Source organism: Phaenicophaeus curvirostris, chromosome 9, assembly GCF_032191515.1.
Source record: "Phaenicophaeus curvirostris isolate KB17595 chromosome 9, BPBGC_Pcur_1.0, whole genome shotgun sequence".
Classification (NCBI taxonomy): domain Eukaryota; kingdom Metazoa; phylum Chordata; class Aves; order Cuculiformes; family Cuculidae; genus Phaenicophaeus; species Phaenicophaeus curvirostris.
Genome location: NC_091400.1, coordinates 36,367,040 through 37,514,837, shown reverse-complemented (window position 1 = coordinate 37,514,837; position 1,147,798 = coordinate 36,367,040). Strand labels below are relative to the sequence as shown.

General features: G+C 43.0%; 6 protein-coding genes, 1 long non-coding RNA gene and 1 other non-coding gene across 19 annotated transcripts; 2 read left to right on the top strand and 6 right to left on the bottom strand.

Annotated features, from left to right (window-relative positions):
- Window positions 1–66,305: 66,305 nt before the first annotated feature.
- Window positions 66,306–70,756, bottom strand: LOC138724170 (uncharacterized). The gene is made up of 3 exons (XR_011337985.1): window positions 70,655–70,756; window positions 70,519–70,581; window positions 66,306–66,345 (listed from the first exon to the last, which is right to left on the bottom strand). It is a non-coding gene; the product is annotated as an uncharacterized lncRNA (long non-coding RNA).
- A 40,506-nt stretch (window positions 70,757–111,262) lies between these two features.
- LOC138723823 (uncharacterized) lies at window positions 111,263–118,024 on the bottom strand. The gene is made up of 10 exons (XM_069863186.1): window positions 118,003–118,024; window positions 117,609–117,715; window positions 117,167–117,227; window positions 116,592–116,850; window positions 116,009–116,117; window positions 115,004–115,093; window positions 113,948–114,021; window positions 113,335–113,450; window positions 112,554–112,650; window positions 111,263–111,508 (listed from the first exon to the last, which is right to left on the bottom strand). The coding sequence occupies exons 1-9, from the start codon at window positions 118,022–118,024 to the stop codon at window positions 112,607–112,609; spliced, it is 882 nt and encodes a 293-aa protein (XP_069719287.1). The 3' UTR covers window positions 111,263–111,508; window positions 112,554–112,606.
- Window positions 118,025–122,666: 4,642 nt separating this feature from the next.
- On the bottom strand, window positions 122,667–160,584 carry ADAMTS14 (ADAM metallopeptidase with thrombospondin type 1 motif 14). Of its 7 annotated transcripts, none has more exons than XM_069863966.1 (22): window positions 160,472–160,584; window positions 159,836–160,218; window positions 152,482–152,638; window positions 151,030–151,226; window positions 142,988–143,071; window positions 140,885–141,041; window positions 136,015–136,120; window positions 135,449–135,592; window positions 134,652–134,784; window positions 134,406–134,519; window positions 132,538–132,686; window positions 132,165–132,340; window positions 131,211–131,344; window positions 130,893–131,016; window positions 130,671–130,754; window positions 130,351–130,514; window positions 129,522–129,687; window positions 128,119–128,251; window positions 127,777–127,984; window positions 127,289–127,415; window positions 126,709–126,823; window positions 122,667–126,031 (listed from the first exon to the last, which is right to left on the bottom strand). In XM_069863966.1, the coding sequence occupies exons 1-22, from the start codon at window positions 160,578–160,580 to the stop codon at window positions 125,572–125,574; spliced, it is 3,624 nt and encodes a 1,207-aa protein (XP_069720067.1). In that variant the 5' UTR covers window positions 160,581–160,584; the 3' UTR covers window positions 122,667–125,571. The 7 variants fall into 7 exon arrangements, with proteins under 7 accessions (XP_069720067.1, XP_069720068.1, XP_069720069.1 ...); XM_069863967.1 differs by having other exon boundaries at window positions 130,671–130,751; XM_069863968.1 differs by having other exon boundaries at window positions 140,894–141,041.
- A 12,837-nt stretch (window positions 160,585–173,421) lies between these two features.
- PALD1 (phosphatase domain containing paladin 1) lies at window positions 173,422–197,757 on the bottom strand. Of its 2 annotated transcripts, none has more exons than XM_069863963.1 (20): window positions 197,659–197,757; window positions 190,238–190,440; window positions 189,983–190,085; window positions 189,633–189,812; window positions 189,395–189,559; window positions 189,092–189,252; window positions 188,867–188,942; window positions 188,146–188,294; window positions 187,964–188,060; window positions 187,758–187,862; window positions 184,659–184,754; window positions 184,318–184,452; window positions 183,575–183,691; window positions 183,310–183,489; window positions 182,407–182,604; window positions 181,922–182,062; window positions 181,393–181,464; window positions 181,086–181,226; window positions 175,016–175,171; window positions 173,422–173,628 (listed from the first exon to the last, which is right to left on the bottom strand). In XM_069863963.1, exons 2-20 carry the CDS (start codon window positions 190,420–190,422, stop codon window positions 173,479–173,481), a joined length of 2,607 nt encoding a protein of 868 aa, XP_069720064.1. In that variant the 5' UTR covers window positions 190,423–190,440; window positions 197,659–197,757; the 3' UTR covers window positions 173,422–173,478. The 2 variants fall into 2 exon arrangements, with proteins under 2 accessions (XP_069720064.1, XP_069720065.1); XM_069863964.1 differs by having other exon boundaries at window positions 190,238–190,435; window positions 197,659–197,756.
- A 4,392-nt stretch (window positions 197,758–202,149) lies between these two features.
- EIF4EBP2 (eukaryotic translation initiation factor 4E binding protein 2) lies at window positions 202,150–205,427 on the bottom strand. Its single transcript, XM_069863961.1, has 3 exons — window positions 205,241–205,427; window positions 204,497–204,673; window positions 202,150–204,420 (listed from the first exon to the last, which is right to left on the bottom strand). Exons 1-3 carry the CDS (start codon window positions 205,377–205,379, stop codon window positions 204,389–204,391), a joined length of 348 nt encoding a protein of 115 aa, XP_069720062.1. The 5' UTR covers window positions 205,380–205,427; the 3' UTR covers window positions 202,150–204,388.
- A 227-nt stretch (window positions 205,428–205,654) lies between these two features.
- Window positions 205,655–205,726, top strand: TRNAE-UUC (transfer RNA glutamic acid (anticodon UUC)). Its single transcript has one exon. It is a non-coding gene; the product is annotated as a tRNA-Glu (tRNA).
- A 528-nt stretch (window positions 205,727–206,254) lies between these two features.
- Window positions 206,255–215,152, top strand: LOC138723911 (leucine-rich repeat-containing protein 20-like). Its single transcript, XM_069863410.1, has 4 exons — window positions 206,255–206,430; window positions 207,547–207,696; window positions 209,343–209,510; window positions 214,535–215,152. The coding sequence occupies exons 1-4, from the start codon at window positions 206,349–206,351 to the stop codon at window positions 214,684–214,686; spliced, it is 552 nt and encodes a 183-aa protein (XP_069719511.1). The 5' UTR covers window positions 206,255–206,348; the 3' UTR covers window positions 214,687–215,152.
- Window positions 215,153–220,107: 4,955 nt separating this feature from the next.
- On the bottom strand, window positions 220,108–819,967 carry PCDH15 (protocadherin related 15). Of its 5 annotated transcripts, none has more exons than XM_069863953.1 (39): window positions 819,890–819,967; window positions 694,404–694,451; window positions 672,684–672,743; window positions 569,330–569,448; window positions 540,270–540,284; window positions 539,525–539,590; window positions 486,811–486,971; window positions 483,140–483,295; window positions 471,543–471,662; window positions 466,687–466,797; window positions 463,104–463,274; window positions 434,466–434,574; window positions 427,953–428,065; window positions 405,703–405,909; window positions 395,742–395,876; window positions 394,828–394,977; window positions 384,666–384,859; window positions 377,499–377,631; window positions 373,211–373,290; window positions 366,759–366,852; window positions 353,488–353,616; window positions 342,206–342,511; window positions 340,818–341,042; window positions 323,602–323,718; window positions 310,001–310,141; window positions 307,628–307,740; window positions 294,711–294,820; window positions 293,800–293,940; window positions 284,218–284,345; window positions 265,498–265,713; window positions 261,483–261,571; window positions 250,764–250,940; window positions 244,873–245,091; window positions 241,390–241,500; window positions 230,597–230,618; window positions 228,953–228,991; window positions 227,641–227,714; window positions 226,690–226,822; window positions 220,108–221,143 (listed from the first exon to the last, which is right to left on the bottom strand). In XM_069863953.1, the coding sequence occupies exons 4-39, from the start codon at window positions 569,418–569,420 to the stop codon at window positions 220,589–220,591; spliced, it is 5,151 nt and encodes a 1,716-aa protein (XP_069720054.1). In that variant the 5' UTR covers window positions 569,421–569,448; window positions 672,684–672,743; window positions 694,404–694,451; window positions 819,890–819,967; the 3' UTR covers window positions 220,108–220,588. The 5 variants fall into 5 exon arrangements, with proteins under 5 accessions (XP_069720054.1, XP_069720059.1, XP_069720057.1 ...); XM_069863958.1 differs by lacking the exon at window positions 540,270–540,284 and adding an exon at window positions 224,457–225,908; XM_069863956.1 differs by lacking the exon at window positions 540,270–540,284.
- Window positions 819,968–1,147,798: the final 327,831 nt, after the last annotated feature.

Here is a 1,147,798-nt window from a genome sequence, read left to right as displayed (position 1 = left end):
TAACCCTAACCCTAACCCTAACCCTAACCCTAACCCTAACCCTAACCCTAACCCTAACCCTAACCCTAACCCTAACCCTAACCCTAACCCTAACCCTAACCCTAACCCTAACCCTAACCCTAACCCTAACCCTAACCCTAACCCTAACCCTAACCCTAACCCTAACCCTAACCCTAACCCTAACCCTAACCCTAACCCTAACCCTAACCCTAACCCTAACCCTAACCCTAACCCTAACCCTAACCCTAACCCTAACCCTAACCCTAACCCTAACCCTAACCCTAACCCTAACCCTAACCCTAACCCTAACCCTAACCCTAACCCTAACCCTAACCCTAACCCTAACCCTAACCCTAACCCTAACCCTAACCCTAACCCTAACCCTAACCCTAACCCTAACCCTAACCCTAACCCTAACCCTAACCCTAACCCTAACCCTAACCCTAACCCTAACCCTAACCCTAACCCTAACCCTAACCCTAACCCTAACCCTAACCCTAACCCTAACCCTAACCCTAACCCTAACCCTAACCCTAACCCTAACCCTAACCCTAACCCTAACCCTAACCCTAACCCTAACCCTAACCCTAACCCTAACCCTAACCCTAACCCTAACCCTAACCCTAACCCTAACCCTAACCCTAACCCTAACCCTAACCCTAACCCTAACCCTAACCCTAACCCTAACCCTAACCCTAACCCTAACCCTAACCCTAACCCTAACCCTAACCCTAACCCTAACCCTAACCCTAACCCTAACCCTAACCCTAACCCTAACCCTAACCCTAACCCTAACCCTAACCCTAACCCTAACCCTAACCCTAACCCTAACCCTAACCCTAACCCTAACCCTAACCCTAACCCTAACCCTAACCCTAACCCTAACCCTAACCCTAACCCTAACCCTAACCCTAACCCTAACCCTAACCCTAACCCTAACCCTAACCCTAACCCTAACCCTAACCCTAACCCTAACCCTAACCCTAACCCTAACCCTAACCCTAACCCTAACCCTAACCCTAACCCTAACCCTAACCCTAACCCTAACCCTAACCCTAACCCTAACCCTAACCCTAACCCTAACCCTAACCCTAACCCTAACCCTAACCCTAACCCTAACCCTAACCCTAACCCTAACCCTAACCCTAACCCTAACCCTAACCCTAACCCTAACCCTAACCCTAACCCTAACCCTAACCCTAACCCTAACCCTAACCCTAACCCTAACCCTAACCCTAACCCTAACCCTAACCCTAACCCTAACCCTAACCCTAACCCTAACCCTAACCCTAACCCTAACCCTAACCCTAACCCTAACCCTAACCCTAACCCTAACCCTAACCCTAACCCTAACCCTAACCCTAACCCTAACCCTAACCCTAACCCTAACCCTAACCCTAACCCTAACCCTAACCCTAACCCTAACCCTAACCCTAACCCTAACCCTAACCCTAACCCTAACCCTAACCCTAACCCTAACCCTAACCCTAACCCTAACCCTAACCCTAACCCTAACCCTAACCCTAACCCTAACCCTAACCCTAACCCTAACCCTAACCCTAACCCTAACCCAACCCTAACCCTAACCCAACCCTAACCCTAACCCTAACCCTAACCCTAACCCTAACCCTAACCCTAACCCTAACCCTAACCCTAACCCTAACCCTAACCCTAACCCTAACCCTAACCCTAACCCTAACCCTAACCCTAACCCTAACCCTAACCCTAACCCTAACCCTAACCCTAACCCTAACCCTAACCCTAACCCTAACCCTAACCCTAACCCTAACCCTAACCCTAACCCTAACCCTAACCCTAACCCTAACCCTAACCCTAACCCTAACCCTAACCCTAACCCTAACCCTAACCCTAACCCTAACCCTAACCCTAACCCTAACCCTAACCCTAACCCTAACCCTAACCCTAACCCTAACCCTAACCCTAACCCTAACCCTAACCCTAACCCTAACCCTAACCCTAACCCTAACCCTAACCCTAACCCTAACCCTAACCCTAACCCTAACCCTAACCCTAACCCTAACCCTAACCCTAACCCTAACCCTAACCCTAACCCTAACCCTAACCCTAACCCTAACCCTAACCCTAACCCTAACCCTAACCCTAACCCTAACCCTAACCCTAACCCTAACCCTAACCCTAACCCTAACCCTAACCCTAACCCTAACCCTAACCCTAACCCTAACCCTAACCCTAACCCTAACCCTAACCCTAACCCTAACCCTAACCCTAACCCTAACCCTAACCCTAACCCTAACCCTAACCCTAACCCTAACCCTAACCCTAACCCTAACCCTAACCCTAACCCTAACCCTAACCCTAACCCTAACCCTAACCCTAACCCTAACCCTAACCCTAACCCTAACCCTAACCCTAACCCTAACCCTAACCCTAACCCTAACCCTAACCCTAACCCTAACCCTAACCCTAACCCTAACCCTAACCCTAACCCTAACCCTAACCCTAACCCTAACCCTAACCCTAACCCTAACCCTAACCCTAACCCTAACCCTAACCCTAACCCTAACCCTAACCCTAACCCTAACCCTAACCCTAACCCTAACCCTAACCCTAACCCTAACCCTAACCCTAACCCTAACCCTAACCCTAACCCTAACCCTAACCCTAACCCTAACCCTAACCCTAACCCTAACCCTAACCCTAACCCTAACCCTAACCCTAACCCTAACCCTAACCCTAACCCTAACCCTAACCCTAACCCTAACCCTAACCCTAACCCTAACCCTAACCCTAACCCTAACCCTAACCCTAACCCTAACCCTAACCCTAACCCTAACCCTAACCCTAACCCTAACCCTAACCCTAACCCTAACCCTAACCCTAACCCTAACCCTAACCCTAACCCTAACCCTAACCCTAACCCTAACCCTAACCCTAACCCTAACCCTAACCCTAACCCTAACCCTAACCCTAACCCTAACCCTAACCCTAACCCTAACCCTAACCCTAACCCTAACCCTAACCCTAACCCTAACCCTAACCCTAACCCTAACCCTAACCCTAACCCTAACCCTAACCCTAACCCTAACCCTAACCCTAACCCTAACCCTAACCCTAACCCTAACCCTAACCCTAACCCTAACCCTAACCCTAACCCTAACCCTAACCCTAACCCTAACCCTAACCCTAACCCTAACCCTAACCCTAACCCTAACCCTAACCCTAACCCTAACCCTAACCCTAACCCTAACCCTAACCCCTAACCCTAACCCTAACCCTAACCCTAACCCTAACCCTAACCCTAACCCTAACCCTAACCCTAACCCTAACCCTAACCCTAACCCTAACCCTAACCCTAACCCTAACCCTAACCCTAACCCTAACCCTAACCCTAACCCTAACCCTAACCCTAACCCTAACCCTAACCCTAACCCTAACCCTAACCCTAACCCTAACCCTAACCCTAACCCTAACCCTAACCCTAACCCTAACCCTAACCCTAACCCTAACCCTAACCCTAACCCTAACCCTAACCCTAACCCTAACCCTAACCCTAACCCTAACCCTAACCCTAACCCTAACCCTAACCCTAACCCTAACCCTAACCCTAACCCTAACCCTAACCCTAACCCTAACCCTAACCCTAACCCTAACCCTAACCCTAACCCTAACCCTAACCCTAACCCTAACCCTAACCCTAACCCTAACCCTAACCCTAACCCTAACCCTAACCCTAACCCTAACCCTAACCCTAACCCTAACCCTAACCCTAACCCTAACCCTAACCCTAACCCTAACCCTAACCCTAACCCTAACCCTAACCCTAACCCTAACCCTAACCCTAACCCTAACCCTAACCCTAACCCTAACCCTAACCCTAACCCTAACCCTAACCCTAACCCTAACCCTAACCCTAACCCTAACCCTAACCCTAACCCTAACCCTAACCCTAACCCTAACCCTAACCCTAACCCTAACCCTAACCCTAACCCTAACCCTAACCCTAACCCTAACCCTAACCCTAACCCTAACCCTAACCCTAACCCTAACCCTAACCCTAACCCTAACCCTAACCCTAACCCTAACCCTAACCCTAACCCTAACCCTAACCCTAACCCTAACCCTAACCCTAACCCTAACCCTAACCCTAACCCTAACCCTAACCCTAACCCTAACCCTAACCCTAACCCTAACCCTAACCCTAACCCTAACCCTAACCCTAACCCTAACCCTAACCCTAACCCTAACCCTAACCCTAACCCTAACCCTAACCCTAACCCTAACCCTAACCCTAACCCTAACCCTAACCCTAACCCTAACCCTAACCCTAACCCTAACCCTAACCCTAACCCTAACCCTAACCCTAACCCTAACCCTAACCCTAACCCTAACCCTAACCCTAACCCTAACCCTAACCCTAACCCTAACCCTAACCCTAACCCTAACCCTAACCCTAACCCTAACCCTAACCCTAACCCTAACCCTAACCCTAACCCTAACCCTAACCCTAACCCTAACCCTAACCCTAACCCTAACCCTAACCCTAACCCTAACCCTAACCCTAACCCTAACCCTAACCCTAACCCTAACCCTAACCCTAACCCTAACCCTAACCCTAACCCTAACCCTAACCCTAACCCTAACCCTAACCCTAACCCTAACCCTAACCCTAACCCTAACCCTAACCCTAACCCTAACCCTAACCCTAACCCTAACCCTAACCCTAACCCTAACCCTAACCCTAACCCTAACCCTAACCCTAACCCTAACCCTAACCCTAACCCTAACCCTAACCCTAACCCTAACCCTAACCCTAACCCTAACCCTAACCCTAACCCTAACCCTAACCCTAACCCTAACCCTAACCCTAACCCTAACCCTAACCCTAACCCTAACCCTAACCCTAACCCTAACCCTAACCCTAACCCTAACCCTAACCCTAACCCTAACCCTAACCCTAACCCTAACCCTAACCCTAACCCTAACCCTAACCCTAACCCTAACCCTAACCCTAACCCTAACCCTAACCCTAACCCTAACCCTAACCCTAACCCTAACCCTAACCCTAACCCTAACCCTAACCCTAACCCTAACCCTAACCCTAACCCTAACCCTAACCCTAACCCTAACCCTAACCCTAACCCTAACCCTAACCCTAACCCTAACCCTAACCCTAACCCTAACCCTAACCCTAACCCTAACCCTAACCCTAACCCTAACCCTAACCCTAACCCTAACCCTAACCCTAACCCTAACCCTAACCCTAACCCTAACCCTAACCCTAACCCTAACCCTAACCCTAACCCTAACCCTAACCCTAACCCTAACCCTAACCCTAACCCTAACCCTAACCTAACCCTAACCCTAACCCTAACCCTAACCCTAACCCTAACCCTAACCCTAACCCTAACCCTAACCCTAACCCTAACCCTAACCCTAACCCTAACCCTAACCCTAACCCTAACCCTAACCCTAACCCTAACCCTAACCCTAACCCTAACCCTAACCCTAACCCTAACCCTAACCCTAACCCTAACCCTAACCCTAACCCTAACCCTAACCCTAACCCTAACCCTAACCCTAACCCTAACCCTAACCCTAACCCTAACCCTAACCCTAACCCTAACCCTAACCCTAACCCTAACCCTAACCCTAACCCTAACCCTAACCCTAACCCTAACCCTAACCCTAACCCTAACCCTAACCCTAACCCTAACCCTAACCCTAACCCTAACCCTAACCCTAACCCTAACCCTAACCCTAACCCTAACCCTAACCCTAACCCTAACCCTAACCCTAACCCTAACCCTAACCCTAACCCTAACCCTAACCCTAACCCTAACCCTAACCCTAACCCTAACCCTAACCCTAACCCTAACCCTAACCCTAACCCTAACCCTAACCCTAACCCTAACCCTAACCCTAACCCTAACCCTAACCCTAACCCTAACCCTAACCCTAACCCTAACCCTAACCCTAACCCTAACCCTAACCCTAACCCTAACCCTAACCCTAACCCTAACCCTAACCCTAACCCTAACCCTAACCCTAACCCTAACCCTAACCCTAACCCTAACCCTAACCCTAACCCTAACCCTAACCCTAACCCTAACCCTAACCCTAACCCTAACCCTAACCCTAACCCTAACCCTAACCCTAACCCTAACCCTAACCCTAACCCTAACCCTAACCCTAACCCTAACCCTAACCCTAACCCCAACCCCAACCCCAACCCCAACCCCAACCCCAACCCCAACCCCAACCCCAACCCCAACCCCAACCCCAACCCCAACCCCAACCCCAACCCCAACCCCAACCCTAACCCTAACCCTAACCCTAACCCTAACCCTAACCCTAACCCTAACCCTAACCCTAACCCTAACCCTAACCCTAACCCTAACCCTAACCCTAACCCTAACCCTAACCCTAACCCTAACCCTAACCCTAATGACCCTGACCCTGACCCTGACCCTGACCCTAATGACCCTAACCCTAATGACCCTAACCCTAATGACCCTAACCCTAATGACCCTAACCCTAACCCTAACCCTAACCCTAACCCTAACCCTAACGACCCTAACCCTAACGACCCTAACCCTAACCCTAACCCCTAACCCTAACCCCTAACCCTAACCCCTAACCCTAACCCTAACCCTAACCCTAACACTTAACACCTAACCCTAACCCTAAACCCTAAACCCTAACCCTAACGACCTAACCCCTAACGACCTAACCCCTAACGACCTAACCCTAACGACCTAACCCTAACGACCTAACCCCTAACCCCTAGCCCTAACCCCTAGCCTTAACCCCTAGCCCTAACCCTAACCCCTAGCATTAACCCTAACCCGTAACCCTAACCCGTAACTCGTAACCCTAACCCTAGCCCTAACCCTAGCCCTAACCTGTAACCCTAGCCCTAGCCGTAAGCCGTAACCCTAACCCGTAACCCCTAAGCCGTAACCCCTAACCCCTAACCCTAACACCTCACCCTCACCCTAACCCCTAACCCCTAACCCTCACCCCAACCCCTCACCCTAACCCCTAACCCTAACCCCTAACCCCTAACCCTAACCGGGTGTGGTCCTTAGGGGTGTGGTCAGGTAAGGGGGTGTGGCTATGTAGGGTGTGTGCTTTGTTTGGGGGTGTGGTGAGGGAGGGGGTGTGGTACTGTAAGGGGGTGGCGAGAGGGGGTGTGGTGATGCCAGGGGGTGGGGAGATGTTGGGGGTGTGACAATGCCAGGGGGTGGGGAAGGAGGGGGTGTGGTGATGCAAGGGGGTGGAGAGATGTTGTGGGGTGTGGTGATGCAAGGGGGTGGGGTAAGGAGGGGGTGTGTCCATGCAGGGGGTGGGGTGAGAAGGGGTGGGTGTGGTTTTTTGTTATGTGTTGGGGTATGGATTTTGTTCAGGTGTGGTGCGGAAAAAATTTTTTGTGACCTAATTTGCATAATTAGTGAGGGAATTGATTTCCTAATTATTTATGGTGTGGGGTATGGGTTTTGTTCAGGTGTGGTGGTGAAAAAATTTTTTTATCTAATTTGCATAATTAATTGAATAATTAGGTAATTGATTTTTTAATTAATTACTGGGTGTCATTTGGGATATGTAGGGGCGGAGTGAGTGGGTGGGGCGTGTGGGCGCGTCTGGGGGAGGGGTCAAGGGGGCGGGGCGAGCATGCGGGTCCGGGGGAGGGGTCAAGGGGGCGGGGCGAGCGGGTCCGGGGGAGGGGTCAGGGGGTGGGGCGAGGGGCGGGTCGGGGGCAGGGCTAGGGGCGGGTCAGGGGGAGGGGTCCGGGGGCGGGGTGAGTGGGCGGGTCCGGGGGAGGGGTCAGGGGGGGGCCGCGGTAGGGGTGAGTGGGCGGATCCGGGGGAGGGGTCAGTGGGTATGGGCGGGTCCCGGGGGAGGGGTCAGGGGCGAGGTAGGTGGGTGGGTCCGGGGGAGGGGTCAGGGGGCAGGTCCGGGGGCGGGGAGAGTGGGCGGGTCCGGGGGAGGGGTGAGTGGGCGGGTCCGGGGGAGGGGCGAGTGGGTCCGGGGGAGGGGTCCGGGGGCGGAGAGAGCGGGCGGGTCCGGGGGAGGGGTCGGGGCGAGCGGGCGGGTCTGGGGGAGGGGTCAGGGGCGAGGTAGGTGGGTGGGTCCGGGGGAGGGCTAAGTGGGAGTGGTCAGGGGGCGGGTCCGGGGGAGGGGTGAGTGGGTCTGGGGCAAGCAGGTCCGGGGGAGGGGTCCGGGGGTGGGGTGAGTCAGTAGGTGGGGAGAGTGGTGAGTTGGGTGGGTGGAGTGGTGGGGGAGTGCTGAGTGGCGGTATGATTAGGTGTATGTTGTGGGGGAGTGTTGGCTGTGTGGGTGGGGGGGTGTGATTGGGGCTATATGGTGGGTGGGTGTAGGGTGTACAGGTGGTAGGGGAGGGTAATTTCCCTCTATATACTAGTATATATAAAAAGAATAAAAATATAAAGTATATAGCCTGGTGCAGCCCTAGAACATGGGTTGGCCTCTGGGAGTAATTTTTTTTTTTTTTAATTTTTTTTTTAAAAATTTATTTTTTACTCCCAGAGACCAAGTGATGTTCTAGGGCTGCTCTGATTCAAAAAATTGAATCAGAAAACTAAAGTGAAAGTTAAAGTTAAAGGAAAGAAAAGGAATCACAACAACAGGCGCAATAAGAAAAACTCAGACACCACAACAAGAAAAAGTTAATTACAGTGTCTTAGAGTGAAATATGGGAGTTTTTCATTCTTTTATTAGTGAAAAAGTAGGACAGCATGTTTTGAATTACAAGACATGAATACAACATTAAAGAATTCAACACAACAATACAAAGTCACACACACAGTGCAATAAACAAAGTTGAGGCGCAATACAACCAAGTCACACACACAGTGCAATATACAAAGTTGAGGCGCAATACAACCAAGTCACACACACAGTGCAATATACAAAGTTGAGGCGCAATACAACCAAGTCACACACACAGTGCAATATACAAAGTTGAGGCGCAATACAACCAAGTCACACACAGTGCAATATACACAGTCAAACACAAAGCAATACAACGAAGTCAAACACAGAGCAATACAAAGTCAAACACAGTGCAATATACAGAGTCAAACACAAAGCAATACAATGAAGTCAAACACAGAGCAATACAAAGTCAAACACAGTGCAATATACAAAGTTGAGGCACAAGACAAAGTCAAACTGATCAATACAACAAAGTTGAGATACAATACCACAAAGTCAAACAGAGCAATACACAAAGTTGAGGCACAATACAACAAAGTCAAACACACTGCAATACACAAAGTTAAGGCACAATACAAAGTCAAACACTGCAATACACAAAGCTGAGGCACAATACAAAGTCAAACACAGTGCAATATACAAAGTTGAGGCGCAACACAACAAAGTCAAACACAGTGCAATATACAAAGTTGAGGCGCAACACAACAAAGTCAAACACAGTGCAATATACAAAGTTGAGGCGCAACACAACAAAGTCAAACAGTGCAATATACAAAGTCAAACACAGAGCAATATACAAAGTCAAACACAGAGCAATATACAAAGTTGGGGCGCAATACAACAAAGTCAAACAGAGCAATACAACAGAGTCAAACACAGAGCAATACAACAGAGTCAAACACAACACTATATACAAAGTTGGGGCGCAATACAACAAAGTCAAACCCAGTACAATACAAAGTTAGGGCGCAATACAAAGTCAAACACAGAGCAATACAACAAAGTCAAACACAGAGCAATACAACAAAGTCAAACACAGAGCAATACAACAAAGTCAAACACAGTACAATACAACAAAGTCAAACACAGTACAATACAAAGTTAGGGCGCAATACAAAGTCAAACAGAGCAATACAACAAAGTCAAACAGAGCAATACAACAAAGTTAGGGGGCAATACAACAAAGTCAAACACAGAGCAACACAACAAAGTCAAACACAGTGCAATATACAAAGTTGAGGCGCAACACAACAAAGTCAAACACAGTGCAATATACAAAGTTGAGGCGCAACACAACAAAGTCAAACAGTGCAATATACAAAGTCAAACACAGAGCAATATACAAAGTCAAACACAGAGCAATATACAAAGTTGGGGCGCAATACAACAAAGTCAAACAGAGCAATACAACAGAGTCAAACACAGAGCAATACAACAGAGTCAAACACAACACTATATACAAAGTTGGGGCGCAATACAACAAAGTCAAACCCAGTACAATACAAAGTTAGGGCGCAATACAAAGTCAAACACAGAGCAATACAACAAAGTCAAACACAGAGCAATACAACAAAGTCAAACACAGTACAATACAACAAAGTCAAACACAGTACAATACAACAAAGTCAAACACAGTACAATACAACAAAGTCAAACACAGTACAATACAAAGTTAGGGCGCAATACAAAGTCAAACACAGAGCAATACAACAAAGTCAAACACAGAGCAATACAACAAAGTCAAACACAGAGCAATACAACAAAGTCAAACAGAGCAATACAACAAAGTTAGGGGGCAATACAACAAAGTCAAACACAGAGCAATACAACCAAGTCAAACACAATGCAATATACAAAGTTGGGGCACAATACAACAAAGTCAAACACAATGCAATATACAAAGTTAGGGCGCATTACAACAAAGTCAAACAGAGCAATACAACAAAGTCAAACACAATGCAATATACAAAGTTGGGGCGCATTACAACAAAGTCAAACAAAGAGCAATATACAAAGTCAAACAGAGCAATACAAAGTTAGGGCGCAACACAACAAAGTCAAACAGAGCAATACAACAAAGTCAAACACAATGCAATATACAAAGTTGGGGCAGAGTACAACAAAGTCAAACAAAGAGCAATATACAAAGTCAAACAGAGCAATACAAAGTTAGGGCACAATACAACAAAGTCAAACAGAGCAATACAAGAAAGTTAGGGCGCAATACAACAAAGTCAAACAGAGCAATACAACGAAGTCAAACACAGAGCAATACAACAAATTCTGGGCACAATACAAAGTCAAACACAGAACAATATACAAAGTTATGGCACAATACAACAAATGCAAACAGAGCAATATACAAAGTTAGGGCGCAACACAACAAAGTCAAACACAGAGCAATGCAACAAAGTCAAACACAATGCAATATACAAAGTTGGGGCTCAATACAACAAAGTCAAACACCACAATATCCAAAGTTGAGGCACAATACAACAAAGTCAGACCCAAAGCAATACAAAGTCAAACAGTGCCATGTACAAAGTTGGGCACAATACAACAAAGTCATACACAGTGCCATACAACAAAATCAGGGCACAATACAACAAACTCAAACACAGTGCAATACAAAGTCAAACACAGAGCAATAAACAAAGTTGGGGCACAACACAACAAAGTCAGACACAGAGCAATATACAAAGTTGGGGCACAACACAACAAAGTCAAACACAGAGCAATATACAAAGTTAGGGCACAATACAACAAAGTCAAACACAGAGAAACACAAAGTTAGGGCAGAAAACAGACTCAAACAGTTCAATGCAACAAAGTCCAAGACAAACACACTGCAATATACAAAGTCAAACAATACAATACAACAAACAAAATCAGATCACAACAGCACTAAGTCAAGGACAATACCATACTACAAAGTTCAGACACAATACATGAGTACAAACTTAGGGAACAACACAACAGTACAAACTCAGACATAATGCAAGACAATAGTAGAAACTTAAACACAAAGCAATACTACAAAGTTACAGCATAACACAACAGTACTAATTTAAACACACTGAAAGACAACACAGTTAAAGGCGCAAGACCACAGTACAAAGCTAAAGGCGCAAGACCACAGTACAGAGTTAAGGCGCAAGACCACAGTACAGAGTTAAGGCGCAAGACCACAGTACAGAGTTAAGGCGCAAGACCACAGTACAGAGTTAAGGCGCAACACCACAGTACAGAGTTAAGGCGCAACACCACAGTACAGAGTTAAGGCGCAACACCACAGTACAGAGTTAAGGCGCAACACCACAGTACAGAGTTAAGGCGCAACACCACAGTACAGAGTTAAGGCGCAACACCACAGTACAGAGCTAAAGGCACAATGCAATACAACAGCACCATGTTAAACACGGCACAACACAACAGTACAGTGACACAATGTAACACAAGACTACAGAAGCAGACACAACATAACACTAAATATTTAGACACAAATATCACTGTGCATTAAACAACTCCTCTGGCCGTCCCGAGGCGCAGCTCCGCAGCGACTCCTCTGGCCGTCCCGAGGCGCAGCTCCGCAGCGACTCCTCTGGCCGTCCCGAGGCGCAGCTCCGCAGCGACTCCTCTGGCCGTCCCGAGGCGCAGCTCCGCAGCGACTCCTCTGGCCGTCCCGAGGCGCAGCTCCGCAGCGACTCCTCTGGCCGTCCCGAGGCGCAGCTCCGCAGCGACTCCTCTGGCCGTCCCGAGGCGCAGCTCCGCAGCGACTCCTCTGGCCATACTAAACACGTCTTACTTTTAGCTTTAAGCAGCCTGCAAAGCAAAAAATAACACACAGAACATTACAAACACAACCTCAAAAAGCAACCCCTCCACCCCCAAACCACACACACAAACCCTCCCCCACAAACCCCTCCTCAGGCTCCAGCCATGCATTCAATCTCCTGCCAGCCACAACAGGCCATCCTTCCTAGGCCCCTGGCTCCCCAGGAACACGGTTCCCGGGCACCTCAAAATTGAGCCCTGCCTCGAGAAAACCCGGCCCCAGGTCAGTCTGCACTCAAACCTTGGCGATGAACATCGCCTCGCAGACTGGCCGGGACCAGGGAAAAAAAACCCAGCTGGGGGAAAAAAAAAAAATCCCCCAGCTGGGAGTTTTTTATTCTAATATTTAAATTTTATTTTTAAAAAAAGCTAAGTACCTGCAAAGCAAAACATCACACACACACAACCTCAAAAAGCAACCCCTCCACCCCCAAACCACACACACAAACCCTCCCCCACAAACCCCTCCTCAGGCTCCAGCCATGCATTCAACCTCCTGCCAGCCACAACAGGCCATTCCTCCGAGGCCCCTGGCTCCCCAGGAACACCATTCCTGGGCGCCTCAAAATTTAGCCCTGCCTCGAGAAAACCCGGCCCCAGGTCAGTCTGCACCCAAACCTTGGCCATGAACATCGCCTCGCAGACTGGCCGGGACCAGGGAAAAAAAACCCAGCTGGGGGAAAAAAAAAAAAAATCCCCCAGCTGGGAGTTTTTTATTCTAATATATATGTTTTTTTTAAAAAAAAAAAAGCTAGGTACCTGCAAAGCAAAACATCACACACACACAACCTCAAAAAGCAACCCCTTCACCCCCAAACCACACACACAAACCCTCCCCCACAAACCCCTCATCAAGCTCCAGCCATGCATTCAACCTCCTGCCGGCCACAACCGGCCATCCCTCCTAGGCCCCTGACTCCCCAGGAACAGCGCTACTGGGCATCTCAAAATTTAGCCCTGACTCAAGAAAACCCGGCCCCAGGTGAGTCTGCACCCAAACCTTGGCAATGAACATCACCTCACAGACCAGCCAGGTCCAGGGAAAAAAAACACAGCTGGGGGAATAAATAGTACAAATCCCAGCAAGACTTTCGTAAATCTATTCTCAATTTTTGGTCCTAACTGCTTGCAAAGAAAAACATTCTATTCCACATACAAACACTAAAGAGACAACAAGAAATGACACCCACCCCCACACACCCACCCACTAACACACCTTCACAAACAAACCTCCATGCACCAAAACCCTCAACCCTAGACACAGTCTCACAGATCAAATCTTAAGTCCCACATAAATAACCATAACTACAGCATACACCATAAGTTACATACGGGACTATGAACTACTTTCCTCCTGCTTCAATAGTTCAGCCCCAGAGCCCTGATCATCACTCCTGCAGCTGTGTAGCCAAGAAAATCCTACTCTCCTCACCTGCTTCACCTATGGCTACTTGTTCAGCAGGGTATAACCCTAGACTGCAAGTACTCAGCATATCCACATTTTAACCATACAATTACTTCATTGCCTCGGGCACAGCAGCTCCAGCCAGACAAACACAGAGAGCAACACCAGGCATAATAGAGCAATTGCAATGCAGATAGAAAAGAAGACTCTAAGGAGGAAGACAGCCAGACCAGAGATGCCATGGGGCAGGAAGACCTAGAAACTGAAATGAGAACTCAATACCAGTTCTGCAAAAGTAGCCCCTCACAAAGGAAAAAGGCCACAAGTGGAAAGATGGACTTGCAGTAAGCTGTGCTTAAAGACTTAAAATGTAGGAAACAGATGCAAAAACTCCCAGAAGCGGGGGGGAGGGACGCAAAAACTCCCAGAAGCGGGGGGGGAGGGACGCAAAAAGTCCCAGAAGCGGGGGGGGAGGGACGCAAAAAGTCCCAGAAGCGGGGGGGGAGGGACGCAAAAAGTCCCAGAAGCGGGGGGGGAGGGACGCAAAAAGTCCCAGAAGCGGGGGGGGAGGGACGCAAAAAGTCCCAGAAGCGGGGGGGGAGGGACGCAAAAAGTCCCAGAAGCGGGGGGGGAGGGACGCAAAAAGTCCCAGAAGCGGGGGGGGGAGGGACGCAAAAAGTCCCAGAAGCGGGGGGGGAAGGGACGCAAAAAGTCCCAGAAGCGGGGGGGGAGGGACGCAAAAAGTCCCAGAAGCGGGGGGGGAGGGACGCAAAAAGTCCCAGAAGCGGGGGGGGAGGGACGCAAAAAGTCCCAGAAGCGGGGGGGGAGGGACGCAAAAAGTCCCAGAAGCGGGGGGGGAGGGACGCAAAAAGTCCCACAAGCGGGGGGGAGGGACGCAAAAAGTCCCAGAAGCGGGGGGGGAGGGACGCAAAAAGAGACCACAGAGATGAAGGCCAAGTGTGCCTTGAGAACAGACAGCATCAAGACCTGTGGAAGACCCAAGACACAGCACACATACTACACCACCAACACAACAGCTGGAACTGCCCTGCCCAGGACATGCTACATCAACAACATAACAGGTGGAACAACCCTGTCCAGCACATGCTACATCAACAACACAACAGCTTGAACAACCCTGTCCAGCACATACTACATCAACAACACAACGGCTAGAACTACCTTGCCCAGCACACACTACATCAACAACACAACAGCTAGAACTACCTTGCCCAGCACACACTACATCAACAACACAACAACACAACAGCTGGAACAACCCTGCCCAGCACATACTACATCAACAACACAACGGCTGGAACAACCCTGCCCAGCACATGCTACATCAACAACACAACGGCTGGAACAACCCTGCCCAGCACATGCTACATCAACAACACAACAGCTGGAACAACCCTGCCCAGCACATGCTACATCAACAACACAACGGCTGGAACAACCCTGCCCAGCACATGCTATCTTCAGCCTGAGAAGTAGGCCCCTCTACCTTTACCTGCCCAAACAGGACTGTCCCAACATAGTACTCTTCTCTATGCTACTGCTAAAACCCCTCCAGGCTAGGATAAACCATCTCCCTTCTTCCCAACATAACCTCAGCCCCAATCCCTCTACTTAACTGTCAGAGGTCCAAGAGCCTGAAGCCGTGCTCGGCAGAAGCAGCCCAAACCGCATCCGCTGTCAAGGATGATCCTGCAGTCACCAGGTTCCTCTGCATCTACAAGAATACAGAACAAAAAACACAATGTCAACAGTCAGCTCCACACTACACAGGGCCCTGCTTGTGGCAAATCCACAGGCCCATGCTCCACCTCCCCGCTACCCAACTGACCTCAAATACTCTTTCCGTTGCAAAGGCAGCCCACGTGGCACCTACAAAACAAAAGAGAAACGCTCAGCTGAGTTGGTCTGTCAAACTTGCCTCTCAGAGATCTGTTCAAATAACAGCCTCCTCACCTCTCAGACTATTTGTCTATGTGAAGCTTCACCCCCGCTAGGCTGCATGTGGCACCTGCAGAAGATAAAGCAAAAAACACACATGCTCAGATACTACCCTAAAACAAAGACAGCCCACTGTCCTTATTGCCCAGCTCCTGCTCCCTTACCTGGACTGCACCCCGCCTCAGGCACCACCATCTTCTCCTCTCAATGTCAGGCTTACATACCACCTGTAATACACAAACAGCAAGGAAGGCTTACAAATCCATAAACTAAAAAATGCGAGCAATAAGTGCTTCCTCATGTAACTCACCGTTGCTGTCCTTCACCGACATGGCTCCCAGACCAGTATTCCATTTTGCTCATTGCTCTGTATCTTGAAAGACCAAAAATATAACCAAAAACCAATTACTAGCTGTGTAGGTACAAATAATACCTAACTGCGGACTCAGCAGCCAACCCACCTGGCTATGGGAATCTACCCCCAATTCAATCGTCACCCCTTGCTGCCAAACCCGATGCCTCTGCACCCGTAAAACTCAACATTCAATAACTCACCCCCACACTCAAGAAGAACTAAACAATTCCACACACTGCTTTGAGTCAGGAATACCACCTCTTCGTCACAGAATCACAGAATCACAGAATCACAGAATCACAGAATCACCAGGTTGGAAGAGACCCACCGGATCACCGAGTCCAACCGTTCCTACCAAACACTAAACCATATCCCTCAGCACCTCGTCCACCCGTCCCTTAAACACCTCCAGGGAAGGTGACTCAACCACCTCCCTGGGCAGCCTGTTCCAGTGCCCAATGACCCTTTCTGTAAAGAATTTTTTCCTAACGTCTAGCCTAAACCTGCCCTGGCGGAGCTTGAGGCCATTCCCTCTCGTCCTGTCCCCTGTCACTTGGGAGAAGAGCCCAGCTCCCTCCTCTCCACAACCTCCTTTCAGGTAGTTGCAGAGAGCAATGAGGTCTCCCCTCAGCCTCCTCTTCTCCAGGCTAAACACCCCCAGCTTTCTCAGCCGCTCCTCATAAGGCCTGTTCTCCAGCCCCCTCACCAGCTTTGTTGCTCTTCTCTGGACTCGCTCCACAGCCTCAACATCACTCTTGTGGTGAGGGGCCCAGAACTGAACACAGGATTCGAGGAGCGGTCTCACCAGAGCCGAGTACAGGGGGAGAAGAACCTCCCTGGACCTGCTGGTCACGCCGTTTCTGATCCAAGCCAAGATGCCATTGGCCTTCTTGGCCACCTGGGCACACTGCTGGCTCATGTTCAGTCGGCTGTCAACCAACACCCCCAGGTCCCTCTCCTCCGGGCAGCTTTCTAGCCAGACTTCTCCTAGTCTGTAGCACTGCATAGGGTTGTTGTGCCCCAAGTGCAGGACCTGCCATTTGGCCTTGTTAAACCTCATGCCGTTGGTCTCAGCCCAGCGGTCCAGCCTGTTCAGATCCCTTTGCAGAGCCTCCCTGCCCTCCAGCAGATCGACACTTCCACCCAGCTTAGTGTCGTCCGCAAACTCGCTAAGGGTGCGCTCGATGCCTTCATCCAGGTCATTGATGAAGACATTGAACAGGGCTGGACCCAGCACTGAGCCCTGGGAAACCCCACTTGTCCCTGGCCTCCAGCTGGATTTTGCACCATTTCTCACCACTCTCTGAGCCCGGCCAGCCAACCGGTTTTCCACCCAGGAGAGTGTGCGCCTGTCCAGCCCAGAGGCTGACAGTTTCTCAAGCAGAACGCTGTGAGAAACTGTGTCAAAGGCTTTGCTGAAGTCCAGGAAGACCACATCCACAGCCTTTCCCTCATCCAGTAGCCGGGTCACTTCATCACACAACAGCCAGGCAGAAAAAAAAAATTAAAATCAAATCCTAACAACCATACACACCACATTGATTGCCCCAAGAATATAAACTGCCCTACGATGCTCCAGCAGCATACCTCAGATGGCTTTGGTCATTCCCTCTGTGGCTGCATAACCGACCAAAAATAATTCTCCTCACCCCACGTATCTATGGTTACTTGCTCTGTAATGCACCGTATGACCTCACCCTTCAAAGTCTAACTATATGGGCATATCTAAAGATAGAATTTCACTGCTATTCTTCTGCTACCTACCATTTCTTCAGCTCAGGCAGAGCAGCTCCAGCCAAATACAAACATGCACAGACTCGCTCTGCACAGAAAACCAAAGACAGGATGCAAAAACAAAAAGGAAAGTCAGTAAGAAGGACTCTCAAAAGAGAGCTGGCACTGGGCAAGAAGATGTAGGGAGCTGCAAGAAAGATTATGTGAGCCCTTGAAAAATGGAAGACTGTGGCCCCTTAAAGAGGCATAGCCACAACTACAAGGATGCAAGGATGAGCCCTGCTTAAAGACAACAAAACAGTATGTATGGAAGAAGTCCCACAACAGGGATTTAAGAAAATTGAACAATAACGGCTGAGGATGCTGACATGTCCTGCAATGCCTATCCAATAGGCAACTGACCGCAAAATGCCAAAAGGCAAGACCTATCTGCGCTTCAAGATCGCAATGCAAGAAAAGCAGTGCCCAATCAGCACCTTACTAAGAACAGACATCCAAGAGTCTGGAGATGACACGTGGCTCAAACGCAAAGATGACATCAAGACCTGCAGAAGATTTAAGACCCAGAAGAGTCTACATAGTCTAAACAACAAGACAGATATAGGCTGGAACTGCCCTGCCTGGCACACGCTAGCTTGAGGCAGAAGATTAAACCCATCTCCAACCCTGCAACAAAGCGTATTCTTCCTGCAGAACCCTCTACCCTATGCTAAATGCCCTCCCTGCAATTCTCAACATTCTGCCCTCTTCCCAGCCCAAAACCACAGCCCCCTTAACTTTCAGAGGACCGAGGGACCAAAGCCATCCTTGGTAGAAAAAACTCAAACTGCATCAACTAACTGGAAAAATCCTGCACGCTCACATTGTCCTGCACTATAATCTTCAAAAAAAAACCAGGCAGAAAACTCAATGCCAAACCAGCATCACACCACTCGCCTCAAACATCTTGTTCTACAGCCACTGTAAAAATCTCATTCTACACCCACTGCAAAACTGCTGAGGCATTCTGCTCACCTGTTCAGTGCCAATTCAAACATTGGATGCTGCAGTCATCACCACCTAGGGCACTTCAAGTAGACAGAAAATTCACTACTGCACTTCTGAGAAATCAGTCCCATGCTCCATCTCTCTACTGTCTATTTCACCTCAACTGCTCTTCGCGTGCTAAAAGTGGACCGCACAGCATCCACAAAACCAAAGGCCAACATTCAATGGAGTTGCTGTGTACTACGGGGTTCTAACACACCTATTTGAACAACCTCCTCACCTCTCAGACCACATGTCAGCATGAAGCTTCACCCCTCTGAGGCTGTATTTGGCACCTGCCACAGAAAAAACATGCTTATGTAGTATACTAAAGCACAGGCTGCCTCAAGGGACACCCATCTCCCACTGCATTACCTTGACTGCTCAGATGCCCAGCTTCCCTCATCCTCTGTGGTTGTGCTGAGCCTCGAGCTCCACCTGTAATATACAAACGGCAAGGATGATTATCGCTTCACAGACAAAGACCAGCACACAGTAACTGATCATACAGCCACCAGTTACATTTCCCTACCGACACAACAGCCAACACACCTCGCTATGACACTGAACCCACTACTCCATCAACAGTCTTTGGCACACAAGTCATGCCTCTGAATCTGAAAAAAAGAAAAAAAAAAAAAAAGAAGTTACCCCATCGCTCAGTGAAAACTCGCAGTTCCAGACCTCTTGCTTCACCTCAGCAGAACCATCTGTACTGCACGTTACAGCCAAGCAAAGCTAGTCCACAAACAAACCCAAACATGAATTGCCGCTCCCTTCCCGTACAAACCCCTTCGCCACCGCTCCCACTGCCTTCTCCCACGCAGTTTTGGTCGTCCCCTCCGCGGCTCCAGAGAGTAGCAGAAACTACCCTCCTCACCCGCCACACCAAGGGCCGCTACATCTGCAAAGTAATGGACGCCCCTAGACTGCAACACCTAGTCTCGTCAAAACCTTAAGCATGCAGTCAGGCCACTCTACCTCGGCTGACTCTTAGCAATTCCTCTACGCACCAGGCAGAGCAGCTCCAACCAGACACAAACACACACAGAACACCAGCACACAACAAGACCAACGTCGGGAACCGGGACAAAAGAAGACTCACAGCGACAAGGAGGACTCCGGGACCACCCCTGCCAATGGGCAAGGCAATGGACAGGGCTCCGTGGGAGAACCTACGGCAGCCCTGGAAAAGCCATGAACCGTGCAGGGTTCCAAAGAGATGTGGCCGCAACTGGCTAGATGGACGGGCAAGAAGCCCCTTTTAAAGGCCTAAAGATGCAGAGGATGCGCGAAACAAGTCCCACAACAGGGATCCAAGAAAGTTTAAGACACAGCACATGGACTACAAAACCTAGACAACAACAGATACAGGCTGGAACTGCCCTGCCCGGGCAAGGTTTGGGCTCAGAAGTAGGCCCCTCTGCCTTCACCTGCCCAAAGAAGACTCTCCCTGTATTGCCCTCTCCCCTGTGCTACTTTTAAAACCCCTCCCTGCCATTCCCAGCTCACCGGCACCCCAAAAGGCCATGCCATCTGCTTACCTCTCCTCTCCACCACACCCATTGTAGGAACATAGTAGTGCTGATACCCAGGACAAAAGAAAGATGAGCCGTGGAAATCTCAGCTCTAAGAAGTTACAAGACTTGAGTCACAGGAGTGAACAAAAAGAACTTGAAAAATTATAACCTCTACTACTTTTCAAAAATAACAAACACAGAAGGCCTAAAAACAGAGAACGCTCGCCACACAGCAAAGGAGACTGGAATTACAGAGGCTGTCAGCCAATGAAAAACTCACAGCAGTGAGATTTGACAAATTTTAGACCTAGATTGGAAACTCAATGAACGTTAAGAAACCCACAACAGATAACAGGGACAAAATAACAACCGCCGTGAGCAATAATAGAGCAAACCTCACCGGTAAGTTCAGGAAAAACCCAAAACTCTACTAAATAAGGGAGGCTTGTGTGCCCGCAGACCGGATGAAGACGAGTTGCTCAGCTGCTAACCGTTACAAGTCAAAACAACAACCGGCCTCTTCCCTGAGAAATACAGAAGACAGGGACAGAACCCTGCACTGTAGAGAGGCAGCGAGTCCATACCTTTAAGTAGCGAGGTCTTCGATGTTCGGATGTATGGAGACAGGACAGATGCAAAGAAAACAGTCGAGGAATGCAATAAGTAGAAGGTACGAGGGAGCAGACATCTTAGAGTCCTAGAGATTACATTTCCTAGGGCAACTAATGCTTCTCAAGATAAAACTCCTCTGATGGGCAAACCAGACAATTGCTGTACAAGGGTCCAGATGATCCATACCTTACGTCTCATCCTCATCGTGACCTCCCATCGACTACAGAGAGACTACAATGACAAAAACCTGAATGGCACTTACCTCTGACTGCCCAACGGACCCAAGTAAAACAGATGAACCCATGTCCCTTTCCCCAATTCCAAACCACTAAAGCCCTTTTCCACCCCTGAAGAATCAGGGAAGGAACTCCGCTCCTTCCTAACAAAACCTGCCCTATATTTTAACCCCTTGACCCTTCCACGTTGATGTTCTTTGGGAGCTGTGCTTCTGAGCTTTTCCCAGGGTTCCCCTGGTCCCTTCTGTCCTCCACCAGCTTACAGAATGAACTTACTCCCTCCTAGGCTAACGCAGCAAAACCTAAATTACTATCCCCCGTGAGGCGCCTACTACAAACTGCAGAGACTCTAGGATGAATACATCATCCCCCACAGAATGAGAAACAGCCATATGTTGCCCCATAACCAGAAATCCTAAACAAAGGCAAAACACACAGGAAAAAAAGCCAATAAACAAACAACCCCCCCACCCTCCAAAAAAAACCTGCTAAAACATCATACCCCCTCAAACACCCAATCAAAAAGTACTGACCTAAAACCAAACAGGCACCTACATACAAAAGAAAAAAAAACCATTCGCAGCAACGTGAACTGTAAAAAAAAAAAAAAAAAAAGCTTACCGCTCCAGCATACCCTCATCAAAAAGCACAATGAGCTAAAACAACAGCAAAGCTCTGATCTCAAGGAGAGCCAGAGGCTGAATGACTTCCCCAGGCCAGGCCTGCGGCTTATATACCCCCTGAGCCTTCACACACATCACCTGTGAATGAGGTGGGGCGAACCCCTGCAAATTATAAATAGGGCCTGGGGAGCAGCTGTGTTTTGTTAACTCTACCTTACATTTTTGGTAAGAATGATGCTGTTACTCTGCCCGAAAGCCTCCTTGTAAGGAACAAGGGTATGTGTGCTTTTACTGGAACGCTGCTTCTTGTGACAGCGATGGGACTAGGTAGCGAACGTTTTAGAGCTGGACGTCTTGGTTCCTATCCTGTATTGTGCCGCAAGACAATTTTTGTTCTTTGGCATTCCTTCACCCCTACTCTTTTATTTTTCTGTGGTGCTTTCTCTTTCTTCCCCCCCCACCCAATCTTTAGTATCTGTCTTGTGTCCGTAGTTCTTTTTTTCTTTTTCCATCTTTGTTCCAATCTGCATTTTTTTCTTTTTCCCCGCAATGTTATTGGCCTAGTCCCTGGAGTTCGTTTGTTCTTTCTCTGCACCTGCGACTGCCTTGTCTTCCTTTCTCTTTTCCCATTCTTCTATTTCTTTCTCAATCCCTTTGTTATGCTCGCCGTTGCTGTTCCAGTTTTTCCATTCCCTTTGTATCTTGATATTCCCCTTTACCGCTCCACTTGCTGGTTTAGAATCTTTGTGCTAGTCCCTGCCCTTTTTTTATAATCCTTTGTCTGTCTGTAGGACTCCTAGTTCCTCTCAAGCATGTCAGTTCTTCTTTATGTACACACGTGGCTCTATAAGAGGCCCAGGCTGAAATCGTCCTCTTAGCTTCTGCTCAGAGAACTGCTGCTAAAAAGATCCGTGCGTTGTTATCTTCAGGATGACTGAAGTGGCAGAGTTTTAGGGTATTTTGTTTCCCTCTCCTCCTCCCCACCCAAGTGCTCTGTAACTCAGAGGCACGGGACCCTAGCTGACTCGATTTTGGCACGTGCCAGGGATTCACAGACCCCTGCAACTGACTAATGATGTTGCAACAGTGATCGTATTGAGTTAGCTCTGTGAGAGGAAGGGCCGTAAGTCAGCTGATAAAAGCACAGGCTGTCTCTGCCCTTGCACAGCCTTTCCTGTTATGTCTGGAGTCTGCTATTGCAGTTAGCTTCTCTGTGACAGCTTTATTGTTCTTCTCAGCCTGGACATTTTGGCCTGATGACCGCCCAAAAGATGCGGCTGCGTGCAGTGGTAAGGCTGGTAGGAAAAAGGCCAGGGGAGAATCAATGACAGAGTTGAAAATGCCCTTTAGAGTTTGCTGCTTCATTGGCTGCTGACAAATAGCGACGCCTCTGTGATTTTGCTACCCTAGAGACAGATCAAAGGCATTTAAGCAGTACTCAGAATCACAAAATCACAGAATAACCAGGATGGAAGAGACCCACCGGATCACCGAGTCCAACCGTTCCTATCAAACACTAAACCATATCCCTCAGCACCTCGTCCACCCGTGCCTTAAACCCCTCCAGGGAAGGGGACTCAACCCCCTCCCTGGGCAGCCTGTTCCAGGGCCCAATGACCCTTTCTGTAAAGAATTTTTTCCTAACGTCTAGCCTAAACCTCCCCTGGCGGAGCTTGAGGCCATTCCCTCTTGTCCTGTCCCCTGTCACCTGGGAGAAGAGCCCAGCTCCCTCCTCTCCACAACCTCCTTTCAGGGAGTTGTAGAGAGCAATGAGGTCTCCCCTCAGCCTCCTCTTCTCCAGGCTAAACACCCCCAGCTCTCTCAGCCGTTCCTCCTAAGGCCTGTTCTCCAGCCCCTTCACCAGCTTCGTTGCCCTTCTCTGGACTCATTCTAGAGCCTCAACATCCTTGTTCTGGTGAGGGGCCCAGAACTGAACACAGTATTCGAGGAGGGGCCTCACCAGTGCCGAGTACAGAGGGAGGATGACCTGCTGGTCATGCCGTTTCTGATCCAAGCCAAGATGCCATTGGCCTTCTTGGCCACCTGGGCACACTGCTGGCTCATGTTCAGTCGGCTGTCAACCAACACCCCCAGGTCCCTCTCCTCCAGGCAGCTTTCTAGACAGACTTCTCCCAGTCTGTAACACTGCATAGGGTTGTTGTGCCCCAAGTGCAGGCCATTTGGCCTTGTTAAACCTCATGCCGTTGGACTCTGCCCAGCGGTCCAGCCTGTTCAGATCCCTTTGCAGAGCCTCCCTGCCCTCCAGCAGATCCACACTTCCACCCAGCTAAGTGTCATCCGCAAACTTGCTAAGGGTGCGCTCGATGCCTTCATCCAGATCATTGATGAAGACATTGAACAGGGCTGGACCCAGCACTGAGCCCTGGGGAACCCCATTTGTCCCTGGCCTCCAGCTGAATTTCACACCATTTCCCGCCACTGTCTGGGCCCGGCCAGCCAACCGGTTTTCCACCCAGGAGAGTGTGCGCCTCTCCGGGCCAGAGGCTGACAGTTTCTCAAGCAGAATGCTGTGAGAGACTGTGTCAAAGGCTTTACTGAAGTCCAGGAAGATACATCCACAGCCTTTCCCTCATCCAGCAGCCGAGTCGCTTTGTCATAGAAGGCGATCGGGTTAGTCTGGCAAGACCTGCCTTTTGTGAACCTGTCTGGACTGGGCCTGATCACCCGGTTCTCTTGCATGTGCTTCATGAGAGCACTCAAGATCACCTGCTCCATGACTTTCCCTGGCACTGAGGTCAGACTGACAGTCTAACTGAGACCCTACTCAGTTCTATCTAAATGATGTGTTAGAGTCTTATTATTGTACATGCAATTAAGTTATGTAATTTAAATAGAGCTTCGCCGTGCTACTTACGTAAAAACTTTCATTGAACCACCAACACATTTGATTTAAGTTGCCCAGTGACAGAAGAGAGCTTGGCTCTCTCGCTCCACTATGCATGCGGGTCACCCGGGCAGGGGTGCCACATTTCCGTCACCCGATGGCAAAAGAGAGCCGGGTTAATCTATTCAGGTTGCGACACCACGTATGTGTCGCTCCGTAGCGGCAGAGAGCTGGGTTGGACGACTCGGCCTGCAGTAGCACGAGTCGGTGACCGGGCAGCAGCAGAGAGTCAGGTTTGATAACTCGTGGTGCAGAACCGCATTTTTGTCACACGGTGGAAGCAGAGAGCAGGCCTGCACGGCTCGGGCTGCGGTACCGCTTTTCGGTGTCCCGGTGGCAATAGAGAACCGGGTTACGAGACTGGGGCGACGGAACCGACTCGCTTTCGCTCTGTGGCAGTAAAGCACCGTGTGTGACAACATGGGCTGCGGTAGTGTGATTCGGTCACCCGCTGGCAGCAGAGACTGACAACAGATTGGACGACTTGGACTACGGTACTGCGTTTTAATCGCTCGATGCCAACGGCGAGCCAGGTTAATAGACTCGGGCTACGGAACGACCTTTCTTTTACCCGGTGGCAGCAAAGAGCCGGGTTTGACGACTAGGGCTGCAGTAGCACCTTTCGGTCACCCGATGGCAGAGAGCCGTGTTAATAGATTTAGGCTGCAGCACCGCATTTTGGTCATTCGGTGGCAGCACAGAACGGTATCTGACAATTAGGGCTACGGAACCGCTTTTCGGTCACCCGGTGGCAGCAAAGAGACGGGTTAATGAGAAGAAGAGGCCGTCGGCCCTCCCGGACGGGAGGGCTTTCCTCTTTCGTCCATCGTCCCGTCTTTGTCCTTCCGGTTCCCGCCATCCTGGGCTGTTACGCATCTGAATAATGGTGAGAAGATAATCTCTTTCAAATTAGTAGCAAAAGCTTTTACTTGTGCCCCTGAAAGTAAAATGCGAGCTAAGTGAGGACGTGCGAGACTGTAAGCGGCATCGCTGGACTGAGTTTTATAAATCACCAGGAAGAATCTGATTTGTTTAAGTATTTATTCTGTTATACGTACATCAGTAACAATCATTACATTGCTAAATAAACAATCGTGTTATTAATGCATGATTAATAGTAGTTAAAGCAAACTCTATTGCCGGGATGGGAGGGACCAAGCGATCGAATCGATATGATTGATAAAGCAAGGCCGTCTTTATTGAAAAAAGAATCAGGTTATATCCTTTTCTTCTACTCGATTACATCATCGTTTTATAATTTCATTGGTTGATCAAAGACATAATTATACGTTCCATGGTTACAAGCATATTGAATATCCATCCCCCCTTATGCTAATATATCACTACCTGTCACACGCTATTTTACTCTTAACGTCTTGTGCGACCGCTATGATCGAGAACGCAGCATACTGTTACGGTTTCTGCATCCGTGAACACGCTACCTTATCTATAGCTAAACTTAATGTTCTACCAGGGAATTGCTTGTACGGCCAACCGCTCCCAGCTATTGTTCAGCTAGGAGCCTGTTTGTACAATTCCTCCAAAGGAAAATGTACTTGCTCGTTTAACCGTTTCTCGACACTCTATCTCACCAAATACGAATGCTATACGATAATGGGTTATCAATCTTGTTCCCGTGAAAGTTTGCTGCAGAAAAGCAGCCCGGACACCCTCTTAGTGTTGAAGCACGCTATTTCTAGCAATGTTTACAGAAAGGCGTAGTGAGAGGAATAACTCGTTCAGACCGTACCGCTCAATATGCTTCTACAGACAGACAGCGCTGTGCTGAACACACGTGCTCTGGGCTCGTTTGAGGGATAAAGGGGGCTCACGTTGGGGTCTCTGGGCCGATGCTGGGGACTGCTGTACTTGCTTTAGGGTGTCTTTACTCAACTGGGGGGGGCTCTAGTCCCATCTGGGGGATCCAGAGGCTTCTTTTTTAAGTCTGTTCCCATTTGAGGGACTCGGTTTGTTGGGTGTCTGAAGCATTTTGGGGTTGTCTGCGTGCATGTTGGAGTACCTGGGGTTTGGGTCTCCGTGCTTTGGTTCAACGTGTCTGTGCCCATTTTTGTCATCTCTGGCCTTGTTTTGTGGATGTCCGCGCTCGCTCTTTCTTTGTCTCTCTGCTCCTTGTTGTGCCCTCTGTGTGTGCGCCATCCCGGGATCTCTATTAATCGTAGCATCTTACTGTTATTTTTCTCTTGACTGGCATTTCTATGCTTTAGGAAGAGCAGCTCCGACCAGAGGCAAACATCCACAGGCGGGCCTGGCTGAGTAAATGACTCCGGCCGGAAGTCGGAAAAAGGAGGAAAATGTACAAGTTCTGGCACGAGGGGCAAGTAAGTAACGAGAAGTACAAAGGTGAAGTGGGATCGCGTAAAGAAAAGAATCGGAAGGGCTAAAGACGGATTAGAACTCAGATTGGCTCATTGGCTGAACGATAACGAAGAAATCCTTCTAAAATATATTGATAATGAAGGAAGGACTGAGGAGATTCTCCATCCTTTGCTGAATGTAGAGGGAAATATAGTGACAAAAGATGAGAATAAGGTGGAAAGGCCGCCTTTGCCTCAGTCTTTAATAGTAAAACAAGATGTTCCCTGGATGCTCCGCCTCACGAGGCTGCAGGCAGAACGGAACGTGACTCCCTAGAACTGAGAGGAAGCGGCCGTCGGTTCCAGATGAGAGAGGGCTTTCCTCTTTTACCCATTTCCCCCCATCCTGGGCTGGGACCCATTCACACGAAGATGAGAAGAAAAACATCCTTCGATTTAGCGTCAGAAGTTGTCGCTTGTGCCGCGAATGGAAAAGGCATGGAAATTTAGGAATTGCAAGACTCAAAATGGCATCGCTAGCCTAAGTTTCATAAATAATTGAAACAAAATAACTTACGCTTAGTAATTTTATTTAACTGTTAATGCAGGTATAGTTTATACAGCAGTAGAGAAGACCCAGAAATGGTCCTCAGAGTGCTTCTGCTGATGAGGCATTGCAGAGAACTTTACATACGCGGAACTGTTTTCGTATCCATATTTTTCCCCAAAATGACAGGTATGTTTAGCTCCTGGAACGTCATCTCATGTCGGGGGGGAAAGGGGGGATGAGTCATTAAGGTATGGCCGTGTCTAAGCGGTCGATCTCAACGATCCTGAGTGACAAGAAAATAAGAGTAGTTACCGTTATCTTAGTTGTTAATCTTGTCGTTTAACACGCTGCAGTTGACGTTCCATCCTACCATTTACAAATCACCGTTTCGTAATCAGAGAGAATCCGATTGAAGTATTTATTCTGTTATTTGTACGTGATTAACGATCGTTACGTTACGAAATAATGAATCGTGTTATAGTACACGATTAGATGTTATTTAAACCGTAGGATCTCACCAAATATAAATGCTGTACGCTGAGGTATTCTTAATCGTGTTCGTGTGAACGTTTGCCACGGAAAAGCAGCGCAGGCACCCTCTTAGTGTTGAAGCACACGATTTCTAGCGATGTTTACGGAAAGGTGTGGCAAGAGGCATAATTTGTTCAGACTGTACCGCTCAAAATGCTTCTACAGACAGACAGCGCTGCGGTGAACACACGCGCTCTGGGCTTGTTTTAGGGGTAAACGGGGCTTGTGTTTGGGTCTCTGGGCCAATTTCGGGGACCGCTGTACTTATTTTAGGGTGGGTTTGCTCATTTGGAGGGGGGCTCTTGTCCCATTTGGGAGGCCTGAGGCTTCTTTTTGGGGTCTCGGTGCCCATTTGAGGGACTCTGTGCCCCTTTGAGGGACTTGTTTTTCTTGGGATCTCTGAGCCCATTTTGGGGTTCTCTCTGCGCATTTTGGGGGGCCTTAGGTTTGGATCTCCAACTTGGTTTCAGCATTTCTGTGCCCATTGTTGGTGTGTCTGGCCTTGTTTTGTAGGTGTCTGTGCTCTTCCTGCGTGTCACTACTCCTATTTTTGTGCTCTCTGTGTGCGCCACCCCAGGTGCTCTATTAATCATAAGATCTTACTGTTATTCTGCACTTGACTAGCGTTTCTGCGTTTCAGGAAAAGCAGCTCTAGCCGGACACAAACATCCACAGATAGGCCTTGCTGAATAAGACTATGGAAAGCAGGAAAAGGAGGAAAATACGCAAGCTCTGGCAGAAGGGACAGGTAACTCGTGAGGACTACAAAGACAAAATGGGATAGTGTACAAAAAAGAAGCAGAAGAGCTGAAGAGGGATTCAATTCAGATTAGCCTGTGCTCTAAAAGATAAAATAAAAATCATTCTAAAAATATATTAATAAAGAACAAAGGACTGAGGAGAATCTCCATCCTTCCCTGGATGCAGGGAGAAGAATAAGGATGAGGCCACGCTTCCCTCAATCTTTTTTATAGTAAAACGAGATGTTCCCTGGATACTCCACCTCACGAGGCTGCAGGCAGGAAGAACAGAACGAGGCTCCTTTGAATAGAGAAGAAAGGACTAGATACCCTCTAGGCAAACTTGGTATTCATAAGTCTGTGGACCCAGAGGGGATTCACCCGAGGGTATTGAGAGTGAGAGTGGGTGGAGGTGCTTACCAAATCTTTTTGCGTGATCTCAGCAGTCGTGGCTGACCGGTGAAGTTCCGTTGGACTGGAGGCTGGCAAATATTGCACCCATTTTTAAGAAGTACGGGAGAGAGGAACTAGGAAACTACAGACCTGTCAGCCTGACCTCAGTGCCAGGGAAGGGTGTGGAGATGTTTTACAGGGAAGAAGGACTCGATGCTGTAGGCCTTGTTGATATTGAGCAACTCTGACAAGACCTTGAAACAGAGAGCTGGTAAGAGACAGCCTCCTGATAAACAAGAGGCAGCTGAGAGAAAAACAAGATCTAGGTCAGTGGGAACACGTACCGACTGAGAGAAAAACAAAAGAAGAAAAATATCAACATAGTTGATTTTAGTGTAGCTTGTCTTTTTAGCGTGCGCAGTTGTTTAGCCAATAATATGTTAGTAATAGCTTTATGGAAGGCTATATTCAGCCGATGATATTCTGTAGATAGCCTCACGGACGGACTGTTATGTAACCCAAAAGGGTATATAAAGAAACAGCTAACTCAATAAAGTGTCTTGGATCCATCACGTTGAAGTCTGTGCCTTAATCCCCTCGTCATATGGTGACCCCGACGTGATGCGACTGGCAGCCTGATTCTGGAAGACAACCGGAGATACTGAAGATAGCTGGAGATGCTGAAGATGACAGGAGATACTGCAGTACGCTGGGTCGATAAAGCACACCCCATCGACGTGTGTCCAGGGGGAGCGCTTGGCTGATCCATCATCTACTGGCTGGGCCAATTAGGCACACAGCTTGAAAAGGAGAAGAAATAGAAGAAGTTCCGGAACTGCCTGTTCTCTTCAGGATCAGGTGAGCAGCTGAGATGGTAATGGGGATGAATATGTGAGCAGAAGAAAAGTCTGTGCTGAAGATGTTTAAGCAGTTTTAAAGAAACAGGGGGTGAGTATAAAAGGAAAAACCTTCAAACTTTTATTGACCTGGTTAAAGAGTAAATGAATGCCCCCAGAGGGCTCTCAAGTGTTTAATTCAGAAAAACATGGAAGGACACTGGATGACAGTGATATTCCAAATTTGGAGTCGAGTGCAGGGGCATCGGCACCTCCCGATAATCCCTTGGATCTGTGGCCAGCAGCCCTGGAGAGAACTTTGATTTATTTTCATCCGTGGAGGTGTGGTGACCTTAAACAGCTACAAAGTCTTGCTGGGATTTGTTTGTGGGAGGCCGGAGACTCAAAATCATAGAATAACCAGGTTGGAAGAGACCCACCGGATCATCGAGTCTAACCGTTCCTATCAAACACTAAACCATGCCCCTCAGCACCTCGTCCACCCGTGCCTTAAACACCTCCAGGGAAGGTGACTCAACCACCTCCCTGGGCAGCCTCTTCCAGTGCCCAATGACCCTTTCTGTAAAGAATTTTTTCCTAATGTCCAGCCTGAACCTCCCCTAACAGGGCTTGAGGCCATTCCCTCCCGTCCTGTCCCTTTTCCCTTGGGAGAAGAGGCCAGCACCCTCCGCTCTACAACGTCCTTTCAGGTAGTTGTAGAGAGCAATGAGGTCTCCCCTCAGCCTCCTCTTCTCCAGGCTAAACAACCCCAGCTCTCTCAGCCGTTCCTCGTAAGGCCTGTTCTCCAGCCCCCTCACCAGCTTTGTTGCTCTTCTTTGGCCTCAGTCCAGAGCCTCAACATCCTTGTTCCGGTGAGGGGCCCAGAACTGAACACAGGATTCGAGGAGCGGTCTCACCAGTGCCGAGTACAGAGGGAGAAGAACCTCCCTGGACCTGCTGGTCACGCCGTTTCTGATACAAGCCAAGATGCCATTGGCCTTCTTGGCCACCTGGGCACACTGCTGGCTCATGTTCAGTCGGCTGTCAACCAACACCCCCAGGTCCCTCTCCTCCAGGCACCTTTCTAGACAGACTCTTCCTAGTCTGTAGCACTGCATAGGGTTGTTGTGCCTCAAGTGCAGGACGTGGCACTTGGCCTTGTTAAACCTCATGCCGTTGGACTCTGCCCAGCGGTCCAGCCTGTTCAGATCCCTTTGCAGAGCCTCCCTGCCCTCCAGCAGATCCACACTTCCACCCAGCTTAGTGTCGTCCGCAAACTCGCTAAGGGTGCGCTCGATGCCTTCATCCAGGTCATTGATGAAGACATTGAACAGGGCTGGACCCAGCACTGAGCCCTGGGGAACCCCACTTGTCCCTCGCCTCCAGCTGGATTTCACACCATTTCCCGCCACTCCCTGGGCCCGGCCAGCCAACTGGTTTTCCACCCAGGAGAGTGTGCGCCTCTCCGGGCCAGAGGTGACAGTTTCTCAAGCAGAATTCTGTGAAAACTGTGTCAAAGGCTTTACTGAAGTCCAGGAAGACCACATCCACAGCCTTTCCCTCATCCAGCAGCCGAGTCGCTTTGTCATAGAAGGCGATCGGGTTAGTCTGGCAAGACCTGCCTTTTGTGAACCTGTCTGGACTGGGCCTGATCACCCGGTTCTCTTGCATGTGCTTCATGAGAGCACTCAAGATCACCTATTCCATGACTTTTCCCAGCACTGAGGTCAGACTGACAGGCCTGTAGTTCCCTGGGTTCTCCCTGCGACCCTTCTTGTAGATGGGCACGACATCAGCCAGCCTCCAGTCCAGTGGGACTTCCCCAGTCTTCCAGGACTGCTGGAAGACAATGGAAAGGGGTTTGGCCAGCACATCTGTCAGCTCCTTCAATCCTCTTGGATCACGGGAGCCTCATTTTACTCCTCTGGCTCCTGGGTTTGTACACAGAGGGGACAACTTTCTTTACAATTAAAGACTGAGGCAAAGAAGGCATTAAGTACCTCAGCCTTTTCCTCATCCCCTGTCACTGTTGTTCCTTCTGCGTCCAATAGGGACTGTATAGTCTCCCTAGTCCTCGTTTTATTATTGATGTATTTGTAGAAAGATTTTTTGTTATCTTTCACAGACTTGGCCAATCTGATTTCTAGCTGAGCCTTAGCCCTTCTGATTTTTTCCCTACGCGATCTCACTTCCCTCCTCTAGTCCACCCAAGAGGCCTGTCCCCTCTTCCAGAGCTCATAAACGTTTCTCCTCTTCTTGATATCACTCACGATCTCTCTGTTCAACCAAGCTGGTTTTCTCCCCTGCCGGCTATTTTTTCTGGAACATAGGCATGGCCTTCTCCTGAGCTGCTAGGATTTGCTTTTTGAAGAGCTCCCAGCCCTCCTGGGCTCCCTTGCCCTTGAGTACTGTCTCCCATGAGACTTCGCCAAGCAGCCTTCTGAAGAGATCAAAGTCTGCCCTCTGGAAATTTAATACTTTCACCCTACTAACAACCCTCTTCACTTCTCCTAGAACAGAAAACCCCATCATCTCATGGTCACTTAGTCCTAAGCATCCACCTACGGCCACATCCCCCACAAGGCCTTCTCTGCTCACAAACAGCAGGTCCAGGAGGGCACCTTCCCTTGTTGATTCATTCCCCAGCTGTGCGAGGAAGTTGTCTTCCACGCACTCCAGGAACCTCCTAGACTGCTTCCTTTCTGCTCTACTGTACTCCCAGCAGATATCAGGCAGATTGAAGTATCCCACAAGAACGAGAGGCATTGATCTAGAGATTAACCCCAGCTGTTTATAGAAGAGCTCATCCGCTGCTTCTCCTTGGCTGGGTGATCTGTAACAGACTCCCATCACAAAATCTACCTTCTTATGGGCTCCTCTGATTTCAACCCGCAGGCACTCGACCTCCTGATCGCCACACTCCATCTCAACGGTGTCCAAGTCCTCCCTTACAAAGAGGGCTACCCCGCCTCCTCTCCTACCCTTCCTGTCCCGCCTGAAGAGCTTGTACACCACCATAGCTGCACTCCAGTTATATGAGTCGTCCCACCACGTTTCCGTGATGGCAACAACATCATAGGCCCCTTGCCCTACGACAGCTTCCAGCTCTTCCTTCTTATTCCCCGTGCTGCGTGCATTGGTGTAAATGCACTTCAGCTGAGCTGCCGAGCCTTCAGCCCTCTTAGAGAGAACAGAGTTCGTTCCCAATTGCCTGGTAACTGCAGTAGCTTGCTCCAGAGCACCCGTATCTCCCTTAGCACACCCAGGGCTGTTCTCCCCCACTTTCTGTATGGTGAGGTACTGGTGGTCCTCACCGGCACACCTTCTCCAAACCACCATTGCCCCACGTCCACGCTCGTTCCTGTCTAGCCTGGGCTCAACCCCCTCCCCCTTCTCATCTAGTTTAAAGCTCGATTTATGAGCTTAGCTAGGTTTTTAGCAAGGACTTTATCCCCCCTAGGAGACCCACGTGAGCCACCCCACGATCAAAGAAACCAAAGCCTCTCTCCTCAAACCAGGCTCGGAGCCAAGCATTAATTGAATTGTTCTTCCTGACTTTCAGCTCCTCTCTATTTAGCCTTGGGATGGAGCGGAACGCTACTTGTGCCCCAGAACCCTCCACCATTTTCCCAATGGCCCTGAAGTCTTTCTTGGTGATTTTGGTCCATCTGTTTACTAGATCATCGTTACCGGTTTCGACTACTATCAGAGGATAGTAGTCTGTCTCGTGGACGAGGGAAGGAAGTTTTCTAGCTACCTCCTTCACTGATGTCCCCGGTAATCAGCAGATCTCTCTGTGGAGAGGGTCCGGTCTGCAAATGGGTCCCTCTGTTCCTTTAAGGAGGGAGTCTCCTACAACAATCATCCTCTTCTTCTTCTTAATGGAGGATGTTTTTATCTTTTTCTGGGGATGCTGCGGCCTAGGGAAGGATTCTAGGCTGTGGGAGCCAAAAAGCTGTAGAGAAAGTACTAACTGCTCCGCTACTGCTGGGGGAGGCCGCTGCCCTGGGCCGACGGTTGGGAGGGGGGCACCCACCGCTGCTCATGCCACCGCTTTCTGTAACCCAGGCAGTTTTGGCATTACGGAAGGGACTGTTAGCGGATACGATACAAAATGACTCAATTAAACGATGTTGGTAGAAGTTCAAGAATCAAGACGGCTTAAATAATGCCATTTATTATAATAATGCCAACAGGTGCAGCTTTTAGGTTTATCAGACACTTTTAAAGATGCTGGATTTTGGAAAGTTGAAACAGGCGTGACCTGTACGTGTCGTTTGTAGACAGATTGAAGCGTGCGCTCGACAAACAGATAAACGACAGAGCAGTTCAAGAAGCCTTAATCTTGCAATTAGCAATAGAAAAGCCTAATGATGAATATAGAAAGACATGGGGTGGTCTGAAAACTCCTACAACAACAGCAGTGATCATTTACCTAGCAAGCACAGCTCATGGCTGCTGTCCTGACTGTAGACAGGGACAGAAAAACGTTTTGTTATAGATGCAAGCTTTACTGGAATAATTCAAGCAAGGGAAATCATATACGGGGAGATGGAGGCTTTGCCTTGACTGACCGGTCCACGATTCTACGAACCAGAAACTACAAAAATCATCAACCTACAGAGGACGACACTCGCAAAGCAAAGAAGAATAATATTTTATCAGACATGAAATATTTGTTAGAGAACCGATGTAAGCTTTATTAGATAATGTATATGCATATTTTAAGTATTGTATGTGCTCGGTACTGTGTGTAGTTTAAATATTAACAGCATCAAAAAATTGTGGATCCGAGAGTGATAACCAACACTGTATGAATGTATTTGGCTAGCTTGGAAATGAGTGGTAGAGTATGCATCTCTGTGTGTGTGTTTGAAGCACTTCAAACATTTGTAAAACTTACAGATTAGTTTTGATTACTCTTGGAAATACTTGTCTGGGACCTTTCACTCTCAAAGGTCCGCTAAACCAACAAACAGGTAGATTTACCTGGGGGGATCTTTGGAATGGAAGGCTTCAGAAGGAAAAATTTTAAAATGCCTAGCAAAACAAAAAAATACCAAAAAACCAATGGAAAAAGCCTTGCAGCTGTGTGTGTGAGTGCCCACCCACCCCCCACAATCCCCCACAGCCCCTTCAGCTTTGTTGAAGTATCGCTTTTTATCGGTATTATCGCTTTAGGGGAACGCCAATTTGTGAGAACATTCTGCGTTCCAGTGTCCCTGATCAGATCACCGGTTGCTGGGCCCTAGCGCAGACAGCCGTGAGGGATATTAAGCCAAGGAATAGATGAAAATTCAGAAGAGTCGTTACGAGTTATTGAGTGGGTATTTTACCACATCAACCTTAAAAACAAAGAAACCAACCAGAATCACGAATTTTGAAAGGACTGATGGCGGACGCTGCTTCAGCAGACCTTATGTGGTGGCAATCCCAAGGAACCTCATGAGAAGGGATTTGTTATCACATTTGAAATGTATCATCCGTACACCGGCGATGGCCCCTGTTCAATATTGGCCACCGGTCAGCGATGGACGCTCAAGCTGAAGTGGAAAACAGACTTGGGGTAGATCAATCGCCGCTATCGAAAGAAAAGGTCACAATCGTACAACAGTTAATTTTAGAGCAATTGGAACGTGGACGTATTGAAGAATCTGGTACTCCATGGAATACACCGGCGTTCATGACCGCAAAGAAATCAGGCAAGTGGAGACTGTTACATGACTTGCGAAAGATCGGGGAGCTAATGGGAGATATGGGAGCGTTAGAGCCAGGACTACAATCGCCGACCGTGACTCCGAGACATGGGAACATTTTGATCGTAGATCTCAAAGGTTGGTTTTTTACCATACCTATTTGTCCAGAGGATGGCGACAAGTTTACCCTTTCGGCGCCAGAAGTGATTAAGCAAGCACCTATGAAAAGATATCAATGGGTAGTATTGCCACAAGGCGTGAAATCTCACCGACGATGTGTCAACGATAGGTGGCTAAGGCGCTGGAACATTTCCAACAACAGTATCCGCATTTGATAGTCCTTCATCATATGGATGACAGGTTGATAATAGAACAAGATCAGCTTGAACAATGTCAAACAGAGCTTGTAAATGACTTAGACCGATTAGGGTTACCCATAGCCTCAGAGAAGGTACAGGCCCAACCGCCGTGAAAGTATTTGGGTTGGAAGGTACTGGACCAAACTGTTGTACTACAGAAGTTGACGCTACGGGTTGACATCAAAACACTAAACGACGTGCAAAAGATGTTGGGAAATATCAGTTGGGTGCGATAGACGATCGGATGATTAAACCTTTGTTTAATTTATTGAAGGGCAATACAGATTTGAACACCCCACGAAAATTGACAAAAGAGGCAGAAAGGGCATTAGAGCAAATTAAGAGAGCCGTTGAAGAGCGTCAAACGCGTCCAGTGATGATTGAACAGCCTGTGCATTTACAGTTAATTAACAATAAAGTTCAGTCTGTGGGAATTATAATGCACTAGCTGGAAGACAGAGTAGAAAGTGATAAATGGGGAATTATAGAACTGTTGTTTCTAAAACATCAGATGAATAAAACAATAGTAACCAGACCTGAAGCTTTTGCCATGCTGCTGATTAGACATAGAGAAAGAGTTTTCGAGTTAAGAGGGTATGAGCCAGACAGCGTTATAATTCCCATGAAAAAAGAATGTTTACAATGCTGTTTGCAAAAGAATTTAGCTTTGCAAGTGGCACGAGAAAATTATAAAGGACAATTAAAGACTCATTCTCCTAGTAGTAAGTCGACAACCTTATTACAGAATCAAGTTATTAAAGAGAAAACAAAGTTAAGTCTGGTGCGGGTGCAAGGCCAGACTCTTTGTCCAGATGGGAGTGGAAGAAAGGGAAAAGCGGTAAGTGTAGGGTTGGAGGAAGAAGAATGGAAAAAGGTAACATTTTTGATACAGTCATCTCCACAAATTGGAGAGCTAAAGGCCGTGGTCGAGGCTTTGAATAAGTGGCCCGACCAACCTTTGAACGTTATCGCTGATTCAATGTATGTAGCGGGAATCGTGCAAAGAATGGAAAGATCAATTCTGAAAGACATTTCAAATCAGCAATTGAGTTAATAAAACAGCTGTTACAGTTGTTGAATCAGCAAAGGGAGATGTAGTATGTATGCAATCATAGGAGTCACACGAGTTAGCCGAGGTTTTGCACAGAAGGAAATGGTAGAGCAGACAAGTTACAGTTATGGCAAGCTGATGTGACTCACGTTGCAGAGTTTGGAAGATGGAAATATGTACATCTTTCTATAGACACATACTCAATGTCAGTCGTATTGACGGCATTATCGGGGGAAACATCACACCGTGTACAAACACACTTTAGACAAGCTTTTGCCGCTTTAGGAATTCTGCAGGTAATCGAGATGGATAATGCAGCAGCAGACGTTTCACAGAGTATGCAACCCTTTCTAAGAAAGGGGGATATATCGCATAAAACAGGAATCCCAAATTCCCCCACCGGCCAAGCGGTTATTAAACATACCTATCAAATAGTAACACAATTGCTAGCAAAACAAAAAAGGGGGGAATCGGGAGAGACGCTGCAAACCAAATTGATGAAAGAGCAATATGTGATGAATATTTTGCAATTAGCAGGAGGTGATCAAATTGTGCCGGTGTAAAATCATATGCAAACCGTGTCGTCAAAACCAGACCAAGTACAAGACAATGTGAAAGTGCTATTGAACAACAGAAAAGGGCAAAAGACAGGTCCCTATAAGCTATTAACGTAGGGATGAGGTTATGCCTGTGTTTTAACAGATAAAGGACCGCTTTGGGCACCAGCGAGGTGGATCGAGCCTGCATTGCTGCGTGATAACTGTGAAGCCCCAGCTATGATAGCAGTCGACAAGAATGAGAAGGATGTTAACAGTATATATGCTCTTAATCCCACGCGTGATAGTTGACGGAGGTCCCTGGGCAATTGATACTCAAAAGAATGCATGGATAACATTTGCGAACGTGACAGTTCAAGATTTATTTTGTCTCTCTTCAGCCACTCCACGAGATCTGTTTAGAACATGTCTGATAGGATTGTCATTACTGCAAAGAAACTATTCGAGTTTTAAACCTTTCGTAAACCATAACTCGACCCTTACAGTACATAAGACCACAGATGTCAAAAACTTTATACTAAGTTTAAAATACAGTGGCTTGGAGCCTCAAGAGTTAGGGCTGTTCCATGCACTGAGAAATAGAAGCTGCCTATTTGGTTATGCACGGGAAGCCCCAGGATGTTGGGAATGATCTTCTAGCCACCAATTTGTTTATGCTGAAAGCAGGTGGGACAATGTATCATGACGGTGTAAAGGAGAAAAAGAACCACAGAAGAAACCATACTCGGCACTGGTGAGACCGCTCGTTGAATACTGTGTTCAGTTCTGGGCTCCTCACTGTCGGAAACGACGGGAGACATGCACATCAGATGAAGATCAACAAGTCTCAGTTTATTAGGAGTAAATCGATGATATATACACATTAGTTAATTAGCTCGTACATATTACAAAACAAAAGCTCATCATTGGTTCTAAATATAACACAATGGTACATTGTTCTGTTACCATGACTATTATAATTATCTAAACATCAGGTACCTAAAAAGAAGACAGCTACAAACATAATTATCTTAATCTAGCTACGTTCTGTTCTATGATCTTTGCATGCAAGCGGCTTTGTACTTGCCAAGCCTTGCATTTCGGCCATAAATTTTGTAAAACAATACTCAGCCTAAGAAGGCAAGCCTCAAGGGGCTTCATGACCTTTTTCTTGTAGCTAGGTGCTGACAAGGTCATCCACATTTCCCCCATTTTCTTTAAGTAAGAAAACATTGGCCTGTGACTTGTGGATTAAGTTGAGGACTGAGTTATGCAAACAAGTCAGCAAACAAGGTAACAGGATGATTATGAACAGTATCGCAATCCCTATACCTAATGCCTACATAATAAATGTTCTGAGCCACGGACCCGGTCCTAAAGAGGACAACCATTTGTCTAAGGGATTGGAGACCGCTTCAATGTTTTGTGTGTGATCTTGTAACCATTTTAGGTGCAGATGGATAGACTTAGAATTAGAGGACAAATTAAAACAACACATTCCCTCAAAATCTTCACAACCATGACCTTGAGCCAATAATAAAAAAATCAATGGCAGCTCTGTTTTGTAAGATTTGATGTCTCTGACTATCCATATCTTGTGCCATTTCAGACAAAATTTCAGTAGTGACATTAGATTGTTTTACAATCCAACATGCCAATTTCCCTAAAGTATTCAATGCATGTGCTGTACCTACACTAGGCACAAGGAAGGCAAAAATGCGGGCTGCTGGGCCCCAAAGCTCCACCTGATCATTACAATCAGGTGACAAAGCCGATATGTAGCGCTTGGAACAGTTATGAAGGAGAGAATGAACTGTCTCAAAAATGTTCGGAGCAAATAAGGCTAGTTTTCCCAAATAACAGGGACCCCCTTTTACATATCAGGGTATTCCTTGCCAAGCGCGATCTCCACATATTAAATAGATGTCAAGAGGTAATTTTAGTGCTGTACGGTTGGCCCAAATTCTGGTTTCATTGGTTCCCCACCCATATGGGGTTGTGCCACACATATAAGTGGCATTCCAAAAAGGCCATTCTTTAGGTGTTAACCTCATTATCTTATCAGCCTTTTTGTAAATGTAAAATCCCAAATTCAAACATCCATATTCATTGGCTGTTCTGTTTAACATTCTGCTACCTAATAATTTAATCTCTTGAGGATCCCAAGGCAAAGAGACATTTAAACCTGCCAACAAACGGGCTGCACGTTCATCCTGCCTCAAATTGACAGTGCAACTTCCTTCACTTAATCCTTTAAAGTCTGATTCTTTAAAACCAGGAACCCCGAGCGAGCAAGTTAGAAAGGGGTCTGTGGCAGATGCCAAAGAGAGACAAAAGGAAGTCACACCCGTCTTATTTGCCCAAGTTACCCATAAATTAGTCCTAGGACCGATGTAACCTTGGGTCGACAACACAATCATGAGAACTAGTATCTCAATCCACATCATTATCAGAATTCGGGAGCGTTGGTCAGTAGTTGCAACATTCGGTGCAGCCTTCGTCCACTTTGCTGGGACCCAGATAGGACCTGTAGGGGAAGATACACAAAGATATCCTCTACCCCAGTAAAGTACTTCTGCTGGGCCGTGCCATAGCCCATTTTTTGGATCTTTATATAAATCTACAACAGGTTTGCTTGGTTGCGTCTTTTCGTGATGGACATCATAATGCAGAACAACTGGAGGATCTTTAGAATCTTCAAACACACATAAATGATTTAACACAAATAGCGTCTTTACAAGTTTTGTTGAGATGTCAGCTTCCTGACAAATTTTTAAATAACGTTTCAATGTATTGTGAGCTCGCTCAATTATTGCTTGACCTGTGGGAGAATTTGGAATACCGGTTACAGGTCGTATTCCCCACTCCTTCAAATAACGTGAGAGATTCTGACTGCGGTAGGCAGGACCGTTATCTGTTTTGATTTGATGGGGCACCCCCATGACTAAGAAGCAGCTGGAGAGATGCTGACGAACACAGAGAGCTTTTTCTCCGACTTGGGCTGTAGCCCATATATATTTACTAAAAGTGTCAATAGTTACATGGAGATATTTTAATCGTCCAAATTCAGAGACATGAGTCACATCCATTTGCCAAATTTCATTAGCAGTAAGGCCACGAGGGTTGACGCCTAATCCAAGGCCTTGTCCGTAATTGTGATAACTGCAGATTGGACAAGCTCGTACTATAGCAGTTCCTTCAGAATGTGAGATTTGAAATTCTCTGACAAGGCCTTTTGCATTTTGATGAAAAATAGCATGTGCTTCTCTGGCTAATTTTTGACTATCGATTGGGGTTCTCGTAGTAAGTGAGACCAATTTATCTGCTCTATCATTACCTTCACCTAAACCAACATCCCATTTGTGACTACAAATTTGCAAAATGCAAAATGCATTTTCCCTTTGTTTAATTGCCCTTTGTAATTGGAGAAATAACTCATATAGTCTTTTGTTTTGAACCGCTTTGATAAAGGCATCTTCAATACGTTCCACAATTCCTGCAACATATAATGAGTCTGTGACAATGTTTAGAGGATCAGCCAAAGTCATCAATGCCCAAATTGCAGCAGATAGTTCCAAGGTTTGTAGAGTGTCTGTTTCTTCTGCTGGCAAGATATGATGTTGCCGTTTTCCGTCTTGCTGCCACGTTATGGCTGCAGTTCGAGATTTCCTTCCTGCGTCAGTATACGCGGTGATGGCTTAGGGGATTGGATGCCATTTTCTTTTTGGACAGGTAAACCGGTGCCATTTCCCCATCCATTGTAACAAAGGTGATTTAAATAAGTTAATGTTCACATCAGCAGGGTTACCTAAAGGGGCTTCTGGAAGATCTTCACTGTTATCAAGGTACCACTGAAGAGCGTCCTTAGAGTTCATCGGAATGTATATCATGGTAGGTTCACGTCCATGGAGTTGTAAAACTTTTTCACGACCTTTTTTAATAAGATGAGCTAATACTTCAACTTGTTGGACTAATGTCTTCGTTTGTTGTAGACTTGGGGACATCCATTCTAAAATATTTAGTTCTGTCCCTTGTGATGAAATCTGAGCGATGGCTCCTAGTAAATGACGCTGGCCCAGCCATATGAGTAGGCTGAGCTCCTGCGATGACATAAAACGAGAGGTACAGCCAGTTGTTATTCTATCTGCTATTTGCTGTATGACACATTTCTGCTCTGGAGTTACTGAAATTGCTTGAGCAGGGTCTGTGCCTTGTAGTAACGGTCGTAGAGGGTCTAAAAGTTCATTGGAAATGCCCACAATAGGTTTCAACCGTGGTAGGTCTCCCAAGAGACGTTGAGCATCGTTTAATGTTTGCAGATTCAAATTCAACTGAATCTTTTGTGGAGATACTGTACGTTCTTTTAAAGTCCAACCTAGATATTTCCATGGCGAAGAGCGCTGTATCTTTTCAGGAGCTATGATCAATTTTGAATGAGCAAGTGTCTGCCTGATTGTTTTTACTTGTTCATCTGTAAAAGGTGTTGCTTGTGCAAATAATATATCGTCCATGTAATGGTAGATAATCACTGATTTCCAATGTCTCCGGAGTGATTGAAGAGCAGCATCAACATATAACTGGCATAGAGTCAGGCTATTCCTCATTCCCTGAGGCAGCACTGTCCATTCAAAACGTTGATGTGGACCTTCTCTATTCAAAGAGGGTAATGTAAATGCAAATCGTCTCCTGTCTTTTGGGTGCAAATCGATAGTGAAAAAACAATCTTTCAGGTCAGTGATTAGTAGAGGCCAATCTTGAGGGAGCATAGATGGATTTGGGAGGCCTGGTTGCAAAGCTCCCATAGGTTCCATTTGCTCATTCACGGCTCTCAGGTCATGCAAGAGGCGATATTTTCCCGATTTTTTCTTTATGACAAAGATGGGAGTATTCCATGGGCTTGTAGATAATCTTAAATGTCCTTGTTGAAGTTGTTCCTGCACCAAATGATGTGCTTGCTGAAGGCTTTCCCATTTTAAAGGCCATTGCTTAACCCATACTGGTGTATCAGTTGTCCAGGTTATGAGAATTGGGAAAGACCAAGCAATGGCTACAAGGTTAAAGGGTGCTCATTTGTGAGAACCGGTCCCAATTGGGCGAGAATATCTCGGCCAACTAGACATTGAACAGTAGGTGGCAGCTGAAAGATTGAAAAGACAGCAGATACTTGTCGGCCATCGATTTTTACAGACACGGTAGGTGATTGTTGGGCTAATGTTAAACCCCCAACTCCAGAGACTGCTACCGTAGCTGGCCGAATTGGCCAATCAGAAGGCCAAAATTGTGGAGCGATTATACTAGGATCTGCCCCAGTGTCAAAGAGTCCAAATAACACCGTATGGGTTCCTTGGTAAGTCACTGTAACTTTACGTTTAGGACGCTCTGAGAGGTTCATTGTTAATAGCGTGACTCCTCCTGTGGAACCAAATCCTTTGCCTTCTCAGGGAGAATTAGAAATTGGAGTCAGCTTGTTGGTTAATTGTGGCATTGGTATCAATTGAGCGATTCGTTGTCCCTCGCGAATACAAACAGGTGGAAACGGCGTATGAGCCATAATCATGATCTCTCCGGTGTAGTCAGGATCAATGAGTCCAGGGAGTACGAAAAGTCCCAACATTGAATCTGAGGATCTCCCAATTAACAGTGCTCCTACTTGTTGTCCATCAATTTTTAGTGGTCCGATGATTCCAGTTGAGATCTTGTGTGGCTGGTTCATCAGCAAATTAGTATCTACTGAGGCTGCCAAGTCGAGCCCGAGGCTGCCTTGGGTTGCTGGTGAAAGTGTGGAGGCAGTGCTGGTTGAGCAGCGGCCACTTGTGTCATCGCGCGGAAGCTGCGAGTCGCGCTCCCATTGAAGTTTCCCGATCTGCGGCGACAAGCTCCAGTATTGTGTGTATCAGATTGGCACCGGGCACACCATATTCCTGTTGCTGCACATTCTTGTCGAGTGTGTCCGAGCACTGCACAACGATAACATTTCGGCCGGCCTCTGGGTTGTGCATTCCTTGTTTGCGCAGCTGACGCTTGGAGAGGTGCAAGAGCAGCTAACAAATGTGATTGAGACGCTTTTGCCTGTTCCTGTAATCCCTGTCCTAACTGTTTAATACCTTCAACTACAAAGGCTTGTGGACCCACTGGAATGTGAGACATTTTCTCTAATGCTTCCTCAATGGTCCAATTAGCTCCCGACGTATTTAACACATTACGTGTAGTGGTATTAGAATTTTGCAAGGCGCATTGTTTTAACAATGCCTCTTTCATATAATCTTGCACTCCGGCATGTTCAATAGCAGAAGCGACTTTGTCTATAAAGGTACCAAAATGTTCGTCATGACCTTGTTTAATTCCCATGTAAACTGTTACACCACCCGGATCCTTTACACGACCAATTGCCAACCGAACAAGGCGCATAGCTTGATGTATTTTATCTGGGCCAATAAGTGCCGGAGCCTCTGTTCACAAAAACGGTCCCAGACCCATCAACTCCTCCATAGTTATACCATGAAGGGGATCTGCTGGGTCCCGCTGCACAGCTATGCATTGATTTACCAAAGTTTGCCAATGAGCGTTAAAAAGCAGTTGTTGATGTGGTGAAAAAAAGGAGACGAACTACTCTGCTACAGTCGGAGGGCAATAATAACTGTGTATCCCATATATAGTCTAACATTTGTTTAACGGGTTCACTGCTCACTCCAAACTGACTAACAGTGGAGCGGAGCTGTGATAAAAGCTTCCAGTCTAGGGCTGTTAAAGTAGCATTCAATCCACCGCTGGGCAAGGGCTGATAAATTACTGGGCACGCCAATTGAGCAGCCGCGTGAAGCACATCAGCATCTCCTGTATCTATACCTTCCCTAGTTAGAGCTGCCCATGCTTCTCGATGCTCCCTTGCCATGGCTTCGGCCAAATCTGATTGAGCACCAGGCAAGGTATCATCTTCGGGACTAGGGGATGTGATAAAGGGATTATTAGCTGTAGTTACTTTGATAGTGGTCGGAACAGAGTCAGGCGGAGGCGGATCAGGCCTGGAGGCGCTGCCGGAGGAGCGGAGGGAACAACTCCATCAAGAGAAGGTGGAGATGGCGGAGGAGGTAAAACGACAGTATTTGTGCTGGGAGGAAAGATAGGAACCTGCAGCCAGTCAGAGATATATGATTTATTTTTATCTTGAGTGTCTGGGGCATGCTCGGCAGCTTTTTGTTCTGCCTGGTACTGTAACAGCTCATTATGTATAATTTTCCACGCTCTACCAAACTTCTTTGCAGTTTTGTCCCCATCTATCGCTGCCTCCCATAATTTATCTCCAAATTTGCACCATTCAGACAGCTCGTGTACAGTATGCGGGTTTTGAAAACAACCCTGTATTTGACCATACGCTAATAAATTTGGAAGTTCCTTTTTTAAATCTACATCTTTAACCTGTCTCTTAGTCAAAAAACAAGTAAATAAATCATATGCTGCTTGCCTCTCCATACCTTAAAAGGTCAGCGCTGTTGCGGCTCTCCAAGGTCTCGGCAGCACGTATTGACCAGGATCGTCTATACGGTCACCTGGGGCTCGGCGCGGTTCCTCCTGCGCTTGTAGCCGTCCTTGCTGCGTAAGGACTCGGCCACGCGTCGTTCCGTTGTGGCAACAAGGCTCATATGTACGGTCACCTTTATCATGTTGGGGTCACCATTTGTCGGAAACGACGGGAGATATGCACATCAGATGATGATCAACAAGTCTCAGTTTATTAGGAATAAATCGATGATATTGTACATTAGTTAATTAGCTCATACATATTACAAAACAAAAGCTCATCATTGGTTCTAAATACAACACAATGGTACATTGTTCTGTTACCATGACTATTATAATTATCTAAACATCAGGTACCTAAAAAGAAGACAGCTACAAACATAATTATCTTAATCTAGCTACGTTCTGTACTATGATCTTTGCATGCAAACAGCTTTGTACTTCTAAGCCTTGCGTTTCGGCCATAAATATTGTAAAACAATACTCAGCCTAAGAAGCCAAGCCTCAAGGGGCTTCATGACCTTTTTCTTGTAGCCAGGTGCTGACAAGGTCATCTACACCTCACCACAAGAAGGATGTTGAGGCTCTGGAGGGAGGCCAGAGAAGAACAACGAAGCTGTTGAAGGGGCTGGAGAACAGGCCTTACGAGGAGCGGCTGAGAGAGCTGGGGTTGTTTAGCCTGGAGGAGAGGAGGCTGAGGGGAGACCTCACTGCTCTCTACAACTACCTGAAAAGAGGTTGTGGAGAGGAGGGAGCTGGGCTCTTCTCCCAAGGGAAAAAGGACACGACGGGAGGGAATGGCCTCAAGCCCTGTCAGGGGAGGTTCAGGCTGGACATTAGGAAAAAATTCTTTACAAAAAGGGTCATTGGGCACGGGAACAGGCTGCCCAGGGAGGTGGTTGAGTCACCTTCCCTGGAGGGGTTTAAGGCACGCGTGGACGAGGTGCTGAGGGGCATGGTTTAGAGACTGGTAGGAATGGTTGGACTCGGTGATCCGGTGGCTCTCTTCCAACCTGGTTATTCTATGACTCTAAGTTAATGCAACCTATAGTGGGAAGAAATTAGCACCCGGCATCTTCCTGATATGTGGGAATTGAGCCTGGTCAGGAATGCCCTCCAGACCTAAGGTGGACCCTGAATTCTACGGTGGGTAACCATGTTTGTGCCACCTATGCAACAACTACTGTGGCAGCACAAAAGAAACAAAAGTCAAGCTAGAGGTAGAATCACTTATGATGAAAATTTTAATAGTCAGATACAGAACTGGGATCGTACTTCCCAAATTTTAACTGCCGTTTTGGCAGCACAACTAGGAGTAGCCAAAGCACTGAAGTTGGCCGTTTATAAAACAGGTGAATTTAACTTCAAGAGTATTGACAACACTTAGAGCAAATTTAGATTCTATAAGACATGCCACGCTTCAGAATCGAGCAATAGATAGATTATTAGCACAAGGCCACAGATGGGAGAAGTTAGAAGGAATGTGTTGTATGAATTGGTCAGATCATTCCAAATCCATATATAAAACCATAAAGAAGCTACAAGGTATGACAGAGCAATTAATGCATGAGCAAGGGTTTTTAGAGAATTGTCAAGCAAGGTTTGGGATAGCAAGATGGGTACAAGAACTGTTGATCAAAGAAGGAATGTTATTCTTAATGGTGTTAATTGCTTTTACAATTAGCAAGTGTATTACAGTGTATGCAACATCAAGTCAATCATATGTGTCACGTGAATGCTTTACTCTTAAAACAAAAACAGGGAATTGTGGAGACATAAAGGGAAGGACAACTCAATGCTGTAGGGCATGTTGATATCGAGCAACTCTAACAATACCTTGAAACAGAGAGCTGGAAAAACACAGCCTCCTGATAAACAAGAACCAGCTAATAGAAAAACAAGAGCTAATTCAGTGGGAACAAGTACCAATTGAGAGAAAAACAAAAGAAGAGAAACATCAACATAGTTATTTTTAGTGTAACTTGGTTTTTTTAGCATACGCAGTTGTTTACCCAATAATATGTTAGTAATACCTTTATGGACGGCTTCCTTTATAAAATAATATACTGTAGATAGATAGCCTCATGGACAGCCTGTTATGTAACCCAAAAGGGTATATAAAGAAACAGCTAAGAGTCTTGGATCCATCACACTGAAGTCCGTGCCTTAATCCACTCAAAATATTGTGGAAGAGTTTATCTTGGGTACGATCGCAAAACGCATACAGGGCAACTGGGCAACCAGGCCCACTCAACAGGAGTTTATGAAATGCAGTTCCTGTCAAACTAACCTAATGCCATTCTATAACAATGCAACCCACTGGCTGGATAAGTGAAAAGCTATGGATATGATCTACCTGGACTTCAGCAAAGCCTTTCACACAGTATGTCACAGTATCCTACTTGCAAAACTGGCATGGACGAGCATACCCTCAGCCTGCTTAACATTGGGGTCGAAGGCTAAGCCTCAAGAGTGGGGGCAAACATACTTGAATCCACTGGGAGAAGGGTAACAAAAGATGGTCCCAAGGGCACTGTGCTAAATCCAGAGCAGTTAAATATCTTCATCAAGAACCTGGATGATGGGATGAAATGTACCCTTAAAAACTTTATAGATGACATTACAGAATCAAAGAATCACAGAACAACCAGGTTGGAAGAGACCCACCGGATCATGAAGTCCAACCGTTCCCATCAAACACTAAACCATATCCCTCAGCACCTCGTCCACCCGTGCCTTAAACACCTCCAGGGAAGGTGACACAACCACCTCCCTGGGCAGCCTGTTCCAGTGCCCAATGACCCTTTCTGTAAAGAATTTTATCCTAACGTCAAGCCTAAACCTCCACTGGCGAAGCTTGAGACCATTCCCTCTTGTCCTGTCCCCGGTCACTTGGGAGAAGAGGCCAGCACCCTCCTCTTGACAACCTCCTTTCAGGTAGTTGAAGAGAGCAATGAGGTCTCCCCTCAACCTCCTCTTCTCCAGGCGAAACATCCCCAGCTCTCTCAGCCACTCTTCACAAGGCCTGTTCTCCAGCCCTTTCACCAGCTTTGTTGCAACCCAAACAGACAGGCAGCTCCCACCGAATCCCATCTCCCGCTACGTTACCTTCACTGCTCGGCCACCGAACCTCCATCACCTTGGGCTGACACGTCGAGGACGCGCTCCACCTGCAATACAAACATGAATTGCCGCTCCCTTCACGTACAAACCCCTTCGCCACCGCTCCCACTGCCTTCTCCCACGCAGTTTTGGTCGTCCCCTCCGCGGCTCCAGAGAAGAGCAGAAACTACGCTCCTCACCCGCCACACCAAGGGCTGCTACATCTGCAAAGTAATGGACGCCCCTAGACTGCAAAGTAATGGACGCCCCTAGACTGCAACGTCTAGTCTCGTCAAAACCTTAAGCATGCAATCAGGCCACTCTACCTCGGCTGACTCTTAGCAATTCCTCTACGCACCAGGCAGAGCAGCTCCAACCAGACACAAATACACACAGAACACCAGCACACAAGACCAACGTCGGGAACCGGGACAAAAGAAGACTCACAGCGACAAAGAGGACTCCGGGACCACCCCTGCCAATGGGCAAGGCAATGGACAGGGCTCCGTGGGAGAACCTACGGCAGCCCTGGAAAAGCCAGGAACCGTGCAGGGTTCCAAAGAGATGTGGCCGCAACTGCCTAGATGGACGGGCAAGAAGCCCCTTTTAAAGGCCTAAAGATGCAGAGGATGCGCGGAACGAGTCCCACAACAGGGATCCAAGAAAACGGAAGAGTAGCTCTTCCGGATGGCGAGGCGGGCTGCAAGGCCGCAGCAAAAGCCCGGCGTGCCTTGACCACAAAAGAGGACATCAACACCTGCAGAAAATTTCAGACGCGGCACGGTGACTAGACAGACTAGACCCCAACAGATACAGGCTGGAACTGCCCTGCCCATGCAGGGTTTGGGCTCAGAAGTACGCCCCTCTGCCTTCACCGGCCCAAAGACAACTCTCCCTGCACAGCCTAGGCTACCTTCAAAACCCCTCCCTGCTAGCCCCAACACGCCTCCCGCTTCCCACCTCTGCTCCCTACACTTAGCTTTCAGAGGGCCACGACTCAAGCTGTCCCGGGCCAAAGCAGCTCAAATCACAGCGCCTAACGGTAATAATCCTGCAGTCACGGGGTTCCTCTTCAGCATCTGCAAGAAAAAAACAAAGAGGAAAACACAGTGCCAGCTGTCGGCACCACACCACAAACATCTTGTACTACGCCCCGTCACCCATCGCAAAACCACCCGGGCATTCTGCTCACCTGCCCCTTGCTCGCTCAAACGTCAGAACCGGCAGCTGACACGGCCTGGGGCACCTGCAGTTCCAAGACCAAAATCCGCTTTTGTGACCATGAGAAATCTACACTCCCACGCTCCTCCTCACGATGACCCAGTCTCCCCTCAGGCGCTCACCCTCTTCCAGACGCTCCCCGAACAGCACCTGCCAAAACCAAAAACGCTCAGCTGAGTTGCTACATAGCACTTGGCTCTTAGACACCACCTCGGACAACCACCTCACCTTCTCACGCCGTTTGCTGACACCAAGCTGGGCCCCTCTGACGCCGCAGGCTGAACCTGCAAGAAGAGACCAGCTTAGACACAACCCAAATAGACAGGCAGCTCCCAGCGAATCCCATCTCCCGCTACGTTACCTTCATCGCTCGGCCACCGAACCCCCATTACCTTGGGCTGACACGTCGAGGACGCGCTCCACCTGCAATCCACAAGCACTCAAGGACGGCTGTACCTTCACGGACTCGAGGACACATGAACAACAACTGCTGCTTCACGCAACTCACCGTTACTCTCTTCACCCAAGCCAGCTCCTCTGCCACTCTACTGCTTTGCCCACGGCCCCGTACCTTCAAAGCAAAACCAAAACCCATTATCTAGTCGCACAGCCCCCGGCCACATCTTCCCACCGACACCGCAGCAGACCCACCTCGCTATGGCACTCGACCCGCACGCATCTCCGTCCGTGCCTCTCAGCTAACAGGTCCGGCCTCTACATCTGAAAAACACAACAGCAAAGACATCACCCTGACGCTCAGCAACGCCCAAAGAAATCCAAGCCTCTCGCTTGCTTTTACTGAGGCCACCTCTACTGGGCCTTACAGCCAAGCAAAGCTAGTCCACAAACAAACCCAAACATGAATTGCCGCTCCCTTCACGTACAAACCCCTTCGCCACCGCTCCCACTGCCTTCTCCCACGCAGTTTTGGTCGTCCCCTCCGCGGCTCCAGAGAGTAGCAGAAACTACCCTCCTCACCCGCCACACCAAGGGCTGCTACTTCTGCAAAGTAATGGACGCCCCTAGACTGCAAAGTAATGGACGCCCCTAGACTGCAAAGTAATGGACGCCCCTAGACTGCAACGTCTAGTCTCATCAAAACCTTAAGCATGCAATCAGGCCACTCTACCTCGGCTGACTCTTAGCAATTCCTCTACGCACCAGGCAGAGCAGCTCCAACCAGACACAAATACACACAGAACACCAGCACACAAGACCAACGTCGGGAACCGGGACAAAAGAAGACTCACAGCGACAAAGAGGACTCCGGGACCACCCCTGCCAATGGGCAAGGCAATGGACAGGGCTCCGTGGGAGAACCTACGGCAGCCCTGGAAAAGCCAGGAACCGTGCAGGGTTCCAAAGAGATGTGGCCGCAACTGGCTAGATGGACGGGCAAGAAGCCCCTTTTAAAGGCCTAAAGATGCAGAGGATGCGTGGAACGAGTCCCACAACAGGGATCCAAGAAAACGGAAGAGTAGCTCTTCCGGATGGCGAGGCGGGCTGCAAGGCCGCAGCAAAAGCCCGGCGTGCCTTGACCACAAAAGAGGACATCAAGACCTGCAGAAAATTTCAGACGCGGCAAGGTGACTAGACAGACTAGACCCCAACAGATACAGGCTGGAACTGCCCTGCCCATGCAGGGTTTGGGCTCAGAAGTACGCCCCTCTGCCTTCACCGGCCCAAAGACGACTCTCCCTGCACAGCCTAGGCTACCTTCAAAACCCCTCCCTGCTAGCCCCAACACGCCTCCCGCTTCCCACCTCTGCTCCCTACACTTAGCTTTCAGAGGGCCACGACTCAAGCTGTCCCGGGCCAAAGCAGCTCAAATCACAGCGCCTAACGGTAATAATCCTGCAGTCACGGGGTTCCTCTTCAGCATCTGCAAGAAAAAAACAAAGAGGAAAACACAGTGCCAGCTGTCGGCACCACACCACAAACATCTTGTACTACGCCCCGTCACCCATCGCAAAACCACCCGGGCATTCTGCTCACCTGCCCCTTGCTCGCTCAAACGTCAGAACCGGCAGCTGACACGGCCTGGGGCACCTGCAGTTCCAAGACCAAAATCCGCTTTTGTGACCATGAGAAATCTACACTCCCACGCTCCTCCTCACGATGACCCAGTCTCCCCTCAGGCGCTCACCCTCTTCCAGACGCTCCCCGAACAGCACCTGCCAAAACCAAAAACGCTCAGCTGAGTTGCTACATAGCACTTGGCTCTTAGACACCACCTCGGACAACCACCTCACCTTCTCACGCCGTTTGCTGACACCAAGCTGGGCCCCTCTGACGCCGCAGGCTGAACCTGCAAGAAGAGACCAGCTTAGACACAACCCAAATAGACAGGCAGCTCCCAGCGAATCCCATCTCCCGCTACGTTACCTTCATCGCTCGGCCACCGAACCCCCATTACCTTGGGCTGACACTTCGAGGACGCGCTCCACCTGCAATCCACAAGCACTCAAGGACGGCTGTACCTTCACGGACTCGAGGACACATGAACAACAACTGCTGCTTCACGCAACTCACCGTTACTCTCTTCACCCAAGCCAGCTCCTCTGCCACTCTACTGCTTTGCCCACGGCCCCGTACCTTCAAAGCAAAACCAAAACCCATTATCTAGTCGCACAGCCCCCGGCCACCTCTTCCCACCGACACCGCAGCAGACCCACCTCGCTATGGCACTCGACCCGCACGCATCTCCGTCCGTGCCTCTCAGCTAACAGGTCCGGCCTCTACATCTGAAAAACACAACAGCAAAGACATCACCCTGACGCTCAGCAACGCCCAAAGAAATCCAAGCCTCTCGCTTGCTTTTACTGAGGCCACCTCTACTGGGCCTTACAGCCAAGCAAAGCTAGTCCACAAACAAACCCAAACATGAATTGCCGCTCCCTTCCCGTACAAACCCCTTCGCCACCGCTCCCACTGCCTTCTCCCACGCAGTTTTGGTCGTCCCCTCCGCGGCTCCAGAGAGTAGCAGAAACTACCCTCCTCACCCGCCACACCAAGGGCCGCTACATCTGCAAAGTAATGGACGCCCCTAGACTGCAAAGTAATGGACGCCCCTAGACTGCAAAGTAATGGACGCCCCTAGACTGCAACGTCTAGTCTCGTCAAAACCTTAAGCATGCAATCAGGCCACTCTACCTCGGCTGACTCTTAGCAATTCCTCTACGCACCAGGCAGAGCAGCTCCAACCAGACACAAATACACACAGAACACCAGCACACAAGACCAACGTCGGGAACCGGGACAAAAGAAGACTCACAGCGACAAAGAGGACTCCGGGACCACCCCTGCCAATGGGCAAGGCAATGGACAGGGCTCCGTGGGAGAACCTACGGCAGCCCTGGAAAAGCCATGAACCGTGCAGGGTTCCAAAGAGATGTGGCCGCAACTGGCTAGATGGACGGGCAAGAAGCCCCTTTTAAAGCCCTAAAGATGCAGAGGATGCGCGGAACGAGTCCCACAACAGGGATCCAAGAAAACGGAAGAGTAGCTCTTCCGGATGGCGAGGCGGGCTGCAAGGCCGCAGCAAAAGCCCGGCGTGCCTTGACCACAAAAGAGGACATCAAGACCTGCAGAAAATTTCAGACGCGGCACGGTGACTAGACCCCAACAGATACAGGCTGGAACTGCCCTGCCCATGCAGGGTTTGGGCTCAGAAGTACGCCCCTCTGCCTTCACCGGCCCAAAGACGACTCTCCCTGCACAGCCTAGGCTACCTTCAAAACCCCTCCCTGCTAGCCCCAACACGCCTCCCGCTTCCCACCTCTGCTCCCTACACTTAGCTTTCAGAGGGCCACGACTCAAGCTGTCCCGGGCCAAAGCAGCTCAAATCACAGCGCCTAACGGTAATAATCCTGCAGTCACGGGGTTCCTCTTCAGCATCTGCAAGAAAAAAACAAAGAGGAAAACACAGTGCCAGCTGTCGGCACCACACCGCCAACATCTTGTACTACGCCCCGTCACCCATCGCAAAACCACCCGGGCATTCTGCTCACCTGCCCCTTGCTCGCTCAAACGTCAGAACCGGCAGCTGACACGGCCTGGGGCACCTGCAGTTCCAAGACCAAAATCCGCTTTTGTGACCATGAGAAATCTACACTCCCACGCTCCTCCTCACGACGACCCAGTCTCCCCTCAGGCGCTCACCCTCTTCCAGACGCTCCCCGAACAGCACCTGCCAAAACCAAAAACGCTCAGCTGAGTTGCTACATAGCACTTGGCTCTTAGACACCACCTCGGACAACCACCTCACCTTCTCACGCCGTTTGCTGACACCAAGCTGGGCCCCTCTGACGCCGCAGGCTGAACCTGCAAGAAGAGACCAGCTTAGACACAACCCAAATAGACAGGCAGCTCCCAGCGAATCCCATCTCCCGCTACGTTACCTTCATCGCTCGGCCACGAACCTCCATCACCTTGGGTTGACACGTCGAGGACGCGCTCCACCTGCAATCCACAAGCACTCAAGGACGGCTGTACCTTCACGGACTCGAGGACACATGAACAACAACTGCTGCTTCACGCAACTCACCGTTGCTCTCTTCACCCAAGCCAGCTCCTCTGCCACTCTACTGCTTTGCCCACGGCCCCGTACCTTCAAAGCAAAACCAAAACCCATTATCTAGTCGCACGGCCACATCTTCCCACCGACACCGCAGCAGACCCACCTCGCTATGGCACTCGACCCGCACGCATCTCCGTCCGTGCCTCTCAGCTAACAGGTCCGGCCTCTACATCTGAAAAACACAACAGCAAAGACATCACCCTGACGCTCAGCAACGCCCAAAGAAATCCAAGCCTCTCGCTTGCTTTTACTGAGGCCACCTCTACCGGGCCTTACAGCCAAGCAAAGCTAGTCCACAAACAAACCCAAACATGAATTGCCGCTCCCTTCACGTACAAACCCCTTCGCCACCGCTCCCACTGCCTTCTCCCACGCAGTTTTGGTCGTCCCCTCCGCGGCTCCAGAGAGTAGCAGAAACTACACTCCTCACCCGCCACACCAAGGGCCGCTACATCTGCAAAGTAATGGACGCCCCTAGACTGCAAAGTAATGGACGCCCCTAGACTGCAAAGTAATGGACGCCCCTAGACTGCAACGTCTAGTCTCGTCAAAACCTTAAGCATGCAATCAGGCCACTCTACCTCGGCTGACTCTTAGCAATTCCTCTACGCACCAGGCAGAGCAGCTCCAACCAGACACAAATACACACAGAACACCAGCACACAAGACCAACGTCGGGAACCGGGACAAAAGAAGACTCACAGCGACAAGGAGGACTCCGGGACCACCCCTGCCAATGGGCAAGGCAATGGACAGGGCTCCGTGGGAGAACCTACGGCAGCCCTGGAAAAGCCAGGAACCGTGCAGGGTTCCAAAGAGATGTGGCCGCAACTGGCTAGATGGACGGGCAAGAAGCCCCTTTTAAAGGCCTAAAGATGCAGAGGATGCGCGGAACGAGTCCCACAACAGGGATCCAAGAAAACGGAAGAGTAGCTCTTCCGGATGGCGAGGCGGGCTGCAAGGCCGCAGCAAAAGCCCGGCGTGCCTTGACCACAAAAGAGGACATCAAGACCTGCAGAAAATTTCAGACGCGGCACGGTGACTAGACCCCAACAGATACAGGCTGGAACTGCCCTGCCCATGCAGGGTTTGGGCTCAGAAGTACGCCCCTCTGCCTTCACCGGCCCAAAGACGACTCTCCCTGCACAGCCTAGGCTACCTTCAAAACCCCTCCCTGCTAGCCCCAACACGCCTCCCGCTTCCCACCTCTGCTCCCTACACTTAGCTTTCAGAGGGCCACGACTCAAGCTGTCCCGGGCCAAAGCAGCTCAAATCACAGCGCCTAACGGTAATAATCCTGCAGTCACGGGGTTCCTCTTCAGCATCTGCAAGAAAAAAACAAAGAGGAAAACACAGTGCCAGCTGTCGGCACCACACCGCCAACATCTTGTACTACGCCCCGTCACCCATCGCAAAACCACCCGGGCATTCTGCTCACCTGCCCCTTGCTCGCTCAAACGTCAGAACCGGCAGCTGACACGGCCTGGGGCACCTGCAGTTCCAAGACCAAAATCCGCTTTTGTGACCATGAGAAATCTACACTCCCACGCTCCTCCTCACGACGACCCAGTCTCCCCTCAGGCGCTCACCCTCTTCCAGACGCTCCCCGAACAGCACCTGCCAAAACCAAATACGCTCAGCTGAGTTGCTACATAGCACTTGGCTCTTAGACACCACCTCGGACAACCACCTCACCTTCTCACGCCGTTTGCTGACACCAAGCTGGGCCCCTCTGACGCCGCAGGCTGAACCTGCAAGAAGAGACCAGCTTAGACACAACCCAAATAGACAGGCAGCTCCCAGCGAATCCCATCTCCCGCTACGTTACCTTCATCGCTCGCCCACGAACCTCCATCACCTTGGGCTGACACGTCGAGGACGCGCTCCACCTGCAATCCACAAGCACTCAAGGACAGCTGTACCTTCACGGACTCGAGGACACATGAACAACAACTGCTGCTTCACGCAACTCACCGTTGCTCTCTTCACCCAAGCCAGCTCCTCTGCCACTCTACTGCTTTGCCCACGGCCCCGTACCTTCAAAGCAAAACCAAAACCCATTATCTAGTCGCACGGCCACATCTTCCCACCGACACCGCAGCAGACCCACCTCGCTATGGCACTCGACCCGCACGCATCTCCGTCCGTGCCTCTCAGCTAACAGGTCCGGCCTCTACATCTGAAAAACACAACAGCAAAGACATCACCCTGACGCTCAGCAACGCCCAAAGAAATCCAAGCCTCTCGCTTGCTTTTACTGAGGCCACCTCTACTGGGCCTTACAGCCAAGCAAAGCTAGTCCACAAACAAACCCAAACATGAATTGCCGCTCCCTTCACGTACAAACCCCTTCGCCACCGCTCCCACTGCCTTCTCCCACGCAGTTTTGGTCGTCCCCTCCGCGGCTCCAGAGAGTAGCAGAAACTACCCTCCTCACCCGCCACACCAAGGGCCGCTACATCTGCAAAGTAATGGACGCCCCTAGACTGCAAAGTAATGGACGCCCCTAGACTGCAAAGTAATGGACGTCCCTAGACTGCAAAGTAATGGACGCCCCTAGACTGCAACGTCTAGTCTCGTCAAAACCTTAAGCATGCAATCAGGCCACTCTACCTCGGCTGACTCTTAGCAATTCCTCTACGCACCAGGCAGAGCAGCTCCAACCAGACACAAATACACACAGAACACCAGCACACAAGACCAACGTCGGGAACCGGGACAAAAGAAGACTCACAGCGACAAAGAGGACTCCGGGACCACCCCTGCCAATGGGCAAGGCAATGGACAGGGCTCCGAGGGAGAACCTACGGCAGCCCTGGAAAAGCCATGAACCGTGCAGGGTTCCAAAGAGATGTGGCCGCAACTGGCTAGATGGACGGGCAAGAAGCCCCTTTTAAAGGCCTAAAGATGCAGAGGATGCGCGAAACGAGTCCCACAACAGGGATCCAAGAAAACGGAAGAGTAGCTCTTCCGGATGGCGAGGCGGGCTGCAAGGCCGCAGCAAAAGCCCGGCGTGCCTTGACCACAAAAGAGGACATCAAGACCTGCAGAAAATTTCAGACGCGGCACGGTGACTAGACAGACTAGACCCCAACAGATACAGGCTGGAACTGCCCTGCCCATGCAGGGTTTGGGCTCAGAAGTACGCCCCTCTGCCTTCACCGGCCCAAAGACGACTCTCCCTGCACAGCCTAGGCTACCTTCAAAACCCCTCCCTGCTAGCCCCAACACGCCTCCCGCTTCCCACCTCTGCTCCCTACACTTAGCTTTCAGAGGGCCACGACTCAAGCTGTCCCGGGCCAAAGCAGCTCAAATCACAGCGCCTAACGGTAATAATCCTGCAGTCACGGGGTTCCTCTTCAGCATCTGCAAGAAAAAAACAAAGAGGAAAACACAGTGCCAGCTGTCGGCACCACACCGCCAACATCTTGTACTACGCCCCGTCACCCATCGCAAAACCACCCGGGCATTCTGCTCACCTGCCCCTTGCTCGCTCAAACGTCAGAACCGGCAGCTGACACGGCCTGGGGCACCTGCAGTTCCAAGACCAAAATCCGCTTTTGTGACCATGAGAAATCTACACTCCCACGCTCCTCCTCACGACGACCCAGTCTCCCCTCAGGCGCTCACCCTCTTCCAGACGCTCCCCGAACAGCACCTGCCAAAACCAAATACGCTCAGCTGAGTTGCTACATAGCACTTGGCTCTTAGACACCACCTCGGACAACCACCTCACCTTCTCACGCCGTTTGCTGACACCAAGCTGGGCCCCTCTGACGCCGCAGGCTGAACCTGCAAGAAGAGACCAGCTTAGACACAACCCAAATAGACAGGCAGCTCCCAGCGAATCCCATCTCCCGCTACGTTACCTTCATCGCTCGGCCACGAACCTCCATCACCTTGGGCTGACACGTCGAGGACGCGCTCCACCTGCAATCCACAAGCACTCAAGGACGGCTGTACCTTCACGGACTCGAGGACACATGAACAACAACTGCTGCTTCACGCAACTCACCGTTGCTCTCTTTACCCAAGCCAGCTCCTCTGCCACTCTACTGCTTTGCCCACGGCCCCGTACCTTCAAAGCAAAACCAAAACCCATTATCTAGTCGCACAGCCCCCGGCCACATCTTCCCACCGACACCGCAGCAGACCCACCTCGCTATGGCACTCGACCCGCACGCATCTCCGTCCGTGCCTCTCAGCTAACAGGTCCGGCCTCTACATCTGAAAAACACAACAGCAAAGACATCACCCTGACGCTCAGCAACGCCCAAAGAAATCCAAGCCTCTCGCTTGCTTTTACTGAGGCCACCTCTACTGGGCCTTACAGCCAAGCAAAGCTAGTCCACAAACAAACCCAAACATGAATTGCCGCTCCCTTCACGTACAAACCCCTTCGCCACCGCTCCCACTGCCTTCTCCCACGCAGTTTTGGTCGTCCCCTCCGCGGCTCCAGAGAGTAGCAGAAACTACACTCCTCACCCGCCACACCAAGGGCCGCTACATCTGCAAAGTAATGGACGCCCCTAGACTGCAAAGTAATGGACGCCCCTAGACTGCAAAGTAATGGACGCCCCTAGACTGCAACGTCTAGTCTCGTCAAAACCTTAAGCATGCAATCAGGCCACTCTACCTCGGCTGACTCTTAGCAATTCCTCTACGCACCAGGCAGAGCAGCTCCAACCAGACACAAATACACACAGAACACCAGCACACAAGACCAACGTCGGGAACCGGGACAAAAGAAGACTCACAGCGACAAGGAGGACTCCGGGACCACCCCTGCCAATGGGCAAGGCAATGGACAGGGCTCCGTGGGAGAACCTACGGCAGCCCTGGAAAAGCCAGGAACCGTGCAGGGTTCCAAAGAGATGTGGCCGCAACTGGCTAGATGGACGGGCAAGAAGCCCCTTTTAAAGCCCTAAAGATGCAGAGGATGCGCGGAACGAGTCCCACAACAGGGATCCAAGAAAACGGAAGAGTAGCTCTTCCGGATGGCGAGGCGGGCTGCAAGGCCGCAGCAAAAGCCCGGCGTGCCTTGACCACAAAAGAGGACATCAAGACCTGCAGAAAATTTCAGACGCGGCACGGTGACTAGACCCCAACAGATACAGGCTGGAACTGCCCTGCCCATGCAGGGTTTGGGCTCAGAAGTACGCCCCTCTGCCTTCACCGGCCCAAAGACGACTCTCCCTGCACAGCCTAGGCTACCTTCAAAACCCCTCCCTGCTAGCCCCAACACGCCTCCCGCTTCCCACCTCTGCTCCCTACACTTAGCTTTCAGAGGGCCACGACTCAAGCTGTCCCGGGCCAAAGCAGCTCAAATCACAGCGCCTAACGGTAATAATCCTGCAGTCACGGGGTTCCTCTTCAGCATCTGCAAGAAAAAAACAAAGAGGAAAACACAGTGCCAGCTGTCGGCACCACACCGCCAACATCTTGTACTACGCCCCGTCACCCATCGCAAAACCACCCGGGCATTCTGCTCACCTGCCCCTTGCTCGCTCAAACGTCAGAACCGGCAGCTGACACGGCCTGGGGCACCTGCAGTTCCAAGACCAAAATCCGCTTTTGTGACCATGAGAAATCTACACTCCCACGCTCCTCCTCACGACGACCCAGTCTCCCCTCAGGCGCTCACCCTCTTCCAGACGCTCCCCGAACAGCACCTGCCAAAACCAAATACGCTCAGCTGAGTTGCTACATAGCACTTGGCTCTTAGACACCACCTCGGACAACCACCTCACCTTCTCACGCCGTTTGCTGACACCAAGCTGGGCCCCTCTGACGCCGCAGGCTGAACCTGCAAGAAGAGACCAGCTTAGACACAACCCAAATAGACAGGCAGCTCCCAGCGAATCCCATCTCCCGCTACGTTACCTTCATCGCTCGCCCACGAACCTCCATCACCTTGGGCTGACACATCGAGGACGCGCTCCACCTGCAATCCACAAGCACTCAAGGACAGCTGTACCTTCACGGACTCGAGGACACATGAACAACAACTGCTGCTTCACGCAACTCACCGTTGCTCTCTTCACCCAAGCCAGCTCCTCTGCCACTCTACTGCTTTGCCCACGGCCCCGTACCTTCAAAGCAAAACCAAAACCTAGTCGCACGGCCACATCTTCCCACCGACACCGCAGCAGACCCACCTCGCTATGGCACTCGACCCGCACGCATCTCCGTCCGTGCCTCTCAGCTAACAGGTCCGGCCTCTACATCTGAAAAACACAACAGCAAAGACATCACCCTGACGCTCAGCAACGCCCAAAGAAATCCAAGCCTCTCGCTTGCTTTTACTGAGGCCACCTCTACTGGGCCTTACAGCCAAGCAAAGCTAGTCCACAAACAAACCCAAACATGAATTGCCGCTCCCTTCACGTACAAACCCCTTCGCCACCGCTCCCACTGCCTTCTCCCACGCAGTTTTGGTCGTCCCCTCCGCGGCTCCAGAGAGTAGCAGAAACTACACTCCTCACCCGCCACACCAAGGGCCGCTACATCTGCAAAGTAATGGACGCCCCTAGACTGCAAAGTAATGGACGCCCCTAGACTGCAAAGTAATGGACGCCCCTAGACTGCAACGTCTAGTCTCGTCAAAACCTTAAGCATGCAATCAGGCCACTCTACCTCGGCTGACTCTTAGCAATTCCTCTACGCACCAGGCAGAGCAGCTCCAACCAGACACAAATACACACAGAACACCAGCACACAAGACCAACGTCGGGAACCGGGACAAAAGAAGACTCACAGCGACAAGGAGGACTCCGGGACCACCCCTGCCAATGGGCAAGGCAATGGACAGGGCTCCGTGGGAGAACCTACGGCAGCCCTGGAAAAGCCAGGAACCGTGCAGGGTTCCAAAGAGATGTGGCCGCAACTGGCTAGATGGACGGGCAAGAAGCCCCTTTTAAAGGCCTAAAGATGCAGAGGATGCGCGGAACGAGTCCCACAACAGGGATCCAAGAAAACGGAAGAGTAGCTCTTCCGGATGGCGAGGCGGGCTGCAAGGCCGCAGCAAAAGCCCGGCGTGCCTTGACCACAAAAGAGGACATCAAGACCTGCAGAAAATTTCAGACGCGGCACGGTGACTAGACCCCAACAGATACAGGCTGGAACTGCCCTGCCCATGCAGGGTTTGGGCTCAGAAGTACGCCCCTCTGCCTTCACCGGCCCAAAGACGACTCTCCCTGCACAGCCTAGGCTACCTTCAAAACCCCTCCCTGCTAGCCCCAACACGCCTCCCGCTTCCCACCTCTGCTCCCTACACTTAGCTTTCAGAGGGCCACGACTCAAGCTGTCCCGGGCCAAAGCAGCTCAAATCACAGCGCCTAACGGTAATAATCCTGCAGTCACGGGGTTCCTCTTCAGCATCTGCAAGAAAAAAACAAAGAGGAAAACACAGTGCCAGCTGTCGGCACCACACCGCCAACATCTTGTACTACGCCCCGTCACCCATCGCAAAACCACCCGGGCATTCTGCTCACCTGCCCCGTGCTCGCTCAAACGTCAGAACCGGCAGCTGACACGGCCTGGGGCACCTGCAGTTCCAAGAACAAAATCCGCTTTTGTGACCATGAGAAATCTACACTCCCACGCTCCTCCTCACGACGACCCAGTCTCCCCTCAGGCGCTCACCCTCTTCCAGACGCTCCCCGAACAGCACCTGCCAAAACCAAAAACGCTCAGCTGAGTTGCTACATAGCACTTGGCTCTTAGACACCACCTCGGACAACCACCTCACCTTCTCACGCCGTTTGCTGACACCAAGCTGGGCCCCTCTGACGCCGCAGGCTGAACCTGCAAGAAGAGACCAGCTTAGACACAACCCAAATAGACAGGCAGCTCCCAGCGAATCCCATCTCCCGCTACGTTACCTTCATCGCTCGGCCACGAACCTCCATCACCTTGGGTTGACACGTCGAGGACGCGCTCCACCTGCAATCCACAAGCACTCAAGGACGGCTGTACCTTCACGGACTCGAGGACACATGAACAACAACTGCTGCTTCACGCAACTCACCGTTGCTCTCTTCACCCAAGCCAGCTCCTCTGCCACTCTACTGCTTTGCCCACGGCCCCGTACCTTCAAAGCAAAACCAAAACCCATTATCTAGTCGCACGGCCACATCTTCCCACCGACACCGCAGCAGACCCACCTCGCTATGGCACTCGACCCGCACGCATCTCCGTCCGTGCCTCTCAGCTAACAGGTCCGGCCTCTACATCTGAAAAACACAACAGCAAAGACATCACCCTGACGCTCAGCAACGCCCAAAGAAATCCAAGCCTCTCGCTTGCTTTTACTGAGGCCACCTCTACTGGGCCTTACAGCCAAGCAAAGCTAGTCCACAAACAAACCCAAACATGAATTGCCGCTCCCTTCACGTACAAACCCCTTCGCCACCGCTCCCACTGCCTTCTCCCACGCAGTTTTGGTCGTCCCCTCCGCGGCTCCAGAGAGTAGCAGAAACTACACTCCTCACCCGCCACACCAAGGGCCGCTACATCTGCAAAGTAATGGACGCCCCTAGACTGCAAAGTAATGGACGCCCCTAGACTGCAAAGTAATGGACGCCCCTAGACTGCAACGTCTAGTCTCGTCAAAACCTTAAGCATGCAATCAGGCCACTCTACCTCGGCTGACTCTTAGCAATTCCTCTACGCACCAGGCAGAGCAGCTCCAACCAGACACAAATACACACAGAACACCAGCACACAAGACCAACGTCGGGAACCGGGACAAAAGAAGACTCACAGCGACAAGGAGGACTCCGGGACCACCCCTGCCAATGGGCAAGGCAATGGACAGGGCTCCGTGGGAGAACCTACGGCAGCCCTGGAAAAGCCAGGAACCGTGCAGGGTTCCAAAGAGATGTGGCCGCAACTGGCTAGATGGACGGGCAAGAAGCCCCTTTTAAAGCCCTAAAGATGCAGAGGATGCGCGGAACGAGTCCCACAACAGGGATCCAAGAAAACGGAAGAGTAGCTCTTCCGGATGGCGAGGCAGGCTGCAAGGCCGCAGCAAAAGCCCGGCGTGCCTTGACCACAAAAGAGGACATCAAGACCTGCAGAAAATTTCAGACGCGGCACGGTGACTAGACCCCAACAGATACAGGCTGGAACTGCCCTGCCCATGCAGGGTTTGGGCTCAGAAGTACGCCCCTCTGCCTTCACCGGCCCAAAGACGACTCTCCCTGCACAGCCTAGGCTACCTTCAAAACCCCTCCCTGCTAGCCCCAACACGCCTCCCGCTTCCCACCTCTGCTCCCTACACTTAGCTTTCAGAGGGCCACGACTCAAGCTGTCCCGGGCCAAAGCAGCTCAAATCACAGCGCCTAACGGTAATAATCCTGCAGTCACGGGGTTCCTCTTCAGCATCTGCAAGAAAAAAACAAAGAGGAAAACACAGTGCCAGCTGTCGGCACCACACCGCCAACATCTTGTACTACGCCCCGTCACCCATCGCAAAACCACCCGGGCATTCTGCTCACCTGCCCCGTGCTCGCTCAAACGTCAGAACCGGCAGCTGACACGGCCTGGGGCACCTGCAGTTCCAAGACCAAAATCCGCTTTTGTGACCATGAGAAATCTACACTCCCACGCTCCTCCTCACGACGACCCAGTCTCCCCTCAGGCGCTCACCCTCTTCCAGACGCTCCCCGAACAGCACCTGCCAAAACCAAAAACGCTCAGCTGAGTTGCTACATAGCACTTGGCTCTTAGACACCACCTCGGACAACCACCTCACCTTCTCACGCCGTTTGCTGACACCAAGCTGGGCCCCTCTGACGCCGCAGGCTGAACCTGCAAGAAGAGACCAGCTTAGACACAACCCAAATAGACAGGCAGCTCCCAGCGAATCCCATCTCCCGCTACGTTACCTTCATCGCTCGGCCACGAACCTCCATCACCTTGGGTTGACACGTCGAGGACGCGCTCCACCTGCAATCCACAAGCACTCAAGGACGGCTGTACCTTCACGGACTCGAGGACACATGAACAACAACTGCTGCTTCACGCAACTCACCGTTGCTCTCTTCACCCAAGCCAGCTCCTCTGCCACTCTACTGCTTTGCCCACGGCCCCGTACCTTCAAAGCAAAACCAAAACCCATTATCTAGTCGCACGGCCACATCTTCCCACCGACACCGCAGCAGACCCACCTCGCTATGGCACTCGACCCGCACGCATCTCCGTCCGTGCCTCTCAGCTAACAGGTCCGGCCTCTACATCTGAAAAACACAACAGCAAAGACATCACCCTGACGCTCAGCAACGCCCAAAGAAATCCAAGCCTCTCGCTTGCTTTTACTGAGGCCACCTCTACTGGGCCTTACAGCCAAGCAAAGCTAGTCCACAAACAAACCCAAACATGAATTGCCGCTCCCTTCACGTACAAACCCCTTCGCCACCGCTCCCACTGCCTTCTCCCACGCAGTTTTGGTCGTCCCCTCCGCGGCTCCAGAGAGTAGCAGAAACTACCCTCCTCACCCGCCACACCAAGGGCCGCTACATCTGCAAAGTCATGGACGCCCCTAGACTGCAAAGTAATGGACGCCCCTAGACTGCAAAGTAATGGACGCCCCTAGACTGCAAAGTAATGGACGCCCCTAGACTGCAACGTCTAGTCTCATCAAAACCTTAAGCATGCAATCAGGCCACTCTACCTCGGCTGACTCTTAGCAATTCCTCTACGCACCAGGCAGAGCAGCTCCAACCAGACACAAATACACACAGAACACCAGCACACAAGACCAACGTCGGGAACCGGGACAAAAGAAGACTCACAGCGACAAAGAGGACTCCGGGACCACCCCTGCCAATGGGCAAGGCAATGGACAGGGCTCCGAGGGAGAACCTACGGCAGCCCTGGAAAAGCCATGAACCGTGCAGGGTTCCAAAGAGATGTGGCCGCAACTGGCTAGATGGACGGGCAAGAAGCCCCTTTTAAAGCCCTAAAGATGCAGAGGATGCGCGGAACGAGTCCCACAACAGGGATCCAAGAAAACGGAAGAGTAGCTCTTCCGGATGGCGAGGCGGGCTGCAAGGCCGCAGCAAAAGCCCGGCGTGCCTTGACCACAAAAGAGGACATCAAGACCTGCAGAAAATTTCAGACGCGGCACGGTGACTAGACAGACTAGACCCCAACAGATACAGGCTGGAACTGCCCTGCCCATGCAGGGTTTGGGCTCAGAAGTACGCCCCTCTGCCTTCACCGGCCCAAAGACGACTCTCCCTGCACAGCCTAGGCTACCTTCAAAACCCCTCCCTGCTAGCCCCAACACACCTCCCGCTTCCCACCTCTGCTCCCTACACTTAGCTTTCAGAGGGCCACGACTCAAGCTGTCCCGGGCCAAAGCAGCTCAAATCACAGCGCCTAACGGTAATAATCCTGCAGTCACGGGGTCCTCTTCAGCATCTGCAAGAAAAAAACAAAGAGGAAAACACAGTGCCAGCTGTCGGCACCACACCGCCAACATCTTGTACTACGCCCCGTCACCCATCGCAAAACCACCCGGGCATTCTGCTCACCTGCCCCTTGCTCGCTCAAACGTCAGAACCGGCAGCTGACACGGCCTGGGGCACCTGCAGTTCCAAGACCAAAATCCGCTTTTGTGACCATGAGAAATCTACACTCCCACGCTCCTCCTCACGACGACCCAGTCTCCCCTCAGGCGCTCACCCTCTTCCAGACGCTCCCCGAACAGCACCTGCCAAAACCAAATACGCTCAGCTGAGTTGCTACATAGCACTTGGCTCTTAGACACCACCTCGGACAACCACCTCACCTTCTCACGCCGTTTGCTGACACCAAGCTGGGCCCCTCTGACGCCGCAGGCTGAACCTGCAAGAAGAGACCAGCTTAGACACAACCCAAATAGACAGGCAGCTCCCAGCGAATCCCATCTCCCGCTACGTTACCTTCATCGCTCGCCCACGAACCTCCATCACCTTGGGCTGACACGTCGAGGACGCGCTCCACCTGCAATCCACAAGCACTCAAGGACGGCTGTACCTTCACGGACTCGAGGACACATGAACAACAACTGCTGCTTCACGCAACTCACCGTTGCTCTCTTTACCCAAGCCAGCTCCTCTGCCACTCTACTGCTTTGCCCACGGCCCCGTACCTTCAAAGCAAAACCAAAACCCATTATCTAGTCGCACAGCCCCCGGCCACATCTTCCCACCGACACCGCAGCAGACCCACCTCGCTATGGCACTCGACCCGCACGCATCTCCGTCCGTGCCTCTCAGCTAACAGGTCCGGCCTCTACATCTGAAAAACACAACAGCAAAGACATCACCCTGACGCTCAGCAACGCCCAAAGAAATCCAAGCCTCTCGCTTGCTTTTACTGAGGCCACCTCTACTGGGCCTTACAGCCAAGCAAAGCTAGTCCACAAACAAACCCAAACATGAATTGCCGCTCCCTTCACGTACAAACCCCTTCGCCACCGCTCCCACTGCCTTCTCCCACGCAGTTTTGGTCGTCCCCTCCGCGGCTCCAGAGAGTAGCAGAAACTACCCTCCTCACCCGCCACACCAAGGGCTGCTACATCTGCAAAGTCATGGACGCCCCTAGACTGCAAAGTAATGGACGCCCCTAGACTGCAAAGTAATGGACGCCCCTAGACTGCAAAGTAATGGACGCCCCTAGACTGCAAAGTAATGGACGCCCCTAGACTGCAACGTCTAGTCTCGTCAAAACCTTAAGCATGCAATCAGGCCACTCTACCTCGGCTGACTCTTAGCAATTCCTCTACGCACCAGGCAGAGCAGCTCCAACCAGACACAAATACACACAGAACACCAGCACACAAGACCAACGTCGGGAACCGGGACAAAAGAAGACTCACAGCGACAAAGAGGACTCCGGGACCACCCCTGCCAATGGGCAAGGCAATGGACAGGGCTCCGAGGGAGAACCTACGGCAGCCCTGGAAAAGCCATGAACCGTGCAGGGTTCCAAAGAGATGTGGCCGCAACTGGCTAGATGGACGGGCAAGAAGCCCCTTTTAAAGCCCTAAAGATGCAGAGGATGCGCGGAACGAGTCCCACAACAGGGATCCAAGAAAACGGAAGAGTAGCTCTTCCGGATGGCGAGGCGGGCTGCAAGGCCGCAGCAAAAGCCCGGCGTGCCTTGACCACAAAAGAGGACATCAAGACCTGCAGAAAATTTCAGACGCGGCACGGTGACTAGACAGACTAGACCCCAACAGATACAGGCTGGAACTGCCCTGCCCATGCAGGGTTTGGGCTCAGAAGTACGCCCCTCTGCCTTCACCGGCCCAAAGACGACTCTCCCTGCACAGCCTAGGCTACCTTCAAAACCCCTCCCTGCTAGCCCCAACACACCTCCCGCTTCCCACCTCTGCTCCCTACACTTAGCTTTCAGAGGGCCACGACTCAAGCTGTCCCGGGCCAAAGCAGCTCAAATCACAGCGCCTAACGGTAATAATCCTGCAGTCACGGGGTTCCTCTTCAGCATCTGCAAGAAAAAAACAAAGAGGAAAACACAGTGCCAGCTGTCGGCACCACACCGCCAACATCTTGTACTACGCCCCGTCACCCATCGCAAAACCACCCGGGCATTCTGCTCACCTGCCCCTTGCTCGCTCAAACGTCAGAACCGGCAGCTGACACGGCCTGGGGCACCTGCAGTTCCAAGAACAAAATCTCCTTTTGTGACCATGAGAAATCTACACTCCCACGCTCCTCCTCACGATGACCCAGTCTCCCCTCAGGCGCTCACCCTCTTCCAGACGCTCCCCGAACAGCACCTGCCAAAACCAAAAACGCTCAGCTGAGTTGCTACATAGCACTTGGCTCTTAGACACCACCTCGGACAACCACCTCACCTTCTCACGCCGTTTGCTGACACCAAGCTGGGCCCCTCTGACGCCGCAGGCTGAACCTGCAAGAAGAGACCAGCTTAGACACAACCCAAATAGACAGGCAGCTCCCAGCGAATCCCATCTCCCGCTACGTTACCTTCATCGCTCGGCCACCGAACCCCCATTACCTTGGGCTGACACTTCGAGGACGCGCTCCACCTGCAATCCACAAGCACTCAAGGACGGCTGTACCTTCACGGACTCGAGGACACATGAACAACAACTGCTGCTTCACGCAACTCACCGTTGCTCTCTTCACCCAAGCCAGCTCCTCTGCCACTCTACTGCTTTGCCCACGGCCCCGTACCTTCAAAGCAAAACCAAAACCCATTATCTAGTCGCACAGCCCCCGGCCACATCTTCCCACCGACACCGCAGCAGACCCACCTCGCTATGGCACTCGACCCGCACGCATCTCCGTCCGTGCCTCTCAGCTAACAGGTCCGGCCTCTACATCTGAAAAACACAACAGCAAAGACATCACCCTGACCCTCAGCAACGCCCAAAGAAAACCAAGCCTCTCGCTTGCTTTTACTGAGGCCACCTCTACTGGGCCTTACAGCCAAGCAAAGCTAGTCCACAAACAAACCCAAACATGAATTGCCGCTCCCTTCACGTACAAACCCCTTCGCCACCGCTCCCACTGCCTTCTCCCACGCAGTTTTGGTCGTCCCCTCCGCGGCTCCAGAGAATAGCAGAAACTACCCTCCTCACCCGCCACACCAAGGGCCGCTACATCTGCAAAGTAATGGACGCCCCTAGACTGCAAAGTAATGGACGCCCCTAGACTGCAAAGTAATGGACGCCCCTAGACTGCAACGTCTAGTCTCATCAAAACCTTAAGCATGCAATCAGGCCACTCTACCTCGGCTGACTCTTAGCAATTCCTCTACGCACCAGGCAGAGCAGCTCCAACCAGACACAAATACACACAGAACACAAGCACACAAGACCAACGTCGGGAACCGGGACAAAAGAAGACTCACAGCGACAAGGAGGACTCCGGGACCACCCCTGCCAATGGGCAAGGCAATGGACAGGGCTCCGTGGGAGAACCTACGGCAGCCCTGGAAAAGCCATGAACCGTGCAGGGTTCCAAAGAGATGTGGCCGCAACTGGCTAGATGGACGGGCAAGAAGCCCCTTTTAAAGGCCTAAAGATGCAGAGGATGCACGGAATGAGTCCCACAACAGGGATCCAAGAAAACGGAAGAGTAGCTCTTCCGGATGGCGAGGCGGGCTGCAAGGCCGCAGCAAAAGCCCGGCGTGCCTTGACCACAAAAGAGGACATCAAGACCTGCAGAAAATTTCAGACGCGGCACGGTGACTAGACCCCAACAGATACAGGCTGGAACTGCCCTGCCCATGCAGGGTTTGGGCTCAGAAGTACGCCCCTCTGCCTTCACCGGCCCAAAGACGACTCTCCCTGCACAGCCTAGGCTACCTTCAAAACCCCTCCCTGCTAGCCCCAACACGCCTCCCGCTTCCCACCTCTGCTCCCTACACTTAGCTTTCAGAGGGCCACGACTCAAGCTGTCCCGGGCCAAAGCAGCTCAAATCACAGCGCCTAACGGTAATAATCCTGCAGTCACGGGGTTCCTCTTCAGCATCTGCAAGAAAAAAACAAAGAGGAAAACACAGTGCCAGCTGTCGGCACCACACCGCCAACATCTTGTACTACGCCCCGTCACCCATCGCAAAACCACCCGGGCATTCTGCTCACCTGCCCCTTGCTCGCTCAAACGTCAGAACCGGCAGCTGACACGGCCTGGGGCACCTGCAGTTCCAAGACCAAAATCCGCTTTTGTGACCATGAGAAATCTACACTCCCACGCTCCTCCTCACGACGACCCAGTCTCCCCTCAGGCACTCACCCTCTTCCAGACGCTCCCCGAACAGCACCTGCCAAAACCAAAAACGCTCAGCTGAGTTGCTACATAGCACTTGGCTCTTAGACACCACCTCGGACAACCACCTCACCTTCTCACGCCGTTTGCTGACACCAAGCTGGGCCCCTCTGACGCCGCAGGCTGAACCTGCAAGAAGAGACCAGCTTAGACACAACCCAAATAGACAGGCAGCTCCCAGAGAATCCCATCTCCCGCTACGTTACCTTCATCGCTCGGCGACGAACCTCCATCACCTTGGGTTGACACGTCGAGGACGCGCTCCACCTGCAATCCACAAGCACTCAAGGACGGCTGTACCTTCACGGACTCGAGGACACATGAACAACAACTGCTGCTTCACGCAACTCACCGTTGCTCTCTTCACCCAAGCCAGCTCCTCTGCCACGCTACTGCTTTGCCCACGGCCCCGTACCTTCAAAGCAAAACCAAAACCCATTATCTAGTCGCACGGCCACATCTTCCCACCGACACCGCAGCAGACCCACCTCGCTATGGCACTCGACCCGCACGCATCTCCGTCCGTGCCTCTCAGCTAACAGGTCCGGCCTCTACATCTGAAAAACACAACAGCAAAGACATCACCCTGACGCTCAGCAACGCCCAAAGAAATCCAAGCCTCTCGCTTGCTTTTACTGAGGCCACCTCTACTGGGCCTTACAGCCAAGCAAAGCTAGTCCACAAACAAACCCAAACATGAATTGCCGCTCCCTTCACGTACAAACCCCTTCGCCACCGCTCCCACTGCCTTCTCCCACGCAGTTTTGGTCGTCCCCTCCGCGGCTCCAGAGAGTAGCAGAAACTACCCTCCTCACCCGCCACACCAAGGGCCGCTACATCTGCAAAGTAATGGACGCCCCTAGACTGCAAAGTAATGGACGCCCCTAGACTGCAAAGTAATGGACGCCCCTAGACTGCAAAGTAATGGACGCCCCTAGACTGCAACGTCTAGTCTCATCAAAACCTTAAGCATGCAATCAGGCCACTCTACCTCGGCTGACTCTTAGCAATTCCTCTACGCACCAGGCAGAGCAGCTCCAACCAGACACAAATACACACAGAACACCAGCACACAAGACCAACGTCGGGAACCGGGACAAAAGAAGACTCACAGCGACAAAGAGGACTCCGGGACCACCCCTGCCAATGGGCAAGGCAATGGACAGGGCTCCGAGGGAGAACCTATGGCAGCCCTGGAAAAGCCAGGAACCGTGCAGGGTTCCAAAGAGATGTGGCCGCAACTGGCTAGATGGACGGGCAAGAAGCCCCTTTTAAAGGCCTAAAGATGCAGAGGATGCGCGAAACGAGTCCCACAACAGGGATCCAAGAAAACGGAAGAGTAGCTCTTCCGGATGGCGAGGCGGGCTGCAAGGCCGCAGCAAAAGCCCGGCGTGCCTTGACCACAAAAGAGGACATCAAGACCTGCAGAAAATTTCAGACGCGGCACGGTGACTAGACAGACTAGACCCCAACAGATACAGGCTGGAACTGCCCTGCCCATGCAGGGTTTGGGCTCAGAAGTACGCCCCTCTGCCTTCACCGGCCCAAAGACGACTCTCCCTGCACAGCCTAGGCTACCTTCAAAACCCCTCCCTGCTAGCCCCAACACGCCTCCCGCTTCCCACCTCTGCTCCCTACACTTAGCTTTCAGAGGGCCACGACTCAAGCTGTCCCGGGCCAAAGCAGCTCAAATCACAGCGCCTAACGGTAATAATCCTGCAGTCACGGGGTTCCTCTTCAGCATCTGCAAGAAAAAAACAAAGAGGAAAACACAGTGCCAGCTGTTGGCACCACACCGCCAACATCTTGTACTACGCCCCGTCACCCATCGCAAAACCACCCGGGCATTCTGCTCACCTGCCCCTTGCTCGCTCAAACGTCAGAACCGGCAGCTGACACGGCCTGGGGCACCTGCAGTTCCAAGACCAAAATCCGCTTTTGTGACCATGAGAAATCTACACTCCCACGCTCCTCCTCACGACGACCCAGTCTCCCCTCAGGCGCTCACCCTCTTCCAGACGCTCCCCGAACAGCACCTGCCAAAACCAAATACGCTCAGCTGAGTTGCTACATAGCACTTGGCTCTTAGACACCACCTCGGACAACCACCTCACCTTCTCACGCCGTTTGCTGACACCAAGCTGGGCCCCTCTGACGCCGCAGGCTGAACCTGCAAGAAGAGACCAGCTTAGACACAACCCAAATAGACAGGCAGCTCCCAGCGAATCCCATCTCCCGCTACGTTACCTTCATCGCTCGCCCACGAACCTCCATCACCTTGGGCTGACACGTCGAGGACGCGCTCCACCTGCAATCCACAAGCACTCAAGGACGGCTGTACCTTCACGGACTCGAGGACACATGAACAACAACTGCTGCTTCATGCAACTCACCGTTGCTCTCTTCACCCAAGCCAGCTCCTCTGCCACTCTACTGCTTTGCCCACGGCCCCGTACCTTCAAAGCAAAACCAAAACCCATTATCTAGTCGCACGGCCACATCTTCCCACCGACACCGCAGCAGACCCACCTCGCTATGGCACTCGACCCGCACGCATCTCCGTCCGTGCCTCTCAGCTAACAGGTCCGGCCTCTACATCTGAAAAACACAACAGCAAAGACATCACCCTGACGCTCAGCAACGCCCAAAGAAATCCAAGCCTCTCGCTTGCTTTTACTGAGGCCACCTCTACTGGGCCTTACAGCCAAGCAAAGCTAGTCCACAAACAAACCCAAACATGAATTGCCGCTCCCTTCACGTACAAACCCCTTCGCCACCGCTCCCACTGCCTTCTCCCACGCAGTTTTGGTCGTCCCCTCCGCGGCTCCAGAGAGTAGCAGAAACTACCCTCCTCACCCGCCACACCAAGGGCCGCTACATCTGCAAAGTAATGGACGCCCCTAGACTGCAAAGTAATGGACGCCCCTAGACTGCAAAGTAATGGACGCCCCTAGACTGCAACGTCTAGTCTCGTCAAAACCTTAAGCATGCAATCAGGCCACTCTACCTCGGCTGACTCTTAGCAATTCCTCTACGCACCAGGCAGAGCAGCTCCAACCAGACACAAATACACACAGAACACCAGCACACAAGACCAACGTCGGGAACCGGGACAAAAGAAGACTCACAGCGACAAGGAGGACTCCGGGACCACCCCTGCCAATGGGCAAGGCAATGGACAGGGCTCCGTGGGAGAACCTACGGCAGCCCTGGAAAAGCCAGGAACCGTGCAGGGTTCCAAAGAGATGTGGCCGCAACTGGCTAGATGGACGGGCAAGAAGCCCCTTTTAAAGGCCTAAAGATGCAGAGGATGCGCGGAACGAGTCCCACAACAGGGATCCAAGAAAACGGAAGAGTAGCTCTTCCGGATGGCGAGGCGGGCTGCAAGGCCGCAGCAAAAGCCCGGCGTGCCTTGACCACAAAAGAGGACATCAAGACCTGCAGAAAATTTCAGACGCGGCACGGTGACTAGACCCCAACAGATACAGGCTGGAACTGCCCTGCCCATGCAGGGTTTGGGCTCAGAAGTACGCCCCTCTGCCTTCACCGGCCCAAAGACGACTCTCCCTGCACAGCCTAGGCTACCTTCAAAACCCCTCCCTGCTAGCCCCAACACGCCTCCCGCTTCCCACCTCTGCTCCCTACACTTAGCTTTCAGAGGGCCACGACTCAAGCTGTCCCGGGCCAAAGCAGCTCAAATCACAGCGCCTAACGGTAATAATCCTGCAGTCACGGGGTTCCTCTTCAGCATCTGCAAGAAAAAAACAAAGAGGAAAACACAGTGCCAGCTGTCGGCACCACACCGCCAACATCTTGTACTACGCCCCGTCACCCATCGCAAAACCACCCGGGCATTCTGCTCACCTGCCCCGTGCTCGCTCAAACGTCAGAACCGGCAGCTGACACGGCCTGGGGCACCTGCAGTTCCAAGACCAAAATCCGCTTTTGTGACCATGAGAAATCTACACTCCCACGCTCCTCCTCACGACGACCCAGTCTCCCCTCAGGCGCTCACCCTCTTCCAGACGCTCCCCGAACAGCACCTGCCAAAACCAAAAACGCTCAGCTGAGTTGCTACATAGCACTTGGCTCTTAGACACCACCTCGGACAACCACCTCACCTTCTCACGCCGTTTGCTGACACCAAGCTGGGCCCCTCTGACGCCGCAGGCTGAACCTGCAAGAAGAGACCAGCTTAGACACAACCCAAATAGACAGGCAGCTCCCAGCGAATCCCATCTCCCGCTACGTTACCTTCATCGCTCGGCCACGAACCTCCATCACCTTGGGTTGACACGTCGAGGACGCGCTCCACCTGCAATCCACAAGCACTCAAGGACGGCTGTACCTTCACGGACTCGAGGACACATGAACAACAACTGCTGCTTCACGCAACACACCGTTGCTCTCTTCACCCAAGCCAGCTCCTCTGCCACTCTACTGCTTTGCCCACGGCCCCGTACCTTCAAAGCAAAACCAAAACCCATTATCTAGTCGCACGGCCACATCTTCCCACCGACACCGCAGCAGACCCACCTCGCTATGGCACTCGACCCGCACGCATCTCCGTCCGTGCCTCTCAGCTAACAGGTCCGGCCTCTACATCTGAAAAACACAACAGCAAAGACATCACCCTGACGCTCAGCAACGCCCAAAGAAATCCAAGCCTCTCGCTTGCTTTTACTGAGGCCACCTCTACCGGGCCTTACAGCCAAGCAAAGCTAGTCCACAAACAAACCCAAACATGAATTGCCGCTCCCTTCACGTACAAACCCCTTCGCCACCGCTCCCACTGCCTTCTCCCACGCAGTTTTGGTCGTCCCCTCCGCGGCTCCAGAGAGTAGCAGAAACTACCCTCCTCACCCGCCACACCAAGGGCCGCTACATCTGCAAAGTAATGGACGCCCCTAGACTGCAAAGTAATGGACGCCCCTAGACTGCAAAGTAATGGACGCCCCTAGACTGCAAAGTAATGGACGCCCCTAGACTGCAACGTCTAGTCTCATCAAAACCTTAAGCATGCAATCAGGCCACTCTACCTCGGCTGACTCTTAGCAATTCCTCTACGCACCAGGCAGAGCAGCTCCAACCAGACACAAATACACACAGAACACCAGCACACAAGACCAACGTCGGGAACCGGGACAAAAGAAGACTCACAGCGACAAAGAGGACTCCGGGACCACCCCTGCCAATGGGCAAGGCAATGGACAGGGCTCCGAGGGAGAACCTACGGCAGCCCTGGAAAAGCCATGAACCGTGCAGGGTTCCAAAGAGATGTGGCCGCAACTGGCTAGATGGACGGGCAAGAAGCCCCTTTTAAAGGCCTAAAGATGCAGAGGATGCGCGAAACGAGTCCCACAACAGGGATCCAAGAAAACGGAAGAGTAGCTCTTCCGGATGGCGAGGCGGGCTGCAAGGCCGCAGCAAAAGCCCGGCGTGCCTTGACCACAAAAGAGGACATCAAGACCTGCAGAAAATTTCAGACGCGGCACGGTGACTAGACAGACTAGACCCCAACAGATACAGGCTGGAACTGCCCTGCCCATGCAGGGTTTGGGCTCAGAAGTACGCCCCTCTGCCTTCACCGGCCCAAAGACGACTCTCCCTGCACAGCCTAGGCTACCTTCAAAACCCCTCCCTGCTAGCCCCAACACGCCTCCCGCTTCCCACCTCTGCTCCCTACACTTAGCTTTCAGAGGGCCACGACTCAAGCTGTCCCGGGCCAAAGCAGCTCAAATCACAGCGCCTAACGGTAATAATCCTGCAGTCACGGGGTTCCTCTTCAGCATCTGCAAGAAAAAAACAAAGAGGAAAACACAGTGCCAGCTGTCGGCACCACACCGCCAACATCTTGTACTACGCCCCGTCACCCATCGCAAAACCACCCGGGCATTCTGCTCACCTGCCCCTTGCTCGCTCAAACGTCAGAACCGGCAGCTGACACGGCCTGGGGCACCTGCAGTTCCAAGACCAAAATCCGCTTTTGTGACCATGAGAAATCTACACTCCCACGCTCCTCCTCACGACGACCCAGTCTCCCCTCAGGCGCTCACCCTCTTCCAGACGCTCCCCGAACAGCACCTGCCAAAACCAAAAACGCTCAGCTGAGTTGCTACATAGCACTTGGCTCTTAGACACCACCTCGGACAACCACCTCACCTTCTCACGCCGTTTGCTGACACCAAGCTGGGCCCCTCTGACGCCGCAGGCTGAACCTGCAAGAAGAGACCAGCTTAGACACAACCCAAATAGACAGGCAGCTCCCAGAGAATCCCATCTCCCGCTACGTTACCTTCATCGCTCGGCCACGAACCTCCATCACCTTGGGTTGACACGTCGAGGACGCGCTCCACCTGCAATCCACAAGCACTCAAGGACGGCTGTACCTTCACGGACTCGAGGACACATGAACAACAACTGCTGCTTCACGCAACTCACCGTTGCTCTCTTTACCCAAGCCAGCTCCTCTGCCACTCTACTGCTTTGCCCACGGCCCCGTACCTTCAAAGCAAAACCAAAACCCATTATCTAGTCGCACAGCCCCCGGCCACCTCTTCCCACCGACACCGCAGCAGACCCACCTCGCTATGGCACTCGACCCGCACGCATCTCCGTCCGTGCCTCTCAGCTAACAGGTCCGGCCTCTACATCTGAAAAACACAACAGCAAAGACATCACCCTGACGCTCAGCAACGCCCAAAGAAATCCAAGCCTCTCGCTTGCTTTTACTGAGGCCACCTCTACTGGGCCTTACAGCCAAGCAAAGCTAGTCCACAAACAAACCCAAACATGAATTGCCGCTCCCTTCACGTACAAACCCCTTCGCCACCGCTCCCACTGCCTTCTCCCACGCAGTTTTGGTCGTCCCCTCCGCGGCTCCAGAGAGTAGCAGAAACTACCCTCCTCACCCGCCACACCAAGGGCTGCTACTTCTGCAAAGTCATGGACGCCCCTAGACTGCAAAGTAATGGACGCCCCTAGACTGCAACGTCTAGTCTCGTCAAAACCTTAAGCATGCAATCAGGCCACTCTACCTCGGCTGACTCTTAGCAATTCCTCTACGCACCAGGCAGAGCAGCTCCAACCAGACACAAATACACACAGAACACAAGCACACAAGACCAACGTCGGGAACCGGGACAAAAGAAGACTCACAGCGACAAGGAGGACTCCGGGACCAAAACTGCCAATGGGCAAGGCAATGGACAGGGCTCCGTGGGAGAACCTACGGCAGCCCTGGAAAAGCCAGGAACCGTGCAGGGTTCCAAAGAGATGTGACCGCAACTGGCTAGATGGACGGGCAAGAAGCCCCTTTTAAAGGCCTAAAGATGCAGAGGATGCACGGAATGAGTCCCACAACTGGGATCCAAGAAAACGGAAGAGTAGCTCTTCCGGATGGCGAGGCGGGCTGCAAGGCCGCAGCAAAAGCCCGGCGTGCCTTGACCACAAAAGAGGACATCAAGACCTGCAGAAAATTTCAGACGCGGCACGGTGACTAGACCCCAACAGATACAGGCTGGAACTGCCCTGCCCATGCAGGGTTTGGGCTCAGAAGTACGCCCCTCTGCCTTCACCGGCCCAAAGACGACTCTCCCTGCACAGCCTAGGCTACCTTCAAAACCCCTCCCTGCTAGCCCCAACACGCCTCCCGCTTCCCACCTCTGCTCCCTACACTTAGCTTTCAGAGGGCCACGACTCAAGCTGTCCCGGGCCAAAGCAGCTCAAATCACAGCGCCTAACGGTAATAATCCTGCAGTCACGGGGTTCCTCTTCAGCATCTGCAAGAAAAAAACAAAGAGGAAAACACAGTGCCAGCTGTCGGCACCACACCGCCAACATCTTGTACTACGCCCCGTCACCCATCGCAAAACCACCCGGGCATTCTGCTCACCTGCCCCTTGCTCGCTCAAACGTCAGAACCGGCAGCTGACACGGCCTGGGGCACCTGCAGTTCCAAGACCAAAATCCGCTTTTGTGACCATGAGAAATCTACACTCCCACGCTCCTCCTCACGACGACCCAGTCTCCCCTCAGGCGCTCACCCTCTTCCAGACGCTCCCCGAACAGCACCTGCCAAAACCAAAAACGCTCAGCTGAGTTGCTACATAGCACTTGGCTCTTAGACACCACCTCGGACAACCACCTCACCTTCTCACGCCGTTTGCTGACACCAAGCTGGGCCCCTCTGACGCCGCAGGCTGAACCTGCAAGAAGAGACCAGCTTAGACACAACCCAAATAGACAGGCAGCTCCCAGCGAATCCCATCTCCCGCTACGTTACCTTCATCGCTCGGCCACGAACCTCCATCACCTTGGGTTGACACGTCGAGGACGCGCTCCACCTGCAATCCACAAGCACTCAAGGACGGCTGTACCTTCACGGACTCGAGGACACATGAACAACAACTGCTGCTTCACGCAACTCACCGTTGCTCTCTTCACCCAAGCCAGCTCCTCTGCCACTCTACTGCTTTGCCCACGGCCCCGTACCTTCAAAGCAAAACCAAAACCCATTATCTAGTCGCACAGCCCCCGGCCACCTCTTCCCACCGACACCGCAGCAGACCCACCTCGCTATGGCACTCGACCCGCACGCATCTCCGTCCGTGCCTCTCAGCTAACAGGTCCGGCCTCTACATCTGAAAAACACAACAGCAAAGACATCACCCTGACGCTCAGCAACGCCCAAAGAAATCCAAGCCTCTCGCTTGCTTTTACTGAGGCCACCTCTACTGGGCCTTACAGCCAAGCAAAGCTAGTCCACAAACAAACCCAAACATGAATTGCCGCTCCCTTCCCGTACAAACCCCTTCGCCACCGCTCCCACTGCCTTCTCCCACGCAGTTTTGGTCGTCCCCTCCGCGGCTCCAGAGAGTAGCAGAAACTACCCTCCTCACCCGCCACACCAAGGGCCGCTACATCTGCAAAGTAATGGACGCCCCTAGACTGCAAAGTAATGGACGCCCCTAGACTGCAAAGTAATGGACGCCCCTAGACTGCAACGTCTAGTCTCGTCAAAACCTTAAGCATGCAATCAGGCCACTCTACCTCGGCTGACTCTTAGCAATTCCTCTACGCACCAGGCAGAGCAGCTCCAACCAGACACAAATACACACAGAACACCAGCACACAAGACCAACGTCGGGAACCGGGACAAAAGAAGACTCACAGCGACAAAGAGGACTCCGGGACCACCCCTGCCAATGGGCAAGACAACGGACAGGGCTCCGAGGGAGAACCTACGGCAGCCCTGGAAAAGCCAGGAACCGTGCAGGGTTCCAAAGAGATGTGGCCGCAACTGGCTAGATGGACGGGCAAGAAGCCCCTTTTTAAAGCCCTAAAGATGCAGAGGATGCGCGGAACGAGTCCCACAACAGGGATCCAAGAAAACGGAAGAGTAGCTCTTCCGGATGGCGAGGCGGGCTGCAAGGCCGCAGCAAAAGCCCGGCGTGCCTTGACCACAAAAGAGGACATCAAGACCTGCAGAAAATTTCAGACGCGGCACGGTGACTAGACCCCAACAGATACAGGCTGGAACTGCCCTGCCCATGCAGGGTTTGGGCTCAGAAGTACGCCCCTCTGCCTTCACCGGCCCAAAGACGACTCTCCCTGCACAGCCTAGGCTACCTTCAAAACCCCTCCCTGCTAGCCCCAACACGCCTCCCGCTTCCCACCTCTGCTCCCTACACTTAGCTTTCAGAGGGCCACGACTCAAGCTGTCCCGGGCCAAAGCAGCTCAAATCACAGCGCCTAACGGTAATAATCCTGCAGTCACGGGGTTCCTCTTCAGCATCTGCAAGAAAAAAACAAAGAGGAAAACACAGTGCCAGCTGTCGGCACCACACCGCCAACATCTTGTACTACGCCCCGTCACCCATCGCAAAACCACCCGGGCATTCTGCTCACCTGCCCCTTGCTCGCTCAAACGTCAGAACCGGCAGCTGACACGGCCTGGGGCACCTGCAGTTCCAAGACCAAAATCCGCTTTTGTGACCATGAGAAATCTACACTCCCACGCTCCTCCTCACGACGACCCAGTCTCCCCTCAGGCGCTCACCCTCTTCCAGACGCTCCCCGAACAGCACCTGCCAAAACCAAAAACGCTCAGCTGAGTTGCTACATAGCACTTGGCTCTTAGACACCACCTCGGACAACCACCTCACCTTCTCACGCCGTTTGCTGACACCAAGCTGGGCCCCTCTGACGCCGCAGGCTGAACCTGCAAGAAGAGACCAGCTTAGACACAACCCAAATAGACAGGCAGCTCCCAGAGAATCCCATCTCCCGCTACGTTACCTTCATCGCTCGGCCACCGAACCTCCATCACCTTGGGTTGACACGTCGAGGACGCGCTCCACCTGCAATCCACAAGCACTCAAGGACGGCTGTACCTTCACGGACTCGAGGACACATGAACAACAACTGCTGCTTCACGCAACTCACCGTTGCTCTCTTCACCCAAGCCAGCTCCTCTGCCACTCTACTGCTTTGCCCACGGCCCCGTACCTTCAAAGCAAAACCAAAACCCATTATCTAGTCGCACGGCCACATCTTCCCACCGACACCGCAGCAGACCCACCTCGCTATGGCACTCGACCCGCACGCATCTCCGTCCGTGCCTCTCAGCTAACAGGTCCGGCCTCTACATCTGAAAAACACAACAGCAAAGACATCACCCTGACGCTCAGCAACGCCCAAAGAAATCCAAGCCTCTCGCTTGCTTTTACTGAGGCCACCTCTACTGGGCCTTACAGCCAAGCAAAGCTAGTCCACAAACAAACCCAAACATGAATTGCCGCTCCCTTCCCGTACAAACCCCTTCGCCACCGCTCCCACTGCCTTCTCCCACGCAGTTTTGGTCGTCCCCTCCGCGGCTCCAGAGAGTAGCAGAAACTACCCTCCTCACCCGCCACACCAAGGGCCGCTACTTCTGCAAAGTAATGGACGCCCCTAGACTGCAAAGTAATGGACGCCCCTAGACTGCAAAGTCTAGTCTCGTCAAAACCTTAAGCATGCAGTCAGGCCACTCTACCTCGGCTGACTCTTAGCAATTCCTCTACGCACCAGGCAGAGCAGCTCCAACCAGACACAAATACACACAGAACACCAGCACACAAGACCAACGTCGGGAACCGGGACAAAAGAAGACTCACAGCGACAAGGAGGACTCCGGGACCACCCCTGCCAATGGGCAAGGCAATGGACAGGGCTCCGAGGGAGAACCTACGGCAGCCCTGGAAAAGCCAGGAACCGTGCAGGGTTCCAAAGAGATGTGGCCGCAACTGGCTAGATGGACGGGCAAGAAGCCCCTTTTAAAGGCCTAAAGATGCAGAGGATGCGCGGAACGAGTCCCACAACAGGGATCCAAGAAAACGGAAGAGTAGCTCTTCCGGATGGCGAGGCGGGCTGCAAGGCCGCAGCAAAAGCCCGGCGTGCCTTGACCACAAAAGAGGACATCAAGACCTGCAGAAAATTTCAGACGCGGCACGGTGACTAGACCCCAACAGATACAGGCTGGAACTGCCCTGCCCATGCAGGGCTTGGGCTCAGAAGTACGCCCCTCTGCCTTCACCGGCCCAAAGACGACTCTCCCTGCACAGCCTAGGCTACCTTCAAAACCCCTCCCTGCTAGCCCCAACACGCCTCCCGCTTCCCACCTCTGCTCCCTACACTTAGCTTTCAGAGGGCCACGACTCAAGCTGTCCCGGGCCAAAGCAGCTCAAATCACAGCGCCTAACGGTAATAATCCTGCAGTCACGGGGTTCCTCTTCAGCATCTGCAAGAAAAAAACAAAGAGGAAAACACAGTGCCAGCTGTCGGCACCACACCGCCAACATCTTGTACTACGCCCCGTCACCCATCGCAAAACCACCCGGGCATTCTGCTCACCTGCCCCTTGCTCGCTCAAACGTCAGAACCGGCAGCTGACACGGCCTGGGGCACCTGCAGTTCCAAGACCAAAATCTCCTTTTGTGACCATGAGAAATCTACACTCCCACGCTCCTCCTCACGACGACCCAGTCTCCCCTCAGGCGCTCACCCGCTTCCAGACGCTCCCCGAACAGCACCTGCCAAAACCAAAAACGCTCAGCTGAGTTGCTACATAGCACTTGGCTCTTAGACACCACCTCGGACAACCACCTCACCTTCTCACGCCGTTTGCTGACACCAAGCTGGGCCCCTCTGATGCCGCAGGCTGAACCTGCAAGAAGAGACCAGCTTAGACACAACCCAAATAGACAGGCAGCTCCCAGCGAATCCCATCTCCCGCTACGTTACCTTCATCGCTCGGCCACCGAACCCCCATTACCTTGGGCTGACACTTCGAGGACGCGCTCCACCTGCAATCCACAAGCACTCAAGGACGGCTGTACCTTCACGGACTCGAGGACACATGAACAACAACTGCTGCTTCACGCAACTCACCGTTGCTCTCTTCACCCAAGCCAGCTCCTCTGCCACTCTACTGCTTTGCCCACGGCCCCGTACCTTCAAAGCAAAACCAAAACCCATTATCTAGTCGCACAGCCCCCGGCCACATCTTCCCACCGACACCGCAGCAGACCCACCTCGCTATGGCACTCAACCCGCACGCATCTCCATGCGTGCCTCTCGGCTCACAGGTCCGGCCTCTACATCTGAAAAACACAACAGCAAAGACATCACCCTGACGCTCAGCAACGCCCAAAGAAATCCAAGCCTCTCGCTTGCTTTTACTGAGGCCGCCTCTACTGGGCCTTACAGCCAAGCAAAGCTAGTCCACAAACAAACCCAAACATGAATTGCCGCTCCCTTCCCGTACAAACCCCTTCGCCACCGCTCCCACTGCCTTCTCCCACGCAGTTTTGGTCGTCCCCTCCGTGGCTCCATAGAGTAGCAGAAACTACCCTCCTCACCCGCCACACCAAGGGCTGCTACTTCTACAAAGTAATGGACGCCCCAAGACTGCAAAGTAATGGACGCCCCTAGACTGCAACGTCTAGTCTCGTCAAAACCTTAAGCATGCAATCAGGCCACTCTACCTCAGCTGACTCTTAGCAATTCCTCTATGCACCAGGCAGAGCAGCTCCAACCAGACACAAATACACACAGAACACCAGCACACAAGACCAACGTCAGGAACCGGGACAAAAGAAGACTCACAGCGACAAAGAGGACTCCGGGACCACCCCTGCCAATGGGCAAGACAACGTACAGGGCTCCGAGGGAGAACCTACGGCAGCCCTGGAAAAGCCAGGAACCGTGCAGGGTTCCAAAGAGATGTGGCCGCAACTGGCTAGATGGACGGGCAAGAAGCCCCTTTTAAAGGCCTAAAGATGCAGAGGATGCGCGGAACGAGTCCCACAACAGGGATCCAAGAAAACGGAAGAGTAGCTCTTCCGGATGGCGAGGCGGGCTGCAAGGCCGCAGCAAAAGCCCGGCGTGCCTTGACCACAAAAGAGGACATCAAGACCTGCAGAAAATTTCAGACGCGGCACGGTGACTAGACCCCAACAGATACAGGCTGGAACTGCCCTGCCCATGCAGGGTTTGGGCTCAGAAGTACGCCCCTCTGCCTTCACCGGCCCAAAGACGACTCTCCCTGCACAGCCTAGGCTACCTTCAAAACCCCTCCCTGCTAGCCCCAACCCGCCTCCCGCTTCCCGCCTCTGCTCCCTACACTTAGCTTTCAGAGGGCCACGACTCAAGCTGTCCTGGGCCAAAGCAGCTCAAATCACAGCGGCTAACAGAAATAATCCTGCAGTCACGGGGTTCCTCTTCAGCATCTGCAAGGGAAAACAAACAGGAAATCAGTGCTAAAACACAAGACCGTTCCTGGCTTTAGGATCACGATGCAAGGAAAGCAGTGCCTGATCAACACTGCATTTATGATTACAAGATTTCAGGACCGTAGATATGTCACTCAAGGCATGTCTGGCATGCTATAACGTATTCCTCATTACAATGGGATGTGGCCATAACTGGGACATTGTACATGAAGGAATCACCTTTTAAATGCCTAAAGACACAAGATGCATGGAAGAAGTCTCTGGTTAACTGGGATCCTTGAAAATTCACGACTAGCGATTGTGGCTTCCAACACATTCTGCAAGGGCACAGGAAATGATGGCTGACTAGAAGCTTTGAAAATGTGAAGCCAATCCACACTTAGGTTATGATGCAAGAAGAACGGTGCCTAATTGTTATTTTACCCATGAGTGCACACGTTCAAGGCCCTCGAGTTGCTGCTAAAGTCATATGCTACATTCCTTTAAAGGAAAGGGGATATCAAGGCTTAAGAAACACGTAAGAGAAACAGAATATAAAGTACACGGCACAGACAAGCTGGAACGGCCCTGCCTGGAACATGCTAGCTTTGGGCTGAGAAGTAACACCCTCCAGCTCTCCCTGCCCAAAGGGGACACTTCCCGCACAGCCCACTCCACTAAGCTACTTTTAAAACCCCTCCCTGCCATTCCCAGCCTTCTCCCCTCTGTCACACCCCACCCCTGCCCCCATCCCTCAACTTAACTTTCAGACCACCAGGAGACATCCTCAGCAGAAAAAGAACTCCAAGAGCATCAGCTCTCCAGGATGATCCTACAGTTGCCAGGTTCCGCTTTGCCATCTGCAAGAAAACCAAAGATAAAACTAAAATAGTGCCAACAGCCAGCATTGCACGGATCAATGTCAGCATCTTACATGACAACTTGCTCTGCCTAACTGGCATGTTCTTCCACTCACTTGCTCCACAGCAGTTCCAATGTCAGATGCTGCAGCTGTTATCACCCAGGGTAATTAAATTAAGAGAATTACTGTCACATCTGTGAGACATCTGTCCCATGCTCCTTCTCCCTACTACCCAGCTGATCTCAAATGCTCTTCCCATTCCCAAAGTGGCCCGTACAGTGCCTGCCAAACCAAAAGTAAATACTAAGTTGCCAAATAATACTTTGCTCTTCTAGACATACTTAACTTCCTCCTCACCTTCAGCCCCACAGTGATGAGAATAAGCCTGACTACCGCACTGGTGCCCCAAAATTCCATGCCGTCTGCTTTCCTCTCCTCCTCACCACTTAGGTTGTAGGACCGGTAGTGGTGATACCCAGGACAAAAGAAAGACGAGCCATGGAGGTCGAAATTCTAGGAAGTTACCAGACTTTAGTCACAGGAGTGAACAAAAAGAACTTGAAAAAATATTCTTATCGAAAACCAGTAAAGATAATTAACACAGAAGACCTAAAAACACAGGACACTCACCACACAGCAATGGAGACTGGAATTACAGAGGCGGTCAGCCAATGAAAAACTTGCAACAGTGGGATTTGACTCCTCTAAGACCTAAATTGGAAACTCAGTGACAGTAAAAAAAACACAGTGGATAACATGGGCAAGGTAACAACTGCTGTGAGCAATCATAGAGCAAACCTCATTGGTAAGTTCAGGAAAAATCCGAAACTACTAAATAAGGGAGGCTTGTCATACATACAGACCAGATGAAGAAGAGTTGCTCAGCTGCTAACTGTTACAAGCCAAAATAATATCTAATCTCTTCCCTGAGAAATTCAAGGGAAACGAAGGGCAGAATCCTGCACTGTAGATAGGCAGCAAGTCCATACCTTTAAGTAGCAAGGTCTCTGATATTCATAGATTCATCAGATTGGAAAAGACCCCCTGGATCATTAAGTCCCACCATTTCTATCAATCACTAAGCAATGCCCCTCAGCACCTTGCCCATCCATCCTTTAAACACCTCCAGGGAAGGTGACTCAACCACCTCCTTGGGCAGCCTTTGCCAGTCCCCAGTAACCCTTTCAGTGAAATACTTTTTCCTGATGTCCAGGCTGAACCTCTCCTGGCAGAGCTTGAGGCCATTCCCTCTCGTCCTGTCCTCTGTCCCTTGGGAGAAGACCCCAGCTCTCTCCTCTCCACAACCTCCTTTCAGGTAGTTGTAGAGAGCAATAAAGTCTCCCCTCAGCCTCCTCTTCTCCAGGCTAAACACCCCCAGCTCTCTCAGCCACTCCTCATAAGGCCTGTTCGCCAGCCCCCTCACCAGCTACATTACTCTTCTCTGGACATTCAGATGGATGGAGAAAGGATGGACGCAAAGAAGTTAGCTGAGGAACACAATAAGTGGAAGGTATAAGGGAGCAGAGATCTCAGAGCCCTAGAGATTACATTTTTTAGGGTAACTACAACTTTTCAACTTGTGTCTCAACCTCATCGTTACCTCCCATCTGCTGCAGAGAGACTAGAACAACAGAAACCTGAATGGCACTTGCATCTGACTGCAAAACTGACCCAAGAAAGACTAATGAACCTATCTGCCTTTCCCCAAATCATTCAAGCCCTTTTCCACCCCTGAAGTATCAAAGAAGGAACCCTACCCCTTCCTAACAGGACCTGCCCTCTATTTTAACCCTCCTGACCCTTCTGTGTTGCTGTTCCTTGAGAGCTGTGCTTCTGAGCCTTTCCCAAGGTTCCCCTGGCCCCTTCTGTCTTCCACCAGCCCACAAACTCAACTTCCTACCGTAAGCCGACAAACTTAACTCCAGATTATCATCACCCATAAGGTGCCTGTTACAAACTGCAAAGTCCCTAGGACCAATGCATCATCCCACACAGAATGAGCAACAAAAACAGATCATTCCATAACCAGAAACTCTAAGCAAAACACCCAGAAAAATAAAAACAAAGAAGGAAATCAAACTGTTAAAACATTTTGCTCCCTCCAACACCCAATCAAAAATTACTGACAAAAAAACCCCATAGTTGCAGCTGCATGTGCTGTTTAGCCCGGATTCTTCCAAAACTCATACTGCCAGCAGATGCCTCTGCTTCTTTACAAGGCAAAAAAAAAAAAAAAAGCTTATCAAGCTAGCTTAATCGGCTCAAAAGCTATAATGAATTGAAACAGCAGCAAAGCTCTAACCTCAGGGAAAACCAGACCCTAAGAGACCTCCTGAGGCAAGGCCTGTGGCGTATATACACCCTCTGCCTTCCCACGCACCACCTGTGAATGGGGTGTGGTAAACCCCCTCACAGGTATAAATAGGTCCTGGGGAGCAGCTGTGTCTTATTAACTCTGCTTTACATTCTCAGCCAGAACAACACTACTACATGCTTGAAAGTATTTTTACAAGAAATAATGGTATGCGCGCTTTCACTGTGACATTGCTTGTTGTGACAGCAATGGGACTAATTGGCAAACACTTTAGAGCTGGACTTTTTGGTTCCTTTTGTTTATTGTGCTACTATAATTTTTGTTCTCTGGTATCCCTGTACATCTACTCTTTTATCTTTCTGTGCTGTTTTCTCTTTCTTTTTTTTTCCCCAGTCTTCAGCATCTGTTCTGTGCCCATACATTTTTACTCCTTTTCCATCTTTGTCCTAATTTGCATTCCTCAGTCTTTTCCTCCACAATTTGACTGGCTTGATCCTTGCAGTTTGTTCTTTCTCTGCACCTACAAATGCCTTGCTTTTCTTTCTCTCTTTTTTTCTCTTTTCATCTCTCTCTTTCTTTCTCTATTCCTTTGTATTGTTCACTGTTGCTGTTCCAGCTTTGAAATTCACTCTGTATCTTGACACTCTCCTTTGCTCCTCTTGCTGTTTCTGAATCTTTGTGCTAGTCCCTGCCCTTTTTTATAATCCTCTGTCTGTAGGGCTCCTAGTTCCTCTCAAACACGTCAGCTCTTCTTTATGTACACACGTGGCTTTACAAGGCCCCTAGGCTGAAATGTTCCTCTAAGCTCCTGCTCAGAGAACTGCTGCTGAAAAGATCCGTGTGTTGATATCTTCAAGACGTCTGAAGTAGTAGAGCTGTAGGACATTTTCTTCCCCTCTCCCTCTCCCCACCCCAGCGCTCCGTAACTTAGAGGCATGGGACCCTAGCTGACTTGCTTTTTGTGCGTGCCTGGGATTCACAGACCCCTGCAACTGGAGCCTGACTAATGGTGTTGCAGCAGTGACCGTATTGACTTAGTTCTGTGAGAGGAAGGGCCACAACTCAGCTGATAAAAGCACAGGCTGTCTCTGTCCTTGATGTAAATACAGGAGTTTCACAGCCTTTCCTCTTATGTCTAGGGTCTGTTATTACAGTTAACATCTCTGTGACAGCTTTATTGTTCTTCTCGGCCTGGACATTTTAGCCTGATGACTACACAAAAGATGTGGCTGTATGCAATGGTAAGGCTGTTGGGAGAAGGGCAAGAAGAGGATCAATAACGAAGAGTTGAAAAGGCCCTTTAGAGTTTGTTGCTTCGTTGGCTGCTGAGAAATAGCACAGTCTCTGTGATTTTGCTACTGTATGAGACAGATCAAAGATGCTTAATCAATGCTCAATTCTATCTAAATGGTGCATGAGAATATGATTATGTAATGCATAGAATCACCAGGTTGGGAAAGACCCATTGGATCATTGAGTCCAACTATTCCTATCAAATACTAAACCATGTCCCTCAGCACCTCATCCACCCATCCTTTAAACACCTCCAGGGAATGTGACCCAACTACCTCCCTGGGCAGCCTCTGCCAGTGCCCAGTGACCCTTTCTGTGAAATATTTGTTTCTAATGTTCAGCCTAAACATTCCGTGGTGGACCTTGAGGCCATTCTCTCTTGTCCTGTCCCCTGTCACTTAGGAGAAGACCCCAGCTCCCTCCCCTCCACAACTTCCTTTCAGGTAGTTGTAGAGAGCAATAAGGTCTCCTCTCAGCCTTCTCTTCTCCAGGCTAAACAACCCCAGCTCTCTCAGCTGTTCCTTGTAAGGCCTGTTCTCCAGCCCCCTCACCAGCTTTGTTGCTCTTCTCTGGCCTCAGTCCAGAGCCTCAACATCCTTGTGGTGGGGGGCCCAGAACTGAACACAGGATTCGAGGAGTGGTCTCACCAGTGCTGACTACAGAGGGAGAATAACCTCCCTGGATCTGCTGGTCACGCCGTTTCTGATCCAAGCCAAGATGCCATCGGCCTTCTTGGCCACCTGGGCCACTGCTGGCTCATATTCAGTTGGCTGTCAACCAACACCCTCAGGACCCTCTCCTCCAGGCAGCTTTCTAGCCAGACTTCTCCTAGTCTGTAGCACTGCATAGGGTTGTTGTGCCCCAAGTGCAGGACCCACCATTTGGCCTTGATAAACCTCATGCCGTTGGACTCAGCCCAGCAGTCCAGCCTGTTCAGATCCCTTTGCAGAGCCTCCCTGCCCTCCAGCAGATCGACACTTCCACCCAGCTTAGTGTCGTCCGCAAACTTGCTAAGGGTGCACTCAATGCCTTCATCCAGGTCATTGATGAATACATTGAACAGGGCTGGACCCAGCACTGAGCCCTGGGGACACCACTTGTCCCTGGCCTCCAGCTGGATTTCACACCATTTCCCACCACTCCCTGGGCCCTCCATCCAACCAGTTTTCCACCTAGGAGAGCGTTCGCCTGTCCAGGCCAGAGGCTGACAGTTTCTCAAGCAGGATGCTGTTAGAAACTGTGTCAAAGGCTTTACCAAAGTCCAAGAAGATACATCCACGGCCTTTCCCTCGTCCAGTATGCAGGTCACTTTGTCATAGAAGGCGATCAGGTTTGTTTGGCAAGACGTGCTTTTCGTAAACCCATGTTGTATGGAACTTGTTGATATGCTTCTTAAAATCGTATCTCAGAGAGTAAAATATTCACTGTACTCTGGACAAGTTTTTAACAAGGATTATTGATACTTAATCAATAATGATGAGCTCTATGAGCTCAATAAGCTCTTCAAAAAGGAAGTCCTAGCAGCTCAGCAGAAAGCCATCCCTGTGTTCCGGAAAAAAATCCAGCAGGGGAGAAAGCCAGCTTGGTTGAATAGAGAGATCTTGAGGGATATCAAGAAGAAGAGAAATGTTTATGGGCTCTGGAAGAGGGGACAGGCCTCTTGGGTGGACTAGAGGAGGGAAGTGAGATTGTGTAGGGAAAAAATCAGAAGGGCTAAGGCTCAGCTAGAAATCAGATTGGCCAAGTCTGTGAAAGATAACAAAAAATCTTTCTACAAATACATAAATAATAAAAGGAGGACTAGGGAGACCATACAGTCCCTATTGGACGCAGAAGGAACAACAGTGACAGGGGATGAGGAAAAGGCTGAGGTACTTAGTGCCTTCTTTGCCTCAGTCTTTAGTTGTAAGGAGGGTCGTTCCATCTGTGTACAAACCCAGGAGCTAGAGGAGCATAATGAGGCTCCCGTGATCCAAGAGGAGGTGGTCAGAGCCTTGCTAGCCCGACCAGACACCCACAAGTCTCTGCGGCCGGATGGGATCCACCCAAGGATATTGAAAGAGCTGGCAGATGTGCTGGCCAAACCCTTTCCATAATCTTCCAACAGTCCTGGAAGACTGGGGAAGTCCCACTGGACTGGAGGCTGGCTGATGTTGTGCCCATCTACAAGAAGGGTCGCAGGGAGGACCCAGGGAACTACAGGCCTGTCAGTCTGACCTCAGTGCCAGGGAAAGTCATGGAACCATAGAATCATAGAATAACCAGGTTGGAAGAGACCCACCGGATCATCGAGTCCAGCCATTCCTATCAAACACTAAACCATGTCCCTTAGCACCTCGTCCACCCGTGCCTTAAACACCTCCAGGGAAGGTGAATCAACCACCTCCCTGGGCAGCCTGTTCCAGTGCCCAACTGGAACAGATGATCTTGAGTGCTATCATGAAGCACATGCAAGAGAACCAGGTGATCAGGCCCAGTCCAGACAGGTTCACAAAAGGCAGGTCTTGCCAGACTAATCTGATCGCCTTCTATGACAAAGTGACTCGGCTGCTGGATGAGGGAAAGGCTGTGGATGGATCTTCCTAGACTTCAGTAAAGCCTTTGACACAGTTTCTCACAGCATTCTGCCTGAGAAACTGTCACCTCTGGGCTGGACAGGCGCACACTCTCCTGGGTGGAAAACCGGTTGGCTGGCCGGGCCCAGGGAGTGGTGGGAAATGGTGTGAAATCCAGCTGGAGGCCAGGGACAAGTGGGGTTCCCCAGGGCTCAGTGCTGGGTCCAGCCCTGTTCAATGTCTTTATCAATGACCTGGATGAAGGCATTGAGTGCACCCTTAGCAAGTTTGCGGACGACACTAAGCTGGGTGGAAGTGTCGATCTGCTGGAGGGCAGGGAGGCTCTGCAAAGGGATCTGAACAGGCTGGACCGCTGGGCTGAGACCAACGGCATGAGGTTTAACAAGGCCAAATGGCAGGTCCTGCACTTGGGGCACAACAACCCTATGCAGTGCTACAGACTAGGAGAAGTCTGGCTAGAAAGCTGCCTGGAGGAGAGGGACCTGGGGGTGTTGGTTGACAGCCAACTGAATATGAGCCAGCAGTGGCCCAGGTGGCCAAGAAGGCCGATGGCATCTTGGCTTGGATCAGAAACGGCGTGACCAGCAGATCCAGGGAGGTTATTCTCCCTCTGTAGTCAGCACTGGTGAGACCACTCCTGGAATCCTGTGTTCAGTTCTGGGCCCCCCACCACAAGGATGTTGAGGCTCTGGAACGAGTCCAGAGAAGAGCAACATTCATAGAATCATAGAATAACCAGGTTGGAAGAGACCCACCGAATCATCGAGTCCAACCATTCCTATCAAACACTAAACCATGCCCCTTAGCACGTCGTCCACCCGTGCCTTAAACCCCTCCAGGGAAGGTGAATCAACCCCCTCCCTGGGCAGCCTGTTCCAGTGCCCAATGACCCTTTCTGTGAAAAATTTTTTCCTAATGTCCAGCCTAAACCTCCCCTGGTGGAGCTTGAGGCCATTCCCTCTCGTCCTGTCCCCTGTCCCTTGGGAGAAGAGGCCAGCTCCCTCCTCTCCACAACCTCCTTTCAGATAGTTGTAGAGAGCAATGAGGTCTCCCCTCAGCCTCCTCTTCTCCAGGCTAAACGCCCCCAGCTCTCTCAGCCGCTCCTCATAAGGCCTGTTCTCCAGCCCCCTCACCAGCTTCGTTGCTCTTCTCTGGACTCGCTCCAGAGCCTCAACATCCTTCTTGTGGTGAGGGGCCCAGAACTGAACAAAGCTGGTGAAGGGGCTGGGCACCCAGTTACGTAACTGAAAAAGGTTTATAAAGAAACAGCTAAGTTCAATAAACTGAACATTCACTGATCACATTGATCTCTGCATCTTGATTCCATGCTCCTGTCAACATCTTTGTGCATTTGGAGGGGCTGTGGTCCCATTTTTGGGATCCTGAGGCTTCTCTTGGGAGTCTCTGTGCCCATTGTTTGAGTCTGTGCCTATTTGGGGGACTTGTTTTTTGGATCTCTGAGCCCATTTTGGGGGGGTCTTAAGTTTGGGGTTTGGGTCTCCAGACTTGTTTTTGGCATTTCTGTGCCCATTTTTGTTGTCTCTGGCCTTGTTTTGTGGGTGTCTGCACTCTTTCTTTGTGTCTCTACTCCTATTTTTGTGCTCTCTGTGCAGGTGTCCCCCCACATGCTGTATTAATCGTAGGCCTGGCTGAGTAAAGAGCTCTGGCTGGAAATCAGGAAAAAAAAAAGAGAAAAATATACAAACTCTGGTAGAAGGGGCAGGTAACTCCTGAGGACTACAAAGACAAAGTGGGATCGTGTAGAGAAAAGAATCTGAAGGATTAAAGACCAATTAGAATTCAGATTGGCCCATTCTCTGAATGATAATAAAAAATCCTTAAAATATATTGATAATGAAGGAAGGAACCAAGGAGAATCTCCATCCTTCACCGGGTGCAAGGGTAAAAATAGTGACCAAGGATGAGGATGGGTAAGGTGCTTAAGACCACCTTTGCCTCAGTCTTTAGGATTCAGCCCAAGGGTAATGAGAGCTGGCGGAGGTGCTTGCCAAACCTCTTTGTATCATCTCCCAGCAATCTGGAGGAATTCTTACCCCAATATTACTAATATGTTGCCTGAACTTCCCCCTTCATGCAACTGCTTGGCTGTGAATCTAATGATTAGGTGATTTCTGAAGTCTAGCAACGGAGACGGAGCTGAAGTTGTCTCTGCTAAGAGTGAGAAAGAAATGGGCTTTAGCCCAAACTTAGAGTAAACCTTCCCTAGTTGACATCTGTAGCAGTAAACAAAATGGCTCCAGTAGTCGACTGGTACAGTCACACGTACCGCTGCTGAATCCACGTGGCTTCACAGAGTGGGTCCTTGCATCCAAGTTACTAGGACCCGTTCCAGAATCAGTTGAGCTCCAGAATTGCAACTGATAGGTCTTTGGGCCAAGAACCAAAGTACCAGTACCGAGGACTGGTCTAACGCTACAGCTATTTGCAATTGGCCAAGTGGAAAAGTACGGATCCCTCAGTACGTGGACTTAATACCATAATAACAAAATAGATTATTTATTTCAGAGTGCAGACTGAATCTTGATGCCACATACAAATAATTCAATAATACATCCACATTTTAGGGCTACGAGCAGCAAAAGATTGTTCAAGTAGTGCATCAGTTAACAGCTAAAGGGAAAAAAAAAAAAAAGAGAAGAAAAAGAGCAGCCAATGAGATCTTTCCTGCTGGGAAAACAGACTAAGAAGGAATTGAAAACTGCAAGCTGTGACTTGGTATGATTACCTTCACTGCTCCAGGCCTACAGCAGCTGCCTGAAATGTTCTAGAGATTTCAGAAAGCTTTGAGACTGATGGGAAACCAAGTGCCATATACTGCAAGGCTCGAGAGTGGATTTCTAGGCAGGATATCTACCATTACAAGAGAATTCAGAGCAGCTGGAGGGGTTTTGTTCATCTTTTTGTTTAGATCCAAATCTTTTTGCTTAGATCGAAATCATAAGCTTCGAAAGAAAAATCTTTTGGCATGAATTGACTGAAGAAAACATTTCTCTGTGTGTATTTGAGAGACTATGTTATTGCCCAATTAGTTACTTAGCTATTGCAGAAAAAGTTTTCCTCTGCTGTCAGAGGCTGCTTACAGCTTACAGCAAGATAAGGCTTTTTATTTTCTCTTCTGCTAAGCTATTGAGTCACTTCTTTCAGTTAATTCTGCTATATTCCCAAGGGATAAAAATCACATTACCTGAAAAGCATCCAGAAGTTAGTCTAAGTCTGAACAGTTGCACTAAAGCTTCATACAAGCGGTCAATCTGTCAAAGCTAACAAATAAGGGGGCATCCTACCCATATTGCGAGCATATGGAAATTATCTTTCTTGAGATACAAAAGCAATTGAAATCTTCATTGAATTTAAGTTCTCAAAGTGAAGAAACAGCATTTTTTTTTACTCCGTGAAAAAAAGGATTTAAAGGTAAGGAAATAAGTATATATATTAGCTGAACTGACAAAGCAGAAAGACAAGGTGAACTTAGGTAAAGCCATATTTGAAGAAATATGGATAAGCAGTTTTTTAAAACCTGTCCACACGCAGAGTAGAAAAGTTTTAGTAGCTAACAGAGGAAGATGGCGAGCCCAAGTATAATCTTTTGGAAAAAAACTACCAGTGTTCTCTTAAATATGGTAATACCTTTATCCTGGGATAATGGACTCCTTGACCTTTGGCATTTGAGCTCATTTATCTCAAGGTATAGTAATTATTTCATGAACCTAAAACACCCAACCATGTTGCAACTTACAATTATTAAAACATTTTTAGTCTTAACCAAGCAGACAGGGAAGAACGTGAGCTGCACTTGGGGAAGGAGTGAAACATCATACCAGCTCAGATGCACACACATATTGACATGTCAGCCATCTCAGGAAAGCTTCATTAACTACAGCAGAGCTACACAGATGACAACTGTTGTGGGTCTGCTGGCCCAATATCTTAAATATAGATGCATCTCGTCAGGTCCCATAGACTTAGATATGTTCAGGTTCCTCAGGTGGTCACAAATCTCATCATCCCCTACAGTGGGAGGGGTAGTTGTTGAGTACCTCAGCCTTCTCCTCATCTTTTGATATGAAGTCACAATTTTCATCCATCAGTCAGGGGGTTATGCTTCTTTTAACCTTCCTTTTCTGGTTGACATACCTGTAGAACCCCTTCCCTTGCCACGTTCTGCTCCGGCTGTGCCTTGTCCTTCCTGACCCCATCCCCACACAAACGGGCAGCATCCCTCTACTCTTCCCAAGTTCCCCGATCCTGCTTGCACTGCCAGTGCAGTTGCCTCTTGTTCTTCAGTTTGACCAGCAGGTCCCAACCCAGTGATGCTGGTCTCTTCCCTTCCCTGCCCCATTTCCTACAATGTGGAACGAGCACTCTTGCACTTTATGGAAAGCATCCTTAAATATTTGCCAGCTCTGTTCTTCTTTCTTGTTCCTGAGGGCAGTATCTCAGGGGGTCCTACTGACTAACTCCTTGAAGGGCTGGTAGTTTGCTTTCCCAGAATTTAGGGTCCTGACTATACTCATTACCTGCCCCATAACCCTCAGCACTTTGAACTGCACCAATGAGCGATCACCACAGTTCAGGCTGCCCCCGATCTCAGTGTCACTGATGAGCTCCTACCTCATCCATCTTACTATGTCCACACCTCTGAATTGCTAAGTAGTAGTGAGAAGGCGCTCTGTAATTTATAGAGCCTGCAGAAGTTTTTAAAGAAAAATAGAAGTTATACATTAAGTTTTTGTATCATATGGTTCCTGTTTAAGGTTCTTCAGCCCTCCTGGGCCCCAAAACTGAACAAAGTGTTTGAGGTGCAGCCTCACCAGTGCTGAGTAGAGGGGCATAATCGCTTCCCTGGTCCTGCTGGTCAAGCAGTTTCTGATAGAGGTCAGGAAGCCATTGGCCTTCTTGGGCACGCTTGGGCTTAGAGTCAGTGTTGGCCCTCTCGCTACAAGACAGGCATTGAGGAGCTGGAGCATGTCCAGAGCAGGGCAATGAGGCTGGTGAAGGGGCTGGAGAACCCGTCTTAGGAGAGGTGGCTAAGGGAACTTCTTTAGCTTAGAGAAAAGAGGGCTGAGGGGAGACCTCATCCTGCTCTGCAGTTCCCTGAAAGGAGGTTGGAGCAAGGCAGATGTACCTAGAGACAGGACAGGAGGAAATGGCCTCGAGTTGCACCAGGGGAGTTTCAGATTAGATATCGGGAAAACTTCTTTCATGGAAAGGGTTATCAGACACCAGAAGAAGTCACTCAGGGAAAATGAGGTGCTGAGGGATATGGTTTAGTGGTGGATGGGTACATTTGGACTCTGATCTCAAAGGTTTTTTTCCAACCAAATGATTCTATGATATGAATTCAATTATTTTATTTTCATTATGTCAGTAATGATGAGAAAAAAACAGTAATGAATTTTGAAGTTGGCAAGTCAGTTGAGACTTTCCTTTGAAATAAGATTTTTATTTGCTTTTCCTAAGTGCTTAAGTGTTTTTTTTCTGTGTATGTTGAAGTAAGTTAGAGTATAAAGTAAAAAGTAAAAATAAAGACATTGAAAATACAGACAGAAAATATTTATTTGATGGTGACATAATTGGTTTTTTTAAACAAGCAATACCATGACTGAAATTGCAAAGTCATATTCTTCACCGCACTTAGTCACACTAGAGTTAAGGCCACAGTATTTGTGAGTATTTTGTTTATAAAACATGCTATACAGCTAGAAGTGCACAACCATAAAGTCTGTCTTTCCACTGGAGTTACTAATACATTGCAAGTTGTGAACCTCGACCCCTGAGCGAGCACTGCTTCAGAAAACAGTTCATCAGGTCAGAAATAATCAGATGGACCTTTAATTCTCTGTGGAATAACATTAATTACATTCCTTAGAGAAGTACCGTCGCAGAAAGCACTGCAGAAAGGACTAATTCACAAAAATAGTTTTAATGGGTTCATGTTTCAGTGCTAGGGGTTTTGTGGATGTATTCTCCCTCCCCTCTTCTTTCTTTAAATCACATGAGCTATACCTTGCACCATTCAAAAGTCATTATAAGAGTAAGATCTACTGAACTGTACAGAATCATTAAATCCATAAAACAAGTTTCACAAATCTAAATACGCAATTAAAAAAAAGACATTTCCCAGTGGCTCCTACTACTTTTATACGTTCAAATATTTTAAGCTTCTGTAGTGACTGCTTAGAGTATTCAGGTATGCCTAACGCTCACGTGTGCCGCCTTTTCAGCATCATAAGCATTTCATAAACAACATCAATAGCAGTAGATGGTTTTTCCCCTCAAGATTAATTTTTTGATTCGTTTTCAAGACAGCACTTAGTGAGAAAGACAAAAGCAAGTCACGGTTGGGGCTTTGCTTACCTAAGCCAGAGGCGGATGGCATTTCAGGGACAGGGAAGCACCATCAGAAAAACTGCCTTGTACAGCATTCATCACTCAGATAACTATTACTTTGAGTTGCACTGCACTTACAGGACGAGGGGATGCCCTACACTAAGCTTCCAAAAGAGAACTTCTGGCCTAAGCCCTTTAATGCCTGCAATTTAAGCCAAATTGATGAATGCTCAAACAGTAAAAAGCTGTAGCCATAAAAGGAACATTGAGAAATGTTATGAAATGCACAGAGCCTTTATGCACTTTGGGTGGAAAAGGAGTTTGAAACATACCTAGATCATGCAGATACATATATTTGGTCAGACAGAGGGCTCCTTCCCCTCCCAACTGTTTGTATGGATTCCAGAAGCTTTGCCTTAAAATTCAATGAAGAAAAAAAGACGCACTTGATATTAATACAGCCACTGAATTCCACACTTCACAATTTGTCATCATTATAGAGAAAATATTCTTCTTCCTATGGACTGGCAAGTAGGAATTTTTGGATTGGCATTTCCTCAGTGACTAAAGATGCAAGACACGGGCAGATGATCAATATCAGGTCTTAATTATCATTCTTGCTTCTGCAGACAGTCACTTTCTGATCTTATGATAATCTCCGGCCTCACATCAATAAAGGAGTCAGGCACAGCAGCAAGCCCTCCCCACTATAGGGGGGAGGAAAACAGAGCCTGTTTAACAGAGGGAGTTCCCTAGCTCCATGGGAAGGCGCTTGCATTATCCATTCCCTCCAGTTATACAATTGTTTCAATTACTCCCTGTGTGAAATTTTATGTGAGGATGTACTGCAGAAGCCAGAACCAAACCGAGGGTGTTTTCCAAGCAACACACAGCAACACCAGCTGAGAGAGACACAGGATGTGGACAGGGCTGGCAGTGCCCTCTGCGCTAACTTGCATAAACCTCACTGCATCACAATGTGAAAACCAGTTCACCCTGCACAGTGACTCCATTAAGTACCTTTACAGAACAGAGATTGCCAATTGTATTTAACTGTGCCAAGCCACGTGATGGTTTTGGAACAACTTCTAGAAACGGCAGAGACCGAGTCAGGGCTGACCTATATTTACAGTAAAATTGTAGCAGTTTTGTTCAGCATTGCAGTCTGAAATGTCATGTAATAAAATACACAAAACATGAAAAAAAACCCTCGCAATTGTTATCCTGAGAGTACTATCAGAAAAGCAGCGCACCGAAGTATTTCAATCAAAGCGTAAACCAAATTAGCTGTTTTCCTAAACTGAAAACACACAACAGGAAATTCCATGATGGAACGCAAAGCCGCACACAGCTTGGCAAGGAAGAGCATCGTTCAGTTTCTATTTTACTCACTTGACCAAAAAGCAGTCTGGACCACAGAAGTTTCTGGACCACATTCATTTACCCTAACTCCCCTGCAAGAGCTCACTATTCATTGCTTTTTAAACAAGGCTTTCTACATAAAACTACTTGGAACAGTCACCACATAAATGAAAACATTTTCTAAAAACATGATAACAGTACAATTCTCGTATAAGTAGGCATTACATCTAAGACCTCTTAAATTCTCTCTACTCAAAACATTGTCAATTCTGAGCAGGAGTTAAACAACAACAGAAAAGCACAAAAGAGGACAGAAATTCAACCCCCACCCCCCCAATACTCTCATTCAGTAAGTCAACAGAACTCAGCAATTCTATCTGCCGGCAAAAAAAATCCATACGTAGTTTTAGCTAGTGTATAGGAATAGCTTTTTCTTCCTGCTCTTGAGAAAACATCATCTAAACAGTAGATAGAGCAGCATCAACCAAATCATTCTAATTTACATGACTGCAGTTTTTTCCTCAAAAAACTCCGACAGATGCATGCGGTAGGATAACCCCAAACACCACGCTTACCCATACCCTCTAATTTCGTTCTTAGTTACCATTTCCAATAACTTGCCTGGCACAGTTGTCACAGCCTTACCGGTGAACAGTTTACTAACTCTCCTCTAGAAACTGTTTTTAATACTGCTCTCGTATTTACCTCCTTTAAGTCCTCTGGTACTGATGTAGATTAAGAAAAAAAAAAAATCCTGGCAATATAGGCAAGCTAACAGTTTTCTTGGGCATTTCGTCAAAAAGTTCTGGGCAAACACAATTTTCACCTGCTTATGACACAAACCCCAAATTAAACAAACCACCTCTGGGAAAAACAGTAACAGCTATCGCTAAAACTACACTGGAAATCTTATTTAGGGCCCAAATAGATTAAAAAAAAAAAAGAGCTAAAAAAATAATCCCTACTTCTACTAATAAAACAAGAACAAAGAAAGACGACATTGACTGCAAACGCTCGTGGTAACATTTCTCTGAAGCTGCCACATTGCAAACCAATTTTACTCTAAGACTAAAAAGCAAACCCACAAGCAAAAGCATTACCTGAAACTCACAGAAGAAACGATGACTGTAGGCTCAAATGCACCACGAATAAAACCACACAACTGTTCAAAACCCAGCAAAGAAAGGAAGAAAAGCAGGCTTCTGTAGCCCCTTCCTTCACTGAATGCTCTAGCTGCAGGTGAGAGCCAGCTCTACATCAAGAGGCCTTTTAAGGGGCAAACTCTTCACCTGTACCTAATTGCTGACCACAGGTGTGGCACAGACTTAACCAACCCAACTATTACCTTTGGAGGTTTTTGTACAAGACCCACCCTTTTAACAGCATAACTATAGCATCCCACTTAGGATGGGTAATAAGAAATTACTCCTAAGTATAAAATGTTGGTGGTTTACTGAAAGTTCGATGTATGACAGCCACGCTTGATTGAAATTATATAAAATGATATATGTTATTAAGCCACCAAACGTCAATTATCATTGTTAAAAAACTGTACAGATTAAAAGATTCCTTCCATGTTCTGGCTGCTGAGATACAGTGCGTTGAAGCGTATTGGTAACAGTTACATACAATATGCTTTACATAAGCACAGTCCCATCTACCATTTAGATAGAACTGAACTTTTATTAAACTACTTTAACCTGTCTTACGCAGTAACAAATTCAGAGACACTCCCATTTCTCAGCAGCGGGATGAGCAGCAAACTCTAAAGGGCGTGTTCCACTGTTTGTCCATCCTCTTCTTGCCATTTTCCCAGCAGTCTTCCCATCACATTCAGCCATGTCTTATGCGTAATCGTGAGGCTAAAACTCAAGTCCAATAAAGCTGTCATAGAGAAACTAAAAAAGTGAGCAGACATAAAAGGAAAGGCTGTGTATCCCCGCCCTCCCCCCGGGCCAGGACAGGAGGGTTTCGGGGGGACGGGAGGGACACGGGGCACTGTCCCTCTCCCAGTCCCAGCCTGCATCCCATTGGCCGCAGCCAGCGGGAGGGCAGCGTGCTGCCGTGTCTGTGGTGCGTGTAAGCATGTACGAGGCATAAACATAACAAGCACATGGCATGTGTGGCATGTGACATGTTGCTTGTGTGTGCAAGGCGTGCGCGTGTCATGTGGATGGGGTGGTTGTGGCATGAGTCTGGCATGTACACAGTGTGTGCATGGGTGGAGTGGCGTATGCATGGCATGTGTGTGGTGTGTGCATGGCTGGTGCGTCATCTTGATGGTGTGTGCTAGCGTGTGCAAGGCATGTAGATGGTGTGTACACAGCATGTACATAACATGAACATGGTGTGGCATGTTGGTTCTGCGTCCAAGACATGTGTGTGGCATGTTGCTTCTGTGTGCAAGACTTGTCCATGGTGTATGCATGGTGTGTACATGGCATTGGCATAACATGGACATGATGTATGACACGTTGCTTGCATGTGCAAGGCATGTGCGTGGTGTGTGCATGGAGCGAGCATAGCATGAGCCTAGAACGCGTATGGCGTGTGCATGGGGCACTCACCTTTGCCTCGAAGCAGAGCCCTGCCTTCAGGTCTCATAGCCCTTTCTTCTCCTTCACCAAACCAGGATCGGGAATTGGGTTTCAGTCACCTCCCATGACAGAACCCTCCAGCCATGCGCAAGTTCTCCCCAGAGAAGCGGTCCTAGTTCCCTTGCCGGCCCCCAACAGAAGGACGCTCGCAACGTCTGTTCTCATCCGTTTCAGCAGTGGAAACTCCTTTGTTCACCAGGCATCAGCGTTTCTCCCCACTTTGAGTCTAGCTGGCCGCTTCCCTCGCTCTGGTTTTCTCGGCCTTGCAGCCCATCCTCGGCCCGCTCTAGAGAGGAAGAGAAAGCGGAGGTCGGCTTTCACACGGCTCCGAGGAGACACACTGCCCGCAGGACACTCTTTACGTAAGCGCGTCACCCATCTCCCATGTGCCCCCTCCCTGCATGAAGGGTGTCTTTGGCACAACAATCCACAGGCAGCAGCAGGGGTTACTGAAGTCGGGGAATCCCCAAACTTCCCTTTCTACGGGACCTGGGAGCACAGGGAGCCTTCTGCGTTCGCTTGAAGGATGAGATCTGCCCAATTCGGGCAGAGAGAGGCAAAAGAAGCCACTTCAGCTGCAGACACCCTCATGCTAAGGAGGCTCCCGGTGCTGCCGGCTCTCGTGTGGCGAGGACGGCCAACACCGTGTCACCTTTCCACCCCTAGAGCTGGTCCCTCTGGCTTAGCAAGCAGATGGGCGGTCCCAGCACACGGCCTCCGCACTGGAAAAATTCAGACCCACGGGACGACCCCACAGCAGCTTCCAGCTGCAGATCCCAACAGCGAAGCTACCCGCTTAGTTACACCACCATCCATCTCCACGCCAAGTGAACATGAACGTTCCACCCTTGCGGGACCCTGAGGTGCCTCTGCAGGCTCGTCAGGGATCCAACCGCCTTCTGAACAGCGTCGGACGGCCTGGGCACATTCTGCTCGGCCATCGCCTTCCCCAGGGCTTTCACCCAACAGCCGTGACGCAACATCAACTTCTGCGTAAGCGCACACATACACACGTGCAAAGGAACGCTAAAGGGCAACAACACGAGGCCTCGCTCGGCAACGATGCCATGAAGATGGTCCCACAGCCCTTTCGTTTAGCCGGCGGAGAGCAGGCTAAATCCTCCTCCTCCCCACGTGCCGTGCCAGCTCACTCACCGTTACTCCTCACGACGGGACGGAAGATGGAAGAATACCGGGCTTTGAAAAAGCAGGGCTGTTCTGTGAGACTTTTGCCAGGTTTTCTGCAGTAAGGACATTCTCCGGACTGGCTTTTTGGGCTGTGAGGAAAGAGAGACGTGCACGATACGTTAAGGAATTTTTAATGCCACCTTGGAATATCATCACGATGCTAACAGAGTCATTTGTCCAGTTACAGGTGACAATCGGAGCTTAAGTAAGAAAACAGAAAAAGCCCCCCACCCCCACGCACGATGAACGACTATGTGGTCAACAACAGGACCACGCCACTGGCGCAGAAGCCGGGCCGATACACCGAGCCCTCATCCACAGAGAAACAAACGGAGGAGCCAGAAGCTGCTTCCCAAACCAGGAGTCAGCATCACAAACACCACCCTCGCTCAGAGCTGCAAAGCGGACGTTTCTCCTCTCACCTGAATGGCAACCGTTTCCGTTTCACCCATGGGCACCCTCCTCTTCTTCCGCCACAAGCGTACGAGAGAGATGGGAAGGCTCCACAGCGCTCTGCAAAGATGAGGGACCTCTAAGAGGTGCGTCTGCATTTCCCCAAGGTGATTGAGGTACCTTAACTCCGTTAAAAACGCAACAACTCCCCTTCCGTACCACTGTTACGGGACATAGTTTAACACAAACACTAAAAAGAAATCTAAAAAGATGTTAAGCCTCAAAATAGATGAGAAGGCTAAACAGGTATTCTGTGTAACTGGAAACAGAGAAATGTCTGAACCAAGAGGATCTGCAGCAAGCGTAACGGATGTTGCACCGCTATAAACCCTGTGACACAGAAGGGTTTTAAATGCAAGGAAGCCTGGTTGTAGAAGAGAATCAAAGAAGCGACCTCCCTCCTGGCACTCCCTACACTAACAACATAAAAGCGCTTTCCAATGCTCCCCTTCTCCTCCTTTCCCTCTTTGCGTGTGTGCAGCGTGCTTGCAGTGTGGCTAGCATGTCATCTTCATGGTATGTGCTAGCATGTGCATGGCATGTGTATGGTATGTACATGGCCCGTACATAACATACGCATGGAGTGTGTGGCATGCATGGCATGCTGCCTGCATGTGGAAGGCGTGTGCGTGACATGTGCTTGACTGTTGTGGCATGAGCCTGGAATGTGCATGGAAGCAGTGGCGTGTGTGTGGAGTGTGTGGCATGTACACAACACATGCATGGCATGCATGGCATGTTGCTTGCGTGTGCAAGGTGTGTGCGTGGCATGTGCGTGGCTGGTGTGTCATCTTCATGGTGCATGCTAGCATATGCATTGCCTGCAGATGGCATGTACACAGCATGCACGTAACATGCACATGGCCTGTGCGACATGTTGCGATGTGTACAAGGGCTCTGTGGCGTGTGTGGCATGCCGCTTGCATGTTCGAAGCATGTGCATGGGGTGGTTGTGGCGCTAGCCTGGCATGTGCATGGGGGCAGCACAATGTGCATGGGGGGTGAATTGCATGTGTGTGGCGTGGGCCTGGCATGTGTGTGGCATGTTCATGCTGTGTGGCGTGCACAGGTTCGGCTGGCGAAGCCCCTGGCACCCTAGTATTGTTGTCTCGATCCAGCGTTCACTAAGCGCGATGCCGTCACATACTAACCCAAAGTGGAGAACACTCCAGCTAGTGCCATCAACTCAATCAACAGTGATTAACAAAGAGGAATGAGTCCCGAGAAAGCCACGTACCCGAAAGCTGCTGGCCTGGAGGGCACCGCCACGTCACTTCTCCCCCTCTCCCTGAGGAGGGGTCAGGGTCCCACAGTGTCTCTCTCATCGCCAACACTTCTATCAGACTGTCTCTGCTGACAAAGCAAAAAGAATCATAGAATCACTAAGTTGGAAAGGACCCACTGGGCCATCGAGTCCAACCATTCCCATCAAACACTAACCCATGTCCCTCAGCACCTCCTTCACCGGTCCCTTAAGCCCCTCCAGGGAAGGTGACTCAACCCCCTCCCTGGGCAGCCTCTGCCAGTGCCCAATGACCCTTTCTGTGAAAAATTTTTTCCAGAGGCCAGCACCCTGCTCTCTACAACTACCTGAAAGGTAGGTCTGAAATGAGGTCTCCCCTCAGCCTCCTCTTCTCCAGGCTAAACAATCCCAGCTCTCTCAGCCGCTCCTCATAAGACCTGCTCTCCAGCCCCCTCACCAGCTTTGTTGCTCTTCTCTGGACTCGTTCCAGAGCCTCAACATCCTTCTTGTGGTGAGGGGCCCAGAACTGAACACAGTATTCGAGGAGCGGTCTCACCAGTGCCGAGTACAGAGGGCACTTACTTCCTTACTATTAAAGACTGAGGCAAAGAAGGCACTAAGTACCTCAGCCTTGCCCTCGCCCCCTGTCACTGTTGTCCCTTCTGCATCCAATAGGAACTGAACACTCTCCCTAGTCCTCCTTTTATTGTTAATGTATTTATAGAAAGATTTTCTATTATCTTTCACAGACTTAGCCAATTTGATTTCTAGTTGGGCCTTAGCCCTCCTCATTTTTTCTCTGCATGATCTCACTTCCTCCCTGTAGTTCACCCAAGATGCCTGTCCCTTCTTCCAAAGCTCATAGACCCTCCTCTTCTTTTTGATGTCTCTCAAGATCTCCCTAGTCAACCAAGCTGTTTTTCTCCCCTGCCGGCTCCTTTTCCAGAGCATGGTGATGGCTTGCTGCTGAGCTCCTAGGATTTCCTTTTTGAAGAGCTCCCAGCCCTCGTGGGCTCCCTTGCCCTTAAGGACTGTCTCCCACAGGACTTTGCCAACCAGCCTTCTGAACAGTCCAAAGTCTGCCCTCTGGAAGTTTAATGTTACTGTTGTGCTAATCTCCCTCTTCACCTCACCTAGAACTGAAAACCCCATCATCTCGTGATCGCTTTGTCCCAGGCGTCCTCCTACCACATCCCCCACAAGGCCTTCTCTCTTCATGAACAGCAGGTCCACGAGGGCACCTTCCCCTGTCAGTTCACTCACCAGCCGTGTGAGGAAGCTGTCTCCCACGCACTCCAGGAACCTCCTAGACTGCTTCCTCTCCGCTGTATTGTACTTCCAGCAGATATCTGGAAGATTAAAGTTGCCCACGAGGACAAGCGGGAGCAATCTTGAGACTATTCCCAGTTGTTTATAGAAGAGCTCATCAGCTGCTTCTTCTCGGCTGGCTGGTCTGCAACAGACTCCATCACAATATCAGCCTTCTTGTGGGCTCCCCTGATTTCAACCCACGGGCACTCAGTCCCCTCCTCCCCATAACCCAGTATCAAAGCAAAAGGAACGAGCTGTTAGGGCAAAAGACGCCAAGTAACCGTGCTTGAAATGAACCCCCCCTGCCCCTGCAGCTCTCGCCACCGCGCACGACACCCCAAAAAAGCGACACCCCCCCCCGCTCTCTCTAGACCGACAACACAAAAGCGCTTTCCAAACCTCCCTTTCCGCTCCTTCTCCTCTTCCCCTCCTCCCCACCTCCTTCTTTCCCCCCTTCTCCTCCCATTTGGCCCCATCCTCCCCCCCTGCTTTCCCCCTCTCTCCCCTCCTTCCCTTCCCCCGCTCCCTCCTCCCCCTCCCGAGCGGGGATCTCCCCCGCGGGGCCGCACGCCGAGCGCAGACGCAGCCCCGAAGGCCCCGACCGCCCCTGAGCCCGAGCCGGCCCCGGGAGGGCCGCGGCTCACGGAGAGCGAGCCCGGAGCGGCGCCGCCGGCCACAGAGCGCTCCCCCGCGCCTCTCCGAGCGCCTCTGACTCACCCGAGCCCGGCCTCGTTCGAGCCGCTCCCGACCTGGGGGGGACACGGGGGCCCTTGGGGCGCTGTCCCTCTCCCAGCCCCAGCCCGCACCCCGTTGGCCGCAGCCGGCGGCGGGCGGGAGGGCAGCGAAGAGCAGAGCCGAGCCGTCCCGAACGGCGCCGCGCGGAGCCGACAGCAGCCGAGCGGATCCGAGCCGCTCTGCGAACCGACCCGCTCCCCGCCCGGCTCGCCCGCCCCTGGGGGCCGTCCCGTTCCCCCGCCCCGGGCTGCAGTACCGCTCCGCGGCCACGGCGCGGCAGCACTTGGCACACCCCATTCATTTCCCAGGGCATCGAAGGGGTGTGAGTTCCGCGCTCTGATTGGTTCTTTCTGGATTCCACTTTGCTTGTGCCGTGTTCTGATTGGCTGAGTGTTCCAAGCTCTGACTGGTCGCTTCTTGATACCACTTTGCTAGCGCTGTCTTCTGATTGGCTGTGCTTTCGCGCTCTGATTGGTCACTTCTCAATCTCAAGTCACCAGCGCTGTCTTCTGATTGGCTGTGCTTTCGCGCTCTGATTGGTCACTTCTCAATCTCAAGTCACCAGCGCTGTCTTCTGATTGGCTGCATGAACCGCGCTCTGATTGGTCACCTCTCCAGGCCGCTTAGACAGTGTTGTCTTCTGATTGGCTGTACCTTCCGTGCTCTGATTGGTCGCTTCTCGATCCTACTCTGTCTGTGCCGCGTTTGGATTGGTTTTGGCCCTTTTATGGTCAAATTGCCCTGTGACGGCAATTGTCCCGGTTTGCCCTTATAGTCTCAATTTCCTTTTTAACGGTCAATCTATCCTTTTATGGCAATTGGACAAGTTTGCCCTTGTATCATCAATTCGCCCTTTTATTTTCAATTTGCCCTTTTATTGCAATTTGCCCTTTTATGATTTATTTGTCCTTTTATGGCAATTTGCCCTGTTTGTCTTATATGGTAAATTTGCCATTTTATGAGCAATTTTCCCAATTTGCCTTATATGCTCAACTTGCCCTTATACTGTTAATTTCACCTTTTATGCCAATTGGCCCAGTTTTCCCTTATATGGTCAATTTGCTCTTTTATGGCAATTAAAGTAGTTTGCCCTTACACGGTCAATGACAGGGACCCTGTGCGCCCGCCCAATCCCCCCAGCTGCAGTACCGCTCCGCGGCCACGGCACGGCAGCACTGAGTCCCCCTGTTCTCCCCGAGCGCAGGGATCCTGCCCCCGGCCGCGCTGCCGCCGCTGATTGGCTGCATCTCTCCGAGTGACGAGCGGCTCAGCCAACGGGGGGAGGAAGCCGGGGGGAGGCGCGGCGTTTGAAAGCCTATGGGGCGTAGAGGCGGGGAGGATCTTGAACCCCTCGCTGTGTTTTGCGGAATCAAACTCTATAACTCAGGGTGCACGGGGGGGGGCTGGGGCACGAGTGTCATTCCGTGTTGTGTTGTTCCGTGCTTCCATGTCGTTCCGTGTCGCTCCTTATCGCTTTATATGGCGAATTTGCCCTTTACAGTCAAGTTGCCTTTTTATGGATATTGGCGTTTATACGGTCAATTTTTCCTTTATGGTCAATTTGCCCTTTTATGGTCAATTTTCCCTTCTATTGGCGGTTGCCTCACTCAAGATGGCGGCGACACCGACACACCATGCCCTCACATAGGATGGCGGCGAGGACCCCCCTTCCGCACCCGTGCCCTCACTAAATATGGCGGCGACACCTACACGCCGCTACCTCACTCATGATGGCGGCGAGGACCTCCCCTCCCACCCCCGTGCCCTCACTAAAGATGGCGGCGAAACCGACACGCCGTGCCCTCACTCAAGAAGGCGGCGACATCGACACACCGTGCCCTCACTCAAGATGGCGGCGAAACCCCGTGCCGTCACTAAAGATGGCGGAGAGAGTTCCCCTTGCCCTCACTAAAGATGGCAGCGAAGACAACTAGCCTTTGCCTCATTCAGATGGCGGCAGGAACCGTGCCCTACCTCATGAGGGCGGCGACACCGAAACGTCGTGGCCTCACTAAAGATAGAGGTGGGCCTGCCAGTCTCCCTCCCCCGTGCCCTCAAGATTGCGGAGAATACAACACGCCGTGCCGTCACTGAAGATGGTTGCGAGCCCACCTGTCTCTCTCCCCGTGCCCTCACTCAAGATGGCGGCGACACCTATACGCCATACCCACACTCAGGATGGCGGCGAGCCCGTGCATTCTCACTCGCCCGTGCCCTCACGCAAGATTGCGGCGACACCGACACTCCGTGCCCTCACTCAAAATGGCGGCGGACCCGCCAGAGTCCCTTGCCGTGCCCTCACTCAAGATGGCGGCGACACCGACATGCCCTGCCCTCCTCACTCAAGATGGCGGCGGGCCTGCCCCGAGTCTCTCACTGTCTCTTCACTCAAGAGTTTTCGGTAATTTGCCCAGTTTGCCCTTTTAAGGCGTTTTCCCAGTTTGCCTTATGTGGTCGATTTGCCCTTAGAGGGTCAGTTCGCGGGGGCCCTTGGGGGGAAAACGGGGTCTTCGGGGCGCTGTCCCTCTCCCAGCCCCAGCCCGCACTCCGTTGTCCGCTGTTCCGCCACGCGAAGCCGAGAAAAGCCGAGTGCCTCCCACCTGTTCTTCGAACTGCCCCGCCCCTCCCGGCTCGCCCGCCCCCTGAGTCGTCCTGCTCCCGCACCCCGGCCTGCAGTACCGCTTCGCGGCCACGTCTCGGCAGCACTGAGTCTCCGCCCTATTCCGCAGGGACCCCGGCCAATGGGAGTGCTCGCTGCAGGGCCCGCCCCCCCCATCGCTCTGCCGGAGCTGATTGGCTGTCAGTCGCTGAGCAATGCAGCCAGTGCGCATGTGTACAGTACAAAATGGCGACGTCCATCTGCACTCACTGCGCATGCGTACCGTACAACATGGCGGCGCCCAATATGGAAGCAATGCGCATGCGTGCAATACAACATGGCGGCACCCATCGGCAGTCACTGCGCATGCGTGTCCTGCAACATGGCGACGTCCATCTGCACTCATTGCGCATGCGTGTCATGCAACATGGCGGCGCCCACTGCAATCACTGCGCATGCGTATCGTACAAAATGGCGACGTTCACCTGCACTCACTGCGCATGCGTGCAGTACAACATGGCGGCGCCCATATGCAGTCACTAAGCATGCGTGTCATGCAATATGGCGACGTCCATCCAGCTGCCACTGCGCATGCGTACCATACAACATGGCGGCGCCCACTGGAGGCAATGCGCATGCGTGTCGTACAACATGGCGGCGCCCATCAGCACTCACTGCGCATGTGTGTCGTGCAACATGGCGACGTCCATCCAGCTGCCACTGCGCATGCGTGCCGTACAACATGGCGGCACGCTTGTTAGCTTCTGCGCATGGTCTCCCCCTCCTCCTCCCCCCCCACCCCCTCCCCGGGCAATGTGCCGGCGCTGATTGGCTGCCGCGGTTTGAGCGCCGCGCCGCTCAGTCAATGGCCGCGCGGCCCGCGAGACCCTTTTCTAAGGCAGCCTGCCGGCACCGAGCGGAGCCCAGCGCAGCCCGAGCGAGCCGCGCGGGGCCGAGCCGAGGGGACTCGTGCACCCCGGGCAGGGACGGGGGGGCTTCGGAGGGGGACACGCGGCGCTGTCCCTCTCCCAGCCCCAGCCCGCACCCCGTTGGCCGCAGCCGGCGGCGGGCGGAAGGGCAGCGAAGAGCAGAGCCGAGCCGTCCCGAACGGCGCCGCGCGGAGCCGACAGCAGCCGAGCGGATCCGAGCCGCTCTGCGAACCGACCCGCTCCCCGCCCGGCTCTCCGCTCCCAGCCCGGCTCTCCGCTCCCCGCCCCGCGCCGCCCGGCTCGCCCGCCCCTGTGGGCCGTCCAGTTCCCCCGCCCCGGGCTGCAGTACCGCTCCGCGGCCACGGCGCGGCAGCACTGAGTCCCCCCCATTCATTTCCCAGGGCCTCGAATGGCTCTGCGTTCCACGCTCTGATTTGTCTCTTCTCGATCCCCCTTTACCAGCGTTGCCTTCTGATTGGCTGAGGCCCTTTTACGGTCAATCTGCCTTTTTATGGCAATTGGCCAAGTCTGCCCTTATATGCGCAATTTGCCCTTTTACGGTTTATTTGCCCTGTTTGCCTTATATGGTAAATTTGCCATTTTATGAGCAATTTTTCCAGTTTGCCTTACATCGTCAATTTGCCCCTATACTGTTAATTTCACCTTTTATGTCAATTTGCCCAGTTTGACTTTATGTGGTAAAAGACAGGGACCCTGTGCGCCTGCCCCAGGCTGCAGTACCGTCCGCGGCCACGACGCGGCAGCACCGAGCCGGCCGAAGCTCTTTTTGCCGTCGTTCCCGTTTTCACCGTTTTCTCCCGTCGCGGGTTCGATCCCGACGGGCGCCGAACCGCCCAGAGCAGCAGCTCCCGCGGCGCTGCCCGCACACCCTCCCCCGCTGCCGGGCTCCGCAGCAGCGCAGACCGTGCCTGCCTTCCCCCGGGCCCCCCCCTTCGCTCCGGTCCCGCGGCGAGCAGGGCTGCGCTCACGGGCACCGCGGCGGCCGCGGGCTCCGCTCTCCCTGCCGAGGGTGCGCTCTCCGAGCCCTCTGCGGCCGGGAAACCTCCGAGCGGCGGCTGAAAGGGAGAGGTGGCGCCTCCAGGGGAAAGGCCGCGGCTTTCCCCGCTCCCACACGCCGTCTCCGGACGACGGACGCCGTTCCGACGGGAGGCCCTGCGGCTGTGCCATACGGGCAGGCTAGAAAGGAACAACTGACCCGCTGCGGGAAAGGACACGGAATTCCAGTCCGACACGAGGGGACTTTGGAAGCGGCAGACGCATCGACAGCGAGAACACTTCCCTGCCGAACACCCGCACGCCATCGCGATCCGGCACGTGCCCCCGGCCGCCAGCGAGCCCGTCCGAGCCCATCGGCTGCCCGTACAGTGTGCAGCGGGCTGCCAACTCGGAGCCTGCACAGCACAGCGCTCCCCGTGCCGGACTGTGGCTCGCGGCGCCATCGCCACGTGCCCCGAACTGCCTCCACCACCTTCTTTCTTCGTTTCCAACACTGAAAAAGCAAAACGCGTACGGCAGTCGGTGACCGATCAAAAGCTTTAATGTGAACAATACTGGTTTACACAGGGTTCCTCTGGCTTCCCCACACCTGGGCAGAAGAGGCCAAAGGATCCTTGGAGACAGACACGCTCTTCCCAGTCACGCAGCAAAGGTGGCGGCAGCGCGACCGGGACAGAGGGTCTGGACGAGGCCACGTCTTCCACCTGGGCGTGGGCAGGAGGAGAGGAATCCACTTCCTATGCCGCACAGAGGAGAGAGACCTGCGGGAGGGAACGCACAGAAAGGATCGTTAGCAGGGCGATGAGACGAGGCGGCCCTCGGCCCCAGGACAAAAATGCTTTCCTCCTTCACCCATGTTTCCTTCTCTGACCTTCCAACTCCCGCAGCCCCTGCTCTACAGCCCACCCAAAGCAAGCCGAGAAGAGAATCTCCTTCAAAAGAACGGCCAAGGGTTTCACTCATCCCCCCAAAAAGGAAACCACAAGGAACAGGAGGACTCGCCAGACAGAAAGCAGTGTCACCGGACCAAGTTTCAGAGAAGTCCATAGAGAACGTGATTCGTTTTAACAGTTATTCTGTTAGATGAACTTGGTCAAAAAGAGAAACAAAACCAAACCGAGCCTTACGCCGTGTAAACTCGTTACGCTAAGATGTTCTAAATCACGCCCGCGTGACAGCCCAGCGTAGCAAAGCAGCCCGGACACCCTGCTATTTATCCTCCTCCAGAGGCACAGAAGGCTCCCTCCGGCACGCCTCATCTCTTGCCGAGGTCAGACCTGCAACGCGCCGGCTGGCAGGAACCACGTCACTGCACGCAACTCGAGCTTGGCCCAGACTACAGGCCTGAGAAACACACGTGTAGAAGCGAGAGGTGCGACGGCGAGGCAGCTCTTTCAGACACACGCATCGGCGCCCGTTCAGCAAGCGCCTGTCACCAAAGCCTCTGCAGGAAAGGGACTTAGCCCGGCAGAGAGGGTCAGCGATCGGGTGAGAAATTTTGGTTTAGTTCAGGCACGCGATATTTGTAGGAAGGAACAAAGCCTGGTTTGGCCTCCAAAGAACAAGATGCCTGGAGGCGAAGCGAGGCCACGGAGACCACATGGCACTGCCCGTGTGCCGTGCCTCAGACGCAGGTCATCCCCACCCGCACATCAAGCATAACAAGAACGGAACCGAGTGTAGGTTTGAGGCTGAGCAGCCACACAAAAGCAACTGCTCCCACTCCTCTCCGCCTCTCAAGAGAGCGGAGAGCAATGAGACCTCCCTCCTATGATCACATGCAAGCCCATCCACGCCAGCATTTACCTGAGACATCGAGAGACTTTAGCACGGTCAGTGGCCGGTCGCCGGCTTCACTCCTACGCTGCGGTATTTATTCGCACACCAGGTTTGCCTCGTGAACCTGTGAAAACAGCAATCAAAGCCGAAAGGAAGCAAACGCTTGCAGTTTTGACAAGGGTGAAACTGGCAGCAGGGGAGTGGGGTTGGGGGGGATCATCGGTGCGAAGAAGGCACGAGGCGCCTGTCAGTAAGTGCGCTCGCTGCCTCGGGCACTGGAGCGAGCCACCAGGAAGACACGAGGCACGCTTCGAGGTTGTGGATTTTAGAGAGATCATTCCGCTTCCACAACCACACTTGTAGAGCTTGGCAACCCAGCCAGCTTGGCAGAGCTGCCTCTGTCGTTTGCGGGTCTGGCTTTGGGAGCCTTTTTTCAGAGCAGCTGTAAAGTTAACGAGGAGTCAGTTTGCAACAGGGAAACTGGAAAAGACAGTCTGAAGGCAGCTCAACAGTGACACTGGCTACTTTAGTATGCTCTTGCATAATCCCTCTTGGGGTTACTTCACAGCTCCCTTTTTGTTGCCGGCACAAGGAACAATTTTGTTCCTCACATTGAAAGCAACGCTTCCCTTCGCACAGGTTTGCCTGGCGAAGCACATCACACCCTAGTACTGTCATCTTGATCTGGCACAGACTCAAATGTGATGCCGTCACACGCTAACTTGACGTAGAGAACATTCCAGCTCGCGCCGTCAACTCGATCGACGGTGATTAGCAAAGAGGAGTGAGTCCCGAGAAAGCCACGTACCTGAACGCTGCTGGCCTGGAGGGCACCGCCGTGTCGCTTCCCCCCGTCTCCCTGGGGAGTGGTCAGGATCCCGCAGGGGCTCTCTCATCGCCAACACTTCTGCCAGGTTCTTTCTGCTGACAGAGCAAAAGGAAGGAGCTGTTACAGCAAAGTACTCCAAGTAAGCGTGCTTGAAATGAACCACCTCCTACCCCTGCAGCTCTTGCCACCACACACGACACCCCAGCACCCGGTATCCTCTGAGCTGTGCCAGATGGGCCCGAGCCCACCACACTCCTCTAGCTCTTCCTGCCACTCCGATGCAGTCGGAGGGAGGACAAGCGACCGAGTTTTCCAAACAGAGGCTCTCCTCAAAGGAGGCAGGCGTACTGCGGTTGACCCAGGTACAGCAGCCTCTGAAAGGCCGCGTTTCCATTTCATCGCCCCGAGCTCAGCGCCACGGGATACCTTAGCCCTTGAGCTAACAGGAAAAATATTTTAGCAGCCGCTCTTTCCCACTCGGCGACCCCCTGAGGCGCCGGTTCAGCGACACAAAGTAGAGGACAGATGCTGAGGAGGCAGCAATAAGCACGAGAAAATCACCGTTACTCCTCACGACGGGACAGAAGAATACCGGGCTTTGAAAAAGCAGGGCTGTTCTGCGAGACTTTTGCCAGGTTTTCTGCAACTCTGGACTGGCTTTTTGGGCTGTCAGGAAAGAGACAGAATCAGAGAATCATTAGGTTGTAAAAGACCCCCAGGATCATTAAGTCCGTACCTCTCAGCACCTCACCCACCCGTCCTTTAAACACCTTCAGGGAAGGTGACTCAACCACCTCCCTGGGCAGCCTGTTCCGTACGGACCCTTTCCGTAAAAAAAAAACCTCGCTCTAGAACCTCAACATCCTTCTTGTGACGAGGGGCCCAGAACTGAACACAGGATTCAAGGTGAGGTCTCACCAGTGCCGAGCACAGAGGGAGAAGAACCTCCCTGGACCTGCTGGTCACGCCGTTTCTGATCCAAGCCAAGATGCCATTGGCCTTCTTGGCCACCTGGGCCACTGCTGGCTCATGTTCAGTCGCTGTCAACCAACACCCCCAGGTCCTTCTCCTCCGGGCAGCTTTCTAGACAGACTTCTCCTAGTCTGTAGCACTGCACAGGGTTGTTGTGCCCCAAGTGCAAGACCCGGCATTTGGCCTTGTTAAACCTCATCGCATTGGACTCTGCCCAGCCGTCCAGCCTGTTCAGATCCCTTTGGAGCCTCCCTACCCCCCAGCAGATCCACACTTCCACCCAGCTTACCATCATCCGCAAAAGTTGCTAAGGGTGCACTCGATGCCTTCATCCAGGTCATTGATAAAGACACTGAACAGGGCTGGGCCCTGGGAAACCCCACTTGTCACTGGCCTCCAGCTGGAGTTAACTCCATTTCCCACCACTCTCTGGGCCCGGCCATCCAACCAGTTTTCCACCCAGGAGAGTGTGCGCCTGTCCAAGCCAGAGGTGACAGTTTCTCAGGTAGAATGCTGTGAGAAACCATGTCAAAGGCTTTACTGAAGTCCAAGAAGATACATCCACAGCCTTTCCCTCATCCAGTAAGCAAGTCACTTCGTCATAGAAGGCGATCAGGTTAGTTTGGCGAGACCTGCCTTTCATGAACCTGTGCTGACTGGATGTTTCTCCTCTCACCTGAATGGCAATCGCTTCTGTTTCACCATGGGCGCCCTCCTCTTCTTCCACCGCGAGCGTATGAGAGAGATGGGAAGGCTCCATAGTGCTCTGCAAGGACGAGGGACATCTAAGAGGTGCGTCTGCATTTCCCCAAGGCACTCGAGGTACCTTAACTCTACAGTTACCGTTAAGAATGCGACAACTCCCCTTACATGCTGCTGTTACCAGACATATTTTAACACAATTACTAAAAAGAAGTCTAAAAAGACGTTAAGCTTCAAAACAGACAAGAAGGCTAAACAGGTATTCAGTGTAACTGGAAACAGAGAAATGTCTGAACCGAGAGGATCTGCAGCAAGCGTAACGGATGTTGCACCGTTATAAACCCTGTGACACAGAAGAGTTTTAAATGCAAAGAAGCCTGGTTACAGAAGGGAATCAAAGAAGCGACCTCCCTCCTGGCTCTATCTACACTGACAACATAAAAGCGCTTTCCAAAGCTAACCCCTTCCCCTCCTTCCCCTCTTGGCACGCGTGCAGCATGCTTGCAGTGTGTCTGGTGTGTGCACGGCGTGTGTGGCATGTACATAACACGTGCATGGCATGCGTGGCATGTTGCTTGTGTGTTCAGGGCGTGTGCGTGGCTGATGTTTCATCTTCATGGTGTGTGCTAGCATATGCATTGCCTGTGGATGGCATGTACACTTCACGCACAAAACACGCACATGGTCTGTGTGACGTGTTGCTTGCATGTTCAAAGCACGTGCGTGGAGTGTGCATGGGGTGGTTGTGGCGCTAGCCTGGCACCTGCACGGCGTGTGCACGGGGACAATGGCTTGTGCGTGGTGTGCGCAGGTTCGGCTGGCAAAGCCCATGGCACCTTGGTATTGTCACCTCAGTCCGGCATTCACCAAACACGATGCCAGCGCTTGCTAATCCAAAGCGGAGAACACTCTGGCTCGCACCGTCAACTCGATCGACAGTGATTAGCAAAGAGGAGTGAGTCCCGAGAAAGCCACGTACCAGAACGCTGCTGGCCTGGACGGCACCGCCACGTCGCTTCCCTCTCTCCCTGGGGAGGGGTCGGGATCCCGCAGGGGCTCTCTCATCCTCAGTCGTCAGACTCTCTCTGCTGACAGAGCAATAGGAAGGAGCTGTTATAGCAAAATACTCCAAGTAACCGTGCTTGAAATGAACCCGCCCGCCCCTGCAGCTCTCGCCACCGCGCACGACACCCCAAAAAAGCGACACCCCCCGCTCTCTCTAGACCGACAACACAAAAGCGCTTTCCAAACCTCCCTTGCCGCTCCTTCCCCTCCTCCCCACCCACTTCTTTCCCCCCTTCTCCTCCCATTGTGCCCCATACTCCCCCCCTGCTTTCCCCCCTCTCTCCCCTCCTTCCCTTCCCCCGCTCCCTCCTCCCCGTCCCGAGCGGGGATCTCCCCCGCAGGGCCGCACGCCGAGCGCAGACGCAGCCCCGAAGGCCCCGACCGCCCCTGAGCCCGAGCCGGCCCCGGGAGGGCCGCGGCTCACGGACAGCGAGCCCGGAGCGGCGCCGCCGGCCACAGAGCGCTCCCCCGCGCCTCTCCGGGCGCCTCTGACTCACCCGACCCGGCCCCGTTCGAGCCGCTCCCGAGCGGTGCCGCTGCGGCCGCGGGCCCCGGCGGGCAGCGAGGGCGGGCGGCGCCCGGGCCCCGTGCGGAGCTCGAACCACCCGCCCGCGCTCCGCCTCGGCCCGCCCCCCGGGCGCTCTCCCGGCGCTGATTGGCCGCCGCTCGCTGAGTGACGCGCGGCGCAGCCAATGGGAGCGCTCTGTGCGGGGCCCTGCCCAGGGGCAGGCGAGCGCAGCCGCCCCGAGCCGAGCGCTGCAGAAACACGCGGAGCCGGGGGACGCGGGGCAGTCAGGGGACACAGGGGACGCGGGCACCTCGGGCAGGGACAGCGGGCACGCGGGGCTCGGGGAGGACGGGGTGGGGGCACGGAGGCCCTGGGGGCGCTGTCCCTCTCCCAGCCCCAGCCCGCACCCCGTTGGCCGCAGCCGGCGGCGGGCGGGAGGGCAGCGAAGAGCAGAGCCGAGCCGTCCCGAACGGCGCCGCGCGGAGCCGACAGCAGCCGAGCGGATCCGAGCCGCTCCCCGCCCCGCTCTTCAATGCGGACACTGCCTCGATGAGCATTCGGGACCCGAGACGAGGCGCCCAAGGCACGCCCGGCGAGCCTTGACCACAAAAGAGGACACCAAGACCTGCAGAAAATTTCAGACGCGGCACGGTGACTAGACAGACTAGACCCCAACAGATACAGGCTGGAACTGCCCTGCCCAGGCAGGGTTTGGGCTGAGAAGCAGGCCCCTCCGCCTTCACCGGCCCAAAGACGACTCTCCCTGCACTGCCCTCTCCCCTGTGCTACTTTTAAAACCCCTCCCTGCCATTCCCAGCTCCGCTCCCTCTGCCCCAGCCCACTCCAGCCCTGGTCCCTCAACTTAACTGTCAGACCACCAGGAGACAGCCGCAGCTCTAAAAAAGAATGCTCCGACAGCATCAGCTCCCTGGGATGATCCTACAGTTGCCAGGTTCTGCTTTGCCATGTGCAAGAAAACCAAAGGAAAAACTAAAGCAATGCCGACAGTCAGCACTGCGCTGATCAGTGTCAGCGCCTCCAGGACGTCTTGCTCTGCTTGACTGCCGTGTTGTTCCACTCGCTGTGCAGTGGTCCTCATGTCAGATGCTACACCTGTCATCACCCAGGGTAACAAAATTAAGCGAATTACTGTCACACTTGTGAGAAGTCTGTGCCATGCTCCTTCTCCCTACTATCCAGCTCATCTGAAGTGCTCTTCCCGTTGCCACCCTGGCCCACAGAGCACCTGCCAAACCAGAGGTTAAATACGTAACGGAGATGCCCAATGCTACTTTACTCTTTGAGACATACTTAACTTCCTCCTCACCTTCAGCCCCACAATGGTGAGAATAAGCCAGACTACCTCACCAGTGCCCCAAAATTCCATGCAGTCTGCTTACCTCTCCTCTCCACCGCTCCCATTGTAGGAACATAGAAGTGCTGATACCCAGGACGAAAGAAAGATGAGCCGTGGGGATCCAAATTCTAGGAAGTTACCAGACTTTAGTTGCAGGAGTGAACAAAAACAACTTGAAAAAGTATAACCTTTACTGTTTTCAAAAAGAATAAACACAAGAGACCTAAAAACACAGGACACTCGCCACACAGCAATGGAGACTGGAATTACAGAGGCAGCCAGCCAACGGAAAAACTCGCAACAGTGGGATTTGACAACTTTAAGACCTAAATTGGAAACTCAAAAACCGTTAAAAAACCCACAATGGATAACAGGGACAAGGTAACAACTGCTGTGATCAATAAGAGAGCAAACCTCACTGGCAAGTTTAGGAAAAATCCAAAACTCTACTAAATAAGGGAGGCTTGTGTGCGCACAGACCAGATGAAGAAATGTTGCTCAGCTGCTAACTGTTACAAGCCAAAATAATATCCATTCTCTTCCCTGAGAAATGCAGGAGAAGAGGGGGACAGAATCCTGCACTGCAGATAGGCAGCGAGTCTATACCTTTAAGTAGCGTGGTCTCTGATATTCGGATGGATGGAGACAGGATAGACGCAAAGAAGTCAGTCGAGAAACACAATAAGTAGAAGGTACAAGGGAGCAGAGATCTCAGAGTCCTAGAGATTACGTTTTTTAGGGTAAGTAATGCTTTTCAAGATAAAGCTCATCTGATGTTCAAACAAGACAATTGCTGTACAAGGGTCCAGATGGTCCACACCTCATCGTTACCTCCTATCGGCTGTAGAGAGACTAGAACAACGGAAACCTGAATGGCACTTGCATCCCACTGCCAAACCGACCCACGAAAGACTGATGAACCCATCTCCCTTTCCCCAGTCCCAAACCATTAAAGCCCTTCTCCACCCCTGAAGGGTCAGAGAAGGAACCCTGCTCCTTCCTAACAGAACCTGCCTTATATTTTAACCCCCTGCCCCTTCTGTGTTGCTGTTGCTTAGGAGCTGTGCTTTTGAGCCTTTCCCAGGGTTCTTCTGGCCCCTTCTATCTTCAACCAGCCCACAGACTCGACTTCCTACCCATAGGCTGACAAACTTAATTCCAGATTATTATCACCCAGGAGGTGCCTGCTACAAACTGCAGAGACTCAAAGACCAAAGCATCATCCCACACAGAATGAGGAACAGCAACAAATCATCCCATAAGCAGAAATCCTTGGCAAAGACAAAGCATCCTGAAAGAAACAAAAAAAAAAGAAAAGAAACTGTTAAAACATCTTGCCCCCTCCAACAACCAATCAAAAAGTACTGACCTAAAACCAAACATACACCTGTATACAAAAATAAAAAACATAGCTACAGCTGTACATGCTGTAAAAAAAAAAAGCTTACCATCCAGCATATCCTCATCAAAAGCTGCAACAAGTTGAAACAGCAGCAAAGCTCAGATCTCAAGGGAAACCAGAAGCTGAACAACTGCCTGAGGACATGCCTGTGGCTTATATACCTCCTGGGCCTTCACACCCACCACCTGTGAACAGGGCAGTACGGGGGGGGGGGGGGGGGGGGGGTGGGTTGGGGCAAACCCCCTCAAACGTATAAATACAGCCTGGGGAGCAGCTGTCTTTTATTAATTCTGACTTACGTTCTCAGTGAGAACAACACCACTGAATGCCTGAAAGGATCCTCACAAGAAATAAAGCGCTTTCACTACAACATTGCTTATTGTGCCATTGATGAAACTAGGGAGCGAACATTTTAGAGCTGGACTTTTTGGTTCCTTTCATTTACCATGCTGCCATACAATTTTTGTTCTCTGGCATCCCTGTACCCCTTTTATTTTTCTGTTCTGTTTTCTCACGCTTTTCTTTTCAGTCTTCAGCATCTGTCCTGTGTCCATAGTTCTTTTTTTCCCTTTTCCATCTTTATGCTAATCTGCATTTCTTTTTTTTTTCCCCCACAATTTTACTGGCTTGGTCCCTGGAGTTCATTCATTCTTTCTCTGCTCCTGCAAGTGCCTTGCCTTCCTTTCTCTCTTCCCATCCCTCTCTTTCTTTCTTTATCCCTTTGTATTGCTCACTGTTGCTTTTCCATTCACTCTGTATCTTGACACTCCCCTTTCCTGCTCCTCTTCCCGTTTCTGAATCTTTGTGCTAAACCCCATCCTTTTTTTATAATCCTCTGTCTGTCCAAAGGGCTCCTAATTCCTCTCAAACAAGTCAGGTCTTTATGTATACACATGGCTTTGTAAAGCTCCTAGGCTGAAATGTTCTTCTAAGTTTTTGCTCAGAGAAGTGCTGCTGAAAATATCTGTGTGTTGATATCTTCAGGATGTCTGAAGTGGCAGAGCTTTAGGGTATTTCCTTCCCCTTAACAGCCTGCAAGGGATTGGGATTTAATTATCACCAGGTGCCAGCCCCGAGCCCCCACCTTGCTGCTGCTTCTGCTCATGCTGCCAGCCCCTGCTCCTGTCCCTCAGCATGGCTTAATGTTCCCTGGGCAGGAGTAAGAAGGTGGTGGAGATGACCCTCGTGGGGCAGCCACAATGAGCATTGTGGTGCTCCTTGCTCTGATAGGTGCTGCAGCACGTTGGGACGGATACGCTGGTGACGCATGAGGTCACTGCTCGCAGCCCGGGCAACCTGGTGGGCCAGCGGGACTTTGTCAGCGTGCGGCACTGTAGGCGAAGGGGGACGGCCATCTACTTGGTGGGCACCGCCACCCACATGGAGCCACTGCCTTTGCAGGAAGGGTGCATCAGGTAAAGCCTCCCCATCATGGGGCATTACGTCCCCACAGGGGACCAGCCATAAATGTTTGCAGCGGGCATGGCCAGGGAGGCACACCAAGAGTGACCGCCCTGTGGTGTTCGCTCTCGGATCTCCTTACCCCAGTTTTTTCCCTCTGCCAGGGTGGACCCCAACTGCCTGCTGCTTTGCCCACCACACAGGCGAGTCCTGGCTTAGCTGCATCATCCTACAGCCGCTGGCAGGGGACCCCAGCTATACACACTTCACCTGGCTCCTCAGCATGGACTTGAAGGCAAGTGCCACTGTGGGACAGTGAGGGGTGTGCATCCCGGTGTGCAAACTCACCTTCCTCCCCAGGATGGGCACCCCAACTCTCTTTGACCCAGCAGGACCAAATTCAGGGTGTTTTCTCTCCCAAAGGGCTGGATCCCCACATCTGTCACTAACCGCATCCTGCCGCAGTCCCAAGCAGACTTCATCAAGCACCTCTGCCAGCACCGCTCAGCCACCGCATGCCCCTGAGCTGCAGAACAGGCTCTGCCCAAACTCAGGGAGTGCAGTATACACCGGAGACCACGTCCTGCCTCTGCTCATGGACGCTGTGCTTTGGGTGAAGCAGCACCCTCACTGAGCAACCCCAAGCACGGAAGACACCCTTTGCCAAGCACCGTGTTCCTGCTCTGGGGACAGAACAGAGCTTCTGCAGGCTGGGGTGACCAGAGCCTTGCATTAGGGGTTGCCGAAAAGCCTTTGCCCAGGAGCAGCAATGGTAGCCAGTTTGGCCTTGCTCCTTCCCACTGTGCGCAGGGGAAGCGGCTGCCGAAACCCACTCCGACGTTGGCATCGGTGCTCACGGTGCCTTTTGTTCTGCAGCTTCAGCCCTGCCCTGGTTTCAACACACTGTTTATTACCTGACCACAGAATCAGTCATCAGTGGAGGCTCAGGGGCTCTTTTTGGCCTGAACCAGTGACACATCTTTATTTCTTTTGGAATGGCTAAGCTATACATTATGTGTGTGTATAGATATACATTAGATTTTTCTCCTGCTGCGCCAACAGTAGGAGGCACAGCCACAGCAGGCGTACAGAATCATAGAATCGTTTTGGTTGGAAAAGACTTTTAAGATCATCAAGTCCAACCATTAAGCTTACACTGCCAAGTTCACTATTAAACCATGTCCCGGGGAGTCAGAAATGTGCTTTTCACCACCAGTTCAACTGACTGAGGGTACCGCAATGTGGAAGGTGATGAGGCAAAGGAGAAAACAGCTAATGAAGATGAGCAGCAGTGAAACTCTAGCAGGACTAGACTCAAGCCCATTATACAGCATCATGCCCTCGGGGATAATGCATCCTGTGGAATTTGTCACTGCAGACCTGCAGCATGATAAAACTTCCAGTTTTGTCCTAGGAGGATCCGTGGGTGATCAACCAGCATCTCACGCCCGCAGCCCTTGGCAGCAGGAGGAAGGGCTGGGCCACGGAACCCATTGCTATCCTAGGAACAAGCATGTTCTGCTCTAAAGCCACTGCACATCACAGCTAGAAAAGCCTTGCAAAAGTGAAACCAAGCAGGTGGGTGACATAAAATGTACTTGTAATTTATACCTCCATGGGCTTTGTTGTGTCTTTGTCTTATATAAGGGCGAAAAAAATCATCTCAAACCAGGTATGTGAAAGTAATAAAGTGGAGTTGCTGTGTTGAAATAAAATGAAGAGGTCATGGCTCACTCTGTGAAATACATTTCTATGACCACACTCATGTCACACTCACATTCTCCCCTCTCACCACACCCGTTCCCCAAATAAATCAACAGAAAAATTTTGATGTGGAACTTCTTTTTTACATTATGTTAGAGTTCAAAAAAAAAAAAAAAGAGTGAACCCAACAAAATTAATAAATATTAAAAGTTAAAAAGCTCTGAATCTCATATGTACAAAACTTTATACATCATCATAACACTGGACAAGGTTACATCACAGGAATGACTTGGTGCATCCACCTGGCCCAGGACACGGGGAACCAGATGCACCCTCTCCTCCTGGAGACAGGACCAAATCCCTGCAGGGAGCTGGGACATGGCATTGCTGCATCCCCACACCGCAGCTTTCCTTGCACCATGGCATCTGCACAGCAAGAAGCGACCCAACCTCAGCCTGCCCAGGCACTTCTTGCACTCGTCTGGAATAAATACCCCAGTGCTTTCTCCTGGCCCTGTGGAATCGCCACCCCAGTGGCAGAGGGCGTGTTCATTGCACCCTACTTGAAATAATCTCACCCACCTCCCTCAGCTGGAGGTGAGTGTTAGCACCTGCATCACAGCCCCCTTGCTCCGGAGCACCCCCGAGACCCTGGCTCTGGGGTGTGAAGGGAGACACAGCTCTCCTCCGAGGTATCGCAAGGAACCACTGCAAATATTCCTAATGCAATACAGCACTAATGCCCACGACAGCACTGAAAGGAGGGGTGCAACTGAGAATTTGGGAGGAAGGAGCAAGCAGGTACATGTACATACACATATGCTGTGCCCTGGAGATGTTATTTTTGAGCGGGGAAGGTTTGGCTTTTTATTCAGTGCCTCCAAGACTATGGGGCAGGGGGGTGAACGCTGGAGAAAAGATTTGCTTCAGGCAAGGTGAAGCAAGCTGAGTCCTGCCCCGAGCCAGCCCAGGGCCATAAAGCCAGGAGGACAGGGCTGTGGCACAGGCCGCACCTGCCCCAGCCCTCCTGCCAGGGAGAGGATGCTCCCTGAAGAGTAAATGAAGCATTATCTTTGGCATGATAAATAAATGCGGGTGCTCTCGCAGAGCACAGTGCTGGTGGACAGGCTGGCAAGGGGCACGGGGTGGAGTCAGCAGTGCAAGGGATGAATGATGAATCCCGCTCTGCTACACCCCCAGCACCTCATTCACACTCGGGATACTCCTGGGCATCTTGCTGCCGCGTTTTGTAGGCATCCCTCCATCTGTCCGCTCCCACGAGGTGCTCTGGTTTCTTGGCTCAGACAGACACACGCCTTAGTCCTCTCTTTCACAAAGCCCACCGAATGCCAAAAGGCAGTGCCCGGGAGGCAGAGGATCTCCAGCCTCGGGTGTTTTCAGGAGTAGTTATATAAGTGCTCATCCAGCACTGCCTCAGAGGCGACTGGAGGGCAGGCTCTTCAGCCCTTCTATCTCCAGGGCAACATTGCAAAGCGAGGGCTGCGTCTGTCAAACACTTACAACATCAGGAATGCACAGGGGCCTCCATTCATTTCGATTACCACACGGACCATCCTCAAACTCACCCCCGCCACAAGCCACACCAGGCTAGCAAAGGGTGATAGAAGATTGCACACTGATGCCATATGCTCTGAGATGGCCTGACCTCAAGTTTCTTGCAACCACACAAGCACTATCAATGCAGCACTCCGCCCCAGTATAAACAGGCTCGAACAGCACCAGGCCCTAAAAACTGCAGGCTCCTGCTGTGTGCCAAGCACTCCCAGCCACTTCACCAGCAAGCACCAGACAGCTGAAGAGCTTACCAAACACTGCCCCTAAGGTCATCCCATCCTCCTCCTGGGATGGCCAGGGAAGCAGCACCACCAAGGCCAGAGGATGCACCCATGCCAGGCACAAGCTCCCAGAGAGACCCCACTTTGCAATACCAAACTGGTCTATCCACCTCGCCTTGCCTTCTTCAGACTCCACCTCTCCAGCCCCAAAATCTCCATCCCTCACAGGAGCTCACCTCCCTGCCATCGTGTCCTCTGAGGTGCTGGATGCCCCCAGCTGGGAGGCTGCACACTCCTAAGCACCAAAACCCCAGCAGCTCCCTCAGCAATACACAGGCTGCCCAATCCTGCTCTGCGGAGGCTTCGAGGACTTTAACTCCTCCAGGCAAACTCTGTGCCAGGGGCTGGCCTGACACCAGGCAATCTGCACACAGCCCTAGGCTCCTAAAGTGTTGTGCATACATATAGTACTTGGCATAATATTTTTTAATGGTGTTAATCACCCCCCTTTAATCACCTCCATGTGACAAAAAGGATGCAGACGAATTCTTCCTCTCTCCTTTCTTAGTAATTGCCCCTAAAATCCACTCCTGACTTCCCAGTCATCCCCACTTCCCTCTGAAAGGTGCTGATACCCTGCAGCCACTAGGTACAAGAGTGTAGGGATCAGGCTCATGGTTCTGGGGAGGCTGGGCATCACTATCAGCCCACGGCTTAAAAGTCACCACAAGGCGACAGGCATTTTTTTAAAGGGATTTTTGGTCTTTGACCTTCTTATTGTTCATGTTAAAGTAGCCAGGACCAGCTCCTGCCTCTCCTGCAACACAAGACAGAAACTGATCTAAGGTTTTCACGCTGCCTAGACATGTTTTCTGAACTTTCTACCCCAACAGGGGCAGCCCAGGGCAGCAGCTTGAGATTTTTCCAACATTTCCCCCTGCACCTCACCACCTCCCTATGGCTGCTTGCCTGTCAGCTCCTCAGCATCCTCCCGTTGCTAACACCAAGCTCCAAGCCAGGACTCTCCTCTTCAGCACACCTTGTGTTGCTATTTGGGGCCAGGGAAAGGAAAAAGTATCATTAAAGCCTCCCCTCCAATCTTTATAGCACCTTGGAAGGAAGCAGCCCATCATGGGTGACCCGCAGCCCACCCGCTGTTGCTTTTTTTGGCATCTTTTCACCTTTTTTCCATGGCACCATCAAAAAGAACAAAAAAAAAGCCACAGCTGGGAGGGCAGGAGATCATGAGAAAAAAGCGGTTTTCCCAAAAATTTCTGGATGAGCCAGGTCATTTCAAAACCTGGCAGCGTCACCCCTGAAAACCATCACTTGAAGTGGAGGGAGAGTGAAAAGGAGGGGAAGGAGGAGAGGGAGGCAAAAGGTTTTCCCTGCCCCATGGCGAGGTCGTCCCGAGTGGGTTACCTGGCTGCCCGGCCCCTGTCCGGCTCGTTCGGGGCAGGGTGCACCCCAGGGAAAGCACCACTGCTGGGAACCCCTCCACCAGCAGGTGGGCCGGCCAGAGGAGCTGGGGTGGGCTCCCCATCGAGTTTCCCCTGGGCAGGGGCGGTGGGGCGCGGTGAGAGAGGCGGAGAGGGGCTGGGAGTGCTGGTTCCTGGAGGAGCACTGGGGGCCATGGCAGGGGTTGAGGCAGTGGTGGAGGCAGCTTTCTTGCCACAAGATTCACAGCAGAGCTTGTTGTAGCCAGGGATGGAGCAGTAGCGGGCCAGGACCTCCATCTGGCAGAAGATGGACTTGTCCCCAAGGCAAGGCTCCCCTGGAGAGGGACAGAGCAGAGAACAGCATCAGAGAACACGAAGAACAAGGGTGGCGTTAGGTTTCCACCCCTGCAGCTTTCCACTGGTCCCAGAGAACATGGGGTGCCCCTCTTGCAAGGTGCTGCCTTTGCCCTCTGCCCCAGGGCAGCAATTTTGGAAATGCTTCTATGGAAGGAGAGTGGAGGGAGTTGGAAAACAAAGCCAAAGTGCTCAAGATTTCTGTCCACAGGAGAAAAAGCAGAGAGCAAAGGAGGCTCCAAACCAGCATCTTAAATCCGATCATGATCGGAATCACCCTAGTTACAATGTGCTCTAAGCAATCCCTTGTAGCGAGGGCTAAAAACCAGAAGCCATCTCACTGCTTGGGTAAACGCAGGAGGCTGAAAAAATTCACAGTGAAAAGGAAACGGCATAAAATCCCAGAGATGAAGGGAGTACAAGCCAGTGCCCAGCCAAAGGCAGTGGAAGATCCCAGACTCCACAAGGTGGCGACCAAACGGCAGGCTTTGCAAGCAGAAGCAGCAGGGATGGAGCAATGGAGGGTAAAATTCCCCAAAATCCCTGCCAGGCATGCACCTTCCCTCCCAGCAGCCTGCGGGTCCCATCAGAAGCTGCAGAAGCTCTCGTGAGGATTATCCCAGGAAGCATCACCCTCATCCAAGCAGAGACACTTACTGGAGGAGATCTTGATAACGGGGGTTTTGGGTAAATCCTGAGACACCCGCTGCTCTTTGGGCGTGCTGTGGTCACCAGGGTCAGAGCCGGCAGTGATGCCGGGGAGCTTTCCTGCAGAGAGAGCACCAAGATGCCCAGCCGCCACAACAGGCTGGGGGCATTCAAAATATCTTAGGAGGGTGTTTTGGTGGGGATTTTTTTTGTTTTAAGGGATCACCTTAAAAATGAGGTTCTTTGGGGAGCACTCAGTTGGCCCAGAACATAAGCCACCCAAATCTCCCCTCAAGATGAATTCCAGGATGCTCATTTCCATTATACCCTCTTCTCATCACATTCCCAGTCTGCCAGAGACCTCAAAACCATTTACATCAAATATCAGGGCCATAGACAGAAAAGTGCAATATTTTGACTGGCATTTAATACTTTCTCTGCCAGCAGCATCAGGGATGTTCAACACAAGCCCCTTTGCTGGCATCACCCTGAAGTCAAATAAGGGCTGGAGGCATGCAGAAGGGTTGGTCCCCACCAGCGTGTCACCCCGCAAGTGCCACCACCACCACCTCCTCCTCCTCTCACCCGGGCAGATGGCCACGTGGCAGCCCTGGACAGCCTCCGGCTTGTCACCCTCACAGTGCCCGCCGCTCTCACTGCCTTTGCAAATCACCTGCCGCTGCTGGACGCCTTCCCCGCAGCTCGCCGAGCACTGCATCCAGACAGACAGATGGACAGCTGATGGTGATGGGGAGGGGGAGTCGGCATATGCCAACAGCCGCCTCGGAGGATTATTTGCAGAGGACAACTCTTTGAGTGGATATTGCATTCCAATAAAGCCTTCCCCCTTCCCACCCCAGCAAAGCCCCTGTGTTCTCTGCCAGGGTGCACAGGGATGCTGTTCTCCTCCTCGTTTTGAGGTTCCCCACAAACCTCAGTGAAAACATCACTTGACTCTTGTACCCTTATCTCCCAGCTCTATAAGCACCTGGTCCTTACACCCAGCCTCTCTATGTAACTCCTCCAGACCCCGCCATGCAGCCGGGGGGGCTTTCTCCCCCTCCCCAGCTCACCTCCGACCAGGCACCCGTCCTCCACTGTGCAGGGCAGGGCTGGCGGCTGCAGGGCCGGCGTGTCTCGGGCCGCTGCCCAGGGCAGTATTTGGTGTGCAGGGTGCGGTTAGTGCCATCGTGCAAGCGCTGCACGCACTGCACCGCCCGCGCCTGCACCCCCAGCTTGCCGCAGGACCTGCTGCAGGCACCCCACTCCTCGGCCACCCAGCTGTCGGGGAGGGGAAGACAGACATAGTGAAGGTGTTAGAGGAGATGCCTGCACTGGGAAGTGGCCAGTACACTCCCAGCACAGCCTCAAACAACCCCGTAGAAGGGAAAAGAGCACCTCAGGCCAGGACTTACGTAGGCTGGGAGCACTCCTGGAGGTTACAGCGCCGACGGATCGGCTTTGGCTTCTTGCTGTTGTCACAGAAGTTTCTATGAACCATCCGGTTGTCGCTTTTCCTCCGGCAGCCGTATTTGGTGTACTGGATGCCTGGGAAAGAAAACTATGGGTAGGGAGGCAATGGATGCACCCGCTCCCTGCCTGGTCTCTCTCCTGCGTCCCTCCTGTGACATGCACTCTCTCTGTCACCCATGTGGGATCCAAGCAGTGCTTCATCCAGGCTTGCAGAGGATGCTCATGTGGGTGACGGACCACCCCAGCCTCCTGGGGTCACCCAGGCTTCCATGGGGTGCACACACAGAGAGGGATGAAGCAAACTCAGCCTTCTGCCCCTCCCTATGCCAAGCTGCCCTCCTAAAAACCTAGGTCAAGACAGGAAAGTTTCCTGGTAGAGACACAGCCACCAGCACTTAGCAATTTGGATTTATTTCTCCACATGGGGGGAAAAAAAGCAGCACATCTCAAGCCCAGCCAAAGCACTGCTATAACTTGCCGAAGAAGCTGCAGTTCCTTGGGAGCAGACCAGACTTGGGTAAGCCAGCCTTGACCAGGAGCTGCTGCCATCCTGCCAGGAGCCCTGCAAGTTCCAGGGAGCCAGTGAGACCTCACTTTCCAGCTCTGCAAGTCCTAAAATCTTCCAGCCACGAGCTGGATAGCGCAAGGTGGAAGTGTGAAGAGGTCTTCTCTATCACTTGAGGGTTAGGTAGATTGAAGGCAACCTCTGGGACCTCGAAGCCAGCTTCAAAGTCAGATCCTACTGGTCATAGTGAGGCAAGGCTTTCATCAGCAAACCACTCCATGGTGCCAGCACGCAGGTACATGTTCTTCCTCCCAGTGGAAAAAATCCAGTAATTCTGACAGAAGCTTGTGTGTGCTATCTGCCATCCATCACAGCACCTCCTAATGTGTCCACATTAATTTCCATGCAAGCTTCAGGAGCAGTCATCTGCAAGATCATTACTCCTTGTACTCCGACAAATTTATTATAGCAGATACATGGGTAGACAGACACAGGTATGCACGTATGATTGTATAAGCCTGGTTTTGTAAGAAATCTGGCAAAAATGCTCATTTAAACTTCCCTGCAATAATGGTTTTTAACATTCATGTTTGAATATGGCAGATACCTGAAATTACAGGGATGCAAAGAACATGGGTATGGGAGTGGAGAAGAAAGCCGGGCCTCCAAGCAGTATGAAGTCTAGGTCTAAAGCCTTGCCATGTGTGACCTTGGGAAGAAACACTTTAAAACAGCATCTGCATGTTTCCAAGCTAGAAATGCCGCAAAAGGCTCCTCTGCTACCTAAAACACCCAAGCATCCTCCCAAGCTCTGTAAGGCTGCTATGATAGGAAAGCTACCTCCTCCGCATGCCTTGGAGCACTGAGACCAGCTCTTGAGGGCCCATTCATAGGAATCCATCTCCTCAAGCAGGACATTGTTGTTTCCAATCATGGGCAGCAGATCTTCGTGGATGATGTACCTGTACATCAGGCTGCTCCTTGCCTCCTCCTCCTGAGGGATGACCTGCACGTAGAGAAGGGACAGTGAGAGAGAGGGAATGAGAGGAAGGAGTGATGCCATGGGAGAGAGGAGAGGAGGCCATCAGAGAAAAAAGAAGTGAACAACGGTCATATGGTAGAGTACACACAAAGAGTAGGAGAGACAAACCCCATTACTATCTCCAACATGATGAGGTGAGCTCCGAACAGAGTTTACTCTTTGGGCAACATACATATCCATTCCACCTCCAGCCCTGGGTGGCATGCTTCTGGCCTCTGACCTGCAGGATCACAGTCTATTCCCAAAGCCAGCACCAGCCACACGGATGGATGGAAGTGCAACCCACCCTTCCCTAGGCGCCCAGGGAACCAACCTCTATCTCCCCTAAAAAACAGCAGAACTAAAATGAGACATGGAGTCACAAGCAAATGCTGCACAGAGCAAAATATAGATGGATTCAAAGGCAGACAACTAAGCCACATGCCTTTATGCTATTCTTCCACACAGCTCATCGCCCCTTCCATTTGGCTAGCTCATTTGCCTAGGTTTAATGCCATGCCCTATACTCTTTCTCCACCAAAATCCCTCCATTACCTCCTACATCCCATCTCAGACCATCTCTTGTTCCTCTACCTCTGGGTGACACTCACTGCCAAAGCCCCCCGAGGATGCATCAGCCAGGCTTACCAAAACGCTGATGGCCTCGTGCAGAGGACCACTGGTTTTCAGGCTCTCCTTCCCATGTTCAACAGTGTATTCCCACTCCAAGCCCATCTCAATAAACACTTGGCTTTTGGCTTCCTTGCCCTTGGTGTTAAGGATGAAGTTACCCGTGACTTGATTCTGAACAGCTGGAGGAGAAAGGAGGTATTTCAACATCATTTCCTCTGGTCACTGCCTTTGAAGGACTGGAATGATGCAAATGAGACCCTTTGTGTGGGAATTGTCACAACAGAGCCAAGAAAGAGGTAGCAGGTGAAGGGAGAGGTGAACTACGGCATACTCACCGATGCTGTGGGATGCTGCCTCCATCTCTTCAATCTGAAGGTGCCTTGCCCCAGCTGGGATTTCAAACATCTTCAAAACACCTGCTTGAAAAGGAGGGAGAAAGGACAGAAGGAAGAGAAAAAGCAGGTTTGCTCCACCCAGACAGGCACCCAGTCACATCCACATGTTAACCAAGCTCTCCCAGAACGAACCCGCTCCCAAGACCTGTGCAGCCCACTCACCTGGCTGCTTGGGGGTCTTGGCCAGCGTTCCCTTCACTGTCCGGCAGTGGGAGTTGTCCCCACCGCAGACCCCACACTTGTCATCCTGCTTCAGGGAGCCAACCTCCTTGTCACAGCCAACATGCTGGCACCATGGGGAAGAGAAGACAAGTACAGGGTTACATCCCTGCAGCCCAGCCCATCACACCACCATTGCTATAGCCCTTTGCTGCACACAGGGTCAGTCCCTGGGCTAAAACATGCATCCCCAAGAGGTAGAAGGTCAAGGGGATGCACAAACTCTCTCGTGGACAGGCAAAGCAACTGTCAGCTCCTCACCACGCATTCGCCCCGGACACAGACGCTGTAGGGGTCTCGATAGCTGCACCGGGTACCATCGTGAACAACCTGATTCATGAACACCACGTCCCCCGTTCCCTCAGACTGACAGATCAGCTCACACTTCTGAGCATCTGCAGCAAAATAAAGAGTAAAGGGGGAAAAGGGAGTGAAAAAGGGTTTGCGAAAGTAAATAAGGGTGAATGAAGATAGAAACCCATCTCAGCTTGTACCCCCACAGGGTCCACAGACTGCCAGATTTCTAAAGCCCAGACTATTCATGTGCCTTATTTTGCTGCTCAGGAAAAAAAGAAGGGGGGGGGGCGGGCTGAACTTTTGCCCAGCACTCTTGGGAAATTAAGAGAAGGCAACTGGATGGGACAAGCCACGTGACACTGCAATGCAAGACACTTGGCTGCGTGCATGCGGAATACCAAGCCAAGCAGGCAGACCTGGCTCCCAGCCCAGCCCAAAGCAGCACGCTCCCCGCTGTGGCTCCGGGAATGAGCAGGCAGCACCATCACCCCCACCACCTCCAAGGAAAACAAGTCCTCTGTGTGCCAAAGCACACAGAGAGCAGAGATAAAACTTTTAAAGTAGCACAAATGGATTTATCTCTGTCTGGCATTACGAGGGGCTCTCCTCATGCTAGTGCAGGAAGTGCAGGGAGAGGTTTCAACACAGGCTGATCTTCTCAGCCCACCTCTGCTGCTCTTCGAGACAGCAGGAACCAGAGTAACATCTGAGTTTCTCTACATGACACCCGAGGACAAGCACAAGAGATTGAGCTGCTTGATGCTGGCTTATCGCACTCATTTCCAGCTCAAGAGCTTTCCACAACCCAACGTCTGTGCAGCTGGCACCGTCTCCATCCCATGGTGATGGCCACCAGTGTGGCTTCTTCTCGGATAGAAGTAATTTGGCTACTGCTCCCTTTGGCCCACCGCTTCTCACCGTCATGATGCTCATACGGAAGCCAGGCATGCTTGCTGTTCTGGTGGGTGTAGTAGGAGTTACGCTTGGAGCACTGCTGGGCACGGAAATCCTGGTAGGGCCCCTGGCACTCCTCAGCGTTGCACACTTGGTACTCGTAGGTGGCTCCCAGGCAGTGGCGCCCACCATAAGCTGGGCTGGAAAATAAAGAGAGCATCGGGGGATGCTGTTCAAACACAAAACACCTCAGCACCAAATGCATGGCACAGTCCAGGCAGGAGCAGATGTCCTCATCCATGCTGACTGAGCGCAGAAGAAGGGCGAGGACCACGTAGCTCTCAGCCCCTTCTAGTTTTACCCCTCCTAAAAGCAGCGAGGCAGAGGCCAAACGTACGGCGGGTTGTCGCAGCTCCGGCTGCGAGAGCGCACACCTCCCCCACAGGTCCTGGAGCACGAGCCGAACTTGGACCAGGAGCTCCAGCTGCCATCCTGGCTATAAGGCTGCTCTGATGTCTTCCAGATGCAGTGACCCTTGAAGCACCACTGAAAGGGAGGACAAAAGAGGGGCAAGTTCCAAGCCTGCCTCTTGAAAGCACAAGCAAAGAGAGCCTTCCTGCACCTACACCACTACAAAAATGGCTTGCAGTTTGCTAAGCACGGGAGGAAGGTGCTCTTCATTGTGCCCCCAACTATGTCCCACTGGCAGCAGGGCCAGAGGTGATTCCTGGGCATGGAACAGCAGGGCTGCCCTCCAGGTTGGTGAAATAATCAAGCAGCACTGTTTTGTGACTGATCCAAGAGCAGAAGCAGCATACAGCTTTACTCTGAGAGACTGATATAGCCCCAGAGCCAGGACTTGCAGCATAAAATGCCATGGAAGAGCAGGGACAAGGAGGGCAGGCTCCCAACACACCCATGCTTTGCACCAGCTAAGAACAGCCTGCAGCTGCATAAACCTGCTAAAAAAACTTGAGCAAAAAGCTGCTGAAGGCACAAGGCTGGGCCATGCAAACATCCTTCTGCAAAACAAATCCTTTTGGTTTTCTTTCTCTAACAACAAATTTTGGGTTCCTGGGCTGCTTTTCTCTCTTTCTCAATCCATGCCGATCCTTGGGCAGGCACTGAATTACACCTCGGTTTGGGACTGGATCAGCTCTAGGGATGTCTCCCCACTGACACAGAGGAAATAAACTTCTGCACGCAGCAGAGCAGCAAGCTGTTGGACATTTTGGTAAACAAAATCTAGAGCTCCATATTTCTTCCCAGGCACGTATACAACGCATGAAGCTGCAGTGTCATCCCGTGAGCATCCAGACCAGGGGTTTAACTCCAGCCTTGAGGAAAAGCCAATGGTGCCTTCAGTGGCCACCATAACAGATGCAGGGAAGGTCCCTGAAGGGGCAAAACATTGACCAGTCTGTGGACCTCCCAGTCTAGATACTGCAGTCCCCCGGATTCAAATGCCAGCATGATGTGTAACATATCTATAAGTGTTTCAAAAGAGAAAGGGACAACTCTCCACAGAAACCCTCTGCAGCAACCAACTGTCCAAAGGGACAACTTTACACAGGGAGTTCTGAGCAGCAGGTGACTTTCTGTTCTCTTTTTTTTTGGGGAGGTGTTGCTGAGGGACTTACAGGCACAGCATCCCACCACTCTAGCACTCTCCTCAGCCCCAGGCAACCAGGAACACAGAGAACAAGCAGCCCTGCTGCTGAGAAGAGTTTTCCCAGTGGAGAGTTGGCCATGTAGACGTGTCCTCCAGAGAGTTGTCTCAGACCATTTCCAAAAGCCTTATTTTTAAAGCTTTTGGCAAATCATCATTCAAGCACTTGAGGAGACTGTGTTTTCAGTGAGATTGCTGAGATTCATACAGAAATTCATCAAAAGTTTTTGGGTACTTTACACCCAGCCATTCTCCAGAAAAGAAATATCCAACACCTATGTGGAGCAGCAGCTTTTCCAGTGTATCTACACTTTCATAGTGTGCTAAAAGGCATGCTAAAAGACCCTAAAGAAAAAGCCTGATGACATCATGAGGTTGGAGGTGCAATGATGTTATCGCTCTTTTGCCAGGTGACAAAGAGAGTCCTGCTTCTCTGCAGAAGCAGGCTGATCAGAAGAAAAACAAAGTCCTCATCTGAGCACAAATTGGGGAAAATAAGGAGTAAAGCCAGCTGAAAAGGAAGCAGTCACTGACTGCTGCCCTGGAGGGTGTCCCTGTACCCTCTCAAGAAGAGGGCAGGCAGAACCAGGCCTTACCTTGCCTGGAGAGCACTCGGTCCCGTCCAAAGGTGGTCCCTTCTTGGTCTTGCAGAAGTAGGGATTGTCTGGGTGGCTGCACCACAGCTGCTTGCAGGGGTCGAAGGTGCGGAACTGGGGAGCACAGAAGAGCTGGGCTGGGACGGCAGCAGGTGCCCCGGCAGGCTGGCAGCACCCGTCCTCACACCCACAACACTTGGCTGGGAGTTCCTGGGCAATCAAGGTAGCCACACAACCCATACTCACCGCTGTGCATGTTTTGTAACCCACACCAAAGTCGAAGCGGCACTGCTCATCCATGGAGTAGTTAATGCCCGGCAGCTCAGGTAACGTGGGCCACTGGTGCTCAAAGGGGTCATCCAGCAGGCAGTCATAGGAGCTGCAGGGCAGAGGTAAAGCAGAATCAGACACGGAGGACCTCCCTCCTTCACCCCTTCCCTCACCTTCAGCCCTCTCTCCAAATTCAGATATTGAGAAGTAATGAATTATCTTGGTGCTGATGCTTACATGTTTCCAGCAAAGACCAAGCCCCAAAGACAAGCACTCCTCCACTGCCTACCGCTCCCCAAAGGACAGAGGAGCATCCTGGCACTAACAGATACCTACACTGCTGCCTGTTTTCCTGCTACTCTTCTTAAACTCGATGCACAGAAAACTCCTGGCCTGCTTCTACTGCTTCTTATTATGCAGCGCGCATTTTATAGCCTAAAGAAGAAACCACACGGGCTGCCCAAAGCAAATGACAAAAGTATTTGAGACCTGGATCTGGGCTCCACCAGCACAGAGCTTCTGCAAACTATTGCTCTGTTGACATCTCCAGCTTTTATCAAGCTCCTATTTGCCTCCAGACTCAGTAGCCCAAAACCAGTTCAGACTCACGCAAGGAACCAAAGCTGTTAGTAGAAGAAAAAGGGAGAATAACCTCCTAGGGACCCATTTTTTTGTTATTCTGCCTAAAAGAAGCAATCCCAACAGGGATACAAAATGCAGGCAGTCACACCATCTGAAGGGAGAACATCCCCTCCTGGTTAACACTGACTTACTGAATGTAGCGGCTGAGCTCCTGCTTGCTGCAGCGGGACCAGTGGTAGCGGTGGAAGGCAGCCTGGACCAGAGGTGCCATGATGCTCCCCATGCTCGTCTCATCGGCGCAGCGGTTGCCCTGGCCGTCATGCTCCATGCCTAACCTGGTGGGAAGAGGTGGTGTAAGTCAGGTTCCCTTGGGGGATTTACACCAGCCTATTGTGTGACATGGTTGGTATGGAAAGGAACAACTCTCCATGGGACAACTCTCCTGAGGTGCTAAGGGGCATGGTTTAGTGTTTGATAGGAATGGTTGGACTCAATGATCCGGTGGGTCTCTTCCAACCTGGTTATTCTATGATTCTATTCTAAAGTTAGGGTTAGGCTTAGGCTTAAGGTTAGGACTAGAGTTGTCACCACAGAGAATTATCTCTGTGGAGAGTTGTCCTGTGAAGAGTTGTCCTAGACTTGTAGTGGTATGCACATCTGCACCAGCAGAAAGTGGCTTTTGCAAAGAAAGTGCCACCACCACACATGTCCTTGTGCCAAAGGAGGCAGCTGTGCCAGCTCTGTCCCTGTGACTTACACGTGGCCAGTCTCATGAGCGACAACAAATGCTGAGGAGAACCCATCTTCGTGGTTGAGGGTGCAGCTGCGGAGCGGGTGGCACATCCCTGTCACCGGTGCATAGCCTGGGGCAAGAGAGAAGGGAAGGACAGAAGAAAAGAAGAGAGAGAAAACTTTTGAGAGAGGGAGAAAAAATGAAAAAATTAAAAATTAAAAAAAAATAAAACAAAACAAGGCAGCCTGGCTTCACTGCAACAGGAGGAGAAAACAAAGAGGAAGGCACCAAAGAGAAGGAGCTGCCCAGGTCACTTGGATGGCAGGCCTAGGAGCTTTATCAGTGTTTGTGACCACCACCTCCCAGCCCAGAAATGGCATCCCCCACATTCTTCTTTATTAAAAAAAATAAAGAAGAGAGGAAGAGAAAGAACAGAATGCATGAGGTGTTCCCCAGAACCCCATCAAAAACACAGCCTTGCTCACCGGAAACCACAGGGGACCCGTGCAATTCACCCGCACATGCACCCACACCAGCCCCAGGCACAGGGGGCACCCGCCAGACAGAGCCAGGGAGGACCGTGCACCTCCCAGACCCCAGCCCTCGATCAAGTGCAGTGCAGTGGGGCAGCTGTGGGCAGGGAAGCCTTCCCCCCATCCATTCAGCAATGCGGCATCTCAATTTTGGTTTATTTTCCTTTCCTTTTCACTTTATTTCTGAACCAAACTAAATTAACCCCTTGGCACCTTCTGGAATTTACTTTCCCCTTTTTTTTAGTGTGGGTTTTTTTTGGTTTTTTTTTTACTGACCCTTTTTGGCATCAAGGGAAAGGAAGTTAGCAAAGGAAGGACTTACAGGTCTGAGAGGCAAAAGCAGGGCAGGACCATGCCGGATAACTGCCCTGGGAATAGGGATGCTCCAAGAGGAAAGCTCAGTGAGCTGTGAGGGAAGCTGAGCTGCAGCAGGAGAGGGTGCTGATGAGCTGAGGGTGGATTCACACCCACGTGCCTTTCCTCCTGCACACTCTGGCCAAAAACAGGGTACACGGAGCCCACCCAGCATCACTTTCATGGGTCACTTGCTCCACACCTAGCCAGTGACTCGTGACTAATTGCCCTGGAAAAGGGTGGCAAGGAAAGGATGCATTAGCACTCAGCTTAATTCTGAAGCTGAATGGGCAGGTGGGTCCCAGCATCACACAGCTGGCCGAGGACAAGAGATTAAAGGAAAAAATAAAACATTTCCTACAGCTCTGCCCTACAGTCAACAGCACTTGACTTCATGGGCACACTGAGCTGATCGGATGCCTGATGGGACAAGAGACATGTTGCTGCTGCACCACTGGACAACCAAAAGTTGCCATCACCCCAGGCATGAGGCAAAACCAAGGGAGTTTGGGGCAAGCATTTCCCTCAATATTTCTGTTCATCAGTTGAGTGGAGATTTTCCAGGGTTTCTACTTGCACTTGAACTTCTAAAGGAAATTTCTCTCGTCATAACAACTCAATTTTTCAAAACAAGCCTAAACACAAATCTTTGAAGGGCTCTCATGCAGTATTTTGTAGGAAGCGATGGATGCATGTTTGCCTGCACTCCAAGTGAAGAAGTTGGGTGAATCCAACTGGCTAAGCAAAAAATCCAAGATAAAAAATATCCGTTTCTCATTACATGTAGAGCAGTTTACTTCTGCTTGCAAAGCATCACATAACCCCAGAGAAACCTCTGCAATGACAACAATCTTCTCAAAACAGCTTCAATAAATACACTTGGGGTTTTATTTACTGGGACAAGTGTTTGTTTTAGATCTTCCCCACGTTCACGTGGGCAACGAGACTTACTTACTGAACAAATAAACTAATAAACTTCAAGAAAGAAAGTGGAGAAATGATGTGCTCAATGGGCACTGCAGTCAAAAGGAAAGTAAAAGTTATCATGCCAAACTGAGTGCTCGAGAGAATCAGATCACTGGGTTTAACCATATATTATTTAGTCAAATGCCAGATAAATCACTTTAAAAGATTCCACCACCACCAACCCCAACAAAACTTTCCACAAGAAAAAGCATAGATGTGGGAAGTTTTCTGCACAGGGGAAGAGCAAACGTATTTTGTCTAGGATGAAAATGACACACATTCCCACATTCCAGGCTCTGGATGTCTGGATAGGAGTGAGGACAAAGGAAATGAAAACGTGGATGCACAGGAAGGCACACCAGTGGGTCTCTCATAATTAACACCCCAGTGAGAACTGGAAGAAGAAAAGGGATCTCCACAGAGAACAATGGCAAGAAGCAACTAATTGGAAAATACTTAATCGGTAAAGACTAGATGAGCCTGCAAATGCTTACCAGAAATGCACATAGGAGCAGCAGCATGTCCTCACTGTACCAGTAAGACACCAGCCAGTCGCTTCCTCCAAATCCACTTAATTCTTTATGGACATTTCCTATTTGCTTTCAGCCTCTCTGACCTTCTGCATGGACCACTAGCCTGCACAAAGGCCAACTGTGGGTGACTGCAGCACAATAAATCAAATCTAAGCAAAAGCATCCTCCAGCCTGGCCCATAAAGCCCTTGGTGCCCGCCCAACACAGACGGACGTGGCACTCTTCTGGTTTACACAGGGCTTTAGCAGAAGCAGTTAATAACTCGCAATGCATCTGTCCACCACTGAGAGGCATTTCTTTTGAATGGCAGAGGTTTATTTGCAGCCCAAGTGCATGGGCAGCACAGCTCAGCTGTCACTCCTGGCCCTTCCCCTTCATGCCTTCCAGCTTCCCTTGATTCCCACAACAATAATTGCATCAGCATTCCTAAATTACTCTGCATTGGGCATGAGTACTTCCATCCCACCACAAGCAAGGCTGCTGCCAGCTCTGAGAAGTGTTTGTAAACCTACTCAGGGCTCAGCGTGGACCTGGAACAGAGAAGAGCTACAGTGCAAGACCACAACACTCTGCAAGGACTTGCATCCCACTTAACCAGTGCAGCGCTAGATCAGATGCCGGCCTGGTTTACTGGCCATAGGGAAGTAACACAACACAGAGGGAGGTATGAGCTGTGTCTGGTGGGGATGCGGTGACAAAACATGGTTGGCTTGCCAGCATGGAAATAGCCTAGGCTAAGAGGATCTCATGAGCTAGGCTCATGGAGTTCAGGCTCCATCCCCAAGTCCTTGTGACTTGGAGGACTTCATCCTCAAAGGCTTCCTTTCTCCTGGCTTGTCGATTTAGGCTGTAGGGTCTTTGGGGCAGGACTACCTCTGCCTTCAAGCTCAGCTTCAGGGCACATGAGCAGAGCAGATGCTTCTCAATGTACATTCTACAGCAGTGGCTAAAGAAGCTAGCAGGAATTTGCCATCACCTCAGCAAGCCGCTTAGATACCACCAGTGGAAACAGGCCATGAGCAAGTACTGGAGATGCCATAGTCTGGTCCTTCATTGCATGTAGCTCTGAGCTGAAAAAGGGGTGATATGGAGCTAAAAGGACATCATTTTGAGGAAAAAGGGCAAGAGTAAGCAAACTGTTACTATTCAAGCAAGAGGGCAGCTCCCAGTAGGTGAGCAGCACTGGCACCTTGGGCCATGCAATACAGCCAACTAAGGACACAGCAGCCATGGGGACTTCTGCAGAAAGCAAACATCCACCCCAGAGATGTGTGAAAAGCAGGAAGCCAGATCCACAGGGAAAAGGGGAAGGGGCTGGAAAGAGCATGCCCACAGCAGGGCTATTCCATATGTCTCACAACTCCTTTTCACCAAGGGGGAGTCCAGCAAGTCTCCCCTCTTTGCCAACATGCCAAAAAAGGTCCTCTCACCAATGCCTTTTGGACACAGTCATTTTGCCAGGAAGGGCCTAGAAAAATGAAACAAAACCTGGTATTTCATCCACACTGCTGTACAGCTCCAGACAAGGAGCCCAAGGCAGGTCAATGCTGTAAGGCTGCTGGCACAACTCAAGCTCTGCTCTTTGATAGCCAATAGCACATTCAAGAGGGCTTCCAGCTGGACATCTCCTGCTGTTGATCCCCTGCTGCGGGGAGATCCCTTTCAGGGAGGTAATCAAAGTGAGGGCAGGACAACTCCACCTCTCATTCCTCCCGTGCACACCACAAGGACTTGTGCTACAAATCAGTGTGAAACTACCAGCATGTTCATGGCATCAAAGGGAGCCTCCTCCTGATGGAAAATTCAGAACTTGCCAGCAGTATGGGAAAAAGGAGTTGGCAATTTGGAAGCAGCAGGCTCAGGAGAAGTGGGAGAAGTCACTTCTCGTGATGCCACCAAAGCATTTGTGTTTCTAAATGAGCCAGCAAATGCCAGAAGCTTTTCCTGCACTTGTTTTTCTTTTTTCCCAAGGTGTCTAACTTCTCAGTCCACATCAGTACAGCCTCTGCACCACGAGGGTGAGAGGATTTCTAGCATCACTCCTCTAGACTGCAAAAAGACCTCCTCTTCGGCCCAGGGTTTACTCAGTGCTTCCACGTCCAAGTCCTAAGAGGGCCAAGAAACCAATCAATGTAAAACTAGGTTTTAAAGGTCCTCTAGATGACAGAAAGGATTGACTGGAGTGGTGAAGCTCCCTGTGGTATTCTCTCTTTTGGTTTTTTTTTTTGTTATTTTTAAACTTTTTAAGGCACTTTGAGACAAGGGGAAGATTGGTGCATGAAAGCAAAGTAAGGGCAGAATGAATAAAGACGATCTTTTATCCATTTGGGTTGATGCCCTGGATTAATTCTCTCTTTCTTCTACTTCACATATAAAAAAATACCACTTTTTATAACCTTTTTCTGGACCTTGCTGGCCAAGAAACAGACCGTGTTTGCAAGAAATCCTCTCCCCTCGCTGCCTTTCCCCCAGCAAACTGCACATACCTGATCGAGATAAATACAGTACCTTGCATACCTGCGGGACCAAAATCTTGCCTGGTGAGGAATACAGCGTGGTCATGGTACTCGGCATGCTCCGGGTCAGAGCGCTGCTGTGAGTGAGCCCAGCGGCAGACCTGCTCCAAGCTCCGAGATGGATTCCCTCGCTCTATCAGGCTGACTGACTGGGTAAAGAATTGCGGGGGGAGGGGGGCGGGGGGTGGAAAGGGGAAAAATAAATTAAAAAGTTAGGAAAAAAAGTTAGTGGGGGAGAAGGAATCTGACAAGAGTTTTGGGGCTAAGTAGGGCTTCTCCATCATTAGAGGCAATATTATCCTGCTTTGCATCTGTGAAGCAGCTAGAACTTTGTTTTATTTAAAAACAGCAAAGAAGTAATTCCCATAAATGGATGTGGTCTCATACAGGAGGGTGAGTGCTTGGGGCAGCAGTATGTACAAGAGGAAAGTGGCTGGGAAGCAAAGAGGATTCAGATCCTCATCTCCTACACAAGCTCCTCGAGACATCACGAGACGCTGATGCTCAGCAAAGAGCTGAGCAACACTTCTCCACAAAAACCGACCCACAAAGTCTGAGACCCCAGTAGAAAAATTGATGGAGGTGTCCAGATAGCAGTCACCTTGTCCTTCATCTTTTTTGTTGTCGAGCATTTTGCAAAATTACGCTCTATAAAATAAATGATGCTCTCAGGCAGGTACCTGCTGAGCCACAGTGGTTGGCAGAAAGATAGGAAATATTATCTTTCTCCTTGCCCGTAAGTGGAAGCCAGGAAGGTTTTATCCTACAAAGTGCAAAGTGGGAGAACCACAGGAGGACTCGCTCAGGAAGTGTCAGAACTAAATAGTGGTCAGCTGAGATCTGTCCTGGAGTCAAACATTTGCTCATCACACCCCACATCATCCCCTGAACCTGAGCAGTGAGGTAGCTAGACAAAGCAGTTGCCTCTGGTGCAGGTTTTTGGGAGGATAAATCATCCTAAACAGAGCCCTTTGTTTCTCATCCCTTCACTTATTGGTTGTAACACCGCAGCTTTGAATCTCTTCCCCTCCGTATAGCACCTTCCAGCCCAGAGCATAAACACTGCTGGGAGGAAGCCAGACACATTACTGGATTTCTTGTGTGGAGATGACATTTCTGGTCTCCCAGAAGCTTCCAAAAATGAGCCAGCGTCCATCCTTGTAGCTGCTCCCAAGAACCATTCCCAGGTGCATTTAGTTTCTGCTGGCCAAACAGATTCCTGTAACAAGCAGGGGCTTTTCCAAGACCTAATGCGGCTTATTTGTGGACCACTCAAATAAACCTCACTGTGTTGACTCATTAATAACCTGACAGAACACTGCATGTAGGATAAGGCTTTGCTGCAAGAAGTATAACAAATCACATTATTTGAAAGAAAATCTTTCGCTGCCAGGCTCAAACAAGCCTTAGAAAATAAAAGCAACCTGAGAAACCACATGAAACCTTCCTGTGCTTTTCCTGCCTCTGCCCAAGGCATCCAAGAGCTGCAGGACAGCCTGTTGAAGCCTTCCAGGATTGCCGAGTCAAGGGTGAGACAAAGGAGATCCTGGCCTCAGCTTCTCCTCACGAATACCCAGCTCCTGCCAACTTGGGAAGCCACCTTTGACCCATCATCTACTGCCACTCTAGAGCTTCTGAGGAAGCCTCTCACGCTTTTTCCTCCACCGCACAGGAAGCAGATGAAGGCTGATCACAGCCACCCACCATCTCCCCTGGGACCTCTCTTTGCCCTGGGGCTGGGCAGCCACAGGGCTCACCAGACCCTTAGGCTCCAGAAACCAGCTGGATAAGGGTTCAGGTTCATCCCTGTTCAGCACAATTGTCAGTTGGGCTTCAACAGCTGACTTGAATAGCCATGTTTTTCCAAGTTGAGGCTTAAACAAGTGCTAAATATTATGATGATGAGACACTAAGCCACAGTGTCGCTGCATGCTTGTCAGCCTTGGGAGAAGCAGCAGCTGAATGGTGTGCCTACATGGCATTTCAGCCACTCTCCCTCCCCTACAGGGCAAGGCTCAAGCTAGGAAAGCAAGTGAAAAGCAGGAGCCAGCCTAAACAGCATCTCATCCTCACCATACCCGAGCGCTGTATTTACCTGGCGGTATCCCACCATGATCATCCTGACCAACACGATGTTGATGTGAACACCCAGGGACTCATCGTGATAAATTTCGTCCACCTGAAGAGGGGAGGGAAATAAAAAAAGTAAAGACCAGCTCTGTCCTTCATGGTCCCACGTTCAGCATCCTACACAACTTTCCAAGACTGCATAAGACCAGGTGCAAAGATTTAATCTCCCTTCTCCCACCCCCAGCTTTTTATTTATTTTTCCTTGTTTAAAAAACATAAAGCCAAAACGTCAAGCTGGAATAAGCCAGATTTCCCCAGGAGGGGTGGCTCAGATGGCCAATGACATCACCCATCCCATCAAGAGAGTGGAAGAGGAGTGTGTTTCCCACAGGGGCTGCCTCCACCACCAAGCAGCTCATAGAGAGCCACTGACCCCTCAAAGTACAAATTCCTCAGGTGGAAGAAAAAACTTCGGACTCCAGCATCCTTGCGCTTGGTGGAAGGAGAAATATCATTTTTTGCAGAAAGGTGAGCGATCGTATCAAAGCAAGGGCATTAGTCAGTTATACTGGTGAGTCAAAGTTGACCGAGCACTTCAGAAACCCCAGGGGAAGAGAATACAATGAAAAAAACAGGGAGGGCTCATGAGTCAATAAGATATCTATCAAAGTTGGCTATTAAAGATGACTGCAAGGGAAATAATGAGCCACAACCTTTTCCCTTTGTGTTTCTAGGATGTATAAACAAATTCTGCTTCTAAGTGCTACCAAGAGAAGACAACATCAAGATGAAAAAGGTCCCTATGAACTGAGCGTGGTGACAGCTGGCCACTGAGAGAGGCACTCAGTGGGCAGCCATAAGCCCACACAAGCACGGGAGATCCTGCACCAACCTCACCCACCTGCAAAGCATGTGTGAAAATACAGTTCAGAAAAAAATCCCACCCCGTTTCTTAGAGAACGGGACTTTCATATTCCCTAAAAGTCTCCGAAATGAACACTGCCACAAATGGGGTTTCACTGCGGAAGCTGAGGAAGTTAAATTAAAACCATTTTTAATAATGATTAGAATTAACGTTTAAATTAAAATACATTTTCTCCATTTTGTTCAAGAAAGAAATAATTTGCCCCATCCTTATCATAGCTTTCCAGACTAGATAAATATTAAAAGCCATATTTTCTCTTTTCTTCCCCTCCATTCCTCCTTTTTTTTAAGTTTACATTTGAACTTGAGGGTTGGGCAGCAACTGCCCCTTTACTACTCCCTGCACCCATGTCTGCCATTTTCCATACTGCACAAGTGATTTACAAGCCTTCCCCTTCCTTCCTGACTTTTAGGTTGTGCTTCTGTTTGAAATACCCACTGGGGCTATTTTTAAACCTAAAGACCCAGCATTAATGCTTCCCCATGACAATTCATACTTCCATGGAGCGGCTCCGAGCTTTGCAGAGCCTGATGCAGGTCCTGAGCCTGCCACATCCTGAATGTAGCAAAATTGCTTTTAAAAAAAAAAATCAATAAATAAATCACCAGTTTATCCCCATTAACGCATCCCTTTGGATGCAAAGGCTGTAAGCCCCGCGAGGTCATTGCTTCATCAGTATGGAAAGATAACACCACTCAACCCACCCTCATCTTACCCCTGCTTATTATGATTGGGATGCTCCTTCATGCTGCAAGAGTTCCTTTCAAAGGCATTTCGTAAGAAAAATGAGAGCATGATGAATTACTTCTGAAGCTAACTCTTTCTTGGGGAATGTGTGCAGATGGGAAGAAGGTCATGCAGCACTGCAGCTGGGCTGCTGCAAACATTACTCATACCTACAGTCCCACCAAAGCAGAAAGTATTCATGCCAGCAAGGAGCTGTAACGTCCCAGAGGAGTCACGCTCAGCCCTGGGATTTGGGCTGTTTTCGCATCCCAGAGAAAATATCAGTGGATCTGAGAATTCCCACATCAGAAGTTTGACCCTTTACAAAAATATTTCAGCTTTAATGTGTGTTGTATGACAGGTATTATAAAAGGGTGAGAAATGGGGAAAGAGGGAGAAATGAAAAATACGCAGAGAGATGGACCTAGGGGCCAGCTCAGGGGAACAAAGCAGAAAATGGCAATTTCCTTCACTTTCCCAAATCCTTACGCATTTTCCTTCACTATCAGCACCTGTCAGGAGCTGGAGCACTGTTAAGCCTCTGCTTCAGTCAGCACCTCAGCATCATCCACCAGCTGCTTGCTCCCTGCTCCCAAGGTCCCTTTGATCAATACAAACAGTATTCTTGCCTTAGGGACCACTCTGCCAGCCACAACTCCCAGTGAAGCTGATGCCTGACTTTGCCATGACTCAGAGCATCTGAGGGAGCAGCACAGACCTATCCCTTCCCGGCTGCTCAGGATATTTTGGCAGGATACTCAGCAGACCCTGCAGACAGTGGGAAAAGATGCTCCATGACAACCTGACGCAGACCACCCCAGCCAGTGGAAAAAGCGGAGGATCACACACAGGGGAGGAAAGAGCATGAGCACAGGAGCTGCCAAGGCAAGAGCATTGCTCCATGCCACCTGACCTACCCCACAGCCCTCTTTTCAGCAATGTCTCTTCCCAACAGTGGGACCTGCAAACAGACCCCAGGTCCGAGAAGAGTTCCCTGCCCCAAACCACGCACCCCAGACAACATTAGCCACCTTGGGAGAAAGGTAATTTGGGGACAGCAGTACTTTCACAGGCATTCATAGTTCACTAAATTCATTAACAGCCTCCCAACACGGCGCATCCTTCCTCAGCCTTGCTGGAGAAGCAACTGCAGACAGTAGCAGGACCACGAGCAGCTTAGGAACAACTCATTAAGGGACTAAGATGCAAGAAGTTGTATTACTCCAAAATGGTATTTAAGCCCCTAAATCTTCCTTTTAAAGCAGGGCTAAAATCCCAACGTCCCCCAGCTGGCAGTGACTAGGTGCCCCTCCAGCCTCTAAACCAAAGGGTTAACCTCAAACCCCAGTCCCTGTTTCATTCAGGGCAGACAGAGATCTGGACCTAACAGACAGCAGCTCAGCAGCAACCTTTACAGTTAATTCAGAAAGCAGATGTGGAACCAGACTGCCCAAGGCCATGGACTTCCCTTAATAGCCAAATATAAATAATTAATTGAGAAAAAGAAATCAAAAAGGTTCAGTGCTCGCTCCCCCACAGCCCCCATATTTCTAAGGGGAAGCATGAGCAGGGCCAGCACCTTCCCCAGTGACACAGCGCCTGCTGAAGGAGAGGCAGGGATGGAACTGGGGGGGCTCAGCATCACCTCTACACTGCCCGCCCTGGAGCTGGTTCATGCCAGCAGAGGGGATGGAAATGGGCCTGGAGAGCAGTCTGCAGGCTTCGCCCAACTCCTCCTGCCCTCTACGGATGCCATTAAATTCATCTTCAAAGAGAAAACCCTCCAGAAAACACCTGTTCAGTAAAGACTCTGCTTTAGGAACCCACCTCCCTGAAGACAGGTGCAATAAAGATCTTCTTATCCCTCTCACTCACGTGGTAAGATGCCCAACCTGTATAATATTATCACCTGGCAAGAAATGCTTTTCAATTTCATTTAAAAAAGGATTTATTTTCTCCTATACAAGACCAGCCCTTAAGGCTGTCTGTGAAGGGCAAAGCAGCAAGAACAAGGAGCCCACAGGACCCCCCACAGGCAACTCCAAAGCCCTCAACCCTGCGATGCCAAGGAGACCATGTTAAACTTTACACAGAACAAATTTAAAACCCTGTGCATTCTCTCTGAAATGCCCAAAGAATTTGCCAAGTGCATTTCCCCTCCCACCCCAGACCCTCGCTGGCACTGGAAGCAAGCAAGGCTGGCTACCTAAATCCCTGCAAGCCTCTGGCCAGCCCCGAGTCTGCAGCCCCAGACATGAGATCTCGACAGCAAACCACACTGGTAACGTCTAGACCTCGCCGTTCTTCAGGGAAGGAAAACAAAGAGAGAGACGCGAGAAGAATTTGCCAAACCAGCAGAATAGCTGACATTTCAAAAGCCCAAATCGCTTACTCAGAACAGCCAAGTCATCTTTAAGCTCCTTTCTTTTATTCCCTTGCTTAATTTTCATGCTGGTGGATTCACCTCAAGCCCATCTGCCTGGGCTGACGGGGTAGGAACAGAGGTAAAAGTCTTTGTGATCACATTATTGGGCTTGCTACACGCACTTTCTTCCCCTGCAAGGGCTGCCCATGTTACCCACATTTTCAGTACAAAGGAATGGAGGACAGGGGAGGTTTGCTCTGCATAGCAAGACTAGATTTTATCACAGCTCCCTGTGCAACAGGCTATGTTGTCCCAAAAACATAGCAACAAACATGTTGAGTCTATACAGGGGGTGGGACAAAGTGCATGCATGCGTAAGAGAGACATCAGAGGTATTTTTTATTATTATCAGTCAACAAGGAGATGGTTCATGAAACACCCAGAAAAAAAAACCCAAAAAACACATTCGCCAGACGGACTATAATTTGCCCATTATTTTAGACTAGCCTCCCTCCTGAAACAGCACCAAGCTCAGCAAATGAGTGTCTTGAGGAACCCACACTCTGGCTCAGCTCTCCAGATAATCCCAAGTTAAAAATAAAGCTGGAGGCTTGATTTTTTTACCCAATCCTCTCCCTCACAGGTTCTCAGTAGCACTTTGTCACTCAGCCCCTCGAAACAATAATTTGGCTAACGTGCCAGAGGTGAGCGGGCAAATCCAAATCCAGAGAGGGCTCTAACTCACAGGATTTCCTTAGTAACCCAAAACAATGGGAAAACATCAAGTAGCTTTACATCCTTAACCAAATCATGGGCAATATCCTTCAAAAACCCAGCAAACCATCTGACATCAGGGCCAGGCTGATCCAAGCACATGGCTCAGCTTGTCCCCTCCAAGCAGCACCAGCCCCAGCCCTGAGAGCATCAGAAGCAAGCGTTGAGAAGTTTGAAAGAGAAAATCATGCCTCGGTTTTTGAATAGCCAACTCAGCCCCAGGATTCATTGGGTAATTTCCTCCCAAGGAGCCCAACCGAGTGACAAAAGACCGAAAAGCAAAGCAGGACACAAAACATTTCCTCTCCTCTTCCCCTCACAGGGTGTTGAATTCCCTCCTGGTTCCCAGCCCTTCTCCCACCCTTCAACCCTCAAACACAGCCATTGCTGTGGCTGCAGGCTGCTAATTTCGCTTTGATAGTATTGCAAACCTTGCCATGGGCAGCAAGCAAGACAGGGAAACTGCTTCCCCCAGCTGCCACGTTGCCAAAAATTCACCTCAAGAACTCAGCATCAGGGAAGAGGCCAGGTTTTCTAGGGTGGACACCACGATGCTCAGCTCGGAATTGTGAGATATACTCAGATGCACCTTCTCCAGTGTGCACAGGAAGAGATGGCAAAGGCATTTTGGCAAGCCAAAACCCCAGTTTCTGGTGCAGAGGCAGGCAAGCAGCTCAAAGCAAAGAAGGTCAAGCTCACGTCAAGCTTACTATCAAAAGATGGCATGTGGAAAATGACAAAGTGAGAATATATTGAAGTTAGGATGTATTTCAGAAGCCTGTGACCTTTCTAGTGTCACTTACTTCAACCCAACTCAAAATCCTCGTGTAGGTTCCAAGACAAGAAGGGAATGACAGGCTGGGAATGCAGGCTGGGAGCATGGAGCTAGCGGGGACGGCAGCCTGCAGGGAGGTTTCTTAGGTGCACAAAAGGAGCAGTCATCCTCATGTCAGCATCCCAGGATGGACACAGTGCTGTTTAATGAAAAGCCTGGCATCCACATTTCTGGCAACAAAATAAGGGCTTTCTTTTTTTTTTTAAAAAAAAAAAGTTCTCCGTGACAAATCATTTATCACCGAGTTTCAGCCCACACCAAGTTCTTCATAAAAGGGTTTGTGTCTGGGGAAAAGACCCAGGACCCTACCTACAGCAGCGCTGTGTTAAGCAGAGCCTGCACGGCACTCTAGGAAGGGGTATGTGTCGCACCATTCCCTCGGCACCTAATGGGAACGCTAGAAAAGGCCAAGAAAGTTTATTCTCAACTTCCAAGCTCCCTGCACCCTTTCCCTGCGATAGATCTTGATAGGAAAACTCCTGGAAGCATTTCCAGCTGGTTATGCAGGATCTCCCTGGCATACTCCAGCCCAGCTTATTAAGTCCTTTCCTCGTCAGAGGGCTCGCCAAGCCTCTCCTCCTTACCCTTGCCTCCAACTAATGGGATTAGTGTTGAGCTGTGTGGTCCCAGAATGCTCCTCCCCACCAACCTCTGGCACCCTCCTCTCTTTCTCCCTCTGCCATCCAGGCCAGAAAGCATTTTTTTTTCTGCTGAATCGGGTATTTTAAGGCAATCTGAGCCGGTAAGGAAATGAGGCGGCGCCAAGGGAAGAGGAGGCAGACGGAGGTCACAGCAAGGCTGGAAAGAAAACACAGTAAACCCAGAAAGAAAGAAGGGGAAGGGGGTGGGGGAAAAATGTATAAAAGGAAATAATACTTGGGGAGGTATTTGATGCATGCATTATCCTGTTTTTTCACCCCTTTTATTGATGCTGCTTTTTACCCTCTTCATTTAATTCATTAAAGTCTCCAGTGCTGCCTTTATGTGAATAGACAGTAGTCCTCTCTTCTCCCAGCACAGCAACCTATGCATTCACTCCCTGAAAAGTCCTGCCCACAGGGTACAAACTATGAAACGCGCCTGAAAACCAACCTTTTGATTAGAGCTGACAATCCCCAGCCACTCAAACATCCATTCCTCCCCGCCACCCCCCGATCGGAAAGGAAAAATGACATCATCTCTGACCCCCGTAACATGGGAAGAGCCCTGGGTTAGAACAAGGAACCCTGTGGCTTTCCCCTTGCAGACGGATTTAATAAGCAAAGGGTTGAAACTTTCAGAGATTGAATTTAAGTGATACTGAGAGCATCCTACCACAAGCATCAGGATAACACACTGTAGAATAAAATGTTTCAATGAAGGCATTTGTGTTTTAAAACCAACACCTTCTCTATTTGGGACTGGCCACGTTATGCTTTGCCTCAAATCCTGCATATCCTTACTCCTAACATTGATAATTTTCCCTTTGTTACTGGCAATATGGCTCTGAGCTTGCCTGCTAGGGCAAAAATAACACCCAAACAAACAAAAAGCAAAAGCATCTTTATAGCCCAGTTATTTCTGAGCTGGTTGCACCTTTCCATCACTACGCAAAAGAGTACTCGAATAAAAATAAATAAATAAGAGTTGACGATAAAGCATGGAAAACAAAACAAAAATCAGAGAGCACATGAAAGAGGGATCTTTGTGAACGCTGACCCTACTTTCAGACATTCAGGTGCCGATAGAGCAAACCTCCTGCACGATGACTGGCTGAATAAATATTGATCCTTCCACATCCCTCAGGACTTGGGGAATATGTATATTTTTATCTTAAAACCAAAAAAAACCAAAAAAAAGATGTGTAGGGAAAGAGAAGAGCACAGGCTGCCCCACGTCACTGGGTAAGGAGCGGTGCAGAAGTGGGACTGCTGCAAGGCTGCTATAAACTCTTTTCTGAACACATCTGACTAATCCTCCAGGTCCACAAGTTTTCCAAGAAACATGAAAAATTTCTAAAAATCTGTAAAAATTTCCCCCCCGTCAACAGATATTATTTGAAATAAACGTGATAATTTCAAAATAAATACACAACATCATAATTTCAGACTAAATAATCAACAATCATCCTCTTTACGAGCATTTGCTGAGATTTCAGCCACAAGGAGATGATCTTGGCCCAGAGAAACAGAAGATGCTCTCAAACCCAGGTGACAGTGATGGCAACCTACACACCAGACCCTACTGATGGCCAGGGGAATGTGACTGAGCTGAACGTAAGAAGGTTCTGCTTTCGATCACTCCAGTTGTCATGGTTATTAAATGACAGGGCTGGCTCTGTGAAGAAACAGCACCTTCTCCCCATGCAAAACACACTTTTTCCAGGTAACAGATTTGCAGCATCAGAAGAGCAGTAAACCAAAAGAGAGGTGGGAGCCACATTCCCCCAAAGCCAAGCCTTACTATGTTCATGAGGGTGAGGACATAGTTCTGGACGTGCTCCTTCCCATGGAAGCGTACGACTGAGTCATCCACCGCCAGCAAGACCTCGATGTTGTAGTCATCCTTCCTGGCATGGCGCCTCTTGCGCTCTGCATCCCCCAGCTGCTCTGTCATCAGCTCCAGGGAGTTGGGAAGATCGCCCACCTGTCCACCGGGCACTGAGCATGTAGGGCATAAAAAGACACAGCTATTGAGGTGACCTGACACCATGGTGACATTCAAAAGAAATACAAATCAAGCAGGAAAAATAAATAGGATATTTAACTCCAACCAGGTCATTGATCCAGCTTATTGTCTGGAGAAAGGCTTCTGAACCAGGAGCAAGCAGCACCAAAAGACACTGCTATGTGATGATGGTCCTACACTGCCCATTGAGTGGTTGCGGGACACCTGGGTAGCTGGGGAGGACATGTGCAAAGCTGAGGGCTGCTCTTTGAGAGCGACTAGCTGAAGCCAAAGCATCCTTCATCCTTCACCTCATCCTTCATCGTTCCTTGCACCCTTCACACAATCACTCAGCAGTCCCTTCAAGGCTCTCAAATGCAATTCCATTAGCAATGCTACAAAAGCAACAGGCACACCCTGGAAAACTTCTAAACTTCTTTAAAAATCAGGGACTGGACTACAGTGCCTTGAGAGGTGAATAAACACCAGGGATGGCTAATGCCTCTCTGTAAATATGAATAGGTTTATAGAGTGCTTTTGCACAACATTGACGCCACGCTTGTAAACACTTCTAGTTGCAACCAGCTTTGTGTGGCTGAGAAGGGAAGTCAGCAGGTAATTTATGTACACAGAGTGCAGCATGCAGTTATGTGATGGTCTTAAGAAAAAAAGCCACTTCTGCTTCAAGGAAAGAAGGAAAAAAAAAAAAAAGACAAGGCACTTGAAAAGTGAAATTAAATATAAAAGCTAGGAAAAGGAATGGTTTCTACTCTGTGTTAAAAAGTTAAATCAATGCCACATTTCACAGTGCATAGGTGATTAAAACAAGATCACAGGAGCTGCATCTCCAAGCTGCAGCTGGCAGACAAACTGGACCAAGTCTGGCTCCTCCTGACTCCTTCACTCACAAATCCCGACTTTGCTTCCCATCCCAAGGCCAATGTGATCATCCATGGGTCTAACTATACCCACCTAGCAGATTCTTCCTCTTTGAAGAAGAGGAAAAATAGCTCATATATAATTCATCCAATTTTAACCAAATTTGGAGGAATTTCAAATTTCCAAACAAAAGCCCAGCATTTTCTTCCCTTTCTTCTCACTGAAGACCCAACTGGCAGTCAAAGCCACCTCAAGCCATAGGGTGAGACGTACCAGCCAGAGGGCAAGTGGAAGCAGAAATCCTCTCCCCAGCCCCAAGAAATAGTTATTATCAATTGCCGGTAAAGAAGAGATTCCAGCAGTCCCTACTTTTGGGGTGCAGGTCCTGGTGTGGCTCAGCGTTGTCCTGACGGATGGCCGACCGGCGGTACACCACATGGGCCCTCCCGTGCTCCTCCATCTCCTGCTGCCCCCTCTCCAGGGGCTCAATGAAGAACTCGTTGCTGTCTGTCCGAATCAGACCAGCCTGGACTCCACAAAGGAATAGAGAAGGGGAAAAAAGGTGTGTTTTCATATACACATGTGTACATACACACTCAATATACTCATTAAAGATCGATGCAGATCATGTATGAATGCAAGGGGAAAATGCATCTCAAATAAAGCAGGTGTCTTGTTGCTACCCCATGACACTGGGATGGATCCATTACCACTTTCATGTATTATGACCCATATTTTCTCCTCTAGATGGGAAAAAAATAAAAAATAAAAGGCGGGGGGGTGGGGGGGGAGGGAACCAAACAAAAAATAAACCATCTGTGATTCAAGTTACATCTTAATATGTCTAGGAAACTCCTCTGTTCCTTCTCATCAACAATGGGTTTTTCAGCTGAACTGTGCATCAGGGGATACCAGCTGCATAAAATCCTATGCCACTTTACCTCCCTGCATCATCCCTATCCTCATCCTCACCATCCTGGGGAGGAAATGAGCCATTTCACTGACATTACTAACTGCAGTCACTGCGAGATGGAAGAAAAAAGAAAGCAACATCTTTGCATCGTGAAGTGCTTGGGAATTTATCCAGGGGAATCCATCCAGAAAAGAAGCTGGGAAGTGTTACAACCCCACCTCCCAAACACAGGGAAGACAAATGAGAGGGCAAACATTGCTGGAAATGTCCTGGCTACCGACTTGCTCCTAATTAACAGCAAGTTCCCACCAACCCCCCCTTACACTCCACAGCGCCGGCTAACTCAGACCTTAAGCAAGCAAAAGGATCACCAGGATTTGGCTTCCATCCTGCAGCCAGCACCCCCCAGCCTGGCATTTTTCACAGCTCCCTCCACGGCGCACGCGCACGCTCCTTCCCCTGGCACTGCCTGCTACTGCCTGCTGTTGAATAGCTGCCTGGAAAACACAGGCAGAACATACGGATCTGTTCTTGGAGCACAGCTTTCAACAGCATGTGCCTACTGGAGTCCTCATCAGGGATGGAGTACTGGAACTGTTTTCATCAAATAAAATAAAATGAAAATTATATAGATACATATGTATTTGACAGAGCAGTACGAAGACGTAAGCTGGATGCTGTAAACAGCCAGGCAAAGCTGGGACTCTCCCAGGCCCGCTTGGGTCAGTGGATCCCCTTCACATTCATGTACCATTGCACCCAACGTGGCATCAGCCAACATGGCTCTGTCAGACTTCATCAAATTTCCTGCTCCACTTGGGTTTTATTAGCTGCTTACCTCCTCTGGAAAGTAGGGGTTTGGCTGGTTTTGCTTTACCTCCTTCCCGAAGAATCTAAGTATGGGCAGTTGTGCTAAGACCAACTTGTCTGACACACGTACCTCAGGTCCGTCCTGCGAGACACACTCAGGTCACCAGGACAGGATCTCTCCAGCCAAGGCTTGTCCCACCACCCCCAGCCAAGGAGATGAAAATCACAGAATTACAGAATGGTCAGGGTTGGAAGGGACCCTCTGCTAAAGCAATATCACCTACAGCAGGTTGCACAGGATTGCATCCAGACAGGGTTTGGATATCTCCAGAGAAGGAGACCAGGCAAGGTGGGGGTGAAGAGGCCGAGATCAAGCCAGGGAGCCAATCCACAGGTCAGGTCTAGTGATGGCTGGGCAAGTCCATGATGATGGGGCAGGCCCAAGCCAGTGCTCTTTATGAGATGTTAACAGAAGGCAGGCATCTATCGCTTAACTCAAAAACGAGCAGCTACAAAGGGCAGAGTTCTGGGCATTCAACACAGGCATCACAAACCGGCTTGGATTTTATATACCTGAATAACGCTGATGGTTTCTCACTAACTAACGTGCTTCCAGCTCGCACATCGCTACAAATTAGGGCTGGAGTGGCACTCCTGCCACCCAAAAGCACCCAGCATGATACCACTGCCAGCAACCTATTTTAGCCGAGCGGCACAAGCAGGAACCTCTACCCCACAAGGAGGTCTGCTCGCACAGCCCCTCACAGCCCTGTCACGGTCGTTTCACCCGGGACAAGGCACCCCAAAGCCGGTTTATGGGTTTATGGCCAAAGCCAGGACTTGCTGACTCAGGTGGCCGGAGGAAAGCCGGACTGCTGTGCCGGGGCAAAGCTGGATTAAAATATGAAAGAGCCTGGTCCCGAGCCACAGCCCACTTGGGTTTGTGCTGCTCTGTAGCTCATGACTAATTATATATGGCTCAAGTAATAAAGCAGTCCAGACTTTCTCGCCTGCGCTCTCTCCTGAAGGCGGGATGCAACACATCGCTGTCTCTAGCGATGACCAACAGGCAAAGCGGATACCGCAAGGACGTGTGCACCCATCTCATCAGAACAGCCTAATGAAACAGAAATAGCAGCAGTCACCCTGGCATTTGAAAAAATAAAGAACCAATCCAAAAACACCATTGCAAGAGGCATGCACAAACCTGCTCAGTCTTAAAAAGAAGCAGTTTGCGTTGCATTTCAGCGTTTTAGAAGGTTTATAACTGTAGGGAGACAGTACCCAAAAAGCCTCAATAAGCTTTCCTTGGGCTCCCGCCAAGAGATCCATCCCATCCTCAATGATCAATTTGCCATAAGCTTCCCATCCTCTTATTTTATTTAGTTTAATAACAAATCAAATTAAAACTGACAAGGGACTACCATTACTGATATTTCTAACATGAGATGTTGTCTGCAGCTCTTGGTGGAAGTAATTTTCTAAACTAGGAAGTGGTCCTTTGAAGACAATTCCAGCAGGGAGAGAGAAAATACACTTTTTTTCTTTTAAGGAAACACCAAACTCACTCCTACCAGCTCGCAAAGGGTGAAGTCCCTTTTCCATCTCTCCTGCACTGCCCCAAGCTGTGGGAAAGATGAACTGGCCCCGCTGGTCCAGTGCCAGCCTCGCCATGGGAGACCCTCCTCAGAACCCCGGGTAAGCGACATCACCACTGGGTAAAAAGCTCCAACCCCCACTGGAATTCAGGAAATTCTGACACTGCAACAGAGCTGAAATGTGGAAAAATTAATAAAGCTGCTCCACTCAGCCAGAGAAGTGAACAGCGTGGAGAAGGGGGAAATCCAGCTGCGTGCATAGTATCTGTTTTTCCTACCCAATTCACACTTAATTTGGACAGAAAGTCCCAGAGAGCCGAGCTGTGCGAACGCAGGCACCGTCATCAGCCACTGCTCCCCTTTCATCCAGAGATCCAGAGATCGCCCAGTGAGGACATCGGCAGGGATCTGCAGAGGGATGCATCTGCCACGCCACACGTAGACCTGGACCACACCTGGCAGCAGCATGGGGTGTGTGGCACCAAGGCACGGCCCAGAGATGCTTGGTCGCTATTTTGGTACCTCTATGTCTGCAGCACAGCCTTCACAACCGATTTAACACAACGCTTTGTGCTCCTTGGCTGCTTTCCCCTGCTCTTTGTGCCAAGGCAAAAGATTTTTGGATGTCTACAGGGAGCTGCTCCAAGAGGGCTTTGCCAGATGACCCAAGCCAAGGACTGAAATGGAGCTCCTGGTAGTGTGAGGACACGGAGATACACTCAGTGCTAACTAATTAATTAGCTTTTAAGCCCAAATAAGACCTGGTTTTCATCTCACTGCCAAAAAATTAGGATTATCACATGGGAGAAAAGCGCTCATACCCGCATAAAATCCTGGGATCTACGTAACCAAAGAAACATCTCACCCTCTGGGCATTCAACCTGGCATCTTTTTTCCTTCCAAAAATAACCTTACAGTTCAGGAGCTGCAAGGAAAATCCTGGAAGATAAATCCATACCTTTTGCACTGGGGCATCATTACGAGGACTGCTTCTCCCTTCATTCCCTGTTAATTACTGCTCCTGAGGGCTTTTGTGCTCTGCTTATCTGCTGCCACCCATCCGCAGCAGGCCAGGGTGACAGGGATGGAAAATGCTGGCTCTACAGTTTGCAGCACATTGGCGTTAGTGCAAATAACCCTGGAGAGCAGCGGGGGAAAGTCAGGCACAAAAATCAAATACGGTGCCTACAGATAATAACCTTTCACTCATCTCTGCAATTAGCAATTAGCAAAGCACAAAGGAAGCAAGGTCAACCACACGGTGCTGAAGTCCACGTGGAAAGATGGGACACCTTTGCTGCAGTGAGATGTGTCTACCATGGGAGTTTTCTGACTAATGCTACTTTATCAGTTAGGAATTTGGTGGATTGGATCAGCTTTGAAATTATGTTATGGATGACAGCATCTCCCCATCCTGGTATAAGACACCTTTGCCAGAAAAAAAAAAAAGCAAACTGGATTTTCATGTGTGGATGCCTGTAGCAATTAACAGCCATGGAAGGTGCCACGGGTTTGGCATTTGTGAAAAAAAAAAAAAATCAGCTCACTTACATGGCTAAATATGGATATAGGAAAGACTAAATGTGTATCCTCTTTTTCAAGAACTGCGGTGTGTTTCTTTTCTCATTATTTATAATCTCAGTCTCCGTTTATACACAGTGTAATCTCTTTGTGTACACAGCCTTCATCCGCAGCATCCCCGAATGATTCCTCTGCCCAGAAACGATGAGCCAAGTGTGGTCCTGTGCCTCCCACGCAGGCTATACTAGGACACAAAAGCCGCAATCCCCTCTTAAAGCTCATGGATAACTTGTAGAAAAAGTCCAGAGCAATTCTGGGGTACGTGCATATCAAAGAGGAACACAGCTCCCTACAGCCAGTGCTTCTCCCCACGTTAAGTTACTCCCCATCTAGCATGACATTAGCAACAGTCCTGAAGGGTACATCCCTCCTAGATGCTCTGCCGCTTCTCTGCCAGGTCATGCTGGAGCTACAGCATGGCCATAAATCCCATCCTCCCATCCCACCGACACCTACTGCTGCTTTCTGGTTCTGCTTCTTGTTCCATTTGCTACATCAAGCCCTTCTTACTGCTTTTGGGATCCTCTTGGTCTCACGGCTCCTCCAAAGGGGATACGTAAGCTGTCAAAGGACCATACAGATATCTACAACCAGCCAGAAAAACGCATGCAAGACAGAAACCAACTGTTGTGTTGGATGTATCATAAACCCCTCTTTACCGAGAGAAGAGCCGAGTCCCTGCTCGAGCACTGTCCTCCTGACCTCCTCCCCAGCCTCCAATCGCCACATGTGCTTTACCAGATGATGAAAAAGTACTTCTTGAGGCCAGGGCATTTATTTTTTGGCCACGGAACAATAAATAAATTGCAGGAAGAAAAAGAAACAATATTTTTTTCTCTCCCCTAGTGCTGCTACGTGAAGAAATAAAACATCTGCAACATGACACTAACATCAGCAACCACAACACTAACACTGTGTCCCAGGATAGCTTTGGAAATGGGGCGCCTGGAAACCACTCTGCAGAAGCCTCTGATGTTTGCAAACACCAAAGCTCTGAGCATCAGCACAACGCAGCTGGGCTAATCCCGCCCTGCACAGCAGCAGCAAAGCCCCCACAGAACCGCCTGCATCGAGGGTTAATGAAGGTAAAAAGGGATGGAGCAAGCACCCTGAGCTGCTAATCATAGGGGAAGAAACACTTCTTCCTTTAAACAAGATTAAAAGAGCAGGCTTGGGGATACCATGGATGGCAAGATAGATATGGCTACATGAATCCACATACAAAAGCATCCTGCAATGCCAGCTACATCCTAAACCGGCATCACTGCTCCCACCCACAGCCCAAGGATGGCAAAAATAATGACAACCAACCTCTGTCTGAGAAGGTGTGCAAGAGACCAAGACAGACTAAAGCCTAGAAAAACCTAGAAAAGCCTGGAGAAGCCTGGAAAAGTTAAACTAAAGCCGGTTTCAGATGGACCCGATCAGTAGAGTGGGCTCCAGGGAAGAGTAAACCCCTAACACCATCCTTGCTGCTTCCTGGACGTCGTGGGACATGGACAGCTTCTAGCATTCTTTCACTCATGATGTCAGCAGGAATTACAGCTGTAATGCAACCTGCACACTCGAAAAACAGGTTTTCATTCCAGAAGCAGCATTACTAGTTGCTTGCTAGAGTTACAGGAAATATCTTTAAAGCTTTCAAGCCTGCCCAAAATTTGCCAGCCCCACCGCAATCCATGTCACAGAGAAATTTCAGCAAACTCACAGCTTCAAGTGATTCCAAAAAGAGATGCTTGAAAAGTTGTGGATTATGTGCCAAAACTGCTGGCAAAAAAAACCCCCACCTACTATATGTAGACAAAATGTGTAACGCTAACTGTGCAGCTCTATCATTTCTGCTTGTATAGTACACCAGGCGCTGTATAAAAAGAAAGGAATGCCAAATTGTTTGTGCTGGAAGCCAAAATTGGCTTAAGCAAGTCCTAGAATAAAGCAATCAAAAAGATATATTTTTTTAAAAAAGGCAAAATGAAACGTTTATTCTAACACAGGAGTAATGTAAGTGGTACCAGGAGAGAACAGCAAACTCTGGCACCTAAAACAAGAACTGAATTGGCTCAAAGGAAATCTGAAGAGCAACGGGCGAAAGGTATAAAAAAAAAAGAAGCAATTCTTCAAGCGTATCAAAGGTAGGAAACCCACAGGCAGAGCTGACGCCAGGGCTAAGGAGGTAACAGAGCCACTTAAAGTAATTAAAGTGCTGCGTCAGTAAGTTACCAGAGCTGAAGTGTGCTCACCCTGCGCTCAGAAAGGCAAAAGACTGAGCACATCAGCTATTAGGAAAAAAAAAAGGCCCTCCCTGACAAAAAAAAGATGCTGAGCAAGAGGAAGACTTCATGCTAACAGTGATTTCAGGAGATGCTCAAGCTCACTCAGCCTCATTTAAGAGGTGGGAAACACAGAGCAAAAGTTCCTGAAGCAATCCCAAGGTAAAACACGGTGAGTGAGGACGAAGTAGCATCACTGGCAGCATGGGTACCAGTCCCAGAGGCGGCGCAGAGCTGGGGGTAACAACACCTGACACCTCAGCACAGGAGGCAGCTCAGGCACAGGCGGGCAGCTTTTTTAACTCCTTTAAATAAATATAGCTGCATATATAGTAGGGGGACAGAGCGCTTCACGCCTGTAGCGTCCGGCACCGAGCCACGCGGGGAAAGGGAACCTGCGGAGCCGAACAGTAAAGGGGAGAAGCACAGCGCTGCCAGCTAACCCATCACCAACCAGCCAGGATTCAGGACACCGCCGCCTCTCGAAAGAAAACCACCCCAAGACAGAGGAGCGTGACACAGGCCAACCTCCCGGCCGGCCTCAGGCTTACCAGCCCGTCGCAGTTGCTGATGGCCACGGCGGCGCCGGGCACGCCCGAGATGTCGCCCGTGAAGAGGCAGCGCGGCCGCAGCGGCTCCCGGAGGAGCACCTCGAAGTCCTCCTGCCACTCGGCCACGGCGCTCGGCGGCACCAGGCGCCGGTTGGGCCTCAGCCGGAGGTGCAGCTCCTTCCCGAACACCGTGACGTTGAAGTAGAGCGGGCGCCGGGGGGGCTGGTCCGGGGGGCTGCGGGGGGCGCGGCGGCGGGACGGGCGCGGGGCTTCGCCGCTCCCCGCGCCGCCCGACACCACGTGCGAGACGAAGCGGCCGCGGCGGTCGGCGCTGAAGGGGACGGTCACACCATACTCGCTGAGTTTGCCGGACAGGAGGAGCTCTGCGAGGACGAGAAGGAGGGAGAGGCTCGGCGCCGGGATGCTCAGGCGCCGGCGGCCGCCCGTCCCTCCCGCGGCGGCTCCGCTTTGTGCCGCTAACGGGGCGCGTCAGGCGCAGCGGAATAAACTCGGGCTGACGCGCCCCTCGCACGCCGACCGTTTCTCGCCCGGCCTCCGTGTCCCCCGGTTCCCCGGCGAAGCCCCCGCCGCCGGCAGCCCCTCTCCCCGCTCGCCGTCCTCCGGGGCGCGACCCACCTGTCAGAACCCCCGCGGGGCGCCCCGCGGCCGTCCCCGGGGCGCCGCCGGCGGCCAGGCAGCCGTGCAGGGGGACGAGGCAGGAGAGCACCAGCCGCAGATAATCCATTTGGGGCCGGCGGAGCGGCGCGGCGGGATGCGGGGCGGGATGCGGGGCGGGCGGCTCCGGCCCCCGCCTCCCCCGCGCCGCGCGGCCGGGGGCGCTCCCGCTGCGGGGCCCGGGGCGGCGCGGGGCGGGCCGGGGGAGGGTCCGCGCCGAGCGGAGGGAGACACGACTTTACTAGTTTGGTTTTTTTTTAGTTTAGTATTTTTCTTAAATTAAATTTTTTAACTTACTTTTTTTCTTGACTTCTTCTTGTTAAAAAATAATAATAATTTTTTTTTTTTAAAAAAAAGGCCTCGGGTTGCGTTTGGAGGGATCTTTTCTTAGAGTGTATAAAAAAAAAAAATAAAAAAGCCTTTTCGGGCAGCCGGCTCCGGCATCCAAACCTTCCGTCGCCTCCTCCCGCCCTCCCCCAGCCCTGCCCGAACAAAGGCGAGGCGCGCCGGGAGCCGCGGGGGGAGCCGGAGCCCCCGGCTCTGCCCCTTCCCTCTCCATCCCATCCCGCCCCATCCCTTCCCTTCCCTTCTCCCCAAAAGCCACCCTGGAGCCGGACCCCCCGAAGCTCCGTGGACAGAGACAAATCGGCTTAAACCGCTGCTGCCTCGTGGGCTGCAGGTAAACATCCTGTTTGGAAACCTCTGAGATGGGTTCTTGTTTCCACTCCTCTCTGGTTTTAGGAAGAGATAGGATAGGAGAAGGCACTTGTGGCTTGTTTCCGGATGCCGCGTTGCCGGCTTTCCAAGGATGGAAAGGATGGTCCTTTCCAAGGATGACCACCGCTTGCCTTTTCCAAAGGGCATTGCCAAAGCTGTGCAGCTGGGAGCTGCACGGCATCGTCCAGCTCCTCACAACCACCCTCGCTCACTGGGGCCAGTAAGTTAGGTAGTCCCCTAAAAAATAAACAGAATTTCAACACACCCAACGCCACAGTAAAGGGGCTTCTCTCATCGCTTATTTTCTTGGCAGAAGGCACCCACCACATGAATGCTTGAAGCACCAGACAGAGGAAGGGTGGCCACCAGGGCTCTCTAGAGTAGGACCTCTGGGCGTCTGGCCCAAACCTCCCCTCTATCAACACAGAGGAACATGCCTTCTGAACTGTTTGCATTCGCTGGGTCCAGCTAGCTCTTTTTTCTATATCTTGTTCTGGACAGAACTCTAAAGCCGGCTCTGGGGAGGGGGCTGTGCTGCTGCTGCACTGGTAATACCAGTTGTGCTGGTTGTGCAGTGGTTCTACTTACCAGGGGCCTCAAGGGCAGTTCAAGTTACTCTAAGCAACCCAAAGCCTGTCCTAAGAGGTAATCCTTGCTTTGAAGACGTCCTCATCATCTAAACCACCCAGAGCACAATGGGAAAGGCGAGCACAGAAAGCAATACATCAAGATGCAGAATTCACATCTGCTCTACCGTTATTTCAGATCTCCATGTAGGACCTCAGTTGGAGCTTTTCTCCAAGTACAGCAGCACAGTAATGCCAGAAGCAGCAGGAAAGTACCACCATCTGAGAAAGCTCTGCTTACCTCTGTTGTGGATGTGGGTGTGTGGCAGGGCTGATGGATGCTGGAAGAAAGATCCACATGTGGGCTGTGGCCGTTTCTGGTGAATCACCAAGGTGCTTCAGTGTTCTCAAGTCATGTTATGCAGAACGGATGCTGCTAAAGCATCACTCTGGAGCTGCAGATAGAGGCGAAGAGCCTTACGTTCCACCTGGGTGATTGGGTTGGGGTCTGGGGAAAGCAGGGAAGACTGAGGTCTCAGGGATCAAAATCCAAGTAGGTAAAGTCACAAAGATACCTCCAGAAGAGATATGAATAAGCTTGCTTCAACTACAGAATTTCAAATTGGAAAACCAGATTTTATTTCCTAATTTAAGTCTCTGCAGGCATCTGTTGCCTAGTGCCATATGTAATTAAACACAAGAAGTGATATGTGAGAGATTCTTTGCATGTAAGATAGAAAAAGAATTTGTGCTCCAAGCACTTTAGGCGATTTAAGCAGATATGCGCCCACTAGAACATTAAAGCTGGAACAAGCTCTTACTATGAGTAAACAGATCTATGACAAAACACGTAATAAAGAGCATACTTTACTCGTGAAGAACGGCTCCACAAAACATCATTTAATTACTTCTTTGCAGAGGCAGAAACTATTGCTTCATCCATGAACTCATCCAGTCCCTCTAGACCCTTAACACTTTATCAACGTTACCAAATCGCTGGCTTCACCAGCACAAGTCTGAGCTGGTGACCAGTTGCTGAACAACGATGGCCATAGACTGAAACAAAACTCCCCACGCATCTAAAGGTAATAAAGAAATAGTTTCAGTTACCAATCCTATAACCTGCTATGCATGGCGGGAACAAAACCCTTAAGTGGATCTCATGAGCTCCAAGATGTCGAGATGTTCATTTCTCACCCTAGCAGAGACATCAGTCCTACCCACTGGTCTCACTTGCTGGAAATATTAAGATGATCAACCACTGCGAATGGATGTTTGAGTTATCTCAGCCAATACGCAATCATTTAAAAAGAAAAAGTTGTTCTTTCTTTCTAGCCTTCTTCCTAATTCCCAACATAAGGAAGGGGTGGGAAAAGTGAAAAAGCAAGGCAAATATCTCTTGCTGGGAAAGCTAAACTGATAACCCTAAGAGTTTAAATTTTTGAATGTAAATTAATGATGGAGAAGAGAGGCAGCAGCTGCATCATAGCATCCCCCCAAGTAGGGCAGAAGCCACACAGAGGAGACCCCAGGCATCTCACACACCCCAGAGGGGACCTGGCCAAGACAGCAGGATGGACACCCAGACATCCCAGATTCTTTTCCCCATCAACACATTCACACTTGCCCCCCTAAAGCCCCATAACACTCCATTTGAGTTGCAGCTGAGGAGAACCCCTGCTGCAACCCCTAGCCCCCCTAGGGGCCCATTCCCTCCTGCCTCTTTCCCCTTTGCTTTGGCCCCTCTATTCTCTTCTTTGTCTTGTAGCTTCCCCTTTACCCTCCTGGCCTTTAACTCTGCCCTGACCCTTTTCCTTGACTTTAGGCTTAACCTTTTCCTTTCCGTTCTTGAGTTCAAATGGAGTCTTTTCCTGTTTTCCCCTCTTTAAATGCTCCAGTTTCCTCCATCAATAATACACTTTGTAATTTTGCTTTCTTATTCAACAGGCACTTCTCTCTTCAGCCTTGATATCTGCCAATGACATCTTTTTGGGGACTTTCCCATTTATTAGGTGACCTCTAGGTCCAGGGAGGAGCAGTTTTTCTTTTCAGCTTCTAGAGAATAAGGCTGCCAACAGCTGCTGCTTTTAAAACCCCAAACCAGACTGGTTTCCCTCCAGGAGATTCCAGAGTGTATTCCCAAAGCCTGTTTTTTATCCAGGCTTTACAAAGCCCTGCCCATCCCAGCTGGGTACCACTCGGAGCTGGAGCCCAGGCAATGCTCCCCAACCCTCAGCACTGGGTGGTCCCTCCCACTGGCAGTAGATGTGACTGTTGACCCCCAAGTGCAATTAATCCTGAATTTGAGCACTGGGAAAACCTTCAAACCAAGCTGGAAGGATCTCTTATTACAAAGAAATAGGTAACTTGGTCTATTTTTTTGGGTCTTTATGGGCACCCGTTGTTCTGCTCAGCCACGCAAGCTTCCTGGAGGGAATGGCATTAGGTATAATAAAATCATAGCAGTCTCCACCAATTACCTAAATTGAGGTTTATACCCATAATATCATGAGTTTAGAAGCCAGGAGCTTGGGATCGGCTAGAGCAAGAAGCAAGAGCTGTATATACAGCCATCATTCACTGCATTTCTTCCTCCCAGTTATTTAAAGCTTCTGTTTGTTAATCCAAAAGGCTAGAAAACCACCGCCCCTGCATTCGGATTGATGGGCTGATTTCTGGCAAGAAGGGGTAAAAGTGGCAAAAAAAAAAAAAAGTCAATAGAAAGAAGGAATAAAAGTGTTTCTCCAGTTGGTTGGTTTGGTTTGCACTTTTAAAAGCAGCTGCAAGAAGCAAGCTGGAACCGTGGTAGAGATGGAGGAGCATCCCAGGCACAGGGCACAGGTAGGGTAGGCAGGGGGGCATGGCCAGGAGTTTTACCCAATGCTTGTCCCCAAACCCCGTGCAACACACATCGACGCACAGAGAAGGGCAAAGGTCTGCAGTGGTGCTTGGTTGTTAGGGGGGCATCCCAAACCCCACCATGCAGGGACCCAGGGCCCCTGCAGGGATAGCAGTCCCACCCTCCCACCCCCCAGCTCTCCAAACTAGAGGGACTGAAGTGAAAGCGCCAGCAGGCTGTGGGTGAGTGAGCATGACCTCATCCCTCAGACACGCAGAGCCGCCATGAGATTAAACCTGAAAACAGTTACTGCTGCAGCACTGGTGGCAGAAGGGGAACCTCAATATTTGGAGAGAAAAGCCCCCTGAGCAGCTTCCCTCCCCTCCTTCAAGCAGTCCCTGGCTGAAGCTGGAAAAGCCATCCCTTTCCCAGCATCTCAGCTCTTTCCAGGTGGATTTTTAGGGACAGTGCTAGGAGACCACCAATGAGAGTCCCAAAGGTGGAGGGGAGAGCGGAGCACAAATCCTGCTCACAGAGGCTGAGAGGACATCATCTGGTCTCTGGCTGCCCCAAGGCAGGATCATTCCTGGCAGATCTCTCCCTAATCCATGCTTTAAGACCTCCAAAGATGGAGCGAGCCTCCGCAAGCCCCCAGGACATGTTTTTTGGCTCTTGCTTTCCTTATCTTGGAAAGTTTTTCCTCCTGTTTTATCTGAATGTTTCTTGCAGCTGCTCACACCCAGGATATTTTGTGCCATTTATTTGAATTTTCTTGCCTTTCCCCTGCATGAAGATAGCTGCTGTGCTTCTCTGCAGACTCCTCCGATCTCTTCTGACATCAACCTATTTAGGCCAGCACTTTTCCTAGCTGCAACACCAAGCTCCTCGTGGTGCACCCTGAGTAAAATCCAATTAGCTGCCGTCTGGGGATACAACTTAAAGGTTTCTGGACTTTTCCTCCAGAAGTGAAAAAGCAAAGCTGTGCCCATCTGCCTTGCACACCCCTTGGGTCCCTTGCATACAAGCACTCATGCACAAACTCAGAGCCATAGAGCTTTGCTCAGGAAAAATACTAATGCAAATATGCATATCTGATACATTCTGCCACCAAATTCCTCCTGCTAACATAACAAATAACACTGCATGCTGTTTTGAAGCCAAGTGACAATGGCAGCAACTGTCAATACTCTTCCACAAGGCCCCAAACACGCTGCATCATCACAATCTTTAAGGTAAGACTTGGCTGCAGCTGAAAAACCAAGTTCTTCATATTAGGATTTAGCACCTAGGATGCAAGTAGAACATGATGCTGTGGATTTGGAGGAGGACCAAGACCCAGAAGGGAAGAGTTGGGTCTCTGGAGCAGCTGGGCCAGCCAGGATGGGAAACTATAGTGAACTGCAATGTAAGGTCCTAAACTCTTCCCATCACTGGCCATTCTGCAACACTTATCTCCAAAAGCTGCCAGTCTCTCTGCCTCCTTGGTGAGGCTGGCATCCCATGAGCACATGGAATTTCCCTGCAGACAATAACCCTGGAAGCAGCTGCCCAGCAAATGTGACATCAAGTTATCACAGAAAGATAGGGATAATGCATGAAGGACTATAGCAAGAACCCCCGGAGAGTGACAAATTCCCATACGGCCACATGGCCTGCTCCAAGATGGGGATGGAGCACAGACCCTACCAGGAAACAGGGCCATGATGGACCTGGGCAGCCTTTGCTGGCATCAGAGCCCTGCACCCAGCTGATCAGAGGGGAAGAATCTACCACTCGTCCCACCTAACCACATCACTTCTCCTGTGAGCCACGCTCAGGCTCATCCCTAAAATGAGTCTGCTTGCAGAGCACTCAATTACGTCTGCATCTCCAAATTCCTGCAAGGTATTTGTCGTGGCACCCTCACTGGGAGGTTTATAGGGACTGGGAGTCTCCTCCTCAGCCCCCTGCCCACCCAGGGATCAACAGGCAAGCTTGGGAAATGAAACTGTAAAGCTGAAAAAGGAATAAATGAGCCAGAAAGTGGAAGTCTACACCGGCCTTGGCTGAAGGGAGATGCTGAACTGCAAGTTAAGGGATGGTGAAACAAGGTCAGCAAGATTTATACTGACAGCCTTGGATGGCTTCCAGCCCCTACTGTCAGCGGTGAAGGCTTGGAAAAGAGGAGGGAAAAACTTGCTCTCCTTCTAGGAACCACACTGCAAGGTTTGCAGAGAAATCTCCACTGGCACAGCTGGCTCCTGTTGATGGGAAAGCAAAAAATAAACCCCCCAAAATACTTGTTTTCCAATTGTAATGCAACACAAAGCCCGGCTGCAGCAGATGTCGAACTCCAGGTCAGCAGAATGACAGAGGAGTTCAGGCGTTCGGCACCGCCACAGTTTAAATAAATCAGCTGCCCAGCCAGCCCAGACACCTGGATGAGGGGCTCCCCATCATGATGGGTGGAAACCTAGTTAACCGCTCCTTCCCAAAACCACAGTGCATACATAGAGGCTTAAAGCCACCTGATCATGGCAGCATCCAAGAGAAATATATACATCCTATCCTTGGGACCCAGGCGGCTGTTAAAGCCTCTCAGTGCTGGTGAGCAGCAGCTACTCAGACCACCTATGGCTTGGGAGCAGGATGCTGACCACATCATCACCCGCATCCCACCAGCATTGCTTCATCTCTGGGAAGATGAGCTGTCCCTGCCGAAAGATGCACCCACACCATGGGGCTGGCTGGTAGGAGACATCCATTCCTCCACGCTCTCTTGGCATCCTGAGACCTTCCCTTTATTGACAGCAACCTTTCTGCTGTCAAGGCCCAACATGAACGAGGTTAGCCTGCCCCAACTCCCTCCAGGTGCTCCTTCCCCTCTCTATACATTGACCATCTTATTAATTTTTAATCATCCTCCTGCTAAAATTAAGCTTACTGATGTATAAATCTAAATCTATTTTCTTTTTTTGCCTTTCACGCTAGGCATTGAGCATTTCCCAGTCCCCCAAGGCCTCACTCATCCAATGGTTATCGTTCCAGCATGACTCCTGCCAGCCACCGAGCGCTTTTGAGCGAATCTCACTGAGCCTCATCTCTTCTTCCAGTGCTTTCAGCTCGAGCTGGATAAAATTAATTTTTCATTTGGACGGGGCCAGAAGCACCCTGAGGTGGTTGGAGGGCCAGGAAACTGCATTTTTTTTCTTCCCCCGTAACATTCAAAGGTCAGATGTGAGTAAAAGGGGGAAAGTCATTTCAAGCCTGGGTACCATGGGTTGTATACACTTTGCTGCAAGAAAAGGTCTAACTCTGATGCTTTCCATGATGCCCCAAATTTTTAAGGCTTCGGAAAACATCCCCTTGCTGCCCAGAGGGATGCATTCCCGTCTACACAGGATGATATTCACACTGCTCTCCTCTGGATTTAGCCAAAAATCCCCCTTCTCTGCACTGTCCGTGATTTATTCCTGCTGCTGCAGCACACCCCATACCTGCCACTCTGCTCCCTGAAACAGCAGGGATCTTGGCCCCAAAACAAGCCATGCTCAGGAGCCTGACAGGGCTGGGAAGGTGAAAACAAGGGTGAAATGAAAATTTATGGTGCTCAGAGGTCTGTTATTGTGCCTATATGTCTTTTATTTTTAGTTTTTTCAAGCCCTGGCTCTGCAAAAGCATCTTAATTACTATTCTTCAAGTATAAAATGAAACACAGATGCTCTCGCTTTGCAGGGGTCCAACGGTTTCATTGGGGGGTTCTGCTAGAGAGGTACATCATAGAAAGAAAAACATGGAAATTATTATGATTTTAAGAGCTGTTATGTCAGAGCTATTCGCAGTGGCCCCATGCCAGCACATGCCTCCCCAGCATCGCTTTCACCCCGGCCTGCTCACAGCTCCCCTGAGCTCAGCTTCTTCCCATGCACCCTCCCTACTTCAGTAAATAGAAATTATATCATCTCCCAGCCCTAAAACATGCTTTATTTTCACTTACAGTTAGGGAATACTCTCAAGCTGGTCCTTGGAAAGGTGATGTCCGTGGGGCTTGGGTATATCTGACATTTTATATTTAAGCAGATTTGCCACAGCAGGATGGAGAAAATAGGAAAAAACCAGGTTTTTTTTTAAAAAACCCCACACACAGCCCTGAAGCCTCTGATAGCTGTGGTGATTTAGCTGGGGCTGTGGCAGGTTTCCCCTTGCTGTCCCATGTGCCAGTGGAATATTGGCTCCTCGGCATATTTTCCCTTTTCGATGTACGAAAAAACATAAAGACATGTGAAGTTAAGCTTCCAAGGATTTCTACTAACCCAGAAGAGAAAGGTGAAAAAAAACCAAACCAAAACAAATCCAAACCCTGGCTGAGGTAAGAGCTTTCTTTTTACCCCTGTCAAGCCCAAAGAGAGGTCCCTTTTCCAGAGCCCCCATCTGATGCAAAGAGGCAGAAAGGAAGAATCTGGCTGAGAACAGCAATAATTTTGTCCACTTTTAAGACAACTAAATACGCCTTTCAATAATATAAAAATAATAGAGGGTGTCCCACAGGCTGACTTATTTGGGGAGAGTTTTATGAGGGGTGGGGGACCTGGGATGTGTCCCTGGCCACATTTCACCCTTCTGTGCAGTAAATTTATGTATTTACTGTACATGTTTATTCCATGTAGTATTATTCTGCCAGTAAATGGTTTAATAGGAATTTAAAAGACAGCCTTTATCCCCATACAGACATAGAATACCATCTAACACTGCCAGTGGTTACAGGTTCATCATGTCTCATTATATACAGGTGGGCTTTTTAATTACATCCTTATTTGTGACCTTTGCTATGAGAAAAGAACATGATGAGAAAAACCTGGAAAGGGTATATCAGCATGCACCAAAATCCTCAGGGACAGGAAGGCAGAGAAGCATTAGTAACTACAAGCTTATCCATTTAAAAAATAATCTCGTTAGCCACTAGCAAAGCACAGCTACAAAAGTCACCATTGCCACGTTACCCCCATGCTGTAGCCAGAAAGAAGGGGAAAAAAAAGTAATAAAATAACTCACTGTTTTTATGACAATGGAGCTGGATTTCCAAACTGGCTCGGCTACCACGGCACCTTTCAAATCCACTCCTACAGCAATATAGCTATAATTTATTATTTCCCCACCCCCAGGCACAGGCAAAAGCACTATGTATTGGTTAAGGCAGCTGTGGTCCCCTTTTCAAAATACTCCAGCTCCACATCTCATCTCTTTCAATGGCATTTTCAATGCCATGAGTAACTTTTTCCATAGGCAGAATAAGGGGTGGGTATTTTTTTTTTTTTTTAACACAGTGCTGAGAATTTCCATGACCCACCTCAACCCGCCTGTATAAACACAGGTGCAAGAGCGGGATGCAGGGAGATTTCAGGAGATGGTGGCTTCTCCCCTTTCCTCATTGTAATACACCATGGAGCCTGGCTCCACATCCTTAGGGAGCCTGGACATCACATCCCTAAAGCCAGCAAGGCTCCCACAGCTGCAGAGCTGGCTCTTTCCCATTTTCCCAGGACCCTGCAGGTTTGGGAAAAAGCACCTGTAAATAAAACAAAGCCCAAAAAAACATGGGCAATGATACCCAGAGCTGTAGGGACACCCTGTTTTCCTTCGGAAACAAGATGCAGACCCAGGATGAACACAGAGATGCTGTACCACCTGCTATATGAATGGATGTTATGCCATCGGGCCAGCACAGCAGCATTTCCTGCTCTGAAATCAACCCCCTAGAACTGCTGGCTGGGATTTAAATACTTCACAGAATCATTAGGTTGGAAAAGACCTTTGAGATCATCAATTCCAACCGTCCCTGTCCACTACTAAATCATTTTACTTATTTGCCTCAAAATAACTTCAGATCCCCATGGCTGTATTCCCATGCTCAAAGCCGTGAAGAGGACGATCAGGAGAGCAGAGAAACAGAAGTATAACACAGCTAACCGAGGGTCAAGAACTTGTAGAAGGCCAGGGTAAATAGGAGTCAAAAGTAATAAAAAGGTGAAAAAATAAAGCCTGAACCTCAGGCTAAGCAATTTCTAGCAAAAAGGCCAGCTAGCAGACCCAGCCAATGGAAAGCAGCACTTTTCAAAAAAGAAAAAAAATATAAAAGCATCCTTTGTTTTTCATTTTTATAAGCATTTTTCTCCTTCCCCCTTGATGCCTCCTCAAATGGAAATGCTGTTCCTGGTAGGGAATATACCCCAATGAGGCTGGAGGTCAGCTCATTAACTCCATCTTACTAACAGCTGCTTTTTATATTTCTATTTTGATTTCTATGTATATACTATATGTTATATGTAATGTATATTATATATGTGTTATTACATAGTTATTGCGTATCTTATACATTGTATTACAGAGTAATTATAGAGTGCATATTTTACATTATTGCATAACTGTTATATATAAAAACTATATAACAGATATACACAATATATAATATACAACATATGTATATATATACAATATAGTATATATATTATCTATAACAATACATAACATACATTCTACAATTGTTCTATATATATATAATATCTATATCTCCCTCCATTTCACTTTGTCTCTGGCTGAATGCTTTCCCAATTGCCAATCTGTTTGCTGGAGCCACGGTTTTAACAGGCATGGCACTAGCACCCCCATCACCCCATGAGCCTTTCAACACCGGCAAGTGGTAAACTCACAGGGGATGTGCTGAGCTCACAGAATATGCTGAGGGTAGGAACGTCCTCCAGGTCAGGATGGAAATAGGCAGGAAGCTATCTCAGCAGAGCTTAATGGTGCAGCCACAGCTGGTTAGAACAATGGGAAGAAGTGGAACTGTGATTCTATGAACTTAATTTGAAAAAAAAAAAAAAATCAATTTGCTATAGCAGTCAGGGTGGGATAATTGATGCAGACCAGGTCATCCAGCACCCCTGAGGATGCTCCGCCCCATCTCTCAGCCATTCCTCCCCTGCTGGGACCTCCTCAGATCCCTCCCTGCCTTGCACTGAGAGCTTCAGCTGGAGTAAATACCTCCAAAAACCCATTCAGAGCCAGGTTTAATTTATCATCTGGGAGAGGGAGCTAGGTTTCTGCATTCCCAGACTAGGGAAAAGGAGAATACAGCACAGTTGATTTTTCACATTCAAACACATTCCCACCTCCAAGGCTTTTATTCTTTCCAAGCAACTGCTTTTGCCCCACATTGGAAATTGCTTGTCAGGAAGGTGGGGAAGCAGAAAGAAGTCTTTGAGATCCCAGTTCAGGTGACGCAAAACTCCAGCCTTCATTACCAAGATGAAAGGGACTGAGATTTCCTAAGCAATTAAAAACCCTGCCTAATTAAGTCAGGGCTATTAGTCAAGACTTCCAGGGGCTGCTGCTAGGATGGGTCTGCAGCCTGGCTGAAAGCAAAGGACCCTGCAGGTAATTTATTTAGTGAATAAACAGAGATTTACTGTACTGCAAAGATGGAGAGTATATGCTGTATTAAAAAAAAGAAAAAAATAGCATCAACAGCCTCTTGCAAATCACTAAGTCAACTGTCCTATCACCTCGGCAGTGAATTATCCAAACACTGAAATATTTATCGAAGGACAAAATATTCAGGCAGGTATTTCTGCATTTAAAAAGTAAACCTAAAGTCAAAACGAATGAGGGACCCCATGGGAACTGGGGCTCTCGCGGCCACAGCAGGAACCACCCCGATGTTTAAGAAAAAGCATCACTTGCTATTTAAAAATATTTTTCTTTCCACCCTTCACATTTGAATTTCTGCTGCCTGCGGCTCCTGCCACTGGCAGCAGATGAAAGCAGCTGCTGGGAGAGACTGAGCATGTGCTCCTGCTTTTGTGCTCCCCATCCTATTTTATCATCCCTCATCCGGACTCCCGCCCGTACCAGCAACTTCCCCATCATCCCCTCAGATGCGAAGCTCCTCTCCTCCCACTGTGAGAGAAAGGGGGGCAGTGGAACCCTCCTTTGCATCTTGCTTTGATTAACTTTATTTTTCACTCTTCCCTCGTGCTCCTTTCCTTAAAACAAACAAAAAACAAAACCAAAAATACCAAACAAAACAAAAAAACCCAAACAAAACAATTCCTTCTATTAATTATGCTTTTAAGCCTAGTCTTTGCTGAGCAGCCACCCCCCACCCCCAGCATCACCTTGGCAATGAAAGGGCAGGTCTTGGGGGGGGGGGGGTGGACCCCCAAACCTGGTGCCATGACTCCTTCCCACCCCAGCCACAACCACAACAAAATAAGTTGAGAAGAACCAACAAAAATAAAGATGTCCAAACCTTAAAAACATCCCAGTCGACAGTGACAGAGATGTCGGCGAGTCTTAATCCAGGCAACAAGTGTTTATAGCTCCACACAGACATATAAGCACACAGAGCCACAAATATATGAACATTTATATACACACAGAGAGATAGATATCTATGCATAGATGTGTGTGTACACCTGTGTACTTATGCACATATATACACACACGTGTAAATAAATACACGTGTATTTGTGTGTGCATGCTGCACTGGTTTAGGGAGAAAGCGAGGATAGTCTTGAAAAATCTGGTACGATTCCGTGCACCAAGCTAATTCAAGCGATTGCATCCCAGCATTTCAGAGCTGCTTTTCAAATCACACCCTGCTCTCAATTAAGCACTTGCCCAAAAGGATTGATTTTTAATTTACAGTATTTTTATTGCATCCAAAAGAACCCCAGAAATTCTCACATTCTAAGGCAGTTCTGGGGCTTGGCCCTCCCTCCCCACACCCCCAGGTTTTGGGAAAACAGTCTTTTTCCTCTCCCTCCCCCCAGGAGAAAGCAGCAGGACCCCATCCCCGGTCCCTAACCCTACACAAATTCCCCACGGAAAGGGCGGGAGGTGCTTCCCTGTGCCTGCCAGCGGCTCCGAAGCGTGCACAGGGCTTTGCCCTCCAGGCTCTCCAGCTCGGGGAAGCCCAGTTGGTTCAGGACCTCATAGATCCCAGCAACTGCTGCCACCTGCAAACAGAGGGAGAAGAGACATTTAACTCCCCTTAGCATCTTCAGGATGCTTTAGCCACCTTCCGGATGAAGATGCAACCCAGCATCTCGCTGCACCCCCATATCAACCCCTCTTCTGCAGCCCCCAGCTTTCCTCCAGCCACGGTTTATCCATTTCATAAGCCACTTCCTTGCTGTTGGGGTCAGCCGACACAGGGTTTGTTGGCTTTGGCACCTTTCTGCCAAAAAGCTACAATGGTGCCTTGTTTTTGCTAAAAACGCGGGGATTATGCAGCAGGAAGGGGCGCTTTTGGGGTCAAAGGCTCCTTGTATCCACAAGGTGGGTGTATTTCCCCATGTAAAGCCAAGTATTAAAGATGTTGCATTAAAGATGAATTTAAACCCATACACCCAGCATCTGGCCAACAGTGAGCATCACACATCTCCACTAAATGATGGCCCAGCCCCAGCCTCCCCCTGCACCGATGGGCAATGCAAACACCAGCATAACCGAGATGCCACACCAGGGTGGGCATCAGCCACCCCCCCTTCCTCACCGCAGTCCCTTCCAGCGAGATGGAGCTGGGGAGGGATGGGGAACGGAGCTGGCAGCCGCCACTTTTATCTCCCGCCCAGTGGATCAAACATGCCAATATGAATTAGCAGCGCTGGCAGAGGCAAGCAAAGGGACGAGGGTTTTTCCCACAAAGGCAGGCAAGAAAGAAAAAACTAAGAAAGAAAAACTAATCTCTGCATAATAAAAAATGTAAAAGATATTAAAAGCAGGGAATACAGAAAATGTGGGGTCTCTTATCCACTCCCCATTCCATTTTTCCAGCTGGATCTCAATTTTCTTGCATTCCCATCATCCCTCCAGTGCATGCCACTGATCCCAGCTAGGCAAGGCAAAGCAGGCTGCTTTTAATAATCCTTTTCTTTCAAACCCCCAACCTGTTTGGCCAGGAAGTTATATTTTTCATATGCTGCAGAGACTAGAAGTGGGTTTGTGTGCAAAGAAAGCCCGGTAACCCAACCAAGCCAGGCAGGCTAACCAAATCAGGCAGAGGTCACCAGCGGGGTGGCTAGTGGCCTCCCACCCCAAGACGCTGCAATCCCAACTGGCAGATCAAAATAAAACCCTGGAAAACTCAGAAAAGGGACAAGTTTCGGGGAGCACCTCATCCATATGGTGGGTCACCCATCTCCAATGACCTGCCTGGCTTTCCTTGAGGAGAGCCACCAGCCGAGCAAGGTGGGAGCTTACCAGAGAAAAGGAACAGGATGAGATGTCCCTGACAACCATTCAAAAATCATACATAAAATAAAAATGGGGGCTGTTTCCCAGACCCATATAAAATGAGGTGGAGCAAAGTCCTGCTGGCAGCTCAGGCAGGCAAAGCCTCACCTCACGCATCCAGAGGCTGAAGGGCCGCTGCCAGGAGTCCTTCTTCTCAAGATGCAGGTAGGCATTGAAGAGGATCAAGTAGATGTAGCGCTCCAGATACTGCAGGCTCCTCAGCTGCAGTGTCCATCTCTCCTTTTCATCCTTGACTGACCTCCCCTGGAAGAAGTGAGAAACCGGCTGAGGTGATACCTGCTTCAGGAGAGCATCCAAGAGGCACCTCTTATACTCAGTCCTCATCTGTGGTCCTGCTCTCTATCCACATGAGAAGTTTGGTGGTGAGTGACCCACGAGGACCTCTTGTGCCAGGGAAAAACTACAAAATCACAGAACAGTTGGAGTTGGAAGGAAACTCTGGAGCTAATCCAGACCAACCTCCCCTGCTAAAGCAGGGTCACCTTGAGTGGGTTGCACAAGAATGTGTCCAGGTGGGTTTGAATATCTCCAGAGAAGGCGACCCCACAGCCTCCCTGGACAGTCTGTTCCAGTGCTCCGTCACCCTCACAGCAAGGAAGCTTTTCCTCATGCTGAGGTGGAACTTCCTGTGTTCCAGTTTGTGCCCATTGCCCCTTGTCCTGTTGCTGGACACCACTGAACTGAGCCTGGCCCCACCTTCCTGACACCCACCCTTCAGATGCTAAAGTCTGTGGATGGATCTTCCTGGACTTCAGTAAAGCCTTTGACACACTTTCTCACAGCATTCTGCTTCGGAAACTGTCACCTCTGGGCTGGACAGGCACACACTCTCCTGGGTGGAAAACTGGTTGGCTGGAGGGCCCAGAGAGTGGTGGGAAATGGAGTTAACTCCAGCTGGAGGCCAGTGACAAGTGGGGTTCCCCAGGGCTCGGTGTTGGGTCCAGCCCTGTTCAATGTCTTCATCAATGACCTGGATGAAGGCATCGAGTGCACCCTAAGTAAGTTTGTGGACAACACTAAACTGGGTGGAAGTGTCGATCATCTGGAGGGTAGGGAGGCTCTGCAAAGGGATCTGAACAGGCTGGACCGCTGGGCTGAGACCAATGGGATGAGGTTTAACAAGGCCAAGTGCCGGGTCCTGCACTTGGGGCACAACAACCCTGAGCAGCTACAGACTAGGAGAAGTCTGGCTGGAAACTGCCTGGAGGAGAGGGACCTGGGGGTGTTGGTTGACAGTGACTGAATGTGAGCCAGCAGGGGCCCAGGTGGCCAAGAAGGCCAATGGCATCTTGGCTTGGATCAGAAACGGCGTGACCAGCAGATCCAGGGAGGTTCTTCTCCCTCTGGACTCGGCTCTGGTGAGACCGCTCCTCGAATCCTGTGTTCAGTTCTGGGCCCCTCACCACAAGAAGGATGTTGAGGCTCTGGAGCGAGTCCAGAGAAGAGCAACGAAGCTGGGGAACGGTCTGGAGAACAAGTCTTCCGAGGAGCGGCTGAGAGAGCTGGGGGTGTCTAGCCTGGAGAAGAGGAGGCTGAGGGGAGACCTCACTGCTCTCTCCAACTACCTGAAAGGAGGTTGTAGAGAGGAGGGTGCTGGCCTCTCCTCTCAAGTGACAGGGGACAGGACAAGAGGGAATGGCCTCAAGCTCTGCCAGGGGAGGTTTAGTCTGGACATTAGGAAAAAATTTTTCATGGAAAGGGTCTCTGGGCACTGGAAGAGGCTGCCCAGGGAGGGGGTTGAGTCACCTTCCCTGGAGGGGTTTAAGGCACGGGTGGACAAGGTGCTGAGGGACATGGTTTAGTGTTTGATAGGAATGGTTGGACTCGATCTGGTGGGTCTCTTCCAACCTGGTTATTCTATGATTCTATGATCAGCATGGATGAGATCCCCTCTCAGTTTTCTCTTCTCCAGGCTGAACAGACTCAGGGCTCTCAGCTCTTCCTCAAAGAGAGATGCTCCATTCCCCTCATCACCTCTGTGGCCTCCACTGGACTCTTTCCAGTAGTTCCTTGTCTTTCACGAGCCGGGGAGTCCAGAACTGGAGTCCGGATGGAGCCTCACTAGGGCAGAGTAGAGGGGGAGGAGAACCTGGCCACCCTGTTCTTAATGCTTCCCAGGCTTTGTTGGCCACAAGGGCACGTTGCTGTCTCACTGTTGACTTGTTGTCCACCAGGACTCTCAGGCCCTTCTCCACACTGCTGCTTTCCAGCAGGCTAACCCCTCACCTGTGCCGGTGCATGGGTTTATTCCTTCCTTGATGCAAGATTCTGCACTTGCCTTTATTGAACTTCATTAGGTTCCCCTCCACTCAGCTTTCCAGCCTGCCCAGGTCTCGCTGGATGGCAGCACAGCCTTTTGGCGTGTCAGCCACTCCTCCCAGTTTTGTGTCATCAGCAAACTTGCTGAGGGTACACTCTGTCCCCTCATTCACATCACGATGTTTAACAAGACTGGGCCTAGTACTGACCCCTGAGGAACACTGCTAGCTACAGGCTTCCAGCTAGACTCTATGCTACTGATCACAACCTTCTGATCCATTTATACCTCTACCTATCATTCCTCTAACCCTGTTATTGCTCCAAAGGAGCCCAGGTCCAACCTGCAGCCCTTGCCTGGCCTCCAGCTGAAGAGGGAGGACCACTTTGGGAACAAAAATAAATGCATCCTTCCAGCCCGTTCCTACTATGGCTTGGCAGTCCAGGCTCTCATTACCTTGCGGTTTTCAGCATATAAAAACTTCCTCTTCACTGTACAGATCTCAAAAATAGATGAGGGACAGCTAAATGCAGGGGAGGGAGCGTGCCAGGAGGCAGAAATAGATGCACAGGTGCAAACTGTCCTTGAAACCTCAACTGCAAATCATTTCTCCAGAGAAAGACCTGTCCCTTTCCAGCATCCCCTGGTCAGATTCAACCTCCACCACGGTCACGGCAGCCATCCAACACCCTGCTCCAAGGCTGGTGCCCACAGTACCTCCTATTATTATGTTTTCACATATATACACATATAATTATATATTATTATTATTATGTGTTATTTTAAGAACAGATTAACCCTGCAATGATTCTCCTTCTAAGAATTAATAAACAATAAACAGCCAGCCGGCAACTCCCATACAAGGACAGGCTGAGAGACTTGGGTTTGTTCAGCCTGGAGAAGAGAAGGCTCTGACGAGACCTTACGGCAACCTTCCAGTACCTGAAAGGGGCTACAAGAAAGCTGGGGAGGGACTTTTTATAAAGGCTTTTTATAAGCGATAAGGGACTTTTTATAAGTGATAGGATAGGACTATAAATTGGAGAGGGGAAGATTTAGACTAGACAAAAAGAGTAATTTCTTCACAACGAGGGTGGAGAGGCACTAGAATGGGTTGATCAGAGAAGCTGGAGGTGTCCCATCCCTGGAGGTGTTCAAGGCCAGGTTGGATGAGGCTTTGAGCAGCCTGCTCTGGTGGGAGGTGTTCCTGCCCATGGCAGAGGGGTTGCAATTAGATGATCTTTAAGGTCCCTTCCAAGCCAAACCATTCTATGATTCTATGATAAAAGCCCTGGTCTCACAGTTAATCCCACTGCAAACCCTACAGACCACCCCAAAAAGCAGCAATTTCTTGCTCCAGTGTGAGCATCAACCCACTCTCAGGCACAAGCCTGCTCTGCTTTCTCCAGGTCCTTCCCTAGCTGATCATTGTCATGGCAGGCAAGCATTTCCACCCATGGGCTTTGAAAACTGGGGTTTGTTCAACCCATTTGCACCCCTGTTCCTGGCAGCACCAGGCAAGTTGTTCTGCCCTTGGGAAAAAAATGACTCCCCTGTGCCAATGTTTGCAGAGAGCAGATCCTGTTATCATATTATTTACTATTCTAATATATAATCCCATTTAATTTTTATTATATTGTCCTATTATTTATCATTTTATTCTATCATCTTATTTATTTATCATATAATCCTATCATTTACTATTTTATTATCCCATTATATATCTTCTATCTTATTATTTATTATTTTCTTATACTTTCATATTTTTTCCTCCCAGTTAGGGGTGAGAAAGGGTAGGAACAAGCCCAGGCAAATACCAGAGCACCTTTTCCATCCTGCTCTTCATCCAAACCTCATGTTTCTCCAAACACTAACCACACCTTAATTAAAAGTCCATTAGGGCAATGCTTAGACTACAGAATTCCCCTAATTCTCTTCTTCAAGCTTCCCGTTATTAGGGGAAAAGTAATAAATGAAAATTGAAGCATTTGTCCATGAATCCTTCTGGCTCAGCCAAATCCAGTGGAATCGCTGGAGCAGCAAAGAGAGAAATGCAAAATGCAGGCGGCAACAAAAGGCTCTTCCTATGGCAGTGGCTGCGGGGGTAGCGGATGCCCCCCTCTTTATCTCACTTTCCCACTGGACTGCCAAGGCAAGTTGGGTACGGCCAGCTCGGAAACAGGATATGGCCCAGGAACACCCACATACTGGTCCTGACTGCCAAGAACCAGGAAGAGGGGCAAGGAGGTCACGGGAATCGTCTTCCAGGAAAATAAAAAAAAGAACAAATCACACCGAGAGCAGCCGGGTGATGGTCTTCCTCTCGGGAGCCCCAAAGCTGAGCCTACAGACACGGTGAGCAGGAGGCAGCCGTGAGATGGGGCTCATTCGAGGTCACTGGAGAGCATAATTAAATCCATAAGAAGGCAGCCACTTATTTAGGACGGGAGTATTTTTGCTGTGCAGCAGCAAAGCACACAATAACGTAGGTGAGACTTCCAACCAGCCACATGGCCACCTCCCAAAGATGCAAAAGGAGAGGGAACAAATAAAACAAAATTGCTTATCACTAATAATTTCACAGAAGCTATTTTTCAGTGCCCACCAACTCATCCCACAGAGCTCAGATTTTCCCTCCCAATGCAAAAAAAAAAACCCATAAACCAAAAGGCAAATGCCCAGGCTGCTGTGAATGTTACGGGGTGATTAAACGCACTGGGTTTTCTTTCCCTCAGTCAATCATTTGCAGTCATTAATTGAAAAAAAAAGAAGTCAATGGCAGCTGCAGGCAAGACCATTGCTGGCAGGGACATAGGTCGATCCAGCCTGGCCAGGGACGATGCGACCCTCAAGCTCAGCCCTTCTAGGATCCATGAATTAGTTGCACAGCTTAAAAATAAAACCAAACAAACCAAATCTAAATAAATTATACATCCTTCCTTCTCTTCATCAGCTGCACAGAAGCTTCCACGCAAAGCAGGATGCATCCTGCGTGGGCACGGATGGGTCTTCTTTGGAGCTGAAAGGAGCCAGAGCATTTGGGGCTGGGATGGACCAGCCCTGCCCTCTGCCGGCTGTGCACTGCCAGGCGGGAGGGCAGGATGGTGCTGGGCAGACGGGATCTCGGATGGGATGGGCAGAGTGCAGAGTGGGATGCAGGATGGCACCAGGATGGGCAGGATGCTGGGTGGGATGTGGGATGGCATCAGACAGATACGGTGCTGGCCAGAGCACAGGACAGCACCAGAGAGTCAAGATGCTGGGTGGAAGGCAGGATGCCACCAGACAGGTGGGATGCTGGCTAGAATGCGGGATGGCACCAAACAGGCAGGATACCAGGCGGGATGTGGGATAGCACTGGACTGGTATGCAGGGTGAGGGGTGGGATGCTGAGTGGGATGCAGGACGGCACCGGGGTGGGCAGGATGCTAGGTGGGAGGCAGGATGGCACAAGACAGACAGGATGCTGGCCAGAGTACGGGACAGCACCAGTCAGTCAGGATGCTGGGTGGGATGCAGGATGGCATCAGATAGGCAGGATGCTGGCCAGGATGCAGGATGTTGGGTGGGATACAAGATGGCACCAGACAAGCAGGGTGCTGTCCAAGATGCGAGACAGCACCAGACAAGCAGATTGCAGGCTGGGGATGCAGGATGGTGTGGGATGTGGGACTGCACCAGATAGGTGGGATGCTGGCTAGGATGCAGGACAGCACCAGGTGTAAGATGGCACTAAGAGCCCTAGCACCTCTCTAGCGACATGCTAGAAAGCTTCAGCACAAGAAACCATCCAACTTCAGAAGGGCTGGTCCCAAAGGCTTGCTGCGCCCTCTGGGATCGGGTGCAATGGACTCGGGCAGCCCTGTGTCAATGGGAAGAGAGCATGTAGGTGCAGCTCACCTGCCGGTAAGTACAGATGATGATTTCTCGGAGGTGGTAGTGCATGGGTGTCATGGTCTCACTGACAGTGTCCAGGGCCATGTCCACTTCCTTCTTCATCCGGTGACCATCAGGTAGGAGCTGGATCACCTTCATCACCACCTGGAGCGTGGGCAGAAGTGGCAAAGGCTTCACTGGGTGCCTCCTCAATTTGACCCAACTGAGCCATTTTTGCCCAAGAGAGGACCCAGCCTCTCCAAACAAGTAGCTGTGGCTAAAGTAGCAAGGAGTGGGGGATCCTGAAACTGAGTCAGGCTCAAGGACTCACCTCAAACTCCCCTTTGGTGTACTTGGCATCAGGCACACTCACGATTTCCTCCTCGCTCATCTCAGGGATGCCCTGAGGCAGTCAGAGAGAGTCAGCACATCAGGGGCTGCACAGCCCTGTCTCTGCTGCCCAACAGCTGAGCAGAAATGCAAACCCCAAATGCAACCCTCCAGGACCCCTCCTCCACCTCCCCTTTCCCTGGGCAGCGAAGACAAAAATTTCACCCCCACCATCTGCTCTGCAAGGAGGAAGCCACAACTCTGCTGCCCTTAATCCTCTGTCCTAGTGTGGGAGCTCTTGGAAACAATGTAAAAGCTCACAAGGGATGGACCCACACTTCTGCTGGAGCAAGATGGGGGCTTGGCACAGCAAGAGGCCAACAAACAGCATCCGCCCCTAGCAGCCCGCCCTGGCCCTCCCGATGCTCCGTTTAACCCTGCTGCGTGTGTACTGCAGGCTGTGCTGAGCCTCCCCGGCAGCCCCTGCTCCAGCCTGATGCTCAGGGAGAGCTGCAGATTCCAGTACGCACGTTGAAGTGCCAGAGGGTGAGGGCAGCAATGACCATGGCTGTGGTGGTCCTGCCTCGGCCACTGGAGCAGTTGAACACAAAGGCTGCCTGCGAGTCCTCGGCCAGAGCACTCTTCATCGCCTCCAGTAGCCGGTCAAAGTCCTGCCAGGAGAAAAGCTATTTTCTTATGGGTGTAGCCCACCTCCCTTCCACATCATGGGATCCCCTTGTCCAGCAGCCTCCAGGCTGAGACCCTCACCTCCTCACTGCATGTGCCAGATCCAGCCCAGCAGCCTCCCCTCCATCCCCGGCTGGCTGATGGTACCCAGGATCTCCACACAGCATCTCCCAGTAGACTCTCTCTGCCCCAGCAAGCACCCCACACCAAGCCGGGGCACCACCACAGTCCTGGGGCTGGGTGACACTAAGCACCCAAGTAACATTCACCCGGCAGCAGCAGGGATGGCTTGGGAAGGAGGTGGCAGCATCTGTGGTACAAGTGGTACCTGTTCCTTGGGAGCACAGAAGTCAGGGAGGGGGATGCGACGGTAGGTCAGACCCTGGCAGGCACTCTTCTGCTGGCTGAATATCTCCTGCATGGTCAGGCAGCTCTTGAACATCTTCATCTGCTTCTCCGCCTCCAGGTACACTTCCAGCCACTTCTGGCACTTTAGCAGATCACCCTTCAGTGTAGCCTCTAGTTTCTGCAGAGGATGGAGAAACCCTCACCGTAAGACCTGCTCCTCTTAATTTTTCCAGGATTTTGTTTTAGATGCAGACACTCCTTTCAAACACCCTGTAGCCAACACAATACCTCACATCAGGTCCTGGCCACTGCTTCTGCCCAGGACAACAGTTCCCATTGATGGGAGCCTCAGGAGCATCATCTCCCATCACTCTGTGCAACTGCACCACAAGGCCATGCTGCTGCTGACAGCCAAGCTCCTCCACTGCCTATCTCCTCTGGAAATCCAGCTGGAAACATCTACTCTTCTCTCCCCAGGTGCCTTTTACCCTTACTTTCAAGCCATGCTACAAATTCTTCAAGGGAGGATCTCTGCTTTGCTCTGCCTTTGCAAACTCTTACACAGTGACACAGAAGTCAGGAGGTCTCCTCTGTTTTTACAGTATGATAAAGAGTGAGTCAACCGCTTCGTTTTCCATTAACTGGGCTGTTCCCAGCCTCCATCAGTCACAGAGGGCATCAGACAAGCACAGCACGCGAATACAACCACTGCTCTCCATTGACAAAAGGTAAAAAAACCAAACAAACCAAGGAGCTCCATGGGGTGAGGGACTATCCAAGTCTGCACATATTGGCCTCAAGGGCTCCTGGGAGGGGATCAGCTCTTGCTGGGTGAGCAGAAATCCTCACTGCCCCAGCATCCCCTCAGCAGGCAAGAGCTCACCTCCAGCTGCTGGGACGAGGCAGTGAGCACAGGAATCAGCTCCTCCAGGTGCCCAGGCTCCCGCAGTGTATAGATCTGCTCGTTCCCCTCCAGGACCACTTCTTCCCTGAGGTTCATCCAGGCGATGTGGGTGTGCTTCCTCTTGGCATCCATCAGGTACCGCAGGACACCCCCCAGGGTCTAGGAGAAAGGGCAGCAAGGGTGATGGGAGGGCTGGGAGCCAGTCGTGGGGAATCATGCCCACTGCAGGGCGCATGTCCCTCACCTTAGAGCTCGGCTGCGCCGTCCCATAGATGGGCATCTTGGGCACCCGTCGGAAGTTGGCCACGCTCATCTCCTTGGCGGTGCTCAGCACATCCGGGCAGAAGCGCTCATCCGCTACCTGCAGCGGAGCAAAGCCGGGGTAAGGCGTGCACCCCCTGGCATTGCAACTGCCCCTCCCACCCACAGGTTTGCACGGTGGTGGTTCCCAGCACACCACAACCTCTCACCCATGGTCCCTGATCAGGAGAAGTCCCCAAGCCCTTCCAACACCAGAAAGCCAGGGCTCAAAGCCACACAGCTGCTTTTCAAAGATAGGAGATGCTCTTGCAGCAAGACCATGCCAAAGCAGCAGCAATCCACCAGCAGCTCTGGCCTCCTTCACACCTCCACAGACAAGAAGCACCAAGAAACGTGAAGCTGCATCTTAGGTTCACATCATGGGGCGCTCCAGCATCCCAGTACTCTAGGTCTGCAGGGCTGAATACGTCTGTGTGCACAGGGGGTCCCTGGCCACATGCTCATCCTTGCTGAGGATGTAGGCAGGATATGGAGCTGAGACCCCAACATGGACCAGGAGACCTCAGCATCGACTTGGAGATCCCAAGACTTACCACTCGCTCTACAGCAGGGAAACCCCTTGCTTCTCACAGCCCAGCAAACCTCTCTGAGGGCAAGCATCCCAGCAAGGCGCCATTCCCAGGGAGAACCATCAGCCCCATCCCTACACCCAGGACAGGTACTCACGAGCACTCGCGTTCCCTTGATGATGATATCTCCAGTGACAGTGAGCTCTGACGAGTTCATCTCTGCCTGCAGCCGGTAAAGCTCGGGGTGCCGACACATCCACCTGCTGAAGCTGAGGGCAAAGCCCAGGGGGTACTGCCGGCGGGGGGCCGGGGGGAACGCGCCGTCAGCCTGGGCTCGCACCCCCTGCCCAGACACAACCCGTGACCCCACCAAAGAAACCTGCACTTGCTTGGGAAACTCAGAGGCAGACACCCCTTCCTTCCCACTATACAGGGAAACCAAAAAAAAAAAAGCCAAAAAGCAAAAGAGGGGGGTTGGGGATGGTGAGGTTCTTTTACCTGCTCGTGAAGGTAGTAGTTGAAAGCAATCAAGTAGAAATAGCATTCGAGGCTCTGCAAAGTCCTCTGGAGGAAATACTCTTTGGTGCTACTGCCCTGAAAGCAAAGGCAGGTGGGATTCATGATGCCCAACACCAGCTGCTCATGCAGCTCCAAGCAAAAAATATTTTTTTCCGGCTGCAGAAAAAAGCCCTACACATGCCTGTTTGTGGCAGGCTTAGAACAGAGACAAGCAAGTAGCAAACAGGCCTGAGGAATATTTTTTTTTTTTAATGTAGCAGATTTTAGGGGAAAGTGGGCAGAAATGCTGCTTAAGCTGCTCAGTTTTTTGCATATCGGTGCTAACTTCACCAAGCTGTTTGTTTGGAAAGAAAGCACTTCCAAATGAAAAGTGGAGGAAAAAAACCTACAAAACCCAATCCAGAACAGTTTCTTGATGCCTTTTTTTCCTTTTTTTTTTTTAATGAAAGATTTCAAGTTTTCCACATTAAACGATGCTTAAAGACATAAGTTTGCATTCCATCTCTAACAAACGCTTCCCTTTAGCCCAAGGACACACTGGGAGCGGCTCCAACCAGACCCGAGGGGCGTTGCTGTCCCAGGGAAATACACTGTCCAGATGCTAACAGGAGACTCAAACCCAAGAGGAGGGAGGCAGCTAACCCAAGATCCTGCTCCCACTCTGCCCACCTCCATGGTCAAAATGCTTAGATGGCAGCATCCTCAGGGAGAGAGGACCTGGTGCCAGTGATGCTGTAGGCAGGGATGCAGGGAGCCTGCCTGAGACATCACCTCCCAGCCCCTTGCTCCAGGTACCACAGGGAATGGTCAGGGACCTTTTGGGGACCCTCCCCATCTGCCTTCAGAGCCCAGTGGGACCCCAGGTCAGCACTGCATGGAGGGTGGTAGACCCCAAAATGAAGGGTGACACTAGACAAACTTATGGAAGAGCAAGGGAAGCTTATTAATTAGAGACATAAACCACATGTCCTGTAATATCCTCCATTTCCAAGTGTCTCCTCTTTCCCTTTGTCACCAGAAGCATCACAATGCCTATGTATCTGGCTTAAAGCAAGCTATCATCATCATCATCTTCTTCATCCTTAACTCCCCAAACCATGTGCTTGCCCCAGCACAACTACCACCTCCCCAGAACATAAAATCAAACCCTTCGGATTTTCCATAATTCAAAAAACACCTTCATGCTGCCTTGGGGCTGGGTTTGTACATCCGAGCACCCCATCCAACAAATTAACCTGCAATGCCAGCACCAGCAAAGAAGGACCCAGCACAAGGTCTACAAAAATCCCTGGAAAACCCTTCAGGACCCTTGTGCTCAAGTTATGATGGAAAATCCTGGAAGACAGGGCTCTACATGGCACAGAGGTCAGCTTGACAAGCAGGGTTTGCACATCTCTGACATTATGCAGCCGACTGATGAATATTTACTCATTCTCCGCAAGAGAAATCTGGCCTGCTGTCATTTATCAACAAGCAGGGCAGTGGGCTTTGCTCTGGAAACTCAAAACAAAGACTGGGTTTGCCAGCAGCACTGCCAACAGAGCAGCATTTCTCCCCACGCACTTCAGTTCCTGCAATAAAAAACAGCCCTGTGCTCTCATCCAAGGTAAATGTCTTAATAGTCATCTTAAATAGGTTTTTGATGAAAGGGGGGATGGTCCACTTGCATTCCAGCCATGGAGAGCTGGGTACCACAGGGTTCCAGCTATGGTTCAGCATCCTACGGTGGGATGCACCTGCACCACCATCACTTGAGGACTCATATCTCCAGTTTTACTCCTAACACAGGGCAAGAAACCCACAGTCCAGCATGAGATCATTCCTATGGTCCCCAAAAAGTGCTTCCTCTCCCCAAAAGCAAGAGGGGCTCCATCAGCTCACCCAGCAAAGACCCCAAGTACCAATTGCAGCCCCTTCAAATCCTACCAAGCCCAAGCTGTTTTTTTGATGGCTGAGCATCCGTCCCTCTCCCCTCCTCATCCCCCCATGCCCCCCCGGCACATTTTCCTGGTCCCTTGCCAGTGTTTAAACCTGCTCTCACTCCTTGCAGACTTCAAATAAACACTCCTCATCACTAATTTACAGCAGTCCCCATGCCATTTGTTTCCCCAGCATTGAGGATGACACAGAGCAGCCTTCCTTAGAGAGGAAGAGTTGGGAAAAGGCTTTGAGGCAGTGGGAAAATCCCTTGCCCCATACCCAAGCTTCCCCCACTACATGAGAACAACTGCCACTACACATGCAGCACCAAACATATCCAAATCCCCACTAAAAAGTGGGTAAAATTTGGAGTTTGCCACTAAAGGACAAAAGAAGTGTCAGTAAAGGCTTTCTTTCTCCCCTGCTTAATTATTTTCATGGTGCTTTTCTGCCTCAGCCTATTTGCTTTGGTCACACAGGGCCCATTTTTTAGATTGCCCTTTACAACAGGCCCAGGCACTTCCACTCTGTGTTCAGCATGTAAATGGGAAAATTAATCACCAGAAAGGCTGGGAGTGGGACAGTATTTACATCTGAGCATTATCCATCCGTCCATCCATCCTTCTACATGAGGAGCCCCACAGTTGGACAGAGGAGACCATAGCTTTCCAGCATGGAAAACTACCTTTATAAAAGCAAAGGTCGGGGGAGGAAAATCCCTACAGGTAGGAAAGCTCATTTTTGAATGACTATGTTTGTACAAAAACCTCTAAGCAATGATCCCTCCCAGCTCCCAAGGACTTTTACTAGCTAGGCTGGTATGGATTTTCCAATTTTCAGGCCGACAAAACCAGAGCATGGGATATTATTTGCCCCTGAGGTCATCTACCAGAAGCAATGGAGAAGCCCAAAATGGCCAGCTTTCCTCCAGATGCCAGCTTTGCTCCATTTTATGGGTCTTAAACAATTGGAAAAAAAAATTAAAAAAAAAATAAGAAGCTCCACAACCTTCCAGGTTTCATGGCCCTGGGAAATTTCCAGCTCACAGGAAGCATCAGATTTCCAGGATTTACATTCTTCTCATCCCCAGATGAAAATGGCTCCATAAATTATCCCGCACAGGCAGCTTGCATCCAAGCAATCCTCTAATTAATGTACCTGGATCTGATAGTCCTCCCCAATCCCTTCCAGCTTCTTCTTGTACTCGTAGATGGCTTCCTTCATGTCATGCATCTCTGAGCAGGAGGTGATGGCACCATCCACCTTGCAAGAAGCAAGCGGTAAATCACTTAGCAAACCCCAGACGAGATGGACTGACCTCGCCCCCATCCATCCCACTGGGAGTTTTGATGGCACCCCCTTACCTCCTCAACTATTTGCTGGCCTTTGGGGACCATCTCAATGAAGGTCTGGATGACCCGAAGTCTGTCCCTGGGAGATGTTTTAAGTGGGTGGGGGAGGCTGGTGTGGGAGAAGCGGGAGATCAAATCAGCCCTGGGGACACAGAAATCCCTCGCACCCCAGCCCTAGGGGCTGCCCCACTTACTCAGGCTTCTGGGAGGCTCCTCGGTGGTGGTAGAGGACAAGCGTGCCCATGGCCATGGCCAGGTTGGTCCTGCCCACACCAGTCTGGCAGCTGAAGAGCAGTGCTGGTGGGGGTCTGCCGGGGTCTCGCAGCAGCAGGCTGGGGCTCTCCTAGGAGAGAGGGAGAGAGAGATGGCAACCACTGGGGCACCTCCCCTTTGCTCAGGGGGCAGCGCCGATGGACCAGTACAACATAACAGGCAGTCCATCCACTGCACCCCCATGCCCTCCTCTGCTGCTGCCAGACACTAGCCCAGCCACCCCACCAGAGACATTCCCACCACCACCAGCTCCCAAGCTACTGAGATGAAAACTCCCAGGCTAAAAGAAAAGAGAAGACCTGCCATCAAAAGCCTCTGCACCAAGTCCAGATCATTTCTCCCAAACCTGTCTGGGGAAAAGCCACCTGCACAGGGATGCTGGGAGGTGGTGAGTGATGGTCATCTCCAGCCATGGGTAGAGACAAGCAGCTGGACAACACAGACTTCTCCAGTAGGGTCTACAGCAATAGGAATGGGATGCAACCACAAGCGCAGGCATCCCCTAATGGGCAGTGTTAAGCCACAAGCAGGACAAGATACTCCCAGGGAGGCACACTCTCCAACAAGGGATCCTTGGTAAGACACAGGAGCAAATCCCAACCCAACGTGGCCCTGCAGACTGGGCACTTCTGCTCAGCTCACCCTCAGGAAGCAGATGAAAGCATCGAATTGCTCCTCCAAAGGGGCTCCCTCGGCAGGCAGGGGCAGCCGGTGGTACCTGCCAGGCACAGTGACATCCCTCATTAGGAGGATACGGCCATGAGGGGACTTCATCCCCACTGTAGTGGAGGGCACATGGCTTTAAGAGGAAAGGCAGCCCAGCTTGCAAAAGCAAAGCGACCAGAGGAGGAGGATGAAGGGCAGCACCTGTAGGAGGGCAGGAGGAAGATGGGTCTGCGGTAGACCTCCTCTGTCACCTGGATGTCCTCCTCGCATTGCACCCGCACAGTGTGGGGCTCATCCCGCAAGCGCTCGATGTCATTGTAGATGTAGTAGATGTTCTCACTCAGCTGCGCGAAGTCGTGGATCTAGGAAAGATGAGGATCACCATCAAAACCTGCAAAGCACCCACCACCTTTGACAACACCTTTGCTCATCTCTGAGTAGGAGGGATGCATGTGCCCGTTATCACTTGGGTGACACCCTCTTCCTCCTCCCAACCCACCTCACCTCCTTACGGATGGCCAGCTCCAGGCTCTCTGCCCGCATCCCCCGCTGCAGGCGCTGGAGGTTCTCGTGCAAGTTCTCCTTGTCCCGGGGGGTGTAGGACACAAAGTCCCCCTCCAACCGCAGGAAGACCACGGGTTCCTCACGGACGCAGAAGAAGATGCACTCCTGCAAAGAAAAGGAGAAGCTGTCCGAAAGCTCTCCTGCATTTTCCCACCACAATTTCCACCATCCCACCAACCTTGTGGCCCTCTCTCTGCAACTTCTGCAGCACGAGCTTGAAGCCATTGAGGCTGGGTTGCCCCATGCCAAACACAGCATAACCTCCTTTCGCTTGTCGGAAATTGGGAGCACCGCAGCTGCCGGTAGTGTTCAAGACGTCTAATTTGCCATATACATCCCTGACCATGAAATATTTCCCCTGCAAAACAACATAGGCAGAAAGAAAATGGAGAATAAGTGGATTTGAGCAAAGAGGCTTGAACACAGTTAGGAAGAAAAGTGGCTTTTTCTTGGCGATCTTCAACATCAGCCCCCAAAGCCCCAAGGTCCTCAAACCCCAGGCTGAAATCGGGTAGAAGCAATGCTCACCTGCACAAGGTAGTGTTCCAGCGTGGCCTCAGAAATGCGTCCCACAGTGTAGTTGGCCTTCAGCAGGTCATCGTGGATCTGAAACTCCTCCCTGCAGTTGTACCTGCAAAAGCCAAGTGCCGGTGGGTAAAGATAAAAAAAATAATGGCATAGGTAAAGACTGGAAAAAAAAAAAAGCGCAATACTTAGGGAAGACAGTGCAGAAAAACAGGTGTGGAGACAGCAAAGAGATGCAAGAAGCAGCCAAGGACTTACGTGATGACAACAGGTGCCACTTTGTTGGTGATGATGGACTTGGCCTTGTTGTTGTGGAGACCCAGGGTCTGGAAGGAGTGGATGCTGAGGGAGCGCTGGTCCTCCATGCTGCTGTCGCCCAGTGCCCCGCTCTCCACGGGGGATGCAGAGACTGCTTGCTGCGCCGCGCTGGCGGTCGTACCCATAATCCACAGGTGACTGTGCTGGGACAGGGAAGCGGCAGCGACCACAGGGAAAACAAGGAGAGAGAGAGGAGGAAATTTTTCCCAGTCTCTCTCGTTTTAGGAAGGGAAAATCTTGGGCAGGCACAGGTCACACACACACACCCCCCACCAAGAGCCAGTGAGAAGAGGCCCATTTGGAAAGAAACGCTAATCCAGCCCTTTCTCTCCAGCTTCTGCAAAGGGTTTTCTTCCTCCCTGCCTGACATGCAGCTCCCTCCATCTGCGAGGGTCTGGATCCAGAACAGCCAAAAGTGGGGCTGAGGAAGTGTTGGTGGGGGAAGGCAAAGTACTGGATCTGGTCCCCAAAAATTTGCAAAGTCAGCAGATTGCACTGCAGACAGACACAGTGGCACAGACCTCAGCCTCATCCTCTGCTTTCCTAGCACCCCTAAACTGCTCCAGGGTCCCTTTGCAGGCAGAAAACACTTGTGCACCAAGTTACTATTACCAGATATTTAGCAATCTAGGATTTAGGAGCTGCTCAGCATGCCTGGAGCAGCAAGTGAGGCTCAGGAGGTTGCTCCCTGGTCCAAGCTGTGCATGCATGTGTGTGCACACCCGCCTCTCGATGCACGTGCAAGCAGAGGAGGAGCTGGGGGAGGGTTGTGAAGTGCCCACATGTGATTTTGCAGCCTCGGAAGTTGTGGGTGGCAGGAAGGAGGAAAGGTGCTCCCCAAGGAGCAATAAATAATCCTGCGGTGCTAAGAAACTCCTGACTGCATTGGAGGCATCAGGAGCCTCAAGGCAGAGGGGTGAGGGGGTCTCATCCAGCTATTAATGAGCAAATCTGTAACCCGCTTTTAAAGCGGTCCGTTATTGGCACATTGCAGGTTGTGTGGAACCCCTTCTACCCCAGACCAGGCAGGAGACCCCAAAAGCAGATACAAATGCACACACACATCCCCAGGGAGTTCATCCCTAAAGATGGATGAAAGCAGAAAGGCCAGCCCAGGGGTGGGGGTTGGTGGTGGCCAGGAGCATCCTGCCACACTCCACTGGCCCAGGACAATGCACTGACTGTCTGCACCAGCCAGGGCTGAAATGAAGCAAAAGATGGCAAGGGGGTAGCCTGGAAAAAAAAAAAAAACCAAAACCAAAACTCTGCCCATCCCTATGGAGACAGTCCCTAATAAAACCTGCTTTGCATGGTGAATAACCATGGCAGCATCCAAAGGGGGATGGTACCTGCTTGTTCGTGATGCCCAGTGCTGGAAAATCAGGGTTGGCTTTAGCCCAGCCTCACAAATGCTTCTGTAGCTGCTTCTGCTGCCTTGCAAGTAGTAAAGGATCAGCCCCTTACTGCACTCTCAGGGAATGCAATGCCCCCAGCAGCTGCAAATGCTTTAAGCGGGGCGGGGGGGAAAGGCTCCGGAAAATGTGCTATTTCGAGATGGCTGTGCCCCAGCACAGATTTTCCCCTCCTCCCCATCTTCCTTCCCTGCTCCACAGAAAACTTGTTGCTTTACAGTGAATTTTCTGCACCATTAGGCAGCTTGGTTTCTTTTACATGCAAAAGAAGGTGGTGGGAGGGGGGAAACAGCTGTTTCAGGCCAGTGCCATTTCTCCAAGTCCCCTTGCGCTTTTCTTTCACATAAACACTGCTGGGGCAAAAATAAAGAAAAAAATTATATAGGGAGGTTTTGAGTGTTTCAGAGCAGGCATTAGTGGCTTAGGAAAGCTCAGCCAGCAAACAGGAGGGGGGTGTTCAGCCAGGATGCTTTTTCTCCTTACGTTGATCAGAATTGGTGCATCTTTTCAAAAAGCAGCCAGCACAGCACCATGAGCTGCATTGATCCCTTTGAGTTTGCTCCAGCATCCCGATGTCAGGGGATGGAGACTCACCCCATAACTTGCAGGCAGGCACAGGCAGCTTCCATATTTCCTTCATCCTTCTCCTCCCACCACAATGACCCACCTTCACTGAAAATCCCCCCGGGATTATTTTTTGCCTAACAAACCACATCAGCAAACAGCAGACATGAAAGATGCCGGACAGATTTGGAATTGGGTCTTTCAAACCACAAAATGAATGGAGAGAGGAAATCACATTTCAGCTTCTTCCCATCCTCAGCTGGGAAGGAAGAAGCAAGCATCTTCTAGAAAAGCACCAAAATTACCCAAAATGGGTGCTCTGGGCAACCACAGGAACTGCTCTAAAAAGCCACGGGAAGAGGGAAGCACTGGTGTTATCCATATGGGTCAGCTCTTTAGTGGTATCACTGCATCCAATGGGAGCAGGAGGGCTTACACGCACCCAGTGCCCATCTGCAAGCTGGGACACAAAATGGAATGGCTGGGAATGCAAAACCCTATCCAAGGAAGCCAGATAAAATTACCTCACCTGAAAACCCTCCCAAATATCGCTGGTGGCTGACACAAGAAGAGATGCAACGAAGCCCCCATCACCAGCCCGGGAGGGACCAGCCCACCAAAGGGCTCTGGATTAGCCCACGTATCAGGGCTTTTTTCCCCAATAGTTGGACACAGTTAGCAAACACTAAGCAGTTGCTCAGGCAGGAAACTTACCCATCAAAAAAGTAGTTTGATTATTTTGCCTGTATTTTAAAGACCCTCACTGTATCCGATATCTCAACCCGTCGCGTATCTCAACCCGTCGCGTTAAGATCCAAGTTGTTCTCAAAAAAAGTCAGCCCAGCTGACTGGGCGAGGGGGAGCTTTGCTCTGTTTTCATGCACCTACGAGAAGCTAGGATGCTCAGAAGGGATCTGCATGGATTTTATGACGGCATTAGCCATCATCTGGGGTGAGACAGTTTTGTGCAATACTGTACTTCAGGATTTCTTTTCTAGGAAAGAGAGGGTGCTAAGACAAAACCCCCTGTACAGAATCCTTGCCTCCTACCTGCGTCTTCTCCCCAGGGTGAGGAGCACAGGGACAAACCCCAGGAACGTTCATCCAGCTAGCTCAACCCCTCAATGGCACTCACAGGCTAAGGGGACCTCAGGGACCTAAAAGCGCAGCCCGAGATAAATCGTGGCCACGGCTCCTTAACAAAGAGCGCGTTTCCTCCCCCCACCACACAAAGGACCAACACCCTGCAAGAGGGCACCCCATCCAAACAAACCAGCACTGTTCTTTTCCAGGTGTTTCGCCTACATTCAAAGCTCCGGCAGCCACCGGTTAATTATTCCTCCCGCCTAAGGAGAAAGTGGAGCCTTGGGGTAGGCAATGGATGGATGCTTCCCTTCCCCTGCAGACCCTCTCCCAGCAGGGCCAGCCCCGTGGATGGCGAATACCAGAGGAGCCACATGCAGTGCCAGGATGCTTGCTTGAGCATCTCACGAGACAAGACGCGAGCTCTACAGCCCCTCTCTCGCATAGTCACGACTTACAGTGCTCAGCCCCCCACCTCACAGAGCCGCCCCCCTCCCCCGCCGCCCAGCACCAGGGGTTATTCCAGCGCCCAGGGACCTGGCAAGGACTCAAAGCTGGAGCAAACAATGGACTAGATATAGCAGGGAACGGCCAGGCTGCAGCTGCAGGATGCATCTGCCCCAGCCACTGTGATGGGGAGGAAGCGTGCGTTTGCCTGGCCACCTTATTGTCAGCAGGAAATAAATCAAATCAATCTCCCTCCGCGCGTCCCCAGGTTATGTTATAGTTTTGTAAATAAAATGCGAAGCCCTTTGGGAAGCAGCAGCAATCGCAGCATCCTCCCAACGCCTCCGTCCCCCCCCGGGGCAGGGCAGAGCCAGCACGGCCCCGTCCACACGGGACCGAGGGGCGCCCGGCGCCGCTGCCCCGAGCGGGGATGCAGGAAACGCGCAGGAAGCCCCCGCGCTGCCGCAGGGGCATCATCCAACCCTGCAGGAAGCACCGCAGCCACGCCCCCAGCCCCAACGTGCTCTTTAACCCTCTTTTTTTTAAAAAAACTGTGAAAATAAAATGATGCACAAACAGCAAACCCTCTGCCGGTGAAGCCCACGCATGCCAGGAGATATCCCAGAGCTGAGGCTGCAGGGGAACCAGACTCCTGGTTTTCCAGGTTATGCTGGAAGGAAGCAGCTTGGCTTATTAAAAAGGCATAATAAAACAAAAAGGAAAGGTGAGAAATAACATATTAAGTGGTTTATTTGAAACACGCTGTTTGTCTGCCAAGCTGCAAAGGTGAAATAAGGAAAGGAAGCAACATGACCCAAGATGCATTAAACCTACCCAAAAGTACTTTGCAACAGGGAAGAAAAGGGTCTGGAAAGCCAGCTTTGCAGCAGACAGTTCTGATTTTACAAGCCTTGATTGGTTAATTATGATATTTAAATTAGGAGAAGCAACCACCCTCCATTCTCACAGGCTCCTCAGAGAGCCAGCATCAACAGCCAAAACTATAACTAAACAAGCAGTGTTTCCTAGAAAGTACAGAGGCATTTCTCAATCCATGCTGCCCAATCCCCACATGCCCTGTGCTCCATCGCCGGCATCTGCCAGGGAGGAGGGAGAAGCATCAGTGGGATGCCTTCCCCTAAATCCAAGAGGGAGAGGCAGGATAATGACGACCTGGCATTTCACACCCTCTCCGCAGTGTGCTCCTGCCTTTTGGCAGAAAACTGTGCACTACATCCCTGTCCTTCAAGTGACCAACCCACCTTTAGCTACTGGAGTTAACAGTCCTTACCCTACAGTCAGGGAAAGCTCTTTGAGACAGGGAGGGAGGGGAGAAAAAGCAGGCACCCAGGCATGTCACTTCAGAAATGTGGGTGCGCATCTGTGGCCCCTCACAGAGGCAGCCACTGATGAGGGGATGCTGGTACCTGGTGGGAGGTATCAGGAGTGGTAACTGGGCTGCAGCCCTTGTTTTCAAACCCAAGTTGCAGTGAAATATTAATCAGCAGTGTCAAACCTTCCTTGCTAAGCAAAACCTGGGAGGAATTAAGATATAAACGTGTCTTGGCAGCAGGATGCGGCTTTTTTTGGCTGAAATACTTCAACTTTGCACAAAGCCCACCTGTAACAGCTAACAACAGCCCAGGTGCAGGATATCCTTTGGATGAGCAGCTACCACACACACCCTCTCCCCTCAAAAAAACTCCTTTATGCCCTTTTTGAAGACCCCAGGCAAGTCCTCTCCCACACCACAGCGTCCTTGGGGTGCTGCTTCACAATGTTGAGAAGCGACTCAGGGACATGCAAGAGATGTTCAGGCTGCCTGATGTTTTAAGTGAGGAGTTTTATCAATGGAAAGAGGAACAAAGCCCTTATTCGCAGGCGCCGGCGCTGCCGGTTGTGTTGTCAGCTCACTGCCAGCGATTTCAAGGTCTGCGAACATGCTTACTGAAGAGTTTCCTTTCAACAGTGCAAAGAAAAAAAAAGGCCATAAAGGATGAAGATAAAGGCCGAGGGCATCTCCAAAGAGACGCCCGTCCTGCACAGAAGCTTTTCTCTTACACCAAACACTCTGTGGCTCACCAGGAAGCGTCATGGCCACATGCCCAAACCCTCTCCACCAAATTTTTCACCCCCTGCTATTTCCACCTCCTCCCCGCCAGAAGTTTTGCGGTGTGATGCCGCACCAGCCAGGACCCTGGGGTGGAGACCTCAGGGTGACACCCCCACCGCAGCACCCCGCTTCCAACCCCGGGAGGCTCAGCACCACGAGAAGCTCGGCCAGGGCGTTTCAAGAAGATGAGGGCTATGATTTTGTGCTATTCATAGCTAACCACCAGCTCCCCTCCCGACGGGGAAGGCTGGTGGAGCAACGGGACGGCTCCATTCACATTTCAAAGCTGGGTTGTTGCAGACCACACCTTTTCCAAGACAAGCAGCACCTTATGCGCGCCCGCAGCCGCCGTCGCACGCACCTTCAGTGGTTTGGCACGCAGTAGCACGCAGGGCTGGCTTTCCTGGACTCTCTTCTCCTCCACCTCACTTTCTTAAGTAAAGTAAAATCAAGCAAATCCCAGGGGGTATTTGCTCACAACAGAGACCTGCCGGTTATTTTTAGGCTCCATGTCATTCGTGCAAAGACATAATCACTTCCTGCCTTCCAGGAAGGAAATGTCCCACCACCGCTGCCTGCACGCCTGCCTGCCTGGTCCGTCCCCAGGCAATGCCTGCACGCTTCCAGCCCGACCACCCCAAAACCTGATGCCACCTCATCCCGGGGGTGTAACAACCTGGGCACGGCTTGGGATGTGGCGAGTGCCACGGTTCGGAGCACAGCAGGGAGAAGAGGTGGCGTTCACCCCCTTGGCACTAAGATGCACAGAGGAAAGGGCAGAGGAAGAAGTCCGGAAAAGTCCTGCAGCCATAGGAAACCCAGCCTGGAGGCAGTTTCTGAAAGTTTTCAGCTCTGACAGCTACAGATGCTCAGCAAGAGCAGGCAGCCTTTCCTCTTAGGACACGCTCTGTGTGTCCCAGCTCTGCACAGGCGACACTGCAGAGAGGGGGAGCCCATCCTACCGGGGGGCAGGAGCCCACCAGCCCCTCCAATGCACCCCGCACTAACAAACCCACCGCTGAGCAACCCCAGGGCTCCTGCTTCTCCTGCGCTCCCCAAACAGAAGGCTACGGAACCAAACCCACACCGAGATGTTCCCCGAGCAGGGAAGGCGCTGCGGTTACATCTCCCTCCTCCATCTCCATCCTCCAGCAAGGAGCCGGCGCACCGCTCCCCGTTCCAGATAAGGCTCCCTGGTCGGCTTCTGGGGGTGCACGGAGGCAGCCGAGGGACGCAGACCCCAAACCTCCCGTGGGGCACTCTGGCAGCTCCGGCAGAGAGCTGCGCGGCCTCCCCGCCGGGGTCCTGCGGGGCTGGCTTCCAAGCAGCGAGGGGGAGAGAGAAATCCCTTTTAAAATAGGAAACGGGGCTGCAAAGGGCTAGGAGGACGCCGTGGGGTGGATGCAGGGCCTCAAAACGAGTTATCCATCTTCAAACCAAGGGGTTTGAAGCACGGCACCGGCCGCAGAGAGGGCACCGCGTGCCCTCCCGGGGTGGGTTCAGTTCCTGGGGCAAAACAAAGGTTCCTCCCATCGCCCCCCACCTCCCCGCGCACCCGGCTGGGAAAGGACCCCCCCCCCCCTTCCCAGGGAGGGGACGAGCCGGCACCGGGGGGGATGGAGAGACGCCCCCGGTCCCAAAGCGCGGAGGCGAAGCGGGTCCCGGGGGTAACGGCCGGTGCCGGGTCCCGGGGGGAAGGGGGGATGGATGCCGGGCCCCGGGAGAAGGGGGAGATGCGGTACCTGGCGGCGGCTCCGGGCTCAGCTCCCACGCCGGGCTGCCCGCGCCGTCGGGCCCCCCATGGGGGAGGCGGCAGCGCACCCCGCGGCCGCCCGAGTGCCCGAGCCTCGCCGGGAGGAGGCGGGGGCGGAGCAGGAGCTGGAGCTGCAGCCCCGCCCCAGCCGCGCCCCCCCCGCCGAGCACGGCCCCCATCCCCCCGGGGTCACACAGCACCCCAGACACAGCCCCCATCCCCTTGGGGGGGACACACAGCACCCCAGACACAGCCCCCATCCCACCGGGGGGACACAGCACCCCCAGACACAGCCCCCATCCCCTTGGGGGGGACACACAGCACCCCAGACACAGCCCCCATCCCCTCGGGGTCACACAGCACCCCAGACACAGCCCCCATCCCCCCGGAGGGACACAGCACCCCAGACACAGCCCCCATCCCCCCGGGGGGACACACAGCACCCCAGACACAGCCCCCATCCCCCCGGGGTCACACAGCACCCCAGACACAGCCCCCATCCCCTTGGGGGGGACACACAGCACCCCCAGACACAGCCCCCATCCCCCCGGGGTCACACAGCACCCCAGACACAGCCCCCATCCCCTTGGGGGGGACACACAGCACCCCAGACACAGCCCCCATCCCACCGGGGGGACACAGCACCCCCAGACACAGCCCCCATCCCACCGGGGGGACACAGCACCCCCAGACACAGCCCCCATCCCCTTGGGGGGGACACACAGCACCCCAGACACAGCCCCCATCCCCTCGGGGTCACACAGCACCCCAGACACAGCCCCCATCCCCCCGGAGGGACACAGCACCCCAGACACAGCCCCCATCCCCCCGGGGTCACACAGCACCCCAGACACAGCCCCCATCCCCCCGGAGGGACACAGCACCCCAGACACAGCCCCCATCCCCCCGGGGGGACACACAGCACCCCAGACACAGCCCCCATCCCCCCGGGGTCACACAGCACCCCAGACACAGCCCCCATCCCCTTGGGGGGGACACACAGCACCCCAGACACAGCCCCCATCCCACCGGGGGGACACAGCACCCCCAGACACAGCCCCCATCCCCTTGGGGGGGACACACAGCACCCCAGACACAGCCCCCATCCCCTTGGGGGGGACACACAGCACCCCCAGACACAGCCCCCATCCCCCCGGGGGGACACAGCACCCCCAGACACAGCCCCCATCCCCCCGGGGTCACACAGCACCCCAGACACAGCCCCCATCCCCTTGGGGGGGACACACAGCACCCCAGACACAGCCCCCATCCCCCCGGGGTCACACAGCACCCCAGACACAGCCCCGATCCCCCCGGGGGGACACAGCACCCCCAGACACAGCCCCCATCCCCCCGGGGTCACACAGCACCCCAGACACAGCCCCCATCCCCTTGGGGGGTCACACAGCACCCCCAGACACAGCCCCCATCCCCCCGGGGTCACACAGCACCCCAGACACAGCCCCCATCCCCTTGGGGGGGACACACAGCACCCCAGACACAGCCCCCATCCCCCCGGGGTCACACAGCACCCCCAGACACAGCCCCCATCCCCTTGGGGGGGACACACAGCACCCCAGACACAGCCCCCATCCCCCCGGGGTCACACAGCACCCCAGACACAGCCCCCATCCCCTTGGGGGGGACACACAGCACCCCAGACACAGCCCCCATCCCCCCGGGGGGACACAGCACCCCCAGACACAGCCCCCATCCTCTTGGGGGGTCACACAGCACCCCAGACACAGCCCCCATCCCCTTGGGGGGTCACACAGCACCCCCAGACACAGCCCCCATCCCCCCGGGGTCACACAGCACCCCAGACACAGCCCCCATCCCCTTGGGGGGGACACACAGCACCCCAGACACAGCCCCCATCCTCTTGGGGGGTCACACAGCACCCCAGACACAGCTCCCATCCCCCCGGGGGGACACAGCACCCCCAGACACAGCCCCCATCCCCCCGTGGGGACACAGCACCCCCAGACACAGCCCCCATCCCCCCGGGGACACACAGCACCCCAGACACAGCCTCCAGCCCCCCGGGGTCACACAGCACCCCCAGACACAGCCCCCATCCTCTTGGGGGGTCACACAGCACCCCAGACACAGCCCCCATCCCCTTGGGGGGTCACACAGCACCCCAGACACAGCCTCCAGCCCCCCGGGGTCACACAGCACCCCCAGACACAGCCCCCATCCCCCCGGGGTCACACAGCACCCCCAGACACAGCCCCCATCCCCCCGGGGACACACAGCACCCTAGACACAGCCCCCATCCCTTTGGACGCCCCCAGCACAGAGTATCTGGTTCCAAGACCCTGGGACAGACAAAGGACCTGCAGATGCTCCCACCCCAGTCAAGTTCAGACGGGCAAGAGCAGTTTTGAGCGCCTCACGGCAGTGGCTGCACCTCTCAAAGCCAAAATGCTCTTTTCCTTCCCAGAAATAGGAGTTGAGGGAGAGATCGGTGTGATGGGTGCCAGGATGAAAGATGCTGCTGGATCCAGGCTGGGACGGCTGTGAAATGGCCTCCAGGGAACCCCTGCCCCCTGCTTTATCTAGCCAAGGGGGATCGCTCCAGTTGATTCTTCAACTCTCTAGCTCTCGACAGGACATTTCTACATGGTCAACTCTTCACAGGGATAAATCTACACCATGGCGGGCACTGCTGGTTCCCCACATTCCTGGTTGCCCGGAGATGAGGAGTATGCAATGGTCGTGAGACACTGTGTCTATCAGTCCCTCAATTTAAAAACCAGCAACATCCCCTAAAAAAAAAAAAAAAAAGAACAAAAAGCAAAAAAGCAACCTGTCACTCAGGGCTCCCCGCGGAGAGTCAGCTGTGCAGAGCTGTCCTATGAAGGGTTGTCCCATGGAGAGTTGGCTGGTATGGAGGGTAGTCCTGCTCCCCATCTCCTCTCCCTGACACTGTTGGGCAGGTAGGTCCCAGGGCTCTTAACCACAGGGAGGGTGGGAAGCAGCTGCCCTAAGCGGAGCTGTGTATGTAGCATCTTTTTCACAGATGCCAAAAGAGCTGGTTACAACAGCCTAGCCTAAGAGCAAGCCATCGCCAGAGCCTCCACACTTGGTCTTCCCACCTTGCAGGAGGCTTTTAGGGGTTGGGAGAGAGTACGCAGACCTGGACGCAATCTCTGAAACATCAAGGTGGCTCCAGGCCCCCAAACCTCAGAGCAATCCCCCCTTGCTTGAGCCACTCAAACACCTAATAAGCAAATAAGCAATTTGCTGCCCACCCAGCTCCTCCACAGCACATAGAGGTGCCGTGGTGGGTCCCTGCATTGGCTCTGCCACTGCCAGCAGGGCCAGCATCACGGTCTGCTCATCTTCTGCTGATTTCCATCACAGTGTAGAGTAGAGCCATGAGATGACTCCAGGCTTCCCTCATTCCCAACAGGCATTGCACTCGTTCTGCTGCCTCAGAAAGATGCTATTTCAGCTAACCCATAAAAAACCAATTCCTGCAGTTCCTAGCTAGGCTGTACTGCCTTCCTCCACACTGTTGGAGTTGAGCCCTCAGAGGGCTCCATCCAGGAGGCCACCAGCCACACCTCCCTCAGAGTCATTCAGTGCCACAGTGCTACAGCCTTGCTGGCACCCGGTACCGTCCGTGGCTGCTGCACAACTCTGGGAGCCACCGCCAAATAAATGTTTATAGGACACCAACAGGCTGAAAGAAAGAAGAGAAAAATGGTATTCACACATTCACCAGTGCTGGGAAGGAGGGCCAGGAATGTAAACGGAGCCCAGAGGCAGTCCGAAAATGGTAACAGCTGGAAAGCAGGGCTGGAAAGTTTGTTAATCAGGATCCTAGATATTAGCCAGGCTCCTGGCCTTCAGCTCAGCCAAAATACCCTCTGTTCTGCCCGATTTCATAGCCACAGGGCAGACCCCAGCACAGTCACACACACATAGACAGCAGCTACTTCAGTTTAAAACACAAATCAAGAACTATAAATCCAACCAATGTTTTACTGACTCTGCTGCATGCAGCAATACCCTGGTTTAGTTCATTTACAGCATCTAGGAATTGCCCCTGCCCTAAGGAGCGTAACAAAAGCCAGAGTTCCACATATACACACCTCACTGGAAACTAGGACTAGAAACAAAAATGGTGGTGGAGGATACATTATCAATTTGCAGGAATTTTGTATGTGGGAGACCTTTTTGTAGCAAAATCCAATCTTTCTGTACATGAAATTTTGCAGTCAAGTTCCTTCTTAACCCTTGGCTGTTGGTTCTGGGTTTGACAATCCCTGGTCTTTGTAACACCAACTTATGCCCGGTGAGAGATGGGGGCTCACTCCTGATTTACCATCCTTGGCCTGAACATCCTTTTTTCCAAATTAAAGATTTGGACGGCAACTCACCTAAGGAATTGGTGGGGGGAGGAGGAGGAATAAAATACAAAGGAAGGAGGACAATGAATCACAGTCAGAAGAAATTTCCACCACCTCAGTTTAATAGAACTGAGATCTTTATTGATCTCACTGTAACAGCAACCACTGTCGAGAGCTTTTCTCCTCCCAAACACCTGCTTGGAAACGGTAAAAAAATCCCAAATCTATACCCCAACAAGCAGAGGAGCTGCCCCGGCGAGCACTCCCTCCCTGCTCTTCAGCCCCAAGCCTGGTTCTAAAACAGGACCAGGAGAAATTCGCCGGGACTGGGAACGGAGACGAAAGGAAGTCAGGAAAGGGGGCATTTAGAAAAAAAAAAAAAAAAAAGTGGTTTCCCACTGGCTTCTGTCCGTAAGTTAAGTTGTCCTTGGATATCTTCTATTTTCTTTTTTGGCTTGGAAAGCAGGTTTCCCAAAAGGAGTCGCTGTGCCGAGGGCGCTGGGTCCCTGCATCCACATTGGCCATCCCTTCCCTGCAAAGCATGTCCTCAGCCCCTGCCCCTGCTGCTCCCTCGTTCCGAGGACCTAACAGACCCCCTAGGATCTTTGCTCTAAGGAAAATATATTTATTTATATATAATATATATATTTGTGTGTGTCTTTATCACCACCCACCCACACGCATATACATATTTCTACTTGCACTCACTCACTCGTGCGCCTACAAAGACCAGCTACAAGTTCATATTGCATCCCGCTGAGTGCTACCCATGCAAGGGTAAGGATGGGAAATACACTCCATTCCCTTGGGTCTTTTCTGTTTTTGCCTTTGCGCCCCAGAATGAGTGGCAGCCCCTGCCCCACGAGAAAAGCAGCTGGAAGATGGGAGCTGACCCAGCTGCCACGCCAACCTGCACCAAGCACACCTAGAAAAATAAATTACCAGACGGAAAGTGCACAAAGCCTGCAGCATGGATGCCACCGCCTCTGCAGACAACGGGTCCCCAGGGCTGGGGGGAGACCCTGGTGAGGGAGGAATGGAGCAGGCACTCAGGTGGGGGTTGATAAAATGGCACTTGAAAAGGTTACAAAGGTGTTCACAGCTCCCAATAGGCAGTAAAAAAAACAAAACAAAAAAAAAGGGAGGCTATAATGGGCTCGGGGGCAGAACACGGCACAGCTGCGGCATCCCCTGCCACACACACCCTCACCAAATGCTGCTCTTCAAGGTGAGAGTCGCATCAAGAGAGGAAGAAAAAAATCAATCCCATCTCCAGGGAGTTTCAAGATGCTGTGGGCAGGCAGGAGAGCCACGATGTGCCAGGATGGTGAAGCTGCCAGCAGCAGGGAGTTTAACATGGGAACACTTTATCCACGGCAGCACGATGCAGCCGGGGGAAGCCCTGGCACAAAAAGCAAGTGGAGGACAGCACCAACGCCAGCACCCGGAGAGCCCCAGCAGCAGCATCACATACCTGCAGCATCTCATCAGTGAGCCCCCGCATTCCCCCTGGGCACCCAGCTATTCCTGAGACATCCAACGGTGCCGAGGGATTTTGCTCTGGTATTATTCACATTTTAAAGGGGGAAGATTAAAAGAAAAAAAACAATAGCACTAGGAAGCACTTTCCCAGAGGCGCTCATTGCCAGCCCAAAAAAAGAAGCGCTGCCAGTAAAGTGCCCCTTTTTAGTACCAAAAATCTAAAAGCAAGGGAATTTTTGTAACATATGGCTACATCGCTGTGAGTCTTGGCAGGTCAGGGATGCAGCCCCCAGTCAAAGGACTAAGACAGAAGAAATCCAAGTAGGAGAGGGATGCGGGCACCCAGAGCACCAAAGGGAATGGGCTGTCAGTATTGTCCTGCCCTGAACGCCAGCAGGTCCTGGGGCACCAAAAATACCTCACCCCAGGGTGCAAGTGAGTGAATAGGAGCACCTTCTCCTTCCTCCCAAGAGCCTGCCCAAATTTTCTGGGAGAAGGGGGAAAGAGGGTGACACAGCTCCGGATCACCAAGCTGCCAGCAACAGCAGGTTTTTGGTAATGGGAGGGTTTTTTTGGCAGGGAGCAAGAGGCAAAGGGATGTTTTAAAAAGAAGGGTGGTGATCAGGCTGCCGGCGGGCAGAGGAGGAAGAATTAGGGCTGGATCAGGAAGGGATGCTCCGTCCAGCACATGCTGGGTTAAGTCGCCCACGAAAGGGAAGAAGCCAGAGCCGTGCTCCCCAGAAAAAGGGGAAGAGGCGGTCAGGGAAGGGGATGCTGGCCGGGACTGCGGCTGCCTCTGTCTTGCCAGGATGGATCCTGCTAAGTCGAATGGGTGTGCACAGGTCTGGGGAGTTGCTGCCTCTCCGTGGTTCCTGCTCAGATATCCATCTCGAACTGAGCGTCGTCCCCTGATAAGAGGCAAGGAGAGACACATTAGGGGAGTCGCCCCGCAGCCCAAATCCCCCCACCCCGGGGGTCTCTTACCCATGGATTGCTTCCCCTCCTGGTGATTCAGGCTGTTGGTGTCAGCTTTGGGCTCCTCGCTGCCCGAGCCAGGGCTGGTGACACCGGGAATATTGGGGAGGTGACAAGGTGGGGTCTGGGCCATGGGAGAGTTACGGCGGTCCAGCAGAAACTTGCGGTCGTAGATGATCCGGGTGCCTGGAGGTGGGGGACGAGAGGAGGGTGAGCGGGACCCGGCTCGGCAGGACTTGTTTGCAGAAGGAGTCTCCCGGCAGGACAGGAGCCCCGGGCAAGGACCTTGGCCGAGGATAAGCGGGGAGAGAAGGGGGGTGCACGCTGCTGCTCTGCCCGCTTTTATCAGGGCCAGGCGGGCGATAACTCCACGCTGGATAAACACCCGCGGGGGCACCCGGGTACCCGCAGCCCCAGCGCGGGGGCCTGGCCGCTCACGGCGGGGTGGGCACAGCGCCCCAGAGCACCCCCCGCGGCCCTCGCCCTGGCCTGGGGGTCGGGCGGCTTCCCGGGCAGCTCTTCTAGTGCCCGAGAGCCCTTCGGGTGAAGAGATTTTTTCGGAAGGTCCCGTGGTGCTGCTTGAGGCCGTTGCCTCTTGTCCTGTGTGGTGTCCCTGGGGAGAAGGGAGCGAGGGGGGCCTGGCTCGGGCCTCCTGCCTGTCGGGGAGCTGCAGTTCGGCCCCGGGGCGCAACGCGCTGGCGAGGCGGGCATCGCGGCCGCCGCCCCGGCCCCTCCCGGCCCCCCTCCCCGTACCTCCCGGCGTGGTGGAGAAGAGGGTCCCGCCAGGGGTGGTGCAGAAATCCGGGGGCAGCTGCGCCGCGTCGCTGAGCGCGACCGTGCGGGTGGGGATGGCCCGGCTCTCGCTGGGCTGGCGGCCGCCGCCGGACGACATGGCCCCGCGCTATTGTCCCCGCGGAGGCGGCGCCGGCACCGCCCCCCACACCGCCCCCGCTCCTCCCACACCTCCTGCGGCTCCCCCCGCACCGCCCATCACCGCCCCCGCACCGCCCATCGCTCCCCGTTCACCTCCCACCCCCCATCGCTCCTCCCACATCTCGTATGGCTCCTCCCGCCCCGCCCCTCGCTCCTCGCCCCCCTCGCACCGCCCCCCCCAACCTCTCCCCCGGCAGGGGGCAGGCGCGGGGTCGCGCGACGGAGCTCGCGCCCTCCCACGTGGTCTAGCGGTGAGGATTCCTGGTTTTCACCCAGGCGGCCCGGGTTCGACTCCCGGCGTGGGAAGTGCGGTTTGTTTTCTTTTTTTTTCCCTTTTTAGCGAGGGGCCGGGAGCGTCTAGTGTCCCAGCCCGAACAGTTGGGGATCCTGTGCCCCGAGGGCCACGCCAGCCCCAGAGCGCCAGGAAGGGCCAGCGTGCCCATATCCCAAAATGCGGAGCTGGAAAGTTGGGAATGCAGTGCCCCCCTGGAGGGCTAAACTGGCCCCAGATCGCTCACACAGAGAATGCGCCCCGTGTGCCAACGGCTACACCCAAAAGTTGGGAGTCCCGTCACCCGAGGGCTGCATCATCCCCAGATCACTGGGAAAGGGGCTGCGCTTCCATACCCAAACCAGGAAAAGGGATGTCTGTCCATACCCCAAACCAGGAAAAGGGGCGTATGTCCATACCCCAAACCAGGAAAAGGGGTGTATCCCCGTATCCCAACCACACTATCCTGGAAAGTTGGGAAACTCGTACCCCGAGGGCCACGCCAGCCCCAGCACGGCCTCCTTCCCGCCCCTAGGAATGCTGATCCCACTGGTTATTTTTAGGGTCCGTCTCCCAGGAGGCCAGAGCGGTTGTTTTCCGCCTGCAGCCGTGGATCCCCCCGGCCAAAGCTCGTTCCCAGCGGGACTGGGCGCCCGCATGCACAGGAGGATGGGCGAGGCCGTGGCCCGCGTGGCCAGGAAGGTGAACGAGACGGTGGAGAACAAAACGGATTCCCTGGGTAAGCCCGGTGCTCCACACCGCCTGGGGCCCAGAGAAGGATCGGGTAGCCAGGAGCAGGGATCTATTTTTTGCTGCCATGATCTATAAAAAGCTGCCGGTCCCCTCTCCGGGTGCTCCCACAGCCCTGGGGAAGGGAAAGGCTCTCAGCTCCCCTGGAGTTTGAGTGGGTTCCCAGCAATGGCACTTAATTCCACGGGACACGCCCCGGGGATAAAGTCCTTCCTTGTAAGCTCTGATGGGAGCCAGACTTCTGTCCAAACTTGTCTGTTTTTCTGTTATTCTGCCATTTCCACCATTTCTAGGTAATATCCAAGACCCCCGTGCAGAGGGATGAAAGAGAGATGAAAGCTACTCGTTTTTATTCATGCTGGATTCCCAGCCCTGGGATATAAACCAGCGTATGCAGAGAGCCAGAGCTTCATCGCTCAGCCTCTCCACGTCCTCCTGAGCAAGACAAAAGCGGGGAAGGAATGAGCTTTTGCAGCTTGTTTGTGGCTTTGGGGAGGGGGCAGGCAGCAGAGCCCGGGCTGAGCATCACAGCGCTGGGATACAGGATCTCCATCCTCTGGCATGGCCTGGGAGACAGAAACAATTCAGAGCAAAACAAAAAATACCAACAGATGGGGAGCGAAGCCAAATCTGTTTCCCCTCTTTGCTGCTTGCAAGCAGCCACCACCATGAGAAATCCAGCAAGGAGCGTGGCCAGGGGAAGCCCTGTTCCACCTCCATCAGCAGAAGAAGTGGTGTCCCTGTGATGCTCAACCTTCCCCAGGGAGTTCAGGCCATAGGATCAGGGGATTAGTGACGTTACTAAACATGGATAGACTGGCTGAGGGTTTTTAGCAGGAATTTTTTGCAGTGTGAAGGTAGATGCAACACGGTTTGGGGCTGACCAGCCTTAGCATTGCTGATGGCAACAAACTGTTGGTGCTCACAGAGGCGATTGTAAAGATTCTTGCAATGGAGAGGAGCATGACAGGGGACACTGCATTAGCTATGGGCAGCAGCACACAGATGGGGAAATTGAGCTTTAAGGAGGGGAAAACAGGATGGAAAATGTTGCTATATCCCAGCTTGGGTGCATTATAAGGTGGTTGGGTCTCTCTGGGAGCAGATCTCGCCAACTGCAAGCTGATGACCTTCCCTGTCGGCATCTACAAAGCCATGAGGAGCGTCACCGAGGGAATCCACTGCATCTCCCTAGCAAACAATGAGCTAAAGTCCCTCACCAGCCGATTTGTCACCACCTTCAACCAGCTGAGAGGTAACAAACAGCCCCACCACCTCATAAGAGCCTCTTCCAAACCCAGAGGACCCACCAAAGAGCCTCCGAGTTGCTGCAGGGACAGCACAGCACCAGAGAGTTTCCCCAATGCAGTTTTGGCTCTTCTGTCCTCATACCTCATTCCAAGCACTAGCTCAGACTCCCCAAAATCCATTTTTCTTTACCTTTTCTGGCCTTTGCAGGAAGAAGGCCCTGGTTTTGCTTTCACTCACCCTCGCAGACTCCTGCCCTGCCACCTTCAGGCACTTTTGGCAGTGGCCAGACTGCTGTAGTGTCCCTCATCCTCTTCAAGATCCCTTCAAGGGTGGGGCTGGGGATGAAAGAGGACGGGAAAGGCAGCCTGGGCATAGCAGAGATGGGGTGTTTCAGGCTACAGAAGGGGTGCTGGCTTGCTGCTGGCTAATTAGCCTCCATTGTGAGACATCAGTGATATTTGCTCGCCCTTCCACTCACTGCAGGAGACAGAAACAATGCGTGGCCAATGCCATGGGAACAAATCCCCGTAGAGTTCTATGACAGCAGCCAGAAGCTAATATGCTAAAACATGGTCATGCAAGCATCTAGAGCATTCAGCATTGTGGTTTTGAACCCTCAGGAGTGCACCAGGTCTTTGCCTGCCTGCAGTAGCGCCCAGGGCTCTGGTAGTGTTTAAAAGCAAATATTTAGCTCATACAATGCACTGCACGAGTGCTGCCACGATGGGTGTCTGGGGAGGCTTCCTGTGTTGTACTGGAGCTGGAGCATCATCCGTGAAAACTCCTCTCCACTGGAGAAAAGAAGCACATCAAGCAAACGAAATCAATTTTCATTTTCTAGACAGCACTGTGAGCCCTGTGGGGGAAAAAAAAAGTCTCATTTCCTTGTTTCACTCCACTAGTGAACAAGTCACTCCAATGATGAATGTGCAAGGCCTCAGCAGGGCTGTTGCAGGGGAGAGATGCCCCAGGGCTGGGGACAGCCTTGCCCCAGCCTGAATAAGGCAGGACCTATAAATACCAGGTATTAGCAGCAGTGGGGCAGCTTGCATGGGTATTTATAGAGCAGAAAGTCCTGTGTCACTGCAGAAGGGTGCTGGGATAGTGGGATTTGTGGTGCTTTTCATGAAGGAGTGCTGCTCTCAGCCACAAAGGAGCTCATTTCTGGTGAAAAAAAAACATCACAGAGGGTTAAACTTGGTAGAAGAGATATTTTTGCACATAAATACATGTCTTCCACTACTCTACCTTAGAAACGGTCCAGGCATGTGAAGATAGAAAGCTAGCCTTAAGCCATGACAAATGCCCGTCGGGGAGGGAATTGCTCTGACTTCAGAAAGAAATATTGCTCATTTCTACAGCTGCTGCTTGCAAAATGCTGCACGGGTTTCATTAGGAAAGCACAAGGAATCCAAGAAACATATCACATAAAGCAATATTCCCAGCAGGCCAAAGTATAATGGCAAACCATGAAGATGAGCAAAAAAAAAATCCCATTTTTGGAGTTGAAATCCCAACTGGATTTGGAGCTGGACCTGGCAGCCCATGGGGGAGAGACGTTATAAATGAAGCTAGACATGGATTTATTTTTCCCCATCTTTCCCACCCTCCCCATCCCACCATCTCTCATCTCTCTTCTCCAAATTGCAGAACTCAATCTGTCAGGAAACTACCTGCACCGCCTGCCCGAGGAGGTCACCTCCCTGCTGCATCTCCGGGCCATCAACCTCTCCCGCAACAGGTTTCGACACTTCCCTGAGCCGTTGGCTGCTGTCACCACCCTGGAGACCATTGACTTGGAAGAGAACGAGATCACAGGTGAGAAAGACCTTTTCCAGCTGGAGGTAAGGATAAGCATCACCCCAGAGCAACTGTACTTCCCAGTGGTGATGCCGATGGGTAGTAAGGGATGCTGGCTTGAAGCTTTGCTTATGGTCCACAATCTCCTGCAGGTGCAGTTGGGCCAAGGGACAGCTTAGTGATCCAGCAAAAGGAGCATGGATTTGGCAAGGGGAAGGGGGCACAAATGCAGAGGAGGTGCTGAAGAGACAGACCCTCACTAGCCACTTGCCTTTGCTAATCCTTCCTCTCCTGAGGTGAAGCTGTTGCAGGCGTAGGGGGAAATCAAGCCCCATTCAAGCCACCCTATAAACCGTGCTGGGATATGGCTCTCAATGACAGCTCCAGCTGTGACTCAAAATCACCAGATTTAATAAAAACCAGACTTGTCTGCAGGACCTGGGCACTCTACTTTCACCCAGCCCCGAGTATGCTGGGCTGGGATGTTTGCTGCTGATCGAAGTAAGGGCACAAGCCTACCCAAACATTTCAAATAGGAGTCATTGCACTACAAAGTCTCCTAAAAAAAGTGAAATTAGAGAGATGGTAAGAGCCGCTCATCCCCCCACTCTGCAGTCGGAGGAAAATCTTTCATGTGCAAGGCTGAAACCTTTGGAGTCCCCCAAGACCAGGCAAAAGGGGCAGCTGTGGCACATAGATAAAAGGGTGTCTATTTAGGAACGAGCTTTCAAAGAGCTGAGGCTGGAGTATCCCACAGCCCACACAGATCCCCAGGGAGAACAATATCAAGTCCACTCAATTTTGCTGTTTTATCTGGGATGTCTTCAGCTGCCACTGGGAAAGCTGCTCCTTGCAAAACGGGTTTTAACAGCACCAGCTGCTCCCTGGCCACACCTGTAGAAATGCAAGACATTACTGCTTCCTCGTTCTCCATGAGAGCAGCAAAAGATGTGGTTTTTCTTCGCCCCTTTTTTCTCCCACCTCCCAGAGAGAGCTGCCTCGCTCTTAGTTACCTCCACCACCACATGACCAACTTCAATCGACTTAATGATGGAGCCAAGGTCTTCAAACTTCCTATTTCCTACACATTTTGTGCAAGCAGGCTGCAGCAGGAAGGCAATACAGCTTTTTTGTTGCATTTTTTCCTTCTTAAATGCCAGGGGGATAGGCTACATCAAGGCTTGTACCCACCTGAATTAATCTCGGGGGAGAAGAAAGTTAGAAAATCCAGCTGCCAGGCTCAGGCTTGGTCACCTCCCACCAGGCTCCCCTCAGATGCTGTTGTCAGAATTAGGAAAAATAAGGACAGGACAGAAATTAAGAATTCCAAGATAAAATGTTTCAGAGGCATATCTTGGTAAAGAGTATGATACTCTCTGGCTACAAAAATAGGTAAGATTAACCTATTTTATGCCATTTTCCGGAAAGGGAAGAGGTAGAAATAAGAAAGTCAGGGGTGTTGCAGCCCATTTTCCCAAGGAAACAAAAGTTTGGGAATTTGCATCAGACCTAGGATCCTTCCCTAGTAGCCCCTAGGCTCTTTCACACAATGGCCTCGCAGGGACCAGCGCGTGCCCAGAGCCACAGTAGCTCCAATCCTTCACATCCAAGGAAAAGCATCGTATCCCTGGTTTCATGTTTTGGGAACATGGGGAAACCTCCAGGATTGCCCTCAAGCCTTCAAGGCTGAGCTTGCCCAAGGACCAAGCTCCCTGCTTCACACAGCGTGCAGCTGCACTGTGGGATGAGCCTTGGTGCTAGATGACTGTGCATGAGTTTTAAATATGAAGGTTTTATATTTATAAATATATATGCATTTTTATCTGCTGGTACAGTTTATATATTATTTATGAGCTTGTTTTTCTATGCAGTTTTTCCTCCCATGCTAGCCTGGCACAATAGGGAAAGAAGAGCTAGGGAGACCCCATCAGGCTGAATTTCACAGGCACAAATATTGATTTTCTTTAACAGCCAAGTAGGATTTGAGTCTTTGGCACACAGGAATATGGCAGCAGGACACTCTTTTAATCCCAGATGATCTTGGGCCAGGCTGTAGGAGATAGCATCTTCTGTTTTGCTCCTGCCTGTGTATACAACTCGCTCCAGCCAGCTGAGGACTGTGTCTTGGAGCAGCAGGGTCTCGTGAGGAGCAGCTGGCATGTTCTTGGAGAAGCTGTTGAGGCACCTGCAAGTTCACCCTGGTGCTGTTCTCCAGCCAGCTCAGCATGGGGAAGGGGGGCATTTCTCTGCCTTTTATAATTTGGGACTCAGGTTGCCCCACTTAGCCCAATAACAAGTTGAGGACCCTATTCTGGATAAAAGACCAGATGAAAGGCAAGGAAAAGATATTCCACAAACCATGCATAGGAGATGGAGGTTGGGGAAGGACTGCAGCTTTTTTCCATTAGCATGAAGGTTAAAAATGGTTTGGATTTTGGTGGTAATACATCCGTGTGCCATTCCTGGTCCTGCCCATCCTCCTCTGCCCTCTCAGTGATGCTGAAGGAGCTGATAGCTGGGCTACAAACCAGATTAAAAACACCAGCTTTAAAGAGCTGAATCACTTACTAAGACATATTGAACTGCAGCTCGAGATCGTAGGCAAAGTTTTCAAGCTAAAGAGGAGTAAACCGAGATTAATTAATGCCTGCCTGAAGCCTGTGGGCTCTGAAAGGAGACATTTAGTGCCATGAACTGCCCTTTTCATCTCAATGAGAATGAATCATAGAATCATCTAGGCTGGAAAAGACCCTTAAGATCATTAAGTCGAGCCCTTAACCTAGCTCTGCCAAGTTCACCACTAAACCATGTCCCTAAGCGCTGCACCTAGCTTTTATATACCTCCAGGGATGTTAACAACCAACTCCCTAGCCAGCCTGTTCCAGTGCTTGACGACCCTCTGGGGGAAGAAATTATTCCTAACATCCAATCTAAAGCAGCACTGGTGCGACTTGAGGCCTTTTCCTCTCATCCTATCACTTGTTACTTATGAGAAAAGACAAACACCTGCCTTGCTACAGCCTCCTTTCAGGGATTTGTAGAGTGATGAGGTTTCCCCTCAGCCTCCTCTTCTCCAGGCTAAACATTCCCAGTTCTCTCAGCCATTCCTCAAAGGATTTGTTCTCCAAACCTTGTTTGGAGACCAGCCTTGTTGCCTTTCTTTGCATGTTCTTCAGTACCAAAATGTCTTTCTTGTAGTGAAGGGCTCAAAACTGAACACAGGATTCAAGGTGCAGCCTCACCAGTGCCAAAGTACATGGGCACGATCACTGCCCTGCTCCTCCTGGCCCTGCTATTCCTGATAAAAGCCAAAATGCCATAGGCCTTCTTGGCCACCTGGGCCACTGCTGGCTCATGTTCAGTCGCTGTCGACCAACACCTCCAGGTCCTTCTCTGCCAGGCAGCTTTCCAGCCACTCTTCCCCAAGCCCGTAGCGCTGCATGGTTTCGTTGTGGCTCTAGTGCAGGACTCTGCACTTGGTCTTGTTGAACCCCATCCCGTACGTGGCTGTGAGACCTTCAGGGCTGTTAGTGTTCATTACTCAGCTTCTCGACTGCCTCAGCAGCCCTCTCATGTGCGTCTCCTCAGATGCCTCCAGATGCCTCAGCAGCCCTTTCATCCGAAGGAGTTGGTTTTGTCATTCACTTATTATCATATGCTGACCTGAGAGCATCACTGTGTGCTTCAATTATGAATAAGTGGGATATTTTTCCTTTTTTTTTAGTCTAACTGGTGAAGCCAGCATGAATCATTCAGGCTCAAACATGACTGCCTTATCCACTGGCGATCTGGCAAGTGATGCTTTGGGTTGCTGATAGAGGAGCCTGTGGCTCCCACCACACGGCTGTAGAGCTATAGACTGCACTGCATGCCCTGCCTGCTGCTTCATACCAGGCTGAGTCACTGCTCCTTACCTTAAATTAAGCCACAGAGCTGGGCTGTTCTACTGTAAGCAAGGCTTGCTCCTTAAAATGTTTCCATCAACTACCTGAATTTAAGCAAAGTGGGGCCTTACTACTGCTCAGCCTCAGAAGAGCATTAAGCAGGAATAGCTGTTCAAATAAAAAAAAAAAAAATTTGTGCATCACGGGTAAAAAAAATGCAGAATTATACAGGGGAACGGTAGTGAATAAATCCATTGTAAAGAAGAGTTATAAAAAATCCATGTGAAGCTCAGCCTCATGAGAGAGATGTGCTGCTAAGAAATACGTGTCTTACAGAAAATAACTGCTCTCTGGAGGAGAGAGGAAAAAAAAGCCATCAAGGTATTTGAGTCTTTTTGTGGTTTAAAAATCACCTGCCCTACTGTAATTACAACACCTTGATTCTACTCCAAGTATTGGCAGAAGAAAGCAGAGCTGGGGGTACGAAGGGCTGTTGTCATTTCTGTGGCTAAGTTTAAAAGAATCTGTTCTTGGTAAACTCAGGTAGGTGGGCTTTTCAAGCCCAAAATACTGTGATTTGTTACAAAAAGCTGACTATCATCTTTTAATGATCTTAATGGTTAGGGGTTTGTATCAATCTTGTTCTTCTGCTCTCAATGTATTCACATGGGGACCATCCATGAGATCTGCACCTTTTTTTTAACATCAAATCCTTTCTAAATGAAAACACTCAAATTCATGGAAATTGCAAAATAAGAGGGTGCCCAGTGATGGCCAAGAGCCATTTTGCAGCCTGTCCAACAAGGGCAAAGAGCGTGTGCTCTCCTGTTAGCCGGGTGAGGGCTCCTGGGCATTGCAACACTGAGGATAAAATAGGGGAATAAGACTTTGAACAACCCAGTGGGATTTTTTTTTAGGACTGGGAGAACTGGAAGGCAGTGTCCAGGTTGAATTTCATGATGCTTGCACCTTGCCAAGACATTTGCTTGGTAGTCGCATCATTTAATACTGTATCCCATTGCTAGTTTGATAAACGCCTGGAGACCAGCAGCAGCAGGGTTTGCTTTGGGATGCCCATCTTGCCAAGGATTTTGTCCCCCAGATTCCCCGGCAGCTGACAGTGGGGTGGGTGCTCACCCTCGGTGCCCTCTTTTGCAGAGGTGCCATCGGAGAAGCTGGCCGCCATGGCATCGCTGCGGAGCCTCAACCTGCGGGAGAACCCCGTCGGCCCCGAAGTGCGGCTGCTGGTCCGGCCCCTCGTCCCCTTCGACCTGCTGCTGTCACCGGAGAAGCCCATCCCTGAAGCCTGAGAGTGTTCCAGGGTGCCCGCGCAGAGCTGGGTGAGCTCTCCCAAGGGCATCGGCCTGCACGAGAGGTTTGGCTTAGGTCGGTCCCTACTACGCTGCTATTTCCATCCCAAACACACAGCGGGGCAGCCGGTCCCTCTTTTGTTTCCTTAATAAAAAGAAGCAGAAGGGTTCCTCCATGAAGGGATGGCTCTGCCATTTCTGGAGCCAGGGAATCTCCTGCTTTGTGTTTTGCCAAGCGCTTGAGGAGGAAGTGGAGCTGGGAAGCACAGGGTGCCAGTTTTGGATAAAACTGGGGGAGGTGGATGCTTGGCTGCATCCGTCCTGCCTGGCCAGCGATGGGAAGGGAGCATCTGCTGCCCTGGTCCAGGGCCAGGATGGCAGGGGACATCCCTGCAGCCGTGAAGGTTCTCCCTTGAATTACTGATGCGGGAATGTGCCAAATGACTGAATAAATATTTTCCTGTTATGTGTGGGAGGTTTTATTGTATTTGCCAAATATACGAGTTCTCGATTCTCCTTAAAGAAGTCTCCTTTGCAGATCCTCATGGTCACTCCCTGCAGCTCAAGCTCACACCTCCAGCTGGATTGTGAGCAGACCTGAATGGTATTTCTCTGGATTTTCCCAGGAAATTTTTATTTCCAAGGAAATTTTTCCCGCGTGTATTTTCACCATGGAAATCAAAGCAACCCTGTGTCAGCAGGTCCCTGCATGCTGCTTACTCCAGGGTTATCCCAGGAAGCGTGCACCCACCTCCTGGATGCCGTGGCTCTTCAACACATGCGGCTTTCTCTCCCAGGAAGAAATGGCCTGTGGGGCTCAGGATACAGCCCAGGGAGCACGGCTTCTCGGTGGCAGGGAGGCTGGGCTCACCGGTGTCTCTTGGCAGCTGGCTGCCTGCAAAAAACCACAAAAAACGCAACTCCTGGGAGAAATCACAGCCGTTATCTCACAACATCTTGTTGAAGCATCTCCTGTGTTTTAGCCTGGAGAAGAGGAGGCTGAGGGGAGACCTCATTGTTCTCTACAACTGCCTGAAAGGAGTTTGTAGAGAGGAGGGTGCTGGGCTCTTCTCCCAAGGGACAGGGGACAAGACGAGAGGGAATGGCCTCAAGCTCCACCAAGGGAGGTTCAGGCTGGACTCGATGATCCAGTGGGTCTCTTCCAACCTGGTGATTCTATGATTCTATGATTTGCTGCCTGAGCAGCTCTGTGTGGTTCCTCCAGCTCTTTGTGGAAGCTACTGCTCCTTGCCAGGTTGAGAGCATATTTTAAGCTCCTTCAGGCTAGAACCACTTACTATTTCCAAGGACCCCTTCTCCACACAACCAGGACAAGAAGCCTGTATCCCCTTCTGCTCAGCTCCAGCATGGGTGCCCCATGCCAGTTCATCCCATCCTGGCTCCTTTGACAGAGCCAAACAGGAGCAGTTCCTGACCACAACGATCATCTGTGTGGCCCTACAGCATCCATACAGGGTCCGGAAAATGCTTCTTGGAATGATGCAACTCACTCCAGGCACCGGGGCAGCATCACAGCCGGCTGGTGCTAGCAGTTTGCATGGTTGGCATTACTTGTGTTGGCTGGCTCACAAAATAAACAGCACAGTCTTATCCTGGATTGTTAAAGAGCAACAAACAGTGCTGTGAAGACCAACTGCATTTCAGCTGTGCAGGCTGGTGCCACTCTGAAAGCTTTGGGTTTGTTCCGCTACGAGTAAATTACCTGATTCTGCTCGTGTCGTTGTTGCGCTATTGATCCAGGCCTGCGCTACAGCTTTATCATTTGATCAGCTGGGCTTAGCACTCACAGTCCAAACAGCAAAATTGCTGAAACTCACTTCTTCCAGTAATAAAGAAAACACATGATATTCCTCAGTACTCATCTAATGGGCTTTAGAGAACCATCTGCCTTCAAAATGCCTTTGACAAACTGCACCATCCCTGGGTTTATCAAACCTTGTGCGTTACCAATACCTTATATTAAATGCAAACCCTTCTCAGACTATAAATGATGAGACAGTCAATGGTAACTTAGAGTCACCACTCCCGTCTGAAGCATCTGAAGGGCCAGCAAACAAGTGTGAAGTGAGCAGGAGAAACCTGCTGCCCTTTTCATCTCTCCCCAGCTGTGTGTCTTTGCACAGCCACAAGCCAGGGCTTGGTAAGAAAGCATTAACATTTACACACTCCTCTGCAGCACAATTATAAATCCTACAAGGTATGAAGATTTTAACACCATCCACTAGTTGCAAAATACACTTACATGTAAAGCTTTGAGTTAAAACTGACATTTGCTAGAGGCAAACAGTTGTAAAAATAAGAAGCCACTTCCCAGCCACTGAGATCATCACACAGAAGCAACCTGGGGATGACCACCAAGAGAAACCAGAACCACTGTGGCCTTGATTCGTTAGAGACGTTTTTAAAGACCAAGCTATACTCCCTTGGGAGTGTGTGATATTTTCTAGAAAGCACTTTCATGACCGAAATACCCAGTTCCTACTCTGTGCTTTTCCGCCACCTTAGCTGAAATTTGTTTAATAGATCAATGCTGTTCTCCATTGCTAAAAATTCAGATTTTTTTTTTTTGTAATCTCTTCCATTTTGCTGACTGTGCAAGTTTTCCAGCTACTTAACCAGGTTCTGGAAGGATTCAACCTGGAGGATGCTCAGAGCTGGCACTGTGACATCACCCACAGCACCCACCACAACCACCCTGTCCTTCCCCAACACCCGTTCAAGCAAATCGTGGCTGCAAGGACTACCTACTGTTAATGTAGAAATAGTGTAAGCTTCCTAACAGGTTCCCAGCAGATCCGTAGGGCGTTTTCTTGCAGTCTCGTTCACTGTAGTGTATGCTTAAAGGAAAAAAAAGTTTCTGATTTTCTCCTGACATTCCTTGTTCTGCCTCACGGTGCACATTGCCCTGCCCTTCTGCAGCCACAGAGCTGGTCATTCGACTCTTGCTCAGACTGGAAATGCACCAGATGCCATACTAAACCACTAAACTATTAGTGTCTGCTTGGAGGGGTGTACAAATTAAATCAATGTTAGGATCAATGACAATCACCTTGATTGCTCAGCCAGTGAGTTGTTCTGCCACCCAGCAGAAAATAATCATGCCTTGCATCAACGTTACCAATGTCACTGGTTAAATGGCTATAAATTATATCTCCAAGACCCAGATACTTAATTCTACTTACGGTATCCACCAAAACCATGCTAACACTTCATTTCCCAAAGGAAAAGGGTACATGACCGGTTCGTACTGTATCAGTCTGGACCATTTTTGCTGTTAGTTCCAGCACCCACTGCCTGCTCGCAGACTAAAATCTGTATTAATTTACAGTATGGCATCCCCAGGAAGTACAGATTTGAATTCCACATTGATTTACAGTATTACACACACAGAAATAAAAAAGGAAAAATCCCCCCTCCAAATCCTCTGCACCATGAAAGATTTCATGATGCCCGTCTCTCTCTGTCCACAGGATTCAAGCCTGGAAGGCACCACCAACTTAGCCAAAACTGAGTTAGGTTTTAGATAAAAGCCATGCACTGCTAAAAAAAAAAACAACAAAATGAAGCTCATGGGCTTTGCATTGTGGGAGAAGTTCTGAGTGCTCGGACAGCACACAAGAGATGATATTGGAGGTGTTGCCTTCAATAAACATGCCCAGCGTGGCTCAGCACTGGTGTCAGGTCCTTCACAGAGGCTGGTATAGCCATGAGATTCTAGAAAAATAAACAATGCTTTTTCCCCTCAGAAAACTGAGAGAAGTTAGGAGTTCTCTAAAAAGCATACAACCTTATAGAAGTATTCAGTAAGAACCAAACTGACAGATTTTACAATAAATATGATGTAGTGAAATAATAACAGTATCTTAAATAGGATTAAAATATAAGATTTTACTAGTTATTTCAAAGAATAGATTTTTTTTTTCCTTCTGTCGTTCTAATCTCTATGTTCAAGCTCTAGCTGAACTCCAAACAGCTATTTTTTGATAGGTACCAAGTGCAAATACACCAAGATAAAAGTGTTAGGAGAAATACTCAGTCATCTCGGTGTTTTTTTCCCACTTGCATGGTAGGCTACATTGCATTTCCCGTGCCTGAAACAAGCACCATCTCTCAAAATATTTGGTTGGAAATCTCAGCTTGAAAAGGAGGTATTTGACAGAAATGTCACATTTACATCAGCATTACATGCAAACAGCTGCTAAAGACAAACATGAGAAGGACTCTCATGGTGAAGAACCTGTGCAAGGGGAAAACAAACACAATCACAGTAGCAGAAGTCCATTCACTGCCAGAGCAGAACCAACAGCCATCATCATCCATCTGAAACTTCCAACTGTAGCAACAGAGAAAGAATGACAATGCCAATCACTTCATTTCTAATTGCACACATTTATCTGTTGACTCTTCCCATCTCCCAGGAGGGATCCATATTGCGCACAACTAGTTTGATCTTTTCCTGAAAAAAAGTTTGTGTAATACAACGTGACACTTTTGTCAGCGAAAACATATCTTCTTTTTTTTTCTTTTCTATATTACATTGGATAAAATTACTTTGCTCTGTATTGCCAGTATCTTTTAGGTATTGGTGACTACAAACAGTGGCATTTCTCAGCTGCCTATTCAAGTCACAACACACCGTACTCACGACTTTGAGGTTCAAATACAAAATATAAGCAGGTGCAAAAATTTATAGAGTGCATTTTACAAGTAATGCTTACTTAAAGTTTTTGAAAACAATTCTGTGTGTGTTCTCACACCCTTTGCCCTTCACAGATCCATTTATGCATATTAGCCTCATAAAATATTCACTTTTTATCCTCTTCACCATGATCCATTTGTCTTTTCAGCAGGTTTATGTTCAATGCTATTGCAGTGGAATGGTGATTGTACCATTTAACCCAACAGCTAGCTGGGCTTGAAAATGTATCTATCCCCTTCCTATTAATTACTCTTTAATGCCTATTTCTATCACACAGACTCGTGTATCATCCTGGTTTTTTGGAGGAATATAGCCATAGGATGACAATTATTGATGGAGCATAAAAACCAGAGCTAAAGACCATGTAAAGAAGAAAACAGAATTGATGGGAAAAGATGAAAAGGTGAAAAATTGACTAGAAAAGAAGACTGGAATGACCTAATTTACAAAAGAAAATGAACAAACCATGGCCCGGTAACTGAATAAGATTAATTGCTACACGTTTCCTTCCTCTTTGCAACTTTTATCTTATTTAACCCTCTATTCCATTTCTCTGCGTAACAGCACTATACTCTTATAAACTCCAATTCTACTCTTACCAGAGTTTGCTAGCTGCGTGCAGAGTGAGATCCTCTGTTTGCAGAAACTGGTATGTAAGTATTGACTTTGGTATCGTTACTCAGATTTAAGCCAGCCGAGGATTTGCTCCATTGACTTTCATGGATTTATTTTTAATTTATTACTCTGATTTCAGAATCAAGAGCTCTGGATATAAATCTTGAACATAAATAGACATTTCCCAAATCTAAACAGTATAGCCACAAGTACCATACAGAAAAACAAGCTAGGCATGTATAGAACTGTCTGAAAAGTTAACCAAATGTTGCTGTGCATTTATTAGTTGTTTACTGTTTATTAAACAATAAATCAAGATCCAAAATAACTAGTTAATTTAAATGAAATGTCGTTTAGTGAAATGGGAGGCTGTCAAAATAGTTCTTGGGGAGGACAGTTAATTGGTACAAATGTGAGTGCAAATTTTGTTTTTAAACTTTAAAGCGTGTCGTTTGTAGTATACAACATGTGTGCACAATACAAATTTCATACATTTTTCCTTGGTGACAATAAAAAGCGCAGTTTATTATAAACTGAAGTAAAAATTAAAATAAAAAAAAAATAAAATCACAGTTTTGTCATTGGTATGTGAAGGTTGTTCCAAGGGCCCATCCAGAGCTCCTCTTCATCTGACTGTGTATGTTCACTGTGCAACTCCAAGGGCTCTTTGACATCCTCATTATCAACAACTGACTCTTGCTCTTCTGTGCTTTTCATTTTGGAGACCCCTGGCTTTGTTACTATATTTTCAGCCCCTGCAGTAGTGGAAGCAAACGAGACACTGCAAGGTCTTGTGTTCATTTTATCACTAGAGGATGGTCCCTTCGACAATGTGTTCAGTGGGACATTCTCCTCATGTGTCACCGCAAGCTTGTCCAGTTTCTTGAATTGTTTCCCCAGCCTCACTGGAGATGTGACTTTTAGATTATTACCAAGGCAAACGCGACGGGTTCTGACAACAGAGCCATTCTGCGCAATGTAGATGTTACCATTGACGTTGTTTTGAATATTTGGGTTATTAAGACGATTCTTCTGGCTGGAATCAGGAGCACTGTCTTCTCCAGTGGAGCTGGTCTCATACTCTGGGTCAACGATAAGCTTGATCCTTTTCTTTCTGGCCCACTGTTTGACAATAAATAGAAACATCATTAAATCTCAGCACAATTACTTACAGCTTCCTGCCCTTTTTCTATCTGTTATTTATCTCGTCTATTATCTAGACATATATGAATTTTTATTAACTTGGTCCTTTGTGCCCTTCCTTTTAGGTTGTAAACAGATATTTCTTAATTGTTTTGATTAGCGCTGTGTGCCAATATTACATACACCTCATGCTTGGACATACAATTCTTTGTACAACAAAGTTAGAAGAATAAAATCATTTTAGTTCGTGAACTACATAAAGCAAGTCAGAGAGAGCGTAGGAAAACTATGATGTTTTTCTTCAGGTCTGGAAATTAGTGACAAATTGATGATGATGAGGGACTGTTCACAAAGGCGTGGGGTGACAGGACGAGGGGTGATGGGTATAAACTGGAGAGGGATAGGTCTAGACTGGACATGAGGAGGAATTTCTTCACCGTGAGGGTGGTGAGATGCTGGAACAGGTTTGTCCAGGGAAGCTGTGGCTGCCCCATCCCTGGAGGGGTTCAAGGCCAGGTTGGATGGGCCTTGGGCACCTGATCCAGTGGGAGGTGTCCCTGCCCATGGCAGGGGGGTTGGAACTGGATGGGCTTTAAGGTCTCCTCCAACCCAAACTATTCTATGATTCTATGATGAAGCCATCATGTAAGTAAGAATTCTGAGAAACTACTGTACTGATGGGCAAATGCTAGGAAGGCCTTAGAAATTTTCTTCCAGAGTACTACTACATTGTAAATTCTGTGCAGAAATGGTGTTAAGCAGGTCTGTTTTATATGCACAACTTGTCAAGCAGAGAAAAATCTCGTGACCTACGCAAAGGAAATTCTCAGGCACAACATTAGCAAAATTGCACAGTTACAAGCAGAAAAGCTTGATGTAGGGCTTCGTGCCAGTTTCAGTCTAATGGTGTCAGTGGAGATGCTTTGCTATTAAATGGAATATAGCAGGGAAATGAGGCTTTTGATTTCATACAGTTTATATAATTCATTTTTATCTCTATTTTTTATTTATTTAAAGTAAAATATTTATATGTTTCCTAAAGAGTTAATGCAAACAATTTTCATGTCGCCGAGACTTTGCACTAACCATGATTACATAAAAGTCATTATTTATTTTAGTTTATAATTGATCTTCTTATAATAAATACCTCCTTGCACTATCCTGAAACAAGCTACTGGCATTCTTGAATTAATAATGAAAAGAGGGTTATATCACTAAGGGCAGCAGAAACCATCACAGTTAATTCTCACTGCAAGACATACACATGCACACAGGAAAAGTCAGTTTTTAGAGGAAGAAAAACATGTGAGGTATAAACAGGTGATTTGCTTCAGGTAATTGCACTAGCTTTACAGTTTAACCCGATGACCTTGAAGGTTTTTTCTGACCTAAATGATTCTCTGCTTCTGTGGTGATTTACTCACAAGCTTTTGAGAAGTTGCACTTTGTACAAATTACTTAGAGGCTTATTCTTTTGTTCCTGATAAAGACACATCGTTTTCTTTGCACAGATATAGTCAGGTGGATGAAAAGACCAGATAGTTTAACTGGGTTTTACGTTAAAATCCCATATGCAGCTACGACTTTAGGCTATATGGGAATACAAATAAGTGGGTAAGTGCTTATAAATCTAGTTCCCATTTCAACTGGAATTAAAGACAGGAGTTGAAAAGTTAGTATCACGTTTTACACCACCACTTGTCCAGCCAGTGAAAATCCACGGCAGGCTCAAGCATCTCGAAAATTCAGATATTTCTCTCTCTTGTCTAACAGAGGCTTCCTGGCAGAGTGACGGTGCACGCATCAGAATTTGTTCTAGTTTTGAAATACTCCAATAGTGGCTCAAAGCTTTTATTTTATTATTGGCTTCGTATAGCTTATCTGGTTGAATCTAGTGGTTGCGAAACAGGTCTGTGGCTTTTGATACAAGGCAAACAGCACAGATAAGGTGTGGGTATACAAAGCTTGCATACTCCGTGCTGAGAGGACGGATGAGAGCTCCATAAGGAAGCACGTCATGCAGAAGTTGCTTTGACATGAAAAGCCAGTTGTGTGCATAGAAACATAAGTCCTTCCTACACAATCACGCTATTCATTAGCACAGTTCCACTTGGAAAGGGCTACAAGATTTCTCTCTTGAATGACAGCTGACATTCCAGGTTATTGAATTTGAAAAGGCAGATACCAAGCTATAGAACATAGCTTATGGTTACCTTCAGCAATACTTTGCTGTAACACATCTCAAACTTTTAAACATGTATAAAGAAAAAAAATCACTGTACTGTTAGGTGGGAAGGGCAGAAGTTGGAATCTGTAATCCATTTCCTTTCTTGACCAGGTCACTTTGTACTCCTGCCTCTATATTCTTGTCTTGTACATCTCTGATACCTGAAACCTGAATCTTATGATCCAGAAACAGTTTAATCCCTGCTGTCAGTAACACTCTGCAGTTTTCAGGAGTGCTGCTTTGCTGCTGTTTCAGTTGTCCTCCCTGCAAACAGAGCTAATGTTTGCAGCAGAGAACTCATTTGAAGACTAGCAAATGCCGTATGGTAGGGGAACATAAGGATAAGCCATGCATGATGTCTAAGTCTTTTCATCCTCATCACAGTCCCTGTTCTTCACAGATTTCCATCTTTTGCCCTTCTTGACAGATTTCCGTGTTTTGCCCCTTTTCCTTCCTGCAGTGCTCTGTTTTGTGACAGACTCAACCTGGAGGAACACAGGGCCTTTAACAGGCTTGCACCATCAGGTTCATCAAGCTGTCTATCATGGTCAAAGCAACGTGCAATGCTTCACAATGCGTTTAATGCAAGAAAGACTGAATCTAAGAATAAATCTAAGAATCAACACGATGCCTTTTTAACTACGTTACCGATGTTAGCAGCGAAAAAGAAGTACTCCTTCCCACCACTGCTTGAAGAAATTGAGTGTTTCCATATCAACCAGTAAGTACACCTGAGCAGTCTCTCAGAGGAACTCTATCAGTTTGGTTTTCTCTACTTCTGTCCTTAAGACAGCACACAGGGCTCAAATGCCAAAGCAGTAAGCTTTGACATTTTCTGTTTGGCTGTCTCTAGTCAAGTGAGTATTGCTTAGGAAAGACCACACAGAAGGCACAGCAAACAAGATCACTCCTCACTGCAAAGCGTCCACCTACTGTCACTCCTTTTCAAAAGGATGTAGAATCACCAGCAGTCTCCGACTCCGCAACAGCAGTGTCCAGCGTCTCATCTGACTGTGACTGACTGTTTACCACAGACACCTTTTTTCCTGTTTTTTTCCTTTTCACATTGGTGTCAGAACTTGGATTCTCAGTATCAGGGGAAGTAGTTTTACCAGAAGTGGCACTAGTCGTGCTTTTTGTCCCTTCTGTACCTTTGGAGGTAATGCTGATTTCACTTTCTAGGCAAGAAGATTCATTCTTACTGATAGTTTCCTCCCTGTCACTAGCATCCGTATCAACCTCTTCTGTGCTTTCATCCACGCTATCCTCACCACTAATAGCTGATTTTTCTCCCTTGTTTTCTCCAGTAGCAGCAGATTTTGCTTTGGCAGATGTTTCAGAAACTGCCTTATTTGATTTGTCTGCTGTCTTATCAGGGCTTGTGCTGACTTGCTCTCCATCTGCTTGTTCATCTTCTTCTGACACCTCTTCTATTGTGTCTTCTATTTCGAGGCTGGTGGTGGAGGTTTTGCTCTTATAGCTGGATCCTGAAGTTTTCCTACTGCTCATATCCCTGTCACTACCTGATGCATTAGAGCTAATGCTTGATTTCTGGCTGGACCGCCTTGCTTTGCCACGACAGCTACCCCCCCTACTTTCTCTACTGGAACTTTTACTGCTTCTTCTACTACCGGACTCACTGGTCCCTGATTTGCTGTACGAACTTTGTGTAGATGAGCTCCTTGATAAGCTACCATCTTCATCACTGTCAGAGTCTTCCTCATCATCGTCCTCTTCAGATGAATCCTCCTCTGAATCGGTGCTAGAGCTGGATGCAGAGTCATCATCAGAATCCCCAAAATCATGCCCAGTTTCTTCATCTGAGTCCACAGTACTTTCAGTGGCTTCATCTTGGTCCAGGGTTACTTTCAAGTAGTCTTTATCTTCCGACTCTGAGCCAGAGCTACTACTCTTCACAGACGATTCGTCTGAGGAGGTGTATTTTCTTCTCTTCTTTTTCTTCTTCTCATAATCACTATCATCATGTTCACTCTCTGCTGTGATACTTATTGAAACTCCTGGTTTCACTTCATCTCTTTCAGATTCTTCCTCACCTTTTCCTCTTGCATCTTTGCTAACAGGCTCTTGAAATTTTCTTGAGACACTAATGCGCTTTAACACATGATTTAGTTTTCTCATCGAAGGTCTGTCATCTGTTGACTTCTGGAAATAACTTCCCCTGATAATCATGCTTTTCTCACCATCCACTTGTCGAGCTGACATCAACTTGGCATAACTGGAATCTTTCCTTCCGCTTTTCACTTTCTGCAGAATCATTGGGAATATCTTTGCTTTCTTCCATGGAGAAAGAGGGGACTCAGTTCTTCCTACTGGTTTGTGAGTACTGACTGCTACACGACTTACATGCATCACTGCTTTTAGTTTCCTTTTTCCCCTATATGCTCTTCCAGAACCATGTCTTAGATCCATCCCACCACCTAAAGGTCTACCTTCTATTAGCGCCCCTGCTCTCTGGCTTACACCTCTGCTTGAAGGACCTCTGCCTTGACTCATCCCCTGCAAATTATCAAAATGGAACTTGATTACAATCTGAAAGAGAGTTATTGTGAAAACTCATACCCTGAAGTAAGTCAGTAGGAACAAATGCAACTTTTTTTTCCCCCAGCATCAAAACTAACTTACCCGTTTTAAAATAGATTTCTACCAAAGTTATGGGGAAGGTTTTACTTCTAGAATAGGCTGCAAGTGCACAACTACCTTACTCCAAAACAGGGAAAAATACTGGCTCAGAAATCTTATCTCTTCTCATTTAATGATTAGTCACGTGATGGATTAGGAGGCTAGTAGTTCTCAAAATTAAATTAAAAAAAGGAACACTTAGGTCAACTTTCTTCTGGCTGCCACTGACATTTTAAAATTTCTTTACATTCAGTTGTGAACTTTATGATAAATGAGTTTAGGTGACTGCTTTTCTCAGTAGAAAATCACCAGTTACAGCCTGAATATTAGTAATAACCCATTTTGTTAACAATTTAAAATGGAATTACCTCAGGCTATGTGGCTTTTTCTTTGAACTAGGAATCTACGTTGAGGGAAAAATAGATGTGGATATTAAAAGAAACTTAGCAATTCCTTTTTATTCCTAGAAAAAAGGAAAGAGGTGCCGACACAAACTATATCAGTCACCAGAAGGGCAAACAATGATTAGCATTGGAGGAGCCGCTTATTTGGTCTATACAGAACACAATATTCTAATCAATTACAAAATACATCTGAGAGAATTTAATGGTCATTCACCTTATTGTAGAGCTGGAGTCAACACATCAGAGATCCTTACCTCTTCTGCTGTTGATCCATGTGGACTATAGTAATAGCCACTGTCATTCTCCACCACGACTTCCCCGTACTCATCGTACATCCCCGAAGGAGGCAGTAATCGGCGGCGGCTCCCATACTGAGGCAGTTCATACCTGGTAAAAACACCATCATCCCTTCATAACGTGCACCCGTGTGCCAACATGTGTCTCTACACGCAGCAACAATGCACACCCTCGCATCCTGAAAGGACAAGAAGGTCTTTGCTCTCCTTTCTCTCTACCTTTGAAAAAAATTCTTTTACTTTTTTTTCCTTAGTGGTAACACAATCCAAAATCTCTTCCTATTGCAATTGGTGCTTCACAGCTGGAGGGTGATCAAATTGCCAGGTCTCTGGGATCAGTCAAGAATCCCCCAGATGCCCTTCCTAGTCATCTACTTTTTGGGGGAATCTTATTATAAATTGGGGGATGAAAGAGCAGGCTTCTCGAGATCCATTCTGGAGAATCCCTGCAAGCTGGTGAGAACAGCAACAATCCTTGAAGTCCTTGTAGTCAGATGGGCATTATCAGAACAAGGTAAGATAATGTTTTTCTAGGTAAATATGAAAGGCCAGATGCTGGCTGGAAATTGTGAGCAGAAAGTATCTGTCACTGAGCTATGGAAGGGGAGGAAATGATGGAAATTAATTTCCAAGACAGCAGATAAAAAAGTGAAAATCAAACCAGCATAATAAATGGGGTCTACGCTCTACAGCATAATAATTAGATTCCTTAAGAAGTAGGGTGTTATACATACAACGCCCCTTCAACTTTAAAGAGTTTTGTTGCCAGCACACGTCTTTGTGGACACAAAGATTAAAGTAATCCTGAGGTGAGGCAAAGTCTCCAGATCTGACATTGTAATAATGAACATCACCAATCTGGAAAAGCAGCACTTTCTTCTGAAATACACAGGAAAAATGAAAATATACCCATGCTCATAACTGTAGTAATCTTGCCCATAGTATTCCTGTCCTGGATCGATTCCAGACTCCATGCTTAACTCCTGCCAAAAGAGAAACACTAATTGAATGCAGACAGTTCCACGCAGTAATGACTGATGAAAAAGGCACAATGAACAGTATCTTAAAGTGCAAACAAACAAAAAATGATAATATTTTGAGGAACATTGATGACTGTCAAGAACCACAATGAGAAGCCAATAGGAGCTTTAAATGACCCCTTTCTTGGTCTGTTCCCCAGGAGCGATCATTGTAAATCAGCTGAATGTGGATGCTGCTGCTTTAGTGTGGGACCCCATCTCACTGACACTGTTCACAAACCTCATCCACTAATCCAGACTCACTGCAAACCCACTGTCCTTTCTCGTGCCTCCCTCAGTGGAAAAAGCTGCATTGATAGATTTGGGCTGTTTTATTTACACTGTTTACCAGGACTTTATTTAAGATGTTTTCTCAACCATCAACAATCATGAGCAGCACCGGACTAAGCTGAGTACTTCTCTGTATCCTGCAAAAGCACCCTCATGTCCTTAAGCTCCTTTCACCAACTGTTTGATATTAGGCTGCTCTGTAGAGTACCTGTGAACTGCACTATTGACATAGAGCACCGGGGCTTGGGTTTTGGCAAGGGACTACAAGTCACCTAGAGCACACAGCTTCCTAGAGCTTTTTCTCCTGCCCAATATTAAAGTTGTGTCAGAGCGTCTCACTGTAATTACTTATAGTGACCCCAGCAACGATCACCACCCCATACCACAACAATACCACTGGTAGCAACGGCTCACAAAAGCTGCCTTTGCCCTACAGATTAGTCTGGAAACGATATTGGGTTTAAAAGATTTGAAGTAGACAGTACTGGGTTTACAATCCGCTTCACAGCAGGGCACTAACGCTGCCATCACCTTGGCAGCCCAACTTCGTTCATCCCTAGGTACAATAATCAATTACCCGGCTGCCTGACATCTGCAAAAATAGATTGTGGTTGGACAGCGAGGAAACGATCCTGTCTGCGAATCTGGACACAAAAGCAGGAAAGCTTTCAGCCCGCATGATGAAGTCCATGGGAGCAAATGAAAGATGCTCAAGGGGAAAATACTAAGATGCAGTAAATTTAAGGTAGTAAATTAAAATAACATAAATGGAGTAACAATGTCAGGACATCCCTTTTCATCTAAGAGAGTCATGGGCAAAAATACCTAAGACAGACCAGTTTTTATTAGGAAATTATGTACAAGGCATTTTAAAAGTTATAGAACAATTAAGAAATGAAAAATAATGGTACCTCTGGTCTGAGAAGAGAAGGTCTCAACAACTGCTGCTGCTACAAAAGAAAATTAGAAGGGGGTTAATTAGGCAGCAACAATTAAAGTGCGAGTTACACATGTTTGAGTTAAGGTTGGAAAGAAATTCTGAAAACACAGGTCCTTCAGGGCCTTTTGTACGGCTGCCACAGGCAGGGAGAAGCAGAACACTGCTAAGCACCTTACATAGTACAATCACTTTGCAGTCTGCTATTTCTTTTGCCTAATATAAAATCAAATTCCATTTTTGTGGTGATTCTCTAAATGATTTACCTTACAAACTTGTCTCAGAGCCCAGAACGATGCTGTGGTGTATTCTGGAGACAGCAGGGAGACAACGGCAGACAAAAAATTACCCACAGTAGGTAGAAAGCAGAACTGTGGGCATCTGCACTAAAGTCTGCGATGCAGCTATGAAAAACCTGAAGTGATTTATTTCTAACCCAAGCTTCTATTGCAATACCATCACTTTAATTCTCTATCTTTATTTATATACTTCTCTGGCTTTTAACTGAGTAGCTTGTCACCACAAATAGGCTTTCACTCACAATACCAATAAGAAAGCGAAGCATTATCTCACTTGTTTTCTCAGAGAATCCCTAGGTGGGAAAAGAACTTTGAGGTCATCAACTCCAACTATACCCATCCACTACTAAATCATATCCCTAAGCAGGGGTACAGCTTATGTGCTATTTCTTTCTGCATGCAGCAAGCAGTGAGAAAATCGTGCTGATGGGAGGGGAAAGACCCTGCGAGGCTGCACGGAGAGGACCATCCAGATGCTATGGCTCCTCTCAGGTGTCTCACCTGGGTCATTTTTGGTAGTCACTTTGTTAATAACTCTGCAACTCCAGTTTTCTGCAAATGACAGGCTGATGAGCATCACTGTTTTGTTAATTAGAATCAGATTCACTTCGGAAAGTCAGTAGCCTTGTCCCCACACTCCTCCCAAAACTCAGTGACGCTCTCTCAGCCAAGGTTCTTGGCCAAAACCAAACCCTGAGAGATGGGGAAGTTCTGCTTCTAAATTAAGAGATGCAGCCTTGCAAAGGGAGGAGAGATCACAGCAGAACAAGAGAAAGCCTGCAATATGTGAAACACTACTGAGTAAGGAGAACTAGGGTCCAGAACACATCTTAAGATGAATAAAGCTGATCCAGCTCTTAGCAGTAAATATCAGCCTTTATGACAGAAATGTATTTTTGAGGGCTTTCAAATTACTAAATGAGTTTATTCAGATTTCTGAAGGCAACTCTCTCTGTTATTCATTGTTACAGAAAAAGATGCAACACTGAGTAGCAGAGAAGGTCTGTGTAGTCAGTACCAGGCCCGTGACAGTGGCCAGTCATAGATGATTAGGTGCAACAGAAGAAAACACAGCGAGCAGGGATGGAATTCCCTGAGCGATTGGTTTTGATAGCTTGTCAAGCAGCAATCTCCTAGCCTGGAGGTTATGTTTGTGCTTGATGGTTACTAGCTCCCGGTATATCTACGCCTCATGAACTTTTTGAGCCACTTTATATTCCCAGCCTCATCCAGCAACAATGAGTTTCACAACACAGGCTCTATGGGAAAAGTATGTTGGTGTAATTAAAATTTTAAATGTAATTGAGAGACAGCCTTACCTCTTGCTGTGCATATCCTCGCCTAGAAGTCAAAAAAATGAAAAAGAAACGTTAGTATGCTTCTGTGAGACTACATAAAGATGCATATTGCCATTCTTTCTGGAGAGAGGTGAAAAGATAATGTAATTAGAAATATTACTAGCAAGAAAAGAAATACATATCTACAACACAAAATATGTTTTTCTTTAGATTTGCTCTGGACATTTGAATTATTGCATGAGAGAGGCTAGTGAATATTTGGGATCTTTTCTTGCTTTCCATTGCAAATGAATGAGAAGAAATCCCCAATCCCCAAAAGCCAGAGAGCCAGTGCACCCGGTGGAACACAGCGATGGGAGAGGGGTGAAGGCTGCCTTTGGTTTGCTTTGTGTTCCCATGCAAGCAGTCCTGCCCAGTCACCTTCTCTGTTGGCTTGGAGACCCACAGAGACCAGCTACACAGAGACTCTCTTATTTCACGTATCAGCGTAAGCAGCCCAACAGTTCCCATTCTACTTCTGGACTTTCTCTATGCACTTGGGACTCACTAGAAATTGGCCTGAAGCTTCTATTACTAATTTATTGTAACAACATTATTATTAAAATTACACATTTGCTCAGCAGGGGGGGAAGTCAAATTATTTTTGCTATCTATTATTATTTTGCCACAGGCTTTGAGGTTTTGATCTTACTGTTGGTTTTTTTTGTTGCTGTTTTAATTCATTTTCTTGGAGCCATTCCTATGTATGACAAATGCAATTGTATCTACCAAGTTCTCTATTTTCACATTCTATGCCAGAAAATTAAAATGGTTTAGACAAAACTATGAAACAGCAATTTAGGTCTTAGCATCATAATTAAGAATAAACCTGATTTTTTTTTAAGATGGAAAGGGTAAATGCTCAAAATTGTGTTGCGCTTAATCTAGTGCACAGACAGCAGTCTAAGGGAATTCTTCAATTGCTCTTGAGTAAATAATAACGAACAGAGTAGAAGTCCTTTTAATTCTTTAATATCACCACCTATAAAGTTTTCTATTAATATTCGACACATGGAATTGATTATCAGCATGAAATTAATGCTATTGCCCATACAATATAAAGGTAATGAGCAAGTGAAATGAAGATTTATCATCAAAAAATGATCTGTGACTTTTCAAAGCCCACTTGAGGAGCACTATATTTAGTTTCCAGATTGCCTACAACAATCTTCAGATAAAGAATGTCTTGTGTTACACAGAGGAGAAGCAAGCCTATTACTCTTAATTGCACTTGAGTAGCCACTATATTGCAGATTAAAAGCATAATGTAAGTAATTCTAATTAAATTTCGAATCCAACTTTCTTACAAATAGCACCATGCTGTGTTTTGAGAACTGCTTGTACTTCTTCTAGTTTTGTGTGGCCATGATTAGAAGAAAAACGAAGCCCTCACAAGACAAAACAATACCCATTCACTCAATACAGCACAAGGATCTATTCTGACAAAAAGGCAAAAGGCTGAACAAACACCCTTTGTTTCCAGGAGGAATTAAAGCTCTCCACCACAGGAGGAATTGCTTCTGGATAGACATTATCAGCCAGACTTCACTGCAGTTGGTCAGAGAAAAACCTTCAATGCGAAATGGGAAGCAAGGACATGATGCCTGTGATGCTGTAGGATCCTACGGCAGCTAGCACACACTGCTGGTACTTACCAGGGAAGATAAAATGAGTGAATTTACACATACAAAATGTTCCAACCTTTCACAGGTCTGTATTGCTCACATAGGTTAGAGGAACGAGATTCACCTGAAGCAAAACCTTTCCCAGTTACTGGCATCCCAGCAGGCATTTGTTATTTCATACTTTCTATCTGGCTTCACATTAAAAGGAAACCCATCATAAACCGGGATACTACTGATGCTACTCAGAGGAGGCAACTGCTTGTCAATTTGCCCTGACTCTTAAAATGAAGGTTTCCTGCAGTTTGTAGCTGGAACCGAGGAGAAAGAATCTGGAAGGGAGACGAGTAATGATATGTTGCTGTGAAAAAGCTCTCTACTGATGCAATCTCTGCTCCTGCCTAGAACTCAACTCTGTCAAGCTATGATTAACGTACCAGAGAGATGTCCAGGCTCACATCTGACCCTAACTAACGAAACCAGAAAACCTGAAAAAAGGTCAATAAGCTTATACATGCTCAACTTCTTGCCAAGTTTAGAATACTTTGTAGAGATGCAGAATTCCTGTAGCATCCAAACATCTCGATGGGACAGAACTGCCTTGGGTTGGGTTAAAAATACACTCTTGCCAAAAATGCAGTTTCTTTCCAGGTCTAGTAGCATAATTTTGTTAACTAAAGGTATTAAAAAAATCAGCAGGAGAACAAAGGTTGCATTAATCCCAGACAAAATAAAACTACATTTCCCAAAGTTTCCAACAGAGTAAAGGTGTCCAGAATGGAAAAGTAAATGTTTCTCATTGCTGAAGAGCTGACTGCTGTGACCCTCAAAGGCTCTTCTAAAAGCTGATTTAAATATTTAATTTTTAAAAAGGAGCTCCTGGGTGATGTCCATTCATTCTGCTTAAGGAATGCCACAAATAATTGTAGCTAAATAAAACCTTTGGAATTTATGCTGCGAATTACTTAACACCTGCAGTATAGCTGCATGACACCAGATGCTGCAAAATTAGATCATTTTTGTCTAATATTTCACTATTATGTCATGAAATTCACAAAAGCATCTGGGTCTACAAGCTCTACAGGGAGATTTGGGTACTTCAATTCAAATCCACTCTGAACGTGCCTAGCTCAACAACTTCTTATGCTCACCTCAGAACAGTTTCCACCGTCCCACTGCCTCCACACCTGGACCACGGCAGACATACAGAAGCTAGTACACGTGTAAGTCATCTTCTGGTTCTGCCTCTTAAATCTCACACGTCTCTCTACCTAATAGCTGCTGAACTCTGACAATTTGCAGCTGGTGCTACAGTCGTGCCACTCCTGGAGAATTTACCATCATCGGCGGGTATTCTACATGCATGAACCTTGCAAATAACACAGATACGGTCACAGCAAAAATGCTGTGATCAACAATCCTTCCTCTCACACTCTGTATGTCTTGGAACTACAGTCTAGCCCAACAAGAGTTTCAAGCAAAGAAAATTTCTAATGTATCAGCAAAACTTGTGTGATGGAGCTCATGGAGTTTGGCTCTGGGACAAAGAAAGAGAAACTACCTTCCGCAGTTTCCGACTGAAGCATCCACACATGTTCTAACTGCAGATTTAAAAAGAAAAAAAGAGAAAAAAGCAAGGCACCATGGAAATGCTGAGTATTTCTAGACAGTCTGATAAATAATTACCTTTTTGCTCAGAATTGCAAAAACTGGGTTTTTCTTCATTAAGTAATATACACCTTTTTCACTTTGTTTTTAAAAAGTATCATTTTAAACACAAATATTTTCAATTTTGGCAAAAGACTAAAAGGGAATTCGCATGTTGAACCAAACTAGCATTCATTTCTATGCCATAACTGCTTTTACTTACCATTTTTTTTCAAAAGACAAGCTAATTTACTATAATAGACATATTTAATGTAAAAACCTGATTTAGATGACTATGAGCAAAAAAGCTAGTAAGTAAATCCATAGGACATGGATTTTTACAAGCATTTGAAAAATCTTCACTTGGTGACGCTAATCAGAGTGACTTTATTTCAATTTTCAGCTGTCAAGCTCATGGCAAACTAGAATGAAAATGAGACAGACACCACCAACATACACGTGCAAAATAAAAAAAGCAAAGAAATGCTTTGTACATTAAAGAAATATACAAAATAAAAAATGTTGACATGCAGTTACAATATAAAAAATGCAATGGAAGGCAGAACATAGATAACATGAGGGAAGACAGCCAGGTTTACTGGCAAATCAAGAGAAACCCCTTCTGGCTTAGAGACACAACCGTGAGCTGCAAGCGAGCATGCCAGCAGAGCAGAGCGCTGCGTCACCTCCCCTGAACACGCAGATGCGTCACTGCCATGACTCTGGCTCATTATTGCTATGCCGGCTGCCTACCAGGACTCGCTTTCTTTGACATCCAGCAAGATTCCTCCCAGGTTGCACGTTTCATGGGCAAAGCAAGAGATTCCAATTACAACTGCAGAAAAATCACTCTGCTTTCTGATATTACCTATGCCGAAGGCTGCTTAACATAAAGCTGTATCGAGCCCTCTGCTGTCTATGACTCATCTTTGGGTAAAAATGGACAGTTTTTCCCAAGAATTTCTGGTAAACAGACTAAGAATCAGCATCATAGAACAACAAGACGTAGCTTTGAACAACTTGTTGAATTATTATACATTACAAATGGCTGAGTGAACAGGAAAGACGACGTCTCTCAGTTTTGGGATTAGGACTGAATAAGAGGCGACACATAGGAGAGAAAGGGAAAAGGTCTGAATTTCTAGGGAGTCTGAGGCAGATACCATGTGCTGCATTAGAGTCATCTCACTCAAAATGTTACATGCAGAAAACATCCAACTGTAAATATTACAGGGCTGTTGACTGAGAAGGAAAGCATTTCTCAAGCTCCTCCACAACACAGCTCAAGTTGCCGTTCTGCTGGTTGTGCTCAGCCGCAGCTTCTGGCGTTGGCAGCTCAGGTGGCGCGACCGGTTTGAGCTTAGAAATGGGCTTGGGCAGAACGTGATTTTTGTCTATTTGGCTGTACATGTTGGCCACAGACTTTTCGATCGCTGCTAAATTCTGAATGTTTTTAAGAATCCCTTTCAACTCCCTGCGGGGAGGAGGCTCTGGCACTGCGGCCGGTGGTGGAACAGCTGGCTGTTTGGCAGGGGATTTTAAATGCTTGGCAGGGGAGAGGTGCTGGGTGCTAAGAGGAGATGAAGATGAAGGAGAAACGGTGGACGGAGGTGGGGGATGTGGAGGTAAGACAGGAGGGGATGGAGGTGGAGGGAGGGGTGGCAGCAGTGGAGGTGGGGGTGGGGGAATTTTAGGTGGGTCTGGGATGCTTTCTACAACTTCTTTGGTCTGAGGAGCTAAAAGACTTTGGCAAACTGGTTTCTTTATCCTAAAAGACGGAGGAGTTGGTTTGCGAGTCGGTGGAGGAGAAAGTTCTTCAGGATAGTCATGGTGAGTGATGATTACAGAGGGGACCACGGAGGCCTCTGGTTCAACTACTTCAGCACATGGTGTTGGAGAGGACAGAGGAGAAGAGCGAAGGCAAGGAGAAGTGGTCACACTTTTAGGAGACTGCTCTAGCACATTTTCTCCTTCTTGGAAACAGATGCTGTGTGTTGGTGATCGCATGGATTTCACATCAGGAGATTTCACTTGCTTCATTTCTTGCAAAGCCTGCTGCTCAAACTGTCTTGCTTTCTCTTTTACGGTTAAATTGGGGCCACTTATTTTTTGAAACAGTGGGCTGCTAATATCAACATCGTCATGTTGATTTTCAGTTCCTTCATTCTCTGCTTTGAGTCTTTCCTGTTGCCACTGAACAGGGTCCATAATAACTGGCCTACTCAGAGAACCAGGTGCGTGTCTTTTAGTAACGTGAGTTGGTACCGTCCAAGCACGGTGACTGCCTCCCAAAGAGGCATCTCTCAAGACTAGTCTTGAAGGAGAAAGAGTATCTAGAGTATCGTTTCTTTTCCGTAGAAACCCAGCAGCAGCAGGACTTGCAGTGACACCTTCCACATATAATGGGTTTTGAGTAGTTAATGGGTTCTCATCAGATAAAAAAGTAATGTTACTTGAAGATTTGGGGAGGTTATTGTTCAATGATCCATTGATATTAGATTGCTTGTGAGCCTCAATAGCACGGGAAGCAAAGCTGCTTATAACTCTCTGACGGTCTCCTTCTTCTAAGACTGACTTTTTTCCCCTGCTTTGTTGGAAATGGTAGAGAAGAAAAAGACTTGAAAGAAAAGAAGATAATCACATGTGAGGAAACATGCATGGACATATATACTTATGAAAGAGAAAAAAAGAACTTATGATATGAATCAGAGCCATTGAATTACTTCTAGTAAACTACTACTATTCAACAGAAACACCACATTTACTAGACTACTGGGCAAGACATTTACTTTCACATCTCCTTTAAGGGAGAAGGACTTGAGGAGGCAGAAAAATCAAAACAAGTTTTCAACCACTCAGCAAATTCAAAGATAAGTTAACGTCTTTAAAAACCCCTTTGATTTCAAAAGCACCAGTCAATACTGCACTCTACCTCCCCAGTGACATAAAACAGCAATGTAGTTATGTGATACAGTTTCTTTATGAGATAATAAGGAAAATATTACGTATAGGATGTATAATCGTGTCTCTGCTGTTCAAATGGCACTGAGACATACTGTGCACAGCCAACACAGGATATTCACTGGGATTTTAAAGTTAAAGCTGTTCCATAAGAAATGTGCATCAAAACTGCTGTTCTATAAAACACGTGTGCAGCGTTTAAGCATGCCTGCATTGCTCTTTAAGAATAGGCCATAGGTCACACCTAAACTGAGAATTGTGGTCCGAGGTGATGCTGAGCCTGAAATCATGGCCCCAGGAGCAGTCAGAGGTGCATCTGAGCACATCCAAAGCATAGACCTGTAGGGTCTCCCTGAGGCAGGTGACGTCAGTCAGCTGAGATGCACGTTGTCCTCTGAACATTCTTCTGAGACTGATTTGTATAGAATTACCAAGCAGGCCATTAGTTCTGGCAGTTCAATATACATATAGACACAGAAATATCAATATGTGCATGAATGTACTCTCTGCATAATATTAATCCAAGTGAAAAACCCCTGCAGCTGGATTACATCGAATTTATATCCCAAAAGAAGGATGTCTCGATGTTTTCCAGAACTCATCCAGCACCTCCAATTGCCTCATTAACTTACTTGCCTTAAATATTTTTAATACCTAAAAAATTTCTAAGCAGATTTTAAGATAAACAGTATTTTAAAATCAATATACTCAAACTGCCTGCTAGAAAAGTGTACCTTTACAGCCCTGTTTTTAGTAATCCTTAGCAACGAGACTGAATCAAAATGCATTTCCATCACTGCCATATACAAATTTATTGTAACTAGACAGGCAAGCAGTTTAGCACAGGGATGCAAAAACCCAAAACAAAAAACCCCAACAAATACAAAATCCCGTGAAACCCAAACCAAAAATACAGTCTTAAAAAGGGTACCTACTCTAAAAACCTCTCTGAAATATTAAATGTATCTGTAAGACAGGTTTATGCTGAGAATATAATGGCATAAGGGGACATTATGGTAGAAATGAAGATTTAATTCCACTTTCGTACGATTCACTTACGGCTTCACTACCTCTGCCTAATACCAATACTCCACATTTTGAAGGTCATACTTGAAACCTTCCTGTTTTCCGCAGTTAAACAACTGCAGCTAAAATATAGCAGGAGTAGCAATGACTTCTACACATGCACAAAAAAACCAAAACATACCATATAAAATTACTTTTAGCGACTTAAAGCTTCCAATATTTTTACAAAACCTATTAAGTTAAAAATTCTAATTTTTTTCCTAACAAAATGTCAGTTGTATTCTTTAGAATTTAGATAATAAAGAAAGGGTTAGGCTTTATTAACAAAAGGTATAGTGGAAAAAGTACACTTTTATATGATTACACAAATGCTGGAAGATGGACTTTTAGACCTATGGTCAGATTGTTCCCTCTATTTCTGTGTTTTTTTCATATCTAAGAAAATACTACTAATCTAAACGGGCAGAAATTTCACCTCTGGCCATTAAATATTCCCTAGCAAAACTGGAAGAGAATTTTAAATAGCCAGATACTGAATAGGAGTTAAACAATATTAAATCTTCTCTAAGTTATTTAATAGGCAAAAGTCCCTGAAGGGCTGTATTTAGTAATGAAACACATTTGCTTCTTGTTTTGACTGGAAGATCACCCATGCTGAGGACCTACAGCTTCCCAATGGGCACAGGGACACAAGAAGAATCTCTGCAGAGAGTAGAGGGATCACTCTCCCACTTGCAACAACACCTGGTATAGGCACCAAGGGTCACACTGGCAAGGACACTCTACCCAAGCACTGCAGTTCTCTAAAACTATCTGCCTAAGGCTTGCCTTTTGGGCAGAATATAACTGTCTGAAAAATAATTGATTTCACACTAATAACGAACTAGTTATTTGTTCTAAAGCAGCTACATTGAGGTTGGTCAAGCATCCTCCATCTTTTAGAGCTGAGAGAAATAAATGATTCTGAACTTGAAGGAAACCCTCCAGTAGAAAGCTCATGCAAGATGACAATAACCTTTATGCTACTAAAACAGATTATTTCAAAAGCTTCTCAGGTCCTCTCTCACTTCACATGATGCCTCTCAAGGATGAGGTTATCCTGCAATCTTTCTCTGTTTATTTACAGGTATTTTAATCAATACGATTAAAATCAATATAATGAGAAATATCAGCCCACCAGTTTGCAGCACATTTCTGTAAACTGAAAGAACTGTACCTGCCTTGCAAGGAATTGTAAGCAGCAGAGAAGAAAGATTTTGCTGGCATCCAATTGTGAGATCTTAATTCCATGAAAGCAAACCTCTGTGCATGCACTCAGTGTTGGCTTTCTTTGGTTTTTTTTAAGGTAGTAGGGCTACTTGGCTTTAGAAATAATACCCTTCAAGTTCAGCAACCATAACTCATCTCTACTTACAACAGTAAATGTCTTTCCTGTACTTGATCAATGGATATGAGTTGCAGATAGCAAGGTTTAATGGGAATTACTGAAAGGAATATTAACTAGCTCTTCTACTCGCTACAAATATTAAGACAATGAAATGAGCTTACTTACTGATGCCTACGTATCCAAAGACAGGGAAAAATGAAAATTATGAGACAAGGCAGTTTTAAAACTCAAGAGCTTAGTTCCATTTCATTTGCTATAAACACCAAATTAAGAAAACAAGACTCAAGACAGCATCACAAATGAAAGATGACTGTCTTAGGACAACTAAAGACAGGAAATATTGTACTAAAATCCATGAGAAATGTTAATAAAAGGTTATTTCCCAGATGAAAATTTCCCAAGGCATAGCACTGCCTTGTAAGTCAAATATTTGACAGAAAAAACCCCAGAAAATTTCTGATTATTTTTATTGGAGCACGTTATTTTCTTTAAAATCCTAAGGATTTGCATTTCTATTTTAAGGATTTTTAGTAGTTTTATATTTAATCGGTTCCTTACCATAATGGAATATTTTCTCTCAGGTGTCTTTGTGTACCACAATGGACATATCTTAGCTGTACAAAAAGACATCTGAGAGAAAATATTTCAAATATGGCATCTTTTTTGTAGTAATGAAAACTATTTTTAGTAAAAATGTTTATAAATCTAATCCTTCAAGTCAATACTGCAAATATGTAAACTTGCACCTATATGTTGCTGTAATAAAACATAAAAATATCTTTACAGGTAAAAACCCAGCACAACAAGGCTTGTTCTGGGTTTAGCATAAAGCACTCATCAATACAAAATGCAGATCCATCCATTAGGATATCCAGTTCCCAAAGATAATGAGCTTTATATCACTACCGTTAAAATTAGTAGAAGTCAGTTGTAAATTCAGTAGGAATTCAGTTAGATGCAAAAGAAAGTGGAATGTTTCCCAGCAGGGCTCCTCACTATACGTGCAAGAGTGCGCAGACGCCATCTCATGTGGATCACAAGCATAACTGATCACATTCAAAAATGCTGCTGTCAAACACACGCCTTTCCTGACTCCTGCTCAAGTTGTGTTCTACTTGAAGCTCTCCTCGCTTCAGGCAGAGCTCCTTTTTACCCAAAACAGCTCAAGCTCTGGAATTATTCCATAGGCAGAGACTGCACTCAGGTGGCAGAGTTGAAGCAGCAGTGACACACTCTGTAACGCCCCCTCAACATTTTACAAAGTCAACCGCAGCATCTGTAAAATTTCAGCTTTCTTAGCAAACCAAGGAATGGCTGAAACCAGAGAAGCAGGGCAATCCTCAACAAGACCAGCAGCTCTCTCTCTACCTGCCTCTAGATGTATTATTAATGCTATGTTCTTCAGCATTACTTGGGTTAAAAATATAAATGTAGATGGGTAATCGGGCCAAGCTTGTCAACAAAACCCTCTAGTATGATACATAAATTAATTGGCTACTCTCTGCCCTGATATTCTCATACTGAGACCTAAATTGTTGTTGGAGTCTATAAACACAGGTTTCCAGAAGCATGAAAAGGTAGACATCTTCGCACTTTTATTAGTTTATGAGTTATTAGTTCATTAGTTATTGAATTATCAGCGGGTTCTCTATTTTGATAGTTTCTTTAATTTCAATATTCAAACACTTCCAAATCCAGAACAGAAAAACCCCTACAGAATATTTCTTACTACAGCAAATGGCAACTTTGGGACAGCAATTTCATCGATGTGTTTAGTCAATGCCTTTGGAAATACGTGGCAGGCTTGCCCTGGTAGCAAAGGTCTGCCGTACGCTCTCGCTCCAGAAAAAATAACATCTGCTTATATCCTGATTTTTGCCAACTGAAAACCTGCTGAAGATTCCCCCATGCACTACAAGAAATCCCCATTAGCAGGTTAAAGTGTTTTTTCTCTCCTTACAGAGTCCTCCTACTTATTTTCTGGATATCTGAAAATCCCAAGCAGCTGTGGAAAGACCCCTTCATGTAGAAAAGACTTTTTAACCCAGACCGCATAAAGTGATATTCCCAGAAAGGGAATCACGGCTTTGGTCACTGAACAATTTTATTGAGGTATCACAAGGAATACTCACATGGTGCTGTCACCGAGCTCTTCATAGAGGTTATTGGCAGCGCTGCTTGCTGGTTTGCCTGCTGGTAAAGCCATCTGGATTCTTGCAGTCTTTGCACATTCAGCCTGTCGCCTTTGGTAGGGAAGGAGAAATACTCGTTAAAAACACTCCATACCCTAACAGAAGCCAAGATGCAAAGTTTTCCATGTTTTCCCCTGCAGTTTTCAAGGCATGCCTATGATTTTCCTTCTTCAAAGAAAAGTTATAACATGTTGAAGCTGCTTTTTATTTTCAGCTCTCCATTACTTGTTCTTTCCTGGTGGAATCCCAGAGCTGCCCCTGGACAGAAAGCTCCCAGCCAGCAGTCACAGCCACAGAAGGTATTTCCCAGGAAATAATGGATATGCCAGCTTTAATGCTGCTCTCAGTAGGAGGTTTATCTACCTGAGACCAACAGCGGAGAGAGTAAGCTCTTCGGTCAAGGGCTTCATTCAAGTGCCAAGAAACTAATTTTAAACAAAAGTAATCTCCGGCAAAGTTTGACTTATCACTTACAACTCCCTTCTTATTAGAGTTGGCTGGGGAATTCTGTTTCAACTAACAGTTTTCTTGAAATATCTATTTTCATTATGGAAAAATTTTGTATTTTCAATCTAGAAAACTTAGCCCCCCAGACATGTAGCAGCGGGAGCGCCACTGAGATGATCCACCTCGCTTTGCTTTGAGGGTGGACAGCACATGATCATTCTTAGAGAATACTCTCTCTACGCACAAAAGCTTGGCATGTACTCACCTGCTTGTGTAATGCCACATACAAGGAAATATTTACTTTTTTCTCTGCAGGAAACGAGATGTCCTGAACCAAGGCATCTTTAATGTCTGCTAGCATGCAATAACAACACACTCCGAGTAGCCGTAACCATATAAGTAACTTTTAACCTTGCCCTGCAGGGTGTTCAGGAACAAGTTGGAACAGAGTGAGTAACTCTTACTGAATGCCAGGTACCCCTCCTCCTTAAAAATAAAGACTGTCAGTATTCCTATGCAATCTGTTAGAAACAAAGCTGAAAATAAGTACTTACTCTTTGAATCTGTTTTGTTATGCAAGAAAAAGATAAAGAGATAAAAAGGAAGGTTAGGCAAATTCAGTTTAACAATTTTCCTGAAGAGAGAACCTAATAGGAGTAATAAACTAGATGCTACTTAATTATTCCATACACACACACACACAGAAGAGCAAGACGTGCGAACGTGAATAGGCCTCATGTTATTTCTTTACCAAGTTGACTCTTAGAGGACATTTTTTATAACTGTTTTCTTATTCTAACATGTTTCAAGAATACTATAGAAAAAACATTTCAGTAGTGAAGGAGTGTTAGTTTTGGCTTTATTTATTTGGCTATATATTTGTTTGTTTTATTTTATTTATTTGTTACTTATTGGCTTTATTGTTCTATGATTCTGTGATTTAGAAGACATCAATCTTTATGATAAACAAGTAATATATTATTTATATATATATAGCTACCTCACAGGGTTGTACCAGATAGTGTATTTCAAAGACACTACTTAATAGAAACAAATAATAATAGTTTCTGGCTTGTTTAAAAGTCATAAATGTAAGCAGCGAGCTGCACTTTGACAGTGATAATTTTTCAATTAAATGATTTTTCTTTTCAGTAACTACGATCTTTGTGAAATTCAGTCAGCTGATCACTGGTCTCACTGAAAAATGGACCTACTGCACATAAAAAGTTTTACCAGTGTGAAAAAAAATAACTTTTCCATTATATGTGCCATAAATATGACAGTGACATTTATCCTGCTACAATCTCGGAGCACCTGCTTTGCCAGAACTGTATCAGGAAAAATCCTGAAACTGCTTTTAAAAATGAGAAAAAAGGCTGTAATGCCAGAACAGTTAGGCTGAGGACAGCTTTTCATGTTGATATTAACAATAAAATTCCTTTTACTTTCTTCAGCACTCTTCACTGATAAATTTTCCCTAAAAGCATAGTTTATTCACATAAATCTGCTATAAATTCAGCTCCAAGAAATACTTCTAGAAAACAAAAATTGTATTTTTTATTTTTTTTTATGAAATGAAATTAGGCAGATTCCTCAGAGCTCTTAAGAGAGACTGATAATCTTTTGATAATCTAATAGATATAAAAGAAAAATAGTGCTTTGAGATTTCTTAGAGAAACAGGTAACCGCAGCAACATAAAATTAATTGTAAGTTTGGGAGAGTAAATCAGGTTCGAGACACTCTGTTGTCTCAATGTTGCGGAATTGGATAAAGCTCTTTCAACCTCCTTTGCACTCCTTTGGTACAAATTGTTTGGAGAAACAGGGATGTAAATATAATGCAAGAAACATCCGATAACCATCAAGAAATGGCTCTCCTTGGCTATTTTTCTGATATCACTAAGGAGAGTGGGCTTAGGCCAGCACTGTTCTTTCATATATTGGACTCGATGATCCAAGAGGTGTTTTCCAACCTGGTGATTCTGTGCTTCTATGATTCCTCCCACAGACTGATGCAGCACTGCAATAGGAGCCTGCGGAGGCACCTCATGGCCCTCAGCACAATGAAGGGAGTAGACACCAAAGCATTTTTTTGTAGAAACAAATAGGAAAAACAAACAACAATCCAGCAGGGCTCTGGGAAGTCCTTCCTGTATGGTCCTGTGGAGCACAGATTTTCCATAGGGCCATGAATATTATCAGAGGGCTGGAGCACTTCCCATTCAAAGACAAGCTGAGAGAGTTGGGCTCAATTAACCTGGAGGAGAGAAGGCTCCAGGGAGACCTTAGGCCTTCCACTAGTTAAAGGGGTCCTAGAGACAAGTTGGGGAGAGGATCTTTACAAGGCACTGTATTGATAGGATGAAGGGTAACAGAATTTGTTTGCAATGTTGAGCCTTTTATTAGTCTATTAGCCCAATTACTTAAACCTCTTAAGTCAATAAAAGGTGAATGAAAATATCAAGAATGTTCTCTCTGGTGTATGATAACTTAAAAGTCACTAAAATGGCACAAAATCAATTGTTCATGAAACATTTGCAATTAAGCACTACATAGCTAGGGAAAAAACCCCAAAAAACAAAAACCAAACCTGTGAGTATTTTAGGATTTAAACAAAAAAAGTTGAGTACACTTATTTTGCAACTTCACGGGGGGGAGTGAGCATGTAATTCAGCTCTGAATCTACATTTGCATTTCAAACAACTGGCTTTTGATCTTGTTTTTCAGCACATATTCTAAAAGAGTTACTGCAGCACAACTTGAGAGACTACAGCAGGATGCACTTCCCATGCGTCATCTCTTTTCACGCACAGCCCCATCAAGCATTGTCCAACCCTTATGGTGACAGGGAAAATATTTTCCTGTATAATAATTTCCTTTCAATAAAGAATGATTGTCAAAGCAGCTCTGCTAAGAAATGCAGCATCCCTACTACATCCTTTTGCTGCTAACACAAGAAGGAAGAGGAGTACTTACTGTTTGTAGCTGACCATAACTATTAAAATAGCCGGCATACAGCAAAGGATGATTATGACGGCCAGAGCGAGTAACGCGCCTTCCGTGTAGCCTACAGCTTGTGCCTGCTTCTTGACGTTTGCTACCACGTCCGGGGTGCGGATCTCCAGGATGCGTCCGCCCTGCCCCAGGTATGGCTGAAACTCCTTGTTGATATCCAGCAGTTTGCCATCCAGGAACCTTCAACATTACAAAAGAAAAGCATTACAGCCAAATTCATTAACTGCGTTTGAATTACTGCACGGTTGGGTTCATAACTACGCTCTTTTGATAAATCATATAACTCTTCTTTACGTGTTTAAGATTATTAATAATCCCCCTGTAATCTCCATGTCAGTCATAACTCCAATGTACTTGACACCAGAACACAGTCGACACACTAAAACAAGAGGTGCACTGAAGCTTATTCTCATTCGTAGGGGCAAAAAAGTTCTCCACGGCACTGGGAGCAGCATGGCCAACGGCTTGCTTTATTGGGATTTATTCTGTAGAACATTTTCTGGGTATTTGAACACCAGTCCCTTCCTGCAGTGTAAAGACCAGCAACGACAGCTCACAAGACACAAACCAAGTATAGACGGGGCTCTAATCTGTTTGCTGTACACTAGATGTCACTGGTGCACATTCTATGCCCTCTGAGTTGGCAAAAGCGTTCAGTGATGACAGCACTAAATCTCTGGGACATTTTAACAATCCCTCAGTTAAAATTCTGCTAGCATTTTCTTGACAAACCCTATTTTAACAGGTTCGTAACTCAACCGTGCACATTTACTCCATGATGAAACACGACACATTGTGCAAAAGCTTCGGACAGGGTAAGCATTTTATTTTTAATGGTAGACGTTTTCCACTTAATATATGCAGGAGACATTTTCTGGCTTCAACTGTTTTTTATGCTCCGATAAATCAAATCCTTTTTCATATGAAAGATAAAAAAGGAGGCTGATCATTTCAGTCTGTAAAGCTACCTAAGTGGCCTCAAAGTCTTTTAGGAGTTTGTGGCAGAGGGCGGAAATAACGAAGCACATTTCCTATTCAGATCCATATTTTGGTGCAACCAGACAGATTCCTGATTAGAGAAAAAAATGGCAGGTCATCAGTGCCAAGGAAAAGTATGAATCTCTCGTTGCATATCAGTCTTACAAAGCAGAGGACAGGGAAAAATCCACATATCTTGAGAGACACATGGGTTTTCCCCAGCTGGCAATGAGAACATAGTGCGGCTGTTATGTCCATGCCTTCTAAATCACGTCTTTGTTTTCCAGCCAAATATTTTGCTTGAATGCAAATACGTGGGCTTGTGGAGGTGAGGCAGCCCATTCCAAGTGGCTTGGTAGTGACCATGCATAACCTCTGCATGCGCTGTTGTTGCGCACTTTCGTTGTGCTACAAGAAGATGCTGCATTTCCTAGAATCACTTTTCTTTCACAGATGATTGGTGGACACATCCTGACGTATTGGAGTGACACCTCCCATAGATGATGATGGGAGCCTCAGATAGGAGCTTTGGTTTAGTGGGGTTCACTTCTTGCAGAAATGCAGCTCTGTGTCTGGTCACAAGCGTGACTTTGCTCAGCTGCTGATGGGCATTAGATGTCTTGACTACCCTTTCCTCCCAGCTCCAGTGTTAGGTCAAGCACCTTTGGGACCTCAACACCACTAAGACTCGTGCCTGGCTGCCAGTGCCAAACAGGAGGAGTCACCATTGATCCTTGCCTGTATCCCAGCAGTGTTCCACCTCTGAAAGGGAACAGGTCACTCTGCTCCACTCTGTCCCCAGTTTGCCCCTGCAAGTTCTTAAAAGACCTTCATAGAATAATCATAGAATCATAGAATAACCAGGTTGGAAGAGACCCACCGGATCATCGAATCCAACCATAATAGATAATTCATAGATAATTGTTTTCAAACAGTAACAGGTTTTAATTCTATTAAAGTCAGGGCCTCCAGTTCTGTTTTATAAGCAGAAACACAGCAGGGTGTTCACAAAAAGCCCACTTAAGAAAAGCCACAGGTATCTTCTAATACACAATAATTTTGTAAGCTGTGTTTAAATCACAACTGGCAGAATTCATGTGCTAAATCTGTGCTGTTCGTATGGTTCTCTCTTCTGTATATATTCTGAAAGTTTTGAACACTTGGCTGAATTTATATCTCTTACTCCTAATTAAATTTTTAAAACAGGGGTCTCCAGCTCTTTCTGACTTCTTGATATTTAACCCATCATATTCAGTTCATTAAATGATCCTTTCTCCTATCGATCTCTCTTCTACTAGGATCTGGAGCACATGCCTGGCTGGCAGGAGGATGCTTGTGACTCCTGGTTATGAAGGCATAACCATTGCTACTGGGTCTCGTGAATGGGGCGGGAAGAACATTGAGACATCCCTCTGAAGATCAAAACTCCAGGAAAGGTGGTCACAGAAGCAATTTAATTTTATATTTGGGTCACCACCCGAGCTAAGCCAAATCTTTTGAGGTTCACCCACTTGCTAGTGAGAACTTGTTACCTTGAGCTGCCAAGCTACAAAACTCTCACTTAATTTTTCTCCTTACTTTAATAAGCTGACACATACTCACCTCTACCCTAAAGCCACGAAAGCATTCCCCAGGATTTGGCTGATTTAAATATTTAAAAGCTTTTGAAGAGAGACAAGAGAAGAAGAAAAAAAATCGAAAGCAAAGCTGAGTATGCAGGCACATGGAGCATTTTAATGAGATTGCTTCTAAGCCCATACCCACACATTTTCTGACCAGGCAAATGAATAACCTTCCCTTCACATTCGAAGCTCTGCTTTGTAACTTTCTCCTGTGTACTTTGCCAGACACACAAACATCCCTAAAAAGACATTATTATATTTTCAAAGGGCAGAAAAATGAAGAGGGACACATTTTCTGCCCATAAAGAGGATCTGCATCAGAAACAGATCCTTTTTATGGTGCTGAAAGAGCTAACTGCCTCCATGCATGGATACCAGCTCAATTCCACATACTACTAATAACATATTTGGAGAGAGCTTTGCAAAGTGAAGAATAAAAGGGTGTCAGGATTTTCAAATGTCATCAAGGTCATATAAATTTTCCAAACTCGGAGAGCACTGAATAATGCCCTTTCGACCTTGAGTGTTTCTAACGGCATCCCACACTGGCCGTTCTCTAAACTGGCTATGACTGGAAGAAAATACTGACCTCAATGACTTTACCAACTGTAAAAGTGGAAAAGTACTGAGAAAGAGGTATTAAGATACTCTGGGTGTAAGGCAGTGCGATACATTTTAATGAGACTAGTTTGGGAGTGGGCTGGGGTACAACAATCATTTACAGGAGCACTGCAAGCAGAATTACTGGCACTTTTCCTTCAAGAGAAGGGAAAATGGTTATCTATCAGGGATTTCTGCTGGCTTCCTGCCAGGTTTTGTTTCCACCTCAAAAAAGTTTGGAACAAAATCATAGACACCCCATTTTAGGAACGATCAGCAGCTCTGGCAGTGGACAAATGAATAACAACTCCTGGTGTGCCACTAAGACCTGAAAAGAAGGACCATGGAGGCAACTACAAACAAAAAAGCTGGCCAGATGAAGAAGGGGGCTGCACTGCCCCTTTATCTGCCACTGCTCTGAAAACTACTGCTACTAAACTGCTTCTGATATATATCTTTCTTGTTCAGAAAGTGATGCTGGAAGACCACAGAGGGTTCACAGGAAATTTTAAAACATAGTCCACAGATCAAGGAACTTCCCTGCCCCTCCAAAAAAATTTAATAGGATGATGTGATCATAACCTTAGACCTTAGTGGGAATTAGAAATCAATCAATCTAGAACCCAAAGTTAGAATAAAAACCCCCATGACTGAATCTAGACAAATGAAAAAAAAATATTTGTCAGTAAAAATAATTACCCTGCAAAAACAATATAAAGAGAGCAGTTTATTGGATTTCCTTGAGCAGTTGCTTTGCTGAAAGACATGCTCAAAGCAAAACTAATTTCGGGAGTTCCTATGGTCTTTATAATAGGTCAGACTGATCACTGTGATCTTTCCCAGCCTACAGAGTCTGAATATATGCAGACCTTTAGCACACTATAATCCACCTGTACTAAATTACGAGCTCAGAAGAACAAGCCCCTTTTCAATTACGGTCCACTGAGATGGCTCACAGCATTTGCTTTTTAGGCTGCTGACTGACATGCTGCTTTATACCATTATGGAACAGTCTGGTCTAGTTATCATTGAGATAAAAAGCAAACACCAAGGTGAAAGACATGCAACCCCCCCAAAAGATAGTGGCAGCTTTAGAAGAAGAGGCCGATTTGCATTTTCATTGCTTTGAATCATATGGAGAATGATAAAACTCAAAAAATACCGTTTCTAACAAAATCACTGCATGGCCATATCGATATGTCGGCAGCTGAAAAAGTTGAGACAGTTGAAGTAGGTCTGTCTCAGAACCTACTTCCCACTAGTGCTAAATCGGAAAAAAAACATGTAAAGAGATTACCTTAATTTCATTTCCTTACCAACGTAATCTCTGCCTTCTGTTTCGCAGGGCAGGGAGTCACCACTGGCCCCAAAGAAGCAGCGTGTCAGAATGATATTCCAGCAGAGCTCTGTAAAGGTGCAGAAGCTCAGACCCCCAATCAACCTGCTCTGCTGCAGAGACCAGAGCTGGTCCACCACAAGAAGGATGTTGAGGATCTGGAGCGAGTCCAGGGAAGAGCAACGAAGCTGGTGAAGGGGCTGTAGAACAGGCCTTATGAGGAATGGCTGAGAGAGCTGGGGGTGTTTAGCCTGGAGAAGAGGAGGCTGAGGGGAGACCTCATTGCTCTCTACAACTACCTGAGAGGAGGTTGTGGAGAGGAGGGAGCTGGGCTCTTCTCCCAAGTGACAGGGGACAGGATGAGAGGGAATGGCCTCAAGCTCCACCAGGGAAGGTTTAGGCTGAACATTAGGAAAAAATATTTCACAGAAAGGGTGATTGGGCACTGGCAGAGGCTGCCCAGGGAGGGGGTTGATTCACCTTCCCTGGAGGGGTTTAAAAGACAGGTGGACGAGATGCTGAGGGACATGGTTTAGTGATTGATGGGAATGGTTGGACTCGATGATCCAGTAGGTCCTTTCCAACCTAGTGATTCTATGATTCTATGATTCACTGCAAACATTCTGTGCGTATGATCAGTCAATAAAAAGCTGTCGCTTATAGTTTATGTGACACTAGAATTTAACTGCTAAATTGGAAGTTGATTTACCGATCAGTTATGAATGTAAGAGGCCTGTCTGCTGCTCCTCCCGAGCTCCTCTAGCAGGTGGTGGTGTGCTGATCTGTCTGCTCAGCCCCGTGGGCACTTTAAGCTCTACCAATCACCTGCATCTAGACCTGGGTCATGCCCCGATGTCTACGCTTCAGACTAGGTGCACACCACCTCCGGTTTCCACAAAAAAAGAAAAGCGCAAGAGATGCACTGCAAATAGAAACTGCAGAAAGCTTGAAGGTCAAGGACTGGAGCACCAAAGCCCTAGCTTGGAGATCACAGAGAAGTTTTGATACATAGAAAGTAAATTCCTTCAGAGGAATTGGAACGAGAAGCTCCTCTACAGGGTGGACCAAGTGTACCGCAAGCTCTCATGGTGACGATGTCTAAATTGCATGTACTGGGGCTGTTCAGCTCAATGCAGTGTACCTAGCAGAGCTGTGAAGTCCCAAGTTGTGCCTAGGGTAGGTGCAGGGGCATACACCAACTGTTTCAACAGATTTTTCTCTTCCTGTTCCATTGAACCACTTGCTAAAAGGGACAGACCAACAGCTTTCCAAACAGTCCATAGAAAGAGAGGAAGAGGAAATAACAATATACTTACTTAAAAAGTTCGTTCCTCATTATAGCTCTATTTGTCTGTGGGTCGATTGCGTAGACCATGAGGTCAGACTTGGTATAATCTTCTTCAGAGTACCCATCCCCAAACCTCCGCGCCCCGATGGATTCCACCACAACCGTGGCACCAGGAATCTGATCTTGGACATAGCGTTCCAAAATCCTAGAGACGAGACAAGAGCCAGAAAAATGCAGTGATTTATTTGAGCTGATCAAGAATGACAACAGCCTAAACAAGATACTAATAGACAAGAACCACAGGCTTAGAAGGACAGTAACCTTCAGAGCACTTCTAAAAAATCTCTGCTCTGATATAACCTTCTAAATGCTGAACTCTTGGGAACAGCTTAGCAGTGGTAGGAGAGGTCACTAGAAATAGCATCCTTAAGTCTAGCTCTTTGTATTTATGACATCAATTGAGTTTTAAGTGGCTCATGGGAAACACCATCTATATTTCACAAAAAAACCCCTGTCATCCTTTTATTAAGCTCTACGATTTCAGAACTCTTCAATTGAAGCCTTACACAGGGTGCATACAATAAAATTTCGTCCACAGAAACAACTACTTCGACCATTTTTGGTGGGATATTTCATCTGGCCTTCCAATCCAGCACAACATATCAGCTGCCAGAGTACCTGCTACTCCAAAAGGCACGAGTACATTTTACAGCCATAAGAAAGTTGGAAGACTGAGGTGACAAACAGGAAAAATATAAAATAAACTGCAGAAGTTCTACAAGGAGAAGAAAGATGGGTTGATAGAATTCAGCACCACCTATGCCCAGATAACAGGGGCATAACAACAATAAACCAAACCAAATCTGTTCCTTCTCCAAAGAGGAGGATTCATCACAAGTTGCCAGAGCACAGAACAGCACACTCCGTGGTTGTGTATATGAATCACAATGTGCCAATACATGAGATAAATACAGTTCTGGGGAATTAAAATTTATTACAGAGGGTGATATCTACTGGTCATTTTATTAATTTTTGTCATGTGACCAATTTTCTTTATTACTGAGTATTCTTTCTTTTTTGACAATCGACTCTCCACAGATATCTTAGTTTGTGTTTTTGCAAGCCTTTGTTTTAAATTCAAAATCTCATTTTTGTACAGTTTTCCATGCAGAACCATTTATAGGAGAAGTCCTAGCATCTGACATTATTCCTGAAATATTCAAAAAGGCAAAGGGAGAAGGGCTTTTTGCAGAATGCCCCTTCAAACAAACAAAACATACTCATGCCAGGTTGAAATGTCTTCAGCGTGCTGACAGAAGCACCAAAACCATGGAGAAAGGACCTCACTAAGCAGTCAGAAAGTTTACAAATAAGCACACTTGCACCTCAGATACGGAGAATTTGTGGGAAGTTAGAAGCATCACTCACTACTGCTCTAACAAACTTCTTTGCAAAGGACAATACTTTAATAAAGACATAAAAAATGGGAAGAAAAGAGAAAAAGGGAAGAGCATCTTTGCATGCCAACTTGCTAACAGTGTGATGAGGTTTCCAAACTGGGACTGAGAAGGGTGCACTTCAGACAAAAAAACCCCAGAGTTGAATAAACAAGGACATGAGAGCAAATATCATCAGCACTTCAGACATGGGAAAAAAAGGATGGAGAAATAAACAAGAGAAGGTGGAATTCTAAACACTCCATCAGAACTCCGAGTTATGGGAAAACATAAGATTTTCTGGGCGAATTTGTGTGATTGGAATATCAAATCAGAAAGCGATAGCTGAGTTAGGAAACAAAAACAAGGGAACGAGTGGGAACATGCTGCCTGATATGTTAAGAAAGCACCAGGGTGTGAAGGAAGACAAATCTCTAAAAAGGACATCGATGACTTTAAGAAGTCACTTGTTTTAAACAAAATCTTTTGTAGTTGCTGAGGTTACACTTTGCTGTCGTTTTTCTCCTGACACAAGATTTCCAAACTACAGTAATGCTGTCAAAGCAGTATCACCATCTCATAATTTTTCAACACCATTGATTCACATTTATCCATCCAGCTTCTCTGCTCTTTCTGTGAAAGTTTAGCATGCCCATAAAACAGAAGCTCTTCTATAAGATTTTGAAAAATCGAAGTCTGTCAGATCCAGGTTCTAACCTAGCAGTGAATATATATTATTAATGCAGAGCCCTTTTTGTAGGAAGAACAAAACCAGGAGATCGTCTGACACATGGCTAGTCGACTGGTGTCCTCTAAATATGCACTCCTGTTGCTCACAAATATGGTAAACTACTCATCTCTGCTTTTGCCACAGGCAGCTACGGTGATAATCTGTCACAGGCACCTCAGTAATAATAATTCTCCAAGCTACAACTTGTCAGAGCAAATCTGGGATATGCAGATTACTACAGAAAAGCCCCAAACGTTATGTGAATGCGAGTGACTAAAAGAAACCATAACCACTTTCAGAACTCTGCTTTGCACAAGGATTCGAATAGAGTATGTAAAAGATTTACCTCCCTCATTAGCACACAAACAACTTCTGTTGCTGGGGGGTGTGTCTGTACTTTTGTTTCCTTGCAAAGAACTATTATTTCACCAAAGACAGAAGTGCCCTGTAAGGCTAGGAGGTTATTATGTAGGGTCATTTTCCACAGAACTGATAACAACCTTCCCTCTTCTCAGAAATTCCTGGCAAGGTTTCTGCTGGAACCCACTGTTTTTTGAGAACGTCTTTGCCTAAAACGTGATTAAAATTGAAAAACAAATAGCATAGTACTTCCTGACTATTGGAAATAGGTATATCGCAGCCTTTGGCTTTAACTGCAAGAAACTCCATGAAGCACAGTGGAGTGACTGCAACACTTAATCCAAAACACACAAATTGCATGTTTAGGTTGAAATACAAAATATAAGTGCACTGCAGACTCAAAACTAGCAATTAAAGAAAGCACTGAAAAACAGGGCAGTTCCCCACAGAGTTATTTGAAAAATCATTCAGCTGTACTGTTTCAGATAGCAGCCACCTGCTTGTAGTATGACTCACAACAATCAATGTTTAAAATGCATATTTTAAGTAACAATAGCATCTACACTTCTACTGTATCTATCAGCAAAAGTTAGCTTAGTACTAGTCTGTCACTTGTTAATGCAAAAAGGACAACTACCATCCTCCCAACAGTGGCCTAGTGAGGGGCAGAACCAGCAACTTTACAGGTGACGAGGCTTTCCTGCTGCTCCAACTCCATTTTTGCTCTGCAGACGGACTGTAATGAACAGAAATGCCTCACAGGGCATTGTTATTACCAAACCTTTCAAACTCCCATCAGTGGCAACAGTGAAATTAAATGAAGGACAAGATTTTTAATGTCATTGAGGACATAAAGTGGCCCTGAATATCCTGAAAACTCAGTGACTTCTTCATAGACTCATTAGGTTGGAAAAGACCTTTGAGATCATCAACTCCAACCGTACCTGTCCACTGCTAAATCACATCCCTAAGCACCTCATCTACCCACCTTTTAAGTACTCCCAGGGATGGTGACCCAACCACGTCCCTAGGCAACATCTGCCAGTGCTTGAGAACCCCTTCAGTGAAGAAGTTTCTCCCCATGTCCAATCTAAACTTCCCCTGATGCAGCTTAAGGCCATTTTTTTTTTTTAATCTTTAGATGCAAAGGAAATGGAAAGGCAAATAAATCCAGGTATGCTGGTTTGCTGAGCTGTGGCTTGGCTGGTGGCATTCTGCTTCCCAGAACACTCTGAAACCAGCTGAGCAAGTCCCCAGATCTGGGGTTAAGGCACCACATTTCTGGGTTTGATATCCATGAGCTGATTGTGCACCTGAGGCACCAGGGCAGGGCTGAGGCTGCAGCTTCCCGTCAGGAGCAGAGAAGACCCTGCTGAGCACAAGATGAAAATAAAGGCTCCACCCTGGCCTCACAGCAACACGCTGTTTTCTCCCCTCAGCTGCATGGATCTGGCATGCCAGATGGATGGGAGAGATCCTGCTCCTGGGAAGGATGCAAAGGACTGCTTGGAAGATTCTTTGGAAACCAATGTGGAAGCCTGCAGGAGATAGTTGATTCGCCTCAAAATAGGAGCTATGGGGTCATCTGCATGACAGCCCAGCAGCAACGGCAACTCAACGAGACTGACAGTCATCGCGTAAGACTTGGTAAGTCAGCAGCAAGGTTTAATGACCCTCTGTTGTCTCTGGAGATGATGTATGACATGGCCCGAAAGAGCACCACAATGTTCCAGCCGTTTTATATCCTCGAGTCGAATTGCTAAGTTGGATGCATATCCTCTGTATCAGCACACACAAAAAAGCAACAATTCAATTTGCAGAATATTTTAGACCCTCACAAGTACCTGAATTTAATTACTGCACAATTGTCTTTGCAGAGAACTCTATGGGAGAAAAACCTGTTTCAGTTCTCTAGTAATTTGATAGCCTGCTGTGTGTCTGGAGCACATAAAAATATTTTAAGAAATAGTAAAAAGAAAAATCCATTTTTTCTTCCAGGACTTTAAGAGCTACAAGTGCTGAAGACTAGGCATCCTATGTAAATTTTGGCCCCTCCACTGAAAATTCTAGCTCCTCAAAATAACTAAGTAATAATAATAAATTCATATTCTAGGTATTCGAAAACATAAGCAAGTTTGGCAACAAGGCACAGATATGAGCACTCAGTTGTGTCAGAACACATCAACACAGACTTCTTAAGAGTTCCAGCACACTCTCCCAGTTTTGGTCAACTTCAGCCAAATTCTGATTGCGTTGAGGTTTTGCAAGGTTTGACCACTTACATCTGAACTGCTGGACTTCCAGCTGTACTTTCACAAATAGATAAGGACCAATTCCAGCCCTTTCTGTGCAGTTCACGACAGCTTTGGGCGTGCCTGGGCCCCAGCTCTCAAATCACAGAATAGTTTGGGTCAGAAGGGACCTTAAAGGTCCATCCAACCCGCCATGGGCAGAGACACCTCCAGCTGGATCAGGTTGCTCAAAGCCCCATCCAAACTGACCTTGAACACCTCCAGGGATGGAGCAGCCACAGCTTCTCTGGGCGGCCTCTTCCAGTGCGTCACCACCCTCACAATAACAACTTTCTTCCTAATATGTAATCTAAATGTCCCCTGTGTCAGCATAAAATTGTTACCTTTCGTAACTCCTTAGTACTTAGTACTGGAAGGCTGCTATAAGGTCTCTATGGAGCCTTCACTTGTTTGGGTTTATCAACCCCAAATCTCTCAGCCTGTCCTCACATGGTAGGTGCTCCAGTCCTTGGATCATCTTTGTGGCCTCCTCTGGACTCACTCTAACAGAACCACATCCTTCTTGTACTGATCCGCTGTCCTTCTAGTTGCCCAACTACAACAGACATAGAGCACTGGGAAGGTTATACTCTTTCTGTGGCCTCAGAGCTGCTCTGGTGCTGCCAAGAGAACTCAAGAAGCCCTTACTAGTCAGCTGAGTCAGCCTGCTTTGTGCTGCAACGTAGAATGAAAAAGCCTAAATTGGGGTTTATTTCAAGTCTACAAGTACTCCTTGTTTATAAAACAGCCTTTTGACAAAGATTATTCCTACTTTTATATCACAAACAGGGCATGTAACTAGCAGGAAGGTGCACCACTGAGCCAATTTACTCTGGATATAACAACATCTGCATTATTTAGAAAACAATTCAGAGTTAATGTCTTTATACCTACTTACCCTAATCCTATAAAAACATATCGGACTGTCCAGCATAAAGGAAATTGCTTTTGTACACATTGCTGAAGTTCCTTTTTGTGCTCATCATGTATAATCCTGTCCTCCGAAAAACCTACATGCTCTCCAGCTGTTTATTTCAGTCTCGTTTTCTCAGCCGTAGAAGGAACATCACACTACGCTCACCCAAAAAGTAATGCACAGAGACAGCTTGACTGACTCTGCAGACATATCTTCAGATCTCAGCACAAAAGGGGTTTTACTGCAATAGTAAGCAATTTCAGAATAAAGCAATAGTCTACAGCTTTATTTTAGGGGCCACGCATCACATTATAGTGTCGCATAGAAAATACACTAACAGAGCAACATTCGGTATTATTGAGAGGAGGAGGGAGAAGATCGCTGAACCACTGCTTCCCCGTGGCAGTGGAAGTAACAAGTGGCAAAGCTGGAGTTGAATATGCTTTGGTCCCTATTACCTAGCTTTACAAAGGTAGCCTAGTGTTATTAATCAACCTGATTACAGCGGAGGGAGCCTAAGATAAGATGAGAAATGGAATGGGCTCAGTTAAACACTGTACAAAGCCAACAACTATGGGATGTGCATTCTCCAAGCAAAGCCAAACGGATGTTAGATATGAAATACGACACATCCGGCTGGTGGCAAATCTCATTATTTATTATTTGCTAATTCTGCAATTTAATTTTGAATAAAACAATACAAAGCAAGGAAGTGGAAAAGGCAGAGGGGAGGTGGACCAAAGGGCCCGGAGCAAAATGAACCCATATGCCAGAATCACTAGGTTGGAAAAGACCTCCAGGATCATCAAGTCCAGCTATTCCTATCAACCACTAAACCATGTCACAGCACAGTATAACAGCATCAGAGAGCACCAAGGCAAAGATCAAGGCAACTGCAGCTGTACATGTGGCTAAATAACATTTAATAATGCGGAGGAAAGTAAGTGCTAGCAGTGAAGTGCGCATAAGGGCAAGGTCACTGCCACTCCCCTCAATATACAAAAAGTCCTGCCACCTGTAATTACATTTAATTTGGTAATTATGTGGCAAAAATCATAACGCAAGCAATGGAATGGTACTTCTCCAGTGGGAAAATTAACGAGTCTTGAGTGATTTTTACACTGCAACTACATCCTGCAGGAAAGCGACCTTCATTTTCTACAAATTCATGAACTGCAGAGAAGAAAAAAACAGCGGTGCAGTAAGGTTGAATACTTCAATAGAGTCAAGAGTGCTTTTAGAGGCACGGCGTCCGCCAACAAGCACATCTAAGGTGGCCCATCTAAGGAGTGGTTGTGTCTAGCTTTACTAAACGTACTGAGAGAGCTGGAATCCCAGTGATGCCTCATATCATCTGATTTCATTATACACAGCCTCGTCTTGATAAATGCATTACAACTCAGAGGCATTCACTCATCCTCCCATTTATTGAATATACTGACCTTCTACTAAAAAAGGAAGCAGGAGCAAAATAAAAAAACCACAACAATATACACAGATGCCACGTAAAGCACTTCAGTCAGCTGCCCCTTTTAAATGCCACCAACTGGCTTCTGTAACTGACACAGGAAAACACCATTTGCTATATCGTCAACAGCAAAGCACAACTGAGGGGCAATCACCCACATTCTGAAACATTTCCCTAAAGAGAGGACTATACATTGCAGCTCCTATACATAAAATATAATATGTCATATACTATGACGATACATAAAATAAGATGTACTACACACACAATGTATATTGCTCTAGTATATATTATGATATTGCTTTCAAGAGGACCACAGTTTGTATGCAGTGAAGCAGAGCAGACACTACTTTGAGAAATGACAGTGGTCAACTTTATATAAGTAAACTGTTAAGTCAGCAAGCTGAATGTTCATCTTCCTAGACACTCACTTAGGCTCTCTCTGAGGATCAGGACTTGACTTTGCTTTTGGATTTTCTGGTTAAAAAACTGCCTGGTCACTTCTACATTGCATCAGAGGCTTGAGTGTGTATTTTCTTTAACTGCGGAACTGCTCCATTCTTTTATAAGCATGAAGGTATTAAAAGGATTGCAGCCTAGGACAAGCCAAAATACACACGAAGGAAAGTTCCCTTGAATTACCACATGTGCTATTTCCAGGAATTTTGTCTTGAAAAGTAGCAGGAAACTTTTATTAAGATACACATGAACATCCAGAAGACAGATGAAGATGCTACTCAAGACCAGCCACACTTTAATTCTACTTCCAGAAGCAGGTCTGGACTCTTTCTCTCTCCAAGTATTTTCAGTAAAGAACACGACGCTTTTAAAACAAGTAAACGCAATCTCTTCTGGCAAAGATTGTCCTTAAAAGTTCATCGTTAGAAACAAAATTCTTACACTGCACTCATTTGATGGCCTCGTGGTGTTCATGAGGGTAAAGACTCCCCAAGATAATTATGAGAACTCGATACTTGGCCATGTTGTTCTGCGTTTGTACATACTCAAAAGCTTCATTCACTGTGAAATATTTACACATCTGCCAGAGACTTCCATGCACAAGGGCCAAAATAGCTGAAACAAGTTTTAAAGGATTTCAACCTGGCAGAAGTGGTTTTTTGGAGCATGGGGACTGAAGAATACGGCTCTGGACTGTTTTCCGAGCCTATGGCAGGATGTGCCAACGAGTTCCTCTGGGCCCTGGAGGAGAGGAGTGAGGGTATGGTTATGGCACAATTTATTGTGAGGTACTGAATGCTGCTGAGACCTCCTCAGAGCTGGAAACAAGCTGCTCCAGTGTTTGCAGAAGAAGATTTTTGCAGGGGTGGTGAAAGGGCGAGATACTATCTGCTCTTGCCGTGCCACCCATAGCAGCATTCATGCTTTCAGTCCCATGACACGTGTCATGCAGTTGGCACTCTTCATTCAAGCCAGGCTTGTTCCACGCACTTTCTGTGAGTGCTCTCTGTATTTTGCTGGTGGCTCCTTTGGCTGCAGGGCAGTTCAAAACTAGGAGGATCTCAAACACAGTCTAAGTCTAATTCAGTGTGAGATCTATGCTATGTCATTTAGAAACTCATGGTACAGAATCACAGAATCATAGAATGGTTTGAGTTGGAAGGGACCTTAAAGATTATTAAATTCCACCCCCCCTGCCACGGGCAGGGACACCTCCCACTGGATCAGGCTGCTCAAGGCCCCATCCAACCTGGCCCTGAACGCTTCCAAGGATGGAGCATGCACAAATTCCCTGGGAAACCTGGGCCAGTGTCTCAACATCCTCTTTGTGAAGAATTTCCTCTTTATGTCTAGTCATTGCCCCTCTCCAATTTAAAGCTATTCCCCCTCGTCCTAGCACTCCAAGCCTTTGTTAAAAGTGCCTCTCCAGCTTTCTTGTAGCCCCTTCAGGTACTGGAAGGTTGCTATAAGGTCTCTTCAGAGCCTTCTCTTCTCCAGGCTGAACAACCCCAATTCTCTCAGCCTGGTCTCATATGGGAGATGCTCCAGCCCTTGGATCATCTTAACGGTCATCCTCTGGGCCTGTTCCAACAGCTCCATCTCCTTCTTCTGTTGAGGATTCCAGAACTGGACACAATACTCCCAGTGAGGTCTCGTGAGAGTGGAATCAGAGAGCAGAATCACCTCCCTTGACCTGCTGGCCACAGAACATGTGTTCATTCCCTCCATTCAAGAAAACAGAGCCACAAATCACTGTGTGAAGAAAAAATTGTACAGTGCAGCATGCTGAGGTGAACTTGAAGTTTTAGCAAAGCAGAAACAATTTTTTCGTATTACTATCACTAAAAGATACATTGTTCCTCGTCTCCACTGCCAACACCAACACCTGACATATCTGGAAAGCTGGATCTTAAATATTTAGCAAGCAGACTCCTTTATTATTTAGGAAATGGAGTCCCTGTGAGTACAGACTATTGCCTGAAGAATGTAGCATTTGTGATGTTTGATTCTATCAGAGCTAACTCACATCTGGCTCAAAACAGACTGAGAAAAGGGGAACAGGTCCTAAATGAGCAGAAGCAAATCTGTTGCTTTTTTTTGCTAACCCAATGAAGATACGAGCCATAGAGAGACTATGCACTTTTTCAGTGAGTGATTATATCATCACCCCTAAGATGTTTCAGTTCCTGCAGAGAAGTAAAGGTATGACAACAGTTGGGATGGAAAAGACCTGTTGAAATCTGAGAAATGCCATTCATCATTGATCAAAGTGACAGCAGAGTATAAAGACTGCTTTTTAACTAGTTTCTGTAGTATTTTCTTTCCCATATTGTCTAATTTATTTTTATATATCTAAGGACAAAAAGTACAGTAAATCCTCCTTGTCCTACGAAATGAAACTAAAAGTGATGATGATGCTGTGGTGTATAAGCACTATTAAAACATATTTTACCAAAAGGACTTCAGCTGGCTTACAGTATGATAAAATTCTTCGCTTTTATTGCAAAGCATTAATGTTTCTAATTATCCTTCCCTCCACCACAACATTTTATTCCTGCTAGGACTGAATAATGGCACCTTGTTACCAACTTTTTGGAATTAAAATTCTATGTAGTGATGTCAGCAGTATTAATTGTACTAGTATAAATTTTCTAAATTCTGCTTTCCCTTACAATTACGTCACCCCAATAAAACCATTGTAAAGCTATCCAGCTCCCTGAGACACCCTGCCTCAACCTTTTTGGAGAAGTGCTTCATTCATTTTACATCCTGCCTTTTGACAGGTGCAGGTTCTGTGCTCACGTTTTGGAGGCTTCCCTATGGTCTGTAGTAGGAGCAACTCTGAATTTCATTTCAGCCTGAAAAGTGGGCAAACGTGCAAGCAAAGAGGTGCTGTGTCTCTGCAGTCTCCAGAGGTGGGGGAAACGGGGGCTGGGGTTGCAGTGCCGGCACTCCAAACACTCACCTGCTCATTTTCAAGCCTTTTGGCAAAAAAGGAGATCACAGCATAAAGGGAGCACTCCTTGCTGAATCTAAACACAAACCCAGTGAATTGTCTGATACTTGTAGAGTAAATAAATTTATTACCCTATAAGTTGATCTTTGTTCTGTTCCACAAGGGTGGGAGGAACATTAGAGACGATGACTTGCATATCCAACTGATTGACCACAGAGACCTGGAAACAAAAGAGTGAAATTCAGTTGGCACTCCCATGCATAACATCCTGTCCATACACAGAGAATGGAATAATTACTTCCCTGCCTTCAGAGCCATGCACTGATGCACGGATTTCTCATTTTAATTCTGAATACAAGAGCTGGGAGATCTTGCTTTCCTTGGCAGCCAAAACTAATAAACAGCAGGCGACAATTTAACTAGAACTGTAATTGCAGGACTGCATCAGAATTACAGATTTTTAAAGGAGGGACTGCAAAACCCGTTCTTCATCATTTAGACTTTACTTACAGAATCATGGATCTCCCATATGCCATATTCAAAATCACTTACGAGCATTTTGGTACTTTTCATGACTTGACAGGAAAATCCAGCCCTGAAGATATACAGTTCACACCCATGTAAGCGCAAATAGCAGATTAATTCAACTAAATCAATGATGCTTTTTTTAGAAAATCAAAAAGGAAATTGTTCATCCATTTCGAAGTCATCAGTGTAAGCTATTTTAATCTCCAATTTCTTTTGAATTTCTCCCTCTACGTGGCATAAACCTGCATAACCAAGTGCATTTTAAAATTGCACTTTTATCTAAAAGGACAAGAAAAGTGCCTCTAACACACTCAATAATTGTCTGCTTTGTTTAACACAAACATACAAATAAAAATCCAGGAACACACAAAAGAACCAACTGACCTCTGAACAGATCTCTCACGTTAGTGTTTGAAATACAAATTCACTACAACCATTCTGTTCCTCAACCCACAGGTTCAGCGATCGGCGTGCAGAAGGGACTACATGCATGCATCAAATTCAGCAGATCTGGCAAACTCCGCTTCACATCTCCTGATCTAGTCTCCTCAAGCTATTTTTATCTCAAGAAAAGACTGCCTTCCAATAAAATGATCGCATGCTTTTTCCCCCTTTTTAAATATTTTTGCATTTTGTAATAGCTCCCTCCTCACTAGCACAGTGCCTTTAGGTCATGAAAGGAACGGTTACTGCCTGCACTGGTGGAGAAAATAAAACATTTCTTAAAACTTGGCTCCTGTCCACATGGGCATGACAGCAAACATTATAACCCAAACCACCTCTCCCTATAGAGGATTCTGAAGGTGAATTTGGAAAAGTAGGACAACGTTAAACCCGATAAACTTTAACATCAGAGTTAGCTGATTCGATACTGAAAGAAAAAAAAACAAGCCCTGATTTTCAAAGGAGAAGCCTGAGCCCTGCAAGCACCTCAGCAGACGAGCCATGGTATCCTTTCATATCACACGGTGATTCACCAGCTTTGAAGCTTAATTCAACTTTAAATATTTAAATGTTCTTGAAATGTCACCAGATACACAGATGAGCCTGTACAGACTTGAGTGTAAGAAAAACAATTATAATGAACTCAAAAGGAATTTTAGACTAAGATCCTTGAAAGGAATTCTGAACTAATGAGCAGTTTAACAGAATTAACTGCATTAACCAATTCAAGCATCCACCGTGCAACTACGCATCAAGTACTGCATAAATGCAACACTTAAAAAAAAGCAATAGTTCTTTTGATATTCTAGGATCACAATTATGACTACTTGTTCCTACACAAAAATCTTAAAAAACACACATTTGTGACAAGCTACAGTAAAACAAGGGTGTTGAACAAAAAACAAGAAAAAGTTAAGGTTTCCATAGTATCATTACCTTACTTGCTATCCACATTTATAAAGGCTTTCATTTCACAGTTATTATAAAGAGCATTAAGTTGAGGAACTATATCCAATTAAATTACATTGTAAGAAAAACTGTGTGGAGAAACCGTTCCTTTCCAATCAAGGAGAGAGAGAAATGTGCTGCTGAGTGCAGAGGTGGAAGGTGTGGAAAAGCAAAGGCTCTTCCTGAAGCACCACTGCTCTCTGGAAGCTTTTTGGGGCATAGTTGCAAGGGATCACCCAACCCACCGTTCCTCGGACACATTTTGCTATTTCCAGTCTACGGAGCCAAAATGCAGCCAGGTTCTGTGATGCTGAATAACAGACACCAGCCTAAATTTTAGGGCTCAAAGTCAGCATGCTCAGGTGTCTCATGACCCTGAGTATCGGCAGAATTCATTGCTGAGAACTAGGAAAACTTCAGGTTAAACTGAGTAAGTTTTAAATCAAGCAAGGCAGAGCCCAGAAGCAGACTTCATCATTAAACAGCTCCAGTGGACTTCTGGGAGCAGCTTGTGCTGAGAGATGAAAGAGGAAGGGGCCATGGGACCCCCCAGACTCTAACAAACATTTGATTATAGATGATATAGTGAATATTCACAGTATCCACACTTATTTCGTACCTTTAAGGGCTTACTTGCCGCAAGCTTATTTTAAATGTGATTGCCTATTTCTTTCATATCACAGAGGCTAAAAAGGAAAACACCATCACATGAAAGCAAACAGACAGATCTACAGATGTCCAGCTTGCGCCATCCTGCGAGTCCCAGTCAGAAGGAACAGACAGGTATCTTTCACCCTTACAGCAGGCAAACATTTTACCAGTGGGTTTGGCAGCTTGTGCTGCTGAGAGAGCTGTTGCTAGGGCTCTGAGGAAGGGTCATGGCCCCAGTTCTAGAGGATACCTTGCTATGCTCAGGTTCTTTATAGTACTGGCCCTCTTGTGTTGCTCCATCTCTTCTTCCTAGACGTCCTCCCTTCCTAGATCTACAATCCTATTTTCTTCCCCTACAGGCACGTGAGTAATTAACTTCCCTTAACTACATGCACTCCTTGAGCTTGTATTGAAAGGAATAACACCTCCCAGTCTGAGGACCGGACACTGCAGTGACAGCAGGATAAATTCTGTTCAAATCATGAAGCCCAGAAACAGCTTAGTCTGGTTAGAAAGTACCTTCATGTATGGATCATACTCGGTGCAACTCCAAACCTTCATGGTGGGGTGGTGTCAGTCTGTAACTCCATCTACAGCTACTCTAAGCTTTCACATCTTCCTCAAAAACACTATACTAGAGCGCTCATTACTCACTGAGACAACTTAGAGTTACCTCTATAAATTAATGAGACATACTTCATGTTCTAATTTTAATGTTGATAACTTCTGGCTATATTTTAATATACTATTACCACATAAATTGCATGAGAAGTCCCTATCATTTTGGGAGGTCAAGCATGAGGACATCATACATTATGTTTATTTGCTGAATTCCTGCATAACTCAATATACCAAGTATTATGGCTATCATCTGTATCATTTGACAGCGTTCCCATGAAATAGATAATGCACTCCATCCCTATGACATTATGCTAATATTAATCTAATCCATCAAGTTACATAGGCTCTAAAGAAATTTAGCTTTGATAGTTTCTGTGACTGGACTAAGTCATTGTCTTTTACTCAGCACAAAAATATGAGCTCAAGGCCTAAAGCTGGTGCCATTTGGCTTATTAACTGCAGTTTAGTGCTATGCTAACCCTGCTTCCCAGCTCTGACAGGGGAGCTGACTGCACCTCCTTGGCTCAGAGAATAGGTGGAGATGATCTGTAAATGCTTGTGCTGAGCACTCAGAAGTGACCTGCTTTACACTTAAACAAACCCAGGCTTTTTGCGCTGCCATCTGGGACCAGCACCTACCCTAGGTCCATTTTTAATGCAAGCAATTAGATGCAAACCATTGACAGTAGCTCACTGAATAAATAAAATATTTAACAGCATGTCTAGGGTGGTAACTGAGGGGCTCTGCCACGAAACATGAACACATGCTTTAGATGGTCATAAAGTTTCTGTTTCTTTTAAAAACTATCTTTATTTCAGTGACTTAAAAAGATTAAGTATGCACAGTTATAGAGTTTACAGCCTTCCTATAAGCCTGCAGGGAATTAAACTTTATGTAGTGTTTGAAATTCCTCAGGAATTATTCCATAAAGGCAATGTCTGGCTCATACTTACAAGTACTTCTGCCTTGCTGCTCAGCCCTTTTCCATAGTCATCAGTTGCAATGACCTGAAACTTGAAATAGGATCTTCTCATATTTTTGAACAGCATAGCAGTTTTTATTAGCCCTGTGTAAGCTTCAATCACAAAACCTTCTTTACCATCCTTGATTGGAGGAATGATGAGTCTGTATTGCATGGCACTGTAATTCCCAGTGTCTTTATCATCAGCCTAATAGGAAAAAGAAAACAAGTAGAGGCAAATAAAGTAAATATGCGTGCAAAGAATCATTAACTTTGTCCTTTAAATAAAGCTGCATATTGGTCCAGCAAATTCCTTCCACTCTGACTTTTAAAACATTATATCCCAGAGAGCAGATATCACTATTACTTTTAATGGTTCATTTAACTTTGCTGCATACGTTTTTGCTTTTCCAGCAATTTCTTTCTCCTGTGTTGGCACTAAACTACTGAAAAGAAAAAAAAAAAAAGAGGATTAAAAAAAAGGAACAAAAATATAAATGGACTACTCAAGTCTGCAACAAACTGAACAGGTAAGAACAGTTTAATTCTGAGAAACTTCCACTGCCAAATTCTTTTTGAGAAATATTAACTATCAACCCCTTCCCCACCTAGCAACACGCTCATAAAGTTACACAAGAACGTTCAAAGGGCAGTACCCGTATTCAGATGGGAGAGGGTTTTTTTGAGGACCGTTATAACGCTTCCATGTGCTCCTTCTAGAAAGCTGTCGACAAAACCACAGCTCATTACCACTCACGCTTTTGCCCACTGAGGAGGCTTGGGCATGACCTCAGCACGTGGGACACTTCAACATCTATTATCAAGCTTTCATCAAAATATTCGACACGGTATCTTGAGATGAGAAACTCGACATGAGCCAGCAAGGTGCACTCGCAGCCCAGAAGGCTGACTGTGTCCTGGGCTGCATCCAAACAGTGTGGCCAGCAGAGCGAGGGAGGGGATTCTGCCCCTCTGTTCCTCTCTTGTGAGACCTCATCTGGAGTATTGTGTCCAGTTCTGGAGTCCTCAGCATAAGAAGGAGATGGAACTGTTCGAACAGGTCCAGATGAGGCTACAAAGATGATCCTAGGGCTGGAGCACCTCTCATATGAGGACAGGCTGAGAGAGTTGGGGTTGTTCAGCCTAGAGGAGAGAAGGCTCTGAAGAAACCTTATAGTGACCTTCCAGTACCTGAAGGGGCTACAAGAAAGCTGGGGAGGGACTGTTCACAAAGGCTTGGAGAGATAGGATGAGGGGCAATAGCCTTAAACTGCAGAGGGGCAGATTTAGACTGGACATAAGGAGGAATTCCTTCAGAAGGAGAGTGGTGAGGCCCTGGCCCAGGTTGCCCAGGGAAGCTGTGGCTGCCCCATCCCTGGAGGTGTTCAAGGCCAGGTTGGATGGAGCTTGGAGCCCCTGATCCAGTGGGAGGTGTCCCTGCCCGTGGCAGGGGATTGGAACTGGATGATCTTTAAGGTCCCTTCCAGCCCAAACTATTCTATGATTCTATTGATGTAACTTCTTAAGCCTGTGGCCTAAGCTAATGTCGGACAAAAACACCCTTAACTTCAAAAGGGTCTTTGTGCAAAATCTGTGCTCACTACGACCTAAATCCAAAACCAATAACCATAATAGAGACATGGATCACGGCAACATTATTTACCATGACATGCTACTGTCGTCTAAAAAAGCATTATCACTAAGCCTTCAATAGATGGCTGCTAATTATCATTAATTATTTACTCACCACCAGTGAACAAGATTGATGAGGCAGAAGCTCTTACTAAATTCTACTTTGTCTTTATTGTCCAATAATTTTCTGGTATAACAGTGAGAAAATAAAACAATCAAACCCTATGCAGCACAGTGATTGCATTGTGCATCATCAGGAGATACTTGTGTGCCAGACAAATAATCCAGGTACTCAAAGCTGGATGTGCTTTCCATGCTACTCTGATTGCTATCAGACCAGATGGAATAGATAGAGCTGTGTGTGGACCTTAAGTGGTAATATCTGGGCTGGTTTAGCTAGAGGTAGCTGTTTCACATTGGTTTGTTATGTGCTGCAAAGCTGTGCAAGAGATAAACTCCCACAATGACACCGGCTGCCACTCATCACAGAGACAGAGCTGTTTAAAATGGTCCTTGCATCTTTTGTAAATGTTTTGTTTTCCTCTAAACTGACAAAGCTTTATCTAGCTTGGCTACAAAAAGCATAAATAGAAAATGTGTTTAAGTGCTTTTGTTCTCTAGTTCTATTGCTTTTTTAAAAGCTTTTAAAAATCAAGGCTTCTATCTCTTGGATGATCACAAATCCCTTTATTTGCCTTTTTAGGAAAGATGGAGAAGGCTAAAAGCTTTCTGAAATTTACTCTGTTCTGTCAGTCAAAAGGTAAAGATACTGGTAAGCGTTTCCAGAGCACTCCTGCCATCCAGCTGGCATGGGTAAATGCAGCCCCAAAACATCCTGCAGCCAGTACACGGGAGGTTGACAGGTGGATTTGCACAACCAGGCTCATTTTTGGCTTTCCTTTTGACAAGTAAATCGCTGAAGGAACAAATAAACGTGATGGCACGTTGTACGGCACAGGGAAGCGAGGAAGTGGCTGTCCCTACAAATCGGGTTGATACGCAAGTGCTACCAGTCCTCCCTGTTTGAGAGCTGAACATCAGTGCTCAGCACTGAGCTCAAGTCAGCTCTGGTAAGTACACAAATGCCTGAATCACACAAGAGGCTACCTTTGCTCCTCCAGCAACCGCACCAACCTCAGTGACCTTGTCGGACTCTCTACTCCCACCGGCTTCATCTGATGTATTCTTAACTTGGCATGTTGTGGTGGGCTGATGCTGGCCAGCTGCTACATAGCCCCCCCACACTTTCTCACTCCTGTCCTCAACAAGACAGGGGAGGAAAATAAGATTTCAGCGCTCATGGGTTGAAATAAGGACAGGGAGTTTACTTATCTATCACTGTCGCATATACAACAGACTCAACATGAAGAAAATTAATTTAATTTACTCCTATATAACATAGATTTCATTGATAAACAAAGAAAAAAATTAAAACACCCCCTCAGCTGTATCTGCTGTGGGGCTCTTGAAACCATTTGTCCCCAGCCCAGTGCAGCACTTGCCTCTACTCACAGAGATGCTTGAGCCTCTGCCTGGGCACAGGCAGCCCATACAAACTTAAAGATCAAATATTTCACTTCAAGTACTTGTTCTTACGTAAATGTGAAGGTAATCTTAACACTGCAACTCAAAGATTCCATGTTATTACTACTAAAATTACTCTTACAAAAGAAACATTTAAAACCAGCGTGATAACAGAAATAAAACATCCATGAAAACACGCAAGCTGTAGATCACAGAGACATTCAAATTAACTTCTCTTGGTGCTTTTTGGTTCAATTTTGCCTTTTTGTTCTAGGACAGCTTTGCATCTGCCATATACTCAAGAAAGTGATCAGGAAGTCTCTGCCTGTGGTGGCAAGGAATAACATTAGGTACAACCCATCCAGAAGACAACCTACGTGCTGCTGGAAAGACAAGAAGGAAACCTCTGCAGAAATGATATCATGCTGATACAAAGTGACTAACTTTTAAAATACTCACTTCCTTTCCTCATACCTAATGGGTCACTATGTGCATGCATCTAAGATCAGGTAAGCGCAGGCTGTGCAACATTGCTCAGTTCAAGGCCAAGAACAACACTGAAATCATCAGTCTGGCACGCTGGTAATGGTGCAGGGGGAAAAGAACCCACAACCACAATTCCTGTAAACCCACATGGCATGTCTTCTGGCACATGAGGCACAAGTAGTAGAGGTCTACCTGAGCTGGCTCCTTTGGGTCTTACCTGTAGCACGACAGGTTCTACAGCGACTGTCCGGCTAACTGCCAAAGGCTCTCTGGAGGTGCTCTGTGAGAAGAGCATCGTGGTTTTTTTCAGGGCCATGAGCCTATCATTTCTTTAATATTAGCAAATTCTATCTCAGGAGAAAAACATGATTTTAATAGTTTGTTTCAACAACAGCAATCAATTTCCCCTTCAGTGTTTCAGGCTTGTGCACGTAGGCAACTAGGGACAAACAAAATGTGGATCCAAATTAGGGCACCAGTATTGCAGGCACATTCAAATCAGTCTTTCTGAACAAACATCATGACACTAGTGTAGTTGCTTAAAAGTAATGGTATAATAAATCTGGCAACTGAGTTTAATGCATGAAATTTCAGTGTAAGATGCATTTTGAAATTTTAAGCATGCAGACCCTAAAATCCCCCAGTTTAGATGCCTAAAGCTGGTAGACAGGCTGCAAGTTGATTTTCAGAAGTTTGGAGAACTCAGTGGCACTTCAGAGAAATCAATGGTCTCAGTATCATTACAGTTAGGCTATTTCCATCCCAGAAACCACACACATGCAGATGAGCAAAGACAGGTGCAAAGCAGCCTGAGGAACTTGGAAAAATCATTAGATTTCCATTTCAAATATTTTAACTTCATTGTTTCCATTTCCCATTTCACTGCTATTTATACTTGGGTGAAACCTAATGACGCTCAATGCAACGTTGAGCTTTGCAGGACCACCAGAGAGAGCTTGTGAGCTGCTGACATCAATGTAGCAACTTCTTTATTACACAGTAAGGATGTTTGCTATTCTTGTAATTTGTCCTGAAGGTAAATATTTTTGACATTTCATTAGGGAGAGATATACGACATCTCAAGAGTTGCGTTATGAGTGTCAAAGAAGAGAAAGAGCTATACTTAATCTTAATATTACTGCAGTATATCTTCCTTTTGTTATGTGCAAGAAATACAGATGTCTCCTAAATTCTGCTGTGAGTACTGATAAATATGTATGATTTTAGGAATCACAGAATCATAGAATCACCAGGTTGGAAAAGACCCACCGGATCATCGAGTCCAACCATTCCTATCAAACACTAAACCATGTCCCTTAGCACCTCGTCCACCTGTGCCTTAAACACCTCCAGGGAAGGTGACTCAACCACCTCCCTGGGCAACTTCTGCCAGGGACCAATGACCCTTTCTGTGAAAATTTTTTTCCTAATGTCCAGCCTAAACATCCCCTGGTGGAGCTTGAGGCCATTCCCTCTCGTCCTGTCCCCTGTCACTTGGGAGAAGAGGCCATCACCCTCCTCTCTACAACCTCCTTTCAGGTAGTTGTAGAGAGCAATGAGGTCTCCCCTCAGCCTCCTCTTCTCCAGGCTAAACACCCCCAGCTCTCTCAGCCGTTCCTCGTAAGGCCTGTTCCCCAGCCCCTTCACCAGCTTCATCACCCTTCTCTGGACTCGCTCCAGAGCCAAATTCAAGCCTCCTGGCTACCAGGCCAAATTCAACCCTCCTGTAACCGAGAGTGAGCATTCCCACATGGATGGAGATCGGTTGGCATCACCACGTGCTGCCTCCAGTCCTTACCCTCCTCTCCCGCAGTGGAAGAGGTACCGCTGCTGGGGTGCTCTCTAACCCCACCACAGAAGCACAGCCACGTATCAGATGAAATATGCTGCTCGAGGCCCTAAGATTTACCACAAAGTCATTAACAGTTTCTTGGTTTGGTTAGGTTTTTTGATATCTTTCTTGGCAGCTACCTCTCTCTGAGCAAAAAGACCAATAAGCCAAGTGTCTCGGTGACATCTCCTACACACGGACTGCCAGCACAACTCACGGCAAGTCACTAGAAAAGTTGATGTTTCTGGCACTGCAGAGACAGCAAAGAGATGGATCCTGTTAGCACTGGGTTCACTCTCAGATAAGTGATGCCTAATTCAGCCCAGCGCTGCAGAGGCAATGGGATGAAGGTACAGCTGCTTTGCTGCCAACAAATAAAGTGCTTTTCACACATCAGCTGCCTTAAAACAGAGCAGGGTACTTTGTTTGGCTTGGATTTCTGCTTTAGGAGGACTGAGAAGGGATAAAAGCATTAGCTCAAGTATGGAAATATATAGAATTCTCTATTGCTGAGCCATGCTGCATGTCTGGAAAACAAGAGATGAAAATATGTGAGCTGAAGGCTAGGAATGACAGCGATCCCCGTAATCATAGAATCATAGAATCACCAGGTTGGAAAAGACCCACCGGATCATCGAGTCCAACCATTCCTATCAAACACTAAACCATGTCCCTCAGCACCTCGTCCACCCGTGCCTTAAACACCTCCAGGGAAGGTGACTCAACCACCTCCCTGGGCAGCCTCGGACAGGGACCAATGACCCTTTCTGTGAAGAATTTTTTCCTAATGTCCAGCCTAAACCTCCCCTGGTGGAGCTTGAGGCCATTCCCTCTCGTCCTGTCCCCTGTCACTTGGGAGAAGAGGCCAGCACCCTCCTCTCCACAACCTCCTTTCCAGTTCCAGTTTATCCTAGTATATATATTTTTTTCTGGTGTAACTCATTAACACAAAGCTTAGGCTGCATTTCAGTTCTTCGCAAGGCTGCTGTTCCTAAAGGGCATCCAAGTATCTTATAGGAAAGAATTTGGTGGAAAGAGGTATGTAAAGGACCACACCTTTGAGGAGAAGATGCAAAGCTAAGAGTTCTGAGGCAGCCTGTGGCAAAACCAAGCCGATGACCACGAGTTCAAAAGTGCTAGGGCCAGGTAACAGAGTAAAAGTGTACAGTAGTGAAGGAATACAGAAGACAAAAACCCAGAGGAAAACTGCAATAGCTACAACAAACTTACTGTGTCTGTATATCACAAAGTAAAACTGCCTATGAAACAGAACAACAGCAGATGTGGCTTCGGACCTGAAAACATTCCACAATCTGTAAATTCCTATCAGCAAAAATGGTCTTGTTCTAAAAGCTACTTTATGTGCCAGCAACTGATTGGAGACAGTTGAACCTGCCATCTGCTTAGTGGCACTGAGCTGGGAGGAAGAAAAAAAACCAAGAACCGAGTCCCATTCATTTTACATGCCCTGCTTGCATCCATGGGCTCATGATTAAGGGTTACCCTGCTAGGAGGTTGGAAAACATTTAAAATTAACAATTGCATTTAACTCTGAGAAGCTAGTTTGAATTTAGCTCACGCTGAGAAAGATAAAAACTGTAATTGTCTGATGATTATGTGGTACCTTCAGAAGCTATGGTTAATGAAGACTTTAATGCTCGTCCTAAACAAGCCACCAAACATACCAACCCACTGGCAATTTTGGTGACAGTACCAGAGCTTTACTGCCTCATGGCATTGCTTTTACAAGACTCTCCGAGTGAGGGGAGAAGTGCCCTACAATAATGCTGTGATAGTGCAGTTACGTAATTGTGTCTCAGGCTGCGATATTCCCTGCAGAAATGTGCGGATTTGAGAAATATCAAATAACCACCTTTCACGAGGATTGCATGAAGCCAAAGATAGATTAATTTACACTTTAAACACATCATTCGTTAGGCAGACTTACAAAGGTCCTACAACAAAGAGGAAAAGAACAGACTCTGCTAAGCATATTGCTGATCACTGCCCAGTCCACACTTAGTAAACCCCTGTTCCATGGAAACTTCTGGGAGATACATGTAGTAAGAAAAAAAATGAATGAATTGTTCACTTTTTCCACCAATGGTGTCAAAACCCTCAAGGTGTGGAAACATAGATCAATTTTGATAAGTCGTCTCATGGGTAAAAATGTAGAGTAAGAGGTGTTCCCAACCTTGTATTTTGAAGAAAAGACAGAAACACTTGGTTTATAGCATTTTCTTGCTATGCCAGTAGCAGTTGGTGCTCAACAAAGTAGGTTTAATGTGCGTGTGCTGCAAGGGAGCACAGAGCACGCAGCTGATCCTCCATGGAATGGGAATGATCCAGCACTGCAAACGCTGCAGGCATCCTCACCCCTTTCCAGGCCCTGGAGGATTACTTTACTCTGGAAGGCATGTGCAGACTAACAGTCTTAAAAACATTAGAAAATAACACAGAAATTGAAATAACCCAACATTACACTTGAAAAATCACAAAGAGTAGTAGTTTTATACTATTGTTTTTCATAGTAAAAAGTTTACCAAGCCAAAATATTATCTACAGCTAGGTTCTTTGGAAGAAATTGGAATTAGTGCAGTATTATTTCGAGGGGGCAAGCAGCTTCCTGTCAGAGGCCAGATGTTACAGCAGATGTGCCTGTCTGAGGGTGTGCTGTTGTCACTGCAAATAGGCTTCAAAGTTCATTTTTACTTCTACCAAGTATGCTTTCTCCCTACAGATTACTCTCTGTGATTCATAAATCATATTTAAACTAACATAAGCTTGTGACTGGCAAAGCAGTTAATTTTTACAAAGAAGACCATCTCTTGTGTACATGCAAAAGCAAAATTAGAGAAGAGAAAACTCTGTGTTTCCCAACAGAAAGCTGTCTCGACCTGAGGGCTGAATCTCATTCTTACAGAACGTGCCACTGTGGAGATTTAGCTGCCATCCCAAGGGAAACAAGAAATCCCCGAAGAAATCTAGAGGTTATAGGCATGATATATAGGCATGATATTATATGATATAATCTACATAGGCTGTAGATTTAACATGGATAAATGTAAAAAGTAGATCTACAGTTTCAATACAGGATAGCGGATGATGTGATTGAGAGTGGACGTGCAGAGAAGGACTAGGGGGTGTTCACTGATGAGAAGCTCAATATGAGCTGTCAGTGGGTGCTCACAGCCCAGAAGGCCAACAGTGTCCTGGGCTGCATCCAAAGCAGCGTGGCCAGCAGGGCGAGGGAGGGGATTCTGCCCCTCTGTTCCTCTCTTGTGAGACCTCATCTGGAGTATTGTGTCCAGTTCTGGAATCCTCAGCATAAGAAGGAGATGGAACTGTTGGAACAGGTCCAGAGGAGGCTACAAGGATGATCTGAGGGGCTGGAGCACCTCTCATAGGAGGACAGGCTGAGAGAGTTGGGGTTGCTCAGCCTGGAGAAGAGAAGGTTCTGAGGAGACTTGGTAGCGACCTTCCAGTACCTGAGGAAAGCTGGGGAGGGACATTTTACAAAGGCTTGTAGTGATAGGACAAGGGGCAATAGCCTTAAGTTGGAGAGGGGAAGATTTAGACTAGACATTAGGGAGAATTTCTTCACAGTGAGGGTAGTGAGGCATTGGCACAGGTTGCCCAGGGAAGCTGTGGCTGCCCCATCCCTGGAGGTGTTCAAGGCCAGGTTGGATGGGGCCTGATCCAGTAGGACATGCCCCTTCCCATGGCAGGGGGTTGGAACTGGATGATCCTAAAGTTCCCTTCCAACCCAAGCCATTCTATGATTCCATGATTCTATGAAATGCGTCTGGGCAAAAAACCCAATCCTAATATTCTCTCTCCATGTAACTCATAACTATATCCGGGAATTTTAAACATTTTCTCTATCAGTTGCTTTAGACCAGCACACAACTGCTACGACAAACTGTTTTCAAAGATTATGGTTAAACAAAGAGTAATTCCTTCTCCCCTGTGCGTGATCAGGGTAGGAGTCTGTAGCTTTAAATGGGTTTGGTTTATTTTGTTGTTCTGTATCTTAAGAAATTCAAACACTAATAAAGGATTAAGCGACATTATGATGCCTATCAGAAAGGGGCACAAAATACAGAAAAGGACTGAAATGAAAATTTGATCAACCATATTGCAAGAATTGAGCTTCTGTCAGGATGTAACTGCATTTCAGACTCTACTGGCTCCTATTATCATCATCAAATCTCTCTGCTAGGTTCATATTAGAGCCATTTCTATCAAACACAGGTCAGCCACTTCCAGAGTCTTTGATTCACTGGCATTTCTTTTGGCAAGCTTCCCTTTCTGCAAACATTTTCAGTGCAAAAAACCTACCTTTATAAACTGAGAAGTAATTCAGAAAAGAACCTCTCACTCTCTTCACTAAAATTAGCAATCTCTGATATTTCCTCATTTAAATGCACTGCAACAGACAAAACTAGAGAGATTAACACTGCAAAAGAACATGCTTGAAAAGAAAGGACTAATAATGCACCATTACAGTGAAAAGTCAATTCCCACCAGTAATTTCCCTAAAGATTTTGTTGATTTTTTGTTGTGTTTTTCTACAGCAGATTGAAAATATTGTGTATGTAGCTAAAGGAAGCCTGGTTCTAATTCTGAGGGGAAACCCAGGAGTTATATGAAAATACAAGTGGGAAAGAAAAATAACTAATTCTAATACAACTAAATGAAAAGCAAATCTCAAACCACAAAATTCATAAATTAGTAGCTATGAGTAGTACATCTGTTTTTAATTAACATATTCATAACAAAAAGCACAAAAAGGCCTTTAATCATGGAAATGGGCTCTTATATATGTTGAAAATTCAGTAAAAAAAAGTGCAGAAAATAGAAGCGCATGTAAAAGGTTCTTGTAACACCAGTCCCCATCAGGACCATCCAACACCTGGAACCTTTTTCTGAGCACCCCTAGCACTGTAATTAAAGCAATTATCCAGACGGCTGCCCAGCCTTCCCAGCACAGTAAGTCCAGTACAATGGTTGCAGAATGAATAGGAAACCCAAATAACCAGCAGCCAAGACGTCCTGCAGCTGCCCCACCACAGCCTCAGACCACCCTTTGGTCTTGCATCAAATCACCCTGGACTCAGAAGACCTCATCGGCGTGTGATCCTTGCTCCACCAAGATCTGCAGTGGCCTCTCTGCCTCTTCTATAATTTCAAGAGAAATGGTATTTAATACGACCTTGCAATTCCTGCTAAGCTATTTGTGATATAAACAAGGTCGTTAACATGCAAGGACTAAAGCCTCAGTTAAAAAGTGCCATTTGAATAAATACATTCCTTCTATTATTTTCTTAGAGACATTATCAGCTTTCAGAGGGCACTAGCCTTAATACATTCACATTAATATAAAATAATTCATATAGCATACCATTAACTTAATTAATTCTAATTAAAATGACTTTTTGACAATGACTTGTGGCATTCTTTTGAGCCTAAGCTTCCTTTTTATCTCCTCACAGTAATCTTTCCAAAAATCTAGAGCAAGTCAACTCATTACCCTATTTTAAAAGAATTTTACATTCAAATGAATGTATTTAAGAGAGCAGTTGCTGCTGCCAGCAAAATTGCTGCACCTTAGAGAGCTGTGAGAAGCCGTCTGTGGTACTCACCTTACATACGTAAGTGGTTGATGATGAGAAAAGTGTACATCCGATATTTCATTGGCCTATTTCAGGGCAATCTCTGTTTTCAGTACACGATGGGGGATGATGTGACTGAGAGCTGCCCTGCAGAGAAGGACTAGGGGTGCTGGTTGGTGAGAAGCTCGATGTGAGCTGCCAGTGGGCGCTAGCAGCCCAGAAGGCCAACTGGGTCCTGGGCTGCATCCAAAGCCGCGTGGCCAGCAGGGTGAGGGAGGGGATTCTGCCCTTCTATTCCCCTCTTGTGAAAACTCATCTGGAGTATTGTGTCCAGTTCTGGAATCCTCAATAAAAGAAGGATATGGAGCTGTTGGAACAAGTCCAGAGGAGGCTACAAAGATGATCAGAAGGCTGGAGCACCTCCCACACGAGGACAAGCTGAAAGAGTTGGGGTTGTTCAGCCAAGAGAAGAGAAGGCTACAAGGAGAACTTATAGCGACCTTCCAGTACCTGAAGGGCCTACAAGAAAGCTGGGGAGGGACTGTTCACAAAGGCTTGTGATGATAGGACAAGGGGCAATGGGTATAAACTAGAGAGGGGCAGATATAGAATAGACATAAAGAAGAATTCCTTCACTATGAGGGTGGTGAGGCCCTAGCCCAGGTTGCCCAGGGAAACTGTGGCTGCCCCATCCCTGGAGGGGTTCCAGGCCAGGTTGGATGGGCCTTGGGCAGCCTGATCCAGTGGGAGGTGTCCCTGCCCATGGTAGAGGGTTGAAACTGGATGATTTTCAGGTCCCTTCCAACCCAAGCCACTCTACGATTCTATGACAAATTGCTATATTAAAAATTAATGACAACTGCAAATCGTTAAGTGTTATTAAATAGGAACTAATTTTCTTGTTTCATTTTTTTTTTATTTGAAAGCTGCAGTTTTGGGACAATAAAGATTGTCACCTTAGTTTTGTATGAATTACACATCAAAAAAGAGTCATTCTTATGAGCCAATAACATTGTACAGAGGCAGAGAGCTAGCTGTGGATAACTTACTAAATGCTAAAACTGAGAGAGAAGTGGAGCTCTGCCCACAGCTTCAGAGAGCATCAGCAAGCCATCAACTACCCAGGGCAAAGCCTGAGCCAAAATGGCCTTGCATACCCTTGGTTTCTTCCAGGAAAATGTAGGGCATGGCTGGGAAGAGACCTGTGGGCACCTAAACACGTCCTTTGTCCTGGACAGCTACCCGAATAGGCCACTGCGGATCTTGCTGGGGTAGGAATCAGCTACAGGTGAGGATCTGGGCATAAACCAGCTGTTAATCCTACCCTATAACATTAGAGCCACTCAATATTAACATCAATGCTTTTCTGATATTTCAGACAATTTTTCTTTTTAAACTACTGCAAAATTGGATACATTTCTTTAAAACTTAGGATGTTGTTTACCTCTGGCTTAATGTAACCCATACACCGTGCACAATTAAGACGCAGTGAATTTCAACCCAGATCATAAAATAATTTTTGAAGCTCCTTAGTATCTACACAGGTAAACATCTATGATTTAGTACTTCCTAGCTCATGTCTCTCAGCTCATCTTTTCCATTTACTATTTGATAAGAAGGAAAAATTATATTAACTTAAACTGCCACTAAACGGTAACTGCTGGCGAATGCCCACCACTGTGATTATTATGCTTAACTAATCTAATTACAGTAATGGCAAATAAAAGCAGGCATACCCTGTAAATCACATCTAACTGCAGGAGCTGTATCAATATCTAAACACCAGCCATTCCCAATACTGCAATTAACACAGCCAGCCTTTGATCTTTTCCCACGGTTATTCCACCAACAGCAACTGAACAAAGCAAATCTCTTTGCACAGACCTGCTCCAGCCTCTCGGCAGGCAAGAGGCGCTGGGTTAAAGCAGCTCCATGCGCCCAGACAAACCTGTCCACTTGTAAACCTGCCACAGAGCTCCAGCAGACAGAGATCCCTTTCGATGTAGCCGTGCTAGTACTATCTGAGGGCTGGAGCAGCTCCCATGCAAGGACAGGCTGAGAGAGTTGGGGTTGTTCAGCCTGGAGAAGAGAAGACTCCGAGGAGAACTTATAGGGACTTTCCAGTGCTTGAAAGGGGCTACAAGAAAGCTGGGGAGGGACTTCTTACAAAACCATGTAGTGACAGGATGAGGGGCAATAGCCTCAAATTGGAGAGGGGAAGATTTAGAATAGACATTAGGGAGAATTTCTTCACAACGAGGGTGGTGAGACACTGGCTCAGGTTGCCCAGGGAAGCTGTGGCTGCCCCATCCCTGGAGGTGTTTGAGGCCAGGTTGGATGGGCCTTGGGCTGCTGGATCCAGTGGGAGGTGTCCCTGCCCATGGCAGGGGGGTTGGAACTGGATGACCTTTAAGGTCCCTTCCAACCCAAACTGTTCCATGATTCTATCTCCCTCCTGGACTCTGATGCTCAGCTCAGGAATGTGTTGCAAACTTCAGGAAGCTGAAACTGAAGATATCTGGGTATAAGTACGGTGTTAATTCAAATCCTCTGATTAAAGCCACAAACAGGTTTGGGCTTGAGTTTTTAGCAGAAGTTTCAAGATGAGCATCAGTTTTTTTGTCAAGATACTGCCCTCAAAAGCGAATGCATGGATAAACGATAAACCAAGGCACTGCTGGTGCTTGGGCTTCACAAGAAATTATAGACCTTGATCTTCAGATGTAAAAGGCTGAAGCAGGTATAGGCATTCAGATGTTGAGTTGTTTCCTCAAGTCAAGTATTATGTACTTAGCCTCCGCTTTCGCTTTCAATATAAATAAACTAGTAATGACCCATTTCTTGCAATAAATCTGACCCTTATCGCAGCATCCTCCACCAGCCTGCCAGAAGGCCCGTGTTGGGGAACTTTTATTGTACTCATTGAGGCAAATCATAGAATCACCAGGTTGGAAGAGACCCACCGGATCATCAAGTCCAACCATTCCCATCAATCACTTAACCATGCCCCTCAGCGCCTTGTCCACCCATGCCTTAAACACCTCCAGGGAAGGTGACTCAACTCTCTCCCTGGGCAGCCTCTGCCAGGGACCAACGACCCTTTCGGTGAATTTTTTTTTTCCTAATGTTCAGTCTAAATCTCCCCTGGTGGAGCTTGAGGCCATTCCCTCTCGTCCTGTCCCCTGTCACTTGGGAGAAGAGGCCAGCTCCCTCCTCTCAGGTAGTTGGAGAGAGCAACGAGGTCTAATTAAACACATGTTTGTGCTTAAAGTATAAAAATATAATGAATGTGATTGATTTTCTCTGAAAGCCTGCTAAAATATGGCTAACTAGTAAATTATGCTAGAAAAGTTGCGTTATATGAAACTTTTAGCTGCGATATGAAAGCAATCAAATAGTGTCAAACAATTACCTGCCCTTAATGCTTCCAATGCCTGGGCAAGTAGGTCACCTTGAAATAGGAGAACTATGCTGAATTTTATCACTTTCACATGAGAAAGTAAATGTAGGTGCTCACAATGCAAATTACCTTCATTTTTGACTTACATATCCCTTTCTGAGATCTATACCATATCTATGGTACATAACACTCACACAAGACACAAAAAAGTCACGAGGAATATATCGCCATTAACTTCAGTTGTATTTTCATGATATAAAAGCAGAAGACGGATCCTATCTTACCTCTGATCAAGTGCTGCTTTTTCCCCCCTCTTATCCTCTCTTCACTGAATAGGGTTGTCCTAACTTCTCTTCCAATATGCCTTCAGTTCTAATTTCTTAAGCAATTCACTTCACGTAGGGAACCAAACCTTGACAACTGCCTTTACGTATTGACAGCACAGTAATTGCCTGGTACAAACCAACGTTATGACTTGTGCTAGACCTGTCCACCAGTGGAGGAACCGACATCAGTCATCAGGAGCAGGGATGTTCACATGAAGGGTCACAAAGCAAGGACCTTGGAAAGCAATGAGTCAGAGTTGGTATTGAACATACACACACACTCATCTTGATTGACACCAAGAAGGTGGACTGGGAATTTTCAAACAACTGACTTGACTACCCAAATCATCCACTACTAATAGAAGTCTTCAACTTTCAGGTTTTCGAGCCAAATCTGTTACATAAAGATAAAAATAAAAGAGTAAAACCAAAGAAGCTTGGAGATAATCAACAGAGTCCCTGCTGTACCTCTAGAATGCCTGATTTTGTTTAATACAAGGAAAATACTTGCTCGATTCAGAGTCCTTTCTTTTTTTCAGTAGTAACAATCTTACATTTTAATTAAACACTTTCTCCTTCTCTCAGGATAATGGAATGTACATGAGAAACCAATTTAAAAGTTGATGTCACTGCTACACATTTAGTGCCTATTTATTGCTGGTATTTCCTTAAAGTACAGGGAAAAAAATGGCAAGTTTGGGTCTTACGTGCAGGCAGTGCTGCATAATTTTCTACAATGGTGACTGTATGGCTTCGCTGTAACAATTAACGTGGCACTATTCATAATCAGAAAATACTGGTTCGCTATGAGTCCCAGGAGTAATTCCAACCATCCATAACATGCAGTTTTTACATCTTTCAGTTGGAAAACCTTTCTGCTTATCAATACCCTGTTCAAGGATCACCAAAGTCGTTGCCAGTGACAGGAAGAATGAGAAACTGCTAGAATATCAGTTTCTTTTCAAAATTACCCAGATACCAGTAAAAAATTTAGCAGCTGTTAATGAATGCAGATGATGAAAACAAATTCATTAAAATCTCCTATTAAAGAGGAGGGTTTTTTTAGAATAAAAATTTGAATGATTTCTACAGTTCTTAATGTTCTTAAAAATTGCAACTCGGAAAACTATTCATTTCATTCTACTCACCGGAACTCTTCCAGAAAAGACATTAATTTGATTAATTCTTCTTAACACTAACTGGAATGGGTATGGTATTTAACTAACAGAGCAATTACTTTTTATTCTAAAGGACAGAAAACAAGCTAACTAGCACCAGCTGCTGAAACTGCTTGGTCTAGAACAATAAATTACAGCCTGATGTTCTGTGACAAGCAATTCTGAACTGCTTCTGATTTTACTTTAAGTAAGCACAGGCTATGCTTGATGCCATCCACTAGTAACAACTTCTGCCTTATACCTTGTTCTATTTTGCCTGTCAGCAAGGCCAAGGAGAAATGTGTCGTACATTTTAACAGAAGCAGGTTAGAGACATTAAACTGTAATTTGTTGTCTGCCTTCCTTGGTGGGGTCCTTTTCTGTCCTCTGATTGCCTTCCTTGAGTCAAACGTTTCTGAAGGGTAAAAATAGATTCCCCTCTTCATTCCTGAATATTGCTTAACTGCACGCCTGCTCTTTTTCACATGCTTCTTATGCCCCTGACTAACACTCGTAAATAGCTGTGGCCAAGAAATCAGGAATGCTTCTTTGAAAACCAGGTAGGCTTTCACAGCCTCTTCAAAATTTGTATGATCAACTTGAAATGTGATGTTACCTTTGCGTCTTATTTACCTTCACACATATAACACTCCTTTGCCTAAGTAACTTTTATGTTATGCTCTTCTCCATCTACTCCAGTATTTTTGTGCAGTTCCATATCTTCAGCACCTATAAAGTTCATAGATTTGACACAATGTCCTGTTTCCTATTTTTGAGTATGTCAGGGCTTCAGGTTAAGGTTCGCTGCTACAAGCAATGACTGGCAAAATGTCTCAAAAAAAGAGACATTAACAAAAATATTACCCCTACTGTCAAAACTCTGCTCAACGGCGGTCTCAGATCACCCTAACAGCAACACTATCACAATTCCTTTAATTCGTGCATCTAGAATTTTCTTTTCATTGAAGCAAGCAGATGCCTGGCTATTTGTCACTATTTATTTTGTAAAGAGTACAAGTCTGGTGCACCTTAAGACTTCAATACAGAGGATGGAGGGAAATAAATTTATAAAAGGAAATTTGGCAATTCACTTTCTGAACATATTATTTCCGACACACAATGCTGCTTTATTACTCATTTTGTAATTTCTTCATTCGCATGCAAGTATACCTTTAAAGTAAACACAGGCGTCGCGCATGCTAGATGACTTTCTTTAGCTTCATTTACAAATTCTGAACTGAGTCTTCACAGCTGATAAAGCAGCAGTAAGCAAACACGCCGTGTCAATAAGCATTCTGGGCTGATCGCTCTTTCCAGTTACCAGTGCACATCTTTAATCTCCTCTCATCGTAATTCCTCCCCACACCTTCCCTTTCACTCAGAATTGTCACTTCTTTTAACCATTCACTGGTTTTCTAATAAAGCTATGAGAAAAGTTGCCCTGACTTTGTCCTGCCTTCTGACTGGATCTGATCTGGTTCCTAAAGCATCTCTGCTGGGCACCTTTCCCTCAGGCAAACATAAGCTGCCTGCAGAGCAAGGGAAGCAAGGGAAGAATTGGCAGAGGGCAGGTTTCTACGCTATAATATTTCCTTTCTGAGTTACCTTCAGTCAATTCCCAGCTCTTCACTTGGACTGGTGTGTGTGTTTCTAGAAAAGACCAATACAGATACTCGGTGTTGCCCATGGTAAGCTTCTATCCAACAGTCAATTCTTAACAATTTCCACTTCTCTGCTATTTCTGGGCTTACTTTGCTGCTATGAAACAAGAAAACAACGGACACCTTTACTAAGCTGTATTATTCTCCATTTCATTCCCGGTGCTCTAAGCTCATCATGAGGTCAAAGTAAAATTCTTAGCAGGCCATATTTCAGTGTCCTTTCATGCATAAGCTAGAATCAGCAACTTCAAAGCTATTCCACTAACACTTAAGGTGAAAAAAGATGCAGGAGGCCTGCTGAGGTAACAAAATAAAGGCAGAGGAAACAAGCTGACTTGGAAAGTCCTGGCAACTCAAGCTGTCTCCAGCACAAAAGACCACATCACAAAGCATGTTATAGAAAACAAATAGCTTTCATTCTAAGCTATTTTTCTGTGTGACACTAATTACACTCTATATATTAGATTTTCTTATTTTTCTTTAACAGAGAAAGCACACACTACCCCCCAACATCACAACTGCAGATAGTCAATTTCACTCACAAATTGTGTCACAGTGCACAGACCTGAAATTGCTTTGCTGACCCGGAACAGAAAGTGTTCATTCCTTTTTAAAGCATAAACGTGCTGCTGCCAAAGAAGTAGTCAGAAGGATTTAAGGTGAAAACTAGTGTTGAGCATAACAGAATTTTCTAAATATTAACATACCTAAAACAACAGCTACAAACCCTCAAATGAAAAATGAGCACATAAGTTCAACGTAAATAAAGCCTGCAAAACTCTCCCAAGCTCAAAATCAGTAATTGTGTCAGTAACTGCTGGAATAGTGGGCTGATGCATGCCAGTCACACACAGACAAATGGAAGCCATCACACACAGTAATATTCAAACCCTGATTTCACAAGAAGAATTACCCATTCCATGATTAAAAAAAAATAAAATGGAAATCATTGCCAGCGTCTGAGGAGTTCAAGCACTCTTAGGAGAAACACATTTCCTAACCTCCTGTGAAAAATCAAAACCGTGAGCAAATATTTTCCCACTGCCAGTGAATGCTATTTAAAATAAATTTCAATCCTACCTTAACTTTAAGCACGGAAGAAAACATTTTGGCATCTTCAGACACTCCTCCGATGTACATTTTTTTGGTGAAGACAGGCGCGTGGTCATTTTCATCCTTCACTTCAATAAACACCTTGGCTGTGTTGCCTACAGGCAGAAGCAAAAAGTACATTTTGTAATATTTTGCAAAATTTGGCGATAAATCTTAAATACCTGCCGGAGTTTGAACATTTACAGCCCAAACAGATCATGTAAAATAAATGCACTGATAACACCGTAAAAATAAATGCATTAGAAATAACAGCTTATTTGGTACAAAAAGAATGAACTTGAAGGAAGTAAAGAAGTTTCAGGATTTTTTTTGTTTATTTTTATTGTTTCTGCATTTGCCATTTTCTTCTGAATGAATCTTGAGCTGAAGTCCGTACCTTTGTAGAAAATGATCCTCATTACCTGTACACTTGCACTTTGCTATTAGCGCTCTCTGAATTTGCCTGCAAGCTGCCATGGCTTTCTTTACAAAGCAAGCTATTAGGGGAAAATATAAGAAAAGAGCCGTAACTAATTTTTCAGATAAAAAGAACAGCACAAGTAAGAATACTGTGCTTGAGGCTAACACAGATTTTAATCACATTAAACTCTCACAGGTGTTCTAAAGAGGCAACAAACAGCTGATGTGTACTAGTAGTTATGTTGCAAACAGCAGCTTGTTTTTTCCACTTCACATGCAGCTTGCTGTATGTATTTTAATTATTACTAACTCCCATGCAAATGTCTAATGGGTGAATTGTGCCACGGTGTCTGTAAACTCACAACTGTTCCTACAACAGCGCTGGCAGAAACATCCTCTGGATTCAACATGACTTTATGTTGCAGGTCGATGCAGAGTTTTCTATACCCGCTTGAGCTATAATGCACAAATGTCTGATATGTTTGACGACGAGTGTGTTAAGCAGCCTCAACACTTAATGAATTTACTGTGTTAACTGAATGCATGCCCGAGCCTGTCTTCATCGCAAACCCAGCCTGGTCCACAGTTACCCAAGAAGCCTTACTTCCCCCCTAGAGGTTAAACACAAATACAGCTGTTAATTTGTGTTTTATTAAACAGCTACTGATCCACCCCAATGAACTATAAACAACTCTCTCTTCCTGCAAGGAAAAAAACATCTAACAGAAATTATGGACCGAGTGGAAAAAAGAATCAGCTGTGCAGTAATCTATCCCAGCATCTGTTTGCCTCTTTCAGAATTGTATAATCCAGAAAGATTGCTGGAAATATCATATCTAGTTCATTAAAACCACATTTTCAAGTGATAAATTGCCTCATTTCAGAGTTGGTTTTCCCAGCTTGTTTCGGTGCCAGGGTAATTTAAAAGTTGCACAGGTGCCATGCTGATCTGACTTAGTTTCAAAACGCAGAGTCATTTAGAAAGAGCTTAGGAGCTGTATCTTTAGGGGACAAAAAAAAATCAAACCTCAGACTATTTCTTAGACTGCCAAATTCACCAAAGATATTGTGTCTACCTGATGGTCCAACTAATGAGAAAACAAATGAGGACGTCATAAACGTAACCAAAATCTGAGAAAAGCATTTTAAATCACAGAATGCCTAGGTTGGACAAGACCTTTGAGATCATTGAGCCCAACTATACTTGTCTACTACTAAATCATATCCCTAAGCACTTCATCTACTTGTCTTTCAAACACTTCCAGGGATGGTGACAAAATGCCATCCAATGCATTAGAATGGAGAGAATAATAAAAAAAAAAAAAGAAAAAAGAAAGGAAAGAAATGACATTTCCTCAGAGGAATAATCAATTTTTCACCTCCACAGTGATCGGTGCAGATATGTTAAACAACTTGTAGCTGCTGTTACCTTATGGGAAAATTACTTCATGACAAGCTCTCATTTTATGGATGAACAACATGGTTACCAAACAGGCCATAATCCAACATGCAAATGTGTATAATATGGACATAATGGCGTATTTATAATCATCTCTAGTTTGCTTACGTTCATTTTAAGAGAGTGCTTCTTACCTTGACTACATTATCTATTACAGCGAAGAAAAATTTCAGTCAAAGAGGTACTGTGAAATCTTACGAACAGTCAAACCCCTCTCTTGTTAAACTGGGTCCTCAATGGCTCTTGCTGCAACACTAACTTATGGTTGGAAAGTGCAGCTTTGTTCAGAAAAAGGAGATTCCCAGGCAGGCTTTTTCACTGCAGCTACTGCTGCTAAGGAAGAAGGCAACTGAAGCAGGGTTACAGGCAATGCATGCGAGTGACCTTGCCTTGCTGAGCTAATAAACACTTCTATCAATGGCTGGCACCAGTTTACTGCTGTAGGGAAGATTAACTTCAGTGCTAGCAGGACTAGGCGCTTCATAGAATCATAGAATCACCAGGTTGGAAAGGACCCACTGGATCATTGAGTCCAACCATTCCCATCAATCCCTAACCCATGTCCCTCAGCACCTTGTCCACCCGTCCCTTAAACCCCTCCAGGGAAGGTGACTCAAGCCCCTCCCTGGGCAGCCTCTGCCAGTGCCCAATGACCCTTTCTGTGAAAAATTTTTTCCTAATGTTCAGCCTAAACCTCCCCTGGTGGAGCTTGAGGCCATTCCCTCTCGTCCTGTCCCCTGTCACTTGGGAGAAGAGCCCAGCTCTCTCCTCTCCACAACCTCCTTTCAGGGAGTTGTAGAGAGCAATGAGGTCTCCCCTCAGCCTCCTCTTCTCCAGGCTAAACACCCCCAGCTCTCTCAGCCGCTCCTCATCAGGCCTGTTCTACAGCCCCCTCACCAGCTTTGTTGCTCTTCTCTGGACTCGCTCCAGAGCCTCAACATGCTTCTTGTGGTGAGGGGCCCAGAACTGAACACAGGATTCAAGGAGTATTCACTTGCTAACCTGCGCTGTCTCTCTCTAAAGCAAATTAAACATCTTTCACATAGCACTCGCTGTCTTCACCATTTTAAAGCTGGTTTTGGTGAATTGGCTCAACCTCATGCAAACTTTGCTTTGCAATTTGCTCAAAAACATTTGTTTAATTTGCTGGTAGTTCTTCAAGCTGCCAAAATGTTGACTGTCTAGCGATGGTTGAATGCTTTGAAAATGAGAAATGAAAGTTACTGCATTAAGGACAAAGCAAATTAAATATCCTGCGTATATGCAGACTAACATTAACATGGCTAATGTTAAATTAAATGTACACCTTCATTTTATCGTACTGCCTGATTTTTATACACAGCTTATATTTCATTCTTTCTGTCAGACAGGGGGAATGCACCATCTGTGCACTCCTTACTACCACGTGTTTTCTACCTGATCCCACCCTTACAGCTGGTCAGAGTGAAAGGGTCCCAGTCAGTCAGAGAGGTTGCCTTATCCTCACATCAGATAAGCCTAGAAGTAGTTCACCTTCAAAACCCTCATCAGAAGCTGTGGCACGCGTGTGAAGGTCTTGCCCAGGCTTTTGTTGTGGGACTTTCCCCATCTACTCTGCTTGATTTAGTCAGATACCCTCTGGGCACAGGGCTCTGGTAACACAGACGTAACCTGGTAACACAGGTGCTCCTGCACCAGTCACCCTCCTCCTCCAGTGCTATCACATTTTTTTTTCTCATGGATTCCAGAAGCTGAAACCAGAATTTCATCCTCTGTGGTAGTCCTTGTGAGACCTCACACAATCAGAGTATAATCCTTTCTTATGTGATCAAGCTACCTAAATCACTGGCCAGGTGAAAGAAGAAAGGACCTTTCCCTGAACAAAGCAGCAAAGGGACTGCCAAGGTGGCCAAAACTAGAGGAAACCTGAGTACTCCAACTACCTTCCTTCAGCTGTGAGGGAAGTGCTTCTCTGCACACAAAGTATACAGACAATATTTAATAAGCAAAATACTTCTTTAGTTTTACTGCCCATTGTTATTGCCAAGACATTAATTGTCCAGATTTTTCACACCAATTAGTTCGACAGTCATGAAGGTCAGGGCAGACAACACATTGCAAAGGAAATTTCTGCACCACAACCTCCCACAAGCTCTCCTGTGTCCCATTTGCCTTTTCTCCTCTAGAACCCCTGGGGTGAGCTGCACTGTACAAATTTACAGAACTGCAGCTCCTCGTAAGTCAATGCAGTTTGTTGCTTCCTCACAAGGGAAGGAGGAGGAGCAGGTGCTGATCTCTTCCCTCTGGTGACCAACAACAGGACCCGAGAGAATGGCAGGAAGATGCGCCAGGGGAGGTTTATGTTGGATATTGAGAAAAGGTGCTTCATTCAGACGGCAGTGGAGCACTGAAACAGGCTCCTCAGAGAAGCAGTCATGGCACCAAGCCTGACAATACTCAAGAAGTATTTGGCCAACACCCTCAGACAGACAGGGTGAATGTTGGGGTTGTCCTATGCAGGGATAGGCACTGGACTCGGTCCTTGTGGGTCCCTTTCAACTCAGGTCATTCTGCGATTCTATGATCTTCAGCTTATAAGAACCAAACATGCACACTGCTCCAGATAAAAAAATTGCTCCAAGACTAGAAGATGAGGCATTTGGATCTTTCAGCCTATTTGCTTAAGGAGAGTGAAGACATCCTAAAAGCTGCTCTAAAGGAAACCTGTGGATCCCTCTGAGAGACACAGAAGTAGTAGTCAAGAATAACTAACACAGAAAACTAAAACAACAACAAAATCTCCACAAAGCTGGTTATCAGCACTTCCAGAACTTTTTTTCCGAACATACTCATTGAAAACTCTTTTCCAGTCTCACTACCTACGCGGTGCTAATGATGACCCTGATCCATGGGAGCCTGCCCTGTCTTGCCAGACTGCAGAAATGAAGCTGAAGTAAAGCAATGCTTTTTGAACCCTGGGATAGTGTCAACTATGCTTTGAGTGTCAGTAGATTTGCTTTACATTATGCTTTCACCAAAGATACTGCATTTATCTTCTACAATATGCCAAAGCAGCCATTAATAAAGCTGCTCCTCATGCACTAGTAGTTTAAACATAACCTGCACCCAGCTTAAGCCGTGTCTGCTTGTTCTGCAGTAGGTAACAGCAAATTCTTCTCTTTTAGAGGTTCTTTTTAATCAAACTTGGAATGAGAATTGTAACTCAACATGGTTCAACAGCACATTGCTTTACTAGAACCTTACAAGTCTATAGAGCAGACTTCGTGTTTTGGCAGGTAAGATAAAACAAACTCCAGCTGTGCTCAATCTCGCCTTATTCAATTTGGCAGAACCAAATAGGAAAAAAGCATGGAATATATTTCAATGGCATTTTGAACTAAACCAGCATGTGCTTAGAAAGCCTGAAGAATCTCATATGCTGCATCTGATCAAGAACAGTGCAAAAAGAAGCCTCAATGAGACATAAACAGCAAAGTATTTGGAATGGCACTGATGCGAGGTCTGATTTAAATAAATAAAACCCATCTCTTTTTACCAAATAATTAATTGGAAAGGATCTCACATTTTATGCAGTCTCTCTAAAATGCATTGCTTTGTTGCACGCAGAAGTTTGAAGTTCATCCCAGTGGCTTGCAGGGAAACAACCTCAGAGCTGTGTGGCAGAGGCGGCAGATTCACAGCTCTTCAGGCTCTGCAGCATATTTTGTCCATCTGCCGCGTTGCCTGGCTTCAGGGACTGGCACGGCAGCCAACTTATAAAACACCATGAACTTTTGCAACATGTTTGAAACTAAAAATGTAAAGCTACTTGAAAAGCCCATAATCCAGGGATATAGAATTAATTTTCATATTTAACTTTGTAAAACTATCATTCCCAATTAGTATGGAGCAGTTCCAGAATTGCGGTTACAAAGTGTTTTCTCCCTTTTTGCTTTATGATACCCAAAGGTTTATTTTGTCATTAGAAAACCAAAATCATCACAGGAGCAACAGAAGTGTTCTCCTTTGACCCTCAATCATCCACAGCAAAGCCCTGCTCCACAGCTGGGATCACAGCATCAATTTGACAAGAGAAATTACCCTCCTTGGGCAGTGGCTCTGCATGCCCTGGGGAGTCAGTACGCACCACTCATTCCTTGGGGCTGTGCCAAAGGTTGAATTAATTCTAGTTGAATTAAAAAAGCAAGAGATAATAAATTGAAAGGTGCGTTTTTGCTTAAAAAAATATCTTCCAATACCAAAATAAAACCCATCTCTACCAAGATCATATATTCACACCTGGTGGTGAATGTGATATTTAGCACACCTGATTGAAATGAAAAATATGGGGAAGGGCATTTCCACCTCACCTGGTCTACCACTCCTGAACTCTCACCACTTGCTTGTTGAATTCTACTCCTAAGCTGGTTTCTAATGACAATCCACACTATTCTGAATTCTGCAGTCCCCATAAGAGTTTGGAAGGGCTCTCACCTGTGCCCAGCTGCGTACAGACAGAAAGAGGGGACTTAAATTTTCTGCAAAGGAAATCTCTTTTCAAGACAGTTCAAATGCAACTGCAAAAGAGAGCAAATTAATTATTTGCTGTGCTTTTCTTTTTGATTTCTCTTAAAAGACAGCAAAACTACCGCATGATTCTGTCATAATTCTTGCACCACTAGGAACATGAGACACGTGCTCGCTGCTCTTCCTCCCTGTGCTCTTTTCATTAGAGCCAATCAAGTCAGAAAAAGTACAAGTGGAAAGAAAAAAGAAGATGTGGGATACATGACAGCGGGACTGCAATTGATGCTGGAAGATTCCTAACGAAGATGCAAGGTGACAGGATCAGGGATGTAAAGGAGAGTTCCACTGCATTTACAAGTCCATGACACAAGAAATGCTCCTTTCTCCCCCTGCCATGAGAACTTGACTGATTTTGCATGATTTAGCATCGTATTTTAAAAACCCAGTTTAAGTCACCAATTTTATGTTTGCATACTCCAAAGGACATCTCAATTTACTCTCTCCTCATTTATTTATTCAGTTATTACTACGCTATCAGTTGGCACTATCACTGAACGACAAGCTTGGTTACACTTAATGCAGTATCATCCACTTTTCCCCTGCACAGATGAAAACTCAAACTCCTACTTCTATATAATTATCTTCTATAATACCATACAGTGAAAACCACTTTGGTATCTAGCTTCTGAGTTTCATAAAATTCAGCACTGCTTTGTGGCACAACAGTTTGTCAGTGCCATATTATCTAACCCAGAAGGGCTCATCGTTGCAGCTCGAGAGTAGGTCATCAATTCACCGCTAACAAATTCCAGAATGGTTCACCGATTCGGTGGTATCTAACACCAGAACTAGCAGGCAATCATTGCCATTGAATGTCAGAGCAGTGTATTAATTCAATATCACCTAATTCTAGAGAAGTTCATTCAATTTCACCTATCTTCGAAGTGGTTCATCTTTTCAATGTCATCAAAGTCCACAGTGGTGCATTAATTCCGTCTCATCTCCTTCCACTGTGGTTCATCAATTCAGTGCCCTGAAACTCCGAAGTAGTATTTAACCTGATTAAAACTCATCAAGAAAGGAAAGGTGCTGAGAAAATGGAAAGACATACATCATATAAATGTAGGAATCAAACCTAGAGGTCAAGGAAACTCCACTGCAAAGACATAAGCGATGCAGTTGGCCAGATACTTGCAAAGTATTTTAAAGATATACATCTACCAAACTCTGTAGTTATCCATCCAGCACAGTGCATATTGAAAACCTAATATATGCTGTATACTAATGGGTTTCCAAACACATATGGCAAGTGCATGTCTTCCTTAAACTGCTGAATTCAAACTCCAGTCATTACCAATTATCCCTGAAGAAGATCATCCAGCCATCACCTTTTCAGAACTACTGTCCAGTTGGGAGAACTGCTTTTGTGGAGACTATGAGTCAGAAGAGAGATACAGGGGTCACTGCTTCCCTGACCCATGAGGACAGACCAGAAACCTCTGCTGGAACCTGCTAACTCCTTGTCTGTTAAGCCACGTCCCAGAAAGAGGGGAGAAAAAGCGGCAAGCTGTACAGAAACCTTCAAAACTTCAAAACATGGTAAGAAGGTTTTAGTACATACATACTTTGATAAGTGCCCGAATGTCACTGATGCTGAGGAACAGCCTGGAATCAGCATTTTGTGGACCGTATCTCACTCATCCATCTCCCCTGACTGACAAGGAACTAAACGCAGGCTATCTGCATAAAACTGAAGTCTGAAGTAAATGTGAACTCCATTTGTATTCCATGGCTTCAAAATACCCAGGTGACGTCCTTTCTGGAATGAATTTTACGCACACATCGACAAACAGCAAGACCCAAAGCCTGGGCTCCTGGGAGCTCCTGGGCTCACACAAGCACAGTGAGATGGTGCAGCAGCATCGCTTGGGAAGACATTCATCAACGACGGAGGCTAATGTTTTCCCCTCAACCTATAGTTCACGGGGCTGTTTATGGTTGGGATGAAACTACTTTTTCTCCAGTGTTAAAGATCTCCTCTTTGATTAACACTGGTGGAAATGCAGAGGAGAGAAAAGCTCCAACCACTGGCAGAAGATCCGGCCCACCGCTCGTACTGGAATAACTCTGACTGGCGAACAAATGCCTTGAAATAAACTTACACATCACTTGAAATGAAAGGAGGTAATATGATAGCCTTTAAAGAAATATTCTTTTCCTCACTGCCCTTTTTTCAGTGCAACAGTCCACTGCCCTGGGCTTATTTTCATTGCACCCATGTTGCTCCTTGGCTAAAGCAGGAAAAACTGATGCTCACAGACATCAAAAATACAAAAAAAAAAAAATTTGAGACACGAAACACAGTCTGTGTATTTTTTTTTCACTAGCGCGCAACTGTGGCTAAAATAGGATGGGATAGAACACTAAGTGAGCCAGATGATTGAAAGACAGATTTCTCAGAGCTTTTTCTTAGAGGAGGGATGATACAAATCATCAAAAGACCTTTCAATTTATTAGAAAAAGAAAATCATTGAAGGGAAAAAGAAAACCCTTACCATGAGACAGAGCCAAAGCTAATTAGTTTGTAGCTAAACTCCTTGCTGCCTAGAGATGCTACAAGGAATGTTCTTGTCTTTGCCCCAGCAGGTCCTTGTTTCCAGTTTGCACTCAATCTGGGTTGCAATAGACCAAACGCAGCCCCTCAAGGGTGGTGAAGGAGTCTTTTTCCTCTGCTCACCCTTGCTGTGTATCTGCTCCCCAGTCCTCTGGGCACTGTCTCAGCCTTTGCTGTGATGTTACCAGCCCAGCAGAGATTAAGTCCTGAGTTGTATAATGTATTTAGGAAAAAGTAACTGTGGCATTCCGCCCCAAACTGCTCTACTTACAATGAAAATGTTCAGTTTGTGCCATCAACTCTATTTTTATATTTAAACGTGACTTTTGTCTGTATGGCTGAGACCCACACCAGTGATCAACGTGATTTGTGAGTGTTTAGCTTGAGACTGATCAGGCTAGCACAGAGATGCACAAATGTACTCATTGTGTGTGCTGCTCACGTACCATCATCACTGTCATATTACAGACAACAAGGTCTCCAGCAAGAGTGCAGTTATCCATCTCCTCAACAAATAATAATACATACGTATATTAAAGAGAGATTTAAAAATAAGGTTTTTTAAACTTACTTTTGGAAGGGACACGCAGATTGGATCGCACCACTTGTAAGGAGTCTGCTTGAACGCGAAGCTCATAACTTTTCACCCTTTCATAATCCAGAGACTTTTTAACTGATATCACGCCTGTTCTGTTATTAATAGCAAACACATCTGAAATCCAACAAAAACAGAGGTAACTTTCTAAGATGCATGAACACTTTTTTTTTAATGCCTAAGTGCTTCTGTTTTGGTCATGATGTTATTGTCTGACATTACCTTCAGACGTGTGCTCCCAGCCCTCCCTCAGGCCTCTGAAAGCCACATAACTCCTCTTTGAAGCTCTCTGCAAAGGAGCCCAGTGGCTGAATCTGCCCTTGTACTGGTATTAGACACCTTGAGGACACGCAGGCAAAAGCAGACAAGACAAACAGCCTACGCACAAAACAGGATAATGGGATAGGGAATTCTTCTACATCCCTCAAAATAATTTCATGCAATTTCAAGGTGGATAATGGAGAGTACTCAACAAGGACACAAATGTAGCAATGGTGTTTTGTTTAAATATAAGGCTGTAATCTAATACTTTCTGCTATAGTATGGAGAAGCCAATAATGCCTCAGAACACATTTCTAAGCAAGAAGTTCTACATCATCAAAGCTATTTATATTTTTATTTCCATATGCCATGGATTCACACCACGTGGCACCGATATGAATTATCATGTCGGTGAAAGTTTTGCTGCATTTTGATTTTTCTTGTAATTTTGCCAGCTAACCTGTTCTTTAGCACATTTCTAAAGGCTTGGAAATGGCAGTTGCTCCTGCTTGTACAGATGAGGTGGGATTTCACCGCAGCAGCTTTATTTCTAATCACTATTTCTTGAATACTTTTGATGCATGCAATAGGCTCAGCATAACCAAGACCAAAATATTTGCACTCACCCTCTCTGTTTCCTGAGACAATCGAATACACAATGGTCTGGTTCAAGGCAGCCGCTGTAACAACTGTGACCACAGTTCCTTTTGGTGCATTTTCACTCACCGGTGGGGGTCTGCAGGATTGAACAAAAGTATTTGTGTTATCTTCCACCTGCCTTAACAGCAGATCACTTATTCCTCAGGTTAGCAGTTTCATCCATGTGACAAGCTGCCAAAGTGAGCTGATCTGTTATTATGAAAGCCATATTAAAATGCAAAAAAGCATAAATAAGTCTAACTGACAGGAGGCAATGATAAAAGGATATAATGGTTCTTTGATATAAGAAATGGAAAAGCAGGGAATAACGTGTACAAAATAATGGAAACACAAGAACCACTACAGACTGATAAACTGAAAGTAAAATTTAGATCATTAGAGATGAAAACTCAGTAATCTGTCAGAAATGATGGGGTAACCATCTACCCGCAGCAGTGGACACAGGTAAACCGATGCATGTGATCTATAGAGTTCTGTAAAGCCTTTGACATGGTCCCCCACAACATCCTTCTCTCTAAATTGGAGAGGGATGGATTTGATGGGTGGATGGTATGGTGGATAAGAAACTGGTTGGATGGTCGTATTCAGAGAGTAGTGGTCAATGGTTTAAAGTCCAGATGGAGATCCGTGACTCGTGGTGTCCTTCACTGGTCTGTACTGGGACCAGTGCTGTTTAATATCTTCACCAATGATGAAGGCAGTGAGGTGAAGGGCACCCTCAGCAAGCTTGCAGATGACACCAAGCTGAGTGGTGCAGTTGCCACACCAGAAGGATGGGATGTCACCAAGAGGGTCCTGGACAGGCTGGAGAAGTGGGGCTGTGAGTATCTCATGAGGTTCAACAAGGCCAAGTGCAAAGTCCTACACTTGGGTTGGGGCAACCCCCATTTTCAGGACACGATGGGGGATGATCTGATTGAGAGCAGCCCTGAGGAGAAGGACTTGGAGGTGCTGGTCGATGAGAACCTCGACATGAGCCGGCAAGGTGAGCTCACAGGCCGGAAGGCCGACTGTGTCCTGAGCTGCATCCAAAGCAGCGTGGCCAGCAGGGCGAGGGAGGGGATTCTGCCCTTCTATTCCTCTCTTGTGAGACCTCATCTGGAGTTTTGTGTCCAGTTCTGGAATTCTCAGCATAAGAAGGAGATGGAACTGTTGGAACAGGTCCAGATGAGGCTACGAAGATGATCCTAGGGCTGGAGCACCTCTCATATGAGGACAGGCTGAGAGAGTTGGGGTTGTTCAGCCTGGAGGAGAGAAGGCTCTGAAGAAACCTTATAGTGACCTTCCAGTACCTGAAGGGGCTACAAGAAAGCTGAGGAGGGACTGTTCACAAAGGCTTGTAGTGATAGGACGAGGGGCAATGGGTATAAACTGGAGAGGGACAGGTTTAGACTGGACATAAGGAGGGATTTCTTCACCATGAGAGCAGTGAGGCCCTGGCCCAGGTTGCCCAGGGAAGCTGTGGCTGCCCCATCCCTGGAGGTGTTCAAGGCCAGGTTGGACGGGCCTTGGACACCTGATCCAGTGGGAGGTGTCCCTGCCCATGGCGGGGTGGTTGGAACTAGATGATCTTTAATGTCCCTTTCAACCCTAACTATTCTATGATTCTATGAAATGGATGCAAGAAAATAAATTCATGAGTAAATCTCTGTCTTTTAAAGAGTGAGCACTTTAAAGCCACCTACACAGGACTTTTTACTCTTCAGAAAGACCCAAAAACTTTCAAGCCAACCCATTCCAGTTTTCAGTTAAAACCAAGATGCTTTTCAGGAAATCAGCTGCAACCCAAGTACATCTACACATCTTTTAAGCATTCAGTAAATTGTTTTGGATTCACTGAGCACTGATTTGTGTAAAGAAACAAAAAGAAAAAGCATCACACTACTAACACACCAGTATCTCATGTTCTTCATATTCACAAACACTGAAACCAGAGCATCTCATATTCAGCAGTTTCCATCTGAAATACAGCAAAGAATCGCTTCACTCTTTCTCTCCTATTGCTCAAATGCTCCTTGGCAAATGTGATAAGTAATATTTTTAAATGCTGTTTTTTCATGGAAACAATAACTATTTCAGAATGAACAAAGAGTATGTGCTAATGTATCTGAAACTGCAGCCTGAACAATTCCAACAAGGAATAACAAGACTCTTGAGCTAATCTCGAATCAAATATTCAGATTTTCATCACCACAAATAAAGGCTGAATTCATGCTTAAACCGTTCATGCTTGTGAACAAACATATTCTGCACTCATCCATAAATGCAGATGCATCTTTATTAAAACCAGCATTACGCATGTATTTTACATTTTTAAAAATAACACTCTTTCGGTATATAATGAAAGAAAATACAGATAAGGATATGTTGAGATAAGGATATGTTCTAAATAGGAGTAGACTTTAGGGAGTATTTCAGTTGTGCACTGATTTTTAAAACTATGGAAAGATTCACAACTGCTGTCATTTCAGACTATTTTATGACTTCCCTCTTTCATCCTCTAGGGATTTTTCAAATTCTCCACTATACACCACATTTTCCCATTCCAAGGGCAGAAGGCTGGAACTCCAAGTTGCAATCCTAAGTACTGAACTCAAACTGTCACCATCACACACCACGAAACAAACATTTCCTTTGGGATGCATAATGGTTTGACTATTCTAGAAAAAGCTCTAGATAACAACATTGAATATACAGAATTAAAAAATTACAGTTGGTAAATTAGTCGAGAAGAGAAGAGAAGAGAAGAGAAGAGAAGAGAAGAGAAGAGAAGAGAAGAGAAGAGAAGAGAAGAGAAGAGAAGAGAAGAGAAGAGAAGAGAAGAGCTAGACCATTTCCCTGCCTTCATGCTTTGTGTCTTTCTTCCACTGAGCTGCTATTCAGACTGCCTTCATTCTGCCCCTGGATGCTCTGGCTGCTACCTTACTTACCCTAGAGTGTTATTTCTCTTGCTCTTCCCGCGTTCTTGCTCCCAGCTTAATTCAATTAAGGGACCATATTGCTGCCTTGACCGCTCATGCTCTAGATCACACCACCTGTAAAAAAGATGCCAAAAGCAAACCCTACCCATGGCCCAGAGGGCCAAGATACACTCCTCCTTCCCTCTTATAAGGTCTTCCATTGATTTATTTACTTGTTTTATTTTGCTTACTGCAGAGGGCCCGGCCTCTCTTCAATTTAGACACTGTATCTCACTTAGCATAGCGAGGTGTCAGATCTTCTGAGCAACCCTAGGCTTTCCACTGCACAAATAATGGGGAGAAAACACTGTTTCAGGCTAAGCCACACTGAACCAACCGCACTGAAACGCTGACCTCCTGTTTTAGTCACAGAAAAAGATGACAGGGCTCACTTTTACTCAAATACATGTGCACAGAGCAGATTGCACTGGCTCCCACTCTTCTGCCTCATGTGTGCTATCAGCAGTAGAAATAAAATTCCTAATAGCTACCTGATTCATTAAGCTGCAAGACTAATGCTATAAAACGCTTATTAATGTGTGTTTACAGATGCAAAGGTTAATCTTAGAGATGGGGGGAAAAGGCTGTAAAATCCGAAAGCATTTCAAGCTGTAGCTCTTTGATGAGGTCAGAGATGCAGGCCAGCAAGAAAAATAAAGATCCTTTCTAGGCTGCATTATATATTACATTGTTTTCTTTTTCTTCTAAAGGCACATAATTTGAACAAAAAACCCTCATGACTGTGTATACAGAAACTCCAAATTTCATCGAAGTACGCTTCAGTATATTCTTTTCATGGAAATGGCCCTGTAACTTCCCCTCTGAGACAGCTGAATTCAATGAATTGACAAATCAATATCAATTAACAAGTGTCTTTTGTGTTTGCTGTGAGAGGCTACTGAGGGAGTGGGTGGACAGAAAACCACCCCAGTCATTGTATTGATTCCATTTCCCTGATTTAACTAAGGTGATGAGGTTCAATGGGAGTGATGCATCAGCTGAATTAAAACATTTTGCTGAATTGTAGGGAAGTGAACCGGCAAGAGATAAAGGTTTTCAGTGGCAATTCACTGTTCTTTATCCTGTACTACAAGCTCTAATAAGCTTTCTTTGGGCATAAGTTCATTATTTTCTCATTTTTGAATGACTAAGATGTACAGCAGTGCTTTTCTTTTTGTAAGTAGTAGACAGACTATTTGAACCAATTTGGGGGGACAGGCAAAGGCATTTTTATGCAATAATTTTTCGTTACGGGATGATAAAGGCTAGTTATTTTTGTGAGAAGATGTGACACTAGCAGAGTGGTGCAGCCCCAGCCAGCCAGAGAAGGCTTAGAAAACTGACAACATAGGGAAAGAGAAGGGCACTGTTGTGACTTCAACACACGATTGGGATTCAGTGTCTGAAGCTATTTTTGTCTTATAATCTTTGCTACACCTTATCAAGCCTCTGAGTGCAGCTGCCAATACACCTCCCTGCCTGCCCCAGGTCCTGACCGTGTCTGACCGTACATTTCTGCCTCCATCATCTGTGAGGGACCGGCACGCGACTGCCTTACAGCCCAGTGCCAACTTAGTGGAAATATTTCAAATGAAACCATTACTTTCTGAGCAAAACATCTCCTCAAATATATTATTTCTAATATTCCTCTCCAATACTTAACATGACAATCCACTTGCACCCCATAAATCTTAGGATGGAGTGGGAGAAACAGCAATTAACACACTTTAGCCACCTCAGATATAATCCAGTCTACTCTTAGGCTTTATCTTTCCTCCTGAAGACTTTTCTTTGCAGAACCATCTTTTGACCACGACAGTATAAATATAGTTCTTCTATACCAACGTTTCGTTCCTTCACTTGGTCTTTGTCTGCAACCATCACAGCGATGTGCAATTTGCATTGATCAATCTTTGCTTTAGAGTTTTCACAGACATAGTGAATGGTCTCTCGTTAGCGTTCAGGACGGGATGGATGCCAGGAGGAGCCCCCATCACCGTGGTGCCTCAAAGACCCTGTACGACCCCCAGAATCCATGTGAAGCCACTCAACCTGCCCAAACCCTTGCTGACAAGCTGTGGTGGGGAAAGAAGGCACAAAGGCAGCAAAGCGCAGAATGGAGCAGCTTTGATCACTTTGTGCCGTGCTGAGATAAGAGTGGTATCCGATGGCGTTGGATTTGGGAAGGACGAAGTAATTCAAAATTGATGAAGCAGATGTTCAATAATAACACTTCTGTTCCACTCTTCTGAATTAGTTAACCCTGAACAAGTTTGAGATTTGCCTGTATTACTCTGAGGCTTCTACTGCATCTCTTGCTGCTTCAGTAGGAAACCACGCCATAAAATGTGTTTGCCTCTCATAAAAAAAGCAACCTCAAACTAGAAGAACAACAGGATTCAAGTAAAGTCACTTAAACATCTAAAATTATACAAATTATAAAAGAATAATGTTTTCTAATTAGCCATACCTCACTTAGCTGTATTTTGATCCGAGGGGGAAATGGGGACCAAACACATACCGAATACATTGCAGGGCATAACTTTTTTTAATGCTCCAAGTGAAAATTTAAATTCTCCTCTTTTTTCTGCTGCTTCTTTCCCCGTGCTAAACGTGTCACAGTCACATCCGTTTTTCAATCTGCCTGTTTTCCAATATGCTTTAAATTCACCATGAACCTTTTCTATCTCTAAAAGCATTTTCCATGAGATTTAATCAAAAATTAAATTTAAAACCAGCAAACCCAGTAGTAAATTGGAAAATTGGTTTAGGACTAAAGTTCAATAGCACAATGTCTACTAGATAGACTGTTCAGTCAGCTCTATTTTGTAGACTATATTTTAGTTCGCAGAGGTGCAAAAGCACAACTCGGAACTTAAATATTTTATTGTTTTGTTTAACTACATTGCTATGAATTTTTGGTCAACTTGACTAGAATGTCATTTAGGCCTCTCCTGGTAAAATCCTCTCCCTATCTTCTCTCACACTAAAGCTTCTTAAAATGCTTTGTCCTTAGTAACTTTTAACTCTCAAGGGCATTTTACCAGAAGCCATTCCACCCTCGTCTACCCAAAACATGTTTCTGAGCAGCTTACCCCTTCCTGCAGGCTCTTCCCAGCTGACTGCTTGTGGGAAATGGTTTCACTTGCCTTTTGGTCTGTTTGATGCTTTACATTAAAATGCCTGTATGAGGCATTAAAAATATCCAAATCAATTTATTTCTCTGCACAAAAGTCAAGTGCAGACAGAGCACTTGTCTAAAATGAGGCGAGCTAACAGAGAAGTCACGTGGAAACTAAAATAGCAAATAAAATATCTACAAACAGAAACATGTAAACTGGTCTGGTTATGCAGATGAATTTTTAAAATTGAGGTTTAAAAAAGTACAAGTTTCTAAGTGGGGTAGCAAAATAAAAACTAAAGAAAGAAGCTAGCAAGGAATACACATCATGATGGCAGCTCTTTTAATTGTTTCACCAATGCATTCAGTCTTCCTCTCTTTGTTTTAAAAAAGAAGAACCTAGTCAAATTTTGGAGCAATAAATAAACTATTTCTCATATTTTCAGTTTCCAGTTATGCACAGCTCTAACAATCTGAACAGTTTGACAGAGACAGGGATTCCTTTTCCGGGAAAAGAATATTTTCTTCTTAATTACAAGTATTTTTCAAGCAGTTTACCTTCAAAGCATTCTGAAAGGATCACGTATTGCTTACTGCACTTAACATCCTCACTTAACGTTTCAATTCTCAAATTGGTTCAAGACATCCTGACCTTTTAATGGTATTTATCTCTAAAACAGATGACAAGGGAGTATGGACATTACTACAGTGAGTCCCTGTCACAACCTGTTATCTTTTAAAGCAGATGTCAAGCTTTGTTCCCGTGAACTCCCTGTCATCAGGCATAATGTATTTGTGTGATCCCACCAATCTTCCTAAATGAAAGCTAAGGACATGAAGACGTGGAAATTTCTGACAGGACTACTAAGGAATCAAAAACCAACCGAACAAAATCCCCTCAAGCACCATGCAGGACACGTGCACATGCTTGAATCAGTCAGACAGGGGGGTATCATCGACAGAATCAATTCTGAGACTAAGGATCACCCCATAGCTTTGCACTCTCATGATACACTGTTGAAAGCCGACAGGGTTTAAAACTACATTTGTGCATTATCTCTAGTCCATACTCACATTCCCAGAGTGATGTAGTTCCACACTTCATTAAACTGCAACATGGTGTTGAAAGCTCTGACCCAGCACGGCAAGACAACTTCCCTGCATGGCCTGGACCCTGAACCCCCTCCTGATATAAGCAGGGAGCATGCAGCTAGATTCATTTCAACATAATATTTCAGTGACAAAAAAAATGACTTAATTTACAGTTTCTTCTCACATGGTAAAAATAAGTAGAAGATTTTAATAAAATGCCATGTAGCATTACTAGAACAAGGAAAAACAGAAAAAAAACAGTGTTCCTTCTACTACACTGTAATCATTTGCTAACAAACTAATTTTTCAATGGCAAGCCATGCTTCAGTATCTGCACTAGAAAGATTAATTTCCTAACTGTTATAACCACAGGCTAAAGAGTGTTTTCTTATTTTTATTACAAAGCCAAAAGAAGTATCAGGGCAACAGCCCCATAAAACTTCAACTCCAAGGCAAAATCACACATTTTCCCCAAGCCAAGCTGCCACTGAAATTAAAAATGTGTGTTGGAACCTATGCATCATTCATCTAGCTTCAGTTTGAGGAAAACAATGATTGCCTCCTGCAGTCCCCCCATGAAATCCTCATAGAAAATGTTCCAAGGGGTATTTCACTGTTTTTCATGTCTTTCATTCATAAAATGCAAAACCAAATTCTGCTGCGGGAAAGGCAGGTCAAGCAGCAGCAGGACTTGGACATCTTGGGAAAGCATTACCCAAGTGGATGATCTAAATCTACCACCATTAAACAAAATAGTTCTGAGGGATAAAGTCAAACTCCTGTTGTTCTCTTAGAGAAATGACCCCCTAACTGAGAACTACGTAAAATGCCAGGAAGGAGAAAGAAGAAGCTAAGGAGAAAAAGGCTTAAGGAAATGCAGCTCACAAACAGCCTGATGAAAACCCAATAGCATCTACAGCAGAAGTTTATATCCTGCCATGGCAGAAGGTATGACTTCTCAAATTACTTCTGAAAGCAACATGTCAGTAAGAAAATACCTTTGGAGACCTCATTGTTGACTACAACTCCCAAATGCTCCCCACCAAATCCCTGGTATACAGGGTTTGGGTTTTCCTCTCCTGTCCTGCTCTGGTCTGAACAAAGGACACTCTCAGCTACTGTCCTAATTTTTGAAGAGAGCTTGTCTCTTCTGACTTCTTGACTCTGGAAAAATTCATTCCTCTTTAACACCTGTATTTTTCTCTCACACTTTGTAAAGGACGACTTGATTAGTAGGATATCCAGAGAAGTACAGTTGCTTTTATGAGACTTCACATGTTCACACTATTGTGGATCATAGAATAGTTTGGGTTGGAAGGGACCTTAAAGATCATCTAATTCCATCCCCCCTGCCATGGACAGGGACACCTCCCACTGGATCAGGCTGCCCAAGGCCCATCCAACCTGGCCTGGAACACCTCCAGCTTCCCTGGGCAACCTGGGCCAGGGCCTCTCCACTCTCATAGTGAAGAAATTCCTACTTATGTCTAGTCTAGATCTGCCCCTCTCCAGTTTATCCCCATCGCCCCTCGTCCTATCACCACAAGCCTTTGTGAACAGTCCCTCCCCAGCTTTCTTGCAGCCCCTTCACGTACTGGAAGGTCGCTATAAGGTCTCCTCAGAGCCTTCTCTCCTCCAGGCAGAACCACCCCATCACTCCCAACCTGTCCTCACATGGGAGGTGTTCCAGCCCTCGGATCATCTTTGGATGCTGTTCTGTGCCAGACAACACCTTTTGGAGGAGGCATTGAAAGAGAGTGATTTCAAACATGAAATGCCACCCATTTCCTCAGGGCCTCTGTGCAGGATTACCCATTTACTGTCTCACAATGAGAATAACCCTTTCACTGAACAGCAGTAAAACAGAGAACTAGGAAAAATCTCTTGGAATAACAATTTCAATCTGCTGCATAATTTTTTTTTGCCAAATCCTATGACACAGAGCTCTTTGCTTGGATGAGATCTGCCTACGCTATTGGCAACTATAATTAAGCGGAGAACATTACACCACATCTTCTGCTGAGCGAGCAAGAGGGTCTACACATCACGAAATCTCACTCCTTAACCAGAGCACATTTTCTCAGTGGACTGTTTTTGCTAGTAAAGAAGTGAAATGCCATACTACATTTACAATCAAGTAATATTCTCAAACTCACAACTTCACACATGTCCTCATAAACGGGAACTAAAATTCAGATTACTATACAACCAGACACTTCTTTTCAAACAGCCTGGGGACCTATAATGCAACACTAGCAGAAGCTAAAAGTTTCCAGTATGTTCGTTTTTCTGCTACGAAATGGCCGAACACCTGTTTAATGTGCCAACAGTCAATAATTAGGAACCAGTGACGCTGCTTTCATTTCCTGCTACAGCAGCACATTGCTATTAGCAATGACCTTCTAGTTGCAGAGGATGTGATGTTTATTAATTAACGAAACAATAAAAAGATTCCCAATCCCGTTGAACTTTTACTTTTTTTGAAATGAGAATGTACTCACAAAGAGGACTGGCTTGCTAAAAAATAAAATGTCTTTATATTCATCTGAGGTTCACTTCACATCTGGTCTTCACTGTTCCGTATCGCTAGTAATTATGATCTGTTAATTAAGAAATGAAAGTGCTGCCATTACCAGTTTGGGAGAAATGGAAAGTTCTGGATCAATTACTTGCTCTGGAGTTCAATCAAGAGGTGATCTGGGTGGAGCTGTGAGGACAAGAGAACTAATAGCTTGAGAAAGGAGCGCTCAAACCAGCTGATTTGATTTTCCCAAGGACGTGATTTATTGCACCAGCACTAAGCAGAATGAGATCAAAGTCAGCATTAGAAACCTTAATAAACTGTGTGAACAGCCCCAGCCTGTTGTGGGCAGCGATGCAGAAAGTCTGATGTGCCAGGTGCCCAGCACCCCCAGGCTCTTGCTCTTCAGGCTGTTCCTTTGGCTGGAGAGAGGCAGTGGAAGTGACACCCAGGCTGTCTCCACATGCTGCTGACAACCTCCCCACGCATCAAGTTCAGCGCCTGCACGTCCCTCTGCCCTCAGTGCTGTGGAAAACCAGCAAAATCCGACTGACTGCCAACCACCCCGCAGGGAGATGCAGTGAGAAGAGCATCAGCAGCAACGTCCTTCCCTGACAGTAAAAGGTCAAGTGGGCTCAGCGGTGGACTAGCCATCTACAATCAAACATCTGCGTGTTATTGGCCTTTGATTCATTTTGACTTTTGTCTCTTTGCACTTTGTGGAACAAGCAAACAACGCTTGGTTTGGAAAACACTTTCTTTAGCAGACACTGCTGCTGTCGGACTTCTCAAAGTCATGTTTAATATCCATGACAAGGACAGAAAAGGATCCAAGAAGAGGAGGTTCCATCTTGTTAATGCAGTTAAACTCTGCAGCTTCGGAATGAAGATCTAGGACAGGAGCACAGGAGCACCTGCAGCACCCACTGAGGCGTGGTGAGGGCAGTTGCATCGGTGTTCCCAGAAGACAGCCACATGCAAGGAGCACTAGGCATGGAACATCTAGTCCTTATTAATGATGCTAATGGCCTGAAAGCCCCTGGGGCAGCATCTTCACAAGCTGCTGGGCCAGGTCATGCAGAACTGCTGGCTGGTGCTGCTCTGCTTCCAACAGGGTGTGACTGCATGGAGGAGGAACATCCTAAAACACACAGCACCTGGGCTGCCAACATGCGCGGCCTTGGCTTGCTGGTTCCCACCAGAAGAGCAGCATTTAGAAGTCTCCAGCATAATTCACAATGCAAACAGAGAAGGTGAGGAAAAAGAGACTAATTAATTTGCCCCATATTATGGAGTGATGCAGAGGGAGAGGCAGTGAATAAAACGCAAATCTCTGATTCTCAGCTACTTGACTGCTCTCTCCTGTGGAATTCTCTCTAAGACATGGATAATAATCAAAGCTTTCCTTAGTATGAACAGGACTCCAAGCAGAGACCCAAATGTGGTGCTGTCCTTCTGGCAGAGCAGAGAGCTGCCAGACCAACAGCTCAAGGTAGAGTTCCACTTTTATCTGCCTATTTGCCTAGCACGGCTATACCTTTTTGATCATGCCATCTGGACCCCTCTTTCCTGTTTTTTGTATTTACTTCTGATTTGTAATACACACTGCAACTGCACAGGCAGCTTTATTCTGTAACACTGTTCAACTGTGACCTTTTGATAAATACACAGAAATGAAGTCTGTAAAACAGCTAGAAAGAAAAGGCTGGAACCATCCAGATGATGATAATTATGCAAGCAAAGATCACTATTAATCCACTCAAAAGCCACTAATTCTCAGTCCTTCAGAAATCCTAGTATCCACATTCAACAGTTTGTCATTTTGCAAGCAGCACCATTACTCTATGCTGATGTTTATCCTAAAGATACACTATGGCAACTGTAAAAATAAGGTTATATGAAAACTGCCAGTTTTGCTTGCATCAGTGTCAGGAGACCAAACATGAAGTGTGGTTTGCAGAGCGCGAAAATCCCTGAACACCTTGGGAATCAAAACTAGTCCTGCTTGTTTGAGTCTCAGAACTGATTAAAAAAAAAAACTTTGGGGGTTGTTTTCATTTAATTTATGATATTGAAGAATATGCTTCCAAAAGATTTGAAGGGTTTTTAATGATGGTATGCATCGAAGAACTGGCCAAGAATGGAGTGGCACCATTTATTTGGAAAGATAAACTAGGTAATTCAGCTCATCCTCACAAGTTCACAAGGAAGAGAAGATAACACGAGCTGTTCAGTTGACATCTAAAGGTATTAAGGGACAGAAGCCACTTTTTACTTTAAGTTTTCATCATTGCAGTGAAATGAAGTTCCCATCTCCTCGGATACAACTGGAGCTTGAGGTGGCCTGAGGAAATTTGAGCTCAGTTCATTTACCAGAAGGTGAGGCAATCTCTGCCTGCGCTCCTGAACCTTTTAGTCTCCTGCCTCAACCCCACAAAGATGCTGTGTTGGTTGACATGAGAGCTGCAAGATGCTCCTTCTGCACTGCAGAGGTGGAGCACATTGTGCTCCGAGTGCTCCTGAGGCTGGACTCGTGCTGGTCTCATGAATAGTGTACAGGAAAGTTAGGCTAGAGCCCCAGTGATCCTAGTTACACTTCTAATGCATTGGATTTTTTTGTTTATCCGCAGGACTGATTTTCAACAGCTTCTGAGAGGAAACAAATCTGCCCTCACTGTCATTGACACCTACAATCTATATATTTTCAGTTGGAGACAATCTGTTAAGACAGTACAATTGTACCTCTCTCTGATATTATTAGGGAATGGCTGGATGCCAAATAACTTGTGGCTAAGAGAAAGAAGCAACTCTAAAGTACCAGAAGTGCTGCAAAGAATCCTGCATGTAATTTCACACAGTCGTTTCTGGTGGACCCGAGCAATGATTGTTTGCTTCTCAGATGAGCAGCCAATTTTGTTTCCAAAAGAGGCGTTAACATCAGTAAATATTTTATTACAATTACACAAGGGTTTCAGTGCTTTGGTTTAAACCTTGTTTTTGAATCATATTTCCTTTTGTGAGCCAACGTGAAAAGCAGAAGACACAAGAGTTGAGGTATTTGAAGGGGAAGCACTTCCACACTGCGAGTAGGGTATTTTTGCAGCCCGCATTTCTCAAAGTAGCATTCAAACAGGAACTTATTTGCATGTTAAAAATAACAGTTGTAATGCAAATGAATAAATGCTTTACCTGTATTCATCCTGCGTAAACCGTGGAATTACTGAAGGCTGCAGTACAGCAATTTCTACGGTAGTGGTGTTGAACTTCACAGGATCCCCATCATCGTACGCAATGACCACCAGCTATAAACAATACAGAACACCACTCTCTTAGTATAGGCAAGAACATTTTTTATGTTGACTTGCAACGAAACTTCTTGTATTTTCAGAGTCTGACAAGTTGGATGAGATTTTGTTTCTCTCCAAATCATGCATTGTACAAGAACAAAATACAGACAAAAAAGGTGACAGCCATCCACAAGTTGAACCATCTGCTAGAAAATTTATAGAAACACAGTAAACTGGAATTCAAAGACAGTAATTTTATACATATACCTCTCCAAAATACATTGCCAGTTTCAAGCACTTTTCTCAGAAGGCTCCCTTCACACCTAATCATGGACTGGCTTTACTCAGAACTCCAGAATCAATTTCAACTTCTCTTCTTCTTAGAGTTCAGTTCTACACTTACTCATTTTTTATTGAGAAAACACCTATAACTCCCAATAAAACACAGAGGAAGTGTGAGGTAGAATTCTGTGTTACTGACATTAATAACTAAAACTAAGGTCTAGTACCAAAACAAAAAATTTAACAGTTTCCCCCTAGCCCAAATCCTCTTAAGAGATCCTCTGTACGCTAAAATGTGGACTAGACCAGAAGACCAAAGTCTTCTCCAAAGGCAGCCTGTTACAAATACTCTGTTTATCTGACCTTTAGTAATTTCTGTTTGTTTATTTCATCTGTGCTGCTCTGCTGGGACAAATGGTTTCTCCTGTTTTCACCTTTCACATGAAGGTAAGCTGACCAAGAGCAAAAATATGAGAGACTAGCCCACAGAAGATGGAGTAACAGACTGTTTTCCAGTTTCCTCTTTCTCTAAATTTGTCCTTTTTCAGAAGGTCACTATAAATGGAGCAGGTCAGCACCTCATTCTAGCAAGGGGTTTTCAAACCATTTCTATGACTTCGAGCTATTCTCAGAGCAGACCAGTGAAGAGACAGCTTAAAACAAAAGAAGGCGCTTTTTCAGCCAATATATGAGGGAATCAAGCTATCAGAATTGCAGAAAGTATGAATATGTTAAAAGTTGACTGGAAAAATTCACAGAAGATTCAGTGTCAGGTACAAGACAAATGGTCTAGTTGCAAATATCAACTCAAAGTCTCCACATCAAGGATTTCTGGAGTCTTTTCTATGCTTCTTCCCTAAGCACCCGACTTCTCTGAAAAGTAACGCTCTGCTAAATTCACCATAGATCTGGATCTGCCCTCAGTCAGAGAAGTCTTCACACAGGAAGGCAGCTCCATGTCTACATGCACGGCACTTTCAAGAGGTGCCACAGCTTCAGAAAACAGCCACACAAAATAATGACTGAGAAGTAAACATAAAAAGGGCAACAACTGAAGAAACACGCTCTGATGATGTTAATCTATAGCTAATTCTCTTCCTCTTCAAGTTTTACTATATTAGTTAAAATCTGAAAAGAAATCCAGTTAGCACTATCCTAAGTTCCTAAAACTGTGACAGTGTTACAATGCTACTCAAGCTGACGGTAACACCTAATGGGAGACTCAGAAGTGGAAAACAGTGGACACCTTTATTCCTTCTAATGGAAAACTATATGAATAAACCTCTCATTTCAAAACTAAATAAGTGAAGGAACAACAAAACACACCTTAATGACCATATTCGGCAGTTTGTAAGAAAGGAAATTACACACAAACCACCACATACTACAGATACATTTTTTTTGCTTGCTTTAATTTTCATTTTTAACTACACTCTCCACTAATGGATTTATTTAACAAGGGAGATACGTCCCATGGTTTTGATTTGATTAAATTCATAAGTTGCACCACACTAACTACACTTGAGGCTCTGCAGGAAGAGTAACAACACAACAGTAATTTAAGTGTCCTTAAAACCAAAGTTTTTACATCTCAGTGCTTGTGAACAGCAAGTCCCAACTATCCAGCTGCGCAGTAACTTTCTTTACAAGACACTTCACTATCTTTACAAAGTTCTCACAGAGTTGCTACGCTGACAGCCCTGTTGAAAGAGATCAGCAAAGTGACCTTCAAATACTGAGGTTTGCTTCCGCTACCTCCCTGTTTCTTCTGCCCTCCTAGCAGCAGCAATCATATCCATTCAAGAGGTTTCTGAAATCAAAAAGGCTCAAAATGTGTGCCAGGAAGAAATTAAGGCAGTAAAAAACCAAACCAAATAAAAATTTTGCATCTTTTTATGCAGTATAAAGCAACATAGAGAAACACAATGGTAAAAGGGATTTCATCAAAAGCAGGCAAAACTTACTGACTATATGCAGCTATATAAGTTCATACCTTAAATACTGTACTTGGCTCTTCATTCAGGTTCACTCGGGTTATCACACGTCCTGAGTTTTCTTCCACATCAAATATGCTGGCACTGTAAGGAAACTGGACTACATCGACTTTGTATCGGACTCGACTTGCTGGCGTGCCCTGTAAGGCAAAACCAAAGCAACTTGTGTATCTTTGCATTTTTACTGATCTCATGCAGCTAGTAAAGGATTAAAGTGCAACATGGCTAAACAGACCATTACAAACAAAACTTGCTGTTTGTCTTCCTTATAACTGGGCTTGTTACTGAGCATCCCCCTAAAACCTTACAGTGGCACCTCAGAGGTCCAGTAAGAAAAATGACCAGAGATTTGGGAAGAGGAGAACTAAAAAACCTGACTACTTCAACATGGACAAAAGCAGTGCTCTGTTTTATAACTACTAACATTTTTAAATAACATAAGATGTGCACAGCTTAAGGTGGGTTAATATATCTTTCAAAATTATTTTAACATGTTAAAAAAACTTCTTTGTTGTTAAAGAAAATTCTAAATACTCTACAAACTCCAGCATTTGTTCAACTTATCCTGAAAGTTACAGTTGCTGGAGACGGCAAGATGTGTGCTATAGTATTTTCTGAGAAGTCACACGCCAGTTCTGCACACAGTCCAGTCCAGCCCATAAGACAGACACACATTTCTTTTTTAGAGGAAATGAAATGAAACCAGCACCAGCTTGCCTGGGCAAAGCCACCATGCAGCATGCAGACAGAATGGGCTTTCTTAAACACAAATCAAACACCAGCGTCTCAAAGTTCTCCTTTCCAGCAAAGCCTAGTGATGAAGAAGTTAATACATTTCAAAATCCTTATCTCCGAGAGGTAAAACTCAGAGATTACAGGGCCTATAGTGCTTCCAAACGTTTTCCAGCTCATGCTTGTTCTCTGGTTGAACTGTAAAGATCTAGCAAATCTGGCATAGCCACCTAAAAGCTCTCCTCCAGGTCTTCCTCGGTGAAGAGGTGAGCTTGCAGGACTCAGACAGCCACAAGTGCTTGTGGCAAGTGGCCAGACACGTGTGGCTTCTGCCCCTCAGCACCAGGGTGAGTGTTACCGACACCCCTCACTGTCAGATATCAGAGCTGACTCTAAGCACCTCAGAAAACAACACAGAGAAAACATTTGTCGCACCAGCAGTAGCAGAAAACACGGTTTGGCAAATGGATTTTAAGTAGCCCCATAAGGAACCCTACCAGCTGTTCAAACCCTGTCCCAGCGACAAGGAACGAGCACAGACAGCCCGTGCTCATGTCACCAATTGCCTGTGTGCGTATGCACTCCAAATTCCTAAATTAGAAGAGGAATCAGAAGAGGCACTGCCAGAAGGTATAATAGATGAATTTTTCAGATCAGTAACTCAGCATTTTATAATAGAAGTCTGTTTACCTGATTTAACTACTTTAACACTAATTGCCTGAATAAATAACTATACTCGTGAAGAATTAAGTTTCTTAAAGTATCCATTATAATCCACTGATGCCATTCCAGCGGTCACCCTCCAGGGACCTTCAGACTGGTTACCCGCACAGGCTGAGAGGCAGCTGCTCCCAAGTCAAGAGACACGGGTGGGCCTGGGCAGGTTGTGCTGACCTGGGTGATCTATCAAGTCCCAAAAAGCAAAGCTGGCCGTGCTGGCTCTCTCAAATCACCTCCCTGTCCTCTGTAGCTTCTAGAAGGATCGATTCCATGATCTTCCCAGGCACAGAGGTGAAGCCAACAGGTTGGTAGTTCCCAGGGTCCTCCTTTCTACCCTTTTAAAAAAGAGGCTCAACGTTGCCCTTCTTCCAGTCACTGAGGACTTCTGACTGTCAAGCCTTTTGAAATACCACGGAGAGTGGCTTGGCATTCAGCCTCTTCTCAGATGAACTGTACCACTGACTTGGTGGGAAACACTGAATTCTAACAGGCTACTCCCACTCCAAGCAAGTGCCCTTTCATTAAGTACTGATAGTTCTAAATCCACTGCTTTCAGAGACTGAAAGGTGATGTAGCTGCAGTTTACTATTGCAGTGAAGCCAGCATGAATATAAGTGATGTATTAAACAGCTGTAAGAAAAAAACGGGCATCAAAGAAGGGTTTTAAGGCAAAGAAGGTGTTTTTTTCCCACATCGATGTCTGAATAACTCTTTTTCAGCCAATGAAAGTCTGCACTACTGGTTATGCAGACAATTGGGACATTTCACAACATTCCAACTCAGTTATTTGCTAAATATATTTGGGTGCAGATTCAGAGAAGCTCTTAGAAACTTGGGTCCTACCACTGGCATGGTTTCGGTTTCTCAGTGTCTGAGTCTGGACCTCAGACTAAGTTTTGACCTTTACAGTGTATTTATGCAGACAAACTATCGACCCACAGTTCAATCAATAGCAAATTGGTGATTTTCATCCACATTCAATAAAACAGCCTTTTTGTTATTGAGAAAACATTGTCGGTTCCTAACTTGGATGAAAGAGGAAATTTACTTTTGTAAACATCAACAGCGACAGCTACAAAGTGGTTTAAGCTCACTAAATCATATAAAAATTTTGTTGATAGAACAAAAATGCACCGCAAAGCTCAGTCAAAATACATAGTCTAAACTAAAAGCTTTACTGGAGTGGATTTAGCACAGGTATTTTGCATCACGCTAATGCACATCACAGAGCTGTGCAACAGGCTGTCAGCTTCTGCCACATTAACTTCTGATGAGCAGCAGGGCTACTCAATGAATAAACCACACTTCACTGTGAGAAAAGTGACCCTTCAGCAAAGAAGATTTACTTGAATTAAAAATTATAGGTAGCTTGTAAGAATCTAATTGGTGGAATCAACTTTACAGCTGTTAAAAGATCAAGAATACTTAAATCAAATATTAAAAGAGTAAGACAGTGGAGAAGGCAGCCAGGCCACTTCAGCTTTCCTCCCTTGCATGTAAAGGGATCTGAACGGGCTGGATCCATGGGCTGAGACCAATGGGATGAGGTTTAACAAGGCCAAGTGCCGGGTCCTGCACTTGGGGCACAACAACCCTGAGCAGCTACAGACTAGGAGAAGTCTGGCTGGAAACTGCCTGGAGGAGAGGGACCTGGGGGTGTTGGTTGACAGGGACTGACCATGAGCCAGCAGTGGCCCAGGTGGCCAAGAAGGCCAATGGCATCTTGGCTTGGATCAGACACGGCGTGACCAGCAGGGCCAGGGAGGTTCTTCTCCCTCTGGATTCGGCACTGGTGAGACCGCTCCTCCAATCCTGTGTTCAGTTCTGGGCCCCTCACCACAAGAAGGATGTTGAGGCTCTGGAGCGAGTCCAGAGAAGAGCAACGAAGCTGGTGAGGGGGCTGGAGAACAGGCCTTATGAGGAGCGGCTGAGAGAGCTGGGGGTGTTTAGCCTGGAGAAGAGGAGGCTGAGGGGAGACCTCATTGCTCTCTGCAACTACCTGAGAGGAGGTTGTGGAGAGGAGGGAGCTGGGCTCTTCTCCCAAGGGACAGGGGACAGGACGAGAGGGAATGGCCTCAAGCTCCACCAGGGGAGGTTTAGGCTGAACATTAGGAAAAAATTTTTCACAGAAAGGGTCATTGGGCCCTGGCAGAGGCTGCCCAGGTAGGGGGTTGAGTCACCTTCCCTGGAGGGGTTTAAGGCACGGGTGGACGAGGTGCTGAGGGACATGGTTTAGTCATTGATAGTGATGGTTGGACTCGATGATCCGGTGGGTCTTTTCCAACCTGGTGATTCTATGATACTAAAGAGAGCGAGATATCCACAGAGCTTCTGGGGAGGCCCCCACAGCTGCTGCTCCGTAACTGCTGAGCCCTCCCAGGAAATCCAGTCCAGGAAGGGTTTATCAGCCAGTACTGTGCCCCAGTGATTAGTGAAGGAATCTATGAGAGACCCCGTTAATAGTTAAAAGCACTTTACAAGACCACATACACTACAGAGTACAAATCCTTGATAACATGAGAAATTTCAGAGATCATCACATAACAGAGGTGATTATACAACTTTCCCCCTGGCACTCTCTGATTTAGTCATTTTTCCTTCAACATTATAATTAAGAGGAAATTACCTGCTGAAATCCACTCTATTTGTTCTCAGTGTAATGGTCCTCACATTTGCTCGGAAGACTAAAACCTATCATCATCATTAAACCTGCACACACTAGGTAATTTTCTATTAAATAAACAAAAGTCTCATCAGGTTATTGTTCCTGATATGACTATCAAGTACACTTTTCTCCTGTCATTTCTGAAAATAACAAAACAGGGATTTATTTTTTATTTACGACATTTTGGCACAGATGTAATTAGAAAAATCTCCAGAGATATTTCCCAGAGAAATCCATTTAGAAGCAAGTTTTAATTATCTCAAATATTAATCATCTTTCTCCTCTGTTCTAAATTAATTTAGAGGCATTCCTGTGTCCTAGAGCAAAACTCGAATACAGCAGATAATATTCTCAAATAAAGATCAGAGCAAGGATTGTACTTGTCAGGAACCATGTTCTTTCTCTCAAACCAAAGTTTTCCCGTGAGTTCAAAACTAACGTGAAACTTAGACCTAAGGCTCATACAGCTTCAACTATTTATATTATTGCTCCATAATTCCTTAAGCTTCCATTTGCTCTGGGGAAATGACATTCATTTGTGACACAGCTGATGGGTCTGAAGAAGTCCCCAATCCTTCTGTTGGAGGATGGGGCTGCAGACGGAGGCCTTGGGCAAGGAGGCTGTGCAGGGGCACGGCTGCGCTGCCAAGATAACTCTCAACCAGGCACAGACAGGCTGGGGGGGAATTGCAATGCAACAAAGCCAAGAAATGCACTGAGAAGGGAAAAACAACAACTTCTTCTGTGTGTTTCCATGTATATTCCTGAAAGCAATTCAGAAAGAAGCTAGGAATCACTGCTCTCTCTATTCAAATGTGAACCCAGAATGATCCAGCCTGGGAAAGAACAGGAAAAAACAACATTTCACTTTCATTTACAGTCTATTTGTGAAGATCCCAGATATGCAAAGGTCAATGACTTGGATTTTACCCCTAAGTACTGGTGTGGAACAGTGGAATCATGAACGCAGCCTTATTTACCAAGCCCCTTTGTACTCAATGCCACTCTGCCTGAAGTCAGAAAACTTCTGAGGAACTCTACAGAAAATGTGAAACCGGTAAGGTGTTTAATAAATTAATTATCTCCATCTATAGAGTTCAACCCAAATCTGAATTGATTTGCATTATGAAGAGTTCACTAAGGCAGGTTTTGTAAAGCCAATTCCGTGAAAAAATGGAAAGTAATGCTAAAAATAAAGCTTACAGATGGCTGCTCATGTTAATCCTCAGAGTTAAATAACCAATAAATATGGACCAGACCACAGAGTTGCAGAATGATTTTGGTGGGTCTTATACCAGCTATGGGTTGCAAATGGTGCACTAATACATACTCCCCCTGAATTAATTTATATAAACTCTAGAATATGATGTATTCTATTCTTTAGGATGCAATTCAACAAGAAGACCTGAAATTTTGGATTACCATATCTGGAAAATCTGAATTATTAACTATAACAAGCTAAACACAAAAAGAACAAACGTTGACAGCCATGAGATAAAATTACGTTAAGAACTCATTGAACCTGCAGTATGTTTCCCACACACAAATCTCCAGCAGACACTATGAAGTCCAACTGTAATAGTTTTTAAAAGAACAAGTCCAGGAGTGCATGCATTGCAGTTCATCTCCAATTAAATATCTGTTAGCATCTTAGTTTTAGCAGGTGCCTGTAAAACAATAAGGACAATTACTCTCAATTTGACAAAAGGGCTCTATTGAACAAAAACCTTACAAGGTGTTACGAGACTGGATAAACCATTAAAATGGATGCGCTAGAGCTGTGGAAGCTAGCTGCTCATTAAAATTAGCATTCTGCATCTGTTTCTATTGACATTTCAAATCAACAAAATCGGAATATGCAGGGGAATTGCCCACAGAACAAATATTTCAGCTCTCACAGTGATAAACAGTACAGAAAAAGGCACATGCAGGAAAAGCAAACACCTCAAGTTATATCAGTCCCAGGAATATTCGCCTCCTGATAAGCAAAGCAAACAAACTTAGCATCTATCAAATAGCTCGTATTGCTCTCCTTCTAAAATATTTGGAGGGTTAAGAGCTCTGAGAACACAATCGTAACCATCTGGCATCTTTCATCACCACACCACTTCAATAAAGTATAAACTGTTCACATGGAAGAAAACTCCTCTTCTGCTCTCTGAGGATGGTTTCAGGTGTCCCTGAATAACAGAGGTCTGTGTGCAGCCATCTGTGCAGACCTGCTGAACATAATCACATGTAGCTCCCGGCAAAAAAGTAACCGCCGCGCAAATCCCTCCACGTGCAACTGTCTCAATTAAACTACAGATCTCTAAACTTTGCTTCATAACAGGAAATAAACTAGGGTTAAAGCTCTTGTCACCCAAACCTGCCCAGTCTTGAGACTGATGGAGTTTCATAGAATCATAGATTCACCAGGTTGGAAGAGACCCACCGGATCATCTAAAGTTTCACTACAAACCACTGGTTTGCTGTGCATCTGGGTTGATCACACCACAGAGTCACAAGAATCCTTTTACCCCTAAAGTAACTGTCCCTGTCGTTCAAATTCAGACTACATATTAGTTTCTGTAGGAAACAAAGATACCATGCCGTTTTCTTTTTTTTAATCGCCACATACAATATGGGTTAGCAGTTACTTTAACTGAAATCGTAGAGTCATTTAGGTCAGAAAAGACCTTTAAGATCATGGAGTCCAACCCTTAACCTAACACTGCCAGGCTCACTACTAAACCACGTCCCCAGGCACCACATTTACACATCTTTTAAACACCTCCAGGGATGGTGACTCCACCACTTCCCTGGGCAGCCTGTTCCAGCATTTGACAACTCCACAGCTACAAAGAATCACCTGTTGACCTAAAGGATAGATGGCAATGGGTACTGGCTGGGGATACTACAGACTGTGCTGACAAAATCTGCAAGTGTTGGTGAGAAAGTCAGACACTGATTTCATCCAGGTTTTTGGGACTCCATGGAACCTCATCCTGTAAAGACTTGAAAATACTTCTGAGAGAAAAGCTTCTTATGGCTCATCTTCAGAGTGCTGGGTGTCACTACAGAGCTCGTAGCACATACAGAAGAGCAACCTTCAAATTTTGGCATCATCTACCAGGTGCAGATACTTGAGAGCAGGTTCCCACACACAACTTGTACACATACAGTGACTGCTGCACTTACCCTAATTCCTCCTGGTTCCCTTGGCCCGCGTTAGTTGCTTTCTGCTTAGTACTTTCTTACCCTTTACCTGTAGCATGTCTGGAATTAGACGCAACCTCTGCTGGGAAAGACAGGGTCAGCAACTACAGGATGTACTAAGTAATTTGAAAAGTCAGATACCACATATCTGTTTTAAAACTGCAGAAAAAAAATACCGTGGATTGTTCCAGTAGACCAAAGGACAATACGTTGATTTACAATATTCCTTAAAACACAGGTAAAAAAAAAATTCACCAGATTTCAGTTACCACAATGGAAATTCAAATTAGGGTGTTATTAACAAATGTAAAAGTAACTTTTGAAACACAATTTATATTCTCAATCGCAGCTAAAAAATGAATTAGGGCAGGCAAGGGTGGGGAGGGAAGGGGAAGCTGGTAAGAACCTAAAGTGGTATTTGCTCTAGACAGCCCTTTAAATTGTGCTCTCACCTTTAGGGAAAAACAGTGGTTTCAAATCCTAATTGACATTTCACTGAGGATCTGAAGGAATAACTAGCAGAGACCTCTTACACCTTCAGGCCAAGGTTCTTCTGACCTCTTTGAAATCCACAGGTCAAAACAAAACTGTAAAAAAATACTTACTTGGGAGCATTTGAATCATGCATAGATAGTTTTTTATTTGAATTAATAACTGTTAATAATAACCAGAAATCAATGGATTTTTTTTTTCCGTTGCAATCAAACCAATCCTCTTATTAACAGCTGTATTACCATGATGGATTAATATTTTAGGCAACAGGGTTGTATTGCTAAATTAAGAAAATGATACATCTTGCTCCTGACTCAGTCATTCTTCTGTTCACATGTATACACACTCATACAAGTAAGAAACATTGAGCTGCAGATGATTCACTGCATGGAGATTCCACGGGGGAAGCTTTTTCAAGGGAGGCAACAAGACAAGCTTTAATGTACATCTCCAATAAATTAATCAAATCCTACTTCTTTTAAGAGTAAACCTGAAAATCCTATGCCACAAGTCTCTTCAAGCCTCTCCTCTTTCACCTATGTCACTTTTTGTGTTCGAGCCAACCGCAGTGACCATTTAATCCTTTAATTTATACTTTGATTCGTCCTTCAGAAGTCAAAACCCACAGATGAGTGGTCTCTCAGAAACATCGGCGAGTGAACACTTTCACAGTCAAAAAGTAACAAAGTAGGTAAAATACCTGCAACCTTTGTTGTGGATGATGATTTATGAAGGTTGACTTCACCGACCTGAAATCTTTTGCTAGCACTTCTATACCTGCTGTCACCTTTGCTGTTGATGGACTAGGAGGAACGACAGGGCAACGCCACAATAGTCCCAGTCCAGCAGCAGAAAGGAAGAACTGAATAAGAATGCTGCCTATGGGGTGAAATGGAAAGCCAAACTCCACTGATGCTATTCAACACCTCCTTCCTATCCCAAATCTGCTCTTCTACTGTTGGAACATTCAAATTTGCCTTATCCGCAGAGAAATCATATGCAGGTGCCGAGCATTTCAATGTGGATTCTCATAGCACCCATGTTAATTTGACAATGCAGAGCAAAGTTGGGATTTGCTGAAGACAGAGGGCCATCTCTGAAGAGCTGATTAGCTTTCAAAAAGCTTTTATTGCAAATGATGAATGAAATCTAGCATGACTTCTACACTGGGCCAAGTTTAGTGCTGATGGGAACAACCAACATTACTAATAAAATGATAACAGAAAAATTCAAGCTTGGATATGTCAAATTAGTTACAGTCTTATTTAAGATCTGTCTTGATAATCAGCTGTATTTTAAGGTCACATTTATTTTCTTAATAGATATATATTTCTTCTCTCAAACTGATGAAATAGATGTATTAGAACTGTGTAAAATAATATTCCACCAGGCTACAAAACCCCAAGCAAATGACTAAAATATTGATGACAATAACTAATAATGTTCTTTTCTTTAAGGCAAGTTTAGAGGAAGATATTCTTGCTGAACAGAGAACACGTTGTGTGTTTTTAAAAACAATTTCTGGTGAACTCATATCAAATACTCTGTGACACCGCTTGATGTCAAAGTCAGCTCCAAATAAATACAATTTGCCAGCAGCACAAAACATCTAAACAGGCTGGCTCAGTCAGAAAAAGAAACAAAGCCATTTATGCCTGGTTTTCTCTATCATCTTTTTTATTGTAGAAGTAGAAACTATTGGCCATTAGGTTGAAATAAAATATAAACTTTCAAAAACGTTTTTAAAAGCTTTCCTCCATAGTTGGCTAACTTTTATGGCTATTGTATTCATTAAATGGCTAAGAGGAGCTTCACTTTTAAGTCTTCATAAAAATCAAAGAATGCAAGAGTTGATTTCAAAGAACATTATCTTAACACTACTGCCATATGCACTTATGACTGTTAATAAAGAGGATCCTACATTCAGTGATTTTGATCTCTCCCTCATGCACGTGCATCGATTTCTCCACAGAAGTAGAAGCAACCCCCACATCTCTCAAATATAAAACACTCAAAACCATATAAAAGGAATGCATATAAGTACATGAGGAAATCATAAGAAAGGAATCCGGGGGACACTTTAGCCAGGTTTTTATCCTGCCATTCTCATACCGCTGTTATTACCCACTGTACAAAACAGCACGCAAGCTTAACCACGTCTCTGCATTTATCTGTTCAAGTGATAGTGACAGAAACGTGAAAGGAGAGAGTTTCGATGAGTTTGGGTTTTTTTTTTTTTAAATGAAAACCTGAAATAACTTTGCATTAGGAAATGATCATGCCACAGGACTAAGGATTGTTACAAATATGCTTTAATTAGTTTCTGAAACCTTTTGTTTCCTCCAGTAGCTCAGTCATATCTAAATCACATTAAACCCAGGGATTATAAAATGGAGCTTATATTGCAATGGGCAAATGCTTTATTAAGACCAAAATATCACGTTGTAGGGCAGCAGATTTAAATAAATGCTGCACAAAAAAACCCCCACCAAGTTAAAAAGTGATTCGTTACCACCAACAAGTACATACTTTTTTCCTACCCTTACTAACCCATTTATGTCAAAATTTCCATGGAATAGAAATTCACCCTCTTGCCCAGCTTCATAGATCCTTAGCATCATTTTTTTCAGGCTTTTCTCAAAGATCAGTACAACAAACTTGCTAGGATCAAACATGTACTGGTGCAAGGTGCAGAGACAGCTTCATAGGACTGTGACTAATGAACTAAATATTTTAGATTTCTACTTCTGGCAATCAAAAAAAATCACAGTTTCAACAGTCCTGCATAGCCAGTTTTCCCCACTCTCCTTGGGCAGATCACTCTGAAGCAACTCTACTTGTGATATGGGTAGAGTGTTTTGGTTTGATTTACTTGCTGCTAACTGCTGACGATGAGAGCTTTTGGAAGGAAATGGTGTTCTCTCCCTCCCAGGTTCCCAAGTCATTCCTAGGCAGAGCAACAGAGAAACTTCTCCAGCTAAGCAGCATCTGTTGAACTCCCTGAAATGCTGAATACAATTCAGATTAATTTATGTGAAGGCAAAGTTTACTGATTTGGAGGAAGGACTCCAGTAGTGCTGTGTTGTACTCAGGAGGAAATGCTAGAAAAACAAGATAACACTTTTGTGCAAGAAGAGCGTAAACAACCTTTTCAGGCTTCTAATGCCACCCAGAAACTTCGCCCACTTTGACCTCTGTTTCCATTCTGTAGTTGCCATGTTATTGTGCCTAACACACTAAAGAGTGAGTTACTCAAGAAACGCAACAGCAGAAGTCATTCACAGAGTAGAATCAGATAGTCTTAACTCAATTTTAAAAATGTTTTCCAGGAAATAATCATGAGATCTGAGCAATCAAGGCTACTTGGCTTCACTATTTTGAACAGTGATGATCATGGAAACCTAGGCCTGGTGTGTCCCAGGGTACAGTAGAGGTGGTCAGACAAAAGCACTACACTGGCACAGAGCAAAACAAGGTAGTGGGAGCAAGAGTGTAGGTAAGTCACAAAAATATGAAGGCTTAGGAAGCCCTCTGAAGGCCTATAGCAGCAAATTCTTTATTTTAGACTTCTACAATGCTTTTAACGATACATTCCCTTGCCTAGGCCTAGTGGTTCAAGTCCAGAAAAGGACCAGATGATGCTGGTACAAGCCTGGTTAACCTTGCAAGTCCCCGATGTTCACAGGTGCTGCAGCTTGTAACCTTTATAGCAACTTATCACAGAATCATAGCATCATTAAGGTTGGAAAAGACATCCAAGATCATCAAGTCCAACTGTCAGCCCACCACCACCATGCCTACTGAACTATGTCCCCAAACGCAGTGCCATGTCTACACGTTTTTTGAACCCCTCCAGGGATGGTGACTCCACTGCTTCCCTAGGCAGCCTGTTTCAATGCTTTGCCATTCTTTCAGTGAAGAATTTTTTCCTAATATCCATTCTAAACCTTCCCTGACATAACTGGAGGCCACTTCCTCTCATCCTACCGCTAATGACTTGGGAGAAGAGATAGAATCATAAAGTTTTGAAAAAAACCTCTAGGTCATCAAAGTCCAGCCATCAAACTTCGTGGTTTGGGAGACTTCCACACACCTGCAGATAAGCCTCATGTTTGTCAGGAACTCTGGACAGGTTCTTTTAAGATATTTTACATGGAAACAGAGCCAAAGGATGAATCCTTCAGTCAGTGGAGGGAAGGCAGCCTACGCCTTTATCCCATGGAAAGGCTTAGCAAGATGAATAGAACAAGATGCAAAGAAAGGAGAGCAGGCACCACTACTACATCATCTTTCTCCTGCTGCACGCTAAAAGCTATAAGTGCACCCAGCTGTGTCTTTGAAGGACAGCGTAGGTGGCTGCCATGAAAATAATGGTCCTAGGGATACATTTTTAAAAGCAGCTCTAAAGCAAGATGCTAAAAAATCCCATGCATATGCTGATCAGTCTAATTCATACATGTGATGACTATTTTGCTTTTAATTAAGTAGATTTGTTTACTGGTTGGAAATCTATTCTAATGTTCCTGTGCTCTGTGGAAGGAGCTTAACACACACCTTGGGCCCCATTCTGCAAGTACAGCACTCAAAATCAGGCATAAACATTTCTTACTCTCACCTTCAAACTGTTCAAGATTAACCATTAAGGCACAATTCTCCATTTCTTTCATTTACTGCTCAAATAATATTTATGTCCTTGGCTGCTGCATTCTTTAAATACTCTGTAGCAATATCAATTGATAACTACTGCTATTCATTACCTACTGATGGTACTATTATCTTTCACATACTGTAAACAAACAGTAATCCAGATCTTCAACTGTTAGAATCTGTCTTAAATGCCTCCTTGTTCAGTAATACTCCACTGACATGTATCACCTGCAGGGAATTTCCTTACCTTTGTGTGTTAGGACTTTTTAAAAGGAGATGGCAAGACTTTCCCTACACAAGCATTGCTTTAGCATTTCTGTCCTTGGATAGTAAATAAATTACCGTGTAGCATATTTAGCTAAGCTGCAGTTCATTTGTGTCAAAGCACTGCCATCAGCTTTTAATGTGCATGGCACATTCTCTCTGAACTCTCCTCTCTGTGGATTATTCTCCTTAATATGCCAAACACTAACAATTAAAAATTAAACCTGGTCGGCAGAACATCTTTGGCTTTTATTGTCCTCAGTGTATCATCTGGTCACCAATGTTCATCAACCTCTGATTACAAAAATTGATATTACCCTTCAGAATAGCTAACAAGTCAGAAATATGTGCCCAGTTCTGCCAATCAAATACCTCACCAGGGAAGAGCACAGAAATAAATTCTATCCCTAACGAAGGTGGGCTCTGCTTAAACACTGCACATGCAGCAGGGTTGGCTGGGAATCTGTACCATTCCACGTGACCCTGGGATGTCTCAGCCTGAAGATGCACGATGACTGTGAAATCAAGAAAGTCACAACCTTACAAAGCTGTTTTGTTTCCTCTTTAAGCTGCAGAACTGTTCCAAAGACAGGCACTGCTTCCCTTCCCACCTATTCTTCATATTCATTGACACTGTGAAGTCGGATAAATAGCTTTCCAAAACCCTTCCTGACAGGAAGGAGCACTATCAGCTTTAGGAACAATCACTGTAAAGGCAGCCTCTGTCCAGAACGACAAAGGACAGGCTGATATAAAAAATGTATGAGTTACTGCTCTACAAAACTCATAATCACCTTTGTTGCTGAGAGAGTTAGGTCACTTATAAGGGTTAAAGATTTTTCCCTCCTGGTTGCAGAGTATTATTAGAACATTTTTGCTTACCGGAGGATCTTGATCCTCAGCTGAAACGGTAGTGATAACGGTGCCCTTGACTGCATCAGGAGCAACCATTCCCCTGTAGAGCTTTTTGCTAAATACTGGAGAGTAATCGTTCATATCCTGCAAAACATAATTAAGAGTTTAGTTCTGGAGTTTAAATGAAATTAGAGACACATTCACAATTGTTTTTTTCAAACTCCACCCGATCACTCCTTCCTCATCAGGAGGCCTATTTGCCATTCACAGTCTCTCCTGGCTCTCAATTCCATTACTGCTGTGCAAAACCAGCACACAAAGCAAAGGTGCCAGACTTTCAAAAATAATATCCACATGAGACAGATCAACAGAAGGAAAATACAGTCTCACAAGTAAACAATGCAGAGCTTTCCATGAGACCTGCTTCTCGAGCAGTGGGCCCCAACATGGCATTGTTCTTTTCCTAAAATGAAAGAGCTGCTGCTGCTTGACAGGGTTTGTTACCTCTAGTGTGCAAAAACTGAACAGAAAATATAACACCAGATTAGTATCAATACCTTGTGAGAGCTTCGGATGGTGTTCTTTAGGCTGATGTGTACATTATCAAGAAGAAGCTACAAAGGCTTGAGTTAAGCCCGAATTCACAGAATCACAGTATCACAGAATCCCTAGGTTGGAAAAGACCTTCAAGATCATCGAGTCCAACTGTACCTGTTACTAAATCACATTCCTAAGCATCTCATCTATCTGTCTTCTAAATACCTCCAGGGATGGTGACTCCATCACCTCCCTGGGCAGCCTCTACCAATGCCTGAGAACCCTTTCAGTGAAGAAGCTCTTCCTGATGTCCAATCTGAACCCCCCCGGTGCAGTTTGAGGCCATTCCCTCTTGTCCTATCACCTGTCACTAGGGCGAAGAGACCAACACCCACCTCTCCACAACCTCTTTTCAGGCAGTTGGTAGACAATGCTAAGGTCTTCCCTCAGCCTCCTCCTCTCAAGACTCATTCTCCAAGCTGGCACTAAGGTAGATGTAGCAGTTGGATGCACATGGCTCTCCATGACTTGGTGCCCCACGTATCAGGAGCCATGAAAATCAGAAGCCATTTAGACACTCAACCAGCATCACAGGTTATCACAGAGGCATTCATTCTGACTGTCGTGAGTAGCCAGAAAAATATCTTTTATCAAAATTCTCTCACACAGAGCTCCAGAAAATTGATCTGTACATTCCTTTAAAAACATTAAGTGCACATCTGTAAAACACAATATTTATTCTACTAATAGAAGTGATTTCTAGTTGATTTTTTTTTTCTGGAAAGCCACCTCCCTAGCTTGAATTCTATTGAGAACAGATTGATTAATTTTTATATGCTACTGTTCCCATTGTTTTGCACATATGGATAACACAGATTAAATTTGCTGGTTTCTTTTCAGAATAAATAAGAAGTGTCATCTACCTTCAGCACACAAAATCGTCTGTACTGATCCACAAATGCAGAGCAGATTTTTTTAGTCCTTAAAGAAGAAAATGTGTCTGAGCTGTGGAAGAATATGGGTATTACCTCTTAGGTAATTCACATAAACACAGCTGCTCAAAGCACATACAGCGATGCCTCTACCTGCTGTCACAGCTCTTCATGCTCCAAATGCAACGTGCTGGTACTGACTAGCACGTTGTATTACACAGTCACTTAAAGGATTCAACCATACCACATTAGAGAAAAATAAAGTATAAAATATATAAATGTGACTGTCACTAATCCCCTTAGTAAAAGCCTGAATAATTAATGCATTTTATTCTGTTGAAAGCTCCACAATTTGAGATTTCAAGGCACTGGAAATGCTTTTTCTCTGACTTCCAGATCTTCTAAGAGACAACTGGATCATCAAAAAGGGACTAGAAGGCAATTCAAACTAGGTGAGCATTACAATGAAAACATTTTGGAAAAGCATTCAAATGCAAACAGATTAGCATTTTTGCATGAAATTACAAGCATGGAATCTCATAATTTCAATTTCTTGACCTGTTTGCTAGAAAAAAATTTACATCATCTGAGAATTTAACACCCAGGACTGTTTTCTATCAACAACCTTGTTTCTCACTACTCTTTGAAGTGAGATTGTGCTTGTAAAACAAGCTACCCTTCCTTCCGTTTTGCTCCCAGAAGCTCCATTGTGGAGCAATAGATTGCTTTACCAAAGAAACCAACAACATGCAGCTATCGCGCATTGCGCATCCCTGGGGAGGGATTTTTTACAAGGGCATGGAGTGATAGAATGAGGGAAAGTGGCTTTAAATTGGAGTAGGGGAAGATTTAGGCTAGACATTAGGAAGAAATTCTTCACCATGGGGATGGTGAGACACTGGAACAGATTGCCCAGGGAAGTTGTGGTGCTTCTGCCTGGAAGGAGTTCAAAGTCACGCTGGATGGGGCCTTGAGCAGCCCGATCTAGTGGCAGGTGTCTTTGCCCATGGCAGGGGGTTGGAACTGGGTGGGCTTTAAGGTCCCTTCCAATCCAAAGCATTCTATGATTCTCAATCCACAGCCATACCTGGTCTTTTTTCCTTGGCAGAGCAACAAGAGATCACTCTGCTGTTTGCTCACTGCAGAGTGGGGAGAATCACCCTGTGATGTTTTTGTTATCTTTTCAATAGCTTTTTGTGACCTCAGTGCCTGAAAATCTGTGACTTAAGGTATTGGAAAGTGTAATCCTGTTTAAAGATAATACACTATATCCTCTGCTATGGAAAATGACTAAGTCATCCTACTTAATGCACTTATTTTTCAAGATACACGGATCAGTACAAAATACACAGGAATACAAAACAAAGCGTGAAGTAGGAGAGAAAACCTCTGCCTCTCTACCTTATCTTTTCTCCAAGACAAGCTTCATACAAGACTGTGTCTTATAAACCTTAGCCGAGCTGAGTGAACAGGTAGAAAATGCTTCAGTCATAGCGAGACAGAACATCTCCACGTGCTTTTCTTCCTGGCTCATCTCTCCATGAATCCTAAAGTAGCCACTAATTTTGTACAGTAGAGTTCACGCTTAAATGTTTCCACTTTCATGAAAACAGAAGTTCTCCATAAGAATCACCACAGATCATTTCATTATGCAGCTGCAGTAAGTGCACTTCAGAGACACCAAGACTGTCATTACTGGTGACCACGTCCCATGCACTCAGCACAAATGCCTACGATGAAGAACTGCTAGGAGAGTGGGGTTTTTTTCAGCCAGAAGGTTCACATGGAAAACATGCAGAAGGCATAGAAATGGGCTTTTTTTTTTTATTTGAAATTACTCCTCTGAGCAATTCCAAATAGAGTAAATAGAGATTTTGTTAGAGACGTGTTGGAGACATGAATATATTATCATCTCCTTCAACTGGTATAATTTTTCTTTACATATTATAGCACTTCAAAGTACTAAAAGAGTCACAAAAAGAAATATTGATTTTCTGGCAAAAAGCACCACTATGAAGGATGGAATATGGTCTAGATCTGATTTTCTTAGAGCACAGGAAAAAAAGCACACTCTGTATTTTCTGTGAATAGTTCAAGAGATCATGGCCATGATCCACTCTATCCCCTCCAAAATCGGTGCCCCTGTAGCCAAGGTCCCCAATTCCACTTTCTTCATCAAAGCGTACTTAACAGTGAGTAGTGTTCAGCATTCCCTGACAGAAGCAGAGAAAGTGTTTTAGGTTTTCATCACAGAGAGTGTTTGGGCAGGAAGATAACATTTAGAAAAAATACTGGAGATTGAAGACAGACAGACTTGGTTTTGCACAATGAAATAATTGAAGATGACTTATACCTGATGGTTTCTTCTTCAAGCACCACCAAACCTGACTTTGCATGGAAGTGGATGCAGCACGTGAGAGCAATCCCTAACCACAGGCTGGGGACAGAGTAGCAACCTTCCACCAAGTGGTAGTAAGAAGTAGCGTAAACACCTTTTATAACTGGGGCACAGTCCTACACATGCCCTTGTGCCCAAACAGCAGCATCTTACAACTGTTCGGAGTTCATTGCTCCCGTTGCATAAACCCAGGCTGCTATTACCTATCAGACACACACAAAAAAATGTAAATGGAAAATACGGGTAATAAATTTTCTGTGCAACTCACTTCAAAATACTTGGCCTGTGTATTTTGACTTAAGGTGATAGCAGCCACATATTTATATATAAATACAAACTGGCCTTTGTGTCACTGCTCTTCTAGCTACAGATTTGTTATATTTTTATACATCTTTATTCACAAAGCAGAGTAAGTGTCAAAGCATAAAGCCCACAAAGCCTTCTCCCTGTCATGGATGCCCTTTATCTACCACTTTTTGCCTGGCTTTGTCTCACATTGCTCACACTGGGCAGCACATAAAGGCAGAACAGGACACTTCCTTACATCTTCCCCTTGCACAAAGGTTAAGAATCAAGCACAAAGGAGGCACAATATGAGAGAGATGCTCAAATGTTATTGTTCTTGAGGATCCACATTAATACCTTCAAGAGTAAATCAAATATTCACCCGTCTACAAAGATTATGAAAATGCTGAAAAAAGCATCGGTGAACTAAGTCAACTTGGAATGCCAATGAGGGGAAACAAAGCATGGGGGAGGAAAGGCATTAAGGAGAAAATCAATATCTAATTTAAAAATCATTAAGATAGTCACTAGCTGCAATGCACTAATACTAAACTAGGTGCTCCTAGACAGGTGATGACCGCTGATGTGGGAGGGTAAAACACAACTAGAGCAGAAGAATACCTGCTATACAGCGTTCCCCACATAAAATTAACTTGTAAACTTAAATGGACTTCAGAGACGTTAATATATTTTTGATTAATGAGGACACCAAGAGATGTTTAATGCTTGTACTCCACTAAGTTAAGAATAGAGGGATTTAATATGTGAGTGAAGTAGTACTTTCTTCCTTTTTACTCATTAATCTGGGAAACACAGAAAGTGGATTCAAATGCCTGCCTGCTTCTGCACACCATCACTGCCCCTTAACTTCACCTGAAGTGCATGCAGCTCAGGGTGCCTCACGCGTGCAGCACAGCACGGACAGCACAGAGGCTACTTAGCTCGGCCAAGTTGATATCTCCTGGGTCCTGGAGTCACCAACCCAGCAGTCCCAGTGTTCCTCTCTGGCTTTGCAGTGGATCCTGCAGATCCACCTCCCACAGGATCGAGTTGTATGTATGAAAATAGAATCCCACACTTCCAAAACATAACCTCAGCAGCAAAGCCTGGGAAGGTCAACGCAGCAGGAGTTGCCCTGGCAGTTCCAGGATATTTGGAAAATCCTGCCTGAAGGAATGAGCTGGGTATACAGCACCTTCCTGCTGGTGTGACGAGCATAGGATGTGGCCCCTTCTCACTCTAGTGAAGTACAACTGCAGCCCAGGACTGTCACCATGTTCTAATTAATACAATACAACTTGGCAATGAGTGACAGATTTCTCTGATCTGAAGATTACCACTAACCTAAAGACTTTCTAAAGAAATATTTTTGAAAATGCGTTTTGGTAGAAAACTTTTTTGCACGAGAAAAATAAAGGGTAAAATCTTAAGTTAATTTTCCGTCAGCTATCTCCACAAAACCCAAAGCAACTCCAGAGGACACTCCAATATATGTGATACATAAGTTTATGTGTATGCACTTATATTTATGTATGCATATTTATATCTGTCTTGGACATAATAGTTTTTGCAGGTGCCCTTTTATCCTCTGCAGGGAACTCTGTTACTGCACTGGAAAAGCAGCTGCCTTCAGCCTGCAGCGCACTAGAGGGCAGCCCTGCCAAATCGGAGGGACAACTTGCCTTCCCCACCACCCATAACAAACAACAGGCTTCACCCCCTCCCAATTTCCTTCTCATGAAAATAAGGTTTCACTTTTTTACATTTAGTCATCTGGATTTTTGCAATTTTTGAGCTTATAAAATCTACCTGATTTTTTAATTCCTTTTTTTTTTTTGTAATATGTGATCTAATTATGATCAAGTATTGCCTATTTATTAAAACAGCTCTAATTCTATGGTACAAGAATGTAATTATTAATGTGCTGAACGGTTTCAGATGGACAAATTCCTGTCAAAGAATATCAAAATCATAGATCGTGTTGATTTATCTAGAGCACTGGGAGAATCACAACGCTCAGGAGATTTTTATCATTATCAGCACAGCATGTGCGTAGAGTGGCCTATCTGGGAAGGCTGCATTACAAATGTAGCTTGCACAAAGCTTCCCTTTCTTCTTGCTTCTGTCCCAAACTGCTAAGCAGAAAGCATCTTACTATAACAATTCTAAAAGTCTATGAGAAAATGGTTTACTTGCCTGTTTCTGATCGGCTGAAAAAAAATAAGTTTGTTAGCTTCCTGAACATTACATTTTCTTGGTTTGCAAATAGTTTCATAAAAGTGCATTCCTGTGTTTTTATGACCACTTCAGGACTGTGATTTTTTGATTATACCTGCTAATGCCAAGTTGTCTAGTTAACTATCTGAGTGGAAATCAACATTCCTTTGCTATAAAAAACAGCATGACTGAACAGCGTTAGAGTTAATAAAAGCATATTAGGCATTTAGAGTTCCTTTTGCAGCCTGCTGGCTTTTATCACAGGTGCAATAAATGGGAAAACAACAATGTAGTTTTGAAGTGATCCTTCCTTCTGCAACTGTAAAATGTGCATCATATAACCACAGAAAAGAAGAAAGTAAAAAGGTTTACTTCAAAGCATAACATATGTCACATACTGGAATTTTCAAACCTTCTCAAATCTTTTTCTACAACTGCAAAGACATATCCGTAATTTTCTGCTGTCATTTGTTTTGAACATCTGCCGCTGAAGTCTATGTGCACATTACCAGAGCTGGTGGCTTCCCATCTGAGCCGCCTCCAAGTGTTTAATAATCCCCTACTGTTTGGGGACTTCCAAGAGCACGTTTAACATTCCTCTACCAGATCTGTGAAACTCTCTTCTGCAGAAAGCTAAAGGGTGTTTTGGTATCACTGTACTTGAAAATCATTACTTCTCTTATGCATTCTTTAACCACAGAAAGATGTCAATCAATACCTTATTTAAAAAAAAAACAAAACAACAAACAACCCCAAGTTATTTTATCACTAAATAAGAAGAATAAAAAAAAAACCCTATAGGCCACAAGACAATATGTCCCTAAGAACATCCACAGCCCTTAACAGCCTGAACTCACCTGATGTAGCTCCCCCAGCAGCCTGCCCCCCTGCAGCCCAGCTGGAGCCCCCCGAGAACCTCGGCCCCTCTTGCCCCACGTCCTCGCTGTGCCCGGGGCTGCAGTGGAGCCTGCGGCTCTGCCCTCACAGGGACTGTGCCCAGTCCACCTCAGCTCAGCTGGATCACCTCAGCTCCCAGCTCACCCCGCCGCCTGCAGCAGCCTCACTCCACCGCTCTCTCGCCATAAATTCCCATCTCTTCATCCTTTGACTACCAGTTCATGAAAAAAAAAGAGAAGTGGCAAGTGAACCCTTTGTAACGAGCACTCGCAGGTCTTTGACCTCTGCCACAAGGCTATATCTTGCCCTCTATAAAAACATTTTCTGGGCCCAAGTAAGCAAATGCTTTCATTTCTATGCAACTATGCTTTGCGATGGGTTCCTGAAGCTTTGCTTTGCTTTACATGAAATGCCAAGCACAGGTTATCACTAAGCAGAAACTCCTCCAGCACGGTGCTCGCTGGTGTTCGCACAGGATGAGACCTTTTCTGTCACCATCACGTTTCAGCTATAGCATCTCTAAGTGCTGTACTTTCTCACATTCTCTTTGCCGGCCCTCAGTTCTTTCTGTAATTTCTCAATTGCTGCAAACCCTCATTTGATTGTATTTCTATTATTAAATTTAGTAAGCTTCCAAAGCCTTTCAATATAATGCTAATCAACCTTATTCAAAAAAGTATAGAAGTACAAATTCAGTATGAAATAGTAAAAAGCATATGCTTTCATGTCATGGTGATCTGAAATTACATCACAGTCTAAAAATAAGTTTTAAAGTTCTTCTGAAACAAATTTCCTGAATTTGGAGTCACAGACTCAGTACTGAAACAACTGAAGATTTAAGCTGTGTCTTCAGAAAACCATTCTTTCACAGGTGAATTTATTTTTCTGAAAGGAAATAAAAATGTTATTCAACTATAGTCCCTTCACTTCTTCCCTCAAATATCTACCACGCCATGTACAGCAACAGATCTCTACTTTGAGCCAAATGTTGAGATATAAATACACACACACATGTGCGTATGTATATATTTATATTTCACCCACGTGTGTCAACCTCTTTGTTAGAAAGAAAGATCTGTTCTTTCACTAAGCAGACACTCTTGCAAGCTGAGAGGACACGTTATTCTCCAGGCATTAACAACCACAAACAGTCCCCTGAAGAACTACTGTAGGCAGTTAAAATACTGTCTAGAACCAGGACAATAACCAGGATCTTAAGATTTCAAGCAAGATCCCATCCTTCAGCCAAAAGGCTGGTATAATTAACTAATATGATTGATTTCTTGTAATTTATCCAGATAATACTGCGGAGTGGTTCTCAGCAACAGGGTATTACACACCCAGGTATATCTCGCCTTTCAAATTGATTGGAAAGGGATTAGAAGCAAGTGACTGTACAGCGGCATAAAATCATTGCGGTAAAATTCTTTTTAAGATATTTCCAATTTTGTTTTCTCTGTAATTCACAGTGTCATTTCATCACTCAGTTTCTGTAATTTATAAGAAGGAGGTGATCACAGAACAATCTGTACTTCCTAATGTATGTGATAAAAGTAATGGGGAAAAAAGCTTTAAAACCATTTCTTTTACAAATGCAATAGCAAGTTAATTTTATTATCTTTAATCATATAGGTGATGGAAGACTGTTGTGATTATTTCCACTTCAAATTGCTTATTGAAAAGATTGCCTTCAAAGTTTTGACTTGTGAAAAATGCAGCCTGTAGGGCTTTGAGGGAAGTGAACTCATTATAAGGCATCATATAGAAATACCTCGTTTCACCAGCTACTGGGGCATCAGGAACTTGAAGTCCCTTCCCGTTCCCAATATAATCTCTTGGCCTTTTATATAAACACCCACCACCCTCAAAGGTATTCTCCTTTAAGGTTCATGCATCTCGCCAGTACACTCATCCCCTGAGATACCTCTCGAGATAAGTCTGCAAGGACAACTTTATTTGTGATCCTACATTTCGATTTCCTAAGGTATACTTTCAATTTTATATTTATATTATGTCCTCTGAAGTAAGCCTCTACCTGAAAACTATTCCTAGGTATGCCACAAGTATTTGAAATTTCTTTTAGATATTAGTCTATATAATAGGTATTACTTATTAGATATTAGTCTTTAGCAACTAATTGAGAAGGACTGAGGTTAGAGAATTACGCAATGTCGAGCAACTTTGAGCAAGTTCAAAACCTGTGTGATGATGTTGACAAGATAATATGAAAAACTCTAGGAAGTGGCACTTGGAATTTTGTCTTTAATTGGGTGCAGTGCTTCTTTATATAGGGTTGTTTCAAGCTATACAAAACAGAGGTTGTTAACGTGGTAATAATCGCCTCTTTTTCAGATTTAGTGCTCAGCAAGCCCTAAAGTAGCTCATAATATAAATGAAGGGACAATATTCATAGTGGAATATATGAGCTAATAAATGACTAGCAGATGATTGAACATATAAATTGAGGTTGAAAAGGAAAGATCTGTTTACTGGCATCCTAGTGAAGCACCATGCTTGTTATTTCATTAATGCCACTAGAAAAAGAGATAAATAAGCAGTTACATTTTGGAGGCGATACAGCTAATTTTCTCAACCCTCATGTACATTATGTGCTGCTGCCGTGCTGGACAACCCTTTATTCTTTAAATGGGAAACATTTTTCATTACATGCTAGAAAGGATTAACTTAATGGATGTAAATTTATTGGAAAACATAACATAGATTTTATTTTGGAAATACTAGAAACTGATGATGTGTTTCACCTTAACTGATTCACTGATGTCTTTCTTATTCCATGTATCCTTCATCGCCTGTATAATTTCTGGCAGAAAATCTTTGTTATTATTGTAATTAAATCTCACCACAACATGAAATCCCTACCATAATGAAGGAATGATGCATTTCTGCTCACTAGAAACGAGGCTTGAGCGTATTTTTAGTAAATACCTGCAGGAAGAAAGCAGCGGCAGCTACACATATGCACGGCTATTTAATCATCTGACAGAGGGAAATTTGAACCACAACGTTCTCTCCTCTCCCTAATGATAACCTGTGGATCTTTCTTCTCTCACTCTCCCCTAGTGATTATTTAGGCATTTAACAAAGTCTAAAGCCCAGCAGTCCCCAGCACTCTGCAGCAGTACAGTCAACATGCTCTGTGAGAGTAGAAGGTCCTGCTATAACATTTTATTCCAACTGTCTCAGACGCTGGGTTGCTGCATACTTTCTCCATCACATCTGTATTTGATAGAATCATAGAATCATAGAATAACCAGGTTGGAAGAGACCCATGGATCATGGAGTCCAACCATTCCTATCAAACACTAAACCATGACCCTTAGCACCTCGTCCACCCCCACCCGTGCCTTAAACACCTCCAGGGAAGGTGACGCAACTGCCTCCCTGGGCAGCCTGTTCCTTTGCTTTACTGTTGGCTCTGATTGTTTTGGTTGAGAGCGTGATCCATCTAACTACTTCTTCAAATCCTCTCACCCTAGGAAAGCAAGCAAGTTATAATTCTTCTTGTTCTGATTCAAGGTTTAGGTTGTTAGAGAAACAAAGGGAACCTTCTTGTCTAAGCAGACAAGAGCTCCTCACTGCTTTAGGACAAGCTCATGCAATTTGCTTCCAATTTGAATACGAAGGACTGCAAGAAAGGTCCTGTTGATGAAAGACCATTCAGAGCAGCCAGGCCAGAGATAAGGATTTGACTATTAGACATCTTTGGATGGTTGGTTTGTTTCTTTTACACAAAGTTCCCAAGGACGTAAAGACCTAGCATAGTAATTGTGAAGGATCCAAATCCAGTCCCCTCTGACCTTCCAGTACCAGAAGGAGCTACAAGAAAGCTGGGGAGGGACTGTTCACAAAGGCTTGGAGTGGTAGGACTAGGGACAATGGGTATAAACTGGAACCGGGCAGATCTAGACATAAGGAAGAATTTCCTTACTATAAGAGTAGTGGTGAGGCCCTGGCCCAGGTTGCCCAGGGAAGCTGTGGCTGCCCCATCTCTGGAGGTGTTCAAAGCCAGGTTGGATGGGCCTTGGGCACCTGATCCAGTGGGAGGTGTCCCTGCCCGTGGCAGGGGGGGTGGAACTGGATGATCTTTAAGGTTCCTCCCAACCCAAACTATTCTATAGTTCTATGATTCTAAATACCAAACAACACATATAATGCATAGTCTAAGGCTTATGATGTCTTCTAACTTCTCCATGGCATATTTCTCTTGAAAAATTAGTCTGACAGTTGCAATTTGTGGACTCTCTGATGATAGCAACAGGTTTATTGATGTTCATGGGTATAGTCGGTTTTACTAAACCTGAAAATTCATTGTATAATGTTGATTGGAGTCCACTGGAATTAAGGCGTGGTAGGAATCACATAAAATATTTGCTTGGTAGTCTTGTAATATGACATTGCTAGAAACATATAGATCCGGTTTTATTTATTTTTGTTGCTCTACCACTTTGAATCATCAGCCAGAGATAATGGCTTCATTACACTGCCTACTCTACTTGAAAAATTAGGAAGAAAAAAAATAATCCCAGAACATAGAAGGAGGAGGAAAAAAGCAATTATAACAAACTAGAAAGATACATGAGGTAATACAAAAATAATGCTGGCAATAACAATAGGAGGAGATCAGAGCATAAAATATACAAGTACTTTGCAGGCCCCACGATACAGAAATTCTTAAAATATTTATGTAGGAGCACATTACTCGTTCAACACCAATATAAACTAGAAAAAGGTTAGTCCTGTTTCTGTTAAGCAGCACAATTACTGTAGTAATTGTTTCCAAATGCTAAATCCTAATAAGCAGCACACTATTAGAACAGTAATGATTTCGCTTCTTCCAATACTAGGAAGCATTTATATTTTGAGGGGATGCTTGTGCATACTGCAATATGCACTACAGGCACTCTTAGCAAACAATTCAGCCCTCTAAGACACTGAGTGAATGCAAATCTTCGCTGTTCTTATGGCAATAGAAAGCATGCCTCGACGGTGCCATAGCACTGAAAAATTGCATGAAAATTGTTTCTTGGAGTTGCTAATGTTTTTACCACTTAAGCTACATTTTCAAGACTGATAAATTTTTATATGTCTAACCTGTATAATTATATATACATTAAAACAACCCAGACAAAACAGTAAGTTTTGTCTTCTTGAATACAGAACAGATTACAATCATCAATTATTTGGAATGAACATGTGTGCAATCTCCCATGCATCCCAAGACGAGAGGACTCATTACTACTTTCAGGTGAAAGTGAAAAGCTATTCAAGCAGTGAGAGGAATCCGAGAACTGGGGAAACAAGAAAAAAATTGCAGTCTGTTTGAGATGGTTTGCATCTTTGTGGCAAGAAGAAATCAATGCCCTTTATACTCCTCCTCCTTGGTAATACTAGAAAAGATGCAACAAATCATGAACTCACCTTTGGCTTTCTTTGAACAGTCATTAGATATCCAAACCACCTGAAGGGCCATTTGGCTGCAGCAGACCAATACTGTATTTCAATACCGACACGCAGGTAACAGATTAAGTTATTTTTTTCTGCAGTCAGTACTCTGCTATCTAATCTGTGTTTCTATCAAGTTCAGGGAAGGTTAATACAAACTATTTGTAACTTGTCATGCCGAAGGCTGAAAGTGAGAGTCTAAAGAACGTCACCGCATGGATCCACCCTTCTCCTAGCCACAACAATCAGTGTGATTATGGGTATATTACACTGCTGCTCACTCAGGTTTATGTCACCTAAACAATACATGACACCATCAGATGCTGTCCACAGATGTTTAACAGAATCCTACCACACAATAAAAATTGCAGCACTTTTGGTTTAAAGATGAACTGTGAAAAATGACAAATGCTAACAGAGCAGCATAAGCCCAAAAGAACATGGAGACCTCTGTAATACAAAGTATTCCGACGATTATAGGGACTGAATCCCTATTGGTTACATGATTTGCCTGTTTAGACACACTATTGCCTTAATGCTCGCTTCTGGTCGTCTCTAGCTTGATTCTGCATTATTAAAGACTGCGGTCTGCACAACTGTTATGTTAGGGCCTACAGTGTGTCTGCACGTAGTTTATCTCCTGTCAGGGGTCCCAAACACTGTATTAGAATAATTGTTCAACACCTTCTTCTAAAGAGACTGCCCAGGAAGTGGTGGAGTCACCATCCCTGGAGGTATTTAAAGATGTGAGGATGTGGTATTTAGTGACATGGTTTAGTGGTGGACTTGGCAGCATTAGGTTTATGGTCAGACTCAACTATCTTAAAGGCCTTTTCCAACCTAAAAGATTCACTGATTCTATAAATGAAGTGGAAGCACATTGCTTATCAAGAACGGACACGTGGAATTCCTGGTCCCAGAGCAGGAGGTTGAGTGGGAGAGAAGAATTCCTCCCACTCCACAGCAGAGAGATGTACATCCCCATGCAGGAGCACCCTGCCCCTGAACACAGGCTCTGATTTAGAATCATAGAATCACAAAATCATAGAATAACCAGGTTGAAAAAGACCCACCGGATCATCGAGTCCAACCATTCCCATCAAACACTACACCATGCCCCTTAGCACCTCACCCACCCGTGCCTTAAACCCCTCCAGGGAAAGTGACTCAACCACCTCCCTGGGCAGCCTCTGCCAGTGCCCAATGACCCTTTCTGTGAAAAGTTTTTTCCTAATGTCCAGCCTAAATCTCCCCTGGTAGAGCTTGAGGCCATTTCCTCTTCTCCTGTCCCCTGTCCCTTGGGAGAAGAGCCCAGCTCCCTCCTCTCCACAACCTCCTCTCAGGGAGTTGTAGAGAGCAATGAGGTCTCCCCTCAGCCTCCTCTTCTCCAGGCTAAACACCCCCAGCTCTCTCAGCCGTTCCTCATAAGGCCTGTTCTCCAGCCCCCTCACCAGCTTTGTTGCTCTTCTCTGGACTCACTCCAGAGCCTCAACATCCTTCTTGTGGTGAGGGGCCCAGAACTGAACACAGTATTCGAGGAGCGGTCTCACCAGTGCCGAGTCCACAGGGAGGAGAACCTCCCTGGCCCTGCTTGCTACGCCGTGTGTGATCCAAGCCAAGATGCCATTGGCCTTCTTGGCCACCTGGGCCACTGCTGGCTCACGTTCAGTCGCTGTCAACCAACACCCCCAGGTCCCTCTCCTCCAGGCAGCTTTCTAGACAGACTTCTCCTAGTCTGTAGCAATGACCAATGGTCTGAGAGAAATTGTGAGTTTTAGGACCCCTTCAATTCCCTGTGCAGATATCTTAATCGGTCAACAAAAAATTATAAATTAGTCCAATGAAACTGTGAACATGCTGTTCAGGAGTTACTGATGTTGCTATACCCTAAAGCAGCAGATCAGACCATGGCTGAGATTGCAGAGGAATAGAAGCCTGGATTAGACTCGATTGCGTATGGAACTCTGGACTGCTACACACCGCATGTCATTTATGCCATTGTGCACCTAGGGCTGGAATCAGTGCAATTGTAACCATCCTCAATGAGTTGCTGAACAGAAATCCCTCTGGTAGTTGAACAGGATGTGCTGCCGCTAGCCCTGTGCAAGGTGCGCGTTGCCGCTGTCCTGAAGGGAATTTTAGTGCCCTGCCCTCCTTGTGCTGTTCAGAACTTTCCACCTCCAGCAAAGGCAAGTCAGCTCTCCCCGTTCAGAACTAGGCAGAACACGAGTTTATTCCACTAAGAACAAACTCAATGCTTTTCTTACTCCCATATTTCTTTTCACAATTGAGGTCAGCTCTTTCCCTTGGTTTTACTTGGTTTCCAGCACTCTACACCTTGAATCAACCATTCAAGATGTCCTCTTGTGGCTCCTTCTCACCTCATACAAGGACAGCACAAGCCTCTGATTTCAACTTCTACCTTCTCCTCTCTGTCCCTCCTCTGTAAATTTTTATGTCTGGGAAGTTCATCTAAAAGCTCAAATTAAGCCATTCTTTCTATTACAGACATCCCTTGTGATCAAGTTTCTACATTTCTGCCACCTGACGTATAAGCCGTTACTGACATCTGCCCAATTAAATAAGATATTTAAAAATGTTATTTCCACAAACCTTTCCCCATTCCCACAAAACACTACCTGTCACAAAGCTAGAACCTAAGTATCATCATCATCTCAGCAATAGATATAGTACTTAATTACGTCCACCAAATAATGCAGAAAGAACTTGAGTGTGACAATACTCAATAAATTTCTTTGATTTATTTTCTTTCTCCTTTAAAATACAGGTTGATTGTCCTCACTTTCAGGCCCTGTTCTGCCCCCAGCCTAACACCTTTTACTGCTGCAATTGCTACTCCTCGCCCCAGCCTGGTAATCCAGCCTCTCAGAAACTGCCTTTCGAAACAAGTATCGTCATGCTCCCCTTTTGTTCGTTGTGTGTGGGAAGAGTTTCCAGGAAAATGAGAAATCTATATTTTTACTCTAGTAATCCTCTTCTTGAGTTCCCGATTCCCATCCCACCCGCTCTGACAGTGCACAGGCTGCTGGTACCCTAATGCCCCAGGCTGAGCTCCATTGTTTCCTGGTGCCCAGTCATTAATAAACACAACAGAAAGGCAAAATCATGCATGGGTCAGCCCTACAATACAGGTTACAGCTTTTCACTGAATACATTCCTATTTGAAAACAAATACCTCTAAAAAAGCAAACAAAATTGCCCAAACGAACCCCAAAACTTCATTTTTTCAAAAACTCTTCATACTAGGAAAATGTTTCTTCTAGAAAAAAAACCAGGTTTGAGCAACTGCCTCCTGAAAAGTATAACAGAAAAGGCTCAGGACATGACGTCAATTCCTTTGATTGACTTGGAAGCTGCCACGGAAGAGCGCGGACAGTTAGGCAGCAGGTGACCTGCATCTCAGTCTGAGAAATTTTGCAGAGATGAAGAGGTATTGTAGAAGCCTTCTTGTGTTGTCATCAAAGAGACCTTTACTGTCCCTAAAATAATTCTGAGCTCAGCAGAGACTGGCAAACAGAATTACTCAAAATCATGTGCCAATTCATAGCATCTGCAGATACACAGCAAGCTGGACTGATTCATATATGCTAAATACTTTCCCTTACATTTAAACAGAAGATGCCAGATACCAAGTTCACATTTGTGAGCTATGCTTTTGTTCCTGCTACAATTTTGCTTCATAGCTAAAATGAGTAACTAAACTCTCCTCTATCCCATGGCTCAGACTTCTTCACTGACAAAATCAACAAAACTAAAGCAACTGCTGACAAGGGCTCGACTGACTGGCTTCAGAACTGCACCTTTGTAAATGCAAGGAAGCATGAATTAAAGCATCTAAAGTATCCTCTCCTCTTGGACATGACCAAATTAAGATGGGTAAGTGCTAATATTTCAACTACAAATGCTTTTCATTTGTGGATCGTTAGCAAACAGAATACCATTATCCCCATACTACTGATGAGATAACTGAACCCAGAGGTGATGCTGTAACTCACTGCGTAAGACCATAAAATAAGCCTGTTTCTTTGTAGATCTGCATTTTAAAGCAGCAGAATCTGAAATACAGGATGTGGTATGCCCTATCAGCAATCAATACCCTGAAATCATTCATAAAATTAGAATTTATGAGAGCTTTAACTGAAATGTGACTGTGTCATTTTTGCAAAAAATTCCATTAGGTACTTATTTCACCCCTTCAGGGATTCTAAAGGACTAAACATTCATATATGTACCAGGTATTCTTGTACTTCATAAATCTGTGATCCAAGACATAACTACGTAATTGCATATAGCAAAGTAATTAGTTGTTATAAAGTGTATGTTTAACGTGTCACTGTCAGAAAAAGGCAGTAGCTCGATGCAAGTGGAAAAGTAGGAAAGCAGACATATGGCCACCAAGCTCCAGTGTTCCATCAGGACACATGGAAGGCTTGATGAAGTATTTTGTAACAAATAGGAGAGGACGTTATCAACCGAGAAGTTATTCCTCTTACCTTTACTCTCACCGTGACAGTGGCGAGACCAGGAGGCATAGTGCCCTTGCTGTCGAAGGCTTCCACGAGAAAGGTGAAGGTTGCTTCTGTGTCAGAGAATGATTCATAATCCAAGGACTTCAAAAGCGATAACTCGCCTGTATACTTGTTCAATGAAAAATACTCTAGTGCTTCCTGTGTCCGTATTCGGTAATTAACATCAGAACCAAGATCAACATCCTTTGCCTAGGAGATGCCATGAAAAAAATAAAAGTATGTAAATCCAAACAAAATCCATTTTGACAAAAAATCCCTCCTAGATTTAAAGAACATCAAAGAAGGAAAATACTGCAAACAACTTTCACTGCATTAAATTATTCCAATAATATTGAATGTACTTTATACTATTGTACAAACATGAGGAAGACAAATCCACTTAAGGTTATAAAATCCAGAGATATCTGCCACGGGAAACAAGCACAATATTTTGGGGAAGAGTCACAGGAAGGTCAGTTTGTTGTTCTTTGCTTCCTTGGGCTTCAGCTATCAGCCACTGCCAGGGAAGGGCTGGAGGGCTAAGCAGCTGCTTGGTCTCATCCACATATGGCAACATGGCTATTTTCACTTCATACCAGTATTTAGACAAAGAATATTCATTTTCATCAGGATAAGGAGTATTATGCACTTGTTTTAGCTGTAATTTTACTTTAAATTTATCTGTAGACATGTTCAGAGAAAACCATTCTTGTCAAGATTGTCTTGGGACAGATTCATTCAGGGATGCAGAGCAAAACATCAGGAGGATATACAGACTCCCCAGGGGAAGTGAATCGTCTGTCTTTAAAGATCTAGCTTGTTCCTGAAGAATTAACTCTCACCTGTCTGAATATCCATTACAGTCAAAGACAAAAGCTACCAGTCTTCAACTGCACTTCACTCCAGCTATGTTAGATGATGATCTCAGCACTGGATGAATTGCTTCTGGAAGCAACTATTTATCTCCATTAACTATAATGTGAGGTTAGACATCTAAGTTTGACCTAAATGTCTAAAGCTATCTTTTGCTACTAATGTAAACAGGTAGAGGCAACACGATGAGCTTTCAAAAACCAATCAAAAGCACTTTAAATATGTAAAACAATATTCCAAGAAATGACAACAGCGATGTAGGTTTTGTTGTTCCTTTGTTTGTTTTTTAATAATTGCTCTTATTTCCAAATGAACCTCAGCTTCAAAGTATTCTTATGTACCTGTCTAAAGGCCATGCATTTTTCAGTCCGTTAAGTGTCATAACTTCCCCCACTCCAGTTTGTGATCTTTTTCTGCAGACACTGACAATTAAATAAGATCATGCTTAGCATTGCAGAATATTCAGAAAATATTTTCTTCACTCCGTAACACTCTCTTACCTCTATTTGCAGGAAGACAGTGCCTGGTGGTAGATTTTCGGGCACACAGACAGTGTAGGAAGCATTAGTAAAAACAGGGCTGTTGTCATCAATATCCAGTACCTTGATCGCCAAAGTTAGTGTTGAACGACGGGGGTCCACAGCTCTATCTGTTGCTTCAACAATAAGTTCATAATAGTCCCTCACTTCTCTGTTCAGTTTAACTGCTGTATAAATGCTACCATTTGACGTAATTCGGAAAAGATTGTTGAAGTTTGCCAAACTGTAATGAACCTGACCGTTAACACCAGCATCTGCATCTGTAGCCTAAAGAAACAGAAAAAAGAACCATGTTTTAATGCACATTTTAAATACAAGAGACACAGGAGGTGGCTAGGATAATATTCTACAGAGTACTAATGTCTGTATGGCTCACCAGCACTTATTTGCATCAGCTTGCCTCCCTCTGTTATTGTGCCAAAGATAAAATACCTCCTAGAAACAAATCCCTTAATTTGCAGCGACAGAAGGTAGTTTTACTGCATCCTGACTGGACTTCAGGAGAAAACACAGATGCAGTTGCTCAGCCTCGCACATAAGCAGGAGAGAAACTAGGTCCCGGAAAAGCCAAGCTCTTGGATACTTCTATGGAATTCTAAGGAATTTTTACTTTACACTGTTTGATTTAGTGTTTCATTGTTGTCCAAATCCCTACGGAGTACATGCTTCAATCAAAGATGGATGCAGTCAGCAGATAGAAAGAATGGACACATTAGTTAGATATTTTCTTTTCACTTAACATATTTTTCACATTTAGTGATATTTTAATCGCTGCTCTCTGAAGAGCTACTTAACTTGCTACAGTTTATCATGTTTTTCAAAACCATAGGTTACCCATTTCATCCTTATTCTTCTCCACTCATAAAAGGCAGATGACTGCAATAGAAAATTTTATTTTTTTTTTTCAATTGATATCTTTGATCTAAGCCTGAACTAAGCCTGAAATTTCAGTACCAGCCAAATTATTCTTGCTATTACCTAAATGCCTGTGTAGGGATGGACAAAATTCACATGTTTTTTCTAGAGCTACCAGGCCCTCAACAGAGTCGGAATGTTGACCTATTATTTTATCTCCTCTTAATTGAATTATGGCACGATCATTAAGGTTATGTAAATTAAACAAAGGGTATCCTGTAAGCAAGGTATTTTCATTTATTTGACTTAATAAATGAGGCTGCAGGCATCTGGGAAGATTATAAGAGATTTTCACGTTTTGTTTCAGAACAATTGTCAGGAAGTTGCCATGAATGTTTAATTCTGGTGAAGGTGTTTGTTGTAAGACTTAGTAATGAAACCATTTATCTTCCCAGAAATCAATTAAAAGTCAATTAAAATTGTTAATACGAAAATAGCGCTTTCCCCTTGTGCTACATCAATGTGCTAAGTAGTAATAGCTACAACTTCATAATGACCAGTCTATGGATAACACATCCTTTTCACCGATCTCTTTCAATGTATGGTTGATTTGCTTGATTTAGAATCAATCCTACTTCCTCTGTAGAAAGAATTGATTGTGGGTAGAAGACCTCCTAGGTGATGTGCTGGAAAACCATTAGAAAGCTACCCAAGAAGAAAGGTTTATACTATACAGTAACAGACAAATAGCACCTCTGAATCAAAAGTAAAGCAAAGGAAATGCAGAGTAAGTTGAAGAACTTCTGCACAAGATACTAACAGCAAGAGTCACCGGTTGGAGATCTATGGTAAGAGTCTTGATGGTTTAGTTGGTAAAGGGCCACCAGACGACAGCAGAGGTTAAAAGGAGCTATAGATCTATCTACAGTCAGAAATCTCTCCACAGCCTTTCAAATGTTGCTCATACAGGAAATTCAGGCTACACAGAGGCAGCGTAAAAAGCAGGATGATTGCTGTAGGCAACACAGCTCTCAAAGGTCACGCAGGAGGCAGACACCACAGAAACTGAGAATAAAAAAAAACAACCAATCAAATATAACAAGAAGGGACCAGCAAAACGAGGGAAATTTCAGAAGTAATAGAAAAGGTCCCAAGATGGGACAACAGTGTCATCACATCACAAATGCTGGAGGCGCTGAGAATTTCCTCTAGCAACAGTAATGGCTGAGATGATCTGAGACACAGAGCTGCATACGCAGCCTCTGTCATCCCTACTACATGGTTCTACATGGAGGGAAGATTTGCAACAGACCCCTCGCTGGACGTAAAGATGAAAAAATACTCAACTACAAGAGCTGTGTGGAGGAAACCATCTGCATAGTGGATGAGCACTCAAAGGAGAACTGTTTGGGGCGTACGTGTTATCTCATTGCACCCCTTCATTTTGTTCCTTGGACTTGACCTGCTCCACAGCTAATATCTGAGCCATATGCCCTCAGCCATCGCATAAACCTACAGTAAGACTCAGGCTTGGTTCCACTCAGAACAAGTTTGATGGTCCTAGGAATATGACATTTCACATTCTGTTTAAGCTCCAGCAGAGACATTGTAATTGCAAATCCAGGCTTCGTGGGCAAAACCGGCTCTCCCGGCCTTTCCAGGTACAGACCCAGAGTACACGTTTAAAGGACTAAGCTCTGCAAGCTAAGTCACAGCACACCACAAATTCAGATCAAGAACCTCTCCCTGATGCTTTGACTCTGTCATCTACTCCTGTTGTTTCTAGTCAGTGTTTTCTCCAATTGCTCCCCAAAAATCTACCTGCTAGGAGGTATAAAAGGATGTCAGCTCTGAGGTCTCTGCAGCAACCAGTTCCCTTGTGTGTTTTCAGCTGTAACAATAAGATACAAATCACACATTTTCCCCTACACTACACCAACATTCTTAATAATTTCTTCTATTAGATAAGGTCCATTAGGAGTACAATAGCACAAAATTAGCCAGATTCCTTTCACTTCTTCATAGCACAGTCTCTGTCTCACCCCAGCTTCAACCCCCAGCACATATCATCATATGTGTATGTATAGGGTTTGTGCAGAACAATTTCCTCCCTCTATGATAAGCCAAAATTCTCAAAGTTGAGAGCAGCACAATTGAGAATCCACAAGTGCAAAACCAATCACTCTTCCCGCACCACAGTGGGATGTCAAGACCAGACAACTGAAGAAAGAACCTACTCATTTCTGCCTTGTTTTCCTGCTAGAAGGTTCTTTTGTTGCATTCAGCACTAAACCAAGTCCTCTTTCACTTCATCCCTGCAGTCACCAAAGGGAAGGAAAGTCTTAGTTCAGGCGCCTGTAGAGGCATAGCTGGGTAATACGGAGGAGAGCAAAGCAGCCTGAGGCACTCCCAGCCATCCCACAAGAACTACTGCAGCACCTGACCTCCCACCCATCATATTTCCCCATCAATAAGGAGACCTTATTGCTCTCTACAACTACCTAAAAGGAGGTTGTAGAGAGGTGGGTGTTGATGTGTTCTCCCAAGTGACAGGTGATAGGAAAAGAGGGAATGGCCTCAAGCTGCATCAGGGGAGGTTCAGATTGGACATGAGGAAAAAATTCTTCAGAGAAAGGGTTATTGAGCACTGGACCAGGCTGCCCAGGGAGGTGGTTGAGTCACCATCCCTGGAGGTGTTTAAAAGGCAGGTAGATGAGGTGCTTAGGGATATGATTTAGTAGTGGACAGGTATGGTTGGACTTGATGATCTCAAAGGTGTTTTCCAACCAAATGATTCTATGAACATCTACCAACACCTTCTGGTGCTCCATCATTTGCATACACATTCAACACACTTGGTAAGCCTGGATAGGAAACTAGGCTGGTTTTGCTGTTCTGAGTAAAAGAAAGACTCAGAACCATCCCCCTGCACACTCAGAGGTTTTCCACTGTTGTTACTGAATCTCAGTCAAGCAGCCTGTTAGGCAAATTTACTGCACCAGTGTTACACAAATGAAGAGCTTATAAATTCACTGAAGTCAATGTGGCCTAAGCAAAAGGGCTTTTGTCAGCACAGAGGACCTTGCTTTACATAGGTCTAAGATAATTTATTTTCTTTAAACTGAGAGCATCTGCAAGAGTATAAATTAGACTTTAGAAGAGAACCAAAACACTGCCATGCTGACTGGCTCCTCTTGCCAATGCTGCAAGAGATGCAAAGACGAGATGCTCATTTCTACCTCTCCCATCTCATTATTTAGAATTAGGAAAAGTGTGCTCCTCTGAAGAGGCTCCAGGAACTACTGGTGTTATTCTAGTAACTCCTCAGATCCACATGAGTACTCTTATTTCCATTCTCGTGGGGTCTACAAAGTACTGCATGACAAAATAAACCTGGAAAGCTAGGAATATAAATTAATCATGACTCTATTTCCTGGAAAATACATCCCGTATTTACTGGAGATACCACACAGTAATATCCTTTATCTGTTGTGGTAAGTTTAATTTTGCATTACCAGCTATGCTTCTACATTACTAAGAAACCCTCATGGATATAAACATTGGTTTTCCAGAGAAACAAATTATCTTCCTCTGTCTCAAACAGCTTGAAAATAAAATTCTCGGGGATCTGCATTACCAAAACATCTCTTGAAGGATCATTAACTCTGAAATATAATGAAAAGTGCTAAATGCCAACAATATTAATTATATCATTATCATTCTTTTCAAAAGAAACCTCCTACTAATATCCACAACTCTTGCTCACAATGGGTAACAACAGGATTTAAGCAGGTTAATTGAGGGTTTATGCTTGAACTGCTGGAGCCAGAAAATGGCAAAACAAGGCAGTGTGTTGTTACTCATACTTGTCTGTAAAGCAGAGGCAAACATGACAGGCTTCTCCTCACCAAAGTGGCAAGCTGAAAAGCTTCTCAGGGACCACTTTGCCACCAACCCAACCTCCTCCAGACTAAATTTTCCTTCAGGTCTTCTTCAGGGACAGACATTCCCAATGATCCATGGCCAACCTAACAAAAGCTCTGGGTGTCCAACAGCCTCTTCAGTATTCCAGCAAACACTGCAGCTTGAGGGAGGGGTACAAATTGTGCTGGAGGATACAAACGATGCTGTTGGTGGGAGTTGGGTTATTATTGTCAGGGATGATAATGGGATTTTTTTTTATTACTATGAGTTTAATTTTTTATTATTATGGGTTTAGAAGATTCGCAAGCCCCTCAATTGTCTCAACAGCAAATCAAGTGTGGGTGGGAGTGCTAAATTGGATTTTGCACTTGTTTTTCAAGGAGATTACTGTTTGTGCTCAAACGACAAATTTAACATTCTCCCACATGCAGGAGAAGACCACAGATATTTGGAACATTTCTGATCTCCTGGTATTTATTTAAAAATATTTTAAGGAGGGAAGATCAGTCAGCCATAGAAATTTGGAATTTTTCTTTGATGCTCTATTTCAGAAAGACTTTTTCTCCTTTCCATTTCTTTTTGCCTGCTTTTACACAGTCTTTCATTTCTCTGTTTCATTCCTTACCTGCTCTAAGCAAAGGAAAACATTTGAATATACTGACTGTTTTGAAAGATTTCTGTCACCTGGACTCAAAAATGTAAGGAAACAAGGAAATACTTTCATCTTCCCAGTGTTGTCAGCAGTTTTGCACATACTTCTCTCCTATTTCATACAGTTAGATTAATAAGTCAAGCTCCCAGACACATATGGTAATACTCCCTTGCAGCTCAAAAACCTACAAGAGTTCATTTCTGCAGAACTTCCTACAAAAGTGACATTTACATTACATTATTCATGTAAAGAAAAAAAAAAACAAACAAAAAACAAACCAAACCTCTTCTATGAGTTTGCATGATTAAAGGACTGCTGGTTTTGTATAAATTTCAAATTAAGAAATGATATAATACTTCTATTCTTCTTTCACGCTCAACTGAAAGTATCCAGAAGGCTTTTTAGCTTACTGACGTGCCACAAGACTTTACATTACATTGCAAGAAGAGGTAAGAGTTACAAAGTGATAGAAGTTAAATGTTCTGAATTATTGACCTGCAAAAAATGACTTGATGAAGAAAAATTGTATACGAACATACAATAAAAGTGGACACTGGAATATCCAAGGGCAAATTCAGTGATCTGCACTGATGGTGCAATTGGGTGTAGCTGGTCTAAGAAAATGGGACAGGCAAAAAAACCTCGGGGCACTATCTCAAATTTTGGCTATCTTGAAATCTCAAGGCAATTCCTACTCCTTCAAGGCCAAGAACAAAGTCTCAAGGCCAATTGCAAGATCTTACACCTGGGTCGGGGCAATCTGTGGTTTTAATACAGGCTGGGGGATGATGTGATTGAGAGCAGCTCTGAAGAGAAGGACTTGGGGGTGCTGGGGGATGAGAAGCTTGACATGAGCCAGCAATGTGTGCGCACAGCCCAGAAACCAACCGTGTCCTGGGCCGCATCAAAAGATGTATGGCCAGCAGGGCAAAGGAAGGAATTCTGCCCCTCTATTTCTCTCTTTTGGGACCTCATCTGGAGCATGTGTGTCCAGTTCTGGAATCCTCAACATAAGAAGGAGATGGAGCTGTTGGGATGGGTCCAGAAGAGGCTACAAAGATGATCAGAAGGCTGTAGCACCTCCCATGCGATGACAGGCTGAGAGAGCTGGGGTTGTTCAGCCTGGAGAAGAGAAGGCTCCAAGGAGAACTTATAGCAAAGGGGCTACAAGAAAGCTGGGGAGGGAATATTAACAAAGGTTTGTAGTGATAGGATTGTCTGGAACGGTAAACTAGACAGAGGCAGATTTAGACTAGACATAAGGAAGAATTTGTTCACCATGAGAGCGGGGAGGCCCTGGCCCAGGTTGCCCAGGGAAGCTGTGGCTGCCCCATCCCTGGAGGGGTTCAGGGCCAGGCTGGATGGGGCTTGGGCACCTGATCCCGTGGGAGGTGTCCCTGCCCATGGCAGGGGAGTTGGACCAGGATGATCTCTAGGGTCCCTTCCAACCTAAACTATTCTATGGTTCTATGATTCTTTAAGAGAACTATTGCTGCCCTCCCACCCCTCATGCTTTTGAAAAACACTACAGGTCTGGCGTCTATCCCTCAAGAAATATTCAAAAGAAAAAGCATCCTATTGAACTATCAAGTCAAACCAGTTCATAATTTTTCTGATAACTACACTTAGGAGTAATCTGTTAGGGTAAAGGTAGCATACTATAAATTTTCAATACTGACATATTTTAGCTACTATTCAAGACGGGAAAATGTTTGAGAATTACTTTTGCAGTCAAAGCTAATTCCAGTGCATCTGGAGGGTTAGTTCAGAAACCAATTAAATGTAATTCTAAATAAAACTACACAGTAAGAACAGTTAAATGCTACAAGCAAATATAAATTAAAATAAATGAAAATTGTAAAGCTCATGGCTGCAAAAACATGACTGAATGGACCCAGGAACCTCCTATAAAAGTTAATCACATTGTAAGACTTAAAATAGATAAGCTTTCTTTAGTCTGGCATGCAACCAAATCCTATATTTAGAGACTTGCACTGCCCGTTTTCACTTGACAGATGATTAGAGATTTTGCTTTTATGATGAGTATATTCTTTGGCAAGGACATGATCAAGTAATTCAGAGATTGAGCCAACGGATATACATACTAGCAGAAATAAAAGGCGAAGCTTTCTAAATCAGAGATGAAATATATTTATATTGTTTAAAATATCCATATTTAACTGGGCTCCAAAACATTTCTCTAATACATTAATCCATTTTAAAGCTATTTTTGTCATTTCTGTAGACTGCTGGCTCTCCTCATATGCCCGCCTAATTAGAGAACATTAGAACTGGAATCAGAGCTGGAATGTATCAGCCAACATTTCGGTTTGAAACTACTTATCTCACCAGTCAGGCTCTTAAAATGCTCTCAGTTTTGTTCTTGTTCACAGAAGAATGAATGCAGGAAGTTAGCATTCCATCAATTACAAATACTGAGGCCATAAGGTCTGACTATCAGAAAAAAGTTAGACACCTGACATTCATCACAAGAAAACTGTCCAACTACTTCTACCAAGGAGTCTTCAAAGAAGTGATCACTAATCTTGACAATTGTTCAATCTGACACTGAAAATACCAGAAAATAAACTCTCCAGTACTCTTTTTTGAGTTTTAGAAAGCAAACATCCATTATTACAGCGCTGGACGCAAAGGGAGATAATTCCACCAGTGACGCAAAGGGAGATAATTCCACCAGCTAATGAGACAAGAGCTGGTTACAGAATATACTTCCCATCTCCATGCATATGGATAACATTTCCCAGCTAACTTATGCATATTCTACTACTTTCAAAGAACTAATTTTAATGTTAGGAACTTCACAATAGCCAATCTGCACTAATTGGGACAGTTCCAGTTCTCTGTCTGACCTTGCACTCTTCAGGTAGGAGAGTGAGACAAAACCCAAAGATGATTACAGAAGGCACATCTGTTCAGCACATAGCATACTCAACACAAGATGTTATCGTTTCTCAAGAGAACAGCGTCTGGAAAAACACTGTTTGAAAAAAGATGCTATCAGATGGGCATTCTGCCTGTAACTTTCAAAAAACAGTTACTTAAATGAGGTTTAACTCATCTAAGTAGTTAGAAAACTACTTTAGCTTAAGCCAGAATATTCTGCTTTTTGCAGTAGTAACTACTCCTTGCATCAAAGTCACAGAAGAACATCTATAATGAGAGGCTGCAGCCAAAATTTAGCAGGCCAAATATAAACCAGTCTAAGTTGTAAGCTCAGGAAAACTATAATTTTTTATCCCAGTGACAGAAATGTGAACAGGCACCTCTAACAGAATCAGCCATCAAAATACTAAATGGACATATTAGAGACATGAAACCACTGATTCAGAAGAATTAGTCTGGCATAAGGCTAAAACAGATGAAAGGGCTTGAAAACACAGAGGGATGCAAGGTGTCAGGCAGACAAAACCAAGAGCTCCCTTCATACAAAAACTCTGGACTCTCAATAATCAACTGCTGTGAAAATGACCATGATTGAAAAGCTCCCCTGATAACAAGTATCAAAATTTCTGGAGGTGTATTACTCTGAAGATGAAAATTAATGCACAAACGTAATATTGGAAACAGGAAAGGTGAGTGAAGCTTTTGAAAGCCATTTAGTTTAAAAAGCCACCCCATTTTCCAAGCTGTGGATGGCAAGGAGCTTTTAAGACCTATTTGACCTGTGTCATCAGCTCACCTGAGGTCAAGGAACTGCTGTAAGGGTGTCAGCAGAAAGAGGCTAATCCTGCCTGGCATCGTGGTATGAGATGAGAATAAAAATTGCACAGATCCTCAACCGCATCTGTTTCTTCTCATGCCAAAGGTTTGGATTTGAAACTGTGAGATCTACCTTGTTTTAAGAAGTGGAAGGAATTTCCCTACTTTCCGACTCCAAACAAAGTGGAGCACACAAATCTCTTGTCTGTGGCAGGAGTTATTCATGGGAGTGTTTGATCGAATTGTTCTGTACCCAGAACTGCTTAAAACCTTCCCTCTATTATGGGAGAGGGAACAAAAGGTGGGTGTGAATGGGAATCATCACTTGATTAGAGAAACAAATGAGCAGGCAACTGAAATGAATTTTTGTGGTCTCGAGAGAGGGAAGAAAGATAAAGTCCATATAGAAAATGAAGAATAAGGAAAGAAATGTCAACAGCTTTTCGTAGCTTTTCAGGCTACTTCTAACATTTTAATACCAGTACTAATAATTTGTTACAGCTTTATCTTTTTACTAGTTGACACGGCATATAGGACTTGGTGGTAAACCTGACAATAAATGATATCACCAGTTTCTGTCATTCCACAACTAGGAACAAGCTATCACAAGGTTTCATTAAATATTTTCATTTCAACACAAGTTAGAAATTATACTGATTTATAAGATAGAGAAGTTCTGTTACAATATCTTGTTTTATTTTATAGTTCCATCTAAACTAAAGATAGATCCAATCTAGTGTTTAAGAAGATTATTGCACCTTGAAGGCACCCAGCAAAACACAAAATGGATTTTGAAGATATTTGGTACTTATTTGAAATATCATGTCCGTACCTTTTGGATGCAAAATGAAAAATGACCATATAAGATGAACACAGTGACAAAACCCAGAGAAATAACTTATTGATTCATGGAATCTGATTTAATCACAAGGATCCTAATTTCTGTACGTCCAAGGCTTCAAAACAGCCCTTGAAGTGGCTGATATTTAAGTCTAGCATAAAAAAATTGAGCTTCAGGAAAACTGTAGTCTTCATCAACGCTGACAGAAGTTATTTTCCTTGAAAACCACACTGAAGCTAGGACACTTTCAGAGCAGTACCCACCTTTAATGATACCAGGTTATACTCAAAAAGAACATAAAACTAACAAGAACGAGGATAAGCGAGAAACGCTGATGACTGTCTTACTGGATAACATAAATTTGGAAGCAATCATGGATATTATGGTTGTACGCTGCCTAGTATAGTTCTCATGCAACTCAAAAGCATCCTATGCAGCTCACCTTTTCTATTTATATTCACCTAAATTCCTGAAAAAAACCTGCTTCTAAATTCACCTTATCCCTACAGTTTATATTGCATCCAACCTTTGTGCTTATGAAATATAAACATTATATTAAACTACTCTTTAAAAAAAAAGCCCAACTTATACTTTTTTTTCTTTCACCCGTTGTTGGGGAAAATTGTCTCTGCCAAAAAGAAGTGACGCATGTTCCAGGTGACAGAATCTGCTTTCGGTAGTCCAGAAGACCCATATAAGTTCTAAAAATTTACACTGCTTTACATCATTCAAATTAACAATACCACAAGCACAGTGTAGTTTTATGACAGCTAATCAATTATTTCAATCAACAGTTTAACTGTTTTTCCCATCAATAGCCTTAAAACACTCTCTGTGTGTGACAGTTTTATACACATACACATCACTTTATCAGTACGTTAGAAAAATATTTTAAAAGAAATCAGCAGGAGTATAAAAATGTGGCAATAAAAGTTGTAACAATGAAAATTTCCCATAACCAAGCTTTTACAGTGGTGTGCATCTTCAAAAACATTTTTAACGTGCCCTGTTTATATGAGAAAGTCTTTTCAGCTATAAGCATTGAGAATAAAAGAATCAGTTCTGCATCTTAGCGTCCAAAAGATGACTTTGTTAACACAAATGTTTCTGACAATGGGCAGTTCACATTTAAATCTAAGATATTTTGATATAAGTTTGTCTACAGTACAATTATTTTGTGCTTTTTACTAATAGCCTGGACAGTTTTCTTAATAAAAGAAACAATTTCACTGTTCACAGTTGATAACTTACCCTTACTTGACCAACAAAAGCATTGGCTTCCTCTTCCTGTACAGACAGGTTTCTAGGTAGAAACATATCAAACACCGGTCCGTTGTCATTTACATCCGTCACCACTATATTAACGGTTGCGGTTGAGGTCTACGGAGAAAGAACTTTATGAACAAATTATCTTTATTTTACAGTTTCACATCTGAAAACTGATCAGCAACCTGCTGCTACTTCTGCCAGTTCAGAATCACAGGTAAAGTGATGATCCATTTTTGCATCTTTTTTGTGAAACAGGAAGCATTATTCAAAGAGTTTATTTTTACTTTTCTGATAAGACAAAACAGGCTGAAGACTGAATAATGCATTAGCATTGCAGAAAGGACATCAGATGTCTTTTTTTCTTAAATGGTATTTTAAAGGATTTACGCATCTTCCATTCTGAGAGCTATAAATCTGGAAAGAAATCACCAATTTCACTAAACAAGAGCTGACGTGCTATTAAGCATTAGCACATAAACTTTAACCTAGAGAGAGGTGCCTACTGGGAACAGCATAATTGACAGACGCAGAATTTCAACAAAATACGCCTGTGGTCCCCACTGAAATGTTCTATCTAAATCTAAGCTACTGGACAGCGACACCTTGTTTGCAGATCTTCACAGCTTGGGCTGAGTCCCTTTTTATTGGTCTGAATTATTGTTTCAGACACAAAATACCACATTATTGTATTTAATACATTATTATATTTCAAATCAGTTCAAAACATGCTATCACCTTTGCTGCCAGAGATACTATTTGTGAGAGAAGTACACAGAAACAGACAGATGCTAGAAAGATACACGCATGAAGTTTCACACTGATGCCTTATGGCTAATGCTGACCATCCAGACTGTTTTGTACCATTCTCCCTGTGACAGTAATATTTGTAATGATGCCTATGCCGCAGACATTGCTGCTGGGAAGTGCAGTCTAAATCTGAACAGTCTATTCACAAAATCACCAGGTTGGAAAAGACTTGAATCCTCGAGTCCAATCATTCCTATCAACCACTAAACCATGTCCCTCAGCACCTCATCCACCCATCTTTTAAACACCTCCAGGGAAGGTGACTCAACCACCTCCCTGGGCGGAGGGGATTTTCTTTCTTTCACCAGTGGGGATGAAAAAGGCCTTTGCATTAGGCACAAGGTTTTGTTAGAAAGTACCACTTCGCCAGTTTCATAAGGGAACCTGTAACCATCCTTCTTTAAAAAACAGTAACACAAAAAATCTGAATATAAACCTGCACCTTTGTATGCCTCTTCTGAAACACCTTCTGGTGTTCAGACTAACCAGAACTGGAAAAATAGAAGAATTTTTAGTTAGCTTAGTTTTGCAAGAAAAAAAAGAAAGTTTGTGGGGATTTTATGAAAAGGGAGAGAAAGGTAGGAGAAGACACATTTACAGTTCTTTCCTCACCCTTCTGTCATCTAAGAATTTTAGTAGTTTTCAAATTGATGGCAATACTTTTGCTGATCTTAAGCATCCTACCTTACCTGCCAGTCAACACGGCCACACAGGACAGTGCTCTGCTTGTTGTAGAACCTCAAAGCATGCTGAAACTTTTACTTAAGAATTAAAAAAAGTGATACTTTTTTTCTGCAAACGAATAATACTTTATTGAGATGCAAAATAGGAAAATATTTCATAAAAGTTTTCTGGCCTTCCTAAGCTTCCAGGGGAATAAAATAAGATCCTGTAATAAAAACAAAATACATCCTCATTTTTGTATTAGTCCAAATGTAACAAACTATCCAAAGTGGATTCTTTCAGTGGCACCGAAAGGTGCGTTCATCACAAGCTCTGTGTCTGCAGCAATGGCCCTGTGTTCTCTTCCATTGAATCAGTAACAAGCTCTGAAATTGAGAAGAAATGCCCCACTGATGGAGCAATGCTAGCCTTTTACATAAAGTGGGAGTCAGCTGGCCTCCTTTATTTCTTTGAGGTACATGGAGCAGTAGTTATGCCACTAATGTTAGCAACTCCTATATTCAAAGATTATTAAATAAAATCAACATTTTTATAGCCTCATTAAACGGCCCCAAAGATTTGCTTAAGCTCTCTGAAAGTCACAGCTTAAAAATGACGTGCTTTTCCAAAATCACCTTTATTTGGCAACTGGAATGAATTACAGTGGCTTATCCAGAACAACGGTGTGGAGCAGTATTGGTAACATCATGATCATCCATCCTGGAGATAATGTGAAAAGTCACCAGCAACACTAAAATCATATTGACTAAATAATCATTGCTTGGAAGTTATGCTCAGGGCTAGCCATAACGTCTTTTCAGTCTGTCACTGGAACAGAAAGTAAGAAAGCAGGTAGTCTACAGACCATACTCTTTCTTACAGCAGCCAAGTAACTACTTGGCATAGCAGTCGAGTCGAGAAGGACCGCAGGCAGTGAATGCACGCTTTGAGCATCAATAGTGTACTGCAGAGAGGATAAAAGTAAGCACACTGAGAAAGGGTTGCTATATTTTGTATGAGGCTCAGTATCTTGTACTGTTCAAGAAGCCTATCATTTCTTATTACCATTTTCAACTGCAGGTAGGGGCAGCTGCCCAAGATCACTCCCACTGTCACATAAACCGCATTTCATTTTCTATGTCGCTAGCTAAAATTCTTCTGCCAAGGAAACCTCCAGCACACAGACAGAGAGGTGACGATGCTTTTAACCTTGTCACAACTCATCACATCAAAATTTTTAAGTCAGAGATGAAGAGCACGAGGAGCTATGAGAGGAATTATGTTTAATAACAAGTTCCGATTGGATGCCCATTTACTTCCGCAAAGCCAACTTTCTTGACTTTCAGAGCTGGGGAAGGGGACATGGAAGGATAGCTGTATTGCACATTTTATAGCCTCAGGGGTGAAAAAAAAGATGTAATTTCTCTCCATTAATCGGTTCTCATACTTCAAATGCTCTAAGGCATATCTGGAATCTGGGCTCCCAGCTCCCTACATCCTTTCTCTCCTCTCTGCTTGGCTTTAATCTTGTACCACTGCAAGGAGACCCGAGCGTGGCAGACTACAATTAAGGCAGTGCTTAGGACTACCAACAGCATGCAGTAGATTTTTTTTCCCCTGTGCAGCTTAGGAAAAATGAACAGAGAAGAAGACGACATTTGAAGAAGAAATGTTTGAAGAAAATCATTTGCAGATAGAACTTTTTAATTCTCCTGCTTAATTGTATGCATGTTTGTTCATCACATACTTCAGAATGAAAGCAAATAGCGTCACATCTTTGTTAAGGAATTATAGAAAGTTGCAGCGTAGTGTAGGGGATCCTTAAAGAGGTAGTAAAACAGCATTCTCTCATGAAACAGAGCTGCTTTTTAGATAAAGCTCTTGACATATGTTTAATTACCTCTAAAAGTCTCTAAACAAATTCTAGTGGTTCCCCAAAGTAATGAGAGAGAGATTTAATTCACAACTGGTTTTGTGTATCAACTGAATTGATGCTCCTCATGCAAATACCACCATAATATAGCGAGGACAAAAAACTGCCACGACTGTTAAAACCAGGCTTTTCTACAAAAGATTGGTCAAGCATGGTTTTGAAAGGAATGTGGAAGCTTTAACTGGAAATTCACACAAGGGAAAAAAGTACAGCCTCGTCTCAGGCAATTCCTATTTATTGCTGAAGCAACCCATGCCTACTTCTCTTTTATAATAAACCCAAGTCAAACAAAATATCAATAGCTGCAATTTATAGCTTCTTAGGGCCACTAAAATAGTTCTTACATATATAATTCTTCCCTAAGCAATAAAGGTAACATTTACATCGCCTCTACAAAATCTTTTGTCCTAAGTATGTCAGACCTTGATAAATGTTATGGATGATAAACTTGAAGAAAATTTCACTTGCGACTTACTTTATTTGCAACCTGCCATTTAAACTGAAGATGGGAACGGATGAAAGCTTCCTGTGTCCCGGAGAGGAAACATTCTTAGCTCTGATGTCAAGCAAAATTATTAATTTAGACAAACTCCAAGACAAACACTTTCATTTCTATATATAACCAGTTTGCAAGTAATAAAATCTAGAGGCAAAGCCCAGGGCTTTATCTTACTTGATTGAACAAAAAAATGTAAATAATGCTTCTGATCTCCATACCAGGACTTATCAATATTGAATTCAAGAACACTACACAAATAATGATATCTAGAATAATAGCTACTCCTTACCAAACAGGGGAAACAGTTGCTCAGATCTTAAAATATTTGGAGCGATAAGGACCAGAATAAAATATAGATGAACTTTGTAACAGGTAAATTGTCATGCTGTTTAAGTTCAGTGCTCCAGGAGAGTGAGAGGCTGAAGAGTGACATTGCTAATGGGAATCTAATAATGATTGGTAATGGAGGATGACAACAAAATGTTTAAGTCAGAAGAAGTGACAGGTAAATAGGAACAACTCTTTATGGCCTTGGTCACTAACCTTTTTTCACTGCACAGAAGCTGCATAACCACAACAGACAACGTCCACCGGGCCATGGGAAAGGGGGAACATATTATTCTTTTCTGGTCTGTTCCTATCAGCAAGGCTGCAAGCCTCAGGTATTTTCAGACCTTCCAGTGGAGGGCATGAGAACTTGAAAAGCAGTATCTACCAACGCTCTACACCTCTCCAAGTTATAAAGAAGAAATGGCCAGCTGGACTGCAAAGAAATTTAGGAGAGAGAAGAGACTGAGGCTAAAGGGAGAGACAAGGCTGGAGCTTGTCATTAATTACACTAATGAAAAAAGATCAGAAAAAGCCTGGGGAGGAGGCCGAGAGAAAAGCTGTCAAACACACAAAAATAATAAATACCCAGAAAAACTCCTCTAAACTAAAACCTCACACATCCAAAAAGAAAATATAAAGGATGAGAGCGTCAGTGGGAAAAAAGAAAAATTATGCACACTCCAGACACGTCCTTGCCAAATGCACGAGACTGACGGGATAGGTCACAACTGTTGTGCCAGTCGTGGGCCAGGTAACCACCTGGGCTCCAATCCTGTGCATCCATTTGTGGAAGAGAAAAAGTATTGATCATCTGTCCAAGCAGCTGAAAAGCATCTCCACATCACAGCACTGAAACATTACTGTTTCTGTGGGATGAACCAGCAGCAGCTGGTAGCTTGTATCCAGAGCTGTACAGCTCAGGCTAAATAACCCAGATTTAGAGCGCACTGTGCGCTACGCATCACGTAATGTGGTTGGAGGCTAATGTACAAAATAAGCCATGTTTGTCACACAGTCCAGCAGAGACAAAGCTGTGGAAAAAATGGGCTTGCATCTAACCCAAATGCTCGGGATTCGGTGTCTTAATCACAAATGGATAAAGCTGTGGCATCTCTACCAATGCCTTTATATCATAAACCAAACTTGAGAACTTCCAACCAGGCGAGGAATGTGGACGGAAAGAGCTTTCAGCTGCAATTCCCCTAACCTTCTCACAGGGTCTGCACTTCATCGAGAACTAGAGCCTTCACTGTTGTTATAAAAGGAACAGAGATTACTGCTGACTGGCAAGATGTGTCTGAAAGGCACACTCAGCTACAGAGGGGTTCAAGGCAAGGAGTTCTGTGCCTCTGCTCTTGAGCTCTTAGGGTTGCTGAGGAACAGCCTGCCCAGCTTATGCTTTCTGGTCCAGATAGGATTCGTGACCATGGTATTTACTATCATGGACGGATGTGGTATTATTAAATATACACAATAACAGAATGTATACTCGATGTTACACTATATGTGACTGTTACCGTAAACCCCACCACGAGATCTGTTTTAACGAAGTTCTACTTCAGCTTATTTATTTTGGGACACAAAATGCTTCAATAACCTTTAGTGCAGAACTGTTCCTCACCTCAAAATAAAGTCATCTTTTCATAGAATCATAGAATCACCAGCTTGGAAAAGACCCACCGGATCATCAAGTCCAACCATTCCCAATCAATCACTAAACCATGTCCCTCAGCGCCTCGTCCACCCGTCCCTTAAACCCCTCCAGGGAAGGGGACTCAACCCCCTCCCTGGGCAGCCTCTGCCAGGGACCAATGCCCAATTCTGAAATGGAATTACAAACTTACTAAAATCTTCTGACTGAAACCTGTGAGCAATCTGTTCTTTGTAAGTGTTACTTAAATCACCCCTTCCCTGTTGGCATTTGGAATCAAAGCCTCTGCAGGGCATATTATCCACACAACGCAAGCAGACAAGCTGCACAAACACTGAATGTCTGGGAGTTTCCTAAAGCTCAGCATAGTAAAAGAGCTGCTCCAAAGAGAAAGGCATTCTCTCACGGAAGAGAAAATTGGGCTGGACGAATTCTTTAGTCAGCTTTTATTCTTGGAAAGAAATACATTTGAGGAGTTCTTTGGAGGAGGAAGCAGAAAATCCTTTATCTGTTTATATTGTTCCCTTTCATATATTTAAGACCTATTCCTTCCCACTGTGCTCATGGATCAAAATAAACGGGCTACATTAAAGCAATATTACAGTTCCAAAGTATAAAGAGATTCCACTAATTTTAAGGCTTTTGGCAGTCTTGTCTCACTGATTACAAAAAGCTCAGTTAAGTAGAAGCCTTTTTCAACACAAGCCTTTTTGTAAACAAAATCTATGTAGAGTGGCCCTTTGCTGAAAGAGGCATGCGTGCTCTGTTCTTGATAGATAACAGAACTGAAGTGGAGCAGATGCAAGTAACATTTACAGGAGTAACAGAAATTTACTGTAATTAATTAATTCTCTGTGTGGCATTAAAGCAGTGAATCTTTGTCTAAATTACCTTGATCTACTGCTACCTGTTTGCTCTAAGGAAGATAATTAATCTAAGTGTCACGGGAGACAGATGCTCTAAATTATTAAGGAGCTTCCAAGATGACTGAAATATCCAAGTCTGAATTACACAACAAAACACAATGCCCTGAAATAAGGCACTTGTCGTTCATTCGGTGAAGAGTAGCCTTTTGAATTGTTGGTCTGTTCCCATCGAGAGCAGACAGTAAGGAGGAAGACAGCTTAGTGACTACACAAAACACACCAGTGTGCCTCAAGGCTCATGGGCCAGAGAAACTATCAGGCTGTCCTGCTACGACACATCTTTGTCCAGGACAAAGAACACAGCAGTATTTATTTTCCTTTCATTTACAGCCTGCAGCAATTATTTAGCCAAATTATAAACTGAACAAGCATGAGTTTTCAGCTGTTGGTGATTCTGACAGCATTGTTGTGGCAGAGAGACTGCCACAACCTTCTACCATGCGTCTGCATACGGCAGCACAGAACATGGTTTTTAGAGTTTTGAAACTCTAAGCCCTACTGATTGAAGCTCCTGTACAGAGTACAGTGCAAACCCACGAACATCTTATCCACATTTAAAGGTTAAAGAATTGCAGTGTCTCACTGCTATGCATTAGACATCAGAGCAGAACTTGAAATCTGGTGCTGGGTACCCAGGACCACATATAGAAAACACAGAAAAAGACCTGAAAAGTCTTAAAAAACGCCAATTCAATTGCATTCAGCGTCCAGCTTCTCCGGGCCAGCCCAGCCCACTAGGAAAACAGTTCTCTCTCAGATGTTCTTCTAAATCTCACCCGATGGTGCCTCTGTCTCCTCAGGAAACACAGCCCCAAACCGGTTTCGGGGTCCACAATGCTAAAATTATCCTGGTTTTGTTTTTTTCGGTTGTTTGTTTTTTTTTTCTTTTTTTCCTGATGTGTTCACTGACAAAGAAATGGGCACATTGAGAACAACAGGAAAGATTCATGGCTTTCAGAGACCCTCTCCACCAGCCCTAGGCGGCCTATGATCTTTCCTATCCAGAGAATCTCAGCCTATACCCTGAACAGCACAACTTCAAAGGAGCAGATGGACCGCAGCTTCTGCTGGACTTCCAAAGTAGTTCAATGGCCTGGTAATTGAATCTTCTAAGACATACAAATGAATCTGGACCCTGTCAGTATTTTCTGAGTACTAAGAAGTGACCGTGACATGGGACGTCAGCTTTGTTGCTCTCGTCCAGGAAGGCTGTAGCTGCCTGGGAGGTTGGGACCACCCTCTGGATGACTGAATACCTAATTCCGTACTCCCAAACGGTTTTATAAACTAGGCACTGAGCTGCTCTGTTCTGCCAAAACTTAGGTGGAACCACAGTTCTGAAGTGCTGGGTGTCTATTTTCAGGACTAGACATTTATACTTGGCGGTTTGAATTCTGCTTAAATCACACAACACCTACTAAGACAACACAATGGGGCTTCCTGGTTCAGCTGTATAAATGAACTGACACATGCAAACTTGCACAAGCCAAAACCAAATAGCACAGAAGGCTTTTTCTTTCTTCTAACAGAAGCTGTACATTTTTATTTCTAACTCCTCCCTCCAAAATGCAGAGACATGAATTCTTGCCTTAAAATCCCATTCAAACACACCACAATTTGTGAAAACAACTGGAGCTCAATATAGTTTTTCATTCGCACGTCATTCTTCTGCCCATCTACAACTAAGTTTCGTTACTAGGGAAATAAAAATATTCTCCTCGCTACTCAATTAATGCACACTTAATTGTTTGCTGTGTTGTACTGTTACCAGTGAGGGGTAGTAGGTCTTGTTATTCCAAGGTCAGAGGAAAAACGTAAGCCCGTTAATTTTCCAGGTTATAACTCAGTACAACAATAACTTGGGAAGCACAGTTGAGTATTTTAAGCGATCGGGAGTGTTATAAGGCATGCAAAAGTGATGAAGCAGTGTCAGCCAGCCCACTCTACTAAATGGAAAGCTGTACTGCTCAGTGAAAGCATAAACAGATTTGTATTAATTTTGATGGAATAAGCAGTTTCCAAAAGTCAAAAGGTGTCAATATGACTGTCACTACACAACATTAGGCACTTAAACAAGCCCCATGGCTTAGAATACAAAAACCTCAACTACTTAGTGCCATAGCAACCACCGTTAAAAGTCTCTTACATTCTTTATCAACCACACAGAAAAAAGGAGCAGGAAAACAAAATACCATTAAACCTCCAAAAATTTAAGGTGTGCATAACCACCGACTTTTCAAATGCAAAAATGTGTTCAACAGACTTCATAGATGATGATGGGGAACAGTTACTTTTCTCTAGAGACTAGTGTGGATGAAAGAAAGGGCTGAAACCATATTGCATATGGTGTACCAGCCCAATATTCCACGGGGGTTTACAGCAGAGTGGAGCAGACAGGGCACAGTGCTGGCCTGGCTCAGTTGTGGCTGTGAGGAGAAGAGTTCCAGTCCCACGATCAGGAATCCGGTAATTTGTGGGTGATGAGTCTTACCCTCATGACTGCGGAAAAGTCACCTGGAGGAACCACTGCTCCCCTGGAGACTGGTGCTGGGGCTGCTGTTCCCCAAGCAGAAGTGTGATCCAGCATGGAAAGTGTCCTGCTGCCCCACGTGCTGACCTCCAAACTCCTGGAGATACCAGAAGTGGAAAGAAGGGTCCACTTTGGCATGTCTCTCATAGCCTGGGAAGACCCTGTTAAGGCTGGAGATGGCAATCAATGAGTGAACTGTAAGAGTGTTAGTGGTAGCAAAGACAGTGAATCTTGCTGGCCTTTTCTTTCTGTTTGCAAATCTCAGAGACTGCTGACTCAATGCTGAAAGACGGGCTTCACCCACCTATGGAGCTTTCCTTAACTCTATGGAGAAAAACATTCATAGTTTCATGAGAACAATGCTGAACAGACAAGAGAGCCATGAGCTTAAGCCTGACAAATTTAAGTCAGTATGAGGTGAATTTCTTTCTGAAAGCTTCAACAATTTCAAAGCGCAGCAACTTTTCCCATCTGATGTAGTCCCTGTAAAATGCAGTATTTTATACATTTACTTAAAAATTAAGCCGCAGTTATGCCCCCTTGGCACCTATGTGTTATAACACAGGCTAAAAATCTTTTCACAACAGAATTTTACTGAAAAATACTAAATAATAAAAAATATTAAATAATAAAAAAAAGTCTTTTCCCTTTAAATTCCTTTCAAATTTTAAAGAAGCAAGCAAACACAGAGAAGGCTGCACAGCCTAGAAAAGTCTTACTTGAGGTATATTTGACTCTAATAGCTAATTTCAAACAGCCCACTGTTGTTTAGAAAGAAATGAGTTTTTCTATGTTATTAGCTAAAATATGTTAATGTCACTTAAATTAAGTTGCACCTGCCTGTGGAATTAACTTTGTGATTTTAAGGAAACTGAAAAGAGTTCTTCAATCAAATAACTGCTTTTCTGCATGCACTAACAGAACTATTCATAAAAGCAAACCTTGATGTCAAGCAGCAGTTGAATTACTTTTGGTAGCAGTTCTGTTGTAATGATAGGATTTTTTTTTCCCTAAAGAGACACCATTTCTTTCTGATATAAAGTAGTTAAAAAGAAAAGGTCCTCCATGAAACTTCACTGACCTGTTGAAACAACCACCCATGTCCTTGCAGGCTGCCACACTATCAACTAGCAGTTTAACGGAGTCCCTGACTCAGGAGGAGCCTGCCAAGCAGCAGAGTAAGTCCAAAAGAGCTGCAAATCAAAGAAAGCGTGCAAAGATGCAAGAAAGCCTTGCAAATTAGTCAAAACCACTGTTTCCTGGCATGGAAAAGGCATGGAGACTTAATGGGCTGAGCTGCCCTGTTTCATCTATTTGTTTGTACCACAAAAGCCAAGAGACTCATACAGCCTTGTCTGTGATGCTGGCAAGCCCAGTCAACTCCTAATCTTCTTGTTTCATCTGCTGTTGGCAGAGGCTTAGGGTGCAGGAGCAGCCACGTCAGCTTGTCAAGAAAGCCGTACTGCTGGCCCATTGTAAGAAGAAAGATGTCCCACCACTGGCAAAAAGTAACATGACTGAAGAAAGCGACTACAGCCAGGGAAGAGATGGTGATGAAGACCCCAAACCAACCTGCAATAAGGAGAACACACATAAGCTACTAAGTGTGACCACATTTCACAGCAAGAACACGTGTGCCTGCAGGTACAAAAGTCCAGGAAAAGAACATATCGTATAGAGGGGAGAAAGCAGATAATGAGATAGCAGGGGAGTGGATTTCTTTTTTAATTGTTTGTTGTCGTTACAGCAATAGCAGCTCAACACCACCATCCATCGAGAGCATTCAGTATCAAAGGGACAAGCGACCTGCTGCTGTTCCGCTCACCTTCCTGCTCGCCAAGGGACTGCTACACCAGTAAGAGCTGGTATGCTGCTTAAGAACTTCTGAGTTTTATGCCAGCATTGGGAAATCACAAACACCTTTCACTGACGTTACAATAGTTCTCTGGGTGCTGATTATTTGATTTCCTTGTGGAATACTCTTGAAACTTTCTCTTAAAAAAAAAACCAAAAAAACTTCCACTAAAATAGTCCTTGAAATTTGCATATAATTGCAGTTACTTTGGAGAATGCTGCTGTTCTCATTTCTATTACCACACCTATAGGAAGCTTCCCTGTCTTCACTGGACTAGGCAACATATGAAGAACAAACGGACACTCCGTTCCCCCAGTAATGTGGCTGCTCCTTGCTCAAGCCTGGCTGCTGAACCGCTCACATAAGTATCAATGACTTCTGCTGCAGCAGGTCGTCCACCCTGCATCAGCACAGTTCAGAGACAACACTAGCGAAGGCCTCTACAGTTTATCATCAGTGGTTTTTCCACAGTTGATCTTCAAAAGCCATCTCTCACCTTACATACAACTATTATATGTTAAGCGGTATGCTACGATTAAATGGATTTCTGTTCAAAAAGTAACTATTATCTTCTGAGTTTTAAAATGGACCAGTTGTCCAGTTAAGTTCCAGGACAAAGAGAACAAATCTCTAGATGAAGGGAAGACGAAATATCTTTTCAAAAGCAATTCTATGCCCCAGATAGCATTACAGCAGGGCAACATACTCTGAAAAAGAACACAAGTCTTTTACTTAGATCTTCGCCTTTCACAGCTGGATGTTAGAAATGAAAACAATTGAACTCATAGCTATCAAGAATGGAGCATATTTTGTAAGTAACAGAATTACAGATATTAAGATGAATTACCAAGGATAATGGTAACCAGAATTTCAATGGAAAATGTCTAGGCTCTGTTATGTCAACTCAATGTTGACATAGAATTGTCTAAAGGCTCTAAAACTTTCTCAATACTTCAGGGAAAAAAGTTCTGAGCAAACACTGAGCAAGAGGGCAAACATTATAAGTTGAAGAAGCTAAAATACAGAAAAGAGCATGGGACAGAAATAATACACAGGATTTTCTCCTGCTCCAGTGAAGACAGGGTGAGCAAAGATCCAAACTACAGACCTGCCACGATGGCTCCTTAGCAAACTGTCAATGATTTCTCTGTTTCAAACTCAAAGCTGAACATCGCCTCCTAGAATAGCTCAGAAAATGTGAATCTATTATTTCAGATCTGCCCACTGTAATTTTAAGACCAGGTACATGGACTCTTCCCCTCCACCCATACCGTTATTCCATGGCACAAATCCACAGCAGAACTGTTGCACTCCCATGTACCTTGCACAATCCAACCGTGGTAAATCCCCCTTTCAGGACTGCTAAAAAATTGTAGAAAAAATAATTCCATTACCACTGCTGGACAAATAAATAAAAATCCTTAAATAGCCCTTCAGTATTTTAATATGACAAATGAAAATCACAATTTTTTTTCCTCTAAGCATAAACATGAGCAGTATTCTGTTGGTTTGATTGCCGGGGCACATCAATGCAAACACAGAAGGCTCTTGATAAAAAAAAGTTTATTTTTTAAGAGAAATAGCAGATTTCTAGATTTCTCCTGAGAACTTAAAAAAACCCTGAAGGTGGACAGTGCTTTCATCTGTCACTTCTGAAACGAATTCAATGCATCTGACTAGATAAAGTACAAATCTATAAAGTAGCTGCCCAGATAAGTGATTTGTTAGGAGAATGGAAGACTGATTCTTTAACAGCACAGACAAGAAACAGTACAAAGATCTGCATAACGCAAAACCTTGGCTGCATTGATTCTTCTTGAAGAATAAAACAAGGCAGAAGTAGCAGCAAAGTTGTTTTGTTTCCAGACCGAAGGACATCACCCCAGTGATAACACAGGCTTCATTTACACAGACCTTTTTCAGACAGAGGAAAATTTTTGCCGATTACAGATATATTTGTTCAAGACCCATATAAAAGCTACTACAATTAGGCTACTTCAAGTGCCTAAACTACATCCTGTAACAGTGCATTTTCTTAAAACTTTCACAAGAAACTCACCCCATCTGGTCTGCCATCCGAGGCTGTAACAATCAGAATATAGCGATCAGTGCTTTCTCTGTCCAAGGGCTTTCCTAAGGCTAGCAGTCCAGAACTAGTAATAAAACAAAAACATAAAATGTTATCACAACAGTTTTAAGATACCTACAAGCACTTTTGTTCCACTACTTTGCATTACACAAATGTTTCCCTTTAAGCGAGTTAATAAGCTTTTAGGCTTTATTACAACTGAAAGCATGTTTGCTGTAGGTGAAGGCTAATAAAAACGATGAGCCAATTTCTAATGCTTTCTGCTTCGATACATGTATAATTTAGGATTAAAATAAAACCCTAGTCATCTACAGGATTATAAAAGAGACAGACCTCTACTGAACACAGCACCCTCACTTGTTAGAAAGCTGCAGTGCTATAATAAATGAGAAGAGAGAATCACAAGCAGTCTATTAATCACAGAGAAGTCTTGACACCCTGGACAGGACTGCAGCAGTAAACTCTGTAATAATAACACACACGGTCTTGAGTATCGGTTTCCTCAGTTTTACAGGGAAATTCCTCAGTTTTACAGGAAAACACCAAGTTGCATGTTGTATAACTGCAGTAACAGTGCTACAATGATGCCCAGCCAGTGCAAGCCTGGATTCTCTAATAACAAACTACTAATGTAGGCACAAATGTGGAAAATGAATCAGGATATTGTGATTATTGATGCTCATTTAAAAAATTAATGCAGGGCTATTTGGAAGCCACATACACAAAAAAATAAAACAAATACAGTTTTACAAAAAAACCTATTTGAAAGTGTTGCAAATTGCAGTAACTGCTGACAAACAACCTAGATGTCTCTAGGATGAGCTAATTTCCTCATGCAGAAGTCTAGAAGCCACCTAGAGGTGAGCTGGAGCAACACAGAGACGGTCCCACCATGGACTCATTACTTCTCTAAATTCTGACTAAGCAAGCTGAACTCTGCTTAACTGAACTCCCGAAGTGGCACTTCTGTGACCAGCCCCGAAGCTCTCTGTTTTATTTATAGGTTTTTGGAGTCTACTGGAACACAGTCAAGTATGAAACAAATTGAGATCACAAATGCCACGCAGTTCACAGGCTGTTCAATAAATACGCACCAGTGACCACACATCCAAGATGATATTTCTCCTCTTGTATGGCTAAGGAGCTTCACCCATGAAACGCCTTCAAAAGCCACACGAGCAGCTTCTGATATTTTAGGAAAAGTGTAACAGCACATGATTTTGCAGTGCAAAATCCACACGGGCTGGGATTTTGGTACGCTGTGACTTCCCATGCGTTATTCCACTTTTAACAGGCACATCAGTCACAAGCATTTGTCAGGCACAAGAATAAACTTCACTGGCTGAGCTCTTTATGTTCATAACCAAATAACCTAAACATCTACTTGCTCAGAAAGAGGCCTTATTAAAACAAACCAACCATGCCAAACCAAACAAAATCAACAAGTTCCACCAAACTATAAGGTCTCACAAGTTGTACTTCCTCAGAACACTTGCGTGCATATAACCTGTGCCTAAAGATGTTTTTTTCCTGTGAGACTATAAATTACTACAGAGCTTCTACTCTATCTTCTTGCCCTCAGAGAAGACCTCAACAAACTGGCCAAGACTTTTCAGCAGAGACAAATACTAACATTTGCTAGCAAATCATTACTGCAAGAAGTTTCCTCAAAAAAACTCAAGTTTCCTATTTCCTACAGAATAGGTGGAGAGGGTGAGTGGGAGCATAAATCTTCCCTAGGACTGAAAGGTTGGTAGGTAAAATAATATAGAAACACAGATCAAAGAAAAGAAGATTTCAGGAGATGCTACATTCAATCTGCCTTACTGCTACACAACTAAAACAGGCACGTGTCGCGTTTTGCTTCCTGAAAAGTTAAAACCTAGAAACTTCATTATACCTAAAATACTTCCTAGATGTTAGTAAAAACCAAATGGGGCACATGGATATCACGTGCAGCTTTGCAACCCAGAAAATAAGGAGCCATGAGCATTGAGCCAGGCTGACACGAGGCCTCAGAACCTGCCCTGCTTGATTGCACAGCCTTGCCTTGGATTTTTCAGGGATTGGTTTTAGCTCTAAATAGCAATTAGCTAATGAGCAGGCACCTGATATCAATGTTGGTTTAGTTTTTGTTCACTTTTCTAGAATGTGACGCCTATTCTTAGATGTATTTTTTGTAACTAACAGGTAGCTATAATGTGGTTATTGTGTGAAGACTGAACTACAAATAGAGCAGGGCAGGCACGACTTCGAGCGCAAGGGAAGTTCGGGCACAGGATGACCTCAGAGTCCCGCCACCAATAAAGAAACAGAACCTTAACAGCTGCCTCAAACTAGCCTGGGGTCACAAGGAACAAGTATCCACATACATAAAAGACATCACCTGCAGTGAAAGTTCAGATGCAAGACAGACTTGCACACAAATGGGGGAAAGGAGAAAAAGTATGGAGCACGTTAACAGACACAAAAATGACTTGAAATCTTAGAAAGCTTGAGTATACATGTTTTTAATCAGAGAATCACAGAGTAGTTTGGGTTGCAAGGGTCCTTAAAGATCATTCAGTTCCAACTCCCCTCCAAGGCCCATCCAACCTGACCTTGAACCCCTCCACGGATGGGGCAGCCACATCTTCCCTGGGCAACCTGGGCCAGGGCCTCCTCACCCTCATAGTGAAAAATTCCTCCTTATGTCTAGTCTAAATCTGCCCCTCTCCAGTTTACAGTCATTGCCCTAATTCTAACACGACAGGCCTCCGTAAACAGTTGCATAATAATAGTTATATATTGTGGGAGGTGTCCCTGCCCATGGCAGGGGTTTGGAATTAGATGATCTTTCAGGTCCCTTCCAACGCAAACCATCCTATGACTCTATGATTTAGTAATATAAATATATGTCACTATAGCCATAATGATATATTGGTATACATAAAGATATATGACTACATATCATTAATACATGGGTATATATGCAATATATGATTATAAAAGCAGATTTTAAAATTACATATATATATACACAAAATAAAATACATTATACATATTGTTTATTTACATCTACACACATATTAAAACAAATATACATATACACAATTTTAGCTATTTCCATTAGTGTCATAACTGGAGTACTAATAATTTTTTGATTATTAAGACTTGAATTAGACTAACAGTAAATCCCTAGCTTTGCATAGATACATAGCCCACAAGATGGCACTGAGTGGGCTTTCCCAGAACCTATTCTATAATTTCTATGTGACAAATTAATAACACTGCATATCTCATCTATGCTTCCAGTTTCAAGTACTGTCTTCTACTAAGGAATAATCAGCTAAGCCAAATTAACCATTTTAAACCATAACTTTTCAATTAAACATTTTATAATTTATAAATAGCAGATGTTGAAACAGTAGTGACACTCCCGAGAAAGGCATTAACTTCCTTTGAGGGCTGTAGGAATGTTACAGGTGTTATTAACTGACATGAACTACTGAAGCACGCTCTGTATTTTAACAATTCTCTTATTTCCAGGTGTTTCTGCAAACCCATTAGCTATCATAGTAGATGATATATATTTTTCAGCACTTGTTCAAGACACTGCAATAAAATATGAATGGAAGAATTTCTCAGGAAAGGAACAGTGAAAAAGAACAGTGAAAAAATCATAAAACATTTATGTGGTAAACTATTAATTCACCACGAAAAAATTACAAAAACACAGCTAAGAATAAAATCTTGACAACAAGTACTGTTTTACTAACCCTGAGCTCAATTTGCATGTATCTATTTAAATTTCCTCAGTACTTTTACGCTATCACACTGCTTTTTTTATCTCCTCTTGAACAACTGCAGTCCCTGGTCTCCATTTTAATATATGAAAATTCAAGACATAGGCTAATATATAAATACTCCTGTGTTTTACTCACGGATTCAGACGTACTTGCACTCATTTAATACCCCAGCTTTTAATCTCCATGTTCCCTGGGGAACATAAGGAGGTAACAAATTACTACAGATCATGCTCAGCTTGTATTGCCAAAGAAGAAAGAACAAAACCATCTCACAATCCTTAGATTGAAGATAAAAGAGATGTAGTACATAGATGTAAAACTGGTAATAATCACTACTCACGCCACCAGTTATGGAATTACACAAGGATTAACTGACATGCTCCAGGACCCAGATGAGAAAAAGGAAGATGAAGAGAATCATGTTCATGGTCTCTGCCTTGGCCTTAAATTATCTAAAAGTGTATTTATGTAATATTGAGATAAATTCCCGTAGCCTTAATATGCCACCCACATTACCGATATGCTTTATTTAATACTAATCCTCCTTTAATCTCCTATCAAGGCATTTCAGTATGTAGAAAAAAATGTGCAAAAGGCTGAAGAAAACTTCACACAAACAATTTCCAGGAAAGCAGAGGCAAGGAGAACAGGAAGGAGAAAACGCTTCAAAGAGCTCTCCTTTTTACCAGGAGGCAACATATCAAAGACCAATGTGTGCCTGAGTTTGTGCTGAAAGCCTCCATGTGCTGTGATGCTCAGAGACGTGTGGTGGGAGTGCAAGGCTGTGGGATGTTGGGCTCCGTGCACCCCCAGTGTCCGGAGAGCACACCAGAGACTTCTTATGTATTTGAAGACTGAATTTATTGTCACACCGTTCACATGCAAAGCTGGACAACACAGCAGCTGCCCTGAATCCCACTTCTAGAACAATTCCACACCACAGGTTTGGCAGACCAGAAGTTGGCCTGAACTTGTATGTATTTCCTACATCTCTGTGATATGGAGAACTCCCAGGATTTTTATGGCGGGATGTGAACACTGCTGTGATAAGCACAAAGTACACAAAATAACTACCTTGAGTAGCATCTGTCACGTGGCCAGGCACACTCCTTGCTATTCAAGCTCTAAAGGTCACAGAGTAGGTCAGATCAACTTCCTTTACAGCAGGGAGAGGACTGCTAGCATTGCTCATGCAGAAAACTCTACAAACCTGCACTGTGCTGGAACTACAGAATCATGGAATCACTAGGTTGGAAAAGACCTTAGAGATCATCAAGCCCAACCGTACCTGTCCACTACTAAATCATATCCCTAAGCACCTCATCTCCCTGTCTTTTAAACACCTCCAGGGATGGGGACTCAACCACCTCCCTGGGCAGCCTGTTCCAGTGCTGGAGAACCCTTTCTGTGAAGAAATTTTTCCTGATGTCCAATCCAACCTTCTCCTGATGCAGCTTGAGGCCATTCCCTCTCATCCTATCACTTCAGAGTAGAGACCAACACCCACCACTCCATCACAACCTCCTTTCAGGGAGTCGTAGACAGTGACAAGGTCTCCCCTCAGCCTCCTCTTCTTCAGGCTAACCGAACCCAGTTCTCTCAAGCCACTCCTCAAAAGACTTGTAGCTGCAAATCCCAGTGCACCATCTGAGCTAATGGACACAGTGCACCTTCCCTGGCTTTCACTAAAAGCTCCAGCCCTGAGTAACGAATAAAAGCAGCAGCTCAACGTCCTTTCCTGCTCTTGCCACCCCAGTGAGACAGTCTCCTCTCTAACCTGTTCCTTCCCTTTCCTGACAAGCCTGTATTATTACAGGGCCCATCAATCTTGGTAGATAGTGGCATCAGCACATCTTGGGATCTTCAAGGCTTTTTTCACACTGTTGCATAAGTGACTTGATCCTTTGTATATGGGAGGTTTATCACAGCAAGTAACCTAGTGCTTCCTGGGAATATACAGACCTATTTCAGTACAATCTCTCCCTCACACCAAATTAAAATGGTTCCCTGCAGTTATACCCACACACCATGAACAAATAAGCCCCAGGTTACTTTTGTCTCATCATCTACCACGCCTTCCAGCTCACCAGCCTCCTCTCCTTCCTGCAAAGCAAAAGGATACTTCGGAGTGTAAACAACAGCTGCTTGGGTAAAATAAGAAGGGAGCGGTGGGACAGGCACAATCCTACCTGGTGCTTATAATTCCTACCATGCCCTCTCTTCCTCTACTTAAGCTGGTATTCAATTTAAGGAGAAGACATTTTAAAACAACGCTCAAAAGACTTTCCACTGCAGACTAAAAAACTTGAAGGCAGGAAACTAAAGCAAAAATTGTACCTGTCATTATTCAAGAGCTGACAAGTATAAGGTTTTTAATTAATCCCTGGCCACTCTTTTAAATAGAATGTTTCCACCTCAGTGAGTTTTACCTACTAAAGTGTTTAAAATAAATAAATAGTCCCCTGTGAAAAATTCGAGTGCGCAATATCATTCACTGAGTTGTCATTAACGTCTAAGAGCCCATCTGAGGAACAGCTGAGTATGTCTGATTTCAAGTCTTTGCTTTTGCTCTCAGCCCACATATTCACTTGACTCAAAAGTTACCAGTCTATTTTCTAAGGGTTTTCCACTTACCTTTGAGAGAGATTAAAAACTTGTTGAGGATCTCCATTCTGAATGAGGTATCTTATAGGGTCACCCTCTCTATCAAAAGCCTTTAAGAAAAAAGAGGATAAAATGAAGTCAGTTACAAGATTTTCTTGTCTTTCCTTCAATTTATTAACTAGAAAATTAACCCCTGAAGTTCTGTTAAAGTTTTTCTACAGGAATGATGCTAATCTCTTTATTTCTAAGGCAACAGTGGTAACTACAGATGGGCTACTTAAAATAAATCTGTAGCATACCACAATTCCTTTCCTACAGAGAAGCAACAATATCCTCAATACAGACTTCCAAATTACTACCAGACATGAACACACAGCATCGCAAGTATGAAGTTCAGGCTTTATTTAATTACTTTTATTTTCATGCAGCTACAGACTGATTAGACTGAACGTTTCATTTTTTTTATTTCCATTCTTTATTTCCACTTCTTATCCAGATTCTTCCTTCTGTTAGCTCACTGGAATCCTAGTCCTTTTGCTGATGATCCATGGAGCACTGGAGACATGGCAGCGCTCACCTTCCACCATCATTTGCTTTTGAGGGGACAAAGAGCCGGTTGAGACTTTCAAGAGGGGCTGTTAAAAGCTTTAAAACAAATATATTCCACCTACTAGGTGACAGAATACCTTTCAAGAACCCAAGGAAAATACTTTTGAAGTTAAGCTTTGGCTAATCTATGTCAAAAAATGGCCTTGTAATTGCTACTTTTCTTGTCAAGTGGACACATACTTCCAGTCCCCAAGAAGACTGCCAAGTTCTTTTCAGAGAAAAATATCATCTACTGAACTATCTCATGGTTACAACTATTTGGCATTCAAAATCTAAACGGATTAAAAGTGGTATCACAGGAAAAACAATAACACTGCTGTGAGTATTGCAAGAAGGCCAACCAACAAATTCAAAGAAGAGCAGATAGGATTTAATAGGAGACAGGTCAAAATGAAAAAGATGATAATGAGAGAGTATTTTGGTGTTTCTCATCTTACAAGAACTATCTAGGCATGGTTGGAGTCAATGATCTCAAAGGTCTTTTCCAACCTAGCAATTCTATGATTCTATTCTTTTCCTTAACACTTTTCCATAAGCATTTCCTGTAGGCCACAGTCAAGAGCTGTGTATCTTTGAGCTGTCCCAAAGAACTGCTGAAAAGAACTTAAGAACTAGCAGTTCTTAAGACAAAAAAAAGAAAAACAAGAATAAACCAACACCAAGAATGCCCTCCCCTTCATCACCAACAGGAAGAACAGAAGCACAAACTATTCCAGTGTGCAGGCAGGACAGGTAACCCAGTAAGAGACTAACTTGCCTTAACCAAAGGAAGGAAGCACGTAGAAAATAATGGCTAAATCAGATGAAGGGATCCAGCATAACGAAAAGCAAGCACAACTATATGGGGTCAAAGTCAGACAATGTCGAGGCAAAACTGTAATAGAAATAGAAGAGAATACAAAGGATAACAAAGAAATGTTTAATTACAGAGGAAACCTGAGAAGCGTGGTACCTCGCCACAGTACAAAAGCAGAAAGGATGATGTTGAGAAGGTCAAAGAGCTAACATTTCCTGAGTTTCAGCTGCAATCAAGCAGCTAACAGAATTAACTGGCAACAAAGGGGTAAAATCTCAGATGAGAATAGGGAAAGAATACGGCAAAGAATATGTACATAAGCAGAGAATCTCCAAATCATCTGCTGAAATTAAAGCCTGATGAAATTCATCCTAGTGTATAAAAACATGGGCTGAAGCAATCTCAAAGTCATTAGTGGTTTTCTTTGAAAACTCACAGAGGGCACACATGCTGAAGGGCAAACACAAGGTACATCTTTCACAGAGGAAAGAGCCAGGAAATCACAGACCACACAGATAGAGCTCAATTCCCAGGAAACCACAAATAGCCAAATCACTTGTGAGTATCTGCGATGACAATATGGAGATGGATAACACAAAGCTAAATTCGTCAAGAACGAAGTATGTCAAAGCAATCTAATCATCTTTTACAAAAGGACAACAGGTCTTGCAAATAGGGAAAAAAGCTGTGGATGTAATAACGCATCATTTTCACACTGCCGTATGTGACATCTTCACAAACAAGTTTAGACAACATGGTCTCCAAATGGGAAATGGGATTAAGTGAGAATGAATCTGATCATAAAAGTTAAGGTCAGGAAGCAGTGGCTAGCATTTAGTATTGACTAAATCCTGCAAAGGTGTGTATATTTATTCCAGTACTGATCAATATTTTCATTGACAACAACAGTGACAGCACAGAAAATTTGTTTATAAAATCCATGGCTGGCACTGAGTGACAGGAGGTACCAGCACATTAGAGCGTGCGAGGGGAGTTCGGGTGCTCTTACGCTGCAGTTGTGAGTGGTCAGTAAAGACTAGTGAAAAGTTGTTAGCCAAGAATAAGAAACCACAGAAACACTGGATGCAGAAAATCTGGCTAGCTGGCACCTCTGAGCAATGTCATGGAACCCAAATCCCCAGAATCGTGGGTTTTTTTCTGTCTTTAGTGGTCCTTTGTTTTCACTTTAACCTGCAGGGGATCTTGTCCTCACTTTACATTTAAGGGCATCTCAGAGGTTTGTTTATCATCTACATAGCCAGTCAGGAGACTTTCAAAAAGACAGAAAATAAAAGGTTGGTTCTAGTTAATGTCATTTTCTCATTATGTCCAAACAAAATGGACCTTTCAATCAACCTGCTTAAAATAACGGAGGGAAAAGCTTATTGTTGTTTTAGAAAAACTTCTGTTTTCTTTAAAATCAAAGAACAGCAAGTTAATATGTACATAAGGAAAATCATGAACGCTTGCACACACTTGCTCCCGTTACTCTCTGGGGTTTCCAAAACCAAGTGTCTCCCCACCAGTAAGGTGAAGGCTTCTGAGCAGCATAGCTCTTCTATTCTGAATTTCACTGCAGCTTTTAAAAACATGCCAGGAGTTAATTTTCAGCACTGAGCTAAATGAGTCATCCTCTCTCAGCACAGGTGACTCTATCAGCCTAATCATCCATAATAATCTTAATCTTTCATCAGCAAACAATTTTAATAGAAACTTACCCATTCACCCGCATCAGTGACTCAATTAGATTTCCTTTATTTCACACACTTTAGTCTGGATTATTTTCCTTCTTGTGCATTTACTGAATGTGCAAAACACACAGAGCCAAACACTTCAGCTGTTACGAACTGACCGCTAAGTTCAAGACTTGGACAGAACTACATGGACTTAGAATCACAGAATCATAGAATCACCAGGTTGGAAGAGACCCACTGGATCATCGAGTCCAACCATTCACTTAAAGCAGATAAGGCTCTCACTGTCTACAGATTCTGTTTAACTCGGGTACCTCCAGTCTTCTTTCTCCGAACGGACTTATACGATGTCTGAACGTTATAATATTTACAGGAACCATGCTCAGGAGAGCACCGTACTGAGTTTATTGCTTTAGACTTGAAGCCATAATTATTTCACAATAATATTAAGTTCCTGATCCCCCCAAAACCACGTAAAGTGTAATTTATCCATCTATTTTGCACAGCTGGCTTTCAAGACGTGGGCAAAACACAAAGCAGCAAAAGCTTAGGAAACAGTAAATAAGCGAGGAGCAAGCTGATATATTAACCATGCAGCGGCACACAGAGAAGCAGCCTGGGTCTGCAAACTACAGCAATGCAGCAAGTAAGCCATACTGGGCTAATGTGCTTTCACTCCTTCTACTTGCAGAGCTGTGCTGGGTGGTCAGTTAGCACAGGGACCTCTGCTTTGGGTTAGCACGTTGACAGAAGTTGCTGCATACACTAAGACAGTAAATATCTTTAGATGCTTTTCAACACCAACGGGCTACAGAAGGCTGAGTGCCAAAAATGTTGTTGAAATTCTCTGTGAATTGGGTGTGAAAGGTCCTAAGCTCCTCTGATTTACTGATAAACATACATAGAAAGATAATAAAATAATAAAAAAAAAACACATCCTTTTGAGTTCTGAGCCATTCATGGAACTTTTCTCATATACTTCAGTCCCATATGCAGCCCATAGTACCTTTTAGCATATCTAACATGAAAAAGAAGTCACAGAAATATCCAAGGTAAGCACCTTTCCTATATGGTCCATGTAGAAAGCACTGTTTATTACACTTAAATAATTTTTAATCCCTATCAACTGTCCTTTCCCCCTGCATGCAAGGACTGGGTTCTGTATGGCATGGACATAAACAGAAGGAATGTGGTAAAGCTTACAGGGAAGCATCTGTACCTGCAGGTTTAACAAAACAGCTCCAATTCGCATGGCCTCGCTGACTTCAAGGCTGTACATCAGCTGGGGGAAGCGGGGAGGGCTTTGATTGTTGGGTGGAAGGACCTCAATGTAAACAGTAGTAACTGAGCTCCTGCAATGCAAGGGAGGGAAAAAAAAAAGTCAAAGCCAGTCAAAACTCAATAAATTGACAAACACAAGGCAACCAACAATGTCTGTTTTATACACTGCGTGTTCTATAGCTCTAACAACCTCCCTTCGCTCCTTTAAAAGCTTCAGGACACATTTTTCATTCTGCATCAAAAATAAAGCAGGCTGCCACAATAACAGAAGAAAAGCTAAATAATTTCTTTGAAAGTAGCCCAGGTGCTCTTTGAAAAACAAAACAGGAAGATAATCAGCGAACACTCCACGTACAAAGACGACTCATAATCTTCCAGAAATACCGTGTCTGCTAGAAGAGCATGACAAACTCTGAGATAGTAACTGCTCCTGCCATGCACAATATCCACCTCTGGAGCATCCTTGTTGTGATTTGGTTTGCTACGTTTCTTTGGAAGACAGGCAACAAAAAATGTTGACTGAGATGATAATACTGGGAGAAGGTTGATGTACATAACTCTATAACAGGCTGCATCGATCTTGTGGTTCACACCAATAAACCCAAGCCCACCGCAGGCTAGCGAGTCACGGCAATACAGGAGACAAAACCCCCCTGTGGACACCTGGCAAACCCTTTGACTGCACTGAACTCCTAACCCAAATATCCCACAAACAGCATTCCAGTCTGCATGTCCAAGGCTCTTCTGGGAATGTGGACACCCACTTCAGACCCTGCAAAATCCATGTTGTAAACACACCTGCTATTCAACTGCTCCAGATTTAGAAAAAGAGGAAAAAGTGTCACTGAAGTTGAGACAGAGATTTAAAATCTGGCTTAAAGAGACCTTTCTCTTGAATCTTTGCTCAGTTATCCCATCCGCCTCTGTCCCGTATGTTAAAAAGAGTAGAGTACCCCTACCCCAGAACAAAATCACAGAGCGAATCATGGAACGGTTTGAGTTGGAAGGGTCCTTAAAGAGCACCTAATTCCAACCCCCCTGCCATGAGCATGGACATGTCCCACTGGATCAGGCTGCGCAAGGCCCATCCAACCTGACCTGGAACACTTCCAGGGATGGGGCAGCAATCCTGAGGAGAACAAGTGTTACACTGCGGGCACAGATTTTCTACACATAAGCCTATGTTAAAGTTAGTAAAACTCAGGCATTAGGGCTGTGGGAAAGAAACCACTTCAAGACAAAGTGATTTGTCCCAAATTTTGTTGCATTTCCCTTCCCGTCCTCCCTTGTTTTATCATCTAGAGCAGAGGGAGAGAAAAAAGAAAAAAAAGAACACATAATGAGGTTCTTCCTGCAGGACTAGCAATTCAGAGCATTCTGAGACTTCTGCCAGAAATCTTACAGTTGAAATAGCTTCTGTGTTAACTAACAGAGTTCATTAAATACCAAAATGCCACGACACTGATCGATATTTTGAATTAGCTGCCCAGAATGCTGACCGAGCACAGTCACCACTGTGTTAAAGATGCTTCCTACCACCCTTTGGCAGCAGGTCTCCTAACTCCATGCCACCGATCAGAGCTGGGCAGACCATTGCTGCAGCACCATGAAAAATTTCTTCCTAGTATCAAGTCTAAACTTCTCCTCTTTTAGTTTAAAGCCATTACTCCTCATCCTATTGCTGCAGGCACTGCTAAAAAGCTTTTCCCATCTTTCTTATAAGCCATCTTCAAGTATTGAAAAGCCATAATAAGATCTCTTCGGAATCTTCTATTCTCCAAACTGAACAACTCCCAACTCTCTCAGCCTCTCTTCACAGGGGAGGTGTTCCAGGCCTCTGATCATTTTTGTGGCTCTCCTCTGGACCCACTCCAGCAGGTCCATGTCCCTCCTGTGCTGAGGGCTCCAGACCTGGACACAGTATTTGAGGTGGGGTCTCACACCTCCTTCAACCTGCTGACCACTTTTCTTTTGATGCAGCCCAGGATATGGTTGGCCTTTTGTGCTCCAAGTTCATACTGCTGGCTCACGCCCAGTTTCTCATCCACCAGGATCCTCACACCCTTCTCCACAGGGCTGCTTCTCATTCCCTTCATCCCCCAGCCTGTATTGATACTGAAGGTTGCCCTGACCCAGGCGCAGGAGCTTGCACTTGGCCTTGTTGAACCTCATGAGGTTTTCACAAGCCCTCTTCTCTAGCTTGCACAGGTCCCTCAGAAGTGTCAACCTCACCACTCAGCTTGGTGTCATCCACTGAGGGTACACTCAATCCCACCATCTATGTCATTGATGAAGGTATTAAAAAACACTGGTTCCAGAACAGACCCCTGAGGGACACTGCTTGTCACTGAGCAAATCAAATCTCTTTTGCCTGTGATGGTTCTGCTGACCTCCATATCTTTACCTCGACCCATGAGCTTTCTCATCTTGTTTTCTCCCCATCCTGTTGAGGAGAGGGAGCGAGAGAGTGGCTGGGGGTGTTCCTAGCAGCTGACCACAGCCAGTCCACCACCTGTACATTAACAATACATACAAGTTGACTCTGATGAGCCTTCAATGTTAAACTATTGCACAACGAGCCATGTCATGACAGCCTAGCTAACAGCCGTCAGCGTCCCCAAACCCTGGCTACCAGCTAGTCCAGGACAATCCCGAGCCTCCCACAGACAGCGATGCTGCAAATACTGCCTAGCCACAGCCATGCCCCTCTGGAGCAAGTGCCGGACTCATTTCTGTCTACAAACAGGAGATAAGGATCCTCCTGTTTTGAACATAATAGCAAGGTCCTTTCTTCACTTAATCACCTTTTAAACAAGTACATAACTAGCACCAAAATACATCAGTGAATGATAAAGCCTTACCATCTATCATAACCTTGAGCATTTAGCAGTTGAATCTGCAGATTATCGGCTCAATGGATAGAAACAAAGCCCATGTAATCAGGGGAAGGTGGACAATTACAACTGAAGTCCATCATTCAGTGTACATTACCTCCTTATAATCTACAGTCACTTCCCTGACTTGCAGTCTGCTTTAAAATACGCCCTTCTATCCCACTAATTTTTCCGAACTGATGCTCCACTCTTACATCATTGTAATGAAAACCAAACAAAATGACACCAAATTCTCAATGATAAATACAACGAATTTGCAGACAAAACATCACTTGAGCACTGGGGCTGCGTATTTTCTTGGGATAGCTGCTGTCTGTGGATGATATACACATCCAAATAGCAGCAGTTTAGTGTGCATTTTTCTTCCACTGGTGAATATTTAATACAATACATTGTTCTGCATCGTTTTTTCCTGATCCTGCTATATTTTAATAATACCCAAGCTGATTTATTATCTATCAACCTCTAAAAAAATGGTTTCTGATCACCACAATAGTAAGCAAATTTTCTTCAGATCTTTACATTCAGATCACAAAACCAAAAGCACTAGTAGTCTGCAAATTAAAAGCACTATAATATTAAACAGTTCCTTTTTTTCATTTCCAGTCCATTTCTGATTAACACTTTTCAATTTTAACACACACACTCCCCCCATGGCGTGGGGAAGGAAAGGAGGCAGAGCTGAGCCTTCCAACAACTGCAGTCAGTGTCTTAATGCTGCGGGGATCGGTAAATATGCTGAGAACAAAACTGAGCTCAGGAACTGACCAGTGCTCAGGCAAGCATGCAAATACGGCTTTTATGCTATTCAGCTAAATGGAAGAGCAAGGAAAGTACGGTCAACAAATCACTGAGATTGTGCACCTGTCTCTGCTTTGACGCTGTGTGCTTTGCACAAACCATTTCATTATAAAACGCATGATGAGTATATTTCATGTGTGCTACAATATGTGGGATATTTTGAAACTTTGTGAATTGGAATATTTTGATTTAAGTAAAGTTTAATCTAATCAGCACTGTTTTTAGGAAGTTAGAAAGAACGTCCCTCTGATAACATGTTTTCTTTAAAATGGTTTTCTCCACACATCGTTTGTTCTTTGAAGATAATACCTTGTGTGAAGTATGATCTGCACTGGATGTCTGTTCCTCTGTCATCCCCTCTGTCTGCAGTATTTCCTATCCTAAAGCCAAGGTCAAACAGAGCTGAAGCCAGCTCTAAATGTGCAAGAGTTTTGACTGCTGTGAAGTTCCATAACATTGAAATGAGACCTTGGAAAGTAACAGAATATGCATAACATTTTTAGAAAAAGTTATACATATGCATCTAATTGGGAAATATATCCTGTAACAAGCTCTTGCCTCATTGCACACAATGGATGGAGAATGGAGATCACTCCTGCATGTTGCCCGCGCCCGAGAAAAGACGTTTGTTTTCTAAAACTCCAAAACGAGTCTTAGAGAGTTTGATTTGCCAACACTTTCAGTATCGTGTGCACCAATATATCTTTGTCCAAACAATCTCTGCACATGCAAGTCAAAGACAAAATGAAATTTTCCACTGTGCATTTCAATTATCTCATGTTCAAGCATTTTCTAGACTGAATTTGATCTGGCAAACCACTGTTGTCCCTAAGTGAAATGGTTGCACTGTGCAGGAATCTGAGGTCAAGGGAGAAAAGGCCAAAGTCTGAAATTAAATTATCTGATTTTATAAATGTTTTTCTCATTTTCCTTTTTTCAATAATGGAAACCGCTAGTCACTATATGCTTAACTAAAACTTCAGGTTTCAAGAGGTAAACTTTTTATACTTTGTAGAAAGTTAAACATACTTTACATAAACATCAGTAACTTAATTAATGACACTTGGTGTAGGTAGAAACTTTAATAATACTGAATAAAATATCTTGGTTTATGCACAGTCACCCAAGCACGGATTTGCCGCATCATCCTACTACACAAAACGCATCTCAATTTAAATGTGTGCTCAGAAAAGCTACACAGCTACTGTTCCTGAGCCACATTGAACAGTTTGGTGTTGCTTTGTGCAACCCAGCCAGTTTACATGTGACGACAGTTAGCCTGGCATGCCCTAGAGCAGAACCCAGATCGGGGAAAGAACACTTAGCATTTAAAATGACATCAAAATTATTTAGTTAGTTAGTTTAGAAGGCACACACCTTCCTGCCAGCACAGATACACAATGGCTGGTCAGGCCTAGCCCATTCCTAGGAGTCTCAAATACTTGTTACCACCTCCACCTAGGCAAAGTGAACCACCTGCCAAATGAGACGGCTTTGCATTAGAAGGAGCAAGAAGCTCATAGAACCCCAACTGCGAGGTACTAAGCACATCACAGCCAGAAGGAAAGAATTAAGATGCAAAAGGACTGTTTTAAAGTCTCGATAAAGGACTCGAAAAGGACAGTTTAAAGACTCCATGATCCTGTGGGTCTTTTCCAACCTAGTGATTCTGTGAAAGACCTCGGAGCTGTAGCTCAAACGAATTCTCCCTGGCTTTTCTCTGCATAAAATCATAGCAGGCTGCTTCAGGGACCACCAGCTCATTTCTGGTTTTGCAGCCTTACAGAAAGAACACCTGGAAGGCAGTGAAATCTTTTTATCCGCATGTCGCTTACCAGACAGCAAGAGTTATCCAAGATCTTTTTCCATGGCACCTTACCGAAGCTCCAGTGACCTTCCCCCCGTATTTTTTTTTTTTTTTTTACCTTCATAGACACATCAAAAACAGCTCTGGGCCCCAAATACCCCTCAGGTCAAGGCCAAGCTTGCCCTAGGGCCACCCATCCCAGCCGTGGGAACACTGCCTAGATGGCGTGATTTTTAGAATGCACATTAAAAGCCATGAAACAGATCACATGCTGTAATTCCATAAAAGGAGAGGCAAGCAGAAATGACAAGGAGAGCTTTTCCACTGGTGAAGATTATTGTAATAAAGACATTTTGAGAGAAGGAAGCACATGTTCCAAACATACATCATCAGAAGTATGTATTTTTAGACAATATAAAGATTTCTCAAACATAAAAGGAGCTGATAGCAATCAAAGCTGTATTGTAGGGGCTACTGTTGCTGGGGCCATGCGGCTGGATTGTGACTCTCTCTGAAGTGGGATAATTGATTTTTCTCCTCCACTTTCATACTAGGCTACTACTACACAAAAGCAAGCACATTATAGTCCACAATCTCCTCCTCAGCACTAGTAACAGCCTACTCCCAGCTACCCTAAGAGATGGCTTATCAAGAAAGCAAGCAGAGAGAAAGGAGAAGAAAATTCCACTGGAAGATTGTGTTACCAGGTATTAGTTTTATGAAGAATATAAAAATCTGAATACTTCTGTGACTGGAAAACACAATTATAAAATACGCGCAGAAGAGTATGAGATGCTTTATTAGAGACATGATAGAAGCAGCAGGTCCTTAAGAAAGCAAGTGACTGATATTTCACTTCTGTGTTATCCTTCCTTCTTACATTCCCCATCTGAGGAAAAGAGAAAAGGTTGTGGGAGATTTAAGTGCTGGAAACTACTGCTCTTCTCTGTCATTCCCTTTGGACTACGAGTTTGTCGCATTAACAATAACAGGCCCAGAACACAGGAGCCCCTTTTATGCACATCCCCCCACACCTTCGTGAAAGCAGGAGTGGATATCTTTTTTCTTTTTGAGAGTGTCTTATTCCATCCATGATAAACTTGCAGGCTGCTCTTCTCTATCAGCTAGCAGAAAATTTAGATTTTAGTGGGCACACAGCTTGCCAGGTACGTCCACTGTATGCTAAGTCTGGATGTCCTTGCGTACCCTACACCTGAAGAAAGGGTTTCCAGCTCAGCAAACAAATTATTTCTTATCCTTTCTGCATCACAGCAAGCTGCATTCTCAACTCTTCTCACTTGCTTTCTTCTTCACATCCCTTTACTTCAATTTCTCATAACAAATGTGCATGCACAATGACAGCACAACATGTTAACCTTGAAAATATAGACCATTACAAGTAAATGAAATGACAACTCTGTACTGTAAGGAAAATACAAATAAGAAACAAAAGGTGGAAGACTTCTAATATGACAGTTTTCCAAAATGTGATCCTTACACCAAACAGAACTCATTTCAGTGTAGAGTAACAGATGTAAGGGTGTGCCACACTTCTTAGGCGTCGCTAATCATTGATTAAAAAATTGATTATAAGATGCATTACCTTCTCTGCGCAGGAGGAGCACTATCAGATGCTTTGACAGTGAGAGCGTAGGATCGCCCCACTGACAGTACAACACCTGGAGCAATGGTGATAAGGCCTGTTCGGTCATTGATGATGAAGTCTCCCTGATCCCCAGCCAAAATTTCATATACTATCTGTCCATTAGGTCCCTCGTCCGCATCTACAGCGGTGAGCTGCAATTCAAAACCAGAATGTCAGCATGCATGGTTCAGGGTTGTAGTTTAATAGGTTTTATAAGGCAACTCGGTAGGGGTAGAGGAAGCAGAGACGAGGAAAAACTTGAACACCTGTAACATATGCTATAATTTCTAATTACTGTATAACAAGGGTACAATTTAAATGAAGGATAACAGGTGTAAAAACATCACGAGGCAGAGAAAAACTGCTTACCTAAGATTGCAAGCAAATTATTTTCAGATATGAATTAAGAAAACTTAATTACAATAAAGTTTATTCTCTGTGGACTGGAATTTGTAACACTTCCCATACAGGGGGGGTGGAGAGATACTCATGCTGCCAATCTAACGAGGGGATCACATTTAATTACTTAGAGTTCCCATCGCTCCTTACACTCTTCAGAGTGACAGCCTTGGTACTGTCGGAGATTCTAATATCCAGGTCTTGCATTGCAAGCCCTTCTTCTGTGGCGCTGGAGAACAACATTTGCTCTACTCGCTTGGGCACCTGCTCTCAAGGCAGCTGAGTGGAAGGGAAATGGCAGCTGTTCCCATATGGATCCACAACCATGCACATCGCCGGCACACAAGGCCAATTCCACGTGGTGCCATGATGTTACCTACCTGAAAGGCCACGCTTGTGCGGGAGGTTCAGGCTGGACATTAGGAAAAAATTTTTCACAGAAAGGGTGACTGGGCACTGGCAGAGGCTCCACACCGCCTCTCTGCTGGGACTGGGACTACTCTCACGTGTAGCATTTTGTGCACGTCATTGTACAATTTTGATTGTCAGCAAGAGAAAGATTTAAGGCCTAATATTTTAGACGCAAATTATAAAGATGAACGTGAGTGTGTTACTAGTGAAATGACAGGGTTCTTGTCTTGCCTGTGAGAAAGGCAATGGGATAGAGTCATAGAATCATCAGGTTGGAAAAGACCCATCAGATCATCGAGTCCAACCATTCCTATCAAACGCTAAACCATGTCCCCCAGCATCTCGTCCACCCGTCCCTTAAACCCCTCCAGGGAAGGTGACTCAACCCCCTTCCTGGGCAGCCTGGATCAACCCGCTTCTGTAGCATGTGATGCTAAATCAAACAATCACACACAGGGCCAGAAAATACAGCTCGGTAATCATATTTGTTTGCTTTTAGCCAAGTGTCAAGTAACAATGCCTCTGCCGTGCCATAAAGCAAATTAGCAGCAGTCTGAGATTGCAAATCAGACCCCTGTGGTAACACAGTCAGAAATAGGCACCCACACCTTGGGCTTGGCAGCTGACAACCCCACACCCTCACCAAGCCCTTTCACCTCTCCTTATTCCACATACGACATCACCCAGCAAACAGCTCACAGTGCCAATCGCTTGACCTGTATTACTATGATTGAAATTGCATTTTAATTATCTCCATATTCAGAAAACAAACAAACAAAAAGAACAGCACTCAGGTACATAGCGGCTAGAGTCACCAAAGTACCCCAAATCTACACCGGTACCTCTAGACTTCGTAAGGTGAATTTCTTCTTCCCACAGGGGCCAGTTTGCTCATATACATGCTGTTTTCTGAGCTGTCTCCTAATTTTGTATGACTATGTATCACCTTAAACAGCACATGGGATGATATGAAGTGGTACGAGCACATCTAGGAGGCACAGTCGCAGCAGGCAGTGGGAGCGCTGCCTGTGCATCCCGCTGACCGGTACCAACAGCAGTGGAGTGGAAATGACAGGGACTGATGGTACAGTGGGTTCCTGCTGCTCTCAGCTGCAGGCGAGCAGCTCAAGGTGGGAAATGGCAAGGGGCATCAGCAAGTACAGTTGCAGAGCACCCCCGGAAACCAATATGAAACCTCAGCCTCAGAAATGATTCCCTGCAGGACTCCAAAAGCACGGATGGAGAAAAGAGAACAGAAAATCTTCTTGAAAAGTCTCTGCTGGCCTGTCTGCTTTGGCTCTCTTGACACAAACGCTCCTGGGAGCGGGCAGCACCACACATAGGATTGCAAGTCCAGGGGTTAAGGGTAACACCTAATGACACAAAACGTTAGCAGCTGCAGTGAAGCCAATGGCAGGATCAACAGACACTGTCTCAGCCAGGGCCAGCTAACGCAGCAGGCTAAAGGTGCCTTCCAGACACCCTCTTCTTATCCCTGTGCCACTCTCAAAGTTGACAGCAGTGCAGACAGGCAGAGGAACTCTTTCAAGTCTCTTCTACATTAGGATATAAAGTAATGTATTAATCAACAGAGCATCACAGTCAACCTTCATCAGGTCACAGTCTTTCAGCACACTAACTACAACTTTCAAACCACCTTTGCCCAAGGATAGCTGAAGAACTGGAAGAACAGGAACCAAGTCTTGCAACTAGAATGAGGAGGGTGATGAAGAATAAAACCTAACACTGTAATGTTCAAGTTAATCATGTTTACATACAACATTAAACACCAAGGGGAGTATGTGAAAAACTGAGGGATCTGGCTGCTTTATAGGATAATCTTGATTCTTTATGCACAGAGGCTCAGTGAAATGTGAAATTTCATGTAACAAGTCAAATACTTGCTAAAAACTTAAGTCTACAATAGCTTAAAAAGCATAAATTAACTGAAAAACTAAAAGAGAAGCAATTGAGCTGTATTATCAAAAGCGGGGTTTACCTTCTTTGTTAGAAGTGGAAACTACAACTGCTGTTAGGGACAGACCTACTTTAAGGAGGACCAATCATTTTTAATATGGAACAGGTTTTACACAGCAGTCATCAGCTGAAAAGCATGCCAGTTAAGTTACTTTTCTCCTGACAATCAGTGTTCTGCTTCCTTCACACACAGCACAGTGATCCAAAGCAAATTTCCAAAACAGAAGTATTTACCTTTAATTTATCAAAACTGATTCGATTTCAATTTCTTTGTCATAGATGCTTCCCTTCAGCAATATAAAGTGATCACTGTTGCACTAGAACATGCAAATCTTCCTAAGTCATCCTCCTATAGTATTTCGAGACAGATGTAAAACAGGATAAATATTTGAAATGCTTCAAAAAAATCATCAAATGGAGATCACCTCTTAGAAGATTAAAAAACAAATTAATATCCATGTGTTAGTTTTTGAGAACATATCATCTCATGCAATATTTTCTCTTGAAATACTGATACAGTCATGGTGTGAAGGCTACACTTTTGGAACATGCTTTGCATTCCATCTATTTCAACGTATCAACTTGCAGTGGTCAGTCCCAACACAGCAAAACTCAGCATCTAAAACAAACTTTCTGCACCATCCTAGGCTTCAGAGCTTAAGCCCCTCTCAGATTCCATTTCTTTAATCACTTGTTCTATAGTTTCTATACACAACCGGATGTGTTCATTAATCTCACGAAAAGCAACTATCAAACTAAGTGACACAGTTAACAAAAGTACTGCAATAACCTTCTCTACTGAACTTCAAAAGTAACACACACAAAAAGATAAATAAAGGCTTTATGCAAAATACAAAGTATTTAACGACTGGATTTGGAACAAGGCCAGGTTTTACTAATACAACATGGAAAAGGAAATAATTGTCTACACAAGTACATAGATTAATAAGGTTAATTAAACTTACAAATACTGAATGCTTTTAAAGATAAGTCATTTGAATAAATTTTTGGGGGCAAAAACAGGTATCAAAACCGGAATTGAACAGAATTAAACTTTAACAGCTGTCATGATACACGATCCTATGAATTTCATCTCCAGCTGTTCCAGAACGCTAGAGCTTCATAGTTAACAGGATTCCAGAAACACAGTCTAAAATATACAGGAAGAACTAAAAAACACGATTTATTTTACTTTCCTACAAAACTTTTTGTATCCGGCAGCACCAGCTTCATTGCATTAACATCTGATGTATTGACAGTTCTGCAAAATAGGTGTGCATTCTGCTGCAGTGAGAAGTAGTTTCCTTGGAAGGAAATGGAGACTTACAATGACGGCCTTAGAGCTGACCAAGACACATTCATGGCCACCAGGTAAGCTCTGGTTAGATTCATTTTCTACTTGGGGGAAACTGGGCTTCAACCTTTCCACAGCAACACCCGTGTGACCTGAACAGATAAATTGATTTCCAGTCTCTTCAGCAGCCCTACACTCTTCAGCAAATGAAAGCAAGTGAGTGGAGAGGAGGGAGCTGGCCTCTTCTCCCAAGTGACAGGGGACAGGACAAGTGGAAATGGCCTCAAGCTCCACCAGGGGAGGTTTAGACTGGACATTAGGAAAAAAAAAATCACAGAAAGGGTCATTGGACACTGGAACAGGCTGCCCAGGGGAGGGAGTTGAGTCACCTTCCCTGAAGGTGTTTCAGGGATGGGTGGATGAGGCGCTGAGGGACATGGGTTAGTGTTTGATAGGAATGGTTGGACTCGGTGATCCGATGGGTGTCTTCCAACCTGGTGATTCTATGATTCTAAATGTTCAGCAAAGTTGGTCTGACTCATACTGACCTAAAGTGAATCCTGCAGAAACCAGTCACACCGGCTGGCCTCCCATCACTGTCCTTTAAATGAGGGCAAGTCATGGCTCCAGAGCCACACACAGCACACGTTTATGTTGTTTAAGTGTCAAGGCAACAGTAGAGTTGCTCTCCAGAGATGCACAACAGTAGAAAACACTGAGCTACCACAACTTACACGGGAACTACACGCCCTCTTCATCCTTCCAGGGCTCAGCCGTACAACTCAGCCACTAGTCTCATTAGGAAAAGCAGTAATGAGTTTCTATAAATCAGGCAAGAACAAGGTCGTGATGGAGACCTTCCTAACCCTGAGCTAACAAAATGTAACACTAACATACAGTAGGTAAAAATACTTTTCCAGTATCTTCCTTCAGATATGTCATAAAGTCTCTAACCATTAGATTTTTACTTGAGTATATAAATGCATTTACTGAGAAATGCAAGCATCATCCAGTTTTGTTTTCTGTTTCTGCTAATGTTGTTTACTTTGTAGTCAGAAATAAATACACCGATGGACTGAAGGCAAAGGTTTGCAAAAAACCCACATAAATAAAGCCTTAAGTGTGGTTTGGAGGAGACTTTTACAAAGATTTCTGCCAAATTGCTCTAGGGCTTGATACAAAGATGCGCGTTTAGGAGTTGTAAACCACAAGCATATGGCAGGCTGCAAACAGCCAAACACGCTGCTAATACCGAATGTAGCACGTGTCTGTACGCAAGGACGGCTCGAGTCACATGTGCGTATGTGCAGGGAAAGAAAAGAAAATGTTTGCAAGAGACAGAGTGATCTGGCACAGAGAAGCTGCTTTTGAGGCAACAGCAAAACGGTCCCAGGGGAGACATTTATTTAATGGCTCTAAATAAAATTTGTCCCCGTATACAATTGAAAGTACTGTTACCGCTCAAGACTAGTTCTACTGCAAGTAAGAGATAAGTGACAGAAAATTTACTGCCTGCAGTTGTACTGTCTTTAATCTGTTTGCTTTCGTTTCTGACCTTCAGTACAAGGGCTGTTTATGCCGTGATGTGTGAAGCGCTCTGTGTAACCAAGATCTGGGGCAGGACCCCCAAATTACCTTGCCTTGATGTTCTCAGGTGATACTTTCAGCTTGCACAAGGTGAATAGGTAATACACTAATTCACTGCATAGCTTATTTTCCATTTTCAGCCCTGGAGTTATTGAATTGTTCTTATAAAAGAGCCCTGGAACACAGGTCATACCTCTGCAACAGGAAATTACGTAGAAATTAAAAGATACACAGATAAATTAAAATAGTTATTTTGGTTTCATAAATTTAAAGCAGAGTAAGAACAGCTCATAATTCTTAAGGCCAGTTCAGGAGTTTTTCTGGAAAGAGAAGATACATAGCCCAAATCTCTTCACAGGCCAAGGAAGTCTTTGACCTTCATGCAAATTTATGCAAAGATTCAGGTGCATAATGTTTTTCGTCATCCTCTGTCCCTTCTCAGCTCTTTCAATATCTCCTCAATTTTCTCTGTGCCTTGCATAGTTTATGCTGTATTTAGAAATGAGAGATGTCTAAAGAAACAAAGTGGATTTAAATTACTTATGTGAAATATTATTGCATTCCAGCTGCATGCTCCAATCATCACTGCACAACCAGTTTAAACACCTGAGTCACAGGAAGAAGGTATTAACAGAAAAGTGAAAACCACTATGGCAGAATTATAACAACATAAAAAAGATGGAATTGAGTACTTTACTAGGCTTTCTTGTGCTAATTATTGTTTACCACATATTTAACTGTTTTAAAAGGCAGATTTCTCAATCAGCTTTTCTCTCCCTCAGGGAGCAAAATAAAAAAAAAAGCAGAGGGAAAATTCAGACTGGAAATTCCCAAACTGAAAGGGACAGAATACACGGACATTTAAACTTAACTGAGAAAATATTCTCCTCAATCAAGGCCTCAAACAATCTTACAAGTATGCAGAGTAGACAACTAAAATAAAACCTTCCCAAACCAACCCTGTTTTCTACATACAAACCTGTTCCCGCTGGTTTTGCTCACTTCTCTAAAAGGCAAGAAGGAAATGAGGGAAATGCCTTGCTCTAACCATCCAGATGGAAAAAAAAGAACAAGTCAAATTTCACTTATAATGAATTTTTTTCTCTGCTATTTGTGGTTATTTTCAAGCAGAGCCCAAGGAATTGTTTTTAAACATTTTCTTTGAAGAGTGCACCAGACAACAAACCTAATTGAAGCTATTAACTGATGTGTTTGAGGGTCTGTGGTTTTTTTCAGGAGTAAAATCAAAATCACTTCCCACAAAATGGGACAACAGGCAAGTACAAACTGGGCTTGTTGGTAGATTTTTATACAACCGCACTCAAAAAAGGCACGACTGCAAAAAAGAAAGAAAAAAAAATCTGAATCCCTTATTACTCTCAGGATAACAAAAGTGGCAACTACAAGAGAGCACTTACACTGCTGTACCAGAAATTCACATTTTTGGAGAAGGATGACATGAAACACTTTCTTGGTATCTCTCGAAATAGGTCTAAGTAGAGAAAAGTGTAAGCCAGCCCTTCCGTGTAAATGATTATGAGACCGTACAGATTCATGGAGGTCACGGTTCTTTTTCTAACCTACTTTCTTTGATTAGACAAAGTGGTTTTTACAGACGAATCATATCTGACCTGGGTCATTTTCCTCTGAGAACTACCACTACCACTGCTGATTGTCACCTCACAGTAGAGAATCTCAAAGGATACTTAAACTAATGATAAGACAAAGTTGCAAGATGAGTTTGTTCCTCATACAGAGAACAAGCGAAGTATATCATCAACATCATTGTATTACCCATTAAAAGAAATAACAGATGTCTGTTTTCCATTTCAGGAGGTATTTATGAAGCAGAAGCAAACCCTGATGGGCATTCTTGGCACCACAGCATCCACAGCTACTGAGAAGTCCCCAAGACAAATTCCTTCTCTCACACACCGGTAACGCTAAAGGAAAGATTCGGTGCCTGCAGCCTGGGCAATATAACAAGGTAAGCAGCTTCCCACATACCCCAGCAGCCTGGAATCATTATTCCAGGCATTATCACAGCGTGCAGAAATCTTAAGATGACCCTTAGCACTTTTTTTAATGTCAGTTTGTTCATAAACTTGGATCATCTGGCAATGTACGGCTAGCTGAAAAACAAGCCCTCTCCCAAAGCAGTGAAAATTATCTACCTGCCGCCTCTGATCTCATTATAAATGCACAGTCTGAAAGTTGCCACGAGTTAACCTCGCAGACAGAAGTGTGGAGGAGGGAAAAAACACACTCTCACAACTCTTTATGTTTCCCAAAATCATTTCAGTTTTTTGCAAAGGCAATTTTAAGGCCTGATTTCCTCACTACTCTTTCCCAACTTCACGCCATTCTAGAAGATACCTGTTGCGGATCTACTCCAGACATCAGCCAAGTTCAAAAGTTGTGCACAATATTTACATCTGAATTTATCTTCTTTTTATTGCTGCCCTTGTGGTTTTTCACCCTTGCCATGTTTCTAATCTGTATAATTTCACTGATTGATGCTCTTGGTACAAGCAGTTACATGGCATCAGTACGCGAAAGCAAAAGGTAACTGCTGTGATGGGCAGTGGAGAAGCAGGAACATAAAGAGTATCTCATGCCAAACCTGCTCACAAAGAAATAATTTGTATACTCACTAAGCTAATTCTCATGGCACAAGCTAATGCAGATGGCCTGGAAGAGCTGCTTCTTCCTAGATGGAACAATATATTAAGGAATTTGCATTCCAGCTCTTCACACACATCCTGGGTGTGAACGTATTTGCAACTGAAACAGTAGAAAGTATGAACCCTCAGAACAGCACATTCCTCTCCAACACAGCAATACTTCAGCATTGCAACAGTTTCAGAAAATCACAGTAGCTGCACTGCATCATCCCAAATATCACAAACACAACACTGGCAGCTCAGAGCATCCTTAAAGCCAGCCTTGAGTACCAAAAAACCCCTCTTTTCACACATGCTGCAAACCCCTTTAGCAATACCATCTACCTAACGTTTCCTGGCACATGCACCTTTAGGGAAAATCACTTGGATACTCGCATACTTTTAATCCATAGTACACCACTTTGCTGATGCCCTGCACAACAAAAGCTATGTCACAACCCTGTAGACTTCTTCTTGGACTAGAGTGCTTATCTTTAAGAGAAAACCCTCAATTTAATTTTTTTTCAGCGCTGTCTGTATCTCTGTACCCTAAATACCAACGTATTGTACTCACAAAATCCACATGTTTATATGTGGAGTTTAAGATGTGCAAACACAACTGCTGATGTCAAGCCCTAACTACACAGATCTCCCGAGCTCTGCCTGCCTTTTCCTCACTCAGGACAACAGTATTTGTTCTCATCCCACCCACACTCCCCCATAGCCTTGTACAGAGCTCCAAGGAACTTAATTATCTTTAAAACTTTTGTCTTTCCCTCAAACGCTGAAAATGTCCCCATGACTCTCATTGATGCTTTTAAGCACTTGTAGCCCAGACCAATGATGAAGTGCTTAGGGATATGACTCAGCAGTAAAAAGGTATGGTTGGAGTAGATGATCTCAAAGGTCTTTTCTGACCTAACAATTCTATGATTCTGTGACAAGAATAACGCTAAGGAAGATCCCAGGACAGCAAATGCAGCAAGTCAATACAGTCCAAGCAAGGGCATATACCAGAACAGATGCTGAACTCTCTCCTAGTACTGTTAAATCACTGCTACCTTCAAATGCTTAATTCCAGATTGTATTTCAGAAAAAATGGTATTCAATAGCTTAAGTCAGCAGATGATTTTTTCCCCCAATACTCCTACTGCCTTCTTCTATCCATAAATGCTGACCTGCGCTAACATCATCTTGTCTTCTCACACATCTAGATGGGAAGAACTCAAGAGCATGGCTGAGGTCCTTAGAAGAATTGCCACTAAAAAAGCCTTTTTCCATTAACGTCAGTGCAAACAGTGTTCACCTCCCGCCTGCACCGAAACATGAATCAGTGCTCGCAAGCTTTAATTAAAACTGCTTCTCTCTCTGGGCCTGTGTTAACACATTTTTTTATTGTTCATGTGTTCTAGAAACAGACGACTTGGGCTTATGTAAAAACCAGAAATTTTTACAACATGGTAAGGCATTTCTGGTTATGTTCTACTGAACTGTTTACCTCTTCGTTCAGATGTTTTATTTCAATATCACTCTAATACAGGAGAACATCTCTTTGGAGATTTTTTAGATGAAAAAGTTTTTGTAAAACTTCAAATGAAACAACTGAACATCATTTAAGATAGGCCTATTGTTCAGTATTAGCAACTTTTGAATAGCTACGTAACTAACAAAGTGGATGGAGACAAACTTCATTTCTAGCTGTTTTCAGTGCATTTCATTTGTATTAACAAGACCATCTACTGCGAACAAAAAGTGAGTTATCAAAGCTAATAAGAAGACCTGAAATTACCTTTATAACGCCTTCCCCAGGCCTCATATCTGTATAAATCTTGACACTGTATGATATATTGGAAAAGGCTGGGGAATTATCATTTGCATCAATCACCAGGATATTGACTGTCACCGGGATGCTCTCCTGTACGCCATCAGAAGCTGTCATCTTCAGGGGAAATAAAAACAGAAAAAGCAGAATGGGAACATATTTTAATGGTGTTTTCTTAATACAACTCCAACTATGAAAAAATACAGTATGGGAACTAAAAATCAGCATTTTGTTTTTATTTGCACTTAAAATTACAGAAGGCTTCAGCTGAACTGGTGCCTGCAGTGTGCAAGGCTCAGGACAAAAGGAAAATGAAACAATAGCTTTAAAACATACTGTACCAACTTAGCAGGATAAAGGAAAGGGAATAACTGTTTCCCAGGGCTGCGGTCAGCCCCAGGCTGGGATCTGAGCTGCAGTCCCCAGCTGCTTATTTTTTTGAAGTATTGCTGACTGTGGTTTACGTTAGCCTACTTTATTATTTTGCACTAAAATAAAGCAAAAGGCCACTATTGGTGTCATGTTGCTAGGTGAAGGACCAGAAGAAGGCAAAGGTGGCCTCAAAGGCCACGCCAAGTACAGAAGAGTAAACAGACCGTCACATGGAAGGGTGGTGAGGAGCAGGATACAAGCTAGGGATCATGGAGAAGATGCTGGTAGGAGGATCTAAAATGTTGCTATCAAACCAAACAAAGGCATTTTGGAAGAGCACACAACTCCAGTTATCAACTCCCCCTCATCCCTGGTATTGCTGCTGCTCATCCTTCACCATTTTCCTCCTTCTGTGCCATTTTAATGACCTACAACAAGGTTACAAGTAATAATTTTCCACCACCTGCTCTGAACAGTGCCTGACAAGGCTTCGAGTGCATTTAGCTTACCGAGAAGGTGTAAAGCTGCTGGACTTCTCTGTCAACAGGCTGCAGTAGGGTGAGGTAGCGGGTGATGCCACTCTGAGTCACAGTGAAAAACGTAGTGTAATCGTTCAGAAAGAGGTGGAGCTGGGGATCCTTGGTCTTCAAACAACATGAAAAAAAGAGAGCATTTTATTGTAAATTCATATATACTATTGAGTTTCCAGTTAACCAGTGCAAGTGCTTGTTTCAGTTGAAACTTAAATAAGCAGAAAGGAAAAATACTGTGACTAACTGCATCTACAGAATTTTTTGAAAAAAGTGGAAAATAACACTGCTGATGTAAAAATCTAGTATTCTTGAAGAAAGCGTATTTTTTACATATTTTTAGGTATAGAGTGAGTAAATCCAATAGTAAACAAATACTCGTATCTGCTAGTTTGAAACAATGCTTGTTTTCCGTTAAAACAGTAATTTTTAAGACAAATACAACTTACTAATCCAAGAAACTGGATTCAAGCATTTGTCTTCAACCACATCAAAAAACAAAACAAAACTGATCTTGAATAATGGAGCAATAAAACAGTTGGTTTGATGCAATGAAAAACGATAATCCTATGTGTTGAAGCATATCACTAAACAAATGCTGTTCAGAAATTCTCTTTTTGTCTCAAAACCACTCATAACATTGATGCAGAAGTATGAGTCTTGGTTGATCAGGTGAAAACCATAGTAAAGCTGCTGTGGGATAATTGTCAACAGGAAGTTACATTTTAAGGTTAAAAAAAAAAGTAATTCAAGGTGTTGTGAATTTGTTGATGAAGACCTCCCTAGGTAGCCTGCTGGGAATATTTTTGGGTCAGGATGTCTCCAGGTACAATCAGGTGAGCACCAAGTGTTGCAGTTATATGTATTCAAAGCCATGCAACAACATAAGATACGGCAACACCTCATGGATCACCCTGAGCAACCACTCTGGAACTCATCCTTCCATTTCTATCCTCCCACCTAGCACGGTTGGCAGATTGTCCCACTCTTAGTGCTTAATCTGCCATCTGATGGGTTCCAGCACAGAGCAGGCAAAAAGGGCGTGTAAGCTCCATGTGCCCTGGTGCTTCTGAATAGCCTCACAAATAAGGGCACTTTTCCAGGATATCCATGTCGTAGAAATGACAGAAATGTGAATTGTGATGAGGATGAACTATCTCACCATCTCCCCCCATCTCTTTAAAGATACTGCTGAGTTATTAAACTCATCAGACTACAAAGATCACACCACTACAGTTAAATTCTGAACCAAAGTGCATTACCTTTTATCGCCTACAGCATTCCAACAAACATTTGTCTCCCTGTAAGTAATCTGGTTAATTTAACCTGACTTAATGTGCTACTCTCAGTTATTAGTTCATTTCTGTTGTATGTGGTGAGGTTACAAAAGAGGAATGCAAACATGCTCAGGTAAAACATAAAAGGCTGGGAGAAGAGTCATGCAAAAACTGTGTGGAACTGACCCAAATAATCATAGAACAGTTTGGGTTGGAAGGGACCTTAAAGATCATCCAGTTCCACCTCCTGCCATGTGCAGGGACACCTCCCACTGGATCAGGGGCTCCAATCCCCATCCAGCCTGGCCTCGAACACCTCCAGGGATGGGGCAGCCACAGTTTATACCCATTGCCTCTAGTCCCATCACTATCACTCCAGGCCTTTGTGAACAGCCCCTCCCCAGCTTTCTTGTAGCCCCTTTCAGGTGCTGGAAGGTCGCTATAAGATCTCCTTGGAGCCTTCTTTTCTCCAGGCTGAACCAGAGGATATATCAGGAATAAAACATAACAGAAAATGCAGTGGCTGCACAAGGCATATCTTGAGTATTTTATCAGCTGCTTTCCAACAAAGTTCTACAGAACCTGCCCCACGTCAAGCACAAGGTGCAATGCAATTGGAAACAGCCGGATTCAAACAGTTATTGAAAAAGTAGTACTACATTCTTCTTCTCTGAACATTTTCTCAACTCAAATGCAAAACACTTCTAGAAGGTTTACTCCTACCCTGCCACGACTGTCATTCCTACACAATTAAAAAAGAAAACAGACCACCGGAAAATTCCTGAACCCCAACAGTATCACGGGCACCAACACTCTTGCTAACTCTAACGTGCACTGAGTGTCAAAAAGAATAACCACAAGGACAGATACAGTACAACAGAATAAGAAAGAGAAACTCATTTTAGCAACCCAAAATATTCTAACGCACATGCATTGGCAGTCTAAGATTATACTATTTAAATGAGAAACCGTTTCAGTTGCTGAAAGCTACGTGAAAGAAATATCAAAGTGTTCCAAATGAGTGGTTTCCTATCACCTACGGCTTTGCAGCAGCTATGCCAGCTTTCAGTAAAATTAAAATTCATTTTTCCAGCTAGCAATGCAAATGGCAATCTCTTTTTTTTCCATGAAAAATTACAGAAGGTAATTGCCAATAATTGTTCACTTTGTAGACACTACAAAGTCAGTAAAAAATTTAATTTACAAAACCCCTGGTTAGTCATCACAGCTCTTGCCTGGCACGTCATTTTGAACACTAATAAACAGTATTTTTTCCCTAATTCGTTCTGAGAAAACCCAGTGATGGAGATCCCATACACTCTTCCACTAATCCATCCTATTCCTTAACTACACTTGTGTTAGAAATTTCATCCTAATGTCTAAGTAAAAATTACCTTTACTGCAATCAACACCAATTTCTGCTGCCTTTCATGCGTGTCAGACCTATAAAGCCATTTATTTCTTTAATCTTGGCTTTGTTATGATTTTACATTTTTATCCCATTTCATGCTGAAAGAAAGTCTGCTCAAGTTAACTGTGAACATTTGCTGTGGCAGACACTGTGAGAGAGCACAGCCATGGGAAACAACCCATCTATGTTGCCAACACTATTCCCAATATTTAACATGTTTTTTACAATTGTTTTATTTTGGAGCCTGGACTTAAGCACTGTGATTCCTGACAATGTTGCTGGGCCACACAGACTACCTTGTCTCTGATAAATTTAGCATGTAATTTTAAGGAGAAAATGATCAGAATCCACACAAAAGAGTGTACATGCAACCTGTGAAGATCCTTTCAAGCACACAGTTCAAACTCAATGTCGTTTACAGATTTCAAACTGACTAGCAGATACTTTTTAAATTAAAAAAAAATACTTTCTGTAATACGTATTACATTATATTATTGCTTCCCTGGGCAACCTGGGCCAGGGCCTCCCCACCCTCATGGTGAAGAAATTCCTCCTTATGTCTAGTCTAAATCTGCCCCTCTCCCCCTGGGGTGAGTTTCCTGCATCTTTAACATCACCATTAGTTACCCAAAAAATAACCCAAAGGACAGCCTCCAGAGAGGTCTTCCTGATGGGTTTAGTCATAAAGCCACTTAGCTCAGCAGAAGCCAAGGAGGAGAACAGATCAATGCTATGGTAGTGATTCAATACTAAGATTTTTATTTTTTCTTCTTAAGTGAAGAGATGCAGAAAAGAAAAAGCCTATCTTTATACACCCTAAAGAAAGAGAAGGAGCCTTTTTGTCTTGCTTTTCCCTTTTGTTTGTCTTAATAATGATATTAATGGTCTGTTGCATTTGGGAAGAATATTTCCTGAATTATTATTTTGCAGCGCGACTGTTAGAGTGCCACAGAAGTGCTACAGAGGGAGAGCAGTATAATAAGAACTGTCCTCTCGAAAGAATACCATCTGCAAAACAAGTTCCAACAATAGCAGTGAAAGATATAAGCAATCAGGGAAATATTAGAGAAAAATGCTTCAGTAGTCCTGCATAAAAAATCCATTGTGGATGTATCATTGAAAATACATAACTCGCATTTGCAGTTATGTTTAAAGGTTATTTTATCCATTATTTGGCTCTGTCCACTCAGGTTGCTACCGGGATACCTTTCTGTCAAATAATCATTCTTTAAAATAGCCCAAATCTTCTCTGGAAACATGGATGTTGAGCAATCATCTACTTATTTTGACTTCAACTTCACAGACAATGGACGCATAAGCCAAGAAGCTGGTCTGGTAGAAAAAGATTTGGAGAGGAACCAGTGGTAATAGCTGATGTGTGCCATATGTGAGGGTGCTGGCCTCTTCTCCCAAGTGACAGGGGACAGGACAAGAGGGAATGGCCTCAAGCTCCGCCAGGGGAGGTTTAGGCTAGACGTTAGGAAAAAATTCTTTACAGAAAGGGTCATTGGGCACTGGAACAGGCTGCCCAGGGAGGTGGTTGAGTCACCTTCCCTGGAGGTGTTTAAGGCACGGGTGGACGAGGTGCTGAGGGATATGGTTTAGTGTTTGGTAGGAACGGTTGGACTCGGTGATCCGGTGGGTCTCTTCCAACCTGGTTATTCTGTGATTCTGTGATATTCCGCTGCCCACGGATGCTGCGCTGGGCTGCAGGCATCCCCAGAAGCATCGGGGTTCCTGCACGGGTGCATTTCTGAATGTATGCTGGGACACGTAAAATGCTTTTGAACACATGCTGGCACACCTTATAAACATGACATGAATTTTGTGTTTTAATGAGCAATGCACAAACTCCAAGTTTATTTATCGAGGCACTGCATGTGCAATCAGTAAACACCTCGGTAGCTGAGTAGTACATCGTGGAGATGAAGGCTGACGAGCTTCTTTAAACTTGGAAGTGAATTCCCAGGCTTGATTTCTCTGTCGTTTTTAAAGACAGACTCGACCAGATTCGGCAGGCAAGGCAGGAAGACAGTAACTGTGCAGCTTTTCCACCAACCCTAACTACCAGAGCAGAAAAAATTCGTACTCTCCCATGGAAGGAAAAGAGTGAGGAAGCAAGTGGCTCAGGAAGCCCTATGTAAACATACTGTTTAAATTCCTCGTCTTAGCTTTAGTTTACTCAGGCCTTAAGGTACTCATGTGGTTTAATTTAATTTATGCCATTTAAACAGACTGCTTAATTATATTGCCCCTTGCAGTGCTGCTCTAGTTAAAGGTCTGTTTGCAGTGTCACATCTATAAATTAATTTTTGGAAGGTTTACAGCAGGACCCTATTATCATTCCCGCAAGGTTTTATTTTAGAATGTGTTTTGTTTTTCTCTTAAGGTACATGGTTAAGATGACCACTTTGTTCATGCACTTATTTGAGGACAGGGAGTTATTTTAATATGAAATACAATCTCAACTGATTTGTCAATTAGAAGACTGAATACATTATATTTAGCCAGCATCAGTATTGGATACTAACATGCACAAACACGTAGAGGATCTATGTCAACTTCTTAGCAGCAATCCCTAATTACTAAATGCATTAATTTATGAAGATACAATGAAGCCATCAGAGCATTAAGACCTGCAGAAATTAAGAAGAGCTACCTGTGCTTACTAACCCACCCTGAGTGACCATCTAGTCCCACCAAGAAGGTACCTATCATTTCAGCTTGGTCGTTTGATGTACGAATCATCTGCCACTGCTGCACTCCCAGCCTTCCTCAGCTGGAGCCCTCATGCCCACAACAGGTTACAAGCTCTATGTCAATCAGTGCCACATGTATAAACTCACAAGCAGTTAAATTTCATAGAATCATAGAATCGCCAGGTTGGAAGAGACCCACCGGATCATCGAGTCCAACCATTCCTATCAAACACTAAACCATGCCCCTCAGCACCTCATCCACCCATCCCTTAAACCCCTCCAGGGAAGGTGACTCAACCCCCTCCCTGGGCAGCCTCTGCCAGGGACCAATCACCCTTTCCATGAAAAATTTTTTCCTAAAGTTCAGCCTGAACCTCCCCTGGCGGAGCTTGAGGCCATTCCCTCTCGTCCTGTCCCCTGTCCCTTGGGAGAAGAGCTCAGCTCCCTCCTCTCCACAACCTCCTTTCAGGGAGTTGTAGAGAGCAATGAGGTCTCCCCTCAGCCTCCTCTTCTCCAGGCTAAACACCCCCAGCTCTCTCAGCCGTTCCTCATCAGGCCTGTTCTCCAGCCCCCTCACCAGCTTCGTTGCTCTTCTCAGGACTCGCTCCAGAGCCTCAACATCCTTCTTGACTTGGTTCTCTCTTCCCTCACATCCCTGTTATACCCGCATCATTTCACAGCGCTATGACGACACAAGCCAGGTGATGCCAAAGGAACAGGAACATCTGAGGACAAGGCTGATCACCACCACTGTGGCTGTAGGCAGATCTCTGTACATCCTGAGATAAGTCTACAGCACTCTGGAAAGTGAGCGGATGCATCTCCTCTGCCAGATTAGACGGATCAGATCTGCTTGGCCTTAAGCATCAATAAAACACGCAAGAGAGGAGACTGATACAGAATCTGGCACCAAGTTCCTTGATTAATTCGTGTTGCTGAGACAGAGCGGCCCTCCCCAGCCCTGCATCTCCCAGGCTTGGTAATGACCACCCGTGGACCTGCTGCTGGCCCTTATCCCTCTGTACCTAAGGGAATTGGTCTGGAAGCTACAGAGCCATCCTCACAGCAAGGCAAAGGACAGAACTTGACGACTGCCAGCCAGATTGTACTGCAGCCCTTCTGCCTGTGCACACAGAATCACATCCCAGCAGGGCCAGAGATTTTCAGTATTTTGTCCTCACTTCAGATCAGGTGGCGCATCAAAATTAAGTCCTTATGCCACATAATTTCCCAGTCTAGAAATCCTCGACAATTATCAATCATGCAACACTGAAATATTACACTTTCTCAATAATAATAAAACTAGTTCACTGGAAACCTTTTGTCTATGTTTCATTTTGTGTTGTGTGACTTAACTACATTTTCAGAGGATGGTTCATTTTCACTAACTTCACCAAATTCCTCTGATTCATTAACCAAAGAAAATACAAACATCATGTAAATCAACCAGGTGTTCACGATGAAATAACTTCTGGACCCCTGAATTGTCATTGCCTGTGGACACCACATTTCAGGTCTATTTGACACAGGAATATTTAACAACTCCTAATCAGCTGCCTAAAGCAGCTTGTGTTCAAGAATGATAGACTTGTTTTTCATTACTGGATTATTTTCAGTTATAGTAGTGCTCCCAATTCAAATACTTGCTTCAGACTGGAGAGATTTTTTTATTGTTGTTATTAGTGATGCAAGTAGAACCAAAAATATTTGGGCCAAACCTCTGTTGAAATTTCTAGTGCAGGCAAAAATAAGCATATTAATGAACAATCCTACTCGATGTCCAGAAATGGAGAAGAGACAACAAGAAGATGTGGAGCCCTGTGGTCAAACTGCTTGTGAGGAATTTCAGAACGTTCCTCAAACCTGAGGTAATGAACTTGTACTGACAAAGTCAGCAACAGAAAGCACTTTCAGTGGGGAACTTAAATACTAAGATTCCACTACAACCTCATGAAGTAGCTTGTTAAAGGAACAAATTACTTTTTATATGCAGAAGTTTTTGAAATTAAGTGTTTGTATTTTGAGAGCATGCAAATATCATGTGCTATAACTCCTTGGTAGTTACATGATTCTTTCAAAGAGTCAGCCCAAATTCAGGATTGAACAGTTTAAAGTAATCTTAATTTTCAGTCTTGTATAAGACCTGATATATAGCTACATGAAAGAACCTTGTATTGTGCGATCTGCCTTTGACATCTTGCGGGTAGGGCTGTGCAACTGCTAAGGAAAGGTTAATCAGAGCACTATTAACAACCACATGAAAAACCTCTGGAGGTTAATGAAGCCCAAAGTCTTTCTGTCATTTCTTTAGCATTCCGATATCATCTACCGGGAATCGGGAGAGTGTCCCAAAAAACAACCAGCGTGGAAAACTGCTTTATAAATTTAAATGTGTGAAGTAGGACACTGAATTATCTTCAACCAAAACAGTTCTTTAGATTAATTTGAAGCCCAGCTGACTCAGCCCCTCCCTCACCAGCCATGCTACGCCAACATCACTTCCCACTGTGGACTCTTTATACATAGCAGGATTTTCCTAAGGTCACTGCAGCTACAAAGCCTTGAAGGCAAATACCTCAGTCCTTGCAACGCTGGCAGACTTGCAAGCAAAGAAACGCCACCAACACACTGCGGATTAACAGCAAGATTATTGTACTATTTTCTGCTGCCCATCGCCCAAACTGGCAGTGAAGCAATCCAGGCAGAAATGATTCACAAACAGATCTTCAGCTTGTCACAAACCCTCTCCTGAGTTTCAGACCGCACTTATGTAACGCACAAAGTCTATCAGTCTCCCAGGCAGACTTGCTCGGTTTCAGTCTTCCACTCTTCAGGTGATTAATAGCTTTTCTTTTTTGCAAATTTAATTTGCAGTCACACTTGTTGCAGGATGGGCATAAATAGAGCCCTGAAATTCCAGAATGCTTTAACAAACAGATATGCATCCACGTATATTTGAACCCAAGGGTTTCACTAGTACTTTCATGAAGGCGTGGAATAAACAAAATAGACAACAATTTGCTTAGGCTGAAAACATCCCCATATTCTTTGTTTCACACATATAAGGATCACAGAAGTGAGCCTTCTGAGAAAATCTCTCAGATTAGTAGCTTAAAAAGGACTTAGAACTGTGGACACTAACTCATATGATTTGATTTCTATGGTGTTCGGGTATATATTACGTGAAGAGAGTTTATACAGCATAATCAGACAATGTATTGTTAATATAAACACACACCTTATGCCTGCGCACCTTTCTTAATCCTATTTTAAGCAGCCTAAAAGACCCCATTAATTTGATCAAATAGGAAAACTGCTTCACTTGTAACAAAAGCAGTGCTGGACAAGGATATTTCACATGTTATACAATCCACCAGCAATGCCTGCTGATCACTACCACATGCACTTATCCCATACCTTTCATCCAGCCCCAAAGAAAGCCAGATCATAGAATCATACAATAATCTGGGTTGGAAGGGACCTTAAAGATCATCCAGATCCAACCCTTCATGGTGAAGAAATTCCTCCTTATGCCTAGTGTAAATCAGCCCCTCTCCAGTTTATACTGGCTCCAACAGCCATTTCCACCTCCTTCCTACTGATTTTTATGAATGCCCATAAATTGTCTGAGATATTTTAACGGATACAAAGGAGATATCTACACGAGTTTGGGCTTTAAAATAGACTTCTTAGGACAATAAATCACACTAAGGCAGACAGTGATGCAGAAAGCATCTTTTAGTTACAGTGGCCTGTCGTGTCTCAAAAATAATGAATTGGCCTGTGTTTCAAACATGGAAGATTGTTTTCAGACTATCAGGCTAAGAACTTTATTAAATAGTATTGGCATATACCATAACTATTACTACAAAACCTACGCCTACAACTCAGCTTCCCTTACATACCTGAAGATAATGAGAACTGAAGGAGAAATAAAACAAAATAAAGGGGACAACAGGAAGTAAAGGAATAAGAAATATTATTAAAAAAACCCCACATAACAGCAATAGCCTTGGTGAGAACAGAAGAAACATTAGCCCTAGAGGAGAGGTATTGTTTACTGCTTGGTTACTGATCTTTCGAAGATGCCCAGTTTCTACCATGTTAGTGTCAAAATCCAGGCAGAACAAATAATGGATTGAAATTTTAGCCTGCTGTCCTCCTATTCCTCTTCCTCCTGGTTTGTTCAAACTACTACTTCCTCCTCCTTTGAGCTGCTCTCTACCATTTCCCTGCGCCACGTGACAGATTCATCCTCACAAAATACATTTTTTTTCCTCTTTGCACTAAACATTCATCATCTCTAACAAAACACAACCTTAAGGACAGCCGAGTAAAATACAGATCAGTTTTTCAGTTAAGACGCACTTTCCAATCTATTTGAACTCAGATTCAAAAGAAAAAGGAAACCGTAACAATACTGAGATTTTTTGATTTATTGAACCAACTGGTTTTCTCTCAATAAAAATAAATACGAAAAAAGAACAAACTCTGAATATAATAAAAATGCAACCACCAGTACGACACTATAGTATAAAGAACAAGAGACATACCTCCTCCACATCGTTGTCCAACACTACGATTTGTAGTGGAGAAGTCAGGTTCTGGTTATCAGAGACGGTCGTTCCCACTGGGGAGGATTCAAGGATGAAGCCCTCATACGTAGCTCTTGTGAAATAAGGCTTCTGATTGTTCTCATCAAGGACTTCAATATGCAGATTGGCAAAGGCAGGAAGAGGATGCCCATTGTCTTGTTCAGCCTAAAAAAATACCTCATTTGTCAAAGGCTCTCAGCCAAGTAATGCTACAAACAGTTACTGTCTGGTGTTAGCTTATACATAACAACTATAGTCCAGTTATAAAAACAAATAACGATGTATAAATTGCCCTATTGTGAAACTTAGCATCATGGGAAAAAAAACCACAACAAAAAACCCAAACAAACATTAGCTAGGATAGAACAACAAAGATTTTCCATCACAATAACATTTTAAATAGCCACAACATAAACCTAAACCTATACAGCATGCATGGAAGAATCATTCCTTATACTATCCGTATGGATAGTATAAGTATGGATAGTATAAGGAATCTTCAAAGGATTAAAAGAAAATGGGTAACTTCTGATTGGACAACAAAACCTCCAGCAAGAGAGTTAAAACCAAAAGATGATGATTGTGCACACAGACTTATGGTAGTCGCTACAGGTCCTGCAGCACTGTATTTTGCTGGATACGATACCTTCTCCCTCTCACCCAAATCCTTTAAATATCTGGTCTTAGATGAGTGGGATTTTAGTTTGGTTTTGCCTATTTTTGAACATTAAGCAAAACTCTTTATCGTAACCTCCGCTTTTCAATGGCAATGCCTCATCCACCAAGAATTACTCACTGCTAACAGTTTCACATGATTTATTCTTATTTTCAAACTTTCTAAAGGTAGACACACTAATTGCCTATTCTGGAGTGTCAGTCCAAGATAAATCATAGAATAGTTTGTGTTGGGAAGGACCTTAAAGATCATTTAATTCCAACCCCTCTGCCATGGGCAGGGACACCTCCCACTGGATCAGGGGCTCCAAGCCCCATCCAACCTGGCCTTGAACCCCTCCAGGGATGGGAAAGCCACAAATCCCCTGGGCGCGCTGGGGCTCATCAGTCTCATAATAAAGAAACTCTTTGTGAAGAATTTCTTTCATTGCGAAGAAAATCAAATGTATGATGTTGCTTTTTTTTTTTTTTTTAATTTAGTACCTATGACTAATCAAATCAAATAAAAAAGGGACATAGAAGAATAGAAGACAAGTAATTTGTTCTTTAATTTGTGAAGAGCAAACCAGTTTTAATTATAGTCCGCAACAGGGTACGGCTTCGATTCTAAAAGCTGTAAGCACACAGACCCCGTGGCGGTGACAGCAGCGCACTATTATCTTTCTGCACATTTGTGAAGCGGCCTGTGCAATGAACTTCTCAGGGGTAAACGTATTTCAGAAGAGAGAGGAGTAACTAAATTATTGTTGTTAACAGTACTTCGTGTTTGCAGAGATTTTGTTTTCATTTTGGTATCTTCCCCATTTCAAGACAGATAATTCCTTGTTTTTCAAATCCAGTGTTCAAGAAGCCTTCTTTTGGAAACACATCATTTTGATTCCATTAACTAGTTATTTTTGCTTTCTTCTTTAGATGCTTTGGGTTTTTTGTTGCTGTTGGGTTGGTTTTTTTCTCTGCAAAATGTTAATTCTGTATAAAGCTTTGCTTTGTTTACCAAGCAACAATTGTAGCCTGTAGATGATTAAAACTTCCATTTCAAGTGAAGAGAATTATAAACATAAAACCTGTTATTTTGTTCCAAGTAGGTGATGACACCTTTAGTGATTCATAAGAAACTCATTCAAAATACTCAGTTATTAGGAAAAAAAACGTATTTTCTGTTGTAAAATACATCAGGATTACTCTTGACCAAAAGATGAGCAACAGCAATACTGGTGCAGATTTAAAAGCAGCTGCCAATCTGTGTGCTCGTACGTGGCTATTTTCTGACTCCTGAAGATAAAGTCAAGCCTGGCAAGTGGATTTAGGTAAAGCAAGTGCTAGTGTACGAAATTAATAAGGCTTTTCCTAGGAGATTAATTTTGTTAATGAGAAAAAGCTCTCTTAAAGACATTGGGGGTCCTGCTAGTTAATTTATTAGCATGTTAAACTTCCAAAAATCGTGGTGCAGGAGGCCAGATATTTATCTACTGCTCTTCTTACCTGCTTCCAGGATACAGGATACTACCAGTGACCGAACTTGCTACTGCCTTAAATAATTACTGCCATATTAAGAAATGATATATTTTTTTCAGCCAGCTTCAATTATTCACATACAAATAAAACATGTAATAGGAAAATAGTCCACGAGGTTCCCGTCCACCCAAGGAGACCAATTCTTCTGGGTGATCCCAACATATTTTAAAGAGAACTGCATTAGCTGAGAAAGTCTGCCTTCCTGAGAATCACACAGATTGGGTTATCAGTGTCTAGTTAGAAACCTTCCAACTGCATTGAATTTCATTCAGAAAAGCAGCACCCAAACCCTCCTGGGGAAATCCTGGTCCTATGGGAGTTAACAGTGATGTATTTCACATCCCGTATAGTAGCAGCTGGTGAAAGCACTGGAGACTGGATAAGTGATTTCCAAATGCCAAACGTAATTTACAGAAGCAAGATTTATTTTGAAGTTGATGTTCCACTGAATAAAAATAAAGTTAATGTGTAAAAACTAACTTCACCAGAAGTACTTTGAAATACTCTGGCTTATGACTCAGTCAAATGAAACTTCAAAAATGATGTAGAGAGTTTTTTGCTAAATTAATGCACTGAAGCTATGGAAAAAAAATCTCAGAAGGAAGTCTGCTTTATGGGCAACAAATACATATGAACCTGATTCTATTTTATAAGCAGATCTACGTCTGAGCATCATTAAATACTCTGATTCATTTCATGAAAAATATGCCTCTTGACATTAAAAGATTACACAAAATGGATGCATGTTTCTTTGCAGCAAACCTGCTATGAAGAGATGCTAACAAAGAGGAAAACAGAAGGAATGGAGGGTCCCAGTGTTCTTAACAGCCTGAACTACCACAATGAGGGCCTTGAGTGAGCACCAACCCCCTCCCAAGTTAAAAAGGGAAATATTCACCTATGCAGCGTGTTTACCACATCACCACCACAGTACATAGTCCTGTGGTGCTTTTCTGAAGGCAAAGACACTGCTCTAAATTACACACGGTTAAATATAAAGAAGGATGTGCACTCCTAAAATTGGATTTAAAATTTGAAACCTTGAAGATCAAAATGACAATGAACAGGGTTGCTTCCTTAGCAGGCCCTTCAACTCAAAAGCACTAAAGCTTAGCAGGTGTTTTCCTTTTTGTTTACCAGGCTGGGTACAGGGTCAAACTTAACTTCACTTCCCCGACTGAGAATTGGAAAGAATTAGGCAGCTAATCCCTCAGAAAGTCACAATCGCTTCTCAATCACTTGTTGCAAGTGCTGCACCAGGACACAATTCAACTTTGCTCTTCCATTTCATAGAATCATAGAATCATCTGGTTGGAAGAGACCCACCGGATCATCAAGTCCAACCGTTCCCATCAAACACTAACCCATGTCCCTCAGCACCTCGTCCACCCGTGCCTTAAACCCCTCCAGGGAAGGGGACTCAACCCCCTCCCTGGGCAGCCTCTGCCAGGGACCAATCACCCTTTCTGTGAAAAATCTTTTCCTAATGTCCAGCCTGAACCTCCCCTGGTGGAGCTTGAGGTCATTCCCTCTCGTCCTGTCCCCTGTCACTTGGGAGAAGAGCCCAGCTCCCTCCTCTCCACAACCTCCTCTCAGGTAGTTGCAGAGAGCAATGAGGTCTCCCCTCAGCCTCCTCTTCTCCAGGCTAAACACCCCCAGCTTTCTCAATCATTCCTCATAAGGCCTGTGGCAAGCGGTCAGCTGCAAGGCTCCCACGTGAAAACCACCACATCCAGATTGCCTCTTTTGCCATTTCATTATGTTTTGTTTCCAGAGACATATTTAGGGAATAAAAAGCAAGCTTCAGAAAGCAGCAACACGGTGGTTCCTTTCCAGAACTAATCCAGAAATTAATGTACCAGGGTAAGACTGGATATCCCCAAAGTGCCGGAGCTCGGCTCTCAGGGTTCGGTGCTCAGACACGAGGTGAGACAGTGATGAATGCACTTGCTCTACTGCCCTTCCCACCTAGCTCATCCCAGCACCAAAAAGCAAAAGCCAGTTCCAACCCTGGGACCTCAAATTCGTCTTCGAGGGCCAGGCAGGATTAGGTCCAGCAGTGTCTGAGCTCTTTGCATCTGACCTGTATTTCCTACTCGAAATTGTCCTTTGCGACAGCAGAAGAAAGTAAAGCAACACGCTTCTAGTACGAGAAAGTGCTTTAAAAATACAGAAGTGCTGAAATTCTAACCTGCTGTTGGTGTGCCTTTCTCTGCTGCTTTTTAAGATTTGTAAAACATCCACTTCTCTGATCCAATCTACCCCCCTGCGGGACTGCCATTAAAACTCACTTTTAATCAGTTGTACAGACCAGTGCTACCATTGTACATTGTAGCTGCTGTGACCAATAAACATGATAAAACACAGCCTCAATAGAGGAAAGTAGCTATTTTCTGATCCTTATGCTACGTTAATCCCGCCCTAATATTCATAAAAGCAAGAAAACAACTGAAAGTTCTTCCTCTCTTTGAAACATCCTAGCTGGAAGGGAGAATAAATTCCTTACAAGGCCTCTTCCACTGTAAAAATACAAATAACTGTTGTTTTTCTTCTAGCCTTTGCACAACAGTGGTGGGTCCAACAAAGCACATGAAGAGCTATATGAAGAAATTAGTAAGACAAGAGTTACAAATATTCACTTTCAAACTACATTTTTTTAAGAAATAATTTTCTCTAACAGCCACTACATTCTTCTTGTTTGATACAAAGTGTTTGATATAAAGTATGAGAAATTGATTTGTTTTCATATGTTACATAAATATATTCCCAGAAGCAATGCTTGGCTAGGAATGCTTCCTGCAGCTTTGATCCATACCCTTCATAATTCTCCAAAAACACACAAATACCTGTAAAATTGACAGTTTTTACTGCATTCCCCAATCCTTTAACTTTTTCTTGGTGGTTTTGGTTTGTGTGGTTTGTTTTGTTTTGTAAAAAGTTGTAATTATGCCTAAATTGTTCTCCCAGACCTTCAGTGCTGTCACTGAAAGCAGCTTTTCCTCACAGTGGGTTGTTAAAACCCTTGCTTGGGCTTGCTGGCCACAGGCTGAGCATCTCTGCTACGCAGCACATAACGTTGGAGCACAGAGAAGAGACAATTTACATTTCTTTCAGAAAGGATGTCGCCAATATTTCAGACACGAAGCGTTCTGGTTCTAGTCCCCAGAAGAACATACTTTGCTGTCAAAACTATGAGTGAACTTTCAAATACGCCCAAGGATATATATCAGCTTAAATGGACTCCACAGTTATTCAGCAAAAAGCGCACTCTGCAGTGAAGCTGGCGAGATGGCTCAGGTTGAAGATCACCAGTCATAAGGAGGCACTAAGACAGCAAAAAAGAACAAGCATGCAATGAAGCCTTCATCACGGCTGACACCAGTGGTCAGACTTGCACCCTGTTATGAACGGTCCTGATGGAAGAACAGCAGGTGCCTTCACGCTGCCCCCCGCCGGGATACATAAAGAAAGAAGCACAGAATTACTTTCTGCCAACTACTGCTTTAGTTAAGCAATTGAGCGCACCTAAGGGAAAAAAGAGACAAAAGGACAAAGTAACGTAAAATGTGTTAATTCTCAAATTAAAGATGTTTACCTACATTTACTAGGAAATCCGCTGTGAAAAAGTGCATGTAACCTGCTGCTGAGCAGTGTAAGTGCAGTGTTGAACACTCACATGCAGTTTGTGGAGTGCTTACATTATATTTGTAGCTGCCAACACATAATTTTATCCTTACAGAAGACTGGAGATGACATGAAGCCAGCCTCGCCAGAGATATTGTACAGGGAGTGAAGAACAACTGACTGGATTACCAACAGGAATAAACATTCTGTGCAGAAACAACATGAAGTTCACTTATTGAAAGCATTAGACGAGTTCCCCAAGAGAAATGAAAGCAATGCAATAAACTCCTTGAATCTTCAGAAAAATTAATGAAAATATGGAATTGTCTTTCCTGTTGAGCTAGCAGGGATCTGTTTGGCAAGATAAACTAAACTTTGATTACAGAACAACCTCCATATGAACACTTGATGCATAGGCAAGGCGCTCTGGTGCTCCTGCTGCACCATCTCTGCTCCCTGTGCTTATTGCCACTGGAGGAGTGAATCCCAGTGAATCTGAACAAAAAACCAAAACGAAATCTGGCCCCATCCCCCCACCCCCAAAAAAACCCCGAAACAAATCAACAACTTGAACAACCCTGGTGATTATGGCTCAAGTATCCTGCTGAGCAGCCAGACACACTGTGCACAACTTTATCTAACTTGCCACAAAGAAGATGGGTTTTCTTTTTCCAGCTTTGGTTGTTTTACCTTGAGTTGGGGTTTAACCACCCAGCCATTCACTCAATCCCCATGCAGTGAGATGGGGGAGAGAACTGGGGGTGGAAAAAAAGGTAAAACTCAGGGGTTGAGATGAGGACAGTTTAACAGGACAGAAAGGGAAGATCATAGAATCCCTAAGTTGGAAAAGACTTTTGAGATCATCAAGTCCAAACATATCTGTCCACATCATATGCCTAAGCACCTCATCTACCCGTATTTTAAACACCTGATGATGGTGCTAATAGATGATGATGATAATAATACTAATGCCAAAAGAATATACAATAAAATTGATGCACAACACAACTGCTCAGTGCTCACTGGCCAAGCCCATCCAGTTTCTATGCTGAGCATGATGTCACATAGTATGGAATATCTCTTTGGCGAGCCTGGGCCAGCTGTCCTGGCTGTGTCCCCTCCCAGCTTTCTCGCTGGCAGGAGGTGAGATGTTGATAAGTCCTTGGCTACAGTAAGCACTACTTAGCAACAACTAAAACATTGCTATCCTCATACTAAATCCAACCACAGCATCAACTACTAGGAAGGAAATTAACTTTGTCCCAGCCAAAACCAGGACACCTCACCAGCCCCTCGTTTCTACACCTGCATCCTCTTCAGCCGCTGGCCTAAAAAACCACAGCAGGTCCCTGCCTCTCCATTTCAGTTGTCATTTCTGAGCAGTGTTAATCCACAACCTTGACCTCCTGGGAAGACGGCTGCCACCTCTTCCAAGCCAGCTAAAACTTACTTCAGCATCACCCCCTCCATCACACATTCAAAACCTACCTACGAAGACAGAAGCAGCATTGTGTAAATACTACCCTGTCTCTGCCCATTACCCTTTTAAAGGTCTTGCTCGGCATCCTGTGAAGGTAATGGGGACATATGCCAAATTCTGATTATCTTAATTCAAAACATTCAGCTTAAGATTCTTTAAATTGGATTTCTGTCAGACTTCGCCACCCACGACTACCATAATGCTGGGGTCAACAAATACCTGGCATCCGATAACTGTCACACGTAGGCAACTGTTGCCTATAATGCAATAACAGACTTGATTGCATGAACAGATTCTCAAAAAACCTGTTTGCTACACGGATGGCAGTGTAATTTTACTTCCACATGCTTAAGGTCACAGTAAGATACTATTAAATTTGCTACCTAACAGTCCTACAAGGACATAGCCTGTCTTCCTTTTCTGTTTTTTTATGATTTCAATGGTCATACAGGCATCTTAAGGGGGGAAGGATATGAGACAGGTCCAAGACAATATCTTCAGAGTACAAAGCTGAGTTGGGTGAAATAGAGAGACCTAAATCCAAAGCTGTAGCTCTCAGTCTCCTCGCTTAGCTGCTGACTCTGAATTCCAGGATGTCCCATTTTCTTTTCTTCATATAATGCCTCTCCACATGCTTCTGCACATACACAGAAGTGCTCTTCTGGACAAAGCAACCTTCACCCCTCATCCAGGCTGGAGGCGAGTCCAGAGAAGGTGTGTGTCTTCCCTGTTCCTACCCTTCTTTGTGACATGCTGTTTTATGATAAAAAAGTGGCAAAGGTACATACCTGCATGATAAGCTGGTGCATCTGGGGCAACATCAGCTTTGGAAATGCACGTGTTTCACGCTTGCACTTCACAGGTAGTTTGAGTGTCAATAAAAAAGAAAACCAGGCTTCTTTCTCTCCACCCTCCAATCCCAATAAGAGAATGAGCAAGGGGAGCTGAGGGGAAAGTGGTACAGGGGGGATAAACGTGAACTTAACGCACCTTAACGGCAGTTTGGACGTAAGGATCACAGTGCTGATCAACAGTGCTGCAGGCAACTAAGGTGAGAAGAAACTGCAGAGATCTTTTAGTATTTCAACAGCATCCATGATGAGGACGAGTTCTTTGCTCACCCCTCCTCTAAAACACCTCATCTGGTCAACACGACAAGATAACACTGCCCATCACCCTAACACTGAGAACTGATACTGCTCAGAAGAGATGAGATTTTAGCAGGATGGAGAGGAAAAGTGAATGAATTTCACAAAAAATCCTGTTGGAATGAAATTTTGGATAGGTTACATTATAATATCTCCCCTAAAGACCATTCTATAGCAGACTGACTTACAAAAGCTTGCCTTTATCCTACTGGCTGAAACGATGCCTACATTAAATAACTATTTGAGAAAACACAGAAACGCTCCGGAGAGCAGACTGAGATCTCATCTTTACTGCTTTAAATATTTCCTCACAAGACTCTTTCCTTCCTCTGTGCAAAACTCAGGCTTTAAGAAATTCAGATTCTGAAATCTTTCTTCTTCCTTTTGCATGTCACCTTTATCAGACCTGAAAGTCTCAAAAATTCCCTGATGAAAATGCCCTCTCTAGCATGTTTACACACGTGCAATCTTCAGACTCAGGAAAAAAAAACCCACACAAAACACTGCACTGGCAAAAGGAACACAAGCATATTCTAAGAAGCAGCAGCACTAAGTACTCCCGTATTCCTTTGTTGTTCTATGTTTTTCTTGATCTGCAGGTAAATCTGGCATGTGCAACCACCCACATAACAGCATATTTCTGATATTTTTTTAAAAAATCAAATATTGTCTTTTTTTCATCAGTTAAAACAGGCATTTAGTGTTTGCCACTGTGGGAGCAACAACAAGTATATGGAAGATTAATTGGGATGAAGATCAAGCATGAAGCTGGTACCAAGCCTATTAGACATTATTAAAAAGACAAGGTGTTCTGAGCTGGACACACAGGATGATGAATTTGAATGTGTGAGGAGGCCCGGCTGGAAAAAAACACCTGGGAATAAATGGATTGGAGACATGACGGAAAACAGTCACAAGAGTGTGGAATAGACAAAACCAAAAGCATCTTGTTTGTCTGAAGTCCGGAAGCCAAAGAACTGTATAAAGATCTGCCAGTAGTAGTAGTACTTTCTTAATTTGACTCCCATGCGCCGTGCTGATTAAAAGAATATGTTCAGAGAAGATTTACAAAGTCTGTCTCTCCTTCATCACCGCAGCCATGATGATGGAAACACTGGAAATGGTCTCTAGAATAACACCGGAACTTATCACAGACCACCTGAGTCCAGAAAATGAAGGCAGGATAAAACCATCTAATAAATAAATGGGACAATAATGCCTGAAAATTAAAACAAATGCAAGATTAAAAGAATAAATACTACCAGTGAAAAGCATCTAGTTTACATCAATATCAACCCTAAGAATTTCTCTTGGAACCTATGAACAAATCAGTCCATTGAAATGAACTTTTCCATGCAATACTTGACCAAAGTGTTTGCGGAAATTAGTGCCACCAGTCTCCTCTTCTTCACAACCAGTCTTTCGAATCGCAGTTAGGTCCCAAAATCATTTACTCTGTGCTACCAGAGTAAATTCCCTCTTCATTCCCTGAGCACCTTAACTTAGTACTTGTACTCAACAAAATAGATTTTAGGTGATGTTCTTCATATGTTTCTGTAGCCTAAGCCTGCTAGACCTACAGCAACCAAGTTAACTCCTGGGTATTGTTTCTTTAAAATGGAATCATAGAATAATCAAATAGTTCGGGTTGGAAGGAACCCTAAAGGTGATTCAGCTCCAACCCCCCTGCCATGGACAGGGACACCTCCCACTGGATCAGGTGCCCAAGGCCCATCTAACCTGGCCGTGAACCCCTCCAGGGATGGGGCAGCCACAGCTTCCCTGGGCAACCTGTTCCAGTGCCTAACCACTATCATAATGAAGAAATTCTTCCTTATGTCTAGTCTAAATATGCCTCTCTCCAGTTTATCCCCATTGCCCCTTGTCCTATTACTACAAACCTTTGTGAACAGTCCCTCCCCAGCTTTCTTGTAGCCCCTTCAGGTACTGGAAAGTCTCTATAAGGTTTCCTCAGAGCCTTCTCTCCTCCAGGCTGAACAACCCCAACTCTCTCAGTCTGTCCTCGTATGGAAGGTGCTCCAGCCCTTTGATCATCTTTGTAGCCTCCTCTGGACCCGTTCCAACAGCTCCATCTCCTTCTTACATTGAGGATTCCAGAACTGGACACAACACTCCAGATGAGGTCTCACAAGAGAGGAATAGAGGGGCAGAATCCCCTCTCTTGCCCAGCTGCTTTTTAAACAGCCCAGGACACAGTTGGCCTTCTGAGCTGCAAGTGCCCATTTCCAGCTCATGTCGAGCTTCTCATCAATCAGCACCCAAAGTCCTTCTCCGCAGGGCTGCTCTCAACAAGTCATTGCTTTTTCCCTTGTGTGACACTGTATGGAAATGCATAAGTCACAACAGACTTGAACGAACTTCAAGTATCCCTAATGAAATACTCAGATGAAATATTTATTCATCAAAGAAATTTAAGTAATTTTTTTATTCTACGGCTAGACTGATTTTTTTTTTGTAATATTCAAAAAATCATGGCTTACTTGGAAAGAATTGCATAAAATAATATTATGTCTTAAATTTATTCCTTCCAGTTCGATGATAATGATACCTACATAGCCCAACAGACAACTGTTTAGCTTAAGACTGAGATAAAGCTTGCAAAATATCTGCACTATCCTGCATATAATCCCATGCAGGATATTTAACTGTTTGCCTGAAGCAAACAAAAACCAGAATGCTATTTAAAAAAGTTTCATAACATATCTAAAAATTGATGTTTGGCTTTTCTGAAATCTAAAGCAGCACGTTCTTTTGCTATTGGAAGTTACAGTGGGCTTAGAATTGATGCAGCCATTTAAGCAGGACATAAAATGAATTACACTGAACTTTACCACCAGAACATACCAATCTAGACAAGGCAGAGAGAACCTCTAGTAGGCCACTAGAGACTCAGACAGACCGCTGCCTGCCTGACAACCATCTCTGTGCAAACTGTAAGTTACATCTTTTTATTACAGTCTGTTTACCTTTTCACAAGAATGCCAGCAAAACCCACAAATGTCATAAATTCAGTTGCCATAATTGCTTCCAGTCTTGCACTCAGACCACCAAAATCCTCTGTGCTTCCCCTGCCATTGGTTATACCCCTTCATTTCAAAAGACACAGTGAAAGGAGTAAGGAAAAGCCTCTGGCAAACACATTTGATAGCTTGCTGGAGGAGATACAGTGCTGGAGAGTGGCTGGCAGGTCATTTCTTTTTCTATTTAATACGAGAATAAGGAAAGAGCCCAGGAACCTCAGACACTCAAACTTAAACTTGTCTTCAAACTGTGAAGATGAAAACATTCTGTGGTATTTAAACCAATATAATTTTAAAAAAAGAAAAAAGGAGCCGTCAGCATAGATACAGAGAAGGAAGGTCAGGGTGGACCAAGTCGCTTCTTTCGGGTGCCTAACTGAACTGGGAGATAAAGATGAAACCAGAGACATAATTTATCTAGATTTAGTGTAAGCTTTAGGATTGTATATCACAGACTGGATTAATTTACAAGGTCAAAAAGTACAGGCCAAGGAAAGAACTATTGAGATGGATTAAAAATTGGCTTCAGGCCAAGAAATACAGAGCATCTTTAGAAGAAATTCAACTTTACCATCAGTGAAGCTTGTGACGTGGCAGTGAAATGAAATTGGCACATAACGTGTCTAGACACTATGCTTTAAAAAAACCCCAAAACATACTTTTTTTTCTTCATCTGCCATGGTGACTTCAGTAAGGCTTATGAAAAAAGAAGTCTGTTTACTGCAGAAAGGAAACACAGCTATTTCTGTAAATAAAAGACATGACAGAAGTTACCATTTAAGGATATATTTTGGTTGCTCTATCAGTGATGAGACACAGTTTTGGGTCGATCTTAACTCACAATCACTACGCTTTCTAATGTGTACCTGTGACAATGCTTTATAATGGCAGGAAAAAACATTTACCATGTTGAGATGCTGCTAAACATGGGAAAACCGTGCAATTTTCAATGTGCATGTGATAACTTTGGAGAAAGACTCATATGAAGAAATAGTTCATCGATGCATAGGAAGGAGTCTAGTCTTCCTGCACCCTTTTTTTTTTTCCTTTCCTTATTCACAAACACGAGACCTGTTTCTGCACTCTGATTTTCAATTCCACATCAACTCTCATCACTGTATTACACACAAGATAGAAAAAAAGGCTGTCTCAAAGAGAATAGAAATTTCTAGCCTATTTTGACTAGGTACGCCTCTGTGACAGTGATAAGTCAAGAGAAGTAATTGAATACCGAGTTCACATAAGGGATGAACATTTGAGAAGCCAATTTAAAAAGCAGTTATTGTACTTAATACCTAGAAGAGATGCACAGCAGTTCAACCAAACTAATGATTTTCAAGATTTCATCATAGGAAGTGGATTGAACAATTATTTAATGAAAATACATTTCTTCCATTCTTTTTCTAATCTGCCACTATGAGTACAAAAACACTCCCATTTGTTCAGTTCATGTTCTATTTTGAGGGAGCAATCGCTCTGTTTCCCATTATAGCTAATACATCTCTACTGTTGTGCAAGAACATCAGAGGAAACTATCTTCAGCTGCATTTCAAAAGACACATACAAAAACAAAGCAGTTCCAGAACAAGGGTGATATATTTTCAGAAAATTGTCCTTGTCATATGGGCTATATTTTATTTCCCACTATGCACTCAGAGGAATTTGAGAGAAAGCATCAGAATATAGGAAGATGAGTTTTTTGACATATAGGTTACTTTCTAGAGCCTATTCAACAGCAATCACTGTGAAGTTTTTTTTAAAGGTTACAATACTCAATGTCTTCTCAGTCTCCACAGGTAAGACCTGACTTCAGAAATTTCCATCCTTGAGACCCACAGAAGAGTCTGGAACAATGATGACAGAGGAGGATCAGGTTGAGGATGTATTTAAACAAACTGGACACACATTAATCCAGGGGACCTGAAGGGATACACTCACACAGGAGCTGGCCAATGTCACTGCAAGACACCTATCCACCACATTTATATGTCCATGGCAATTAAGAGAGGTTCCCAAGATCTGGAAGAAAAGAAACGATACTTCTGTCTCCAAGAAGATGGATACAGGGGAACTACAGACCAGTCAATCTCACCTCAGTGCTAGGGCAGGTTGGAGTGGAGCAAATAATTCTGGCCATTTCTAAATACATAAAGGACAAGGAGGAGGTTTGGAGTCATCGCTGTGTGTTTATGCAGGGCAATTCACGCTTAACCATCCTGACAGGCCTTTACGATGAGATGAATGGTTTGGTGAGTATGGAGAGAGCAGTGGACATTATTTATCTTGATATTAGTAATGTTTTTGACGCCGTCTCCATATGATCCAGTACCTGAAGGGGGGCTACAAGAAAGCTGAGGAGGACTTTTTGCAGAGGCATGTAGTGTTAGGACCAAGGGGAATGGCTTTAAATTAGAGAGGGGCAGATTTAGACTAGACATAAGGAGGAAATTCTTCACTATGAGGGTGGTGAGACACTGGCACAGGTTGCCCTGGGAAGTTGTGGCTGCCCCATCCCTGGAGGAGTTCAAGGCCAGGCTGGATGAGCAGCAGCCTGATCCAGTGGGAGGTGTCTAGTGGAGGATGGAATGAGATGATCCTTAAGGTCCCTTCCAATTCAAACCATTCCATGATTCTACGATCTCATAGACAACTGGTGAACTACAGATAAGACAGAGAGACTGAGAACTATCAAATTGCTGGGTACACAGTGTTCTGATCCCACAGCATAAAACCCAGCTGGAGCCCAGTTAATACAGGTGCACCCAGGAGCCACTAGTGGTGCCACAACTGCTTAACGACTCCATTAATGACCCAGTTGATGGGACCAAGTGCACCCTTACTAAGTTTGCAGGTGATATAAAACTGAGAGAAGTGGCTGATTTGCCAGATGGGTGTTCTGCCTTTCAGAGGAACCTTGATAGGCTGCAGAAATGGGAGGATGGGAGTCTCGTGAAGTTAAAAAAAATGGAAATTCCAAGTCCTGCCCCTGGAGAGAGATTACATCAGGCAGCAGCACACATTAGGGGCCAACCAGCTTGAAAGCATCTTTGCAGAGCTGGCCATGAGGGTCCCGATGGACAAACTGAGAAAAAATGCCCTTGCAGTAAAGCTGTGCTGCATTAGGAAAAGCATTGCCAGTGGGCTGCGTGCTGCTTAGCACTGCTGGGACACATCTGGAGCGCAGGGGTCTGTTCTGAGCAAAAGAAAAAATCATTTTGAAATACCAGTTGCTGCATTTAAACACAAGAAGAAACTCTTACTCTGAGAGCAGTTAAACACAGGAACAGGTTGCCCAGAAAGGCTGTGGATTGTTCAACCTTGGAGATAACTCAATGCCCACTCCACCCCACAACCTGAGTACTGGACTTCAACTGGATAGTCTCCAGAGATGTCTCCAATCTCAGCAATTTTAAAATTCTATAATACCTCATGATCATAAAAAGCATTTTATTTCAGCATTTCAAACTTTGAGATCATTTCCAAGTTTCTTGAAAAGAAAAGGGCCCCAGTCTAGTGACCTACCTTTGTTTTCAAACTGAGCATTTGGCCTTGCTCTCTGCACCTGCTAGTGGCAAAGCATCCTCCCCAAGTCTCCTCATGCTTCCATTCTGAACAGAAAGTGTTTTTTTGTCCAAAGAACAGACCATACAGAACATGGCATCCGCACACTTTACATTCTGCCTTCCAAGTGCATGTTTGCCTGTAGTTTGGTCCTGAGACTGTTGCTGAAGCTCTGCCTTCTTTTTCAAATAATGCAGGAAGTTTTCAACAGCCTCAAGAGCAACAGACAGGAGAGATCAATGAAGTTCCCGAAGAGCAACAGAGAAACCAATTAACCTCCAGCGTGAGTAACAGGAGAGCATCACTTTCTGTCATTTTTGCTGAGATCCATATCAAGGAAAATCATGCACATTGCAAAGGGCTTAACAATACTAGAAGAGCTGATACACATACTGGGAGTACCTCTCTAATCCAAAACACCTCCACAAGGAAGGAAAAAGTGGCCTTTGCAGCTTCCAGGCAGTTTCTCAGGATGGGCAGGAGAACGGGCACACAAATTCATGCCACACCAGTATCATGGAGTCATTTAGGTTGGAAAAGACCTTTCCAATTGTAAACCTAGCAATGCGAAGCCCACCACTAAACCATGTCGCTAAGAGAAGAGCAATGAAGCTGGTGAAGGGGCTGGAGAACAAGAGGAGCGGCTGAGAGAGCTGGGGGTGTTTAGCCTGGAGGAGAGGAGGCTGAGGGGAGACCTCATTGCTCTCTACAACTACCTGAAAGGAGGTTGTGGAGAGGAGGGAGCTGGGCTTTTCTCCCAAGTGACAGGGGACAGGACGAGAGGGAATGGCCTCAAGCTCCACCAGGGGAGGGTCAGGCTGGACATTAGGAAAAAATTTTTCACAGAAAGGGTCATTGGGCACTGGAACTCAGTGAGGGGGTTAAGTCACCTTCCCTGGAGGGGTTTAAGGGACGGGTGGACGACGTGCTGAGGGACATGGGTTAGTGTTTGATAGGAATGGTTGGACTTGATGATCCGGTGGGTCTCTTCCAACCCGGTTATTCTACGATTCTATGATTCTAAGCACCACATCTACGTGTCTTTTAAGTACCCCCAGGGATGGTGACTCCACCACTGCCCTGGGCAGCCTCTACCAGGACTTGACAACCCTTTGGACATAAGGAAAAAATTCTCCACTGAATCTACCGCAACCAGTATTCAGGCAATCAAATGCTTGCACTAGTGCATGGTATTTGCTGTTTATAGCCAAACTTCAGACACATTCTGTCTTCGTTAACATGGAATTTGTCTGGCTACACAGGCTCAGTCTCTACACGCTCAAAGCAAGAACAGTTGATTTATTAAAGCTTCCTCTGCCCAGCCACAGCCTATAGAAATGCCACAGCAAACTTGGCAGGAGGAAGCCTTCTAAAAATGGGAAATCACACTCCATTCAAGTACGTCCACTATCTGAAGGGGGCCTACAAGAAAGCTGGAGAGGGACTCTTTACAAAGGCTTGTAGTGGTAGGACGAGGGGCAATGGGTATAAACTGGAGAGGGGCAGATTTAGACTGGACATAAGGAGGAATTTCTTCACAATGAGGGTGGGGAGGCCCTGCCCCAGGTTGCCCAGGGAAGCTGTGGCTGCCCCATCCCTGGAGGTGTCCAAGGCCAGGTTGGATGGGCCTGGGGCAGCCTGATCAGTGGGAGGTGTCCCTGCCCATGGAAGGGGGGGTGGAACTAGATGATCTTTAAGGTCCCTTACAACCTAAACTGTTCTATGAGTTCATGATTCAGAGACTCAGGCCAGAAGAGTAAACAGAGTAGATAGTACTGCTGGGAAGTTTCAAATCACTTCTTGCAGAATGGGACCCCAAGTGAATTTTCTTGTAACACCGGCATTTCAGACAGTCTGTTCAAGTCCAACACACAACGTTGACCTTCTGTTACGCTCTAAGCCACAAGGAAACACAATCCCACCCCAGAATTGTTTTTATTGTATTATCTGTCATGAGGTTAATGCCAGCCTGCCTGAAACACCATGTAGGGATAACATTTTTGAGACAGGTACGTAAGATACAGAAAATACTTTGTAAGGATATCTTCAAAATATTCTGCACGGCTGCGGCATGGCGTTGAAATACACTTTGTTACCAACACTGTCTGGAAGTCACCAAAAAAACCCAAGCAACTGTGACACAATCTAATTCTGTTTGTAAAGTCTATTCCCTATGAGCCATAAAACTTTCAGATTCAAGAAAAAGTCTTATTAAATAGCCAGGCTACAAGCGTTATTTGAAGCTGGGAAACTTACCCCCCCTGCCTATTTTTTTAAATCTAATTGAGATGTCCAATTTACATGAATCCTTCCCTATTTCCCAATGGCACAGATACAATCTAATACAACAGACAGTGGTTTAAGAATTAACTATACAGGCTGTCTGAAAACCCATTCTAAAACTACATTATAAATTTAATTTCCTCAACACACAGGTGTCCACATGAGACTAACAAAACATTCCTCTATTTTTCCACCTCATGATAAAATATTCAAAGTATTTTTAGTCATTAATACAATTATCCCTGCACCACTAACAATGAAAAATCAATTACTGCAAGAGAAATAAAATTCTTATGCTGATTTTGAATCTCACATGCATGCGTTTTCTTTACACTGGAGGAAATTCAAGGTATTGATTGTTCTCGGTAAATAACATAGACCAGAGAGATATAACCATAAGAGAAAAGGTATGCCTATATATTTGTATTCTCAAAATACTTCCAGTCTTATTTTTCTATTGCAACTCCTACAGGTTTTATAGCAAACCAGAATGAACAAAATTCTTCATTCTTCCCTACTTACTGGATACTAAACCCTTGCAATACTGAAGTATTGGAGAACCAGAGCTACCTTCTGGCATATCTTATCAACCAGTCATGCAACAGTTGCTAAGAAAACACTTTCCTCCTTTACTCTGTATTACTATTCATATTTTTAGTAGAACCACTTTGGATCTTTAACAGAGTTGACAAAAATTTTGTAATCATAGTAAATAACATGGATATTCATTTATTTATAGGAGGATCACTTTTTGCTTTGCAAGAGCAAGACACTGCCTGCTCCCAAAGCTCCAGGAGCCCCTATAGATTGCGTTACCAACCAGTAAGCATCATTTTATCAAAAAATGGTCTCCGTAGTGGGTCATTTCCATTAACCAGTATTTTACTACTGCATAAGCACATCTAGCCTTCAGTAGCCCATTTGCTTGCAAATTGATTTTAATAAAACTGTCAAGTTAGATTTTGTCTCACTGATAAACAACTGATATTCAAATAGGAAAAGGATCAAGCTGCATTGATTTGACTAATTCTCCTCTTTGTTTCATGACATGCACACTTCAAAAAAAATATAAAAAATGTAAAATGTGACACTTTTCAGAGCTGGTATCAAGAACGTAGTCTCATGTCTACAATGCAGTGGTCATGTTTTGTCTAGAAAAGTGATCAAAGCTGCTGCCACCTTCTTCAAGCAGCTGCACCTTCTTCCACAAGTAGAGGGGTACCAGAGGTAAAGTTAACTCTACCGAGGACTAAACTGATTACATCCCTTCCTGTTACGAGTCATTTTCCTCCAGAAGAAAGACAGCTATAGTAGTGACAATGTGAAGGAAATGCAGTAATAAGTTTATTATTTTACTGAGAATCTCAGCAAGGCTAGAGATCAAAGATGTAATTATTTTTTTTTTTAACTTTTGAGGTTGCTGAAAGTGTGTTCCCTACCAGCACAGCCTTGGTTTGATTTCTCTAGCAGCTGTCTTCTGTAAAGCAGCACCATCTGCTCCAGAGGAGAGTGTTCTCTCTCCAAACAGCTCTCCAGAGAGACCTCCAGTCCCAGCCTTTATGGATAGAAATCTTTAAACTACACACATACGTATTTATGAAATAAATGAAATAAAACTTATTCCAAAAGCAGTAAATGATTTCAAAGAAGGGGTGAGTTTAATGGGGTGTGGTTTTGCATTTCAGGAACAATCTCTTATAACAGAGGAAAAGTAAGTAAAGGGAAGAAAACACTTACAAAGCATTACGTTCACAGCCTCTCAAATTTTGGGTGTCATGTTTTTTATAGGGTTCTTTGGGGTGTCAAATTTTTAGTTACAGTATTATTAAGACTGGAAAGCCCTTTCCGTTTAAAGGCTCTAAATCCACATGTTTATTGTGACAGTCTTGCAGTTGCCACATGGAAATTTCAATGGGACACAACCCCCGCAGCCCCCCACCCATTCTTTAATAAAAAGCCCCTGTTTCTCTGCAGGGAATGGAAAGGACAGGAGCTTCCCTAGGAAGGACCAACACATTTGTCCCCTTGCTTATCATCAAATATCTTCTGGGGGTAGCAGGAAAGCTGAAAATCAGCATTTCTTTGTACAAAGTTTCCCTTTTTCTATTGTCTACCTATGTGAGAATTCAGTATTTATCAGCAGTGCAGTTTTTATACTACAGATGAGTGCACCAATTACCTATCCACCTTGCCTTACGCATTCTAATATTCATATATTGACTTAACGACCTTTCCTATTTCACTGTTTTCCATAATATTTTGGCAGGAAGAAAAAGTAAAAAAGGATCCCCTGATACCAGAGGGAATATGTTAAAGATTAAATTCAGCAAGTCCTGCAAAAATAACATTTTTTTTCTGTTTAAAGTGAACCTCACCCCTCCAGCTAATACAGAATCAGATTCAACACCTTCAACACTGAGAAGTGCAGACTTGAGAACGTGCAAAAGAAGAATCCTAAGATTTGATTTGGTACAAGTCTCAGACATTATAACAGTTCAAAAGGTCTCTGTACAACACAGCATTAAAACTTTTATTATTCTAGCGGGTGGAATATTATCATTCTTACGGACTGATAATCTTCCTTATTATCCCCTTGACTGCACATATAACACTGCAATATGAAGCTAATAATGCCTCTACACATTTGCATTATCAACAGACCTTGCTATTTAGCCTGCAGAATGTGGTACCAGACCAGTGTAACTGATGTTCTTTAATTGATGTATTATGCTGCTGTTTATGGCTGCTGAATTTTGACAACAACAACAAAATCAAACAAAGTGCTACATGGCTTTAACCTGTAACTTAGCATATTTATTCAGATATTAACCCACCTAAGTTTCTTCATCTGCCCACTGACAGCAGAATGCCGCAACGGAAGGTAAGCTCAAAACCAGGCTATTATAAAAGAATCCAATCACAAATTATTTCACTCAAAACATATACAAGGCTTGTACTTCAACACACATGCAGTCAACTAAGGTAGAGAATTAACACAAGTTTTTAAAAAGGTGCCGAGTTATTAAAATTTCCTATAAGCTGCAATTTTGTTTCATCTTCTGTCACATTAATACTCACAGTTATATTCCTCAGAAGACACCAAAAGGACCTGTGTATTAATAAATCTATTATCATTTTCCCAGAGGAAATGCTGCTCTCTTTGAGATGCACAGAGGGAGCCTGCAAATCTCTCACTACCTCTCTCTCAATAAGTGCTCAGAGTTAATATAAAAAAGAATAATTCCTACAGGTATTAACACAGAGTCATCTTTTGCATGGCCGGGCACAGGAACAGACACAATTTGGGACCCTGTCACACCATATTTTTATCTGTCCCTTTATCCCTTCTTATATCAAGAGCAGAAGTGTGTATCATTGCACCTCTCACTCCCCAGTGACTGGAAGATGAGTTTTGCTCTGAGAAATCCTTCTCAGATTTTCCTTGAGGAGTAGCAAGCGTTTTGATCTGACCACATGACAGGCTGGGAGCCAGCAAGCGTATGGCCCATGGTTAAAGAGGTTCATAGACCACTACAGAGGAAGGAGCTGCTCTTCTCAAGGAGCTTGCCTGCTGCCAGTGGCACCATTAATGCCCCCGCCGCCAAAGAAAAACAGAAGAGGAGGAGAGGCAAATAAATAATTGTCACCATCTGAGTACAAGCATTCTATTTAGAAATAGATTAAATAATATGACAACGAACAGCAAGAGCTTTCTTACATGCCTGCATTAAATCACACTGTGGTCTGCAAAGCCCGCTCTCTATTCTACACAAAAACACACCCATAAAGAAACAAGTGGTCTGCTACTTTAAAACAGACTACTGCAATTCCCTTTTCTTTTATTTGCTCGTCTGCTTACCAATAAATACAGCAAAACCTATACAATTTTCTGTTGCATTAAACAACAGCTTTAGGGACAACTCCAGACTCTTTCCAAGGAACCAAACGTAATTCTGCTCCATTCTCACTAGAGACCATCTCTACTGACCTGCCTTTAGCAGTCCCTTCACACCAACTTCATCTGCAGGAAACCTTACGGCTTTGCTCAATTTTCCTCAAAGTACAATTACTACCTTACTATATTTAACAAGTTTAGCAATTAAATATATATCATCATCTCCTTTTCCTCTTAATGCTCAAAATGGCAAAGCAAACAGCAAACACTGAAAGTACTTTATACTTGCAACACTGGGACTCCGAAACCAGATGAAGATACACTTGGAGATTTTCTCCGAGACACCCTCTTCACAACTAACTGGTATGTGCTTTGATCACCTGGCTCAGTTAAGAACTGCAGAATGTTATCAAGTCAGACTACAAAATTAAGGAGAGTGCGGTATGTACAAAAGTGGAAGGAATACAGCTTTCCTTGTCCATGGTAGGATTTGAAAAGACCAGCCCCACAGAAGTGGTTTATGCCTCTTCCCAGCAGTAGGAGCTGAAGGCGATCAGCCCTGGTTGTGTTTGAGAGCTTTCTTTTTATCCAGTAGCAGAGGTGGAATGAGGAAGACATAGAGACGATTTTTTGTTCTCTATATGTATGATTCTCTAGCACGAGTTGTGAATGGGAGAAAATATGAAATATAAACCTAAATGCATTCTCAATACAATTGAGTTTGTGAAGAGCAAACATACAAGTGGTACTTACAGTTTGTTCATCCAGTATCAACATAAACCAAACCAATACAACTCTATCATGATTCATTCCCTTTTTTGAAAACACTTCCCTTCCTTCCCCGTGCCTGTGCTAATTGATGCCCAACAGGTTAAAAAAGAAAAACGCAGAAAAGATAAGCAAGCCCACTTCGCATTTTCTCTATATCTTTTAGTTACTAAGCCGTATTCAAAAGCGTATGGAAGTAAGAATTCAGTCAAAATTACCTTAATAACCAAGTCGAACTTCTGGAATAAATCCCTGTTTATTGGCTTTAGGAGTGTGAGTTCAGCTGTTGTGAGATTCATATGGAAATACTGTGGATAATCCTCCGGAGTACCTGTAAGAAAAGCCATCAAGGTTTGAATAAATGCTGTTTCTCAAAGATTTAGTTAAACATTATGTTTATCTCACTTATTAGCCATCAAAGGGAAAAAAACTTAATCCTGCCATTATAAGGATAAAACATTGCATTAAGTGTAAACAGAGCTTAAGGACACTACTAACATTATGCATAATATCATTATCATTATTTCCTTACTCTCCCTAATCATGAAGGTGCTTCGCAGCTGGGAATCCCTAAGTGCCTGATATCAACAGGAACCCAAACACACCTGCATCTGCTGGAAATACTGCTTCCCAGCTTCCAGGAGATATGCATCAATCTAATCCGATAAGAGGACATACGCAGGAATAGCTTTCAGTACAAATTATCTTCCATTTCTACCCACCACATCCCGGAAAACCAGTTTGCAAAACAAACACCACTGAGATTTTCTTTCCCCTGCTTTGAAGTACGTTTCCCTGTGGGGTCGCTGGACATAAGCTGACATTATTCGGGGAGCAAAGAACACTAGGAACTGTTTTTTTGAGTGCACACATTTAAACAAAGAAAATACACAATGAGGTGATATGACAAAGATGTTATCACTACGTTCACGACAGCTGTGTTATTGCTTACAGACAATGCCTGGACATTTGCAATTTAAAGTGCACATTTTATACACCTAAGCTCTTACAGGCCTCCGTTACAAGTTCTTTAATGCATAATCAATAACATATACATAAGTTAGATAACATAGATATGTTATTTTATAAATCCGTCTAAGAAAAGAAGTTTCTCACTCGGGAGGAAGCACCAGATGAAGGCTCACCTAACAGCTTCCATTTTGTGTGGTATCTTCACAGCTGAGAGTTTCCAGGATACTCTCCAACCCAGATAAAAAAGAAGCAGTCAGAGCCTGAAAAGATTTGTGAACTCCTGGAGATTCAGCAAGGGCTACGCAAAGGATGGAGACAGCCATGACCTTGCTGTACCTGGACCCAGGGCTGGCCAGCCAGGCAGATCCTGTCCAAAACTGTATCCATGGTACCACACTCAAGCAAAAAGGCTCTAGCAGCTGAGCCTGACACAGGAGGAGGGAAAAATTAAAAGCTGCAGTCATTTCAAGCTACAAGACTCTTGAAGTACACAAAAAAAGCAGCAACTGTGCAGCATTAATAAGCAGAGGGGATACTGCAACAGTGCCTCTCACCTGTCAGAGAAGAGAGTCGACATCTTCTTCTTTTAACAAAAAGGAAAAAGAAGACAAATGGATGTCCTCCCCTCATCTGCATGGCAGAAAACTGTATGCCCCTTCCCTTGCCTCTGTCTCATCCTAGTTTGCTTTGTTGTAGCTGTCTGACTTTCCCTGTGCCAGCCTGACTTTCAGCTGGGGAGATGAGACCACAAATCTGAACAGAGCAGGGCTCAGAAAGCCAGAGTGTTCAGAAGTGGCATGAACCCTGGCATCTCACAGCTTATAAGTATCACAAACTGTCCAAAGACACCAAAATACTGATAACGAGTCTAAGATCTGTAATCATTTTGCGTCTAGGAATAGTCCTGTGTAACAGCTGAGAGGCAGAAGGCTTTGCAATGGATTACTGACCCAGCACATCCTCTGAGCCCAGGAGTTAGTGTATCTTCAAGCAGCCATGAGAGCAGCACAAATATTGCCGTGCCAAATCTTCACTCAGGTCTAACACAGAAGAAGATTCAACCAAAAAAAGGACCCCTTTCCTGACAAATGATGCTACTATTTTTTCACCTTTCAAGTGGAGTGATTAGAAACTGCTTTTGAAAGCCAGTAGCTGTCCCAGGAGTCGAACTGCCGTCCAATCTCATGTGCAGCAATTGAATTTGCAACTCATCAAATGACAACCATTTGCTTGATATACAAGGTCTGATACAGAAAAAGAGAGACTGTGACTGTTACTCTTTTCATTTAACAATTTAAGAAAATCAACTACTACCATCACCTTCCAAACAGTTCCCTTCTGAGCTGGCACACCCTGCATAGGATGCTGCCAACTTCCAGAGCAATTCTACAGATCCTTGTCTGAAAGGCTGTTGAAGATCTCTGTTTGTTCTGCTTTCACATCTTCAACTGACAAATAATGAGTTCCTTTGGGCACTGGCTTGATGTTTGAGATCTCTTCACCATCAGCCTCAGTCAATAATTTAAAAGTTTCTCACGTGGATTTCTTCAGTTTCATGAAAAACTTGATGTTCACTCTTGCACACAGACATATTCCAACTGAAGGCAAGAAAATGTCTCTATCTGAACACATGCTCACTCATGCTGAGTGAAGAGATCAAGTTGCACCTTGCCTCACTGTGACAGGTTAGAACATGTTCTATAAACATCTCTGTCTCTACCCTCTCAATCTTGGTTCCCGAGCTACAGGGTTAATCTCTTTTTCCTTTGTGTCGGACCTTGTGTATTGTGTGTGTCCATGGTCTGTGACTATCTTTGTAGACACGTATTCCATAGACCCAGAGAGGAATAACAGAAAGAACCACTACGGATTATTTTTTCTATCACAACAACAAAATAAATGCAGAGTTCCTAGCTCCAAGATATGTGCTCCCCCTGCCCCACCTTCTAGTTCCAAGACCTGTGTCCCTCCTTCCCCACTTTCTAGTTCCAAGACCTGTGTCCCCCCTGCCCCACCTTTTAACTTCAACTCTCCTAATTAACCAATCTAATTTTTTAAGAGTGCTAGGCATCCAGCCTAAGCTTCAAACTTTTGGCAGACAGCAGATTGCTGTACTCTTAGAAGGCTGCACATCACAAGGGCTGATGCTGAAACTAAGACAAATCAAGAGATTAAGGATTCAAACGCAAATGCACTGAGAAAGTAGAAAACAAGAGGATCCCTGAAGGAAAAAAAATACATAAGGGAGAATAAAGATGGCTGTAACAGGCACAAAATCATATACAGCAGGAAAGATGAAGCCAATATTGTGTAAGGATACCAGGAAAGAACCCAGAGCAAACAAACAATAATAATAAAAGAAATAATCAGAGAGCTCTGTGGATGAGCTCCGTGTCTCCTGCCTCCAGAAATTCGGCTGGTCTGGGTGTTTGGAGAGGTCTAGGGTATCAAAATACGGTGGGCCAACATGCACCAGTGGGTCCAAACGGTTCCTCAGGAAAGGAGGACATGAAGGGTGGCACGTGGTTTCTTTTCTGTGCTTTAACACTTGAAGATGAGATTGCACCATCCACACTAACAGCGAGCATTCAGCGTAGTTGAGGATTTAAAGGAAAAATCTATTTTTGACAAGGACTGGACCCAGAGAAAAGAAAGCCTTAAAATTACTAGTAAAAATACCAAAGGGAAAACCTTCAACAAGGTAAATACAGGAGTAGCACAGGGCTGTGACGCAGATTGCACTAAGGAAAAAAATAAGGACAGATTGCAGATGAGAGAAAGTGAGCTGGCTTCTACTCCGTTTTTACTGCACACACAGTATATGCAAAAGGGAGGTGGCTTGCTGACACATTTGCTTAAGCCAGATGCTATATGTGGGTCTATTGCAATGACTCACATAAATTAGCAGTCTTGAAAGGGTTGTAAAAATTAGTGCATAAAAAAAAAATTCCAAACAACACATTTCCAAATGTAAAGAAATTTTATAAGAAATGATATATTACAGTATGGCACCAGTTCAATCCTCCCCTCTGAAGTACTTCATTGCACTTTGGAAGGTGGCACTTTCATCATGCACTTCAGCCAACACTTTAAATAGCAGACAAGAATCCCAGTAGTACTATCCTGTAACCAGTTCTCTAATCTTAGGATGACCCTCAAGAATATTTAAGACCAAATCCTCAATCATTTTATCAGTATCAGTCCATAACTACTTAAACAAGAACATTCATACATCTCGATATATCCTTTGAGAGGACTATACTCAGAGGTCAGAATGTGAAAGTGAGCAGAAAAACATGGGCTATTAACACACTAGGGTTATTTCTTCATTTCTCAAGTGCCTTACTCTCAATTACTTTTGTTTTCAGCAGTGCTATGCTCACCTGAATGTGTAACAAGGCTTCCAAGGGCATTTATTGTTACCTCATTGAGGGACCCTGATTCTCTTACCATGAATAAGCTGTTGATGGAACTGGAGAGGTTCAGTCTTAGCCTCCCCACAGGGGAAAGGTCGCTAGATCTGGTGAAAGCAGCACTGAGGCATTTACCTGAATGCTTGAAAGGCTAGTGGCTTGAAAACATGACAGGCAGTGATCTTTATGGGCACTTAAGGGTGAGTTTAGTTAAGTCACATGAAGTTGAACTGAGTTATTGCTGCAGTGATGTGGGCTTCATTTAAAACAAACTTGGGTTTATAGAAGATACTAACGACCCTGTGAAAGACGTGCAGATTTCATAGGTAGCATGGACACTGCCCAAAGCGTATGCCAGGACTTGACCTGGACAGGTGTGCACTGGGAGGAAGAAAGCAGGGTAAAAGAAGAACCAAATTAAAACTCAGTCAAATCAAATAAAATTCAAAGTCACTCTCATTTTCAGTAAGTAGCTTATTCTCTCATTTTACAGGCACAACTCAGACCTTCCAGTGTATAAAAAAAAGACATATCCAAAGACTTAAAGAAGAAATATAATTAGATCTAAAGCAAGGGGAAAATCCATAGAACAAGAAATATCTGCAAGACCAATTTTCTGTGAAATCATTTAATATTTTCTGAGGTAAAGCTAAAATATAAATAGCGCTGCCTACTGGCAAAGACAAAGACAAACTTAAACTAAAAAGAAATACTTTTGAAGACCATGTGAAAAAAAGAGATTGTCTTTCCACTGAAAAATCCTCAAAATCAAACCAAATTGCTATAATACATCTTTCTGAATTATTTCTTTGAGGTCAAAGCAGACATTCAAGCATTAAAAATATCACAAGTTAGTGAAATACAATTTTTGATATGTGAACTATGAAGAATTTTGCCAGTTATGCAAAGAACTTCAAATAAATGGACTAAATATTGCACTAGGACATAGAATCATAGAATTCCTAGCGGGGGGAAAAGACATTTGAGATCATCAAGTCCAACTGCACCTGTCCACAACTAAATCATATCCTGAAGCACTTCATCAGGACTTCATGTTGACATAACTGTCAACAGCAAAATTTATTAATAAGTGAATTCAATTTATAAATAAACCACATCTAATTTCAAACAGAAAACCACCTGGTATATTTATTCGACAAGTTTCCTTACAGAACAGCTCTGCTTGAAGAGGGCTGGCTGACAGACAGCACTGTATCCCTTCATCTGCCAGCTTCAAATGCAGTTACAGCCTGAAGGAACAGAGCTCGCTTACCCAAACAAAATCTGACTTGCTTTTTTTAGAGGCTGCTGAAGCCTGCCATGCTGAGGCTGACAGCCATCGCCACGTCCCTTGCCATGTTCCTGGGAGCAGAGCCCAGGAAAAGCCAAATGCCTCGAGATCAGGCTGTTGGCATCAAGCGGGCTCTGGCTCCTGCGTTTTGCACACAGAGCTCAGGACTCGCACATTCAGTACAACCGTGCCTGGTGTGGTAGTGATTCATTCCCACCCTCCTAAAATAGCTCTTACAAAGACAGCCATATCAAACCTACTATTTTTCCCCTTCCACAACATAACTAAAACATACGTCAGCATTTTTTTTTATTAATGACAAGCAAAACCATGCAATTTGATCACTAGAATCCTTACTTCCACCTCTACGAGGGTGAGGAAGCCCTGTTGCTGCAGTTTAACACAGTAAACATGAAACCAGTGCGATTTCACCAAACATGCAGCTTTCAATTCCCACCTATTAAATGCAGGAAAGTAGCAGGAAAATAAAATACACAGCAGAATACAAGACAACCGACAGCTATGTGGCTACTCCCTGAACTCTTTCTGACACTGCATTCCTCTTGTGCCAGAAAACAGCATGGCCAGCTAAAATACCGCATTACAAGGGAAAACACAAGCTCACAGGCAGCAAAATTAAAGGTGGATGGAGTAAGACCCTTTAAGTTGCTCTGTGCCACAAGGTTTCTGGAATGAAACCTGCTCTAACTGCCTTTGTTTAGCATCTTTCATTGCTTCTTGTCACTCGTGAAAGGAAATGCCTTGTGGCGTAGCTATGAGCACAAACAACGCCTCTTGTTGTTTGCTGTGTTGCTCCATTCGCTAAACAAGACAATTCTAAAGCTAATCTGAATAAATAATAATAAATAATGCATCCATCTGAAATAAACTTCTAAATTGCAATTCAATGTAAATAGGCAGAGCGATGATTTCAAACCTCCCGCTAACCACAATATGAATTTTTATTAGGTTTTCACTCTCCCAGTGTGTCTCTTTCGGGCTGGTCATAACAAAGCAACCGATTGTAAGCGATAGGAAGAGTAGCAGACACCAACCAACTAGGATGGAATAGAGGATGCCTGGTCGATCAGAAGGAGGCTGGATATTTCGGTCCTGGTCTATGGCTTGTATGGGTGGAGTGACACTGATGGGATTCACATGTGCCTGAAAAGAAAAATCAGACAGATTTGAAACAGAAAAATTAGAAAGCCAGTAGGTAGATCTTTAGGTTTAACACAAACACATCCCACTGAAAAGGATGCCTGCTGAAATTGCAGGAGAAAAAAACCCTCATATTTAAGAGAATACTTAGAGCATGTGTCCCTTTTGAAATCAAAATTAATTAGGCAATGTATATTTCTACAGCTATCACTTTTCTTTCAGATACATCCGATACTACAATAGTATCTTCAAAGAAATGAAGCCTGCAAATGTTCAAGCAAATGCTTGACTGTGCTGCTATAAATAGTCTCTTGAATCAGACATTTCAGACAATCATAGCAGTGAAAACCAGCTAATGCTTTAAAAAAGGAAATAAAACCAAACTGAATATGAGAATCATTAGGAGGCAGAGTGGCTGTGATATATGAATACCTACTGCAAAAGAAATTCAAGCCAAGGTACGGACATTTCAAGGATAGGTACATTTGAAAAGTATGGATAGACATCGCAATAATTCACACTGTTACTCAGAAGCGGATTGATTTCACAGGCTGAACATGGAAATGGAAAGCCAGGAAAAGCCTTCACAGGCTTTCATCTTGTTCAGTATTTGTATGCTCATTTTTGCACATACCAACTTAATAGCATTCCTGCACCCACTAACAGAACTTAGACACCATTCTCACTCTGATTATTTTCTAAAGCGTTCCTATGCCAATACGGTCACCAGCAGTAATACCAGACCTGCCATTCCCAGCTCTAGAAGAACAGTTTCAATAGCCTTGGCTGCTTTAATCAACTAGAAACGTAGCTACTCCATGAATGTACGTGCACCAGTCTTTTCGATGCCCTTCTTGGAACTTTTAATTGTGTGGGAAAAATGTTTAGTAACCTCTGTGAAAAATCAGACACCTTTTTTTTCCACATACGACTAATCTTGGCAGCCTTTGCTTTGGAAAACTCTAGTGCTCCGTGTTCTGCAAGAGGAAACTTGAAATGTAGTGTAGGAACAGGAATTAGACAAGTCCCCATTTCAGCAGGTTTTGGCACAGCCTTTAGAAGTCCTTCTGCTGAGATTTGAAAGAACTCTGCAAGAGCTTTAGTAATGTCTATCAGTAAACCTGGAGGGAAAAGAGGTGAGCCAGGAGGAGGAAGCCAAGACAGGAATGGATGCAAGGCAGTCTGTAAGACATGAGAGTTAATAACTTCTCCTGTAATTTTGCATATGTCGCCATATGGTCAACTGCAATAACACAAGCTATTCTGCCCATGGTTTGCCCACCCAGGAGTTATCTCCTACATGTTACTGAGGTCTGATGAGGCATTTCCAGGCTCACGAGCCAGGGCTTGCAGCCAGATGTGGTTACACAGCTGTCAGCTTTGGGTGCAGAGCATCTGCCTCCCAACACGACACTGGTATTTCCTCGCTCTGCCTCTCTGCTCATGCCTCTTTTCCACAGTTCCCAATGAGCAGGCGAAGTCCTTTGTCACACGTCTGTTTCCACTTTTGACTCCTTTAAAAATTAAACTCTTAAACTTCTAATGAGGAAGATGAGCTCAAAATAGGCATAAGAGGGAAGAAGATATATTTGACATATGCTTGAATTTTTAACATTGCATAAAAGTTACATGCTGAGAAATAAGATTATGCATAAAACTGTCCAAGACTAAAATGCTATTTTTAAATTTACAGATCAATTGAAGGACTCTCAGACAAATCTACATTACAGTTAAAAATGCACCCACAACAAAACCAGTCTCATTTGCTAAGGCTGGCTAGGCTTTAAATTCACCATTACAATACTGGAGACCAAGCTGAAACGCGTGGGTCTGCACTAGAGTAAGAGCAAAGCACGTAGCCTTATCGCTAATGAGCTGTTAGCTGTACCTGACCAGCGAAACCAGAATAAAAGATATAACTCAGACAGCAAGGATGTGGGCTTTACTTTCAATTCAGAAAGAAATTCAAGAGCAGCATTTAGAAAAACTGCCTTTGAAATTAAACAGATTAGTGTTTGATAGGAATGGTTGGACTCGATGATCCGGTGGGTCTCTTCCAACCTGGTGATTCTATGACTCTACTTGAACAACTGATATTTTATCCCACGTTGCCACCACTACAGCGACTCCTCGGCACCAAAGAAATCAACGGAACAGATGCAATTTGTATAAGAAAATGAAGAAGTATAAGAAAACTAAGAATGGAATGTCAAATCCATTAAAGTTTTGTTCCATATAAGTTGTTTTTCGAAGCACTGTACACACCCTGAAACGTGTTGCTCATAAACCAGAAGATTTCCCACAACAAGATCAGTCGCTATCTGCTGAAATGTTTAGGGATAGTTTAAAGCTGTTCTGAATTAAACAGGCTGACCCACCTTGAAGCAAAGCTAAAGTTACTTTCATACTGTTTTAATGATCTATAGATAAGACAAGTTGTATCTTTCCCATTTAAACCTAAATTAGAACTATGACAATCAAACTGTAGAAAGAAGTGGCTATTAAGTATGTTAGTTAATTTGTAAAAGCACGTATAGGATCATTTCAGAAGGTGTAATATACTTTCTTAAAAAAAATAATTAAAAATTTGTGTTCAAAACATGCTTTGATTGACAGCAGTAAAAAATATGATTTTTACAGAAGGATTCTTCTTTCTTTCCTGAGCCATTCAACATGCAGAAGGTGCGACCAGGTGCTCACCTTGCCCACACCCTGCTGATGTGGGGCCGCTTGGCCCCAAAGCTGACGGGGTTCAGGGGACCTGAGGTAGCTCTGTCAAGTCCACCTTGCTGGGATGGGGTCCCAGTCCTGCCCCCAGAACTGGTCTGCACACCCCTGCTAGCAGCTGTGGCTAGAGATCACAAGATGACAATAACCACCACCATCCTCACCAGGAGGTTCAGAGAAAAGATGGTTCAGAGAGTGGTGAGAGGAAGGTGGCTCCCGACTTAGGCCTCCTTGTAGCTCTAATGAGCAGGTAAATGGTATAAATGGGGTCTGTGACAGCCACTGTGGTGACTGCCCAGGGAGGTGGTTGAGTCCCCTTCCTCGGAGGGGTTTAAGGCACGGGTGGACGAGGCACTGAGGGACATGGGTTAGTGATTGATGGGAATGGTTGGACTCAATGATCCAGTGGGTCTCTTCCAATCTGGTGATTCTATGATTAGATCCAATATCCTTGCAAAAGACCATCTCCCCATCACTGTTGTTCTCAGCCTCAAGAGAGCTGCATAAAAAGACTGAAGTTCGTTAATGAAAAGGAATGGAAAAAAGAATACTGAAAGAGCAAAATGTTAGCAGGATCCATGACTGCTTAAGGACGCTCAGTTTAAGGCAAAGAGAAAGCAAATGGGTTTTTTACTGAGACGGGTTTGAGACAGGTCAAGACAAGTCAGCAGGGCAGGAGAGTGGTGCAGGGAAGGCTCCTCAGAATAAACGGATGCCCTTCAAAAACTAGATGTTTACAAGTGAAGAGCATAAAAGTGTTCACAAGCTCTGGCAGAAGCAGGTGATTAGAAAACAAACACCAAGCAGATCCCGTCAGTTCTAGGGTAAAATAGGCAGTAATTTATTTACTTTTCCCCATCAGGGAATGGATCTCTCAGTATTACTACTTTTTAAAAAATAATTCCTTCTTCAAACAGAACTGTGAGAAGCAGCCTGCAAGGGAGTCTGCAGGGCCAAGAGATGATCAAGGCAGAAAAAAAGAAATAAAAAAAAAGCTCAGAGAGAATTAGGTAGTAGCATAAAACCTATTTTTTTCTCCTTCCTTTGTGTTCACCGTGAAAAGACTCTGATGGGTCCACATGCCAGCACCTTCTTCATATGGAATGCGTAGCAGGTCCCACAAAATATCATAGCAAACAGAGACATTATGGACTGAACAAGTGAAATGAAGAGTGACACGAGGCCAAAAGCAGATGGTGTCTAAAGGAAGGCAAAAGTGAATCGTATGAACTTGCTGTGCTGTGTCGTCGCCTGCTTAAAAGTTTTCTGGTACCCACGAAACAGCAGGTGGCAAATGGAATCTCAAAGTTAAAAGGGTCCCAGGGGGATACTACCATGAAGCTGGAGGCTTGTACCAGGAGCAATTAGAAGATGATGTAATAACAGTCTGAGTGAACACATAAATAAATACAACACACCTGGGAAAGTTTGATTTTCTGCAAAGGAAAATCCAGCCTCTCAAACTTACTGTGGTTCCCTGCAAGAATCGCTGGCACTCGGATACCACGGGAGCGTGGAGACTCTCAGCTAACTTTGACAAGCTCCCTGACAAAACTTTCTCAAGGAAATTCACCCTCAACAAGTGAAAACCTGTGTATTCACAAACAGTTTAGGTTAAGAGAGGTGGGGCAGAGCAAGAGTGAGCTTTCAACCCCTGCAGGGAGACAGGGGAGATCCACAGGGGTATGTGCTGGTACTGGAGCTGCTCGGTTCACTCCTACCTGACCTCAGAAATACAGGGGAGAGCACAGTGAGAAAAATTACAGATTATACTCTATTATTCAGAGTAGAGAGGGTGAGGGTTATCTGCAAAAGGCTGCAGTTTTAAGCACTGAGGTCTGCATATTAATGAAGTGCCTCATTTTTTTCGCATTTTCCTTGTGGACATTCAGTCCTTTTATGAAAAACCGCTAACCAATACTCTTAGTACTCTTAGACAGAGAAATCTTCTCAGTTATGTTTGGGAGAGTGATTAGTCAAGATGATCCTGCTTTTCAATGAAATCAAACAAACCTTGACTGCTCAGGAGCCGTGAGGAGAGAGCACTGGGGATCTTCACCTCAGCTCTTTTCAAGAGAATGATCGCTCATAATTCTCTGTGAATGATCAGTGATAATAAAAGGTTTATTCACAACAGTCATAAAACAACACCATTTGCCTACCCCAGTCACTTGGACACGCTTCAAAAAGCAGCATCACTGAGTTTCCGCCATGGGAAAGATGTGAAAGACGACTGGAAATTATCTGAAGTTACTTTTATAAAATGAAAGGGTCAGAAAAGAAGAAAAAAAATAACAACAGCAAATATTTGTTCTAATGCTTTGTCTTAACATATTTAGTGTAGGTGGAAAAGGCTTCTGTTTATTTGTCACACTCAATTTATGGTTTGCTCTGTGACCTGCGTGGTTAGCCAAAATTTGGCTGCAAGTCATTCCAGTTTAGAAGAGAAGCCGATGATGGAGCCAGGTCTCTTTTAAACCATTCTGTTTATTCAGCGGAAAGGAAAAGCCACGTTATCCCTGGAGAAGAGAGAAACTGAGCTTCCAGACACCAGTACTCTTGCTTACATCTTTGAACACACTTCAACCACAAAAATCCTTTTTACTTTTACTCAGGAACCGACTACCAGCACATCTGAGCCCCTCTCTGATGTTTCCTTCTCCACCTGCTCTTCTGTTTCAGCGCACACATCTTCCTGTTGCAGTTAAAACTCTTTTAGCTAATACCTCCATTACAAATGGTGACACGTGGCTAGAATATAAAAGTTCAGGTACAATAGTAACATGATAATAAATATGATAATAATAAAACAATAACAATTGACAGCAATTGCCCTATCCTTTCTTAACTGAAAAATATATTAAAAATCAAACTACGAAAAAGATATTTAAACTGTAAATCATAGACTAGTCCCAAAATGCAAAAAAGGAACTATAAACCTCTGCGTGCATTCGTGTGAAGGTGTTTTAAGCTCCTACAGAGGACAGTGAGGAAGAGGAGCAACTGATTTTTATTTTTTTTTATTTATTAACATGTAGCTTAATGAACTTATGATTGCAAATGAATTCAATAACCTAGTATGTATGATCACTGCGTAAAAACATGTGGTTTTTTTTACCCTCACATGGTGACTGAAGAACAATTTAGAACAATTCAAAGGAAATTTACCACTAAGACGCAGAATACGCTTTTTTGGGTTTGTAAGAATAATTAACTAAAAGTGACTACTTTTAAAGTTACATCATTTTCTAAAGATTTTGCATGTACGTTATTTTATTTAAAACATTTTAAGATATACACGTCTGCCAGACTTTCAGTAGAAAGGTGTATATATATAATGTCATAAGCATTAAATGTAATAACTCTATTATTCAATTAAACATCAAAACTGAGGGAGTTTGTCATCTTATACAGACACTGTTGACTGACTCTTCAAATGATCTGCCTCCTCGTTCCTTAGCTGTAAGTCCCCTCATCCTCCTCCTCCGCTGAGACGTTTCTCATCTGCTTTTGGGGTAAAACATGACTTCTCAGGACTGCACAAAGCCTTTGGATGGTATCAGGTTGGACTCTGCATCTCTGGGAAAACGCTGCTAATGATTTAAAGCCAGCACGTTGCCAGAAAACTCACAGAGGGTCATTTTTGTTAAATGATGATTAACAAACAAGATAAAGAAAAGCGAGGGGAGAGTAACTCAGAAAACTTATTTGCCTAAATGAAATACATTCATTTCTTTATATGTTCACCTGGAGCTCATCCTCCTCATTTTTAAAAGCCACGCAGGTCAGAAAAAGTCTACTTGAAGTCAATGAAACAAAAACCCGGTCAATCGCTTAGGAGTGAGAGCCAAACTTTACGCTGCATACCCACAGTTTTACCCAGATACATCCCCAGAACACAGGGACTTCCTGCATTGTTGAACAGTAGCTTTTAAAGGACTTAAATCCTCTCAGGTCAATAACTCATTTCTCCCTATATTTAAGACTGCTCTCCCCATACTGTCCAATTTTTATCAAATAATCACGTCGGAGTCATGAAATCCTAGAACCTAACTGCAAGACTGAACAATAATTAAGGATTTCAAATTAGCTACCCAGCGCTATGCTGAATTGAAGCTGCCATAGGCTCATTCACAGCACCAGTTCTATCAAGAACTATGCATTACACGAGAAAAGAAGAAAGCACTGATTGGTATTTGCTGAGAGTTACTAGTTTAGTGGGTTTTTTTTTAAAGATAAGGGACCAGAATGATTGTCACACAGTTGATACTGAGCATAGCTATGCAATAAAAAAAACAAAGGCTTCCTATCTTCTCCATGGTTCACCCGAGATGCAATGCTAAATTTGCCAACTGCATCTATTCATGGGGAAGTTCTTCCTCTAAGGAAGATAAGGATGAAAAGGGAGGAAATGACACAGTTTTAGAGTTACAACGACAACATGATTTTCTGCACAAGAGTTGTTTGTTTTTTCTTTCTTATTACCACAAAAAATCATCGCACGCTGAGAAACTGAAGCACGGTTAACCTTGCTGAACTAGGACACTGCCTGTTTTTGAGCAGGTAATTAGAAAGAACTGTCTTTTATGTGACTGACGACAACAGACCATGAACCAGCCATGGGTTCACACCTGGGGTGATGCTGCTTTGATGATTCACAACCATTTCAGCTCCCACCTGCCTGCCCTGAGATGCTCCTGGGAGTCAGTGGTCAGGGCTGCTGTGCAGGCAGAAGTAAACAGCACCAACTGCTGTGAATGATAAAATTATATGAAAAGCAAGAGTTCACAAACTGTTGTTTAGATTCACTGAGGCAAGCTTCCCACACGTAGTGCTCCTATGCCTATTAGCCTGAAAGACATTTTCCACCCACTAATTCAAATAGCAGACATGAACAAAGACTGCTGAAAAAAATAAAAAAAAGACGAACATAATGAATCATAGAATCATAGAATAACCAGGTTGGAAGAGACCCACCAGATCATCGAGTCCAACCATTCCCATCAATCACTAACCCATGTCCCTCAGCACCTCGTCCACCTGTGCCTTAAACACCTCCAGGGAAGGTGACTCAAGCCCCTCCCTGGGCAGCCTCTGCCAGGGACCAATGACCCTTTCTGTGAAAATTTTTTTCCTAATGTCCAGCCTAAACCTCCCCTGGTGGAGCTTGAGGCATTTGGCCTTGTTGAACCTCATGGCGTTGGTCTCAGCCCAGCGGTCCAGCCTGTTCAGATCCCTTTGTAGAGCCTCCCTGCCCTCCAGCAAATCAAAACTTCCACCCAGCTTAGTGTCACCCGCAAACTTACTTAGGATGCACTCAATGCCTTCATCCAAGTCATTGATAAAGACGTTGAACAGGGCTGGACCCAGCACTCAGCCCTGGGGACACCACTTGTCACTGGCCTCCAGCTGGAGTTAACTCCATTTCCCACCACTCTCTGGGCCCTCCAGCCAACCAGTTTTCCACCCAGGAGAGTGTGCACCTGTCCAGGCCAGAGGTGACAGTTTCCAAAGCAGAATGCTGTGAGAAACTGTGTCAAAGGCTTTACTGAAGTCCAAGAAGATACATCCACAGCCTTTCCCTCATCCATCAAGTGGGTCACCTGTCTGGCCCTGATCACCTGGTTGTCCTGCATGTGCTGTGTGACAGCACTCAAGATGACCTGTTCCATGACCTTCGGTGGTTCTTTCAATATTTGCACAGCAAATCAAAGACCGACAAATCTCCCAGTATATCTGCAGTCTATATTTTGGACACAGCCAAACTCACAAAGCAGATACTTCGGTGCACTCCGAGCAGCAACTTCTCAAAGTCGCAAAACCAGATCGCAATCTGTTCAGATCACCATCTGATACCCTGAACATGGCCAAGAGCACTAAACAAACTACAACACAACTCGGATTTGATCTGATACACCATAGTGCTAAGGAAAAGAGGTACAGTGAGATAAGTCAGAAAGAGAGAACAATTCTTCAGGAACACACAGTCCAGCAGTCCTTCTTCAAGACAGTTGAGTGGCACCGCTTCTTCAGGCCGGTTGCCTCCCCGGAAGGCACTACTCATTGGGCAAGTCCATGCCACACTAGTGGTGGGCAGAGATCCTCCTCTCTCTGTTAACCAGAAGCCACAGAAAAGCCCCTCAGGCTCACACAGCCCTCATACATTGTCTGGGATACAACAAATACAAGAGGTTGGTCTTTACACAGATTCAGATTAGAATATTCATTATTTTGGGGGGAGGTTAAGACAGACCTTTCATAGGATGGCAAGTATTTTGATCTGCATCAGCTCAACTGACAACTCTGCAACAGAGATTGCTTCCAGCACCAGAGGACTGATGGCATTGTGTCATCCAGCTTGTAACATATTATAAAAAGTCATCTTTTCCCCTACATTTCCAAGTGCTTCTCCCTTTTTCTTCTCCTCAGTCTTCACATTTACTAAACGTCACAGTGGCAACCGCCTCCCTGCCCCACATCCCCATCCACAGTGGCACCTCCATCAATAACTGCAAGCAGAACCACGGCCTTGCCCTCCTATTTTCCCAACTGCCAGCAATCCCCACTACTGTTCCTAGATGATCAATGACCCGATGACACCTTGTGCTGCCTTCCTGTCAAGTGGCACGTGCTGACATCCCCAAGAAACATCAGTATTTTTATTGACTGGTAACACCATGTGCAAGGCACGGGACTTGTATGCTTAAGAATTCCCCTCTTTCCCTAAGCTGTGGTCCTGAATACACATAATAATTGGGATTTCTAGCCAGGGGCACAAGGAACTGAACTCTGCACCAAATAAATTGCTCAACAATTTTCAAGGAAATAAGATCAGAGTTCCCTGCCCTCATGTTCTAGGGTTAAAATATATTAAAAGAGTTTGGCAAACTGGATTGAACCACTGCGACACACCAGCTGTTGCTTGCGTTTGGCTATTTATAGTCTCTACTGCTCTGAACAAAACTAAGGAAAATGCACACAATGCTTTGCATGTCCAAACTGTATGGACATAAGGATGCAGCATTCTTTTCTTTCCCCACATGTTTTTGTGCATATCGTGCTATTTTCTAGAAAGTGCTGAGAACTGCAGAGTATTTCAGAGTGATAACTTATATCAACAACACAAAATATTCCAACAGAAAACAATGTACTGCATTTAATCATCAGTTTTTCCTGTGTTTCTCTCTCAGTGTAAAGCAATACAAGTTTATTTTATCAGAACAGGATTAGCACTATTAGTTAATACAAAACATTCCATGCCAGTTAGGAAGCTGTAACTGTGCCCAGTGGACTCCAAATGAAGCCTTAGGGACCTTCAACGCACATCACACTCACATCTTAGCTGATGAATTTACCAATTAAGACAGCATAAATCTCATTTCTATGCAAACAGGGGTAAGAAGCTTTTTACTGGTTAGTAAATATTAGTAAAGCACCACACGTTACCCTGTGCGGGCATCCAGAACCCCTTCAAAGGGAGCCCCAAAATATTAAACCAACTAAGTTCTTAATGAATTGATGAATTACTGTGGTTACACTGGTTCTCCTTGTGCTTTTCTAAGAAACATGTGAGGTTAGAACACAAGTGGTAAATCAGAAATTAGCTAAGATATATCCATGCTGTGCAGAAATGTGTACGCTATTGCCAACACACAGTACTAAAACAGCAGGCAGAATTGCAAAACTGTTCCAACATCATTTCTTGCTGCTGCTTCAGATGCTTTGCCAGTACAGCAAGGTCTGTGACAAAACACAAACGAACATAAATCCATCATAAAGTACTTGCTTGCATGTCAGTGAAACGTAGAAAATATTTCAACGTGGTTATCCAAACGCAAGTGAAGCAAATCCAACAAGCAAGAAGCACACTAGAAAAGCACATTCAGCTGAAGATACCACCAAAACCATGTCATTAGTCAGTCTATGTTATGGCAAATCTCCTCTTTGCAGGATTTCACCATTCTTCCTCTCTTCTTGCCTCCCTATTTATAGCTACGAGTGCCTACAGATGTTCCCTTTGATCAGTGAGCAAGCACAGGGAGAGGCAGTGCCTCACATCAGGAGCTTTCAGGATTCCTAACGCAATGCCAAGATGTACAGGAATATGGGGTGAATAGGATTTTTTGACCCTCATCTTTGACACAATACAGAACACCAAGCTTTTGGGCTACGATCTCAACTGAAAGACAATAAAAAGAGAGGAAGAAAACCCCAGCCACAGATTGAAAGCACACTGTCAAGCTGAAGAGTAAATCCTCTGCAGAAAATTGTTCTGATTGAATTGTCACAGGGGCTGAAGTGATTTATACAGCAACAATTCAGTGCCTCAGAAACTGCTCTCCAAGAAAGGGCAAATCTATATGAGGAAACCAGCTCCTCCAAATCTACGTATGTTGCTCAGCCCTAGAGATTTGCAGGAATTCCCCTAATCTATACTTCTTACTTGTTTGTAACACTGCACATAGATCTGAAGGTTCATGCTGCGTTAAAATACTTCTTTCCACCAGTAATGTTGCAGAGTCCAACCGGACGGCTTGAAATCATAGAATGGCTTGAGTTGGAAGGGACCTTAAAGATCACCTAATTCCAATCCTCTGCCGTGGGCAGGGACACCTCCCGCTAGACCAGGCTACTCAAGGCCCATCCATTTCTTCACCACGAGGGTGGGGAGGCCCTGGCCCAGGTTGCCCAGGGAAGCTGTGGCTGCCCCATCCCTGGAGATGTTCCAAGCCGTGGTTGGATGAGCCTTGGGCAGCCTGATCCAGTGGGAGGTGTCCCTGTCTGTGGCAGGGCAGTTGGAATTAGATAATCTTTAAGGTCCCTTCCAATCCAAATAACTCTATTAATCTCTGATAATTTTTGTATTGATTTATTTTTAAGAAGTTTACTTTTATTTCTAGAAGACACTGATGGAAAGCAATAGCAGATAATTAATGCAGTTGACACATGAACTAACCTCTTGCGTCTTCACTGGGCTTACTAAGTGTGTTCTGTTAACTGATGGAAAACACTAAGACACAAGACTGAGTATTAAAAAGGGACATGCTTTCTAAATTCAGCATTGTGATTTTCAAATAGCCCTTAGCATCTGATTTGGTTGTTCAATATAATTGTTGTATCCAATTTTTATGCAGTTTACCAAAATGAAAACTGTAAAATTCGGATATCCTGACAGATCACATTGTTAACAGAGTAAGCTGTCAAAAACCACAATTCCTTTCATTTATTTGGAAGAACAAGCTACCTTTGAGGGGAAGAATGAATGAGCAGCAAGATAGCATAATGAATCAGAGCACAGAGGAAAATAAGCGACTATTTTTATCAGAGATGTCTTCCAGGAACAGCAGGTCCAAAAAAGAATTGAATTTCATCAGGATCTGATCGCAGTGTTTACTAAATTGCTTTTTCTGTATCTGACACGCTTTATAAGAAATGTCTCCAACAAAGAATCCGTGCTGGATACTAAACAAAATGCATTATGCAATGGGCCTCCTGCCTTAGCACATGGATATCATCTCCTGGGCAATTCCAGCAAGAATCTGGTCTGGAGGTTCTATTTGTTCCAAAGTGATGACTGTAATTAAAGAACAATAAACATCATCTTTTTGGCATTTCCCATTTTTCCATATAAACTCTGAGTCTATTTCCTGGATTCCTTTTCAAATTCTTGATCATCCGTTTATTGCTGTGATTTCTGTTCAGGATTCAGAATGAGGCAAGAGAATAGCCGCAGAAATGCAAATTGTAATACCCAAGACAAACACAAAACCACTTCTGCTTGACACAGACTCACAAAAAATAGCGTGAACAGGATCAGCCGCCTCTTCCAAACCAGCTGCTTGGGGATATCTAAACAAATGACCTGGTGCTAATCACCAGGCAGGAAAAGGCACTGAACAACAAAGATCCTCAGCCAAATACAGGCACGCTCCTTGCTACAGGCACCATAGGTGATAAAAGATTGCCTTGGCTTAAAAATCAGACAGGTTCACAGAACTGAAAAAAATATCCCTACTATCAGTTTTTAAGACAGTGTTTCTAACTGCAACATTAGAACCCAAAAGGGAAGTATGACCAGTGCTAAGGTGGGACCTGTCTTATGTTAATTTATATCAAACTAGACAAAAAATGAGTCCAGAGAAGAGCAATGAAGCTGGTGAGGGGGCTGGAGAACAGGCCTTATGAGGAGCGGCTGAGAGAGCTGGGGGTGTTTAGCCTGGAGAAGAGGAGGCTGAGGGGAGACCTCATTGCTCTCTACAACTACCTGAGAGGAGGTTGTGGAGAGGAGGGAGCTGGCCTCTTCTCCCAAGGGACAGGGGACAGGACAAGAGGGAATGGCCTCAAGCTCCGCCAGGGGAGGTTCAGGCTGGACATCAGGAAAAAAATATTTCACAGAAAGGGTGATTGGGCACTGTCAGAGGCTGCCCAGGGAGGTGGTTGAGTCACCTTCCCTGGAGGGGTTCAATGGACGGGTGGACGAGGTGCTGAGGGACATGGGTTAGTGTTTGATAGGAATGGTTGGACTCGATGATCCGGTGGGTCTCTTCCAACCTGGCTATTCTATGATTCTATTCTACGAAAAAAATCCATAACAAATTAGTAATGCATTTAGCATTCTAAAAAGTTAAAAATAGAAATCTCTTGGTCACTACTTCACTCCGACCCTTCGTCCCTTGACTAATTCATTTTACACACAGATTTTACTAAGATAATGCTATTGGCTTGGTTATCCATTTCCATGTTTGGTATCTTCCTTCAGAGAATTTTGGTTTGGCAGAGCCATTTTCTCACCTAGAGGAACAAGGACAGTCAAAGGTCTCAAAGAAGAGGGGGTTTCAGAAGTATTGAACCTGCAGTCAAGCGCAGTTCCCTTCAGTCAGGCTCACATAGAAGTTTAACATTTTGGGTTGCCAAAACACCACTGTGGTTCACCACTTTCAGCTTTGAGAAGAAACATTTCAGTTTTCTTTACCAATGGTTTGTTTGGTTTTCTTTTTTTTTTAACTGTAACTAAACAGGCACTTTTGTAGCTCAGGCATGGGAATGTCAGCTCTAACTACCTAACACCTGACTTCATGCAAACTATATCCATCACTGCCCTTCACTCATTTATGTTTGTCACCTTGTCAACAGATAATTTTAGGCAGAGATTTTGTGCCCAGATCCAGCCATAAATTCTAAATCACCATTATTATCAATCGCTTTATTATGCTGCTTTAACAGTCACATTAACAGTGGCACTAATGCCACTTGTAGATTGAAGGTTATAGGAAAAAAATTAATTTTCCTCAGCGTATTTCAGATGCTTTTATTTTCGACAAATCTGTGCAGTTGTGCAGATATATCATGTGTGTGTACGTGCAATGCTCACATACTTTATAAGCTCACCCTCACCTTTTTTACAGTATCGTCGAATTAAACATTTAAATGCTTCTTTTCTCAAATCCCAATTCTCTTAAAGAACAAAAAGCAGGAATGATTAACAAAGCAAACTCCTACCTATCCAGCCACACCAGCTGTTTTAAACTTGAGCATTGCTGTCCAGCTGCAGGTATTGATGCAGAGCTAAATGCAGACCAATCACATCTGCCTGTTTCTGGAAAGGGCTTTCTACCTTACCATGAGTTTACGCACGCTCTAGAGGAAAGACTGCTAGGATTCATGCAACATTTTCTACAGAAACATTATCAATCGCACGGAGCAGAGGCAAATGTAATCATACCAGAAATGTTAATGATGGATCTTACAAGGAACGGAACAAAGGCACATCTGTACCGCAGACTGCAGTGGACCTAGGAGGCTCCCAAGCTAGCCTTGAAAGACTAGGGACAACCAAAAACCTAGGCAGAACAGCTCAAGGTGAGCTTTGAGCTGCCGTACATACCTTGCCATCAAGAGCCTTCTGATGAACCCCAAGCCTGGCCGGGAATTCTGCACCAAATCATGGGCCCACAGGTGCGAAACAGTCACTGATACCAAGGAGACAGCAAATCCTGCTGCCCTGAAAGGGCCAGAAGACTTGGTGGAGATTAAAAGGGAAGCAGCGCTTCGAGTTCCTCCCACAGCCTCCAAACATTTAAAATTTTCACCCCAGAGAGGAAACTCCTAGAATCATAGAATAACCAGGTTGGAAAAGACCCACCAGATCATCGAGTCCAACCATTCCCATCAATCACTAACCCATGTCCCTCAGCACCTCGTCCACCCGTCCCTTAAAGCCCTCCAGGGAAGGGGACTCAACCACCTCCCTGGGCAGCCTCGGACAGGGACCAATGACCCTTTCCGTGAAAAATTTTTTCCTAATGTCCAGCCTGAACCTTCCCTGGTGGAGCTTGAAGCCATTCCCTCTCGTCCTGTCCCCTGTCCCTTGGGAGAAGAGCCCAGCTCCCTCCTCTCCACAACCTCCTTTCAGGGAGTTGCAGAGAGCAATGAGGTCTCCCCTCAGCCTCCTCTTCTCCAGGCTAAACACCCCCAGCTCTCTCAGCCGCTCCTCATAAGGCCTGTTCTCCAGCCCTTTCACCAGCTTCGTTGCTCTTCTCTGGACTCGCTCCAGAGCCTCAACATCCTTCTTGTGGTGAGGGGCCCAGAACTGAACACAGGATTCAAGGAATACTCTTCTGCTACTTTATCTCCCGTTACTGCAAGTCTACTTGTGTATATCTGCAAAACTTTAATTGATGAATCACTAATTGATTTATGGAAGAACTAATATAATCTGTGCCCTCTGCGCTGTGACAAAGAGCTGAAAAGAGGAATCTTTCTTCCTGACCCTTAATAAACAGCTAGTTTATTATTTAACAGGATAGCCTGGCTTTTGAAATGGTAATTATCTCTAAAAGGATCAGTGTTATGGCACAGATGAGAATTTTTCTGAAGTGAGGTTCACTGATAAAGCATCACTGCAAAAGTATTTTTTCTAAATGCCAACATTTAAAACCTTTAAATGTTGCTAAATGACATTTAAGGATCAAATAAATCAATACTTATGGTTCCTCTTTGACAACAGCTCCACTTCATGCTGTAACAAACATTTTATAAACTAGAAAGCAGACATGCATATCATGAAAGTGGCTTTTTTGGCATGGAAAACATCCAAGACAGCAATTAAATCACACAAGTAGTTGATTGTACATTCAAGATACAGACAGGAGCTTGGAACAAGACAGAAATTTTTCTCAGGTACTCTTTCCTCTGCTGAAGCACTAGTTTTTGAGGAGAGGAAAGATCAGTCACTTCATATCTGAAATGTCTTAATGGCATCAGAGAAAGCGAGACAGTTTGAAACCCCAGGTTGTGAAATGCCTTGCAGATAAGAGGAATCACCCTTTTCTACTCTCCTCACGTAAATATTTCTGTAAGCTGCGTGATCTTGCGCTTGTGCTGAAAAATTCTTTGTTACGAAGCAGGTGGGTTTTTGTCATCTCTCTAACAAACTTTAAAATGAAAACTGGAGAAGGAACACAGGATCCAAGTACGATGAAACAGCAAGATCTTTTCAACTAAGCCTGGGCTGTTCAGCTGTTTTTGTATTTTACTACCTGAGCAGATTGTTGGCCTTGGCTCTGCCACACAACAAGAAAGTGAATTACGCTAGTGAACCTGTACTACCTCACACATCAAACCCTCCCAGGAACCCTGGCCATCTCTCTCAAACACTCGATTATTTGGCTCATGCGGCTGATATGCCAGACCAAAGTTTGAACCAAAGCAGACCATCTGCATTTATGACAGGAAATGACTTCTAATTACAGCCCCATAATTACTTCTTCCAAGCAAAATCAGGACCCCGTTTCTTCTTAACTTCTGACTAAACTATAAGAATGTAATACTTTCCCATAGTGTTCCCAGTAAGTTACTAACCAAGATGATTTATAGACCTGGTAACTAATGTAATATTTTCATATTTGTAAAAAAAAAAGAATAAAAAAATAATAAAACAAGCCATTTTTACCAGTTTATTTTCCCCTTACTCTTGATAGGTAAAGGCATCAGATATGAGATTAACTCTAAAATTCCATTTCGCAGACTGATAAATACCTAGAAAATGTGTCTGTTTTTACCATCAGCCAAACAACCAGCCTGGACAGTGTTTCTGGGGAGCTACCAGAGTTCTCTCCTCGCCTGTGCCGGCAAGGGATCCCCACAGCCACTGTGTAGCATGGGGCATTCGACAACCCAGCTCTAACAATCAACAAAATGCGTTTCTCTCACCCCAAACACCACTTCAAAGATGATTAACAGTTATATTTTTCTTTTCCTATTTCATTTTTTAAATATATATATTGTCCAAAATGTCTCACTTTTCAGTCAAGGTTGATCCTTTCTCCTTTAAAACTTCCACATGTGCATTTTAATACATCCTAGTATTAGTGCAAACCTAAGGCATGTAAATCATGCTTAACCAATTATCTTTTCACATTACAGAAAAAGACCATGTGTCTTCCTGTTCTGTCATTCAAGGAAAATCTTTATTCTCTCCCACCTTTTGCAGTATCTTCCAATAGGAGGCAAGATTCACAACACAGTAATCCCATCTCTAAAGCAGTTTTCCCATGCTCACAGTAAACTATAACGTATCACTTTGGCCCTACCCATAGACAACAACTCTAATGCACCATCAGAAAAGCATCTTTCAGATTATATTCTCTTGTTCTGCAGCCTAGGTATTATTTTCTCTACCAGAAACAGTGTTTTCAATAATTGAAACACTCATTACATGAGTGAGTTTGTCATTGAAATGAAAAGCAGCCAAGTTAACTTCTCTACCTGAAATACACAGAATCATAGAATGGTTTGGATTGAAAGGGACCCAAAAGGCAATCTAGTTCCAACCCCCCTGCCATGCAGGGACACCTTCCACTGGACCAGGTTGCTAAAAGCTCCATCCAACCCAGCCTTGAACATCCCCAGGGATGGGGCATCCACAGCTTCTCTGGGCAACCTGTGCCAGTGTCTCACCATCCTCACAGTAACAAATTTCTTCCTAATATCTAATCTAAACCTCCCCTCTTTCAGCTTAAAACTGTTACACTTCATCCTGCTGCTTCACTCCCTGACAAAGAGCTCCTCCCCAGCTTTCCTCTAGGCCCCCTCTGAGTACCGGAAGGCTGCTAATAAGGCTCCCCTAGAGCCTTCTCTTCTCCAGGTTGAACAAGTCCAAGTCTTGTATTTAAAATCGTAAATTAATCTTAGATACAGAACAGTGGCTGTCCTGCCTGATCAATATATCAAGCAAGCGAAGTGCTTGCCTACCTGCTAACAGAGATTATAGAAAAGAATTCTCAGGTTCACATATTCACATATTAAAGTTCCTGACAATTTTACTGACAATTCTTTTTACTTAGCCATGCTGTCTCGGCGTACTCCCAAATATATAAAAATTAATTACCTGTAACATCATAATCTTTGTAATTTTAACCTTTTCATGCTTCACTACTTTTCGGTGACATTTCCTTTAAAAAAAAAAGGCTCTACTTGTCAAGAGACTGTATAGGGGAGACAATCAATCACAGAAAAAGAAAAGAAGACTTAAAACACCTCTTATGACTCATTATCATGCACTAGCAGATAATCAATAGCTTATCAAAGCTGTCCATTCTGACTTTGCTGAGTCATTTCCATACACTTAATTCAAAATGACCAATATCAAGTTATAAAATAAAAATCAGTGCTAGTAAATCTACTGTGAACGCAACTGCTTATTTAACATTGTCTGTTACCTTGAACTTAAAATCAAATGGAGTGACCTCTGTCTGGCTGCAATTAGAGCCAAAACACTGAAAAAATGCATGAAAAGTTTATCCATAAACTTCGAAGGGGAAACTGCACCCAAGAGAGGATTTTATCATTGCTTTTGAAATGCTTTCTGACTTGCAAAGCAAGATTGCCTATCTGTTCATTATGCATCTATGCTAAAATTTAATTAGAAAAATTGCTATCTGCTGCTCAACTATACAGCAAATAACTTGGCCATAACAACTTGCCTTTTTCAATCAAAAAAAAATACACCGACAACTGCATACGTGTCACAGAAATCAATCTTCATTTCCCCTTTCCTAATCTGAGTTTCAGGTTTTACCTAAATTGCTAATGCAATATTAATACCTGAAAAATGGGTCAATTTGCTCATCTTTCAACCAGTAGCAAAGGGTCTATTCAAAGCGTCAAACACTAAAAGTATTATTTTCTAATTTACTGAACAAGCAATAACTCAAGAACTTATAGATACAGTCCTGATTTTTTAAGCATTTCTCTGATTAGTTCTTGTAGTGTGGCTGAAGTAACATTGCTGCCCTGCCTCCCAAATAATTGTTGGTAAGTAAATACACAGGTGCTCATTCATCTTCCCGATCAAGAGTTGACAGCACATGCTATCTTTCACCAGAGATTTGTTTCATTAACTTCAGCCAGGCTTTTCTAAATAAATGTTCTGAGACATAATATACAGATAAGAAAGGGCATAAACCTTTTAGTAGCGAATAATGATTTGCCCATGCTATTTTGTCTAACATTTGCTCAGAAAAAGGAGTATTTGTGAAGAAAAGGCAAAATGGCTAAGGCATTAAAGATGAGAACTGAGATCCTACAGAAAGCTGGACAACACGTGTATACGGTAAAATCAAAAAGTTAACAGGCAAGTCTGTATAGGTTTGATGTTCTGTGCTCTGGAGCTACTATAACCATTAGATAACAGTTGCAGAAATGCTAAACAAAACAAACTTTTACCTTGAATCATTTGTTGTTCAGAGAAACTCTGAAAAAACAGCTGTTAGAAGTTGATCTTCTCAACTAAGCCTATATTGAAAAACCAAGCATGCTTATTTCCCTCTCCTATCAAGCCCCGAAACCAAGAGATACAAAGAACTCATAGGTTCATTATTGGTAAATGTTAAGAGAGATCCTCAGGCAGCATGAAAATAGTTGAAGTCAAAGATGAACACAGCACAGTTAGGAAATTTGCTGTGTTCCCCTGTATTGATTACTGAGAAAAACGTCTGAATTCAACGAGAATAGAATCATAGAATGAGCAGGTTGGAAAAGACCCACCGGATCATCGAGTCCAACCATTCCCATCAAACACTAACCCATGTCCCTCAGAACCTCGCCCACCCGTCCCTTAAACCCCTCCAGGGAAGGGGACTCAACCCCCTCCCTGGGCAGCCTCTGACAGGGACCAATGACCCTTTCCATGAAAAATTTTTTTCCTAATGTCCAGCCTAAATCTCCCCTGGTGGAGCTTGAGGCCATTCCCTCTCGTCCTGTCCCCTGTCCCTTGGGAGAAGAGGCCAGCTCCCTCCTCTCCACAACCTCCTCTCAGGTAGTTGTAGAGAGCAATGAGGTCTCCCCTCAGCCTCCTCTTCTCCAGGCTAAACACCCCCAGCTCTCTCAGCCGCTCCTCATAAGGCCTGTTCTCCAGCCCCCTCACCAGCTTTGTTGCTTTTCTCTGGACTCGCTCCAGAGCCTCAACATCCTTCTTGTGGTGAGGGTCCCAGAACTGACCCCAGGATTCGAGGAGCGGTCTCACCAGAGCCGAGTCCAGAGGGAGAAGAACCTCCCTGGATCTGCTGGTCACGCCGTTTCTGATCCAAGCCAAGATGCCATTGGCCTTCTTGGCCACCTGGGCCACTGCTGGCTCATGTTCAGTCGCTGTCAACCAACACCCCCAGGTCCCTCTCCTCCAGGCAGTTTCCAGCCAGACTTCTCCTAGTCTGTAGCTGCTCAGGGTTGTTGTGCCCCAAGGGCAGGACCCGGCACTTGACCTTGTTAAACCTCATCCCATTGGTCTCAGCCCAGCGGTCCAGCCTGTTCAGATCCCTTTGCAGAGCCTCCCTACCCTCCAGATGATCGACACTTCCACCCAGTTTAGTGTTGTCCACAAACTTACTTAGAGTGCACTCGATGCCTTCATCCAGGTCATTGATGAAGACATTGAACAGGGCTGGACCCAGCACCGAGCCCTGGGGAACCCCACTTGTCACTGGCCTCCAGCTGGAGTTAACTCCATTTCCCACCACTCTCTGGGCCCTCCAGCCAACCAGTTTTCCACCCAGCAGAGTGTGCGCCTGTCCAGGCCAGAGGTGACAGTTTCCTAAGCAGGATGCTGGGAGAAACTGCGTCAAAGGCTTTACTGAAGTCCGAGAAGATTCATCCACAAATCCAGGAAGAGTACATCCACAAGAAGACCAGTACCTAACACAGGAAGAGGTAAAGGAAGAGACAGAACGAAAAAAATAATAACAAACTTCTACACAAGAGCAAGACATCGCACAGCATCGGGGCTGGGCAGCAAGATGTGTCTCTACATAAACAGCTCACACCCTTTCCTAGAGCACCCTGGCACACCTTCACCTTCTACTTCAGCCTAAGCCTCAACGCCAGGTACCACTACAGAGCTGGATGCCACCCATGCAAAATGCAAAGTCACTTCTTTCCTTATCAAAAAACAAATTGTATAAAGAGAAACAAGCAGTTCTGCTAATGATTAAAGCTCTCTTTTCTCTGGAAGCCTCACTTAAAACATTCAGTTATGTCAGTGGACACAATTGTGCTCAAGCACAGACTAATTCCAGGATGAATTGTAAATACCTTCCCTTACAAGAGCATTTAGCAACAACTCACAAAACTGGCTAGCACCTATTTTCCTGAGAAAAGTATAATTATAAACAAATTAAATCTCAAATAAGTTCCTGATGCTTGATGCAATTAAATCACAAGCACACCTCACAAGACTATTTAGGCAGAGGCGAGCAACCCTCTTCTACCACATTCCAATAAAAGACTCCAATTCTTAGCAAAAATAAAGCAAAGGGGAAAAAGGTATATTGAGGTACAGTGCTTCAGAAACGCACAAATTCCTGAATTAGCCTCCAACATTTGCAGCTTTAAATGTACTGTAGTTAACCAATACAAAATGTGATTTGGCAAGAAAAGCTGGCAATCTAACCTGATTTTTGGTTTTTTTTCAGTTTGACTGTCAGTAGGGGTCCATTCACCCCCAAGCACATTTGACTTAAAGCAGTCAGGCTGACAAGAAAAGGCAAGGAAGAAACCACTTTCATCAGAGGTGATGCTTTCCTGCTTTCCTATGAGATTTTATCCTTCACACAGTTAAAAGGGGCAATTTCCATATAGGTTGGAAGACTTGATTCAAGTTTATTTAACCACACATATTCACTTCAAATTTTTTAATTATGAAGACAGTGTGTTTCAGAGCCATGAAAGTCTTACATAGCATCTCTACGGAAGTTCAGGCTTATTAGGGGGTTTCTCTCAAACCTCAGGGAAGGTTATTTGAGTGTAGTTTGCATGGTAGATACTGCATAAAATGTTTTCTCTGGGTAGGTATTTCTCACAGGGGAAAAAAAGCCCAAAAAATGAACCACAAAACCAGCCATAATTAAATAAATAATGACTTTAAAAAGCCCAGAGTATTTTGATGAGCTTCATTCTTTGACTTATACCTGCCTTTATAACTAAGATGGGGAGATGTTGTTCCCAGAAGTTTCAGGCATTACTCATTTTATAGCAAGTTTTATATTAATCTGTCTGTATGAGAAATTCTCCAGGAGGTTTTGTGTTTAGAAGGAATTGGGATTTGTACAGTTAGACGGCAAAGAACCGCAATGAAATTATGTTAGAAAGAATTGTTAAGTGGTTAGCATCCTCAAATCCAGAGGTACTGAGAAACCAGCATATCCTCTGCGATGTTAATTAGCATTATAACAAATTATAATAAACACTAAGCAGCAAAGAACTGATTCGCACAGAGCTGATTAGTCTGCAGGGCTGGGAAGTTTTATCAAATGACTTCAGTCCTCCACCAAACCTCTTTCTTCTCCTCCACTGCAATAAAACCAGCCTTTCCTGAACTGCTGCAACCTGGGTTTTTGGTACCTCTGGACTTGAGGATGCTAACCGCTTCCTATCAAGATCTAAGGGTTTGATGAGTCTAAATATTCTTAATATTATGATGGTTTATGCCTATATGGAAATCAATGAACTTCTTTATCCCTTGTATAAAGTATTCAAGATCCTTCTCCTTGGGAGAAGTGAACATAGAATTGAACAGAAAAGACTCTGCTCAGTTTTAAATATAGAATATATGACTTCAATTTGCAATAAAAAAGTATAGTAACTGTGTGACAGCAGAGGAAAACTGTTCACTTCACTTTAGCATCAAAAGCCTGCGCTTTGCACAGTTTCAAAATGATGCGTTACAGGATGCGCACGGTGCTCTTCAGGGAGGACTTGCTCCCAAGCTGATCAGCAAGGCTTTTACCCAGCAGGATTGTACTACTGCCTCTTAAAAGTTCTGTTTTCTTCCCCTGAATCCAAACTAATCTAACTCCACAACAGGGTAGTTGAGCCCACAGAGTTTGTTAAGGTTCCTGCTGACACAACTCCTTAAGGATACTGCAGATAATTAGTACAAAAATAAATATTTTCCATATAGAAAGATACATCAGTGGTTCATTAATAAGCAGTGTCTCCTAGTGCAGCTCAGTGCTTAAAATGTTGAATCTTGATTAGTACAAAGAAAGCCTTGTAGGTGTTATCGAGTATATTAGTGTTCCTAGGGAACGATAATTACCCTATGGAACCTGATAATGAATCAGTTTATTGCAAACCTAGCCCGGCAATAGATTAAAACCCCCTGATCTATATTTTACTGCTAATTAGCCTTCCATGTTTGCATGATGATGAAAAAATGTGAGTACAGAAGTGGACAAAGCCTTCACAAACTAAGTATGACAGGAATAGACTGAAGGCAAAAGCAGGAAATTATCTTGCCAATGTTACAAGATGTTCATGAAGTTATGTTTTTATTTCTATTTGATGTCTTGCATGCACTGTTGTCCTGTTTTCGGCTAGAATAGGGTTAATTTTGTTCCCAGTAGCTGCTGTGTCTTGGATTCACTATGAGAATAATGTTGATAACATATTGTTTTAGTTGTTGCCAGGTAATGCTTATACTCAGCTGGGACAGAGTTAACTTTGTTGCCAGTAGATGTTGGTTTTTATAGATCTAGTATGAGAATAGTGTTGATAATGCATTTATGCTTTCAGTTGTTGCTAAGAAATCCAGAATTCTTTCAGTTTCTCATGGTTTGCAAACATACAGGTGCACAAGAAGCTGAAAGGGAGCACAGCCTGACCCAAGCTGTCCAAAGAGAGATTCCGCACCATATAACCTCATACTCAGCATACAAGTAGGAAGCTGGTGGAGGTCCTAGCTCACTGCTCAGCCATCACTGCTTGTGGATATGTTGGGTATTGGTCATTGACTGGTGAGAAACTGCACTGAGCATCAGTTGTTTCATATATTGCTTATTATTATTATTATTTATTTGTTGTCCTATCGAAGTGTCTTTATCTCAACCCACGAGTTTTACCTTACTTGAAGATTCACCTCCTCACCCTACTAGAGGGCACGTGTGTATGAGAGAGGGAGGTATAAGAGATTCTAGTTGCTGGTTGGGGTTAAGCCATAACAGTTGCTAATAAATTAATAAAAACTTACAGAAGCCTTCCGGAGACAATCAAAATGAAAAAAAAAATTACCAGATTTGACCAGACACAGAAACACTAAGGCAAATATAAAATTATGTAGCAAAAAAATCCCCTAAAACTTAACCAACAATACAGATTTTCTTAGAAACAGAAGTTTAGCTGACAACAATAAATTCATTCCTAGAGAGACTGTAGGATGGTGACAGGCAGGGAAAACTACACGGAAGTATATGGACCAATTAGCAGACACAGGAGGTTCATACGTGCATCCTTCCATCTACCACAGAAACCTCTTCTTGTCATAATATATATATGGCAATATATTTGGCTTGTGGAACTTACCTTTGAAAGGTTTATGTTAGCTCATTGTAAAACATCACTGAAGTTGTACTTTACCTCCCCCACAGGGAAATGAGGTCAATGAAATTGCTCATGCATCATGAGACAGAACTTCAAACAATGACTTTGAATGCTATCTTACTTGGGCTTTGGTGTCTTTTCTGCAAGGATTACTAAAGGACTCAAAACGCAGTAGATTTATTTTCCCTTCTAGTCTGGGAACTTGTAAAGCAGCTTTACACTGTCACGGGCTTTGAATCAGACTCAACAGGTAGCACTTCACAAGCAAATTACTGCCCAGGGAAGCAACAGATAATCTAAGGTGTGGATTGCAGCAGTGACAGGCTGCTCACTTAACTCTGCGTCCGGGCATCAGCAGCAGTGAGGTGCTGCTGCCCTCACTTACCACTCTCCTACCTTAATCCTGGATTAAGCATTCAGAAGAGCTAATGCGCTATAAAAACACCCCAAGTTTGTTTACTCTGAACTAGGAGTTTCTGCCCCCTCTACAAAACTGTAAGGGTACCTCGCAAGCATTTGGTATCAGAGACATCATGTTTATGTGCCCTTAGATGTGATCGTAGACCTAATGAGGCCATCGTAGCAATTAAATCCCATATCTCATTGGTTGGCGCTGCAGAAGAGACGCTCGCTAAGCCAGGCAACCACCGATGAAGAATGTCGCAGCTTGTGGCAAAGCTCAGTCGGTTGGAGGCAGCACCTAGCTGACCGAGAAGGAACTTTTACCATAACATTTCATTGCAAATGCATGCCGAGAGGACCATCAGAAAACCTTTGGCTCTGCTCAGAAGATCTGCAGCTTCGGGGACATGTACATCGCCAGTGAAAACGGCGCAAATGCAATCCGGGTTTTTACCAGTCTACAAACAGTAATTTGACAGCAGCCTGCCCAGCCTGGAGAAGGTTTAATATTATTAATACTACCATGAGTCAAATCAGCTTTCAGAAAGCACAGCATAAACCCTGACATTGTTCTTCAGGAAAATAAATTGTTTCTCTGGTAACAAAAAGATCCATTGATTTTGCTGGCCTCTTCCATCTTTGCCAGCCAAAGATCATAAACAGAGCACACACTGTAAGGATTCTTAATTGCCAATATATCCAACCCCTTAAAAGCATCTAAGGGAAAGAAGCTTGGAAAGGAAACACAATTTTAAGCTCCTGGATGCAGGCCAATTAAAAATATGTAATCGTACAAAAATTGGACAAAAACATTATTCTTACTAGTTCAGTTACATTAAATTCTTCACTTTAGGGGTCAGTTGAGTTGGGATCTTGCCCTGTAAAGCCAGAGCTCTTTTTCAAGCTACTGCTTCTGAATAATTCACACTTCACTGTTCTTTGTTCTAGATTCACTGATATTCTTTCCCAAATTCACTAAAAAATTAAGAAAAAAAACGTGACAACATTGGACTAAGAGCAGTCCTTTAACCTATGCAGTGGCTACAACAGAAAATAAAAATCCCAAACTTTAGCAAACATCATCCTGTTTTATTTGCTGCATCCACTGGAAGATTCAGTGCTTACAGTGCAGTAAAGATTGATCTCTTAAAACAACAGCTGGTGCAAGCTCCAAATAAGTTGATCAGAGGAGTATATTGATCACTATCAGTTTTTACATATCCTGGCACTGTAGTTAAAGGCTTATAGCACGACAGACTCAGATGGCTCTTGTCTATGTGGTGCAATCAATGGTTTTGCATGATGCAGAAATCTCTAACTTATCTCTGGAATGAGTTCCTACGCCCACGCTGCTTTGCCAGATCAGAGCATCTCTCGAGTCCACTGCCAGCCCCTGGCTTGCCCAGACACCTCAGGCTTCTTTGCACTTTATCACACTGCTGTTCACAGGACGGACGTAGCACGTTTACCAGCTGAACCTTTTTAGGTACCATCTTCATCTTCCAAACGAATTACCACTTAGAAGTCAACTAAAGATGTGAGCTACCAAGGTGAAACTTTGAGTTCAAACATTCCTCTTCCACTTACGCTCACAACAGCTGCAGTGCTACAAATAGATAAACAGCAAATAGCTGCTAGTGTATCAACAAAACTTGTTTCTCACTTCATAGATCAGATTTCTCAAGGTGCCTTTTGATGCAAAAAAAAGCAAACAAAAAAAGGCTGTCACCTGAACAGATTGTAGCTTATGAACTTGAGTGAATACATTTTGCAACTCAGCACCTTATCGCTAATCAGATTTTTCCTACCCTAGGCACCCTCCTCAGCAGACGTCACTTTGTCTTCCAGTGTAGCCTGGGTGTCTGACCAAGGACAGGAATGAAGACAGAACTGGATTCCTTCAATCTACAAAAGCTGTATCAGGAAAATTATTTGACTTGCATTATACCTTAAGATAACCAGATAATAAACAAGGTAGTGACCAAAACCTACTTATTCATCATTTCTTCCTCTGTACTGGGAACTCTATCAGATCTGTGCGGATAAAATGGGGTCATACTCTGCCATCTTCCACAGCCTGGGTACCCCAGTAACCCTGACAAGGCCACATACTCAGCTGGGAATTAACTTGTTGTTGCCAAATTGACTTGAAATGACGCTGAGGCCAAGCCAAATTAATGTAAAATTTAAAATAAAAGGGTTTATTTACCAAGCCCAAAAAAGACAACAAAGTTACAAAGGGTTATAAAATACCAACCTATAGAAGTGTAAGGGAGAGTTCGGTAAAAGAGTTAGATCTAGAATGACTCCTCCCTTCTATTTCCCCAATTGACTTGCTGCTGTCAAAACCTCAATATCTCAAAGCTCGCCACACCTTACAAATCAGGCCTCAGTTGTTAGGAGGCGCTTCTCCGGTAGAGAGGAACACCACCTCCTTTGTAGGCACACATGCCCTGTAAGACCCAGAGTTCCTCCAGGAGTTTGCCAGCAGGTTCAGACTGACTGATACCACTCTCCCCGGAATATGTTCTAACCCCTCCTTATCCATAAGGCACATCTTGATTACAAAAAGCCTTATGTCACCTCCTTGAGGTTGCACTGGTTGTTAAACCAGAGCCGGTATCATTAACCTTCGGGACAAGAAGGACAGAGAATATGTCCCAAAACAAAGGAAGTCATGGTCTTAACATCAAATACTCAGTGTCACCTTAAAGGCATCTTAATATCAATGTGAATTGGCTGGGGTGATAGTTAGTGATTCAATTGGTTCTTCCTTTTTATATTCTTAAATACAGGAATCCAAGGTCACATACCAACACCAATTAAGAAATTCATATTTCTGTTTCAGCCACCATAGAGATGCCTGTCTCCATTATGCTAAACAGCAGTTGTCCTGTAAGGAAGAGAAGCAGGCACCACCTTGCATCAAGAAGTGATAAAGCTCTCAACTCTTTCTTCTGTGATTCATTACACACATTCCGGTGTGAAACCAGCTTTACATTGACCCTTATCCCTATCCCTACTGATCTATTAACTGACATACTGAGTACAAGCATCCAGATGGGGTAAACACACGCTGCCTTTAATGCCTCTTGATTGAAACCAGATAGCAGCAACAAATAATCTGTTCAGGGACCAGTGACTAATGGTCCCTTTTCCAAAATAAAAAATAAATAAAAAAATCTTTCTTCCAAGGCCTGTAACAATCCTGAATGAATAACAAGTCCCTTCTCAAATGTGGTTCTTTATGATAGTTTGAGAGTCACACACAGACAGATCAGGAAAAGCAATTCCACAATTTACTGAATTTCAGCAAGACTCAGCCTTCACAGTGAAAGAGCAGCTTGCCAGTGTATCAAAGCTAGAACCGCACCACGTATTCATACACGAATCTTACCTTGGTTTTCTTTTGTTTAGCACATAAAAAGTGGTATGAGGCATAGAGTTACAGTTCTCAATTGGGTCCACAGAAAAAGATAATAGTCCCTTACAAAACAAACACATAAAACTTGCAAAAAATCAAGAGGACTTACGGGATCAGTCAGTTCAGGCAAGCTTGCTTGGTAGGTGAGAGGTCTGCAGTCACGAGTGTTATTCACCAAGATACAGGGAAGAAACATTGGTCCCAAATCGTCCCCATCAAGCACGTCGACTGTCAGGGTGGTTGTACTTGTTCTTCGCTCATTAAGATTTTGGGCTCGGTCCTGTGAAGCAAAGGAGTTACATTTGGTAAGACTTTCTGAAGTCAGAATCTAAAGAAAAATGTAAAGTTGAAGCTAAGAGCAAAACTTATCACCCTAATTATCCAGGTTCTAGGAAACAGCTAGTCACAGAAACTTTAGCAGCCAAGCTACAGCCTTAAAGCTCAGAAATACAATTAAGAAGCAAAAGATTACCTCTTGAATTAAGAAATACTATGAGACGTCTCTCACTCAAAAATAACACAGTCTTGAGAAATTAGTTTTCAGGAAAGGTATGAAATGAAGGTACGGGTCTTGTTAAATCTATAAAAATGCCACATATTTGTGTAAGGTAACAAGTCTCTAGTGTCCTGCTTACAATCTGAGATACACTCTATGCTGTCTTGTGCAGCTCTGGCAAATCCCACCTATAAATAAAAGGTCTTTTTTAAAAAATCTTTGGGTACACAACTATTACAACTTCTTCTTTTTTTCTTTCAGATAGTACAGAATAAAGCTGGACTTTCCTGAGTCATGGGAACCGCGCAGATTATTTTTATACACTGAACAATGCACCCACTATCAACAGTTCATCTTTTTCTTCTTTTGTTATCACAGTGGAGAAACAGCATGGCTATCCAATGTTCAATATCCAATATGTAACCTTGGATCATACAAGCCTGGGGAGTGAGAGGATGGAGAGCAGCCTGGTGGAAAGGGATCTGGGGGTTCTGGTTGATGGCAAGTTGAACATAAGCCAACAGTGCCCAGGGGGGCATCAGGCCCTGCACTGCTAGCTGGTCAAGGGGGGTGACCATCCTCCTCTGCTCCACATCGGCACAGCCCCACCTCGAGTATTGTGTGCTGCTTTGGGCACCAAAAAGGACATAAAGCTACTGGAAAGTGTCCAGAAGAGGGTTACAAAGTTGCTGACGGGTTTACAGGGGAAGCTGTATGAGGAGCAGCTGAAGTCCCTCGGTCTGTGCCGCCTGGAGGAGACATGGGGAGACCTCACTGCAGTCTACAGATTCCTCCTAAGGGAAGGAGGAGGAGCAAGCACTCATCTCTTCTCTCTATTGACCAATGACAGGACATGAGGGAATGGCAGGAAGATGTGCCAGGGCAGTTTTAGGTTGGATATTAAGAAAAGGTTCTTCCCCTAAAGGGTGGTGGAGCACTGGAGCAGCTCCCCAGGGCAGCAGTCACAGTGCCGAGCCTGACAATACTCAAGAAGCATTCAGACAATGCCCTCAGACACATGGTGTGAATGTTGGGGGTGTCAGGTCTTCATATGATTCTATGATATTTTTTTAACAAGTGCACTGTTGTGATAACTTTTCTTTACAAAAATAAAACATTGTGGAGGACATAGAGGCCACTGTCTTGCCCTCCTATCCTATAATAACATTGACAGAAAAAGTGATGTTTTTAAAAGTATTTCTGCTGCTTACTATAATCATCTGTGTAAGAGGAAGAGGTCATTGCTCTAAATCAGACTGGTTGCATATTTTTCCCTACTTTGAAGCCCATTGAGTTCTTGGAACTGCTTTACATTTACAGCTCCTAAATATGAGAATTTCTGAATTCAGTTTTCTTCATGGCCCATAATGAAAAGCAGTACCACCTACAAGAACCAGCCTCCTTCATCGATTAATTTTTTTTTTTTTACGCTCCCCCAATACGTGCCTTTGCAAAAAATTGGATCAGAGCACAGACACAGAGTATCTAATTTCATGCGGTATCTTCAGGATGCAAGAACAACAAATCACAGAATAGTTTGGGTTGGAAGGGACCTTAAAGATCATGTAGTTCCAAAAAATGAACACTGCTTATATAATCAATGGAACAGAAGTATGATTGCATAGTACATAAAACACAGAACTAAACGTAGTCTGCAATATTTTGTAAAATAAAACAAAAATAAAAGGATGCATAAAACAAACTCCTAAAAAAGTTGGACTATAGAGCTTAATTAGAGGCTTTGTTTGAGTTCTAGTTTCTCATAAGCACTCAAATCTTTAATGAGCTCAGCTCCCATTTGGGTACGCTTCAGTAGACACATGGCCTAGCAAGACATTTTGATCATACAAGCTGCTCCATGGCGTGTAAACATGATACAGATGCTATCAGTGTCCACTCTAGTCCCAAAGCCAGAACCACAAAGGTGACAATTTACTTCATGGGGGTGGATTTTGAAAGGAGTGAACCAATTAATACAAGATTACTTTGTAGTACTGCCACCGTGCATCCCAAGATGTGCCTTCAGCAGTTGCTCCTGCAGCGACAGGCTCCCTTTATCACACGAGGTGCTGGCATTGCTGCACACCAAGCCTTTCTCTTGAAAAACATAAGCAGTTCAACTACCCCAGTCACTCTTCCAGGAGCACAGCGTCTCCTCAAACTCACAGCTCCGACATCAAAGGAAAAATGCTGTGAATACACAGCAGTGATCTGCACAATGAATTATTGATAAAACAAGCAGCCAAATCAGTTCTGAGCCTTCCTGTATTCCTGTTCAAGAGATCAGCGAGTTATGTCACCCAACTATATAGACTTGTTTTAACAGAAAAAATGTGTGGGCCAGGAAGCATCTTTAGATATATCTGAGAGCAAAAAGCATTGAGACGCATCCAGGCTTGATCGTCTGTTGTGGGAAGGCTGAACGTGCCACAAAATATGCAGGAAAGTGGATTGTAAAATGTATCTACAATCCTGTATCAGAAAGAAGACTTCCATATAAATGCGTGAATTCAGAAGCAAGCTATCTTAAAGTTGCTTCAGAGCATTCTCATTTTCCCACAAATGAAGTAGTATCACAACAGAGGTAAACAACAGAGGAAAAGTTTTCATTTCAGCTATTATCAGGACAGAAAGGAAAAAAAAAAGCTTTCATAGCCTTCAAGGACATGAAAAATCTCTGACAAAAATATTAAGACACAGTTTAAATATCACTTTTCTTCTCAGTATGCATTATCCACTGCCAGACACTTTGTAAGAACCTCTGCATACGCTTGCAATACGACTTGAAAGAAAAATCAGCTCTTTATAGAAAAACGCATTTCAAACCTGAAGGATAGAACTAAATTGTACCCATTAAACTCATCTGAGATCAAATTGGCATCCCCAGATTTGTTGGAAAATGAATACTTAGTGACACTAGAATGCCCTTTTCTGCAAGGGTTGTACTTCACATTTGCGACTTGTTCCTTATGCCAAAAAGGTTGTCTTGTTACACACACTGAGCAAGCTTTTATAAGCAGTAATAATACACCTAAGCTTTCAACGACCTCAACAGATCTTAAGTAAGATCTTCAGGAGATGAGTATTATCAGGCCGGGTTTTCAGCCAGGCTTTTTCTTTCCTTGGAAAAAAATCTGGAAATTAAAACCCCACCTAAAGCAGTGGCATAAATGGCCATTAAGAAATCTATACTTACGTTTGCTTGAACAATCACAAAATAACGAGTCTTTTCTTCATAGTTCAATCTTTCCCGTAGGACTACTGCTCCAGACAGAGTGAGAGGAATATCAAAGGTCCTGTTGGAAGTCTGAAAAAGTTAAAATAGGATTTAACCTTTCAAACAGGTGACAATGGGATGATCTACTGGATGGCACATCAAAATTGCATGTGCTTGCCAGATTAGAGATTTTACAGAGTTTTCTCCACGCTCAATTTACTGCAAAAGAACCCCACAATAAATAATCTGTATGTAACAAACAACTCTCTGATTATTTGCATATACATTATTACTTCCAATCACAACCTGAAGTCTGACTCTCCTGCTTCTGCCAGACTTGCCATGCTGATTTTGCAGTGGTACGTTCCTAAAAGCTCTCCCTATTCATCAGATGAGAGTCCAGGTCTTCTGTACTACGGCTTGCCTTCCTCTGTGTTTTCTCAGTATTGTAGAAAGTATCAAGTATGAGAGATCAGGAAACCCACACCACTGTACTTATTTATCTTCTCATCATCCAGGCCTTCATGAGGATAACGAAGTAGTAAATATAGGGAGAACATCAACTCTACCCGCTCATGTGCCGTTTCTTAGTGGCAGTTAATGCACATGCTCATACACTGGTAAATTCAGATCTCAGAGTAAATCAGGACGGGGAAGTCAGGTAAGACTCAACTTATCCTGCATACTTGCTTAGAGATTCAGATTATGAAGCTGTGGCATCAAATGGTAGGAGGGTACACACCTTTAAATGATTCATTTTAACTAATGACCCATTTTAGGAGGAGGGTTATAGGCACAGACACAGGTTTCAGATGGGAGATCTGGCTTCTTGTCAAATTAATCACATTAAAATAAATCTTTCCATGCTTCAATCTATGTTGAATCTATTCAAGTACTTTGAACAGGTAATGGCAATCCAATAATCCAAAATCTCTCCTCAGAAAACACTGCAAAGGTACAGAGTAACATTCTTTCCTCAAACAACATAACCAGACCTTTCTTCCTATAAGAATTGAAACATCTGCTTAAATTGTAGTTTGTTTTTCAGCAAATAAGTCATAGTGATTGATAAATTCACCATATTGCAGATACTTGTTGTGTTCAGGAAAACAGTATTGGAAAGTACATCACAAACTGTGCCAAATGACTAGAGACACTGTTTGCTTATGTCTGAATTTGGCACTCGACTCTTTGGATAAAAAATACATAGTTCCCACTGGAATGAAACCCACAACTGATTACAATATTTATACTGAGGAAACAGACTTGCTGTTGGAAGAAGGAAGAACCAAGTAGGGTTCACTGCTTTTGCCCCTTCTTCGTTTCCTTTAATGGTATTTGCACAAACAAGAAAGCAGGTTGTTTACTACACTACCAATGGGTAATATCTTAGACTGCAGTACAAGACGATGCCATGCATGCACATGCAAATACACATACACGCACTGCTTCTAATTCATAGGAAGATTCTCGTAACTGCTTTAGCCCATTTAGCTCTCATTTAAAAGGCCAGAACCAGCTGGAAAAGACTCAGCAGCTGAGAATCTGCCAGGGCACTCGCATAATAAATGCCTTTTCCGTGGCAGGTCTTGGTATGAAAATGTACTTAAGTGGAACCATACGATCTAAACTGCTAGGAAGGTTCAGCACAACTTCAGCAAAACACTTGAGCCTCTTTCCAAACTGTTTATGACTAGAGCCCCTTTTTGCTCCCATACAGGGCAGAAATGCAATCATTCAGTGGTGGCTTAAAGCTTAACTTCCAGACATCAATTTGTGCCACAGCTCTTTGCAGGTACCAGATCAATCAACTCTGTAATCCCTCTGCAAACTTCATTAATTTCTGCTGCAAGTCAAACTATAATGAGACAGTTAGAAGATGTGCATAACACCATCTCATCTTGGTTGCATTTCCATCCAACATGGGAATCAGGCAGCACATGCTGGAAGAAAGGAATATCAAGACAGTGATTTGACACATGCTTACTCCAAGAGAACAAAACTGGTCCTCCTTTCAGTTAGCTCTCCAAGTTTTGTCTCAACAGACACTTCTTGTCTCAAGAGAGACAAGAAAATGCTTTTGTACTGCAGTCTTCATAACTTAGAACATTTGTTGGCCCATACTCAAGAGTGGATTTAAAATGGGGGAAGTCAGCAGGATAACAATTCCATTTACTCCCCAGAGAGATGATACGTGAAAAATAAGTACAGCAAAAGCATTATGCATGTCCCCTAACTCCACATAAACTCAAAATGTTTCATTTTGAATATCCTCACCAATCACAACAGAATGGATCTCAGTAAAATTAGCTAGTAAGGAGAAAGTCTATAATTTGTTTTGAGGATGCAATTTTCTTAATAACTTTCAGGTAGAAATAGAGCCCTCAGAGATCTAAAAATCCACTCCAAATTAGGAGACAGAATCTTTTTGGCAGCTTAATTGACTTGAACCTCACCTTTTAAAAGCTAAGAATTTTTTTACCGCATTCCTTTACGTGGCAGGGAGAGCCCAGCCCCACGTCAGGCACGATTTGCACTTATTTTTCTACTTGGCTTTTACCTATCTTCCCAAATAAACAACAAAATAATTAAGTTAAATTGAATTTCCAGAATAACACCTCTTGTTTCTACAGGGTGTTTTCCAACGACTATATTAGTCTCCAATGAAACTTGTGAGCTATAATCAGCCGGATTTTGCTAAGGCTGGAGCCTAAGTCAGTGGTGCCACACAACACAACAGGCATCTTCATCACACAAGAGGTGGATCTTAGAAGCAGACAAGTAGCAATATTTTGCACTAAGCTGTACGCATCATTTTTGAGCACAGTGTAGCTGTTTCCCAGGTTAAGGGAGATAATCCACTTGTAGCAGATACTACGCAGTAACTTTCTGACGAGATGACAGCTGAGATGAAGCAGCTTACGACGATGAGAAGTCATCTCTGTCAAGCACATACATAAAGCGCATCGCTAGGTAAAGCAATATTATGCACATAAAGGCTATCTACAGATGAAAGAATCAGATTTATCTAATCTGGAATACAAAAGTAGTAAGGCAAAGATGCCAAAAAAGCAACTATTCCAAAGAAGTAGTTCCAGCCAGGGAAATTGCACAAGGAAGTTTCACTGAGTAAGAGAGGAAAAGAAAATTTCTAGGAAATGTTTTTTTGGTTTTTTTTTTTTTTTTTAAACTCTTCCTGTGGCAAATTACCAGATCAAATCACTTAGGGACGCTATAATACCCTTCAGTAGTGGCCAGGCAAACCTCTCTACTGAACTTGAGGCTACTATGGCTGTAGATTTTAGAATGATTTCCCAGGATGCCTTCGAACAATATAATACTATGACTTAATGGAAGAGCTGTTTTATATTCAACTTATTGTATCACCGGGCCCAACGTGTTTTAACAGAAATAATATTTTAAGGGGTCTGGATTTTTTTATTTGTTACTGTTTTCAGGATACCCACATATTCAATGTACGCTAAAACGTTTATTTTATTTAATATACTTTCAATTTTCCACAGATATCTGTAAGAAGTATTTTCTAGAAGAGGTATTTTCATAGTACCAACATTTTTCATATTCTTTACTGAAACAGAAGAAATTATTCCACCTGGGTAAAGTACTATAAATTAAAGGTAAGAAAAGGTGAGAAAAATTCAAAGCTTGGGGTTTTTTTTGTTTGGTTTTTTTTTTGGTGAATTTGAAGGTGCTTGTCCGTTCCTGTCACTCTTTCTTTCCTTTCTACTGAAATATTTGTGGTACTCTAATAGTATTAATTTCTAACACTTCCACTATGCAGACAGTTAAAAGATGACAGTAGCATATGTTAGTACTCACTATTTCCTTCAAAAACTCTTGCCTTTGTGTATGAAAATCATGAAACTCTTCAGTCATACCACCAGTACAAAGAACAGCTGAGAATGAACGCGATGAACCCACACATTGTGTGCTAATGATATTACTCATTTAAGTGGTCTTACTGAAGTGTCATAACTCAGGAGAACGCTTAAGTCTGCACAATCAATTTAATTTCCATGACTGCAAACATTTAAGAAAACTGAAACAATTTCAAATACACACAACACAAAGTCAGAAAATTCCCTGTCCTCCAAAATCCTAACAGCACAATTCCACTTTTGTCAAAGACATTGCCTCTTTGCAAAACAGTGCTCCCCAGAAAAGGTTTTGGCTTTAAGTGCTGAAATTTTCTTTAAAAAAAATATATATGGACACTTCACACAAACCACCCGTGTGCCAGACTTTGTTAGAATAGAGAAATCTATTCCACACATCTGACCCTACAGGTCATTTATTTTAACACTTAAAGCTTTCTGTCTCTAAAGGTATGTGTTTGCAAAGCAGGGATCACCTGTGTTTTCTTTTTAATTGTATATATCCCTCTTTTTTTTAAAAGACTGATCTTCATCTATGAATGGCTGCATGAGAAAAGTCAGAATGGCTCTTCTGAGCATCTCAGCCATGAATATTTCTTAGCTGTGAATCTATTAGGTATAAATGTGTAGGAGTACATACAATTATCCCTCACTGATTAAAAAGGCATGACAAAAGAAAGATGAAGTGTGGGAATAACACTGCAGAAGATGGGATTATTAACGATTGACATTGAAGTTATCCAACTGTTAACAGCATGGCAGGGAAAGGGAAGGTAAATTCAGCAGAGTTTACAGGGCAAGCAAGACTTGTATGCAGAGAGGATATTCTACACCAGAAAAAAAGAATTTCTTCATGACATTCAGTGGCAACCTCTTGTTCGCTTGCTGTACTAAGGGGTGTGAACACAAAAATAATAAAAACTAGCTAAATGCATTTACCTTGTCAATAGGATTGTACTGGATGACATATTCTATTTGGCCATTTGGCCCATCATCAATGTCAATAGCACCATTATTTCCAGAAAATCCTGTAAAGATCGTTGTTCCAACTGGAGTTAACTGCAAGAATAGAGACAGACAGATATCCATTAAAATCTTAAGGTGCACAAGAATATTCCATAGCTCTGGCCTATAATGCAACGATGATGTTCTCTCCTCCCCTTTGTTTGCCCTGGAACTTCATGTACGAGCCACTGTTTATATTCAATGTGCACAGACCCTGCTTTAACTGATGCCAAGCACCACACAGAGAGTGAAACCAATTTCCATTTTTATTCCACAGATTGGCTGCATCAGGACAAACCTCATTTGTTCAAAAAAAACCCCAGGAAGATGAAAAAAAAAAAAAAAGTCTTAGAAATGAAAGAATTCATTAAAATATATCAAAAGATTTTTTTAAAACCACTTCTTTTTTGGACTCAGGAAGGAAAATAAAGATTAGCTGCAAAAGTAGACAGAACTTATTTAACAGTGTCTTGATGAAATGTGAACAGTGCCAGACAAATATTATTTCACGCAGACACCCAGAGTGCTTCATGGCTTTAAACAAATGCAAGAATGATGCTCTTTTGCTAATATTTTGTTGGCAGCAATTGAATAGCCACAGAATTATATTTTTTAAATGAATCAATTCATAATTATCCCAGTGTAGATAAACAGTATGAAATCAAGACCCATTGAGTTCAAGGACAGAAGTCCAACTGACTTCTTGGGAGTCATCGTTTCCGAATTTTAACATTCAGAAAACTTTGTGATTAATCAATCCTAAAGAGAAAAATAAATGAACAAGCAGCTCAGGATTCAACATAGACATTGTTCCTAGCAATGATTCCTGCTACTACTATCATCACACCCAGATTTTGGCCCTTCAATTCACAAAGGCGTCTTTTCTTTCCTCCAAATTTTGCATTAAGTTGTTGCACATCTTTAAACCCATAGGGTCTAAAAAGGTTTGACACACCGTAAAAAGAGGGAAAAGGGACAAAGAGTCATTCAAATATTTGTTGCATGTGCTGACGCTATGTCATTTCCACATTTTTAGTTCCCAGCATCAAGTAAATAATTAAGTGCCCATTTCCTCCTCTAGGAAGTTTCTGCTCTTGTTTTTCTAAAAGAACTGCTAATTACTTTAAGAGTTTAACAGCTGACAGTTTTCTGAGAAAAATTTTTAAGGTTCAGAATACTGCCTCTTTGAAATAAATAACCCCAATTCATAACCTTTTATTTTCTGAATAAAACAGGAGGGGCTTAATTTACAATACTCATACACATTATCTACACTTACGCCAAAGTAACTATTAGTGCTTATGTTTTGCTGCACACTTGACTTGCTTACTGTTGGCACAGACAGTAGAAGTGTCACACGTGGGTGTAGGAAGCTGACTGTTCCCTCCTGCCTACTAATTTTGAGATAATTACCCTGTGAGAGTCTCTGCCTTGCACTGAAACATGAGCCTCACCTGGCAGTACAAAACCAGAGTCAACTCATGTAAACCAAGGAGCAGAACTCACTGGTTCATGGTAAAGCGGGTGTTTTCGGAAGGGGATAGAAGAATAAAGCAACCTGAGAAACAACCTGGAAAGTTCACAGGAGGGCTGGGAGTTCAACCCTCAGTAACGGTGGGCTGCCCTGGGCCAAGGCTCTCGTCCCGCTCTCAGCAGCACAGGGGAGGAAAACCAGACAAACGCGCATCACGAGGAGATGACTTACCTGCGACTCTTACTGGCAGAACAGACTCAACTTGCAGAAAATTAACATACTGCCAGTTAAGAACATATTTGGACAGTAACAAAGACAAAACAGCACCTTCCCATCTCCCACCCTTTTCTGAAGGCTCAGCTTTACTCTTTGAGTCACAACTCAAAGGCAGGGGACAAGACAAGAGGGAATGGCCTCAAGCTCCACCAGGGGAAGTTTAGGCTAAACATTAGGAAAAAAAAATTCCCAGAAAGGGTGATTGGTCCCTGGCAGAGGCTGCCCAGGGAGGGGGTTGAGTCACCTTCCCTGGAGGGGTTTAAGGGACGGGTGAACAAGGTGCTGAGGGACATGGTTTAGTGTTTGATAGGAATGGTTGGACTCGATGATCCGGTGGGTCTCTTCCAACCTGGTTATTCTATGCTTCTATGAACTCCTTTCCTTACAATTTCTTCCTCACAACTTGCTGCCGCTCAGCATTCTCCCCTTTCTGAAATCTGTTTCCTTGACGCACCACCAGCTGGGCTGAGGGGCTGGGCACTCGGAACAGCCCCAGCCTCCCCTCACAGAGACCCTCAGCCCCACCTCAGCACAGACATCCAGTACAACACTCAATAAAACAGTTTAACCGATTAATGACTGGTTCAATGATACAATCTCATTAGTGGGAAGAGCCAGGCACTGTGCTAGCTTGTCAGGGGTTGGGATGCGACAGAAGTCTCCTCTGCTTCTGCTGCCCGAAGAGAAAAACACTGCAGAGCACAGAAGAAACAACTTTGAAGACACCACACGTGTAGCGTCTGGCAAGTGGGCAGGGAATGTGTGCTGGCAAACTCCACATTTGTTAACTATGCCATTCGTTAGGCTGCTTACACCTTTGTCAGCCCTTGCTCTGAAGGAGTGTTAGCTCTCAGGAGAGGCTGGACCTGCACAAGTTCTCACAGCTGAAGGATGCTCACAGCTGTGCTGCTGTTGGGAAGCGCACCAATGCTCAGCTTCCACTGCATCCAGCCAGCAGCACCTTCACTCTTTTTCATCACAAGCAGGTCTATCAGGGCACAGATAAATTATGACTAACATAAAAAGGCTGAAGCACTGTAAAGCACATCCTGAAGTGGTAACAAAAACATTTGTAGAAAAGAAGTATCACTGAACACCAGAATTACAATTGCACACTCTTACAGTAGATGTCAAAAGCTAAAGTCTTGGGTTTCATGCATTACATCCAAAGTACCTGACTGAAGATACATAGACCTTTATGAACCTAATACACAAGTTTCTATGTTATCTACATATTCTTTCATGCAATACAAATAATATGAGAAAGGACACACCCTTTTCCTGAAAGTCAAGAAAAAAATAACTCTATCCACACAACTTCTCAGCCTTCCCAAGGTCTCACAGCAGAGATTACTGCAGCCTATGGAAAAATGCAGATGAGCTCTTACTTAAATGTCTCAGACTCCACTTCTAATCATTCGAGAGAGGCACTCCGTATTCAAAGCTTCACAATATTTTTACACCGAGATGTTCACTTTGTGATGATTTTCAATTACAGCAATATCACTTTTGACCACAGTTTGTGAGGGCTTTCTGACAGCCTGCTGTCAGCATTTAGTTTTTTATCCAAACAATAAGGAGGAACTCAGTTCACCTCATAAAACATGACTATATATAGATCAATATTTTCTCTATCAACATGAATAATCCTACTGTTCTTGTTTAAATAAGGATTAGTTATTATGTGAACAGCCCATGAGGAACTGGATTCTAAGAATGAAGACAGCTAACATGGTAACAAAGGGCATGTTTAGATACCTCCATATTATGGAGGTAACTAAACCACATATCCAAAAGCTAGAAGAGCAGGCTGAAGGACTAGAAAAAAACGTCAAATAGCAGAACATTGAGATGTTTTTGGTTTAGATGTACATAGAACATACATAATTTCAGAAACTAGTGATCAAATTCACACTCCCTAGACCAGTAAAGCCTTATCTAGAGCTCAAACTGTCCCCAGCCACTGCTATCATAATCTGTAGCAGAGAGATTCTGCACAGCATCCATTTTCCCACAGGTTCCAATTCAGTTAATTCTCAGAAAAATCTTACACCATCAAGCTTTCCAGGAGACGGCAAAGGTGGAAATATGTCTATGGAGGGGCTCCCAGCTCCTTTGCTTTACTGCCTCTCAGAAGGACCCAGAACTGGCTCCAGAAAGTGTGCTGGAGCAGTCCCTAGAGCCCCCCCTGTTTTCTCCCCGTGAGATACGCCTCCTTCAGAGAATACCTTGAGAGAGGAATGTTGTTTCTTCACATTGACCTTGAGCATCTCCTACAGAAAGGGACTAAAGTTCTGTAGGGCACTGTTTGGCCATGCTGAGTGCCTTACCTTACACAAGATAAAATGCTAGGAATTGTAAAGAAAAAAATAAATGTGAGTTTTACTGACAGTTTGAGGACAATAATCTCTGTGCTAATTCAAAGTTGTGAAAAAGAACCATGACGATGAGAAACAAGTGAAATTTCAAAAGAATGCCATTAAATAAATAGAGAGGAGACGCACACAATCAATCTTGTTGTTCCACTCTCAACAGCTGTAATGCTAAAAAATTCCTTCAACTTGATTTATATTTATTAGAAGTCTACATGCAGATAGGAACGTTCAACACTTCCATAAAACATTTTGAAAACAGATTTTCTTATTATTGCCTATTTACAAAGCTAAAAATGAATAATTTTCCATGGTGGCCCCAAACAGCAGAGGAAAGTAAGATTTACAGTTAATCATTCTGAGATAATATTCTTTTGATGATGTCTACCTGCAGAGATTAATTATTTCAATACCACAAGGAAAAAGACAGGAATAATTACACCAGAAGCAATGAAAATTCAGCACAATTTATAATTCTCAACAGCCCAAAGCCAAAGTTTTAAGATGACTGAAGCTCAAGGAACACACTCATTTTGCAAAGGATTCCCACCTCTGCCAACTCAAGGAGAGGTAGGAAGAGACAAACAAAACCCAAACCAAGTATAAATTTTGGTTTACAAGCAAAAAGTTCTCATCAGCTCTAAGGTAATGCATGGTTAACAAAGGAACACTGACTTCAACAAGTATTCCAGTAACTCTACTACAAATTCCACAAAACCCCATTATTAAATGCTTCTGAGCTTCCAAATCCCTTTGTAGCACTCAGGCAAAGCTTGTGTGAAAAAATGATACAAAAAAGTCAGGCAATGCAGAATTAAAGTTGTATTACCTGAGGAAAAGTATATTAAAATAAGTTTAACACAAACCCCCAAAATTCTGCTTTATATTTTAGTTTGTACTCCCTGCATTAGGTTATATGTATTTATTACCCTTGTGGTAATAATATAAATCTTCCTGTAGAGAGTTAACTGAACTGCATAATTCTTCTGAATTTCAACCTAACTGTAGAACTTTGGGTTTGTGTATTGCCATAACTCGTATCTTTAAGTCACTAATACGCATGGTCAAATTTAGCCCCAGGCTAATGCCATTTTGTCGAGATTTTTTTTCTAAATGAATAACGATGTGACGTTTTCACATGAATAAAAATATATAACACACATACCAAAGGAAATAACCTGGTAGAGTATGTCTTATTATCATAAAAATTTTAACATCAGCCTTAACTCTATTTTATTTTCATGAGGAGATTGATCATCTTGTGGATAGCAGTCCGATTTGCTTTAGGCTGAGACGCCTACATTGTTTGTCTTGAAAAAGCATGAGAAAAGTTCAAAAGGAAACACGTTCCTAAATGGCAGCACCCCTCTGAAGGTCTCTGCGTTTGTTCTGTGCCGAGCTCTCAGTGAGGTCAGAGCCTGCTATAATCCACACAAAAGCCCTGAAACCCCACAGAGCAGCGACCCTGGACCAGTTATGACACGAAGGAAGAGAGCCCAACTCCATCCTAGCGCTTGCTTGGACCCTCTGGTGTGGTACCCAGCAGCCCAAGAGGGAAGCTTAGCTCACAGCTAACCCACCAAGTCAAACAAACACTACAGGCTCCATCAACATTACCAAGGATGAGGACAATCATACTGCAGCTATATAGAAAATGCCCATACTTCTAACACAGTAATTTAGATGCTCCTGAAAAAAATATTTCCTCATAAAACATGTAATTATAGACGCAAAAGACACATTTTCCAGCCATGCATGCACTAGAGAATATTAATTTTAACTTCAGGTCACCTTACCCAGTGGTCCCCTATGTCTACAAGCGTGTGAAAGAAAGACAGAAGACAACATTTAAATCCCTAAAAATCATTTGACAATATGCAGAATAGATCCAAATTCTGCAGGCACTATCTGTATATAGGCATTCCGTAGTATTTTTAGGATTTGGATAAGGCAGTAGAATGAGAAATCATGGTATTTCTTATCTCAGTATCTGAGATATCCTATATATACATACACATACGTATATACATATAGTATATATACGTGTGTGTGTTTATATAGTGTGTATACCTGATATAGTGTAAATACCTTATATATAGTATATACCTATGATGAGACATGACATGATAAAAAAGAGGCTACACAACACCTTGAGTAAGGAAGGAAAGTAGAGACTGTGGCCTCTTCACAGGAGAGGCACATAGTTATCAGATTAATAAGTGCACATAGTTTGAAAGATTTGGGAATTTTGCCTTAAGGCATGGAATTTGCTTTCTTCGTGCTCGTGCACTTCGATGAACTCAGCAGTAGGAGAAGGGAGGCCAAGGGGAGTATTATCACACAGAAATACTAAAGCACCGGCAAATAGGAGTTAATGATAAAATTCTCTACTCCTGGAACTAAAGGATGGCTTTGAAAATCCAGTAAATACTACTACAGTATTTCTGAACTTAAATCCATGGAACTTCTGATGCTGTGAGAGATGCCTGTGATAACATGGAAAAGTTTGATACATATTAGGCAGTATTTCTTGTAATAAAGATTTTAATACATCAACATTAACAAACAACTGAGGAAGAAGAAAAAAATGGTTAAGAGCTACTACACACACTGCCTTTGGTCTAAGATATTTTACAGCTACAAGTGACTGGAGCTTGGTGAACTCATTAGAAATTCACTTTAAGCTTCCCAACATTTACACCCTTCCTTGAGCACCTGCAACGGCCACTGATAGAACTACAGTGGGCAGAGGAGCTTTAACTCAGTAAAACCATCCTCTTTATTAAGCAAATATAAAAATTTAGATACCTTTTCGTATAAACCAAAACAGACACTACCCTACCAATCCATCTCTTTCTAAGCCTTTGGGAAAATTACAGGCTCAATTTAAAACCAGGTCTTTTATGTGGAAATGGAAAAGATGCATGTGAAACTAGGATTTATATTACAATTACCCTCACCTTCTTTTACAAATCAGCATGTTGCGAACAGTTAAAAGATAAAGAATACTTAACATAAAAAATCATTTTATCTTTCCAAAACGTAATTTTACCCCTTGACATTCCTGAAACTGAAATGCTACCTAATAAATTAAAATCTAGCTACAGTTATTTGTCTCATATTACAGATGCTAATAATTATGTAACAGTTTTGACTACTTGGGAAAATCCTAGCTCTGGACTTTACTCCCTAAAAAAGAAAACATTGTGGGGTAATTGCAAGGCTGAGATGTATTTGCCCAGGATTTCTTCCTAGTGGGTGTACACAGAGAGCACGGGGCTTTGGGGAGATGTTATACCCACAACGCGCACGTGCTGTCCAGCTAGCAATTCCTGTGTGTGAGCAGGCGTATTAAACAGCACCTGGGGAAAGCCCACCTCATGTCTTGTTCAAGCTAACTGCAGGCTGGTTATAGAGCCACAGTGCACATGTCCTTCATCCCATGTAGAACAGCCAGAGGGGCACAGCAGCTGGCACCAGAAACTGCCCAGGGTGAACCTGTAAAGCCCCTGAACAAGGCAGTCCTCAAATGGACACAGATAAAATAATAAATAAGTAAGATAATAAATAACTGTCCTTTTATTTGCCTTATGTCGTTCATGTAAGAGAAATTTCTGTACTTTTTAGTTTACAAACAAACTGAAAACAGAAGACCAGAGGCAATCAGAAAAATAACCACAAACCCCTCACTCTTGTAGTTAAATTCACTGGAGGCAGTGCCAATTACTAGCAGAATAAACTGTGATTAAAAATTGTAATCACTCACTAAAAGCTTTGAGAAAGTCTGAGATGCTTTGTGAACTTTGTTTTGGTTAATTAATGAGAGCATTAACCCGCTGGGTAGTGCTGAAGGGCACAGTGGTGCCACGTCAGAAGCTATAAGCGTAACAGTGACAAAATGGAGCACAGAAGCTAATTAAATCAGGACTGCAACTGGTCGAAAGAGCAACATTGCACTTAGCCCAATAACAATGCAAACAAATGATTGCACAGACTCTGAACACTGCTAAATTTCTGAATATAAATAATTTTAAATGGTGCATTTTTCACTCCGTCTTTCGGACTCCTTTCTAATTACAGAAAATCCTTGCTTCCTCAGCATTACAGCACTGACGTACCACCTGCCTTCAGCTTTCCTGCAAAAATTATGCATGTCTTGCAGGTGTCTGGGACCTGCATCGCAGCCTGTGCAGGCGCTTCACACCGACGTTTATGTTGCCTTCAGTCAAGACAAAAAGCACTTTGGCAACAGGTCAGTAAAGCACGGAAATGGCAATCACTACATTGGGATGGGCACGCTCCACTACTTGACCAGGCTGGCACGGTTTGGTGCAGGCTCTGAAGAAGGAGAAGCTGTGGCCGGGCCACGAACTCCTCTAGTTTCAATCTGTTCTCTGAAAACCCACAAAGGAGCAGAGCGACGCTGTGAGCATCGAGGCATACGAGCCTGGAACACTGATCATGCGATTAACACATGAAGAGTGGATGGCATTACCAAAACTCACTCAGTTGTGGGCACAGGGAGTCTCATAGCTACCTTTCCATCACACGTGGTTTGACTACAAGCCAACCACTTTATTCCATAAAAGTAACAGTGTAAATGAGTCTTCTCTGAGCTCTCCCTGTTGGGCAGTGTGGCTGCATGGTGCTGATGTCCCCTCAGTCTGGGAAGCCTCTCAAGGTTTCCCCAAGGCAGAGAGACCAATGGGAAATCTTTCTAAGCTCCTGGTATCATGCATGACCTTGTAGTACATTAGCTTTGAGTTATGCCTTGGTATCTTTGATTACATGCGGAATTGGCATTAATGAAACACTAGTGATCCATGCAGCTACTCAAAATTCATCATTAAAGACTTTGCATATATAACTATTTAGAAAAACTGTTCACCAAGTCTGAGATGAAGTTTGGACCTAGCCACACCTAAGCTCCATTAGGGGTTTAGAAAGCAAGAAAGTCCACTCTGAGACTTGTGATAATAGGAGGGTTTTTCTTACCCCTTTGTCTCGCTGGTATCTCTGTGAAACTTGATTCTAATTCAATTGTCCTTTATGTGTTTCTTCCATGCATTAATTAATACAGCAAACCCTCTGTTGAACTTTGTTAAGTCATATTTTTACAATACCATGTTAAAATCATTTTTCCTAATACCTTCGACAGCAGTTCTTTAAGTGATCTAAGTCACCTAAGTTTTGTGACAAATTAGCATTGTTGGCAGGATCCTAAATCAGGATTTGTGACACATGTAAAGGCCAAATTGAACACAATTTAAAAGCATAAAGAAGGTTTTACTGGTACTTATACAGATGGCATTTTGTGACCTCCAAATTCTGCTGGTAAGAAACATGGGCAGATGGATAGCTGAAAATTTGCCTGAAGGTAAATAATCTCAGTTTTAAAGGTATCATCAATCCTGAGCCCAGTTAGCTAAGAAAACCAGTAAATCCTTATCTCAGCTTCAAGTCTCAAAAATAATGTGTCTGTTTGATTTTTTTCCTGGCATACTTAGGCCTAACAAACTTTCCCACTCCTTTTCTGAGGCCTTTGAGTGGCCCCGTGCTCGGTCACTCACAGCAATGTAGTGATCATAGCGATAGGCAGAGACATTGAAAAGTTAAATCTCCCAAACACATAAAACTATGAAAGTTGGGTTTTTTTTAAAGAGCAAACCAAATCTACTAAAAATTAAACAATATGAGAGCAGTCATGCTCTTTCACAGGAAAAAAACCATCCCAAACCAAACCGTACACACTACATACACTACATATTTAATAGCTTCATTTTCTTAAACGCAACTCTAATTCTTTCAGCCTTTACCGACAGAAGACTGACCCATGTGTCCAGTCTCCTCTTAGTTTCACTTTGGACATTACCACTTCTTCCACTTCTTATTACTAAAGCCCCAGGATACTAACTTACCAAAAATATAGATCCTTTGTCCTGGTTATTAGCAATTTATTCATAGAATCATAGAATAACCAGGTTGGAAGAGACCCACCGGATCATCAAGTCCAACCATCCCCATCAAACACTAAACCATGTCCCTCAGCACCTCGTCCACCCGTCCCTTAAACCCCTCCAGGGAAGGGGACTCAACCACCTCCCTGGGCAGCCTCTGCCAGGGACCAATGACCCTTTCTGGGAAATTTTTTTTTCCTGAAGTCCAGCCTAAACCTCCCCTGGCAGAGCTTGAGGCCATTCCCTCTCATCTTGTCCTCTGTCACTTGGGAGAAGAGCCCAGCTCCCTCCTCTCCACAACCTCCTTTCAGGGAGTTGTAGAGAGCAATGAGGTCTCCCCTCAGCCTCCTCTTCTCCAGGCTAAACACCCCCAGCTCTCTCAGCCGTTCCTCATAAGGCCTGCTCTCCAGCCCCCTCACCAGCTTCATTGCTCTTCTCTGGACTCGCTCCAGAGCCTCAACATCCTTCTTGTGGTGAGGGGCCCAGAACTGAACACAGGATTCGAGGAGCGGTCTCACCAGAGCCGAGTCCAGAGGGAGAAGAACCTCCCTGGCCCTGCTGGTCACGCCGTTTCTGATCCAAGCCAAGATGCCATTGGCCTTCTTGGCCACCTGGGCCACTGCTGGCTCACATTCAGTCGCTGTCAACCAACACCCCCAGGTCCCTCTCCTCCAGGCAGTTTCCAGCCAGACTTCTCCTAGTCTGTAGCACTGCATAGGGTTGTTGTGCCCCAAGGGCAGGACCCGGCATTTGGCCTTGTTAAACCTCATCCCATTGGTCTCAGCCCAGCAGTCCAGCCTGTTCAGATCCCTTTGGAGCCTCCCTACCCTCCAGAAGATCTACAGTTCAACCCCTAATAGAATAAAAAACTTAAGCATAAAGTGAAATGAACTTGACCAGCTCAAGAAATCAATATAATTTTTCCTTCAAATAATGCGTAGAAGTCCAATCCACAGCGCTCTCTTTCATAAAAAAATAAAAGCAAAATAATTCAATTCATAGACATTATTTAACAGAGAAAAATGCAAATAAACCCAAACTGCACTTTGCCAAGCTTCAATATTGTTAGTGAAACCTTTTCAATTGTTTACTTTGCATTTGTTTCACTTCCAGGTTGCTGATACAACTGCATAATGCAGTAAAACATTCTGTAAATCGAACAGAAACCAGTGATACATTCATTGAGATGTAGCTTCAGATTCTAGGGTGTTCTGCGATATTACAAGCATCTTGATGAAAAGTGTGCTTGTCTTCAAATTCATTAAGAAAAATGAAGAACAGCTTACATGCTAAAATCTGAGCTACGCTGTCTGTGCTGTGCTTTTTTTTAAGTGACACAAACGCAAGGGTGAATTTACCAGGTTTTCAAATGGAAAGAGAAAAAAACGAAAGCTGGCATTTCGCATGACACCACACAAAAGAGAAAGAGAAAACCAGGAAAGCGATTCTGACCTCATTTACTGCCACATAGTATTGCTGCTTCTGGAACTGAGGCGAGTTATCGTTCCTGTCTCTCACCACAATCCGCACTTCATGGTTGATAATGGTGCCGACCTTTTTGTTAACACACTGGACTTGCACCACAATGGACTGAATGGACATCGGCGGCTGCAAGTAAAAACACATTTTTACGATACGCAGACAAAACCTGAACTAATAGTTAATTCTGAGTGACGTGAATATTGCTTAGGTTCACCTACAGCCCATCAGCCTGCCTGAGTTATGTTTAATGTTCCATGTCTGGATTAAAAACCTTCTCTGAGAGTGTCCTGACTACAGCTCCTGCTGGCAATACTCCAAGAAGCCCTACATGTCTCCAAGCTGTATTTTGCAGCCTGAGCTTTGCCAACCGTAAGTGCTAACACAGAAATAAAACCCCCAGCTCGATTAGCCCTTCACACTTCCCTTGAGACCACCAACAAAAAAGCGTATCTTCTGAGCTTCTTCTGATCATTGAAAGACACCCAGAAAATGTCATGCATTTTAACCTTTGGTTTATTAATACTGAAATTGAAAGGTCAAGTCAGAAATAAATTCAATATACTACCACTTACATTTACGAAGTAATTTAGAAACAACTTGGTCACCTTTAAGCGTAGTCAATGCAAAGTCCTGTTGTTTTCACACCCGTGAACACAATAATGTTCAAATAAAAATAACTCCCAAACCTGATGAATGGGTAAAGAAATTTAAGCTGGAAAGGCTACTACTACATACCTGAGAATAAAGGAAAAGGCACCTTTGCTTGGCATGGAAATACAGCAATCCAGCCTGACTCCTGCTCACAACTTTCCCACCCTGGCAAGTGCCAATTCACATATCTGAAGCAACAGGCTGGCATGTGAAATAATATCAGCAAGTTCTTTTTTATTTTGTCCCTAACACTCAGCAGAGAGACAGCAAGCACTGGATGGGACAACATGAAAAAAAAAAATCTATCTTTATTAACCTCAGAGACTTCAAGAGAATAAACAACTCAAAAATGTAATTTAAAGATGCATATGCCATCCTGTTCTGTACAGTGAATGCAAGCAGGTTTTTGTACTGAGATTCCGAGACCTACAATTATACCATAATTATGTATCTACGTAATTATGCTTTCACTCATTCTAAATGCTACTATTTCGTTGATTGATTGATTTTTTTTCTAGCTTTGCTATAATGGATTTTGGAACCATATGGCTTTCTTTACCCTTCAGACCTTGGCACTAATCAGTTTCTGAAGAGTCAGAATGGCCTTTATGGTGGTGTTCAGATCTCACATGAAGTATCTGTTCTTCCCTCACCTTTCTCTACAACAACGTACAGCACAAGCTGAGTCAATGCTCAGATTTAAAATCAGGTCTTTAAACAAACATTCAGCGTAGGCATTTTTAGAGAACAGAAGTATATCTGTAATGGAACACACTGTTTATGATACCGGGAACAACGTATCCCATCACCTTTTAGCAGTTCCTTTCACCTTTAGTTCTGATTTACTGCTCTTTGTCTTTTCTAAGTACTTAAAATCTTGGAAGAAAAGTCTGGAATTTTATTCTTATCTGATTTTCTTTGCAAAATATATGATCATTCTTAGTACAATCAATCAATGGAATCTAATGAGATTTTCTTTCAAGTACAGTAAGAACAAAGCCTAGGATCAGGCTAACGGAATCAGTAGGGAGTTGACAAGTGGGCACATTGGGAAGAGTATCCAAATACACTGGATGCAATTGTATATGGACCATTTGTGAATTAGGAACTTCAATTTCTGCTCTGAAATAAAAAAATGAATTTTAAGGTTCACCTTAATAAACTCCAAGTTATATTCGTATTACCAAGTTTCACACGGTTTTAACTTGAAAGACGAGAAAAATTGCTTAGGGTTTAAAAAAAAAACAAAAAAGAAAAGGAACTGCTGGAAACAGCCTTTAGGTAAGAGTCAGATTAATCAAGTCCATGACATAAATTTCACATTTCAATTCAATTAGTGGTGGTTTTGTGGGTTGTTTTCATGCCCTTTGGCTTGTGACTTACAGCAATTCACAGAGGACAGATACAACGGGGCTCACACCCAAAATCTCAGTTACATAAACCTCAGATTTTATTTTCTTATCTCAGTAAACACAAATGAGTAATTTTACCCAGCATTACAGTACTAGGGCTACAAATCGTTATGGTTCACAGTAAAAAATTAGGAAATAATCCCTTAAATACCAATGTAGAAACCTCAATATTACCTATATATAATTAAGAAAATGTATGTCTTTCACTTTTTCCCTTGCCACATGAGTCTAATTCTCACAAAGAATATCACTGTAAATTATCTATATGTATTCATAATAATTTAAAGTATTTATGAATTTAGTGAGACTGACAACGGAAACCAAATAACTTGACACGGTTGTTTTGGTAAAGCATCTAGTTAGATTCAGGTAAAGCAGCTCAGATAAACGACTCTACGGAGAGAAAAGTGCCACTTCAAGGGGCATTGAAAAAAAAGAATTAGCACTGAATCTAACAGGAATTAATTTGGTTTCCTAACGCCGTATGGCTATGCAGACTCGTGTGGGCTACTGAAGGACTGACTCCATGTGGTTCTTCAGCCTCACCTCTCTTTAGGGGCTCATGGTTTTTTCTCTGATGTAAAAATAATAGTGAACTGCACAACTTGTATCCTTAAAGTCTTTGGCTATCACGTCTGTTCTGCCATGTTTTGTACTGCATAACTTGGCTTCAAATATGAAAACAGTTTGTGAATTAAAACTAAACTATGAGCAGATGAATTAAATTAGCTCTTTTAAACTAATAATGGAAATGAAGAAAAATCTGCATGTTGTTTTTGGTACTTATGAATACACCTCAAAATGTATGGAAAAGGTAAATTAATTCATCAAGCTAACACAAAACAAACTCTTATGCACCCAAGGACATCTCCTGTCTTTAAAGAGCACTTTCCATGTTGATTAGATTTGCTTTAGAGTCAATTTTCCTTTCAGATTCTGATAAACAGCAGCAATGCTGTGAGAAAATGTCTCTTTTTAAAAAGCATTTCTTCAATGAAATCAGCATTGATGAGAACACTCGTATTTATTTTCTGCTTTTAATCTTCCTTTTTCATAAAACGTCAAACTTAGCCCGCCTATATTCTTTAATATTGTTACAGATGAGCATAGTACACAAATTTTATGCTGCCTTAAAAAAAGAACTAAGCTAGCTCTTCCTCCATGGAATTTGACAAGCTTTGTAAGTTAATGTTAATATTCACAATTTCTTTGCTCTTACTTACATGGCCATAAACAGCTAGAGCAGATTTTCAGTGTCACACAACCCGAGGTGAGCAGCCCTTCTTCCAGACAACAGCAGCAAACCAGAACAAAAATGTTTTTAATTCAGTAAACAAGTCAAATTTGGTGTGACACATATTTCTGCCAACCCACACAAATCGTCAAATTTCTGCATGCTCCCACTAAGTCCTAATCAAGAATCAAATTAACTCTGTTCACGTTCAGCTGGGGACAAAAGATAGATGCAGCTATTATATTCCAGCAGGTCTTGTTTTTATGGTCTTCCTGTGAGCGTACAGAGATTCAGAAATTAATCTACGGAAAGAAAAGAAAATAAACTGCAACTCCTAGACTTACATCTCTGTCCAGGATTCGGCCAGTGCTATTCAGGTATAACCTCTGCCTGATAGGATCGAGGATCACCCAGTAATCGACGTTGTCCTTTAAGGAGAGTTCGATGGTGGGATCTGGCCCTCCTGCTGTCCCTTTGATCAGCATATTGTCAACCAGGATAGTGCCTGCAAAAAACCAATAAACATGCCAGGGAGAAATTTAGGTGAGCATCAACAATTTTATGAACTTTCATAACGACTTCAACAATAAAAACACTGCTTTCTAACTAGGGTTTCTGGCATTTTATGTTTTGAGGGACATTTAAAATGTCTGAACCTTATTATCTGTAATGGAAAACTACCTCAGACACTGAAGCTATTTCAGACAATACCAGAAGCAGCATTTGCAACGCACAATAATTTGAAGTGATGATGAGACCCGCGATATGCAGAGAGTGTTTTCTCCATTGAGTAATAGCCACTCAATCGCACCTCAAACAAATGAAAGCACTGAAATAACCACATAGACTAGAATACATTTCCTACACCAAATACCACACATCAAGGTGAGGGGGAAAAACAGGCATAATACACAAAGCTCTCCAGGAGAAAAGCTTTTTTACCTTGACTTGCTCTGCAACAGAGTACTACACGGCAGCATAAAGACATGAAAACTATATCTACCAGAACAAAGGCAGTACTTAATTAGGATCAGCCATCTATTCAACATATAGAACTTGTTCTTTTCTTTTCTTGTCCCATCCCATCAGTTGAAAGTCTCGCCTCACAGCTCTACCAGTCAGTTCTCAGAACCCACAAAGTACATAATTTACTGTGTTCCCATGCCAACTCAGTTTCCAAATGTCAAGCATTACTAACTGCTTTGCACACCGGGGCTTCGTATTTGCATGCACTGTATTTATAAACACTTCTCTAAGACTTCTGAAGAATTAACACTACCCCATTTTCTTCAAACTGAAATATTAAAATAAATGATCTTTAAGTTCATCAAGAGTTATGAAGAAAATCTGTGAACATTGCTAGCTGCAAAACATTGAAATTTATTAAAAATATCACGTAACCTCTTGTTGGCCCAAACAAGTTAGTCTAAAATGGAGAGTAAAATCTCTTTATCACTTTATAACAACAGCAACTCTGTTCAAATATATGGGGGAGGGAGTGGGTTTGAGTTAAGCTGATACTTCTTCTGGATAAAACAGTAAAAATAATTACTAGTCTTACCCAGAGCAAACTGTTTCACAATTTTATTGATGAAAACACCCGAGTAAGGTTTTCTCAGTTGCTTATTTGGAAACTTCTTTTTATAACACCATAGAGATTATGGGAAGAAATACTGCCAAACATACGCAACTTTGCATGAAACGCTGGTTTCAAGTCAGAGGAGCAATAAATACACTTCTAGCCACATGAGGAAGACAGTTGCTACCCGCGTGTTTGACGGCTGTCAGCACAATTTCTTACACAATACCATTTGTACCCCAAACCATTGGCTTCAACGGGCATATAACTTCTGAGGAATCATCACAAGTTTTAATGTAAAGAGGATTTCACCAGAAAAAACAAGCTGATTACCAACCCTGTGACAGTTCAAAGTGTTTAAGTCTAGCCAACAGTTCCTCTAAAACCCATAAAATCCACCAGCTCCTGCATATTGCCCTCATTTTCGCACCTCAATGAAGACACAATGAAAGGTCACTGATACAAATCTGAGGTCATCTGAATAAAAGATGCCCCAAGAAAAGCCTCCCTTGAAAAAAAGACCAAGACAGTAAACACCACCATCACCTTAACTGCTTCCGTTGTTTTGATTTTTCCATTTCTGGTCAGACCTGAAGGCAATGTCTAAGTAATGGCTGTATCTTCACCAACGGTAATGCCAAGAGAAAAAAGGAAAAATAATAATAAAAAAAAGAATAATGAAAACGATCCTCTGGTTTCTACAAAACTCTCAATTGCCAATATAATCTAACATCACAGGTTCTGACTGAAATGACAGAAGCAAAGGGAAATTACTTTCGGATGTCGGAGCCACACTGCCTGTAAAGAAATCTAGTGCAGGCAGGATTTCTAAAGAAATTAGATCGATAATCGTGGCAGAGCACTGACTGCTAACAGAATTGTCTATGGGGCCATGCCCCTGTGAAGGTAGCAATTACCCTTCCATGAACTACATACAAGTAAACAGAAAAAAACCACCTCCCTCAAAGGCTTGTATTAATCCCTCACAGCACAGCGTGCACTTGGAAGTGACAAGATACAACGGCTTTAGTACCAGGAGCACTTCCCATGTGTTGCAGAAGGAGCAGTATAATTTTAGACTGCAACACCGACATAAAGAGGAAAGTGCTGTAAAACAAGTCACAACAGTGGCTACAACAGTGCCCTTAAGGTGGCAGACAACAAATATTTGCAGGCAGCTTTGGTTCTGTATGGGCTACGTACGCCATGGTTTGTTGGTCTTTGACAAGAAGGCTTCATCCTCCCCTGGCTAGTTTCTAGAAGCTTGCCTTCTGCCAAACTCAGCCTTCTGCAAGGGCTAAAGAGCTCAAACAACTTTATTAAATGAAATCGAGAGTAAGTGATTGCAATTACATACTTTTAAAAAATCAACTTAAAATCCTGTTGCGATGACAAATTTTGTACAGTCTCCATTAAACCGCTGCTGCTTAACTGACCTCACTGCTTTGAATTCTGCACTTCATTTGATTTTCCTCTGTGGCATTCTATAATAGCTATTTGCTTGATTTAACAAAGAACTCCTATTTGGTCCGTTTTGATACAGTGATTCTTTTGTTCGGAAAAATGGTCTGTTTTTTCCTCTCTTCAAGAGACAGTAGTTTGCAAATAAGCCTTTTAATACCCATCCTTAATGTATTACTCTTCTAATTTTGACGTTGTGGGTAATTTTTATTTTCCCCTTTAGATATCTATCATTTTGTTCCTTCCATCCTGCCTCTGTCCTTGGCCTAAAATGTCAGGGAAGTAACCTACCAACAATAACTCTTGCGTACAGGCAGTTCAATGTGACTGCACCACCAGATCGTCCATTAACTCTCCATAAGTGCGAGCACAAATGAAAACACACTCCTTGCTATTTGCAACACAATAATGCAAGTACAGACAACTGGCCTCCTTATTTTTTGCACAAACAGAAGCTCAAACAATGCTCGAGCTGAAGTGAAAGCTTTTACCTTATTATAAAAGTTACATACCTTAACTTGTGATATAATTACAGGAGGAGTTTTGCACTACTGGGGGAAATGAGGGGGCAGTGAAGGTCTGTGGAGGGCACCTGAACAGGATGCTGCTGCTCATGGTGAGGAGATGGGTGGCCCAAACAGATGCTTGTTTCACTCATACACTCAAATGATCAAGTACTGTTCCCTGCACTTCTGTCCTGCGTGCGCAAGCCGCTGCAAAGGAGACTAGGGACTTTAATTAGTGACACTTTTCCTGGCTAATTAAAAAAAAAAAAAAAAGACTGGTGTGAAAGTTAGATTGCATATCAACAGAAGCTGATTTTAAGAACAGCTTTTCATCTTGTGCCAAGCCCACAATCTCTCTGCTTTTCCACTTTAAGCCTGACGACCACCCAGATGCCTTGTGGAAAGCCCACACAGCTTTTCAAGGCATTAGTACAGAGACTGTACAAGAGAGGGAAGTTCTATTCTTTTCAGGTGTAATATTATTTTTCTGAACGTAATGACATTTACTCAGAAATGTTACCCAAGCTTGATGGGAATTATTCAATAAGTAGCTACAAAACAAGACAACAAAAATAAAAATTATAGAGCATTGTAAATATTCTAACAATAATTCTACACTAGGCTATTCCTGTGAGAGGAATCCAGAAGCTGAAAAATCTTCATTAGAGTGAAGTGATAGGGGAAAGGATTGTTTTTACAGATCAGTCTCTGCAGAAAGTGATCTTTCTATGAGAAGGGCATTACAAGAGACTCGGGTGCAAAAGCCATTAAGTACAGAATTTGCAGCTTATGCTCTACCAAGGACAGAAGACGCGCAGTGCTCAGTGAGAACTCAATAAACGGGGTTATTTTAGTTGAATGTTTTGGCAGAGCCCTTTTTTAAGGAGTGAGTGAATTACGACTGCTCTGGGAATGACCCTTATGCTGGCACAAGACCTGGAGAACAAGACTCGAGTAGAATAAAATCTACAGCACTTTACCTTCAGGATTTAAAAGGCATTCATGATTTCTCTTTCTGCAGTTGCTAAGCCCACCTCCTCAGTTATATTGCTAAAGGGGGCACCAGGCAAAAGCTGGCCTGGAAATGGGATGACAGACTCCACACATGGACAGTCAGTCCCCAAAGCATCGAAGAGAGACACCTAACTGCACCCAAAAAAGCAAGCAGTATTCCTGCAGATACCAGCTGGACAGACCTCACCCTCACAAGGTTCTCACACATAACAGCAGCACGTAGCCTTCCGCGAGCTCAGCTCTAGATGGGCTGTGTCCAGTGCACTAAATTGTGAAAGATTCTGGTTTCCCATTTAAAGTGAGCTCTTTGGAATCACCAGCACAGCACCAGAGTGGCACAAATCACTCAGGAGGAGAGTCCAAACAATATTTTACTAAACAAGGTGCATGCCCTGAACCACTGGATACAATCAATGACCCATATGCGACAGAGCACTGACAAGAATCGCAAAGGCTGTGTTACCACAACAATCTGCAACTTGGAAACACTGATAACACTGGATAAAAATCTGCTTAGCGGATCCGAAAAATGTTGAAAAAAAAAAAGCCTGATGTTGCCAGAGTCAAAATTAAACACCAAAAATGCCTGCTACAGCCTGCTGCGGCCACACTCGTTACTAGGGAAAAAAAATGAAAAGAGAGTGAGGGAAGAGAGAGAGAAAAAGAGAAAGAGAAAAGAGGTTATATAAGAGAGAGAAGAGATGAAGGATAGTCACCACCTTCAAGGCACCGTGTGCTGTAGCATGTTTTTTCTTTCTCCTGTGCGTCCAAGAAGATCTGCATCCAGCCTGACCTGGTGGGAGGTGTCCCTGCCCATGGCAAGGGCGTTGGAATTAGATGATCTTTAAGGTCCCTTCCAACCCAAACCATTCTATGATTCTATAAAACTTGTTATCCCTACTCTCAAAGCTGATGAAAAACCACCTGCAATAGTTTTCATTGTAACAATGATTAACCTCCGATGCCAAATTTCATTAGCAGTTACTTCAGCTGTATGGTGTGCAAAAAGGCTAAATAAAACCTAAAAAAAAAAATCAGATTCTGCTATTCACACAGAACATAGTTTTTATTTCAGTATATTAATTCTACATAACAAGTCCAAATAACACGTCAGGGAATTTACATTAACCATAGTTGGTATTTCCTACCCTGGAACACCAGCTGTTGTATTTCTCAGTCGGTGGTATTTAGCCCGGGAGAATTAGGCACGGTACCCATCTGGAAGAAATGCCTTTAGGAAAGAATCAGGTATCCATGCATTGTACTCACAGAGGCACAGTACATGAAATGAGCAACGTGAAGTATTACTTATTCATTTGTCCAAAAGAGAAATGAAAAGAAACACTGGTACTTAATGGGCACATCTACGTATGCACACACGCACCAACTCTAAGCTGCAGTAAGGGCAAGTACTAATAGTTGTCAATAGGCGGAAGGAAACTCATCACTTGACACTCTAAATAAGTGGGTTTTTATTCGTGCCTGGTCTATTAAAACAATGAAAAACAGCCAAGCAAAGATAGCAACAACTGATAGCCTAAAGAAATGAGAAAATCCTGCTTTGTAAAGAAGCTGGTGCTTCTGGATGGCTGCAGGCTGGCAGCTCAGACTCAGTTGTGGTGCTAGTAAGAGGTAGCTGGGCTGACATCCAGGTGGGCATCTTCCCTGGCACTGGGAAACCCAATGTCAGACAGACCAGGTGGTTAGAAACCTTCTGCTAAAGGGTGAACAGCATTCCCACTGGTGCCCTTGCTCTTATGTCTTCTATTGGTAAGCTGAAGAAACCAAAGCAGACTGATGGAGGTAAGCAATTCGGGAATCTCTCCATGTGCCAGTCCCACCACTACCTGCTGAGGACCATTAAGGATGTACTGTAGAACCTGGCTTCCTCCTGCACATACCTGGTAGCTTCTCCTCTGCTCGGTGACTCCTGGGCAATGTTTACACAACATGCAATATGCCAAGTTTCTTTCGAACAGATGTGAATTAAAAAAAAATCCTGATTGTACTGCCTACTGCTGATTGTAAAGCAATTTGAAAATAGGGATTATTTTCTTACAGAAAGGCATTAGATGGATCAGTTGAAAAGGTAGTTGCTTTTTATTTTAAAATTCTACAGAGTTTTCATAGTTAAACCTGGATCACAAACTTAATTTTCTGCATTTGAAGGAGTATGTCTGTGAAATAGGATGGATTAAACAGCAATAAATTAGAAGTCAATGGGAAATGAAAACCTTATTGCAGAAGTACATTCTCAACATTATCATGAACCTACTTAGACCCACGCTCAGACAGAAAAACAGGGTAATTCTACAAAGGCAGCTCCTGCATTTCCTATTCTTGATCCTCACATCATCAGTAGGGATCTATGAGATGTTCCCAAGGTTGTTTCAAGATTGTTTTCCTGCTGCCCTGGCACATCTTCTCCCATCCTGCTCCATGTGCAGCCACAGCCTCCAAGCAACTACAGAGCATAACTGCACCCAACCCCGTATTTCAGTCAAACTAGGAGTTTGACAATTTCAGGTTTAAGGCTTCTATCCTGAGTTTTTCTGCATGGACTTCATGCCTTCCTACTCTGAGCCACTGCAAGAGTTGTACTGTGGGGCAAAAGCCTGTCCTTAAGGCATTGCACAGAACCAGTTTGGGTGTGACAGAAGGGAAGGGGACCCATTTTCCTGTTCTAGTGCTTCCTAGGCAGCATGAAGACAGAGATCTAGCACTGATGGCTCCTGCCCCAGGATGAAACACTGCAGAGAGGTGATGAAAGACATTTAGAGGCAGTTCTCAGTCAGGGAAAAGCAGCAGCCTGGGATCACCACCGGTTCAGAGCATGTGTATGCCTCTCTTGAGGGATCTCTCCACCCTCCCTCCACACTGACAAACAACAGGACCAGAGTCCCATAAAGACAGAGAAGTGCCTCAGTACTTCATATGTGACTGAAGGATTGGACCCTCGGGATTTACACTCTATACCAAAACACAAAAAATAAGGATGATAAGAAACCAGAAGAGGAAAGCAATGTGGTCAAATGCGAACTACTAAATCCACTAAATATTCAATATTTGCCTTCCTATGTGTATAAAGACATATTTTTTTGTTAATGCTCCCCCCTACCAAGAGCAAGAGGTGAACAGATGAAAAACAACTGTGAAAAGACAGAGATGGATGCCTGGGAGAAAGCAGAGGGGAAGAGGAAGCAGTGAAGCAGAGTTTGAATCACAAAGCAGCACTGAGAGGCACAGAGATTTAAAGAACCAGACGACAGCAGAGATACAGGAAAATGTAGAGACTACGCTGTCCCACACAAACACTGCTAAGGATTGGGGAGGCCAGGGGTCTGGCTGGGGACAAAGGTTACTCTAAGTCCCAGGTCATACACTATTCTGCACAAAGTCCCTTCCTGCAAAATAACTGACAGCAAAGGAGCATCACAGACAAACCCAAACACCCCATCCTTCCTCTTTTTCAAGAGAAAATACTGAAACCCATGAATTCTAAAGGCTTAAAACAGGAAAAACCTGAAAACAGTTTTTCAAAAAATCATTTTTCAAAACCAACTTCTATTTGTTTTCATGCTCGGGGTTTAAGCAGCAGGACCATCGCTTGGGTCACAGCAGGGTCCTCGTTCTTTTTCAACATTTCACTGGAGGAAGGTCACCACCAAGCCCCACGCTGAGGCCACTGATATTGCTCTTGTATTCGCTTTCTGCAAATGTTTTCAACGTAAAACCTCTTAGTACTGCAAAACTTAAATTAAGTAGGTAAAGCATGACAGTGTCCATGGACTAACTCGAGTTTGTTGATTTTTAACATGCTATTCTTTCTTTACGCTTCAACAGAACCCAGTACTTCTACCAAAAGATTAATTGTATCTGTTAATCTTTTTTTCTAGTTTCTCCACCATACTCCCACAGGCTACACAGAGCAAAATCCAGAGAACTACTCCCAATTCCACTTTTCCCATTTTGCCCTTCACTCAGCACTGGGGTCAGGAGCCAACAGTGTTGAACAGAGCATCTAAATGTCAACAAATGCTTTTCTTTAATTTAGCAGTACTTTTGCTACATGGGACCACATCAATGTTTTTAAGGGATCAGACTGTGGTCTGCAAAGTCATTTACAAGATATCCAACAATACTCCATATTCCAAGTGGCAAAGCAAAGCAAGTCCTACAGAAAGACTTGCATATTTTTCCATTTCAGTCTACCAAAACTTTTCCTTCTGGGAGAATTTTCTCTTCTCCTTAACGTTTGTGAAGTCTTTTGAACCCATTCTAACTACGAATGGTACAGAAGGCAAACGCAATTACTCTCTTCAAAACTTATCTAAAGGTTTACACTGACTTGCTCCTAAAAATTCAATCCCTGTAACACATTACTTATGCAGAATATTTTCAAGATTAAAAGAATTCAGTCACGCTTAATCAGAGTTTCGGGTTTTTTTAAAATGTGTAAATGCCTATGCAAATATCTGCACAAAAAGACCAAAGACCATATCAGACCAACTTCTAGCCTGGTATCCTGGTTGCAGCAGAGGCCAACGGGCAATGCTCAGGACACATCTAGATCTTAAAGTGACCTACAGCTCCCTCCCAGGCTCCGGGACCCCCTTGTCTGTGGGCTTACTGGCTTCACAGGTGAAAAAATAGCATGCGAGGCATTTACAAACCCCACAGGCTCTTCTTCAAAAGCTTTTAAAAGCTTACAATTGCACACACGGAAAAGGTATCAATTCTATTTTGCTCAAGGGACTATTTCTAAATAGCTAACTATGCATATGTTCAAAACATATTGAGCTGTTAACTGAAATAAAAGCCAATAATCTGACTTCTCTCCATGTCAGCAGCTGTGGCTATTGCAGAACAGTAGCAGCTTTCCCAAGGGCTGGAAGGAAGGTCAGGGTTGCTGGCTGTGTGGCAGCCAGGAGGAACCCCCCACCTCCAGTCTAGGAGCTTTAAGCAGACTCCTCAGCCCCAGACTTGCTGCTATCCAGCCAAAAGTCTCCTGTCTCTGCAAACTCCACAAGGGTAAAATACCTACAGAAATAGAGTTTTGAAAGACCTCGAATTGTGGGATTCCTCTTCTGTTTTTTAGTTTAGCAAATGGGGCAAGAAATGGATTGCTAAGGTTGACATAATATTCTGTATTATCTATACAAAATGCTGCCAGTTCTTGAAAAAAAAGTATCCCCAGATCAGTGTTCTCACACCAGACAACGTGTATGGGCACAAAGAAAATCACCACCATTAAGAATCTTATCTTATAGAGTATCTCCCACACAATGTAAAGGCTATTAAGACAAAAAAAAAAAAATACAACCAAAACATAAGTCAAACCTCTGGGAACTGTTTTTATAAAAAACCCCAAAACATTCTACTTCTTACAAGACAGCCCAGAAATAATAAAAATGCACATACTGCAGTCAGCGATGAGATAAAAAGTCTTAGGGCTATTCCAGCAAACACTGTTTCTCATCTCATTTCGCAGAAGACCATGGCAACAGCAACTCTTGAAGGTGATTTACATGTGCAAGACACAGCACATGGTGACAAGAATATGTATAAACAAGGAGAACGCGACCACTTTGAGTGAGGTTTTTCAGGGATTAACTTAGCTGGAATTAAAGACACTCCCTCAGGTCATGTGCTCTCTGATAAAGGGAGCACAACAGCACCATTATGTTTCCACCTAAGTTTTTACTGTATTTAGATAAACTTTTTTGTAAGAAATTAAAAAAAAATGGTGTGGGAATTATCCCTGAATTTTACTGGGGGAAAAAAAGGGAAAACCCTGTCAAAATGATTAAAGGTGATGTAAAGGAGGAAAACAATGCTGTACAGCAGAAAAAAGAGCCAACACAACATCCTCACCTAAATGCACAGAAAACTGGCAAGACACATCAGTGAAAACAGAGGGTGGATAGTTGGCGGCTCTGGATTCAGGAATTGGAATTAAAGTCAGACATACGGGCTCCTCACTTTAACCCAGGCAAGATCATGAGAGTTCTGAGGAGATCTTTAGCACTAGACGTCTTTTAAAAAAATTATCGAATGTCTTCCATTAGACTGTCCACTCCCAGCCTACTCTCGAAACCAGAGGAAGGGACCGAGTTCTGTATTTTTTGATCCTGTTATTTCAAGAGACCGATCAGATGCGAGGTTTTACTTCCATTCATGCATTGGACCTTGGCCTGAATTCATCCAAGACCATGAAAGTCAACTGGAAAGTTAATCTTTGCCTTACTAAACACTCAGAGATACAGGAGAACCAGTGCAGCGAAACCTTGGCGCACAAGGGAGAACTGGAAAGCAAAACTTTACTCAATGCCAGGTTATGGAACAGTGGTGTTCTACCACAACTCACAAGGTAGGAATTACCACAAAATAACAGGTATTTCTTACCACAGAACCCAATTCTGCAAACTAGCTTTTGCCCTGACAGTTGTGGTTTCTGAGAGTAAGCTTATTACCCCTTACCATGCTGAAAACTCCTGGCTACATTTCAGTACTTTGGGGAAAAAATATGTATGTTAAAAAGATTATGTTTATTCCCAGCCAGAACTGAGCTCTTGGGAACACAAATTCTCTGATTATATGCATAGATGTTTAAGTCAGGTACCTGCAAACAAAATTATTTGCATTTAAAAGGAGTCATGTTCCCCAGGATACCCAGGCTTTCCCATTTAAATATATTATCACAAAAACAATCTCATTTCTATTTCAGATGCATTTTATTTCACTAAGACCATATTAATCGATATTAATAAATGTTGAATTTACTCTTCACCTGCCAAGTGGGCACCAAGCAAAAACAAGTTTCAGCTATGAGACTACAGAGTCTTCAGTAGAAGCCCAGAACACGCACACCTGCTATCTCACAGCACAACACATTTCAAATTTAATTTACTACGTCTGTGCAGTATGGACAAGCTCTCCATAATTAAGACAGACAAACCTGCACATCCCAGACGGAGCAAAATCACAACGTGCCCACAACCAAGTCCCAGTTTTACACCATGTGCCTGGGAAGTCCCACCACCCAGGAGGCCAGTCACAGTTCGTACCCGCAAAACATTCCTGGGAGAAAATGAGTTTCATATCATGAAGAGGATGAGCAGCACCTGCTGTCAGCAGAACGACACAGTATTTTTTGAAGATCTTTGCCCAGGACTGCAAACATCACCTGCAAAACACTCCTCTCTGCTATCTTCCTTCTCCAAACCTTTCATAGAATAGTTTGGGTTGGAGGAGACATTAAAGCCCATCCAGTTCCACCCCTGCCATGGGCAGGGACACCTCCCACTGATCAGGTGCCCAAGGCCCATCCAACCTGGCCTTGAACACCTCCAGGGATGGGGCTGCCACAGCCTCCCTGAGCAACCTGGTCCAGGTTCTCACCACTCTTATTCGGAAGAAATTCCTCCTTATGTTCAGTCTAAATCTGCCCCTCTCCAGTTTATACCCACTGCCCCTAGTCCCATCACTACAAGCCTCTGCGAACAGTCCCTCCCCAGCTTTCTTGTCTTGAAAAGACATCCTCACCTGCAAGCACCACCACAGTTTTCATCCCCCATTCTTTTGTTCATCTGACTTGCCAAATCCATGACATTGCACTGAACCCAGAAGTCCAAACACTCTTTTTTCAATGTATGTTCAACTTCTTTAGCTTCAGCCTTTCTCTTCCCAAACCCTTCCTCAAGTTAACGGGTCCTACACTCATTCTGAATGCGACCTGTCACACTGAGCACGAATGCATCAGATTCTAAAATCAGAAATTGAAGCCAGCAGCACTTAAGTAGCATACGCTGACCAGTTCCTAAATGACACAGAAATGCGCACGTATAGGTTGGAAGAAACGCAACCTGAAAAAATATTTCTGTTGAAAACTGAAAGCGTTCCTGAATTAATTTAGTGCCAACTGTGGTGCCTTTTTTTTGAGGCACCTATAAACCACGCGTGATAGTGTTTGTTTTTACAGTCCTTCCTCTCTTCTCGAGAACGCTGGCTGATAATTTACTAATAACACAATATTTTTAAGTTCCTGGAAATGTTTTCTGTCAGGTTTGATAAAAGCTGCTGCAATACAAACAGATTTTCTTTTTACTTTCTTTGTTGCTGTGAACCCAAGATGTGGCTTTTAGTGCCTACATGGACCAAGAACACAGAATAGTCTGAGGTGACCTGTGGTGTCACTTTGGACCAGCTCAAAAACCAACTTTGACCAAAAAAATTCCCCTGATGAGCTTGGGGATCTCCAGGGTGAGTCTGGGGCTCCTGAGCTTGGGGGCAGGGGGAGCAGCAGGAAGGGCGGCTGCCAGGGCTCTTTAGGCTTTTAGATTCCTCCTGCCAAATGGGAGAACCTTCCAGTGCCCAAAAATGCAACACAGGGAAAAACAGCCAAGGTGGAACAACTATTTCCTGCCTCTTTCCCCACAGATAAGGGTCAGGATAGCGGAAGATGCACGTGAAGCAAAGGTCCCCCAATTCCTCCTCCTTGAACAATACTTGCTACCTGGGCATCTGCTGCTTCTTGCATGAGATGAGCGTGAATTGGAGAGACTGGCTGTTCCGTTTCATTTATATTTTTCTGAGAGGAACACCAGATTTCTATTTCCATTCCACAGAAAGTAGAACCCATATCTAATTTTCATTCTGATTCTAGAAAAAAAATATTTATTTGGAATTATAGAGTTCTGACATCCAAGAAATGCCAAGCTTTGACTACGTTTGCCTTTCAAAATAGAAACCCCTATTTCACAATTAACCTGAAATACATCTCTGGGATTGTGCACACAGGGTGGGACTTGAGCTCTAAACACAGGCAAGTAAAATTGATAATAAAGTGTGGGGTGTCTTTGACCAGTGAAATTCTAATGCCAACTGTTTTATCAAAATGAATGTCTTGGCACGCAGCCCACAGAGACGGAGTGCAGGGCAGCTATCCATTCGTCACATTCCCTTGGGAAAACCACATGTTTGGGTAATCTGTTTTAGAGTTCCTAGGCACGTTCCAGAATGTGTCAGATCACGAATACATATTAAAACCTGTTTTTGTAAATCGGGTTTGTTTTCCGATTCCTTTAGCCATTACTCAAGCAAATCAAAACCAGGGTTTAATGGCTTTCTGTTTAAAGAAGTCTAATTTACACTTTAAACACTCAAGAGCTTATAAATAATGAAACAGATCAAACATTTATTTGGGAACACTGTGATCGGGCAATGGCGATTGAAGGTGTGAATTAAATGACTTGAATGTTTTCACCTTAATTTGGAGCCATCCTAGGGCCTGTTTGCATACAGTTCTGAGAGGAGCAGCAGGAGCCTGTAATGCTCTGCTCTAAAGCAGAGTAATTAAAATTATAAAGGGTCTGCCTAAACATTGCTTATGGCCGTCTGCAGAAATTTTTAAGAAATATTCCCTAGACATTTGCTGTGCGCTGTAATAACTACACATATCTATTTCCTCCTTAGAAAGAAAGCAAAAGAGGATGACTTACTAACACTTATACATCACCTCTATCTGTTCAAGTGACTTTCTGCAGGGAAGTACCCTGAGAAAAACAATGACTATTACCAGCACACCCAGATTTTCTCCATGCTCCCTATTCAATAACAAATGAAGATCAATTAAAGCCAAGCTTTCCAATATCTTGCCTCAACATGACTGCTTAGTCTGAGTTTGGCTCTAGCGTCTCAGCTGAAGATGATAGTAAATCACAGACATTGCAACCTAAGCATCGAGAAAGAGGAATAAGAGTGTGTGGGAAGAGGCCAGGACAAGCCATCATCAAACACTACCCAGGCAGAAATACCACAGACTTGAATTTCCATCTTTATGTTTGGACACAAGTCGCCTTTAACAATAATGGGATCTTACCATACTCTTGCTACAATCTCTGGCAGCAGCAAAAAGAACTCATAAGGTACAGAACAGCACTTCAGACCACATGCATACTGGACTTCAATAACAGACAGAGGAAAACCTGTAGTTCCTTGGAAAATGTTTTGTCTCTTTAGTAATATAAAAAAATATAAAAAGATGTGATTTTGCAGAGAACCAAAGAAGAAACTTCTTATGATGCCTTAGCAGCAGCAACGAGCAGACAAACTACCCCAACTGGCAAAGGAGAGCCTGATACCAGGAGAGAAGAAAAGGATATTCTGCCTTCAAAATTTATTCTTTGCTGATCTGTAATAGGCTGAGTTTTGGAGGAAAAGTGCACTTTTTTCTCCAATAGCTTAAGCTTTTCATGCATTACTGCCTAGCATTCCCCTTCGTAAGGAGAGCAAAATCCATTCTTTCCACATGAACTGCTTTATTAGAGAAAGAAAAAGAATCAGAAAGGGACTTAATCATGGACCATTTGTAACCTGAAATTGTGCATAAACTTCAAAAAATCGAATTGATGTCAAGTAATCAGAATTTCAAAAAAAATGACAAGAAAGTGATTAAGAAAGAGAGTCACACCACCAGTTTTGGAACAGAATCAAGCAATTCAGAGAGGAAGCAGAAAGAGGGATGGATTACAATGGATAAATAAAAATATCTGTCTAACATCTAACATTCATACTATTTTATTATTGCACTAAACCACACAAAATCTATCTGATTTATGTCACTGTCACTGGTACCAACTCACAGGTGTTTTTGCAGGCACATCAATAGGAAACTAAGAAAATCAGAAATACTTGGCACTACATCCTGCCTAGAAGCACTTTCTTTTCCTCTTTATGGACATTCAAAAGCAAGTTCTAAGCCGTTTTGCTGCCTCTGCAACCAAGCATGAGATTTGAGTTATGAAGCAGCCAAATACTCTAACGCCACTAAAATTTTACATTTATGGGGGAGAAAAGCCAAACTGGTTAAAGCCACACTGCTCCCCAGAGACAGGCAATCCTTTCAGACTTAGGAGTGAGGATGTATCCTGCTTGCGAGTGTAACACGAGGATCAGGTTTTTAACTTTTGTCACTTACCTTGCAAATGACAATTGATTTTGTTTTGTCCCCGCAGACTGACCTGCCCTTTCCTCAAAGCAAAAGTATAAAGGAAAAGTCATTGAGTGAACTCAAGACAAACACATGGTAAAAACTCCTAGAGAGCTCATGGCAATTGATTTTGCTTGTAATCTGAAATCTCTCTTAAAAACAGAAAAGCTGAAGTAGAATAAAACATTAGTCTTGTGATTAAATAAGTTTTTGCTGTTCTATTGAATGCTCTATGGAAATTAAAACTTTAGGCATTTGCTTTATCAAGCAGTTGCAGCAAATCCTAAAAGGAAAAGAAAAAGCCTTGGCATGGAATGAAGTAAAAAAAAAAAAAAAAAAATAATCACATGACACTACATGCTAGTGATTCTACACATGCACAAACTCGAACCTCAGATGAACCCCTTGCTACAACACTGCTGAGAACATTGCAATGTTTAACCATCTCATTTTACTTTTCAGTAAGACAAGAGTATTGTCTTAAGACAGTAAGTTTTAATGACAAAATCAGCTCAAAAAATATTTGTTCCTAAATGATGACCTACTTAGACCTGCACAGAAGTGGTTTAAACATTCCCAGCTACTTCTGTTTCACTTGAGCCATGGCCACTTAGTTTAGAAGAACAAAGAATATCAAAAATCCCACTTTATGATGAAGTCTCTTCATCATACCTTGAGAGGCACAGTAGAGAAATACCCATAACCACACAGCAGAAGTTCCCTGCTTCTGGGTGGAAGATACACAGATACACCAATTAAAGGCTCTACTGTAACATTAACATAAAAAAATTACTCTAAGCTTTCATGTTCAAAGAGTTATCATCTGCCCAGCATTGAAGGAGACTGAGGGGACACCTCATTGCTCTCTGCAACTACCTGAAAGGAGGTTGTGGAGAGGAGGGAGCTGGGCTCTTCTCCCAAGTGACAGGGGACAGGGCGAGAGGGAATGGCCTCAAGCTCCGCCGGGGGAGGTTTAGGCTGGACATTAGGAAAAAAATTTTCACAGAAAGGGTCATTGGGCACTGGAACAGGCTGCCCAGGGAGGGGGTTGATTCACCTTCCCTGGAGGTGTTTAAGGGACGGGTGGACGAGGTGCTAAGGGGCATGGGTTAGCGTTTGACAGGAATGATTAGATCCTACGATCTGGTGGGTCATTTCCAACATAGTTACTCTATGATTCTATGAAGAATGCATTTCAATCACTAATTCTACAGTGATAAATGTAAAATTCTATTATCAAACCAAAAAAAAAAAAAAAAGGCTAACTACTCTGTTTTGTTTGGTCAGTGCAGCGGAAAGAAAAGTCAAAATCCATGGGTAAAAACGAAATACAAATGGACTAATGGATGGGCAATGACACACTTCTTTAGACATCATGGGTAAGGGCTAACACTGTGTTGCTACCACCAAACAGACAGTTAGCTTCTCAGGAAGCTTTGTAAAATGTTTGGCTGGAGAGACATACATAAAAAATAACCTCACACAAATTAAATGTATTACTAGAAAACAATTATATTGGCAATCCACATTTAGGAAATGTGGCAAGGAATATCCCTTTCAAAGGATGGGCTTCTGAGCATGACAATGAACACCAGACTCCTACATGAAAAGATACGCATGTGTATGTTTTTCAGGATAAATACATTGAAATAATAATTCTGCACTGGGCTGACTTTTACAGCCAGGAATTCTCGTAGGAGAAGGCTGTCATATATCTGGACTCCACATTGAGATGATATCTTGGTTTCTAACACATCTCCCTGAACGCAGGCTGCAGGACACCAAAAATGCTCTGTTGCCAAAAGGCTTAGTAGGAGGGACCCGGCGGGAAGCTGTGATGCTCTCTTATCACAACAGACCTATTCAACACATAGTTCCCTAGCGCTTTTTAAAGTCTACTGCAAAATTTCCTGTATTTCAGTAGGCCAGAATAAGAAGTAGTTCTACAGATTATGCAGTTAATGGACACGTTCCAAGGAAAATCACATTGATCTTTGTGAGCATAATTTCACTCATGATTCCAACAAGAACAAGATTTCATTACTGTCAACGCCGTATGTCTGAAACACTGAAAACAAGGTCTAATTCTACTCCTGAGAGATTCGTACTGCAGGAGTGAGATCACGGTTACACACAGAGCAGATTTGAATAATTTACTCGGTGTCCGTGCTCTGTATTTTCCCAGTCCTTACCGCTGCCTGTCCCTTCCCTAGGTTCCCCCTCAGACATGTATTTCCTATAGAATAAATAAATAAACACAGCAAAAGAGAAGCAGGGAGAAAAAGAACCATTTTCTGTTCCACAGATCACCAACCTTTTCTTCACACCAACTCACAGCTTCACTTTTTTTTTTTTCTACATGGAAACTGGCTGATGAAATTCATGTCATTCTCCAATTCCCTCATAATTTCAAAACGCCTTGGTCTGTTTCAACCAAACAGAAAACATGTCTGGAGGTCTCCAATAGTGTTCCTAGGGATGCGGTGAGAAGGAATGGTTGGATTCAATGATCTGGTGGGTCTCTTCCAACCTGGTTATTCTACGATTCTATGATTTGGGCTGAGGAGACCATCTCCCCCCCAAGAGGCACAGCCGTGGCCACGGCAGCTGCAGCCCACAGACTGGGATCCTGTCTCACTCAGTGCCTTCCCATGGCAGGGGACAAGAGGAGATAAAATGAATGAAGAAGGACAAATATGTACAGAACCACCTGTGCTTGTGGCAGACCTTATACCAAAAAATAACCGGTCAACGGAAGATACCTACACAATGCGTATTCCTACTAAGATCTGGACATTTGGGGCCACAGGGGTAGCACATTTAAAGTGACTTTTTTGCAGAAACCCAGCAAAAGGAGAGAGAGTGGGTACAAGAATGAACACTTCCTAAAAGGAGAACCAGCCTACATGTGGACGCATCCACCCAGGCCTTCCAGCGTGCACAACGCTAATTGACTGCTGCTACAGCTCTTACATAGAATCATAGAATCACCCGGTTAGAAAAGACCCATTGGATTATTGAGTCCAACCATTCCTATCAAATACTAAACCGTGCCCCTCAACACCTCGTCCATTGGTTTGCATCCAATCTAATTATGAACTTGCACAGCCTTTGGTCAGCATTTGCTGACAAAGGCTGGTTTGGCAGCCCTCAAAATCCGTTCATATTTTATATCTGAGAAAACTGGACTTAAAGTAAGATCTCCTTCACATGCTCATTTCTCCATGTTCTCACAATATTTGTTCTGAACCATGGGAACAAAAGCATCTGCATTTTCCAACTTTACTTTAAAAACAAACATCACAAGACAAAAAAAAAGCCTCCAATAGAAGAAGAAAAACAAATCTCAGAAACCTAATGATATTTTTTGACATTTTCTCAAACACAGCATGCTTTTATCTATACACCGAGAAATTCCAGCAACACACTGTAGGAGCCAATGATTTGCGTAGTTTAGTATTTCTTTCAGTGGTATTTCTCAGTTTTCATCTTTCCGGAACACATGCTGCAATCTCTTCCTTTCTTTAGACAAAAACACTAAACAGCAGAGCATGTAAGCAGATTTCAAAGCTAACCCAAAATAGGTACATAGAGCCTAACAATATTAAATCAAAAAACCTGTCAAGTTTAGCAACAGATCACTTGCATCTCCTTTATTTTGTTGTACAAATTCTTCATTTGCATGGGAAAAAGAAAACAAAACCGATATGAACTCGCTTTGTAAATGGCTGATAAGGATGAAAAAAAGTATTTCAAATGCTAACAAAGCATCAGCAACGTTTCTTTGCCAAGCAAATACCGGAAAGGCAAGTCACATCAACACTCACAAGAGGGAGAAAAGGCAGTAAGAACTGATCCACCTCTCAGCCTTCCCACACAGGCTTATAATGTTGTTTTACTGCAATCGAATAATGAATCCACTCGCCCATTACTAAGGCCTTCAACAACAACAGCCATTTGTTCCTCAGGTAAATCAAGAGATAAGAGATCAGAGGTTACAGCGGTGAATTCTGACAAACGCTGTGCTGGGGTCAAAGGCGTTATTCTGGATTAACATTCCTATATTTACTGGGACCAGGACCTGCAGAGCCATGAGGCAGCATTCACAAGAGTGAACAGTGAAGGGGAACTGGGGCCTGGCATAATTTATTTCCCATTTACAACTTAACCCCTTCATAAACTGCTAGCCAGGTGTAGAGATGCTAGCCATGAATGTAGAAAGATGTCTGGAGTAATGAAATTGCTGATGTAGCATCATTATTATGATATTCTGCTTTCCAAAATTCATTTTATAAACCAAGCACACATCCACTATTTTTGACATAAACTAAAAACTAGAGTTTTTTTTGTTTTTTTTTTTTTTTTAGAAAAGCATTGAAGTCAGTAGGTCATGAATATCTATCCAACATAACAAAGAACGTATTTCTCTCCACTGTCCTTTCTTACCTCTACTTGCCAATGACACCAGGGGAGGTTCAGGCTGGACATTAGGAAAAAATTTTTCACAGAAAGGGTGATTGGTCCCTGTCCGAGGCTGCCCAGGGAGGGGGTTGAGTCACTTTCCCTGGAGAGGTTTAAGGGACGGGTGGACAAGGTGCTGAGGGACATGGGTTAGCGTTTGATAGGAACGGTTGGACTCGATGACCCGGTGGGTCTCTTCTAACCCGGTTATTCTATGATTCTATCTTTGGGGTTCTAGTCTGGCTTGAAACAAACAACTGTGACCAATGCTGTTGAAGAGCAGCATTCACAGTGGCACTGGCTTCCCACACTGCCAATCAGCCCTCTCTCATTTTGGGGCACAGCGGGAGTTTTCAGAGGGCATTGGAAGAGGGAGGCAGAACCCACGGCAGCGATGCCTTGACAATACTGTGACCCCAGACCCAGCTGGAGGATCCACCAAAGAAAACCCAGGGGAAGGGGCTGATGCCAACCTAGGCTACTTTCTCAGTTAGAAGCGATGCACTGACTGAGCACTGCGGCGATGATGTTCACTACAAGAACGTACCATAAATCTGTAATCCTTTCTCTCAATAAAGTATGCTGTTGTATAGTACGTTAAACTATCTCTTAACATTTTCTTAGGCTGATAGTTTTGTATCTTTCATCTCCATGCTGAAGGTACAAAGACTTGTGGTTGCGTCACTCCTTGATTCACTGCATTTCACCCCAATGCTAGTACTTAGAATTTCCTTCTTTACATTTTCATTCACTTAGATAGACATCATGGAGCTCTCATGCCTTAATTTTAAGCTGTCACCTTCACTGTTACGGGCTATGGCCAAATCAGTGGGATTTGAGGGTTAAACACACACTAAATTTGAGAAAGCGGCAAGCATGAGGGAGCCTCCACAGAGAACCCCACTGACTCGCCAGCAGAGGTGTGCACGTCCCCGTCTGGGATTTGCAAGGAACCATCCAGCAGCTCCCTGATGTTCCTGACCTATTCATGGGCTCCCACCACATCCATCAACTGTGGACCTCTCGGCCAAAACCACCGCTAATGCTCTGCTCCGCTCCTCCTCATCTTCTCACACCACTGGCCATTCCACTTCACAATCCACACTAGCTACTCTATGTTTTAATGAAAACTGAATGCTACTGTTTTAGTAAGTGCAAATGAAACCAAACAAGAAAATTCAAACCGAGCATTTAACTCCTCCCAAACAATTCTGTCATATGCCTTTACAGAAGACTTAAAGACAGCATTTCCACTTCAGATCACAAGTGAACAACTGCATAGTATTAGCTGCAAATATAACAGTCTGCTTCAGTTTAAACATTCATAAGCCTTATGACAGATACCTACTATATGGGTCTAGGAACAAATTTTATTCCACGTAAGATAAATCAACCTCTTGACTCCAAAACAGAAGAGGTTTAGTGGAAACAGAAGGCAATCACACCTTCAGCTTGGAACGACACGTATAAGGACATCATTTAGAACAATACAGTCAACTTGATTTTCAGAAGAGAGAGTGATAGGATCCGATAAAAAATTGCCAAAAACACCCAAGCAGACTTCACAGAGCACTGGTTGCAACATTTAAAAAAAAAATAATAATAATAATTCAAAATAACATCGAATAATGAAAACATCTTGGTAATTGGGTAGTACTTGTATGGGCCATGAAAAGCTGTTTACCTAATGGACATTCAGGAACTTGTAGAGAAAATTGATGTCATTGCCACAAGGCTGCCAGAAAAGCTTTCGATAAGCTCCGCGTAGCTGCAAGAACTTGCTCCACTTAGAATCGATCCCAGAAGCAAGTTCAGGAATGCGATGAAAATAATCGACAGTTACACAAATAAATTTATGTGACCTTATTTGACAGACTGGCACCTCAAGGAAGTAAAAATAGAGTCCATTACTGAAAAACACATTACCTGAGAACTGTGTTAGAGTAAACTGAAGAAAGAAGTTTGCCTGAATATGTAAATTTAGATGAAGAACAGAATCACTGATACGATGTTACTTCACGGATGCGTATACCACAAAAATTACACACTTACAACGAAGGCTGAAGAAAACACACTCAAATTTCTCCAGACTATTTACTAGAAAGAAAAAAAAGGTAAAGGAGAGAGGAGATTTGACGGTGGTAAGACTCTGAAGCCTGCTGGAGTGGCCAGCTCGGCTGACTGGGAATTCCACCGGGCTTGGTGAGAGAGGGTATCTTTTAAGTGGCAATTTGGTTTTTGTCATCATTAAGAGAACCTGAAGAGCGAGAAATGTTAATGAAACTTTTTCAGCCTTTTATATATATCCAAAGGAATCAATGGCTATTGTCCAGAACAGACAAAGCAAACCATTATTTCCTGTTTATATGGAAAAAGACAGAATTATTAATCTTCACACAGGCACAGAAGAAATAGATTCAAATTCTATCCTAGATGACACAAATCAACCAAAAGCACTTATACCGAAGTCATTCTGCAAGCCAAGAAATGGCTCAATTCAAACTCTCATTAGGTGGTTTTAGTGACTGTAAAGGGGTGTTTTCCAGTTACTGCCACGTGTCACAGGTGCCAATTCATCAGTGTTAAAATACACAGGCAGAAATAAAACTGTGGAGTATGTTTGTTTTGTTGGTTTTATTTGCTCTGCTTTGTTTTTCAGGCAGTGGCAGCCAAACCAAAACCACCCAGCCTCTGCAGTAATCCCAGTCAGTCCGCAGACAGTATGTCTAAGGTGGAAGGGGAAGAAGGATGCCTTGCTTTTGAATCTGAAAATAAGAACATTTCATTCTGGCTGTTTAAAGTTTGCTTTGGTTTTCTAATTGAAGTTAATCTAATTCCACCCTATCCCTGTACAAGAAAGCTGAGTTGCAATGATTTCTTCCATAGAAGATTAATTCCCCCAAACTATTCATTTGTCAAAACCATTCATTCCTCAAGTTCCCTACGGACTTCTAACTTCAAACAGCATTTTGGCTTAAATGAAATCCATCTTAAATGGCAACTATTAAAAGAAGCAATGAAACTCCATGAAAACCTGGAGGCACTGCTAAGCACATTATTTACCTCCCGATTACTTACACTATTTTATTTATGAAACAGACTTAAATGAAAACATACCATGTTCAGTCTTTAAGTAATACCAACTGACCATGTAGCACAAGGCGGTCAATGAATATACACGGCGATTGTACAGGGCAGAACAAAAAAAGGCTGTTTTGCCCTACTCTCCAGAAGCTTAAAGTATCGGAAATGCATGACTTCATTGATTTTATCACCTCTTTTTCAGACATTTTCTACTAGAGCAATGGCAGAGAGACGCAGAGCCTAGAGCTGTTCCTGCTCTTCCAGGCCTCTCATTCTTTTTTATTAAGGCAGTACTTGGATCAAGTTACTCAGGCAGGGTGCACAAAGGAGTCTTACTCACAGCTTTTCCTTTGTTTTCTATTTCCATTACCTTTTCCTATGCCACAAAGCCCAAGTCTTATCACTGAACATACTTTGGGAATGTGGCTCTTCCCACAGCAGCCTTCTTACTGATTTTTTAAGAGTTCATTTAGGCAGCAGTTTTGAAGATCATGCAGGTAATGGCTCATTCCAGTGTGCTCTGCCCTCAACGATAATAACAGACCTCTCAATCTGCTGGAAGAATATTTACCAGACAAATCTTGGACAATGCATCATGGCTTCAAAGACAGTAATTCCCAGTCCTTTCTCTGCTGGTAACGATGGGTAGGTCACACAAGGGTAACGCTCTCAGCCTTAAGCCTAAATCCTTGGTGCCTCAACCAGCCCACTCCATTTTCTCTAACAACAGGGGGTTAGCAAGGAAGCTTGTAAATCAAAAACTAATCATGAAATAGAGCCAGCTTTCAGAACAACATTAAATGGTAGACATTCTTCCACACTGCATGAGGACCGAGCTTCGGGCGCCCTTTCACCTTGCAATCCCGTAATACTGCTGGCTAAGTACTAGCACTTATTGAGGAAGTTTGGTCACTGCCCTAAGCAGCACAGACAGCAGCTCTAGAGTTGTTATTCTCACAACCACAACTTTAAATGATATTTAAATACTGCTACAGAGAATATTCTCTCTCTTCTCTGCTCTTAACACTCCCGTACTCCTACCAGGAAAGAAATGTTTCATACCGGATGCAATTAAGATGCAATCAATTTTAACTGGATGTGCTCTGAGTAGGCATAAATATTTCTCATAAAGGAAGATGGTAAATTTGATTGATATAGACTAAGACAGAGAAAGTGAATTATATCACAAACAGCTGGAAATTAACTTTGTCCTTGCAAGCACAAGATGATACCTAGGGTCTCTTGGCCTTGAAGTGTAAACAATTCAAAGAGGTGGAGGAGTTTTTCAAACAGGCAAAAAGATCCAGCTGGCACAGCAGGGATTTAAATATCACATGCTAACAGCTTGCTACATTTCCATACTAATGACTAGTCCACTTTGAGTTTCGAAATACAGCTCTTGATTTAAGTTGGAAAATGTCCTGTTCTGTGCTCCTGCCTTTGCTTCATATTTCAGTCCAAGGCTTCTTTCTGGTTTATTTCCCCCATTATTATTATTTTTTTAATTTAGTATCAATTGTACCAGACACTTCCCCCCCCGCCACCTTCCAAGCAGTGGGACCCCCAGTGCTTATGAAATTTGATTCTTTTCTATGCTGGCAATTCAGTTGTTGCTCATTCGTCCAGTGAGTGAGATCACAGTCAAGAGTTCACTAAACCAAATAATGAGTTTTTACTTGTTTCCAGCTGGGAATTAGCTGAATGAACACCACAGGAGATGGACCAGTTACTTGCCATTACCCAGTACATGTTGTCCTCATGGACACCAGTACACCAAACATGCTTGTCTCTTCTCCCGTGACTGGGGAGCTCTCCCTTAGAAAAAACACAGAAGATGCACCCTCAAACCTCACCTCCCTCAGCGCAGCAGGAGGAAGAGTATGTCATCCACTCAAAGCAGTACTAATGACCTATTGCGGCCACTTGGAGAAAGGCACAAGACTTGATAAAGGGATGAGTCTACACTTACGCCATAAATGCTTGTACAGACCACAGTCAGGTGAGCTCCAGCAGAAAAATGCTCCAGCAACCACCAGCATCCATTTTGCTGTTTCCCCAAGAGGTTTTAGCATAGTTGGAAATCCACCTACACTAGAAACAAACTCCATAGAAGATTCCTAAAGAAGGTGGTTAACATCAGGACCACAACTACATTCAGTATTAGAAGATGAGACATTTTGAAGACTCCTGTCCTTGACAAGATAATCAACCAGTACCTTACCTTCAAAAGAAATCTAAATCTCCCCCATCGCGCTGGCTAATGATGTCCCAATGAGGAACATCACTTCCAAAGTAACAAATAAAAAGGGAGAAGAGCCTTCTGCAGGGTACACAGCACACATACTGGGATCATAGAATCACCAGGCTGGAAGAGACCCACTGGATCATCAACCATTCCTATCAAACACAAAACCGTGCCCCTCAGTGCCTCGTCTACCTGTCCCTTAAACCCCTCCAGGGAAGGTGACTCAACCCCCTCCCTGGGCAGCCTCTGCCAGTGTCCAATGACCCTTTCTGTGAAAAATCTTTTCCTAATGTTCAGCCTAAACCTCCCCTGGCGGAGCTTGAGGCCATTTTCCCTCATCCTGACCCCTGTCACTTGGGAGAAGAGCCCAGCTCCCTCCTCCCCACAACCTCCTCTTAGGTAGTTTTAAAGTGCAACGAGATCTCCCATCAGCCTCTTCATCTCCAGGCTAAACAACCTCAGTTCCCCCAGCCACTCCTCATAAGGCCTGTTCTCCAGCCCCTTCACCAGCTTCGTTGCTCTTCTCTGCACTCGCTCCAGAGCCTCAACATCCTTCTTGTGGGGAGGGGCCCAGAACTGAACACAATATTCAAGAAGCAGTCTCACCAGTGCCAAGTACAGAGGGATGGGGAACTCTATCTTAATCTAAACATGCCAGGGTCCAAGTAAGCCATTTCTGCTCAGGCATTAGACCTTGGAACTGCAATCTGATTGTATGAAAGCATCATTCCAGCATTTAACAGGGGTCAAAAACCCCAACCCCCCAAACAGACAAACAAAAACTAGTGGAAATCATTAGGAAACAGAAAAAATCCTTCAAATATTTTGTCATTATATATGCTTCAATGGGCCTTCACCTGTAATGCTGTCGTTCTACCCATCACTCAGCGACAGATGGTTCTGCATGCTTACTCCGTGCAGAACTAGGTTTGCAGAGTCCTGAAGCCAGGATACCCCAGCATCAGACACTATGGCTGTTGAGTTCTCTCTCCTTCCCACCCATGGTAACATCTCTGCAGATGACTACTTGGAATTAAGTGCTTTATGTTAGGAAGTGAGACAAAGCAAGGCCTTACCATACACGAATGATGGCAGCCCCAGTTATGTTTTCATCCTATCGACCAGGCAGCCTTAACAACCCCTTTTGTTGAGTTACACCTGCAGTTTCAAGTGAGAGGAGACATATCTCACTTTGATCCAGTCTGGCAGCAACAATCCTGGTCTCTGTAGCGGCGCGGGCTGCCCTAGGCTGTTTCTGCAGTCAGTAAAGGCCTCATTCACACGGGCAGTGGTGTCCACGGAACGCTACATCTATTTATTTACCTTTCCCATACCTTCGGCATATTATCTTCTCTCTGTACTTCAAGAATCTGAAGATTTTTAATATACACTGCCATTGATTTTTTTCTCCCACTTCTAACAATCCCCATTAGTCATTTCTAATTCAGCTGTATCTTTCACTGACAAGGAATGGCCAAAAAGAGGACAGGGCCGTCACACTTGGTTAAACACCTTTGTCTTCTTGGGCTTTGCATCCCTTTTGGTGTCAGATTTGTGTTTTCACCTCGCTTGAGAGGACAGCACAAACCTTCAAACCGTTTGTCAAACTGCTGCTAACCTTCTACCTTTGTCATGATCCTGTTGACAAAGAGGAGTTGTAAGGACATATTTAAGTTACTTAAGAAGACAAATAGGCATAAGACGCTTTGCATTGACTGCCAAGCAAATTTTTATGACCATGACATTAAAATGTACTTCACTTTAATCTTAAAATAGATACGTAGTAACATGTGGAGGTATGTCACTCATCTCAGCTATTGCTCAGAAAGGGAATGACTGGGAATTTGCAGAAACGTATCACGATGCTTTTGCTGGTGAGGGAAAACCATTCGATCCAAGCTAACTTTGATTTGTGAACTTGAGCCAATGCACAACAGCAAGCCTTTAACAACTCCTGGGAGCAAAGCGTGTGTGAGTCTTTCCTTGGGTCCCTGTAACCTGCAGCAGAGTAAGAGACCCCGCTCAGCAAAACAGCAAGGTGTATTTTCCACTTAAGAAGTAACACAGGCAAGTAATCCTTTAGCTCAATATCCTCAAGGTAGTCATCAGCTAAAAAAATCAAACGTGACTCCATCAGGCAAAGCAGACAGAGAGAAACACTCCAGCAAATGGAAGCCGATCAACTCTAAAGGAGGTGAAACAACTAATGTGAGACAGAGGGAACACTTCGGAACATCCACAGGAGAAATCAGTAAGTAACCCAGTTAAGCCCTTAACGCCACTGTGAGATCTTGCTTTGTTATGTTTTATAGAAAGCAAAAAAACTGAATGCTGGTGTTACTTAACATCTGTGTCCATAGGATGGAACAGTCAGGAGCACTTACTAAATATACCTGCAGTTTTTAGCAGAAAAAAGTGATTTAGTCACAAGGTGCTGACAAAACACTTAATATTTACATCACAGCAGAGGACAAAGTCAAACAAGTGTTGACATTTTTGTGCCTCTGGTCCCAGTAAGCAGACGTGGGGGTGCTTTGGAAGAGCTAGCGGAGTGCGCAAGTCACTTGGCAGTAGTCCTGAAACACAGGGAAAGCAAACACTGTGCCACCCTAAACCCAGTAAAGATACACGTCAGTTGAACAGAGATACCAGAAAAAAAAAATGCAAGGACACGTATGAGACTGAATGCTACAGGAATGTAATATGATTATGCCTATTAACATCAGTTTATGGAAAACACTAATATCCAACTCTATTATTTTTAACTAAATTGCAAGTCTGGACAACAAAGGGAGCATGACTTACTAAGTTCAAATTTCCACGGCCTCATACTGCCTAAACAGATAGCAAAACTATGAAAATCCATGTAATTCTCATCCAGACTGTTAAGAGTTAAGAAGTCTCAAAGTGCAACCAGGAGGAAAACACTGCAGTAGCCATGCACAGACACAGACAGGTCCAGATCCAGACACATTTTGGAAACGCAGAGTGTCCTGATCAGGAAGGGTCTGGTCACCACCAAGTTGCTGCAGAGCTCCTCAGGCATCTCTTTCCATCTGAGCTGAGAGCAGTTGCAGACTTTGAGCGTACTCAGGGCAAACATCACGTAGACTCATGCCATGCCCATTCTTCTTCCAGCATCTGCCTGCAATCACTGCTGGAGACAGGACATTTGTCCTCAAGGGCTGGCGCAATCTGTCGTTAGGTAACCAAGGGGATAACGAGGATGCCAGCAGGGTTCTGTTACCACCGTGTAAGGTATTAGCACAACCAAGCAGGAACACTGGGTCCATCATCCTGTGGTCCATACTGTGCAAAATAAAATTAATCAGAGTCCTTCAACAGGAGTCAGAGAAAAGACCACATCAGTGACCATATCTGAGAACCTTTCATAACATAAGACATGCTTTAAAACTCCCTGTTCTGATTTCATCAAGCAGAGATTGAGGAGTGACCTGATCGGACTTGCTCAGGCACCAGGCCAGAAACCTCTTTCACTGTGGAGAAAAACAGTCCAGTGAAACTGGATTCTCACCTCAGGAGCAAGGAAGGGGTATTTTTTCAGGAGTGGAATATTTAGGTTTTCAGGCAGTGTATCATTGATGTGAAAGGACTGCTCATTAACAGAAACAGCATTTGATGATGATAGGAAAATAAAATCTGCAGGGTGTGAGTATAGTCACATACCCTGAGAGAAAAGGAGGTTCCAGAAACTTTATCATCAATTCAGTCAACTATAGCACTTTTCAATTTTTCACTTCTCAGTCTCATCCTTGCATTCATGGAACAGTAAGGTTTATATTTTGACTTGAGCTGGAAGAGAGCTCTCCTTAGCTAACACCCTGACGTCTTTGATGGGATGAAGCAGGAAAGGGCAAGAGGCTTATCTCGACTCAGCTTTTTCTTTCTTCTACTTTCCTCTGGGTTTAACCTAAGCAGATAGCAGTCACATACGAAAAATTGGACCAACATCTAGAAGTCATAAAATACATGGAGCTGGTCCACAGCTGTCACATTGCTCATCCTGCTTAAATGATTATTATAGCTAATAAAAATGGTACAGAAAAAGATTCAAGGCTATACCCAACTGCAGAATGAAAAGGACAGTGAAAATCAGAACTGAAGTGAGAGTAAATAAGTGCTTTCAAAGTATTTTAATGTTTGCCAGTCCAGCACATGCAACATATAAGATACTTAACAGGGTAGAAGACAAAAGAAAAACAGGCAGCTAAAAGGAACATATCAAGTAACAGTCTGGACTGCTTTGACTTCAGCTTAAATTGGCTACATGGAGAGTATTCTTTACCAGGGGATGAACAGGTCTTTTGAACACCATTTCCAGGCCACAGAAACAGCTTCTATCTTTTAGATAACTTACTTCTATCTAACTTATTTCTATCTTTTTTCTTTTTTGACAGATGGAGACTTATTCTACAAAAAACATTTAGCCCTTGGTTATACGAAATTAAGTCTTAAACTGCACTTGACCCAGAACAACCAGGTTCCCCCCTTCCCACGTACACATTTCAGCCCCAGACACCAAACTCTTCTCAGCTCAGCACTTCCCTTGGCGTCAGGGGAAGCACAGTCACCACCAGCCAGGAGCTCAAGTGAGGATCAGTCTGCCAGTTGCGTAAAGATCTTATTCAGACTGTTTCACCCTTCTAACCTACAGCTGCCACACCAAGATTATCCTTTAATTTGAGATATTTACTATTGACGCCTACCAGGCGTGCTTGCAGACACACAGCTATCCAAGCTGAAAACTAAGATAGATCTTGCCACAGCTTATAAAGATAAAAACAAAACCAATGCAGTACGTTTTTCAAATTAAGATATCTCTTTCCTCCCACTCCCACTCAACAACCTATGCCACACCATATTCCAACAGTGAAAAACTCTTAACTTTTAATGTACTGCCTGTTGGGTGAAACTGCCCTGGCAAAAAAAAAGCAACAACCATTTCCCATTTGTCTACAGAATACAGGATTAATGAAAGAAAATCTCTTATTCAGTTTGAAAAAAATGAAGCATCAATATGTAGCTGCTTCAGCTCTACCAGACTGAATTAACAGTTTATGGGTACAAACGTATTTTTTTCCTCCCTCTCCTCCTTCTCTTTTTTTCCAATACAGTTGATACTAAAAATCAAACAACCTGCAACCGCAATCTCAGATCTGTTTATAAACAGCTAAAGTTTACTAACTTAAGTTGTACTTATCCATACTAAACCTATCCTACAACTTACTCGCTATCATTTTTGAAGTCTCAACTCCACACACATATTGACTGCACCCAAATACAAGGGGACCTCTGGCAGTTTGGAGCAGAAGCCAAGGCAGCACTGAGAGCTGTGACGCTGCAGCCCACAGTGACCTGTGCTGGGCATCGGCCGGCGGTGGGTCTCCTCCTGTAGGATCTGACCAGTCCCCCGCAGGCTGTGATCACTCCTGCAGCAGCACTGCTCCTCTCAACCAGAATGGATTCATAGAATCATAGAATCACAGAACCACCAGGTTGGAAAAGACCCACCGAATCATCGAGTCCAAACATTCCTATCCAACACTAAACCACATCCCTCAGCACCTCGTCCACCTGTGCCTTAAACACCTCCAGGGTAGGTGACTCAACCACCTCCCTGGGCAGCCTCTGCCAGTGCCCAGTGACCCTTTCTGTGAAAAATCTTTTCCTAATGTCCAGCCTGAACCTCCCCTGGCGGAGCTGGAGGCCATTCTTTCTTGTAACAAGATGCCCAGAACTGAACACAGGATTCGAGGAGCGGTCTCACCAGTGCTAAGTCCAGAGGGAGGATAACCTCCCTGGACCTGCTGGCCACACCGTTTCTGATCCAAGCCAAGATGCCCTTGGCCTTCTTGGCCACCTGGGCCACTGCTGGCTCATGTTCAGTCGCTGTCAACCAACACCCCCAGGTCCTTCTCCTCCAGGCAGTTTCCAGCCAGACTTCTCCTAGTCTGGAGCTGCTCAGGGTTGTTGTGCCCCAAGTGCAGGACCCGGCATTTGGCCTTGTTAACCCTCATCCCATTGGTCTCAGCCCATGGATCCAGCCTGTTCAGATCCCTTTGGAGCCTCCCGACCCTCCAGCAGACCCACACTTCCACCCAGCTTAGTGTCATCCTCAAACTTGCTAAGGGTGCACTCGATGCCTTCATCCAGTTGATTAACATGAGATAATTCCAGTTCTACCTAACAATAAAACTACTTCAAATCCCCAGGTGACACAGAAAAGCTGTTCCATAAAGATCCTGGATTTCAAGGACGCATGGCAGTCATACTGCAGAGCTGTAAAACCCACAGAAGGTAACTTAAATCTTATTACCTCACGCTCAAAGAGCTACAGTTCGTGTAGTTTGAACGAGTACTGTAAAACACAAGTAGACAAACCCCCATGCAATGCTATTGACACACCGTCTTATCTTTTCCCTTCCTACCCCTCCACGTTGACAGAGTGAGGCCCAATAAGCATATAAATTTAGAATTACCTACAAAAAACATGGCCTGATAATACACCTCCCATGCTGGCAATTTACTGGTGCTCAGGAACTGTTTGTAATCTTGTATTCTAACTGCTATCAATTATCATAAAAGGGTTGAAGTCTTTACCTACTGTTTGATAAATAATGCATGACGGTGCTTTCGACTACAGGCAAAAAAATACCATTTCCAGATCTTGAACACTTAATGTATAACCTGCTGTAGTCTGTGTTGAGTTGGGGTTGTTCTGCCTGGAGAAGAGAAGGCTCCAAGGAGACCTTAGAAGTACCTTCCAGTGCCTGAAGGGGCTACAAGAAAGCTGGGGAGGGACTGTTCACAAAGACTTGTGATGATAGGACAACGGGCAATGAGTATAAACTGGAGAGGGGCAGATTTAGACTAGACATTAGGAAGAATTTCTTCACCATGAGGATGATGAGGCACTAGCACAGATTGCCAAGGGAAGCTGTGGCTGCCCCATCCCTGGAGGTGTCCAAGGCCAGGTTGGATGGAGCCTTGAGCAGCCTGATCCAGTGGGAGGTGTCCCTGCCCATGGCAGGGGGGTTGGAATTAGATGATCTGTAAGGTCCCTTCCAACCCAAACTATTCTATGATAAAAAACCTGAACCAGACTCTACAGCAACAGATACCAGACACAGATGATGGTCAGAACAGTCTGAAACCTGTGCAACATAATTCACACAGCTCAATCGGGCAAGTACCACAGAGATAAGTTTCTTGTTTAGCATAAAATGTCACCCTGTGGCCAAGCAGCCCCATGTCCTTATTTTCACAGTACACAGAACAATAAGCTCCAGGAAAAGTTTGCTGCATATTGATCTGCCTCACAGAAGCAGTTCAGGTGTGGTGACACCATAGAATCGTTTAGGTTGGAAGGGACCTTAAAGGTCATCCAGTTCCAAAACCCCTGCCATGGGCAGGGACACCTCCCGCTGGGTCAGGCTTTGAGCAGCCTGATCAAACCTGGCCTTGTACCCCTCCAGGGATGGGGCTTCCACGACTTCTCTGGGCAACCTGTGACAGCATCTCACCACCCTCATTGTAACAAATTTCTTCCTTATATCTAATCTAAATCTACCATCTTTCAGCTTAAAACCATTACACCTTCTCATAAACAGCCCCTCCCCACCTTTCCTGTAGATCCCTCTTTAAGTACTGGAAGCCTGCTAAAAGGTCTCCCCAGACCTTCTCCAGGATGAACAAGCCCAACTCTCCCAGCCTGTCCTCACATGGCAGGTTCTCCATTATTATCTATCTTCACAGCCCTCCTCTGGACTCTACGTCCTTTCTGTGCTGTGGATTACAGAGCTGAACACAGGACTCCAGGTAAGGTCTCAAAAGATCAGAGTAGAAGAATGGAATTGCCTCCCTGGTCACATTTCTGCTAATACAGCCCAGGATACATTTGGGTTTCTGGGCTGCCAGCACACACTGTCAGCTCTTGATGATTTTCTCATCTACCAGCACCACAAGTCCTTCTCTTCAGGACTACTGTCAATCCATTCTCTGCCCATCCCATCTTCATGCTTGTGATTGCCCCGACCCAGGTATAGGACTTGGCATTGCTGAACTTGGCACTTGGCCTTGTTGAAGTCCATGAGGTTTAAACAGGCCAACCTCTCAAGCCTATCCAGGTCCCTCGACACCAGTCTCCTGTTGGACATCGAGTCGCTGACCACAACTCTTTTAGTGCGACCATACATATGATTCCTTATCCACTGAGCGGTCCGTTCACCTAATCCATGACTCTACAATTTATAGACAAGGGTGTCGCGCTGGACCATGTCGAATGCTTTACACAGGTCCAGGTAGATTATATCAGTTACATTTCCCTTACCCAGCAAGACTGTAGCCCCATAGTGGGCCATCAAATTTGTCAGGCATGACTTGCCCTTAATGAAGCCATGCTGGCTGTCACCAATCACCTCCTATAGACTCTAGAGATTGCACAGGACTTAGAGAAGACTTCTTTAATTGCATTTAACAAAAAGCAATATGCTAAATAGAGCAGTTTGCACTCATTGAAGATAAAAGGTTGATCTCCTCTGCAGAGCAGCCTTGCAGATAGCAGCCAGGCAGCCTAAGTTACAGTGGCCAGACTGGGACGATCAAAGTTTGCTAAATGCTGTCACAGCCAGATGATTTCCAACCACCAGAGCTGGAATTAGAATTTCTATATTAAACCAAAGCAGGATAAGTTCTGACACTTATGAAAATATCTTATTAACAAAGCTGTTTGAAATCTTAAGTCACAAGGTGGCAGAAGAGTGACTTGGCATCTGCCAAGACCCCCCCACCATGCACAGGTGATGTCAGCTGGATCTCTTTCAACCAGTATCTTCATGTTTCTTGCAGAAACCACCAGCTGAATTTGTGTCTCACGCTAAGCAAAAGAATAGATTCCATACACAGAAATTTCCTGCCACAGATAGCATCACTAAAAATGACTGGTCCCAAACCACAACTGTGAGGAACTGTTCTGAATGATCCTCCTCCCTTAAACAGCAACGGTGGCTGCTGGTTCAGCAACTATTTCATCATTTAACCACAAATACGCAAATAAACTGACTTTTTAAACAATCATATCTGTTCTAGAAAGTTGCAGACTGACATCACATCTGGTATGGAGAAGTATATTCCTTTTACCTAGACTGTATTTACCAGCGTGCTCTTACTTCTTCTCATGTACTACTGAAATCAGGTCCTGAATAGTTTCCATTCCTTAACACGGTATGTTCTAGTTGTTATTGTTCAGATGATACATAGGACAGAATATTATATATATTTGCCAAGCTGAAAGATTTATCGCCTCATCTGTTATTTCATGCATCATCTCCTTCACTATAGTGCAACAAAAATTACCTGCTTTCCTTCCCACTCTCCCAGTCCTCCTGTTTCGAGGACAGACAGCTTACTGTTTTTCATTCCACCTAAATGCAGTCACTTCCACTGCTTCCAAACTTTTCATCAACTGTCCTGTCCTTGCCCTCCATTTCAGCAGGTTCCTCCTTAATTAGAGCCAAGACAAAGTGTGCCTCTAGGTTTGAGGCAAGATCTCAGACCATCCTTAATCTTTTCTCTCTCTCTAAAGCACAGCCATCTCACTTTCTCCTTGCCTTGATGAAAAATATTTTTCTTTTTAATACATAGTTTGATGTCCGAGTCCACTGGAGTTTCATAGAATCATAGAATACTTTGGGCTGGAAGGGACCTTGAAGATCATCCAGTTCCAACCCCCCTGCCACGGGCAGGGACACCTCCCACTGGATCAGGCTGCCCAAGCCCCATCCAACCTGGCTTGAACCCCTCCAGGGATGGGGCAGCCACAGCTCACCTGGGCAACCTGGGCCAGTGCCTCCCCAGTCTCATGGTGAAGAAATTACTCCTTATGTCTAGTCTTAATCTGCCCTTCTCCAGTTTATACCCGTTCCCCCTCATCCTATCACACAGGATCACCAGGTTGGAAAAGACCCACAGGATCATCGAGTCCAACCAAAGCCACAAGTCTTTATGAATAGTCCCTCTCCAGCTTTCTTGTAGGCCCCTTTCAGGTACTGGAAGGTTGCTGCACATCTGACTATACATGACTGACTTCCTTACAGCTGTTGGTAAAAGAGGAAAGTAAGTAGCAATTGGACAAGAAACATACATCTCATTCATTTTTCTTATTCTTAATGATCAACATAGGAGACTATAGAAAATTACGACCCCAAAAGATGCAAACAATTCACATAAATTTGCATTACAAACAAGCCAGCCTGTCTGCTAACAAGGCAGATTTTAGTGTATGTCCAGAACCATAGAACACGTAAGTTCCAAAGGGATTGCCCGAGGCCATCCAGTACAAGCCCTGCTCAAAACAAGGCTGACTTCAGAAAGCAACAATAACATGAATTTCAGCTTCAGCAATTCATTGCTTTTTCCAAGTCTTTCCGATAGACTGAACGCTACAGCAATAATTTGCCTCTAGGTTACCAGAAGAAAAAAAAAATCTGGTCCAGAAAGTTAATTCCTCACAGCACGTATACAGGGCTCACAGTCTACCAAGAGCTGGTATCACCAAACAAGTTTGCAAATCTCATCCTTGAGAAAAGGTCCAACGGGGAAAGGATAATAAATATTTTTCATAAGGCCAAGTGTGAGAAAAGTGTTAATCTCTTAAAAAGATCCTGCAGAAAGTGAATTCTCTTGGTAAAGGGGCAAACACCTTTTTGGATATTTCCTCTCTCGTGGATAAGACTCTTCACATACTATAAAGTCTTTAGTGATAAATACAACTATATCAATTACACATGCACATCATCAAACACCTGCAAATGTTTTGGCTCCATAAATCAAAACATTTCTCTGAAAACCTACACAGCTCTGAACAGCCTTGGTTTGCACAAGCTTGTTACCTGTGCTTTTCACAGCCTCAAGGCGAGCTGGGAAACAGACTGACAACTGCCCATTTCACTTCTGTGCCTAATGCTCTCCAAGAGCTAATGAAAGCAGGCGCTCCCAGAGCCACAATTGCTGCTCTAGGAAATAAAAGCGAATATGTACATAAATACAGCATCAGCTGTGCTGAAGAACAACTCCATAAGAAAAGGATTTTTAAAGTAGGAAAAGCAGTGGAATGCAAAGAGAAATGGGAATACTAAGACCTGTTCAGTTGCTTTTTTCTTACCTGTTTTTTAAATTTAATAAACTAGATATATTTTTTGTAGAGCTCTGCATACGTACTTAGTAAAGAACAGCAAGGTGAGCTTCAAGAGAATTGCCATCTGTATGTCGCTCAACTGTGCACAAGCTACCAAAAAGTGTGTTTCACTGACATGACTTCAGCTGCACTTCTCCAAATTCCTCCTGCTTTCATGCACTCCAGTAGCATTTCTGAAGCTGAGAATAAAATTGTAAGGACGAGCACAGCGATACAAGTTGTCAGTGTACTTAGAGCATTTTGGGAAAAGAAAAAAGGAACGAAGCTGAATTAATGCATTAAAAGTAACAGCTCAGAATAAGGAAAAATAAAGCTGATGGGAGGATAAAAGGAAAATAGATCTCCATTGATTTAAGGTTTGTTTGATTTTTTTTTAAAGAACTGGCAAAGAATCAGTAAAGTCAGGTGAAACCTGCTAAACATTTCCTTAAGAATGGCAAATTTCATGTTTGAATTTCTTCTTTGAAATTTCCTTCACCTTGAAGCAACAGCATCAAACCACAGAATAATCAGAGGGATAGGGTTTTTTTTTTAAAAAAAGCTACATCAACATAATACAAAAAAAGAATCAAAGCAAGGGATAAATAATGATCCCTGGTAAACTGAATAAAGAGGAGATTAAGGCAAAGCCAAAGCTGTATTCCCCAGGGGTCTCTGCTCTGTGAGGTAAACAGAGTTAATTCTAGAAACAGAAATAGATAAAAAAATGACCCTTGACAGGGAGCAACCTACAGGCTCCAAAACTTAGGAAGAAATTAGTTATTTGCAGAGGAAAAGCATAAGTCACAAAAGAATCCCCAAAGGGACCTAATAAGATTTTTGCCTGTACAAAGAAAGAGATGAGACTTTAACAAGAGTGAGTGAATGGGTGAAACAGCCTTGACGTGAGAGGACGCCAAGCGACAAGGATGAGATGACACCGAGCGACAAGGATCAGCTACCAGATCATCGCGGAGGGGAAGGAGCAGAGCAACGGCCCTGGCTCAGGCTTCCCCATTCACCCATGCTGCATCCTCTCCATCCACCCCTTCACACACCAGCTGGGACCATGGAAAGACTGGGATGCACAAAACAGAGCAGGAGGAGCTGCATGGAAGGGCAATAGCACCAGTAATAAAATAAAAAAAAGGTAAAAAAGAAAAACTATCAAATCACAGAGACACGCTGGAAAAGTTAGGTGGTTCTCTCAAATACTGGTTTCCACAGGGAGGCCTTGCATAGAAGGCAATTTATCACAGAATTGCTCTCTTAAACTTCACCTTGTTGTGACAGTGACAAAATAATAGGTCCAACAAATGCTCAGTAGTGCATTTCAGAAGCAATATTTGCCAGGTTTTTCATAGGTCTCATAAACTATCCTGAAAAATAAAACTTAACGCCTGGCAGAAGCCACATATAATTATCTTTCTGAAAAGAACTACTACACATCTGGGCTGATATAGAACTTGGCAGCAAATAATTAAGCAAAGGAAAAAATATATAGAATCATAGAATAACCAGGTTGGAAGAGACCCACTGGATCATTGAGTCCAACCATTCCTATCAAACACTAAACCATGCCCCTCAGCACCTCGTCCACCCGTGCCTTAAACACCTCCAGGGAAGGGGACTCAACCCCCTCCCTGGGCAGCCTCTGCCAGTGCCCAATCACCCTTTCTGTGAAATATTTTTTCCTACTGTTCAGCCTAAACCTCCCCTGTCAGGGCTTGAGGCCATTCCCTCTTGTCCTCTCCCCTGTCCCTTGGGAGAAGAGCCCAGCTCCCTCCTCTCCACAACCTCCTCTCAGGTAGTTGCAGAGAGCAATGAGGTCTCCCCTCAGCCTCCTCTTCTCCAGGCTAAACACCCCCAGCTCTCTCAGCCGCTCCTCATCAGGCCTGTTCTCCAGCCCCCTCACCAGCTTTGTTGCTCTTCTCTGGACTCGCTCCAGAGCCTCAACATCCTTCTTGTGGTGAGGGGCCCAGAACTGAACACAGGATTCGAGGAGCAGTCTCACCAGTGCCGAGTCCAGAGGGAGAAGAACCTCCCTGGACCTGCTGGTCACGCCGTGTCTGATCCAAGCCAAGATGCCACTGGCCTTCTTGGCCACCTGGGCCACTGCTGGCTCATGTTCAGTCGCTGTCAACCAACACCCCCAGGTCCCTCTCCTCCAGGCAGTTTCCAGCCAGACTTCTCCTAGTCTGTAGCTGCTCAGGGTTGTTGTGCCCCAAGGGCAGGACCCGGCACTTGACCTTGTTAAACCTCATCCCATTGGACTCAGCCCAGCAGTCCAGCCTGTTCAGATCCCTTTGCAGAGCCCAAGAAGCCCTGTGTTCTGTAGAATGTTTGGTGCTATTTCTATTCTGAACACACTCACATGCAGCCGCAGCCCCTCCACCGCAGTACCACAAACCATAACAACCCACATGGTTTATACACAACAGAGCTGAGTCCCAAGGGGCTGGGAATCAGCTCGGGCCTGCGAACAGCACAGGCTGATGAGGAAAAACAGCATAAAAGCATCTCAGAGCTGGCAGCTGGCAGCAGCCTTATGCCCTCAGCAAACCCTTGGTGAAGCAAATCCTGCCCTATCAGAACATACAGTTTACCACAGCTCCTTAAGCAGCTACAGAGGGAAAGATGGGCTTACGAGAGGAACAAATTCATCTCTAGAAACATGCTAATGGCATAAATTATAGGCAAATAAACAGAAGGTTGAAACTTGGTGATTTATTTTAATCAGGCTGTATTTTCCTAAACAGTTGCATCAGCAGGAAAAAATGTAGAATAACACCGTAATGATGAAAAATTTAAGGGAACAAAGGAAAAAAAATATCGGAGCCGTGGAGGATAACATCTGGCTTGATTAACACGACTTTGAAAATCTAAAAGGGTACAAGGGTTTTCCACATGAGACAGTGTAAGAAAATAAACCAACAAATGTAATTTCTGTTATTTTACTGTTGCAAGCGCTCCACTGTTCAAAAGTGTTACTAGCTTTTCAAAGTTGGAATAAAGCAAAAATTACTGATGTTTCAGTATAACCTGCTTAAAAACACAGGGAATATGAGGGAGAAAAATATACCCAGAGTAGCTGTATTTGTCTTTTTGAGATCAAAGCAAAAATAAGTGTAATGAAAGAAAGAAAGCTGGAGCATAATCATTTAAAGGATTTTTTTTTTTCTCTTAAACGCTTATGAAAGCATTAAGAACAGCTCATTACTCACCTGGTCCAGCTTCATGCTATCCAAAGCCCTTCTAGGCGCGTGTTGGAGAACGAGATACAAAGCCATACCCCCTCATTCAGATGTGAAAAAGTATTGGGGGCCTTATCGTTACCTTAAATGAAAAGCTAGTTAAGGTTTCCTAGAAACCAGCAAATTTTTGAAATCATCCCCTGTCAGCAAAATAAAGGGCATTTGTTTTGGGGTACAGACTGTCAAAGGCCCTCAGGCACCTCCCAAGGGAGGCACCACGACTCTGTTTTCCACTTACTGTATTTTCTATGGATTCCGTCTGTTCTGTGGGGCTAAAGAGTAAATGAAGCAGGACGGGTAACTCTACCCGAACACTAGACTGCGTGGTGGTGTTTGGATATTAAGTGGAGAGGACAACGCGCACCTTGCTCAGAGCAATCAAGCATATTGAGCTTTCCACAGGGTGGGTGGTGAGAAGAAACCATGTGTATTGGGGTTCCTCAGAAGAAGCGAGAGGAGCAGCCCTGCAGACACTTGAACCTCAAGACTTACAGCCAATTAAAAGCTTTCCTGGATTGTTCAGGAAGGGCATAAGCACATTTCCCTTCCCTTCCCAAATGGGGGATGTCAGCCAAAAAATTGATTGCTGTTGGAAAGGACGCGTGCTCTAGTGACCTGCAAACCCTTCTCTTTCAGTAGCTCCATGATTCGTCAGCTTATCAAGCTGGCATTTTTAGTTGGTTTTTTTTTTTTGCATTTTAATACAACACCTTGTTTTTCAACAAAGGTAAAATGAGGAATTCTTTGGACAAAAAGAGAAAGGCAGGCAACCGATTTGGGATCCCACCACACTGTTAAATACATCACTGGGATTAACTGGACTTTGAAAAGAACCAAAGGGGCTCAAACACCCTGACTATCACTGAAACCAAGTAAGCTTGAAGCTCTAACATGTTTAGCCTTTCAAAAAAGCTAACCCTAACCCTATAATACATGCATAAAACCAGAGACAAACTCACCGCGTTCCTTCAAGGCGCATCATAGAATAATAGAATGGTTTGGGTTGGAAGGGACCTTAAAGATCATCCAGTTCCAACCCCCCTGCCATGGGCAGGGACACCTCCCACTGGATCAGGGGCTCCAAGGCTCCATCCAACCTGGCCTTGAACACCTCCAGGGATGGGGCAACCACAGCTTCCCTGGGCAACCTGGGCCAGTGTCTCACCACCCTCATTGTGTAGAAATTCCTCCTTATGTTTAGTCTAAATCTGCCCCTCTCCAGTTTATACCCATTGCTATAAATGAACAACACTAATGAAACTATGATGGCTGTTTTAAGAAACCTCAAAAAACAACAACTAAAGAAAGCCAAACCCTCAGCGACATGAGTTGTATAAAAAAAAAAAAAGGTGCATTTTTAGAAGTAAAAATTGGTAAAACAGACATTTTACCCAATTACTCTCTCTCCACAAGTATTCCTATATATACACTATCTCTACAGCTCTATATAATACTCAAACTGGCCAGCTATCAAGCTTGAAGACTGATATATACGCAAAAATGTAACAGCACCAAAATGTGTTGTAACCTTCTTAACAGCTCAACAAGAACCTACTAAGCCTCAGATTTTTTTCTTTTTAGCCATTTAAGGGAAGATGACAACTTCAGCATCATCACAGTTTAAGCGAGTGCAGTACTGCGTACACCCTCTAATGGATAGTCATTTCAAAGCATTATTGACTTTTTCCTAGCTGTACCATGGTACGGCCTACGTGTCCTACCATAGATTTCTACCATATTTTCTATGCCAGAAAGGTTTTCACCTCCAGCCACCCTTCCCATCTCTGCTGAACTCCAACAGTCGTAGGCACAGCAATGAGAAGGAGCAGGTCCAGGCACGGAGTTCTTTAACAAGGCCAAGTGCCAGGTCCTGCACTTGGGGCACAACGACCCTATGCAGTGCTACAGACTAGGAGAAGTCTAGCTGGAAACTGCCTGGAGGAGAAGGACCTGGGGGTGTTGGTTGACAGTGACTGAACATGAGCCAGGAGGGGCCCAGGTGGCCAAGAAGGCCAATGGCATCTTGGCTTGGATCAGACACGGCGTGACCAGCAGGGCCAGGGAGGTTCTTCTCCCTCTGGACTCGGCACTGGTGAGGCCGCTCCTCGAATCCTGTGTTCAGTTCTGGGCCCCTCACCACAAGAAGGATGTTGAGGCTCTGGAGCGAGTCCAGAGAAGAGCAACGAAGCTGGGGAAGGGGCTGGAGAACAGGCCTTATGAGGAACGGCTGAGAGAGCTGGGGGTGTTTAGCCTGGAGAAGAGGAGGCTGAGGGGAGACCTCATTGCTCTCTCCAACTCCCTGAAAGGAGGTTGTGGAGAGGAGGGAGCTGGGCTCTTCTCCCACGTGACAGGGGACAGGACAAGAGGGAATGGCCTCAAGCCCTGACAGGGAAGGTTTAGGCTGAACAGTAGGAAAAAATATTTCACAGAAAGGGTCATTGGGCACTGGAACAGGCTGCCCAGGGAGGGGGTTGAGTCCCCTTCCCTGGAGGGGTTTAAGGGACGGGTGGACGAGGCACTGAGGGGCACAGTTTAGTGTTTGATGGGAATGGTTGGACTCAATCATCCGGTGGGTCTTCTATGATCACCAGTTGATATGATGGTTTACCTCACTCAAAAGCAAGCCTCTACCTTCAGAACAGATGTCACTCCCTAGAGCTTCCCACTTTTAGCTATGACAAAAGGCAGCGAAACACAGAGCTGGACATACAGTTCGTGGAAAACACTATTCTTACTCAAAACCATACCATGGAAAGAAATTCTACTTGTGTTCTGAATAGACCCCAAACAAAGATTTCAAAACAAGGCCACCAGTGGTCTGTCTTTGCTTGCAAAGAATAGAAAAACAGAGCACGCTCTGCTAATGTCCTGTGGGTATAGATGTCATGTAACAATAACGGCAAGAATAAACCGATACTAAAACTTGTACAAAGCACAACATAACACTCGTGGCAATTACTACGAGAGGACTGATCACAACAGCCACCTCCAACCCCCTGAGGGAGACTGATTTTAAGTAGGATCAAAAGGTATTAAATGTCCTACCCTTGTACTGCTTTACTGGAAATGGAAAGGAGAAAATAGTCAAAGAATATTGCTAGTGAAATGGCATTTAAAGTTTCAAAGCTATATGAAAGAAATAAATTGTGGAAATGTGTAGTTCTTCATTTGCAAAGGTAAACTGACAAACTGGGCATACAAGTGGATCGATTAGTGTAATTTGAATAATTTATTCAAAATACTCAAACTGTCAAAGATGAGTTGTTCAGAAAACATTAATCACTCTGAGGAGAACATCCACTAAAAAAAGTATGTCTCAAACACATTTCTAAAAGGCCTCAGCACTACAGAGCATAAACAGTCTTCACAAAACGTAAACCTACTACAAAACAGAGCAAAATTCCAGGTTTTTGTCATCTTAAACATCACTACCAGAGGAGATCTATGGTCTTGTCCGATCTGCCATTTACTCCTACAGTCAATATTTAGTGAATAAATCTCTGTAGCTTGCAGGTGAATTAGCACCTGTGGGTTCACGGAGAGTTGCAAGTTGTCAGCATAAGGAAGGTTTCAGCAGATACACTGAGCTCAGATGTGGCACCTTAACCCGTACAAAGACAATTCAAGGGAAAACAAAACAGGTCTGATGACTGCAGACAGAACCTAAGAACCTACAGAGGTAGGTGAGATGGTTAACGATGACAGTAAGGGGAAAAAAAACCCTGACCCTGAAGTTAAAGACATCGATTTTCATCTCCTCCGAAAGCACCAGGACCAGGTTTGGATATTTTTCTAGACAGCTGACAGCACAGAAATATTTTAAATAACTTCAGCTGTCTCACTATTTTCTGTCCCAAAGAATACATGGATTAGTTTCTAAAAGGACTGCTTATTTTCTCTTCTGCTTTTTGGCACTTTTGTTTTCTTAAAAACGATAATGAACAAAATACAGAAAAGGAGAATTGTAGAGATCTTTAATAAAAGCTCTACTTAAATACTGGCCACTGCTGATGTTTATGCTCCTGAATGAAAGTGGAATAATAAGCTCATCCATTTTACAGCTTCTTTAGTATTTACACATTTGTCCTTCATGAAAAACACGAGTGTGAATTTAAATCCATGTTATAAAAGAGCATTAGACACCAAATAGATTCATGACTTTTCAATGAAAATTTTAATACCAAAATCCTAAGAATGTATAATTTCAGAATGGAAATTAAACAGGCTTCAGTGAAACAAAAATAATTTTCATAAATTTAGGCCTCTTATCCCATCTCATGAATTCATAAACTAAATCAAATTGTCAGCTAAGAAGTGATACTTTAATTTTGATTTAAACATCTTCAGATAGCGAGTTGAGCACCAACATGCATGAGCCGGCTGCTAGCATGGAGAACAGGAGGAAAACCACAAATACCAGTCACAAAAAAAAATATTCCATATTCCATCTTGTTGAAGACATTTATCTGCTGGGCGTAAGATAATTTTCAAACTTCTAGTTTTTACGCTTATCCTTCACCTGCTTGACTAAGTCCTCCTATCTGACTAGAACAGCAGCTGTACTCCTCCAGGCCATTTACCTTTTCTTGAAATATAGATTTGTTATGGTCTGATAATAATCCTATTGTTGCATTTAATAATGATTCTTGGGACAGCTGATTAAGACCAAATAGGCTTTACTCTTAATTGGCTGTATCTCTGAATACAAAAGAATGACATTTCCATCTCTGGCAACCAAGCGCACAACTAACGACAGAAAAAGAGGAATTGTCTACAAGTACATTATTAAGCTGTGGCATATTAGCCAATCTTCCTCCATTCGGGAGAAATTTAAGAACAGTGCTTGGACCGGAGCACTCAGAAAATTCTCAAGAGGGAAGTAAAGTTTTGCCGAAGGAATAAACCGTGGTAGCCACAACTGGGTCTTTCCAGATACTCTTGCACTTGCACCCAGCAACAGTCAGTACATCACTTGCTGATGGTTCTTCCCTGGCCTGTGGAATCTGGTGGATTTCATAGAGCACAGAATAGCTTGGGCTGGAAGGAACCTTAAAGATCATCTAGGTCCAACCCCCCTGCAATGGGCAGGAACACCTCCCACTAGATCAGGCTGCCCAAGGTCCATCCAACCTGGCCTTGAACAGCTCCATGGGGAAGCTTTCCCCCTTCCAGTTAAAAGTTACTCTCCCTCGTCCCATCACTCCAAGCCCTTATAAACAGTCCCTCCCCAGCTTTTTCATAGCCCCTTCAGGTACTGGAAGGTCACTCTAAGGTCTCCTTGGAGCCTTCTCTTCTCCAGGCTGAACAACCCCAACGCTCTCAGCCTGGCCTTGTATGGGAGATACTCCAGCCCTCTGATCATCTTTGTAGCCTCCTCTGGACCCGTCCCAACAGCTCCATATCCTTCTTCTGTTGAGGATTCCAGAACTGGACACAATACTCCAGATGAGGTCTCACAAGGAACCCCTCTCCAAGTCTATCCAACACACGCCTAAACCATAGAATCATAAAAGCACCAGGTTGGAAAAGACTTCCTGGATCATCAAGTCCAACCATTCCTATCAATCGCTAAACCATACCCCTCAGCACCTCATCCACCCGTCCCTTAAACCCCTCCAGGGAAGGGGACTCAACCACCTCCCTGGGCAGCCTCTGCCAGTGCCCAAGGACCCTTTCGGTGAATTTTTTTTCAAGTCTGAATCTCCCCTGGCGGAGCTTGAGGCCATTCCCTCTTGTCCTGTCCTCTGACACTTGGGAGAAGAGCCCAGCTCCCTCCTCTCCACAACCTCCTTTCAGGTAGTTGTAGAGAGTAATAAAGTCTCCCCTCAGCCTCCTCTTCTCCAGGCTAAACACCCCCAGCTCTCTCAGCCACACAGACACGCCCTGCATTATGCAGAACTAGGTCCAGTACTCGGCAGAGCCATCAACAATAAGCTGTGGGCTTCCTTTTTTGGGTAGCGTCAGGGTATCTCCATATCTGCAGCACCACCTGTAGACTCCAGCTAAAGCAGCCTGTACAACAAGTGTTCATCTGGATGACTTAGGGAAGTGGCGACAGGAAACACTCGGGCTTCTAAATCAGTCTGGGGGTAGGAACATGGGGCTGGACTATACAGTACTCTGCAACATCATACAGTCTGTCTTCAGCCCTCAGTAGCAGCCCTCACTGCCACATGGTATCCACAGATCAATACAAATCCACTCCTCTTGTTAAAATTTGTCAAAAACATTCTGAAAGGGTAACACTTTCTGATAAAAGTTACTTAGCCTGGCAGATATTAGATCTAGTGAATCACCTTTCATCCCATATAAAAACATAAAGCCAGAACAAACTCCATACTGCGTGCCCTAATTTGACAAAACATTATTAAGCGCCTGGGCCTGATCCAGATCAGATTTGTACTGCTGCCTAATCTAATGCCGCATGGCCCCAGCGTTAACGATCCCGGAATAGCATCAGCACACACAAATCCAGCAGAAGCCTGCTGATGCTCAGCACCGCGATCGTGTTAGCCACCCAGGTTGCATTGGAAGGTAACGGGTATCACTAGACTGGACTGCAGCCCTTGGCTGACAGACATCTAGACTTATTTAAGCATCCTCAGATGTGCACATGGGACCCGAGAAAGCAGCAGTACGTGTACAAGAGCAGCAATTAGTTTTACAATTAAAGAAAAGGTGGTTTAGAAGCAAAGTTGATTGAACGCCTCTCCCTTGTTCAGCAAGGTAGTATTTGATTCCAAGATTTATCTATCGCCTGTGATACCTTAACTTACACTCATACACAACATACCACATATCCATTGCTACAGAAAGCGGATTTCAGATTGGTGAAGGCTTATTTGAAAAGGAATACTTTCCACGGCTGGCGAAAAATGTGCACAAATACTTTAGGATGCTGGAAGATTGTCTCAAGACATGAAAAAAATCTATTTGTGGACACAGAGGCATAGAGACAATTGTATAACTTAGATTGGAAATCGACCGAAGGAGTTTCTCCCTGGAAACATTTCACAGGAATGATAACAACCTATAAGATAAAAAGTTGATTTTTTTTCCCCATTATAAAAATGTAATTGTTAACTGCTGCAAAAGAAATAGTGAACCAAGCAAAAGTTAAACACAAGAACTCTTCAAACTGCACATAGGGGGAAACTAATAAAAATCAATATAAAATTACAGTATTACAGTATTACAGTACATGACAGCTTGGTCTCTTTTCCCTTCCCACATCCACACAAACATCCCAGAGCTGAGACACATATTTCTCAGGATCCCTTGAAATAGTCAAACTAAGATGACTTTCCATAACACTACATAAAGGTGAATTTTGAGCGACAGGAGGTAATAGGTGCCAATACGTTGGTTTAAAATTAAAGAGTGAGCAGCTTATAAAGACAGTATAGTATAACTTACAAGAATATATAACATTATGAATTCTAACACCTCTGTGCAACATGCTAGCATGTGTACAGCTTAAACTAAACTCGAGTCCTCCCTCCTGCAGCAAGAACCCAGAGCTAAGGTTTAAATCTCTCCTTTGCTCTAGCCCTGTTAATTGCCATGGCACAGCTTTAAGTCTTGCTCAGGTGCTGAGAAGACAAGGCCATCCATCAGCTCATCTTAGAGCTTTTCCTCTCGCCGAGTGCTAACTGACTCGTGGCATTCCTGGTAAACGGAGGGCTATGGCAGACAGGGCAGCAAAGCCAAAACAGTGAGTCCTACAGGTGATATAAAGACTCAACAGGCCTAGGGAGACACGAACCTGTGAACTCCACATGGAAAATTTCTACAGCAACAGCAACTTCACCAAGCACAGGCCATTTCCTTCCTCTGCTAAGGCTTTACAGGGCCAAACGCCAAGATTAATTGCTGCAGACTTTAATTCCACTAATGAGAACTTAGCAACTCCTCGGAGGGTAAAAACCACAACACATCACACACTTAAATCTGAGTATTTCTTGAAAAAGCACACTGGGTTTCAATAACCCAAACACCTTGCGTGGGCTTCAAGGGGACATTAGAATGTTTAAAAAAACCTTTTAAATGGTAATTTACACCAGTTACATAGCCTTGGTGACCCATTCAAAATTCAACTGGGGAACAGAATAATTCTCAAAGAATTTCAACACAGCTATAATTTCAGAGAAGTAATTTCTGTAGGAAAAAAGTATTTGAAGAAATTAAGATGCTTAAATGCTTTCTCATCCTTCAAGTCATTAATTCATCCTTTTTCTGAAATAGAAGGGAAAGGCAGGAAAAGAACACATAACTACAACTCTTAAGAGATGCAAATCTCAATATACCTGTGCTCAATCACAGCAACTTTCCAAATCAGAAAACGGTATTTTACTAAATCCATTGTTTTCCCTCAGCCAAAATGTCTCAAGGCAGCCAGACAGGAAACAGCGTACGATCCATGCAGGAGATGGATAGCAGGACCCTTAAGCTTTAAGGCTCATTAGTTCAATTCCCGCCTAGTCCGGTAGTCACTGAAAATTTTATAAAGTAACGGCTGGTAGGAAGCCATCACACAGCCCACGGGAAATGTATTAGGACACTTAAACCCGTCTCAGAAGAGAGGTTCCACATTTTGTGCCTCTAGTGACATTTTCTTCAATCCCTGTCAATTGCCATTGAAAACCAAGTTAAAATAGTTTGGTATGGCAAGGCAATTCGCAGTCACATTGTCAATGTGCTTTAGTAATCAGATCCATTCCCCCAGCCTTACATACAATTAAACTGAAAAGAAATTCCTCCAGTAGCATTAAGGAAAAAAAAAAAACAAACCAAACCAAAAAGGTCAAACCACAGCCTGGGTTCCTACATATTTGTGCTTTATTTCCCATTTAATCCCCACTGCAGGGAGCTACTGATGGGGATTTGCAGCGACCACACATCCTCCACCACCCCAGGAAGCGAGGCTGACAAGGGATTGCTGCTAAGATAGCACAAAGATGAAAAGATATAAATATAATACCAAACCCACCTACAGCCAGGAAAGCTCATTCCCACACTTACCTGTGTTTCCACAAATAGCAAACATCCCCAATGCTGATTACAGAGACTTCCGTACGGAGAGGGGAGAGAGATAAAGTAATTTGTGGAGATGGCCCAACTATTCATTAGCACTTTACACCATTGTAAGGGACAGGGGATTGGAGAATCAATAAATAAAAACAACCGCCAAAAACAAACTTAAAAGCAGAACTATATTTACTGATCTACCTAGGATAAGCACTTGGTTCAGAATAAGTCTCATTCATTCATTCAATCTTCAAGTTAAAACCATGTCTCAAATTCCATAATGAAATAAAGTCCATTGGTGAAAACGATGATAAGAAAAAGTCCCACATATCTAGAAAAAATTAAATTTTGCTACTAATACTATCTCAAGTCAGTTAAACAATGGAAAATGAGAAAAAAATACATTTTTATCTTTAAAATTTTAAGTTCATCCCTTCTAGGATTCTTTACAGGAACACAACTGTAACAACTTACAATTTTTCCCAAATTACTTGATATAAAAACATATCAATTCAATGGCGCAAAACTGCCAAATCCTAACTTCTATGTTGATCTCTCAAGGAGATCTTTAAAGGTCAGACAGGTAACTGTGTGTATGACTATGAAAACAAAGCATAGTTATTTTCTTCAATATTTTTATTCCCTGAGATTTGCTGGTCTCTGGACTTTTTGTGAATTAGAAATGAGTGAACTCAGTATGCTGAGAAGCAATTTTCAGCACAGCGAAAACTAAACATAAACTTCTAAAGCAAGATTTTCTGTTTATTCAGTTGCCAGAACTTGATGAATATACGCACTGGATGAAATGAAATGTCACACTGAGATGTTAACTCAGTTACGGCTTTGAGATCTTCATTCTGAAGCTTTAGAAGAGACAGTCCAACATGAACAACAGACCTCTGAGCAGTGCAGTGCAAGGAATTAAAATAACCTGATTAGATTTCATGCTGTAAGTGATCTAGAGACATATTTCTATGTATTAGAACAAATGTAGGTGGGGTTGTTTCTTTGCATCTATTGGCAAAATATATTTGGTCACTAGAAATAACATAATCTGAGTATCATCCAAGTACTTACCACTACAGCTTCACTATCACTTCTAGCAGTGACATACCACATATTTTGAGAATGATTGGCAAATGATTTGAAATAATTTTTGACAGACTAGTCTAGGGAATTCACATGCACAGTAAATACACTCACCTCAGCGATCCTTGCGATGATATCCATTAATTTACTCTCAGACTGCAGGCTCTATAACACAGCAACATCCATTCCTTGTACCAAAGCTCCCAATGTACCAAAAACTGCTAGTAGAACATCTCCTATTCACAACATGTTGCTTCCACCGACCTTCCTCATTACCCTTTATAACCTCCATGTGTTCCCTTCTCAAGGATTTTTACAAAGATTTTTTGGTGGCTGAGCTGTTTTGACTTATTTATGACCTTTTACCATTATATGAATTTGTGTTTTAATGCACAGGAAGGATGAAAGGTTACAAAGAATGGCCTCTGCTCACAAATAATTTCTACTGAATATAATGGGGCCACTCTGTAAATCTGATTGAGGTCCATCATCTCCTCATGATGTAAGGACATCAGCCAAGGGCAGCGCTGTAGAGCACAAACCATCACAGGACCCAAAACATAGGGTGACACAAACTGAGCTGCACCCATCAGGATACAATCCTGGCTCTCCTGGAACCAAACCGTCAGCATATGATGAGCTTTAGTAACACGGGTGTAATTCTATTTTGCAACACAGAAAGCATAGCTAGACACTACCTACGTATCTTATATAAGTGTGTAAATATGACCACAAAAAGAAGCCAAAGCTACCCTAAACCAACACGGATCAGTGCAGTTGCGTGCAGGACTCATCAAAGTAACAAAGTGTTACCTGCTCAGTGAGTCTTCTAACTCCCCGACGTACGTGTGTGTGCACAGCCATGCTTGGGTGGGTACAACAATACCCACAGCCAGCATGGATCCAACCTCTCCTTTGGCAAGACGAAGCATCTGCCCTGAACCTGAACCCATCTGTAAGGACAAGCACATGGAGCTGGAAAACATTTGCTAGTAGCTGCTCTGCATCCTTAGTTGTGACTATTCCTCTGTTTTAAAATATCTGCAAGTTTAAGCAAGACTCATGGAAAAACAATTCAGTAGCATCAAGTACACTAGTAAAAGCATCAACTCAATGGCTGAGCCGCCTACACTGTACTGAGATCTCCTCTCCACTGATTCCAGCCACCCGGGGCTGCGGGCAGGGTACAATTGACCACTTCAACAATGCCACCAATAGGTTTGAGGACATTTTAGCCCTAGAACTGGACATCTGTTTTTTGTGACTTACAGATGAGGTGTGTCACTTCCATCAACACCACACAAGCTGAAGTTTCTACTTCCAATTTGACTTCTTTAATGGGGAGTTAATGGTTCATAAGAATTCAGAACAACATAGATAAATCACATCATAGCAGACCTACGCAAAGCTATTAGGAAATTCACACCTCTCCCCATCATACTCAATTTAACCATCTTTCTTGCAAGACCAGTTACATTTGAATACATATTTAAAGTCTCCAGTTTTTAGCAAAGACTGACTCAAGCTTTAACAAGCTGCGAAATAAAGTTTACTATGCTACTCAATTAGAGCTGCAAGCTTTTTATTTCTCTGTCCTTTTGTTTATATTTCAAATGACTCTCTGGTCAACACCTAGCCTCAGTTTTGGCTGTTGATCCCAACACTTACCCCAGATAAATAACTCCAGTGCTGCTAGCACCTAAGAATAAAGCGCTAGAAAAACATGCCCGTGCTACCTATATATGATCAAGAACACTTGACGCCTTCCCAACAAGGTGATACAGATGCAATTATTTCATAAGCATGAAATCCCAAGACTCCTTTATAGTACATACATTGAAAAAAGATAAACATAGTACTGATTCTGGACACTTGAATGGTAGATGAGATATTCGGGGACATGATTTAGTGGCAGATAGGAATGGTTGGACTCGATGATCCAAGAGGTCTTTTCCAATCTGCTGATTCTATGTTTCTATATAAAAATTTTTCCAACTAGCCAACTAGTACTGCAAAATTTATCTTGAAGAGTAAGATTACCATGGATGTTGTGAGCACATACCATTTAAACACTCTGAAAGAAAAATATTTGGGTTTTTCTTAGTTGATATAAGCATGATATAAGCTCATGACCACATAGGTCTATTAAGAATTGGTCTTTTCAGTTCTCTCACCAGTACAACCTGCATACATTTATCTGACTGACCTTGAGCAACTCCAACAGCAAGCAGTCCCCCAAGGAGAACGGCAGAGAGATTCTGCGAGTATGAGCTGGACTTTGTTCACCATTTCAAGCACCCATATATGATAAATCATAACCACCTGCAGCACACAACAGTGCCTAGTTTACGAGGTTAAAAAGACAACATCACAAAATAAAACTCGGGGAAGAGCAGTAACAGTATTGATTCTGTAATATCAGGACTAACAGCCATCTGTACAGAGCATTGACTCTAGTGGGGTAAAGCACTTCTTTGCATTCCCATGTGCCGCATCAAAGCAGTGCTGATATGACAGATCAGCAATTAGAGGACTGCGTGATTTGACAGGAGAATAAAAAAAGAGAGACATTAAATTTCTTTTGACACTTCCATGACTATGTGCAAGCAAGTTCTGCCGTTTCATGTGTTTGTCAACTCACGTTGTTAAACTTAGAGTGAAACACCAAATGACCTTCTAAACGCTGCATGTGAAACCCAGCAGACAGCAATGTTCACACCTGTACTGAACTTCAGAGACAGGTTTCAGTTTCACCTAATCACACCAAAACCAAAGACTAGCCAGAACACTGTCCTCTGGTAACTCAAATACTGACATAAGATGTTAGAGAGTCAAAATAAGCTCACATATAAGGAACACAGGAGGTAATCCACCTTCGTAATACAAATTATTGTGGTCTAAATACTTGTTAAAAGTAAAGGCCTTTTCATAAGGAGTATCTGGAGTCAAAGACCAAAGTCATAACGTATAATTTTTTAGGAAGAGACACCACCCTCTTGGCATTTTGGAACATTGTCCCCCTTCCACCCACGATCCCCAAGAGCTGTAGCAGAGAGTCCTTGCTGCGCGCCAGATGCAGCTCTTGGCCACACGCCTCACCCCAGGAATCTAACGGGGAGATGGAAGGGGTGCAGCGGGGAACTGGGTCACTCACCGTTCCGGCTCTCTTCATCGATAGGAACTATTGTGGCTGGAGGACCTGTTCTGGCCAATTTGCAATCTATAAAGATGAAAAGAAAAGTTATTTCCAGTTCCAGAAGAAAGATCTTCGAGGTTCTGTTACTTTTTTGTAAAACAAGTCAGCATAATCAGTGTACTGAAGTCAAGTATTCACTTAAACACAACGTATATGCGAGCTACAACTGTTAGCTAACTTACAGTCACAGAAAATCAGAGTTTGAGCTGTTTGCTTATCCCTTACTCAGATAATAAGGAAAGGGAGAATCCGATGACAAAGGATTCAGCATCTCAGATGCTGATCCACATTTAAAATAAACACTTAAACAGCAAAAACTAAATATGGTTTGTTCTGTTATGTCTTACATGAGCCTTCCTTTCCTTGTCGTGGACACAGACACGCTGAATGGTTGTCACATATGCCCTCAACACAGTTTGATGGCTATACTAATAAACCCATTCATGTCTTGCTCTAGAGATACCGCCAGGGATCTCGGGGAAGGAAATGTCCTTCAAGACAGGGATAATGCAATGGTAATTTAACCCAAAGAAATAACAGAGAAATGATTAAAAAATATAAACACAACAGAAACAAACATAATTTTAATTGTAACAAAAAGATCTACTTAAAGAGCGCTAACAGAATTTTCATAATATTCTAAGCAAAACAAAAACTGGAAACAGACAAGCAATGTTCAGGAAGTCACATTTTTCCATCTTACCCTCATATTGCCAGTCTGCAGTCAAAAGTTTAGAGCCATCAATGGAAGCAGAGCAGAATAATGAAAGAAAATAAGTAAGATTTTGTTGGTTTACTCAAAAGATAGGTTCAAAGACATAAAGCAATACATGCAGAGCTAGCAAACACATAGGTGTAGCCCTAAAACTCATAAAAGCATGTGTACTACATTTGACGACTATACTTTGTGAATTATTTGTTTTTCTACATTAAGTAGAAAAAAAATATCACCTCTTTAAAGCACACAGAAATAAAAATTAATTAAGCAGTGCTTTTCGTTTTCCAGGAGCCTTGCCGTACCACTGACAGCGTAATAAGAGATAAGTAGTCTCCTTCCCATTTTCCCACGGAGAACTGCACACGAGGTTGCAGTCCATATTTTCAAAGACATTTAGAGGCCCCCCAGCTGCTCGGTACAGCCCCGGCCACGTGGAGGGCTGCACCCTGTTGGTAAGAAATGACAGCGCTAACTGAGAGGACTCAATGCTTTATACAGAAATCCCAACAAGAAATCATCCGTAAATGAATTGCAAGTGCAAGCTGAAGTGAAATGCTGCTTCCTACCTTATGACAAGAGCTGCGAACCGACTGACTTCAACAGCAGCTAATTTCAGACTATAATCACCCAGCACAGCTAAGGTCTATGAAGGAAGATCAAACTAGGGAAGCGATCCCTCAGGCCTCTGAGGTGCTCAGGGATATGGTTTAGAGGCAGGTAGGAATGGTTGGACTCGATAACCTAAGAGGTCTTTTCCAACCTAGTGATTCTGTAATTCTCTGTTCAGACGGAGCCTAGAAAGGCCGTCTCCATGGCACAGGAATTCCCTCTAGCAACACTGATGGGTTCAACTGAGAGACACAACTTGCTCCCTCTCCTTCCTCACAGCAGCGATAGCGCTTGCGGAGTCTCATAGACTCACTCAGTTTGCTGTCCCCAAGCAGTCTAAATAAAAGTCTTGAATGAACAAATACTCTACTTATTCCTCTTATTCATATAAGCTCTACTTTGATAAATAAAAATTGAATATTTGCTGTTAAGAATTTTAAAGCTTTTTCTTTTGAAGGCATTCACAGAGCAAATAAATGGTCTAAAAAGCTAAACTTTTTGTTTTGTTGTGATTTCCTATGAGCATTTCCTGGGGGAAGATAAGCAAGCTTGCATAGCTACATGAAATAAAATACTTTTTTTCCCCACTCTTACGTTTTTTCAATGGATGCTATAAGAATAACTGAACCGTAAGAGACAACTCTACCCTTTACACTTTTCTAGAAGTTTAGAATGTGGGTAACTGTATGACCTTTCAACAAACTCTTTGTTAGGGCAATGAAGCTCAAGGATACAAACATCTGCTGAGTCTGTTTTCACAAAGGGTGCCGCTATTCACCATTGAACAGTCATTTGGATGCAAACCGACAAAGAAATCCAGAGCAGGGACAACTTTTTTAATTCAAAAATTGCATGTGCCTCACCAAAAGGATAATTTTTTTTTTTTTTAAGAAAAACTAAATGAGCTTTTTCCCATCATCTCTATTTCCACGATGATGTTTTCTCTTTGCTGGGTGTCTCAATGAAAAGCTCACCCAAGTCATGCCAATCTCCAGTGCTATTCTTCGATATACAAATTATCAAAATTAATAGTCAATCGTATGTTAGCAGCCTATTCACAGGATTGGTTATTTTCATCAAACACATCAGGATTTCCAGAATTATACTCAAGTCGGTTATATAGTAAGTTTAAAATGGAGAGCATTGAAATCTAGATATAAGGTCTCAGAGAAAATGCAGACTGTATAGTTAAGTTCAGCAATTTGCACAGGATTTATTGCAAGTGTGAACAGTTGAAGCAATAAAATTTACCATGAGATAAATTTTAATGAAAAGAGCAGCAACATCCAAATCTATTTCCATAGCTAGGGGAGAAAAAAAATAAACAGGATGTGTCATAGAAATCTTGCTGTGGATTACCCTCATGGCACCAATAAAAAATTTCTCAAGAAATGTGTATTTTTATTGCACAGATAAGAGTTTGCAGATTATTTCATATAATTTCAACAATGTCAGTACGAGCCAAATATGAGAATGCTTTTTAAGATGCTTGTCACCCCTCATTCCCTTCTCAAAGACTGAGCCTCATAACGCCCCAGCCTTATTTAGCTTCACATCCATCACCATACACTGAACAGATAAATTTAAAATTGCACTCTTACACAAATTTCCCATCCAAAGGCAGACAATAATTTTAATTAAAAATCTTAAAGATAAATTACACGCCTTAAACACATGGGTGGTGCCTTTCCTTTTTCTGTGCCAAACCACAATCAATAAGCAGTAGCAGCAATAAGACCAAGCGGCTCCAGCACCGCGCTTAACTCGCAAGCACCAGCCAGACCTGGTGGGAAATATCCGATACGTGAAAAAACATCATAACACTGAGCCAGCTGCACAGAAAGGTTATTCCTGTCACAAAGAGGATAGACACACACCCCCCTATGAAGATGACAGAGGCTTGAATTATTTAGTCTAGGAAAATGAAACCTCTCTAAAAATACACTAGGTAAATATCAAGGAGGAAATCCGAGTTCCTTACCTAAAGAGCAATACTAGTGCAAAGCACAATATGGTGCAAAGGAGAAATGGCTGCATGCTGCCCACAGATTTAAAAAGTACGTTTCCAGCTTGAACAGTGTTTTTTTTTCATTCTGGGACTTGCAGAGAAGTTAGATCCTGGAACACTCTTCCACAGCAGGAATAGCACGAAAAAGCAGTATCGGCATTTGGAGACATACTTAATTTGTTTATCAAAAGAATTACATGAAACACTCCTCTGCAATAGGATTAGATGTTATTATATCAATTCTATTTAAACGTTCCTCAACAGAAAATATTTCAGTAGCAAGAGATTCTTCTATTCAACATAAACAAGCATAGATAATTGCTACATCAGAGGTGATGTACAAAGGACATATTTAATCACGTTTTTCTGCTCTCTTGTTTTACAGCACCCTACGTCTGATTGTGGGCCTCCCTATAACCCTACTGGATATTTTAACCATTCAGATTTCACGCTGCAGATTATCACCAGAAAACAACTCAAAATTTTAATAAGACTATTGACAGGCTGAGAGAGTTGGGGTTGTTCAGCCTGGAGAAGAGAGGGCTCCGAGGAGACCTTAGAGCGACCTTCCAGTACCTGAAGGGGCTACAAGAAAGCTGGGGAGGGACTGTTCACAAAGGCTTGGAGTGATAGGATGAGGGGGAACGGGTATAAACTGGAGAGGGGCAGATTTAGACTAGACATAAGGAGGAATTTCTTCACCGTGAGGGTGGTGAGACACTGCCCCAGGTTGCCCAGGGAAGCTGTGGCTGCCCCATCCCTGGAGGTGTTCAGGGCCAGGTTGGATGGGCCTTGGAGCCCCTGATCCAGTGGGAGGCGTCCCTGCCTGTGGCAGAGGGGGTGGAACTGGATGATCTTCAGGATTCCTTCCAATCCAAGCTATTCTATGATTCTACTGCAACTGCCATGAGAGAAGATGGTTTCTTTACATCAGGCAGTTCCTTTGAGAAGAAGTTCCTGTGGTGGGACCCCTGCACAGCCAGAGGCTGCTGTCCTCCTTGTCTTCCCCAGGCAAGGATCCACCACTCTGCTGGGATCGCAGGGAGAAGTGACACGCTGAACCATAGCCTGTGTGTTCTACAGTAACTTGTTTTACCTTTCTCAACAAGAAACAAGTTGTTCTTGCAGTTCCTGGGCATAATGGAGGAGGCACAGAAGTCAAATCATACTGAACTGAACACACTTTCAGGAAGGCAGAAAAGGCTCTACATCAATGAGCTTCCCAAGCTGCAGTTTTCATCTGTCTACGCGGCAGCGTGGTAAATGTAATCATGATGTAGCCGTGCCCTCCCGCCAGGCTCCTTACAGAAAAGGCAGCAGGCAAACCTAACTCGGTACATAGAACAACAAACTACGAAGACTTCCTTTTTAGCTTTCCTAAAAGCTTCCAGAAAAGCGTTTCTGTTCCTGTCATTAACTTCACTGTTTTAGCTCACCAGCGCATTTGCTTTACAATTACATGATCAAGGCAAAGGCAGATAAATAAAGAGGCTGACTCCTCAGGAGCACAGGGAAAATCTATGTGACAAACTGGTCATGGAACAGTTACATGGCTCAGATGCATTTGGTTTCTGACAGCTAAGTTTCATTATTTTAATTTCTAATTATTTTTAATGAGATGGCTCCAAGGAAACCCTCAATCATTGTTCTAGGTAACATGTTCAGCAAGGTCCAACAGCCTGAGCCAAAACAAACGTAACAACCAGATTAATCCTGTACCCTGCCGAGGGAGAGCTGCTGTACCACCTTCCTTTCACCTCCTCTGCGTCTTCTCAAAGCCACCTCCAACTGCTACACTTCAGAGAGGTTTTCTCTCTACTTCAACTTTATAGCTAAAGCAAACAGAAACATCTATAAAACCAAACCCAAATGTTACCGAATCAGCTAATAAGAAGGTATGAGTGGGGAAAACAGGCAGGCAACGTGGAAAGCTGTAAAAACACCTAAGTGGGGACAGTCCCAAGACGAGCCAGGATCAGACGCCTGGGTAGCCAAGGTCCCTTTTGACCATCCCTCCCCCTAGCCAGGGGGTTATGGCTAATGGCAGTGCATTTTCCACTCCTCATTTCCACCATCCCAAAGGCCAGCTGTATCCTCCCAGATCCTCTCTGCCAGGGGCTCTTTCTCCTGCCATCTCCTAGTCTGATCTCAGTGCCAGGGAAAGTCATGGAGCAGGTGATCTTGAGTGCTCTCATGAAGCACATGCAGGAGAACTGGGTGATCAGGCCCAGTCAATATGGGTTCACAAAAGGCAGGTCTTGCCAAACTAACCTGATCGCCTTCTATGACAAAGGGACTCGGCTGCTGGACGAGGGGAAGGCTGTGGATGGATATTCCTGGACTTCAGTAAAGCCTTTGACACAGTTTCTCACAGCATTCTGCTTGAGAAACTGTCACCTCTGGGCTGGACAGGCGCACACTCTCCTGGGTGGAAAACTGGTTGGCTGGAGGGCCCAGAGAGGGGTGGGAAATGGAGTTAACTCCAGCTGGAGGCCAGTGACAAGTGGGGTTCCCCAGGGCTGAGTGCTGGGTCCAGCCCTGTTCAATGTCTTTATCAATGACCTGGATGAAGGCATCGAGTGCACCCTTAGCAAGTTTGCGGATGACACTAAGCTGGGTGGGAGTGTCGACCTGCTGGAGGGCAGGGAGGCTCTGCAAAGGGATCTGAACAGGCTGGACCGCTGGGCAGAGTCCAATGGCATGAGGTTTAACAAGGCCAAATGCCGGGTCCTGCACTTGGGGCACAACAACCCTGAGCAGCTACAGACTAGGAGAAGTCTGTCTAGAAAGCTGCCTGGAGGAGAGGGACCTGGGGGTGTTGGTTGACAGCGACTGAACATGAGCCAGCAGTGGCCCAGGTGGCCAAGAAGGCCAATGGCATCTTGGCTTGGATCAGAAACGGCGTGACCAGCAGGTCCAGGGAGGTTCTTCTCCCTCTGGACTCAGCACTGGGGAGACCGCTCCTCGAATCCTGTGTTCAGTTCTGGGCCCCTCACCACAAGAAGGATGTTGAGGCTCTGGAGAGAGTCCAGAGAAAAGCAACGAAGCTGGTGAAGGGGCTGGAGAACAGGCCTGATGAGGAACGGCTGAGAGAGCTGGGGGTGTTTAGCCTGGAGAAGAGGAGGCTGAGGGGAGACCTCATTGCTCTCCACAACTACCTGAAAGGAGGTTGTGGAGAGGAGGGAGCTGGGCTCTTCTCCCAGGTGACAGGGGACAGGACAAGAGGGAATGGCCTCAAGCTCCACCAGGGGAGATTTAGGCTGGACATTAGGAAAAAATTTTTCACGGAAAGGGTCATTGGGCACTGGCAGAGGCTGCCCAGGGAGGTGGTTGATTCACTTTCCCTGGAGGGGTTTAAGGCACGGGTGGACGAGGTGCTGAGGGACATGGTTTAGTGTTTGATAGGAATGGTTGGACTCGATGATCCAGTGGGTCTCTTCCAACCTGGTTATTCTATGATTCTATGATTCTCCTGAGAGAGCAGTCCCTCTCCAAAGAGGTTTTGAAAGACCTCAGGAATGCTCTCCTGCTCCAAATACCCTGAGGGATGCACTTCTTCCCCATTAACTGCAGAAGGAGCTTATGGTGCTACAGCAGCTTTTGCAAACCTCTCCTTTAAAACAGTTCCAGTGAGCCCCATATTCATACATTTGCAGTGATGGCTGTAAACACGTCTGTAAAGACACATTTGGAGGCTGTTCGACAACGAAAACGTAGTCACAGCGATAAAGTACTGCCTATAACATACCTCTACTAAACACGGTTACTAGGAAACCCAAAATACCCATTCATACTTCATATATCCCTAAATTCCAGTTAACTAAAATGCGAGTTAGCTAGGAGCTGTGTCTGAAGTTGGCTGTTCTGATCATTAAATGATATCACTATTAGGCATGCAATTATACTGACTGCTCATAAGTTTTAATAATTAAAAGTAACTTGCCCCGTGAAGCCTTACAAATTTAAGTGACAATAACCAAAAAAAGGTCTCCTACAACTTTCAAGAGGGGATCTGTATTCCCATAACAGAGCACAGCTTTCAGAAAAGTTCAGTAATTTAGTCCTACCACATCAAAGACAGAACGAGTTTTATCCTGACAAAAGAAGCGAGCTGCCTTGCAGGGGGTGCAGCACACTCATCTGGAAAACAAAAAGCCATCCGGAACCTCTCTGGGGACATTTTTCTGTGAAATATCTGTCATCTCCTCCTAAGTGCTCCTGAAATTAAAACTGAAAAAAAATTCCACTTCACTGTGCTAATCACCACCTCTTCTTCCAGCTGCTTCAGAAACACCCAGTTATTACTCTAACTTATTTTACATTTTATCTTAGACTCAATTTTGCTTTCAAATATCCAGATAAGCAGTCTTGTTTGGTTTTATTTAAACAAACTGTCATAGTGAGTACAACAAGCAATCTCAAAAAAACTGACTCAGCTCTGAGCAGATACACAGCCTGATTTAAAAGACACTTTTCTGCTCACTAACTGCTCAGAAAAATTATTTGTTGGCAGACCCTAAACTATCTCAGTGGCTGCTGAAGGCTCTATTACTCCTCTGCATCAATCCCTTACCCACCTCAGGCTTCTCCGCAAGTGAGAAAATCACACTGTGCAATTGCTCTGTATTTATGTTTCACCCCCCCTTTTGTTTTATTAATGAAGTGTAGCACGTTAAACTTCACAAACACTCGGTATTTGTCTGCACGTTTAATCCAAGCTGAAAACATATTGCAAGGTGAGGCACATCACGGTGACAACAGCTTTCCTGCAACACTGTGAACTCAGGGGACACGAGGCCCAATAACTGAGGCACTGAACAACACTGTATTTGTTAAACAGAAAAACTTCCAACCCATCTTCAAGCCCAGCCTACAAAAGCAATATTCCAAGGAAATAGTCTTAACTCCTATTTTTTTTTTTTTTTATTTCTGTTAATTTATCCAATCTCTTCCTGAATTCATGAAAGCGTGTAGCAGCTACAACATCTTAGAGCAAGCTGATTTTGAACCTAGTCACTACCTCACATGGTACCATCTCAACAGGGTACAGGAAGGAACAGCATCCAACCATTCCCTACTGACTCTCTACGCCCCCTGTGTCTTCAATAAACCATTTTATTATGCCTAAACATTGCAGCAAAGAACAATTTAAAAAGAGTTTAGGATTCTGATCCGCTTCAGTGACTATGTGCTATGAATAACAAAAATGGTATTATGGAAAATTTTGTATTAAAATTGGTTGCCATCTTTAATCTAAGACACTGCAACTGTGAAGCCTCTAAACAAAGAGCTCTGCTAATGCCTCAGAATCATCACCCATTGCACTCAGATAATTTTTAAGTCAAATGTGCAAAAATTACAGGAAGGTAAGCGGTTGAGTCACCTTCCCTGGAGAGGTTTAAGGGACAAGTGGACGAGGTGCTGAGGGACATGGGTTAGTGTTTGATAGGAATGGTTGGACTCAATGATCCGGTGGGTCTCTTCCAACCTGGTGATTCTATGATTCTATAACCAGCCAGCCTAACCCCTTTTTAAAACAAGCATAGATGCACACAAGCCAGAGCTTTCAGGCTAACTTCCCCCCAGCCAGGTATATCCTCCAGAAATGCCGGAGCAGTTTGGCACGCTGCTGCCTCTCGCCTGGAGGGAAGGTCATCCCACTGCTGACCTGGCGAAGCAGAACACAGCAGCATTTTTGTTTGAATAGCAGCAGCTGACACCAAAGCAGTAACAAACACCAGACAAGCAAGACTGGAGGCTTTGGCACCTTGGTCCACCCCTGCAGTTCCTGAAGCCCCTATCCAACCCCAGGCTAACGCACAAACTTCTTTCTCTAAACACTGGATTAACAAGCCCAGCTCTCTGCTTGTGCTCTGCACCAACTGAGATACTCGAGCCACTTGATTTGCTACTCATGCAATTATAGAGAACTCCGATAGTGCAACACCAAATGCTGGGAAGACAACGTCTCCAAGACTGAAGCACTGACCAGTCATTTGGTACTAGGACAAGCCTGACACCGCAAGCAAGCCAATACTCTTTTCCAGAGCCAGAAGATTGGGAGCAGAGTTAAAGAAAAGCCTAAATGAACAGAGGGGAGTTTTCTAGTACCTCAAAAGTTGACCTAGAAGTCTATGTTTATAAAGTTTTGTTCCTTCCCCTCTGCATTTATATGCATTTTAATTTTGTTCTAATGGGACAATTACCAATTTTGCCCTAACGTGTTTAATTTTGCTCTCTAGTGACAATTAAACAAAGCAAACACCCAACAGTCAGCAGCGCTCCTTAGTTCAGTGAGAGTAGTAAGCATTAAGCAGCAGGCTAAATTTCAAGCATACACTTTTCAACTCTGACCCTTTCCCTCCACGTTAACAGAAAGAGAAGAAGAGCTTCTGAAAGATGGTTTAGGAAGTCAAAGTATTTTAAGCTTCTGCCCCCCACCCCATTTCTTCTGCCTTGTTAAACACATGAAACACTTGCATAAAAGTCTTAAGAGATATACAGTAAGAACCAGTAAGTCCGGTCTTCAAGCCTGAGCCACTGATAACGCTGTGGCCATTTGAAGTAGGAAATTAATGGGAAGTCATTAATGAAAACAAAGGCACATGATTTCTGCCTGATCACTACCTGAGAATTAAAGAGAGTTTGTCCGATGTACAATGGAACAAAGCCAAAACACATGCACCGGGTGATTTACTAAGACATTGCCAGAACACCCAGTGCCAGGAGGGAAGGTTCTGAGCCACCAGGGCGGCTGGAGATGGTACAAGCTACTGAGGAAGCTTGTTTCAAGAGAATGAATTGCTTCACAAAACAGAATATCAATGAATACAGTAAAACCTCAAGGCTTTATAGACTGACATTTCCAAACTCCTGGGAGCTTACAATGGTGCAGGGAAAGGGATAGTGTGTTTTCCGCCTCATTTTAACTGGAGATGCAAGAACTGGAATTCTAACAGACCATGGCAAGGGCTGAGGTTAATGCACCTCACATTTCAATCTGCTGGAAACTTTATTTGTTTTCAGACGCAATTTATTCTCATAAATGCCGCAATGATTAAGTATTCAGTCATAATTCATTAAGTAAACAGCCCATTGAAAGACCTTATCCTTACCTCCACATTTCACACTTTCACCAGTCATTCAGTGGGGAACACTCGTCAAAAAAACCCATGAAAGCCTCTTCTCTAAACATTTTTATTAGGAACCTTGTTGTGTAAATCAAGAGCTACATAGAACATACATTTAAATTGAGTAACTAAGCAACCTAATTTCAGGGGAAAATGTCCTGGCTTGTTTCCTGTGTGACCGAATTCAGAACTACAGCTGTGCAATTTAGGATAAGCTTGGCATAAGCTTTACATTAGCAGGCTTGTACTACAATTGCTCTGTATTGAAAATAACATAAGAAGGGCTTTCACAGACTATTTCAAGGTCTTCCTGACAGACATCTCTAATTGTAGAAACTGGGAAGGAATGACAGTGAATTTGAGTTTGTTTCAAACACATTTGTGATACTTCCTACACTGATCTTCTGTGCTTTATTTCAGACTGGCTCCGTTAAGCACTACTCCAAATTTCATTGCTCAGAAATTCAAACAATCCGGTGAAAGATAATCTAAATGTTAAAATCTGCCTGAAGCTGAACTAGGCTTAGGTTTTTTTTTAATTAACCGGACAAAAAGTGAGGCTGACTGATAAAGTACAAAAAGGACAAAAAACAAAGAAAGAGTATCACTGTAAGCTCCTCTTCCCATAGCCACAGAAAACATACTTTAATACAGAATAAGCAACCTGAACAGCTGACTTATTTTGTAGCTTTATTTCTCCATTCTTCCAACTCTTTTTGTACAGTTATAATATCTGAAAAGGATCTGGTATGTGCAAATTGCCCTGCAAGTGCCATGAATTGCTACTTTACTTTTACAGCTTTAGAAAAATGAAGTACCATCCATCTTTTGGGCAATGTTCTTTTAGACTGGAACAACTTTCCATTCTACAAGCGGTTTTGGAGTTGACAGAGTCTTTAAAAAAATCATACTTGTGCCTGAAAACACCATATAACACAAAAGCATGATACTATGCCAAGTGGCACCTAAAATTGCTATTATCAAAAGTAATTTTTAAGACCATTAAAATGTGCTGGAGGAGTCAAGAATAGCTGCAATATCTTCATAAGTGCTTAAACTTCAGAACTTGACTAAAGCTGCTTTTAACCATTAACATTCACTGAGCATTAAAATTTCATGCTGTTTTCAATTTTTCAAAATTCTATTTTCCCTATTACTTGTGTAATGCATTTAAGACAAAAATTTCATACAGATGGATGAGAAAATATTTACTATTTGGAATTAAACTGAATCCAGGTACTATAAGCAAATTTTGAAGTCACAGCAATTTTAACTGCTGTATAAAAGCAGACGTTCAACTACTAGTACAGAGCAACTTGGAAAAAAAGATTGGAAATACGTTTAAACTTTTATATTGTCAAACCTTCTTTACATGCGAATAAAAACAGATTAACATATATTCAATGGAACTTAAGAGAGGAGACAATTAAATGCCTATAGATAAGCTGATAATATTTAGCCTTTTCTTATTCCTAAAGGGTGAACTTTTAGACTTTAGAAAGGGTGACTTTTAGACTTGAGGCTCAATATTAATGTTCACTGACATTGAAATCACATTTAATTATCAGGCTTCCTGTCTCCCCTTGAAGAGTTTCTCCAAATTCAGTTCAAGATTCTTTTTGCAACCAACAAACACAGAAAACACAAATTTGCCTTGTACAGAACTGTTTTGAGATTAGCTGAGACAAAAAAAAAAGAAGCATTAAGAGGAATTTTAAAGATAAAAGAATCAGAAAAGAAACCTTCAGGAAATTTTGCTATATACACAAGAATATTTTCATTTTTTAAATAGATGTAAAATCTTAGAATATTACATTACCATACGTGCATAGCACTAAACTGTATTCTTGAAACTATGTTGTCAGCAACTTTCTTTAAAAAGCAGTGCTTTATAGACTAGAAAAATATTATATTGACATGAAATCTCAAACTCCCTTTGGATTTTTAAGATTATGCTCCTCTCCCCCATTCTAGACATCAAACACATTTACATCTTATCAAGCAAAATCCAAGAGTCAAGAGTCTACCTTCCAACTAGGGTGGCAGAACAACAAAGAGCTGGTTTGCTCCTCCAGCACTGAACACCAGCTGCTGTAAATCTTGAGAATTCAAGAAGATCCCCTTTGTCCCAGCTGTGCCAAATCCAGCATGGGTAACCCTAATTAACCTGGCAGCTCTGGCATTGTTTGTGCCTCAGATAATTAACTAGTAATTTTGTGAACATTTACAGACTGTGTCTATACATATATATATATATATATATACACACACACACATATCTTTCTCATGACATCTCTAACAAAGTCAACGTTGATCAACACCTTCCTGTAACTTAATCAAAACATTCAAGCAGCGGTGCCAGGAGGAGAGTAAGCCACAAAAAGGTTTAAATATTCCAAGTAGAGGACATTGTATCCGACATTAGTGGCCAAAAAGCCCCGGAGTCCACAAAAAGGGCCAAAATCTGGTTTTTAAGTATATTTCCAAGCAGACGTGTTGTAGCGAAATATAGGAAGTAGCACATAGAATCATAAAATAGTTTGGGTTGGAAGGGACCATAAAGATCATCGAGTTCCAACTCCCCTGCCATGGGCAGGGACATAATGAGCTTCTACTTACAAGCAGTTCCTGTGGCTTCATAAAGTTAGCTTATTCTGCACAGAGAAGGTTGACTCATATTCACAAGTCAAAAATTAATTAGCCAAGGATATAGAAAATGCTGCCCCACAACCTGGATGAAAAGGTAGAGAGCTGTGTGTGGAAAACAGGCTCTAAAGTCAGAGATACAAGGTCCTTTACCAAAGAAAAGAAAAAAAGGTTGAGACATCTAAGACATTGTGCAACTCTTACATGCCACCTGATTGAGTTTCATCTATTTGCACGTTCCTTATCCATGAAAAATGCAAAGTAATAAGACTTCACAGAAAGTGTCATCCTTTGAAGTATCTTTTTAATAAATTATGGTCCAATGGATTCAATAATTGAAGTCTGAAATGCTTTCTGCCCATCGCAGATCTAGCCTGTGTCTAAACAGCCTGAACTCAAGTTAATTATAAAAGCAATAAGGACTTTAATGTTGAACAGCTACAAAAAGTTATTTGTTTTTATTCTGGTTAGATGCACACTTTTGACACCTATTTTGTAGAAAAAAAAAATGATACATTTAATTTTATAATTAAAATCATTCCCATCTACAACAATAATACTACCTGTTCTTACGTAACTGGTAATTTGCCTTCCTGGTCCCACATTTTATGATTTCTTTTTTCAGGTAAATTCACAAATCATCTCCCAGTTCTAAACACAATTTACCTAAGTAGCGCAGAATGCTTATGTGCAAAGTTAGCACATCCTTCAAGACGTATTTTGGAAAAAAAAAAACTAATTGAGAAAAGCATGAAGATGTAACTTAAGCCTCTTTTTTTGAAGCATCCATTTAATAAGGCATCTACAATCTAATGTAAAAGAACATCTCTATGGCATCATGTTAATCCTGCCAGAATTTCCTTATACATGTATTGGGAAAGTCTGAGCACTATTAACTCAAAAATTATGTAGTAAATGCAAAATCGTTACAGCCTTTGTGGTCTTTGAACCAACTAAAGACCCATTTTAAAAAATCTAAGGGTTCAGGAATCTCCCCGTAAAAGCAAATAGTTGAGGGAAGAAGCACAGGATGAGACAAAGGACTCTGCCCCCTTCGGCAGATGGAAGCTGCTAGCACCCATCTGGAGAGGATTCCCCAAACGTGCTGAGCACCCCAAAAATACCATGTTAAAGCCAAGCAAGGCAGCTGGTGCGTGGGCTCTCCAAGCTCTATGAGCTAAAACACTTCTTCCTCTAGAAACTTACACACTTTAGACACAATGAGTTTGGTTTTTTCCTGTTTTTTAATAACCCTACTGAAAATTAAGTCAAAGCATGGTACATCTGCTGTCTGAAACCTTTATCATCAAACAACAGATAAACTGCAAGAAGAGACTTATGCATTTCTGCTACATTGAAAAAGACATCTCATATCCCTTGCAATATGACTCCAAACCCTCAAAATATTTACTTCTCAATTTTTACCTACTTGGAAAATAGTTTCAAAACCAAAGACCTTACAGTACATACCAATTACCATCAAAATCTCTATCTCATATATCTGGGAGAGTTTAAGACATGGAAAAAAAACAACTTTTCCTGAAACAGATGGAGTGTTGCACTTCTCAAGATACCAAATAACAAAAAAAATCCTAAAAAGAGCTAACAAACCTAGCGCTCCTGGTGCTATCAATGGGTATAGGTAAATTCACATAAAATGCAAGTTCAGCTTCTTATTGCAAAGGATATAAGAATTTCAGTAAAAGAGGATAGTTGATGGCAAAAATTAAGACTGATTATCACTTCTTGTAGAAATACAGCTCTCCCCAGTGCTGCAGCTCCTGCGAAAAACTAAAAGTGCCAAAGGAGCATCAGCTTCTGCCCATCAGTTACTCCTTTCCCTCTCCAAACACACAAGTGAACACGAGCACTTCCCCACCAGCATTTGACTAGAAAGGGCAAGTATTAGTAGGTGAACTTGTTACATCAGTCTTATCATAGAATCATAGGAATCATAGGATAACCAGGTTGGAAAAGACCCACCGGATCATCGAGTCCAACCCTTCCTATCAAACACTAGCAGAATGAATAGCAGAAGAGCTTACATCTGGAAACTAACAATGATTACAGAATTAATAATTGATTAATCACTGATCATTTAGCATAATTACCATGACACAAACATTTTTTAAAACAATTATCCATGTGCTTATTCAGGGAAGTTTTAAATCAGAAAGAATAGGAAACAAAGAAAATACATGTTGGTTTTTTTTCTTAAATTACAAAATCACAGTGATTATTCGGACCCTGCATCAGTGGGGTGGAGGGGGGCAGGTGGGGTGGGGGCAGAAGCAATGCCTCCAAGCTGCACTCATCTCTGTGGCTGGAAATAGAAGGATACAGAGGACGTTTCCACCTGCAAGATAGGATTAAAAATAATCCTGCAGATGAGACAGCAACTGCACAGGTATTTCTGTAGGTTGTAAACGTATCCTTAGCACTCAGCAGTGCCAAAGACTGTTCCCCTCCTAATCCCACTCAACACTGTTCCTTTATTCTATCTAGCACGCAGGCATTGATAAAGTAGCCCCCCTGACACAAACACACTCAGCTTCCACTCTGTGTCCAGGCTGGCTGTAATGGAGAGGTTGATTAATTTTGCCTTAGCCACATGCACAACCGAAAATAAATCCCAAGCCATTGATTACACTGGAAGAACAAGCAGATAAGGAGTTCCTTTTCATACCTCTAGTACTTAATTATACAAGGGTTCTACCCACAAGGACTGTACGAAAACAGCAGAGCATAGCTACACGATTTCTTTACTATTATATTTCATGTATGAGTGTTTACATTCTTTAAGTATGAATTTTGTTGTTTATGGGTTTATTTCTGGACAATGAAGAAAAGTCATTTATCTGAAGCCATTCCCTCACTTGTGTCAGTATGTTCATAGCTATTTTAATTACCAGACAACAACAGGCTCACTGATTATACGGAGCCCTGTGAAGACCATGCCTGTAAACGTCTGGCGTTACCTGCATTTCACATACTGAGGAACTCAGACATTTACAGTAGTCTCCATCCTGTCTTTTTTGAGCACCCAGAATGTTATTAGCCAAGCAGAGATTTTCATCACCTGTTAATCAGCACCTTCTCAGCAGAATCAAAAGACTAAGGCTTGAAGACAAACAAAACTAAGTCGCAAAGACCCTGGAGCTGTGAAACCACCGGCCCGTGCCACTGTACCCATTGGTGTTATTAACTAAACAGATAAAACTGCAGATCTGAGGAGTGATTGACTTGAGCAGCATCCCAGAGGCAAGCTGCTGTGTCTTCCTGATTAGCTTCATTCAATTATGTCTTCTTAATTGCTCACGTGGTAAAGCTCATTAAACGAAAAATAATATTGCTTCCCGCAGGTTGTGCACTTGAGATTTGAAAAACGGACCTCACTGGTGTACCTTTCAGGCACTACCAGATATTTCAAAGAGCAGCCACAATCCATCAAGAGCAAAGCAGACTTTTGTGGCTATAGAACCTTCAGCTCCATTGTGATCTCAATGACAACAGTATTTCCCATTTTCTTCTAAATTACTGGTAAATTTTCACTTTACAATTCTGCTTCCCCCCAGTAATCAAAATTTTAGAGTTAAGGTTAATGCAGCAGCTCATAATCTAAACAACATGAGGAAACAAACCAAATCTTTGGGTTTGTCTTTAGCTTTCTGGTGTTAACCACTAACCAATGCAACCCAGGAAGATTAAATACCACAGCTTCATAGAGCTACACTTAAGACTTTTTCTGTTCACTTTGGTGAATTCAAGTTTCACCATCACCATCTGTTCGTCAAGAAATGATTACAGAGCATTTCTCAATAAAAACTCTCCAATATTCCCAGACCACACTGCACACGCTGAAGCAGCATTATTTTTGAAGAGAACTATCTTCTTAGGCAGACAAGCAAGGAAGAGCCAGATTATTCCAAAGGGCTTTGGGTGTCTTCATGTTTTGGTTGAATGTTTTTCCATAGGAAACATAAACCAACTCCACATTGGTGCTCCTAACCCTACCTCGATCAAGTAAAAGCATCTTCACATACTGAACTGAGATAGATTTCCTACTGGGACAACCATACTTCATGACAATCTCTGAAGAAGCACATAGGATGTGCAATGTCAGGCCATGTCAGATGCTTTGGTTTAGGCTTGGACCATCCAGAGGTTCAAATTAAATTTTTAAATGAGGGAAGCCCCTAGCTGCTTACAGTTGTGTGTTTCTCTTTAGGACTCACCAGTTAAGTCTGTTCAAACAACCTTGTTTAGAAATAAGCTGTGAAATGAGTTTCATTCCAGACTTGCAGAACAGGTCCAATGATTAACTCCTATCTCATTATATACCCTTAAAGTCAGAGAACCACCCAGCAGTAACGGAATTACACAGAGCTGCTCAAGCCTGTGACATTCCGAAAAGACGATTCTATTACAGAAAACCCTTCTTGTTAGTAGAAATTAGGAAATACAAGCAGCTCATTCTAGCAAATGAAGAGGAAAAAAAAAAGTTACTTTAGCAATAACTTCTTTTTCTCAACAGACAATACCACAGAGCAGGATTTGACCCATCATAAGGGACAAATAAACCAAGTAGTCAATGTTGCGTCAATATTGCAGGCAAAATAATCAGTAGCTTAAAGATCAGAGACTAAAACTATGGTATTACAGTACAGGATCAAGCAAAGCAAACAGTGCAAGTAAACAATTTACTGTTCTGCAGGAGCACACTTAAAAATGCCCAAGATTTTACAATACCTTGAATAGAAACCCCATTTAGCAGTTTCTAAAATGAGAAGCGATAATGTTTATCACCACTGAATTCAAAAAAGAGAACTGAAAGAGCACTGTAGGGAAGCATACTCAAACTTGTAGTGCAATGTTCATCCTGTGAACATCAGCTTTCTAGGAGAATTTGGACTATAAGTTGGAATTTGTTCAGCTGTCAATTGCAGAGAACTCCCATCTGTCTCTAAACCCAATTTGAAAACAGTTTCTCTTCCTTGCTTCCTCTTTCACCTCCTCAGCCCTTCACTTTGCAATCAGGCTTAATTGAGTGCATCACAATAATTTGACATTATTTAAATACTTGATTTCTGCTTATTGTAGCCTACACAGATAAACTCTTCATTTTCACACCAATTTAAGTCTTGCTGTGCCTCAATATACTGTCTAATAAATGCTACAGTAAAGGACAGGTTTTTTTTTCCTTGCTGTTTTTTTAAACCTAAGTCAATGAGGCCTTTGGACTTTTTTTTTTTTTTTAAATCCATCTATTGCTTTCTTCTGTTTACACTAAAGTTTTCCTTTCACCATGAAAAAAACCCATTTCTTATATTTCAACAGACATCGCATAAAATGGGTGGGTATTTTAGGGAGGACAAACCTGGAAGCAAATCGAGCCTGTGTATAGTGGCAAAAGTCTTCAAGACAAAGACCTTTCCGAGTCTGCCCTATTTGCTCAAGTTCACATGAAATATTAACATCAGTTTTACCTGTTGCAAAAGTCAAAGGCATTTATTCATGCAACGCTACTGGCCAACCGCTCGAGATTGTATTTGCTTCAAAAGCCACAGCGCTGTCTGTGGGAAACGTGGGGAGGGTGTTCAGATTAGGGGTTTTCAGTGGCTGGTTTTAGTTTTAGGTTCAAACCCCTTACATTTCCTGGCCACAGGCATTCCAAATCAATCCTTAGCAAGTGGCTGAGTTTACGTCAGCTTTAGTTAGGAAAAACACTGTCTATATTTACTGATAGACAACAGCTGAACAGTAATGATCCTCTAATCTGAAAATTATTACTGTAAAATGAATGCATTTAAATGAGCTGTGAGAGCTCATCCTTTACAATTATTGCCCAAACACAAGGCTCTGCTCCCACCACACTCTGCAGCACAGATCCTTCTCTCTGGGCACGCACTCCAGTCCTGCAGAAGCTCAGAGCACCTGGAAGCACTGAAAACCCCAGACCCCTACAGAAAGCCTTCATAAGTTGGAGTCTCTATCTACCAAGTAATCAACAAAGAAGTCAACATGTCCTGCAAAAAAAATTTCATGCTGCACTTTTTTCAGAAAAACTGGGTTACAGCACTACTGATCTTCTCCTGTACTAATTATTTAAATCTTCACATTTATTGCTATTGTAATTGGAGTTATCTTTGTGATAACCCACTATTAAATCATGTTTCCCATACAATAAAACAGAAAATTTATGCTTGCTATTGATGCAGTGAAGAATGCCGCTCCCAATAAATAAATTCATTGAACTGAAGCAAAACTATCCATTTAAAGTGATTCCAAACCAAATGTGTAGTTGGTAATCCACAGAACCTGTGCTCTAAGGACACAGCTATGGGTCAGTTCTTGTTATGTGAAGATCAAATAATAATAAAATCAAGTTTTGATCAAGTTGAACTTTTTGTGCTTCTGTTGAACAGATACTTCTCATAAAAAATGGATTAAATTGAAGCATAGTAGCAACAGGGAGGTAGTTCCTATCACAGTTTATTTGTCACCATATGACAGTCTCATATAAGCATTCAGAAAATAATTCTTACTGCTGAAATGAGACGAGGAAAAATGAGATGAGAGTTTGAAAAGTAATATGACAGGGGAGGGACAGTGATGCATAGCAGCAGGAGGAATACACAGCCTGCCAAGCTACTAACAAAGTTCAGTGGCAGAACAGGACCCCCCCACCGTAAGGGAGGGGTGGTTATACACACAAAAAAGGGGTATTTACAGGAGAGTGAGCAGGAAAGGAGACATGCCCCAGGACTCCCAGCAATCAGAAAGAAGTGAAAGTCTGGAGAAAAAAGAAGAAAGTGGGTGTTTCTCCCCATCTCCTGACTTTAAAGAGGCTTTAAAAGGGTCACTTTAGGGATTCTAGAAACTTCTGTTTCTACTCAGAAAACATCTGTTTCAACTCATACCTCATCCCATTCCTCACACAGTCAGTGGCTGCAAGAAAGGCTACAGAAGAGAACACAGCAGCTTGAGGTTTCCAGCAGCTCAGCCTCTTTTTTCCACAGCTGCTTCACCTTAAGAAAAGGCTTTTAGAAGGGGTTAACCTGAAAATCAGCTTCAGCAAAGAAAAAAAGAAAACAAAACCCTTATGCTATTAATACTCTATTTCTAACCCACAAATTAAGTACATAACGCAACTAACTATGCAGTGAGAAATTTACTGGAACTCGTCTACATTTGCAGGCTACCTACAACCTGCCTCAACCCTGAGCAGCTCAAAGCTTCTGTGCTGACAGAAATAGTTGGCTGCACTCACACTGCTTCCTAGAGCCTCCTGCATCACCATGACACAGCCAGCAATTTTCAGTTTCCAGACTATTGCTACATCTACAATATGTGAATACAAACAAGTTCGCACGATATTTTCAGTAAAAATAAATTAAAGAAAACCAAACCCAACTGAGTAGGCAATGTAAATAAATGGTGGAAAAGGGTATGAAGGTCACGTCGCTAAGGGACAGAGTCGTGGTTCCCTCCAAGAATCCACAAACTGACCCTTTTAAAGTCTCTTTAAAGTCAGGGGATGGAGAGAAACATCCATTTTCTTCCTTCTCCTCCAGACTTTCCCTTCTTCCTGATTGCTAGGAGTTCTGGTTCATGTCCCCTTTCCTGCTCAGTCTTCTGTAAATGCCCATTTCTGTGTGTATAAGCACCTCTCCCTTATCTTGGGGGGAGGAGGGTGTGTGTGTGCTGTTTTCCTATCATAACTTTCCTCCAAAGTTATTTCAATAAACAGCCAAGTTAAAATACTTACATTTTTTCTTATTAAGGGCCTCCTACTAGAGAAATGCTGTCAGCTGGTTTGAGCTGTCTTACTAGTGGATCTAGTGGCCAACTGGTCTGCAAACGTGTTTATGCTGAAAACTGGAATAAAAGGAAACGAGCAGGTTCTGCTGATCCAGCTGGAGATGTCACAGTAATTCAGCAGGTAATTGAGAGTTGGATTTATTGGATTAGTGCAGATGGAGTTTATCTTGTGCACAACAATGTCAGAACACGTGGAACTTCACAAAAAATACGAAAGCAACGATTGCTTAGAACAGTATTTTGGATAAGTGAATTGGCAGTGCCCCATCTACCACAAGTGGATTCTGTTTAGACTGAAATTAAGAAGACGCATCTGTGCGGAAAGAGGGACCCTGGCAGCTGATTCAAGCCTGGAGGGAAAGACGACAGCAGAGCTAAACTGAGCTCTGTATGGGAAGGGTTGGTGCCTTCAGTGTCTTTATGCCCCTCGGAGCAGACATGAAAAACACACTTTAATGAATGCATGTTTGCAATTAGATTCAGGATATTCATGACCAAAGAGCTTTGCGGCAGAGTAAACACACAGAGCAGCTACAGTATAATCCTCTGCACCCAGCAGCACACGCAAACCTCCTCATCCCCCCACAGATTCAGAGAGAAATCTGCCCTGTCTGAGAAAGCCCTGCCCTGTTCACACTGTGCCAGCCTCTCGTGGCTAAAAGGAATTCAATGCAAGAAGTAAATTTGTTCTGTGAAATCTGGGCTTGAGGTGGAGATCACAGACACCATATTCTAGAAAACTTGACTAGCTTACTCTAATTCTTTGTCAAAACACTGACTAAATAATCAAATGAATTTATACAGATAATCTCTCCACTCAGGGCTCTTTCAAGTGTTGCCACTAAAGCATCAGGGCGAGCAGCCCAGGGGTCAGCTCTGCTCAGTGCACACACCATCACACAGACATAACTGTCACTGATTTTTAGGAGTTCAGCCATAACCATCAGAGTTCCAGTTTATGTCAGTCACAAAGTCCAAGCCACTTCCAGAGGGGACAAAAGCAGTGCCACTGCACTTTCACAAGGGTTCCTGCTTTCCTTGCAGCAGGCTTTCTCTTCCCAGATGTGAATAGTACAGTATGAAAAGGCACCTGTCCCTTGGAAGGAAAGCACCAGCTCAGTACTTGCAGCTATCCCACACCAAGGGATGGCTCAGATCAATCAAGTCCCGGGAAACTCAAAGAGCATCAACTCTTGAAACCATATGATTGAGGCAACCCAACACACAATAATTCGTGAACTGATGAAGAAAGCTGAGCAGGACAGTAGTCTAGAAGAGGCTCATTCCCAGCTAGATTCCATGGTCTAGTTGTTCCAAGGATGTGGGATCTGGGATTTGTTTCTTCTCAAAAAGCAGTTTCCTGCCTTCTCCACGCTAGCGCTATCACAGAGGCACTCGGTCACCTCTGCCAGGAGATTGAAGGCTGAAAGGTGCACATTAACAAAGATGAACTTTGTTTCTGATGACTGTATTTCATGGACTTATCTCGCCTCTTGCCAAAGGGAAAATGTACTCCTGCAGACTCAAAGCACTGCAAAGGGCACTTCTACATGTCCCATCAGTTATACTTTGAAGAGTTAAACCCTTGAGAGGAATCAATGGCTGAACTACAACTCAAAGACATCAAGGGCAGCTTTTTTTCCCTTTTAGGATCACTGCAGAACCAAGTGCCAGAGCTCCCAACCAAAAGCAGCAAGTTCTCATAAAGCCAACAAATTACTTCTGTTCTGAAGAACGGAGCCTTTCCCACGCAGCCCTCAGGCAAGCACCTCTTTGCATTTCTCCTCCTTCCCTGGATACGCACAGTATAGGGCTCAGGGAATGATAAATGGGCTACATGTATTCAAATATGCATTCTCTTGAGCTCATTTCCTGTCCAAGAGTAATATATAAAGATCTGAAACTATTCTATTTTAAAAGTAGCCTCTTAAAGTGATTTGTGAAGCCCTTTAGTTATTCAATTTTTGTGGCATAAGATTCTGGTAGACTGAATAAAAGACATTAACAAAGGGGACCCTGTGGCAAACTCCAATTCAGTGTAAAAAACATTTAAATGGCTATTTCTTACATTGTGATTAGAAAAAAAAATCATCTTCTTAATCCTTAGGATGTGAAATACATATTTAGATAAACAAACCTTCTGATTATCCTCAATTTTGTTTCATTTCAGATGCCAGCACTAATGATAGATGGGCTTAATCTCAATTAGTTCAATACCCTCTAAGTGCTGAAGTTGGCATGAGAGTTGTTTCTCATGCCTGGTCCACATGCCTTGTGAAGCCTGAGCTTCAACACGGGAATCCAGTGAGGATACTGTTTTATATTATGCCTGACCTGGAAGCTGCTATTAAGCACTTCCAGACTTGGTGTTGCCCTCCCCTCCTGCAGATCTAGCAGTTCTGCAGCAGTAGGGTGAGTTGGCTCAGCTTATTGAGGAATGGAAAGCAAACTCAGCAATCTCTAGTTGCGCTCAAGTGACTGTTGCTCTTTTTCGTGGTTTTTTTTTTTTTAATATGCAAGAGGAGGCAGGAGTACAAGTTTCTGTTCTTTTGATACAGAGGCTAAAAACCTTACAGTTGCTATAAATGAAGCCTGCCATTAGTCTACTTTCAAGCCAGCCATCCAAGGTGGGGAAAAAAAAAAAAAAAAGTCATTCAACACAATCCAACTGTGTATATAAGGTCAGATATTTTCAATCCCTAGTGGCAACAGTTTGCCATCAATTCCCTCTGAAGTCAATTATTTCCTCAATTTCTTCCTACCATGTATTTTATCCTAAGCAAGACTCCCAACAAGAAAACCAAACAAACCTCCATGTTGATCCAGCCCTCCATTAGCTTGAGGACAAAACTCAGTATCTACTGTCTTATATTTCAACTAAAATGAGATTTTTCATTTTTTTCCCCTCCACCTACAGGGTAAGGTAGCACGCAGTGAAAATGCTCACAGGTATTCCTTCAAGCTTCCTGCAGAGGCACTTCTGCTAGCAAGTCCTGTACTCTGAGAGAAGATCCAGCCAGCAGGTTAGGATTAAACAAAACCCACCAAGCCATCAGTGCAGGTGTCAATGGCACATCGCCTGCTCAACAGGCTAGAACCATCAAAAGGAATAGAACGAGTCTGAAATAGGAGATAACATCACACTATCTTGGTGCCAAGGCCAAAGTCGGCCACATGTATGAAAAAAGAAAAAAGGTAGTAAAAATAATCAAATAATCAACATAGATCATTCCTGCTTTAGCAAATATTAGAATCACAGAATCACCAGGTTGGAAGAGACCCACCAGATCGAGTCCAACCATTCCCATCAATCACTAACCCATGTCCCTCAGCACCTCGTCCACCCGTCCCTCAAACCCCTCCAGGGAAGGTGACTCAACCCCCTCCCTGGGCAGCCTCTGCCAGGGACCAATCACCCTTTCTGGGAAAAATTTTTTCCTAATGTCCAGCCTAAACCTCCCCTGGTGGAGCTTGAGGCCATTCCCTCTCGTCCTGTCCCCTGTCACTTGGGAGAAGAGCCCAGCTCCCTCCTCTCCACAACCTCCTTTCAGGTAGTTGTAGAGAGCAATGAGGTCTCCCCTCAGCCTCCTCTTCTCCAGGCTAAACACCCCCAGCTCTCTCAGCCGCTCCTCACAAGGCCTGTTCTACAGCCCCCTCACCAGCTTCGTTGCTCTTCTCTGGCTTCGGTCCAGAGCCTCAACATCCTTCTTGTGGTGAGGGGCCCAGAACTGAACACAGGATTTGAGCAGCCACAAGCTGCTCGAATATTACACCACAAGCACCGGTTCCATACCAAATGGGAGCAGAACTCAAGCACTGGCATTTTTGGACATTATGCCTTAGGGTAGTATAACAATTCCCTGGGTCAGCTGAACTGGAGGGAGGCAGGGGACGGCCAGGGTCAAGTTGCAGGGAATACAGGAGCCTTTGCAAGCCCAGGGGCTCCTTCCCCTTCTCTCCCCAAACCACAATCCCAATTCACTGACTTTTGTCAGTGTTCTTGTTTTACAGTTAAAAATTTTCAAGTGAAACATAAGGGACTTCTCAAAACTTTTTCTTCATTTGCATTTTAAAAAAGCAAAATGCGTCAACTTTGGGTTAAAAAAACCACAGCAGATGACTACCTTCAAAAATGCCCTTACATTACATGGATACCACAACCCCATTAAGAGCTTCTGGAAATCCTAATAACGGAATCATTGCAACTTTTACAGGTGAATTTTCAGGTTTGCTTTGGTTCCTCGTCTGTTTCTAAACAGCGATCAGAATTATTTTTGCCTTTCTTTCACCTTTTACGAGTGAAGAATACATTACTGCTACCCCCAGCTATATCCTTCATACCAAGTCTAAACGCTGAAGACTATTACGTATGTTAATTGTCAAATGAACATTTTTGCTACAGGATCAAAGTGCACACGAAGCTTTTAAGTTCAGCAGCCCTCTCTACTGACCAAAAGATCACTGCTACAGCGTTTCTCTAGTCATATACCCTGCATATAAAATAAAATAAAAAAAAAACCAAAAAAAAACAAGGAAAGCAATCTCATCCTAGGTTTCCACCTTCTTCCTCACTGCCTCTTTTAGCTGGAGAGTTTGCCTCGAAATTTAAGAGTAGCACTCTAGAAAGAAGAGAGATTGTAGCTGACCTGATTTCACATACTGCAATGCTATAACTGACATTTCTACTTGTACTTAAACTAAAACATTGCTAGAGAAAATAATAATATTTGCAGCATTTCTCCTGCTTGGAAAAGAGCCAACTAGGGGCAGCAGAAGTCATAAAAGCAGATTTCTTTCTTTTTTAAACAGCAAAAAACCCCAAAGCAACAACAAAACCTGCATTAGCCACCCGCCCACAGTCTCAGTTTTATTCTGGCATATACCCTATGGCTGAAGGAGAGAACAGCACAAAGAAATCACTGGAAGAAAACACTGAGTGGGTACATCAACAGCATATTGAGACTAATGTGATAACTAACAAAAGAATAGGGTCGTTAATTTGTGGGGGCGGGTGTTTTTTAATACAAAGGGCTCACAGTAGATGTCAAGTATTTGCATTTCATCAGTACATTTTACATACTCCCCGTGGGAAACGATTAAGCTAGGAAGGCTGATTAGGATGAACATTTTAAGTACCACCTGAAGAGAGTGAGCTAAAACGGGATGACAAGGAGCTGTAGTTCAGATGGATGCTTCGTCCTGAAAGGTGATCGAGCTCTTTAAAAAGGAGAAGTAACATATGACTGCAATTTCAGCTTGCTGAAACCTCCGAACAAGAAATGGAGGACACTAATACATTTGAGGTACAAATGGAAACAAAACTTGAACACCATTTTGACATTGTTTTGCACGTCACTTAGACTTCACTGACAAAAATGTTGCTATGAAAAAAAACAAACCAAAACAAAGCAATCCCTGAAGGCTTGTGCTTAGCAGTCGAGGATGATGACGGAGAAAGACAGAGCTGTATTGCACTACAGAACAACGTTGTATTGCTCAACGTACACTTTGGCTGGGAAATCCGAGACTGGACGTCAAGCACAAACACCAGCAACTACACTTAAGAGAGGAATTGAGTGAAAAGAGGGACATGGCAGGGCTACGGGGATCACAAAGGGAAGGACAATCTGCTTTGCAAGAGTAGCTTACAGAAACATGCTTGTTGAGCTCAGCAAGCGAAAACCAAGAGGGGGAATTAGTGCTCTATAAACGTTTCTTTGGCTGGAGAGCAGAAACACCAGTGATGGAAACACATCAACTGAAGGGAGTGATTACCCAGAGACTATCAGCTAGTCATGAATAAATTGTCTCGTTTCAGTGAAACAATGGCATTGAGCCAAAGGAACAAATGAGATTCTAGAGAAGCTTTCTAATACATATAAGAAGAAAGCTGCCTTAAGGATTTCCAAGGCAGTACTTGATCCAGTTTTTAAGGCTACTTTATAACGTCATTAATTGCTGTGGCTGGGGAAGATCTGATGACTCAGAAGGTCAAGCAAAAGCATCCGAAATAGAGAAAGTATGAGCTAATAGAGGAAAATGCTGCAAGAGGCATGCACAGCTACAACCATGAAAACAGATTATTCGCATGCTAGATGTAAAGAAAAAAGGTTGTAGTTTCTGCCATAATTGATTTCGCCTGATTGTATTCATGATTGTTATGCTGTAAAAGTAAGTAAACTGTTTTTAAATTGCAAATAGCAAAAATAATGCATCTTTTAATGCATCTATGTTGGATTACAAATCTTGTTACTGCAAATTAGAACAGCTCTACCAGTCCCAGGCACGCCAAAGTAATTCTCTGCAATGATCTAAGTACAGAACATAAGTCTTCTATTTAGCTGCAATAAATGTATTTCAAAGTAACTGTACAAACAATGCTTCATTAACTGGGTGGCACTAGCTGAGTAACCAGCACCCCACCCTGGCTTAAACTAATTTCCATATACTTTTTTCTCTATTGTAGCATTATGGAATTTATATGAAGTGCCTTGAAGATATTAGCAGTACTGATGACTAAAATTACCTTTTCCTGAACATGGGCAAGGGGGAAAGGAAGGGACAAATCCGTTCATTCTTGAGTTTGTATCAGGTGCTGCACGTTCCTCAGGCAACAACTTCCCTGAGCTTTTCTCCCCACTGCAGTAACAACCCTCTTGACTACGTGCATTAAACTTATTTTCATTGAAGAGCAAAGCTCCTCTGTTCAGACTATATAAAAGAAGACTGTTAATAAGGACAAAAAAACGTTTGGGTTGTGTGCTAAACAAAATAGCATAAACCAGGATCTTAAAAAAACCAAAGCAGCCCAACACCAATGCGTCCTAGCAGGAATACCATGGTGCAGTCACGCCAGCAGGGATCCTTGTGAACTCGTCTGAAACACCAGCTCAGACAGAAAACACATGATTTGAAGAATCTAAGCTAATATATTGAACGAAAGTCTGTGAAACCTCGATACTGTCCAAATACCATCTCCAAAGTTGTAGTTGTGTGGAGTAGGCACATGGCTAAGTCATCCATAAGATTCAGATTTGACTTCAAAATACTCTGTATTTTCAGGTCTTCTCCATTTCCTAGTGACTCAAGTGAAAGTTTTATTGACAAGACTTCATAGAATTATCGCACACATTCAATATAGAAGTAAATAAAAAGTCAAACTGCTGCAAAGCAATTTAAAAGACCAAAAAGAAATCTAATTAGCTGGGAGTCTGATCCCACTGCTGTCTGCCAGTGATGCAGTTTTCACCCCCTGATAATAACTCAGACTCGCTCCCCCCTCGCGACCCCACCAGCCAACAAGCAGTTATGTGAGCAACAGATCTCCAACTGCTGCTACGTGTTTACATCCTTTTCAAGCAAGGAAGGTGCTATACATTTTGCATCACGCTGTCATTAATGACTGATAGCCTTACATGTAACTATGGACAAGTATTTTTCCCTTCCTCCAAATGGTGTGTAACAAAAAGGTATGACCTGCGTCCCTTTTGAGGGAGGGATGTTAATTAAAATGGAAGTTCGTCATGTGAGAAGTAGAAAAGAACACAAACTGACACCTGAGGAATCTGTTTTCCTATTTTGAAACAGCGAACTGTCTACTCCTGTACTTTCTGGGGCACCTCTGTCAAATGTTTTGCTCACTTCATATCATTCAAGCGTAACTAGAAACCAGCATTCAGCTGAAATTCATAATGTTATCGTGATCAAAGATGTCTTTGTGGATGAACGTTGCAACGTTGCCTGCTTGAGTGCAAACAAGATCACGGCAAAGGTACTGATGTATATTTTCAGCTAATCAGGAACCCTGTTTTTCCCTGACCCCAGGGTGGATACAACCCAGTGCAGTCCCACCAGCCCGCAGCTCTCCTCTCTCTTTCAATTCTTCCCGTTGCTCTCCAGCACCTGGTCCCCCTCGTGCTGCTGAGCGTGCCAGGGGACATCCCGCTGCCACACAGCCCCTCCTCCCTCAAACCTAGCATTTTGCTGCTCAAAAGGCACTTGACAGCCATCACTAAATCCAACGTCGCAAAACGTAACAGCCCCACTCCTCCACTACAATAAACAATTAAAAAGCAAGCTAATTGTAGCCAAGCGTAGATCAAGTATCTGAAATATGAGCAGCTCGTACGTTTCAGTGTCAACAATGACAACTAAAATGACAGTGTAAAAAATGGGTAGAATTAAATTAGTTTTCTTGTACATTATGGATATCAAATCCAGCGTAGGGTTGGGACAGAGAACGTAAGGGAACAAAAGGACATTTGAAGAACTATTAGCAGAGAAAGAAAAATACACTTTCTTGCTGACACCAAAAAACTATGCAAAATTCAAGTAGGATTGAACACCTCTCACGAAAGCAAAACTATTCTACTTTGTAGCTTTTTTCATAGTTTTGTTCTACTTTCTTTCTAAAAGAAAGTGTAGGATTGTGGATCTCCTCTCAAGTTTTGGTCAGATACACACACAGCCCATTAACAATTCTCTCTCGAGCTCCTTTTCTGAGCGCTGTTAAACATCCATTTATAAATAACACAAGGTAAAGTATTTGTTCAATGAATGAGGGGAAACAAATTTTAATGCGAGTCCAATACTGAGTAGTCGTAACTTTAGATTTTATTTTGCCTGGTAAATAAAAAGCTTTGTAGAATATGATCATCTTCAGACACTTGAAATAATGAAATATATCTAGATCTTTCTTTACTGTAACATGTCTTTCCTAATAAGCACCGAACCACTTTTTTCAAGTAATAATTCCGGAGGTGAAAATTAAAATGAAATCCCAGAATCATCCCAACCTCCCCGTTGCTACGCCCCCGCGGGAAACACCTTACCTTCATCGTTCTGGGCCAAACAGGCTGCTAAGACAGCAGCAACTGCAATCCCTACAGCTAACCATCTCCAGAGACAAAACCGCTGGAGCATTTTTTGTCAAACTTCACTCAAGGCAGATCTGCAAAAGAAAGATTTGATATGTGCATTAGTCAACCAATCTGCACAACAATGAGTGATTACAGACTATCCATGGGTCACTATGGATGTGTAACTACACAGGGAATACATAGCCCATAAGAGCACACCACTTTCTGTTAAAACAAGCAAGGTTAATCCTATTAGCATCGATACACACGTATGGACATGTCACACTTGCTAATCATGTACACACAGGCCTCCAAGTAAAGAAAATGCAGGTTTCTTACTTAACTCGTGTCTAATTTCCATACAATACATATTTACGTTATTCTTCCTGCCTGGGGAAATGGCCACAACAGAAATTCCACTTATTAAAAAAAAGCATTCTACTGCAAAAGTCAGCAGGGACCCAGTATTCAAAGGCCTCGCCCAGCAGAACCTCAAGTGAACCCTGCAGATGGTTGCTTTCAATGAGACAGACGGTTGGTTCAAAGGAGGAAAACTGAACAAAAAACCCCCACAAGTACCAAAAAAACAGGAGAATAAACTGGCTGAGATAGGTCTGGGTGAGCTCCAGCACATATTTAGAGTGAGTAACATTTGAAAGTTATCTAAAGCTCTGTGTTATTGCTCCAATAAAGAGACTTAGCATATTTCTGTAGCCCAGAACTGAATTATTTAAAAATATTCCTTCACATTTAAAAACATTGTGACAAATACAATGGACTTCCTAGAAACAGAAGCATGAAATGAAGGCTTACAGCAGAATAAAAACAAGCTATTGTATAAAAAGTGTTTAAGTGCTGTCAATTTTCCCAAGCAAAGCACTTGACTCAGATTTCATTGCCATTTTCTGCTTATAACTTCCTACAGTGGTTATAAAACTGCTGTATTTCATTCCAAGTCAAACAAACAGACTATTAGCCCCACTTAACATTAACGCCATCTGATCCTCTGTCAGTGAGACATTATTGAAGACACGCTAGCGTTTTCCATCCACAAAACGCAAATGAACGGATAGGATCTAATTCACGCAACACCAAAAAATATATCCAACTTGGGGCATAAAAACCATCCCTTCAGATCACTCTCAAGAGTTATCCAAGTGACCAGGAAGCACTAACAGAAATAGGTGAATATTACATTAAGCACTAGACAAGCCAAGGCTTCCTCCAAGATCTGAATTTATTCATCGAGAGTCTGGGGAGGGGGAAGCTTTTTTATTTTCAAATGGATAAGGAAAGCAAGCAGTGACACATTTAATCAACCAGATTCAGTGGTACACGTTAACCCAAATATTTTAAGTTCCTAGGTGGCTGACACTGGATGTATTTAGCCTGCTTCCCACAGAGGTGGGATCAATTCAGCTTCCTTACACAGCACACAGTTCTTTTTAATTTGCAAAGACATGGATCACGATGGACTTTTTGCCTTCCAGGCAATTTTAACACTAACATTCACTATTTCAATCAATGCAGCAAAAACTAAGAGGGGGTACAGCAAAACTGTTTAAAATCCTATACCACACACGCAGCTCTGCTTCTCATTGGGGTATTAAAGATGAAGGGAGGCATTTCCAATCTCCATCTTCATTCAGGTAGGACTCTGCTCACCCTGTTCAGCAGCAGTAGGTCCCTGCAAGCAGTTAGCTGCAACAGGCAGCAATTTCAGAAAGAACTTAAATCCTATATGTCAAACAAAGAGGCGCTCTGTATCTAATTGAAGCCACAGTGTCAATCTCACGGGACTGTTCATTTTCATTTTGGCCAGACAAACATCAGCCTTGACAAAACAGCTCAAGGTTACAGGAATTAAGGGATTCAAGCCACACAATGGTAGCTATGAACAACACAAAAGCACCCACCTTCCTCCTCTCTCCTCCTCCTCTTCTCTGGCCCTTCTACAACAGTTCCTGCCCCTAACTCCAGTACAGACAGCTCAAAAAAAGAACTGCAGACCGTCCTTAAAGGGCCAATTATTCCTATACACAAGAGGAAGCCAGAATTGTTAACAAACATCCCACTATCCATAAGAAAATACAATTTAAAAGCTTGCTATGAAAACGAAGCTTCAAGCTCACCGAGTGCGTTACCAGGAACTTGACAAGTCTGTTATCTGTAGAGAAAAAGAGCAGCCAGCTCATTCCTGAGGAAAAAAATAAATCTTTTTCTTGAGGAACTCGCTCATGAAAGTTGCCAGTGTTGCTCAAAAGTGGCTTTTTTCTACCCTTCTACGTATCAAAATGCTCACTTGATTACTGTCACCTAAATTTCCACTTTGCCAATTCAGAACTCATTCTGGATTTTGCGATGGTGCCTTCAAAGAACAGAAATGACTTCCACCATAAGATATTCTACTTGACTACTTTTAAATAGAGGCTGAGCATCCCACATAGTCCAAATGGGTTCAAACGAATCCAATGTCACTGTCAGAGTTCCTGGGAACTTTTGAGGATGTGAACACCTGAATATTTCACCTTTTTTTCCTCCCATATTAAGAGGATCCTAGAAGAACTGGGCTCTGCTGCTCTTTCAGTTGAAGCAGACAGTTATTACATTAGATGCCATTTGCTGTCAAGTGTTTCCAATGTTTTACACCTCAAGAACCTGAAACAAGTGGTTCAGGACACAGCCTTAGTTTCTTTAGGTCAGTCTAAGAAAAATCACATCCATACGCAGATTACATTATTTTTATATCTCACAAGGAAATGCACATAACGCACTGCAGAGGTGCCTGTATCTTATACTAAAACCTTGAAAAAATCATCCAGATCTCCAATCACATTGCTCTATTTTAGAAAGTTATTCAGAGCTCAGCTGACATTCTTGAGTCGAGTCTACTCTGGAGAGCTTTGAGGACATCTTGGCAGATTTATTTTTGATTTTGATGAAATGTCAAGAAACCCACGAGGGTAGCAACACTGCTGCTCTAAGAATAAGCACCTCTACATGCAACTGTAATACCACAGAATAAAAACTAGTCCCTCTTTTTCCTCCAGTTTGTACCAGGAAAAAACTGGTATGAAGTGCAGAAAGCAAGAGTGTTCTGAAGTCCAACAGACTGTGCCAACTCAGAGCTCACAACAAACCGCAAGGCGCTACAAAGTCCCCACAGGTAGAAAACCGGGAAGACCTACAGCCTGGAACCTTTGATGCACGTTCTAACAGGGCAAAGGACAATTGGGAATTAACAACAGAAGGGATACCTGTCAAGTAAGAATATGCAATACATCTCAGTATTTCCCTGGAAATTATTCTAATGTTGCTACAGATGTTAGCGTGGGCAACAAGGAGTTACGAACACAACCAGAAAAACTAAATGCAAAACAAACAAACAAAAAAATCAAAGTTATGGGGAATTTCAGCTCCTGGCACGTCTGTTCTCTCTGGACCGTGCCCTGTTTGACTGCACAGCTGTGCTGAGAAACAAAAACCCACACAGATCTTCCCAGGGGAGCAGCCAAACACTGGAGATGTTCACAGCTCGACTACAGCAAACCAGCGCAATCACACTCTAAAGAGCAATCATATCTCCTCATCGCGGTTCGGGCTCTCTTTTTTGCTTTTTCCCCCTCTCACCACTGTAGCTACTGAATCAGCTAAAATGCCAACCATTTATCAAGACAGCTATATAAGAGGCACTTCAACAAATTTTAAGAGGGGATAAAAGTGAATAAACCCCCCCAAAATATCAAATGAGTTATCACATCCAAGCACCTTGAATATATTTAAGGCGCAATGATACTACAGTAACATTAAACACTTAATCACTTTAAGATCAGGTGTTCTCACAGCAGTTAAAAAGCTGCATTCATTTGAAGCCAAGAGGAGAAAAATATGGACTCAGTCAATCTACACAGCCATTATGGTTGGCAGATAAAACTATTTTTGAATATCCATACAGAATTGTTCTCAGTATGGAAATGGAAACAGAATAATGAAAAGTTTTTGTTTTGTTTTTAAATCAGGTACGTGCTAACACAGTCTAATGTCCTGTGAACTGGTTCCTTATAAAAGTTAACCTCTCAGAGCAAGACTCTCAGAAAAAGGAGGAAAAAAAAGCCAGAGAACCATCAAAAAATTAGTGTACAAACACCCAAACTCTCACAAACATCGTCCACATTGGTCTACAGCAAACTCCTAATGCAAAATTAGACCCCAAATTGCAGCAGAACATGGAGTTTCATTATTGTCAAACAATTAAAATGATTCAAGCAGAATAGGAAAATCTAAATTTCAGTGAGTTTGCAGCAAGCCAGAGGCCACTGGCTTATTCAGAGCAAAACAGACCCGTAAGCACCTGGTTTTGTACGAAATGTGGAGTATAGTAGTGCCAGACCACAAGAAGTTCCTGCTGAGTGACTGTTTCACTGTTTTCTTACCATCGCAAGCAAATTTGAAAACTAATTTGAGCCAAGCACTCTATCAGAGTTTCAAACCCATTGTGAGAAGACAAAGTGCATAACATAAAGCACACATTAATTCACTAGACATGTAAACAAATATTTGCCATTTAATACATATGTCAAGAACAATAGCTCCTGTGCAGTGTCTGCATGAATAATACAGCATTAAAAAAGAAGTATTAGATTTCCATTTATATGTATGCTATTAATTTACACAACCAGCCAGAACTCCCTTCAAGCATCAGAAGTTACATGTTTTGCTTAGTGGTGTTGCTCTTTGTATATTATGATTGCAATAAAATATCGAAGCACATAATAAACTGTTTTTAAAAATCTGAAGTACTGAATTGTTTAAACACGGGGAAAAAAAATAGAGTGGACAGTTTTATTATGAGGCTCATCTATATTGCTACTGATCAGATGAACTCTCTTAAAGATTGAAGACACACAACCAGGGAGTCTCTGAAGTGCAAATCCTTATTCTGAGAGAACTGGTGCCATAATAAATCAGAAGTGTCAGTAGAAACAGGAGGGGAAAAAAAAAAAAAAAGTCTCCTATATAATCCAGAAAGGAGATGAACTTGCTTTACAGTCTGACAGCATTCGTGGCTCGGCTAAAGCCACAGTCCAATAAACAGTGTGCCCCAAACGCTTTATTTTGGTTGCTGAAACAATTACGTTGAACTGTCAACAGAAGAAAAAAAAACCTCTGAAAATATTATTGAAACACAAGAACATGAAAAACAAAAAACAAACAACAAAAAAAAGCAGACCCCCAGCCCAGCCCCAGCTGCTCCCAGCAACCAGAGGAGACACGTACAGCAGAACTCAGTGCTGGGACCTGCCATCCACACAAGGTACCTCAGGGGGGTTAATTCTGACTAGCTTGGGTCCTGAGCCCAGGTCACTGGTGGAACATGTCGGCTGGGAAGCTGTGGTGCTGGAAAACACCCTTGCTTTAGGCTTAACCAATTCCAGCTCTCAAGCTCTGGGACCACTCATGCTGGCACAAGGCACCCTGAAAGGTAAAATTCCCTGCGCTCCCCCAGCCCATCTCACGATGCTTGCTTACAACCAAGAGAACAGACAGAGAAGGAAGACTTCACCTCTGAATTAAAGCCACGCACACTATTATTTATGGCTCTAATTCAGCAGCATGCGTGAAAAAACTCCAAGTACTTAAGCCAACTATCTATCTGTTTAAATAAGAAGAATTTAAGCATAAGCAAATATTTGCCTGAACTGGGGTTGTAGTGAATCTTTCATAGTGCAAACACAACTTTCTCCAATTCTGAATATTCCAATAACCAGAATACTACTACAATTTTTAGTTCACTCACGCTGCCTGAGCAATTCAGAACTGTGGACTCTTGGATTTACCCCACCCCTATTATACCAGGTGTAGAGCTCTCACGCTACAGAATTAGCACGACTGGTATGGATTGCATTACTCTGCTCTCCTTGGATAAAAAATGTTCAGTAATATGAACGTTTTTTAAGACCAAATTTGAAGACCAAGAGCGCTCACAGCTCAATTCCCTTTTCACAGCTGCTGGATCTGTTCTTATGGATCTCTTCCACATAAACAACACATTAAAAACAGAATAATATTGATGCTGCATTTGTGGCTTTTCTCCTGTTCTCTGCTTACCTGAGTCTTGAGTTTTTAGCCTTTCTCAGAAAGAGCATTTTCAGAAAGCAAATACACAAGAAATTAAGGAAACTCTGTCAGCAATTTATATAAAGAACTGAAAATATTTTCATATGTAGAGAATAATCCTCACCATCTCTGTTCAAGTAATTCATACATTCCTCCTCGCTCACATTCTTCTAAGGATTACCAGTTTTAGAGTGCTTAGTCCCCACCCTTTAGACCTTTTCTTTTCTGTTCTTTTCTTACAGAAATAACCACTTTCCCATGTGACGCACAGCTAATGCTACAGCAAGTTATTTCAAAGGAGAGCATCAGTAACAGGGAGTAACTTGCCTCTGCATTAGCTCAAAAATGATTTAAAACTCAACTGATAGCCCTTCATCTAGAAACAGATGACCCTTCACCTAGATGTGAAAGATACAATTTAAGTTAGCAATTTAGAAGTGAAAAATTAAGAGTCACTAGTATTTTAATGCAGACATGGCTAAGTTAATTTCAGCACTTCGTATTCCAAAACAAAGTAACTGGTATTCTCCTGCACTCCATCAGTGATAAAGCTCTTTGTTCTCCATCTCTAGACAGCAATGGCAGCTAACATGCATATGGCCTGATTCACAGTAGATGACATCCCGAGAGCATCTTCCACTCCCCCTGCCAGCAGAACAGACTATAAATGCAGTATCTTAACGCTTGATGTAGCATGCTGCTAATTTCCACAGAAAAAGGGAGATAGCTAAGTAGACGTAGGTTTGCACCGAGAAATGTCAGCTATACTACCAAAAATAGAAAAAAGCTTTTATATAATAATTGAAGTGGGGACAGTGAAGTATTCTATTTGCTGCTTCCACCACTAGTAGCGATTGCTTGTCACATTTTCTGTACTTTTAAAAAGAAATCCAGCTATGAGATGGATTATCACCATTACAGCCCCTCAGTCATGGATAAGCCAACAGGGTAGCCAATTCATTCCTCTTGACAAATCCATTTTTTTCAATGCATTATATAGATATTTAGTTTCCCAACCATCTACATGGACTTAACCTATAAAACATTGTTCTCACGGAAGCCTTTGAGTGCTTAATCAATAGAAGCTGGTCAGCTTGGGCTGCATTACAGTGTACTGGTGAAACTCCTACTTTGCAGACAGCATCTCTAGAAAGAGGAGAGGGGAAAGATACCCTACCCCCAACCCCCGCAATATCAGTGCCAGAAAACTTCATTTAAAAAGTAACATTAACTGCTTAGCAGAAAAAAAAACATAAAAAGAAAACTAATCTATATTATATAGCAGTAGTTAGCTCTTCAATAACATTTGTCTTTATAAAATATACCACAAAGCTTAAATTACACATTAACGTGCAAGCTATTTTTCTGGTTAATAATGAAAATACATTTTGATATCAAAGTACCAAGTAAAAGATCCATTTCATTGCTTTTATTGCAAGATAAGTGTTGGATGATATCCCAGGAACCTCTCAATTTCTCCCTTGCTAGAGCTGTTTATCATTCGTTGGCCTTACTTAATACAGAGGAGCAAAGCAGACTTTCTTTAAAGTGAGAACTAAGAAAAACCTTGGTGTCGCTGCAGTGGAAAGAATGCTGCATTTCTGAAATCTCAGCATACTTTGAAAGTTCAGGCTTTTCCTAGCTTCCACCCAAGCCCTCTGCCAGCTAAGAGATTCTCAGAGCAGCATAAGATGTGAATTGCGGGATGAAGAAAAAGCACGCCCGGACACAGAGCTCTCAGCCTGTGCTGCTGGGAAGGCAAACAAAGCTAATTGCCCTCAGGTTAAGGAACTGGGTTTTGGCCAAGAGCTGTAACAAATGGCAGAAAACAGCAGAAATGACTAAAAGTGGTGAGACTGGAAGGCAGGCAGCTCCCCGTTTCACCATCAGCCCCATGAAAGACCTTCTGTCTCCAGCTGGAGCTGCTGCTGTGCCCTCGAAGGAGCTGACCACAAGGACTTGCACCACACGGTGCCCATAAAAACAGATGACCCAGATAAAATGATACACTCTAAGCACCAACAGGAACCAAATTCCTGAGTCTAGAGAGATGAACAGATCTTCAAAGAGGACCGATTCTTTAAAGCTGATCCTACCTCTAAACACTTATGTTAAAGTCAAAACATCCAAACCTACCCAGCTCTATCCTCAGCTTTCTCATTGCTGCTTCACCCCAAGTGTGAGTCTCTTCACGATGCCAGGAACTATTTGTTCAAGAGCTCCTCTGAGGGCTAATCGCAAGAAACCAGTAACTATTGCTGTATCTTAAGGCTTACAAACTGACTTGCGTAATGGCAATGGAAAAGTCCAGAATTATGCTGAGTTTTTTTTTTATTGAAGAAAATTACGTTTTCTCAAGTAGAATTTATATGCTGCCACTTCTCTTCTCTGAGAGACTTTTTATTTAAATTTTGCAAAATTAATACATCAAACTTGTCAAAGCAAACTCTATGTTTCTAGAAAATGAGTGTTTCTACTTGCCCGTTAGTCATCACACACCAAAAGTAGTGTTAAACATATCCTGGAGTAATTATAGGGGTTAACTAGCTCTGTTAAAATAGTTCAGTGCAATGACATTTCAGAATTAACATGCATACACATAAATACACACACATGTGCCCCCGCACTTGGTAGACATACAGTTTTCAGAGTTGTTGCATGTCTGCATAGACTCACAGAATCATAGAATCATCAGGTTGGAAGAGACCCACCAGATCATCGAGTCCAACCATTCCTGTCAATCACTAACCCATGTCCCTCAGCACCTCGTCCACCCGTCCCTCAAACCCCTCCAGGGAAGGGGACTCAACCCCCTCCCTGGGCAGCCTCTGCCAGTGCCCAATGACCCTTTCTGAGAAAAAATTTTTCCTAATATTCAGCCTAAACCTTCCCTGGCGGAGCTTGAGGCCATTCCCTCTCGTCCTCTCCCCTGTCACTTGGGAGAAGAGCCCAGCTCCCTCCTCTCCACAACCTCCTTTCAGGGAGTTGTAGACAGCAATGAGGTCTCCCCTCAGCCTCCTCTTCTCCAGGCTAAACACCCCCAGCTCTCTCAGCCGCTCCTCATAAGGCCTGTTCTCCAGCCCCCTCACCAGCTTCATCGCATGTACATCCATCTCCAGAACCTCTGTTTCTCCAGATACCCATACACTCTAGTACTGTATCATTCAAACCCCAGTAGTCAGCATTTTACTTTCCAGGTGTCCTGGATTTTGTGTTCGGATTTTTTTTCCTGCTTTCCTTGAATCAAAGAACAGACAGCTCTCTCTCATGACCAGGTTTCTTTGGCTACTCTGGGACACTTGGTCTCTGCATCTTTCAAGTGAATCTTTCTCTCCCAACCTTCAAGAATTAGAAAAGTGCTTGTGCGCACTGATGAACAGAGAAATTGATCTTGCATTTATCAGGTTCTTTGTTCAACTGCATCTGTCAGTGATTCACACAGTTGCAGAGTTGTGGGATCCACCAATGCATTGTGATGTTTTGATGTGCACAAGACACTCATTCAGGGATGGCGATGAAAAGCCTACCAAATCTGCTGCGTGTCTTCCACAAGGAAAGAGAAGATTCTTGCATTTCTTAAGGAAATCCAACGTCTGTTGCACCTTGCCACAATGCTGTGCAGCACAGACCATAACACACTGTCATAAGCAAACTTCGAGGTGGACAGAACAAAAACAACACAGCCATGTGGGACGTGATACAAAATGAGGACCTCACTGCGACATTTAAAGTGTCTCCAGAGGAAATACAGCACATACCTTGCACCAGGTTAAGCAGCCTTGCTGAACACAAGACATCTAATAGTTTTTAGACACTTAAGTCATAGTTACTGTAGCAGTGAACATTTCCAGAAGACAAGTTCAGCCAAAATGTTTTACAAGTATTTACCTTTAAACCAACTATCAAAATATTCAAGTAAAAATAAGATACTTAAAAGAAATCCAAGAACACTACATACTCCCAACAGAAAAGCTTTCACAGCTTCTGTTTTAAAAAGACAGCAATAATGCCAGTTAAAAGTAATACTTAAAAAAAAGATTTATGTTATTCTCAAATTTCAATATGTCAAAGCAAATAGATTTGTTTCAACAGTTTCCTATAACATCTCATCCAGGAACAACCCACCTTGTTGCCTGACACACTTTAGACTCCGGGTATCCTCACACACACCCCCAGGGCCATCCAGCCCCACCCTTTTGTCTCAGACTGAGGCCAGATGTGGGAGAATGGACAAAAGCAAAAAAAGTAAATGCATTCTGAGACACAGACAACATTCCAGACGCAGACAGCCCATACATGTCAACAGGCACCTGATAAAGTTCACCCCCTACCCTTCTCATTCCCAGCATCCTACGTCGTAATTTCAGCGTTTGAGCTGACATTTCTATGAACTCCATAAAAACTGGTGTTTAGAAGCTATTAGGGTTGAGCTGGTCAAGTTGAAGAGAGCCTGGAAACAACCAGCACATGCACCTGAGGGGCTTTTCTGTGGCTCCTGGTTAACAACGACAGGGGGAGGTGTAGAAGCGGGCACTGCTCTTCCCCCACCACCACTTGCCCTACAAATAACGCCAAGAAGGCACCATGTGCACACCCACCACACAATGGAATCGGCCTGAGGAACAACTGCTGGACCATGTGTTCCTGAAGAACTGCTGCTGGAGATAGACCACAATTTCCTGAGGACCCTCTGTGCCCCATCAGAGTGGTGATATTTTCCTTTTTTCCTCTGCTACTTCTTTCTTGCTCCTCCTCTGACTCACCTCATTGTACCTTATTTCTTGGCACTACGGTGTATCAGATCAACCCTGAGTTGTGCTGTACTTTGCTTAGCAACCTTGGCTGCATCAGAGTGTGATCTGAACAGCTGGGGATCTGGTTCTGCAACTTTGAGGAGTGGCTGCTTGGAGTGCACCTGAGAATCTGCTTTGGGATTTTGGCTGTGTCCACTATAAATACTGTTTTTGAATTTATTATAGGAGATTTGTTCATCTTCCATTTGCCATGCAGACACCAGAAGAACCCTTTTATTCGCCCTCTTTGACTGTGCAGGTCAGGGTGGGCCATAACACTACTGGGGTCAGGAGTAGGGTGTAACACTGACCTCTATGAAGCACATAAATGAGTCAATGGATACCTACTTGGGTATTAACACGAGTTCAGTTGTGAAATAATAAACCAAGCTTTAGCAATAGCAGTAAAGATAACCCTTTACCTGGAGTAATATAACTTGACCTAAGGTTCAGCAGCAGTGGCCCAAATACAAAAGCTTTTTGACCCTCACAAGCAGTCGATGACCTGGGAGCAGACTGCTACCCAAGTCACTTACGTGAAAAAAATAAAAAAAATTAAAAAATCTGTATACATACAAGTTCATGGTGCACAGCTAGGCAAGAGTAATTAACACATATCCATCTTGGAAGCTGCTCTGATCCCAACTCATAAAGAAGTAACATTACTACCTAAGAATCTGGCAACGGGTTCAGAATCAGTAACAGCAAAGCACGGAGTCCTACTTACTGCTGTAGCCAGATAACAATACAGGAAGAGGAAGGGAATCCAGAGTCATGATTTTTCATTCAAGCAAGACAGTGGAGTTCTGAACATGGTCCTGAGACAGTTACTTCAAAGCAAGAGGAAGATGCATTTGCATAGTTTGCATCAAAATAAATGACCTGTACAGGAATTATGGCTCAATTGCACCAAATGAAATGATATGAAGGTGTCTTTACCCTCCTTGCACAGCATCCTGTGGCCATCAGGATGATAAGGTACAAAATAAAAGGTCCCAGCAAGAACGTAAAACCAGAATTACAGTAAACATTCATTCTAAAGTTAAAATTAAAGGACAGTATTCATTTAGCATCAGAAAATAAATACTTTTCAAAGCAGGCAGATAATTGATAGGAACTGCAACCCTCCTGGGACTGAGGGACAATTTCCTGCTCCTCCCTAGGTCTGGTTTTCAGGACCATCTTGTGCATGAAGAGACACATGGCTCTGGGATGCTTTAGAATGGACATTTAAGTTTTCCAACATGAAATGCTCAACTGTAGAAAACAAAATCTTAATCCAAGTTAGCTGTAAATACAATAGAAAATGACAAGATAACAGAGAAAGATGAGTTGGCCCATGTGGTTTACCACTGTTAGATGAAGGAGGTGTAGGAGACAGCACAGCCTTGTGGAACAGAGAAGTGCCAACTGTCAAAATCTGCCGATTCCAGAGTTCAGCAATGGTTATTAACAAGCCCAGATGATTGTGAGCAGCTCTGTGAGGATTTAAACGCATTTAGTACCTGAGCAATAGCTTTGGGAAACAAATTTCCATTTGGATAAAAATGCACACTGGGACAAACAAGATATTCATGTATGCAAATAGGGATTATGAATTTGTCAGCTTTTCAGCTATTTTCCTCTCAGAGAGGGCAGCATAGATAGTTGCTGCAGTGTAATGGGTACTGAGCTGAAGTAAACAAAATGCTTGGGAGCATTAGAAGAGATAGAAATAGGACCTAAATTATAATGACATTATAAAGGACAATAGAAAACCCCCCGAGCATTAAACACTGCTTTTGCTGCTGTAATTTCAGAAAGAGACACCAGAGAAAGAAAAGGTCTTGGGAAGGACAGCTCAGCTGTCTTTAAGACACTGTGAGACCTAACCCTGCTTTTGCAGGGAGAACAAGAAATGCAGAAAGCCAACCCACGCCTCAGAGAGAAGCCCAAGGATTACTTATCACAAGAAAAAGACATTTCAGATAATAATTGAAGTCTTGGTTACCAGCTGCTGTACAAACCATTTTTTTCACTTGCCTCTAATATTTCAATGCTACAGGAATACAGACAGAAATGAAAACAAGAATAAATATAAAAACTTTTTCACATGAATGAAACATTTCAGCTGGTGTAGGAAGCCATCAGGACACAGAGAGCACCTGATTCTACTCCCAGTTAAGTTACTTTTCCAAACAATAATATTAGTAACCATGTAGGTTAAGGCAAGGGTATTCAATGCTTCAGGGCTTCTGCAAACTGCCTGCAGGAGCCAGGAGAGAATACCCACACAGTGCTGCACTGCTCACCTCAGGCCACGGTTCAGGGGTGCTTTTTAACCTCTACAAAACATGCAGGAACAGTCAGAGGAATATACGCTGAACGTAACAAATTAATGGTTTCATTCCAGTTGCTAATTGGGATGTTTAAAGGGTTCCCTCACCTAGCAGTGTTTTATCAATTTAGTAAAGCATATAAAAGTGGAAGGTGAGTTTCTTCATGCTTTTCTACACTTGTTCCAAGCTAAAGAAAATGCCTAGAATAAGCAATTTTCTTCATTTCTCCTCTTTTGCCTTACTTGCACCACTTTGGCCCTTGTACCTGAGCATGGACCAGCCATTTCTAGGGGGAAAACAGCTTAAATCCAGCTATTTCAACACTACCTTGATTCAGAGCAGCTGTAGTTGGTAATGTGACTGCATGGAGCAACACATCCCAGAGAGGATCCCTTATACCTATTTCTCCCCCACACACATTCTTTTCAAAGTAAGGCAGTCTCAAAACCCTGCTTTTTGTCTACAAAACAAAACAAATATTTAATGGAATTATACATTCTAACTAATCTCTTCTGTTTCCATTCAAGGGAAAAACACCATTTTCATATTTTAATCTCTTCCTGAAGGGTGATGCTGTGAAGCTGGAAGAGAAATGGGCTGCCAGCTTTAAAAAAAGAAGAGTTAAAATCCACTAAATGAAAGACAGCAGGCCAAATAAAAAGGAAATAATCCACACTTTCCCTTAGTTTTCAACAAGCAAAGGCAACCCTGTGAGCAACAAAACTATTCACTGTTTCCAAACTCATAATTCAATCTTAATACAGCCTCCCAGTGGCAAATGATATGTGTTTTTTAGAGTCCACAAAAGACGACTGAAATCCAATGCTCTGAGATGCCAAAATCAGGGCTTACGTCATGTTCCTGCAGAAAGCTGCACCTACTGAAGCCCCTAAACTTGCACAATTCCACTATCACATAGTAATGAGAGAGACAGAAGGTCCCAGGTAGCAGGCCTTTCCATGTCTAGCAGGAGCTACAAAGATTAGTCACATCATCCCTTGCCCAATACTCAGGCTGCCTTACCGTAGAACAGAGGTTTTTTTGCTTCAATACCATCGCTCCTCTGATTAGGAAGCTGCATGTTTTGCTCTGAGCACATAAATATATTACTGCAGTGACACGAACTAGCTCCTAATTTGCACAACTGTGATGTGAGGTATTCCTTCTCCGAGAGAGAGAATTGGAATAACTTCCAAGACAAGGTGTCATTGTAACAATAAGGAGTTTTGTCTCGGAAGCAAGACATCAAAATCAAGGCAAAATCTACATGACTTTAGTATCAACGGAGACCTTTGAGAAATTATACAAAATAGGAATCATGACAAAACCACTGTGACCTGTCCCCAGGATACAGTCAACCTTAGGTGGCACGACTAAGTAGAGGACATCACAGTAATGACATAAATGCTGCTGTACAGCCTTACCCCATTTTTGAAGTTTAAATTACTAGTGCTCTCTCCTTAATTGCATCTTGAAGGCATTAGATGGTTTTAAACTTGCTGAGATCAGATTCTTTTTAAGAACCAGTTCCAATAATGTAATTGGATTGATGGTGCTAAATAACTATGCCGCTATATGCCAGGATTTCATTTTTTGCCATCCACTCTTTGAAAGGCAGAGAGGAAAAGAAAGAAATCAAAATAAGAATGAGGGCAATGAAGCTTTGAACTTAACACTGAAAAAAGGTCATGAAGACCTAGCTTACATGGGAATCTACTCAGATCAGAAGGCAGTAACTCTTCAGAAGACCCACTGACAAGCAGACTTATCCTAGAACAACAGAACAATATACAGTTAACTTGGGTAGCTGTAAATCACTTTAGAGCTGGCAATCTCGATCATGAGTCTAAAACATATCCTTTTATTGAAATTAATCTCTTGAGACATCTTTATAGAGACCCTTCTACACTCTTGCCGTGTTTGAGTGATCAAAGTTCTCCTCAAATCTTTATGCACGCACCATTTACCCAATGCTTTAAGCATCACTCATACCTCTCTTAGAAGAAAGGCAGAGGCAAAAATGCAAATATATATATATTTTGGGTATCATTTAGTATGCAACCATGAATAGTACATATATCTGAAAGCACATCGGATGCAGGCAGATTGCAAAATCTGGCTCAGCAGGAATCCCATCAGGAAAATCTCTGGGGATTGAAAAATTATTCATGTTGGTTTTCTGTGCCATAGTCCTCTTGCAGGATCTTTTAGAAATAAAATCCTATAATTTCTGGTTTGTACCCTTCAACATAAATCTCGTAAAAAAAAAAAACATTCTCAAGGGGAAATGTCTCTCCCCAACTGAGACACAATCTAGTAGTGCAGTGTTTAGCCACACTGGAATATGAAGTGAACTATTACTCAACAGACATCATAGTCTTCTGCTGTTATATACAGGTGAATCCCCATGCCAAACCACTCCATTTTATAATGGAAAGACCTAGGAAATTAATCTATGCAAAACAGCTGCTCTTTGGAGCTGTTCTGTGCTTTCAGTGCCATTATAATTGCTTAAAAAAATAATTTATGATTGAACTGTTTTTTTAAAATACACATTTAAAATTTGTCTTTGTCATCCTGGTTCCCCCTCAAACATAAGTAACCCTCAAAATCTGCTGAAGAGCCGACTTTTCAGTATGAAATATATTGGCAAAAAATATTAACCATTATTTGAATAAAAGGTTTTCAGAAGTATTCTGCTCGTAAGATCTTACCAGCTTTGATCCAAAGTAGCTGTTTAATGAGATAGATAATTTTCAAATTCATTAGGAACACAAAACGACCCAACAGTGGACTTCTCTATTTCTTAATGCCTGCTCTATATTTTTTTTTCCTTTCAACACAAATTAGCAGTTTTACTTCTAAACTCCTTAAAGGGAGTAGGAGGGAATCGGTGCTAAAAGAGAAACATTAATATTTCGGGAAAAAATATTTCTTACAGGGAAATCAGGCTTTCAGTCACTTCAAAGTCAGAACTGGGCTCAGGTAAGGAACTACCAACATCACTCTAAAAGACGACTATTTACAGGGTATAGAATTCAGAGAAATAACCTGCTTAATATACCTGAAGGATTTATAGAGCACAACAGTTTCCCAACGCTACCTGTTCACCTCATCACATCTTACCTCCCCGCTTGCCACCAAAAAACCAAATCCCATTCCCATCTCTTTCAGCTGTAGTCAATGAATACTCCCTTTCCTTTCTGATCCCTCAAGATGGATTTCATAGAAACGGGTCTTTATTAAAAGGTTATTTTTCCTCTTTGACGATCACTGACATAGAAGGCCCCCCCATACCAATCCAACTACCAAGTTACGGAGACACTCCCAGTGGACTAACCAGACAGGACCAAGGGAGGTGACTCTACTGTTACCAAAAAATAGAAACCAGAGCACAAAAAGCCATTTTTAAGGTAAAGGAAGCAGCAGCTCAGACAAGCTCAGAAAGCTGGGCTTGTCACCACAGTGAATTTGCAAGAGATTAAAGGGGACACACTACACTCCAACCGAACGATCTGTTGACAGCATATGTAGGACATAAACAGAAAGGGTCTTCTCTAAATAGATCAGATCTTTAATGTTTTGGAAGTCATTGTTTGCAGGCTCTGCCAAGCAATAAATCAATTTAGTAAAATGTCAAGTAAGAGGGAGGAGGCGAGACGTAGGAGTTGAATTTCCCCCAGAAGAACAAAAGCTACGTAACTGCACCGAAAAAGGCAGCTGAAGGATTTACTGACTCGCTGGAGTATTTAATGAAATTATTCTCATGAGCATAGTCTTTATGAGCTGGGTCATTACTTTCTCTCCCCCAATAACTTGCTCCTTCCTTTTTACACAAAAAAACCCCTTAACACAAACACCTTCATACACATTTCAATCACTTGTGGAACTGGAAGACTGCTGTTTAAAAATAATCTTACACTTCCACTAACCCTGCATGATCTGGTTTAAAATCTCTGTAATTTAAATCTGAGCACCCTAGAACACAATCAGAGTACTTTCAGTGTTTGGCAGGACATTAGGTCCACTCTTGTACACACAAAGCTTTTATGCAAACTTTAAAGTTAATTAAATGTCCAATCTGACTATAACTTGTGTATTATATCCTAAACTCAGATCACCATTAATAAGCATAGCCACCACAAACAGCTGAACTGTAAACCACACGATAAAAAGGGTGGGATATGTGAAAAGCAATTAAAATTGAATTCTTAATTCAGAGGGGATAAGGAAAAATACATATTTTAGCATCAACTGACTGCTACATATTTTCTTCTACAGATAAGCTCCTCTTACATTTTTTAAAAAGTGTATTGTAAAGCAAAATAGTTGGCTGTACTTTTCAAAATTGCTGACTTTACCTATGTTTGAATCCTCATTTCATGAATCCTCATTTCAACACACCGGAACATCTGATCTCATAAAGATTGCTGCCGAGTTCTATCTTGCCTATCTGCAAGCTCACCGAGGTCAGAACAGGCTAGAATAAGCAGTTAGCAAGGATCAGGCTTGACTGAAAACTCATGGCCTTTACCATTTATCACCTGATGCACATCAGTGATGAACTCTCACCATAGGCATTCGTAAGGTTTTTTCCCCAACATTCTTTGGAACAGGAGGTATCTCACAGCACAGATACGTGACACCCCCAAGGCCAAGGAAGGAGGCAGCGTTTATCTGGAAGGGAAAAGCAAATCACACATGGCAGCTTCCTGCATTGCTGAAGTGTTCTTGTGGCTGACCTACCAGGCAAAGACTCAGGTCTGGCACCTTTCACCATGCCCATTTACATCTCCATGCCCTTCTGAAAATAGAATTTTTAAGTAATTAAAATAGATTTATTCTCTCAAGTACTCCTTTGATACAAGCTGAGTAAAAGCCACCAGCGTGGCCACATAGATAGAGATGGTATTTCAATGTCTGGATGCTCTTTCATCCAGCATCTGACATCCACCACTACGATGCACTTCTCAAATATTAGCAAATATTAGTTTTAGCCCTGATTTTTGGCCATAACTGCCTCTCACTGCCATTAATGCAGTCGGTGTAAGGAAACTGGAAGCTGCAAATGAACGCAGGGAAGATGTACTGACTACACCGAGTCAGCACAGGCTGCATGAACCTCCGCGAGCTCCCTGGTGAGGAGATGCAGAACCAATACTGAGTCAACAAGGGCTTTACGGACACATTAAAAAAGGCTCAAGTTAAAAAAAAAAAAAGGTGATAAAACACGATTGTGACAAGAGAGCTCACTTTCCCTGCTTCTACTGAAAAAGGCAACACAAAAAGCACACTTATGTAATACAGCAAATCCTCTTAGCATGAGCATGGAACCACCAGATACGGTTCGGAGACTACAAGCAGAAGGGGCAAAGGATTCTTAAGATCATACAAAGGAAGACAGCTTGGATTATCCAGTACTTGGCAATATGCAAACTGCACTGAAGAAAACATGTTCCTGCTTTAAAATTACATCCTTCTGTTATTAACTTTCCTTTTCTCATTTTATTCTTTTCTCAGTTAAATGATCTCAGAAAAAAAAAAGATACTATCCACACTTCTAGTCTTCTAACACATAAAAAATAATCAAAATATTGAAGAGCATGATGACTACGTCAACAAGCGTTACTTTTCAAATTTTGGAATTAAAAACATCCCAAAGAATGATTGTTCAGCACAGCCCCAAGAGTTTAACAGAGTTTAACAGTTTGAGAGTACTCATTGCCAAAAAATCTGTGAAAGTGGGTTTTGTGACCAAGTACACTTACACAGTACCTTGCCAGTGCGAACACTGTAGTGCTGGAAATAAGACATCGGGTTTAGTTTACAGTAGAAAATGGCTGTATCTTAAAAGGCATTACAAGCGCAGACACTAAGCCACAAAGTTTTGTGCAAACACGGAAGAGATATATGCCAATGCACTGATAGAAGCAATCCTGGCCTCGGGTACGAGGGAATTAAGTCTGTAGGCAATAGACTGCTCTCCTTGAGTAAAGATTTCAAAGCATAAATTTTCCATTAAGGGAGCTGACAAATACATAAATACAACCTAAGAATCCTGATTTTTTTCAGATGAGAGGACAAGCGAGGCCCATGAAAATAAATATACTATTTCAGCTACAGTAAGGAACTTATTTCACTTGTAGTCCTCACACTATCATTCTGTTAGTATTAAGATACGTCTTAATATATAAAAATAATAAAGTCTGCATTCAGCTTTCTTGGGCAATCCCACAAGGCAAAGATTTAGATTAAAAGAAATCTCACTTGGGAAGAAGTGATGAGCCTACAGCAACCTTCTCAAGTATCTCAGAACCTCACGATCCCTCAGGCTGATAGCCAGAAGGAAACTTACTGGCAAGGATGCTCTGGCTCAGCTACAGCTCCGTGCCTTCCTGCAGGGCAACCACCACCAGGGAAACTATCACTTGTGGATGACACACAAAACTAACCCCCCCGATGACTTCAGACCTAGCATAGCATTTTCCATTTAAAAAATAAATAAAATTTTAAAATCACTCTGGCTGTCCAACTTAGCATCACGTTTCAATTCTCCACCTTCTCCTCTGAGAAAAGTGACCTGTGTTGGTAAGACTAGTTGTGTGCCAGTGGCAACAAGAAAAGGTCTCAACACTTCCTTCAGTACTTTAGGGAAAGTTCTGTTGGGTTTGTTTGGTTTTTTGTGTTTCGTTTTTTCATTTCATTCAGAACGTACAGGTCACATCTTGCTTCAGAAGAGAAGAAGTAAAGGTATAGAATCACAGATTCGCTAGGATGGAAAAGACCTTTGAGATCATTGAGTCCAACTGTTCTTGTCCACCACTACATCTTATCTTACCCTGAGCACCTCATCTACCGATTTTTTAAATATCTTCAGCAGTGGTGGTCCAAGCATCTCCCTGGGCAGTCTGATCCAGTGTTTGAGAACCCTTTCAGAGAATAATTTTTTCCTAATGTCCAATCCGAACCTCCCCTGGTGCAGCTTGAGGCCATTCCCTCTTGTCCTGTCACCTGTCACTTGGAAGAAGAGACCAATGCACCACGCTACAACCTCTTTCCAGGCAGTTGTAGACAGTGATAAGGTCTCCCCTCCTCTCAAGGCTAAACAAATCCATTTCCCTCTGCCACTCCTTGTAAGACTTGCTCTCCAGCCCCTTCACCAGCTTCACTGCTCCTCTCTGGCCACGCTCCAGCCCCTCAATGTCTTTCATGTAATGAGGGGCCCAAAACTGAACACAGGATTCCAGGTGTGGCCTCACCAGTGCCAAGTACATGGGTAGAATCACTTCCCTGGCCCTGCTGGCTACACTGGTTCTGATCCAAGCCAAGATGCCATTGGCCTTCTTGGCCACCTGGGCCACTGCTGGCTCCTGTTCAGCCGCAGTCAGCCAACACCCCCAGGTCCTTCTCCTCCAGGCAGCTTTCCAGCCGCTCTTCCCCCAGCCTGGAGCCACACAGGGCTGTTGTGTCCCAATATCCATTTGTAATGTTTTAAAAACTGCTCGCCTTAAAAAAAAAATTTAACAAGTTCCTGTGGACTTCTTCACTTTTTTGAAGTATTTTCTTCGTATGAAATTAGATAAGCCCTGATTGAGTGTAAATACCTCGAGTATACGATTAAGAAGCACCTTGCAGCTCACTGCATATCTGTATTGAAATTGTGGGAGGATAAACCCAAGTGGTTTTAGGTCTTTCTGCACTGACATATTTGTCCCTATAGATGGCAGTTCCCCAAGTTAAATCCATAGTCTTAGAGTTGAACAGCATTAGCAGATAAAAGCTTATCAGTGCTAATTTTTCAGAAAACAAAATCAGAATAAAATCCACCCTGCACCTTTCCCTTCTGTGTTCTCCCTCCTCGACTCAGATACACCAGGAGGAGATACTGAACACGGGGCAGCCAGAGAAACCACAATAAAGAAACAGAGGTAGACAACTATCACTTAATTTTTAGAGTAGCTGACATACACCGTTATCAGTCCCACAATAGGAGAGGCGGCAGCAGCCTTCTTAAGGGAAGAAGTTTTGATACTGGCTATGTAAATGTTAGCAAAATATAAGAAGACAACAGTTTATCAGTCTAGACAAACTTACAGCTTATCAGGTTTTACCTCCACAGAAGATGATCAATGGGAAGATCATTATTAAGACAAAACAAAGCAAAAAAAGAAATCCCAGGAAAACCCCCATAATAACAACTGCAATGTGATGATGCCTCAGTGCTTGCGTTGGAGGAGACGGGAACCAGCTGCCCCTGCTCCCCTTCCCCCTTCAGCCAGGATTACATATCTCCATCACAGCCTTGCTCCATCCTTCCTCCTTCAGGCTGAGTGCACTAGCCTACTTGGTTATTTTTCACAGAGAAATTACTTACACGTCTGAAGTTAGATCTCCACTGAATTTGGCCTAGAACTCATGAAATCTTAACTATGGGGAAAAAACGGAGAACTAGTTTGCATGGAAAAGGAATAATTTTTTTTTTTTTTTTGACACTCCATGTTTCAGTGGAGAAACTGGAAAGACCTTTTATGCAGCCCAAAGATTCAGGAAAAAGATAAACTGTCAACGCATCACCACCACGGCTTAAGCACAGAGGAAAACTGCACATCCCAGCCAACACGTGAACTATGAGGCAACACAGCTGCAGGTCAGAACCAGGACTAGACTGGTATCTTCCCTCTGTGGGAATACTGTGCCTCCAAGGAGGGAGAGTTAAAAATAACCCAACCCAACCAGACCAAAACCTAACCACAAAACAACTTCCCCGAGTTCTTTGCTATCCGTTGAACATTCCTATTTTACCTGTATCAGCTGTATAGTCTTTGCTGTTATGCTGATGCATCAAATGGTAATCGGTAAAGAAAGCAAAGCACCACATCTCAATAATTTCTACTCAGCTATCGAAGAAAAGCACCAGTATTTTTTACTAGTTGTAGCTTTTCTGTGATCATGTCACTGTGACCTTAACTCAGGTCAGGAGCCAGTCATGACAGTTTTGTCTGTTCCATGACCCAGCTCGTTTCTCTCACCTTGCACCCTTTCATCTCCTTACCTCAACTCACCTCTCTAACCTTTCCCTGATAAATCTCTCCTCCGGCTACTCTAACCTCCAAGCAGCACAGACTGTACCCTGGCTTTCAGGGATAGAGATGGGACAAGATAGTCATCTTTTCCTTACCCACCTGGAGAGGTGATGAAGAGCAATAGGAAAGCAGAGAAGGAAATACTACAGCGCAGTATGCCTGCGTCTAGCAGTTTCAAATAGCTGTCGAGCCACATCTCTGTACCAGGCTTATACTTACATATCACTAGAACGCAACAATGGGAAAAGTTTTTGTGTAGAAAGAAGACTAGCAAGTTACCTCATAACACTGAAAGGTCATTAGGATACTCCTCAACGGACGCCAGCCACTCATCTCTCTACAAAGGAGTCGCTTCAACACCCGTGCTTTCCAACAAGAGCAGGAATCCCTTCATTCCCTGCTTGCAGGGAGCATGTAGGCAGGGCTGCACACAAATGCAAGCGAGACTGGCTTCCACAGAACAAACACTCAAAAAAAAACAAAAAAAAAAACAGGCAGAGAGCACGGAAAAGGCGAAACAAAACACTGAGCCAGATTCGTGCGTGGATCTGCAGAAGCAGCTGATGATTCTAACTTGTACGCCAAGCTGACGGCAAGCAATTAAGACGGCTTCAAAACCTTGCTGGAGCTAAGCTGTTGCCACCACCGTTACTCTGATTCCTGAAAAATCCTTGCCTTTAAGCAACAATATATAAAAATAAGAGTGACTGTGCTCTTTCACCATATCCCTCTTCCTCTTCAACAATAATTTGCTTTGAAGAGAGACGATGAATGCAAAAGCCATGCAGAAGGTTAGGTAAGGGAGCAATGCTCTTGGGATGCAAAGAACTGTATTTATAGATATTGGTGAGGCAAAAGGGTACTTTTAAAATCAACATTTAATAAAGCAGAACAACTGCATTTCATAAACCAAATCAAACTTTTGCTGCACAGACACATGGCACGTAATAAAATGGAAATTGGCCAGAGCTACGGAAATATCATAGGATTCTTTTCTAACAGAATAGCTAGCGACTGGGAACACCTCCTGCCTTTGTATACCAATTACTGCCTGATTACTGTCAGGCTGCCACACTTCCCCAAGTAACACCAGAAGGTAATTTATAACTCTGGTAAATGAAACGTCTGTTACGTCAGTAATAAGAAGCATAACTGCTTGGTAGAAACTTGCTTTTAACTCAATAGCTAGGAAAAAAAGCATGATTGACACCCTGAGTTACTAAATTAATCATCTAGCATAATCTAATATTACTTAATAACAGAAAGATTATTTAATTCTTATGGATTAGTGAAGTACTGAAAGAAAGACACTTCTCCTTGACTACAGAGCTCTAGAAAAGCAATGTCTTACAGCATTAGTTGCTGCTTCATTCCTTACCTGCTGCTGGGGAGACAAAGCCACGGCCTTAAGCTCCGCCAGGGGAGGTTCAGGCTGGACAATAGGAAAAAATATTTCACAGCAAGGGTCATTGGTCCCTGTCAGAGGCTGCCCAGGGAGGGGGTTGAGTCCCCTTCCCTGGAGGGGTTTAAGGGACGGGTGGACGAGGTGCTGGGGGACATGGGTTAGTGATTGATGGGAACGGTTGGACTTGATGATCCGGTGGGTCTTTTCCAACCTGGTGATTCTATGACAGAGGCAGAGCTACTAGCTGTCAGAGCACAGGCCTCCCAAGTATTTTAGGAAGTATCACTTCACGATCACCCAAACACACAGAAGCAGCAGAACAAGTGTTTCTACAAGCCAGTGGTTTCCAACAATTCTAATTCTCCCTCTCCGACAGTGTGAAGTCCCCTGCATACATGAGGTTTCCCATAAAATTTCTGCCTCAGAATAATTTTGCAATACTAAATTAGTTTTTCCCTAGGGACAATGAAAGCCAGTAAAACTTGAGAATTACAGCATTTATGTGAGCAAACTTGCTTTAAAAAAAAATCCACAGTATTCGGAATACTTAAGTAGCTTAAAAACAATAATGTACAAATGCTTTTCTGGACTATTTTCCCTGGTTCTGCTGCTCTCTTCCACCTCATCGCAGGATAGATCCCATTTTCTATCTTAAGTTAAAGAAAAAAAAAATTTGCTAAAAATCAGAGGAGAAACAGAGAAAAAAAACTCCTCATCCATTTCTGCTCAGAGCTGTCTACTGCAAAGCCTCAAGGACAGTCTAGTACGTCAGGAAAAATGTCTTAATTTCATCTCTCAGATGATTTTAAGCACATGTGATAAATCTGGAGAATAAGTTGCCAGCTACATATTCTAAGAAAGAAAAGAAGCATACCATGAGAGGAACAAAATCCAGTAAACAGATTAATTATCTTCAAAATATGGGTTCTGAAATGAGAGGCACAAGGGACAGGGTGCTCCTCCCTACAGGCGGAATCCTTGGCAACTGGCCCTAGGAGCCATGAAGCCCATCACTGTAATAGCAACCTGACATGAAGTGCTAGATTCATTAGTATTGTACCCCAAGTCTTGAACGATATGGAAGAAGTCTCAAAATAAATAATAATAAAGCATATGCACTCCCATTTTCTATATATATATGGACACATATATATAGACACACACAAGTCCACAGCACAACCTACATCATAAGCATATGTAGCAGAATCCCTCAATACTCATTTTCAAGATCACTCGGTGTCTCGAAAACTGTTACATCACCCCTCTCGATGGTCTGATCTGTATGATTTCCAATTGTAAGATTAGGACACTGGAATTCATAACATAATGGATCATAGCCAAGCCCAACTTTGAACAGGACATTTGATCTGGGGCAGTAAGACAGACAGTAAAGTATTATAGCAATTTGCGAATTCCAACTATCAAAAAAAAAAAAGTATACACACTTCCAAAACACTCTGCCTCATACAATTTTACTGGTAAATGCATCAGAATTCCTTCAATTCTTAATTCAGTATAGTTCTTTCCTCTAAAATAACTTCCATGGTAGAACAAAACATAAGATATTTATCATCACCAGCATCTCTTGTAATTCTAATTGGCCAATACCTCAATTTTACTATTCAGTTGTCATTGTTCTTGTACAACTGTGTTCAGTTCAAGGAATTTAAGTCTTCCAGTTTCATCTGATCATATGGGAAGGCATTGAAGTATCAAAAGTGGAAGGTGTTATAGGCAATTTAGTTTTTTAATTAATCTAAACTCAGAACTAAAATTATAATATGCAATTTAATTTTATGTTTTAATCAGTCTCTTAATATAGGATTTTAATCTCCCAAAGCATGCACTCACATTTGGAGGGGTGCAATACAGGACTCATCTCAGATCTCCTCATCACTTGAAAACAGACCTTGAATTTTAATTAACCCAAAAATAATAGGTCAAACTAAGCTCTGCACTAATGAGAATTGAGGGAAAAGCCCAAAACTTTGCCTCATTTAAAACAAATGGAAACTTAATTTTGCCCAAAATAACAGGAAAAAATGCAAAGCCACAGATCATAGAATCACAGAATCACCAGGTTGGAAGAGACCCACGGGATCATCGAGTCCAACCACTCCTATCAATCACCAAACCATGTCCCTCAGCACCTCGTCCACCCGTACAAATAGTGGAAAACGGCAAATGTGATGCTCATCTTGCTATTGTGCTACATCTGTTATCAGACTTCCTCAAACAAGACAGCTGCCACTGACATTTCTTTTAACCAATCACACTCACTTTGCTTTAGTGACTGGACAGTCATCACTGCACGAAAGGCAAGACAGGTTAGTGGTCAAAACACTAGAGAGCAGAGTCTTCACTCAGAATTGTAGAGAAGCAGAACTGATCTACCTGAGTCTCCATCTGCTCCCAACAAGGATCAGGTTCCTCTGCGCACAAGTACTTTCTTGTGTTTCTCACTTCAGCGCAACGTTGCACGCTATCAAAAGGTTACTGCACAGTATCAAGTAAATACCTCCATCCTGGCAGAAATTTCAGATGTTGAGAACAAATCAGTAAACCGTTCCACCAAGTTTTATACACAGTTCAACAATAAGTCCTGGTACAAGCAAGAAACGACAGCTCAAATGTGTAACTCTGTGCGTCCAACATGCAGCAAGTTCTTCTACTGAAATGAACACCAGAAAATAATATGAAAAAGCATTCTGAAGTTTTTAATCATCAAGATGATAAAAATGTTTTCTCTGAGTCAATTTGTCTATGTTCACAACTGATGGACACCTAGCAATACAAGGAGAACCTGTAACACGTTATGGCTCACGAGCAAAAGCTCCTCTCCCTGCAAACTCAAGGTAAGTTCAGATCTACATTGTTTCTTTATTAACCAGCTCTCAAAAGGACAAGGACACCAGCAACATCTTCTAATTTAAATAAGACCAAGAGCAAATGGTCCATCTTTATGCACTTATATACAAAGCACACATCAACTAGGTGCTGTCTTCAGGCTCTTGACAGGATGCCGAACTGGTCCACAGCAGCAGACCTTTTGGGCACACAGTAAATAAAACTGTCAGAACAAGAAAAATGAAGAGCCGGAGTGTGAAAAAAATTTTAATTGAACTTGATCTGTATAACAATTTAGCCTCTGGGGCAAGCTAAAATTACTTGGCTGTTACTACTCTAGAAACATCCAAACTGACTGTCCAGTGTGATTCATATTCCAGGCTGAATCATCCCAAACCAGGGAAGAAAATGTAACTCACTGCCTCTCTTCTAAAGCACCATCACTGACCCTCGTGATACACCAACACTGTTTTGAATCTCTGCAGAAACAGTAAGTGAGGACAAGAGGGGCATTCATTAATGAACACCATGAGATAAAACCAACATTTAGAATGTGTTTCACTGATCATCAGGTTGTGAAAACATGAGAGACTTTCCTCTCACAGTGGTACAAGAGTGTGTGCAAGAACCATGGTGAGGTGATCCTCCAAATGTCCAACACTCAAGAAGCAACAATCGGGTCCAGTTACGTGGTTGCTCATACACCTTCCCAAAGAGCATCCTACTGTCCAAAAGTCAGGAAGCCCTTGAATGTAGTATCACTCCCCCAAAAATACTACTCACAAAACTAAATGCCCTGTTTCTGATTACTTCACATGGAATTCTGGCCGTGACTCGTTCCAAGAGCAGTGGAGAAGTCAACAATTTAGACACACATCTATCTAGCCTCAAAGATAAGGGAACAGAGACGACAACTGCCACACTTAAAGATGATTATCTTTGAAAGTTAGATCTTTGCACAGTTTTGTTTTTATTGCTCTTTTGAAAATCTGATGATTCAGAAAGAACTGGCAGGAAAGACTGGATACTCAGCAAATGTGGCTTTGCTTATTTTCATCAAAGACTGGTGGTAATCGTATTTATAACTGCACACGGCTCCCTTCCTAGGAATGGATCACATCACCCTTCCCAGCCATGCTCTGTAACATTCAATATAGACTCAATTGAACAGTGGTGAGAAAACCTTCAGAACAGGGTGTTGCAAGACAGCCAAATCCATCCATTTTCTTTGTAATTCTGGTGGTACTTCATGCACAAGTATGCAAGGGAAAACAGGCAAGTAAAGCTCAAACAAAAAATAAAGCATGGACAAAGGCAAAAAGTTGAGCAGCTTCATTTGAGACCCATCTGCCCTCTGTGATGTCTTTTCAGTTGGAGAAAATTGTCCCCTGCCTGCCAGCAGCAGGGACTACAGGGACGGAACCTCCTGCCAGCTAATCCTGTCCCATCTAGGGCTGATCACGCCCATCCGCATGGCTTTCATTCCTGGTTCCTGTAGCAAACTGCAGTTCTGAATTAAGATGAAGACCATGAATTCCAGCAAGCTTCAGGTGAGTTACTGAGACTGGTACTTGCAAGTACAGGACTCGACTACTGTGTGCAGGAGAACAAGTATTTCATTCTGTGCTCACTTAATGGTAATTATCTCAAACTTCAACCACCAAAACACATTTTACTCAGACCTCCAACTGCCAGAAATCAGTAATAAACGTGCCTAAACTAAAAAGAGACTGTAGTAGAGTCAGTGAATTGTGCTTTTCTTGGAAGGTTCCATGTGTGGAACGTTTCTTCTGTGCAAGGAAACGAAATAAGATTTATAGCCATCAAAACAGAAACAAAGGTCTCCCCTCTGTCGTCTGCCAGAACCACTAACCATGTACCACCTCAAAACTCTTCCTTGCGTGGATTTAGCTTTAGGCCAAATGAATCCTTTTCTTTCCCCCTCAGAATGCTTATTCCACAGGTTCTCTGCAGTTCAGAGCGAGATGCACACAGCTGAGTGGTTGTAATACGGCACACAAGAGGCCGAAGTATTTTTATTTGGTTTCAGCAATTTCATTTCTCATCTGTACTTTTTTTTATATATATATCCTAAAAATACATCCCACTCTCCAATACACAAAAAATAGAATTATAACTAAATCAAACCCAAATCCTATTGCCACTGGGATGAAGCCTCCAACACAGTGCCGGTGCCATTAGATTGGCTTCCCAACCCCGTACCCTCCAGCTACAACAAACAAGAACGCCCCATGTGTGGCCAGAAGCACCTTCCTAGCCTACCCAACACCAAGAAGCCGTCGTGTGTTTATTTTACTCTGGGCCCCTTCCCACCGCTGTCACATTTTAGTACCACACACAATATTTTGCTCTCGTCAGGCACAACACCCGCAACTCTGTTTAACAAGCAAACCCCAGCAAGCCAGGGCTCAAGCGTGATGTGTTTTAAAACAGTTTCTAGTTATGAACAGTCTCAAAGCGACATGAGATTTATAACACCCCTTGCTAATTTATTTCAATGGCTGATTACCTTCAGTAAAATATTTACAGCTTGTTTACAATCTGAACTTTAACAATTTTGACTTCCAGCCACTACATTTTGTTACACATTTGACTGTAAGAATAAAGGCCTTCTAGCACTAAGAACAGTTTGCAAGTAAAAATAATTAATGTTTTTAAACATCTGCCTTTATTAGAAGCATTATCATGATTAGAAGAGAATTTACTGGAGTCTAGGAATCATAGAATGGTTTGGGTTGGAAGTGATCTTAAAAAATTAATCTAGTTCCACCCCCGCCATGGGCAGGGACACCTCCCAGTGGATCAGGGGCTCAAAGCCCCATCCAACCTGGTCTTGAACCCCTCCAGGGATGGGGCAGCCATGGCTCCCCTGGGCAACCTGGGCAGTGGCCACGGGGGCACCTGCAGCCCCAGCGGCTGAGCTCGAGGGGAGTCAGGAGGGTCACACAGCAGCCTCAATCAAAATGTTACCCCTGAGAATTCATGATTTGATTTTTTTTCCATATTAATTTTCTTTCTCCTTGTGTAAAGTGCATTAATGTTCTGTAGTCCTTATTGTCAAAGCTTTAGTATTAAAATACAATTTTATCTCAGTTTTAAACTGCAGGGGCCCTGTGGAAGGGCTACAACACTGTGACAGCCACAGGAAGACACAGGGAGCTCCCAATATGCAATCTACCCCCTCCGTCTGGTTCTTCACCCTTTTCATGTGCACAAGCCATCCACAAATGACATGGCCCATTTCCCAGTTTCTCCTCATCTCAATGGACCGATGATGAGTTTGGCAAACAGGGACTGCAGTAAAACCACTCAATCTTCCCAATTATTTAAATTTTGGAAAATACTTCACCTGAAGGACATGTAACAAATACTGAAGTAGTTCAGATGTTGCTACGGAGCTGCTTGAAATTAGCCCAAACAGATAAATTACAGGCAATCAGTGACTGTAACCAGGCACTCTACTACGCTTCCAGTAATAAAAGTGAGGTTCCCTGTGACTTTCATTAGCAGTTACCAAGAGAGACTGTAACCGCCACCAGAATTCAGCTCTTCAGTAATTATGGTCTAGAAATTAACAGAAGTAATATAGTTAAGGTTAATTTGTGGGAGGGACAAGGGCTAGAAAGCCAATGCATGGTTTTCAGCAGTATCTGTCTCTCAGCAACACAAGCCATAACAAATTCCTGTACAATAGTGCAAGGATCCACAGTAAAACCACAGAAAGATGGTGCTATCTCCTCTGTCATCGAAGCTACCATTCTCCAGATCATCAAAATGAACTATCAGTTTACTTGCTTCCCTCTGGTGCTTTTGCGGAACACGAGATTTCCCTCCATGTGGACAGGCAGAACCGACATTCCAACCGGCTAAAGCAAAACAGAACAAAAAAAGAAGGCACAGAAGAAGAGGGGGACACAGGCTCTCTCTGTTCATTTTGGGGGTGGCAGCTAATGAACCAAGATTTCATCTAGCCTCTACCTTGCCCCACAGGAGCCACTGAGCTCCAGCCAACAGCACAAGGTGCTGCAGGAGGAGTGGACCAGTGCAGGACATAATCAATCCCTGCAAAAGAAAGGAGACTGACCTCTCGGCTGCTACAATCCCCTGCTCAAGACTTCTCATTTTATTCACTCTCTCAATTCCACTTAATACATTGTTACTGTGTATTTAGGCACATGGGTAGTTCCTAAGTTATTTTTTTCATATACACACATCACACCACAGATAAAAATATTTTGTCACAAAATACGCATTCAGGAGGATTTTCATTGAAAACGGTTCAACCCGTGTCACTAATTAGTCGTGTGAATTGTAGGTGTCTGCTGCCATGACCCAGTTTTGCCCAAATATACACAGAATAGCAAAACACACTCAGAGGGCCTCCCAAGACAGGGAAAACATCCCCTGTGTTTTAATTCTGCATCTTGAAGCACAACAGTAGAGGGGAAAGTCAGGAAAAAAACTTAATGCACTCACTCATATTCAGTACAAATCCAAAAGCTGGACGCTTGAAGGAGGGAAGAACCAAAAAAGCTTTCTTTTCAGAAAGAGGGAACAATTCTGGCTATGCAGAGGCTTGCAGTGAACATGAGCTACTTTCTGGGTTTCCAGAGACAAAACATGACACTAAAAAATCCAAAGTGATAAGACACAAGACAACAGAGATGGTGGTCATGCATATCATAAACAAAAGTTTTCTCCATTTGTTTTTTTCTAGCATTGCAATCCATCACGTAACCATGTGGAATAAACAGAATATTCCTCATTAAACCTTGTAGTCAATTGAATGAATCCGAATTCTCTTTCCCTGGAGGTACAGAAATCAAACAAACTGCTGCACAAGAATCCTGCAGTCTGGGTTCTTACTATCGGGTGGCAGTCTCCACCCAAGTCCAAGAGTTTTGAGGCAGAGGAGTATTGGGAAAAGGGAAGAAAACTCTTCTGGTGAGCATCAACTAGTCAGGACAGCAAGGAGATAGGTCACAACTTTAAGGAAACCACAACCACCACACAGTGCTCAGGGACTTCAAGATAATTTAGGCTGTCTGAATGCATCTCCAGTTCAGCAGCTTATGAATATAAACAACCAAACACTGTCACAAACAACCAAATCAAACCCAAAGGCTTCAAGAAAAGTAAACCCATTGAAATTAATAGAAGTATTTGTTGCTTGGAATATGTCTCTCCCTCACAAAAAGTTACATGTCTATATTAATTGTAAACAGTATATTCTGCACTTCAAAGACGTGAAAATGACACTATTTTTCAGGTCACAGATGTTCTTGTGTCTTCACTGGGGTAAACACTCATTAGGGCTACCACCTAGAAATACACCCCCCTGCCCCAAGTTCTGAACTGCAATGAAAACAAGCGCACACATGCACTAGCAAGAACCAGAGACACACTCGCAAACCCCGCAAGAAGGAAAATCCATTCCAACTAGTCTCTGCTTTCAACCACATGCCCCTTACCACATACCTCTATTTATCCATTTTACCATCATGAGAATCACTGAGAGATGAAACTATTCATTTGGCATTTTTGACCAGCAAATTAAAAGGAAAAAAAGCTGTCTCTTGGCAGCAAATGTTTGTGAATTTTAGAAGTTTAGTCAATAGTTTGTATTTGAAGAGCTCTTTCAACTAAATTATCGCTGCTCTAAAACTTTTTACGTTTAGGTTAGTTGAGGTTTTTACCATCTGCAAAAATACGATCTTCAAAGGCATTTATTCTTCCTTGTTTTATTTGCAAGTACCACTACGTGTAAAAGATCACAACACACTAACTGAAATTGTGATATATAAAGCAGCCAGTGTTTTGGGTTTTCTAATGAAATGTGAAGCACACACTCATATCTGCTCTGTACGCTCACAACAAGTCAAGAACAGAGATGCCAGAGAGATCTTAACCCCTTCTCCAGGTACCAAGCCATTTCATATGCAAACTACTGGCCTTCTGAGAGTGATGCGCTTTTGACCAATAGAAAAAAAGAGTCGCTTCCTGGAATTCTTTCTGAGTCTCCTGCACTGGAACAAGCATATTATGTACTTGCTCACTTCAAGCATTATCACCGGTGAGTTTGTATATCATCTAAAGAAATACCGAACGAGCCCGTGGAAACATCTCTTTGCAGTGTGGGTTATATTTTTTTTTTTTAACGAAAATGAATAAAATCTTGGACTTCTCCATGCATCTCTGCTTTCTCCTTTGCGCAGTGACAAAAATCAGACATGCTCAAACCCACGATTGTTCCTCATCACATATATATAACATGGTAAATGAACATGGATAAGACTGGGGCTAATTGTGGATAGCTGCTTTTTCAATGGATGGCACGTTCCTAAAAGAAACTATCATATTTTCTTTCCCTCCTCTTTGTTTTTTTTTACTCAAGTTGTGAAAGTTCACAACATCCTTAAAGCAAGATAATTTTAAGCTTTTGGATCAGGAAAGGCAGATCCACATTATCAAGGACAGCGGTGGGATGAGACCCATTAAACATCTGCAGCCCAAAATCTAGAGCAGGAAGCGTCCACGTAGCTCACAGAAGCACAAGAATCCTGGTGAGAGGGAGGTGAAGTCTGTACTTTGGCAGATACTCTTCACAAGCAAACCAGGACTAGAATTCAAGCAGACAAGGCAACTCAAGGAAAAGAAGAAAAAAATTATGGTAAAATTAAAGTAGTTGGGTAACCTACTGTAAGAGAACAGCTACTGTGTACATCATTACAGAAAAACAACTCAAGCAACTGTAGAAGCAGGATAACAAAAATCCTGAAAAGCAACCAAGTGAAGATGTAATCAGCAGGAAGCATTGCATTCATTTCTATAAGTAGAAGAAAGATCTATTTCAAAGACTGCCCGAATACTAGAGACCTAAGTAGTAAAGGAATCTACACCTTCACATAACACTTCCTAGACACCCCTGACTCAACACGGAACCTACTCAAAACCAGATAAGGAGAAGCGTCAGTTTTCAGCATTCTTATACTTCAAATGACAGCTACAAGCTGGTATTTGAAACTGTGTGTCATTAAATCTGGGTTAAAACAACACAGATGTAAGCAGAGGGAAAAAAAATGTTATTTTAGTTCTGCCTTTTCTAGAACGGTACCTTATTTTCACAGGGAAGATCCAAAAAGCAAATCCTAGCTGGCACTTGCTGTGTAGTTTGCAGTATGGCTATCATTACCCTAGCGCAGTTTCATGAGATATAAACTAGCAGATCTAATTAGAGTTGCACAAAATAAAATCAAAGACAACTACGATATGGCCATTTCCTTATCATGTTACTCTCAGTAAAACCAAAAAACCCCAGTCCACCGATGAAACTAACAAACTAGTTGAAGTGTGTTTGGTTGGTTTTTTTTTTCCTTTAGGCAAATTATGTTCCTTCTCAAAGACACTAATCAGTTTTTTGTGAGAATGCTGGGGGGACAGGGAGCGTGAACCCGTATACGTGTCCAATCTATGCACTTCTGGTTTTCACATTTTGCTTACAGCCTCATGCAAGTCCCTGCTCACCTCAGAAAGAAACGGTCTTGCAATGCACACTTTTTGTCATAAACCAAAGCAGGCATATCAGACACTCCATTTCCAACTCTGTGGCGAATATTTGGTGGGGAAAACAGAGAAACCTTGAGCTGCAGAGATACCCAAGACAGTAACAAATGTCATAACCAAACAAAAGGCATAAACCAACTTCTGAGGTGCACTAATGACTGTCTCGTGTTGCTGCAGATATACTAGCTCTGAAGCAGACAGTTAAGAAAATTCTGGCTCAGATATGATGCTGGAAGGCCCCAGCTCTAAGGAGCAGCTTGTGCCCTTCGGAGAAGAAGCCATCGGGGCTGCAAAGCTGTCTAATGACCAAGAGCCAACAGTGTCTTCTCCATGAAGGAGAGAAAAGTAAAATCAATCCTGAGCAAAGCAGCTGTTCACCTTCACCACTCTGCCTGGTTTGCCTGAAGTTCACGTGATGAGACCTAAGCTCTTGCTCTCCCACTCTTGTCTTAACACGGGTCTGGCCAGAGCAGTTCCCAGCTCTTCTGCAGCCACTGACTGGAAGCAACGGAGCAGTTTAAAGTGAGGAAGAAACACAAACACCTGGGGAAATATTAGGCAATGAGAAAGGTGAGTGAAGAAACAGAAGAGCCAAACGCACATGCACATTGAGGCAGTGATCAGCACAGCAGCTCTGCACCTACAGGCATCTCCTTACCTCTTTGGAAAGGCTGCACCTGAGCTCCAGCGAGTTCTGCAGCCACAAAGTGCACTCTGCCTTGCCTCCAGAGACAAAAGATAACCTTTTGAGCTCATCAAAAATTATGTCTTTATTAAGATCACTAAACACAGCTACTGCATTTCAATAAGAAAGGACCTTTCCAAAGAAAAGGACCATCAAGGATTCGGTCTTTGTATATTTAAGGAAGATTATACAAGGAAGGCAGCATGGTGAAAACCCTAACCGCTTGCAATCAAGGGTTAAACACATCAAACTGCCCACCTGCTGACTTTGACAGTACTGATGCTAATGCAAAAATATTAAGAGACAAATGAACAAAAATACTTGATAACAGAGTACCCTAAAATGCAACCTGAATGAACACAGCAAACAAATCAGTTCAATAAACTTCATGTCCTTTCCAAAGCTGTTTTCTTATTAACATTGCTAATAAAGTTTGGCTAGAACAAAGCAATAATTTGTACATAAAAAATAGAGAGTATAAACACAGTTACTGTTTGGAGAAATAAGGGCAGACATGTATGCAATTAAGAAGCCCACAAGAGCAAAATAAAGCTCTATTCACAACAAGAATATTAATTGTGAATTAATGTATTGCATTTTTAATACGCATGGCAGCTTTAGGCTAACATCTACAATACCTGAAAACAGAAACAGGTGTTTCAACTATTCAAGACTGCGTAATTAAGAGTCTGCTTAAAGGACAAATTAACCCCTTGGTAAACGATGATAAACCAACACAAAGTACAACGTAAAAGTAGTCAAGTGTTTCTTCACTTTCAAAGCAAAGTTGGCACGCACAAAGCCAGCCCCACTCCAGCTGCCCGTCACCCCCCTAGACGAGGTCCCACAAGGGCTCTGGAATGGAGCTGGGAGCCAGCGCTGCCATCACCCCCTCTCCCTGCAGGCACAGCCCCTGCTCCACCGCAGCACGGGGGGCACTTCGTAAACACACACGCGCCTACGTTATACTGAACAGACAGCATTTTCTTCAGAACATAACACTATGCTTCAGACAAAGTTTCCTGCTATTACCTTGTCATCTCTTGCGAGCCAGAGCGATAGTCAGAAGTTTGAAAACGACTTATAGGGAACATTTAGATGCAAGTTCTTGCATATATTTTCTACGAATCACCTCACTACCTACAGAAGTTCTTGCAACTCTCTCTTTTTAAAGGCCTGTGTTTCTCACAGCCCCCTACAGAGTTCTTTGAGAGAATTTCACAACTATTGACACACCAGGTATTGGCAGGTGCCTCTGAGGAACATCCAGACATAGAATGGCCATTTAATCCCACCTCTTTCTCACAACCCTTCTTATCCACATCAGGCTCCACCACACTTGTTCAAACAGCAAAGACAGTTTCACAGCTTAAGAAAAACAGGATGGAGGTACTGTCAGGTGAGGTGTTCCTCCTTCCAGGGTGTATCCACTATCTCAGTGTCCTCATCATGGTCAATTTAAGCTCAATTTAAGCTATTCTTCCTTTTCAAGGAACTGAAGTTAATGATGTTGCCACTCTAACAACCAGAAGCCTTCTCTCCTGAAAATCTCTGAAAGTAGCTACGTTTACATCTGACAAAACCCTGCAGTCGTAAGGGGGTTGTATCTAAAAATCAAACTGCTGGTGAAACAAGCAACACCTGGCCCTGTGCACACACGCTTATGTGCTCGTGTGGCTGAATATCTAGGTGTGCACACGTACAAATTGTGTGCATACACAAAGAAAACGGGTCCTGCATTCAGCAGGGTCTCTGCTATTGATTCAATCTATAATCAAATGAGACCCTGATAATCTCTGGACTTGCCCTCACCAAGATATAAAGCTCAAGCAGAAATGCCTGTAAAGCCAGCAGATGGATGGATATTTTCAGGGAGGCCAGTCTCACAGTTCTCTCCCATTCTGAGGTGAGGCATGAGGAGCAGAAGCTTCTCCAGCTCCCAACGACACAGGGAGAAGGAAGTTTCACCAGAGCCAAATCCTAAAATATAAATCAAGCTACGCTATTATACCATCTTTACATTTTGATGTAAAGGTCTAACTAAAATACTAAAGTAGCAAATAAGACAGCAGACTTGAAGAACTCAAGAAAGAAAAGGAATCATGCATACCTACGTTCCAAGTAATCCACAGCCAGAAATACTACTCTTCTCTTAAAAAAACCCCAAACAAACAAAATAACAGAGCAAATCCAACAGAGGTAAACTTCACAGTGTTTAAAACTTCATTTTAAAGAAAAAAACCCACGCTATATTCCCCAGTTTTCTCACATGATATCAAAAGCCACAATCTCTTTTAAAGATAGCACTTCTTCCTCCTCTCCTGCAAGTTACCTTCTCCAGCAAACCCCACACTTCCCCAGAAATCAAATTTTCCATAGTTTTAAACAAATTCTTACATTTCCTCAAGGCAGCAGGAACTTGGGTTCCCCAGGTTTTAATTCTGGCTTTAAGAAGCTCTCTGCACCTCAGCCCTGAGCAGGCAGCCCCATCAAGCCACCCAGGGGGCTGGGAGGGGCATAGGAGCCACAGGTGCCATCCATTCCCTCCCAGGTGTACGTCCTTACGCCTCTTCAGGTGTTCAGACCACACTAACGGCAGGGGCAGGTGTCTTCCCTCAGGGTTCAGTAGGTTCATCTCCAAGTCATACAAAGCTGCGCTCCAGGTTTGCTTGTTTTCTCCGCAGCCCAGTCCCCTTCTAGGAGCAGTTTGAGGTTCAGTCTTGTATTCACTACAAGGCGACTACAACATTTCTGTACACAGTTAAATAGCACTAGATTTCATGTGGCTGAGAAACAACTATGCTTACAGGATGAAATACCAATTATTATTTTTTTAATAAACTACATGAGTTAAAAAAAAATAAATTAAAAACCTGCAATAACCGATGAAGCAAGTTTGATGAGGAACCAGAAGAATCAACTATCAGCAGCCAAAACCAGACAAGCAAATCCTGATTCTGCCCCTCTGTTCCTCTCTTGTGAGACCTCATCTGGAGTATTGTGTCCAGTTCTGGAATTCTCAACATAGGAAGGAGACGGAGCTGTTGGAACAGGTCCAGAGGAGGCTACAAGGATGATCTGAGGGCTGGAGCACCTTCCGTACAAGGACAGGCTGAGAGAGTTGGGGTTGTTCAGCCCGGAGAAGAGAATGCTCCGAGGACACCTTGGAGGTGTCCCTGCCCGTGGCAGAGGGGTTGGAACTAGATAATCTTTAAGGTCCCTTCCAACCCAAGCTATTCTATGATTCTATGTCCATGAAACACACACCTGTAACACTGCTTCAGCAGCATGACAAGGCATAGAAAACAACTTTACCTTTAAATTCACCCTCTGGCACATCCCCAAAGTCTTTTAAACCACCTTGCTAGTTAAGTATCAAGAAGGCAAGGTAATCACTATGACAAGCGGGAACATTTAAATTTTCAAGATTAATTCACTTACAAGCATATCACCTGCCTGCCACCTCACACACACCCCCTCCTCCTCCCTTCCCCACCCCTGGAAGAAGTCTGAGACCTTAAAGTGCTTGAATTTAGGTGAAGCCCTGTTCCATCTTAGCATATGGCTCCTATTTCACTCTGAAACACTGGATGGTAAAAGGCGAGGGAACAATTTTCGCCTTTTTGATCTGGCACACTAACTATATAAAAGAAAACCCAAGTATTGCCTGTCTGTCTCTGTTCTGTGCTTCTGACCTAATCCATGCTGGAAAATGCAGCCAGAGCTCAACAGCTGAATCCTTCTGTCAGGAAAGCTCATACATTTATTCCAGTGGAGGACACACACAAAGCAATTTTATCTGGATATTCCAAATACGCCTACATCACATCCATGCAGCAGTTTCTGATTTTCTTAGCTAACCGCTACTTTTTTTCCTGGGAATCAGGACCATGCTCTAAAAGCAATGAGTTCTGGAACTTTTAGACTTCCATGAAAACACTGATATTTGCTTTTCGGCATTTCTGAGTAACCAAGTTTTAGAAATTATTTGAAAGAGCTCAGAAACCAAACAGCAGCACCAAAAGAGTCCTTACCAGCGCCCTGGGGCACGTTGGGTCTTATTTTGCATTTGTCAGCGCGTGACTTAGAATTGTGAAGTTTCCCAGAGGTTAAAAATTCTGTAAAAATCACAAGAATACAAAGCAGGATTTGCAGTCTGTAAATGCCAAAACCATAAATCTTGAAAGTCGGTAATCTGTTTCTTTCTAGCCTTTGAGAATTAATGGGATTATTAAATGCAACATATCAAGAATGAGAAAAGTTTAAGCCTTCATTAATTTATGGAACAACTGATTAAGCAATATTGCCTGTGCCACTCTATAGCCTAAAACTGCCTAGAAGAGTCATAAATTGTGGTTGCTGTCATTCACAAAGCATAGCTAGGTTTTAAGACATGTTTTCTGCATCGGTGCCTACGACCAAGACAGTCTCAGCCTATTAAATGACTGCAGTGAAAAAAAAGCCTCCAAAACAGGAAAGTTTTAAAAACTTTACGATGAACCTAGCGTGCTCGTAAAGAATCCAAAGCTAAATGCAACTGTATCACCACCTACTGGGAATGAGCAACGGGGGCTTAGGGCTCCGTCAGGCAAGAAAAATTGAAGGTGACATTTTGTGATGAAGATTCTGACAGTGTCTAAAACGATGGATTATGATGTGCAATTTATATCAGCATCAACCAGTCGTGATATGGGAATGCAGTTCAAAAAAACCCACTATTTTGAAGAGGCAATATCAGGAGTGGAATTAATGGCACTACAATGATTCAGCTCGCTCACAAAGCCCTTTGCAGCAACAGCTCCAATAACCAAAGTGGAAACAGCTGAGCAGCACCCAAAGCTCAGCCCTGCACCTTCAGACTGCATCTACAATGGGAGAAGCTTCCAGGCTCGCCTGTCTTCAGGAACTGCCCCACGCTTCTGCAATTTTATTTTCACAGAGAATACATGGAATTACAAACCAAAATAGACATGGGTAAAGGAAACAGTGAGCAACCTCAGGGCACTGCGGCTGGGGTCTGAAACGGGAAGGGAGCTCATGTCCCCTACCCGGTTTTTCAAGTCTTGCACTGGCAACAGGCTAAAAGGGACCCTACACACAAGAGAACTAAAGAATTTACAAATCACTTAAGGTGAACATTCCAGGGAGCAAGCAGCCATCCCTTACAGTATGTTGATGCATCATGAAAGCAGATCTTTGAAGACCCAGTCCAAAATTAGCCTGGACTTAACCCATCAGTGGTCTCCAAAACCCAGAAATAAACACAAGCTTCCCTGCCCCTAGCTCTCCAACAAAAATTACTAACTGGCAAAATGGGATTTACTGGAATACCCAGTTCACACGTGACATCGATACCTGACCAAAAAAAAAAGCCCACAACACAAGCCCAACCCAACCCAATAACAGAACACACAAAACCATTCCATTTGTTACCAGTAGGCTGGGTAAAAAATGACATAAATGTACAAGCATTCTCATTTCAAAAAGAAAACACTCTAGCAACAGCAAGCATTCACTGATTTTTTTTTTCTCATTTTAAACATGAGCCCCACAGTCTGAAAAATATGCAGAGAGAAGCAAGCTTGCTTTTGTGGCCAAAGGGTGCAGAACAGAGGGAACGATGGCTTCTGGCAGTACCATTTGAATACTAATCACAATTAAGGGGAAGATGAGTGCTTCTTCACCCAGTGGGAGGGTTCACAACTGCAGGCGTGGTATGCGATTAGCAGCTGTGATCATACTGCCCTTCATGTCAGCGCTTGTTTTTTGAAATAATAAAAAAAAAAGAGTGAAAAATGTTAAATATGAATTTGACTTAAAGTAACCAATGGAAGGAGCCTCTGTGGTGGAATTTAGATGTTACTAAAAATGTAGTAAACTCACATGCAGAAACGCAGATATATGACTGTGGCTAAATGACCACCGAGAGCAGATTTTAGAGAGGCAGAGCAGGGAACGCAGGTATATGGTATAGGAGATCTGTAGTGCTTAACTGGAAGTGCAATTTGCCCTGAAAGCAGACCATGAAAAATAGCTTTGCTATAAATAGAAGTCTACTGTATATTGCATGAACTGCACACAGCTCTGAGATCCTGAAAAGAAGCAATAGCTGTGGTCTGGTCTTAAAAGTATCTCGGGGAGAGAACCTGGGCTGTGTGGAGCCATGGGAGGAGAGGGGAAAGCAAGCTGAAGGGGGAGATAGGATTAGTGCTGCCGTCCTTGCCGCGCTCTTCTCATTCTCACCTTGGGGGAGAGGCAGATTAAGTTCACCAAAATAACGTTCATGCAAAAGCAGAAACCACATGGAGCAGGAAACAATAAAAGAGAGGATTAAAGAACAGAAGCATTTCCATGAGCTTCTCACAGATTGGTGTGTAAACCAAATAAGTCTATAACAAGGACTTAACAACCGACTTCCACTGTAAGTCACAAAGCCACTTGGCAACCTCTGTATAAAAGATTTGCTCAGTAATTTCATGTACATACAGAACCTACTGCTTTGAACAACATATATTGCCCTAAAAACATGTATCAAAGCTTCTCAGAAGCTACAAGGCACAAAATTGCAATGGGAATATCTGAAAGCAGGTTGTGAGGCTACAGAACACCTCATTTTTCTAGACAGGGAAACCAAACTCTGTTTGAAAGGAATCATCAAGCTGTAAGACAAAATGATTTCTGATCTAATTTAAAGGATTACCTAAAAACCTAATAATGTCCGATTGTAATTAGATAAATGGCATACTCAGATTGATTAAGCTTGTCATTTACAGCAAGAGAACACATTCCTCTTCTCTATAAAAAGAGAGAAACAAGAATGCTCAACTTGAACATTCTTCCACTGAGAAATACCAGTTAGTCAAAGCTAAACAGCTGATGGCAGGCGCATTTTTCACACATGGATACCATTGAAGGATTTTACACTGGCCTGTAGAGGTGTTTTGGCAAAGCACCCATTTGTCTTCCTTTAAAAAGCCCCTTCTTTTTCTGACTAGCACTGTTTTCCCATCCCAGGTACGTGTACAGACAGGCTGAAAGTATGACTTGATAGAAATGGTTGGACTCGATGATCCAGTGAGTCTCTTCAAACCTGGTTATTCTATGATTATTCTATGATTACATGTTATTGCTTCGAGAAGATACTACCTTGCTGCATCTCATTCATCAACATGTCATGCTCATTTTAGTAATGAGCAAGCAAGAACCTGTGGAAACAATGACACATGAAGACCAACCCCTTAGCTGCTACTGTGACCGATTCCAGCTCCCACTGTACTCCCGCCCCCTCAAATACCTCTTCTTCCCTGGGCATTTCCTTGGAAATACAAATGGCAGGTCCTCCCCCAAATCCTCAGCAGGCTTGGAGAAGAAAAGCAGCAAAAGGAGGAAGAAGTAGGTACACGAGTGCTGGCCACAGATGGCATTGTACAGACATATTCTACTGAAGTCACCAGAAGAATATGCATTATTTTCGTTAAATTTCTGAGAACAACAAAAAATAGTACAGTTTATGGACTTAGCGCTGCTGCCATCTGCTATAAACATCCATGCATGTGACCCCAGTCTCTTTCTGTACCAGTCAGGAAAAGTTCTCCAGAGAAATCACCAGGCAAGCATCGCAGGTGTGTACAAAACACCACCCTTCCAGCTGAAACTTCATGCTCACAGCTCAAACTCCAGAAACAATAAGCATGGAAGAGTTCCCATTCCTCTGCAGGATGTTTTAGTTCCATTTCGAAAACTTGAAGGACCCAAGAAGAAAGAGAAGTATGAAAAATGCTGTGGGGCAAGAGAAAGAATCACACTTGTGAGTTCCATTAGCACTGGCCAGAGTTCAGTCTGTGTGCTGGGACACAGAAGCCGCTGGCGCATGCCCAGGGCCATTCATGACTGAGAAAACACGTGCCTTCAAACAGAAGGATTGCTGTTTCTAGTGAAAGGCTAGAGGCTCTATAAAACTTTAGGATCAGCAACCCATAGTTACTCGCTTCTCAGCAAATATTTAATTCATTGACATAGAAAACAGTTGCACAGGACACCTTAAAAAACACCAGTGACATCTGCCCTGGGCAAGTGTCATGCTGCAGTTCGCCTGTCTGCTTTACACAAAACATCAGTAGCAGCAATAATAAAATGTTACTTTGGGAGCAGTACCTTATCTCCCCAGCGCAGTAAGGGGAAAGATTCATAGTAGGGTAACAGATTTGAAACCCTCACAGGGCCAGTCGCTTCTCCCAGAGCTGTCCTTTGAACAACAACAATGGAGCCCCCTAACCACTTCTGATCATCCTTGTAGCCTCCTCTGGACCCGTTCCAACAGCTCCATCTCCTTCTTCTGTTGAGGATTCCAGAAATGGACAATACTCCAGATGAGGTCTCATATGAGAGGAATAGAGGGGCAGAATCCCTTCCCTTGCCCTGCTGGCCACGCTGCTTTAGATGCAGCCCAGGACACAGGCGGCCATCTGGGGTGCACGTGCACATTGCTGGCTCACATCGAGCTTCTAATCGACCAGGACCCCAAGTCCTTCTCTGCAGAGCTGCTCTCAATCACACCATCCCCCACTGTGTACTGAAATTGGGGATTGCCCTGACCCAGGTGCAGGACCTTGCACTTGAGGTTCTCACAGCCCCACTTCTCCAGCCTGTCCAGGTCCCTCTGGATGACATCCCATCCTTCCAGTGCAGCAGCTGCACCACTCAGCTTGGTGTCTGTCATCTGCAAACTTGCTGTGGGTTCACTTGACCTCGCTGTCTGTGTCATTGCTGAAGATATTAAAGAGCATTGGTCCGAGTACGGACCCCTGAGGGACATTTCAAGGTGCATATTAAGAGAGATAATCAATAATATTAATGTATGCCAATAATTTATGTTAATGTGAAACATCTGAGCAAAAAAACTCTGCATCCCTTCTCTACAATTATTTATGAAGTATTATAACTATTCTCATTATGAGAAGAAAGCTAGGGTTTGTTCTTAAATTTAGTTGGCCTCTCAAAAACTTGCTGAAGCACCAGCTTTTCTGCATTTATTTTATAAAACACTGAACACCAAATAACTAATTAACTGCAACCGAGATATTTATATCAAGTGAATGGCATGTAAGAAAGATGTTTTATTGGCTATTCCAATATATTCTCAAACCCTTTATCACTAAAAATCAATGTGTTGTATTTCAAGGGATTTCTGTCTGTTCAATGATACTTCAATGTTAGTAATTCAGCCAATTTTTTTTTTTTTTTTTTTTTTACAAAATACCAGTAACTGCTCCAAAATCCTCTTTGGGAGAGCAACAGAAGTTATGCTACTTCCCATGACCCACATTTTGCAAGACACAGATTTCCTGGAATTTTATAGGGCTTATTAGTACCAACACAAAGAATGCAAAGCTTCCCTTTCCCAACTCCTGCGAGAAAATATAGCCAATTTTTTTGCTTTCAATTGTGACATCAAATCAATACTGATAATAAAATTCTCTTTCCACCAGGTACAAAGAACACTCTGGTTCCCTTCTCAAGAGAGGGAGGCAAGAGGTCCAAGCACCAGATGAAGAACCTGTTGGAAGGATCGAGGAAGCAGCATTGATCACACGGCACCGGTCGAGAAACGCAGTGAGTATATGACACTTCTCAAGAGAGAGAGGGGTACAACATTGAATGGTTTGATAGTTGTTCTAATTCCCTGGAGAAGCTATTGTCTTAATAGCATTAGCAAATCCAAATGGTTTACATTGCTTCTTACTTATTTTAGTTGTACATAAAGTGAATGTGTATATATATACATATATATATATAAATAACATATTTTACAAAACATTTGCTATTTCTGAAAAAATATTTCTATATATCATATCTTAACTCTAATACTTTAAACTCTATATTAAACTCTAATATACTGTAATACAACAGTTGGCTGATTTGGGTCAATAGCATAGATGTATTTCAAACTGATTTATGCATAAACCCCTCCGCACTTCAGTTACCCACAGACAAGAGTAAATACCTACGTATGTATTATACATATTAGACACTAAACACTGAATTTTCTTTCTGCCTCTCCTAGTAACACAGTCAACACATTTGAAGAATTGCATTAAAAGTATAACGTATCGCTCCGTATCATAGTGCAAACCCTGTGGCTTTCCTGTCCTTTTCCAAACTAATTACAGAACAAAATCATTCCAATTAAGGGTAATTTCCCCCAACTTCCACCAACCACACAGAAGCAAATGCTGCGCAACTCTCCTCGTAACAGTCTTGTGGGGGAATAATATGCACTCATTTGGCTCAGCCTGCTTTTGCGTTTATTAAAGATTTTACTTCTCTTTCTCTCTCTCATCGTCCTCCATATCCTCATCCTCCTCTAGCATGACTTACCTTTGCATATTCTTCTCGTTCCTTTCACATCTGCTGCCCTCCCCTTCACGCTCTCCTGCTTTTGTTCAATCTGATTTCTTGCACAGCTGTCTTCAAGAAAATATGAAGAAAAAAACAAATGGAACCTTCTCAAGTTGCCACTCCCTGACAAAAAGGATTTGAGGTCACAGCTAATAGAAACCTAAGGATCTTCTGAAAAGCAAGCACACCAAGTCCGTGGAAAATGCAGCATCTCACTCCAGTACCTGCAATGTCACCTACAGACCAATCTACTGTTTCATATCTAATCCAGTCAAAATTATGGAAACCCACTGGATTGCAGTAAAGTGTCATGTTGCCTAATGAGCCTAGCCTGAGACACCGAGGAGATGATCTGGACTCTGCACAGAACAGTCCCAGAAGCTCAGACTTAGGAGACAGGCACAGATAAGACCTCTAAATGCATACTCGCTGGCCGCCTTATCATTTTTTGATACATTGTATTTCAAGATGCTATTAATTGTCTCCATTTATTCAGGGAGAAATGATTCAGCACTGCAGTAATTCCATGTAGCCTTTCCTAAAAGATCACACGTATGGGGATACTGATCCCCCCAAGTCTGCTTTTGGAGAGATGCATCTGCCATCCTCTAGTTCCCTTTGGTACTGGAGCAGAGCACGGTGAGGAATCACAGCCAGAGATGCCAACGTGATAATGGCAACTCCCTATCTGCCTCTGCTGTGCGACTAACAAAAATATCAGTGCGCTTCCCTGCTCCTGGGAGAAAAGCAGCTCTCTAAAGCACGACACAGCAGAACAATGACAGCAGATAGGAGGAGAAAAAGCTTCTAAAGAACATCTGAAGTGCAATCCGCTCCTCCTATGGAAAATGCACCAGAAAAGCCTTCGGCAATATTCTCACCTCTAGACTGCAGACCTAAAGGTTCACCTATAACAAGGTGTAACTTGCATTTGAACCGTGAGGCACGGACTCCAGCCTTCCCATCAGCTGCAATCATCTTCCAGTAGGTCCTCAACTCCACTCATGGGGAAAAGTAATGAATGCCAAGGGAGCTGCAGTACAGGTCACTCCCAGATCACTTACAGCAAGCATTAAATGCTGAATAACTGCAGACAAAGCCCCCCTGCTGGCTGAATAAAGGAAAGCTTTCAAAAAGCACCAGGCAAAACAAGTTCTCTCCTCTTCTACCACTAGAGAGAACAAACCTCTTCCACCTGGTGACCCAGTACTCTGGCTAATCAAGTGCCTTCCAATGCTCCAAAATCACTTATTCAATCCTTAGAAATAAAAGGATGCACAGGTATCCAAAGCAGTCCAGTAGTACAACAACATGTTGGGGAGTATTCTAGTAAGTACAATGATTGCTTTATTACATGGAGTCAGAGAGTCTGCCGTGGTTTTGGTGAGTAGTATTGAATGTGCAAGTCTTAACTAGCTGGTTACCATCTATAGTTCAGAAACCCCTCCACCTACACAAACTAATACTTTCAAAAATTGTTACTGGAGTTAGTATTACAGTGCTTTGAAAAAAATTCTCCAGAATAAATACAAAAAACTGTTAGTGAAGATACTTTTTTCAGCTGCTCACATCTTAGAGGACATGCCCTTAGCCAGCTTTGACTATAAAGGTATTCTGAATAACTCAGAAATCTGACTGTAATGTATAGGGTGCTGAATAAACTCCTTCCAAATATTAAAATAAAAGGAAGCCTTTCTCAGACAAATAATCCATACGGATTCAGTGATCCAGAATCAGAAAAATGTCACTCGGTCACCTCTCTAAAATAACAGGGAAAGCATTCATTAGCTGGACTTACTATTACCATGATGCAGTTCATTAAGTATGCTGCTTTCTTTATTCGTACAGGAAACTGTTTGTAATTCTGCTGGACGTGCTCAAGCTTCCCTTTCACTATGAACTGAAATGAAAGAAACTTCCAGATAATGAAAGCCAAACATCTGGCACATTCAGAAAACACTTGCATCCTAATGACTGTGGGAGTAATATCTTTCATCAGTTCATTTCATAACAATCATGCAGGTTGTGTGGTGAAGCAGTAAGTACAGAAACCTTTCCTTACCCCTCCATCAGACACTCAGATTTGTCTCATTTTCTGTGCATATCGACTGACACCCCAGATGTTTGCAAACTAGAGTCCAAAGATTACATCAGCACTGCTGCTATTTACTAATTGTACATTCCTGTAAGTTTGCTGAAGTTAAGCCACATTCTTCAGGGGTTATATGTAAATGTTTGCCCTAAGAAAGAAACCAAGAGTCTGACTTCCCATCCCAGAGCCACATCAAATCTTGCAAAGCAAGAGTTCGACATTTGCTTGAGCTGACAATGATGCTCAGGCTTCACACACAGGTCTGCAAGCTGTGGCAAAGGCTCTGGCACTACCTACCCCTCAGAAAGCACACCGTGCTCTCCAAAGCACGGCCGGTAATGCTGTGAAATCTGCTCGAGTGCTGGTACCTGGTGTCTAGGAGAGGCATAGCTGCACCTGGGTCAGGAGTGAGGGCAGGAGCTGCCCCAGGGGATACTGAAGGCAACTCGCAGAGCTCACTGCAAACCCTGCACCCACACAGGGTGGTTCGGGTGCTGGTGAGCTGAAGGCACAGAAATTCCCCTTCAGAACTACAGGTGGTACAGCCAAGCCAGGGCTCACGACTCACTGTGATCCCGTAACTGACAGCGATCCCACATGAACACCAAGGAGTCCCTGCACTCAACCCCGATGGGTAAAGCCAGCCCCCCTCAGCTAGGCTAATATGACCCAGAGCAGGTGCAGACAGAGGTTAACAACGTGCCTGGGATGCAAAACCCACTAAGACAAAGAGCAATCCCACTCTAAAGAGGGTGACCATCCCTACCAGAGAGAACAGCTCTTTGAACTGGGGGAGGGCCCTGATGGGAAGAACAAGCAGCTTTGAGTGTCCGTAAGTATAAGGAGGGCCAGCAGACACTGCTGATACACAACCCTCGCAGCAACGATGGTGCTGGTCTGGGTTTGCTGAGAGGCGGCTATCTTCATAAGCTTTCCAAAAAAAGACCAGGGGGAAAAGGAATGAGAGTGCTTTCTCCTAGTTGCAGGCTAGCAGAGAGGAAAAAGAGCAACAGCGACTGGAACTAGAAAGGTTCACCTGAGAGTAAGCAAGCACTCACCTCTGGGGCCTCGTTACTGCCTTATACATCATTTAGACACGTGCAGTGCCTGGAAATTGCCCCAGCTGACCCAGCTCCTCTTGCAGTACAAGGCAACCCTTTTGAAGGCCACAAATTTTAATACAGAGGGGGTAAAACAGCATTTAACTGTGGTTAAAGCTATCTGAACAGAGACATCTCCAAGGCAGACTACATGGAAGTGTTCCGCATTGAGCTAAGTCAATGCGAGCGGGGAAAAAAGGAAAGAAGTTGTACCAAAACATAAGCAACAAGTTCACCCATAGGATGGTTTGTGTTGCATTCTCAGGTCTTTGATATTGATCCAAGGCCAAAATAGTGCTAAGCCTTGAATCAATCAATCAAGCCTTCCTCTGGAGAGCTCTGTAAGCACTAGCAGCAGCCTTGAGCTATGTCTAGAGTGCAACTCATCAGCTGAAACAAGTGTTGTAATAACTATGGTCTAACACAGCTCATACATTGGAATGTGGTCTCCACTTCCCAGCTGATGCTGGGAGATCTAGGAGATTCTAAGCTATTAAATAGTAAGTTACAGGACCATAATTTCTCATCCTGTTCCCTACCTTTAAGGAAAGCATTGCCTATGCTCTGTTCAACTTCCAAGTAAGTCAAAACCAAAACAACAGGAGTCAGGGTTAACAGAGATGTACTTTCTGTACAAGTTCACAGGTACGCTTGGGACAAGCAAGTATACTAGATTTCTGGCTGCATTTCAAACAGTATATGTAGCACAAAGAACCACTTGCAGAAGCAATGCTGAGCCCCTCCTTAGCTATTTAGAAGACAAACTGGGTACTGCATGGGACTAAAAGGTCACAACAGTGCCAATTAAACAAGGCTGTAAGGCTCCAGCAGCAGCAGACTAGGGCATCGGCATCTAGCTACCACCAGGTGCAGCTGGGCACTTTCTAGCAAGGTAGCACAAACTCTGATAGTTCTCAAAAAGAGAGGCAAGCATCCACATCACTCCATCAGCATACATAGAATCATAGAATCGTAGAATCACCAGGTTGGAAGAGACCCACCAGATCATCGAGTCCAACCATCCCTAACACTAACCCATGTCCCTCAGCACCTCGTCCACCTGTCCCTTAAACCCCTCCAGGGAAGGTGACTCAACCCCCTCCCCTGGGCAGCCTGTTCCAGTGCCCAATGACCCTTTCTGTGAAAATTTTTTTTCCTAATGTTCAGCCTAAATCTCCCCTGGTGGAGCTTGAGGCCATTCCCTCTTGTCCTGTCCCCTGTCCCTTGGGAGAAGAGCCCAGCTCCCTCCTCTCCACAACCTCCTTTCAGGGAGTTGTAGACAGCAATGAGGTCTCCCCTCAGCCTCCTCTTCTCCAGGCTAAACACCCCCAGCTCTCTCAGCCGTTCCTCATAAGGCCTGTTCTCCAGCCCCCTCACCAGCTTTGTTGCTCTTCTCTGGACTCGCTCCAGAGCCTCAACATCCTTCTTGTGGTGAGGGCCCAGAACTGAACACAGGATTCGAGGAGCGGTCTCACCAGTAACGAGTCCAGAGGGAGAAGAACCTCCCTGGCCCTGCTGGCCACGCCGTTTCTGATCCAAGCCAAGATGCCATTGGCCTTCTTGGCCACCTGGGCCACTGCTGGCTCATGTTCAGTCGCTGTCAACCAACACCCCCAGGTCCTTCTTCTCCAGCCAACTTTCCATCCAGACTTCTCCTAGTCTGTAGCTGCTCAGGGTTGTTGTGCCCCAAGTGCAAGACCCGGCATTTGGCCTTGTTAAACCTCATCCCATTGGTCTCAGCCCAGCAGTCCAGCCTGTTCAGACTGCACCATCTTTCTCACACTCCTTCACCTGTTAGTTTGCTGTGAAACATGTTATATGTAGAGAGGAGGGTGCTGGCCTCTTCTCCCAAGGGACAGGGGACAGGACAAGAGGGAATGGCCTCAAGCTCCACCAGGGGAGGTTCAGGCTGGACATTAGGAAAAAATTCTTCACAGAAAGGGTCATTGGTCCCTGGCAGAGGCTGCCCAGGGAGGGGGTTGAGTCCCCTTCCCTGGAGGTGTTTAAGGCACGGGTGGACGCGTTGCTGAGGGACATGGTTTAGTCATTGATAGTGATGGTTGGACTTGATGATCTGGTGGGTCTCTTCCAACCTGGTTATTCTATGATTCTATGATTCTATGATTCTATGATATAAAACATGTCACCTCTTGAGGCCTCACAACACTTATTTGTGCAAGTAGCAGCTCTTACGTTTTGTTCAGGACAGACTAATCTATAACCATGTAGGGCTGCCCCATAAGGGTGAACCAATTCAACATCTCACAAGATGTGTAGTGGCTACAGTCCAGGCCGCCTTAGGAATAGTCACCTCCATCACAACCACCCACCCAGTGGCCACTTCACTATATATTTGAATTAGAAGCATGGAAACAGAGAGGAGATTTAATTTAGCTTATTTCCTGTGAGGTTCATGCCTTCAGAAGTAGGTCAGGTATACAGTAATTCACCTGGGTTTGGGCCTGCAGACCAGGAATGGTCAGCTATCCAACATACCGTCTACTCAGCAAAAACAGCCCTGAAGAGGTTTTTTTCACAGATTTGCAAACAATCCAGGCCAGCATGGTGTAGCAGGTTTATCTGGTTCAAAGGTCAGCACTACACTCCCTGGTCAGGATGCACCAAAGCACGCAGAAAACTGAACTTAGAATACAGAATACAGAAGTGGTAGTGAAGAAAGAGTTAGTCTCAATACACAGGATTTCTAAAGCAAGGTTGAATGGGGAACTTCTAAAATAGAGTCTCCAAAGCATCAAGTATGCTGGAAACTCATTATAAAACTGTTAAAGGAAGTATACAGTGTGAAAGTACATCACCAAATAAAAATGAAGTGTCATTTATGAACCAAGGACGTAAATTTATGGACCAAGAACAGCTCTGTATCCCATCATCAGCTTCTGACCCGTTATGTCAAACAGCAGCTGTTTTATTTGGCACTTCCCTGGTCTATGAGAGCTGTGATTATGACTGTACTCAAAGTGGGAGTACAGTAACTTCTCAAATTTTTACCGTCTGCTAACTTGTAATCAAAGTCTGCCTTCCCAGGACCATCAACGTAGCAGGTCCAGCATGAACTTTCACAGCCTGAAACTATGGAAGCACTTTGCAATGACACTAGAAAGGGTAATAAAAACTGTAAACCCCCTTCCCTAAATCCTCCTCTCTGCCAAGCTCTTCTACCAGAGGAGAGAAATCCCATACCTGGGATTTGGTGAATGCACATAACCTACAGCTGTTGCCAGATCAGGAACTGCCACTTCAGGAACCTATATTTTTCTGCAACCTAGAAGATCCCCGGCCTCAGTACAGTACAGAAACAATCTGTAACAAACCATTTTTGTTCCAGTGAATCATCAGAAATTACATCTCCAAATCCTCATGTATGATTTGCTTGTCACAATCCTGCTCTATTCTTTCCTCAGTCATTTAATCTAAGACAGTGTAAGAGCTTAAAAATAATCAGAACATTTATCTAATTTATAATCTAATGTGTGCTGGAATGCTGGGAAGGAAAACAGTAATTTTTTTGGAAATGCAAAACATGTTGTAGCATCTCAAAGGTCACATAAAAGCAGATTCAACTTACACAGCTTCAAAGTAGCAATAGGATGAGAGGAAAGACTCAACTTGTGCCAGGGGATGCTCAAATTAGACATCAGGAAAAATTCTTCACCAAAAGGGTTACTGGGCACTGGCAGAGGCTGCCCAGGGAGGTGGTGGAGTCACCAGCCTTGGAGGTATTTAAAAGACAGATGGATGAGGTGCTCAGAAATACGTTTAGTAGCGGAAAGGTATGGTTGGACTTGGATCTCAAAGGTCTTTTCCAACCAAATGATTCTGTGAAAGACCAAGCGCTAGTTATATTGAGAAGACTGAACAATTTGAGTACAAATTATCATAGCAGAATTTCACTTTACAAAAAGTGTGTGATATTAAAAAGTGCTATAAGATTTCTACAGACATTCCATGCTGTAATACAGCTTACGGATTCCTCTATATTGCAATATAAAGGTTTTCTTCTGAAAAGCTTAGTTTTTAGACTCGATTTTTGCACTGAAACCTTGCAGATACTTCCCATCAAACTACCAGCTGATATCCACCTGTGCACGAACTCGCTGGTAATTCAGCTGATTTAACCCTGCAAAGTGGAGCTTATATTAAGGTGATCAGGGCACCACCGAAACAGGCACTGGAGCAAAGACATGCTGACTGCTGAAATACATATCCTGAATACTGAACAGTAGTTACTATAGACCTTACCACTGTCTACCACTCCCTGAAAGGAGGCTGTAGAGAGGTGAGCATTGGTTTCTTCTCCCAGGTGATGACATGACGAGAGGGAATGGCCTCAAGCTGCACCAGGGAAGGTTCAGATTGGGTATCAGGAAAAATTTCTTCATCAGAAGTGTTATCAAGCGGTGGAGCAGGCTGCCCAGGGAGATGGTTGAGTCTCCATCCCTGGAGGTGTTTAAAACACAGGGAGATGAAGCGCTTATGGATATGATTTAGTAGTGGACAAGTATGGTTGGGCTTGATGATCTCAAAGGTCTTTTCCAACCTAGGGATTCTGTAATTCTATATACAGACATACATTACATGTGTGTCTGTATATAGAGGGAGTGAGCAAGCACTCAATTAGATACAAGCACAATCGTAGTGTGGATGTAAAACCGTGCCACCTGGAAGCCAAAAAAACAAAGATGTGAACCTTAGAAAACTGTCTTCAACAGACTTCAGATCAGGTTCACAATTCCTGCAAAGGACAAGCTTCAGGTTTGACTATGTCTGCTAGCTTTCTAGCATCACATCCTCGTAACTGTAAAATGATGCATATTCAGTTTGTGATCACTCTGTGCTGGAGAAAGGAAAATCTTAATTATCTTCTCCAGAAATGAAAAGAGGAATACCTTATGAGGAACTCTACTGCTCCATCAGGACAAAGCTAACAACTTCCACATCCATTGTGGTCTCCTGATGAAGTAACTGCTCTAATTATTCTGCTTATCATAACAAAATGCAGTAGCCATAGCTCTTCCATTAACTGTGGTTGGTTCTCTTGGGGTGCAAAGAGCTGCTTGTAGAAAGCAACTGCATTTAAATGCAAGGAGCCTGGGTAACAAAAGAGCAGTGCAGTCAGCTAACTTGATCTCATTATTGCTCCAGACATGAGCAGAGAAGATGCTCTCCAAAGGATTTTCTATTTGAGACAGAGATATAAGGCCAGAAGAGCACCATATGTTAAACTTCAATACTGGTCTTGATCAAAATCACTCTGTGAAGAGCTGATCCAGTCAAATTGCATTTGACTGCAGTAATGCCATAAACCTTGAAGCAACACATAGATTGCACAGTGTTCTTAACAGAAGTAAGAACTATGTAGAAACTGTGCCACTGTTGGAGAATTTAATTTTCCAGGTACGAAGAGCAAATAATAATAGCGGCGTGATTTGTATACTCTCACATATATATGATTGAGTCAGTGGACAACCTCTGTATTTATAGGAAATAAGGTTAATTCATACTCTATTTTGAGAGAGTTCACTCAGTGAAAATAAACTGGATTTGAATGGTAATAAGCTGATTAAACAGAATGGTAGGACAAAAGAAAACAGATTTGTAATTAAGGGTTATCAGCACTTGTTCTGAAAAGAAGAAATTATGGGAACTAACTAGAAAAATCAACTGAATTGAGGAGCTCGGCTATCTGAATATGAAGGAGATGCAGAAATCCTCAAATCCCAGGTATCAAAACCTTTAGTATTCCAAGGAAGGAAGAGGGAGAGAAGGACCTTCCAGAAGAAAGACTCACTGTTTTATCCTGTATGAACACATACCTGGCAGTTAACTACCTGTAACATTAAAAGGCTTTTAATGAAAACATGGATTTTTAAAAAGCTTAAAACCAGACACAATGAAGAGGTCAAGAAAAGAAAATATAGTGCAAATTGGAATAACAGAATCTCAGAAAGAACTTCAAGTCAAAACACAGTATTTTCCTGGTTTTGACAGGCTCATAAAGATTGTTGCCTGCTCTAAACAGGCAAGGATCGGGGGGAAAAAAAGCAGCTTGGGTTCCCCTGCAGCCAGAGAGGGGTTTGGGAAAGAATAATCCAAGACCAAACGGAATTTTTGACCTTGTTTGTAGTAAGGGCATTATGTTTACTATGGTATGAGAGGAAGTGGGTGAACGGTGAAAAAAAAAAAGATACACAAGGGTATAAAAGAAGAAATCATCGTAAAGTGAAATAAAAACTTGAAGGGGCCATTAGGGGCCATTAAACAGCCAAACCCACAGTTCTGAAATAAACGGCACACAAAATTGAACATCACTAAGACATTTCTTTTAACTAGGATACTGCATACAATTAAAGCGTAGAAATAAATTATTCATGGTTAGAGTAAAAGAGAATAATTTTCTACAAGTCTACAAAACTTACTTCAGTGGCACAGAGACCAAGTATGCTTCCCTTCAAATCTCCTTCTAAAGACATGAAAGCACTGGAAAACTTGACCAAATTTATTATGGGTTTAACAGAAGGTAGCTTGCGACAGACTAACCTAAGAGATTACTTCATCAGATAACATTCTCCAAATGCTGTAGATCTCATTAATCTGGGTTTTAGCAGGGTATTCAGCAGTGTCACATGGGAAACTGTTAGTTAAGCTGCAACTAGCAGAGGAATTTAGAGGCAGGCGAGCATCTGGTTCAAGGGGAGACAACAGCAGAAGTCCTGAAAACTTAAGTGATTATTAGAGGGTCTTAAATTCACACTTGGAACTGATCTTATTAAACTTTTCAACCAACGACTCTGTCACTAGTATTAGAAACGCGATGATAACATGTAATACACTGCTGATACAGATACAAGAGAAGACAGATATGTTACACATTAACTAGCTGCTCTGAAAAACTGAAGTAACAGCAGCAGGACAAAATTCAACAATGCACGACTCAAAGTCATGTGCTCGGGGAGAACAAGAAGTCTCTCGGTAGGCTGTGCACTTCCAGGCAAAACTGCAAAGGCAGAGAACCAGAGAGTTTCAGTTAATTAGAGCATTGCTACAAACCATGAGTGTGATCCAGGTGCAAAAATAGAGATGTGATCCTTGGATCCAGAATAGGCATATTTCCCATGAGAACACGAAAGCAGTGCTATCACTTAAAACACTGGTAAAAGGTAAAACTGAATTATTTTGATCACCACGTTAAAAGATGGATGTGAGATACAAGAGGTACTCAAAAAAGATGGCACAGACACAGAGGGGAAATGGACTCTGTTGACTCTGGAAATTAGGGGAAGCATCTGAGTATCTGGAGCTCTAGATATCCAAGGAAGCACCAGTAACAGATGAAGGAAACGACCCAGCCATGCTCCTGCTTTCAGATGGGGCTCAACAGCTACGCCAGTGATGTTACAGTATCGAGGCTGCAGCAGCAGAAACCTCAGCTGGAGATTCAGACAGTCTTTTCCAGCCTGACGCTCCTAATGCATATTTAGAATTATGAACTTGGAGCCATTGGTGTCAAAACTGACTACAAAAGTCAGTGTTACCACACCACAGCCCTGGAAGTTCAATAACAGTATTAAACTACACGAACATCCTTCACAAGTCAACTCTTCATAAAAACTTGCTTCTTTCTTTCCTCTGTTTTAAAGACAGTGCTCACAGATAATGGAATTCATAGACAAAAAAAAATTAACACACACATGATTTAAAAAGCGGAAATGAAGTTTAAAACTGGGCACCTCAAACCAAAGCCTGCAGCACACAAGATATCAATTCTCACATATCTTTAACCCTTACAATAACTTAGCTGCCCAGCAAGTAAAGACCAGAATCCAGCATGGCCACTTCATTTTATTTTTAAGCTTAGGAAATAAAATTTTGTCCATGTTGTTATTTGAAAGTGCTTGTGAGCAAGTGTTTCTTCAGCACAAACACCCGTCTACTGTACCCCATAAAGATGTTATCATCAGAGAATCCCATACACCGTTAACTCACTAAGCTCATACAAAAAATAGAAAGAATGAAAGGGGGAAAAAAAGTAAACAAAACCGAAAGTGTTATGGGTTGTTTGTTTGTGGGGTTTTTTAGTTTGGCTGGCTTTTTTTTTTTAAAAAAAAGGGGAAAAAAAGCCTTTAACAACCCTTCCTACCTTTACAAAGAACATAAAAACTTCTCACCACAATTTTACAGGCGACTGTAAGCTATTACACCTGAGCAAATATGACACAAGGTGACAATACAATTATTCCAACCGGTGATTTAGCACAAGTAGAAAACCATAAAGAAGATATCAAGCCCCAAACTTCTTTCCAGTCTGCATATTCACTCTCCAAAGGTGAGGTGGGAAGCACGGCAGCTGGGGCTAACTTTCTCGCTTCAGTAGCTCTGTACAGCAGCTGAGAGGCAGAACTTCATCGTTAAGCAGAGAAGTCCTCTCATTGAATTGCACTCTTATTTCACAGGGTTGTAACTGCAAAGCCACGCGGATTATGTTGCTGAAACCCTAGTAGTAACAGTGATAGATAAAATGCATCAAATAACCTCTCGCTAGGCATTCTCGTGCCTCCCCAGGAAAAGGACCCTGAAAGCAATACTTACACTCAGATAAGTGTATCGGAGAATTCATACACAAAGTCTCAACATCTCTAAAGCAAGACTGACTCCCGTAAAAGGCCACGATACGCTAGTATTAATACCATAATTATTTACTAGATCTCCTGTTCTATTAGCCCACCAGCCCCTCGACCAGCTGGCTTCATGAGAAGTAACGCAAGGTGGACCTAAAGCTAACCTTACCAGGGAACCTGTTACCCTCTCGTAACAATAAAGCACTTGAAATAAGTAGCTTTCCTTCTTAGCCACAAAGATACAAACTCACACACATCCATTAGTTCTTCAAATGATATCTATAGGAAAAAAACAAACTTATTTATAATTCTCCATAATCAATAAAATTCACTCTGTTTTCCCCCAAAAGGAGTGTCTTTAGTTTGACAGGAGCATTGCAATAAACACCAAGCGAGGAAAATGCTGAAATTCAAGAACAATAATTACTAAAATAACACCAAGAGCCAAAGCAACACACAAGGAATCAATAAAAACAAGAAGCTGCTGTGCTTAAGAAGAGTTAAATATGAAGGATAGTCAAGGTAAGACCGGATAAAGTTGATACGAGAAAAAGAGGATGAAGGAGAGAGAAGCCACACAGAGAAGTAACGGAACAGCTCCTACCGCACCGAGTTTAGCGGCTCAGCAACAACTGAGCCTCGGACGAGCCCGTGGGTTTCCCAAGCCTCTAAAACCTGCAGAAATTAGGCAGAAATCGCCGGTCGGCGTGTGAGGCTGCGGGAAGCGCTTCTCTCCGGAGAGGAGAACGGCGGCGGCGGGGACCGTTAGCAGCAAACATTGATTGTCAGCCCAAACATCTGACGAGCAGGGAAGGCACCAGGAGGACGCAGCCCCCGGCTTCCCAGGGGCCACTCTGCCCAAAACACTCGTGGGGTTTTTTTCCCCCTAAATCTAAATCTAAAGCAACAAGATCAGCGCGATAAGATTTCTCTAAACAGATTAATAAAGTGTCAGCGTCGAGGTGCAGTTTTACCTTGACTGAATTCCAAAGGAAAGATAAAAACAACCCCGGGGCTCGGGATGCTGACGGAGCAGCTCCAAGTTTGCCGCCCGGGGCTCTGCGGCGACTCGGCTCCCGCATCCGCGCAGCCCCCCGCGCAGCCCCGAGCCCCGCCCGCAACCGCAGGGAGCGCCCCCCGCAGCCTCCCCGCAGCCCCCGGGGGGCATGCAGGATGCTGAGGGATGAGGGATGCGGAGTGCACGATGAGGGATGCGGGATGAGGGATGTAGGGTGCGGGATGAGGGATGTGGGGTGAGTCATGCGGGATGCGAGATAAGGGATGCGGGATGAGGGATGTGGGATGAGGAACATGGGATGTGGAGTGCAGGATGAGGGGTGCAGGATGAGGGATAAGGAATGCGGGGTGCGGGGTGCAGGATGAAGGATGCGGGATGAAGGATGCGGGATGAGGGATGTGGGATGAGGAATGTGCGGGATGTGAGATGAGGGATGTGGGGTGAGGAATGCGGGCTGAGGAACATGGGATGTGGAGTGCAGGATGAGGGATGCAGCATGAGGGATAAGGGATGCGGGGTGCAGGGTGCAGGATGAGGGATGAGGGACATGGGACGCGGAGTGCAGGATGCGGTATGCAGGATTAGGGATGCGGGATGGGGGACATGGGATGCAGAGTGCACAATGAGGGATCGGGATGATGGATGAGGGATATGGGGTGCAGGATGCGGGATGCAGGATGAGGGATGCGGGATGGGGGACATGGGATGCAGAGTGCAGGATGAGGGATCGGGATGAGGGGTGAGGGATGCGGGGTGTGAGATGAGGGATGCAAGATGAGGGATGCGGGATAAGGGATGCGGGATAACGGATGCGGGATGAGGGGTGAGGGATGTGAGATGAGGGATGCAGAATGTGGGATGAGAGATGTGGGATGCAGGATGAAGGGTGCAGGATGCAGGATGAAGGACGCGGGATAAGGGATACGGGATGAGGGACATGGGATGAGGGATGCAGGATGTTTTCTCACTCTCATGGTGAAGAAATTCTTCCTTATGTCCAGTCTAACTCTGCCCCTCTCCAGTTTATCCCCATTACCCCTCATCTTATCACTCCAAGACTTTGTGAACAGTCCCTCCCCAGCTTTCTTGTAGCCCCTTCAGGTACTGGAAGGTCTCTATAAGGTCTGCCTGGAGCCTTCTCTTCTCCAGGCTGAACAACCCCAACTCCCTCAGCCTGTCCTCCTATGGAAGGTGCTCCAGCCCTTGGATCATCTTTGTAGCCTCCTCTGGACCCGTTCCAACAGCTCCATCTCCTTCTTACATTGAGGATTCCAGAACTGGACACAACACTCCAGATGAGGTCTCACAAGAGAGGAATAGAAGGGCAGAATCCCCTCCCTCAACCTGCTGGCCACGCTGCTTTGGATTCAGCCCAGGACCCGTTTGGCCTTCTGGGCTGTGAGCACCCATTGCTGGCTCATGTCGAGGTTCTCATCCCCCATCACCCCAAGTCCTTCTCTGCAGGGCTGCTCTCAATCACATCATCCCCCTGCCTGTACTGAAACTAGGGATTGCCCCGAACCAGGTGTAGGACCTTGCACTTGGCCTCTTTGTCACTTATAATCAGAATTCACTGAAACTCCTGTTTGTAAAAAAGCCTGTGCAGTTCACAGTGCAATCATGAGACTTGCACAGGCACCTAATGAAGTCCATTAAAAGTTGAATGATTAATAAGACTGAGTGGGATTTCAGACCGAGGATCGACCATCAACCCTCTCAGCAACATCAACCCTCTCAGCAATAAACCTGTCTGAATTGTGGCTTAGCTTTACTCTAACACCTACAGCAAAACCATCCTGACAGAACTGGCCATGAAATGGAGCAAACACCACGACTGTGTCGGACCTTCTTGCCAAGGGATGGGCACCAGTTAAGTGTGACCGGTCTGGAAATAAAACCTGGTGGTTACCTTCGAAAAGACTTTTTTGGCCAAAGCAAAACAACTTGAGAGGATCCATGCCTATTTCTTACTGCATTGTTATCCTTATTACAAAAGAAAAGTGCATTTAAAAAAAAAAAAAGAAGAATTTGGGTGGTTTTTTTGGTCAGGGTAGAGGCTGACACTAAATAGGAGCTCACAACGGAAATGTAAATCCAGTTACCTGGAAACCTAGGCTGGGACTAAAATTGCTCATCATCTCTTTTTTAAAAAAATATATAGAATTATTGCAAAACTGTCTGATGCTACTGGTTCTCATACACAAGCCCTACTTCACAAAACTTCAAATCTTAATTTGTTTCCAAAGCAACTTGCAAAACTATAATTGAGACTAATCAGAGTGAGGGTTTTCTTTGTCCTATGAGATCAAATATATTATTGATACCTGAAAAATGGAAGTTTTACAAAAACTAAATAATATATATATATATATTTAAAAGCAGAGTAATTACTTTTTCCCCATGTAGGTATGTGCATTTAGTTTGTTCTACTATCAATTAGTAAGCTTTAGCTCCCTTGTGAGATTCACCTGTCCACAGCATAAGCCACAAACATACTTCTGTAACAGTATTCAGTTCTCACACAGCCTCAAAACACCAAAACCAGCTCTCATTATATTGTCAGTTCAGAATGTTTAAGCCAGAATTTTGCTTCCCCAACAACAAAAGAATTCCTGTGGGCAGAAAGGACCATCCAAGAGAAACTTCCGCAGAGCGAGAGGAAAGACTTCTTGCTTAAGCACAGACATGTATATTAAATATTTTAAATGCTACGAGAATGTTACTGTTGTTGGTTTCAGACTTGCTCAGAGTATTATCAAAAGGAATTAATTCACCTTATAGTGTACAATACGTGAAAGCTTCACATAGCAAGTTATTCTGAAAGCATAAAAATATGACAAAACTAACAATGATTGACTTGAAAGGTGCTTGTTAATGTCTTTACCCTCTGTGAGGATCCTGTATCTCACCAATGAATATGTTCAAAACATAGCCAGGATCATCATTTTGCAGAGGATTTTTCCTGCAATCAATCATGAGCCTGCCAACCTCTTGTTGAAATGTATTTACGCAGTAATAGAGCAGCACAGAGAAGATAAAAACACAATATTGCAGGACTCCGAGGTGTATTTCTCTGTACTTGGGGATAAGATGTCTGGAAAATAAATTCTGCTTTTGTAAAAAGCAGGACCTAAGGTTCCATTAGAACCTCGTTTGCTGTTATTCCCACCTTCTTGCCAGGCAGGTGTACCTGTCCTAGGAAAGCGAGGCCAACCCACCACTGTCAGAGCTTCTGACCCACTGCTCACACCCTGTGCAGGTACAACAAGTTCTTCAGTCCAGCCTTGTAAAATATATACTTGTATAAAGTTACTCTCCATCTTCTAGCTATTTTAAACACCTTATATGACATGAACATCATTGGAAATTATGGAGCTCGTCCTCCTAAAACACATTACTTGCCATGTGAAGGAGAAGGTGAATGGGGTCGGTCAGCCTGGATTCACCAAAGCTAAGCCAAGCCTGACCAACCCGACTGTGACAAAGTGACAGAAGTAATAGTGATAAAAAGTGGGTGAAGGGACAGCAGCCATCATTGCCTTCGACTTTCTGAAGACTTTCAGCACTGTCTTCCACAACATCGAGTGCACCCTTAGCAAGTTTGCGGATGACACTAAGCTGGGTGGAAGTGTCGATCTGCTGGAGGGTCGGGAGGCTCCAAAGGGATCTGAACAGGCTGGATCCATGGGCTGAGACCAATGGGATGAGGTTTAACAAGGCCAAATGCCGGGTCTTGCCCTTGGGCCACAACAACCCTGAGCAGCTACAGACTAGGAGAAGTCTGGCTGGAAACTGCCTGGCGGAGAGGGAGCTGGGGGTGTTGGTGACAGCGACTGAACATGAGCCAGCAGTGGCCCAGGTGGCCAAGAAGGCCAATGGCATCTTGGCTTGGATCAGAAACGGCGTGACCAGCAGGGCCAGGGAGGTTCTTCTCCCTCTGGACTCGGCACTGGTGAGACCGCTCCTCAAATCCTGTGTTCAGTTCTGGGCCCCTCACCACAAGAAGGATGTTGAGGCTCTGGAGCGAGTCCAGAGAAGAGCAACGAAGCTGGTGAGGGGGCTGGAGAACAGGCCTGATGAGGAACGGCTGAGAGAGCTGGGGGTGTTTAGCCTGGAGAAGAGGAGGCTGAGGGGAGACCTCATTGCTCTCTGCAACTACCTGAGAGGAGGTTGTGGAGAGGAGGGAGCTGGGCTCTTCTCCCAAGGGACAGGGGACAGGACGACAGGGAATGACCTCAAGCTCCACCAGGGGAGGTTTAGGCGGGACATTACGAAAAGAATTTTCACAGAAAGGGTGATTGGGCACTGGCAGAGGCTGCCCAGGGAGGGGGTTGAGTCCCCTTCCCTGGAGGGGTTTAAGACACGGGTGGACGAGGTGCTGTGGGACATGGGTTAGTGTTTGATAGGAATGGTTGGACTCGATGATCCGGTGGGTCTTTTCCAACCTGGTGATTCTATGATTCTATGATTTTTGTATCTAAGTGAGGATGGCACCATCTAAATGGGTGAACAATCAAGAAACAGATAAAGTAAAACAAGGGCTAAATGGTGAGGCTCAGATGTGGCAGGAAAAGAACTAACAGGCATGTACTGAAACAAGAGAGGTTTAGACTGCACATCAGGAATAACTTTTTCCTGTAAGCAGAGAAAAGTAGTGCAGCAGGTCACCAGTGAGGCTGTGCAGTCTCCATCCTCAGAGGTTTTCAGGACCCAACTGGATGAAGTCATGAAGAGCCTGGTCTGACCGCAGAGCTGGCCCTGCTCTGCACAGAAGCATGGACCACAGTCCTCCCCAGGGTCCCCTCCAATGGGAATCTCCTGTCACTCCTAGCCTTGCCTCCAAGTAAGTTATATACTCACAAAAGCAGCAGGTGATTTTTGTCATTGCCGAGTCCTGTGAGGAACAGGGAGCTGGAGTCGACTATACTTAGAAGCACCTTCCAACCTGAGATGTTCTGTGATTCTATAGTTGACAAACAGTTGCTACTATTTAGGAAACAAATATTGGATCAGATCTTAAGGTAACCAACATATGCATTTCCAGTTAAAAGCAAGACCGTAACTGTACAAAACAGTTAAAAATATTCTAAGTTAAAAAGATTGTAAGATTTTGTGTAGTTTACTTGAGACCAACGAAACTACTCGCAGCTTCCCACTGTATAGCTGTTGTTTTGCAACACAAGGAGCCACGTAAGCAGCACAAGGAGGCTGTTGGACTCAGCTAAACAAAATACAAAATCATTTCTATGACCTGATGCAACATTTTTACCATCTTTCTAAAAAGCAGGAAGGTTGGTGCTCTAGGAGGTAGAAAACGTAGATGGCAACTCAGCAACTATGATCAAACTGATATCGGGGGGGAGGAGAATTAAACACTGCTTCTGGCTTAGTTCTTGTATTTTCAATTTAGTTGGGTTGAATCTGGAGTAAAAGATTTGGCTGTGCTATAATTCTCTGCAGATCGGAGTGTATAATAAAATGCTGACTGCCCCTTAACTCTGATAATCCTAGTAGACCCATTATAATGTGCCACCGGCCACTCAAAAAAGACCATCCTTCTTCCTTGTGAACAGATTTGAAGTACTAAGTGGTAAAAAAACCTAAATACAATTTGCACATTATAAACATCTTAACTGATTCTGCTCATGTCTTTTCCAGTACCTTTGTCACCAAGAGGCAAGGTGTAAAAAAACCCCATGATTCCACCGTGGACGCAACTGGGAAGGCTGGAATGTGTTCTGCAGAGACCCGCAATCTGCCCATCTGTTCACGGGGAGGGATTACATCAAATCCCATCGAGCTTGCATATTCATAAATCCAGGAGGAGCAGTAATTGGTTTACTGAAGTTTGTTAAATTCATAATTTTATCACAAATTTGTCTCAAGGCAAGTTCATTCACAGTATTAATTTTTCTCCTTTTTCTATGGCTCATTTGTTCCACAGCACTATAAATATTATGTGAATGAAAATCGCAGGAAATAGCTATTCAGCGCTCCAATGCTTTATTAAAAGATATCTGTTTCCCCCCCCAAAAAATTATAGAGCTAATTATAGCTGCATTTACACTGCTCCTTTCAGAAAGATTATCTGAGACTCTTTATAGAGCATCAAATTACAAACCCACAGCACTGACTGTATGCAAACAATCAGATATATTCCATATGCAGCTGTGAAGACTGCCGTAAACATTTATATTCATGCCAGTTCATCTGTGCTAGGATTAACGGAGTGAGAAAAGCTGGCCAAGGACACCTATTTAAAGAACCAGGAGGTTTAAGTAGATGGAACCAGCACAGTAACTTCTCATCTAAAGTGAGGCACAGATAATAACTGTGTAACCTGTAATTCTTAAAGCAAAGGCAAGATTTAGGGCACGATCCCACCTCGTCCTGCCAAGGAAATTGCATTTGATGTGTCAGGAGACCTTTTGGTGCAGGTCCTCAAAATGCTTGCACAAAACTATGAGGAAAAGGATTCTGTGAGCACTCACAGGAGCTTTGCACAGCCCGGGAGTCAGCAATGAAAACCATTTGCCTGCTATGGATGAGACCCTGGTTCTTGACAGCTGCAAGGCTGCTTTGGGGGCAGCGAGGGAAGAGCCCCCCAGGCGACAGTGAAGGACACGTCCAGGCTGGCAGTCCTGCCTCAAACAGCGTTTCAGGGAGATACATGGAATTATTAATGCCTAAATCAAATCTGTGGACTCGAAATCCTCCTCCTTCACACAGTAGCTCTGAACTGGTGAAGACCACAGGTGCTGCTGCATTTTTACCTTTGCATTTCTCAGCTCTCTCAAGCTCCACCTCTGTGAAAACTCAGACCTGCCTTAGTCCCGTCGAGGCTGAGAAAGACAGCATTTCCCACCTTGAGGAAATTGAAATCCAAAGGATAAGGGCCCAGCTGTACAGGCTACACCTCGACTCCCAAAGCCTTCACAAAATCCCTGCTACAACTTCCTATAAAACATCAGCCAGAGGAGGCACAGACGTGCCCGTCATCTGCCACACTAAGAAATGAAACCTAACTCGAGTCCCTCCGGACAGAAGAAAACAAGAAGCTGCCACTTGTGTTTTGCAGGCAGTCTAAGCACCAGGATAGTTACAATTCTGGCAGAGATGCTCCTCACCTCTGCTGCTGAATCCCTGCCAGCAAAGCAGGTTTTACTGGGCTGCAAAGCCAGATTAGTAGATAACTCCTCTGTAGCCTGGTGATCAGGTGTTTAATGTAAAATGCAGAGAAAGTCCCTGGACAGAATCCCCTTCTGCTGGCATGTTTTAACCACAAAATGTGAGCTCTGCTTAACCCTTGGAAGAAAGAGGATAACAGTCTATCCCCAAAGCAGCAATCCAGCGGGTGGGCATAAAGCCCTCCTGATGGCCAGGATGACGCCCTGGTGCGCTCACCCTCTCTGGGGTCACAGTGTTGTGGCACTTGGTGTCATGTTTACCGTGCCCAGCGTAGCCTGGAAAGAAGGTTCGGGGTTGAGCAGGCTGCCCGGGCAGCGCGGCGGTTCACTGAGGCCAACAGCAGCTCCCTGGGTGCAGGTTTGTGAACTTAGGCGTAGAATAATATGCCATCCTATATATAATATGTCATCCTAGCACAGTTACACACTTCTGGGGCCAGCCCGCCCTAATGAGCCTCACTGCCTCACACAGGATTCAAGTTAGGATCCAAGGACCCCTTAAAGATGCAGATGGGTTGTTAAAATTCACTTAGTATTGGAAAGTGGCAGAGGAATGTAGGACATACAGCAAATATATATATACATATGTATATAAATACAAATATAGAAACATGCATAAAGATATATATACACATATACATTAAGAAGTGCCTAATAAATGAATACATTTTACTTGTTGGTGTCAGACTTTAGCAGTTCTCGAAGCTTGGAAGAATCCCTTTTAAGCCTACCCAAGTCTGGAACATGAAACAAGATCCAAGCACAGACAGTGCCAAACTATTGAAGTCACAGTCAAACAATAAGCAGGAGTTATAATTCCCTCTCTTCTGTCTCTCTCTGAATGTAATGGCTGTGAAAGGCATGTCTGAAGAGCTCTCTTTGGTGATCCAGGACTCAAAACCCATGGCAGCATCCAAATCATAGAATCATAGAATCACCAGGTTGAAAAGACCCACCAGATCATCGAGTCCAACCATTCCTATCAAATACTAAACCATGTCCCTCAGTGCCCCTAATGCCATGGCCTTGTCCTACAAACACCTCTGTGGTCCAGGTACCTATGCCCTTCAGTTGCTCTCAAAAAGCAGGCAAACTATCAATCAGCTTTAAAAAACAGTTTTCTCCTGTGAACAATTGTTCACAAAAGCACGAAACCAACACTTTCAGAACCTCACAAAATTGGCCTGGCTTCCACTTGCTGCTACAGCAACGAGGGCGTAAGAGGCTGAGCTACAGATAAAGACTGTTTCATTCCTGTCCCACATGAACTCAGCTTGTTTGGGCTTGCATTCTGCTTCCTACTCACCAGGTGAGCTGATGGTAGGTAGCAGGGGAAATGAAGAAAAATCACTTAAATTATTTGCTTATCCTTCAGCAATAAAAGGACAGAGAAATGCAACACGCAAAATAAAATCCCCCTTGAAGAAAAGGGGGATTTTATATCCAAATATTAGTTATTATGAGAGATCTGACTTCTACTCAACTAGCAATATTTTAAAAGCTGTAACCCTGTCTGGGAGGTTTCCCTTATCGCTTTAGCAATAAACCAAAAAACTGCATTACGGGCTTTTGGTATACGTGTTTCTCTCTCTAGTGCCTTCTCCCAGACTTTGCTCGGTTTCTAGCTGCTACACTCAATCCATATAGTTGATTATCTGCTTTACTTCGTGAAAGTTTATAGTTCAAATGGTTATTATTTAACAGTTTATCACTCACAACTAAATTTTATTGAAAGGCAAGAGGCTGTCTTTGGAGACAGGGCTTTACAGCCCTGCTTGAAATCAGAAAGAACTACAATATAGCATATTATACGCACGGAATTATACAATACAACACCCAGTAAATTTACTTCTAATAAACTACTACACAACATTTTACATTATTCTTGCTTCCACAGTTCACCACACACACAGCCCTGACCAGTAATTACGATGTACTGAAGATTTACTAAGGGAAAAAAAAAGAAAAAAAGAAGTACTTTTTGCTATCCAACCTGCATTGACTTTTGCCCAGGACACAATGGAAATCTCTGTTCCGGCATTGACCTTCTAGTTGGATCTTCATATGAATTCCACTTCCAACGATAACCGCTTTCTTTCAGTAGTCCTATATACCACAGACCTGCAAGTTAACTGAGGACGGTAAGTCAACTGCACACTAGCTCCTTGTCACTCAAGGCTAATTCCCACAGATTAGAGAAGAAAATCCTTACGCTCTCCCAGGTCCTAAACCCTACTGTTAGAGAAGAGCATTTTGTTTCATTCTGATTTGTCTTTTTAGGGGAAAAAAAACCAAACAACCAAAATCAGAATCACTCATTAATTATTACTACCTGCACCAAAAATTCCAGAGGAGATGAACTAAGACCAATCTCTGACCATGAATAAGTTCCCTAACCATGTCCTATGAACGCCATGGATGTTTACCCCGATTAACTCAACAATCACGTGGTTACTTGTTGTCAGCAACAAACCCACAACCACAAATCCCCCCGCCTCTGCTTTTCTAGTGTTCTTATTCACCTGCTCCCCAAGGCTTGCTGAGCACAGTTACTCCAAATAGGAGGCTTTGAAACTCTGTGAAAAATCATCAGAGGAAGAAAATCTACATCATTCTTCTTTTCCTCACCACAAAAAGAAGATTTTCCCTAAATTCAGAGGTGTATTCATCCTCCTGATTCCTTAATGCCTCTAGACAAAGGCTTGTTCCCAAAGACTGTGGGCACCACTTGGCAGGGGTATCCACTCTTTTAAGTAGAAGCCTGACCTCTCATTTGTAAATTTTGTCCATACCATCTGTACTTGTTTACCCACTTCAATTCTTCCCCTTCTCCCAGTCTGTTTCTCCCTCAGAAGACAGAGAAGTCTTAAATTATCACTGAGAGCTTCCCAGAAAAAGATGCTCACCTCAAACACACAGACCCAAACTGCAAAGAGCCCATCAAACCCACCTGCCAGCTCACTTTGCTGCAAATCCTCTTTTTCTAAGTTCTGGATAAAGGGTGAGTTTCAATGCACTTTTATCAGCCGTTCTAAAAAGCACCAAGTGGCATGAGACTGAGGCTGCTCTTTTGGTTCCACTTTTGGATCACAGTATTTTGATTCACTTTCTCTTCTCTGCTTAAGAACGGATATTTAGGATGAAGGTCTTAAAATATAGCAGGAGTTCACAGTTCTACAGTTCTGAGCCCCTACTAATATTAGACTCTTGAGGATTAAAAAGGAAAAAAAGAGACTTTGCCATCAGTCCAACACAATGACAGCACTGCCGTTTTTTACGATGCTGAGGCACATACAATAAGGGAGCAGGGAGCAAATAATTACCTTTTGAGTGCCAATGAGCTTACTGTGCATGTGGCTAGAGTGGATTGACTTGGGGTAAGGCAAGCAGAAATGACGCAGGCATTACAGCCCACGGCGAATAACAGAGCACTGAATATCTGAGTTGGCAGTATTTGCATCTTAAAATGCTCTGCATATTTATTTACTGTTGAAAATTCTTGATTGTTTAGATACATATCGTGCAGTAGAAAAAATAATTTTCTTCACATTTCTTATCCAGTCGAGGAGGGAAGATTGTAACCACTCAATGCCTGCAACTTCACCTCTTAGAATAATTTCTATGTTAATGCATTATTATGTGATAGATTTTGAGCGAGGGTCAAGTAACTCTTGGAAACAGGAACATCATGCATATTGTGAAAGTTAATGGAAACATATTTAAAGTATATTGAAAAGAACAAAAGTGGATTAAGAATACCTTTAAGTATTCCCAAAATGCATTTTTATGTTGATTCAGCTCTTAAAAGAAGTCAGATAAAATATTTCAAATGGACCTGAGATATGTGTTAAGTTTTATAGAGAAAAGACCAATATGATTAACATTCTGGCTTAAAAGATTTTGCAGATAACCCTCTTATTCCTTCTCCATGTGTTGCTTTCCACCTCATTTCTAGTTTTATGCACGAGTGTTCCAGAGCTGAATGCAAATCCTCCAGAGTAAAGCACAGCAGCAACTACCACCTGTGCTTGACCAAATCAAACAACCGTTAGGAACAATTGCTTCCACATGTAAGAAAATTTTGCCTCCAGATATATACTGAGCCTGGCAAAGGAAGACTAATGCGGCAGGTTTGTCCCTGTACTTTGGTGGTTTTCTGTCTGAAACTCCAGAATCTGCAACTATTACATAGAATAACAGAATCATAGAATAGTTAGAGTTGGAAGGGACCTTAAAGATCATCCAGGTCCACCCCCCCTGCCACGGGCAGGGACACCTCCCACTGGATCAGGTTCCCCAAGCCCCATCCAACCTGGCCTTGAACACCTCCAGGGACGGGGCAGCCACAGCTTCCCTGGGCAACCTGGGCCAGGGCCTCACCACTCTTATGGTGAAGAAATTCCTCCTTATGTCTAGGAAGAATGTCTATGCCCCTCTCCAGTTTATCCCCATTGCCCCTTCTCCTATCACTCCAAGCCTTTGTGAACAGTCCCTCCCCAGCTTTTTCATAGCCCCTTCAGGTACTGGAAGGTCTCTATAAGGTCTGCCTGGAGCCTTCTCTTCTCCAGGCTGAACAACCCCAACTCCCTCAGCCTGTCCTCGTATGGAAGGTGCTCCAGCCCTTGGATCATCCTTGTAGCCTCCTCTGGACCCGTTCCAACAGCTCCATCTCCTTCTTATGTTGAGGAGTCCAGAACTGGACACAATACTCCAGATGAGGTCTCATACGAGAGGAACAGAGGGGCAGAATCCCCTCCCTCTCCCTAACAGAGAATAACAGTTTAGAAGTGTCCTTGACAGGCCCTCTTAGATGACACAACACCAGAAAGGAAGGAACATGTGCCAATGCTCTACCTGCACTGCTAGTTTTCATCATCCATTTGCCCTCATTTTTGTTTTCTCTCCTGTCACTGTGTCTATGAATCCACTTCTACAAGTTTATTTGACAAACCACCTCACTGTCCTTTGCAAATCTCTCCTTCAGTCTCCCCCTATAATTGCCAAGCACAAGTGGATAGATGAAGAACATAGTTTTTTAATATAATTCTTTTACTCAGATTTTTATTTTATCGTGAAAATATAATAATTCAAAACATGTTCCAGATCACAGCAATGCCTTTTCTCTCTCCCTTCTAGATATTACTTATGCTCAAGTGATTTGTCTTAATTGAGACAGCTCCCTTGCTCTAAGCTTAATCTTTTTTTATCCCCATTGTCTCACAGAATCATAGAATAGTTCATGTCGGAAAAGACCTTTAAGATCGATCTTTGAGTCCAACCCCTTAACCTAGCACTGCCCACTCCACAACTAAGCCACGTCTCTAAGAAACAAGTCTACTCAATTTTTATATACCTCCAGGGTTAGCGATTCCACAACTTCCCTGGGCAGCCTCTTCCAGTTCGTGACAACCCTTTCAGTTTTCGGATATTTCCTCATATCCAGTCTAAAGCTCCTCCGGCAGAACTTAATGCCATTTTTTCCTTTCCTATCACTTATTTCCTGGGAGAAGAGACCAATACTTGCCTCACTACAGCCTTCTTTTAGGTTGCGGCAGAGAGTGATGAAGTCTCCCCCTCGGCTTCCTCTTCTCCATACTGCACAGCCCAGGCTCCCTCAGCTGCTTCTCATGAGACTTCTTCTCTAGCCCCTTCATCACTTTCACTGCCCTTCTCTGGACGCGCCCCAGCCCCTCAATGTCCTCCTTGTGCTGAGGGGCTCAAAACTGAACACAGGATTTGAGGTGCAGGTTTACTGACAACACTGAGTGCAGGGAGACAATCACTTCCCTGCTCCTGCTGGCCACAACATTTCTGATCCAAGCCAAGATGCTGCTGGCCTTTTTGGCCACCTGGGCCGCTGCTGGCTCACATTCAGCTGCTGTCAACCAACACCCCCAGGTCCTTCTCTGCCAGGCAGCTTTCCAGCCACTCTTCCCCAAGCCCGGAGCGTTGCCTGAGGTTGTTACAGACCCACGTGCAGGAGCGAGCAGTGAGCCCTGCTGAACCTGACACAATTGGCCTCAGCCCATTGACCCAGCCTGTCCACAGCCCTGTGTGCAGCCTTCCTTCCCTCGAGCAGATCAACACTCCCACCCAATTTGGTGTCATCTGCAAACTTATTGAGGGTGCATTTGAAGTCCCTGTCCAGATCAATGACAACGCTATTAAACAGAACTGGCTCCAATACTGAGCCCTGCGGAGCACCACTTGTGACAGGGCACCAACTGGATTTAACTCCAGTCACAACTCTTTTCTTTCCAAGTCTTCGGGTACTTTCTCTTCTTGTTAACTCTTCGTTCTCCATTCTCTGTATATCTGCATCAATCCTTTGATCGGTTCTCCGTTTCAATAATGCATCTCTGTTCTTCCTTGCCATTCCCCACCTTGCCAGCTCCTGACTTTATTTCCTCTGTGCTGACCCCCACAAGTTCCTACTCCTTGCTCTTTTCTTCCTCCTGTTTCTGAAGCACCTCTTCTCTCTTGGAACCGCCTCCTTTTCTGCTATGCTATTTCTTCCTCAAGTACTTGGATGATACACTTCTCTTTCTCCTCCTTTCCTCCTCTCTGTGTCATCCTCTTGGCTATCCCTACCTCCTTTCTCTTCACCTCATGGACTCATCTGACGGCTCTTAGGGAACTTTTTTCAGTGGCTGAGGTCTCAGCCTTCTGAATGCAGTGTAATCCACTTCTGCCATGCTGTGGTTCCTCTCCACATATCTCCACCAGTGCTCTGCTTCATGCAATAACATGCGATAATCAGCTATACCAAAACTTACAGAATTTCCAAACTTGGCTGTCAGGCATCTGTTAGCTTTTTTACATCAGTGTTTTGCCACGTAGAGACAAACATACACTCTCCTTCAGAACATGCTGTTCACATACATTTCATTCCTGATGCATTTCCAGCTTTTGTGTTTGGGCAGAAGTATCTGTGGAGACTAAACTCTTATCACAAGGGTGCCAGCATCTGGAAGCAGCCACATATCCAATTGAAGAAGGTCAGGAATTCCACATGCCTTTTTTCAGCACAGATTCCAAGTGTTTTGACACTCCAGGGAAACAGATACAGACAGTGCATCCTGAAGAGTTGTGAGTGCTGGTAGGAGATTTTGATTTACTCCTAGAATCAACATCACTCATCATCCTCTTCTATTGATTGATCCCAGATGGGATCTTGATACAAAGGAAATAACGCTCACAGCCAGTTTAGTGAAAACAGTCCCTCTAAAAATGGACTTCAGGCCAATGCTCTGTGAGCACATGAAGTCAATACTAGGCGGCTTCTCTACAGCTCCCGGTTCATTCGGCAAGAAACCAGAGGGACTGCCAAGCTCTAACCATTCTCTCTCCTATCTCCCCATCCTCACCACTAGCGACCTGCTAACAGCAGCAGAATACTTTGGAAGACCATTTTCAACCATGTCTTAAAAAACACCCTGAAAAAATAAAAAGAAGAAAAATAAAAAATAAAAAACACCCTGAAGTGAAGGTATCTCCTTTATTCCTTAGTGGTGTCCAAGCTTTCACTACCTGAGATCCAATCTTGCTACTTAAAAAGCACAAAAAACCCCCATGCTTGGTGTTGGCTGACAGGTTCAAGTGTGCCACAGATTTGCAATGTCTCCTGTCCCACCTCCTTTTTCTCCAAATGAAAAAAAATAACAGGGAGAGTGAGGAATAACTCATGCTTAGGCCATGCCCTGAGCACAAGGTGATTCAAGGCTGAAAACAGTGCTCCTGCAGAAATTAGGGATTTTAGTTCCTAAGTATCTGAGTATCTGCTCCAGGTAAACCCAATAAGAGTGTTGGAATGGAGTTAGCCCAGAGCACGCGGTGATCATTTTAATGCCCTCAACACGCAATTCAAAACAGAGGTATTTATCTAAATAAAGTACTTGCTCAACTGGGTTGTATCTGTAACGGCCATGACATTGGCAGGTCAACAGCAAACACTGAATAATAAAACCGCTACGCAAGAACACAGAGGATCCTGCAGGTTTCTCCGCTGCTCTGTTCATCTATTACACGTTGTGTCTGTCAGCAGATTAAGAATAATGACAAATCATATTCAATAAACTCAAAATGTGGAACACGAACTATTTTGCATTCTCGCTGATAACTATAACTGATCTAAAATATCAGATTGTTACCAATCTTCATATAATGAGACAGCAGCTCATTAATGTAAAAAAAAGAGACTTTGTTTGCATTGTACTGAATTATAATTATCAGGAAATAAATACTCTATTGTTATACATTCAGAAGCAAACATAATTTTGACGTAAAGTCAAAGTCTTACAGCCCATTTCTTCCTTGCATTCTTTTGGCTAAAATGTCACAACTACCTTTTTGAATCATAGAGGTACATTTAATTGTCAAGTAGAAACATTAGCATCCGAGGGAATTATCTCATCTGAGATCATTCTGTAATCTATGCCTAATAATTATTTTCAAGAGAGAACAGCATTTCATTTTACGATTTATACAAGCTGGGTATCCAACATTCACATTCAGTGGAACTAGATTTTATTCATTTTAAATCAGAATGATATTAGCAAGTGAAGATACTGCCTAGTATAACTTTATACAAATAAGAAGTCGTGATTATAAAAAAGAAGTATGGTCATAGATCCATTCATGACAGAAGTCCTCATTTCTAAATATCCATGCAGTTTTTGTAAGGGAGAAGAAAGAAATATTTTCATTTCTTTCAAAACAACAAAGAAAGTCCCACAATAATAAGTGATATACAAGCCTTCTCTTTGCAAAGCAACATGCAAGAGTTGGGCTGGTTTTGCCTTGGGACATTTATTTATGCTGCAGAGATAAACTATTTTGGTGATTCAGGAAAAAACTATGTAACAACCTCTCCACCCAAACTCACTTTTAGGTTAAGATGAGTAATGAAAAAACATCAATCAGGAAGTGAATTTTCAGGATGATAAGCACTGAAGCAGAACACTTCACCAAAGACCTACATATAATTTTGACTATGGCAGAGCTTACATTAGGTCATGTGTTATTTTAAGCTGTCAGACTTGATCATGATAACCTTTTTTCCTACGAAACGCTACATTCCCATGCTAGAACGTGACATGACAAAGGCAGGTTTTTCCTCCTGTCCCCTTCCCCCTGAGAATTACTTTTGCCATAGTGGCACCCACAAATACACTTTAAATAGAGAACATCCTTCTCCCGCCCACAGATTAATTACCTCTGCAACAGCTGCAGTCATTAAAAGTAGCTAACTTTTATTCAGCTTAAAAGAAAGAAGTGTTTTCTTTCCCTTGAAAGAGCAATCAACCTTGCCCATTGATGCTATGCTGCCTTCCTGGCTCCACCAAAAACTCTGGCTGTTTTGACTGCATGATATATATCACCTATTACCAGTTAACTTGCTCCTAGCTTTGCTGTTCATTACGTGGAACCCATCAAATCTCCTTCCACAGTGCTGTTTTATGGACCACTCACTTTCACAAATCAAAGATAGTCACAGTAAAGGATGAAAGTTGACTTTTTTCCCTGGAGAATAATAAGTTCTCTTTGGGATGATTCAAAAACTTCAGTCTTCACAACGTGTTGAAAACAGACAGAAACGGTCTCCAGTAAAGTAAAACGAGATCAAAAATGGGACGCAAAGAGCTTGCCATAGCCGGAAAAGAGGTAAGCCTGAGACTGGGGGCATTGTGTGTACATGTGTGTCTCCCCTCAGACCTGACCAAGACTCTCACTTCGAGTCGTCTCAGGACCAGCTGAAAGTCTGCAGAAACAAGAATCTCCTTTCTTCTGCCAGTGCCTGTATGTACGTACTATTTTTTAGGTTCTAACGGGCAACAGAAATCGGTTCATGAAATCTGATGTGCAAATAACTTGACACCTTCCCCACTGCCCGGTGTTATCCCCTTCAAAACATAATAAAACTAAACCCCCAAACCGAACGCTCTAAGGACCCTTTGTGTGTGCAGAATGCAGCATCCCCATGTAGCGTTCTTGAAACAACCCTCTCATTACCGTTAACTTTCAAAGTATTTATCTCTATTTGGTCAAAAATAACACTTGTAAATCTAAAGCACTGCGTAAAAATAGTCACGGCAATAACAACACCACTAATAATGAGGATGGAGATCTTTTTAAACCATGAACAAATTTTGATTTTACTCTAAAATTAACTTGTGAAAAAATAGAGCATTTTGTACCACTTATGTTCATTGTTTACTTCCTCTATTCAGCTTTCTGGATGCTATTTATAAGAGGAAAGAATGAGTCACTGTCTTGTCTTGCGATGAGCCCTTGGGTATAGTTATATGTAATCATACAAGCTGGCACAGACAGGAACTTGGAGGCAGGTGCTTTTCAGGAGACAATGACAGCAACATCCATCGAGTAACAATGAAATCTCTATTCTGGGATTGAACACAACATAAGAAAGAAATATGCTTCAGAACAGGAAAGAGAGAGATACTCTTGATAAGATAGTGCCCATCCAAGAGAATGGCACCCTGATTATTCTCTGGAACACTTGAGAAAGGACCAAGAATGACTCTGGCTGCTGAAGGTTTTTCTTTAGTCACTTAGCACAAAACTAACACCTGCTTTCCTTAAATCTGAACAGTGTTTTAGGAAAAAATGGTGATATTTAGCACTCAGTGTATTTGGGGGTCAGTTGATAAAGATCAGCAGAGTTGATTCAGCAAGCTGGAAGGGAACTGCAGAATTTAAAGTTAATTTTCCTTACTTCTATTTACATAAAATTAGCAAGCAATAATATCCCACACATGCTCAGGGATTACAAGCACTAGCCAGGCAGATTTCCTCCTCTGCTTTTATGTTCAACATAAAGGACTTTGGGAGCTCCAGCAGCGATCCTAGAACATGCTGAACCCCCCCCATGTTCACTGCACAGATTACTGAACGGTTCCTTGCATGAAGTAACTTCATCTGCACTTTAGGATCTCTTTCCTTTGCAGGATACAATCCTGAAATCCCTGCAGGACAACACAGCCACAAAACCCTTTTACATGGACCTTCTGTACCAGCTCATTTGCTAATGTCTCCTGTTAACTGATCTGAGCCTGGCCTCAATCTTCTTTTAATGAAAGAGAAGGAAGAGGATACTTTAACAGCTATTATTAGCCCTTAGTACCTGTCTGCAGAAAACAAAAACTAGAGCCTTTAATTCCCCAGGCTTTCTTAGGGGCCCAATGAGACACTTTCAAGACAATCAGCATATGTAAAAAAATCACTAATGCCTAAAGATGTGGCGTACAGTGATTCCTTCACTTCAGAAGTGGGGAAGAACCTTAAACGAACAAGAAATGGCAGGGGGGTGGAATCAGATGATCTATAAGGTCCATTCCAACTCAAATCGTTCTATGATTCATTCTAAGAAAAGAAAAACTGATTATTTATAACCTTTCCACTTAGAAAATGAAATGCTAACTCCTGTAACTTTATCTGGGACTTTGGGGTAGTTACCTGGGTTTTGCTACTGTAGATTTTTTGCACCAGCTTACAAATCCATACCCAACCTCAGCACGTTTTTGTTGTTCATAACCTTCCCATGACGCAAATAACGCTCTTGCCTTACTGCAGGCTAAACTCTTCTATTTCTCTCTGGAGTTAGGAGTTTCACGAGGAAACGTAAAGGCTGCGGGCAGACAGAGCTGTACTAGCACAGAGCTGTTGGGTTTGGGGTGCAGAAGGGGTTTCATGGCTTTATCAAGCACAAGGGGGGTTGGAACTGGGTGATCTTTAAAGTCCCTTCCAACCCAAACTACTCTGTGATCTATGATTCCAAGTAGAGCAGCCAGTGGCAGGGAGCAGACCTCGACTCGTCCTGGAGCAGAAAGGCAACGCCAGCGGGATGGCTGCTGCGGGTGCTCAGAAATTGCAAAAATCTCCTTCTGTTTCTGAATATGAACTCTGCTCTCCTTATGTCTGTATTTTTTGTAAACATGCAAGAAAACTGGGTGGTTGTTTTTTTCTTTTGTTTAGTAATTGGTGAAAATAAGTTTTTAGGTCAAACATTTGCCAAAAGACAGGCTAAAATATTTAATGACTGAGAAAAATGGTACCATATGTGATTGCTTGCCTAACTGGATGACTTGATAATTAACTATAACAGGGTAATTGAGACATACGTAAATGGATTACACGCTTAAAGTTCAGACTGCGTTGGTTAGTTAAATGAATTACACATACTTCAAGTACAGCACAGATTGTGATTTCAGCTTGATTTTACTGTCATGGTCATTATGCAGCCTGAATAATGTACAGAAAGAGTTATTCACGGCTAAATTCACAAAGAATTCTTGACATATGTAGGAATGAATGTAAAAAAATATCTAGAGAGAGAAATAAACCCTGCAGCATTTTGGTGTAATGGTAATATAGGTTTATTTTTCCTGTGTTCATTCACAGTAAGTCACTAAACACCTACTTTTATATTTGCCTCATTAAATAAAGGCAAATGAGAACATAACAAACTTTTCCACAAGCAAACCATCAGTCTCAAAATAGGGGCATTGTTTTCATATATGAATAATTTGTTCTTGGCAGAAAAACAGATTTTCTTTAAATATATTAATACCTAGTGCTTGCGGTTTATACTGAATTATAAACATCAACAATTTTCACCTAGCTGTCTCTTGGTAAAACACTAATTAAAATCAGAACCTGGAATAGGGCTGGCTGTTTCTTACTGTCTCAGAGTTTTCTGTCTTTTACGTTACTGAAAGCTAAGGAAGGAGAAGGATTGCTACTGCTCTTCAAGAAATAACTTCTAAATTAACCTCTGTACCCCTATAAAGGGAGGATTTATGTAAGAAAAAATACAAAATGCCTACTTTATCCACGTCATCTAAACTTTTCTCATTTCCATGACCAAATTCATATAGGCAGCAATACAAAGACATATGTCCTTAAATTTTTGTGTCGTATTTGCTCTCTATGCTCCCTTCCTGATGCAGCACTGTACATACACTCATGTGTGTTTTTCAATAACATAGTTTAAGGAAACTTTGGGACATGGTTTAGGAGGCATGGTGGTGTTGGGGTGACATTTGCTAAGGGTTTATTGTCGTCTATAACAAGCTACAAATGTACTTATGATATGATACAAGAAACTTAGAATCATAGAGTCATTAAGGTTGGAAAAGACCTCGAAGATCAAGTCCAGCCATCAGCCCAACACCACCATGCCTCCTAAACCATGTCTTAAAAGTGCCACGGCTACATGGTTTTTTAACTCCTCCAGGGCTGGTGACCCCACCACTTCCCTGCCCAGCCTGTTCATTTAACTACGCTCAGTAAAGAATTTTTTACCAATACCTAATCTAACCCTCCCCTGATGCACCTTGAGGCTGTTTCCTCTCGTCCTTCACTTGTTACTTGGCAGAAGAGAACAACACCACCTAAAGACTAAACTTGTTTCTCTCTTTTTACACAAACAACTACAGTCCTTGTTGCTGTAGCACTTTCAGTAGTAGTAACTCACCATATTCATCAGTAAACCTGTTTACATACAATTGTTAAAAGTACCACAGCACACACGGCAGGTGAATTGATTCAATTGCCTTGGATATTTAATAGCATTTGTTTGTGTCCATTGGTGTTGAGGGTATTTTTGTAGCTGAAGTTGCTTTAAAAATAATTCAAAATGCAAAAATTTGGAACAATACCAGGCAAACTACAAAAATAGGTTTGGTTCTCACATGTCTATGGATAAAATGCTCTTCTAAGGAAGTCTCCGCATACCCACTCTGTTGTAAAGAACTTCTCTCTCTGATACCTGGGAAAAATAATAAACTTCACATACTGCGGCAAGAAAATTAACAAATTGCATTCAGTTTTTGGAAGAACTGGTCCCATGATTTAAGAAACATTGCAAAACACCATTTCTGCAGCCCTTCCCATTTAAGGCAAATAAATTTTTACCTGATTATCTCAATGAACAACCAGAAAAAAAGTGTTCCTCTTATGTTTCTCTAACCCACTTGTCTCGTTTTAAGGTAACACAGTCTTGAGATTCACCCAGAAAACACCGAGCCACCACAGAAGATCACCAAGTGCCAGCACCCACCTCCATATCAACCCTCCTTTCACAATGTGATGCAAGTTCTAGATCTAAAGGAACTCAGTTCAACATGGGCCTCTAATAAAATGTGTGCTGGTGTGGAGCTGAAATGGGCGAGGTGTCTAGAAAGGCAGGTTTAAAGAACAACTGAAAGAAACAAATGGGGGAGGTGGAGAAAGAAAAAACCCTGCAGCCAAAATCCCTGGCAGAAAACTGTCCAAGCTCCCTTTCAAGAAAACTGCTTTATACATATCAATATTTCATTGCTTCTGGAGGAAGTTCTTCAGGCTCTGTGGTTCTCCAGCAAAGAAAATCTGAGCATCCACTAGGGTGTCTTCATTAACAGTACGCGCTTAGTGCAGGTGCTGGGGAGCTCTTAGCAGGGACTGTTCTATGTGAACTCCCCTACTCTCTGTTTTACACTTCAGGACAATTAAAAGAACTTCTGCTTCTATGTTACCTTTAACATCAACATCCAGTGACAGAAATTTTCTCCTTTTTTTTTTTTTTCCCACAATCCAGAAAAGGTAGGAGGTTGAAACCTTGTATGTTGGGTTTCAACATTTATTGCATTTTATGAATTCCTGTTTTTTCCTCCTTCTCATGCTCACTGGGATGGCATCAGCTGTATTTTCAGTCCTTTAGAAAAAAAAAAAGAAAAAAAAGAAAAAAGCTTTTCCTTTTTTTTCTCTTCTTTTCCTTTCTTCCTTTTTTTTTTTTTGTTTTAGTATATTGGAGAGTAAACACTAAAGGTCAGTTTACTGCCTTTTACTGTTTTTTTCCCTGCATAAAGGTAAGAAAAGCAAGCATGTAACTTCCACAATGAAGCTTGCTGCAATAGTAGATCATGCAAAGAAACTTACTGCTCAGAGAAAGAGTAATTCTTGTTGCCAGCAAACCAAAATATCATCAATTAGTTGCAGAGTGTGCCTAATACATTCTTCCTCTCACTCCTTTCTGCCACAGTTCTCAGCCACCTTTCAGGGACCTCAGAAGCCTCTAGTCTAAAGTTCCTGCTCCGGGCAGATGCCCAACCAATCCAGGAGCCAGACCCCACTCCAAGCAAGCCTTAAAGCTTCCAGGGATGGGGACACAGTGCCTAACAGCTCTCAAGGTGAACTGAATGGAGTTCTTTCTCCTCAAATGCAATTGGACCTTCTCTGTTTCAATTTACGACCATTAAGACCAGAGGCTCTTGCAAACCTGTACCCTAATAAATAGCCACCGTTGTTAGTTAAGCTCCAACATACTTTACTTATGATAATGCTAACAAAATGGTGACATTATCTATGTTTTATCTTAGAAATGACTTCCACATCATGGTTTCAAAACACAAGACAAAAGTTAATACTATTCCACTGAGACTGAGGCATGTATCATCCCTGTTTTTCCATGGTGAAAATGAAACTCACTGTAATTAAGTGGGTGGGAGAAAACTATCTTTGGCAATCACTTGGGAAATTCAGAACAGCTCTGAGAAGTACGAGACATCTGTGCACTAGCCCGGTACGCTGCTGTGGCCAACAACATTAAAGTAAGAACCTAATGCTAACATGAATGCGAGAAGACGACTGCACTCTTTGTAAACCAAGTTGCTTCCAGACCCTTCTAGCCAAACACCACCAGCTACCTTAAAATGGCAAATGTTAGAGCATTTCCTAAATGCATTCACAGAGATTGAGAAAAGCAAATACATCTGGAGGCTCCAAGGCACACGATCACATACTCGTCATAAAAGACGACTGAGCTTTTGTAGCGAACTGAGTAAGCCCAAAAATTCCCAGGAATCATTTTAGTTATTTCTGAGAGACGTTGTCTGCTACCAGGGGTTAATTCCTCATTGCTTGTAATACTCATTTTTAGCCACTTGCAAAACCAAAGAGGTGACCAGGAACAGCTGTAAGCCAGAAAACAGGAGAAAGAAAATAGAGAAGGCAAACGGGAAATTAGGCAACGCAAGAAACCCAAGGTAACGTACAACAAATTGACTTTCTTCTTCCTGTTTAAATATGTAGTACGCACAGTGCGCTTCCCCCAAGAATTATTTTCATACAGGAACACCTGAACTAATAATTCTAAATACAACACGTCCTTCCTTGTTTGTTGTGCTTCATTTAGTTTCATATACTTGAGGGAAAATTGTACAAGTAGAGTCACCCCGCCAGGTGACAGCTTGCCAGAGAAAATAATTGGCATTGTGCTTTGAGGTACACGGAACGGGAGGCACAGGGTACTCCATCAGGAGTTAATAGGTAAAGCTAACAATCAAGGCAGTCTAATGCTTTCAGGTCTCTAGGTCAAAATATTATCATTCCTACTGCAACGCAAGATGTGGAGTTGAATGCTAAGTAATACATTTATTATGGTAAAATGTGTTTATTGTGATTTATGGTATGCATGAAAAAGGCTGACTCTTGATGTTGGCTTTCATGCTTACGCTATTTTGTCCTAGAGCTGACAAATGTTTTCAAGTCACGCAGAGTTTAAAGATGGGGTAAAGAGCTCCAATTGTCTTTGCACACATGTATGTACAAAAACTATGCAAGTTACTATAAAGTATAGCTTATTTTTTTAAAAAAAATCCCCCAAATCTTCACAATGTTTTAAAAACATAAGCTGTGCTGTGCATTAATTCATGCTGCCTACCTCTCCGGTTTCTAAAACGCTTCCCAGCAATGTACCCTGAAGCAAATGCTACAGTGTAAGTAAATTAAAAGTTCCACATTTTTTCCAGCCACACAGCAGTACACACAATTTTTTTTTCCTACATCTTGCAATATTTGAAAATCAACAGTGGCATAGTCATAATAGGAGCAATTAGCAAGCAGGTTGCCTGGTGCTAGGCTATTAACATATTCATGTGCAGTAAAAATACCCAGTACTACTGGATTTACAAACAGCTTGCAGGCGACCTATTGCTAAGTAGCAAACCCAAAGAAGGAGGGAAAATTCAGAAACAGCATTTCCTAGGAAGGAAATTAGGAGTGACTCAGCTAAAAGGCAGTTTGAAGGTGCACACTGGCTAAGTTCAGTGGTTAGATGTTCTTCCTAGCAGCACTTTCAGCTTGTATGTAGACACGGAGATGAAGCTGATTTTCCAGAAGGTATTTGAGAAAGACAACAACTGCTGAATTCCTATTGATTATCCAGCATTTATTGATGTGAAGACCTTGCTGCTTGTTTCAGAGCATCTCACTTTCTTTTGGAGCCCTGACTTCGGAATGACACGCAATGCTTTTTGAAAATCAGCCACACTTCTTTGTGCACAGACTCGAGGGCAGCTCCAAGGAACTGCAATATGGTTGCAAGGAAGGACTCACCTTCAACAAAACAAGCTTGGCAGCCTGCTCAAACTTCTCCATAAAGATACAGATGAAAAGCATTCATTCCAGTTCCCTGTTCTGGCCTTATTTCCTCTGACTATTCCTTTTATGCTTCTATTACTCATCTTGCAAGGTCTGTGGGCAGACTTTTCCACCTGGCATGCTTGCTAAAGAATTTATTAGTGCTCATGCCTTCTTCAAATTGTTCTCCCAATTTTTTTTTTTTTTTTTTTTGGCATGTCTTACCGTTTAAACTACCAGGTATTCATCTTTTCAATTTTTTTTGCTTGGACAGAGCCTCAGCTTTCTGAAGAACTTTTGTGCTTCTAGCAACCATCCACTCCCTCCTTCTATCCAGAGAAGATTCCTTTCAGATACTGTCATCTCTCTTTTGATAGTTAGCATGTTCAGAACACCATAGAATCATAGAATGATTTGGGTTGGAAGTGACCTTAAATAGAGGTCATCAAGTTCTAACTCCCCTGCTATGGGCAGACACGACTCCCACGAGACCGGGTTGCTCAAGGCCCCATCCAACCTCACTTTGAACCCCTCCAGGGACTGGGCAGCCACAGCTTCCCTGGGCAACCTGCGCCACAACCTCATCACTCTCATTGTGAAGAATCTCCTTCTAATGTCTAATCTAAATCTTTCTCCCTCCTATTTAAAGCCATTCCCCTTTGTCCTATCACTATAAGCCTTTGTAAACAGTCCCCTCCCAGCTTTCTTGTAGCCCCTTCAGGTTCTGGAAGGCTGCAATAAGGTCTCCTCAGAGCCTCCTCTTCTTGATTTGAGCACAACAGTAGCATATATACATACACATATATATTTGTCGCTGGTTATTTCTGTAAGCAGCTTTTCTGGTTTCAGTTATGGAGGCACTTTTGCATTTTTCTGTATTGGGTTTTACATATACTTAGTGGAGTTCTTGTTTCCCCTGAGAAACAGGGAGCTTATCGTTTATTTCTTCTGGATATCTGATAGAAACAATATTCATCACTGATACCATTACATTTATATGAAAATAGATGGCTTAGTTCTTAGAAGGTGTGCTGTCAGTTCAGGGGAGAAAACCTGCATTCAGATTATACACGATGTTTTTAGTGGTCTGTACTAGCACTACTGAAAAACCTCTGGAAGTCCAGACTCTACAGCCTAGCAGCTGCATTCAAGAATATTGTGGAGATAATAAAAATAATGAATTTAGGCCAATAGCTTAGTAAATTAAAGAGCATAAGAAACACTTGTGTGTTTCCAGGGTGTTTCTTCTTAGTAAAGAATTCATGCTTTTTTGATGGACAATGTATGAATACAAAAAAAGAAATAAATATGGAATAAAAGCTGCTTTTCAACCTGCTGTCAGTTTGCTTTACATAACCAAATCTAAGTCAGAAAGACTAAACTCTCAACCAATGAGCAGGTTTTATAGAAAAGATCATTTTGTTTGTGGGCTCTCCCATTTCTAAGTTAGCCCACGCTCACAATGTATTTTCCTTTTCGGTTTATCCACAGTCCTCCTGCTTATGTGCATAGAATTTGGATAAGAAGAACAACTCTGTGTTATTTCAAAAGTCTCATAAAATACCATATATTGTGGTTCAACACGTCTGTGTTGACCCCAGTAGACCTGAACACACAGCAGCTGTTGATGAGTACAAATTCAAGGAGCAAAGGTAAGTTCTGCTGCCTCACCCAGACTCACTCAATCCTTTCCATCCCCAAATTGATCATTTGGGTCTAGGTGTAACCAGTTGCACCTTGCAGGAGCCGATAAACAATAGAGCTACACAAGAAGGGTAGGCCTGCTTGTGCTCATCACTGTGTGAATGCAGCAAAACGTATTTCACTGCTCTGAGTCTTATAGTACAGAACCCAAGACTTAATGGACGCGTGTGAGAATGAGGGCAACTTGCTGGGACTTGAGATTTCCAATCCCAACTTGCCATGTGCTCTCAAGGTGTCAATTTAGTCCAAATTAACAGGAGTTTGCTCTCCGTGCCTGTTTAATTCTTGGCGTCCCAGCTGTTCCCATCAGCATGATGGTTTCCAGACATGCTTCTGCCAGAGCCTGGTTAGCCACAAGGTAACAACAATCACATCTCATTTTTCATAATTATCCAAAATGCTATGCAAGCATAAGAAGTTCTCACCATTAGAAAGATCTCAGTGACTTAAAGCAGTAACTTAGAACCTTCACATTTGATTATTTTCTTTACATAAAGTAAAATTAACCTTAGAAAACTATTTAGAGGCACAGCTTTTATAATTTCTTTTAAAATGAAAGTTATAAAATTAGAGTCCAATAAAATCACAAAGGAAATTAAGGGAAGTAACTTAGCTAAAATAATATCAGATCTTCATTGACTGAGAATTTAAATGGAGTCAGAGACAATATTAAAAAAAAATCATCTTTTACCTTATTCAAAAAAAATCAGCATCATCCATGAGAGCCAAATCTCAATCCTTAGAAATTAATTAAAATATTTGAAATACACAAAGACAAAGAATTCTGCCTTTACAGCATCACTGAATTTGCAAAAAGCCCAGGGCCAAGTTGACAAGAAACATTTTTGTAGCTATTGATGCAGACATTTCTCCAGAAAATTATTTTGTTCTTTCTTGTAAAGAACAGATGATCTGCAAGCTACTGGCACAGCTCATGAACAGAGACATTCTCCACCCCAAGTATATGTGTGTGTGTGTGTATATATATATATATTTCTCATTCTGTCAAGTAATGCCTTATTCTCTATAACTCACAGAACCATTAAGGTTGGAAACTACCTCTAAGATCATCCCATCCAGCTGTCAGCCCAACACCACCATGCCTACTGAACCATGTCCCAAAGCGCCACGTCTACATGGCTTTTTGAACCCCTCCAGGGATGATGACTCCACCGCTTCCCTGGGAGACTGTACCAATGCTTCACCACTCTTTCAGTAAAGAATTTCCTCCTAATCCTGTTTAACGGTTCTGCCAGGAATATAGCTATTATTTCAGCAAGCTGAAATCTCATTTTTGCCTGGCAGCTCCTCCACAGCAAGCTGCCAGCATGATGGAAGATGTGGAAAGCCCTGACCAGAGGAGTGAAAGAGCAGTACTGTGCAAACAGCATATATTTAAATGTTCATCATGGTCGTATCTAAAATTTAAACCTGCACAACTTAACTTCTTCTGTAAGCAAATCTTACAGTTCCACCTTTGGTTTACTTACAAAGGATATATTTTACTACTATTCAGAAACCTTTCTTTCTTTGCGCTTATGCTTTCTTTGTGCTTATGTATTAAGGTCGCTTTAAGAAATAGATATTTATGCTATAGTTTGGGGGATTGGAACCAGGTGATCTTTACGGTGCCTTCCAACCCAAACTATTCCATTATTATGGTTGGACTCGATGATCCGGTGGGTCTCTTCCAACCAGATTATTCTATGATTCTATGCTGTAAATATAAAAATTCTGATTATTAAAAGAAAAGAAGGATCACTCATGTTCTATTGAGTATGTCGGGAAAACAATACTTTACTGTTCCGTACTTTCCTGTGAGAGTTTATGAAAGCAGACTAAGCCTTTTTGGTTTTGCATTTTTATAGCCCTTACCCCATTTGTAAGTGGCCAGGGCTAATTAAATGCAGAGCTGCTTAAGTGATGGAATATTTGGATGCCTAGATTTATCATGTTCTTTGCCACTGGTCCAGCACTACACTAGCTGTATCCCAACGAGGTAACTGAGTTGCCAAAAAGTGAGTTTCCCTGGTGAAAATACTCATCAGATACTCATTGCCTTCCCCACGAGCAACCATAGGTATTGCTTAACCACAAAAATCAACCACATTAGAAACAACAGGCACAGAAGATTTCATACAGCCAGTAAAGGCATGTCCTTAAACAGTCAAGCAATACAAATCCCCTACCGCAGCACGTGTATCTCCGTTTCTGCTACAGTCTCAGACATACTTCTTTCACTCTGACTCCAGCTCTTCTCCTTACCCTCTCTGCTAACTGGTTTTCATGCCCAAAACGCATAGGCAGAGTTTCTTCTCCTCATCTCAACCCAGTCCTTGTCATCTCCACACACGTTTCTCTGAATAGTGAGGCAACCAACTCTTACCAATCCACTTCTCCCTCTCCAGCAGCTTCTCCCACTGCAAGGTGCTTTAAAAAGACCTCAGACAGTTGAGGATGAGTCCTCTCATAGTCCATATTCCCCAAAAATTGAACCTAGGCATTTATGCTTTGCTTTACCATTGCAGTAAGGTGATATCAGTTCGAAACACAGGCCCGGGCTGAGTCCAAGTGTGCTCTTACACAGCGTATTTTGCACTGCCAGATAACGTTCCATCATTTATTGCCTCGACTCACAGTATATAACTCAGAGGTGTTGTTTGTTTTATCAGTGCTAGAGGAAAGAAGACTGCACAGATATCTTGACCTGTGCTTTTCAGTTATTATCCCAAGCAGACTTTTTTTTTTTTAATAGGTAGCACTCTCTTTTGTGTTACTGGGTTTATGATGATTAAATCTGCCTACATAGACGGTGGAAACTTGGCCTAAACACTATTATTTTCTATTTCTATCTCAGTCAATTAAGGATCAACATAAAATTTACTTTAATTTTGAATGTGGCATAATATCAAGTCATTCAAAGAGAAGGAGCCAGAGGCATCCCTGGTGAGACGGTGTTCTACTGCCACTAAATACGTCCCAGTTTAATCAAAAGAGACCCTTCATAAATTCATTAGTATACTTTTTATCTTGCAGTGCTTCACAATGTTCATTCCTTGATACTTTCCCAAATGACTTCCTAATCACTCTAACAGCTTTCTTACCTATCATACTGTACAGGCAACAATCTTTGAATTGCTGTATCAAATTGTTCCTTGCTTCAATCCCAATCTCCTATGAAAGAAATCCTCTCATTTTTCAAATTACAGTTGCCTTATAAATTCTACTGATAACAAGTTCATGGCCCTAAAGACAAAAGATAAATTTAAGTCATTGCTTAAAGAAGCTTGGTGAAGATTTAGAACTTGTGTATACTACATTTATTTGTATCAATTTCTAATTGCTCTATTAAAACATAACCAGAGAACAGTCACAGAAGCTCAGAGGAGAGCTCTGCCTGGCGATGCTTTGTCTGCTGGGCATCTGCAGCACCAACTGGGGGAAGAAAGTGAGAACAGGAAAACACACTGGGTCTCCTCCTAGGAATAACCTCCAGCACTTTGCTGTTAAGACTTCCAGAAGCAGAGGTTACTGGCCTGTGATGGATTTTCCCTTCCTGACACCATCCAGGCACTTTCTGAAGTCCAACCTGGATGCCATCTTTCAAGGCAAGGCGCTCTGCATCGAATGTACATGCACAGGAGGAATGACATTCTCTTGTTTATTTCGACCCTGGCATCTTATCTTCTAGGTTCACTACATACTCTCTAACTCTTGTATTCAGTATTTTGTGATTCTCTGTCTTCGAGCATTCAGTTTTTACTTTTTTTTTCACTCAAGGGTGCCAGCCTCTACTGTCATTCCTTGTAAGCCCTTCCACACTCCTAATCGCCTCTGTTGCCATTGCCCTCTACCTTCAACAGGTCCTTCAGACCTTTTGAGTTTCATGACCATAGCTGCACCATAGGCACAGCTGACTGCCATTATGCTTTCTGCTCTTTTTCCAGTAAGTCCAATATTTAATTTTACTTTCTTGACTGTCAAAGGACACTTAGACATAATTTTTAGCTAAAACAAAAATACCCATCTTAATCCTTAGGTTATTTCAGGGCAGCAGCAGTTCAGTGTTTTTATCTGTGCTGGATACTGTGGCATTCACTATTTCCTCACACAGATGCCCAGGACCAAAAATTTCTTCTGCTATCACAATTCTTCAAGATTCAGCATCATCAACAAACTTCAGAGGACTGCAAGATCCTGTGGAAATCACAGGCAACCATAATCTGCCCTGAAAACTACTACTGTTACCCTCCATTTGTCTTCTAACAACCACTTTGTGGCCTTGAGACCCTCCCCATCCATCCCACAGGAGCGTGCCACATCTCTGGAATTCCCAGTTTCTGGTCTGTTTTCTCTACTGACTGTGGCCACTTCTTCCAGAGACTCTAGTCTTTACACTGCAAACAATTTCTGATACACTTAATGTCTAACTTTGTTCTTTCTTACTAAAATATATGTAAAGGCAACTCTGTACTGATACTCCACGTAGACAACTCACGCCACCACGTACCACTGCCTGGTTGCATTCCCCATTATCCCACCCTTCTTCAAACACTTCTAGCTAGATTTTAACTAAGTACTTAATGATGTATTTTCTTGTTACAGCGTTTCCTGTTTCCTGTGCTAAAACTTTCACCATTTGTAGAGACATCTGACTGTGCCTCATTTATATTTTTGTCTTCCTTCAAAATTAATATTCATAAATCAGAAATCAAACCTGTAATAACTCATTTCCATTCTGTCTGCACCAAACCTCCTCACTATGTGGAAACAAATTGGTTTTGCTTTCCAGTGAAGATGGGAATGCCTCCTATTTAGAAGACTACAGAATAAAACAAACAACTAGCCGTGTAGCCCTCTACAAATCCAATGGAAAATTATAGGCTCTGGGCAATAAATAAGATATCATATAAACAAGATTTAAAATGCGCTTTAAAAATTGCTACTATTTCCCTTGAAATAGAAACTATCCATCTTAAGCACCTATGGAACATATATAACCCCTGCTATTACTTCAGTTCTCAATATTTGTTACACTCTTATAAAGACATCCACTCCCACAGAAAAAAAACTCCTCCTCCACTTCAAAAGGGGAGAAATACATTTGAAAAGCAAGTTCAAGGGTCATAAGCTGACTAGAATAGTCTCCTTGTATATGCATTGTTCCGCTCTGCACCGAGGTATAAGCTGTGCAAGGACCAGTTGCCTCTAGACCTAACAGGACACAACTAATAATAGCACAGCTAAAATGAAAATGTGTCTAGCTCTAATGGGTTTATCACCAGCATGATATAATGGACTTTAAAAGCCTACCCAGGTTATTTTCTTTCGGGCAAATACTGGAAATTCAGCACAGACTAAATTAGATGTTCTAGGTATAAAATAAAAATTAGGTTCTGTTCATACATCAACAGTTCATACATCAAGAGTTTGTCATTAAACATCTTCCTACAACCAGAGTACCAAAGCATAGCCCCCAGGGGTGGGGCAGCCACAGCTTCCCTGGGCAACCTCGCCACCCTCGTAGTGATGAAATTTCCCCTAATGTCTATTCTAAATCTGCCCCTCTCCAGTTTATCCCCATTCCCCCTCGTCCTATCACCACAAACCTTTGTGAACAGTCCCTCCCCAGCTTTCATGTAGCCCCTTCAGGTACTGGAAGGTTGCTATAAGTTCCCCTCGGAGCCTTCTCTTCTCCAGGCTGAACAACCCCAACTCTCACAGCCTGTCCTCACATGGGAGGTGCTCCAGCCCTCTGATACTCTCCACTTGTAGCCTCCTCTGGACCCGTTCCAATAGCTGCGTATCCTTTTTCTGTTGAGGATTCCAGAACTGGACACAATACTCCAGATGAGGTCTCACAACACTGGTATAAATTTGTACATGTTTCTAGCAGTTGTCACAGGGCTCTCAGACACACGTGGCACCCACAGATTGTCAATCCCAGTACTCACAACTTTCGTTCCTCTCCCCTGAAGCCCCACGTTGAGCTTTTGCCAGGCCTGCTCTCAGGCACAAGAAGGAAGATGGAAAGCGGGAGGCGTAGGAAATGTGCACTCTCCTCGGCGCTGCTCCCAGCACGTATCCTGCTTCTGAAAGGGAAGCCCAAGGGATTTTCTCAAATCTCTTCTTTGGAAGAAATAGCAGAAGTGGTGATGTTGACTCTTAATTCCTAAGAAAGGTGAAATATCACCATACCAAGCCAAAAAGTACTTATAATGCTATAACCAAGCCTGCAGATGTATTTTATTTTGGTTCAAACAACTGATAAACAAAGTTAAGCTACATGGAGGCGAGGACTAGAGAACTGGGAGGTAAAAATAGCACTGAGTAATAGAAAAAAAACATAAGACAATACAGCGAGAGTGATTTCAGGGCTTAACAGCTAACATGATGGGGAGGAAAAAAAAAACCAGAGTTGTTATTTCTCTTATATATCGGGAGAGTCTGGGATTAAATTATTGTCAGGGAAAGATTTGGGATGCCATTAAGGAAACATGAATCTCCTTTTCAGTGTTTAGAAGAATATGCAGAGGTGTCACAATATCTTGGCATTTTTAAACACACACTGCTGTTCAATTCTGCAAAAGCGAAGCTTTTTCCACATCTTTTCAATTGTCTGGAACTGGTAAATGTATTGTTACCCACCAGACTATCTGCTGCTTTCATCAGTGAGTTAAACCCAAAATATACTAAACATGTAATCATCACATAAAAATATACATTTTACCGAATTGATCAAGGCAATGATATAATTTAACTCCAAAATAAAAGCAGTGTTTTCTTATTTACACACAGATGTTTTCTAAGGACTGTGCCTCCCTCTATCCTTCCACAGGAGAGCAGAGGCAGTGGGGAAGCTGCTTGACACAGCCGGCTGGCAGCAAAGCTGCTTGAGAATTCTCTCCAAGTCAGCACAAACCTGCCAGCCACAAAAAAGCAAAGAAAGATTTTCCTTATGCCCTTTTCTTTAGTGTCCAAAGGAAAGCCTCTCGATTGGTCAAGCACTTCTCAACAAATTTTCAGAAGTCCTGGGTTCCATTATTTAAGTTATTTTTTCCTTTCTGTGCTAAAGATGATGCCTTAGGCTAGATCCTGTCTTTATCCAGTCTACTTGAATTTCCCTTGTGATGTAAACGAATCCATTTGCTGAAGACCCTGGCCCACTGGAATGAATAAAGCTGCTTTACATCAGCTGAAAAACACAAGAAAGGGAAATGCAAGTATTTAAAAGAATGTGTATCTGTCAATGCCTAAACTTGGATTTTGCTCTCAGGTAGGATACCTGTCTCTCCTGCTGCTCAAATCAGTTGCTGGCTTCTCTTCGCTTTGATTCCAGGTTCAAAGAGAAACTTGCTATTTATTTCTGAGGAAGGAAAACTGTATCATGCCTCTTTGATGTCTTGTTATGCAACTCAAACCCCAACTTGATGGGACTAAAATTACATAATATCATCAGCAGTAATCTATTTACTAAAAGGAAAGAGTTTATTAGCAGCGAGCAATGCTTGAGCTGGATTGAACATGAAAGTGGGTAGATCTTGGTTGATATGTAAAATTAAAATATCAAAGACTGCACTTAGGATTTTTCTTGGAGAAAGAATTTGGTAGATATGACTTTCTTCCCATTTATTTAATCAACACTGAATTCCACAATACGCACCTTACGTAGCATAGGCTCAAACTTTTGTCTGGGTAAGAGCCAGATGTATATAAAACGGAACAATGATTTTTTTTTTTACTGTGGTAGAATATAAAATAAAGCACCAAATAATGAGCTTTTCTGAGGTTCTGCCTACGTTTTGCAATTAATGACCACACCTTACGCCTACTCGTGTATTTCATAAGCACAGCAAGTAAGGTCAACAGAGGAGAATAAAAAAAGGCAGCTAGAGGTCTGCCTACTTTGTAAAATAAAGCTTATGAGTGCAAACCTCAGACCAAAATCTTGGCTTTCACAGAACTGCAACAGGAAGGCCCTATCCAAGAAAAAAACCCTGAGTCAAACCTTTGCTGAGCAGATCATTTGCTGTACGATATTTCTGGGACACAAAAGGTCCCTGGCACCAATATACCAATTCAAACCTGTAAACAAAGCTTAGGAAAGGAATCCCCATATTTATATCTGAAGAGAAGAGACTTTAAATAGTATTTTAAAAGGCAGAGAGTTTAACCTAGTTCATTAAAGGTTCTCCTACCTGCCCGACATCCTGTGGTTTGATTTTGACAGTCAGGCTCTCCCCATCCAGTGCTCGGGGAGGGGTGTTTAGGGAGTTTTGGGCAGCCTGATCCAGTGGGAGGTGTCCCTGCCCATGGCAGGGGGTGGGACTGGATGGGCTTTGAGGTCCCTTCCAACCCAAACTATTTTATCATTCTATGATTATTTAGAAAAAGCTCCCCTCCGCCTTTCTCCAGCACAAGGTGTCTTGGTTTGTCTTTTAAATGCAGCACTTGATTTTCTCCAAATTTTGGAAGTGAGGACAAATTGAGACAGAAGGAAAGGAGAACGAGAACCAGCACAGAACATTGCTGTAATTTAACCCTTATTCCAATATGTTCTCAGGGGTTCAACATGAAAAATGAAAATAAAATACTCACTAACAATAATAAACTAGAGAACTTAACATTAGCCTATAGCAAATTGTTCCCTGCAATTTCTAGTAAAGAATTACTAAGTACACTAAATGGCAACATCAAGAAACTATTTTCTTGATTTACTGAAACTATAAAGTTGGCTTCATGTAGTTCAAGAAGGAGTTTTTTCCCTTTTCTTTCCATCTTTAATCTACATTAAGTGAAAGTCATTAGTAGGACTTCATGGATTTTACTGGTGAAGAGTGGATCTGAAATAGTTCATTAATTAAAACTCAGCTTTCTGTTTGAGGTTTTAAATTTTCATTGCATCTTGGAAATCCTAGACAGACTGACACACATTGAATTTAGAAAACATTAGGGCAAGAGAATATAGTCAGTGAGAGGGGAACAATTGTAACAGGAGAGAAGAGGAGCTGATATAATCCAATCCTCTTTTGGATGAACAAACCAGGGGCTAAGTTAAATATTTATCTGCAGCACAGGTGTATAGAGAGCAAAATTACACTTAGTTGTAGAGGGGAAAAAAAGAACATTTCTATGCTCATTTCTATACTGTCCTTACTGCTAAGACTTACAATACAGGTACGATTTGTAATAGGAGTATATGATAAGCAGCCCAGAGTCTCCACCTAAACACCATTAAGAGGGTAAAACATCTGGGTCACAGTGAGCTGTCAAAACATAATTAATTGTCATTTGTATTGCTCTGAACATTGCAATTATGATCAGAAATGCTTCATAGCGTTTTTCAAATGAGAACAACGTAATTTTTAACATGACAGGAACTGTAAAAACTAAGGTCCAGAGAAACACTGTGATATGCAGAGTCCCAGCAGCGCAGCAGCACTGGTGACTGGAACCGAAGCTCTGTCCCGTTGCTCAGACTGCCCCATCTGCCAATTATCACCTGAAAGAATTCATCCTGTTGGCACTTCTTAAAGCTTCTTGGTCGGGAAAACAATGGCCAGGTAATTCAAGATACAACATGATAAGCAGCAGGTTTTTCCAGCTGGCAAAATAGATATTCTACTTCAAGAAAGAATTACTAAAAAAATGCAGTTCCTGAGCTATATTTCATTGTACAGAGCCAGGCATGTGGTTTGAGAAAAACGTTTGGAAAAAAATACCACAGGCAGAAGATGTTTTGTTATGTCTCTGATAGCTGTTAGTGCTGCAGTCAGCCTTTTTTTTACTAAAAAAAAAAAGGAGTAACGAAAACAATGGAAAAAGAAACTCGAAGTATAAAAAATTGAAAGTTGTCCTCTAAAAACGACATGACCTTGTTGGCTGCCTCATAATAATTACTGAAAGAAATGTTCTGCTGTGGAGAAATACAGAGGTTCTTTCATATCCATCACAAACAACACACTCTGTGGTTCACAGGTGCAAGAAGGAATAGACTGAATACGTATTAAATTCTAATGCAAATGATTTGTGCAGTACAGAACTACAATCATAGGTTTTTTGAGTTCTTTATTAAACTGAGGGAGTCAGAAATTTCACTCTAAGGACTGTGCTGCATGTGACAGTAGAACTACAGGCTCTTTCCCATTCTTTATCTCTTGACCTTTTTTTTGGTCCAAGTCATTAAACTATTTAACTTTTTAAACTACTTTAATTTATTTGCAATCGTTAGTCTAGTCAAACAGCCGAGATTGTCTTGGGGTTGAAAGGCGAGTTTCTTGGTTTATACATCTACGAGTCAGGCTAATAACGGAAGAGGCAGGGAAAGCAATGGGATGGAGATGGTAATGGGCCAAACAAAATCCTCAACAACCAACCAAAACAGGAGACTGAGTTGGGCTTAAATAAAGCCACCTCTTAATGAGCCTCACCGGTTTATCAGGAATGGCCGTGACAGTCAGAGATAAGCAGACCTGCTGATGCCTCTTACCCTGTTCTGTGCAGATTGTCTTCAAGCGGTAAATAGACTATTAGTGATGGCAAAGTCTCATAACATGAAAAGATCTGACAGACTATTCTTTAATCAACATCTAAGAATGCCATCATTACCCTATGACTTTGTTGATAGCGGTAATTAAATAAGTTAAATACTTCTGGCAGCCTTAACCCAGTAATAAGCATGGAACCAATACACAAAAGCCCCTGCTCATGCTGCTCCCTTTTATCTCCCCTTGCAGGCCTCCTGGCTTCCAGCAATAGCTTTTCCATCTTCCATCAAAGAAAACTTCCAAGACTTTTATCTGAAGAAGTCCAGAAGACAGAATAAGCCAATGAAACTTTAGTTTCTTTCAGATACTACCGCCTGCAAAATCCGAATGCTTCCAACTGCTCAGATTCTCCCTCAATTATGAATAATCACAGTTAAATTATTTTTTAACTTCACTGGAGAAGTGTGAATTGAGATGGTCATTTGTATGCCAGGTCACCAAAGCAGATCTGCACGACAAGAGGTAGCAGAACATGTATAGAAAAGCAAGCTAGTTCAGTGTATGCATTTGTAAACCTAATACCATTCTTCCTCATACTTGCAGAACCTCTCCTGTTCATACATGTATATATATATGCACATATATACACACACACTGAAAAGGAACTCTTAATAGCATAGAAAATAAAAGGGGAAGGGCTATAACCTCCACAATGCTCTGAATTTGGTCTGTTCTTTTTTAAAGTTTTTCCATAAAAAACAATTTATGCTGTTTCTCTGCTTAAACTTGAGATTCCAGAATTCAGAGGGAAAAACACACCCAGCCCATAAGCCCTAAAGGCGAGGGTTTGGTTGTTGTTCTTCTTTAAAAAAGAGGTCAGTAAAGGAGTATTTTATATCTCAACTGTCACAGCAAGGGACCTAGAAAAAGTGTACTGGATTTCAGTACTTGCCTCTCCTATCCTTACCCCTTGATTTCAGGCAGTCTACAGAAAGCTTTGTGCATGCGAGCCCTGCTCATCTCTCTGGAGGCATGTTTAGACAAACTGATATGCAGTAAAAGCCTCTAAATCTCTAAACACCTTATCTTCCACAGCTTCCCACGAACACAATGACAATTCTGCACTCATCCTTTCATGCTTTGAAGGCAATTCAAAGACACCACAAGGTGGACAGAAGAATATTCTTGATATTTGTGAACTGTAGCACGAAAGTAAAAAACAGGCTGCCCAGAGGCTTCTGTGGGAAGATTTTGGGGTGACACCAGGGCTCAGGCCCTCCTGGCAGCACACTGGGAGTCTGGGTGGGAGATGAGCAGGAGAGGAGCCTCACTTGCATTGGAGCCATGTGCAGGAACAGCTGATAAAGATTGTTGATAAACTTATCAACTCTGATCTTCTGATAGTTACTATTACAAAAAGTGGAATATTTTGATTTAAGCTAAAATAGTAGAATTAAGTTTCATCTAAGTGATTGGATTTTTTTTAAAGTCCCTCTGAGAGCACGTTTTCTTTCTCTGAGAGCAAGTTTTCTTTGAGACAGTTTCTTTTCCAGACACTGTTCACCCTCTGAAAATGATAACGTCTTGTGTGAAGTATATTATGTGCTGAACAGGTGTATCTTCCACAATCACTTCTGTTTGGAGTTTTCATCTTATCTCAAAGGCATGGAAAAGCAGAGAGCTGGAGGCACCTCCAACTTAGCAAGAGTTTGGACTGTTGCAAAGTTTTATAACATTAAAATTGGACATTGGAAAGTAATAGAATACGCGTAAGATTTCTGGGAAAGTTTTGGTAACCAGCTTTTGTCTCACTGCACGTGACTGATGGAGAATGGAGATCGCTCCTGCATGTTGTCCAGGCCTGATAAAGGATGCTTGCTTTCTAAAACTCCAGAATGAGTCTTAGAGAGTTTGATTTGCCAGCATTTTTGGTATCACTTCCATTACCGACAGCAAAAGACCCTCTGTCTTACAGATAGTGAACTCTCTGTGATGTGCAGGTGTCCAACAGCTCCTGAAAGCTCTGGAGACAACCCGGGCAAGGCGATGGACAGACAGGGTGCTGCTGGCCTACAGCCTCCTGGGCTCTTCCCCTCCAAGGACGTCCACCACCTGCTGTTCTGCCTCTACAAGCTTAGGTGAGTCGGTTCCACCATGAAGCCTGTGAGCATGGGGATTCCTGCTAAATTCCTACAGCGTTAAAAAATTAAGCCTTTTCTTAAAAGCCAACCAATGAAACAAACAAACAAACAAAACCACAAGCAAACAAAAGAAACAAACCCAAATATTTGCACAGCTTCACATGAGAGCGGGCAGGAATGAGGCACCGCACTGTTCAAACACTGGACCTTCTTACTGAAACTCTGCCAGACTCAACTTAAGTACTTAAGCACTCTGAGCCACTGCTGAGTGTTCCGAGAGCAGGGGAAGGATGCATCCTGGCCTGTTGTTCCACAGCAGGGGCCACTTTAAGATGCCCATATTCCAGGAAATGCCCAGTTCTAGTTGGGTAATTTCCACTGAATTGTTAACAACCATAAAAGTTACCAGCATTGTAAGTACTAAGTGACAATTTCATTGGCAATTGCAGCCGAGCCAGTGAGGACAGGAGCAGCAGCTGAGAGAAATCCGTGAGCGCTACAGTCATTGGAGCCACACACAAAGGAGGGACTAAATCACGGAGCAGAGGAGCTGACTTGTGAGAAAAATCAACCTCACTGGAATTCTGCTCCCATCTAGGTAAAAAATAAAACTCTTTGATTCTAGACAAATCAATTCAGCCAATACTCAGCTCTGAGAAACTGCTCCAAACACCTGAGCCATTGAAGTAGTCTAAGAGTTATCTCAGTCTGCATCAAGGTAAACAATCCAGAAGCATTTTTTAAATACCAGGGATAACTGATAGAAAAATACACCTTTAAAATGGTAGTGGAAAAGAAAGAGGTTATTCAGCTATAATCCCATAATATTTCAGCTACTGTAGTGGGAGCTTTTTTATTTCTGACTCTACAACTACTGAGAATAAATGAGAGCCCAAGCGAACATCCTGATAGCTTCAGCCACTCCACACCCACCGAGCTGAATGCCTGCAGCCACCCCAGGCTCCTGGCCACACCCGACAAGTTGGTATTTCTGGCTGTGATAGGTACACTACCCTTCTTCCCCTTGCCTACGGATTCTCTGCGATGCATCCTGAAGCTTCAGCTGAGACGTGGCAAACTGCATATTTATGTATTAATTAGAGCCTTAAACGTCAACATCAAAACAGAAAAAGCATCAAAGTTTAAGTGAGCTAGGAGCTACTAGAACTGTTTAGTGCTCCGTTTACAAAGACTTAGTAAGGAATTACAGTTCCAAGAGATTAGAAATTTAAGATACCTGTGTTTTCTTGATACACTTTATTTCAATGCATAAATACGTGTATATAGAGAATCATACAATCATAGAATAACCAGGTTGGAAGAGACCCACCGGATCATCGAGTCCAACCATTCCTATCAAACACTAACCCATGTCCCCCAGCACCTCGACCACCCATCCCTTAAACCCCTCCAGGGAAGGTGACTCAACCCCCTCCCTGGGCAGCCTCTGCCAATGCCCAATGACCCTTTCCGTGAAAATGTTTTTCCTGATGTCCAGCCTGAACCTCCCCTGGTGGAGCTTGAGGCCATTCCCTCTCGTCCTGTCCCCTGTCCCTTGGGAGAAGAGCCCAGCTCCCTCCTCTCCACAACCTCCTTTCAGGTAGTTGTAGAGAGCAATGAGGTCTCCCCTCAGCCTCCTCTTCTCCAGGCTAAACAACCCCAGCTCTCTCAGCCAATTACGAAGCTTTCTTCTGTAAATCCTAGATGATCACACATCAAGAAACTGCTAAATGAAGACCTGGATGCTGTGCATTGTTCCAAGTCATCTCTTTCATTCTGCCAGGGTACACAGCAATGGCCTTTACTGTGTTGGCTGGCACAGTCATTATCCGTGCAAGGGTACGTGTGCACACGTAGCGCAGACGGCTTTGTAAGGGACCTGCTTGCAGAAATCTGGCCACAAACAGCCAGTCACTACTTTGCAGCTGCCCGGCGAAGCTCTTCCCGAGCTGAAAGATCAACGAAGGGTAACTGCTTTTAATTTACCTCCGTTGTACCTTTTACTGGAGGTGTCAGGATGATACTACCCTTTCATTCCATACAGGCATGCAGAGAGGGAGTTGTACAGGAAAGCCATCTGCAGATTTAATTAATACTATGAGCAAGCTATTTGTGGGAAAGATAGAGCGACTGACACAGTTACCTGGGGAAAACAAGAACAATATTAGACCTTCCTCTGTTACCTGCAAAAATAAGTTCTGATCTGAAAATCAAGTAGTCTGCAATTAACAGATCCTACCTGCATTGTCCTGCTCTGGCTTAAAGTTGATGTTACTGATAGAACCTTTCAGTTTGATACATGTGACAAAATTACCCACTTCTCAACATTCACCCTCTGAAAACTTCACATTTGTGCCACAGTAAAAAAAATAAGTAGTTTGTCTCCCTAGGTATTATATTTTACACTTTCCTTGCACTAATTTCTGTGACCATAAGCTCGTGGTAAGAAGGCAAACGCTTCAGTGCTCCTTCCTTGTTTAAATTTCATCAATAATAAAACATCTTGCTGTAAGTGACAATTTGCAACGGCTTATTTGCGCTTCAAGGCTTTGATACAAAGAAAGACAAATTCTTCTGTGATAAACCAAATCCCCAACCAGATAGAAAATTAAGAAGAATGCAAAGTTGCAGATCTATGTAAATTCATTTTCCACGTCCATCACCCACAGCCAAGTTTCAAAAGCTGCTAACTAATTTTGGGTGCTCATGCAGGCACCAAGCACTGGTGAACAGAGCCAGCTCTAGCTATCTCTGAGGCTTTAATTGTGCCACTATACAACTGTGAGAGCTTCTTTCTCTCCTTTAGGGAGTATAATTTTGGAACAAATCCACTTTGGGAAGGAATGTCCCCGTGCTGAGATACAATTCAACTAGAGCTCGAGCTGCAGAGTCTATAAAACTATCTACAACTATCTTGAACAGGGAAAATTAATTTATGGATGGACACAGGAGAAACAAATCATGGAGATAAGTAACATATATAAACCTACAGAGGCTACATAATTACTGCATCAGAGATCTATGATTAATCATCTTCCATTGAGAATAGAGATACTGACGTATCAAGGGTGTCTCTACAAGAGTGCTACAGTTCAGGTCAGACAGACACTTCTGAAGTGACTGTACTCATTGTCCCCTTTTTACAGCGAACTGGTGCACATTGCAGAGAGGTCTGGGAGAACAAAAACTGGATTCCTGGGGGATAAAACTATGACATCCAGGAAGGACACGGCCATCCCGGCTGTCGAGAGCCAGACACTTCAGGGGACCACGCTAGAGCCAGTCTGCTCCAAATCCCTCGTACGCGGGAGGGGGATGCCAGATCCCCAGCACTGCACTTTGGTCCACGCAGAAGTCCCCCAGCAGGGTCCTAGCGGGTCCTTTGCCCAGCAGCAGCCCCCATACCAGCACAGGGCTCTGCCGAGGGCTCCTCTTCCCTGCACCTGACCCTCCTCAGCCCCGAGGAGGCCACTGGTGTTGCTGCAACCACCTTTAGTCTGCTTCATTTCAAAGGTACAACACTGTGTCTTAAAAAAAAAAAAATCTCAGAAGCATAGTTGGAGAAGCAGAGAACAGTGTTTTCCTCAATAAAACACAAAGCCAGGAAGTGCTGCCATTTCTTGGATTGGCTCCACACGGGGATTGCAGCATCTCTGCTGACTGATAGGCAATTGCCAGTGACTGAAGGGTGAAAGAGCTAAATATGACTTAATTTCTGAGACCGATACCAAGCACCAATGGATGCAGCAAAGCTTGAACATTTAATGTTCACTAAATATAAGGAAGTTCACTCAAGAAACAGTCATTCTGACTCTCCAGGAGAGGCAAATGCCTTATGAGGACATCCAGAGCCTAAACGGGAGACACAACACCTTAAGGACGCTGGGCCTCAACCCTTTTGATTCTAAGAGCAGGACTTTTAGGTTCAGAAGCATTTCTGCAGTTCATTTATAAAGATGATGTCTCCCTGAAAATATTTTTAATAATAACATATTAAAAAGAGATGAATGGACAAACATTACATAGAATCAGAAAGTCTGGAAAAGAACTCTAGAATCACCAAGACCAGCTGTCAGTCCAACACCACCCTGCCTACTACACCAGATCCCAAAGCACCATGTCTACACGCTTTTTAAACACCTCCAGGGACGATGACTCCACCACTGCCCTGGGCAGTCTGTCCCGATGCTTCACCACGCTTTTCTGTAAAGAAATTTTTCCTAATATCCAATCTAAATCTCCCCTGGCACACCTTGAGACCGTTCCCCCTCATCATCCCTCTTGTAACTTGGGAGAAGAGACCAATAACCATCTTGCTACAACCTCGTTTCAGGGAGCTGTAAAGAGTGATAAGGTCTCCCCTCAACCTCCTCTTCTCCGGTATTCCCCACTTCCCTCAGTCGCCCCTCATTAGACTTTTGCTCCAGACCCTTCACCAGTTTCGTTGCCCTTCTCTGGACATGCACCAGCCCCTCAATGTCCTTCTTGTGCTGAAGCACCCAAAACGGAACACAGGGTTTGAGATGAGGTCTCATCACTGCTGAATACAAGGGGGCAAACGCTTCCTTACTCCTCCTGGCCGCACCGTTTCCGATCCAAGCCAGTTCGCTGCTTCAGTCACACTGCTGGCTGTCTCCCAGCACCCCAGATCCTTTTCACTGGGTGATGCACTGATAACTTTATCCCGTAAGTCTTATCACTTGTAATAAAGCCAGTAGATTCTTACAGAGGACTGTCATATAGTAGCTTTTGTACTCACAAATGCTGTCGCTGCCAGTCACTATATTAAAACCGGAACTTCTCCCACCATAAATATTTCTTCTGTCCCTAGTGAGTGGGGAAAACAGCATTTAGCTCTAGGAGCATCTATGTAGTTATTTTACAACATGGTATAAATGAGGGCATAGTGCACCGGCCAGAAAGAGCCACTGCTAAAGCCCTATTTCCCTTAGTCTAATTTCATCTGCAGAACCTCTAGAGGGCAGTGAATAAAAGAAAATAAAGTACCAGAAATAGTCATCAATGTGAAATACAATTTTTAAAGTTGGGATCTCATCTAATTACTTCCTTGTATTGAAAACCTTCCAGGTAATTCTATGGATTAATGGATTACTTCAATGGGATTTTTTCAAGCCCAAATCCTATGCTCTCTGGCAGATTGCATTGACAGACTTTACAGCAGTGCACTTCCCCTGAGATTTCCTTTGTTCAAACAGAAATCCCTTGCACCTAAGCTAAAATATGCAGCAGGCCACCCGACCTCCATGCTGCTCACGGGCAAACAAGACTGTTTTTTAAATCCTATGGAAAGTCACATTAAGCCAAGAAAAAAAAAAGGAAAATACAGCTGAGAAAAGCTGACTGTTTATCCAACATACAATAGTTTAATATCAATGCTCAAGTTCATATCAAAACAGCCAGGACAAAGCAGAAAGTAGCCTCTTAGGTAGATCCTCTTTGGTTTTCATGCACGTATGGAAAACAGAATCAGACAAACTGGTAATAACTTCATTATACATCTGACCGTGGCATATAGGATTTATTCATTACTGAAGGAATATGTAAGATCTATGATAAAACTTAAATTAAGCACAGCAGACAAAAGCATTACAGTAGATATGATATACTTTGTCTTATCTTGCACAGAAGAATATCAATCAGTGTCAGACTCTATGATTACATAACTTCAGTTATGATTTAATAACTTCTTGTGGCTCTGTAAACCTTGTGCATTTCTAAAATTGGCTATGCAATTACCACAGGCAGAGCTGTGCACACCTTAATTTAATGTCATATTTATTTTTGGAATGTAGAATATATCTGCAAATGCATCTAAAAACATTAAGAACTGAGCTCACCACAAAATAATGCTTGAAAATGTATGCATTAAAATGTGACACTGGGGCTTTGATAGACTCAGAAGCCTCACATCCTGCAGCCACTGGAGTAGGGAGCAGCGAGGCTTCCCAGCCTCCGAATCAGCCACTGGTCCTTGCTGTGCCCCGAGACTTGCTGGATACAAACCTCCTCCAAAAAAACTGCAGAGCAGCAAGTCAGCGACACCTTCTCATTCTCTCTTGACTCCTGGGCGATTCACTGCTGTTACGAATTGTTACTGCTCACAAGTCAGAAACTGACAATTTACTCTTACTTGATGCCTTTTTTTAACCTCCTTTGTGAACTTCTATCTTTTTCCTGCCCCTGCGATCCTCTCATCCCTTTTCCATCAGTGTGTCCTGTTCTACCAATTCCCTCGTATTTAACAGAGCCAACGGCTGCTTTTGAGATTCACATTTCTGAAGATAAAAACTTACGTGAACTTCTGAGCCTTCTTCATACTCCAGCAGTTTGCTGCAGAGTCACAGAGTGGTATCCTATAACAATGGAAAATTGGGAAAAAGTTATTCACGCTCTTTTCACAAAAAACAACTAAATAATTTCGCTATCATCCATTATGTAGTTACCTATATGACATAACAAGGTAGGGAGAATAGCATGTAGATAGAACCTGGAGATAGAGGTTCTATAGATAGAACTTCTTTTCTCCCAGGAGAAATTCACTTTTGGGACAGCGCTCTGCCTGCGGACTCCTCCTTTCAGTAGAAGGAAGTGGGTAAGGCAGAGCAAGAAAGGGAGAAGTCAAGAGTGAACCCAAAAATAGGTGGAAGCAAGAAAAAACAGTAAGAATACATCATGATTTTAACAAAAGTGAGCTCAAAAAGAGGCAAGAACAGACGTCTGTGACAAGGCTTGGGAGTAGCAGCCTTGGATAAAAATGGCTCCGGGCAGATCGTAAATGCATCTTCATCAGCCAGTGAACACGCCTACAGCTGCATCCACCTGCAGCATGACATGGTGCACATCATTAAGGAGAGCTCTCCCTGGGTTTTGAGAATGAAAACCCTGCTAGTTCAGGATCTTTCAGAAGCCCTATTTTTATTCTTTAAAGCTAAGATTGGTCACAATGCACTCTTCAAACTAGCTGGACTGCACCTCCATTTGGCATGAGGTTACTCCAATTCTACCATGCAGCCTTTATCCTGATTTCTCAGTCTCACACAAGTGCTCTTCAAAAAGATGACATCGAAGGCCATCCTTCAAACAGCTTGAGAAATTCTTCCCTCCCAACCACAAAGAACAAGAGAGGGATAAGAGGTTGAATCTCTTCTGAGCAGGAAGGCTACTGTAGTCCCAACTAATGAATCCCAATCAGACCCTCTCATTACAGATATCACATCTCAGATGTAACCTAAATCACATACAGATTGCGTTCTCAGAACAAGTGCAGCACTGGTACTGCTGTAAAAGAGCACAACTCATCTGGAAATGACGAGGAGGCGCGGGAGTAGCGCCCTGCAGGGACAATGCACCCTTACTGCCAACTGGGAGCGCAGGGGACATGTTAAAGGAACAATGCAGGATGCCCCCCTGCTTTATAATCACAATTATTTGCTCGTGTACAAATAATTTTTTGTTCAGGTGTGAGCCAATAGCTCCCTTCCCCAGGCAGGCAGGCTTCAACCAAGCCAACCAAGCTCCCAGGCAGAATAATCGTGCCCTCTCAGAGCAGATTAGGGAAAGCAGCCAGACGAGCAGCAGACAGAACCCTAACTCTTCTGTCTCCCCCACTGGAAAATAGCCATGCAATGCAATACAAAGCAAGAGAAGCTGGATTCTTTAAAGAAACAATATACTTGTAGTTTTTCCTCTGGGAGTAATCCAAACGCTGTGCTGGAATGCCAGCATTGAAGCAATTGAGGTTTTCACTTTAACCAGAGAAGTAAATAGGAAAGGATACACCTCAGACAAAATGTTGTGCAAACCTACGCGCAGTTATGGCTTGTTACAAAACATTATGAGCATAGATCTTGCAGCTGAAGGCACTGTGAGCTCACTGCTTCATCTGCCTGGCCCCTTCCGAACTCTATTATATAGAACAGAAACCTCTTGGACTCTGGTGCCAGCAAGAAAGCCAACAGGCACCCGCTGCAGCGTGTGAGCCTTCCCGCTGCAGCATGAGTACCCACAGCTCTTCCTTCCCAAATTTAGCACCTTTCAGACCACGTTGATGCTCAGCATTCCCAAGGAATAAACCCCATCCTGATATTTATCTTCTGCACAGCTCAGGTTTTTTGGCAGCTGTTATTGCTGTTTGTGACATACTTTCTACTTCAAGTCACTTGCTTGGAGAGCTGCAGAAAGACAGTCTGATGCCCAAGTCTCAAGCGTATTCCTTCTCTCCAGCTCTTCCCTGGCTTATTTACCTGGGAGGAGCCCCTGCTACAATGCTCCTCTTACAGAGCAAAACTAGCAGGTGACAAAACTCAGAGGGATTTGCTCCATCTCATCGTCTTTCACCTCAAATTTGCTGCACGTATTTTATACAGAAAATTGGGTAAAAAAACCCATTGCAATAAAATTACATAGCAGTAGAAAGCAATTTGACTACTTCAGCCACTGGTAAATTAGAAAGGATTTTGTTAATCTCCTTTTAGTATATAGTGAGGGAGGAAAGTCATTCAAAAATAGAAATGTTGAATCCAAACATTTTGAAAAACAATCCCAAATTCATTTTCTTTCTCCTATTAGCAAGTACGTGGAGAAGCTCCTGGTAAGCACAGATGTTACACTCATAGAAGTAGAAATAACCCCCTGAAAAATATAAATTAAGTTAAAGGGGAACAGGGAAGGTTTCACTCCCTCCACACCACCAGTACAACCATCCTAAAATCTCAACTGGATCAAAATGAACTTCTGACCTCGTACTCTTCAGGGAAAAAGCATTAATTAAAAACTCAGCTGATCCAAACACTGGACCGTCAGTCTCCTTTATCAGCCCATCTTCTGCTTCAACTGTTGTTTTAGGCAGTATCATCATTTTTGTCTTCTCAGCCACACAGATATCTTTTTCCTCTCTATGCTCTGTGCTGGCTTGGGTAATTTAAGGCAAAAGCAGGGTCAAGGCTTCTATATTAATGATCTCAGCAAAGAACAGCTTGCCTGGAACATCAAGAGGCCCTCAAACACATCTCCTGCTCCAAAACACGATCAGATCTTTTCTTCATTTATCATCCATACTTCTCCTAAGTCTTTGGAGAGATAATTAACTTTTCTATATCCACCATCTGGGATATTCTACACTGGTTTTGGCAACTTATTAACTACTTGAACTGTTAATTTCCCTTGTCTCCCCAAATGCCTAATAAGAACCTTCCTTACCGCAATTTACACCGATTAATTTTACATGCCATCCATTATGGATAAACGGAATAAAATACCTTCCTCTTTGAAGCAGCCTACCATGCAGTGGAATACTGTTTTTGAAGTTCCCTTGTTTCATATTCATACCAAATAATATTGATCTGTCACTGCAGGGCATATCTGTCACTGCAGGGCTCTAGATCTCCAGTTGGTTTTACTGTTCCATTCTGACTCCCTGCAGCTGCCCCGATCCGGATCCCGATCCAGACCCCAGCTAAGCTGCTACGGCCTCTGCAGAAAGCAGGACAGTGACTTCGCTGCAGGTTATGCTCCATACATACACCAGGACTATGTTTGTCTTCATTATTTTCCCCATCACAATGGAACTTTCAATTCATATTCAGCTTTTTTCACCATCCTTCTCCTCTCCTTTTTCTTCCAACATAATCCTTAGCTGCATCTCAGTTTTATTTGTTTTTTTTTTTTGGATGGGATTTTTCCTGAGCGATATCCTTACTATTTTTCCTGAGCGATATCCTTACTATTTTTCCTTTTCTTCCTTTCCCCCCAGGACCATTTCTGTAATTACTATACATTGCTTTAAAAAAAAACAACCAAAAACCCTGCTCATCACAAGTGCTACAAAAGCAGCACAAAGGCAGTGTTGTCATCAGCCCTACTTTGTTCTGTGAAAGACTTCCTGGCATTATAAACCTCAGAAGAAAAACAAGGTAATTTGATCACTGCCTGATTCTAGAATCACACTAGCTGACTTTACCCTGGTTTCAGACAGAAATGGAATTTCCCACTTCTCTCATGACTTTAAGAAGCCGACTGCACGATGAAGTGGCTCTTGGGAGCTTTAGCAGTGCTGAGGTGTATTCAAATCATTTCTGCTCAAGAAGAACTTTCTTTTTTTAGTCAATGCTCACTGTATTTCTAATTTTCTTCAACTAGAAAATAGGATAATTAAGAGAAAACATTATCATGAATCAACAGAAAGAATTTGGCGCCCAAATGAAGGCATTCACAATTTAAAACTACAAGAATTTAACTCAGTTGCATTCACAATTATGTTCGTATTTTGTTATAATATGTTATTTTCCTGACTCAGAAACCATATGGGTGACCCTGTACATCAGATGCCAAGCGAAGAAGGACAAGTACAATGTAAGGACGAGTACTGCAGGTAAGAAGTAGCCAAAAGTGCAGGTAGAGCATGGGGATAGACTTGCTCAGCGCTGAACAGAAAGACTAGGGAGACTGCAGAGGATCACAACTAAATGGTGCCCTGTAATCCTAAACCCTGTCTGGAATGTTGCCTGTGAGAAACAGGAAGAAATTCTGGCTGTGAGCTGGACTGGTGCTTCCCAGGGAAACAACCCATCCAGTTTTGGACACTGCACTTACACATGCAGGTGGAGGGAATATTCAGGAATATTAAAGGCTTGATTCACCTCCCGGTTTGATTCACCTCCAGGGAAGGTGAATCAAACACCTCCCTGGGCAGCCTGTTCCAGTGCCCAATGACCCTTTCTGTGAAGAATTTTTTCCTAATGTCCAGCCTAAATCTCCCCTGGCGGAGCTTGAGGCCATTCCCTCTTTAATATCTCCCTCTTTTAACAGTCATCATGTAAAGTACCTAACCTTACTTGATTTTCTCAGAGGTCCTGCTGAAGCTGATGGCAGGGAAGTAAGGGGCAATCAGGAAGATAGCAAAGAGGCAAGAAGCCAGTAGAAGGGTGAAGATGATGACAACAGCATCACTGGCTCCAGAACAAGTTAGGAACCAGCTGCTTCTGCCAGTGGGGTGGTGTGGGATGGGATGGGAGTTGGACTCGATGATCCTTGTAGGTCCCTTCCAACTCGGGACATTCTGTGATTCTGTGTGATTCTGTGTGATTCTGTAATCTAAATCCCAGACAGGCTGATGTGCAAGTCTGCTTTTATGCCTATGAGCTTTTATCCTCCTTGAGTAGTGAACCTGCCTTCCTTTATCCTAAACACGTAAGGAAAAAAAACCAAACCTACAATTGGTGCAGATCAGTTACATCTGTTCAGAAAAAAATATGGTGTATCCTAAGACCAGTACTTTATCACACCAGAGTCTTCCAACAGGGCTATCGGAAGCATGGAAAATAGAATTATCCAACTTCTCTTTGTCACCTTCAACAGGAATAACATCTTTATCTACTGTATTTTTAAGGTGTTTTTTGTTCATGTTTTGTTTTGGTCTAGTTCACCTTTTAACAGTTCAAAAGTTGCCCAGAAATCTGAAATGAAAAAGGACAGAGCAACATAACAAATGAGATGTTAAATCAAGGAAATGCACGTTCCATTTGTCTTCCTGTTAGAATGGTTGGTATTATGTGCTTCTTCAGGGGGGGAAAAAAATGAAGATGAGAGATTAGAGATATTTCTTCTTGCAGAATTCTTCATGATAACTTATTTCTCTTTAAAACGAATCCCCTACCTGAATCCTAGTTCCAGTCCTAGAGGAAGACACGCAATACAGCTTTAACAAGCTGCTTACAATAGCAAGCAGTTACACAGTTTAAGCAGGTGGCTTAAGTTCTTTCATATCAATGCTTCCCATCGACAATCATAATTTAGACTGTGAAAATATTCTTACAATGATTAGGTGCAGATGGCTTAGGAGATGCTCTGAAATCATGAATAGACAGTTCATGGACAATTACATTGACTGCTTTCATAGCTTGAGCAGTTTTTGACCTCTGAAGCTGAGCTCACAGAGTGGACTTACTCCACAGGTTTATATTCAGTGGACATTGTACGATCTTAGAAACCCCAAGGTCTTTTGAATTAATTGATTAATTAGTTGTAACTTTTTAGATTATATGGGTAGCACTTGATATCTGATGGGTCTGTAACCTCATAACACAGCTGCAATCTAATGTAAAACAGGGAAAGATTCTGCTTTGTAGTCATTACAGAGCAGGACCTGACTTCTCTTATCACAAGGACCTACTCACCTCTCACCACCTGGTCAGCACACACCCTTCTATCTCATTGTCCTTCACCAATGAATCTCCTAGTAAGTCACTCACCCTTACCATTCAATCTTTAATTTTCTCCTGAGTATTCAGCAACCTCTGCCTCCCTGCAGCCAGAGAAGAGCAGTCCAGCCAAGGGAAGAGCAAACTGAGCTCCTCCTCTCCAAGCCATTCTCAGCTGTAAATACTGAAATACTTACAGCCCTGCTGCTGCGCAACCAGGTCTCTCAGCAGACAGGGATGCCTTTTGCTGCAAGGCTGGCAGCAAACCTCCCCTCCTGCTACACTATTAACATGCAAAGTGAGAGATCTGGAGGAATTTCCATAGAGACGGAAGCTGAGTTATTATAGTTTCATTTACAAATATGGGAATTAACGAATCCTACTTCAGCACACTATGTCTTTGCCTCTTAATCGATCTGCCAGTTCGTCACAGAATTCTTAAGGTCAGAAAAGACCTTTAAGATCAAGTCCAACCCTTAACCTAGCGCTACTAACCCTACCACTAAATCGTGTCCCTAAGTGCCGCATCCACATGTCATTTAAATAGCTCGAAAGATGGTGACTCCACCATTTCCCTGGGCAGCCTCTACCAGTTCTTGCATTTTGCCATTTAGTTATGTTTGTTTCTTTATTTTCATATTCAAAGGCAGAAAATAAGCTTTTTTCCCCCACTGCATAGACTCACTGTCACTAGACTTTAGCGCCCTTTGAAAAATCCTGCACTGATCCTGTGAGTAACTACCAAACTATCAAAGGAGAGAGGAAATTTTAACTCCACAAAATAAATCAGCTAACTCTTGGCACACGTTTGGACCCCAAACTCTTAATCTAGATGATAGTGAAACTCAATTTAAAAACTTTCCCACTAGGAAAAAAGCTAACATTTCAAAGACAGAATCACCTGCTAGAACAGAAATTGTATATCTAAGCAAAAATACGCTGATGTTAAAAAATCATCCATTTCAAATTTTACTTGGAGTGAAAAAGAAAGGTATAAATGAAATTATCATCAGGAGATCAAGCAAATTCCTGAACATAATGTGTCTTACACATTTGCAGCTCTATGATCGCTGTACCCTCTGATTCACCTCTGAGGTGATGATCCGGTGGGTCTCTTCCAACCTGATGATTCTATGATTCATATCCCCAGAAGGACAGTAGATGTATAGCTACTATGAAGGCATCTCACCAAGAAAGTAAAGACAAAACAGATTTTAAAACGGTCATTTTATCACATTTAGAAGAGACCCACCGGATCATCGAGTCCAACCATTCCCATCAATCACTAACCCATGTCCCTCAGCACCTCGTCCACCCGTCCCTTAAACACCTCCAGGGAAGGTGACTCAACCCCCTCCCTGGGCAGCCTCTACCAATGCCCAATGACCCTTTCTGTGAAGAATTTTTTCCTAATGTCCAGCCTAAACCTCCCCTGGTGGAGCTTGAGGCCATTCCCTCTCGTCCTGTCCCCTGTCACTTGGGAGAAGAGCCCAGCTCCCTCCTCTCCACAACCTCCTCTCAGGTAGTTGTAGAGAGCAATGAGGTCTCCCCTCAGCCTCCTCTTCTCCAGGCTAAACAACCCCAGCTCTCTCAGCCGTTCCTCATAAGGCCTGTTCTCCAGCCCCTTCACCAGCTTCGTTGCTCTTCTCTGGACTCGCTCCAGAGCCTCAACATCCTTCTTGTGGTGAGGGGCCATAGAACCACAGAATCACTAGGTTAGAAAAGACCTTTGAGATCATCAAGCCCAACTGTGCCTGTCCACTACTAAATCACATCCCTAACCACCTCATCTCCCTGTCTTTTAAACACAGGGATGGTGACTCAATCCCCTCACTGGGCAGCCTCTGCCAGTGCTCAAGAACCCTTTTGGTGAACAAATTTTTCCTGATGTCCAATCTGAACCTCCCCTGTAGCAGCTTGAGGCCATTCCCTCTCATCCTATCACCTGTCACTTGGGAGAAGAGACCAACACCCACCTCTCCACAACCCCCTTTCAGGCAGTTGTAGGGAGTGATAAGGTCTCCCCTCAGCCTTCTCCAGGCTAAACACCCCCAGTTCCCTCAGCCATTCTCATTTATTCCTCAGTTCCTAAGCCCTATTGCTAAAGACTGGAAACAGAAACACAGTGGTGGGGGGTGGGGTCAGACACTGCCAACATTACCTTGAAAAAGTACCTCCTCCAAGGAGGTATCTCTTATTTCAAGATAGACCTCACTGGAAAAGTCACGTGTTTTTCTGGAGGACAGGAATGACACATTCAGTGTATTACTCAGTGAAGAATTGAACTACTGCTCTCCCAAGCTTGGCATTTGACTAGGCTGTCAAATGCATAACATCTAATAAAAGGCAGTGGGCTGTTTCCCTCTGCTGACTTGCAGGTCTCAAGAGGCTGAAGGAGATGATATTGGCTTTGCCTTGATATTTAGGACAGAAGTTTGCCAATAATTTTAAAGCAGACAAACGTACACATACTCTGTAAGGCTCTTTTTCTCAAAATGTAATAAGGAAGTTCCAGGGTTGAGGTGGGGACGGGTTACAGACTGGATAAATAAAAATGTGAGAATGTCCCAGAAGGGAGTAACGTGAATCTAGCAAACATAATACAGACTACGCAGCTTCTTTTCAGTAGTCTCAAGACAAGGGCTAGTAAGTAATGGATCAGTCCTGGTAAAAGTTCAGAATACTTTTGGGTTCAGAATACCTTCGGAATAACTTTAGGGTATGATCTCCTCGATATTTTTCCTTACAGAAGGACATACATGGTGGTCTTGCCAGAGCCTGCCATCCCTCACCTTGTGAAGGGGTAAAGCCCAGAACACATGCCATCATGTTGCAGCAGCTAACCAAGATGACCCTCCGAAGGAGTATGAAGATGGAGCCAAGTCTGAAGTCTTCATCGATGAAGAGTCTGTGCTACAAGCCAGGCCATTAGAGCTAACTCCTGGAATGTGGACAGGCAGCAAAGTCACCAAGGGCAACGTTGTCACACATAACCCATGATCAGAGCATGGGAAAAGGCTATCAATTGTAACATTAAATCTGCTGCCCTCCTCAAGCAACACTCTGCATTGCCAAGAAAGATGAAAGGCTAGAACACTATCTTTCAATATATACAATTTAGGAAACACCATGTTTAAAGTTTTCTGGGATGCAAGAAAAATGGTATGCTCTGTCTCAGCTTCAGCTTGGTTTGGAACAACTTCCAGTAGAGACCAGTCAGTATGTGCTTAAGGAAGTCTAAGAACAGAACACTAGGAATGTGTTTTCTGACCCCTATCCATGTAAGGATTAAAAGCTTGTTGAACTTTGCAATGAAGGCAAACTGCAGTTGTAAGAGCAGGGTCTACAGTGACCACGAAAAACTGAGAAGCAGTGGGTCTTACACAGTCAGTGTGATTTTATAAACAATCACGTTTAATGAAACACTCACTCTGAATTAGTCAATGGTCCTTGAGTGTCAGAAGCACGGAATAAGCTGGGAAACCTTTAAATAAACAGCTTTATTTGCCCAAAACAGCAGTGGGGGATGTAACAACTTCCCCATATCTCCCAGGAGATGGCAAGATGAAGAAAAATAAAGTACAAGGTAGTTCAGTGGAACCACATTGCCATAATACATCAACATTCTGAGCTCAGTCGAAACCAGGCTTGTGATTCTCCTAATGGTCCTGTAAGGTGCCGAAGGCTCTTTCAGTGTCTGTGAAGTTTTAAACGTCACTCTTAGGCATTGATATTTTCAATAGCAAAGCCTATGCCAACACTGTTGAGCGTCTCCACCTATTCAAATCTCAGGGAACCAGCAGCACTGTCAAAAAGGTTGGGATCTCATGTTCTTCTCCTCATCTCAACACTATATAAGACTTTTTCACTTTCCTCTAGGGTTTCTGCTGTGCCCACGTGCAAAAGCTCCTTGCAAAGTTCTCTGGAGCCTCATCCACCCTAGGTTAAAAATACCATTCAATTGAAGCAATGATAGGTGCACACCAGCAATCTCAGTTATGAAAAGAATACATTTCTAAAGATTTTTGGAAGACTTGAAAGAAGCTTATGCCAAGCTAAGAACAGGGAGTGCAGGCAGTTTGCTTCTTGTTATGGCTGGTCAGAGCAAACCACTGACCTTTCTGGCTATCAGAAAAGGACATGAAAAGATGCAGGGTCTTCAAAGGGCAGTGCTTCATTTTCCTCAATTTTCTGTACCACATGCTAGCACATCATGATTAGAATTCATGATGACTCATATTCAAAGGCCTGTTTCTAATCCCTAAAACACGATCAACACAGTTGGCTGCAAAGATGCTTTAAGGCATAGCTGGCAAACTCCTCGATAGGCATTTTTTCTCCCTATTAAATGTTGCAGATTCTTCAATATTTTTAACTCTCTCCCTTTCCAGACCTCCACACTGATACACAACAGCAGCCATCATTTAAATTATGCATCAAGGTTGAATTTCTGTGATATATTATCTATTATGTTATATTAAACAAAAAAAAGTGACAAAAAACTGGACACTGCAATCATAACAATTGAGGCTGTTTTTCCTTCAATGTTGATTTACATCCAAAAAACAAACTTATCACCTTGCAAATGTCAATCTGCACTGAGGCAAGAAGCTGTGAAGTACTTAAGTGGATAGTCTCCTTGGGACTGAAGGTCACTCTTTATGTTATTTACTCTTACCATGGAAATATTTTACTCTTAAGTTAGAGAAGACTTTCTTACTATCGACAGAAACAAACACTGAATATTTCAACCAGGAAAAGTCAGAGCCTCAGACGAAATTAAATAAAATAATTCAAAAGAATTAATTTTCCTAAAGTGCAAGGAGAAGTACATACAGAGAATAAACTCAGTATTGTAATAGTATCCCAGTCAAAGATGGACTGGCCATTTACTCAGGCAGCCAGAGACTCAGGCAGCAAGCCAAGATTTGGTAGCCAACTGTTCTTGGGGAATTCAAAACTGCAAAATGCACTAACGTGGACTTTGAATTCCATGTGGGAATTTCTCTTACTGGCACATTGTTTCCACTTCAGGTTTCCTCTCTTCTCCAGTCTGAACAAGCCCAACTCTCTCAACCTGTCCTTGTATGGGAGGTTCTCCAGCCCTCTGATCATCCTTGTAGCCTCCTCTGGACCCGTTCCAACAGCTCCATATGCTTCTTATGTTGGGCATTCATGAACTGGACACAGCATTCCAGGTGAGAGTATTAGCTCCGAGTAATGATGCTGTTCATGTGTGAAAACATGCATTTGTAGCATATCTATTAGTGTACATGAACGCGAAATGCATTATAAGTAAGATATGTGGCCTATTCGCAAATTCCTAATATCAACTATAAGAATATAAACTTTTTAAGAAGAGTTGCCTAACAAACCTTAGCTGCTGGTGCTGCTGGCTGGCTCCCACTGTGATGCTATTTGATCAACATTTTGTTCCTCATGGCATTATTTCAGTACAGAACATGTAGAAGATCACTGACAATAAGGTGAATTTGTAGCTGGAGAAGTCAAACTTCATGGTTAGTTGGAGAGACAGATGGAAGTGCATCTGTCAACAGTGAGATGACAGCACTGCACCAACACATTGTTTTTACTATGCAAGAATCGCTGCTTTGAGTGAAGAAACAGTAGCAATGCATCTACTGCTGCAGAACTAATAATAATAATAATCTTTGATTTTGAAGAATAAAGCCATTATGGTTTTAACAAAGGACACTCTTGCCCTTCAGCTATTTTGAAGTTACTGGTCTGGCTACTAACGTGATGAATAGGCAGCACAAAGGGAGGTCTCAACATCCTGCTCCTCACATGTAAGGATGCTTAAGTATAGCAAGTTTTGCCATAAAGAATACTGAAATCTCGTGGTGGTAGGTATTGTCTAAAAACAACCCCAAACCTAGACAGTTCCCTAGTACTCCTATTCTGTACTTCGCTAAATTGTTCCTTATAAAAGACAGCTTGAGGACCCAGTAGCATAAGATGTGGTGGCAAAACTGACTTGCCAGACAAGCCAAATTCCCAGGAACTAGGGAACAAAAAGGCATAGTCTTTTAAAAAATGAAGTTAGTTTGATTATACATGGTGATTTTTTTCACAGCAATATGGAAAACTTTTTTTAAAAGTCAGAAAAATTCATCAGATACGAGTTTTCACAAATGCGTTGCATGTTCCTTAAAATAATTTCTTAATTTTGCATTAGTTTTTAGCATACCAAAATGTAAAGTCTGCTCTCTCCTCTGTTAATTACTGTGAATTCTTTGATTTATGATATATTTTGGCCAGCAAATTCATCCTTTAATCTAAATCTTATCAGAATGCTTTTCAGTAAATATTTATTTAATAACATGGGTTTCTAAATCAGTTGCTCTAATTTCAGTCCTTTACCCCTGCAATAATGTGTGAAAGCTGAGCTTAACATATATAGATCTTTTCTTGGCAATGGATAACTGCACAGCTGTGATCCAAAAAAAGCAAGCAAGGTATTAAGGGAATAGAAAATAGTACCGAAATACCATAATTGTATTACTCAAATGAGTAGCCTATGCCTTCCTATGGATATATTGTTTATAAAAAAGGGAAAGGCTATAATCAGGGAAGAAATGTCCCATAAAGGCAGCCTGCCTGACTACATGTAGGAGGAGAAGTGAAAGAAGTCACCACATTAAATTTGGATGAGGGCTGGAAACACTGTCAGGGTTGCCAGGCTGCATAATAAGAAGGTGGTCAGGCTACAATAAGCGCTGGGAATGAGGCAGGATATGCCCCGCGGTCATCAGGATGGCAAAGGCCACTTGGGATGCTGCAGGGATTTGCTGCAGGGTATGGCAGCTGAAAAGCAAGAACTAGGGTTTAGGAATTCAGTCCACAAAAGGAATGCAGGTTACATTTGTTATTGAACCCACAAGGTGCTCCTGGGTGATGAGGGAACTGGGGCTGTTTAGTCTGGAGAAGAGGAGGCTGAGGGGAGACCTCATTGCTCTCTACAACTACCTGAAAGGAGGTTGTAGAGAGGAGGGAGCTGGGCTCTTCTCCCAAGGGACAGGGGACAGGACGAGAGGGAATGGCCTCAAGCTGTGCCAGGAGAGATTCAGATTGGACATCAGGAAAAAATTCTTCACTAAAAGGGTTTGCAAGCACTTGACTAGGCTGCCCAGGAAGGTAGCTGAGTCCCCATCCCCGGAGGTCTTTAAAAGATGGGTAGATGAGGTGCTTAGGAATATGATTTAGTAGTGGACAAGTACAGTTGGGCTTGATAATCTCAAAGGTCTTCTCCAACCTAGGGATTCTACGATTCATAAAGTCTGGGGATGCCAGGTTTTGCTAACGGGAAAAGTTGCTAATACAAGAATGCTTTGGGGATTTCGCGTAGAAGGGGATACAGGATGAGATCTACAGATAATGGTGGCAACAGGCATGTGATTGGTCTAAAATTAAGAAATGGACATCACTGAAGGCAAAATGATTAGAGATAGTTAGACCATTTTTCTTCTTCTGGAATACTTCATAATTTCCCTATGATTTTTTTTGGGGGGGGGAATGTTACATAAAAACCAGAGATATTGCATTCGTACTCAAAAGAAGGATAGTTGTATTTGCTGGGAAAAACACAATTTTATCTTTCATCAACACCACTTGGTGTCCAACGCTAAATTCTTCCTCTACGTACAGCAGACCGGTAGGTAATTCTGACATGCTAAGCTTCTGCTAGTGAGTTTACAGTTTTCTATTTCACAATCAGCACAATTAAATGAACTCTAGCTGCCAGAGTGTTTTCTTTCTAGGGAAAAACTGTATCAGTTGTTGCTTTGATGTTAGTATTCTCCTGAGTTTGCTATTGATTTCTTGAAAAGCACAATCCCCCAAACTATTGTGATATGTTTTGACTTTTCCTAGCAGAGGGATCACCGTGTTCTCTGCTGCTGCTGACATCACCTGTGACTCAGCCATCTATTGAGGGCTTTTTTTCAAGTTACTCTGCCAATGAAATGTTGTTTGTCAAGAAACAAGGGCCTTGGCTGGTAATAATGGACCAGGGTGGTGCTGTACGTGCTCAGCACCCAGGGTGTTACACTAAGAATGCAACAGAAAATGCATAATTTCAGGATGACTTTGTAAAAAGCCTGAAGTTAGTGCTGTTCTGCAGCTGAAGCCTTTTCTGGGATGACTCTTTTTACCCATCTTTTATCACTTCATACGCTCATACATGCAATGTCCTTCTACATCCCCTCTCTCTCCTTTCCCCTTTATTTAATCTTCAAAATAGGCTAAAGGATTCATCTAGGATGGAGCATCACCAAAATAATTCTTGTTACAGTACCAGAAAGGAAAAAAGCACTGTTGAAAATAAAAAAATGACTGTGCAAATGAGAGCCTTTGCTCTTTACTGGAGCCCTGACGTGACTTCTGCAAATGCCCAGGGGGCCGGCTGGCTCCGAAGCCCTCTCAGCTACCTCCATCTCAACGCTGCTCCATCAGGAGCCAACTGCCCACAATGCAGAGGCACGTTTGTTTGCTGGTTTGAACAACTGAGAACAGACTATGCATTCCTTGCATTATTTATGTTGGCTACTTATAAGTTGATTTTTATTTATTCATTTCAAGTTTCCATCTGTAGGTTCTCGCTACATTTCAACCCCCCTCCTTCAATGATGTTCTAATGGATACCTGTTCTCCCAGAACATCTGTCCTTCGGGATCCTATTAGATGTAAGCTAACAGTGACACAACTTTTCATCTTATTATATGTGTGCAATATTCTGTTTACTGTTAAAATCCCCATAATCAACTCATAATATTAAAGCTTCCTTTCACTGTAAAAAAAAAAAAAATACTTTCAAGTCCTCATGACTTTTTCAGTCCTGGCAAGAACATTAACATGGTATTTGCAATGATGGACCTCAAAATGGGAAATGCTTTCCACTGTTTAAAAGCTGCTATAAAAAACCAAGTCTATGAAGATGTGTTACTTCAAATGACTAAGGTTGTCCATCCATAACCTCCTTAGAAAAATCCTTTTATATTCCTTCATCTAACTCTTTTACTAGAGTAAGAGATCTCCACAACACTATATAATTAAGATGCTTTAAAATAACAGAACATACTCTGAGTTTTCCAGCATCTATGTTGTATATGGCTCCAAATATTTTAGCTCTTAATGTATTTAACATTACAGTGACATGAACATCAATTCAGTTTGCTGCATCGAAGTGTCACAATCCAGCAATCTGTTAGAAGGATTCACCCATCCAAGGGCGTCCACAGAGCAACAGGAAGGTCTCAGCAGACTGTGGATGGGCAATATTAATTTATCCTTGGCTTCCACTGCTAGCTCTGGCAGGAAAGCTATGTCAGCATAGAGTTCTACAAGTACAAGCCTGAAGCTTTGTTGCCCAGTGCTGAATATCTTTACTATAACTTTACTGTTAGTATCCTGTATCTTTACTGTTATTATGAATTGCCACAGGAGGCGAGAGCAGGTGCAGGAATGTCCCAAACAGGTTGCACACTCCACATGTTTTTAATTCCTGTTATAACAGTAGCTCTAAAGAGCTGCTGCAATCTATACGTAGCTGATGATTTATGCACAGAACTGTATGGATTATTGTTTCTGTCGTCTTTGTTAACATAGCACCAGATTTACTGCTGGCATTATAGTTCAGCTTCTGCATTGCCACCTCACGTGTGCCTGAGAACTGCAAAGCCAGACGGGTGCTTCCTGAGCTGGCAGGAGCAGAAGAGCAGATGCAGGTGATTTATCCTCCAAGGGAGAACAGCTCTTGAACCATTTCCAGCCAAATGCTAAGCTCGCAGGTACTGAATCCAGCTAATGAATTCAGTGTGTGCACCAGAACATAGGCTTGGAAAGGACCACCTGGGTCAACGACCCCCACTAACTGCAAACAATCACGTAAAAAATGTGAGGAGCAAAGTGTCCCACAGGATGTCTTGGTCTGCCCTCTCCATTTACTGCATGCCATAAAGCAACATTCTTCTAAAACGCACACCTTTCTCAAATTATAATCTTTCGATGAGCTGAAAAGTCTCAAATAATACAGTATATGACAGGATAAGTGGAGAAGATAAGGGGAGGGTATGACTGCGGAGGCACTCTGAGGTGGTTGAATATGTTACATGAAGACATCCGTAAGACCATACAAGAGCAGTCCAACTCTGCTCGAGAACAGAAAACATCCCAGAAATCAATAAGCATTGAGACAAAAAGGTCCTCGTGGACACCCGACGCGACTTGTGAAGTCCCAAGGCACAGGAATAATCAAACACTGTACAACAGTCAATACAACTGCCATAGAGAAAGTCTGTTTCGTTCAGGGCCTAGGGACACCCACAACCTTGGCACCCAGTTTCCAGTATTGCAAGCCATTCCTGAGAATTGCAGGTGTAATTCCACTCAGTAATTTATCCCTCCCAAAAACTTCATCTAGAAAAAAATATCACATTTTTTTCCCAGCTGTGTTTGGAAAGCCCTTCTATAATTTCACTCATCTCTCTGGTTTTCATGTCTTTTTCTAATTTCCAGTCTAAACATACTCCAGACACACTTAAGTTCACTTGATATTCTATCTGTATTATTATGTTCTATTCCTTCACTCATATTTGAAACCTCAATGTATTTATAAAAAGTAAATATCTCTTTATTTTGCTACAAAATCAAGTCAGTACTAATCAGTACTGTAATAGGGAGGGATGGAGACACACCATGCAATTACTCACCCTTCTCTACAACTCTCCAAGTTCAAATAGATCTTCTTCTGATGACAAGTGACCAAACTACATATGACAGCATTTAAAGAGCCTTGTACAACTGGGCTAACACTTACTTCTTTCTACTTACTAGGCGCAGTCTGAAATCCCTTTCAGCAGCTTGGTGGGTTTTTTTAGTAGCTTAATCAACAGTGGCTCCTTGGTCCTCTCATTTTAAGCTCGTAACAACCTATGAACAGACCTTCACAGGAGGGTTGATCAAACCCAGCAGTCTCTCCTTTCTGCTTGGTAAGAAACTGTCTGGATGGCTGGGCCCAAAGAGTTGTGGTAAATGAACATGGGCCAGCAGGGGCCCAGGTGGCCAAGAAGGCCAATGGCATCTTGGCTTGTATCAGAATCAGTGTGGCCAGCAGGTCCAGGGAGGTTATTCTCCACCTGTACTCGGCACTGGTGAGACCGCTCCTCGAATACTGTGTTCAGTTCTGGGCCCCTTGTTACAAGAAAAACATTGAGGCTCTGGAGTGAATCCAGAGAAGAGCAATGAAGGTGGTGAAGGGGCTGGAGAACAAGTCTCACAAGGAGCAGCCGAGGGAGCTGGGGTTGTTTAGAAGAGGAGGCTGAGGGGAGACCTCATCACTGTCTACAACTACCTGAAAGGAGGTTGTAGAGAGGTGGGTGTTGGTCTCTTCTTCTAAGTGACAGGGGACAGGATGAGAGGGAATGGCCTCAAGCTGCGCCAGGGGAGGTTCAGACTGGACATCAGGAAAAACTTCTTCACCAAAAGGGTTTTCAAGCAGTGGCAGAGGCTGCCCAGGGAGGTGGCTGGGACATCACGCCTGGAGGTATTTAAAAGACAAGATGAACTGCTTAGGGATGTGATTTCGTAGTGGACAGGTACAGTTGGACTTGATGATCTCAAAGGTCTGTTCCAACCTAGTGATTCTATGATTCTATGACAAGTCAGCACTCACCTGCTGCAATAGCTTGGACCCCACAGTAACCACTACCAGCTAGAGAGGGAAGTCCCTCCCGTGTACGTGCTGTGCATTTCTCACCCTGCCTCTAACCCTGGAAACGAGAACAACCAGAGGATTCCTTCTCACTCTCAGCAGCTCCCCAGGGAGTTGTTCAGATCTCCATCTCCTTGCCATGCCAACAGATGCTACGCTATTTTGTCTCTTTTCTGTCATGCTTTCCATCCTGCAAGCTTTCCTGCCTCCTTTTTAAGATGGAGAAACAGAACTATACACTACTTGAGGTGCAAGAGAAACATGGGCTTACACAGCAGCAATGTGACATTTTCAGGATATTTTTGGTACCTTTCCTGCTACACCACTTGCTTTTATAACCACTACTGACACTAAAGTTAACATTCTCAAAACTAAAGTTAACATTTTCAGAGAAGCATCTTTTATATCGTACAGCTCTATCTATGCCATCTATTTTGGCCAATGAGTGACAGCAGTCACCTCAGCATTCATCACCTCACATGTGGGATTTTTATCTCCTTCGCTTTGCAGCCACCCCCAGGGAATTTCCCCTGCTATTGCCTTGCCCAGGCCCTTTATTCTGCACAATCCTTCTGCATTTTTTCACAGTCAGCACTCATCTCCATTGCCGTGAATAAAAGCATCATCAGCACACTCTGTCATCTTTTCCAGTTCATTTATCTGTTGAGTAGCACAGGTTTAAGCAGATTCTTTTAAGGCCCATCTGCTGTCATCCTCTCAGAAAACTGATTGGTGTAGACCTACCTTCTGTTTCACATCTTTTGACTAATTTTTTGTCGATCCGTAGAGCATTCCTTTTATCTGATGAAATCACAGATTCTTAGGTGTACAACAGTGAAGTTCCGCTTTCCATCCTTTTGGCTTTAATCCTCAGAGGGTCAGCCACAGAGTACAGCACACCCGTATTTCACTTGGAAGGGCCCATTTTGGGGTTAATTTGCTTCTTTTTACCACCATCACATCATTTTGGCATGACTTGGGCTGCTACTCTGGAGGTGGGATTGTGCTAAAATGCCCCCTCTTTCTCGTCTTTCTCCTCTTTCTCAGTAGTTTTAGGTTTATTCAACTAGACTGTTGAGAGATGATCCTGAAGGCAGCGCGTCACTGAACCTTCCAGTGTCCCTGACATCCTCCAAGAAGCTGACCTTGAGGACACTGAGTTCTACTAGCCCGCACACACCCGCCGGTGCCATGTAAGGCAGATGCTCGATGTATTTCGATACGCACTTCAGTGTATTCATAGAATCATAGAATCACCAGGTTGGAAGAGACTCAGCGGATCATTGAGTCCAATCATTCCTATCAAATACTAAACCACGTCCCTCAGCACCTTGTCCACCCATCCCTTAAACCCCTCCAGGGAAGGTGACTCAACCCCCTCCCCGGGCAGCCTCTGCCAGGGACCAATGACCCTTTCTGTGAAAACTTTTTTCAGCCTGAACCTCCCCTGGTGGAGCTTGAAGGCCATTGCCCCTTGTCCTGTTCTCTTGCACTTGGGAGAAGAGCCCAGCTCCCTCCTCTCCACAATCTCCTTTCAGGTAGTTGTAGAGAGCAATGAGGTCTCCCCTCAGCCTCCTCTTCTCCAGGCTAAACACCCCCAGCTCTCTCCCACACTACGTGCTGGCTCTGACTATAACTCTTTGCTGAGGCGGAACGCACACAGACTGAATTAGTTTGCCTTTGTACCAGGTTGATCTGACCCATACTAAGCATCTTGCTGCACTCCCCGCTCCACAGCCATAACCACAGAGTTTTATCCATCAGCCACCTCCTGCATCTCCCCTGGCTTCCTTGCAGTTATTGTTCTACCTCTAGCTTTGCATCTGTGGCTGAGCTTCTGCTACACCTACATCCATCCCAGAGAAGGTTACATACCTAGAAGTAACACAACTGCCTGCTTAGTCCCTGAGGTCAGCACTGGCTTGTCTCCAAGTTTTTGGGTCGTTTGGGGGTTTTTGGAAGGGAGGAGGCAGATGGGCTGGCTAAATGAATATCAGTTCACCAGCTGCTATAGCAACCACTGCTAGTGGTCTGGCAACTTCGTACTCCCAGTGCAAAGTTCGGGTTCAAACCTGCAGCCACTCTGAGCTTTATAGAACAAGGTTTGGAACTTGGTGATTATAATCTTTCAGTTTATCAGAATTTATGGAATTGGAATACTTAAGCTCTAAACTATTTAGAATAAATGACAGCTCTTCAGTAAGCAGATGTTAAAGAAAACCATGCACATTATGAAAGCTTCAGCTATGAGCTGCAACCAAACACATCCTTTTTAAAAAAAATGAATTTCCATATGCTGAATCCCTTGTTTATAGCAAACCTTCCATTAGTCCTTAACAGAACAGCAGCACGCTTATTATTATTAAATTTCATCCTGTCTTTGTTATACTAATCCACAAAGTCAACAAAATACTTCTGTATAACACTTCTGCCCTTCAGAGCATTGCAGGAGTTTAAAATGCATATCAAAGACCTTGTGCCAAGGTCACTGAAGGAAATATTACAGAGTACTGGTTGCAAGACCTGTCCCTGATGAATACTTCTAATAACTTCCCTGCAATCTGGTAACTCACCTCTCAGTACATCCTGACACAGTCCCCTCTTTTCCCAGCTCCTTATCTGCCTAAGCCAGCTTCTTATAATTCCTGTATTAATCTGCACCATCGCCACTTTAAATAATAATTTCCTTTGGGAACTGTACTGAATGAATGCTTCCTGTGTATCTGGATATCTTAAACCCACCACACGACTGTAGTCTGAGATGTTCACTATCTCAGCAAAAAGAAATACTAAGTTAGTCTGGCAAAATCCTCTGATCAGAATTTTCTGTTTTATCCCACTTTTCACCTATGACGATATTCTTGATTGCTCTTTGTTCAAAACCTGTCCTAAGACATTGCAGTCTGTTGAAATAACCTACTTTGCATGTACTTTCCAGGATTCCTTTCTTAGTCGTTTTGCATATATGTTGGTACTTAACAGTCAGAGCACATTATCCCCATACTGAAATAAATATTAAGAGTTTGTGCTAGCAGACTCCTGGTGGCCAGAGGTAAAGTCAGAAAAGTAATGTATTCAATTTCCACAAAGGAGGTGACTAATAAAAACAAGAGCCTTCCTATCCTTTATCCATCCTCAAATAAATCACACAGACCCAAAAGCAAAAACTCCCAATGGAAAGGAGATTGGCCATTTAGTATTCCAGGATGATTTAACAGCTCACTACTTCAACAGCAATATTAAACCAATCGTGGGGCATTTAGCAGCGGAATGGAAATACCGCCACGAGAAACGCTTTGGCAAGAATTGGTTCACGTAGTGTGAGAGCAAGTGTTTAATATTGTTCAGTAGGTTTTTAATCTGATAGTGCTGCTGTGCTACCTTGTTCACACTTTATCTGCAATCGTCGTAGGAAAGATTTTTTTTTTTCTCTGAAGTTTACACTGCTATCCAAGTTCCGTGCAACTTGCCAAGGAAAAGGAAACTGAAATGTCCCCACCTTGTCCTCTCTTGCTACTCTTTGTTTGAAGTCCCAGCTAGAACTTTACAAGCGAAAACATGACTTGAAGACAGATAACTCTGGTCACGACATATATTTGCAACCTAACCAACTCTCCTTCCCTGTGGTACAGCAGAGTCGCTAAGTCGATTTCCATCTCGTGATTCAAGTCAACAATCAAATTCCTAGTGCTGTGGAGCACACAGCAGTCGTCATTTCTACAGTCTCCTATGGACAGTTTTTCTAGCATTCCCCTCCAACATTTTCTGAGTTAATATTTCAAGGAAACAACCTTCAGTCACGAATGTACCATGTAAGCGTTATTCACAGGATTTAACTCTATACAGACATGGTATAACTTTCTTACTAAACTTAAAACCAGAAGACTAAAAGATAAGGAATATATGGGAAAATTTATCTAGTTTTCAGAAGTGCAGTAGGCAAAGCAGGAAATGAAAAAGACAACCCATCCAGAGGTGCACTGAGCTTCAAGGGATGCAGGTTATTAAGTGGAATATTGGAGAGAATATTTCAAAAAATCACATTGACCCAAAGCATGCTCACATTAAAAGGGAAATGATGTTACCTTAATTGCACTTCACAGTCATAGCTGTTGAGATCATATGTTGATCACCTAGAAATCAGAAAACAGAAGAATGTTAATCTTGCTCACATCTTAATTACTGATTAAGAACAACTTATATCAGATATTCATCCTTTACTACAATACGAGTTTTAGCCTTCCAAACAAGTAGAGAACAGAACATATAGCTTTTGATATCCTGCTATTTTATCCCTGATAAAGGTAGCTTCGTGTAAGAAAAATAACAAGAAAGCAGTGCCTGAGGTTTTCATTAAAGTAGTTTACATATTTTCATGAAGGCTGTCAACTCAGAAACCAAGGAAAAAATCATAAACCTGCCCTAAACCATGTCTGTCAGGCACTTATCTATAATTTTTTTAGACTCAAATATATTCTTTGCCCTTCCTCAACCTAAAATATTTCACCATACAGTCTCCAAATGGGGTTTCACAGTCCTTTGCTACATGCATACAAGTTCCTCCCCGGGACAGAGAACACCAGGAGGGGTGCACAAGTATTTGGGGGGCCATTTCTCCAGTTTTTACCCAGGTGAGACCCGTGCCATGGGGGAACTTGGAATGCCAAAAATGCTGAGGGATCCAAGAAGAGCCTGGAGCTCCAGGCACAGACTGTCAAGGTTTCATGTGTGAGGACCAAGGAGTGCCTTCTGCTAGGCGCAGGGCAGAGACCCCAGGACTCCTAATTGCACCAGACCTGGGATAGCAGGGGGTCGGGGCATTAGGAACCCAGTGGGGAAGCAGGGTGGTCACTGGCCACGCTTCCATTTATTCCCTCCCTAGGTACCCCTCTTACCGCATCCCAGTAACATCTTGCGCCAACCCTTTGGAAGTGTGTAAGCTTACCAGCTAGGAGCACGGTGGTACCCACACCCAAGAAAAGTGTTGGGATAGTTTATTGAGTCATTGGGAACGTGTGCCTGTGAGTTACTCACATTCAACACAGTTAAACCTAAAACAAGGCTGTACCTCTGAATGCTTCCAGATTCCCAGGATATACACAGCCTGAAAATGCAACCTAAAGTTAGAAAGTTGACTGTGGTCTCATTTTCAGACCAGGCGTGCAGAATGCACCTGAGCCAAACCCATTTGCACCAGTTCCAGAACCCAAAGCCTTGCACTGAGCAGAGCAACTGCCTGATGCAGCCTGGGCCAAGCGCTGCTCTGTACAGCAACAGTCACAGGAATCAAACCCAGTTTGAAATGCCTTTAAACAGGGTGTTTTATTTTGGGGCAGAAATTCTAAGTTGCTGTTGGCTGGCTTTAAAAATGAATCATACAGTTGCTGGGCTCGTTTCACCTCTCTCTTTTGGCAAAATCCAGGTCTTTGCTAAGAAAGCATCTGTCAGCATTATCTTTGGACAATTGCACATGAAGCAAAGACATTTTGCAGGTTCCTGCTTTCTCTTTTACTTCAGTATTCCTAAATTCTACATAATAGGACCCAATTGTCCAGAATATGCAGAGTTATGACCTGACCAATAAAAGAACAAAACTTATTCTCAGGGCTGTTAATTGACAGTAGAGACGCTATTTGTTAGATTGGAGTTGGCCAGCTTGCTGTGCCCTCCAAAGCAGAAAGCAGGCATATTTAGGTACCTGTGGCTTACCTTGCAATAACTGAAACCATTGTTTTGCTCTGAGGTGGAACAAATATGTGGCAGCTTGGGTGGTCAGATTTATAAAATAATTCATGCCTTTTTAAGGCTGATGGAAGTTTGTGGAAATACAGGGATGTTGTGCTGACTTCAAACATAACATAAGGGGGAACAACATGGTATTTTCTTAGCCTTCAGAATAACTGCTTACGTAAAAATTGGTAAGCTTCATTAACAAGGCACCATATGTGTGTGGGAGTACATAACTTTCCCTCAGAACAGGTCTGCTTGACCAAATCATTCCCTTCCACTCTCTCTCTTGCACACACACACAGAAAAAGAAGAGTACAATCAGACAAAAATAAGGAATAAACAACATGCAGTTCATTATATCAAACATCTGTTCATATTTCTGAAGACATCAAACAATTCCACCGTATTTTTCAAGAAAGAAAAAATTATTTCCGGCATAGAAACATATTACTGACACCTCCTGCTGAAAGAATTCCTACCCTTTCCTTCCAGCAGAGCTAGTATAAAATAAGGATGGGGATAGCTGCTCACTGAGCATGTGCAATGGTCTGTATGAAATACAGGCACATTCTACCAGCACCACTGCTATCACCAATTCAACATTCCACCAAAATAATCATATATTTCATCCTCAAAAATCCACAGCGTTAAGGCTGCAACTAATTTGTCCAGAGAATGCCCAGTCTTCCATGCATGTAGTAGAGGGAGAGGAGAAAAAACTACTTGCATTGCCATGGGAACTGAGTTTACTACTTGCTTTACTAAGAGATTAATGCCTGTTGCCAACAGATTTTATGATAAATGATCATAATTTTGCATTTTTGTAATGAAAGTGCATCACGCTGTGTGTCGTTTCACATGCTGCAGAACGCTTTTTCTCTAACCATCAAGAGCTTTCAGTTTGGTATATTATTTTACAAAAACCAGGCTGTTTAGATTGTGGTTGGTTTGGATTTTAATGTTAAAAAAAAGACACTTCAGTTCTGAGTTTTCTGCAGCACCGGAAGATAACAACACAGCTACGGACTGTGGCTGTTACATCAGCCTATGGATTGGTGCAGGAGGAGCAGATGAAAGCAGGCACTGCTGTGGCCATTTTATCTACAAAATCCACAATTTGCAGTCTTATTTTGGATTTTACATCCCCACCATACCCATGGTTCAAAGCTATGTGAAGTATCAGTCTCTCATTTGGACTCTCACAACCCTATTAGGAGGAGTAGAGCATTTTGTTCCCACTGACATGAGGCTGCTGGTTTAGTTTCCTCTAAAAGGAACCTCATTTACATGCACCAAAACACTATGAATCGATACAAAATGCAATAAATGGGAGGGATCGAAGGATTCAATTCAAAACCATGCTACTGCTCCAAATGATTAACTGTTTCTCTTCCCAAGAGGAAGTGATGGGATACGTCAGGAGAAACACACTAACACGGTAGGGGTAAGGTCACCATGTGCTTTCATACAATTCAGTTCACTCTCCTAGCCCTTCTCTGCATGTATCACATAAAATCAAAATCCATCCTGAACAGCAAGAACTGGAGCATCCTTCAGTTTGCAGTAACGACAACTATTAAGCCCCTATATCTACTGAAAACTAGACATGTGGCCTTTCATTTTGTTGCTGTCCTTTCAGCGATGGAAGGCTTAGGGAAAGGTGTTCTGAAATTCTGCTGCCGTGTTCCCCCGTAACCAGCAGGCGTATACATTTCTTTGAAATCAGAAAGGAAGCATAAATGGCATGTTGGTATAATCATCTCAAAATATTGTGCTGACTGAATGCATTTTCAAGGCTGTAACTCAAGACTAGCTTAATTTCTACAATTGATGACAGCCTGAAAAACAACTCCTGTTATTAAATCTGAAACATTTTTTGGTATATTTATAAAATCCTTGTTTTTGAGGACAGCCTTCTTCTTTCCTACAGTAAAATATTTTACCAAAAGGAGAGGAAAAAAACAAGTTTGGAAAGAAGAAAGGTGAAGGGTTCTCTGTTCCCAAGAATGCTCTTGTAGGTTTTCACGCAGCGACGGGAAAGGACAGGCTGAAGGACAGGTTCAGTCTGCAGTAATTTTTCATTTTCTGAAGACTGAAGGAATTACTGGGAGAGTACAAATGCAAGAATTTGAGTATATAAAGGAGTAATTTTTCAGGTTTCCTGAAATGAGTTCCTGACCTTTTGCAACAGACATCTGCTGACTCTCCTGGCACGCTGACATTATGAGTCTGCAATGGCCAAGACCTGGGGCTGTGATCTGGTGAAAAAGCTTATATTTTAGTTAGTGTTGAAAGACTTGCTGCCTCTTTGCACATCTGCACTTGCTCAAATTTATCTGCCAGACCAGCAATTGCTTAGGTATGTCCTGTTGAAGACTAGTAGTATGTTTCCAAAATTTGACACACAGCCAAATGCTGATAATCGTAGCCAATGGTAAAGAATAAGCTGCAACCAGTTTTGGGGATGGGAACCAGGTACCTGCAGCAGCAACAGGATTAAAGACAAGACACATCAACCTGAAGTGAAGCAGAAACCGCCTTCAAACTCACAAAATCCAAAATTCTTTGCCCTGAGAAGGTCAGGGTTTCAAACAAGGAGGTCAGGGTTTCAAACAAGGAGTCACAACGGCGTATCAGGAAACCAAGAGCAGGAACCTGGACCGGGCAGGAAGGTACCAGAGCATGACCAAGCCTAGAGAGCAGAGACAGACACAGGAACCAGGGGCTACAGGGGCTGCCCCACAGTCTGGTAATTGGACTGACATTAGAACTAGAGCAAGATCACAGCAGCATGCAGGGCACCGTTAGCTGAGAACTTACAAGAAGATAATTTTCATTAATTCATTTGGTCCTGTTCTATTTATTTCTACATAAAATTCACTTTTTTTTTTCTCTCCAGCATGTTCTCTGAACTTCTATTTTCACTCAATCTCTTTTCTTTTCAACTAAAATAAGTGACTCTCAATTAATTTAAAAATTATGTCAAAAATCAGCATGAAGAGTAACATCATCAAAGCTAGGGAGTACAAATTCACACTTTTCATAAAGCAAGAATCCTAAATCTCTTAGGCATCTTTGAAAATTACTGCCTTTATTTTAATTAAGAAAATGTTACCTATAATGATTTTCACACCATGTACATTTTTTACATGATATCCTAGCGAACTCCATCTCTACGCTTCTCTCAATGATTAATCTTGAATTTTTATGCAGCTAAGATACAGTCTGTAAGTCAAGAAATTAAGGAATAGTGAACAGCTCTTTAAACAGTCACATAATTTACTTTCTGCAGAGAATAATGACTTTTTTTTTTTTCCGCCTACTTGCAAGGAAAATTCATGAACCAAAATCACTAAGCAATGTTAGGGTAAGGGAATAGAATTGCTTTGCACGTAAAGAGTTTTTCTCCTCTCCTGTAGAAAAAACAGGGGTTGATTTTGCCTGAAAAGTATGTTAAGGAGAAGTTTTCATCAGAAGAAATACAAATGCAACTATATCCTCTACAACTAATAAAACTTATCTGTTCCGGATCTATATATCAATATGCTCGCTTCCTAGTAAGTGAAACTTACTGCTGGTGTTCCTAAAATCTTTTAGAAAATCACCATCTTCCAAAGCCTCCATCAACTGCTAATGATATGTACAGAGTATTATTCTGGCACTTTTATTCTAAGTTTTGTTGTTATCAAACTGAAGCAATGAAAACTTGATTTACTGCAATCCTTTTCTGGAAAATCAACTCAGTCATATTCTTCTTGGCAACAGAAAGTAAACTTGAGTCAAAGTAAGTGATTTGTCTCAGCATTATTTCTTGCTTCCTGTATACATTTCCTATACACTACTCTCTACCTCTGTTTTTAATACATGTACGTGCTGGTTTCACACAGCCAGGAGAACCTGCTTGACTGAACACAGAAACAAAGATCAAATTGCAAAAAATTATAATCTCAGTTCTGATTTTTTTCTATATTCTACACCAAACTTGCTATCTAACCCAACTGCATCCAAACTGCATTAAAACAAATAACTGCTTATGATAAAATAAAACATCCAAAACAGTTTTTAAAGAGTCTTAGCAATTTTTTCTAAATGCAGGCCACTCTAAGTTTCACAGTGCCTTAGAAAATGTTTTGCTTATAAATTAACAGGGATTGCATGTTTATTCCATCTATAGAATAAAGAAATAGAACAACTCTGTGCTTGTTTCATGTTCCTCATCTGTCTTTGTACCGTTTTGCACTGCTTCATACCTCACTTCTTCAGGTACCACTAGCTTTTACCAGCCGATTCACTGTATAATACAATATACTTTAAAAATGGTATAAATAAAATAATCTTGACAACCAACAGGCACGTTCCATCATACGTAGAACTCGTGGCAGAAATTGCTAGGGATACTACTACAAATCCCATCAGATTAAAAGACAGAACTATCTAACAATCATTCCATTTGGATATGGAATTCCAATAGAAATGAGAAGCATGGTTTGCAAAAATGTTGGTACATTTTCTCAGATGAAGCCCACACAGACATGTTGTGAATTGTAAACAGGTCCTCAGCGTAAGAAGAAAATCCACCTCAACGCATGATTCATCCCTTACACCAGCCCGTGGTGACGCGGGGGAATACCAGTAGACCTTAGTCAGAGAAGTCACTGAGAAGTTCTTTCCTCTGTTCCGACTGAGCCCACCTGTGAAATCCTTGGTTGTCTTTACAGCTAGGACACTGGGCCGTCTATTTGCATTCAGCATCAGCTGCCAGCCTCAATGTTTTCAACTTCAGCACCTTTTGAATCCCTACACATATGTAGGTAGCGTTGTGACAAAGAACGGACCTCAACTCTGCGGAAACCAACCTCTGAGGCTACTTCTGCAGGGAGCTGAGCGGGGGAGAGTTGGGAGATAGAAGTCATCTTCATCTTTCCTAGGAGCAGTCAATGGTATGTAGCTGGCTTCAGGAAAAGCTGGTCAGTGTGGAATCTCAGAGACCATAGCGGCTTTCTGTTAAACTAGACTGTGATGGGAAATGGAGCAAACTTGGCCACTGAACTTCTAAGATTTTTGAAAACTTGAGGTGTGTGGGGCTGATCACTCAAACAACAGATTACACCAATTCACTGCTGCAATCTGTTGCCTGGGACAGTCCTGCAATGAACTGATAATTTCAACAACTGAAAATTCCAATTGTTTTAGAAACACGATAAAGGAGAAGACAAGAAAATTATCACAAAAACCATTAAAATAGCGTGCAGGATTTCAAGACATTCAGAAGGCTGCATAAACACCTAAAGAACAGAAAGCTCAAATACATACACGTATATGCACACTGTTTATCTATCGCTTGTCTCTCCTTCAGTTTCTCTCAGCTGATCATCATTAGTTCTTACAGAAAAATCTACATTAGAGCCCCTCCCGGTCCTGGCTTCTCCTGGCATGCTCACAGGGCCTCTTCCTGGCTTCTATTTTCTATTTTCTATCACCCCAGCTGCTTTCCAAGGCACTATTCATCATGGATGCCGACCACTTCTCTACAGAAACATAAAAAAACCCCTATAAGCTGAAGTCTGAAGTACAGATTCTCCCGAGCAACTGAGGGGAATTCCTCCCTCGTGGCCTCTGGGCACATGGTACCAAGTTCCAGCCAGAAAGCATCCCTGGGCACCTTGCCAGCCGCCTACCCTCTCCTTCTGGTGGAGTATCTGCAGTGCAGCGTTCGAGAAATAGTTTGTAACCCTGCTGTGGGGATGCATGCAGTGCTGGTACCATTGCAGACCAGCAGCAGAGGGGGTCTAAAATACCCTCGCCTCACTCAATAAGAAAAATGAGTGCTTCCACAAAGTGTTCTTGGCTGGATGTTAGAGGATATACCATTCAGCTAACACAGGAACACTGCCTTGTTCCTCCAGCTTCATCAGCACACCCCCTCCTCCGAATCTTATTCCTATCACGGGATGTCTTAAAGCATGAAACAGATCGATCCTTAAAGATGGAATCATAGAATCATCAGGTTGGAAGAGACCCACCGGATCATCGAGTCCAACCATTCCCATCAATCACTAACCCATGTCCCTCAGCACCTCGTCCACCTGTGCCTTAAACCCCTCCAGGGAAGGGGACTCAACCCCCTCCCTGGGCAGCCTCGGACACTGCCCAATCACCCTTTCTGTGAAAAATTTTTTCCTAATGTCCATCCTGAACCTCCCCTGGTGGAGCTTGAGGCCATTCCCTCTCGTCCTGTCCCCCATCCCTCGGGAGAAGAGCCCAGCTCCCTCCTCTCCACAACCTCCTTTCAGGTAGTTGTAGAGAGCAATGAGGTCTCCCCTCAGCCTCCTCTTCTCCAGGCTAAACAACCCCAGCCCTCTCAGCCGATGGTCCCAACAGTCTGACATGAGGAGAGGAGAAATTTTTATATTTATTTTTATATCTTTTATCTTTTCTTTGGCTTATTCAGACTGAAAAGGCTTTACCTCACTCAATACCCACTTTTTTATAAGAGCAGAAAACATGGTTCCAGCCCCATCTTGTGAAATGCTCTTATTCATCAAGGAGCAAAGTTGGAGAGATACCCAGAGGGAGAGGAAGAGAGGCTGCAAGGCTGCCCTCGCCCAGCTCCAGCGCTGCCAAGCGAGAAGCTGCTGGGGCCCACGCAGCCCCAGCCCACATCCAGCTGCTCTCACTGCTGCTGGGGCGGAGGCGCCCGCTCCCCCGGCCCTGCTGGGAGCACCGGTCACCAGCTTGCTCTCCAATCTGTTTCAATCACAGCAAATCAAGTTTAAGTGACAGGTTGTGGTTCATTTGGCAAAAAAAATATTTCCAGGAAAACTCCTAGAAGCAACCCATTCGTGAGGGCTGCAGATGTGGGAGTGCAGCAAGAGGGGTGAAGAACAGCGACTGGAATTTCTTGGCAAATGAAGCCAAGGAGAAACCAGGTAACAGCCTTTCTGTTCAGGAAAGACAGAGTAAAAACCTGAGGTGCATTTGGTCCTCAACGGAAGGTAAGTCTGAACCACGTTCAGAGTTCAAACACGTCCACATACTCTGCAGCTACAAAGTGACAGCAAGAGATGCCAAATGCAAAATCTGCGTGAGGCAGATTTAGGATTTTGCCTAAGCAAACACAGGGCTGCAGCTGCTCTTAGACCACAAAAATAACATTGTGGTTTCAGCTACACGCTCTACATCGGGAGCATGAGCAGAATCAGCAGATGGACATTTGCAGTTACAGCCCCAGACAGAATCCCTCGCTCACACTCTGTGCTTTCCCCCTGCCTAGAAAGAGTTCTTAAACAGGGATGACAAGAACTTGTATGACAGTCACACTGAGCTTCATAGCGGTTGCTCTTCCATGTCTTTTCCTCCTCCTCCCTGTCCTCCTGAATTTCCCTCCTACTCTACATCTTAACAAGGTTCAGGGAAGTTTGAGCAGCATATTCAAGGAGAGACACTCCCACCTCCTTTCATCCCCCAGTCTGTGGAATATTTATGTTAGTGTGTTTTAGGCTGTGTTTAGCTTGGTTAATATTTCTCCCACTCACATGGAACTGTTCAAGGAAACCTTCAGTGATTTATAGACGTGGTTCTGAACACGTATACTAGTTCTATCTTCTCCGTCAGCCCTCTGTCCACCGATAAACATGACAAAGAACAAAATCATAAACTCATGCTCTTTACTGTTCAAAACAATACCTTCATCTGCAAAACTTTGGTACAGAAAGCAAACGGGAGTCTACAAGACCACTGAAGTTAAGGGTCACACACGTGCACTTACGTTCAGCGTCTGAATTCTCAGTCTCTCCAGAGGAGAACCTACACTCTTCCAACTGTATTTGCATGCTCCTATTTACCCATCGCGTGTCTCCATCCCACGCACAAAGCCCACAGGGCAGAAACTGTAGATCAATCAAAGATTAGTCACACTGACATATTAAAGTGCATAAAAAATACCAAATATGCCTGAAATATTGAAACTAGAAGTCTAAGGAATTTCAGTATTTGTTACAACCTTATTTTGAGCAGCCCTCTGACTTAGACATTTGGGCTTCAACTTGGACTTACACAAGGTCTATTTTGTATCATTTTGGCACTTAAAGTATCACTCAACAGCAGCCTAAAAACATTATTTTAGGCTTTGGAATAAAATTGAATAACTTATTTGGGAAAAAAAACCCCAACAAAACAGTATATCCCTAGTGCTTCTGTTTGCCAGGTAATCAAACCAGTCAATTTTAATTTTCATTAGGTTCCAAAATGATATTAAACCCATATATATATTTTTAGAGGATTTTGTACATTGCCTGACACAGAACAAAATCCCAGGGCCTGAGCAGTGTTATAAACCTTGGCAATCTTGCTGCTAGGTGTTCTCAGACACTGCTAAATCTTGTTTGAAATTACTGGAACGTAGTTGGTCCTAATCAGACTTGATCCCAGGTGTGAAAAAGCTCAAAAATATTTCTGTATCTCATACTGCCACCCGACCTTGTAGTCCTACACTTTGATACCATGCATTTTCTATTTTAGTACTTAATGTGCAGTGATAAACGAATACCCGAGGGATTTCCAGAACTGTGAACCATCCAATCCAGCAAATCATTTCAGCACGCAAATAGTTCCATACATTTCCTGACATTCCTGCAAATATGAACAGAATCTGAGCTCTGGTATTAATACATCATACTCAAATTAAAGCTTAACAATACATGAGTGGTTCAGATTTGTACTCAAATAAGATAAACAAATGTCAAATCCTGAGGAGGTCTTGACGCTGATGTTAAGTTTTACTTTTTAGAATATTTCTTGCATATCTTAAGCTTGGGTTCAAGGACTTTGCTCCAACACCAATTTAAGGTCAAAAAAACATGGTTTTGATCAAAGAAGTCTTTTGCATTGAAAAATCACAAGGAATACTTTTCTTGCCCCACTTCCATTTTTGCAATTATCCCACACAAACATTCATTTCAGAAGTCAAATTGTTTTAGAAATGGTTTACATAAGCAGCTTTTTAGTCGATGCATTATCACTGTCGTTTTAAAAGATCTATGTGGCTTGTTTATGTTACTCTGTTAATTTTATTGTAATTTAGTATTAATTAATAGCTCTGTGGTTATAAAGTGTTTAATCAGTTACAACTCCTAATTATGCTGCAGCATTGCTTAATAAAACAACACACTATTGGGATTAAAGCAAATTAATTAAATTAATCTGCTATCGCTTTTTTATGGGTAATTCATTGCACAATAAAAGCAGTCATTAAATTGTTTTCATGGCAACTACCCTCAAAAGACTTTGCATATATTCTTTCCTACCTTAACTATGGAGAAAAGCTGTCACTGATTGCAATGGTTCTACACAGATCAGCACAGGGATCAGAACTGTCTCAAAGACAGCCAGAGAGTCATAGAAATTTCAGTTCAGAAACCTTGTTTCTGAAGGAATGCTGAAACAGAAGACGAATGGCCTCGGCTCCGCTCCGTAACGATCCAGATGAGGGGCCTCTGCCCTCCCTGAGAGTGGCCAACAAATCATGGCTTTAGGACTTACTGAGCCAGAGGTCGTACCTTTGCCTGAGGAGGTGATGGGAGAATCTTTTCTTTGTGAAGTTGTCAAATTGCATTCGGAACCGACCTAAGCTTTTGCCATCTGCCACGTTCCACAGCGGCGAGTCCCATGCATTTGCCACTGCACAGGAAAGCACTCAGTTTGCTTGCTTTCAACCTCCTAGTGGATAATTTAATTTAATGTATTCTAATCCTACTACTTGTATTATGGGAAAAAATTAATAAATTGCCTGTAACCACTTTTCCCTCCTTTGGAGCTTATAACTCTCCATGAGGTCCACGCCTCGGCTGCATCTCTCAGGCTGAACAGTCCAAATCCATTCAGCGTCTCTTCACACAGTGCCACTCCATCCAATTGCCCCTCTTTAAGCCTTTTTTAGTCCTATTAGTTATGCACAGCCATTTATTCTCTGTTTGGTATTACCTAGTACTTGTCATGACTAAATTAAATCTTAATTATTTCAGATCATTTCTTCATGTGTCAACATCATTTATAATTCTAATTCCATCCTTGCTGAAATTCTTTCAACTCTTTTTGAAGCCGCTGTGCCTGCGACTTCCCAATTTGAGCCCTTATGATATTGCACAAGTCAATGAAAAAAAAAAATTAACATGACAGTCTCATATTTAATGTTTCTTACAAGCTCACAACAGGCTTGAAAACACTCCCCTGCGTGACAGCACCAGCCTAGGACAAGAGTTTCACATTCAGCCATGACCACGTTGCTGGTGTCTTGGTGTAGATCTGATTTCTAACATTCACTTAGAGAATTGCACATGGATAATTTTTCAACGAGCAACTTCACTTGAAACACACTGCACTCCTCACTCTGTCCTCATCTACTAAACAGTTATTTATGCAATGAAGTTTCCCTCGTGAGTCCTCTGGGACCTCCCCCATCACCCACCAGTCTCAAGCATGGGGCACAGCTAACGGTTCCAAGACTGTTCTGGCCAGTTCCACAGATGCTTTAGGACGAATTTCATTAGGCTGGTGACTTGGATAGAAATAATAGTTTAATTATTTTTCTAGCTTTATCTATTCCTCCATGGACCCTTGCATTATCTCCTTAAATGAGCGAAGCAACTCTGATTATATTTCCAACAATTCTCATGATAAGAGGAAGCATTTCGTTAAATATTTGTAGGATATATCATTCAATACTTCATCTTTTGGAAAATGAGTGCCATTCTTTTTACTCTTACCTGGCAACAAAACTAAACTTAAAAATGCATTAAGATACATATTTTATCAAATAGTGTGTGACAATATTCATACTCCAAGTCCCAAAGGTTGGTTCATCCTTCCTGACTCCAGTTTTATTTTACTGGATGGGTATCATCTTGTACGACAGCCTTCCAACACAGCAGCAGAGATGGTATAAAACTGCAACATTTTTTAGAGGAAAAATGTTATGAAAAGTGAACTGTTCCACTATAAAGCCTAGCAGAAGGATTTTGAGACAGCTGAGCTGATATGGCTTCTCAGCACCATGTCACATATTTGTTTAACAGTTGATGGGGTGATACCTTTATTTTAGATTTTCCCTTCCATCAATGTTATTTACAGGGATGACGTTTTACACCTGACCAAAGGCACCTTTGTATAAATAGTCATTTTCTAATTATTTACTTTTACAGTCCACAGTGTTTAACTGCTGTGACCCCTTAACAGAATTCACACACAAATTCTGGAAAATGAAAGGCTGAAGAGCATTCAACAAAAAAAAGGTTGGGACTGGATTTACGTGGAGGTCACTATGCTGTGCAACCTCCTTATGTCACCAAATACAGCTAGTTTTACATCTGAGGCATTACCAGGCTGACTTGTTTCCCAAGATGCTTCCTCCCTCTAAATCTACTGGTTCTGGGGTTTTGTGTTTTCAGTGGAATGAGGAATCAGTAAGGTTTTGCTTCTGTCCAAGCAATGAGCTGTCACATGAGAGGGAAGGACAGGCGGTACCAAAGGAGCCCAAGTGATGCAATTACATGAAATCTGCACTGGATTCACTGGAATTCTCCTGGAGCAGTAGAATTACATATTACACATACGTCTTCTTTGAGCACAGGAGGCTTGTTCAGAGTGGCCTGGAGCTGTCTGCTTCAGCCTGACCCCTGATGCCACATAGTTCAGGCCAGTTTTCCTCCGAGCATCTCCATCCACATCCTTAGAAACAATTCCTAATGTACTTAGTGGTGATTTTCAAAGGTGAGTATGCCCCAGACACTTCCATGCTTCCCATATCATAGGGATAAAATGCGTCCACTGAAGAACAGTCCAGGTGTCATGACGGTATCCTGTGACTGCTCATTGAGGGGAAGGAACACAGCTGGCTTCACGGCTGGTTCCCACTGTCTTTGAAGCACAGAAGGAGAAGGAATGCCTAATGTTGCAGAAAATCAAGAACGACAGACTGGATTTGGACCTCCCTGGTAACACTCAGCAGTGCGGAAGGAAACTCCCTACATGACTCAGGCAAACAAAACTCATGAGAAAAACATGTTCTTCAAATCAAGCTCTGCCTACTGCCCACGTGTGCCTGGGGGGAAGCTCAGGGGAGATATATATTTATGTATCTCAACTACGAACCCTCATCTTGTCCCTGGATATCTTCTGAGTATTTTAAGCATAGCCCCAATGTGGCTATCACAAGCCTCTAGGATCAAAGCAAACAGCCCATTGCTCAGTCAAGAAATTCACTGCCCACAACTGACCATACTGGTGTGACATTTTAACTTGTCAACTAAATACTGTTTCAAGCACTTTCTTAAAAAAGCCCATCTTTCCTCTTCTGGGGAACTTGATTGCTACAGTGCTTTCTTATTTATTGGGTAATGCTAGGTCAAGACTTAGCAATAATACTCTCTAGTCGATATCGTATAGAAACATGTTAGCATTTTTGTCCCCAAGTCAGCAGGTATCGTATGTTTCTGTATGTTAATATATGTATATTGTACATTCCTGATGGTTCCATAGCAACTGTGAAGGTTAAAAAGTGAACAGCTAGGATATTAAAAGATTTTCTTTCTGTTACCCTCCTAATTTTTTCCTTTATATTCATCCATTGTAAATGTTTCATTTGACATAAAGGAACGCAAATTACTGTATTCAAGTGATTGCACGTAAACCCTGAAAGTCAACTGCAGAAGCTGTTCATCCTGAGCACCACGGTACCACAGCCCCACACAGGGCTGTCTGAAATGAGTGCACGTACCAAGGGTGAAACAGCAGGCAGGACACAGCTGTCAGCCACTCACCGAATCATAGAATCAAAGAATCAGAGAAACACTAGGTTGGAAAGGACCCACTGGATCATCAAGTCCAACCATTCCCATCAATCACTAATCCGTGTCCCTCAGCACCTCATCCACCCGTCCCTTAAACCCCTCCAGGGAAGGGGACTCAACCCCCTCCCTGGGCAGCCTCTGCCAGTGCCCAATGACCCTTTCCATGAAATATTTTTTCCTAATGTTCAGCCTGAACCTCCCTCGGTGGAGCTTGAGGCCATTCCCTCTCGTCCTGTCCTCTGACACTTGGGAGAAGAGGCCAGTTCCCTCCTCTCTAACAACAAAACCGTGTTCATCAGGCCTGATCATTTCTTGTCCATGGGCACAACATCAGCCTCCAGTCCAGTGGAACTTCCCCAGTCAGCCAGGACTGTTGGAAGATGATGGAAAGGGGTTTGGCCAACACATCCGCCACCTCCTTCAATACCTTTGGGTGGATCCCATCCTGCCCCATGGACTTGTGGGTCTCTAGCTGGGCAAGCAAGGCTCTGACCACCTTCTCTTGGATCATAGGAGCCTCATTCTGCTCCTCTAACCCCTGGGTTTGTACACAGAGGGAACAACCTTTCTTACTATCCTTCCCAAACAAGGCTGCTACCTTTCATCCCTCCTCCTCCCAGCACATACACATGCTGGTTAAACCCCGCTCATGGCATTAAGGATTTCCTCCTTTCTTCTTCCCTGGAAAGAGAGAGGGACAAACTGCAAAGCTCTCCATATGGCACAACGCTGCTCGTAAGCCACAAAGTTAAGAGGGTGAAAGGTGCTTTTACTCCTGTCTCAGCACAGACTCGAAAGGCAGCTAAGTCCAAAAACCAGAAGACTGGAAGGAGGCAGCGGGGTTTTAAAGGTCAAGAGAGAAAAAGAAAAGCAAAGCAATCAAACATGGAAGGGGAGTGAGGAGAAAATACATGATATATGAAGAGCACAGCAGACGCTAGGGAGGAGCACACCACAAAGGAGGTGGTTTCCAAAGAATGATTTGACATTACGCTCGAAGGGTGCCTCCCATTGATAGATCACTCATCTCCATCATGATAATTACTAGGAAACATTTTGGAAGTTACCATCTTTCCAAGCAGCTGTTTAAATTTGGGATGCACAGCAGAAGTTACATAGTACCATGCCTGTCCTGTCCCTTATTGGGTACAAATGTTGTCATTTTGCTGAGAAAATTCACATATAGCAGCAAATCTCAAAAAGCACGTTCCAAGAGTTTTAAGCTTCAAAAACCTGTTTCTGTAAAAGCCTAACAATGGTTCTGTATTTCTTCATGGCACGGCTGTATGTTATGAGAAATAAAAATTACAGTTCAAGCAAGGTAACAGGGTAATGTATGACTGGTAGGGCTCCTGCCTGTCAGAAGGAGACCTCCCACAACTGAAAAACTAGAGAAAAACAAGGCACAGTGAAAGGAAAATGAAAGTAGTGCTGTTTAGTCTTTCCTTCCTACCGTTGAATAATTATGCTGAAGTATTTAGACCTATCACAGGAGGCACCCACACATTCTCTGATGTAAGCAACATGCCACGTTGCCTTCCGGAGACGGCTGAGTGAAGTTTCTCCACACAGAGAAAGCACTCCTTCAAATCGAGGAGAATTTCCAGAAAATGAGAGTCAAATAGCTTTAAGGTATTCTTATACCAAAAAAAAATAAAGGGGGCCCAAGATTTTGCAAAATTTCTCTCCCGTACTCTGCTTACATGGAACTGCTTACATGGCTCTGCCAGCCTCAAAAGTTGCTCATTTGGAGGCTCTTACCTACCCTATCAAAAGGGGTCAAATGTGGAATCCTGACCATCTTCAGGTGAAGGACGTCTCACTGTACCAGCTTTCAGTGACCTGCCACACTTCACACGCTTATGCGAATAAATCATCCAGCTGAGCAGTCACCTGGCTAGCTTAACACTGGCAGTGAAAAATAAAATAACGATAAAAATCTTACATTCCTCAAACACACTAATCTCAACCAAAAAGATTTTTTTTTTATTTATTACTTTTGTTTTAAACACAGATACTAAAGAAGGTGACAGCTCAGAGAGCTTCACTTGGGACAGAGTTACTGACAGGATCAGAAGAGAACCAACATTCAACACGCAGTGTTTAGAAAAAGAGTGAATTGATCTTGTCATATCAACTTTGAAACTGCCTTCTGTAGCACCCAGAGAGCACTTGCCCTTCAGGCAGGTTTTTACAGGCTCTCGCGGCTTTACTTTGATTGCTGTTGTAGCTGAAACATATAGCTATAGTAGGAAGGGATTATCTGTTATCCTACCCTTTGGGAGAACCTCATACTGTGACAAAGACTTTTCTCTGCTTAAACTCTTAAATTTCACAAAACTAACAAAAGTACAGCACATCCAGCATTACAGTTTGGTTTCTTTTCTAATGCCACTCAGCCCCTTGAGGGCTAAGCAATCGCTGAATGGTATTTAACATCACCATAGATGATTCTTAACTCCCTGATAAACTGAAGTTTGATGACATTTTGGGGTTCATAATCTGAATCGTCTAGTGTCACGCTGCTCAATATGGCCTTTGTCTACTGTATTTTAAGGGAAAGAACAAAGTCAGAAGGAACTAAATCAGAGCCCTGGAAATAAAATCCATTCCACGCTTCAGGATCAATTGATTTTGGTACCCTCTGTCAAGCCTTCCCTCCAAGGATTACCCCTTGGTATCAACAGAACCACTTAATCCCTCGCTGTGATTTGGCATATTCTGTCTTGGCTCAAACAAATCTTTACCAGCAGCTACTTTTTCCTGAGAGACTTAATATGCTGCCAGTGGAAGGACTTTAGTCTGTTTGAACACAGATCATACAAACTAGAGTTCTTCAAAGAACAGAAGCAGGAGCAAACCCCGAGGGTTTGCGCTGGGCTCTGTGGCCCATCCTCAGGCTAGTGACACCTTCAAAGCCCAAAGGCACAAAGGAGAAGTCAGAGTATTGCTTGCCCGCAGTGCTGCTGACAAATTTTGGTCATTGACCTTCACAGAAGTGACAAATTCAAATAAAGCAGGAAGCACAGGCCTTGGACCCACCAGTGGAACACAGGTTTGTGGGAGCTGGTTTTGTGGCCAAGAAGTATGCTGCCATCGAGAATTTTAGTTTATTTTAAAGACAAGGACAATTGGAGACCTAAAGGTCATAATATTGCATAATTAATTAGGGTCATATTAAATAAATCACTAGAAGTAAAAGCAAACAAAACTCTTCCCCACCCACTTCAAATTCACTCGCTCTTGGATTCAAATATGCATGCAAATACAGGAGTTACACCTTATTCATGCTTTCTAACTACAAGAAGATGCTGCAATGCAGAAGAACTTCCATCCCCTCCCAGCAACCCCAACTTACAAGCAAACAGCCTTATACACTAGTAATGATTAATAAGGAGTGGATTTCCTTATGAAATGGAACATAATGTTGTGCATCAAGTGCTTCCTTCTGAACACATCACTTCTAAAAGTGCAAAGCTGAGACGGTGATCCAAAAAATTACTTGAATGTTAAAAGAGAGAACTGGAGAGAAAGAGCCAAGAAAGTATTATATGTCGTAATGCCTGTAAAAGTATCCTCATTGTAAATAGGTTCACAAGGTTACATATTTCTGTTGACCAAAAATTAAGTGGTTCACTCGGTGGAACTACACAGCCAAGATAAAACAATCTCACAATAGTCTCATCCACCCATAAAACTCACAAATGTAGACATCTTAAAGGAACAAACACAGCAATTCTTACATGGACACAACTCTACACGGAAGGCAGAATTTACACCAACACAAATCACGAGGCAGCATAGAGGAAGAAGAGCAAAGATCAGCTGCATGTTCAGTGCCTGCTTTTCACCTTCCAATTTTCTTCTGCTTTCATTTTCAGTGGTTAAAAAGATCAAAGAACAGTATTGTGCCAGCAGCCCTTCTAACCCAGCATACTGTTAGATGAAACATAATCCACAAATACTACTGCTGACGGGTGAAAGAGGCTGAAAAGATTTTGAAAAACAGAGAGACAGCAGACTGCTGCCAGAGGACACTGTATAAACCAGGAGCCACTACATGAATCTGCCTGGAGACCTTAAAAGCAGAAACATGGATGGGCAACTGTGCTGGAGGATGAGAACCTTCTGTATCCCCTACCAAGCAGCCAAGGATCCTGTTCAATCACAGTCCAACTCAGGTCTCAGTCTGTGATCCTCACAGAGGTTCCTTCTGGCACAGTGTGCACATCTTTACCTCTGATCAGGCCAGGAGAGGAATACTGGACCTAAAACACTGACTAAGAAGGGGATCCTTTTTATTCTACAAAGGAAATGTTTTCATTTCAAGGCATTTTTGTACTACTGAAGTGACAGGGCTGATCAACAGCCCAGAACAATACAGGTGACCCATGGATGATTCGTATTGTATTGCTGTGTGTACTGTTTAACCTGCAACGTCTGACATTGCCATGATCAGCAGAACCGTGCTGTGCTATTCCTAACACAGAGGGTGTGAGAAAATGTATCACCATTGGTATTATCGGTAGAATTAGGCTGTACCACCTTAAGTGTAGCTTCTCTAGCATACACATCTAGAATGATGTAAAGTTGTTTGCCTAACGATATAAAAGCTGGACCCTTCGCATTGATCTTTGGAGACCTCAACATACACGTGGATGCCCTGTGTAGGACCCCTCAACAGTCCAGGACAGGCTCCCCGAAACTTCGTTGCAACAGGGGCTCCTCAGCAACTCCAGATCCTGATGATGGCAATAGGACAAATGCTGATACATCTTTCTTAATTGCTATACTTATTCTCTTGTAGCAATGATTAGACATATGCCTTTAAAGCGTTGTTAATTTGCTGTTAAGCACTACTAACCATTTGTTAACTTATTACAAGAAGAAAGGTAAGTATAACTTGATTTCACAGAGTAGTTTGGGCTTTCATGCTGATCGCTGCTTGTGCTTAGGGCAGAGTTGCTGTGAGATCCTCAGACTTATTCTTGCTTTGCACCTCAGGTGTGAGGCTTTGTGCTGTACAAACCCCTAGGAAAGGGACGGAAAGCAGCTTCTGTACCTCCTGCCCTGCAAGCAGCCAAAAGTGTGGCTGTGTGCTGTTTTTTTTCTGGGCCATTGTTCTTCTTAGCACTCTGTAGTAAAACAGCTACTACTTCGTTTGTGATGTCTGCCAGCCAAGCAGAGGAGCAAAGTAAACTCTAGGCAAAAGAGATGCAGCGGCTGCCCATCCCTCCCCCAAAGGAACACGTGGGTGCACGTAGCCAGGTCACAAGGCTACCAACCACTCCATATATGACTTTCTTGAGGATTCATAATACTCATACAAATCTCATGAATGTTATATGGTTCTTTAAAAAAAACAAACAAAACACCAAAAAACAAAAAACCCAAAACTTTCTTTCAATTGTTACAATTTTGGTGGGTAAGTGTGTGAAATTCTGTGATATTCCCAGTTAGCAGAACCATAAAATTTAACATTCTTGCCCTGCTACTAGATAAACAGAAGGAGAAACATCTTTGTACCAATGTATTCATAGAGGTCTGCTCTGTACTGCATCCATAAGAAAGAAACCTTGCTCAACCTATGGCAAATAACAAAAAAGGTCTACAAGAAAATAGAAGAATAATTTTCTCTCTTTTCTTTCTGCCTATTCATTACATGATTTCATTCCAGAAAAGTAACTACCTCCATTGCTAATATGCCTGTTATTTTCTAAATAAAATTCATTTATTTTATAATTAAATAATAGAAGCAAGAAAATGTCTGGGAAAGGAAATAGCAAGTCCCAACGGATAAAAGGATGAATGAGATCAATTTTAATGAGAAAATTATATGAAAAAATTTGATTTTTTTTAAATTCAAGAGTGAATATAAATTTGAATCATAATAAAAACTGAATGCTTGTTTGAGTAAGAAGGAAAAGCAATCAAAGAAAGCAATCACGTAGAAAACAATCCCTTCCAGTTGTAATTACACCTCTATTCCAAACAGGCCGTCAGTGCTTGAGACTTTGTGCAAGCTGGATTTTTGTGTCAGCACTGTCATCTAGTTCAAAAATACAACTCCTCCTCCCAGCAAGTAACCAAATTGCTCATGCCTTCACCTTGGAAATGCAGGTGAGGATGGAGAGCAGCATTATTTCTGAAGAATTATGCCGAATATATGTGACAAGCTTGTGCAGAATTAGCTCAGGACAATAAATACCAAGGCTGTAGTTCTTCCCTTCCTATCTGCTTTGCTGTATGAACTGAACTTGTCCAGAATGAATGCTCTCTTTTTTTTAATGTAGCTGTTACATTAGATGTTTACTTATTATTATTATAATATTTATTATTATTATTATTAATAATCAGATGTTCAGCAAAGCATATGTTTATACTAATTCCCTTCCTTTTGTGCATCTCCCTTTAACTGATCTCATTTTTGTGCAGTGCAACTTTTCTGCTGCCTAAGAAGTGTTATTTCTTCTGCCTCATTGGGGAAAACTGGTTCATGAACCAACTGCACTAACTTATTTTCTGACAATGAATTCTTTATTGTAGCAAACATGATGCTCACACTACTTAGAAGTTAAATCGTATCTAATTTCAATATAATATGTTTTCATATTTATGCTCGGAAGTCCTCTGATACCATCCCTACCTAAATTAAAAAATGCAGTACAATGACCGTTGAGTAGACTTTTTCCCTCTCCTCATACCTAACAGAATAACTAATGAAAGCATATGTGGAGAAAAATATTTTATTAGCTGAATCAGAGAGTCTTAACAGAAAAAGTACCTAGATATTGGTAATATAAATGTTAAGTTTCCCGTTGTTAAGTCATCTCTTGAGCCTGCAGTCAGCCTTTCAGAACTCATTATCCTTTGCAGGACAAGAAGTATCAGAGTAAGGTAACATCAAAATCCACACTTTTTGCTGGCTATACCTGCATGCATACTTGTCTGCCTTAGCCATACGTGACAAATGGAGAAACAACCTCGAGCTCAACTACACACAAGATTTAAAAAAATCGAGAATTCAGAGTGGGCAGCATTAACATGGTTTCATTATTTCTTCCCTCCTCTTATTGCAGCATCAAACAATTAAATACTAGAACTGCTCTTTTGCAGGCAAAGGGGCAGTAATTTAAGGACACTGAGAATAATTTAAAAATGTGGCTTTGACAGATATAACAATAAGCAGAATAGTCAAAAGCAGGACAATTTTTCTGTGAAGTCTCTATTTTACCAGATCACAGTGTGACTCTAAGCCTTTGCTGCTGGCAAGGAATAATTATTGTAAAGCTACTGAGGTTTTCTAATAGCATTAACTTCCATGGACGTTTGAATGTCATACAGACATTTTAATTAAAAAAAACCCTCAAAATGACTTTAAAGTCTGGATGATTTGGATGTTTTCATTCTAGAGACCACAGTTGAACTTACTAGTTCATTTCCATAGGGGGCATTTTCTCCATCGTCTTGATGGTTCAGAAAAGCTTCTCAGGTTTCAGTTCCGCTCTTAGGTCCCTGCAACCTCCCAGCACGAGGCATACGGATGCCTTACACAAGCCCTTTGCCACGACTACTCTGCCACCTCTTCTCCTACAAAGCTTCCAGAAGACCCAGCCTCCCCTCGGTGTCACAGCACTAGCACCTGGGTCACATTTTCCCAGTGAATCCGGCCTGGCTCTGGCACAGAACCCTGGGGGCCTTCATGGCATCCCTCCTTCAAACACCCAGCCTGGCCGTGTTCCCTCATCTCTGTTTCCTATGCACACAACTGACCTTGCTAAGGACCCTCAGTGTGCTCACGCAGAATAGAATCATAGAATAGTTTGGGCTGGAAGGGACCTTAAAGCCCATCCAGTTCCAACCCCCTGCCCTGGGCAGGGACACCTCCCACTGGATCAGGGGCTCCAAGCCCCATCCAACCTGGCCTTGAACCCCTCCAGGGATGGGGCAGCCACAGCTTCCCTGGGCAACCTGGGCCAGGGCCTCCCCACCCTCATAGTGAAGAAATTCCTCCTTATATCAAGCCTAAATCTGCCCCTCTCCACTTTATACCCGTCCCCCCTCATCCTATCACCACGAGCCTTTATGAATAGTCCCTCCCCAGCTTTCTTGTAGGAATACGTGATGTGCAAACACCAAGGGGGAAACTGTGAAACTACTGCATGCGTTACCAGGACAGATTTAGTTAATGCACCTGAACAACAGCTGAAATCATACTCTACTGCAAAGATGCACAATCAACATGACAAAGATTAATTATTCACCTAATAAAGGCTGATATTTCTGCTGCCTTATCTGCACCAAGGAATATTCCATCTAGCTTGCCCACTTCCCCGTAGATGAGAAAATCTAATACTTAACTTGGCACATTCATGTTTAGTACCTAAAACCTTTTAGGCCAAGCGTACATGTCATCCCTGCTTCCATTCAAAACAGAAAATCTAGATGCACATTTACTGAGCCAAAGTGGTCTCAACGTAAAAGATTCAAAATTCTTTTTACATCTCAAATATCACAAAATAATGTTATATGATGGGGCTTTTTTCATGTAGCAAAATTGGAAGTGAAGCATACAGCACGGATACCTCAGGGATTTTCACATTGCCTATTTGTTTTGTAACAAACGAATACATTATAGACAGGAGGTCATTCGGGCTGTTTTTCCTCTCTAATTCAGAGGGAAAAATACTCACTTTATTTTTTCACTGAAATAGAACACTCACAGCCCACATGCCATATCAAAGTAATTTTGCAAAGTGCCTATAAGTGATATTGAGGACAAACATGTACTGGCTTTCAAACTCCAGCAAACCACCAGAGCAGTGACCAACGAACCAATTTCACTGTATTCTTAGAAGACAATGATTTGATCCTTATTCCATCGATCCGCAGGCTGCCAGAACTGGCAATACGAAATCACGTTAATTAATTAAACCATGAAAAATACAACCACGTTAAGTGTGCTGATATGCCAAAATGGAAGGAGACACGGATTCATACATAAAATGCCACAGGGTAAGGTTGTATACTATGATTATTAATGCTTACAAATCAGTTTCAGCTACAAAACCGCAACTGAGAATAATTATAAGCCTAAAACAAACAAGTCATTTCACTCTCATATCATGAAAGCTCTTACATTAATCTGCTCCTTATCAAGAATTTACCTAAGAGAGGCTGCAGTAAGAAAATCACACTTGAAATATCTAAACCCACAATTTATTATCTTCTAACACAAACCTAAAAAGACCAAAACCGCCTGGAATTAACCTGTGTGTATCTTTTTTCTCTACCAAAATTACTGTTATGTAGAAAACTATGCAAACTATGCAACTATGCAAAACATTTAGACCTACAAGTATGAAAAAATCCAAACAAGTGAACGTACCGCCATCACAAGGCCAAACACCGGGAGAACTAATCCAAACTATCCAGAGAAAATAGTGCAGGTATCACAAAAGGAAAATGGGTTCCACACAGCATCTGAATACCATATTAGTTCGTACAGTGAAGATGGAGAGCAAATCTCCCCAGACCAAAACCTTATCATAACAGCAAGATAAAAACAAGTGCATATCAAATTACAACTTTAAAATACATTCTTGCATAAACAGCATGAGCCTTAAAATGAGAAAAACTGCCATGGAAATTATACGAGCTGGAAAGATGTGCTCTTTATGAAGGTTTAACATTCTGATAGATAAATACTGTGACTTTCTGGCACAAGAAACCTCGAATGTGAACACCCCCAAAATACTCTACAGCAGCGTGAGCCTTATAATTCAAGTTAGAGTTCAGTTTTAAAACACTTGGCATAGGTATAACACAAACAATAGCGTTGTTGTAAAATTATAGATGCAATTTCATACCCTTCTTCCTCTGCACAATCGCACAGCATCAGATTTATTGTCAGCGACTTGTACCAAGGCAGGGCTGCTGGTGTAGGAGAACATTAGCAAGGGAGATGGAAAGAAAACCCTAACTCACATTCAGGCAAACGTGACGAGTTCACATTTCTGATGGCTGTTCTCCACTATGCTTTATGTGTATCTCTCTGCAGTAACAGATAATACTGATGCCACCATCCTTGTTGCTGTTCTGAAGGAATCCCTAGACAAGTGCCACTGTCCTCCACCTCAGCTCCTGTTCCTGGACTCCGGCAGAGCCCCTTGCGGTTGATCGGCCAGCAAGTCCAGGCCTGGTGCTGCTGTGCTGAAGCAGAACTGAGTTGCGCATTTGCATATCAATTAATGTAATCACATTACCCATTCCCTGGGAAAACTCGTAACTGAGCTTTGACTCTCTTGTGTCCCATTCATCACACAAGGAAAAACATGATTTTCAGCAGAACAATTGGTTACTGCATATGCAAGAAGACTTGTGTCAAAAAGGTGCGTAACAACTGTTCTGATGTGGGGAGATGTTGCTGTATTTGTTTTTACGATGGAAATGTCATTATCTCAGCCTTATGACACGTACCAGCCTTCTACCATCCAATATACAGACTTACTTTAAAGTCTCAATAGTTCAAAATACTCTATTCTATTCAGACTGAATTTACAGGTATGTTTTCCAAACAACATGTGGGAGGTAAGCTCACCAACTGATTATAAAGTAATAGGATTTGTAAAATATAACCTTTGGGTGTGTACCCCTATGGCACTCCAAATAATTTCTCCATATGCTTAACATAGTTTGCGTGGGAACAAGTCTCACTTATCCTCTCAGGTTAACACTGCACTGTTATCAATACTAGTACTGTGATTTACAATTAAGTAATTCCTATATGAAGAAAAATCTCATATTTTAAATTTAAAAAATAATAATTTGTCCAGGGAAATGACCTGCAAGTAGTAAATATGTTATGAAATCCAGAAATCTGTGAAGCACTGTTTTGCAATGGTCCTCCACAGCTACAATGCTTTGCACCTAACCTTTCAAAATACATGAGAATAATACACCAACAAGGGTGTCCATGGCTCACTACAAGGATGTGAATGAAGAAGTATAAGGACTCAGCTTAGTACCAATATTATGTATATTTGGATGAATGATACTGGTGGATTAAGCATCAAGTGGATTAAGATTATTCTATGCGAAGAAACTACTTGGGTAACTTAGTTGCTACCAGGATGACCGTGAACTAGCACCTACTGTGACACAGGGAAAGGCAGGTATCATCCCAGGATGCATGAGGAACAAATATAAAGGGAAACGATATCATTGTACTGGCCATACACACCCAGGAACACCGCACTTGTATGGATAGAGGTATGCAGGAGGCTGCTGGAAAGATGAGGACAAGCACACCTCTAAGTCCGATACTGAGTACAGCTGTGGGCTATAAATATTCCTGGACTAAACAGCACAGAGAAGGAGGTGCTATTCAAGATCACCTTTTATGTTTATTCCACACGATAACAAACAGCTGTAAAGCAGGAATGATTCCACTGAGGCTGGAAATGAAGAAGCTAAGCACTTAGGACTAAATTTACAGCTACCGAGGGAAAGATTTCTGAAACTGGGAGCTAAAGAAGAAAACAAACAAGTTTAAGATACGCCATGACAATTTTAAGAATGACAGACCCAAGCAGTCTCCCACCACCCTGTTTACCTAGTTTGTAGGCATCCTTTGAAACCCCCTCAGGTGCTGGAGCAGGCGAGCAGCTTTCGTTGTTGAACCTTTAAAGATAATGCCATCTACTCTGCTGCTTGGAAACACACTGAGGTGAGGCATTAGCTGCATATACTCTCAACACCAACACTATCAAATGGCCAGGAATGACCTCAATTTAATTCTCATCAGTAGCTCGTGACTGAAAACACGTAATGTCAACATCTACCTAGTCCCAGGAGCCCTAGCTTTCCTTTTGCATAGAGTTTTTCTACATCCAACTTCCTCTGTGCATGCAAGAGTCTTTACTAAGCTGAACCAAAACAACGTGTAAGAGCTGGGGTAGAAATAAGAAGATAAAAGAGGAAGAGAGAAGTTTCTGTATGTGTAGTGGACATAATACGTGTAGTAGCTATTTCTTATGGACTTGAGAGACAAAGATTTACAAACATTTTTTTTTCCATGAACGCAGATTATAAAACCCAATTTGAATGGTTTCACATCTGCTTCAAAGATTCGTACAGAAGAAGCTTCAAAAGATAAGGATACATCATTCTGAGAATGGAACTGCTATCCAAAGTCACATTAACGGTGTTCATTCTCCCCTGCAGAAATGAACACATAACTCACTCCCAGTGCTTCACTCCTAGAGAGGAAGACCGTAAAATTTTTGATATCTTGCAGGGCAAATGTCTGCATGGGCAAGATAGTGTGGAATTATGGTATATATGAACCTTAAGTAACCTTCCTACTGATGAGATTTAATTACCTGCCACACAACTACAGCATCCCCAAACACAAAAATGCATTGATCCACTGAACTTCAAGTGGACAGAGGTCAGTTGGGATCTTTGCAAAGACATGAAGTGCAAGTCTCCTTAGACAGCAAATGTTTTACAGCCAGCAAAAATATTAAATGTATTTAACTATTACAACTTAATAGCTATGAAGCAAGGGGTTTCCAAGTAGTTAACACATCGGATCATTCCTCCTTCAACAATTTGGGGTTTGGACAGTTACTATCATTGGGTATTATTTCAGGGAGGATAAATGCATATGCACAAATATCTTAGCATTAAAACCAGTATTTCACAGCTGACTCCTAATAGAGTCAGGAGGTAATTACTTTCGGGAGACGATGTGTTAAATAATATTTGTTCATTCATTTTCAGCCTGACTGCTTTATAGCAATGCTCTAGGTTTTTCAATTGCAAGCCATCTCAACTGGAAACTACAGTGCCAGAAGGGCTGGGAGGTAAATTAGACTGGGCTGACAATGGGCCCACTTCACCCCTCAGGACTGTCAACTTGTACTGGTCGAGGATTTAAGGGTGAGGGTAGGAGCTGCCCAGCGCACCCCAAGCTCTCCACATGGCACAGAGCTCTGTTCACACAATCCCATATGAGCTCAGGGATCTCTCCCACACTTCAAGCTGGTTTATGATGAAAGAAAAGGAACTGTAGCAATTATGACCTCCTGCATCATTTCACTCAAGCTAAGGAAAGATCATAGAATTAAAATCTAGACCCCCCCAAAAAATCGTGTTGTCATAGATATACTGAAACTGAAAGAGGACATTTTAGAGGATAAAAAACACACAAATGAAACACTAAAGTAAAGGCATCCTTAATTTTATAATGCTGTTTGGTAAACAGTCTTAAAATCCCACAAAATCTAAGAATAAACGCATAATGTAAAGAAAGACCAAGAGGATGTGTGTGTAAAGTCTTTATGACTTCACCTTTTTTCTCTTCGTACACACACAGGTAGTAAAAATCAGATTTACAAAAGTTCTCAGATTACCAAGGACTACAAAACAAGGTTCCACTTCCTCCCTTCTTTTCTGTATTTTCAAGTAAGATGTTGAACACATAGCAATTAGAACTAAAAGCATGTACCTGTGGGACCTTTTCATTAAAAAAACATGCTAGTGAGTTCACACAAGATGTTTGCACTTTATCAGGAAGTATCTAAAACTATTATGTGTACTAGTCAATACTTCCACTGCAATTTTTATATATATACACATATATATTTATATATCCATGACACTGAATGAGATTACATGAATGTGAAAAGTACATCTTTTCTCACAGCATTTAATTTCCAGAAAATTAAACACGGCACGGCAGATAACCTACATAATCGGTAAACTTGATATGAAATAATTCAGGGTTTTCACAGCCTTTGGGAACAATTATGTTAAATATATGTGATTTAGATGACTGAGTTTCTTCAAGCATACCTGCACAACCTTTCCCTCACCTCCCTGACCTCAAAATTTTCTGCTAGTGCCCTTAGTCACACACAAAATCTTACTTGTTTGTTCTAGCAACTGGAAGCCTCACCACAGTTCCTGAAGAGAGATAGTGATGAGTACAGGGAGCGATTACAAGTTCTCTATTAAGGAACTCTGGAAAAAAAGGCTTGCAGTGAGCAGAAGGTAGGGTAACTGCAGCTTAACGCAACGCTGCCACACTCTTTTTGTGTCTGGCTGTAAGAGAGAGACACTGGGCATTAGCATTATATCCCAAAGTGCTTCCTCTGCCTTCTCTTTCTCTCTAGCAGCACATTCATCCACCTTAAGATTGCAAAAGGGAGACAGATTTCACTGCTATCCTTGCTGTGGCATTATACCTTCTGTGACCTCAGTAGAGGCCCAAAGGAAGTTCTGAACCAAGGACAAAGATAAGTAACCTTCGTGTTCCTTCTCAGTTCATGAAAATTAATCTATATCTTATGGTTTGTTGTGGGGTTACTTTTTCTCTCCAACAGACACAGCAAAGAAACTTCTTGAAATTTCCACATCACCTTCACCACTGCTAAAAAAAAAAAAACCAAACAAAAAACCCAAACCAGATTGGTGTTTCTCTGTCTGCTGGAATCATGGACTGATGTCAGAACAAGATTCAACATCCTTTGGGTTTCAACCAGTAGCCCAGTAGTTTGAATAACGTCTGAGGTTATGATGCAGAGTTTATGATGAGCGGAATTATACACACAGAGCAGTGACTGCTCCCCAGATATATTCAAATTTTCTCACAGTCGGCATAAGGCAGTTAGAGAGATGGTAAACAGAGTGAACTCCCACAACGAACTGCCTCTCTGACACGCATTGCCTTGCATACCAACACAACCTTGACAGAGAAACTGAGGGATCGTTATCACTTCTCTGCTGCAACACTGACATAATTCCTCTGGTCCCAGGGGTTCATGAAGACGGGCTTTGCACAGGCGTGTGAAATACGTATATCATTACACCTTGTCAATGCTGATTCTACTCACCCGGGGACTGCAAGAGTGATGGGGCCAGTTATCTTGAGTATGTGGTTCAAAAGCCAGAGATAAATTGCTTCCACCTTTAAACTGACCTGGATTACACTTCTTAGGGATGCACAGAAATTTGGCACTCTTTGCCAAAGCAGGATTTGTTAGTAATCTTCCATCTGCATCTAGAAAAAGCCTGAAATCTTACCATGTCCTTTACATGAAAAAGAAATCACCTCCCCTGTTCCCTCTTGCCCTCAGGCTCATTTTCCACTTTGCACAGTAAGCTTGGATCTCCACAGAAAACCTATCTAAGTCAGCAGGGGATTTCTGGTCACAGCAAAAGTACGGACGGCTGAGACAGCTGCTAGTTTACTAAGAGTAATGAATCCATACTGCCTCCCTGGCTACGATATTCCATCAGCTTTTCCTAACCCATTTCAGCCCATTAAAGTCCAGTTTATTTTTTTGACCAGACTTCTGCAGTAAGACTCGTTTCCTCCTGTTGCGTGTTACTGGCGTTAGATCATTTCTAACCTGTTTGAAAACACCACTGGCAGCACTGGGCTTCCAGCAGCCACTCTAGGAAGTTTCCAAGGGCACCCAGCTCCCACTTTCTCCAGATACTCTCAATGATTACATGCTACTGTAGTGCGAATGAGCAATGGGATGCTGTTCAGGGACCTTATGGTTTGCCTACAAAGCGAAGGTATCACAAAAGGTAGATTTTGCATTTTGGATTCCTCATTTGTAAACTTGTACCCAGTTTGATGAACAATCTGCCTTTAGTGCTGCATGCCAACCATAGTTTGGACACATGTGGAGAGGTGCTTCCACTGAGCGACTTCATACACACTCTGTATTACAACAGCAGCAAAATATTAACGAATGTAACCTATGGAATCACACTTTAAAAAGTGATTATATAGTAACCTAAAACTATAGCTGTAAAAAAAAAACCAAATAAAACAGTATTCTTAATATTTCTCTTCCCTACTTCTATAACTGAACTTTCGGCAAGACCTGGACAGGCTGGAGAGCAGAGTGGAGAGGAACCTACTGAGGTTCAACAAAGGCAAGTGCAGGGTTCTGCATCTCGAGAAGAATAACTCCCAACAGTACAGGTTAGGGGCTGACTTGCTGAAAGTAACTCTGCGGAGAAGGACCTGGGAGTTCTGATGAATAAGCAGGTAACCATGAGCCACCAATGTGCCCTCATGGCCAAGAAGACCAATGGTATCCTGGGGTGCATCAAGAACAGTGTGGCCAGCAGGTCCAGGGAGGTTCTCCTCCCCATCTACTCTGCCCTAGTGCCTCCCCCATCTGGAGTCCTGTGTCCATTTCTGGGCTCCCCAGCTTCAGAAAGACAAGAAACTACTCAAGAGAGTCCAGTGGGGTCCATGAAGATGATGAGGGGACTGCAGCATCTCTCTAATGAAGAAAGGCTGAGAGACCTGGGCCTGCCTAGCATGAAGAAGAGAAAATTAAGAGGGGGTCTCATCAACGCTTATTAATATCTAAAGGGTGGGGGCCAGAAGGATGGGGCCAGACTCTGTTCAGGAGTACCAGTGACAGGACAAGGGCAACAGGCACACACTGGAGCACAGGAGGTTCCACATGAACATGTGGAAAAACTTCTTTCCTGTTAGGGTGAAGCATCACTGGAACGGGCTGCCCATCGAGGATGTGGAGTCTCCTCTGGAGAGGAGATATTCCAGATATTCCGGTGCAACCTGCTCTAGCCAGGGGGGTTGGACTGGATGAGCTCCAGAGGGCCCTTCCAACCCTGACTATTCCAGGATTCTGTGATTCAGCCTTCAGTTTAGCAATTACTGAATTATATTGAACAAAGCCAAAAAAAGCATTCCAGGTTTTCACAGGTTCTACATCTAAACCTCTTTTAGTACAGAGAAATCATCATCTTCAAATAGATTGAATTAGTCTTTGACCTATTGATCCTAGTCTTATTTAATAATATTAATACCACATATTAAAGTGACTGATTGGGCCATACTGAGAGGAATACAAAAAGGCACTAACATTCCTACCTGACCTATAGTGTTTCAGGGTCATGATTTCAATGTAATTGAACCTGGAGCCATAGCACCTATTTAAATATATCAGTTATTATTATGTAAGCAGGACTGATTCTATAAACTATCATTCTCTAATGACAGAGAATATTTTTCACTAAGTAATTCTCACAGAGTTATTAAATTATTTCCAAAATTAAGGTATAGTTCAAGATCACATTATTACAATATACAGAATTGTCTTATAAGACACAGGTGAATACCAATGATCTGGGGAGAGTCTACTCACAGCAACCACTATTTGATAGAAACTTATAACTCCTCACATTTTATTTTACTGAAAATATATGGCATATAACTATTTATTGAATACAATCATAAAAGCAATACAATACTAAGTAAAAGCACTTGTATAAAAAGCCTACTAGATCTTTTCTTTTAAGGTCTCCTCAACTGCAAGTTGTTCTCCAGATCTACTTTTGACTGCTGTCTTACAGCTTGCAAGGAAACATCACGAATCCTGTGGTTCTGTTTCAGTTTCATGGGCTCCTGTCCAACCAAAATGCTACTTTTCTCAGGAACTAAATCTGGAGGGTCAAGGGCACATCCTAGCTCCCAGGTGCACACCACTGAACTCAATTCTCTTCCCAACCTCGCTCTCTTTGGAGGGAGAATGAAGAGCACACAGGCTGCTACAGGGCACTCAAAAGGCTCTCCAGGCTACATCACCAAAGGACCAGGAGTGCGTCCCAGTACCAGCGAGTACTCTGTGTTTAACAAGAATCTCACTTCTGTTTATTCTTGATCAGTAACTTTAATATAAATTAACACACACGTTTACTCCTTCCTGTCAGCAACAACTGCCTTCCCAAAGAGGCAGAATTCTCACCTAAAACTTTCTAGATCTCTCTCCACATGAAATGTTTTGGATCAGTTGTCTTTGTAGCTTTAGCACAGCTGTTCTGTTTGAGGGGCAGTGGAGACACAGCTGGGTGAAGGATTTCTCTCCCCATATCAAAACATTTCTTGCCACGTGTTTCTGGAGTGCTCCAGCAGTAACGTGGTCCAGGGTCATCCGCCCTTCATCCACCCTTTCCATTACTATCTCTTCACCTGCACTGCTCTTCTTTCTCCTGCCAGCCCCTGGCTCCATGCAGTCTATCAAAATGGCAACCATCAACAGCCTCAACAGTAGATACACCAACCCAGAGCTGATAAGGAAAGGCTACGGGTCTGAAACCGTCACTTAGATTGAATGACAAATGCCAAAAGCCACCTGGAATTTAACTCTCGGCCCCAGAACACAGCTCAAGCTCTTCAGCACTGAAGAACACCTTCCTGCTGTCCCAGCAGAGGCTGAGAAGGGCAGGAGGAAAAACACCAGGGACAGACTGAGCTTCTCTTGCAATAACAGTGGTTTCTGCCGCAAATCGTCCATCTTCCCCTTTTGTCAGCCGAGTGCTTCGAAAAGTGTTCCCATGCTCCATTAAGCCAGATAGAATCAGCCTGGAATTGACCCTCTAATGCAAAGAAATCATCTTACTTTAAAAGGTACAATTTGTTACGGGACCGTGCGTAGGCTGGCAAACCATCCAGTATAAGAAGAATTATACCCCTGCTAATCAACTCTGCCCGCGTGTTGCATCAGTTCCACCCAGGCTGTGCAGCAGCGAGCACAGAAGATGAAATGGTGCCACGAGATATCAGCAGCTCTCAGTCCATTTGTACATGTAGCAGCATAAAGTCCTTAAAATGGTTTAAATACGGTTTAAATAGTGCATAGTGACAGTTGGTACGTAATTGTGCAGGGGTGTGCACCAATGCGGGAACCTGAACTTTCAGACTGTCAAGCAAAGCCTTTTATTTGCCATCTGCATCAATAAGGGCTGGTGAATTTTGGTAAAACTGGTATTAAATAAAAATCAATGTATCCTGAGTCCTCTCATTATTACAGAGAGGTGAGGTGGAACCACAGGTGAGGAAGTTGATCGAGTGTGCTCAGAGCCTATTTAGATTGGGCACCACAGCACAACCCAAAACGCTGCCCTGCCCCCAGCTCTGACTCCACTGCCCTCAGAAACAGAGCAGCTGTGCTAAAGCTGCAAAGACAACTGATCCAACTATGACACTAGAAGCCCCTGTTTCATTATTTACTGTCCTCCTGCGAAGACCAACCAACGCAAAACAACAAGTGAGACGGACAACTATAAAATGAAATAGGTAGCTCCTGGTGTCCTGGGCGCATTTGGTCACTGCATTCCCACCTGAACAAAGCACTCGACGTGAAGGATAAGCTGTATCACTACACCTTTTCTTTTCCCCAGACTTTTCTAGCAAATGGTATCTCTCTCCCTTCCTTACTGAACATATTGAGCTGAAAGTCCTGTACTGCAATACGTACACCTTACATTTCAATGGCTAACAGGTACCTCCACAACAAGGAATTTACATAATTATTGGTGGCTATCAACCAAATATGATTTCCTCCTAATGTATATGAAGCGTTTCTAATTCTTGGGCCCAGCCTTGTCTGTTATTAGGATATTAAACAGCCACTATTCTCTTCCAGCTCTTATCTACCTTTACATTTTCACTAGTCTATTCCCAGCATGTAAATGAGACTGAGGCAAAGGCTGCCTGGGGACGTTGCAGCCTGGGGTCGTCTGAAGTGCCTGCTCCCTCCGTCAGCTCCATAGCAACAGGGGGGAAAAATAATCAACAACTACAATATTTAACTAATGTTTAGAGAGGTACATTCACACACGTGGTTTTGCTTAAGTAACTAAAACAAGAGGGTATTGCCGGGAAGTTGATCACGAGTGGAGGTCATGGCCATAGTTAGTTCTATGTAAAGATTTAAAATTAATTATTATAAGTAATGGGGGAAGAAGATATAGTGGGATAAGCTTCTTAAAAAAAAAGGGCATGAAAAAAATCTTTGCACATAAAAGAATCAGCTATTATTATTTATCATTGATTCAGCACTACAGAAACTCAAATATCATTATTTATAAACAGGTTTTTTTGCTTAGTGAAGTTATAGATGATGCAGTAAATTATAATATCTTCTTCTAAAGTGTAATTTCAACTCATCTGCGAGTGCACTGTAATAAGAAATAACTGCCCTGTCAGGATAATGCTCATGAAGCTTTTAAAGAACCAGTATAACAGCCTATAAACACACATGAGGATTAGCAACTCTCCAAACGACAGGCAAGTAATGACCAAGTTTAGCAATCAAAAAACCCAAACAAAGCACCTAATCTGCCCAAAACCTAAAAAAAAAATATAAAAGAAAAAAACATTGGCATGGTCCATTTCAACTTGAAAACAGCAAAATCTAAGCTCAAGTGTCAAAACTATCAATAAACAAACTCTTAGCAGAGAGTTCCAGCCATTTCAGCTTTATTACTTATTTAAAGAATATTCAGGAAGCCACACTAGACAGACACTATTTCCCACTCCTTTCCACACTAATTCTCACATCTTATCTTCTCGTGGAGGTACTGGGATAGAAAAATCTGAGTGTAGAAAAGATTGATTTAAAGAAACACAAGCATTTTTGAAATCTACTAACCTTAATACTTGCTATTAGTTCCCAAAATAACATCTCTGTATAAATGTTCTAGGCACAGGAAAGGTAAAACACTTGCAGAAACTGTAAATCATCAGTTCTTCTTTCCTTAGATCCAACTTAAATTTGCCTGCTTTATTTCTGTGGTTTTCCTCCATTTGTTGGCAGGCTGAGGGGCTCTTCCTCTCGCTTCTGTTCAGCAAGACTGACGTTGCAAAAAGAGCTCTTAAGAGAGAAGGGTAAAGCACGTGCAGGAGATTACCAGGATCTGTGTGGTCTACTAAATGGCTGCACAAGAGACTGAGACAAAGCCAGTGGCTGCAAAAGAAGCATAAAATTGGACTGGTTTGTGAAATCCTTCTACGCGTGGCAACAAAATGCGCAGCAGTCCCAAAGCTGCTCTTAGACATTACGATGCTGTAAAGTGCTTCTTCTCTACATTAGTGAGGAGCTACGCCTGGCTTTGGCATAACAGCACGACACTATCACAGCTGCTTCTGCACTGAGACAAATCTGGAACAACGCATCTGGCTGGACACCACCACGTTGGTTTGTTTGATTTTTTTTTTTTTTTTAGCCACTTTTGTAACATAAAAAACTCATGATTCACATGTCAAGTTTCCATGCATCTATTATAAATAAGACTTTAACTTCACTACCTGAAACATGCTACCAGTGGGAATGAGGCCTTCGCCTAAATCCAAAATCAAGTTACAGTGAAAAAAAACCTTCATAAGGCTGGTAGAAAGGGAAGAGGTGGAAAGGAAATTGGCTGCATCTCTCAGTTCTGGATTCCTGGCCAAGGCTGAAACAGTCCACCGGATGCAACCAAGTTTCTGAAGCTTCAGCAACTTCCCAGAAGTATCCTCACACCTCTCAACGGCATTTCACATGCATTACATGAAGGTGTGTGACATACCTATTTAATAATGCATACACACATTGAAAATACATAAATAATGTGATCCTTGCAGGGAAGCAAACATTTCTTATTTAAAAAAAAAAAAAAGCCCTATAAATATTTGTGACACGCGGTTATTTTTAAGAGTAATAAAGCAATGCATAGCAATATTACCAGCATTGCACAACCAGTTCATTCTTAAAGGCAAAAAGAGGTGAGATGAAAAATAAGGAACAATAAACAACCTAAGAGCAATCCAAGTGGGACTCAATCCTAAAGTGCTAAAAATGGGTGCTCAGTTTTATCAGCTGAGGAAAACAGATTGAATCGTATGCTGTCACTTACAGCCTTAAAATACCTACCCCAGAACATACCAGCAAATGCCTCAAATGGTTTCGGTGTCATCATTTTTATGCAGCTTTTTCAAAGCTTCCTTATAAATTTCTCCTTAAACACATAAAATACACTATATTCAGATAAAACTTACTTCTGAAGTAACTGCTACTATTAGGAAGCAAGAAAGGTCAATCACAACTATATCTGACACTTCTAATAAATAAGGGAAAAATCTCAGCTCTTGTAACTTAGCTCTGAAGGACAGGTTAGTTATAGAATTCATCACTTTTATCAGGTCCTCCTCCAAGAAATCAGACCATGATTAGGAGATTAGCAGCTGATGGTAATACATATATATATATATTTACAAGGTGTAATCTATAGCCAGGGACTATTTCTACTTTCTGCTATAACCCCTGAAGCCTGCTCAACAAATCTTCTGTGAAATTCTCTGAAAATCTGGAGATGGGTCTTGTTACTGTTAGGTTGATGCTAATATAATCACCATTTTTTAACAGTGTAAATTGTGATTCTTATTCTTATTTTGGATGAAACTTAACTGTGTTCATGTTGCAGACCATTTTAAAATGCAAAATTCACTCTACTTATTTATGTTAATAATTTTGCTTTCTCTGCTTATTCTTTTTTATATTATGCTATCAAATTAAAAATGGGAAAAAAAGCTGATTTTGTTGTTATGACTTCTAAAGAGGACATAAAGAAGCAGAAACTGCCAGCATTGTCGACCAAGCACTTGGCCAAGGGGCCATCAGTGAAAGTAGAGCTCAACAATTATTCCAAACATTTTGTAACAGAAACAAGAGCCTTAAAGATAAGAAGGGTCGCAGATGCCCTTCTGTGATAGGTGACAATCAGTTGAGGACCAGTACTGAAGTGGATCCACACAAACCAACTCAAAAGGTTGCAGAAGAATGAAACATTGACCATTCAGCATTTGTTTGAGAATTGCACCAAACTGAAAAATCAAAAAAGCTCAACAAGTGCACACTGCACGAGCTGAATGAAAGTTAAAAAATAAACACAACTACAAAGTCTGCTCTGGGCTTCTTTTGCACAACAAAAGCGATCTGTTTTTTGATCAAATTGTGACAAAAATGGATTCTGTACGACAACCGGCATTGTTCTGTACAGTGGCTGGAGCAAGGTGAAGCCCCAAAACATTTCCCCAAACTGAAGCTGCATTTGAAGGAGGTTACGGTCACCGTTTGGTGGTCAGCAAGTGGAATCATCCACTAAAATTTCTGGAATCCTGATGAAGCCATCACAGCAGAGAAAGACTACCAGGAAATGGACAACACGCACCAAGAACTGCAATGTTTATGTCCAACAATGGTCAATTGAAAAGGACCAAGTCTTCTCCATGACAACATTTGACCACCTGTCTCGCAAATGACTGTGCAGGAGCTGGATGAACAGGTCTGCAAAACTTTGCCTCGTCCACCTTACTGACCAGACCTCTCTCCCCCAAGTTACTACAATTTCAAGGGTCTTGAAAGAGATCTCTTGGAAGAGATTTTCCACAACAAGCAGCAGCTCAAAAATGCCTTCAAAGAATTCAGCAGTTTCAGGACTCCAGAATTCTGTGCTACTGGAATAAGGAGGCTTGTTTCTTGTTGGCAAAAGTGCATAGACACTAATGGTTCTTTCTTTGGTTAATTTTGTTAATTGCATTCTAAGCTGAGATACATTGGTTTAAGGTTGATGGTTTAAAAGGACAATTATTTTTGGCATTCTGAGAAATCATCATTCTTTTTCAGAAAATAACCTCAGAGGAAAACACAGTTTTAGCCTTAACCAAGATCTCACAATGTTATTTATCCATGTTATCAGTTTGGAAGAACGCTCGCTTTATCAAAACACAATTTGATTTACAGACACGTCCCTGAGGTTACCCAGTCTAAGTGAAAACCAGACACTAAGCAGGCAGGTCAACCATCCATCCAATATTACCATGATCTCAACAATCAGCAATCTGAAGTAAGAAAAACCTTTCTATTGCATGGGATGACAACTGACAGAAGATTAATTTTCCACATGGAAAACACTTGCATGCTGAGTGTGATAGTCCCTCAGATTGCCAGGATCTGTTGCTTGTGTCAGGATTCCCTGGAACTGCCCATTACAGATGAGGATTTTATTTAGAGGGTTCTACCTTCACGATAAAGAAAATCACTTTTTTTTTTTTTTTCCCAGAGACTATAAAGCGGGTCCCTTCTCAAGTGCTACCTTAAAGAACTTTTCCTCAACCACTAAACCAGCAAGAATTTTAAACAGGCCACTGGGTATTTAAAGCCTTAAAATCCTGCTTTACGCTTCTTGCCACAGGAAAAAAAACATACAGCAATTCCCATTCATTTGAAATCAAATATGTAATCATCAATGAAGAGAGACAGAGCTTCCAGACAACATGACAAGAGACTTCTTTGCAAGACACACTATTTAACCTTGCATGAAGCAGACTACAATATCAATTTAGGATGAGGGTGTGAGAAAGGCAGAACAGAAGACAAGAAAAATAAGGAAAGCAAATAGGATTAACATTTTTCCTCTACAAACTTTTCCTTCCTTCTCTATAGTGTCTTGTTATAGCTAAGGCAATATACCCAGAGGGCAAACTGTATCTAATAAAGACAAAAAGTAAGTTTCACATTAGCAATTTTGTAATCTTTCTCAGAGCAGCAGTGACACCTAGTTAGTTCAATAGGTCTGGTTCTAAATACATAATATTAGGATTAGAGATAGTAATAGCTCAGCTCTGGTTTGAACTCACAGAAACATCCTGCATGATAAACTTCAGTTGTCGGTCTGATTGACAAATGTCCAAGGAGACAAAATTACAAAGGTATCATACAGACAAAACCAAACCAAGGTCAGAAAATAAACTGGCCCTATGTCTTCAAAACATTTCTGTCTTGTTTTCAAAGACATCACATGTAAATTACGCATGAGACCTTCCCCTCCGGGTCAGGGAGCAGCTTCTTCTACCAGCACAGCTTAGACAGAGTGGAGGGAGGGATTCACAGACTCCACGTTAGACCAGAAATCCTGGAAAAAGATTATCCTTTCACTCACAATGATATCAAAATCTCTATTAGAGGCTCAAAGTCTCATAACCTGGACACTACCCCCTTTGGCTATACTTCTTTAGTTCTCCAGTGGAACGCTCACAGAGGGACATCTCTGCCCTTTCCGGTATTTCCCATGTAGAACTCATTTCAGTAATGCAGATAAGAGATATTAAGAGGATAAAAGAAAACAAAGCCCCCCAGCCAGAGGGAACTGGGCAAAGACCCCAACAAAACTTGAACTTTATCACAGTTGTGATAGAATCAGTTAAAGAAGGTAGAACATTAAATAACCTACAGACATGGGTAAGAAAGTAACAAGTGATTATGACATTTTGGGTCACCCCCCTAAAGGATTGTTTATGGAACTTCAATATTCTTAAGTTGGTTGTGCAGTAATATTCCCACCTGAAATCCATACTCAAAGTTTCCTTTGTTTGTTGGAGCACTAAGTGATTTTTGTTGGAATGAATCCTCATTTTGAGTGGCTGGTTGTCTGTTTTGTGGGTGTCTCTGCAACACAGTCACACTGAGCAATCGAGCAACTCCAGAACTTAGAAGCCCTATGTCTGGCCACAAGAGCTACATTCATAGTCACTGTTGAGCTGGCTTAGATGCAAAAGGAGTGTGTCCATGTCTTTAACTGGTTATACATAAAGCCCTGCTGAGAGAATCCTGGAATACGTAATAATGTTTATAGCAGAGCTTTAATCCCCACCTATAAATGAACCAAACAGCAATAAATAGTGTACGTAAAGGGATGGGGACACTAATACTGTAATGTTTCCCATGAGAAATGAAATACCATGGGAAGAAAAACAACACCACATTATCTAAGTCTATTCCACCTTACGGAACCAGGTGAATGATGTCGTTATTCTGTGGATGACAGAGTAATACATAACTTAATTTGCTGCAACTTTATTTAAGCCACATAGGAATTACTTTACAGTAAACTGTACAATTCCTGTAATTGCTCCTGCTCATGCATCTTCAACGATTTGGCTCTCAGCCCTTCCGCTTCAAGCCTCACTCCAAGCAATTATGGGAATTCATCATCTTTCTCACCTACCTTGTTAAGCCGTTGTAGAAAGATGTTCTCCCTGACTCAGTCCCTTTCCCAAGCTTCTCCATGGGATACATTCTCCATAGTCCTCTTCCTACGGACCATCCCATGGAGTGAGCTCCTGCCCCTGATGACTTTCATCTACTAACTTCTGAGAAACTGGACTAGGTGTTCTCACGCAAACAACCACTTGATGCCTGAATGGCAATTTATCTGTGTCGCCTTCATCATTTCAGGTAGCCAGGGAGTATCTCTTCTCCATCAAAAAAGAAATAGCACAAGGACAAGTGCACGCTGAAATTGTTAGGGACAACTTCAAACTTAGGGATGAAAGGATGGAGAACTGCTAAAGTGATATGAGAAAGTTCTCCAGTGCTTAATAGCTACTGAACTTTTCTCCCTGCTTTCTGCAGACAAAATCAATCCTTCAGATTTCCTAAGTTTTAACTTTCAAAGAGAAAAGCAGTGCTTGTAATAAGCATTAGGACATTTATACTCCTTTCTTTAATATGAACATGCATTACAGATAAAGATAAAAATTAATGCTAGTGACTGTAATAAAGTTTTTCTGTAAAGCCCTACCATAAACCAAAGAATGCAAAGAGAAACTTTAAGCAGGCATAATTAATTATGCATCCTAAGAAATTTTACTACAGAAGTATAAAAAGACATAGATACGTTCTAATTAGAAATGTTAAAACCCCTACCAAGATAACCACTAAATATACTCTGAAACTAGGAAAACAGCTTTTACTTCTGGCCATTTCTCCAACATATCTAATGAGGTAAGAACTTAATACAATTAAATTCCAGTGAGGGGTCTTACCTCAGCATATCACCATTCTGAAGCTGTTGAATTCAGAATTTGCTGAAATTAAGAATACTTAGCTATGTGGGCTCACCAGGAGGGGAAAGGTAAAGCAAGTTTCATCTCATCAGCAAGCAGAAAACGATTCAAACAATTGCACAATCAGAAAATAAACTTCCCTCTTTAAAAACTGGCATGGGGAAAACTCATTTGAAAGCAGGGAATATCAAGGAAAGTAAATAGTGTGCAATAAAGACTGCAAAAGATTGCATTGCCCCTGACCTTCTATAATTTCACTTCTGCTTTTAACTTCTTACAGGAGTTTCACACTTCAAGACTTGATTCCTTGAGTGTTGCATATTTAAACTATTATTCACTAACTCAGAGCTATGTTTGTTGTTTGTTTTTTTTTTCTCTGTACTTTATATAATTAGAGAGATTATGATTACAACCACAGCACAGGAAAACATCTAACTCTCTCAGCTTAACCAGCACATAGCATTTCAAAAGCAAACAGAGAGCTCTCTCTTGGAAAATCCCCATATGCTCTGTACAACATCTTATACAGATTATAAGCCACCTGATAATTCCATCCAGCACCGAAAAAAAGCAGCAAGGTGCTTTAATGTCCTGCTGTCTGAGAGATGTCAAAGATACCTGCTCTGATTTTCTTGGAGGCCAGCAAAGTTTCTCACCTTCTTCCCTATGTAAGAGCCCCCTTGGCACATTAAAAAGCTCCTGTGCTTCTGGTTCACATGACTCAGGTCAAACTCTACTCAGAGTCTCCTCCTCATCACCTGTAGGTACTCAGCTGCTCCAAACACCTCAAGGAATGGAGAGACCACAAAGTGATATCAACAGGTATCACCATTCTCAATCGCTGCATTGCAATAAAAATATATAGAAGAACCGTATATAACATGATGCCCCATCTATGCAATCTTGTTGCACTGCTTTTGAGTCAATAACACTAGCCCTACCCTAAGACAGGCTCTCACTTCGAACAGTGCTCCAACGGATCTTGTTTTTCCACTGCCCTGGAAATCACAGGGAAGGGGCTACAGCTCAGTTACGTCCTTGGAAATCTCAGGCAGAGCAAGTCCCAGTATTTACTAAATGAGGGGGAAAGATTTACTTACTGTGTGCAAAACACTAACACTTTCTAGGATCAAACCTCTCCAGTGTTCAAAAATTATGATAATCCGCTCAAATATGAAATTATTTTATGTGCTGTTTACTTCATTATACTTTTTTTACTACTTTGTTATTTATAAATCTTTATGATCCATGTTTTCAAGGGGTTTATCTATTTTGAAAGACTAAAATTGCAGTTTTGTAGACAATTAAAATTCCTATACATTACTTCCTGTATAATTGCAGTGTATAGGCATATCTTTGAAATGCTGGCAGCAAGAATTTAAATACGTGTCAATTAGAGAAGAAGAAAAATCTGTCTGCTGGAGAAACCCTAACTCACTGTTAAAATAAAAAACAGTGAGTCAACTTACTGGAACTGGCTGCGCAATCTAAAAGATTACTTAAACAAGACAAAAAAAAATTCTGAGTATGCTTGAAATAGTCATAGAATCATAGGATCACTAGGTTGGAAAAGACCTCTTAGATCATCGAGTCCAACCATTCCTGTCTGCAAGTCCTGTGGCAAGGTGAAGCAGAACTCCCTTTATCGGAGATTCCTGCTGCAGCGCTAGCTCCCACTGAACCAGTTTGTTTTGTAGAAACATGCTGGGAATGGCCAGATGAATGCTGGAATAAGCAGACATACAAATTCAGATACATATGCATTAGGAATTAAGGACTTGTGACTCAGCAGGAACACCAACACTGCAGAAAAAACCCAGCAGCTGGGAAATGCAGCTCAGGTGAGCAGCCAGGTTTCTGGCTACTGCAGAGACAGCAGCGTGGGCAGCACTCTCTGACACCACTGCTCTGCTGCCTGGATGCAGGAAGCAAAGAAAAGTTGTCACTGATGCAAAACTTCACCTTGACTGAACTAACAAGTCTGAATAAGATGTTTATGTTTTAGCCTTCACTTAGAGAACACCAGGAAACAAGCATAACCCCCAACCTTGTACTACAGCTAAAGAGTGAGCTTTGGAAGAAAAGCATGATGTGACTGACAAGCCTGCTTCACCTTTCTTGGTGAATGTCTTCCCTGTACGTTCTTGGTGGATGAAGATCACTGCCAGTAATGTTACCGGTTCCCTCTGCCAGTAAGGCACCAAGTGATCATAGATCAAAGAACAGTTTGGGTTGGAAGGGACCTTAAAGATCGCTCAGTTTCAACCTTCTACCATGGGCAGGGACACCTCCCACTAGATCAGGTGCCCAAGGCCCATCCAACCTGGCCCTGAACCCCTCCAGGGATGGGGCAGCCACAGCTTCCCTGGGCAACCTGGGCCAGGGCCTCACCACTCTCATGGTGAAGAAATTCCTCATGTCCAACCTAAATCCACCCTTCTCTAGTTTATACCCATTGCCCCTCGTCCTATCACTACAAGCCTACCCAGCTTTCTTGTAGCCCCTTCAGGTACTGGAAAGTTGCTATAAGGTTTCCTTGGGACCTTCTTTTCTCCAGGATGAACAACCCCAACTCTCTCAGCCTGTCCTCGCATGGGAGATGCTCCAGCCCTCGGATCATCTTTGTAGCCTCCTCTGGACTCGTTCCAACAGCCCCATCTCCTTCTTCTGTTGAGGATTCCAGAACTGGGCACAACACTCCACATGAGGTCTCACAAGAGAGGAATAGAAGGGCAGAATCACTTCCCTCGCCCTGCTGGCCACGCTGCTTTGGATGCAGCCCAGGACACTGTTGGCCTTCTGGGCTGCAAGTGCACATTGCCGGCTCATGTTGGTTGAGCTTCTCATCAATCAGCATCCCCAAGCCCTTCTCTGCTCTCAATCACATCATCCCCCAGCCTGTATTGAAACTGCGGATTGCCCCGACCCAGGTGTAGGACCTTGCACTTGGCCTTGTTGAACCTCACGAGGTTCTCACGGCCCCACTTCTCCAGCCTGTCCAGGTCATCCTCTAGATGACATCCCGTTCTTCTGGTGTGACAACTGCACCACTCAGCTTAGTGTCAACTGCAAACTTGCTGTGGGTGCCCTCGCTCCTGCTGTCTGTATCATTGGTGAGGATATTAATCAGCACTGGTCCCAGTACGGACCCCGGAAGGACACCACTTGCCACAGATCTCCATCTGGACATCAAGTGATGTGCATTAATCCTCAAAATAGCCTGGAAAGTAGCCAAGATCCTCTTAAATAATAACAGAAACAAATGCCCTATTCTGCTCAGGGGTCAGGGTGAGGCCTGAACACCGCAGCCAGCTAGCCCTGGCAGTCCAGCAGCGTGGGGTCCTACAGCAAGGACAGGATCCGAGTCTAGTCATGAATCAGAAGGTAGCATGCAATCTTGCCACTCTTTCAGGACACCTGCACTAAACCCCACAATCTGTGTAGATGCTGGGAATAGGTTTAAATCTGCTGCTGCTGATACTAAGGCCAATACAGCTGTAACTGTAACCGTACAGCCTCCCATTTCAGCCTGCCTCAACTTTTCAGTCGCGGCTTATCCTGTGAGCAGCATAAATGCCTTCCTGCATGAGCTGTAATCACACACCTCTGCAACGTACCTCAGATGAATGCTCAGCGAGGATCAGAAACTATTTTTCAAGATTACAGCACTGTAAATCCAGTTTAATTAAGCTTCACAACTGGGAACAGTAGTCATATGTACAACTTCTTACCTTTCTTTTAAACACTAGTATTTTCCTTGGGCAACAAGGAATTCATGTGGGACAACAGCTTTTAGACTTCAATAATTATCTTTTGTGTTTACTAGAAAAGCTCAGGCTAATCATGTGGGGGAGTCTGACACACCCAAAGAAAATACTGTGTTTTTCTGTCAGGATGAAGTATGGCAAGCTCACTCAGTGCAAAAAAAATATCCTTTATCAGAATCAGAGCCTCGAAGGAAATCACAGAAGGAAAGAAAAATCCCACGGCTTAGGCCAAGAATAACAAAAATCTGGGGCAATGTTTACACATTATGCAAAGCCATTCGGTCTCAGGGCTGGGCTCTGTCTAAAGCTGCGCGTTTCTGCTGCTGCTTCCCTCGCTTTAGGTCTCTACAGATGATGCATTTGTTTTGCTGGGCTGCTCTTTGTGAGATTGGCTTCACACACTGAAGTTCTGCTGAATAAAGTGGTATGATTTATTTCTGCAGAGACATAAATACTGAAAATACTACCTACTGAAAATTAATATAGTCTCTGAGAAGCAGAAAGTTATTCTCCCAGCTGCATCTCTGCACAACACGTACGTGCCATCAGTCAAATTACGATCACTAAAGATCTTTATCACGCAGTACATGAAGTATTAATACTGACTCTATAATTCCAAATTAGAAACTATATATTTGAAATTAAGTCAAGTTTCATGCAAGCTCCTGCCAGACCGAAAACTGAAGACACTGGAAAGTAAATCTATTATGAATAATTTGGCAATATGAGCTTCTTCACAGTGACATTTAGTAGAGTGCCCGAGATCAAAATCCTCCTAAAAATCCGCGCTGTCGGGCAGTCTGCAAATCTCACTGGGCAGGCGCCAGCTGCAGAGACCACAGCCACGAACACCCTCCCGCAGGTTCTTGAATTCACTTCTCATCTCTGGTCTTAGACTATAAACTCTTCCTGGTTTCTCAGGTCTGTGTTATACACTCCTGACTCCCAAGTGCAAATGGATAATAAAAGGCAGAAAACATTAGGTAACCTCTTTTGCTCTGTGCCCCAGCAGCTTATCCCTGCTCTAATACAGCGACTACAAAGCAGGCCAGCGAGCCATTGATTATTCTCTACCTAGCGTATTTAAAACACGATTTTCCTCTGGAACTAAATCACTGTAATATGAGGAAATGCAAAGGCCACCTAATGTAAAACCAACAAAGCTGGACTGAGCTGAGTGCTTTTTTGGTGATTTAAACCAGCAGAAGATGTAGCTACTCCTTTTCAAATTCAAAGCACTTTGAAATCTGACAAATACTAAGCAGTGGGAACCGCCACTTTTCCAAACATACCGTCCAGACACAGTGAAAATTCCTGCTTTTCTCCACTGGAAAGATCTAGTTGACCTTACTAACTGCAGAAATTTCCTCAAAAACTCAACCACCCTGCGTAAAGCACCACATTCAGTCTAAAGAAACAAATGAGCCCTTTGAAAACCTGCTTCTGCTGGCAACTGCAGCCTATGCAACAACCACATAAATAGCGCTGTGTCAAAATGGTCCTTGCTGGCCATTTGGTAATCTTCTTAATTCATTGTAATACCAAAGATCTGCAGTTCACTTCTTTGCATGTAATTTCAAGTGATTCTTCCTGAAACCTTTATCCTTTTTTTAAAAAAGAAAACTGAATTCATATGTATACAAGGTAGTATATACCTAGTACAATAAAAAGGATTCACTTGAAGAGAATGTGGGTTTAGTTCTTGAATTTATGAACCATAATACACTGAACCTATCTCATTCAACTTTAAAAGCAACCTGAATCCCATGCTATATTTTAAAGTGATCATTACCCACTGCCACTGTGGTGACAAGAGGTTTGCAAGGAAGAAATCTACCCTGCTTAGAAAAGGTCCCAGTCTGAAAGCACAAACCACATCGATAGGTTCTGTCTTTCAGTCATTTGACCTTGTCACAGCTAGAACAAAAACCCCATTGCCATTTTCTAGTTGTTTGGTATTGAAAGCACTACAGAATGGAGCTTGGGACACAAATGAAACTTCACCAGGGAGCATACCTAATTATTGCTGTAGCAGATGTTAAAAAAAAAAAAACAACTGAGGTCTTCATTCCAACATGTAAGATCTAACAGCCTAAATCACACATGCAATTGAGACACGGCCACTTGTGAAAATGCTGTTTCAAGAGTCACAGTCAAATCAAGGGGTAAGGAAACGTAGACACATGCAGGCCTGGGGAGAGAAGACCTCTCCTCCCCTCAATATTAAGTTTCAGACCTTTTACAGTTCAGCACAATGTTGTACTACTTTTTTCTTCATCTTCTGTATCCCTGTAAAGTTAATTAAATGCTAACAGCAAAAGCTTCCCCCCCCCCAATAAAGGAAGGGATTAAATGATCTCAAAACTACCACTGGTTTTCTAGCAGAATACAAATAAATGAAACAGGAGCCAAATGTGCAATACAAAAACTTCCACAGAACATTGCTGGAATTTAAATTACTCGAGCAAATCGCTCTCAATAATCCGTCTTCAAGTATCTTAGTAAAGTCTAAGGCAAATTAACATTCATACATTTTCTGCAAGCAAGTCTCCACAGTGAAAAATTATTTACCATGATCCAGCACTTTGAAAATAAACCCCAAATTCCTAAATTAGGTTACTTGCCAAGCTAATCAGACCAGGAAGTCTCATGTACACCTCCAACTGAGTTCACATACTTCCACAGCATGACTGACTGACTTATTGACTTGTCTTGACTAAAGATGAGCATCCTCCATCCTCTCATGTCCTTGAACTTTTTGTTAATTCTGTTTAGTTTGGAGTTTGCTCCTTTTTTAAAACCAGGGGAAAACAGCTCGCAATACAGTGCTTTTTTTGATAGGGGAGATTTCTCCTCTCCCGCCCCCAAACCATCTTATTTGCTGTTCCTAGAGTGGAAATTGGCCAGAGCTCTCTATTTTACTTTTTTCTTCTACCAATGGAGCTCTCTCTGGATCATAAATTAACTTTTCCTCCCTACTTACTACATATCTCCTTGATTCATCCAGTTTAATATTTGCTTTATTAAACAGGCTTTGAAAGTTTGGTTCAAGCCCCTATATACCAAAACTTCCTCAAAATCACATATTAAGACAACAGATATAAACTAAAGCTATCACGCATGCAGAGGTTGTACGGAACAGATAAAATTAGAGCACAGCAAGAAATAATTATGGAAGAGGCACTACATGAAGCTTTTTACTGCATTTGTCAGGCACAAATATTTAATCGCAGTAGTGCATCTTTGCTTCCTCTAGGAATTTTAATTTTCTTTGATTCCTGGACAATGTGATACTTCCATACTACTGAGTCTTATGAGAAATCTCATATTTATATGTATGCACATACACTTGATTACAAATATTTTCTGTTTAAACAGTTAATTGACAAGAAGTGTTAGTATTTCCAGCACTTGTTTGTACCCATATCCCACCACAATCTATTATTTATACAGTACACATTTGTTAGCAATCTGAAATGAATTTTATATTTAAAGGTTTGGGATAACAGTTGCTGGCTATTCTTGAAAAGCTTCTCTGTGAGAGAACAGCTGCTGACTGCAATTTTGCTGCTACGGCTATGCCTGTACAGATAAATAAAACGGTAAAAAATGTGGAAACATAACTGTAACTCATAAAATGTAATAAGGTATTAAAAATGCAAATACTGGCGCAATTTACAACTTTGCCTTCTACATAGTTCAGCATCAGGAATATCAGGATGGTTGAATTTCATGGAAACTTTTCATAAAATCTAAATTCACACATTTCTGATACAGTGCATGCCATAAATTATAGTGCGACTGACAGCGAATACAGTTTATTGCTCTACATTTGTAAACTAACTCTTGTCACATTTTGCTTTTGTCTTCCATAAGTTTCCGACTACTAAGCTAAAACTGTGCTTGGATTCAAAATACCTCTGCTTACGGCCTCCTCCCCACCCATGTGACATTTAAGTTTGTTTCAACCACTTTTATTTTCAATCCCTATATATTTCATGTTGAGTTAGAGTGTGCATGCACACCAGTTTGGGGTTCGTCCCTTCCTCCTTCCTCTGTCAGGTCCATATTTTGGCCCAGTCACCACAGGATTGATTCATCATTCACCAATTTATCCCCAAGCCTCAGGAGGCTGCTTTTAAATGCCTACAGATTCTTTTCTCTTTTAAAATTAGTCTAGAATATTTACTGAAGCAGATATATTCATGCCTACTACAAGGTCATTCAAAAGCCATTTAAACCATTCTTGCTTGGCATAAGGAAAAGGAGGAAAAAGGCTCTGGTGTAAGAGCTGAACGTTGCTTCCACACCGAACTCGAGTGCTATGGATAGACATGGATAGAATCCTTCCTCCACCCTCATTTTTGGCACTTTGTGTCTCAGGATCAAAGATGTGGACATAGCCATTTGGAAAAAAGTGTATAATTTTAAAGCTGCTTGACTGTAGTGTGCTTGGTACCCTTTGTTCTGTTTTCTTCTCGTGTATGTGTTGTGTCCTACAGTGTGAAAATAATCTTCGCATAGGAGAAAAAAACAGACATTTTCTGGCAAGAGTTGCCCATTTCTCTTCCTCTCCCTGGCACCGAACTCAGTTTGTGGCGTAAACTGTCTCCTCAGGTTAGCAGAATACCTGGGCAGACATTTAACAGTGCTCAGGGCATGCACTCCTCACCCTCCCTGCTCCACCATGTGCTTACAGAGTCTCTTCAGAGGTTTCTCTTCAGCAGGCAGTTAAGTGCACATTTGAATCCTTTGCTAACTCAATCCCACTGGACGTGGGGAGAGTCCCCACCAAACCAGGAGCTAAGATCTGCTGCAGAGCAAGCAGGGCAGCGAGGCATCTCAACCAGAAAAGGGAAGCAAGCCTCGCTGAGTGAAACCACAGTCTGAATTGCCTTTTCCTTCAGGCTAGATTTTGTTAAAGTCTGATTATAATTTATTAGCGGCAGTAACAGGAACGGCTTCTGCTTCCAGTACCTCCTGAGGGGTGGTGCTTCCAAGTGCTGCCCGTTCCCAGCACAGCACACGAGCGAGACAACAGGGGCCTGACCCGCGAGGCTCTGAGGGCCTGTAGCTCCACAAAAGTTTAACATTAACGTGTAAAATCCTATACGACTCAGTGTGCAGCCAAACAAAAATTAGGGAACCTAAATTACCAATCACTTTGTAAGCAGATTCTCTGACCACAGATGGATTCAGACACCTGCTGCTAGGTACTGCCAGTTATAACAACCTCGCTTCTAACCTCAGCATTAAAATGTGTGCTAGGCAAAGGGGATGCTTACAACCATTGCACTTTTTTCATCAACTATTGCAATCACGCAGCACTCGGCAGACTTCAGGGGACTACTTTGATGCAGTACTGGCTCATATATATATTTTGTATAGACTACGTTTTACCTCATAATAAGTGATACTTCAGACAGCGCTAAACCAGTTAAAACGCATGTAGCTGGCTCTCCCTCCATTGCTCTCGCTTATTGTGACTCAGGGCTCATCTTTTGGTCAGACAGATCATTAATTTCCCTAGGTGTTTATTATCCACATGAAATGTCCTGTTCCTCTAGTATCAAGTGTTTTATATCTGCGGCTTCTCCTGTGTGAAATCAGTGAGATGACCAAAGACCTTGATATTACCCTCATGTTATTACTCAATATGACATCTCTATGCTTTGGTCCCCTGAGCACAGTAAAAATAGTTTTATAGTCAATTTTGTTGCCAAATAAATCAAGCCATAATCCCTTTGCCCCTCCAAAATCCATGACTTTTTTTCCTAAGGTACTCTAGGCACCAAAAGACATACTATATGACTACCTACTAAACTTCAGACTTCCAAAGTGGATGATGAATCGCTGCAGTTTATTGGACAATTCAACTTACTATATATGTCATATCACATAAAATCTTGAGATCTTATTCTTAGACTGTCTGCAATTTGTGAGAGTATGCTCTTTTCCTAAAGACCATGCTTTTAATGCTAAAAGCTAACTATGACAGTTTTATCTGTTAACTAATGTGTAAATTTTCCGAGAAGTGACAGGTGGCCATATGTCAGCTGAAATTGGTGGTAGATCTTTCTTTTTTCTCCTCGGTGCACTCTGTAAGCTTTGTTAGATATGTACACCTTCAGAAGAGCAAGCATCACAGCAGCGCATACTTCATCTACATGGAATAAATTACTTCATTCTTTTTAATACATAATCTCAAGTACCCTTCCCCTGCAGAGGGGCATCAGTCTCTGAGAGCTGCTGCTTCAAATACTTTAGCTCCAGTGACAGCTTAATTCCACGCTCTGCTGTCACTTTACTCCCAGCATAACTGGGACTCACTTAAGTTACAACTTACTTTTGACTTCTATCAAGGATAACTATGCCTTCCATGCCATCCAGCACGTTCATGCTTTGTTTCCTTCTCCCTCTTTTATTTGCCTCAGCTATATATAATCCCTTTTCATTTGGAGGGACTGCTCAAAAATAAGTAAATGAAAGCATTTGGAGAATTCTGGAGCACAACTTGGAACAAAACTTTGCTAATGTTACTCTTCACCTCTTTTGTGATCCTTTTAAACTGACTGAGCAACATGGCAAGGAGGCTTCCCATCTGCATCAAACATGGAGACTGAGAATTCTGTTTGTGACAATGACTCAGCCGCTTGCTGGTTTCCTCTCCCAGAGGACAGCACTTGCTATGTATTTAGGAAACATGTTATTTAAACATAGTGTGATAACAATTTAAGCCCTACAGTCAGATGCATATTTAATGCTTAGGATTTGTGAGGAATAACAATATTTTTGTTCCTCATGAAGCCTCCATACCTATTCCACCTCCTCTGGGAACTAGTCTATGTTCATCTCTTCAGCTTTTCCTCAGCCTCACTCCACAGCAGCTTTACATTGCCTGATCCTGGATCTTGATTTTCCCTGTTCTGTGGATTATTCAGAGTCTGTTCTGTGGCCTTACGCCTGCAGAATAAGAGAAGATCTGCACTGATTTCAAAGAAAAAGCCATTTTCCTCTTGGATGCCCAGGAAGTAAATATACTGAAATATGTGTGAACTATGTGGGACCTCAGGCAACCGGCTGCGATAGCAGAGAAAGCGTAAGCAGTAAATAAGAAGGGCAAAGGAAGCAACTGGGGAGGTTTAACTGTGCTGGAATTGCTCTGATTTGAAAGGAAGCTGTTTTGAAGGCACAGAAAAGTGTTGAGCCCTTGTCCACGACACAGTCCAGAGGGGTTAGCTTGGAAGTCTGAGGGTCTCCACGCACTGCTTGTGAGACACTTACACGGGAGAAAGAGAAATCAGAGAGTAAGCAGCCTGTCTGCATACGAGTGGTCATCCAAGAATGCCTACAGCTTAATCAGATGATGAGGAGGATGGGAAACTGGAGTTGCTTGTTGCAGACACCGCACCCTGCTGCGAGGAACGGCGCTCTAACGCAAGGAAGCAGACAGACATAGACGTGATTTTTCACCTGGCACATCTACTGAAAATTATCATTGTCAATGCTATTGCTTAAAAAGTCATTGCATCCCTCAAACAGCTTTTCTATTTCTATGAAAACATTTTAAAAATCAAACGGAAAGTAACAGCTAATAGAGAAGTAGTGCTACATTCGTCCACAAATGCAACTTTTGAAAATGAGGAAACGAAAATGAAAGAAATATGCAAATCAAGCCTTATCTCTACACTCATACACTGACAATACATATGCTCATTTGCCTTACCATTATCTACCAATGTCCTCCAGTAAAGCTCTAAGCTACTGCCACACAATTAAACCCACATCTGTTATATTTTATAAACTCTTTGTCCTTGATAACATCACCCTTTTAACACTATGCTTTTATTTAACCATTTTTAAGCCCATAAACAAACCCATCTGTCAATTAATTACCATCAGTCACAAAATGATCCACGCTCACTAAAAACGGTCTGTTTGCCCTGTGAGGAGCTCAAGACAGATGTACAGACATTCTCTAAGCTCCCCATTTGGCCACATAGATAACAGTAAGGCAGAACAGGAGTTATTTTACCCTTCTCCTTAGGCCCTCTAATATCCTCCAAATTCCAAAGCTACAGCTCTGTAAGGATACTATAAACTAATCCCAGGGCAATTTGACCCAACTGTTAATAATATCCTGACAGCAGCTGGAGAACCCAAAGATACCAAGTTCACGCTCTCCAGTCTTCGGCATGCAAACCACAATTTTGATCTTCCACTCAGAACACCTGACAAAATAAGTAAAGGCAAGGGCCTAAATTACTAAGACTTGCAACACAGAAAAACATGACACTGTGATCAACGGAGAACGAGGCGACAACTGAACTTGCTCACAAATCAAGTATCAATTACTTGACAGAACTGACTACTGCACGTCATTTAAAAATCAACATCTCTGAAGATATATTAAAAAACAGTGAGTCTAACTGTTTTTAATTCTTGCATTTTGTAGCAGTGGGATTAAAAAGGATACAATGATGATAAAAATTATGAATGTCATAATATTAATGACAATTATTAACATTCTAGATACTTAAGTGCATAACAGAACAGCTTTCTTCAAGGAATTTACTTTCTGTGAAGAGCAGTTTTGTGAAACAAGTCTAAATTTTTTTTTGTCCTTGATTTATTTCATAGCTTTGCATAAATACTAGTACACAGGAGACATCCAAAAGGATTCTGAAGCTTCGGAGTCAACGGGTATGAAACACGTGCTTTCATGTAGCACAGGCATATCCTAATGAGCCAACTCAAATGTCCTTTCTATGATAAATTTCTTATCGGTTGGGTTCCTCTCTTCTCTAACAGTGCTTCATGATATGAAACTGCCTGTTTTCTTGTCTTTTCTTACAAAATACAGTATCAAGCACATTTTAGTCTCATTTTCTATGCTATATGAAAAGATTCACTTGAGAGAAGAAATAACAGACTGTGACTTTGGCTTAGGCACTTTCCAATAACATCCGCTAAGGGAACAGTCACAGAGAGCACAAGAAGTAAGGACATGAATGCAAGACAGAAACTTTTCTGTTTTACCAGCTTTAAAAAAAGCCAAGCACATGGGTAAGAGAAAGATCTTGAGAGGAGGCCAAAGTTAAACAGCAGTCAAGTGTCTTTTCCTTTTGTCATTTTCTCAATATATATAATTTTTTCTAAAATAACTAAATAAATATCAAAATCTTTATGAACTTGACACTTGTAAAATGAAGCAAACAGTCTAAAATTCAGCAAAGTAGGCACAACCCAGTGCTGGCATGTGTGTTATCATAACCAGCAAAATTCACTTCTACAAAACACCTCTAATCTTTAATAAACTTGACAGCAGTTATTGTCCAACTAAAACCAGTGTTGCCAGGGAAGGCAGTTCATTTGTCTGACCTGCAAATACAGTGCTCAGCTGTCCATTTTGGTTTTAATTGCAGAGAGTCAACAAGAAAAAGACAAGGTAGCTCCCATGACTGAGGAAAACAAACTGATTATGTTTTTTTTATAACTACTGCCTTCAAGGGACATTCACTCTTGGAAGTCATTTTCACTTTCTAAAAAGTATGCGACTAAAGGAGATACATTCATAAAAAAAAGAAAGATCCAAAGGGATTTGGCTAATCTGCTGTCTATCATAAATAAAAGACATGCCTCATAACCAGAACCCACAAACTTTACGAAGTACCTTGATCAAATACTTTCTTCCCCTGGGTAAGACTGCAGTTGCTCATGTAAATACTGAAGAAATAAACAACACAATATAACACCAATAAATCTCCTCAATGACATTAGAGTATATGAAAGCACTTATTATTAAATATAGTAGTTACAGATGCGTAAAGACCAATATCTTTACTTGTGTTGTGTCTTAACCATTGTCTGACTGCAGGGCCGTGTGCACCTGACAAGCTTTTCATAGAATCATAGAATCACCAGGTTGGAAGAGACCCACCAGATCATCGAGTCCAACCATTCCCATCAATCACTAACCCGTGTCCCTCAGCACCTCGTCCACCTGGCCCTCAAACCCCTCCAGGGAAGGGGACTCGACCCCCTCCCTGGGCAGCCTCTGCCAGGGACCAGTGACCCTTTCTGTGAAAAATTTTTTCCTAATGTCCAGCCTGAACCTCCCCTGGTGGAGCTTGAGGCCATTCCCTCTCATCCTGCCCCTGTCACTTGGGAGAAGAGCCCAGCTCCCTCCTCTCCACAACCTCCTCTCAGGTAGTTGTGCCTCCTGGCTACCAAGGAGAGAGGGGAGCATAGGAGCAGGCAGGGCTCCTCACTCCCCTGCCCCTGCGGGTGGGCTCCCTGTCCCGGGCAGTGGCCACAGAGGGGGAATGAGGTGCCACGGCAGGCACTGCCCCCACCCCACCAACGTGACTGCCCACGCGCACCCAAAGTGTTCAGGGCAGGTTATCCCAGTGAGGCTCTGCTGAAGTGCCAGTGACCCTGGAGCCCCCAGCCCCGATTCCAGAACCTTGCCAAAGGAGCTTCTGCACATGCCCCGATTCGAGAACTTTCACAGCAAGAGCACCCCTAAGCTGCTACCAGGGCACAGGCTTGCTCTATACAGAGCCTGTCAAGAAGGCATGGAGTGCACGCCCACCACCTCGTGGAACTGGCCTGAAGAAGCACTGACTGGACCGAGTGTTCCTCAAGAACTGCTGCCAGATGGACCAAGCTTTCCAGAGGAACCACTGTGTCCCACTGGAGTAGCGACTCTATTTTTCTTTTTCCCCTGCTATTCTTTTCCTCTTTCTTTCTTGCTTATCTCGCTGTGCCTTCTTTTTCCTGGCACTGTGGTGTTTTGGATCAAATCTGAGTTGTGCAGTGGTTTGTTTAGTGACCTTGGCTGTGTTCGAGGTATCAGACTGCGATCTGGTTTTGCAGCTTTACACAGTTGTGGCTCAGAGGGCACATGAGCATCTGGTTTGTTATTTTGGCTGCGTCCAAAATAAACACTGTATTTGAATTTACCCTGGGAGATTTGTCAGTCTCCGATTGCCACACAGATACCAAAAGATCCTCCCTCTTCAGCCACGCAGGTCAGGGAGGGACTGGACACTCCTGGTGTCAGGAATGGGCCTTGACAAGATGTTATTTGAAATTTTATAGTGGATACCTAAGTAAAACTTAGATAACATCCCAGGCTAATACACTCCATAACTAACCTTCTGTGAGTATTTTTATGCCTTACTCAATAAGTATTTTTCATACGTTACATGAAAAATCATTTGAAAGCCTAGTATCATAATAGAAGAATTTTAGAAGTTTAAGGAGATCTAAAGCAAGATCACATCGCACACAGTGACTTGGTAAAATTATTTCTCATGAGAACTCTTCCAGCAAGCAAAAGAATGTAACACTTGAATCTCAGATGTGCATAAAGGTTAGGATCATATTAGAAGACAAATTACACGCCTACTTCTATAAAAATCCCCTAACAGTAGAAACAAGTGACCTGTGCAGGAAGCAGGACAGAGACCACAGCTAAGAGGAAGCAGAAGATACAGAACAGAAATAGCAATGATAATATAAAGGCATGAATGAGAGTAACTGTGCAACAGAAATCTTCACTTGAAGTCTCAGAGCTGTTAACGTGTGAAAGGCAAGAAAATTGTTCTTCAATTTAACTGTACCACAGTTAAACAGTAGAAGCAGAAACATAATCACCATTATAAATTTAGTGTCAAGAAGCAAAGATAAATGGAAAGAAAATAGTTTCTCACTGTGAATACCTAATTGGAGTCTATAGTCCTCCCAAATAACTGGCACATTGACTTCTCCCAGCAGGAGGATATGTGTCAATAACATAATATTTTAGTCTATTAAAACCTACAATGATCAAAAAAACATTGCAAAAGACAAGCAAAAGTATTCAGAAATTTGTAGACTGAGTGATATAACAAAAGATTATGAGCTGGCTCCTAGCAAGGTGAAAAAGGGAGATCAAGTGGAAATCATATGGACATGAACCAAATCCTTCCTAGATGAGAAGGGTCAGATAACGTGAACGCTTCTAGAGAAAGCAACTGACTGAAAAACAAAAGGTTGCGTGTTGAGGTTCTGAAGTTAACTAAGCTACATGCAATTAGGTATTTTTCTCAGAATGATGAATGAAAAATGGGCCTCAGAAAGAGAAGGAAGCCATGCTCAGTGGTGCTATGGAGAGCTGCACACCTCTGTAGAGAGCACAACCTTAGGGGGTCACAGGCTGCAGGTCAGTTTTCTGGTTTGGAGAATATTAATAGACAAGGTTGCCACATCTTCTCTACCCTGAGCTCCATCTTGCACCTTTGTACACGAAGAATGACCTTTGGATAGGAAGAGGTCAGTGTATGTGGCCAATTCTGAGCAGAAAACTGTCCTTCTAAGGAAGTGCATATCCTATCACACTTATCTATGGCACATAGGGAGCCCATAATATAGTTCTTTATTTCGACCTACAAAAATGGTTCAGTGTGTATGCAACTAGGCCACTTTTCTATTCTCTATATTTGTAGGAAGAGAAAAAATAATCTGCAGCTCTTTTTTCTTCAAATAGAATACATACAAATTTTCTGAAGTGTTTTGAGAGCAGCACAAAGCCCTTGCTATTGCCCAGCGGCCCAAAACCTGAATTTATATTGGACTGTCACATACCACACCAAGTAAGAAACATAGCCAGTACATTTCATAAAACAAATATAAGTGAAAATGAGTACCATTATCCTCACAGAGATTATGATCTTCCCTCAGTGGGATTACTGAATTTCTCTATTTTATCTCATCATTTTCACTTTTCTAGGACTTAAATTTTTACATTAACTTCCATAGAAAAACATTCTCTTCATGTGTTTGGAAGCTTTGTGTTCTGTAATTCAAATTGCTTCTGAAATTAATAAAAGCCTGTTTGGATACTAGGAAAATCACAGTCTAAACGTAACAGGTTTTTTTCTTGTGAGGGGTTAGGTTTGGTTTATTTTGATTCAAAACAGTTGTCATCTTTTAAATATATTTCCAGGTCAGCATAACAAGAACATCAGGTGTGCTCCTACCACGCCTTAGTATTGAACTCTTAGCAATATTGCAATATCTGGACCTGATTATCAGCGAAGATAAGGCAGCTGCCTCCTTAATGCCCGCCCTATTCAGAGTGAGGCACTGCATGTGACAGAGAGTTAGACTGCCAAGTGCCCATAAACAGCAGCAGCCAATGCATCAGGAAAAAATAGTCCACGGAAAGGGTCATTGGGCACTGGCAGAGGCTGCCCAGGGAGGGGGTTGAGTCACCTTCCCTGGAGGGGTTTAAGGGACGGGTGGACGAGGTGCTGAGGGACATGGGTTAGTGTTTGATAGGAATGGTTGGACTCGATGATACAGTGGGTCCTTTTCAACCTAGTGATTCTATGATTCTGTGATCACCCCAAGGTCAACAGGCAGGGAATAAAGGATCAGAATAGACCTCCTAGGACTCCCTGTGCAGTCCCTTGTCACTTCTCACCATTCATCAGTGAAACATTTCCTAAATTTATCAAGCTATATATTAAAACACAAGAACACATTCTGTTCCTGTGCTTTCCTCAGCCTCTCCCAAGTAGCTGCTTGCAGATGTTCATTTCTGTGATGACTTGCCCATAATTTTCACAGAAAATGGACTATTTTCACAATGTTCAAATAATCTCTTTCACCTCTGGATGTTTGCTTTCTGTCACACCACTATTGCTGCTCCGGCCAGCTCCCTGAACAATGCTAGACTTAATCATTGTCTTTCGTAGTTTATTAATAATTCCTCATGGGAGAACATAGTAAGTGCTTTCTGAATTCCAAATACAGCAGATCTACACACAGACAAAAATGCCTACGAAATGTGTTGTGTTTCAGGTATTTCCAATTACATTTAAGTGCACCTGCCCCTGACTCCTCCCTTGCTCCCTCTGGATGCACAGAGCTGATCTTCATTTCTCTTCCATTTGCTTTGCAGATCAACATTTTCCAAAATCCAAAAAATACCACTTTTCTCTCTTTTTTTAACAGATAAGTCTCCTTTTCAATCCCTTGAAGGCTTTCCTTACACTGAACATACTTTTGACATGGTAGTCCACACAGATGCCTGAAAATTTTATTGTTATTAGACTGCAAGTTACTCACAGATTTTCATCTGTGACCTAAATAAGTTCTCGTCCCCTCCATATACAACTTGATCCCTTCAGCATAAGTTTGAATTAACTACTGTCCTAGTTGCTATGAATCCAATCTGCATAAAAAGAAGACATTCTATTTTTAGATGAAAGTAAAACAAAACAAAGGAAGAAAAAACAAAATCCAGGAATACCTTGTTTGTGAGGCAGAAAAGTAGCAGATATGAGCTGCTAGGGACTGGGATTTGGGAACTCTGTCCTAAGACAGGTTTGTTTTAAATAATTTGTTATTTCCAGTACTTCTTTTTAATTCAGGCACAGTGGCGAAGTACAACAGCATGCCCAATGAAGGAAATATGCTCTAAATAATGCTCTCAGTAAAGGAGAAAAGGAAGCATATCAGAAGTTATTCAAACAGAAAACACAAGTGCAAAGTATAAACACAGCAAATATGAAGTCAAAGAGCAAATAATTCATATCGGAAATTTTACAAACCCTGATGACAAACAGATTTTGTTCAGAACCAATTTCTCAGAGCAAGATAAGTGGACAGCGGAGAACAAAACCTTGGTAAAGCTTCCTGAGTAAATAGGCACCTGGCTCTTAAGCAGAGAGTGGACAGGATTCCAATATGCTCATTACAAGCCATCCAAAATCCTGCAAGCAAAGAGTCTTGATGAACAAGAATAGGTGAAGATAAAAATAAAGCTTCGTGAGGAAATATCTTATGTGGCTACAGACACAGATTAGAAAATCCCATCAAGTATGCTGAGTACCTGGCATCTGGTGCGGGCCCATATGTGTGCAAGATTCACCGCTTCTTACAGAAAGTCACTTTTTACAGAAACCACTCACACACCTCTTGCTGCCACGGGCTCATGCCAGCCCTGGGAGAACCTGTCCTGTTCCACGCCTCAAGCACAAAATCTGGAAATAACATATTCTCTGGATATACTCCTCAGATGGAGACCCTGCAGATAATAAGCAACATCATCTAAAAACCGCAAATGGGAGAGACAAGAGCAGTATCGATTTAGGCATCTCACCTAGGATGATCCACAGCCCGCAATGACAATTAAGCCCTTGGACAGGACATAGCACTTACTATTTTATCAGCAACAATGATGCCTTGAAGGACACCCACTGGTCCACGTGACAGCCCGCTGTACCTCAGAAACTAACCAAAACCTGCCAGTTGTCAGGGCATTTGTTAGAAATTTGTAGTTTATTTTTTGTTTGCCATGCAAGATGTGGAGTAATTTGGGGGTATTAGATATAAATAATTTTTATTTCTTATTAGCTCATTTTTCTGAAATCAAAGTGGGTGCATACAAGGGTGATGCTGGCATCAACATCAGACTTCTCACTGGAGTGAGTTTGTTTTATTTTAACAAATCAGTTGATTATTCAAAGTAGCCCATTTGGAGCCTTTGCTGGGATTGTGTGTGCTATGTAGAAGGAAATCTGAGAGCATGTGGAGGTTCAGGTCCACCACGTACTGCCACCCATGGAGGGTACGGGGTGGCTCGCTTGGACACCTCGCCAGTGCCCACAGACCGTGAGCGCGTAGGACTTAGCTCCACTAACCTAGCACTGCGGCGCCAGCGGAAATTCTCAAGAGGATGATTGAGGCTGTGTACTCGTATGTTTTTAATGATCTCTAAGAATAGAAGCAAAATTCACTATATTCATAATAATTGCTACGCGTATTATTAATGCTGGCACGTTCCTCTCTGCTGTTTTCTTTCTTGAAATTACTTCAATATGTTTTCCCTGATTTCTAGTTGTTTCTCCCATTCACTGACATTATGCCTGTTGTTTCAAAGTCATTTATCTGTCACCTTTATTGGAAAGTATCTGACACGAAATGCAGGTGGAGTTTTTATTTATTTTCCCAATCATTAACGAAACACCAAAAGACAGAAATGAGAAATAAAACTTCTTGGTGAATTCGCAATGTTTACATATGCCTTCGCAAAAAAAAAGTAGCGATAACCTCAGGCTCCAAAACTTGCATATCCTAAATGACAAATCTCAACTTCTCTTTACCATTTCAAATTAAAATACAATTATAGCAATTGTTGACCACGGGAAAGTGTAACATAATGGATTATATGTAAAAGGTTTATTGATTAGGATCTGAAATAATAAATTTGCTTCATTTATTTGAAGTCTATTTTTACTTATTTTGAATAACGAAAAGCCAAAATATTTTTCATTACTCTTTATAAGGAAAACCAAAAAAAGGACAACATGCTGGGCTGAACGCAGGTTCTCCATTACCGAAGGTGTTTCCCAGCATAAACCCTCTAGTTTCCTCCTTAGTTTCTCCTCTCATAGTTTCTGACAACTAAATTTCAGATTACACCATTGCTAAATGATCCTTTTATCTCTCTGTGTACTGGACAAGAGAAGCTACTAGGAGTGTACAGGAGGTCCTGATACAAGTTTCCTTTTAAAATGTACAAACAACTGCATTTAAGTATTCCAATCTCTCTGCGACTACTTCATAGATGGGAAAGGGGGACGCAGCAGCTCTGCACGTCTGGTTTTGAAGCAGTTCTAGATGTCTCCCCACTTAGGGCAGGTTCCACTCACACCAGGGATGAACCTATTGGACCCTCCTATTTACAAAATTGCAAATTCTAAGGGATTAAGCCCAGAGGTGTCCCTAATTTCTAATCTGCCTTTAACATCCACTTTTCTCCTGGCCTGTTGTGGCCTAACCCTTCCCTGGGTGGCATGACTTTGAGCAGTCAAAGCCCTGGAAGTACATTCAATCAGGTGACTTTACAAAGAATCCAGAAGCACTCTCTTCTTTCTCTTGCCAATGTGAATAAGGTCTTTTTTCTCTCCTTAGCTTTTTGTTCTACAAAAACTATTTCCATACCTCCACCAGAACACCCGAGCTTACAGAGATCTAAGTAAAATCCATATGTATTTTCTCCTGGTAGTTCAAGCACTGTGCAAACCTAGTGTAGCTACTTTACGCTCAGATGTGCTGGGGCTACAAAGGCTTACAGAGCGAGGATCCACTAGCTCCAAATCATATTCCAGTTAACAGCAGAGGCAAATAATGGATCATACTGGGGAGGCGAGGGCTGCACTGACTAGGTTTGTGAATAACTACCAACTCTGTCTGTTTATTATGAGATTCAAATAAGCCTATGCTCCAATGTGGCAAATTCTCATCACCGAGGCAGTTATTTCTCTACATGCAGCTCTATCACTCCTCCTGCTAGCAACAAAAGAGAAGAGTTGTTTGGAGGTTGCCCAGTCCACCTTGAGAGCTCCGAGAGGCACGTGCAGTTTGTGTAAGATGATATAAAAGAAAAAACTCATTCAGAAATCAGTTATTCTCTTCAAAACAGTTAACTGTCTTCATGGCAGCTTTAATGAATCTTACCTGAAAGTATGGGTGGTATTTCTTCCCAATGATGGAAATAAGAGGTGTTTCCCCTCTCAAATTCTCAATCTAGCTGTTAAAAGAAATCATCTTTGCTCCTGCACCACGCCCCCTTCAGTTGCATATGTACAGAGATCCAATCGAAAGGAACAAACCCAAAACGCAATTGCTGCCTGTGTTTTCAAAAGCTCAGAGTCCAATTTTTATAGTTTCAAGATCTGTAGCTTCAACCAGCTGGTTTCTTATACGACCTACACAAAAGGATGTTTAAAAACTGCCTGTTTCAAAAAGAGTTTCAGAAAAGTTTCTGAAGGTTCCCTTGGAGAAACACACTGGATTGTCTAATTAGTGTACTGCTCTCTAAGTCACGCTCATCTGAAAAGCTAATCACCCGTTCTTAGAGTATCCTGGCTTTTGATTTAGTGCTCTTGATCCTACCTGAGAGCTCTGCAAACAGCAGCAATGAGGTCATTAAAAGACATTCAATAGTTAAGCCATTTTAGACATCTGGAACAACAGCTGTCTGTACATGTTTTCACAGCAGTTTGCACTTGGAGATTTTACTTATTTATTGTTGTATGCACTACACAAGCTTATTCATGCAATTGTAATCACTTAACTATGACTCTAATTTCCTTCCATTGTGCTAAAACCTGCCTTATTAGCTACAGACCATTCATGTTTTATATATCTTTCTCTTGCAACCGGGCTAACAAAGCTCCCAGTTCGTATTATGCATGCTCTCACTAAAGAGTCCCCCGCGCACTATCAACCTGAAATGTAAGTTTAAATATGACAGAAATCTACTGACATTTCTTTTCATCTCTCCCTGCTTCTGGTGGCCACATACCTCTCATTTCCAATATAGTTCCCTCGCCACTGTACAACATACATAGAGCTTTCTCAAGCTAAAACTAAAGTTTGACTTTGTCACTAAACAAGGCGTCGATACCATTGCAGCGCTGTTAGCTTTCATGTTTTTCTCCTACCTGGAAGTCCATCCTTCTTCAAAACAGCACAAGCGACACTTGACAGGGCTAAAGCTGCCAAAATTACTTTTTTTTTTTTTTTTGTGACACTGTGTAATGTGTAAAAGATCTATCATTAAAAAAAGATACAGAGAGAGAAGGCTTAAATAAAGGCTAACCACTCAATAAAGAAGCAGAGTTAGCATCACAGATGCTATTAACAGGTTGAACACTTCCTGAACAACTGCAGCACAAGAAATAACCTAAAGAAATAATCAGGAAAAAGTTATCCTTTGCTCTGCTATTTCTCTTCTCTTCAAGGATTAACCATTAATCTGATTTTAAGTATTATTAGCTTCTTCTTAAGACTAAAAATTATCAGATTAGATAAAATCCACTTACGCATGTTCACCTCCACCCATCCACACAGCTCCTTCCAGTATCTCCCAGTTACTGAACAAAACATATACAGTTATTTTCTACCCTTCATAGTGCCTGGATTGTGGGATTCGTTCCTCCTGAAGCCCTTCAGCACCTTAAGAAATGACATTTTCTTAGAATAACATTTGAAACAAATAGCAATTGTTTTTAAATCTCTAGCTTAGAAACAACTATAAAACACAGAGTGTAAAAACAACAGCTTATGTAATATTAGAATGAAAAAAATATTTCATCAAGAGATATACCAGCTTGCTGATAAAGGGTCCCGTGTAAGCCAAACACTGGACCCCGCTGTGGCCTCTCAGCCCTGCTGACACACAGAGCCCCTTGTGCTCCCAGCAGCCCTTCTCCAGGCTCGGCGCTTCCCACACGTGATGGACTCTGAGGGACACAGAAGTGTCGAGCAATAACGTACACTGACCAGTGAGGCCGAGTGAGGGAAACAGCAGGGTTTGGAATTGAACTACCAACAATAGGTAGTAATCACGGGTGACTGTATGTAAGAAATATGTTCAACCTAGAGAAGATGAGAGGCTCTGAAGGGCAGGTTTACCGCACCATCTCCTGAGGAGGGACAGGATGCCAGTTCCAAGCCCCCTGCCATGGGCAGGGACACCTTCCACTGGATCATGTTGCTCCAAGCCCCATGCAACCCAGCCTTGACCACCAGGATTGGGCAGCCGCAACTTGTTCCAGTGCCTCACCACCCTCACAGCAACAAATTTCTTCCCAATCTAAGTCGCCTCTCTTTCAACTTAAAACCATCACCTCTCGTCCTACGGCTACACCCCCTGACAGACAGCTGCTCCTGTAGGTGCTCTTTAAGTACTAGAAGGCTGCTAAAAAGTCTCCCCAGAGCCTTCTCCAGGCCGAACAAGACCAGCTTTTTCAGACTGTCTTCGTAGCAGAGGTGCTTCAGCCCCCTAATCATTTTTTGTAGCCCTCCTCTGGAGTTGCTCTAACAGATCCTCCCTGTGCTAAGGACTCCAGAACTGAACACAGGACTCCAGATTGAGTTTCATGATAGTAGAGCAGAGGAGCAGAATCACCTCCCTCGACCTGCTGGTCACATATCATCTGATGCAGCCCAGGATACTGTTGGCTTTCTGGGCTGCTGGCACACATTGCCAGCACATGTTCAGCTTATCATCCACCAGCACCCCCAAGTCCTTCCTTTCAGGGCTATGTTCAATCCATTCTCTGCCCAGCCTGCATTTGTGCCTGGGATTGCCCCAACCTGGGTGCAGGACCTTGCACTTGGCCTTGCTGAACTGCATGAGGTTCACAAAAGCCAATCTCTCAAGCCTGTCCAGGTCCCTCTGGATGGCATCCCTTTCCTCCAGCATGTTGACTACCCACACAGCTTGGTGTCATCAGCAAACTTGCTGAGGGTGCTCTCAATCCCACTGTCTATGTCTCTGACAGAGATGTTAAAGACCATTGGTCCCAACAGAGAACCTTGCAGAACGCCACTTGTCACTGTGCATGAAACGTGAAACCATTTTCTTCAATACCCAACATACTCAGTGTCACTTAAGAAATGTGTTTGTAGAATTAAGATAGAGAAGCTTATTATAAGTAATACTGTCCCACTTAGTAATATAATGTTCACAAATATTTCAACATGCCTGACTTGAAAATATAATTACCTAATTCTAAAGTCACAGGCTGCAGTCGCTTATTTTTCAGGGTATGGCTGTAATTATCCTGGTTTTTTTAAGTTCTCATGTATTTGGTAACTTAGCTTTGTCTTGTCAAATTTCAACACCGGCCTGCTGAACTTCTAAATATTGAACCCAGGAAATAGACTCAATGCAGCTACTCATGTGATCGATGCTGTGATCTATAACATTAGCTCTGTTTTGTCCCTTCAACAGAAGAAAAAGCTGCTGGTGTTTTTTCAGGCAGGGTCAATTTAACACCCGCTTTCAGCTTTGGTTTAAAATTATCAATATAATTCAATCGGGAACCTACCAGTGCAGAAAGCCATACCTCTTATATGTTTTGGTAAAACATTTTGCAGCTTATTTATCCTTACTAAAAATACAGACATAAACATATGAAGAAAAAATTGAATGGCTGTCACTGAACATAAGAAGAGATCTCAACAAAGAATGCTAAATAATGTAACTCGGGATACTCCCTTTCCCATGCCCTTCCATCCATCTAGTTTTTAGACACATCACTCAATGGGTTATTTCCTTTATACTTAACAGATAAAATACAACTTGCAATGACCTCCTCTGTACCACTCACGATTACGAAGGCTTCTTCCAGTCATAGAAAAGCATTTGGTTGCACTAGCTCATTGTTCATTTTTTCCGATATGTGATATTGAGACAGCTCATTTTCTGATTTCAAATAACATATATTCTTGGAATACGTTTTCATGTGGAATCATAATCACGTGGGTTTGCATTTCATTTCGACTTATAGCAAGAAGCACGTTACTTTCCAAGCACAGCCTCTGCAGATGTCTGGGTCTGTGCACATACCCGAGATGGACAAAATACAGCCTCTTTGCTACACTCGCTGATTAAAAATTTAAAGGTTGTTACTGGAGTAGGGGTTGGAAAGGAAAAAATGCCATAAGATAGAAACTGTAAAATGACTAGAATTAGCCATATAAAATGCATGCTTTCTCCCCTGGTTTATAACATTTCCAATTGTACTCCTGAAGCTTGATACTAGAGGTAAACAAAGCTATAAAATATTAACTACATTCATTAGGGCACACAGAAGAACGTTTCATATGACAGGCCAACAAAGCAAATAGAATTGAAGTTTCACCTTTAAAATGCAACAGATGCTGTGTGCTACTGAAACAGATCCACAAAAAAATTCGTGCTAGGAAACAGCTGGCTAAAATGCCATGGTTGTCATCTGTTGTGTAAAAGCTTGCCTTTACAGCAGATCAGAAATGCACTCAAAGGTACCTTAGAATTTAAGTGTTAATTGTTCACGTTCAACTTAAAGAGCTTCAAACGGATGCTCCTAGCTGAAGGAAACACATACAGAAATCAATAGCTGAGCTATCGCTTAAAAGCCTCTCTCCATTTTAAAGCAAGCCAAACCAAGCCATGCAAATCAGAAGTCGGAATAATATTGTCAAAAGGTCGTTTTGCAGAAACACAGGCAGGAGACAGCTGAAAGGCACAGCCTCGATGCTGTGATCAGGACTGAGGCCCCAAAGCAAGCTCTGGAAAGCATTTTCATAATGCAGATTATCAATACGAAGCTAACACGACTCGGTCTTTACCAAAGGTGTAACACCAAACCAATACAAATCAAAATTGTCTTGAAATGAATACATTGCACAAGCAGTCTTACTCCTCCTTCACTAGTTTTCCAGGAAAGCCTGTTCTGAGAATTAAGCGTTCACACGTGTGAGCACTCACTCACCTGCAGTCACTGCGGCATTGAAGGGACCTATCACAGAATTTCCATGGAGAGAAAATACTCAGTGTTGCTGTTACTTCAGATTCTGTGCTCTATGCCTCGTTTCATTTTTAATAGAGTCCCTAAATTCCAGTATTTTTTTTCAATTAGATCACTAAACACTCTCAGACTCCTGTGATTAAATTTAGGAATAGCGTCAAAAATTTGAAGCACTCATTCTCACGAATGTTTCCTTGTATATCAAAAGAAAAAAAATGGCAAGTTCATGAAAGTAAATTCTATGCAGGTACACTAGAAGGCCACAATGTTTAAAGATGACCTTTGCAACAGATGAAAAAGCAAAGCATCTGGATTCTGCCGCCAGCCCTGATGGAGTCGAGGCTTCAGGCAGCTCTCCTATTTCATCCCCGATTGCCTGCCCACTGTAAAAATTGCAAAGTTTTTATATCTGGTAAAGTGCTAGTGCTATCTGCCCTAGCAAAGTACATGGAAAGTCACCTGCAGGTGACTGAAAGGTCTATAGAGCTTCCCCGTTTCCAAACACTGCAACTTGCCAGGAGCAAGGACGAAAAATGCTACGCCAAATCAGACACTTGTAGAACACCTCATCGAAGGTCAGGTTCACAGAAGTACATAGTAGTAGGAATGTAAACGCAAAACTGATCTCACATGCCTGTGTTTCATAAGTGCATGATTTTATTACGAACTCCTTTCGTTTGCCTATAGCTATCCCACTTTCCGTGCCTTGGGACATGGCAGCTGTGACTGAGCTAAACAGATCAGCACTCGCGTGTAAGCACTAGAGAAGCAAAAATCAAAACCCTTGTATGTCTCTCTGAGATGATCAATCTTGTCTTTACGAAGTTTACCACAGATCACTTCCATCAGGCTCTGCAGAAAATGCACCAGTATTCAATATTTTCTCTTAACATTGCTGCTCCTGAGCCTCATTACAAGGTAAAAGTAAAATTATCGGAGCTTTTCCCCAGAAAGTGGAAGACTTGTGCTCCATTTCCTGTTTTCCCTGAGGGGATTCAAAGGCACAACTCCCATCCGCCTGTCAGTGAAGCCACCTCCAACACTTCAGTTTGATAATGTCCTTATGACTATAAAGCAAAATCATCTGCTCAGGAAAGAAAGAAGGAATATGGGTTTAAAGAAAACCTCCTCCTTCATTTTGCCCAGAAGCAGGCTTCTGGATGGCAGGTATTTGGTTGTCATAGCTTTCACTCAAAAGCAGTCTTTTCTGCTTTGCTGTATTTGAAAATAGGTAAGTGTTCTGTCTAAAAAAAAGAGATCAGAACCTTTAAGAGTGAGTGATTAAAATAGGGTAGCAGTCAAAACTGAATTGTCCTTCAGATGTCTAGTCAAAATTTTCCTAACAGCTTTCATTTCTTCACAATTTTTAAGATGAAAGAAATGAAATAAATTGTTCTTATACTGACAGGGAAAGAGAATATAGCCTGAACTACTCCCTTAGTAATAAAATGACTGTGACAACCTTCCCGTCCCCTTGTATTTGCCACTTTTTCTTGCAATGTAGCTACAGATCTTTTTCCCACTCAAGCGTCTGTTTTGGCTAAACAAACACTTTGTTGTGAAACAAAAAAAAAACCACGACCAGAAAGGACTATCACACCACAGTCTGTGTCCTAATCTTAACACGCACAACATGCAAGGCAAAAACTGCATGTGTTAACTGAGATTTCAGCTTTCCAAATTCAAACGTGCTAATAATTGCATATACTTCAAATCAAACCAAGCAAAAAGGATGACTGCAACAAGTGAACAGCTGACAAGAAACCCAAAGTATCCAATATACTTTTGCAATTATTTCAATTTTAACCATTTTATTTTTCAGAAAGAAAGAAAACTCCATGGAAATGCCAACTTTTCACAAGTGTTGTTAAAGAAACTTTCCAGTTTTTATTTGCTACATATTTCAAACACGATTCTCCAAATAGCAATCCAGCACTAAGAAAAAACTCCACAAATGTACAGGTAGCTCAAAGAAAAACTAAAACCTGCAAACTGTATTGTAGGTCCTGATGCAAGCCTGTGTAGCAGATTCTTTCTAAACACACCATGGTGTTTTCTTTCCTTGAAACAGGTTCTTGAATACTCCTGTTAGTTTCCCAGATTTGTCTTTAAAAGCTACGCACACCTTTCAATCATATAATCATAGAAAAATCTGGGTTGGAAGGGACCTTAGAAATCATCCAGTTCCAACCCCCTGCCACGGGCAGGGACACCTCCCACTGGATCAGGTGTCCAAGCCCCATCCAACCTGGCCTGGAACACCTCCAGGGATGGGGCAGCCACAGCTTCCCTGGGCAACCTGAGCCAGGGCCTCACTGCTCTCATGGTGAAGAAATTCCTCCTTATGTCTAGTCTAAATCTGCCCCTCTCCAGTTTATCCCCATTGCCCCTTGTCCTGTCACCACAAGCCTTTGTGAACAGTCCCTCCCCAGCTTTCCTGTAGCCCCTTCAGGTACTGGAAGGTCGCTATAAGGTCTCCTTGGAACCTTCCCTTTTCCAGTCTGAACAACCCCAACTCTCTCAGCCTGTCCTCATATGGGAGGTGCTCCAGCCCTCGGATCATTCTCGTAGCCTCCTCTGGACCCCTTCAAACAGCTCCATATGCCTCTTATGTTGAGGATTCAGGCAGTGCTCCTGCACAGCAAAGATTTATGTCTAGGTAAAACACTGCATTAGTCTTTCCAGCAACATTACAGGCCCCAACACAGCAAGTTTTTATCAAGCATCACCAGTTTAACTAATTATGCTCTAGAAGAACCTTGTTCCTATTAAACTACTCAACCAATTTTAAGCAACATAAATGTTAAAAAGTAAATAATCACTGGATTTCAAATTCGCGGCTCATTTTATATTTTTGCCTGGAGTGGGTGAGCCCAAATTTATGAACTGCATTTATTGATTTCAAGTATATGAAGAACCAAGCCCCTCCTGCCATCCTGCTAATAGTCATAAAACTGCATGCAGGATCTCCCATGAGTCTCCTTATGTCGTACAACACTCTTGCAAGGCAACTCTTTAGTTCCCTCTTTTGTCTGCAGAATAATCGATAGAAGATTCCTGGAGGGAAATTCTGTGAAGGAAAGGCAGACATTCATGAGTCCTCATTAAAGCTGGCAGTGTTACTACAGGAGGTTTCTCATGACAAAAAAAAAGAGATGGGGAAGTATTATCGCTCCTTATCTGCAAAATATAACCTTACAATGCTACATAACAAAAGAAGTTATACGGATATTTTCAATTTGACTTGTTAATATCCAAAGTTGAACACAGGCAATTTGTTTCTCTTACTCCCAATGCAAAAGTACTCCTAAAATACCACACATACTTCAAGTGTTTAAGTTACAATCAGCAACATCTCTGTTTCTTTAAACCAAAGAAGAAAGACCACAGGTGCAGAATCCCAGGGCTGGCTGAGTATTAAGTAACTGGGCAGAGGAGAAGGAGGCAGCGCTCCACGGCAAGCAGCCTGTGACAGTGCAGAACCCCCTGTGCGCCGACTCACGGGCTGCCAGGGCACATCCTGATGCCAATCCTACTAAATAACGATGAAGAATGATTTGTCTGAGTCTACACATTGTAAAGAACAACAACTGAAAATGAAGGATGCCACAGTGATAAGAGCTACACCACCACATAGCCCAGAGTCCCCTGTCCCCAACAGAGCCACCCACTGGCCTCGGGGAGGTAGACAGCACCCTCTGTCCTCCAAGCACAAACTCCTTGATAAGAGGAATAGCTGCCTGCAGGGAGCTTCAGCAACGCTATTCTTTAGCACACATACTAGTACATTTTTCTTCATTTTCTCCTTCACTTACCATGTCCCTCTTCTTTTCCTCTGAGAATATACCTCTGCTAGCAATATTTTCATTTACTGAGCCCAGGTCAAGGACTGCTGAGACAAATGAAAGAAAAGTGTTACTCCATTTGCCATTGCTAAAAGGTCAAGCACACAAATACACACACATTTAGCTTCTGAAGGGACCCCAGCTCCTTCAACATCAATATTACAGCCTAAGAATGCTGCCGTTCCTGTAGCCACAAGAACCAGTTGGATTCTGATAGCACTGCAATTGCCATACCCGGGCTCCGCTACACCACAGCTTAGACCGACAGGAAAAGGCAAACACTTAAATCAGCTCCAATGCAATGTTCCCGGGTCCCCTGGGGCCAGAACAATGACACCCACGAGCCCAACTGTGGAAGGAACAGGCTTCTGCTGCCACCAGGCCACGTCACCATCACCACCGCGTAGCAGCTGCCCTACCAAGCATCACGTCATTGCCCCATCTCTACCTGTCAACTTGATGCACGTGAGGAAAGGCAAATTATAGAGGCTTAACAGGTCTCAGGCACAGCAGAGTGGGGACAGGAGGAAGGATGGAAGATGTTTATTAGTAGCATTTGCAGCCTGGAAATGCGTGTGGGTGTGATCACAAACTTGACTTTTGTACAACCATCACTTCTGCCGGCCACACATTCAGAAAACAGAACTCGACTCACTGCCAAATCAATCATATAGCACAGAGGCAGCGTGTCAAAATAGACAGACAGGCAAACAAAAACACAGACCCAATTAAAAACAAAGCACAATACTTAAAAATCACACGGAGCACGTCCAAGCCGTTTGAAGAAACTATTAGATACATGTGAAAAGTCTAAAATGAGGTTAATTTTACTTAAGTATTGCTATGGGCACTTGAATTCAACTTCATTAGCATAGTATCTTGATGAACATATAAAAATTTACTTACATTTTCCATTACTATCAAAATTCCTACTGATATTTTTCTAACACAGTACTTTATTCTGCTAGTCAGTCAGTAACTTCCTAGTGTATGGAAACAGCTTGTATTAGGCTTTCGGGTTTAAAAGGATTTTTTTCTCAGTATTTTCTTTTATAACAGTGCCTTAAAAAAAGAAAGTAGGACAAGAATGATGGAAATCCTAAAGAATACTAAAAAGCATTGCGGTCAGCAAGGTGAAAATAGGGAAAAAAATAATGCTAAAGGCTGTTGTCAGTACTAACACGGGGCAGAGCTGACGGAAGCCCAGCTCTCACCCTTCAGTTTTGCCCTGAAGCTCCACTGCTCCACAGCCACGGTTACACCAATGAGCGAGACGTCAGACTCCTCACATTTGTTAAACGACAGCAACAAGATGCTGGGGGAGAATGCACCACAAATGGGGAAATATGAACATTAAAATTAATATACGCATATTTTTAATATTATCTGCAATCCTGTCTTTCAAAACTCATCATGGATGTCAAACCAGAGATGCTTCAAGCATCCTTGACTGCCTTTTGGAAAATAATTAGGGTGATGTCTAATGAGAACGACGTATTGTGATAGATGGCTAAACGCACAGCTCCACAGTGGTGACAGTCTGCAATGCCTTCCAGATCTGCCCCGCTTAGTATGAATTATTTTCTGTGCTTTAACTAAATAATGGTGTGGGCTTTCCAGCTCATTAGTAAATTGGATTTCTGTAAACATCCTTAATTGTAAGCATTTCTGTATTCCCTCTGCATTTCAGCATCCCATCACAATTCATCTGTGTTTGTCAAATCTGTTCACACAAATGAGAATATCTACGTGGTTAATGTCCACGATTATCTGGTACGGACACACAGCAGCAGCCACATTCACTAAAAGGTTATGGTGGGAGGGAAAAAAAAAAAAGAAACCAACACCCACAAACACAGTAGTAAAAAAAAAACAAAAACAGGGGGGACTTGACACCCTCCAGGAAAATCCAACCAAGAAAAATAGTTTGTTAGCACAGGAAAGGCTTTGATTACAGGAAAGGGAAGAGAGAACTTGAAATCCTTGGGGCTGCATAAAATGTTCTAACTATCAACGTGATCAAAACAACACCTGTGCCAGGTGTTTTGCCACAGTTCATTTCAGGAAACATTCTCCTAGAAACGCTAAGAGGTGATGACCCTGCTGGCAATATCCTCAGGGCATAACGGGGAACCACAGCTGACTTGTGGCCAGGTAGGAACGACAGAGCTGTGGAGGATTCTGCAGAAGCTATGAGGACAAGTAGGATGTGAGAATTCAAGCCGTGCGCTCTCTGACAGCAGAGAACTAAATCCTCCAGGCAACTAAATTTTGTTTTCATACAGCCTCAGATTCCTTAAGATTCTACAGCTCTGGGATGGCAGCAGATCTGACACCTTCCTTGTTATAAAAGGCAGGACAAAAGAAGGTGAAACAAAAAAAAAAAAAACCAAAAACAAAACCAAACCCTCCTGCCTCAAGTCAGTGTTCTAAAATGGTTTCTTGAAGCCCAAAGGTGTCCTGTCAATCAAAAGAGGAAGGTCAAAGAGAACGTACCCCCACTGATGGTTGGAAATAGTGACGCGTATCAACACATGAGGAGAAGGCTGAAGTACTTGACTTTTTTGCCTCTGTCTTCACCGATAACTGCTCTCCTCACCCCTCCTGGGTCATGGGACAGCAAGATGGTGAGCAGGGGGTAAACACTCCTCCACAGTAGAGGAGGATCAGGTTCATGACCACCTGAGGAACCTGAACACATATAAGTCTATGGGACCCAATAAGATGCATCCCAGAGTCCTGACGGAATTGTCCATTGGATGGGAGATGCCTTGGTCCTTGCCCACAAAGAGAGGTGGAGCTTCCATGTCTTCCCCCATGAGCCCTTCTCTGGGGCTTGGGCTATTTCTGCCAGGGTGATGGCTACTAACCCCAAGCTCCTGCCTGTATTATTGAAAAACACATTCTGTTCTTTTGCTGCAAAGAATTAAGCAACAACCAAAGGCTGAGAGACTTGAATTATCTTTCATTAGTGACTTGTTAGGAAGAGTTTAATTATTTGTATTGTAAACACTCACTAAAGAGCAGCCAAACAGGCACCTCTGAAATCAGAGACACTTCATGTGGCCGGGGAGAGCAAATGGAGTTTGGTTCACAGTGGGGAAAGGCTATTGCAGGTCTGCATCCCTCTGCCATACAAAGAACAAAGGAGGGAAGCAATTTAAAAAGACAAGTATAAATATATCACTGAATTTTACGTGACACTTTTCCAGGCTCAGTCAAATCTCTTTTCACTCACGTATTAAAAAAAAAACCCAAAAAAAACACAGAGAAATTTTCATAATCTCAAAATGAAAAAGTCAGTGTTAGCACGTTTTTGATAATCAGTGACACTCGAGAAATGCTGCCTGTTTGTGGTCCCATGATAAGTTTCTTTAGTCTATATACTTTCAAAAGTGCATCTTAACATTTAGTAGCATGAATCTGAAAAATTGTATGAACCAGAAAATTGTACCTGCTTTGGCAAGCGAGCTGCCTCAAACTGGAAATTCCAAGTGCACTTTGGGCATAATTTCAAATGTGTTCAAAAATAATAAAGATTTGCCTCATGAAATTAAAATCATTTATTTCCTCCCTCAGGAAACCGTAATTTACCAACCTTCTTCTTCAACCCCTATCTTACCGAGGTGGCCATTAGCTTTCTATACTGTGTGCCAAGAGGTCACACACTGATCACTGGCACAACTGGGTGTGGACGTAACAGACTTTCAGCTGGAGCAAAGAGAACCCTATTCATTAGTACCCAATACTACCACAGTTACAGTCCCACTTCTCTATAGTTTAAAACGAACACACAGCTCCAAACCACAGAACAAAAGTCATCACTCGGCACCTCTGCCACAGTCCGTTCCCACACTGCCACCACAAATCAAGTGTCACCAGCAAGGTTTTTACTCTCTGGTCATGATTCACCTCTGGGAAGAACCAGAACGGGCTCGTATTTTTATGAAAGTGGAAATGTCATGGTATGCAACGGGAAATAGAAACAGTTCACAGTCACACCTGAAGGTGGAAGGCTAAAATTCACAACGTGACTTGATTCTGAATCAACCATCTGGTTATGCTACCAACAAATATTTTCTTGTGATCCAACAAACCCTCTCTTCTTAACTTGTAACTGAGCCCCTGCATTGTCTTTGGAAAACTTTCCTTTTTCTATATAGTCACCTTTTGAGGGACTGAAAACAAAAAACACACTAAAATTATTTATTAAATCTATCAATATAGATCACTTAATGAAAAAGAGCTAAGACAAAATTCAGAGAAAATTTTAAGTGTTCCACTAGAAATATGGTAATATGGCATAGGGCCTACGTGAGAAATACAAAGATTCTTAGGTTTATAATTTGAAGTGAAATTATTATTACGTAACAGCAGCAAACATCCTTAACAATATCGTGTTTCAGAAGAAGCAGCCAGGACATTGCAGTAACAGCCCCAGGTTCAATAAATGTACACAATATTGTAATACTGTACACAAGACAGATCAGACCGTGTCTCCTGTAACATTGCTGCACCTCGCCATGGCTGCGGAGGATATATTGGGCTGCTGAGAACGTAATGAAAGGACTGTTAAGGAGAAAAGGAGGTTAAAAGCAGAGGAAGAGCGTATATCTTGCGTCTCAGAGAGTATATCGCAGCTCTTTCATAGGACTCTCCACTTTATCAATGCTTTAAGAAGAGGCGCTTTACTTTCTCAGCAGAGAAAACCCTATCTGTCTCTGGAAGTAAATACATCGCAGGTTTAAATCTGGTTCTGGAAGTTTGTTCAAGTGAGGTCTTGAGGAATAAAAGGCTTCAGTAAAAGCTCAGCAGCTTTAGAAGAGCAATGTCATTACTTCGCACGTACTCCCCAAGCCTACTGACTTGATTCAAATACCCTCTGTAAGTATTTTGCACCCTCACAAATTACTAGCTACAATACACACATCGTGCTAAACTTGCACAAAGTTTTCCTAAAAAACACCTTCTTTCATTTAAAAGCATAACTTTTTAAAAATTATTTTGTTTCTTAAAGCTTTCTTAAGATCCAAACAAAGGCTGCATTGACTTGCACCAGAATACTTCATACATTGACAGAGCTGAGTAAAATTAGTACTTCTTAAAATCAAATACCAAACAAGCTGCAAAAAGGAAAAGAAATTGCTCTGTATCTACAGGTAAACATGACTTATTCACACCTGCATAAGGAACACTGTGTATTCATCTAAGCACCTGCTGGAAAACAATCCCTTAAGAAAAAAAGTCAACTGCAAAAAAAAGATGTTACCACTTTGCTTCAAGCAGCCATAAGCCAAAAGCATCATCAGGAAGCAGATGTGAAACACACTTGGAGATTCCTATATCAACCAGTGAACCATCTTTACATTTTGTTTCTCTAGGCAATGATTAAAGGTCCCAAGTGGCCAAACACAGGACTGGGAACCACCTCGGGTCCCTGTAACTGCAGAGCAGTGGAGAGTGCTCGCTGCTCCTCTGCTGCGACTCCTCCGCAACACTGCATCGCATTGAACTCCATTAAAAGAATAATTGAAATTAGGAACTTCTAAGCAATGCTATTTTGTAAATCTATCTGGCTTCGGAAGAACAGTGAACATTTCTGATTAAAAATGTAAAGACCTTGCCACTTAACTTCAGCGTTATGAGTTTGCTCCCATTCCCATTTGAAGTCAATTTTACAACTCCGATTGACTTCAGCAAGAACAGAATTAGATCCTAACATATTTGCATGTCATAGCTCTTTTCTTGCAGTTACAGCGCTTTCACCCATGACATGTGCAATTTAATGGTACATTTTCTATGAAAAAGCAATGCTACATTTCTTTGAAAGGCAGCAGCAATGTAATAACATTGGCCAAAACAAGATTAATACTAACAAGAAAAAATGCTTGCAGTACTGAAACCCCACAAGACTTTCACTGATAATAAGGAAATAGTCCACACTGGTGTTTCTTTCACGAATTTTAAATAGAAAGACTCCAAAGCCTACTGGAAGAACATTGAGAACAGTTCACAGGCAAAAAAAGTAGAGATACATGCACAGAGGAAAATTCAGGCACACTTCCAGTTTTGAACTTGTAACCCGGAGAGAGAATATTACTATTGCTCAACATACTCCCAAATATCAAGCATCTCACCCGACTTACTTCATCCACTGATTTGGACAAACCCACGATACTGTTTAAATACACACTCATAGCCTAAAAGAAACCTCTTCAGAAAGAAAGCAAAACACTTGGTACTAAACAGTATTTACCCGTTTCCTTGTCAGAAACCTGTCTGATCAGTTTAATTCATACATATTGTATAAGAAGCACTTAAAACACGCCTGAAAGTGAATAAAAACACCAGATCAAATGAGAGCCGCAAGAGCAAACATCCCTATCACTGACAACGTGCAGAATCATACACGTAATCCATTCAGTGGAGATATGGTACATTTTAAACTAGTACGAAAAAATGCTTTGTGTTGCTTAACTATTATGTCTCTAAGAAAAACTAAGTTAAATACTAACTGCTAAGTTAAATACTCATTATTTCATTACTAGAAATCAAAACCTTAAATGGCCCGTGCACGTATGTTTAATCCGCTTCTCCAAGTTCCAGAATTTAGGACTGAATTTAAATCATTTTGATGTAGGGTTAACTCAGCACAATCAATTATTTTATTTTATACATTAACTGATTTTCTTCAATCACAAAAAAGTGCAGCTGAACTGTCAGGGGTGTTCCCCCTCCACCTTTCCAACTAAACCCAGTCATTACCCTGAATGGTAAAGACTCACCGCAGAATGTATCTGGAAGCAATTCTGCCATTATACAAACCATCTGCAAGATTAAAAACAGTACATGGGACCTTTTCCTGCCTCACACATTGATTGCCTAATTATTTTCCATTTTAGCTATTTTTAGCACAGAATATTCATGTCGGTTGAACATCACAATTAATCTCCTAAAATATCCGTACGCCAAAAGTCAATTATTCAGGTGATAGTATTAATGTTTAGATTCTTTATAAAACATAATTAACTTTTCAGGTTCTGATTTTAAAAGATAGCAAGAACACAGTCTTATTCACCAAAGCAATTTTCATCTTAGTAGCTACAGGTCGTGTTTTGAGCCGCTTCACAGCAATAAATGAACGTTACTGTGCTGTTTATGAAGTTATAAACATAAAATGGATAAATTCTCACATTATTAGTGCTGACACTCAGTATATTTTAAAAGCTCCCCCCCTGCCGTTATTAATATTACTGTTTACGTTTCTCTCTCGCAGCTTTCTGTATGTTTGAGGCTGTCACACAGCGCAGTTAAGATATCACTCTGGGATATTCTGCTTGTGTCTCCAGGGTTTACAGCTTTGCAATAAAACTGGAGACAAATTATTTATTTAACATTTATTTTCTTGGACCAATTTCCTATAAATCAAACGATAGTGATGGTAACGGAATTGCCTGGTTATTCTGTATCCATAATCTGTTACCTAAACTGTTACCTTTATTCTGGTATTTAGAAGTTTATCACTGTAATGAACAATTCCTTGCCTTTCAGTCAATCCATGCTGCTTTGCTTCCCTACAATTATGGTATTAGGAAGTCTCCATGCACCATGTGAGCGAGATGAAATAAATTATAATTACTACCACAGACAGAGCAAGCCTCTATATCCGATCCGTGCATTTTGCATGACACTGATAGCAAAAAACAGGTGGCAAGTTTGTTTATTCAGCTGGCACACGAGGCACAAGGGGAGCAAAAGGCTCCTGCTGCTTGGCACTGCACCCTAGCAGCTACCCGATCCCTGACACCACCTGGTAGGTAACATTGAGCCTAGATACAACTTGAAGAGGACTTCTGAGATGCAGCGACACCTGGCCAGCCTCAGGTACAGCTAACTTTTCACTAGTATTTCATACCAGCATCTCTGAATCCTTCCTCAAGCTCTAATCCTGCCCAGGGAGATTGTGAGGCTCCTCCTGCTCAAGCTGCAACGCACATATTCATGCACAACCGACACCTTACGTGGTGCAAATGACAACCTGCCAAGCTCTTCTACTTTCATATACTCGTAAAAAAAGATATTATTAGAAATCCAGCAAAAATTATGTAGGATGGTGGAATTTGTGAGAATGAAATTATGTGATGCATGAGAAGAAAAGTGGTGAAGTGGTTGAGAAAATGCACTTCTTATATAATGTTCGCTTTGGTTTTCTTCCAAAATGAAACAGGGAATGAAGAATCACTACCTGAATGTGTAATCTCAGGGACAAAACTGTGTAAATAAAGAGTCCCCTGCAGATTCTCAGTTAATGGAAAACAATCCCCTGCATACTCCCTGATATCTGGGATCCCCCTGCACAATTTCCATTTGTCTCACTGTACTTAAATGGCCAAATGTAGAGCCTGGATTCACATCTGACCTCTGGCAGTTCTCTAACCACAGGAAAAGTGTATTTGTTATTTATAAGATTTTAGAAAACACATGCATCAAACCCCCAGTGTGCATCGTTTGTTTTGTTTATTATGGCTTAAAAAATTTTGTGTCACTGGAGCTAATTGGCATGTTTTCTTAGCAGAGTAAATAGATGTTCAGAAAACTCATAAATCAGACCCGCTGTGTTTGTAAGCAACATTTCCATATCAGACATTTTCTATTTTTGTACAGAAAATCCAACTGTTGAAATATCCAAACTACAACCGCACTCATCCATGGCTGCGTGAGACACTGTTCAGATAAAAAATGTTATCGCTTCTTCCAAGACAGAAGCTGTGTAATAGCAAAACACAACATTTCTCAATGATTCTGCTGTGTAGCTAAAAAAACCAAGGCGAACATTCAGTAAGGTTGAAATGGGTATTTAGGCCCCTAAATAATTTCTCTGTGAGAAATCAATTTCTTTATCCATTTTTGAAAATTCCCTAACAGGATTTATGAAGTCATTTAAAACTCATAGTCTGAAATTTCCCAGACAAATCCCAAGAAATATCACTTCAACTTTGAGGATTTTCTTTGCAGGTGAAAAACAACGCAGCGTTTGGTGGATGAAAATCCAAATACTTGTTCATTACAAGAATATACTGCCAAAGTCAACCGCCGCGCTGGGCCTGGGTAGGGAAGAACAGAGATTATTTTCTCTAGGACTGGACTGAAGACAGAGTAAAAAATGTAGAGATGAAAGCATGAAAGAACATCCCATGCTTTGCCTTCCTCAGCAGGTAGAGGTATGGCAGAGAGGGGGCTAAGGCACAAATCAACTGAAGTGTGTCTTTCCCCTCAACTAACTGATGGGACGGGGTAGGGTCCAGATGGTGTTAACGAGCAGCTCATATCACAGCACCAGCCAGCTCAGCCCGAGATTTAATTCTCACTGTAAAACATCTTTTTTTCTAATGAAATCTTGTGTATCTTGACTTAAACTATTTCCAGGCCCTCAGAGATCTGGGTCTTTTCCTTCTCAGTTTTCAAATATCAAATTCAATCTAACAGGGAAGATGTTCCTAAGCATCAGCACAAATCTCGGTTCTATAATTGCTTGCGCTACTTTTTTTTCCCTAAAATTCATTTTGCATTGCAGTACATTTCTTAGTGAATGTCAACATTAGCAAACCACCTTATCTGTTTAGCATTTTACAACAAGCACAGAAGCATCCAACAATAACTACTGTCGTGTTTGAGATTTTGACCACAATTTCATCACAGAAGGCTGATTTTTCAGGAGAACGTTAATGAAAACTTAGCATTCTTTAGTTTTCTAATTCTATTACGCATGCAAAAGCTACTATTTAGGCAAATGCTCGCTTCTGGAAAGGCAGTTTACGCACACACTCTCTACATCTTCAACAGAGAACAAGTAATTCCTATACGCACACAGAACGGCACCTTACCTGTATTAGCAAGGGTCTGCCCACACAGTCAGTCAAGCCTGAAAATCTGGCTTTCCCAATGCTATGACTAGATATTGCAGCCACAGCACATTGTATTTTTTGCCTATTTTTCATATAAATATTTCATATTTTCAGAAAAAACAGCATTGAAGCCCAATGCCATACTAACTGAAGACTGGGGCTAGAAGCAATAGCCAAAATTAAGATAAAGTCATTTCTGCTTTACTGGTTTATCATTGATTTAAGTGGGGTTAGACTTCACTACCAGTTACGTATAGTAATCAGGAACTGGTTTTATTTGCAGAAAACTCAAACACCTGCAATGCTTGTCAAAACTTTCTCTCATAATGTTAGCTTACAAAACCGCAGCATCACTGCAAACAAAACCCCAAAACTTCTGCCTGTGAGTTCCAATGAAAACCACTTGCCAAAGTAAAAATATCATTGTTCCACTGAAAATAGGCATGTTATTTTCATTATATGCTTTAAAATCTACTTTTTGTCTTCCATGGTGTCTGGATTTACTGAATTCTGCTATTAATATTCAAAATAGCACTTCTTTCTTGAACTAGTCATTTATACAGTGACGCAGTGTATCAGTTTATATTCCCTAATCTTGAGGGATGAAGCTGTGCTTACATTAAAATGGAAAGTGCATTAGACACCGAGACTTGACGCTGAGCCCTACAGATCAAGGGCACTTGGAGATAAGACTCTGGCTTCTCTCTAGCACACAGACACAAGCATATGGGGAATAATGAGACTTCATTCCCATTTAATATGTTTAATAGCTTTCAGCATGAGAAGGTTATACTTTGATCCTTTAGTGCTCTACTATGTAAAAATTTTGCCAGTATTTCCTGGCTTCTATCTTAGTGGTTTATAAACAAATATAAATGTAAATACAGTCACTTCTTTGTAGGACAAAAGTCACAGTTCTGCTTAGTGGGTTTTATGCCCCTTGATAAGCAAGATCCCTAGCCTCCGTCCCATATCCCCATTTGATGTGCTCTTCAGCTGTAGCTCCTGTCTCTGAAATGCTCCATCACAGGACCTAGCCCGCAGTTCATCAAAAATCTAGTCTAGCTAAGCCTAAACCTTTTTTGGTTTATTTTTGGTTTTAAGGGACATTCAGTGAAACAGCTTGAGAAATAAAGTTATAGTGAAACTTGCTATGCACTGCAGCAAGTTCCAGCATTCATTCTTCTGAAACTTCATTTGTGCAGATGCGCCACAGGTTTATAACATATATTAAAAAAAACGTTCCTTGAAATGTCTTTAAGAAGCTCGTCCCTGCCCAGTAATTAGGCTGCTGTAGGCAAGGGCACTTTCTACTGATTACACTGAGGACATTCCAGCGCACAACACAAAAAATCTGATTTTAAGGGTTCTGAGGGAGAGGCAGTCAGTGAGAGACGACACAGCCGAGCGGATGCAGCATCTTCAGGAATGGGACGTTGTGGGTATCAGCAAGACCTTCCGCCGGGACTGTTTCAGTTTGATCTAATAAGCGAGTGACTAAGGGAATTTCCATGCCGTACTGTCACTGCAAGCCAATTAGGGATGTGCTGTGAAATCATTTATTATACTGCACCTCCTGCAGAGTACAAGAACACATTGTTTGTTTAAGAAGGGAAACATCCCTCTTTCCTTCTCTGCACATGAAGTGCTACATTCTTTTAGGTATAACAACAGGTATATCCACGCAAATCTAGAAGGCATCCATACTACAGCATTATTCCATAAATCATTAGCAGTGGTTAGAGTCCAGCTGCTTCTTTTGAAGATATGGCACAATTCTTTCCACTCAGAAAAGAAAATCGAAGAGGCAAGAAAAGCAGCAACCCAGCAGTGCTCCAACCCTTTGGCCACCAGGGGACACTCTCACGTCACTGCAGAAGCATGAGGACACACTGGCTCTAATGCCAGCAAGTCAAATTTAGATGGATAAATAAACTCTTAATATATTAGTTGCATGTAGTCTCCTTACAGCAGAACCGGTGAATATGATAAACACGCCCAAAATAAAACAATATCTGAGAACCTTGAGTCCCTCACACATGTGCACTTGGGGCACAACAACCCTGAGCAGCTACAGACTAGGAGAAGTCTGGCTGGAAGCTGCCTGGAGGAGAGGGACCTGGGGGTGTTGGTTGACAGCGACTGAACATGAGCCAGCAGGGGCCCAGGTGGCCAAGAAGGCCAATGGCATCTTGGCTTGGATCAGACACGGCGTGGCCAGCAGGGCCAGGGAGGTTCTTCTCCCTCTGGACTCGGCACTGGGGAGACCGCTCCTCGAATCCTGTGTTCAGTTCTGGGCCCCTCACCACAAGAAGGATGTTGAGGCTCTGGAGCGAGTCCAGAGAAGAGCAACAAAGCTGGTGAGGGGGCTGGAGAACAGGCCTGATGAGGAACGGCTGAGAGAGCTGGGGGTGTTTAGCCTGGAGAAGAGGAGGCTGAGGGGAGACCTCATTGCTCGCTCCAACTCCCTGAAAGGAGGTTGTGGAGAGGAGGGAGCTGGGCTCCTCTCCCAGGGGACAGGGGACAGGACGAGAGGGAATGGCCTCAAGCTCCGCCAGGGGAGGGTCAGGCTAAACATTAGGAAAAAAATTTTTCACAGAAAGGGTCACTGTCAGAGGCTGCCCAGGGAGGGGGTTGAGTCCCCTTCCCTGGAGGGGTTTAAGGCACGGGTGGATGAGGTGCTGAGGGGTATGGTTAAGTGATTGATGGGAATGATTGGACTCGATGGTCCGGTGGGTCTCTTCCAACCTGGTGATTCTATGATTCCAATAGCCACATAAATAGTGTAGAACCTACGTCTTCTTTGGTAGAACATTACCACAGCAAATGGGTCTTCCTACCTAAGCTAGCATTGCTCCAGTGCTGCAGCTGACAAAGTGCCAAGCTGTCTGCTATCTCGACCGCAGCATTTACAGAACAAGTTCTCCCAAAGCTCTTCTCCAACTGAGCGGCACGTCATGCCTTCAGCCATCTCTTTAAATTCAGTGGACTGAATTGAGAAGATGACAGCGGTGAACTGGACCACAGGTAGCAAAATCTAACTGATTCTGTACACTGAGTATTCTGAGGACCTTGCCCACATTTTATTCATTATTGAATGTGACAAGACAATGAGCACACCCTTACCAGACCACTGGGAAAAGAATGCAAAAGTTGTGACGACATAACCAGAAAGAGCTGTCACCTGATGCTAGAAGATGAAGATATATTTAAGCCTCTTACAGTTAAGACAGCCAAGGAAAGAAACCTGTTTACACTGGTTTTATGTGTTTATGCCAGTGGGTCTTTAAAATAAGCAGAGTGAGATTTATCAAGTCCTTATTTGATATACATTTAGATTAATTTATACAGGATCTACGACTGCAAAAAAACCAAGAATTGCCTATCCACAAATGCTATAACCCAACAGCACCTTGTGTGAAGCAGGAAGCGTTCTCCTACACCAAAAACATGGAACCAAAAAATCCCATGAGATAAAAGCATGAAAACATAAGCATTGAAAACAGGGAGATGGATTTATGAGTGTTTTGCTTCAACCAAACAGTTTTGCTTCACAGATCAACATTTTGTGCTGTTTCTATATGTGCTAAAATAGGTAAGCAGATACTAAAACCATCACTTCTACATATTCTGTACAACTTAAACACATGAGCTAGAAACAGAGACCAAACCATCGCTCCCAAGTTAAAACCACTCCCCTAGGCTCACCTTACAGCCCTGTCAGATGACAGCACCTATAGTCCTAACTGCACTAGCAACCCTGACCCAGGCTGTGCCTATTTCAGTTGTCAATCTCACCAGGAGAAGTGATTAGTCACATTGTCCTTTAATGCAGTTTCACTCCCAAGTACTGTTTTACTTCAGCCTCACTGGGCATTCACCCTCCAAAAGCAAAATTAAGTATATCCATTCCAAAATCTAGACAAAAAGCAAAGACTTCAGAAAGACTGGAAAGCAGAAATTTCCACATGAAATCATTAAAAGATAAGAAGACTTACAGATAGGTAATGGCCAACAGTTATCATTCAAAAACATGAAAAAAAACCTAAAAAAGAGGTTGCTACTTCTTCTCAGCAAAGAGACATATCTTCTGAGCCATGAGAACATCCACTTTCTAGTAAATTAACAGATTTTATATAAAATTTTCTGTGACATCTGAGTTTGGGCCATGGAAGCCGCCTGGCTTATAAGGCATCTGGCTGTCCTGAGCTGAAGAAGCAGGTGTCCAGGCTCTGAAGTGTTGCCAAGAGTAATTAAGCACATCCTCTCATGGTTCAGCTGCGGTGGGGCTACATAACCCTGTCCCTCTGATGCTTCTCAGCACTTGTCATCCGTAAGCCAAGACTGCCATGGTGAGAAGAATGAGCACTGCTGGATTTGCTTCAAGACCAACCAGGTTAACTCAAGCCTTCACAGAGCTGTTACCAACACAACTGGAGAAGTTCCTGGTAACCTGATCTAATTAGATCGACTACAGGTAAAGAGGAGACTCAGTCCCCTCTGGAGGTACCTTTCAAACTAAGTTATTCTACAATTCTGTGATCTTTCACTGTTTAAACTAACTAAAGAAAATGGGGTGGATGTTTGTGAAGATGACACCCCACTGGTGGAGACGCACATGTATCTTAACTAGCATAACACTTGGAAAAGAGAAAGTCTGTGCACAGCCTTGGAAACTGCTTTCCTATGTACTGACAATCCCATCTATAAAACATCTCTATAATGTGACCATACCATTTACAGTGCACTTCCAACTAAAACGCTCTGTTTAATGTGAACATGGAGACAAAAATGAATATAAATGGATTGAGATCTTACCTAAACAGATGAGAATATTATTGTCATCGTTGTCTCCTATGCCTTGGAAATTCAGGTGTTGTTTACATTGCAACCATACTACTAATAATCTATAACATTAATAGGTGGTGAAGTTAACTTTGGTAAGAATGTTCTTATTTACAATAAGAACTAGAAAACAGGGAAATAATTCATCATAAGATTTGAAGAGAGTTTTACTCTAACGCTGTCTTGGCATTAGAGAGTTACTGTCTTCTCTAGAAGAGCAAGCAGAGATCAGACAGGTCAGGCCTATTTAATATTTTAGATTCTTATGACTAGAGAAGAGAAAAATGATGGATTTCTGTCCCATGCCTTTCCTTCTACAGGCAATAAGTACTACGAATTCGATCTCCTGCTGCACAGCCCGGGTGCTAACAAAGATTTTTAGTTCTGACACTCCTGTGACACTTTAAGCAACTGTCAGTGGGTCTTGTTCAAGAGACCAGATGCCCATGCAAGCTTATGTCTCTATGAGATGACTGAACCACTCCAAACTACATAAATCAGCAAAAGAGCCCGTTCCCAGCACCTTTTTACTATGCATTTCACTGAAAGGGGTTGATTAAGTGTTAAAGACTGATTAGCCTGTTTTGCAATTATAAAGGATTACACTTGACAAGATCTGACAGTATCACAGGCTGATTTCAGAGCTATACCGCATTTGTAAAGCTGAAAACATTCCACAAAAGTTACTTGAAAATCACTGACATGAACAGTTTTGTTCAAACTTGAGGAACAGAAGCTCAAATTCAGGTTGACATGAAAAATTCATTGCTTAATAACTTTACACATCTTACCTAGATGGACCAGTGCCCAATATCTTTCAGTCTGCCCAGAGCTGTTCCTTAAATGTTCATCCCACAAGCACAATCGGTCGTGGTGTTATTACTCAGATCTGGGATAGGGACACAGGCCAGGATTATAAAGACTGATGTAGAAGTGGCAAAGTGCATTAGTCTCAACTAAGAATCTCTAATGCTAATAATAAAAAGCAGAGGAAAACAATCCATCACGCATCCAAGTGACTGCAAAATACATTCACAGAGGAGCAAATTTGGTCCTTGCAGTCCATCGGCTGTGCCTAAACACACGCAAACAGGCTACAGAACTTGCTTCAAGCACACATGCAGATACAGTAGAGAGGCAAATGGTGAAAAGCAGAAATAGTCCTTGTATTTTGTATTTCCCTTGTCATTTGAGAAATTAATGCCTTAGTCGCATTCTTAAGACACTGTATAACACTGAAGACATTTAAAAGCAGGCTGGAGTAGAGAACACCAGAGAAAGAACAAAACACACGTACTCCCAGAACTTGCCATCTGAAGCTACTAATGGACCTAAATGCATTAAAAAGGCCGACAGAGCCCTTTGATTATAAGCTGCACAGTGTTACATCCAACCTGTTCTCCCTGCAATTTGAAATAGTTTGGATTAGGGCGTTTTGCAGCAAAAAAACCCCCAACAAACAAACAAAAACTACCCTACCCAAATAAATCTTAACATAAATTTTTTTCTACAGTATCATTACTCTGAATTTCAGAGTTGAAAGCATTTCATATTCCTGTACCTATAAGCAGACATTACATGAATGTTCTTACACATGATCTTTATATATCTATCACATAAGGATGAGAGCCAATAGGCAGAAATTAAAACACAAGCCAGTATAATTAAACTGAAAAATGATAATTTTTGCTTTAAGGATGACTGAACACCGCAATAGCTTGGCCAGACTGATTGCCGCGTCCCTTCCTTGAAGGTGCGCAAAATCCAACAGGATGTGACCCTGATCACCCCGCTCGAGGCGACCCTCCTTGAGCAGCAAAACATCTCCAGAGGTACCTGCCAAGCTTGGTGATTAAAGCAAGTAAGTAAATATATTGCCTTAAATACCTTTCAGATCAACTACACACAGCGCAGTTTGGTCAGCTCCAGTATAATATATTTAATTATACAAAATGATAAAGGAGATAAAGGACATCAGGGGGCAGATCCTCGCTTTCATATGAAATTTTCCCTTTATTACAAGAAGCAATAACTGGGGAACTGAAACCCCGTGTGCCCAGTCAGCAGAGGGCACAGGCTCCACAAGGAATGGTGAATCCCTCCTTCAAACCACAGCAGCACTGCTTACTTCACTACCACCACCTTGGCAGGACATAGTTGGGCTTGGTCGGAGCAATCGGGCTTCTTTAAACAACTGTAGGATTTAATCCTGTATTTGATACATTATGAGCCATGTATCTTCTTTATTAAATGAATAATATTAACATGCCATTCTCGTTTGTTTTTTTAATGTTACTTAAGAGTGTGTATGTTTTATAAAGAAATTTTTTGAGGTGCAAATAATTGTATTATTTCATGATATTACCTAGCACAAACTATCCTGATCTCAAAGCAGGCCAAGATCAAACACCAAGGTGCTTTTTAGTAGTTTCGGTATAAAGATAGTCCTGAAAGAACCAGTAAAATCCTTAAATTTTAAGCACAGTTAAGCTTTATATGGACTTAGGACTACAAAAGATGCTCTGCTGCAAGTCTTCCTTAGAATACCAAATAATTTAGGATTTAATGTCATACACTGTGAGGTCTCATATATCAGCAAAAAAGTATGAATTTTACATATAACAATTTATTGGTTTGTAGCACTGTCACTAAACTCTGCTTTTTTTTTTTTTCTAGAACATCCAGTGCAGCCCAGACAGATTCCCTCTGTATTCAGCAATTTCTGAGCCCACTAAATCAAAAGGAAAACTATTAATAGGTAAAATCTCTCCCTTAAAGCCAGAAGATGGGCTGGGATTCTTTTGTGGATCTGTGCAAGACAGTAAAAAATCCTGTAGATAACATCACCCATAGAAAAGCCTGACTTCTTCACATATTAAGTTACTAAAATGAAAAATGACAGAACACGCTTGTCAGCTTCATTTAACCAGATGCTACCTGACAATTTCCACATGGAACTGGGGAATTGCATCTCTAAGGAGACAGAAAACAACAAAAAATGACAAAGAACTTGCCAAGTCAAATAACAGAGGCACAGACTTCATAAAGGAAAATAGGTACACTTATTAAATCAACCTTAACTTCCATGATGACTGAGGAATCGCTGCAGCCACTGCCTCTGTCAGTTCGACAGCAATGCCACGGCCGCATGGGAAAACATGCCTGAGTGCTTTTGAAACGCTCAGAAATGTTGGGCAATCTAAAAAGTCATAAAAGTTTTCCCTTAAAAACCTCCTTCTTCCACTTAGTTATTGCATTAAGAAAAGGAAATGCCTGTTAAAAGCATGAAAGAAGAAATCAATATTTTCAATTGAGGTACATCCTCCTGCAGTATCCTGAACTATTCCTAATGTAAACTTTGACAATGGAGGGGAATACTAACAGTATCTCAGCAGACTGCCAGAGAGGAGGGGAAAAAAAAAAAAAAGGCACAGCTTCAACAGGAATTATTCTAATTACTTGTTTATTTACACAGGAATTACGGGCTGGATAACTTCAGTTCCTCTTTAAAGACCTGATGCTAAAGGCAGCGAGTACTCTTCCTTTTATGGTACAAAAGCTGTCAAGAGTTTTTATCTTCAGAGATGCAAATATTCCCACTAATATCAGAGTGTTTAATAAAATCCAGGTTCAAATTTCTCAGTTTGTGCTTCCACTAGATCAAGTCGCTCAAAGCCTCATTCAATCTGGCCTTGAACACCCACAGGGACTGGGCATCCATGACTTCTCTGGGCAACCTATGCCAGTGCCTCATCACCCTTACAGTACCAAATTTTTTCCTAATTTCTAATCTAAATCTGTTCTCTTTCATCTTAAAACGATTACCCCTAATCCACTTGCTCCAGTCTCTGATAAAGAGCCCCTCCCCATCTTTCCTGCAGGCCCCCATTAAGTACTTGAAGACTGCCACGATGTCTCCCCAGAGCCTTCTCTTCTCCAGGCTGAATAATTCCAACTCTCTCAGCCTGTCCTCGTACTGCTGGTGCTTTCCTCCAATCATCTGTCTTCATGGGCATCATCCGGACTCACTCTGTGTCCTTCCTGTGCTGAGAACTCCAGAACTGAGCACAGGACTTCAGGTGAGGTCTACTGAGAGCAGAGTAGAGAGGCAGAATCACCTGCCTCAACCTGCTGGTCACTCTTGTTTTGATGAAGCCTAGAACACGGTTGGCTTTCTGGCTGCGAGTGCACACTCAGCTCAAATTGAGCTTCTCATCCACCAGCATCCCCTAAGTCCTTCTGTTCAGGGCTACTCTTCATCCAGTCTCTGCCCAGCCTGCATTTGTGCAAGTTCATGGCATTTTTTTGTCTGTTGCCTTTCCAGTTAGTTTCTATGCCCAAGAAGCTTACTATCATAGAATCATAGAATCACCAGGTTGGAAGAGACCCACAGGATCAATTTGAACTAGATCAACACTTTAAACTCACTTAAAATCTCTCTCTTTCATCACAACCTTGTTAACCTGAACAGTGCAACACTGGCTGTATTTTCATTCAGATCAGGAGCACGTTGACTCACCGTGCTTCTACTGGTAGTGCACATGATTCTCCTAATGCACAAGCTGGACTACTTCCAGATGAAGCTAAACTGAGAAGTCCTACCTGGGACTGAAGAAACTAAACACTCCAACCACTGCAGGCCATTTGCTAACAGAACATCCCCAAACCCCTCCACATCGTATGTTTAGTCTGGAGAAGAGGAGGCTGAGGGGAGACCTCATCGCTCTCTCCAACTACCTGAAAGGAGGTTGTGGAGAGGAGGGAGCTGGGCTCTTCTCCCAAGGGACAGGGGACAGGACGAGAGGGAATGGCCTCAAGCTCCGCCAGGGGAGGTTCAGGCTGAACGTTAGGAAAAAATTTTTCACGGAAAGGGTCACTGGGCACTGGCAGAGGCTGCCCAGGGAGGGGGTTGAGTCACCTTCCCTGGAGGGGCTTAAGGGCCGGGTGGACGAGGTGCTGAGGGACATGGGTTAGTGTTTGATAGGAATGGTTGGACTTAATGATCCAATGGGCGTTTTCCAACCTGGTGATTCTATGAAAGTTGGGTTCTCCTCACCAACTACTTCACTCAACTGGTCCTCTCCGACTACACAAGTGGCCAATGCAGACAAAGCTGGAGGCTCAGAGGATCCTGTCCATACTATTGTCCAGCAGACACGTTTCTGGCTGCATTCTGGTAGGAATACAACCATTGCCTTTGACATTAAGAGACCCTTCCTGCTGGGAAAAGGTGGCACTAAGCAGCAAGAAAGCTTGTAAAATCAGCTCTTAATCTAAGGAGCTTTGAGTTTCACTGCTTACAATAATATGGGTGCTTAAGATTGTAGTTTAACTGGTTGCTTTATAGTGAGGCTAAAGCAATGTTCAGTGACTACCTCTGACATGCCTGTTAAAGGAATAGTCAAATGGGTAAGAGAAAAGGGGATAAGTAGGGACTGTTCCTCTGAGTCACCAGCAAGAAAACAAACATTCTGAATATAAAAATTCTTATTCTTTTTTAAGCCTGACAAGAAGTCATCCTAGCTATGCACCAGCTGTTCATGAAAATCAAAAAACTGAATATTTTCAGCTATAGGCGGAAGAAAAGAATAGTCCAAAAACCCGATCTAACAATCAAGAAAATAACAGGAGGAAAAGAAAGCCAAAAGGCAAGAATCCTTTTGCATTTTTGTTCAAGTCTCAAAAAGTATTCTTAACAGCTCACACCGTTGAAAAATGGTTAAAACTTAATTGTTTGCTTACTCATAAAATATAAAAGGAAGCGTTCTGCTAGCAGCACTTCAGGATTTGAATAATGCACATGCAACATACCTAACAAACCTTATCTTGCAATTTGTAGGGACAAAGAATGCCTACCTTAAATAACTGAAACACTTTATCTAGTATAACGTAACTAAACATAACTAAATATATGTAACTACTAAATATGCAAACAAAAAAACTCTATAAAAATAAACCAGCCTCAGAAAGCCTCTCAGTCAGTGGAATCCTGCTGCTGGTGCGAGGCCACAGGGCAAGGCCAAGTACCCTCTCCATTCTCCATGGCCTTCAGGCTTGACTACATGCTAGGTCTCAACACAATTGCATCCTTTCACCTCAAATTCCTCGCACCCCATGATGAACGGGTGCTGGGGAGGGTTGCGTCCCCCCTTTCACAGCCAGTAGCTGCCAAACAGCTGAGCCTCCCCCGCTGAGTCCCAGCACGGAGAGAAGCCAACGACAGAGCCGGGCTGGGCTGCCAAACACACCAGATGTAGGTACTCCTGCAGGTGACTGACGCGGGGCCCAGAAGAGTGAGCCTCGCGCTGAACGCCAGAGCACCTGGCAACCTCCAGCTAATTCAGCGTGCCTGAGGGGCCCCAAGCAGGATCGGGCAGCCAGCCACCGAAGCTCAAGGGCACTTGGCTTACTGCACAAAACACCAGCTGCAGGGCTTGCAATTTATTCTCCATTTAGCTACTCCTACTTTAAGTAACTCCGAGTACTTGATGAGAACACAAAACCCACAGGGAGTGCAGTGAGAGGATGAGGAGTAATGACTTTAAGTTGAAAGAAAGGAGATTTAGATTAGAAGTCGGAAAGAATTTTTTAACTGTGAGGGTGGTGAGGCACTGGAACAGGTTGCCCAGAGATGTTGTGGAAGCCCCGACTTGGACATGTTCAAGACCCGGCTGGATGAGGCTTTGGGCAATCTGGTCCAGTGGAAGGTGTCCTTGCTTATGGCAGGGGGATTGGAACCAGATGATCTTTAAGGTCCTTGCCCCGCCCAAACCATTTCCATGATTCTATATGATATAATGAACACATGCCAGAACCTCTGGGGCAGGAGATGCCACCAGCTGGGAAAACAGGGAGTAAGGAGAATTCTGCAGAACATGTACCTCCAGCAAAGCCCAATCTTGCAAATTATCTCCAAAGGATTGTCTTGTTTTATTACCAGGGTGGAAATAAAACAAGAATTGGAACCAGAATAAGGTAGAGAATTGTAGCCATTCTTCTTATCATGAATGATGACAACAATCTCTAATGGGAAGGGAATTTCCTTAGTAGGAAATTGTGGACATACCTCCCCAGAGCAATTTGTGCCCTCCTCTAAACTCAAAAATTCATTACAAAGGAGAAAATAAATCATAGAATACATTAGTCTTGCTAGGATACATCACTAGTTGTAACCAATGACTGCTATGACAATTAATTTAATCTTGAATCCCCAGCCTTGCAAGCATGAACACATCTCTGAAGTGCCTGCCTCTCTACTGCACTCCATGCAAGTCTCTTATCCCAGTCCTGCCAACACAGTGCTACAAGGGGACATATATTAAGTGGAAAACTGCCTCGCTGATGGCAGCTCTTGTCCTCCAAATGCTCATCTGCAACATCATCTCTGAGTGGAGGACGTCAGTTCTCATGTCCACAGGCTTCTGCATTCATATTCAGAATCCTTGGTCATATCTTACCAAAGCTTTCTCTGCTTGGAGTATATAAGGCTATTCAGTTTCTCAAAGAAAAATAAAGATAGTGAGAGATATAAAAAAAAGAGAATCTCTTTATCTCGCCAGTGCTCTTCGAGCACTGATACACTGCCCAATCAGGAATTCATCATATGAAGACACACCTTGTTAATAGAGACTGAAAGAATCTCAACAGACTGTCTCATACATATTTCAAGGTTTATTCAGCTTTCATGGAAGAGGAGTAATTATACCCATTCTTACAGATGGAGATTCACAAATGATGTGTGAGAACCCACTCTAGCATTTTCCTGGTTTTACTGTTAAATTTTTTTCATGTCATCTAACATTAAACCTCCTTCCTGCAGTCCAATTCTTGTCCTATCTACCAAGGAATCCGGTGGGGAAAAAAAAATCTATTATCTATTTGTAGTAATACCTCTTGCATTTCTAGACTTTTAGATTCCTTCCGCTATCCAGTCCTTTTAGGTTCATACATATTCCAAAAGTTTATATACAAATACCTAAATAATCTGCAGTCAGCACTCCCAATCCATTTGAACACTGTCCTGAGGGGTCATTACACAATTAGTGCACTGGACCCAGCAGCACAGATTCAAACACCTGACGTGTCTCACAGCAGGCATCTCAGATTCCTACCAGGCTGATGGACCAAAAAGGTTTCCTCCAGCTCCTCTTAACATGACCTTTCTCTGCTAAGCTTCAACTGGCATCACACAGAGGCAGCAGACAGAGAACCCAGGGAAAGCTTCCTATTAATACAAATTTTCTCCACATGTTCAAAGCCTGCTGCTGAGCACGCCTCATGGCATTTCTTTTAAATGGCCTTAGTGGATAAATACTCCGTTCCATGGTCCCTCCCTCCACATAAACTGCTTTTCCCCAATTCAAACTTAAAAATCAACAAAAAACTAATAACTGCAGTACTAATATATGCATTATATTTGATCCTGCCACCCACCAGTTACGGTATCCCATGCGTTAGCCAGCTTTTTATCTTTTCTCAGCACATTTGGCTTTTCACCACTGTCAGAATGAATCACTGCTGCATTCTAGTCCTCCACAAATTGATCCTATTCCGATTTCCAAAGCATCTCCTGAAAAAACAGTCCAAAACTTCTTACGAACTTCACACCCAGGGGAGTTTTCCACGTTTGAAGCTTATGTGCCAATCTGATTACGGTCACACAAAAAGCAGAGAGGGAAAGGTATTGTCTGCTTCAAATACCTAATGCACCAAAGCAGGACTGGAAGAGGAAAAGTAACAGCCCAGTCCTCCTTTTAGTACATTCCAGCATCCTACAGCCTGCAACCCCCAGGAAAAGTCTATCCAACACTGTCTGCCTGTAACTTGCTGCCTTGGTATCCTTATTTCTAAACAAAACAAAGTATCCAGCTACAAATTCTCCAAACTCTAAAATCCTACAAACTCCTACTGATGCACAAGTAAGTCTAAGATAGAAAGAATCTAACCATAATAAGCCTCTCCATATGTGGAAGGTTCAGTAATTATCAGACATCGTCCTCCTTTTTTCATTAGAAATAAACAAGCAAGGAAACTTATTGTAAACTGTCTGCTACCGAGAAGGAGCCGTCACTCAGTTTATCATGAAAATAAGTGTATGCTCCAGAGCCCTTCTGTTATTTAAGTCAAATTAACAGCTAAAATTAACGTCTTCTGAGTAAATAACTCACAATCTTATTTCACCTCACCAGCTGGGAACTAGAGCTTTCAGGTAATTCTGAACTTAAGTAGTTATCAAAGCGTTAAAGTAGTCAAAAAGCAATAAATTCTTGTTTCTTAATGATGTTATCTGCCCAAACACATTCCAGCCTCTGGTCCTGAAATCAACCAGTTCACTTTTATAATTGTTTTGTGATTTTCTTTATTAAAACTAAGTACACTGCAAATACAAACGCTTCACTTTTTGCTGAGTAACCACGTAAGATCTGTGACACTGCAATAATATTTGCTAATCATTATCATGCCCTTTGTAATTCCTTCAAAACTCAGTTTCTTACAAGTGGATCCCAATACACATTTTTTTTTTAATATTACTGTTTGCAAAATGTCAAATTAAATTTTTAACAATCCTGTTTACACCCAAAAGCTTTTGAAAGAGATCAGAAAAAAAAGAAGTTATTTTAGCCTAGCATCAATCTCAAAAGAGCTTTGCTTCATATTTTGTGTTGACACCTTATATATTATGTGCACAAGTTAAGCAATTAACAGGCTTTAGATCTTCAAAGGGAGAGTGGCATCTGCTCTTGGATTACTTCACCAAAAAAACAGACACCTTCCACTGGTTTCATGATACCTTCTGCATTAAACATACCTGATCTTCTTAGCAAATAATCAACAAGAAAGAAAACAGTAAAGCTTGGTTTTGTCTCCTCAATGGGTTTCTAAATATTCCACACACTATATAGTACTGTGAATAATCATAACTATTTAGCAGTCTAAAATCATGTAAGCTAATACAAAGGCCCGATAGTCAACAAATGCTGAATTTTCCAAACAAAGGTCCCCCTTTCTGTCACTCTCTTTCTTCATTTAGTCATGATCTGCGGCAGGCTGCATGGCCACATGATTCAGGTGGCAAACCAGGACCTTTTTGGCTCCAGAAGTTCAGCCAATCATTCAGACATAGAAATTTATCTCATATTTATCTCATATGTGCTTGTGGAAAATTCAGAATGTTTTAAGCGTGATTCAAACCAGAATGATACCATCCTCTACTACACTGCCCATAGTCACAAATAACTTAATTTTGTTAGTATTACAATAATATTTCTTTATTATTCAAAACATACCAAACTGCTTTGTTACTAATCTCTTACTCTAAAGCAGTTTAAATCCAATATCTGAGGATCAAATGGCCCTATACAAGAAACACCTATTAAATTAAAGTGAAACGCATATTAAATATATGAATGCCATTTACAGCTGGAAGCTCTATACAGAGTCTGGACAATACAAATGAGAGCAGAGCAACTATGATTTAAAGCTTTATTGCTCGCATATCATGGAAAGCATGCTGTGTTAGCTACATTAAAAATTATTACTCTGAATGAATCTACAGTGAGATTAAAAATAAGAGTTTTTAATCATCAGAGAAATGAAGTTCTGGAATAGTCTCTCAAAAACAACATTTAGTTAAAAAAAAAAATAGCTACCACTCAAAAAGAGCTTGCTTTTCTGCAAAGAAGTTCATGGTGTGATTGCGTACAGTGAAGGCAGGTGGAAATTCACGGTCCCGGACATTCCTGAGGTCCTCGCTGCCTTTTCAATGGAAAAATTCCCCTATATTTGGTAATAAATATTCAAGTACTTTTGAATACCGCAAATATTTCAAGAGCCCAGCCATTGAAATAGAGATATCCACAGCATAACAAAAACTTCATTTCAGTGAGAGGAAAAAGAAGCTCTGTGCAAGATGAAGAACAGAATAATAGCCGAAAAAAATAGTACTATAAAGCTTGTTAATTTCATTAAAAAGCAAAATATAGAATATTTTACAGCCTTAACACCTCCCAGTTATGCACAAACAGCTGAAGAATACATATACTCTATATGTAAGCTATGGACAACTCTTACGTAGCTACACAATTGTACTACTTCACTGCTGGTTCCCTGATTATTATATTACTCTTTCAAGTCGCACAAAATACTTGCTCATAAACCAGCGATATGCTTCCAATACATTATTCTCATGGTAATCTGCTTACAGGCCTTCATGATTCCTGCTCATTTAAAAACAGTTTTCAAGGTACAAGACACATACATTGGCGCAGTGTCTTTTCCTATAGACTCGCTCAGCACTTGTTCTCGATCGGGAGCTCCAGATACCACACAAATTATTAAAAATGAACATTTGACCCTGTGGTGTCTCCAGTCCATTTAAATCTAAACATTACATGTAATACCTATGCATATGGTACTAAAACTGTAGAAGCCTGTACACAAAACAGACTGCAGAGAATACTCAGAAAGTATACTCATTTTTCTCTTACTGGAGAGAACTTTAAATTCTCTCAACAGAGTATTTTCTAACTAAAGATTCAGTTTTTCTCCTCTGACAATATGCAGGACTCTGTCCTCTTACTTTTCCTTCCACATATAATCAGCTGCCTACACATACATGCAGGCATTCCAACTGCAAAGAAGCATCTCTCAACGTAATTGTGAAAAAAAATTACAGCAACAGATTTTCTTCTCCTGTTCCTCTTTTGCTTCTACTTTAAAAAATAAAATCTGATCTATTTTCTTGATACATCGTGGTTCAGTCGAATGAGCCAGTTTGGCTTCACATAGCTCGAAATTGCTATTAACTGATAATAAAATGCATAGACTAAAACACTAGTCCAAAAAAATTCAGGTCAAAGTTAGCTTTTAGTGTTAAAAGCCTTTCACCTATTTTTTACTCTTTTATGGAATCAAATACTTATTTGTTCATATTTGCCAAAGGAAATTTGAGAACATTCGGCATTAGCATTTATTAAATGAAAATTACAGATGTGAAAAGTACTAATTTTCATTTCAGAATTGGCCTATATATTTAAAGTAGATTGGATAATTCTCAAAAGATTTGAAACACCTAATTTTTGAACAAAATTAGCAGGTCCAGGGAGGTTCTTCTCCCTCTGTACTCGGCACTGGTGAGACCGCTCCTCGAATCCTGTGTTCAGTTCTGGCCCCTCACCACAAGAAGGATGTTGAGGCTCTGGAGCGAGTCCAGAGAAGAGCAACAAAGCTGGTGAGGGGGCTGGAGAACAGGCCTTATGAGGAACGGCTGAGAGAGCTGGGGGTGTTTAGCCTGGAGAAGAGGAGGCTGAGGGGAGACCTCATTGCTCTCTCCAACTCCCTGAAAGGAGGTTGTGGAGAGGAGGGAGCTGGGCTCTTCTCCCAAGGGACAGGGGACAGGACGAGAGGGAATGGCCTCAAGCTCCACCAGGGGAGGGTCAGGCTGAACATTAGGAAAAAATTTTTATGGAAAGGGTCATTGGGCACTGGCAGAGGCTGCCCAGGGAGGGGGTTGAGTCACCTTCCCTGGAGGGGTTTAAGGGGCGGGTGGACGAGGTGCAGAGGGACATGGTTTAGTGACTGATGGGAATGGTTGGACTCGATGATCCGGTGGGTCTCTTCCAACCTGGTGATTCTATGATTCTATGAAAAGAGGAGTGCAAGGGCCGTCCTGGTGCAGGAGTGCCCACAGCAGCGGGGCTTCTCGGGAAAGGCAAACAAACGCTAGAAAACATTCTGCTCAAAAGAGGAATGCGATGGAATACATAATGGAGATTGCTCTTTGTTAAACCGGGGGAATTGGATATCCAGAAGGCAGGTATCAATGTTCCCTGCTCAGCATAAAAACATATGATTGCTCCTATTGTCTTTTCTGAAATGGCTATTCCACGATGGCATTTGTCTTAATTGGTCTTTAAACAAAAGAAAAAGTCCCACTGCATGGAAAAGCACAGCTGAATACATGGGGAATTCCATTTTCACTTGTTATGCCATTATCAAACACATGAATAAGTATGTGGCTCTACTAACAGAAAATTAAGAAAACAAAATAAAAAAATAGTTATTAGGGTAATGGCAAGCAAGTTCATCCACAGCCCACTACTCCTCTCATCCCTTTCACATCTTTGTTTCAAATATTCCTCTATAGCATTTTCTGTTATAATGCACAGTAGTAAAATTGATTTGTCGTTCTGCAGGCTAAGAACAGCTTGAGGAGTGAGAGCCACCCACCTCCGGAGAGCCATTAAATGAGGGCAAAGTGCCAATCAGGAGCATTTCCAATGACAGAACAATTTCTGCAGTGGCTTCACTGATAAGGAAAGACATGTCCAGCTACCTCTAATCTCCATCAAGGGCCTATCAGTATTTAAACATACAATAACACTGCTAGACTTACAAATAATCTATAAGAATTCTGAATACTGTTATTAGCAACTCAACACTGATTGCTGAGCTTCAGTTCCATTTTCCTCAAATCAAAGAGCCCAATATTTAGGACTATCTGAAGGAAGTGAATTATCTCCTACAAGATGGGATTCACCTGACTTTGTAAAATCAGAAATTATAGAGGTTTTCCTGGAGGAAATCAGATTTTATTAAAATGCCTCGAGTTATTGTTTATTCCTCCAATATGAATAGAAAAAAAAAGATAATCTAAAAGCCGTGACAGAAAGAAATTACGAATTTTAAGACTGGTTTTTTTCTTTTGTTTAATTTTGTTTTAATTACAGAACACTGTTATGCAATTTCTATGGCAGTTCCCATCTCTCTTTTGACCACTGCAGCATTCATGCTTGTACTTCTGCTGCCATTGAGCAAAAAGCCAACTTGTATATCCTCAACAAGACTGGTCATCTTCACCTTCATCTACTATCTTTAAGTATGTTTCTCTAAAACACTCCCAGACTGCCTGTTTTCACAGATACGCAGTAAAGGAACAGGCTGGAAAAAACTACCCATGGAAATGGCCTAAATGACACAGCTGATGGCAACACGCTGGTGCAGGGAACTGGGACCAGATACAGAACAACGAAAATGGGAAAAGAAATCTCGTGCAAATCAACAGAAAGAGACAAGCAGTCAAAAAAGTATGGGAAAAAAATCCAGCTGGTTAAACTGGGAGGCGAAAGGAAAAATGTAATGCAGGGGAGAGAAGAGAAAAACGGGGATCAGTTTGTGAACCTTGCAACCGTCTTTACAGGACAGTTTGTAGTTCAAACTTTATTTTTGCTTGTTTACCGAAGGGAAAGGATGCAACTAGTCCTCAAACAAGTGAACAATCTTTTCAGTTCACTGAAATATGTCACATGAGGTGAATACAGGAAAAGAGTTAACAAACTGTTGTCTTAACACACCACCCACAGCAATTGCTTCTGCTGCTCCGCTCAGAAACACGCAACTAAGCACGGGGTGAAATTCCCTGCTTGGCAGAAACTACCACAATATTGAACTGGAACAGTCGGACAACCCAGAGCTGGAGACACGTGGAGACAGTCACTTATCCTTTCTACCATCGCTGAAACCCAGCTGCACCTGGCCTTTAGAATGCCAGGTAAGGCCACTAAACACTGCAGCTCTCCGGCTGTACAGGGCACTCATGTGCCGAGCCAGTTCATGAGTTAAGAGCTCCATGAACTCTATCAGCCTCAGCTCATGTCGTGTTCACCTTACCTGGGAAGAAAATCAATTTTCCATTGTTTGAACGTCCTACGTTCCCTCCTTCTCCAGCAGCTCTTATTTACAGACCCATAGGGGAGTACAGCACACAGCCCCGTGGTGTGCTGATGTTCTCTACCCTTTCACAGCCTTTTGGCAAACGGCCTCCTCCTCCTCCAGCCCATTTTTGGGGAGGAGGAAACCACGTCATTTCCAGCTGTTCCTTAACCCAGACTTGAAAGCATGTGGCAAGTTTGCTTAAAAGGCCCATCCACCACATTCCTTTAGAGAAACCGGTCACTGGGGCAGGCAAGGGAAGGGTTCCTCTGCAGCAATTCGTCCTTCACTGGACTGGTAAGAAGACCACACTCCGAGGAATACACACAATGGGATAATTAATGTTCCAGAGTTGTGGGGGACACCTAGTGCAAAGGATGCAGAAGTGCTTCGTGCACTTGATCAGAAAGACAGCCAGGCACATTGCTGGTAAGGGAATGACAAATTCTCTGGAAACAGTAGAGAGCAAAGATACATTCAGTTACCAGAGTTCATTTTACTCTAAAGGCGTGCAATTTCATATTTATCTTTTATTCATACTACTCGAATAGAAAGGAGAATTGATAAATACCACGTGGCTTCTAATTTCTTATTCTGGGCTGACATGATCATCCATTATCCCTGAGGAAAAAAGGGAGCCAATTGGATTTCACAGCAGAACAGGACCCCCTCGCTATTCCCAAATACCCTGAGAAGTCACCTGCATGTGCAATAAGCCAACAGCATTTGAAATACTAAAGACCACGACCATAAAATTCATAGCTAGAATCTAGTTCCACAACAGCATGAAAAGCATTATTTTGGGACAGCTGTTAAGTATTTCAGTATGAGCATTATATATAGGGTTGCTGCAGTTAAGAAGCTGCTCTTCTTTCCTTACTTCAGGGTAATTATTTTTAAGAAGCAAATGCCCTGCTGACAAGATGCACTTGTAACTAGAATGCCAGACCACAAATCTCCCGAAAAGCGGCATTTCTTCCCCCCTAGTACACAGAGCAACACAAAAACTAGGTCCCAGACGACATCATCTAAGGATCAGAAAGCCTCAGCTTCAGAAATCAAGTCACTTATCTGGACTTTCTTGTTCAAGCATTAGAATGCAATCCACCTCCTGGACTCTTCTGGGTTAATCATTCAGGACACTTCTGAATCACAGATCGATGCCAGCTAGAAAGGACCTCAGGGAATCTGATCCAATCCTCCACAGTCCTGAAGCAGGACAAACTTAAACATTAAATCAGACTGCTCAGGTTGTCCAGATGAGTTTTAAATCCCAAGCTGGTGATCTCGCAACACCTTCGAGCAGCCTCCCTACCTCCACCATGAGAGTTTTTCCCAGTATCTAATCAGAATTTGCCTTGATGCAACTTGCGATTTCCACAGCTCCCTTGAACCAACGTAACGATTTAGACTGATGCTCCTTAAATTCAGCCAATAAGGTAAAACCGTAGGTTTGCCATCTCTAGCACTGTCTCCTTTCAATCTCTAAGACATTCTCAAACTTCAGCACTCCTACAGTAGCCTTAAATTCAAAGAATCCACCATAGTCAGGCTGAATACACTATTGGTTATGACTTGAGTCATATGAAGTCACTATGAGTTTAAATTCTCTCCATCTAGGTATGCATTTGTATTACATGCTTTAAAATGTCTATTCAACGAAAGAAATAATGGAAAAAGAAAAGCCCAACTCTGAAAATATAAAGAAACTCGTGCTTCTAGGGGAGAAATAGAAAGGGACGTGAATTCTCATCATTTACAAATAAAAATAATAAAAGTAGGACAATTAAAAGTTACAAAACTAACAGCAGAAAAGCTGATTAATCTTTCCTCGAATGGACCACGGGCAAAAAAGCTTGTCAAGGAGCCTTTAGAGCTATCAGGCAATCAAACCACTGAAAAGTTCACAGAATGATGGTTTTGCACATACATTTGACAAAGGGAAGTATGGGAAAGCAAGAATCCTTCTTCACAGGTGACTCCTCAAAGGATCAATTGTAACTTTTGGCAGAAGGGGCTATAAGACGAACATAGGTGTATTTAGCTGATAACAAATCACCAGAACCAGACAATACACAATATTTCTCACAGACCTTACTGGTGAAACAATTAATTAATATTTGTAACCCCTTACTTAAAAACGTCGAAGAACTGCAAGGTGGCAAGTATGACATTAATTCCCTCATAAAGGCTTTGGAGAGACCAAGAGAGCTACAGATCATTACATCTGCTGTCTGGAGCAGGTAAACTGGCAGGAATTACAGTGAACAACAGAATCAAGGCACAAGGGGATTGAGATGCAGAGATCTGAGGAAGCCTCAGTAATTTCATTATGAAAATTCAAAAGAATAAAGCAACTCATAGTGAATGGATGGCAGCATGGACCAGAATTCGTAAACCTGGGAAAGGGACAACTGAGGTGAAATAAGGAAGATGCTTATAAACAAGGAAATCACCACAAAAAAAAAAAAATATATATATCTTTGCCTTCTCTGATTGGGACTGATTATACTCGGTAGTAACCTTTCCTTTTGTTTGGCAGAGTACTTGGAACACAAATGTTTTACTGCTATTCCAGGATTTTCTGTTGAAAAAAAAAACCAAAACAATTTCTAGTGGCATCACATGAAATTACAAGGTGTCAGGTTCAAAAGAAACAAAAAGTGATAGTTCCACACTCATCATGCCATTAAGCTGGAGAATTCATTGATTGGATATTGTGGATAGTAGAAGTTTAGGCAGGCTCAAAAAACAACCAGCTAGATTGATGGGAAGAAAGCCTTCTAATAACCAGACACAGTCTCTGGCTCAAAACAGCCACGAGTGAACAACTGCCAAAAGCCTGAAGAATATTCTGGAGAGAATGGCACTACAGCAGCTTGGTACTGCTCCTCTTCTCAAGGCACCTGGTACTGGCTGCTGCTGCAGAGCACGTGCTGGTGGTACTCACGGCTGACCTCACCTTGGAAGTTCTGTATGCCAAGCTGTTGATAGTTTCTGTTTCCTGACAACTGCAATTAGAACCAAGATGATGCCACAGAAGTCCAGGATCAGCTTTCTTTTAAATTTTTGTTTTTAAATAAAAAAACCTCTCTGTACATTCTAGAGGCATTGTCAGTTGATTTAAATATGTTGATGTAGAATAAGCTGATATGAAATGTCAAAGCCAGTGGGACTCTATGGGGATTAAGTGTGTCTGAAATCAATGGTAGTTTGTTTTTTGAATAAAATAATAAGCTAGAAATTTCTGAGAGTTCCCTAACCAATGATCCAGTGGGTCTCTTCCAGCCTGGTGATTCTATGATCAATGAGCAGTAAGACAAATTGAACCATCGGGAAAGATTTTTAAATGATATTAAAAAGACCACTATCCAGATATGCAAATAATGTCAACCCAAGTATAACCTTAATAGCTAGTTCAAAACTCAGGCTGGATATGACACAACACAGTGCTGTCCTGTGTCTACATTAAGTTTTTTTCCCCTAATAATCTTTCTTTTCAGTTGTTTTAGAAACACCTAGAACAACAACATTCCTGAAGGAAATTAGGATTTCAATTGTGGAAATCCAAGGAATTACTGTTAGTTGAAAAAACCAGGAGAGAGGTTGTGAGTTAGGCTTCTGATTTACTCTTGAAAATGTTCTTTGAACACATCTTTTGAGAATCTGAATATATATTTTCCATTTATCTTTTTCATAAGGCATTTGAACACAGTGAGAGAGTGGGAGGGTACAAGATAATGTACGTAACTGTGACTGGATCCAACAGAATAAAAAGACCTTTTCACAGAAACAAAAGATCAGGAGAAAAAACGCATTATCAGAAGAAAACAAAGACTGAAGATTGGTAGAAGTAAAAGACTAAGTGTATTCCTCCTCCTTGTACGTTTTCAAAAGGAGAGTTAACATTTCATAAGAATAATAAGAACCTGGCAGCAGGACTTACCGATAAGGAGGTGCTGGAGACTGACCTGTTAAAAGCCCAAACAGAAAGTAGGCGCTAGGAAACAGCTGAGGAATATCTGCAGCAATACCAGAGATGAAAATCATGATTGCTCAGTAGGACCCTAGCAGATTAAGTTTGCCTGAAGAGTGGTTCTCCCCAGCTTTTTCTCAGATAGTTGGAAGAAATGATAAAAATGTTATGGAAGACCAAAACATTGTAACACCCTTATTCCAAAACAATATCATCATCATTCCCTGATGCTAACAGGAAATAAGGTTCTAGGTAGATACGGGTTATCAATCAATATTATATGAAAGAAGCATAGAAATAGCTACTTATTGGATAAGTTTATATTTCAATTTCCCATTCTGCTTCCATAAATGGAAATGGCACTATGAAAATCAGCCTCAGTTTTGACATAAGCAGGTTTCTTGTGATCTAGGGCGACAAGTATCATGATCTAGAAATCAATAAGTCCTATCTCTCTGCAAGACTCAACTACAAAGTTAATGTAGTAGAGGGTAGGGAGTAGGAATGAAAAGGAAAAGATCATATGCAAAGGCAAAGCAGTACACAACCTTTCAATCAATAGCAAAGCAACTGAAATTGGTATGAAGAATCATGGGAAACTACTTAGGACTCCCCGAAGAAAAATGGGAAGTTTAAGAGCTGCCTTTTCTACAAGAATCAAGAAATTAAGTAAATTTTCATAAAAAGAATAAGGAAAGACGGGATCTGGATATAAGGTATCAACAAACCCTGGGAAGACTACCAAATCCACTAGGAAAGTTTGGACAAATAAGCTCAAGTAACACAGCCATATAATAACTGATGTCCTTCTTATTCTAAGTGGATCTAACCAGAATTCCATGCCACAGAGCACACACAAGTAACAGCACTGCATCAGCACCTGTGGAAACCTTCCCAGCTTTACCAAGAGGCACAGTAAATACAACTTCCAGAACTATGAGAAAAGCAATGCCTGCAAAAGCTTCTCAAGCTTTAGGACAGCTCTAAGCACCTATAACCAGGCACTGCATGGTTATTAGCATAATGGCTTATCACGGCAGATTGGCTTTGGGACTGGGAAGCTGCCCACCTCTCTGATGAAGGCCAGAGTCATGATTAATCTTCTTTTTTTTATTTTTGTTTGTTTTGATTACACTTCAACTACTGCTATAAATTAATTCCTTCAGAGTCTTACTTGAGGAATTCCCTCAATATGATGTCCCCTAAAAACAGAGCTATGCTCCAAGCATGAATGTATCAAAACAAGACTCATTCCCTCTGAGAGTGTCTGTTTGTTGGAGTCTCCTGTTCCAAGTCAGTGCAACGTTGATAATTTCTGTGAAGCCAAGTGGATGAGGATTAGTACCTACTTGGAAGCAGTCCTGTTTGCTGATCCCTCCCCTAGTGATGGAAAAGAAAGGCATTCTAACCGTCTGGGTCCAACCATGGCTAGGAGATGACTACTGACAGCTGAGAAATGGCATGGCGCGAATCATCGATCATTCACGCACACTCTCTCAGCTTGAGTTTTGGTATGATGAGCTGGCTCGCCTCAAGCCTTAGAGGTCAGAGAGTTTCTAGATCAAATTTAGAGAATGATACAGTGGAGGCCTAAGCATTTAAAATGGAGAGGCTAGAGAAGACATAGACCTAGCCCCAAATTTCAAATACATCGTACAGATGTACACTGTACATTGTACAATGTCAGATAAAGCTGTAGTTCTGTATATCAACACAAGACATTCCAGACAGAGACTGCTTTTTACATTTTTTTGGAGGGGACAGCATTGAGTTAATTTCCCAATCGGTTTCCTGTAAATGACAAAATATTTTAAAGTACAGGCATGTAAAAAAAATCACATTTTTAGTACTACATGTTATCACACTGCTTTGATTTGTTCTGTTGCCTGCCTTGTTTGTTACTGGCTAAGCAGCAAAACACATTAGAAGGAGGAATGTAGTTTCTCTGTCTAATCAGGACTTCCTAACACAAAGAGAACAACTCTAGCAGTGTATTTAACACTCTTTTAAACAAAAATGCCTTCAGAGATCACTTATTCTGCTTCCTCAGTATTTACAGTGTGAAGGCCTGATTTGCGCGAGTTCTTTGTTTGCACATTGTTACTGGCCATGTGAATAAACAGGGAGCTCTCAAGCTTGACCTCTTGAGAGAAATGCTTAATAACTGCATAACAGCTCTTTGCAGTGGCACAAGTCTTGATGCGGGTCTCCAACTCATCTTTATGCCATGTGAACGGCACGTGCGTCTAAACGTTAATTATAACACATTATGAAATTATCATAGAGTATTATGGAAGTTTACCTCTCAGGATTAAAATTCATCTGTAATTTGTGAAGTCTTTTGTACTACCAAATTTTTATTGATTTTGTAGAAACAAGGAGAGAGTCTCTTAGGCTGAGATGGGAGGTGTCAAACGCTGATCTTCTGATTCTAATTGAAATTTAGGTATCACACACTTTAATGGATTCCATGAAAAGAAGGTAGTTATAGCCTGTTACATCAACTCCAGGTAAGCTTGAAAGGATATTTTTGACCTATAGTCTTAAATTGCTACAATTTAAAAGATAAAGCAATAAAAGACTTAAAAAATATTTACAGATCTCATGTATTTTCTGTCTGTGAGCAACTGCACATTTTTAGGGTTAGCAATGAAAAAGTAGTATTGGAAAAACGGTTAAAAATATGAAGCCAGGTGATAAATCGGTCACACCTTTGCAGCTATTAAAAAAAAAAAAGTGCCTTTCTAGCTGGAGGTTTATTAGTTTCCATGATTAGAATTCTAAAAGTTCCCAACAGATCAACTTTTTCATACTAGCTTCTAAGCTTCTTTTAAATTAGTAATATTACACAAATAATGTCCTAAAAGGTCATACTGATCAAAACTGTCATGCATTGCTAACTTGAGCAGGTTTTGCTGTTGTCTTGTACTTTTTTAAAAAAGAGAATTGAGCATGGGTGCTCCATTCCACTAAGCAAGTAATTTGTTCTTCTTTTCGTATTTGCCACTTGTTCAGGATTACATCATCTCAGCACTCTCATCTTGTTTAGCTATCAAAGATAACATAAGTGAGCAACGGTAGGGTGGAGGCTTTATTCTGAAGAGCTACAGACATAAACCAGGTCTTTGAGATTACTCCATTTGATTTGGGCAGAAGTCATAACCGACAGTTCCAACAAATAGCATAAAAGCATATTTATCAAGACAATTAGGAGGAAATTATGCCACACACTTTTCTTCCCTGCCACCATCTTATATGAAGGCACCAGGAAACAGAATTAATGAATCTTTAAATGATGCTTCTCCTAGAGATCCTATGAACAGTGTGGTCACTGTTGCAAAAAATAACCTTCAAAGTGTCCTGACAAAGCTATAGACGGTGCTATAAAGTTTTATGAGCACCATGCTGGTGTGTTGGGAAAAGAGATAAAGCATTCATCTTGTTAGAGATCATTAATGCAGAAGATCACACTAGCAAATTTCTGCACAAATTGACACCAATTCATTCACTCCAAGGTAGGGGTGCCGATGCCACCACAAAATGACTGCATATTTTATCTGAGGAGAACTGTCACAGTGAAGATTTCTTTCTCCTCTTTGAGTGTCCATAGCTCCTACATAATCATAAGGCCAAGAAACGACAGCCAGAAAGATAGAGTTTGTCTGTTTGGATGGAGATCAACGTACTTGAAGGTTTCTGGTGGGAGAAGACCAATTCAGACTTGAGCTGAGTGGATGCAGACAGGTGTCCCTCGGGAAGCTCATTCAGAGCTCACACATTCAGTGCCCGACAGGACATTTCATCAGGCTATCTTACAGCACGCTGCTACACAAACTCTTCAAGTGAAACAGTTTTTATCTCCACATTCAGAAAAGAGCCTTAACCTTGGTCTAACAGACAAGGAGGACTCTAGTCTTTGTGTTAATGACTAAAAAAATCATAGAATCACCAGGTTGGAAAAGACCCACCAGATCATCGAGTCCAACCATTCCTGTCAAATACTAAACCTGATACTAAATGAGCAAGGAGAAAAGGACAAAGAGAAATCACAAAATATTTGGGTTGAGGAACACGTGAATTATTTTTAGGACTATATCTGAAAGGTATTGGAAACCATTCACACTTGTGTAAAGACAACATATCCGAACAGCATACTGTTCAGTTATTATCATAGCCCAACCTACAGTTTAAGCAGGTTTTCTCAAGATAAGATTCCTTTATTGATCAAGGTTTTGGACAAGACAAAAATAAACAACCAAAAAACCCCCAGTAACTTCAAAAACTACTGAATTACACATTTCTTATGCTCAGCTTTTCTAGATTCCAGGGAGCTTTACAGAATATAGAGAGAACTAGATATATCTATATTCAAGTTAGATGTTGCCAATAATTTTAAGTTATGTTCCTATAAGATGATCATAAGGTTTAGAATAAGCAATCTGAGTTTCTGTGATGTTTTAAAGGTTTAAACCTATCAAATTATGGTTTTTTTGGAAGAGCACTGAAACAAAACTGTATATAAAACTGAAAAAATCATACTATTCTATATTTTAGAAAACACATACTGCAGTAATATGTCCATTAATTTCCTATTATTCATACACAACTGTAGTAAATCTTCATAACGTGTCCTAGTAATCTCATCTACTGAACCACCAAAAAATACCGAGACATGCTATGCTAGAGGACATGGAGATGATTAAATGGGGCTTTGGGCAGCCTGATCCAGTGGGAGATGTCCCTGCCCATGGCAGGGGGGTTGGAACTGGATGATCTTTCAGGTCCTTTCCAACGCTAACTATTCAATGACCCTATGATCAACCAAATCAGTGTACAAATCGAGGTCCTTGTACCACATGCTGAAGTAACACAGTTTGTAAGAACTTGAGAGTTTAAAACGCTTACACATAAGTTTACTTGAGAAACAGAATCCTTGATACAAAACACAATAGTACGGAATAGCAAGGCTGTAACATGACTCTCAAAAGCCAAAACATTCTGGACGTGGTTCATGCAGTTGATCCTCAGCAAATCATCAAAGCTTCCAAGAGAAGTATGTGAATTAACATTAGCTCAAATCGTCATCCCTTGAGTCTTAAACCCAGCGTGCAAAGTAAAAGAATGCCTAGCTTGAGAATAAAGTCAATTTTAATGCTGAATTCCTTAACTTCCCCATGCCCCAAAATCTTAATTTTACTGCAAATACTGTTCTTTACATAATTCGCTAGTATCTTTTTGACATGTAAGTAAGCAGGCAGAGACGGCCCACCTCCGAAGTGGCAGATTCCAGCTCAGGGTGGTTATATACGTGAGGGAAATACTTTACACTCCAGAGTGCCCTTCACAACAAGGCAGTTCGCTGCTGCTACTGTCACCTTCGTCTTGCATGCTGCTTTCACCCAGAGGAACACTGATTTACTGAGACACTTGCATCTGATCTAATTTTCATGTCTACCACTTAATACTGGTGTCTAAAGGTTCATGGAATCAAGCACTGACTTATGAGGCTTTCCTGCAAAAATACACACCTTTTCTTCTCATGCATTCATTCAACACGTGGAATTGCTTAGACATTTAGAGCCTTGAATTGTGTATTCACACTACCACAAATGTATCAACGCTTTCATGTGTTGACTGCACATCCACTAAAGACTCTGAACAGGGTCATCTGTTCCTAACACCTCTGCTGGAGTATGGAAGCGGCGAGAGAATCTGTCCAGTAGTTTCACAGATCCTGCGTACAACAGCCAAATTCCACCCCTGTTATAGAATCATAGAATCACCAGGTTGGACGAGACCCACCGGATCATCGAGTCCAACCATTCCTATCAAACACTAACCCATGTCCCTCAGCACCTTGTCCCCCTTGTCGCTTAAACACCCCCACGGAAGGTGACTCAACCCCCTCCCTGGGCAGCCTCTGCCAGGGACCAATCACCCTTTACTGTGAAAATTTTTTTCCTAATGTTCAGCCTAAACCTCCCCTGGTGGAGCTTGAGGCCATTCCCTCTCGTCCTGTCCCCTGTCCCTTGGGAGAAGAGCCCAGCTCCCTCCTCTCCACAACCTCCTTTCAGGTAGTTGTAGAGAGCAATGAGGTCTCCCCTCAGCCTCCTCTTCTCCAGGCTAAACACCCCCAGCTCTCTCAGCCGCTCCTCATCAGGCCTGTTATGCAGCATCAAAGGCTCCCCATGTTTATACCTACAGCAGCAGTCCCACCAAACAGCACTCTGGCTTTCTGGAGCCAAATGACAATTTTCTTTGGTGATGTCTGATGACTCAATACACTCCCAAATAACAGAGACAGCACGCTGTCTCCTGACGACTGCCTGACAGAGAACTCAGATTCCAGTTGTGCTTCTCAAGGTGCCAAGTGGCCCACCAGGCAAGGAGAAGTCTGCCTGGAACTGGCACCTGTACTGCCGTGTGCATCCAGGAGTCTCTGGATGGTGTATCTGCCACCAAGCCTGCATGTAGTACAGCTCCTCCCCTCCTGGAACTAAGACAATGAATTCCAGTATCTCCGGTAAAGCACCACTGCTGTCTAAAGCATTTCATCTGCCTTCAGACGCTTGCTACTTTGACACTGCTCCTCACAATGAATGGTGGGGTTAGAAACCTGCTGTTACTTTTTACTGCTTTTTCTTTGTACTTCCCCATGTGGAGCTGCCCTCAAGCCCCGAGACCAATTTGTGCAGCCAAGTTCTTCCCTAATGGATCACGTTTTAAATTACATCAAAGAGGGAAAAGCTTTTTCTCAGATCAGTAAACATGAGGTGCAGAAGAAAGAAAAAAAAAATACACCATCAATTCCAGAATTTGGCTGGGACTTTGGAAACCTCTTTTCTATGGAGAAACACAGTACTGGGCATGACCAAAAGAGGCCCCTGAAGTTGCTCCATCTGGATTTCTCTCCTTCAGTTTTCAGTGGTTGCTGCTGTCCAGGCCTGAGTGAAAATCCTAGTTTCACATTTAACAAAAAAGAAGTGCTTTGGCATTCTGGCATTGCAGCCGTAGCTACTACATCCATCTTCAAGAAGGAGTCATCCACACTAGCCTCTAGCCATGCCCAACTGCTTCATACCTCTTCTAGAGCTAGTGACGTTCTGCGGCAGGCAATGGAGTCCAACAAACACTTTTGGTTCTACACTATCAGAAAAGTAAAAGATTTCCCAAGATGTACAGATGCATAAGCCAAAGAAATACATAGGTGTGTAACTTCAACACGGTTTGCTTCCACCATTTTATTTAACCTTATTCATAGAATCATAAAATCATAGAATAACCAGGTTGGAAGAGACCCACTGGATCATCGAGTCCAACCATTCCCATCAAAATCTTTCTTTCCTTTTTGCAGCATATGTCATTTAAACAAACACTCCTAATTTTCCTTTTTCAAGATTTACATTTATAGTGGAAATTACTTTCTCTATTACTACATCAATTCTGTTATTTAGCTACTGCTTTTTTATTTACTCATGTTACACCTAAAACTTCTCCTAAACAATCCCTACATAAAGGATGGAAATAATTCCTCCCTTAGTTTTCTATCAGTGTTTAAGTGACTCAGATTCTGGCCAGAGCTAATCACGTGAGAGCTCTTTCAGTGAAAAAAAATCTTGTTAGAAAATTCTTTCTGTTTTAGTTAAACAAGCTCCCAGCTTCGAAAAGCCTGCAGCTCTGAGGAACTTCTTGAGCAAGAGGCAGTTTCTAGGTATTGAACTTTTAATAGCTTTTTTTTCATAATCCTGTGCAAATTCCCCTTATTTCCACATAAAAGCAAACCAGCAAAGTCACAGTTGACAATGAACTGACATTTTTGACAAGCCATCTACAATAATCACAAGTTATTTTTATTTCTTTCTAACCTTGTTCTTATAGAAAGCTTTGTCTAGGCTAATTAACTGCTATTAGAAATGCCCCTACTGCTATTTCTACTACACTTTTGCATAAGGTCAATGTTATCACTTCCTTGGTGCTGTTCCCAGAAGCAACTTAGGTGACAGGTGAAACTATCAATGCTGGTGTCTGTTAATGTTGCAAACGCTACCCAAACAACTTTGTATTATAAGGATCAGCCTGACAATCTGTTATTGCCGCAAGAAAATTTTTGATTATTTTTATTTAATTTTTCCCAAAACAGAAGAAAAAAACCCTTGATTATCTTTTCAAATCTTTCTTCCACATTTGTCACCTTCCCAAAACATTGCCTCATCTGCAGCTTGTGACTGAAAGAACGTATAATCAATAATTGCAGGGTTTTTGTTCAATTGTCATTTCCTTAACTGCTGCATTTTACATTTCCACATGAAGCTTTCCCAGTTCTTTCACTTCACAGAACCACTGGTGTCTGAAGCAGTACAGTCTAGCTGTGTATCAAACACATATATTTTATCTTTTTACCTAATCTTAGGCCGCATCACTTCCATCACACATTCTAATTTTATATTCCCTTCCGTTCATATTCCCTTGGTCCCTGCCATAGTACTATTAACTCCAGGTGTTCAAATCTCACATGACCAGATCACAAAAAAATTTGATTTTTAAGGAAAAAAAACATCAGGTAGTTAAAAATAGACTAGGGTTTTTCATTTTCCTTCTGCTAAGCCTTTTGGGATTACACCTTTAAATCCTTATGTTTTTCCCTGCAGCCAGGAGGCTTGCAGTCATGCTTCTACTGTTTAACAAATGTCGTCATTTACACATAATTACATCAAACTAGCAGACACTAGGGAAAAGCATTTGGGGACTTTCTACAATACAGTTTAATGAACATTAAAATTGTATTCACAATTGCTTTAAGGCTTTAAAAAAAAAATCAGTACACTCCAGGTTCTGGTTATCTAGTGCACTTCTATTCACAGTCCCAGCGACTCCTCTCTTTTCTCTGGAAACTATTCAGTATCAAGGAAGGAGGACAATTTTCAACTTCTTCATGAAGCTGCAACTACAGTATCACACAAAGTATAAGAGCCTGACATTCAACACATCTATTTAAACACACGAGCGTACACTGAGAAAAGTCTAGGCCATTCCTAAAGCTCTTCCAAAAGTACGCAGTACTTACTTATTTATAAACTGATTAGCATACATTTATTTTTCAAAGGCTTACATTTCCATACATCAGGGCTACCCCCCAATCAGCCTACTAGGGAAGTGTTTCTCATTGTTCATGACACCCAAAATGGCCTTTGGAATAAGAAACTTTCCCTTAACACAGACCTTAAAGGTCAGCAGATAACAGCATACATTATCAAAAGTCATTTTTATTTTATTTTGGAAACAGCTCTATAGACAAAATTTTTTCTATAGCGTGCTATCCATCCTGTATAGTCACTGCTAATCACAAATAATTCAGCTGTTGGACCAATTGCAAAAGTGATATTGAAATGTGTTTGAAGGCTCTCAGTGTGACCATCCATATTCACCTGCTCGCTGCCTTCTAAAGATTTTTTTCTGAGCCAGGAATTTCCCAATCTTGTTTCCTGCCTCTGTAAAGGCATTTAAAAACCTCCATACCCTTCTAGTTAACATCACAGATCTAAACTATCAGAAACATTTTTGTAGACTCAGGAAACCTATAGCAGATCACCTCGTAGCTGGGGGGTTAGCTTGAAACTTAAGATTTTTAACTGCTTCAGATGAGATTAAAACATAAATAGCAGCTTCTCAGATGGATTATGATAAGTATTTGTGATCCCCTGAAAGTGTTAGATGTCTCCCATGCCACTGCATACCGTATTGGAGTTTCCAAGTATTCTTTATAGTTTCCTAGTGCTCAATTAAGAGTTTATCGGATTTGCATAACCAAGCAGCCAAATCAGATCTTGACCATCTGACGCGAAGACAGGTGAGAAAAGGACACTGCATGCCGATCATGCATGCTGGCATGACTGGACTACAAAGCAGAGCAGAGGCAGTTCTTCATTATTCAGAGGAAAAAGGATATTTTCTGTACACTTCAGGGCTTGGAACAGTTTAGAACATCTTATCTTTCTGTAGTTAAATTTCTAATTAACGCAACATTCCTGCATTAGACTTATTTCTTGCAGAACCAGGGTTTTTTTACCATTTACAATACAGTTGTGTACATATGCTTTTATCACTTGTGTGTGATTTAATAAAGTACAGACTTTGTTAATATTATTGAGTACTAGAGGAGGACTAGGATACCCATGTTTTCCTTCAGAACTACTTTTCCATCAGTAAGTTACAGTTCATGCACAGAAGTTCACTCTGTCCAAGTGAAGACTCTACAAGGCAAAAAAAACCTCACACGAATGCCTGTCCAAGGTCATGAGACAATCAGACATACAGATCAAATAGGAAGAACGAGAATCCCAGAGTATAAAAAGTAAAATTAAAAGTGTTATAGACTCAGAATAAGACATAATCTGTCATATTTTAAATCCAATAAGTACTGAAAAAAGAAAGTAAGGTTAAGTAGTCAGATTTCTTAGAAAAATAAATAATGTAAGCTGTATACATGATCAACGTAAATACTACCCAGGCTCTCTCCTGATGGTGTAACACCAACCAACATCCAAATACAGAATCACGTCACCAAAATCATAAGCCTCTGCAAATACAGTTGTTTCTCACTTAAACTATCTTGAGTAATCGTCAATCTTTACCAGAAAACACTGATACCAGTCACTTTCACTTCTTTGAATCCTCAGAGACTCCTGTAGTAATTTTATTTCCTTCAAAACTGAGCTCTTTAATAAGCAAAATACCCCTAGATAGCTAACATTTGGTGAATTAATAATGCTGAGTCACACTAATGTCTACGCCCACATACAATGTCTTAAATGCCATGAGACGATAAAGGAAAATGTAACAGATTTTGCAAAATAAATTTTCCAGAAATAAAATACACTTTAATTAAAAAACCCTACTACATAGGGAGACAGAGGAGGAAAAAGAGAATGCATGCATGAGCAACAATTGGAATGAGTAGATTAGCATGGTATTTTTATATTACTATATAACCTCTTAATTTTTAACACTATTTCAATGGCTAATCTAAGATTTACATGATTGATGTTTTACTACAATTAAATAGATTTAAGATACATAAAGACATAACTAAAACATAGCCTAAGGTCAAAATACAAAATTGGCTACATGAGCATATTTGATTCTGTAAAGAGTGAGAAGAAACGTTCTCCAGCACAGTATTTCTACTGAAATAAGGCACCAGCAGGTGCAGATCAGGATTGCAGAGGGACACCACCAGGCACGTACCCAGGGCTGGGAGGTAGCAGAGCAGGAGCAGTGGTTACAGCCTCAGTTTAGAAGCATTTCCCAAGGGAAAGGAGGCACAGGATTTCACTTGCAGCTTTCTTCACAGCATCTTACCCGCCACAGAGCTGACCTTGCACTCAGCTGGCTCAACTCTAACTTTGTCAATTATACTCCTAGAGGGGGAGTGCACTCCAGGTCCTGATAACGACTCAAATAGGTCGTTCACTAATGTGCTTGAGAACTAAATAATTCAGTATATTAATGAAGCCACAGATATTCCCTTTTTCCCCTACCACTGTTCTTTTCTGCTCAGCGCAGCTTGTAATAACTGAGTCCCCTTCACAACATTTGCAGTAGGGATGCATATATGAAACTCAATTGTTTCTGGTTATTAAGCATTAAATCTGCTTAACTTCCTCTTCATTTAAGCTGGTTTACTCCTAAAGCTTTTTTGCATTGAGAAAGTTGTTCAAGAAATCCTGATCCTTCTATTTCAGATTTGTACAACAGATCATTATCTCCTAGTTCACGGGCTTCACTGAACACAAAGCACACTTGGTGAGGGCAGTTACAGTTTCTACCTAAATACAGAGGTTCTACCCAAATATAGAGGTTCTACCTAAAGAAGGAATTTAGTTTTCTCTTTAAAAATAGGTGCAGCTATACAATAATCCACAGTCCCACTAAAAATATGGCATAATTACGCATAAGCAGATTTTGTTTACACACACAAATACGAACAAGATGCACGGGTGTATCTAGAATTTACATCGACACAAATATAAATCGTTGAATGGTGTAATTAAATACACTTAGCAGAGGACTGTCAGGTACCATATTTTTAATAACTTTGTAGCTTCTCAATTCCTTATCTTAGATGCATCCAAGCATACTAACTGCATAGATTTAGCAGTAGCTGGCATGACAGCATGGGAACACCGCCGAACAATGATTAAAAAGCTTCATTTCCTATTGATTGCTATCCAAGATAATTTGGGAGAAATCTTACAAAATGAAGATGATGTTTTTCATGATCTTTTCTCCTGTGCAAGTTCACAGACTACTGCACTCCTTCAGGCAAACTGTGCAGCAGGAGGAAGGAGTTGCTTGCCTTTAATGCCCTGCTTCTGTGCAAAAACACTAAGTGTAGGCTCAGTTTTATACCTCTCAAATTAAACTTCTTGTAAACCTTGAGTAAATAGCTGACATACAGACATATTTTTGCTTTTTTTCATAGAAGCCATCTGTGTCCTCACTAGCTTCCATTTCACCCTTTAATAGTGCATCCAAGGACTGCATGTTTCAGGGAAAGTTACCAACGAACTAATTAGCCATATACCAATAAGAGTTACTTGCACTTCCACTTCCCAACCTACATGTTTCAATAGAAAATAGTTTGAGATTAAAAGATTTTAAACTGCATTATCCTAATTTTAAAACAAAAAATCTAAGCTAACTAGGTATTTCTCCTCTTTATTTTATATTTTACATGTTGAAATATTGGAGATTAATGTTTCTTTCCACAGACTGCTCCATGAACCAAGGCAGTGGTCTTAACCAAAATTTCAGTTACATGTTTTTTAGGATCGATTTTGTCTGGTTTTATTATTTTCATTACTACATACTTGCTTCAGTTGCTATGTTCATACAACAACACCACATGCTCAGTCTTTTATTCACTGCCATCACATTTTTAATATAATATGGTATAACACTACCTTTTTCTGATTTTTGTTTGTTTGTTTGTTTTCTTGATTCAGAAGTGCCTTCTTGTGCCTTCCTGGAAATCCGGTTGTTGCCAGGTTCAACACGATTAGAGTCAAGATCTACTGGGTTCTGGACCACAGCCTGTTCTTCACAAATGGGGAGTGTTGCTGAATAGGTTTGGGTTTTTTTAATTATCTTCCTTACAATCTCCATCCCATCTTCTGACAAGTTATTTTTCTACATCAAGAGATAATGTATCAAGTTATTTTTCTACATCAAGAGATAATGTATGGTTTGATTAAAGATGGGTATTTTTCCCACACAGAAAAAGTAGCTGACGTATTTGGAAAATAGTTTAAGACTTCGGCATTCATGGTAGGGAACATTCCCACATCAGGATTGCTGCAGTTAGTACCCGGCTGAACACGGTTCTCCACGAGCACTCAACACGGTTCCTCACAGACACAACTGGTGTTCCAGCACACCTTGTGAAACACAGACCACAGATTGATGAATCTGCGTATGTAAACACGAAAACTGTTGGGTGAATAACTAATGCCCATATAGATTAAAAAAGCATATCAAATATTATACTAGCCAAGAAAATAAGCATTTAAATATAAAATATTTAAGTTCCAAAAGAAGCAGGAAATTGAAAAGAAAGGAAGCTATTACTGCAGTAATTTTTTGTTCTGTCACATTTTTCACACCTTTGTTAAAGAGAAGAGCGAGTGAATGATAGTGTATGCTGAGTTTTGACTTAGCTTTGCATTTGCGATATAAGGGAAGTAAATAAGTGCAAGTAAAACCTGAAAAATGTAAAATCACATAAAGTGTTATCATAGAAATGAAGTTGAACCTTAAATAACAAAATATTTGCTTAAAAAATTTGAAAATTGGAGAAAAAATTAATTACAGACTCAATGAAAAAACGTGCAACTGTTACAACTGCGCAAGCCACACATTACCATTGAATGTATTGGCAATCAGATTTCTTAAAACCAACTTATTTTAGATAGATAACATAAATTTATAAATAAGTGGGTTTAGCGCTATATCTAATATCCCTCTTGCTCACAATACAGCACATAGTAATTAGAGTCCTTGTGAAATCATACTTTAAAAACACTGCTTTCTAGGCACAATTAGTTGATTGCATCAGAAATCATCCTAAATGCTTGCTCAGAAAAGCAGTAATTCCAGCAGCCTGATGACTAGAATCACTTGGGAGTTGTACAGACTCAGTCTCTGCTACGATTGAGCCTGCTATTTATAGCTTTTACTTCTTAGGGTACGGAAATTTGTCTACATTGGAGAAATCTGGAGAGAAGGTTGGCTACCCTACTGCAGACATTGTGTCCCAGCAGTTTCCACACAGAGACACGCACTAATAACGAGAGGAAATTAAATTGAATGCAGACAGCTTGTGTTAGGGCATACAATGCAACACAAATGTCAAGGATGAGGTGCCTTTCTCCAGCTCTGATATCATGGATGTGAAGATCAGTAAACCCCAAGTTCAGGAGATGCAGAAAATTTCACATCATATCAAAGGCATTGTGATAGTTCCATTTCTTGTTTGTTCTTTAGAAAAGCCAAGACAAAATTATTTTTTAACTTTATGATACTAAGACAGGGAGGAAACACCAGTTCCACCCAACAGCTCGAGTACCCTAGCAGCTAGGTTTCATGCAAGTTTTTCACTAGATTTGTCAGGTTTTTGGCCTTGGGTATGACACTCGTCTGCAGAATTTAGGACATTTTATTCACAAAATTCTGGCTTTCAAACATAATTTCCACATATCTATTTCCTCTCAGGAAATATTTTATTTTCCTGTATATCCTATAGTCATTGGGTATCAACTCGCATGTTGGGCTAGTCCAGTTTGCAGCGGACCTTCCATGTGCTCGTACCATCAAGTGTCATTCATGATACAGTCTGTCTGTCAACTCAGAAAAACCCAATAGGACATAGCTGGGAGAATATTTTGAACAAAACCATCACTGTGCTAACCTATAACTGTTACTGTATAACATCAGGAATAACTCCAGGGTGCCAATTCCTCTCTATCATTAGAATGGAAATGCTCCAACAAAGCACTTTTTAGATCATAATATCATAGAAGCACCAGGTTGGAAAAGATCTCTTGGATCATTGACTCCAACCATTCCTATCTGCCACTAAACCAGATCCCTGAGCACCTCATCCACCCGTCTTTTAAACCCCTCCAGGGAAGGTGACTCAACCCCATCCCTGGGCAGCCTCTGCCAGTGCCCAATGACCCTTTCTGTGAAAAATTTTTTCCTAATGTTCATTCATGATGATCCACTCCTTCTGCTCTGCACCACTGCTGAGGGAAACGGAACACGCTGTCTTCCTCCCCAGCTGTCACATTTCACTTTGCAAAGGTAAGCGGCTACAAGACTGCTCCCTGAACACAAATATAGAAGAATTAAGATGGTACTGTTGCAGAACGATTCTTCTGAGCAGAAGAACGAAGATAACAAGGGGCTTGCAGTGGCTGGGGAGAACACTTGGCTGTGTTTGCAGCAGACAGCAGAGCAGCAAGGGGTCCTTGCTGGCCCCGCATCCCCGTGGTGGCATCCTCCGTGTGGGACTTCAAGGATAACAGAGTTATTCCTGAGCACACAACAAACTACGGATTTCTGCCAGCAAATCTGTGTCAATATAGGATGCAAAACCATCATCTACTTGCAACCCTGAAGGCGTAAGTGCATAATGATTGAAGAACACCTCTGCTCCTTAAGCCCATGTTTTCAAAGAGCTGGTATAATGATGCAAATAGCACGGATCATGGATTTCAGTTTGTTACTGTATGCTTTGCAGAAACATGAAGCAAATTGATTGTTTCATTAACAAAGTAAATACATGAATACGAGTAATCAATACCATTTTACTAAAGATGCAAGTGGTTAGGTCTTAAAAAGTGATTAAAGGCACATCTGGGAGGAGGCATCATTTCAGAGTAAACTTTCATAGGTATGATTTGTAACATACACCCTTTGCTTCACAAACGTGAGAGAGAAAGCAGAAAAGAGAATGCACACTGACGGCATTCAAGCAGAAGGCTTATTTTATCAGAGAAAAACAACTCGAGTAGAAAGCTTACCTTCAAGGTAAATGCTACTCTAACCAAGAAGCCAGTTGCCAGAAGCCATCATGCAAATATCTCTCAATTAACTCATAATGTTCAAAAGAAATTTCAGCAGAAAATAAGATGAACTGCATTCAAAATATTCCAATTAATTTATTAATGCAAAAGCCGAAATCAATTTTCAACATCATTATTTTAGTTTTGAAGATGTGAAACAGGTTTACACATTTTTTTTTATCTACATGTTAAATACATTATCTTAATGATAGCCACTTTTGAACTGACTAATTGTGACGCAGCAACTTCAGCAGAGGTTTTATGGCACTGGCTGCTGCTGCGACCTGCAGAGCAGCCCTGCGACTCTACAAATGTTTCATTGGTTTGGTGCAGAATGCAAATACAAGTAAAAAGAGACAGAAAAAAATGCCATTATTTCTAAAATGCAGTTGTCCTTTAATGTATTCTTACAGACCAGCACCTACTAATGGCAAGAACTGAAGTCAGATGGACTTTGCTTAGGACCAAATACTGCTCGTAACAGCAATAGGTCTTCAGGCACCAACGTAGAGCAACACTGAAATGGATTTTAGTCGCATCAAGAGATTTTTATAGAACTAGAAGTAAGGTGTTTACATTAGGGTATGAGGAGGAACTGTAGGTCAATAGAAAAGGGAGGAGGATACCTGAATACCAATCCTGCAGTCATACTGCTTGCTCTTTAAAGATGCAGCAGATAAACAGTCTGATGCCTCCAGCCCTGCTTATTCTTTACTCCTTTTTTCAACTGTGAGAGGCAGTCCCTGGTTTTGGGGGGTTTGGTTTTCTTGCTAATCCTTGTGCTACGTTCCTTTACAAAGGCCAAGGGAAACAGAGGTACAGGGGTGGGCAAGCTCCCTGGCACAGGCTACGCAGGCAGTAGAGTTACGGCACAAGAAGCAGAGAACCTGTACCACAGGGAGAACAGGAGAGTGCTGAAGGCAGCAGGCACAGACAGACAAGGAACAAAACCTCCCAGCAGTCAGCAAGGCCTGAACAATGTTTGCTGTATCTCAGCCAGTTACCGGTTGGCTGAAATCAGGGACTTATTACGAAGGTCAAAGACAGTATAAGATATTTAGAAACCCTCCATATTTCTTTTCCATCACTTGGCATGTAAAAACTAAGCATCTGAGTTCTTATTCTATCAAAACCTGGCTTTATTTAGTATTTAAAAGCATTTCAAGTCATCTTTGAGAAACTCGCTTTGAAGAGAAGGCCTAGGCAGATCCATTCAAAGCTCTGGTTGACTCAACTGCATTATGCACGGAGGCAACCAAAGCACCCGTGTTCACCTTCTTCAGTATCAGGGAAAGTTGAAACATCACACGAGACACAGTATATATAATATTAATCATCCTGATGTTCTTTTGCAACACATGAAGGCCTGAGCTGTAAAATTACTTCAACACCTGCCGAACTATGTGATTTCCACAGGCAGTATTTTGGCTCAAAGCATGGGTCTGTGGGTGTGACAGACAGCAACCATCTCTCCACTCTGATGGATCATTTCATGCCTTATTTCAAAGCCAGTTTGTGCACTGAAAGTGACTCCTCCTCCCAGCTTTACCCTGGGTGGACCAGCAGGTGAATCATAGAATCATAGAATAACCAGGTTGGAAGAGACCCACCAGATCACCGAGTCCAACCATTCCTATCAAACACTAAACCATGCCCCTCAGCACCTCGTCCACCCGTGCCTTAAACACCTCCAGGGAAGGGGACTCAACCACCTCCCTGGGCAGCCTCTGCCAGGGACCAATGACCCTTTCTGTGAAGAATTTTTTCCTAATGTCCAGCCTAAATCTCCCCTGGTGGAGCTTGAGACTCTGCAGAGGAGAAAATTTCATCCGAACATGTAATCCCATCAAAACCTCTGTCATGCTACCAGTACATACCCCTTGCTTTAAAAATACCAGCTCAAAACAATTAGACAACCATAAGGAAATCAGACATTTTAATGGTATCATCTTCATCCAGACTTGCTACTGTCAGTGCTCACATAAATACTAAGTTTCTGAGCAAATCTGGATCTTGACAAGAACAACCATGATATAATCACATATGCAAATGAGAAACATTCAGATCCTAAGTATTTGTATACAAGTTGATATCAGTTGTACTTTAGAAACAAATAATTAATTTTAAAGCTAATTTGAGCAATATAGTCTGCCAAATTGAGCTGAAAGCTTAAAAACCCAAAGTTCTATGGGAAAAAGCTGGTCCTCTAATTTCCTGCATGACTGGAGACACAAAATTAAGACAAAGTGTCATTTTATTAAGGCTTAGAAAACATGCTTTTAAAACCAAGGTGGCTTTTAATTCTTTTGCTTCTAGAAACAAACACTTGTTTAAAACATCCCAGTGGCGAGGTTTAATGGCAGAAGGCAATCTGTATTAACAGCGTCTGCTCTGGAATAGAATGGAGGGGTTTTTTTCTCTCAATGTTTTTAACTGGGAAATAGCTTACATCCCTTTCTCCTGCTTATTATTATTAGCAATTATAGGAACAACAAATTATCAGTCCAACTTATGTGTCATCTTATTTGTGTGCTCTAGGGAGTTTTACTGCAGTCCCAAACCAAGCAATTGTTATAAACTTAAAGGCACAAACACATTCCTTGTCTAATTATGCATCTCACGCACTGCTAAACTCCTTAAAAAAATGGAGTCAGTATTTTGTGGCTAACACATGATCACATAAGCACAATTGTGTGTACAAATGTACAATTAGCGCGTACACTAGTGACAATACTGAAAAAATACCAGGCTGAAAACTCCCGACTTAAATAGGTACCGTTATAAAAATAATGCCAGATAACATACAACAAAAGGCACCAAAAAGACTTTCTATGGTTTTTGAAAAACAAACCAAGAACACCTTTATTATATTTTGTATTCCCTCAATGTAACACATAACAAGAGGTATACATTTTTAGAATGATCAATTATGCTCAGCTGATTTTTCTGACTATTTAAAAATAATCTCTCTAGCTTTGTGAGCTGTGCAGGCAGGTAAAACCATGTTTCTCAATGTAGAAATCTGTACAGCTATATGGCAACAGGTCTACATAATGGTTATGGCATTTGACATGAAAGAAATGCCTTTACTTGGGATGGATTAAAAAAAATCTTTAAAAATGTAGACTACTGCATCACATTTCAGTGATACATAATGTAGACTTTCATTTTTATATATATTACAAATGGAGAATAATCATTCCAATCCTGCCTGTAATTATAATTACAGTAAATCTGAATTCCGCCTCTGACTGTTACTTTCTTTTACTTTCTGTATCATTCTTTTTCTTAATGCTACTTGATCATCCTTATATTATATTCATTGCACTCTGTGTCTGTCCAAAGGTACAGTTCTATCAGAAGAGTACTGAAAACATCAACATCAACTTATACATATGGAGGAAATTTTTCAGCCCAGTTACACTCTAGAATAAAAATGGGTACAACTTGGGGATTTCCCTGCTTCTTTCTATTGGAAGGGAAAAATGAAGTATCAAAACATTTTCTTAGTAATTTCTTTTTCTGGTAACTGTTTCCCTGAACACAACTAACAATAAAACAAGACCGTGGCTTTGTTCATTATTTCTAAGCATCTTCTCTGGGCAGCAAACCAAAATCAAAATATTTTACCATCAGTCTCTGAGAATCTTACTACTAATATTTGAGCTTGTCTGGCTGTTTATGGCTCCTTGCTGGCCTTCTCCTTAGAATTCTGCTGTCATAGATAACGCTACTAGCATACAACTGCCCTAGTTGTGGCTTGGCTCTAGTAATACCCTACTGCACAAGTAAAAGCACAGATGCTGGCCAGTGGGGCAAGGACCTGTGTTGACGTGACGGTTCAATATCCGTCTATTACTACAGTGCTTCATCTGGTGTCCTCTCCTCTACATTTAGGACATATCATTGCTTATCACACTTTCAGCAACTGGTTTTAAGAGCTCTGATTCACTTCTTTTCTTTCCCTCTAAATATGGTATCCAAGTTCGCAACAGACTGTGTTTACCTGGCTAGTACCCAACTTTAAAAAGAAATACAAGCTCATACCTGTAGGTTCATATTTGTGACAACGGCAGATCAATGTTTGATTTGCCATCTGCCTCGAGGACCTCTTCTATCATTGTTTCTTCAATTTATATTCATTATGGGACATCTGTCAAATCTGTTACCCAAATTATTCTGTGCCTGTGTTGTACCCCCAAACATGTGAAACCACTAATTGTGCAATCAAAGCGCAAGTCTTGTTTGAGAAACACCACATAAAAGAAGATTGATTTTCATCTTGGAAATGTCAAACTTCTGTCTGCAGTGCTCAGCTACATTTTTCAGAAACGCTAAAGTTCAGAAAGAGCCATAGACCTGACAGATTTCCGACACACCATGATAGATGTGACAGGTCTGCTACTTTACTGCCAGAAATGTCCTCCAACAGAATGAGGCAATCAATGAAGAATAATAAATCTATCTCAGATCTCAGAACTATTTTTTGCACATGCACAAGAGAAGAAACAACATATTTCTTATATCTCTGGAGATACCTATTTTAATAGACTATTACACTAAATTTCTTAAATGTTATACAATACCAGTTGCACAGTTTATCTATCTGTTCAATACTTAAACTTAAACTCCTAACATGCATCTTTGTATTATTAAGCTAGAGGAGGGAAAAAAAAAACCAAAAAAACTTGATAGAATTTAAAATACACTTTCTTGTTAAAAGAACAAGTTTGTCTTACCTTTTGTTCTGGTCCCTTTGTCAGCCAGGAGAATGACAACTGCTCCAAATGTGTCCGTTGAATTATGTCCCCAGCATCCTAGAAGACATTGTTATTGATTAATACCTCATTAAAATTTTACCTCGAGTGCACAGCATGAATAAATTTCATTTTCCTTTTTTTGAAAATTCCCTTATTTGAGACAAATTACAGCAAGTTTGGAAAAGTTAATTTCATGTTCATAAATCAAAGCTTTCTAGAGGAAGAATTGCATTGATTTATAAGTAATGCTTTTGAATGTATTCTACCACCTACCCTAAAAGTAACAGCCTTGTCATCAGCAACAGAGGGAATATACTCAAAAATGTGTATTTCCTTAAGTCATTTGACCACAACACTAACAAAACAGGCACAGCTATGTAAGTTCAAACAGTAATTTAAATACACTTTTTTTTAATGGTAACATGAGTACATTGAACATTTTCAGTAAGTAGGCTCAATAAATCTAAAAACTGTTGTAGGGACAGATTGATGGTTACTTGTGCTTGTGTACGATTTCAAAAATACATCCATGCATCAATGTCATAATTCTATTTTGTCCATTATTTTATGCATTCATGAGGACATAGACAATATTTAATATTGTAGCAACCAGGACAGTTTGAATTAAGCAAAGTACACAAAGAATAAGCAGATACGCAACTAAATCTTATAAAATTTTGAAACTGGGAACTTAATGACAAGAGGGTTTCCAGGGCTAAAGAACTTCTATTTATTCATGCACAACCACAATAATTTATCTTTTCTTGGACTGCAATTCCAAAGAAAAAACAGCAGTGTAACAGGGCAGGAACATGAAGGTGAGCTTGCACTCTTGTGTCCTGAAGTACAGTGGCTGCAGTTAGAGAGAGGCCTCTCTTAGCAGCACCTGGCTAAGAAAGGAGAAGCAGGGTCTGTTTGGCTACTGCATAAACATCAAACATGCTTTGTGTTCACATGAGGAAACTGAAGTACAGCAAGATTATGATAAACTTTCAAAGAATTGCACAGCGTTCCCATGACAATCACTCTAATCTGTGCATCTCGGCTATTTCTAGCAAGTAGGTTTTTTTTTTTTCAAGCAAAACCAATGATACAGTATCTGAGGAAAACAAAATTAGTAGGAGCTGTGCATCAGTGCTTTGTAGTTGCTTCCGGCAATTAATGAAAGAACTTCATATTAAGAAGTGAAGAGGGAAGAGAAAAAAGGTAATACAAACTCTGCTATTTCAATTCAAGCTTGGTAATATTTTTTATACAGTATTTTCTCCAAGATTAGCCAAATGCTCTCAAAATACTTATCTGTGTAGGTAACATTTCATTTCAAAATGAAAAAGTAACTCTAAAAAAAATCAGGACTTGAATTTTTTTCTAGGAGTTCAAATAACATTTGGAATGCACTTTAATTTTTAATGGCAGTGAAATATTTTACATTAATATAATGAAGTTGCTTACTATGCCTGAAGTTATTTTTTAATTTTTAATAGGCACCATAACCTAATCATATCTAATTTAATGCCATCATATTAATTTCTGATACAAACATAAGTTTTAAACAAATGTGGAATAGATAGCAAGTCTAGAATCAGTACAACTCTTGCAGCATTATGCCATTTCTTTCTTACTCTGCTATGGATAGTAGTGGCAAAACAAAGCTTTCTAAACTTTACACTGAGAGATGCTCACGTCTATTACTAAAATCAGTATTCTGCTCCCCTCATGTAACAAAAAAATAGAAGAATAATAACAGAAGTTAATTGAAAGATAAATTGTTTCATCTTGGACTACTTCTTGTCTTGCAATAAAACCCAACAGCAGAAACAATGAAGAGCTGAATTATTATACATCACTCAGTCTTAACAGAACATATATATAAAAGTACAAGCTTTGAGTGATCACTTTATGGGAGAAATTGTTCTGTAGCAGAGTGCTGGGTTTGCACATTTTCCTCATACAGTAGGAACTCTGAATTGCAGCCTTTGCTTCTTTACATTTTAAAATCATGTTTTTCCACCTATGGTATCATCTCTAATCACACCGTATGTTACACTAGAGGAAAAAGAAATAAATCCATCAACACCCTTTCTCTGGCTAACGTTGTTACTGGAATTCTACTGAGTGCAACACTATGAGCAGTGCAAAAACCAAAATGAACAGGGATGCACTAATAAGAGTAAGTATCGCCCTCTCCACAGCTCATCCCACCTTGCTGGTAAAACCAAACAACACCTCGGTTGTTTCTTCCAACACTCAGTGAAATCCTCAAGTTTGTACAAAACAGGTGTAGTCCTCCCCTTTAATATCAAATAATTTATGCAGTTCTGGGTTGCCCAGAGGTGACAATCAAAACAAAATAATCAGATTTAAGTAACAGTTAAACTTCCATAATATCACTCTCTTCGAGATGAGGCATTCTCAGTCCCCGAGATATTTTATTTTCAATGTACTAGGATTTAAAGGGTTAAAAACCAGCTGAAGTGAATCAAAAGCTAGCTTTTTTTTTTTCTGAATGGCTACAGGCTTGCATGGGAACCATGAGGATCATTGAATCCCACATCTGACCTCACACAGGGTGACCTAAAAGTTAAACCAGTACCTTCACTTAGATCCACTTACTCCATTTTTGCCTATTACGAGTCTAAAGATTCAGCTTTTAAAAATATGTCATAACTACTCCAGCAGAATTGACACTCTGACCTTCAACTCTCAGTTGTTTGCTACAGACATAGTTGTGTTTTGAAAAGTTAAAAAAACCCCACAATCGCACTACTGTTTTCTAAAACAAATATAAGGTAGAAGTCCTCCATTCTACTGAATATATGTAACAGAATTCAACAAAAATAAACTCTATAAATGGCTTCTCCTTCAAATGTTTTAAGAAAGGTGTTTCTTCCATGGTGAGAACCCTGCCCCCAGTACTACATTAACAAATGCTTACTCAGTTTTAATCAACTGCAGCATAGATGCCTCCGTTTCATTATACACATTGCCAAAAAGTGGAAAGTGAAGACCAGTTTCAAACTAGAAGTAAATTTCCTTATTAAACTAAGGCAAACAAGATCCACAGAAGTTTGGCAAAATTTTCAGTTGTAGTTAATTTTAGCTGCAATAAAATTAACATTTTCTCCTAAAACATTCTAAAAACTTACAGAGCAGGTAGGACAGGGACCTCAGGATGATCTTTCTTTCCTTTCACTATTACCATTGTTTATCCTCATAGACTCATAAAAGTCAGTTTTTAAAAATAAACTAATCATTAAATTAATTGCAGGCCATAAATACCTTATCTTTTTTCCTGATGAGATTGAAGTACAAGCTGTTCTATTTCAACTATGTTCTACAGAATAATATATTTATTTGCAGCTACAAATAAGAATATTTAAGCCTTGCAGGAAATAAAATAGTATGGGAATTAAAAACATCACTTTCCCTAGATTCATGTCACTTTACAGAGATTAGTATAGACCTTCTTTTCACTTCTTTGAAGCGTCTACTTAAACTGACATGACACACAAATGTTTTACAAATCAATGAAAGATGACACTACTAAAACCGAACAGACTCCTTTCCCCTATTGTTCGTAGATTTGGGAAGAATATGTTATTCAGGATAGCCTGAGATTGTAAGAGGAGATAAAGAAGTGTGACATCTTGCAATGAAAAAAAGATTAGCTGCACATTAGATTAGAAGAAGAAAAAAAAATTAAAAAATCTTTTACATCCTTTAAGGACAGTTTATATGGCTTTCCCTCATCAAGAAGGATAATCTATTGCTTGGACTGAAGAAGCAAATCTTGGCAAAGCAGGGGCAGTGACTGAATAAATGTTTCTCAAAACTCCATGAATATACCTATCCAGACATGAAATAACCAGCTCTTGAGGCAGTAAATAAAATCCATCCCTTCACTGTGTGTGAAATACAGAACACTAAGTAACTCAACTCCCAAAAGTAATTACACTATGCTGAAAACAGGACCTGTCAACCCTGAGGATGCCAAGATGACCCCAGGATGCTGATGCTTCCACTTGCCACACTGCCAACTGGAGAATTAGCACCTGTTATAAAGATTATATGATGGATCTCACTGCTGCATGATGGCTTTATAAATTATTTCCAGTACCCTAAGCCTGAAACAGTTGGGAGCTAAGGCAATTTCCAAGAGCATACTGAAATCACCTGAGGAAATTGTTCCAGTTCCCACTTGTCCTGCTCAGGCAAGGATTAATTCTGCTGTTCCTAGCACATCAAAAATCACCTGGAGGAGGGTTACTACATTAGGCAGTACAGTATTAGACAAACAGCTAGCAGATCTACATTATAGTTAGCCCTCCGCTAGGTCTCAAGCTGGCACAGTAAGTACTGGCAGCTCCCACCGCTGTCACTGCAGATACTGGTACCCGAGCAGGAACGCTTAGGAATGCTGCGTAGCCAATAAACATATCAGACTGAGTTTGCAAAGAGAGCACAGCAGAGCTTTATACACCAACTTTATCTCACACCAAGCAAGACTTCCTTCCCTGAAGCCCTGTGTTTCTTCTAATCACATTTGTACCTCACTACAGCAGTAATATATGCAGGATATAGTAAGGGGACGGGGCTGAACTCCTGTGCTCTCTTTCTTAGTATTATCTGTCCGTATAATCAATGGAGTTCACCATCAGAACAAGACTTTGTCAGAAAGAACAATGCCCACCTGGAAAGCCTGCGAATTACCTCAGTACTGGAGAGCAACGGGGCACTTCAGGAGATCTCTACCCAAAACACTCTAGGAGGCAGACCCATTCACAGGTCAGATGGATAAAACCCCCCTTGAACCTTGTGTATGCTGTCATTGGCAGAAAAGCAGGTGGTTGGTGTTGTATTCCAGGAAAGGAATGTCTCAAAGCTCCTCTATGATCCATTTAAGTACTGGATCCAGCAGTGTCTTAAAGCAGGTTACTACCATCTTTCTTCTTGGCTTTTCTTACCAGCCTCTATTTATGTCTCTATATTCAGACACAATACAATCAAAAAGTAAACCATAATATACATAATGGTCATAAAAAATAAGTACGGCTATCACTCTCCTTTACTGTACAAACAAAAAATGGCAAATGAAAAATAGGTCTAGCAGCATGTCTGTGTTATCAGACTACCTTAAAAGTGTTAAAGATCAAGTCTGTCAAAAGGTTGGCTGAAGGTATTTGTAAAACTCACTGTTACACATACTGATTCTGGAAAACATATTGTACTACAAGCCCATGTATCTTATCTAATCAAATCTTTCCAAAGGCATCTTCTTTCCTGCAGGGCTTTTCATGTCTAGCCCGTATAAAGGATATATATTCCTTAAAGCGGTAATGATTTCTGAATGATACATTTCTGAGTGATTTATGTTTTGAACAGTGTGTATAAAACTTGACAGAAAGCTTTAAATTGATGAGCATTTCTACCTACTCTTCTATTGTTTTTAAAAGAAAACTTAACCAAAAAAAGCACTATTTGTTTGAATTGTTAAAACAAAGAATCTCAATCTTATGAGATTGAAAGGATTGAAGAATGTCATTGATGTAGTGATAAAGTTTTTGTTTAAACAAGATTGCTGGGGAAAGTACACTGAACTAAAAAAGCTAACAGGCTGATCTCTATGGCAAACACTACCTCCAAAATCAGCATGCCACATTGGTAGAAACCAAATAGTAACTACAACAATTCTTTTCAGAACAAACAGATAGGACTCAGCTTAGCCATCACTGCTGAAAGAGGCAATTGTGATATTCAAAGATGAATTAAGACACCTACTAACATTGGGGCAGGTGCACCAAACTACCAAACTTAAATATTTGAATTAATTAAATGCTTTATTCTTTTTCTTATTATTTTTTAAGGAAAATGCATCCTGAAAATTTTCCAGAAGAGATTTTTCTGAGCATTCGTGGCACCTGCAGCCAAAGACAAGTAGTTAACCTAAGTACCTTGCAATGACTCAGACACAGCAGCTTATCTTCTCCAAGCTAAGTAAAGGGGTTTTCCTCTGTGCCTGAAACTATCTGATCAAGAAGTATTCCCCTATCATTAGGGATTGTTCTCTGGAATTAATTTTGCAGCATAATGTAGACAGAATTTAGTACCTGACTTTTTAACAGGTGCATGCAAATCGTCCTAAGTTTTCAACATAAATATTAAAAAAAAAAAAACAACAAAACACAAATGTGCTGAAAGGAGGAGGCTAACATAGAATAACAGAATCACTAGGTTGGAAAAGATCCACTGGATCATCGAGTCCAACCATTCCTATCTGCCAGTAAACCACGTCCCTCAGCACCTCCTCCACCTGCGTCTTACAAACCCCTCCAGGGAAGGGGACTCAACCCCCTCCCTGGGCAGCCTCTGCCAGGGACCAATCACCCTTTACTGTGAAAATTTTTTTCCTAATGTTCAGCCTGAACCTCCCCTGGTGGAGCTTGAGGATGTTCCCCCTTGTCCTGGCCAGCTCACTCCTCTCCACAACCTCCTCTCAGGGAGTTGGAGAGAGCAATGAGGTCTCCCCTCAGCCTCCTCTTCCCCAGGCTAAACACCCCCAGCTCTCTCAGCCGCTCCTCATAAGGCCTGTTCTCCAGCCCCTTCACCCTTCTGAACAAGAGGAAAGAGGCAAGCAAGACTCCAGGGCTGAATTCATTTCCCGCCTCTTATTTTTAGAGATGGGATGGTGGCCACCAGGCTTTTCTCCACCCTTTCTTTAGCTTGGGCATCACAGCTGCTCCTGCAGCAGCAACGTTCATGAACCAGCAGCTGAAGAAACCCCCAATGAAAACGAAATGCAGCATAATGCAGTTCAAGGCTGAAGCTCTGATGACTGCTAACGCTTCTTTTTGCTTGGCACTACGACTGAACAAATGCAAAATAATCTGTACGCAAGATGTATTTTAGTGCAGCTGCATTATCACAGAAAACAACAGAGTGCTTCTTGGAGGACTGCATTGCATTTTCTATTGCTAAAAATCATTCAACTAGGCGAGGTCAAGAGGAGAGGACTCCTCATGAAATGTCTGTGCACACCAGGGCATTTGTGGATCTCTCAGCAGTCGGCATCAGCAGGGCACCAAAAGCAGAGAATTTATGGAAATAAGGAGTTATTAAATGGTAGTAAAATAACAACAAAGACTACTGATTTGAGAATATTTACAGGAACTGCAGAGGTAAGAGCAGACTACGCTTTGTCATCAGCAGTGCAGTTAAAAATATTATCAGAGCTCATTCCAGCAAGGGAGACAGAAACAATAAAAGTAGATGCTAAAAAAAAGAAACGTTTACCTTCAGTTTCATTTGTATCAGATGGGCAAAACCAGGGAGGCCAATAGAAATTTAGTATATGGAATAAATTAGCTTAGGCTATTGACATACATGTAACTGGAAACCAGCTTTTGAAACTATGCCCAGAAAGCTTGGAAAATACAGCAGCTATCTTGTCACTTTACATTTCCATTAATAGTCCGTCTAAGTTCAGAACAGCTGTAGGTCTAAAAAATCCTTTCCAATTTTTCACAAGTCTGTTCTTTCAACAGATCACCAGACCACAAAATCTTCCAGGCCACCCTAAAATGAGAAATTATATGGAAAAGTCAAGCAAGGAAGGCACGAGGAGGGACCAGGAGGCAACGCTCGATTTCAGGACGCAGAGACAGCCTCACGGTCTGCTTTTACGCTGATACAGAGAGGAGACAAAAAGGTGTAATTAGAACAGTGTGAAGGGAGCAAGGGCTTACAGGGATAACAAGGAAACAAGATGACACAGGCACTCTAACGCAGCGACAAAACCACAAGGTGCAGAAGTCATCCTCCAATAACAAACATCAGGACTTAAATATACTGCGGAGTCATCTTCCATGAAAAGGTGCTCCTGGCAGGTCCCAGGTGAGAAACGGGGACCATGTCGGGGGAAATGTCACCCATTCATGCTGTGGACAATCCTGGTTACGCAGTCACATGCAGTTCTGGGGATAACTCCAACAGGAACACTGTGAAGGTTTCACACCACTGCTCCTACGGGCCTCGCCTTCCCATACTGCTTCCCGCTCCCACAGAGGCCTGGATTGGGATCCTCTTTCTACTCCTTTTACAAACAGGATGTTATCCAGGGATAGCATCTTCTCCCTCTGGACTCGGCACTGGTGAGACCGCTCCTCAAGTCCTGTGTTCAGTTCTGGGCCCTCACCACAAGAAGGATGTTGAGGCTCCTCTTGGCCTCTTTGGGTCTGTTCCCTGTGCTTTAGTGCATGACTGCATGAGACATTTTCCACAGGATCTCTTCCTCAAAAACTTCACCGGTTGGACAGACCCAGGCTAACTCATCAAGCCAATGCATTTTGTCCCTCAGCGTATGATTCTAGATTTTGTTCACTGATCAACACCAAGAAACTGTGCTGCTGAATCAGACCCTCCCAAGCATTTCTGTAACACTCGCCACCAGAAAAGCGCGCACAGCCTGAGCCGCAAACGTCAATGGATCCTCCCTGCACACGAGGAGCTGCTCTCCCTGCGGCGCAGAGGCAGCGCGACGAGGACAGTAAAAAGAAAGCGCAGAAAGAGCAACAGGGATTTTACTGGTGTTGGCAATCAATTAGAAGAGTCCCATTTTTCCAAGGAACTAACTCCACAGCACGCTGAATTCCCTCACACTTCAGAGTCTCTACAACTCCAGAACTATGGAAGCAGAAATAACCAAGGAGCCTGGGCTGGGCCAGCAGCCCACCTTCAGCAACTGCGGCTGCGGCACAGGAGGAGGGCGACAATCCCTTTTACTAATCTGGGGTTCAGGAGCTTTGACAGACGTGCTTTCCTAATTTTTCCTCAATGCACAATGCATTGTGCAATTTCTAGCTATAACGAGCAGCAGTCACGTGGATCTGCACGACCCGAATTGGGTCCCTGCTTCAGAACACCGTGTACTACTGAGTGACATACAGAGCCTGTGGGAAAACAGTGTGTTATCTTTACAGTAACAGACTATTAAGGAACCCATTGCAACTGTTGAAGGTTCTACTCTTCTGCCATAGAACATATTCTGGGGTACAACATGTGATTTATATCACAGGCATGGGGGGATGGCTGGGGATATAATATCCCTCATTTTCAGATGCTGCACCAAATGCTTATAAAACTATTCAGCATAAGAGCACTGCACATTTGTACGATCAGACATCACACAAGTGATACTCGCTATCTTGTGAGTTGGTTATTTCATGGAGATTTACTGCATTTCACAAAAATACTTACCCTTATTCATATATACATACACATACACACACACCAGCATATATACGCACACCAATTAAATGTATCGCAATATACACCAGAACACCAGCTCAAAGCGTGTTTCATAGAATAGTTTGGGTTGGAAGGGACCTTAAAGATCATCCAGTTCCAATCCCCTGCCATGGGCAGGGACACCTCCCACTGATCAGGCTGCCCAAGGCCCATCCAACCTGGCCTTGAACACCTCCAGGGATGGGGCAGCCACAGCTTCCCTGGGCAACCTGGGCCAGGGTCTCCCCACCCTCATTATGAAGAATTTCCTCCTAATATCTACTCTAAATCTATCCCTCTCCAATTTCAGGCCATTCCGCCTTGTCCTATTACCCCATGCCTTTGTAAACAGCCCCTCCCCAGCTTTCTTATAGACCCCCTTCAGTTACTGAAAGGTCACTATAAGGTCTCCTTGGAGCTTTCTCTTCTCCAGGCTGAAAAACCCCAACTCTCTCAGCCTGTCCTCATAGCAGAGGTGCTCCAGTCCTCCGATCATCTTCATGGCCCTCCTCTGTTTGAAGAGAGCCTGGCAGTACTCTAAATTCCAATCTAGGACATGCAGAAAAAACATTAAAGTTCCTGAAAACGTCAGAGTCGTGTCTGCATGCAAGGCCAAGAACAAGCTGCTGAACTAAGCTTGTGAGTACTTGCTCTCTGAACAGCAGGTGGTGACAGGCTGTGGACTGACGAATATGATCTGCGAAAGCCTCCAAAGCGTCAGAAGTAAATATACTTGATGTACATTTGAATGCTTATTGTGTGAGGGAAGTAGAAAACTTTATGACTTCAAAAGTTTATAGAATTGTGTCTTGTCTTGACGCATTCCAAGTATCTGATTAAAAACATAGATTATTAGGGTGTACTGAAAATGCTACTGTTGGCTGTTATTTCCTGTTTCTGAGTTTCACAAACAGATCAGCTAGCCTAGAAACGTCTCCTTAGCGCTACAGAGCTCTCTGTTCTCAGCTACCGACAGGCAGTGCAAAACCACGCAAACATCCTAACAATGGAACAAGGTACCTTTGACTTAAGTCAGCAGAGGCTCAATCTAACGTATTTTGCAGTAACTTCAAACATCAAATCAGAAAGTGTCTCTTGTATTGCAGACCGAGCGCTCTCACTTTGGATTCCTTAAATCCCTTCTTAACCAGTGGAGAGGCAAAGAATCAGACCAGGTGAGAACAGGTAAATACTTCTGAATGACCACATGGGCGTAGAGCCCAAGATTAACCGGGGCTTCTGGTTAAACAATGCAGTTCACAGAAAAATTAATGCAAATTTACCAATAATTGGCAAAAAAGAAAAATCAGTCTATATGATCAAACTAAGTGACTGATAAATTAAAACCTGAGCAGGTAACAGTGTCAGCTCTTTCTGCATCTTGCACAACAGTTAAATATAGCACTCCAAATTTATCATAGAAAATTTAAATCATGTGTTAAGTTCCTTGAACTTATTGTTACTTTAAACACATACAGCAAGACATGCCAAATGCATAAGTGATTTTGCAATTTAAATGTTTTTTTTTAAATCATGAGCTTCTATCCTACTTTGTGCAAAGTCCGTTTTACTCGCTTTCAGGTAGAGGTAGAACACTGCTGAGATCGTGAGGAGCAACGCATGAGATCTTCTCTTCAATATGACCTTTTGTTCTGCCTGTGTATTTTAAATTAATCTTTTTTGAGCGTGCAGGAGGTGAAGTATGCAAAATCAGTGAGGGAAAAATAACTAGGGGCTGTTTAACAAAGTAAGGCAAGATGGGCTTAACTTCTTAAATCTGGCTCAGTGAAAGCCAAGAGAATCTATTGTCACTCTCTAGACACACCAGCTGTGCGAAGGGCAAACATAAACTCAGCTAAGCAAAAAGAAACTTGCTAGCAGAAGTATAAATGTGTATAAAAGAGCCGTTAGTAGTTTGAAGCAGCGCATTCAGAACAAGCTGCACCGTAGGAAGCCCAGGAACAAAATTACCTACTCCATTTAGGACCATCTTGATTGATGTGCAGCAGGACTATCTGGCACAGCCGGCTGGAAGGGCAGCCGCCTGATGGCCTCTGCAGTCTGAGTGCCTTATGTTGGAACAGAGTTATAGACATCGTTGAAAACCGCTGCGCGTTTGGCACGGCACATCTGGGCAAATTACACCAGTGCCGACACACACAAAAAGTAATAGGGGAGATGTTCTCCACCAGTGCTGGCAGCACCAGGGCAGCCCTCCTGCCTGTCTGCTTCCACAAAACCCGCTGCTCTGTGCAACACAACACCCCCCGGCAGCACCTGGGAGCTGTCTCACCTGGCCACACCACCTCCCATCATCCACGCCTAAGCAAGTGTTGCTACAAGGGTGCAGAACAACTGCAGCGAGAGGCATAATCCTCAAGAAACAGAAGTTCCACTTCCCTCTGCACACTGAAATAGCCCATATTTAAAGCACATGGAGGCTGGCAGAGGGAAAAAGGCTGAAGCTTTAGTCTGCTTAAGTTTTGGAGCTGCTGTGTTACTGGTTTTCTGTAATTTAAACATAGATGCATTTTTTTTAACATCAAAATCTAGACATATTAAAAATGAGTAATTCCCCCCACATAATAAGGACTTCCAATCAGTCAAAAGAGAAAATCCAGCTGCCAGTGGGTAGTAAAACAACAGCCTGAGTTCTCTACTTAGTACAAAAAAGAAAAAATAAATAAAAAATTCAATTCACATTCAACCCTTCTATTTGATAATGACCTGCACTCATAGAGATGTGATCTGTTTCGATTTTCATTCTTTTTATAATAATGCTATGTTATTCTTAGCATCTGGGAAATATTCATGGTCAAATAATCAAACCTGGATATTCTTAGAGTTACTGAATGTCAGACAAAAGAGGATGCATCCTTATGTTCCCTGCACAACACCTGCACTCAAGGTTAAGCCCGAAGGAATTTCTGAGCTGTACCTACATAGTCTAGTAATGCAAAGCACTTAATAATACAGAAAATAAAATACAGAGCTTTCTCTACTACACAGCCCAGTTCAGCTAACAAGACACACATACAGAGAGAAGGCTTATTGCTGTATATACAAAGGAAGCACTCACGCTTACACTGGAACCGTAACAGCCCCCAACCTGCATTTGCTTCATCACCCCCGGGGTTTGCTTCCCGAGGGCAGCGTGCTCAAGGGGCAGCTTAGAAGAGAAAAAGAGTATTTTTGCTAGATGGAATAAGCAGGTATTTACTGGCTCCAAGAAAACATAGTAGTGTCTCAAAAGGAAAAGATCACAAAGAGCTAGAGGCTCACTTTGTACAAAGTGTACGTCTAAAAATCACTTCAGGGATAAAATGACTCCGCTGGTATCTGTACCCACTGTAAACTGGGCAACAGTATTAATTTGCGTGATGACCACAGAGCAATTCAAAAGTCACACCTCATTGCTATCCAGTCAAGTAAAACTAAATGCAGATTTCGGCACAATTAACTTAGAATTGTAAAGACTGGATAAGGGTGAGTCTTCTAGACACTAATTAGGCTCAAAGAGTAAAGCAGAAAAACAAACAAAACACTGCAGTATTAAAATGAGGATTGAAATAGAAACATCTCTCATCTATTAATATTTTAAAACAAACTTACAAACCACTAAACACCGCAACCCAAACTTTTGGGAAAAGACCTTTTTAGAATATTTTTTCCAGGTATCACTTCAATTTCACAAAGTAATTTCAGGATGTTCCTTTTGCAGCATCACCATTGCCCCCTCACACACCGATTTTCAGTCCTTTTGTTTTCTCTCTCTACTTCTTATTATTTTTCTTCTATTAGAGTCAGTGATCTGTAAATTCTTTTCCTGCTCACCTGTTGCTCGGACTGTTCTGAAGATCATGAAACCATCAGAAACTGTTAAGGATGCTCTGTACTTACGACTGTGTGAGATCTTGCTGCCAAAACCAGTCACGTCTAGACCTCATTTTGGTGGAGATTATTAGTCAGGAAATAGTGCCTTATAAACCCATTCATTTATATCAAGTTAGCAGTGCTAGCACAGATGTTCTTTATTGTGAAGCAGCAGAATAATCATACCTTGTTCTTTTTCTTAGGGGACAGGAGGAAGATTATGGATATTTTCTTGCTTTACTGGACGATTTATTCCAAGTAAGGAGCTTCGTAAGTGTACGGTTCAAGGAAAATAGGAAAGAAGTATTGACTCAGCTGCTGACTTACAGTTATTGCAACTAGTTTTAAGAAACAGCGCAGGGGGAGGTAGCATTTGTTCCCAGTCCTCTCAGAAGTCATGTAAGCACAGAACTGACTAATTAATGTAACATCTCTTTCTGTGCTCAAGCAGCAATAGTATATGCACTGAAAGAATGTCAGTGGCAGAAAATACAATTAGTGTACAGTAAAAAATGCTGTATATAGAATTTTAACCTCTCTTCTGATTATTCAGAAGAGCAAAGGGAGGCAACAAAGCTCAGTCAAGACAGCTGCAACTCTAAAATCCACATGCCATTTTCAAAGAACAGGAGTGTTATGACTCCAGACAACGTTGGAGCAGCAGCAAAACGCAACACAGTCAAATACAAAGCATACCATAATGCTTTTGGGTGTCGTGGTTTGGCTTCTTCAATTTTTGGTTATAATTTTATGTTTGCTTCTAAAGAAGGAATTTAACTTCTGTTTAAGGAAAAATGCTATAATAAGGCCAACCACTCTATGATCAGAATGCAGTAGCAAACCTGACAGTTAAGGAACGACTTCACTGCACGCTGTTACCGAGTCTAGAAAACAGCTGTTAATTGGTGCTTCTCTTCCAGGCTTTTCAGAGTCTGCAGTGCCGCACAGAAAATGTTTAGTAAGAAGAAATGAAATACCCGGCAACAGCTACTGACTGCTAGCCAAGACCCTGGGATGCTGTCTAGGGGAAACTTGCTGCTATACCTTGCAAGATTTATAGCCTAACAAGCCACCTTTTCTGGGCAGTTCCATGGCAAGAATGGTTAGGCAACGTTTCATTTCTCTTTTTGTTAACCAACAGGTACTGCTATCAGGACAATTATGCCACTCTGAGTGACACAATAGCATAACGAACATTTTCAACAGTTCCTGAAAATGCATGGGGATTTGTGGACTGCTTTGTAAAGGGCATGTGAAAAATCACTACAGGAAGCAAATACACGTCAGCCCTCATATGTGAACTGAAGGTACGGAATTACACCCCACTAGAAAATACTTCCATGTCCACAAAGCCAGAGTTCAGCTAAGATCCAATTTCTGCATTTTACTACATTAAATTAGTTAATTGCCACAAAGATTATGATATATTTTTGGTGCCAGCTATTTTAATAACAACACTTTCATTGTTAACAAATGCAGTCTTTAAAATTCAAGTTTCGTATTCTGAAATGAAAAAATTCCTAGTAAGGCTATGACAGTGACAAAAAAATTTGGGACAAATAACTATGGAAAAAGTGTTTCCTTAGAAGAGTCTGTCTACATTAATATAAGAAACAGTACCAAGGATTACCACGGGTATAAGGGCTGCAGATTTTGTCCTGTGAGAGGGTGGAGATCGTCATGATAGGAGATAAATAGTTCTATCACATATTCTACTTTGAGCTTCCCGCTTAGGATTAATTGTGAAAGTCAAAGTGACAAGACGTCTCTGTGATGCCAAAACTAAACACCTAGGATTAAAATATGGTTGTTGCATGTAAGACCAGCAGTAGTGGAGCACATAGAAGTTTCCTCTTGCTAAGGGGCATGTCATTAGCCATAGTTAGCAGTGAGTGACTAAGGAAACGCATTAAGAATGGGTAATAAGAGAATGATTTTGCCATTATCCATCTTCTAAAGAGACAGGTTTAACAATAAAGCTTTAAAACTTCTACTTCAGGAAAACAGCCTTTTGCATGCAGTACTTTCTTGGTGCTTTTTAACCTCTCCAAGATCATCCTTAATACCACCTTGAAGGGACTGAGAGATCTTAAATTCTGAAGTACTTAACTTCAGCTTCAACTTAACTCCACCTTCAACGCTGGATTCGTCTTCTCTCAGTCTCTGCAGCATCCAGAAAGTATTCCTCTGTGCCCAAAACTGGAGAAACAGTGCTCAAATAGCACTGAACTTAAATTTTAATTGTACTGGTGAATCCACAGAGTTTTAAGGATTTGCTTGATTTTGGGTCTTTATGCAATAGTATAATTGCTCTTTCTCAAATAAAAATATGTTTAGCTCTTAAAGCCAATTTTCCAGCTTTCCCATGGCTTAGTTCAGCAAGGGCAGTAGGCAGATGCAGAAATCTGGAACGCATTTTTCTGCTAGATGTCTCTGGGTCTTTCCCAGTCCCGTCAATGACCTTGTAGAAGAGCTTTACTGCTCCCAGTTTTGGCAATGCGGTGCTCTATGTGGGAGCCTAAAAGAGCATCAGTTTTATTCCCTGGGATTCTTGTTTCACAAAACGAAATGCTTTTCTGTACAACAAGAATACTCTGTGATACTTTCCTAAATTTTCTCCAGCAGCAGCATAAGGCACACAAAAACTTTTATAGATGTAGTTTAAAATTACAGTAATGTCTATTTTATATATGCCCATACTACTTCCTAGGCGACGACATGTTACATGACTAAATGATCAATATAAAATAGCTTCAGATATGAAATACTGAGTTTTAGGGTTTGCGTTTGGGGAGGGGTTTTTTGAGGATTAGCAACCATACTCTCAGTATCGTTACATCTCACTCATCAGGAACATCATCTGATATTTGCAGTCTCCTGCAAACTTCTGCAGCATGAAAAGGTAAAAATTAAACCACATTTTCTAAAGTGTGAATTCTATAATTAGAATATAGTTATTGATTCTGCGAGATTTCTCACCTTGTGATTGAGAATATAGTAAAAGTAGATCTTTGCCTGGATGTTTACTTGCACAGAAGTTCATTCTACTCAAGAGGCAATAAAGCATATAGTCTTTATTTCATGGTATTTAAAAAGCTAAATGAATAACCTCTGCAAGTTCTGATCATTTTTATTTCAGAACAAATGACATTTTCTCCAGGGCAGGCATAATGCTGCTCAACAGTAGAGACAAAATTGAATATTACTGCTCCGAGGTATTAACAAAACAACAATATTTTTCTGCCCAAGGCAAAAGCCTGTAGTTCTGAGATGACAGTGAACCTCCAGGCTCCAGAGTCTTCAAGAAGCTCAGGTTTAACCCTTCCACACAGGCTTAGCACAGACTTTTTCCATGGCAAACACATGTTCCTTGTTCATCATTAAAGCCTCTCCTGCCTCCTGATCAAGGTTCACCTGCTCAAAGCAGCACCTAACCCACCATTTTTCAGTAAACCTCCATTTCCTAAATACAACCAGCTGCACGACTGAGCCCACGTAACCTGAAACTATACAAGGAGGAAACACCCACTTCAGCAGCTATGGGAAGTGATCTGGTATTTGGATAAGGGAGCTGAACAGAACATCATTCAATTCCATACATACTTCTTAAGCTGCAGCAAAGCCAGCTATCACTAGACTTGGGCTTAGTACAATACGTGTCATTTGGTGACTCCAGAAAACATCAGCTATTTGTAACTTCATTGAAAACAGCATCCAAAAAAACCCCTCTCTTCTCTTAGCACTGCAATGGCCAGTTCCTCTAGGATTTTCTGCTCTTTATGCCCTGAGATTGTTCAGGATGCCAACATCTGGGTCACCTGACATTTACTGAGTGGAAGGGAAGATGTTTTATGTATAATTTACACATTCAAACTTGCTAGTTTCTTGCAGTCATATGAGATTAATTATGTGTAATATTTAGACTGCTCGAGTTGAAATTTTGAGTAGCTTTTGATTCTCAAACTTGAGAGTACTAATAAATCATACTTTCATCTCGTTTAGCTTCTACTTATTTGTACAATTACAAAAACTATGTAAGAATTAAAATGATCCACAATATTATATCACAAACAGCAAGAGGTGGGAAAGATAAATTTAAGTTATCACAACTTACTTCACTCCAGAAAACAACAGTAGCTTCAGTAATAAAGACTGGTTTGAAGTTCTGCTATATGAAACTTGTTTCTCATTCATTACACAAGGATGTTTTACTGAATGTCAAGGAATGTAGAAAATCAGTATTTTCACATTCAAAATTTATGATGCTAAGTCCAGTATTTTACACCTACTGCACATTTACACATTGAAAGGTAACACACTATATTTTAACAACCTTCTAGTTAAAATAACCTTGCAAACACTTCCAAGAAATCTACTTCTATGCTACTTATATAAGGCAGCAAAAAGACCGAACAGGCCGAGTACACAACCAGACGTGAACGTTCTGGGGTGCATTAGATTCTCCCTACACAGCACCCGCAGCTGCCGGGTGTTACCCCAGGCATCGGGTTTAGGAAATGGAAACTCAGTAATATTCTACTGCCATACTGCTGTATGGTCCGGTTGCAAAATTTTAACCAGCTAAAGAGAAGTCTGTAAGAGATGCTTGTCACTTTTCTTTTTCCTACTTAAGAGTTTAAAGATCGTTTTTGAAAGAGGGAAATAGATCGGGTCTCTGTGCAATCTCTTTCTGCTATATCTTGTGCTCGCTCTCCTATACCTCAATATCTGAGAGGATAAATATCATCAAAATAGACGTTTAACAATCTAAAATTCACCCCAAGGAGATGCCACACATGGAAATCTTAAAAGCAAATGAGTTTGCATAAAATACTATTTAAAACTGTTATTCAAATAAGTATCTTGAAAATACTTGAAATGTACAACAAGACCAAGATTTTTTCTTAATGCATTTGTGTTACTGGACAGCCTACCTGATCCAAACGGTAAGGAAATATCTTTCCTTTTCTAGTGCAGATGATTTCTTGACTCCTAACCCTGATCATTAAATGTACAACTAGAAAGCTGGACTTCTCATCCACCAATTCACAGCACAGAGATACTCTGCACTTGGAAAATCCAAGTTCATCACAGCCCTGACCCTCATTAGCCAATTAGCATTCCAGAGGACCTAGAATATAATACATCATGAATTATAAGCCGATTATAAGCTATACGCTTGATTTCATCATAGAATTTCAACTACAAAAAATCAAGAGGACAGTACACATTAATCCAAATACGTCATTAATTCATAATAAAAGGTGAACCACAGCAAAATAAAGAAAGGAGAAATTAATCCTAGGAGAAAAGATATAGCCTTATTTTCACACCCCCTCTAGACAAGCCCCTTTACTATCACCACAGCCAGACACACGACGCCACCCTCAATTGCTGTATCCTTTCCACAAACTACTTTCCAGTAGAAGGAAAATTAAAGTAAAATTGGCCTAGGTATAATACTCCTGAGCCCCTGAAGATGTAACTTCTGCAGGGTACCTAGACACAGACAGTTCTTTTGTCACACACACTTCATCTTTTCATACAGAAATGAAATGTGTGGTCCTCATGGTAGAGAAATAGAAACCTTAACCTGCTACTTAGGCGAGGAATTATATTTTTCACTTAGTAAGGACATCTGAAGGTAAGTGTATGCTCATGAAAAGCTAAAAGAAATAGAGTCAAGAAAAAGATTCAGAAACACAAAAGATGAACTTGGTATATGGACATTTTTCTCTAAGAATCACTTAAGTGCCTTTTTCCAGTCTGGGCACATTCCTTCCTCCCTGCAAGGTTTAAGGGAACTGCAGAGAAGAGAGTAGGAAAGAAAAGCAATATGCAGTAGAACTAATGCAAGCTAATAAACAATTGTCCCCATATTATGTGTATTGGTCCCTACAGTCATTTTTCAATTTAAATGACCAAAAAGTGCTATATGTAAGGATTATGTGGAACGCGGAAATAAAAACTTATTCACAGAAGTCTAATTTATGAATTTCATGGTCAGTTAATCTAAGTTAGAAAATACTTTCAAAATGAAAGATTTTTTTTGTTTACAGCTGAGTGAAATGCCAGCATAAACATAAAAGAAAATAGAAAAATAAATTGAAAGATCCCCACTTAAACTTTGTCAACATTTGCACAGGCCTACCTATCTGCACTCACTATTTTATATGAATAGATCTATGCCTAGGGACAAAATCTATCATAACTATAGAATTCATGCTAAAAATGCATTTGCATCTTTTTTAGCAAATTTTAACCCCTAAATCTGATACCAAGCTGCTGACTCAACAATATTGACACTCCAGGAAAAAGGAATTAATTTAATCTTGAAGTAGTTTTTCTATTCCAATTATCTTTCTATTACAGAAGCTTTGCAGCATATCACCCCACATCGAGGGATCCCGCATTTGAGTGGAAAATTCGATGCATGCGCAAAATAATATTGTTTCACTGCTGCTGCTACTTAGCTCAAGTGCAATCCTCTCTTCCTTCTAAACACTCAAGGTTACTCACTGATTTTAAAAATAAACTTTAAAAGTCTTCTATATTGCCATCTCAGCCACAGGTCCTGTAAGATTAACTACAGAATTACACACAATTAACAATTACGCACAATTAACTATGGAATTATACCTAATATTTAAGTGTAATGATGGGCTGTACAGAATTGTAGGAACTAATTTTATTTATATTACAGGAACCAGTAGTGGAAAGGCTATTTCAGATATCCAGAAAAGGGAAATGCGTAAAAATTGCTTTATTTCTCAGTCGTTTCAGATCCTCAAGAAGTTTTAATGCTGTACTGTGGCTAACAGCATTCTTTCAATATTATAGATATAAACCTAACCTTGTTCCCACTAAAGGGTAAGCAAAAGTCATTTTAATCTATCATAAATGTTTTCCCTCCAGCAAGGGATGTGTAAAAAGCCCGTGTATATATCTAATGCTGTGTAATGCACTCTCACGACAGAAAGCTGGAATTCGTGAGTCTGCGTTGACCATTTGCACTTTCTCTATCACTGGCTGAGAACGACACAATGACATTAATTTTCTGCTCCAGCGCCTGCTGCTCTTGTAAGACCAGGTTAGGCAATATCCTCAACTGCACTCAACAGGCGTTATGCCAATTTAGCCCAAACGAGAAGTTAGATGCAAGCTCTCGTGCTATCCTCAAACCTTAATTTTAAAATGTTGAAAGAGAGTATGTAATTTTTCAGCTATCTGTCCTTTGAATGCCAAATTGCTATGGAAGTTTCTTCTTAGTGATCTTTCAGGTCCTGATCACAGACACCAGGTAATGCACCATCTCCAGGGGCTTGATATCAGTATGACTGACACACTAATTACTCTGCAATCTCACTGCCTATTTCATGCTGTCCTCTACATTTAGAGAACCACTTTGAATCCAGTACCAGTATTTAGAAGCAAACTATCAGTTAGCAGACACACAACATCCACACACTATCTATACATAATGCCATTATAAATAATGCACTGGCCAGAAGAAATGTTGTGTTGAGATTATCCTTTTCTTTACGTCTTAATGATCATCTAGTCCAATCTCCTGTTCAATACAGTTCAAATGGAATAGGTTGCCCAGTTAGGCTTGAAAATCTCCGAGGATGGAGTTTCTTCAGCTTGTCTGGAACCTTTTTCCATTGTTTAATTGCTCTTCTCATTGGAAGAGTTTTCCGTACATCTGACTGGCATTTCTCATCTAAACTTTGTTGTTCTCAAGTGGGAAGGGCCTTGACCATCTCCTGTATACCTCATCACCAGGATGGCTCAACACCTTTTGTTCCATGAGGTGTGTAAAGGCAGTTTGCTCTCCCAGCTTGCCTGAAGAAGTGAACTATGCTTCACAGGTTGCCATAAAAAGCCCCACAAAAACCAAACCAAAATGCTGGTGGAATACAACAATGCAATTGTCTAAGCATCCTTCGTATTCCAACACCATGTCCCATTTTTCCTAGTCTTTTCTTTGAAGAGCAATGTTTCTGTTTAACACTGAAGAAGGCCCAAGAATCATTTATTTAAAATGATTACCACATTGACAAAAGGGGATTACAAAAATCAATCAATAGTTAAATAATTCATTTACTGAAATGTCACAAAGTTTGCACCTTACAACTTCATTCCTCTGGGTATACCAGAATCTAAATATACGTATTGCACTTTTATAAAGGCAAGAGACACACAGCCCCTGCATTTTAGAATGTAGCTTAACTTCCTTTCATATGCTGCTCATTTTAGTCAATTTAAAATATTTTCAGATAAATAATACTAGTTTTGAATCAAAAGCCATAACATCTATTAATATTCAATCCTTTCAATAATCTGTTTAAGACGCCACACAGATTACTGTCATAACCACAAAATAAGTAACACCTACTCTGTACCAAGAGAAGAAAGGCAATGGACATTTCATAGGTTATCTGGAAGATAATTAGTCTGAAGTGATTAACCGTGAAAGGAACTGGGATGCTCCTGGATGTTACGTTGAGGCTTTGCTTGTGGCAAATCAGGACATACAGCACAGAGAGAGGGAACAGACTTAGATTAAATGCCAATATGTATTAGTGCAAGCATAAAGTAGATTGCAAATAAAAGTATAAAACTCATTCTTCTCATACAATCTGTCTAAAGCTACATGGGACTCTGGGAAAGAATGCTTTTCAGATAAAATACACAGGAGCAATTTTCAGGACCAGCAGAGAAAGACAATTTGAAGGTTGAGACTGCTCATGGAGAATGAGCTACCCTTTTATTTCTTCTCTTATTTTATTTGAGACAATTTTGCTTATAGCACACCTGCTTGTCACAGTCACCACTGTATGGGTGGACTGCTGCTTGCTGCTGACCACTTCAGGCTTTGGAGAGCAGCTGCCAAAAATCACAGAGCAATAGAGAGCACGTCTGTGCACGATTTCTCATATTAACATAGAGGATGCTCCATTTTCCACCAGCTTTAGTTTCCAGATAAATTGAGGATGACTCATAAAAGGTCAAAGCAACCAGACGCCAAGGTAACGAAACCATAAATGGATCTTACTGACCTGCCGACTGTCAATAATAACTGACACTCCACCCACCTCCTCTAAAATTGACAGGGATAGTGTCTTTATTTTCTTTTGTTCCCTTTCAGTTATTCAACTAAAATGTTGAAACTAAATATTTTATTTCCCCATAACCATGGAAAACCAAAATATTTCCACATACATTATTTGTTGATGTAAACACACGCAGTCGAAACACACGCAACATACTTTAGGGAAAAAAAAAAGCAGAGAAGCAGCTTATAAGAAAATCTGGTGTTTTCCTTCAAAAGGAGATTGTTATTTGTAGCAATATAACCTGACAGCCCAAGGAAATTCCTAAGCCATTCCCAGCAGTCACAGGTCAGCATACTAGCATAAGTGTTTCCTTCAACAGTGAGAGACTTTGTTCAAACCTCATGAAATCTGGATACAGAAAATGGATATAAAAAACTTTGTCAGTATTTTTAATGTAATCCCATACGTAGCTTTGCATTTTCATTACAATTTCTGGAAGAGCGGCAAAAGGAAGACACCTACCATTTATACTGACCCACAACTCCTGTGCAACTGCAATTAAACTCTGCTGTCTTCTGCTGGAATTAATTTTAACCACCACTGTCCAAGGACCATAACCATATTCAGAAAATTAAAATGTCATCAAGTTAAGAAAACAAATTACCTTGGTTACAGAAAAGGCAAATTTAACTACTGAAGTCGACTCTGTCTTTTAGTTTATGTCCTAAAAATCAGACACCGTCATTTAAAAATGTTAAAATAAAGTTCCTCAATGTTACAGTTTTCAAAATAGATGACAAACAGGTTGGATGACTGCATCTCACTTCTGCTGGCCAGATTCAAGCAGACACACCGCATTGGAACACCAACACTTTCCAAATACCTTAAAACCAATAGAGTTATATTTAACGTGAAAAGGCAAGCCAAAAATAAAGCGACAACTCGCCCACATAAGTCTCCAACTGTTGCCATGCACAGTCCCCCAAGGAATTACATTCTTCTGAGTGCAGACCACTACAGCAATTAATTTTGGGTTTGTGTTTGCTGTAATTATTCAAGTGACACTTCGATGATGCGATGCTCCTTTACTGGCAACAACTACATAACAACATTCTGATGACAAGAGCAGGGAGAATAAAAAGATGATGTTTGGCTGATAGCTTTCACGTTAAAAATCCTGAAAGCTATTATGTTAATTCCATTTCAACATAATCCACACCTGTGATCAAAGTGGTTTTAACCTGTGTTTCCCCTGTGCATGCTGGCTAGCAAAGTCAAGTGTCTTCCCCTCATTTATCCAGGTCTTACAGGAAATTCATTTTTGTAGTTGCATTCCTCTGTCTCTGTTCTATTTAAACAAATCATTAGAAAGGACAGTAAGGACCTGAGAAGAAAATGAAAGCACAGACACGTTGTAAACAAAGAAGTAAAACAAAGAAAAGGAAGGTGAAAAAAACAGGCTTTTGCCACAGCTTTACAAGGCAGCAAGAAAGAAGCATCCCAGAAGTGAAACTCTTGGGACAGCAGGGGATGAAGCTGCTGAGCAGATTCCTGCCTGAAGTCTCTCTCACCAAACAGGACATGAGAAACTAGGAGCCTTGACAGATTACAATGCAAGAAACAGCAAAGGTTTGTAGAGGTACCAAGTTGGGCTACAGATGCTTCAACTTAGCATTGCTGTGCAAGTGCCCTTTCTAGGTCAGACGAACATCTTCCTAACAGACATCTGTTTACACTGGCATATTTAAAGCCCTTTGGTGCTGCAGAAGACATAAATAATCCTATACCTGTGCTGAGACAAGGGTAAGGAGAAAGGGAAGACATTACCTCTTCCCTTCCAGCTACATAGCATCAAAATGAGGGTGGATGCTGCTAACCTCAAAAGCAGTCCCATACATCAACACAAGCAATTCTGTAATTTTTCCACCTACAGATAAATAGAATAATAAAAACTATACCCAAATGTCTGTAGCTGGGCAAGAGCTTTCAGTAATCTACTTTGATTCTGATGAAGCACATATCCAGACAGAGCACTCCTCTAAAATGAGGGCATTGGAGCACCAGTTCATTGAGAGTCAATTTTCATGACCTGAGGAACTGACTGACAAAAAAAAAAAAAGTATCTGAGAAGAGTCCCTGAAAAAGGAGAATTAAGACAAATAATTTGCAGGTACTCCAAAAACAACTTCTGCTGCAAGCATATTTCCAGTTCGGCGCAGTATGACCTCTTAGAACAACAGTATGAAATGCACTGCTCCTTCAGTGTGAAATAGCAGTGCTTGGCCCTCACTTCATCCCTTTCCCTGTTACACACAACTGGGGATCGAGACCAGAAGATGAGAAATTGAGAAAGATGCATTTGATTATCCTATACAGATCTCAACACTCAAGTATGTCCTGTACTCTCCACTGGTGTTGGTGATACATTTACCTGTGCTGTGAACAAGGATCAAGAACTGAAAGCAGCACATGGAAATGAAAAACCATTTCGTACAAGTTTTGGTTTAGCTGTTCATATTCAGAAACAAGTAAAGTCTCTCTGTTCCTCTTAAGCATTACATAAAGCAGGACAATACTGAGCAGTACTGAAAGAAAAGTCATCTTGTTTGGCAGATAAATTACAGTAGATTCAATTTCACTTCTTCCATTAGCATAGCACAAAACTGAGAAATTTTGTCTGCAATCCATTGAGACAAGACACAGACAGACAAATGGGGATTGTGGGGTTCTGAATGGCTTATGTACTGCTCCAAGTCTTGATGTTTATGTCTTCAGTGAAGCAATTAGTGAACAAAAAGACAAACACTGTCATTTCCGCTCAAGTGACTATTCTGCAGTTATTATAAATTGGATACTGTTATTTCATTTTCTGATTCTGCAGGGATATAACAACAGTAGGAGATCTACTAAACCTGCAAACATCCATCTCTACACCCACAGAGTACAGAGGATTTTCTTACATTACTTACAATTGCCCAGACAGAATACTCGTCTTTCTCCAAAATCAAGTCTTGACAGGATATTTGTATCAGTAATTTTATTTCCCATGCAATCTCACATCAACTACTGTTCTGTCATTACCATTTTTAGGATAGAGAGTTGAATAGTTGCTAAATACTATGACGATTTCAAACTTCTTCCAAAGACTGCATTCGAGCCCACATTCTCCTTTGGCAAAATAAGGCAGTATGTTAAATTTCCCAAAGCAAGGGCTACAAATACTTTAGCTCCTGACAAGGGGCAGTGGACTTACCGCAGCAGCACTGAGCTTCTTAAAATGCCACGTGCTTTGTCTTTACCAGTTCCATCTTTAAGGATGGATATAGGCACATGTGGTTGCTCGGACATTGCACTGAGCTCCAGCTGACACCAACTCTCACAAAAGAAACACTGATGAACAAAAAGCTTGAGTTGCCATATCATTTCCCATTTCTACACTGAGCACAACTCACGCTCTTAGAGAATACTTACATGATCACACACGTTCTTGCCTTCCATTTACACAGTTCTTTATACACTTTAAGTTAAAAAGTCATTTTTAACTTTCTGAAATTAAATTTTCCCTCTGAATAGAAGAGGCTTTTTCTAAGCCTGAAGTCTCTCATGTGCCACACTCTGCTTTCAGTGTTTTCACGGAAGTACAATCTTGGGAACAAATTCAGCAATTAGACTGGCCCACTTGGACTCCAGAGCTGTGACCTGGTACTAGGACAGCAAGGTCCTGGTGAGAACAAGGCGTAAACCCAGCTAAGTGTTTCTGAGACACTCAATTATTACAGTATAATATAATTATACATTCTTGATTTATCAATGGTTGTCTTCAAATGAACTCATGTATTTTTAGCAAGGGTTTTTAAATGAAGTAAAGTAATATGAAAGCACACAATGTTATTCAGGTGACTTCAACCAGCCACTTCCATGCTCTACAATATAACTCACTACCTGTGGCTTTTTAACTACTCGACTTTACAATTACAGCAAATGCTTAAAACCTGACAGATCAGCTGAAGCTGAACTTCACAGTACAGCAGAAAACCACTAAAAGACTGACTGCAAATTAGGGAATATTTGGATTAGTTCATTACAAATATCAAGTTGGTGTTCCACAATATGCAGGTTCCTCAACCACAATGTTGACAATGACTTGATGAAATTTTACATAAATAACACTAGTAAACCTCTGGTAATAATTTTCTTCTCAGACAGACTGGACAGATGCACCTTTCAAGCTCTTCCATGTAACGCTTTAGAGATGAAGCAGCATATTCAGCCTGCCACAGTAATCCCTGCTAGGAAGCCCTTCAGAAGTACTTGCCTAACACGTGACAGCCATGCAGTCACAACCTTTATGAATATCATAGAAAGCTTCTGTGTTATAACAGCTTTAAATGGAAATCTGTGACATTTCATAGAGTAGGTCTCAGACTAAGTCGGAACACGCACACAGAGGCTACAGCTTGCATGACCTAGTTTATCATTATGTTTATAATTTTGTTTACCAAGACAAAACGGCTCCTCTTCATGCTTGGGGCCGATATTAAAAACAAGAGGCAGTGTTCAGGCTAGAATGATGCACAGTTACAATTATGAAAGGCATTAAGTGAGCAGAATTGAATTCAACAGCCCATTTGATGGTGACAGGATGATTTACAATAATGGGGACAGTAGAACCAGACTATTCAGATCAATTAATCTAGATTTCTTGAAGAGGTTGCTCAATAAAGAGCTATGTGACCAAGTGCCGGATAAAGCCTATCAGACACAATAGCTACGACAGAAAACACTTTGTTTTCATCCTTTACTCTGAATTCTCCAAGTTCTTATTGATAGAATTTTTCCCAGCTTTAAAAACTTTAGGGTTCAATGTGCATTTTTCTAAGGAAGAGCAGGACGACCTTCAGCATGCAATGTCACTGATATTTAATTAACTGCAAGTAACAGATTTGAGAGCCACTACATCCTTCTTGCCTCTTCACCCAAGTGCTGAACACACTGCTCCACAGACCACAGTCTGAGTTTAAAGGAGATCCGAGGTGACAACATAAAAAAAAAAAAAAATCATATATTCACATACTTGACTGTTATACGAACTATGAGGACATTAGGCTAAAACATTCTTCTCACATTTTATGGGAATCCTAGTAACAATTCACTGCTGTACGTGGTAATGGAAGTAGCTTTCAGAAGCAGATAAAATCACAGTCAGTCATTTAAAAAAAATTCACCATGTATTTTGGGCTGGCAGAAGTCAGAGGCTGAGCTAAAATAATTCAAGAAAAGTAGCTCATGCACTATTCTTCCATTATTCCAGTCCTTCAAAACACTTCACCAGACCAAAGGACTGTTAATAATAAATATATAATCAACGCATTGTTATGAGTTACTTTCGAATGCAGCTTTCTCTATGAATTTGAAACTTTTTCTCTTCAATGCCTTTCATTTCCTGTCTTGTTCTTCCTTCGGGTGGTCTGCAGTTACTCAGGACCATTCAGAAATACAGGTGGAAAGGAAATCACCTGAGCTGAAGTTTACTATTTACCTATTTAACTGTGGACTTCTGTTGGGAAAGGAAAACAGGTACAGGTTTGCCATTTCATTTATGTTGCTATTTTACTAAGATTGCTTTATAGCACTGAGTTGTTTCCAAGTTACCCAGATCATTCTGCAGTATCAAACGACAAAATGTTTTAAAGGCAGTATTAAAGCAATCTCACACACAGACTGAGACTTAATATAGACATTCATCCTGCAGCTACTCCCAAGCAAACATGGACAGAAATGATATGGATATCACTAAAGACACTTGTGGAGAGTTTTCATCTCCTTCCTATTCACTATTGAGTAGCCCCTGTCTTAAAATAGTTTCCCAACTTTCTGGACACTGAACGGTTCAGCAGGTTTGCAATGAAATAAATAGCAATGCATCACACAGCTCCAGAAATATTTACATACCCGATATGCAAATAACAATTTGCTGAATAAAAATATCCCAGGACAGAGAAGATTCAGAGTTGGGTTTTAAAGAGTACTTTCAAAAAGTGCCTGTCAGTTCCTCACGGTCTGAGCCACTGCTAGAAACAGAATTTGTTCTTAACGTCACTGGAAGGAAGGAGGTTGTGGAGAGGAGGGAGCTGGGCTCTTCTCCCAAGGGACAGGGGACAGGACGAGAGGGAATGGCCTCAAGCTCCACCAGGGGAGGTTTAGGCTGGACATTAGGAAAAAAATTTTCACGGAAAGGGTCATTGGGCACTGGCAGAGGCTGCCCAGGGAGGGGGTTGAGTCACCTTCCCTGGAGGGGTTTAAGGGACAGGTGGACGAGGTGCTGAGGGACATGGGTTAGTGATTGATGGGAATGGTTGGACTCGACAATCCAGTGGGTCTTTTCCAACTTGGTGATTCTGATTCTACGATTCCTAAAGGCCAGAGAACTGTGCTGAGAGAAACCCTGTGAAACTTCTCCCCCTCGAGGAGAGGCAACTGGTGCAGCAGGCTGTCAGTGAGGCTGCGAGACCCAGCTGGATAAAGCCCTGAACAACCCAGAGCCAGCCCTGCTCTGAGCAGGAGTGTGGACTAGAGCCTTCCTCAGATCCCTTTCTACCCAGTTTATTCCTACAGCCATCCTTAGTTTCTCACTACTACAGCACTCATCCTAGAAGCTGGCAAGATGATGAATTCTGTGCTGTGAAGCTCTTCCTTAAAACCACCTCATGCAGAGTCTCTCCAGCTTCCAATCAAAATGATGGTAGTGAATCACAGAATCACCAGGTGATCATCGAGTCCAACCATTCCTATCAAACACTAAACCATGTCCCTCAGCACCTCGTCCACCCGTCCCATAAACACCTCCAGGGAAGGTGTACAGGAGGAGCTGGAAAGTGCCCAAGTGACAATTAAAGAAATGCCTACAATACTTAGAAAATAGAACAGAGACTACATAGTAGTGGTCTGTGCAATGCAGGTGGCCAATTTTCCTTTGCAGTAAAGACACAAGACTTGGTCGGTGGTAATGAAATTAGATCTTGCTTACCAGTATGATCAATCATAGCACATCACTACCACATAAAGATAATATAAATCCAAACAAGCAGTAACTCAACAACTCTAGGTGGGTCTTTGAAGCAAAGTAACAACTGGGTACTTCTTATCACATGATTACAATCCTGTTAAGAGTATAGAATTAATAATTAAAAGCTACACCAATTTGATATATCTCGCGTAACAAATATTCTCACCAAGCACCTGCAACAAGCACAAAACAACATACATTTTATCACAGCACCATGATCCTAAATGAACTATCGTGCTATTGTGTATTTACTTAGATGACCTCCAACCTTTGGCACAATACTGTCTTGTGGGGTCAACATGATGAGTATTATTTAAAATTTGAAATCCTTTGTCATATCATGCTTGCTACCTCTTGGGTTCAGGAACAATAAAAGCAGTGCAGTCTTACCAAGCTTGTTTATCTCAAGCAGGTTATGAACAACCTCATTGAAGAGACCAGAATCTATCACATTTTTTGTGCCCTTTTGCCTTTAGATTTCATCCTTTTCGAGCTACTATTTATGTGTTACTAAAGCTATACAGAAGCAACATATTCAACTTGGCAGTCAAATTCTATACACAAGCTTGAAAAAACTGTTTGGTAGAGCAATGATAGGGAAAGGAAGCAAGAGAAATATTTCTTTAAAGACTAAAAAGTCATAAAACTAAGTCTTAGTATTTTCCACTTTCTTCCTCCACTGAGAATTCAAAACCATTTCAAACATTTAAAATGTTATCAGCACTCACCTGCTTTGCAGATGCGCATATAAATAGAGTGGTTAATACTCATCTTGTGGCTTTAGTGATAAAAGGAATAAGCTGCAGGCAGACAAAAGCCTGCTCTGAATTACACCGTGAGCTCATCAAAAACTGCACAAACGATCAACACAGTTGCACAATTTTGGTGATTTTTCACCACTCTGCAGAGTTTATTAGCAGGGGTTCACAGCCACACAAACTGCTTTTAGTTTTCTGGAGTACAAAGAGTAACATATATAAGGTTAAGATTTAGATTAATTATTACAATTTATCCTTTTCAAATGCCTTTTTTTTTTTAAGACTTCCCTGGTTACCTACAGACCTTTATTTTTTTTAGGGTGAATAAAAATTGCAGAGAACAAAACAAAGATCCTATAATAATTTTACTTACCATAGCCATTAATAACTTCAAAGATACAGAGTGTAGAGATTTGGGGGCTCGCATCACAAACAGACTGATAGGAAATCCTGGATCTCTCACACATGGTTACAGAATAGTGTAAGGGAAACCAAGGCAGCATCTGTGACTGCTTCTTGACACCAGAACGAGGCAAACTTTGGAAAGGTCCCTGATTTCCCCGTCTTCCACTGTTCATCTCACATGGCAGTTTTGCTACTTTTCTGCTCTTTCTTGCCCTTCTGCTAATAGCAAAGCAGGTCATCTCTGAACTTCAGATTTTAACTCAGGTAACTGTGTTGTCTTAGATTCAAATACAGAGGTGCAACGATCAAAAACACTTTGATTTTTGTCAGCTCCTCTTGTGATCTTTTTCCTCACATCTGTTCAGACGGAATTTGTTATAAATCTGAGTGTCATATGCTGTTCTGTGCAGAATAAATAAAACTCCTGACCTCTGCCCTCCTACTGATACTCATATCCTGTGCTAAGGTGTTGTCTAACCTTGTATTTCAGTCACCTATGACCTTCTGCATGACAGCTTGAAAAAATAGGAAAATTTACTTCCCTTGCTGCTTTTCTGGAACTAGATCTTCCCACCACTTTAAAACCAGAAGAGGTTTTTTTTGGACAGAAAAACTTCTTTTTTTTAATTACTGAATTATTTTATGCTGGGAAGATTCCTACAAAACCTCAGAATCAAGTCAGATTGCTCAGAGCTGAGTATTTTAGAAAATCCACATTCATTTGTCCATTCGTTAGGAGTTCTTCTGCCTTATTTTACAGCACCTCATACCAGATACAGCACATGAATAGAATCAGCTGAGGAAAATTAAGGATGGAAACTTGAATGATAAGAGCATTTTGCTTCCTCTCTCTGTTAAAAAAAATCTCATTCGGCACAGGGTGGTAGATGGATGTGACACTGAAGCAAACCTGTCACTCCCTGACCCCCAACAGTCACAACTTGTTCTTATGTTCATGTATTGACAGGTCACGATCGGTATTTTTGAACATGAAAAATGCTGAACTCCTTCAGTGAACTAACAGTGAAATTTTACTGTTGAAGTATCGCAGGCAACTGGCCTGTCTGGCAAAACCACACCTCACCATTTAGATCTGGGTTTCTCCATCAGGGAATGCAAGTAATCTCTGCACACAGACACAGCTCCAGGACCGGACTCACCTTTGAATACTAACAGCAAAATATTAAACAAGTCCTTACAGCTCAAAGCCTCTCTGAGAAGGGTCTCCACTTCACCTCGCAGACTGATGTCGAGTCAGGAAAGGATCCTGCCCAGCATCTTACAGTGGAGGACTTAGGAAAAGCTGTACGTACAGCACCTGACATTCAGTGGCACTGACCAAACCCCAACTCGAGTTTGAATTCACGTGTTGATTAAAGTAATCTGTCACCAGGATTAACGTAATCACATATTCAGGATTCAAGATTAAGGTATAAAAAAGAATGAGAAAGGGTGAAACGAACTATCCCGTGTTCTGCGAGAAAGCAAGGCATCACTTTAATTATGGAGTGCTACGTAAAATTCAAATGGCCTTTCCCGACATATTTCTTAAGGAGTATAAAATTTAGTATATTTATACTAAATACTTAAAAAATCACAGCCCCTTTTGACTGATACACATTTCTTTGTTGCTAAATGGCTTTCCAATGCAAACTGTATCAACTGATACAGGAGTAAAAGCCCTAAAATACCATCAACTATCCAATTATTAAACAATACCCACAGAACAACTCAGGAAGATGCATATGATTTTAATCATGTAATACATGTATAAATCCTCAATGTAGACAGATAATCTACTTTTATGCATCATGCTAAAGCTATTGTAATAACTGCACTCCAGGTAATTTAGCTTCATATTCTATCAAGAACACACCATTGCAGTTTTATTTAAAAAATTATTATTCTTTAGTAAAGGATAATAATATAGCTCAGAGAAATTCTTTGCCTAGGTGAGATTTCTTAGGAAGTTTTTAGAAAGCAAATCAATAAGTGTTTGCAGATTGAAAACCTGATCACACTCACGTCTGTCCCGAGAGGAAGTTGCAAAATTGTCATTTCAGTGGCACAATCTCAGTAGAATTAGTTATCTGTCCCTGCAAACTGCTGTCAGGAGAGGGGACAGCAGTGGGTGTAGCAAAGGCAGTCAGAATTGATATAACAGTCCTGTGTGTTATTTATATGAGCAGGCCTTTAGCTTGTTTGTGATCTCTGTTATGAGGAAAGGGTAACATTTCCTTTATGCTGCAATAAAATATCCGAACAAGACCAGATGATTATTTGAGGAGGGTCTGAAGAAAAGCAATATTGCAATATGAAGTGGTTATTTCTGGTTCATCAAATTAAATAAGGTTTTAGAGAACCAATACTCTCTGAAAGCTCTTGGATTTACTTTTCCTTCCCCTCCCAAATCTCCCCGCCCCATGCCTTACTTCTACTAAAACAGCTGCTTCTCATCAAGACCCATGTTTGATATTTCTGTATGTAAATGATGTATAGGGATAAAGCTGATCTTGGACAGAAACAAAGCCAAAAACCACATCCACGGAAGTCATCTTCTGGAAGTTTACAGACCTCAATAGACAAGTAACGATTACTATCCTACATCATCTCCATAGACAAGGGAATATCTAGATGCCATAATTTCTGCGAGATGCCACATGTGGAACTGTGCTCAGCTCACTGAGGACTCAAAGCTTCACTTTAAAGAACGTGACTGTTCGAGAGCACCGTGCAAACAGCTGCTCTTCCAGCAGCTTCGCCTTGGGATAACGACAGGCAGAATAGTCACGAACACAGAAATCCCCAATTTAACCCTGTGCCCTGGCATCAGTCAGGCTGGAGCATCCTGTTTTCCCAGCCAACTTTGGCATCTGGCCCTGGCTCTCCCTTTCATTATCAAGTATTTTAGTCACTACCGTGACATCATTTTGTTTCCTTCCCTCTCAACACTTTTGGGTTCATGCTATAACGACCCTTCACACCCAATCAGTCCAGCTCAGATACCAATTGCTATCTACAAGCATCCATTAGTTGTTCCTACAAATCGCATTTCTGTGCATACTGAGTCTACTAACATCTTATAACTTCTTTAATTTTTGATCAAGAAAATCAAGATACCTGAGAATATCCTACAGTGGAGTCATATCCAATACAGACAAGAAAATCAGAAATGTTTTAAAAAAAAAAATTTGTTTATGCTCTAGCTACCAAAGAAAATGCATACATCTTCCTGCATGCCTTCCTCACCTCAACGGAGTAAACAGGAGACAGAGGAGCTGACCTCCAGTTCACTTTCTGTAGGGCTACATGGAATATTGCACAGAATTTTGCATTTTAATCACCCATGGAGAAGCTGATTGGCATTTTTACTTCACAACAGCCTATTACAAAGTCACATCAGAATCCATTCAAGCCATAAACAGAATTTCCATGACATATATAGGTGTGTGGGACCTGAATTGCCCAGAGCCCTGGTTGGATGGTTGCATTCAGAGAATAGTGGTCAACAGCTTAACGTCCAGATGGAGATCCATGACTAGTGGTGTCCCTCAGGGGGCCCGTACTGGGACCCGTGCTGTTTAATATCTTCATCAACGATATGGACAGTGAGATCAAATGCACGCTCACCAAGTTTGCAGATGCCACCAAGCTGAGTGGTGAAGTAGTCACAGCAGAAGAATGGGATGTCATCCAGAGGGACCTGGACAGGCTGGAGAAGTGGGGCTGTGAGAACCTCATGAGGTTCAACAAGGCCAAGTGCAAGGTCCTACACCTGGGTCGGGGCAATCCACAGTTTCAGTACAGGCTGGGGGATGATGTGAATGAGAGCAGCCCTGGAGAGAAGGACTTGGGGGTGCTGGTCAATGAGAAGCTAGACATGAGCCAGCAATGTGCACTCACAGCCCAGAAGGCCAACAGTGTCCTGGGCTGTTTCAAAAGCAGCGTGGCCAACAGGTTGAGGAAGGTGATTCTGCACCTCTGTTCCTCTCTTGTGAGACCTCATCTGGAGTATTGTGTCCAGTTCTGGAATCCTCAGCATAAGAAGGAGATGGAGCTGTTGGAACGGGTCCAGAGGAGGCTACAAGGATAATCAAAGGGCTTGGGCACCTCCCATAGGAGGACAGGCTGAGAGAGTTGGGCTTTTTCAGACTGGAGAAGAGAAGGCTCAGAGGAGACCTTGTGGCAGCTTTCCAGTACCTGAAGGGGCTACAAGAAAGCTGGGGAAGGACTTTTTTCAAGGGCTTTAAATTGAAGAGGGGAAGATTTAGACTAGACATTAGGAGGACATTCTTCCCGATGAGGGTGGTGAGACACCGGAACAGGTTGCCCAGGGAAGCTGTGGCTGCCCCATCCCTGGAGGTGTTCAAGGCCAGGTTGGATGGGGTCTTGAGCAGCCTGATCTAGTGGGAGGTGCCTCTGTCCATGGCAGGGAGTGTGGAACTTTAAGATGTTTAAGGTCCCTTTCAACCCAAACCACTCTGTGATTATATGACTGGCTTCAGTAGATGGAAATGTTCTCAATGAAGGAATGGGAATTATAAAAAAAAATTTCTCCTTTATTTATTTCATTATTTCTATTGAACACTCCCACATCTCTCCTCCTTTTACTCCTACTACGTGAGCATTTTTTGTGCATAGTATGAGAAAACTATTTGCTGCCTGAAGCCATAATTCAAGTACTTGATTTAAACCAAGTCTCTCCAGTGGATTCAGAAGACAGCAAAAATTACTCATTACAAACTGAAAGATGACTTATATTATTGTCATGAGGACCAGCGGTACAAAGCACCAATGCTTTATAGTTGATGTGCACTTAATTCTATTATTCATGTTGTTTTTTCTGATTGTGGTAATAATTTGTCCCTTCCTGTGGCATCTTCAACAAGTGAGAGTAGACGCTACAGTTACACAGGTCAGATTAAAAGTGAATGTAGATGGCAGAAACATATATTTTGCTCACACACGTGCCAGTACGTTGAGTACGGGGTTGCCCACAGGGGAATAAAACTATACAACCTCTCCATTCAAGAATCTCTAATGTATTCCCACCTCCTCCTTCCTTACTGTAGCTAAATCCCTTCCACCGAGCAGTCTGTGCAATCAAAAATCTCTCACAAGAATGTCCTCTAAGGCTACAGTTTTGCTCACACTTGAAGAAAGAGCTCTCAGGGGAACAGAGGAGACAATTACTAATTAGTAACAACTCCATCACAACCAGAGTGATAATTTTGCTTCAAAATAAACATTAATAAACATTCTTTTCAGTTTAACCTTGTACCGAGAGGAATGAAATATACTTTCTGTGGTCTCAGAAACAGGTCATCATTTTCTTTCATACAAATAAACAAATTCTGTACTGAACAGAGCCCTGTGAATGGCTTGGTCCGAGAGGAACAAACGAAGAGGTAAAAGCACAGGGAGAGGAACGAGCTGTAAGTAGATATTAACAGCCAAAGCGACTTCTCAAAATAAAATATCCTGCCTAGTTATCAACATGGACCTATGGTCCTTTCCTACATACAGAACTGCTAGTAGCTGCAAACTATGTGTGCTTCAAACGCCTTGTGGAAAAGACACTTCCCTGGCTGGGACTGTTCCCTTGTGTTTCTTGGCCCATACTGCATCATGCACCAAGGGAAAAGATGCTCTCTCTCAGCTAGAGACTAAGCTGCTTGTTTCACAATACAGCGCACTACACATGCCAGTCCTCAAAAGCCTTTCCAGACACTTTCACTCCAACTGATGCCATTAAATTGATCTTAGATCCTACTGCCTCCTGTTTGGCTTCAGGTCTACTGTGCTAATGATACTCCCAGAAGTCAATCTGTCATTCTGTACAGCGTTGGAGAAAAACATTTAATCAGAATTCCCTTCATAGGTCCTTATATCTTACTGTGGAAAATAACAACAGAAATAACATAATTATGTTAAGGAGCTGCTTGGCCAACCTTTAGTGAGAACAGTAGTCAAGCTCTAGTCAAGCTAATAGGAAGCAGAATGACTGGAAGAATGTTAGGGATTATGAGAAATAAGTGAAACCTAGCTTTTACTTGCAGAAATCAGTACGCCAATGTGATTGCAAACAGATGTATCTGTTACCTCATGTAGAGCGTATTTGTCATATCATCAGATGCACATTTTACCTGTCACAGATACACATATTAAGAAGGCTTTGTGCTAGAGATTATAAGAGCCCTGCTATAAGGCAGTGTTCCTCTGAATCAGGCTTTGTGATAAAGTGCCAATTTACAAATGCTCTTTAATCTTTTACAAAATTTATTCTCTCAACTCAGATGAGTTAGGCAACAATTACCTGATACAATTGCAGCCTGTCAGTGTTCTCTGAAAGGAACAGGCCTAGAGATCAAATAATTTAACCAGCAAAAAACTTGTCTTAACCCAGTTTACCTGCTTATTTACTTATTGAGAACTAACACAGATTATCTGTCAAGGACAGCCACTATAGACATAAAGCTAAAGAAGATGAAGTCACCGATCATCATCCCTCTTCTTCAGAACTATTTGCTGGTGGCCGTACAGGGGAAAAGGGGAGAAGGATAGTTTCCTGGGGAAAACACGGAAATGCTCCTCAATCGTCTTCATACTTCTGTCAGACCCAAAAATCTCCAATTGCCTTATAAAACCTGCTACAAACCTATCTCCATCCTGCTCAGTGTTACACTTCATTTAATCTCTCAGGCCACTTTCATGCTTGCCTTTCAACCTTTTGCTGTGCAAGTCCAATTTTAGACCATAGTGAGACTTGCAGGAGTTGAATGGAAGACACATGCCTCCAATCTGGAGCTTTGTTTAACCACATTCAGCCATAAATCCTTCTGAAGTCACAGAGCCTGACCAATAAAAATGAAGTTAATTATAGCGCTATTTAAACAGGAGAATGTAGGTTATGCAACTCAGAAGAATAATTCAGTAACTATTTTAATGGGGTCATCATTATTCAGAGACACACTTGAGAGAATGATATATGTGGTTAAATCATTTAAAAAGAAAGGCTTCAGCGACTGCAAAAATTATCTTTATTTTTTCTATAGAACAAGGTATCTTTGCTACCATGAAACAGAAAAGTCAACAGAAAATGTCACAAAGATAAAGGAAAGCGCTTCTCATCACCTTTGAGCTCCTGCTGTGCATTGGGCATTTGAGACAGATCAGCCTCTTTTCCCAAAGAGAATTTTAAATGCTGCTCTTAACTAAGCGTGTATCAGACTTAATCAATAGGCAGCTAGGGATCAAATCTTCAAAACCAGGCAGCGCCCAGCAGCTCTCATTATGACCTGAATGTCCAGTTCAGCAGATGTTGAACAACCAGAACAATTTGGGGAAATGAGATTGACCCCTTTCATAGACAAAAGACAAAATTTTCCATATAAGCATAATTTTTGTCCCCCTCCTATTACTCTGCTCTGGAGAAAAAGCACTCTTGGTTCCGACACACTAGAAAGAGGTTCATAAAACTTCAAATAGATGAAATTCCTTTTGTGGTGTTGTTTCAAATCCCCAGCAGTTGTAAGGCAGCATATTTTACATTCAGAATTCCAAGAAACAATGTTTCATTGATAGGTTCTTCTATTCCCCCCTTTAAAGTTACAGGCTTTGAATAACAATGCATTTTGTGTTGAGGATACGTTTCCTCCCTCATGCATACCTGATTGTGACAAGTTACACATCTCCATAAAAAAAAAAACCAAACAGCATGCCTGAAGTGTACGTGTGCTGAGAAAAGTCATCAAAAACCTCAGCCACAACCTCCAAAGATTGGGGCCATGCTGGCACGCTTACGCGGCTTCATCTACATTTTGCCAGGACTCCCCCCTGAAGCTGCACAGCAAACTGCAACTAGAAATGAAAATAAAGACACAACTGCTTCCCGTCCTCAGTGAAAATTTCTTCACTGGCAGCCACACCAGACAGGAAAAGGAGGTGTATGAAATGAATGCAGCAGGCAAAGCTGCATGTTACAGGAGTTTGAAACAAATAGAGACGGTAAGTTTGATACTGCATGAGATGGGAAGAAGAGCTGAGACAGAAGATGTGTATATGTGGCTCTAGAGGGGCTGGGTGAGGAGACAAAAAGGGCCTGAGAAGAAAGACAGCACAGAATACTCTTAACTATCAAATTTAAGAGCCTCAAATTGGGCTATAAACTGAGATTATTAATTTTGTTACTTATAACGATATTAACAACAAAAATCAGTCAGCCTCTGTGAAACACAAGCTAGCACAGGAATAATTAATTATGGAAAGTCCATAAGTAAATAATTTAATCTCATAGTAGTACTTAGGAGCAGACATTAAACAAGGCATGATGGTAAGATAAAACCTACCCACTCTGTGCTAGGATAGGTGCTTCAAGAAGAAAAACACGGAGTACGTGAAGACTGAACACACATGATGAAAAGCAAAGCCATACTTTGTGCATCTTCTGACTTGAAACAAACCTTATTTCATTCCTTTATATAAAAAGTATACATTCCTTTTACACGTATCATGAAGACAGACCTGAGCAAGCTAAGTCATTAAAAGAAATACTGAAACTCATCTCCTCACATCACTGACTGAATGCACTTTAGAAACGTATTGATGCTGTTTGCAGGTCACTCCAAGTTGGCACCAAATAGGAATATTCTCTGTTAATAGCATTAGTCAAAGATATAAGTACCCTGCCAGCTTTTGAGCCCCTCTGGAGCTTAAGGATCTGCCCATTTAAACTTATAAAACTAAATGCACGCAGCCCACACCAACCCATAACTCTGCTTTCTTACCCAGCTCATTCTTTGCACGCCCACTCAGCTTTGGGATTTGAAGAAAGAGTAGGTCTGTCCTTGAGTCAAACAAAACATAATATATTTTCCTTGCAGGAAGCACCCCTGGTTTGTACCAATCTACTACTTCTTGCCCTAGTATACCTCCTGCTACAAAGAAAAAAAGCTTATTTCTCAGCCTTCTCTCCTTCCTTTATGTTACTGCTTTCAACTATTCATCAGTTAAGCCAAATCCCAGTTACTTCCCTCACTGTCAAAACCATCTGCAGGAGCGCCTCCTCTCCTTTAGCATCTCCAGTTTTTGAGAAAGGCAAGTTCAAGCAGAGAGACACGCACAGAGAATGGGTCCGATACTAGTCCAGAAAGTCTTTCCATCAGAAAGTGAAGTGAATGATAAAAACCTAAAACTATGCTACTTTATTCTTCTAAAATGGAGAAGAGACAGGATTACCTCTAACAACAACGAGCAGATCAGTCCATTATCTTTTTAACAGCAATTAAATCAACTAACAAATTGGATTTTGTGGTCATTTATGAAGACCATCAGAATTGTTAGCTGTCTATACAATTTATAAATTGACTTAGCTGCTGAGAAAACACCAACTGCTGCTTTTTCCAAACCAGTTGCATATGTAAATGTCCACTGATAATACCACAGAGTAGTCATGTGTTTAAGAACATCAGCAAAATCTATCATTGTGGGAACACTGAAGAAGGGAGAAGAATTCTGTAGAAGAAATATTTCCCATAACATGAAAAACATTTTTTTTTTCCAGTATGCTTGCACAAAAATCTCTAAGAAAGTTGGAGAAAAACTCTTCTTGAGTTTAAGGTTTAAGCTTCTAAACTGTACTTGAACCCAGATGGATTCCAGCGTTGTATGTCAAACTCCTGTTTTCCATAACACACTTCGTTGAAAACTTAAGTCACAAAAATGCCACTGAAGGGGTTCAAATTTGTGGTATTCAGTAATTAACAGTGTTCAGTGTGTATGCCAAAATAAAACTATCATTTAATATTAATTTAAAAAATCCCCGAGGTGTAAAACCTGACATACTCAGGGGAAAGGTCCTACAGGATTTTTAATTAACATACACTGCTGAAATTCGTGCAACTAATCTGATTACACCCTTGCGGACACCCATCGACAGCTCCGCCGGGGCTTCTGGTAAGCGATAATTCATTAACAAGGAAACAAAGGAGGTTAGAAAGCAGGGGGGCAGAACAGAGATTTTGACAGGAAAAATTATCCCGACTCCTCCACAAACACACACCCCTATCAAACTCTGACGTTAGACGCCTCTTTGATGGTTCACTAAAGCAGGAAAAATATAACAACTTTACAAGTGATCTGGAAAGCTTTGGACTTCATCCATTTTAGACAAAGAAGTATGTGATACTAACGTTCTTTTGACTGATAAAAATTCTCTCTGATACACTACTTCACTTATTTAATGACTCTTTTGATTAAAGCCCTAAAAACTATGTAAAGTTGAACAAAATAATCAAAAATTAAACTCTTCAAGAGTACTTTTGCAGCTCTAGTCTTGAGGGAAGAAGGGAAACTGTATTCATTAAATAATTTAAGGTCTATAAGCAGCAGCAACTTACACGGAGAGCAGAGCTTTTGACAGGCATTTCCTGTAATTGCAAATGCTTCAATAGGCACAACCAGGACTGTTTAAGTTACCAATGCATTTTTAAAAGAGGGAATTAGAGCTATCCATTCCAGATCATTAATCATGGAAGCCAAGGAGATTTCCTACTGCTACAAAAGGTGGTTAGTCAAGAAAAATCCTTTCACCCTGAGAGGCACACGCATTCCCTCTGTTATTCCCTCAGTGTTACCAAACAAAATTCTTTATAACTGAAAAATAAACCTGATTATCAATACCTCTTTCTGGACTCTACAATGCTTACTTGTAATATTATTTTATCTCATTTGAAAGTTCAGGAAATCCAATTTCCATGGGCTTGAAATCTGTTCCCCTTTCATTCTGCGCAACAGAAGCACAGAACTGTCTGTTCACTAGGGTGTATATTATTAGAATTTTTAGCGCAAAAAGGGGAAAAAGCTCCCAGATGCAATTTTATTCTAAAGTTGCATCGATAGCAGGACGTATTTAACACATTTGAATGTCATCAAGCTACTTTGCCATAGAATATACAAAAGAAATGAGTAGGAGCAATATATTCAGGCGCACGGATGTCCAGGCTTCACCCCTGCTGTTGTGTGAGGGTGTTTTATACCAATGTGAATCCTTTACTGTGCCCAACAATATGTTTCCTCTGTGTTTTCATAGACACTAAAATGATAAATGGGATGAGATCTTTATCTAGAGAAAAAAGGAATTCTATTTTAAGGTCATACATGAAGCATTGCCATACCTGAATCCTGTCGCTTCTAACTCAGTGAGGTCATTTCTATTGTCCCAGCAAACCTTGGACCTCAGGACTGGCTGCATTATCTTTCCCAAATTTTGTCTGAACCCTTTTTCATGTTTTCTTTTCTTTTCTTTTTTTTTTTAACTCCTTTTCCTAAAATCTTTGAAAGAAACCTTTCTCCAGAAAAGGTTTCCATGCCGTTTTCTGGCTTCCCTTTTCTGTGCAGTGTAACCAATGCTGCAGAGCAGCCACTGAAGCCCTACATAAAAGATAAGCTCCAACCATCAATTTTCTGTAAAGGAACAGGCTGGGTGACCTCAAGAAACTGCAAGTTTTCTTCTTCCTGTCCAAAAGAGGAACCATAGATTTATTTCTGTATCTTCCTTAAATAAAAAAAAAAACAAACAAAAACCCCAAAACTGAAACATCAGTAATTTATAAAAGAGAAATATTGTTTTCTCTGTACATCCAGTACAATAATAGCCTCATTTCACCACATTACAAAACTCCATTAGTCATTTATTTTGAGTGAATAATACAAATAATATTTCTTAGAAGCAGGATAATGACTAACAAAGTACACGAGGGCAATGAGCAAACTAAATGAAAGTATTTGTACGTCAAGTATCACCAGCTTAAAGGAATGAGCATAAAAAATTGCAAGTAAAATTGATGGGAACAAAAGTGCTGGGCAGTCAACACAACTTACAAAGACCCAGTACTACTTTCCATGTTATTTAGCACATTATAGTTAGTTAGCTGGTCAAGGGAGGTGATTGTCCCACTCTGCACAGCACTCAAAAAAGCTTGTATATTAAGTTTCAAACTCTAAAACTTAAGCCCTCCGAGCCCTTAGAGCACTGAAACGTTCCTCATGCATGTAATATTTCTTAAATAAAAAGATCTATTATTTTTACTTTTACACCGAAAATTTCTAAACAAAAAGATATAAGTTTAACAGCAAAAATATATTCTAAAGGCTACCCATGAAAACAGACAAGAATTCAAATGCTACAACTATAAAGAATTTGTGATCTTAAATAGAGGCAATGATGTCCACTGTGATAGTTTATATCAGCATGAATTCACAGAAAGACAAAGACAGCCAGAAAGAAGCAACCACAGGGGAAAAACCTGATTGCATCAAGTTTCTCCTGGGAGAAAGAGCAAAGCCAGCTCTCAGTGCACCATGGTGATTGCCATGTATTAGTTAACATATAAGCATGTTTGGAAATACCACTGTATCAATTATTATTCAGTATCAGTGTATTAAAAATTGTATTTCTTTAGAAGCGTTTCTTCTAAGAACCTACATGCAACAATAATTAGAACTCTTTCCAAACACAGTCCTATTCCCATTCTGTGGCTGCACAACATCATTGACAGGGTTTGAACCATCCTGCCCTACTGCTCACACTGGGTAGGAATACACGCTATGAGATTACAGTCCAATACACTTTAAGCTATTTTTTGTGATTCAATCCTAGTTTGTGAACCTGAATCAAACCCATCTGCCTTCTCAGTAATGTACAAGCTCTGGTTTACTATTTTATAAATTAAGCATTTCACTGATTTGAATGAACCAAGCATTCCTTTTGTACCAGAAAGCCACAGTCAATCTAAAGGAAGTCAAAAGCAAATGGTTGGATACCAGAAGAAATCTGGCACAGCTGCATGCTGTCACTTCATCTTTTCCAACTGTTCACTGAAAAATTAATGTGCCCATTACTACATTTGATGATTATAAAGATGCCATTTATTTGGCCTAAAGCGGATGTCAGTATATACGTTGTCTTGATGACAGCAATAAAGAAATTAAAAAATCCCATCAGGAAAAAAGGTGATTAAAATTGCTATGAAATTCCCATTACCTCTGGACATTGATAAAAATCATGACCTTTTCAGTCAATGCATCTGAACCAGAAGCGAGTGAAGTATTAACTAGAGCACTAGTAAAAGAACAGCGACTCTAAAGTCAACAAGAAAAGAACTGAAGACAGGATTACACTTGCAGATTAACCCCAGGAAAGTAGCACAATTTGGCCTAGACTTCCTAAAATCATACGTTAATGAAGTTTAGCAGGGACCATTTAACATTTGGCTTTCTAACAGCAATAAGTTGGCTTTCACCATTGTAAGTTGCATGGTGCGTTCAACTACGATTTTACGAAACAAAACCTTCCCGACCGGGACATTAAAGCCACAGCACAACCTCTAACAGTGGTGTGGCACTGGTCAGACTTACTTCCCTGCCTCACTTGGGCTACGATGGCGCCTTTATCTCACCTGTGGACAGGGCTGTAAACCTCAGTGCTGAAGTGCATGTCTAGTGCACACATTTGTGTTCCACTCTGACCTCAACTAGTTTTTTTCACCACAAAATGTCATTTGTTTGTTTTCAATCCTGTGTAAAAATGAAAATTCAAAGTCTCTCAAGTTGTCTCTACAAGATACAAAATCATACCAAAGCATACCAAATACACGCAGATTCTGCTATGCATAGCAGTTATTGACTACTCTCAACAACACAAATAAGTACTCTTTTTATATTATTGTCTTTTTTTTTTCCTATTCCTATTTTCTCTATTCTTACCAAAATATCCTCCTCTAGAAACTGATGTAATCCTTCAGGTTTGCATTTTCATTATCTGCTTTCATACTAATTCTGCTGTGTACATGAAAGGGCAGTTATTCCAGTAAAACACAGACTTTCCATCTATCTCCTCATGGAGCAGAGCCCAGCGGGAGCAAAGCACAGACCATTCTCGTTATGAGAACACTCTCCACAAACCTGTAGGCATATGTAAATAGCATATAAATATGTAAATAAAGTCATATACTTCTCTTGAACCCAAGTTCTAGGCAGAAGGAGAAGAAAAAAAAAAAGAGTAAGTTACCGTAAAACTTCTTTTGAACTCCAAGCTATATCACAAATACTACATAGAAAAGTGCCTTCTTTACTTGAATCTTTCCACCTCTACACTTTGAAGCTATATCCAACTGCAGAGATACCACAATAAATCAACAATTCCAGTGTAAATACAAAGGCAGCAATCCACAAAAGATTTGAGAATGCGTTCTTATCTGTTTCCATATTACTTAAAACTCTACTTCAGGTTTTTGTATCACACTGGGAATTGTTGACTTTGGAACAACTGTATGCTTTCTTGCATTGACAACACAGGTAATAGAAAGGGGGTTCTGTGTTCCTTGCCTACCAGCAACATTAGAACTGAACTATGCTGCCTGCTGGATCACCACACGCCAGCTTTTCTTATAGAAAACAACCTTAGCAAGCAAAAAGCGAGAAAAACAAACAAGGTGTACATCACATCCCATATGAAGTATTATATATGAAGGACACTCAGGGCTACTAAGGGCTCTTCAAATTAGATTGCAAGCACAAGATGCACGAAACGAGCAATATATTATCTTTTATCTCTTGTACTGCCACAATGTAACATATTGATTAAATAACATTGTTCTTCAACACTCTCATTACAGAACAGAATACATCACAATTTTTGATAACACTTACATTTATAGCAATCCCATATAATAAAGAACTGTTCTTCCCATTTTACAAGAGGAGGCTGGGGCATGAGGTAGACAGAGAAAACTGTCTAGTGCAAACTTAAGGTTATGATTCAACTGGAAACCGAACGCGTTAGTCTAACCTTGGTTTAAGCAAATGTTATCTTTAGGAGGCACAGACTGCTAAATAACAAGACCAGCATTGCAATTCTGATCAATTATGTTTGTGATAATCTGCTAAGAAGTTGAATTGATAACTTCAAGCCACTTGCAGAGTTTCACACCCTCACCCAGCTTGTCTCCAACAACTAAGAAGTTATCAGTGGACACCAACTGATGTTCCCCTGGCCTACAGGAGATCAGCCAATCATCTGATAGCGTATGTTTAAATAGATGCATGTTTTGACTGCTTTATTCTCCTATCTCATCCTTTTGTACAGTGCCTCTCTTTTCCAAAACTCATCCAACAGGCATGCAAAATTTATGACTCCCAAACTACTCTCAAGAAGGCAGCAACTGACTGTCTCTTACTCTGCAGGGAATCCAGCACATAGCTCACCTTGATTAGGGACTTTGGCTTCTCTGCTCTGGGCCTGATTAAGCCCTAAACTTTTACAATTAACAGGAAATTTAAGAGAGAAACCAAAAAAGAACAAAATTCAGAATGGATTCAAGATTCTTGAAGTCTGGGCGACTCCACTAAATTTCTAAAGGCAAACTCTTCTGAACTGCTTGATTGGGAGGCAGGGGTGGTATTAAACAAGCCGCACCCTCTAAGCTGCATCAACCACCAGGAGAGGTCTGAGATACACAAATACAACAATGCTTTATTTATAAAATATAGTATATTGAATATAAATTTTCTCTTTTTAATTTCCTGAAGGAATCAGAATTGGTGATGTGTGTGAAAATGCTAAATAGGTCCTGAGAGTGTCCTGGGACAGACGTTTTATCCAGAATTACCCCGAGAATTTAGCAGGGGGCTTTGTACGGGTTAGGCCCAGGAGGGAAGACTTCCACTTAAACCAAACAAAAACTTCTGTTTGTTTCTAAATGTAGCAACTAGTTGAAAAGTCATAATTTTCTGAAGAGCGTGGATTAGACCCACAAGCATTAGCGGAGCTGGCGCTTAAAAAAAGGAAAAGCCTTTCTAAGGTAGCTTTCCTGAGTTTCCATCTGTGGCAGCAGTGGTACTTGTCCCTCCCAGGGACACGGCCCCCTGTTTCACCGCCGTTCCCACAGCCAGCCCCTGCTGCTCAACAGCCTTCCGCACCCTGCAGCCAGAGTTCAGCGGCGACCACGCACCATGCATGCAAAAGCTTGAGGGAAACAAAGTCCACAATACAAGCCCCCAGGAAGCAAACCAGATTTGCAGTTCTGGCAACAACAGAGAATCCGATAGTTGGGGAATGAGTTGAAAAATATCCTAATTTAGGGCAAGTGAAATAAATTTGCAACGAAGTACCTTCTTCATTTTCCATTGACAAATTTGTGTATTATATATTAAGAAGAAAAGAGATTTAAAAACAACCTATTTATTCACCACCCTACCTACAAATAAAGAAAACATAGAAGGCAAGAGTGTATTAACAAACTGCCATAAGGAATACAACTTCTCCACAAACTTTGCCACAGAGCAACCTAGCTCCTTGAGTTCACGGGGAGTAGTTGTAGCTGGAGACTCTTGTCAAGATATCTAACTCTCCGTGAGCAGCATAGTCAGCCCACAGCCATGGAACAGGCAGAGAATGCAGAAGCTTCCAGCCATACCCAAACACAATTTAAGAACACCTGATAACAACACCAATGAAGGATTTACTGTCTCACCAGTCCACAAGGTTCTTACGTCAGGTCTGAAAGATTGTATAAAGCCATCACAAAGATGAATTCATCCAGCTGTAAAGAGATTTAACCTTTAAGGAGTAAGCAATCCCAGAATTTTTTTGCAGCGTCAAACAACAGAGCATAATTCTGATTCTACAAGTCTAAATTATACGAATGACATTTTTTAAATGAGCGTGACTTCCTTGTTATTTGGGAGAATCAATCTACTTATGCAAGCCCCAGATTACCTTCAGGTATATGTCAAACTGCAAACACCAGCCTGACATTTGGGATAAACACCAGAAAGGTAGCAAGCACTTCTGCTCAGACATATGGCTATTGGGAATACTCGTGGAGACAGATTCCACATCAGTCAAAACCCTTCCTTATAAACTGCAGCCAAACAGGCAGAAGGGATAATTATCTTAAGACTTCATGCATGGAGCTTGAATTCTCTGGTTAGCTCATCCTATTTAAGCTTTCACTTGCATAGAAAAGTTCTACATGCATGTCAGTCCCCATAGCACTCTGATCAAGTTTTCTGAAATAAATCAAAGTAAGAAAAATGCATTTGCTGCCAAGATGGGTGATGGGCATTAGGGAATTCTAGTCCTCCCGCCACTTGGGCAGATCCCATGACAACACTTAGCATAACGCCAGAAGGTAAAAAGGCCACACCAGGCTAGTTTGGAGGGCTAAGCCAGTTCTTTGCCTCTAATCATGTCAAAAGAAAAGCCAACAGAGCAGAATAAGAAAACAAAAAACACACACATCGTTGAATATTTCTCCATGTTTAACCATTTCCAGATCTGGCAGTTGTCAAGCCCTATTGAGTTCAACTGCCCAGTCGCTTGCAATGGATTTAGAACCCACCCCTACTGTTGGCATTGAGCCCTGGCTCCTGCAGGTTTCATCTGAGGTCACGTGGTTGTTATAGTAGTTAGTTATTTGCTACTGCTATCTACCCTTCCCCTGTCTAATTCACTGACTGATAAATATTGACTGGACATTTTATTGGAACTATCTGTGGCAAGTTCAAATTTTTGCTCTCAAATAGCAGCAATCAGCTCAGAGATTAAGCCAGAACTATTATTGCCCAGAAGTTAGAATTATCCTCCCCATGTGCATCTTTTGCCAATTACTTGCACTTAATTCCTTTTGGCATTTTAATGGCAATCATTCTTGCATGGTCTCCTGTAGGTCTTCCTTGTCAGAAACAGCATCCCACCATCACTAAATTTTCTCATCTGCCCAGTAAGACTTTTTTCCAGGTCATTCATGAACATAATGAACATCAGACATCATAATGGTACTTTGGTGGTGGACTCCTTCCTTCATGAGGACTGATCCTAGACTCTTAATTCATTCCCTACTTTACAATCAATCATTTCCCATAAAAGAATTTCACTGCTGAAATACCAGCTGCTTACTTTGTTAAAACGCATTGGTGAAGAATTTGACCAGAAGTTCTTGATACAGAATCCTTCTCTGAGATCTCCACTGTTTCTTGGCCAATAAGTAATTTCAAACCAAAGGATCTACATGGAGCTAGTGACTCTAACTGGGACAAATACATGTCACTATGAAATCTGGAAAAGCTGTCTACAACAGCAACAAAATTAGTGTCTTTAAGTCTCTGACAGTCTCCCAATGCAAGATAGATTTTTGTACAAGAATCCTCTTTTTACTTTAAATCAGAGAGGAAGAGGTGGTTCCTGTTTCCACAAGAAGTTTGCTAGTTGATATCCCCACAGAATGCTTTGATGGCATCTAAGACACCACATCCTACAGAAAGCTTACAGGTAAGACTAGTTTCACAGCCTATGGAATGCCAAATTTTTGATCTAAGGGCAGGTTGTTGCTGAGGGATTTGAGGTTTTGACTGTTCCCACCACCCCACCCCTCCTTTAATTATTTATCTGTCAATAGTGAAAACCTACTGATTGAATTTAAAAAAAAAAATGTCACCAAGGACAGCCCTGTGGAGTCACAGAAAGACATCAGTCTTTGTCTACCAGCCTTTCAAGGTCTATATGGCACCGAGAAGAAACCTTATCTCTAAGCTGGTTTGGGTAACTTCAGAGAGACTTGTACATAGTCATAACGTACAGACATCCAGTACACATGTTTTAGGCAAAGTAAATAACTAAATAAATAAAAGACCATCAGGCTGCCCTCTCCTTCCATGAAGGAACACCAGACAATCAAATAACAATAAGCATCAAGATTATTTTGTATGCTATTTGTGTGTTATCTTTCTGATCATAGTATCACACAGTATTTACAGGGCAGAATCGCACACGATATCCTTTTGGAGATCTCATGCTAAAAGACCTTCCTTGCAGTGATCTGAAAATTAGCATGGTCTGAATGCCAGACTTAGAGACACAAAATTTCAGTGATTTTCTACCCAAGAGATACATGCTTCTAGAATTACTTGAATCATAATCAAACGAAATCTCTAGACACTTATGCTGAATGCAACTATACAGCCCAAATGAAAACAAATATACATACAGGTATGTGTATATATGTGTGTGAACAGAAAGAGTATGTGTGCGTGTGTGATTACAGCAAGAGAATAGGACAGCTAATTAACATCAAGTCTTAGATTATCTTGAGGTGGAAAAAATATACTTGGACAAGACTGTTTATTGCACCGTGACAGTAACTGCCTGGGGAATGTTGCCTTATGTCACTGCCTATTCCATCACAAACTGACTTCTTAATTACCTTATCTCTTGAGGTGGGTTCAGCTCTGAATGTTAACTTATCTCCTGCTTTAATAAACAGTGTCATTCAAAGGAAAATGAGGAAATTTCTTCGTGATAGGGCAGGTCACAGTGAGCACAACTGCCTTCAGTTAATACAGCCACTATCTTCCCATAAGAGTTTTCTCATGCTAAACACAACTACTGTTCTGTTGGCAAACACAGGTAAATAATCCTCCCTGCTAAAGCAAGAGTATTATTATTCTGAACTGAAGCAAGACTTGCTCTTGATAGTTTAGATATCATACAGTAGACTGTAAAACTTCAGAGCTATCAGCCTCTAAGCTCTTTTCATGCAGTATGACATGCTAAATCCATTATTTAAACACTACAGCTGCTTAAATAAAAGCAGGATTTTGAATATTCCCTCCTGCTACTGATTATTTTACACATGCAAAGCAGGATGTTGTCAAACCAACTCATCCACATGGGCACACTTCTTTTTCAACTCAGCAAGACCTGCTTCTCTCTCCTGTACAAGTTAAAAAAACCTGTGGACTCAAACTGAAAATGTAAAGACTGAGTTATTGTGATTGAGCCAAAGTCTGACCATTTCAGACTGGATAACACTACTTAATTTTCAGCTGTCTGAAAGAGAAAACTATTCCTGCAATAGCTGAAAGATGAAATCTTTATCAGTTTTTGTAATACCACTTTGTCTGGTTAAACCTGATTTTCTTCATGATACAGCAAGTTTCTCAGAGAAAAGATAAAAGAGCTTACTCTGCATAGACAAAAGATAAATGACCAAAAAATATTTCCCTCCTCTAGAGTGGCTTTATTAAATGTCTCTCCTTCTGAATTAGAAAGAGAGCCGATGGCATTTTGCTGACCCTATGACTTTGGGCTGGGTGGCACCGGTTACCTGCTCCTTCCCCACTCCCCCCTTGTGCTGAAGCATGTTTTTACTACATGGTTATATTGTCCAAGGCAGCCGTAAATGCAGTCCACTAAATAAATTTGCTTGAGAAATTTATATGAGATTTGAAAGTTTAATGCAACTGCCAAAAGATTCTGGAGTGCTGGGAGAATTAATCTTAATACTCATTACATTTATTGATTCAAATCAAGCTTCCGGACGTCAGCATAGGTGCCATTGCTAAGAAATGTGAAGCTTCCAGGAAGTCTGGACATAAATTGAAACTGATTGCCAGGTTTCCAACCTTCAGCCCCAACACCCTGTGCCAGGGTCGGGGAAGAGAAAAAAAGGGGTATGATCTGTATGCCAGTAAATGTAGTACTAATAGATCACTAATCATCCACTGTTTGGGATGCTTTCTTCAATACAGGTTTTTTTAATCAACTAAAGATGAAACTACAGTCATCAAGTCTGTAAAAGGGCCAGTATTTGTAACAGATTTTTTCCCTTTAAATACTTTATGAATGAAATTAGGGATGCAAGAAGTAATAAGGAGCTTCTATTTTCAAAGGCTAGAATTTTACTCATAATTTTTATTATTATTTTCAATTACAAACACAACAGTGGTATAAATATTCTTAAACTTTCCTATTTCTGAATGTTCTGCTTTGAATTTAAACTTACAAGAGAAAAAAGTAACTTAATGTTAAATAAAAACTTCAATAACCCATCAGTATTCTTTGAGGTCTGTAATTCTGCCCAAACCAGTATTGCCTTGTTACAGTTTTGATCCTAGTTAGTCTTTACAAAATTAAGTTAAAGGTAAAATACTAACGATCAGCCAGTTGCATTTAATTTTTTTGTTTCCCATGTCATTACTTAACTTTGCAAATTAACTTTAAGACAAGCTGCTAAAACTGTGACATAAAAAGCAGTCTAAAATTTTCTAACTAGGTCTATTCTCCACAAAAGGCTTGGTGTTCCCTTCACAAAAATAAAGAAATTAACTGCTTAGTTAATACCTAGTGTGTTAATCTATCTGACAACAGGATCAACTTGTTAAATTTCATATAAAATATCTCATTAGTTCACGATGTTGAGAAGCAGTTGTTGCTCTGCTCCTGCCACAAACCAGTCAGTGTTTACAATGTTTTGTAACTGAAAGCACGAGTACAAGCATAAAAACATCTATGGTATTTCTCTTGTCTACAAGCTAGATCGAAAAGGTTCGTGGGACAAGCTTTAGCAGAAGAGATATCAACTAAGAGAGGGTGTGCTAAAAGATTATTTACAATTTAAAAAAAAATTAAAAACCTCCTTTGAGTTGTCATTTATATATATTTAAATATCCCACAGAGACTCAATGGCATGAAAGTTAATTAATCAGGTTGACTGCAAAGAGAAGTAGGTGCGAGTATAGTAATCTTAGGCACTGGAATTAATTACATCCAGTTTTAGATGATACCACAACCAAAGCTCAGGTTGTAGTACTGAGATTAGCAAGAACACAAACCATAAATCTTTTCTAACATTTAATAAGACACATTCCCCACAGAGCAGTGTTAGGAGCCTCTCAGGCAACCACCTGATGAGCACGCTTAAATGTCACACTTACAAAATTACTTACTGAAACACCTTCCTTTTGTCAGTGGTTCCAGAAACAAAAGTATTTTACCAGTGAAATGCAAAATTAGGTCAAAATTTTAGAACGGTGCCATTCCTAGCACTTTCTTTCTGCCTCGCATGCCTCTCTGCCCTCCCTCCCCACCCCCTTCAACATGCCACATCTTCCAGCATCAGATGCTTCCTATTTAAAACACAACAGGAGGAGCACCATTTCCAACGCATGCAGAACAACTCACACTGTCTTCCTAATGGTTTCTCTGACCTTACCACGGCCCTTCTCCTCCCCTTAAATTGCGAGTTATAATTTCATACACAACAATTTAAACCGTCTCAATGATGCTTTCTATCAGCCACAAACAGTTAAGAAGAGGCTAAGAAAGGAACACTACATTCATCTGTTTGGACATCCCTTGCAAACCATAGTTAAGAGTGAGCTAGAGCCAGGGCTGTATTTGTTGAATTCTTCATATAATTTTGATGTAAAAGCAACAGGTAATGAGATAACTAATCTCATCTTCAAGCTATTTTTTCAATAGTCTGTTTCTGTTCTGCATTTGTCTGATTTCAGCCTCCTATAAAAAAATCTTGTCATGCTCATTTCTGTCATTCCAGTCTGCCTCTAGTTTTCAAGCATTTTATTAAGTTTCACCTCACCTCTTCTCTTCACTAAGTTGCCAGGTAAGAGGCATCTCCTTGCAAATTTTTGTTCCAAGGACATTAGATCATCAGAACTACCCTGAAACCAAATCCTAATTAAAATGACCAAACTAAGGCAAATTAACATGCATCCTTCTTCAGATAACTTCCATAAAGATGTCTTAAAGACAGATCAACAATTATATTATTTTTTTTCCCAAAAAGGCATCTTCCCTGAATCTAACAGATAAACCAAAAATGAAATAAACCCATAGGAAATCTCACCTTTCAATCCTGGATGGATATACGACTTCCAATAAAAGCTTCAGCTGAATGTACTTGTATCTGTTTTGCTTGCCTGAGCAGCCTTGTCCCACAGCTTCTAGCTCGCTAGCTGCAACTTATTCTATGTACGTGCAGAAGAACCCAATCCATAGAGCAGCTCACTTCTTTACTCCGTCTCTGCAGCATTCAGCTTGTTACTTGTGATGCTGAGGCCAGTAAGGAGTCCGTGCACCAGGTCTGTGAGAGAGAAAGCCAGAATAAGCCAGGGTACATGGACACAGCACAGGGTCGTCAGCCTCACAGATCCCCATCACATCATTAGAGTGAGAGCAGAACACCAGAAGCTACCATGATCAAGCAGAGAAGCCTGAAGAAATAAGACAATCTATGAATTCGGATCATTACCGAAAAACAGCTTCAAAAGCATGAAGAGGGGAGAAAATTCAGAACAGAAAGCAAGTTCTGGTGTCAGATAAGCGATTGCACAGGGTAAAGTGGATACAGAGCAGAAGTTGTCAGCCTGAACAATTCCCATGGAAGCACCCTGTAATAGGATTGTTACTCTTAAAATCAAATAAAGGACTTTTCCCCATTCTCCTCAAACCAAGCCTCATCTCTTTCTAGACATTTTAGTCTGGTGGTAAGCCATGATGAAAATCCTCACGATTTTTCTAGAAAAAGAGTACTGCTCATTACACTGTTTCTCAGATTAAAAAACCAACCCAAAACTCTTACTATCTTTCATTTATAACAGCTTAAAACCCTGTATCTTCTGTAAATGCCAGCTGATATTAAACAGCATGTATCAAAACACAGAAGACGCAATGGGAACATTTCTTGTATTTTCTCATTAGAGCAAATGGACACTTCAAATAAAGCACATTTTGTGGAGAGATTTCAAAAATACTAACGAAAATGGGAAGTGCAAGACTTGTTTTGTTAAAATATTTTTAAATGAAATCAGCAATAAACATAGAGAAATTATAAATTAAAATTTCTGAGAACTATCAGAAAAATAAGCATCTGGAAAGATTTTTTTCCTGAATGAAACTATTATTGATTGACACATACTTGAATACATTTTTAACACCCAATTGATGCACAATTGAGCCAGTGCTTCACCTACATGCCAGAGACAAATGCAGATGCACATCTACAGCCTTGGCAGCCATAAACAGATAAATTTTTGTCTCACTTTAAAACCTCCAAGTGATTACAACAAAGTTGAGGATGGATTACCATATACTCAGCCTGTCCCTAATCACAGCCACACGTTGTATGATCTGCAACTAGAGAGCAGTACAGAGTATGCTGAACCAACAGTTATCACAACTTGTAATTTCTTTTATAAAACACCATCACCTGAGCGCTATTTCCTTCCCTCTTATCGGGGCCACATCAGGCACAGCCCAGAAGGAGCAGCCCCTTCCCAAGACACATGAACAGGCTCTGCCAGGATGGGGAGTTGCAGAGAGCTGCTGCACGAACAAATGCAGAAGCAGAGGCTGAACTGGGCTAAGGAGCTCTTTTCTTTCAGTCACCATTTCTTAATGAAAACAAAATCTATCTGCAACACTCTTTTCATAGCTAAGTAAGGAAAAGCCCTGGTCTAAATAGGCTGAGACCATGAGTTTGCACAACAATGAGTTGTGCAATGCTATGGCTAAAAACCTTAGGAACACAACCTATAGTGAGTTTTGCTTGTAGGGAAGAAGCGTAGAACACCAGAGCTCCTTTAACCGCTCAGGAAATCACATCTGAAACAAGCACTCTGCTTCCAATTTATTTTCAGTCATAAATACGCTAAAACCTTCAGCAGGCACTCAAAAATTAGGTTGGTTTTTTTTTTCTTACAGGAATGAGTTAAGATGCTTGTCTAAGCAGCTGGTGTCAAACAATAATAATCCCCATTTGTTTGATTCAAAGAAAACTGGAGTCACTTGAATATCACTCAATATCCCTCAACCACCATTTGTATGTTTAAAGTTCTAATATTTGAGGTTCTACAACAGTTCATGAGAAAACCGATCCTACTTCTAAATACATTCAGCAGTTTATAATGCAGGTTTTCTAAAGCTGCTTCAACCCATCACAAAAAGACGCAGTAAAAGAACATTTAAGTAGTGAAATCTCAGAGTCAACGTGTTGGAAACATGAGATTTATAGTTACTGGTGCAATCTTAATTCACCTTTGATATACATATTTATCAGGAAGCCATCAGGAATCACGTTCCTTTGCTACCGAAGGTTCCTGCCTTAGGCTCAAGACTAAAGGCGAAAGAATAAAGCAATGGTACATCCAGAAATTCTGAGTGTTTGAATTCCTAACTTAAAATAACTTCTTTGATTATAGCCTTTGTACAAAACTCACATGTACGTATACTAGCATGTATCATCCCCGTGTCAAATGTTTTGCAGTTCAAAGAGAAAGATCCTTCTCTAAAAAGATTGACTCTTCAGACTCACTTTCAACCAAAAGCATTCACCAATACCCTCCTCTGGTTATCATTGCTGTGAGAAAGAAAACACACCACAAATTGCACAAAAACTTGTCTCAAGACAAGTGACATTTAGCCCGCTGTTCCTTCACATGTCTGGTAATCTTCCTCTGCTCAAGTGTGCTAACATGAATAGGAAAAAAAAATTAATGTAAGAACTTAGAAATATGTCAAGGACAGGGAGAGAAAAGCAGTGTTACAGGAAAATCCATTAAAAAAATGAAAACAGAGATCAAGTCAATTACGATTCTCAAATTGCAGCACTACCAAACTGCCTTATTAAACTGTCCCAGAAGAAAAAAAAAAAACCTAAAAGGGAAAGAATTAAGAGAAACAGAGACCTTCCCAGTAGTTTTCATGACACAAAGTATCTGAAAGTCTCATTTATAACTCAGCATATGAAAAACTGAAAAATTGAATTACTTCATCCAAGATTCTAAGCATTTTCTTTACTTAAATCCACATGCAGCCACCCTTTTAGTCTGTTTTCCAGAGAAGTATGTGTGTATGCAAATGTGCGTGTAATGGAGGAAAGAGAAGCTGTAACACTAAGGAATCAGTGCAAATAATGTCAACTCCTTCCCTACTTCCACCAACACCACTTCTCTGTCTGATCCGTCTTTTCTTCTTTATCTGTATGCTCAATGGTTTTGATTCAGCAAGGAAATGGTCAAGGAAGTCCTTGAATACTTGCCCTAGAGAAAAAATTTGGGGAGTTAGGGCAGGAGAGTGCTGTCATACAGCGCACGCAAGACAACCGGGTGATCGGAGCCACTTGTCATGGGTCTGTGAAAGTGCGTCCAGAGAACGTTCATGAAGCTGGTGAAGGGGCTGGAGAACAAGTCTTATAAAGAGCAGCTGAGGGAAGTGGGTTTGTTTAGCCTAGAGAAAAAGAAGCTGAGGGGAGACCTTATCACTATCTACAACTACCTGAAATGAGGTTGTAGAGAGGAGGGTGATGGTCTCTTCTCCCAAATGATAGGTGGTAGGACAAGAGGGAATTGCCTCAAGTAGCACCAAGGGAGGTTCAGATTGGACATTAGGAAAAAATTCTTCACCAAAATGGTTCTCAAGCACTGGAATGAGCTTGCCCAGGGAGTCAGCATCCCTGAAGGTATTGAAAAGATGGAAAGATAAGGTGCTTAAGGATATGATTTAGTAGTCGACAGAATGTCATGGATCTTTTCCAACCGAGCGATTCTACGATACCAGAAGCTCATTCTTTCTCAGTGAAAGGGATGGCATAATTGTAGTGCAATCACAATTAGAAAATGGCTGAGAATCTGTTCTTCAGTTAATAGAAGTGCAACAGCTATTTGCAAAACTGGCAAGAACTTATTGCCTCATTTTAATCATTTTTCTTAGTTATAGCTCCTTAGCCTAATTCTTCAACACAGCACTTGTTTCTCTAAAACAGCAAAAGTCTATAAAAGACAGAAAACAAAAACATCTGGACACTTCCAAATCATAGTAAAACATATCTAAGATCAAATCTGTAACTACTAGACTCCAGTACATACTCCACCAGTGCTCTGGGATTTGAGGACACTCAGCTCCTGCCTCTTTGAGGGGAACACTAAGAACTTACAGAAAATATAGATCCACTGCTCAGTTTCCCTGAGATTTAAGCAAAAAGTGTCTCATGTAATGAACTGAACTCAGGAGCTGTGATCTTAAGGAAAACATCAAATATTTTTATATGACTAAGAAGTAAATTACAGTCTGTCAAGATCCTTTCCTATTTCCATCAAATACATGTTCAGAATATAAAGGGTTTCAGTCAGTTAATAAGGATTGCTTAAATCATGTGTATCAAAAGTATCAAAAACTTCAGAGTTACTCTTCCCGAAAGGCAGAATAAAAAATTAACAAAACGTCTTCACAGTGGTAAGAGGAAAGAGGAAAAGAAAAAAAACAAGAAAACAACAAAAAAAACCAAAACAAAACAAAATCATGGCTATGCTTAACTTAAGAACTATGGACTTTGCACACTGGGGGTCCAAAACATAAATTAAGTGATGTCAATGAATGGGAAATGCATGGGTTCCGGTATTTGTGGACCCTAGTAAATATAGTATAGAATTTCCAAGGTCCATCAAGAGACTGTTTCCTAACAAATGTCTAAAAGTATACAAAATAAAGTGTAGTCCAAACTTCAGAAGTTATTTTTCTTATACACATTTAACTATTTTATTGAGGATGTTTCCTATGGGAATATGTACTGTAATTCAAATAATTTTTAAGCTAAAGGTTAATGAATACAAATTATAAAAAAATAACCCTATCCTGGTAGAGACAAATCACCTCATTAAGTCTGGTGATGCTCCTGGATACAGTTATAACAGAACTGCACACTTCAGTTCTTCAGTAACTTAACTGATTTATTTTCTCAGGCAGTATCAACTGTAAAAAGGAACAGAAGTTTCATAATGTGAATGTGTGAACCCCATTTGGGGAGAAACCTAGGCTTGTTTTTAACTCAGGAAAACAAAACTTTATGGAGTGATTTACTGAGAACAGAACAAACAATTGTTATCCAGCTCAGAAGTATAATGTTAACATGAATAATAAACAAAGCCTGCAACTTTAAGATGTACCCATCCAGACAATTCCCTTACAGTCAGCCTCCCAAAGGGGCCTCAAAGGTACTTGAACATGTGGAAAAGAAGCCAAACTTGGTGAGAACAACTAGACTAATTAACTTTTCAAAAAGAGAAAGATCAAAGTAAACAGAGAAGGAAGCAGGGAAGTAAATAATGTACGTGCACAGCTCTGCCCGGTATCTGCATCTCCCAGGTAGATCCTTGTTGATGTGCAATTTCATGACCCATGGGCCATGAACTCTGCCCAGTCTCCTCTGCTCCTCAGGAAGCTCTCTCATCTTCTCTCTGTATTTGCAGGTACCTGGATTCACGAAGGGAAAAGGAGGAGAACTGAGGCCCCTCCCGATATCAAGAAGAGCGTCCTATTTCCAGCCAAGAGTCAACCCAGTCATAGGAAGCATCCCTTAGGGTGGCATGATTTGGGAAAGGTATGAAAGGTGGAGGCTGAACAGGCTTACACGCTGGGAGCTTGGAAGAGATGTTCAGTTCACGCTTGAACACGAAGGTCTAAAGCCCTGGCTCCTGAACAAACCTCCTATCTCAGGCCTTAAAGTGCAACACGTCTCCGATGTCACACTGGTGTTGGCAATGCAGGTTTGAAGACATACGTGGGCACAGGACAAGAAGGAGAACCAGGGGTATGGTATCCAAATCTAAACAAGCAGCAGCTTCACAGAAACAAACATTGTCAAGGGGCAGTTTTCTGACTTACTTCTTTTATTTGTTCTCCTCTTCAAGTCTATATTCTGGCAAGAAATCTTCCTCCCAGAATGCTGCCTGCATCTCATTATTAATGCATCTCCTCCTTCATGCCAAGGCTTTTTTCATCTTAATGTAAAATTCTTCATTAACAGAAAAATGCCAAGTATCTATTTTTCTTTAGAGGTGAGCCAGATCTGCATACTTGATTTCTTAATTAACATTATCCATTTATACTAACAACAGATTCCAGTTTCTCCCTCCCATGGCACAGGCTTCTTCATCAGTGCTGCACCACAGACATTTAATTCTCCAAAGAATACAAAAAGGCATAGATCCATTTGCTTAATGCTCGCCTTACAGTATCATTCAGTCCAACTACAGCAATGAATACTGGGTTTTTTTCATTTTTACAACTCACACAGCTGTATTTTCACTTGATACAGCTAAAACAGTTTGCTAGAATTAGTTTATTTTAAATAATCTAGTTAACAGCTGCCAAAACTGAGACTATGTTGAACCAGGGGTTGCAGAAAGGGAGCAGGTAAAGCAGTAAACAGCAGCCAGCAGCAGCTGAGACTAGGCAGATCCATGATGTTATTTCTTCCATTTTAACCCCAAGACTAGAGCAGAGTTTTGTAACTACAGCTGTGATCTACCTCTTGATGCAGAACACTGTTTGCAGGCCTGTTACACATGGGAATAGTCATCCTAATTTCCACTCTTCTAAAAAAAATTAGATCCTACTGGCAAAGATTTCATCAGGAAAATTCTGAAATTTCTCAAAGCACAAGACATATTAGGAAATGACATATATAAGGTAACGGCTCAAATTCTGGCCCTAGCAGAGATTTGAAAGCTGGGTCTACACTGTAAGGTTTTGAAGGTTTCTGTTGAAAATAACTATTTTCTTAATTGCACAACCATGAGACATCCTCAGACAAAACACCAGTACTAATAAGACCGACTAGAAAGAAAGAGAAAACAACACAGTGGGTATCAACAAGGCATCGACAAAGTTCTCTAACACCAGCCTGATCGCTTAGTTTGAAATATGGGGTGCAGATAATAGCTGGGCTGTCACTTAATTCTCCCATTTACTGTAAATCTCCTCCTGTGTCGCCAAGACATATATAAAAATATGCTGTAATGAAATATATTACCCATAGCAGTACTAAGAACATTGTATTTTTATGTTGCCTTGAAGCATGTATTAAATCATACCACAATAATCCTTCATTTAAAAGTCTTAAAGCAACGGAGAAAGCGTTCTATAGGCCAGTTTTTTGAAGATCCGCAGTCCTATTGCTGTTTCTTTGTGTGTGACAGGAGACATTAGAAAAAAAGTTCAATGCCATGTGTCTGCTTGAAGTGATCTGTCCCAGATGAGTTGTTCAAACAGACCAGAAAAAGTCACCACCACTTATTCCATAAACTTATCAAGGTCTTCAGGGTCTTTACATGTTTAGTGACTAGATTTGCTCTAGACTAGTATGGTACAGTTTAAAAATAACCAACTCCTGTCAGCCTATTCAATTATTTAAGGCAGGAGCAAAAGATTTTCAGGTGTAACTGTTCTTCAGCTCATTCTAAATCTGAGTAGCTATTCCTATTTTAATCTAAGTGCATTGCATGTGATCTGGTTTATATTTAAAAAATTCAGATGTTTCTTTGAAGAAAAGCCTTACAGGATAAAGCTTTAAGATACCAGTGAGGCAAATTGTCCTACACCCATCTGAGGGACAAACTCAAATCGAGAGCTGTGAAGCCACATACACTTCCAAGGAGCCATAACCAACTAGCTTCTCTCCCTGCTACTGCTTTCCTCAAACTGTACATTAGACACCCCACAGACTTTCTGCTTCAAAAATAACAGTAAATTACAGTGTTTCTGAAGAGCAGAGACACAGAATTGCTTATATGCGTATATACACATAATGTTTTGTTATTAGGCAACCTGACCATCTGAAAAACAAGACAAGTAAAAATTAAGTTTTCAAGAACAGCATGAAGTGCACCAGAGCATATTCAGTATTTTTCCTGGTTTCTTTTTTAAACGTATTGCCTGACAGATTTTGTGTTCCACATATATAACACAGCACACAAAAGTTATGTCAGATACAGTTTCTATGGAAATTTAGAAGTTGGACTCCACAATATTTATTTACTTGAATTTCAACTTCAACATCATTAGCATGTTTTCTACCTCTAACTCAGTTCAGATCAAGAGAGGAAAACCTGGAGCCAGGATTTAAAAAAAAAAATTAAAAATTAGAAAACACGTTTTAAAACAAACCCCAAAGTATTTAACCTCTTGCAAGCTCGCACGCAGTTGCCTGTAATACCCTTTGATATTGAAACTCTTCATCCAAGTTGCAATGAAACAAAAGAAATCTTGTAATTTCTTGTAGGTACCACCGCCTTTTTGTGCTGCTTTTGGAGGTTCTAGGTTTAGCTCTCAGTGGGAAGAACTAAACAAAATGGCAGAGATTAAGTAGGATCTTCTTCAAGTTATTCCAAGGAACAACAGGTACTATGTAATCTCCTATTCCTCAGCAGAGCCAGGGATGTCTGGCAACCAGAGCAGAGGCCAAGTAAGGAAAACTGAGAATGTTACGCCTCTTTTCAAGGTTGTTCTCTTTGACCCTCACATTTTTTATCCAAACCAAGACCACACGTGGGAGCTCTTTAAAGAGCAAAGCCTTTCTATTGCTCCAATTACCTGGTTCATCACATACATTTTTGACAAGACTTGTGTTGAGTCAGATTATGAACACTTTATAAAATCATCTGTGTGAAAAGAGACAGATAGTTTACTTCTGACATTATATTTAACCTGAATTTTACTCATAAAACATTTCTGAAAGTAATAATCAAAATAAAGATTATTGAAATAGCTCTTAATCATGAGTGGAAGCCTCGAGTTTCTTAATAGTTCTGATAGTACCGGCAGTTCATTTATTCTATATTGAGTCTATTCACCAGGCTGAGAGACTCTAAAAATATACCAGTGCTAAGAATGATGTTTTCTCTTGCTGCTGTGCAGACAGCTTTTCTGCTCACTGTCTTCAGGGAATCCTTTGCCTGGTGCCTCCACATTTCAGATTCAAAAAGAGACTTCAAATAATTTCCTGGCATTTCTCCAGTATTAACTATGACACAGCCAACTCAGCAGAGAAATGCCAGATTTCATATAGCTTGTGAATGGGTGGGATTGACAGTACTTTGCTAATGCCCCTCCCTCTCCCTGCTTTTATAACAAATACTGTTTATACATATTTTCCTAACAAAATTTCATTTTGTCAACATATCCAGTGGGCTTACAATACAGCTATTGTTGGTGGAAATGTCAGTACTTCAACTGAGAGTCTGGAGGTAGCTCTCATAGAATCTTGAGAAATAGCCAAGTAAATGTATTCTTTGTATCTAAATGTCAGTTTAAGTGTAAAAAAAATTAAATATCATGAATAGAAGTATGTGCACCGTATATCTGATGTGATGACTCGGATAAGAAACAAAATTAAATCCCTTTCATATGAGACTACTATACCTAACAGCGGAGGATGTCAACAGCTCCTCTATAAATAGAAATTTATATTACAGATAAAAATAATTTTACAAAACCTCTTATTGTAATCATCAAACCTAAACCCATGATGAAATCAAGACATATTAGAGTTCAAAACACAATAATCCAGAAGCTATTATATCCCTAGCATACTGGATATTTTAAAGGAAGACATAATCACTAAATAAGAATTTATCTTACATCAATAATATGAGAAGTGTATTTTTACGAGCCAGATGGTTTTCATCAACTTTCCTTCCTAGTCCCTCCACAAAAGTCAGCAATGCCTCCATTTATGGAAACCAGAAAAAAACATTGGAGAAAAAATAGGGTCTTTGCATAGACAAATAACTGGTTATAAAGATAGGAAACACCACGTAGGACTAAACGCTCAAAGTTTTCACAGGAGAGTCAGCTCGCCAGAGCAGTCTTGCAGACAGCCAAGCTTGTGGCTGTGCTGTTCAACACAGTCATAATTAACCCGGGAAAAACATGACTAGGAAGGTGACATTCTGCGGATGTTTCTAAAGTAGTTAAAATAGGGAAGATGAGGACCACCTGTGATCTGCAGATGGACCTTCCATGTGTCAGTGACTGAGCAATCAAAATGATAGATGGAATGCAACAGGAATAAATGCTGAGTGATGTACCTGGGGGGGAAAAAGCCTGTTTTTATATACGAGATGACAGACATCGTGCTGAATATTAATACGCAGGAGTGATAATGTGGGGCTGCAACTATCGGTACTACAACAAAATTGGCTCAGACTCCCTAACGGTCAAATAAAATCTGAAGGGATTAGAGAAAGAACAGAGAATACATATATATTAAAAAAATAATCAATGTGTTTCTACACAAAACCCACAGTACACACTTGTGCATAATTCTGATTCCCCCATATCAGGAAGGGTATGATGGACTTAAAAGGTTCAAGGAAGGACAAAAAGGTTGAGGCCTTCCTTTCACGAAAGAGAGATGCCTCAAAAGAGGGGTGACAGGCCAGCAAATCCAGAGGAGACGGAACTGGTGAAAACCCAGCCTGGTGCTCATTGTCCCTCTCAGAATCAGAGCTACAGAGGCACTGGACAACAGTTCAAAACAACAACAGTTCAAACAACAGGCACTGGGCTCCCCTACATGGCCTGTAATTAGGCTGGGGAACTTCATTCCAAGATGCTGTGGATATCAAAAGTTGGCATGAGTCTAAAGAAGACTGAAAGTCATACAGGAGAAAGCCCCTGTGAATGTTCCTCACTTCCCTGACAGAGTGCATGGAGGCTGGAAGAATTTTCTGAGGAGTACACTTGCTCGAAACTTGTACCGCCATACACGTGTTTGTTTTTCACGCCAACCCCGAAAATGATAGGCACAAAAATCAAGTAGCATCCAAGAGTAGCAGAGAAGAACCCTCCATCTTAAGCTTGTAAGGCAACTGCAGCACTCAATAGGAAATGCGAGCACATAAGCACTGCAAACATAAGAAGGAAATACAGAAGTAAAAATTACACCCAGCCTTGCAGCGTTCCATGGTCAGCCTCAACCACTGGAGACAATGTTAACCGAGAACTGGTTTGTGACTCTGCTGGCGATTTCCACTGCCAACCAACATGGTAGGATCCACTCAGAGGCTCGTTGCACATAGCCATGCTCCAGACTGACGCTGTCTGACTCCCACAAGCCTAAGTTCTGGTCTTTAATCTCTGCCAACCGTAATGCCTCAATTCTCTTCCCAAAACACTTCCCAACCACGCTCCAATCTTCACTCAAATGCAGTGTAAACTCCTTTCAGACTGGCATATACCCTGATTCCATGTCAATCAAAATAATCCCCTGTTCATGTTGGCTGCGCAAGGGCCAGAACGTCTTCACCCAAGTCAGGGACAACAGATTGATGCATACATGTCCCCTCAGCACAAGAAGGATGTTGAGGCTCTGGAGCGAGTCCAGAGAAGAGCAACGAAGCTGGTGAGGGGGCTGGAGAACAGGCCTTATGAGGAACAGCTGAGAGAGCTGGGGGTGTTTAGCCTGGAGAAGAGGAGGCTGAGGGGAGACCTCATTGCTCTCTACAACTACCTGAGAGGAGGTTGTAGAGAGGAGGGAGCTGGGCTCTTCTCCCAAGTGACAGGGGACAGGACGAGGGGGAATGGCCTCAAGCTCTGCCAGGGGAGGTTCAGGCTGGACATTAGGAAAAAAAAATTCACAGAAAGGGTCATTGGTCCCTGGCAGAGGCTGCCCAGGGAGGGGGTAGAGACACCTTCCCTGGAGGGGTTTAAGGGACGGGTGGACGAGGTGCTGAGGGACATGGGTTAGTGATTGATGGGAATGGTTGGACTCGATGATCCGGTGGGTCTCTTCCAACCTGGTTATTCTATGATTCTATGTCAGTGCACAGGCACATGAAGAAGAATAAACACTGAGTAAAAGTGAAACAGACAGATTATCTCAGGATTCAGGTTCTGCCTTTTCCGGCTCTTAAAGCCCAGCATCTAAATTCTAGGCTCAACCAAGACTAGAGATGGAATTAATTTGCTGAAGGTTGTAGAGATAGCTTTGGCAAGAGATCAGAATCAGACTCCAGTCTTGTATACTATTCTAACACAAAGTATCATCTCCACGACCAGATTTATTTTTCTTGATTCTACTCTACTATAAATAATAAACCCTTCTCTATAATGCCTAAAGGCTCCTTTATGTGCTCCAGTAAAACCATTCATAACAGTTAAGTCACCTGATCATACATGCCCATTTGTGTATTTGAGCACCTCAGTGTCAGAGAAGGTTTTAAAGTATTTACAAAACAGGTAAATCATTTATTCCCACATCTGAACAGAGTTCACTCTGGTCGTTTGCTGTTTCATACGGCATGTTATTGTACACAACCAATCACCTAAATTACATAATGCTGCCACATTCTGTATGAATGACCCATAATATCCACTAAAAGTAGAATTCCTATTTGATAGCAAACACTTGTATGGACATGAATACCCTCTGCCTGCATGAATAGAGATACCAGCAGAAGGAAAACTTTTGCTCTGAAAATTTGCTAAAACAAAACCAAGGAGCCATGCTTGCAAGGAGCCTGGGCACGACTGATAAGAAAGCAATGTAAAGCTCCAGCATACATTTGCCAACTCAATTCTAAAACATTCAGCTGATTCTAACTGTAGATTATTGAGTTTCTCCAACCACCCACATTTTTGTCTTCTGCTAAAAATATCCGTTTACACAGAAGAGCAAAGAAGCGGTCCAGGACACCCAAGCTTTAATAAATCACAGACATCGATTTAATCTCACATAAGTGAAGCTTCCCGTTGTCCTTTTAAAATAAACAAGGAGGGGACAGAGGCTTGCACATAATCACTAAATTACAAAGAACAGATGTGAAACATTAACAAGGAAATGCTCATGCTGGCAAGGAGAAAATGCTATAAAACAGAACGCACGGTACCAAGCCAGATTGGCTTTTAAATGACTCATACTTATGAGACTACAAACAACAAGGAGCAAAAATAACATAGTTCATTTGACTGAGCCTAACACACTTTAGTTACTTTAAATTAACTGCTAATTGTACCATTTTTTCCCCACATACTTTTCCTTTTGACATCTTGGTTAAAATGTTTTCATGGAGGGGAATTTACTACAAACCTCATATAATTTATGTCTAGGCATTTACCTATCATAAATTCATTATTAGTGCAAGCATTCCCTTCAACATATGCAATCTCTTCTCTGAAAAGAAAGCACCTCTCTCTGTCGCCTGCCCAACACGTTACTACACCAAGTATGCATACAATGATTTGGGTTTTTTCCTCAGTTTTTCAAATCAGTTCTCAAGTTTTTCATTCTGTTCATCCCATGTGCTACAAGGCCTGTTCCTCACGCTCCCCTGAGAGAGCAGGGGAAAAGAATTGGAGTGACTTCTTGCAGCGTTACCGAGGGAGGTTGTTCACTGCACCCCCGCATGACTGTGCCGGATCAAGTTATGAATGGCAGAGACGAGAAACCACCGTGAAGTGCAGGATGATGAAAGCTACAACGCAAATAGCAAGTGAAATTCTGTGTACTCTAAGACTTTTTGGCAGTTATGATTTTTTTGGGAAACAGGTTTTATAACTACGGTGCCAATGCTGCCTGCCTCTCATACACACAGGTTTCCTATTTATGTGTCTATCCTACAAACATCCCCTCATCTGTCAAGCAACTTTATGATTTATAGTCCAGGGACAATTTAATTGGCTGCCCTACAATTGTACATTGAAAAATGCCATCTTTGCTTACAACAGTGACTTGTGCAAAGTCCCCAAGCCCAAATGTACTCTAGCCATTATGTCCTGTATTCATGTAGGAGATGCCAAGGAAACTCAGATTCCTTTCCTTTTATCTTTAAACAAGAATCGTAACCAATCATACTTTCAAAAGCCACTAAAATGCCACTGCCACCAGCCACTACGGCTCTATCATTTGATACCAAGTCAGACGTCAGAACACACTGCTCACACATTTTCCATTTGGCTGACTTAAAAAACTGTAACAGCCTTGCCTACCTAAATCATCTTCTATCAGCACTGTGATAACCAGAGAACTTCAAAATTCAAAAAGTTACTGTGAAAGATATTCCACATCAAATGCTACTTGCAGCTCCCTCCCTTAATTGCCCTTCTCCCATTCTGACTCTCAGATCACTCTGGTTTTCAGCAACACCAACTGCAAAATAAGTTTTCTCCATATCTTATTGTATTTGCATCTAAGAATAACAGCTCAGAAACACAAGAGGCAGTGTGAGAGGGAGAGAAGTTGGAACGAAGACTTACCTGTCCTCAAACACTGACCTAGAACTGGTCCCAGCCTCACCCTACAGATTGACAGCTCCGACGTCTTTCAGAATCTTGGCCCCAAAGTTACCTGTACCTTTAAGATTCTGAACCTAAATCCCTAAATGCTGCAAAAGATACAAATCTTGAAAACACTGCATAGTCATAGAAAGAGAAGGGGGGAGGGGGAAAGATAAAAAACAAGTAGGTCAAGAAGACAAAACACCCAGCAGAAGAAAGAAAAGAAAGCTAGAAGGGGGGGTCACATATCACTGGCTTCTATCCTGCAATTTTATGTGCAAGTAGGCAATAAATCCCGAACTTCTGACTGCTACCATGGCTGATTCAAAAAGATTCAAAAAAAGGGAATACCTTTACATAGAAAACACTGCACCTCATGCTTCAGAGTTAAGTAATTCTAAGGAAGGAGAAAGGGCGTCAATGATCCCATCACTTGTGTTGCATGAAGTAAAGAAGAATTTTACTTTTGCATAAACAATATATAAGCAAGATTGATTGCTGAGCACATCCCAGCTTGACTGTAGGCTGGTCACTTCACATTAATAAAGGGACCTATATGGTATGATCAGGCTACTGCCTGTTGTTCCTCATTATGCCACTGAAGAAGCACGTTTCACTTCATACCAAGAGAACCTTTCTCTAGGGCATTGCTCTATCACAAGTACTTTAACATGCCAAGATTATTTTCTGATGTTGTTCAAACTACATAAATAATGAGCAACTGACTTGCTTGGTATAAAAGACCCACGCAAGACTGACACAATCAGTTTGAAGAGAATTATAATAACTAAGAGAGTGTAAGTTGGGAAATTTCTACTGCTCTAGCTACTGCTTAATAGAACAAATTCTTTTTTCCTATATTTCTTGTAGATACATCTGTATGAACAGATAAAGCAGACGACCTATTAACAGCACAGAGCACAAAATTTTCTTCCTGTTACCCGCTGGGAGGGGGAAAGAAGGAGGAGGCAAATTTCTTAAGCAACTTAGATTCCCATTGGTGGAAAAAGTAGCACACCCTTCAGTAAACCATCAGCAATAATTTAAATCCAACTGTTAAAAATTCAGGCCGTATTTGCGATTTGAGTTTCTCTATCTATAGACTCCATTCAGTAAGGCTTCTTCTGCCTTCACTTACTGGAGAGCCCTTTAGTATCATCTGGTTTGTAAGTACTTACACAGACAAAAGTTGAATTAAACCACTTCATGCCTTTTTTTTTTCTTTGAACAAAATATAAAATTCATTTTTCTCCTATTGCAAATCAAGCATCCTCAATTAACTTCTGTGGCTTTTCCCTACACAAACCCTATTATCATTTTACAATAACTGATACCCAAAGCGGACTCTCCAGCCTACGAATGATCTTACCATTACTTCATATGAAAATACCATCAATTCCAAGTCCAGCCTCATATTACCCTGTAGTTATTATTATACATATCCGTGTAAGTCTTGTTCTTAAGAACACTACAGCAAACAGAAAATTTAACTGGTTGTAGATGTATTATCCAAAATGTATCAGTCTATTAACAGATTATGTTTCTTACTCTTTGCAAGGAAGAGCAATGAAGCAGCTAATCTCGCAGAAAGCATCTGAGAGCTAGAGAAATATTACCCCTACAACCTGAGAAAGCAGCAAATGGAAGAGACAGGCTTTAGAAAGTGATCAAAAGAAAAGAGCAATTTGAAACAAAACCTGAAGTCAAGTAAATATATTGAGGTTTTGTAATGGTTTAAGCACATTTATACTGAAAAAGAAGAAAAAACTATCTTGGAGAGAGCCCAATTACAGCACACATGAGAACCTTTACTGATTCACATTGCAGAAACACGTATTTATTCTTCCTAATCCAAATGTCTACATACATAATCCAGTTGTTAAAATTCATTATTCATATTCAAATTTCTAAGAAAGTTTGGGGTAAAATGGCAAGAGAACACAAGAAAGCAGCCTCACAGCTGTGATGAGGTTTGAAGATCAATTTCCTTGCCAAGATTTTTATTTTGTTCAAGGTTAAGATAGCCTGAACCCTTTACACCCCAGTGCTTCTGCCCCTACTTTCACATGTAACCTGAAGAAAAACGCAGAGGATCATGGTAGCACCTGCATTACTCAAGGAACAATTTCAATATTAGCAGAATTGCTTTGTTGCATTAGAATTAAGACTTCATACCGGGGCAGCAAATTTTCAAAATAGATTTTTAATCTTTCCCATCCACTTGACAGAAAAAAGAAATTAAAAATTACCGTTGGAACAACAGTAACAGAACATTCTACCTATAAAAGGAGAACCATCAATGTACAAAGACCAGAGAGCAACAAAAACCATTAAACAAAAACCCAGTTGTTTTCAAGTGCTCTAGACACAAATGGCTTTCTGTACAAAGACTACAGGGCAAAAATATTAAGTGATCAGAATATTTATTTTCCCACAGTAACAGAACAAATATTTACAGTCATTGGGATTCTTTAGCACACTGAAATCATTATGCATCCAGCAAAGCACAAGATGACAAGAACAAGTAGTTTTTGTGCTCAGCAAGGCTATGCACATGAGCCCCATGCATTTCTTTAATAAAACATAAGAAATGTAGTGGTTGAGGCACCAAACCGCTAGTAAATATATCTTTTTTATTATTAGATAACTGGAAGAATTACAAAGTCACTCATGAAATTACCCAGGGTGAGCCTGAATATGAGTACTCCTGAAGCAGAAAAATGGATGCAAACTTGGTTTTGATGGAATACATTGTGGACTTTGAAAGAAAAGGCTCACAAATCACCTGGTAGAGCAAACTTCTGCATGATCTACCCAGAAAGTATCTGCAATATTGGATATTTACTCTCAGGCAGACCAGAAATCAGCACAAAGAACTGTACAATCAGTCACGCTGGCTCAGTTCTGCTAAGTTTGCAGACAAAAAGGCCCCATGTTTCTACTTTATCCATCTTTTCCCAGTCTAGAGTTTAGAATGGTTTCAGGAAAAGATGAGCGATTTAGCTGACCATGTTAACTTTGAAATAACTGCTAATCTCACAGGGAGATAGAGGAGCACATAGGATGTCTTGGGTTGGAAGGGACCTTTACAGGTCATCTCGTCCCTGCAGTAAGCCGATCCTTCAAACTAGGGGCACATTTAACATCAGGGGATTAAGAGAGACTGGTCTCTAGAAGAGCTACTCAGCCCATGAACAATATCCATCTCACCAAACAGGAATCTCAAGCCCAAAACCCAACTCTGTCTCTAGGGCTTCTTTCCAGAGAGACCAAGGTGCCTAATGCCCCTCTGGCACAACCAGCAGAGGTGCTGAACAGTTCTGTTTCAGATATGAAGAAAAGTCTGTCTGTCCCTTTCAGGCACCTTCAAAGCGGTGATGGGCAAGGCCCTTGAGGTAGTCAGGAAGGAAAGAAGGACGGACATCAGTCAGCCTGGGGTTCAAGACTCACTGGCCGAGAAAATCACGCATTCTTCTCAGGGAGCAGCTATGAGGCCTAAGAGAAAAACGTTAAGCAACTATTCCTCCTTCATCACAGCAGTCTACTTTTCAAAATGTAACAGCGAGTTTCTTGCTATTGCTGGAATATGTGAAATAATCACAGTTATCCTTTGCCAAGGGCAATTTTCATAGTCTGAAACAGAGACTTCCTGTGAATTAGGTGGCAATTAGATTCTTCTTTGCTTATTTATGTTGTTCTTTATTTATAATTAGAATACTAAGGCATAAGTAATTCAACAGGATTTGAACGTCTGGGTCAAACACAATAAGAAGGACTAACAGATAGAAATAATAAGTAGGACAGACACATTTCAGCTCCAGGATAAATCTGCTCTTAGATGGAGTCCATGCATCCCCAAATGATACAACAGCTGAGCATCTGTGACAAGAATCATACTGAGAGACAAGAAAGAGCACAAAACTTTTAGTGCTTGCACTTGACCAGTCACAATATTAATTCTTGTATAACTACTGGCAGAAGCAGCCTTTTACTCCCACAGAGCCCATGCTGGATGGGTAGCAAAGAGGTAGCCTTAAAGCTCCACAGGCAAACTTCCCCTTCTCACTGTGCCTTTTGCTGTGAAACAGCAATTGCAGAGACTAAAATCTACCTTGCCCCAAGCAGGCTTTGGTTAGGAACAAATGAAAATTTCCAGAAAGTCTACTGCTTGCAGTGACAAAGTGTTATTTCTCTTCCTTCACCTAGGGAATACACCACAGAGAGGTACAGATTCAGGAGGAAAGTGCTTGACAATGTCTATGTCCTGATTATTTCTTTTGTGATATGAAGGATGCACATATTAGACCAGCCATCAAAGTAGGTTCAAGATTCCTGACAAAACCAAAAAAAAACAACAAAAGTATTTAACGTGAACTAAGTAACAGCAGAATTAGCAATGAGAAAGAGAAGACTGGAATGCAGTTCTTGTTTTTCCACAAACTGGAACACAGAGAAGTGCATAACTTGTGGTATTTGCTACTAAAAAAGTTTAGTCTTTCATTGTGATCCTGCAAACCTACAGCTCACTGCTACGCACTCAGAATGGAGTTATTCTTTCCTAATTGATATTACTTTTCAAAAATAAGGAATAAGTCCCCAGCCAGTATATAATAATTGTTGAGGATCTGTTCTGCGCTTTACACAAGATTTGGGGAGAATGGAGGCCAGGTCACTAAGCTCTTCTTTTAGGGTTTCTTTATCCAGCCTATACCACCCCATATATGTTAAAGAGCAATATATGAATTAAGAGATCAAAGGTACCTCTAACACATCTTGAAATATAAAAGAAAATTATGTCAACTTTGTGCAAATCTGACCCTCGACAGCCGTGCCCGCATGCAAACCAGCAATCACTACTTTGAGAAAATGAGGTAGCAAGAGGCAACTGAAGCCCTGAGCAGACATCAGGCTGACCGAGGGCTCCAAGGCAGTGAGGGAGGCTCTGCAGCTCCTGCCCGTGTGCACCTGCAGCAGGATCTGGCTTCTGCACACAACAGAGTGGCTAAATTAGTAGCTCTGAGATTAATTTTTACTTGCAATTATTAATAGCAAGCAACTCTGACAGTTACTCTTTGCAGCCAGCAGGGAAAATTTCTCTTGGGCAGGAACTTCAGACATTGCTGAAAAATCTGAAGCAATGCAAACAGCATGAAATATTGAACTTGCCTTGGAATTACCAAGGACTCCACCAGTGACAAACAACAGGTTGTGACAGACAATGCCACGGGATAGTAAACAAGAGAAGAGGAAGAAATTTGCTGTTTGCTTTCATCACTTGAGGAGCATCATGTCACTGAAGAGAAAAAATGCTGAGAATTTTAGCACTGGATTTCTCCACAGTGGAACTTCTCATTAAAATAAATGAGAACCTGGAATGGATGAAAGAATGAGGAAGCCATCAGAGACGTCACCTAAACACGGTTCACCAACACCATCCTCCAGAAAAGAGCTAACCAGATAGGAGTTAAGGCTATGGGCATTAAAGAAAGAGGCAACACAAGCTTCGGCATAATCAAGACTGGCAGCAAGCAATAGCAGAGCACAGAGTTACAGGAAATTTAGGCAGTATTAAACTGCCCTACTGTTATACTAAAAAAAAAAAAAAAAATTATTATTTGCTATAGAAAAATGAGAGCTAAGTGATTCCTTAAAAAAAGTTAACAGCTGCTGCTCCAGAAGCAGACCTGTCATTCACTGCATGCTGCTCTCGGAAATTCCTTCTGGCTGAGAATTCCTATAAAAATGATCTGACGTGATTTTTTTGTCACTTATCATTACAAGAAAATAACTTCATTTTTCAGATAAGTTAGAATAATTTTTTCCTATCTTTGTTGCATCATCCACAGATTCAGTAAATGGAAATTTTCAGCAGCATGCATTCAGCATGAAAATTCAGCAGAAAAGAAAAATTATCCAATGAAAACAGACATGTAATGATAGAAACTATAGCATTAATTCCTCTGTGCAAAGGTGTGTAGAATACTTTTGCCAATAAAAATGGCTAAGACTGAACAACAAGCAATCAAAATTTTGTGGACTGACAGATGTCTGATGGGTCATAAAAATCAGAGATGTAGTTTATTACCATTGAAACCACCAATGCTTGAAAAGACGTGATGCTTTCACAAGAAAGGATCTTTCCCAAATGTGCTTAGGGAATGCCTGTGTAGATAATGGTGGGGGCCAAAAGCCCATCTACTGCATCACAGCCAAAAAAAATCCCACTGCCTGGAATGTGGACAAGCAGTTAGGAAGAAGCATAACATTATCTCTTGGAGGAGGTTACAGCTACAGAGACAGTCAAGCCATCCATGGCCATGCATTTATGACCTGTGAAGCTGGAATTAACTTCTCCTACAGAAACATTTATATGAACATCTCTGGTTTAAGACAGCAGTTAAAATACAGAACTTACACTGGCCAAAAGAATAAATTAGATGTGTTAACTTTGCCTTTGGGATCCATAAGATCAGGCACATATTCTGAGCCTCTTTCTTTCCTGGTGATGAGCAGCAAATCAAGAGAAGGAGAGAGATCTGTAATCCAGTGCTGACTTAATTAAGCTTACGATCCACAGATGGAAGAAAAACTATAGCATAGCTATTTTATTTTAAGAAAGAGTATCAACCATGAGGTCACCAAAATGATTCCTAGCCATGTACTTCTGGCTACCAAAATCACTCTGTTCACCCTACTCTGTGTGTCTGCAGGCTTCCTTCTGCACGTGGGTCATGCACAGAAAGGAAACTCTGAACCATTCAAAATGGGAGACGTCCTCTCTCCCTGTGGACAAAGTTATCAGGCATCACAGCACTTGCAATACAGACTTGTCCTTTTTTTTAATCCCTGTTCAGGCAGAGTACTCAACTGTACCCAGAGCTGATGAACAAAGTAACTTCAACCTACATGCAAACAGCACTTCTGTATATACATGCAAGTTGTCTTCAAAAGAAAGGATGAGACAAAGATTTATCTTTTCCCTCTCTCTCTGAAGCCTTGAGGACATCATCAAGTGGAAATAATTCACAACAAAGCAAGATGCAGGGATGATTTCTTAGAACGTGGACAGTTACAGAACATGAAAACACCTTTCAAAGAGCTAACCCAGAACAGTCCTCTCTCCACAAGCCCAAGTATCGCTGTGTTTGCCCCAGCATACTTCTGGCCTTTCTGCAAAGGGGGACTCATTGCCCTTTTCCAAACGTATCATACTGGAAAAAAAAAAAAGTACATTAAACTTGTGTCTCTAGCCCAATAAATCTGCAATCCAAATAAACTAGGATTTTGCTGGTAGACACAAGAAACCTATCATCTTCCTAATATTGCAGGGTTACAGGACTTGCCAAAATAAGAGTGTGATGTTCACACTCAGAAAATGATTTGTCATAGAGCATTTACCATGAAATTTGACAATGAGTTACATGACACTAAACCAGCTGCATGTGTGAGTGAAGACAGCCAAAGACTGAAATTTCAAATCAGTTAGGACTCTAATAACATCACCCTTTACCCAGATGCCTTTTCTCATAAAACTCTGTAAACCCATTTCACAATTTCTACTTTTGTGTCAATTCTAGTTGGAACTGTTCAACCTACTCAAAACCTATTAGGGCAAGGGAGAGAAATGAAAACAGATAAGCGACACGAGAGGCTGTGTGATCACATAAGCCTTATTTCCACAGATAAACTAAACTAGGAATGCATGAGGGAAGAGAAAGATCCCAGGGGAAATAAACTGGACAAACTGTCTCATTACATCAGTTTTGTTAAGAATCAAGTGAATACAAGTCCTGTTGAAGCCCAAAACATATGTGATATACTTAGTTGAAATTGACTTTATACATCCTAAATTATAAAATTTGAATGTTGCGTTTTGCTGATCTAAGAAAAAAAGAAAAAAAAGTCTCTTTCTGGGGTCAGATGCCAATGAGCCTACATTATTATCTGTCAAGTTCCATCAGTTACCTATAAAATAAATAGAGGGTCTTACGCCTCAATTATCTTAATGTTGAAACTGAAGATTTTTCTGATGTTTTATTGTCCAAATTTTCATGTCAAATAAACCATGAAAAACTGATTATTCAAGAGAAAATTATGAGGTAAAATAATTACGTGACTTAGCATAATGCTAAACACATCAGTACTGCAATGAACAGTGCTCAGATTTTTCCTCCCCAGCCAAAACAAAATATCTCCTTTTTCAGCTCTCAAATGAAAGACAAAATGCTCTTACAGAAGCAAAAAGAATTTGTTGCCAAGGCACAAAGGAATGAGTGCCCAATGAATCCAGAAATGAGATTTCATTAAAAAGTATCAATTCCTTGAACTATGGGCTACATGCAAAATATATTTAACAAAGACACATATTTATTTACACAACTACCAAGCTTGTTGCTTAAAGATGCCAAACCACAGCTGGGAAACACTAGGATATATAGAAAACAGTCACAGACTGCTGGGAGTTGGATATGCTTCCATCTTAATGAAATTCATCATCTTGCATTATCATGAGCAGTTTGTGCTGCTGAGGGTGGAAATACTAAGTATTAGAAAATATTAAAAAAAAAAACAAAACCCAAACCCAAACCACAATGAGTATTATTAAACTCTAAAACCAGTAACAGTTAGCTTTTTTTAATTGAAACAATGTCTTCCCTCCTCACCTTCCACACCAAAAAATCCTCAAAATATTCAGACCGAAGGAAAATAGGAAAAGAAAACAAAAGGGGAAAAAAAAATTCTTAATCATGGATCTTCTTGATAGACCTCAGGAGAAATGGCAGCAAATGTAACAATGCTTTTTGCTGGTATATTGTTTTCTTACTTTTTAACGTTTCACTATGCACATAGACACGCTAGTTTTGCAATAAAACCAACAATAAAACCTGCTGAGTTTTCAGGAGCATTTTATAGAACAATCTTGTTGATTTCTGCAATGCTTCATATAAAAAGGAGCACTGTTAATGAAAGTAGACCCTAAGGCTTACCTCATACTCCTTAACAACGATAATAATCATCATCTTTAAACATCTCTGTCTGTAAATGATGAAGAAAGTCTACCAGCCCTCTTCAAGAGCAGGTAAGTAAACCAGGTCAAAAAATGAGACCAAACATACTTCCAGCAGTTTCATTTTTCAGACCAAGCATACTTCCAGCAGCTCCCTTTCGACAGATGAGATGAGAGATCTGTTTAGCAAACAGGTTCTGAAACATATTTAAAAATATTCCACCAAAATAATAACTGATCATATCTGTCTACATGTATTTATCAAAGAGCAAACCAAAAGCAAGATACCTAATTTTTTTTTCATCCAGGAAAAAGGGAGAATTCATTAGGATAATAACAGTCATAGAAAGTGGCGTGTAAGTTCATGTTAGCCCTAATGCCAGCTGGAGGCTGAACCGCGGAGATCATCGCTCAAAATGCCGAGGGAGCCAGCGTTTATCTGACGTCTTTTAGAGGGCTGCTAGGACAGTATGAAAACACCAGCAACCGGCCAAGGAAAGGCAGGCAAAGAGATCTCTAAGAATCACCAGGAGGGAAAGGGGCTGTGCTGGGCTTCCATAGCAGAGCTGCTAATCGGGTTCTACACCCTTTTAAGAGCAAAATCGTTAATGCTCTGGACCTTTCTGGTTTCTGCATTTGATGTGCTACAAGGCTAAAATCTGGACAATAATACATATTCTTCTAAGGCAGATTTGGAATATTGCTAACTGATTTATTTGGGGAAAAATAAATAAATGTGTCCAAGTGCTTCAGCAGGTTCAGTTATAGCCCCCCAAAACGTACACGCCTGTCCAAACCAGCCAGCTGCCAAACTGCCTTTGAGCCGAATTAAAGGAATGTTAAGTGTGCCAAGAAGTTCCCTGTCTCTCCTGAGGCTAAAATACAAGCTAGTCCTCTGTACAACCTCACCTCTAGTTCATTACACTTAACTCTGTGAGGGAACCAGACCACCTTGCTCCATTTTATTAACATGTATCATCCCCTTGAGGCTCCACAGGCCAACAGCACCACTGCCGTGGCTCAGCAACCCTTTCAGAAACAAAATCAGAGTTCACAACTCTGACTGGAAACAAACTACGGAGCAACACTTTGTAGCCATGTTTTATCCTCCAACTTTGGGGGGCATTCTTAATTTTAGAAGTATGAATCCACTACAGCAGAAGAACATACTTAATTATATACTACTGAGGGATACGTACGAGTTCTGGGTAGTGTAGGTCTCACAGGCTGTCATTCTCAGTTATAATATAAACAGCAAACCTAGCTTAATGGAAAGAAAAAAAAAATATGGCATCCTTTCCTCAATCTAGAAAATTATTTCTAACACCTGTTTGAGAGATGTAGATCCAATATCGAGAACTGAAAACTAGTTCATCAGATACTTCTCTGGAGTAACTGACAGCATCTTTACTAATCTGATTAGAAACTAAGTTTTAGGAGTAGCTTAGGCCCTTAAGGCAGCAAAGGATACCTGAAAACTTGGGGACTTCTTGGCTCATAGTTGTCTTGCTATCTCAATTTTCCCACACTTACTCTAAGTCAGTTCTTTGGGACAACTGTGCTGTCAGGTCTTCATCACCACTCATGCTCCCACTTAAAAAATGTGGCTTTTCTTTGGCTCTGTGAACCTTTTGGGTTTTTTTTCAAGTACAATATTTCTATCCTCTACATTGCCATTTAGATTTTTTTAAAAGAGAAACAAGATAGATATAAACACGCATAGGAATATCTTTGTGCAATACGTTTTTCCCAGATACAATTATTTACGTTAGCCTAGTAAGCTGTCTACAGAACAACCGGGGGCTCCCAAACCAGAAGCCTCCCTGAATTCATAGAACCCCTCCGGCAGAAAACATCAGAGCTTCAGCCTCCCTCCATGTCCTGTCCAAGGCCTGAATAAAAAACAGGGGAAGATCTTGGGCCTCCAGGCCTGCCTGAGGCTGTTCCAGAGAGGAAGTTAGGAAGAGGAATACAGATGAGCCTGGGCCTGAAAAAACCTGTGAGGAAGGTTCTGGAGACCAAAAAGGACACACATTGCAATAATATGAAGGAAACTTTCCGAGTCAGCAGTGAACTTCAGGGAGATAAAAGAAAGGAATCGGTTTGGAGTGAGTTCTGTTTAGTCATAACGGAGGCAGAAGAATAAGATCAACCAGTGATTTCTCTGTATAGACTGTCAGGAAATCCCTTCTTTCCTCTCATGAAGGAGAGGCTGTGACGGTGTGCTTCTGTCCACCTCCAGCCTGACCCTTTCCCACGGTTCTGATCAACCACAACCACCAGTGGCGGTCGTGATGGGCGGTGATGGCTGCATCTGGCTCAGGGTGGATTCAGGGGTGACATATAACACCACCCCAGCCAAGGGCTAACCCAGCCACAGTGCTGGTCGGTGTCTGACGTGAGCCAAATTTGGAAGGAACTGCCATCTGCAGTTGGTGTGCAAATCTGAGTCAATTGGCTTGCTCCATAAATAGTGAGCAGACCAGGAGCCCTTCGAGCTCTGCTCCACGGCAGTGGGCTGCACACCAGGATCTCCCCTTGAGCCTCTCAAGGTTACTCCTCAGGGTTGAGAGGATCCTTATCGCATTGGATGATCTGCAAGTGAGGTGGGAATAAACGCACAGAAACTTTGAAATCCTGCACTCATACAATACATTAGACAGAAATCGTTGACCAAGTCTGGGGCTAAGTCTCAATCCAGCCACAGCTAGACTCCTCTCTGAGGAGGTGTCTAGGAAGCAAGGTCCTTCCTGAAGTCATAACTCAATGGGAGGGTCTCCCTCACAGTTTTATCTGACCCTAACCTCTAATCAAGTGCACCTTGCCATCAAATCTTGCTAAACCACCGTCACATTTACTATCAAACTTTGTTAAATCGTTGCTTTTCTTCAACAAAACATATTGCTGTCTTACAAGCGAAGCGCATCACTGCATCTGTGACAGGGGCGAGGACCCTCCCTGTTAAAACACACACACAAATTCCCTCCAACAACATTCCTATCATTCACTTTGAACAGTTAAACAGGGTGCAATTCCCAAGGAGACCACACCAACACCCTGGTGAATTTAGGTCAAAATTTCAGCAAAGCACATGTTCTCTCCTGAAGGCCAGAGCTGTCACCATTCCAAAACTTTTTTCAACAAGGTCCAAGTCCCAACTCCCACTACAAAAACATTTTCAGACTCCATCCTTTCTGCCACCACAATCCCAATAACTTCACAAATTCATTTTAGGCAACAGAGTGTCACAATTTTAATTCTTTATTACTAACTACATTTTCAAAGTCTACTTTCTGCATCGACTAAAATTCAACCCCGAAGATCTCCCGTCCTTCCCCTACCAGTTGTGTCTCTAACCTTTGAAAGACAGGTTTTTGGACCAGTATAGTGCTTAAGAGACTCACTGGCTCTCACTGGGCTTCAGTAAAAGCTTTTAAGTACAAATGCATAAAATTTCTTTCTTGACATGCATTGCATTGAACTTGCACTATATTCTAGATTTGTCCCCCCTCCATTCAATTTGAAATAAATTACAAAGCACCCAGACTGAGAACATCCTTTACCACTGCAATGGAGAAAACTCCTGCCATTTCCTTTTAACTTAAAGGGTTGTTTCCTTTCTGCTGCCATGTTTTAGGACTCCAGGGACACATAAAACTTACTCCCAATTTCAGCTCTGCTACCAATGCCTGTCAGTATAGTGTTTTCATTCAACACACTGCTACAACCTGCTCTTCCTGGAGCACACCTTCTTACTCCTTTTTTGATTCATATTTTCTTTAAAGAACATTGGCAACATATTTTTAGGCAAAAATGCTGTGTCAACATTACTAACAGTTGAATCAGAGTGGGGAGAAAGAATGTGCAGCTTTTAGTTGGTTTACATTCCAGAGATGCAGCTGGAATCCACCAATCCAAAATGGACTTTGTTAGGTCTTGCAGCTGCAACTCTAAGTTAAACTGAATAAATCTAGTTATTTTACTTTCAGGTTATTTTACTTCTTTAGCAAGGACACTATTCTGTAAAGCACCGTACTTTGTCTTCTTTTCTGTTTGTTTTAACACAAGATGAGAAAGACTAGGAAACATAATGGCCTTTAGTCTTTAGCTCAAGAAATGTTGGTAACCTGTAATTAGTAAAACATTTTCCTCACATCAGCTTTCTCAGCAATGAACAACGTAATCAAATCGTTATTTTCGAACTCATACTTTTCTGGTTCCTCAATTTTGCACTGTGAAAAAAATTCGAGCTACTAAATAAAGAATGCAGTAGGAAAAGAAGATTTGATTGTGAAAGACACCTCTGCATTTAAGCACTGCTGGGATAGTGTAAAACAGAAAAAAATGTGATCAGATTGCAGATAACATCTCTGTGTTTAAATAATTTATTTTCTTGCCATGCACTCTTTTAAGTCAATGTCAAATACATAAAAAGGCAAAAGAAACATGCAGCAACTTACTGTGCTACTCAAGCATAAATGTCACTGCCACACAGACCTTTAGATTACCAGCTTGACTGTTAAGGTTAGCAATTACAACTCCATATAATTCAGATCAAAAATGTTCTTCTGGACCAAAATCCACCAATAAACCAAACAACCATAAAGACCTCTTCCTACAAAAATTCAACACATGCTGGTCCATTGAATTCAATTTCTCTACTTGGCAACACCTTTCCTGCTGTCTTCCTTGCAGTGTTGAAAAAGGGATGCTGATTCCTCATTATCGTATCTAAATTTCTTAATTTTTACACCTTCAAAGCATACAGTTCCTGAAGCCATTATTCTTCTTTTAAAAAGTTAGTTCAACGTTTTTCAGAAGATCTATACCCTTCAAATTACTCAGTCTAATAATACTGGAAATATCATTATATTATTCTTAATTATAATTCTAAATGTCTTTGACAGGTTTTCCAAAAAAAACCAGCTGAACTGACCTGGGGTTTGAAGAGGCTGCCAATACAAGAATCCCTCTGGGGTTAGGGAGAGGGAGCAGGTGGGAGAACTGGTCTCAAATCGATTTACTACAGGTGAAAACTTACAGAGCAAATAAACACCAGAGGTAACAAGCGAGCAGGACCAGATGTCATTCACCTGTGAGTTGCAAGAACTTGGAGACAGAAAAGCTGGATCACAAACTAGAAGTTAAACAACCTGCTTCAAAGCAGCCTCTGGCAGCGCCAACAGGAGGACGTTAATGAGGGACCAGCACATTCAAAAAGCATTTTGAGAGCAGGGGAAAGCAGAGATGAGCAGGTCTGACCTGAGGTTAGGCAAACCCGCAGACACTTGCAAAGGGCACAAACCATGGGGAGATGAGTAACTACAGAATACAGGGAAGAGTCAACTCAGCTTTTATAAGGTGAAGATGCATCTCTGAAATATCCTAGAGTTTACCAAAAACAAGGGAGCAGTGACTGACTGAGTCTACTTCATTTTTCTAAAGGAAACAGCATGGTCTCCCAGCAATGCTCATACAAAAACTGTGCTAATACAACACATGAGGAAAGTCTCCCACCCATCTCACCAAACAGCTTGGTCAGCAAATGAGAAAAATCAAAGGTAGAAATAAGTGGCCACTGGAATATCTCAGGAGCTGTGCTCAGGTTTGGGCCATTCAGCACATTCTTAACCTGGAAAAGGGCCGGATGGTGAGGTGACAAAGTCTGCACCAAAGCAAAGCGTGAGTCTGCACGTGCTTGGAGCTGAAGCGCAGAAAACAGCCTCTAGTTTCTACTCCAACCTTCAGAGAGAGCAGCATCAGGGAAATTTATTGGATTACTGTGGCAGGTTGAAACTGGCAGATGATGGAAGGGAAGAGGGGAATGTTTAACTTCAGAACTCAACACAGAAAGAAGCTATGAAGTTAATACAAACTCTCGGGTGCGCTACTATTTCTAGAACTCAAGTATCTTGCCCTTCTTTTTAAGTTGTGAGGGAGTTAGCTTGCCATTTTGAAAGCTAGCCTAAGAGATTAGGCCATCAGATCCAACAGCAGCTGCTGGGCAGCTTTCAGATTTAGTTTCTAAGCTAACAGCAAGCAGACACGGCTCAAAATACATTTTACAGACTGAAAGAAATTATACATTTTATTCTCCGCGTGTAATAAATTCATAGCAAAATTATTACTTCAAGATAAGGCTACCCACCGCAGCACTGAATTTTTACTGCCAGCATTCCAGACCTGGCATCAGAATAGACACCATGTATGCCTCTGGCTTGATTTTGCAGCTTTACATTCTACAGTCTTTATTAAAAATACTAACAACAATACAAGGAAAGTCTATAGGACTATTTGCTAGTAAGCAAGGCTGTTCAAGGTTTGTACCTTCAAACAGCCAATGCATATGTCTAAATACATCTTATATAGGTATATAAGTTTCCACTTGGTAGACTAGAGATCTTCTTGTCTTTGGAAACGAAGGGGAATATCATACAATCAAAGCAAGTAAAACCCCATGAGCTACTTCCTCTAAACATATCCCTTTTTCCTGCTATCTGTCATGGGGACTCTGCCTTCTAGGAAAACAAACCAAGTATTCCTCACAGTCCAGAAAAAGCACTTCATCACCAATAAGATCATCCTGCCCACCGGTCACAGGAGACAACAGTGCAAGCACAAAGGCATAAACCCAAGTCTTGGATACAAAAGAAATTACAAGTATAAGGCAAAATGATGGTATCTCAAGTACTGTTGAGACAAGGAAAGTACTAATGATGCTTAATGAGGAAGACAGATAATCCTGCATGCAAGTCTGAAGTGCTTAGACCTTTTCCATGCCCTTTTTCACAAATATTAGACAGCACCAGGTATTTAGGCCAGCTAATACTGTTTACAAGTCTCAAAAGTGGGGAAAAAACACCACCAGCTAAAGAAAAACTTGTATTAATAATTACTCAAATCAGCAGGGCTAAATAAAAATTACTTTTAATTATCTTATGAACTAGTAGAAGTAAACCCCAAACTGACAGAGGACTTGGGATCTCCCTAGGGACTAGAGAAGGACAAATCTAGGACTGTCTTACAAATGGCAGGAAGGAATTAGACACCGGTAAGCTTAACTCTGCTACCCAGAAAGATACCAGAACATGTTATTAATCAATTTACAGGCACCTAGGGGATAATAAATGATTAGCAAACAGCCAGCATGAATTTGTCAAGTACAAATCATGTCAAATCAACATAATTTCCATCTCTGGCAGAGCAACTTTGTTAGTACATAAATTTGAAATGTCTTCACTAATGCTTCCGCCAGTGACATGCACTTTCTTTAGAAAAAGTGAACTAAGTTTTGCAATTAGGTAAAAAGGCACAAAAGCAGTTTTAAAAATGTTCTCTTTCAACCTGAAGGACATTTCAAGTACAGCTCTAAAGAAATAATTCTGTTTTCTGTAATTTCTTCGCTAATGATTTAGAAGATGAGTAGACGTACGAAAATACACAGAAGACGATGATGTAAAGTGTAAAAATTACTCTGGAGAACACGATCAAAGTTTGAAGCTATCTTGGCAAACTAGAATAAAAGCCCAAAAACCTGATCCAAAGAAGCCAATAATCCACACACGAGAAGGTATGTCAGAAGAAAAAACACATCTTGGGAGACCCCATGGCAAGGGAGTAATTCTGCACAGATAATCAGGACTATCTATACGCAGCATGTTCAGTGTATGTATGATCAAAGTAATGCTACTGCAGAAAGAAGCACCTCTGGGTGTGAAGCAGCAGGAAGGTTACACAGAGTAAGCAGGAATGCCATCTCCCTCTTGTACTCACAACCACGTACCTACAATACACATCCTGATCACATCACAGCACTATAAACACCCACACGGGTTAACTGGAAAAGTTCAAAAGAAAACACTAAGAATAATAATTAAAAGGCTAACTAAAAAGAGCTAAGAAAACAGAGTTTGTTTCTTCTTAACAAGCAAACAATACCTCACAGCAATTGTGACACTTAAATCGTCAACCATACAGAGGTTACTACAAAGAAGAGAAAAAATCAGCCCCGTTCCTGACTCTTTGGGAAAGAACAGGAAGAAATGGGTTCCAATTTCAGGAGAGATTACTGAGGCTGGAGTTCAGGCAAGAATTCCTGCGTGCCAGACCAGTGCAGCACCGGTACAAGGCACATGGGGAATTTGTGAATCTCTTCTGTAAGAGCAAATTTAAACAAACATCTGTCACGTATTTGTTCCTCCTTCCAGACAGGGAGGCTCACAATGATGAGCTCCAAGAGCCTTCCAGTTTTAAACTAAGATGACTCTCTGTGATGAAAGAGCACATGGTTCAATAAAGAGAATTGATCAGCTGAATATTTGCATAGAATCATAGAAACACCAGGTTGGAAAAGACCCATTGAATCATTGTCCAATCATTGACTCACTCATCGTTACAGGACAAACCAGTTAAAGGCCAATTTGCTCAGCATAGCTATTCATGAGCTGATACACAAAGTAAAAAGACAATAGTACAGGGACCAGCTTCTCCATCACTGGAAACCCTGTCTTTACTGAAACTTCTACTCTTAGTTCACCTTCTAAGTTATATTATTATAAATGTGCATTCTAATATGAATGTACAGAAAGCACGTAATGTACTAACAGAAGTAGCCACAAGTTTTTTCTCTCCTTTTATTTCTGTAACTATGCTAAAGCCACAAGTTCTAGAGAGGATCCAGACTTGCTGTTACCAGTTAAAATACATTCAAAGTTTCAGGTCATTTTAAGTTAGCTTAGATCATCAAACAGATCATTTTTCCTCCTTTTTTCTCGAAAAAGATGGAAGATGATAATCAAAGAAGTTCTTGCGGCACACTTTATTTTGAGATATCATTAGTAACAAACAAAGATTGAAAAGACTTAATTTTGAAAATTAATGCCACCTTGAGGAGCTCGCTGATCAACAAAGAGAACTCGATTTACCAGCTCTTCCTTCAGCCTCAGTACATGTGGTAGGGCACGATTTCTAGGGCTCCTATTAGCACCCACATACAGCCTGTCTGACTGCTATCATTATCTTTAGAGAAGAACACAGATGTCATGCCATTTGATTTGGATCAAAATATGAGCTTTCAACTCTACAGTTTTTATTTATGGATGTTCATGGAGTAATTTCTTTCCTCTCTGAATACAGGAAATACTATTGATTTGGTTATATGCAAATGCAGGCTGATTAACTCTTTCTGAAGGCTGTTTTCATAGTTTCTGTATTATTCTTAACTTTTTATACATTGAAAAATTGTAACTGCACCATTAATTCCCTTAAGAGTCATCTAAAATGTTAAGATAAGCATTAAATATAAGATAAAAAATTAAAAAATCAAGGGTCTGGGTTTTTGCATTTTGAGTTACTTTTGGCTTTCCTTGTCTTTGTTTACAATCCTATATATAATCTTTAAATACAAAACTATTTCTTAAGGACACCTTAGCGAAACTGAATTTTCTTTTTTAAAGTACTTAGTAACTCAAAGCAGTCACAGCTATTGGACAGAGCACTAAGTTTAGGCAGACAGATTACCACTGCTTATGGCAGTAATGGAAATAACCATTTTCTCTAATGCATTGCTTAAATAGATGGACTTTTTGTTCTTCCTTCCTGAAAAGTTAAGGAGCTCTTGAACTGTGTAGTGTCAAGCCAGGAGCAGACTGCCTTGAGAACATAAGCACTGACTTAATTTACAAATTTTAGTTTCCAGGAAAATTGTTAACACAATACATCTGTACAAAATCTCCCTGGCACAAAATAGGAGAGAACTCCCAGGAAGGCTTCCCCCACCCTCAGAGCTACCAAGAACCAAGATATGTCCTTAAATCACAATGAAAACTTCAGAGAGCTGTTATTTTTAACCTTGCTTACTCACTGGTGATAACAGTCCTTGCTTTTAGGCCTGTCAGCTGCATGAAACAATAAGGAAAAAAAGCTAGAACCATCTGCATAGAATGCCAGAGACCAGCTAGTGAGGTTCATCAATGGATTTGTACAACATTTAGCTTAGCTGAAGCAGGGGTCACGTTCAGTTAAATAGCAAATAACTATGCACGTCCTTCCCACTCAGAATCACTCAAATTACTCTATCATGGACCCACAGCAGGAGGGAACCAGAAACGTGTGTGCATCACAGCCTCACCCAACAGTCTAACCATCAGCTATGGGAGCCAACAGAAGGTGACTTAACGCTAAGCATGGAAATCTATTACTCCACAGCAATTTATTTGTGCAGGTTTGTCTCCTCAGTGAGGCAACTGCCCCAAGCAAGCAAGCAGAAGAGGTAGTAGACATGGGGAATACTAAGAAAATCGCCCACTGGAAGTTTTGAATGAGGGAGATGGGTGAAGTTTCAAACCAGTTCACACATCTCAAAAATACTCTGCCCATCCGGTTCTGTTTAAAAGAAATAAATTAAATAGTGGTGCTTTTCAACATCAGCCTTTTGCCTTTGGCAGAAGAGAAACAAATGAAAGTCTATGAAAGTTACAACAAAATACTTGAGTCTTTCAGCACAGTACTGGGCCAGGCAGATTAACACTTGAATGGGGAAAAAAACCCTCTGTTTCTAGACTCTTGTCAGTTATTTCAGCATATATAAAGGGGGTCCTTTTTCCTCATAATCAAAAAGTATTTAAACTTTTCACTAAAAAATGACATTCACGTAAAAGCTGCTCCAAATGGTTTCTTTCAGCACTAATCACAAATTTTCCAATCTAGGGATTTCTCAAGTAAAACCTGTATTTTCCATAGCAGAAAAAAGAAGGGTGTTACATTCTCTGATTGCACTGTGCCCACTAACACACTCTTCCTTTGTTGTTCTGGTTTCTGGGGCAAGTTGAAGAAAGCAGAATTCCTGGGACTGAGCCAGTCCAGGATCCTCCATCACTGACCGCATTAGCAGCCAATGATAGTTCACCTGCCACATCTTTCCAGGTTTCTAGGTGCTGGATGCAGGGTGGGTGACCACCACCCAGCTTCCCATAGCACTAGACAGCAGCAGGATTAAAAACCTCACATAACCATCAATAGGACAGATCGTGTACTGCTTCAATAATAACTTCAGGGGACTTCAAGAATATCCTATGCATATGAAGAAATTTCTGTAAATAAACTTAGTGGAATGGAATGTGATTTAAAGAGAAAGAATGAAAATACCAGTTTTAAAGATAAGAAAACCTCCAAGTTAATGCATCCGATTTAATTCAGTGTATTCATTACCAAATTAAAAGCAGATGCAAATTTAGGAACTATATTTAAAGAAGAAGAAATACTTGCTCCGATGTGGTGATAATACAATGATTTTCATCTACCCATTCATTAGTTGTCATGGTTTTGTTTGCTCTGTTTAATTTGTTAGCTCTGCTAGTTGTTGCATTATTTGGTCTCTTGCATAAACAGTTGAAATTTTAACTGTTGAGAACAACGAGTGCAAAACTAAGGCTTTGCTCTGGATTTACTGCCACTTGTGAATATTTGATACTACTTTTTTTTTTTTTAAATACTGAAAAATTTGTGGCTGGAATTCTTAAGAGTAAAAATGTACACGTCGGGATCGTTTTTAAATAAACCCAGTATTATAACTGATATAAAGCTGTGTCACTACTTAGAATATCACTTACATTAAGGAGTTTAAGAAATTAACTTCGAGATTTGAGAGCTTGACCTTCCTGACCGCTTTAGAACTCTTCATCCGCTCTTGCAAAGACAAAGCAGCCTTTTGAAAAGTGGAACCAAAAAGAGTTTGCCTTTCAGTAAAAAATGCAATATAAACCATATACAATCATATAAACACAGAGGCCCAGAACACATCTTAGTAGAACCTTTTCCCAATACATACATGTAGGTATGTTTTGGACTGAGCTATCTTGGTCCTACCCAAGTAGGCAGGAGGACGATTCACCTCACCCTGCAGCCTGGGGGCTAAAATATCAGTCACACACAGAGATACTGTCTTCCGTGTTGAATTTGCCTTCCCACCATTCACCATACATCAGTTTGGCGATGCATTTTTCAGGCTTTCACTTTGACAGTTATCATCGTGTTTCCTAAACAGATGATTTATCATTACATATTGACATCCTTTTAGGGAGGGAGAGAGATCCAAACCACACTGAAACACTAACTCCAAACAACACAAGATAAAACTTACTACATAAATACACTCCAAATAGAACAAAGTAAATAAGTGAGTCTTGTGCGAGCGACACCTTTCTTATTTTCTATTCAGGGAACAGAAAACCTAATTAATTTCTGCCTTCCCTTGACTCCTGTCTAGTTCTTGGAGCTACATCACGTAAATAAAGCATCAGTTCACCAATATCACAGGAAGCTCAAGTTCAAGAAATGTTGACTCAAAAAACCAAGACTTCACTTGCCAGACAGCTTCACTTAAAAGATCTGAATTCCCTAATTCACATATTAATGATATTATCCAGTCCCCACAAACAACTTCAGGTGCCAACCTGGGCAGAGGAGAATACTCACTCCTTATTTAAAGAACGGACAATAAAAAGAGCAAACCAAGAAGATGACTTTTATTATCCTCCCCTCAGGTCATCTTACTGTTTTGCACCAAACAATAAAAAAAAACAAACAAAAACCATTGAGCCTCAGTACTACCATTAGTTCTAACCTGCATCTCCCCAGCTGGACCACAAAATGAGGAGATCACACTTGCAGCCATCGCCCAGGCCTGGCAGGAGCACTGTCAGTGCACCAAATCTTTTCACCAGAGCAGATCTTTGGAAACCAAATGAGACACAGGTATGTGTGTGAAACTCTTAAAACAGCTAAAAGCAGCTAAGAGCACAGCTAAGCTCAAGAGATAGAACTAAGTTTGAAAACATCTGCGGAAAGTTCATTTTTATCAGTGGCAAATCTTTGCACATATCTTGTATAACACTTCTCTTCAATGTGGAAAGAAAAAAAAATGCTTTATTACTTGCAGTTTATTCCAGATAAAAATCCAAGTCCCAGACATAAAAAGAGAAATCCACCTACTTTGGGCAAGTGATAGAGGCAAAACCGGTGAGTATTTACAGTACAGAACCACCCGCAAGAGAAGCGAGGACACCGAATAGGATTAAGCTGAATATTAACAAACATACCTTAAAGACCATCAGCACTCTCTAACTCCAAAACCACAACATGTGTTGAAAAACATCCACCAAGGTTTGTCAGCAATGAAACCATATGGGTTTGTTTAGAGAAAGCAACCCAAATAGTGATTTTGTAAAGCAGAAATATAAAGGCAAAATAGTTAGTCCTGATTATTATGAGATGACCGAATAGAGCATAAAGAATAAGGAGAAAATGGAGAATAAAGAAATAATCATTAATATGGAACTCCTTTCTTTAAACCCTATATATTCATTTGGGAAAAACTAGGAGTATGACAGCAAGTGTAGTTTATTCAAGTATCATAAGGAAAAAGGAAAGCTTAGGTTTCCCTGCCCTCTGCAGAAACCACTGCCATAGCCTACCCAGCATTCAGGCTCCTTCTCATATCCTTAAGTCTAACACTTTTTTTTTTTTAATCACAATATAAAGTCATCTGTGTCAAATTATTTCTGTTTTAAATACATTTCTGAATACATAACAAGGCTTACAACTAGCTTCCCCATCACAACTTAGATTCTTAGCTCAGACTTAAAGTTTTTTTGTGGATACAACTGCACCAGGATTTGCTTAGTTTACTTGTAGCATATTACAAGCTCCTGTATTTGTAACGTGCATAACATTCTAAAACAGCAAATCCAAATGGGAAAGGTATAGTCAATGTGCAGAACATACATAAAATAGCCAGAACACTGAACAAAAGCGCTAGTTATCAATCCAAAGGTATTTAGCAGGCTTCCCTGACATCTCATCTTCCAGCAGGGTAGCATTAGGGGCAATGGACAGATGCGTGGCTGCTACACAACCTTGGCTCCAAGAGTTATTTGCCTTACTGTCACTTGATAAATTAATGTTGTTATGAATATGCATGAAGACATGCTGTTCTCCTGCCAAAGAACCTAGTGATATTAAAGGAACAGCATAAATCAATGCCTCCAGGAGAACAGCGAGATCAGCACCCCTGTCAGTGAGTCACCTAAGTGTAATTGAAACCGAGAGACCCAAGAGATGAGTGGCACCTTGGGTTTCTCCTTCAGTCTCTGCCACCAAAGGGGTTTTCCGAATGCAACACCCTCCTCCCCAGCACCTCAGAGACGGCTCTCGGTACAGGACTGGCCTGAGGCTTCTTTCTTTAAGGCATCAGTCTTCCTAGTGCATATCCCATGGCAGATGCTCTTTCTGGGGCTAGAATTAATCCTTCCTCACCCACTGCTTTCTACATTTTCAGAGCATATAACATACGGCTTTTCATTTATAGAGCAAATAACTGTCATGCTTGCCTAATTAAAGCAGAAAGTCAGTCACTGGTTATGATCCCTTCCACTCCCTGCAGTCGCTACATCCAACATGCTGCTCTTGCAAAAGCCTAACTCCATCTGGAACTTCTGCTTGGAGCACAGACCTCAGCACTTCCTGCTCATTATGCTTCACTAGCTCTAGGGCTTCTTACAAGAATACTTTTTGAAACTCAAACACAACCAAAACATCCAAGAAATCTTTAAGACTACAAAAGTTCTACTTTTCCTTCAGTTAATGTACATTTAACTGAACTATAGATTAATTTATTAATTAGCTGGCAATAGCTTAGCAAACATACCCCTTTTTTTTTCTCAGCTCTGGCAAAGCACCAATCAGTTTTAATTTGCTCTCAAATGGCTGGCATGAGAAAAAATTGTCAGATGCTATGCCAATTTACCTATTGAAAGCTGATGGAAAAAATCACCTTAACTTAAACGTAAGAAGATGTAGCAGGAAATTAGGGGTTTATTTCGCTCTTTTCTTGTTTTCAGCAAAAAAGTTCATTTGTCTCGTGATTATAGCTGCAGTTTTTACTACTACATAATGCTACAGCTGTATGCCCAGGCTTGATAGTGTTTTATCTGCGTGTCTCATCTGTCGATATTCTCCAAGTTCCCTATGCAAGTTTGCCCCCAAAAGATCCACATCAACAATGGGGCTGGTATCAGTATCAAAAGACACTTTCTCATTTCTTCATTTGAAACAGACAGTTGTTGACTTGACACTCAAATTCATTAGGGAAAAAAAGGTGCGAATTCTTCATTTCCACGTCTTTTCTGGCTTGCCTTCCCCAGCTGTGTCCATAGAGCACAGTCAGCCACTTCGCTGCCATCACTTTACTCAAATTAACAGTGCTTGTAAGAGTCCCCTGCAGTCCCCTCCACTCTGGACAAGGGATTCACAGTGCTAACAAAACCCCATAAACTTGGCTGAAAGAACGGGCTCCTCATTGACAAACAAATAATTCCTTTCTAAAGACATTCTGCTGCACAATCAACTAGGAACAGCCAAAAGAAACAGATGTGTTGGGGTTTTCTTTCTTTTAATTAAGGCTGCATCTACACACAGAATTATTACTGCTGTGCTCTGAATACTATTTCAAGTCATTTGATGAAGACACGATAGCACAGATTGGTACAAAAATACCGAATTTCCCAATTAACTCACCCTTACTTCTTTGCCAGGTTCTGTCATTACTTCTCATTAAAAATGACATTGTTCCACGGCTGTCCTACTGACTTATAAAGTACTAAAGGATGTAAGAACCTGGCACAGTTTGCCTTTTTCAGACAAAAATACAACTGCTAGAATTCAATCATTTAATTTTCAACACTTCCAGTAGGCTGTCTTATGTATCAAAAAAATCATACTACCCGAAATAGTATACTAAGAAAGTGACAACGGCATCAATCACACTCAGGTTACCAAACATCAGAAAGGGTGACAGGCAGCACCAGTTTAACATGGCCTGCTCTGGGCTAATAGGAAATGAGATGATGGGGAAATGTCAGAGGGGATACTCTGAAGACAGAAATGACTCACTGCGTTACACGGCAAAAGGTTAGAGAAGCACCTTAATTGCAACTCAGGCAGTAGATGGATCTTTTACCTTGTTAAGATTATTTGAATCCCATCCTGTTACGTTATGTAGATAAAGATAATTTTATGTTAGCAGTAAAGAAAGGGTAATAAAAAGGATTCTGAAAAAAAAAAAGGTGATCTTGCAACAGGACACACACAGTCTACTCTATTCACTGGAAGTTAGTGTGCAGGTTTGAAGACGCAAGGTATTCTGTCCCAGAAAGTAAATTTCCCACTGGCCTTCTTTAAGGTAATGCTTCACTCCAAACACAAACTCTTTCTTTCAAAGTTTGCTTTTAGTCTCATCTAGCGCGAACATAAGCAGCAATCACATACATGGGACATTTGTGGAGTAATATCAAATGTGCTATCTGTATTGCACTGTCCTTTTTGTGTTGATTAATTGCTACACAATTTAAAATGCACAGTTCTAATTTTCTACTAAAATAGTTCCTCTTTGGTGCAAGCTCCTTGAATGGTTTTAAATCTTATCATTTAAGCGGAGGCCAAACCCAAACAGAATTGAGCCATTCAAACCAAAGCAAAATGAACAAATATGGCAGGAAGTTTGAAATCATTTTGCAGCAGGAGGTTTAAATAGCATCACCGCAAACGAGCCACTAAATACAATTGACCAGAGGACTGCAGCATTTCTATTCAGTTGCAGGAATAACTTACAGTCTTCTAAGAGGGAAATCTGAGGGAAGTCTTCTGAGAGGGAAATCACAGAATCACAGAACACTTCGGGTTGTAAGGGACCTTAAAGATCATCTAGTTCCACCCCCTCTTCCATGGGCAGGGACACCTCCCACAGGATCAAGCTGCCCAAGGCCCATCCAACCTGGCCTTGAACCCCTCCAGGGATGGGACAGCCACAGCTTCCCTGGGCAACCTGGGCCAGGGCCTCACCACCTTCATCATGAAGAAATTCCTCCTTATGTCCATTCTAAATCTGAAATCTGCCCCTCTCCAGTTTATACCCATTGCCCCTTGTCCAATCACCACGAGCTTTTGTAAACAGTTCGTCCCCAGCTTTCTTGTAGCCCCTTCATGTACTGGAAGATGCTCTAAGGTCTCCTGGGAGCCTTCTCTTCTCCAGGCTGAACAAGCCCAACCCTCCCTGCCTGTCCTCATAGCAGAGGTGCTCCAGTTCCCTGATTATCTTTGTAGCCTCCTCTGGACCCATTCCAACAGCTCCATATCCTTTTTATGTTGTGGATTCCAGAACTGGACACAGAACTCCATGATACTTCTCAAATATTATAGAGACTGACTTTGGCAATCACATGACAAAATTCCCTCAGGACTCTGGGATGCATCTCATCAGGTCCCATAGACCTATATATGTTCAGGTTCCTCAGGTGGTCACAAACCTGATCCTCCTCTACACTGGGAGCAGCTTTGCCCCCTTGGTCACCATCTTGCTGTCCATCCAAACAGCAGTGAGTTGCTTTACAGTTTAAGGCACAATCAAAGTTGATTTTCCGCAGGTTAAACTTCTGGGAGAGGGGAAAGCAGAAAAAAAAAACCCCAAAACTCACAAACAATCAGGCCATCGCCTCCCAAAATACTCTAGAAGGGTGTGAAGAGGCAACCCTCCCAAAGGAGGCCAGTGTTGGATGAGCTCCCAGGTATCCGCAGCGAGCCCTTCCCCAGGACCTGAGCAGAAACTCACAGCTGTGGCTCCACTAGTGAGACAGTCAGGGCGCACTCAGCCAAAAATGAAGCAGAGCCCTAGGAAACAACCGCGCAGAATAATTTTTAAATGCTTTCAGAAGTGGAGAGAGAAGCTTAGTCACTGTCAACTCTGTCCCCCGACACTACCAGATTCCCAAGGCAGCCTCTAGTTCACTTGGTTTCACTTGTTCCCGTGGTTATTTATCCCCTTCCCCTAAAACACAGCCAAGAGCACTTTTTGCCAGTTACAATTGTGTGGATTAAGCAGCTGCCGTCGAACAAAGCAGCAGTGGGAGAGGAGAAAGCCACTTCGCCTTCCCTCGGGCAAACTTTCCATGGCACTAAAATCCCATTTTCATCTCAGTAACATCAGAACTCGCCCCTACAATTATTTGCACTGTAATTTTATTTTTATCAATGAGAATGGCTGAAGTCACAAAAAGGTGGAGGTCACAGCTGTGAAGGGTAAGTAGCAACAGAAAAACCACACTCCCAGATGTAACCAAATAGCTCATGCTAAACAATATGGACATCCCTCCTCCTCCTCAGCACCTGTGAGGCTGTGCCTAGAGCAAATGTCTTCCTTCTTCTAACAAGGATTCCAGGCATCCTAATATAAGGAAGACCAAATTCAGTGCTTGGATGGAGATAAATGAAGCTAATGGGTGACCTCCACTTTAAGTTTCCAGTAAAGATCCTCAACAGATACACACCAGACATCTCCTTTAAACTATTAGATGAGAATCATGACCAGGCAGGCAGGGAGCGAACAGAAACCAGGAATTTAGTACAAAGATACAGAACAGTCAGTGTTCTAATAAACCTCTAGGTTCCTTAGAAGAGCTTCCAGGACAAATTTCAAGAAAAGCGATACAAGCAGACTGTGTACAAAACTTATGACCTCTGGAAAAAAATGTGTCACAGAAACAGAACAAAGCTGAGGCTGGTAAGGTCTAGAGCAGCCAGGTATAACCAGGGGCACATTTGCTGCTGTTTGCAGTGTCTTAAATCAGACATCTCTGGAGAACAAAGAAGAAAGAAACCAATTTCATCCTTCAACCTTAATCCTAAAGTCCTTGCATATGCATTTATTACCATTAACCTTCATCAGGTGGCACGGAAAACTTAAGACTTGATGCAATGGTTCTATAAAGCTATTTGTCTCCACTTGGAAATTCAAACTCCTGTTTCCTTTCCCCAAAATTGACATTTTGCCAGCAGCAACTCCTCTGAGAAGGGAAGCTACCCCTCTCTTAAAAACATACTTCCCAACAGCATAGGCTACATAAAAAAAAAAAATCTGATTTTGTAAAAACACACATTAAATTCACTCTGAAGCAAATTTTAAGTAAATAAATCTCACTCTACTGTTTACTGCACTCTACTATTAGACACAGCTGCCTTTTTGCTTTTTTGGTAGAGTTCTCATGAAAAAAACGTAAAAATTTATTTGGCAGTGACAAGCTTAAAGAATAATAAGTTTTATTTTGGTTATGCTTCAAGGTGACAGTCACACACTGTCCCCATCATGGGCATCTGGCTTGCAAGCAAAAGTAGTCTGATGTGTGCTGGCAGCCAAAACATGTTGCTTTTGCCCACGCTAGCATTGTTTCCTCATGTGGGGTATTTTAGCGGGTTTTTTTTTGTTGTTGTTGTCTTGTTTATACAATAAACACAGGGATTTTCTCCCTGTACACGAACTGGTTAGCAGGAAGCCACTCCCACCATTCCATGTATTTTGCTGTCATCTTAGTTTCCCACACCGACTAAACACACGTCTTCATATGGGCATAACAGGAGAAGCTCACTTATTTCAGCCATCAGTCAGTTTTGATGGCAGGAGAGCCCAACATGGAAATATTGCTCCTGTAAAATTCAGTAGCAGGTCCCTGGAATATGGGATGAAAGCATGAATGTAGGTAGGTTGTTCATGTTTTTTATCCTTCTAGAAGCATCTGCACTCTGTCTCCCGCAAGCCAATTTACTTTTTGAAACAAGTATGAAAATAAGGCTGAAAATCTGTTAAACACAGTCATTTTAGAGCACATTAGAACAAGTATTCAAAGAAAGTACTTATTCTAAACTCTCTACAGCAGCTCAGTAAACCTTTCGGAAGTTGAACATCCATATCTACCAAGCAGCTCGAGTTACGCCTTCCCTTAGCAGATGTACAACCCGTGGCAGCTTTTAGATTGGGTTCTATGTGATACACAGGTTATATACATTTTAAAATAAAATAATCGCATTTTCTCAAAAGTTAATACTGGTTTAGGGTTAAAATTCACCAACAAGCTCCATGGAAATTCCCAGTACGAAGCGTATATCAAGTTTAACAAGGGCCATATAAGAAAGTTAAGTAGAAGGGAGCTCTCAACAGTTGGCTAACCTTGTAGTTTGGGGACAACACCTTCTATACTGATGTTTCCTCTGCAGTTCAGATCACTGGTGTTTTTCTTCAGCATACTGGTAGTTTACCATAAGGAAAAATGCAAACAAGCAGAAGCCCACCAGCTTACAGACCACACGATGATGCTATGAACGCTATTACAACCAAGCAGCAAGCCGTATTTCACAGCTTGTACAACACTGCAGTTCAGAATACTGCATAAAACTAAGCATGTTTATTTGTGGCTTAAATGAGCCTGTACCTGTGGTCTTCCCCAGTGTGGTATTTGTACTATTGGCCTGAGTGTCCGAAGTCCTCGGCCCAAACACAACCTCATGGCTTGGCCCATGCAGTAGCACCAAACCAAGAGGATTTGAATGGACCTTACCTACCTAAAAACAAGCTGTCCCAAGGATTTAAATATTTGAGTGGATAAGAGACAAAATATCCAGCAGCATAAAGCAAGCACAGGTTTTGTTTAACGCTTTTACTTAAACCATTTTGAGTAGCCCTTGGAAGTTACTTATACTTTATATATGCATGTAGTTATTTTTCATTATACCCTCTCCCTGAGAGGCAACAGTTTTTAAGCTGAAAGAGGGTAGATTTAGATTAGATATAAGTAAAATAAAATTGTTTACTGTGAGGGTGGAATGGTTTGCTCAGGGAAGTGGTGGTTGCCCCATCCCTGGAGGTGTCCAAGGCCAGGCTGGATGAGGCTTTGAGCAGCCTGATCCAGTGGGAGGTGTCCCTGCCCAGGGCAGGGGGGTTGGAACTGGGGGGGCTTTAAGGTCCCTTCCAACCCAAACTATTCTACAGTTCCATGAAATATATTTACAGAGCAAAAGTCTCCACAAAAATTCTGGAATTCCAGAACTAGACTTCATTTCAGAAAATCTAGATTACAGAAGTAATTAATTACTTGTTCTGGGAGCACAAAGTTTTTAATGGAATCAAGGTTTACCTCGAGGTCTATCTGCAAATAAGGTGATTATTGCACACATATTAACAGTTAACCTGCTGTAGCCAAATGTATCCCTCAGCCCAAGCACCAAGATAACACACCTAGAGAGCACTTCCAGGACTGGTTACAAGGATGCACAGCCTTCGCATACAATAAATCGCACAGCCACTTCCACACCTAGTGACGGCACTGAAATCCTGGTTTTTGTTAAAATACAGCTGCACATAAACCAGCTGGATTTATACGTGGAGCCAGCCACCCTGACTTCCATGGGATGACGATCCTAGATGTTTATTAATCTAAATTTTACACCTGGGCCCCTATACACGCCCACATTGCCCCATTAACAGTGCATAGAAATGATTTCACTTGAGGGAAGAACCAGCAGACTTGTTTTGACATAACCACCTCCCAGTTATATTGTCAATACAGTGCAACAGAGTATATAAACAGCTCCTTTTTCCAAGAGAAAGGATAGTCTAATCTCATGGTGTCCTCGTTAACGGATGGTAACAGAAGCACCAAGTAAGGCAAACACAGACATCATTGCATCCCGCAGCTGGCCAGCACAGATCTATGAACTGATAAGAGAACTGAAGGGTTTGAGACTAAAAACACAAAGAGTAAACCATATAAGAATGCTGCGAGATCAATATTATAAATATTTATATCAATAAGTATGACATGGTCCCGTTCTTCAGTATTATTGTGGTTCCTGCAAATAGTTAGAAACAGGAACTGACATAAATAATCTGTTGCAGCTTCATCGTATTAAAAAAATCCATTAACCAATGTGCCCCATTTTTCTTATAAAAGCTATGACAGGATTTTTAAATGCATTTTTTTTTATTTTTCTCTCCCAAATGACAGCTTATGTCACTATTATAACCCTTCACTCCTCCAATTCCAACCACAGTCATTCGATTCCCTCATGAACATTACAGAGATGACACATAATACCCATTAGTGCACTCTTATCTCATTGTAACTTACCGTTTGTTTTCTTTCCTGTGTTTTTCATCGCATGGCCTTTTCACTAATCCAGGACTTAATAACAAGAGCCGGCAGCTGATATTTCTGCAGCATTCTGGTCAAGTGCATAAATTTCATCTTCTATTCACTTTATCTGCTACTTAGTACTTTGTCACTGCTATTTGGCAAATATGCAAAGACCGAATTGTCACAACTTTCATTCTTACAGCTAAGTGGATCCAGAGTCAAACAACTACCAGGAGATTTTTTATTAACCAACACTTTTTAAGGCTACATACTCACTAATCACTGTTTTGCCATTATAACGGAATCATATCAATTAGGCAACACCCTAAAAATAACTCCCAAAAGAAATTTCTACACCCGCTTTTCACTAAAAATCAAAGAAACAACAGGATCCGATCATTTTTAATGGGCCCATTCATTTTTAATCTTGAACTTTCCTCATTTTAATTTGGATAATAAAAATAGGTAGGAATTACAAATAGCTCATTACTCAATAATCAAGAGTTATATCGTAAAACTGCACAATAGCCAGAGCAGACACTAAATAATTCATTACCCATTAAGCAACCAGTTCCTTGCCATGTTAAGCTACAATAATCAAGCGTAACCAAAGGTCTCAGTGTTATGCAGCCTTCCTCCGATCAACACCAGGCAGAGTCCAGGAACCTAATAGGAATATTTGCTGTTACTACCAAGTGGAAGAAGGGGAAGGAGAACACCTGTACCGCGCTTCAGTTGTACTTCTCGAGGACATTGTCTGCCTTGGTGAGGCAGAATCACCAGGTTGGAAAAGACCCCCAGGATCATCGAGTCCAACCATTTCCATCAGTCACTAACCCGTGTCCCTCAGCACCTCATCCACTTGTCCCTTAAACCCCTCCAGGGAAGGTGACTCAACCCCCTCCCTGGGCAGCCTCTGCCAGGGACCAATGACCTCTGCTGCATTATTTTGATTAATAACAGAACCGTAAGCATAACCTGAGAAAACAAAAGTAGGGATACACTTCTCATCCCTTTTTTCCTTGCAGTCCCAAATTTCTAGACATGATTAAATATTCTTATGAAAGTTTTGTTAAATAGTAACAAAGATTATTTTGTTTCCTTTAGTGTTTGATAGGAATGTTTTGATAGGAACGGTTGGACTCGATGATCCGGTGGGTCTCTTCCAACCTGGTTATTCTATGATTCTATGATGATCACAAATCCAAAATCCTCCGATTAAGCACCACTGTGGCATAATGTGGAAACACAACAACTTGTGCCAATAAAGTGGAGAACGACACATAGCTTCAGGTTGTCTCTTCACATCTGACTTCTGGGGACAGATGTAGGTACCCTGGCAGCCTGTGGGACTGCCTTCTGCTTAGTGGGAGTCACCTACTCAGTAATACACGCACATGCTCCTCTCTTGTGAAACACACAAAGGGCTCTACTTCATCCAGCTGTCTCCCACATCATTCAAGCTACCTGCGACAAGCAGTTCAGCACTGTGCATACTGTCCACATGGTGGACAATACCAGTGTCAGCCCAGTTTTGACACAGCTAGTATTATCAACAGTCTATATAATTAAACTGGGACCAAAAAAAATACGTTTTTTTTCCTTTTTCTCCTTCCCAGGTTTTACAACTAAGAGAACATCGGCCTCATCCACATGCTGACTGCACAGCAACTGCAGCAGTGGAAACCCACTATAAACCTGATTTAACTGTCTGCTTAAATATGCTTACATGCTGTGTTGATATAGCAACGAATTTGTTCATTGTGCTTTGTGATACAGCATTTTATTCACAAAAATAGTCACCCTAGCTTTAAAGAAATCAATTACGTATTTTATTTGGCACATTAGGAAAACCAAAACAACATTCCCTCAATATTCAAAGAGAGATCATCTTCCTTCTGCAGGTATCATACAGGAACACAACATGTTCGGTGTGTAAGAGTAACTCCGCTACCTTGTGCTAGGCATGTCACAATAAACACCATTCTCATTAGTGTTCCATAATGGAAATATTATAATGTGACGTTCCAAGCATCATGCTTCCTCTAGGAGAATATGCAAACATTTATTTCCTTGTGATCTTTTTTTACATTGCTGTTTTCATTCTGCTCAAAAATATGCCAAACACATCACATAACGATTGCAGGACAAGAAAAGCCAAAGACAGTCTCAGATGTCATAGTAACAAAAATTTGAATATCTTTTTCCTTCGAAGAGAACCTTCAAAATCAGTCTCTGAAATGGACCAAAGCACCTAATCTTGACAAAAAGATTCAGAGGTGTAGCTGCTTCTTTCACGCAAGATGTTAAAACACTCCCCACCCACTTACACATGCTACCCAAAGAGAGGAGATATTGAACAATACGCCTTACTGAGAAATAATTCCTTCACACCAAACATGTGCAACACCTTGGGACAACAATTAAAATGCATCTTGCTACTGGTGTGACAAGATTACTGCAAAAGGAGCATCTATAGACGCTTTAAGATCTTAAAGGTCAAGTTCCGTGACTGGGAAGGGACTCACAGAACTGTTCCCCTGCCCCGCAATGTCTGCTCCCGGTGGACTAGCATGATTGTCATTTCTTACACACCTACAAACACCATGCAGCTATTTCAAGCACACAAAGCTGTCGAGTCATTTCTACAAAGAAATCATATTTCTTGCTAAAGCTGCACGTGCTGCAAATGCTGCTTTGACTCCCGTACCGCCTAGGCAATTCCTATTGTCCTCAGATGCTCCCGCCTGGTTCAGGCTTATTTCAACACACCAACTTCCGTGCAGAATTTGACCGAGAGATTGGGCAGGAACATAACTGCTAAATGAGCAGCAATCAAGTAGTTTACCCAATCAGTTTCCTAATTCAACACAACTGCTATAAATACTGCTCATTATTATTGACTGTAGCTTTTAGGGGAGAAAAAAAAATACATGCAAACTTCCTGCAGTGTCTAATCTATGTGAAAATTATACAGAGCATCACATTAACGTCTAAGTAAATGCTATGGCATTCTTCTAATGTATGTACATAGATTACGTGAGTGCGCTTCTAGGATAAGTACCGTTTGATGTTCAGATTATTGATGGATATTTAAGGTTGATTACCCGAGAAGTAAGATATAATTGGTAAACAAAGAACAAATACAGAGCAACAACATAATAACAAAAAGTTGTATATATTTCACAATTTATTCCCACACTTGGGGCAATAGCTCAGTAAAGATACTGATTATCTTGTTTAAACTAATTACATGCAATCAGAAAGTACCAAAAACATTATTTTCATGGTAATGCATTATGAGCTGAATCAATACCTTAGTAGGCTTCACTTTTACAGCACCACAATTAATACAATGCTACTTTCATAGAATCATAGAACCACCAGGTTGGAAAAGACCCAGTGGCTCGAGTCCAACCATCCCTATCAAACACTAACCCATGTCCATGAGCACCTCGTCCACCCGTGCCTTAAACCCCTCCAGGGAAGCGGACTCAAGCCCCTCCCTGGGCAGCCTCTGCCAGTGCCCCACGACCCTTTCTGTGAAAAATATTTTCCTTATGTCCAGCCTAAACCTCCCCTGGCGGAACTTGAGGCCATTCCCTCTTGTCCTGTCCCCTGTCCCTTGGGAGAAGAGGCCAGCACCCTCCTCTCCACAACCTCCTTTCAGGGAGTTGGAGAGAGCAATGAGGTCTCCCCTCAGCCTCCTCTTCTCCAGGCTAAACACCCCCAGCTCTCTCAGCCGCTCCTCATAAGGCCTGTTCTCCAGCCCCTTCACCAGCTTTGTTGCTCTTCTCTGGACTCGCTCCAGAGCCTCAACATCCTTCTTGTGGTGAGGGGCCAGAACTGAACACAGGATTCGAGGAGCGGTCTCACCAGTGCCGAGTACAGAGGGAGAAGAACCTCCCTGGACCTGCTGGTCACGCCGTGTCTGATCCAAGCCAAGATGCCATTGGCCTTCTTGGCCACCTGGGCCACTGCTGGCTCATGTTCAGTCGCTGTCAACCAACACCCCCAGGTCCCTCTCCTCCAGGCAGTTTTCCAGCCAGGCTTCTCCTAGTCTGTAGCTGCTCAGGGCTGTTGTGCCCCAAGTGCAGGACCCGGCATTTGGCCTTGTTAAACCTCATCCCATTGGTCTCAGCCCAGTGGTCCAGCCTGTTCAGATCCCTTTGGAGACTCCCGACCCTCCAGCAGATCCAGCTTCCACCCAGCTCAGTGTCATCTGCAAACTTGCTAAGGGTGCACTCGATGCCTTCATCCAGGTCATTGATAAAGACATTGAACAGGGCAGGACCCAGCACTGAGCCCTGGGGACACCACTTGTCACTGGCCTCCAGCTGGAGTTAACTCCATTTCCCACCACTCTCTGGGCCCTCCAGCCAACCAGTTGTCCACCCAGGAGAGTGTGCGCCTGTCCAGGCCAGAGGTGACAGTTTCCTAAGCAGGATGCTGTGAGAAACTGTGTCAAAGGCTTTACTGAAGTCCTTTCACAGCCTTTCCCTCACCCAGTAGTTGAGTCACTTGATCATAGAAGGCGATCAGGTTAGTTTGGCAAGTCCTGCCTTTCGTGAACCCTGCCTTTGAAACAGAGGTAATAAGAGAACAGAGAGTAGACAGCGGTGTGCTCGCTAGATTACTGAAAAGATCAATCACCTCACAGATGTAATTATGGTGACATGTTCACTTGGCTAGCACAGATATTTAATTAGCTATATTATTTATCCTTTTCAGCACAGGCACCTTGTCTAGACTGTTTGATTACAACCAGCTGTAAGCTGCTTCTGGCTTTTCCCACTCTTTTATCTTATTTTTAAGATGGTTTTCACTATGCAATAAGGTGCAATTGCAGCGTCCTAGATTTCTACGTCCTTATCACTGTGAGGCGCTGACAAATTGTTGTTGTTTGTTTTCCCCCACTGATGACTTAAATTAGCCACTACCAGACAGCAGTGCCGGGCTGTAGTTCCCCTGGTTGTTGACATTACACTGCCTCTCAAGAAGGAGAATAGCTCCATTTTCTGTGGGTGTGAGGTGCTGCACTAGAGCCAGGTACCTTCATCTCCTCCAACACCTGACATTACAGCTGGCAGCCAAAGGGATTATCTGAAAGCAAGATCTAAGAGCAGACCCTTCACACTGAAAGCGTGACTGAATAACATGGATAATAATATCAGAAAAACAGAAATCTAGTTAGGCTGTGTCCTACACAGTTACTTATGCTTGGGGTATCTGTTAATAAACATACAGCCTGGCTGGATTTGTAGATAGGACACATCGCGACCTTCCTACAAGAACACGCACACAACGCCAGCACACATCAAACCATTTCAAACATGAAGTAACGATCTTCTACAGGTAAGTCAATGTCCTCAATCACCACTGAAAGATAAGGTTAGAATCTCTCAACCTGGCAACACATGTACTAAAAGACCTTAGAGCAGGAGTCTGAGCCTTCCTTGCATAAGGATGAGACTCCAGCAGTCAGGCATGAGGGAATAAAACACTCAGAGACAGGGAATGGGCTCCAGGGAAGTCCTATCCAGAGCAGCCATAGTGGAAAGCTAGCTAAAGACCTCTTCAGCCCTGAGGTACGCTGTGGGAATGTCCAGATGCAGCTGTGAGGCGTGACATTTCCGTTAAGTCATCTCATTTACATGCAAGCAGGGAAAAAGCCATGAGCTGAAAGAGTGTGAAAAAACAGACCTAGGACCACATGGCTCAAGGACACAGCAATGAATCACAGAATCACAGAATAACCAGGTTGGAAGAGACCCACCGGATCATTGAGTCCAACCATTCCCATCAAACACTAACCCATGTCCCTCAGCACCTCATCCACCCGTGCCTTAAACCCCTCCAGGGAAGGCGACTCAACCACCTCCCTGGGCAGCCTCGGACAGGGACCAATCACCCTTTCTGTAAAGAATTTTTTCCTAACGTCTAGCCTAAACCTCCCCTGGCGGAGCTTGAGGCCATTCCCTCTTGTCCTGTCCCCTGTCACTTGGGAGAAGAGCCCAGCTCCCTCCTCTCCACAACCTCCTTTCAGGTAGTTGTAGAGAGCAATGAGGTCTCCCCTCAGCCTCCTCCAGGCTAAACACCCCCAGCTCTCTCAGCCGCTCCTCATAAGGCCTGTTCTCCAGCCCCCTCACCAGCTTCGTTGCTCTTCTCTGGACTCGCTCCAGAGCCTCAACATCCTTCTTGTGCTGAGGGGTCCAGAACTGGACACAGTATTCGAGGAGCGGTCTCACCAGTGCCGAGTACAGAGGGAGGATAACCTCCCTGGACCTGCTGGTCACGCCGTTTCTGATACAAGCCAAGATGCCATTGGCCTTCTTGGTCACCTGGGCACACTGCTGGCTCACCACGTCTTAAGAAAACCAAATTTCATAATGCTATTCTATGCTATTCTAAAGCAGCAGTAGAAACACAAGCACGCTGTTTTCATCCTTACCTGCTTTTCAAGGCAGTCAAAGGAGCTATGCTCTGGTAACCAGTGTTCCTAAAAAGCCTGTAAACATTTCAGTTACAGATCTGTAACTCAGACATGAAAATGCCACTGCACCTACTCTTGGCCACTTGTTATTTCTAAACTGTTCCATAGAAGTGGCATTAAAAAGTCCTACCGTAACACCAGCTTTGCCAATATCTCATTCTTTCAAATTACTTGAAATTACATTGCATATGGAGAGCTTGCAAGAAATAGAGAGAAATTCTCTCATAAGTACAAGACATAGATAACAGAAACCAATGTAATCCAGGAAATCCAGTTTCACTATAAGAAAGTAAGGATGGTTATCTTCCTAGAAAAATAAAACCAGACAGCTCAGGAAAGAAATGGGGAGTGTGGGGGGGGGGAAGTCTATCATAAAAGAACAGTTTTCTGATGTATTTCAAGTACTGAAAAATCTAGGATTTACTGAACAGCTTTGCTGGCAGGTCTCTGTAACCAAACTTGAAAGGATTATATAAAATAGTCTACATCGTGTCAGTCTTTGCATAACAATGTCCATGTCTGAGCATGGGAAAGGCACAATGGTGCAACGCATCAAACACTGTTAAAGACAAATAAAGGCAGGTACAATCTCATGCATTTTCTCCTATTATTAATCTAAGGAAACACCGTACACACTACAGTTCAGTTCTTCAGTGACCGGGAGAGGATGAGCACTTACCAACTGAAAACCACCCACTGCCAGTTCGTGTGGAGACTAAGGAGACTAACACAGCAAGGGATTACACCCTCAAATTACTCTTTAGCTTCCTGAGATGATCAGTCCAAACAGGTAAGAAGGTAACACCTCACACCATTATGGTGTGTGTCAGCTCACCCACATTTACATCTTCAGTTTTAACAGCACTGTGTCATTGAATCATCACAATTAAACAGAAACAACCCACATTGTTAACACAGAGTTCTCTTCAGTAATCCAAACCATTCAAGTATTCTGCTCAAAAACAAAATTCTTAGAAGATCTTTGTAGATTCCCCCAATTTTTTTTTTTTTTTTTGGGGGGGGGGGGCGGGGGGAGGTGGGAGGAGGGGTTCTGAGAAGGGTAGGAGTCCACCAAGCTATGATCAGAAAGCCCAGAGAGGTTCAACACACCTTGCTTGATACCAAGGACAAAGCATGGTCTACTCATTTGCCATCCCACTTTTTTTAGCATAGCATGGATCCTTCAAGTCTCCCTATTCTACTCTTGGCTTACAAAGGAGGGACTCCATCCCATCCTTTTTGCATGTTACTGCTACCCTGTTCTCCACACCAACAAAAATTCCTTCTCTCTTTTCTTGCTCTTTGGCAAACACATTACTTAAGTCAATATTTTAACTTTTACTGGGTAGATATAAAAAATGATGCACCAAGAGAGATACTACCTATCATCAGCCAATTAAGACTTTGAAGATTTATATAGCATTGACCAAGCATGCAGATGACACATTGCCACTACGACACTCAAAATTTACTCTGAGCTTTCTGGTGTGCACACCATGGTATAGTTCTGTCTAAGAGCACCTCAAATTTAGAAAGAAATTAGCTGTGGAGTCCAAAGGCAGCAGCAGCAGAGATATTATTATACAGAACCTATGCTTTGTTTTAGCCAAAGCAATCATTCAATGCAGCAGCTCATCAAAAACACCCTCAAGAAGCCACTTAAGATCAGTAGTTCTTGTCAACAAGATCCTGCAGGGAAAAACAAAGCAATGAAGAAAATATCTCTAACTTCTAGCAGCAGATCAATGAAATACATCAGTACATCTCATCTCTTCTTGGCAGACAACTTCTGTCTTTGTGGAGCATGCTATTAGACAGAATTAGTAAGAAAACATCTCCAAAGCAGAGTACCTCAGTGCCAGCTTCACAGATAACTGAATTCTGACCTGCAGGTCACATTTCTAATACAAAATGATCTAAAATTTGCTCACAGAACAACTGCTCTGAAGTACACGTTTGCATTTCTCCTACAACCACATGCTTAAGGCCTAACTTCTCATTCGTATCTGATTAGCATGTAAGAACATCGCATAAATTTGTTAATCAGAAACTGGTGTTGTTTACAGGACATTTGTCTTCTGCTTAATTAACATTAAGGGATAAATTGCTTTTGGATGGCTTGGGAAGATAAGAGAAATCAAACACGTTCAAGTCCAGTGGCCTATCATAACCTCAACCCAGACTTGAGTGATTTCAGAGAAATTAGAGCAGTGGATTTACACGTGGCTATATAAGCGCATCCCATAGCACTCAAACACACAGCCCGCTGAAAGGCCACCACTCCACTTCTTTTCAGAAGGCAGCATCCTAGATAAGACTTTGCCTTTCCCCTCACACTCTGCAGGCAGCAGACATTGGCCTTTCCTCTGCATCCTGCATGGAAATGCAGAAAGCAATCTGCCCTTAAGAAAGGGCATAGGTTTATGAACAAACTTCAAGATTTCTCTATTTCCATCCGACATAAATCCCTCAACAGAACAGTTGCAGCCCTGCTCATAACCCTTCAGACAAATTCTGGGCTGTAGAGCAAAGGAAAGCTGCACTCCAGCTTTAATAACAGTGGGTACTTAAAAAGGAAAAATTGCCTTAAGGAGGAAACGAAACGCTTTCTTAAATGTTACAATTACTGATTTTTGCTTTCCTGCTTAGGAATAGGTCTGGCTGTCTCTGCTACTTACATAGCGAAAGAGATTTCTGTTGTTATAACATGGGATCAATGAACATTGCTCATTCCTCGTCTCTCACACTCAGTTAAGCACTAGTTGCATAAAGTTGTGTTTCTCTCCCTAAGCACGAGCTTTAGGGGATATAAGCCATTACTGTCTATTCTCCCGGGTTTTTATACACAAACTATCTTGCCTTTTAAAGAAAAAACCTCTTCTGGGGAGTAGTAAAAAATACATTGGTTACATCATCATTCTTAAAATAATGCGATCGTAGTGGTGTTCTGTTTGACAGTTTAGAGCATAAAATTTTACTAGTAGAAGGGAGGAAGATGTTCATGCAACAATAAATGCTACAATCCTAAAATAATCACACCACTTGAATAGACATTCAAAACATATCCTATTTTATTATTACTGGTATAAAGGGAATTCTTTCTCCATGCTAGATAAAAGCGTCAGGTGTTCAGAATCACAATATTTTTTCTCCTTTTATCCCACTTTCAACCCAGCGGTAGCATTTCCCATTAGCTGTTTCACACTAATTAGCAACAAAAATCAGCTATTTACACAAACCCTCTTTTTATAATAAATACTCTAAATGGTCATGGGAAACATAACATATGGAAAGGATGGAAAAAAAGAAGAGAAATCTAAAACTTAAGAAAAATTACTTTAAATTCCAAGTATGTGAATGGAGGCAAATTTCCCTGCATGCAAAAAAATATCTTGCTTATTACTGCCTTGCACCATCCTAGTCACATGGAAAAAGTGCTATGCACAAAGACTGAGAGAAATATCTTAATTATTTATCAGCACATTTCCTTGAATCTTGTATTTCACTGAAACATTAAAAGGAGAACAAGTGTTCTATCAGACCTGCCCAACAGTATAAGTATCACAGTTAATATTCAATGAATTCTTAGCAAACACACTTCAGAATCCAGAAAATTTTAAACACAGGCACTTTTTGAAAGGCAAGTAGCAAAATACTAGGTTGGAGCAGTGTCCAGCTCAGCAGCTTTCTCACCTGGGCTCTGCACTCTGCAGCAGTTAACAGAAGGCGGGTCTGGCAAGGGAAAAAATTCCCAGAAAGGTCTCTCTCTTGTGTTCAGACCCAGCAAACTGCTTTAGAAACGGTGCTCTGCTAGGAAGGACAGCTGAAAGACCAAGTTACAGCACTAGGTAAGACACACACATGCAGCAAGTGACATGGTTTAGTGATGCCTTGAAAGTGTTAGCTTAATGATTGGACTCCATGATCTTAGAAGTCTTTCCCAACCTAAACAAATTATGGTTTTATCAGTCTACTCTAATGACAAGAAAAAACGCCCTCTTAACAGGAGTATGATCTGAGACAACCTGCAGGATCACAGGTGGCTGGGGTGACCCACCACACCAGACAACAACCCTCACAGTAAGCACTGACAGCCCCAAATTACGTGGCAATCAATAATTCCCAAGTTCAACAAAGCAAATTCTGACGTTCTGCATCTGGGGAGAATGAATTCGAAGTGAAGACCTAGAAATTTGCTACACATGTACAAACCACATGCCTACTGCTAGACAAGCTCCTGACCTTCAAACTGCCACAAAAGTGAAAAGAAATTCCAGAAAATATTTCAAGTGGCAGAAAAAGGGTTAGCAATACAAGCCCACTCAACAGTTCTTCAAAAACATCTCTGCTCACATCAGCATCCAAAAGGAGCGCACCAGAGCGGGGACAACCGGGTTAGCACACACACGAGAAAGGGAATATCAGAAGCACTCACCCATACACTGCTTTTAATCTGTATCCCCTGGCATTCATGAGCCAAGCAGGCTGCTTAAGAGACCATTCATCAAAAATAATTCACAAAACAAGGAAAAGAGAGAAGCACCATTTTAAAGATAAGTAGTATTTATTGCTTCAGTTTAGAGGTTGTGTTATTTTTGGTATTGCTTCTTGAGAAGGTAGTGCTACACGCTACAGCACAAAGTTAATAGCTATCAAAATAGGCAGTTCAATCAACAGCCTATTTCCCTTCACGCTCATTAATTAAAATAGAAGTTAATATATTCTATGAGATGGAAGATTAGGATACCAGACTTCAGAGACCTGCTCTAACCTGTCCCTGCAGTATCACCCATCACCCTTAAAATCCCCATGAATTTAACTAATGCAATATTCAAGCTTCCCCTACACATCTCCTAAACTCCCTCAATGTAACCAAGTATTCTCAGCTTCCAGCGTCCAGAAGTAACTAGTAGTTAAGAGATGGCATAAAGCATGGCTGACTCACAGCTACGCGTTCCAAATGGTCCAAAAAGTTAAATACAGTCAGTAACTGTTGAATCAACACCACAGCTTCTTTCTCATTGACGATACTAATTTGAGTATACTTTCCACAGCCAACTGCAATTTTCCTGCAGAGTAAGTAAACGAGCTACAAGATCTCTACTCCCATGTCAAAACTGATCAGAAACGGATAATGGCATCAAAAATTACTGGAGAGATGCTGACAAATGGAAAGGAAAAAAGGGCATGTGGGGCTGCAGTGAGAACCCACACTAAAAATGTTCTCAGCACCATGACCAACAACTCCGTTCATGATGTAGCATAGTAGAAAAGCATCAGAGGTTTCAGAGACCAGCAATATCTCAGATCTATGTTCTTCTATGCTCTCTCTCCTTTTACATTACCCACTCCTGTAAACAAGCCGAGCACCCTCTGAAGTGTAGGGGGAGAGGTACTGCACACTACTGCACAACATCAGCAGATTTTGCGCTGGCTGCCAAGGAGCAAAAACTAGACACTGAAAGACACCAATGATGTCTTTATTTCCTACCATAAAAAAAAAAAAAATCCAAGCACATCAATCAGAATATTCATAATTTCAGAACTATCAGCCGACCATATAGGTGTGTATAATGAGAAGGTTTTGTTTCCTAGGAACAGAGGAGGTCGTTCCAACAAACATAAGCATTTAGCCGTGCTTCAAGCACACACGTTTTCCCTGAATCCACCACACTGCTGCACAACAGAAACAGCCAGGTGGCTTTGTAAGACATTTGCACTAGAAGAGCAGAGGAGGGCTGTGTTAGAGGAAATCATCCTTCTGCACATGAGCTTTTATTGCACATTGTGTACCCAAGCTAGGTCAGCAAAACTGCTTACAAAAATACAGTTAATGCTTGTGAAGCCAACAAGTACATGCTCATCTTTGGGGTTTTAAAGACAGCTGACACTTCCCAAAGCCCATCTATTTGGGTGAACTGAAACTCTGTGCAAGACACAGCACGTTCATCTCTGGATTATCAAGGTCCAATGCTAGTAACCAGATTGATCTACATACCTTTCAGTGTTCAAACAGTAGATGAACATGGAACATCTACTGCCTCAAGTGCTGAAAGAAATTAATTTGCCTAGGACACTACGTAACACCACCTCAAGTTCAGCTAGCATCGACTTTCATGGCCAACATATGTAACTTGAGTACTGTGGCTCAACTGTTTTCATAGAACATATGAATCAACACTCTGATTGTTCATTCACTCTATGAATGAATTCTGTACCAAATAAGCTTCACAGCTGGCACTTACCTACAGCTGCTTTTCTTTCCTGAGCAGCTGGCAGACGAAGTGTACCCTGTCATAATTCACATGCATGCTACAAGCCCACCAGCACTGCTGAAGGTTGAAAGCTGAATTTGTGTTCATTAGTAGCTGTTTTTACAGCTCTTGTGCCACAAGAACAGTCTTCCATACCATCATTTTAGGACCGACTACTTTGGTAGGTAATGTAGTTAAAAAAAAAATCAGGACGGCAGCAGCCAGCATTTTTAAATGTCAGCCTCTGCAGCAATGCTCCTAGGTGGACCTCCATCTGGCTGTGCCTTCAAGGCACTGCACAGCAGTGGAATAAACTTCTGAATCTGAAATTTGAGTTTGCTTGGTACTGCTGAGCACATCAGTCAACCCTTCTATTTTTTTCCTTCAGTTATAAAACGAAGATAATCGTACCAGCTATACCAACTGCACAGCAGTGTTGAAAGGATTAATTAGCTAATATCTCTACAGTCTTAAGCATGCAGAACATCACAGATGCACAGTGTAATTACTATTATTAGGGGGGCAATTTCTTTGACTCATTAGGACAACACACATTTTATCTGTCATTTTTTTCAAGTCTACCACTGAACTTCCTCAGTTAAAAAGAAACTGCAATAGCATGGCATGAACTATCCACTGCAGGGCTTTACCTTTTTTGAGCATTTTTATTTGACATTAGCATTTAGGAATATGAAGTTGTGGGCTGCTGATAGCCACAAAGCCTTAAAGCTGGCCACAAATGGGTGCTGACCGAAAAGCTACTCAGCTGCTTGCCAAGTGTAGTATCCACCTAAAAGTCATCTTTAAAACTAAATCAAACTTGATCATCTTTCCCTGGTTGCTAGCAATGTCCGTAAAACCTTTAACTGCTGGGCAAAGCAGCAATATCCAACGCAACTCCAGATCCATTGATCTGATAAAGCATCTTCCTCCTTAGGGGATTTGACGCGGCTGAGATCAAGAATGGTACTGAAACAGAAACCAGACGCAGCACATGGGGCACACTTTGAATAATGCCATAAAACTTCAGATTTCTCTTCATCAGGCCTTGGTATGTATAGTCCAAGAGACCTCCTGTAATGCTCAACTAAAAGAAACCAGAAAACAGAAGAAACTCCTCATGCACAAATGGAAATCACAGTAACTGTACACTCAAGAGTAAGATAAGCTAAACTAGGAAAAAGGGGATAAAAGTTTCATGCGAAATCTGGGGGAAACCCTGGCAGCAAAAGGAGCTGAGAGGAGTGCAGCAGAACTGAAAACTGTACTTGTGTGCATGTGTCAAGTAAGTCTCTAACTCCACGTTAGTAACTGCGTACTGAGAATAACAGCTGATTCCAGTACATTGATATTCTTTCTCTAGAGTGAAACTCATTGCTTTTCATAGAACTTCAGGTCAGCAAACAATCACAGACACAAGCCTCCTTAACACACAGCAAGTAAGAGTCTAAAGCAGCGCTAAAACAGACAGCCTAAGAAATCCAGCGGCTAGAGACAACAAAGGTCACAGTAAACTGTCTTTTTAGATTTACTGTTGAGTATACTGTGCTATGAACCTTTGGGGTTCCATAAGAGAAGCGTAACAACACAGCTCCTCAAAGTAACACAACCGCCTCACACACTTAAGCTGCCTAAACCGTGCTTGGGTCCTTATGTTAGTTACAGCCCAACTACAACAAAACCCTGTGAGGCTGGTGGGCCAACAGTGCTGGTATGGGAATCTCCAACCAACGTCCCTTTGCAGATCTTCGTTTTCCCAGGACACATGCACTAGCCCACGTAACACCGACTTCTAACCAGCCAGTGTAGGCTCACAGCATTTCTCTGGCAGCAGCCAGCTGGGATCATTTAAATCAGCTTTAACAGTAACACTGGAGTGCAAAGCAGGAAAGCAGAGCATCCTCTCAGCTTCTTGCTCTTACCAATCTGTCTCCCATAGAAATCTGCTCACATCCCCTCAGTCCCAGCTGAAATCCTAACCCTTCATGATTAGCTAGCATTAGCTAAACCGATTCAATGGCTTGATTGCAGATTTGCCAAACAGGATTGCAATATGCATGTGTTACAAAGACTAGACACTTTGCAACTTCATTATCTCCACTAGAGATACCGTGAGGTATTACCCTAAAGCGGCACACATATTTTGAATAGTATTGAGAGGAGACCTCATTGCTCTCTACAACTACCTCAAAGGAGGTTGTGGAGAGGAGGGAGCTGGGCTCTTCTCCCAAGTGACAGGGGACAGGACGAGAGGGAATGGCCTCAAGCTCCACCAGGGGAGGTTTAAGCTGAACATTAGGAAAAAATTTTTCACAGAAAGGGTCATTGGGCACTGGAACAGGCTGCCCAGGGAGGGGGTTGAGTCCCCTTCCCTGGAGGGGTTTAAGGGACGGGTGGACGAGGTGCTGAGGGACATGGGTTAGTGATTGATGGGAATGGTTGGACTCGATGATCCAGTGGGTCTCTTCCAACCTGGTGATTCTATGATTCTATGAAACATGAAGCTGCATCACTCTCCTTGCTTTTCCCCCCACAGAAAACTACACGATGATTAACAGCTGACACACGGAGCCAAAACCTGTCCTGCCAGCCCCCACGACAGCCTCGACCATCATTAAGCTAAGTAAAAATTCAGACAAATTTGGAAACTACTTTAAATAGCCATGTCAAACGTAGTTTTATCACCACTTCATTGTTCATACCTCCTAGGAACAGCAGATAGGTAATTAGTGCTTGACACATTATCATTCTGGCTGGGCAAAATGGCAGCAGGGATGCTAACTGTATGAGTGGAGTGACAAAGAGGGCGTGCCAGCAGAGTCTGCTGGATCACCAGTGAACAAAAACCCACCGAGGAGGAGACAGGCAGCATAAGAAACAGCCTATTAAGAATCTTACCTTCAGCTAATAGCAAACAACATAGCTAGTATGACCAGTATTTTCAACTAAAGCACTTAAGATTTTTGAAATCAAAAGCAGTTTTTGCAGGCAGAAAATTATTATTCTTACTCGCCACTTGTAAGGTGAAAATTAGCAGTTACACACAACTCTAACCACTGCACGGTTGTTTAGAAGAAACCTCTGGCTTTTACTTTATGTAAAATCTATGTCAGAATGGAGGTGGACTGTCGATCAGTTTGCAGTCTGAACATTAACCTGCATTTTATGAAATCACTGGGCTTACATTAACAGCTCTTCTGTGTGTCCACCTTCAAGTCATGTTCCACAAGAGCAGGGCAGTTTCCATGCACGTCCTGTAATAGGCTATCAACTGTACAGCAGACCCATTGCCTGCTACCTGCCATCCCCAAACTCCAATATAATGCTGCAGAAGTAACTGAAATTACAGCTTTAATGCTTAAATGCTAAGGTATCAATCTATTTTAAGTAATTTAACATGGAGAAAAACAAGCACCTTCCCACATGTAAAAAGTTGCAAATAGCATAGCTCAGGCAGGCTGACAGTGAAGTAAAACCACTCTCTACAGCCTCAGCTAGTTAATACCTAGAGATACACCAAACTTGAATAATACAAACCACACCAACATAGGGAATGACCCGAACTCATACATCTACATATGTGCTACTGTAAAGTACTTAAAAAAAAAAAAAACAAAACAAAAAGCAGACACAAAACAAACAAAAAAAACCCCAGAAAATTCTCTCAAAACACAGAATATTTCTTATCCGAGTTGTACTTCTACAGCTCATTTATGTCTACCTGTAAATAAAAGATCTAGCCTGTTGCAATTAGGTATCATTACAATGTTATATTTCATGACTGTATTCATTAGTGCTAATGAACTGAAGAGATTTCAGATATCAACAACTGCGTCATTTGCAAAATTTTAACAAAAAGCTTCCACAACAAAAAAATAATTCAAGCTAATAAATCCTGATGAAAATCTCCCTCTCAAATGTAAATTGCCCATTAAGTACCATTAGGAAGATTTAAATCAGAAGCCTTATGGAATCTATTTTATTCTTTTCAGGCAAGAACACTGGCTACCGTACATACAGATGCAATGGATCTCCTTGCAAAAGTCAAATTCATCAGCCCTTCTGCAGCATCCCAGTCAGGTTGCGGTACTTGTTTTCAAAACAACTAGAAAAGACGACAGTAAATTGCACTCTAATACATTGGCTTGTTTGAAAAGGGAGGAAAGCATCTAAATCAGCTGATCCTTTTAATTTGTTCCACAGCTTGAAGCTTCAGGAACAGTAAATGTATATCAAAGGTCTGCGATTTGCACCTGCAGTTAATTCGACGCAGAACTGTCATGTTGGACATACAGGTACATCTTCTGCAGTAAGTAGCATTCACGTACTCAAGATATTGTCAATTCAAGGTCAAGTTCACAGCACATGACACATTGTCATCTTCTCCTCTTGTTTCCCATCTTTACCATACTGGTCTAGGTGCCATAAAAGCTCCATTTCACCCATGTCTTCTAAAAATTCAGACCCACAAGTTCTGTCTGTACTACCTACAAACTGCTAAGCTCAAGTATATGTTAGAACAGTCACTGAGAACACAAAAAATTATGACTATTTGTTACTGTGAAAGAGGTCTTTTTAAATTGTATCCATGGTAATTAAAACTTCTGGAAGAATGAGGCAGTTACTCCTCTATACATGAAAGCAAACAAAAAACAAAGCATGCCAATAAAATTAAATGCCTACTTGCAAGAGGACCTTAAAGGCCAGGCAGCTGTCTTGGGCACTAGCTGGAAGATATGCGGCGGTAGGATGAAAACCACCATCCACTGAGGCACAGCTGCATCCTCTATTGTGTAAAAATGCATTGGCAAATAATTATTAGAGAAAGACCTACATAGAAACTAATTGCCTCTTAATTAAGATAAGTTCAGACATACTGGTAACTAAGATGTCTAGTTGCAGTAGATTAAAGCTGCAAATTTTGTGTACCATGACTGTGCCATACTAATGCCATAAACCAAGTAAAATTAGGACCTGGCTACAGGAAAGGCTGACATGAAATCTAAGCACATGAACCACTGCGGGCTAGAATTAAAAAAAAAAAAAAGAAGAGGTACTTAAATCAAATCGTATTTAATAAATAAAATTACGACTGCGTGGAAGGTAATGGCTTGTGAAAAAAAGGAAAAACAACCATAAGCACAGAATATAGAATAGTTCTCTCACATCACGTTAGATAGGAAGAAAGCTTCTAGAAAACTTTAGAGTTGTTTGGTTTTTTCCATCTTGTGGAATAAGAGATGTTTATGAACATGTAATTTTTTAGTTTTACAGAATTGTAGTGCTACTGGCCGGAATAGACATCTCTAAACAAATCTCCACCATGGCCAACACCAAACTAGGTCATTTGTCGCTTTTTTCTAGAGAAGTCCCTTTCCCTGGCCTCTACTCTCTACACAGAGACATAGAGCGAAGCATCAAAAAGGTTTGATTTTCTTACTTTAGTGTATGAAAATTTTGAAGAAATTGCACTGTCACATATTTGACTTGATAAAGTGCCCACTTCTAAATATATCCTTTGCACCTCATAGTTAAGGCTTGCCTTTCTTGTAAACACTTGAGTAATGGCCTTGCGATTCCATTTTTAGATGTTTTGAGTAAAAGAAAGTAGATGTTCATAAGCTTTCAATCTCTATAAGGCAACAGATTGCTGTCTTCTTAAGTAAAACCAACTGATTACCACATATAATGAATTTACCAAAGCTGAGCATCTCAGTCGGTCACAGGTCAAAGTACCCGTGTTTACACAGGAAAAAATCTAGTAAGTTTTTCAGATAGGAACTCAAGTGAGGTGTTATTAGTGCTGACCTCATGATGAAAAGAAATAAATAAATCACAGCATTACGTTTTCCAGAATCTTACCGCTCTCAGTAGTTCCATACATGGAAAGCAGTACAACAGTAGAGGCTGCCAGATTGAAAAAAAAAAAAAAAAAAAGTACCTTTTTTTAATGGCCCTTCCTACAAGTAATTGCAGTCATCAAAGAGCAGTTAGGTAACATGTACTTTACACCGCCCAGAGAGGTCTTAAAAGATTCCTCTCTTTATTAAGTGGTAGTCAACGGCTTATTAAGAAACAGATCCATCTAGTGGTTAACTCTGGCTTTATGCTAATGCCTCTCAAGCACCAGCAAGAAGGGCTGGGGGCTAAATGAAGAGGCTGGTTATGGCACTGGAAAGGGCACTGGTAATCAGAGCTTCATGTTAAGTCAAGTAAGGAGAACTTTTTCTCCAGTGATGGTGCTGAACAAGCCTTGTCAAATAATTTGGTTTACAAAATGTTAGTACTCATAATCTTTAGAAAAGACGGAGCCTCGCTACTCAAACTTGTCAGTCAGTATCAATGTCAGATTATTACAGAAAAAAAAACCTCAAACATGAGGCAAGGGAACTGCTGGAATTCACTTCAGCAACTGTAATTTGAATTCAAAAAAAAATCCTAAACTACTTCAAAAACATTTTTTATAATATAATGACTTTGAGTACATCTGTGCCCAAACAACCTTCAGTTTTGAGCAACAGTGTGCTTTGTTCATCGAATCTGGTCTTCATGCGTGTGACAGCTCTGAGTGGGAATGGTCTCTAGGGATGAGAGGAAAAAAATATAACTTGTCAAAACCTGAAAGCCATGCAATTTTAGACTTGTCAGAGCATTCCTAGCAAAAAGTGCTAGAAAAGCTAATAAGGGCTTACCTAATAATGAATTGAAAATGACAGTAAAATTAGCATCACTGGTCACAATTTCACGGTAAATAGATCTTGTCAAAATAAATCATTATGCGGTTTTTCAGTGGGAATCTCAGACTTGGATACTTGACACCTCAGGCCATCTTGATTAAAAACCAAAAGTGCTGCAATAACATAATAAGTGGATTAAAAGCAAGGATGCACACATTGTTCCAGGGAACCAGTTTCCCACTTTGCCCTAAAAGTCATTCTTTGTCCACAACTCTGCCAAGGCAGCAGAGAAAACACAATATTATCAACAGCGATGGTTGCAGGCAGGAGATACACACAACAAAGGACAGGAAAACGCCAAGTGGCAAAGTGAGCAGCTAGGCTCAGGTGCACAAAATCTGTTGAACAACCAGTGGAGCAAAGATCTGCCCAGATTCTAAGGTGTCCTAAAAATTAATACAATAAGATAAAAAAAACAAAGGACAGTTCAAAAGGAAAGGAGGACCCTGGCCTTATCTGGAGTGGTAGCCTGTTCCCAAACTTAACTCAGTCTCAAAATCCCTGCAGATCAAGGAACCAGAGAGCAATAAAGCATTGGGAAGACACTGAGGCGGAAGGGTGTAAATGGGACAAGCAGAGAGCGGCCAGCAGCGGGTTCGGTTCAGGGGAATAGCTTGAAGTAAGGCCTTGCTTGCACATCTGGGTTGGACTGAGGGAGAGAAAAAGAAAAGGAGAGGGAAACAGCAGCAAATCCAGGTCCACACACATTGTCCTTTCTCCCCTGTGCTTCTCAGTTCTGCTCCACAGGCAACACAGAATGGAGCTTTTCTGCCTTGCAAAGAAAACAAGCGTTTATGGGACATCTCTCAGACAGCAAAATCCTACAAGGATGAATTTCAGAGAAATCCTACCAATATGGTACAGAAAGGGCTTCCCCACATTTCTAATCTCTGAACTACACCTTTTCCCCCCGTATCATCAGGCCCCGTCCGGCTCGGGCCTGCTCGGCCTTGCGATGCAGAAGAATAATCCCTTCACTACCCCAAGGTCTGTTTAAGAAGTTTTTCACTCACTCGTTTTCCACCACATAGTTTGAAAATCGTTATTTACCACTTGCTGTTATTTACTGACCTGACTTTATTTGGCAACGTGTCAGATCGAGAAAACCACCAGACTCCTTCCCCGGCGATGTGAAAGGCCTCGGCAGCAGAAGCTGCGCTCCAGATCTTTAAGCTCCATGAACTTGACCCTGGACAACAGCTCCCCTGAGCACAACGCCTTTTGCAGCAGGGACTGCAAGGTAACTAACATCTTGCGGACTAAACACAGATACACTTGTTGAAATGCAGCAAGCCCCCATGTGCCCCCGTTGGCCGTAGCAACAACTTTGTGCTCCCCTCTCTCCCATTTTCCCAGCAAAAGAGCAGAATTCTATCTTTGCTCTACGGTACCGCTTACTGTTCACGGATTCAGCGAATTCTTTTGATTTCGCATGATGAATGTGCCCAGTAAGTGCAGGATACATGAACTCAAGTCACGACAAATTGGTAGCCAGCTCAGCAACTCTACTTTCTGTGTCTTTTGGGATACTGTGAAGTTATAAACTTAATTGCTGGAGGAAAGGGGAGGGAACCACACCCTCACTCAGTTAGGAGTTTTCTTTAAAAGATTAGGCTTCTCCTAGAGAGATTCTCCCCTGGCGAAGGCAGCAGTGAGGAAGCTGGTCTCAATGCCACCACAGTCTCTTGTTCCCTCACACTTTCTAGAAAGAAAATAAAAAGCCTACAGGGAAGTCATTTGAGAGTAAAAAGGCTCCCATCAAAAGCCATCTGACAAATAATTTGCCTGCTATAGAAATATTCCAGTGAAGTCCTGGAGTTAAATTAAGTACTCAAATGACACCCAAAGGAAAATAAAAGTGAAATTGAGCAACTGAAGGTAAAACAAGGATTGCAATCAGACTTTTTACCAAAGGCTGATACACTTAACTTTTAATAGTGAAATCTATTGCAATAATTACTACTTCTACTTTTTTTTCCTCTCTATTAAACAGGTACAGGGCGCCAACACTGGGGTTAGCAGGACCAAGTTGTTTATTCATACACAGTTAACACTCGCTAAGCAAAACAGGACTGCAACCCCAATGCCATATAAGTTCTTTAAATAATTTGAGACTGAACTTAAAAACTCCTGCATCTGTGTTGTCAAGCCTGGATTTGATGATTTCCATTTTTTTAAGTGCTACTCCCACTTCATTTTTTAGGCATCTTGTACAACATTACCCACGGATAACGGATCAGTATTGTTAGAGTTACAAGCCTCCACTTCTTTACTAAGGGAGAGGTGGATTGGACCGTTACGCAGGCCAGTATGTGTTCAGTAACCAAATTACAAACTATCAAGGACTACACATAACAGTTAGGTTATAATAAAAATACTAAAAAATAAAAATACTAAAATTTCATCAAAGAGAACTTTTGAGTGCAGCTCTTTCGTATTTCAGAAAAAAAAACTCAATTTATTTCTTTCTAGTACTTCATATGACACAATCCCTGGTAGAACCAGGAAGAAAACTAAGAAAAAAGGAATGCAATGGGCAGCAGAAGCGACATTAATAAACAACAATAATGAAAGCCTTTTAATACCTATGGTTGTTCATGAGAGAGCTAAATGAAAAATGGATTTAACACCTACACATGGTACTCCATTGCGACTTTTGCGTAGTTTTGGAAGGAAGCTGACGGGTCTGCTTAAATGAAATCAAAAGCTGAAGGACTTAAATGACAATAAAGGAAAAACAGCTTTATATTCAGCACAAGAACAAGAGCTGCAGCATAAAAACAAACCACTGAGCTGCTAACTGATTGACATAAGCTGCCAAAACCACTTCTGGGTCACTCGCCTCCTGCTTTAGGAGTTCTGAAAAGCACACTCGCTGTCTGACCATTCATGTACATGGATCTAAGCAGCTCCAATTCTAATAATGCAAAGGTGGCTTAAATGCCTACATGCATAGGTTTTGAAAATTCGATACAGGAAAGCAGCAACAAAAGCCTGACGCCAGCTGCCTTTTGGCATAAGCTGCCACTAACAGGAAATAAAATCAGAAAAATGGTAACAAACTGTGGCAGTCACAAATCTGCCCAGCACTTCAACCCTGGAACAAGGCTTTCAGGCACCATCCAACCTTCACACCAGGTAGAGCTCGAGCACAGCACAACACATTAACGGAACATGTTAGCAGTGGAGCTGCTAAACTACAGCTACCCTTAGCAGGTGAGGAAACGGAAAGGCTTCTGAAGCTGCAAACCCCAGCTGCTGCTAAATAAGTGTTGTACATGTGTACATACATATGGAGAGACAGACACAGATGTTTATTTCCACACATAGAATAAAACAAGTGCACTGCAGGCATTGGGAAGAGCTATGTTCGGTTGTTCCTCCTACTTTCTTTTTGCCTATACAGCAATTGCTGCTCTGCAATACCTACGTGTTAATGTGCATGGAAGAATGCTTCATAAAATCTGAAACCTCTAGTCACAAAGGTGACAGCAGAGGAGATGGAAAGATTTGGGAGTGCCTTGGGTTTGTTAGTTTGTTTTTTAAGCATACCAATCAATTGCTATAAAGTCACCTCTGATTTACAGTAACTTCAAAAAACACCATACTTTATATTTTGATAAGCTCTGTAAGTAGACTGAAGAAGAAGAAATCGGGCTACACGTTTTTTCTTCAGATGAGCCAAGGAATCACTTTTATTACCCTTTGTGTTTAGGTCCAGCAAGATGATGAAGAGATGGCACTGTTGTGCAGAGAACCGTTTCCTCCGGTAAGGAGCTGACATCCACACTCAATATGAAATCCGGAGAACCTAAACCAGACTGCACCAAGATATAGATGCGCCTGTAAGGAATATTGATGTGAAAAACAAATGGTGTCTTTTAAGAGACAGACCGAGAATAAGTGCAGCAACCTCTTGTTTGTACCCTTGGGCGTGTTGTCAGCCCCAGCATCACCCCCTCAGGGGCCACCCCTCAACCCAGCTATATTTTGAAGCATTAGCTGGAGAGAGCGTAGGACCCAGAAGCCTGTATCAAAGCACACATGCCATCACTTCCATTGGTGCAGCTCAAGCCCTGCCAAGCCTCTTATAGTAGTGCTTATTTAATGCCATTTGATCTTCAAAAGGAGTATTAAATGGGGTGGCATTGAATCACCATCCTAAGTAGGAATCGTTGGACTTGATGATCCAGTGGGTCTCTTCCAACCTGGTTAGTCTATGATTCTATTTAACGACACTCAGCAGAAGAGGTAAGCTGACATGGTGCTAGGGAGCACTGAGAAAAAAACGTTGTAATTCTGATATTTCTTTTAGTCCTACTTAACTTTGCCCAAGCATAAAACAGAATTCCACCTTTCCTCAAAGAGTCAGAGGCACGCAGAGCCTCAAGGTACATTACTTCAGGATTCTTAACTTTAAGAGTTCCATACAGCTTCTTGGGAGAGCACGCTCCCACGCCCCCAGAAAAGAGTGCAATACACAATATAACAAGTGGAGTCTAAAACTAGGGGTGACTCATAAGCAACAATTCGGTGTGTTCCTCCTGGAGAGAGACTGCTGCTTCCCCTCACCCTTTTTCATTTTCCTCCTGTTCCTTAGCCAGTAGGTGAAAAAATACCGTATAAGTTCACCTTTGGTATTGCCTCTGGTGTCTTTGCAACAGAGAATCACAGTGAAAAGCAGTTCAGCTCACCCCCAAGGCTGGGGAGACTCTTCAGGCGAGAATTACTTTCCTGCCAGCTGTCCTCCAGGCTTAGATATTTGCATTGCAACAAGCATCAGGCTTTATCCTAATAAAGGAAGATGTCATCCTAAGGAAAGTTGGAGTAGTAGTCCCTTGTCTCAAGAAGAAAGGTACAACTGGCACACTGTCATCTTCCATCCATAAGCTAGTGCATCCACAAAGCTGGGTTTAACCTCTACTGTCACACTCCTCCAAACACACCACACCGCGTCATTTACCTATTTGAGGTGAGAAAGCCGCAAGCAAGAGGCACAACCCATAGCAGGCTGCCCGCTGAGAAGGGGAGCGGTGAGGGGGGAAAAATCCCAAAAATAGCAGTCTTGCACCTTCCACTAGGATCATATCCTGGTTTTAGATATTTCTATGCCCCTTCCTATTGAGTTAACTTTCTTGGCTCTATGTCAACACAGATACACAGTGTGCCAGCTGCATCCATATTGTTTTCCTAGAGCTTACCTCCCTTTTTTTAAGAGGAGGGTTAACCAAGGACAATAGCGAAAAACAACAACAAATACCATAGTACCAATTCTCCTTTTTTTTTTTTTTCAAAGAAAAAACAACATTAAAATCCTTCAGGGGCAAATATATATATATATATTGCTCATTCACTATGAAAAATCATGTTTTATCATTTCATATTGACAACACATTCATTCTTTTCATACCTTTTATTTACTATTGAGTTGACATTTTCACAGCTTTTTTAATACTATAATTGTCATTTACTATCATTTTTTTCCAAATATTATTTTATGATGTATTGCCATCTACAGAAAGAAAACTGTCATAGGACTGATTTTCATTATGTAAACAAAGTGTATTTTTGGGGGGATGTTGAGGGGTTTTGTGTGCAGGGTTTTTTTGGGAAAATGCTTTGTTTTCCCACCTTTGTAAAACTACCCTACATAAGTAGGGACTTAAGTCACACAAAGTCATTACACAGCATTAGATGGATCACAAAAAAGGACAAGGTTTAGTGGCAGATAGGAATGGTTTGAATTGATGATCCCAGAAGTCTTTTCCAACCCAGTGATTCCATGACTCTGCGAAGGAAAGTCACATTACACACCAGCCAACTTGACTGGCTGTATTAAGTCCTCCTTTCAGCATACCTCCTCAGTACCCACTCGGATATGACTACTCTACAAGAAGTGGTTCAATGAATAAATGAAACGTAAGCCTTTAACTCTAACATTGCCATTAGCAGATGTGAACATTCAGCATCCTAGAAGGTTAAGTGGCCTCTGATTATCCAAACAAAACAGCAGGGCTAAACTGTATTGTCCTTATGCTTTCAAAGCAGTAACAAAGAACAAATTTGAATTTACAGCACTAATATACTATGATCAAGTATTTTCTTCTAAGCAAAACTGATCATCTTCCAGATAAAAATACACTATATAGAACTTTACACTAAGAAAGAACAAAATTTGAGCTATTATCTGCTCAAGCACCCTTAAAACACCAGCACCAGTCACCATGATCAATTTAAGTACTTTTAAGAAATACAATAATGTCATGAAGAAAACTTTACAATAATCATTGCATCTTTTGCATTTCAATATCTCCTCTTGGCCCCAGGAGATGAAAGGTACAGAAAAAACAGATCCCACACACAAAATGTGAATCTCTCATGAAGCCCATAGAAAGTAAACTCACAACAGCCACAAATGCTATTAAATCAAGATTTCTGAATGGGAGTAAGTAATTTTAATGTCCAAAAGACTTCAGAAAGTCACTCCTTTCTACTGAACATCCTGGGAGTAACACACAAGTCACTGTGGAAACTTTAGCTTTTCATTTTCTTTCTTTCTTTCTGGCAAAACACATTGACCAAATAGAAAAAGAGATGTGTCGGGGACGTTTCAGTATAATCCACCTCAAGGAGCTGCTACTGATGAAACCTGAAGTTTCTGCAAAGAAACACTGCTACAAGTATGTGCCAATTTGCATTTCTGCCAAGAAAAAACGCACATCAACCTGCAATCCTCCAGAACAAACTTCAGTCAAATAGCACACCACACGTATCAATAAGCAAGTGAAGAATCCAAGGCCATAAATAACAAAATCAAAATTCATCTTTCCTCTCTTCTCTTCAAGTTCCTCTCCCAAGAAGGTCTGGAGTCTTCCAAAAGAGATGGAAAGCAACAGAGCATTCTTTCTGAATCCCAAACACACGAAAAGCACCCCAAAAGTCACCCCCTTATACAACAGAGCTGATCCTTTCACCTCTCTGAGCACTCACGAGGATGACTGCAACCCCAGAAGACAGGCAGGGAGGGACCTGGAGCCTCTGAAGGCACAGAAACCACAAAGTCATTTCCCTAAGAGGCCAAGACCAAGCCAACTCTTTAAAGTTTCTTCCACAAGAATCTCAGGAAAAAAAAAACATTGAAGGGAAGTCTGCAACTTGCTGCTGAAAAGGACCACCAATGTCAACAAGCATCAACATCCTTGTCAGGGTTTATTTGTTTATCACCTTGGACTCAATGGAAAGCCATCAGTCTCTGAGCAGGCTTCATCCATCATTATGGGATGATCACATCTCTACAGCAGAAAGGAAAAGAGCGTGTTCTTGCTTTCTCATTGCTTCACAGTTCCTGCTGCCTGGCCTTCACAAATTTAAATGTCAGAGAATTTGGCAGCCCTCATACAGCATCAGTCTTAAAATATGATATTAGATTTGTACACAGAATTTACAGTGGAAGTTCCCCTCTGTCTCAAAAGGTCTTTGAAATCTGGCTGGAAAAACTGCAAATACTACCAACCAGCTTAAAGGAGGCAATTATTAGCTGTTACTATTATGTTTGAAGAATACCACCACAAAAATCAGATAGAATACGCAATTTCATCTTCACTTGTGCATGAGAAGATTAAAAAAAAAAATCACTAATATTATGTCTGCTGATCAAAGAAGGGTATTACCAAACTTCAGCCCATACTTAAAAGAAAAAAAAAATTAAAAGCACTACCACAAAAAACACCAAACTATCAAGGTTCTGACTCTTCTGCCAAAAAGGTCATAGCTTGTACTTCATCCTGCCAGCTCTGAGATGATAAGAAACTCTTAATTCTGGAAAAGATAAGAAAACAAACTTCCCTACTCCGTCTGAAAGCTAATGACCTGAGTTGGTGAAGTCAGGTCCAAAGAGGCCCATGATTTGTATTTATTTTTATTCCCTCCAGACAAGAACAGAGATCACAAGAATGACAAATTGAAAAGCCTGAACAAGAACAAACTCCTGAATACAAAGTACAAGAGAAGACACAATCAACACAAAGGATCCAATTCTGTCATGTCAGGGAGAATCCTGCTGAAAGCACCAGGACTCTCCTTAGGATAATAAAGCTCTACCAGATACAGAGGTTTGAAGGATGCTAACACAGAAGCAAATAGACCAACTTGGGAGTGTACAGTTTTTTTCTGGACTCATACTTAATTATCTGCTGACGTACACTTGAGACGGGTGCTGAGCAAAGACTGACCTCAAACAACATTATACCCCGAGCTACCTACTGTCAACTGACTGTGCTGCTGCTTCTTCCTGACAGAAGTTAGAATGAGAGAAAAAATACATCAAGCCTCAAGCACACAGCCCAAATATAAATCCCACTGAAGAACTCACAAGTTCAACAGTAGGGCCGATTACATATGGAAAACAGGAGTCCAGGTTCAACATCAAATGAGGGGAAAACAGAAATACAAGAACCTCAAGAAGGACCCAGCTTGGTTGTGCACACACGTAGAGAAGTTTGGCTCAACAAGAAAAGCTCATTAGTTAATTCTATGCCTTACTTTCTGGAGCTTAGGCACAAAAAAAAAAACTGACAGAGACAAACAGGGTTAATTAAGTTGCCTACAAAAAAAAAAATCTAAGATCTGGGGATTTTCTTTCTGTTGGCCTTTTTAATTTGCCAAGTTATTTGGGAAAATTGTGCAGGCTCTGCTTTTGCCAGTGTCCTTAGCTGACAGTCCCCATGAATGAAGATACCACAACCCAAACAGTAATAAGTTAAAGAAGAAACCCAGGCCATTGCCACAAAAAAAAGGAAAATAAAACAAATACATGAAAAAAAGTAGGAGGTGGCAGATATAAAAAGATAGAGCTGGCAGTGCTCCCTTTCTACACGCTACTCATCTGTTTGTCCTGATTACAGGCAGTTTCAAACTCTCTTGAACTACTGCAATTTGTCTACTTTATCCCATGAGTAAATGGAAGAAATAATGAATATCAAATACTCAGGCTTTTAAGAAGCCAAATGTTCTTCTTTAAGAAAGAAATAAAAAAACCAAGAAAGGAACGACATTTTTAGGGGGAGACTATAAACACAATATGGACATTTCCATATAGCTGTCCACAGCAATTACATGGAGGAAAGTGGTACTTAAATGAACTCGCAGAATGTAAAGCACTTAATTTTTTTTTCCCCCCCTCATTTCCTTACTACAATAGTACTTCAAAGAAAAAGCCTTGTGCTTCATTATAAATCTTTGTCTTCAGATGGTGATAAAGACTTTATTTTGGCAACACAGCATGTATAATCCAAGAAGCACAAGACAGAAGCCACACTGACACACATACAAAAAGTATGTTTCTTAACCTCCTGTTGTCTTTTGTATTGCAATTTCATTGATTTACTTACTGAATTTTTTAAGGTTAAGAACACATGCAGTTAGGGAAAGCCAACACTGTCTACTGTAATGAAGTACTGGAATAATAATTTGCATTAAAGAAGAAAAAAGGCATACACCTTCAGCAAGAAAATCAACTGTCATTTAGAAAGAACAGAAAGGAATAGGCTCTTCTACATTCTACTGACATTTGTCAGTCTTTCAAGATTTAAAAGATTGTATTAAGCAATAGATTTTTTTAAAAAACAAAAAATGTTTAGCAGAGGAGCATAAAGCACAAAATCTACCTTCAGCTGAAGAATGCAGTAACTGGATTATACACTTGACTACCCCTTAATGGTACTATTCACAAATTTTCTCACATATTTTTTCAAAATAAGATGTCATGGCTTTTACCTTTAACAGTCAAAGCTGAGTTTAGAACACGGTATCAAAAATCCCCATTAGAAAAATGGGTTTACTTTTGGTAGCTCTGAACGTACTTCATCACAAGTCTCGGAATCCAGTTTCAATTCTCACATCTCTCCAGTTACTTTTTTGCAATCTTATGTCAGGCAATATCTGACAAAATAAGACTGTTTACACAGCGATCAATGGAAAAAAAATGTTTTACAAGAGGAGACAAAATATGCAGATAACAGAAACGGCACAGACTTCAAGAGAAAATATTTTGTTGTCCATTCAGACAAGTTTCACACCTAGGCTTTTACGTAACTTAGTTTCAAAAAACTACCAGTAAGAAGAACAGGTTGCAACAATAGTTGTATTTTCAAGATAGAAAATGCTTATAACATTTTATATTCCATGTGGGTCAAATAAAAACTACTTTTAAAATCCTAAATTAAGTTTCCTTTAATAAAGTGACTTGTATGCAGTGAAACAGACCTTGTAATTACGTGAAATTTACACAGTAACAAGTTTTTAACTGTCAGAAAAAAAGTTCTGTTTGGAGAAGCGAGAGGAACGAGAATAATGAAGAACATCAAGTGAAAATGTGGATGAAAGCCAAATTAGGAAAGTAAAGAATTAATAGCATAAAAACACACGTACAGGCCAATCAGCATTGATAAGCAGAGTGTGAAAAGCAAACCAAATGAGTTACTATTCATACTACTTAGGCTCCAGTCTGCCTGCAGGTGATAGACCAAAGGAGAAATCTAAACCAAGGAAGTTTTCATGGAATATTATGGGGGGAATTTTTTCCAAAGACTGAAGCAGAAAGAGTTTTCACAGGAGATGAAGTCCGGGACCGTACACCACCAAGACGCGGTCTCCCTTTACACCACAAGGTCTTATTTGTAATACACGAGCTGGCTGTGAAGGGTCTCTAAAGAACTCCTGCTGTGTTTTCTCCAAGCGGAAATGGCTCTAATGCAATCAATAATTATCAGTTAAAACATATAAATATCAAAGTGCAACTTACTTACAATGGATGCCTTAAAAAAGGCCCAGTCCTTAAAAGCTAAAGTCTTTGAAAGTCCCACAAAGGACTTGGGTTCTAATTGTTCAAGAGCTGGAGTGCCTCCTATATGAGTACAGGCCAAGAGAGTTGGGATTGTTCAGCCTAGAGAAGAGAAGGCTCTGAGGAGAACTTACAGTGACCTTCCAGTACCTGAAGGGGCTACAAGAAACCTGGGGAGGGACTTTTTACAAGGGTGTATAGTGATAGGATGAGAGGGAATGGCTTTAAACTGGAGCGGGAAAGATTTAGATTAGACATTAGGAAGAGGGTGGTGAGGCACTGGCACAAGTTGCCCAGGAAAGCTGTGGCTGCCCCCTCCATGGAAACGTTAAAAGCCAGGTTCAACGGGGCCTTGAGCAGCCCTGGCAGGGGGGTTGAATTCAGATGGGCTTTAAGGTCCCTTCCAACCCAAACCATTCTACGATTCTATGATCAGATATACACGTAAAAAAAAAAAAAAAAGACAGAAAAACCACCCATCATTTGTTACAGCAAAAGAGGATGACAAAGCACAGCAGGAGAGTTCCTCAGATCTTCATTACACTCCAAAGATACGGAGGTACATATTCTCTTTCTCCAGGTCAGCAAAAGGATTGTATTACATTTCTTTTTATCTTTCTGGATTTCCAACACAAACAACCTTCTGGAACGTAACAGCAGTAGGAACATTTGACGCATTAGCTAGAATTTATGGCATTTGAATTATTATTCTATGATTCTATGATTATTGCTCTCTACAACTACCTGAAAGGAGGTTGTGGAGAGGAGGGAGCTGGGCTCTTCTCCCACGCTACAGGACAAGAGGGAATGGCCTCATGCTCTGCCGGGGGAGGGTCAGGCTGGACATCAGGAAAAAAGTTTTCACAGAAAGGGTCATGGGGCACTGGCAGAGGCTGCCCAGGGAGGTTGGTTGAGTCACCTTCCCTGGAGGGGTTTAAGGGACGGGTGGACGAGGTGCTGAGGGACATGGTTTAGTGTCTGATGGTAATGGTTGGACTCGATGATCCTCTGGGTCTTTTCCAACCTAATGATTCTGTGATTTCCATGATAAAATGAGTGACAGACTGCTCATTCCCTCAAAAGCAGCCAATTTCTTCCCTCTAACCTTTAACATCTTTCATACACTCTGCTTTGATAAGATCGATGATTGCACCTAAATTAATAGAAAGTTGATTTTAAGTCTTAAGTCCTTGATATACTCCCAACTCTATAAAAAAATACCCTCTGTGGTCTTAAGGAAATTCAAACTATTAGTGTGAAATAATCTGCATCTCAATATCTGCAAGGCATAAGCATCCCCAGTATCTTCCTATTTACAACTCTTCAATCCAAATTAAGTTCAAAGTTTTTGTATTTCAAAACAATTCACTGTGTATGTCAGTAACACTTGTATTGAGAAATATTTTCTACATTAAACTACAGATTTTGAGTCTTTCAAAACCAAGAAATACTTTAATCAAAAGAAAACAGTGAAATACAGCATGAGAATTATTAAGATAAGTCCTAGTCATGTTTAGGTAGGTTTATAGAGAGAGAACTTCACATAGTCATAGAAGCATTCAGTTCCCTGCTATTAAACTTCCTTCAGATTTCAGCAACAACATAGGGCATTGAGTTAGTTTTGATTGTATCCTAACTCCTAGACACGTTTTCCTCACTCAGATCTCACGCCATCCTCAAATACACTGACAGCACACATGGCATATGTGATCTTTTCAGCTCCTAACAGCAGTGACAGGTGATTAGTGAATTATAATTTGCTTCAAACCACTCTCTGTCCCTCAGGGTATCTAAATGAATCTATCAGAAGCTTAACATAGACACTAACCTGACAGGACTCAGAGAATCACAAGCCCTGAACTCTGGCCTAAGCTCCCCAGCAGATTTCTGTAACCACTAGTAACTCCCTCCACCTCAGGGACAAAGTCTGAAAACCAGTTTGTGCTTAATGATTGAGCATGTTGAGTGGTACAGCCCTAAACACACTCTCCTCAGAACAAAAATATAACATCGATATTCTTCCTAATATAATAGAATAGCTGACCATTTCATGAGAGCAACCAATATCTATAAGAATTTTTCCCCCATCAGTTCCCCACGCAAAGTGTTACTGCAAATTTCCATTCAGTCTGACAAGAGATCTCAGTTCTAATCACCCGTTCTTGAACATAACTCACCCAACCTATCCCAAGAGGTATTTTGGGAACAGTAACAATTTTCAACACCCTATGCACCCTCTCACATCAACAGATCTTAAAGCACTCGATAAGAGAATTCTGCATCGTTCACTCAACTTCAGTGGAGCACAGACGGATGAAGGGCTCAATATCCACTGAAGTGGTAGAACAGAATTTCTCAGCTCCCATTCAAACTACTAAAGAAAGGGAGAAAAAAATCACTCAGTGGTGAAAAAGGAATCTGAACTTCAACTAGATGGGTGCTCTTCATAGAGTAATGAGCTTTTCTTGACATTCTTCTGAGTTAGAAGGACCGTTTGCTCTATTCAGAGAAGAAAAAGTATCTTGGCAGGATGTGCTAAAGTCACCCCAGTCAAGCTGTCAGCATAGAAATAATCAGCTAACCTCTGACTTGCCACCTGCTCCTAAAAGCCAGAAGACTGTCATCTGAAAATACAATTAATAAGCAAAATAGTTAGTTGAGAAGGTCTTGGGTCATGCAACCAAGGAAGATCAGTGGCAATGGCTTGAATCAGGACACCAAGCTAGGAGGAGACAACTCCAAGCTACATTAGTTTGACAAAATTTGAGCCAGCCAGCACAAGATACAAACCAGCACAGACATCATTGACCTGTTTCTCTGAACCAAAGCCTCAGTCTGATGCTGCCAGCACCTTGCAATTTTATTTATTAATCCTCCTCTTCCTTTTTTGACATTTTATTGAGGTGTACTTGTTGCTCATGAACACGTCATAAATTACAGTACACAGGCATTCACACACCTAACCAGAACAGTCTCAAATCACCATACACAGAGACACTGGAAAATTAGCAATTACAATAAAAATAACAACGCAAGCCATTCTGTATCAGAATTGGGCCTTCAGGGAGAGTAAGCGTTAACTGTGAAACATTCAGACTGCAAGAACAAAGGACACAGCTGCTGCTGTAAGGCAGGTTTTGCTCACTGCCTTCCAGAACCAAACACTTCTGAGGATGAGCTCTGTCACTTAGTTTCACACTACTGATTTTTTCTACTTATTCTAACTACAGCATTATTGTAATAATTGCATTACCCAATTCTAGTTTGGATACAATTAAAATTTCAGCTGTTACTTTGATGAACTTTGTGTCAACTGGTAGCATAACTATAAAAAAAAAATAAAGAACTTACTTATCTTGAGCCAATCTTCCCAAATCTACAAAAGATCTGAAGTAATCTTCATTTATAAATCTTTAAGCTGTCTGGGCCCACCGCCAAGTGCTAATTATTCATGGTACCCTAAGACTCCAAGCTTGTAAAATTCTAGATACAACACAGGGCAAAAACAGAGAAGAGCCTACACATGGAAAAAGTGTGTGAAAGAGCTGTGAGGCAAACCCTCTCTGAGCTCAGTAGAATGCCACAAAGGTATGATGGAAGAAAACCCTTTTCACTGTCTATAAAGGTATGAGTTTTTATCCAGTTACATCATTACTTTTAAAATTAAACCAACCTCATTGTCCACACCACTGGGAACTGAGCCCCTCGGAAGGGGCACTAAACAGCATTCTTCTGAGGACAGCCTGGGAGCATCCATACCTAAAGAAAATTTAGGAGGACGTGTCAGTCTCAGATTGGGATCGAAAAGCAACAATTCTGAACGTCAGCTCAGAACCCTCCAAACCCAAGGGATGATGAGGGCTCATACAAGAGGTCTGAATTCACCTATATCAGTTCTGCCACAGATCTCTCAGAGACATCATGATGTCTTGTCCTGTGGTGCTCTACAACTTCTATACCTGCCAACACATGAGCGAGGAAACGACTAGGATCAGATCATCTTAAATTTGTGTCCTTTACTGACTACAGTACCTCAGAAACACTTTGAGAATGGGTGATCTGCCAGCACATTTCAGTCCTGAGAAGTGTTCTGTCCTTGGATAAAGTCTAAGATATTCCACAGGCATACAGCATTCTGACCAAGGGTTAAATTTTTATAGAGCCTCTGACTGTATCCACCTGTAAAGTTACTGCACTTGACTTTGGCAAGAGTGACCCATAAAATAAATGCAAAAAGAGATGGACCAGCGTAAATCCTTAGCAGACTTGCCTTTAGTCTCTGATATTTATGCAAAGAGGTAGGAACCTCACACCTGCAGCAGGGAAAGAGTGAAGTCTCTCTGGAAAGATTTCAGAGGGTCTTTAAGGTACCAATAACTAGGGCAGGACTTCTAGGAGAAGATGTACTAATACCCACGTATGTCTTTCCACAAAAGCCCAAAACTTACTACATAGCTGTAATTCCAAACAGAAGTTTCTGATCACTGTCTTGTCTGTTGATTTTTCATCTTCAGAAGGAAGGGGGAAAATAACCAAAGGAGTCATAGATTAACTTCTTGTGATTTTCCAACATAGGCTCATCCCAAGTGAGGTCTACATCTCAATGGCAACTTGAGTTGAGTGAGTACTTAAGGTTCATCCATAGTAACATCACATATGTTACATATATCATTAGTGCTATAAAGAAGTTGAAATGGGGTGGTACATACTCAGTTAAAACATCTTACTGGGTCCTTAAAATATGAAATAATAGTCCAGAAGATAGAGACCATTTAAAAGCCATGTGGACCTGTTGTTTGACTTACCAAGGCAAAAATCAGCCTCAACTTTTTCTTGTAAATAAATATATCTGATTGCATCAGTTCCAACAAAAAACTTCATTTTTTCAAAGTATTATTTCTGCAGTAATCCAGTGATTTCCACAACACTGAAGCATTGTTAACATTCTAACAAAGCACACAGAGCAGACCTTGAAAGGGGATTGGAAGCAGATAATGCACATCACCTTTACATTTTTCAGACTCAAGCCACAGATGGCATCCTCCTGGAGGACTGATAAGGAGTCACAGTAGTTATAGATGAATCCCTTCTCTGAAACTACTAGCTATTCTAGGTGGCTCAAGTTTCCTGACAGGAAATAACATGCTGATCATCTCAACTGTGCTCAAACTTTGAAACCCATTCTGCTTTTTAAAGCTGGAGTACAGGGATCCTAAAGGTCCTTGCTGTGCCCCATTTGAAAAAAGCGCACTGGAAACTTGAAGCAGAGAAACATTCTCAGTTCTAACTGCTATCTCGCTGGAAGTATCCTGCTGCTGAGTGCCAAGCACATCCACTTGTATTCATGAGTCCCATGCATCTAGAAGCCATATCTTCAGCATGAGGGCTTATTTGAAAGCCTAAACATAGCTGTTGTAAAGTTACTATATTTACCTTCAGTAATGAAGGCTAATTTGGTCCTTATTTTGGGGAAAGCTCTCTTTAAATTTAGATTTGCAGCTCAATGCAAATAATTGTTCTTTGTTAAGAAGTCCCAGTAACTGCCAATTCTCTTTTGCATGCTGGTACAGAAAAAAATCTTCCAGTCAGTTGTCTTTCTGAACTTCCTTGTCTTTTGATGTGTCCTTTTCTGACTGACCTGGATGGTCATTCACTGCACTGACAATTGACAACCACAGGGCTAAACACACAAAATTACTCGACGCCCGCCAAACACATTTGGTAGCACTCATCTGTTGGTTTTGACGCGGATGCCAAAACCAACAAGCATTAAGAAAGCAAATGAGCTGGCTCTGAAATTCTTTCATTGCTCCATAACACAACATGTCCAGGAACTTGTGGGCATCGTCAGAATCTCTAGTGTGCTGGTGGCTGTTCTCAGCAAGTCCTGCCTTCCTGTCTCTGCCCCAGATGTGACAGAAACAAGTGCCTTATCAGAGAAGGAGAACATATGGTCCCTGGCAGAGGGTGATACTTTATGTTCAGCTGGCAAAGAAAGAGCCAAAAGTAGCTTTAAAGCTTTTACAATAGAAACAGAGGATAAGGAAAAAAAAAAAATACATTTCTGAATTAGGATACAGATGCTGGCCTATTGGTGTAACACAGTTATCCCCATGCTGCTACATTAAATTAAGGTTACATGCACACAAAAAGGGCAGATATCCAATTCAGTCTTAAATTTCCTTAGAGGAGACAATTAAAGGAGCGATTGTTTTTAGCTTCTCTGTTTAGTGCTCTAAAACTCTGCCTTCTACTTTCAATACCAACAAATTCTGGCTGAGCTAGGTACAAAAAAGTGTCTTGGGAAATTCCTTCAGAGCCACAATGAAAATGAAGTCTCCTTGCCCAAGTGGCACAGTCACAGCACCTATCGTGCCTCAGATGTGTTTTGCTGATGCTACAGCTTGTGAAAACCAAAAATGTTCCGAGTACCAGAATAATTTCTGTCACTAGCAGGAGAGGAACAAGGAAAAGCTGAGGAAAACAGGTGGGCAGCAGAAAGCTGAACAGACCCAGAGGTCGGGGCAAATCCTGTATGACAAACTTCGTGGCTTTCTATGATGGGGTGACCACAGCAGTGGACACAGGTAAACTGACAGATGCGATTATCTAGGCTTCTGTAAAACCTTTGACGTGATCCCCCACAATATGCTCCTCTCTAAACTGGAGAGAGATGGATTTGATGTACGGTGGATAAGAAACTGGTTGGATGGTCGTATTCAAAGAGTAGTGGTCAATGGCTCAAATTTCAGATGGAGATCCGTGACAAGTTGCGTCCCTCAGGGGTCTGTGCTGGGTCCAGTGCTGTTTAATATCTTCACCAATGATATAGACAGCAAGATCGAGGGCACCCTCAGCATGTTTGCAGATGACACCAAGCTGAGAGGTGCAGTTGCCACACTGGAAGGATGGGATGTCATCCAGAGGGAGCTGGGCAAGCTGGAGAAGTGGGGCTGTGAGAACCTCATGAGGTTCAACAGGGACAAGTGCAAGGTCCTGCACCTGGGTCGGGGCAATCCCTGTTTTCAGTACAGGGGATGATGGGATTGAGAGCAGCCCTGCAGAGATGGACTTGGGGGTGCTGGGGGATGAGAAGCTCAACGTGAGCTGGCAACAGGCGTGTGCAGACCAGAAGGCCAACAGTGTCCTGGGCTGCATCCAAAGCAGCGTGGCCAGCAGGGTGAGGGAAGTGATTCTGCCCTTCTATTCCTCTCTTGTGAGACCTCACCTGGAGTGTTGTGCCCAGTTCTGGAATCCTCAACAGAAGAAGGAGATGGCGCTGTTGGAACGGGTCCAGAGGAGGCTACAAAGATGACCTAAGTGCTGGAGCACCTTTCCTATGAGGACAGGCTGAGAGAGTTGGGCTTGTTGAGCCTGGAGAAGGGAAGGCTCCAAGAAGACCTGATAGCAACCTACCAGTACCTGAAAGGAGCCTGCAAGAAAGCTGGAGAGGGATTATTCATAAAAGCTTATGGTGATAGGACAAGGGGGAATGGGTATAAACTGGAGAAGGGCAGATTTAGACTAGATGTTAGGAAGAATTTCTACACGAGACACTGGAACAGCTTGTCAAGGGAAGTCGTAGCTGCCCCATCCCTGAAGGTGCTCAAGACCAGGCTGGATGGGGCCTTGGGTAACATGATCTAATGGGATGTCCCTGCCCATGGCAGGGGGCTTGGAACTACATGATCTTAAAGGTCCTTTCCTATTCTAACTATTCTATGATTCTACTTTACAGTCCTACAGGGCTCTGTGGTAAGCAAGCTAGTGTAGCTGCTCAGATAAGTCATCTGACTCACCCAGGAGTGGATTCAACTCAATGCACAGAGACTGTCATCATATTCTCTGCACCCGTATTTCAAGCACAAATAAGCAAGCCAGATAGCAGAATCCCTCCCCTTTTTCCCCCAAACCATTCTGCTGCAACCTGCAATAGAACAATTCAAATTTCCTGTATATACTAAAAAATAATGCTGGGATTTTCCTCCCACTCCCAAATCTGAAGGGATGTTTTTAGGATTATATTTTGCAGTGGAAAATCCCTTCTAGTCTCTTTCCTGTAGCTTAGAGACCAGCAGTCAACTGATCGAGGTTCCACTAAAACGTCCCCATTCCACGGTGGCCAGTGCCTACCAACGCTCCTAGCAGGGCTAAGTGAGATCACTTCAGAGTTGTCATTGTCTCTACTGTGTGTTTAAGCACTTGTTCTGGGTAGAGGCACAAACAGGGAAACGCTTCTCCAGTGATAACTCAACTTCTACCCAAGTGGCATAATTTCAAGAGTCTTCAATGCCTCTACTATTTTTCCTTATGTGAAATACTCTTCCTCGTTCTCCAGTGAAAGGTGAACTTCCATATAAGCCTAATTGCTCTCCATTAGTAGAAGCATTACTTACAGAGCTGATTCTCTCTTGTGGCAACATGATGGACCCCACAGAGGGACTTTATGGCACTGCTGCTGTAACAGGACAAACAGCCAGGGTGCAGAGGGACAGAGCATCAGCCATTCTGCATCACCCCCTTTACCTTCCTCTCCCAACCAATCCCTGTTTCTTTTTTAAAGCTCGATAAAAACTAGAATCGTGCTTATTGATGGATAGCCCGAGGCCAGATCCTACATAAGAACAGTTATCCTGAGGCAGGTGATGCACACAAAGCTCACATAGTGATTTTTTTTTTCTTTCTCCCAGCCATTGTTTTGCTGTTTCATAATCACAACTTTAACCTGCAAAAATGTTTATCACCTTAAATTCAGCAGGCAGTGAGAACTTCCATGAAGCCTAATCTTTTTAGTATGCAAGGAATACAGAATCAGCATGCACCGACTCTAATACCACCTCGGCAGGTATCAGCTTCTTTTCAATCAGTGATGTTATTTCCCTCCATTCCATATTTTAGCTCAAATAAAATCTTACACTGATTTGTTTTACCAAACTTGTTCACTTCTCTCACAGTTATTTCCTTTTTGGTGCCTCATGAAACCAAGAAAGAGCTATTTAAATACTCCTGCATCCCATTCTGTGATGAGTTTTGTGATGGATGCATTAAAATCTTTTTCTGTGCATCATTTCATGGCTATGGTCCAGCAACAGCAGAATCAAGCTTGAATTCAAACACCATTTTCAAGGAGCTGCTGATAACATAGCAGACAGCACTTAGCACTCTGCATAGCTAAACAGCTCCAATCAAACTGTGGTTAGTGTCATCTTTCATTTCTCAAGCACACTGATCCTGTTTTACACGTTAATTACTTTTTTCTAAATATACATGAGAAAAAATCAAGCCTGTTTTCTTTTTTTATACAAATCTGATTTGAAAACAGAAGAGAACAATTCTGGTTACAGTAGTTAACTTTTCATAACTTCATCCCTGTTTTGACTACAGTACGATTATAAACGCATTTTGGACAAGAAGATTAGCATTGAGCTTACATCTCTTAATTATGTTTTTCTTTTCATATACTCAGCTTCAGCCTGGTTCTTTGCTGTGAAAATTACCAATTTTCTTGGACTTCAAACTGAAGATATGTCCATTTATTTCCATGCCAGATTTGTTTTTTAAAGTTATTCTGTGTTTGAAATCTAAGCCTCTCAGCACTGACAAATACCCCCCCAAAAATTAATGAGGTATTTCTAAAGGAATTTCAAAACTCACTAATCCTCCATTTTCTACGCTTCCCATCCTAACCATCCGTATAACATCCCGGTCCTTATTTCTATTGTAGATGTGCACTGTAGCTACAAAGTCTAAGGAACAGTAAAAACAGAAAGTAAATTCCTTCTGCACAGAGAGCTGAACAAGGGTAACCACTTCTTATTTTGGTTTTGAATTCAATCAGCATTCCATTATAAAATGGCACAAATCATTGGAGTTTGACTCAGTTTTTGGTTCATTATATAAAGAATCATAGAATAACCAGGTTCATACAGGTAGAATATATCCACGGTGATTGCACCCCACAAAAGAGATACTACTTCTAAGTTTTTCCTTGCAGAAGCAGCTTTACTCAAAATCTTGACTTCAACTGAATTCTTTACCAGGTATCAAACTACCACAGGACTAGGAGGAGAACGCATGTTTTTCATAAGTGAAGCCCTTACAGCAGGCAGGCTTTTACCCTAGTCTAAATCTGCCCCTCTCCAGTTTATACCCATTGCCCTCGACCTTTGTAAACAGTCCCTTCCCAGCTTTCTTGTAGCCCCTTCAGGTATTGGAAGTCTCCCTGGAGTCTTCTCTTCCCCAGGCTGAACAACCCCAGCTCTCTCAGCCTGTCCTTGTACGGCAGGTGCCCTCGGATCATCCCTGGAACCTGCCTTCCATCCACAAACATGCCAGCACTAGGCTATAACAGACAACAAGACTAACTTCCCAACTGATCTTACTATTTTAGCCTGGGGCAACTTCACCCCTCCAGAACTTGGAAATCGGTTTTATTTTGGGGGAGTACCACCTTCTAGCAGATTAGACTGTGTGTGATTTCAGTTTTAGGATTCTGTAGCAGTCTGCTGCCTCCAGCACTGTCCCTACACTGACACCAGCAGGGGAGAAAACGTGCACTGGATGAGTAAGGAAGGCAGACACAGGAGCTTTTACAGTTCTCTCCAGCAAGAAATAAAAGGACTATACAGAAGGGGGTGGGGATTGGGGGAAGCCCAAACATCCCATCCCACACATTAAATGTGTGTATATGCATCTGCATGGACATGGAAGGGGAAAGGTTAACTCTGTTAACAGCCAGGCAAGAGGAAAGCTCAAGGTTCGTTATCCATCATGATGTTCACCATTATTTCATCTACCTCATCCAATTGGGTTCCCATGCATGGTATTTCTTTAAAAAAAAGAAAGAGATGATTAAAAAATACAAGAATTTGTGGAATCTTTTAGACCTGTGGAAAATTAATTTAACCTTTTAAATTTATGAGCGCCCTCAATAAAAAAATTACTTCTTTTAAAAATTGACTCTGATGTCAGAGAACCTCAGAAAAATGGCCTTTACTTGTACCTATAGGAAGTGGCTCTGTATGCAAGGCCTCCATAAATGTTGGAATTAATTCATGCAAAGGGTATTCTTTGTTTCTTTGTCAGAATATTAAATATCTACATAAAGACTCAGTGAAGAAAAGCATTTTCTGGAGCACGGACTTGAGAAGAAATTAATTTCCACTGAACCTGAAGGAACTAAAATATGTGTAAGTGCTTCTCTGAATGTCAGCCAAGACCTGCAAAACAGCTGAGGGAGCAAAATAAAACAAGGCTTCATTCCATATGTACATTTGTAAAATGTACATAGCTTTCTCATATAACACATCTGTTCCGACTTTGGTATGTGCTGATAAGGTCAGAGATTTGCCTGCCCTACTCGTAAAGAAACACCCAGGAACTATCCTGTATAGCAATTATTAAAAACAAATAAGTTAAAGTTGTAATTGTCATTAAAACATATCTAGCTCAATAACTCTACTCAGACATAGTCACTCTATCGTGTAAAATGAGGCAGAGGAACTTCAGCAACTGAAAATTAATTCTCAGGTTCATACAGCAGTGTTAGTATAGGGACAATTACCAGGTTTTCTTCTCCTGAGAGGCGAGGATGGAAAGTAGAAAACAGAAAGCACTTGAGAGCAAGTCGTCCTGGGCTATGATGCACAGGAGGAACATCAAATGACACAGTCTCCACAAGGTCTCAGGAACAAGCACCACATCTCAGCTCGTAAGACTTTGTGAGGATGCTCAAGAAAAGCATCTTCACAGAAGAAAGAAAACCTTACCCAAATCATTCATTAGCCTACAAAAACTACAAAACCAGACTTCAGACACAGGTCTGAAGAGACACTGGGTAAGAACGTGTTTTTTGACAATTTCTGTGCACTTCTGTCTTGATAGTGAACACTTTTACACCTTTTACTACATTTGCTGTGTCCCCTTTATCAGAACAGAGCTGTGCAGCCAGAATTATGTTTCCACAAGAGGTTTAACACGCAGCAGCACGTAGCTAAGAGAGAAGGGGACTAGCATTGACAGTTTACTTATTGCCTGCTAAAATCTGCATCTATGGCAACAGCAATAATTGTCTCATTCCCTTATATCAGGTGAAATGAATTTGAAGCTATGCTGCTCTTCCACATGCACTGCCAGACTGACTGAGCTTGGCTCGATCAGCTGAGTCAGAAAGCTTCCCAGAGTCCAAGAAGGTTACCACGTTGTTCTGAATTACTTGCAATGACTCCTTTTACTGGTCTCTGTTCCACATACACAAAAGTAAGAAATGAAACTCATAATTTGAAAAAAAGGACAAAAAATCAAGTTGTTCCATTCTGCACTCTTTTTGGTTTGGTTTCCCTTTGGGGGTGGGGGGTACTGGTGGTTGTTGGTTTGGGTTTTTTTCCAGAGCTGTAGCCTACAGATGCATTTCCTATTCCACAAATCTGTCAGTTAACATTAATTCCTGCGGTCACAAAGATATCTTTCTGCACAAGTGCTTGTGGCTTATGCACTCTTCTACCCAAGCGAACAGTTTCAGACAATGTCCCAGTTTGGGATATAAAGGCAGATAACTCTAAATGGAAGCAAGTTCAACCAGAAATAAACAGGAATCCAGACAGAACAACAACAACTGGAACCCTGAACCCAATTCTGTTCAGTCTCACCCAAATTCCCAAGGATCAAGCTAGCTCCAGACACACACACACACAACTACATTTCAATCTGAAAGGGCCAAGAGAAAGTCCCTAATTATGCAATGTCACAGTAGAAGTGGTCTTTCTGATCAGCTCCATCTATCTTGTTTTCTGACAAGGTAATTATTTTCACTTGCATCTCATTCCATGAAGATAAGTACACACGTATTCTGCGCCCATCATGTGCTAGTAAATCAGTTGTATTTTTATTAGAGCTTGTTGATTCAGCTGAAACTGACGTATTAGCAACCCCTGGAGTCAGAATTGTAACAGGAGAAATTTTGTTTTGTTTTATTTAAACAGTTATTCTTTTTCCTGCCAGGGAGTAGGCAGCTGAAGCTTTTCTCCAAAACCAGGTCATACACGATGAACAATTTCAACTGAAGAATTTTGCCTGACATTACAAAAATGAAATACTTTATTTAAGGGACATTAGTCCTCCAATATGTGGACAGTAACATGGCATGAGGGCAATGGGGCAGGAGGACAGAATCCTTTCAGCTTATTCTGAAGATAAGGGCAGGGTTCTGCCCCTCGGGAGGAACAATCCCCTGATCCAGTATAGGTTAGGGGATGAGCAGCTGGAAAGCAGCTCTGTGAAGAAGGATCCGTGGACAAGTTAACCATGAGCCAGCAATGTGCCCTCATGGCCAAGGGTATCCTGGGGTACATCAAGAAGAGTGTGGCCAGCTGGTCAAGGGAGGTTCTTCTCCCACTCTACTCTTCCCTAGTGAGGCCCCATCTGAAGTCCTGTGTCCAGTTCTGGGCTTCCCAGCTCCAGAAAGACAAGAAACTATTGGAGAGAGTCCAGTGGAGGACATGAAGATGATGAGGGGACTGCAGCACATCTCTGAGGAAGAAAGGCTGAGAAACCGAGATCTGTTCAGCCTGGAGAAACCTGAGAGGGGATCTCATCCATGCTGATCAATATCTGAAAGGCAGGGGTCAAGACAATGGCGTGAGACTCTGGATGGAGGCACCCAGTGACAGAGCAACGGCAGCAGGCACAAACTGGAGCATGTTAAGTTCCACCCAAATATGAGGAAAATCTTCCCCGTAATGGTGATGGAGCACTGGAACAGGCTGCCCAGGGAGGCTGTGGACTCTCCTTCTCTGCAGATATTCCAGCCTGCCTGGATACGCTCCTGTGCAACCTGCTCGAGGTGACCCTCCTTTAGCAAGGGGCTTGGACTGGATGAGCTCCAGAGGGCCCTTACAACCCCCAGCATTCTGAGATTCTGTGATTCCGTAAAGGCATCTAAACCTCTTACTGGGATCTCACTACCAGTACTAAAGATATTGGAGATTCTTAGTCATAACGTCACCTATCCTATTTCCCATCTCTTCTATTCCCATCTCGCCCCCTGTCTTTGAAAACAAGGGCTCCTGAGCCCGTTGAGGCTCTTTAGCCCAGGTTTTTTGCACTGGCTAGGATGCTCCTTCAGAATTGGTCCATTTTCCTCAGTGCAGGACCACACATTCCTCCTGTGATTCCTGACCACCTCTTGACCCTAAAAACTCAGATAAGAGTCTTTATTTCCCCCATGTATTTTGTCAATGAAAGATTCATAGTGCAAACCTTGACTTGCTGAGAATGCCTGAGCTCTCCCTGCACAGCTGGGTCCTCTGCTGGGCAGCATCACACTGATTTGGCTGAAATGAAAAAGGATGGAGATAGCCCTTGCTCTCCTCTGATGACAAACGTTATCACACAATTGATGTTTCACTAGCAGCAGACACGGGTTTTTAATTCCACAGCAGTGTGACTTGCTGCAGGGGAAGCGAGCAGCACTGCAGAGTGAAAGGATGATGTGGGAAAAGAAAGCATGGCATAATTGTATTATTCCTTCCCAACAGTAATAAAATATTAATTTAAGCTCCTTGCCTTTAAAAAAAAAAATTCCAAATATAGAAGGTAATTTACAAGAACAAAATTTTTAAAGAAATTTCATGAGATCCCCTGCTGTTTTAATTAAGGGAGTTGGAGAAAAAAAATTGCAAAACTTGGTACTGTTACTATGGAGTTAACTGTCCCTGGAGGACTTCCCACAGACATCCATTAAATTACCCGAGCTCGAACTACTATATTTCAAGGGTTTCTGCGATGCGATCCTACTGCTTGCTGCCCATTTCGACCACCTCTCCTTGCATTTGCTTATGGAGATTAACTAGATCAAACAAGAATCCTAGGAAATCCACCCAAAGGGAGGATTTTCCTCAGGAAAATATTCTGAAATATTACTGCTAATTATTTGAACCACACATTCAAGGTGGCTCCCATGTTTTTAAACATTATTCTCATTTGCATTCAAGCCCCAATTACCCCGCTATTAACTAGGTAAAACTGGTTGTTGAGTTGCACCACAGGCTTTTTCTACTTGCTGGAGCAGCCTCTTTCTGCCAAAGTTCAGAGAGCAGCAGCTCAACATGTAAAGCAGATGCAAAGTCAAAACTCGCATTCATCATCTCACTCAAGAAATGCAAACTTAGGGGAAATATCTTTTTTTTTTTTTAAATAAATCTTCAACACTTTAGAACCGCAAAGTCTTAGTTTCATACCAAAGTGCTTTTGAGCCAAAGAAAAGCTATGGTCAAATAAACACCTTAATCTCCTAGAAATCTTTAAACAATACTAGAATCTAATGGCAGAATATCAAGTAGAAAGCTCATATCACCAAGCTTTTATTTTGATCAATGCAAAGCCACTCTTCAGCACCATATAATGAAACTGAGAAATGCATACGAAACTCTATTTCACCATCTTCATATAATAGCAAAAGGTAAAAGAAAAAACTTAAGAAGTGATATTTCATTGTCAATCCTCCTCACCACTAATTCACATTTCCACCTTGTTTTCTGGGTTTATGAAGAAGTTTTGGTTTCCTATCCAAGTGTGGGTACTTTTCTAATTCTACAACAAAAGGGAAGCTTCCCTGCACACCCTGCTGAGGGCCAGTGCCCCAGCCTCACTAGGGATGCACAGCACTGAAAAGCCATCTCACCCTGCTTGCCCTGAGGAAATCTGAGCAGCTCCCCATACCCACCTCAATTACATTAGTCAGGAAAATATCAAAGAGAAAAATTATTAACCCAATCCAGTGAAGAGCACCAAGGCAAATACCATCAGGCTCACATTTTATTCTGGTACAGCAGATTTAGAGAAGAAAAAAGGATTTGTGACTCACCAAGATGAGTATTCAACTAAGATGATTCGAAACACAGACTGCGGTTGCCTGTATCAGATGGTAGCTACATATGTCTTTGCCTACTGTGCATCTCTAATTATTGGGAAAATGGTAAAGGTGCCAATCAACACTGGCTGGCCAGTAGGAAACCAGAGGAAGCCTCTGCTTCCAGCAGCAATTCCCTCAAGACCACTTGTGTGCTATCAATCCACCCAGGAAGTATTTATGAACCGTTTCACTCAAGAGAAGGGTTTCTGAAAATCATTGCTGATACAAAACTACTAAACGATAAATCATCACAGTGACTGAACAATTTGGGACTTAAGGAAAAGCTTATTAAACTTTGGTTTTTTAAGTCACTGTATCCGAGAGGAGAAAAAAATGCAAGACCTTAGAGGCCACATAAATCGATCTAAATGAAGATGATGCAAGCAGACCTGAACAAAGTTTTACTGTCAGCTATTTCCATTGTTGTAACTCAGGAGGCAAGCTCATTCTTTTTAGTTCTTCATTCACCTCTGGTGTATCCTGTCTTGCTAAAACCTGTAAGACATCTTCCAAGTGAAGATACATAATTAATCTCCATGTTTATTTTATTAACCTACATGGTTTTACCACAGTACTCCTCAGGCTCAAAAAGTATTTTTCTTTCTTTTTAATGTCACAACCCAGTAATTATTTCTAGCATGCTCTATTCAGATATCAAGAGTTCTTCGTTGTGTCTACCACAGTTAGTGCTCTCAAATTTTAGTTTGAGTGAGGACTCACGGGTTATATCCTTTCCTACCAGCTCTGGCTGCTAAAAGACCTCTATAGGTTCTTCTTGTCAATAGTTAAGTCTTACCCTGGCATCAAGAACACGTTTAAGACCAAGTAGCAAAAGGAGAAAACAAGTCATGGAAGCTGTGAAAAAGCAAGTCGGGAAAGTAGAGCAAGTTTCGCCCTTGAAGAGTTTTCACCACTTCGTTTGAAAATAACCCCTATACTGTGAGTCTGAGAGAAGAGGTTGCAGGTTACAATATTTTGATTTGTATTTTCTTCTTTTAAAACTCTGAATAACAACTCCAAATCTAGGATTCCTTGTTCTTAGCAACAATAATTGCCCTTCATCATAATTTCTTAATTTTCTAAGCTCCAACCTTAACAACAAGCAATGCTGACACATTTGCATCAGAGTTATGAGTTACGTTGCTTTCCAAAGGTATACTTATCACTAAAACCCAAATAATTTGTCAGGTGGAACATCTGACTAAAGTTGTTTTAAATCTGGAAACTTGCAATGGTATCAGATCAAACCAGAGATCTATCTGATTTTCTCTTCCGCTCTGCAACACTGACCAGAAGCACATGGCAAAGGAAGTTAGTAAGACTAAAAGCAAGCACATATTAAAGTTTTCCTGGTGATCCTTAGGCTTCAAAAACCAAGTGCTTTGAACAAGGGGGAATAACTCTGTTTAACCATCTCAATGAATTTAATTTGTCCATTTCCTCTCAGATGCACATGAACATATGACTTCTTGGCACCCCCACCACCTTCGGAGCCTCACAACACACCTGCACGGGATGTGAAAAATTAACTCCTTTTGCCATTTTGAACCATCTAGATTCTCCACCCACCTTCTCCATGTCACTCATACCATCGCAGGCCTCTAACACACCTTTCCTCCCCTCCCCTGAGAAGTGCAGCCTAATTAATTGTGCTCCACTGACCCCATTCTGTATAGAGATGATGTCTTCCATCCACCTCTGAATTGCTTCCATTACTATCGCTACTTTTCTTGAGATGAGAAGGATGATAACCATGCAAAGATACAGGCAACACAGGATTTATGCAGTCATACAGTGTTCCCTTCTGCTTTCTATTCCTTTTCTAATAATTCCAAACCCCTGAGCCAGCTTTTTGACAGCTGCCAAGCACCGATCTGATGTGTTAATAGATTTCCCTATTTTAACACAAATATCTCACTCCTGAATTATAAGTCAGTTCAGAGCCCAGATTTCATATGAAAATTAGGATTCCTACATACATCACTCCACATTGATCTATACTGAACCTCATCTGCCTTTTTATTACCCAGTCACTCAATGCTCTACGGCCCATTTGTAGCTCTACAGTTAGCTCTCATCTTTCTTGAACAGCATTCATCGACATACCAATACTTCTTTCTTCCAAGGCACCAAGGACTATAACACCACCACGGGTCTGCTAGAAAACTCCCTGCACTGTGGAAGTTGACTCTCCATTTCTAACTTTAATTTCCTATTGTTCATAATCACCTTTTATCAGTGTGAGAATCTTTCCTCTTATTCCTCTTGATTCTTTAACTGCTTTAGTTGATGATTTCAAAGGCTTCAATAACTGCATGAGGATCAACTTCCCACTACAAAAGTCACATTAATTCTTCCTTATTTTGCTCGTTTCCATGCATCAACTAGTTCTAATCCTTACTAGCTTCAACCAACTTGCCAACTATTAACACAAGACCTCTTGATCTGAAGTTTCATCCAATATCCCTGAAGTATTTTAAGAACCATCTTTCTTTTCTCAATTGTTTCTTATGTTCCAGTTCCCCTTTAAACACCAAGCCCAGTTGTTCCAGATCCTTGGCTCTGACTACTAAAAAAATGAAGTTAGGGTCAATGCAAGAAGGGCTCTGGCAGCAAAATTAAAGAAAAAAAATCATCACACCCGCTGCATTTCTTAGGGGCAGGTAAAGAGCAGCTTCTCTTGTGGGGGTTCCTGAAATAGCTACTCCGTGCAGCAGCTGTAACGTTTTAAGTTCCCCACCCTAATTTCTTAGACTTAAAGACACATCTGACCAAGTGTCCATTTCATCACACCCTGCCTGTGTGTTCTATTCGAATTTCACGTTTTCCTGTGTTTTACAACACCTGCCCGATTTTGTTCTACTGATGAAGTTTTAAACATGCCTCACTCCTGGACAGTGCTTCCCTCCAAACTATCCACAGTTCCATACAGAGAAACTTTCTACCCGTTTTTGTTTGTTTATTTTTTAAGATTACCCTACACTCTCAATGTCTTCCTTAAGTATCGCTCGTTCCATTGCTATTTTGACATCATCTAAACCTGCCATACAGGCCTCTCCTGTTTCAGACATTTCCCCCATTCTGTCTCTACACCATTTTTCAACCACTGCTTTTCACTCTTTTGGTCCTGTGCACAACACGTGCAGCTTTTCAGAGGATGTTCCTACCAAGGTCCCAGCTGCACACTCTTGAGGCCCCTTCTCAGCAGTCCAAGCCCTAAAGCACCGACGCCAGGGAGGTGGTTGAGTCACCTTCCCTGGAGGGGTTTAAGGGACGGGTGGATGAGGTGCTAAGGGACATAGTTTAGTGTTTGATGGGAATGGTTGGACTCGATGATCTGGTGGGTCTCTTCCAACCTGGTGATTCTATGACACGCTCAATCCTCATAACAACCGGCTCATCCTCAGGCCAAAAGACTGTCCAGACAACACACGAGGTTTAATGATTTTTGCGCTCGCCAAACTAGTCACCCTCCAAACCCTAAAACCACAAGTAGCCATACAGCTGACAATCAAGCTCCTGCATTCCCATCCTCTCTTCCTCTTGGCTGGGATTCCTGCCACTGAAGGGGCGTTCTTGATGCAAATGAACACGCAGCCACCACTTGACGGGGAGTGCCTATTCACAGGACCATTTCTGCTTTCAGTGCATCGATGATCTCTTGCACAGTGCTTTTTCCCTTCTCAGCAGGCCTAGGGCTATTAGCCTAGAGATGAGATTGCCTAATACGAGCTGTACAGCAAAGTTAACAGTGCATGGCAGCAGAAGATTGAGGTTCTGAATCAATTTCCTGCGTGTCAACTTGGTCAGTTACCTTAACCAACATTTACAGTTACCAAATAAACACCAGAAAGCAGTGAGAGGAACAGACTTCAGACTTTTATACTGTTAATTTGTGTCTATCAAACTATAATTTAAAATTACCAGCCGTTTCACAAAGATACGGCTGCAGCCATCATTTATCATTGAGAGACCAAAGATGGAGAGAGGAATCACCCCTTAGACATGCTCAAACCAGCAAACCATAAGCTGTTCTCAGCACACAGAACTTTCCCTTGCTACAAAGGGCCCTAAGCACAAGTTTTACCCATACCTGCATGCTGCTAAAACAGATATAAAATTAGTGTGGGGAAGCGGTTGTAAGAGTTCAAACTGCTCCTATAGCAAAGGGAGGGCTCTTATGCAGCACAGCATACAGATCTGGAATTCCAGCAGAGGCAATTGAGAGTTTCCCTAACAGTATTTTGGAATGGAAGTTAGCTTTATTCCTAAAAACACTAAAGGAAAGTAACGGTTACAAGAAACACAAAGCAAAGGGGTTTAAAAGTATCATTCCAGCTATCATTTTAGATAGATGCAAAAAAAGCTATGTGCAAACATAAGAAACTGTCAAATGTTTGCCTCTTGAATGCTAACATGACTGCAAGATAAGATTTTGATGGGAGAATCTTTTAAAATTAAGAATAACACCCTGAACACCAAAGCTGTATCAAGTCCTAAGTTATCAGCTCTAGAATTATGTTGTTCTACAACTGTTAATTGCCTGAAGTGAAGAAGCTCCAGATTGAATGCAGAACGGAGTAAGGATGATTTTTCCCCTGCTACTTTTTTTTCTCTCTCTTCCTTTACTTATCTCACTGCACCTTCTTTTTCCTGGCACGGTAGAGCACCAGATCAAATCCAAGTTGTGTTGTGGTTTGTTTAGCCTGTGTTCAAGGTATCAGACTGTGATTTGGTTTTGCAACTTTGAAGAGTTATGACTGTGCACATATAGGTATCTGGTTTGTTATTTCGGCTGTGTCCAAAATAAACACTGAGTTTGAATTTACTCTGAGAGGTTCTTCAACTGTGTGGGTCAGGGGCATGGGGAAGGGCAAATACTACACTAAGATTACTGGATAATTGAAATAATCTCCACAAGAAAGAAAAGTTAAAACCTAAGAGTTTCCCAGTTACAAGGTGGTCTACTATCCAGTTGTAGTACAATATTGTAAGTGTAGATCCATATAAATATTATGTATATATCCATATAAAATCATTACGTGAGTAGACTGCAGCTTTTGAGAAGCGCTTTCTGAAGAATAAAACTTGCACTGGAAAAGCAAAGCAAGAAGAGAGGGGATGCTTATCCTTGGAGGAAAGAGGGTATGAGATGGTGGGGCAGAACAATCAAAATGCTGCACAGAAATATGGTACGCAATGTCCCCAGACCCTCCAGCTTTGCAGAGTTTATTTTATTGTCTCTGCCAATTCATTCCCTCACACACACAAAACATCATATCCTTCAACTCGGCGAATAACTAAACATCACAGGCAAATGACTGTCCTTCCACTACAGTCTACTGAAGAGGCTTGATTCGGAGGGGTTGTTTGTGTTGGGGTTTGTTGGGGTTCTTTTGGGGTTCTTTGGAGGGGGGCATGGGGGAGTGATTTTGGGGCTTGGTTTGTTTGGGTTTTTTCAACAACCTTGTGTTTCCTCTAGAGAGGATCTTGAATACTGTCTTGGAACTTCCTTCACAAACTCAGGTGTCATAGGTATAAGGTGATGACTGGTTCTTTTTGCTGCAACCAACTGGCCTCCCACAAAGCATTCAAGATACTGTGAGACACAACGACGGATGCAACATCACTTTTGATCTTTTTCACGTGAGCATATATACAGCCAACTAAACCATTCAGTATCGAAAGCATGCAATGGGGTTCTAAGAAGGCCTTGCAACCGCTTCATACATCTAAGGTCAAATTAGTCTCCATGTCATAACATCATACGCCTACTGAAGGAGAAGTGCTTAGGCTTTTCCAAAAGGCACAACAGTTTTGAGTGCTCAGCTCACACAGTAGCAAATAGTGTAATAATTAAGATTACGTTAAAAGCAGATAAAGAATCAGGCAAGGATTTGGACAAACCTTTTCCATTCTGCTGGAATCTGGTGGTGCATGCCCAGCTGGCACCTTTGGTTCGTCTACAGCGTATCTGAATAAGGGAGGCTCTGCTCACAGCTCTCCACTTCAGTTTGAGCTACGTTTTGCACTTCCAACAGTGATTCAATCCTTCTGGATAAAGCTATCCTCCTTTTGGACAGCACTTGTTCATCATTTCCAGGGCATTTATGAACAAACATTAACCCGCTGAGGCACATACACCTCAAAATTTATATCTTGAGTCATCCCATCACTGTTTCAGTGGCACTGCAGAGGAAAAGGACGTGAAGCAATACAGCACAACTGCTGCAACTCGAACTACATCGAAGCTTCACAAAATGGATTGTATGAATGTACTGTTACTTCAACAAGACATCAAAGCACAGATACGATTGTGCAGATGTGCTGGCACCTTAAAGGACTTTTATGGCAAGTTTAACTATTACTATCCTGTCTTTATCTTGATTTTACTTATTGTTTAAATGGTGCAGTTGGGGATTTCCATTAGCAGTCCCAACTACATTAACAGTTTCCTCTGTCATGCCAGGTGACAATAAGTCACGAAGAAAGTCCTGCTCCACAGTGGCTTTATCTACAGCCACCTATTGCTGCTTTCCCCTACTTGTAAAGTATAGAAAATATTACACTTGAGGCAAAAAGTAAAACAAGAACATGGTATTTCAACACATGACCAGAACTACTCTTCAGACTTTTCTCTTGCAAAAATGAGTGTTTCCAGCAGTGGAAGCACTGCTGAAGTTCTGCAAGACTTTACAAAGGGCGTAACCACCATATGTGGCAACACAGACACGACAATATCTTGAGGAGATATTCCCTCCAGGCTCTCGAAACAAAACCCTGTCTGTCAGGTAACAGTACTGATGTTTCCACTCTCCCTTGCTAACTGCCACTCAGTTCTTCTGGGTGAAACTGCCTATACACCACGTTCCCCAAAGTAAGAAGACATTTTGATATTATGTCTTGCAAGACACAAGCCAACAGCACTACTGGAAATGCTATGTACTGGGAGAAAGTAATAGGCTCTGGTCTCTCAATTAACACAGCTGTGATTTATCCTGACCTCAAAATCAAGGACTTTGCCTTGGAGAAAACAAAGAACTGCTCCAACACATCTCTGCTCTTTCTGGTTGGTGTCTGTACACGGTGCAGCAGGGTACGCCTCACCCCCAAAAGTCACAACGGTGGCAAATTGCAATATTCTGCCTTAAAGGGACAGTAAGAAAGTACAAAGTAAAACAGCTACCTTCATCAGTGAAAAAGAGCATGCAGCACCCAGGCTGTTCATAAATGCATGTTCTTAGGCAGCCTTATGGAAGCAAGAGACAAATAAGCACCATGCTGTTAGCATCAAGAGAGGTGGATGAACATCGATTAAATGGCTCTTTCCGCTCTCTGCCCGTGGCAGACTGTCAAGCCTGCTGATCACAATGCTCTTGTCTGGATTCAAGCCTTCATCCTCAATGCAGAGCATCTGGGTAGAAAAGAAAGCCCTAGAACACACAGCAGGCCAGCCAAGGTGATTTGCAAACTGAAATTCAACAGTCCTATTAGCTCCTCAGACTGTTTCCCTCTTCCACTCAGGATCAGCCATCTCAATTCTCTGGACAGGTCCCTCAGAGTAGAAGCATATGGCCTTCTTGCTAATTAACGCTACTAGCCTTTCCATAATTTCCATGGAATATCTGATCTCTTGCATTCATATCCTAGCAGCAACACACCTCAGGGAAGCAACTTGCATGGACAGCAGTGAGCAAGAGCAATTTAAATGGAAAAAAAGGAATATATTAACCACCAGCATACCAACCATTATACCTGGTGGACTGATCATTTAGCAAGAACTACATCCAGGATTTATTTGCAAAATGAAATCAACTGAGAATTTATTCTGCCTCGCTCCACCATAACATTGCACAGATTCAAATCAATCTAATTTAAAGAACATTTCCCTGTGAAGGTAAGTACTATTCCCACAGGAAACAACTAAACCATTTACTAGCGTTAATGATTTACATGATTCTTAATGGCAACGCTGCACAAGGCCATTTTGTACATTGCATCACCAAAAAACACATTACTTCACGCAAAAGCAGAAGGGCCAACTCCCTTTAATCAACATTGCTTAACACTAGCACACATTTCCCACCATATTGTAGAAGACTTCTCTTTTTGGCAGGCTACTTCTGTTTCTCATTTTCCTACAGTTCAATTCGAGTTGTTTCACAACTCAAAACAAGTCCAAGAAAGCGTTTTATTTAAAAAAACCCCAAATGTCCGTTTCATAAAAAACACTAGTTCATTACATCAGAACATTATTACTATTTCATCTGCTTCAGTTCTAATAAGAAAAGATTGTGCATCTTATTTAAACAGAGAAGTCTGTCGAAGAAAATAGCTTTGAGATACAACACTTTCATCCACAAAGGAATGGTTGAAACTTATATGAAAGTACACACCTGCTCATCTGAGAACATGCCTTTCCCCTCCAGTGAGAGAAAACAACAAAAAATTCAAAAATGGTGCAACAGTTAATGTTCTCCACTCTGAAAATGCCAACCAGACACAGAGACTGACCGGCACAGCCTGAAAAAGTGAAGTGAAAGTCCATCTCAAACACCCATGAGCCTGAAGTCTCTGCCCTGGAGTAAAGCAGGTCCCCCTCCCACTGGGCTCACTAAAATCATAAGTACCCTAGACTATTCCAATACTCCATCAACACCTTAGCTTGTTTGGCAATATAAAAGTATGAGCTTCGGATCAAAACTCTTTCAACTTTTCTTATGGTAAGACATACGAGGAAACGTTAACTTGCTCCCTTGGATATCAGTGTGCCAATAATGCACGTTCCAGTATCATTTGCTTCTATAACATATAGTTACGTTACTTTACAGTCAACCATGACACTCGGAGCAATATAAGCAGGTTTCACAGCAAATAAATACTCCAAATCATCCACAGATTTGTATCATTGCCTGATACACATGCAAGAGAAGAGATTTTTTCACGGGTCTTGCAACAATGTAAGCTTTATTACAGGCTTTTCAGTGCAGATTAACGATTTCTAGACCCACTGAGTGCAATTTGGCATATAGTCTAGCTTGTATTTCAGTTAACCCCAGTGATTGATTCCATTCACACCATCTTATTTTCCATCATAAGTCAAAGCCTAATTGCTACAGCCCATGAAGATATTGGTCTCACATGGAACGCAGAAGCAGGGAAGTCCAAAGACACCAAAAGTCACCTCCATGCCCTCCTCTGGCCTGAAGCTCTCCTTTAATAGAATCATAGAATAACCAGGTTGGAAGAGACCCACCAGATCATCGAGTCCAACCATTCGTATCAAACACTAACCCATGTCCCTCAGCACCTCGTCCACCCGTCCCTTAAACCCCTCCAGGGAAGGTGACTCAACCCCCTCCCTGGGCAGCCTCTGCCAGTGCCCCAGGAGCATCAAGCAGCAAAAGTATGCAGCTATGGCTAACCATGACAGTGGGACAATGCAGTTGTTTTCCAGGGTTTTCTTCTAGTTTCCTCTAAGAGCCGCACTAGCCAAACCCTTCAGACAGAGCAGCTGTGTTACAAGAAGCTGCAGTAGGGAGGGAAGAGAGGAGTGCTGCAAGACTTCACAGAATCAGCTCGTGCATTGGTTCAAACTGAACGTTTCTCATCCACTGCAAAGAGAAACCTGGAATTCACTGCTAAGCCATAGTGAAAACAGGAAAAGCAGTTCCATTACCTGTTTCATAAAAGAGGAGCACTGCTAACAAGGGAGGAGAGAAGCAAGGGAAACACTGCTGACCCTCTTAGCCGATAAGCGCATTTTAAGGCTTGCTGTACAGTCCTGAGCAGCCTGCTGTTATCTAGTTCTCCCATGACAAAGCCCTCCGGAAGCTCAGTGCTGGGTCCAGCCCTGTTCAATGTCTTTATCAATGACCTGGATGAAGGCATCGAGTGCACCCTTAGCAAGTTTGCAGATGACACTAAGCTGGGTGGAATCTGGATCTGCTGGAGGGTCAGGAGGCTCCAAAGGGATCTGAACAGGCTGGATCCATGGGCTGAGACCAATGGGATGAGGTTTAACAAGGCCAAATGCCGGGTCCTGCACTTGGGGCACAACAACCCTGAGCAGCTCCAGACTAGGAGAAGTCTGGCTGGAAACTGCCTGGAGGAGAGGGACCTGGGGGTGTTGGTTGACAGCGACTGAACATGAGCCAGCAGTGGCCCAGGTGGCCAAGAAGGCCAATGGCATCTTGGCTTGGATCAGAAACGGCGTGGCCAGCAGGGCCAGGGAGGTTCTTCTCCCTCTGGACTCGGCACTGGGGAGACCGCTCCTCGAATCCTGTGTTCAGTTCTGGGCCCCTCACCACAAGAAGGATGTTGAGGCTCTGGAGCGAGTCCAGAGGAGAGCAACAAAGCTGGTGAAGGGGCTGGAGAACAGGCCTGATGAGGAACGGCTGAGAGAGCTGGGGGTGTTTAGCCTGGAGAAGAGGAGGCTGAGGGGAGACCTCATTGCTCTCTACAACTACCTGAAAGGAGGTTGTGGAGAGGAGGGAGCTGGCCTCTTCTCCCAAGTGACAGGGGACAGGACGAGAGGGAATGGCCTCAAGCTCCACCAGGGGAGGTTCAGGCTGGCCATTAGGAAAAAAAAATTGATGGAAAAGGTCATTGGGCACTGGCAGAGGCTGCCCAGGGAGGGGGTTGAGTCCCCTTCCCTGGAGGGGTTTAAGGGATGGGTGGACAAGGTGCTGAGGGACATGGTTTAGTGTTTGATAGGAAAGGTTGGACTCGATGATCCAGTGGGTCTCTTCCAACCTGGCGACTCTATGATTCTATGAAGCGCCAGGCAGGTACCCACTGCTCTCAGAGCTGCTGCTCCAATCTCTGCACAGGCAGAGTGGCAAGGTGGGTGATGGGTACACGCCCAGGGCAGGTCCTGGGGTGCAGCCACCCGGGAACTACCCCCTGCCCTGGCTACCTACAGGCTGCCCTCAAACTCAGAGACACCTAGAGACACAGACATCCTTGGCCTCCCAGCATGCAAGCCTAGAAGAGTTGCTGCAAAGTTCATCTCCATCTCTACTGTAGTCATTTACTCTAGTTTTCCAGAGACAGGAGTATTTCTCAAAATAGAATACTCAATACCACCATTCTGAAAAGTGCTTATTGATCTCTGCCCAGGCTTAACAAGAAATTTGACTTGCTGAAGCTGTACTTAATTTCTTTGTCACTATATTGCCTTTCCCCCATCTGCAGTCCCTCCTAACAGTTATAAGTGTCGTTTTTCTCTTTACCATGTAAAAAGGTGGAAGTACTCTGCATCTAGCAAGTCATTTCTGACAATTGTGACTGCTTCCAATTCTTCTGGAAAGAAGCAACCTGAAATATAGACAAATGTAGGGAGGTAGCTCACAAATTACAGAATCAGAGTGGTTTGGGTTGGAAGGCACCTTAAAGATCACTCAGTTCCAACCTCGCTGCCATGGATAGGGACACCTCCCACTTGACTGGGTTGCTCAAAGCCTCATAAATCAATGCTTTTAAAAAAATTTACCATTCTGTTTTAAGCAACTTTGAGATAGTTCACTATTATTTCATACTCAAGTGGCAGTAAAAAAAATAGGAAAAAGTGTTCTGAGATTAGAAGTGCAGCCTACCTACTGCCTCAGAAGTTTACAAAACACTGCAGTCTGCCAGCATCCCACACATTTTTATGCAAACTAAGCCATCACAACTTGGGGAAAAAAAAGAAATACAAACATAATAATTAGTTTATAAAAACCCCACGGAGCCTGTATTTAAGCAGTGACTTTAAATAAGAAACAATGTAGAAATTGTGAGTGATGAGTCAAAGCAAAGTGTGCTTTGCTGGTTTCCTGCTCTATTTTCTACAGTTTGCTTAAACATCTGGTAAACTAACACACCTGTAGGAGGAAGTAAAACAGCAATCTGGTTTGGAACAGGCTCACGTGGAGAAAGATGCTGGGTTTCACATGCAATATAAGAAACCACCCAGTGATGAAACTGGGAGGCAGGGACAGAGGGAGTAGCTGATCATGCTTCAGCACAAACATCACAAACCCCTTATACTCCAACTCGTACCTCATAAAACTCAACACAGCAACAGAAGGTTTATGCAGTAGGGAATGAGATTAAGGTTTGGGCTTTTTTTTGTATATATTTTTCCTCCAAAACAATATTTTAGTCACAAGAGACTTTACAGGGTGAAGTTATACCCTGCAAGGGTAAATGAATCTGAAATTGCTTTCAAGGAATAAATATTTCTCTGAGCTCAGAAAATGCAATATATCAAAAGCGAAGGCAAGCAGCATATTTCAGAGCATTTTACCAATGCATTTACTGATGGTCTATTCTCTTCCATTTTATTCCTCAACCTAGACAGCATTATTCACTGTTATTGTTAATTTATATCCCTTCATTCTCACCTCCATTTTACTTGTGTGGCATTAGGAAAATAAATGCATGACTGTTTTAAAACCAAGAAATCCAGATAAAGCATCCATGTGAAAGTGCTTTATCAAATGAAGGGAACTGGTCCACATACATGCACAGGACAAAATCTGCCTGTCTTCTCATCTCAGAGTTGGAATAGCCTAAAAAAAGCGAGACTTCAGGGAAAGAAGCACCGTAAGAGTGCTGCAGGAAGAAGAAAGGAAATAAATGTTAACTACTGAACTTACAACTTCCACTTCCTTCACAGGTGAAGGATGAGATTAAAGACGTTCCCAACAAAAAGAAGGGAATTTCTGACATGTTAAGAACCCAAAGGGAAAAACTTCTACATACCAGTGCCTAAACAGCAGTATTTAAGAAAGAAAAATGCTACTGCATGCAAAGAAGTGTGCCAAGATCAACAGGAATAGCCTTGCAGCCAACAATTCCCTCATTTCGAGTAGCTCATCTTATCCTCACTTGGCTGTTCTGTGAGTAACCAATCACCACAGCCAAGGGAAGAATACAAAGAATTTAAGGGGAGAAATACAAGTGGGACTGAGCAAATCAGTATCTCTAGCACAGAAACTATGTTCCTCATTAGTCCACAGATGAGGTGTTAACGGTCCTTCCGATTGTTGCTTCTTGAGGGTTTTAAAAATATGTAGAAAATTAAAACACTGTAAAAATGCTTGGCTCCTAGAAGCAATAAATGAGGAAGAGCCGAGAAGTGCTGATGTAACCTGCTGTTAACTGGTAATATAATTTAAACAGGAAGGTTCATGCAGGTCTTGTATTCCTCAATCTGTCCTATTTGCCAGGCTGTAATTGCCATCCTGGAGCAGTTATAAGCCAGAGGAAAGCATACATCTGGCTACAGCTGTCAAGGAAGAGGTTTTTAAATTCAGATTATCACCAAAATTGCTGGGCAAATAGCAGTGTTCTCCATATATGGCTCCCAGTACAATGGGTGAATCAAAAGCAATTCCAACCGTGCGCTGCTTTTTAAGTTTCAATTACCTCTTCTTTTATTTGATGCAATTTTCTAAAACAAAATTAAAATTGGTGGTGATAGCCAAATAATAGTCTAAGTGGATGAACGTGTACCAAGATACTCCCGCAGTTCTGTGGTGTTATCACTTTTAGGCATTTGCTTCTGCTTTTCCCTCCCTCTCTCCCGATACGAAGTAAAACATGTCGTTGGGAGGCAAAACCCAGAACTTGGAACAAAGCAAGATGTTAAACCTGAGGCAGAAAGAACAGCAATCAGAGTTGAGGTATCTTTTGCTCACTGCAAAGTTACAAGGGAAACAGCTAACTGGGAATAAACATTTTAGATGTGAAAGTCCTGCTCCACTTCTGCGCACTGAACCAACTCCAGACTTGAGCAGAGGCTCTTTAATGCCAAAGGGCTCGTAGAGTCACTTATTCATGGCATATGGCTCAGCACAACCCCCACATCACTTACTCCCCAAATCCAAAATCTCTTCCCCAGGACAAATGAAGACCAAGGCCAGAAGCGCAGTCAATGAGCAGGTCTCACCAAAAGCACTGGATCAAGAATCAGCCGTTGCCTTCAACGCCACCCAGTAACTTCAACTGAAGCGCGCACAATTAATTGAAAGGGCTCTCTGAGATTAAGAAAGCGTAGAAGTGAAAACGCTTAGTTTGGCTACCCCTTAGGCTACCGCTGCACATCGGGCAGAGCAGTACAACACAGCAGAAATGTCTTCTGCCACACCTAACAACCAGAGAAGAAACAGAGCCACGCAACAGAAAGGAGAGAAAATTCAAGTAAAGGAAACAAGAAGTTCACCAAAAACCAGGGGAAATATTTCTTCCTTAGAAGGATGTGGAGTTAAGACAGAAATGGAGGGTGCACAGATGGTAATTAGCACAACTACTCAGTGGAAGACAAACTGAAGAAGTTCAGGGCATTTGAAACAGCAGAGCCAGACAGGCTGTCTGCGACTTCAGAAAGCCCCCACCATACGAACTGCTGGAGTAGTTTCAAACACTTCAAGACAAGAATGATATCATTGATTACATAACAGCAAATATAGGTTTTTAATTAAGAAAAAAGGGTAAAAAAAAAATCTGGGCAACTAAACTTCTAAGTCTGTATCCAATGCGTACAGAGCTCTGGAAGGGAAGACCAGGCTCTTAAGAGACACACGGGTCAATGAAGACTTGGCAAACACAAGATGAGTTTGCTTCCCAAGACCCACAAGCATCAAGCAAATAACAGCTTTTCAAAACATTTCTACTAAGGCAACAACAAGCAAAGCAGATGTGATGCTAAACCCCCCACCATCAGAACTACAGTGATATATGCGGTACAATATCATAGGGGTAACCATCCCAGAGAAAACCAGAACCAGAAGAACTGGTTTGAGGAAAAACAGGAATAGAATTGGAAAGGAACAAACCTGGAGGAGGAAGACGGCAGAGCAACCCTAGCCAGCATCACAAAACCCACATAAAAGCCTTAGGGAGCATAAAGCAGACAAGCAGCTGGGTGTCCACCCAGTAAAGCAACCCATAGCTAAGTTAAATCCTCTGGAGCTTTTAAGATGTGCCTGCCTTGTTGGGTTTCAGGTTTTAGGAGAGCTTATTACTTGGGTGCCCATACGACTCAAGTGGGCTCTATGTACTCAAACAGGATCCCGAAGGGCTTAGAATGTCAGGAAGAAATGCAGAGCACAAGTGCTTCCTCTGCAAGGCCGATTTGGATATGACCAGACTGATGAGGTTCCAGCCCCAGCCCTGACCATGATGTACCTAGAATCATTTTCTGAAGTCTCAGAGTATTTCCAAGACATGTTTCACAATACCCCAAACAACAGGAGGGCTTTCTACCCACGCACTCCCGTGGCACCATAGCCACCACAACAAGCCTGCTCCAAACCAAACGTGCTCCGGACACGCACTCCAGTCCAGGAGAAGGAGCCTGCAATTCTTACAGACTTGGTACGATGATGAGATACACACATACAGGTCTTGCACACAACCGAACGGGATGCACAGAGCACATCACTATCTCAGGCTCTGTTCAACACAAAACCACTTAACCAACTGAACAAGACAAGGCTGCAGCATAGCTACTTCTGCCTCTTCTGTCCAAAGAGGAAGAGAGAGACTGTGTTTGCTGAGGACAGGAGAGCTGCACAGGTTTTTTTTTCCACAAAATTCCTATATTTTACGAGCTGATTGGAGAGCAGGAAGAGAAAATATCAGCTCTTCCTAGCATTTCCCTAAACAGCTCCCTCAGCCCTTAGAGACAACGCTCTTTGCACTACAACTCTTAAGATAAAATCTGGTTTAATTCTTGGGAATAGCAAAATTGCCTATGGCATACACTGCTCAAAAAAATCCAGTCAAGTGTGCCATCCATTTAACAAGTTGTTACACTCAAAAAAATCCTCAAACTCCTAAATGGAGCCTAACCTCACACCTTTTTAGATGATGCTAGGAAGAAAGCAGATCTCGCAAGAGGAAACTGCAGACGAAAAGTAATGTAGCCATTCTCTCTGCAAAACACACTGTGGAAGCTGGGGACACAAAGGAGGGCAGGAAAGGACTTAAGCAAAAGGGCAACACAGGCACAATAATAAATAGGAATATGCATGTCTCAAATTAGTAAAGATTATAAGTAAGAGTCACAAGAATTCGAGTAATCAGCCTGAGGAAGAGCAAGAGCAAGAGCGAATATTAACCATGATGTGTTTTGTTTAGTGAAAGGAAATTGTCAGTGTGGGAGCTGTAGTAGCAGCCAGGCACTCGGTGACCCAAAAGGTCCCTTAAAGCATTCTATTCCTATGAGAATTTTAAAAACTAATCCACTTGTTTATTGTTCGAACCCACTCGGATGTAAGCGGTTTTCTAAATGACCACTCAAGAGACACAAAGCAACACAGAGCTTAATAAGGAGCAGAGTACAGGTGAAGAGAGCAGACCCATCAGCAATGCATTTATGGGAGTCCAGGACTGTCTCATAAAGAGGGATCTCCTGCAAAGACCCTGCCAAGGCTTTCACATTTACTTTTTCATAGCCTTGTTGCAAAAATAGCAGGAGGTTCTGTTTAAATCGAATTCTGTTTCACATACCTATAAAAAAAAAACAAAATGAGAAATTAAAACTTGCATGATTTTGTAGAGCAGAGTAACCCTTGCATAAGAGAACATTTGAAAATTTGAAAAAGTTGATACAACACAAACAGCAAAGAACAAGGGGAACAAGACTTTGTCCCATTATCTGAGGGCGATTTGAAGAGAGATATCCTGCTCCAAACAGTTTTTCCTCCTCCTCTCCAACTCTAACCATTTCAAACGGAGTTAGAGTGCACAGCCCTCTCAGAGTAGATTAAAATCTAATCATCAGTCTTCTGACATTGGACATGCTTATCTAACTTAGAGTCAGCATTCAGCCTTGCAGTTGAGAAGCGCTTTTTTGTTCCTAATAACTTTCAAAAACAATCTTCTAGATTTTTGAGTTCCTTATTACAAATTATTTCAGAGTCCAAAATTCATTAGTTGTGCTTCACCAACTCCTAACTGGTACTATTTATACAATATAACCAATTCTTTTGAGCTCTGATACTTCTCTTAAGTAGAAAATGTAGAAAAGGCAGGGTTATTTTTTTCCTTTCTGTTAAGGTGACAGTAGCAGAAAAAATGCTCCAGCTATTGGTTGCAATAGGATTGAAAATCATTGAAACATAGAATAGTTAGTGTTGGAAGGGACCTTAAAGATCATCTAGTTCCAACCCCCCTGCCATGGGCAGGGACATGTGGGAAAGAAATCTAAAAATGTAGGAGCCCATCTTCACATCAGCAAAGCTTAATTTCAGTTGTTCACAAAAAATCAAGTACGTGGTCTGCCTGAAATTACATAAGGGACAAAGACTGGGATGCTTCCTTTAATCCAGAGTACCCACATTGCAGTGCACGTTTTCCTAACAGTTCATTATAGCACGATGATTTCTAACACTGTACATCATTTCAAAAACCACTCAGTACCACATAGCTGTTTAAAACTTCTTTCTTGGGGTGTTCCTACAAGTACACAATAGATGCAGCACTGAGCCATGTGTCCGCAGGGTTCAGCTCCCCACCCCAGTTCCACAGTACCGTAACACACCATCTAACACCGCTGCAGGCAGCCCATACGCAGCGACCACCATCCTGCACCTAAAGCACAGTCCCCTCTCCTGCTGGATATAAATCAGTTGGCACTCTCCAGACTGTGAGGTTCGGCTACAAAATCTCTTCTGTCTACATCTCTGCCCTTTTAAACTAGGTCCTCTACGTAACAGTCAAGGACAGATGTTAAAATGATGAAATACAAATGCATTATAAAAACCTGCTGCACAGAATTTAGCATTTGTTCTAAAAGCAATAAGCTAACGCAGAACAGTTAAAGCACCCAACTAAATGGTTCCATCCTAACCACAGGAGAACAACTTGCTGCCAGCAGCTCTGGATCCTGCGATGTGTGAAATGTGCAGATTTATTTTCTAAGTAGCTACATTTGGATGCATATTTTTGAAGTAGAGACACTCTGTTTTACTCAACCTCTAGTGCTGCTTGACAGACATGACATTGTTATGAAATCAAGAACCAGATTTAAATCTTTCTGCAGTTATTGAAGGATGTGCAGCAAGGCAAGGCTGGCTTACAGCTCAAGAGAAAAGGCTGTGGCAATCAGACTGAGGAACTAGTAGCATCTGAAAAATCTTTACGTTATACGTACAAATGCAGGTTAACCCTCTTGCCCCAGTATCGGTAATGCTCAGGGCAGCTATACTTCAGTGGCTACTTCAGGTTTTATCAAAACTTCCACATTAAGCTGTTCCTTTACATGCAAAAATCTCACCATCAGTCCAGGAACACCACCGTTTCACAGGAAAAGAATAAACTTGTTTGTACACAGAGCACATACACATCTACCATCTCCAATTCGAGCAGAGCACGCAGAACAAGAACTAAAAATTTCTCTATGGCTCTTGAAATGATCTAGAGGCGATTTAAGCCTACACAAGTGGATATATACATAAAACCATGTAAAATGAGATGTACAGTTGGGGCCCCTGTTGCACCTTGAACTGCAGGCGTGTTGCTCAAAGGCTCTGCAAGAATACAGCGTCATCCCATGCTGCAAGTTATTTCCCAAGTTCTCGAGCCCCACACCCTCATAGGAAACTCCAAAACCACGTGCAAGAAACTGCAGCCTAAAGGCAAAACCCTGCATGGTTTGCTTCAGTGGCCTCCTGCTTTTGAGTATGCAATCCTACAATGTCTTCTTAGTGCTTGTGAGGAAGAAAAGAAATAAAATAAAATGAAAGGAGCGACTCGGAGGGTAATGGTAACTTCCCAAGTCTACTGCCAGAGAACTACGTGGTGCTGCTAAAAGCGCATCAACACCCTCTATGCCAGCAACAAGAAGCTCGCTATTCTTAACCTTGCAAAACTACTTACACTAAAACAATGAAGGGACCAGAAATCGGCTGCCAATTCGTAGATTAAAGCCTTTTCCCTGCCATTCTAAAAGGCTAAAGCAGTTGTAGCCAGCCTTGAGAACACAACCAGGGTGTTACATTCATCATTTCTCACCAGCTCCCTCCTACAATATCCTTCCCTCAGAGTCGTCTGCTTTGAGCGTAATGTTAAATCAAAGAGAACTGAGCAATGGGGAAAAAGAAACAGTGTTTCTACAGATGTGAATGTCATGTAAATGTCAAACCTCATGTTAAAATTTGATTAGGAGACTGAATGAAAGGGAAACTGTATCGCTACAAGTAAACTAGCTCACTAACAACAATCTCAGCCTGCCTGCTTCCAACCTAACCTTAGTGATGGATTTCATTATTCTTAATTTTCCATGTAATATTAAGCTGTAATTGATTTTGCTAAAAGATCATATATAGCAGTACAAGAACTGCAAATAAATGTTTGTTGACAAGATGGATCTACACAGTCTTAATACCAAATACCTCATGTGCTGTGCCTACAGCTACACTCAGTCAGTTCATGAGAATTTTCATTTCTTTTGCATTGCAAATAAACGCCCATCTACACAGAACGACCAGGAGTGCACGCAGCCATTCTTCTGTACCTGCCTGTGTCAGGGGAAACAGGAGGTGGCTTCACATCAAAGCCCAAAAAGCAGAATTCTAGCAGACACTAAATGGATACGGAAACTTTGGGGTTGATTCACTACAATTTTACCTCAGAAGCACAATATTTTTTCCAAGACTGCACAACACCATTCAACATAGAATCATAGTCTAACCAAGTTGGAAGAGACCCACCGCATCATTGAGTCCAACCATTCCTATCGAACACTAAACCATGCCCCTTAAGTACTAGCTGCTCTTGCTCTCAGGAACTGTCTTTTCACTGAGCGATCCAAGTTCCGCTCATTTCAGAAAGCTGGACATCTGCTAGACCACCTCACATATTACAACAGCCCAAATCACACGAAGATGCTCCTGACACAGGGGCAGAGATATCTTTGTGTGCAGTGGCAGGAGAAATTTGTTAGATGAGCTACAGCTCTTTGGTTTAACTACAAGCTAAACACTTGCTTCACTCAGAAATGCTGAGACAGTAGCATTCCTACTAGCAAATATCAAGCTACGAGAAAAAAAAATTCCAGGCACACAACACTTCTTTCATCACCATCACTGCACAGGGACTCACGCTGGCACAACCAATGCCAGTGTCCGTTCAAGTCAGAATGAATCTCCAAACAGTCCAGCAGTTGCCCTGAACTGGTTAGTTTCTCTGCAGAACACAAATTTTTAGCTCCATCTTGTCTTCGGGGTGTGCTCCACAGAGAATTGACTTCATTTTGTACTAGGCCTTGACATTTTAGTTACCATCCAAATAATTTGCTAATTGTTTCCACAGAAGTGATACAAGGACACCTTCAGAAAGAAGATGTTCAGGCTGAACATTAGGAAAAACGTTCTCACAGAAAGGGTCATCGGTCCCTGGCAGAGGCTGCCCAGGGAGGGGGTTGAGTCCCCTTCCCTGGAGGGGTTTAAGGGACGGGTGGACGAGGTGCTGAGGGACATGGGTTAGTGATTGATAGGGATGGTTGGACTCGATGATCCAGTGGGTCTTTTCCAACCTGGTGATTCTATGATTCTAAGAACTTGGAATTTCATGCCCCTGATGACATCCTCTGTAGCTGACAGTCCAAGTCATTAATTAGTCACTATCTCAACAACTGGTGGGAGGGCAGGAGGACCCAACACCCACATCTCTGACCCATGTCTCCCTTCAACTGGGGGCTCCCTTAAGAGCTAGAAGGCTGTTTTTCATAATTCGCCTTCAAATATATTAGAATAGGATTATTAAAGACTCAAAGGGAGATTATTGTCCCTCCAAAAAAAAGCACCATTAAAGGGATTTTAAAAATCCTGTCCCCTTTACATTCAATGAAGCAAATCTAGGCACTATCTTGACCTGCTTCATTATAAGCAGGCTGAAATAAAGCAAAAAGGGATGCAGATTGCAGCATCAGTGGACAAAGCTTGAATCAAGCTGTTCATGATGTTCACAATGGATTGATCTATTCAGTAGCTTCAGTCCCACCAGATTATTCCAGACTACCTTCCAAGATGAACAAAGACCACTGCAACAGCAGGTCAGCTTTTCTGACCCTCTCATAGCTCCCATATTTTAATCTTCCCTTATCCAGGTAAGCTCCGACAAAAATCTAGATGAACTGCTAAGAGGAGAAGAAACACTGCCCACAACCAGCCTTTCAACTCACTGCATTTTTGTTCCCAAGTTGACTGCCAGGTAGAAAGATGCCACTCTGCGACAGAGATTGCTACCAAATTCCTGGAGGCTGAATGCTCTGCTTCTGCTCTGATGTGTAATAGAAACTGTGGTTTCAATAGGAGTGAACGATATCTTATTCTCCAGAGTTTTACAAAATACAAGAGATTTTTACAAGCTCAAGTTCTGCCCAGTGGTTCACCAGTTATAAATCCCATTTTATTAAAAAGTCTACAGTTTAAAAAAAAACCAAAAAACCAACAGAATCACCATTTGAAATCACCAGGTGCATTTATCCAGTTCTTATTCAGTTTTAAGTACTTAGGTAAATAACCTCATTTCACACTGCATGCTAAAAACTCTTTATTTCAAACTAGAAGTTCTATTCTCATTAAATGCATTGCTTTCAAATCCTGGTAGGTAAAGATAAAAAAAGGAAAAGAAAAGAAAAAAAAGGAGAAAAGGAAAGGAAGGCTGCAGAAGATGATTATCCACTGCCCTGTGGTGGATTCGGGGACCTATAGGGGTGGAAAAGAAATAGCCACCAGGCTAAGTGAAATGAGTGAGTACTGGGAATTTCTTTGACCATCAGAACTGCAGCATTTGTTATTATGAACAAATTTAGGCTAGCAGACATATAAGTAACAGAGTTGGAAGACTGATCTTAAGAGATTTAAAGATGTTATTTTTGAAAATTAAATAACTAGAATCTCGTGAGCTAAATGGATTCAGAAAACAGCTGTTGCTTCTTTGAAGGCAAGAAGTGCTGTGCAGAGTCTCTCATTGGCAGAAAGCTGCCTAGGGCACGTATGTGTGACCTGGGGAAACGAAGCAGCCCGAGACACTCAATATCACAAACTCCCTACAGCCTTAAAAGCAGGTTAGTTTATTTCAAAACAACTCGTATATTTTTAATTTCACTTCAAGATATTCTACAGAAATCAAGTATTTCTTTATTAACACTTTAAGACTATATAGGCCTTCATTTAGCACTTTAACTTCTGCTTACCTATCTACCGCTTCTCTTTCACAGAGCCTAAAAAGTAAAAACAAAATTCAAAGGCAACACAGTAATTCTACTTCAAGTTGTTCATTTTTCCTTGTCACACACATGGCACTTAAGCTGTCAATATACAATTCCATTAGAACACAGGTTTCATTCCTAGCTTGTTTTTACACTCATTTTAGACGTAACAATAAAAATAAAATATACCATATTCTAATTACTGCCATTGTGCTGTCACACAGCTACTTTCTTTCCTTTTTTTTTTTTTCCTTGAAACTTGCAACCTCTGCTTTCAGACAACAGCAGAGAATAGACATGAGTTATTTCATACGGTCAGATATACCACCAGACATCGAAGATATCCAAGGAAGTTATTTCAAGCTTTGATATTCCCAAAAAACTGAGAGGAAAAAAAAAAGCTATAAATCCAGGTCTGTTCAGTGGAGACTCTTGGGAACAAGTGCCTGCCATAGCACTCAAGAATTCAAACACTTGTCAGAGTTAACCAGTACGTATCTATATAAGCTTAGCTATGTAACAGGGATATTGCCAAGCGAAGCGTGGACTAGCACAGCACTGAAACACAGACATTTTACTGCCGTTCAGACAGAAACTGCTGGCCCAGCATGAGTGAAGCCCTTTCCCAGCTTCAGCTGAAAAGCTCCCCAGCTCCTCCCCATACCCTCATCACTCACCTCTCCCAGATCCTGTTTCCAGTCAGCCTTACTGCTACCACAGATTCCAATAAAATCAAATCAGATTAAACAACTACTCTGGGCTAATGGTAACCCAGAGGAATAGTCTCTGTCACTGACCCAGACAGAGTCAGGAACATCTGAGGTGTAGCATATCCCTCCTCATTACGTACCAGAACGACTACCGTATAAGGTTACACAATCCCATGTATGCTGTTGATAGAAAATGCAGGAGATGCAGTTAAAAGAAAGCTCTATCAAAACCACTGAGATCAGACCATGAGAATACTCAAGCGTCAGGTTTATTTATCTCTTCTCCTTCTTGCAGGGAATAATTAATTTCTCCATTTACGAGAGATTTATTTACTTCACAAGGGTCATGAAGAATGTCCTTTCCAAAACCATTCCGACCATCATATCACTGACATTTTAACAGTTCTTGTAGCAATTAACATACAGCAACCTGCTCTCATGACACGCTCTTGACTCGGGAAATACCCTTGCAAATAACAGCAGTCAGTACCAAGACCTGCAAGGAGAGAGCTTGGTGCTGCTGTCCAGGTAACATCCTTTCATTTAAATAGAACTGTAAGCTTGGAAATAAGGTGGGTTGCTCCTCCTTGTGATACAGGATGGATATCAACGAAATTTGGAATGGCACAATCGCTCGACAGCACAGGGCTCACAACAGCTCAGCAGGAGTCACGGAGCGACACCTTGTACAGGAGCATCTCCCTCTTGCCAAATGGAACCAGCTGCCAGGACAGCAATGACCAAGACAGAAGTATTTTTTTCTCAAGATCCAGTGTCGGGGAAACGAAGGCACACAGAAAATGCTGTAACCAGCTACTCAAATCGCACTGCCATGCTGGGATTAATATTCATAATTTTGTCAAAATCATCGCACAAAATTTAACAGTGGAGAGGTAGAAGACTGCTGTCCTACATCTCAAGCAGAAGAATAAAGCACTAAAGCCACTCCAGTGGTTGTGCGCTGAACCGTCATTGGAAAGGAAACTGAGAATAAGTATTTTTATTCTGTTTGAAATACGCAACAAGGAACTGTGTGGATGAAGCAAATGAGATAAACAATAACCTGACTTGCAGGAAGGCACTCTAGTTACCACAATAAGTAGTCTGTAAAACAGACACATTAAGAACACTCCTTCCACTGCCCTCCCAGATCCTCCAGAGCGCTGTTTACATGCTCAGTCTTGCAGCCTGGCTCTTAAGCCACTTGCTACAGAAAATGGTGGGGTTTTCTTTTTTTTTTCAATATAAATGTGTGCTAATATGCATTTCTGGAAAAACAAAGCTATTTTACCCACAAATTCTTGTTCAAATCCGACTGCCTAACCACCAAAATAATAAACAAAAGCAACGATAAAATAAATGGGCTGTATGTTTCTCTTCCACTAATTATTCACTCCGACAAGAGCAGCTTTTTAGTGCCTAAACATGATCTTCACATTAGAAAGGACTCAGTACTGCTTTACTAAGATGGCTCCTGAAGCTGTTTTATGGGGAATATTTTTCTCCTCATACCCTTCCCAGAAGTCCTCTGAAATCTTTCTACCACCTTTTATCAATCAGCTTTGTCTTTTGACTCAGTTTCTTCTCCTGACATCTCAAATGGTTTAGAAAATGAAACGGAAATGAAATGTAAGAACTAAATAAAAAATAAGCTAATACTTTGCCAGTGACAGAAAATAACCGTAGTCTTTGTAGCACCTCACTTTGAAGTTCCCTCTGTTTTTCTTTTTTCTTTGCCCTTCAGACTGCACTACTTCAGCGAATCCATCTGAACCAGGACTGTCTGTCTCTCTCTGTTTCAGGGCATTCTCTTGATGACAGACTAAGCAGGCTGGAGTAAGACAGCAGTGCACAGCCCTTCCTCAGGCGAACATCCACTGCAGCAAGGCGCATTCGTTTGAAGTTCCAAGCAAAATTAGGAGAAAGCCCAGGGTTCCTGTGTTCCCCTTTAGGCTAAGATTCCAGTCTTGACGCTACTAATGTAAATTCCCAATAACAACAATACCTCAGCACACTTATTCCCAGTTTTATAGAATATAGACTATCCCGAGTTGGAAGGGGCCCACAAGGATCACCGAGTCAACTCGAGTTTGAGCCAGCATGGGCTGAGGCAGGAGCTTCACACACAAGGCGAGACCCTGACTGGCGTCTGTGCCGTCCCCACAGCTTCGGCATCCTAACCGAGAAACCCTACTAGCCTGCTTGGGCATCCATGGCCATCAAAACCTTCTCCAAGGAGTTAGCCAGCAGAGTTCCTCCAAAAACCTCAAACCATTACAGCCTTCATCTCCACTCCCAACACAGCCTGGAGAGCAGAAGAGGCTGGCTCCCTGCTCACCCCTTCCCAGGGCTGGGGGTTTGCTGCGTTCCAGCACCTCCAACAAAGCTCATCGACATCAGCCAAGGATTCAGGACAGTCATGCTGACCAGGCAGAGCCTCTAAGAACAGAGGGATCTACAAGGATCCCAGTCAAATGCAGCCGCCCTACAGCTACAAGTCACCCTTCTCAAATGCTTTAATGGCTGCTCCCTCCTCAGGTGAATCCAGGAAGAAAACCCTTCTCCCTCACGCACCCAAAGCTATGTTTTGTACATATACAGGTGTCATACAAAGGTCAAATACATTTTACATATACAAAAACTGCACTATTTTAAATTCCTTCAGCCCTTACTCACAGATTTCTTCCCTGTGATTACAAGTCCTTGTTCTAACTTATTCTGTGCTACAGCTTGGAAAAAAAAAACCTCAGTCAGGTATGCAGTCAAAGAACAGCATGCAATCATAACAGTTAGGAAACACAAACCCACTGCCAATAAGACTGCACCAACTGCCTGAACTGCTGAAAGACAAATCAAATCCAATTACTGCTGAGTTAGTATTTTTTGTAAAGTCTCTTATAATAAACCACTTAAGCCCCTGAAGTCACAGGAGCATCTTTTCTCCCAGAGCTGGCTTTTTAGGCATTCAATATATCCTTCCCCAAAAGGTTTCATATCAACAAATGCATAAAATAGAATGCTTTATTAGAAGCAAAATGAACAATATATACCCGTGAGGTGCTTTTTCCCTTCATCATTCAGCTGATTAGTTATTTTTAATTAAAAAGAGGAAGATGTGATTGCAGGACTTTGAGCAATAATCCTTTCCACTTTAACTACTGAATCCTGTGTTTCACACACTGCATTCATAAACTATTAAGAGGACACATTCAGTAAACCTGGTTTTATGTCTCAAGCAGCCTTTTGGCTAGATCCAGCTTTCAAGCTTGAGTTACCTGCCTGCATACTCATCTCTGTAAGCACCGAGAAGCACACGTTAATTCGCTACTAGTTCAGCTTTCAGCTACACACTCTACTTTTTAGAGAAAACTAACCGGTTCACACAAAAGCAATGCCTCATTTTGCCAGGGTTCTATTAAGTTTGTCTTGATGAAGATTCAAAAGCCCACCATTACGGGGTAAAAAGGGTTTGTTTGCCAAACCAGAGGGTTTTATATCAGGCTTACTGTGACAGCTGCACAACTCCTGGAGCATACAAGTTCCAGTAGTAACACGTAGGAAACTTGGAGAAAATTTATTTTTATAACTGAGGGAAAAAGAAGTCTGGTCAATTTCTAACTCATAAATCAACACCGGTGAAGTCCTACGTCCCCTAATCCAGTCCCCTATCTGCTTCTGAAGTCTAACACTTCATGGTATGGTTCCTAGGCACCCATCCAGCACCACGGCGTAGCCGTCTCTGCCCAGAGACACCACTGTGCTGACAGCCCCGAGCTACCCTACAAAGCAGCAAACACACGCATGTCACGGGTGCACAACACAAGAAGTCAGACTTTGCCCTTCAGGCTTCCCTCAGAACACAGAAAAATCAGTGACTAAAGCAGATTTAAGGAACCCACACACACACCGACACAACTAGCACGATGCTTAGTTAGTGGATGGTGGAGCAAGAGACAATAGCCATGTTCCCAAAAAGCAGACTGAAACCTTCTATCTGCAAAATACACATCAGATTAGTACTCACCTTTAAGATGTTTAGGAGGTTGCTCCCATTTTCATAAAGGCACTAGACGCGCTCGTACTTTTCCGAATGCACATCATATGCTGTCACTTGAAAGTTGCAGAAAAAGTACTCGGTATCAGGATGTGAAGAGCTGCACTACTGAACTACGAATAGCGATTTACGCAAGCCTCGTCTGACTCCAAGTATCTCGCTACTCATCTAGGGTCTTTCTCTTGAAAATAAGGCATGTACAACTACAGTCACTGTGCCTTCCAGAGGGTGCCGTGAGGGGGCTGGCCACCCCAACAGCCGCTGAAGCAAGAGGGTAGGGGCAGGAGTCCCCAGTTCAGGAGCGACCTGCCCTCAATTTGCGACACGACATCAAGTTTAACGCAGGATGGATTCCACGCTATCACTGCACACGCTGGGCTGTGCGCGCAGCCAGCCGGTCGCTCCTGCTGCAGTACCAACGCGTTCCCACTGCCTCCTCAGGCACCTCATTTCCATTATGTGATTGACGAACCATGCAGATTGGGCTCTGCTGGGAAGCAGGAGGAGATAGCATCTTTCAGAGAGAACCGAATTTGGAAGAGGTACAGCGCAAGGAACAGTTTGCATTCATTCCCAGCTTGCTACGTGGGATCTCGAGAACGTTTCCTTTACCACTTCGACTTATATAGGCTGACTTTATTTTTATATCTCTCTTTTTTTCTCCTCGGTTTCCAGCTACCAGAAAGCAAAACAGCTCCCAGACCAAGTGAAAATCATATTCCCTTAACCTACAGCCTCCCCAAGGAGCAATCCAAGGATGCTGCGTGTCACCAGCGGAGGGGGGCGGCTGGGAACAAACCGGGAGACGTTTCCACCTTAACTTTTAAGGATGCGAGCACCTGCCTCGCCAACACAAGGAGCCCCCCCCACCTCGGGGGAGGCTAAACGAGCCGGTGCGGATCGATGGGTGCCCAGACACCCCTCCCCTCGCTCCCATCGACACAGCGGCGAGCGCTGAAGGACGGGAGCGCTCTGGAAGGCAGGAGGGCGCCCCTCCGGGCTGCCCCCCGGCAGGCTCCTGCTCCTAACTCCCCCAAGCCGGCTCCACGGGGCGCGATGGGGCCGCCGGCGCGGCTGGGAGGGAGGCGGCTCCCGGGGCTCCGCGTCCCCGCTCCCCCCGGGGCGCTGCGGGATGCTGAACCGCTCCCCCCGTTCCACCATCAACCCCCGAACGCCGCGGCGCTGCCTCCGGAGCCCTTTTCGGGCTCGCCCCGCGCCTCCCGAGCCGCTCGGGGTCACCGGGAGAGGGAGGGAGGAGACGCCCTGCCCCACACTTACCCTCTTCCACCGGGAAACTTTCCCCGCCGCGGCCGCTCAGGGGACGCTCGGCGCCGCCTCCCCGCCCCGCGCCCCAGGGAGCGGCTGCGAGGCGGCCGGGAGTGGGGGGCGGGGGGGGAAACGGGGGGAGAGAAGGCGCCCGAGGAGGCTCCGGGCGTCCCTGCGACAGCCTCCTCCGGCGGGAGGGAGCCGGCGGCTCCCCGCGGCGCCCGCTCCCGGCTCGGCGAGAAACTCCGCGCGGCCCGTTCCTTATCCCCACATGCCACCTGTAGGCCTGTTCGCTCAGGGCCGGGCCCGCAGCCCCCGCCCCCCGCGGGGCCGGCAAAGCACCGAACCAGGGAGTGACCGGGCTGGGAGAGACCCACCGGGTCAGCGAGCCCAACCATCCCTATCAAACACTAACCCGTGTCCCTCAGCTCCTCGTCCACCCGTGCCTTAAACCCCTCCAGGGAAGGGGACTCAACCCCCTCCCTGGGCAGCCTCGGACAGGGACCAATCACCCTTTCTGGGAAATTTTTTTTCCCTAATGTCCAGCCTGACCCTCCCCTGTTGGAGCTTGAGGCCATTCCCTCTCGTCCTGTCCCCTGTCCCTTGGGAGAAGAGCCCAGCTCCCTCCTCTCCACAACCTCCTTTCAGGTAGTTGCAGAGAGCAATGAGGTCTCCCCTCAGCCTCCTCTTCTCCAGGCTAAACACCCCCAGCTCTCTCAGCCGTTCCTCATAAGGCCTGTTCTCCAGCCCCCTCACCAGCTTCGTTGCTCTTCTCTGGACTCGCTCCAGAGCCTCAACATCCTTCTTGTGGGGAGGGGCCCAGAACTGAACACAGGATTCGAGGAGCGGTCTCCCCAGTGCCGAGTTCAGAGGGAGAAGACCCTCCCTGGCCCTGCTGGTCACGCCGTGTCTGATCCAAGCCCAGATGCCGTTGGCCTTCTCGGCAAAGCCCCGCGGTGCCCCGAGAGCGGCTCCTACCTGGGCTTCTCGGTGAACAAGCCCCGCAGAGGCTCGTGGGGCCCCAGCGCCCCCGGGGGCAGCAGCTTTCGGACGCGCCGCTCCCCGCAGCCCCGGAGCGGCCGGACAGACCGCGGAGCCCCGACACACGGACAGGGGGTTCCCTGCGCCGCCTCACCCGGGGGAGGCAGTTCCCGAGCTACCCAGCTCCCCTCCCGCCTTCAAACTGGCTTCAGCTGCGCTCCGTACGCTCCTAAACCGCCGCCACCTGTCTGTAAACCCCCAGGTCTTCAAGTGAGGAGGAGGACTAGGTAACTCTTCACTGTCTCGATATCATCTCAGATCCGAACGTTAACATAGGCTTATGGAGCACGAATTGTCTGCGTGGCAGCTGAGTTAAATCCCGAGTTTGGCGAGGACCCTCATCATTAAAGCTTTCCGAAGGACGCGGGCTGCACCCCTGGGGTACGCGAGGGCTGAAACTCTCTGCCCGTTAGAAAAGGAGCAGGGAGCTCAGAGCGAGCTCCCCCTGGGCAAACGGGGCCGGTCGCCGCGACATTTAACCCCCTGGCCCCCGGACGGCGCCGCCTCGCCCGGGCCCCCCTCCCTCCCCCCCAGCCGCTACCGGGGCCACCCGGGCGAGCGACCCCTTCCCGGGGGGCTGCGGCTCCCCCAGGCGGGGGGACGCGAGATTAGGGACCGCTGACCGACCGCAGGGCTCCTCCGTCCCGGGGCATCCCACGGCATCCCACGGCATCCCATCCCGCGGCACCTCGTGCTGTCATGGCATCCCACAGCGCCCCACGAGCCCACGGCATCCCATCTCACTGCACCCCGTCCCGTGGCATCCCGAGATCCCACAGCGTCCCACGGCATCCCGCCCCACCCCATCCTGCCCCACGGCATCCCGAGGTCCCACGGCATCACATGGTACCTCACGGTCCCATAGCATTCCACAGCATCCCATCCCATGGCATCCCCTCTCATTGCATCCCGTCCTGTGCCACCCCATGGTCCCACGACACCCCATGGCATCCTGTGGTCCCACGGCACCACACGGCATCCCATGGTACCCCATGGTCCCATAGCATTCCACAGCATCCCGTGGTCCCTCAGCATCCCATGGCATCCTATCTCATTGCATCCCATCCTGTGGCATCCCGAGGTCCCACGGCATCCCACAGTCCCATAGCATTCCACAGCCTCCCATCTCATTGCATCCCATCTTGTGGCATCCCGAGGTCCCACGGTGTCTCACGGCATCCCATAGCATCCCATCCCATTGCATCCCATCATCCCACGGCACCCCACGGCATCCCATCCCATTGCATCCTGTCCCACGGCATCCCACGCTCCCATGGCATCACATGGTACCCCACGGTCCCATAGCATTCCACAGCATCCTGTGGTCCCATGGCATCCCATGGCATCCCACAGCACCCCTTCCTATCGCATCCTTTCCCGTGGCATGCCGAGGTCCCACGGTGTCCCACGGCATCCCACGGCCCCATAGCATTCCATGGCATCCTGTGGTCCCACAGCATCCCCTCCTCATTGCATCCCGTCCTGTGGCATCCCCAGGTCCCACGGCATCCCATCCCATCCTGTGGTCCCACGATATCCCACTGTCCCGTGGCATCACATCCCACGGTATCCCACGGCATCCCGTGGTCCCACAGCACCCCACGGTCCCATGGCATTTCACAGCATCCCGTGGTCCCATGGTGTCCCATGGCATCCCGCCTCATGGCATCCCACAGCACCCCCTCCTATCGCATCCTGTCCCGTGGCATCCCGAGGTCCCACAGCATCCCATGGCATCCCGTGGTCCCACGGCATCCCCTCTCATTGCACCCCGTCCCGTGGCATCCCCAGGTCCCCCGGCATCCCATCCCCCGGTCCCACAGCATCCCGCGGTCCCCCCGCATCCCCCCGCCCCGCCCCCGCGGCGCCCTCACCTGCCGCCCGGCCCGGGGCAGCCCCCCCGCCCCCGGCTGGCGGCTCCGGAGCGGCGGCGATCCGAGCCGCCGCCGCTCGGAGCCGCCCAGCGGGGGCGGGGGGGCTGCCCCCGCGGCCCGGGCCGGCAGCCTGCCTCCGCCGGAGCCGCCGCCCCGGGAGGCGGCGGGAGGCTGGATCCCGCGGGGGAGGATCTCATTAAGTGAAAATGAATAATAATTAGAGCAGCTGAAGGGGAGGCGGGGCCGGCTCGTTGACGCTGATCGTATTTGCACATTGGGTTTTGCCGGCGATAGGTGTTTGTGAAGAGCCCCCTGCCCTTCGAGAGAGCCCCGGGAGCCCTCCTGGGGTGGTTTATTTGCTTTAAATACGGGTGTTTCCTTGATACGTGAGCTTCGCAGGCTTAAGTGCGAGATTTTTTGCCAACTGTCTTAAGGAAAAACCTCAAAGATGCTGGACCAGCAGCCTGTGCACTCAGGGACTCGCCCGTTATTAGATTTTGAACTTTTAGCCGCCTACGCTGACATTTCTCCCCGGTCTGTAGATGTTACCGAGAGCCCAGGGGCAATGCAGTAGCCAGGCCAAATGCTTCCACTCAGCATGGGATGCAAAAAAAGAGTATTTAACAATAAAATCCCAAGAAGATTGAGGTTGGCTAGAATCCAGTGATCCCAACGCTGCTTCTATTTCCACTGCACGTGCTCAATGATAACATGAGTACAGTATGGCTCAGAAAATGAGGTTTGTCCGGTTGGCTTTTTTTCAGGTCCGACTTAAAAAGCCCGTGTCCCATGTCCCTGTGGGGAACCAACTCTGGTTAACAACACTCGCTTTTTTCTAAGTTGAGTTTAGCGTGGGTCACCTTCCCTGGAGGGGTTTAAGGGATGGGTGGACGAGGTGCTGAGGGACATCGTTTAGTGGTTGATGGGAATGGTTGGACTCGATGATCCGCTAGGTCTCTTCCAACCTGGTGATTCTATGGTTCTTTGATCCCATTTCTTGCAGCAGCCCCCTGGACAGACCATTGCAATATTGCAACTGCAGAGAATAAGAGCAAACAACACTGGTCAGAATACAGGATGGCACAGCTATTTAAAGTGGCTCTACTAGCAAAAATTAAAAAGTTCCTCAAGCTCTTAAGTCACATATTTCCGCTCTTTTCCTTGCATCAACTTTGCTTGACCTTGTGGCATGCCAGTTTTGCTGATTTTGGCTGGGACAGCGTTAATTTTCCTCATAGTAGCTAGTATGGGGCCATGTTCTGTGTTGGTGCTGGAAATGGTGTTGATAACACAGGGGTGTTTTAGTCTCTGCTGAGCAGGGTTTGTACGCGGTCCAGGCATTTTCTGTGAGCAGGTTGAGGGCCACAAGGAGTCGGGAGGGGACACAGCTAAGACAGCTGATGCCAATTGACCCCAGGGATATTCCATACCATAGGCATGCTCAGCACATAAAGCTTTTTTCTTCCCAAGAAACCATTACATTTGATGTATCTCTGCTTTCCTGGAGATGACTGAACACCTGCCTGGTGATAAGAAGCAGGAAATTAATTCCTTGTTTTGCTTTGCTTGTGTGCGTGGCTTTTGCTTTCCCTATTAAATTGTCTTTATCTCAACTCAGGAGTTTTCCTCTCTTTTACCATTCTGTTTCTTTCCCTTATCCCACCAGGGTGGAGCAAGTGAGCAGTTGTTGAGTGCTTAGTTGGTGGCTGAGGTTAAACTGTGACATAAGTTCAACTCTTTAAATCAGCAGAAAATAACCTGACAGAGTCCCCTTCATCTTTAACGAGCCCAATGCGATCACTGAGGGGTCAGATAAGCAGCAAAGCTGTTGCTGAGCGGGAGCAGACGATGCAGGTGGTGCAGGACCATCCCGTACAGCAGAGTCAGCCACCTGGGATTCCCTCCTTATCGATTCCACCTGTGTGAATCCAGATGAAATCCCTCAGCTGCAGCTGAGTCCGAAATTTCATCCCACAGGTATGCTCTGAACTCGAAAGCAAAACACCTGTTGATTTAGATGGGGCCTTATGTTCCTTTCCCCTAAAAGAAATGATAAGAACATGTACTTTAACCCCTGTTGTGTCCTAGTGCATTACAGGATTCTTATAAAGGTTTACACAGCAACATCCACTATGGAAATCAGCTCACAGTCCATGCCTCAGCATGGTTTAAAAGCACACAGGTGAATGAAAACCTGGCTAATAGCTTTTGTTCTCTCTCCCCTCCATGCCATACTTTCCTCCTCTCAGGCTTCTCAAACATCCAGATTCTTCAGAATAAGTACTGCAGAAAGAAAAGGAAGCACAGGGGTGTTGAGTATGAGTAAAATACATAGCGGTGTTCGAGTCAGCTTTTGCACCAGCCAGGTATGTCTTGCCACCGTTATTAGATGAGTCACAGAGATTTTAGCAGAGAATCTTCGCTTACACAGAAGACCTACAACTTTGAGAGCGCAGGAGTTTTTGTACTAGTGCAGAATTCAGAAGTGCTTGTCACAGTACACAACCTTATTTGAAAAGTAATGCTTTTAATTAGAGAAAGATTTAATTTCGACTTCAAATTTGGTGAATGGTTTTAATAAGACAATAGGAATTACAAGCTGAAGTGTCAAGACCCATTAATTAAACATTTGTATGGAATTACATATAATTTAAGCGACTCTGCCATTTATTTAATCTTAAAATTCAGAGTGAAAGAGAAGATTCACCACTATTTGTTTAGATATGGCTACATTCACTAAGCTCACGCATGCCTTAAGCCTCTGCTTAATCTGTTTTACTACTCAAAATAATTGCAAACAGGGCAATGCCTGCCATTGCATCCCTAAATTCTCTTTTCTTTTAAAGAACAGTTAATCAGAGGAAGAATATGCAGAGGCATTTGCAACATTCCCTATTTTTTTCAGTGACTAGCTGTACTGAGAATTTGTTCAAGGATCAACGTGTATTTTATAGAAATACAATTAAAGTTGTGAATGTAATTCCCCAAAGCTCCAAATTAAGTTCCCCTAATCCATCATCTCCTAGTGCTATGGAAATTAATGGAAATTTTGATATTGATTTTAGTGAAAGTAGGCACAGTTCCTTTATGTGCCAGTCCATTTCAGGCCATTTTCTTGTCTGACATTTACAGGTTCAAATCCAGAGTAACTTTACTGACACAATTTGGTTGTCCGCTAGAGAGATACATTATCTTCTAAGGCTCTAACCCTCACCTTTAATTACACGTTCCTATTTATTTTTCTTTAATACTTAGTCCCATCCTGCCTTTCTGAAGTTAATTAAAACCGTTTGAAAATACTCACAGATGTCCTGTGAGGAGTGGCTGGAGCAGCCTGCGTTGGTCGGTCTGACAGCTCGTCACGGAGCCAGATGAAGGGCAGGGACCCTACCTGTTCACTAATGAACATTCTTCACCTTAACCCTTGAGTCAAGAATGACATCTATTCAGGAAAAAAAGAGATATTATCGAGCCCCTATTTGTGAATCAAGATTAAGAATACATTTTCAAGTACACTTACAAACATATAAAAATAAAAGCGTTATTCCATGTACTCAGCTGATGAGTGGGAGGCATCAAATGCGCTGAGTTAGAAGGTCTTGTGGAAAAAACTAGTAACAACTCATAACTGGAACTTCGTAAAGGCAATCCAGGTAGCTACTATTCTGAACTCTTGTGTCATCAAGAGAAAGCTACCTTTACACTTCTATTATTTAAAACATACTGATATATATTCATCTAGGGATGTCCATGGCTGTTAGTGTATGTACACATACGTGTGTGAGGTTTATAGTGTGTAGGGTACACGTGTGCGTGAATGCTGTCCCCTCAATACCATTTTTCTGCTGCACAGAAAATGTATTAATTTCCCCTGTGTTATCCGGGGACTTTTATACCAGGGATGTGTCGCAAACATTAATTAATTTACGTTTACTGCAACATGTACCGTGTCTACAATGGAGACTCTAAGGCAAAAACCCAAACAACGCATACCAGAGGCACCCAGAACCAACTGTCCTCTCCACGTCCAGGTAGCCAATCCATTCTGGTTTAATTCTAGAAATGCTGAGTGACCACACTTCCCATTGATTTCATTTGCAGTTGTGAGTGCTCAGCACTTCTGCACATTAGGCCTGAAGGGTCTAGGAGATGAGACAAATACAGACAGCAGCCACAAAAGGTATTTTGGTTGAAGTGGCTTGCTCAGCAGTGTGAGTAAAGGCTGCAGCAGAAACAGGGATAAATGAGAATTCTGCCCATTCACCTGCCTTAATCGTAAGATGATTCTTTCTCTTTCAACAACCCTCTTCACTGCTCTCTTCTCCATGCACCTTCAGATTTCTATGCATGAAATCAGAATCTTCCTGACACACACATACACATTTATATTGTGAGAGAGCTGGCGAGAGGGTTAAGTACCATAATTGAAGATTAAATCATAATGAATATTCACATAGAGATTGACTTAAAAGGTTACACCAATGACTGTATCTGAGAAATATTATCCCTTGTTTATTTAATATTTTGAAATTTGTATTCAATATCTTAAAATGATCCTTAGAAATACTCACAGTCACCCACTGAAGTAGTAGTTTCCACTGTTATCTAATCATCTAAACAGTTCTGCCAAACTTGGAAAGCCCAGAGGCACACAGCTAACTTCTACGCTCCAGATCTCATGACAAAGGGGTAAACACGTTCTTATCCACCGCACTCTGACTGTGGGGCCTTCCACTTGCTCGCCACCAGAACAGATCTGTCTGATTGTTTAGAAAACGGTGTTTCAGATAATATTTCAATATGTTGATCCTCACCTGATTTCCAACTTGTTCTTACATTTCAGAGTGCTTTTAAAATATTTTAGGATTATTTACAGGAAATGTAAATGTTCCTCTTCTCTTTCAGAAGACTGATTTATCCATCTGTTTGGTGTTTAACCTTTGCATACAGTATATCTAGACTTGCTCTCTTGTCAAATGTTCTGCACATTACTTTTTACAAAATAGATTGTATGTTACTTTTTCCTACCTGTCATACCAGCTCTGACAGGCTGCGAGGGGCTGCCTGGGATAATCTATACTTTCAGGACACTTTTAGCAGAGGCATATGTATGAACCTCTTGAGTTAAGCCGATGGGAAGGAACAGCCCTGGGAGGAAACACAAGAATGGCCAAGGCTGAAATGTGAACGTAAGCATTTTTGTATTTGGGTGGTTTTCTCTGTTAGCAAACACAAAGGTGGGTAGATTCAGGTCAGGGAAGAAACCTGCATGCATGTCTCCCCTTCCTTTACAGGCAGCAAAACTTATCTGAGTTATAACACATGAACAATAGTTTATGTATATTTAAAAAGCATATTTTCACTCACCCAAGCAATTTACTCCCCCGTAAGCCAAGTATCATTCCTTCTTGTAATCCCAAGAGTATATCCTGACTAATATAAATGGGAAGGAAAGAGTTCCGCTCATTATAATCTACTCTAAAATACTCAGAAAAGTTTATATGCGGCCCAGCACAGTATTTGGGGGAGATCAGGTATCACCAGAACGCCACTATCTTCAATTAAAGAAAGCAGGAGGAGTGAAAACTTTACCATAATACAGAAGACTGAAAAGCTTACTGTATTGGGTTTACATGGCAAGGGTTTGGTAGCAGCAGGGCTGTAGCTGTGGCGTCTGTGAGAACTTGCCAGATGCAGGTTTATAATCTTGGGAACTATTGAAGAGCAGCAATACAGCACAATTACTTTTCATGCAAAATTTCTTGGAACATGGCTGGCCTTTCCACACATACACCCCAGGAGAAGCCCTTGAGGCCCCTGGAAGAGATGAACGCACTGTAGCACCTGTCCTGTATACACCACTTCTCATGTCCAGATTCTGCGTAGGAGGAATTCTTTCCAAACAGAAAGTGTGTCCTTTCTGGGAGCACTCACTTGGATCTCAGAAGGGGATTTTATAGCTGCTAGTACCTGTAGCAAAGCATTAGCAGCATCACTGGTGTTAAGTGAGGCAGCAGGCTGAAGCCATCTCACCAGGGGTACAGATAAATGCAAGCTTTTCTCTACTCAAGACTGCAATCTGTCTCAAAGGCCACCGGACACGGTTATTTGGGTTGGGAACTCAGAGGTGCCTGGACATGAGCACTTCTCTGCTGTCAGCTGCTGTAAGAACTGGCATCTCTTAACCCTGATGTATTAATTCTCATTTCCTGCTTGGTTTCTGGTGCCAAAAAGCGCGCTGTGCCCTGCACTGTGATTAGGTGGTGTCTCTGAAGAGCCTTCTGGAGGCCATAGGAAGGGTTCCTTGACTGCTTGGCTTCGTTTAATCAGGTGTTGCCTCTACATCTCCCACTTCCCTTATGTGACCGGAGAGAGGAGTGGCACAGTTAAGTCTTTCCTGAATCCCTCCTGGCAAGAGCTTTCACAGGACTATAAGCTGTTCTGAGTTAACATTTTATCCTGCTTGCCAGGCCCAGCTGTAAATCTTACAGGTTTTTAATTCCCCAAATCACTGTTACAATTTTTTTTTTAAAATAAAAAACCCCAAACAAACAAACAAACAAACATAAAACACATGCATTTGCTGGTTTTAATGCACACCTCACCCCAACCACAGGTTTGGGGTTTTTTTTGATTAGCTTATCTACTTCATAATTCAACTCCTGGAACTGGAGCAATCTACTGCATTTTCAAATCAACTTTTTTTTCTAGTATCTCCTTATCTTACACCTCAGCTTCTGGAAAACAGCCAGTCTTGAGTAGGACCTGCCCGCTCTTACCAACAGCGGAGTGGGATAATCCAAACCACTTAGCTGCTCAACAATGTCATCAAGTGTTTCTCACCTCTACATTTAACATTCTTTTTCATTGCGATCTGGTAAGTATAATATTTGCACCTCCAGCTGCTCTTTCAGTCCTCCTAATTTCTTTTTTGTTTCTTTGTTTTAAATCAGACACAATACCACCAATGCTGAGCAATTTGTGAGGATCACTTTACACATCTTGCAAACTGTGCTTCTTTTCATGTACCCCAGTGTAATTTACTTTTGTGGAGGAGCACAATATTGTTAATTCCTGCTCAACTTCGGACTGATAGTTGCCCTCAATTCCTTTTCTATACACCTGCTATTTTGGCCAGTTACCCCCAACATGTTTGTATGCAGCTGGTTATTCCCACTTGAGTGTCACATTACACCCTATTTAATTTCATGAAACCACTAAATTTATACACAGTAATTTCTTATTGTCACCTTGCCCTACAACTTGCTTGCAGTTCCTTCTAGCAAATAAATATAAGCGTGATATTTGTGCCGTCATCCAGATCTGTAACGAAAACACTAAACAGAACTGGCTCCTGCACGAAGCTCTGCAGATCTCACGCACAGCACCATCCTCTTTTGACAGTGAACTGGGGATAACTCTGCTCAGGAAGAGCTGTCTAACCAGATTTGAATTTTTACTTTAGGAGTTTCTTTTAGAGGATACTCCCCCATGAGACAGAAAATAATGCATTTGCCCTATCAACAAGAACTGTTTCCCTGGTTCAGGAGAAAATCCTATTGGCTAGATATGATTATTTTTTTTTCCTTAAGACAAATTCCTTCCGGTTGTCGTAATTCTAGATTACAAGGATGGATTACATGCTCCAGCATTTTCATAGAATCATAGAATAGTTTGGGTTGGAAGAGACCTTAAAGATCATTCAGTTCCACCCCCCCTGCCATGCGCAGGGACACCTCCCATTAGATTTTCTCAGGATTTGAAATGGAGCTTGATAATCATGAAAATAACCGATGCAGACACTTTGTAAGAGAAAAGGTAGAACCATAAACAGCCAGAGCAGACAGGTTTTGTGGCCCTACTCCCTCATTGCTAACAAGGCACACGCAGAGACCTGTGCTGCAGGGGCTTTACTGGCTGGGCAGTCACATAGCTGCTGCACTGTTTTAGGAAAAACAACCAGCAGTCTCAAACCAGAGACTTGTTTGACAAGGCCACCCTGGTATGCATGGGAAGTCATTAGGGTGGGCGGTCTACCATTTCCTCCCGGAATCAAAACACGTGAATGGTTCAAAAGTGTCCCCCCTGGGTGGACAAGACTGCTCTTGTGTGCCATTAATGGGAGCCAGAAAAAGATGCAGTAAAAAAAAAAAACTATGGCTATCGTTCCATAGCACCAAATCATGTGCAGGGCTCCCCAAGAGATACAGCAGAATCTCACATCCTGGATATTTTTATGAATCAATTTTAAGCTATAAAGGAAATCACATTGTTTTATAATTCTGTGGTACAGAGTTCACTCATGTATAAAAGGGTTGACTCACTGTTACCCAGTTCCATATGAAGTCATCTGTGTTCAGTGCCAAGTAAGTCACGAAATAGCTAATAAAATCATCCTGTAGTATCAGGATAGTAGCAATCAGTGTTCTGTTATTACTTACGGCCACTTCTGCTGGAGAAACCTGGAATAATATTAGATCATCCATCTGCCCTGAAAGGACCGCAACTTTGAAATCTTCACTTTCTTCAAGCTGCCCAGTAAACTGTGAGAAGATAAACCAGGCATAGAGTCTTAGAACGGTTTGAGTTGGAAGGGACCTGAAATATCATCTAATTCCAAGCCCCCTGCCATGGGCAGGGCTTGGGGGTCCTGGTTGATGAGAAGCTCGACATGAGCTGGCAATGGGCACTCTCAGCCCAGAAGGCCACCCGTATCCTGGGCTGCATCAAAAGAAGCCTGGCAAGAAGGGTGAGGGAGGTGATTCTGCCCCTCAATTCTGCTCTCGTGGGACCTCATCTGGAGTATTGTGTCCAGTCCTGGAATCCTCACCCCCATATCCTACAGCTCCCTGCTGTGGAGCACACAGCTGGCACAGTCTAGCACAGAGACCTCAGCACCAAACAAGGGAGGAAGCCCAGCTGGGAATACAGTCAAGTTTTCCTTCTGCTGGAATGTTTTGGTCTAATGGACGGGTGACAAGTCAGGCAACTTTCACAGACAAGAAACACACGCATAGCTAAAAAAGGTCTAACAGATAAAATACAAATTCTTTTAGATGAACAAGCAGGCATCAAATTAAAGTCAAAATGGTCTCCAAAAATATTCCACTGAAGGCTTTGTCAAAGCCAATTATTCAGTAGCAGAAATGCCACACAATACTTCTTACCTGGCCATTTAGGACAAGAAGCGGAGACTCCCTTAGCTACTAACAGGAGCAACCAGAGACCTGAAATACAATTATGCAAACTGGAATTCTACCAGGACCATGATGCAAATAACCTTTACTCTCAGAGAAGTGTAACAATTAATGGCCAAAAAGGTGAGTGTCGTTCCTCTGGTGACTTCTTCACTTTAGCCTGAGGGAGAAGAGCAATCTTTGGTATTTATCATACCACTCCCAACCGTACTAGCTCTGCTCTACTCCAGCCATTCTTTACAAACACTCACTTACTCTCTTCTTCCATAATTATTTCTCTACCGTTAAATGCTGAGCACGCTTGATATAAACATCTGAAACACAAGCCACGGCATTTTCCCTTTATAGATTGACAGCCAGATTAATACTAATCTTTGTTTACATCAGTATAAATCCGCAATAGTCTCAGTGAAGTTACCTTTGATTTATGTGGGCCCAACAGAGATAAAAGCCCAAACCAAAAACCTAAACAAGTCATTTATTTTTCTTAATCGGGAGAAACAGAGATAGGATTTTAGGTGGATAAAACAATTTAAATATTGAATTCATTTTTGAAACTACTTTTCACAGCCTTCAAGAATCTTTTATCACTACCGTTGACAACCAACTGCATCCTTGAAGAACCCTTATTCAAGAATCTGCTTAAACTAACTGTGCCATTGTCCCTAAAGCCTGCTAGGCTGGTACGTGTATTTGTGTCACTTGTGTATTTGGTGTATTTGCAACATGAGAAGACACATTTTCAGTGTTGCGAGAATGACCTTGGAAGGCTGACATTACGTATTGATGAGTTACAAAGCTGGATGTTGAGAACTGGCTAGATCTTGACTAACTGAAGTACCCAGAGTCTCCCTCCTGCAGTCAAGTATGCAGACAAGCTCAATTCAAACGATCAGCTCACCTTGTCTCAGGTAAGTTCAGGTTGACAAAAATCATTAGGGAATGCCTGTTTGCAGGCAGTATTGTTGTCTGAGTATAAAATTGTTGTTTTGGTCTAGGAGCGAACAAAAGATAAGATAACGGCACGTGTAAGTGTAAGCAAAACTCAAATAGAAATTTAAAGATAAGACGAAAATGTTACTGCTAACTGCATTTCTTTTACAGACAAATTAGGTGGAAGATGACCCACCATTCAGCACAGATAGAAAGATATTTGCACACAACATGGAGCAAGATTTCTTTGCCTCACAGGGTCTGTAAGCCTTCTGAAATTGTAGTTTCTGGCCCAGGAACAGTTATTACAATTCCTGTTCAATGTGAAGTGCTAAAAATAGGTCCATAGGACAGCAATCTGTAAAGTCTAACTCACAATTCTCTCTTCCTAGAGCTGTATCCTCGTTTTTCACTAGTGTGTCCTCCAAGGGCTTTGGTTCACTTGTATGTTTGAAATGAAATAAAGCTGGGCACCTCCAAGAATTCTATCCTTGATTAAATTTATCAAGATGGTTTAATCATTGTCATTATTTCTGGTCATTACCTATTAAAAAATAAATAGTGGGAAATGATACAGCAGTAAGTTATCACATCACAACTTATCATAGACATAATGAAGAATGACAAATTAGTAACGTTTATCTAAAAGAGAAGACAAATACAGGAGAAACAAAGATCTATGAGCTAGTGAATGACATGAAAACAGGACTGGTCATCACAAGATACCACTCTTGTGACAGGAAAGCAAAGGATCACTAGGAGCAGATAATTTGGAAGTGCTACTAGGGAACATAATTAAAAAAAAAACCAAAACCAAAAAGGTAGTCTGAAGATTTAACGGCTTAAAGACATTCTTGAAAACAAAATAGCCAATTGTTTTGATTAAATAATGTTTCTATGAAAATGAAATTACGTCAGATCATGATAAAACCGCAAACATGGGGACTCAACTCTTCATGCCCCGGGAAGCAAACCACAGACCACCAAGTACAGTGGACAAATCACATGGAGGAGGCCTTTCTGCTTCTCTCTTAAATGAGTCTGATTCAGCAGAATACTTGAGACAAGTTCCTGGACTAGATGATGTCTGATGTAATAGCACGACTCCTAGATTCTTACTTTCAGTAATTTGAACCCAAAATGAGAAGTACCTTAACTGTGAAATACAAGCGGGTATATTTACTTGGAAACATTTTATTCCACGTTATTATTCTTGATGGGTAAAGCATGCGATTCTATTTATTTTTTAAATTAAGCAAGACATTTACACTATGCCTATGAAATAGTTCTTACTGCACTGCTAACTCGCTGAATGATGAGCGCAGCAGCAGCACAAAACTAAGTAGGGTATGTGATGAGGCCCAGAATTTCGATAACTGGGAAGAATTACTCAAAATAAGGGAAGCGAACTGAAAAGTCCATTCTAAAAAAAACCCAAACATAATAGGGATTCAACATTAGAACAACATGTTTTCACAAAGCTGCACTAATACAGTGGCATGCTCTTTGCTAATTGACCATTTTGTTGAAGTTCATTAAAGATTTGTGTTGTGGTTAATAAATCTGGCCAGACAAGTAGAAAGAGTTAGGTTTGCCTCTGAAAAACTGCATGTATCAGCCCAGAATCTACAGCTTCTTTTGAGCTTGTGACGCTTGAGATGGTATTCATTGCTTACAGTCATCATTTATGTTTGGTTTTATTATTTTAGTCATATAAATCACTGAAACCCACAGTCGTACTATACACATTTGAAATAATACTGCTTTAATGGGCTCTGCACAGATTACAGCTACAGTTTATCTATTTTGAATGTTTAACTTACATTACTGTTATTTAACATACCTTTTTGTGTGTTCATTCAAGCTATGTCGTTAAAAAATCAAACGCTTTTTAGGACTCAGTACGTCTCTGTCTCTGTGGAAGTGTGAAGTTCTTACCTGTTGAGAAATGTGTTCTTTTAGTATCTAGGAGAAACCATGTTAATTTATGAGAAAATACTCTCCTAGACTCCAGTGAAATTAGGCACATAAACACTGTATGGAAGCATATAGTAAGAACTTTGCCATGACTATGTGTACGCATTAAGTAAATACTATAAAAATGCCACACAGAAAATAAAAGTATCATTATACTATATGAAGAATATACAACTAAACAAAAAGAGTGAGTAGCAGAATATTTTCAGTAAGATTTATATAACAAAAAAATCCTTCCTCCCCCATATACTCCAACAAAGTTGCCGTTGCTTATTTGATTACCAATAACTTTACTTGTTTGAAGATGCTCCCACCAGGAACCTGGTTTTCCCTTGAGTGCACATAAGCAGGGGTTTCCTAGCTTGTAGAGAGGGAAGAGTCCAGTACTTCCTTCTGTGCACCAGTGCTGTCTCACAACAGGACAATGTTTACAAAGCTCTTTATCTTCACAACAATATCTGTATTGCATCACACCTCTTCATAGTGTTCATTTATTTATTGATTATTAGAAATTCTGAGGCAACTGGCCTAGCTTTAGAGGAAACTTTCAGCAGTCTCTGCACTCTCGGAAACCTTTTGTGAAGCAGTCCTGTTTGTTTGCCTTGCTTTTTGGGGAAGAGCTTAACATTTTGTTCTGTGACAGCATCATAGAATCATAGAATCATAGAATAACCAGGTTGGAAGAGACCCACCGGATCATCTGTAAGTTCAATCAAGTATGTTGGTCAAAATCTAGTATTCTGAGTTCAGTAAGTCAACAGAAGCCTTTATTATCCACTAAAAACATGTGCAGAAAATTCTGAGTAAAAACTAATACATAAAATGGGATAAAATAATAAGCAGTTCTCCACAGGTAGAAAAATAACAACAGAAAAGAACCAGACTTGGGTAGGAAGCACATTCCAAATTGCCAAGTCCTTTTTATCCCATTTTATAGCTGCCCATCACAGGTTTGATCCATGTAACTCTTGGATGTATCTCTGAGCCTCAGAGCAGTTGATACTGATGGGCAGGTATCAATAGCTCCAGCCGATTGTTTACAGCGCACGGAAGCTGTTGCCTGGCACAGTCAGCCTGCTAAGGCACAATTAACAGTCGTGCTGAGAACAAGAAGACGTTTTGAAATATCTTGGTAAAAAACATAAAATCCTTTTTGTATAGCAATAGATGCAGCCATCTAGATAGGAGACTGCACTTTCCAGTACTCCAAGCCACCTTCCATTGCTCTGATTAACTCTCTCCCTATTCAACCAGATAAGGCTTTTAAAACCAGTTCCTTTCTGCTTACTCTGACAGACTTAAATGGTGAACTTTTACCAAGGCCTCTTTGTGTTGGGTTAAACCCATGTTTGCTCGCTCTGTAACCACCTGAATGATCAGATTCCAATACAACAAGAGCACTGGAATAGGGAGGGGGTTGAGTCACCTTCCCTGGAAGGGGTTAAGGGACAGGTGGATGAGGCACTGAGGGACGTGGTTTAGTGTTTGATAGGAATGGTTCGAGTCGGTGATCCGGTGGGTCTCTTCCAACCTGGTTATTCTATGATTCTATGGTTCTATGATAAGAGGGGCTTGCTGAATTGAATTAAACACCAATATCAATTACTTTTATTGAACCTCAAGTGGGCTAAGGGGGTTGGATGTTAGCTGAAGAACTGACTCACTGAACCTCATGTGTAACTAATTAAACCACTTCGCAAAAATTTCTGGTTTTCTGTAACCAAACAGAAATCTTTTCTACCAGACTTATTTGTTCTCTTCGTTGCAGCTGTTCACTAAATCGTGTTCGCGTCCTCCAACCGGCAGGAGAACAAGTGATATCCTTGTTCCGCAGGGCTTCCTGACAGACAGCCTGCTGGCTGGGTGTAGAGGTTAATTTTAGCCCTCATAATCCCTAATGCCTCTCTGCCTTCATGGGGCTGTCATCTGGTCTGTGAGAAGTTAGAATTAAGCGGCACGCATCCCGAGCGCTGCAGCAGCCCAGCCAAAAACGGTATTCAAGCACACTGAAGCCGGAGCTGAGCTGGGCTCAGCTGCTGTGGGTGACGACAGCTCAGGGCATGCCCAGGACTGATCCAAATACAAGCGGAGCCTCCAAGGAAGCTAATTCCCTGGTTGTCCCGAGCACTTTGGTGACCAAATTCTTCCATGTAACTCTTCATGCCCTGGTTCCTTTATGATACCCTGACTGTGGTGTACACGCACTAAAGAAAGGATGGAGGAGCAGCCACTGAGCTTACAGGCATTCCCAGTGAAAAATGAAAAGGAACTGGAACTCTGACAGTCCCACAGCTGCCCTTAAGCGGAAAAATATCCTGGTTTCAGAAGATGTCATCATCACAACATCAGCACAGAAGAGCTCCTGCTTCTGCCCACACTACTTTGTCTTGTTACAGACAGGACTACAATAGCCCTTCCATTTTCATTTATAAACTGGCATTTGTGATCTCCTTTGGCTTCTGGCTTCAAAGTCTTCCAGCACTTGGTGGGTTTGGCAGGAGGAAGATTAGGGGTAGTACTCATAGAATTCAGTTTTTTCCCTGAAAGAAAAATTAGGGGAAATTTTCCATTTGCCCTAAAGAAGCTATAACATATTCTGAATGAAGTCTGTATTTTCAAATTAACCAGCACAATTATCAACCCGATATTTAGCAATGACATTGAAGAGCAATTTAGCATATCTTCTGGACACTCAGGCAGGTTGCCGTCTGTACTTACTTACGTATAGAAAGGTAGTGTTGGAAACACTACGGCCTAAAAATACTGAACTTGGGTAGTTTTAATTTAGAACAGAATTAGGATCCATGCTGAGTTTTACAGTCACATCTCTGCTCTGCAGCCTGACACCTGTAGAGACAACTATCGACAATAAAACAGGGGTTTTTAATAACACAAGTGCCATCACCAGTCCTTGAGAGTAACTTCCATCTGTTACTAGTAAAGCACTGAAACAGCAAATGCCTACTTAAAAAATCAAGCTGGTTCCTGCACTTTGCTCATGAAAGTAGCCTTAGAGATGATTTCAGTGGGACTAATTCAAGGTGATCTGAAGCTGCTCGCAATGCGAAGACCAGGTGGGCCAAGCACTATTTATTTCAACCCACTCTCTTCCATGTAAGTATAAAGCAAGGCAAGTCCTAGATCAGTTCAGAAGGCCACAAAGGACTTGGAGCTCTGCGAACTTTAGTGGTAGTACAGAGGTCTCTAATGAGATGGCAAAAGAGATGAAATGCCAGTCCCGCAAGGCTCAGCAGCCTTTTCCCTTGGTGTCCACACCGGAGATCACTTTACGTTTATGTTTGCTATAAACCAGCAGTGACCTGCAGTGGTTTCTCTACGAACTCATGAATTGAGGAGAACAAAATGAACATTGCGTCGAGTTAGGTAACTTTTAGATCACCTCGTGTAGAACTAATTATGCACTGTCTAATGAACAGTTATATGCTGAAAAGGCAATTTAATTTATAAAGAAAATCATGCCATTTTCTGTTCATTTTTAACATTTCACATTCATAAGGAAGATCTTTGGACAACAGAAAATGGAATGAATAAGTGAGGAGTGAAGAGTGAAGAAGAGGAAAGAGAAAAATGGAGAAAAAAGACTAACATAAAACCCAAAAAATAATAATACCTGTCTTTGTTTGTACACGATGTTGTTTTTTAAGACTGATGGTCCAAAGGCAATTACTTAGCACATGTTAACTTCTGTCAGCATAAACAGGTTTTTCAGTAAGGTAGTGCCATTTCAACATATAATGTAAGCACCTACCTGTATGATTATTCAAACCTAAAAAAAATCAGAAAATTTTATTAGGCCACAAATGTAACTAAAAAAAAAAAAAAATCTATAAGTTACTTACCTCAAATTTTATTTCTGAAAAAATTATTCAAGACATGCAGTCTTGAATCAGCAAGCCTATAGGAATCTGTTTCTGGCAAAACACAGTGTATCTGTATAGACGAGGAAATTAAAAAAAATGTATGTAGAGCTACTATTAATGCCCTCCCACCTACACTGAATCAATCCTCAAAGCGTTAGCGTCGTTCCAGAAATGGCATGCTATGAGAAAATGATGATAATCCATTCAATAACCCACGTTTCTATGAATAGGTGGGGGGAAAAAAACCAGACACAAATTAAAGTGTTACCCTCCCCCAACAGAAATTTTATGGGTTATTTCCAAGGAGGGAAATCTATACTGCATAGAAAATGTGTAAGTAAATTCACACTGAATGAATAATCTTCCATTTATACAGTACCCCCCAACACATTCAGGAGCTTTCCAAATGCACTTTACAAATGGATTTGCTAAGTACGTGCCTTAGAGGAATCATTTTCAGCCCCTCATGGGAGAAAGATAGCTAAAGTTTACTATTCACACCAGCAATATGCAAAAGTTAGTAAGAAGCAAAGGAAAAATGAATCATTTGGAATTGCCAAGAGAATGTTAACTGTACAGCATAACTATCAAAACTAGAATTAGACCAAAATAATGAAGTCAATATTCTCTTATTACCCACCCTGAGTAACACCAATACAACAAAACACATCTATTCTTCCCCTATCTTTCATATGCAACACACACAAGGTACAAAACAGGGAGCATGAAAAGCAGAGGAACAACTTATGGAAAACAAGGCAGAAATGGCCATTTCAGCCTCCAAGTTATAATCCCAAGATTCCTTGTAATTCTACATCATGACTTACTCAAAGGATGTTGGCAGGAGAATGCTTAACGGAGCTCCTTTTCTTCCTTTTATGAAGATTTCTAGAGGAAGAAAGCTTCACAGGTGGGTACAGGGAGACTTCTCTCCCACCAAACAGATTTTAGGGAGGTAATTCAGTTAAAAGTAGAGCTTTGGGTCTAGCAAAAGAGATCTTTTACTCTTTCTGTTCTGTTTTCCAGAAAATTCGCAACAAACAGGCATTTAGTGTTCCATACAATACAAATAAAATGAAAGCTGTGAATCATCTGAATCAATGCATTGCAAGATATGAAACACTGACAGCTCCTTCGATGCCCAAGAACTAAGAAATGCCCACACCTTGGGCTGCTAGGCAGGTGCTTTCAGAGAAGGGCACATAAGCTCACAAGGTCTCCAGCTATTAAGAAATTTATGTTCCTAATGGGCTTTCCTAATTAAGTATTAAACCAGGTAACAGATGTCAGCTTCTGTATTCTCTTGAGTTTAAGTAATGCTTAGGGGAAACTATTTCTTCAGACTTGTATCCCTTGGGACATCTTACCTCTAGTGAAGGAGAGCCCGTAGGTCTTTGAAACCTCCAACTCACCAGAAGAAAGGATGTGCCTCAAAAGCGTGGCTGCTAATACTCAGATCTTCTGTGGCTGGTAGTCCTGGGGATCATTTGTCTCTGAGAGTTTTCAAGTATATTCCTGGCAATACATTAATTCTAATTGCATGCTCGGCGAGAAGGAAAAACATCCCTTTCCCAATAAGGCTGATGGGAGACCTCATTGCTCTCTACAACTACCTTCCAAAGATGTTTAGTGTAGGGTTAATGCCCTGCAAAGGCATTTAGATAAGTTTTAACCCAGCTACAGCCTTGTGATTGCATTTCCCTTTGCAGGCTGCACCACTCATCACATTTAAATCAGCCGAGGGAATAACGAGGACCAGCTGAGCTGACAGGATCCTGCATAGGAAAACAGACGGGTAACTCTCTCCAAGACCTTCAGCGTCCTGGTGAAAGCTCCCTTCTTGGCACACTAGCGTAGTCCCCTTGGTGGAATCCTTAGGAAAAACATCGTAATTTTTAAATTTGAAGTATCTAAGTGCTTTAATTACTTCTCAGTATTAAGTTTCCTCCTCAGCTGTTTTGCTTTCTTTCCATCAGCTGATAGACTGATGCTTCTGTGTCTGTGTGCCTGAAGAGGCGGATGTGCTCACCGCTTGGGTACCAGGGGAGTGGTTTCCCTGGCAACATCCATCACGTGAAAGCCCCCTGGATACTCAGCTGCTCCTCTGACTTCTTCTACTTTAGCTATGTGGATAGCCGAACTGGGTACTAAGTACCCAAATCAAATCAATTGCAGCAGAAAGAGCAAGGCTGAACAGAAAAATATCAAAGAACTTAAGGTTCTTTTATTTGCTGTTCAGCTTAACTGAAAACAGCTTTTGCAGATATGTAGTATTTTAAAAAACTTTTTTTCTTAAATTGGTCTCACTGAAATATTTTTTTCTTCCAATATAGAATGATCTGTATTTTTCTGCACACACAGGTCCTTGGGAATCCATCTGGAATGCAAGTTTAAAATGTACAAAATTTTAAGTAGCATTTTACAATTTTCCCACCTCCCAGAGGTTGTTTATATGTTCTTTCGTGCTTTTATAAGGTTCGTTTTAACAACCATTTTAAAATTAAGAAATCCAAATTTGGCTATCTTTTCCCCCGTGTGTTTTGCCAGAAGGAAACAGCCACGAATTGGATTTGAGCAGCAAGGGTTTGGTAGCAGGAGGGGCTACACTTGTGACTTCTGTGAGAAGCTGCTAGAAGCTCCCCCATGAGGAGGAGTGGCAGAGACAATATGAGACGAACTGACTGCAACCCTCATTCCCCGTCCCCCTGCACTGCTGAGGGAGAGAATCTGGGAGTAAAGTTAAACCTGGGAAGAAGGGAGGGGAGGGGAGAATTTGTTTTAAGGTTTCATTTTGTTTCTCATTACCCTACTCTGATCTGATTGACAATAAATTAAATTAGTTTCCCCGAGTCGAGTCTGGTTTGCCCATCATGGTAATCAGTGAGTGATTGCTCCTTGTTCATATCTCAGCCCATGAACGTTTCCATTGTATTTCTTCTCCCCTGTTCTTCTGAGGAGAAGACTGACAGGGTGGCTTTGGTGTGCACCTGACGTCCAGCCAGGGACAGCCCACCACAAGCTGGTAAAGTTTTAATATGTAGAACTTATTTTGGTATAAAATGTGCAAAAAATATTAAAACATCAAATAACTGTCTTCATCTACTGAAAGCTTTGCTGATCTTTGCTAGATATTTAACTTGAAAAATGATCTTTGCCCTCCTTACTGCAATAGGAAACTTACTGAAATATCTGCTGAGTCTTTTCACACCCTTTGGCTGTTTATAATAAAAGAGAAGTGTATTGCAAATAATACAGTAGAAGAGTCTGTCACTCATACGATACATTTTAAAACACCTACAACAGTTATGCATCTCCTACATTTTCTTTCTACGCAACTCTGTTTTAATTTTGATCAAATGAATAAAAAAAATTGAGATGCAGAGCTGATCTGCATCAGGTAAAGACCTGGCTTGTCAAGTTTTTGGTCTGGTCAGTCATACAGCTGTGAATTTGAATGCACTTGCTTAACCCAGAGAAGATCACATGCCTAGATGAAAAATGTAAGCAAGAAAGTGTGCCCATCGGGTGTCGGGGGGAGAACAAATCCTGCTTTATAGCACAGCACCACAGAGAAGGAAACAGTAAAGTAAAAGGTATATATTTAACTGTCTAGACCTACAAAAGGAGCCCATGTCTGTTCATTCTGTAAGTTAGACTCGATGATCCTTATGGATCCCTTCTAACTTGAGATATTATATGATTCTATGATTCCCCGTGTGCCTACAAAACTGTTGCTTGTACCCAGAACTGCCATAACCCTGGCTTAGCAGGAGTAAATGTCTCAGTGAAGGTCACTTGCAATGCACAGCACAGGTATTCCTACAGCTAAATCCTTTAAAGTTCAAAAAGGGTAGGTTTGGTATCCAAGAAAATACAGAAAATTTGCCTAAACCCAAGATGTTCATCCTCTGGCAGTTGTCAAGCACAGGCCCTGCTCTTGTTAATCTACACAAGAGTGTAGAAATTAATTGCTCACCTTAACATACAAAGGCTGAAGTGTGCCCAGGGACATTTTGATTGTCTCTCTGCTTTCAGCTGAGGGCCCCTTATAGTATCACTTAGAGGACAAGCACAGTGAAAACAGACAGGCTCTGCAGGTCTGCTGGAGTTGCACCAGTACAAAAGCAAAAGAAAGTCTAATAGCTGACTGAATAAAATGTATATTCACTGCCCATTTGGGGAGACTTCTTCCATTGCACTTCAACGAGACATTGAGCCAGACTTGTGGGTGTGCCAAAATATGCAATTAACAATAACTTGCCTACTAAAAAAAATCCGCTTTTGTGAAAATGCTGAGCTTGCTCTTGAAAATTATTTTAAAATTTATCTAGTCTGTTTTCAGCAATGTGTTAGCACTATCACCACCATCCTCATCACAGCTTTCTTGGGCACTAAAGAGGCATTTCCGAGCAAGACAGAGGAAAGAGATTTTCCCCCCTCGATCAGCCTAGCCCTGCTTTGGTACCTGCCACAGGGGCTCAGTGCAGGACACCTCCCACAACCACAGCCAGCGTGTGGCTCTTAGGACCACGTGCATCGCTTCGCTCTTCACTCTTGAAGTGAATACAGTGCTGCGGTGGAAATTCAAACCTCGTCTTTAATGTAAAGACTTTCATTAGCCTGAAGATCTAACTACAGAATAAAAGCAGGAAAGAGACAACATTTCTGTTGCAGGACAAGGACTGTGTGACTGGGAATCCCCACAGCCTGTCTCAGTGTGTCACAGATACAAAACTCTTCTGATTGAGGAGGTATAAACTCTCTCTCTCACCTGTGGAACTCAGCTTCATAGAACCATAGAATCATGGAACCACCAGGTTGGAAAAGACCCACTGGATCATCGAGTCCAACCATTCCTATCAAACACTAAACCACGTACCTCAGCTTGGACTAGTTGGCACTGTAGGAACGAGCTCTGTCACTCACCATCTGCATTATCTCACAAAATGTAAAGGACTTAATGTTTTGAAACTGGACAAATGATCAGCCTTCCTTTATTTTTTATTGAACACTTAGTGTACATTAACGTATGAAGTGAAATGTGTTTACTGAAATCACTAGGAACCCTAGGTTCCCTATACCTTTATTTTTTTAGAATTCTACTCTTTTATGATAAAAGTTCTTAGAGGAAAAGGAAAAATAGTTTAGCTAGTCCACATAACACTTCAGTAAGTTTTTGTATTTATACTTTTTATTTTCTAAAGCAGATTTGTTCGTTTTGCTTTAATAGAAGCAGTGTAGTACTGGGCTTATGACCACAGTTCTAAAGGGGTGTATGTGTACCATTACTCTGAAAAAGCAAATATTGATTTTAACAGAATATAAATCCAAACCAGTTCAATAAAATGCTTTTCAGCATCACTAATAAGTAATATCTAATAAAAAGTAATGGTTTTAAAAAACATTTACTGAATATACACATGCTTATTTGAGGTTAGTTTAGCAATTTGTTTCATAAGCCATGGAAGTAGACAAAGTTAATTTAATTAGTATAATGCCAAAGAGTATTGGAAAGCTTAGATTAAACATGATTTTGACAATCAAACCCCTTCTTTGAGAAATTATAAAGAACAAATACATTTTGGCAGATGGGATGATAATGGCTCCTGCGGATGGAATTTTGGTATTTTTTGTAATGTTAAACATTCAGTGTTTCAATGCAGAATATTTCAACAGACGAGCTTAGTGCTGGCATGGAAAAGGAGCTTATTCATTATCTGAATGCACATTCCCTTTACCTGCCACCCACCCGCGCCTGTCCCGGCAAGCAGCACGAGGGTGCAGAGGTGGTACTGCCGAGATGGTGACGTGTGATTTCTACTCACCTTCCCAGCAAACGTTGGGTGGGGAGAATCATAGAATCACCAGGTTGGAAAAGACCCACCAGATCATCAAGTCCAACCATTCCTATCCATCACTAACCCATGTCCCTCAGCACCTCATCCACCTGTCTCTTAAGCACCTCCAGGGAAGGTGACTCAACCCCCTCCAGGTGACTCAACCTCTGCCAGTGCACAATTTTTTGTGAAAAATTTTTTCCTAATGTTCAGCCTGAACCTCCCCTGGTGGAGCTTGAGGCCATTCCCTCTCGTCCTGTCCCCTGTCCCTGGGGAGAAGAGGCCAGCTCCCTCCTCTCCACAACCTCCTTTCAGGGAGTTGGAGAGAGCAATGAGGGCTCCCCTCAGCCTCCTCTTCTCCAGGCTAAACACCCCCAGCTCTCTCAGCCGTTCCTCATAAGGCCTGTTCTCCAGCCCCTTCACCAGCTTCGTTGCTCTTCTCTGGACTCGCTCCAGAGCCTCAACATCCTTCTTGTGGTGAGGGGCCCAGAACTGAACACAGGATTCGAGGAGCGGTCTCCCCAGTGCCGAGTCCAGAGGGAGAAGAACCTCCCTGAACCTGCTGGTCACGCCGTGTCTGATCCAAGCCAAGATGCCATGGGCCTTCTTGGCCACCTGGGCCACTGCTGGCTCATGTTCAGTCGCTGTCAACCAACACCCCCAGGTCCCTCTCCTCCAGGCAGCTTTCCAGCCAGACTTCTCCTAGTCTGTAGCTGCTCAGGGTTGTTGTGCCCCAAGTGCAGGACCCGGCATTTGGCCTTGTTAACCCTCATCCCATTGGTCTCAGCCCATGGATCCAGCCTGTTCAGATCCCTTTGGAGCCTCCCGACCCTCCAGCAGATCCAGCTTCCACCCAGCTCAGTGTCATCCCCAAACTTGCTAAGGGTGCACTCAATCCTTTCATCCAGGTCATTGATAAAGACACTGAACAGGGCTGGACCCAGCACTGAGCCCTGGGGACACCACTTGGAACTAGCAAGAGGGGATATTGTGGCAACTTGGGAGGAATGGCTCAGAGGGACAAGTCACATAGCACTAAAAGCTGGCACTGTGGCACAGCCTGACTCCCAAAGGATGGGGTTCGCAGCACTCCAGCAGCTGAAGTGCATTCAAGGGTCCAGACTCCAGTATGTTATCCAGAAACAAATCCATTAAAATGCTATTACACCCATGCAACCCCTGGCAGCCAACTATGGTATTTTCTGCAGAGAAGACATTAACTTTATTCTCCTTATGCTGCTGCTGCTTCTTAGATTGCACGTATGTAGATTAATTTCCTCATATTTGATAGTGGGGACTCAAATAGTAAAATTCTGAATTTGGTTGCACTTTAGAGCGTGTGTACATGAGTACACACATGTGTAAGATACACGAGTTTCTCCCCTAATTACATTCTGCTACAACATACAGACTGCAGTGTAAATACCCAGAACTGCTCCTTGCCATTAGCGTTAACTTAGTTTCAGAGATGGCACTTGTGCTACAGGCGCTGCCTTTAGGAATGCAGATTTAACAAGTGAAGAAACAAAGCCAAATATGGACACTTCATCCAACAAACCCAGCTAAGGTGACCTTATTTCTATTTTGATTTAAATACCCTAGTACAAATAAATACCTTCCTACAGAAACCTGCAATTGTCCTAACATGGTCATACCTAAAAGCATCTTCAAAGTTTATTTTTGCAGGGTTTTCTAGTTCTGACCAAAAATTCAGAAAATCATATACGAATGGAAACTTCAACATATTTTTCCTGGAGGTACTCAACACATGCTTATATTACACAAGAGTTATCAAAATGCAACATTATAAATAGTGGAAGTTCACTTATATCAATGAGAAGCACGTTTCTGAATTCAGGACAGTTTCTGCCTTTTAGTTTGAACTGCCTGTCCGTGGCTGTGCTGTCTAGTTCAGATGAGGTAAGTAGAGTTACAGCTCTTCTAGTAACATGGGAACATGAACTTCCAAATTACAACCCTCCCCCCAGAAAATCCCAAACAACACCTCCCATGCTACAGGTAAAATATTTTACTAGGAACGGCAGAAAATCTTTAGTGCCACTGCCCTTTCTGGCAAACCATTCCAAAGAGCAAACTGTGTCCAGGAAATACAGGAACATTCAAGAAGTCTCTGTCTTTTACAGATGGCTTCGGTGATTACTGTTGTCTCAGTGTGTTATGATTTATTGTTTAATCGTTTAGGACTGGCAGCTTTTGGAAGGCAATAACATTAAAGGGCACAGGTTAGCTTGTATACCGCTGCCAAACACTTTTTATACTGCTAAAACTTTTGTTAAGTGTGTAAATCATTTTGAGATTGTAAATGCTGAGGCTTCAGTGCTCCTGCACTACAACCTGGGCAGCAGCTGGTAAAATTATCAGCTGCATCCCTGGATGGCAAAGCTAATGCCTCCTAATCCACCAGGCTCTAGAGAAAACACATCGAATGGAAAAAATATGATATGCAACAGCTCAAACTTATGTTTTATTTACCTTAAAGTCTAAACCCAGGCAATTTAGAGAAGAGAAAGCCTGTAGTAGAGAGCTTTCAAGGATCAGTTCTCTGAAGCTTATTGGTGTTCCACCAAGCTGGGTGCAGTGAGAAGCACACAAGAAACCTTGAAAACTGTTTGTGAATCTCTTCCTGGAGACTAAGGTCACACAGATCACACATAAAATTTCAAGAGAATGACAATAGTGAGCTAAAAAAAAAGAAAAAAGAAATCTAAAAACTTTTCATTCTTACTGCAAAAGCAGCCACAGTGTAGAGTTACAGCTAAAATCTCATGCAAAGTGCCATATCAGGCAGTACAGATCTCTAATCCACAGCCACAGTACAGGAACTAAGTTCTGATGAAAGTAATAACTTCTCAATGCACCGAGTCAGCAGAAGGTGGAAGAAACACCTTCCTGTTGCAAGAAGTATGGTAAGCCTAAATCTATCAAAAAACCCCAACAAACCAACAAAAAACCCCAAGACAAATGGATGAGACAGAGTCCTGAGGGGGTTTTCTGTATAAACAGGCCAGTTGAAACTCCCTACTCACATCCAAAACTGAGAATATCCTGCTCCACAGTTGAAATACGGCTTCTCAATTCCTCCAATGACAGAACAATTACACTTGATAATCTTGTGTTTCTGCTGATCAAGTTTTGATCTCACCAAAATGCCGCAACACATGAGGAAACCAGACAAAAGATTTCACTGTGAACAAGCAAGAAGGCAAGAAGCGGAGCTCCAGCCATGGCACAAACACTGTATAAATGGAGGAACAATCAGCACATGTTCAAAACCATGACTAACTGGTCAACTGTTTCTGGCATAGATATTTAAACATCTTAACCTTTCCAAAGCAAAATCACAGGATGAAAACCTCTCATATTCACAATTCCAGGACCAAGCACCTCAACGAATTTAATACAGACCAGCTTTGCTAACGAGTTCTCCTTTGTGTGCTAACCACAAGGAACCTGTTTTCAGAAAAAGACGCACTAGGTACATTTTTTTTTTTTGTTACTTAAGAAAAACCCAGTTACCCAAGTTTAAATATCAGTACCCGAAATGAACAGTAGCCAAAAGTCAAGTCTTTAGCTCATGAATGCTCTGTGAATACTGAATTCATGAATTGTTGGAAGCATAGTAGTTTTATAGCTGCTGTCATGATGCTGTTCCTATAGGAAGATCTTCCTACCTTACTGGCAGTCTCACAACATACATGACACATCGTTCTGTCAGCATGGTGTAACATCTGACAGAAAGACCAGTTCATCAACAGGCAGTGGCCAAAAGACAAGACCGTGTGGAAATAAGCGTGTATAAAACTTGCTGTACAAAATATATTTCATGAGCAAATCCATAAGCAGCATGAATGAAAGCAAAAAGAACTGCGCTAAATTAATTTTCAAAGGGCAATGGATAGGAGTCCCTTCAGACTGAGGAAAGGCTGAAAACACAGAAAAAAAAAAGAAATTTGCAACGTTCACCACCACATGGTAAAGCAGCTCTCAGGTCCAGCTGATGATTGCTGCACCACATTCAGGATCCAATATGCTCGCTCTCTTTCTCCTTACAGTTATCACCTAAGTTGCTCCTCACGTCTCTGTACAAATACTCCCTGCTAAGACAGCTGCTTATCCATGTGTAATTTTGTATTTCAAACAAGAAAACATGCACATTTACTTAATGTTCCTTTCTTGCCTAGCCGATCACTCACAATGACTTCTGTAAATGTTAACTTTTTTTAACTATTCAAGCAATATAAATTAAATGGGTTAAAGAAATGGAAGCTCTTCCGTTGTTTTGTTTTGTTCTCCGGATAGAAAGAGAATTGAAACCTGAGTATTTGAGGTCACGTTAGAATAACTGAAAAGATCATACACTGTCACGCTTTTGCTAAAGGTTAATTCTGCATTCGCAAACACATATTCTGTGTTTAAAGAACTTTTAAAAGGATACAATTAATGGTACTTCTCCCTTTTTTTTTGAGTTTGTTCCGCAGCGTAGTGTACACCTACATAAGCGTTCTCTATAACACACTAACATATAGGAACATAGAGTTACGAATTTTGATGGTACCTGTTATGAGTATATGAAAGGTAGTGATTAAATGCCAAAGAAGTAAATATCTTGAAAGGCAAAGTGGGACATCTGTTCCTCTGCTTTCCAGTCTGCTCTCTTTTCTGTCAATTTGTAGCATTGTCTCTGTTCCATCTACAGTATCCCAGCTTTAATTCCTTCCCTGTAGCCATTTCAGCTTGGCAACTCCCTGCCTTCCTGTCTCAGACCACATTTTCTTTTTGCTTTCCTAATAACTGACACTTCAGCGTTGTTTCTTCTTGTTACAAAATATGCCTGTTTCTTTCTTTTTTTTTTTTTTTTTCAAGTAGAGATTCTCCACATGCTCAGGGACCACTGACCTTTAACTTTCCTCAGCAGAAGCAGGATTAGCCCATCAGCCTGTGTGATTTATGGCACAGACATGATGGAGCAGAGGCAGGCAGAGGTCTGGTCAATCTGATCCAGGGAACGCCTCGTGTTTTTGATACCAGACTTTTGGTTTCACATGAGAAAGATTAGTTATATTGCTAAAGGGTAATTACACACCCTGCTAGAAGCTAGAACAAATGTGAGGGCAACAAGCTAGTAGATGTAAGGGTAACCGAACGCTGAATAATTTGAAATCATACTGTCCCTAAAGCACCCTAGCAAGGGCTGGTTGGTAGGAGGGAACATTTGAGTCTCCAGCATGTCTGAGCCACATAAAAGTCTCAGCATCTTTGTTTTCCTTGCAAGTTCTTTCTCCCAGCAGAAGTTAATCTACCTGTTTTACAATTCAAGACTCAGCATCCCAACAGTTATAAAATCTGATTCAGTGTTCCCCAAAATAATGACAAAAGAACACAATAGAAGGTGCTATAAAAAATAAATAGACCAGGAGCTTTTGGAATCAAAATCCATAGTTATGACAAGTATGTAAACAAATTTAGAGAGGAGCGAGAGGTACATAATGAAGAAACGATAAGTATGAATATTTTTATGCTCAAATTGGCTCCAGTGGGCTACCAGGCCAATATCAAGGCTGGATAAAAATAAATTGTAGAGATCAGACTGAGAAAGGTTTTAAAGGGGGGGACTACAAAATAGAGAGGGTATGTCATGGAGAACGATGGTGTAGGACAGAAATTCACACTCCCAAAGCAGCTACATGCAAAGAAATCATAGAAGTGATGGTATGAAAAGTGTGAGGAGGGATCAGACGATTAAGGCGAACAGTATGGCCACAGTAGTAGTCACGGCAATGATCTCAGGATGGGACATTACAGACTTCCTCACACACGCCAACAGCTTGCAAAGATGAACACAAGAAAGACTATTTTAACATGGGAAGGGACTCAGAGGAGAGATTTCAACAGGTTGAGGGGGTGAAGGCAATGACAGGTAATGCTGCTGAGTCTCATTGGACTGTGACTGATAATCCAGTACCCATGATTTCTGTTTCTGAGGTATTTTCTTTCTAAGAGAACAAAATGTTCCAGAAGCAGAATAAATATAGCACGCCATTCATTAATGACACAGACTCGAACAGATGTCTTACGTCTAATTAACACACACCCTCTACAGTTATTGACATGTGCCCCTTCCTGGGGCTGTTTTCAAAGAAGAATAGGTGAATGATGTCTCAGATTAAACAGTTTCATATAACATCCTCTTAGTTTCTGATCTCTCAGGCATACTTACCAGCTCCTCTTAGTTACACTCCTCTTTATACTGGCAAATCAATCAGAATCAATTAAATTCTTATAAATTCTTAACCTTGGCAGAAAAATATTGAAGAATCTTCGCTAAAAAGACAATTTACATAATTTTTGTAGTAGAAACAAGTTAATAAGAGCATAGAATAGGTAAATTCCCAATACAAAAAGAAAATCTTGCTACTATAGCAACTTAAAAGATTTCACCGGTAAAATATTTAATCAGTGCTTTGCATCGTTATAAAGTTAATGCCTAAGTCAGACAGGTTTCAGAAGATACATAAAAGGTAATTAAACGGCAATATTTTTAGGACAGGTTCATTATTACACAATGAAATGGAACTCCGAATTCTCCACCTAGATCATAAATCAAACCAGACAATTAAAAGATGTGCACTGAGTGTCTGATATATTTTAAACTTTGGTGAGTTTAATACTGTACAGTCTCTTAATTGAAAAGATGCTGCATGGATAAGTGGCTTCACTATGAGCCTCACATCAATGAATTTGCAGATGTCCCTAATGCAGCCATCACTTTGAGATCTGGCACTAAGTGTTGTGTTACGTGGGCAGAACTAAAAATCCATTCAAATGGTCCATTTTGCCAATCAAAGTGATTTCTCTTTTGCTCACTGACTGGCCATGTGGAAATAGTCTCCACACATTTACAGGTGAAAGTAACCTTCCTCTCCCTCACGCTGGGAGTTTTCCCAGAAGCTTGTAAGAGTTAGAGCTGTAAGTGGGGCCAATCTAGCAATCTGCAGGCTTAGTGAGTTAGATGGCTTAGGGTCAAGGTTAGAGAAGCCCCAGAACTGGCATATGGGGTGTCTAAGATACGTCTGCAGGAGCGGGATTGGGATTGCTTAGCTTGGCGTTGGATGAGAATCATAGAATCACCAGGTTGGGAGAGACCCATCAGATCATCGAGTCCAACCATTCCTATCAAACACTAAACCATGTCCCTCAGCACCTCATCTACCTGTCTCTTAAGCACCTCCAGGGAAGGTGACTCAACCCCCTCCCTGGGCAGCCTCTGCCAGGGACCAATCACCCTTTCCATGTAAAATTTTTTCCTAATGTTCAGCCTGAACCTCCCCTGGTGGAGCTTGAGGCCATTCCCTCTCGTCCTGTCCCCTGTCCCTTGGGAGAAGAGCCCAGCTCCCTCCTCTCCACAACCTCCTTTCAGGGAGTTGTAGAGAGCAATGAGGTCTCCCCTCAGCCTCCTCTTCTCCAGGCTAAACACCCCCAGCTCTCTCAGCCGCTCCTCATCAGGCCTGTTCTCCAGCCCCCTCACCAGCTTCATTGCTCTTTTCTGGACTCGCTCCAGAGCCTCAACATCCTTCTTGTGGTGAGGGGCCCAGAACTGAACACAGGATTCGAGGAGCGGTCTCACCAGTGCCGAGTCCAGAGGGAGAAGAACCTCCCTGGACCTGCTGGCCACGCCGTTTTTGATCCAAGCCAAGATGCCATTGGCCTTCTTGGCCACCTGGGCCACTGCTGGCTCATGTTCGGTCGCTGTCAACCAACACCCCCAGGTCCCTCTCCTCCAGGCAGTTTCCAGCCAGACTTCTCCTAGTCTGCAGCTGGTCAGGGTTGTTGTGCCCCAAGTGCAGGACCCGGCATTTGGCCTTGTTAAACCTCATGCCATTGGTCTCAGCCCAGTGGTCCAGCCTGTTCAGATCCCTTTGGAGCCTCCCGACCTTCCAGCAGATCCAGCTTCCACCCAGCTTAGTGTCATCCCCAAACTCGCTAAGGGTGCACTCGATGCCTTCATCCAGGTCATTGATAAAGACATTGAACAGGGCTGAAAAGCATGTTCAGGTGCGCTCTCATCGGTCCATGACAGCAGTTATGGTGCTCAACCATTCCTTCGTAAGGTACGAGGAATGAAAACCAGGACTTCTGCTCTCTGCAAAGTCCTGCTACACAGAACATGGTGGAAGCATGTTTAGAAAGCCTTTGGCTGTCATATTTGCACAGCATAGCCTGCTTAAATCCAGGGATTCAAGGCCTAATCTTGATTGTATTTTAACAGCTCAGGAAGAGGTGCAGGATCTCCCATCATTGAATTTCAAAACCTGCTGCTTCCATAGAAAAGCAGCATCTCCTGTAAAGTTGTTTCCTTCTTTATTACACTCTGTGGAATGGGTTAGTCTATTGCTAGTTTATTAAAAGTATCCTACTTGGGTTTCTTGGTGCTGCTCTAGCTGTCAATTTTCTTCCTTCCTATTTATAAATAATTCTTCTCTAACTTCACAAGCTGTCAATCGCAAACGCTAATATAAAGCCCAGTGTCTTCGAGGTTTAAAATAAGCATAAGAGATAGCTGCAAATTAGCCATAACGTACTTAACAACATCTCAGCAAAACACTCAAGTGAGCTTTAATGCTTCAGTTGCTAAGAAAGCTTGATGGAAAAACTTGCCAGTTGTGCCCCTTCTGCAGCCGCTGCCTCATCCCAGCTGCTGGGAGTGCAGTCAGACCACGAACGTGGAGCAAGGACTGACACGAGTACCAACGATCTGTGCGTTAAATCTCCCGCAGGGCCGGCCATCAGCCTGCTACAACAGCAACTCCTTGAAGACCCCTGCTCAGCGAGCGGGTACTGGAGCTCAGCGGGCATCAAGTTCCTCTGCAAGATTGACAATATCAATGATTTTTTTTTATATACCTCCTTGTAATTTCTCTGAATGCAATCTGTGCTCTCTACTAGAGCAGCTGTAAACTTAGAGCTCCTGTCACCTACCAGGGTGGATCAGAGCACACTGCAGGCAAGATGCTGCCTTTCTCTGTTCTCTGGGAGGATGCTGAGAGTGGCTCAGTTAATTGCCTCAAACAACACTGACTGTTGCTCCATTAGACCCAGCCGTGACTGAAAAATAAACACTTGGCTGAAGAAAAAAACATCCAGCAGTCAATACCATAACATAAAACCCCTGAGAATTTAATCCCACTTTGTGTTTATTTGAGCGGCTCTGATGAATGGGACACGGTTACTTGGTTGAGCAAGAATCCTTTTGGTGAAAGGTTTTAATTGAACGTGACAAAGTCACAAATGGTAAAAAAGCTTCGTTGGGGTTTTTGTAGCCTTTTTTTTTTTACTAAGGCACTGGATCAACCACAGTATTGACTGTTACAGACTTACAGGAAACAATGACTGGGATAAGGTGGAGCACAGAAAATGGTTTTAGTGACACTGAACATGTCACTGAGGTTTTTCTCCCATTCTGCTCCATGCAGTTCATGTTTCACGTTCCCATGGCTACCGGGACCAACTATACAGTGGATGCATAGCCACACACCTGACTAAGCCAGGCTCCAGGCAGACTAGAGCCCACAACAAGCCTCGGAAGCACCAAGAGAACAGCTTCAGGTGTATCAAAAGCATTTGTTAATAACTTCGCATTTGGAAAAACAATTCTTGCAAAAATTCTGAAATAAGCACAACATTTTAGTTTTTAAATTTCAAGCATCTTGGCTCAAAAACTAGTTTTAGTTTGAAATTTTGAGATTTGAGTTTATTTAATTTTTGAGGGCTAAACCAATGAAAAGAAATCAAAACAACGTTTTTCTTCGGGTGAAGAAAGAAGAGAAAGAAAACACCAGATGGGGTGTTGATTAGGAATACAAGTGTTTTGTTTAGTTTTCTGGTTCAGTCATATTTTTTCTTTAAAATCTTAATATTGATTTTGATTTTTGATCATAAGCTCTGAAATCATTATTTAGATATTAAGTAGCCAAATAAAACTTAGAAACTAATAGAAAGATAGACCTTGTCATTTAAGACACACACAAAAATGATTAAAATCTGAAAACAGTTACAGGAACAGGTTAAGTATTTATTTCCCTTCTCCATCTCACTTGCAACACTTGTTATGCGAAGGGATTGTTTTCTTTCCTTGTTTCAATTTTTGCTGTAGTGGAAGGTATCTGAATGTTAATACCCGGAGTATGAACTAAACCACAGTGCTATATAGAACTGTTGTGACCTTTTCAATATTCTACAATTTGAAGGACTCACCCTTTCAGCAATTCAACAGCCTCCCCATTTACAACAGGGGAAGCAAGAAAACATCTGGTGAGAACTAAAGGAGCCCATGAAAGAAACACTCCAAGAAAAAGAAAATCTACTGAAGAGGGAAAATCCAATCCATCCCTGCGACAAAGATGAGAGAAGAATAGAAAATGTCATAAAACTAATTCATTCTCTTGAGAAAGCCAATAAGGAAAGAAACATGTCTTAACACTCCTCTGCTTGCAACTCCCCTACACCTGCCTTGGGTTCTCCAATAAAGCCAGCAGAATTTACAGCCTGTTGAAAAATCTACTTGTAATTCAGCCAGGCTTATGAGAACTTTCAAGAACTTTAAGTTCAAGAATATTTATGTATGACAGAGAACTTTCACATGATCTTGATGTGCACCATTTGTAATGGGATGTGGCAGACATGGGCATGGGAGAGGCACGGCTCCTCTGAGGCAGGACGGGCTGTCATGGGGCCACTGGCAGTGCACAAAGTGCTCACGGGTGCAAAAACAGACTGCAGGTGATCCTGCCAGGCAGTACAGGTGCCATACTCACCTGTTATATCATAGAATCATAGAATCACCAGGTTGGAAGAAACCCACTGGATCATCGAGTCCAACCATTCCCATCAAACACTGAACCATGTCCCTCAGCACCTCATCCACCTGTCCCTTAAACCCCTCCAGGGAAGGGGACTCAACCCCCTCCCTGGGCAGCCTCTGCCAGTGCCCAATCACCCTTTCCATGAAAAATTTTTTCCTAATGTTCAGCCTGAACCTCCCCTGGCGGAGCTTGAGGCCATTCCCTCTCGTCCTGTCCCCTGTCACTTGGGAGAAGAGCCCAGCTCCCTCCTCTCCACAACCTCCTTTCAGGTAGTTGTAGAGAGCAATGAGGTCTCCCCTCAGCCTCCTCTTCTCCAGGCTAAACACCCCCAGCTCTCTCAGCCGTTCCTCATAAGGCCTGTTCTCCAGCCCCCTCACCAGCTTTGTTGCTCTTCTCTGCACTCGCTCCAGAGCCTCAACATCCTTCTTGTGGTGAGGGGCCCAGAACTGAACACAGGATTCGAGGAGCGGTCTCCCCAGAGCCGAGTCTAGAGGGAGAAGAACCTCCCTGGCCCTGCTGGCCACGCCGTGTCTGATCCAAGCCAAGATGCCATTGGCCTTCTTGGCCACCTGGGCCACTGCTGGCTCATGTTCAGTCGCTGTCAACCAACACCCCCAGGTCCCTCTCCTCCAGGCAGTTTCCAGCCAGACTTCTCCTAGTCTGTAGCTGCTCAGGGTTGTTGTGCCCCAAGTGCAGGATATGTGAAGGCAAAGGTCCAGTTAGTATTTTACAAATAATGGAAAGCAAAAATAACTTCCCCTCTGCCACCTCACCTGTTCTCACAGTCATAGAGCGAAATATTCCTTAGTGCAAGCACAGTTCCCATCTAGCTAACCTCATCCTCTGTTCAGAAGCGAGGGACGCAGACCAGATTCAGTTCTCAACACTGCTAAAACCAGCACTACCTCTAAAGGAACACACAGGGTATGACAAAGGAGCTTGTACGTAAAGGCTGGCAAAGCATTTCTTTATTACCTGCAGTAACCTTTGACTCGAGCAGGGCAGCTGTGGGGAATAATGTCCTAACCAGCAGGGCTCCCTGCTTTCCCGGGCAGCTGCCTGGCCACAGCGTTACAGAAACATCTTCTCACTTTTTCACACGTGCCCATGAATCTTAAATTTGATCCTTTGCAGAGGCTTCAAAGCCAAGGACCCCTCCTTCCAACCATCTCTTCCCATTGTTAGCAGAGCCAACACATAGTGCCCCCATGCTAAAAAGTGAATTAATTTCTCCAGAAGATGTAACAATTCTGCACCTCTAAAACTTATTTAAGCTACTTTCTCTAAACCCTGGGATTAAGAGAGGTGGCACTGCAGGTGTGATCCATTCCTATAAGGCAGATATATGGAATTCTGGTTTAGGATCCCATTTTTGTTTCAAGAAACAGGCAAAATGTCATTTAAAATCACAACCGAAATTTTTTTTTTGAACCAAAGTGAGCTCAAGCAGTAACCTATAAAGAGGTACAGATTTCATGAAAGCAGTTCACAAGCTAATGAATAAAATTGCATTATCATTCATATAAAAGCACAACAACTTTCTATTTGCTGTATCTGTTAGTTTTACTCACAGTTAAAAGGTTGTGGAATACCAGTGCTAATACAACGTATAAGTTTATTAAGTCTAAGCCTAACAAATGAGGAGATGTGAGCTTACTTCAGTCTTTTTGTTTGCTGTTCAGTGCTTGATAGAGCAGCGTATGTATCCCAAGTGGCAATCTACGTGCAGATACAGAGCAGCCATAAAGGTTTTTGAGAACCCAGGCCAAGACCTTCTCAAGACTGCACGAGTTAAAGTTCTGCGGTTATTAGTGCATTACAGCAACATGACTAAGAGCTCATGACTAAGGATGCTCCTCACAGGGGTGACACACAACCTGTCGCTCCAGATTAGGGCTTTGACAATGCCCCAGGGAGCAAAAAATCCTGCCTGTACGTGGGAGGACAGGTAAAGTCTGTATCACTGGGGTTGAATGAGTCAACCAAACATGTGCTAGAATCAGGCAGACAGCAAATGAATCTTTGCGCTTTATATCTTGCTGAAGCTGCAGTTTTATTAATATGACTCATATGTTAGTGTCTGTGATAACCCCTGTGTAAGAGGTCATCGTTTCGTTGTAATCGTCTGGCAAAAGGCAGTGAGTATTCCCTTGTTCACCCCATCTCCACAAAGTGCACACGTGCTCACTCTCCACATCCCATTGCTGGCACTCCTCAGCCACTCACTGCTTCAGAGCTAGGGAACAGAGCTATGTTAGGGATCTGAGCAGGCTGGACCGCTGGGCTGAGACCAATGGGATGAGGTTTATCAAGGCCAAATGCCGGGTCCTGCACTTGGGGCACAACAACCCTGAGCAGCTACAGACTAGGAGAAGTCTGGTTAGAAACTGCCTGGAGGAGAGGGACCTGGGGGTGTTGGTTGACAGCGACTGAACATGAGGCAGCAGTGGCCCAGGTGGCCAAGAAGGCCAATGGCATCTTGGCTTGGATCAGACACGGCGTGGCCAGCAGGGCCAGGGAGGTTATCCTCCCTCTGGACTCGGCACTGGTGAGACCGCTCCTCGAATCCTGTGTTCAGTTCTGGGCCCCTCACCACAAGGAGGATGTTGAGGCTCTGGAGCGAGTCCAGAGAAGAGCAACTAAGCTGGTGAGGGGGCTGGAGAACAGGCCTTATGAGGAGCGGCTGAGAGAGCTGGGGGTGTTTAGCCTGGAGAAGAGGAGGCTGAGGGGAGCCCTCATTGCTCTCCACAACTACCTGAAAGGAGGTTGTGGAGAGGAGGGAGCTGGGCTCTTCTCCCAAGTGACAGGGGACAGGACGAGAGTGAATGGCCTCAAGCTCCACCAGGGGAGGTTCAGGCTGGACATTAGGAAAAATCTTTTCACGGAAAGGGTGATTGGTCCCTGGCAGAGGCTGCCCAGGGAGGGGGTTGAGTCACCTCCCCTGGAGGGGTTTAAGGGACGGGTGGACGAGGTGCTGAGGGACATGGGTTAGTGTTTGATGGGAATTGTTGGACTCGATGATCTGATGGGTCTCTTCCAACCTGGTTATTCTATGATTCTATGATTAAGACTTGGAAGGCATCTCCTCCACTCAGTTATCGAGTGCCCTCCACCCTTCTTCCCTTTCTGGGACAACCAAAGAATCTGGCGCCAAGAGCTATTACTGCTTGGCTCCTTTCTCTCAAGTCTGCCTATTTATTAGAAAATTAGCTAACCCCTCTCTAATGCCTTCTGGAACACACTCTGCTTTTTTCATAGGCGTGCTTCATATCTAGGCCTGACATTGGGTAAATTAGTCATTCAGATTATTATTCATGCACCTTCTGGGAGGTTCCTGACTTTGCTTCTGCACCTTGTACTAGTCAAACTCAGTGTAAGAGCCAAAATATTCAGCTCATCCCAATGAATCACATCCACAAGATGGTCTTACTAGAGTTCTGAAGAGTCATATTTCATTATATAGCTTCATTGTCTCATATTTCATTATATAGCTTCATCGTCTCATATTTCATTATATAGCTTCATCGTCTAATATTTTTAGTATTTAAAATCTAGGCTTCAGTGTATAGCCTAGTACCACACTTAAATAGAGCATTTTAGTCACAAATTGACAAACTGTCATTCCCTCATTCCCTTCTACTTGGGATCTCCTCTTCTCTGCACTTAATTTGCACATTTCAGAAGACACTTTTATACAATACTGTCATTCTTATCCTCCCCTTCAAAATCTCCTTCAGGGACATTTTTCCTTTTTGTTAATTATTCTCATAGTTATTTACATGTTGAACACAATCAATTTTCTGTCACAAAATAAGGTTAAATAACCTCCACCATTGCCTTTATTGCCTCCCAGACTTCCTGCAGCTCAATGCAACTCTCCTTCTTGCCTTTATTTTATACTCTCTTACCCTCATAGCTTGACAATCAAGGCTCTCAAACTTTAGTTTCAGAAATCTAAAATATTTTGGTTCCTTTCTACCCAGACATCTACAATAGCAAGAGCTGCATGTCCCAATGAAAGGCCCTGACTACAGCAAATAAGAATGGAAAAGGAAAAAAAGCAAACACGCAGCCCACACCACAGGATCCTCATCTCTCCTCTTACTTTCGGTAAGAAAGGGTTTCAGCTGCTCTCTCAGCCCTCTCTCTACTATTGCTCTTTGCAGTCCTTTCTCTTAAATCACCCAGCTGAGCCCCTGGTTAAGGATGAAGTTCTTTTCAGCCTGTGACGTTCCTGCTGAGGTAGTAATTTTAATTATCTGCATTTTTTCACTTACTTGCACATTCTGTGACCATCATCGAGTCATTAATGCATATACACACGGGTAAGTGTCTGAAAAGATCCTCTATTTCACAGTATACATTTTCCCTGTGAATACTTCTGTTTTTAAAGAATGTCTTGCTCTGTTAGCATCACATCACCCACAGGAGGATGACGCAACTCAGATTGTCCTGTTTTTCAGTCAGTCAATACTAAAATCAATAGAAATGTTACACTACAGCAGAAAGAGCCAAATGGTATATGAAAATGGACTGATTTGTTTCATTCCTGAACTCACTGATTTATAAAACCTGTAATGAATACAATATCATAGACTTATAAGGACAAAGTATTTTGATTCCTCCTTATGTTTCATGCCTGTTGACATAAACTTTGTGGCTCCAGTCCTCTGAAAAGAAAAAGATGCAATTTAGGAACTGTTAATACAGAACCTGGAGTTGAGACTGTTTTGCCTGCAGTGCCCCCCATGGGAAAAGACCAGGAGGGGACCTCTTGGGCCTTGTCTCTGTAGCAGAAGACAAGATCAGCTCAAGCTAAAGTGGTTTAAGAAATATTTTGAGAATTTATCAGTTCCTGTATGCTTATCTCTCGCTTTCTCTATAAACCAACCATTTTCTCTAAATACCCATCTCTTCAAAAACATCATTACCTCAGCTTTCACCTAAGACCAAAATTCCAACTGACAGCAACTATAGTTTTCTCCACAATGACTATTGGTTTTTTCCATAACATTTGGAAAGAAAGTACCATGGCAGATCCAGCGATCCTGGCTGCAGAAGAGATCTGGTTAGTGTAAACGTGGGAGTTTCAGAGAGGAAGTTTCTAAATCCAAAAATGACTAATAAACACAGACCACTGCAGCCTCCTGCGGTTCACTTCTGTATGCTGACAGAAACACCAAGAGATTTCATGCTTTCATGTCTAATGTTCATCCTAGTAATCTTTTGTCTCACCTGAGTAAAAGAAGAAAATGCTCATTAAGGACTTTTCAAGAAGTCAGATTCAAAATTTTGGTACCCTAGCACATGCAATCGTCATCATCCTATATAAACAAACTGGTCAAGGAATAAAGATAGACAAAAAAAGCCCTCTAAAGACACATTACACTTTATTCAGTGTCATTTTCAATAATTCAAGAAGCATAATTGAATTTTCCAGACCAGTTTATTCTTTGTTATCAATTTTATACCACATCAGGTACAGTAGTTTCTTCAAAAAATAAATTGAGATGTCAATATATTTTCCAATTTTGAGTGTAAATTGTAAATATTTAATGAGCAGATTGAGAAACTTCTACATCAGAGTTTGATTTGTTTGCTAATGTTTTCAGTGCATTTTCCTTAATGTATTGAGCAACCCCCTACCTTTTTCTCCCCAAATTTATTCAACCTGTCAATGCTAGGGCTGAGACACCTCATGCGTAAAGTCTCAGGCAATGGGCAAAATGAATGTCTCCTTTCCCTTCCCTCCCTTGAGATACGTTTTTGTGTACCTCAAGATAGGTATAATGGACTTCAGTAAACCAGCTTTGCAGTGTATCCATATTAAATTTGGAAGGAAATTTTCCTTAGTCCTTTGGTTTTCAGAGGGCTGCGTAGAGTTCTTTTTTGCTTTTTAGACTAGTCTGGACATGGCTTTATAATGACTTGCACTAAGTAAACACGCTTTTTGATGTTTCAGTTCTATGAAACAGTCCAATAGCTAGATTTTGAATGTGTAAACATGCATTTTTCATCTCCCTAAATAATCCTAAATTAAATTTGCAATAACTCCCTAAGAGCCAGAATGTCATTCTGTCATCTAAGGTACCCACACATAGCAGGGCAAACACAGCAAAGGGAATGTGTTAGAGCACCACAGTTGTGACGTGCACAGCTGCAATAAAACAGAAATTACCAAATGTAACAAAAGAAAACAGGGAGTCTTCTCTTTGTTTAACATTAGCACAAATCAATCACACTTTTCCCGAAGACAGATTAGCGGTTCAGCACTCCTGGAAATAGGATACATGTTTGATGTTCTAATCGCTTCCTTAACGGAAGCTGTCTGTTCAAAACTTATTTGCTTAACTACACAAAATACTTAAACAAACTATTTAGCTGCTTGCAACATCTGCTAAAGAAATGACACAATATCCTCTTGAACACCAAAACATGAAAAGAGAGACATTGAAGCAAACTCACCATCAATTACTGTCTCAAAATCACTTGAGAAAGAATTCCTTCTAATCTCCGGCAGTATCTTTCATAGAGCCTTCTTTGTAAAAGATTTAATATATCTTAAGTAGCAAATCAGCAACTCCCACTTCCAACAACTCCACTCACAAGAAAAGCAAATACCTCTGGTTGCTAACTTGGAGGTGCATACACATGAAGGACACTTCCACGGGATATAAAGTTTTCAATAAATGATAGGGCACACGACAGTACAGATCACAGAGTGCAATGTGTTGAAAAAGAGACAAAGCACTGAAAAATGCTGCTAGAACAAAGCATGTTTTTTTGCCCTACCTCTCAGCACTGAGGAGAGATTCTAGACACGCTGGATTTTGACAGAAATAATCCTAAAAGCCATTGCCCAAGCCACTACATCCACACTCTGTTTCAGTTTAATTCAGTGAAATCCTGGCACTGAAAGATCAACAGAACAACCTCCCTTGGCTTCAATAGTAACAAAGCTTCCCCCTGCATCATTAATCTAGAGTATTACCCATTATAATTCTGAACAACCTGTCTGGAGACAGGAACAAGTCCTGTAAACACTTTTCATGAGCTACGTGTTATTTCCATGTTCTTCATTGCAGCAACAAAATAAGGATCTGAGTTAAAGGAACACGCTACGTACAAACTGGAGGAGAACAGAGGCAAACAGAAAAGGAAAGACAAAAAGAAGCTTCACACTTAATATTTTTCACTATTATGCACATGCTGAGAGAGTAAATGATTAGGAATATCTAGCAAACAGTTTCCTATGAAGTTTATTTAATTGTATGGAGACAAGAAATAATAATAAAAAAAAACAAACAAAAAACTAGGTCCTCTCCAATCTTTATATGTACCCGCTTTGTTTTTGTTTTCTTCCAGAATGAAGAATATAGATAAAAAGATGTTTTTACAGCATTTTAAAGATCTCTAGCACAACACAATGAACAGTCTCACCCTAAATAGGCAATAACAGTGAGAATACATCTTTCAGAGTGACTGGGGCTCATTAGAAAATAACCACATCGAACAGATTGTTTTATTGGCCGTCAGGCCATCATCATCAACAGGAATCACCACTGGACTTTACACAGCTTGGATTTTGTCTCTGTGTTGTTATCAGTGACCTGTGGAATGAAAGCCAAAATAATTAGTGACAATGTTTGAGGCTGACACAGACAGTGGTGTAACACCAGATATCAGAGGATGAACCACGGTTGAAAGTGTCCTGGGTGGCTTGGTAAACTGAAGAAGAAGAAAGTGTGTGTCAAACAAAGATGAAAAGGATGCTGCCCCTTCAAACTGAAGTATTCTACCTGGAGGAGTGATAACTTTGAAAATAGCTTGAGAAATATATAGTAAGAGCGCAGGATTTCTGGATTTATTTTTAATTTATAGCGAATCCAGAACTTAAAATAAATTTTGCTCAGATTGACTTAAAATATTAGCCTGAACCCAAATCATCTACCTTTAGATTCTTCAGCTGATTCTGCTTCTTTTACCACATTTCTGATCTTAAGGCAATCACAAAATGCAGATGAGCTCTTGAAAAATATCCCCACTTTCTTGCCTTATCCTATCACTTCCTTTTCATCTGAAACATTCACTAAATTTATCCTGGAACTGCAAATATCTTTAGTACACTAAAATTGCTCTATTCAGTTAATAAAGTCTTCAGATAGAAAATACTGTTGTGTACTATTTGTTCACTTAATTTATTGATGGGAAGGTGAGCATATGGAGACCAAAATATGGGTCTAAGATGAGGAAAAGAACCTTGAGTCTAAAGGAGCAGCTGACGCACTCTCATATAAATATCAGGGAAGAGCAGACAACAGCATTAATGTATAGAATTGCTGAAAATGGTTTTCTTTCCTCCCCAGCACACATCTGTTTAAGAACACACAGCAATCACTTCACTTGTACTTGAATCCACCAACACAAAAGCTGGGGGTGACTTGAGATCTGTCTCTGCTTGTTCCTTTGTTTTGTTCTTTGCTGTGCACTTCTTTTTTCCTGTGTCCTGTTTCCTTATGAACAGGAGCATTCTTTTCTTCTCATTCCTTATTTCTTTCATTCCCTACTGAGTCTATTACTCAATTATTCTACTTTCTGTTCCCTATATAATAGTTTCTTGTATTCCTGCTATGCAAGTCTTTCCTTAGGATCCTCCACATTGCTCTTCCTTTATTGCAAAGTTAATTTCCTCTTCTCTTGCCTCCCAAAACCACTTCATTCGACCTTTGTTCTGCATTCCTGCTCATCACCTTTTCCTTTCTAAATGATCTTGTTCTTCAAAGGAACAATTGGCCCAAGTGTCCAGACCACACTAGAATCTCCCTTGTCTCGTCTTTTGGCTTGTCTGTCCTTTAGTTGCTTCCAGCTGTACTCCATCTTCACCCTAACTATGTGCTCCCTAGAGAGTGATAAAGCAAAACTTACAAGACACCCTTTGTGTTCTGAGTGCCTTCACAGTCAAGAGACCTTTATGATCCACCTGAGATATGAGTTTCAGGGATGCCGAGAGCTCTTTCATTTCTCTAAGCGAGCACTCAATTTCTTAATCATGTAAGAACAGAAAAGAGGGAGAAAATGATCTTTTCTTTTTAAGAGTGAAAAAAATCACTGGTGTGTGAAATACAGCTGTAGCAATGTTTTTCTCATACGTTTAGGAACAAGCATTTGTTCATGGCAAGAGAAATATACTGTCTATGCAAAAAGATGAGGCACTCTAAGCATCAGTCCCATCATCTTACTTAGAGGTTGCCAGCAAAACAGGAGCAAAGGACACAGTCTGTGTGCAGACAAGGAAGCAAATTAACAGTCACTTCACCTGAGTCAGCAGAAATGATGCGTTTCCCAACAGGCTCCTTCAGCTCCCTTCACCTCTTCCCTTCAGGATTGTCGTCACTGGGCTAGACGTTGCCAAGCACAAAGTAAAAGCAAGGTGGCACTTTGAATAGCAAAGCTGTCATAGGGGACTTGCTAGAGGAGATGTGATTCAGACTGAGGCAAATCTTACTAGAAGCCAAAGTAATTTAAGAAAGCTACACTCCAGCCATAGAATATAATTATAGAAGAATGAGTGAAAAAAGGCTCAGTTTTGAAATCTGAGGTATGTATAGCAATTTGGAAGCAGCAGGTGGGACAGTAATATCTATTTCTTCTCCATTCCTATTCTACTGCAGAACAAAGGTTCAGAGGCATCAAGTTGTCACGCCCATAGCAAATGAAACGTTGCTGTCACAAGCCATAAGCATCACAATCTGTATCGAAATAAATAGTTTCAACTTACTGCTGCTTGATGATTCTGTTACCCACTCTGTTTTGGTCTCCAGAGGCTTTAAATGAGATGGAATCCAGCTGCATTAGGTATGTACAAAGACACAGAGAAGGTCTAACCCATAGCACTTCAGGAGCCAAAACAGTCAAATAGCTGGGAACAAAGACAATACGAATTCTGTGGTGGTTTTGTTTGTTGCAGAGTGGAAACCACAGGACAGACAACCAAAATCTGTTAATTAAGACTCCACAATTCAAAACAGCATATTTGCACGTAGGTGAAACTGAAAGTGGTTTGTGAGGTCTTGGTAGAACCGTGAAAAGAAAGTTCAAAGCTATCTCCACACACTGGGCTATTTTCAGTGCTAAGTATCTGGTCTGTTTGGAAACAAGTTAATGCTAGAGCTGTGGCATTAACTCCCCTGCCACACAGAGACACAAGCTACAAAAAGAACCCACCGCTACTTTAAAAACAGTACATCTCCTGGAAAGGCAATGAAACTATTACACTGGAAAAATCAACTAAAACCCACTTCAGCTTCTCATGGGGAAAAAGTAGTTCAGCTTAATAGGCTTTATTAATTATTTCTTTGGGAATTTAGAATTATACGTTAAATATTTAATTACAAGAAATCCAGAGAAGTCAGGTCTGCAGGTAGCAAGAATCCACAGCTAGAAAGTATCCATTTTTCAATACACTTAGTAGTTTGTCTTAAATCTCTTCAAACCATTATGACTTGCCCATCGCTGACATACAGCTCTGGGACAAAAATGTACTCTTGTCATTTGAAAATCCTGCCGACAGCGTAAGATATTCAATGAAATTTGAAATTTTCCCTTGAAGGTCTAACTTATTGATCATTACACTGAAAGTGCTCCAATCAGAAACATTATAGGATATAAAATGAGGTACATTTGCCACTAAAAAAAGCTATCAGCAACACTTTCCTTATGGAGAATCTGTGGCATCACAGAGTCGTAGGGTTAGGAATGACTTAAGAGTGAAATAGACAACCAGCTACCAGTAAGCTTCCTCCTTATAACCAGTGACTCGACATAGTTGCGAGTTGTTATTTTGAGGTTCTCTACAAAGGCATGGTTCCTCCTGTTTTACTACATGGCATAGGGCAGTCTTGAAATTTTCTCCTGTTCAGCCATCACCCTTAGGTACAAGAACTGGATGTGATATCTCTGAAGAAAACCAACTTCCATGGTATACAGGTATAATATTCCCTGAATCTAACTATAAGAACTAGATCAGTCCGCATAAACTTATCTGAAACTCAACAAACTTCATCATCTGAATATTTATTAGCATGATTTATTATCATGATTTATTCAAAAAGATGAATACGGGTAGCATACAGCATTAAGAACAGATCTCTTAAGAGGATGTCATGTATCATCCGGTCATACACTTTATAGCAGTCTAAATATACTGTGTCAGCACCATTATTTTTATCATCTATACTTGTAATCACTTGAAAAATTACCCCAAATTTGTGAGATAATATTTTTTCTGTAAAACATTTGATTGGCATTAATTATGCTCCCCTGCTGTTCCAAGGGAGAATTTCAACATCAAAATATTGGTACTTTCTATTTTGGATATCTGTTTCAGCCAGTTTCGCAGCAGTGATCTGAAGCCCTACTATGCCAATGAAGCTCTGGATGCTTCCAAAGTTCTTTGTAAATAAACAGCAATATCCACTGAGATTTAACAGCAGGGGCTGAACGATCAGGATGACACGTTATCTAACCACAATCTGTAGATTCATTCTTGCAGGTTTCCCTAACCAATACACAAAAACCTTTTAAAATATGTTATTTAACACAAGATGCTGTGAAATTCCCTGTGACACCAACTCTTCTGCAGGCAAATCATAATGAATTTGCCATTACTGTTCCTTTATGAAGTGAATCGCAACAGCTAGAGAAGAGGCCTCCAGCATATATGGCTACTGTAACATCTCTGTAGCTCAACATTTTGCCATTAACTTTCACAAGTTCATTTATTTTATGATACAGTGGCTGCAGACTCTGGGAATGAATCTACGGATCATAGATCTATCAGCTTTCATGTGTCTGACAGTGGCCTGGAAGAGGCTTCTGACAACAATGGCTTTTCCTCAAAAAAAAACCATTGGGTAATACTTATTAAGTTACTTAAACTACTAAAGACAGTCTGAAGGAGATTTTAAAATGGTTCATGTTACACAGAATCACAGAATGACCTGAGTTGGAAGGGACCCACAAGGATCATTGAGTCCAACTCCTGTCCCTGCATCCCCCATCCCAACATTCACACCATGTGTCTGAGGGCATTGTCCAAATGCTTCTTGAGTATTGTCAGGCTTGGCACCGTGACTGCTTCCCTGGGGAGCTGCTCCAGTGCTCCACCACCCTCTGGGGGAAGAACCTTTTCCTAATATCCAACCTGACCCTCCCCTGGTGCATATTCCTGCCATTCCCTTGGGTCCTGTCATTAATCACCAGAGGGAAGAGATCAGTGCCTGCTCCCCTTTTCCTTTTGAGTTCCTGCTATGAGTTTCCCCTCTCAGTGTCCTCTTATCCAGGCTGACTTCAGCTGCTCCTCGTATGACTTTCCCTCCAGATCCTTCACCAACTTTGTGTACTCTGGACACTCTCCAGTAGCTTGAGACGCTTTTTATACTGTGGCACCCAAAACTGCACACAATACCATGCGCAGAGTGACTGTCACCAAGGCAGCCTCCAGTTACCACTCTACCCATGAGACCCTCTCTGTTAACTAGCAACAAACTCCTTTTACTGCTCTCGCATTCATCACATCCCTGCTATTCTTTCCACAGTCACCACCATTTTCTTCTTATCCTCAGCAAAACACAATGCTACCTACAACCCCTTCTTGTCCTGAACATGCAGGAAAACTTTTTTTAATACCCTTGTCAAAGACATATCACTGCAACGGTCAGTGGCCGCTTGACTTCAGTTAATCCCATCATCAAATTAGAGTGAACTGTAATACAAAAGAGCAAAGTTTATTCATTAATCTTACAAGCCCCTAGACAAGTAAAAAATCTGAAATCGATACTAATGGTGGAAAACGTTTGTGTAGAATACTAAAAATATCACTGTGTGCCAATATTTTTCAACCCACCCATACAAATTAGAGGACAAAAAGTTGGTTGTACCCAATATTCATGTGAGGCCAGGCAGTTGATATTTGATAAAGTAAAGGATTTCTACAGCTACTTTATTAAAATGCCAATGTTAAACACTGTTCTGTAGCAGGGACTGGAACATTTGTTGGAGTACTTGGTCTAGTCTTTGTTTTCAACATACAGAAGATACATAAGCGAACGTACATGCATACATAACTGAAAGGGGTTTCAAGCACTGGAAAGGGCTGCCCAGGGAGGTGGTGGAGTCCCCAGCCCTGGAGGTATTTAAAAGATTAATAGATCAAGTGCATAGGGATATAATTTAGTAATAGACAGGTACAGTTGGACTTGACTATCTCAAAGGTCTTTTCCAGCCTAGGGATTCTGTGAAACAAATGGCCAAATTCACACAAGTGATGCCAATAACTTTTCATGAGTGTGGGTTTATTTGGGTCACATTAGGCTCAGCAGATCAAAATTAAGAGAAAACATCTCCAATGACATTCTTGCCAACAAGTCTGACAAACATCAGCTGGATGAATCCATTACTGGATGAGGGCAACGCCAGTGGAATAGCGATACCTACAGTCAGTTATCAATGATTCATGTCCTAATGAAAACTACATAGTTTTAATTACCTGAAGGACCAGTAGATTTCATTATAATAAAGGATAGAGTAAGAATTAAAAATCTTGAGAAATATTCTGAAAAATAGGTTATAAAAGAGCAGGAAAATTCTACACCTGAAAAAGAATAATAACCTGATGAAACATGCACTGAGGAGCAACTGGCAGGAAAGCACTTTTGCAGAAAACAGCCTGTCACTAGCCTTAACACTGAATTGAACAGGATTCGAGAGTTTTGATTCCTTCACAAAAAAAGAAGATATATTGCAAGGAATATAACTCAGACCACCTGTTAGGTAACCCTTCCACTGTGCTTAGGACTGACAAATACACAGCTAGTATGTTGAGTCTTATTTAACGCTTTGCATGTTCAAAACACATGAACCAAGTGAGCAGAGTCCAAACAAACTGATGAACACAAACAAAAATCTAGACATCATGACCCACGTGGAAAGACCAAAAGAACCGGAGTTGCTTACTTTAAAGAGGGAAAAAATCATGGGGGAATGCTAACCACATACATACCAAACTGCAAAGAGGAAACAGCAGACGATTAATCTTTTCCTTACATCCAGGAGCATGAATAAGAAAAGGCTTACATCAAAGACAGAAAGAAAGGCTCTGGTTAGATCCTAGAATAGTATTTTTAACCACAAAGCTAGAAAAGTACTAGAACAGATATGCTGGGGAGACTGAAAGAGTTCTATCATTGTCTCAAGAACGACACAGGCTGAGTAGATCTGGTGTGGACGTGACTTAGAAAACCTCTTACTTTTTGGGTGCTGTGTTCCTACAACTGTATGAATCTGTACATCAAAAGAGGTGCAAAGGAACCGTGCTCACAGGAGAAGAACCCTGCCTAGTATCTAAGATCCTACAATCCACAGCAATGTAAGACTTAATTTTTTTAGGGCTTTTTTCTAGTTGCTTTTTCATTTTCATAGTTTTCCACCTTTACAGGGGAACTTTTCGCAGCTTAGTCTTGAAATTACACAAGACCAAAGGCATTTCACATTAATATCTATGCTGTTTTAACACAGTCACTCTAGTTCTCGTTTCCAAAGATGTAGTAAATTTTCAGAGGAGTACTTAAAAAAAGACAGTATTTGCTAATATAATTTAATGGCCAAGATGCATTCTCATGTTTATACATTAAATCATGAAAAAGACAGCTACATATGGCATCCAAGAGAACTGAATAAATTAAGGTTTCTTTGTTTTGACATATTTTTGTTGTGAAAAGAAGGAACCGGTATCTTTACAGGAAATAATTTGAAATCAGGAACTACCCACCAGTAAGAACTCAGTCCTGCTATCCTTGCATTCCTAGTGCCTCCTTTGAAGCTTCCATTCCCCTTTGAAATTCCTGTATCAAAGCAAACTTTGTATCTTAAAAGATCTCCTTTGATTATTCTGAAACTTAGTTAATAGAATCACCCTCTCCTGCCATCAGCTCAGCACAGAGACTGGCAATACAGTGGCACAGCAGGAGTTTAAGGGTTGCTGAAAGAAAATTTCTGTTCTAATGATGATTACTTTGCTGTTGCGTCTGTTAACAAAATGAACGTTTGGAGAGGCCGATGATCCTTGAAATTTGTTGTTTCACTGTTATTGGAGTTGCCAGAATGATTTCTGAGCGTGGGGTCACTTTTCACTGTTACTCATATACAGAACACATGCCTAAAGTTAAATGTACAAGGAAAAATGTCAGGAATTTGAATTAGCTATGACATCTTGGTTGAGAGAAGAGAGGAGACAGGGAGACATGGATATTCAGAATCAAATGTTTCTCAAAACTCTCACTTTCAAAACAAAAGCAGTCTTCAAATACTGCTCCAAGCATCCAAGTATTGGAACTAAGTTAAAAGCAAAAATACCTAAATTCTGTATCACACAGCTGATTTACTAGAAGGCCACTGGGACAGAGCTCCAACCTGCTTTGGCTGCCCAGGACACTCAGCCTCCTCACATCTGAGGTCCTGTGCTGCTCCCCATTAGTTTCCTGCCACAGCATTGATGCTCCAAGCTTCACATCTGCATATTCAAAGCCTTCCTTACACATTTTGTTGGTGATGGTAGTGCCTGAATGCAGCGTTCGCAACTACTGCTCGTTGTGGGCACCTCCCTGAGGTAAACAGTTCTGTTCACGCTCAGGCTTTTTGTTTTTAAGGACCTTTTTTCTTTCCATAAGCCCTAGGAGAAATGTCATATGACGTCTTTACAGTGCCACAGCTCATGTGAATATGTTTATGATAAACTCATCAACCAGCAGCCTGGTTGGCGCTTGGTGAAGCGGTGACCTGCCTGTACCTATAGTCTGAGTGTTCAATAATTTGAGTGGACTGAATATTCCCAAGACTGTGGTACAGGTCACTGCAATATCTATTGACACGATAGGCTGAGAGGAAAAAAGGGAAGACTCTGCTATGTGAGAAATATTTGACCCTGGGAAAAATAAGGGAAAGGAAAGAGAAGAAAAGGACAAAAAGAGTTACAGAAAAATGGCCAGAGATTCCTGTCTAGATCACCACATGGAGGAAACCTTGGAAGGATTAAGCAGCTGTCATCATCTTCCCGGATGTCTCTGCAATTGGGAAAGGATGCGTGTGAGGAGGAATTTCTGCCTAATCTGGAAAAGAGGTCTTTGCCCACCATCAAAATGCCATCAACATACTGTGAATGCGGAGTGGGGATTAAACAAGGTACTGGCTGATGAAACCTAGCCACAATAGTAGATTTTTCATGGATGAAAGGGCTGGGCCACACCTGCGTTTGACACTCATGGTGAGCTCTGACTGTGGAGCAGGACTAGTGCTGTTTGGGATATAGGCTCCAGGGGAAGGGGAGGCAGATGGAATGCTGAGAGGAGCTGGGAAAGATCGTGCTCTTGTACTTAAACATTCCGAATGAGATTTTAGGCTGGTTTTTCAAGTTGTCTAGGCTCCTGTCTTCAGATGTATCTGAGAAGGGCCACAGGACCGTACATATCTGATGTGAAACTGAGATGGCTGCTATTCCAGAAAATGTGGAACTGTTGCTTCTGTCCTGAAGTACCCTTTCATCTCTGCCAAGGCATCTGATAGCGCTTCTAGCATTGTAGGAGCGTGGCATTCACCTTTCAGCATCTGTAGTGGGTTGATTACTCCCCTAGAATAGTGTCTCAGGCAAGCAGAGTTTGGAGAAGGCACTGATTTTACCTCTTGGCCTCTTGTGCTTATCTTCAGCATGGAAAGGTATGGAATATTCCTTACCATATATACTGCAGCTGGGCTGCTGCATGTGTCTTAGCAGGAGAGAGCAGAAGTAGACAACACTGACATGGTTGGCTGTGTGGAACAGGGAAGAAGGTGTAAGGATGTTAGAGCCTCTAGCAGTCACGTGCTTGCCTAAACACTTGAGCTGGACTGAAATACAAAAGAGGCTAAAGAGAAAGGACTTGCTGACAGAGTTCTGCTTATGGGTTTTTGAGGGGTTTTGGTGTTACCTGGAAGAGGAGGAAGGACATCTCACAAGTGAGCCACTGATTAATTAGACAAGACAAATACCAGCCTTAGTGCTGTAATGAAGACAGACATCTTCTAACACCTTGCCTGTACGCTTGACACTTCCCATGGTATTTCATGCTGACAGGCTACAGGCTTACTATGTTTTTGCAGAGAAAACATCAGTACAGATTATCACCTACCAAGAGCTTGCACGCACCACTACCAGCTACATCTTCATTTCTATCCTTTATGAGAAACGAGCTTTTAAAAATTCATGTCCTGTTGAATTTTTATGAACAGGTATATATTAAACCTATATACACAGCTGATAATTACAAACACAAACAGGGAAAGTGTGAAAAGGTCATGGAAGGAAATACTTAAATACAGAGCAGAGTTAGCAAGTGTGACTTTTGAATCTCGAAACATATCACATGGCAAGGATATTCCAAATGTTCTTAATGCAGTATATATGATGGCAGATAAAGGGAGTTTTCCAGAATGCAATGGAAGCTCCTGCCTGGAAAATAATGTGTCTCTACAATGAGATAATCTTAGATTTTTTTTTTCCTGAACTTGAAAAGACTAGAAGAGAATTAATACACTATTGTGGGAGATACAGGTACTTTTAAGAAACAGCCTCTTCTCATTACCTACATCAGCTGGCTTCCCGGAGTTCTCCATTTGTCTTTAAGTGTACTTTTAGAGAATCGCATTGAAATCTTAAGAGCCCTCAGTACCATCTTTTCATCTTCTTACCCTGCTGCCTGGATCTAGGCATCTGCAGCAGTCACACACTTGAACTAAAATGCCATCTCCCTGCTCCTCCTTTTATCCTTCTCAGTATTCCGATGTCTGCTCATTTCTCAGGCAGTACATCACTTAGACTTTTGTGATTTAGAACATAAGGTATGTTTTACTGTTGGTTTTTTTTTTAAAAAAATACAATTACATAATTCAAATCACAAAAATACCAGGGTGGGAATTAAGATCATCATCAAGCTGCAACCACCTAGGCTGAAATTCCTGGTGGATTCTAACACTTGGAATGAGAAACAGTAATATCCAGAAACAATGATGTGGCTGAGCACGTGGGTGCGCTGCCTGCCCTCCGACTTACATCCCACATGCGTCTTCTCCCACTGTTGTGCCCTTCTCTCCATCTCTTTCATCTGTGATGTTTATTCTCACTCCTTTCAGCCATTTCTGGAACTTACTTATCTCTCCCTTCCTCGCTGCTTTTGCACAGAAGAGCTCACAAAGAACAAGGAAGAAAAATCAGTGAAATGGGAAGAGGCAGAGATGGATACCACAATGATAAGTGCAAGAAAAGCACCTGGTGAGTTCTGCCATGGTGAAGTGATAGGACCAGAAGCAAATATAGGAAAAAACTCCCTGGATTCCCTTGTCTCATGCTGCTTCACGACCATCAGCCCTGCAGCAGAAAGCTCAGCAGCAACTATTCAGCTACAGGAGACCCTGTATTTTTGCTGTCTATTTAGAACATTATTTATTGCTTTGGCCTAAAAGGAACCATTACACCATCTGATCACTGATTGCAGAAATATCCACAGGTGCTCAAGGTAAGGCTGGGCTCTGTGAAGGTCACCTCAGTAGAAGAGCATATAATTTTTTCAGGCCTTGACTGTTACACTTTCAGTGCTGATTGGCTATTAATCTTACAAGCAATTCATCTTCCTCTTGCTTATTGATTAAAAAATGTAGAGTACCAGGTGGTGACATTGTTATTGGCCTTGGGAATTCTATTGCAGTAGCCAAAAAGGCAAAATAAGTCACATTTGCCTATAACTGTTTTGTCAGAAAGCCTAACCTGACTCCCATGTTTCCGCTCAAGATTTTGATTTTCCATGATAACACAGAATAAGAATTAATGTGGCTGGCATGGCACAACCAGAGCAGCTGCAATCCCCTTGCTGTATTTCCAGGTGGATATTCCTGTGAACTTATACCACCTTGAAATAAAAGGAATTGCCTGCTGTGTCAGAGATCTTTATCTCTAAGAAATGTCGCTTTTATTGGAAGAGCAGAGGGAGAAGAGCTCTCATGAACCTGAGAGCGGAGATTAGACTTGTTGCCTTTAGATTAAGCCTCTCCCAATTAACCTTTGAATTAACCTCACATCACTCCTTTGAACAAGGCTGTATATACAAATGACACTACATTCTCTTTTATCAAAGAATGGATTTTGCTAGCTGGAATTGTGATACACAACCATAATCAATGGAGCAATATTATCAAGGGTTTTAAACTCTGCCATTAGTCACCAGGATAACAGAGAACGCAGAGTTCCTATGACAAGCCCAAAAAGTAAAGCATGACTTCTTATCCCCAAAGTTTTCTTTTGAAAAAAAACAAACTGTGAGATGCAGGATCCCTTGAAAATACTGATTGCATTTGCCAGGTATAAAGAAAACTTGAGCTGAAAACTATGCTACTGAGAAATTAAGGAAACAAAACAAAACCTAACCAACCAAGCATCCTTAAGACAGGAATCAATGGATCTGCAACAACCAGGCAATGCTCCAAATGAAATCTTCCTCTCACTCGTCTTAGGAGGAGCAGTTCTACTCCCAAGGATTTTTTTGCATGATTCTCATTATGCTGAAATACCATCTTCTCCTATCTCCCTCCTTACCCAGAACAGCACCTGTCTTTTTGCCTTCTCCAATACTGTTTTTTCATGTGTGAAAAGTTGTTTCAGTTAGAGACAATGTACTGCTGAATGCATAGGCGGTGAGAACAGAAATTGTTTCAAAATTGGAAAAAGCTCTGTGAAATTTCTCTTTATGAACTACAACTTAATCAGTACCAATTTTCCTTTTCTCACTTCTTTGGCTGCATAATCAGTGCCTTTGTATTTGAACAATTCGGCTGTTATATGATCTTTCTGGGCAGCTTAGAAATCTTTCTTGTGTAACTGGTTTTCACTGGGCAACAGTGGTCACCAGAGATGCAAAAGAACCTGAAGCAAGTTAACTAGGCACTAACAGGACCTCAGCACACATAATTAATGGTTGGACTCAATGATCCGGTGGGTCTCTTCCAACCTGGTTATTCTATGATTCTATGATTCTAATTAACTACCAAAAGGAGGTCCAGCTCCACATTCTCCCTGACTAACAAACAGCACATGGACAAGGAGGTCTGCTGCACCTACCCAAACAAACCATAAGTAGTCAGTCATGCCTCCATGACACTAAACTACTACACCCTTTGAGAATTCATATTCCTCTGCTAGAAAGCTTGATGGGAACACTGGAAGAGTTTTCATGCCAGATTCTTGTTAAGCCAACACAGCCTGCCTAATTTTATTAGGCCAAACTTAGTTTACCCCAGTTCCACCACTCCCAGCTAAGACTCCTTCTCTATTTCTGCTGACTGCATCTGTTCTTCAGCCTGCAGCAAGATGCAAGCCATGCTTCCTCAGCTCCCTTCTTGGAGATTTCCCTGCTCTCTCAGGTATATCTCTCCTTGAAGAGCCAGCCTCCTTTCTCCTCCCGCCACCTCACCAACTTAATTTGTAGCCATTCCTTAGGCTTCCATGAGCTAGAAAGCATCCATTTCATCTCAATGCTCCTAGCAAATGTGTCTCCTGTGTGTCACAGCTGCTTTTTCTCAAAATATCTAGTTTTGCTTTTGCTTTTTTTGATGTTTTTGTATTTACATGCTTCAATCCTCTCCCAGGACTAGAACTAGAAACGCCAAATTCTTAACATGAGAAGAGATATAGAATCATAGAATGGTTGGAGAAGACCTTTGAGGCCATCAGCTCCAACCATACCTGTCCACTACTTGATCATGTCCCTAAGCACTTCATCTACCTGCATTTTAAACAGCTCACTGTTCATCTAACTTCCTAAAATGAAAGGAACTAGAAATGCACATAAAGACTACAGAAGAATTTAAATATTAGTCAAGCCCCAGGAAAAGGTAACAATCTTTAATTATCTCACTGATTTTTGGGGCAGCACTTGAACAACAAGTAATCTCATTTCATTTTCCTACACAATAATTCTAAACGTATCACTGCTTTTTCTTTCTTTTCCCTAGTACAAGCCAGGAAGGCTGTGTTCTCCAAAGCAGTGATGCCAGCCTGCATTACTGTGCTACTTTAGTTTGATACCAAGAACACATACATATATTTACATAGAAACAAACAACTTTTTACAGGGGCTGTGATTTTTGAATACTAGGATAAAGCTGAGAACGACAAACAAGAAAGAAAGAGGAAAAGGAAAATTACTGTTTTACTGTTTTGTTTTCTCTTCAGTAGAAGGAAAGTTCTACACCCACAGCAGCCTCAAGTTCTGTGATAAATTTGTGTCTGGACCGAATTCTGAACAACAGGGCTACGTTTAATCGCAACACAGCAGTATTAGAACTGTCATAACAGCTTGAAATACAGACTTTTCAAAGAACATGTGTAGTTCACCTGACAAAAACCAGCTATCATGGGGAGCTAAAATATTTGACAAATGAAATAATAATAATATCTACAGTAAAATAAACTTTGTCCTGCGTTCAGCATGAGAGCTGAATACAAACAGGGGTGGAAACACTGTTCTTCTCCCACGGTACGTATTGTGCAACTAGGCAGTGGTGACTCTAATCATCCTGTGTCATCATCTATCAACCACCATGGGAAACAATCATAGAATGGTTTGGGTTGGAAGAGACCTTAAAGATCATCCAGTTCCAACTCCCCTGCAGGTATTTTTGTGTTTGTAATTTTCAGGATAACATATTTATTTATCCTCTAATTTACTATAAGTAAATTTTATCTATATTGCTGAACTTTCCAGACCAAATTGTCTTGCAGCACACAAAAAGCATGTCCTTGGGTCTGTGTGTGCCTGCAGACTCGTGCGTGTTGCTAAGGGGCATGACACTGCACCTCTGAAGAGGGCCTGGGTTAGATGCTGAGCAGGATTCAGCTAGCCCAAACCTGCTAAAACACAGATTAAGAGGGAATTCAAGGTCTTAACTTCCAAGCATGTCCATAAATACTTGCACTTCCTCTTTCAAGTTCTGACAATTAAATAAAATGGCCAGAGCAAAAGAAAGTTTGTATTTGTGTATTGTTAGCACATTTTAGTTCCCAGAATCAGAGCTTTGCAAGGAGTTGCAAAGATACCTTCTCATGATGCACACAAACATCCTACAAGCCTAACAGAGCATCAAGCAAGAGGGTTCAGTGTTTTCTGAGAGCAGAAGCAAATTCATTGCTTTTAGCCAAAGGAGAGAAAAAATAAAGCTCTATTATTTATCATCACAATAAAAAACTGAGCAATCATTTAAGTGCATACATCTCATTAGTTAGCATACTTCCACGGGAGAGGATTTCATCGTTCATTAGAATCCCGTTAACTTGGGGTATTTTAAAAATTCACAAAAACAAATACAGAAGAAAAGGCAAGTTTTTAACGGGAGAGAGGTCCTCCAGGATGCCACTGTAACCGAGTTCAGAATTCTGTGTATCCTAAAGAAAAGAGACTAAGCCCTGACTTTTGCTTCTCAGAATCAGAGATTATCAAAAAAAGCGTCTCCATTATTTAGTTCTGGAGCCTGCTCTTCCAAAACTCAAGATGTACTCCTACATGTAGACAAAAGCTCGCATCTAAGCTGTGTCAGACTGTGCACAATGTCACCTCCTGCCAACATTTCAGCTGAGTCTTTATCTCAGTCTTGGAAGCCCTCCTACAGGGCTATTGTCTGTGTTGATTTCTTTCACTCTTCCTTACCAAGACTATTATTGCATTTCTTTGTATGTTCTCTCTAATTTTAGCCTACTTCTTGAGCTGAAGACTTCATCTCATTGTTTCTTAGACAAATGTATCATTTGTGCTTAACGGATGAATGGTGACCATAGATAGCTACTTACCCAAACTATAGGAGCAAAGATCCTACTGCAAATGCTAAGCACTGCAAGCAAATTTGGATTGGATTAAGGACTTCACAACTGAAACCGTTTTCATACATTTTATACATTATTTTTATGGCTACTTATTAGTTTGACGTAGTTTTTCTTCATGTCAGTAAAGAATAAGCCAGTACGGTTACAAACAGAACCCCTGTGCTCAAGATCAAACAGAAATGAAATAGTTCTCTTTTTTTTTCTTTTTTTTCCAAAGGACAACTGCAATATGTTTTGTAAAGGTATATAACACAGCCAATGTGATTCTCAGGAGAAAAAGAAAACGAATTTGCCTCCAGTTCAGACAAATAAGGAGAATTCTAAATTTGTTTTCTACACAAACAGAAGGGAAAAAAGTGAAGGTGGTCAGCATTTTCTGGGTTTTTATTTCCACACTGCAATATTGGCCAGTCCATAGACCATGCAATTCTTGACACTTCCCTTTAAACCATCTAATGGCTTCCTGCTAACTCAGGTGCTTCTGAAGCAAGATTTTCTCTAAGACCAAATTACCACTAGAAAAATTTAAAAGGAGAGACCACTTCGTCCCCCCCGCAATTAAACAAGTAATGCTCTAGTATCCAAAGCTAAAACACAGTCGAAATAATACTGAAGGAAGTATTGTGTGCTCTTATGATTCTTTTTAAGATCTGCTAAATTGTTGGGTTTACAATACAAAGGAAAACTTTATTGAATTAAATTTCAACTGACTTACAGTTTAACACATTTGAACTCCTTTTCCATGATCTATGTTATGACGGACCAAAATATTTGGATCTACAGCACCCTGCAACTCCACCCTTCTCCTCTCATCCCCTACTCCTCCTCTGCCAAGCTTCAATACTATCAAGTAACTACAGCAGGATCACAAGTTTCCCCTTCTGTGATAAAGTGACTCAGCTACTGGATGAGGGAAAGGCTGTGGATGGATCTTTCTGGACTTCAGTAAAGCCTTTGACACAGTTTCTCCCAGCATTCTGCTTTGGAAACTGTCACCTCTGGCCTGGACAGGCACACACTCTCCTGGGTGGAAAACTGGTTGGCTGGAGGGCCCAGAGAGTGGTGGGAAATGGAGTTAACTCCAGCTGGAGGCCAGTGACAAGTGGTGTCCCCAGGGCTGAGTGCTGGGTCCAGCCCTGTTCAATGTCTTTATCAATGACCTGGATGAAGGCATCGAGTGCACCCTTAGCGAGTTTGCAGATGACACTAAGCTGGGTGGAAGCTGGATCTGCTGGAGGGTCGGGAGGCTCCAAAGGGATCTGGACAGGCTGGATCCATGGGCTGAGACCAACAACATGAGGTTTAACAAGGCCAAATGCCGTGTCCTGCACTTGGGGCTCAACAGCCCTGAGCAGCTACAGACTAGGAGAAGTCTGGCTGGAAACTGCCTGGAGGAGAAGGACCTGGGGGTGTTGGTTGACAGCGACTGAACATGAGCCAGCAGTGGCCCAGGTGGCCAAGAAGGCCAATGGCATCTTGGCTTGGATCAGAAGCGGCGTGGCCAGCAGGGCCAGGGAGGTTCTTCTCCCTCTGTACTCGGCACTGGTGAGACCGCTCCTCGAATCCTGTGTTCAGTTCTGGGCCCCTCACCACAAGAAGGATGTTGAGGCTCTGGAGCGAGTCCAGAGAAGAGCAACAAAGCTGGTGAGGGGGCTGGAGAACAGGCCTTATGAGGAGCGGCTGAGAGAGCTGGGGGTGTTTAGCCTGGAGAAGAGGAGGCTGAGGGGAGACCTCATTGCTCTCTACAACTCCCTGAAAGGAGGTTGTGGAGAGGAGGGAGCTGGGCTCTTCTCCCAAGGGACAGGGGACAGGACGAGAGGGAATGGCCTCAAGCTCCACCAGGGGAGGTTCAGGCTGGACATTAGGAAAAAATTTTTCACGGAAAGGGTGATTGGGCACTGGCAGAGGCTGCCCAGGGAGGGGGTTGAGTCCCCTTCCCTGGAGGGGTTTAAGGGACGGGTGGACGAGGTGGTGAGGGACATGGTTTAGTGATTGATGGGAATGGTTGGACTCGATGATCCAGTGGGTCTCTTCCAACCTGGTTATTCTATGGTTCTATGATCTGTAATCCTTCTGGCAGAGGAGGGTTTTTTCCGCCTATTTTTGATCTTCCTACCATGCATTGGACTAATGGAAAACAAAAATGAAACCAAAACTCCACACCATATATGAAATACTCACAACGTTTTGCTGTATTAGAGGCTGACCAAGGCTGCCTTGAAAGAACCAGCTCTTCCAGTACAGGAACACGAAATTAGAATGGTCGGGACTGGAACTTACTGCAAGTAAGTGTTGAATATTGTACTCAAGGAAGATCAGTAACTTCTGCACCCCACTACTGTATCCAAGACAGCAGCATCACAGCCAGAAGGAATGGGAGAGAATGTAATGGGGCCAAGCACAGCGCGTGCACTCTGTGGGTGTAGGCACCCTGAGCAAAGAAAGGAAACCACACTCCTGGCAGCAAATTAGGACAGGGCTTAAGTTTCAGGTGTAATGAGCATCTACCACAGAAACTGAATCCAAGAGGTCCTTTCGATACTCAGCCCATCTGAACTCCAGGTCATACACAGCATATCCCCGGTTCTACAGATTTGTTAATATTTCATCTTGATGTGTATTTTTAATCAAAGGATCTTAAAGTCCAGTAGAATTTCCAGTTTATATATTCCAGTCTTTAGATGCTTTCATTACTAATTAGTTTATAGGACACAGACCTTACACAAAAATGTCAAGATTTTAATGATTTACATGGGTTTCTAGGAAGATGAAGATTCACAAAGATAAACTGTGTATCTTATAACTCTGTACCAAAATATAAATGACCACTTTAGAGAGACAGTTACAAGTGAAAACATTTCCATGAAGAGGAGACACAGACATTTTAATAACTTAAATCAACTAGAACATTCCAGTGTTTCCCTTATAGCCAATTCCAGAATGGAACAACAAAGAAAAATGGAAAAGAAAGCAAAATGTTTAGGGTCTCTAGTATAAAGACTAATTTAGAGGGATGTTTCCCATGCTGTGACCAGACAGAAGCCTTGACTCTCAGACCACCAGCCTGCCTAAGGACATCTGTACACCCCATCATTTTGGAGAGAAAGGTCACAGCAACAGTGATAACACACTTAGTCCTTCTCAATACACTTGTGTAGTATTGATTCAGACTGAGTACCTGACAACTCATAACTCCAGTCTCCAAGAAAATTACATCAAACAAATTATAAGAAAATTACACGACTGTTGTATTCACCTTAAAAAAAAGAAGAAAAAAAAGAGGTAAAACAGGGCTACTCTGTGTAGAGTCAAATCAATTTAAATGCAAGTATCAAAGGAGGAAAGGATTCCAAAGTGAAAAATGCAATGCAGAAGGCAGAATCACTGATAAAAACCAAGAAATATGTTTTATTTGTTGAGTTTTTGTTTTGGGCTTTTTTTGCTGTTGTTTGTTTTGGGGGTTTGGTTTTTTTTTTGTTTTTTTTACGAGTTGTATCAGAAATAGGCTCAGAAGATCAATTTTTAAGGTAGTGCCCCTTGCCACACTGGGAAACAAGCTACAATTTCCCTGACTTGGTCATTGTCTCTGTGTGGCTATGAGACATTTAATAACAAACATCTACAGCAGATGAAAGTGGCTAGAAATTACTCTGGAAGAAAAAGAGATTAATTTATATTTCCTAAAGGTCCTTTTGATGTTTGCAAGCCCTTTCTCTCTTAGACTATCAAATAAATGATTTAAATTAACTGAAAATTAACTGAGAATCCTGGAACCTTGTGGTTAAAGGCTTGGGAAAAATGAAAGTATATGATTTGACTTTAAAGACCACAATGCCTCCCTTGTCTTATGTAACAGGTGAGAGAGTCTCAGCAAAGCTTCCAAAAGCTCTGCTCCCTGTTTGACTCCCTGGGAGCTGAACATTCAGTCTTTTTCACTTAAGACAAAGATGTTCATGCACTACACTTGAAAACATGTTTATTGCAAAATCCCGAAAGTTTTACATTTAACACTATGGGAGTTACTATATTCAAACTATCTGGATTGATGTAGTTGCAGAAAGCTATAATCTCTCCCCTAATTCTCCTTCTTCCCAGACTAAACAACCCTAAAATGGGTTGCCTAGGGAAGTTGTGGCTGCCCCATCCCTGGAGGTGTTCAAGGCCGGGTTGAGCAGCCTAATCTAGTGTGATGTCTCTGTCCATGGCAGGGGGGTTGGAACTGGATGATCTTTAATGTCTCTTCCAACCCAAACCACTCTATGATTGCTTCCCGTGATGGTTGATAGACGGTGACACTGAGGATGGTTAAAGTCCCTACTGCCTAGTTGCATAGTACATACCATGGGAGAAGAACATCTTTTCCATATCTGTTTGTATTCAGCTTTCATGCTGAGCGCAGGACAAAGTTTGTTCTACTGTAGATATTGTTATTATTTTATTTCATTTGTCAAATATTCCAGCAAGACCCAGACTTTCAGCCACCAATCTGGGTATCAGCATCCATTTCACTGACAATTTGCATGGCAGGCATTTTTCCTGTTCTCTGTGGGCATTTACCGCCTCATCTCAAAAGTAGACAGGCCCAGGTTTGCTACCTGTAGCTTTCCAAAGTCCTCAGCTCAGCACATTACGTTGTCTAGCTTTTCTCTTTTTTTCGCCTTCCCAGAAAGCACATAGGTGAGAACAACCAGCTAAGCACAGCCAGAAGGAACGGATATCGCGTAAAACCAGGAACTCCCATGTACTAGCTAGAGAAAGGGTTCACAAAGTCACTACCTTTCCGTCTGCCTTCTCAGGTCTTATCTTTAAAGGAAGCCAGTGAAACACCTTCAAAGGCCTGGGAATTACAGCTGGATTAAAAAAATAAATCACAGAATCGATAGTAATATGAGTTTTATAATACCACAAATTTGTTCTTCAGCCCTTAATAACACCTTCCTATTCCACATATTCTAATTAGAGACAACTCATCACTTCTTCCACTGTTAACAGAGTCTTTCTATTGCAAGAGTTAGCTATCTTTTCCCGATCAAATTTGTCTCAGTCAGCACTTGGCTGCAAGTTTGCGGCTGTTTTGTTTGGTGAGGACAGCATGATACAAAACTCATCCGCTTTTTTCAGATATAATCAGTTGGTCTAATAAAAGATATTCAGTATCCCTTCCTATAAATCTTGCATCTTTCAGACCTCTTGGTAAACACCATTTCAAGCTCACATTTGATAGTTCCTTACTGCAGCATACTTCTCCTCCAGTATCTTCTCCCAAGTGACAGGGGACAGGACGAGAGGGAATGGCCTCAAGCTCCACCAGGGGAGGGTCAGGCTGAACATTAGGAAAAAAATTTCACAGAAAGGGTGATTGGTCCCTGGCAGAGGCTGCCCAGGGAAGGGGTTGAGTCACCTTCCCTGGAGGGGTTTAAGGCACGGGTGGACGAGGCGCTGAGGGACATGGGTTAGTGTTTGATTGGAAGGGTTGGACTCGATGATCCGGTGGGTCTCTTCCAACCTGGTTATTCTATGATTCTATATATTTTATGAGCTAGAGCATTACTAGTAGGTTCTCCAAAGAATACCTGTAATCTAAACACATTTTCCCCAACTAAATTCTGTTATTTATAATTCCTTACTCTTTTAATACGTGACATGGGTGTAAGCCATCAAAACGTGAATGCAGTCAAAGATCCCTCTACTAAACTTAACAGTAATTTAGACTGTAATGGAAAGCTTGGGTTACACATCTAATTTTTAGCTGTACTGGATACATGATTGCCTTCTTGAGTGGCAATCACAAATTATTATCAAAGGGCAACATAAATGGCATTCAGATTTCAATGACTGAGCTCATTATGACATTTAGAGCACTTACCTCTTATTGTGAGTTTTGCTGATTGCTGCTTATCCCCAGATTACAAATACCACAGAGAACCTTAGACAACCAGAGCCAATTCCTTCCAATCCTACTCATCTCAGCTGGCACCTTGATTTGTAGGTAATTTGACTGTAGTTAGCAGAGCTACAGGGGAAGGCTGGGGAGAAACTGGAAGCCAGCTTGACTTAGTTGTGACATCAACTGCCCCACCAAACACAGAAGTTGAGGTCTATTTACATGAAAGGAGATGCTGAAATGGCTACAGATTTCTTGAAGGACAGTGAGTCTGAGTGGCCCTGTTTTGTCACAACTGGAATCCACTAAGCCATTTCAAACCTTCTCACTGCATGAGAAACATCAAGGAGAATTTAACTGTAGTACATTTCCTTGTAGCAACAGAGGCAGAAAAGGGAAAGGTTGGAGCTAAAGCCTTGCTGCAGAGCTGTTGTCCTATTCCAGGGCAATTCTGAAAATGTTGATACTTTCAATTTCAGAATAGCAATTAAATCTTGTAAATATAATTTTAAACTGTAGATTTATGAAGAAACTATTTTTTCAGGCTAAAACCTAACCTGTTAATGTTAACCTTTGCATTTAGAAATTTAAAAAGTGACTATATGGGTGAGTAACACGGCTATGTGCTGCTTTTGTGGAAAGCCACAATCAAATCCCTCCTTGCTGGATAAGCATCCCTCTAAGTCAAGACATATGCTCATATGGGTATACACCAATTAAAAAATTGATCAAGTAGGTGTTACAGGAATGGACCTGTTCCACAGAGCTAGAAGAAATTTTTTATACTGATGATGGTGAAACACTGGCACAGGCTGCCCAGAGAAGTGGTAGATTCTTCATCCCTGGAAACATTCAGAGTCAGGTTGGATGGGGTTCTGAGCAACCTGATAGAGTTGAAGATGTCTTTGCTCACTGCAGGGAGGTTGGACCAGATCACTCTTAAAGGTCCCATTTAACCCGAGCTATTCTATGATATCTAGTAGTCAAGTTTAGAATCATAGAATCATCAGGTTGGAAGAGACCCACTGGATCATCGAGTCCAACCATTCCCATCAAACACTAACCCATGTCCCTCAGCACCTCGTCCACCCGTCCCTTAAACCCCTTCAGGGAAGGGGACTCAACCCCCTCCCTGGGCAGCCTCTGCCAGTGCCCAATGACCCCTTCTGTGAAAAATTTTTTCTAATGTTCAGCCTGACCCGCCCCTGGTGGAGCTCGAGGCCATTCCCTCTCATCCTGTCCCTATTTAGATCACATACCAAAATTATTTCACTTTCTTTAGTAGATTTCAACTGCTTTGAATTTCTTGAGCTCTCCTTTTCTCCACTAGAGTCAGTTCTTCTGCCTTTAATTCCCATGCAGTTCACAAGGCTTATTACCAAGTTGTGCCATAAACTGCTTTTTTAATAGACAGTCAGTGCTCCCTCCCTCACTTTCCAACATCTTTTCCACTCCTGTAGTCCTTGCGAAGAACTGCTCTCCAGTTCACTGTCCTATGTGCTTTATTCACAGATGCACTTCACGGCCCTCAGCTGTATCAGACTGCAGTGCTTACAGGGTGAGGCAGGGGACAGAAATACAGCTGTTCGTTCAGGCCCATCAGCATCACACATTTTCTGCATGTGAAGCTTTTGCCTTTTCACAACAGCTCCTCAGCAGCTCTGGGGAACTCCTGGGACAGCAGATCTTAGGATGGGCCAATGCTTTCTCCACAGGCAGACCAAAACTCTACTGCCAAAAGAACAATGCACAAAATCTCTGATAAGATGTCTTGCAGAGATTTCTCTGTACCGAGGCATTAGCTGTAGGGAAGAAATACATCCCTGTGTTTTGCCTGTGAATGGGAAACCTGTCTGTGTATTTCAGCCAACCGGCTCCTAGTCAAAAAAATGGGGATATATTCAAAGACAGCAGCTAACTACTCTGGATGGTCTGCACTATGTTTTCCTTCTTCTGAAATCTCATTTCGTTTGTTTGTCAGAGGAAACAAGGTGGTCTACATTTTAAATTCTTTCTGAAGGTACTGGTAATCACAGAGAAATGCTGATTAAAAACTGCTCCTTCCATGTTGCCTGCTCTGCTATCACATGATGCAATGATTTACATTAATAACAGTAAAGTGCAGAGAAGGCCTGCTGAGCCTTTAATAAACTTCCTTTTTCCAATCACTTAAAATGTTCTTTAAAGTTGCAACTGAAGTAATACAAAGCCTGCATAACAGTATACTTGACATTTATGATCTTGGCAATAAATCCAGGTTTTGTTTTGACAATGTCTGCTTTTGATTAATTGCAAAAAATTTACTATAAATACTTCTAGAGAAACAGCGGAATGGTTAATAAACTACATTCTGCAGGATAATACCTTAAATTATAATAGAGTAAATGCCTTCAACCACATACATTAAATTCAAAGTACGACAGAAAGCCAAATGCTCACAAGTTCAACTTTCATTATTATTCTCATTAGCGAGTAATAGTGAGACACCCTCTATTTCTTTTGGCCTTGGCAACCATTAACGAGGTGCATAATTTTGTACAGGGTTTAAGTTAAAAGATCGACCATTCAAATGTAAGCAATGTTTGTAAAGCATCTTAAAAACCTTATTTTGCACAGTACAGCATGATTAAGTTAGAACAGCGATAGATTTTTATCTAGAGTTGAAAGTCTAAGGAAAAACTCCCACTATTATTATTATTTTTTAGCATGATACAAGTGGAACCCAAGAAGTTTAATTAAGCCAGAACTCTGCAGCAGCAAAAAAAACTGGCAGTGAGGTGTGTGGGGTGCATTTTTATCACTTCAGGAACCTGTCAAACCTGCTACTCATGGGTCCTTTTCTGGGAGGGTGCCAAAGCTGAAGGGTTACAGAACTATAATGAACAGCTCCAAATGAAATTATGCTGTTGTAATGTGGCATTATTTGGCATAACTGATTTTACTGCAATTAAGGAAACAGCTGCATAGCCCACAGCAGGTGGTTGGTGATGGACTAGCACCCTGTACATCGTCCTGCCAACAGTAAAAATGGCAAGAGAAAAGATTCTGCATACAGAAGCAGCTCTGTTAGCCAGTACAATAAACACAAAGTTGCATTATTGAAGGAGCAACTGACATCACACAGAATTAAAATAGCTACTGTATAAACATTTCTGAAGGGTTTGACTGGTGCAGTGGCCAGAACAAGACCTGTGTAGTGTTCAGATCTCATTACCTCACCAAATAGGTGTGAAATGATGGATATCCCATGATTTGTTATCTGCCCAAGAGTTCACTGTTCCCCTAATCACTGCATGCAGCTAAAATCAGCATTGTTAGAAGCTCATTTTGCTGGTGATGCTGCCACTTGTAGATAGCCCTGCCACACTCAGCAACCAAAAGTCACGTTCCAAATGCTTCCCACTCTCTCCACTGTTTTTTCAGTTTGAATTGTAACTAATTTTTAACACAAACAGGTTTGCTTTTGTTGATAAGTCTTTGCCTTGATTACTCGTGATCTTGTAACATTTTAAAATCTTGTCAACATGAGAAGAACCAGGTAATTGTTCGTTATAGTTGATTATAAAGTAAATAAAGCAAGCATTTTCCAGAAGATCACTGGGCCTGACTGTTTCATGCATCCAGGAACACACTAGAGGCAAAAGCACTCCACAGCTCTTTCAAGTTGCAGCTGAAAGCTCTACTCAGACAGGGAGCTTGGCTTAGGTGCTCTCTCCCCTCACCCTGAGCACCCTGCAGACAGGCGGCTGCACAGGCTGTACTGGAGAGTTCATGGAGAGCGACTCCTCCAGATAATTCCAAAATCTACACAGACATAGGGAACAACTTGTTGGTCTGCACCAAAAGCCATGCAAACAGAGAAGTACGAACATTTTGGTCCAAGGAGTCCGTTCAACACGAATTCTTCAAGAATATGAGACTATTTTTTATTCATATGCGCATAGTATTTATGGTGACTCAACACAACACTGAAAACTTGCTTTGAGAAGCTTTCCTGCTCTGTATTTTCCCTAAAGATGCTGGATTATGCATGCAAATTATTTTTCATATTATTGATCTTCTCTGAGATCAGTTGCTCTGGACTCATATAATGTGAACTTATATCTCTCAACTTCTTTTCCTTCTCTTCAACAGGTTTCTATAGGCACGACACTTACCACCAGCTATCCACAAGCTGTCCTTATTTTAGTCTGTCTAATAATTCATCCCGTTTCAGACCAGAAATAAACAGCCTCCAGATGGATGTTTTTCGAAAACTACACTTAAGAGAGTTTCCCAGTATTCCTCTGCAAAGCCTGCTATCAGCTACCATTTGAGAAAGATTAGGGGAACTCTGACCTCGTCCAGCTTGCAATTCCTATGTCTTGGGGAGAATCCATTGAAGAGCAATAACAGAAACGTCCGATAAACATCAGGGATTCATCAACTGAAGTTCTCAAGACAAAGCAACTTACGTTTATTATTCAAAACTGACAGTGTAGCTCTTCTCTGGAATTGAAAAACATTTACTCAAAAAGTATTTTAAAAAGAATCTAACAATTGAGATCTTGATACTGTTTTATCTGACTGCTACCACCAGACAACTTTCACCATTAATACCAGAAATTATCAAACACAAATACCCACACGAGACTGCAAGATAAGTCAAAATAGCCTAAGTTTGGATCTTAATTAGAAAAAAGTAATTAAAAAAAGCCAAAAATAACTATTAAGCCGAAAAACAACCTCCCTCCCCAAAAAAGTTGCAAGCTTCATACTCTATGGTTTCCCAACTCTTAGACAAAATAATCCATAAATATATTATCTATCAAGCGTTAGTATGCTGAAGCTAGTTCTCACTCTCCCTGCTATCTCGGTCTTGTCTCTTCTCAGACCTTGTTTTTTAAATTCTCAGGAGCAAGACTGTGATAACATTCTCTAAACTTCTTGACATTTTTGTTCTACCACAGCTCCAGCATTTGGGGTCGCTACGTGCATCTGCTGCAGAACCCAGAGGGCAAGAAGCAGAAAGATCTCCAAGAAAGTTCCTGGCTGTAAGAACGTAACCGCAAACAGAATAAAAAAAATGCAGTTTCAGCCATGTGAGCCTCAGATGGGATCATGAAACCTACTTGTGGAGCACCCAGGGAGTATATTTCAGCTGCAGGCTGTGTCCAGGGGAGCACACCTTTCTGAGCGCTGTGCTCTGGCTTTCCATGTCCCACAAGTAAAGCTTTTCAGTGCTCCTGCTTTACAACTTCCTCCTGACTTCAGTACCACAGGTCACATTCCTGCAGCTCAGAACATCTTACAAGGGCACCAAGCCGCAGGAAAACAGCAGAAACTTGTAGTGGCACAGAACAGCCTTTTGAAAAAAGCAGGAGCACTGCATCTAGAGACACAGGCTTATATGATAATTTGGATAGGAAGGGACCTGAGGAGGCCTCTAGTTCAATCTCCTGCTCAAGGCAGGGCCAGCTCTGGGACCAGACGGGGCTGCATCCACTTTAATCCTGAGAACCTCCAAGGCTGCAAAGACTCTCCACCCCTTGCAACTTTTTGTCATTCACAATTACAATGAGAGTTCACTCTCTCACTTACTCCAGGTCACTGATTAAAAATGTTAAACAGAGTGAGTTGCAGCACAGACTTCCCAAGGTGCTCCGCTTGCCACTGGCACCTACTGAGTTAAAGCATCAGCTTAGAGCAGGAGAGAAATACCAAGACAGACAGAAGTCCTGGCAGCTTAATTCACTGACAGTGAACTAGCATCGTGGCTTTCTGCCCTGACACATCAAGCCAGCCCTCCTCTACCCTCTTTTGCCCAATCAAGCCATATTCACCTTGGCCAGTATTCAGCCAAGTCCATAATAATGACCTGTCAAGGCTTTTGCTGTTCCTCCAGGGCAATTCTTATACAGCCGCTCACAATAGAGCATGCTTAGCTCTCCATTTCCTCCATCAAAGAAGAGAATTATCCTTTCAAAGTTAATAAAAAGGCATCACCTATGTGTCATGTGCATACACATATACTATTTCTATTTCTATATCTAGGTTTCCTTAAACACATAATTCTTCTTCTCTGTAATATGAAACCATGTAACAGATAGTTCACTAATGACAATTCCATATACAACTAGGGAGAATGAGAGTGAGTAGCATGCTCAGTAAAACGTTCATGTTCCACCCCGATAGACTCAGATGTTCTTCCACAGGCTATCACTGGTCCGTGTTAAAATAAAGCTTAAAATAAGAGGGATTATTTCTGGCCCTCCCAAGGTTCTGTGTCTGGTTCCTTGGGTTGTTCTGCAAACAACTGATCTGGTGAACTCTCAGGAGTGGCTCGAGGGACAGGCGCAAGCCAGAAGAGCTTCTCCAGTTGTCACTTGAAACACGTGTGGCATCATGGCTTAGTTTATGACACGAACCATTACATGGTTAAATTCTATTACAGAAAGCAATAGCGACTTTGCATAAGCAGCAATAATCTCCTTTAATAATAATGATGCAAATGTTTTTTTCATTCAGACTGTGTTCCAACTCCAAATGAAGTTTTAGGCAATGGCATGAGATTCACACATAAAAAAATACCCCTGACTTGCCCCTGAAAGAGAAAGCAATGACTGGATAAGTCTGTGTATCCTTCACGTATCCTCTGTGGCTGCTGGCTAACCAACACAAGGAATTTCATTTTCCTCATGGAGTCAGAACCCTGCTGGGTGAGGAAATTAAGATACAGAGGAAAGGGGGAGACAAATTTTGCTGCATTTTAAAACCGTCTTTTCCAGACAGAGAAATGAACAGCCTGGATACAGGAGAAAAGCTTTAATAGTGATAGAGTTTTAAGGGCTTCCATCACTTCTGTCAGGGCATTACCAAAAAGTTAAGTATTTCTCAGCTCTGATTTACTTTTTCATGATATTTACTCTCTCTTTTCACTTAATTACATTCCTAAGACAGATGAACCAGGGAATCGCACGGTGCAGAATGAGACAACCAGTCTAGTACCCTGTGCGTATATCACTGAAGAACTGACACACTTTAACTGGGGCCATAAGCCACCTGTAATTGGTCCAGTGAGTAGGATCTCATGTATTTCCAGGTTAGTTTGACCTGAGTACTTTCTGCTTGTTGTTTCTACTGCTAAAACTCTACAACTAGAGGACATACGTGCTTGCTTGTGATAGGAGATGTCTATCCCATAACCCACGGTCTGACCTGTCAAGCTCCCTGTATCATATTCCGTTCCAGCCCAAAAATCACTCTCAGCAACCCAGATTTCGCCTGGCTTTGAGGATTAGCTTTCTGAAGGTCTACAGAGCAAGCAAAGTAATGCTACAAGGTCTGCCAAGGAGGTTCCAAACCCTGCGTATTTCCGATGCTTCCAGAAAAGTAACACAAGCCTCCCCTTTCAGCCCTCTAACAGTCACACCATACTCGCTGTCTCACAGAAATGGCATTAAACTTCCCCATAAGTCAAGATGGTGCTAGAGAAACACTTTAGGAGCAAATGTTTTTTATGAGATTTCTCAGGCTGTCTTTTATATGATGACTCATAAACGTTCATTTGACTCTTAAGCGATATCACATTGAGGCACCAGAAGTCTGTGGTTATATCTGTGACAGTTGCTGGTACAGTGAGACCTCTGTCACACCCCTAAATTCACCAGCAAAGGTTAGTGGTATTGAAGTGGTAAAACATGAATATCAGCGATTTCTTGATGATGTAGGTGCCTCTTACCCAGCTTCTCTGCTTGTACATCCTCAGGTTTGCAAATCCTGATCCTTATCCAGCTTTGGGCTCCATGTTTTTAAGATTCTGCAGGGATTATGATTCCTAAAACAACAGAATAAGCAAACACACTTCTTCCCTTTACTATAAGCAAACTGTCTTTTGCTGCTGCCTTTGCAATGTTCCTGGCATATGCTTCATAAATAGCCACAGTTAACAGAAGGAGCAACTTGTTGGATAGAAAGCTGGCTTGGTCCCAAAAACCTCTGCCACATCCCAACAACTTCCTTTCCTCAGAAAGAGTTATTTATTAAGAGAGCTTAGACTTGAGGAGGACGAAGCATTTTGCAGCGTTGCCTTCTCAAGCACAAGAAAATCAGTTTATCCAAGTTTCCAGAATGTTTGCATCTCTCCATCTGCTGCAGCTAACACTGGCATCAACAGGCACTGACAGCACGGATCTGCCAGTTGCTGTGACTTGCTATTTTTTGTTTTGTAAAAAACAAACCATGAGAACACATTGTTTTTTAAAATGATGTCACAACATTAAAAAAAGTTTGCTTCCAGAGTGGTCTTTCTCCTTTCCTTTGCAAAAAAATAACTCTCTTCATACAGAAGGAGACTAAAACTAAGATAAGGCGAATAAAACCAATACCATTTACTGGTTACTCAGAGCACTGGGCTGAACTGCCGTAGGCTTTGCAGAATTGTTAATCCCAAAACCCCTCCCAGGTGGCTGTGCACGCACCCACACACCCTGTGGGGATGGGATATGGACCTGGCACCTCTCTCTCCTTGGCACAGGGCCACCCAGGACTCCTGTAACGACCAGCTGGAGGACAGGTAATGTTACGCCTGTCAGAGCTAGAAGTAAAGCAAACATGGTCTACATCAGCTGCTTCAAAGGTGCAGTTCATGCTGCCCCCCAGCTAACCTTGGACCTAGTTCTGTAGCCTTTACGCTGCACTACTTCATCAGATTGACTGCTTTACTTGGAGTTATCAGTGTAAAACCATTTGCTCAAAGCAGGTTAGAGAAGCTGAAGCAGGAGGGCTGTTCCCCTGAACAGACAATACAAAACCCAGTGCGTGCTCCTAGGCAAGCTGCAGCCTCTCTTTTGATCCTAGTCAACCTACGGGACTGCAGCTTACTTTATTATCTCAATATTTTATCTCATTCCTATTTATTATCTCTTCCTTCTCCTTGGTTACTAGCCTTTTTCGTTCTCTCTGATATTATCAGACTGTAACAGAAACAAAGTCCTTTCTACACAACAAGGGAAACTGCTTTCCAGGACCTGTCTGGGTGGAACTTGACACCAGCTGTTTCCTTCTGTAGGATCTAAGGTCACCAGCACCAGTCTCCTCTTATTGACAACCTGCTGGGTTCACCCAGACCCACATCTTTACAGTACATGGTTACTACACCTGAAGTAGCAGTGATGAACGTCTGTGCAGGGTGTAAAAAAATAATTATATATCAATTCAAAGAATACGATCCACTCAACAATCTACCTGAGAAAAATTGCACAAAATAAACTCTGAACGTGGTAAGAAGTGAAAGTAGTTTCAGCTATTCCACACAGTAACGTACAGTTAAACTGATATCTCCCAAAAGCTTACTCTATCAGCAAAACTACTTTACATTTTATCTTCATTGAAAACAATCTGACCATCAATCTACTTTAAGGTTGGATAGAAGTGCTGTCACACACTGGCCATGCGTGCACAAGGCTTTCCTTCATATAATGTCAATTGTGCTTCTCATTTTGTAGATGAAAAACACCAGTCAGTGTTTAAAAAGTGAAAAGAGGTTTTTCTAGCACAATTATCCAGTGCAGAGGTGTCTAAACAGCTAGTTTAAAAAAAAAAAAAAATACCCTGGTCCCAGGTTCAAGGTTTTGGATCGTTTTGCTCCTAATAGCTAATGAGTGAGACTAAGGGAGCAGCAGCTCTTGTGCAGTGTCTGATAAGATGAATTGAAAAGGAGGAATCACAGGAAATCCCACATAAGCACACAACCTCCATGCTAAACAAAGTCTGCCGTTTAAATCCTGAGAACCTTGTGACTAAGGCAAAGTTGTCTCGCACAAGAAATAAAGGCAGTTAATATGTCATGCTGGAAATCTAGTATCAGGTCTGCCATTGAAAAAACTAAAAGTAGAAAAGGGATGAGGTTTTCCTCATTCACTCTTCATCCATGAACCTCCCTGCTTTATGTTCTGCTCTGAAATTCGCTCCTCAAATCCTGTGTTCAGTTCTGGCCCCTCACCACAAGAAGGATGTTGAGGCTCTGGAGCGAGTCCAGAGAAGAGCAACAAAGCTGGTGAGGGGGCTGGAGAACAGGCCTTATGAGGAACAGCTGAGAGAGCTGGGGGTGTTTAGCCTGGAGAAGAGGAGGCTGAGGGGAGACCTCATTGCTCTCTACAACTACCTGAGAGGAGGTTGTGGAGAGGAGGGGGCTGGGCTCTTCTCCCAAGTGACAGGGGACAGGACGAGAGGGAATGGCCTCAAGCTCTGCCAGGGGAGGTTTAGGCTGGACATTAGGAAAAAATTTTTCACAGAAAGGGTGATTGGGCACTGGCAGAGGCTGCCCAGGGAGGGGGTTGAGTCACCTTCCCTGGAGGGGTTTAAGGGACGGGTGGACGAGGTGCTGAGGGACATGGTTTAGTGTTTGATGGGAATGGTTGGACTCGATGATCCAGTGGGTCTCTTCCAACCTGGTGATTCTATGAAACAGCTGTCAGGGTCGAGCAGCGGTACTTGGTGTGCAGCAGCTTTCCTTGCAAACCACTTGCCTGTCCCACGTCATGACACTGCCTTGCTCAGCAGGGTTCCAGTCGGAGCCAGAGTCCAGAAGCAATCCTATAATTCTCATGCAAAGAGGGAGCAGGAATTCTGCTGCTAACTGCTGAAATACAAATACAGCGGATACACAGATAAACTGCCTACAAAATTCCAGCCGCTTTAAGTGATACAAAAAGTCTGCCTATGGTGGGGATCATCTTTTTGTTATGTGCTGTAAAACATTTTGCTCACAGAAGCCCACGGTGCAACACAAAGAACGTCACTGAGTATATTAAACAGTGAGTTGAAGCCTGTTTTGAGTAAATAAATGGAGAAGAAAAAATAACGTTAATGTGTGCATAATTTAACTGAAGTATCACAACTAAGGAGGAGAACAATTTTTAACTTGACAAAAAGAAAGACAGGCACCGTTCTGGAGTTTAGAATTTTCTATTACCGCAGACATGCTCTCAGTAAAAGCAATTTTCCTTCTCTCTCCCACTGGGCCATATTTGCCCCTGTTGCTACTAGACCGATTTCAACAGAGCATCATCAGGAAGGCTCTAATAACAGCTAGTTTGTCATTATGCTTCCCTCAGTAACAAACTGCAGCACGCTGCGTTGCCAGTGAATGTGGTGCAACAGTAGAGACAGCAATTAGGGAAATGGTAAATATCACGTCTCTTCCCATTCTAGAACCAGCATCTCTAAATCCAGATTTTATGCTGGCTGATCACGGAGTAACCCAGTTCCTCTCTCTATTATTTACTTTAATATCCAAAGATGTAGGTTTTTTAAATGCTCCTCAAGCTGGCATGAAAAAGTCGGTATCTCAGACGCGACTTTGAATGCAGAGGACAGATAAACTCAACAGCTGAAAGCTGTGGTCTTCAACGGTTTGAGTCATCTGAAGGAAGAAAAGGGTTATCTCTGGAGTGTGTCCAGAGAAGAGAACGGAGCTGGTGAAGGGGCTGGAGAACAGGCCTTATGAGGAACGGCTGAGAGAGCTGGGGGTGTTTAGCCTGGAGAAGAGGAGGCTGAGGGGAGACCTCATTGCTCTCTACAACTACCTGAAAGGAGATTGTGGAGAGGAGGGAGCTGGGCTCTTCTCCCAAGTGACAGGGGACAGGACGAGAGGGAATGGCCTCAAGCTCCGCCAGGGGAGGTTCAGGCTGGACATTAGGAAAAATAATTTTATGGAAAGGGTGATTGGGCACTGGCAGAGGCTGCCCAGGGAGGGGGTTGAGTCCCCTTCCCTGGAGGGGTTTAAGGGACGTGTGGACGAGGTGCTGAGGGACATGGGTTAGTGTTTGATAGGAATGGTTGGACTCAATGACCCAGTGGGTCTCTTCCAACCTGGTGATTCTATGATTTATCAGGTTTTGAAACTGTTCTGAAGTTTGTAACCTCCCCAAAAGGGTAAATATTTTATGTCGGGTATTTAGAAAGTGCCAAGAAAAAGTAGTAAAAGAGGAGTTTTCTAGTTCATCTGAATCAAATGTTAATACTAACAAAAGCAAAAGAAGACAGAAGAATTAACGTAAGGCAGAATGACTTGAAAATCCGTGGGAATGTTACAGCTCTCTCCTTTATTACTGTCTGTGACATAACTTAAACAACATCTGTTTACTATAATATTTAACGAGCACCTCCCAGCTAGGGTAATCCCAGCTCGGGTGTTTGCACAAAGCTCTTAATCTTGCTGTAGTTGTTGACTCTGACAGATCAGCCCAGAGACACGTAAATGTGGGAAATAAGTTGTGCACAGAACTCAGTAGATCAATTGGCTGCCCAGCTCCTGAAGAAGGTTTGCTGAGCATTTGCAGAACTTGCTGTCACAGAAAAATAAGCAAAAAGCGAAGGAAATGGGTGAAGGTGCTGGTGTGAGGAGAGCTACAGAAACTAATGAGTGGGCTGTAACATGGGAAAGGAACAGGACAGAGCACATTAAGTGAGTCAGGAGGGAAATTAAAGCCTTTCTAGGCTATTATGAGTTATGAGGAGGCTCCTCATAGCAAAAGTAGACAATCTATCTTCCTGTAAGAAAAATAAAACAAATCTGTGAGAGTAATCTAGCTAATTATGCAATGATTTTATAGACACTGTTTGAACACAAAGTACTTTTTATATGGGTTGTTGCCTCTGAATTTTCTGCCTGTTTGGCCACTTACGAGCATTCCAAAATCTTCATTTAAACTGCGCTATGTCAGATTGAAAGAGAATAATTTTGTAACAATGTATAACCTCAGCGAAAAAAGGACATTTCCTGCAGTGGTCCTAAAACCTCTTACTTCTTTGCCCTCCTTCAACTAATGGCTATGGCAGCAAGGGACTGTATTACACAAAATCTGCTTAGCAGGCTTGGCAATGCCATCACTGTCCAGTTTTATCTTTCAATCATAAGCACCTAAGCAAGGTGTCTTGCCATCGTCATAGAAGTAAATGCTGTGTTGCTCCTTTTCAGAGTGGCACAGGAAATAACACTGCTCTGGAAGAGCTGGATCCTCTTACAAACAGCTATGCAGGATGGGTTTAGGACTCACAAGAGCAAGGCAGCTTTTTCCAGAGACGGTTTTAGACTCCCATAGCCTAAGTTATGTCAGTTCCTGTCAGTCTGACCTCAGTGCCAGGGAAAGTCATGGAGCAGGTGATCTTGAGTGCTATCATGAAGCACATGCAAGAGAACCGGGTGATCAGGCCCAGTCCACATGGGTTCACAAAAGGCAGGTCTTGCCAGACTAACCTGATCACCTTCTATGACAAAGTGACTCGACTGCTGGATGAGGGGAAGGCTGTGGATGGATCTTCCTGGACTTCAGTAAAGCCTTTGACACAGTTTCTCACAGCATTCTGCTTGAGAAACTGTCACCTCTGGGCTGGACAGGCGCACACTCTCCTGGGTGGAAAACTGGTTGGCTGGAGGGCCCAGAGAGTGGTGGGAAATGGAGTTAACTCTAGCTGGAGGCCAGTGACAAGTGGTGTCCCCAGGGCTCAGTGCTGGGTCCAGCCCTGTTCAATGTCTTCATCAATGATCTGGATGAAGGCATCGAGTGCACCCTTAGCAAGTTTGCGGACGACACTAAGCTGGGTGGAAGTGTCGATCTGCTGGAGGGCAGGGAGGCTCCAAAGGGATCTGAACAGGCTGGACTGCTGGGCTGAGTCCAATGGGATGAGGTTTAACAAGGCCAAATGCCGGGTCCTGCACTTGGGGCACAACAACCCTGAGCAGCTACAGACTAGGAGAAGTCTGTCTAGAAAGCTGCCTGGAGGAGAGGGACTTGGGGGTGTTGGTTGACAACCGACTGAACATGAGCCAGCAGTGGCCCAGGTGGCCAAGAAGGCCAATGGCATCTTGGCTTGGATCAGAAACGGCGTGACCAGCAGGTCCAGGGAGGTTATCCTCCCTCTGGACTCGGCACTGGTGAGACCGCTCCTCGAATCCTGTGTTCAGTTCTGGGCCCCTCACCACAAGAAGGATGTTGAGGCTCTGGAGAGAGTCCAGAGAAGAGCAACAAAGCTGGTGAAAGGGCTGGAGAACAGGCCTTATGAGGAGCGGCTGAGAGAGCTGGGGTTGTTTAGCCTGGAGAAGAGGAGGCTGAGGGGAGACCTCATTGCTCTCTACAACTACCTGAAAGGACGTTGTAGAGAGCAGGGTGCTGGCCTCTTCTCCCAAGTGACAGGGGACAGGACGAGAGGGAATGGCCTCAAGCTCCGCCAGAGGAGGTTTAGGCTAGACGTTAGGAAAAAATTCTTTCAGAAAGGGTCATTGGGCACTGGCAGAGGCTGCCCAGGGAGGTGGTTGAGTCCCCTTCCCTGGAGGTGTTTAAGGCACGGGTGGATGAGGTGCTGAGGGATATGGTTTAGTGTTTGATGGGAATGGTTGGACTCGATGATCCGGTGGGTCTCTTCCAACCTGGTTATTCTGTGATTCTGTTATATTTAATATAGTATCTTTCGCTCTGCTTTATTATTTGGATACCAGCCTACCAGGACCTGTGCCAACAACCAATTTCAAAGAGTCTGCTAAATGAGGACTAGAGCAGGTTTGCCATTTCTTGACATTGGTTTGGCCTCTATTAAGATATAGTAATTTTCACTGTAAAGTGGATGACTGACAATTGCCAGTCACTAAATTCAGAAACAGAAATTTGAATAGGAATAAAATGATATACCTCATAAATATAAAACATTGGAGAAGGGCCATGAGGAGGGCACTCCTTACAATGAAAAGCTGGAAGTCAGGCAGAAAAGTCTCTTGGCTTTCCTGAGCAAACACGAGTATAAGAATAGCTAGAGGTAAATCAGTTTAAGAGTGAAACTAAAACTGTTTAAGATGGTCTAACATTTTTTTACAATAACACCTGTTATATAAAGTAAGGGAAGCCAGAGAAGCCACATTTTGATCCTTGTAGAAAGCAGATGCAGAAAGTTCTGATAGAGAAGGACTCAAGTCAATAGGGCCACAAGGGTGTTAATCAAGACACCACTCCAATCAATAAACATGGGACTGCAGATGTGAAAGCATTCCTAGCCTTCAAGAGGAAAAATTGCTGTATTAGACCCTCAAACGATAGCCTGAGAGGTTTTGATAGGAATGGTTGGAATCAATGATCCGGTGGGTCTCTTCCAACCTGGTTAATTCTATGATTCTATGAAAATTCAAGATGATCTTGTGCGACCATTACTCCTTATTAACTATTTTCTCTCTTTCCTCCTTTTATCTGTGATGTGCACTACATCTATCTGATAATAAGTCAAAAATGTCATATAATTACGCTTCAAAGAGTCTGGTGTAATTGATGATCGCTGAAAGCTGGCTTTTCCATCATTTGCTAAAGAATGAAGCTCCTTGTGTGCTTTTGGGGGCACTACTAGAGCAGACATGTCTAATTACTAGGAAGTTCAGTTCAACAGATGTCAATATATCAGCTCTAATAGCTGTTTCATGAGGACGAAGAAATAGTATGGACTGAAGGAGCCCTTCTAAAATTTCTCTCTGCCACTTTGCCCAAAATTCATTAAGAGTGACTAAAGAAACTTTTGAAAGACCTAATTCCAGCTGGAGCTTCAGCAGCATTCAGTGTGGGCTGAATGATATTTTATTTGAAGCATTCCTGGGGTCAGGCTGGAACAACAGGAGAGCCTGTTGCATAGCTAAATGGTTGGTTCCTGTGAACCTTTTTGTCATAGCAAAAAGGTATAGAGTGAGGACGAGAAGAAAAGATGATATAACTCGACATAAGGAAGAATTTCTTCACAATGAGAGCAGTGAGGCGCTCACATAGGTTTCCCAGGGAAGCTGTGGCTGCCCCATCCCTGGAGGGGTTCAAGGCCAGGTTGGATGGTCCTTGAGCAGCCTGACCCAGTTGGAGGTGTCCCTGCCCATGGCAGGTGGGTGGAACTGGATGATCTTTAAGGTCCCTTCCAACCCAAACTATTCCATGATTCTATGACATTATTGCTACCGTTATATTTCTGACAAGGAAAAGCAACTCTATTGACAAGAAAGGTTCATGAAATTGTCACACTGAAGAAGTCCATCTCCAGTGCAGCCAGGACAACTGAGGAAAATGAATGAGAGACATCTGGGTGATGACCAGCCACCTGCCCTCTTACAGGCAACAGGTATTTGGTGAAAAACTAACTTTAGCACCATTTCCTTTTCTGTCAGCTCTAAGGAAACCGATGACTTTGACCTTACAACAACAGAGGGACATGCAACAGCAGAGGAACCCTGCACAATTTCATACTTCTTGTGTTTTAATTCACTGGAGCTAGTAATGATCAGTGAACAGACCAGAGAAAACACACACCAAACCCAGGGCTCCTTCTTGAACCTACCCCTCCAAAAACCACAATTGTGCTGGGCTACCTCTACTGCACAAAGTGAGAGAGAACCATCTATGTAACTTCTACGCAGAAACCTGTCAGAACCATATCACTGGTTATTATTGCATTTTTTCTCCACTCTCTTGAAGAAGATATTATGAGTTGGAAAGAAACTGCATGTATACAGGAAACTGTTAAGACGGTAGCTACAGGGGAAAAAAGATCTGTGCCTCTGCTATTTAGACTCATTTTGAGGGCAAAGTACTCAAAGCAGAAAAAACCCAAAGCTTGGGCTGTAAAGCAAAGCGTGTCCCTTGTTAGTATTTGTCTTGTCCTGGCACACAAACAGAGCTTTCTTTTCACCACCACAAGATTAAGTCACAATTAAAGTAAGCACAGGGCTTAGTGAGCTTCCTGAAGAGGTAAGCAGTCATCAGCATTTTGAGATACTCTCCATTTTCTCTGAGGCTACTCCAAAGAGAAAGAAATCATTAAATGATACTCGCTCATTTATACCTATCAACTGAGCACTCTGCCACACGCAGATGCCCTGTACCAATCTTCTATTAAGATAAACAAAGATATGTTTCTATTAGTTCTCTTTTGTTATAAGGTTCCTAATTTAGAAGAATAGTATCTTTCTAGCACAGAACATGCCCTTCATTAACATTTATCCTCCTTATTTTCCAGCTAGGACAATGCAACGAGGAGAATTTAAAATCACAGATAGCACTGTATATGGCATTAACATCCAATGGTGGTCATTGGAATGAGACAGAATATTGTGTAAGGTAGCAACAGCTCCTTTTTCTTTCTTCTTTTTCGTATATTTTTTGTGGATTTATATTACAATTTTATCCCTCTTCTAATAGGGAGATAATATGGTATTTTCTAAAAGTATCCAGTGGCTACTCATGCATTATTGAAAAGCTGGGTGTTAAAGATTAAAGACAACAAGAATTATTCAGAGAAGCTGATTTTAATTTCTCATTTATTTCTCTCCATTCTCCTTTTCAGTTACCCGCTGCCACACACACACGCACTGCTGGCCACTCTGTGTTTTCACATAGATCACAAATTAACATTGTTTCTGTTTATTTCCTTGGCAATTTTCTGTTCACTGAAAGTTTATGCTTTTTAATCTGTTTATTACACCCTTCCAGCTTTCTTTCATAATCCTCTTTTATTCTGATATTTTTATACTAGGAAAGCTGCTGTCTTTTTTCCTGTGAGCTTTAAATGATTCCCTTAATGAAAGAAGCAGCAACACATACTCCTGCATGCTGCTCCCACTTTCTGAGGAGTCTTCCTTGACAATGTGCTTCCTCTTGATCTCTCTTTTCAAGTTTTGCTTACAGAATGCTAAAAAATTTAAAAGTAGCTAACAGAAAGAACAGATAGCATTCAAGTCCAACTTTTATATAGCATGCACAAGCACAAGAGAGGTGCACACGCACTTGTGCACAGTATTAGACAGAGAAATCTCATAATAAAAGTAAAAAAACCTGCGTAAAGTTACCAGCCCAAGAGATGTTGCCATGAGCAAGGACCCGTAACACCCCAGAGTAACAGCATTTAACTCTCCTGCTCTGTGTCACCACTCACTCACTCTTTAAGCAATCCTCACAGAACACAACTGCCGCCACTCTCCTGTCCCCGAGTCGAACTTACCCACATTGCGTTAGCATCATGCCTTTTCCCAACCCAATTGCAAATGGATGTCAATAACGTCCATCAAACAAAAACAAATCTTCACATATAAGGTCTGATAGGCTAACATTTTATCCTCACTTGGCAGAGGTGAGAAATGGCTATGAAAGCCCATGGAAGTTTAGGCATATGTACCTTAGGAAATACAGTATTTCAATGATTTTCTAGAATACAGAGTTTTTTTGTCTTACTGATTCATGAAGCTGGTACTGAAGTCTCACAGATGCTGCTCAGACTACACCAGCCCTGTAACATTGCAAGTCTAAATGACAGCAAACAGCAACAAATATTGAATTAAAGTAATTTTGGAGACAAACTAAATGACAGTGTTAGTTCTTCCCAAGATCAAGCTGCACTGATTGAACATTTTTGTATGCTGAGTGCCAGATTTGCAGGAGATGTGACTAAACTGTTCTTGATTTCCTTCTCAAGTTAATAAATACACCTGTGAAGAAATGGAGGTGGTTAGTTTTGGAGCAAAATCCTGCCACACTAAAGGCCCAAAATAATTAATATATAGTATTCAGTCTCTTTTTTATCTCCATAGAGATAAGCAGAATTAGCAAGGGAAACACAGCTTTAATTAGTCTGGTCACACAAAAGGAAAAAAACATGACAGCTTTTGCAGATAAATCAAGGGAAAGATATAAATTGCATCTCAGAAGGCGAATAGTAATTTTCTCCTGGATTTCAAACTAGGTAACATCCATTATACTACTTATATCTTGTAGCAGATTAACTACATGCTTGTGACTTAACACTGTGAGAGTATTTCTGAAATACATGTACTGATTTCTCAGTTTGGTGAACATCAATATGCAAAGCCAAAGAGCTACAGAGGCAAACTTCAGGCTGCCACTTACTGTGAATGGTGATCAATCTTAAAATTTACCTTAATGTAGTAAGCATCACATGGATCCTAAATTATTAAAACCTGCCCCAAGTACTAGATATTTCTCTGACTCCAAGTTCGCTCGAACTCTCAGTTCCCTTACAGACCTTGTACCATCCTGACATTTCAGTCGCCTGCTTCTCTTTTACCCATGCACTGTTTCAGTGAAGCTAAACTTTGTGAGTAGGTATTTCAGATACCAGCTAAACTTTATAAGTAGATATTTCAGATACCACTTCTCTGCAAGAGACATTTAAACGTGTTCTTCCCAGCTTAGCATTTAAAACGGATATACCAGTGCAGCTTTCTAATGCAAATCCAAATTCCCCTATGTGGAATGTGATTAGCCTGGGCCAGTCTCACTGGACAGAAACTCTTCAGCCTGGAATGTTGCAGAACAGATAAAGGTGGCTTTTGACACAGAAGATCAGGATGAATTTGTTAAAATGGAAAGTAAAGCACAATTAATGATGGGATTCAAAATGTAAGACACACAGCCAGGTCAAGGATAGAGAAAGGCCCTGAAAAAAACAAAACTGTACCTGAACTTGTGGTGACCCACACTGTCACAGCACGGCTGGAACAGGGGGAGAGACTATAAAGTGCCTTCGTTTTTCACACAAGCCTCTTCACAGAACAGCTCCGTCTCCAGAGCGCACTTGGCGCCGTGCAAAGCTACATCTGCAGGGTACATATCAACTTTCTCCTGGGGCTTAGGAGCACTGGAAGAGCAGCATGTTCTGCTCATCAGCCTGTTAGCACGGCTGCTTTGAGCAAGAGCAAAAGTTAGCAGCGGCAGGTAGCCAGCAGCTCCTTGCTCTGCAGCTGCCCTGGCTGGCTCGCATGCGGCACCAGGATTTTGCTCTAAGATTTGCATTTGTGCCTTAATTATGCTGCAGCGTTTAAGTCTATGGAGACCTGAGCAATTAGATGTAAAACTATGACAGTCATAAAGCCCTGAAATACAATCAGATAATGTGACTGCAGGACTGACAGCACAGCCACAATTATAACTTTGCAAGTGAACGGTGCTTTGTACCATGAAACTACTCCTCAGCTGTAGCACCACAGCTGCCTGGAATGGTTTGAGGATACAGAAAACATTTTTAATGCAAACCAAGCTAACTTTATTCATTACATAAATACATTTATAATAAGTGTGAGTCCACCACATCTCACAGAAAAGAGAACGGTGCTCTCATATGATTCCATCAAAACTACATTATGGAAAGAGACGAGCACAAAGGGAACCAAATGCACACAGCCTACAAACAGTAATAAAATAGCATTATTAAGGCAGTGAATCCAAGACCTGAAAAAGTTAGTAAATGCCAGAACTCAACTTATTTCTTTGATGACAATTTGCCACTGCCTCCTGAGTATATCCCGTCTAGCAGTCTTTGTGACAGGAATAGTCGGTTTGTCCTGCAGGGCCTCTCTGTCCCTCCAAATGGACAATGAATAAGCAGCAATATCACGTTTTCACCTTCTCCTACAGATCCAATGTGCCGCTCTGTGCCTTTATTCTGTATGCTGCCCTGAAAACAGAACTACTCATTTTTCAAAGGGTTTTCTCTTGCACTCACTATGCAGTATCTGAGAGCTTGTCAAATATTAATGACATCCGTTTGCTCAACGTGCCTGTGAGACGATATGATGTGTAAGAGGGTATTTTGGACTGGGCAGCAGTCAGCTTCTGAACAACCTTACCAGCTCCAGCCAAGAAACCATGGGATGTCCTCCATAAAGACCCCAGAGGGTGACAGATAGATTAGATGAGATGAGAGCCTTCAGCTGCAGGAGTGAGGGAAGAAGTATCTATAGTAGGGCATTGGGGCTGCAATAAAAAGGCCGTTTTGCTTGAGTTTTTCTGAAAAATTAACCCTTAGCCAAAAGCAAGCAGAGTGTGAATCCTACCCTGAGCTGAAAAGCAACCCAGCTTGCTTTATGAACAGGTAGACAGGTTGTTACAGAACACCGTTACCTTGTTTTTCACACACGGAAACTAAACCACACTGAAATAATGGCAGATAGTATTCACTAGTGTAGCACACCCAGTTTGACATCTGGGTATTGATTTTGGGGAACACCTGCTCCTTCATAAGCCATCATAATATTGGAGTTGTAACATCTAAACAGCTCATTTTCAACCCCAAGAGCGTAGTGACTTTGCCAGTCAGGCCTCAGGGGGCTCGATTCAGCTGATTGGGGAAAAGCCATTAATGATCCACTCTCAGGCTTCCCTTCTCTCTTACATCTCTGGCAAAGGCTGGAAACCTGTTCTAGGGGAAGCACTCAATGGCCTTGAACACAAGGCAGCCCTCTAGCAGGTGCTCATCGCCCGCTCAACCACCTCCACCACTGGGTACCAGAAACTGGAATGTGACACTGGCCACAGGCACCAAGAAGCTTTGCCCAACATTGCGTTCTACAACGGATTAACTAACACGTTGGATAACTACAAGTAAAACTAACATTGAAGTACCTTTCCTTTAAATTAGGCCAAAACTTTGGATAGACTTCTCCTTCCCACACCCTGTTGATGAAAACCTGCCCTGAGCTCGCTGTCACTATTTTCCACAGCACAGTAATAAGTACCTTAGCTTGCTTCCATTCTTGTTCAAAACCTAAATTTGGCATTGTTATAGTCATTATGTATACAGAATTACACCAATTAATTTGCACAGGTCCATAGTACCACAGCCACCTTGGTCACCTCCGGTGGTGGGGAAAGATCCCATTCCATTGCTGAGACACAAATTATAAAAGCATCTCACCATTCTCTATGAACCTGATAAATTAAGATCCCTATTACAAAGTGCTCCCCCCTCTGCTTTTAAAGAAATAAAGGAAGATTTCAGCCACTGCTGCAGAACCAAAAGGCTCCCAATCCTGGGACAGAGAAGTCTGATGGTCAGCAAGTTACTGTATTTGCAATCTGACAGGTTTTAACCAGATGGATTTAGGCTCTGCTTCCCAGCAGACTGAGTACATGCAGAAGGAAAGAATCATAGAATCATAGAATAACCAGGTTGGAAGACACCCACCAAATCATTGAGTCCAACCATTCCTATCAAACACTAACCCACATCCCTCAGCACCTCATCCACCCGTGCCTTAAACCCCTCCAGGGAAGGTGAATCAACCCCCTCCCTGGGCAGCCTCGGACAGGGACCAATGACCCTTTCTGTGAAAATTTTTTTCCTAATGTCCAGCCTAAATCTCCCCTGGTGGAGCTTGAGGCCATTCCCTCTCGTCCTGTCCCCTGTCACTTGGGAGAAGAGCCCAGCTCCCTCCTCTCCACAACCTCCTTTCAGGTAGTTATAGATGTATTAAGAGTGTGCAGTTCGCAGCAGTCATAGCATCCCATGTTTTTTTCCCATCTCCCAGTTTCATTCCTCCCAACAACACACACTCCTGCCTGGATTCATGCTCTTTTCCTAGCAAGACAGGAAAGGACCCTTCTGTGCAGCATGGGTAATAAAATCAGTCTCATTACACATTCATATCAGCTCCTCACTGAAATTTGGGGAATAGTTACTCAGTATAAGGATGGCATAATTAATTAGAAGGTCATATACTGTATAGTAAGGAGCAGATTTTTTGAAAGGAAGAGTTCGCTTTTATCGGTGCTTAAATACTTGACATACTGTGGGGGAAGAAGCCACTCTTTCTAAAAAAAGGAATGAGTTAAAGCTGCTTACAGAACTGGAGATATCCCATTTTTTCTCACAACCAACTACAATTAACCGGTGAGTGATGACTACTTAACTGACAAAATTCTTTTTTATGTACAGGGTAGTTTGTCAACAGAAATTTAATTGCAGGAAAAGGAAATGAGGTGAATGAAATTGTTTAAACTATTACAGGGGTTTCTTCCTTTTTTAAATTAAATTTTCCTTTAGCGTCAGTTTAATTTGTTTGTATTACCTTTAAATTCAGGGACCAGAGTAGTTACGTTACGCACACTAGTCCTCATAGTCTGTCAGGTTGCTGACTAGCACGTGCATATACATAGTGCATAGATATGCACACAGTGTGTGTGTAATGGATATACAGTTTTATATATGTACAAGGACAAGTCTTGCATGCAACCAGAAACGAAGAACAGTCACTCGGGGAAAAATCCGAAACTCGGAGAAGAAACCAAAACAACAAAAAATAAACCTTGTTATTGAATAGAGTTCATAAAAGCAGATGAAGAACAATCTTGAAGTGCCTGCCTGTAAGATTTACCCAAAAAGGAGCACAAAAAGAGCCATCCAGGCAGGTTTAAGGAAGACATCAGTGTTAAACTGCCTTGTTAAACAAACTGCCCATCCTGAAAGCCTTCAAATTCACTGACAAACATGCAGAAAAAAATCAAAGCCTACCCAGCCAGAATAATCAGCCGAGATGACCCAAAGGAGATGGAAGCCAGACAGGCTGGATGAACAGATGCCTCAAAAAATTAGACATACGAAATACGTAAGTGAGGGCGAAAAGCAGCGGTACAGTGTGAGTTACAGGAGCTCGTCTGAATGCCTTCATAAAAGCATCACAGGCTTGGCCAGTTCTATTAATGAAGTTTAGCGACAATCTCTACATGGGTTTTCATCTCTCTGTGGCAAGGTCGTTTTATTAACGGGTATAACTGGCAAACAGACCTTGCGCACAGAGTTGCTTTTTCTTTTCTTTCCCACCTTCTCAGTTTGCATATAGAGGTGTAACAGTCAGGTGACTCGTTAGGTGGAAAGGCATGAGAAGAATGATCTTTTCTCCTCTGAAATACAAAGTTGGAGGAGTCACTTAAGTGGCTGAAAGAGTAGGGATGTTGTAGACTAACCACCAGATATCAGCCAAGAGTCTCCTAAAAACTGTTTAGCTTTACTCAACTAGTAAACAATCAGGTCAGAAGAGAAGCAAAGCAGCAACTCCCCACCCCATCCATTCAAATCCTCCAAAGGTACCAGTGAAAAAGGTAACATTCTCATGTGGACCCTTTCTATTGCTTTGGGGGGATTATTTTAAAGGGATCATTACAGGTAAAAGTTGGCCTTTTTTTCTTTCATTTTAAACAAAGGATTTATCTATTCAGGTAACATGTTTAAATAAATTTTTGTTCCAAAAAACCAAAAAGAAAGCTATTAATCAAGAATTTTTTTTCTTCCTCTGGGAAGACAAGAAAAATTAAAAGGTTTGTTATTTCATAACCCTCAGATATGGAGAAGAATGCATGCGTTGTTAGAAGTACCTGAGGCAGCTGGCTGTGTGAGGTGATTCTTTATATAATTATTATTAGACCCAGCAGGATAAGAAACAGCTAATTGTCCTGGGCATATGACTTGCGTTTTGATATATTTTTAAAAGGACACACAGCAGGAAGTGTATGCCTTTTTATACTTGAAACAGTGGCACGACTTGAACCTAAAGCACCTGTAGTTCCTGCAGTTCCTGGGTATCTACTGCAGTAATGAGATGGTTATGATATGGCAGGAATTACTGCTTAGGAGTTAAGCAAAAAGCAAGATTTTCTGCAGAATTTTTAAAAATAAGAATGGATGGAAAACAGTTTCCAGTTTTCTCTCGTGCATCAAAATATTTTTTTTCTCTTCTAGAAGAGAGTGTCTCTAGGTGTGGAATTCTGGGCAGTCCCCCAGGTAGAAGCATTCAATTGAAGAGCTAAAATATCTTTTCTGCATACATTTATTCCCTCCTTGAGAAGGAATGCAGGACAGGGAGCACTTTAGAAGAAACTTCTGTTTCCAAGTTCTAATCACTTTGCAAACGATTATTTCTTTCATGAGGCATCTCAACCACTTGTAATGTAATTGTATATTTTCACATATCAAGCAAAAGTAGCAATAGACGCTGCAAAGCAGCTGAGGAGATAGATCTCTCCTGCAATTGAATTATTATGTATTCCATTAGTTAGTGCTGCTCAGGTGAGCTCTTGAAAGTGGGAGGTAAGATTAACCAAGGAGGAAAGGCTTCTTATTAATTAATTGATGCACTGCCAGTCCTCAGGGCAGTCAAATACTGGTTCGATCTTACCACTGCTGCTTATTTTTAGTAGGTGCGAGTATATTTGATAAAGATGAACTGCCCCACCAAACACAGGCTGTGTGCAAAGACACAGCATCACTGCTCACCTCATTTAAGACCATGATCAGCATGGCAGGAAAAAGATTTACAAGAAAAGCAGCTCAACAGGTGCTAAGAGACTCTGGTATTGAAAACCCAAAACTGTTCGTTACTTCAACAGTGTAACAAGGCAGTTTATAAGCACTACGCTTATTTATTGTAAATGCTGGAGCAAATCTAATGATTTCTGTTTTACTTGGAGTTCAGATTCTCACTTTCATCAGCATTATCTTGCCAAATACATTCCCAAGGTTATTTTAATTTAGGATTTGACACTAGCGATTGCCTTTTTTCCCTTCAAAGGATGAATTAGTTCATAATAAAAGATGCATATTAGGCAATTTATTATGCTAACGACTTGCAGAAAAAAAGCCAAATTACCTTGATGGTGGATTATATTGAACAATAAGATCTCAGGCTGGTCACAATTCTCAGTAAATTCATAGTTTGGCTGTACATAGCTACAGGAAGTTTCCTGGTGACACTACCCGAGTTAGAAACAGACAAGCATTATCAGTAACCACGTTCACAGTGAAACAAAGCAGATAAATCTCACTGAGATTTTTAATTATGTCTCATTACCCTTCAGTAGTTATTTTAGCTCGGCTTGGAAGAAAAGCCTGTGTGATTACGGCATATGGCACATGTGCTGGCATTCAGTGCCCGATTATTTTCAAATCTATCATCTGATTTCAACAGAACAGAATGAGAAGTTGGGACTTGAAAGACATTAAGGTCTGTACAAAGGTTATGCACACAGGGATGCAGGTAGAACTAAAATTTGTTGTTAATGCTCCTTGTTGGTACAGAAGTTTGGCCTGAAAATATGAACAAAGCATCCAGAACCTCACTTACTTTGAGGTGTGAAACACTTCCTAGGACAGGCTGCACGACCTGCCACTTCTCGCTGACCCTGAGAACTGGGGACACCACATTTCAGGTCATGGGGAAAAGCAGCCGAGAACTGCAGCAATGTAAGCTACACTGCACTAAACACACTTAAGGAAAAGAATACAAGTGGAGAGAAACGTTTTCAATGCAACCTTGAAATGGCAATTAGGACTAACATTCCTAAATTCAATAGAAGACTATACCAAAAATTTAGATGAGAATACAAAAATTATTATTTTGAGTTAGATCAATAACAAGATTCAATCAGACACAGATAAAGCTGTTCTGCGATAATGGCAGGAGATAAAATAATCAGTCTGAAGTGAGCCATAAAATAAAGAAATCAATGTAATTGGAGGAAAAATAGAAAGAGGCCTGAACAATGGTCCTGCACCAACTCTATTAAATATCTGAGCAACCTAAATAGGAGGGAAACAATTAAAACAAAGACCCTTCCAGATTATCCAGCACCAAGAAAAGCCAGCAGCAGTGTCAGAAGGCTACAGTGTAATAAGATTTGAACACACCTACTTAGAAAATGGTAATAAGTCCCTTTGGCAGCTGATTAGATGGCTTATTATCAATAAAAATAAAAGCAAATGCCACTTCAGAACCTGGTCAGTTGAGATTTCTTAATGCACATCACAACAAAGCACTTCTTTCACTGATCACTGCAACTGTTACCTAGTATTATTCCCCTGACTTAAGGGCCCTGGCATAATCATTGTGCTTATTTTTAAGTGACTACTTATAACTTACTTGGTGCTTGCCCTTATGTAGCCTGCACTGCTGAAACTAAACTTTTATATATTTAATTGGTATTCAACTTCTCTGTTTGAGGAAAAAACCCAGTTTGGTCAAAATATGCATCTTCCCCCACTGATTGCTTATCGTGTAAACATCGACCGTATCACTCTGACGCGGACAGGCAACGCTGTCACGCAAAAAGGTCAGCGATGAGGAGCTCTGGAAGTGACAAAGGTTTGTGTTAGCAGTGAACGGTCAGCATGAATGTAATAACATCAAAGCATGGACTGCAACTTACTAGTTCAGAACTACCATATTATGAAAATAAGCATTTTAAGTATGTCCTGTAGCAGGAATTATTTCATCTGCTATAAACCCAACAGCTTCTGAAAAGCATTAAACTCTCAAGCTTCTTTTCAGATTTAACAAGCTGTGAAAGTTGTTTACAGTGTTGGATATACAGTACCATTGCTTTTATCCTCTAATGCAGCAACAAGGACACAACATCAATGAAATACAATCATTTTCTCTGTATCACTGTTCTTCACTTTGTTAAAGTACGCCATAAGAAAAAAAAATAAATCCTTTGTATAAATAATTACCTACAACCAATTTAAAGTTCAACATCAGTATGTAAAAAGAACTACCTATTTCTTTAACGATTATCATTAGTAGAAAATCTGGAATCTCTTAGAAGAGTAGCTGAAACATTAGAGTGAGGAGGAGCTGGGGAAAGCTGTCCCAAAAGGTAGTTTCTAAGTAAAGCTAATGCCTGGTCTGCATAGGGAAGGTACATTTTCCACTGCAGAATGCTAGTTAAGAGGGATGAATTTTTCACTGCCTGAGCAAGAGTACAAACCTTTAGACATTGAGACAGCAGTGTTCACAAGCAAGGAACATGCCTAGCTGGTACCTGCACTCTATGCTGGCAAAGTGCTGTGTGTCTAGGTACCTGGAGATTTCACCTTTACGGAAAAAATGCATCCAGTTTGAGTACACCCAAGAAATATATTTCCCAGATTAGATAGGACCTCAATTTGCCAAAGATTAATTTTCTGCTTTACGATAAAACAAGTAACTGACAATTTTCTGATTTCCCTAAAACCTACTTCACATCCCAATTTCAATATATGATCTCGTTACTTGTGAAACACTGAGTAATTTCATTATTTGTGGATGTTTGCGCATCATTCACACAAAAAAAAACCCACCACAGGCTGAAGCATGCACTTCAAGAGAAGAAAATACAGATGTTAAAAAAAAAAAAAAATCAATCAAAACCCACTAAAATAATGAGAAGAAACTGTAGGGCAACAGGCGTAGATTCAAGCCCTCAGCTTTCTGCTCTCAGTACCGCATGACACCAAACATGTCATTCAAGTGTGCTGCACCTGGTTTCCCTTCTCTAAAACAAACCCAGCAGGCACTAAGATGCCACAAATGTACGCGGAGAGATTATTTTGCAACTTGCTTCCTTTTCCACGGGTTTCCATGGAAAATTAGCATTTCTCTCTGCTAATAGTGCGCTCCTACCACTCCACTACCACCATGGTTTCCAGCAGTGGAGGAAGAGGTTCTCTTTCATGCTGTGGGGATGCCAGCATGACTTGCCTTTTTTTTAATAGTTCCCCAGTCACTATCACAGCTCAATGCTTACCCATAAAGATGGTTCAGCCGCGTAATCATATGAATTTCATTCCTACCCATAGGCAGATCCATTCTGCTTTACTTTAGCCACCTACAGCTTAAACAGCCAGTCACAACTACTTATTCGGACTCACTAACTGCTGAATGGAAAGAGCAACTCAATTAACTGGATTTAGAGAGAACAATATTAATGTGGGATGGGCTGTCCTTTGAAAAGTTAACCTTTGACTGCCTAGGGAGGCTGCCTAAAGATTATTGTAAGGCGTAATGCAGGAGATGTAGAATCTGAAACTATTTTCTGACTCTGTATTTATTGCCGCTTTATTGCTGGAACAGCATGTTAACTCCTAGGCATTAGGGAAAAGATTAGTCAATTAACTGTACAAAACTGAGTAGTTTAGAAAGTTAGATTATGATGGGACATCACGGTAGCCGCACAGTGCTATTGGAAATGGTGGTCTTGAGTTTTGGTAAGAGTACTAAAGCTGTGCTTAAATACGCATGTAAGGAAAAAGGGGCAAAAATATACTTACTAGTCATAATGCAGAATGTACTAAAAAACTAAGAACACAACAGCAGTGTTCAGTGTGGCTATGGGCCATCTAACCCAGTGGCACATTCATAGACACCTTGGAAGGTCTCTAAATTTTACAGAAACATATATATTTCATACCCATCCATTTGTATTTCCTCTTAAACCTTGCTAAAAATTCTCCTTTCAAAGGACTGATCCTTCAAACTAGGAACACCCATTAATAGTTTGATAGAGATAGACCCACATTAAGAAGTTCTAAGTACAGCTACAAATAGGCGCATGCACACCAATCATTTAGTGTGTCAAGTATATGCCTTGATGACTAGTGATTAATTAATATTTTTAATATAAAACAAGCTATTTCATATATGCAGCCAGACCCTCTCAGGGCAACGTGCAGAGCAAGCAATCATTCTGGAGGTGATAGGCCTCAAATACAGCCAAAGATTTAAGCACTTAGCCTACAGTTTGGATCATGGAAACCAGTACCACCGGTTTGAATTTTGAGCCTTTTCGTTGTCACCACAAGGACCAGGGAAACGAGGAATTACTAACAGGAGATAAGGAGACTTTGCAACATGCCCCCTTCATTAGCATTGATTGCTACATGGCAGGATGCTGCTGGATCCCCACGGCCACACAGCATGCTTCCCCTCCCTGGCATTTAATTCAGAGCGATATCCTTCTGAATCAGAGAGTTTTGTCTGCTTAAAATGAGAGATGACATTTTCACGAAACAAAATAAACCCAGGAATGGCAGATGGTGTGTATGTGCAGGCAGGGTGGTGGAAGAAGAGCGTGGTTTAAAAAAAGTACCTGCCCCAAATACAGTGCAAACTACAATCACATTACAAGTAAAGTGAAGGAAAGAGAAGGGAAGGAAATAATCCTCTGACAAAGACAGGAGAATGCTGGGCTGTAACCAGAGTGATTAGGGTGTGACTGTGGATCCAGCATACAAAGAACCAAATAGCCAGGTAAAGTGGAATACCCAGGGATTATGTGGCTTATACTCATGAGCCATGCTCTCCAGAAAATCTCCATGCAGATCTGCAGCAAAGTGTCCAGCAGGACGAGTTATGGTTGCTAAGCCCAGAGGCAGTGGTCATCAGGTTAATTGTATGCCTAATGAAAGCCTACCTCGGACCTCACCTTCCTCCCTCTCTGTTTAAATATCCACTCACATTTAAGCAGACAAAACCCATTGACTGTCAATGCTCAAGTTACACTAAAAAATACTGACAGTGCTCAAAAGATTCTAGTAAAGTTGATTTCTGCCTAGAACATGTTATACAACCACAGTAAATCCATCAGTGTCTTTGAGATCACCATAGAAACAGGCTGACTACTCTCAGTGCAGGAGAAAGAAGCCCTGATTTCAGCTTGGGAAAGATGCTGATGCAACTGGTCAAACACATGGACCTCCCTCCTTCATTTCCAGTGTCATAGACTCACCCACTTTCAGTCTTTTGGCTGCAGGATTGAAGGGAGGTTTCCTATTCCACAGAGCAATACATAGTAAGACACTGAACCATTTTCTACCAAAGAGAATAAGACACTGAGGTTCTATTCCAAATCAAAGATCACAAACCAAAAATAGCTAACTTGATCTTTCTGTAAGAAAAATGAATGTTTTATCTACCTGAATTACAAAGCACCGGTGTTCCTGCGCAGTTGAAGCTGCAGCAGTTGCTGCCATTACTCCTTTTTTTGGTGCTGCCTGGTACCTCTTCCAAATGATGTGAGCCTTAAGAATAGAGAGAAATCATACGACCTGTGAGGCCTGAGGCTAAAATTGTTATGATAGAGAGGAAAAAGGAGGGTAAAAGGAAGACTTAATATTATTCAAGGGGACATATACTTAGTAGGGACTTTTTAGACCCTTTATTTCTTGACTTCTGGTGTTGAACTAGAAAAGTTTCCATGAGTTTGTTCTTTGCTGAAGTATCTTCCTAGATAAGCAATCACTTTTCAGTGGCCTTCACATCACCTGAAGCAGGATGTGTATGCACCTCCACAAAATTCTTCAAATAAATACACAAAAAAGTAATTAATTAAATTAATAATTCATAAATACTATTTGTATTTGAATGGAAAAGTATCTAACCATTCCCCTGTTTGCTAACCTGAAAACATATTCCTCAGTCTAAAGTATTTCTCTAAACTTTAATTTTACAACAGCAAGTCTTTTAATCGATCTTTTAATCAATCTCTTATAATTTTCAACTTCAACTTAAAACCATTACAATCCTTCAAAAAGAACTGACATTTAGTCAAACAAAATGATGAATCTCTTTGCAGCGCAGTAAGCGTTCATATGCTCAGTTTATCTCAAGCTTAAGGATTTCTTAACCAACACTTGTCCCAACATGAATTCATTTTAAGAATGCATTTACTCAGTAATTATGGCTCAGTACAATTTAAACTCTAGTGATACACATAAAAAAAATGAATAATGGGCAACACTAAGTGCTAAAACCCAATAAATTTAATTGTTTAACGTTATTTTCATTGCACGATCACAAATTCAGTTTATCACATTTCTATCATTGAAAAGTTTCTTTTCTGTACATTCATTTCTGTAGCCCCAAATTTAGGGATGTTTTAGAACAGTTACAAAATGTGATGTTAACTAGCAGATGTCCACAAAATTCCTCAGCATTTTTTTCACATCATTGTATTATAGCCTATGATGACACTTGTTGTGCTTAATGATATGATCACGTTATAATGCAAACACAGTGGCATATTTTACTTAAAAATTTTGCTGTGTTTGATTTCCTTTAGTGAGTTAGAGTCATTCAAGGAAGCAGGTAGAGACCTGGGATTGAAAACCGTAGCTCCTGCAGAAACATTGACCTAAGCCGCGACCTTAGCTGGAGAAATCACAATACAAGCAGTAAACTTTCAGTATTTATAAAATAATTAATTACTACAAAAAAACTCTGTCTCTTTCTCAATTAAGCTATACTGTGTCCAGTTTTCACAGACACAAACATTTGTGTTTCCTTTTGAAAGGAAGGTTGCTAGTCAGTAACCAGCTAAGTCACTAGACTTATCCATTCAGTATGTTACTAGCTGCTCACCATCCCTTTATTCAGTTGAATGTTTTATTTTTTTTAGCACCGGGAATCTTGAGAAAAGGGACTGCTTTATTAAGTAGGGGAACCTGAATGCTGGTATGGTATGTGAAGCAGTGTTGATTACAACCGCAGAAATTTCGGGTTAGCACACACTGGATTGATGGGTGCAAGTCAATCCCTCCAAGCCTCGTGTCAGAATGTCGTTCCAAGTTTATTGATTGACTGAAAGAGCATCAAAGCCTAACATTCACCTAGATCAGACCTTCTTGGTTTCACCCCGATGTTAGGGTTTACTATAGACACGTAACATAGAGCCAATGTGAAGTTTGCTAATGAATTCACTACTTGTTATCCCTAACTACTCCGGAAACATGAAGAATCATAGAATCACCAGGTTGGAAGAGACCCACCGGATCATCGAGTCCAACCATTCCCATCAATCACTAACCCATGTCCGTCAGCACCTCGTCCACCCGTCCCTTAAACCCCTCCAGGGAAGGGGACTCAACCCCCTCCCTGGGCAGCCTCTGCCAGGGACTAATGACCCGTTCCGTGAAAATTTTTTCCTAATGTCCAGCCTAAACCTCCCCTGGTGGAGCTTGAGGCCATTCCCTCTCGTCCTGTCCCCTGTCCCTTGGGAGAAGAGCCCAGCTCCCTGCTGTCCACAACCTCCTTTCAGGCAGTTGGAGAGAGCAATGAGGTCTCCTCTCAGCCTCCTCTTCTCCAGCCTAAACCACCTCAAGATATGGAGAAAACAGTGAGAACAAGATAAAAAAAATGGAAACAGTTCAGCAGCAATGACAACTTGTTTTGTGTTTCCTAGAGAGAGAGATGGGAAAGAAGTATTTGCTGATAATTGTGGCAAACAACTTAATCTGATTCTCCATATGCTTTAATGAACACGACAATGAATATTATTACTGTTCATAAATATTAAACTAGTCTTGTCCAAAAAGTGGCAATAATATTCAGCTATAATGTTCAGCTCTCACCTTATCTGGTCGTGAACATCACAAGTTGACTATATGTAACCCAAAGAAATACTTCTTCAATTTATCTTACTTTATCTGCCATAAACTATACAGAAATAGGACTGATTCTACTAATACAGTGGGTTTTTTTCTTTGATTCCATTTAAGACAAGACTTGCGAGGAGTGCTCACAAACAATTCAGAACATAACATTAGCCTTGCCATCCTCTGGATCTTTTCAGAATTACTTCTGTATTTTGTTTAACATGGGATTCATGTTCCAAACAAAGGCTCACAACTGTCAGTGACAATAAAATCTTCACTTTCTCTGCATTACTTTCCATTCCCCTAATGAATCAAAGATTTAATTTTTGCTTTTCCTACTGTTGACATATTCTGGAGACATTTTTACTTTGATAGTTTACCAGTGACAGTGAGTATTCCTTTTTCTCAGAGGAACACGAAAGTTTAAAGCTCAGCAGCGTGAGAGGTTTGGATTGTTTTTGCCAGTGCACATTTTCTTCAAATTTATGCAAGCTGAATTTCATACGCCAAGTTTTTTAAATTAGAGTCTCTCACAATCCCCTATGATTTTCACAAATGGAAAAGTTTATGGGCCAAACTGTTTAAAAAATGGCTTGGGGTTTCTTTTCTGCTTTAGCACCTGTGAAAAGCATTGCAGGTCCCAACCATTTTGTTTCAAAATCAGCATGCCCACCTTCTTTTGTGTGTGATAACCACGAGAAGCCACGGAGCTTTAACTGAGCCAAGGAGCTTAAATGCTGGCACCACTCTCCAATACCATGTAGTTCAGGAGGGGATAACAACATTAAAGCAGCTTTTTCCTCATTTCTTCTGTTTGAAGGAACTCTTGTGGAAAGCTTGTGTTTTCTCAGTCTTAACAGATACATCCATACTGCTCAACGAGAGGGTAAGGAGCAAGTGCAACAGGCACCACCCTTGACTATGCGACTGATTGGTTTGTCCCTGCACTCTGGGCTGTTCCAACCACCTCTCCACAGTGCCTGGCCAAATCCAGGCGTTAGTTTACTTATGGACCTCTCCCAAAAGATAATATCATCAGGAATGAAAAAAGTTTAAGACCCTCTGTCCCGCACAGTCCTCCAATGTGATCTGCAAACCTTTAAACACCTGCAAGCCTCCAGGCCACACTGCAGTGCGGGCACCAAGTGCTTTTGGCATCATGCAGTAAAAATGGCCTGGCAGGCTGCAACATACAACTCAGAGCGTTACAGACACTGAACTGAAACACATGTAATTATTATTATTGCCTTGGAAGCACACAGGGAGAGTCAGAGCGAAAATCTGTGCAGCATGGATATGGACAGTTCACTCCAGAGGCTTCTACCCCTACACAAACTAGTTCATTCCTGCCTGCCCCTTGTCTGGAAATCAGGCCCTCACCTGTTCAAACCTGCTACAGTTAGCATCTGCAGGGGAACTTTTTTAAAAATGAAGAAAAAGCCTGCTATTTGATCATCTATCTTTCAAAAAATATAACGTTCCTATGATAAAGAAATAATCAAAAAAACTCCTTCAGAAATTCTTTTAAGACTGAAACTGGAGTCTAACAGTGACTCAAGAGAACGTATTTTGACATTTATGAAGATGTTGATCACTTATCCCTCAATACATTTCAGGAGTATAAGCATTTTGCTAAACAAAAGCGAAAGTCTGTATACTTGTATGTTTCTTATCTAGGAGAAAGTTACAGCTCTCTTCTGAATTGGAGCGTTACAATTTCTAGATTAGAACAATAAAAAATATTTAATTGATTCAAAACATCGTGAATGTCAAGCGTTGCCAGATCCAGATGAAGAATCAGGGTGAATATTATTTTGTCCAATACATTCACCAAAGTATACAATTTAAACTGCTCGCTCTCCATCCTTATGTCGAGCAATTGCATTAGCCTCCATGCCAGCTTCTTGAGAAAATGCTTCCCAAACAATTTAGGAGTACAAAATAAAAGGAATTATGAAGGACAGCAGTGAGAAGGTTATCTTTTGCTAAGTTTTTATGCAAAGAAGGTAACTTTCTGTACAAAGAAGTCTTGCAATCAGTTGTTTTTACTCAAGTTTTATGTCAGATTATAAAAGAGAGTCATGGTTATATTTTTCTCTCATACATAATGAATTTAATTCTTTTTCTTTCACCAGTTTCTTGCAATGCTGTTCATTTACATTGGAAAACCGGTGGGTTTCAGCGTTGACTTGACTGATATTTTACTGAAAACATGCCCATTTTCCATTCTATCTGAATTCTGAAATTAAGTTCAGAGAGAATGATACTGGGTGAGCCAGGCCAGCTGTGTTGTTTGACACCCACCGCTCATGCCTTACAGCTCCCCAAGACCTCCCCGTTACAAGTCTCAGCCCCTCACGACATCTCTACAAGACTTCGCTTCACCTGTGCATTTCCTGGCATCTCTCTTTCTTTTGATGATGCAGACAATTTCTTAAATACATTTAACAGTGAATTTGTAATTTGAATAATGTAGTAACAACACTCTGCAGGGTAGGATTTGCATAGATTTTTTATGCAAATATTTGTAAGCATTTAAACCTTCAAAACATTCACACATTAAATTTATAATTTTTTCGCTTAATGAATATTCTCTACTGGACTATTACTGACAAGCATCTTTATTTACAGAGTAAGTTAATTAATACAGATAATACACCAGGGCACAGAGGTGAAACTTATTTTATCGGATTCAAACACATACAAGAGTCTGCTGGTGTCAAATGATACAGCATGGTTGAAAACCAAGGCAAGTTTGTTGACAAAATAGCTAAGGTTGATGGATTTTTCAGATGAACCTCCAGCAAATTTTTAGTCATCTTGAGCTGATACAATATTCCCCATTAAACAATGCGGAAGCAGCCGATGTGAATCCCTTCAAACTACAATTAAGTGAATAAATAATTTTTAAAGTTCACCTGTACTTAAAAATATTCCAGAATAATTAAAAAAAATATTTTAGAGAGAACAGATATGCCAGTCCTCCACCCTAAGCCCTGTTTAATATCAATTCCATTCACTTTAATGACAGCCATAAAAATTTGGAAAGAAAAGACCTGATGAGCATGGAAGAATTCAATGCTCTCCATAGAACTAGTGACATCTAGGCCATGAACAAACCTCCGATTAATCACAGAATAACTAGGTTGGAAAAGACCCACTGGATCATCAAATCCAACCATTCAAGGCCCTTCTCTGGCTGTGGAGCTAGGATTGAAACACTGGTATTCTGCTTCTCAAACCAGTGCTCTGACTCCCTGGATACAGCTTACACTGGACAAGGATTCTCAGTTTCTCTTGTCAAAGTTGCTCCAAGATTACGGCACGATAAATAGGTGCGGTGATGCCTGCTCTGTGTGAGAGTCAGCTGACCCAGTTAGGAGAGTGATACCTTGATTACATATCTGTTCCACTAACTAATCCTTTACACACAGAGCAACTGGTAAATGAAGAAACAAAATGACGGTACTAAAGGAATTTACACTAAGTATGTTAGTCTGATACATCTAACAGAATTAGAGAGGATAGTATTGATCACCGATTCACTCAGGGCTTTATTCCACACACCAAACATGAAACCAATGCCAGACACCATGAACTCAATGGTAATTCTCTTAAGGCTTTTTGCCACTAGCTGCAGGGTAGCTTATTTGTAGCAAGGGCAATGCACACTTGACATACGCATAGCTAATTGATAAAAGTTAGAAATGCAGCTTTGCACTTCCTGTCCTGCCTCTCTGAACATCGCTACCTGCTAAGACTGGAAAGTAACCTCTAGAGAACACAGTGATGAAGTTCAGGAAAATGCTCTGCTCCAAGGACAAGGACTGGGGGAGCCCCTTTCAGTTCCAGCAATGCTACCTGACAGGCCATTAACACCTGTTACAATTTCAATCCAAAGAACCTCATTAACTTGTCTGACAAACTGTCAGCTGTAACATTTCTCTTGGCTTCACAATACAATTAAGGTGGGGTAGACTTCAAGAATTGTCCAAAAAACATTGTCTTTAAGGAAGAACAAGCAAAGACCCCATGGGAGTAATGCTGGCTCTACAACTCCCTTAATACGCAAAAGAGAAGTATTTCCATAATGCTGCAGGCTACATTAGTGCCTATATTGAAGGGAAATTCACTTTGCAGAATATGGATTGTAGGCAGCCAGCCAAGGCCACATATAAAAAGCACCTGACAGAAGTCTGGGGTACAAGACTCTATATTCTTTTAAACTAAGAAAGTTCAAAATTGTTTTAGCTGAGTATAGAGAAAAAAACAAGACAAATTAGGTGTCGATACTGAAAACTCAATAAATACTCTCTTCTGTTTATTTATAAAACAAAACGGAATTTAAAGACAACTCCATTATCTTTTGCTGTGGATGTGGTAAATATTTTTAAGTGCTTTCTCCAATGTGAATAAAGATTTTACCTTTCTCTGTCCTTAGCTACTATAGAAGGCTTTCATCTGCAGTGAGGGAAATATAAGGAGTGGCTCTCTTGCAGCTTCTGGTATTTGCTATCATTGAAACTTCTCATGAGAGTCCTTTGTAAAACTGCAAGTGAGCCAAGAGAGGTCGTAATAAATATAGAACAGCAAAGCTCTTTCATAAATGAATGAATAAGTGAATGACTCGTTATGGTAAATACAAAAATATTGAATACTGAACGCTTACCCTGAAAGCAGTTCCAACAGAAGCATTTTGTTTTACTGCTACATTTCATACTTATCTCAAAAAGCCAAGAGCAGGCTGGCATTGTTGGAAAGAAGAAGCACTTCTTACAGATCCTCACAGATGTCAAAATATATTGCCTTATGGTAAGTGCAAAACCAAGATTCCCCCCTCCCCCCCAATTGCTTTTCAAGTTGTGAGTGGGCCTACTTTAATTAATCTCATAATGATTTTGAGATAGTGACACACCAACAAGAATCCTGCTCATCTACTGTCTCTGATTTCAGTGCACGAGAAAGCCAAACATTTGGCCTGATGACTTTTAATCACACAGGGAATTACTAGGCATTCCTCCACGGTACCTAAATTATTGAGCTCTGTTTCTCTAGAAAGAATCAGTATGGGTTCAGACTCTATTGTTAAGCTAAGCAAAATAATTGCGTTTTATATGTAAACCAAATACTGCCTGTGCTCCCCATCCTGCAGCTCTTTCCTCAGCAGCCTCCTCATTTGAATGTAGAGAGCCACAGAGCACGCCGTGGATATTCCCCCACCAAAAAGCGTATGTCCCACAAGGATATTTCTCTAAAGAGGAGAATATTTTGCATTTTTTTGTATAATCATCACTGTCAGTAAGTTTTCGGTCAAATAAAGATGTTTGAATTGCTCTAAACCTCGTTCAGTGCCACTGGTGGCAGGACCTGAGCAGCCTCTAGGGCCCTGGGAAGGCAAGAAGCCCTGCGGGCTAGCAGCGCCTAAGGCTAATTTCCAGGGTTGCTATTAGACCCTGAAAGCAGTTACCTTTCCCAGGGAAATAATATGACTTCTCTTGCATTTAATATTTAAAATGTGATTTAGATGTTAATAATTAATGTCAGACTACTTTTAATTTCTACCAGTGAAAGCACACGCTGCAGTCTATTCCATTTCCAGTGGGAAGAAAACTGTAGGCAGCGTAGCCTTTTGTTATTAAGGCATTAGAGTGGCAGTGTGAGTCTGTACAAATGTTAATTTGTCATAATTTTCTCCTAGGATAATATTTACAGTATTTCAGAGTCTATGTTTGTGATCAGCATTTTGTACCCACTTGGCAATTGTATCTGAACATCTACGCTCGTGCTTTATGTTCACAAAGACCTGGATCTTTTGGCATGAAGTTTAATACAGCTGCAGCACATCACGAGTGTTACAGTTGTGTCATGCTTATAAATTGATGAGGCAAACGGCTATACTACATCATGTCCCTGCTCAGTGCAGGGGGGTCAGACTAGATGACCTTCATGGCCCCTTCCAACCCCAAACTCTTCTATGATTCTTTCTCTGCTCCCTCCCTCTTCTGAAATCCAGTGGAGCTGAAAACAGTGTACATATCCGCTAGGAAATATACTTAAGTAATAAAAATAAAGTAAAAAAAAAAAACCAGCATGGATAAACATACCAGAGGAAAAAAAATATTAAAAAAAAACCCCATAGCTTTTCAAAACACTTAGAAATTTTAATATAGCATAGAAGAAACTGGCAAAACACATTTCAAAGAACATAACAGAAAAAAGAAAACTCATCTAGCAGTATCATAAAAAGTGAAACAAAAATGTTCACTCTAACAGCCAAATTTATACTTTTACAAAAGAGATGTAAGGACAAAAAATCACATGGATTTTAGAAAAGGCTATTTTAGTGTTTAGATAATGTATTTGAGAGAGCAATGAGGTCTTCCCTCAGCCTCCTCTTCTCCAGGCTAAACACCCCCAGCTCTCTCAGCCATTCCTCATAAGGCCTGTTCTCCAGCCTCTTCACCAGCTTTGTCCCTCCGAGACTAGACTTCGGAGGAATCCTGCTTAGAAGAGACTTTGCATTTTCAAAGAGGACCAAAGACAGACCCTCCAAGTATGGACACTGAACCTATCTTATTACTTGACCTATTTTCTTTCATTTTGCTTATAGAAATGCCATATGCAACCCTGCCAAAAGCTTCACCTCTGCTGGAATGCAAGCATAAGACTTCATTTGACTTTCCTCTAAGAAGGCCTCCTGTGTTATCGTTGAAAGAAATCAGATTGCTGTGATTTAACTTGCTTTTGACAAAACTGTGCTGCCTCTTATTGATCATCTTTCAGAGGTTAATTGACTCAGAGGTGCTCACAAATAGTTTACTTATGCCACTGTTTTTTCAGGAATTGAAGTCAAGCAGACCAGCCTGAATTTTCTCCTGCCTTTCCATTCGCTGCTTTTACGATGGTCACTAGGCTACCAACATTTTTTTACTCTATCCCACTCATCTTGTTTAAGTTTTCAAACAAACTTACTATGGATCTGAATTTGCTCTAGACACTAAGAAATTCTCTGATGAAAACCATCAGGTCCAATGAATTTAAGATCATTCAATTCAGCTACATATTTTCCTCCTTGGTAACTTAGCTAGGCAGTCAGTAATTGGCCATTTTGCAATGGAGTCCACAGGTGTTTTTCTCTTTGAAGCAAAGTTCTATATGCACCAGAGAAAAGACTTCAGAGCAGTTTCTGGACCTTATAGCCCCCACACAAACCAGTCTAGCAGAAGGCAAATAAATCAGCATAAATTAAAAAAACCCCAAACAACCACTTTCAGTCTTTTGGTTAATCAGAGGGCTACACATGCTCCAGCCAAGAGACGACTGAAAAACTTTTCAATTTAGAAACAAATTAATCTCAGAATTTGTCTTCAAAATGCTCGAGTTTACACAATTGCATTCAGCTGGGATATCAGAGATGTGTACGTAAGAAAACCTGCCCAGGTTTGGGAAAAGCAAATAATCAAATAATTGATTATTTGCAGAAATCTCTTATGGTGTTTGAGACTCTTAATGAAAAAATGCAACCTGTACCAATAGCCAGAAAACACCAGAAGATCTTGGGGGCAGGGTGGGGGTGGGACTGAAATTAAAAGAAAAAGCAGCAGATACTCAGGCAACCTCAGAAACATGCATCCACCAAACAAGTGACAAAATGCTTGAAAACACAAGTGGGGGCAGGGGGGAACTAGATAGAGTTGGAACTACACAGAATTATAGAATCACTAGGTTGGAAAAGACCTCCAGGATCAATTCCAACCATTCCCATCAATCACTAAATCATGTCCCTCAGCACCTCATCCACCCTCACCTTAAACCCCTCCAGGGAAGGTAAATCAACCACCTCCCTAGGCAGCCTCTGCCAGGGACCAATGATGATATTTCTGTGAAAAATTTTCCTAACGTCCAGCCTGACCCTCCCCTGGTGGAGCTTGAGGCCATTCCCTCTCGTCCTGTCCCCTGTCCCTTGGAAGAAGAGCCCAGCTCCCTCCTCTCCACAACCTCCTTTCAGGGAGTTGTAGAGAGCAATGAGGTCTCCCCTCAGCCTCCTCTTCTCCAGGCTAAACACCCCCAGCTCTCTCAGCCGCTCCTCATAAGGCCTGTTCTCCAGCCCCTTCACCAGCTTTGTTGCTCTTCTCTGGACTCGCTCCAGAGCCTCAACATCCTTCTTGTGGTGAGGGGCCCAGAACTGAACACAGGATTCGAGGAGCGGTCTCACCAGTGCCGAGTCCAGAGGGAGAAGAACCTCCCTGGACCTGCTGGCCACGCAGTTTCTGATCCAAGCCAAGATGCCATTGGCCTTCTTGGCCACCTGGGCCACTGCTGGCTCGTGTTCAGTCACTGTCCACCAACACCCCCATGGGAGCCTCATTCTGCTCCTCTAGCTCCTGGGTGTGTACACACAGGGAATAACTTTTCTTACTACTAAAGGCCAAGGCAAAGAAGGCATTAAGTACCTCAGATTTTTTGTGATACCAGCCAGCACGTTCCATGGAAGCCTGTGTACTGTTGAAAGGAATTTAATTAGCTGATAGGTAGGAGATGAAGGTTCCACTCCCAGATCCTGCAAACTTCCATTCCAAGCTCAATAGCAACACAGCATCAAGAACGAGCCTGGTTCTGGCTAACTGATTATCTTTCTGCTCAAAGTGACACATGGGCCGATAGGTGGTTTATCTCCTGCTTTTTATATTTCCTAACAGAGCCTTTAAACAAATCAGCTTTCTCATACATTCAACAAGGCAGAGGGAGTGCCAAAATAAGGTGGGGATAAGGAGTTTCACAGCTTTATTACACAGAGCACATAACCCTTCAGGACTGCTTTGTGTGCAACTACATCACATACAATAAAACAAATCAGTAATTCCCATCTTTGAGAAGAAATGTATCTCTAATCCAGCATTTACCTCAATGAATAATACTGCAACTACGCAACTGTGAAGTCTTTGTGCTATAAATCAGTGCCAGGAGCTTTCCCTCTTCTAAGAAAAAGAATACTTTTTCTATGAACTTCTCTTCAGAGAGATACAGACTTAATGAGTGAAGCATACTTATCTGTTGACTTAAAATAATTTCAAGTATGTCAGTGATCCTTTAATATCTGCAGTAGGGGAAAATTTGACATCATATCATGTACAGCGTCACCTTGCATTGACAGAAGGCTTGAAATACTCATGTTTGAATAAAAGGTGAGAAGGTTGGTTCAATTATCTGAAGTTAGATGTAATGCTCAACATTGTTACAGGCTTTGAAGTTCTTTGCATGCTGAGAAACACACTTTCCTCTGCAGCCCCTTGCTGAGTTAAAATAACTGGAAGAGATTTAAATTAATTGCTGCGGTTGAGCTTGGATATCTGCTCCAGAGAACATAGTGCCACTTCCACCACAGTTGGTACATTATACTTCACTTCTGATACCAATGGCAGGTGTGCTGGACTCACTTTTTTTGGATGGTAGACAGACAAAGCCTCTGGGGAACTTGTACTTCTGTAACACCGTGAGTTGGAGGAGAAAGCTTTCCCAAACAGTAGTAGTAACCTACTAGTCAATGCAATTTAACAGCAAAATCCATAAAACTTTTCCCATGCAGTCTCCAGTATGTGCAAATTCAGTATATAAATAACAATAAAATATCACCTGCTTCCTCTGTGGCAGACTAGTGCAGATGTGTAGTTTAGAAACAAAAAACCACAGCCAAGTTCCTATCTCGCATTCTGAAAATTGTTGTGGGACTTGCAGAAATAGACTGGCTCCTATTTTTCATTCAGCACATCACCAATACCCCCAAATTTGAGACACACACCAGAGGACACAGGATGGAAATATCTGGACAAACTATTCAATCTCTGCTTTCAAAAGAAAAGCACTGTCATGATGAACAGAAGTACTAAGGGTAACTTTCCTCTTACAGTTACTTAGAGCACGACTCAGAGGGCTAATAAAGAAAAATTTTGGCATTACAGCTCCAACTCAATGCAATTTGGAGCATGATGATAGACTTCATTCTTGCGAAAATTATAAAACATTAAACCTGTATATCAGTCAGGCCAGTTTCAGTAGTAAAACATTGCCTTGAGCGGCTTTCTTAGGCAAGAAGAGGAAATATCAGATCTGTTGCTGGCTTTTATAGCTAGTGAAATGAAACAATAAATAGGGGCAGGAGAAAAAGAACCAATTTTCACGTTGTTCAGGTATACTGTAGGTCAAAAGGACTGTGCAGAATTAGTCTGTGCACCCAAATGAGTCCTCTGTAAAGGAGCTAAATTCACAGGAAATAATTAGCCACAGAGTGGAGGGCAGAAACATATTAAGAAATGCAGTCTTTATTGCTTGAATAAATATGCCACCCTAGATATATCAGATCTATACTGTAAATTCATTATGAAAAAGAGTAAAAGCAAATACACCAGAAGTTCTTAAGAAGGTCAGGTCTGCAGAGGACCCAAAGACAACACAATGGTTGCCCCAGAGAATCCTCACAGTAGGAAGCAAATACCAAATGCATCCAAAATAGTCGATGTTTTGGGGGGAACTATTGGGTAAGATTCCAGGTTGGAGACAGCCTATTCCTTATGAAGAAAAAGGACTCAAGAAGGCACAAGTTTAGAGGACATGTTTAGAGAACTTAAGGCAAACACAAACAAGAATAACTTCCCTGGCTCGGCAGGTTCAGGGTCCTGGCACAGGCACCTTGCACTGTTCTAGAGCCTCCCAGCTTGAAGGCCACAGGCATGGGGAGAGTTAGTGGATGGAGACTTTTCTGTGTATAAATGCTCAGTGTTGGCACGGCAAATGTCTCCTTCCTCCCTCTGGCACCACCTTGTAAATACAATCTATGCTTTAACCTTCCATCATTTTCATATCTTTTGCTCACATTTCCTCTTTTAACACAGTCATTTCTAGCATAGTCATAGTAATATTGACAGCCATAATGCCATCTAAAAAATTAACGTACATACATTTGAAATAATTTGACATATACAATGACACAAGAATCTATTCAGTGATTTATAATAACCACCTATCATAAGTGATGAATTTTTACCCAAATCTGTCATTATATTTTTTCAGAGCAAAATATACACACCCACCCCTGTATTTACTTGCTGGGGTATTCCATCACAAGCAACAATTTCACCAGGAATTTTTCAATTTACCTGACCTGAAAGAGCATATTCCTCTGTGCTGCCATGATCTGTGAACCTTAAGAAAATTAATGATCAGTCTCTGAAGCGTAGCCTTTATCTTACAGATCTTAGTTACAGAGAGCGTAAGGGCAGTCTTAATTTCACTGAATGCTACCATGTAAGAGCTAAGCATCTACCCCAAAAGCCAATCGTTAAAGCTCCCTCAAAAGCTAATAAAGGGAATGCACTTCCAAAGGTCACTTAATTACATTCAAAAACGCCTGACAGAAGCAGGATGAACTACCTGGTGGAAGACAATCAGTTTCTCCCTCTTGAGATTACTCAGGAGGCCTAAATGCAAGTTTAGTTTTAATACCCGATTTCTGCATAGTTGGACTACAACCTCTCACCTATTTAAGCACACAGAAGACTGTTCCACACCTAAAGCACGTGATTGTTCTTCCTTCCTCCAGGAAAGCCTTAAGTCATATGCAGGGTACTTCAAAGAGAGGGAGTCTCACAGTCCAGCCTATGAAATTTTCCATAAAAGCACTTAAGATGAAAAACTGTAGACAAGAAAGGAAATTACTAGGTGCAGCATGAGTTGCGGTTTTAAAGAATTCCACTTTTTCCAGTGGATAAAGGAACGACTTAGCTAGTTAGCAAACATGCAGACAACTATCCAGATAGTTTGTGGTCTGTTAACAGCAGGCAGGATGCCAGGAAGCTTAATGTTGACATTATCTACATGTGACAGTTTCAACAATGAGGCTTAGCTGAGGAGGGAGACACCATGTGCATCTGTTCATCAATCCTGCTAAACAACAGGAACCCTCTGAAATTGTGATCAAACTCCTGAATAACTTGAGTGCACAAAACAAACCTACTACAGATTTCCAAATATTAGTCAGGCCTACATTTGGCATCAGCCGCAGTACAAGAGAACGCAAAGCACAAAGATCACACATAGGTATTCAATCACAAGTTGGAGCTTTTCCCAACACCTTCCACTTCAGCAGTGGAGCACCATCCTTGGCTAGCATTTGTTGCTGAAAAAGTGCACTATTAAACAGTTTACTATTTATCTTCTTCCTATTACAGAATTGTAGAATCCCAGAACAAGATTGAGGGTGTTGGAAGGGCCCTCTGGAGCTCATCCAGTCCAACCCACCTAAAGCAAGGTCACCTCAAGCAGGCTGCACAGGAATGCTTCCAGGTTGGTTTCAATATCTCCAGAGAATGGGACTCCACACCCTCCCTGGGCAGCTTATTCCAGTGTTTCATCACCCTCACAGTAAAGAAGTTTTTCCTCGTGTTCAGGTGAGCTTCCTTTTCTCCATTTTGTGCCTGTTGACTCTTGTTGCCAGGCATCCCTGAACAGAGTCTCGCCCCATCCTCCTGACCCCTGCCCTTCAGATATTGATTAGCACAGATCAGATCCCTTCTCAGTCTTCTCTCCAGACTGAGCAGATCCAGGTCTCTCAGCCTTTCCCCGTGAAAGAGATGCTCCAGTCACCTCAACATCTTCGTCGTCTCTGCTGGACTCCCTCCAGTAGTTTGTCTTTCTTGAGCTGAAGAGCCCACTTCCAAGAAAGGACATTTTAATGTTCCCTCCTCCCTTACAGACTGAATTTTTATCAGCTAAAGTAAATAACACATAGCTGAGAGAAATTGGTGTGCTCCTCGTGAAGAAAATCTAACCTGAAAAAGCTTTTCAGCGAATTTATTTTAAGTAATGTCTTGACACCTAGTGATGTAAATACACAATTCATAAACTCTTAGATTGACTTTTATGTATCTTCATACATACTGCAGAAGCTACAAATGTCTCCAGACACTCAGGCATTTTCTTAAACCTAAATGACAAAACGCACGCTCCATAAAGAAACACCTGAAATCCCAGCATTCCTCTTTTGTTCCACATGCTTTGAAATACCAAGTTAAGGCGGGGGGGGGGTTGGTGTGTGGAACCAAACAACCTGGCTTGGAATACTCTTAAAAAGCTCAGTCTGTGCTTTTGCCTGAGCTGTGGCTAGACAGGTACCCTCCACAGAAATGGCTCAGTTCCTAGTCAGTGTTAAAAGGAAATTTTGAGTATATAAGCTGATTTCAGTTGTTTTAAGAGGATATTAGGAAAGAGCCAACATTTGAAGCATGCCGGAACGGGAGGGACCAAGCGATCGAATCAATATGATTGATAAAGCAAGGCCATCTTTATTGAGAAAGAATCAGGTTACATACTTTTCTTCTACTTGATTACATCATTGTATTATAATTTCATTGGTTGATCAAACACATAATTATATGTTCCATGGTTACAAGCATATTGAATATCCATTCCCTCTTATGCTAATATATCACTACCTGTCATACGCTATTTTACTCTTAAAATCTTGTGCGACCACTATGATCGAGAACGCAGCATACTGTTACGGTTTCTGCATCCATGAACACGCTACCTTAGATATAGCTAAACTTAATGTTCTACCAGGGAATTGCTTGTACAGCCAACCGCTCCCAACTATTGTTCAGCTAGGAGCCTGCTTGTACAATTCCTCCAAAGGAATATGTCCTTGCTCGTTTAACCATTTCTCAACAGAAGCATCCACACCAAAGCTATGTAAAGCTTTAAAAAGGCAACGACGTGTTAAGTTACACCCTAAAGTGATCAGGAAACTAATTTGTTCTGTGGCCTATATTCTGGGCCAGAATTAAACTACTAATCTCGTTCTGGGATATGAGGCACTTCTACAATCGGTACTAAGAATATATTTCCCAATGAGGTCTGCAACATGCCTGGATTAAATTGTATTCAGTAGGTAAACAAACTACTGTTTGTAGCTGTGTGTCATGCTACTGCAATCGTAACTAGAAAGAGATCCATTTAGAAAATGGAGGATATGAGAAAAAGAACATAAGCCTTTGATAATGTAAATTTTGAGAGTGATATTGGCATACTGAGTTTCACAACCCTAAAGTCGTATAAACAGTACTTGCCAAAACCAGAACAACTTACACATGCTAGCTTTTGCCTCTTTTTTCCTGTATAAATCTGTAGGAAACAACTAAGTCAAACCCTTTACAATACTTAATGAACCTCGGTAGGGAAAGAAGATAAAGTAATAAATAAAGAGCAAGACTTTCTGTAGAAAGTTTGTGTGCCTACCTGAGGGAGGATAATGACAGCTATTACACCCAGTACTCTAAATACAACTGCCAGCTCCAGAGACCTCTGCAGCTCTGATGACCAGAAACTGAAAAGAAACTCCGGGAAAAGATCACTTCATACTTGCCCTACCTTTTATACTCTTCATTTAAGGCTCTTCAAAGGAGAAAGAGCCTCAGTTAAAACAAATATGTGCAGCTCTATACAGCTTGGAAAAATGAATACTCATCAGTCTGCTTCCTTCTAGGTATATTACATTCACTTCAAAATCGCAAGGAGGAAAAAAAAAAATGTAAGAGTGGAAGATGTGAAATAAATCCCATCATATTAAAAGAGTAAGTCTAATTCTTTTTCAGATCAAAGCTGTCACATACACACACAGACAAGGCACTTTCAGCACATACTGGGACATATTAAAATTTTAGAGCAATATTTTTTTCCCCCAATAGAGACATTGTAATAACTTAATCAACATACATTGAAAGACCCCTAAGTGATAAGAAAATTTAGTCCTATGTAGCAGCCACCACTTTTCAAAGCATTTTCAAGACTTCTCCACAAACTATATTTTCCACACTTTTTGGATGACGGCATTAGGGAACAGGCATTCTTCTGTGTCCAATATGAAGTCCAAATTTCCCCACAGATAATATCTATGAATGCTATACAGGCTTTGGGAGATATTTTTTTTTCCTTGAAACAGTCAAGCTAAACAGCATTCTTTCACAGCTGGTCCCAGCAGATCTCTACCTGCATGTAGTGTGACTATTTTTAAGCTAACAATGAATTACCAGCAGGAGCACAGGACAAAATGCTGAAGCACACATTCTAGGTAGCTAAACTATAGAACAGTCTCTATTCAGTGGCTTGGATATTTCTGGAAGAAATAAGCCACATGAGCAGCAGGTGCATATGCTAATAGAATGACTTTGTGTTTTAATTAAGCAGTATTTCCCCACAGAGTAATTACATATGTTGTTTACTCAACTTTTTAAAAGACCATTAAAAAAATCCCCATAATCTCTTTCCTAGGCTACAAATAAAAGATCTCAAGAACCTTAAAAAAAACCCCAAAGCAGCAAACAGACTTAGTAGATCCTATACACACAATAAACAGTTACTAGGAACAATTTCATAAAGAAGTTTCTGTTACAGACGGTGTTACCTGAACTCCCATTAAAAACTGTTTCATCTCAGATAATGCCACCAATTCTACTGAGTAACGTGCGATGAGAAATTTTACATTGACAGTCATGGCTGTAAGAAAACTAATCTTACCTAGTAGATCTTGTAAGGTGCCACTCAAAAAGGAGACTGTGCTTTAACCGTAGCTGGCAACCAAGCAACTAAAGTCAAAACATAACCCTGTACCAGCTACTATGAAGAAAATTAACTCTATTCCACACAAACCCAGCACAATGAGGCATCGACTTCCAAAGCTTAGGCAATAAACACAGACTTTTATACAGACTTTTCCTCAAAGGACTTACAATCTCTAGACACTCTGACTCCCATGCTGATACGTGCTGTAAAGAAACAGATACATTTGGCTTGGATATTTGGTTATGAGGCACGCATCAAAAGAGGAAAGTAAAGAAGAAGGAGCGAAGGAAGGAAAGCTAAAGATAGCTACCCCACAGCACTGCAGCATCACCTCAGCCCAATGCTCAGTCTAGTGGGAGAATGCTCTCCAGTCCCCACCCTTGCTTGGTCCCTTTATGTGCTCAGGGTCAGTGTTGCCCATTAGCTCATTTCACTAACTCCACCCTTACTTTCCCACCAAACACCTGCACCTGGCTGCGCACATTCAGCCCCCAGCACTTGTTTTGCCTGGTGTCTGTATCCATTATCCTGTCCTGTTCCACACTGCGGTGCCCGTGCGGCTGTCTGGGTGAGGAGATCTCCAGGGTAGGTGTGATGCTGAGACAGAGCAGCTCTTTCTGCCTGCACTACACGTGCATCACGGCAAATGGGGTGCAATAACAGACCAGAAATGCTGCTGCCCGGCTGGTCCTGCTTGTGGCCCGAGGCCTCCATGGCTACAGCTGCAATTGCTGTTATTGAGTGATTCACTGATTATTCTGTACTACTTGGTATTATGTTAACAACATTAAGTCAATATTACAGAACTGAGAATAATAACGCAGCCAAAAAAGACACTTGCTATTTCTTTAAGTGCATTCACAAATTTATCACTGGGCTTCGCCTATTCTTTCCAGTTGAGGAAAGACAAATGGAAGCGAAATAAGCGAATTCCCAGGCAGCAGAAACCATTAGACCTGAGAGTGATTTAGTCAAATGTAAAATGGACATCTAGGAATACACAAGCAAACAGCCAAATTCAGATACCCTGCATCTGGATGCAACTCCATTAAGATCTCTTCTTCAAAATGTGCACAGGCAGTGCTTCTGAGCTTCCTCCAAAGAATACAACATGCTCTCTGCACAAGAGACTGCCATAAACTCCATTTTTTAAAAAGAAACTTGTTTCATGTTTAAAGAGAACAATGCACACCGAACGATATTTAACAGAAGGAATTTTAGGTAGCTTTTTTCCACACTTCATGCAAAGTTATAGAAATCCAGATTCTGTTGCATTCATCTTAAATGCAACTTCACCCCAGAGACATGCTGCCTAGAAAATAAAGACAGGAGATATTCCATACTACAGGAGAGATGTGTCAAGCACATATCACATAGCTATTAAACTGAAAAATTACGCTAGCAGGAAAATGTGAGGTTGGTTTTTAGAGCTAAAAGTCCCATTTTCACTTGCTTCTCTTGCGTAGGCATAACGTCCTCATAATATTTCAGTAAGCTTTTTGGTTCATTTTAAGATTCTCTCTGTCCATTGTCCATGTGAAATTTGTGATGTTCTGTCAGTGTAGCACTTCTACTGCATCCTGGAAAAGCTGTTTCAGCAACTTTCTTAGAAATGAGGAGTAAATAAACTAAACCAAGGTTTGTAAAGAACAGCTAGCAAATACAGCATACAGCCCCGATGTTGGTCGGTCCGTAACCCTATAGATAAATAAATACATAAATAAATAATAAATTCAAAGCACCTAGTTTGTTTTGAAAGAGCCAGAGATCAAGGAAACAGACCAAGAAGAGGTTTGGGCTTTTCTCCCTTAAAGCAAAGATTTGATTTTAGAAGCACACTTCTATAAGCCGTGTAGTTTGAATCTAACTTTCCTCAGACTAGCAAAAAACCTGTCTCAAGAGAGACTATTGGCAGGAATTGGCACAATGGGTAACAGAATTAACCAGAGTTGTGAAGGAGTCTTTCTGTATCTATGCAGATGCCAATGAGTATGGAGTTTATATTTTCTCTATAGCTTCGTAACACGTGCTAATAGTGCCTGTGGTTTATTTGCTCTGGGTATTCGAATATTAACCCTGAACACACAAAACACAGGAGATTTTAATACCAAACCTATTGAAATCGAAATGAACTTCACAGGAGGCTTTCTGTCCAAGGAGTCTATAAATAAAGAGTAGAGAGGAAAAGTGGCCACTTTTGAAAAGAAAACTTTTTAGAAAGGCTCCAACAATCACAATATGTTATTCAAAATACTAACCAAACAGAAGATACGCTACTCAGAGAGAATGACCACAACCAAATACCTGTGGTCCAATTGCGTAAGAGATGGAATATGAATTTTTGAGAAGAGTACTACTTTTAGTTTTATCCTATGCTTTATCAGTAAACTTCAAGCAAAATTCCTTGAACGTTGTGCTATTTTCCTCCTTTCTTCTCTCCGCTATTTAACAATCATATTTTCACAGCTCGTTCTCCTGCCAATGCTCTTCAAAAATCCAGATTTGAACCTAACAATTGTTCACTTAGAATTTTATTAAGTAAGTGATCCTCATACTCTCTGATCAACACTGACTGGCAAAAGATGCAGAACATAAATCAATGAATTTTGCCTACCATCAATTATTGTTCTGCATGAGCTCTACAATCTAGGTATACAGAAAATTTAACAGGATTATAACAAGAACTCCATTTGCCTTTATAATCTCCAACTGAGCAGAGTTACACAGCTAAATTACTCATCTCTGAAAGAGCTTAATTTTGCTCTTGGTAAGTCTCTTGGTAAGAGACACGATAAGTGAAAAAAGAAAACCACAACACAGACCTTCAGTTCTAGCTGAAAGGAGTTGATTCTCACCAGAAATATTGTTTCTGTTGAAACTTGAAATATGCAAACGAGTATTATGTATTTTTGCTTGTTCCTTTCATATTTAGCCTCTTGGAGCAATAGTATCCACTCTCAACAGGATTTAGCTGGATAACATTTGAGGAAAATATGACACTGACCTTTTCTTCTTAAGCCAAGACAAAATTATGGAAGAAAATTAGGACTATAAAAGTAAAACTTCTGAAAAATTTTGAGAACTTACAGAATTTTATCTTTCTCCTTGAAAATACCAGTATCAATTTCAAACAACCAAGACATTGAATACGTCAGTAGAAGGCAATTTTAGTCTTTATTACAGAAGAACTCTTAACTAACTACCACCTTAATAGACACACATATACATGATGAGATGTAAGAAATAAACATAAATTGACTTCCTCACAAAAATTTACTGAAAGAGACATAGAACAGTGAAGTATGTCACTGAATGTGCACTTGGAGTGCTCAGAAAATGCTCTTATGTGTAAGGTATCAATGTCCTACTTCCATAAGAATAACAGGTTTTGTTCCGTATTAGAAAAGACAGCTGTAAATCTGATGGAACTCAGTGCAGTAGAAAAACATCAAATGAAATATAACCCCCTTCCTGATATTTACTTGGAATATATTTCTAACTAGTTTAATAGCTAATCATCCTCCTCTTATTTCCTACCAACTCAATTAAACATTACAAACTGTTGTATTATTACACATACTGGTGAAAACATTCAGAATTTGTAATGCTATGTTGATCAGTAGAAAATTCACTGTACACAGATCAAAGGTTTATAATCTCCCAAGTCTAAATTTACAGACACAAATGATACCACTAAGAAATACATGAGCTTGCTGATGGTAGATTTTTATGTCATGAAACACATTTCCTTCCCTTTGCCATTTGGATGACAGGCACTGCACTGTATATTTGGTTGTGATGGAAAAAATAATTTCTTGAAGCACACAGGGTTTGTCGTACTGGTCTTATGGATTTTCTTGCAATCATATTTTGAGGGCATTATCTTATCTGTGCCAAAATAATAGTCAGAATTTATTGGGGGAAGATGGCTTGAAAAACTTTTCTAGTAGAAATAGATATATTCCCGCTGAAGACCTTTAGTATTACTCAGATTTTTTGAATTAGACAGATGCAATTTCATTTATTGTGTGTTTTCTCTGTGTTCTGCAGCAGGATAACATCAAGAACAAAATGAAACTGATTTATAATGTAATGCACGTGGAAACAAAATGCATTTAGAAATCTGATTTTATGATTTCAGTTGAAGTAAGTTCAGAAACATTAAGACACACGGATAAGAACTGATGGCTGTGGTATACGGTAATATTTGATGATAAAAATCTACCCCAGGGACTGTGTAACTTCTTTTGGCTGACTTTTGTGTGCATGTCCAGTTTTTAAAGTCTGTAAGAAAACCCAGAGTGAGGAAAAACACATTTGAGAATATTTTGTCCCTCACATGGGTTGAAAACAAATTATCTGAACAAACCTTTGAAACACGGTCTAGCAGAAACACAACTGATGCTTACCTTTGGCAATACTGCTCTGGGTCACTACATTTACAGTAGGTCACTGAAAACAATTAATGATGTTCTAGTGAAGAACCTACTGTAGGCAGAATAAATACGCTTCCAAGAACACTCTCATGAACAGCAAAATGTGAAAGGCAGGCTGCTACACAACTATTTTGGGAACTGCATCAAAGAGAAGGAGAACAGAAAACGTAAGATACAGGGAACAAAAGTCCTTTTCACATCTTTCTTGGTAGCCCTCTGTACACATCAGGCCAAAAGTTACTAAACATCAGCGGCTGCTCCAACTTCCAGCAGCTTCCCCAGAGATATCTGTGGTGTCTCTGTGATTAGCACAGAAAAGGTAAAAAACACTTCCCTCAATCCTCTGTGAGCATGTCCTTACAAGAGGGATGAAAAAGAGTTCTGTACAGTCTATTCCATCCTGAAGGATGAGCAAGTAGGTCACAACACACTCAAGTCACGTAAGAAATACTCAGGCAAATCACAGGTTTGCTCTACAGGCGATAGGCTGATGTGTGCAGCAACTCAGATCTCAACTTCGTTAGGTTGAATGTCCTCTGGTGCTGTCTCTTCTGCAGATTATCAGGGAATGCTGACTACTGCACGTTGGATGATAACAAGCAGTACAAGCCCCTGCACTTGGGGCACAACAACCCTGAGCAGCTACAGACTAGGAGAAGTCTGGCTAGAAAGCTGCCTGGAGGAGAGGGACCTGGGGGTGTTGGTTGACAGCGACTGAACATGAGCCAGCAGTGGCCCAGGTGGCCAAGAAGGCCAATGGCATCTTGGCCTGGATCAGAAACGGCGTGACCAGCAGGGCCAGGGAGGTTATCCTCCCTCTGGACTCGGCACTGGGGAGACCGCTCCTCGAATCCTGTGTTCAGTTCTGGGCCCCTCACCACAAGAAGGATGTTGAGGCTCTGGAGCGAGTCCAGAGAAGAGCAACAAAGCTGGTGAGGGGGCTGGAGAACAGGCCTGATGAGGAACGGCTGAGAGAGCTGGGGGTGTTTAGCCTGGAGAAGAGGAGGCTGAGGGGAGACCTCATTGCTCTCTACAACTCCCTGAAAGGAGGTTGTGGAGAGGAGGGAGCTGGGCTCTTCTCCCAGGTGACAGGGGACAGGACGAGAGGGAACGGCCTCAAGCTCCACCAGGGGAGGTTCAGGCTGGACATTAGGAAAAAATTTTTCACGGAAAGGGTGATTGGTCCCTGGCAGAGGCTGCCCAGGGAGGGGGTTGATTCACCTTCCCTGGAGGGGTTTAAGGCACGGGTGGACGATGTGCTGAGGGACATGGGTTAGTGTTTGATAGGAATGGTTGGACTCGATGATCCCGTGGGTCTCTTCCGACCTGGTGATTCTATGATCATGTGATTCTAAGAGTGGCTGAGTGAAGATGTGAAGTTACACCATAAGGTCTTGCTATGCAAAAGAAACGTCTCTTGTAGAACTTCAGACTAATTAGTAGAAGGAAATGCAACTGTGTAGCTTTGTGATGTTGCTTATTTTCCTTCTCTACCTCAGGGCTGGGTCTGGAACAGCACACCCTCCTTTTTCATCACCTCTGAAGTTCTGGAGAGCAGCTGCAGTGACACAGGCTCAAGTGGATGCTAAACCACTGCAGGCTGGAAGGACCCAGCACTGGGAGTAGAGAACTGCCTCTGAAATAGGCTTAGACAAAAGGCCATTGCAATTTACTGTTAAGCTACAGGAAAGGTGATTTTCCACAGTGCTGAGAAATTAGGCACTGTAGGAAGCAGACTTCTTGTAACATTACCTGAGAGCAGGATTCAGCTCTTTAATCACCCAGTTTAAGCCAGTCATCTGGACACGTGCTATAATTGATGGAAAGAGATAAATACCACCAAAGGTGATTCAGCCCACCAATTTTAGCTAATTACCTTAGGATGATATAAGCCATCCTCTGGAGAAGCCTATTCTTTCCTATTGATTATTGCGCAAGCCCAGAGCACTTGCCAAGGCCAGCTGATAATTAGCTTACGTGAGACCAAACAAGCAATTACAGAAAACAAACTAGAGGCTTGTCTACTTTAGGAGTTGGTCCTGTAGCCTTTTCAGAGAGGTAGGAGGTATTGACAAATATATCCCACACAGAGATTTCTTCTTGCTGAAACAACATCCATATTTTCTTTTCCTCGCAGAAAAGCAGAGGCAAGGTCATAGGAAAGGCGTGCCTATATATTTCTTCAATAGATACAGAGACCAAGAATGATGGGAGAGGAAGCACAAATATGTGTACGCACCAACACACAACTCCAGGATGTCTTTGAAAAACTTTTGCCAGGCCTTCCACATTGTTGTGTGATTGTTCAGTATCTACATTTACAATCTGCAATGTATTTATTTATTCAGAGATGATAAGAAGAAAGAAACAATACTGTTCAAGACTGGTAGGCAAGCAATTCATAGAATGGTTAGGGTTGGAAGGGACCTTAAAGATCATCCAGTTCAGACCCCCTCCATGGGCAGGGACACCTCCCACTGGGTCAGGCTGCCCAAGGCCCATCCAACCTGGCCTTGAACCCCTCCAGGAATGGGGCAGCCACAGCTTCCCTGGGAAAGCTGTTCCAGTGTCTCACCACTCTCATCGTGAAGAATTTCTTCCTAATGTCTAATCTAAAACTTCTTCCCTCCAATTTATAGCCATTCCCTCCCATCCTATCACTACAAGCCTTTGTAAGCAATGCCTCCCCAGCTTTCTTGTAGCCCCTTCAGGTGTTGGAAGGTTGCTCTAAGGTCTCCTCAGAACCTTCTCCTCTCCAAGCCGAACAAGCCCAACTCTCTCAGCCTGTCCTTGTACAGGAGGTGCTCCAGCCCTCTGATCATCCTTGTAGCCTCCTCTGTGCCTGTTCCAACAGTTCCATCTCCTTCTTACATGGAGGATTTCAGAATTGGACACAATGCTCCATATAAGGTCTCACAAGAGAGGAATAGAGGGGCAGAAACCCCTCCCTCGACCTGCTGGCCACGCTGCTTTGGATACAGGCCAGGACACAGTTGGCCTTTTGGCTGCATGCGCACACTGTCAGCTCATGTCAAGCTTCTCATCAATCAGCACCCCATGTCCTTCCCTAGAGGGCTGCTCTCAATCACATCATCCCTCATCCTGTAGTGGAACCACAGACTGCCCTGACCCACATGTAGGACCTTGCACTTGGCCTTGCTGAACCTCATGAGGTTCATACAGTCTGTGAATCAAGTTTATGACGCATTTCAGTCATGGACGTAGGCAATGAGTCACCAGACACTCATGCATTAACACTCCTAAAGCTTCAAGTTAAGACAGAAGCTTTCCATTCCTGAGGGGGAAGCCTTCTCAGGGAGACAGGGAGACTCATCTATTTACAGTAACATCAAAAAGAAAATAATGGAAACATAATATTGCTGTGCTCATAAACCTAAAATAATGAAACAAAGAAACTTCATTTCTAAAACTCATAGAATCATAGAATCATCAGGTTGGAAAAGACCCATCGGATCATTGAGTCCAACCATTCCCATCAATCACTAAACCATGTCCCTCAGCACCTTATCCACCCATCCCTTACACAGCTCCAGGGAAGGTGACTCAACCCCCTCCCTGGGCAGCCTCTGCCAGTGACCAATGACCCTTTCTGTGAAAAATTTTTTCCTAATGTCCAGCCTGAACCTCCCCTGGTGGAGCTTGAGGCCATTCCCTCTCATCCTGCCCCTGTCACTTGGGAGAAGAGCCCGGCACTCTCCATTCACACACATGTACACACTTGCACGTTCTTTGTAACCGTCCTATAGCAGTTGCAGCCTGAAGAATTCATTCACAGAGATGCTACTAAAGGTCTGAATGTTGATCTTTAGATGGACCTAATCTAGGTCCTCACCTGAAGGTGTACTCTCCACCTCCTATAGCCAGCCCACTCCTGCAGGCCGCTGTCCCCATAATCATTAGAGTTTCCCTAATGCCAAGCTTTCCCATTTCAATTCCAACCCAACATTTCATATCACGTCTGCAGTGGACATGCAGAATATTTGGTACCTCTCCTCTGCAGCACTGCTTCACTCACTGCCTCCTTTCTATCAGTATTCCTTTCAGGGGAAAGGGGAGGTGCCTAGCTAGCAAATTTCCATCTCTGCATTAGTAAGAGAACAATATCCTTAAATATGGACTCTGGGTAGATAATGTCCCAATTCGTATTCAGGAACAAGTATCCGGTACAGTTAAAATAATTCAGGTATTGAATAATTCTGTTTTGTCTATGCTAAATTGGTAAATTTTCATAGAATCATAGATTAACCAGGTTGGAAGAGACCCACAGGATCATCGAGTCCAACCATTCCTACATTTTAACTATGCACAGTCCATAAATGAAGGCCTGTGTAACTTCTTTAGCTTTTTCATTTCCCAATCCACATTTTAACTAATTATGTCCTTAATCTCTCTAGCTCTGCTCCACTGCAGGCATCATTTGCAAGGAAGATGATGCCACTGGAGAGATGGTCAGTTTTTCATTTAGCATGAAGTAATCACTAGTTACAAACCATTGCCCAAGCAAATGAATTATTTGTCAGACGTACCAAGCCCAGTCAGTAGTGTCAGTATTTTTCCTATATCATCCAGACAAGGTTTGTATTAAAATTATGGATATGTGAACATGTGTGTTGGGCTTGATTAATTAACCCACGATTTTTACCTATGAAGTCTACTTTGTGCAAGGTATTTTCCTAAAGTGTAACCTAGAAATATCACATGGAGCTACTAAAAGTAATTCTAATTTTTCCGTCTCACCATGTGCCCAGTTCCTACCAAATGCAATCAGTTTTCTGCTCTTTGTCAGGCAGTTGTGTTCTGAAATTCTGACCCTTACCTGTTGCTGTAAATTCATCTTCCACATGCCTATATCAAATACATGAGCTATGTAAATGTTTTTCTTTTTGTTAGACCCTGTTACAAACATAATGGCCAAGGTATTAAACTCAGAAGCCAAAAACATTAAAATGGGAAGAAGACTTGTATGAGAGACAAAAGAAAGAAAAGCAAGGGAAAAGGCAAAGTGTAAGAACTAATCAGACTAGGAGAAGTCTGGCTGGAAAGCTGCCTGAAGGAGAAGGACCTGGGGGCGTTGGTTGACAGCGACTGAACATGAGCCAGCAGTGGCCCAGGTGGCCAAGAAGGCCAATGGCATCTTGGCTTGGATCAGACACGGCGTGGCCAGCAGGGCCAGGGAGGTTCTTCTCCCTCTGGACTCGGCACTGGTGAGACCGCTCCTCGAATCCTGTGTTCAGTTCTGGGCCCCTCACCACAAGAAGGATGTTGAGGCTCTGGAGCGAGTCCAGAGAAGAGCAACAAAGCTGGTGAGGGGGCTGGAGAACAGGCCTGATGAGGAACGGCTGAGAGAGCTGGGGGTGTTTAGCCTGGAGAAGAGGAGGCTGAGGGGAGACCTCATTGCTCGCTCCAACTCCCTGAGAGGAGGTTGTGGAGAGGAGGGAGCTGGGCTCTTCTCCCAAGTGACAGGGGACAGGACGAGAGGGAATGGCCTCAAGCTCCACCAGGGGAGTTTCAGGCTGAACATTAGGAAAAAATATTTCTTGGAAAGGGTGCTTGGGCACTGGCAGAGGCTGCCCAGGGAGGGGGTTGAGTCCCCTTCCCTGGAGGGGTTTAAGGGACAGGTGGACGAGGTGCTGAGGGACATGGTTTAGTGATTGATAGCAATGCTTGGACTCAATGATCTGGTGGGTCTTTTCCAACCTGGTGATTCTATGCTTCTACAATTCTACATACTAAGGATCTATTAAACCAAATATGGCAGCAATCCAGCAACACGCAGAAGGACTGAACAAAACTTTAAATATGTGAGTGGATAAACAGAATTCAAGAGCTTAAGTGATTCGCTGGACAAGGAACTAAATAATCCAGATGTATTATTTCAATTAAATACAGATGTGTTCCACAAGGTCTTCCTGTGAAATATTCTAGATCTTGAGTCTGTAGGAATTGGCATTGATTTTCCTGTCAATGAAAACCAAGTGAGAAAACATGCAATGAAATGAGAGGCATTATCCAAATGATTAATGAATGATTTCAGTTATTTATAAACTACTTCATTGGTTTTTTTCTGGAATTACTTTCTTCTAAGTCCTTATTGCAAGGCCACTTGACTGGTATGAACATAGTGAAAATAATTTCAGTTCTAAATCACTGCTAAACTGGGAGAAGTCTTGTCTGAGAACAGAAAGCATCATTATTTCATCAATAAACTTCCTCCCATACTTTAATGGTATCCTTCTTTAATTTTCTCCCCTGCTTCCATAGAGCATACACCTCCCATTCCTCTATACTGAGCATAGCGGATGATGGGCTGACAGTGTTCACCCTCTGAAAACTTCATTAAAAAAGCATTAAGATTGTGACACAAAACAATAAAAGCAATGGAGAGCTCAGTTCCTGGAAATATGTGCCATATGTCCCCTCACGCTTACCCGACAACAGATTATGCAGTTGGGTTGCTTAATTATGCTGAGGTGTTGAAAAATGTACATTTGCAAGGATAGACTAGGAAGCCTGGAGGTTAAAATAGGGATTGTTCATGTATTGGTTACTGTTATATGCAGCAGATGCATCAATAAAGCAGGATAATCTGTGATCTACTTCAAAGGAAAAATCTAAGGATTGTCTTTTGTCATATTTAAATTGCACGTATAGTGAGACAATGCTATTTTCACTGTGGAATAGGCTTTTTTGTTCTTATTTTCCCTTTCCTCCCTACTTCCCTGCCTATCCCTTATTCATACCCCTAAGAACAATCCATATACAAGATTGTGCAGCTGCCAGCACAGGCTGTAGCAAAGTCGAGAGGAACGTTAGTAGACACTGACTCTTCAGATGCCAACCAGACCTGTTTGAAAAACCACATCACTCTTGAAAATGCAAACGCCACCACAGCCGTTAGCAACCTGCAACTTGCATCAAAAATCTGCCTTCCTGCAGCCTGCTTACCGAGACAAACAGCTTGTGATCACGTTTACAGCAAGATTTTTAGAACAACTAATCAGAAATTAGGGCTCTAATGGTCACAATCTGACTTTCTCCTCTTTTAGCATAATAGCTAGCAAAGTTCGAAAAATATGTATTGTAAACATATCCTGCAATGAAGATACTGACCCCTTCAGTCTTTTGAAATGGCTTTAATATGCTTTCTAATCTTAAGAAATTGCTAAAAACACCAGATGAGAATTGCTAAGGCTACTTATTTCTTCTGAACCTGCTGTGTGCGAGGATTGTTCCATTCCAAATGAAGCAAATGGGCCAAAGCTGATTTACCAAAGCAGCTCTAGATGGGGCTCAAAAGGACACTAAAACTCATCACCACCAACCTAAGCTGGCTTGCAGCAGACCATTAGAAAACCTCAGTTCTGCAAACAGGGAAACAAAGGTCCTTACGTCTCAACACAGCGTTCAGGAGGAAAAGCCACAAAAAGTGCTAGTACACCAAGCAGCCTTACCATACCTAAGTCCTTCTTAAATAATCTTGATCTCTCGTTGCTTTCCATGTGGATGATAAAAAGTCTGGGGCTGGAATTTTCTAACTGCCAGCATTTTGTTCTAATAAATGTACTTAAAATATGCCCTAACTATATGGAATAAAAAAAAAGGAACATTTTAAAAATACACAGTATGTGCATTGATTTGTACCTGTCATATTAAGTGATGTTAAATTACAGACCCATACTTTTGTAAGAGAAAAACTACCCCACCTCTCAAAGTACATTTCATGTATAGATCTGAGAGTGCTCTGAGGAAGTCAGTGAGTAGGTATTTCTGCTCTGCAAAGGGAATCACGGTGCAGAAATGCAAAACCAGCAGAGCCCGTACTGGTGCCACAGCCTGCCTTACTGTCCCAGAAAAGAGCTCTGGGACCTACAGAGGCTCCACCAGCCCCTGGCATTTCCCCACCCCACGCACAGCACCAAGCTCAGGACTGCCACGGCTTCCTCACGGCTTCACGGGAGGCCAGGAGCTGCTTTGAGAGCTAACTCAGGTCATTCAGAGAGGCCAAGAGGAAAGCAGCAAGCAAAATCAGCCAGCTAGAAAGCACGAGCCAAAAGAATAGACTGAGAAATCCAGGATTTTTTTAATTTAAAATGGTGTGAACCATCCATGATAGCAGTTTTCAATTATGCAAAAGGTTGCTGTCACAGAAAAGAGACAAAACTATTCTTCACAGGATAGGACAAAAAGGATTAAACTGCAGCAAGGGAAGTTTAGTGTAGACACTAGGGAAATCTTTCTGGGTGTCAAGATAGTTCACCAGTGAAATCAATTGCCAAGGGACACTAATCTCAGTCTCACGAGGGTTTTAAGAACAGGCTAATTAATCATTAGGCATGGTTTAAGGATAATTGCTTCTGCTGGGTCAGGGGTCTGAACGACCTGACCCCCCGAGGTTCCATCCAGCTCTACCCGCACTCATCGCAGCATCTCCAGAGTATCAGAATAAATTTGTCACCCTCATAAATTATATACAGGCAGAATATAAAAAAACCAAACAAATCTAAAAGCTAATTACAGATGCTTAGGATGTCTAATGCTACGTTGTTGCTATCCGAACAATCATAGAATTAAATCCATAAAATCACCTCAGTAAGAATAACATACTATCAACATTTTCATCTTGTATAACTATGGATATTTGAGTTTTACATCATAATGTATGGCACTGACTTATTTTTATAGTCTGTACAATTACAGTATTCAAATTTTTCATACACAATATACCGTGATAGTATTTCTGTAGAACCTCTAGCAGGACCTGTGTTGTATGTGCCCCTTATCCATGCCTGTATAAATAACAGCATGAAAGTGCACAGGGAAAAATCATGGTGGAAGACATTCTGCTAATTACACACAAAAAACATTTAGCAATAATGTGGTATCTCAGAGACATAAGCCCTGACCCAAGTACTTTTAAGAGCTTCGGTTTTGTTTCCAAATAGCAGATTGAAGGACGTGTTCTTGCAGAATGCTTCTTCCACTACTGCACTATTCTACATAGATGAAAAATTCATGCAACTGAGACTGATTTGACACAATCCCTTCCTCTGCTCCACCTGTAACTAGCATCACCGTCAGGCTGCTACGTCGCAATGTTCTTTTTTTCTTACAGAAAACTGTTCAAATTTATATTTCTTTCATTCCTTATAGCTAAATGGTTAAGAGGCAAAAATAAGCTCTTATACATTAGGAAACCCCATTCTTTTTGTTAATGGACATTGCAAAGGAAAAACAATTCAACGTAATTTTTAAAAACTGATTAAATTGAAATATTCAAAAATTGTCAATCTTTCTGTGAAAAACTGGAAAATATTACTAAGAGTTCCACACAGAACTCCATATTTAATTCTGTGAACAGAGGAGGCTATATAAGTTTGACACATAATAGTGAGAGTGCCGGAAGTATTGTCTAAATTTACTTTATAATTACAAAACATTCAATATAAGCAATAAAATCACGTGAAAATCAGCTATGCAGCTGAAAATAAGGGAGTGAACTGTAACCTTAGGCCACGACACAGGCTGTAGTGCAGAACTTGCAGTATTCTTAGTGAAAATGGAGAAGTCCTTCAGTCCTGTCTAGAAAACAACTTCTGCTAATGAAGGAAAACTCACTTCCCTGGAAGATTATGGAGTCAACCCCCCAGGAGAACTGAGACACTTTGCTAAAACCCCACACTATGACACGTTACAGCCCCAGTCACACATTTGCAATGCCTCCTACAAGACACCCGTTCTTTGCAATCAGCCCTTGTCCATTACCAGCCTGCTGTACGCCTCCCATTTATCTCCATTACCACATCCCACAGCCACCAGGGAAGGACATGCTAAAGGCAGTATGGAGCTAATTAAGCATCATTTATAACAAGGTCAATAACTTTGCATGCAATATAAAGTTTGTTTGAGCGTCCTGCAGGTAATGCAGACCCATAAGCTGGGGTAAACAAAATCACGCAGCAGGAATGCCTCTCTACCCAGAGAATGCCTGAGTGCATAAAGACAACTTCACATGACGCAAATTATACACGTCTTGTAATACCATGTCTTCTTTTCAGTTACCTTTTCATTACTCACATTATAAGCCATGTTGGGTATTAACAGTTCATATTTGTGTTTATACTTCCCATTTCATCATTTGATATTATAGTCATAATGCTGGTTCCAAAATGTATAGTTTGTTGTTTTCTCCCCACTAGCTTTACTGGTTAATGGCTAAAGTAGTTATTTGAGTCAAATAAAGCTTTTCTTTATTTGCTTTTCAAAATAAAATGAAGCATAGAGTAATACATCAACACATACACACTGGAAAATATTTGAACTAGATATTGAAACTTGCAGGAAAAAAAAAAATTAAGTTATAGTCAAGCCTGGGAATTCAATAAAGTAACAAAGGAAAATCGGAATCAAACTTAGCTAAATCCCAAATCACTGTAATCTATACTACATGCATCACTAACCAGGGTCTGGCTCTTTCCTGTGTTCTCTTTTCCAGTTGAGACTCTGGGTACCATAACAAAATATTTGACAAGTTCTGAACACTGTTTTCCTTTTAATTGTAATGCTCTGTTCTGTATTTTTAATTTCTTAAAACTGCACTGTTTTTTTCTTGCATTGAAACAGCGATTCCTCTGAAGGCCACCGATCCCTCGGTGACTGCCAAACACTCAACAGGCTGCAGCGTAGGATTTGTCAGTGAAATCCCCATGGACTTTTACTTATCCAAGAAAGGGGTTTGTTAAATATTTCAAAGAACAATAGATGAAGACTTTGTGAATGTAGACTCCATATGCTGTAAACAAGATAGTTTTAATTTCAAAGCGAGTATTTGTTTTATAAATTAAATAAAGTATTTTCAAAAGTTACAAAATGTTTAAATGTTTCAAAAAACATTGTAATTTGTCATTAATCTCAAGCATTTCACTAAAAGTTGTTGTCAAAACCACAGTATTAATTAATTATGTAGCTAGCAGATCCCACATGCTCATTTAGAAGAGCACTAACTGCCCAATACATAACCTTTCCAGAACTTCTGCAGGATTACTAACAAGGAGGATGCAAACCCACCTGTCTGGAGTTGCAGATTTCCAAGAATACAACTGAAACATTTCATGTTGTACAGCACTACTATTTAATGGATATGATTAAAGGAACATGAGTCTTTACTACTTTTTAATAAAAGAAAAAGCAACTGGCCAGTTGATAAACCTAAGACAGCTTTGATCAGTTTGTTATTGTGCTCCCCCGTAGGAAATCTAGCAGTACTGCTGCTGTATGGTACCAACATGGGATATTCTATCCAAGGCTGTGCTATATTACCTCTGCAGGTCCCATCCATGATGAATTTGTTACAATAAGGGTGAGAGATCACAAAAACTCATTCTCTTACTCTGTTTTTGAAGCTTGAGATATATATGTCTAAATGCTACAGTGGCACATCTCTAGGAAAAGGCAATTCCAGACAGTAGAAATACCATTAATTCTAGTTCTTTAGTGACCATGAGGATGGATATATTGATTGGGATGAAATAAGAATCACTGCCTTCAACGAGATCTTGTATGTAACTGTACAGCCTGCTGGGACTTTTATTTTCTCAGCTCTCTTTTATGTGGCTAGGTTAAACATGACAGAGGAAAACTACCCTGCAAAAGGCCATTACAACAGTTTCCCTTAACCAGGAACTACTGGAAGTACCTACAGGAAATTCTGCTTTTACAACACAGCATTTGCAGCCTTATACCACACTGCACTCAAAGTCACTGAGCAACTGCTAAAAACTGGTAAGTGCAGTCTTTCAATTTGACTAGTTACACACAAAATAGTTGGGCTTTCTAGACTAATAGAATGGTGCGTCTCCAAGTGCTGTAGCTGATGACCTTTTAAACAATTGTAACAATTTAGACAATCTGTCAACCTATTTGATTTTCTGCAAAGAAGCACTACTGAATTGACTAAAATTAAATTTCTTTTACATAAGGTATATTTGACACAACCAAACAGAAATTATCTTGGACTCGCTTTAAATTGGTGCTTTCCAGAATCCAGTGTTTAGCACAAATGAATTCAACTCTGAGGGTTACATAAAATAAAGACGCTGTAGAATCAGCAGAGTTTGAGCATCCTGAACTCACCCCAGCCTCTTTATAAACCTACAATTGAAAGTCTTTCTGGCAATAGTTTTAAGAATTATCAAGAGAAAATATCACTATAGGAAATCGCCAAATTGCTGAATTGAAACCCAAGATAAAACGGAGCACGAAGTCTCTATCCTCCCATCATCCTTGGTTGACTGAAATGTATCCTTTTTTTATTCCATAGTTCTCTTGCTCAAAAAGGGGCTTTTGTTTATCTGTTTTCATCTTTAACTGGTCTTTATTGAAGTCAGGCTATGCCTTCCATCATCAGTCTATGGCACGATGTCTCCTGCATGAATCCAGCCGTCCTGCTGAGCATTCCTCTGTAAACTAAGCCTTGAGCAAGTACACTAGGATGTTTCTTATCAAGTTCACAACCACTCTACCTAATACCTGCCCTTTTATCTCAGCCCCTTGGAATGGTATCTTCGGTTATTCTCTGCATTCCAGTTTACTGAAGAGATCTTTGTCTCCTCCTGAATTTGTAACCTGGTCATGTAGTTAGTGCTGGCATGATTACAGCCTTCTCTAATCCCCATTTAGCTCTACAAATATTTATTTCCCCATTCTTGCTGTGCCACCAAGGCTATGCACAGCCTATTACCATTCCCTTCTAGAGAAAACATGAAGCTCACTGTCTAGGCAGTTAATCCAGATTAAGTACTAAACAAACACACGCTGAAGAGCCACACTTTGCCAGTGGCTAAAATAACTCCCCCTGAGGAAAGATGAATGCAGGATGGGGCTGTCTGCCTGAAGTCAAAATCTGAAGACTTACATAAGAATGAAATCACCATTTTTACAAAGCTCTCAATGAAGAAAATATTAATATTAATACAAATAATAAACTTAGGCATGATGAAATGGCCTTTGACTGAACTGTTCTGTAACAGCTAATAGACAGCAGCTGCTGTAGTTGCAGGGTGTTTCTTTAAGGTACAGAACACAGTTTGGATAAATTATATGAAACCAGTGGAGTTGGAAAAGAGTTTTCTGAAGTATGTTATAAAGTTAGCAATCAAGATAACTTTCTGTTAGCTTCTGCTATAGAACCAAAACAGAAAGAAAGAAAAAAAAAGAATTTATGAAGTTCCTGCCTTCCCCACTCATTCCAGCTCTTAATCTGCAGTTCAGTGCACTCCAACTGTTTCAAGAGAATTTATTACAGGCGCGTGCTATAAATCAGACAAAGAATAACTAAATTTATGGGAGCAGATACAATATTCTACACAGATTGGTAGATGGATAAGTCTAAACTAATATATTAAGGTAGCTATCTGAGAGTCAGCCAAAAAAACCTGTTGTGTCTCCCACTGTAAAGCTGTGAATCAGCCACACGATGCAGAAAGAATGTATAGGTGTAAGATAAGCCAGGAACATCTCTGGGCCCCAAACAGTGAACCGTACTGTAGAGATGCTTAAAGAAAACAATAAATGGGTGGGTAGTAGGGTCTTATATTGCTCTTAGCTGAGCATGTGGCTGAAAGAAAAAGCAGTATGAAAATTATAAAACCAAATTATCACTCTTATAACATATTAACTGCATAATGGCTTTTCCATACAAGAAACAATCCTGAAAATTTTATAAATCAATATTTACTTGATTTATATAGATTACATCAAAGCACAGCTCAAGATAAACTGAATGGTTATGACTGAAAATGGCTGTAAGATCCACTTAAAACCATTTAGCAGACATTCAGTTCAGAAAGGTTTGTAGGATGTGCCTCTAAGGTACCTACAATGGAAAAAAAAAATAGTCTCCAAATCCTCCTTGGGAGGCCAGGAAAGATCACAGGCATTGTCAGGTCCCAAGGACCTAAAATAACAATAGTTTCAGATGAAATTTCCAGATACTCCTAGGAAACAGACCATTCCCTAGACTGCAGAGCAAAGGAAACCCCCAAGTGGTCCTTGCCAAAAGTGATGTGAGAAAAATATGACAGTTAGTGCAAAAATCAGTTACTTTGCGGAGAAAGACCTATGGGGAATTTCATACCAGCAAGGCGCCTACATATTAGAATACTGTTTCAGATGCAGAAAAGCCTTGATGTTACTGCTGACTACTGTCTCCAGCTGTATAAAGATACTAATTGCACTCCATTTCCTATGAAATGGCAATCCACATCCTGCCAGTTAAGAAGCTATCAAACCACAGTTCCAAATTCACATCAAAAAGATTTTTAGATGACATGGTTTTTTTAACATCACTTTTTATATTTGATCACGCTCAGGAAAATCACCCTGATTTCTAAGCATTTTGTGGGATGTCTTCCCCACCTTTGGTAAATGAGGTTTTTTCCCCCTTCTTCCTCTAGTGTCACATCTGCCTCCCACTTCTCCTTTGCCTGCAACATCCACTCTCACTGTAATTGAAGAAATAATCTTATTACTGTCATAGTTGATTGCTGTACACATTTGCATTACGATTTAGTTCCTTAGCCATATTATGACTAGTTTATGTCTCCAACCTTATACTGAGAACATCTGAAACCTCGGCTCATTTAGTCTAGCCCATAATCTGTCAAATCTTTTGACTCCTGCACTGCAGGGCACTGTAGTGGAGGAATACAATGCTATTGGTGTTTATTTCACAATTCTTCAGACTGTTCTCTCTCTGAATCAATGCTCTTCATGTGATGTAATTTTATTCAACCATCCTAGATTTCAGAGTGCGCAACCAAGATGAAAATCCACATTTAAGCTTTTTCATTGTACATGAATGTACTCTTCTTATCTCTCAAGTCTGTGGTTATTTCACAGCATCAGATACCAAGCCACATACATTCAGGTCACAAAATCATAGAACGGTTTGGGTTTGAAGGGAGCTTAAAGATCATTTAATTTCAACCCCCCTGCCATGGGCAGGGACACCTCCCACCGGGCCAGGCTACTCCAAGCCCCATCCAACCTGGCCTTGAACACCTCCAGGATGGAGCAGCCACAGCTTCCCTGGGCAACCTGGGCCAGGGCCTCTCCACCCTCCTTCTGAAGAATGTGCCCATAAACAACAGCAGTCACTGGTGCTTGAAAGTGCTGATAAAATAAAATGTATTAATGATATCCATCCTCCTTCTAGGAAGGAGGTTGTTTTAGTTTGTCTTTACTCAACATCACCCATGCTTTAAGCTGGATGTGCTCTGCAAGTGCTCAGCTGCTGTAAGTGGACCTTGCCTGGCTGGACAGCTGTCAACAGGACAGGCAGACAAAATTATCTTGTCGGTCAAGATGAAGACAGTGAGGTCCCTTACCAATTACTACCATGGGCAAAACTGACGTGGCTTGGTGAAAGTTAATTTCTTTCCAGTTGACAGAGAGCTCAATAGAGACACAAAACCACTTTACTCCCTTTCTGTCCCCACCTTTCCCAGGCTCAGCTTCACTCCTGAATGCTCTCTCCAACCAGGAGGCAAATGGAATGGGGCAAGGGGGTTACAGTCAGTCCACAACAGCCCCGCTTTCCTACCCTTTCTTCCCCACACCATTCTCCTGCCCCACCATGTTCTCCCCACCAGCTGCAGAGGACTCTCTGCTCCAGCACCCAAGCACCTCCTTTGCCCACCTTGGTGCTCACAGAGCTTCTCCTCACACTTTTACTCCTCATTTCTCTCCTTTCTGGTTGGAACTGGCTCTGTCCCCCTGACCTCTCCTCACAGGGACCCCTCAGCCCCACTGCTGCTCCTGGGCATGGGGACTCACTACAATATTATTTTAAGAGTTATTTTTACAAGTTATGTATATTCTACACAGCTCTAATGAGTATTTCAACTCCTACAAATCCTGTACAGGGCCAAGATCCTGCCACAGAGCATCGCTCAGTTCTTCCCGAGACTAAAATGACAAATGAAAACATACACCTATTTACCTCAGCTAACGCACTAACAGAACTGAAGGACACTCCACAACTCGTTCGGGAGAGGCTGCAGGTAAAAGCTACTGTCAACTGAACACCATTACCAGGAGCACTTAGAGAAAGGCCAGACTGCATTTGAAAACATTGCTGTAACCACACACCATAGATATATTTTAAAAGTTTTTACACTTAACTAGAACACTTCTGTCAATAAAACAAAACCAGACTTGCTTCTTTTTGTATAGCTTTAGGTCTTTCTTCATTATTTACTTCACAGGTGCCTCTAAGCGTAAGAGCCCATGTCTGTACTTGCCTTAAAAAACAAGAATTAAGACTTATTATTTTCAGCTGCTAGTGATTTTAAAGTTACTTGTTGGATTAGCATTATAATCTGTTCCAGGTAATTCTTATGCAGTCACAGGATAAATAGTAAGGAGACAGAGTGACTAACCAGAGATGGCACTGCTCATGGAGGTCCTTTTAAAGACCTGCACGTGGGACCTTCACATTCTGCGCTTTGCGAGATGATGCCAGTCAAGCCCCCCCGCCCTGATAATGCACGGAAACCTCAAGGGCAAACAGAGAGCCCAAGGTAGTGAGGAAAACCAGTCTCTAGGCTTAACTGGTGACAGCCACTTCTGTTCAAGGTTAAATTTAATTGTCATCTGTCCATTTGCAGTTGGAGCAGCTTCTCTCTTGATGGAAGAGAGAACATCTGGTGAACAGCCTTAACAAGGCTGGGGAAAGCACAGTCTGAAGTTTTAAGGATATTTTCTCCTTCTGCTTACTTAAATATTTACATGCTTTAAAACCCCCACAGATTTTAACCTGTAATTAACCATCAGTGTTTATGACAGTTATTGATTTCCTTCTTACATTTGAAGATCAAATTTAATCCCCAGATTTACCACAGCTGATTAGAGCAAATTTGCACAGGTCTCCATTCAGTCAATGAAAGCACCAGCTTAACTCTAAATGCACTAGATGGGAAGCAAAGCACACGCATACAGCCCTTCACAAAATTAGCCGTTGCCCATGTTCTGAAGCAGTTTTTACACAGGATCAAGGGGTACTCATTCCATTCCAGTATGGTCAAGTGCAAGACCACACCGTTTATAAGTAACTGGACACAAGACCAAGTTTAACAGTCATCTTTTATCCAGGAGCAGAGCCACAAGAACGTACTTTGGTGGTAATCCAGGCACACATTCTTAGATGTACACTGGTTAGGTTGTGACCCTGAACTGGCAAAATCTTTTACAAGAACCCCTCCCCCCAGCACCTTTGGGCCCATCAAAATAAATTTTCTGTCCTCTCCAAGTTCTGGTTCCTGCCTCCTGCTTCTCTCCAAACTCACCCATTTGCCAAGAATGCCATCAGGTTCTCTCTCACTCACCGTTTACATGCACAATTCCGCTTCATCTGGAGAACTTCCCTCAAGGATGGATGGTCACACACTCCTACACCATCCCATCGTCTCCACCTGCAGCAGCCAGAACAGCACACTGCCTTAGAGCAGCTAAGATATTTTTCTGTTATTAAAGCCTTTTAAAGGAAGAGGATAACAACAGGTAACAACCACTTCACCCTTCTTACTACTGCAAATCTGCAGCTCTTCAGATAACTTGACAAGCCAAGAGCCTTCAGCTGGTGCTACATGGCTGAGCATTGCTGGGTGATGCTGATATTGTTCAGGTGAGCTTGCAGATACCTTTATCTGAATGTTATGCCAAACACCATTGGTAGGCTAGGATAGCTCCAAACACATCAAACAAAGACTAGGAAAATATATACAGTCAGGATGTTGAGTGGTAGGTGTGTGTGTCAAGCACATAAAAGTTATTCATTAGCAATAACCCATGCAAAGAGTTGAAGTGCACCTCCCACATGAAGAAGTCCTCACTACGGAGCATCTGAGACTCACTAGTGGTCAGTCAGGTGCTGCTCATCTCTTTGGGGCAGTGGTATGCTTCATACTGAGCTGTTCTGCTGCTTATATTTCTGCTTATATTAAAAGCACTGAGAGAAATGGGTATTGAGGTGGGGAAACTAATTCCACGTTCTCAAATGACCACATCTTGAAGAAGACTTAACAATTATCTTGGTCTGGGAGAGGCCAGGAGTGTGGCAAGAAGGAAGGAGACAAGGGAGATGGCAGGGAGAGCCCAGCTGGTCACCGCTGCGCTTACCCCTGGCTCTGGTTCATAGAGGCAGCAGCAACACATTGGTTTGCTTGCTTTCTGGGGCAATGACATCAGCTTCACTTGAAGGAGAAATAATCAGATAATAACATTAATATAAGGACAGTCAGGTGCCAGAAGAGATAATAAGGGAGGTTCTGGAGTTCCCTTCCAGATAAGGAACAGATTAGACAAAACTAAGCAAACATCTTTTCTTGAGGTGCTTCTTTCATTGATTCTTGTCTTTTATTTACATTTATTATGTACAGATAAGTTAACCAAATACCAGATTCTAAAATGGGAGGTTTATCTTCATTTGAATGGATTTTCATTTATCCTAAATTCAATGAAAACAGTAGGCAATGCTATTTAACAATGGAATTTAAGGAAAAAGCTTCTGATTGCATAAGTGATGTTTTTCACCCTAAACTGTGTTACCAAGGATGTAGTGTATGTAATAATTTAATTAACTGTTCTAAGACAATTTCCTTGTTAAATGGCCAGGCATTATTTATATATAGCAGAGATCTGGTTTTTGATTGAAGGTGAAGAAATAAACACCTTAGAAAGAAGAAGATAGTATAATTAGTACCATCTATATGGGGCTGGTAGTCTTACTCAGGTTTAACTGAAATGGAATAGTACTGAAATGTTATTCTAGGATTTTATTTTTTAAAAAAATTGATTCAACTGGGCAGAATCTCCAGCTTTTATAGACCAGTACTGCTCCACAGACATCAATGGAAACATATTTTCTCTATTCCTGAAATAAATAGCTAAAATGAAAAGGAGCGATAACTCCGAGCACCTACCAGAGTTTTTATTCAAAGTGAATGCCAACTTTTTTATTAACCTCATAGAATGCATTTAAAAGTTCATTCAGATTCAAAGGGATTATAATACACAATTTGGGGTTCATTAAGAAACTTTCACAAAGTGTATAGTGATATAGGTAGCTTATATTCAGCTTAGCATTTTGTTAACCTAGTTTAAAGAAATTGAGGCTTGTGGTCAGTTCTGGAAAGGTCTCATATGTTTTCTAAACTGATTCTTCCAGATGAATTTTATAAATACAAAAAGTCACTTGGATTTAATCTTCCCTGGAAAAATAATCAGTTTGGTTTTGATCATCTTTAAACAGGATTCATTTCCTCCAAAAGGCCTCAGATAACAAGAGTCAGGGAAAATTTTATTTCCTAATCTGTGATGTGGTACATGTCAAATTAGCTGTAGCCATGATACTTCTTCCTTTTCTTTTATCATTCCAAAGGTATTATATTCCTAGCTTATACAAACAAAGAGAAATCAAGAAAAAAATTTCTTTTTTTCCTAATAAAAACAAAACAAAAATGCACCAAGTTCCACAATCTTTCAAAATACCACCCTCGGTAAAATTCCAGACAACAGCACCTTTAAAAGTGCTTTTCACAAGTTATCCTATTTTCTTTGCATCTTCAGTTTACAACCATTTCTCAACCTCACTGGCTACTACAATGCTACTTTCCATCCTGTATCACCATGGTTATACTTACAAATTATCCTGCCACATCTGCAACAGCAAATGTTCCAGTTCAGCAAAATTACCTTGTCTTTAGTCTTTCCTTTTAATCAGCAAACAAGCTCAGCTCAGCCTTTGGTAGTGACCAAAACCCTTTTGAGTATGAACCCCAAATTCAATTCACTTGTATCAAGCAATATTAAGTCTAAATGTTCCTGTCTGCACATCTACAACTCCTCCATGGTTTTACTGAGTTGATTGTTGTGCTCAGTGGAACATACGTAACACACAGAAGCTTTATCATTGGTTTCATTGACAGTACTACCATTCCTATATTGAATGAAAGGCTTGTGTTGGTTGCTAGAGTAGACAATACAATTCCGTCTGTGACATTAAAATCGTCCATGGGATTATAGCTCTATATTCTGTATCTGGGTGCAGGGGTAAAGGGTGGGATAATTTAGATGCTTCAAGCACTATAAAGAACTTCACATCATCAAGCAACAGGTATTGGCTAAGAATGAAAATGGATATTTTAAAACGTGCTCAGCATCATTATTTCACCACCAAATATAAGGATTACACGCATCTCTAAATTTTCATTTGTGGAACACTAGTATTTTTCAGCCCACACAAGCCAATGGAGGTGATGCTATTGAACAGGCTATTAGTCAGTGCAGCAAGAAAGACTTCAGGTCTATTTTATTTTTTTAAGCAGATGTTTGCAAAACCAAAGTTACTCAGGGCAAATTTTTTGAAGATAGGAACTGTTAATTGTTAAAGTCCTTTAAAAACATCCTACCTAATAATAATAATAAAGTATTTTTTAAAACTTCGGCATGCTATAATTTCTTAAACATGAAAGGCATAAAAATCCCTACACAGAATTGAAGACTTATCTGGGTTGCATACTTCTAATCCTCGGTTTTACTGCCATAAACGTTTGTGTGCTACAAGCCAACGTTCTGATGAGTTCATGGAGGAGCTCTGGAGGTATAGGATAACTAAGGGATAAAGAGCCACGGAGTCCCTGCAGAACACCCAGACAGAGCGTGTTCAAAGGACACAGCGGGATTCTCTAATACAAAACCCAGCTCCCAAAAAATTAGAGATCTTGAACTGAGCAGGACTCCTTCTTGGCTTGTTCGACTGTCTTACTGCAAGATCGCATCATGTGTAGTTGCTTCTACAGACAGAGATGCTTCACCTAGCCTAATTATTCCTTTTGCTTTCTCCTTGTTTGGTTTTGGTTTGGGTTTTTTTTGGTTATAATATGGTCATAAAGACTTAATGTAGTCAACACCACTTTGAAGCCTTTTGCACTTTGGCCAGCATGAGATTTCTGTTTAAAAGGCTCTTTTCTTACCCTGCAATCATATCGCTTCTTAAGCTAACGAGGTCCAACTGCACGTTATCACATCTTTAGTCATGTTTGACAGGCTCCAAGGATTCATTTACATTTTTCCTGGTTTTATTTCATTAGTGACTCACAGTCATCATGCAATAGGGCTTGGTCATTTGAATTCTGCTCCTCCTCCTCCATCTCTTCTAAATTGCTCCTGGAATGATTTCTATTCTCTAACTTAATGACCTTGAATTGCATACTACTGAACTGTTTCTATTTCAATTATTCTAGTCATTCCATTTTACTAATTTTCTTCTCAGAAAAGGTTAGCAGTGCAATCTTTCTTCCCCATCACAGTCATTCATGAAACTATGACACAGGGGTGTTAAACCAGAAGTTAACTCTGGGTTGAGCTGTCAGTTTGTGTTTATCTCCGAGTTTATCAGTGTTCCCCCCAATAGGGGCTTAGATTGTGATCTAAGTCACAATCAAATAGAATTGCAAGTTCCTAATAGGTCAGGAATGATTTTTTTTATTCATGCTTAGCAATAGCAGAACAACGTAAGAAATTTTAGATCTGAAGGGAGATTTTGGAAGAATGGTATCAGCACTCAAAAATATGTTCAAAGTTATCAAGTGCCACCTCTGCTCTAATTATAAAGTTATTACTTTCATGCTACATTTAGTTGGATAGTGTCATGAAGCTGTTTCACCTCTCAGAAGCAGTAATGCCAGGCTCAGGGTGATTTTACATGTGAAGTATACAGAGCTTTTAGGACTTTTGCTTAGCATTATGTACTTGAACAAAAATTAAAAATTCATCTTTTCAACTTCTCTGAGTAAAGATTGATCACATTACGACTTACGGCATCCTGGAACAAAATAGGAGCAATGTAATGTTTACAAGTTCATTTATCTTTTGGTAAAATCTATCAATGAAAATATTAACAGTAAAGGTGATTGCTCATTGAAAGAAAGTCTTTTGTTTTTCAGCCAGGATGAATTTGGTTCATGATGTACAACAGTAAAGAATTTAAATGCCAACCGAGATGTCCAATTGTAGCTGTGAAAAGCACGGAGTTAGATCACTTAGGAGTATGAAAACAACATTTCTTCTTTGCGTTTGGAATGAAAACAAAACACCCTTCCCAAGTTCATTGCAGAGCTCAAGTTATACCAGTTTTATGATTGACAGCACTGATAGATTCAATCATAAAGCCAAACAATATTGTGATTGATGAACTCTTGTTCACTCTTTGACTGGATTTGCTCTATGGCATGAAGTATCATTATTCCAGGGCCACATAAGAAGAATGACATTTCTTAAGGCAAAAGCATTTTCTAAACAATGAGCTGCATATGATGCCAGTGAGATTAGTGACTATAACCTCTAGTTGTTTATCACTGCTTAAGAAAAAAATACCCCGCAAAAAATGACTTCAAATAATACGAATTCGCACTATACAGTCTCAGGTAGCAGTAATTGCTTTCCGTCTGAAGACCACCTGCAAAATATCTGTAATTCTTAAAAAAAAAATTTCTTTTGTAATCCTTAAAATCTTTAAAGTACTCCTATAAATAATTTGGAATTCTTTTTAATTATACTTCTTCCTCATTTCTGATGTATATAAGAGTTTGTTCGCAAAAGGAACGTCAGTCACAAACTACGATACAAATACTAGCCAGGCCTGGAACTACTCAAAGAGAGCTGGTATTGCTGAAGAAAAAGAAATATCCATTCCAACAGCAACTTAGACTTTCTGAAGAAACTTGAATATTAAGCTGTCTGACTAGCAGAAAGGAAGATGGATGACTCTTCTTGAATTAGATGCTTGAAACTTATTTCTTCTCAAAAGAGAATTTAATCAGTTTGGGAAAGAGTTGAGTATAACACTGGGAATGCTTTATCGTAAATAGTAGATTGCATTCAGACTTTACTTGAGTGTTTCAAAGGTATTATTACAGCCTAACATTCAGAATGGATAACAGTTTATTTCTGCAGTTACTCACTGAAATGGGTTGAAATACCCTGTCCTTTACATCCTACTTTTTGTATTATTAGCTCAGTTTATTACTCATCTTATTTGCTCCTCTTCAGGTTCAGAGGTAGAAGATTTATTACCTAGAATCTGAAGGGCATGTAAGTAAACATAAGCTCAGACCAGCCTCTTCAGTTAAGAAGCAACAAATGGACTCTCAAGAAAGCACTTGGTTTAGCTTCTGATCTTGCTCTGTTCATATATAATCTTGCAGAAGGAAGCATGGTGCTCTAGTGAGCGTCTTTCTCTAAAGGTCATAACGAGGGAAAAGTGGCTCTATACTGTAATTAATTCTTACTGTCCAGGTGATGACTCCTGAAGGCTTACAACCACTTTCACTCTTCATAAATTAAATTAAGGTCTAGCACTGAGCCTTTCCAGCAAGGAAGCCAGTATCCAGGATACCAGATATGAAAGAAGGAGTTTCATAAATAAAGTTACAAGTAGCCCGTCGCACACTGTAGCTACGTGTAAGGCTTTATTTTTGTTTTTCAACTAAGGTATAAGACTGGCCAGACCATGATACAGGTGAATCACAGATGCTGTGGTTCCTCTCACAGTATTTTCTGGAAGAACTTACACTCTTCTGCAAGCACCCAATATGAAAACTTCTATGCCATTTATTTCCAGTATTCATACAGAAATACGTCTTTAGTATTATTGGGGTATTTTAGAAAAAAAAAATCCATCTAAATTCTGGTGCCATTTTAATGACTGTGAATAATTCAGCTACCACACAAGCCCTGGATTCAATTCATAAACAGTCTACATCTGATTTGTTAACAAGATTGATTATTGAAAATAAATGTGGTTAGTTTCTCTTGCATGAACACAAAAGCTGACTTTATTTTTGAAGCTGGCACGTATGCATCCACCTGCTTCGAAAACACACACCTCAGTCCTTTGTTTCAAAAACTGATATCTCTATCAGAAGCATCAGCTTTCTTACAGAATGGCAAATATTACTAAAAATTACTAAATATTTTTTACATTTTTCTGTTATATTTAAATATCTTTACGCTCAGTATAACGCATAACTAAATTAAGTTCTTTCAAATACATTTATGAAACTAACATTGGTGTTGTAAAACCATATAAATGACAGGAATATAAGTCATGCAGGAGAAAAATGAAGAGAGAAGTTAAGCCAGACAGGTTTTCAAGGACTGTTTTTGTTCACTAAATGTACTAAAATACTTCATTAAATAATGCAGTGGTGAATTATGAATTTCTGTAGATGTAAAATATAGTGGAATTTCTAGAGCTGTTAAAAGTTGAAATACTATTTTTTATTTAAAATATAATCAATTTGCACTGAAATGCCATGCAAAAATAATGCTTTAATTTAGCTATAGTCATAATTCAATAGAATTCAAGTGAAGGAGACAAAATTGACCAAAAATCCAATTTTAGGATATGCTTCTTATGAAATGTATTAATAGGTAAAGAAGATACACCCACCTCCAGGCTGACAGCTCCCTGGAGACTCTCCAAAGGGGATGCATTCCCTTTGTGTTTACCCCGGCTCTTCTAAGGAAGGTCGCCCTTGCCCTCTAGTTTCACATGAGATATATACTGTAAAATAAGATTATACTGCAAAATACTACTGTCAAATTGATTGTATTGTCAGAAGTAAGTGCAACTGTCTAGATGAGGAACAAAAAAGTAATAATGAGCAGATAATAATGTCATATACTTTTACGTGTTGTCAGCATTTCTGACCTTTGACTTTTAATTTGAGTCTGCTTGCTGTACTAAACAGCCTCGTCTTAATATCTGCTTTTCATACTTCCATTAGTTTTATGCATTATTTAGCCCAGCCATAAGTCAAGCTAAGTATCACGCAAGTCATTCATTCTCTTGGTGACTTTCATAGAACTTGCCAAAAATGTATTAAGTATGGGCTCAGACAACGTTTAATATTATGTGATTCTAAATTATACCACTCACAAATTGAATGTTGAATTCATAGATAATCAGGAGATTAGGGTCTAGAGAATAAGACTTATGAAGAGTGGCTGAGGGAACTGGGGCTGCTCAGTCTGGAGAAAAAGACATAGAGGGGAGACCTCATCGATCTCTATAGCTACCCAAAAGGAGATTGTAGTGACATGGGTGTGGGTCTCTCCTCCCAAGTAATGAGACAGGATGAGAGGAAGCAGCCTCAAGCTGTGCTGGCATTTTAAACTTAGGATTTGACATTAGGAAAAAATTCCTCATTGAAAGGCCGATGAGGGGGGCGGTGGAGTCACCATCCCTGGAAGAATTTAAAAGATGTATGGACATTGCTGGCAAGCATGAGATGGGCAGGTGTGAAAAGAGCATGAACTGCTAAAAACATGTGATTCTTTTCTGTTCTTCTCTGAGGTACCATCCTTTGAGCAAGATAAAGATTAAGCAAAGCACAGAAAATGCAACAGACGAAAAAAAGGTGGAAAGAAATGGGACTGCCCAGACTACAGTCTAGGAAGGGGAATGCTGCTTTCCAATCTATGAAAGGCAACTATAAAGAAGGCAGAAATCATCTGTTCTCCATACTTACAGCTGATACAACAGGAGATTGTGGATTAAAATTACAGTAAATAAGGTTCAGGCTGGACTTTAGGCTGGACCCGCAGGGAGACCTTTAATGGCAGGCTGAATAAGCAACTGTCAAGCCTATTTAAAGAAGTTGTCTTCTCTGTCCTTTCCCATCCTTCAGCTCTGAGCTAAGGGGCAAGGTTAAGCTATGATAAATGATACAACTGACTCAATGCTGTTGATGTGAATTTGATAGGTACAGAAGTGAAACATAACATTAGTTGTTTGCAGTACAGTGCTTTAACATATAATCTGTATTTTCTAAAATGTATTTTGGAGACAATCATGAAAAAATATCATGACAAGAAGTTAAAATAAAGTGAGAATTTTCCCAACATGCAAAAAAATTGTAAGAGCCAAGTATTTGGATCCAGATGAACTGTGTTGTATGCATGTTTTCTGTTTTGATAGATCAATCCTTTGATTTTTAAGACATTTTCTAACGTTAGGTTTCCTTTCTGTTTTTCCAAATCCTCACAGTGTCTTAAATGGAGCCTTTACCTAACCCCTAAGAATTATAAACTTTATGGAGGTTTATTCTTAAGAACGATGCTTTATTTGTAGTAAATATTAATCTTCCTCTTCTGTTAAACAGATTGCAATGTTCTATACAGCATTCACCATCTATACAGCAATGCTAGGATCATTCCCACTTTCACCACTGAAGATGGAAGTAAGATGCAGAATCTCTCTACGTTTCTGTGCTCAATTAACTTTATTTGCTATTTTTCAGTAGAAAAAGCTCACTGGACACCGATCCCATTACAACTCTGACTTGTTATGAATCCTAGCACGGCAGAGCCGTCCACCTCAGGGGCATCGCACCACTTTAGGGTAGCACTGAAACGGCTTCTACATATACTGGGTGTTTAAGTCTGGCCTCCGAAGGGTCAAGGTGAGAACAATTGGCTGAAGAGAGTTCTCCAAAAGTTTCAGAGGCAAAAAAGACTTTCTCACACCTTTTTCAAAACAGTAGGGATACTGCAAGAAATAGTTACGGAATACATGCAATCTGTTCTTTCAAGATGACAGCCTGAAGCTGGCTAACTGCAGAGCCCACTCACTCCAATACTTTCAGAGACAGAAAGTCATTTAATATGAATATTTCAAGTGAGTCATACAGGGAGAGGGGGCTGATTGGAGTGGAGATGGAGGCCATCGTTACACAAAGGTTACGGTGTGGTAGCGGAGAAAGAATGGGGGAAGAGGAAACAAGACATCCCTGAAAATCCTACTGGGGCTGTATAACTGTAGGACATCACTGTATTAGAAACATGCCTAAAATGAGTTATGGAACTAATTAAGGAAATATAAAAGCCGTGGATAAAAAGTTCCTTGTTAAATACAATTGATAGTACAAATCTAATTTGGAAGTGTAACAAGCTTCTGAAAATTGTTGAATCAAGTATAGACTGATGATTTTAATATAATTATATACAGCTAGCAGATGGTATAGTCCTTTTTATTATATTGCCAGCTACTAGAATTTCATTTTTTTAAGTAAATACTGAATTAAACTAAAGATAGGTATGGTTATTTTAAAAGACTTGTCAGTTTTCCAATATCTGCACTTACTGATCAAACGCACATTTACTATTTATAAAAATCTGAAAGACAAGGTTTAAACAATAAATTCAGAGTATTTTACTGTCCTCTTCTAAACTAACTTTATTGAAAATCTTCTTAATTAGAAATTTGATTGACTTAATGAATGACAGAATTTTAGAAATGAGAATACCTTTTCAGACCAACTCAGGATTAGAAGTAGTTTAAGAAAATAAAATGTCGGGGAAAAAAATACTCTTAATTTAAAAATTCTAGTTCCAAAAGGTGACTGACAACTTTAAATTTAATGAGATGACACATGGGATCAAACAATTCAGAAAGATGAGAAGAGGCAAACTAAGAAACACCCAACCAACAACAATCCTCCCACATTCCTATTTGTGTGGATGGCTAAAGTTCTCATGATCCCGTGTCTCAGTGATTGCAACAGTCATTTCTCAGAACTCACTAAATGCAGTCCCACTGTCTCAATATCTGTCTAGAAGGTCTTTATCAAGATCCGCTCTCCACTTGCAGCTGAACCATGTCATACCTTAGCACAATCCTTTCCCTTCCCTGACTCCTTCCTGCATTACATCCAGCACAAGCCCGCTTTTTATTATTCTCTTATTAATAATAATTTTAGTAGTAGTACTAGTATTTCATTAATACTGTTTAGTTTCTGACCCACAAGTCTTTTCCTCTCATTTCCATTTCCCTAGGGTTGGAGAGTAAGGGGATTGCGAGCCCAACTGCTCAGTTTTAGCTACCAAAATCAGCTGAGCCAGGGCTAAACCACGACAAGTCCTTACAAAGTTAAGAACATGAATTATCTCCTTCGTATTAGTGTTCCTCTAACCTAACTGTAAAAGACAAACACCTGCTTCTCAAGGTTCCTGTATAATCATGGAGGCTAACTACCAGATATCTGTCATGCCCCTTCAGAGATGCCTGTTTGCATCCATCAGCCACAGAAGAAATCCAAACAGCTACTGAAGAGAATGCATTTATGACAGTTAAGTTAGACAGAGAAAGGTGGATCCCCTACAAAATTAAGAGCAGCCTCACTAAGCTAGAGCAAATGTCTACCTAATCTCCAAGTCTATTCCCCAAACTCATCAGTAGCAGTTATCTTGGGAAGGGAACTGAGGACAGCAGAAAGAAACCCCTTCCTAAATGCCCTCTCAGCTATGCTTTCACTTCAAATTCTGCAGTCTAATGCTCATCCCTATCAATAACCCAAAGCTCTGCTTGCATAACATGTGAAGAATCCAGAGATGGTTGTTGAAGAGGCCACAAAAATAGATAGCCTGAGCTTGATGGTTCTTGAAATAATCATGCTGTATCACTGCTTCGGTTGGTTTAGGAAATAAGGTATTGGAAATGCTCCTGGGAGATAAGGGTAAATAACTGACCTAGACAAGCTCAGACATCCTGCAGTTTCAACTTAATAAATTCACTGGACTCCCGACTAGAGTAAAATAAATAAAACATTACACTTTCTCACTTGCAGCTTGCCTGGAAATGGTAACGTGCTGGCTTTTGCTGGGAAAGAGTTAATTTTCTTCATATGGGGCCACGTTTTTGGTTTGTGCTCAAAACAATGTTGATAACACAGGGATGTTTTAGTCTCTGTAGAGCAAGGCTTATGCAGGGTCATGGCCTTTTCTGCTCCTCACCCCACCAGTGGGTGCTGGGGGGGCACAGGGAGTCAGGAGGGGACACAGCTGGGACAGCTGATGCCAACTGACCCAAGGGATATTCCACACCATAGGATGTTACAGTCAGCATATAAAGCTGGGGGAGGAAGAAGGAGGAAAAATGGGAGGGAGCTGTTTGGAGTGATGGCATTTGTCTTCCCAAGTAACCATTATGTGTGATGGATCCCTGCTTTCCTGGAGATGGCTGAACACCTGCCTGTTGATGGGAGGTGGTGAATGAATTCCTTGTTTTGCTTTGCTTGCATGTGTGGCTTTTGCTTTCCTTCTTAAAATTTCTTTATCTCAACCCATGAGCTCTCTCATTTTTACCCTCCTAACGCTCTCCTCCATCCCACTGTGTGAGACACACAACTGAGTGAGGGGCTGGGCTGCTGGCTGGGGTTAAATCACAACAAGTCTGCAAAACAGCTATCAGATCACTTGAAGGAAACTAAAAGTAATCTAAAACCAACTGATTACAATCTAAAAGCTATAACAACAATGGATTGAATTGCACTGTTGTTAAGAGTTTAAAGTAGCAAGCCGGAATACAGTCTCTCATACAGCAGACGGGGCATAAAGATTTTTGTGTCATTTTTGCTTATTCTTGTCATAGCTCTCTTGCGAAGTAAAATAACGCTACACAACAGGCTCCCCTAGAAACTATGCTGGGGGGTGGAACTAGATGATCTTTGAGGTCCCTTCCAACCCAAACTATTCTGTGATTCTATGAAACCACAGAACATATAAAATATCACTTTCTGACCCAAATAGTAGGAACATTTAAGTTGATTCCCTGTCCTTTAACAAATACTTAGCAAGCTATGTGTACTTACATCTCTTTCTGTGTAGATGTGTCCATATATGGATCGAGATAAATCCAAAATAAACTGCTCCTTTGCAAACATTCCTCCTCCTGCAGAGAAGATGAAAGAGTCAACATGTAACAGATGTTTGTCATGCTGCTTAATAAGGTACCAGAAGGGATGCGAGTCTGCAGTAATGGGGAGAGTGTAGGAAGCTCTGCTGAAGAGCATTAACGGTGTTCTAGGGGGAACTTAAGATGGAATAACACAGTAAGTTCTCGGTCGGGAAAACAAGGTGCAACGAGTTATCCTTACATGCCAAGTTCTTGAACAAACTCTCCAACTGATCTACCATGGTGGTTCCTCTGTTATTTCAAACTGGAGGCAACATGATCACAGGGAAAGAATCAGTGCAAAACAGGTACAGTGTGGACAGAATACAGAATAAGGAAGAGTAGAGAGCACTACACAACCAACTGCAAGATATTTTACTGGACCATGAATACTTCTCCTGCAGTTTCACTTCTGTCTTATGCACTATACTTGCAGACACCGTCATTAAAGCTTTTCTGGTATTCAAATTAGTTCTTTAAATCAATATTCATTTTAATGTTTTCCCATAACTGAACATTTTGAGTTAGACTTTCAAGTGTTTTATGCCGGCTACAGTTCCACAGACTCAAATGCATGTCTAAACTTTCAATATGTGAAGATGTGAACCTGGGGAAGGATTGGAGAAGGTGTAAACCAGGAGAAGGTCACCTTACAACACTGCAGAGTCGCACCCTGGCTGGTTCCCCACCTGTTTGAAAGCTGTTCTGATCCCCGATCCTCCCAATCTCCCTTTTGGGTGCTCTGCATTCTTGCTGGAACCTGAGGGTTCCTCTCCTTATTCACCTTATAGGAACAATCTCATATATACAACAGCAGAGAGACATTTCTGTTCTGTTTTGTGTTCTTATCTTGAAAATTCTGGATGTGCCAAGTTTTAAGGTTTCTGGCAGTTGATGCAGAGCCTGAGGTATCATGTAAAGGAACCCGACAAAGGGGTTTGCAGAGTGGCTGGTATGTTACAATCTCATTTCTGGCACTAGCTGGGAAGCAGCCATGTGCTCAATGGTGATTATCTACTCCACAATAATAAGTCTTGGGAGCCTGACTAAGTAAAGAGTAGAAACTTCTTCAAGGACTCCATCCAACAAAGAATTTAAGCACATGTGTAACATTTAAGGGTAGAATATTAAATATTTTACTGAATTGCCATCTAAAATGGCATAATATAACAACAAGCAAACTAAGTCAGAAGGTACAGAAACACTTCTGCTATAAACCCCTGCTTTAATACTTTGTTGAAATATGATCTTCTCAGCTATTAGAAAACAATCCTTACAAAGAGCTGGAAAATAGCTACAAGTTGTAACTGGGGGGGCTATTTATTTTGTAATTCAGTGTTCTCATTCCTTTGACGCTCTAATAAATGCTGGATTTTATAGGGCACTAAAAATAAATGTAGACATAACTCCTTCAAATAAATACACAGACTAATATTAAGTAGCTTTTTAAATATTGTCCCATCAAATTGTCTTTTTATAAAACTTCAAGAGAGATGGATATATATTACTGTCTGAAATGTGACCTGACAATGCTCACAGAAGAAAGGATCAGACGAATCTGGTTGCAGCTGGAGGCAAAACATGCATTCAAAATACACCAGCTATAAAAGAACATGGAAGACAGCAGGTAATTCAAGAATTAGATAAACCTTTCTACCAGGAAAAAGTGGAAGGCAAATATCTCACGGACAAGAAAAAGAATTCAGATAATTTTCAGTGAAATTATTGTGGTGCCTAGAGAGGCACAAACTTGGCCTCAAGCTGTCACAGATCAACAGAGAGCCCAGAGCTGCTGCTGCAAGGAAACTTCCGAGATGTCCAGGCAGGAAAGAGGAGTCTGGCTGTCAGACACTGCACAACAGCCATTCTCTCACTCCTCTGAGATCAAAGTTGGCAGTGTGGAAAAAAACCAGCATTAATCTATAAAGAATGTGGGTGATTTTTATTAGTTTTTTATTCTTTCTAGAGGAAGAAGAAACCCAGGCAATGCAAGAACATACAGAATATGAACACCAAAAGACATGGAAAAAGAGAGAGAAAGCATTAATAGAGATCAAAATACAATGGGGATGGGACAATAAGATTACTACAGGGTCTAGACTCAATTCAGTTAATGCATTGGGTAAGGCTGGAGAAAACTACAGCTTCTGTAAACCAGTGCAGTGTGCTTCAGGAACAGAACGGAGGGACTAGGAATAATGTATAGGATGGGAAAAGAGATAAGAGAAAGATAATGACTGTTATGATGTGGATGCAAGAAGAGAAAAGTGGAAAGCGTAGAAGTAAAGGTGGTGGTGGGGTGTAGTATTTTAAGCTGGGTGAAGAAATAAATATGAAACCAGACAGAACAATACTAGCTGGTAAGAGACACTCTCTGAGAAGGCTGTTATAAATCTCATGGGATACAGGCAGAGGTCACTGATGTTACTCCAGAGACACATTCAAAAACAGACTAAAGCAACAAGAGATCGGTGCCCTGCTGCTGTGCTGCTCCTGAGCGCACGCTGTTTTACCAAATGGGTAACAGAGCACATTGCGGACACATTGCTCAGGGCAAAGAGAAGCTATTGCTCTTGTAAGGTCTTACTGCAAACCAGCAATGGAGTCTCCCTTTGCTACAGAAGGCAGTAGCTTCCCTGGATTACGCTGAAGAAACAGGGCACTAAAAACAGTAGCCTCCAGTTATTTCCAGGGTTAGGGATGGGGCCTCATTATTTCCTTACATAATTCACAAGTTTGACACAGCAAAATTTTTATTACACAATATATAGATGCAACAAAAATACTACACACAATATATATACACAGTGAAATACATATTAAGCCAATAACAATCAATATTATTTGGTTATATTTTCAGTTATTAATGTTATCAGCCACCACAGAATGCAGACCATGAGTTGGTTCACATATGGCCAGTTAAAGGCTAAATAAATACAGACACTGGTTTTCTATAACAAAAATTATATAAAAGAACCACAACAAAAAAACAAACTCTGTAAAATTAAGAGCACTAGTACCTGAAATGAACTGAAGAGCCTCAAGACATAAACTAACTCACAAATTCAAAATCATCTAAAACTTTTTTTTAATGGAAAAGAACGAACTTCTTCAGAAGGCCTCCAGCTCTAACTGGCTGATAATCACCCCTAAAGACATATTGGATACACATTAGAAGGCAGACAGAGAGAAAGCGACATTTTAGAGAGAAAAGTGTAAGAATAATTCGGGAATGATCCTAAATCAGATGTTTTCTACTTAGTAACAAGTGCCTTCAGTCCTATAATAGAGAACATAAAACCAAAGAAAATATATTAAGATGCTGTAAGAAGAGATTGATGATTATTTTTCTGAAAAGTTTTCAATAATGTATACTTTTCTTTGGCTTTCCATAAGGAAAAAAATGAAGAGTCTAAGGCAAAACCCACATGTCTAATGGAAACAAAAGACTGAAATGGAGGTCTTGAAAGGCTCCAAGGATGGATGGGGCACCCTAAGCCATCTCTTTCACTGATTAAAACATGTGATTGGGATAAAATTTTTCCTCATATCCAATTGGAAAAAAATACAAAACACAACCAGACTATGTAAATGGACTTAGCAGAAAAGAATTCCAAGTATTATAAGAACTGAACAATTGCCTTAACTCACACTTCTTAATTTAAATACAGAATAGTTCTAAACCCAACAAGTAGAAGAGTTCAGGCAAAACATAACATTTAATTCTCATTCTAGGCACTAGGCACCACTTCCAAATCTAAGCGCAGCCTTGGGACTGGATACTACTGTTACCAGCCAGTTCTACATATGTGCTTGAGATAGATACACAAACCAGCACCCAAAGCTAGGCATGTCCTGTCTTCAGAGAAAGAAAGACAACCTCACTCTGGAAGGCGAGGCAGTAGAGACTGCAGGGCAGTACTCCTGCCTTTGTGGAATGCAGGCTTTGTTCCTAATGGAGTCACAATTCCCTGCTCTGCTCTCATGAACAGGACAGAAGACTGCTTTGGATTTAAGCTAGTTACTGGGACGTGTTTCTGGTGGTCTGGATAGGTACAGATCAAACTAAACTGATCAAATATTCTGCTGAACCTCCATTAGATAGGCAGGCAGACAGACAGGTATGTTCAATAACCATCTGCCAGAAAGAGCCGTCATCTAAATAATGTCTTCAGTTCCTTCCCAACCCTTGATTCAACCACTGAGCACACAAAACACAAAACTAGAAGCTCTGGAGTGCTTGCCACAGTTTTCTTTCTTGCTTGTGATAATTTGTGCTATGGCAGAAGTGAAGGAACAGACCCCATGCGTCTCAAGAGACAGCATGAAAATGATTTGTTACACTGAGCAGACCTCCTCACTTTATTAAACCCTTGACACTTGTTTAAGAATTGGTCAAACACAAACTCCTTCATTTAATTCCTGTGCACGTGTCCTGTCCTATATGCCTTCCAGGAACCTCAAGGACAGTCCTCGTTACAAGATGCTCAAAAATCTAAAGGCAATCGAGAATGAGATATTGGTTAAGGGAAGGAGAACAGAAGCAGGATCTAAGTTAATTCAATTCACTGTAGGCAGCATGACAGAAATGGGTCTTTAAGATGGACATCAATGTGCACAGACCTCAGAGGAAATTTTGAGGAGGTTATACCATGCTTGAGAGTCAGCAGAGAATGAATTGACGTTACCTTTCCCTTGCGGGTTTTCTGAAGAACAAATTTAATCTGGCCCAGTACAAGAAAATACTTTAAAAAAGAAGATTCTGATTTAAGCAAACCAAGGGTAGCAGAGGGTTGTTTTTTTTTCTTGTCCTGGAAATGTATACTGGAGAAAGAACCATCTAGTACCTGCTGTACACAGGCTATAATGCCAAAAATAGAAGAGGATATCTGTGGGTGCACATGAGTGTTTACAGGCTCATTTAAATGTTCGTAAGCAAGTTAGCAGGACTGTAGCTCCATGGAGAAATATACTGTATTAGTATCAACTAAATACTTGTCTATATTTCGAATAACTTTTCCTTATTTTCATGAACTAGTGCTATTACCTGTTAACAACTTGTAAAACATCCTTGTAATCTTTACAAATGTTAATCTTTTAAAAATTACTAATGACTTGCTGAATTTCCCAGCTACTTATAGTTTAGGAAGATTGATGTCACGAAGAAAAATAAATTTAACAGAAGATTCTTTTTTGCTTTATGGGAAGAAACATCCTAAATTATTTCACAGTGTTTCAAATGTCTCTGAGAAACTACAGAATCACTTCATTTCCATTAAAATATTGGATGTAGACCTGAAGGTAATAATTTCTGTTTGCGGCACGTATCTTAAGTAAACATTCCATTTAACTCATGACCACTACTGCTCATTCTTTTTCACAATCGCACAGACACAGGTCAATCTATTTAAGCTTTAATGAAGCCCCCCTTAGATATTCTTTGATCCCAAAAGGAATCAAATGTTCTCTGATGAGTACTTTAGTTAATTGTATTCTCTTATTTTCCTGTTCCTCCTACTGGTGCTTTAAAGGAGCCATTGCTTTTGTTTGTTCTTATTTTCATTTGTTTAATTACCTCACCTGTAATTCTGTTTTGTAAATCAATTTCACCTGCCTGGGAGTAATTCAGAGGTGAACGAGGCCACTGCGCTTCTCAGAGTCCTGACAAGGGTGCGTGAGGCTGGGCACGCCGCAGCATTGTCCAAAGACCTGCTGATGGCAGCCCCATGGGTTCTTTTGGGTTCTCTTGCTCCGTGTTCAGGACCCTCAAAGATATGTTAGGGAGACATTTAGCAGTGTAATATCAAATATTTCAAATGCTTCCTGTTCATCAGACGTGATCTTTCACATGTTGCTGCTGGAAAACGTATTGAAATCATTTTGGTTTTCAGTTGTGTATATCTGTCTATGTACTGGGACATAATGAGAAAGATAACGCTATGTTTATATAGAAAGGAAAGTACAGAGAGCCTCAAACAAAAGGCTTCCTTGTACTAAGGAAATGGGATGTGCTTTCTGAGTAGTGCACCTGGGTCTAGATGGTGGTGTTGCTGAGGTTCTGAGGGGGAAGGCAAAAGCCATCCTCTGTAGGAATTCAGTTTTGAGGTTGCTGGCAGCAGTGATAACTTGAAAAGAAAAAAAACATCGAATATTGAAATTTCAGGGGTTTTTTTTGTTTATGCTTTCATAAAATGAAAGTTAAGAACATTTAAAATGAAAAAGTAACTCAAGGTTTTTCAATTCAGAGTATTCAAATGTCGCAACATAGTTTTCACGTTATTCTTCTTGCTCTTCTGGTATGAGCAACTCAGCAAATACAACAAAATAACAAATATTATTAAATGCTGACAAGTTATAAATCTGCATTGTTTCCCCTCAGAAATCATTTTTCACTGAAGAATGCTACCTGTGTGCACTTTCCCAAGACAAAACTTATTGGTAAACAGCTACCTATATGTAATCTTCACTTGTCTGGGTCTCCTGCCCCCCACATCTTCACTGAATTGAATGCTGTACTTCCTTACACATCCTAGCACAATTTGATTATAACAAAATCTTTTTCCACTTTGTCTTCAATCAGTGTTGCTGCCAGTGAGTCTGCTTTTTTTGTCTCTGTTTCAGTTTATTTTGAACGTATTCACATTACCACTAGATGAGTGACTATAACTGAATGTCTGGTTAGGTCCTTTACAACCTTGGCCCAGTTCTGCTAAGAAAATTGTAGCTGGGGCATGAGAAAGTGTACGAGGTGAAGTAATGTAAGCTACGAAAAGTAATCATGCTGACAGTGGAGCAGTAATCGTAACAGTAATAGCTGGCAGATCAAGAAGTCAAGGAGAAAGCATACTGACACAAGGTATACATAACTCAAAGAACAGAATAAAAGGATAGTAGACGGCATCTCAGCAACATCAAGGATCAGCCCATTCCAAGAAGCAACCAAGACCAACACTTCTCCAGCTGTCTGACAGCCGCTTGACCAGTGCAAACTCATTAAATGTTTTGAGCGTATTAAAACTTAGCACATTAGTGCCAGCTACCTGTTGCAAGTGGTAGCCAGTGAAGCCCGTCTGTTCTTGCGAGTCCCTTACTGAGCCATAACAATGCCTCAAATAGTGACCCACTGTGCAATGGCCACATTCAGAATTCCCTCAGAAACAAAGGAATGTGGCCTTCTCACTGGCCTCTAAGTATCAAAGAAATCCAAAGATTGATGGATTTTTTCAAATGTACCTACTACCCACAGGTTTCTTCTTCTATGCATGGTTTTCCTTTGGTATGGAGAAATCCAGCTTCTGCCCCATCAAATGTATGATGAAAAAGAGAGAGAGAAAAAAAAAAGGATTTGGTAATTTCAAGGAGCTCAAGAATATAAATAATAAATATAAATAAACAAGTAGTAGTGATATTGCATCAAATAGAAATTTTTCTTCTGCTTCATTAGTTTTTTGGTGCTCGTTGAGAGAAATCATGCACAAGTGAAAAGAGCAAAAGAACGAAAGAATAAAAAATAGTACAGTGAGAAACATGAGCAGAGAAAATTCCTGAGACAGAGCTGTCTATGAAGTATTTTGACAGAGCATTACTTTTACTCAATACAGAGGAATTTGATTTCACAACATCTCAGGACATCCATTCTATGCAGTCATTCTGCTCTATCTTTATTTTTCCTGACTGTATTTCTTATTTCACTGTTTACTTCTTCCTTACCAGTCAGTCGAGAATGAGAAAAATAACAGTTAACATTACTTCT

Bases quoted from the DNA above. Each gene is read 5' to 3' on its own strand.
- ADAMTS14 (XM_069863966.1), bottom strand. From the start codon at position 160,580: ATGGATTATCTGCGGCTGGTGCTCTCCTGCCTCGTCCCCCTGCACGGC. The intron at 141,042-142,987 runs GTAAATACAGCG...TTCTTTACCCAG, and splicing joins TCATGGTGGGATACCGCCAG to TCAGTCAGCCTGATAGAGCG. The intron at 134,520-134,651 runs GTGAGTATGGGT...TGTGCTCCCCAG, and splicing joins GTTACAAAACATGCACAGCG to TTCCGCACCTTCGACCCCTG.
- LOC138723911 (XM_069863410.1), top strand. From the start codon at position 206,349: ATGCACAGGAGGATGGGCGAGGCCGTGGCCCGCGTGGCCAGGAAGGTG. The intron at 207,697-209,342 runs GTAACAAACAGC...TCCAAATTGCAG, and splicing joins CACCTTCAACCAGCTGAGAG to AACTCAATCTGTCAGGAAAC. The intron at 209,511-214,534 runs GTGAGAAAGACC...CCTCTTTTGCAG, and splicing joins GGAAGAGAACGAGATCACAG to AGGTGCCATCGGAGAAGCTG.
- LOC138723823 (XM_069863186.1), bottom strand. From the start codon at position 118,024: ATGGGAGCGGTGGAGAGGAGAG. The intron at 115,094-116,008 runs GTACGTGGCTTT...TCGTCCTTGCAG, and splicing joins TCCAGGCCAGCAGCGTTCTG to AGCACTATGGAGCCTTCCCA. The intron at 113,451-113,947 runs GTATTCTTCTGT...TTGCTCTGTCAG, and splicing joins CCCTGCTTTTTCAAAGCCCG to CAGAAAGAACCTGGCAGAAG.
- EIF4EBP2 (XM_069863961.1), bottom strand. From the start codon at position 205,379: ATGTCGTCCGGCGGCGGCCGCCAGCCCAGCGAGAGCCGGGCCATCCCC. The intron at 204,674-205,240 runs GTACGGGGAGGG...CCCCACCTCCAG, and splicing joins CTTCTCCACCACGCCGGGAG to GCACCCGGATCATCTACGAC. The intron at 204,421-204,496 runs GTAAGAGACCCC...GCCTCTTATCAG, and splicing joins GGAGGGGAAGCAATCCATGG to GGGACGACGCTCAGTTCGAG.
- PCDH15 (XM_069863958.1), bottom strand. From the start codon at position 569,420: ATGCTCCAGCGGTTTTGTCTCTGGAGATGGTTAGCTGTAGGGATTGCA. The intron at 310,142-323,601 runs GTAAGCAAAAAT...TTTGCCTTACAG, and splicing joins CTGAGGATCAAGATCCTCCG to GGCACGCCAGCAAGTCGAGT. The intron at 284,346-293,799 runs GTAAGTTTAAAA...TTCTGCCTGTAG, and splicing joins TCTGCGTGTCCCTTCCAAAA to GCAACACAGCCAAGGTGTTT.
- PALD1 (XM_069863963.1), bottom strand. From the start codon at position 190,422: ATGGGTACGACCGCCAGCGCGGCGCAGCAAGCAGTCTCTGCATCCCCC. The intron at 189,253-189,394 runs GTGAGGTGGGTT...CATCTTTCCTAG, and splicing joins AGCTGGCCATCCGTAAGGAG to ATCCACGACTTCGCGCAGCT. The intron at 188,943-189,091 runs GTGCTGCCCTTC...TGTGCCTGGCAG, and splicing joins TTCCTCCTGCCCTCCTACAG to GTACCACCGGCTGCCCCTGC.